The sequence below is a fragment of the Syngnathoides biaculeatus genome, chromosome 22 (genome assembly GCF_019802595.1).
Source record: "Syngnathoides biaculeatus isolate LvHL_M chromosome 22, ASM1980259v1, whole genome shotgun sequence".
Taxonomy (NCBI): Eukaryota; Metazoa; Chordata; class Actinopteri; order Syngnathiformes; family Syngnathidae; genus Syngnathoides; species Syngnathoides biaculeatus.
In genome coordinates, this window is record NC_084661.1 from 10,183,482 (window position 1) to 11,185,596 (window position 1,002,115).

Below are 1,002,115 nucleotides of genomic sequence, written 5' to 3' on the forward strand. Positions count from 1 at the left end.
GCAATCATTATAAACTGTTAACACCCCCCCCCCAAAAAAAAAAAAAAACTGTGTCGTTGGTGAAGATTGAGGTGGGTGAGGGTTGGGGGGGGAGGGATGGGGGAGAGCTGGAGGAACCGAGATCCCGTCTGGAATTGTCGTTACAATTTTTGCATGTGAGGCTGAAAGTGGGAGGTGCCAAAGACAGACAACAGAAATAGAGAAAGAGAGAAAGTGCGTGCATGGTGTCATGGCGGAGTTGAAGAAAAAAAAACCGTCTTCTTTCTGTGAAGGTAAATTCAAACAGAAAGAGGAAGAGAGAGAGAGAGAGAGAGAGAGAGAGAGAGAGAGAGAGAGAGAGAGAGAGAGGCTGGAAATGGAAAAAGCAGATGAGTCATTTTCTCCTCTCAGCTCCACAGAACAGAAATGAGCCCGGTTGAATCTGGACAAAAGTATCGGGACACACCTCTTTAATCAATAACTTCCACTCCGAGGTTGAAGTGGGTCCATTGTTTGCGGCGGGTCGGCTCCCTTTAGGTTGCGGGGCACGCCCCGACGGGTTTTGGTGTGGAAGAACAGTTCCAAAATGTCCACGTTGTTAAATAATCCTCATGGTTTACCGGTCGAAAATGGTCGTCAGTATCATCGCATGGAGACGAGGGCCGAGGTTCGTTTTCGAGGGGAACAATTTTTAGTTTGTTTATCTATCGATCCATTTTATTTTTCCGCTTATCCTCACGAGGGTCCCAGGGAGCGCTGGAGCCTATCCCAGCTGTCAACGGGCCGTAGGCGGCGTACACCCTGAACTGGTCGCCAACCAATCGCAGGAGACAGACAGCCACACTCACAATCACACCTAGGGACAATTTAGGGTGTCCAATTAATGTTGAGTGTTTTTGGGATGTGGGAGGAAACCGGAGTGCCCGGAGAAAACCCACCCAGGCACGGAGATGACATGCAAACTCCACACGGGCGGGTCCGGTATTGAACCTGTGAGGCCAACGGTTTACCAGCTGATCCACCGTGCCATCCTTGTTTTCTTTAATTTGTCCCAAAATTCACTAGCAGTCTGGCACATTCCCAATTTGTACAAACGTGGCTCAATATTTTCATGACTTTTAGAGCCTCTGAGAAAAGTGAACCGTAAATGTGTAATATGGAACTTGGGTGCTTGCCAGTGTTATTATTATTATTGATTTTTTTTTTTTAAGGAAGGTCACATGACAACAAAGTGCAGCCATATTTTTTAGACTTGCGGGACTCCACTCCATCATTGATCACAGGTATGCAAAAAAATTATATATTTTTAAAAACCTTTAATCAAAACGGTTGTATACAATTAAAGAGGAAAAAAATGATTGTTGAATGCTTTAAATATGAAACATTGCTTTACAAATGATTTTTTTTACTTGAGTAAAATGACTTTCAATTTGTACCTTTAGGGTTCGCGACAGATTTATTTAGTTTTTGTATTATTCATCCATCTATAATTATGTTAGCGATAATTAAAGTATTTTAATTGCAGTATTGAAGTTGTTACTGTAATACACGTTATAGTATTATATTCAAATGTCAGTTTTTACAATCAGATTCTGTTGTTACTCTCCACCATTTAAAAAAAATACCAATAGTAAATTACACTTACGTAGCTCTTATCTAATCTTTTTAAATAATTATTAAAACACTTGAAAATTTTGAAATATTTATAATATATAATAATATAATATTTAGAATATACTACCTATATTACCTTGATAAAGCTATTCTAGTAGATAGTTTTATTTTTTTTTTGTCACTTTTACTTCCAGTTTCTTTACAACACACGCTATTGTTATCTAACCCTGTTACTTTTTTACCCAAAGAAATCCAAAACAAATTAATTAACATGTAATAACATACAATATTTATATATAATGTAAGCTACCCGGGTTTTTTTTCCCCCCGGTGCTTAAGTTCTTTTTACACTTGAATAACTGTTAGGAATGATGATTAAAACATTTCCTGGGCAGTTATTTTATTAAAGTTAAAGACAAAAATAAAACTGGACCCTGTTACTGTACTCTGTGAAGTAGCGAGATGACAGTCAGAAGTATTTGGGTGGGTAGTAGTAGAAGAAGAAGAAGAAGAAGAAGAAAACTGAGCTGCAGCTCTGCATTTCTGAGCAGTGGAGGAGGAGGAGAAGAGAAAAAAATGGTGACCTCAATGAAGAAGAATGCAATGTGGTCTCCTCTCCCTCCCCGAAACATCCAACCGGCAAAAACGACTTTTCCCCTTTTTCTTGAAGCGTACGCCATCAAAGTATTTCACTTTTTTTGCGTCGTTGGAGTCCCTGCAGAGAATGTCGTTTCTCTCCAAGTAAACAGTCCGAGATCAACACGTTGATAGCACTTCCTATTGCTCCCATTCTCCCCCCAACCCCCACCTTCTGTTGTTGTTTGTCAATCTTTAATTGTCCTCCATTTTCCCAAATCACTCTACTTTTGTTTTTCCACGCACGACGAGGGATCCCGTGTGCCCGCCACATGTTGCAAAATCGACCTTAGGATGAAGAAGAGCTGAAATTTACAGCCCCCTCGCTAACGCTTTTCACATGTTGCTCGCCTTTGCTAGCAGGCCGCATGACGACATCTCGCCATCGCTTCTCCGCATCTGCGGCCCCGTGTTTACTTCCCCTCGCGGGGCCCGCCCGGCCAGCGGCAAAAGTGTCGTGAATCCTCGTCGAAGGTGGCGCCGGCTCAGTGGTTTTTCGGGACGGGCGCTGACACGTAGGCCGGGTCATCCGTAGGAAAAAAAAAAAAGCTATGCAAAATCAGAAAATAAAAACATTTCAAAGTTATAATGCGTTCACAAAATTGTTCATTTTTCAAAATAAAACAATTCAATGACTTGTGTACTTACATTTGTAAAGTATTTTAACACATACTCACAAATTCCATACAATTCAAGAAATGACTTTAGGTGCCAGGTAGCATTGAGTTATAATTAGCGTCTGCACTTCCTGTGATTAGCCTCCCTTAGCATGTGCGTGCTGTCCTTAAAGGAGAAATCCAGTGGTTTGCGTCAAGAGTGTATCCGATAGGTCATGTAATATGTACCCTATTTTGACAATGTGATGTTAAATCCTCTCTCATTTAATAGCGTTTTGAGAAGATTTTTATCGACAAATACGAATTATCTGGGGCACTGCCATTTTCGCAAGTCACATGATGTACGTGGGCGTATGTGACGTGTCCCGTGCCATTCCAAACTCTCGATTACATGGGAGACCATTTATGCCCAGCGCTGATTTCTTGGATTTATCCTCATCTGATGAAGAAATAGCAGTATCGGTTGATCGGGAAGACAGAGGAATACTTCCATACAGATTTGAACCTATGGCTGTAATTAATGTTGAATATTCAGATGGGTCTTTGGGCGGAATGACGCAGAGTCTGACGAGTGAGCTCCGGCGGCGGGCCGCGAGCCGAGCTTTCAGACGGCGGAGGCCTTCAGCCTAGATTGGGCGTCTGGCAGCTCGGCCCCTGGCCCGTCACTGGACCTTTGGTGGCGGCGGAGGCCTTTAGCCTAGCTTCAGTGTGTGTTTCTTTCAGCTTGTCCCTTGCGGGGTCGCCACAGCGTGTCATCTCAGATGAACGCATATATATGTTTGGCACAATTTTTTACGCCGCATGCCCTTCCTGACGCAACCCTTCTCAGGGAGTGGAGGCCCCAGTGGGATAGGAACCCACAACCCCTGGTTTACCAAACCGGTGCTGTAACCACTGAGCTACGGGGCCTCCTTTAGCCTAGGTTCAGTGTTCGGGGCTAATGGCCTCCGCCGCCTGGAATATCAGATCACGACTGCCTGCCGCTGGAGCTCACTCGTCGGACTCCGGGTCATTCCTGTCCGAAGAACCATCCGAATATTCAACATTAATTACAGCCACAGGTTCAAATCTGTATGGAAGTATTCCTCCGTCTTCCCGATCACCCGATACTGCTCTTTCTTCATCAGATGAGGATGAATCCGAGAAATCAGAGCTGGGCATAAACGGTGTCGCGTATAATCCAGCGTTTGGAACAGCACGGTACATGTCACATACATCCACGTACATCATGTGACTCGCGAAAATGGCAGCAACCCGGATAATTCATAATAGCCGACAAAAGTCATCTCAAAACACTATTAAATGAGAGAGGGTTTAACATCACATTGTCAAAATAGAGTACATATTACATGAACTATTGGATACAATGTTAATGCAAGCACGAGATTTTCCCCTTTAAAACAAGGACGTATCGTTTATTTATCTAGCAGGGTGGTTACAGTGTTGGTCCACCCGGACCCATCTTGAAACCAGGTTTTCCCTGGGAGCAGCAGGAATTTTAACAGAGGGGAGCGCGATCCTGTATGTGTTAAAATATCACACGAATACTGCATAAAGAGTCCTGTCTGTTTCCTCGGAATGGTCAACTTGTGAACTATTTAGCATGAGGACCAAAAAAATAAAAATGCTTTCAATAATGGCACTAAAATGTCCGAATTGCTGTTGGTGAATAATGGTAGCAGGGTGGCAATGAGTTCTGCGCATTTCGTATAGAAAGGGAGCGTTCAATAAACTCAGTCCAAAAATAAAAGTCAAATTAGAGGGTTACAGCGTCCACTGGAGAGGGGGAAAAAAAAGGCCACTGGGTTTGGCTCTTGGCTCGGCGCACGGAACCGCTGCAGCGCTGCGCGGCCCGTCGTCTGTTGTTCCTCCAACGTTTGGATGAGGAGGTAAAGCGTCTTCAGACACGCTTGTCACAGAATTAAAGACAACAAAAACAACAACAAAAAAAGAAATTGTAACCGTTCAATCCGTTGAAAGTTTGGGGAAAAAGTAGGGAAAGTTTGGTTTGCGTCCATCCGACTTTCTCTCCCTATCCGATCCAATCCGGCCCAATTCTGTCCTATCCTGTCCTATCCTAGACAGGACACGCCCCAGCCTAATTAGACCAAAATTGGTCTATTTCCGTCTATTCAGCTTCTGGACCCACAAAGTACAGGTACATTCCCACAAGAGAAAGCCCTTTAGGGTACCACCCCAACGACAAGTCATCCGATCCAACTTTCCATCCACTACCAAGTCCGAAATGGGTACCAAGTCATAAATGGTGCTCCAGTTGGCGCCCATTTCTGTCATGCTAGGTACTTGTCTTTAAGGTAACTGTTCTGGATCTAAAGAATATGCTCCCACTAAAACAAATCCTTTTGGTATACCAAAATGTACATATAAAGATTTTTTTTTAAATTGTAAAAGTCGACACTGTCAATGGTTGAATCTTTCTGGGTACCACCCTATTGGCATGATGTACCCCTAAACACACAACAATATTCCTTATCACATTTGATTAAGTCCCCAACAAGTCCGAGACCCTTTGGTCCAAGTCTACAGGAAGTCCCAAGTCCTGCTATATGTTCCGCATGTCCTAAGTTGTCAGATTTTAGAGGACAGTCAGAGTCTATGTGTGTCCTTCAAGGTCCTCGATTGGTATTCAGTTGAACCTTTTTCAGTTGCAAAATGTTCCAGTTCCAAAGTCAAGACTGTCAGTGGGACCAGGGAGACCCTTTCAGAGGAAGTTTTCCAAGTCTCTCCAGCTCTGAATCACTGAAATATTTCTACTCTACTCTTACAGAAATTGCGACAGTTTTAAGATGAAGTTACTATACATATTGACTCATATTTGGACTCCAAGGTTGTTGTTTGTACTTTGTAATACTGTAAGGGTCCAAAAACTATGGCCTCTGTCTCTGTATCGCCGTTTGGATTCCCAGTTGTCAAAGCGTCTTCCGAACACTGTTCGCAGATCTTCTCCACTGTCCTTTGCCTAACGACTATCCCAGAAACGGAGCCATGAAAGTGTCCGGCGGTGACAAAACCAGATGTTTGTTGGACGCGACGTCCTGAGCAGAACATAGTCCTAGCTGCGGCCAACAGCTTGCGATCGATACCTGCTCGACAAGCTGGACGTGTTCCTCAGTGGTGAATCTAGAATTGCGATTATTTGTCCTGGTTTTCTTACCTCTTGACTCTTGGTCCGCCTGCTTCCATCACCAGACCAGAACTACGTAGCCGGACTGGCATGGAAGCTTTTGCTAGTCGCGATGATAAGAAGTGCTGATTGTCGTTTGTTGTGTAATTGCGTCAGATTCAAGCTGAGGCGAGAGATCCCTTTCCCCCCTGGGGGGAGGGGGGGGGCATACAGTCCAGCGCCATAAAAAGGCCCCCGCTCACTAATGGGTAGCATGCAGTAGCCCGATAGCAAAGATGGTAAGGTTTTACACGGATTTACACAGGAACCCGCTTGAACATGTAAACCTTGACCCCCTGCCGGCCTGTACTGGAGATTTTGGCTGCTGTTCCGTACAGAAACCCAGGGTGCCAGCCATTAACTGTTTATGGGTTGCTGACTTGACGCCATGATTCCGCGCATACAGTATGTACAAGTCTCAAATTAGTATTGCAAAAGATTGTTTCAGCTAAAAAGGTTTACGATGGAGAATCCTTGGAAATCTGGTCTCAACCGAGATTTTTAAACCCAGTCTATAGGTTTGGTCTGCCATCTTGATCAAATAAAAATGCTAAAAGACGACATGCTAACTGTAGCAGTCTTATCATCTTCTCCATGTGCTTCCTGTCGTTCTGCCATTCAGGGTCAAATCCATCTGGTCCAGCCTGATCGGATTCACACATGCCTGAAACTGTGCTAGACTCGTTTTGAACCAATTCAGTTCACTCCCGTTTGATGACTCCATTCGGACTCCACCGTAGGAACCGCACCACGAGAGGAAATGACCTAGTGTTTGATTAAAATGGCCTACATAACATTCTTCTTTGCTTATCTTTGGACATCTGTCCAGTTTTACTGTTTGGTTTTAACCCTTAACTGGCCCAGGAACTGCATTCGGTTTTCAGTTGGCGATAGAAACCTTAGAAGCCAACGTAAACCATAGAACCACATCAAAGAAAGACTGATTATTACATGTGCTTAGTTTATTGCACTTTAAAAGACCAAGATGTGTACATTTTAGCTGAGAGACCAACAAAATAGGCCCCAGAATTTTCTTTTTTGGGGGGGGATTGGAAGTTCTTTGAGGAGAGGCTTGTCATCCATGTGTCAGGTGGTATCTGCAGACATTGAAGGCGTTCCTCAGGGTTTTTTAACCATCAGGGTGGCCACATTCAGAAGTTGAAGCGACACTCGGAGGGAGACGTCTTCTGGCGGCTGCGGAGCGGATTTAAGGAGTCCACGTCACATTTTTTTAGGAGAATGGAGGGAGGGGGGGAGGGCTCAGCGCCTCATTGGCTGCGGCCGCTTGCCCAAACATAGACCAGTGTCATGTGGCGCTGGAAGATGTCTGCTGGCCTCACAAGCATTGAAAAGTCGGCTCGGGCTTGTTCGCTGGCTAAAAAACTCGCACGCAGACAAAAAAATTCAAATTTTTATCTTGTCTTGTTATAAATCAGGTTTTAACACATCCATACTTGGGACTGCATGGAAGTTCTTGCGATTCTCTTAACAGTATTTTAATAAAAGACACATTCAACAGCGAGGCCTTTCGGACCGCCGCAGACCCGATCCTTTTCTTCCCTTCTCCACTCCCCCATTATCTCCTGAAATTATTGTCCTTTTTTTTTTTTTTTTTTTTTTTTTTGGGTCTCCTCCTGCGTCCACGTCTGCAAGTTGAAGAGGAGGCGCTTTGCGTCTCATCAGCGTTGTGTTTCCCAGGCCTGCCACATCCACAAAAGGGTGTGTGCTGGGATCGCGAAAATGGATGCAAGACCCCCCCCCCAAAAAAAGAAAAAAAAACAACAAAAAACGCACGCTTGTGTAATGATGATGATGATGATGTGTAGTTTTTGCACCCTTTGACACTTCACCTTCAACTAATTAAGGCCAACTGGTAGAGTTTTATTTTTAAAATATGATCGTGTTGGATTTTTAATTTATTTTTTATATGAAAAGTGGAGCACATGGTCTTAGTTAACACTCCCTCGCTCTCTTACACACACACACACGCACGCACACATTGGGAAGAATGTGAAGGGTTTAGGGAATTGCTTTTATGTTTGAAGGAGTATCGTTCCAAAAACTGTTTTTGAAATTAAATGTATCGCAGAACGATCAATGAAGTAAAATCGTTAGTTTAAAAAAAAAAGCACTGTTAGTAGTTTAGTTATCACATACCCTCCCCTACAATATTTATTTATTCAACTGTAGGTAATTATCTTTTTATTAAAATAAAATGAACCTTATATTTTAAATGAAAAATAACACAACTTTTAGTTAGTTATCATAATATTTTTTTCTTTTTTTTCCATTTTTTTTTCTGTTTTGTTTAAAAGTTGCGTTTTTCTTTTAAAGAAAACCAGGCTAATAGTCATTATGTTGTTTTTTTTTTTGTTAATAATGAAAACATTAGCATGAGTGACTGAATTATTTTTTCAAAACAAAATAACCCTTTATTTTAAAAAGTAGCTTGTTATGGTTGGTTTTGAAATGACATTTGATAATAGTCGTAATGATTATGTTTTTTAATCCATCCATTTTCTTAGCCACTTATCCTCACAAGGGTGACGGAAGTGCTTTTTTTTAAGTAAAAAGAAGCCATAGCAGTTGCGAGTGTGTATGTCTTTTTAAAAATGGAATAAAATCCATAGATTAATAAAGAAAAAAGAGTCACATTATACCCCCCTACCCCCCACCAGACCTAAAAACAAAATATAAAACAGTCACTCTCGCACACATACGTGTCATGAAGTGTAAAGCAGATAATGACAGACACATGCGAGGCTCGAACTTCCCGTTTGGACTTGAGCGAGCGGCCCAGTAAGGCGTCGCCGCCATTTTGGATTCGCACGGAGACAAAAGGTGCGTTCGCTCAGCCAACGTTCTGCTTTCGCAGCTGTGGAAAGTCTCCACGATATTCCGAAGTGTGCGGTGCGAAGATTGGACTCGAATTTCTGGGCCATTTCCACGAGCCTCCTTCCTTCCTACTGTTTGTTCCTCCTCTCTCTCTCTCTCTCTCTCTCTCTCAGCTTTAATGCCGTTCCTGTCGCTACCTGCCTTGCACATTGCTCAAGGGTTTCATTTCTCTTTGCACAGTAACCATTGCCCTCCTCCCCCAGTCTTAAAAGGTTAACCCCCCCTCCCCCCCCCACCACCACTGTATCTCTTTGGCATTGGTGGCATCGAGGTACCCCTCGCTTCACATTTGCGGTCACGCCTGTCTTTAAGCCATACTCATACGTGATAAAAGTGGGAGAACCGTCCAATGGGGAGCAAGAATGAGGAAAATCTGCTTCCATATGAGTTCAATTCTAGAACGAAAGAAGGAGGGAAAAAAAAACCATCTGGAGTCACTTAAAGCTGCGCTCAGTGACTTCAGATTTGGAAAGAAAAGCTAAGAAGGAAAAATGAACACAGTCCTGCATGGAGAAGAAGAAAGTCTTGGGCTTTACATTCCTTGCGTTCAATGCTTGAGCATTTAAATGTGATTGTGACATATTCTAGACGTGTTTTTCTGCGCAAAAGTTGTGCTGTTATGAAAAAAAATCTTAGTTCTTTTAAAGTTGAAAAGTTTTTTTTTTTTCCTAGAAAAGCAGTGTAATTTACCAAGAAAAAAAATGCAGTGTTGTGAACGTGTATTTGTGCATTCAGTGTGTTCTGGATCACTGTCCTGCCGTAGAACCGACTGGACTTCAACTTGAGGTCACAAACTGATTGCCGAATATTCCCCTTCAGGATATTCGCCTAAAGAGCGTAAAGTTCATGATTGCATCCATTACAGAAAGTCATCCAGGTTCTGAAGTAGAAAAGCAGCCCCAGAGCGTCTCAGTACAGTTACTGCATTTGACTGTTGTCGAGTTGTTTTTCTGAACTGCTGCGATTCATTTATGCCAGATGTAATGGGACACAAGCTTTCTGAAAAGGTCAACAACTTTCACCCCGTCAGTCCATCTATCAACCCATTTTCTTACCTGCTTATCCTCACAAGGGTCGCAAGGAATGCTGGAGCCAATCCCAGCTGTCAACGGGGAGGAGGTGGGGTACACCCTGAACTAGTTGCCAGGGCACATGGAGACAAACAGTCGAACTCACAATCACATCTAGGAGCAATTTAGAGTGTTCAATTAATGTTGCATGTTTTTGGGATGTGGGAGGAAATCGGAGTGCCCGGAGAAAACCCACGCAGGGACGGGGAGAACATGCAAACTCCTCACAGGCGGGTCCGGGTTCACCGGGACCTCAGAACAGTGAGGCCAACGCTTTCCAGCTGATCCACCGTGCCAACCGGTCCATCTACTATTCTCCCAAAAGTCTTGAAAATTAGATTTTTGGGGGGCTTGTTTTTGCAAAACAAAGATAAGCCTGTATGTTATCTTTGGTCAGAAGTGGTTTTTGCCATGCAATTCTGCAATATCTGCCGAGTCTCCCTCCTTCTTGTTGAATCATGAACTCATTTTTGTAGGCCTGCCTTTTTTTCCTGAGAAGGTTCCTCACAGTTCCGTGGTTTCGTCCAAAAGAAGATACTAGTTCTCACCGTGGTTCGCTGGAGTTCAAAAGCTTTATAAATGCTGTTGTCACCCTTTCTAGACTGATGGATTTACATTTCAATGACTTTATATCTCATCTGTTCTTCAATGTCTTTGGGATGTGGCATTTTATCGCGGCTTTGGTAAATCTTTTGGCCAACTTCATTTTGTCAGCAGGTCACTGATGGTGTAGTGGTACACACGCCCGCCTCAGGTACAGGCAGCTTGGGATCGGTTCCTGCTCAGCGATGGTGTCGATATCTTCTCTGCGACTGACTGGCGACCAGTTCAGGGTGTAGTCCATCGTTCGCCCAAAGCTAGCTGGGATAGGCTCCTGCTTTCCCGCATGCCTTGTGAGGATAAGCAACTTGGATAATGACATGACATTTTGTCAGGTCCTGTTGAAGTGATTTCCTTCTTGAACCAATCTGGAGGTAATCACACTTTGGTGTTGCCAGTGAAATGAACTCCGTTTTTAAAAAAAAAATGAAATTAATAATTGAACAAGTGGGGTAATTAATTTAGCACACAGAGTCAGGCAGCTTAGAATTGTCTTTTTTTTGTTGTTTTTTTGTTTTGAACCTGCTGTCCAGCTGCTGATATTTCCCCGTTCCAACAGCTTTGACATTTTTAACACGATGTCGCGAACAAGTCCGGTGCGAGTGTGAGACGTTTGCCGCGAGGGTGCAAAGTGCGAAGGCAAATAGTCGAGGCGAGGTCGTCCGCACACACGCAAGTGCCATCCCGCAAACGGCGCAATTTGCTACTTACAAATATTGCCTTAGGACGGCATGATAAAATCATCATGCACTACGTCATGATTTCAAGACCTATTTTATATAATAGATGTCATCACGTGACTAAATATCGCATCATCGTTCCGTGACGTCATTCCATGTCTAAAATTTTTCTTGCGATACATTGTCTTCTTAGCAAATGTTTTCCCACATATAACGTGACATCAAAAATCAGAATCAGACATAATACGTTACGTCACAATCAAACAGGTCATATTTCAAAACGCCTGAGTTGAAATATGAAAATGTCATACATCCTGTCGACATTTGAAAAGTACTATCATTCACATCACATCATCATATCATATTCACATCATAGGTCATTTAATAGCAGATGATATATAAGGCCAAAATAAAACACTTTGCAGTAGATCGTCATATTATAAAATGTCTGACTAGAAATATGTATTTTTTTAATTACATCATTTCATATTTAAAATGTTTTGATACTGAACACTAGGCCAAATGATGTCTTAGTATACACCCTGTCATGAAAATAAATATCATGACATATTCAACGTCTTCAAATGTTTTACTCTACAATACACAATATTACAACTCATGTCTTATGATACATTGGCTTGTTAACGTGTACAAAAACATCTACCTATACATATGCATAAATTATATTTAAACAATGTCTTACTATATCCTGCCATAAAAATGAAATGTCATTATCTATAAAATCCATCCATTTTCTTGGCCACTTATGCTCACTCATTAAAAATGACATGATTCTATACATCAGTCCTTATTTAAACAATATTACGATCGATGGTCATATTTTCTTCAAGTTCCAGTAAAGCCTCGGTTCTCGAACGTCCCCGTTTACAAACAAATCGTTTTTCGAAGGAAAATTAAGATTTTTTTGCTTCTGTTTTCAAACAAAAATCGGGACTTGAACGCCCCCGACAAAACCCGGCTGATCCACCCATGACGCGTTTTGCTATTGTCTATTCGAATGCCCCACGAAAAAACACGTAAATGACATTGCGGCGCGGCGCGAGCAGTTGACCCACCCACGACGCGTTTTGTTATTGTCAATTCGAACGCCCCCCAGAAAAAAAAAGGAAATGACATAACGCGCACGGCTCAACCAGCGCACTTTTGTTATTCTGTATAAAGCAGCCTCTGTACACAGACGTGTCCCAGTAGTGACTGTTGTTTTTCCTCTTTTCGAGGACTAACATATAAACTTCCAATCAATCCAAAGAAGGAAAGTTGCTTGTTTAAAGTTATTCTCCACTTTTGTTGATAAAAAAAGTTTACAAGGCTGGGGGCCGAGTCGCTACAGATACGGCAGTGCACTCCCAGCCTAGCGTACTCTACTACTAAAGCATACATTTTCAGGAAAAAATAAATATAGTTCTTAAATTATTTTATTATATAGAGTATTTAAACTATACACGTATTTCTACTATGCAGTTTATTATCAGGAAAAGCTAAAAAAAAAAACTGAACTGCAAAAAATAAAGCCTAATTTTTTAGGCTTGGAACGTATTATTTCTTTTTCCATTCATTGCAATGGGAAACATCGATTCGCTTTTCGAACAAATCACTTTTCGAACCGTTTTCTGGAACGGATTGTGGCCGAGAACCGAGGCATCACCGTACTGTCTGTTATGTCATGTTAAAATGATTATTATTAAAATGGCTTGACATACGGCGCACGTGCTGATGGCTGTTCGTCATATTTTGACCCATGAGAATGCGATGCATCCTTTTACTCATCACCCTTTCACTTTCTTCAACGTCCACGAAAACAGCGAGCAGACACAATGGTGACGTACGCAGATGCACTTTTTAGGGTGGGGGCTCGATGGTGAAATGTGAGCCTGTGGATCATGTGTGAAACATCCACCGAGAGGAGGACGAGGCAAAGGAGGAGGAACGTTGCTGCTGCTGCTGCTGCTCAACGCACGTTAACGCTTTCCGCTCTTCTCGGGGATGCAGTCGACTTTTAAAGACAGCAAGTTTGAATCCAAGAAAAAAAAAATTGGGGGGGGGGCTTTTTCCGCTCTCCTTTATTTGGCCTAAAGAAAAGAGTAAACTATTATCTAAATGAGTCTTTACGTGAGAAGAGAAAAACATACTTTGCAACTAAAGAAATTGCTTAAAATCTTAAGAGACAAAATCAATCAATATAATAACAAACGGCATCTTTTGAGAAGATTCCTTATCAAGGCATTAAGTTTTGGTTTTGGTCGAAACGTATATAACACATTTCAGCGATCAAAAAAAATCCCGGAACATGAAGTTTTCCACTCTGGGACTCCACCCCTGCCTCCCTCCCTCTTCTTTCTTTCTCTCTCTCCTTGTGCTAAAAAGTGCAACGCACAATAATTTACAATGAAAAGCCTCCATATTACAAACAGATGAACCAGGCCGACGTCTGCCACGAGGCCAAATCCACTTGGACCGGGAAGCAGCTGACACATACGCATAAATATACCACGAAGAGTAGAAACGCAATATACAGTACATATCTTCGTATACAGTATACGTGTACGGGGAAAAATAGCTACACGTTTTGAGTTAATTTCGGAATCGGCCTGCTGGAGGCGCTCTGTTCACCGCTAAATGTTAGCGCGTTGCCGTTTCGGCTTTTCGGTAATTGCTGACAATTACTTGGCACGCCTCAGAACAAGCGGACAGCGCAATAAAATGCAACACTTTATCACAAATTCGACCTTTACGGTAATGAATTTGTGATTGTACGGACGTCTTTTGCGATTTGTGCCGCGGGGGCGCAATCGGAGATTTGCCGGCGAAAGTGAAGTGATAATTTTTGTAGTGTTTACGTTTTGTAAATGTAAAAAAATATATAAACATTTGTTTGAAATAGTCAACGAAAGGTTGTTTGGTTGGATGAAAAAGTTGAAAAATTTGTTTTTTGTATTTGTTTCAATGGAAAAAAAATGAAAAAAGTAGAAGATAAATGTTAAAAAATAAAAGCTATTTTATTTTGAAAAAAAAGTCCCATTTTTCAATAAATGTATTTTATTTATTTGTAGAAAATAAATGTGTTTTTATTTAAAAAAAAATGGGGATCTTCCAAGAACAAAAATGTTCATCTACGACATAATTTTAACATTATAAGAAAGTAATAGTTTTTATGTATATTATATGCACATTTGGGATATAGATAGATAGATAGATAGATAGATAGATAGATAGATAGATAGATAGATAGATAGATAGATAGATAGATAGATAGATAGATAGATAGATAGATAGATAGATAGATAGATAGATAGATAGATAGATAGATAGATAGATAGATAGATAGATAGATAGATAGATAGATAGATAGATAGATAGATGTCCATCCATTTTCTGAGCCACTTATATATACTCATTACGTATTTTCTTTCAAAAATAATTTATTACCGATATTTTAAAAATCTACTTCAAAAAGTCCGTTTTTGAAGAAAAAAATTGGGAAAATGGCTTCAGAAACAAGTCAGTTTTGCAATAACAAAGTCCCTCTTCCAAATCCTAACCATAAGAGTGTGCTCCCCCCACATCCCACCCCTCATGTGACAATATTGTGGAACATGCTAAATGTTGTTTCTGCGCCATTTACGTTGATATCATTCTTAAAATCCTTCAAATAAATGACAGTCGCTGGTTCTGCTCCACTCCACAGATGGAAAAAAAAAAAAAAAACGTTTTTCAGTGGGAACGTCGCAGTGCAAGTTTATTTTGGGAGTGGCCATCTTGATCCCGCCACCGTAATTGCACGTTTTGTCTGCTTCTCGGCTTCCACACGGCCGACGGCCCTCCGAGTGACTCCTGGCCCATTTCGACCTCCGCAAACCTTCGGCATCCCGTCGGCTGGCCGGACAGAAGGCGCATTCATCCCCCCGGACCGCTCGCTGCTGACGTTTGCCCGGCGGGCCGTTTAGTGAGGAAATGTTCACTTAGCGGAGGAAGTCTGAGGTTTCCCTGAAAATGTTTGATTTCAGAGCAAACAGTGGCAAGTTCACGCGACGATTCAGGTGGGAACCGTGGGAGGGCCGCCCGGGTTAGCGCAGTGGGCATCGGCCACCGTTGCTCACACCCAACATTTGCACTCATTACAAAACACAAGTATCAAAAATCTAGGACCTTGAAGTACTTTTTCAAGGGGAAAAAAGGTTGGTATGTATTTCAAAAAAATGGTTATACATTGTCCCCAAAAATCGTTGTATTCTTGAAATTAAAAAAAAAAGCAAAAATTATACAAAAAATGCTGTTCCAATGTGGGAGTGAAAAAGTCACGAGCTTGGAAGAATTCAAATCCCTTTTATTCACAAAAATAATGCATTTTTTTTTAGAAATAAGTCAGATTTTTTTTCATTTAATTTTTTTATAAATCTAATTTTTTTTAACATTTCTTTTATTTTTTCCCAAAAATGTAAAACACTCAGCTTTGAGGTGAAGGAAGGAATTTTGTTTTGTTTAAAAGAAAAAAAAATTGGAACCTGATGTAAAATAAAGTTATACTTGTAGATTTGAGATACATTCCAAGAAAAAGTTTTATTAAAAGTATTTTTTTCCATGAAAATGCCTTTTTAAAAAAATTCAAGAAGATGAAGAAAAACATTCATAAGCATTACATAACATTTTTCAAGACAAAAGTCGTAATATTTAGAGATTTGCAAAGTTTTTTTAATAGTGGCAATAAATAAGATTATGATGATTTATTTTGTTATAGTAAGACTATTTCTATTCTCATACTGTTTACAAATAAAAATAATATTCATTTGGTTTCGAACAGAATGAAAAACCGCGCTCACAATAAAACATTTAAAAACATTTCCTGTACATGAGGTGATGACCAAGTCGGCCATTTTCATCTCTGCTATCTTACATGGATTCATATCATAAATAAGGCAACGGTCTAAGCAAGCTTTGAAAGGTGTCGCCATCTTGGGCTCAGCTCAGCTTCTTCCGAGGGGGCGGGGCCAGCGCCTCGGCCTTGCGCCTCTTCAGCTTCTTCTTGATTAAGAGCAGGTCGACGTAGACGATGCGGCCCAGCACGGCCGAGGCGCACAGGATGCCGCCGTGCAGCGCTCCCGCGATCCCGCAGCTGAACACGTCTTGGCCTGGAAGACCAAAGCGGTTCTCCGTCGGACTCGGTGGTTTCTCAAACTGCGGTCAACCGGGTGTGACTCGGGGTTTTCGTAAAATGGCTCAATACATGATTAAGTGCACTCGTCAGTTATTGCTCTTTGGTATCTGAATTATGCTTGCACATACCTCAGGTCAAAAATTACCGAGGTGGATAAATCACAGTTTTTGCAACTCAGAAAAGGTAACAACATCATCGGAAATATTCACAGTGATTTCATTCCACTGGCGACGTCGACTGGGCTTTTGGAAACCTTTCAGTTGGCAGCCATGTTGTTAGTGGAAGCATTTAGTGACAATGGATAAATACTGAAATTACTGTAATTCTGTTGATTTTGAAATATTGCTGCAAAGATTTTTTTTTTGAGAGAAGTCCTATTTCCCCCACCCCCAATTTTTTTTTTCTTTTTAAAACAAAAGTCAAAAACATGAGGGTATTAAAACAATGAAGTCATACTTTGGAAAAATACAGAGCATTAGAACAATTGAAAATATAGTCTCATTTTCAAGATAAAAATTATTTTATTTATTATTTTAGATTTTGGGGGGTTTCAATAAAATGGGGCTAATAATACGAAACAAAATAATATTTTGGGGCTTCGCTTCATGTGTACAAAAATAGTAACAATACTGTAATTCCACTGCATTTATGTAGGTCCAAATGGCCGTTATGTTTAATTGGTACTACGTAGGATTATGATGGCGTTCTAAAACGATGGAAGGGTTTCTCCCTTGTAAGGGGTCCCTCGCCCCCAAAGGATTGCCAACCCCTGGTCTAACGTCAGCACTTCGGTGTCTAAAATTGGACGGTCCTTACCAGAGAGGTAGAGGTTCTTGACGGGTGTGTGGCAGCGGTTCCTCGCCACCGCCTCCGCTCGGAAGCGCTCCAGGTTGTGCTCGGCCGAGTACATGGCGCCGCGCTGGGCGCCCAGGTAGTGCGTGTTGGTCAGCGGCGTCGCCACGTCCTGGAAGACGAGCTGCAGGCCAAACATTCATGGTTCAAAACAGAAGTCCACTGACACATCATGGACCTTTCCGGACCTAAGAACTCACCTTGTCTTTGATTTTGGGGAACAACTGGCAGGCCCAGTCAAAGAGCCTGCTGGCGAATCTCATTTTGTACTTGTGGTATTCGTCTCCACGTTTCCGGACGGTGGTGTCCTTCCACTCTTTGAACCACTCATATTTCACCATCGTCAGGATGGTCATGCAAGATTTTCCTGTGGACACCATTCGTAGACGTCACTGGAAGTCCTAGCAACAGCCATTCATCCATTTTTTCATAGACTCCTCATTAAGGTGAGCTGGAGCTATCGCAACGGCCTTTGGGTTAATTCATCTTAGACTGGTCGCCGGCACTCATAGATAAACCACGCACCTTTGAACAATTTAGTGTGACGGGTGAGCTAGAGCCCATCAGATCTGACTTTGGGAGACAGGCAGGGTCCACAATCAAACGCAGGGTCCATATTGGCATATTCAGACCTGGACAATTTAGAGTCTTCAAACTTGTATATTTCTAGAATGTGAGAGGAAGCCCGAGGAGCCTGTCCAGAGCCACGCAACCACGGGGAGAACATTCAAATGCCACCCCAGGAAGGCCAGAACCAAGAACTGTGCGGCAGATGTGCGAACGGCTGTTTCACTATGCTCCCGTCCAAACAAGACGCTAACTTTTCGCATCGTATACCGGGGTGTCTTATCTTGGCCTCCGGGTCTTTGGACGACGGCATGGTGATGAACATCATGGGGATGTTGTCTGGTGCTTCCTCCTTGCTCAGAGCAAAAAACTCCTCCATCCTGCAATAAACACAAAGCAGACACATTGAAAATGGAGATTGTGAGGAATCACAAAAGTTCCCGGATGAGTCTGTGCACCATCTAGATGACCAGAGAAGAACTGCAGCTGGCTAAGAAAGTCAAACCATAACTGTTAACTTTTCCTTTCCCTTGATGTCTTTGTGGAAAACCTTTCCAAGAACAGGTCCACGAGGAACTTATACAACAATACCCCCTGCTGGCTGATAGTTTACATACAGGATCCCAACTAGGAATAAAGAATAGAAAAAGTTTGGCGAATCCTGACGTTGACTCAAATAAAGTGAAGAGGACTCAGCAAGAACCACAAAGGCTAAAGAGGACTGAAGAAGACAGGCTGAAAATTTGAAAAAGATCGAAGAATAATGAAAAACACAGAAGATGGTTTAGTCAAACTGAAGACCGGAGAGAACTGAGGAAGACCGATGGCTGGTCTGCGCTTTTACTTACGATTTGTCCATGTCGTTGTTTTTGAACAGCCAGAAATTTGTGGACTCCAGACCGAGTTCCTCCTCATTGCCGTCAAAACCGGAAAACACCAGAAAGGATCCTCTGCCGTGCTTCATCATGTTCAGCCTCTCCTGGATGTCTACACAGCGACCACATTGTTTAGTTCGGAATCTTCCACTTTTCGCAAACCACAAACAAAGACCCCTTAAAAATCACTTTTGCATTACCTGGTTTGACCTGAATCTCAGATGGTAGAAGTTTTTGGAAGGTGGTGAAGATGCCGCAGTTTGAAACCACCACCGGGGCGTGGATCTCCACCTCTTCTCCGCCTTTCCTCACCTTCACGCCTGCCACATAACGCAAGTGATGAAATCTTCACTTCATGAGTCTTTAGTACCTATCTAGGACTTGGGTCCTTACCGTGCGCTGCCCCCTTGTCGTCAACTAGGATCTGTGAGACGGGCGCTCGCACCAGGCAGTCCCCGCCATATTTCTGAATGGTGCGGACGATGTTGAAGGCGATTTCACTGCCGCCGCCTTTGGGGTAGTAGGCGCCTCGCTTGTAGTGGTGCACCAGGAGGGCATTGATCAAAACGCTGGAGTCCTTTGGGGGAACACCTAACATGTACAAAGACATTCAACATTTTTACTCAAGAAATATGGAATTACAAAGTTAGCAATGCAAAAACGCAGCAAAGTCCAAGTCAAGTATTCGGGAACACACCGTAGAACAGGTAGGAAAAGATGACGTGGAGATCTTTGTTAGAGGTGAGCGTGTTCACCAGGTCGGTCGCACACGTTCCGGAGAGACGGAAAACCGGCGAGACGAGGTCGGCGATGCCAGACTTCAACAGGAACATGGCTAGCCACTGCGGGATGAGCTTCAGCGTTGCTAGGTAGTGAGTTTTCTTGGCTGAGATCTGTCGGAGAACAAGGAGGGGCTAAAATGAAGCCCGTACCTTCCGGAGAGAACCATTGAGATACGCAAGCGTGAAGGACCTTCATGATCTTGAAGAAGGTCTCGATGGCCTCTGTGTCATCTGGAAACTGCTTCAAGAGGTGCGCCTTCATTTCAGTTTTCCCCGAAACGATGGTGTACTCCCGCTTGTCATCCCCCAGGCCGATCTGGATCGTGTCGAAGTGCGGGTTTAGCTTCTGGAACTCCAGCTGGCCTTCAGACAGCTGGTCAAAGATGATCCGCAGCAGGCTGTTCTCGTGCAGCTGACCAACGTAGTGAAGCCCTGAGAGGAATGGATAAAGTTTCCGCCAGGATTGGGAAACCAGGGGCTATTGAGGGTTGGAGAAAAGATCCTCTAATATAGATATTGTTATGGTGCCTGATATCGTGAGGAATTGGTGTTAGGGTTATGGTATGGGTTAGAGGTTAGGGTTAGCATTTGCATCCCAATGTCAAACTCCAAAATTTTCTTGATGTATCTTATTCCTTTAGACATTGTGGTTGAGGATTAGGTTTAGGGTTATGGTTAGGGGCTATTGATAGGATTAGGGGTTATCATTAGTGCTAGGTTTAGGGGGGTGGCTAACTGTTGTGGATTAGGGTTCGGAAAAGGGTTGGAGTGAGCATAGTATTCGCATACCAACGTCAAACTCGAAGCCTTTCTCAATGTAGCTGTGACAGCAGCCTCCGGCCTGGTCGTGCTGCTCCAGAACCAGAACTTTCTTGCCCGCCTTGGCGAGCGTGGCGCCCGCCGCCAGCCCGCCGATGCCGCTGCCGATCACGATGATATCCAAGTCGCGGGGCACCTTGTCCAGGCTGAAACCTGCACTTAGCGGTTACATAAGCGACTTAGGAGTGACGTTCACAAGCTCGGGAACAGTCCACACATTATAAACGTTATCATGTTGCACAATTGGCGGTGCATTACAGTTTGAAGGTTGATTTGATTTCCTCAAGCTTTTCGGTGCTGGGGCTGTTAGCAGATAGCAAAATCAGCAAGTCATAACCCAATTAAGATAAAAAAAAAAAGATGCCGTTGTACCGCTGCTCATTGAAACGCAGGCTCTTGATAGGAAAAACAGGTCATTTAGATAGAACTTTTTTTTATTAGCCTGGCTCTGCGACAACAGAAAATGTGCTAGAGCCGTTAATATAACGCTAGCTCGCATCCAGATTTCAAACATTTTAACTATATATTACGCTATGCAACCATATTAAAACTTAAATTAAGCTGACTAAATAAGAATAACTGATAGCGCATCATTTGTATTCCTTTATTTTCCGTCGTTCTGGTTAGGGTGATGTAAGGATTGGATGTGGTCGAGGGAAATTCGGCTAACGTCTTACCTTGCTTGATGACTTTGTCCCGCTTCCTTTGGTCAAACTCTCGCGGTCCAGGAGGCCTGACTGAGTCCAGGGAGAAGGGGCTGCGCTTGCCAAAGAGGTACCAGTAGGTGCCCGCCACCCACACCGCCAACCACACCAGCAATACGAGGAGCCACATGGCGGATTGCGACAGTTAAATGGGAATGTTTTCCCCTCTTTGGATGCCCCCTTTTATTCGGCACAAGCGAAGGGGGCGGAGAGGGGATCGACATGGAACAGCGTACAGGTCATACAGTAACTAGTCATAAAGATAACAACACATTCAGGTTGCTGTCAATTTTACACAATCGACAGCTGTGATGCATTTGACATATTTTTATACTCCATCATACGCTGAACGACGGTTTCTGTCAAATACATTTATAGAGGCATCGCAAGACATTTTGTTACCCTCTCGTTATTTTACAGGGGAAATCCACTGTTTTGCATTAACAATGTATCGTCTCGGGAAGACGGAGGAATACTTCCGGACACAGCCGTGAGCGGCACAGCTCCGGGGCTCGGGGGAGCCGTGAGCTCGCTCCTCGACGAGCGAGCTCACGGCTCTGTATGGAAGTATTCCTCCGTCTTCCCGATCAACCGAGTGGCCGAGCAGCGGATCCGCTTTCGCCTGTGCCGCTCACAGCTGTGTATGGAACTATTCCTCCGTCTTCCCGATCAACCGCTACTGCCATTTCTTCATCAGATGAGGATAAATCTGACAAATCAGTGCTGGGCATGATGGTGTATCCGAGCGTCTGGAACGGCACCTAACACGTCACATATGCTCACGTAGGTCAATGTGACTCGCGAAAATGGCAGCGCCCCTGAAAATTCGTAATTGTCGATAAAAATCCCAACAAAACACTATTAAATGAGAGAGGATTTAACATATTACATGACCTATTGGATACATTGTTCATGCAAACCACTGGATTTCCCCTTTAACCCAAGCGGGCGTCATGACATTAATTAGGAGCCCTCAATTATCCTTATCTGATAAGACAATTAAGATAACGAGCACCCCGTAGACTTTACACGCCCGTGTGTGAAATATGTCATCATGACACAAGCGCGACTCGGTCCGATTGCTTTCCAGAGTAACGAGCGTTATCAAAATGCTGCGAAAGAATTTTGACCCAATGACACATTTCGATTCGTGTAAAACCACTTGGTGTAATTGATAATAACCTTGCACGCAAACATGAATGCAAGGCATTTGACAGAAATATGCCGGGAGCATTAAAAGCAATTGTTGTTGCGCGTAGGACGTAAACAAGAAGGCAAATATATGTTGCAACCATTTACAACTTCAGAGAGTTAAGGGCGCCATTCAAAGGGTAAACAACAAGCGACGTGATTGTAAAAGCTGCTGATTAGAGCAACGCAGGGTCAAAGAACTCGTGCCAGTGACCGGAAACATCTGCAAGCCGTAGCTGGTGTTTTTGACTTGTCATAAAAATAGATTTATGGATTTATTTTGACTAAACAACACAGGTGTCATTCATTTTCAGGCATCACAACTTGGACATTAGTGGAGAAAAGTGTTCTGATCATTTTGCCTTCACACTTGCTGCTCATCTGAATGCGATGGGGCACAATCATTTCTGCCCCAACGTCCGTAATTAAAAAAAAAACAACACACCCAGGTCTCTGTTGCCGCATATGGAATAAAAATGAGAGCGACTTAAACGAAACAACAAGTACTGTAATTCCCGGCCGACACAGCGCACCTGCTTACAAGCCTCATCGAGTACATTTGTAAAGGAAATACCATTTGGTACATACGTACGCCGCAGCTGTGTAAAATTCGCAAGTGTCCACATAAAAACACGAGATATTTACAAAGAAAAACGGTATACATAGAGTTTAACGCTAGCGCCGCCGCGCTAATGCTAGCCCCGCCGCGCTAATGCCAGCCCCACGCTAACAGGGCCAGTTAAAAAACCATACAGGTAAAAATCACTGAGACACAGCAGTAATACGCTAGCGCAGCGCTAACAGGGCCTTACCGGTAAAAGTCACTTCCTCGGCACATATATTCCACCGGTCTCACTCTTACCTTTTCCGCTCGAGTGCCTCCTTGAGGCTGTTAGAAAAAAAATTCCCAAATTAGCTGCATCATCGCATAAGCCGCAGGGTTGAAAGCGTGTGAAAAAGTTGCGGTTTATAGGCCGGAAATTACGGTAATAAAGAACACAAAGAACATTCATTGTAAAACTTCACAAAATGAAGTACGAATTTTGCTCGTGAGCATTGACGCAAAATGACAAAAGTGTTGGGTTTCTTTCAAGTGTTGTCGTTGGCAAAATCCATGGGACAAAATGATTTCTGTCCACAAAAAAAAGACAAATGGAGCTCTCTGCAGTACTCGCTTAGTGACAGAAAACAAAAAAAACAAGACGTGATTTCAAGTCGTCGTGGCAACATTTAAAGTCGACGGGATGTGATGAGGAGTCATCTTGCTGAGATTAAGTGATGAGGTATAAAGTCGTCACGCTGAAATTCAAAGCCATCATGATGAGATTTAAAGTGAACAAGTGACGTAACTCCTTCGGAAATATTTGTCTAAGTGCACTTGAACCAAATCGCACAAACATTTATTATTTCATAAAATTTCACTTCTTGAAGTAAGAATTTTAGCTCGCGAGCCTTCATGTAATTCAAAATAGTTGTCAGTTGTTTATTTTTCCCGGTGACGTGACGCCTATTGCTAGGCGCACTTCATGGGGCACAATCACTTCTTTTATTCTATTTTTCTTTCTTTCCCAAAATAATGCATTTTGCACGGAAAACGGGAATTCGGAATTAAGGAAAAAAAACTGCATCTTTAAATGTGCACATGATGGAACGTGGCGTCACGGTGGATCAGCTGGTAAGGCGTTGGCCTCACATTTCTGAGATCCCGGGTTCAATCCCAGCCCCGCCTGTGTGGGGTTTGCATGTACTCCCCGTGCCTGCGTGGGTTTTCTTCGGGCGCTCCGGTTTCCTCCCACATGCCAAAAACATGCAACATTAATTGGACACTCTAAATTGCCCCTAGGTGTGGTTGTGGGTGCGGATGTTTGTCTTGATGTGGCCTGCGATTGGCTGGCAACCAGTTCAGGGTGTACCCCGCCTCCTGCCCGTTGACAGGCGGGAGGGCTCCGGCACTCCCGCGACCCTTGTGAGGATAAGCGGCTAAGAAAATGGATGGATGATGGAACGTACTCATAAGAAATGAATGAATGAATGAATCACACGCTGTTGATAGAGATGTGGGCCACAAGCTGCTTCCTGACCTGGAAAGACTCTAATTGGATGAAGCGGCGCTTCAGAGGGAAGCCGGAAGTGACGCCGTGGCAACGCGCCCCACTGACGCGCGGGAGTAAATCCTATTAAGAGTTCGACCCAAGCACTTAGCCTGCTTTGAACGTCATGAGCACGAAAGTGCCATCAAAGAAAAGGTACGAAATCAGAATTAATAATTGCCAGGACGCTTTGTTTAAGCTAGTTGCATTTAATTACAAATGGCCACACTTTACACATCTGATCTCGCTACCGTGCTGTGGAAATTGTGCCGCAGGACGTCCAAAGTTCCAGCCGTGCGCTATGTGACTACGCAGCCGCCCTTGTCGCCCTTGTAGGGGTTCTTGTCGTCGGGGACGCCCTTGATGAGCGGGTCATTGGGTAGCAGCGCCTCCACGTAGGAGATCGTCTCTGTGCAGTTTGCGCTCACCTGGAAAACAAACGACACGTCAGATTGGCAATATTTCAGGCGCGGCGTCAAGGGTGCAAATCACAAAAAAAAAAAAAAAAAAAAAAATGGGCCTACGGGTGTCCTCGCTGTGTTCACTTCTTTCTTCAGCTGCTCCAGCTCCATTTTCAGGATCTCCTTATCGGACATGTCCCGAGCCATCCTGACTGAAGAGACAGAGGGGGAAAAAAAACAAGCATCCTCAACCCAGACGTTCCGACTTCCTCATCACATCCCACACAAAAGGAAATTCCCAGTGGGAATATTTTACCTGTGGAATGGGGGGGATCTCCAGCAAGCGAAGAGAAAAGTGTCAAACTAAATGTTCATGTAGGGTCTCGGCGCAGACTGACTGAGTCGTCCCGTCCCACTGCTCTTCATCCCGGCTCATCTGATCACCTGATGTCTCCAATCCGCCGTGATTGGATTAAACAGTCAGGAGTCGCGACCCCTTCGAGAACGTACCCAAGAGGACGAAAATTTGTAGGGATCGTCGTACCCGTGAAAGTGTCCAGGGATGAGCTGGACAAAATCCAGTTCATTCATCTGCTTTATCTTGCAACTGCACGTTGGACCATTTCAAAACCCAAAGAAGTGCAGTCCTGGTCCTTCTCAACCAAACTTCAAGCAGGTGTCAGTCTGTTGAACCTTTTTTCAGAATCTGGGTTAGTCTCATTCGGCAGACATCTCAAAGGAAGTGACATCACTCCGGATTAGCCGCAATAGATGCCCGAGGCGTACACGTCATTCAAAAAATAAAAAACCTTAAATGGCTTAAATGGGTTGGCCGCGTCACCTGAAGAACTGATAAAAGGTAGACCACAGAAACTTGGACACAAAGTGACCCGGGCAAAGACTTAAATGGCGATATCATAAATACACTGGCAGCAATTTCCAAAATGTCGTAGTAGTTAGAAAAGTGAAGAAAAGGCCTTCACCCTGAAGTGCATTGATAATGGCTGATGATTATGATATGTACACATATCATCAAACAAAAATGTTCGCCAGGCAACCCTAGCTATAGAGCATTTTTGTCATAAAATCACCTGACTTTTGTTTACCTCGCCATATTGCCGGTCAAGCTAAGCTTTGCTCAATGCTAAGTCGGTCGGAGACGACGCGAAAATATGTCTTGTAGCACGACGCTCAGAGCCTTGTCCGATACCGTCAGACATTTAGAAGGTGAAAATAAACGACGGTACGTGGAAAAGTTAGATAAACTCGCCATAGAGAAACCCGTATTTAATGGCAAAGTCGATGTTTTCTCTTGGACAACTTGATATCCACATGTATCTGGTAAATAAGTTGTCGAGATTCACACAAAAGAGTTTGAAAGCATGCAAAAGTCTGGATGCGTACAAATACTTCGTCACTGGATGGGATAGAAACGTGATGTCCTTTATAATTCAACGAAATAAGTCTCACCTTGTGGTGGCAAAGGTAAGATGTAATTTGCAATACTATATTTTGTAATCCATAACTCGCATTGATCAGGTAATTAGCACAACAAATGTAACATGAAATGAAGTGATTGCTACACAGGCGTGTGTATTTTTTTTGGGCACCATCCATCCCGTTTAATTGCCAAAATCCATCGATCTTTTCTCGTCTTTTCAGCTGGTATTCGATAGAATGACCTTTTTGAATTTCTGTCTCGTCTGTTGTGACAACCAACAGCGCAACAAGTCTCGGGCATTGTGTGTATTCTGCTCAGGTTCAATGTCGCCCACGCTGTCGAGCAGCTCTTTTTGACCGGCAATATGGCGCCGTGAAAATGGTGACGTCAGGTGCACGAGCTCTATAACAAGGTTTCATCTTTAAAAAAATGTAACGAACGTTGTCATTTTTTAAAAAAATAAGTAAGACGGCTGTTTAAAAACACGCGTGGAAGTGATTGTCGCGTTTTCTTTATGTGGCAGCAAACAGAAATGTAAAGCTTGAACCTTTCCGGCACCCTTCAGTTGTGTCAGCCAATAGTAAATGGCCTTTTTCTCGCGCTAAATGTTCTTTTCAAAATAAGAGATTAGTGCGATTGTACTGTCATTGTTGACATTGTTGAACCAGACAGGAACTTTTACTTTGACATGCAGCAAATCGACGTGGCTTTGACGTCAGTCGTACACGAAACGGCCATCATGGCGGCGCCGAGTAGAAAGCAGCTGTTGAGGTTTCTCAGTCAGTTGGGCGCCTTTATTTTAACCCGCTTTGGATTTTGGAACTGCTTTTGTATGCTGATGCTGTTTGCTGAACGCGCCGACTCCAAAAGGTAAAAATGATTCATGCAACCCGGTGTGTAGGCCCTTAAAAATATATTTTTTTAAAAAGTTAGCTGTGACGCTAAGGCTAAACCTTTCAGCGGGCATTGTGATGGAATTGTCGAAATAGTTGAAATTGAATTATTGACCATTTTCTGGTGGAGTTCTTTTTGGGGTCTCCGAGGAGAAGCCCGTAGAAAAGTGGTTTTCGGGTGTGTTTTGATCTTTGGGAAACGACACACCCTGAAGGCTTTCGCCGTCATTATCGTACAACATGTGTTCGCCTTCCTCAGTCTACTCGGAAAAACTCAAGCAGCCACGGGGAGGACATGCAAACTCCACACAGATGGGGATGGGATTTGAATCCCGGTCCGAAGAACTGAACCACTTAAAAAAAAAAAGACCACCTAAGCGCTTTCTGGTAGAAAAGTAGTTCTTTAGCGCCATCTTCTGGCATCTTGATCCGAGGACACTATGTTGAAGGTCTGCATGACCCGTTCCAGTCTTCTGGCGTAATTACGAAGTTTTTTTTTCGTGTGTATAGCTCAATTACTCGAGGTTTTTTCGTGATTCATGCAGGCGGGGGCATTTAATTTCAGTTCATTTGACCTTTGAAGAGATTGATATAAAATGGCGGGGGGGCGCTGTTGAGCCAGTCTCAAGATTGTGACCCGAAGAAGAAGAAAAAGCAAAACTGTGCCCATTAATGTAGGACAGGATGTGACAATTTGTGTAAAGTAAATAACCAAACTCATCAATGGTGTGATTGATGATTGTTTTGTTTGCCCGCCCACAGGAAGCCCGACATCCACGTGCCGTACCTGTACGTAGACATGGGGGCGGCGGTCCTGTGCGCCAGCTTCATGTCGTTCGGGGTGAAGAGACGTTGGTTCGCCATGGCCGCCGCCGTCCAGCTGGCGGTCAGCACATACGTGTCGTACGTCGGCGAGCAGGTGCACTACGGTGACTGGCTCAAGGTGAGCGTCCCGACATGCGTGAATCAAGCGTGAAAAAACGGAGTTCACAAGATACCTGTCCCCCCCTCCCCCCTCCCCTTAGGTGCGAATGTATTCTCGAGCGCTCGCCATCGTCGGGGGCTTCCTGGTTCTGGCCAGCGGGGCGGGCGAGGTGTACCGGCAGAAACCACGTAGCAGGTCACTCCAGTCCACCGGACAAATCTTTCTGGGGGTCTACCTCATATGCGTGGTAAGACCAAGAACATGTATTTGGACACCAGTTCAGTGTTTCTGCAATCCTCCCTGGGTCACACGTCATTTAAAAATTTCAAACTTCATTTCTTCCATTCTGCTTATCCTCATAAGGGTCATAAATTATACTTCAATAAAAAGTGTATCAGTAAATTCATTCAAATTCTTGCTGTTGGGATGAATTTTTTTTAATTTCATAACTTATTTAGCATTATTTTGTAAATAAATTCTTTAGAATGAAGTTAATTCAATTTAGAATTATGAAAATATGAGGGAAAAAACATTTGTCTAGTATTTTATAAGCCAAGGAATCGCATTTAACTTGTGGGTCCCTCACTAGAAAAAACAAATTGAAAAATATTGCATCTGAAATTAGTAGATATGCAAAATTGCCTAATTGATATCACTACAGTCAGCAAAAAATGAAAATGTAAAACTAAACTTTTTCTGTGAAAGCCCTTCAAAGCAATCAAACAAGCGGTACCTGTGTGTGTGTGTGTGTGTTTGCAGGTGTACTCGCTGCAGCACAGCAAGGAGGACCGCCTGGCCTACCTGAACCACCTGCCGGGGGGCGAGGTGGCGCTCGTCCTGCTGGCGGCGATGTTGGGCGCTCTGGCCGTGGCCTTCCTGTCGGGCCGCTACGTGCGCACGGCGGCGCAGGTCCTCGCCACGGCCCTGCCGCTGGTGGTTCTGCTCATCGACGGCAACCTGGGCTACTGGCACCAAACGCGCAGGGTGGAGTTCTGGAACCAGATGAAGCTCATCGGACACAACGTGGGGATCTTCGGCGCCGCCCTCATCCTGGCGACGGACGCTTGAAGGCTCACACACGGGACTAAAATCAGTGAACATGGCGATCTTGAAACTTTTTGGTACCGTTAAATATCTTTGGAGCTGAAATTAGCCTGAATGAGAAACTCCAAATCTGTTTTGATGGGAAGAAAACAGAACTCTTATTTAACACTATTTGATGTTTTTTGCAAGCTTTTGATGTAAATATGTCCTTTTATACAGTTGCATTGTTATTTTTGTCATTAAAATGAGATCATGCAAATTCACTGTGTGGGGCTGTTGCAATTGAATCTCATTCCAAAATTAAACACATTGGCATGCAAACATCTATTTTGTCAATTGAAATGAAATCAAATGAACTTGGTTGTACAGACATTTTAACATTCCCAATATTTTTTTTTTTTTTTTAAATGAGGCAATGTTTTTTTGCAGCATTTTATAAATACTGAAAAGCTACAATATTACCCTGTAGATTAACCTTTCTACAGACATAACTTTTCCATTTTTGTTTTTTAAAAACAAGGACAAACTGCTTATGCGGTTTTAAACAGTTTAAGCAGCTGTTCAAAACAGATGCCAAAAACTGCTGACCTCAGCAAACCTGACAGCAAAATGATCCCTTCCAGCCAAGTTTTCCCCCAAAATGGAGTAAACATCACAGAACAATACCTTTCCAAAGCAACTTATTTTGACCTCTAAACTTTTGAGTTATTTAAGCTACACGAACCGCTCGTTTAAAAAAAAAAAAAAAGTCTCAACGGGTCAAACGGGACGAGAGTAAAATTTTTCCACGTCTTGCAAAGACTTAAAAATGGAGCGCAAAAACTGTCAAAAAGCAGCTGAAATGTACAGTCAGAATTTTTGTTACATTTATTTTAGAAAATGTCCTTTAAAGTGTTGCGTTTCAAGTCACATTTTGTTTTTTTAAAATACAGAAAATACAGACAGAACATGGGTGACAGCTGAAAGAAACCAAGAAAACAAAAAAAAACAAAAACAAAAAGATGACAGAAAATAAAGCTAACAGGCCTTTCTGACTGCGTAAGTTTTTGTCTTTTTTTAAATGGAACTGAAGGCAAAGAGGAAAGGAAGGAAGGGAGGGAGGGAAGCAGGTGGCAGGGGTCAAGTTAGTTAAGGAAACTATGGTGGATTTATGGTTCATGATTAAATTATTCTTTATAAAGTCTAATTTAAGATTTCTTCTTTCCTCTCTTTCTCATTAAATGGTATTTTTTTTTTTTCTTTTTAACATCTTCATAACCCAGGAAGGAACCTCAGCGCTCTGCCTCGCAGCGGACGCCCGCGCTTGGAACAAGGAATGCCGACTCTTGTTTGGCGGCGGCAGTGGGAGCGGGAGCGGGAACGGGGGCCCCGGCCACCCGCCCCGGGCCTCCCCGCCCCCACCCCGTCCTCCTCCCCCCCGCCGCCCGGCTTCCCCACAGCGGCGCCTCAAGAAGATAAAGTGGAGTCCTTCTGTGTTTGCTGTGCTTGTGAACGCTGCATGGACTTCTGACTTTCCACATCTCTAAAATGCTTCTCCACCTGTAGGAGTAAAAAAAATAAAAATACAATTTCCAAAAAGTAATGGTTACCATAGCAACAAGACCGCAACACGCCTGACTTCGGGGGGAGAAAAAAAAAAAAAAATTGTTGGTGATTCTTAGGTGCACACCAAGTGATTGCAATGGAGAAACTGGGAACCTGTACAGTGCCAGTGTGACAGTTTGAGCGCTCCCCCGTGCTGAAAAGTCTCCTTGTGATGAATGCGCAGGCATCAATAACAAGGGAGCTTACTGGGAACTCACCCGGTCTCATAGTTCCCCTTCTACTGCATAGAGGGAGCAAACATATGTTATAACCTAACCTTAAAACAAAAGTTGATAAAAAAGATACACACATACATACATATATATATATATATATATGTGTACGTTCGTCTTTCTGAGACGTCCATAGAGAACATGAACACTCGGCGACGAGCTGTCGAATGGCACACGAAGCATGGAAGGGGATGTTTCAGACTGCCCGGAAGTTTACAAAATATACGCGCGTTAATCACAAGAAAACTTTTCAGCACCGGGAGCGCTCAGAACGTCATAGCCAATAGCAAATATCTGCAAATCATAGATAGCCATCGTGATTGCATTGTGGGGGGAGGGAGAAAGACTGTTTTAACCCCCCCCCCCCACACCCCCCCAACCACAACAAAAAAAAATATTGCATAAACAAGGATAAACCATGACAAAGCATTTTTGGATCATTCAACTCCCCACCCACCCCAATAGAAAAATGATTGTTTTTTGAGGATTTACATGCAGCACACTGCGCTGAATATTTTTTTTTTTTTTTTTAACCACAAAAACATGGCTTGATGGTCATGGAAGAAGCAGAGTGCCACCAAGAAAGGAATGTGTGGTTATTTTGAGAGCGATGATAAATCGCCCCACCACAGCGTCCCTCAAGCTTAATATTCAAGGTGCCACTCAAATTTGTTTTGTTCTTACAGACCATAATAAAGCAATCATATCATCAGCGATCAAACGTACTCACTATTTTTCGTACGTGACTTAAAGCGCTTCCCTCTTTGCCTTTGCAGTTGTCCACCTGGTAAGGCGGTGAGATGACGACGTCGTCCATCACGATAATGTTCTTCTCTTGCCATTTACACTCTTTGATGCTGCGCACACGGGAGACGGCAGCGTGAGTGGACAAAAAAAAAAAAACGTGCGGTGACGCACGTAACTCCTCAGCCTTACGTTTTGTGAATGGTCTGGAATAGCTGCTGGCCCTCAACAGACACCCCAGCGCTGATTGCATAGGCTTGGGACAGCTTGTCCTCCTTTTCTGTCTTTGCTCGATTGGCAAGCTGCAAAACGCACAGCAAAAAAAAAAAAAAAAATGATGGATGTTATACTCAGCCACAACAAATCCTGCTGAATGAGGATTCTTTTGGTGTATACTTTTATTTAAAATCAGATGCACACGTTAGCTTTTATCCATGTTTAAAAGTTGTACCTTGACTTAGGTTACAAGTTTAATTGGCTCCCTGACAATGCTCATAACTTAAAAGACCTTTATGTCATTTCCATCCATTTTCTTTGCCACTTATCCTCATGAGGGCTGCGCGGGTGTGCTGGAGCCTATCCCAGCTGTCAACAGGCAGGAGTCGGGGTACACCCTGAACTGGTTGTCAGCCAATCACAGGGCACATGGAGACAAACAACAGTCGCACTCACAATCACAGCCAGGGGCAATTTTTAATGTGTCCAATTAATGTTGTATGATTTTGGGATGTGGAAAGAAACCAGAGTGCCCGGAGGAAACCCAAACAGGCACGACGAGAACATGCTAACTCCGCACAGGCGGGTCCGGGATTGAACCCAGGACCTCAGAACTGTGAGGCCAACATTGCACCAGCTGACCCACCGTGCGGCATTTTATCTCATTTCCTCCCACTTAATTGAAATGCCGTTATTCCATTTTGAAATGTCACTTTTTAGAAAGAAAAAAATGCACTCTAGTGCTGCACTGTATAGAAATGAACCAATTAATACAATGTTAACAATTGCAGCTTCAGGTCGCATTTTTGATTAACTTAATGGACATTGTTCTGATCCTGGTGTGCGCCTGGGAGCAGTATAACAAGATTTAATGTTGGTTGCCTAAGTAACCGTTTACTGACACACCCTATTGATCGGATCTTTAATTGATTCGAACTGGGTGAGGGAATGAAATAATAGTTTCGATCAAGTACGTACTAATAGAGCTCGTGCATGTGACGTCACCATTTTCACGACGCCATATTGCTGGTCAAACAGAGCTGCTCCAAGTTGAACCGGAGGAGAATATTTACAATACCTGAGACCTGTCGTGTTGTTGGTTGTCACAGACGAGACAGAAATTCTAAGAGATCATTCTATGGAATACGAGCTGAAAAGACCAGAAAATATCGATGGATTTCGGCGATTAAACGATGGGCAGCGCCCAACAAAAATACACACACATGTGTAGCGATCGCATCATTTCAGGTAGGAATTATTCTTCAATCTCAAATTACCTTAAAAGTATTTATAATGCCAAGTTGGGTCATCTGGGAACAATGCGTATTAAAAAAAACTGTCCCAGAGGTTTACTGAGGTTAAGTGTGACTGCAATCACTTCCATGTACGTTCAATGTTGTTTTTTTTCCAATCATAGTTAATGAATACGAGTTTGTGTAAAACCAGGGGTCATTTAAATATTGGTATTTGCATTGAATAATTTCTGAAAAGATCGATGGATTCCGGCAAAAGTTAACGTGTGCCCGAGGACACTTCCACGTTCACAAGCCATTAAATCCGTCATTATGTGGAATTTATTCCTGATGAGAACAGATCCAGCAACAAAGTATTCACATGCGTCCAGACTTTTATCCGCTTTCAAAATTTTCCGTGTAAATCTCGACAATGTATTCACCAGATCCACGTGTAGATCCAGTTGTCCAAGGCAAGGGGAAGTGAGTTAACGGTCCAATTTCTTATCAGTGAAAACACCGACTTCGGCATTAAACACGGGTCCTCTAAACCGAGATTACATAATTTTTCCACGTACCGTCAATTATTTTCACCTTCTAAATGTATCGGACAGGACTCTCTGGGCATTGTGCTATAAGACATATCTCCGCGTCGTGTCCAACCGACTTAGCATTGAGCAATACTTAGCTTGACCGGCAATATGACGAGGTAAAGAAAAGTCACATGATCTTATGACGTAGGTGCACGAGCTCTATAAACAGAAACCTATCCTCGTGGGGGAACCAAAACGCTTCATTGGGACTTGAGACTGCGACCAAAACTGTCCGATACGAGTTTGTTTACAGCGTGTACAAGTTGGGTGTCATCTAGTCGGTCACTGCATTCGACACTGCTTTGGACTTGCAGATGGACGGCAGATGCGCACACGGGCAATTCATACCACATTTCAGGGCTAACATCATTACATTCTGCGCATGTGTTCACCCGTGCACCATGCACGCACGTTTCTAATCTAAATAGCGAGCCTGGAAAAGGATAAAGAAACAGAGCTGCTGTTTGTGTCGTGATGCTGGATTGCAATACTGGCAAATACTCATGATAGACGGGGACGTCTCTACAAGAGTGCTCAATTGTCTATGCTCGTACTAGTGAGAACAGAGACCAGTCCCACATCCTGGCAAGCCTGTTAGCCAATCACGTTCAACACCCGTGCAGAAGGTGGCGCATGTTTTCACATATAGACAAGGAAAAATGCTTTTGCGATTATTGATTATAAATCCCTGATAGATAGAATTTGATACATTTCAATGTTGTCATGAGGGTCACAAGTAGGATGGAGCTTTATTTCAGCTCACTTTGAGCAAGAGGAGGGTCACACCCTTGACTGGGCACCAGCTAATTGCACAGCACTAAACAAGCGTGCATTCATTCAGTCACAGCTTTGGACAATTTAGTCTTCAACTAAATTAACATCCATGTTTCTCCCGTTCGGCATATTATGTCAGAAATATGACAACAAAGTATGGACCTGTGTCATTTTTTGATCAAGCTCAAAAGGTCCTTTCCAGTAAATCGATCCCTAGAGCCGCACTCACAATCACACCGAGGGGCAATTTAAAGTGTCCAATTAATGTTGCATGTTTTTGGGATGTGGGAGGAAACCGGAGTGCCCGAAGAAAACCCACGCAGGCACGGGGAGAACATGCAAACTCCACACAGGCGGGGCCAACGATTTATCAGCTGCTCCACCGTGCCGCTAACTAGCAACGTGACAAGATTTATTTTTTAATAAATGGTTGGAAAAGCCATTTCAAACTAGGTTCAACACCAAGGATACTGAAAAGTGGATAACTGCCTCTGCAAGATTTTTTTTGTGTATGTGACAAAAAGGCACTTTTGAAAAAAAACGGTCAAAAAATTCTCGCTTATTGCAGTAAAGCAGTCTAGCTTAATTATTTCTCAAAATATCCCCTTGACCCTCTCATTGTCTGTCTTTCATGTCATGTAAATGCTACATTGATCAAATGCGACGGCTTCATCTGCTGGCTCGTTCCCATCGAAGCACACTGCTGACTGCACGTATTTGCAAACCGAGTGCTGCACTTTTGTCATTTATTTTATTACTAAAAGCTTGGCAAACATCCCGTAGTGTCCAGCTATTATTTCCAACATCTCGCATTATGTCTGTTACGCTGTTAGCGAGCTTTGAATTAATCGAGTGCCTCGTTGTAGTTGAAGCGCCGCTGCCTCACATGACCCATTCAACCAAACACACACGGCACTTTTTTTTTTTGTTCCCAGTTCGACCTAGATGGAGGTTTGTGCGCTACCGAAACTGCGTACACTCGCTGTAGCCGCGCCGGCAGACGTCACAACCAACCTTGCTGACATTCAGCGATGCTAGAGGGGGCGGAGTCTCGGTGCGGTCAGTGATGATGTCTACTTCGGAAACGTAGGCTAAGTTGATCAGGATGACGTCGCAGAGGTTTGGCTTGCCGCTGGAGGAAGCACATTCTGGAAGGCGGGAAGTCAAGGAGCGGAGCGCGTGACAAGCCTGACGAACCATTTGCTTGATTATACGGCATAAAACCCTCACTATTGCAAGAGCTATTGAATGAGGCACAAAATGCAGTATAACCCTTTATAAAAATTGAATGCACGTCAAACTGTTCAATAATCTCTAACATTTATACATCCCAACCAATTTACTGGCAGTGAAGGAATTAAGTAGGACTGCCAATATTGTCTATGCTGCAGCTTTCTTTTTCTACAAATCTGCAGGCTCTTCGTTCTTATTATTCGCCTGTTCCCCTTTTTGAAGAAGCTGTCCAAACATTTTCACTTGCTTGTGGGCATACTTTTTTCTGTGATGTGCACAGGCAGATTGCACCTGTTCACAAAATTAAAACCTCTTTCCCCATCTGACGATCAGAAAACATTTTTTTGGGTCTTTCTGCTCAGTCCGGTTTCACATAACTAGCAACGTCTATCCATTCATTTTCTTTGCCGCTAATCCTCACAAGGGTCGCGGGGAGCCTATCCCAGCTGTCAACGGGCAGGAGGCGGGATACACCCTGAACTGGTTGCCAGCCAATCGCAAAGCACATCGAGATAAAACACCCGCACTCATAATCACACCTAGGGACAATTTAGTGTCCAATTAATGTTGGATCTTTTTGGGATGTGGGAGGAAACCGGAGAGCACGGAGAAAACCCACGCAGGCACAGGGGAGAACATGCTAACTCCACACAGGCGGGGCCGTAATCGAACCCGGTATGACGGTCTGTGCGCTCCCCCGTGCAGAAAAGTCCCCTTGGGATTAATACGCATGCACGTAGAATCTGGGGGATTTTTCTAGTTTTTCCACATCTGTGCCAGTCTGAAACTTCCCCATCCATGCTGCTTCTGCATGGCCATTCCCACTCCCTGGGCATTTCGCTATGACGTCTCACAAAGCCAGCGAATGAAAGAATACAGAAACAAATGCGAATGTATTGTTTGTTATTTATCAACTGGAAAGCACGCCCCAGCATTGAACAAGAATCAACAGAGGATTGTCCGGGCCCAGTCATTAAGGCACATTTGGGATAGTGAAAGCGTCAAATCACTCGAACCCATACCCTTCGCATTCGTTTCTGTATTCTTTCATTCGCCGTGTTCGGCTTGGTGAGACGTCCATGGCGAAATGCACGCGGAGTGAATATGAACATGCTGAAGAAGCAAGTTTCCAGAATGGCACAGATGTAGAAAAAGTAGAAAAACAATCCCAAAAATTACCAAAATTCTACACACGTGCATTAACCTGAAGACCTTTCAGCATTGGGAGCCCTCAGGCTGTCACACTGGGTCCTCAGAACTGCTTTATCAGCTTCTCCACCGTGACAAGATTTATTATTATTATTTTTTTTTAAATGGTTGGAAAGGCCACTTCAAACTGAGCTCAACATTAAGGATTTTGAAAAGGGGATAATGGCCTCAAGATTTTTTGTGCATTTGACAAAAGGTGCCTTTAAAAAAAAAAAAAAAATTACTTATTGCAATAAGGTAGTCGAGCGTAATTATTTGTCAAAATATCCCCTTGACCCTCTAGTTTTGTCTACTACTCAGGGAAGCGTTTTCCAATGACGACACCACAGTCCTTAGACCAAATCGGACAAATTAATGATGGGAAAAAAAAAAATTCACGCTTCACCTATGTTCTCTTGACCTCTATGACACAGAAGATGGCGTAATTGGAAACCTATCCATTGGCTGACAAGTTTTACTGAGAAATACAAACTGGTACAAAGTGAAACTTGGGAAGGGTTCTCAAAGTTAGTCAGACGAGACTTACTGTGACGAGTTAAAACTCAACTTAAGCGCAAATGGGAAGTCAAGTAGTCATTCAACTATTTATAAGCATTTTTTTCCCCATGAATCTCGGTAGAACTTTAAGTGTTCGTCCCACGTTCCATTTTTTTTTTAATTCCACAACGATTCCAGCAACTAGCCACGCTCCTGATAATACAACCATGACCTTGAATGACAAGTCCACGGCATTGTGATTGCGCGACACACCTCTCCATGCTTTCGATGACATAAAAAAATTGCTGGGAAATAGGAGTTTGTCTACATACTCCAGTCAGTCAAAACGGGCATATGCTGCTGAATTACTAATTTTTAGCAGAGTAAAACTACTGCATAAAAGGTAGAGTGTAAGCACACACACACACTTGTAGAATCACACCCCTAAGAGGCTGGAAAATGGCTCAACATGAAACTAGCGGCTAACAAAAGGCCTCACATTAAACTTGGCTTCTTAACTACTATCAACGTTCAGCGTTGTATGGGAAAGACGGCCGAAGTTAAGAGGCACAAACGTGCTGCCGGTGGCCAACTCGGGACGGGTCTCGTCCGGCAGCAGCGCAAGTGCGAGCGTGACCGATCCTTAGCTGCCACGTTAGCCGAGCTAACAGCCCCTCATTGTGACGAAGAGGGGAACGGGCGGAGGAAGGGGGGTGGGGGGGGGTCACACGGGGAGCCCCACGACATCGAACACGCTTCCCTTTCGCGCGTAGCCGCCACGTAAACGCACGACAACACGTTCGAATTCGCAAAGGAGACACACGCAGAAGGCGGCTTGTGTCGTTAGCCCGCCTCGCTAGCCCTTCGTTTGTGCTCCGGGAAGCGCACGCACAGCCATGATGCCAGCCGCTGCCAGATAGTGATCCGCGTCGAGCGCTGGCAACCCGTCGAGCACATCCAAAACACGTCGACCGGCCGCGGCGGACACACCGACGTGTCCGCCGACGCACTCCGGAGCCCACGAAGGCGGACACGTGCGATGGCGTTCGGACTGGTGCCTTTAAAAGGCGCACGGGCGTTGTTTAAGGCAGCGAGCGCCAATTACGCCTGCGCGGAGCACTATTTGACAGATTTTCGGCGAGCCCACAGGCCCTCGGAGCGGGGCCCGGCTCGCCGGCCGTCCGCCGCCAGCCCAACAGAACCAAAAAGGATACTCAGAGTCAACATCTTGCACTGGTAGTCGAACGCGACCACCTCCCCTTGCAGCCGCTGGCCCAGGCAGGTGAGGCAAGAGACATGGCTCCCGACGCTGAAATACTCCCCCGGTCCAGGAGCCGCCATCTTCTCCGCCAGCAGACCGGAGCGCGTGCCTTACGTAGCGCGACGTGATGACGTAGGCGGGGCGTGTATCGCTTGGCACGTCGCCACGCCGCCCAGCGTCCTCCGACGCGACGTTACGGCGAAACAAAAACGTGAAATAACTCATAACGTCACACGGTCGCACGTCGCCCAGGAACGCTTTGTAATGGACGGCGTTATACTGACGCGTGCGCGATTAAAAGTGTGACGTTTTACGGTGTCCGAGGGCGAACTCTAGTGGCCGAGAGGCGGAAGCACGCCCTTCCGAGAAGCCGCTCCTTTCATCGGCATATTAATTGACACACAGCGCGGAAAGTGATGGAGTGCATCCACAAGCACGGCATATGGATGGCTGAAAGTCTCCAGTACAGGACGAAGAGCTTGGAGAAACTCTGGCTGCTCCTCGCCCACGCCGGCGGCCCCAAGGCGGCCTTCCTGTTCGTCTTCCCGTGCACATACTTCTTTTGCCGGCGGACCGGGATCGCGGTGTTGTGGGTGGCCGCCGTCACAGAGTGGCTCAACTTGATGCTCAAAAGGTATATTTATACAATTTTTTAACATCTTATTTTTTTAAATAAACGTCAATTTTACCCTCCAAATTTAGTGACATTACCAGTCGTACATTATTATTAAAGTATTTTGCATTTTTGGGGAGGTGCGGTCCAAGATGGAATACCGCCCGAGGTGAAACATGAAAAGGTGGAACCGTGGCTCGTTAAAAAAAAAATGTTTTTTTTTTTTTGTAATATTGCATTAGTTGTCTCTTTGGTGTTTTTGTTTTCGATCCATTTTTTTAGATCTTATGAACGATACGAAAATATGTAAAAAAAAAAAAAAACATCTGTAAACACTTTGTTTTTCAACCAGAGAGTGCTCTAGCATACATGCTCAAAAGCCACAAATAAAAAATTGTTGACTTAACCACATTTTTAAAGATGAAAAAACGCCTGTGTAAATACTGTAAAATATGGGTGGGGTGCCTTCAGGTCGGTCCTGGTGATTGGCTGTTGTGATATTATAAAAATATTAAAATGAAAAGGAATAGAGTAATATTTCTAAGACGAAACGCACAAACGGCCTTTCAAACTTAGGCGTTGGATCAAGTCAGGGCGTCCGGGCGTGAGAATGTAACTGAGCGGCTCTCGTATGAATATTGTTGACAGAAATGGAAATAAAGTGAAGAATTGCAATATGAAAAAGGGGGGGGGGGAGCATGGTGTATGAGTGGTGAGCACAACTGCCTCTTAGTTTTGAAGTTCTGAGTTTGAATCTCATCTCCAGGTTTCCTTCGCGGAGTTTCATGGTGGTTGCTTGCTACTCAGTTTTACCAGATTGCATTAAAAACATACACATTGATGAAATTGACCCCACGTGGACATGATTTGTAATGATTCAAGTTTTGAAGAGCTGTCAACTCAAACGAAGACATTTTTACCACTTTTAGGGACTTTGAGGATAGGCTGTCACTACAGCGGGGGTGGATGGCGGAGGGCCAAAGGTGGCTTATGTATCAGGCCCAGAATTACATCACAATATGTTAAAATGGTTGCTCGAAAGATTTTTTTATTCTTCCCCAATTTATTTTCTAGTGTGCTTTTTGGCGAAAGGCCATTCTGGTGGATCGGTGAATCGCACGTGTTTGCCAACAAGTGGCCCAAGGTTCAGCAATACTCCTCCACTTGTGAAAATGGCCCGGGTGAGATTACTTTATTTTTATGAGGCTATTTGTGCACCAACTCTTCACTCTATTTTCTTCATCTTTTTTTATTTGACTATGCTTTCCTCTTTCTCATCAGGGAGCCCATCAGGTCACGCCATGGTCACTGCGGCGGTCTGGTGGGTGGTGGCCTCCTCCCTGCGGTCGTACCTGTACCGCCGCAATTACAGGTAAGGCCGTCAATACCGATTGAAAATGGTTGTTAGTTATGTGACCAAGATCGGAACTGGATTAACTGAAGATCTGCAAAAAATGACTAATAATACAAAAGCTTTCTGAGGGGACTTTGTGCTAAATATCTGTCTGTTTGTATTATAAAGCTCCCAGGTGGCCACGCCTCACACCCACCAGCTGAAACATGAATTAAAGCAAAAAAAACAAAAACATAGCAAAAAAAGTTATTTTTCCACTGTAACACAGTTTCTAGTCCGTTAAAAGCGTATTAATCAATAATTTTCTCCCCGGGTGGACTGACACCACACAACCAAAACTGGTGGTCCTCCACATCTTCTAAAGTATTTGACGCAGCCCTCACGTTGAAGTACTCATGCTGGACTGCGGCAACTATCACTTGGTCACATGTGTGGGCTCCAATAGTAGATAAAACTGAAATGTAGCTCGTAACTTAAAAAAAAAAAAATAAGCGAGAAACTTGTATATTGTGTTTCAGCATACCATGTACCTACGCACCCTACCTCCTCTACGGCGCTTTGCTCCTGGTCGTCGGCATCTCCAGAGTGTTTATCTTAGCCCACTTCCCTCACCAGGTGGTTACCGGTTCCATTGCAGGTCTGAGCATCTTTCAGCTGCTGTCTGTCAGGACTTTTTTTTTTTATTATTATCGTGTGTGTGCAAATAGACCCGACAAATACAGTTTTGACGCGTCGTGTATGCAAATTGACACGGCTTTGTTGTAGGTCTTGTGGTAGGAATGTACCTGAACAACAGAGTCCCGGAACGGCGCTCGTTCAGCTTCTACGTCGGCCTCACCGCGTCCATGCTGTTCGGCACGCTGATGCTGAACGTCGGACTTCGGCAGCTGGGCGTCGACCTCACCTGGTGAGTCCTGTTCGCTGTCTCATTATCTGATTGTTCCTGTCCAATCACTGCGCTTGTGACATATTACCGTGTCATGCGAGGTCATGAGCTGATGGTGTGCTAGAAGAAATGATCCACTTGTGAAAATGATTGGCAATACGCCAGCGACCTTTGGTGACAACAATATTCAAATCAAGTTGCCACTACTACATTGTGCCTCCCAACAAAAAAACTAATACACACATTTCGGACTATGAATAATGAAAATGCTGTGAATTGCCCAGAACTCACAGGACCCAATCACCAAAAGAAATGTGATGATAGCCAAGATTGTGAAATCAAATCTTTCTATCACCTCGTAGGTCTTTGGCGCTGGCGAAAAAGTGGTGCAGTCACTCCGACTGGGTTCGTCCCGACGTGGCCCCGTTCACATCGCTGGCTCGGGATTGCGGGGCCCTGCTGGGCCTGGGCCTAGGCCAGCACTGGAAGCCCGGTGGCTGGCCGCTGTCCCGGCGGCCTCAGGCCCTGTCACTGGCGCTGTCGTCCGTGGCCCTCTACTGGGTGTGCTGGGCACCGCTGCCGCTGCGACCACCGGCGCTCTATTACGTGCTGTTTTTTGTCAAGTTCGCCTCGGTGCCGCTGATTGTGATGCTTGTGCCCGGACTGGTCCACTTTGTGATGCGCAAGACCAAGTGGAACTAGACGCTAAGAGAACTTACTCAAGTATTTCAATACCATCTTTTTTTTTTTTTTTTTTTTTTTTTTTGCGGGGAAGGGTTTAATAATGTATTCCAGAAAACATACCAGTTTTATTTGGATCATGTTGAAATGTTTCATTGCACTCTCTACATGGACATAAAATAATATACTGTATACGACTAGCAAAAAGAAAGTTTTTTGTGTGGTCAAGTTCCGCTCTAAAGGTTATGATGCATTTTCGGGTCTCCCCAAACCATGTATAGCATATTTTTTTGGGAGAATAAAGTTTTTATTTCTACACATCCTGCCAATGCACAAGACCAAATCAAAGCGTTCTTGAATTACCTTTTTAGTGTTTACAAAATATTGCCATTTTCCACCTGTTCATCATAAGATGCATGAAAACTGCATCTGCCTGCCATTTTGATTTAATGTGGTACGTTTAATTTGAGCTGACCTTACTTCAAGCTCATAATTTTTTTGTGGTTAATGGTAGATGAAATGTAAATTATGAGGATACCGGGTGCAAAAGTCATTTGCCGCTACACACTTCCTGTTAATTGTTGGTGGAATTCCAGTACCAACTTGTTTTTATGTGGGACAGTCTTTATTTAACTTATTTAACTCATTTTATTATTTACCACTTGTCTGTCCATGTAGCGCTTTAAAAATCACGTCGCAGACAATAAACGACTAAAGATGCTGTGTTTCAGTAGGCAACCATTTATAAATGTTTTTTTCCCCCTCAATACATTGTACTGTACAGGTTACAATCAGTTAGCATGAGATAAAAACACATTCTGCTGATTTTTTTTAATTATGTTTTTATATATCACAGCGATCTGAAAGCTCACATGTACAGACAAGAGAACTCTGCTCGGCAAGCAAATACATTAATTGTAAAATAAAAGAAACGGGTCGGGGGGGGGATGATAGAGGAGGACACACACCAGCCTGCTATACATGTTTCCGCTTGAGAATAGAACATGCATCAGACTATTTACAGCCAGCTAATATACACACAGATTTGAACCATACACCCTTGGATAGCTTCACTTAGAAGATCTGAAAGTATAATACAGGTGACGCCATCTCGGAAATGATCAGCGGGACGTCCACGGTACCAGGTGGCACTCCCGTTGGCGGGATTTGAGGCGGTTCGGGTTGTGATATCGATAAGTGTACATTGCTTATTGTGCAATAACGAGGAGTCCCAACATCTGATGCAGGTGCAACAAATGAGTGTTGAGACCTTTCAACTGGGAAAAGTGCGTTTTGGAACACATTTCCTCAGCGGAGTTGTGGTGAAGTGTGGGGTTTGAACCTTTTCACGAGTTAAACCATCCGAAAGGATTCAATAACCACATTCCTCGTGACTGCAATGAAAAGTGTTGAAAATACCCACAACCCCGTGTACGAATAAAAACTGGGTTTTTAACTCTTTCACTGAGAAGAAGCTTGGGTGTCGTAACAGAAAAATATTGAAACTTGTGTGTCAACTTTATAGATTTTTTTTCTTTTTTTTGTTTTGGGGGGGGGGGGAATATCGCACTTTTCAGACAAAGCCGGATTATTGATTTCGACTGTGCCGGATGCAAACATTTCGGACTGGCCATCGGACCGTACCTGTACAACTTGTGCTAGAGAGACGTTACATCTTTGCAAGTCTTAAAAAGATCATCTTAAATATCGTCTATGATAGTCTTGACACGGCTTGCTGGGATGTGACGAATAGAATGCGAAACGGAAAAATGTAAAGTGCACCTTTTAGGGCGCTTGTGTCGGAAATGCAAAGAAACCGGAAGGAAGGAAGGAGGGAAGGCGGGGCAAGAGTGCATTTGCTTGCTTTTCATCTTTAAGTCTTCGGTGAGCCTCTGCCCGGGTCCAACGTATCTCGGCCGTTTGGATCCGGTTCCCAGGGCCTTAATTTAACTGACGTTTAAAAGCGGTGTTGGCTTAAAAGGCGAACGTCAACCAGTTTGGGCAGTTGTTTTTTTTTTTTTTTTGGCACATTCCCGAACTTCCCAGTCTTGTGTAGAACACGTTAAATCCGTTGGTGAAGAACTGATCAGTAAACCTTGTTCCGGGAAATGATACTCCACATGCGAGCTTCCGTGAGTCCGTCCCTTCTTGGACCAGCAGCTGGGACACCAAGGCAGCATGAACGGTATACGATTCAAACGACGCTTCCTCTGACTTCTATGTACAATACATAATTTAATTATAAATATGGTCATTTGTTCTCTATTAGTACTGAAGTTATTGAGTCATTTTTGTATTCTGCCGAGCAATGTACATCATTAATCATATAGTATTGTATTACATTGAACAGAGCCTACTAGCGACCATGGTGAAGAACACGCAAGATAAGAGTCCACCAGTCCAAGGATTAGTCAACGTCACTGCAGTTTTTGGAAGAAGTGAACTGGTCACTGTCCAGAACTTGGAATCGAGCCCGTTGGGCGTTACAGGATGGTGAAGTCATGGTGTTTTAGTCAGTCGTGTTGAAGTCCAAGACCCTTAAAAGTGTGTGCAGTCCCTCTCGCAGGAATTGTTTCGAGTCCGTCTTCCTGTCGCTAAGAGTTTTTGCTCGTCGCAGTCCGAGCCGTCACACGTTGGATTCCACAAACGGTCTCTTTGGTTTGATGGGTGAAGAGGGCCCTTGCGCGCGGGATTCTCGGGAGAGCTGGCGGTACATGTTGTCCTGGTAGGCCTGTGCCACGGGCAGAGTCCTGGCCACCTTCACATCCGGGTAGGTGGGCACCTGGCTGACCCGCTCCAGGATATCCCCGGTGCCGCGTGAGCCGTTGGCAAGCTTGCCCAGCGATTGCGGCGGTGTCTGGGGGTAGTAGTCCTCCTCCAGTAGGTGTCCGTTCTGTGCGTTGTTGGTCTTGTTGTAGTACGCAATGTTTCCCAGTGAGGTGGGCGGGCTGTAGGTGGACCCCTGCTGGACCAGCTGGCCGGGCGACGTAGGGCTGATGGCCGAGTCCATGGACGTCATGGCGCGGGAGCGAGAGGCCTGGTGCAGGTACTGCTGAGTCCGCGCTGTCTTGTCTATGACGCCCATAAAGGGGGTGTTCCGTGATCGGGTGGGCTCACCCTGATACAGAACCCCGCCGCCCTGCGAGGGAGAGATTGGGGACATGTCATCGCAGGGGTGTTCGTAGGTGGGCTGCAGGGGGATCTCCATCTGCTGAATGGAGGAGGATGGCCTGAAGCCTGGCGCCAGGTTTGAGGTGGAGCCGGTGGAGATGTTGTTACTGGAGGGAGAGAAACGAAGGCCTACGCTCTGCGAGTGGATGAGAGGCCTGGGGGTGGGCACGTGTGGCTTTATCTCAGTGGTGTTGGCACTGACAGGGCGTCTGACCATATGCGGGACCTCAGGGGAGCCCAGCTGGCAGGGCGGCATGGCGTTGGGGCGCTCCAGCACATGCTCAGAGACGGGGTAGTAGGCGGCGGACTGGCTGCGACTGATCTGAGGCGTCTGACTGTAACGGATGCCCGCCGGACCCCCGCTGCTGGCGCGGTAGGCAGAGGAGGGGCGCTGGGGTAGCTCGTCCTTCAAGAGGCCAGACTCCATGACCCCTCCTCGGCCGCCGTGCTGACAGAGGGCGCCAGAGCTGAGGCTGGCTTGCACCTGCGACATAGAGCGCCCATCCAGCGAGGGCTGGTACACCAGTCGACCGTCCACGTCCGCCGAGCTGCCCTGGTAACGGCTACCCATGGAATGGCCCATCTGCCCCCCGTAGCCGCTGTTGCCCATCACGCCACTGGGCTGGTTGGTGCGCACGATTTGGGCGATGGAGGGCTGCAAACGAAGGCCTTGGGCTTGGTGATGCTGGGACGACAGCGAAGGCTGTGAGCTCAGCTGGAAGGAGCGCTGGCTGCTCATTTTGGAAAGGGGGGATTTGGGTCGGCCAGGGTGCTGCTCCGTCTGGTAGCGCACAGGTGAGCCCGACTGCGATCGGTACAGACAAACGCTCTCCACCGGCGGACTGGCTCTATACTGGGCAGCCCGGCGCAGAGGGGAGGGCGGCGGGCTCTGCCGGTCCATCGGCTGCCCGCCACCCCCCATTGGAGGCGGGCTAAAGCGGTAGGACGGCTGGTGCACCGGGGAGGTATGCGGGGGGCTGTGTCGGTAGTGGGAATTATGATGTGTGGGCGAGAGGGAGGGCGGCGTGCTCTGGTAAGGCCCGCGGGTGGGGGAAGACATGGAGGAGGAGGTAGGGTGGTACTCGTAAGGCTGCGCCATTGGAGAACTTCCAGCTAGGTAGATCTGCTCTGCGTGTGTGGGCGACATTGGGGGGCTCTGAATGATGGGGAGAATTGAGGGATTGCCGAGGGACTCCGGTGGGGGCAGACCCATGGACATGGCCTCCAGCTCCTGCTCTAAGTAGTCCTCGTCCTCAAAGAGATCCTGAACAGGCTCCATGTCCTCCAGACGGGGCTCCGGGGGAGGCGGGAGAGGCATGGAGAGGGACAGGCACTCTTCGTCCTCGGGGGGAGGCGTGGGAGGCGGGGAGGGGGGAGGCTCCAGCTCCAGGTCTGGAGGCTGGAGCTCCCCCTGGCTCAGTTGGTGACACTCCTCCTCCACGCGCTGCAGGAGCCGCTGGATCTCTCGGTTGTTGGGGCACTGCTTTAAGGCTTCATTCAGGTCCTCCAGGGCTTCAGGAAATTGCCTGGAAATGCAACGGGAAGCGTTTTATTGTAAAATGTATTTCAGTTGCATTTACTGGATGGATGGATAATTGACGGTGATGTGTCCTGGTCTGGATCCTTTCCATGTATAAAAATCTAGTTGTGAGACTTTTGCTTTGCCAGATGTCACCATGTGACCTCTTTGCAAAGGTGATAAACTTTGATCGTTACTTTGTTTTCAAAGATGTATTTCAGGTAATCTACATATTAAAATGAAGATTTTTTTTTTTTTTTTTTCCCAAAACAAGTCAACCAGATGAGATTGCGTACCTGCTGCTACGCTTGGCCCGGGCCCGGGCATAGTAGGCCTCGTAGGATTTGGGTTTCAGCTCCAGGGCCTTGGTAGCAAACTCTTCAGCCATCCCAAAGTCCTGGACACAAGACAACCCTTCTGAACTCTGAACCAGCAGATAAACTACATCGCCGATCACGTTATTTGGGATCTTTGCTGACCCACTGTGGACTCACGTTCATTTTTCTCCGACATCGGGATAGGTTGAGGAAGAGCGAAACCTTGAGCTCCCTGAAGGTCTTGAGGTCCTCGCTGAAGCCTTCCCGTGGGAACTTTTTGAGGGCGTACTGGTAGCGCTGTGCCGCCTCCTTCACCTTCCCCTTCTGTTGGGAGAGCGCCACAAATCTGTGTTTACAGTCAATCCTTGCTTATTCCCGCTATTAGTCACAAATTCACATTTCCACGCCGCTGAATGTAGCACATACCCGCAGCTATTGACAAAAAAAATATATCCTATTTGGAGGCTTCACACTTAATTTTGAAAGCATGTGAAAAAAGTCCCAGCTTATCGGCCGGAAATTACGGTACTTATTGGTTAAACAGTTACGTTACGAACATTTTGGGTGGGCCTGAATTATTTTTCTTTATTTCCCGCCTAGCATAATTTGGTCCCCACCTCCCCTAAAATAGTTCAAGTTTACTCGTTACTGCTGTAGACAAGGTCATTGTGTTTGAAGGAAGCTCGTTCTCGCACCTTGTAAAAGCCGTCGCCCTCCTCGATGAGCTTGCTGAGCAGGATGATCATGATGTCGGGCTTGGAAGTGGCCATGGCCCACGTGGCCGGACCTGCGTTACAAGGGGAAGACGGGAAAGTCAGGACCGTGGCGTGTTGGGACATACTCGATCGAGGGAGAGAAGGAAGAGAGGAAGGAAGTCAAAACGACACACACGCACATACACAAAAACACCTACACATTCATAATAAACGCACAGTCGTAGGTGACCGCAAGTGTATCCCACCGGATATCTCCTGGATTGTAATTGCAAATACAACTAAAAGTGTTTTCCTTGAATATGTATAGATATATATATATATATATATATATTTTACATTCAGCAGACAACATGCACGTCTCTCAAAATAGAAGAAATGAAAATAAATATGACCAAGCCAGTGTATCCAGGTGGGTATGGTCACAATAATATGAATAAAGTAACAGATGGGGAAGAATGGCGGATGGAAGAGGAAAACAAGGCAGTACACTGTCAAGAAAAGATCGCCGCTGCTTTTCTACTTGAAACTAGTATCTTTTGCAAGGGTGGCTCGCTGAAAATATAACCATCTTCTTTTCTAAAGGTTAAAACCCTCCAAATGTATCATTAATATTTCATATGTACAATGCATGTGGAGTCACAGCACTTTACTTTTCCCACATTACAGTTTTATTACAAAACAGATTCACCCCCCCTCACTAAATTCAACAAACACCCCACAATGACTATGTAAAAAAGATTATTCTTATTACTAATTTTAGAGTTCCTCAAACTTATTTAAAAAAAAAATTACATATCATGTTTACCACAGTTGGAGTACTCGTATTTAGCTGTACTGTAGAAACATGAAGCTTTGTTGCAAAGGCTGTGAACACTCATTTTATTTGTAATTAATTTGCAAAAATGGAAAAAAAAAACTTCATGTGGTGTAGTGGATAGAATCTTGAGGGGAAAAAAATGTTATAAATATTACAAAATTAATTTTCTTTACACATAGTATTTTAGATTAGCGTTAATTGTTTGATTTTTTTTAAATGTACTTGATCTATGAATAACCTGCCCCATCTAACCTGTTTTACATATGAAATGATGGCTGTTGAGCACAAAACTGTGCCCATCACTGTTCTGAAATTGCAAAATATGGACAAAGTACAGCATTGTGTGTCTTTTGTGGATGCATTAAATACGTCAGGCTGAAGTCGTTTTACACACAAACACCACAAAAGCACAAGAAACACACACACACACAAAAAAGCCACAGGAAACACAAGGCGGCGGAGAGGAGTCACGCCGCCGAAGCCGAAGGCGTCTAGTGGCGTCAGGCTGACTGTGAGCCGCCTCGGTGCGGGGGTAGCGCGGGTACAATGTCGTGCATGCACTTCCTGCTAAAAAGACAACAACAACCGCGCGGTGGGTGTCGCTCGGAGGCTGCCGTCATGCATCCATGCTGCCGGGAAGCGGCTCGGCCCATCTACCTCCAAGCTCACACCTACGAGTCTCTTTAGTTAGCTAAGGCTAAAAAAGCTGGCGCGCCGGCGCTCAGGAAGAAACACGGACAACACATAAAGGAGATAGAGCTGTCAAAATGCCTGCTGGGGTGGGAAGTCGACAGCCTTGGCTTTACCTCGGGGCCTACTGGGCAGCGTCTGACATCCTGGGACCGGAGAGAGCGGCGGGGCGAAGGGGGTGGGCGGGGTTAAAGGTGAGAGCAGGAGGAAGTGGAGGAGGAGAAAAAGAGAGAGGACAAGAGGCCGTGGAGGTAGAGGAGTGAGAAAAGAAAAGAAATAAATTGCAGCAGTCAGAAGCGGACGGAGATTTGGCAAAGTAAGTTGAAGAGAAATGAAAACACCACAAGCGCTATGGACAACCTGCGTTCGGGATGGGGGAAGAGAAAGGGTGCGACTGGAAGAAGGATTGACATGCCGGAAAGACAAAGTCCAAATGGCAAACACGCAAAAAAAAAAAAAGAAAAAAAGCAGCAGCTAAGGTGAGAGGTGAAGAATGACGTACGCTACCCTGCAAAAACTACATTTGGGAAAAGAAGTAATCATATTGCTGCAATCGGCTGGCAGCCAGTTCAGGGTGTGCCCCGCCTCCTGCCCGATGACAGCTGGAATAGGCTCTGGCACTCCCCGCGACCCTCATGAGGATAAGCGGTGAAGAAAATGGATGGATGGAAGTAATCATATTGACAAACATATGACTTCATTTCAACAAAATTATCTGGTATTAAAACAGTAACATTTGACCTGGAAAGAGTTTTTAAAACAAGTAATTAACTTTCACCCCCACTGATATCTTAAAACGTGTGCAATCATATCAAATATACCTTTGCGGCATTTATTTTTCACACGACGAGCAATAAAATCTCAATAACTAAATGAAGCACTTGTTAATATTTTCAAAAGAATAAAGGTTTGAAGCAAGTGAAATGGTCTTACAAAACAATATTTTGAGCTGAAATTGCACATAAATGCTCAGCAGATGCTGAAATTCATATATAAAGGACTGTGTTGGATTGCCCTTTTATATTAAAAGATATTTTCACGCCACAACTGAGGAACTTGTCCTGTGCTGAAAATCTGAGAATATCTATCTGACGTCCATATTTGAGGCTGAAGCATAGAACTAATATTTTTAAAGCAGTTCTGACCATTTTTTTTGGGTCGTCATGGCGAACCTCAAATATCGTGCAACTACGCATGTCGCTTTTTGGAGTTTTGAGCAAAAAATTACCCCCTCAAAAAAAATCTATTCTGATGAGGTCATGTGGCACATTTAAAATCAGCGTCACGCAATGAACGCCAGTCGTGGTTCTGGTTGCCATTTTTGTGACTGGTCTGCCATGCGCCTCATGCTGGTCTCACGGCAGCAGGCTCATGAGTGAAGCAGCCACGGGTGCAAGACGATCTGCGCGCCAGGCGTCATGCGGTCTCACCTATCTTGGCGCCTTTCTTGAGCAGAGCCACCACCACCGACGTGTTCCTGCAACCCACGGCCCGGTCCAGAGGTCGCATGCCGCTGAAGTCCACGTGCTCGATCATGGCGCCGTGGTCCACCAGGAACTGGACCTGAAAAACAAGATTAGGTGCATGACTGGGGGAGTGATTGCTTAAATTTGCAGCTCCGTCAATCATCCGTTCACCGACCACGTCAGAGTCGCCGTAGAAGGCGGCGAGGTCGAGCGGCGTGCGACCGTTCTTGTCGGCGTGGTCGGTGGCGGCGCCGCTCTCCACCAGGCACCGGACCACCGGCAGGTGACCCTTCAGGCAGCCCCAGCTGAGCGCCGTCAGACCCTCTTTGTCTGTCAGAGACAGGGAGGCTCCTGGGAAGGAAATGAGCCCTCTCAAGTAAAACAGAACTATGTTGCCATTTCAATGCCATTTTCAGCTAATTCCTGAATATGAAAATGTATATACCGTAATTTCCGGCCTACAGAGCGCACCTGGTTATAAGCCTCACCCAGTACATTTGTAGAGGAAATACCATTTGGTACATACATACGCCGTAGCTGCGTAAAAGCCGCGAGTGCCCACATTGAAAGAAAGACGGTAAGCAGAGAGTTTAACGCTAATGCTAGCACCATGCTAACAGGACCGGTATATTAAAAAAAAAAAAAAAAAACATACCAGTGAAAATCACCGAGACACGGCAGTAACACGCTAGCGCACCGCTAACAAAGCCGGACCGGTAAAAGTCACTTCCTCGGCACATATATTCCAACGGTCTCACTCTTACCTTTTCCGCTCGAGTGCCCCCCTTGCGGCCGTTAGAAAAAAAACGCACAAATTAGCCACATCACCGCATAAACCACAGGGTTGAAAGCGTGTGAAAAAAGTCGCGGTTTATAGGCCGGAAATTACGGTGTAAATTTTTTGTCTTTGTGACATCATATATAGATAAATATAGAACCCCCGGACATTTGTGGTTATGCATTTACAAATGTATTATTTTTCTGGCAGCGGAGGTGGGGGACCTGAGGAGTTTGTTAGACAAACGTAGTGCTTTGCCGCCATCTTTTGATCGAGATAGGCAAGTATAAACTTTTTAGGGACGCGCATTAATTACTGGAGGAATTTAACTATTCTAAATAGAAACTGTGCTGTGACTGGCTGGCAATCAGTTCAGGGTGTACCCGGCCTTCTGCCCCAAGATAACTGGGATAGGCTCCAATTCTCACGACCCTTGTGAGGATGAGCGAATGCAACTTTAGGTGCTGTACATCGATGCTCGTGCAAACGACACCTTGAGAGAGCAGAAACTCCACCGTCCCCAGGTGTCCCTCCGAGGCGGCCATCATGAGCGGAGTCCGACCCTGTTTGTCCGCCAGGTTGACGTCGGCGCCGTGCGTCAGGAGAAGGTCCACTATCTGACAAACGAATACAATCATTATTACTATTTCTTTTCTGATTATTGGGACGATAACTCATAAATCATCAAGTACGCTGACCTGCCAGTGACCTTGTCGGACGGCGCTGAAAAGCGGCACGATGCCCCGCCGGTTGGACTGGGCCACAGCGGCGCCTTGCTCCAGCAGGAGGCGGCACACCTCCAGCTTCCCCCGACCGGAGGCTGCCGTCAGAGCTGGATGAGGAGGCGGAGCAACGTCATATTACAGATACACGTATCGATAAGAGACCCACACTAGTACGAAATAGTTGTACGAAAACACGTGTAATACCCGCACACACCTGTCTCGCCCCACAGCGAGTCAAAGTTGTTGATCTGCGCTCGCTCCACCTCCTCCTCGTCTTTCTCGGGCAGGTCCAGCAAATAGGACACAACCTGAGAAGAAATTCCATAAGGACTGGGGTTTCAAACTTGAGGCCATTTAAATGTAAAGCATAAACCTGAAGTGTTATTTTTTCCGGCTATGAGTGTTGCTGCACCATTTGTGTTCAGGTGCTCATTGATTTGCGACATATGACAACACATTCAATTGTATATATTGTATTATATTATATTTAATTTCTTTCTCGCTCAGGCACCCTCGGCGGTGTTACCTCCGTGTAGCCCATACTGGCGGCGGCGACCAGGGCCTGCTGGACGGCGTGGCTCTTGGTGAAGCCGGCCTGCTGCTGGGTCTGCGGCGACTGCTGCGTCGACCCGCCGCTCCAGTCGCACTGGATGAGGAACTTCACCACCTCCATGTGGCCCCGGAGGGCCGCGTGCACCAGCGCGCACTGACCGTTACGGTCCAGGTGGTCCACCTGGAGGGCACGTTACAGCGTTTGTGTCAGTCGGAAAAAATGGTAACTGGGAACAAGTTGTCATAGGTAAGCCTCATCATAACCTTCACATTTCAAGCGACTCCAAGTTATTGTGGTAGAATCAAACAAGTTGAGTCAAGTCAGTTTTGCGCGAGCCCCCATTCTTTTCTTCTGGAAACTGACCACCTGACACACACACACACACACACACCTGGGCTCGCTTGCGACACAGCGCCGTCACGATAGCCATGTGACCCCCGGCGGCAGCGTAGCCGAGGGGCGTCAGGCCGTTCTCGGAGGGGGCGTCGGCATAGGCGCCGAACTCCAGCAGCAGGGCCACCATGTCCATGTACCCCAGGTGGGCGTGGACGCACAGCACGGGCGCGTTGTTGAGCACCTCCGTGCGGTAGTTGACGTTGGCCCCGCCCAGCATCAACAAACGACTCACCTGTGCATAAGTGCACACGTGCACAAACACTTTATTTGGCATGACTGACAGAAAACAAGCACAAGAAATTTTATTCCTCACAAAATTACATTGTATGTTACCACAATGACTTTTTTTTTTAAATGGCATTAGTCCTAAACACAAATAAAAACAATAAAACATTATTTTAAATCATGTTGTCTTGTGACATTTAAAAAAAAAAAAAAAAAAAAAATCAAATTTAACTAATATAAAATGTTGACCCATGACTTATTCAAATAAAAAGGACATTTCATGTGATTAAGAAAACTTTTATCTGTAATGCTATGTAAAAACAACCTTTAAAAAAAATTAATTGACCCACGCATATTACACAAAAAATATTTACTTATTTAAATTCAGCCCCAGAGCAGCAACTAACATACCTGCAAACACACTACATTTAGCCTTTTTCTTTCAAAAAAATGTTTTGTTAAAATGTAATTTAATAATTTTTAATTCATATTTTAATTATCAAAATAACTAATTGGTTTATTGATAAATAGTTCATTATAAATAGTTCATTATAATAATTTTGATAGCTATGGTGTATTGATAAATAGTTAGTTATAATTAAATGACTTATATAAATCCAAATAATAAATCAAAAAATTAAAAAATAAAAAAAAAAATTGTTTTTGAATTGATATTTATTCATGCTTCAAATACACGCATATTCATATTTATGAATCAAATGTGTCCCTTTTGAGCACAAAAGGTGAAAAGCGGCACATCCAAAAATGAATAATGCCCATTTTGCAGCGCTACTCCGCTGTGCCCGTCGCTGGGTCGCCGGGTACACGAGCAGGACTTAGCAAACCGATTTGTACTGAACTGACCTTAATGTTGGGCGTGTAGAGGTTCCTCAGTGACGAGAGAGCGGCCGACAGACCCTCCGTGCTGTAGGACACCCACAGGCCTTGCAAGATGGATGAGGACACCCCCACTTTTTTGCTGAGACCCTTCAACAGATCATTTTGCATTTTTATTTTGTGTGGGTAAGTGTGTTTATATACAGGATAGACATTAAACATAAATGTGAACCCTTTGGAAAGACTTGAATTTCTACAAAAATTGGTGATAAAATGTGATTTGAACATCATCAAAATGACAATATAGTGGAAAAAAACAGGACAGATTAATGCAGTCCTTGTCAAACGTCTGATACAGAGTACCATGTTAAAAAAAATACTTCGCTCTAAAACATATTGCCCAAAATTAAAACACAGAATAATAGTGCAATGGGCCCAAGTGTTCATCCAAAAGGAGATTTTATTTTATTCCTAAAATGTATCATCAAAATTGTAAGTCACGTCAACATTATTCAATTTGAAGAGTAACACTGTGCTTATAAAATAATAATAAATTACAAAAATGAAGTAGATGAGTCAATGACACTGTACTGCACTTAAAAGTTACATCAAAACACACCTAAATAAATGTCTAAAAACAAACAGTTCTTATAGATAAAGTTCAAATGTATTGAATATAAAAGTTAAATACAACTGAACTGTACTTCGGCGGTGATTACTTCGCATATTCTAGGTCACAGGTGTCAAACTCAAGGCCCGGGGGTCCAGATCTGGCCTGCCGCATGATTTTATGTGGCCCGCGAAGGCAAATTATGAGTATGAACTTCCATGATTTTGGTTAAAATCTGTACCAAAATATCAAATTTTCATAACATAGATGACAATGTTGAGATATTGCAAGCATTAAGGTGTAATCAGCAATACATTAAAAACACATTAACCTTGATTTCTAATTCCAAAGCTAGCTCATACATTTCAAGTGTAAATATGAGGAGGCGAAAGATTTTCATGGTTTCACAGTCATAACGGGCCTCTGACGGAAAATGTAACGTGGCGCGCCACAAAAATGAGTTTGACACCCCTGCTCTTGGTCGCTTGACTTCGATAAGCTTTTGAATGAGTCTTTAGTTGTCACGTGGATGTGACGTTTTATGACCAAATCATGACAGAATCCAGGTAATTCCAAAGGGTTCAGATACTTTTTCTTGCGGACATGGAGACGAGCCACTACCTTGAAGATATGTGCTTTAAGGATGTGGTGGCCCAGCTCAATGGTCTGCTGCCGGTTCAGCTTGTTCTCTTGCCGCGAAAACCAGAAGGCCAGCAGGGTGTGGCCGCTCCTGCGTACGCAACCACAAAAAAAACCTTTCAGGCGCTGGAGTCATGAAAATGCTCATCCGTAGGTGGTATTTACAAACACTTCCTCCGGGGAGAAAAAAATATCCTAACCTTGACGGTGACTAATGAGATGTGTCTATTTATACCCGACTGACTAATGTGGCATTGGAGGTGCATTTGTGCACATCAGACATTATACGGGATGATTCACGTGCTATTTTGGGCTCAAACTGGAACGCAAAAAGTCACAACAAATATTTAGCATCGATTAAAGACTCAAAACTGGACACAAATGGATGCGGAATATGGTTTCATACTGCATTACATCTGAAACTGTATTACTGTAATTCCCGGGCTACAGAGCGCACCTGGTTACAAGCCTCACCAAGTACATTTGTAAAGGAAATACCATTTGGTACATACATACGCCGCAGCTGTGTAAAAGCCGAGAGTCCCTGCATTGAAACACGAGATATTTACATAAAAAAGACAAAAAGTACACAGAAAGAGTTTAACGCAAGCGCTAATGCTAGCGTCGTGTTAACATTAACGCTAGCGGTGGGGTAACGCTACCGCTAATGCTAGCGCTGCACTAACGCTAGTGCCGTGCTAACACTAACAGGGCCGGTTAAAATAAAACTTACCGGTAAATAGCAGAGACACGCCAATAACACAGCAGCCACACGCTAGCACAGCGCTAACAGGGCCGGTAAAAGTCACTTCCTCGGCACATATATTTCACCGGTCTCATTCTTAGATTTTCCGCTTGAGTGTACCCTTGCGCGCATTAGAAAAAATGCACAAATTATGCGTAAACCGCAGGGTTGAACACGTGTGAAAAAAAAATTACGGTAATTTTATCAATGAAATGGCCTTATTTACAACTTCCCCACGCACACAGCTTTTGTTTCTATGCTTTTAACAGGAAAACCGTGAAATGAAAAAGGCGCCTCGCCCCCCCCCCAACCGCATCTCACCTGGGATCGCACAGGAACTTGGTCTTCTCGCCTTCCTCCCTCCATATCAACCACTCCCGGAAGGACGGGTGGACAAACATGCGGGTGCCGTCCCGCCTCTTCACCAGGAAGATGGACAGGTTATCCACACGCTGCTGGAAGTCCTCCCAGTCCAGCGTACCCTGGACCAGCACGAGGGTGAGCGCTTCTCGACGCTTCGCTTTGTACAATCTTGTGTCCGCTGTCTCCATTTTGTCATACCTGCAGGGAGCCGGCGTTGATGGCCTGGTAGATTTGTTCGTCGGTGAGCGGGTGCAGCGAGGCCACGGCCACGTTGAGCAGGGGCAGCGCCCGCTCGAACGACGACTGCGTGGGGAAGCGCATGTTGCACTGCAGCAGGTACACCTCGGCCAGGTTGACTGGGACCACCTGAGGAAGGAAAGGACCAATGGGATATGGGCGCTCGCGTCAGGTGGGGAAAGATTCTGTCGCAGCAATTGTTGACTGTTAGGGAGGCCTCGCCTTGTAGCTTGAGCTCTTCAGGACCAGGTAGCCCTTCTCGATAAGGTCAAAGGTGAGCTTGAGGTACAGGTAGGAGCCCTGGCTCAGGGCCTTCAGGTGTCCGCTGAGCTTGCCGAAAGTGGTGTTGTCCATCTTGCCGTTGAGCGAGATGTTGTTCTGGATCTCCGGGCTGCTGTGGATGCGGTGCAGGATGTAGCCGTGCAGATCCTGGTCGATGGCGTCGTTCTCCTCGAGGCCGTCCAGCGAGATCCGGTGGAACGGCAGCGGGTTGGTGATCTCCTGCAAGGTGGTCCGGACCGTGACCACCAGCTTGAGCCAGGGGGGGAACTTGTGGATGGTCTTGCAGAGGAAGGAGACGATGGTGTCACCGTAATCGGGCTTGTGGAACTCGGCTTCGTTCAGCCCGTCGATGAGGACGATCAGGTCCTCCTCGGAGTTGATCTTCCTCTCTGGTGAATATCAAAAACAAAATCAGATATTTTTTTATGTTAGGGTCGCACTCGACTAACCCGGAAAGCTTATTTTGCAAAGTCTTCCTCCACAAAATGAGCCTAAATACAACAACTGTTGTTGTTTTGTTTCTCCCCCTCAAAATTGAAGTTCCACACCTCTGAGTTTGACAGGTGATAATGACTGAAGATTAATGATAATTAAGCTGCGAGTGGGCGTGTAGCAACTACCACGTGGGAAAGTACTTGAATAATGAGTAACTTTTGACATCACAAACACGGAAATCTGAGCCGGTCATAGATGCCAAACTTCAACCGGGTCTCACATTTTTATTTTGATTGATCTTGTGCATAAAAATGGGATTCTCATGGCTGGGTACCTTTAATATGTTTGTTCATATTTAACAATTTTCTAGGTTGGCACGCTCAGTTTCCTTAGTCCAAATCCATTAAAAAAAAAAAAAAAAAAAAAAAAAAGCCAAGACAAAACCAGTGTGTACTGGGTTCTTTTTGAAATATGTGTTTTTCTATGCAAAAAAAATACTCTTTTTTTTTTTTTTTCAAACAACACCCCCTCCCCTCCCCATTCTTGTCACATTCCTTTGCAATAAAAAAAAAAAAAAATAAATACAAATTTATCGCCACTTGGGCCATCCAAGACATGTGAAATAGCATCCGCATATAAAACACCGGACAACAGCGTTACCCTTGTAGAGAGCATCCAAGGGCTCGAGCACGCCCCTCCTAAAGGACGCCATGGGGTCTTGGACGCAGGAACGCAGGCTCAAGACGCTCTGCAGGTGGGGCTCGTGCAGCATCTGCTCCCTGTAGGCCGCCAGGTGAGGAGAGCGACAGAGCAGCGCCGCCACGTTGTGCACAAACTCGGGCACCAGGCAGGTGTAGGCGTTGTCCGCCTGGCAGTAATGGTAGGCCACCACCTGAAAAGGGCGGCGGATTGGTCACGGCGTGGAAAACGGGTCGTAAACGCTTCGTTTCATTTTGCAGATATTCATAATTAATCGCTTTCAGTCGCTCAGAGACCACGCTGGAGTCGACTTTTAAGCCGCTGGGACATTTTGCAATTGATTTAAAATCCAATCCCCCAAAAAGAGAAAAAACATTAAGATCATAAGAACATTTGAGATGAAAACTTTAAAATTCATATAACTGAACTCAAGATGTTTTTAGGTTATGAATTGATTTAATCCTAATTTTACAAAATGTGCTAAATAAACTATTAAACATCTTAAAATTAGATTGAAATTCAGTTGTGTTTATATTTTATTTTGTTAACTTTTCACAGTTTTATTATCCTTCACATTTGTTGTTTAGCTATGAATAAACAAAATGTAATTTAATCATTTTGGGAAACATTGTCTAAAACATAAGTGTGGGATGAAATACATAGTATGTTCAATTATTAATACACAGACTTAAGATGTAATAGCTGGCTGGGAAGTGACATTCTGCGTTTATTAATATTTCACAAGGCTCCCTGGCAAAGTTGTTTTTTCTTTTATAAACACACGTGCATAATGCATGGGGGTGCGGTGGGGGGTCGGGTGTCCTTACACACATTGGACAGTCCACGTGGGACACAATTGTGATTAAAAAAACAAAATTCTGTTAAATCAAGGAAATGCTCATATTCAACCATTTTATTTGATTTTATCTATGTATTTATACTTGCATTAAAAAGTGAACTCAAAAGTAAAAATGTTTCTGATTAAGCTTTTTTTTGGTTGCTGTTGATTCCAAAAAACCATTTGCATTAATTTTTTTTGTTTTTCTGTGAAAAAATAATTATTTCATTTTACCATTTCATTTGTTGAGGTGACCCCTTACCCACAATTAATTATTATTCCTACACTTATACCCTCAAAAAAGCCAAATGAAACCACTGCATACTATTTATTTTGGATTTCATTTGAAAGTGTAAATTTATCACGGAAAAGGTCATCTAAACATTTCACTTGTTGCGGCACACCCTGAAAAACATCCAAAAAAAAAAATCTCTATATTTTCTTCTTTATGGCTAATATTGCGATTATATTAATGGGACGGTATGACGGTGTACCTGGGAGGCGAGTCTCCTCATGGACTCTTCCTGTCGCCGCCTCATTTCTGGGGTGCCTGGACAGCTGCCACCGCCCAGCGTGCCGTGCGTGGGCTGGGGCTGGCTGAGAGGGAGGCCCTCACCATCTGGACACACAAACAGAGACATTCCCAGTCAAAAGTTGCTTTAAAAAAATATATATCACATTTAAACTATTTTTACGTTTGGGAGAGGCTTGCGGGCTGTCAGAGGCGATCTGACGCATGCGCGTGCCGTGGCAGCTCAGCGCCACCAGGCGGGAAACGATGGCCGTCTTGCCGAAGCCGATGTTGCCGACGACGACCACGCCGCGGCTGCTGCCGGGCCGGTTGAGGTGGCCGTCGATCTCCTGGAAGAGCCACTCGCGGCCCGTGAACACAGAGTCCACCGTAATGGACGGAACCTCGAAGAGCAGCGGTTTCAGGGTGATGTCCTGGGGCCGGTATGGTGCAAAACGTACTGCTGGGTCACAAAAGACCATCGAGAGTCACTCAAAAGAGAAAAAGGATTTAAGTAGCAAACACTGCAACGACAACACCAAGGTATCAGGCTTCATAATACAGTGAAGAAAATAAGTATTTGAACACCCTGCTATATTACAAGTTTTCGCACTTAGAAATCATGGAGGGGTCTGAAATTTTCATCATAGGCGCACGTCCACTGTGAGAGAGATCATCTAAAAACAAAAATCCAAAAATCCAAATGTATGATTTTTTTAACAATTTATTTGTCTGATACAGCTGCAACTAAGTATTTGAACACCTGTCCATCAGCTAGAATTCTGACCCACAAAGACACGTGAATCCGCCTTTAAAAGTCCACCTCCACTCCATGTGTTATCCTGAATCAGATGCACCCGTGTGAGGTCGTTAGCTGCATAAAGACACCTGTGCACCCCATACGATCAGTAAGACTCAAACTTGTAACATGGCCAAGACCAAAGAGCTATCCAAAGACACCAGAGACAAAATTGTTATAACTCCACATGGCTGGGAAGGGCTACGGACAAATTGCCAAGCAGCTTGGTGAAAAAAAGGTCCACTGTTGGAGCAATCATTAGAAAATGGAAGAAGCTAAACATGACGGTCAATCTCAATCGGAGTGGAGCCCCATGCAAGAAATCACTTCGTGGGGTCTCATTGATCCTTAGAAAAGTTAGGAATCGACCCAGGACTACACAACAGGACTTGGTCAATGACCTGAAAAGAGTTGGGACCACCGTTTCCAAGGTGGACTGTTGGTAATACATTAAGACGTCATGGTTTGAAATCATGCATGGCACGGAAGGTTCCCCTTCTTAAACCAGCACGTGTCGAAGCCCGTCTGAAGTCTGCCAATGACCATTTGGATGATACAGAGGAGTCATGGGAGAAGGTTTTGTGGTCAGGTGAGACCAAAATGGAACGTTTTGGTCATAATTCCACTAATATTGTTTGGAGGAAGACTAGTGATGAGTTCCATTGCAAGAACACCATCCCTACTGTGAAGCATTGGGGGTGATAGCATCATGCTTTGGCGGTGTTTTTCTGCAGATGGGACAGGAGGACTGCACTGTATTAAGGAGAGGATGACCGCGGCCATGTATCGTGAGATTTGGGGGAACAACCTCTTTCCCTCAGTCAGAGCATTGAAGATGGGTCATCGCTGAGTCTTTCAACATAATGACCCGAAGCACACAACCAGGAAAACCAAGGAGTGGCTCCGGAAGAAGCATATCGAGGTTCTGGTGTGGCCTCCACCATCTCTTAAAGGCGGTCTGACAGGTCTTTGAGGGTCAGAATTCTAGCTGATAGACAGGTGTTCAAATACTTATTTGCAGCTATATCATATAAATAAATTGTAAAAAAAAAAAAAAAAAATCATACATTGTGATTTCTGGATTTTTCTTTTTAGATTAGCTCTCTCAGAGTGGACATGCACCTACGGTGAAAATTTCAGACCCCTCCGTGATTTCCAAGTGGGAGAACTTGCAATATAGCAGAGCGTTCAAATACTTTTTTTCTTCACTGTAGGCCTTTAAAGCGACAGCTTGTGTTTGAAATTCAAATTTTGGTTTCTATCTGAAGCAAGGGTTTCAAATTACACTGTCAAGCATGGGTTAGTTCTAGCTTCAATTCAGAGTTTTAAACCTGGACGAAGGTGTCAAAGTCAGAACAGAGTTTCAAATTACGGGTTTGGGCTTCAAATGAGGGGTTCAAATTAGGGATTCAAGCCTCGATAAAGGTTTTAAATTCGAAGTTGCAGGAAGAGTTTCAAATTAATTCAAAGTTTTTTAGGTTTTTTTTTTTGCCAAGACCGCATTAGAGTTTCAGGCAAATACACTGTTGTATTCTGTCAGCCCCTTATATCACACATGGCAATATATTCGAGAAAAATGCTACAATAAAATTAACTTGATCACGAGTTTTGGCCTCTGATGCAGACTGCCGTGTGACAAGTACTGTCCAAATTTGGTTCCGTGCGGATCGCTGCAATGAAAAGCTACTTCTCACTTCCTTTTCTCGACACTAGGAGGAGTTGTTGGACTAAAGTTCCGCAGGGGGTTGCAAGACATCAATCCCGGGGGGAACGTGACGGGACAGTATGGGGGACATTGTCGGACAAAATGGGTGGAATAATAGGATGCGAAGGGACAGGATATGGTCGCCTTTATGGGACGTTAAGGGACAAAATAAGACATTATGGGACATTATGGAATACAATGGGGTGTAATAGGGGACATTTTAGGGGGGGAAAAAAAATGTTACTCACGTGATTGTGACTGCCAGCCATGAGAGTTGTTAGAGGAAGCTGAAGGAAAGCAAACAGAGGACAAAAAGCGTGTTAAGGGGTGTTCAGGTAAACGGGGGAAAAGGCAGCGTGATGTTTTGTGTCATTCTGTGTATGTGCCTTTCCCACGGAACACTTACGGGGAAGAAGGCAAAAACAAAACAAAAGCACGGCTCTTGTATTCTGACAATTTCGTATGACTCAACAAGGAAAGAGAGTGTCAGGTGTTAAATTTCACAGTCGTTGTTCTGGCTTTTTTTTTTTTTTTTTTTTTGCTATTGTCTTCCAGAAACTTGCCACCCCGACTCTACTAGTGTCAAATTGGCAAAACATTCCTAACTGTTGTGTTTTGACAATTGCTTTTGATTCAGCAAGGCTGTGGAAATGATTGGTCCGACCCAAGAGGAAGTACTTCAGCCAGTTGTCCCCGTAAGGTTGCGACATAACACGGCAGTGGAAGTGAGTCTTGGGTGTTAAACCTCACCCCCTTGCTCCACGCAGACTTTAATACAAACTCAGAAGCTGTCAAATTTTTCAGTCAGCTGAAATGTTCAAAATTGCTTTCAGAGGAGGAAAAGCGAGACTCGGGTGTTCGTCTTTCCGCTCTGTATTTTTCCCAACTTCACAGTCTGGCGTGAAAGAGGCTCACGATGGCTCCTTCGCGTTCACCCCCAGGGTGTTTTTACAGACGTGTTACTCCACACCAAACTCCTTTCAAACCTGACTTCACTTTGTGATTTCGAGGTCTCGTCAAAAACCGACAAAGACTTGTGTCTCTGTACGTGATGGAGCATTTATGCAGGATGCAGCGTTTAAGCGGATTGTTTGGCAGGGTTGTCGAAGATACATTAGCGTGTCCTCTGCAAATGGCTCGCGGCTAAAGGGCCCCGGCTAGGTGCAATAATAAAACCATATTTCCTCTTGATCGTTTTCCTCAACCACATACAACAGCTTGCGCTCTCGGTCTCCAAAGTGCTGTTAGGGCTCAAAGTTTCCAGGAATCCTCATGAAAAGGAAGAAAGCGCCACAGCTATGCTGATGTAACGCCCCTCTGTTTGGGTGAAAGAAAGGATGTGATGCAACAAAAAATGTAATTCTGCGTGAATGATTTAAGTGTGGCTAATCCAATAGTACACGGGGCCTCGAAGCCGTGCGTCACGGCAGTGTTTTCGGCTTCAAACTCCAGTTGGGGTTTCAAATTGGAGTTTGGAGCATGGATTTTGGTTTCAAATTAGAAATTGGCGTTGCAGTCCTGGGTAAGTCTTTAAATTAGGATTACAGACCGTTTTGCAGTTTGCAATTAGGTTTTCAAATCAAGGTCAGGCTTTGACATTCACGTGGAATGCGCTTGATCGGGTTTCAATTTAGCATTACAGCCTGTTTTAGACTTTCAAAACAGGGTTATGGCCTCAAATTGGAAGCCACAGTTACCTTTTTAATGATGGTTTCAATCCTGGGTTAGGGTTTCTAAACTGTTTTAGTGCTTGAAATTCAGGTAATAGTACTAGTGTTTGAAATTAGGATTATAGCCTGTGTTAGGATTTCAAACTAGGGCTTCTGTTTCAAACCAGGGTTAGAGTTTCAAATTACGATTACAAACCCGTGCTTGGGTTTCAAACCTAAATTAGGATTTCAAGACTGTGCTCCAGTTTTGCATAATCCGCTGCTTCGCGGCCTCACTACTCCAGAAAAAGACGGCGACCGTGTTGTCAATGAGGGACCTGGGGAGTTGTTTGGGAAAGATGGATGCTTCATCATCCAAACACTTCCCAAACGCACCTTTTGCCACCCTAGGGTGACATTGAGCAACGCCGACCACCTCCTCCGCATCCTCCGTCGCCCGTTACCGCGGAAAGCTCGGTGGGCAGACGGGAGCCAGACGGTTGAATTATTCACCAGGTGACGATGACTCACGGAGGCTGAGCGGTTTCGAGCGGGAGGAAGAGGAGGACGCTTGGAAGAAGGGGAGAATGTGAGAGGAGGAAGGAAGAGGGCGCAGGGAAGGAAGGTAGAAAAGGGAGCCCACAAGGAAGAAAGTGAAGGAGGCAAGGAAGAGGAAGAAGCAAGGAATAGGAGGAGGCAAAGAGGACCAGGATTTAAAGCATGAAGAAGAGGATAGAAAAGGACAAAAGAGGAGTGAAGAAAGGAAGAGGTGGGGGCAAGGTAGGAAGAGGAGGAAGGAAGATCCAACGAAGGAAGAGGAAGAAGTAAGGAAAAGGAGAAGGCAAAGAGGACCAAGATGTAAAGCATAAAGAAGAGGATAGAAAAGGACAGAAGAGAAGGAGTTAAGGAAGGAAGGAAGAGGAGGTGGGAAGATAGGAAGAGGAGGAAGGATGTGAAAGGAGGGAAAGAGTAATAGGTAAGGAAGGAAGAAGATGAAGTAAGTAGGATAGAGGAGGAAGCAAGGAAGGGAATGCCAGGGATGAAGAGAAGGCAAGTAAGAGGAGGATACAGGGAAGGAAGAGAAGGAGGCAAGGAAGAGGAAGAAGCAAGGAAAAGGAGGAGATAAAAGGACCAGGATGTAAAGAATGAAGACGAGGATATAAAAGGAGAGAAGAGAAGGAGTTAAGGAAGGAAGAGGAGATGGCAGGATAGGAAGAGGAGGAGGGGAAGATGCAAGGAAGGAAGAGGAGGAAGCAAAGAAAGAAGTGAAAGGAGGGAAAGTGGATGAAGCAAGTAGGATAGAGGAAGAAGCAAGGAAGGGCATGCCAGGAATGAAGAGAAGGCAAGAAAGGGGAGGATGCAGGGAAGGAAGTAAAAGGGGGGAAAGAGTAAGAGGTAAAGAAGGAAGAAGATGAAGCAAGTAGGATAGAGGAGGAAGCAAGGAAGAGGAGGCAAGAAAGAGGACGATGCAAGGAAGGAAACAGAAGGAAGCGAACGACCGAAAGAAGAGAAGGTGCAAGAAAAAAAAAAAAAACACCCTCCTTAAGTCCCGCCTCCCCAGACGGCACCACCCTGACCCCACCGCGATTGGTCGGCTTTCGGTCACAGTTAGTGTGTGCAGCTGTGCCCACCTCTCAGGTCCTGGCCCGAGCGGCCCGGCCCGCAGGTGGTGCTCTGTCTGGGGGTGCGCAGCGAGGTGCGCAAGGGGGTGTGCCTCTGCTCGTCCAGGTAGGCCAGGTCCTCCAGGTGGGCCGAGCTTGTGGCTGCAAAAATCAAAATCAAAATACAATTATTATTATTATTATTACATTACAACATCAAGTGCACAGTCGTTCCTTTTTTTGCAGTTAAAAGTACAACAATTCCACTTTTACTCAAAGTAATAATGCTCACTTTTAGTGTAGAACCAGTAAATGTATGAAGAATCATTTCCAGAGGTGATAACAATAAAATGTGAATTATGTTGGGTCATTTACTTTAATTTCTAAGTGAATAATTGATGAATCTGGAAGTGGAAATTTGCCCTTGGCCTCGGAGGAGCTCTGCGCTCGATCGAGTGCCGAAAAATGTCATAGCTGCTGCAGGATCCTGAGAGCAGTTTCTAAAAAATTTTTTATTCGCTACATGAGATGCTCCTAAGATAAGCAGCAGCGGCCATAAAAGTTTTGGGCTGCCAAAAACTAGGACCCCAAGTCCTAGAATTGTCCCAACGTAGCTGTTTCAAACTAAAATGGCTGACTTCCTGTTTGATTTCAGGTGCGGGTCGTTGAGACTCGTTTGTAGTTCCTGATACGGCGGACACGTCCGCTCCATTTCGTATGGCTTTGGTGAAACGGGTTCGAGGGCTGAGTGAAATGAATGCGAGCAGTTTTGACTGCGCCCTCGCACGCCCTTTAATTGCACGCCCTCCAAATGATCATCAAACTTTGACACCATTCTCCACCCACATAACACATCCGAGGCAACGGAGCTTGGCAATTTACAGCGGTCCATCTGTCTAGGACTCTGCTTCCAATTGTGGATCATTTGTGCAAATTCGCTAGAGTTGGAATTTGCCCATAAAATGGATCCTTGAAACCAAAACGGTTGACTTGCAATTCGAATTTTTTGGGGCATGGGTCCTCGAGACTCTTCCATGCGTCCTGTTGGGACAGACACGCCCACCCACTGTCGAGTCAATTGGCGGAACTTCTGTCAGGAGCGATTTTTTTTCAAACTTTCCAGGGGCGTGACTGAGTGAATTTTAGGGGGTCCCTAACGGTACAGTTTCACCATGCCTGGAAAACCTGATGAATTTTGGGCGATGTCTACCTGGTGTTTAGGCATGGAAAGGTGCATTAGTAAAAGCTGTAAAACGTATACTGTATTATATAAGGTACATGAACTAGTATTCTGTTGGTCCTGACTCGGAAAATAACTCAATGCACTAGCAGAACCCTAACCCTAACCCTGACCCTGACTCATTGAAGGCCTAAGTGCTGCATGATAACCTAGAAAAACAGTGTTTAAAATGTATAATATCACATTGTCTTAACCTAGCCTATACTTATCTTTTTTTCTATCCATTTCCCTAACCCTTACCCTAAATCCACTTACATTTTCCTGCATTTCGCCTCCTATCCCTTCCCCTAATCCTAAATCCACTTACCTTTATCCTGATACTATCCCTATCCCAAACCCTTACCCCAACCTTAAAAATTGACTATTACATTTTCCTTAACTGACAAACATCGAGACATTTGATTTACAACGTCCAAAGGGACACAAGTGATGACTATTTACTGACTTGGAGTGACCACGCGCCTGAAGAAGACCTACATTAGCCGAAACATCGCGCAACAAGACTCACTCTCTTACGATGTTTTAATTGGCAGTATCTAAATCAGGAGGTTGGCCGGAAGTAATTGAAACAAAAATGGATGGACGGAGGCACGCAAATAATAAAAACTCTCAAATTTGAATTTTTTATTAAATTAAGTGGGTGGACAAATTAAAAGGGTTATTACTAAATTTGAAAGGATGGGATGAGGAAGTCACTTTGGGCCCCTTCCACCTCCCTTCTTCATTTATGGAGAAGGGTTCAACCCAACGCACCTAGCCCGAATCCATACTTGTAAAGTTTTTCCCACAACTAATGCAAACTTTGCCCGACTAGTGTGTAGTTAAAACTTATTAGTAAACTTGTACCACTTCTTGGGTACTGTCGTGTAATCGTGGCACTATTGGGCCCTAACTGGTAAGCATGTGTCACACACTAGTGCCCTCCTTATCAAGGATAACAAAAAAAAAATGTTAAAACGGTTTCGCAAAAAGCTATTAAGTATATAGTTGATATGCTTAATGTCCAAGTTAAGGTCCATATACTTATACACTATGTCCTCACTAATAATAAAATCCAGTGTATGTCACGAACCTCAGGTACGAGGGCGGATCCAAATGCAGGACTTCGAGGCACAGGCATAATGTTTATTCCGGAAACTGGGTCATACACGGTGTAGCAGTCGGACAAGGCAGAGGCACAGAAACGCTAGGCTAGGCGGGATCCAAAAGACATACAGCAAGGTCCAATGACTCTGGGCCAAACTAACAAACTCAACAGGACAGGATCAAACTAAAGCGCACAGAATCGCTGTGACTAGGGTTACTCTAACTGACGCGTAGAAGCGCAGAGTCCCACAGGCAGTGAATGCAACTCACTAACAAAAGCAACGAACTGGTAAATGCCAGTGACAAAAACTCCAACTTAAATGCCCGTGTAATTACAGTCCGAACGTGAAACCCAGAGCCCAGAGCAGTGGCCAATCCTTGCTCATGATAGTCTACAAAAACTAAGGCGCAGTATTACAACTAATGTATTAACCTGATGACTGAACTAGTAAGAGAGAACTCTAATAAATGCTTAAATGGCTTTTATTTGATATCAGGCATGGTTAATAGTGTATGACACATACCTACCAGATGGGGCGTAGTAATGATACGATTACAACACAATAACGTATGTATTACTAAGGTTTAACTGGATCGTAAAAGCAAATGTAGTACTAAAACATTCGTTCGACTAGTGCGGCCTAGTCGTTCCACGAGAGCGCAGAATGGTCTTGAGCGTGCTAGTACATTGACCTTAAAATGGATATCAAAAGATATGAAATAAACGCTCAAAACGGCTTTCCGTCCAAGATATAATAATGTTAAGTGGCCAGTGAGCGCGCGCGGGTAAAGCCCAATTAACAAGATGGACTCCGGAGCCGTTCCTTCGCCAAGAAAGCTTCAACGGACGCGCCCGCCCGCCCGCCCGCCCCGAAGAATTCCCTCCTCTCGGCGTCTGTCACTCTGCAGATCTCTCAGGATTAATTAGCCGCACAGATGAATGTCTTATTCATGAAGCCCGGCGCTGGCTGCTGATTGTTTTCGCGGCCGATATGCGATGAGATTAGATCGCCGCCGACGTGACAGACCTTCGCAGCCCAACCTCGTCTGGTGACAAACGAGGGCAAAGACGATTCCCGGCAAGGAACGCCGGCTGGGATGAAGGCAAGCTACCAAATGTAAAAAAATTAAAAAAATGGAGGAGACCACCGCCAAGTTGTTTTTTTTTTTCATGAATAGAGAAATTACTGTTGTACAACTCAACATACTCCTTAAAACAAAATAATTCAAATGAGAGCTCTTGGGCCTTTAAACCCTGCCTATCCACTTCAGATTCCGATTCCGATTAGATCAAATCTAAGATCTCCCATACGACACCTTTACAGTCATTGTACTCACACGACAAAAACTCAGGAGACGTGATAATTAAAGGTCATTTTCACTTCAAATGAGTTCATCAGATGATAATTTCCACCACTGCCTACGGGGATCGGGAGCGTTATCCGCATCATTTTGACGTTTACCGCCCGTGTTTTCGCTTGCATCAACACCGACAAGGAGCCTCGGCTGTGTACACGAACATGGCACACTGAATATACTGTAATTACTCAATATTTTAACGAAGACTATTAACAATTGAAAAGGTCCGAGTACTTTGAAAGGCTGTCGATCAATTGTGTCTTGGACCAGTTGGTGGTAAAATTGAGTGCACTACACATCTGTGACCACCAGAGGCACACTTCCATTTTATGTGTAACCCAAAGAAGAATATCTAACATAAGCAGTTTTCACTATCCATCCATTTTCTTAGCCGCTTATCCTCACGAGGGTCGCGGGGAGTGCTGGAGCCTATCCCAGCTGTCAACGGGCAAGAGGCGGGGTACACCCTGTACTGGTTGCCAGCCAATCGCAGGGCACATGGAGACAGACAACGGTCGCACTTAGAATCACACCTTGGGGCAATTTAGAGTGTCCAATGAATGTTGGATGTTTTTGGGATGTGGGAGGAAACCGGAGAGCCCGGAGAAAACCCACGCAGGCACGGGGAGAACATGCAAACTCCACACAGGTGGGTCCGGGATTGAACGGGTCGAGTCCTCAGAACTGTGAGGCCAGCGCTTTTACCAGTTGATCCACCGTGCCACTCAGTTTTCACAAACTAATTAAATAAAAAAAAGGTTCTTCTTCCTATTCTGTGGTTCTAAGTGCCATTTCCATTCTACTGCCTCATCAAATATACAGCTGAGGGCCAAAATGCGAGCTGCACAGGCTTCCCAAAGTGGAAGTAAAAGGGCAGCAAAGAACACGGAAAGGCTTGGCCCTAAAGGGGTTGGAGTAGGGGGGGGGGGGTGTCTATAACTTGGTTTCTGAGAGAAGCAAGAGACATTAATCTGCTGCTAAGCAAAGGAAGAATGACTCAGGGCCACTGAGCTAAAAAGGCTCCATTTTCTCAATTTCAATGCGAGGACTCCAATCTGTGTGCTCATCTTGTCTATCTGCAATGCAGCAGTCTGCACGCATCATGACCGCCGCTGCTGTTGTGCCAACGGGGGAAGTCTGCACTCAGGCACATTGGCGGAAGGGAAAAGAGGAACAAGGAAGGATGTTGGGATGGGAAGAGTACGTAAACAAGCCAACGAGTAAGGTAAGAAGGAAGGGGGGTGGGGGCACTCTTTTTAAACTGGTGAAATGAAGGAGGGATGGTGGGAAGGAAAAAGGAGAAGAACACTCAATGAGTGAGGTGAAAAAAGAAATAATGATGTTACAAGATTGTGTTACAAAGGACAGGAAGGGGAAACTGGTGGGAGAAAAGGAGGATGTTAGCAAGGAGTAGGGAGGGTAAAACAGTTTCAACTGGTAGGTTGGAAGGGAAAAAAATCTAAATGGGTGAAAAGAAGGACGGAAGGATAGCTGTGAGGAAGGAGAGAAGGAGTACTGTTTGGAAGGAAAAATAAGGAATGATTTCGGAAGGGATCGGAACAGTAGTAGAAGCTAGTGAGAAAGGGTACAGTATGTAGGTTGTTGCATCGATAGGAAGGAAGGAAGGAAGGAAAGACATTGGGCATTTTCTGTTTGAAAAAGTAAAGAGCTAATACAACCATGTCTGAATACCAATGTCAGTAACGGTGGACGTGCGACCGTCCCGAGGACTTGACGTGATGAATAATGGAGGCAAGCCATTTATCGGCGGATATCGAACGGCATTACTCGACGTGCCCGCATGAGGTAACCGAGGAGCCTGCCGCCTCACTTCCTGCCTCCCCTCCCCGCCCCCCCTCGCACATGAAAGCGCAGCTCCCTCACCCGGGGGGATAGAAGCCGTTAACGCCCCAGGCTTTTGATGCGCCGCCGCCCGAGCGAGAGCGGCCAATCGGAAGCCGGCGCCGTGATGGCTCGTTGCGGTACGAAGCGAGAAGAAGGGATTACGGAATTCTGCTGTTTCAGGCCTTCCCGGTTTTTCCCATCATGCCTCTTTTAAACCGCTCTATGAAGGAGACTTGCGCCGTCATGTGTCGAATTCTGATTAAACTGAAACCCCAATTGTTCTCATCAGTCTTGATAATATAATGCGAAATACATATTTGAAAGCCTTTGCAATCATGTAGGCTTAATGTGTGTGAATACTGCGTGTGCATGTTTACACATGCGTGTTTTTCATCATTGTATTTGCTCTGGCTGTAAAGCCTAAAAATGTAAAACTCCCAATTCTTCTTTAACAGCACTGACAAGCCCAGGCTTGAAATCGTAACCTTAGCCTGGAAGGCATAATTTTCAAATCATATTCTGGGCTGTAAACCGTAATTTAAAAGCCCAACTCCAATTTGAAACCCTAATCTAATTTGTAACCCCAACCTCGCTTCCAAACCCTTAGAACTTGAAACCTCACTTCTTCTTTGGAACCTGCCTTAATGGCATAATTCATAACCTCAACATTGGCTCCAAACCCTAAAAACATGAAGCATAAATTATTCTATAAAATCCGTGATTGTTTTTTTTTTTTTTTTTTAAGTTTGCAATAAAATCCAAGGCTTTAAACCCTAAAAGTGGATCGCACAGGAAGAAAGCAAGCAGGGGAAAAAAAGGAGGTTGGGTGTCGAAATATGTCACAACTGCGAGTACTCCCAAATGATGAGTAAGCATATTTCTGGAGAGGGGGTAAGGAGGGAGGGGGGGGGGGTGTTTGTGGGTGGGGGACTCACCAGCCACAGAGTTGGGGCGGGGCATGAGGTACAAGGGGATGGAGTGGGCCGAGTTTGAGGACATGCTTTCCAGGCTGCGCTCGGGGATCTTGTTGAGGCTGTACGTGGACGCCGTCATGTTCTCGTCCACGCGGTACAAGAAGGAGTCCATGCCTGATTTCTGCGACTGCCACAGCTTCAGGTTGCCGCGCGAGCCGTCCGCGCCGCCGCTGCCGCCGTGCTTGGTGCCGCCGCGCTCCATGTTCTCAGAGTAGCTGGTCAGAGTGGCTGCGGAGACAAATCATGCTAATTAGGAAGCGCTTAATAACTGTTAAAAACCTTAAACCCTGTACAACAAATAAAAAACTGCCTTTAAACCCTACCTTGAAAAAGAGGTTCTGAATCTCATTTGGCAGTATTTGTAGTTAAATACAGGTTTAAAAAAAAACATTACAACCTACATTTGAAAACATAACAATAAATTGAAAACATTACCTTAATTTTGGCTAGCAAACCTAAATTTCCTGAAACCATTACCCTTACTTAAAACCCCAAATCTATCTTCAAACCAGGGGCTCGGAACCTGCATTAGAAATCCTAATTTAGATTGGAAAACCTAATATGAAATCCCAGGCTTGACTTGGAACCGTAACTGTAAACCCAAAGATCTTACAGTATCCCTTGAAGTATCTCAAAAATACTAACCCGATCTTAAAATAGCAAGCTAAATTTGAACCACTAACCCAGGCACAAAACCCAAAATTTAAAACCTTCCGAACCTTGGTTCAATCCCTAATTTGAAACCTGAAACCTAACTTTAAACCATAACCCTATCTTGAAGCCCAGAACCCACATTTATAACCTTAACTCGGGCAGGAACCCCCCCCCCCCCCCCCAATTCGAAATCCATATGCTAACTTCCAAGACATTTGGAGGCGCCCTCACCAATGATTCCGCTGTCCCGACTCTCCAGTGTTGAGGTGGGACTTGTGACGGACCCATAGGCGCACTCCCTGGTGCCCGCCTGGCCCGACATGGCGGCGGCCAGGGTAGAGCAGGGGCTGCTCGCAGGGGGCGACGCGGTGCTGCTGGTCAGCGTGGAGCATGGGCTGATGCGCTGGTTTTGTCCCTTGAAAGACAAACACGGACACACGAATATTCCGGTCATAAAGGGGACAAGTTTTGAAAATTTGGGTGGTGACAAGATGGTTGTAAAGACGAAGCTGCGGACAAAACTGGAACAACACTGCCAGGACGGCACGAAGGCTCCGGTGAAATGGGGAAAAAAAACATAGTTTAAATTTGAAATAAATGTTTCGCGACCCCAGTCCTGAAACCTTTCTGACACAGCATTAGAAGCGACTCATTGTTTGTCCCCCTGCGGTGCGTCCCCCCGTGTGTCAGCTCAGGTTAGCAGACGGCGCTCCACGGGGGACCGAAAATATAAAGAAAAAGCGGCTGCTGTTGCTGCACCCGAGCATAAAACATTCATGCGCGTGTATACGAAGTACGTTGGAGGGAGGGGGGGGGGGGTCGCGATTGAGAGGATGGGAAAGGTGAAGTGGTCCTCAAGGCGACATCCGCCTGACTGCGTAACACACTTGATGCGATAGATGTACACAACGTAGATCCGCGCAAGCTAGCACAAAGTAAAAATGCTCAAAATGTTTCAATTTCTCACCAGTCACAATGCTAACATCCGTTATGACCAAAATCAGAACCTCAACATTAGGGATAGATGCTCTACTTGAGCACTGATGGCCTTAAATTAGCATGGTAGACTCTTTTGTAATGTGACATTGCGCTAGATGCTGACCTAAGTAGTCCCAAAGTCATAAAAACACAACCAATTGTCTCAATTCAACGTACCTGTGCTATGCTACATTAGGGTAGCCGCTGCTAAATCTTCATCACACAAAACTAGCAAAAACTAGCAATCAGCTAATAGCATAAGAGTTCTCGTACGTTATTGTTTTTGCGTAGCAGAGCAGCACTCTTGACATGTTTGGATTGTACTTTTGGGGCAGGCCAGAGAAACAAGACGAGCGCGTACACAGCGTGCGGCAGGCGGCCGGCGTGAGTCACGTCTCTTAAAAAAGAGGCGCTTGAATCAAGCTTTCTCGCTTTCGACACCCCCGCCGTTACAGCAACGCTCACTTCAAGCAGCAGTTGGTCCATCGCGCAGAAATTGAGCGACGCGTGTACCTGTACAAGTGGGGCTCATTAAATAAACCTCAAGTATTAGTGTATTCCTTGGACACATAGATGACATATTAATACTTCGTGTGCATCTCTCAGGTTTTGTCGTCATTTCCAGGTGTAATGTGAAAAATGTGATATGGAGACGAAGCCTATTTTAGTCTCACAATAATGGTTTATTGTATTCTTTCGTCAGAAGATATGATGAGAGGCGTTAAGAGAACACATTCCACTCTCAAGTGGAATTATGAAATGAAATGCCATCATTTCGGATGGTACTTGTGCAAAATATGACTCAATATACTGTCTGTGGTATACAGAATAATAATAATAATACAGCAGGAGAGCTCAAATATTTTGGGTTTGAGGGACCAATCACATCTGATACATTTTTCCAAGGGACCCTTTCATAATCCTAAAACCTATTAAACATAATTTAAAAATGCCATCAGGGTTAAAAAAAAATTGCCAATCTTTTATCAAAAAAAAAAAAAAGAGAAAAAAACATTACAACAACAAAATGATACTCTGGACTTAAAATTTTCAATTATATTAAACCTGTTGCAAATTTGTAACCCCTGCCCAGAAAGGGTTAAATTCATAATTTCTGACAAAATAAACATTTTAATGAGAGTTAAAAAAAAATGTTTTTTTTAGGATAAACCTGCAACATGAATTATTATAAAGTAAATATTTCACAAGGCATAAAGTCACATTTTAATGTGTGAAATGAATGTCATGTTAAAAAAATACCTTTGTCAAAAAAAAAATCACATCACATATGTATTGTGTAAAATATAGTTATTGTTTCACATTTTCACTGAAGAATCCCAAGTTACAGTGACTAAGATCAGATTAATTACATGTGTCAAACGATGACCTCAATTCAAAAGGAGATTTGAATGGCGTTTTGCATCCTTTCAAAATAAGAGCAACTTCCTCTCACCTGTCTGGGCTCGGGCTCCTCCATGCTGTAGTGGGGGCCGGCCGGCCCCTCGCTCGCTTTGTCTCCCAGAAGGAAGCCCAGGCGCGTCATCAATGTGTTGGCGGCCTCATCCACCGTGGGAGGGGGGCCCAGTTCCTGGTTCGACTCCCCTGCAAATGCGGCGGGAAGGAGAGAAGAGAGAGGGAGAATGAGTGTGAGGTGGGGGGGGGGGGGGGAATTGCGGCAGCATCCCCCCCCCTCCTATTCACTTCCTCCACCGCTGCTATAATAAGAGGCAACTTGTCCACCTGGATGCACAGCGCCCCCATCCCGCGCTCGCTGTCCAGACATCTTAAACAAAGTCCAAAGCGCCTTCATTCACGAGCCTTTTTTCAGAGAGCCGCAAAAACGTCACTCTCGGCTACTCGCCGACTGACGCTTCTTCCGCGACAACGCGCCAGCCCGACGTAACCAGATACGCCGCTCACCTGTTTGACGACGCCAGACAAAGCGGGTGAGGCGACGCCCCTCTGTCCTGTTTGCACAGGCTCTTTGCCGTAAGTAGGGAAAAGGAAAAGCTCCACCTTAAATTAAAAAAAAAAAGCAAAACGTGGGGGGAGGGGGGGGGGGACTTTGACCTAAACGCTGACAAATATGTGCTGAAAATGGCAACATCAACACAAGCACCATTTGGGAGTTCAATTATTTGTTTCGTGCCTAAGCTTGTAACAAAGTTCCTGCGCTGTATTCCGGTTCACCTCTAGTAGATTTCACTGCATTATGGATTTTCTTAACATAATCATATCATTTCATTTTTCCCATTGAAATGCCATTAATCCGTTCCAGCCACCCAGAAAACATTTTTGGGACGTGATTTTGAAGAAATATAGTACTGTATTTTTGTTAAAAAAAAAAAAAAAAAAATATATATATATATATATATATATATATATATATATATAAAACGATGTGAATGTAAGTAAATTGTTTAAAGGGGAATTCCAGTGGTTTGCATAAACAATGTATCTATGTATGTAAGTCATGTAATATGTACTCTATTATGACAATGTGATGTTAAATCCTCTCTCGTTTAACCCACTCATGGGCAGGGTGGCAATTTTTTGCCTTATTGAGATAAAAGTCTCCTAGCAGGCCACAATCAAGGAAATAACACCTTTTTTTGTTTCTGGTTAAGTTATATGATAACTTTACTCATTTATAATCTCGTCTCAAAAATGGGATGCTGCCCTCGAGAGGGTACTTGGCTTTTCTTAGTAGATCATCCCAAAAACCAGAATCAGAATCAAATTAAAGCACTTAAATATTTTGATATACTGAAGGATATAATGCGTAAAAATCATGGTGTCCCAAAAATGGGCAGCAAATGGGTTGATAGTGTTTTGAGAAGATTTTTATCGACAATTGTGAATTTACAGGGGCGCTGCCATTTTCGCGAGTCACGTGACCTACGAGGGCGGATGTGACGTGTTACGTGCCGTTCCAAACGCTCGATTAGGTGGGACACCATTTATGCCCAGCGCTGATTACTCGGATTAATCCTCATCTGATGAAGAAATAGCAGTATATCACTTGATCGGGAAGATGGAGGAATATTTCCATACAGATTTGAACCTGTGGCTGTAAATAATGTTGAATAATCGGATGTTTCTTCGGGCGGGATCACACGGACTCTGACGAGCGAGCGGGGAGCTCGCTCCGGGGCTTGCCGGAGGAGCTCGCTCCGCCGAGTGGCGGCGCCATGACCACGCTCCCCGCCGAGCCCCGGAGCTCGGCTAACGGTCTCCCCGGCCGCCAAAGTTCGGCTGATGGCCTCCCCGGACGTCGAGGTATTCCTCCGTCTTCACGATTAACCGATACTGCTATTTCTTCATCAGACAAGGATAAATCCGAGAAATCAGCGGTGGGCATAAATGGTGTCCCATGTAATCGAGCGTTTGGAAAAGCACGCAACATGTCACATCCGCCCACGTAGGTCATGTGACTCGTGAAAATGGCAGCGCCCCTGAAAATTCGTAATTGTCGATAAAAATATTCTCAAAACACTATTAAATGAGAGAGAATTTAACATCACATTGTCAAAATAGATTACATATTACATGACCTATTGGATACATGGTTCATGCAAACCACTTTTAGTAATAATTCCTCTGTGTACTATAGTATTTGTGTTTGCTGTGTACCTCTAAGGGGCGCGGCCTAGGGAATGACATTAAAGAGCTAAGAGTCACAGGCTGCATTGGAGTGGCTCACAAAATTTTGGTTGACAACACAAAGCAAAAAATACAAATAAAAATAAAAAGTGAGTGTGAGTCAAGGTACAAGCAATGTAAAATTAAGTGACTCCTCTTGGGAAAAAGTTGTTTTTTTTTCAAAAAATGTATATAGCAAAATTAAAATTTTACAAGAATTACAGAACAACACGAGCAATGGATTAATTAACAAAGAACAAACAATCGCCGTAAAAGTAAAACTATTTGGACGTGAACAGGGTAAGCAAAGTGAAGTTGCGAGCAACATGGGATGTACCATATACGCAGTGTGTTCGGTTGTACTTTATTAACGTACTTAATAATATAGCTATACTATATAGCGATACTATCTTGAAGCATGCGGTAGCATGCATGGACGCTATTTAAAAATCCACCCAGAGGAAAATTTGAGTTCGGTTGTACCTTAATGAAGTATTTAACATTGTAAAAAGTGAACTTGGTTGTACTTTATCAAAGTATTTAAAAAGCATGCATAAACGCTACCATATGGTTTCTGCTAGTATCGCTCGCTATATAGCTATACTGTATAGCTAGATAGTTAAATACTTAAATAAAAGTACAACCGAACTCACAATTTACACTGTTAAACATGTCAGTAAAGCACGTACAGCTGAACTCAGTTTCCCATCCGGTACCTTTTTAAATAGCGTCCATGGATGCTCCCGTATGCTTTAAGCTAATGTTGCTATATAGCTATATACTTTGCGGCGCTAAATGTATACATAAATAACATATGAAGTGCATGTTTTGTGTCAATTATTTCTTCGCTCATCGTTTTTTTGTCTGCTGGTTTGTGCTGTTCTGTTTGCTGGGGTGTAAAGATTTTGTTTTGGTGTGAAAACGTGGGTGAAGATGGTGTGTTGACTCATGACTCGCTACCACCGCTAGTAGTGTGGGGGGGGTGTAAGATTGTTCTTCTGCTTACAAAAATAAAGGTGCAATTGTGCCTCACTGTCTCACGAGCGCCACTCTGGCGCGCCTTGTATGTGTGTTAAATACTGGAATTGCACCCGCATCTGAGGATGCGCCTTTTAATACGGTGCGGCTTATAGCCGTGAAAATACGGTACATCAAAAAGCATAACGTGGTATCCTCTCAAGTTGTATACATGAAGGAAGGCAGACTCAGCCAAGTAATTGCTACTTGGAAGCACATACCTCAGGTCAAAAGTGTCCAATGTGTCGACAAATCATTTATTTTGGAATTCATAAATGGGCACAATGTCTTTGGCAATGTCGAGCAGAAGTGACTGCCTGCCGCCGGACTCCTTTTCGTGTCGTATCAAAAACTATGAAAATGATGTGTTTGCATTTAAGTGGCGACTGTCATTTTGGGGGAAAAAAATAGAAACAAAGATGATAATTTTGCAAAATTGATGCTACGCTAACTCTCCTGTGATACTCAACTCAGGCAGTGTATTAGAAAAGCTGCTGTATCATGCTAGCATCTTCTTTCACGCTGTCAAAGACAACACAATAGAAACATCTGATTAAAAATAAAAACAACTCTTACTCTTGTTGTTTTTCAGCAGCCTTGCTTATTAGCACGCTATCATATTGGGTCAATAAACTGGAGCAGGAACCTCCAGGTTACGTTCGCTCCCGGGAGTGTTCCCGAACCGAGCGGCGCTAAGTGGATGAGCGAGCGGGACACCTCCGAGCTTAGATAAACAGCGGAGACGCTCGCGTCGCCACTTCTGGTGTTGTCGTTTTCCAGCGGGGCAGGTCGGACCAGACCGGCAGGTAATTGTAGCGTCCGTTAGACAGAAGACAGAATTATGTCATGTCATGACACTATAAAAAGGCTACGCTGTATACCCACACATATGGAAGCAGTTTTAATCTTCAGTCATCATATCCATAAATCCGAAACGAAAGGCCTTTTTTAACCAATCAGAGGTTTGGGAAAACTGTTTTCAGAAAAGACACAATCATAACGGTGCATTTTTACACACTGGCATGTATGGAGTCAAATAGCTTGTCTGATAGGATCAGGTGTGCCGGTTGGTTTCAGGGATGTACAAAGATTTTTATCTGTGGGCCACATTCAAAAAAACGGAAGATGCTAACTGCTAAAACCAATGCAATACACTGCGGGTCAACATAAGATCATGAACGTATTCTACTTCCTGTTGTCTCTTCAGTGCCACCGTCTCTAATCTGTACATCATGGCCGGCCTCACCACTGTTTTATAAACTTTGCCCGTCATCCTAGCGAAGACTCTTCTGTCACATAGAACACCAGACACCTTCTGCCAACTGTTCCATCCCGCTTGGACCCGTTTCTTCACTTCCTAACCACACTCTCCATTGCTCTGAATTGTTGACACCAAGTATTTGAAGTCGTCCACCCTCGCTATCTCTTCTCCCTGTAGCCTCACTCTTCCCCCTCCACTTTCTCATTCACGCACCTATAATCTGTTTTACTTTGGCTAATTTTAATTGCTCTCCTTTCCGGTGTGTGGCTCCATCTTTCCAATTGGTCCTCCACCTGCTCCCTTCTTTCACTGCAGATCACAATATCATCTGCGAACATGATTGTCCAAGGGGAATCCAGTCTAAACTCATCTGTCAGCCTATCCATTACTACCGCAAACAGGAAGGGGCTCAGAGCGGATCCCTGATGCAGTCCCACCTCCACCTTAAATTCTTCTGACACACCTACGGCACATCTCACCTCTGTTCTAAAGCGATAACATATGCCATGATTAGTGTCTGCCTGTCTATCTATCTATCTATATATATATATATATATATATATATATATATATATATATATATATATATGAACCAATTTGCTAATTAGCTCACTAATGAGCAGCTATAGCACGCGCTGGCTTTATACGGCATGATTCTGAACGTTACATATAGCACTTTAATAACATTATTTCACACAAAACCATCTCGAAAAGTTCGATGCAAATCAAGTAGATGTCACATCTCATCACCGTGACGCCTCCGGGCTCCCTAATGACCCAACGTGAGCGTACGAAAACATCTCAGAAACACGCGCGCACACACACACACACACACACACACCACACACACACACACACACACGCTGGATTCCTGAGCTGCAAAAGGGGGAGACTGATGGTTGCCATGGCAACTATCTTTCGCCACACAGCTAGGAATGTGTGTCCGAGCATTCCGGGAAAAGCTGATTAATAACGGGAAAAGTGCTTGGCTGTCACCTGGACACCAAAGCTAAAGAACAAACAATTCAGATGTGTGATGAACAGCAGAAGAACAAACCCCCCCCCCCGCTATCCCCGCACACTTTTGCCGCAGGTGGAATGCATCCCAATATTCCGCACACAAAGAAAGCAGCAGTCTGGAAGACAACCGGGAACGTCACATTCCTCTGATGTTATCGTCTCAAAAGTTTCGTTCATACGTGACGGCTCTGCAGGTCCGAAAGCATCTACTCAGGACGAAATAATAAACTATGATACAGTTAACGCTATGTTTAGCGTCTGCAAGTCTAGGGAAAGGTTACTCGCCAGTTTTTAACCAATTGCGTGCCAAGCGCAACAAGACGAACAAGTGAAACATAACTTTACTTTACCACATCATTTATTTTTATCGAGACAAATTGATGGTGATTAGCAAGCATATTATGGTATTGCTCTACCATGTCTTTGCCAGATCATCTAATTTACGCATCGCGTTTTCTGCGCTATAAGGCGCACCGCATTATAAGGCGCACTTCCAATGAATGGCCTATTTGAAAACTTTTCCCATATATAAGGCGCATAGAACAGACGCTGCAGTAGAGGCTGGGGTTACGTTATGCATCTATTAGATGGAGCTGCACTAAAGGCTCAATATTGATCCACATATAAGGCGCACCGGATTATAAGGCGCACCGTCGGCTTTTGAGAAAATTGAAGGCTTTTAGGTGCGCCTTACAGTGCGGAAAATACGGTACTCTGCAGCTACAACATTCCAAGATCGAAAATCCCGCTGTACCTATTCAGAGACATTGTTACAGTTCGTCCCCTCGGACAACCCCCCCCCCCCCCACTAAAAAAAAACACTTCCGGATGTTGACCGATCCTCTCAAAGAGCCGAGGTTTCAACTCAGAAAATTCCGGAGCCTCTGCCTTTTGTTCGCAAATGGTAAACCGCAAAAAGGTGCAGTGACTCAGTGCTTTTGTCTTCCAGCCAAGCCTTGTCAGGGAATCAAGTGGATACCGTGTAGGATGTTTGATTTATTTATTTAGTATTCATCCCAGGGTACCTTTTGTTGGGGTCAAACCAAGTACCAGTATGTATCACAAGGTATTGTAGTCCTTCAACATAACCTCCTGCAGTGGATTTTCCTGCTCCACTCTGTTGGTTTCGTAAGGCCGCATTTTAGCGGTAGGTCCGATTACACACACACGCACGCACACACACACACTTGCGAAAACAATACCAGCCACTTGCCGCAATTGCCAACGTTAGCGGAGCCCCGTGAGGTATTCACGTATCGTCGCAAACGCGTGACATCACACCCTTCGAGATTGATTTCTTTTGTACACGCTCGCGTCGCTCACACTCAGGTCAAGATCGGCTGACAAACCGCCGCATGAGAGCCGGGAACAAAACGTTCATTCATCTGACCCCGCCGTTGCGCAATTGGATAATTAGATGACGTCATGACGAATATTCGGGCTACACACGGGCAACGTGCCGCCGCGTTATGTCAGTGTACAGAACAATAAAAAAATGCTTATGTACAGCTTGTTTTCTGCGCCGATGTTCAGTCTGAAAGGTACCAACACGTTGATCGGGGATGAGAATGCCCAATTTGGAAAAATGTTTCCCATCCCCCTTTGGGCACGAAAATTATTAATAAAACACACTGTTAAATGGTGACCTCTGGTTACTTCTAACAGTGCAAATACAGGGCAATTATAATATTGTGAAAATTTAAAATACGAGTCCAAACAACCAAAAAATTTTTGCCAAACTTCAGACATAAAAATGTAGACTGAAATTTATATCAAATAGGCTACTGCACTTACAAGTTATACTTCAGAAATAAATACACAAGTAATTTGTTTATAAAATAACATATGCGTACGTATGTCTATAAGTTATACCTACGCCGTAGTAAAGAGAATGCTTCTCTATGAAATGTTAAGAGTGAAAATACCGATGAAATACCGCCAAAATGCTGCCGGAAATGGGAATGTTGACGTTATTATACTGTAAACACCAAATTTAATGCCGTAAACAGATAGCAATGCCGTTGTCCGCCATCACAGTTGTGACTAATTTCACGACGAGCGTTGCCGTTAGATGCCGGCGGCTGGTCTTGATCACAGCGTTCCCCCCCACCCCCCACCCCCACTCTCAAAACATTTTCTCAACGGATTTACACGTTTCACAAAAATGACAATTACAGCTGGAAAAAACTCCACGCAAAATTCTCATCCCTGGTTTATGGAAATCGACGCTCAAACGTTTTGAATGTCAATTGTGTTCCTAATAGGTCCAGATTAATATATGACAGATGCATTGGAGGCCCCACGCCGCAGTCATTTGCTTCTGCGCTTACGAGCGGATAAATAAACTACTCGGCACAAAGACGTGAGACGTTTCAGAACGGTACCACCGCTGCCTCAATTTGAGTCAGTAAAAAGGGTAAATTGACTATTTTTACATGAATGATGACATAATATCATCTACCTGCGCTACACTTTGCCACTGCATGGAAGAGCACACAATCGGACTCATATTCGGCCTCGCCGGGTTCCCGTGTGGAAGACACAGGCTGCTGTTTACGCTTCTTGCGGTGGCGGTTTTGCCGAAAACTCTTGTGAAAAGGGGCCTGGAAAACTGCTGACTCATTGACGGGGGGGGAACAGATCTCCAGCGAGTACCTTTGAAGTCAATAAAAAATAAAACAAGCAGCACGAGCTGGCACGACAGCAGGAGTTTAAGTCGACACCCTGCCGTGACTTGCATCAGGAGACGCCGCTTAAGCGCTCCGATGTCCATCTGTCCGGCCAAGAAATAAAAGCCGCCGCACTTCTCATTTGGAATCGGGCGCTCTCCGCGTCTCGGTGGGGCCGCGGATTGACGATCTTTTAAAAGTGTCGCATCTTCAGTCACGCGCAATCGCACTTGACTGACCCCACTCAATTTGGGCCCGGCATAAATGCGCAACGAAGGTACTGGAAGACATCAACTCGTATCAGGGATTAAGGCCGGATCAACGGTCTCATGATGTCGCAATTTGTGAGCAAAATCATCACGTTTGTCAGTATCAGCAAAATATAGTTTGAAAAGAATATGTCGGGGGATTTGTAGTGCAGTGGCAGTGGTTAAAAGATTAGATAGTGTCGGGATGTAATGCTGAAAATATTACAAAAATGGACAAAAACATAAAGCAAAAAAAAAAAAAAAAAACACATTTGATCCAAAGAAAAATAGAAATAATGCAAAAAATGAAAAATAAAAATGGGAAAAATACACATATACTGTGTTAGACAAAATAAAACTAAAACGGACATAAATAAAACAATTAGTGTAAACAAATTCAAGAAACGATTCGACCAAAATATTAAAATTAATTGTTGAAAAAATACTGCCTGAAAAATAAATTTCCTAGATCAAACCTCCCCAAAATACTATGAAAAATATACTGCATAAAAATGTACAAATATTAGATGAAAAATACAGAAAACAAAGAAAAACATGAGGGAAAAATAGAAATGCATTTGAAAAAAGAAAATATACTTCTATAAATCTGAAAAATATACAGCTAGTACAAAAATGCATCACTGGTTGATTAAAAATTAAAATATATTTGGGAAAGATTACAAAATGGAAAAAAACCCACTGTAAATAATACATTTCTGTACAAAAACTTGATCAAAATATAAAAATCTGACAAAAATACCATCTGAAAATATAAAATATATAAATCCTAAATTGGGAAATTATAAGTTGAAAAGTACATAAATATTACCAACAAAGCAAATGAAATACAAGTGTACAAAAATATTGGGAATCCGTCGTCTTGCACTACAACAGCACACCAGATGCGAAGTCGAAAAGGTACTACGGCACCAAATGCTCTCCTAATGAAAATTAAAATTGGAACAGCAATCTGAAATTCGATCACCTACTTGGAGCTCCCATCGGGCACAGACTCCACAGGAGAGGCTGACAGACCGACAAGTCCACCATTTTGTTGCTAAATAGCGTTGGCGAAAACCACAGCGCTTCACAGGTGTCTACATCCACGCAGAAATCTAAGCATATCCTCGAGTGACCCGCTTTAGCGAGGCGGTCAGGACGGAGGGGGGGTTGATCGGGATAGACGGAAAAGTTTGACAGATACTAGACTGGAGTGCGGATTACAGACCGACCGCTGGGTCCAGGCTGACTCCCGGGAAGCAGAGCGGTGTGGGATTAGGATGACGAATCTTTCTTTAACAATGATCGCACTGCGAAGCATCGACGTTCGCCCCCTCCGCGACGCAGAAAAGCCGACACGCGGGGGCGGGTAAACGGGACGGGCGGGGCGGGACGGCCAGAAACTTACCTGGGCACAATCTGTCCAGGTGGGAACTCCCGGCAGCATCGGGGGAGCCGAGCTCCGACTGCGGAACGCGGGGGCTCTCCACAAACTTTGCTTTCCGCAGCGGGGCTGGGAGCACACATAAACACAAAGACAACGTGCGCACACACACACACACACAAACACACACATATATACATATAAATTAGGGAGATGGAGGGTGAAACTAGGGGATGACAGAAAGCTTATGAAGCAGCAATTGCATAATCGGCTCAAGCTAAACCACACAAATAAACATCAGCTCACAATCAGGATGTATTACGAATCAAATCTTTTTTTTTTTGGGGGGGGGGGTTATTTTACGATCCCACAAAGCAAGGTACATAAAGATGGGCGTGCTTCCGATTAAATTTGGTGGGAAAAGAACGCCATCAAAGAGCCAGCCGCAACGCGTTACCTCAAAAATAGACAAAAAGCATTTTCAACATCTTAGTCGAACGTCTGCCCAGAAGAGAAGGATGCTCAGGGAACAACTTCCTGTTGGTGTCCTAATACTAAAATCCCAAAATTGTTCAGCATAATCTCAACTTTGGGATTTTCACACAACTCCGCTCCAACATCAACATCAATCCAAAGTAAAAATCGGTCGTCAGTGGCGTTCCTCAGGGATGTGATCAAAGCCCAGGTTTGTTTTCCTATAGGATGAACACATTGTGTCACCCATCTTCAGCATCAACTTCCACCAAGTCCCATGTAGCAACGTGACGCAGCCGTGAAAGGATGCTTCAAAATAAAGTGCCAGTTCCGCAGCATTGTTGAGTCAGCAGGGCGACTTTTGCAAGCATGCGCCGGCCCGCCGCTGCCATCTGCCTTTAAAATGTGTTCACGAGCTTGTTTACTCCAAATGTCTGGCTTTGACTGAGCGCACAAAGACGAAACAGACATGAGACGAGGCGCTGGAAATGGGCGGCAAACGGGCAGACCGCGATTCGCGACGGGGCTCATTCATCGGGTTCGGCTTTTTATTTTGAAAGCGGGGCAGACGCGAGCGCATCTGGGCACCTTAAAGCTGCGGTAAACTGCTTACTAACATGAATGAATACAGGACTGAAAAGCATTCCAGTGAGCTTCGACTGCAGAGGCACGGCGGCGGGTGGTTAGCACGACTGGCTCGATTCTTTGGGTTCAAATCCCAGCTCCAGCCATCCTGTCCAGAGTTTGGATGTTCTGGCTGTGCTTGTGTGAGTTTTTTTGGGCTTCCTCCCATGTTTCAAATCCACTGGTTTGCATTAACAATGTATCCAATAGGTCATGTAATATGTGATGTTAAATCCTCTCTCATTTAATACTGTTTTGAGAAGATTTTTTATTGACAATTATGAATTTTCAGGGGCGCATGACCTACGTGCGCATTTATCCCCAGTGCCGATTTCTCGTATTTATCCTCATCTGATGAAGAAATAGCAGTATCGTTTGATCGGGAAGACAGAGGAATACTTCCATACAGATTTGAACCTGTGGCTGTAATTAATGTTGAATATTGAGATGGTCCTTCGGACGGGAATGACGCGGAGTCTGACGAGCGAGCTTTGGCGGCGGGCCGCGAGTCGAGCTTCCAGGCGGCGGAGGCTGTTAGCCCCAGACACCGAAACTGGGCTAAAGGCCTCCCCCACCGCCGCCGAAGCTCGGCTAAAGGCCTCCCTGCACGTCGAAGCTCGGCTCGCGGCCCGCCGCCGCAGCTCGCTCGTCAGACTCCGCGTCATTCTCCCCGAAGAACCATCCAAATATTCAACGTTTACAGCCACAGGTTCAAATCTGTATGGAAGTATTCCTCAGTCTTCCCGATCAACCGATACTGCTATTTCTTCGTCGGATGAGGATAAATACAAGAAATCGGCGCTAGGCATAAACGGTGTCCCATGTAATCGAGCCCTTGTTGCGGCACAGACATGTAGACAGTAGGTCATGTGACTTGCGAAAATGGCGGCACCTCTGAAAATTCGTAATTGTCGATAAAAATCTTCTCCAAACACCATTAAATGAGAGAGGATTTAACATCACATTGTCAAAATAGGGTACATATTACAAGACTTATTGGATACACTGTTCATGCAAACCACTGGATTTCCCCTTTAAGTACATCAAAAACTTTCCATACATATGAATGCTTGTCTATATGTGCCCAATGATTGCCCCCACCTCCACGAGGTCACAACTTGCCAAAACTCTGCTAAAATCGGCTCCAGCTCATCTGCAACCCTTGTGAGGATAAGCGCTACTGAAAATATTTGGAATTCACAGCCTTTAAAGTAGCAGTTTGGATTTATAAACTATAAAATGTTGAAATCACAGAAGGTGTGAAAGATTAAAACCTTGATCGTGCCAATAAAAATGCAACGGTAAAATTAATGGAACTGAATGAAGGAATAAATGAATTTTTAAAACACTTAACGAGGCAGCACGGTTATGAGGTGGTTGTCTGGCCTGCCTCACAGTTTTGAGGTTTCCTATTAAACGTCGGCTTTCGTGCCCGTTTTATTTTTAGCCTTTTTTTTTTGTGCTGTCATGATGAACGACTGATGTTGTTTCTTCGCCAGAAAACGATGACTGCTTTGATTTTTTTTGGTACACGGTAGCTGTCGTGGCAGACGACCAGGAAGCGGTCGCAAAAAAAATGAAAAAAAAAAAAATAAAAAGCTTTGCCGCAATCCACTTCGATTCGGACTTATCCCGATAAGCTCCTCTCTCTCTCGCAGGCGCAGCGAAGAGCCAGCGGCGACTCGCATCACGCGTCCACCTTCGCCGTCGCCCGAGCGCGCCATCAGCGTGCGGCATAAACAGGAGATTAGCGGTTTTGTTTGTTCCTCTCCCGGATTTTCACCTGTGTGAAAGGGTTGGAGGTGCGACTATCTATCCCCCCGGAGTTAATCCTCTCCGCGGCGTCGGCTCTCGGCGACTTAAATCTGGCGGCTGTGCGGTGGCGTTGTGTTGCGAGAGCTTGCCAAGCCGAGGATGGCTGACAGTGTTGATGGATGGCGCTGGTGTAAATCCACTCCTCTAATGAGCTTACGAATAACTACACCCACATTGTGGGTAAGCAAATACACGTGCGCCACATGGTGAACGCCACCACATTATTACTAAACTTGGTAACTTATGGCGAACTCGTTTACTACATGGTATACGTTCCAGACGCACAATAGGTCGAAATAAAAGCAACGATAGCGAGTGATCATTGAAATTATCGCTCTCCCAAAAAATGTCCAATATGCAGTAGCTGGGGGGACGGGGACGATTAACTCCGATACGTCATAATTTGGCTTCTGAACTACCGCTGAATTGCCATTGGATCAAACAAATGTCATGTCTACCACAAAAAGGATTTCGTTTTTGTTCAGTGTCAAATTGTTTTCACAATATTTAAAAAAAAAAAAAGACTATTGATTTCAATTGATAAAACCACTAAAAGCAAGCAGTAACATTTGTTTTTCCTGTGGTAGTACAAAAGATCTAAATTAATAGGTTTGTACAGATTATTGTGTTGTTTTGCCATTGTTGTCTAAATAAAGGCCATCAACGTATTTCAGATAAATGTCATCATCGAAAGTGAAAGCACCTAAAAAGTAGCATCACAATTTTCAGACATCATATTGGAAAGCGGGGCAGCATGCTGGAGCAAAGCGTTGGCCTCACAGTTCTGAGGACCCGGGTTCAATCCCGGCCCCGCCTGTGTGGAGTTTGCATGTTCTCCGCGTGCCTGCGTGGGTTTTCTCCGGGCACTCCGGTTTCCTCCCACGTCCCCAAAAACATGCAACATTAATTTGGACACTCTAAATTGCCCCTAGGTGTGATTATCAGTCTCTATGTGCCCTGTGATTGGCTGGCAACCAATTAAGGGTGTACCCCGCCTCCTGCCCGTTGAGCTGCTAGCTGGGATAGCTCCCCGTGACCCTCGTGAGGATAAGCGACCAAAATGGATGGATGGATGGACATTGCAAAGCATTTAAAAAAAAAAAAAAAAAGATTTAACCTTCACATCTTGAGCAAAAATCTATATTCCCAACCCCAGGATTATCACTTTTTCATCTATTCTCAGCATCTGCTTGATTTTAATTTAATCATCATTTCGGAGTTGATGTTAAAAAAATTAAGTTTAAGTGATGCATCTCGATTGAGAGACAATCTTTGTATGTCAGGGAGGAACAAAGTTTAGACTCAGTTTTTTGGGGAACTGACAGTCTTTGGACCATGTGCACATATTTGTACATTAAAAAAAAAATTAGTCAGCCATTTATTTTTTAAATGTTATGTTGTAAAATGAGTTTAACCCACTCTGGGCAGGGGTTGCACATTTTAATATAATTGGTTTAATATAAGTGAAAATTTTGAGTTTAAGTGCATCAGTATCAGATTTTTTCTCTCTGCAAAATTTTATTTGGTCCAGAGAGGGTTAACATTCACGTTTTTGGATCATAGTGTATGGCAAATTTGCATTTTAAAAGTATCAATATGGACAATTATAATTATTTGGGTGGCATCAACCTACAACTATCCCCCATAAATCGACTACTTTAATATGCGTGACATATAAAATTGAACAATGTAGAGCATATTCTTTTCCATTTAGTAGGTGTGGCGTAGAAAATGGGGCACTTTATAGGCTGAATTTGAAGGTACTTACAGTTAAAGCACAGTATCACCCACCATGTAGCAGGTGATGAAAAACTGAAACATTTTTGCCACGCGTCAAATGACAAACGTACAAGCAACGGCGTGGAGAACAATCATTGCGAATGAAGTGAGCCGTGACCACGTGGAGGAGGGAAAAGGTTACCATCGCAACATGATACAGTCTGCACCGCCGCTCAACCCCCGCCAAGACACACACACACGGATATACATTGTGCCAGCTGTCAGGAGAGCTTTATGCCAAGCTAGCAGGCCGCCCCGGTCGGCACGGCAACAGCAAACAACAAGGCGTTCCGCGAGCATCCAGTTTCACTGTCATGATCACGTTGGCCAAAACGTCGTCTCGATAATAGTAAAAGCTCAAACAAATAACCAATTTTAGAAGATGTGACGTTCGTTAATTCAATTTTGGACCAATGAGACCAACATAACGCGTGGTGTGACGGGACATCGTCTCGTTTCGTCAGGCGTCGCGGCTTAGCCGTGATTCCACAAGACAGGAAGTGGCGGCTTGGCCGTGAGGGAGACGCAGATTTCAATCCAAAGAATGTTTTTCACAGGAATCCAGTCACAAAAGTGGACGCGAGCTTTCGCTTAACGATCCGACTATCTTCTAAACGACACAGCCTTTTACGTATGTGCTGCATATTGTAAAAAGTTCATTTCAGAAGTTGAATTCAATCTCATTATATAGATTCATCAAACAGGAAAATAGTTTTTACAATGAAAAAAACAAAACAAGAGAGAAGTCAAACGGACGTAAACTGAGTGAGAAAGTTAGAGTCAAGCGTGTCATTATCAGCATTTGTTAAAGTAATTTAATCAAATTAAGTTAGCACCCATTATTTTTGTCGTCATGACGATACAATACTCAGTCCACAGTACACAAACTATATACAATAAATGAACAAGTCATGCAAGTAGACGTATCATATCACTCCATCTTGTGATTAGATCAGTGATTGGTGATAATTTTTATTTTATTTTATTTTTTTTTGATCGGCCCCAAAAAGCCTGATGGTGTAAAATTTTAACACACATATCGTCATTTCTCAAAAATAATGCGCAATTTTTTTCCAAAAAAATTTTTAAAAAGTCAAGTGAGCGCATTATATTTAGGTATGGATGAAAAATTAATCGCGTTGTATAGTCGTATACAGGTACATGGAATGGGGTAAAAAGTATATATATACATTTCGATATGATATTTGATTTGATTCTTATGTCACACATTTATATAAATTACGGTCATGTGCGTCACCATCCTGAACTCTGACCTCCTTTTACAATCGTTGGCGTAACATATTTGTTACTACTGCACCAAACATCAGAAACGACAGCTCGTGAGTTTGTTTCAACTGAAACAAAGACAAAAAAAGGGACTAGTTGTGCAGCCACTTTTAAAAGAAACGTGACCTCACTTTGGCCAATGACGCGGCCAAACCGGAAGCAGAACAACTGGTAGCAGCTAACTAACAAAACTACGGAGTACGATCGTAATGGGCACATTTAAAAACAAAACGGGATAGCGCACTCAAATGAAATGCTGTCTTTTTTTTTTTTTTTAAAGTGCCCGTTACGCTCATTTCTACGTAGTTTGAGCTCTCGTTTTGATCGCGACCCGACGCTATGAAGAGCTGCGGCAGATTGTAGTCGAAGGGGGCCATGAGGCTGCACCAGTAGCACGGTGGACCTTCCCCTCAAAGTGCCGACAATGGTGAGGAATAAAGGGAACCAAGACTCTTAGGATTAAAAAAAATGTTTCCTCACAAACGGCGTGGATGGAACAGAGGAGGACATGCAGTGGGAGCAAGACGGGATCAAGTCAAGACCAAGACCAAGTCATCAATGAGGAGTTTGAAAAAGATGCACCAAAGATAGCCACGATGGATATTTTCTAGATTGGAGATGAGTCGGATGGTTCTTTTGAAGTCTTGGCCAAAGGATGTGTATCGTCATGGATAAACTGCACTATGCGCAAATATTTAATGCAAAAATGTTTGTGTTAAACACTGTAGTTTATTTATTTAAGACTGTAATATGCGTTATCAACAGTATTAATAAATTGTCATGCCATCGTTGAGCTAACGTATTTTAGTTGGTTTAGGGATTCTGTTCTTACAATTGCAGGGACTAGGACAAGTGTATCCTGTGGCCTGTCCCGAGATATGCATTACCGCTGCATCAGTACATGCACAAAGATAATTATTAACGATGACTTTTTGAACAACAATATAAGCACAAACATTAAAAACACAAACCTAGCAAAATAGAAATACATCATTCCTAATATTTTGAGCATACGGATAGCAGCAAATTAGTGGTGCGCGCTGTACATAGGTAGAAGGTTTTTCAGATTTATTATTTTTTTTTTTTTAATAGGTCAACTTTTGGAGTGCGCATTATACTCGAGAAATTACGGTACGTAAGGTCAAATGGGAATACTGTATGTACAGTATATAAGTATAAACCAGCATGTTCCTCTGACGATGGACCTCAGACGGCACATAACAACAATCCAGAGCAGATGTTGCGGCAGCAAGTGAAAGTCCATTAGCCAGACTGCCGCTCCCTATTTTTGTGTAAGCTTGTGCGTCTGTGTGTGTGTGTATATATGTGTGTATCAATCATCACCGCCTTGGGAGGATTATCCAAGCAAGGTGAAGCTCAGGCAGAATTTTAAGAAGGCGGAGGGGCGGCGCATGTTTGCTAAGAAGGCTCATTATGGAAAAAAAAAAAAGTAGCATTATTACGAGGCCAGCGCGGCGTCTAATGATGCCGACGCCTTCTCAGCAAATGAGCAAAGCGACGGGGAGGACTGCGAATGCGTCGAAGGATTTCATTTGGATGTTCAAAACGATACAGCTATCTTGCCTGACTAGCACTCGACAGAACACTGCAGTCCAACTCTATAGCGGCATAGCATGTCAAAGCTAACAAGAGGTTTGTATAATTCCACGCAAAAACGACATAGCTGCACGGTAAGTAGAAATACCAAGCAGCAAAGTAGGAAAATAATATTTTCGCGGCGACTAAATATATCAGTTTTGTTCCGTTTATATATGTAAAACAATACTACATTTCTTATTTTAAAAAAAAAAAAAGCATGTTGGTCAAACATGGTGACCTTGTCTATTGATTCGGGATTACGTACTCGTATAGCTCAAATTGCGCATCAAAAATTTATGCAATGTCCATTGTGGCGGATTCCTGAGGGTCTGCAGCACGGTGAGACAGGATTAGAACACGTGGACGTGTTTAAGATAGCTAACCCTTGGAGGCCTGCGCTTGATTGAGTGATGACGTAGTTTTACATTTCTGTAAAATACTTCCTTTACTCGCAGCTAGAAATAGAGACTGGATCGTGGCCTATCACGGTTGATTCTTTTAGAGTCGCCACTCTTGTGACTCAGTATGGATATGTGGGCATGTTTAGCCTCGGTGGAGGTCTGCATTCGATGAAGTACAATTCTAAATGCAGTTTCTCGCAGCAGCGTCTGTGAGATATGGTTCAAAATGGGGACTGAACAGCGCTCGGATTCCTTAGGGTCTGCGTTCTTGTGACGCAGTCGTATTAGCAAACTTTTGTCATCTCTTGAGCTGTGAACATCAAACCCACTCACCAGCAAAAGAGTTTCAGGAAGTGACAGCCACGCACTTCCCGAGGACTGCACATGATACGAACACCTAATAATAGCGAGCCTGTCATGACCTCCAGCTGGCATAAAGCTCAGTACTATCCAGGCCACGTTTATCCCCCCCCCCCCCCCAGGGCCCAACGAAACCTGAGGACCGCGCCCTTCTTGTCGCTGGAAACGATCTCAAGTAGACGAGAGAGCATAAAAGCGGGGCTGATTATGAAGGAAACGGCCCGGATCTGCGGCAGGTTAGCGGGGGGGCGCGAAGGTTACGCCGGCAACCAGACGAATATGCAGCCGCTAAAATGCCGGAGCAAATGTGGCAGCAGCAGATAGAGCCGCGCTGCATGCTAATGATGGCGCTGGTGTCATCGTGGGGGCCTGAAAGCCTCGGAAACACTTGGACGAGCGCACGCACGCACGCACGCACACACACACACACCTAGCTCAGCGCTCAGCTCTCGGTGATACTCTTCTGTTTTGTAAGCAAACCTCTCCCTGGGTTATTAATAGCCCACTGCAGGGGCTGCTAAACACCCAGGTAACGAGTAGTAACTTTATTTGGATGGATCGAGTAGATAGAGGACCTATGCAAAGTCACAGGGGTACCACTCAAGCGCGCCACTGAAAAATAGTAAAAGACGAAACTTTTACATAACAGCATGAGACAAAGGTCCGTAGTTTGGTTTCTGAGCAAATGCGCGGATTGCGCTTTCAGTGACTGGAGAAAATTCCACCCAGGTTGACGATTTTCAAACATGAACTTCAAAAAGAAATGCATAATTATTGTTCCTGCGCCTTTTCTGGAAATGACTTCAGTCACACTCTTGATTGGTTTAGTGATCAGTTTCGCATTTACTTGCATTTGACGGCTCGAAAAGTGTTTTCCTACTGTCTTTTTTGGTTCGGGATTATTGTTATTGTGCCTTTTCCTGGTAATGGCTTTCTTAATGTTTGTGATCCGCTAAGACACTCAACAGCTCTTAAACACGTTTTCTTGATGATTTTTACACATGATTGTATCCCATCTGGAATGTCAGTCTACACCTAGCGTAGCTTCTTCTCCACTCCTACTAGTGTAGTCTCCTAGTAGGTTTCTTTCGGCTTGTCCCGTTAGGGGTCTCCACAGCGTGTCATCGCAGATGAAACGCTCATATTTGTTTGGCGCAGTTTTTACGCCGGATGCCCTTCCTGACGCATCCCCATCTGAGGGAGTCGAGACCCCTGTGAGATACGAACTCTCACGACGCCAGGTTTACCAAACCGACGCTATAACCACTGAGCTATGGGGCCTCCATCTGGAATGTCACTCTACACCTAGCGTAGCTTCTTCTACACTCCTACCAGTGTAGTCTCCTACCTGTCGATTCTTTATGGTTATTGTTCCGCCCCCTTTTCCCAGGAATGACTTACTCCACATTTCTGAGTTTGGCATGCACTCAATAGCTCTTAAAGCTGCTTTCCCGGCGACTTTTATCAGCTATCGTTAACACCTCGCTTGAAAGCAAACAGAAGCTAACGGATCGCTAAACCCAACACTGTAAATCCGAGTTCTGACACTCAGTGGGGTTCCGATACACTTTTCCCAAGTAGAATTCAGATATTCCGACTTCTCAGTTGTGAGGAAAGCACAATATTTAAACGTGTTTTCCTGTAGATTTCTCACACACAATTGCAGTGCTTGTGGGGACATTTTGGGACAAAGTTACATATTCTAACAAATTCTTAACCCAGTCCTGAAAACTTGAGGAGACAGTGATCAGATACTGAAAGGTGGCTAATCCCAACCATTATCAACGAGACAGGTAGTATGGAACACCGCTCTCCTCAATTATTCATGAATATGGCTAGCTTCAAGTTTCTTAACGGCTCAGAAGTCTGTTTTGGTTTTCCCTTGCACTCGACCACTGTTGACCGCTTTTCAGAGGACAAACATTACACGACTGGACCCACCATTAGGCGCCTATGCAAATGCAACACTATTTGACAACTTGGGACACAAACTATCCGCACTGGTCGTCATCAGCCGATCAGTGACTCGGTGCCAATTGGCGGTTGCAGATGATGACGTTTGGCTGCTGTTATTGAGACATTTTGTTCCATTCGCTCAATAGCAGCTTGTCGGGGGGGGGCTGGGGAAACAGTAGGGAGGGGGAGCGGCCTGCAACAACAGAACCGGGAAAAAGTGGGCACCCATATCCCCAAACAACCCCAAAAAAAACTCTTCCACCAACCATTCCCATCTGACAACTTTAAGCTATTTATGAATATGGTATATATTCTGATGATATGCTTGGAAAGGTGCATCATTGGCCACCCACAGATTGCACACACTCTCAAAGACAAGTGAATGCTCACCCACGCTGATGCATGAACACACCAAAAAAAAAACCCACGTGATCACACCGCTTGATTCCCAGCTCCTCCAAAGCCTACGTTAGCGTCATTAGCGCCCCACCGGCAAGTACATCAAATCACTTCCCGTCGTCCCAACGTCACATGACTCGCGCCGGGGACCCTGACAACGTGCGAAGCGGCGATGAGGGCGCGGCGGTCGCTCACCATTCTCAACAGGAGCGATCCCGCATTCCTAAAGGCTGGGCGAGCTGGGGGTCCTTCCAGAGTGGGAGAGAAAAGTCAAGCAAGGTGGAGGTGGTGGGGGGGGGGTGTCGTCCTGTCTCAGGGAAAGGTGGGACGGGAGTAGGATCTCCCAGGTTTTGGACAGCGATGCTGCACTCGAGCAAGCGATACAGCGGCGAGGGGAGGAGTGAGCGAAAGAAGGCGGTTGCGTCTCCGTGGGGTGGGGGGTGGGGGGCGTTGATAATGCTGCTGGTGGGAGGGTACCACAGAGGTGACACCCCAGCCTACCAAGTAACCTTCACCCTCCGGGGGAAAATAAGGAGCGATGCGGCACCTTGGAGGAAGAAAGCAACTCCGTCCGCTGACCGCCGCGTCCGCCGCCTTTTAGCGTCGTTATGTGCCGAGCGGCAACACGAGCCCGGGTCCTGCCGATGGATGAATGGCGCAGTGCTGCTGTTGTCATGGCAACCAGCGATCAGAAAAGGAGGGGGAGGGAAAAAAGGGTGGGAATGGAGAGCTGGGAAAAAAAAAGGTGGCATAATCAAAAAAAAAAAAAAAAAAAAAAACTTGCAGGGCGGGAGGAGAGCCTTCTTATTAAAAGGCGCGCGGTTATGACGGACACGGCGATGATTTTGTTGGCTTTTTAACGAAAACGCACAGCCAGTGACTCCCCTTTGGCTCCTGCGTGTCCTTGTTTTACCCTTGAAAGTTCAGCCATCTTTCACGGTCATTTAGTGCCAAAAGGAGTACTCCCCCGATTATAATCATCTCCGTCAGTCACACTTCTTTCCCCAGAGTTTTTAAAATGAACGGCGAGGCTCATAAATGTCATACGAGTTTGCGAATGTCAGTCAGTCTCCTTAAGGTGCAGCACAGCGACGAGCGCACAAATAATCATTTTGGAGTTAAACGCTGCGGTGTGACACGACCGAGCGCGTGTGTTGTCGCTCTCGACGGCATCCAGCGTGAAGCTCGCGAGGTGGCGGCCGACGCTGAAGTCACCAGCGGTCTGCGCGCGTGACAAATTTGAAATAATCCACAGAATCGTTTCTCATAAAAGCGCCGCTGGCAAGGGAAATAATCTTGGAAATACCGGATGATAAGATCTGACCTTTCGGTGCAACGTTGTTTGGATTTAGCGTCGCGTGGCGAATCATCAAAGGCTCAGTACGGCGTGGGCTAAAATCCTTTGCAATTCATCACGGCGTGTTTATCTATCTAGTATCCCTGATTTTGATTTGAGCTTGTCTGGGCTTGGAGGAGTTTTTTTTTTTTTTTTTTTTAAAGCTGCAACTTGTGGCCTTAACAAAATCATCACCTTTGCTTGAAACTAGTTGATATTCCGTTAAACTCGTTTTGACTTGACAAATCCACAAAGGTTCATTTTGATCTATCAAGGTTGTGGCAGGCGGCACGGTGGATCAGATGGTAAAGCGTTGGCCTCACAGTTCTGAGGTCCTGGGTTTCATCCCAGACCCGCCTGTGTGGAGTGTGCATGTTCTCCCCGTGCCTGCGTGGGTTTTTCCTCCCACATCCCAAAAACATGCAACATTAATTGGACACTCTAAATTGCCCCAAGGTATGATTGTGAGTGCGGCTGTTTGTCTCGATGTGCCCTGCGATTGGCTGGCGACCAGTTCAGGGTGTACCCCGCTTCCTGCCTGTTGACAGCTGGGCTAGGCTCCAGCATTCCCCGCAACCCTCGTGAGGATAAGCAGAAAAGAAAATGGATGGAAGCTTGTGGCAATGGCTAATTTATCTATTTTTTTAATGACACTTTAGGGATTGGAGAAAATCATCTGTTTTGAAACATATAGCGGACTTCTTCTTTCAGGGTATGTGCCGGTCCTCAAAAAAAAAAAAAAAAAAAACAACTTTCTTTCTTTCTGTTCATTTTAGGGTACAGTTTTTCTCCTGTCCTCTCAAGCCCAACAAATTTTGAGAAACATTCCCGGAAAGCTCCACTGAGAACGTTCAAACGATTCCCTTGGAATCCTTCCTATTGCCGGTCGATTAACAAAACCAAGCCGCTCCATCAATAAAGTGAGGGGCCTTTGCAAGAACCAATGAACGATCAGTGATTATAGCCCTGCTCTTATAATGAGGCATTGTTGTGGACTAAAAATAGCCAACGTGGGGGATCTGTGAAAGTCGGCGAGAACATATGATGTCACAAAGTGGGAGTCAAAGAAAGCGCAACACTAGAATCAGTGAAAGGGCTTTGGTGGCTGGATTTTCTATGTTCAGTTTCAATCTGGTTAGATCTGGAACCCATCCGGTGATACGTTATAACTCTGGCCTTGTCTCCATATATATGGATTCTATTCTACTGTAATGTGAAAAGTAAAAGAAATTGAAGTATTAAGTTACGAGTGCATAAATATGAGGGTCCCTTTCAAATTTGTGATCATTCTTACAATGTTATAAATTTTGTGGTTTTTCAACATTATGTAATAATAAAAAAGAAAAAACTAGAATCAAAGTTTGTTCTTCTAAAGGTTGTATTTTTTCCAGTGATCATGGAAATAAATGGGGAAAAAAAATATATGGTGGGGTAAAATATCAACTCGTTTAAAAATAAATCCAGGTTAATTCAATAATTAGATTTGTTGTAAATGTGGCAGGTTTGCCCAATTTCACCCAAGGACATACAAACTACTCCACATAGGCGGGGGGGCCGGGATTTGAACGCCGGTCCCAAGAACTGAACCTACGCTCGAACCAGTTGCTCAACCGTGCCGCCCACTTTGGAAACTTTTTACTGTAGACATACAATTTCAACAAGAGTATTAAAAGATCTGGTCAGCACCCTTTATTTTAAAAGGATAGAACCAAATGGTATAAAACGCTGATTTGTTTACTGACCCACCGATGATGTACAAGGTTGTTTCTGATACTGTGAAAGATGTTTTTGTGAATTTTTGTACCAACTCACTCGTTGCGACAGTGACGTTTTTAAGTTTTGTCCTCATGTCCACCCTCACAACATCCATCAACCTTCTCTTTGGTCTTCCTCTCGCTCTTTTGCCTGGGAGCTCCATCCTCAGCATCCTTCTACCAATATACTCACTCTCTCGCCTCTGCACATGTGCAAACCATCGAAGTCCGCTCTCTCGAATCTTGTCTCCAAAACACCCAACTTTGGCTGTCCCTCTAATGAGCTCGTTTCTAATCCTATCCAACCTGCTCACTCCGAGCGAGAATGTCAACTTCTTCATTTCTGCTACCTCCAGTTCTGCTTCCTGTTGTCTCTTCAGTGCCACTGTCTTTAATCCGTACTTCATGGCCGGCCTCACCACTGTTTTGTAAACTTTGCCCTTCATCCTAGCCGAGATTCCTCTGTCACATAGAACACCAGACACCTTCTGCCAGCTGCTCCACCCTGCTTGGACCAGTTTCTTCACTTCCTTACCACACTCTCCATTGCTCTGTATTCTTGACCCCAAGTATTTGTCGTCCACCTTCGCTATCTCTTCTCCGTGGAGCTTCACACTTCCTCCTAAGCCACTGTCATTCACGCGCATATATTCCGTTTTACTTCGGCTAATCTTCATTCCTCTCCTTTCCAGTGCGTGCCTCCATCTTTCCAAATGTTCCTCCGCCTGTTCCCTGCTTTCACTGCAGATCACAATATCATCTGCGAACATCATGATCCAAGGGGAATCCAGTCTAACCTCGTCTGTCAGCCTGTCCATTACTAACCCAAACAGGAAGGGGCTCAGCGCGAAACCCTAATGCAGTCCCACCTCCACCTTGAATTCTTCTGACACACCTACGGCACATCTCACCGCTGTTCTGCTGCCCTCATACATGTCCTGCACTATTCTAACATATTTCTCCGCCACACCAGACTTGCGCATGCAGTACCACAGTTCCTCTCTTAGTACTCCGAGCCCAACCCTACTTATACTAAAGTCATAATAGTCCAAAAAACGCATCTTTAAGCATCCACACCCTTAATGGAATAACAGGGGGGGGTGACGGATGTATTGAGGCCTTTGACGTCAGCGCACACACGCACGCAAGCATTTGGCACCGTCACGCTGTGCGGGACGTGGCACTGAGTTGAATTAATTAAAGGGTGACACAGCCCGGAGTGACGGAATGAAATGTGCTTGCTATGTAGATGTGGAACAAAGGGCAAATGAAGCTCAAGTGAACACCATATTTTCTTCACTTCCTGTTGGTGAGAGATGTCCCAGTATTTTTGTCAATCACATCCACATCGGATCATGCGCAACCTTTAATCAATTCTACAGATCTGTTGGAATTTTGTTAAAACATTGCTTGGGGGGTAAAAATGCACTACCTGGTTGTTGCCAACACAAACTAAGACAGGTGAGACGACACATCAAAAGCGACATAAACTCCGCACAGCCAAAAATACAAAAGTGTTGAAACTCTGCTGTTACCCGTCATGAAAAGAAGGCGACGACGCGCCTCTTTATAATTGCACAACGCAACAACACAAGCGCATCCAAACTCGTCGCTCTGATCAAAGAGCCCCAAAATTAGGCTTTATCTGCCAGGAGACGTGCAAACAAAAACAGGCCACGTATCCTCATCTTCATCCCTAATCCTATGATGAGGAAGAAAATATGTTTCAAAATGAACCTATTTCCCCTGATACAGTAAGTGTGCTTGTGGATCAATGTGACCTGCTGCTTTGATGTTGAATCATCATCATCATCATCATCCCTCAAAAAATGCAAATTCAAAAATCTTGGGAAAACTATAAAGTAATAAAAGCCAAAAGTCACAACATAAAAATAAATTTGGGAAAAAAGAAGCCTAACTCAATGGAAAAAAGGGGAATAAACAATTTCCACGTCAATAAATACACTAAACAAATATATAAATAAATAGGCTAAATAAATGAATAAATAAGCAGATTTACTTAAATAGTCATTTTAACGCAGTTATATAAAAAAAATAAATTATGTTAAAATATATAACTAAAAGATTGCATCATACCAAATTTGGTGCATTACATTTCTCTTTTCATCCAGAGCTTTACAGGTCAACTGGACCCGCAATAGTAAAAAAAAAAAAAAAACATTGTGCATTCTAAAAAGAATTGTGATAATAAGAGGCCTGAACTAACTCAAGGGAAAAGGGTCATGTTGTTCAGTTTTAGCGTCAACATTTTGTACATACTACAAAAGCATTTTCATATGCAAAAATATACAATTTCAAAGCCTAATTTAACCCGCAATATGGGAGGGTCAAAATAAATGCTTTGGAAAAAAGGGCGGAAAGGGGTTAAAAATCTTTACAACGGGTCAATCTGATTGACAAGAGGGGTAAACTAAATGGCAAAAAAAAAAGAATAAAAATTGGCCATTTTTTCCCACTGGAACACAGGTGGGGTATTTATTTATTTTAAAAAGGGTTTTACGTATTTTCTTAGGTGGTATATTCAAAAATATAAGAACTAAAGTGAGACCAGCAGAATGTTACAATTTCTGCACATTTTTTCACGTGAATCCGACTCATATTAGAAAAAACGAGGGTTAAACTAACCAAAATTTTTGGAAAATAGCGACGAAAGTGCGTTGATAAAAAATTCGACCCATATATTCCTAACAGGAAGGTTAAGTAACGGTGTGTGGCGAAAAGTGTAAACTCGCCATCCATCAAAGTTTCCATGATCTGCCGCACCCTAGTGGCAGACTATGAAATCACACATTCAAAACCCAAGTCCAACCTGACAGCAAGCGCCGAGCATTTCCCGCCGCTTTCTCATTTCAAACGACAACAAAAAGCGTCGAGTCACGATCCGCCGTCCCACCTGTGAGCTTCTTGACGGCCTGCAGCCGGGCGCCGAGGGCCTGGTGGCCGAGGAGCGGGGACGAGGGCAGCGAGCGCGACACCCCCTCCATGATGCGAATGTGCTGGACGCCCTCGGCCATGGAGAGCGGCGGCGGCGGCGGGGGCGGCGGCAAGGCGGAGTAGTAGTCCACCTCGAAGACGCAGTCGCCGTCTAAGCTTCCACCTGCGGGACAGGAGAGGCACAGCAGGCATGAATCAACACTTATTGACAGACAGACAAAAAAAAGTTAAAGTAGCCCAAAAAAAAAAAAAAAAAAAAAAAAAAAAAAGGAGACAATTGATTTGAAAAGTCACACTTTGTTCCTCCACTACGTCAAGGATTTTAAACCAGACATTCACCATTGTTTCCCCAAATTGTGTTGCTCAATAGCGACTAAAGATATGGATGCGGTGAGTTCTAGTCGGCACTTGGGCGGCACCGCAGCCTTGGGGCTGCATAGTTCGCGGAACCGCCGCGCATCCATATCGACGACGTAAACACGCCTGACCCATTAGAGGGCAGGCCGCATGTGCATGCACTGCATACGACCTTGCTTCACTTCGCACGGAAAACGCACACGTTTATACAACTGGAAAACTGAAAAATACAACCACTATCACGGGCGAGCATTTCATTTTCAAAAAAGACGCACTGATATAAAAATTTAGAATTTCGCTCGCTCCAGCACGCCCCCAGCCGTAGTGAGAATAAGCGGTGCGGAAAATGGATTTGTATACTTATATACAAACATGTACATAATATATGCACACTATATATACACACACACAGTTGAAGCCAGAAGTATACATACACTGTGGAAAACATTTTCTTTTTTTTTTGTTTGTTTCACGGTCTGGAGTCAAATCGGATCAGCTTTAGTCTGATAAGACAATCTTCCCATCTTCAAATGAAATGTCCACATTTCAAATGATCATTTTCAGAGGCTGCTCTGAAAAATAAATCATTCTGCAATATTACTCAGAGGCAGAAAAGAAACTAAAGAGTGCTTCTGCATTTATGACTTGAATTTTTGGACTGAAGCAACGAAAGCACTGTTTCCAGGCAGTATACTTTTTTTTTAATGTTCTAAATAAAACAAAATAGAGTAAATATTGTTAGATTATTAATCAGACAATTGCTCAATGGACAGTTTTGTTGTCGTGAGTCGACATTATTGCTGGCGTAACCATAATGCTCACGAGCTAGCGTACATAAACATTACAGCATCGAATATAGCCTGATCATTATGATATGACTGCTAATGGGAGTCGAAATCATTTTTTAAAATAAAAAAAAAAAAAAATTGATGTATTTTGGTCTCAAATGTGATGTGATAATGACACGTTTAGGCTGCTGCGTGACTCCAAACAAACACAAACGCCCACACCGGTCGACATGTCCCAAACATGCACAAGGACGGAAAGAAAAAAAAAAAAAACATTGGGAGAAGGGTGGGCCGGGAGGGGAGGGGGGCGGGTGAGGTAATTACGGAAAACATTCCCTCCCGGCTGCTGATAAAAACTCTCTAGTTCACCTACTTCAAAGGCACATTACAACCTTCTCTCATCATCTTCACTAGCATTTTATAACACATACAACACTCTTGACTATTCGTACTGCTGATAAACATCTGCAGTAAGACCACTTCTAAAAAAATAAAAATAAAAAAAGAACACACTTCCCCGTGTAATATCATCATCTTCAGTAGGCATAAAGATTTGGGTACAGGATTTTATTGCCATGGTTTTTACTCCACACGGCGGTAATTATTCTTGCTGCTGATTAACATCTGCAACATCAAATTCATCACGTAACTTTGTCATCTTCAGCTAGCATAAAGACTGACAATAAGTCAACTTTACTATCATATTTTTACTACATTTAACGCTGCTGACTATTTCACTTCAAAGGAACACTACAAGGTTTGATTTTCTCAGATAGTTCTCATCCAGTTGTAAAAGTACTGCAGTGCTGCAGTTGATCATGGATGCCAATCGCTGTAGCTGTCCGCCAAGACGATGAAATTTGCAGGAGGCGGCATTTGAAGCCGCTGCACAGATGTTCGTGGCATACGGCGACCGCGGCAGATTGAAAAGGGAAGAAAGTAGTGCAAGATTTAACACAGCATGGGAGATGATCGATGACAACTAGTCGGCTAGCACCCTAGTTGTCTAGAAAGGAGGCAGATCGTCCCCTGCCGGTGTGGATTTATGCATTTTACGGCACCAAGACGAGTGTAAAACCAATATGGGTTAAATTTTTGGAAATGATACAGCGAGGGATCCTGGTTAAAGTAAGACGAAGTAAGACAAGAATGATTGAGAGAGGAAGAGTCTGAGCCGTTTTATTAGCTTTCACTTCTCGTGTAACATCACCACCAATTATAAAAAGTAAAAGGTGTCATGTCGTGATCTAAGCCGCTTATTCTCACAAGGGTTGCGGGAAAGCTGGAAGCTATCCCAGCTAGCTTCAGGCGAAAGGCGGACTACACCCTGAGCTGGTCGCCAGTCAGTCGCAGGGCAGATATCGACAGCATCACTGAGCGGGAATCGATCCCACGCTGCCCATGTCATGAGCGAGAATGGACCACGGCCAAGAGGGGCGTGGCCTGGCCACCGCTTTGGGCGGTCTCATCTCTGAGACCTGTCAACGGTCACAGCTGTTTCGCATGAGGCAATGTGATTAGACCAAGTATTTAAGTTGGAGTTTTGTGTCATTGGCATTTGCCAGTTCGTTGCATTCACTACCAGCAGGAATCTCCACCTCCGAGAGAAAGTGTAGTGTGAGCTATCCTCGAGTTTAGTCCCGTCTTGGTTCATGTTTGCCTCCTCGTCATCAGACCTTGCTGAATGTCTTTTGGATCCCGACTAGCCTAGCGTTGTTGTGCCTCTGCCTCCTCGGACTGCTTACACCGTGTATGACCTCAGCTTTGAATAAAACTACGCCTAACATCATGCCCTCGTCTCAGACTCCTGCATTTGGGTCCAGCCCCGCACCGGAGGTTCACCACAGCCCACACCAAAAGCAGGCGTGTGTATCGCTACACCATCAGTGACGCACTAAAAGTAAAGTCATTTTTGAATTTTTTTTTTTTATCACATGCACTGCAGCTGCTTGTTGCTGTGGTTAACATTCACCTCTGTATAAATATACTTTCCTCATATTTTATTCAGGACTCTCAATGCTGTGTGCTTACCTTGGCCAAAGCGGCTCAGGTGAGGGTCTAGACCGGGCGAGCGGGAGTCTGCCATCTCCTCGCTCCCGCCATCTGTGAAGGACGAGCACAAAGAATAGGAGAGGGAATGAGCACGGTGGTGCTGCCGTGAGCCGGGAACAACTCGGGGGCCCAGCAGCAGCCGGGTCGCACGCTCATCCCCGACCATCCACAAGTGGGACCTCAGGACCCCCAGCAGGCTGCTCACGCACAGGCCCTCCACGCCCTTCCTGCTGGGGCCCAAGTGGCCCTTGACGGTGGCAAAGTCGGAGCGTGCCGGCAAGCTCCATTTTCTGGTTCTCCTCCTGCTCGCCATCATCTCAAGCCTGATAACACCAGAGAAACTGTGGGCAACTCCCAGCTCGGATCCACAAAGTTGGCTCCACGAGGATCAATGACGCCCGAGGGAGCGCGCGGCCGTAATTAAACCACAGCGGATGGAGCATGAAAGAGGCGGGCGGGCATGTAGCTCGTCCCGTCCCTGGATTGTTTGTTATGATGAAGCACAATCATACCAAATTAAATTGTAGCAAGGAGCTAAAATTGCTTTTGCGGCCACGTGTTGCTCAGCAGAGTTCGTAGGTCTCATGCTGACTTAGCTAATAGAAACAAAATTGACATATGCTGAGAGATACATACACGAAAAGAAATTATGTACTCGCAAATAAAACAACCCTATAAGCATGATTTTGCAAAATGAAGCGCCACCTGCTGGTATTAGTATTCATTCACCAATCCAAATAATTGCAATCTCTTCCATGGCAATAGGTCTACAAACTCAAAGCACCGAGGAACCCAGACTGTTTTTACAAACATCTGTGTTGGAAAGGGGCGCTCTCAGAAGCTCAGTGAACTCAAGCATGGAACCGATGGGATGCCACCTGCGCAACAAGTCCAATTTTCGACTGTCAGCTGTATTATACTGTAAGAATATGGAAGCATTACGGGACGACAGCAACTCAGCTGCAAAGTGCTAGACCACGTAAACTGACAGAATGGGGTCAGCGGATCGTGCCAAGAGGGGACCGACTTTCTGGTGAGTCAATCGCCATAGATCTCCAAAACTTGGTGTGGCCTTCAGATTAGCTCAAGATGAGTCTGCAGAGGACTTCCTCGAATGGGGTTCCATGGCCGAGCAAATGCAATGGAAAACATTAGATGCCATGTTGTAAAGAACATCACCCCTGGACTCTAGAGCCAGGGAGTCTTGTTCTCTGGAGTGACAAGTCACGTTTCTCCATCTGGCAATTTGATAAACAAGTCTGGGTTTGACGAGAGTGAAGTCTGGTGGTGTGGGGACTGTACGTCTGGGGTTAGTTTTCAGGAGCTGGTCTTGGGCCCTTAGTTCCAGTGAAAGGAACTCTGAAGGCTTCAACATACCAGGAGATTTTGGACAGCTTCATGCTTCCAACGTTTGAGAAGCAAGGTCCATAAAGACGATGACAGAATCTGATGTGGATTAACTTGACTGACCTATACGGCGTCCTGACCTCAACCCAACCAAACACCTTTAGGATGAATTAGAGCGGCAATTTGAGAGCTAGACCTTCTCTTCCAGCATCAGTTTGTAACCTCACAAATCCACTTCTGGACGAATGAACAAAAATTCCCATAAACACACGACTAAACTTTGTGGGCATTCGTCCCAGAAGAATTGAAGCTGTGAACGCTGCAAAGCGTAAACCAACGTTGTTCTGAATCCTATAGATTAGGAATGAGATGTAACTTCAATTTATATGTGAGTCACAGCAGCTAAATGAATACTTTTGACAATAAAGTCTCTCAATCAACCTCCCTCTGGATTAAAGACTTCCAAAAAAAACGCCCCCAGAAGTCAGACTAGGCTCTCGTGCCTCCACAGCCATCAGCCTCAGTACAAGCCCCCTCCTGCGTGCTGAGCCCCCTTCTCTACACCCACGACTGCCCCCCCCCCCCCCTCACCCCAGAGAAAACATTATCAAGTTTGCTGATGATACCACTGCGGTGGGTCTCATCACCGGAGAAGAAGATGAGTGTGCATACCGGGGCTGACATGGAGCAGCTGCCAGTGGGGTGCAAGAAACAACAACCTGATCAAAACCACAACAAAAGGGGGGAAAATAATTGACGCATGTGGCTCACAAGCCATACTTTGCTGTAATAGGAAATATAAATAAACAACGGTAGTTTTCGGGATACGTGTAAACACATATCTGTTACTGATATGTGGTTTCTGATTAGTCCATTGCAACTTGTAAACAAAACCGTACATCAGGATTATGAACGGCCTATGACGATCTACACATGACTAGGCTACAAAAATCTGGTGGATCGGGAAGAACATGACCCACTGTTTTGTCCAACCCACTAGACCGTATAGTCACGTGGAAAAAGTCATAAAGCACAAGCTACGTAGATGCATCCTTAAAACAAAGACAGCAACGGAAGTTTGGTTACCAGCTCAGGATTAGGCCTCTCTGGTGGAAAGACCAAGTGGGTCGATGGACAGATTCCAACAGCCCGAGGGGGGCAAGGGCGAACGCGTGGGAACTGGGTCAGCATGAGATTGACACCAACGTGCTGAGCTCCACAAAAACATCGTCACTGAGTCACGAAGTTGAACGCTCAAGTGCACGTTTTTTATTTCACCTGCAGGCATAAATGTAGCAGCGTGAAAGTCTAGTTATGGTGTTAACGACTAGGGGAGGGTTAAAGTTAGGGATTTGGGGATTACAGGGTCGGATTTGAGGGTTAGGATGGAGAAATCTAGTTTCAGGGTGATGGGGCTCCATAAAACACAAAACACTACATCAAAACTCTCTCATATCCCAACTCATTGCAACATGTTTGAGTCACATAAATATAAGTGCCTGAACCCTCAGGTGGCTGGAACGTATCCCGCGGAGTCGTCACGGGGATTTGTACACCCCACCGAGAGATGCTAGCCAACAGATAGCTAACAGGCCACCGGAGGCTCTATGGAGCTGACGCTGTGGAGAGCCGGCAGGGCTAGTCTGCTGCATCACCTCTCCACTTGGTCTTGTAGCGGCGTGTCGAACTTTTATTGAAACAGCCACACACGTAATTCACGTGACACAAAATACATAAACATCTCGGAATTTAAATATCGTCACCGAGCTGTTCTGTAAATAGTGGCACCCGGGGAAGATGCATTTTCAAGGCGCACAGATAGTTAGCCCGCTAAATGCACGTTGGAGCTGTAGAAATTACATAGCTGGGGAAATCGGACCCGTTCTGGTCTCGGAACTACGTGACTGGGCAACTCGAGTTCTTCTATAGTGGGGAAGGAGTGACTCATACTAGATGCCCAAGTGCGTCAATTGGGTGCACTTTTTGTCACACCCCCAAAAAAAAAATCCAAAAGTGAAATGGTGAAAAACAGTTCAACATTATATCTCCACAATTCAGTACTACGAAGTTCAAGTTTTTGCACCTTTTCAGCAGTTACTTTCAAACATGGATTTAGGATATAAATATGACTTCATTTTACAGGATCTTTAACGTCACGGTAAACTGAGCCGTCTGACTTGACCTAACCCTAACCCTACAAGTGACTTAAAGTGAAGGGATTAGGGTTAGCGGCACACAGCCGAACTGGACAATCGCAAACAAATTACAGTTGGTGACTCACACCCCCACACCTGGTGATTGCCCCTTGCACACATGGAACAACAGCTACGGAAATACTGCAACCATCGGTAAATAATGTTATGAGGCATTGTTTACGATTATTTGATTTACCCCCCAAAAACATGGCCAAATAAAAGAAAAAACATGAAACAAGTGAGAAGAAATTAGAGTGTGTGGATATTTTAGAGGCTGTTCGGCAATGATCGCCTCAGTCATTGACTACTTGAGAACCCAATTTTGGTGACAGAGACTCTCCACTCTTAGCTTTAAGCCACAGGTACATCTTTTTCTTTGAGCTTGTCGCATTCAAGGTTCCGAAAGCCAGTCATCCTTTTCAACTGAGCCCATTTTCTGGATCCTCCTCTCCAAACAAAAACCCTAATGCCTTCCCTTCCCTTCGTCGATCAACTTTCTCTTGGGTCTTCGGCGAGCTCTCTCGGCTGGGAGTCCTCACCATCTTTCGAGCAATACACTCACACACTCCCTCCTCTGGCTGGCCAAGTCTTCTCTCTGTAATTTCATCTTCAGAACACCCTAAACTTCACAGTTACTCTCTGATGTTCCATCTCCTGTTTTCACAAGCTACAGGCACCTAAAAAAATATGAATAATTAGGTATTACTGCACTATTATTATTACCATATCATGATTGAACCATTTCAGTTTTGCAATACCGTCTCTGAAAGATTAAGTGCCACAAAGCAGCAACAAGGTTTTACATCGTTACCACATTTCTTCCCTTGTCCAAATCCTTTTAGGCTGGAGAATCCTATCTTTGTTGGGTATTTATTGGCGAGAGAAAGCGGCCATTCTTCGCCACAGATTGCTCTCTTGTTTCGTAATCACAATAGGAGAGGTTGTGACACGCAGACAAGTGGCCTCTTTTGGGGGTGGGGAGGTGGGGGGGAGATAAAAGAGGAGGAGGAGCAGGACCTCTGACTGTGCAAGGACAGAGACGTGTCTTCATGCAACCGCAGGACACGAGACAAAACGTGGCGGCCTCTCGAGAAGAACACAAGTCAAGTCAGAGTGACACAATCTGGCCTCTGTCCGCCTCCTACGCCGCCGCCGACATAGCGCTACACTCGAGTCTGCTAGCTTTTCTTTATAGCGGTGACGGCATCACCATGCATTGCCATTATTTCACACGGGGACAAAGAGCAATTATGGGAGAAGTCCAAATGAAACTAAGTCAAATATTTTAGTATCCATCCATCTTCTTAGCCGCTTATCCTCACGGCGAGCGCTGGAGCTTATCCCAGCTGTCAACGGGCAGGAGGGGGTGTACACCCTGAACGGGTCGAAGGGCACATCGAGACAAACAGCCGCGCTCACAATCACATCTATGGGCAATTTAGAGTGTCCAAATTAATGTTGCATGTTTTTGGGACGTAGGAGGAAACCAGAGTGCCCAGAGAAAACCTACACAGGCACGGGGAGAACATGAAAACTCCACACAGGCGGGTCCAGGATCGAACCCGGGACCTCAGAACTGTGAGGCCAATGCTTTCCAGCTGCTCCACCGTGGCACCTATTTCAGTTTGTGTTCCTAATATATTTTTTTTATTTTTGCTAAAACATTTGTTTTTCTTTTGAGTTTGGGGGCATTTTTGCCAAATATTTTTTATGTTTTTTTTCCTCTATACTTTGGAATTTTTCAAAATGTAATACTTGCATTTTTCCACAATATACTTTTAATATACTTTTTCCCAATATTTTATGCATTTATGTCTAGCAAAAGTATATTTTCCATTTTTATTTACTGTAATGAATACTTATACTTATATATTTTTGAATTAGCATTTTAATTGAATATTTGTGTATTTTCACCTTTTCATTTAATTTCTTTTCCAATTTTGCTCAGAATTTTGGTATTTTTCATCCCACATTATTCAGATCACAGAACTCTAAAGGATTGGGCTTTTTAAATCAGATGCTATGATTTTCAATTTCCCATTTTTGTATTTTTTTCCAACATATAGAGGAATGGATGTATTGATTGACGAATGACCTTCAGCTCCAAGCTCAGAGCCACCATTGGATTGCGGTATTAAAGGACAGCCACCTCTAAAATGTGTTGGATTGGGGGGGGGGGGGGCACTCCCACACTACCACGGGAGGCTGAGGGAAGCGGTGTTGCAAGTGGGTGGTCGTGGTTTTGAAAAGAATCGAAATAATTTTTTGAAAAAAAAAATGAATAGATGCTGGCAGGGCTTCTAGCACATCACGGTGTTGTTACATCACATGGAGCAAAAATAAACACGTGGAAGTGCGAGGAAAAAACAAAAACAAAAACATGATGGATGCTTTTGGTCACTTTTCTTTGGTTGTTGCTGTGACAGCGAGGACTAAATAAATACAGGGGCAGGTCAGCAGTCGAGTGGCGTGTCACAGTTCTGAGGGTTCGGGGTCCAATTTTCAGCACAGGCCTACTTGAGAGTCAGTACAAACAAGGTTTCTTTTTTTAATTAGAATTTCTCCCCACTTACCTGTCATTTTATGCCAAGATATATACCCAGGCAAAGCATATTATTCAGTAATCATTTTTCAATTTCTCTTTTTGAGCTGAGTCATTATTGGCTCATTACTCCTTGCCCCAAGTGCAGCACAGTCCCATTTTGCTATGTCATGGTCTGCGAACCAGGAAGTATATCAGTTTCTCTTTTTGCTGCGCGAGTCACGGCGTCCTTTCCTGTCTTCCATATCAAAAAAACGGTACACTCCCATCATCTTCTGCCGTGCTCTGTGAAATCTCTCGAGACAACGCACAAGAAAATCAGCCTGTGCGATGATGACGGCGATCTTAAGCGGATGACGACGGGGGCGCGCTGGTGAGAGTGGGATTTGACAAATAAGGAAAATGAGAGGGAGTCGGATTGGGATGAAAACGGGAGGGGGGGGGGGGGAGATGCGGAGGAGGAGGAAGATGAATGGAGACGCAAACGTAACGAGAGAAGGCTAAGTTGGACTTTATGAGGGCAAAAGGGAGAGTCGAGGCAAGAGGGCGGATGTGGCTGAGACTCATTAGCCTGATCTCCTGCTCCTTTTGTTCTCCGCAAATGTCGGAGTGGGCGGGAGGGAAAGGCGGTCAGAGCAGTCTGCCAACGCTGTTTATTATTGTGTTTGGAGGTTTTGGGGGGTTTGTTATTGCGCATTGTGAACTTGCACGATTCTCTTTTAGTGTTCGAAACCGTCATTTACATACTTCGCCATTAGGTAGAGCCACTTGTGAGCGCAAAGTGGATGTATGAGCGCCGTATGGTGGCAGTGGATCCAATTCAACGCACTTCACAATAAGCGGCAGCATTACAAGTCAAAGCAAACGTTAAAATAAGAGAATCACATATTGCATATTAAAAAAAAACGTTATAACGCCATTTACGTGCAGACAGCATCAATAGTTAAGTTTTTCAAGCACTTTAAGCAACAGCTATTTGAACATAAATGGTAAGGCAACACATGCAGACTGTATTATAGTGGATCCTGATGACAAAGGTGGGCGCACCAGTTGAATTAGCGCATAAAATCATGAAGCACAGTTCTTTACATTCGATTTACATCATTACCTTATGTTTGCATAAAGTAAAATATTGTAGTCAGCTATTTTTCTTTATTTAATAGAACTACCAAAATCCAACAAATTGAGAAATTAAACTTTTTTAAGGCATCGCTGTAAAATGATATTCAGCTACCTAATGTTAATACAAAAAACTAATTGGTGTAAAATAAAAAAAAATAGCGATTTAGTATTTTAACTGAAATGTAGTTCTTATAAAGATCGCTTTTCTACCGTGATAATGCCCCAAAACATTGTTTCATATTTAAATATCGTAAAAATGAAGTCAAAATACATTTTAAAAACTAAATATATTTTTCATTGTTTTGTTAAAAACATTTATTGAAATTAGAGTTTTCATTTTTATATTAAAAAAAAAAAAAAGATTTTGGGAAGGGGGTACAAAAAAACAGATATGTAATGGACAGCAACATGTTGCTTTCACGGGAAAAATATTAATTTCTTTTAAGCGAATAGCCCTACAGACCATGAGCATGAAGGTGTGGCACTATGGTCAAAGTGACAGAGAGAGAGGGACGGACCCCATAAAGATTTTTCTTAAAAATCAAGTCAAATATGCTTTCAGATGAAAGGAGCTCAGATCTGCTGCCTTTAAATCCTGAGAAATGATCAACAGATGAGAGCTCGCCCCAACCCTCCATCCATCCATCCATTCATTCATTTGCTCTTTCATCTATTCATCATGAGATTAATACCTCACCCCACCCCCCACCCCCCAAGCAGCTCACCTTCGTCTGCCGAGGACCTCGTCCCCGCGAGCCGTAAAAATCCTGCGCCATAGCGAGGCGAGATCCCGACACAAAAGGACGCTGGTAGAGAACCGAGGCGGAATAATGAATGGAGAGAGCAAAAGAGAGAGAGAGAGAGAGAGAGAGAGAGAGAGAGAGAGAGGACAAAAGATAAAGGGAGGAGGCGGAGGATGGACCAGACAACCCCGGCGAGTGTGAGCGAGGCGAGCGAGGGAGCGCCAGGTGTCAGGACGCATCCACTCAACGAGTCGCGCTTCAGCTCACAGGCACAAACAGACGCAGACGGAAACAAGCTCGCGCTCGCTCTTCCTCCTCCTCCACCCTGTCATCCTCCGCTTCTTCCACTAGCAGCAGAATTCCTTCACTTGTTCATCAACAGCGCCGTGTCGCACTTTCATTTCTAATGTTTGGACACAAAAAAAAAAACACGGGCGCCTACGGCGTGGCTGTCCCAAGTTTCATATGTGAAATTGAACATCAAAGTCAATTTTGGACCAGTTTCTGAGACCAGTAGGAAACGCCCCCACCTCAACCCCACCCTGACTGTTTCAGCCAATGGATGGCAGGACAAAGTTCCGGAATCAAACAACCACTCTTGCGACTTTGCCAAAGCACTGTCATGTCAAGGCCCCAAAAGATAAGCAGAGCTGCAATGTAACCACAGTTTTTTTTTTTTTTTTTTTTTTTTTTTTTTTAGCTTCCAGCGGTACGAGCAATATCGCCCGATAATAACGTTATAATAATATTTGACGTAGGGCTCGGGGTAGTTGTGTTTGCCGTGCACCGCCTCACATTAACTGACAAGTGCAATTTGGCGGCTCGACCGTGAAATGCCGCATGCGGGAATCAAAAAGGATCTCGATGGCCGTTCGCTTTTAGATGCTATAGCTGGAGCTAGATTTTTTTGTTTGTTTGTTTTAAAAACCAATATATCGAGTTTTAGTGAGCTTTACCGCATCTCTTAAAGTAAAAAAAAATTGACAAAGAAAATACAAATGACTACGTGGCTCAAAAATGACAATACTGGACTGACTTCTCGTTGCAATTACTTCAAGAAAAAGAAAATTATAATGACATTACCCAAAACTAGTTTTTCTTCGCCCATCGTCAATGATTTGATTTATTTCTCCTCCTCTTGCTTTATTCCTCCTGTCACTGTGGATTTAAGCAAATTCAACCAGGTTTTTGTCATGTAGTAAACAACTTGAAAATGTCTCATTTGTTTCTAAGCGAGGATTCAAATCAAAAAGACAAAACTAGATTGAAAAGTTAGCAGCAAGTTGTCATTGCGAAAATTGGACAACTTTTAACACTTCTGCGTTACAGAAGAATTTAAACAGACTTTTCATTTCATACGGCAACTTTGGCCATGTATTAACTCAGAATCTCGTCGAAGCGAATGAAAGTGTTAGATTTTAATGCCGAAGGCCCAAAGTGAGACAACAGGAAACACCGACACCAGCGAGGCGATGACGCTGCCATGAGAGCGCGGAGGAGGAAGAGGAGGAGACGGACGCCGCATCTTCTTCTTCGTCTTCTTTTGTACCCACGCGCCACGCTGCCCACATGCTCCTGGTTAAAAAAAAAAAAAAAATGGAGCGAGCACGCTTCCCTTTCGCAAAGGACTCGTGTGACGTGGTGACAACGGGACAGAAATATGAGATGTTTCCATTTCCTGTGCAAAAAGAGATGACGCCAGCTTCAAAAAGCACATAATTCTGATTACATTTGTTAAAATATTGGGTAGTTGATTTGTTCTAAAAAAAAATAGTCATAAAATAAATATTTTATTAAATAGTTGGTGAAATAGTTCTAATTACAATATAGTGCAAAATACAGAAATGATTAATTTTCTATTCATTTTTTAAATTTATATTTTATTTATACTTATCAAAATACACCATTTTTTTAATTTAACATTTTTATTTTGTCAGCTACGGATGACCTGGCCCAGCCATCCATTTTAAAAATCAAATGTGGCCCTTGACCTCAAATGTTTGCTCACCCGTGACCCTTATGAACACTTTTTTGACAAAAACATTTTTTTTTATTGACAAGATATTACCGCCATTTGCAATCATTCATTTGCAGAGGAAGAAAATTAGGACAATTTGGAAATCACCCATCATCACGCAAGAGACGCTTTTTTTTTTTAATAGCATCTATTCTTCCATTTTTTTAGCCGCTTATCTTCACGAGGGTCGCGGGGAGTGCTGGAGCCTATCCCAGCTCTCAACGGGAAGGAGGCGGGGTACACCCTGAACTGGTCACCAGCCAATCGCAGGGCACATCGAGACAAACTGTCACACTCACAATCACACCTTGGGGCAATTCAGAGTCTCCAATTAAAGTTGCATGTTTTTGAGATGGGGGAGGAAACCGGAGTACTTGGGGAAAAAAAAAACACAGAGGCACGAGGAGAACATGCAAACTCCACACAGGTGGGTGGATCGAACCCGGGAGCTCAGAACTGTGAAGCAGACGCTTTACCAGCTGAGCCACCGTGCCGCCCTTTTTTTTTTTTTTTTTAAGCATACATCTTTCAAATATTTTTCCTACAGATATCCAAAATCTCTGACCATTCATTTGGAGATACATCATTGTTTCTAAACAACAATGATATTTCACCCATTCAGTGCTGGCCACTGGGCCATGTGCCGCCCCCGCCCCACCACCACCCCCCGCCCCTTCCCATTCATAGTGCTCCTTCCTTGGTTAGGTGGCACGCAGGAAGGAAGCGGAACGTCTGTGGATCAGCAGGAGCCAATCTGTCGCTCGCTGGATTTGATCCATTGGGTCGCATCATGTGACGCTGCCGTGGAGATGATTGCTGTGGTCCAGCATTCTGCAACGGACCTTTCGACTATTCGGACCCTGTTGTGTAAGTCCAAAGTATTAGAAATGGCTGCAACACACAAGCAAGTTGTGCTGGCACCAAAATTTGGGGCAGCCAAAAATTGTATTCAGGTAATAGTACTGTTAGTTTTGAATAACATGACGCAAGGACCGGTAGTCCTACAAATTATTTCCGACGAAAGCACTCACTGAAAAAAACTGGTGAGAAACTCTCAAAATCAAAATTGGGCTATGTGTTCAAATTTTAGGCTATGTTAATATTTGCAAAACATACATAGTCTGATTCTTTTTCAGAGTCTGTACAGTAAACAAAATCTGAGGCCTGGGAGTGCTCAGCCTCTTCCGACTATGAGAAATTTGGCTTCTGTGTGGGTGGTGCCGCCAAAGACATGCCGTCATGTGACTGCTTTGATTGGGGGGAAACGTATTCAAAACATTGCCAAGTGGTCACAGTGGATTGGTGAGAGGGTCATGTGACGCGCACCTGAGGCGGCTGTGCGAGCAAAAATAGATACAAATAAAAGCCGTGAGAAGAATGGTGAACAAAAGTAATGTTGCTGCTTCATACAAAATACAAAAAAAAAAATAAAAGCTGTTGAATTGAAAACTACTTGGAGTGGTAAACTGGTACTTTATATCCAGATGAATTTAGGTAAATATAATAGCGCAAATGTAGCGGGTCACAAGTTACCACCTGTGGGTAGCGCTACCGGTGCATGTTTGCTGATCTCTAATTAGCGTTGTCCTCCTCCGGAGGAGGAAGATGAGCCATCAATTAGTGGGCTGCGATCCGGGGGTGGGGGCGGCGGGGGGGCGGGGTGCAACACCATCTCCTGTCAAGGTCCTCCAACACTTTCCACACAACTGATTTGATTCCGATTTTCACAAAATATTCTATCAAATTCACATCATCGTATTTCACCCCCATGAACCCAAAAGTAGCCCAACAGACAAAAGAGCACAAAAATGACCTTCTCCAGAGATTTTCCCTTTATAGAGGTCTCATTTGAGCCATGGGCCGAGGAAGAAAGAAGATTCTGCTTTATGTTCCAAATGGCACAGTTCATTTGGAAAACAATTACGTCATTACAGACTAATTTCTCCTAAAAGGGGCTTTGATTTGGCAGAGGTCGGGATTCAGCGTTCCACGAAAATTTGTCTGGTCAGCCAAGGAAGAAAGGTAATTATGTGTCAGTTAAGGAGGAATTGTAATCAGAACGTCTTATGTCACCCTCCGTGAATCAGGAATTATCTTGCTCCCAAACGAACTTGCGGGCCAACGAACACAAAGAGGACAGTCTACATGTGGGGGTACCCATTACATTAATCAAGATCACAAAGGTAGTTGTCGCTAGGGAGTAAAGACAAATTAACGTCATTTATCCTTCCTAGGAGAGTTTTCACTTAATTGGACAACAAGCAGTTTCAAAATTCAAACAACCTCCAAAAGTTGCCCAGCTGTCTAAATTTATTGGTACAGAACTCAAGAAAGGGTCTCAAAATGAGTGGGGAAGCTGGACCAAGTGAGAACCCAAAATCCTCCCCCCATGTCACGTCTGTGAGCCTTTGTTGAAATCGCTGACTCATTGTTGCGAGACTTTCATAAAACAGCAGCAGCCACTGGCCAAACTATCCGTCCGTGGTTTATACCATTCAATCTATGTCGTAAAAAAATGAATGTATTGACAAAAATATGTGCAAAATGGGATCATATTGGAAGGTACGCTACCTTTTACTTGCTGTACTTCTAAATAAATAAAAGAAGATTCTGGGTCACTCTACCACAAGTACCTGCAGAAGTAGCCTGCAAACTAACAATCCAGCTGACATCTGGACCCCCACATAACATTCTACATTCTTTTTTCTTAATATTTACAACGAAAAGTGAGGACTAGTTGAACGGGCTGCACGGTTGACGCTCTTTCCGTACATTACCAAGTACTGCAATGGGCATGGTTAAGATAAAGCTTTTTTTCCTACTGTGGATAAGTGATATTCCTGCCACTTGGGAACTGCAAAAAGTACATATTTTCGGCACTATAATGCGCACCTAAAAGCCTTTAATTTTCTCAAAAGTGCGCCTTGTCATGCGGTGCGGATTATACATATATGGATCAATATTGAGCCTTTAAGTGCAGCGCCATCTAACGGATGCATAGCGTAACCCCAGCCTCTACTGTAGCATCTATTCCATGCGCCTTATAATGGGGTGCGCCTTATATATGAAAATCTTTTTGAAATAGGCCATTCATTGAGGGTGCGCCTTAAAATGCGGTGCGAAAAATATATATAGTGCGAAAAATACGGTAACTAAAAATGTACTTTTCCCTAACTTTGTCACCTTTGAAAATAAGTAACCAGCAAAGTAACTAAATTACTTTTAAGCTCAAGTAATCAGTAAAGTTAACTAAGTTACATTTTCTAGATAACTGTGGCAACACTGCTGTCAATCAAGTTGACCCATTGGCCAAATAAGAAGAATATAACGGGAAATTTTCCACCGGGAATTAAAATGGCACAGCTCGTCCAGGCTTATCAACATCATGCCCCTCCAACCAACCTTAACCCCTTTTCTCATTTTCTAATCAAGCGATGCTTTGATTGTCCCATCAGGCGGTGAAGACCCTCAAGTCCACCCCCATCCCCATGGCAACCAGAAAGGAGCTTGACGCGTAAACCTGAGCACACATTCCCGGGATTGTCCGAGCTCTGGCAACAGATGGAGCCAAACGACGTCAGAAGGACGGAAAGCTGCTTGACTCACCGCTGCTGCGACTCTTACGGTTGGCCTTGCCCCCTGACAGCAGCATCTTCAAGCTGTTGCGGAACATGGCGGGATGGCCGGATGTGTCGGACCGGACCGCACCTCAATCTGCCAGAGGGGGATAAAAAGAAATTATTTATTTTAAGGGTTTGAGCACTGCATTGATTCACTGCAATGGAAAAACTGCCACACATTTTTGATCAGCTATAACATTTGCAACATTATGACAGCTTTCACGCGCGATTAAAGGGGAATTCCAGTGGTTTGCATGAACAATGTATCCAATAGGTCATGTAATATGTACTTATTTTGACAATGTGATGCTAAATCCTCTCTCATTTAATAGTGTTTTGAGAAGAGCTTCGGGGAGCGAGCTCGCCCGGCGAGCCCTGGAGCCTAACCCTAACCACCGAGCGGCGGAGCCATGACCCTAACACTAACGCTCCCCGAAGCTAACGGCCTCCGCCGCCGCCGAAGCTCGACTCGCAGCCCGCCGTCGGAGCTCGCTCATTAGACTCCACATAATTCTCGTCCGAAGAACCATCCGCGGCTGCCGGCTCCCGGCCCGGAGCTCCTGGGGCCTTTGTTTACGCACTTATGTCCTGCGCGTAGGCCTCAGAGTAGTCAGACTCCGCCTCATTACCCCCAAAGAACCATCCAAATATTCAACATTATTTACAGCCACAGCTTCAAATCTAGGATGGAAGTATCCCTCTGTCTTCCCGATCAACCGATACTGCTATTTATTCATCAGATGAGGATAAATCCGAAAAATCAGCGCTGGGCATAAATGGTGTCCCGTGTAATTGAGCGTTTGGAACGGCACGTAACACATCACATCCGCCCACGTATGTCATGTGACTCGCGAAAATGGCAGCGCCCCTGAAAATTCGTAATTGTTGATAAAAATCTTATCAAAACGCTATTAAATGAGAGAGGATTTAACATCACATTGTCAAAATAAGAGTACATATTACATGACCTATCGCATACATTGTTCATGCAAACCACTGGATTTCCCCTTTAAAACAAATCTTTTTAAAAATTGGTCACAAATGAAAACTAGATCCGGAACTCTGCGACAGTTTAGTGAGGTTCGGCCAAGTCGCTTAGTATGCAGAGGGCTACGCTTTAAAATGGGCGGCACATGTGTGAATTTGAAGGACTCTTTTGAAAAGAATAAACTGGGGCAGTCGAGGTGTGACCAGTCGAGGGGCCGCAATTCAGACCAACGAGTTCACCCAAAAGAAGATGGTGAAACGTTGTGACTGGAAGTTGGGATCGTGCCAGGGAATGCAGCATGGCACTAATCCGCAGACAGAACAATGGCGGCGTTGCATTGAGTTTACGTGAATGATGCATGACGACCAGAACACGGAGGAGGTGCTGATGCGTGCAAAGTCACTGGAGCGACGTCGCGAGACGTTTGAATTTGCTTCAGCTAATGGTTACAAATGCTCTGGAGCTTTTTTTGTATTCCAGAGAGATGGCAAAGAGAGAGAGAGGGAAAGAGAGAGTGAAAGAGAGGAGGAGGAGGAGGAAGAGGAGGAGGACAGAGTATGAGTGCTCATTCCCACTCTCTCTGACCCGACGTTCCATCCACGTGAAGGCAAGCCAAGAAGCAGCATGCTCGGGAGGCCGAAGTGCGTCAGCGGATGCGGGCCATCTTGGGGGTTAGCATTCAGCCATGGACTATTTTTTTTTTTTTTAACACTGTCGCTCTATCGTTCTCCTTCTTTCCAAAATATACATTTTATAAAATCGCACATTATTGCTATTCGCAGTCCGGCTCGTTCCCTTATGCCTCGCAAATAAACAGCAGGCCTACGCTCATTTTCTATCGTGCAAAGTGGCAGTTATCAAAAATAATTGGCATGGGGAGAAATTATATTAATTATGTGGGAAGTACTTTGTACGTGACCAGGTATGTCATGGATTAATTTTCACTTCAAGGATTCATTTGAGTCAATGTGTTTATTTGTATTGTGCAAAGCGGAAGTTAAGGAACAGCTTGCGAGGAAAAATTACATAACATTAAAATGTCTTTAATTGGTCCCTGCAGGACCAAAAAATGCCGTGCAATGATTTTGTGAATTATTTCGCTTATGATTATTTCCATTGCACAAGGAGGAAGTCAAAAATAACTCGGCAGAAGACAAATCACATCAATTGTGCAACATGTACGTTGCATACATGCAACTGACCATATTACTGACTAATTTTTTTCTGAACCATTGATTAATTTTGGCCAATCGTCTTTAATCTACTGAAAAGAATGCACTTGCGTAGAAATATCACAGTAGTGACGTGCCCCATGTTTTGACCGAGCATGCCATCGATTTATTTTGACTGCCATACTAAAATTCTCATGCAAGGAACCAAGTGTCATACAATAATTGCATGCATGAGATCCAAAGAGTTCCAGACTGGAACAAAAGCCGTCCAAGATTGCCACAGGTGCAAGCAGGCCGCTGCCCTCCCCCAAGGTCCTCCCGTCTGCCCCGTCCATTAATTACACATCTTATTTACAATCAATAAAGCTTCTGTGATGGCAAAGGGCACGTTTGCAGGCCGCCCCCATCGGATTCATCTCCCGTTACCCCCACGCCTTGCAAATTAAAAGTCATCTGAGAGGAACCAACGCTGACGGAATCAGGAGCTCGCCAGGCCGCCATCCCAGACGGAATATGTTCAGTTTTACCGCCTTGTTTTTTGTTTTTGTCATCTAATTTCCATGAATGGGGAATACAAGGCCTGTCTACAAACAATTTTAAAACCCTAACATTGACTTGCAATAATAACCTTAATTTGAACCCGTAATGTAATCAATCCCATATCCTAGCATGAAACCCAAACACTTACCGTAATTACCGGCCTATAAGCCGCAACTTTTTTCACACGATATGTTTTTTTTTTTTTTTAACTGGCCCTGTTAGCGCGGCGGTAGCGTTAAACTCTCTGTGTACCCTCTTTTTTTTTGCTTTCCCAAATGGTATTTCCTTTACAAATGTGCTGGGTGAGTTTTATAACCAGGTCCGCTCTGCAGGCCGGGAATTACGGTAGTTCAAGCCCTACCCTAGTCTTGAAACCCCAACTTAAAACCTGAACCTCGTCTTCAAAGCTCAAAATAAGCAAGATTAGAAAGCTGCTCTTGAAATTAAGTCATTGACTGGCAAAACTGCTCCTCAAAGAAAAGGATACTTCAATTCTTGGTCTTGAAACCCAATTTTTAAACCTTAACATTCACTGGAAACTCTAACCGAATTTGAAACCCTTAACCATAACCCAAACAACTTTGGCTTCTTTGAAACCCTAACCAGGACTTGAACCCCAATGATGATCCCTAACGGTGCTTTAAAACCCTACTTTTAACGCTAACCCTTGCTTCGAACCCTAACACTTTAGTCTGAAACCCTAAAATTAGCTTTAAAAGCCAGACTTTGAAAACCTTGCCACGTTTGATAACCTAAGACTGGTTTGAAATCCAACTTAAAAACCCCAAACCCTTGTTTCAAACTGTAACTCAATCTTAAAAACGCTATCTTGAAACCCTAACACGTGTTGGAACCCTATCCCAAGCTTTGAACGCTGCTATCAATGAGTTCTGCAGTTTTCTAGTTTGTAGCCAAGCTAAGACTTTGGCGCAACGTTATGCTGAAGTGTTTGCCGAAATGAGGAATTACTACATGACATAACGACACAGCCCTAAAATAAAAACACAGTCAATCATTTCAAACAACGTTTCCCAAAGAACATGCTTGACACGCTGTTATAATCACTCAATGCATTAAAAGACACACACACACACACAAACAAAGAAGACCGCTAGGAATAACGTCGTGTGTAATTTAATATCACGATGAATTATTAAAAATGGCTGTCTGCCTCTAAATACTGTGGCACTCTGTGAGCTGCAGTTGTGGCGTTGTATTTTTTTCTCTTTACTAACAGAAGTATGTTTCACACAGATTTTATCATTGTTAAAAGTGCAGCAATAGAACAATGCTTCAAAAAAATATAAAAAAAAAGTATGCTGACGCATGAGAATCAATGTCAGAGGGCCATCTGTGACCAACACACAGAAAACCACATTTGGCAAACGCTTCAGGTTCTTCCGAGATGTGTGTGCTAGCAGATGTGAGCGCACAGCACAAACGCACACACATCCACACCACAGTCCATCCCAAAAAAAGAAAATGCTAACTTGGACGAAATCCTAACCCAGATTTGAAATCCTACTTTAAACACCTAACCTTGAAACCCAAACCCCGTTTTGAACCCTTAAACCCGGCATGACGCCGTACTTCGGAAGACTAATAACCCATATATCAAATCCTTTCCCCATTTTGAAACCCTAACCTTGCTCGAAACATGACTTTGGCATCACATTGCCCAAGAAAATTGGGAATGACCTGCAGTGTGAACACAACGCATACCCTTGAAGCCCCCAACCCTTTGCGTGAAACTGTATACCTCGCTAGAAGAAGAACTTCGCATAAAGACAAGATAATCAAATCGAATAAAAGACATCCCTTTGTCGGCGAGAACTGTTCACCATCCTACCAGCACGATGGAATATCAAATTGAATTATGTTCACGATTAACAGATTGAAGTCTCAACGCCTGCGTGAAGCTTCATATGACGATGTACGAAACAGACAATCAAGCCATAAGCAAAACCAGGAAGCACCGATTCAAGTACTATTGTCGTCGTCATTGGTTAGCAACATCATAATGTTATTTAAAAGAATTTATTGTACTTTAAAAGTGTTGGTTCTACATAAATGCGCAAATACATCTGTATTTAGCTTTTTTTTAAAAATATCGCATGGCTCTTTTGAATCACGTTTTAAAATATTTCGCATTTACGGCTCTCTCGGTCAAAAAGGTTCCTGGCCCCTGGTGCAACCCGAACTGGAACTGAATTTAATTTACACTTGGTGAGATTAAACGTGATTGTGTGATAAATCCACTCTGCGCGACAAACCATGCTGCCCACTCGGGGAGTCCACAAAACGAAGCACGACGACGACGAAAAGGAGCCCAAATTGAAAACGTCGCGTTTAACCGCCGAGGTGTCCGTCGCGTACGTTCATTTGCATGAATTTCGTGTCGCCGGGCTGCCCTCGCGCCGCTCAGAACAAACAGGGCAGTGATTCAGGAGGAGGGGAAGGAAGAGGAGGAGGAGCCCTCGTGAAACGGGGAGGGAAGGTCACCCCCGCTCGTGGCAGGTAATCAACACCCGGTTCACATTAGCATGAAGGCGTTTCAAAAAAGGAGCCATTTGACTAAATGAATGTGAGAATTAAAGAGACGGAGGAGGTGCCGTTTGGAATCTGCAAGCTTCCTCTCGACTCTCCCGCTTTAATCGGGGTTGACGCGGACGCCGCGTGAAGGGAATTTCATCCATCCATCCATTTTCGGAGCCGCATATCCTCACCAGGGTCGCGGCAATGGCGGAACCGACCGATCCCAGTGATCTTTGGGCAGGAAGTGGGGTACACCAAGAACGGGTTCCCAGGAGTCATGAGCAAAATGGAGCTCAAGTCAAAGAAAGCCGACGACACTACACTAATTCGGTACCCTAAACCAAGGTCATAACTAGAGGCTCAACAATTGATTGACACATAATCTAATACAAAATTAATCAACAATTGTTTTTTTTTTATAATCAATAATTTTGAGACTATGTTTATCCGAATTTCAGCATCTTACCAGTAGACATCCATGAAGACAGACTGATCTTTGTCACATCATATTCATTATCCAAGCCGTTTATCCTCACAAGGGTTGTGGGACAGTAGGAGCCTATCCCAGCGAGCTTCGGGCGAAAGGCGGACTCCACCCTGAACTGGTCGCCAGTCAGTCGCAGGGCAGATATCGACACCGTCACTGAGCGGGAATCGATCCCACGCTGGCCGCTCCGACGGCAGGAGTCATGAGGCAGGCTGGACCGCGGCCAAGAGGGGCGTGGCCACTGCTCTGGGCGGTGACACCTGTCCTCGTCGGTGTTTCTGCACCACCTCAGCTTGAATAAAACTACGCCTAACATCATGCCCTCGTCTTGGAGTCCTGCATTTGGGTCTTAAAACGTGACTTTTAAACCTACTCTGAACGCCTAACTCGGGTTTCTTTAATTTGAAGCAAAATGTTTGGTTTCAGACCCCTAAAGATTGTGTGAAATCCATCGTGTGTTATTGTTCACCGCACGTGCTCTCCGCGCAGCACCTACGTAGCGTGGCTACATAACAATGAGCGGAGTGCAACGAGCGTGCCCTGCAAGGGCGGCAATACCACCGGGGTCTCGATGCATGACAGTGACGGGGGATTAAAAAGGTTAGCGTGGGCGTGCTGGAGTGAAAATGCATCATAAACGACTCACTCTTGCGATTCGGACCGCTGCAGATGTTTGATTGACTGAGCAGAAGAGCGCTAAAGGAGCTAATTAGCGTGTTAGCCAAACAGCAACACACGCGCACACTCGCACGCACACATATGCACTGTTTACATTCTGGCCGCCATCCCGTACTGAAACCAAGCATCTCGTGATGAATGTGGACTTAGTGCACAAAAGTCAGGACACCCCCCCCACACACACCTCAATGAATAAATCAGCTTGGAGGAGACCACTAAGGTTTAGGTGTTTGGTGTTTTTTTGTGTTGCAGAACGAAAGTTCGATAAGTGCGTCAGTACCCCAGGACTAGGTGGTTAATCAATTGTGTTATTCTATTTTATTCATTTTGGGGGGATAGAGTGTTCCCCCGCCTATTAACAATTTGTGTATTCTCCCATTGACAGATTTTTGGGGGTACCAATCCGGCAAAATTTGCTGAAAAACTGACCAATTTAGTGTTTTTATGCTCACGTCTAAGCCCTCTCTCATATAAAAGTTTTACTTCGGCATCATCTTTGCGCCACAGAACGGTTGAAGTGAGCTGAGGCGCTTCATTTTTGTGCTTAGCTGCCATCTTGTAGCATCCACAGGCAATCATAAACCATTTTAGACGGGAGGAATAACTCGCGGCTTTTCGGTATTCACAGTGGGACTCGTTCGCGGTGATTTATGAACTTTTTGCAAACCTTGACGCGCGGCGCGTGCTTGCAGACAAAAAAAGGCCAAAAGGTGGTAAACACTGAGTCATGCTGTGTGTCATAACATTCTGGAAAGGTCTGAGGAAATGCTGCAATGGTGAAAAAGGACATTTTGAGCGTTTATGAGATCAAACAGTGCTAAGTCAATGTAATCATGAGAAATAAGTGTATATCTAATTTAAATAATTAAATCTACCTGTATACATAATTTTCCCTTTTTTATTTTCCTGTGGTCGCCAACCACACAAAGAATTTTTTTTTTTTTAAACTTTATAACTCTCATTCATCAATTAATTGGAAAAAAAACCCACCAGATTAATCTATTATTAAAACTATGTCCGGATTATGCCCGACTTTCGACTTTCCTCTGCAGTTGAGCCTCCTCCGGGTAGCCCCTGCTGTACCTTTTTTGCCGTCCTTTCATGTGGCGAATTGTGGCGGAAAGGAATGCGACACTTTGGCGGGCCCATCTGTCCAATGGCGAGGCAGCGGCAGCGGGCCTTTTTGTTAAATAAACGTGCGGCGTGATGTTCCCAAAGGAAGCAACTTGAAAGAATTCGCTCAGATTCTAACAGGATGGCTCTGTTTTCTGTTTACATGACGCCGTAATTAAACTTAACAGAGCGATGGAAAGGGAGGATGATTGGATGAAGAAAAAGACATCTCTTTTAGTGCTTTAGGGAGTGCATGAGAATAGACTCCAACCTACCATTGATTGAGCCAATCCAGCAAAAATTAAATTTGCCAGGAAGACCTTTTGCAGGAAAATAAAATGAGCAGATATGCCCAAATTTAATAAGCCAATTAAACAGATGTGAAACAATTAAATACATTGTGAACTATTTTTGTTTAAAATGACTAATTTAATTATCTCTTGATCTTTTTCATGAATATCTTATTAAATTATTATTTTCAAAAATATTTATTATACAACAGAATCATTTTTGCTGTATTAGGTTATCTTTTGACCTTTTTTTATTTATCTAATGGCATTTTTATGTATTTCATTGCATTTTAACTCACGTTTTAATTTCTAATAATTTCATGGAAAAATGTAGTGAATTAGTTTTGTCGTTAATTATATTTTTAATAATAAAATAACTTTAAAAGTGAATAGTATTATTGAATGACCAATTTACCAATTTCTTAACCTTTTTCAAAACATTTTATTTGTCTTGATTTTTATTGTAATGTTGATTTAGACTTGACTGGCTGATTTAATTTTCTCATGATCTTTTTCATGAATCTCTTTTATTAAATTAGTGTTTTAGTATTTTAATTTATAAAATAACAGAATTTTTGCTGTATTCAGGTATGTTTTGTCATTTTTTATTTATCTAATGGCATTTTTATGTATTTCATTGCATTTTCACTCATTTTAATTTCTAATAATTTCACGGAAAAATCTAGTTAATTAGTTTTGTCGTTAATTATATTTTTAACAATAAAATAACTAAACAAGGTGAATATTATTATTTAATGACCAATTTACCAATTTCATAACCTTTCAAAACATTTTGTCTTGATTTTTATTTTAATGTTTATTTACACCTGACTGACTGATTTAATTATCTCTTGATCTTTTTAATGAATATCTTTTACTGAATTAGTATCGAAAAAATATTTATGAAATAACTGAATTTTTCCTGTATTATGTTTTGTCATTTTTTTTAATTTATCTAATGGCACTTTTATGTATTTAATTGCATTTTCACTCACATTGTAATTTCTAATAATTTCATGGAAAAATGTAGTTCATTAGTTTTGTCAATCATATTTTTAAAAATAACAAAATAACTTTAAATGAGGTGAATATTATTATTTAATGACCAATTCACCAATTTCATAACATTTTATGTCTTGATTATTTTTGTAATGTTTATTTAAATTGGAACATCATTATTTAAATACATTTATACAATGTTATTTGTGTTTATTAGAATTTCTTGTCTTGTGGAACTGATATTTATCAATTTTCTTTTTTTATTGATTTCATTACAGTATTCATTTTTAAAGGACTTAATTAAACGGATTCATTTCATGATGCTGAAGTGCACTGAAAAACAACAACAAATAAAACGAAATTTAAAAATTGCAAAATTAGCTCTCAAGAAGGTGGTGGGCAGGAGCTTTAATCTGATCAGTTGAAACGTAATCTACGCCATTGTAAACTATTATAGTTCTCTTTTTTTTTTGCGCTCACCGCATCACATCCTCCAAATGAAAAACTTCCCTTTACGAAAATGTCAAATGTCACAAATGGGAGTTTTCCCACCCATTAACACGGCGAGCAAGCCCTTTTACCCATCACGCTTAACGCTTTCGACATTCAACGGCGACAGACTGAAAAAAAATAATAAAGTTCCTCATGTGACAAGCGAGGATAAAAAAAAAAAAAAAGTCTCAGACTCCTTTCATGTACGACTTGGATTATAAAACTCGTCGGCGTTGGCGGCAACTGTCCAGTGTCCAGCTTCCAAAACGCCCGCCAGACGTCTTTTAAGGATTAGGTTAGCTAAAATACTCTTAAATACAATAGTCAGTTTGTATTCCGTCTTTTGCAGCTAATGCGCCATTTCATCTCATTTAGTTTCAATACAAGACAAAAACAGTCCGCCTACCACTTTAAGAGGACGACGGAGCTCACAAAAAAACACACACAACTAAAACATAGAACAATAATTTACCAGCATACACTTCCCCTGAGGAGCAAACAACTTCTTCAGATCTCCTTCCCCAACCTGCCAACACTCATCATCCTCACGGAGCTTCACAGCCCGGAGCATCTGATTGGTCAAAGCGTGACAAATATCACCGCAAAGGCTTTAAATGCAATAAGCGAGTCAGATAAATCATTTTTTCCACACGGTTCTCAATGTGAAAAAGGACGTTTAACACCCTCTACCGTTTGGGTACTGCGGCAGGCGTCTCAAACGGGTGAGTCAATCGGTGAGCAGAAGTCATTTTTCCAGCTTACTTCTGGGAAGCTGTTGTGCAAACATGGAGTGAGGGAGACAAAGTGGTCCTGCCAATTTTCCCTACCAGCATCAGAGCCAGAACAGAGGCTAAAACGGAATGCCCGAGAGCAGTGGCAGTTGAGTGAAATTGACCTGACACTCGCTTTTCCCACACTGTCATATTGAAGCCATATTTGACGTCGGACAAAACCCTGTTTTTGTACATGGTTTCAACTCAGTGTACCGCCTTCTGAGCCATAACAAAAGCGGGACGCTCGGTCATCACACCCCGATGCGGCATTTTTGCAGGATGATGACACGACTTGAGGGACCCGAGGCGAGTTATTAAATGCATTTCTTGCCTGGCCAGGTGAGCGCATCAAAAGCGAGCACGCGTACTCTTCAAGGGCGCCGGGAGGCAACGAGCGGGAGATGTCGTGTTTATGCAACCGCACGCACCCGCCGAGCGGCCGTCAATCACGCCGAAAGACGGACGTTGCAGAACCAAAGGTCGGAGTTAGCTTGTCCAGGTCACATGTAAATTACATCGTTGCTATTTAGTAGAAGAAGTCATCCACCAAAAAAAAAAAAAAAAAAAAAACGTGTCCCGCCATAGGTGGGAAATAAATAAAAGCAATTTTGACTATTAAATCATGGACAGGAATGGATTCAAAAAGAAAATACAAAAAACATCCCAGGCAACTAAAAATAAAAAAAAATTAAAAAAAAAATCATTATTTGTTTATATCTTGAGGCCCCATAGCTCAGTGGTTCGAGCACCGGCGTCAAACTCAAGGCCAGGGGGCCAGATCCGGCCCGCCACATGATTTTATGTGGCCCGCAAAGCCAAACCTAGAGTGTCAATTTCCATGATTCTTGTAAAAATCTGGACCAAAATTTCAAATTTTCATATATCATAAATGATAAAGTTGAAGATATTACATGCATTTTTGTGCTACCAAATATGAATAGTTGAAAAACACGTTACCCTTGAGTTCTGATTCCAAAACTAGGTCATAAATGGATGATGTAGATATGATGAGATGATTAAAGAGCCACTGTCATGAAATGCATGATTTTAATATGTTATTAAGAAAAAAATGTCAGCCAATATCGACCAGCTGTTTTTCCCTACAAAATATTATTTTGACGTGTATGGTTTTTGTAACTCACGCCATGAAAATCCTCTCAAGGAATTTGTTTTCGAGAAGAAGAATTAGTTTTACCCGGGGGAAGGTAGCTTGTTGTTCCTTCGTGTTCGACAAAATGCCGGCTCGTTGGATTGCTGGACATTGCTTGAACACTCGGGAGGACAGATTAACCCTTCATACGTTTGCAAGAGACCCGGTTCGTCGTGAAAAATGGATTGCACGGGTGCAAAGGACGAGAGCTTCGTGGGTTCCAAATGACAGGTAGGTGTGTATACACCTACTAAAAAAAAAAATAATAGTTTGGGGCGGACCACGTAATCCGTCTCTCATAATGTAACAAAAGATGCGCGTACGTATGACAGGGGTGCTAAATGTGTCGATGTGCGCATCGGACGGCTTCCGCGTCGGGCTCGCCCGCGAACTCTGCCGTGTCAGCTCGGCGGCGAAGACTGCCGCGTAGGGCTTGTGGACGGCGGCAGCTATGAACAACAGCCGCCGGCAATGGTGCACTCGGCCGTGTGCTCCGACAACGCTACAAAGCGGACCGGCTCGGCGCCGTGATAAGCCATCTCGGAAGCGAAAATGAGCCACCCCGGCCGACAAGAGCTGGTCGCCGGTCTTGTCGGCCGGGGTGGCTCTTTCGCGGCGCCGGGCCACGATGTGCTCATCTCCGCCGCAGAAGTGCGCCAAACAAATATGAGCGTTCATCTGAGATGTCACACTGTGGCATCCCCTAACGGGACAAGCCGAAAAAAAAAACATTATTTGTTCATATCTTACTCTTCATGACACAAAAGGTTGAAAAGGTCACCCTCACATTTGGGCAAGTTGAGCCTGTTTGACCTGATGCACTTTCGAGTCGTTCATTGAACGGGACAAACAGTCCAACCCTGCAAATACAAAATAAAAACACCAGAAAGGAGCCACTGTCAACCACAACTCACGCCCTGATGCTCACACGTAGACTAACCGGCCAGCTCTTAACGTTGCTCACAGGGCCGCACCTCGTAAAGCCAAACCCAAAATTGAGAATACCGCGGTAGGTATTAAGGGGGGTTTTACAAACAGGTGGGACCGTTAAAAGCTTGTCAACCCCACTAAGGAGCTAAAAAAAAAGATGCATTCTGGGTTTGAGGGCACTCCGAGCCGCTCAACCATCTGAGCAATGTCATTATGTTCTCAGAATGTGAGGCGCTGATGGGAGAACAACTGTAATCTCAGCGCAGCTTTTCATTCATTCGATAAGAAGCTTGTGCGATAAGAGGCTGCGACTATCTCTAATCAATAATTTCATTAAGGTCCCCGATTGGGCACCTGGTGATTATTTTGCGCGTCTTCGACACCGTCTTGTTTGATTTGGGGAGGAAGATTTGGCAGTGGTGATATTTACCAAATTGCCTTCAATGTCAGCGCAGTTCGCGTTCACCAATTGACTGCTACATAAGTGGCAGTGAGGAAGTCGATGCGGCACAAAGAAGTCAGCAATACAATTATTGTATTTCCTCAAGTGTATGCGTCCAGTAATTAAGCCACCCGCTGATTGGAGTCTAAATAAACCGCACTTCGTTCCTGAATAGAGAATTCAATGAAGCCATTGTGGGATCGGCAAACAAACGGTAAATATATTCGGCTTCTTTTCCTAAAAAAAAAAAACTGTCCTCCCTGTGCAAATATTAGCTGCATTTTAATCCTTCTTGGCTCAAACACATCATTGTGAAGGTCTGATTATGCAAATGAGCACAAGACGCGCAGCCAGACAGACCGGAGAATTGACGGGTTTAAAGTTCAAAAACATAAAATAAAATACGGGAGAAGCCGCACGAAGACGTTCAACATTTCGCAAGGACGATTCCCGATGTTATGGAACCTTCACGTGTCTACAAGACCTGCCAGCTGCCTTCCCCACCAAAAGGAGCGAAGAGAATGGTACAACATAACCAAATGCTAACGAAATTCCGGAACCTACGCAATGAAAGCCTAGATTCTTTATGAACTTGGGACAGTCCAATCGTGATTCGTCACTTGAAACTGCTCCCTTTACACAATTGACATTGTTAACACGCTTATCTAGATAGATTTTACATCTTGCACATCTTATAAGGAATAATTCCTATGAACATAAATGTCTCTTGTTCTTGTTTCTATGTTGTTCCTAGTTCTGATTGTCGTACCAGGGCGAAAAGGAGAAAAATTCCTTGTGTGTTTTACACACTTGGCCATTAAAGCCGATTCTGATGAACATGGGTGACCGATTTTCATCCTAAGCGGACCCACAGTTGACAAATCATAAAACACGAGAAGAAATTCCAATCAATAAAGTATTGTCGCGACCATCCTAACACAGTAACAGTATTATGTGGATTCTTGCCAAAGTTCTACAAGCTCCGACAGTCAGCAAGGCAAGTGAAGGTGCCCGAGAGTGATTTGCGATGGACGAGGGGGGTGTCAGAATGCAGGCTCGAGCGAAACATTAGCTGGACGTTGTTGTTTTTTTGGCATACTCCCGGCCGACATCAACCGTTAATCCTGACAGTAAAGACTTTGTTGATCGACCACCGCTCCTATTCTCGATCCATCATCTAAACAGATGCGACGGTATATTCTCTTTTTAGCGTGATGGTGTAGATGAAGCGCTATATACGTGCAGTCCGTTTACCATTACAGAACGGTTTTGGTTGAACTCAATTTAGCCTGTTTTTTCCAGAAGGGATATACAGCACTTATGTTTATAGTCGAGGATAGCCTTGGATATTTTGCGACAGACCATGCAACACGTTTCTTTTTTAGTAAAATATTCCTACATGCTTGCGGTACCGCTGCTAGAGTTCTGCACAGAATCAGCTCATCCTCACCTGATGCTTTCTATGAGGCATCCAAAAACGTGACCAGTAGGAGGCCCTATAACTCAGTGGTTAGAGCATTTGTTTGATAAATTAGGGGTCGTCAGTTCGTATCTCACTGGGACCTCCACTCCCCGAGAGGGATTGAGTCAGGAAGGGTATCCGGGGTAAAATCTGTGCCAAACAAATATGAGCGTTCATCTGAGATGTCACGCTGTGGCGACCCCTAACGGGACAAGCCGAAGGAAACTTACCTATCCAAAACGTGACTGGCAATTCATAAACTTCAACCTCTAGCCGTCATTTGTGAGTGGTCAAGTCGACCTATCGACTAATCGATTTAACACCCTCATCTTTATCTACAAAAAAATAAAGTTATGTTGAACAGGCACGCCAGATTTCATAAAGTCCTGGTCGGTCACTGCATCTGAAAAAAAAAAAAAAACCCAAAAAACCAAGGCCTGAGTTCCACAGAGGCTGCTTTTGCATCTATTGGTACTTTTGACCGCCCCGTTTGATCTCATTTGCTGTTGATTAAACGTCGGAAAGGCGTCCCCGACGGGGCCGTCTTGGCGTTCCTGGCGTGGCGAATGAGATACGGCTTGAGTGCGCCGCCTCAGATTAGCCTCGTCCTTTGAGCCCATTTCATTACGAGTCGTAAAGTGCAAGGTGTCATGGGGAATGTCGCTAGGCCGTTGCGACACTCGCACTCTTTCTGTCTCTTGTAGTCTTGGCGATAAGAGCTGGGCAGACAGAAATAAACACAAAAGTGTCATCTTGGGGGGGAAAAAAACAAGTTCCCGAAGCCGCCAGTCTGATTGTTAGTCATTACCTCCAGGGGCTTGCTGTGTTAAAAATGCATGCTCCAGGTCCTCCCAAGTCACGGCGACTCAACTCAGACAGCATAGAATATGCTTCGTTTGCAAGTGGCATTAAGCAGCCATGGCGTTTTCCAGCTGGATATCAATTAAACGCTCATTAGGCCGTTAGACACCGCGGACCTCCCCCTCGGGGTTACCCACTGTGAGACCGGCCGGCCTTGACCTTGAGGCACCATCTTTCTAGCCCCATGGAGACTGTTACATCACTTGCGCTTCCGCTACTGGAGGTTCAGAGGAAAATATGCGGCAGTAATAAAGGGGAAAGACTTTCGAGGATTTAACCATCTGATGTGTCAGGAGGACTTTTTGGGAAATTATTATTGTATTGACGAATAATTAAATCGAGTTTCCTCCGCAGGGTGTATGGGCTCTCCTTTAGAGATAGGGTGAGAAGCTCGGTCATCAGGGAGGGGCTCAGTGTCGAGCCCCTACTCCTCCGCATTGAGAGGAGCCAGATGAGGTTGGTGGGGCATCTGATTCGGATGCCTACCGGAAAGAAACCCCGAGGACGACCAAGGACACGCTGGAGAGACCATGTCTCTCGACTGGCTTGGGAACGCCTCGGGATCCCTCCGGAAGAGCTGGAAGAAGAGGCTGGGGAAAGGGAAGTCTGGGTATCCCTGGTGAAGCTACTTCCTCCGTCAGCCGACCCAGAAAAGCAGTATCTAATGGATAGATTACATGCATGTGGACATCAATGCGACAACAACAATGGCTTTCAACACAATGAAGGGTCGCCATTACGATGCTGGAAGCCGGTACATTCTTAAGTTGACGTCAACCACCCCCATTATGTAGTGGTATTTTTCACACAGGACACCAACATGGGCAAAAAGAGAGGGGGGTCGAGGGGGGAGTACCCTTAGATGAACTACATGAAAGGCACAACTGTTTTGTCATCTCCAGCAGCGAATGCCACGGCTGAAAAAAATGTTTAACAGCCATTTTACTTGCTCAGAACACGGCGGCAACTTTGCATTAAGTGCTGGCCCAAATCTTAATGGGACCCTTAGCAGAATTTTATTGCAGGTCAAGGGGCCAAGCAGCTGCTGAGTTCAATTGTGCCTCGGGCCGGTATGGGTCCTGTAAAAAGGGGGCCACTTCCTTACATATGCCCGGCTTTAAAAAATAATTCAATGAAGGATGTACGTAAAGTTTCCAAACACGCCAACAGACTGTTTCACATTTATTGAAAACGAATTGTTTCACTGGAGGATGTTGCCGACTCTCGGGGAGTGCGCAGAGGAGTGTGGCCCAGTGCAGCTGCGGCGCTGCTGCGGTCAGTCATCTGACATTTGTTTGTGTGTCTTTGATTTGCGTGATTGTTGCTTTTTTATGTAGTGTGCGCAGGCAGCTCGGGGACACCAACGCGGCGGCCCCAGTGCGCAGATGCACGGTGCCACGTAGCTTCAAAAAATAAGGTCCTGCATGCAAGAATCCGAACCCGCGGCAGCTGCATTAAAGTCATCGATATGAACCACTACACTATCAATGGCCCAATGGAGGATGGTAAACCAAACTGGGTTGCCAGCTTTGATGCAACTATGCGAAAACTAATTGCACTCTGTCTTGAAAATATAAACCTTGAAATGTAATCACGCAAGACTCGTCAAATGATACAGTTCAAATCTAACATGTCTTTTGCCAGTTTTAGCGAGCGAGTCCTCAAATCCTTAAATTGGTGACTGCAATCTGAACTGGGTCAGAGTGGCAGACTCGAATCATGCCCAAACTCGGCCTGATGCCAACAGTAAAAACTGTTCAACCCTGCGAACCAAAAAAAAAAAAAAAAAAAAAAAATGCATAAACTTCTCTGCAGTGATAATGAAACACAGATCTCCTCACAACAACCCCCCAATAAAGTTGTGGCAATGTATGTTAACAATCAGCAGCTGAGCGCTAGCTAACAATCTCGTTGTGCGCAGAAGAACAAGGTCAAGCTAAACGCAGGACTTCCTATTAAAAGCCGGGGCATTATCACCGACTACCGTGGTGGCCCACACGTGGAATTACTCCATTTAGTCCCGCGCCGCACTCCACGCCCTCCTCTCAGGGAAGCAGCTGTGGCCGCGACAACAACGTTGCTTGTCCCCGAGCCGAAAACAGGCCCGGTAAATTACAACCGAGTTAACCTGCAGACGGCGTTTCACACGGCTGAGCCGAGGCCCCCCGCCGCGCACGTGTACGGAGGAGGGCCGGGGAACAGAGCGGCCATTTAGACGCCACAGAGCGCCAGTGTGCGCGGGGGCGGGTCGAGTCACTGAGCCTCGACGGCGCACGGGGCCTTGAAGGAGGACCTAACTCGGATTCAAGGGTGTATCGAGTCTGTGGCCCGCTGTCCATTTTTCAGCAGCCCGTTGCCTAGATTAAAAATAATATTGCAACTTCAACTGCAATGTTCATTTAAAAAATAAAAAAAGTAGAGAAGGGAGCAGCGTGAAATCCCGACCCATGCTCGTAACCCCCCCCCCCCCCACGACAACTACTACAAATATTAAATTTGTTTTGTAAACAGTTACCCTTCCTATTCACAGGGGATTAGGAATCGAGTCCGGCCAAGCCAACTCTGGTTAACAGTTTAAAATCTCCAAAGCTCCTCTTTACTGATTCTTAAATTAATATTTCCGAAAAGATTTTCATCTTACTACAGATTTTACAGCTCTTCCAACCAAACACTTAATTGCAATCCGCTTCTGGCGACTGACGTTGACAGGTGCATGATTGTTGCTTGGTACAAAGGTGGAATGTAAGGGCAACAATCCAAAAACTGTTGACATCACCTCCGTCGATCCGCCCAAGAGGTTCTCCTTCGAGACCAACGAGGACAGCTGGGCTCGAGTCCAGCAGCTGCCTAACAGGCTAAGCTTGTCCCCCCCAGGAGGACGCCCCAACCGTGATTGGACGCAAAGTAAAAGAGAGAATGCTCACGCTGCTCGGGAGAAAAAGGGATTAACGTGATTACATGGAGACTAAAATATGGGGGTTGGGTGGGTGTTGTTTGTGGGGGTGCATCCCGGAAAGTAAAACGTAGCGAGAAGGGCAGCAACAACTTCGGTGGAGGTCAAAATTAGTAGGCTGACTTGTGTTACTTCAATGGGCAGCAAATGGCATTCCGTGGTAATTTCGCATTCCTAACTGTAAGCGCGGTTCGTTCAGGTTCATATAAATAAGTCTGCCGTCCGAACGGAAAATGGAAACTGCCGGAATGGTACGAACCTTAAGGCTAACAAACAGTACGAAACTCCATAGACGAGCTAACGAGCGGAATCAATGCGGAAGTTATAACTCCAAGTAATGGATATTGGAACACAAAGTGTGCGTCAACACATGTAGACAACATAAGAATTCTATTTTAATATAATCTTTATAGTCTGTGGAAAAATCAATTAATGCTACTGCAGCTTATTCAATCATTTACAATAGTTAAAAGTGTTCTTTGTTTGACGCGTGATAGTATTATGCTGCCTTCGGTGATGGTAGTGGTGGGAAATCAGACAAAAATCGGAGTAATTAATTAATCATGATGCCAAAACTGTTTCGTTGTTTAACAAATTAAAATCTCATCTATTCTTGATTTCTTTTCAGCAATCCACATATTCAATATTACATTTTTTTTGTGAGGAGAGAAAGAAGAGATGTAATGAAATTACGCAGATTTCTGCATTGATGCTAATTTCTTAACATCCCAAAACAAATGCAGCATTGTTCCTTCACTAACACTGTATTTAATACTTTTACCATCCTCTTTCAGACATATTTTTGGGAGCTGCTCTGGGGCGTATTATATTGTCAAGAATCTTATATTTCCTGAATTTATTTTTTTGCACAACAGTCGGACTACTTTACATTTTTCCCCATCTTTCATTCCAGAAGTATCTTCCTCTGGCTTATCTAGGTCACTATTTCATTTCATCACGCAATTCCTGAATGCATCACGGCTGCTTTCATTTAATAATGTACAGCGTCTTTTTGACATTTTTTTTTTTTTTTAACCAGACAAGTTGGACTTGTTTTTGAATTTGTGTGTATCTGTGGTTAACTCTGTATAGAATATTCATGTTATTAGACTGTCGTAAAGTCATTAAAAAAAAAAAAAAAAAAAAACTTTATGGGCAATGGCACTCCATAGTTCACTCATTAAAACTTTTAGAACAGCTATTGAAGAAACTGTGGCTAAGATAGATTAGACCGTTTTCTAGCTTCAAGTTTTGAGTTTTTCATTATTTTCTTCAATGTATTTGCAGTCTTTACTTACAGGACGATTTAATAGCTGATTAATTTGCTGACAACCGAAGGACAGGAAGTTAGTAGTGGAAGCCAACCTTTTCCGCGACAACCTTGAAGACGAACGCCGTGCCCCCCCCCCCGTGCGGTTTAAAGCTTTTGATTGTAGTTGGGACTTTGCTTTGTTACACCCTAACTACAACATTTTGAACGTGTGGATGATAAGATCAAAGCCACTGATGTGATGTCATGTCGCTTAATTTTTAAAAGTCACACAAGGAGAACGAAGTTCTGCAAGGTAACATTTTTTGACAGTGAGAGGCACGTACTGTTCTGAAAACCTCAAGTAGTCCTCCGCATCTAAGACGTTTCATCTCTTTGTTCGCGCTCGGGATTGAAGGAGGCGGAAACAGCGGCGGGCTGTGATCGAGCAGGCCGCTCTTAAAATAGATCCTCTGATGAGAAACAGACAACAACTTGGATGTGAATTATAGTTTAAATAAATAAATAAATAAATAAATAAATAGAAATACTGAGCGCATTCTTCACATCATGTTTCTTCTTTAAGGCTTCTTTAGGAGGCAGTTGTGTAGAAATGCATTACATACTGTGAGCTCTTTCTAACAACCGGATTACATATTTAGGTCACAATATTAGAAACATCCCTCCATTTTCTTAGCCGCTTATCCTCACAAAGGTCGCGAGAGTGCTGGAGCCTATCCCAGGAGTCGACGGGCAGGAGGCAGGGTACACCCTGAACTGGTCAAATAAGAGACAAACAGCAGCACTCCCAATCACGCCTAGGGGCAATTTAGAGTGTCCAGTTTGCATGTTTTTGGGATAAGGGAGGGAACCGGACTGCCCAGAGAAAATCCACGCAGGCACGGGGACAACATGCAAACTCCACACAGGGAGAGCTGGGATTGAACCCGGGTCCTCGGTACTGTGAGGCCAACGCTTTCCTGCTGCTCCACCGTGTAGCTATATTACAATTTATTTTTTTAATGATGCTTCAAAAAGAGCTCTAGTACCATGAAAAAGTTGGAAATCGTCAAAATTGCTCAAGTGTGCTTCTTATTAATCTGTCCATACATTTCCAAACGTTGTCCACCGATTTCTCTCGAGTCCTCGTCATCCTGACTGCATGTTCAAGAATTTTTGTACAGAAAAAAAAAAAAATAAAAATCTAAAAATCACACCCATTCTAGTCTTCTTTTAACTACCGGTGTATTAATTTTTAGAGAACCCAGAAATGCCATGAGGTTCTAAATGAGGGGACAGAAATATCTCACTTGGTGGTTCTTTTTTTTTTTTTTTCTACTCCAAAAATATTAAACAACTCACGGAAGTCTCTGGAAAATGTTTGTTGTACCGAAGAAACAAACATTACGCTGTCTGGGAAGCCCTTTGAGACTATTTTGAGATTAAGAGCTTTAATATAAATGTAACTAAACTTGGCTTCATTAAAAAATAAAATATGACAAATATTATTATACTGCAATTGTCTTCTTAGTATTTACATATTTACTTTCTCGCATCTTCATATGGCCCATCTGTCAGTTTGACAAACTAATCTCGACCATGAACCCGTAAAATTGTGCAGCCCTTTTTTAGGAGGATGCTCCGGTTCCGAAACAACACGTGTTGATTATAAATGGACAGTACATTTGGGAATACAAAAATGCACTTTAAGTGGAATGGAATTCAATAAACTGCAATTTAAGAGAAAATATGGGCTGGATGGCAGAGTCCTGAACACAGAGTTGACACTTCCTGTTTAATTGGGACTTCTATGTGCTAATTTTGTTTATAACAACATTTCAGGACAATTAAAATGGACAAAACAAAAGTTGGGAAAAGCGGGCACTTTGATTAGAAGACAATGCCAAATGCAAAACTTTATTTTTATACGACAACAACTTTGCCTCCATATACAGACCTGCACACACACAAAAATGACTGAAAACGCTGTAATATGCATGCCATGCCACCAGGTGTCAAGGTCACATATAGTTCTTTAAAATACGCTTCATCCACGTATGTGTGATGTGAGTTGGGAAGACTTTGGTTACTTACGGAACTTACGAAAGAACACAAGTTAGGAAACTCTGCCATATACATTAGCGAACTAGTAAATGCTGAAGAAGCTAACGCTAACATTCCACTTAGGGAGCCATTTTGAAATGTTACAATTGGTCGGGCTGTTGTCATGGCAGCAAAAGCGTCCAATCAAAAGCTTTTTCCCAATAAAAACTATGTTGATTGAGTGATATGTATGAATTTTGTTTATATTGTATCTACATGGTCCGTGATTTGAATTGCATTAGATGTCTATTAGTGCTGCGCAATTAATCGATTTTATCATTAACTGTTATGATGGTGGCGGGTCAACTGGTAAAGCGTTGGCCTCACAGTTCTGAGGACCCGGGGTCGATCCCGGACCCGCCTGTGTGGAGTTTGCATGGTCTCCCCGTGCCTGCGTGGGTTTTCTCCAGGCACTCCGGTTTCCTCCCACATCCCCAAAACATGCAACATTAATTGGACACTCTAAATTGCCCCAAGGTGTGATTCTGAGTGCGACTGTTGTCTGTCTCCATGTGCCCTGCGATTGGCTGGCAACCAGTTCAGGGTTTACCCTGCCTCCTGCCCGTTGACAGCTGGGACAGGCTCCAGCATGCCCCGTGACTCTTGTGAGGATAAGCAGCTAAGAAAATGGATCGATGGATGTTATGATGATATTTCCTTTCAGAATCAGCTGTTCTGTTGACGTGCAATGCAAATAGAGAAAAGTCTGTTTACAAAATACAGTAACTTTGCAATTTGGTTGTTAAATTTTGCAACTTTACCGACCAACTTATCAAATATATTTAAACAAAAAACAGACTAGTGAGTTCAGTTTCCGCTAAGAAATTTACACAACATAAGCGGAATTATGTAAGTATTGTGCTCACATTTATCAAAGACATTTTCCGTGAAGAAAAATAGATACTATTTCAGTTATTTCTGTGAGGGTTCATGCTGAGGAGGAAAAAAAAAAAAGCTTGTTTGGTATCGTGAAAAATAAAGCAAATCTCGGGAGGAAGGAAACAAAGCAAAATATGTTTTGAAAAATGCCATTGTCATTTGGGTCTGCTGCAAATGACGGGGGGGGGGGGGAATTTGTGAGAAAATATTTCACAAAGCCCGACATTATGGGTATTTTTCCAGCTTCAGAAGCAGAGCATAAACAAAATCTAGATTTTTTTTTTTTTTTTTTTTTTTTTTAACCTTGTGAATGGACACTTTGGCTCATCTAGTGGAAAACGAGGCTTTGTCCTCAACCCTGCAACTGACCGAAAGATAAAAAACTTTCAGGCCAGCTGGTACAGGAAGAAAAACGAGAAAAAGCAGCACAATGGAAAAGCACGTACGATTAAAAACGGCGGGGGTTGAGAATGAGAAGATAAGCAAAACCAACACATGATGTGATCAGAGAACGCTTTGAGGCCCGACGACTGTCTTTCATCTTCCCGGCTGACAACAGAAAAAAAAAAAAAAAAAAAAAAAAAAAAATCACCTATGCTGCCGCAGACCTACTTTTTTTCTGACGGCGGTTTTAGCGCAGCCAAAGGGGGGCTCGCAAAACAACATTCTTGTCGTAAAACCGCCACCGCGGCCGACGCAATCTCGTTAAGAGAGTTTGAGAAAACGGGCGTCCGGGATGCAGCGGGCTTTCATTAAACTGATTAGCGGGGCCTTTCTTGCAACATGCTATTAAAGCGCGTCTGCGAGGACGGAGCAGATGTCACGTAATAGTTTGTTGGCCTCCAGCCACTCAACAAGTAACAACAGCTTCCACTTTCTACCTTAACTTGGGGGGGGGGGGTGCAAACGCCACACATGAAGGCCAGAGTTAAGATTCTAACCCAGGACCTCAGAACTGTGAGACAGAGGTGTCAACCGCAAGTGAACCGTGCGACCACTTTCGATTCCATCCATCCATCCATGTTCTCATTCGGGGTGTCGGGTGATCCGGAGACTTTCGTAGCTAACTGGGGGAGCGATGAGGTCAGCAGCCAGCCAAAGGTCACACATAAACGAACAATCATTCACATTTACACCTTTTCATAATTTTTCAATGAATCCAACACGCATGTTCGTTTCATCTTTGGACTATAAGAAAACCCACACGAGATCAAACTGAGTGTGAAGTCAGTCCTGTAGAACACAATTGTTTGTTTGTGCGCGTGTGTGTGTGTGTGTGTGTGTGTGTGTGTGTGTGTGTGTGTGTGTGTGTGTGTGTGTGTGTACAAGTACAACAATGCATTGCGGAAGGACCCCCATATAAAAGAACTCGTTGCCTAGTGCAGACCAAATAAAATGTGCTTGTTATTATCTACTAAGGACATGCTTCCTCGTTAAAAAAAAAAATAAATAAAAAAAACACATCATGCATTATTGGTGGGGGGTAGTGTTTGGTCTTGAACAGGCTTATTTGATTATGAGTACAACATAGACAAAATGTTCTATTCTATTGTAAAAATGTGCACGGGAAAGGCAGGAAGTTAGAGTACTTAATTTAAAAAAAAATGTCTTAGATACCTGGAGGCTTTTCCTAACCTCGGAGCTTTGTCTTGCACGACTCTGGCATCACATCGGCAGCCGCGTCCTCTGGTTCCGCTTCCCGGCCGACACGCGTACGATCTCCCCCGGCGGCCCGAGCCGAGCGACTCTGCGGTAGTTTGCCGCACCGGACGACCAGACGCGGGGCACTCCCGGCGGCGACACCCATGGGAGGTGGGTTGAAGGGGAAGAGGGGAAGGTGAGTGCTTGTCGGTGGTCGAGCACGACCCTCCGGCCGGCTCGTAGCTGCTAGCTCAGCACCGCTGGCGGAACCGGGACTCGGGCCATGTGCGCCGTACGTGCTGCTGCTACTGGTGGTGGTGGTGGTGGTGGTGGGGGGCAGTTAATCACAGGCAGTCCCCCGGCGAGCAGTGCCACGCAGCGCCGCAACAACGCCGTGCGACGACTTGCCACCTCCTCCTTCCGACGTGTCAAAGAAGCAGCAGCTGTCAGACTCCACTTCCGGCGGCGCCTTTCAAAGCAAGACACCACAACGACAATTTCAACATAAAACACACTCAGCAGAAGCCCATTTCCCATCCCGAAATTCATACAATCACTTCGCAGGTGTTTTTGCAGCATACTTTCATCAAAATACCTTTAAAAAAAATCATGCTATTAAACATATTTCTTCCCGCGGTGACAATGGCTCATTTTAGGGGCGGACTTGTCTCTTGCTCAGCCCTCATCCTGCCTCATAAAACCCCCAATGGCTCGACCGGTTTTGTAAGATCAGCAACCAAACGGTTGGCTCTTACTGGTGTGTTCCTGCCACCAGAGCCTAGTAAGTGGAAAAACAAGCATCCATGGAAGAAAAAAAAAAAAAATCATAATATTTATGGCGCATGCCACCAACGAAGTTTACTGACTCTATGCGGAGATACAAGAAAGTTTTATGAGATTTACATCAAAAATACTTTCCACGGCGTGGTGAGGATGATGAAGAAAAAGCAAAGTCAAATTCATTTTCAACAGTTCTGCCCTTTCCTACAGTGAAGAAAATAAGTATTTGAACACCCTGCTATTTTGAGAATTCTCCCACTTAAAAAAATCATGCAGGGGTCTGAAATTTTCATCGTAGGTGCATGTCCAACGTGAGAGAGATAATCGAAAAAGAAAAATCCAGAAATCACAATGTATGATTTTTTAACAATTTATTTGTGTGATACAGCTGCAAATAAGTACTTGAACACCTGAGAAAACCAATGTTAATATTTGGTACAGTAGCCTTTGTTTGCAGGGGTCAAACATTTCATGTAGTTGTTCACCAAGTTTGCACACACTGCAGGAGGGATTTTGGCCCACTCTTCCAGACAGATCATCTGTTGACCAGGTTTCTGGGCTGTTCCTGAAAAACACAGGGTTTCAGCTCCCGCCAAAGATTTTCTATTGGGTTTAGGTCTGGAGACTGTCTAGTCCACACCAGAACCTTGATATGCTTGTTACGGAGGCACTCCTTGGTTTTCCTCCCTGCGTGCTTCGGGTCATTGTCTTGTTGAAAGACCCAACCACGACCCATCTTCAATGCTCTGACTGAGGGAAAGAGGTTGTTCCCCAAAATCTCACGATACATGGCCGCGGTCATCCTCTCCTTAATACTCGCACTCGTCCTGTCCTTTGTGCTGGAAAACACCCCCAAAGCATGATGGTACCACCCACCTTGCTTCACAGTAGGGATGGTGTTCTTGCGATGGAACTCATCATTCGTCTTCCGCCGAACACGGTTAGTGGAATTATGACCAAAAAGTTCCATTTTGGTCTCATTTGACCACAAAACGTTCTCCTATGACTCCTCTGTATCATCCAAATGGTCATTGGCAGACTTCAGACGGGGTTCGACACGTGCTGGTTTAAGAAGGGGAACCTTCCGTGCCATGCGTGAATTCAAACCTTGACGTCTTCGTGTATTACCAACAGTCACCTTGGAAACGGTGGTCCCAGCTCTTTTCAGGTCATTGAACAATTCCTGTCGTGTAGTCCTGGGCCGATTCCTCACCTTTCTAAGGATCGCTGAGACCCCACGAGGTGATATCTTGAGATTGACCGTCATGTTTAGCTTCTTTCATTTTCTAATGATTGCTCCGACGGTGGATCTTTTTTCACCAAGCTGCTTGGCAATGTCTCCGTAGCCCTTTCCACGCCTGTGGAGTTGTACAATGTTGTCTCTGTTGTCTTTGGATAGCTCTTTGGTCTTGGTCTTATGGATTGTATGGGGTGGACAGGTGTCTTTATGCAGCTAACGACCTCACAGAGGTGCATCTGGATAACACATGGAGTGGAGGTGGACTTTTAAAGGCAGATTAACAGGTCTTTGACGGTCAGAATTCTACCTGATAGACAGGTGTTCAAATACTTATTTGGAGCTGTATCACACAAATAAATTGTTAAAATCATACATTGTGATTCCTGGATTTTTCTTTTTAGATGATCTCTCTCACAGTGGACATGCACCTACGATGAAAATTTCAGACCCCTGAATTGATTTCTATGTGGGAGAACTTGAAATATAGCAGGGTGTTCAAATACTTATTTTCTTCACTGTATGTTGGAAAGGAAGTGCTTTGTCTTTGTTTCTCCTCCTCTCGAAACTCTGCTCTGTTCGACTGATCGAATTTGATTCTCAATAAACTTCAATTATGATACTAAGAAACCACAGAGGGAGCCTAAAAACACCAGCGTGACACAGTAAAACTGTTCTGACGTAGAGGGATGCAGATTCTCTCTTCTGCTTGCTCTCACAGGAAAAAAAGGAAGCGGCTTTTCATCTCGCCTTGACGTGATGACGTTTTCCAAAGGTTAAGGAAAAGTCAAATAAAGGTAAAGACTTCCCGAAGATAGCCTGCACCCGTCGAGCCGCCTACAACTTCCCAGAGCAACCAGGTAAGCGTCGTGTTTCAGATCCTAACGCCGTCAAGACGCCACATCAAACGACACTGACTTGCCACCGCTGCCGAAATCCACCGTAATCCCACACACGCACTTCACGTGGCCATCGAAATGACATTGCATCATCATCCGCAATGGCGGCATTTCATCACCGAGCAGCCTAATTGCCGGGGAGGAGAAAGACAGAAAGGGATTGAAATGAGCGGTTAAGCGAGCGAGCTCGATTCCGGTTTGCCAACTGGACTCCGTCGACGAGGTCGAACGGGGATGCTGGCCAAACAGACAATCCATCACGGACCACACTTCCCACCCTCCTGCATTACACTGTAGAATCCATGAGACTTTTACACCCTAAGTGCAGGAAGGAGGATTACCGCAGGCCATTTCTACCCGCAGACAAATGCGCTAAATAACTATGCGATACTTGTGCAAATACACATGCGCGCGTGAAAAACTTTCAAATGTTACTTACTGTATAAAAATCTAATCCAGTTGATTTTGTCAATGGCTGTTTGCATGATATTTCATATCACAGGTGTGAAACTCGTGGCCCGGGGGCCAGATCCGGCCCGCCACGTGATTTTATGTGGCCCGCGAAGGTAAATCATGTATGTCAACTTCCGTGATTCTTGTTCAAATCTGTGCCAAAATTTCACATTCTTATATCATAAATCGGCGGCACGGTGGATCAGCTGGTAAAGCGTTGGCCTCACAGTTCTGAGGACTCGGGTTTGATCCTGGCCCCACCTGTGTGGAGTTTGCATGTTATCCCCGTGCTTGCATGTGTTTTTCTCCGGGCACTCCGGTTTCCTCCCACATCCCAAAAACAGGCAACATTAATTGGACACTCTAAATTGCCCCTAGGTGTGATTGGGAGTGCGGCTGTTTGTCTCCATGTGCCCTGCGATTGGCTGACAACCGGTTCAAGGTGTACCCCGCCTCCTGCCCGTTGACAGCTGGGATTGGCTCCGGCACTCCCCGCGACCCTCGTGAGGATAAGCGGCAAAAGAAAATGAATGGATGGATAGCATGAATCATAATGTTGAGGTATTGTAAAGTGCTTTTACATTACCAAACATCAACAATAGTTGAAAAACCCATTACCCTTGATATCCTTCATAAATTTCACGTGTCAATATGATGAGGCGATAAACAATTTTTATGGTTTTACAGTCATAACGGGCCTCGGAGGGAAACCAGAACTACAATGTGGCCCACGACAAAAGTGAGTTTGACACCCCTGTTCTATATTATCAGTGGCTGTTGTATAATGAATGACATTATGCTTGGCGGTGTGTCCATGCACCCCAAAAGTGCCTTCGGTGTGGCACTGATTGGTTGTTGCGCTAACGGACAAATGTCGAGCACGCCATTTTGTTACGCTCTTTAGTTGTCTCATAGTTATCGGACATTGTTTCTTGTTTTTTGGATCCTGCCTTCTTGGACTGTGTTGCCGTGCACACCTTTAGTTTATAATAAACCCCACTGAACATCATGCCTTTGACTGGGAGTCCTGCATTTGGGTCCACCCCCGCACCGTTGACATATGACAACACGAGACAGATTCACTGCTAAAACGCACCAATTTTGCCATGGGAAGAAATAGGCTTCAAAAATGTCCCGAAGTCTTGATCCTTGCGGTATTTTTGATAAAAGCATGCTGAAGGCCCGTTAAGATACCCAAGCACAGTTCTGAGACGTGAAAAAAATGCGTAATACTATATGTCTCCTTCAAGATTCTCCTTTCCAGGATTAGCAGGGTTTCTTCTGGCCAGCCACTTGATGCTGAGACACACACACACACACACAAAAGACAAGCTGGGACTCCAACACGGTGGGCGTGTAAATTGGGTCTCGTGTGGTGAATTAAGCATAATGCAAGCCGGCACTCATACCTCAATACTTGATCGGTATTAAAGGGAATCACCCGGCGGATGTCAATCACAATTCAATCTCCTCCTCCCTCTGCAGACGGGCCTTTGACACGTGAGATGATGGACGGCCGCCGTCGGTCACGGGCCCTCTTCCTCCTCTTCCTCGGTCAATACGATTAGGGAGCCATCAGGCACGCTTGGAACCTTCTAGATGCAGCAGATGTGCGTGTGATTAACATATCCCGGCACACGCGCGCGCGAGTAAATGGATGGGTCGTATGAACTTGAAAGCGGAGCGGGTCAAAGGTACAAGGCGGAAAATGAAATGTAGATAGTTTGAGAAGGGTAAATTGCTTTTGAGAGCCCCCCCCCCCATCCCCCGCTTGCATTCTGATTAAAAAGCAATAAATTATATTCGGCAGCAAAGGTAAACAATAGATTTATATGGATTATTTTGACGACTGACAGCAACATCCATCGATCCATCCTTCCTTTTTTCAAAGCGCCGCTTATCCTCGGAAGGGTCGCAGAAGTGCTCGAGCCAATCCTGGTCCCTGGACTAAACCCACACAGGTGCGGGGAGAACATGCAAACTGCGCGCAGGCGGGGCCGGGATTTGAACCCCGGTCCTCAGGACTGCGAGGCGAACACTCTAACCCAGGGGTGTCAAACTCATTTTTCTCGCGGGCCACACTTCACAGAGCCGTTAGGACTGTGGAACAAAAATATTTAGTCATCTCATCATATTTACATCATCAATTTGTGAACTAGTTTTGGAAGCAGAAATCAAGGGTAATGTGTTTTTCAAACATTCATGTTTGGTAACACAAAGATGCTTGTAACATCTCAACTTTATCATTTATGATATATGACCATTTTAAATTTTGGTGCAAATTTTTACTAGAATGATGGGAATTGACACTCTAGATTTGGCTTCGTGGGCCACATAAAATTATGTGGCGGGCCAGATCCGGCCCCCGGGCCTTGAGTTTGACACCTGTGCTCTAATTAGTTGTTCCACCCCCCCTCCCCCCCGACCAGCAACATTCTATCAATATTCGCTGCATTGATTTCTGTTTTTTCCTCATATTGAAATGTATCTGTGGATTGTAGCCAATAATGTGTTCACTTATCATAAAAAAAAACTGTTAGTAAAATTCAGGAAAAAATGAAACTTGTACTATATTGAATTTGATAATACACTCTATTTAAATTAACAATCCATTTGTCAATTTTATTCACTCCTGTTTAATTTGCAAAGTGATTTATTGTCCATCCATTTTCTGAACAGCTCTTTGTTCTGGTCAGAACCCGAGCTGCAGCATTCTGAATGAGCTGCAGCCGTTTCATGCTCCTTTTGGGGGAGTCCAGTCAGAAGACTATTACAATAGTCAAGTCCACTTAAGATGAAGGAGGGGATGAGCTTCTCCTGGTCTGCTTGTCAAAGGCAAACCTTCACTCTTATGTTCTTCAGATGGGTTTTAGTGGTTGATTTAACACGACTGTTGAAGGTCAGGCCGGAATCTACCAGAACATCAAGGTTTCGAACTTGGTTTTTGGTTTTTAAAAGCGGTGAATCCAGGTATTTCCTCACTGCACTCCTCTTTTTTTAAAAAAAATTCTCAAAAACCATCATTGCCAAATACTCAATTTAAGATATCCATGGCAAATTTCTCCAAACAAGATCTGTTCTTAGCAAACCATGCACCTGAAGGCCCGCCGCTGCCACCGTCCCTGACGAGCGCACAAGTGCAAGTTATGGAAAGTCTCTCTGGAGGGCTGCACGGCAACTCAGCATCAATATAAGATTAATTTAGCAGATGCTTCGGGGGCGTGATAAAGCTTTACCCATATAGACTTCAGACGGGCGACCCGATTTATACTGAAAAGGAGCCATGTGACGCCTATAAGTGTCTAAAACTGGCACAGACCGGCAGTTGGGGACAGAAAAAACATAACCAGGTGTCATTTAAAAATGCTGCTCCTGTAAGGGAACGATATGCTGACAAAAACCGCAAAGGCTAAACTGTCAAATTCTGATTTCTTCCATTTTTAAAAATGGAAGTTTATGTCAACTTTTGAGACAGCCTGTAATCGCCAGTTCGTAACATCCATCGCGCAGATCAACTCGGATGCGATTTAGCGAAATAAAAACCTTCAGTCAGAAGCCATAACAGTGTGTGTTCGGAAAAACTTCACACAGGACATATTTGTTTTTTTAAAAGCCCTTCTCCCCCCGCAGAGAGTAATGAGAAATACTTGAAGGAGGCCCCCGGAAACCAAATCGCTCATGCGGGAGGCGGTCACGGGTCGCCACGGTGACCAAACAAATCAACTCTTTTCCTGTGGTTAATGTCTAAACTTTTGTCGATTACGTAAATCAACAGGATTGAATGAAATAGCTGCGCCTGTTTTAGCACCTGATTAAAAACATAACTCTGACATAACGTAATTGCGACAACGTACGGCAACGGCACGGATAGCAACGCTTGCCACGGGCGAGGTTGTCCGCTCTCCGTGCAAGTCGGCCCGCGTCAAAAGGTGACTCCGTTTGGACGTTTGTCTGTGTAATATCACGCTAAATGTTCGCGGCGATCAAACATGTCAGATACGGACATACGTCGCCATGGAAACGATGGCATGTCGACAAAAATGTGACAAATGGGTGCTTAGGGGCTGTCTGTGTAATTATCATAGCCTTCACTTAATCACTTGTCAACTTTACACAAAAGGTGCGTATTTTTATTGCATAGTTTGCAGAGATTCTCTTCCATGTAATAACCCCTTAATGCCAAAAAACTAGTATGATTAAGTCCTTTTTACACATATTGTGACATGTGAGCGGTTGATGAACAGGTTCAGTACAATGTGGGTTTCAAAATCATCGGACTGGATTTTGATACGCAAATGGTGGCGGTAGAGCAGGTGCGTTGACACGATTCTCCCTCCTGACGGGGAAAAGTCAAGCCACCTGCGTCTGAGTCAGGCGCCGCGCCGGAACTAACGGCGCTCGAGGTTCGCCGTGTTGTCTTCAAACTAACCTGCAGCGTGAGCGGGAGCGGGCTGCCACTTCAATGATTCGCCACAGCGGAGAGAGACCACCTCGAGCCCTTCGAGTCACTCGGGAGACTGCGGAACGTTTATTTTGACTGAGAATCAGATTTGAAATTCGGTACAGGCTTTATCAAATATGGAACTTGAGCCCTGACTTGTCCCTAAGTCGTAACGAGAATGTGGCATAACCAACCAATCACTGGTGCTGCATGTAACAATTTTTTTCATGAAAGGTCCACTATCATGAAATGCATGATTTTTAGTATGTTATCAAGCCGGTATGGACCCATCTGTTTTTTCACCACAAAACATGATTTTGACGTGTATGGCTTTTTGTAACTCCCGCCATGAAAATCCTCTCGAGGGATTTGGTGTCGACAAGAAGCAGGAAGTGACGTACAGAGCAGTAGCGCGCTCAAGCGGTCTCGTCTGTTTATACTAGTTTTACCAGCTGGAAGGTAGCTCGTTGTTCCTTCGTATTAGCCAAAATGCCGGCTCGTTGTCTTGCTGGATATTGCTCAAACACTGAGGAGGACGAATTGAAAAGACCAAAGACCAAAAGACCCGGTCCGTCGTGAAAAATGGATTGCACAGGTGAAAAGGATGAGCGCTACGCCTAGCTAGCGTCGTCGTCGCTCGCGGGCGGCATTGCTTTTATCAACGCGGCGCAGAGGTGGATCAAGCGGGGAGGTTAGGCCGCATGCGGTTTGGCCGTGATCCGCACGTCATCTAAACATGGCTTGAAACGATAGGGTCATATTGCCTCGGTCACTTCATGTTCTCTTCTTCCGTGCCAGAAGGAGCGTGTTCGTATCCCGTAGTATGTGGCGCATCGTGTTTTCACTGGTGGACGTCCCAGCGTTATGTCACAGACAGAAGATGCAGCCAATATGGCGACCACTTGGATGTCGAATGAGACTTCCGCAACTTTGCGCATGGATGACGCGCTCTCCACTCATATTTATTTTTTCGTATAGACTTTGAAGTGATTAATGTTATATGTATTTCTCATTACAATACCTATTTTAGAATGTTTATAGGGATGACACTTGACCTTTAAGCGCTACAGTCACAATATAGATCAATCACTTTCACTGTAATGGTAGTCATTGGGAGAGTCCTTACTCCTCATTGGTCAGTTTACATCATTAAGTCAATCTTTATAACAACAGCAGCTGATTGGTTTCAGCCCTTAGCTTTTGGTTAGTCTACATGTCAATCATTAAACAAAACGCTGGCATATGATTGATTAGGTCACCAACTCTTCATTCGTCAGTTTACTGGACAGTCATAGGATCCAGCTGTGGTGATTGGTTGGTTACATAATTGACACTTCATTTGTCAGTCCACATGTCAATTATTAAGACATGTCGCAAGAGATTGTTTGATGTTTTGACACTGTTGGGACCAATCAATGCTGCAGTGTCTAATGATTGTCAACTAGAGTGACCAATCATTTCCGTTCCCTCCAATGATTGATACATAAAGGAGACTGACTGATGACGATGAAGCACTGGAACCATTGTTGCTGCTTCGAACTGACATCTGGACTGATGAATGACGAGGCACATAGCTAGCATACAACAAAACACACACACACACACACACACACACTGAAGATGTACATGCACATCGGGAGAGATGTATTTTAATGACTCGAGTGAACACAAGAGACCATTAAAGATCACTGGCCGTTTGCGGGGGTTTCGACGACGAGCACGAGCGTGACGCGGGCGAAATCGCTGATGCTGGTGGTGGAAATTCCTGTGATGTGGCTCAGTTCTTTCACCACCTGCGCCACAAAGTCAACCGATGAGCGACACGGCGGCGCTCAAATAAGACTCCGATTCAAAGAGGCGACCTGCTTTCACCTGCTCCCAGTCTTTGACGTGGAGGATGAAGGCGGCGGCGGCGATGACACCCACACCCAGGAGCATGCAGTCTTCCGTTACCGCCATGAACTTCTCTCTGCCGTTCACAGGGAGTCATGTGGTCTTAATGTTTGTAGCTCAAGTCAATCATGTACAGTAATCAAATCAAATCTGCAAGGGTTTAATTCAAATTTGGAGGCATGTTGGCTCCGCTACTAAGGCGTTGGCCTCACAGTTCTGAGGCCCCGGGTTCAATCCTGGCCCCGCCTGTGTGGAGTTTGCATGTGCTTGTGTGGGTTTCCTCCGGGCACTCCGGTTTCCTCCCACATCTCCAAAACATGCAACGTTAATTGGGCACCCTAAATTGCCCATAGGTGTGATTGTCAGTGCGGCTGTTTGTCTCGATGTGCCCTGCAATTGGCTGGGAACCTGTTCAGGGTGTACCCCGCCTCCTGCCCGTTGACAGCTGGGAAAGACTCCAGCACTCCCTGCGACCCTCGTGAGGATAAGCGGCAGAGAAAACGGATGGATGGACGGAGTCAGACAAAGGTGGCTTTGCGTCTTCCTCACCGTTCTGATGCTCTACACCGCTGGTGTCAAACTCAAGGCCCGGGGGCCGGATCTGGCCCGCCACGTGATTTGATGTGGCCCACGAAGCCAAATTAAGAGTGTCAATCCCCATCATTCTAGTAAAAATCTGCACCAAAATTTAAAATTGTCATATATGATAAATGATAAAGTTGAGATATTACAAGCATTTTTGTGTTCCCAAACGTAGTATAGTTGAAAGTAAGTTCATAAATTGATGATGTAAATATGATGAGATGACTAAATACTTTTGTTTCACAGTCATAATGGCCCTCTGAGGGACACCGGAACAACAATGTGGCCCTAAAAATGAGTTTTACACCCCTGGTCTACACAATCCATCCATCCATCCATTTGCTTTGCCACTTATCCTCAAGAAGAATGATGACATTACAAGGCTCGCAGGAGTGCTGGAGCCTATCCCAGCTATCTTCGACCTTTGTGAGGATAGACGGCTCAGAAAATGGATGGATGGATGGATGCACGGTTACATAACAAGCCTGATCCGGGCAATCCGTAGAACATTCGAAAAAAGACGAGGCGCTACCGTACCTCTGCTCTGCGGTGGGATTGCGGCTCTCCGTGGTGACAGCCAGCAGGGCGTTGTAGAGAGTGCGGCGCTGCAGGCTGACAAACTGGAGCAAGTGGCAGCAAAGGTGGTGCAGGCGCTCCACGGGGGCGCTCGGCTCGTTGTGGCCTGCGGATGTGGGTCAAGTTCAGATCTGGGACAAAAACGAGGTTTCTTACTGAGCACTAAGGCTGGAGCAATTCATCGGAGTGTAAGAGTTTTTCACACGGCAGCCTATACTTGACTTCAAACCCAACAGGAAACGGCACCTGGCAATTTCCTGTTCGGTCACTTATCCACGGGGGCCAAATATGGGGAAGTAAACCCCCGTACCAATGAGAGTGAAATTATTCAAATGGGAAATTGAATAATTTTTGAAAAAGACTCAGATTCTCTTCTCAAGACATATTGTCCAGACCTACCAAGCACCTCCAGAAGGATTTCCACGTAGGTGAGCGGGTTGGGAGGGTCCAGTCGGAACTCGAGGCCCTTTAGGACCATCAGTTCCGATTCCAGCACGGCCTGCTTGGAGAAATCCAGGCCGACCGAGCGCAGGAAGCGCACGCCCATGTTGATGTCAATAATCTGAAAAAAAAAAAAAAAAAAAGAATCAAGTTAGATACCTTTCGGGGGTGTGATCAAGGTGCTAAGTCACTTCCTGTCTGACTTGGCTGTGGAGCGACAACTTGCTCGCCAGCTGCACGCAGGAAAATACGATCAAGACGAACTTCCCTTGCAGCTGCTCGAACGCGGCGTCCTCGCGGGCACTTGTCTCAACCCTGCTCGCGCCTGCAGGTGTCAGCAAGTTCGTGATGTGCTTGACCATGAACCTGAGATACAAAAACAAACCCCATCAACCCCGATCATTGGAACTAACTCGGTATCTTCATTACTACTTCGTTTCAGACCAGTATGAGTTGTCACTATTGACCATCACTGAAACTGAGTAGGAACGCTATACTTTTGATACATTATTGTGAACAAACAACTTTCTTTCTGACAAACATGATGATTCAACAACATGTCAAACTACCAGAGGCTACTGCCAACTACTGGCAAGGAGGACTTGATTGATATCAGATTTGTTTTTGCCATAAGTGTAGACGGCTGGTATCGGGACTCAGTACCATTGTTCCCTCTAAGCTGCGCAACTGCGCATTTGCGCACTTGTCGCACACTCAGCAGAGAGGAAAACAGCTCCAGCGCAGTGAACTCCAGCCTGATGTCTTTTTTTTTTTTTTTTTTAAACACGCCTCTCACAAAAAGCTTCTGCTCGGCCACACCGGGCCACACACTCTACTTCTTAGTTTACCTGACACCGCCACCCTCCATTTTAAAGGGGTACACTCATAATCACAAACAGCGGGGTATGTGAATAATAGAAAAAAATGTGGTGAAACTGGATGAGATTTTAAGTGCGTAAACAAAGGCTCCCAGGAGCGCCGGGCCGGCAGCCGCGAATGATTCTTCGGACGGGTATGACACGGAGTCTGACGAGAGAGCTCCGGCAACGGTACGCGAGCCGAGATTTCAGATTTAGCCGAGCTCCGGTGGTGGCGGAGGTCTTTAGCCTGGCTACGGCATCCAGGGCTAACGGCGTCTGCCGCCTCGAAGCTCGGCTCGTGGAGTGCCGCCGCCTGCTTCCTCCCCGAACATTGAAGCTCGGCTCGCGGCGGGTTCATGCCCCGCCTTGAGTGGCAGCGGAGGCCTTGAGCCTAGCTTCGGCGTCCCGGGCTAACGGACCTCTGCCGCCTGGAACGTCGGCTCGTGGCCGCCGCCGGAGCTCGTTCGTCAGACTACGGGTCATTCCCGTCGGAAGAACCATCCGCGGTAGTATTCTTCCGCCTTTCCGATCAACTGATACTGCTATTTCTTCATCAGATGAGGATAAATCCGAGAAATCAGCCCTGAGCATAATGGCGTCCCATGTAATCCAGCGTTTGGAACGGCACGGTTCACGTCACATACGCCCACGTAGATCATGTGACTCGTGAAAATGGCAGCGCCCCTGAAAATTCGTAATTGTCGATAAAAATCTTCTCAAAACACTATTAAATGAGAGAGGATTTAACATCACGTTGTCAAAATAGAGTACATATTACATGACCTATTGGATACAATTTTAATGCAAACCACTGGATTTCCCCTTTAAAAATGTTCTGGTGGGAATGTAATCTGAACCTTTTAATGAGTTATGGAACTTCAATGAATGACATTGACTGACCACAGTGCGTACGTCTGATGTTGCTCACAGAGGTCAAAAGGAGTGCTCACGGCCTTCGTGTGTTTGCACAGACACGTCAAAAATTAGAGGGAACATTGCTCAGTACCTTCAAATAAAGCCGGTACTGGCCCAATATTGATACCCGCAGTAAAAATGGACACCCTTTCTTACTTTTGAAGCAATTCGACAGCGTGGTACGCAGTGGGCGGGTCCAGTCTGAGCTCTTGACATATCTGCAGAGTGTATTCTGCGGAAACAAGAGTGTCAGCAAAAGCAGCGGATATACAACAAGAAGGAATATTGCATACATACGGAAGCAGCTGATGGACTAAAACGCCAGCCATTAACTGTCAGTGTTATTGATTATTCCGCTGCCATTCACGAGCTACTTATTAGCAGAGCGCTAATTCAACATACAGGAATGGAGAACAGCAAATATGTACTAGTGCAACCATAAGTCATATTTAAAATGGGTGTGTCTATTAGTGTGTCTCTTTTAGGGTTCCCAGATTTCATTCCCTTGACATTGGCCTTTTTTTTTTTTTCAAAGTGGAGATTTGATTGTGATTTGCCGTTCTTATTCTTTCAGAAATGTGAGTTATATATCAATGGATAGCATTTAAATGAAAGTGTTTGATAAATATGTTTAATCGCCTCATCAGTCTGTTACATATAGGACAACAACTTGGTGGATAACTACTGCAGGTTTTGTTATTAGTTAATTCAAGTTACTGTGAAAAGGGGTTTGGAAACAAAAACATGGTAGTGATACTTCAATGTCATGATTAATTACATATGACGATTTGAAATATTTAAGCGAGAATCGTGGAAATAGACTTACATTATTTGCTTTTGCGGACCTCATAAAATGATGTGGCAGGCCGGACCTCGCCCCGTAGGCCTTGATTTTGATACCCGTGTTTGAAAATGTCATAACGTTCAAATGTTGTGAAGGCTTATACGTAAAGTGTGAACCATTTATTAGTGTATAAAAGCTAACATTTTGAGGTGTTGTCCATTTTGGGCATACAAAATACCCAGGTTGTAAAATAGCTTGGCAAAGTAGTTGTCAATTTCTACTTCTCTATTCATGGAAACGCCATTTTGGACGTTAGCGTTCTCATCCTCTGACTTACCAAATATTATTTTCTCCTTGAAGATTCCGCTGGAGGTGGACAAACTACGGAGGTTATCTTTGTTTTTCTCGTTGAGATTCGCTAGACAGTCCGTCAGCATCTCGAAGGAGGCTCGTCGAAACTTGAAACTTTGAGGACTCGCCTGACTTTGCCTCGCCATCGCCATTTGTGACGCAGACTTAAGTTAATTTCGTTGTTTGTTGCCGGGAACTTCTCTTTCAAATGTTGGGAGTCACTCAATTAAATGTCAGGCCAAATTTTCAATTAGTCGGGTTTCTTTTGCTTATAACGCATTTGCACAAGATGGCGCTGTTTTCTTGGAGTTCGTGTCGTCGGAAGTTTAAAGGCGCACTGGGGAACCATTTTGTGGTAACACATTTTGATCTTTGTTTCTTGCCGGACTTGTTTAATGGCTGCATTAGTGTGACGCAAACCTGACAACAACCTGGATGCGCGGTTAATAGTGTCATCCACCGTGTCGATGCTTTGCAACTCTGCAGCGGTAACTTGCGAAACAACCGGGTTAGCCGACTCGCTGGAGTAAAATGGCAGACAAGGCGCCGAAACAGTCTGACGTCCCGTTCGCGACCAGGATAAACCCGAGCAAGGAGGACCTGTCCCCGGAGCAGCTGCACTTCATCAGGCAGGTCGAACTGGAGCAGTGGAAGAAGAAGACGCAGAAGCTGCGGACGCGAAACGTGCTTACCGGGTTCGCCATTGGAGCCCTTGTGCTGGGCATCTGTATCCTTTGGCTAATGCTAAATGCTAACCAAAGCAAGGTGAACTCACGGCTAACAAAGTATGGCAAATATTTTTGTCTGGTTAATCCAATCGTGACATTTATTAAACAGCAAACAACGAGGAAGGAAAAAAATCCGAACGAGTTCTTGAGTTCCCCACTAAAAAGGGTTAAATAAAATGTTTTTTTAATTTTATTTTTCTCCCTAAAAGTTACCAAATATGTTGTAAAAGCAAATTAAGGCAGTTATTATTGAATCAGTAGGTTTTTGGTTGTAATAATGTACTGTATATAGTTTTACATATATAAAATATTACCTAAGTGCACATGCTTGTATAAATACTGTATAAGGTTAGCCTAACCCTATAATAATAGTATGCATATATACGTGTAATAGATTTAATACGTTTCAATTTTCTAAATATTTAATATTTTTTTGTATTTTTGTGAATATTTTTATATTTTATTATTGCAGCCGTTACCACCAATCTATCTATTGAAATCTTAAACCTGTATCGGGGTGTTTCTATTAATTTAACAAAATGTTTATTTTTACACATGGATATTTTTGTTTGTCCACTACTTTGGCTCTCATGATAGGGACAAAAATGTCTCTCTAATGGCGTTTTATTTTATACAGCTTGTGTAATGTATTTACATATGCTATAGTATCCAATTTTTTATCATCTGAATTTTTGCTATTTTATATATACAGTGATGTTACATGGCTTTTTATGTACATAATACTTCCCTTAACAGCTCGCGCCCACGTCTAGATGGCTACACATTTTACTCGGTCTCCCAGGAGCGCATCATGGACGAGATGGACGAGGAGGCCAAGCGTGCTCGGGCACCGAAGACGGGCGCCAACTGAGGCGTCCAGGCCCTCCGTTAGGACGGCTACCAAGCATTCTGTGCTCATCTCAAAGACAGAAGACAGCTCTGGACTCCATCTTTGGCAGGGACTTAAATAATTCTGTGCGCTTCGGCAGCCATTTTGCTCAAGATCTGAAGTGACCTTCCATCGCAGACAATGCAAATTGACAGTCGCTATAACACAAAATGGTTGTAAATCAACTGCATTTATATTGATAAAGTGTTAAGCATAATAAAATTGATTGTTTTTGTTTAAAAAAAAAACTCTGGGTTAATTTTAAAACATATATTTATTGAGCTGGGAAATCCATTGTAGATGACAAATATAAAATAAGACCTTAAGTACAATAGAGGGGAAAAGGCACAGATGGCAGCAGCTTATTGGAAACACTTATTCTACATTGCACATTATACATTTTATTTTATATATCTCTGAATATATTATTTGATACCTTTTTTTTTTCCAATGTCCAGTGTGAATGTTTTTTTTAAGGCACATTGGCAGGTTGGACATTCTCCTTTGTTTAGTTTTATAAATGAATACCGTGTGACCGACAAATGTTAAATGAAAACGCTAAAGTGCATGAGGTGCTTGATTGATCCATCCTAATAAACTAATGTTTATATGTAATTTTTTGGGGGGTTGCACAAGTAATTGTGTAAACAGTCTACAAATGCACTCTACTGTGTACACACATCCAAACAGGAGAAGCCAGAAGTAGTAATACATATTAGAAATGATTTGTATTTGCATCTTATACTGACTCGATTACCTCCACCAAGGAGCATGAACATTAAATGCACACAAAAATTAAGATTTTTCCACATACACTTTTTTTAATTTCTCTTCGCTATGGAGCAGCTATATTGAGTATTATGGTCGGGATGCAGAAGCATGTGATTCCACCCCAGCCAATCAGTGAAGACATTCTTAGTAAAAAGGTGGAAAGGGGAATAGCATATCGATGACATTTTGAGAAAGAATCCTAGGAGGGGGGGGGGGGGGTATTGCTAAATTTAGATTTTAAGAAAGTGAATTATTTACTAAAGTCGTGCTTGTGACCACTAATAGATTGACATTTTAGTAATGACAAGTGTCAAGGTTTTGCTGTTACAGTCCTGTTGCACTTGGGGCAATGACCCGCTTATCCTAACAACGGTTTTGGCAGTGCTGGAGCCTGTCGCAGCTGTCAACGGGCAGGAGGCGGGGGACACCCTGAGCTGGTCGCCAGCCAATCGCAGGGCACAGAGACAAAACACCCGCACTCACAATCACACCAAGGGGCAATTTTGTGTCCGATTAATGTTGCATTTTTGGGATGTGGGAGGAAATCAGAGTGACCAAAGAAAACCCACGCAGGCAAACACCACACACGGGATCGACCCCGGGTCCTCAGCACTGAGAGGTCAACACTTTCCAGCTCACCCATCATGTCGCCTGACCCAATTATTTTTTGAAAAATAATGCAAATATAACAACCCACCGTTCCATGCCTTAAATTTTGATGTGGCTTGAAAATAAAAATAATCGCAAGACGAAAAGTTAACAGACAAGAAGAAAAGTATGTTGCTTTGTGCGATAGGCCAACTTTTATCATGCCTTGGCACCACCTGCAAGAGTAGTCTGATATGGAGTGGTTGCCAGCCAAGCGCACTTTTAGACAGGCATTAACAACCTATGTTTATTTTTGTCTTCAATGAACCTAACACGCATGTTTCTATAACGTGGAAACCAAAAAAAAATGTTTTGTTGTTGCATTTTTTTATCGTCGATCGAGAGCGAACTACCATGCGACAAAGACATGCATCCCAAATTGTGGTCTTTTGCTCCTTGGCGGAGGTCTGCGCATTGCAACTGTTTGTCTTCAGCCATCTTGCAGTTTCTCTTATCTCTGCCTGGCACAAGATGGCTGGCGTCAAAACAATACAGGGAAAGAGAAAAAACAACAACAACATGGTTTTCTGTACAATGCAAATGGACGCCTGTGGAAACGTGGAATCGACTCATGTCGTTCTTCACTCAAGATTGACATTGTTATTCCACAACGTCATAACGGAAACAACCTGTTGGGGTTGACGGGGGTGGAGCATCATTTGAATGTCACTTCCCGCCATCCGCTTCCTTCTTCGTGACGACATCGGATGAGGTAGTCCAGATGCTTAGTGTTAGCTCGCTCGGAGTTTTCTTACTAGGATGAAGATGCGAGTGAGGTCAAAAGGCAACCGAACAGGAAGAGGACGCGCACGAACGCAGCGACTCTCACCATTCTACTCATGTCTGGAGCAAAAGTGACGCCTTTGCTGTGTTTGTCCTGGGAGCTGCTGCTGCTTCCTCCCAGAGAGTTTCTTCTGATAATACCTGCGAAAAGGTTCAAATGTCACCAAAAGGATACTCAGTGCAACATCGAAGCTGAAAATTCAAAAGGTTTAAAGGTGAGTAAGGGTAACCACAAGCGCAAATCATCTTTCCCCACTGAAATTAATGGAAATGGTATTAATCCGTTCTGATAAAACAGATTAGTCAAGAAAGTACCGTAATTCCCGGCCTACAGAGTGCACCTGGTTATAAGCCTCACCCAGTACATTTGGAAAGGAAATACCATTTGGTTCATACATACACCGCAGCTGTGTAAAAGTCGCAAGTGCCCACATTGAAACCCACATTGAAACACGAGATATTTACAGAGAAAGATGGTAAACAGAGAGTTTAACGCTAACACGAGGGCCGCGCTAACAGGGCTGGTTAAAAAAAAAAAAAAAAACATACCGGTAAAAATCACTGAGACATGCTAACAGGGACGGACGGGTAAAAATCACTTCCTCGGCACATATATTACACCGGTCTCACATTTACCTTTTCCGCTCGAGTGTCCCCTTGCGGCCGTTAGAAAAAAATGCACAAACTAGCCGCATCACTGCATAAACCGCAGAGTTGAGTGTGTGAAAAAAGTCGCGGCTTATAGGCCGGACATTACGGTAGGTATTCTGCATAGTGGCTGTTAGGCCTATCGTAGCAATCCGCTTTGACGTTAAGCCACCTTGGATGGGTAAAATGTCCAATCGCTGGAGGCTGTTCCGACGCGATGGCGGAAACCCCCCCGCGCCTTTGGACAGGCGCCGTTGGCGGCTGGAGAACATGGCGGCCGGGGAAACAATGCCAGGAGGCGGGACCTTGCCCATCTTTTCGTACAGATCCTCCATTTCCCGCTTCTGAGCCGCTTGCAGTTCCTGAACCTCCGACAGATGTCTGCAACCACAGGGACAAAACGCTCAACTTTCAGCTCAAATGGTAGTCGCTGCACATTTGGACAAACGTGCAGGCCGGTCCAGGTGCATTGGGGGCAAGAGGGGCAGTGCCCTGAAGCTAAAATAAAAAAGCAGCTCGTAGTTTTGTTTTCAAATCGTGATATTTTAGTGAAGATCTGATAAAGGTGCTCATTGGGGGAAGAAAATCTGCGAGGTATGAGACAAAGTGGGGCAGTGGCCCAAAACAAAAGAAACACCCGAATTTCTCGTGTATAATACACATTCATCAGTCCATAAAGAGTACAATACATAGGTATATGGAAAATCATTTATTTTTTGTGAAACAGGGGTTGTGAAAAAAGGTGCAAGGTGCACTTAACTATCATGATATGTCATGTCTAACACATTACAATTGTTACATGTCGGTAACAAACCAATTTGGCCTTGGCGGGGGTCCTGGCGAGTGTTCCTAACATTGTGAAACAGTCACTCACTTCTCTCGGAGCTCCTGGAGCTCGTCCAACATGTCTTCGTCATCGTCGCTGTCCGAGTCGTCGCTGCTCAGGTAGGAGGAGTTGTGGCTGGAGGTCATGGTCCACAGGTGGTTAACTGCGTTACCGGATTGCGGGCCCCCGACCGCGCCATCCCACAGACGGCCTTCCGTCTCTGGGGCCGTCACCGAAAGCCCGCTGTCCGCGGACGTGCCCATCAGGCTCAGGCTGTGCGCCCGCCTCCGGCCGCGTCTCCTCGCCCTGGGCCGCTCCTCCTCTTCTTCCTTCCTCTTGGCAAAGGAGACACCCAGACCGGCACCCGACTTGCCCTGCCCCTCCTGGGTGGTGATCGCGCCCCCTTGCGGCAGCGAGGAGACACCTGGCACCTCGGCGCTGGGCGACACCTGAAAACGCCCCACCGTCACGGGAGTAGACGGAGTTCCTGTCAGGCAAAAGGAAAACATCTTCATATTTTGGCTCCTTTTCTGGTTTACTGCTCCTCATCATCCACGAGTAAGAACACCTGGGCGGGGTCTTTATGTGATTGGCAACGCGAATGATTATCAGGAACCAATCAATCACTTCCTGACGATTGACTGATAAGCTAATCACGAATCCTCAAATCAAGCAGATGACTTTCACATCATTTGCCATAAGATAACATACAGTTCCTCTATCTATCAGTTTTCTACCGCTTATCCTCACTACAGTCGCGGGATGATAACATACATTCATCCATCCATTTTCTTTGCCGCTTATCTTCACGAGGGTCGCGGGGGACACCCAGTAAGGCGGGGGACACCCTGAACTGGGCGCCAGCCAATCGCAGGGCACATGGAGACAAAGAGCCACACTCACAATCACACCTAGTGGCAATTTAGAGTGTTTTTGGGGTGTGGGAGGAAACCGGAGTGCCCCCGGAGAAAACCCACACAGGCACGGGGAGAACATGCAAACTCCACACAGGCGGGGTCGGGATCGAACCCAGGTCCTAAAAACTGTCAGACCAACACTTTACCAACTGATCTACCGTAACACCATGATAACATCCATCCATCCATTTTCTTTGCTGCTTATCCTCACAAGGGAGTGCTGGGGCCTATCCCAGCTGTCAATGGGCAGGAGGGGGGGTACACCCTGAACTGGTTGCCAGCCAATCGCAGGGCACATGGAGACAAACAGCCGCACTCAGAATCACACCTAGTGGCAATTTAGAGTGTCCAATTAAATGATAACATACAGACACAGAAAAAAATCATTATATTGTTTATTTAAATTTCTGGTAGCACGAAAGCTATAGTACCCAAGGAACAAGATGAACGCAACTAAAATCCATCTGATTCTTTAATGCTTTGTCTTATTAAGCTTAAAAGCATTCCCCGTGTTTATAGTTTTTAAACAAGAAAAGCATGGAAAATGGTTATCATTATTGGTACGCTTCTGTTTATCCATTGTATGAAATGAAGTACACAGTGCCTCAGTTTGCACACGAGATGTCGTCGGAGCAGTAAAGCATGGTGAGGATGTAAATTGGGCACACGCAAACAGAAGGAGTCTGTTTGGAGTATATAAACACAGACAGGTGTGGTGGTGTGTGTGTGTGGGGGGGGGGGTGGGTAGCTGTAAACGAGTGTGTCTGGGCGTCGATTGGTCGCCGCCGGTGAGCAGGGGCTGCCATGGCACCGACATCCACACGGGATGGAACATTAGCTGCCGCGCTAGAGCTTACGCAATGGCTCTTGGGTCAATAGGCGATGGTGTGAGCGAGGAGGAGAAAACACGTCAAAAGGACAAAGCGGCATGTATTTAGAGGGGAAACACGGTAAAAATGGGCACTGTGTGCGCATAAACAAGCACATGTGCTTTTTGTGTTTGCCCTGAAAACAAACGTGTCATTTTATAGTTCAAACAGCAAAGATTTGAACAATTTCTTACCCGAGGAGCTCAATGGTGACGTTTTTTGGCCCGTCAGGCTCGTGGTGTTCAGTTCAGATAGCGTGCTGATGGATGATAACTAGAAAGGAAGAACAAACAAATATTCATGAGCTTGCTTTTGTTGTTGAAAGAATTACAATTTTCAAGAATCTATTTTTGTGCAATTACTGAAGAAAATCCACATTTGACAGTCAGCGAGAGACAACGTGGGGCAGTGGCCCGAAACTAAAGAAACACCTGTGTATAATACACATTCATCAGTCCATAAAGGGTATAATACATAGTTGTATGGAAAATGGTTTATTTTTTGCATACCAGGGTTTGTGGAAAAAGGTGCAATGTGCACTTCACTATCATGATATGTAATGTCTAACATTACAATTGTTATATGTCAATAACAGACAAATTTGGCCTTTCCGGAGAATCTATTTTTGTGCAATTACTGCACTGGTGAAAATAAAAATCTCAAGTAAAGATATAAGTGACTGGTCGCCATCAGCGTGAGATGCTAATGCAGCTAATCGAGACTCACGGTGCTCTCCGGGCTGTCCGTTGTCGAGGGTGACAGATCCAACGACGAAGTCGAACTGGCCACCTGGGATAGGGCAGGGTCTTGCCCCGGGAACTGTCCGATGCCCTCAAGAAGGTGGCCTGGGAGAGTGGGGGGTTCGGCCTGCTCCAGTGGAGTTTGTGGTGGGGTAACGGGACGGCTGTCCTGACAACCTTGAGGGAATCCGTCAGTCGGCGGAGTGGTCTCCGGGCTGGGGTAGACGTTTATGGGGTATGGCACCTCCACTGTGGGGGTCGGGTAATGAGAGGGGTACGGGAATGCCGACTGAGGGTGGAAGCCCCCGTAGGAGGGCATCCCCTGTTGGGCTGGAGGGATGAACGACTGTGCCATGCTCATGGCCATAGAAATGACGTTGGCCAGTGAGAATAGGGGCTGGCTGTGCTGGGGCCACATGCCCGGATGCTGGTGGTTGGGCAAAGGCCCGGGTGGGCTGTCGTTTTCTTTCAGGAGGTTTGGGGAGCCCGGGGGTACCGGGGAAGGAACTGATGGAAAGGTGGGACTGCTGGACACACGGGAGAGAGGTGGATGGAGGCCCCCCACCGCCGCGGGCCCCGGTTTGGGGGAGGTCGGCGAGGCGGCGTACTGGAACGAGAAGTTGCCCATGTAGGGCACGTGATAATGGGGCAGGAGGGAGGCGGTGTGCTGGTAAGCAAGAGGAGACCCTGGAAGACAAACATGTGCAATCAATCCACACGGACAAGGGATGACACACAGTCTTTCCTTGGCTTTCGTGTGGGGCGTAAATCTCTCATTCACTGGACAAAGACGCATTGTTCCGCGTGTAATTACGCCCCTGTCAACATCGTGGCTGTGATCTTAGCGTAAATATGTCCCATCTGCACTTCTGGAACTCATTTGAGACTTGAAAATACAATAAGTCGTCATTTGAACAGCACACCGCATGGAAGCGCTGGGAACGCAAACAACCATACGCACTCGCATTCACGCCTACGAGCAGTTTCGAGTCTTTAATTAACCGAGACCGCACGCTTGGGGGGATGTGGGAGGAAAGCGGAGTGCCCGGAGAAAACCCACAAAGGCACAGGGAGAACATGCAAACGCCGCACGTGTGGGGCCAGGATCCTCAGAACTGTGAGTCTGATGTGTTAAACATTTCAATTATTGAAAAATATAAAAACAATGCATACATATGCTGATATACAATATTTATAAATATCACAGCCTTTCTCCCTTTCCCTTTTTTGTTGTACAATTTTTTTTTCACGGTCATCGGCGCCATCTGCGGGCAGTTTGGCAGTTGCCCTGAGGCGGCAAAGGAGACGAGAGATTTACCTGGCGCGTTGTGGAACGACTGCGAACGGGCAAGCGGTCGCCCGGGTAAAACCACTTCTGGAGTAACGACGTCGCCGTTGGCACATGGGCACGGACCACATCCTTCCGCGCACGAGTTAGCCACAGCAAAGTCTTGAGGTACACACACACACACACAAATTTGATTGAAACACGGTGACATCATCAACATGGATGTAATACAGACATCATGATTAGCTGACTTACCAGGTAGGGAAGAGGAGAAGTGCGATAGTGGGAGGCTGTGACTGTGCAGATCCGGCTGTGAAAAAAAACGTAACAGCGTAACATTATTAACCACTTCTCGGTTGCTGTATGCACTCCCTACATGCACAGTAAATACGGATGTACCTTAACTGATGAGTGTCTTTCATGTTTAATAGATGTGGATCTTTTTTGATTAATCAATGGCTTTGTGCACTCACTACAAGCACCGTAAATATGGCCGTTTCTTTACGGATGAGGATGATGTACTCCATGGTGATTATTGATGTTTCTTGATTAAAGGGTAAATCCAGTGGTTTGAATTAACAATGTATCCAATAGGTCATGCAATATGTACTCTATCTTGACAATGTGATGTTAAATCCTCTCTCATTTAATAGTAGCGCTGATTTTCCGGATTTATCCTCATCTGATGAAGAAATAGCAGTATCGGTTGATCGGCATTATTTACAGCCATAGGTTCAAATCTGTTTGGAAGTATTCCTCCGTCTTCCTGATCAATCACACGTAACACATCACATACGTCCACATAGTTCACGTGACTTGCAAAAATGGCAGCGCCCCTGATAATTTGTAATTCTTAAAATCTTCTCAAAACACTATTAAATGAGAGAAGATTTAATATCACATTGTCAAGATAGAGCACATATTACATGACCTATTGGATACATTGTGGATGCAAACCACTGAATTTACCCTTTCAGTAGTACCAGTAGGTACTCTGACAAGTACAGTACACAGTCCTTGACTAAATAGTATTTGTATGCACTTCCTACATGGACAGTAATTATGGATGTTTCTTCAACAATTAGCCACTAGGAGATGCATGCACTCCCTAAAAGTACAGGAAATACAGTATGGCTGTTTCTTCACTCGATAAACCACTAGTTGCTGTATACACATTTGAGTGGTGGAGTGGATATGGGGGTTTCCTCATTATTTTGCATCTATATATGCTCGGTATAAGTAAAAACAAATATGCATTACAGATTACCCAAGAAACTATGAAATCCCTTAAAGTCAAGTAAAAATTATTCAACAATTAGCATCGAATAGGGCACGCACTACAAGCAATTTTGTCCGACAACAAGTTTTCTAGATACCAAAAACTTTATCCATCCAACCATCAATCCACTGTTTTGTGTTTATCCGAGGTCAGCTCGTGGGGCCGGGAATTCACTCCCGACCTGGAGCGGGCATTCCAACTTTTTCCGACTGGTCTCTGATTTTGGAGGCGCTGATTTTCAGCCTAGCCGCTCCACTCTTGGGTGCAAACCGCTCCAGTGAGAGTTGGGGATCACGCTCGAGAGATACCATCTTGTCCACCGGGGAGAACCCCAATGTACAGGAAGTGTGTCGAGGGCAATAAGTATACCCAGACCTGCTCGGTGCCTCTCATCTTGGGCAACTCCAGAGTGGAAGAGCCCTGGTCGAGAGGACTGCTACCAACTCCAAGGTGTGTGTCGAGGAGAGTCCGACTATCTCGAGTCAGAACATCTTGACCTCATACACCAGCTTGGGATCCTTCACCGCCGGAGAGGTGATGTTCCACATCCCTAGAGTCAGCTTCTGTAGCCGGGGATCGGATCACCAAGGTCCCTGCACCGCACATAACCCATATGGCTACTTCCACAAGTGGTGACCCATGGGAACCTGGACTCATCATACCCGTTTGGACTGTGCCTGGCCGGACCCCACGGGGACATGCCCGGTAACCAGGTGCTTACCTTCAAGTCCAGCCTCCAGAGAGACGGCAAAGGAAATTATTTTTTTTATGCATTATGGGAGATTTCTGAGCCGTATTTTGTCTCATCCCTCACCCAGCACTTGTTTGCAATGGGTGACTCTACCAGGGGCATAAAGCCTCAGACAAGTTAGTTCCTAAAATCATTGGGACGCACGCCTCCACCACATTTAGTTGACAGCTCAAGGACTGGACATTTTATTTTCGGTGGAAATATCTACGTAAATATGTATGTTTCTCAGTTGATTAGCAACTGTACGGAATCTCAGAAAGAAGAAGTTATGTGTTTTTTGTTTTTTTTAATGTTGAACCACACAGGAACTCTTTGTAGTCTGTGTCTATTTGCATCCTGAGGTCTCGTGAGTTTGCCCACCTCTTATTTGGAACTATCTTCCCAAAAGTCTCTGAATAGAAGCTGACCTCAGCCACAGCGCACGCTCATAAATGTAATGCGCCCATGCACGTGCAAGCTTTTGATGCTGTCACAACATTACTTTCTCAATTTCACCTCGTTTGGTTCAGATTTTCTTGCAGGAAATGTACGAAAAAGAACCGTCAAATTTACGTTACGCGTAGCGTTCCTGAGTCCACGCTGCGGCTGACCTGGGAGGAAGACAGTGGGTTGGTTGTGTTGTGGAAGGCGGGCTGTGGGGGGCGTTGCTCGCTGGGGTGCACTGGTTGCTCTTTGGCCATGAGCACCTCTGCCCGCTTGATGATGTCGCCCATGCGGTAGATGAAGCCCTCCTTCTCCGACGGCAGGATAAACTCATTGTGCACCTGGAGAAAAAAAAAAATGAATTTCCACAAGTACAGCAAATATCGGCATTCTGGATGTGGACTCTGTGGAAAAAGACAAAAGATTGTTAACGTTGAAGAATAAAACTTGGAATTTGATTTTCTTCTCATCGAAATGACATGCACATTGGTTTGGCAGTTGGCCATTTTTTTCATCCATTTCCCAACCAAACCTTATTTTGGAACCATTTTAGTTGCACTAATGTGTTTACATGTATCGCCAAAGTCCACCTTCTTCTTTCAAAAGTACATAATTTGTATTTAGAGTACATACAAATGGATCAGTAAGTGCGGCGTGTAAGTAAATGTACTGTGACTGCGAAGTGGACAGGACGTTCTATTTGTGTATGCATCCATCAAATGCGATGACATCCTTGTCCTCCTCATCATCGTTCATTGCTCCTTCCCGGGAAAAACACCTCCCGCGTGAGTAACGGCACTGTGCCGCACAATCATGAGACTGTTGCGGGGAGTTGCGGTTGCACGTCAGATGTGGTGATCGAGTTCCTGTCAGCGCGCCTTCATTCCGCTTCGATATTGCCGAGCCAAGATGCCATCAACAGGCACTCATTTTGTGGAGGACAAATCAATCAGTCCCATAGACATAATAGAGCAAAGATATAAAGGACCTGATAAGAAGGGAGGTTCTTGAAAGATGATCATGGGTGATTATTCCATGGCTTGGACTGTGTTTAAGAGTATTTTCATTACTGATTAGATTGAGCTATTGTCCTGCGGTGTGATGAGTGAGTTTAATTTCAAGACGACTCTGGGCGATTATCCTGTGGTGCGTTAAGAGTGATTTTCTTTAAAGATGAGGCTGTGTGTTAAGATTTATTTTCCTCAAAGAGCGATTATCCTGTGGTGCGGTGTTCTTTAAGAGATATTTTCTTTCAGGATTATCCTGAGCAATTACCCCGCAGTGTGGGATGTGTTTGGGATAATTTTCTTTTAAAATGATCCTGAAATACCATTGTGTGGTCTAGAGTGTATTATTAAAGCCCAAGTGTCATGCCAATAAACATTCTAAAATAGATATTGTAATGAAAAATACATATAACATTACTCACTTCAATGTCTATATGAAAAAATAAATATGAGCGGAGAGCGCGTCATCCATGCGCAAAGTTGCAGAAGTCTCATTCGACATCCAACTGGTCGCCATATTGACTGCATCTTCTGTCCGTCACACTGGGACATTCGCCATTGAAAACACGCCGTGCCACCGACTATTGGAGACGAACACGCCCCTTCTGACACGGAAACTCGTTTCGAAGAAGAGAAAATCTCACAACCAAGTGAAGTGACGGGGGCAATATTACCCTATCGTTTCGAGCCATATTTAGATGATATGCGGATCACGGCCAAACCGCATCCCCTTCTGATCCACCTCCACGGCGGTGATAAACAACGCCGCCCGTAGGCAACGACGACGCCTCGGCCAAACCGCCTCCCCATCCGATCCACCTCCACGAAGGAGATGAGCCACCGGGTCCTGGCGCCGTGTCGGGCCACCCCGGCCACGTCCACCGATCACGACTTCAGCCGGGGTGGACCATCGACACATTTACCACCCCTGATTTACGGATTACGACCCCCCCAGCTATTATGTTTTTTGGTAGTTGTATACATACCTACCTGTCATTTGGAACACACGAAGCTCTTGTCCTTTTTCACCACTAACCAGATATTTTAGAAAATTATGAAGAGCGAATCCATCCTCCCGAATGTTCGAGCAATATCCGGCAATACAACAAGCTGGTATTTTGGCTAACACGAAGGAAAATCGAGCAACCTTGCAGCAGGTAAAACTAGTCTAAACATACGAGACGGCTTGATTTGCGCTTCTGCCCTGTACGTCACTTCCTGCTTCTTCTCGAAAACAAATCCCTCGAGCGGATTTTCATGGCGGGAGTTACGAACAGCCATATACGTCAAAATCATGTTTTGTGGTGAAAAAAACGGATGGGTCCATACCAGCTGCTGTTTTTTCATCAATAACATACTAAAAGTCACGCATTTCATGACAGTGGACCTTTAAGTGTGTAGGATCCTATGTATCCCACCATGAATAAATCTAGATTTAGAATAAAGGGAGGTTTGTAGTGTCGGTGGCTGTCACCCACCATGACGGTGGCGATGTCATCCGGGTTGTCTCCATCCAGGTCGAACTTGAACGTCACCATCTTGTCGTTGTGCGTCTGCAGCTGACACTCCACCACCCGGTCCACCTTGTCGGACAGCTGCAGGCGAGTTGCGAGGCGAAAACACATGACCGGCAGTGAGGCTCAAGCGCTAAGAGTCCAATAATAAGTAAAGTTTAGAATGTCGTCGTACCCCGGTGATGCGCAGCCTGGAGCGTACCCGCCGCCTGAAAAGCTTGGCAGCGGTTCGTCGAGCAAGAGTTTTCTCGCTCTTCTCTGTCGTGCCCTCGTAGCCGTCGCTGAGGCCGGAAGTCACATCGGAGGCGTAGCTGCAATGGAGAACAAAAAAATAAATGAAAAAATAAGGACTTTGTATCATTAGGGGCAAGGGGAGAGAGTGCCCCATGAGATCAAGTAGTGGGCATCGTTTGACTACACATTTTTTGATCAATTGATTATTGGTTCATGGGGCAGTTATGATAGAGCCCTCTGAATTCGACTACCAACAGAAGCCGCAAAAATGATCATACACTGAGCGTTAAAGCCAACAGTAAATCTGACATTCCCTAAATGCAGTATAGAAACTCAGTGGCGATAGTACAGTAGGGACAAGTGAAGCACTGCAGTGCGAAAAAGTAGTTTGCTCTAATGAAGGTTCCAATATGATCCATCCATTTTCTGGACTTATGATCCTCTTTCGGGTCGTGAGTAAGATGGAGCCCATCCAAGCTGTCTTGGTGCGAGATGTAGGGTACACCCTGTACTGGTCTACAAATAAGCATTCACAGGTTTTGTACAAGTAGTCTTCAAAAAAAAATCGAAAACATGTTTTTGCAAGATGAGGAAAAAAAAGAGATTATGTAAGGTGACGTCCGTGTGTCACCGGGAAAACTAACAAAGTAAGGATGACTGCTGACCAGCACCGCACGCACTAAAAACAGTCATAACTTTATGTGCCTCTCAATCATTTCGTAAGATAATGATTATCAACACTATATTTAGAAGAAAAAAAAACAGCAAGCACAGAGGTAGCTGTGCTGATTGTTTCTGTGTTTTGTAGTAAGCTCAGGTGTAAACAAGAAAACAAATGTCTCCTCGTAGGAATCAAGTGTCCGTCCACAGTGTGCTGAGTAAATACAAAGAGCACATTATAGGTTTCGGAGAAGCGAGGAGAACATTCCATGTACATTTTTTAAAAAAAGCTTTCACCTCATCTAATTGCGTCGCAGGCGGCCCAAACATTTATGGGCTTGGCAAAGGGGCCTCCACTTTAGCCCTGACTCCTGGGGCTGCTTTTAAGTTACAATCATTACTTTTTTTTTTTTTTGCCTGTGTGCAGGCCACTTTGTGGGGTCCAGGGGAACTTTTACAGGGGAAGGATTTTGACAAGCACCCCCAAATAATACTTGCACCAATTAAACATAACCATATGCCATAGGAATCTTTTTTTTTTCCTTAAACATTCCAACCGTGACATTCACGACCCGTTTGCCATCAATGGCTATATCATTCAAATATCCATGTTATCTAGGAGAATTGGCAGTGAATTAATAGAAATGAACTTAACCAAATTCAGTTTAATTGAACTTAATATTTGTCCATCGTTGCACAGCGAAGAGGAGCTACTTTAAAAAAGTCACTGTTGCCAACTTAAAGACTTGCCCAACCCAAGTAGTAACTTTTTTTTTTTAATGATTACAGTGTTCTATCCCAAGTTGTGTTTTATTGCTGTACACTTGATCCCAGATATTTACCGTAATTCCCAGCCTAGAGGTAGTAGGTAGGAAGTAGTTTTCCAATAATCCTGCTAAATAGCAGTTGACTATCTATCATACTAAATAAATTTAAGTACCGTAATTCCCGGCCTGCAGAGCGCACCTGGTAATTCGCCTCACCCAGTACATTTGTAAAGGAAATACCATTTGGTACATACTGTACATACGCCGTAGCTGTGTAAAAGCCGCAAGTGCCCACATTGAAACACGAGATATTTACAAAGAAAGGCAGTACACAGAAAGAGTTTAACGATAGCATGGCGCTAATGCGAGTGGCGCACTAATGCTAGTGCTAACGCTAGCGCCGCGCCAGCACTAATGCTAACAGGGCCGGTTAAAATAAAACTTACATTTCAATATCACTGAGACACGAAAGTAACACAGCAGCAACACACTAGTCCAGCGCTAACAGGGCCGGTAAAAGTCACTTCCTCAGCACATATATGGTATTCCACTAGTCTCATTCTAACCTTTCCGCTTGAGTGCCCCTTTGTGCCCGTTAGAAAAACAATGCACAAATTAGCCGCATCACCGCATAAACCGCAGGGTTGAAAGCGTGTGAAAAAAGTCACGGCTTGTAGGCCGGAAATTACGGTACTTGGAAAAGTGATTGGACCTAACCACAAATCAATCCACAAATAATTGACCCTCATTATAACTGCCATTATAAAAATTCAGAACTCCCCCTCCGCCATGCAGATTTAGGATCCCACCCTATCAGACCCCACCGTTAACAACGCGCACGTGTACACTGATTCTAATTACATTTATTTTGCAAAACCCCAAGCTTGTGGATACTGTATCCCAGTTTAAGAACCAAGGTTGCAGGCGATCAAGCAATTTCCCGTAGATCCGCAACATATAGAAACAATCTGCATGTCCCTCAAGATGAGAAAAAAGCCCCACCCAAATCCCTCCCAAGTGGAAAAACAGGCCTCCCACCACATCGAAAGAAACCCACCCGGGGGTCCGTCCTGCTTTCAGCCTGTTGTGGCACATACACGCAGATGTGGGCAAGGAAGAGGAGTTGCATACCTGTCACCGGGAGAGTTGAAGCCACTTGGAGATCCTGGCTTGACGCGTTCCGTGTTGTTAGATACAGCAATGCTCTGTCGAGGCACAAAGTGTTCATCTGAAGAAAGCTTTTTAATCTTTTTAAATTGAATCTTGGGATTATGTATCTAAAGTTGGGTGCTGCCATTTTACTGTATGTAGAAAATCAATCGCACCGGTATGTCACACACAAAAGGCGCACCCACCGAGGGAAAGCGGAGGGCCGGGATGGATAGGCCGTCGGCGGTTTGGGACTGGGTGTAAGAGGCGGGGGGCGTGGCCTCGAGGGGGTCCTGAAGACCTGAGGAGCTGAGGTCGCCGTCCGTTTCGCAGTCAGCTGTTTCAACGGAACACACACGACGTTAGCATGTGACGCACACGCACACACAGATGCACATGACACACTCGCTGATCCAGAACTTGACTTTCTCGGTCAGTCAGACCATTCGCATGCTCTTTTATCATCGATTCCTTCACGCAGCACCATGTGTCAGTCACAAGTTGATGATTGTGTACGCATGTCGTAATTTTTAACAAGCAAGACGTATTACGTAAAGCACACGCACAATTAGCTGAGGAGAGGCTGTTGTGACGGATGTGAAAGTGCTGGTCGGCCTCGGGCTCCTCCGGCTCCGCGGGGCAGCCAGAGCTGACGCCGGAGTCGGCTGAGCTGGTAACGGGTGAGAGGAGAGGGGAGAGCAAGGGGGCCGGCGGCGCCGGGGACTCGGCGCTCACGATCTCGCCAACTCGCGGGGAGGACGACCGTGGCCTCTGTTCCTCGGCCTGCCGCCTCATCTTCTCCCGCTGCCGCTTGATGGCCGTCACCCGGTCCCGGATGGCCTTGGCCACCGGCTTGAAGTCGGCCTCGCACACAAAGCCCAGCACCACCTGCATTTAAAAAAAAACACACAGACGTACAGACACAGTCAGGGCGTAACAGGAAAGAGGCAAAAAAATGTTGACGTAGAAGGATTATGCCAGTGAGCGGCGCTTTGGCACCTGACGGTAGCCGAGCAGGACATTGAGTCCGAGGCCTCCTATCACCACCCCAATCCCTGATTACAAATTTCATCTTGATGAAAAATTTCATTAAAAGTCACCTCTACGGCCATGCTGTTCCTTTCTGCTCACATTTGTTTCCAGCGGAAAAAAAGAGCTCTGCCCTTGAGCGACACTCGGCTGCCACAACAACATAACACCCTGCAACTGTGACAGCCTTGAACCACATGAGAACCGATACCTTACAAAAATCAATTCTAACTTGTAAAAACAAGTTTGAAGTGTGAAAATTCACAAACTACAAGCCGAGTTAAGTCCTAGACCACAACCGAGCAATCCTTATCTGGGTAAGGAGGCACGCGCCTTCGGTATTTGTTTAATGGCTTCTTTTTTTAACCACGAACAAAAAGGGTTTTGCATAAAAATAAAGGAGTAAAATAAATTGCATTTGTCGGCACGTGTCGACGCCGCTCACCATCTCCTGCGCCACCTCCTCTGGGACGTCCTTATACAGCTCGAAGAGGAACTCGATGGCGTTGTTGTCCTTGTACTTCCCGTGGAGCTTCTTGGTGTCGTCCATACGCAGCCAGAGCTTTAGACCCGATTTGAGCGCGTCGTCCTCCTCGGCCACCTCCACGTGCACGCCGTGGTTCTCCTGGAAGAAGGGGTGCTCCAGCAGGTCCTGGATGGTGTACCTGCGGCAGGGTTTGGTTGACTACGACTTGGAAGAGACCATGTGTGATTAACTGGAGTGAAGGGACGAGACGGAGGACAGGGATACCTTTCGTCGTTGTTCATGTGAATGCAGCCTTCAATGATCTCCTTGAGCTCCGGCACTTTCACGTTGTAGAAGCTGTCGGGTTTGATGCCCTGCAGTTATGCAAGGACACACGCATACACACACGGAAGCACACATACACATCAAGGCAAGGACAATACAAAGTCACTGCGACTGTGAAACACAGAAGAGGTTTTTGGAGCACGTCTTTCTCAACGCTGCTCCAAGTTTGTCAGTCATTTTGTTTGGGATATTACCAAATAATTTTATCAGTTAGTTAGTGACAGTGAAGAAGATAAGTATTTGAACACCCTGCTATATTGCAAGTTCTCCCACTTAGAAATCATGGAGGGGTCTGAAATTTTCATCATAGGTGCATGTCCACAGTAAGAGAGAGAATCTAAATAGAAAAATACAGAAAAAGGTGATATCTTGCACGGGGCTCCACTTCAATTGAGATTGACCGTCATGTTTAGCTTCTTCCATTTTCTACTGATGGCTCCAACAGTGGACTTTTTTTCACCAAGCTGCTTGGCGATTTCTCCGTAGCCCTTTCCATCCCTATGGAGTTGTAGAATTTTGTCTCTGGTGTCTTTGGACAGCGCTTTGGTCTTGGCCATGTTACAAGTTTGATTCTTACTGATTGTGTGGAGTGGACAGGTCTCTTTATGCGGCTAACAACCTCACAAAGGTGTATCTGATTCAGGATAATACATGGAGTGGAGATGGACTTTTAAAGGTGGACTAACAGGTCTTTGAGGGTCAGAATTCTAGCTGACAGGCAGGTGTTCAAATACTTATTTGCAGCTGTATCACACAAATCATTAAAAAAAATTATACATTGTGATTTCTGGATTTTTCTTTTGAGATTATCTCTCTCACAGTGGACACACACCTACGATGAAAATTTCAGGCCCCTCCATGATTTCTAAGTGGGAAAACTTCCAATATAGCAGCGTGTTCAAATACTTCAATCACAATCAAATCACTGTATTAGTGGGTAGGTTCATGCAAAACTTATAGTAGTTGGTAAGCTAGATAAACTATGCTTATTAAGCAGAATTACTAAAGACTGCTCAATTATGCTCAGTCGCATTAGGAAAATTGTACCTAATGTACTAAATGGCTAAATCGGTCAGTACGAATTGTAAGTAGCAGGATTACGCAAAAAAAATGGTGGGAACCACTTGCAAGTGAGATGATGCATCTCAAGCAGTTTATCTCACAATGAATTTAATCGAACAACTACAATTAGTGTAAAAAATTACACTTGCTTAGTTAGTTAGTTAACAGTATAATGAAAAATATACGGTTTGTTAATTAATGTAGAGAGGTAGGCAGAAGAATTAGGTAACGTCCAACCATTTTCAAAAACACCATCCAAGCTGATTTCGGCAAAGGGGGCAAGGTAAACCCTGGATTGGCAAACAATGCACACTCACATTGAGACAATGTAGAGTAACAAACATGGGAACGTTTGGGAACGTGGAAGGGAAAAACCTGATGCGAGAACTTGCAAATTCGACACAGAAAACTAGGATTCACACCAGCACCTCAGAACTGTTAAGCAGACCTGTTTACCACCAATACAACATACTGCCCTACTTATGTGTTACACAAAAACGTATTTAGTTTTTTTAAGCTATAATTACTTTCATTCAGGAGTCCCAAAAAAAAAAAAAAGAACCTCCCATGGCAAACCTCAAAGCCACGAGCACAGTAAACAAGGGAGGCTTTTTTTTTTGTTGTCTTTCTTCCCTCTGAGCATTATCACGAGAATGCAGCCAGATTAGCGCAGCCTGCTGAAGCGCAGATAAGCAGCAGAGAAGAAGGAGGAGGAGGAGGAGGTGAGGTCAAAAAGATCTGATGGCCTGCAGAGCAGCAGCAGGCCGAATTGGAGTCAAAACACGGCAACAATTGGCTTTACGCATGTTGTGATTTGACATTGCACAGTAGCGTGACGTGATCCCATCATCTGCTTGTTTGGAGCGACGCTAAGAGGCTAATTCATTAGTTCACAATTACGCAAACTTTTGTAACACAAACAAGGGCCAGATTTAATAAACTATTTAAATAATATTTTCTTCCTTTTTTCCCCTTTTATTTTATTTTTTTTACTATTTTATAAATTAGGTACAAATATTAAATGCATATTTGTTTAAATAAAACATCTCATTTTACTATTTACAATTAATCAACAAATGTTTCAATCAGATAAACAAAAATCTGAATTAAAAAAATATAAATACATTTTATTGACTAATTATTATAGCAATGTTAGACATATAGTAAAATTGTTTATGTTATTAAAATGTTTTATTGTATTATTTACGTCATTGCATCAATATGGGGGCACCGATACTCACGCTGGTGACCTTGCGGTAGATCTGTGCGGCGTTCTGGCACTCCGAGTAGGGATACTCAGACGTGGCCATCTCCAGGATGCACATGCCGAAGGCGTAGACGTCCACTGCCTCATCGTACTTCTCCTCGTACATCTCCGGGGCCATAAACTCCGGCGTTCCTGTCAACGCAATGGTCAACAACGTTAAAACAAAAATAGTGTGATTAGGCATTTAAAAAAAAAAAATTACACAAAAAGTACATATGTAGTTATTAACAATTACTGAGTGGGTCACTAGTTAGCTAGTAGAAGTGTGTGTAAATTACACATACCGTATTTTCCACACTATAAGGCACACTACAGGGCACTTGAGCGGAAAAGGTAAGTGTGAGACCGGTGGAATATATGTGCCGAGGAAGTGACTTTTACCGGTCTGGCCCTATTAGCGCTAGGCCAGCGTGTGACTGCTGTGTCTCAGTGATTTTTACCAGTATGGTTTTTTTTTTTGTGACCAGCCCTGCTAGCACGACTCCGCTAGCTTTAGTGGGGCGTCGCTAGCGTTAAAGTCTCTGTGTATCATCTTTCTTTGTAAATATCTCGTATTTCAATGTCGGTTTCAATGTGGGCACTTGCGGCTTTTACACGGCTGCGGCCTATGTACTGTATGTACCAAAAGGTATTTCCTTTACAAATGTACTGGGTGAGGCTTATAACAAGTTGCGCTCTGTAGGCCGGGAATTACGGTACTTAAATTTATTTAGTATGATAGATAGTCAACTGCTATTTCGCAGGATTATGGGAAAAACTACTTCGGAAGTTACATACAATCACGTCGTCAGTCACTCCACAGGTAATTATTTAGTTAGTTAGCAGGGTTATGCAAACACTAGACTTAGTGGTAATTACAAGTAATTTAGATATTTAGCTATTTAACATATCTAGTAGTCTTACATAAGAAAATATGAGAAAATGAGATTGTGGGTAGTAGGCTATTCTAAAAAAAAAAAACAGTCCCTCACGCATGGTTAGTTAACATGACTCCACAAAAATTACATCTTTGATTACTCACCGATCACACTTTTGGCAAAAGAGGCACTCTTGAGCGTGGCAAGCCCGAGGTCGCCGATCTTGACGGAGCCGGTGGGACCGGTGATGAAGATGTTGTCGCACTTTAGGTCTCGGTGGATGATGGGAGGCGTGCGCGTGTGCAGGAAGTGGAGACCCTTCAGGATCTGACGGCTCCAGCGCTGCAGCAGCTTCAGCTTCATCTCCTTAAACCTTTTTAGATAGCTACAGAAAAAAAAATAAAGACATAATTGAGCTCAAATCAGGAGGTGGCGGGGACTGCACGAGAGTTTAGACTCACGTCTTGAGGGTGCCGGACGTCATGAGCTCCGTCACCAGGATGATGCACTTGTGGCCCTTGACCGTCGATTTCCACGAGTCGTGGAAGCGGACAATGTTAGGATGCTGGAGACCCTTCAGCATCTCCACCTCTTCGCTGAAGCGCTGACGCTCCGCCTTGGTCAGCTTACGAGTCTGTGACGTCACAGGTATTAGCGTAAGATAATTGTTTGCAAGTGATATTGAGTCTTATTAGTCCATTTTTTTAATTTGTGTAAACTTTATCTATGTAAAGCAATTGAGAACATATTCACATTTGCACTGTCCAGCTTGCAGAGGACAGCTGGGTAAAAAAAAAATAGATAAAAGGTAATACAAATACACAGACAACAAACTGTACAGTGGAATATGGTTGCATAAAGAATTACATCATATCTAAATAATAATATCAAAGGCACTAGTGCGGCGCTGTAGTTTGGAGTTAATCACATTCTTCTGTTTTCCATAATATTGTTGTTGGTGGATGCATGATATTTTGTAAGTGTGATGAGCAGAGAATAAATCTTCAACCGAGCATCACAATTGGCTGAGTCGTTTTTAAATTACTGTCACAATATCAATAAACAATACCAGTGTGCATGGTAAAAATTGTGATTTTTTTTTTTTTTAATGCCTGTGTAGTCTCACAGTGATTTCAAGTCATGGTAAACCGCAAAAATTGAGGCAATTGGACTTCTATTGTTTGTCATATTTTTCTCGTCTGTTTAAAAAAAAAATGATTTGGGCAATTACGCAATTAGGTTAACGAAATAATGAAGCAACGTAAGTGCGAAACGCTAACATCAAAGGCGGTACGGCTGCGGTTATTAGCATATGATACCAGTTAAACCGCAGTGCCAACAACGTGTTCAGAATGACCGAGGGGGGGGGGGGGGACATGTACGATTACATAACTCATACAAACAGTGGTTTGATAAATGGCTATGACTGAAGTTAATTAGCAGCAGCAGTGGAAACTACAGGCTTATCCAACCCCCTGGTTCCATAATCGCAGCCATTTTCCAAAAAAGGGGGAGGAAGGGCATTACAGGTTTGTAACCCCCACCCCACTACCAATCCATACATGCACTTCAACACTGCAACGACGTCGCACGGACAAAGACATTTCTTGTGCTTCCTCTCTGCTCCCTGAATGGAGTAATTTAGGAGTTTAGCGGAAACCTCTCGGGAGACTGCGCTGCCATGAATCCCGCATTCAGGATGAATTCTAGGAAGGAAAAAAAAAAAGCATCTCCGCATGTGTGTTTGTGCTTACAATCAAGTCGAGAAAACCGGCTCCCAAACCCCGTCCACGTTTTGCCGCCTCGCTACCTGTCCGGGTGTCTCTAACATGTCAGGAGGGCCTCCCGGAGCCGGCGGCACAAAGGCCAGCTCTGAGAGATAAAAATCAGTTGACAGACGGCAGATTGTACCCGACGTGAACGCGCACACAAACACACAAGCATGTTTGCAGTCGTGAAGGTAAACCGAGTAACTTAATCCAATTACTCCTCCTTAAAGACGGCAGCACGGCAGTGGACGAGCTGGAGCGGCGTGATTAATTTATTTGAGTTTGAATTTATGGGAGTTCAAACAGACTGATTGATGAAAACAGATGAAAATCGGAAATCAGATTTTTGTGGAAACAAATCTGAGATTTTAATTTAAGGCCTTAATACCCAGCTCGCCTCCCGAGAGCTCACCAAAGCCAAAACCCGCTGGATGTTTTAACTCCAACTTGGCTTTACGAGTGCAAACCTCCAGAATACACAAAGTGGACGGATTTGTTGGAAAAGTCCTCCCGGGGAGACTTTCCACTATGGACCACAAGTATATGTTAAGTCATCTTCCCTCGCTGAACGCCACAAAAATTAAGACACTGGAGGGAAAGAAAAAAATAATAATCCTGAGGCGGCTAAATTGAGAGCAGGACTTGGCGGCAAACAAACAGAGGTGCTGTTGTGTCATGTATTTACTAAGTTTTGGTGATAATGGTTTTAAAATCAAATCTGTTTTTTTCTTCAAGACTGATTTCCTATTTTAAATATTTTTTCCCCTATTTGCCAACAGTGAAAGCAATTCTGGGATTTGCTTATTTCTCCTACCTAACAAGCCTTGTGCCCCACCCCCCCCAACTCCCACCCCAATTATTAACTCACACCAACATTCATTTGGTATTTGCTTTTCTAAGGGAATGTCTATGGAACGTGGCAATGCACTCATGTGGGAGCAGTCTAATGTCTGGCAAGACCTTTATTGGCCGACAACAAAGTTGTAGTGCATGAAGCTCTGGCCAAAGAAGGAATGGTCTGGAGACGGCTGTGCGAGGCTTCTGTCCAACTTTTCCATGACACATTTGGCTGCATAACAACATACACACAATGGAACACAACTGTGAGCGGGTTATGGGCAACAAAAGAAATATTTTGAGTTGGAGTATTTTTTTTTTTTTTTAACTGGGGTTAGAGGGGACAAAACTATTTAGAAAAATGCATGAAAATAATATTTTAAAAATAAATAAAATATAAAACTCTATAAATAATAAAATATATAGAGTAGGGGTGTCAAACTCATTTTTGTCGCGGGCTACATTTTAGTTCCGGTTGCCCTCCGAGAGGTGTTATGACTGTGAAACCATAAAAATCATTTATCGCCTCATCATATTGACACGTGAAATTTATGAATTACTTTTGGAATCAGTAATCAAGGGGAAAATGGGTTTTTCAACTATTGTTGATGTTTGGTAACGTAAAAACGCTTGTAATACCTCAACATTATGATTTATGATCTGACAATTTGAAATTTTGGTATGGATTTGAACAAGAATCACGGAGTTAACATGCATGATTTGCCTTCGCCTGCCACATAGAATCATGTGGTGGGTCGGATCTGGCCCCCGGGCCTCGAGTTTGACACCTGTGATATAGAATATCATGCAATCAACCAGATTAGATTTTTTTTTTTAAATTGACAAACAGGATCAAGTTTAGAAAATATAAAATATATCTCTTGACTTTGACACTTGTAAGTAAGTTTCTTTCGGCTTGTCCCTTTCGGGGTCGCCACATGATATAGAGTATTTAGGAACCATGTTTGTTTGGTCTCAAAATACATGGAAGAAATCATTAGGTAATTAGTTAATTTCATGACCATAATTAAATAAATTGGTCTATAAGTTGTAAAAAAATATATAAAAAATAAATGATTGATTTTGGAAGAAATATATAGAAACTATTTTGAGAGAACTTTTTTTTTTTTTGCCTGTACAACAATTTTGCCATGTATTCAAATAAATACATGCACCATTAAATAAATTTATAAAACTAAGATATTTGGTGATATATATTTTTCATTGGACAAATATTTAAGGAAATATTTTCAAGTTTTGGATTGTACAGTTTGAAAAGTGCTCCAATACGATGGCTGAGACAGGTCAGAAGTAATGCAAATGACACAACATGACGACATTAACACACAACGTAAACGCAAAGACAGTAAAAAAAAACAAAAAAACATTAAAATTACAACATAGAAAAATTACACAGAGAAAGTCACTGCATAACTCGCTACGACTGTATAATTTATCTGAATTATCAGGGACTCATAATGCCAATAGACTATGTGACTGAGTCAGGAAGTTTAAAAGTCTTTAATGAATGAAGTTGATACTGATTATTTATGGCAATCCAAAAGTATTCACTTTTTGAAATAGCTCCAAAACAGCTTACTTTCACATAGTTTTAATAATGAAATATTAATAATAATGCATTACAGTCATATAGCGCTTTTTCTGGATTCTCAAAGACGCTTTTGCATACTTTGACACAACTCCACAAACATCTACATAAATAAAGCTCACCACAAGATTAGAAAAATGTGTAAAAATAAAAGCGCGCGCACACACGCACAAGCTGTATCTCTCCGACGTGTGTGCGCAGAAGCAGATTTAGTGCGTATGTTGCATAACGCTACGCGAACCATAAACATCCAGCTCGCTTATTGCTATGAATAAATGTGTCTCAGCTTTTCCATCATCTCTTGCAGCTGCATGCTAGCGGGAGAGAACAGTGTTGATTGAGCAGATAGGGGTCGTTGGGGTGGCGGGGGGGACCACTCGAGGGACCGATCGGTGCCATACGAGTGTTGTTATATAAGCGGAGTGGATGGCGGAGGCATTAAGATGGACTTAAGACACCCAGCCCACCGACCCCCCCACTCCCTGTCAGTGGCCCTATTGTGGCAACCGGTGCAGGAACACAGCAGCAAACACTTGCAGCGGTGTGCCAAAAACGTGGGCCGAGAAAAAAAAAAAAAAAAAATGCTTCTAGTCAGCTAGAATATTGCTTGGGACACAAGTGCCCGCTTAGCGGATTTAGAGGCCCTCTTTGTTGCCTTGGCCAAGGAGATTAAGCTTTCATCGTATCGTTGGTTTGTTTGCCTGCTTATTAAGGGGAAAACTGATTTCCTTGACACTTTTTGGAGGGGAAACAAAACATGTAAACATGCAATATTTTATTTTTAAATATATTTGCAAGGTACTTAACTACCGTAATTCTCGACCTACAGTGCGCACCTGGTTATAAGCCTCACAGAGTACATTTGTAAGGAAATACCATTTGGTACTAACATACGCCGCAGCTGTGGAAACGCTGCAAGTGCCCACATTGAAACACAAGATATTAACAAAGAAAGATGGCACACAGTGTAACACTAGCACCGCCGCGCTAATGCTAAAGCTAGCACCACCACGCTAACACTAACGCTAGCGCCGCATAACAGGGCCAGTTAAAAAAAAAAACATACCAGTAAAAATCACTAAGACACGGCAGTAACACGCTAGTGCAGCGCTAACAGGGCCGACCAGTAAAAAGACACTTCCTTGGCACATATATTCCACCGGTCTCACTCTTAACTTGAGTGCCCCCTAGCGGCCATTAGGAAAAAAATCCACATATTAGCCGCATCACAGCATAAACCGCAGGGTTGAAAGCGTGTGAAAAGTTGCAGCTTACAGGCTGGAAATTACGGTAGTCAGTACATCTGCCTCATAGAGTCAACTGGAATATGCTCCAGCAATCCGATCCTAGTGAGGATAAGCAGTGTGGAAAATTGATGGATAGTCAATAAGCGTTCCGTAGGAGTAAAATAACTGTTGCAGATCTCCGTAAAGATGTAGATCTATTTCATATTTACATTTTGTAAATTTTACAAGATAAAACATTTTACAACACTATGGTAAAAACGATCTCCAAGGAACTATTGTGTAAACGTTTTTTCACTGGTGAAATGGAAAAAAAAATAATAATAATTGAAAGGTAAAATTTGGTGGCCTCTTATTTTAATGCCACATTGCCCGTCCCATCTTTCTTGACAGCAAATGTCTCGGATTAAGGTCAAAGACAAAGAGGCGGGAAGCGGGCAGGTCCCGGGCTGACTGACACACACTTTGTATTGACACGCGCACACAGTGAGGCCATTGAGGTGTGTTGCGGGAGAGAACTAAGGTGGCAGTGTGCTGCTTCCAAGCCCAAGCTGACGTGACACCGGGGAGGTGAACATTTGGTCTCCAGAGGACGGACTGAGGGCACGTACGCGCATCCGCTACCTCGTTACGTTTGTGAAGATTTTCAAGTACGGCCAGCGGCGAAACAAGCCCCGCTCACGTGGACCTGGCTGAAAAGTCTGCAATAAGCACACCAGGCGAGTACGAGCGCTAATAAAGAAACACTATGCACATGTATCTTTTCACAATTGTAAACTATGTGAATTCATCTTTAACAAAGCAATACTTTTGTGTTAAAAAAAAAAAGCCCACCAGTATATAATACAAATAAAATAAAGCCAAAGTACTCAGCCATTGAAGCTCATGAAGAAAAAAAGACTAACTCCGTCCTGTCAGTCGAAAAATCTACGACCGCTCTGTTCATCACTTTCATGGGCGAATTCCGGACGAACCTACCAATCAAAATCAATAACCTGCCCACTCTCAACCGCCCAAAAATCCTGGGCGTCATACTGGACACCATGCTCACCTTCGGTCCTCACGCTGAGTAAACGGCCTAGCATGTCAACCAACGAACCAACATACTCAAAGCCATCTCCGGCTCAAACTGGGGCCCAAGTGCCAAGACGGTCAACCGTGACGTACGAAGCAATCGGAAGGTCCGTCCTCAACTACGGCGCTCCGGTGTGGTCTCCCTCGCTCAAGCCATCGCCCTGGAAGAAGCTCCAGACTCGGCAGAACGCCGCCCTCAGAGTCACTACCGGCTGCCTAGCCAACTAACCAGGACAGCTAACGAGGACTACCTGCATCGTGAGACCAAAATTCTACCGGTGCGGCAACACAAGGAACTTCTCGCCCGGCAGTATATGGTACGCTCCCAGCTACTCGCACACCCGTGCCATCAGGTGTCAAATGATCCGCCTCAACCGCGCTTACTTCGCCATGAGGTCCGTAAATATCGTCAAGACACCGACAAAGACATCCCCACCGACACGGTGTTCGACGAACAAGCTGACCGAGACGGGCTACGTAGGCTCCATCGAACGCCGGTTGAAAACGTGGTGGCTGGCTACAAACCCTCATGCTTGGTGGCTACCCAACCCCCGAGGCGGACAAAACCGAAATCGATCTTCCGCGGGCCACAAGATCCAAACTATCGCAACTCTGCTCCAGACAAAGCCGCATGCTCAATGATTATACGGCTCGTGTCGACAATACCATCGTCAAACTCTGCCCGAAATGTGGACACGCTGACCGTAAGAGGGTGGCTGACTTCCTGGAACTAGAATTCGACTGATTGCCTGGCTACAAGAACAACAAGAAAAAAAGATCAGATCAGAAATCCAAGATTAATTTTCCCAGTGACTTGATAAAGGAAAAGTAGTCTAAGGCCCATACCTGATTAAAACAAGAAGACAGTAACAAGTACCGATTTGTAATGTACTGCATGCGGTGCATCTCAGGAAGTGTTGCATCACTGTGCCCCAGAGGTCCCAGATTAGCCTATTTGCTCAGTTATTCTTAACGGGGCTGAACCCGTCTGATGTTTGCAGTCTGTAACCCACCGAAGGGTGCATCTATAAACTGCACTTAAGCCCTTGCCACTGATCCGCCATCAACCTGCTGACCCGTAAAACTCACAAGCCGCTCGTGTACAAAACGACATGACAAAAGATTTATTTGTCAGTTTTACACCCCCAAAAAATTGCGCAAGGACCATTAAATTAGTATAACTGGGGATGAGGGACTTACCACTTAAGAAACAAAGAGACCATTGTAACGCACGATGTGTGTGTTGAAATTGCACATGTGACCATCAGCCAATGGAATCGCAGCTTTACAGGGGGAGCAAGTGGTGAGACGATGAAAATGTTCAAGAAGGTTCTAGTAGTAAACATACATACACGCACACATCAATAGCGTTGGCCAACTGAATCTTTTCATGAGCTTCAAACAGATAAAAACACCCTTACGTACTACAAAAGAATCAGTCTGAAGATGGTTTTGGGAAGTCTGCCATTTTGGTTTTAAGTGACGGTTTTAGGGCCGGAAGATAAACTACATACTGGTTGCCGGCAAATCTAAGGGCAAATATAAAGAATCAAATTCACACGGTCACTGAACAGGAACTGCACCATGACAACTAATTAGTAATAAATAATGGACTATACACGTCAGCAATAAAGCGCACATTGGCCTTGTTGTTGAGGTTCTGGATATCAACCACGGTCGTTTGGAGTCTGGATGTTGCCCTCGTGCTTGCCCGAGTTTCCTCTGGGTACTCAAGCTTCCTTCCATATTCCCAAAACATGGATGTTAGGTTCAATGAAGACTAAATTGTTCACCATGTGTGAAAGTATGAACACTACTAGTCTGGTTGTTTATACGTGCCCTGAAATTGACTGGCGACCAGTCGACAGTGCACCCCACTTTTTGTCCAAAGTCAAGAGGGGCAGGCTCCAGCTTCACTTGCAGTCTGAACGAGGACAAGCCATTTAGAAAATGGATGCACAGCAATAACACGAGTGCCGCGGCTATAGTGGGTGTCATCGGCGTCCAGTTACACTCCACTACACGGATAAGGTCCCAGAGGGGTACCAGGAGCGGATCTGGTTGACAAAGTGCTGCTATGCGAAGGCCGCCGGTCACGTGACCAGAACACATGAAAGATTGATGCCCACAGCAGCAATGGAGAGCCGGTGTTCGATCCTCCCCCCAAAAAAGTGTCGTGTTGACAGAGAAAACACACAAGCTTCTTCAAAATGGCTAACGGGTGATTCATGGTAGGAGTGACCGGAGGTTACCCTCTCGGACCCGCTCAGGATTTATTTAGGAAGCAGGACCGCAGCAATGTACATGAACACACGTTTTCACCCCGCAGCCACGCACTGTCAACACTGTAAAGAAAACACCTCGGCCGACTTCTTCGGTGGCCTTTCTTCTCCCTTCTATCGACAAAATTACATAACAAAAAGGTGTCGCAGGATCAGCGTTCACATTGCCGATTTTGATCGAAACGCGACTCGAGGCCGCTCTCACGGGCATGTACATGTCTCGGGTTAAAGCAAGAGCAGGGAACAACTGCTGGTTGTGCCAGCGGTCTGGGACATGGGTGAAGTGTAATATCCACGAACAACTTCACAGAGCACTCAAATGTCATTTGTTACATAAAGAGTGCACCAGAGATTTAACTGCGTTGAACTAGTGGATTCAGCATTTCATCATCAGGCCACCAAAATACACTTTTCAATCATGTCGCGGTGTGGCACATGACACTGCCTAATACAAATACATACCCATGTACATCATCACTAAGCTGAACATTAAATGAGAAACAAATGCTAATCTGTGCTAAACTTGCAGCTCTGCTTACACTTTGGCTTTATCTCACTGTGTTTGTGGGAAGACGAATGATGAGTTCCATCCCAAGAACACCATGCCTACTGTGAAGCATGGGGGTGGTAGCATCGTGCTTTGGGGGTGTTTTTCTGCACATGGGACAGGACGACTCCACTGTATTAAGGAGAGGGTGAGCGCGGCCATGTATTGTGAGATTTTGGGGAACAACCTCTTTCCCTCAGTCAGAGCATTGAAGACGGGTCGTGGTTGGGTCTTTCAACATGACAATGACCCGAAGCACACAACCAGGAAAACCAAGGAGTGGCTCAGTAAGAAGAATATGAAGGTTCTGGCGTGGCCTAGCCGCTCTCCAGACCAAAACCCAATAGAAAATCTTTGGAGGGAGCTGAAACTCCGTGTTTCTCAGCGACAGCCCGGAAACCTGTCTGATCTAGAGAAGATCTGCATGGAGGACTGGGCCAAAATCCCTCCTGCAGTGTCTGCAAACCTGGTGAACAACTACAGGAAACGTTTGACCTCTGTAAATGCAAACAAAGGCTAATGTACCAAATATTAACATTGGTTTTCTCAAGTGTTCAAATACCTATTTGCAGCTGCATGCACCTACGATGAAAATTTCTAACCCCTCAATGATTTCTAAGCGAGAGAACTTGCAATATAGCAGGGTGTTCAAATACTTATTTTCTTCACTGTAGCTGCCAAATCTTTGTCTTGGGGTGGGGCTCGATTCTACATTTGATACGTGGGCAGGCATTGCAGGGATCCACCGATTTATAGTCGAGCATTTAAAAAGTCCCTTTCCCATTCAATTGCTCTAAGTGATAAGCAAATTCCCGGATGTTAAAAAGTTCAGCGGATGATGGCAACATAAAAACAAAAAAAAAACAACAACAACCACAGAAATTATAGAAATCTATACAAGCCACAGCAGTGGTCTTGTGGTCAGGTAGGTTTCCTAGCAGGTGGAAAACATTCATCTTGGCGTCACTATGGCGGAAGGGGAGGCTGTGTAAGGCGTGCGGAATATGGTCGGTGCCAGCATGTAAAAGGCCTCAGTGTCACTCAGCAGGCCAACTTTCCACTCAGCATCTTCCGGGACCAAAGACATTTCAAATAACTGCTGCTTGTGTGCAAATGCAGCAGCGCTCATAAATAAAAGCTCCACAGATCAAAAACATTGAAACTACACATATTGATTGACTCTTTTCAACCATATAACATCCCTGCTTCCTTGTAATCAGCATTTAGACGTACAATATTTGAATTTTTCTTATCAAAAAGTCCACTCCACTTAACTTACGTACCCCAAGAAAATAATAAATCATTTTGCATTTACTAACACATAAATTCACAGATGTCCAGAGCTTCTTTCAAAGGAAGAATGCTGTTAATTTTTTATGATAACGTCCAATGAATACTATCTTATGTCGCGGCAAGAACCAGATTGAATTTAAAAATCTGAACATTTTTGCTCCAGGCTGCAAAGAAACCTTTTGATACTTTGTTTTTATTTTATTTTTCGTCACATGCAAATGCAATAATTGCTCAAACTTGAACGCACAATTGCTAAAACACTGTTATCTGGGGATAGGAGCTGTATCTGAGCCTGCGATAGCACATCCCATACTATAACACTTTTCGGCGGTATCCACACAAACACACACACACAAACTCAATCAAAACAAACAAGCAAGTCAAAAGCAGTGCTGTCAAACACAAACAATCACAGACGATCCTCCCGGCGTTGTCGCCGCCAGATAGGAAAGTCTGGGACATGCGCCGTGTCGCCATTTTGATAAAGGTGCCTCGCTCTTGATTTACTGTCCGAAAAGTCATTTTAACGACGAGAAAGCATGGGCCGTGGGAACGATTTTGCGCGTCACAGACTTTATGGTGAATCTTATTTGGACAAACGGACAATAAACTGCTTCAGTGAGATATCCGAATTGAAACAAAGTGCGTGGGACTACAGGTGTGTCCATGTGGGAAGTTAATTTCATCGCTTTAAAGCCTCGGCTACTTTTGGGGTCTAAAGACTTGTTGTAAATGCATTTTTTCAAAATATGTCAACTTTAAAGGTCAAGTGTCATCCCTATAACATCGTAAAATAGATATTGAAATGAAAAATATGTATAACATTATTCATTTCAATGTAAGAGTAAATATGAGTGGAGAGCGCGTCATCCATGTGCAAAGTTGCGGAAGTGTCATTCGACATCCAAGTGGTCGCCATATGGCCTGTGATGTCACCCTGGACATTCGCCATTGAAAACACACGGTGGCCCCCACTATGGGACCCGCCCCTTCAGACACGGAAGCTCTTTTGGAAGAAGAGAACGTCTCACAATCGAGTGGAGTGTCCGGGGCAATATTACCCTATTGTTTCGAGCTATATTTAGATGATATGCGGATCACTTCTAACTTACAACAGACTCCCAGACAGTATGTATGAGCCAGCCCGGCCGAAGCCGTGCTCGTCCGCGAGGCACCACGCGGAAGCCTTCGCCGGCGAGCCCAAAGCGGAAGCCGTCCAACGCGCACGTCGACACATTTAGCACCTCTGTCATACGTACGCGGATCTTTTGAGAGACGGATGACATTGTTCCCACCCAAACTATTATTTTTTTAGTAGGTGTATACACACCTACCTGTCATTTGGACCCCACGTGGCTCTCGTCCTTTGCACCAGTGCAATTCATTTTTCACGACGAACCAAATCTTTTGGAAAAGTATGACAAATTAATCCATCCTCCCTGGTGTTCAAGCAATATCCAGCAATGCAACAAGCCGGCATTTTGGCTAACACGAAGGGACAACGCGCTATCTTCCCGCAGGTAAAACTAATAGAAAGAAACAAGTCCGCTTGAGCGCGCTACTACCCTGTACATCACTTCCTACTTCTTGTCGAAAAAAAAAATCCCTCGAGAGGACTTTCATGGCGGGAGTTTCAAAAAGCCATACACGTCAAAATCATGTTTTGTGGTGAAAAAATGGATGGGTCCATACCGGCTGTTGTTTTTTCATCAATAACATACTAAAAATCATCCATTTCATGACACTTGACCTTTAAAGCACTTGAAAATGTAATTAAATATTACTAGCTACTAGAATGTGTATTTTAGGATCCCCGAGGACACTGATGAGTGAGAGAGAGCATTTTATTTTCACCTTTCAACGTATTTTCTACTGGACTCGCCATTTGAAGTGGTTCTAGATGACTTGCAGGTGACGCACCTCCCCCTGCTGCTGCATCAACAGGGCAGGCCTCTGGCGTGTTTAGCCACCAACACGCCGCCAGTGTGCCATGCAGGGAGGAGGGGGGGGGGGGCGGAGGCAGGGGGGGACATTAGGCAGAGATTTCCGGCGGAGATGCTGAGGTCAACCCACCACGGGCCGTAACCGTATCAAGCACCTCTTAACTCATTAGGAGATTAACCGTGGTTTAACGCACAAAGCCACCAGCTAACAGGAGTAGGAAGAAAGTTGCATTTTTTGCCTCAAACAGACACCTGACGGGTGGGCTCGAGAGCTGACAGGGAAATTAAGAGAAATATGAATATTATTACCTTATAATATTATTAGGGTCGCTGCTGATTTGGAGCTTATCTGAGCAAAGTGCTGGGCGAGAGGCTGAACACCACCTGGACTGGTCACCAGTCAATCGCAGCACAAAATGTACTACATAGACATCCATCCATCTATTTTCTTAGACGCTTATCCTCACAAGGGTCACAGGGAGCTCTGGAGCCTATCCCAGCTGTCAACGGGCAAGAGGCGGGGTGCGCCCTGAACTGGTTGCCAGCCAATCGCAGGGCACAACGGGACAAACAGCCGCACTCACAATCACACTTAGGGGCAATTCAGAGCACAGGTGTCAAATTCAAGCCCCGGGGGCCAGATCCGGCCCGCCACATGAGTTTATGTGGCCCGCAGAGGTAAATCAACTGTAACAACTTTCACGATTTTTGCTAAAATCTGCACCAAAATTTCCCATTGTCATATCCTAAATGGTAATATTGAGATATTGCAAGCATTTTTGTGTTGCCAAACATCAACAATCGTTGAAAAACACTTCCCTTGATTTATGATTTTTTACCATTTCACAGTCATAACGGCCCGCTGAGGGAATGTGGCACGCGACAAAAATGAGTTTACCCCCCTTGATTTAGAGTGTCCAATTAAAGTTGCATGTTTTTGGGATGTGGGAAGAAACCGGAGTGCCCGGAGAAAAACCCACGCAGGCATGGGGAGAACATGCAAACTCCACACAGGGGGGTCCAGGATTGAACCCGGGACCTCAGAACTGTGAGGCCAACGCTTTACCAGCTGAGCCACCACATAGACAAACACGCTCAAATTTATACCTATGGAAAATGTAGTCTTCCGTGAACCTTTTCGGAATGTGGAAAATAATTTGTGCTAAATTATTATGTGATACTATTTTTTTAAGCCTATATGAATAAATTTGGAGCCCTAGAACAAAAGACACACTGGGAATAAATGCCTATTTTCATCCATCCATCCATCCATTTTCTTTCGCCACTTATCCTCACAAGGGTCACAGGGCGCGCTGGAGCCTATCCCAGCTGTCAACGAGCAGGAGGCGGGGTACACCCTGAACTGGTTGCCAGCCAATCACAGGGCACATGGAGACAAACAGTCGCACTCACAATCACACCTTTAGAGTGTTTAATTATTGTTGCATGTTTTTGGGATGTGGGAGGAAACCGGAGCGCCCGAAGGAAACCCACGCAGACACGGGGAGAACATGCGAAACTCCACACAGACGGGTCCAGGATTGAACCTTGGACCTCAGAACTGTGAGGCCAACTCTTTACCAGCTGATCCACCGTGCCGCCTATTTTCATAGAACAAGAATGCTTGTCATTTGATAATAGAGACCTATTTTTTTAGCAAAGGTTTTTTTGGGGAAACAATAACAAAATAGACTTTCTATTCTAATTAAATTATAATACTATGACTTAATCATGTGAAACACACGTTTGTTCTCTAAAAAATATGAATGTGTTCTTTTCATGAAAATGACCACATTTTTAATTCCTACGGCATAAAGGACACATTGGCGATTCTGCTTATTCGGTATAAGGATTACGAGTCGGACCTTGGAAAAACCGAACCGAAAAGCTTTGAGGGGCCCTTATCTCCACTGGGGTGCCTGCCAGTTAGCTAAAACTGGACGACCTCTGCCAAGTTTTCTAATGAATAAGTTGGATTATTTGTTGCCCTGTGTGGTTTAGCAGATTGCTGTTTAATTGGAGGGTAATGTACCAGTAGTTTTCCTGGTATGCGGCCCGGCTAAGTGGCTGGTTGCCGCCCTTTTTTTTTTTTGTTCACGTATTAAACACCGCTGTCTCCAACAAAACGAGTACTGTGTGCGTGTGTGCCAGTGGCGAAGGGGTTTCAATGGCGACTTTGGGCCGCGTTCTGCTGCCAAGTTGAGGTGACACCGTCGATGTTAAACCTTTAAATCTTCCATTGAGCCATCAAAGCGTGGCAGGGGGCAGCTGCTGCTGCTATGACTTGTTTACATCACACACACACAGCGTTGAAGGCATGCAGAGAGCCGACTCGGTTGTTACTGACAACAAAGATTACGGAAGACCCGGCTTGACATGGAGCCGCTCCAAGGTCGACAAGGAACGACACGCACCCGTGTGATTCGTGATCGCCGTCCAATGACAACACGCCCCATTGACTCTTTGAACCGAAGACCATCGACGTCAAGTCGTATTCATGAGCCGAAGGGCGAGTAAGCTCGGATTGTAAATATTTTGAGCGAATGATACATGACAATAAAGGGATTTACGTGTTCTATCGTTGTTGTGTGTGATAAAGCAAATGTTTTGTTAGCGGTTTTGAAAATGCTAAATCAAGCACTTTTCCAGCACTTGCAAAGTCCATCCTCAAGGCTTCTGAGCACACCAAAAACATTGATATTGACTTTTTTTGTGATTGTTTTTTACACTAAAAGAGGTGGTGGCCTGTAAGCAAACAAAACCTTCGTTAGTGATAGCAAGACGGAAGAAAATGGCAAAAATTGCATGATCATACATTTTAAAACAGAACGATTAAGACAAGTACTGTAGCTAAATCGCATGTTATATCCATTAATTTTTTTATCGTGCTTCCATCCATCCATCCATCCATCCATTCATTTTCTTTGACGCTTATCCTCACGAGGGTCGCGGGGAGTGCTGGAACCTATCCCAGTAACATGCAACATTAATTGGACACTCTAAATTGCCCCGAGGTGTGATTGTGAGTGCAGCTGTTTGTCTCGATGTGCCCTGCGATTGGCTAGTGACCAGTTCAGGGCGTACCCTCCTTCCTGCCCGTTGACAGCCGGGATAGGCTCAAGCACTCCCCGCCACCCTTGTGAGGATCAGCAGTGAAGAAAATGGATAGCTATACAGTCAGTCTTATTAAATTATTACAATGTCAAAAGGATAATTTAGTCAGGTAGCTCAATTCAGGCGGCACGGTGGAGCAGCTGGAAAGCATTGGCTTCACAGTTCTAAGGTCCCGGGCTCGATCCCGGTCCCGTCTGTGTGGAGTTTGCGTGTTCTCCCCGTGCCTGCGTAAGTTTCGTCCGGGCACTCCGGTTTCCTCCCACATCCCAAAAACACGCAAACAATAATTGGACACTCTAAATTGCCCCTAGGTGTGATTGTGAGTGCGGCTGTTTGTCTCGATGTGCCCTGCGATTGGCTGGCGACCAGTTCAGGGCATAGCCCGCCTCCTGCCCGTTGACAGCCGGGATAGGCTCCAGTGCGCGCCTTGTGAGGATAAGCGGCTAAGAAAATGAATGGCTGGATGGATAGTTCAATTCAAAAAGTGAAATATTATTGAGATGTAATCCACAAATGTAGAGTGTAATATTTCATTCATTTGTTCTGTATATGTACTCGCATGGCAAATGCAGAGCCTTGAGTGAAGCTGACATGGATGTTTTGTTATATTTTAATTATAGCCATCACTCAAATGTGAATCCAAGAACTAACACATGATGATTTTTATACATATTATGGACTTGAAGCTGACCATAAAAGGACATCCTACCTGAAGCTCGCACCAGGCCACCTCCACCGTGGTCTCCGTGTCGAGGCCTTTGTAGACGGTCTTGAAAGACCCCCTCCCGATCTCGATGTTGAACTTGAGGTAGCGTCCGTCAGGCGACGTCGCCACTGCCTTGGTCTCCACTTCCTCCTTCTCCTCCTCCCACCGCGGGTCAAGGTTCACACGGGGCGACACGCGCCGGCCTTTTCTCTGCGCCGGCTCGCCGTCAGACTCGCTCGGGGAGCTGGCGACATCCGGGAGGGGGCTCCCCGGGAGCGTGTCGTCTTGTGTTTTTCCCTCCTCTTCCTCCTCGTCCTCCTCGGCTCGGGACTCGGGCAGGCTGAGGATGTTCTCGGCCGACCAGGAGAGGGCTTTGGAGAGGGCGCCGCTGAAGATGGGCGAGTCCACGTCCACGCTGACCTTGTGCAGGCCGTACGAGTTGCGGCGCGCGCCCAGGACGTGTGGCTGCAGGCTCGGGAACCCGCATCCGGGGATCTCAACCTGGGCGTGTGACATGGTGCACCTTGGCCAGCTCTTGCTCTGGACTTACTCGATGGTGCCTTTGGGTGCAAACACAAGCGACATCGTCGGCAGAGTTAGGTATCAGTAACAATGTGTGACATTAAGATGGTCACTAACTATTTATGAGGAATAAAATTTCATAGTGACATTGTCAGTACCCCGCAGTAACAAAATTTCTCAGTGACATGGTTAGGGTTAGGCGTCAGATGCAATCAGTCCCTCTAAAAACGGGCCTCATTCATTAACCGTGCGTACACACAGATTAGTGCTTAAATAGTGCCTACGCACGTTTGACGCTCATGAATATGTTCGTACTTGTTTTGGCTCATGCTCTGTTAGCAAATTTAGAACCTCATCTGAACATGAGTACAATGAAGGAGTAGCTTTTGGGAAGAAAAAAAAAACCATCAAACATATCTTTTACTTACGATGCACAACATATTGTAACTATCCATCCATACATTTTCTTAGCCGCTTATCCTCACAAGGATCTCGGGGAGCGCTGGAGCCTAACCCAGCTGTCAACAGGCAGGAGGCGGGGTACACCCTGAACTGGCTGCCAGCCAATCGCAAGGCACATCGAGACAAACAGCCGCACTCACAATCACAATCACAATCACACCTATGCGCAGTTTAGAGTGTGCAATTAATGTTGCATGTTTTTGGGATAGACTCCAGCACTCCCCGTGATTCTCGTGAGGATGAGCGGCACACAGGTGGGTCCGGGACTGAACTCGGGACCTCAGAACTGTGAGGCCAACGCTTTACCAGCTGAACCACCGTGGCGCCATATTGTAACTAGTCATTTATTAAAAACAATAACTTTGAAAAATTAGAAATCAAAGCAGTTCACTGATTTCATAAATGCATCATATGTTAGTTTTTATCCATGCAGGTAAAAAAAAAAACAAAAAAAAAACCCACAAAAACAAACAGCAGTTTATTAGCCTCACTTTAGATGTCAAAAGGGTTTTTGTGCCTTCCGGTGTTTATTTTTCTTTGGAAAAGGATCAAAACAGCTCTTTTGATTATTTCGGGTTGCCAAACACTTTTAACCTTTCATAGTTGTTCATGACTTTTTTTTTTTTTAACAGGGGGGCACTAGGTCAAAGGAAAATAACTAAAAGCATAACCACAATAATTTAGCGCATGTTTAAAATGACCTTTTGGAATCAAATTTGTGATAAGAAAAACTAGCATGAATCGAAAACAGAATTAAGAAAAACTAATGATGTGCTGGTGAAGGGAAGACAACTTTATAATAAAACAAACAAAAAAAAGGGTACTCACTTGCTCCTCAAGCTGCGTCAGAGCACATTTTGCCGCCTGTGAAATAGTCCGAGCTCGTCTTCAGCTGGAGTTTTTGGCCAAGACCTGGAGATGCAAATTAGGAGGTGCATGAAGAGTCGATATGAGCATAACTGTGAGAGCAGTAAGAGGTTACTGGATATTAAGAGAGCGCCCTTCCGCTCGCTCCGCCCCTGGACAATCTCGCCCCTCCTCCGCGCTGATTCTGGCGATTTACCGCAAGGAGGCGCTGAATGTGTTCTGATCTGCAACACACGCACACACAAAAGCGATCCACTGGACCGCCATCACCCCCCACAGGCGAACAGAACATGCACAGCAACGTGTTGACGTCATCGTTTTACCCAACTTTTCCACAGACCTCAACATTAGGTACATTGCATCACCAACACCAACTATACTAACGTTCAGTTCCCATTTGTAAGTGTTGTAGTTGTCACATTTAGATATTGTTTTTATGAGTATATTATCTCATATTTCAACAGTCTATAAATATTTTTTCTTGAATATACAAATATTCAGTTTCCATTCTAATTTCTATACGTATATATTAGGGATCTTTAATTCATTTTGACCTTAAGTGTTTTTAATATTCAAAATTTTTAAAGGATAAGCTTTTATTTTATATTCAGTAAATTCTCACATTTTTTTTTAATTTTAAGTGTTGTTTTTAGTTAACATTTTTTAAAATCTATTTTACAAATACTGAATATTTTTTTACCCTTTTCACTTATATTTATCTTCTTTTGCAGTATGAATATATTTATTAAGAATCCCAAATATTTAAACGTCATTCATTTCTTTAATCTTGTTTACTTCACTGTTTATTCATGTTTTAATTAAACTTCCCTATTGTTTGAACTCATTAAAATATTTGCTCTTCTTCTGTTTTTTTCCCCTCAACCAGGATTTTTATTTAATATGTATTTAAATATATTATTAAATCATTAATCAATCAATACATTATTTATTTGTTTGTTACAAAGCACTTCTTTAACATGTTAAATGCATACTTGTATTTAATTTCGGGGAAATTTAAAAGCTTGTAAATTACAATTTACAAAAAACAACAACCCATTGCAACACACAATGTACATCAATTGTTAGATAATAGGAACAGCTCTCAATATGAATACAGTGCCGATGTATACTATTAAAAAACATTTTTGGGAAAAAGATTAGTATCTTCAAAATAGAATAGATTTTATTTATCGACTAGGTGTACCTAATGATTTGGACTAAGAGTGTTCTTCACACATGCAGGCACCACAAAGTCCAATTTATCAAAGTAGTCATATTTATTTATTTTTACACATAATATCAGTGTGATGGTTGATTGTGTATTACTTCTGGGATAGTGTCACAATAAAACTGTCCACTATTATTGTCATAAACAATAAATTGGGCTGAGTTGAATCAGCAGTCTTGGTCCAGTTGTCACTTACATGCCTCTTTGTAAGACTTCCAGAGGTGATTTCTAAGGATGTCGCGTTACCTCAAAATGACAAAATCTTCCCGTGACTTAAAAAATATGGATGCAGCGTCAGGCGCGTCAATATCAGGAAGAACGTGCGGCCCTCGGCCAATCCAAAAACCTCTTCAAAAGAATTTCACGCCTTTGCCGTCGTCCATGCTGATGATTTCCGCTTTGCCTTCTGTCTGCAGCGCCTGCAGCGAGCGCAGCAGCATCCACTCCTCCAGGCCGTGGAACTCTGGGGCAGGCAAAAAGAACAAAGGTGAAACGTCTACGGCGTGTGGCGGAGTACGAAAACGCCAGCGGCAAATTTGTACCTTCCCCCTCAGTGTCGTCGCCATTGGACAGCTCGTACAGCGTGAACACTGTATTGTTCATTCCATTTTTAGACACCTGAAACGATCAAACAATACTGTACATGCTACAATTGCGTTCCCCCCTGTTTATGCGCATATTCCACTACGTAGGAACGCGCGTGTGTGTGTGTGCGTGCGTGCGTGTGCTACCTCACCCAGTGATACATGAGCTTGCCCCACTCCTCGGGTCGCCTCCACATCACCAAACACCTCGACTTGTTCTTGTCCAGCCACTCCAGGTTCCCTGACCACCACATACGTAAACACACACAGCACACTCCCGATAATAACAAATAATAAAAAAATACATGCAAAGAAAATTTGATAGGAAATATTACCCTTTTTCCTCAGCTCCTCAAACACAACTTGAATGGCTTCCATTGACAGTTTTCCTGTAATGCAGTTAAGGAGGCCTGAAAGGACCTAGTTGCAAACTTGATTAGGCACACAACCACATCGAAAAAATATGTATAGTGGTACCCTGACTTTATGATCCACAAGCTTATGATACAAAGTTACAAATTTACAAGTTAATTTTTTTAAACCATTATGTCTAATCTTCCTTCCCTGTATTTTGGCAAAAAAAGACATCAAGTATGCTTCCTTCAAGCTCTTTACTGACACTCTATGTTGAATTTTACTGAAAAACCAAACGTAAAACAAAGATGATCACATTGTTCATATTTAAGCAAAAACTGTCCCAGAAGAAATTTAAATCTTAACATTGTATTTAATTATGTTAATACTCCTATTTCTGTTAAAAAAAAAAAAAAAAAAGTTTGATTATGTTTGCTCAAGGCACGGTGGATCAGCTGGTAAAGCGTTATGAAGTTTGCATGTTCTCCCCGTGCCTGCGTGGGTTTTCCCCGGGCACTCCGGTTTTCTCCCACATCCCCAAAACATGCAATGTTAATTGGACACTCTAAATTGCCCTTGGGTGTAATTGCGAGTGCAGCTGTTGGTCTCTATGCACCCTGCGATTGGCTGGCAACCAGTTCAGCGTGTACCCCGCCAGATGCCCGTTGACAGCTGGGATAGGCTCCAGTGCTCCCCGTGACCCTCGTGAGGATAAGCGGCAAAGAAAATGGATGGATGGATGTTTGCTCAGTGATAATTCAATTCAATGTAATGGAAAAAGTTAATTTCAGATACGACTGAATTGAGATTTGAAGAGGGTTTTTTTTTTTTTTTTTTTTTTAAACTGAGGTTTGCGAGGATACGTTCAATCTTGCGGTTGTTGAAGACGGGACTCTCCTGGGCCTCCATCACGTCCAATGTGTACAACTTTTGATGGCGACAATAGGCTAACGCTAGTGAACACCACGCCGCCAACTGTTTCTGTCTCGTGTCCACATTGGGTTGAAGCCTGCAACAAAGCCAACAAACAAATAAACAAAACACTCTTTATTACATCGAATGACTGTAAAAAGTAACACTCTAAAACAGTCATGGAGGAGTGTCCCGATCTCAAAGAGGGGTTAACAGGGATCCCACTGTGTCAGACAAATCACATAAAAAAAAACATTTTGAAAAAAACATTTAAACTAAAATTTAAAAAAAAATATCAGAATCAGATTAATACAAAAAAGGCACATCATTTACAATTGAAAATTCTCACAGCACACCAAATAAAATGTCACAAAAAGTAGATACAATAATTGCTCTATGTACTTAATGCCTCCTTACAAAGATACATTATTTATTGTAAATGTTGTATATATATTTTTGAATTATTAAGCACACATGTATAAACAGTAAATGAACAGATTATTACAATAGACTTATTGTTCCATCTTGATGGGTCATCGTTTTTTTTTAGTCACTGATCAGTCCCAAAAATCCTAATCGTGTAAAGCCTAGAATATATACAATTTCAATATTTAATTCAAATAATGTTACTTTTTTTCAAAACTGTTGTAATACACAGATTTGAAAATGTAACCAAAAAAATTAAGAATTAGAACTGATTAAATAATATTAAACAAAAAACATAATTAAACCATTGCTTACATAGAAAAACATCGATGATCAATTATCAAAGTGAATAAGTAATTAAACAAATAATTCTAGCCATCTTAAATGAACGAAAAGTAATGTAAAATGTTTAATAGTGTAGTTTAAAACGACTTAAATGAAAAATAATATTCAGATTAATATAATTAAATTGAAAAAATGTTTGAATAAATAAGTAAATCAGTGTAAAAAACTAAAATGTTTCAATTTGAAAAACAAATTAGATTAAGAACATTGAAAAGATTAAAAAAAACATTTTCATATTAAAAAAATCGTTTGAATAAATAACTCTGAATATAATAACATGAATATTAACTACTTAAAATATCACGCCAATTTCCAAACAGCAAAACATTTTCATAGGGTGGATACTGTGCAGGCTAACAACAGAGCTATTTGACAGATTAGCGAATTTGACATCTCACGGGACACACAAACACCTTCAGGAGTCGTCTCAGTGTCGCTCATTAAATGGTAGACAGAACATACAAATGTCATGTTTGACATCCACGAAAACTGCAATAACATTTAAGATTTGAAGAGACAATTCATTGAACAACTCAACTTCCGTAGCATTTTGGCTTGTTTAGCTAAGGAGCAGGTTACCAACGACGCCAACAGTAAAGATCCACATAAATGGAATGGGCAACAAGACGGAAGGGCCCAGGGGTGTTTATTTTAGCGTTTAATTCCAAATATAAAAGTTTACTCACGTAAAAAAAGGTGGAAAGTTGTACTGCCAGGGCCACTCGAAACTCATCTCGGCGGATGCGGTGAAAAGCACGTCCGACCACAAAAGGGTTCCGTCAAACTACTCCACAGATAACATTTGGATAAGTAAAGTGTCGTCAATTAAATCATATAATACTAACATTTTCAATTAAACTTAGAAATGTCAGTTTTGATACATTCAAACACATAATTTTGTCAATTTAGTCTAAAATATTCACATGGAACGCGGTTAGCAACTTCCGCAAACCCGTCCGACAGCAAAATAGTTCCGATGTGCTCCATTACATGGAACAAAAAAAAAACGGACGTCAATATTGACTAAATTAATGTAGTAGTACCAGCGACCCCAGTGAGGATGAACGGTTCAGAAAATGGATGGATGGATCGACGTACAATATTAAGTTCAATCAATAGTCTAGTTTGAAGTAACAGTAAAGAGCTAACATTTCAACTTCAAACCAATAAAAAAAAAAAACTCTGTGAAGGTTAACCGAGTGGTGTCGGCCATACAGTTCAAAGGTCGAATGTGTAGCGTTTTCATATTTTGTCTGCTTCCTTCCATTTTCCAAAAAATATAAAACTCAAGACTGAAATGTGTGTGACTGAATGTTTGTCCTTGTACCCCGCCTTTGACTCTGGCGACGACCAGTCCAGGGACTGCCCGACCTCTCTCCCAAAGTCAGCTGTGATGGGTTCCGGCTGACCCTTGACCCTAAAGAGATCGTCCTTTTGAAAATCGATGAATGCGTCTATATTCCTCTGCCACCGACAAGTTATTCAATTAACCCTGCACTAGATAATTGGCTAAAAGCATAATCAAAAAATATAACCAGTAGTCTTGTTCCAGTTATTTTATTATGGAATTATTGTATAACATTTTTGACAACTTTCAGCATATGAATGGTGTGTATTTCTATTTACAGCACATGCATTTTCTTTAACCTCCTCATACATCTATACATATAGTAGTTCTTTGTTGTCACGAGACAAAATAAAAATACATCGTAAATATTTTTTTAATTCCAACATTCTATACTGTTTCTTTTTCACAATGGCTTCCTGATATTAATACCTGTATACATCTCTATATTACAATCAATTCACATGATGTGTTTGGTTAAATCTTCAAATGAACTCCTTCAGCCCGACTGAAAAAGTCGCTCGTACTCGTTGAGGATGAACTCCACTAACTGGTTCTGGAAAACCATGTGCATGGCGATGTTGCCCGACTCCGTCTCGGGCCGCAGGAGCGTCGGCCCGAACACGATGGCCACGTTTTGCACCGTCATGCGGTTGTCCTCGCCGCACTGGATGACCCTGAGGAGATATGATAAAATCAATATAGTGAACCAAGTGTGATTGCCAAACTCACCTCAATTCGCTATTTGTAATGGTGGACGTTAAAGGATAGCTGCTCAATAGTTAAAATTAACAAAATATATTACTTTTTTTCTCTAAATATCAGAGAAAGGTGGCAAAAATATGTATAGTACTTCATTTGGAAAATTACGTTTTTTTCATGAAAAATAAAGCCTGTATTATATAAAATTACAACTTTTGTATTGGAAAAAATGACCTGAAAATTAAAAAATATATATATTTTTTTCCTGAAAAATAGTTTTTCATCAGATAATTTTTTTTTCTGTTTTAATATAAAAGGAAAAGTAGAAGAAGAAAAATACGGACACTGACCTCCGTAAATGTCCAAACAGGAGTTTCATGGTGTCGTGGTTCGGGGCCGGAAGAGATTTGACCAAATCATAAATACGACCCACCTTGCTGTTGTAATCAGGAATTTCTGCAACAAAAAAAGGAAAATAAATACACTCACTGAGCACATTACATCTGTGCAATCTGTGAAACACAAATCTGCTATTAAAAAGATACTGCTTAGTTTTGCTTAAGTGGTATTCATTTAAAATTATGTTTGTTATCTCACATTGATCTAGCTCAATAATCAAAATATTAATCTTAGCATTTGTGTCAGAAAAACAAAATCCCTTGAGTCAGTTTAGGAGAAAAAACGAAAAGAATTATGATGAAAAAAACACAACCGTGCAGAAGTTGTTGAAATTTAAAAAAAACCATACATTTGTTATTAATGCAATCAGTAATGTGTACAAAAATACTAAAGTTGGTCTAACCTGAAGTTAATTTAACTGAATTAAAATGAGTAAGATTTGAGTTTTTGATCAAATAAACTAGATAAATATTAATAGTCTCTTGCATCATGACACAAATAATCCAAAATCCAACATGATTTTTTAAAGCAATGGTTATGATTTTTTCAGAAAGAATGTAATCAAACAAATATAAAATATGAATTAGATGACAACTATTATTATTTTATTTTATCTTGACACAGACAATATATAAAATAGTATAAAGTTTGGTCCAATATGAATTTAATTTGACTTAATTACAATTCTTTTGATTTTTAAAATCATTATTTTATCAAATAAAATTTTACCCTGAATATAAATTACATAAATATGAATATTCTGTTGTATTCTACAATTAATCATTTGTAATAAATAGTAAACTAGTAAAGACAATTTTATCTAAAAATTAGATTACAAATATAACACAATAACACAATATCAATAAGACTAATATTACAATAAAATATGAAAGTTACTTCAAGATGAGAACAGGAAGATTTTATGCATATATTATATAAATAATTGTATATTTTATTATTATATATAATATTCCAGTATTAAAAACTGGAAAAATAAATAATAATTATTTTTTGGGAGAAACAAAATTCTATTGCGTAGAACCATTTACAGTATATTCTGTATTTTGTTTGCGTCAAAAAGTCAGTCTCACTCATGGCAGAGATGAAGTTTTCAAAGTGGCTGTAGGGAAAAAGTGGGTCCAGAAGCTCCCGGAAGAACAGCTTCAGCGCTCCAGTGAGGACGTGAGCGTCCTCCCACTGGCCGTCCTCCAGATCCAGTTCCTCTGTTGAAGAGCGCGAGAGGTGGTGAGCATTAGGTGGGAGAGAAAATCACAAATTGGATTCTTATGAATAAATCTGATTAAATTTTAAGGCCATATCGCAAAGCCCTATAACAAGGTCATCCTTACCGTGATCTGCCTTGTAGCGCAGTCTCTGGATGACAGCGAGGTTCCCGCTGACCCTGTAGAGTCCGTCGATGTCCAAACCTGGAAGTCAACACATCGAGGTCAGCTGACGAGTTGTCCTAGTCACAGGCGGGGTTAGGGCGGGGGAGCAGGGGGTGGCTTACCTTTCCTCTCCAGGGCTTTAATGCAGTTCTCCACAAAGCTGGGAACGGTGGTCCTTTCCTGTGCGCAAAGCGTGGCCAGATGGCAGCCGAACACGTTTTCTGCAGGTGGGACAGAATCCCGTAATGAGATCGAGTGCTGGAATAATGACAAGATGTTTAAAGGGGAAATCCAGTGGTTTGCATGAACAATGGATCCAATAGGTCATGTAATGTGCACCCTATTTTGACAATGTGATGTTAAATCCTCTCTCATTTAATAATTTTGAGAAGATTTTTATCGACAATTACAAATTTTCAGGGGCGCTGCCATTTTCGGGAGTCACATGACCGACGTGCGCGGATGTGACGTGTACCGTGCCGCAACAAAGGCTCGATTACATGGGACACCGTTATGCTCATCGCTGATTTCTCGGGTTTATCCTCATCTGATGAAGAAATAGCAGTTTTTTGGTTGATTGGGAAGACGGAGGAATACTTCCATAAAGGCTTTTTGTCACTCTCGCCATGAAAATCCTCTCGAGGGATTTGTTTTCGAGAAGAAGCAGGAAGTGACGTTAGTAGCAGACGCCCACTCAGGCGGTTTCTCCTGGTTTTACCCGCTGGAAGGTAGCTCGTTGTTCCTTCGTGTTAGCCAAAATGCCGGCTCGTTGTATTGCTGAATATTGTTTGAACACTCGGGACGATGGATTCATTCTTCATACTTTTCAAAAAGACCCCGTACGTGGTGAAAAATGGATTGCACAGGGTGCAAACGAGAAGAGCTTCGTGGGTTCCAAGTGACAGTAGGTGTGACACTTGACCTTTAACACACAGGAGTTTGCCAACCAATGCTCTATAACAGGGGTGTCAAACTCATTTTTCACGCGGGCCACATTGTTGTTCCAGTTTACCTCACAGGGCCGCTATGACTGTGGAACAGAAATATTTAGCCATCTCATCTTATTTACATCACCGATTTGTGAACTACTTTTGGAATCAGAAATCAAGGGTAATGTGTTTTTCAAATATTCAAATTTGGTAACACAAAAATGTGTGTCATATCTCAAGTATATCCTTCATGATATATAACAATTTGAAATTTTGGTACAGATTTTCACAAGAATCATGGAAATTGACACTCTGGATTTGGCTTCGCGGGCCACATGGAACCATGTGACGGGCCAGATCTGCCCCCCAACCGGCCTTGAGTTTGACACCCGTGCTCTATAACGTCACTCAGTCGCACCAAGGCCTAATATTCTTGAAAGAAATCTTTCCAACACGCTGCGACAACGTAGCTCTATCTGCTCGCTCACTGCAAACTGTACCTCGTATGTATCCTTTCTCCTTGACTGCCTGAAGCGAGGGCCGCTTCAAAAGGAACTTGATCAGCTTGGTGCGAACCTTCTTTGGGTCGGTCTCTCCCCCGCTAGTGTTGTTGACATTCGGCCTGGAGCCTGACAAAAGAAATATGCACGTTTTATTCAAAATGACAGCCGCGCACACATTCAACCGACCCAGATGGAGCTCACCCCTACGCCAGTCGCTGGCAATCTGTTGCTCCACAGGGCTGATCTTCTCATACAAGTCGTCGCCGTCCTCCTCCTCGGAGTGGTGGTCCTGGTACTCCTGAAGAACAAAGACCCGCGGGAGACGATTCGATGTCTGTTAGGGTTCTGTTCCACGGCAAGCATCACACATTCGCTCTTTTGTACCCAACTTAAATGAGAAGATCAATACTACAAGTGAATTAGCTCATTTTAGCTAAGCTAGCAAGGTAGAGTTAAAAACTAGAAAAAAAGTACCGGGGAACCTAGTAATAATAAATAATAATAATTAGTATTATTATTTAATAATAATTATTATTATTTCAAGAATATCAAAAACTGAATGACAATAAATAAAAATGGAAAAATACCAAAATAGGCAGCAAACACTGATTTAAAAATTAGTAGTCAAATTACAAAATAAAATATTTTAAAATCAAAATAAAAAGTATAAAACTGAAAAAAATAACAACAAATAACCCATTAAATAAATATGAAAAAAAATTAAATACAACATAGCAAATCAATATATCAAATAAGATATAGTAAACTGAGTAAAAAATGAAAAGTCACTAAAACCAAAAAAAAGAGAAAAAAAACATTGCTACTGATCAAATAACGTCATTCTCCAAGCCGCTTATCCTCACAAGGGTTGCGGGAAAGCTAGAGCGTATCCCAGCTAGCTTCGGGCGAAAGGCAGACTACACCCTGAACCAGTCGCCAGTCAGTCACAGGGCAGATATCGACACCATCACTTAGTGGGAATCGATCCCACGCTGCCCGCACCAAAGGCGGGCGTGTGTACCACTACACCATCAGTGACTACTACTGATAAAATAATGTTTAAGTAAATTAATTTCAGTGAGGACTTGCCAGTTGCCGTATGGTGTCTAGTAGTACTTTGTGCCAGTCACTGATGATGCTCTCAGTATCATACTGGATCAGAAACTCAACGCCGTTCTTGGTTTTTAACTACAAGAAAAATGAAGTCGAGGAAATAAACATTTTTCAAAATTTCACACCACCGTGACGGGAAAAGACGTCAAGGCACCTCCAAAACGTTCTTTTTGCTCGATTTGTCCTTGGAGGCCCAACTGATCATGGCTCCTCGCAGGTCCACTGACACCTCCGGGACGATCTGATTGGTCTTGCTCTTGGAACGAAAAAAAACAGTGTGAGGGTGGACACAAAACAGGCGGCGCGACATTCCTGCCACAAATGCGTCTATCAGCTCCGGGCTGAGCCTTTGTGACCTGAGTCACATGCATTTAGATCATTTTGGGGGGGGAACCGTCAAAGTCACACACAAGCTGTTCAGTGAAAGTGAAAGCAGAGAAGGAAAAGACAACTACCGAAACTCCTGCCGCTGTCGATTTTGGGTCTTTGTGGAAGGTCAGCGTGCCTCCATGCAGGACCGTCCAGGTCTGGGCCCAGTTTTTCCTGGGAGTAGAACCAGAGTGAAGGCAATTTGAAACCAAAAACAATGAAAATTGAAGAGAAAGCCTCGTAGATCTCGAATATGACACCCCAAAACCACCTCAAGGGGGAATTTGGACCCACCTAACTTTTTTACCATTTTCAGACACTTTTGTCTTGTTCAGGATTCCGGCTTTCTCCAAGTTCTGCACCTGAAATCCAACCACAGACTATTTCAGGACAAGGACGGCACAAAAACTAGTTAATGCGACGCACAAATATGTTGGACGAACAGCTGACGAAAATGAGAATGAGGAACGTCACCGTACACGTGTGGTCCGGTGTTTAAGGACAAATTTGAATTTGTGTCACAGTGCCATTATGTAAGAACAATATTGCAAAATAATGATGTAATGGAAAGCTCTTACAGCACGTTTTTGGTTGAAGACTGAATCCAGGTATTTTGTCGCAAATTCAGTTTTGAATCGGGTGCCATCAGTCACTGATGGTGTGGCGCACAGGTGTCAAACTCAAGGCCCGGGGGCCAGTTGCGGCCTGACACATGATTTTATGCAGCCCGCAATGGGAAATCTACACCTAAATGTCAAATTGTTTTCATCATAAATGATAATGTTGAAATATTCCAAGCATTTTTTTTTTTTGCCAAACATGAACAATGGTTGAAAAAAAAAAAACATTACGATTGGTTTCTCATTCCAAAATTAGTTCAGAAATTTCTTATGTAAATATGATGAGGCGATTTTTATGGTTTCAAACACAACAGCCCCATGAAGGAAACCGAAACTCCACAGTGGCCCGTGACAAAAATTTGTTTTACACCCCTGGTGTAGTGGTACACTCGCCTGACTGGTGCGGGCAGCATGGGTTCAGTTCCTACTCAGTGACGTTGTAAGTGTGAACGATTGTCTGTGTCTATGTGTGCCCTGCGACTGACTGGTGACCAGTTCAGAGTCTGGTCCACCTTTCACCTGAAGTCAGCTGGCTCCGGCGTCCCGTGACCCTAACCAGGATAAGCGGTGTTGAAAATGGATGAATTGGGTGCCGCCTCCGAAGTTCAATGATGGTGAATTGTTATCAATAAGCTGAGCAGTTATTTATCGACAACATGTCCACCGAGTTTGGAGGTAACTTGATTTTTTAAAAAAAAAGGAAAAATTTGTATAATTAGGAATTCGATCAGAGGTGGGCAATTTGTGGTCAAGGGCTACATTTCCTTTTTTAAAAAGAACAGTTGGGGTAGGTCATTCATGTTAAAAAAATAAATAAAGTTGCTAGACATTCAGTTTGGAGATTATTTAAAATCGTGGGAACAAACAAATTTGCTGGCGTTGGACAAATTTTGACCGATTTGAAAACCTGCCGAGTAAAGAACCAGTGTGGACAACTTCAAGTGATTTCGGGCTGATTTGTGAGCGTGAGGGAGATGAAACAAGAGGAGCAAATAAACATGAACGAGAGTTAAACATGCAAGCAAACAAACAAACCAACAAACAAAAACAAGGCAGGGCTGGGCGACATGGCCGTTAAAAAAAATCTCTGAAGCTGCCCTCAGCAAAATATTTGCAGCATGGATGCAGAAACCTCAATTCAAAAGTTTTAAACATTGATAAATGACTACTTTTGCAACATTTAGCCCGACTGCCTTCCACCAGGACCCTTTCTTGTCATAAATAAAACTGTGACCATTATTCCATTGATGCTGTTTGTTTCATTGCATGAAATAAAATCACAAGTCACTTTTGAGTTGCTAGAGTGGGTTAAAAAAAAAGTCATAAAATCGACAACCAAATCACTTTGTTCACAACACTGACTACGTTTGTAAACTACATAATCTCTGTTAGCTGCCATGGTGTCGGTATAAGTAGTTAAGTGAATGTAATCTATAAATTTGATGAAACGCCCAGCCCTACAAAAAACTCCTCTATGGCATTAGCATTAGCACATCCAACAACCGCCGTTGATCCATGCCGTTTTCAGTGGCTCTTATACTAACAACCCACGTTATACCGAAGCCACCTGGAGGTCAGGTAGTAGGGGTTTCTCCAGAGTGGAAACCCTGGAGCCTTCACAGAGCACAGAACACAAGGTTGAAAACTATTCCCGCTTTCCTTGAAGGAGAGTTGCCTCGCGTCACTCACGTTGGGGTGCCCCTCGGGGGAATTTCCCGTGCTGGAGGTGTCACTGCTGTAGTCTGACGTGGTCCGCCGGTGGGTCGGGACGAAACCCTGCAGATAGGCCATTGAGAGAAAAGTGTTGAAATGAACGTACACACACATTAGGCTCCCTGAAACAGCAACAATTTGAAAAAAGAACATTTTAAATATAATACAGTGAAGACTAAGTATTTGAACACCCTGCCACGACCCATCTTCAATACTCTGAGGGAAAGAGGTTGTTCCACAAAATCTCACAATACCTGGCCACGGTCATCCTCTCCTTATTACAGTGCAGTTGTCCTGTCCCAATGTGCAGAAAAAACACCCCCAAAGCATGATGGTACCACCCACCTTGTTTCACAGTAGGGATGTTGTTCTTGCGATGGAACTCATCATTTGTCTTCCGCCAAACACGGTTAGCGGAATTATGACCAAAACGTTCCATTTTGGTCTCACCTGACCACAAAACCTTCTCCCATGACTCCTCTGTATCATGCAAATGGTCATTGGCAAACTTAAGATGGGCCTTGACATGTGCTGGTTTAAGCGGGGGAACCTTCCGTGCCATGCATGATTTCAAACCATGACGTCTTTGTGTATTACCAATAGACACCTTGGAAACGGTGGTCCCAACTCTTTTAATGTCATTGACCAAGTCCTGTCGTGTAGTCCTGGGCTGATTCCTCACCTTTCTAAGGATCATTGAGACCCCACGAGCTGATATCTTGCGTGGGGCTGCACTCCGATTGCGGTTGACCGTCATGTTTAGCTTCTTCCATTATCTAATGATTGCTCCAACAGTGGACCTTTTTTCACCAAGCTGCTTGGCAATTTCTCCGTAGCCCTTTCCAGCCGTGTGGAGTTGTAGAATTTTGTCTCTGGTGTCTTTCGACAGCTCTTTGGTCTTGGTCTTACTGATTGTATGGGGTGAAAATCATACACCGTGATTTCTGGATTTTTCTTTTTAGATTATCTCTCTCAGTGGACATGCACCTACGATGAAAATCTCAAGAGTCCTCCATGATTTCTAAGTGGGAGAACTTCCAATATAGCAGGATGTTCAAATTCATATTATCTTCACTGTAGGTATGAAACATATGGCACGCACTTTTTATATAAAAATAAAATCAATATATTATAATCAATGATCATGTTCTGGAGGTGTGCGAGTGCTCCTACTGCATCGTCTTGGACTGAGAAGACCTGGGTTGGTCCCACGCTGTGTCTCCAGCTTGGGATGAAAGACATCCCATCTGGTTCCGCTTCGTTCTCTTCCTGGGACAGCAGCGGCAATGCAGGGACCGCCTGCAGCGGGACGAGAAAGCGTGGTGGGCAACTGTGGGAAATCATTAAAGCAGGCGGCGGCCTTGAAGGGTTGCAGTTACCTCAGGCAGGTTCCACTGGGACTTGGAGCCGTCTCTCAGGTAGTAGTAAGTCTGGCCAAGGTCGTCCATGGACTTAACCCACTGTCAGAGAACACAACCAAGTGTTTACACAGTGAAGCACCAATTTTCGGCAGGGGTCAGGGTTTCCTCTACAAATACTGCAGCAGGTGAACATTATACAGTCGAATGATGGAAAAATCTGTCATAAAAGGGGAAAAACTGTATACATTAGCAGTCCAAACTACCTCCTCTAGCGAGTGCTCGTTGGTGAACACCCAGGTGCCATCGGGCTCCACACTGAGACTCCAGCCGGAGGGCGTGCTGCGATCCAGGCTGGCCCGGGGGATTACGGCCCGGCTCACGTGGGAGAGGTCGTATTCCCTGGGGGACGTGGGCGACCCCATGGCAGGGGACTCCTCGTCAGGATCAGGTCCATCGGCCCCTCCAGCATAGTCTTCAGAGTGGTAGTCTTCCTCGGGTAGCTGAGGCTAGGAATGTAACAGGAATGGTGGTAACAATGGAACCTTAACCTTAATACCAACCCCAAATCCTACTCTTCATCCTAGACTAAACCTAATTCTAACCTGCGACAAATTATGTGCTGCCGGTTTAATCTCGTTTTATCGGTTTGTTGGGAAATGAAGCAAAATCCATAACTGATTGTGTGTCACTGCTGAGATTCCTTTTTTCCCTCCAGAAAGTTAGTGAAAACAAGGACAAAAGTCACAAAAATAACTCGAGACATTGTACACTACTGCAATATGCTTTCCTGATGGGAATGAGTGGTATCGCTCAAGGGGTTAAATCCATTAAAAAGGAGGCTGCTTTAGCCGTCTCCCCCCGAGTGAAGCTAAAACAGGAAACAGGAAGTAGAGCAGCCAGCCAGGTCCTCACCGAGTCGTCCTGGTGAAAGCGGTGCACGCTCATGGGCTCCATCAGGGGGGGGTACGGGCTGAGCGGCTCCGGCGGCTCCCAGGACGTCTCCCCAGACATGGCGTTATAGAAGTAGGGGCACCCGCTATGCTCATCCACTAACTGCTCCCAGTCCGACGTCCACGCCGGGCGGGAAGCGGTGGATAAGAAGTTTGTGGGACACCGGGAGGGTACGGGGGAAAGCGGTTTAAGGTCAGCTGACGACCTGGGGAGGGGCTTTTCCCAGGTGGTGTGCCCTGTGGCCGGGTGGTAGTAGTAGTCCTGACCGCTCTCTGGGTCAAGGTGCACCTCCCATCCGTCAGCGTCCTGGTGGGGCGGCGATACGGCGGGATCCTGGTGGAGCTGAGCTACGTTGACGTAGATGGGCGCTCGCACACTCTCATCCTTCACCTGTGAAAAAGATTGTTCCAGAAAAAAACGCTCATTTCACATCGCTTAATCTTGTTCACAGAAAGTCTGCGGGCTCTTGCCTACTCATTGACCCAAGATTGTGACTTCAGAATATAAACTTTAAAAAATTACATTGATCTTAAAATCAAAACTTTGTTAGATAGCACTACGCTGCCACCAAGTGGCTTGGGGGATGAAACATGAGAGTCTACATCACAGGTGTCAAACTCAAGGCCCGGGGGTCAGATTCGGGCCCGTCACATGATTTTATGTGGCCCGCGTAGCCAAATCTACAGTGTCAGTTCGCATTATTCTTGTAAAAATCTGCACCAAAATTTCAAACTGTTATGTATCATAAATGATAAAGTTGAGATATTACAAGAATTTTGGTGTTACCAGTTGAAAACCACATTACCCTTGATTTCTAGTTCATAAATTGATTTTGTAAATATGATGAGACAGTTAAATATTTTTATTGTTTCATAACGGCCCACTGAGGGAAACCGGAACTACAATGTGGCCCGTGGGAAAAAAAATGAGTTTGACACCCCGGTTCTAGATTATTCTGTCTTTCTTTGTAACCAACTACGGACTTACATTCTGTGTGGGTCGAATTTGAGCAGCGTTGACAAATAACTGCAAAAACAAACATTACCATACGGGCCATTCTTCAAACAGCAAATTTGAAAAATTACACAAAAATGTTATTCTTTTATAAAGGTGATGCACCATTTGTGTACACTGTGTCTGCTAAAACTGATTTTAGATTTTCCAGGTTGGGTTAAATCTAAGAAAATGGTGGTAACGAGGAAACTTAAAACTGCAAAACTGGAGAGTGGTACCAGTGTTCAAGGGGGAGCGTGAACCACGTTTGCACAGGTTCCCAACGAAACAAGCACCTGTTGCCCTATGAAAGCTCATGGGGAAATCTCCTACTAAGAAAAGAATATAAAGTACACTTTCCTTTTTTGCCTGAAACATTACAGATTACTCATCTATTTATGAAAGTCAGAGAAGATAACACATTTTGAAAAGCTTGGGAGTCCATAAATGGATAGAGAAGTTGTATGAGGATACTCTTGACCTGGATTGAAAAGGACCTGGAACATACTTGGAAAATGTAAATAACACCGTCAATACAACGAGCTCTTAATTGATTAGAAGAAATTAATTTAAGTTTACATTTTTAGCATCCCCACAAATGTGCGCTGCTTACAGCAACATGGCAACAAACAGAGAGGCGCTCGTTAATCAAAGTTTTTGCCTTTGTATCTGTCCGGTTCCCTTTTTTGTAATTATTTTCATTGTTAACCGGGGGGGTCGAAAAAAAACAAACCAACCAAATAAAAAAGTAAGTGAGATGTCTGGTACGGTCATGCCTTCTGTCTATGTAGTCTCTGAGAGGCTCTTCCTGTTGCACTGTGTCAAGTTCTACAATAATAATCAAAATGAAATCAGAGGCATTAGATAGATCCAGAGAGAGATGACTTTTCAAAAGATAATTTTAATAATATTCTACTGTCAGGTCACACCGTTTTAACATCCATCCATCCATTTTCTTCGCCGCTTATCCTCACGAGGGTCGCGGGGAGTGCTGGAGCCTATCCCTGTTGTCAACGGACAGGACAGGAGCTGGGTACACCCTGAACTGGTCGCCAGCCAATTGCAGGCCACATAGAGACAAACAGCCGCACTCACAATCACACCTAGGGGAAATTTAGTGTCTCCAATTAATGTTGCATGTTTTTGGAATGTGGGAGGAAACCGGAGTTCCCGGAGAAAACGCACGGAGGCACGGGAAGAACATGCAAACTCCACACAGGGGGGGCCTTGGTCAAACCCGGGTCCTCAGAACTGTGAGGCCAACGCTTTACCAGCTTATCCACCGTGCCGCCTTCTATAATAATAATTAAAATTGAATTAGAGGCATTAGATAGATCCAGAGAGAGATGACTTTTCAAAAGATAATTTTAATAATATTCTACTTTCGGGTCACACCGTTTCAACATATGAGACAAAATTTCTTTTTTTAAACGGCACACTCTACCTTTAATTATCCCCCGGGCCCAATAATAAAGTACTATAGTTTGTATACATTGCTAGATATTGAGTGAATGTCATTGTTATTTGTTGAATGTCCTTTTTTTTAGAAATGGAAAAAAACAATCAGCTCTCAAAAGTCGAGTCATCTCACAGGAAGTAGCCTGCAGCAGAATCAAACCGCAAACGATTTCAACGTTGAGGTATTTCAATTCAATTTTGTCAACACAACACACATCCAATATGAAATGAACAAACACAGAATTGCCCCCCCCCCCTCAATTTCAGCAGTGACAACAAGCAACTGCATACAAGGACATGTACCATTTATCAGTATATTTAGAAACTGTGAAACTACATTTCCATTCTCATTGTTCCTCTCACATTGGCAACAATGGGCTAAAAATAAATCCATATGGAAATCTATATCATAATAAAGAAACCTATTGTACTCTAATACTAGCCGTACTACTCTTTCTTCTATGTATTTTCTACGAGTCCAGATGCTTTGTGGCACCAAACTGCGTCTCACAAGTCAAATTTAGTACTACAACAGACCTCTGGTTAAATGGACGAGGCTTACGCTATCCTTGTGTGTGGTCAGTGGTGCATTCAGGCGGCGCAGGAAATTAAAAAAAACAACTGCGGCGGGTGGTTCACTACTGCGTGACAGAATGCTCGAAGTAAGCCAAACTTCCAAAGTCCAGCAGGTAGTTGTCAGGGCGGCCGCAAGTACTCAGAGCATCCTTTGTATCGGACGGAAGTGTCATTTTTATGTTGCGGTGTGGCCTCGGGTCTTGGCGCAATCGGCTGTGTTGTCAAAATGTCAAAATGGCAACCGAGGCGGCTCGAAAGGATATCATCATGCTTTTCCTTTCTCACAAATTAAAACAGTTCCCAGTTGTTTCAATAACATGCTCTTGTCAAAATATTCCAAGAATCAAGAATTCTAGATATACTGTATATTTTACTGTATATTTCTTGCCATTATGAAACTGGCCCGTGGGAGTGGATGTGAAATTCGTAAAGACTCACTCACCCATGCATTTCATGAAATGGGCAAAAAAGTAAACATTGACTTGGTTGAGTCATTTCAAAGCACTCCAGAGTCTCACCTATTTGTACGGAAACATGAAAATGTACATTTTAATGCTAATATGTCCCCATATAAGTATTTTGAGAGCCCATGCCGTGTTCAAGGGTCAGATGTTTTTCCCCAAAAACAAACTTCTGCATTGAACTTTCTCTTTCCTTTTATCTGAGGCGACCGAAAACAAAACAGCATATCGGGCAGCTTCTGCTGATGCTAAATGTGGCTTTTGTACACATGTTGCACGTCAACAACAGTCAACAATTGTCACACACGGCATTTAAGAGCATCTAAGATTTGCACGTTTGAACTAACACGAATTAGTCACCATCTTCTGCTACAATGAGTCAAACTAGGAAATATGTATCAACAAAAAAAAAAAGTCACATCATTTACCGCGCCTGTCAAACGAGCAAAAATAAACCGCTAAACTAAAAAAGCTCACGACTCCTACCTGAAGCGACGCCAGTGACTGGGGCAAATCCCGCCTGGCCCGGTGACCCTGCCACACCGCCGAGTACAGGTCTACCATGTTTCGTCTACAGCGGCTCCCCCATTGGAGATGAAAGCGAAGGGCCCAAAATTATTTTACGAAAAACCGTTGGGGCAGGGGAGCCAAGTGCATCAGTAACAGACAGAAAGGAGAACTGCGCACAATGCAGCAGGAAGGGTTGGAGTGAGTGTGAGTGTGTCTGTGGGTGGGGGTGTGTGTGTGTGTCTGCCTGTCTGAAAAGATGGAGGGTAGAGGGTGACTGTCTGTGAACAAGCAAAGAAACAGAAAGCAGAGCATTTGTAGATTGTTTGGACTGATAAATGGCAGAAAAAAAATAGTCACTTAAACAAAACACACACATCTGCCTCACGTGTAGCTAAAAAGAAAAAAAAAAAAAAAAAAAGATTTGCCAAAATATCAGATAAAGTCAACAACTACTACTACTATAATAACAAACATGATCAATATAGGAGTGAGGAAAATTAATCATTACACCATCGGTGACGTCGAATCAATAAAATTTGGAATAAATTATTTTGTCATATGATTTTTAAAAAATGTGTATCTGCATATATGGTAACTGGTAGGCTCGTAGGGAAATGGAATAAACCAATTACTTCTATCGACCTTCGCTTTGACGTGATTTTGACGTAGTGTCACTTAAAGCCGACATCACAGATTTACGATCCAATTTTAATTATTTGAACAAAAAGCGTATCAGTACAAAAAGAAAGTTTGATTGGTTTTTTTTTTGAGGATATACGGTAGTCTTTTCTGAAATTAACGGCTTTTTTACAAAAATTAAGTGGGGATTGTGGGGCAGCTGGTAAAGCGTTGGCCTCACAGTTCCCGGTCCCGCCTGTGTGGAGTTTGCATGTTCTCCGCTTGCCTCCTTGGGTTTTCCCCAGGCACTCCGGTTTCCTCCCACCCCCCAAAAACATGCAACATTAATTGGACACTCTAAATTGTCCCTAGGTGTGTTATAAGTGCGACTGTTTGTCTCCAAGTGCCCTGCGATTGGCTCGCAACCAGTTCAGGGTGTCCCCCGGCTCCTGCCCGTTGACAGCTGGGATAGGCTCCAGCACTCCCTGCGACCCTGGTGAGGATAAGCGGTGAAGAAAATGGAAGGATGGATAGAATTTATATTTAATGCCTCATTTTTTTTCCCTCTCTCTACAGTATCACACCGTGGTTAATAACTTAATACATTTGGATGACTGGGGCGTTGAAATGTTATTTTAAAGGCTGGGTAATTTTGCTTTATTCTAATTGTAATAAACGGTAATTAACCTCTCTTTGCACTTGCGTGAAAGAGAGCAAAGTAAATTCAAATGAGTATTAGCTTGATTATATATTTTAACTTCTCTTTATACCTTCATAACATGTTATCATGTGACGTGAAACATCTGTTGAGTAGTTAAATTTTTTTTAATATAATTTTATTTTCGCCACACTTTTATATACAAAGAAAGAAATGAAGAAAAAAAAAGAGAAAAAAGGGAGACAAAAAAATACAATTTACATTATTTAACATAAATAATACCTTTATAAATGATAGGTTTCTCTGATCTCCAACACAATTAATTTACATTCATTAGCATAAATAATACCTTTATAAATGACAGAATAGAATCCAATTATCTGATGTAGTAGGTCATCCTCAACCAAGATCATACCCGTAAGTGAGCAAAGAAATTAACCTTAAAGGGAAAAACATTAACAATAATCATAGTAGTCAAAAAAGAGAAGAAAAATTATACCACACATAACACAACATATTATGTGACTTGAACATCTGTTGAGTACTTTAAGGTTTTTCAACAGAGCAAATGAATCCACTGACTGTATTTTTTTTTTTTTTCAGCCGCAAAAAATTGGATTTTGTGTCGACGAGCTTCCTGCATGTTGATTCGATGGGAATTTTATGCAGCGGCAAGGAGCCTGATTGCTTCACCACTTTAGCAGGCATGCAGTTGCACAATGGGACGCCCATTTGGGGCCCAAATCACGCCACAGAGCGTACACAGTCGAGCTATTATTGAGTCCTCCTGGCCTGCGCCCCCCCCCCCACAACCGCCACCACCTTCTCTCCACTTATAACACATTCCTCATGACCCAAAATCCATCAGAACACCAGAGATGATCCGTGTGAATGAAACACTCACACACCCCTCCCTGAGTGTGCATGTCAAACCAGGCCATGAAAAGTTTTGAGAAAGTCAAAAGAGAGTGGCACAAAAGGGAAAAAAAAACGAGCCTCCTGTGATAAATTGGGACTTCCTGCACTGAATTGGTGCTACTTCCTGACCACAAGGCCTCCATGATAACTGCAAATCCCACTGACACAGAAAACAAATGCCTTCTTTTCGCCCTTGAGTTCCATAATATGGAGCTTGCGTTTCATTAAAAACCTGTTCAACAATTACTTTGTTTCCAGGAGTGAAAAAAAAAACCCAATGATTTCACAAATGATCAATCTTTAACGTTAAATCAACCTCATGAGACATCCACGAACTAAACGTATCCTATGTCAGGCATGAAAAAAATAAAAACACTTCAGAAGAGCTGAAACACACATATTGCAATATTTCTTAGGCCTACTGATGACATTATAAACAAAGGTGTGGCCGGAGTGGATCAGTGGCATATACAGTAGATCTTAAAACAATTAGCACTTAATTGGGCTACATACCAGTAAAACTACCCTAGCTTGTTAGCAAAAGTGTTAATACCAACATATTAAATTAGACAGAAGGCTAAAAAAAAAATTAAAGAGACATGATATGTATTTTTGCACAATTTTAAAAACATTTTCAAGTGTCTTAAGATGTTTGTGGCATGCTTTTATCTTAATACTCAATCCATCCATCCTTCCATTTTCTTTGCCCCTTATCCTCACAAGGGTTGCGGGGAGCCTATCCCAGTTGTCAACGGGCAGGAGGCAGGGTACACCCTGAACTGGTTGCCAGCCAATCGCAGGGCACATTAAGACAAACAGCCGCACTCACAATCACACCTACGGGCAATTTAGAGTGTCCAATTAATGTTGCATGTTTTTGGGATGTGTGAGGAAACCGGAGTGCCCGGGGAAAACATGCAAACTCCACAAAGGCGGGGCCGGGATTGAACCCAGGTCCTCAGTACTGTGAAGCCAACACTTTACCAGCTGATCCACTGTGATGTCCTTAAAACTCTAACGCAGGGGTGTCAAACTCGTTTTTGTCGCTGGCCACATTGTACTTGCTGTTTCCCTCAAAGGGCTGTTATGGCTGTGAAACGATAAAAATCTTGAACCGCCTCATCATATTTACAAATGAAATTTATGGACTAGTTTTGGAATCAGAAATCAAGGGTAAGAGTTTTTTTTCCAACTATTGTTGTTTGGTAACACAAAAATGCTTGTAATATCTCAACGTTATCATTCATTCACGATATGACAATTTGAAATTCTGGTACAGATTTGAACAAAAAAAAAAAAAATCAGGGAAGTTGATACACATGATTTGTCGCCGCGTGCCACATAAAATTACGCGGTGGGCCGGATCTGGCCCCCGGGCCTTGAGTTTGAAATCAGTGCTCTAAGGATTAAAAAAAAAAAAAATCATACACATTTTACAGCATATTTCTTGCCATGATAAAAATGTCTCGTCATATGGGTGGATCGATCTCGTGCAGTGTGACTGTTTCCGTCCCGCCCGATGGCGGCCATCTTCTCTTCAGATGTTTACTAATTGTTCGAATTTTCCTACTCCAATTGCTAGGCAGATCGTGATTGGCTCTGCTGCTCTGCAACAGCAGGAAAAGGACAGGGAGAGTCGACAGGAGGACGACGGACGAGACAAACGCACCAACCAAATTACGATCCGGCTGGTAGGTTGACGTCACATCGTCGACAAGATGAAACGAGCTCCAACGCGATGGAGAGAGTGGGTGTGAGTGAGTGAGTGAGTGAGAGGGAGCGAGACAAACAGAACGAGGGAGTGAAAGAGGAGGTGTGACGGGACGGGACGCTGACACGACCAGTTGGAGCAGTTTGTCGGCATGTGATGTTTCAACCATTAGTGCAGCTGTTTCACAAAGGACACTCCATTAGGTACAAGACCAGCACCATTTTGATTGGCAGACATTATGTGATGCGGACTATTTTTAATTTCTTGTCCCACTCGCGTACATCACTGTTCAAGGTAGTCAAAATATTAGGAACAACCCCTTGGTACGATGCAGGGCCGCTTTACAACCACGTTATTAAACGTGAGATTCGTCGGAAAGATTTCTAGGAAAAAATGAAAATGAAGGTTTTCCGGAGAAAGCCTGCATTAGATGTGCAGAAGATGTGCCAATATTGTGTGACGTGTGAGCCGTCAATCATGTTGTGAAAGATAAATATATTTCTCTTAACAGATAACATGAAAGTAAGTTCTTCGTCTTGGAAAAAAAATAACATTTATGCAAATGCGATGCTTCATAAATTAAGATTTCCAATCGTCATAACCCTTCCAACCCTCTCTTGGTCTTTTCCCATGTTGAGTCATTAATATTTCCGGTTCGGAAACTTTTACTGCATTACAGTACCACTTTTGGAACACAAATATCAGATACTGTACATGTTTAAGTGTCTCTGGCATATTGAGCGCAATTTAAAAGCATGTTTTTCTTTAGAGATCATTTGAAAATACAGAACTAAAAAAAAAAAAAGTTTGCTCTCGGGGCTTTTGGGTGAAATTTCAGGGTGAACATGAAATGTAAAATAAACTTTAAAGGTGAAGTTAACTTGGCCTTCTTAAAATTTTTGAATGTACATGTCTAACTTTTCGATGTTTCAGTACTTTGTGTGCAACGTCAGTCACTGCGATTTGACGGGCGCGTATGCGCCCGCGCGCCATCGCACTCACAAATCTGCACAGCCAAGCACGAAAAATCTCCCGCGTAAAATTTGTTACGAGTAGAACTACATAGTCTTGACATTCATTTCCACGTTTATTTCATAAACATTGGTAACAAAACAACCCTGAACAATCCGTATCAGTCAGTCAGCTAAGTGAACTGAGCATGTCCGGAGGTTATGCCAAAAGCGCATGTTCTGAGCGCATTTACGTCGAAAGTCATCAACATCACGAGCCATGTCAGAAGGAAATTCCGTTACACTGAAAACATGTCTGGGATATAACACAGGTAATGCTTCACTATCTAACTATAATAAGTATGAGATTGTGATTTACTTTGACTTGATGCAAATTCTAACGTTAGACTCGTCTGTCCGTATATCTAAATGCAAACGGTCTATATTTGGTTTTGAAATTAAATGTTCATTGACCTCTTTAAGAATGTCTGTCGCAGTTTGTGCAGTGTCAATAAATTATGATTATGCTATTAGGTAACAACTACATACTCGGGCATAACAACTCAGTGAGTTATTTTAAGGTCTTGAGATTCCATTCCTAATCACACCCGCAACTTTATATCTGCGGGCATGACTGACCACACCCGTAAATTGTTCAAATGTGAGTGACTGCGACAAAGAAGAGGTGCAAAATTCACAACGGTGCCTTTCTGTGACTCTTCCAGTATCTCTGACTCTCTGTATCTTTGTTTCAAACTTCTGCCACTTCCCCCTGAGAACATCATTTAAAGCCTTTCAACAGCGAGTTACTCTTAGGTGCCTTCGACATGTCAAAATGTGAACAGCGTGAAGCGTATTGAAATATCAATTGTAGTTGACCCAGGAAATGTATTCGCCATTAATGGATCAAATACCGTCAAAGGCCATCAAACACAAAATTTAACATAAGTTTGTAAAACCTACAAAAAAAAAAACTCGTTGCCAGACAATCGCAGGCCACCCATAAACAACCATTTGCACACAAATTCACATCTAATCTCAATTTTTCTCCAATCAATGCATGTTTTTGGGATGTGGGAGGAAACCGTAGTGCCCACAGAAAACCCACACAGGCACAGTGAGAACATCCAAACTCCACGCAGGTTAGGCCAGGATTTGAACACCGGTCCTCATAAATGTGAGACAGACGCTCTAACAAGTCACCACTCTGAAAACAAATAAATTTTGTCGTAATATCAATACAAATACACAATTAATTGACGGGGGAGGAGGGGATCATTCCAACATCTGTTCTCAATATTATCGAGACATATCAACTGCTTTGGCGAGCCACATAACATTTTTTTTTGGCGGGCTAGATCTGGCCCCCAGGGCCTTGAGGTTGACACCTGTCCCCAAGAAAGTGAGTTTGGACTTTGTGAACTGCCACTCGCTCGCGCAAACACGCCCTCTCCCCTTTCCCTTCGGCTCTCCCCTGCCGTCACCATGGAGACGGCGCTCCATTGTAGGCAAGGGAATACGCTTGGCAAGTTGACAACTCGGGTCTCATTCATACGCAATACGGAGACACGCAAAAGTCAATCTGTGAGTTTGAAAACGCGGGATGTGCAGAGACGGACACAAAGGAACTGACAAATAAATCACCTGCCCGCCTTGACGTCACTTTTTTTTCCCCGGCAACAGGTGCGTATCCTGCTGTTCAAACAGGTGACATCCAGCAACCAGACTGTTCAATATGACAGCAGCATATTCCCGGGAGCAGGAGCGCGAACGAGAGGAGGACCCGCGTTCACTTTCAGGGAAGCTGAAGTTTAGTTTGGGTGTGGTGAGTGCCAAGTTTAACTCCTTCCTGCCATCCAGTCAGACTGGACCTGTTTGTCACCTGTCACCAGGCAGACAGCTGTCACCCGAGAGCTCCCGTGACGGACTACGTTCGAAAAGACGAAAGCGGAGGAAAGTATCCTGGAAGTAGCTTCCCGACGCGAAGTGAACCCAGACGCTGGATGGGGTAGGGGGGGGTCAAATCAGCTGGCGCTTATAACTGAGAGGCTCCTCCTCCTCCCCATTCACATGCTGATGAGCTGGCTGCACAAACATCTCAATCCAACTCTCAACACACAATTCCATTGCGTTCAAATGGGATCATATAAAACTCTGCAACACGTTTCAAAAGGGCACATACTGTCAACTCCAAAAGTATTGGAACGCCAAGGTCAATTTATTTGCTTTTGTTATACTGAAGACATTTGGGTTTCCGATCAAAAAATTAATGTTCAGAATTCTAGCTTTCATTTCATTTTATTCACACCTAGACAACTCAGGATAAAGCACATTTTGAAACCGCCAACGATGCAAGTGAGCAAAAGTATTGGTACACGAAGTGACGTGTATTTAAGTGGCTTGGTGATAAAAAGCTGATCCACGAACGATAATGCATTTAAATCTCTTTCCCCAAGTGTCTGTAGGGTAGGGGTGTCAAACTCATTTCTATCGCAGGCCACATTGTCGTCGTACAGTTTCTATCAAAGGGCCATTATGACTGAAACCATAAAAATCTTCAATTGACCCATCATATCTACACATGAAATTTATCAACTAGTTATGGAATCAAAAATAAAGGATAATAGGGTTTTCAACTATTGTTGATGTTTGGTAACACAAAAATGTCATCATTTACGATACGACAATTTGACATCTTGTCCAGATTTGAACAAAAATTATGGAAGTTGATACACATGATTTGTCTTTGCGTTCCACATAAAATCATGTGGCGGGCCACATCTGGCCCCCGGGCCTTGAGTTTGACACCTGTGCCGTAGGGGGATACGGCGTAAAATCCACTGCAAAGATATTTCCGTAATTAATCTCTAATTTAGTTTGAGTTTAAGTTATAAGATGTGAAAGAAAATGAAAAAGCAGTCAAACATTGTTTACTAACATTCAAATGTATCGGTTCGTTGTTGTGCCACATATCTGCATAGAACTAGAATACAAATACGAGTACACGACATTTGAGGAGAGTTAAACCAGGAAGTATTTGCTGAGCAACGCTGCCACCTACCTTCTCTTAAGTTGTCATACATGTGTAAAAAAAATTTAGAAGTACACCACAAGTACTATTACAACTATTTACAGTTGACCAAGCACTGCCACGACTAGGTAAAAACCATGAGTAACTGAGGCCGCCTCCCTCTTCCTCTTCTTTAACTCTCTACTCAGGGATGAGAATGACCAATTTGGAAAAACACTGAAAATGTCTGCCTTCGACAAATTTTTTTTTATGAAACACACTGTTAAATGGTGACCTATGGTAACTTCTAACAGAATACAGGGCAATCATAACATTTTTGAAAACTTAAGAAATAACTCATTTTTACCTTGTGCGTTGCAATGACATCACAGGAGGGCAACCGATCCGCCTCGTCTGTTCCACCGGTCAATTGCACTTCTCCATACAGTCCGTCTCCTCCACCGCGCAGGCTTCTTTCGGGTTCCACCTGAGCTTTGGCGCCACAGATGCCAAACGTGGAGAACCGGCGAGAATCTCCGAGAGCCTCACGAGCCGCTGTCATTGTGGCTTTTGCGTCGATGTGCCGCTCATGCCGGGCGGGGATGACCAAGGGCCTGGTGTTGTCGTGCTTGGTGGAGACGTGCCACCAGTGTTTATTAGTCCTGGAGACCAGGAAGTAGGTTTCGTCGGGCTTGGTGGACACGAGGTGGCCGTCGCGGGTTTCGTATTCACACTCGTGCTGGACTGCCGACATCAGCTCCATGTTTCAGTGACAAGCGTTGTCATAGAAACGGCATCAACACTATGGAGCTGAGATAAAAAAGGAAAATCAAAAGGTGAAGTTATGTTAAGGGAATAAACTGATGTCGTCATTATGAATAGACCAATTATTGGTGCCAATACTTAGCATTTTGACACAAATCAGCAACAAATGATAAGAGATCAGTGAAATTGGGTAAACTTCAGATAACAATTTATTTATTTACATTCTCAGCTAACTTTCTAAGAGATGCTACTGTTGATGTAAACTCCCTGCACTTATTGTCTTTGAACTAAAACGCAGATAATTGAGAAATTTAATTTTGATGTTGTAAAACTTTTTGTACTGTAGTAAACTCTAAAGAGATATCTATTTGTGTTATTTATTTATAAGATTTCATTGAACTTTCAAAGACATGGGCTGTCTTTTGACGAAAACCATTTTTCTTTTTAACATGTTGCAAATCTGAAAACCTGTTTAATAAAGATAAGCATTCTAACAATGTTTATGTTGAGTTTATAGAAGTTATTTATAGAAGAAGTTAAGGTTACAGAAGAAACAGTAATTACCCGTTCAAAAATCCCACAAAATCGTCTGACACGTTGGCTGGATGAAAGAAAATCCATCAAGTTTTCCAATTTGACGCGGCTTAATAAACCGCAAATGCAGTTAGAAAGTACAATAGTGGCGAGATAACGCCTCGACCAAATTAGCGTCAAAGCTCAAAACTTAAAAGACATTGCTGACGACAAAATACATAACTGATTTCCTGTTACTTTTTTTCCATATTTGGTAGCGGAAATGAAGCAGGTACTCCTCACATGTAACAGTCAAAACTTAAATGAATATTATAAGATATGAGTAAAATTTTGAGTGATTTTTTTTTTTACGAATACTAAACTTCCATTATTGATTACTGTTGTGTATAATATTCTGGTTTAATAAACGTCGTTGTGGATTAAGCACGCTTCTAATTTTTTACTTTTCTGTTTACTTCTTTGACTTTTTCTTTTAACTTTTATTACTTCAATTGTCGCTGGCTCCAAATGCGTCTTTATTAAGTGACAAAAATATGGCCAAATGTAAACCTCCCTCATATGAAGAGTAGCTACGCCAGGAGAAGTAGCAGCTGAACTAAAAAAATAAAAACTCATCGACGTGCCTATGTGACGGCCATGTTGCAAAGGTCGATGTTCCCATCACGGAAGACGCATGGTCATAAAAAGTAAGTAATTCTCAATCGATTGTAACGAGCTTTACTTTTTTGCCATGACGTATTTTATAAAAAAAAAAACGACTTGTCTTATCTACGTATTCAGATTTGACTGTCCATCTCGGTCTCCCATAATGCATTGCACGAACTTAGAATAAAGCCAAATAATCATCAATGTTAATATGGTAGCTACTTTTTTTTTTTTAATCACCAATAATGGCCTTGTTTTTAACTGTCTCGAGTGCTTATCGTGCACAAACACGCATTAAAAAAACATCTATGTTGGCTTGGCGATTTAGCATTTGTACCGGGAGTCTATGCCAAACTGAGCGGTTCTGACGTAATTAAGAAACACCTGTGCGGTGTCGTTTTCGAAAGATTTCTATTTGAAAGATATTTATTGAAATTGGAAAAAAATAGTGCTATTAATTGCAAACACAAAACTTGCATTGGTCACATTGGTACTCTTAAAGTTGTGCGTTCAATGTAGCCTAACTCGGATACTAATTTACTAACAAACGACAAAGACACAAATAACAAAGTTGAAAGTTAGAGACAACCAAAGGTCTACTTGCCCGGTGTATAATTTCTTCATATTTCACGATGAGGAAATCATAAAATGTGAATAATAATGAGTGCACCTGCTCGTAATCGCGTCCCACGATGGTCGCTCATGTTCACATCGTGAAATGTGAAAACTAATAGGATACCTTTTTCACTATGGAGGCTTGAAAAAGTGCTCCATTGAGCAGTATACTCCTTAATATCAAATTAAATTTGGACTATCCGAGAACTCCATTTTGTTTAAGCGTCAACCAATTAGACTCGTGTTGTTCCTCACGAAAATCTTTTAGTGAAAGGCAAACTATTCGATAAAGAGAAACACGACTGTACAAGCAGAGGAAGCGAGGGGGAGTAAATGTACAGCCTTAATTTTCACACTAAAAGGTGTTCGTACAATAGTTTTTCTTACAATGGTTCACGTTTGGGGTTGAATTGTGTCAAGAAATGTAAAAAAAAAATTGTGGCGAAACTGCAAGTAAACCAACATAATTTTTACATCATATGCATGCGCCATACACACCAAAGTGACGCGCTGGTTCAATAATAGTCGCGCTTAATTGTTAAGTATTAAATATCGTTTTACTGCAGTACGCTTTTCGCCAAGCAGTTGTAGTGCTAATGTAACAAAAATATAACCAGCCATCACAGTGGCCATGTTAAACAGACTCTGAAGAGACGTGTGTACCGCGTCTCTTTGGTGCCGAATGACGAATTATTCGTCATGCAATATTAATACACGGGTGACAAGTCGTTTTTGACTAGAGGGTTTATTGTTTTGGGGGCCATGGCGAAGTTTAAAAATCTGTAAAAACGACAACAACAACAAAAAAAAAACTCGTCGCCGATAGACGAGTTCAAATCTCAAATATGAAAAACGTGGCAGTGCTCAATTAAGTTGGTCACAATGATCACCAGACAAAATGGCAGTGGTATCTCGACATATACTTCAATGATTGATGTAAACTGGAACCCCATTGACTTCTTGAACTTTTCACACTAAAGACACAAAAATACATTTAAATACAAAGATTTGTACTCTTCCACTGATTTTCGAACCAAGTGGATGTTCATTATGAACTATGGACAGTTGGCATAAAATGTCTTGGTCCTCTGAATTCTGTAGTCACAATTACAGTATAAATATAAAAGTAATACTCTTGAAAAAATAAGGCAGGTGTCATTTATGTAAAATATATATATCCCAAAGACCAGAGCAGTCATGGTGGCATGTTTTTCTTTTCTCGTCTTTGGACACAAGGCCTAGCTGTGGCATCGCGACTTCCACTAAGCCGAAAAGAGAACAACTTTTTTTTAAAAAGTGTCTGTGTGCTGCTCGGCTCCACCCGCGTTATATGGTCTTGACGTCCACCATGCCGCCGTGTTGGGCACCTTGCCTGGAGCTCTTGATTCCCTGCAACTTGCGCCCGTGCAGCGTGAAGCGCGACCAGGCCGCCAGCTGCAGCAGGGCGCACGTGATGGGCACAAACACCAGCATGTGGAAGCAGCCCAAGCGCAGCGGTGGCGACCCCGCACCTGAGGACACGTCCGCGATGGAGTCCTTCGCCGGTTCCTTTTGGAAAATATCGTAGCCTGTGGAGGACAACACATTCAGCGTAACGCCCGCCTCTCTTTGACCTTTGCTCAATGTCATTTAACTTAACCGGTAAAAATCCCGCACCTGTGTAGACGCACAGCAGCCATGTGCCGATGAGCGGCGCCAGCGTCTGCCCGGGCTTTGTGAGGAGGGCGACCATGCCGAAGAGCAGAGCCGATGCCGCCTGCTGCCGCCGGTTGACCACGAAGTCCTCGTCCACCAGGTCGGAAATGACCAGCTTCAGCAGCTTGCAGGTTCCCTCCGTGAACACTCGGTTGCTGGCATGGGCAAGACAAGAAAGGCCTTTAATTGTCTCACAACGACGACAAATTTCCACTGAGCTGATAAAAAAATTGAACGGGCAAAAAGTGGGGGAATCTCTCGAAAACCCTGTGATGGTATTTTGGAAATTTTGTACCGTAATTTCCAGCCTGCAAGCCGCGACTTTTTTCACACGCTTTCAACCCTGTCGTTTATGCGGTGATCCAGCTAATTTGTGCGTTTTTCTAATGGCCGCACGGTGGGCACTCGAGCAGAAAAAGTAAAAGTGAGACCGGTGGAATATATTTGTCGAGGAAGTGACTTTTACTGGCCCTGTTAGTGCTGCGCTAGCATGTTGCTGCTCTGTTACTGGCGTGTCTCAGTGATATTTACCAGTAAGTTTTATTTTAACCGGCCCTGTTAGCATTAGCGCCGCACCAACTTCAAACTCCGTGTACACTTTCTTAATAAATATCTCACGTTTCAATGTGGGCACTTGGGGCTTTTACACAGCTGCGGCGTATCTATGTACCAAATGGTATTTCCTCTACAAATGTAGTCGTGAGGCTAATAACCAGGTGCGCTCTGTAGGCCGGGAATTACGGTATTTTTTTTGTCTGTCTTCATACATCAACCCTACATCAACCCCCACAATGGATTTAAAATAATAACTTCAACATGGAACTGAAGTTTAGATTCTCTGCTTTATTAGCTATAATGTAAATATAGTGTTTATCACTTTCTCCCACATTTGAGCATTAGGTTTACGCAAGACTGTCAATCAAGGGTCATCAACCTATGTGTTCACCATGTTATTGTGTCATTCTAAAATGTATTAATACCTGTACAACTATTTTTGAGATATGCAGTTACTGTGATTTGACGGGCGCATATGCGCCTGCGCACCACCGCACTCGCAAATCTGCACAGTTGAGCACGAAAAATCACGGGCGTAACATTTGTTACATGTAGAAATACATAGATGTTGAAAGACGTTGCTTATTTTGTGTATTCTTAACCAATGTTTCCTTTAAGCTACGCCACTGCGCAATTCCGCACTTGTTGCACACTCAGCGCACATGAAAACCGATCCAGCACAGTGAACCACAGCCTGACATCTAGTCTTGTTTTTTTTTAACAACGAGCTTCTGCTCAGTCTACTTCTACTTCTACTTCACCTGACACCGCCCCCCTCCGCTCTTAAAGGGGTACACTCATAATTACAAACAAAACACACACCCGCAACTTTATATCTGCGGGCATGACCGGTGGACCACACCCGAAACTTTATATCTGCGGGCATGACTGACCACACCTGTACATTTTTCAAACGTGAGTGGCTGAATTTGGAAAAAAAAATAAAATAAAATCACTGACATTATTTAGTGACGCATTGAGAAGGACTTTCAGATGCACAGTATACATATAGAGCATGAGCGAGTCGACTGTGGATCTGAATAACTCAAGAGTAAGTAAACAGAGCGCACCTGGCGATGAAGATGCAAAGCAAATAGACACGGTCGGCGCCCGCCAGCAGCATCGCCGCGCTCAGTCCAAGCTTGAGGAGGAACAGCCAGCGGATGACCTGGTAGACGCCGTGCCGCTGGCAAAGCGTCAGGAAGTACAAGTTGTTCAGGTGCGGCGCCACGTAGGAGATGCCTGCAGAAGCGGCGAACGTGAACAAAAAAAAATAAGCAAACAACATCCATCTAAGCGTTCACATCACGCTAACGCAGAGCAACTGGTTTCGGTTTTACCGAGGAGGATGGAGCCTGTGGAGGCGGAGATGTTGTCTGACAGCAGGTGCTCCAGAAAGAGAGGGAAGAAGTTGTTGTTGAAGTGGCAGTGAAATACCTGCACTCGACACACACAGAAAAACATTTTTAATAATATTACAGTGGAATACACCTCCAAAAGTCCAAATCTCCCAAGATTCCAGCTTAGTGAGCATCTACACCACTGGTGGGCATGTTCATTTTTTTTTTCTTTTTAGGTAACATCTACTCTATTTACTGATGACTGAATTTTACCAAGTAGGCGTTACTGTGAATACATATCATATAAGACTGAATTCCAATAATACCGACAGTATAAAAAAGACACAAAGTGATGCCATTGCTCTGCAAACGTCTTTCTGTTCCCTCTCCCAGACGTTAAAGGCAGAGTTGCTTAACTTTACTAAACTTTCATTATAAAGTGGTTTGCCTCTTTTTTATTCTCGTAATCAATAAAACGTCACTTGGCAACAGTTTTAGCCTGGAAGTTATTTTGAAACAACAAATTGCAGTCATTTATGAAGATTTAACTCTCCTACTTCCAAAACAAAAAACATTTTAAAACGGCTGAAGGACAATGTTAAGTGACACATATGAGTTAAAATAAATAAATGAGTGGCGCCACAGTGATCAGCTGGTAAAGCATTGGCCTCACAGTTCTGAGGACCTGGGTTCGATCCCGGCCCTGCCTGTGTGGAATTTGCATGTTCTAGCGTGCCTATGTGGGTTTTCTCTAGGCTATCCGGTTTCCTCCCACATCCCATAAACATTAATTGGACACCCTAAATTGCCCCAAGGTGTGATTGTGAGTGCAGCTGTTTGTCTCCATTTGCCCTGCGATTGGCTGGCAGCCAGTTCAGGGTGTACCCCTCTTCCTGCCTGTTGACAGCTGGGATAGGCTCAATCACTCCCCGCGACCCTCGTGAGGATAAGCGGCAAAGAATGGATAGATGGATGGATAAAAAAATGAGGGGGAATTCAAAATTAATGACAACTTTCGGGCCAATGCTGCTTCTGTTCTTGTGTCATAATGACATCCATTTCCAGAAAATTACAAACTTTTTACAGTACACTTTGCATTTCTTTTCATCACAAAGAAGCCAGCAACTGAATAGTTATCAAAAATATGAATGAAATAATATGAAATCAATGATGTGATATGGGAGATCACCTGGAGGAGGTTCATGGAGACAAACCACATGAAGTTTTTGTGTCTGGAGAGCTGTTTGAGGTACTGCCGGATAGTGACGGGCCGCTCCGGCGTGGTAAAGGGGGCGTGGCCGACACTCAGCCTGCGTGATGCGACATTAGGAAGAACGTAAGACGGCAGTGATAAAATTCGGAAAGTGTTTTTGGTAGAGATCGTACTCTTCGAGCGTGTGCGCCTCATCCAGCCTGGGGCGGACTTCCTTTTGAAAGCGTCGCCGCAGCAACCGGGAGACGAGGAAGAAGCCCAAGATGGAGAAGGTGGCGAGAGCCACACAGAAGAGGCGAAAGGCATAGAAATCTTCCTTGTCCCAGAAGGAGTAAGACAGGAAGACGGAGAAGGAGCCCAGGGCGCTGAACACCGAGCAGTGGAAATTGAGGCGCGTGCGGTCGGCGGCCGACACGGCCAGGTCGGCCATGAGGGCGCTGTGGTGGAGGTCCACCATTGTCAGGAAGCCGTCGTACAGGCACAGGCAGAGCAGGAACTGCAGGCCCGGTCTGGCCCACGACACCCAGAAGGCCAGGAAGGAAAGGGCGAAGAGCGGCCCGCTGGACGAGAGTGCGTGGAGCCGCTTCAGGACCACCTCCGGAGATGTCACCTGGGAGCCGCTCCTGCATCACAGAAAACTGATCACTCGACTACAGTAACATTAGAAAGTATCCAATATTGGAGACACTGAAATTTGATCAAATTTTGGAAAACAGGCTATCCAACCTCACCCTCGGGGGGTGCGGCTGTAAGGTAAACTAGGAAAAAGAGAGTGTGGCGGAGCAGCGGTCGTCGTTAAAGTTCTGTGTGCTGCCTAAAAGAAACCAGTGGCTTGTTCTTTTCATTTTTTTACAGTACGTATGTGAATTGTGCCACTGGATGTAACAACCAGTCAACCCTCACTCATTGAATCACATTGCAAAATGCCACAAACTGAATAGCTGTATGTTATACTTTCAATTTGCATTGGATTTTTTTTTTAAATTTAGAGACTGCATGAGCGGTGCAAAATTGCGCACACGCGCAGTTTAGAGGGAACATTGGCTTACGTCTTTTTTGGGTTTTTTTTTTGGCACCCCGTCCCGAGACCGGTCAATCGCGATCGACGCATTGAACGCCCCTCATTTAGAAGATAAACACAAGGCTAGAGAGCCTGTGCTAGCTGCTTAGGCTACAGCCGAGTGTTCCATGTGGTGATAAGGGCGGAATCGTAAGACCAAATAAACACAGGCAGCAGTGGTCAAATTACTTACATAACCTTGAGCGCAAACATCATGAGAGATACACAAGGGAACATGACAGGGATTTAACCTCATTTGTTATGCTCATGCTAATAAGTTATGCTCTTGAGTCCACATCAGTTTGCACTCGCTTTTTTTTTCCGCCTCAACCAGAGGCTCAACTCCGAATTAAAGCCACTCTCACATTCCCACAACTTGAAGTTATAGGTGGCGGGGTGAGCAGCAGCTGATTTGCACGAGTGACCCTCACAATATTTGGATAAAACAGGACTAATGTTCCCGGGAAGTTTTTGTGTAACTCACTGAGGAGAGCTGAGGAAAGAGCGATCGCTTAGCCAGCCGAAGAGAGGATCGTTGAGACTGTTCCACAGCAAGAACACCGTCTGAAACGACAAGCGCGCTCAAAACACGAGATAATACAAACGGGGCGTGTGGCGAACTCCTCACTCACCTCTCCAATCCAAAAAGAAACTTTGTCAATCTTGTAGACAGACACGAAGGTGTCCACGTAGTAGAGTAGGAAGACATTGTGCAGGAGTGAGGTGAAGAGGGCCAAGGAACCGTAGAGCACGGCGGTGGGAACGACGATGACGCCACCATACCAGCAGTCTGCCGCGCTCCGGCCCATTCTTCCTTTCCCACCCCCGCCGTCAGTCAACAGCAAGCTGGTCACCACCTCTTCATAGCCTGCATAGCGAATGAGGTTCACTTTTAGGACAGCGAGGTTGTCATTAGGGTTGGTTTGGCAGAAGATTTTCAGTTCAGTGATACACCCTTAAACATAACTTGCATTGGTACTTAATCGGGTTGAGCGAGTTGGCCTTCAAATAAAATCTTTCTAAACTCAATTTCTAAATATTACTTCTCAAATCCAAATTTTGCTTTTGATTGTTTGATTATTGGATTTGCTATTCCTCCAGAGGGCCCAAGCAAGGTTTGGAAAGATTTTTTTTTTTTTTTAAATAATGTGATAAGTGCATCAAAACTGTTTACTGTACATTACATTCACAAATAAGTCAAGTAATAAACGAGTTGGGACACAAAATAATCTTCATAAAATGTGTTGTACTTTGTTTGCGGTGAACTAGTTTATGCTATTAGCCATGCTGCTAATGTAATTGATTCTATTAACAGAAAAATGCAACTGATACCTCAATTTTGCTGTCACCTTCGTCTGGTCAAATTGACATTTTTTTGTTTGAAATACAACGATGTTAACATTCTGATTTCATTTATATCTAGCCACAGAAAGAAATTACGTGGTCAGAAAAATTTCATTTCTCTATTTGTAAATTTACGAGCACAACTGATTATTACTTATTATTATTTATCCTGCTTACAAACTTTGTACAACCAATTGAGCTTTTAATCAATAAACAACTCAACATCGAAGTGAAAGCGCAACAATTCGTCGCGGAGCGTCACAAACATGACTAAATAGATCCGTCAAGGGTGATAAAAATAAACCCTTAGGCTAGCTAAATAGTTTGCACGTCGTTTTATGAAGCGTCTTTAATGATAAACTATGGTTTTGTTGCGTTTAAACAAGATAAAAAAGGACGACGTGGCAAACGCTTGTAAGTTAGCGGTAGTTAGCTCTGGTTACGTGTTAGCACGCTAGCTGGAAACCGGATGTAGGTGAACACAATTCGCGTCATTGTCAATAATAATAATAACAAGAAGATACATACGGCGGTGGAGACCTTCACCACACCCAGTAGATGGATTCTGCTCACGGGAACGCTATCTTCGAGGGCCCTTGCTCGACTTACGGTAGCGGGGACTCGTCACGACGCTCGGAGTCTGACGAGAAGCAGCAAGGAGGCCGGGTGTCCACGTCATGTCCACACCGGCAAGGCATCTCGTCGCCGGGACGACAGCGGTTGATCTGCGGTGGGGAGATTTTCCGAGCGATGTGGAGGAGGCGCTCGGGTCACGTCGGCGATGGAAGCCGCAGCGCCGCTGCCCGAGCGGCGGTGTCGTTGAATTGGCTGTGGCTTTTCCATTCACCCCTTCAGCGAATTCCTGCGAGGAATATGAAATGATTTTTTTTTTGGTCCCTTTTCGACATTAGCCGCCCAAAATTAAACGCGAATGGTGGCTGTCGTTTCGCCTTTCCTCCAGCAGAGGACAGGCGTGCATACGTCACAAAAGTCAAGGGCAGTGGTTCTAAATCTGTGGCCTGGGGACCCCCAGACATTTGTGAACTGTAACTTTGGGGTCCTGAAAACAGTTTACAATAAATTAGTATGCCATTTCATTCCAGACATTTGTGAGCTGTAACTTTGGGGTCCTGAAAACAGTTTACAATAAATTATTATGCCATTTCATTTTTTTAAGTGCATGCACGGATCTGTGATAAATGGGTGAGGATCACCAGAAAAACACTGAATAAAACATTTGCGTGTGATACACTGTTTTCGTGTTGAAATTATTTATCTTTATAGGTAATCATTTATTTTTATTCAATATTTGGGGGGGATATTCATATTTCCATGCCAATTTATCCTCTGCGAGTTTTATATGATTTTAAAAACGAGATAGCATGGCTACATTACCCGAGCTCAAGTTGCTACTGCACACAAACACATGCGAAGCGCCATACACTGAGATGCATTGTGGGATGTGTAGTTCAGAGTTGTTGCGATCTAAAAAGTGCCAAACACTGTAAACCTATCTTAATATAATTATAAATGCTTGTAGAATTTAAGTTTGGAATATTTACATTAAAATGTAATAAAAAAAATGTTGATTAAAAATGCAAAATAACAAACAGCATTAGTGTCTTATCGTGATATTTCTGGGTTTATATACATTGTTTATCCCTAAAAATTTCAGTGATTATTAAATACTACTGGGACGAAATATGGAACGACAGTAGATGCAAAAAATAAACCTCATGCACGGACATTGTTCATTGTGCTTGTGTGGGCATTGGACAAGTTGAGTGTTCGTGCGTGGGTGGGAGGGGCCATGATGGTTGAAAGATGCCGTAGCGAAGCAGAGCAAAGAGCAGCAGACTTGCAGAGGGAGCTCGCTCGTCGGTCCGCGCGCACAGGTGCACACAGCAGGTGAGTCATTTCTTTTGTATTATGATTTAGTGTGGAAAAAGTGTCCGAATACAAGCACACAACTCATCTGGAGGAAGCTTGTTGTTTGTGTGCGTGTTTTTTTTTTTTCGTCTCTGCAAAAATTAAAAGCAAAGATGTTTTTGCGCACTTAGCAGCCACTTCCTTTTTGGTCCAGTGAGATCTCCCAACAAGCTCCCGCACGTTCTGTGTGAATTGTTTGTTAATTAAGCCGTCATTACAAGGAGGAGCGGTCTCCGAAAGTACATAGGACGTGTGAAGGATAGACTTCGTGAAAAACGTTGGAAGAAGCGAGGAATTATGTCAGCAGAATTTTTATTTACATATGCAAAACACCGTCTCCCTTTTTTTCATACAGTTTACGCTCAGCAAATATGCGAGCATTGACTTTAAATACATGCAATACGTGATGTACAACCTTCACATGTTGTTACTTTATTGGGACACAATTATGGAAAATTGACTGATGAATATTTGTAGAAAAATTCTTGGGTCTTTGCATTATCTCCTCGCCGTGATGTAAATATTTAGTTATCAGCCTATTTCTGAAAATGTGTGTGTGACCGAGTTTATCAGCACATAATTTAGCACCAAACCTGGTTTAAGTTCCTGGGCGTAAGAACTGGTCTTATATGGTGGCTTAAGCATAATCATGCTTAAGACAAAAGGTAAGCTGAGCTGCAACGAAGCCCAGCTCTCCATTGGCCGAGCAGTCAGTGGGGCGTGATTGGGGCTGCCGCACTGCATGAGACACTTTCGTCCGTAAAATGAGGTAATTTCACAGAGGCCAAGAAATGTGCTGAAAAAGATGGATTATTAAATTATATTAATTATATATATTAAAATGTGGGGGGTGAGCTGGGGCTGGGTGGGAAGGGGGGGCATAATGCCTCCAAGAAATCACATGCATGTGTTTTACGATATATCATGTCTCGGCATCCTATAAACTAACCAAAAAAAAAAAAAAATCTGATCAAGCATTCCTAATCCTCATCCCCCCCCCCCCCCAAAAGCCTCTTATGTAATAATAGCATATTAATGGCATTCATACACAGTTCAATTGAAGTACAGCTGGAAAACAACATGCCAATTTCCTGCCTTTGGAGGTAGTATCAGAGGGGGGATTCCACCTTTGTGAATGGCGTTCCGCAGTTCCCAGAAGGAGGGTGTAAAGTTGAAAACCCGCCCCTTCACTTCCCACCTCCAAACGCTCCAATCCATCCATCCATTTTCTTCGACGCTTATCCTCACGAGGGTCGCGGGGAGCGCTGGAGCCTATCCCAGCCGTCAAAAGGCAGGAGGCGGGGGGTACGCCCTGAACTGGTTGCCAGCCAATCGCAGGGCACATTGAGACAAACAGACGCACTCACAAACACACCGAGGGGCAATTTAGTGTGTCCAATTAAGGTTGCATGTTTTTGGATTGTGGGAGGAAACCGGAGCGCCCGGAGGAAACCCACGCAGGCACGGGGAGAACATGCAAACTCCACACACGTGGGTCTGGGATTGAACCCGGGACCCCAGAACTGTGAGGCCAACGCTTTACCAGCTGAGTCCACCGTGCCGCCCTTAATACTCTAAGGCAGGGGTGTCAAACTCGTTTATTTTCATTTAATTCATTTCATTTTACGTCTGGAATTCAAATAGAAGTGTTTAAAAAGTGTGTTTTGATCAGTTTAAATAGACTGCGTGCAAAGGATCAATGTGCATTTTGGATTTCACCTATTGCAGGAATGTTTTGTCACTGTGTCCCCACTTTGCTGGGTTCTGTGTGAAAATCACAGGCGGGTCAATGTTTGTGTGAAATGGACGCCAGAATGTGGGTCTCATGTAACAGTCGGTTGTCTTTCCCTGTTAGTGTTTTTTTTTTTTTTTTTTTAATCAGTGGGAGAGTCCCTCAAGATGCAAATTTGGACATGTTTTTTCAACGTGGGACACCAGAAGGGACTTCTCCTCGTTCTCCTCTTGGCTGGAGTTTCCCGGCTCCGGGCCTTTCCGTTCAGCGCGTCTCCAGACGTGGATGTGACCCCTCGGACGACCGTCTTCCTCAAGGGTGAGGCGCAAAACACGCACACACACCTTGTGGCCTGATTTGATACCGCATGCTTGCTGGCCTCAACACTGAGCAACTGGCACAGTTTTCGGCCCCCGGAGGCGGGCGCACGGTCTCCCAAGTCCTGTCCTACATCACGCGGCTCGGCAAAATATTTAACGATCGGCGTCCGTCCGTGCGTTTTGTCCCCTCCCTACCGGACCCCGTCGTCCGTTTGGTCGCCCCGACTCACCTTTTCCCTCCCTCACCACTGCGGCAGAGCTGCAGCGAGGAAAGGGGAACTCCGACACCCTCCCCCTCCCTGGTGTGATTCTCTGGGGACGAGTATTATTAGCGAAGGGCAGGAACAAGCAGGGCAGCATCCTGAGCCGATGCTCAGCCTCACGTTCGCAGCCACGAGAACACGGCGAGCGGAGGATAGGATGCGGAGAAGTCATTTTCTGCATCGCAGATGTCAGCTCGGATACGGCCCGTCGGGTCATGCCATGTGGGACGCCAAAGCCTGGAATTAATTGCGTGTCTCAGAAAATGCGTATTTAGTAGCAGTGCGAAGCTGAATGTATTGGGAGTTTTAGAGGAAAATGAGCGAATGGGGGGGGGGGGTGCGGAACACAATTAACATGGAAGTGGAACGTGGAAGCTCAAACTGTAACAGATGAAATTATTGTGTTAATCTTTCATATCACAATTATTCAAACTGTTACTGTTGCATTTGTCTCCAAACGGGCCATATTTGACAAATGATTTACATTGCACTTCCCTAAAAAGAAGAGAAACTATTGATGTTCATTCAACCTTCTTAAAAAGAAGACAAGCTATGGAGGTAGCATTTTCACTAAAACGATGACTATTGGGCGGCACGGTGGGTCAGCTGGAAAAGCGTTGGCCTCACAGTTCTGAGGTCCCGGGTTCGATCTCGCCTTAATTAAAGACTCAAAATTGCCCCTAGGTATGATTGTGACTGTACCCGTTTGTCTCGATGTGCCCTGCGATTGGCTGGCAACCAGTTCAGGGTGTACGCCGCCTCCTGCCCGTTGACAGCTGGGATAGGCTCCAGCACTCCCCGCGACCCTTGTGAGGATAAGCGGCTAAGAAAATGGATGGATGGATGGATGGATGGATAAATTGCCCCGAGGTGTGATTGTGAGTGCCACTGTTGTCTACGTCCCCAGTTCAGGGTGTACCCCGCCTCCTGCCCATTGAAAGCTGGGCTGGGCTCTAGCACTCACCGCGATCCTTGTGAGGATAAGCGGCTAAGAAAATGAATGGATGATTACTACTGAAATAAATTGAAAACGTTTGAGGTTACACTTTCCATTAAATACAATAAGCTATTAATGTTACACTGGCCTGAAACAAAAACAAATGAATGGCAAAAATATACATAATAACATCATTATATAAGAAAAAGAGGACAAGTTTATATGTTGCAATTACCCCAAAAGAAGAAAAAAAAAGTTGTTTCAATTTCCTAAAAAGCAGACAACTTATTTATTGATCCAGCAGTTTAATGAAAAGAATAAAAATTATTGATGGCAGTTTCTCCTGACTAAAAAGTAAAAACAAAAATAAAAAAATAGATGCTGATCTAACAAACAAAAAGACAAACTAGTAATCTCAGTTGTCTTAAAAACAAGGTAGACAATCAATGTCACACTTCCAGGAGGAAAAATTAATTATTCACATTCCTCAAAATAAGAAAAAAGAACAATTGATGTTGCACTTTGCTAAAAAGAAGGCAAAGAGGAAAAGATTCAAACCGTTATCTTATCTTCAATATTTATTTTGATTTTAATTTGTTATGTTGGTTACTGTATTTTACATTTAGTGGAGAATTTATTGCTTGAAGTTTGCAATTTTTTTTCCATTTCAATTTAAGCACTTTTTATGTTTTCTCTTCCCTTCCGTTGCCTCAAAAGCAATTTATACACCAAACATTGATTTTTGGTGGATTCCTACTGTTACGCGTCCAATTTTAATTGTTCACAGGCGGTCATTTGACATCACCAGGGTCTGATCTCAAAGTTTCGCTTCGTGGCGCGAGGTTTCGTCAGGCCGCCTATCTTAAAGAGCGACGCCGGCGCCGCTTTTGTCATCCCGACTGCTGCGACGAATGGCTGCCTGACAGCGTCGCACTGACTGCAACTCTAATCGAGACGAAGAGCTTAACGAGCGCCGTCGAGCTGTTCCTGAAAGGTTTCATCAGACTTTTGCGTTCAACCGAGCGTGGGGTTTGAAGAGGTCGTCCTTGACCCACTTTCTGAGGGAGGGCGCTTGTTTTTGTGCTGCAGGGGTGCGCTCGGTTCAGTGCGGCTGACATGTTCCACCCCCCCCCCCCCCTCTCCGCCAGCGGTGACACATGTCACTCGCCGTGTACGCCGGCGACATTTTATAACGAGCGTCCTCATTTGCACGGCCGTCGTCGTGGGTGGACGTGTCACGCCGTATGAATTAAACAGACGGTATGTTTGACAGATGGCCTGCGCGAGTGGGAGTGCAAGGACACGCCACGGCATTCGTCCCAGGAAGCGAAAAACTCCTCCGGCTTGTGTAAGCCGCCTGTGAAAATGTGTAGGCCTACTGTAAAAAAAAAATATAAAAATAAAATGAGGGCCACCTAACGAGCTTTAGTGGATGATGACTTTGGCAAAAATCCAGATCCTCCATCCTTTCAAATGACCGCACTTCTTTTTCTTCTTTTTATGAGCGCTGACTGAGAAAAAACAGGCACTTCGAGGTTATAGCGTGACAAAACATCGATATGACAATGCAGGATGTCATTGGTGGAAATTGAAGATAAAATATCACAGTGAACCCCGGCTGATTCATGATGGGAGTTTGCATAACACATTTCTGTCGAAGCTTATTAGCCATAATTCACTAAAAAGCTCAAGAATTGAACTCACCTTTGAACTTAAGGCTTGTCTTATTAGGCAGCATCTTGAGGTGTCGAAGCTAGTTTTGTACTTAATGGCAATTAATATTTTTAAATTGTATACAAAAATCTGTTTCCTCGGAATGGCCTCCCCATCACCTGACTTACATAGCCGAGCACAAACCTGACCTGCTTCTGCCTCTGCAAGCAGACTTGAAGTAATGCGGGTGTGAAATATTGATGAGTCGCCAGACAAGCTGGAGAAAAAAAAAATGTTAAGTTACTGAACTGCGAGCGCTGGTTGTGAAAAACATGCACCATTTTGTACTTCAATTCTCAGTCGGGAGATGATCTGTGAACCTCGTGGGATTTACGGTTGATTGAAGTACCATAATATCCGGCCTACAGAGCGCGCCTGGTTATAAGCCTCACCCAGTACATTTGTAAAGGAAATACCGTTTGGTACATACATAAGCCGCACTTGTGTAAAAGCCACAAGTGACCACATTGAAACACGAGATATTTACAATGAAAGACAACAGAAAGATGCTAGTGCTAACGCTAGTGCTTAGCTTAGCTTAACATAGCAACAACACAGTAGCACGAAAAGGACAGGTTTAAAAAAAAACAGCTGCGGCAGCTACACAGTAGCAACACGTTAGCACTAACAGGACCGCTTAAAAAAAAAACATACTTAAATCACTGAGATGCGGCAGTAACACAGCAGCAACATGCTAGCGCGATGCTAACGCTAACGCGGTGCTAAAAGGGCTGGGTAAAAAAAAAAAAACCAACATACCGGTAAAAATCATTGAGACACGCCAGTAACACAACAGCAACACGCTAGCACAGCACTAACGCTAGTACAGTGCTAACAGGGCTGGTAAAAAAAAAAACCATACCTAAATCACTGAGACTCAGCAGTAACACAGCAGCAACAAGCTAGCATGATGCTAACGCTAGCGCGGCGCTAACAGGGCTGGTTTTAAAAAGAAAAAATATCGGTAAAAATCACCGAGAGACGGCAGTAACACAGCAGCAACACACTACCACAGCACTGACGCTAGCACAGTGCTAACTGGGCCGGTGAAAAAAAAAATACTCAAATCACTGAGACACGGAAGTAACACAGCAGCAACAAGCTAGCAAGATGCTAATGCTAGCGCGGTGCTAACAGGTCTGGTTAAAAAACAACATACCAGTAAAAATAACTGAGACATGGCAGTAACAGAGCAGCAACCTGCAAGCACAGCGTTACCGCAGCACTAACAGGGCCAGTTAAAAAAAAAAAAACATATGGGTAAAATTCACTTCCTCTGCACATATATTCCACGGGTGTCACTCATACCTTTTCCCCTCGCCTGATCTTTTGCGGCAAATACAAATTAGCGGCATCACTGCGTAACCCGCAGGGTTGAAAGCATGTGAAAAAAAATTGCGGTTTATAGGCCGGAAATTACGGTAATAAAGGCACAAAATAACTGCAGATGGGTTCACTTTGGAAGGACTGCTGGAAATGACCAAATTGAAAATGGTAGACAACTTCAGTCTTTTCAAACATGGGTTTCATGAGATTATTTTGTTGGCTTCCAAATTTCATGCTGCTTCATGGAACTGGCCTCGGGGGCTGAATCTCCAACAAATTCGAAGGAGCCCTGAAATAATCAACATGACCCTAAAATAGCCGCTTAAAAAAAAAAAAAAACATGTAATGCCTGCCAAATATCATGTTGTAAGCAACATGAAATTTGGCAGGCATTTGGAACTGGCTGTAAGGGGGATGAATTTTCAAAAGAAGTCCGGAGGCGCCCACAACCCTTTCCTTAAAAATTGCGTGTAAATACTGTCGCTGAACTAAGACAATGAAGAAATGAGAGCGAGCATGTGAATACATCACAAGACCGTCTCCAGTTACTTAAATGTCTTCTTCGTCTTCTTCCCTTACATGATCATTGGGTGAAAATGAGTGACGGTTGTCCCAAAAGCCATCCCGTCGGCCCTCCCCTTGCGGCATTTGTCCCCAACGTCGCTTATTGTGTTCCGCACGCTCTGTTGCCAGTCAAGTGACTAACTCTGAGTCACGCAGGAAGTCACACACACACACACACACACACACACACACACACACACACACACACACACACACACAGGCTTTATCATCATCCAGACCCCACATGGCGGCTCGCTCTTTGTCTGAACACGCTCTGAAACCGCCACCTGTGACGGATCAACTGTCACTTTGTCACACGCCCAACTTAAACACGCGCATACAGCTCGATGTGATGAAATATGTGCGCGCGTGCACCCGGCTGTGTGCGTGATAGCGATCACCTCAAATCCTCATCTAACATCAAACTTCCGAGTAATTTCACAAACCAGTGCACATTGTCAAGGGCTAAGATTTGCTGCATGTGTCCATAGCGTGTCTTTTCGGACATGGACTCTTGAAAATGTTTGTGGGTCTACTTACAGTGAAGAAAATAAGTATTTGAACACCCTGCTATATTGCAACTTCTCCCACTTAAAAAAATCATGCAGGGGTCTGAAATTTTCATCGTAGGTGCATGTCCACTGTGAGAGAGATCATCTAAAAAGAAAAATCCAGAAATCGCAATGTATGATTTTTTTTAAGGATTCATTTGTGTGATACAGCTGCAAATAAGTATTTGAACACGTGATAATATTTGGTCCAGTAGGCTTTGTTTGCAATTACAGAGGTCAAACATTTCCTGTAGTTGCTCACCAGGTTTGCATGCACTGCAGGAGGGGTTTTGGCACACTCCTCCACACAGATCTTCTCTAGATCAGACAAGTTTCTGGGGTGTCCCTGAGAAACACAGAGTTTCAGCTCCCTCCAAAGATTTTCTATTGGGTTTAGGTCTGGAGACTGTCTAAGCCACACCGGAACCTTGATATGTTTCTTTCGGAGCCACTCCTTGGTTTTCCTGGTTGTGTGCTTCGGGTCATTGTCATGTTGAAAGACCCAGCCTTGACCCATCTTCAATGCTCTGACTGAGGGAAAGAGGTTGTTCCCCCAAATCTCACGATACATGGCCGCGGTCATCCTCTCCTTAATACAGTGCAGTCCTCCTGTCCCATCTGCAGAAAAACACCGCCAAAGCATGATGCTATCACCCCCATGCTTCACAGTAGGGATGGTGTTCTTGCAATGGAACTCATCATTAGTCTTCCTCCAAACAATATTAGTGGAATTATGACCAAAACGTTCCATTTTGGTCTCACCTGACCACAAAACTTTCTCCCATGACTCCTCTGTATCATCCAAATGGTCATTGGCAGATTTCAGACGGGCTTCAACACGTGCTGGTTTAAGAAGGGGAACCTTCCGTGCCATGCATGATTTCAAACTATGACGTCTTAATGTATTACCAACAGTCCACCTTGGAAACGGTGGTCCCAGCTCTTTTCAGGTCATTGACCAAGTCCTGTCGTGTAGTCCTGGGCTGATTCCTCACCTTTCTAAGGATCATTGAGACCCCACAAGGTGATAGCTTGCATGGTGCTCCCATCCAATTGAGATTGACCGTCATGTTTAGCTTCTTCCATTTTCTAATGATTGCTCCAACGGTGGACCTTTTTCCACCAAGATGCTTGGCAATTTCGCCGTAGCCCTTTCCAGCCATGTGGAGTTGTACAATTTTGTCTCTGGTGTCTTTGGACAGCTCTTTGGTCTTGGCCAAGTTACAAGTTCGAGTCTTACCGATCGTACAGGGTGGACAGGTGTCTTTATGTAGCTAATGACCTCACACGGGTGCATCTGATTCAGGATAATACATGGAGTGGAGGTGGACTTTTAAAGGCGGGCTAACAGGTCGTTGAGGGTGAGAATTCTAGCTGATAGACAGGTGTTCAAATACTTATTTGCAGCTGTATCACACAAATAAATCTTTGCAAAAAATCATCCATTGTGATTTCTGGATTTTTCTTTTTATATTGTCTCTCTCACAGTGGACATGCACCTACGATGACAATTTCAGACCCCTCCATGATTTCGAAGTGGGAGATCTTGCAATGTAGCAGGGTGTTCAAATACTTATCTTCTTTACTGTATTAGACATGCCATTCCAATTTTATGTCATGTCATGACACTGGCTTTGGAGGCCGACTTTTGAATGAACGGCTCGTTAGAAATGATCAACATGAACCTTCAAACTAAAATGTCAGACTTGCTGTATCATTTTGCACATGTCATCTTGGCCATGTCTCCGGCTGCCAAATTTCACCATAGGTGTACCTAATGTTGTGGCCAGTGAGTGTCCGTCGCTGTGTCATGTACAAGTTTTAGCATCTTGTAACAAGTTTGTGTTATTCTGACTCCCTCTGACATCCAAAGCCTGCATAAACACAACCAAGGTCGCCATCCATCCTTCCTCGGGGCCTCGGGGACGCTGCCTCCATCATTTTGCCGTCAGCGGAGTTGCATCACGCAGCCGCTATTTTATCATATTTGTTTATTTTTTGTGACCAGATCCACGCCGGAGCGTCGGCATGACTCACGCGCGCTGCCTGGAGCCGCTGCTGCCGTGTTTGCGCAACTGTTTGTGTCAACATAGCCACGGAGAAAGTGACGTTGCTTTGCTCGTGCGCGTTTCGGGGGTTGTGCACGTTATTGCTGCGTGTTTGAAGTGGTGCAGAACTGAGGCCACCTTTGGAGGGGTGCTTCTTCTTCTACCTTGGGCTTTAATTGAAGTGGACATATGGAAAATGCGGCACGGTAGAGCAGCTGTAGAGCGTTGGCCTCGCAGTTCTGAGGATGAGGGTTCAAATCCTAATCCTAATTTCTGAATGATAATGGAAATGGAATTTAATTGGGCTCTCGCTTGAAGAAAATGATCAAATTAGCCACTTTCATGCGGTATACAGATTAGGTTTACAGAACAGTGTTCTTCTTCTTCTTCTTCTTTTCTTTTCGGCTTGTCCCGTTAGGGGTCGCCACAGCGTGTCATCTTTTGCCATATTAGCCTATCTCCTGCATCTTCCTCTCTAACCCCAACTGCCCTCATGTCCTCCCTCACCACATCCATAAACCTTCTCTTTGGTCTTCCTCTCGCTCTTTTGCCTGGGAGCTCCATCCTCAGCATCCTTCTACCAATATACTCACTCTCTCGCCTCTGAACATGTCCAAACCATCGAAGTCTGCTCTCCTCGAATCTTGTCTCCAAAACATCCAGCTTTGGCTGTCCCTCTAATGAGCTCATTTCTAATCCTATCCAACCTGCTCACTCCGAGCGAGAACCTCAACATCTTCATTTCTGCTAGCTCCAGTTCTGCTTCCCGTTGTTTCTTCAGTGCCACCGTCTCTAATCCGTACATCATGGCCGGCCTCACCACTGTTTTGTAAACTTTGCCCTTCATCCCAGCAGAGACTCTTCTGTCACATAACACACCAGACACCTTTCGCCAGCTGTTCCAACCTGCTTGGACCCGTTTCTTCACTTCCTGACCACACTCTCCATTGCTCTGTATTGTTGACCCCAAGTATTTGAAGTCGTCCACCCTCGCTATCTCTTCTCCCTGTAGCCTCACTCTTCCCCCTCCACTTTTCTCATTCACGCACATATATTCTGTTTTACTTCGGCTAATCTTCATTCCTCTCCTTTCCAGTGCATGTCTCCATCTTTCTAATTGTTCCTCTGCATGCTCCCTGCTTTCACTGCATATGACAATATCATCTGCGAACATCATGGTCCAAGGGGATTCCAGTCTAACCTCATCTGTCAGCCTATCCATTACCACTGCAAACAGGAAGGGGCTCAGAGCTGATCCCTGATGCAGTCCCACCTCCACCTTAAATTCCTCTGTCACACCTAAGGCACACCTCACCATTGTTCTGCTGCCATCATACATGTCCTGTACTATTTTAACATACTTCTCTGCCACACCAGACTTACGCATGCAGTACCACAGTTCCTCTCTTGGTACTCTGTCATAGGCTTTCTCTAGATCCACAAAGACACAATGTAGCTCCTTCTGACCTTCTCTGTACTTTTCCACGAGCATCCTCAAGGCAAATAATGCATCTGTGGTACTCTTTCTAGGCATGAAACCATACTGTTGCTCGCAGATACTTACTTCTGTCCTGAGTCTAGCCTCCACTACTCTTTCCCATAACTTCATTGTGGGCTCATCAACTTTATTCCTCTATAGTTCCCACAGCTCTGAACATCCCCTTTGTTCTTAAAAATGGGAAGTAGAACACTTTTCCTCCATTCTTCAGGCATCTTTTCGCCCGCTAGTATTCTGTTGAATAAGTTGGTCAAAAACTCCACAGCCATCTCTCCAAATTGCTTCCATACCTCTACCGGTATGTCATCAGGACCAACTGCCTTTCCATTTTTCATCCTTTGTAGTGCCTTTCTGACTTCCCCCTTAGTAATCATTGCCACTTCCTGGTCCTTCACTCTTGCCTCTTCAACTCTTCCTTCTCTCTCATTTTCTTCATTCATCAACTTCTCAAAGTATTCTTTCCATCTATTTAGTACACTACCGGCACCAGTCAACACATTTCCATCTCTATCCTTAATCACCCTTACCTGCTGCACATCCTTCCCATCTCTATCCCTCTGTCTGGCCAACCTGTAGAGATCCTTTTCTCCTTCTTTCATGCCCAACCTGGTGTACATATCTTCATATGCCTCTTGTTTAGCCTTTGCCACCTCTACCTTTGCCCTACGTCGCATCTCGATGTACTCCTTTCGCCTCTCCTCAGTCCTCTCAGTATCCCACTTCTTCTTCGCTAATCTCTTTCCTTGTATGACTCCCTGTATTTTGGGGTTCCACCACAAAGTCTCCTTCTCCCCTTTCCTACCAGAAGACACACCAAGTACTCTCCTGCCTGTCTCTCTGATCACCTTGGCTGTCGTCGTCCAGTCTTCCAGGAGCTTCGGTTGTCCATCGAGAGCCTGTCTCACCTCTTTCCGGAAGGCCCCACAACATTCTTCCTTTCTCAGCTTCCACCACATGGTTCTCTGCTCTACCTTTGTCTTCTTAATCTTCCTACCCACCACCAGAATCATCCTACATACTACCATCCTATGCTGTCGAGCTACACTCTCCCCTACCACTACTTTACAGTCAGTAACCTCCTTCAGATTACATCGTCTGCACAAAATATAATCTACCTGCGTGGTTCTACCTCCGCTCTTGTAGGTCACTATATGTTCCTCCCTCTTCTGGAAATAAGTGTTCACTACAGCCATCTCCATCCTTTTTGCAAAGTCCACCACCATCTGCCCTTCAAAGTTCCTTTCCTGGATGCCGTACTTACCCATCACTTCTTCATCACCTCTGTTTCCTTTACCAATATGTCCATTACAATCTGCACCAATCACAACTCTCTCGCTGTCTGGGATGCTCAGAACTACTTCATCTAGTTCCTTCCAGAATTTCTCTTTCAACTCTAGGTCACATCCTACCTGTGGTGCATAGCCGCTAACCACATTATACATAACACCCTCAATTTCAAATTTTAGTCTCATCACTCGATCTGATACTCTTTTCACCTCCAAGACATTCTTGGCCAGCTCGTCCTTTAAAATAACCCCTACTCCATTTCTCTTCCCATCTACTCCGTGGTAGAATAATTTAAACCCTGCTCCCAAACTTCTAGCCTTACTACCTTTCCACCTGCTCTCTTGGATGCACAGAATATCAACCTTTCTCCTAATCATCATGTCAACCAACTCCTGAGCTTTTCCTGTCATAGTCCCAACATTCAAAGTCCCTACACTCAGTTGTAGGCTCTGTGCATTCCTCTTTTTCTTCTGACGCTGGATCCGGTTTCCTCCTCTTCTTTATCTTCGACCCACAGTAGCTGAATTTCCACCAACGCCCTGCAGGTTAGCAGTGCCGGGGGCGGGCGTTGTTAACCCGGGCCACGAGCGATCCGGTATGGGATTCTTTAGATGAATGCTCATATTTGTTTGGCACAGTTTTTATGCCGGATGCCCTTCCTGACGCAACCCTCTGCATTTATCCGGGCTTGGGACCGGCCTAGAGATTGCACTGGTTTGTGCCCCCATAGGGCTGCATTTTTACAGAACAGTGTTAGCTTATAAAAAGCTTGTGTTCATGCCGTTGGCGGTACAATATGAAGGATGGTCCACTGCAAAAGACAGCCATTCCTAAAACGAGTTAATTTCAACAGGTGAGATTAGAATCTGACCCAAAATGTCAGTGAAAATACTGTTTCGTCAAGATTTTTTCATCTGGTACCTGCACACATAGACCACAACTGGTGCTCAAGCACCTGGCCCTGTAGCCAAGTTTTTTTAAGTGTTCTTTTTGCTGCTGTCACCCCTTATTTTCTTTATTAATCAATATTAAAAGGAAATTAAAAATATTTGTTCTCTGTCATCAATTCAAAAACAAGTATTTTGATATTTGAGGGGTATTTATTTGAATGCTTGGGATAATTGTGTATATGCTCCCGCTTTCATTTGTTTGGGGTTAATCAAAGGCATTTTAAATGGTAGCAGGTGTGTGCTGATCCCCCTTTAACATGACTTTGAATGCTATTGCTTAATATTGAACAGAGCCACATCGCCATTTATTAAGCAGGTGTGTGCACTTGTGCAACCACATTGTGTCTATTGTTTTGTTTTTTTACTTCCCCTCTAATTTTATACAATTTTGTTGTGTTGGTTACAGGTCAAGTAATAGTTGAATTCATAATTTTTTTTTAGCTTGGTCTCATTTTTGTCACAAAAAAAATGCTATTTGAAATAACATAATTCCCGGCCTACAGAGCGCACCTGGTTACAAGCCTTACCGAGCACATTTGTAAAGGAAATACCATTTGGTACGCCGCAGCTGTGTAAAAAACGCAAGTGGCTACATTGAAACACAAGATATTTACCAAGAAAGACGGTACACAGAAAGAGTTTAACGCTAAAGCATGTGAAAAAGTTGCGGCTTGTAGGCTGGAAATTACTGTCGTCCCCTTCTTTAATCATAGCTGCATAACTGACTGTGTTGCTTATAATCACGAAAATAACTACATCAGCTCAATAGATACTACTACTACTACTGTTTTGTTTCTAAATTGTATGAATAATTTTGGCGATAAGTACCCTTTTTTTTATCTTGAGCACCTCCCTCCTAGAATGCCCATGCACGTGCCTGTTTATAAACTATCTCTCTCAGTGTTTTTGAGGCCTTAGCGGATGTCTTTGCTCCCTTGCGTCTAATATTTTTCAGCACTTTAACAAGTTCAAGTTCGAGGCAATGGGGTGTTTATTTCTTTCATTTCCCTCAAATCTAAGATGAGCGCTCACATGAAAAGCACCAAATGTTTTTTTACTGTTCAAGCAAGCGGGGGGGTGGGGGTGGGGGGGGGGCATCTTTCCACCGGTTTGGTAAGCTTCACAGTTTATGCAATGTGATTGATATCATGAGGTGGAAGCCACGTGACTGAGTGGTTGCGACAGGGAGGACCGTGGTCATGTGACCCACTCCCATTACGTCACAACACTCAGGAAGGCGCGCCGTCCGCCTCTTTGGAAGTTTGTTTCGTCTTGGAGTTTTACCTAGCTTCAAAATGCTCAGCATGTTGTTGTTTTCGACTAGGGCGCTGGGGGGTGGGGGTGGGGGTCGCTCGGGCCGTTGATAATGGGGGCAAGAGGGCTCAGGCGAAATTTTAGGCCATTCAGCGGGACAGTTGTCCCAGTACTGCCAAGTCGCATCAGCGCTGGGGCTTCATCATCTCCGTTGTCAGCGTGTGGGTGTGCGATGATGTTTTATTAGTGGGTCGTGGTTTTTGTGATCTCGGTGCGGCCATAAAAAGGAAGAGACGCAGCATCAGCCGAATTGAAATTGGATGGCCACCTTGTTCATATGTCACCGGGCGTTACAGCGATTCCACGGAAGCATCTGAAAGGATGTTTAAAGGTCTAATCCAGAGGAAATGTATTTTATTTGTCTTTCATACAAATATAGTTAAAATTTCATCCAAAAATATTTCCGAAATGAAATAATTTAGTTCGAAATGTCACTTAAGGCCCCGTCACACCGTGACGGTCTGGTCAGCGTTCTATAGCGTTTGAGGAAACGTTGCTAGTCATCCATGGTCGCCGGGATAGCGCCAGAAGAGCGTTGTTTGAACGCTAGTGAACGTCAATGATCGCTGGGACTCGACGGAGAACGCCGGTCCGGAAAAAAAGTTTTGAACATGCACGAAAGTTCTCACCGAGACCAGCGTTCATCAACGTTTAATTTTAAACGCTGCACAACATTCAAGAACGTTCGTGGAAGGTTTTACTAACGTTCGCCGAGCGTTGCACGCGTTTGGCTATCGTTAGTCAGTCGTTACTCTAGGGTTACTTGGTTGTTACCGTGGGACCGTCATCACTGGGGTTTTCATGGTGTTTAGGGTCTCCAGGGGGTGTCACATGGTGCGTTACTTCTCGGACATGCTCCTCCTCCTGGGGTTCTTTTTCCTCCAAAGACATTGCTAGTGAAAGAGGCTTTGCATTCTTACTTGCAGTGCTAGTTGCTGAAGTCCGCACCCCACCTTTTTTTCGTCTAGGCGGCATGATGCTGACTGTTCAAACTCACGAAAACAACTGAAGTGAGTAAGAAATTTCCAACGTTTTCGTTCCCGTTACACTGTAAAAATTACACGCCAGCAAAACGCTATTCTGTCGTTATTCACCGGTTAGTCACACGCTCAACGTGCACGTCTAACGTTGACAAATCGGTCGTCGTGCGCCAGTGACACGTTAGCACACGCTAATGGTTTTTAGTGGTATCTTATTTGGTCGCTGTTACACGCTTCTCGTGCGTTGGACACACGTTAGTCATGCGTTAGACACACGTTAATCACACCCCAGATGTGTCATCCTCATTTGAAAACACTGAAAAATAGAACGATTGAAATGTTCAGAGAACGTTGACCAGAATGTCATGGTGTGACGGAGCCTTTAGATTCGGCAAGTTCCGGAACGCCCCGGAATGTGACGTCACGTCTAGACAACATTTAGCCAGAGATCGAAAAAGCAAGCACGGATGGTGATGGATGAAGTGTGTTGCATACGGCTGTTTTGCGTCAAACGCCGACGGAGTCAGCTTACGTGTATGGCCGAAAGATATACGGATAGGCAGGTTATGGAACAGGTTTGTGACGACAAAGCGGGCGCATTGGACTTACAAATCAAAGTGGACAGTAATATGTTCCACTTATTTCACAGAGGACTACTTTGAAAAACTGGTACAGCGTTCAATTGGCTTCGGTAGCAAATAAGTACATACGTGTTCAAATTTATTAGTATTGACAAGTAACTAGCTCGTTTTAAATGTAAGCACAATACCGATACAGATGTATGTGTCAGCTTGTATCCGTATCTATGTGATGTTTAGGGGGTGATAAAATTTGGACACAGTATAAAGTAAGTGTACTGTTCACACTGAGGTCTTCCTGAAATGTGACTACGGCTGTGTGTGCTCTCAAATGTTCCGTGCGCCACACTGTTTCAAGCACGGGTTATCATTTCACTGGGTTACGTTAACAAATAAATATTTCGCGACGGCAGTTGGCGTTTCAAATAAGGGCTTCAAGCAAGGGTTCGAGTTTCAAATTAACGTTTCAAACTTGGATTAATATTCCACATTCCGGCTTCAAGTCGCGGTTAGGTCTTCAAACTGGGGCACCAAGACAGTTTTAGGGTTTCAAATTTGGGATCAAAACTGGGTCATCCATCCATCCATTTTCTTTGCCGGTTATCCTCACGAGGGTCGCGGGGTGTCAATGGGCAGGAGGCGGGGTACACCCTGAACTGGTCGCCAGCCAATCGCAGGGCACATAGAGACAAACAGCCGAACTCACAATCACACCTTGGGGCAATTCAGAGTGTCCAATTAATGTCACATGTTTTTGGGATGTGGGAGGAAACCGGAGTGCTTGGAGAAAACCCACGCAGGCACGGGGAGATTATGCAAACTCCGCACAGGCGGGGCCCGGTATCGAACCCGGGTCCTCAGAACTGTGAGGCCAATGCTTTACCAACTGATCCACCGTGCCACCCAAAACTGGGTAAAGGTTTCAAATTAGGTATTCAAGCAACAGTCAAATTAATGCATGAATTAATTCTTTAATTAATTAACCTGAGATAAGGTTACAGATGTGGATGAAATGATGTTTTTTTTTTTAAATCACTATGCCCATGAAACAATGGTTGCGTAATGGATTTCACTAATTGCCTGAACACGCTACGAAGCAATTAGCGCCAGTAAGACACCCCCCCCCCCCCCCCCCTTCTGAGACACCCTCTGGATACTTGCAGGCCTGCTGGGCAGCGCCCGCTTCAGCGGCACCGCACGCAACTGCAGCACCCTGCTGCTGGAGGAGGAGGCGGGCATTCTATACGCGGGAGGAAGAGGAGCGCTCTACGCGCTCAACGCGTCTGACATCGCCACACCCGCAAGCCCCCAAGTGAGTACCAAATAGATCCCCTACCCCTATACACACATACACCCCCCACCCCACCCCACAACCCCACAAGATTCGTCCTAAAAGAGGACAGACTAAATTTAGCCTGAAACAGATCGAGTAAATCCAATTGTGCCCTTTATAATTTTATGGCTGCTGGATTAAACGCAGCTTCGCCTCAGATGACAACTGACGAGTTTTTGTTGACGGAAAAGGTTATTTTCAACTAAATTGTTATTCTTTTTCCGTGTATTTTTTTTTGTTGTTTTTTTAACAATCTTTTCATTTATTTATTTTTTTTACAGGCCTTTATAGTCTGAAGGCAAAATACAATCCGAAAGATAAAATTAATATATTTACGTGGTGGGATGTGACGTGGCGGAACGGTGGGGCGGCTGGTTGGCCTCACAGTTCTGAGGACCCGGGTTCGATCCCGGCCCCGCCTGTGTGGAGCTTGCATGTTCTCCCTGTGCCTGCATGGGTTTTCTCTGGGCACTCCGGTTTTCTCCCACATCCCAAAAACATCGATCCATTTTCTTCACCGCTTATCCTCACGAGGGTCGCAGGAAGTGCTGGAGCCTATCCCAGCTGTCAACGGGCAGGAGGCGGGATACACCCTGAACTGGTTGCCAGCCAATCGCAGGGCACATTGAGACAAACAGCCGCACTCACAATCACACCGGAGTGCCTGGAGGAAACCCACGCAGGCATAGGGAGAACATGCAAACTCCACACAGGTTGGTCTGGGATTGAACCCCGGACATCAGAACTGTGAGGTCAACGCTTTACCTGCTGATCCACCGTGCCGCCCCATCCCAAAAACATGCAACATTAATTGGACACTCTAAATTACCCGCGACCCTCATGAGGATAAGTGACAAAAGAAAATGGATGGATGTGACATCATTTCTGCATTGGACGTGTGCGATATCTCTAATGTTGCCACTGTTTGCAGATCGTGTGGGACGCGTCACCCGAGCAGAAGAAGCAGTGTCTGAACAAAGGAAGAGACAATAAGGTGCATTCCTCCCCCACTCCCACTCGGCTTGGCATTGGAAGACTTCTTGAACACTGACATTTTGTTTGGACGTGCGTACGTGAGCAGACGGAGTGTTTCAACCACATCCGCTTCCTGCAGCGCCACAACGAGACTCACCTGTACGCTTGCGGAACCAATGCCTTCAGACCTCTCTGCGCCTATGTCGTAAGTCCCACCCATATGTTGTTTACACGTAGTCCCTCAAAGCAGTCTGGGACACCTACAGGATGTTTTTTTTTTTTTCTTGTGCGTCATCTCCATAAGGACTCCGAGCGCTTCAGCTTATCGGCAGGTTTCGAGGACGGCAGGGACAGGTGTCCGTATGACCCGGCCAAAGGGTACACGGGCCTCCTCGTAGGTACGTGTTCTGATTTTTACATCCCAAAACCCCTTCTGGTTTTACCTTTAAAGACTTTGCCAAGCTTGTCTTGCTTAGACTAAACCCTAGGCTAGACCATGTGTGCCACAAGTTGAACAATGTCGTCGTGCATTTTGCCACTCAGACGGCGAGATGTTCACGGCTTCGCAATACGAGTTCCGCAGCTCTCCAGACGTGCGCCGCAACTTCCCCTTCCCCACGCTGAGGACGGAGGAGGCGCCCACCCGCTGGCTCCTGGGTAACCGCGGGCGTCCCTCCTCACCAGACTCCCCCGTGCACGCATACCTGACTTCCCATCTGACATTCAGAGGCGGATTTTGTGGGCTCGGCTCTGATGCGGGAGAGCGTCAACAGCTCCGTCGGCGACGACGACAAGATCTACTTCTTCTTCACGGAGAGGAACCAGGAGCAGATGGCGTACCCCAGTCGGACCAAGGTGTCCAGGGTGGCGCGGGTTTGCAAGGTCAGACGCACCACCCACACCGTCTCGCCACATTTCATGCGCAGTCAGCGTCTCTGGTCCAGACCACAAGCTCAACTTCCTTTCTGTTATGTTCATTCATCACATTTAAAGAGTACATTTGGGGCATTTGTTTAGCGCTGTTGACCCACGACTACCGTACTAATAAGGTCGTCTCTTCCTCCGGCTCAGAGGTTTCATTAGGACGCCGCGCTGGTTGGCATTGGCTCTGGACGAGCCCCCAGACAGTCCACTTTTGGTTTACAGAACATCCGACCTCCTTTAAGAGAAGCAGGTCACATCAGTGGAGCTCTTTGAGGCATAACGGTAGAGTCGGCGCAGTTCCATAGCCGCTACAGCGTCACACCTTCAGATACTGTACGCACATTAACCAGGGAGAGCGACAATTGCTTTCAACACAAAGTGGGTGTGAGCAGTGAGTCTGGAATGTTAAATTCGCAAAGTATTCCACTCCAGTGCTGTGAATTCTCCCGATTGACCCCAATCACAGTGCAAAATACAGTAGCCGTTCCCAATTTTCGATCTATTTTTTTCTCATTTGCCTCTTTTTTTGTTTTTGTTTTTTAAATCTTAGCAACGCATGTCTGTCCGCAGACGGACTGGGGCGGTCAAAGGACCCTTCAGAGAAAGTGGACCTCCTTCCTCAAGGCCCGGCTCGTGTGTTTCGTCCCCGACTACGAGCTGTACCTCAACGTCCTGCGCGGGGTTTTTGTCCTGCGTGGTCGAAATCCGCAGAGCAGCATCTTGTATGGCGTCTTTGGCCTGGAATGGTGAGAAACAGACCGATTGAAGGAAGTTCAACTGACTTTAGATTCGCAACTGCAGGTCGTCCACTGCGTATTAGAAAGAATTGTCATCCATAACAGGTGGTTTGGATAGAGGGAGGACAGACACAACTGTTGCTGCACTTTCCATCTCTTTATTGCACAAACAGTAACAAAGTACTGTAAACATAAGCTAATTTTTTTAGCCGGCCTAAACTGATACCTTCACTCAACATATATGTAGCGCCTCTCTAGTATAAAATACTTCGAGGAGGTAGCCACCTGAGTTCTTTTCTTACTCCAAAGTACGAAACTAATAAATTAACTCAATGTTAATTATTCAAAATGCCTACTACAATTTTACTCTTTACTTGTGCATTTAATTCTCGACCAAAAGTCTCTGGAATAATATTTTCCCTTAAGAGTTAATATTATCCTAATTTAAATAATCAAGCTACCAAATAAACTCACCACTATTTTAACTGTCTTGCAGATAGTCATATAATAAACCTGGTTATGTAACAAAAATTGTGAACATTTAATAACAAAAATAAGGATGGAAAAATCAAACATGTATACACAACAGTCAAATAAACAAATTGAATTTAACAGGTACACAATGCACACATGCTCAGGGCCCAAACAAATATGAATATAGCCGGCAAGCAAACAAAATTCAAACTCCAATGTCACTGCAGTGCTTCCCCAGGCAGGAGTGAAGAAAGGTGAAGGTGGTTTTCCCGCTGTCCGGCGTCCTCACAGTCCTCGTCGCTTTTTCTTCCTTGAAGTCCAAACACAGCCTCGCTAGCCGCATTAGCTCGATGCTCGCGCCCTTGTCCTCTCCTTTGTGGTCCAACAAACAGGCCTTGCTAGCTAGCTTTAGCTGGTTGCTAGCGCCCAAGCCAAGTACCATGCATGCACTTAGCCCCTGTGGTAGCGGCTAACTCCACCACGTTACGGCATGATTTGAGTAGTCCACTCAAACGACACACTATCCCAGTTGAACTGTCAACAGTCCTTGTCGAACACGTCGATCAACTATTGATAAATGTCCACCGTTCACTTTCTTTGTCCTTTTGTTGCCCTCCAACAACCACTCCTACCTTTCTCTCTCTCTCTCTCTCTCTCCTCTCTCTCTCTCTCTCTCTCTCTCTTTTTCCCATGTCTCCTCAACACGTCACTTCCTGTCCTTCTTAAACAATGGTTACAACAATAAAATGACAAACAAAAGTATTTATTTTCCACAAATGAATCAAACACATTTAAATACAAACCCCTCCAAAAGAAAATGAAGTCAGCACACGCAGTTATACAGATATTCCACAACTTTGCTTAAAGAAAACCTATAACCTAATTGGTAATCTATTATACTGAAATTTTACCTGGACCAATTTTAGCGGGGTTACATATACAGTAGCTAATTTTTAGCCAGTTAACAGCTAACCAATTTGACTTTCAGGAAGAACATCAAAGCCTCGGCCATCTGCCAGTATGCCTTCTCAGATGTGCAGAAGGCCTTTGACGGGCCCTACATGGAGGTGCAGGACTCCAAGTGGCGGGAGTACACGGGCAAGATCCCAGAGCCGAGACCCGGGTCTGTAAGTTCCACCCGACGCGTCGCAAATCCACCCACGCAAAGCGGAGACTTCAGCAGGCCCCGTCCCGTCTCTTCAGTGCATCACCGACGAGCACCGGTCCCGGGGAATCAACTCGTCGCGGGACCTCCCTGACAGCGTGCTGACGTTCGCCCGGAGGCACCCGCTCATGGCCGTCCAGGTCCGTCCGGTCGGGGCGCGCCCTCTCATGTTCAAGAGGAGCATCAACTACGTCCGCGTCGCCGCGCACCTCCAGCCGGCTCTAGATGCAAACGTCTACACCGTCCTCTTCCTGGGAACTGGTGAGGGGATGTTTGCGGCGGGGAGGATGATCACTGCATCCGGGTGAAGCAGTATTAGTACGAGCTGCGTCTTAACCCATCATCTACTTTTTGACGAGGTTGTGTTTCCCTCCAGATGACGGCTGGTTGCACAGAGCGGTGGACGTCGGGGGTAAAATGCACATCATTGAGGAGCTGCAGCTATTCGGTCAAGCCCAGCCGATAGAGAGCCTGATCCTAGCCTCAACTCTTGTGAGCGTAACCCCGCTTTTTCAAAAGCCAAAACTGACGACGAGAACCGTATTCGACGTGTGCCCGTTTTTTTTCCCTCCTCTCACAGCGATGCGTTTACGTGGGCTCCCACTCGGGGGTGGTGCAGATCCCCATGTCGGCCTGTCGGAGGTACACGTCCTGTTACGATTGCGTCTTCGCTAGGGATCCCTTCTGCGGCTGGGATGGGCAGGAGTGCGTGGAGGTGTGGTCACGTGCGGAGAGGTGAGAGCCGAGGGGACGCAAAGCACAACCGTACCTAAATAATAAAAGCCAAAGAAAAAGATCATTCTAGACTTAATCTGATGGTCTTGCTGAGTTAACCGTCATGTTGTGAACTCCAAGTAGTGTTTGTTTGACGCAGCACAGAACTTTAAAGGGATGATGTCACTGTGGAATCATTTCATTCTAGATCAAACCTCACCCAGGACATCCAGAGAGGTACCAGGGGATGCAAGGAGAAATCTGGAAACGGTTAGTATGGATTCACGTGCGTCTAGTCACTGCGGAAACTCACTCGTCCTGTTTCACCGGCTACGCAGTGGTCCACCGGAGGCGCTCGGTGATGTCGGGCGATGACGTGCTCCTCCAGTGCGAGCTGCACTCCAACTTGGCGACGCCGCGCTGGACGTTGGACGGAAGGGATCTGCGGGGCTACGGGGTCAATTCGGGATACCGCGTGGGCACAGACGGCCTCCTCATCATCGGGGCTCGGGGCAGGCAGAGCGGCTCGTACCGCTGCTTCGCCGTGGAGAACTCCGTCTCCATCCTGGTTTACTTGTACACGGTAAGGGTGCACACGGATTCATACTTTCCGCCGGAAGAGACGACGGCGGCGACTTATCCGTCCACGCTTCTCGGCACGACGGCGGCAATGGACCCGTCCACAGTTGGGCAGCCCTCTCCGTCGCTCACTGCCCCGCTGCCCCCGGTACCGCAGCTCTATACTACCCGACACATGGAGGCCCTGTACATTTGCCTGGTTGCTGTCCTGGGCGGGCTGTGCCTGGTGCTGTCCGTGGTCTTGCTTTACGTGAGTTTCTGCACCAGGCGTGTCTCTCGGGGCCGGAAGTTCTCCCAACAGCAGGGCTTGCACGTCCTGGGGTCCTCGGAGAGGAAAGGGAGCTCCCACATAGAGCTTCAAACCATTTCCAACGGACGTCAGGGACGTCGCTCCGTCTCGGTGCCCACTTTCGGGGACTTCCTGCAGATCATTCCCGGCGAGGCCTCTCCCACGGCCGGCACCCCGCCGGCCGCCCCCCCGCTCCCCATGCCCCCGCCGCTGCCCGACGCGGACTACGCCAACGGGCTGTCGGCCACGCTGCCCAGCGTCCTGCGCAAGATGAACGGCAACAGCTACGTGCTCCTGCGGCAGGTGGACCACGACGGCGCGTCGCCGCTCTACCACTCCTTCACAGAGGAGCTCAACCGCATCCTGGAGCAGAGGAAGCACACGCAGCTGGACCTCCAGCCCCACGAGAGCTCCATCTAAACAGATCGAAAAAGGGCTAAAAAAAAAAAAAAAAACAATAACAAAAACATTCGCAGCATGGAGGGAACATGCAAACTCCACACAGGAGGGCTCGAGCATCGATTCAAACTCGGAACTTCACATTTGGAGCCAGACACCCGAACCGAGGTGCTGCCAGATAGTGATCACGTTAAAATGTGTTTGAATTAGGGTTGGACGATAAATCATTATCTCTCGTTGATGTGCCGCGCTTACACTAACAACATACCTTTGAACAGAGTGGAGCAAGTTTACAAAAGCACAGTCGGCGTTGCCAAATTTGTGACTTTTTCAATCTCAAGAGACTTATTTTTTACACACACACAAAAATGAACACTTCAATTCCCAAGGTATTTGCGTCCAAGTCGCAAATATTTGGCCGAGGTTGCTTGCCTCAACTGGGAAGTGGAAGAGGGACCTGGAGAGGGTGCAGCGTTACTGTTCGAGCTCCGACACACGGACCGACGAGCCGTTTGACTTATGGTGTCGTTCACTTTTAAAATCTTAATTTATTAAGGAGCAAGTTTGAATACATTTTCACAAGAATAAAACCTGTTTTCACGTTATCTGTAAAGAAAAACTAAAACTATTTATTCTATTATTTCTGTGTACGATGATGCAAATTAATGCTGGGGGAAAAAATAGCTTTAAATAAAAACTGTATTTAATCTTGTTGGGTATCACGAGAAATAAAGCAAATCATAGAAGGGAGAAAATTTTTTTTTTTTTATTTTGGTCAATGTGATTGCTGTTGAAAGTGAAATTTTATTTTAAGGCCATAGATCCCAGCACGAGGAAAAAGATGAAGAATTACAATAAACTTGTCATCATTTCTAATCAGCCCTGTTCAGATCAGCTGCTGGTGGGAAGATTTTCTTTCTCCTGCAAATTAACCACTACTCACTCCACCCACCTTTTCCTGCAGTGTGAACATTGCCTTGTATTTTCCGAATGGTTCCAATGAGTTTCACTTTTTCCACGTCCCGAGAGCTAGTTTCTGGAGCCGGGGATCAGATCACTTTGGCCACCGCCCAGCTCACATTTCACCCGACCCCGATGGCCCTTCTCACAGGTGGTGAGCACATGGGAACGGGGACCCATGTTACCCTTTTCAGGCTGTGCCCGGCCGAGCCCCACGGGTGCAGGCCCGGCCACCAGGCGCTCACCTTCTGAAATCCGAGACCACGGTTCTCAGTCAAAAAAAGGGTTTTGTGCCCTCTCCGAGTTGGGGATGAGATACTGCCCCAAGTGAAGGAGTTCAAGTATCTTGGGGTCTTGTTCACGAGTGAGGGAAGAATGGAGCGGGACCTCGACAGGTGGATCGGTGCAGTATCTGCAGTGATCCAGACATTGTATCGGTCCGTTGTGGTAAAGAGGGAGCTCAGTCGAAAGGCAAAGCTCTCGATTTACCAGTCGGTCTACGTTCCTACCCTCACCTATAGGCACGAGCTGCGGACCGTGACCGAAAGAACAAGATCCCGGATACAGCCGACCGAAATGAGTTTCCTCCGCGTGGTGTCCAGGCTCTCCCTTAAAGATAGGGTGAGAAGGTCGGTCATCCGAGAGGGTTCAGTGTCGAGCCGCTGCTCCTCCGCATTGAGAGGAGCCAGATGAGGTGGCCAGGGCATCTGATCCAGATGCCTCCCCCGGTGAGGTGTTCCGGGCACGTCCCACCGGAAAGAGACCCTGGGCACGACCCAGGACTCGCTGGAGAGACTATGTCTCTCGGCTGGCCTTGGAAAGCCTCGGGATCCCTCCGGAAGAGCTGGAAGAAGTGCCCGGGGAAAGGGAAGTATGGCTATACCTGCTGGATGGATGGATGGAGTTTCACTTTAGGACAAAAAGAAAATACCATCCGTCATTGATACTCACTATAACAGATCACAGAACTTCGGGGATGGTAATCTTGAACAGACGCTTATCGACATTGGTAGCTTCCCCAATCTATTTCTATTCAGGGAACTTGGTGAATATTTCCCCTTCTGCGGGTGCTGTGATGCCAAGTGAGACAAATACTTTTTTATATGTACTGTAAGTTTAAAAAAAAAACAAGCAGTAAGGACATGGTCGGATTTGGCCGTTGGGAATGAGCCCCACGAGGCTGCTTCGAGTGTGAGCGGCAACACGGGCAGTGTATCCGAGCAACAGCTTCTTTATTTTGAGCCACGCCAGATGTCTCCTATTCTGGCTCAAGCTGTGCGACATTAGCCCAATTATCCAATTTAAACCCAAAATAAATCATATTTATAGGCGCCATGGGGGAATTAGAAATGCGTGGGAAAGAGCCTGTGATGGTTCAATGACGTGTTAAATCTTGACATCGAATGGGAAACTACAAGCAGATCAAGAAATGATGCTTCAAAGACACAGGAAGTCAGCCATTTTAGCCACATTGGTCATTTCCTGTAGTCTGTTGAATTATTCCATCCGTCCATTGTCTTTGCCGCTTATCCTCACGAGGGTCGCGGGGAGTGCTGGAGCCTATCCCAGGTGTCAACGGGGAGGAGGCGGGGTACACCTTGAACTGGTTGCCAGCCAATCACAGGGCACATCGAGACAAACAGCCACACTTACAATCACACTTCCGGGCAATTTAGAGTCTCCAATTAAAGTTGCATGTTTTGGGGATGTGGGAGGAAACCGGAGTGCCCGGAGAAAACCCACACAGATGACTCCTTATAAAAAGGCAAAACTGTCTGCAAAAAATGTGCCACGAATCAAACAAATTTAAGCTGTTGAAGGCCGGTAGGATATTTTCAGAGACGCGCCAGGATGACCGATAACGGCAAGCTGTTCAAACACTCCGACATTGAACCGCCTGTGTTTGCACAGCAAATATTTTGATCGCAAGCAAATGTGTGACACAGAAGGGCAAGCAATCGCGGAGGGAAAATACTCTACACAAAAACTTCATTTAATAGAAGCGGTTTGAAAAAGTCACACTTTGTCGTCATTCCGGGGGGTGAGAGGGCGATTGGTGAAGGGGTGCCAGAGGCCCTGGATGCTGGGGTTGTCCGTGTGGAAGGGCTTGCGAATGCGGATCACATCCAGGCCTGACTGACTGGTTAGCTTGGTTAAAACCTCAAAGACCTGCGAAGATGTCTTCCCCGCCACGGTCTCTTCCCTCACGTTGCCGTTTACTGCAGAGCGGAATAATGTCAACATGAAACACCCCTCAGACAAAATGAATCAACAAGAATATTCTAACAATGCCATGAAAGAATTCAAAATGTAATGAATTTAAACACAGCAGTCACTCATAACATATTTATTGTAACAGATTCAATACACTTGTCATTTATATATTACAAATTAATTCCTGAATTGATCATTTATATGCTTCGCAATTCAATTCATGCACGCTATTTATTTGGCTTAGTTCCATTTTGGGGCGATTAAAAAAAAGCCACTGCCTGAAAGAGATGAAGGGGCGCCCCCATCAGGTTGCAGCAGTAATTTAAAAAAAAACATTTTCGTTGTCAAGTGCTGAGTTTAACATTACTTTTGAACTAAGGAGTGGTGGGAAGCTGCAAACTGCAAATACTTTTTAAAATATTTTTTCTCAACATTTAAAAACAGACATCTAGAAAAAGTTACTTCTATACTTACTACCCTAACTTTCAGTAAAAGAGTTTAATTAGTCGTTTTGCGGGTCTTTACACAAGTTGTACTTTCGCTAAAATACAAAGTGTGCGTACTTTTTCTATCTATAAAAACAAAATGAAAACGCGTGTTGATGTTAAATACAAGCAAGCAGGACTACTCACAGTATTCGGCCACTATTCTGGGTTTGTTGCACGATTCTGGGGACACGTACACGACGGTTCCAGAGTTCTTTTTAGCATAGTCCACCACGCCGTCTTCGATAAAGTCCCTGTTCATACCCAATAATGGAGTTATCGCTGGTGCTGTGCCCACATTTTGTGTACGATGTTGTTGTTTACCTGACGCCCAGCGAGGTCTGGCCCTTTTTGGAGAACATGATGGAGATCCGCTTAAGCTGGCACACATAACGACCTACACCGTTTTGGAGGACGCTTTTAAGGAAGCGACTCGGCGTCCCCCTGGACGTCATTTTGAATTGTTTTAATCGCTTACAATTTCAATGAAATATAAATAAATAATGATTCAATCGTAGCGTGAAAACGCAAAAGAAAAGCGAAGGCAAATAAACATCAATGGCAAAGGACGCCCCGCGCAGTGCCTCGAACATAAACCACCGGGTGAAACAAATACAAGACGGGTTTGTTCCTATACCGAAAGCAGGTTTTAACGTCTTGGATGATTATATTTCCTCTATAGTGACTTGGAAATTTATTAACATGGCTGTTATTTTTATATGCTCATAATAATCCAGTCTTTGCCAAAAGATTACTTTAAAATAATGTAAATTCCTAGTGGGTGCATGTTTCGTTCCGGCTTATTTTGGTCCCTTATTTTGGTCCGTTCATCATATATTTACGGAAAAAAAACAACCACAACGAAGTCCAGTCTTTTCAAGCGTTATAATTTCAGCATTTTTATCAAGTTTAATGAAATAAACTAGCCATTATTATTTTTCAACTTATGAATGTATTTTTTAAATTCAAAATATTAGTATAAATCCCCGTTGAAAGTGGGTAGCTATGATGTAGGGTTTAAAATTTGGTATTGTTCCTTTTTGGTGCATGTTTCTTGTGAACTTGTTTCGGGTAACACATGTAAGGGCCAGTGCACAAAGGAGGCAAAACAAACCCTGAGTATAAAACACGAAACTTGTGTCTTTCATACCTCTCAACTTATACGTTTTCCGATCATTTCAAATTGTATACGCCGAATAATAACTTTTGTACGGAAAAAAGAAAGTTTTTTTGTTTTTGCGTCACTTTATTTCCGTTTTGGTATATTTCGAAGTCAGGCATTTCTGTTGTAATCGAAGAATCAACCAGTTCTAATCGTGAAAGTAAGCATGGAAGGACCGGCAAGGAGGAAGAGAAGAACTCAAGGATCGGGTCGACACCAAAAACAATGGGAGTCTCTCCAAGGTGAATAAGATGGATGGATTAAATCGTCAACAAAAGGTCCCCACAGTTGTCGTTCTGCGTTCCGTGTAAAAAGGATGTAAAAGTTGCTGCTAGTGGATTTTACGATATGAAGAGCCATTTTAAAACTGCCGTGCACGTGGAAAATGTCGCGAAAAGCAAATCGCACGTCTTGTTGACCAAGCACTTCGTCTCCACTGCCGATCCAGCGGCATCCCACAACGTTGCGTTCACGGGAGAAGGTGCATTGCGAAGTCACAGGACGAGAAGGAGAATTTAACAGTTTCTAACTTCTCTCGTGGGAGAGTTGACTCTGAAGCCATCCCAGGGGGAACCTCGTCAGACTCCGTTCTCCCGGGCCTCTCCGTCCTCTCATATCAACTCCCTTCAGACGTTGCAACCGAGCCCCCTGTAATTGTAAGTTGTCAATACTTCATCGCTTGTCTCTTCTGGTCCTTTTTTTTTTTTTTTTTTTTTTTCAAAGTATACCGACACAATCCTGTTCTGCATCACAGAAAGATGAGGAAGTACTGTTGACTTTCACGGAGAACGAACCAGAGAGGCCTGCGGAATTACAAGTCCAAGTACAGGTAATATTCTGTTACGTTCAGAGGAAGTGGGAATTCTCAAAATTTGTTCTGGTGGTAAGTCGGGGGATGGGTGAAGGGAAAAAAGACTGGACAAACATCTTGCTCATTTTTGTCCTTTCTCACACAAGGTGACCGACCAGCAACCGGAAAAAAACTCCTCCAGCCTCCGCAGTACATCCTGACAAAGTGAGATTTTTTTTTTTCTAATAACTGCGACGACATTTCTGCATGTGGAATTGTCGAAGTGAAACGTCGTCCTGATGCTTTCCAGTCGGCGGTTACAGATTAATACAGCGCCCACCTCCTCAAAAAGATCGACAAAGAAATGAAGTACTTGGATCTGCAAATGAGAAAAGCCAACCTGGAAATTCAACAACTGGAGCGCCAGTTGAGGTTAGTGTATTGTTACACGTTTTTGTGTGTACATCATATACAATCATGTGTTCTGTACAATGTTGTGGTTTATCTTTTGCCCCCCCCCTGCTATCTTTTTTATAAGCAATCGTGTTTTTATGCCTTTTTACCTCATGCTTATGCGTGTGTGAGTAAACAAGAACCACAGCTGAGATAGGCTCCGGCACTCCCCGCGACCCTCGTGAGGATAAGCGTAAAAGAAAATGGATGGATGTGTATATGCTATATACACACACATATATGTACGGCATATTTTTTTATACTCTCTACACATCCGTTTGTACATATGCAAAATGAAATGAATGTATCTTTTCCTTTAAACCACAGGTGTCAAACTCGAGCCCCGGGGGCCAGGTCTCCCCCCCCCCCACATGATTTTATGTGACCCACGAAGGCAAATCATGTACATCAACTTCCATTATTTTTGTGATAATCTGTCACAACATTTCAATTTGTCATATCATAAATGATAAAGTTGAGATATTGCAAGCCTTTTTGTGTTGCCATACATGAACAACAGTTGAAAACGGATTTCTGATTCAAAACTAGTTCATAAATTTCATCTGTAAATATCACGAGGCGAAAGATTTTCACGGATTCACAGTCATAACGGCCGTCTGAGGGAAATCGTAACTACAATGGGGCCCGCGACAAAAATGAGTTTGACACTCCTGCTATAAACCATAACTCCCACAATGACAACATGAGCAAAAATTATTTATGTAGCTGCAAATGTATTAAAAACTCCATTGGACAAGTATGAAATATTCACAGCCTTTGCTCAATAGTTCACCCATTCGTCTTTGCAGGAACTCCAAAGCTCCGTCGTGTGGGATGGAGAGCGTTGGTGCAGAGCCAGTTTCAGGTACCTCTAAAGATGTTCGATCAGATTTAGGTCTGGGCTCTGGCTCGGTCACTCAAGCATATCCACAGACTTGTCCTGCTTCCACACCCCTTTGACCTCTTGGCTGTGTGCTTAGGGTTGTTGTCCCGATGAAGCGTCTGGAGAGGATTTTTTTGGGGGGGGGGATATTGCTGCATCGGTTTTCCCCTTAAATCCGATTCTGGACTCGTCGCCAAGTTCTTGATGCCGCCACCTGAGCACGCTCCAGTCGAGATGAACCTTGAATGGGCTGTTCGGCAGTTGAATATATATATATTTTTTTACTTTCAAAATGTACCTGTATGGATCTTATGCTTTCCTTTCACACTCATTTTAAAGATTGCCATCATCATACAGTATCTGGACGTTGATACTGCGGAATAGTTTTTTGGTTTATATACTTTTTACAGGAGCAGTGACGGCGGGTATGTGTCCCCGTCCACACATCCTATCACTTTTTAAAACCCTGTAAAAATGACAATTAATTAGTCTGAATCCAGTCTGAGCACAAGTGTCAAATATGTTTGTATATAACATCGAATACATATTTTTTTCTTTTTTTTTTTTTTTTTACATGAATCACCTGCGATGCTGTGAAATTCTTCATGGATGAGTTTTACAGGTTGGTGTCAATAGAGTCTTAGGCGCTTGAGGGCGAGGGTGACTTTTCACACTGGCGCTTTTCCAATCTGTTCTGGACGGCTGATATTTTACAGGAAACCCCTGTGGGCGAAAAAGTGTAGTCCGACACACAACATTTGCTCCGATGTGAGCACCCTTCCGCATTTTATGAAGATACATGATGGAGTTTGACAAGAGGCGAGACGGTGGAGCAGTTGGTAAAGCGTTGGCCTCACAGTTCTGAGGACCCGGGTTGGATCCCGGCCTCGCCTGTGTGGATTTTGCATGTTCTCCCCGTGCCTGCGTGTGTCTTCTCCGGGCACTCCGATTTCCTCCCACATCCCGAAAACGTGCAACATTAATTGGACACTCTAAATTGCCCCTAGGTGTGATTGTTGTCTGTCTCTATGTGGCCTGCGATTTGCTGGCAACCAGTTCAGGGTGTACCCTGCCTCCTGCCCGTTGACAGCTGGGATAGGCTCGCCGTGACCCTCATGAGGATAAGCGGCAAAGAAAATAGATGGATGAATGGATAGCATTCAGTGAGAACTTCAGCTGGGAAAGCAATCACCTCCAACTGTGGTTGGACAAGTAAGAATTTAACGAATTTTGAATTATTAGCTATATAATTATTATGCTTTGATTCAGGTGGGAGGGACTACTAGGTAGCACGTCATATTTGTGTTTTTTTTTTTTTTTCCGAAAATACTGACCATCGAGCGGATTCTGTACATCATAGTGTCTGACTCTGGAGTTGAACAGATAAAAGAGAATTGCTCATCTAAGAATCTTTAGAATATGATTCATGCAGCGATTATTATTGTGCTATCTGGTGAACGTGGTCCGTTACTCGTGTATTTCCGGGTGACTCAACGACAAAGATTTGTGAAATCTTTTAACACTTTAAGCATTTATAACTACTGTACTTTAACATTTAAAATCATTTATCAAACTATTAATGGTGTAATTCTATTTTAGGAAACTAATATAATAGCGAAAATGTCAACTCTTTAATGCCACTGGTTCCTATTTCGTGGCTGTTTCGCACGGCTTTATTTTGTTCCAACACAGTCCGTCAATCATATACTTCTGGGTGAAACAACTTATTTGTCTTGTCACATTGAAAGGGGTTTTAACGATTTTATTTAGCATTTAGCAGCACCGTGACTCTTTATAAATGTTTTAAAGTTTTATTTTATTTTTAAACACGACTATAAAGCTATGTAGAAAGTGAAATCTTGAATTTGAAACACAGTTCATTCCTCTTGGGTGTACGTTTCGCACGGACATGTTGTGGGCAAGCACCGAAAAGCCCGGGTTGCAGCCTTCGCGTGGAGGACAAGATGGGGAGACAGGCGAGCAACTGAACTTGTAAGATCAACTTTTAGCACTAATTTCAAGTTAATTGATTGCAGTTTTCAGTGAAATTCGCTGTCATAGTAATTGACAAGATCCTCATGTGTCACATTTCAACTTCAAACTGTTCACCGCATTCATTCAGCACATATGAGGAACAATTTGCCATGTTCCCCAAATTTCCCACATTGTCCAGTGCAGTGTACCTCTGCTATTTGTGGAGAGAGGGAACGAGGCCTGACTAAAGTTGTCGAAATCTGAAAGCTGATTGACACAGCTCCTAAAATGAGATGTGTCGTGTGTGCGCCACAAGGTGGCGGCAAAGCGTTCAAAACAGGATTTGAGCTCAAACTACTGATTCAGTAAACTATTTTACATCAGCAAGAGAAATCGTCTTGAAATGAGGGCCTTCCATAGTACTAGCTAGCACAGTGGCTTAAATGACATGCTATCACGAACTGAAGTGACAGAACATATGGGGAAATATACATACTGGAGCTTTACACAAATGCTGCTATCCATCCATCCATTTTTTTGACCCGCTTATCCTCACAAGGGTCGCGGGAGGGCCGGAGCCTATCCGAGATGTCATTGGGCAGGAGTACACCCTGAACAGGTTGCCAGCCAATTGCAGGATACACGGAGACAGACAAGAGTGGTGCTCACAATCGCACCTTAGGGGCAATTTCGGGTCTCCGATTAATGCATGTTTTTGGGATGTGGGAGGAAATCGGAGTGTCCAGAGAAAACCCACACAGGCACGGGGAGGACATGCAAACGCAACACGAGCGGGGCCAGGCAAATACTACGAATTCATTGGTAAATTCTAGGAAATGAAGATACAGTCGACTACAACAACTGAGTAGAATTATTAGTAGCTGCGTGAAGTGGAAACAAGAACACCTTTGAGACGATGCGTTCAATGACAACATATGCCAACAAAACAAGACATCTTAATAGCTGAAGGTAAAACATTCATCAAAACACAAAGTTTCCACTAGATGGCACCATCATAATAATAAAAAAAATTGAGATTTTAATAAAGGAAGCCAGGTTTAAAAAAAAAAAACTGCACATGCATATTTGTGAATAGTGTGAAAATCCAGGGGTTCATCATATTCCACATTTTACATCTATAAATCAGTGAAGATATTTCACTCTGCATGCTAGTTCAGGGCCGGCACGGTGGGCTCAGCTGCTAAAGCGTTGGCCTCACAGTCCTGAGGTCCCGAGTTCAATCCCGGACCCGTCTGTGTGGAGTTTGCATGTTCTCCCCGTGCTTGCGTGGGTTTTCTCCGGGTTCTCCGGTTTCCTCCCACATCCCCAAAACATGCAACGTTAATTGGACACTCTAAATTGCCCCTAGGTGTGATTGTGATTGGCTGCGATTGGCTGGCGACCAGTTCAGGGTGTAAGCCGCCTCCTTCCTGGGATAGGCTCCATCACTCCCCGCGACCCTCGTGAGGATAAGCGGCAAAGAAAATGGATGGATGTTCGTTCAGCGTAGCTGATTTAACATTCACTCGCAATTTGACGCGTGCTTTGTTTCACAGGTAACGCTTTGTCAAATGTGGAGGAGATTACTTCTGAGCGGTCTCTCTCGTGAGAGGACCCTAAGACACTTTCCGTCGACATTCGTGGGCCTCCTTACTCGTAGCAGAGCTCCTCGGGCTTTGTGGGCTCTCACCTTAATGTCCAGGGGGTACAAAAAAGATGCCAAATCTACATCGGACTTCCCCGTCAGTGCCGTCACGCTCGCCGACATTAAACAGTACCTACGCTCCAAGGACATTCCCTTCCACGACGGCTTCAGCTGCCTGCACGTACCCAGCGTCTTTGTGGACGGCGCCTCCAGGGCGGAGCGTTTCTCCTTGTTCGTGGACAAGACCACGGGGCAGTTCCTGTGCATGGACACGCAGGTGGAGGGGAGCTGGGAGGACCTCCAGGACTGCCTCGAGGTGATGGGGCCAGAGGAGCGGGATTTTCTCAGCCCGCGAGTGCTGCTGGGATATCAGGAGAGTGTTGAGGAGCAGGAGCAGGGCGAGAGGGACGCCAGGGAGGTGAGGAGCATCTGGGCCGCCTCGGTGCCCTTCTCGGACCTGACGGAGGACGAGGCCCAGCTCATCAAAACGATGTTCCAGGTAGGACTGGGTGATCTAGCCTGAGAATAAAATCAACTTAGTAAACGTTCCCAATAGTGTAAATAAAGAGCCCCGTTGACTAATATTTTTATTTTGCAGATGACCAAGATCTCTAATGCGACACTGAAGAGGTTCGGCGTGAGGCTCTTCAAGCCCACCAAGAGTCTGGTTTTCCCCTGGTTGGGGTGTCCTGACTCCTCTTTGAAGGGACTGAAACTCCTCTCGGTGCAAAGCACCGCCGACGGCACCGTGAGTTACACCGAGGCGACAATCCCCAAGTGCACCTCCTACAACAACCTCTTCGGCCTCCCCCTGCTGAGCCGCATGGACGCCGAGGTGGTCCTGACGGGCCGTGAGCTGGACACGTTGGCCGTAAGCCAGGCCACGGGTCTGGCCAGCGTGGCCCTCCCGCGGGGCGTGGGCTGCCTGCCGCCTGGCCTGCTTCCTTACCTGGAGCACTTCAAGCGGGTCACGCTGTGGCTCGGGGGCGACGTGCGCTCCTGGGAGGCGTCCAAGATCTTCTCGCGCAAGCTGGGCCTGCGGCGCTGCCGGCTGGTGCGGCCCGGGGAGTACCAGCCCAGTCCCGGGGAGGCCCTGGCGCAGGGCAAGAACCTGAGCCGCGTCGTGGCTGCCGCCATCCCCGCCGCACACAAGTCCATCGTGTCCTTCAAGCAGCTCCGCGAGGATGTGTACGGGGAGATGGTGAACACGGAGCAGGTGGCCGGTGTCAAGTGGTCCCGCTTTCCCGAGCTCAACAGGATCCTGAAGGGACACCGCAAGGGAGAGCTCACTGTTTTCACAGGTGAGAACTTCATCCATTGTGTGTGTGCGCTTATCTAAATACAGCAGCTAAAGCATCAGGAACTCTATCCTAATGCCTGCGTCGTGTCTCAATGTCGGGCAGGTCCCACCGGAAGCGGGAAGACCACCTTCATCAGCGAGCTGGCCCTGGACCTCTGCGTGCAGGGCGTCAACACGCTGTGGGGCAGCTTCGAAATCAACAACGTGCGCCTGGCCAAGATCATGCTGACGCAGTTCGCCATGCAGCGGCTGGAGGAGAACCTGGAGCAGTACGACTTCTGGGCGGACAAGTTCGAGGAGCTGCCGCTTTACTTCATGACCTTCCACGGCCAGCAGAACATCAAGTCCGTGCTGGACACCATGCAGCACGCCGTCTACCTCTACGACATCAACCACGTGGTCATCGACAACCTGCAGTTCATGATGGGGCAGGAGAACCTCTCGGTCGACAAGTGAGCGAGCGTTTCCACGGGGGGGGTCCCGGGGCGAAGCGGCGTGCGGCTTCACCGCCTGTTCTTAAAAATTCCAGGTTCGCCGTCCAGGACCACATCATCGGCGCATTCCGGAAGTTCGCCACCAACTCCTGCTGCCACGTCACGCTCATCATTCACCCCAGGAAGGAGGAGGATGACAAGGAGCTGCAGACGGCCTCCATATTTGGCTCGGCAAAGGTGCGGGGGGAAAAAATAACGCAAAGTGGGGTCGCAAATGAGAAGAGAGAACATAGACTACAAGGACAAACGATAGCAATAACACCATCTCTTCTTAGTTTAGAGAGAAAAGTGATCATACCAGTTATTTACAGTGAAGAAAATAAGTATTTGAACACCCTGCTATATTGCAGGTTCTCCCACGTAGAATTCATGGAGGGGTCTGAAATTTTCATCGAAGGTGCATGTCCACTGTGAGAGAAAAGAGGTCAAACGTTTCCTGTAGTTGTTCACCGGGTTTGCGCACACACACTCCTCCACACAGATCTTCTCTAGAGCAGGCACGTTTCTAGGTTGTCACTCAGAAACACAGAGTTTCAGCTGTGAGAGAGATGATCTAAAAAGAAAAGTCCAGAAATCACAATGTATGATTTTTTTCAATGATTTATTTGTGTGATACAGCTGCAAATAAGTATTTGAACACCTGTCTATTAGCTAGAATTCTGACCCTCAAAGACCCGTTAGTCTGCCTTTTAAAAGTCCACTTCTACTCCACTGCATGTATTATCCTGAATCAGATGCACCTGTGTGAGGTCGTGAGCTGCATAAAGACACCTGTCCACCCCATACAATCCGTAAGACCAAGACCAAAGAGCTGTCCAAAGACACCAGAGACAAAATTGTACAACTCCACACGGCTGGAAAGGGCTCGGGAGAAATTGCCAAGCAGCTTGGTGAAAAAAGATCCACCGTCGGAGCCATCATTAGAAAATGGAAGAAGCTAAACATGACGGTCAATCTCAAGCTATCACTTTGTGGGGTCTCAATGATCCTTAGAAAGGTGAGGAAACGGCCCAGGACTACATGACAGGACTTGGTCAATGACCTGAAAAGAGCTGGGACCACCGTTTCCAATACATTAAGAAGTGGTTTGAAATCATGCATGGCACGGAAGGTTCCCCTTCTTAAACCAGCACGTGTCGAAGCCCGTCTTGAGTTTGCCAATGACCATTTGGATGATCAGAGGAGCCATGAGAGAACGTTTTGTGGTCAGATGAGACCAAAATGGAACGTTTTGGTCATAATTCCACTAATATTGTTTGGAGGAAGACTAATGATGAGTTCCATTGCAAGAACACCATCCCTCCTGTGAAGCATGGGGGTGGTAGCATCATTCTTTGGGGCTGTTTTTCTGCACATGGGACAGGACGACTGCACTGTATTAAGGAGAGGAAGACCGCAGACATGTATTTTGCGATTTTGGGGAACAACCTCTTTCCCTCGGTCAGAGCATTGAAGATGGGTCGTGGGTGGGTCTTTCAACGTGACAATGACCTGAAACACACAGCCGGGAAAACCAAGGAGTGGCTCAGTAAGAAGAATATGAAGGTTCTGGCGTGGCCTAGCCAGTCTCCAGACCTAAACCCAATAGAAAATTTTTGGAGGGAGCTGAAACTCCATGTTTCTCGGCAACAGCCCAGAAACCTGTCTGATCTAGAGAAGATCTGTGTGGAGGAGTGGGCCAAAATCCCTTCTGCAGTGTGTGCAAACCTGGTGAACAACTACAGGAAACGTTTGACCTCTGTTCTCTAGTTGCATGGACATGCACCTATGATGAAAATTTCAGAGCCTCCATGATTTCTCAGTGGGAGAACTTGCAATATAGCAGGGTGTTAAAATACTTATTTTCTTCACTGTATTTAGGAGAACAAGGAGCGCAAAAAAAAAAAAAACTCAAAACGATCATTGAAAACTGGCTGTTGTTGATTATTTCACGTTTGCGATGGCGACAGGCCAGCCAAGAGGCGGACAACGTGCTCATCCTGCAGGAGAAGAAGTTGGTGACGTGCCCGGGCCGCCGCTCGCTGCAGGTGACCAAGAACCGCTTCGACGGGGACGTGGGCGTCTTCCCGCTCGACTTCATCAAGACCTCGCTCACCTTCTCGACGCCCGTCAAGAGCAAACACAAGCTGAGGAAGGTGGCCGCCAAGCCCGGGGACAACGAGGGCGACGAGGCGCTGCCGAAGAAGGATCCCGCCAAGCGAGAGAAGACGGAGAAACAGCAAGGCAAAACGGCAAAGTCCACACGAGCTGCTAAAAATCCTGCATCAGGAGGTCAATGAATACTCATTGGCATAGTTCCTCTTGTAGCATCTCTGGGACATGCTTTACTTACAAATACTTCTTTACATTATTACAATCACCATGTGACAACTACTACTGTGACATTTTATACACTGACAGACTTGCACGTATTTTTAATAAAATATTTCCTATTAAGACTGCCCTACTGTTATTTTTTTAAGCGTATGGCACTTGATCTTCTCGATTTAGGTGAAATGGTTTAACACCCACACACGTGAGTATTGCATTATTTGTGGATGTTTCAAAACCCTGACTCCACCCCCATCGAGAGTTCAGATTTTTTTATTCAGATTTTTGCAGATCCGTGCTCCGATCGTCAAGCAGACATAGAAACTCCGTGTACCCAAACAGCTCCGCGGCTGGACCGATTTGAAAATGCGATGGCGTCACGCACGACGAGCGCCGACGCCCATTTCAAATTCTCACTTCCTCCACAGGAAAAGATAAGAACACAAAACTTTAATCTACGTGCTTTTGCAGTTTTTAAACGGCTTCAGATGGAAGTACTAAAAGATGTAAAATAGGTAATGTCATCTTGAGCCTCACATTCAGGGAAATGGGCTCTCGGATTACCTAGCAGGGACATTTTTTGGGTGAAATTAACTGAATTGTTGGCCAATTACAGTGCAGCCATTATGTGCATCCGGCATGTTTTGGAATAGCGTGAGCTCACGCACGGGCCGAGCGGCCGGGGGTGGGGGGTTGTGCGGAGGGGGGGGGGGGGCTAAGCGGCTCCATGGGGTGCACAGGCATGTTTGCCTTGCTACATGCTGGAACGCCAGCATCCACGAAGCAAATGGAGGTCAGGTTGGGTGGGGAAAAATATAGGTCACCCCGACATGTGTGAGCGTTCTCGCCAAGTCTTCGATTTGCAAAAAAAAATAAAATATATATATATTGTTTCGGATATGGAATGTAAAAGTTAGGGTTATGGATAACACGTTATCTTTGTTCGAGTGCAGCTTCGCTGAAGGGGGTTTATCAGACGTGACCTCCTTTTGACGTATTTAGAATGTGGACCAAAGAACAGGTTTGTTCTGGGAACAGCCTGGAAGTCCAAAGTTCTTCTGAGCGCAGGGAATGCTTGTCATGGCAAGGCGTTCAAAATAAAAGCTCGAGCTAAGATGGAACTGGAGGTGGATTTGAACACCCAGAATTTTCCCAGTGAATGCTGCAACTTCTCTGGGAAAATTGTGGGTGTCGAACCTTTACGTCAAAAAAATAGTGTGGGTGTTGAAGTATTTTTCTGGGGAGAATGGGGCAGTTGTTACCTTTTTACTGGGAAGAGTGTGGGTGTTGAACCTTTTTCCAGCAGGAAAAATCTCGGTATTGAAACACCCGCGTTCACTACGGCTTTGACGCCTCTGCAGAAAAGTGTTAAACACTGGGTGTTCTATGTTCAACCTTTCGTTGGGAAACATGCGCGTGTAGTCTGTTTTCGACTTCCCGATTTAGAAGGGGGGCGCCATTTTGGTTTGGTGAACTCGGGTGAACAAACCGTAACTAAACAAGAATCATTTCGGAAAGACGTATGAATGGGGGAGGGGGGGGGCGCACTGCTATGTTATCGGTTGCTCAAACGAAAGTGGGCGTTTGTAAAGCGTCTTTCTTTCGACTGACAGCTCCGATCAAGAACCAGTGCGAGAAAACGGAGCCGTTAGCAACCAAACGGCGACAACTGTGGCAGAGCCGATCTAGCAGCAACGCACAATACTCGTGTGTGAATGCAATGCATGTCTCCAAAATCTGTATTATTTTTTTTTTACTATAATAAGTTTGCAAAAACGACTTACCGCACCGCTAGCTGTTTCGTGAGTTGAGTTAAAAATGTAGCCGTGGAAGTGGAGAAAAAAGTGCGGCCTCAACTTGGGACTCGTCCCGGTCGAACCACTCTGTACCTCTCAGTAACAAAAATGAAAATGAGAATTTACACCTCTTTCGTTGGTATAATCTACACAATTTAACACAACGGTGACTGTAATCACGCGGTACATATTTATTTAAGCGCTTGTCGAGAAGAGGAGATAGTTGCCGATGTCTGGATAGGTCACCGACGCCCACAGTTGTGTGCTCCATTTGTTTCTCCGAGGCGTATGGGTCGATATTGTCGATCGAAGCGCACTTCTTGTCGTAAAGGTTTCTTGAAACAACATCTAATGAGCCCCGATAACTTTCCAAGGTCTTTTTAGCCATCATGCGTCACTTTTAACAGTCATACGAACATTTGTGTAACTCCGGTTTGTATGCAAGAGCGTGTCAATAGAGTGACCCCCATCCAACGTGGCCAGGTGCCCCGGATGTAGTCACGTGGTCGAAAACAGTCTCTAAGGAAAAGCCCCTATTTCGGTAGGTCCTAATTTGGGTCACCATAGGTGAGCTGGAGTGTCTGTGGACGAGAGGCAGTGTACACCGTACCACCGTAGACCGTATTTTCCAGAACAAAATACTTAAAAAAAACTACAATTACTGTGATATCATGTTTTGGGGGAAATGTGTTTTATTGTGGTGACATCCGGATATGTGTGTCTTTATTTTCCAAAGACTAAGAGGAAGTGTGTTCCTAAGCTTTTCGCTAGCTTAACGGCAGCTTGCCTCAGCACACATCAACAAACTCTCGATGTGTCCGCTGTGTACGGCGTCGAATAATGAGGAGTCGCCCACGTAAACATTCTCAAAAGTCTCGAGTTCGCCGATTAAGACTTCTTTAAAATCCGAAGAACAGACGAGGCCTGAACCTGGAGTTTCGGGAGACCACCAGCTGCCCCCCGCCAGACACTTTACCATCGTCCATAGTTGGTGAGACACTTTAAAAAATGTATATATTTCATGCTTCAAGAATTTTTTTTTTCGCGTTTCCGAGGTGTTAAAATTATGGAAATGTGTCGTCTAAAGCCGACAGTGAATGAGTCTTAGTCTACTTTGTCACTCGTCGTCAAGGTGTGTGGGGGTCAATGTTTCCCAAGTTAGTGAGTTCACATGACGAAGTAGTGTAGTATATACGCGTAATTTTTTAAAAACATATTAGCCGATATTTATAGTCTGTGAGACCGCACACGACGTATAAATTGGCACGTTTCCATACTGGTCAAACGCGTACAGCCAACAGACCTGAAGATGCCTGTCGTAGTTCCAAAAATGACCTGTTAGAGGCACCGTGGTGCCACAGGGCATTAAGACTGTTCCAAATTCCATCCATTTTTTGAGGCGCTTATCCTCACAAGGGTCGCGGGGGGTGCTGGAGCCTAATCCCAGCTGTCATCGGGCAACTGGTTGCCAGCCAATCGCAGGGCACACGGAGACAGAGAACAGCCGCACTCGCAATCCCACTTAAGTGCAATTTAGGCTCTCCAATTAAGAAAAGTTCAGAACGTGGCACTCGTAAACATGACTTTGCTTTTGTAAACCTGCTCCTCTCTTTTCGCAGCCATGTTGTTGGTCCAGGTGGTGAAAATGGAGAAAAAAAATAATTCCCGAGCAATAAAAATTCAAATTAATCGATAAAATGAATGAATTCCCTAGCACTATTGCACAAATAAGAATCGGCCTTGATTTGTGTGTGCTGCTTGAGTGAAAAATACGACAGCCATGCTGAGAAGAGGGTAATACTGCAGTTTCTATGCTTTTATTCTCTGCGTATGCGAGACTGGTTGAGTGAGTTTAGCAATCTCAAACGTTTCCTGCTCAGACTTGAAACAGACTCAAAAGTCCGTTTCATTCTTATCACACGGAGATACGTACAAGACTTGGTGCTTGACAAACACGAGCTTCAAATGTGTTCATTCCAAACTTGGAAAATCAAAAAAAAAAAAAAAAAAAAAAACTAGAGATGTTATGATGTAAAACAGTGGTGTGCAAAGTTTTGAGCCAGCTCATTTGTAGATAATTAAAATAATAATACAAAAATCAGATATTCATACTATCGTTTTTCATAACATTAATTGAGTCTCAACTTTTTATTGTAGTTTTTATGACTAATTTAAGTAGAATTAACCAACCGAACTGCAGTTGGCTGACGACCAGTTCAGGGTGTACCCTGCCTCTCGCCTGAAGATGGCTGGGATAGGCTCCGGGACTCCTTGTGGGGATAAGCGGTGGAGAAAATGGATGGATGAATGTATTGAAATGAATAGAAAATAATGTTGGATTAAAAAACAAAGCATGCCGTAGCTTTGCTCATAGTTGGCATCAATTAAAGATATGATCACATCCAGTCTTTATTTTACCAATCTGATACCAGCATAAATAGCCCCTGGCCAAGTAAATAAGGAATAATGACAAATGAGCAGTTTTGTTTTATTTTATTTTCATTTTATTGACAGTGGTGAACTTGGGTTTGGTCTGACTTATCAAACATTGCCAAGGTTTTCGGACTGTGAGAGTTTAACCGCGGACAAGTTGACTCTCAGAATTTCCTGTGGGAAAAATTGTTGAAATGAGCCCAACTTCAAGCAGCATGCTTATGAAAAATGCCCCCCCCCCCCAGCCTTTGTGTGTGCATGTGTGTGTGTGTGTGTGTGTGTGTGTGTGTCCCAGATTTTCAGGTGGAGCGTATGGCATGTCATTAATGTGCAAATTTCTTTCACCTCCCCACATTTCCATTTTCTCCTTTTGACTTTTGGTCCACTTCCTTTGCAAGTGGACCAAAACCGCAGCCAGCGTCGACTCGGCCCGATATTTGATCAAGATGAAGCCGAAGAGGCCGTTATGTCTGGAGTCTTCCATTTTGTTTTGGAGTGGACCTCGTAAGGGTCCTTCAAAGACAAACTGGACGGACCTGCAATCTTGTCCGATTGTCCATTTGAGTTTGGATGGCAGCAAATCTCGTTGAGTTGCCATAAATTGTAAACTAGAATAAGTTACTGTTGTTCACCTATTGTCAAAGGGGCTCCCGGTGGCATAAACGGCGGTCTCCAACGTTGTCGTCTGGGTACGAACTTGAACGTGGTGGAAGTGGGGCGACCTCTCCCTGAGGTTGCTTGTGTGTTATTTTTAAATACATTTCTCCTGGTTCCTCATGTGACGGTTCTGGCATGATTATTCTCCAGCCGAGGGGCTACCAACTGGTCACCCCGCGCGCAGTCGGCGGCGAGAGGTGAGCCGAGGATGTTGCGGGTGCAGATGGGACGCTTGGCCGGTGGCGGGTGGCCGCGTCATGGCGTTACATAAGGGCTTACGCTGCCCTGAGGTGGGGGTGTTGGGCCTGCCTACATGCTGGAGGGGGAGATGTGCAGTCCATTCATGTGGATGTGGGAAAATCATTTTCTATTGTTGTGTGATGTTGGTATTGTTCCAAGGATGGTTGCTGGTTATGTTTTTTTTTTTTTTTTTTTTTTTGGGGGGGGGGGGGTAAAATAAATGACTACAGTAAAATGATGTAGAAAAGGCACTAAATTCAAATGTGAATTAATTATAAATATATATAATTATGAATCAATTAAATTATATATATATATATATATATATATATATATATATATATATATAATTGTGAATTATATTATTATATATTGAATTTTTAAAATTACAATAACTAAAAATCTCTCTATATGTGTGTGTATGTATATATGTGTATGTATATATATATATATATATATATTATATATATATATAAAGTTATGAATCAATGAAATTATACATAGGATTATTAATTATATTATATATACTGTTTTACAACTTTTTTTAATTACTACTAAAAATCTTAGAGAGAATTATTCATTATATTTTATATATACTATATGTATTACATTTTTTTATTACAACAACTAAAAATCTCCTATCTCATCTCATATACTTATTGAATTTTTATTTTCTATTCCGTTAACCATTACTATCAATATTAATGGACTTTATTCACAGTAATTCTATTTTTCTCCGAGTCAATTACAAAAAATATATATATTTTTTTAGAAGTAATTTCTCATTGAATTACAACTAAAAATCTCTCTCTCTCTCTCTCTCTCTCTCTCTATATATATATATATATATATATATATATATATAATTAATTCTAATTATAATATATAGAGCGAATTATTAATTATATTTTATATATATTATATCTATTACAATTTATTTATTTTTTTAATTACAACAACTAAAAATGTCATATCTCATCTCATATACTTATTGAATATTTTTTTTTCTATTCCGTTAACCATTACGATCAATATTAATGGGCTTTATTCACAGTATTTCTATTTTTCCCTATTTAAAAAAAAAAAAAAAAAAAAATTTTTGAAGTAATTGAATTTCTCATTGAAAGTCCCTTAATAATAATATTACTCATGCAAAAATAAATGTTGTCACACGAAAAGCGCCAATGGGTCGGTTAAATCGTTGAAGCTTGCCCGAATTGAATTCCGGACAGGACGGCTTTAGAGGAGATTGTTTTGAGATTAAAGCGTTATCTGGCCCCTCCCCGCTGGCATCTGTCATTAATCACCAGCAGATTTGAGCAGATTTTGGCACCCTATGAATGCGCTCTCTCAAGGTACTCGCCATTGATCGGGAAGTACACATTCCGAGTGGGAGTATACACGCGCGATACATTAGGTAAAACTGTTGCATATAACAGCTGTTATGATAAGAGGGTCTGTTTATGTTCATCCTTCCGTCTCTCTGGGTCCCAGTACATTAGGTACACATACACAAGTTCCATTTTCTTACGTTACGTTCTTACGTGTCAATTTTCACCGTGAGAAACGAAAACATAAAAAGCCAAAGAAAAAGCTCCTCCCATTTGCTGACTTTTCACGTGACGTCATCCAATTTTGGTTTTGACTTTTGAAGCAGAATTTGCAATAAGATGTCGCTTGAACACTACATTGCACTGTAATTGTAACACTTAATATGAGCTGCTTGGATGTTTGACGGATATTCTGTAGTGTGCTTGTAACGTAACACCGCAGGGCTCCTTCGTTGCAACGCATAACGTTAGCAAACAGCCCCGAGCCAACTGACGGGCCTACGCGTGTGAAGCCGCGGCCGCTTGCATCCGCCAATGCCTCGCAGGTCTCAAGGATCCGGTCTGCGACGCAGCCCGAGGAGTGGGGATACAAAAACAAGCGCCAATCTAACCTGAGGAACCGGATTGAAGACGTTTGATTGATATTATACGGGATGTATGCACTTGCCTGTTTTTTTTCTTTGTTTGTTTGAAAAGTTATCCTCCGAAACCCGTTTAACTTATCTCCATGAAGTTGGTTAGAAATGTCAGTCGCAAATAGACCCTTGTAGACCTAGAGAAAGCCTACGACAGAGTACCAAGAGAGGAACTGTGGTACACCATGCGCAAGTCCAGTGTGGTGGAGAAATATGTTAGAATAGTGCAGGACATGTATTAGGGCAGCAGAACAGGGGTGAGATGCGCCGTCGGTGTGTCAGAAGAATTTAAGATAGAGGTGGGACTGCATCAGGGATCCGCGCCGGGCCCCTTCCTGTTTGCGGTAGTAATGGACAGGCTGACAGATGAGGTTAGACTGGAAACCCCCTTGGACCATGATGTTCGCAGATGATATTGTGATCTGCAGTGAAAGCAGGGAACAGGTGGAGGAACAATGAGAAAGATGGAGGTATGCACTGGAAAGGAGAGGAATAAAGATTAGCCGAAGTAAAACAGAATATATGTGTGTGGATGAGAGGGGCGGAGGAGGAAGTGTGAAGCCCCCGGGAGAAGAGATGGCGAGGGTGGACGATTTCATATACTTGGGGTCAACCATACAGAGCAATTGAAGCTGTGGTGTGACACGGTGTGGCGACCCCTAACGGGACAAGCCAAAAGGAAAAGAACAAGAAGAAGAAATAGATCCTCAAAAATAGCCGTGCTTCAAAACCCACAGAAGCTGTGGCACCATTTAAAGTGTTTCAAATCCAAAGCACGTACTAGGCACACCACTGTAGCTTTCATAAATGTGCATGGTCGTAGCATGGCAGCAATGTTGTGTAAGACACCATCAAATCTAAAAACTGTAATAACAAGATCTGATCTTGATCAAACGTCGGGCGTAGGAGTGTTTTGTGAAGACTGTTTCCTTTCGGTTTGCAGAAAAACACATGGCAAGGTTGCGGCATGAAGGTGTCTTTAGACATATTGCCGCTGGCTCTTCACTCTTGTTGACTCGGAAAATCCCCTCAGTCGTGTCAGCTCGGCCACCGTGACTCAGATATTCCCTCGTTTTTCCTCCCTCCACGCGCTTAAATGTTTATGAGTGTGACTGCTCGGCTTCTGCTGACACAACAACGTGCGTTCTCTTCTTTCTCCTCTCGCTGGTCGACAGAAGGAGATCCGCTCGCCGCGTCGGAAGGATGCTTTCGTGAGGCCTTCGAAGTCGGCGCGTCGTTGACAGGTGAGCGGTGTGCATGATGGACCTTAAGATGATTATCAAGGATTTCAAATTAAGACTCAATAGTGTTCACAATATTAGAAACGGTGCTTATAGAACAGGGGTCTCAAACTTGAATTCGGTTGATCGGGAAGACGGACTAATACTTCCATACGCAGCCGTGAGCACCGCCGAGAAGTGAGGTCACGGCTCCCCTGATCCCTGGAGTGGCGCCGCTCACGGCTGTGTGTGGAAGTATTCCTCCGTCTTCCCGATCAACCGAGCGGCCGATCCGCTCACGGCTGTGTATGGAAATATTCCTCCGTCTTCCCGCTCAACCAAGCGGCCGAGCCGCTCACGGCTGTGTATGGAAGTATTTCTCCGTCTTCCCGATCAACCGATACTGCTATTTCTTCATCAGATGAGGATAAACCCGAGAAATCAGCACTGGGCATAATTGGTGTCCCATGTAATCGAGCCTTTGTTGCGGCACGGTGCACGTCACATCCGCGCACGTAGGTCATGTGACTTGCGAAAATGGCAGTGCCCCTGAAAATTCGTAATTGTCGATGGGGGGGAAAAAAAAAAATAAAAAAAATCTTCTCAAAACACTATGAAATGAGAGAGGATTTAACATCACATTGTTAAAATAGAGTACATATTACATGACCTTTTGGATACATTGTTAATGCAAACCAGTGGATTTCCCCTTTAAGGTGGGGGCCGCAAAACATCATCCCACGGGCCGCAGATGGCCCGCAGGCCGCACTTTTGAGACCCCTGTTATGCAATTAGTTGATCGCCATGCAACACAGGTGTGCAGCACTCCTCAAAAACTGCTCCTTCAACTAAATATTAGTCGGTGGACTCCATGCAGCTCAGATGTGAAGCAGTCCTGAGAAATGTGTATTTCCGACAAAATGGGAGTTTTTTTTGTCTTCGTTGCATTACAGGTGTTTGCTGAGCAATATCTCAGTCGCTTCATTTTTGAAGGCGCGAGCCGATTGCTCGGTGCCACGGTGGGTTATTTTGAAAATAGCCGCTCCAAAGGACGCTTTTAGCAACAGCGTCCAGCGGGAATGACGGCGCCCGCACCACCTCAGCCTCGCTTCAAGTATGCTGGCCTCGCTTTCAGCTCCCACGTCCGCACTGCTTGTTATGAGAATCTATATGAGGGCATCTCATCAGATTCTCCATTTATTTTATTTTTTTAGTGCAATGCCTCCCCAGGCTAAACCGATGCGCGGAGACAGTGGCCATTGTTGCCGCCAGCGTGCGCCAAGCCGTCCCGTGGCCTGCACAGAAAAGAGACTTTTTTTTTTTTTTTTTCCCCCCCCAAGTCCAAAAGCCTCTCAAGGGCCGTTTTGTGCTGCTTGAATGGGCCTCATCAATGGGCCAGCCTGTTTGCCTGTGTGTGGGCCACTGAGGGAGGGGGCACATAGGTTCCGTTCCAGTCTGCTCTAGGTCATGCCGCTCTGCACTTCATATGGTGTGCACTTGTAGGGCTGCAGTTAGCACACTGGAAGGTAGACCTGCTGCATTTAATGGACTAAAATAAAGGCAAATGTATCAATATACAGTAAAACTGTTTGGCAAGGAATTTTTAGTAGATGTGTAAGAGCCACTTTGGCCTTTGTTGTTCAACCAACCCCATTTCATAAATTAAACCTCACACTTTATAAGGCTAAGAGGCATTTTTGGTAACTTAAAACTAGCATTTTATACATTGTACAGTACTGTACTTTGTTTGGTAATGAACCAGTTTATCTGACAAGGACCTATATTTGAAGACTTGAACGTCGTATTTTACTGGGCAAGGAATTGTACCATAATTCCCGGCCTACAGAGTGCACCTGGTTATAAGCCTTGATACACAGAAAGAGTTTAACCCTAGGCTAGTTTATCAAGGCTTATAACCAGGCACGCTAACGCTAGTGGCGTGCTAACCCTAGCGCCGCGCTGGCGCTGCATCACCTCATAAACCGCAGGGTTGAAAGCGTGTGAAAAAAGTCGCGGCTTGTCAGCCAGAAATTACGCTATTCGTCAAGTCCAATGTGGCAGTTTATTTATTAGACAAGGAAACATCTTAGATACAGTAGATCTTACTGTAGAGCAAGGAACAATATTTGGTAACGTCAATACGGCACTTGACTGTATTTGACAAGAAACCGCGTTTGGTAACATTATCGTAGCACCTTGAACCTTACAAGGGACCATATTTGATAATTCCAACACTGTGCTTTATTTGGCAACGAACCCATCCATCCATTATCTGAGCTGCTTATCCACACGAAGGTCGCAGGAGTGCTGGAGCCTATTCCAGCGATCTTCGGGCAGGAGGCGTGGAACACCCTGAACTGGTTTCCAGCCAATCGAAGGGCAGATAGATAGAAACAACCATATGAACTCCACACAGATGGAGCTGGGATTTGAACCCCAGTCCTCGGAACTGTGAGGCAACTGAGATAAATTTAACATGGTACTTTGTTTTACAAATAATGTTTAATTACAAATATAGTGCCTTTATAAATCTATAACCATAATTCTTGGCCTACAGCGAGCACCTGGTTACAAGCCTCACCGAGTACATTTGTAAAGGAAATACCATTTGGTACATACAGACGCTGCAAAAAAAAAAAAAAAAAAATGCACAAATTAGCCACATCACCCCAAAAAACGCAGGGTTGAAAGCGTGTGAAAAAGGTTCCGGATTGTAGGCCGGTAATTCCGGTAATCATTTTTGGTAATATGGCTCTGGTTATTTATTTTTATGTTGGATGACAGCTGGAACCGGGTCATTTGCTTTCAGAAGCCCCGAGGCCAACTTGCATCCAGGATGGCGCTGGTTCAGACTCCACCGATTCCCGTTGAGCCTCACGACCCGGGTCACAGCACACGCTCCCGCAGAAGACACCGCTCGGGACCCTCGCCTCCCATCACTGCCCCGATGGCCACCGCTACGCATCTCACAGCCCGTCCCGGTATCGACGTACGAGTCCGACGGGGAACCTCCTTACCGGGCTCAGAGTCTCCTCAGGAGTGCTTCTTGCACAACCGCAGCCCTCCGGGACTGAGGACGTCCAACAGGGGACGGGAGAAGTGGAACTATGTGGACGACTGGAATGACCACCATATAGCACCCGCCAGCCCGATGAGATACCAAGACAAGATGACAGAGGGCTTGAATGGAAACGTGGGGGGACCTCCGCCAAAACTCATACCGGTCTCAGGAAAACTGGAGAAGGTGAGTGCTCCAGCGAGTAACAGGCATTTTCCTGACTCAAATTGACACAGAGTTGGGACCATTTTGATCATTTGCAAGTGTTAAGTATTGACATTTTATTGCTCTTGAAATGGTTTTTCTTAAATCAATTACTGCAATTACAAATGGAGTTCCGTTGCCACCTCAAATTTCATATGGAGGAAAAAAACTCAGTAAAGTTGTGGTCTTGTGCGTGTAGAAGATGGAGAAAACGGTGCTGCGGCCCACCGCCTTCAAACCCGTGGTCCCAAAGAGTCGGGGCGCCATGCAGTACCTGTCCCCCCGTCACAGCGCCAACGTACCGGAGAGCCAAAACGGCCCGCTGGGCGGCGCTCATCGGGAGCTGTCGCCCTCCGGCTCGGAGAGGCGCAGCTCTTACAGTGCGGGGCGGAGCGGCGGCGGAAGCAGCGGCCACTCCTGCTCGCTGTCCGACTCGGGACGCAACTCGCTCTCCAGTCTGGTGGCGGGAGAGGGAATGGCGGGGGGTCACCCAGAGGGGACCAAAAGCACCCCCTCCACGGGGGTCAACGGACACTCCAACTCGGACAGTGGTCGCTCGTCCTCCAGCAAGAGCACCGGGTCAGTAGGCGGGCGGGGTCAGCCGCTGTCAGACTGCGGGTCTGGTGGGCGCTCGCCAGGGGCGGCGGACAGCTACGAGAGCATCATCAGGGACCTCGAGGACAAGTTGAGGGAGAGAGAGGCGGAGCTTCAGCTCCTCCGAGACAACCTGGAAGACAATGAGGCTGCCATCTGTCAGGTAAAAGGAAATACACGTTTCGTCGCATCCAATATAAGATCGGGGTCAAAGCCTAGAAGCCGTAGTGTACTGCACCAAAATCATAGCAGACATAGTCCCCCGTTTTCATGTCCTTGTTGGGTTGGGAGGTAACGTTGAATTATTGAAAATAGAGCCCATATGACTAGGAATCAGGACAGAAGTAAGTATCTGCGAGCAACAGTATGGATTCATGCCTGGAAAGAGTACCACAGAAGTACAGAGAAGGTCAGAAGGAGCTACATTGTGTCTTTGTAGACCTAGCAAAAGCCTATGACAGAGTACCAAGAGAGGAACTGTGGTATGGCATGCGCAAGTCCGGTGTGGCGGAGAAATATGTTAGAATAGTTCAGGACATGTATGAGGGCACCAGAACAGCGGTGAGGTGTGCCGTTGGTGTGTCAGAAGAATTTATAGGGTGGAGGTGGGACTGCATCAGGGATCCGCGCCGAGCCCCTTCCTGTTTGCGTTGGTAATGGATAGGCTGGAGGTAGCAGAAATGAAGATGCTGAGGTTCTCGCTTGGAGTGAACTGGTTGGGTAGGATTAGAAATGAGTTCTTTAGAGCGAGAGCCAAAGTTGGATGTTTCGGAGACAAGGTTAGAGAGAGCAGACTTAGTTTGGAAATGTTCAGAGGCGAGAGTAAGCCGAAAGGAAAAAAAGATGATGTACCTAGTGACATGTCCTGGTCTGGCTACGATTTGAGGTCTACGAGGAGAAGCAGAAGCGGTTCGAGTTGGATCTGGAGGAGCTGCGGCAGAGCTGCGCCACCAGGATGCAGGCGGCTTCCCAGAAGGCGCAGCGAGCCCAGCAGGTGCTCCAGATGCAGGTCAGAATCCTCCACATCAACCCCCACCCCAAGAAACAATTGGCGGGACCCGTGTCTCAGCCTGTCCTCCTTGCAGGTTCATCAGCTGCAGCAGGAGAAGAAGAAGCTGCAGGAGGACTTCGCCCAGCTCCTGAAGGAGCGAGAGCAGCTGGAGGAGCGCTGCACCTCCTACGAACAGGATAAAATCCAGCTGGGCCCACGACTGGAGGAGACCAAATGGGAGGTGAGTGTGGAAAATAAACACTGTACAATCAATAGTATATTCCCTGTGGTTGGTTAGAAACTAGCTCGGGTGTGTTCATTCTGGAATAAGACCATCAAAATAACAAAATGTGGAAAAAAGTGAAGCCACGTACGCACCGAAGGAGGTTGGTAACACCAATGTTGGCGGCGTTGTCATCTCTTTCCATCAGGTTTGCCAAAAGTCAGGCGAGATCTCACTACTGAAGCAGCAGCTGAAGGAGGCGCAGGTAGAGCTGACCCAACGGGTGGGCGAGGTCGCGTCCCTGCGCGGGCAACTGCGCGACGCACGCGGCGAGGTGGGCGGCGCCCAGGCCCTCCTGCTGGAAGCAGGCAACGTCGCTCGGTCCCGCGCCGCCGAGCTGGAGGTGTGCGAGAACGAGCTGCAGCGGCGCAAGAGCGAGGCCGACCTGCTGCGGGAGAAGGCGGCGCGATTGGAGGGCGAGCTGGCGCGCCTGCGGGAACCCGACGGAGAGCGCGACGCCCTGCGGGGCCTGGCCGAGCGCCTGCGGGGCGAGCTGGCTCTGGAGCGGCAGCGGGCCGAGCGGCAGGCGAGCGGATTCGAGGACGAGCGGCGGACGTGGCAGGAGGAGAAGGACAAGGTGCTGCGCTATCAGCAGCAGCTGCAGCAGAACTACATGAGCATGTACCGGAACAACCGGCAGCTGGAGCTCCTCCTGAGGGACCTCAGCCAGGAGCTCGAGAGCCGCGACGACGACGACAGCGGCAACGAGATAGTCTTCGACGAGGTCGCGGCCACAGCAATTTGACTTAGTTTTCGTTGACCTCACAGGCAGTAGTCTGGATCTCAGACGACCTTGTCAGCTTTGTCCGTCACGTTACCAGACGTGTGGAAGGCGTCTGAAAAACGAACCAGTGACGATAGCTGCTAGCTTTACAAAAATCTAAAAACTACTGTAGTCGAGTCTCTTCGTGTGCTTCCGTACTTGAATAGAACAACAGCATAATCTTCCACTACAGGGGTAGGCAAACTGCGGCCCGAGGGCCACACACGGCCTGCATCATTTTCCAAACTACAGACCATTTTCCATTATGAAAAGTCATGCAAAATGTTGCCCTTTTTTTCCCTCGATTAATTAGAGCTTGTGTAAACATTTTACAAGCCCCCACCCTCGAGTGCCCGAGAAAAGACAACGACAAGGACGACTTTGGGTTCCTTTCCACTTGTAAATAATTCTGAGTGCACTTGTCACTGTGAATAGACCAAAGAAATGTTGCCACATGGCCTGTTTGTCAGGCTTCCGCAGCACATATATGGAGATAAATGAATATTTTCGCCTTTGCTGTACATTTTGTGCTCATTAAAGGTTGCACTGGATTGTGATTCAATGTTTTTTTTTGTTCCGTTTTCAAAATGGAGAGGTTTGGCCATTATTGACCACTAGGTTGTGCTAATGTCGTCTTTGGATGCTTTGCAGGGCACTTTGACCACCAGCGTCATGGGGTTTTTGGCCTTGTTGCTGAAGGCTTTTCGGATGAGGTCAACGGCATGCTGGTGGGTGACGCCTTGCAGCGACGCGCCGTCCACGCTGACCACCTCGAATCCGGCCTGGAAGAGAGATGCGACGGTATTCGGACGTCACACGCTTTGTTGGCCTTTCTTGGTGTGCGTCCGCGTTACCTTGAGGACCTCGCAGCTTGAGGCGGCTCCCCCCGGGAAGATCTTCTCCACCTTCACCACCGGCTGGACCTTGGACTCCATCCCGCCGGATATGCTGATGCCTGTGACATCAACGTAAGTTCAATTCTCAATAAGAGAGCGCTGACGATTGATAATCAGGTGCAAAAATTACCTACTTGGGTAGTAAAACATGGTTAAACTCAGAGTAAAAGCAATTACAGGATATTAAAGCATCCATCCATTTTCTTCACCGCTTATCCTCACAAGGGAGGATATTAAAGCAAAAAAAAGTCATGCAAAAAAATATTGGCAATTGTCACTTTAGACTGAAAACATTAGGGTTTGCATCTAAGTCAACCTCCAGACTTAAACCCCATAGAGCATACCACTGTGGTTAAGGGGCCACATTTATTTTAAACACAAAGCTGGGCCAGGCCAGGATTGTCTTATTTATAATTTATGAGGATAAGCGACAAAGAAAATGGATGGATTAAACTGAATACTGAATGCCCGTGACACTACTGAGGATAAGCGGTGTGGAAAATGGATGGATTATAATGAGTATAATAAGCAGACGTCAGATTTAAATTGTGAAAAATATTTGTCACTATCGGTCAATTTATTCCATGAGGCAAAGGATTTTAAAAAAGGAACTAATTTTAAATCAGTTTTAGAGAGACAACACTAATGAAACATACAGTATATTACAGTACTGATGGAGAGACTCAATTTTGCTAATTCTGTTCATGTTTTCAGAAGTGATTTATTCAAGAAGCACTTCACAGTACAACACTAATGAGTTGTTCTTCAGAGGATAATAAATAGATCCCTGTGAGCTTTTTACATTGCCTGTTTACATGTGTTACTGCACTATTTTTGTTCAGATCGCTGTTGCTAAAAGGGAAACACCAACACCGCCATTTGCTAACTGTTAGCCCCAGTGCGAAAGGAGTTTTTCTGTGGTATATTAATATTAAGATAGTTGAGCCAAGTGGTTGTTGGAAATACAAAAGTATTATATATGTAGTTCTTTTGTTTTATGTTTAGTTTGACAATAACCTATATATAAAAGTGAGTTGAAGTCTCATTTTGAAAAAAAAAAAAATACTTAGGAGTGATATTGTGCTACCTGTTGCTTTTTGTGAAATGACTTGTGTCAGCGAAGTATGATTAGTATCAGGAAAATAAAAGCAAATCCAGAAATACAAAAGGAAAACTCACCCAGTGACTGCTTGGTCTTGGAGATGCTGACGGTTTTGAGTTCATACTCCTGTGGAGCATGGCGGTCATTCAAACATGCAGAATCTGAGACCAGGTCAGAGGGCACTGCGGCGAGGCTTCCGAAATCGCACTCGCCGGCGAGCAGCCAGTTGGGGTCCGGGCTCCCCGCGGGCCAGTGTTTGTGGTCCTCCGTGAACTGGTACCCATCCACCGGGACGTCTAGCAGCGGCCTGAAGGGGGCAGTGGGGCGCCGCCGTCGCTGCCTGGATGCCCGAGGCCCAGACAGGCTGAGCTTTTCCAGCTTGTCTACCAGGTGGCTTTGCTTCTCCACCATGGCCGCACTGTGCAGCTCGAAGCCTCCTCGCAAATCTGACGCAAGGACATCGCACCACATAAGGTTAGCTCGATAAGGCTTTGACGTTGCCACTAAAGCTGACTTTTTTTTTTTTTTGCACGATATTGTTCTGCGTGAATGGTACCAAACAAAACTAGGGTTTTGGTAGCGGTCCACACTGAAACCTTGAAAATCTTGTACAGGGACCGACTTGGGGCGCCTACCTGGGATGGGCGTGATAAGGCGGCGTTTCGGAGCTCGGCCGGTCGCCGGAGAGCGAAGAGGCGGTGTTCGGACTGGGGAGAAAAAGAGGTAAGAAAAAGGTGTGCCCCTATGTGTGCGTGTGGGGGGGGCTGTCGTCACACATGAGCACACCTGAGCGGTACTTGAGGATATCGTACGCCTCCACCTCGACCGCTTCCACGGTGCTGTTGAATTCACGGAGGTGGGCAGCAGGGAGCAACATTCTATAAGGAAACAACGTCAAAGAATTTTTTTCTATCCATCCATCCATTTTCTGAGCCGGTTATCCTCACGAGGGTCGGGGGAGTGCTGGAGCCTATCCCAGCTGTCAACGGGCAGGAGGCCGGGTGCACCCTGAACTCGCTGTCAGCCAATCGTAGGGCACATAGAGATAGACAACAGTCGCACTCACAATCACACCTAGGGGCAATTTAGAGAGTCTAACATGCAAGCTCCACACAGTGGGGACCAGGATTTGAACCCTGGTCCTCAGAACTGTGAGGCCAACGCTCTACAGCTGCTCCACCATTCTACCCAGTAGAATCACTTTTTTTTTTTTTTTCACCCCAATGGTATTTCATCTCATGCACAGGTGTCAAACTCAAGGCCCGGGGGCCAGATCTGGCCCGCGAAGCCAAATCTACAGGCTCAATTTCCATGATTCTTGTGAAAATCTGAACCAAAATTTCAAATTGTCATATATCATAAATGATAAAGTTGAGATATTACAAGAATTTTTGTGTTACCAAACGTGAATAGTTGAAAAATGCATTACCCTTGATTTCTGATGACAAAACTAGTTCATAAAATGATGTAAGTGGGGCCTCTCCTCCCCAAGAGGGGTTGCGTCAGGAAGGGCAGCCGGCGTAAAAACTGTGCCAAACAAATATGAGCGTTCATCTGGGATTTCACGCTGTGGCGACCCTGAACAGGACAAGCCGAAAGAAACTACTACATAATGAGATGATTAAATATTTTTGTTCCACAGTCATGGCCCTGTCAGGGAAACCGGAACAACAATGTGGCCCGTGAGAAAAATGAGTTTGACACCCCTGATCTAATGACTTACCTGACCTCCCTGAGCAGCAGCAGTTTTTCAGGCCTATCCAGCACGGCCAGTAGGTGGCGTATTAACGTCTCCACGCACTTTTCTTCCAGGTACTGCGCGTTGAGGCATAAGTGGCGGTGATGTCATTTTTCAAGCAAAAGAGACAAAAGGAAGACCGCAGATGGCGTCGTACCGTCCGACACGCCTTCATAACTGCTTCCATCTCCTCCTCCGTCAGCAGACGCTGCGCCAACTCCTCCACCGCTCGCAGCGTCTCTTCCGGAAACGCTGCAGTGCTCGGACCTCCGGCGAGGGTCCAACCTGAGTCGGTAGCAGGAAAGTTTTGTTCAAAATTTTCCCCTCAGTTTTATGACGTCACATCAGCAAAATTTATTTCATAATTTATGATAGTTCTGCTGCATGGACAGGAAGCTAAGTGGGATTGACTACCTTCTTTGTCAGTAGACAGCGACTTTGAGCGCCCCCTGGAGGCGTCCTTCTTGCGTGCACCTCCGAACAGCAAGTTGACCAGCGTCTTTGAGCGTTGAAGGGCGCTCTTCTCCCCCGAGTTTTTTCCTCCTTTCTGATTTTTGGCCATCATCTGGCTGATCTCTGCGTTCCGAGCCAGATTGCGTTTCCGTCAAAACACACAAAAAACATCTCTTGGGGTCTTTTGGACGAGTCACACACCTGCTATGGTGGCCTGGCTCTGCGAGCGGCTGATGGGTCGGCTGGGTCGACTCAGGGCCAGCAGCACCGCCGTCTTGCGCGACTCCCTCCTCGGACCGCCCTCGTCTCTGTTTTCCTCCTGCCGGATGGCCGTGTCCCGCAGCAGAGTGGTGGCCCCCCGGCTGCGGGTGGTGTCCGTCTGGATGGCGGCCTCGCTCCGCTCTGACTCGAACCTGCCACACAGAGGGGGAAAAAAAGGAGCACCGTTGTGAAAGAAATCGGATAGAAGAACTAAAGCAATAAAGATGGCGCCCCTCCCCACCTCTGGTCCTCGGTGGAGATGCCCACGTCCACCATGTCGGAGGCAAACGGCAAGCTGGGCGGGAACATGACCTGGGACAGGCCGCTCAGAGAACTGACCGGTGTTTCCGAGGATAGTGAGGATGCCGACGAGTTGGACTCAGACCCCAGCGAGGAAGATTTCTGACCCCCGTTGGCCACTGAGGGAGAAAAATCAACTTGAATGAGGTCCCACCCAGCTCTGGTTCGGGTCCACTAGTGTAGATCAGATTGCATTTTCCAAAGAGAAAAAAATGATGGGGAAAAAGTTGCAAATCATCCATCCATTTTCTTTGGCGCTTATCCTCACGAGGGTCGCGGGGCGTGCTGGAGTAGGAGGCAGGGTACACCCTGGACTGGTTGCCAGCAAATCGCAGGGCACATCGAGACAAAGAGTCGCACTCGCAATCACACCTAGGGGCAATTTAGAGTGTCCAATTAATGTTGGATGTTTTTGGGATGTGGGTGGAAACTGGTGTACCCGGAGAAAACATGCAAACTTCACACAGGCGGGGCCTGAATCAAACCCGGGACCTCAGAACTGTGAGGCCAACGCTTTTCCAGCTGCTCCACCATGCCGCCAAAAAGTTGTAATCTTGCGAGATTTTTTTTTTTTTTATGAATTTGCATTTTCTATCAGGAAAGGGTCATGTGTTTTTAAGGTAAAAAAAACATCCCATTTGAATATTATATAGTTATTTTTTTTCCAGAGTAAATTGTGTCTACCCACCGGTCACAAACAGGTGCAGTAATAATAAAGTAATAATTGTAATTTCATAATTACACGATGAAGATAATAGAGGAATACGTACACTTGTTGAGCCATCGGTACTCGGCCACCATCTCCTTGTAAGCGGGATAGCGGCCGGCTTCCTGTTGTGGTGGGGGGAGACGGGGGACATGTAAATCACCTCATATTAAACTTTGATAGCGTCTCCACTATATCTGATCAGGAGTAACGCGCGAGGGACGCCGCCGCGCTTTCGTCTGCACCTGATCCGCGACGCCTGATGAATAATGCACGCCGGCCCGGCTATTTTTTCCAACACAGAGAAACTCAAGCTTAGATAAGTGAGGAAGGATTTTATGTCTGCGCGCCAGATGTTACACACACAGTAGCTTTAATATACACTCCCTGGACATTTCATTAGGCACAGCTGCAGCTGTAAGATTTTGAGGGAAACTCTCAGAAAGATTTAACATGATTAATAATATTGTTATTACACGTTTATGTGGTAGTGTACTGGACTCCATCATACTCAGAGCTGCACATCAGAAGCAGCACTCCAATGCCCGCTGAAGTGACGCAGAACTTTTGAATTATTTACATTCAATTGCACTATGTTGTGACCATATGTTTTTATAAAGTACAGTATCATTTTAATAAACGGGATCCAGGGAGGCTGGAACAGATTAATAGAATTTCCATTCATTTCAATGGGGAAGGCTGTTTTGAATTATGAGCGTGGTCATAGAATGAATTAAATTCTTATGTCAAGGCAACATTTACGTTCAATTGTACTATGTTGTGACTATATGTTTTTTAAAAGTGCAATATAATTTTAATAAATGGGATCCGGGGAGTCTGGAAGAGATTAATGGCATTTCCATTCATTTCAATGGGGAAGGCTGTTTTGAATTATGAGCGTGGTCATAGAATGAATTAAATTCTTATGTCAAGGCAACATTTACGTTCTGTTGTACTATGTTGTTACTATATGTTTTTTAACAGTACAATATTATTTTAATAAATGGGATCCAGAGAGGCTGGAACAGATTAATGGCATTTCCATTCATTTCAATGGGGAAGGCTGTTTTGAATTATGAGCGTGGTCACAGAATGAATTAAATTCTTATCTCAAGGCAACATTGACATTCAATTGTACTATGTTTTTACTATATGTTTTTTAAAAGTACAATATAATTTTAATAAATGGGATCCGGGGAGGCTGGAACAGATTAATGGCATTCCATTCATTTCTATGGGTGGGCACAGTTTATTTGAGTTACGAGCGTGGTCATAGAATGAATTAAATTCCTATCTCAAGGCAACGGTGTGTATATTTTTGTAAAAATTGAGAACAATTTTGTCTTCATTTAATAACAGATGTTTTTGGAAACAACGTGAATTTCGTGCCCAGCTGGCACGTAGACATCTTTTGGAACAGAGAAGTCAATTAATGCCATATGTGTTGTTGTGAAATTGTTTTCAATCTAGTCTTACAAACTAAAATAGATATTTTGATGGACAATGAGGATGACGAATTAATAAATGTGATTTTTTTTTTTTTTCCTCATCTTTACTCAAAGAGATTTTTGGATACAGCGCTCGTCTGGAATACCGCTGAATTGCGCAAACGTCCCTTATGAAGCCCCTGAAAGCACCTTGATGGTCAGCATGATGTGCGTGTGACTCTTCAGCACCTCCACCGCGTTGCTGTGGCTGATGTCCTCGAAGCCCACGCCGTTGGCGGCCAGGATCTGGTCGCCCATCTTGATCCCGTTCTGCTCGGCCAGGCCGCCGGGATCCAGCCTGAGACGTCGGGAGAGTCGGCGCTGGGCGCGGGAGGGACGCGTCTCCGGACACTTTCCGCAAGGGTACCTACTTGGAGACGTAAATGCCCAAACCAAACTCCTTCCCACCGCGGATGTTGAAGCCCAGGCAGTAGTCGTCGGAGGTGGTGTACAAGTGGACGATCCTGCGGAGAGCGCTTCCCCCGCTGGCGTCCGAAGGCGTCCGCCCGCTTTCCTCCACCACCATGCGCCTGTGTATCAAGTCCACCCTGGAAAAGCACCGAAACCTTAATTCTCATCGTTATCCTGCCTTCGACTGTTTCCGCTTCCCCGCTGGCGGACTCGGATCTTAGTAGGAGGTACAAAATGTCTACACACCATTGTTCCAATGCCATTTTTTATATGAAAGACATTTTTCCAGCATTAATGTGACCTATAACTTGTCCAAATCAATCGATATATCTTTCAAATATTTCATTGAGGGGAAAGTGGGCGGCATGGTGGATCAGCTGGTAAAGCGTTGGCCTCAGAGTTCTGAGGACCTGGGTTTGATCCCGGCCCCGCCTGTGTGGAGTTTGCATGTTCTCCCCGTGCCTGCGTGGGTTTTCTCCAGGGCACTCCGGTTTCCTCCCACATTCCCAAAACATGCAACATTAATTGGACACTTTAAATTGCCCATAGGTGTGATTGTGAGTGCGACTGTTAGTCTCCATGTGCCCTGCGATTGGCTGGCAACCAGTTCAGGATGTACCCCACTTCCTGCCCGTTGACAGCTGGGTTAGGATCCAGCACTCCCCGTGACCCTTGTGAGGATAAGCGGCAAAGAAAATGGATGGATGGATGGAGGGGGAAGTAAAAATAAAATAGGATAATGTGGTTGCAAAAGTGTGCACACCCTCTAATAACTGGGTTGCCAATCACATTCAAAATTATTTCAGCACACACCTTCCACCATTTTAAATGCCTCCGGTTGAGAACAAAGTTCCAATGTTCTGGTAGGCCTTTCCTGACATTATTAATGTCACATTTTACAGCACAGGCTGCGATCCAGACAGACAGTCTTCGCATCAGAGTTGATCTCATCTTACATGGAAAAACATCCAAGCTTGACTACGTTCTGCAAAAACACACTTGGAATCTCATCTTGTGGTCCGATGAAACAAAGGTTGAACTTTTTGGGCCATGATTCCAAAATGTTTGGCACCAACGCAACACTGCTCATCACCAAAAGAACACCGTGCCTACAGTGACGCATGATGGTAGCAGCATCAGGCTTTTCTTTTTTTCAGCTTGAAAAAAGAACTTTGTCAAAATGAAGCCAATTAAAATTTCCAATTTCCAATCAGGGTCAGGACAAAAGCGACCAGCTTTTTGCTACAGATCCCCAAAAAATTGAACACACATCTACTAGAACACCTGAAGTTGATTTGACGTTAATCAAACTTCCTTTAAATAGCGGCAGTAGTCATCACCACAACCCCACTTATGAGGGTGTGCACACTTATGCCTCTATATCACCCCCACTTTATTTTGACTTCCCCTCTTGAAAATATTTATAATTTAAAAATCAATTGAATTGTACACTTTGTGGGTTATATTCACGATGGCAAAAAGTATTTGAAATGATTATTTGTATCCGCTGTAAATACAGCAAGAAAGTGCTTGCTCCTCACCAGGTGGTCTTCTCTTTCGAGTAGCGGATCCCGGGCACCTTGCCCACCCGCCTCACCACCATCCTCAGCCGGTTGTTGCCCGTCAGGACCTTGACGGCGCTGCTCATGGTGATGCTCTCCAGGCTGACGCCGTTCACCTCCACCAGCTTGTCGCCCACAAGCAGGCCGGCCGCCTCTGCGGATGACGACAGGTCGGCGCTCTCGGATTAAAAAAAAAAAGCCCCCAACCCTCCCCCACCCCAGGCGAAGCTCACACCCGCGCCATCCCACCTGCCGTGCTGCCGTCTTCCACCTTGCTGACGAAGATGCTCAGGCCGTGCTCGCAGCCACCGCGCACGCTGAAGCCCAGCTTGCCGTCCTCGCTTTTGTCCACCGTGATGGTGTGGAGGTCTTCGCTGTCGTCGCCGCCTGGGGGAAAAAAACGTAAGATAAGACACATGCACGCCAACACTGAAATCCACTGATTGGTCTCAATTTCATCTTTAATGAACTCATGCAGGTTCCCCCCCCCCCCGTCCATTTCATCTTTAATGATGGACTTTTATTTCGTAAACATTTATCAAATTTGAGTCTTTCCTGTGTTAACGAAGATAATCAGTCTTCAATTAACTATTTTTATTGTACACAATGAAGGCAAAGTTGTATTTTGTCAACTACAATAAGTTAACTTTATGAACTCAATTAACAAAATAGAGCTCGCAAACACTAATGACAAGTTTTGAATGAACTAAAATGTCTCATCGATGTAAACCGTCTTTTTCTCACCGTCAACCGGCGAGTTGATCAGGATGACGCGGCCCATGGGCGAGGAAGATCGGATTCCTCGCCGCCGCCGCCGCTGCTGCTGCTCCTTCTTCCGCATAATATTGCGGGCCCCCGGGTGCGACTTCCCCAGTGCGCCGGGGGTCTTCTCCCTGCACGAGGGGTCCGACGGATGAGCCATGGGGCCTGCCGGAGCCGTCCCCGTTCAGGCGAACGCGCCTGCAGCCAGCGCACAGTGGGGAGGAAAGACAATATTTGTTCCACGTTGTGCTAATTTGAATATTACAGAAGGTTACTACGTACTTTTGTGACATAACAGCTGACGTTTGGGCTTCCTGCAGTCACGTGTCTGGTCATCCTTTCCCATGATGCATCCCTCTCAGCTTCCTGCTTAAAGTCAAATCAAGTACAAATATTTGTTACTGTACAGTTATGTAAAACGCATTTTAATGGGATTTCTGTAGTTTTATACTCCTTACTTTGTCAAAATTAGCTTGTTACTTTTTTCAAACAACTTTTAAGGATCAAGTTTTTAAACTTTAGTGTAGAAACTAAATAGGTACTTCCACTTTAGTTTTTATTTTTTTTTACCCAAGTATCTGCAGATAGTACATTTGCCACCTCTGCTGCAATCAGTGGGAATTATGTGGCGCAATGTAGCGCAGAATGGACAGGAAGTCACGTGGTGCGCTGCCATGGTTACCCGACACTAAACTTAACCCTCCTCGTGACGTCACCTCAGGGCTTCCCCAGAACCGTGGACAGCGTCTCGTCTTCAAAGTTGCCGCAAAATACTGTACAGTACAATACTAAAAACTAAACAAATGCGATTATGGCGACGTAGTACACGTTCTAACCACGTCGCCGATTTCCACGTAAATTTTTAACCATTTCTATTCCAATGAACTCACCGAGCATTTTTTCCAAAAGGAATCCAACAAGCTCGCTCGTTTCCGTCCTTGTCGACGAGACCCAAAAACAATCCTCGAAATAAAGTGAAAATAAATGGACCACGCGGAAGTGTTATTGTTTAAATACTGTCAATAAATTCCCCGGACTAATTCGACTCGTTCGGCCCAAGCCAAAAAAGCAAGACTGACGTACCTGTCCGGATTGTACGCAAGTCCCGCCCCTTCTGCACGCCGATTGGCTGGGGGCGTGGAACGGCAGCGAATCTGATTCGGTGGTGCTGTGTACGCGTTAATCACACACGCCACAAAACTGCGCGCATAGTAATTTATATTATATATTTTTAAATCTGTCTTTTTTTAAAATAATCCAATGTTTAATACTTGCTATGTAATCACCAGTACATGTTTGTAGAACCATCAAATTCAGAGTAAAATTGACTAGGTAACTGCAAATCCCCCCCCCCCCCACCACCACACTCTATGCAAACATCCATCTTCTTTGCCGCTTATCCTCACAATCGTCGCTGGGAGTGCTGGAGCATAACCCAGTTTTCAATGGGCAGGAGGCGGGGTACGCCCTGAGCTGGTTCCCAGCTAATCGCAGGGCACAACGAGACAAACAGCTGCACGCACAATCACACCTAGGGGCAATTTAGAGCGTCCGATTAAATGTTGCATGTTTTTGGGAGGAAACTGAAGTTCCCGGAGAAAACCCACACAGGCATGGGGAGAAATTGCAAATTCCACAGAGGCGGGGCCGGGATCGAACCCCAAGCAAATGCTTTACCAGCCGATCCACCGTGTCTCCTCTATGCAAGCAGTTGGGGTTAAAATGATTTTCAGTAGTTTTGGAACATGAAAGTCCTTGAAAAATAAAAATACGTTCAAGTGCCAAGACACGTTTTATTGAGTAACAAAAAGGAATCCCAGTCTCGTAAGTATCAGGTTTGTTTGGCTCGTAGAGTTTCAAAACAGACCGTCATGAACAGACTGGGAAGCTTTCGCTACACAAGTCAACGACGCATCGAGGTTACTGGGTGACATTTTGCCCCGTGGGCAGAAGCTCCAGCGGTATTCTCCTGGCAGCTTGGATCACATCTTGAGCGTTGACCTTATCTCCAAATTCCATCTCTCTGTGTTCAAGTAGAATTCCCTGGGACGGGGTTGGAGTTAAGAACCACAAGTAAATTTCACGACTTGGTTACACACAGACTGGATTACCAGTTTTACCTGCTGCTGCCGTCCGATGACGAAGACGCCGCCGAGCACGAAGCCCTCTCCCAAGACGTTCCCGGTGAAGCCCTTTCCAAAGGCTCTGAGGCCGTTTCTCCACACCCCCGCACGGAGGAAAGCCAGGAGGCCCAACCGTCTTTCGCGAGGCCCAAAGAAGCGCCTCTGCAAATCAACGAGCTCTCTTGTGTCAGAAATCTGCCTCTCCGTGACGACGAAACGCATGACAAACCACAGACTGACTTGATTGTACGAATTTAAAAAAAAAAAAAAAAAAAAAAAAAAAAAAAAAAAGACCTTTTCGTCCAAGAAGATTTCTCCGTTGAAGTACTCTCGGAAGTTCTGGACCTCGCTGCCGATGTTTTCCTTGACGACAGCGTACAGCGGGACCCCGAGCTGGTCCAGCCGAGGTTTCAGAGAGGACAGCTCTGCGGCCTCCTGGACAAGAGTGTGACGCCGTCGTTTACGGACGCTCCCATAATGCCACACGGCTGGCGGAAAGTTACCTCTCTGCACAGAAATCATCCCGGCCTGCGCACCGCCATAATGACGGCGCCGGTCTGCTCCCACAGAGTCTTTGCCTTCAATTTAGTCTTCTCTGAAACCAAAAGGAAGAAAAAGGAACAGAAGCAGGTGAATTCACAGATATGCAATGGGGGGGGGGGGGGGGGCAAGGAAGCAAAGTAGAAATGAGTAAAAGAAGTACGGACGAATGTTGGAAAAAATAATCGAGTCAGAAGACCATTACAGTAGTCAAGTCAACTTGAGATAAAAGCATGGAAGAGTTTCCTGGTCTGCTCGACACATACAGGACTTCACTCTAGATATGTTCTTCAGATGGTAGAAGGCAGTTTTTGTGACCGATTTGATATGATTGTTGAAAGTCAGGTCGGAATCCATCAGAACAAGGTTTCGGACTTGGTCTTTGGTTTTTAAAGATAGCGAGTCCAGGTGTTTTTCTTTATTGCCAACAACAATTGTCTCAGTTTTGTCGTGAAAATTTTGGCTCATCCAGGTATTTATCAGATTTAGACATTGGTGCAATACCTCAATTGAACTGTAGTCATCTGGAGACCCGGCTAAATATAACTGCGTGTCATCTGCGTAGCTATGGTAGTCAAAATTTATGTTTTGAAGAATTTAACCCAAGGGTAGCATTATACAGGCTGAAGAGGAGCGGTCCAAGAACAGACCCTTGAGGGACCCCATAGTTCATTGCCATTCACAGAGACTGAGCACCTCGTTTCCTCCAGGTAGGACCTAAACCATTTAGTCCTACCCGCGTTTCCAACCGGTTTAGCAGTATATTGCGATACACCGTATCAAAAGTCACGCTGAGATCCAACAAGACTAAAATCGACACCTTTCCCGAGTCAGTATTCAACCTTTTATCATTTAGCACTTTGATAAGAGCAGATTCTGTACTGTGGTGAGTTCGGAATCCTGATTGGAATTGGCCAAAAAGCAAATTCAAGAAATTGTAGAAGGAAGTAGATGTAGGGTGCAAAAATAGAAAGTGATGGAAGAGGTAAAATAAGGAACAGCAAAAGGGGAAGAAAGTACAAAGGTGGTGGAATCACATGAAGGACTCAACGTGAGCGATGAAGGGTACACAACACAAAAGGAATTTCAGTACAAGCTCGACAACGGCTCGTTTTAAAAGCCATGTTCAAAAAGTTTGCGCGCGCTCACCGGGAGTCAAAGTCTCGAGCTGAGCTTCTTCCAGGACTTGGAGGGTGGCCTCGAGCGGCTGCGTGAGGAACACGTCCGTCAGCATGTTGAGAACTCGGGCCACCAGGCCGCCCGCGGCTTGCAGCAGGACAGCCATTCCGCCGGACCTTCCTGATTGTCCGCCTCGATTGACGTCCGGTTCGTGCGGCATTTAACGCATCTGGCTGACGCGCCCTCGTCTCGTGAGCGCGCACGTCAGACCGCGTGACGTCATAAAGCGCTCCGTGATTGCGCAACGGCCGGCCCGCCTCCCTCTTCTGGTTCAAAAGTCAGCCTTGAAACAACAAGTGGCGCATTCAAGACCCGAAAGACCGTTTTGCCACTTATGTTTCTCGATTTTGTATTGTTTAAACCAGCGGGTCTTTTTCAAATTGACTAGTCTTGGTCTTCATTTCTCGTGAGACCCTTAAATCCCAAAATTGCTAAAAACTACCAAACATCAAGCACGTTTTATAGGATTACTATTTAAATGCTTTATTTGACCAAAGTCTACAAAGGATTAAACAAACAGAACAGTACGCTCAGGACATCTTTGATTTGGGTACACAATGCAACGATAAATACATCATTCCATTTTCTTCTCCGCTTATCCTCACGAGGGTCACCGGGGGGCAATGATAAATGGAATACGTTCAAACAAAACATTCTGTCGGTGGACCGTCAAGCAGCGACGTGTTCATTTTCCAGCCTCTTCTGTTCCCTGCAAAGCCACACAAATATTAGTCATCGTCAAAGTAACATTTTATGATTTAAAAAAAAAAAAAAGAGAAATACAATTTAAATTTCACTATTAAATGACACGCGTAGGGAAAAGACAGTTTTGATTACCTCATTTAAAAAAAAAAATTGCTCGAAAATAATAGCTTAACCTGTGGCGTCACCATATAGCGTTAGCAACAAAGATGGCTGTCCGGGCAAAGCTCACAAACCTCTTCCTTGTCTTGAAGAACAGGAGGTGAACTCGGATCGCGTATCTCCTTTGCAGTTTTTGCCGACAGGTTGTCACTCGGCAGGATTTCGCCGGACTCGGCGTGGGAGGGCCCGGGCTGATGAGATTCCGTTGGCGTGGACTCCTCCTGCTCAGACGAGTCTGAGGATTTGTCAACTGGTGCAGGATCAACCAAGGAGGCCTCAGCCTGTGGAGACTCCTCCATTGTCGACTCCCCCTGCGCAGACCTGGCTCGGGGAGTCTTGTCTTGTGTGGGTTGGACCAGAGAGGCCTCGGCCTGCGTGGACTCCACAAGCGCAGTCTCGATGTGTGGAGACTCCATCACTGAGGATTCCGTCGGCTCCAACTCTGCCTCAACATTTTCAGATTCGATGTGAGAAGGCTCAACTTGGGAGGAATCCACCTGGCTGAGGTCCTGCGCAGACACGGCCGTGTCGGTCTCGGACGGAACTAAATCCGCCAGTGTAGGTTCCACATGCTCAGACTTGAGCTGAGAGTTCTCAACTTTTGTGGATTCAACCTGGGCGACCTCAGCCTGGGAGGTCTCTGCTTTCACAGACTCAGCCTGGGAGGACTCCTCCCGCTCAGACCCGGACATGGAGTTCTTGGGCTGAGCAGAGTCCGATGGTGTGGGTTCCACCTGCGCCGATGGGGGCTCAGAAGTCTCAACTTGTGGAGATTCAGCGTCGGAGGCCTCGGCCTGCGCAGACTCCACCAGAGTGGACACCACCTGGGAAGACTGCACCTGGGAGGGCTTAACCTGTGTGGATTCCACCTGGGCAGGCTCAGCATGAGAGGACTCGGCTTGTGCGGACTGGTCTTGCGTGGACCCGTCCTGGATGTGCTCCGCCTGTGGAAACTCAGCTCGGGGGGTCTCAACTTGTCTGGATTCACCGTCGGTGACCTCAGCATGAGAAGACTTGGCCTGCATTGACCCAGCTTGCATGGACTCGGCCTGTCCAGACTCCTCTGACGTGGACTCCACCTGCGCAGACGCAGCCTGGGCGGTCTCACTTTGTGCGGCTTTGACATGGGAAGACTCAGCTTGAGAGGACTTCTCTTGGTCGATATCATCCTGCGAGGTCTCCACCTGCTCATCTTCTACTTGGGCAGAGTTCATTTTGGAGGATTTCACCTGTGGAGACTCATCTTCCTGAGACTCCATCTGTGAAGATTCTGCACGGGAGATCCCGGACAGTGCGGTTTCAACCTGGGAGGCCTCAGCTTGAGAGGACTCAACCTCTGGAGACTCAGCCTGAGAGGACTGGGCGTGCTCATCCCTCTGGTGGAAAGGGTGTGAGGAGAAATCTGTGAGTCAGTCATCAGCCAAACAATCACTTTGGCCCGAGTGCCCTTATACGGCTTCAGCTGGCTTTACTTTGTCTCTCTAAACCTGAATCATGCCTCAAGTTCTGTCTCTGGTTCCAGCTGGACACTCCACTGAACTGAATAAGAATGTTCTGACGCCAATCTCGTCACCTTATCTGCGTGTTGGCCTCCGGGGAGAAGTGGGATCTGTTGCCCGGGTAGCTCCTGGTGTCTATCCACCTGGCTAGAAGTGGGGGCTTCAGCCTGGTACAGCTCACCGCATTCAGCCAGGCCAAGATCCTGCAGGTCGTTCAGGAGAAAGAACGCGACCACGTGATCACGTTAGCACGGCGCGGAGAAACGATGCCCCGGTTTTGCTGCTCCCCTTTTCTAGAAACATCAACAAAACAATGTCTCACCGCCTTCTCCTCAACGGGTTTCTTCACTTGGGGCTGGTCCCGCTGGACTGTATCAGACCGCGGGGAGACAACTGAGGACTCTGGAGCGGTTATGTTCTCAATCATCTGAACCTGGTAGACATATTAATCCATGTCTAAACTGGTTCCCCAAAGAGTAGCCAACTACAAAGCTCTAGCTTTCTTACCCCATGCACGTAGCTAACCCTTGCCCCGTGATCCTAGGCCAGAAAACTGCACACATTGCATGCACATGCAGCAGCAGCAGCACCACCACCACCACACAAAGCAACTCATCATGAAGGCACCACCACCAGATATATTTTGTTGTTGTTTTTTTCACCTCTTGCTCATTCTCCACAGGCGCACTTAAGTGCTGGATGTTAACATGTTGGGTTTCCGACTCAGGAGGGTCATTCTCGGGCTGCTCAGCGGGTCGGGGCGTGGCTACGACACCGTCGTCTGTTCCCGCAGACTCCATTTCGGAGAGCTGTTAAGATGGCGAGCGTCAAATATCCTTCAGACCCAACGCATCCTGCCTTTCCGATTCTCCGCCGCTACCTTGCCCGCTCTTCACATCCCTGCCGTATGACGGCCGAATTTCTTGTTTTGTTAACTGCTGACTGACCCGGGGAATGCGACTACATAAGACAAAACAAAGTCACAAGTACTTTTTCGGCGGGCTCCTTCCCAGCATCTTTCTCTCTGGCTTTGGCGCGTTCCTTCTCCACAAGTGCCAACCGAGCCTGTTTCTGCAAGAATCAGGATTTCACGTATTAGCATTGTGGAGATTAACAGAAAAGATAACAAAAATAGACTGACCACGAGATTGCAACTACTGGATTCAAAATATACATCCACTACCCATGAAAAGTTAGCTGCAGGTGAAATTTCAAGATGAACCAAAAAATGTACTTTGACCAAATTGACCAACTGAACTGAAAATGTACTTGACAGGCAAATATCACAAACTTTTTTTTTTTATCTAGATCAAAACCTATCACTTCACATGGCAAGGAAGGCTGGATAATAGCTCAACAAACTGGCAGTCTATATATATTTGTTTTACCTTGGCCTCATATTCGACGTTGGCGTTGTATTTGTACAGCCAATGGGCTAAAAACTGGATGGGGTCCATTGGACGCTGCTCGACCACTTCGGCCAAGCCCTCTGCCAGGCACGAACCCAGATGCGTCTTGACGTACTCCGAGTCCATGTTTGGAGTCTGCGGATTGTCTAAGTGCACATCAATGAAAGTGAAACATGGTATGTACTGGTACTTCGATGACTTGGTTGATCTTTATTAGGACGTTATCAAAGATCACGTGTATTCGCTACTGGCACGTCATTTATTCATACATGTGAGGTCATTATTTTTAAAAACGAGCAAAAATACAGTGCGGACATGGAAAGGGGGCGGGAGCAAAAGTGCAGTACTGGGCGTTATCATGGGTGATGTTTCGTCGAACATAAAAACTTTACACGTCAGCTAGTTTCACTTGAACGCTGAATTGTATGCGTCTCTCCGTGTATTCGATTGTTGTAACGACACAACAAACACACACAAAAATGTTTTCACACAAAATTATTAAATGCTCTCGATCACTATTTGCACTGCTATTGTGTCTGAGAGATGTAAATTAATTAAAGTATTCAAATGGAAGGAAAGAAAATGACAGAAAGCAACCTGTTGCAAAGCGGCACGGAACTACCGGATGTTGTTCTTGTGTTTCTAGGGTAACAGTGTCACTTCTTTACTCACCCCCGACATCGCAGTGAAAAAGTTCCGACCCTTTCGTGCCATTACATTGCAGTATAAATAAAAGTGATTGTTACTAGTTTTGTTTTTAATATGATTACTAATATACTACAGAATAAAAGCATTTTAAAAGTCATTTTAATATATAAGATCAATGCTAATGACATTTAACGTAATTTTCATGATTTTTTTTTTTTACATAGGTATTTCATGCTAGTGTTATTTATTTCATGCATTTTTAATGGTTCGTGACTTGATTAAAGGACATTTTTTTAAATTCTTACAATTTTGGGTATTTTTTCATGTGGATAAAATGTAATAGGATCGATGTATTTTATCTCACTACAGGGTGTGGCTAAAAATGACTTTGTCTCTTTTTGACGCAGGTGTTCACCGAAAGAAAACTACATTACTACAATTTAGTGGCACGAAAAAATTAATTGGTTGACTTAAGCAAATAAAAATCACCATCATTATTGTAACTAATTTAACCTGCTATTTCGTATCAAAATATAATATCTTCATTTTTATTTACTTATTTTTATTTCCATACTCCCAACTTCCGGATTCGACATAGAAGTCAACAGTTGTCTGTCCTTAAAGTTCTAATAATCGATTGATTTTGTGACCGGAGAGTGATTGATAAACCAAATACGACGGGGATTTTTTTTTTTTTTTTTTTTAAATAGTCACTGAAAGGACCCCAAAAATCCCCAAATTGGCAAGACTGAGACTCGGGTGAAAGGAAAGGCGTGAAATTGGCCCCTCGAGGAAGATGTGAACGATGCTAGCCCTCCTCCGGTTTCAGGCTGTGCTGCGTCAGCAGCCCGCACAGACAAACTCTGCGACTACTGCCGCCCGCCGGCCGGGGCTGTCGAGAACCACAAACTCGTCCTTCTCAGTGTTACGGGACGACGACGAGAGGATTTACTCTCCTTCTAGCGCTTTTGACCTCATTCTGTGGGGTCATTTCCGCCACCGTGCCAGGTATTTTCACCTTTAACCTTTCCCTGTGTGTCGTGTCTTTCTCTTTCTCTCGCACGTAAACTCTTAAATAGTCTTGTTTATAATATTTTTGGTGAGATTTTTTTTTTTTGTGTGTGGAAGGTGTCCACCTCCACTTTAGGGTTCGACCCTCCCCCTTAAAAAAAAAAAAGTTCAAGAGTTGATTTTGATCCTTTTGTCTGACACTTTACTGTCAAAATGTGAAAGTTTTTGTTTGGGTCCTCGGTTGCGGTTATTAGACTTGAATTAAAGATCTAGTGCACATTTGTTCTAATAATAAACATAGACCTGTAATTGAGCTCGGGGTCATTTTTGGAAAGGTAGACTTGGGGATTCTCTGGAGTGGTTGCGCGCCTGTGTGTGTGTGTGTGTGTGTGTTGGGCACCTCATCTTGATGTCCATTGTGGACTTTGTCCTTGCTCTAAACCATCGCTATTCTATAATCTGTGACCCGTCGGAATTTGTGACCCAGGGGGTGTGGGAAGTCGCCCATTAATGTAATAGATTCGAGATTAAAAAAGGACAAATAGTGAATGGTGAAGGTTTCAATGGATGTTCCCACTAGAAGATGGTGATCATTGTCACCGCAATGCCTCACATTCTGCAAAACCCGACTGCTTTCTTGTTATTCCCAGTTGTTGTCCCCCCCTACCCCAGAAGATGACTCCTCCCAAGTGTGTTTGCTGCGTCCGCCGTCACATGTTCGCAGACTCTTGGATGGCAAGCGTGTGGGTTTTGGGTTTCTTTCACCGAGCGCGACCATGTGACCGTGCGCTTGGCCACGGCCGCAGTGTTTTCCCGGGTACCGAAAAGGTGGCGTGAGGTTAAAGTGAACTGGCAGGTGGCTGCCGTTGCTCAAATTTGCTTTGTTTCGTCGTGGCGATATTGGTGTTTACACGTTTCATATTGTGCCCGGCCTCCCTTTTGCTTGGATGTAGTATTCTTCTTCCCGCATGTAATCTACTCGGATTACTCTGCTATTAGAGCCAAATGGGTCAGAGATGGTGCAGCAAATCTGTTGCAAAATGCTGCATATGAACAAAATGCACAACTTCTTCCTTACTAATGTTTGGAAAATACACAAATTTGTAGGAGGGGGGAGGGGCGTAATACCAGTTTGGTATGTACCTTCAGTAAGGTCAAAGTTCAGTTCACTTTGGGTACAGTAATGCAAAACATAGAGGTGTGTTTCTTTTGAGTAAAGGATTGTGTTCTGGCGGCACAGTGGATCAACTGGTAAAACGTTGGTCTCACAGTTCTGAGGTCATGGGTTCAATCCCGGCCTCGCCTGTGTGGATTTTGCATGTTCTCCCTGTGCCTGTGTGGGTTTCCTCCAGGCACTCCGATTTCCTTCAACATCCCCAAAACACGCAACATAAATTGGACACTGTAAATTGCCCCTAGTTGTGATTGTGAGTGCACCTGTTTGTCTCGATGTGCCCTGCAATTGGCTGGCAACCAGTCCTAGGTGTGCCCCGTTGACAGCTGAGATCGGCTCCAGCACGCCCCACAACCCTTGTGAGGATAAGCGGTGAAGGAAATGGATGGATTGCAATTTTTTCCCCATTTTTTCTTTGGAAAATGCAATCTGATATACACTAGTGGACCTGAACCAGAGCTGGGTGGGACCTCATTCAAGTTAATTTGTCCAATGGGGTCAGAAATCTTCCTCTCTGGGGTTTGAGTCCAACCCGTTTGCATCCTCACCATCCTCGGAAACACCGGTCAGTTTTCTGAGCGGCCTGTCCCAGGTCATGTTCTCGCCCAGTTTGCCATTTGCCTCCGACATGGGGGGTCATCTTTATTGGTTTGTTTCTTCTATTGTCAAATATACACAGTGATTTATCTAATAAAGTACAAATAAATATTTGATAGTATTTAAAAACTAAAAAAAAAAACATTCATTTTTGTTTGGAAGGTCCTGCTGCAACAATTTGACTTCTAGTTACTCAAATATATCATATTTTTGTTTTTATTTTGAGGAAGGTGAAACATCAAGTTGGTTTAAATGCAAAATGAATATATATTTTTTTCAAGGCAAGTTCGACTTTAATACTTTTAATACTTTTCTCTCAAGGAAAACAAATAGTTTGTCATTCAAGCAAGTGCAACTTCGTTGATTTTTTTTTTTTTTTCAGAAAGTTGAACTTCTGTAGTTTGTTTTTGGGAAAGGTGCAACATTAGTTTCTCTTCTGCAACAGGTGGGGCAGCGTTGATTATGGAATAAAAACATCAATGTTTTCCAGTTAGTAGTAGTACAGTGAAGAAAATAAGTATTTTAACAGCCTGCTGCCAGACCCCTCCATGATTTCAAAGTGGGAGAACTTGCAATATAGCAGGGTGTTCAAATACTTATTTTCTTCACTGTATGCTAATATTCTCTTTTAGGAAAGTGCAATGTCATTTGTAGCAAGGGTAAAATAGGTATTGGCATTGCCCTTGTCTTTTTCCCATTGATATTCACCGTTTGGCAAGTTTGATCTACTGCCAAAAGCACGTCGCTAACTCAGTGATTCTGAACTGCAATTAGTATGTTTAGACATCAGACATGTGGCGGGGGGGGGGGGCAAAATCCGTTCCCAGTAGAAAACTGTTACGCACACATGCATTATTATCGGTTTACGAATTAGCATCCTCTTTAGTTTTCCCAACGTGTGGTTTTATCGCAAGAATGCAGACACAGCTGTGAGGCATGCGCTTCTGTCAAAGTCTATAAATCACAAGGCTGACACGGACGTCTGCCCGGACCACAGGAGCACACGGTCCGGCTTAGCCCGGGTCTTTGCAGCTCGCCGGGGTATGCGGTGCCGCGGTCGTCCGAGCAGCTGCCCTCTCAGCAGTAGTAGGGATGATGCATGCTGATATTTCCAGAGATATTACCCCCGGGGGGCCCAAGTGGCCAATAATGATGATGGTCTTGTTGTAAGATGGAGGCAGCAGTTTGCAGGTGCAAAGCTAGGAATTAGTAAGGTGCTAAGGGGTCTAAAAGCTCCCTGGCTCCCTGGCTCCCTATAGGATTAGAAATACAAGGTTAATTGGCGACTGACAGGGCGTTCATGCTGGCGAAGTGCAGAGGCGTGATTTGTCCCCGTGAGAACGCAGCGGGAAAGGGAGCGTTGAGTCCAAGCCTCGGCTCGCGCTGTCCGTCCGTCCGTGAACGCTTAGGCCCATTCCCGGGAACGTACGCGAAGGGGAAAAGGGGAAAATTGAACAATAAAAGTAGAGAAAGCACGAACAGGAAGTCAAATGTGAGGGAAATATGTCCCCCCCAAAAAAGCAGCACTGTACTCGGAAGGGCTTGCTAATCTGTATTAAACATCACACATTGGTCTGGTGCACCAAATTGCAACTCTGTATGAAATATGAAACACGTTGTTGTGACACACACAGTGGCTCTTGCGAGGTGTGTGTCAGCATTCTGGGCTGTAACTCGAAGGAAGGGGGTGGGGTGGGGGTGTTTATATATACTGTTACAGGAAGACTCCAGAAATCTAACGTTACCGCATTCTTCCTCGGTTGAGTGACGGGCCTGATGTGTGCAGGTTTTCGGTTGGTCGCACCTTGGGAGTCATGGGCACGTTTATAGAAGCGAAGGAGCAAAAAATAAACGTTGATATGTTGAAATAACTCGCGTTTTTCATTACAACTACATGTGCAGTGTTCATTTAATACCAAATTACGATGGAACGAAGGCAAAACATGGAAAATGTATGGGTGAATAAAATTAAATGTTGCTGGCAAAATGGCTTTGCTGGAAAGCGTTGGCCACACAGTTCTGAGGTCCCGGGTTCAATCCCGGACCCGCCCGTGTGGAGTTTGCATGTCATCCCCGTGCCTGCGTGGGTTTTCACTCCGGTTTCCTCCCACATCCCCAAAACGCAACATTAATTGGACACTCTAAATCGCAGGTGTCAAACTCAAGGCCCCAGATCCGGCCCGCCGGATGATTTTATGTGGTCTGCGAAGGTAAATCATGTATGCCAACTTATGTGATTCTTGTTCAAATCTGTACCAAAATTTCAATTTGTCATATCCATCCATCCGTTTTCTTCGGAACTTATTTTCACAAGGGGCGCAGGAGTGCCGGAGCCTATCCCAGCTGTCAACGGAGAGGAGGCGGGGTACACCCTGAACTGGTCGTCAGCCAATCGCAGGGCACATGGAGACAGACAACAGTCGCACTTAGAATCACACCTAGGGGCAATTTAGAGTGTCCAATTAATGTTGCATGTTTTTGGAACATAGGAGGAAACCGGAGTGCCCGGAGGAAACCCACGCAGGCACGTGGAGAACACGCAAACTCCACACAAGCGAGTCCGGGATTGAACCCGGGACCTCAGAACTGTGAGGCCAACGCTTTACCAGATGATCCACTGTGCCGCCTTAAATTGTCATATCATAAATCATCATGTATTGCAAGTGTTTTTACTTGACCAAACATCAACAATAGTTGAAAAACCCATTACCCTTGATGACTGATTCATAAAGTAATTCGTAAATTTTACGTGTCACCATGATGAGGCACTAAACGATTTTTATGGTTTCACGGTCATAACGGCCCTCGGAGGGAAACCGGAACTACAATTGTGAGTGCAGCTGTTTGTCTCAATGTGCCCTGCGATTGGCCGGCAACCAGTTCAGGGTGTACCCCGCCTCCTGCCCATTGACAACTGGGATAGTCTCCAGCACCCCCGTGACCCTTGTGAGGATAAGCGTCTCACAAAATGGATGGATGGATGGATAAAATAATGGGAAATAAAATAGGGGAAAAAAATCCCCTAAACAATAATTGATAGAAACTGTAGAAAAAAAATATATCAACATGCTTGATTGTGACCAAAATATGTAATATAAATGTAAATAACAATTTGTACATTCATAATAATGACACCCCTCTTGTCATCTGTGCACAGCATGAAAATTAGAAGGAGGGGAACAGGTTAAAGTCATCTGTTTCGGATTGAGAAAGTCTTTTATGTGCAGGAATTCTGGGGTTGACACTCGGGCTTCGGGTGAGAAAAGTACGTCAAGGCAACGGAGGTCATTGCACCTGGTGAACGATCAGGTGTCTTGTAGCCGCACGGGTTCAGACTCGCAAAGTGCACCCGAGGGTGCAAAGGCGGAAGCTCAGTGGTGTTCCCCCCCCCCCACCCCCCCCTGCGCCGTGTAAAAGTGCACAATAGTCGTCCCGGTAGGACCGGTCGGGGATCCGAGCCGTTCGTCGGGAGGGGATGGCGATGGCGGGCGGCCGCAACTCAGCCCGGGGGAGGAATGAGCGCAGTCATTTGGCTCCTGAAACATGACGCTCGGTCTTGACAGCCGCTAGCAGCTGGGCACCCACCGACCCCTCCTCACATGTGGGAATCTATCATCCGTTATCACTCTCCCTCTTCGTGGGCACTAGCGATCCGCGTGTGTCCTCGGGCTTTTCTCGATGATTTGAGTCAGGTTCTCAGTACAGTATTTTTTTTTTATTTTAGAGGCTTCCTCTCAGCTTGTCCTTGCTGACCTGCACTGCTTCCACTAACAACATGGCTATGCACACGACAGACCTGGTTTACAAGGGCAAACCCAGTCTTGCTAAATTAGTAACTCTCCCTACACACATTATTTACCAACTTGTTATTTCCACCAAAAAACAGACATGAGTGGTGCCATTAATTATTGTCATATGGTACTATGTTCCCTCTACCACATGCGAATTTAGCTCTTCACAGATTTTTTGGGGGGAGGGCTAGCCTTTCCTTTCTATTTACGGAAAACCCTTTTGTGGTTCCATGAGCACAAAATGAGCCAAAGTTTGATCTAAAAGAAAAGTAGTGCATTGGTGCCATATTGTGGCATCTACAGGAGATGATAAAACATTTGTGGAGGTGGGGGGAATCACTTACCGTAATTTCCGGCCTACAAGCACTTTTTTCACACGCTTCCAAACCTGAGGTGTATGCAGTGATGCAATGCTAGCTTTAGTGCGGGGCTAGCGTTAGGACGGCACTAGTGCTAGCGCACCTGGTTATACCCTCAGCACACAGAGAGAGTTTAACGCTAGCCCTGCGCTAACGCTAGTGGTGGCTTATAACCAGGTGCGCTCTGTAAACCGTGTACGGTTACGGTAGTTTTATTCGCATGCCTCTTGTTCAATACGGATTCCTGTTTAATATTTTTGATAGAAAATCTTTTTATGACCACACGTACCATCAGAATCAATAAGGAATACATCAATTTTGCATTCATTCATACACTGTATTGTAAACAAAGGTATCTGCAATAGCAATGGTGTCATGAATTGTGTATGCCTAGCCAATGATAGCCATAATATCAAAATTTGTATCAATCCGGTATCATACCAGATGATAACATGCATTGTGATGTGGACATTTTGCCACAGGCCAATGTGACCTGCCATGTTTGAGTGATTTCCCTCCCCCGCAGCTCCTGCTAGGGTGACCCCGGTGCGGCGGTAGCCCTTCGCGATGCCAAGATGGCGCCCCTGCTCCCTCCCCCGGGCGCCGACGCATTCCGCCTCTTCACCCGGGAATCGCTGGCAGAGATCGAGCGGCTCCAAGCGGAAAGGCGAAAAAACAAGGCGGCCCGAGTAGACGGACATGACGAGGCCGAGGAGGAGGAGGCGGAGGCCCCCAATGCCGACTTGGAAGCGGGCAAGAATCTGCCGTGGATTTACGGAGACCCTCCAGCGGAGTTGATCAACACGCCGCTGGAGGACCTGGACCCCTTCTACAAGGCTCAGAAGGTCAGTTAAACCACAGGTGTCAAACTCGAGGCCTGGGGGCGGGGGGAGGATCTGGCCCGCCGCATGATTTTATGTGGCCCGCGAAGCTAAATCACGTGTATGAACTTCTGAGATTTTTGTTCACATCTGTACCAAAATTTCAAATTATGATGAGGCGGTCAAAGATTATTATGGTTTTTACAGTCATAACAGCCTGATGAGGGAAAGCGGAATTCCAATGTGGCGCGCGACAAAAACTGTTAAACTATTGCAATGTGTCAAACATTATAGAATGGTTTCATGGAGGGAACATCCCTGTATTATATGAAATTTCAAACGGCTGCACACAAGTTTTCAGGCTTCTATAGCGCCTTCCCACCCATGAAGTGGAAATTCCAATCTTATAGTTACTAATTAAGTCTTTAGCCTGTAACGTCGAATAGAAAGTTAATGTCGCGTATGACTGTCCACAAATGCTGTATGCAAGAAAAAACGGAAACATTTTCAAGAAGTGCCTGTGGCATGATATTGATGTCAAATGGGGGTTTATTGATACTGAATCTTAACCATGTTTGTATTTTTCAGACGTTCATCGTGCTTAGCAAAGGCAACACAATTTACAGGTTCAACGCTGAGCCGGCGTGTTACCTCCTGAGCCCCTTCAGTGGCTTAAGAAAAGGAGCCATCAAAATCCTCATCCATTCATATCCTTGACCACGCAGCTCATCTCAGCACGCTCCCCAATGTCTCACTCGTTTCCTTAACAATGCCTTAAATTATTTAGCATGTTCATCATGATCACCATTTTGTCCAACTGCGTGTTCATGACCATGAGCAACCCGCCGGCGTGGAGTAAAAATGTCGAGTGAGTCCGCTCGTTCATTTGAAGGTTACATTTTATGCTAATTGTTTTTTTTTCTTCTTTCTGCACAGGTACGCTTTTACTGGGATTTACACTTTTGAGGCCGGCATCAAAGTGTTGTCCAGAGGGTTCTGTGTTGGCTCCTTTACATTCCTTCGAGACCCGTGGAACTGGCTGGATTTCATGGTGATCAGCATGGCGTAAGCAAAACAAGCATCACTTCTGAATTGGTCCTTCACCTTAAAACAACATTTCAGATTTTATTGTTTTTTTTTTGTTTGTTTGTTTTTTTTTTTACTTCCACCAAAATCTGATTTCCGATTTCAATTGATTATGAATGAAATTAAGGAAACTCAAATTTGAAAGCCTCCAAGTTAATAAGGCCCAAAATTAAATATTTAACTTATTTCTTTACTATTTTTTTTCATGATAATAAAAAGTAAAATTAAATCTACAATTTGACATCATGAATCAATATTAATCGGAAGTTTCTCAATTCCGCTGTGAAAATAATCAGTTAATTAAAATATTATTTGAAATTTGCTGGACTGTGATATTTATTTTATTTCACTAGCTGCCATTATATATATTTCAAATAAAATGAAGTAAAATTTTATTATTTCCCCTGGAATTTGATTTCAATTTTGTCATTTTTTTTCCATCTTTAAAAAAAAAAAACAGAAATTTAACTCAAGTATTTTTAATCCATCTTCACAGTTCACTAATGGTGGACCAACTCCCATTTCAGTGTTTAATTTAGTATTTAGAGCAATTTCTTATTTTTGCATCCAAAGCTCCACTGAACTCTCACAGGCAACCTGCTGATTCCGTCTTTTGACGTCACTCCGCAGATACATCACTGAGTTCATCGACCTCGGTAACGTGTCTGCCCTCAGGACCTTCCGTGTGCTTCGAGCTCTTAAAACCATCACTGTGATTCCTGGTACGCTCTTCTTTTTCTATATCACTGCAATTTACTGTTGAGAAACAGCAAGAGTACCGTAATTACCGGCCTACAGAGCGCACCTGGTTACAAGCCTCACCGAGTACATTTGGAAAGGAAATACCATTTGGGAAATACAGATGCCGCAGCTGTGTAATAGCCTCAAGTGTCCACAATGAAACCCACATTAAAACATGAGATAGTTACAAAGAAAGCCAGTACACAAAAAGAGTATAATGCCAGCACGGCGCTAACGCTAGTGCTAACACTCGTGCTAACGCTCGTGCTAACGCTAGCGCCATGCTAACGCTAAAGGGCCGGTTAAAATAAAACTTAATGGTAGATATCACTGAGACACACCAGTAACACAGCAGCAACAAGCTAGCTCAGCGCAAATGCTAGCGCAGCGCTAACAGGGCCCGTAAAAGTCAATTGACCCCTCCGTGGATATTGCGCAATCCGCGTCACTGACCAATCAGAGGCCAGAGATCTGCATAAACCAAAGCCCGTTTTTGCTCCCGCCATTTTCTCAGACAACATTGCATGGTCCTGTATAGGCTTAGTTAGCGTTTTATCGCGTATTTGGGTTATTTAACAAAAAATATGGTTAAGAGGTGTAGTCACGGACTTTGTAATAGTGACGACAGGTATCCTGAAAGGCTAGTTGGTGGAGTTCGATTCGTACCCTTTCCAAAACCGAAGACCCAGTACGAAAAATGCCTTCGATGGATCAAACTTTGTGGAAGACCGCATCATCAACTAAATCCATCTAATATCAACCGGAACACATATGTTTGCACGAAGGTATGCCCTATATTTGATTTTCGATACATGTCTCGTATAAATGAATTTGAAGTTCTTCGCTAGCATAACACTGCTGCGTGTGAACGATTGACACACTTATTCTTGGTTGAGCGATATTTAGCGATGATCGAACTGCACAAACGTATTGATTTCTTGCTGGCTCGCGGCCGAAGCTTAACCAGACTGTGTTTGCACGAAGATATGCCCTAAATTTGATTTTTAATACACGTCTTGTATAAATGAATGAGACGTTTTCCGCTAGCATAACATTGCTGCGTGTGAACGATTGGCACACTTATTCTTTGTTGAGCGATATTTAGCGATGATCGGACTGCACAAACGTATCGATTTCTTGCTGGCTCGCGGCCGAAAGTTAACCAGACTGTGTTTGCACGAAGATATGCCCTAAATTTGATTTTTAATACACGTCTCGTATAAACGAATGAGACGTTCTCCGCTAGCATAACATTGCTACGTGTGAATGATTGAATGAAATCAGAAGCATGGCGTCTCTCTCAGTTAAGAATGTATTGTATTGTATTTGCCATTTTTACCGTTTGTCTTACGTCAGCGCACGTGGCGTGACGTCACTTCAGGAGGCGTGGTTAAGTGGCCTGTACGGAGGGGTCAATTCCTCGACACATATATTCCACCGGTGTCATTCTTACCTTTTCCGCTCGAGTGCCCCCTTGCAGCTGTTGGAAAGAAAATGCACAAATTAGCCGCATTACTGCATAATCCGCAGGGTTGAAAGCGTGTGAAAAAAGTCGCGGGTTGTAGGCCGAAAATTACGGTACTTTTTCGAGTCTGTTGGGGAAAGGGGAAAAAAACAACCAGAGCATGTCCATGTGCATGGAACTCAATACATGAGGTCGACAGCCAATGTAATAGTAATACTTAGGGGTGGCCGGTATGATTTTTTTAAATTTTCCAGATCCTCCAGTTTAAATTCCTGTGAAAATTTATTGAAAATGTTCCACTCCTTTGAAATGGTAGCATCAGCTGTGTTTTTGCGTTTTCCATCACACCAAAGGCTCTAGAGTTGCTTTTAACTCACGCGTCTCAACCCTGACAGGTCTGAAAACCATTGTGGGTGCGCTGATCCAGTCGGTGAAGAAAATGGTGGACGTGATGGTCCTGACGGTCTTCGCTTTGGCTGTGTTCGCCTTGGTCGGTCTGCAGTTGTTCATGGGCAACTTGCGGCATAAGTGCGTGCGCTGGCCCATCCATGGCAACGGCACCGCCGATTGGTTGAACGTCACCGACCTGCTGACGCCTTTCAACGAAAGCTTGGGTGTCAACAGTAGCGATTGTTGCAACGGCACCTTCAATTTCATAGAGTACATCGAGAACTCGGGTAAGTTACATTACAAGTGCTTCTCGAGCGCTTACGCTATCATAAACGAGCATTCATCAAAACACTGAATCACGCTAGCGACGTCTGCAGAGCAAACATCATAAGTGCATGTTTGAAATCAAGTAAAGTTAAACCTAAAATTCATCTGGTTGTCTGCCTGTCAAAATATACTGTATTTTCAAGTGTTGTGTGTGTACAGAAAACTACTACTTCCTGGACGGCAGCAAAGATCCTCTTGTATGTGGGAACGGTTCCGATGCTGGGTAGGATGTCACTTTCATTTCGTCTCATTTTCTCGCACGAGATGAGTTCTGCACTCATTTCACCTCCACGACTTTGCTCCAGAGTCTGCCCTGAAGGTTTCACTTGCATGAAGGCCGGCGGGAACCCAGATTACGGCTACACCAGCTTCGACTCATTCGGGTGGGCCTTCCTGGCGCTCTTCAGACTCATGACCCAGGACTACTGGGAAAACCTTTTCCAGATGGTTGGAATTCCGCACGCGTTTCTTCTTCTCGTCCCCGGACGCGGGGAACGCCTCTTTATTTCTCGTAGCTTCTCGATTGTTCCAAACGTAGATCCTGCGGGCGGCGGGCAAAACGTACATGCTCTTCTTCGTGGTGGTGATCTTCCTGGGCTCCTTCTACCTCATCAACCTTATCCTGGCGGTGGTGGCCATGGCGTACGATGAGCAGAACCAGGCCACGCTGCGCGAGGCAAAAGAGAAAGAGGAGGAGTTCCAGCGCGTCCTCGAGCAGCTCAGGAGCCAGGAGCAGGTCCACGCTTATCTGAACTTGTTTTGACTCCTCATTTGTAGTCGCTTTTGTAGGATCACTTCAAAAATCTTTGATTTGATTTGATTTGATGGGTATGGCCATTTTTGTGGAGTAGATTACTTTAGTAGTCTCAGATTTTGTAGCATTCACCAGACATTTATGTGAATTATATCGATTGCTACCATTCTCCTGACTCTTCTTACATATTAGCTTCTGTAGCATTAGCCTGAGTAATCACTTTATTGACAGTATTTATGTAAACTAAATAGGTTTTTGCAGCATTAACATGGTTGGTCCTAACTATTAGCTAGTGTAAAATCAGCGTTGCTATCCCTGACGATTAGGTTTTCAACCGTTTGTTGTGCCTGACCATCCCTGAGTATCCGAAGCTTTTGCAGCCTGTTCATCCCTAGGGTGTTAGGCGGTCTTGTAAAACTACTTTAACGGTCCACTGTCACGAAATGCATGATTTTTAGTATGTTATTAATGAAAAAATGTGAGCGGGTATGGACCCAGCCTTTTTTTTACCACTAAACATGATTTTGACGTATATGGCTTTTTGTAACTCCCGCCATGAAAATCCTCTCAAATGATTTGTTTTCGAGAAGAAGCAGGAAGTGACGTACAGGGTAGTAGCGCGCTCAAGTGGTCCCATCTGTTTATACTAGTTTTACCTGCTGGAAGGTAGCTCATTGTTCCTTTGTGTTAGCCAAAATGCCGGGTCGTTGCATTGCTGGATATTGCTCGAACACTCTGGAGGATGGATTCGCTCTTCATACTTTTCCAAAATTTTTCATGACATTATCTATTTTAGAATGTTTATAGGGATGACACTTGGGCTTTAAAGTCACATTTTTTTAAGTGTCTTATGCCCAGCAGGATCAATGTCTTGGAAGTAGAGACTCTCCGAACGGCGGCAAGTCGCCAAGTCTTCACTCGGTTTCTGAGTTGAGCCTGGAGTGCAACGAGGCCGTCAAAGACTGTAACGGCAAGATGGTCCCAAGCCTTGTGGTGCGATCACCCACCTTGGATGAGGTCAATCTCTGCCTTTTTCAAAAATTTCCAAGTCCACACATCCAATTGAACTGTGAGCCTCCATTATTGATCATCTGTTCATAGTCTGTTCCAGAGAAAGAACTTCTGGAAAGGTCTCCAGGCATGCTTCATCCAGATGAGCTTCATTCGGATGAGCACGGCCAGAGGCAGAGGTCTTCTAGTGCCATGGAAGGTACTTCGCTTTTGCTTGGTTATGCTTGCATCCATCAGGTGTTAAGCCCCACGCGGGTGCGAGGAAATAAACGTGGCGTCAAGTTTAGCGGAACTGAGACGGCAGTGCTGTCATATTAATATTGCACTCAGTCAGGCTAATGGCTTGATTAGCACGCTTTAGCCAGGATCTCTGTCAACATTCAGCGTTTGCAAGCATGCGCTCATTCATTTTGGCACGCCTGGAGGCTTTCTCACTGTTGTTGTCACTTTGGTGAAGACAGTCCACAGCAATGATAGAAACTAGATTCGTTTTTGTAGCATTAACCCTATTATTCCCAAGAATTAACCTTTGAAACATTAACCTTCCCCTTCCTGTGTACAGTAGTGAATGGCTTCTATCATTAGCTTGGCCATTACTGTGGATTAGCTTTTATAGGCTTAGTCTGTCTCCAACTGAATATTATTGTCAACGCAATGACAGCATCCCACTGCGATTATAGAAATTAAAACATTTGTTTTTGTAACATTAACCTATCAATCATATATGTGTGAATGTGTAGCATGTCTCCTTATGGCTGTATGATTGAGTCGCAAAAATATATCTGCTTGAAGGGGTATTCCACTGGTTTGCATTAACAACGTATCCAATAGGTCATGTAATATGTACTCTATTTTGACAATGAGATGTTAAATCTCTCTCATTTAATAGTGTTTTAAGAAGATTTTTATCGACAATTACGAATTTTCAGGGGCGCTGCCATTTTCGCGAGTCACATGACCTACGTGCGCGGATGTGACGTGTTACGTGGGGTTTCAAACGCTCGATTACATGGGACAACATTATGCCCAGCGCTGATTTCGTGGATTTATCCTCATCTGATGAAGAAATAGCAGTATCGGTTGATCAGGAAGACAGGAATACTTCCATAAACAGCGTGAGTACATAAATAAAAATAGTAAATAGAGTACATATTACATGACCTATTGGATACATTGTTAATGCAAACCAGTGGAATTCCCCTTTAAAGCATACGGCAAGCAATAGCAACGCTCACAGAGTTGTTGTGAGGCTTTTCCATGCTACAACGAGAGGCAGTCTTCATACATGTAGTACATATGAAGATTGATAAACCGGGGGCTGTGGGAGGACAGCTAACCGATGTTTCTGTGAAGCTATTGTTGTCAGTAGGTCATCCGTGTGACTGTGTCCAGAGCTGGAAGACGCTCACAGGCCGTGTCCGCCGGGCTGGTACAAGTTTGCTGACATTTTCCTCAAGTGGAACTGCTGTCAACCGTGGCTGGCCCTCAAAAAGTGGCTGTACGTCATCGTGATGGACCCCTTCTTCGACCTGGCCATCACCATTTGTATCGTGCTCAACACGCTCTTCATGGCCATGGAACACTACCCCATGACCAAAGAGTTTGACAACATGCTCTCTGTGGGCAACTTGGTGAGTAGGTGATATTTTGGGTTCACACTCTCGCTATGTACTTGGTCACTGCAACTGTGGTGCTGTTTATTTCTATTGTGCAAGGTGGTGGTGATCAGATGGCAAGTGAAGGAATTGCATTTATATAACACGAACATTGCTTACGTGCATACAATCATGCGGATGCTGGGCTTTTATTTTTTTCTTTGACGCTGTGGATTTATTTATTTTTTTGTTAATGTACTGCATACAGATTGAGTAAATCAATTGCAAGTGGAGCGATGGCATTAATTATAGGACACATACTGTACATTGCGCATTGTTACCAAGATGGACGGCTAGGAAGGATCACATTACAGTACAGTAGTGCCTTGAGCCATGAGTTTCATTTGTCCCGTCATCACGTGTCACTCAAAACACTTGTATTGCAAGTCGTCCCATTAAAATTAATAGCAATGCCATTGATCCGTTCAAGCGCCTCTCCAGTTTTGTGGTTGATTTAACTACATAACATATGAATGCTCTTTGTTTTAAATTTAGCTATTAAGAAGATTAAAGACACTTATTTTAAGATGTGTTCAGTACGGTATTCCAAACTACTACTTCTTGTTAAGCTAGCTGAGTTGACTTCACTGCCGGCATAAACAGTCATATCTCAAATTTTTGCTCGCAACTCAAAGTGGCTGAGCAATGACTCTACCCTCGAAATACTCTTAACTTGGGTCACTGGTATTTAAAAGAACCCCTATCATGACATATTGACCAATCATGCCGGATAATCATACAACTCTTCCTCATGTACTGAACTCAAGTACAGTAAAGCCTTGGTTTTCGAACGTCCCCGTTTTCGAACAAATCGGTTTTCGGAAGAAAATGTTGAGATTTTTTTTGCTTCTGTTTTTGAATGAAAATCGGTACTCGAACGCCGTTGAAAAAAAAAAATGGAAATAACATATTGCACGCGGTCTGACCAGCTGACCCACTACACGCTTTGTTGTGAATTCCCACGCCATGGAAAAAAAACGGGAAATGACATAATGCGCCCTGCGCAAGCATTTGGCCCACCCACGACGCGTTTTGTTATTGTTATTGTTTATTCGAATGACATAACGACAGCATGACGGCGCAATGACAGCACTTTTTTTTATTCTGTATAACGCAGCGTGTGTACACAATCCATAATTTCGTCGAACTTCATCAAAGCAATAAATCTGAATGTAGCAGAGCACTCCAAAATTTTAATGTCGTGATGAGCCACTACAGAAAGGTTCTTAAGAGACGGCAGAAACAAATGACATTAAATTCATTTTTTTGTTAAAAGAGGGAGAGTCACCACCCCCGAAGACATTTGATATGTACAGTTGTTGAAGCATTTCTGCATTTTTGTTTTGTTGACTCGAGTTACGAATCTTTTTGTGTGTTACTTTTTGTAAAAATTAAGTATTGCTTCCCCCCTTTCCCCTTTTGTTTATTGTTGGTTTAAAGTTTTTCTGCACTTTTGTTAATAAAAAAAAAAAAGTTTACAAGGCTGGGGGCCGAGTCGCTACAGATATGGCAATAAACTCCCAGCCTAGCATACTCTACTACTAAAGCATACATTTTAAGCAAAAAATAAATATATTTCTTAAATTATTTTATTCTATAAAGTATTTGAAGTATAGATTTATTTCTACGACGCAGTTTGTTATCAGGAAAAGCTAAAAAATATGCTTTAAAAATCCTAAATTTTTTAGGCTTGGAACGCATTATTTCTTTTTCCATTCATTGTCATGGGAAACATCGATACGGTTTTCGAACAATTCACTTTTTGAACCGTTTTCTGGAACGGATTGTGATCGAGAACCGAGGCATCACTGTTCACAATTTATACCACAATTTAAATGACCTGCATTTCGCTTTTTGAATTATGTACCTTGTCTTAGGTTTTCACTGGGATTTTCACGGCGGAGATGTTTTTCAAACTCATCGCCATGGACCCCTACTACTACTTCCAAGTGGGCTGGAACATTTTCGACAGCATCATCGTCACTCTCAGCCTGGCGGAGTTGGGCCTGGCGAACGTACAGGGGCTCTCGGTGCTGCGCTCCTTCCGTCTGGTGAGCGAAAGTCACTCCCCTTTCCATGACGGCGCTTCCCGCGTTTATTCTGCTGTTATTGTTCGTCTTCTCGCTCGCGCTGTGGAGCTAGCTTCGTGTCTTCAAGCTGGCTAAGTCCTGGCCCACGCTCAACATGCTGATCAAGATCATCGGGAACTCGGTGGGCGCCCTGGGGAACCTGACTCTGGTGCTGGCCATCATCGTCTTCATCTTCGCCGTGGTGGGCATGCAGCTCTTCGGCAAGAACTACAAAGATTGCGTGTGCAAGATCTCCGATGAGTGCGAGCTGCCACGCTGGCACATGAACGACTTTTTCCACGCTTTCCTCATCGTCTTCCGCATCCTGTGCGGCGAATGGATCGAGACCATGTGGGACTGCATGGAGGTGTCCGGCGCTGCGATGTGTCTTATCGTCTTCATGATGGTCATGGTCATTGGGAATCTCGTGGTGAGTCAAACTTTTACTTCAGAAACACCTCCTTGTTTTGATTTGGTTGTTTGTTTTTTTTCCCTATTGGGATCAATTTACAGCACAGGTGTCAAACTCAAGGCCCGGGGGCCAGATCCGGCCCGTCGCCTGATTTCGTGTGGCCCTCGATGGCAAATCATCGTACCATGTGTGAAAATTTTATCAAAATTTCAAATTGTCATGTCATATAAATTATAATGTTGCGTTATTGCAGGCATCAAACATAGTTGAAAAACCCATTACATTTGATTTCTGACTACAAAACTAGTTTATGATGAGGCAGTTTTACAGTAATTACGGCCCCTCGAGGGAAACTGTAACTACAATGTGACCCGTGAGAAAAATTTCCCCCCGCCTTTACAGTATTTACAGCACGGGTGTCAAACTCCAATTCACAGAGGTCCAAAATTTTAAATCGAACAAAGCCGCGGGCCAATGTTGAACAAACGAACCTTTTAGTATGGAACCAAACAAGTGTGTAACACTTGTGATACCGGCGGGCCAGCTCTAATATTAATTTTAAATTGCCTCGTGGGCCAAATATAATGACAGGGGCCAGTGTTTACCAAGCATTAATTTACATCAACTTTCCCAGAGAACAGAGATTGTGCTTCCTCTTGGAAAAATGTATTTCATACATCACGTGTTCGTTCCATTTTCTTTTTGGCCAACACTAAAGCATAAAGAAAAATCCTAAAGTCAATTTAAAAAAAAAAGCAAAAGACCATGGAAGTAAAACTCGTGTTGGAAAAAATATTTTGTAAACGGACAAATTCCAACAAATCCTTTCCAGCACAGAGCAACAAGTGTAGCTGCCGTCAGGCCGGGAGATTCTGATGTTGGCGTAAGTGACGTTCTCGTCTGGCTTCCCTTAAAGAAAGACGTGCACTCATGCGGATTATTTCAGTGTGCTCTTTCATGCCCACTTCCTGGTAGGTTATTCATAGAAATGAAAAAAGGAAATGGCTCATCAGCAGGAGAGCTGAAAAGCGCCGACCGCTCGCTGCCAAAATTCTCCAGATGATCACGCCGCCTCAAGTCACCATCTCAGGGGGCCTTGGAGCTACCGTGCGGACAATAAAAAAAAAAAAAAAAGCAAAATGAAAACTCACACACTTCGCATGGAAGGCTTCTATTTAAATCCAACAACTTGAGACAGCAAACACTAGTTTTGACCTTGAGTATGTGTCAAGATCCAGCTCAGGTCGGCTTGCTGCCACCGCGTCAACAAACGCAAACAGCTGCTGAGCGTATGCGAAGGGGAGTCATCCGAGACGGCGTATTGGACTGTAATTGATGAGCCTTTAGGGTCGTGCACCGATCATATTGCTTAGTCCGAGGTTTTATACATGTTACCATGAAGGATAACATAACGGTGAAGCGACCAGCCATATGAGCTAGCAGAGTGGACAGACTTGTGTAGGGGTCCTCCATTAAAAGTTAAATTTGTCCAATTCAGGTCAAAATGTACTGTAGGGCATTTGTGTGCAGCATAATAGCTAAATGCTTCTTCACCATGTTTGCTTTGGACTCTGCGCTCCACTATTTGAACCAAGTCAGTCGATCTCCGAGCTCTACTGGGTTTGTATTCCGTAAGCATTTCTTTCATGTATTCAGGACCTAAATCATTTTGTGATTTATAGACCAGTAGCAGAACTTTAAAATCTATTCTAAAGTTGACTGGAAGCCAGTGCAAGGACTTTATGATTGAAGTTATAGGCTCGGACTGCTTTGTTTTGGTCAGAACGTGAGCTGCAGCATTCTGAATGCGCTCCAGCTGTTTAATACTCTGTCAGAAGACCATTACAGTAGTCAAGTCTCCTTGAGATAAAAGCATAGATGAGCTTTTCCTGGTCTGCTTGACACATAAAAGACTTCACTCTTGATTTGTTTTTCAGATGGTACAAGACAGTTTTTGTGATTGATTTGATATGATTGTTGAAAGTGTGGTTGGAATCAATCAGAACACCAACGTTTCGGACTTGGTCTTTGGGTTTTAAAGATAGAGCGTCCAGGTGTTTACTAACAGCAATTCTCTTTTCTAAAGACAAGCTTGGAGTTGCATCCAATTTCTGGGTAAGCGTCTTAGATAAGTAAGAGGCTTTGCGTTCTATCGAGGGAGACTTCCATTCATATGACATGTTCAAAATTTTCTTCAGCATGTTCAGTTACATTACTGTGATTTTTTTTTCATGCTCTTTTACTCCAATTTAAAAACATTTTAGACAAGGTTTTCTATCGGTGATATCACACAAAAGATTTCCCCATGATGGCAATTTTTTTTTTTCCCTGAAACAAAAAGCCCAATTTCTCCAGACCCCACCATTTCATAATTCATGCTGTGTTCTATCCATCCATTCGTTTTCTGAGCTGCTTATCCTCACTAGGGTCGCGGCATGCTCTGTTCTATTCAGGTTTAAGTGACCATTTCGACCAGACTTTGCCTTTTGATACTTCACGTACTTGTCAACCTTCTGATCAGGTGCTGAACCTCTTCCTGGCGCTGCTGCTCAGCTCATTCAGCGGCGACAACCTATCGACGGCGGAGGACGACGGCGAGCTGAACAACCTCCAAATCGCCGTCGGCAGGATCTCGCGAGGCATTGACTGGCTCAAGGCAGCTGTCGCTGAAATGCCACAGAGGATACTGGACGATAAACCCAAGGCAACTGAGGATGCCAACGTGGAGGTGTTGGAGATGAATGACTTGGACCCTGGCGGGGATGTCAGTAAGGCAGATGGGATAGCAAATTCTTTGTCACCGGGACGGACTTCTGGCGCCATTATGGGTGGAGAGCTGGCTCTTAGTGTGCCCATCGCCGAGGGAGAATCAGACGATGACGACCACGACTACGACTCCAATATCTCCACTTGTGGGAATAGCCTTCATGATGGTGTAAGATCGACGTTGTCACTAACTGAAGCAACGTGCTAACTACTACTTTGCTTCTGACAATGACATTAAAGCAACAACTCAAAGATTTTTTTTTCATCCACCATTTAGAATACAGTAGATATCGCCAGTTTTCCTCTGGGGTCGATAAAACCAATAGAATTTCAAAACAGAATGTAGGAAGTAGTCATCCAATCAGAACGTAATGCAGCAAGTAGTCATCCAATCAGAAATGTTCACTTGTCCAGGCTCCACTTCAGAAGGGAGACAAAAAAGTGTTTTCCGGCTTTCCGTTTTTTTCGACTTGGAAATAATAAACCATAGGAACTCAATTTTGCGTAGACACACAAGGTTCCTCTGAAGGTTTTCTGAGGTCAAAAGCCCATAATCTACACTTTTTATGTTCTGATTTTTTTTTTTTTTTTTTTTCCAGGAAAGCCTAGAAGACGAGATCGGCCATTTAAGAGAAGTCAAGGTAAGTACCTCTCTTGAAAAATAAAAGATGTCACCTCTCGCGCACTTTTAAGCGGCATGTCTCTGCTGGGCCCGAGCAGCTGATGGGCGTGGCAAGCGATGACGGGGACGTGTCGCTGTGCAGCACGGCGGACTATCAGCCGCCAGATCCTGAACCGGTGGAAGAGGAGGAGGAAGAGCCGGATCCAGTGGAGCCAGAAGCTTGCTTCACTGACAGTATGATTATATCGGCTGTAGTTGTGTTTTACTCCATTTAAATGTTTAATGGGATGGTCTCTGCATCACAGATTTTCACCAATGGCGGATGCGTTGGTATCTAGACGCAACATGGCGATTTCCGGTATCTAACTCACGCAATTTGTCTATCAGACTGCGTGCGGCGCTGGCCCTGCCTCACCGTAGATGTGAACACGATCGGAGGCAAGCGATGGTGGACTCTGCGTAGGACCTGCTTTGCCATTGTGGAGCACGACTGGTTTGAAACCTTCATCATTTTCATGATCCTGCTGAGCAGCGGCGCTCTGGTGAGTCGCCGGAACGCGTCCGAGCGGGGCCTTGCGGTACACATCCACGTTGTTTTGTCCTCCGGCAGGCTTTTGAAGACATTTACATCGAGCGGCGGCGAATCATCAAAATTATTCTGGAGTACGCTGATAAAGTTTTCACCTTTGTCTTCGTCATGGAGATGGTTCTGAAATGGACAGCGTACGGTTTCAAGACCTACTTCACCAATGCTTGGTGCTGGCTGGACTTTTTCATTGTTGATGTAAGTTCTGCGAGATTCCAGTGAGTTGGTCGCGGGGTAAAAATGGTCTGGTCTCTCTGCAGATTTCGCTCATTAGTTTGGTGGCCAACTGGTTGGGTTACTCCGAGCTGGGGCCCATCAAATCCCTCCGAACTCTGAGGGCGCTGAGGCCTTTACGTGCCCTCTCCAGATTTGAAGGCATGAGGGTGAGTGGCGCCCACGCAGTCACACTCCCGATTGGCATGTTGGGTTGTTGGAGTTTTATCCAAATTAGTTTGAAAATGTGAAATTCAGACGTGACCATGTTTAACGTCACATCAAGCCCAACAACAGTCACACCTCCGCAATCCTCAGTTTCGCCACGGTCCGAGGACTAACTCTGCATGTGTGTTTTGCTTTTTTTGAACAAGATGTGAGGAGAAGAACATAAGAAGTATGGATGAAAGGGAAGAATTTGAGCAAGTGAGTAAGAATGTGTAGACAAGAACAAATGATGAAAATATGCAGTATACGAATTTGTTGAGTGTCATGAATCAACGGTGCAGGACCCAAATGCAGGACTCCAAGACGCGGGCATGATGTTAGGCGTGGTTTATTCAAGGAACAGGGTCATACACGGTGTAGCAATCCGAGAAGGCAGAGGCACAAAACGCTAAGCAAAGGGAGGATCGAAAAACGTGAAGCTAGGTCTGATTACTTGGAGACAAACTAGGAAACATGAACTAGGACTTGACTGTGAAACATAAACTAAGACAGGACCAAACTGTGGTGGCACAGAAACGCTGTGACGAGGATAGCTCAACACTACACAATTCTCAGTGGTGGAGATTCCTACTGTCAGTGAATGCAACTCACTAACTCAGGGCAACGAACTGGGCAATGCCAGTGACAAAACTCCAACTTAAATACTTGGTCTAATCACAGCACCTCGTGCAAAACAGCTGTGACCGTTGACAGGTGTCAGAGCTGAGCCCCTCTTGGCCGTGGTCCATTCCCGCCCATGACAATGAGTGGAAGAAAAAGGTCAGGAGAATGTGAGAAGGAAAAGTCGGGTGAGGGAAAGAGAATTGGTTATGAGAGAGAGAGAGTGAGAGGTAAAGCGAAAATATGAAGAGAAGAGAGTAAGAAGGTGAGAAAAGGAATGTGGGATGAAAAGAATCATCTCAGGAGACTGATGAGAGAAGGAAAAAAAAGGATGTGAGGAGAAGTAATTAGCTAAGAAGGAACACAAAGTGTACTCGTCACTTGTCATCAATGGGTTTATTAAGTGTTTTATCGTTTTTTTTCCTTAGCTTACAATGATCTGTTTATAACGCTTGTTATTTTCTTAATATTATTTGTCAGTATGAACGAGTACACTTCCACTGTGTGGCTTTACTGAGCTTAATGGCTGTTTTGCTGCGTGTGACGTTTCTCCTCGCTTGCATGTTTTACCTCACGTGGGAGCAAAGCCCGGTAAGTGCTAAGACGTCAATCGTCGTGCGTGGCCGTGACGCCAGATTCTCACGCGCAGACTTTATTCTGGACCTCGCCAGGTGGTGGTGAACGCGCTGGTCGGCGCCATCCCGTCCATTTTCAACGTGCTGCTCGTATGCCTCATCTTCTGGCTCATCTTCAGCATCATGGGAGTCACCATGTTCGCCGGCAAATTCTACCGCTGCATCAACACCACTTCGGGGGAGCGCTTTCCCGCTGCCGAGATCAACAACCGCAGCGAGTGCCTGGCCCTGCAGGAGGCCACGGGGGAGGCCCGCTGGGTTAATGTCAAGGTCAACTACGACAATGTGGCGAAGGGTTACTTGTCGCTGCTCCAAGTGGTACATAGAAGTCATCAATCGAGTTGAGTTGACATCTGGAATGTTCTGTTTAAAAAAAAAAATGTTCTGATGAATTTGCAGGCAACCTTTAAAGGGTGGATGGACATAATGTATGCTGCTGTCGACTCGAGAGAAGTAAGTAAAGTGAACCCTCGCTATGCACGGTTGTTAGGGACCAAGCGAATATTTAAGAAATGTATGGAAGTAAATATGTGCCACCAGGATTTGAATTTGAAATGTAAAGTGATCACATGTTCAATACTGCAGTTGTATTTCAGTGTAACTTTTCAACGTTAACAATTCAACCGGCTACAATTCGGTGTCTGAAATTCACCATCTGTGCCACCAGGCAGTTTTACTTCAGGTCAGAACCAAACAGCCAGCCAATCCACTTACGCTTTCTTAGTATGTGACGTCATGTGACTACAAAAGAGTAACTGCGATTGGCTGGGTATTCGGTTCTGACCTGAAGTAACCCCGCCTAGTGGCACAGATGGCAACTTTTAGACAGCGGATTGTAGCAACTATTGAAAATGTGATCACTTTACATTTCAAATTCAAATCCTGGTGGCACACATTTACTTTCATAGAAATGGTCACCCCTTCCCAAAATATTTATAACGGTTTATGGTAAAAGTTTCAACTCTGAATATGCCATAAAAGACAGTATAACTCCACAGCACTTAAATATTATTTCAAAGTCATCTTACAACATTAGCGCTAAAAATAAACTGTTGACAGACATCTGATTTGAGGAAGTACGCCAGAAGTGTAAGGACGTGTATATCGCCACTTCACAACCCTTAAAAGTACCAATTACTCCTTTCCTATTCACCATTTTACTATGTTTTTGACACAGTGACACATTGTCATATTTTTCTCGTCTCTTTTTTTTTTTTTAAATATATTCCCTGCTGTTTAGCATATTGTTAAAGTTAAAAACACAGGTCGCCCCGACCAGGCCTCACCTTTTAATGAGTTGTTTGTGTTTAAAGCAGAAGTTATTTTTATCTGCTCTCTATATTTTTGATTTTCACTGCTGGCGGGTATGGCTGTAAGGTATTCCTTGCTATAAATTGGGAGTTCACTCTCTGTCCAAATTCATCCCGTTCATGGTCTTTGTTGATGTTCGTCAGGTGGAGGAGCAGCCGTCGTACGAGATCAACCTGTACATGTACATCTACTTTGTCATCTTCATCATCTTCGGCTCCTTCTTCACCCTCAACCTCTTCATCGGCGTCATCATTGACAACTTCAACCAGCAAAAGAAAAAGATGAGTGTTCACGCATGACCGTTAAAGACATTGGCGTCTTTGAAATGACTTGACAGATGGTAGTAGTAGTAACGGGATTTTCTGATGCACTTGGGAGATAAGGACATCTTCATGACGGAAGAGCAGAAGAAGTACTACGAAGCCATGAAAAAACTCGGTTCCAAGAAGCCGCAGAAGCCTATTCCACGTCCCACTGTAGGTTCTCTTTTTATTATTGGTCTCCAATTACTCTTTAATGGTGACATGTTATGGGAAAAGACACACATCTATGCAGTACACTTGTGAAATTAATTAATCATGTCTTCCTGGATGCACAGTTTCGTGTTCCCTTTTGATGACTGACATTAATAGAGTACATCACATTTAATGCTATCAGTCACAACCATAAGCAATAATTTCAACGGGGCTGTATTTAGAGCAGGGGTGCCCAGACTTTTTCACCCCAAAATCTACTTTTCAAGCAGCCAGCCTCTCGCGATCATGATATTTTCAAGTATATTTATAAGTAAATATTGGGATTCATTATGTGTAAATGTATGTTTGTGTGCCTTGCATAACCGTATGAGCCAATATTGCACAACACAACATAATTAACTATAAACGTTTTTTGTAACTGTCTGAGTTCAGATTAACGATCGCGAAACACCGTACGAATGAAAATGCACACCTGGGCTTTGTCACTCACGTCAGTGGATTCGTCCAACTGCAGTGAGAGACAATCTCCGACGTCCTTCCATGCATCAGCCATGGCTTCACAGCGCCGTGTAACAGTACTCCTTTATGGTGGCGGCTTTCGCTGTTGAACTATATTGTGCGAAAAGTGACTGCTGTGCGGCCCCCAGTTGGGATTTTAGTGCGTTCACTTTTCTCGTTATCATCTTGCTTTTTGGCGCAATGTCTGCGTCGTATTTTCCATAAACTGTTCGAATATTCTGCTCCACGTTTCCCTTCTTTGGTATTATAATAGTGCACTAGCAGATGAGGCAAGCTCACTTCGAAAATGACATCGTTAAAAATAAGTCCGCCTCCCATTCTGTATGAAAGTGATGTGTTTTTGTCTTCTTCTCTACTCCAGCATCCATACTCATGTTTGATGAGATTTCTTAAGCGAGAGCTTAAAATATGGGGTGAACTCGGTGACTTGCGTGTTTTCCTGTACTAAGTCTCGTTGTTTGCACATGCGCGGTGAGCTAAAGTTCAGAAAAATACGGCTGTCTTTTATCTTTTTCAGCACGCTGTCACGATCGACCCAAACTGCCTCGCGATCGACCGGTCGATCTCGACCCCTGATTGAGAGGGTGTCTCAAATGTTCTCTAATTCTTGTTCCGTGGGATACATGGAAAATGTTGTGATAAAATGTGGCAGTTGTTTTGATTAAGATGTCTCGATATATATGACTCTCTTAAATGCTGATTCAGTGACGGTGTTCGATGTGGACGAGTTGAAGACATCAGCTCTGACATGGTGACGTCATCTGCCGTCAACACCCTAAACTGACCCTTTTGGATTTGTCTTTCACCCTGCCCATTGCAGAACTTCCTCCAGGGCCTGGTCTTTGACCTCATCAGTCAGCAGTTTTTTGACATATTCATCATGGTGCTCATCTGCCTCAACATGGTGACCATGATGGTGGAGACGGACAACCAGAGCCCGGAAAAGGAGGAGTTTCTCTTCAAAGTCAACCTGGCCTTCATTGCGGTCTTCACCAGCGAGTGCGTGCTGAAGCTGTTTGCCCTGCGCCAGTACTTCTTCACCAACGGTTGGAACATATTCGACTTCATCGTCGTCATCGTCTCCATCGCTGGTGAGTGACCATCATACAAGGGTCCTCAAACATCTGTTGTAAGAATTAATAACTACCAGAGGGCGCGATATTCCTCCTTTGCGACATGCAGTTTGATGGCTCGTTTTGTGTGTCTGGGTGTGTGCAGTGGCTGATAGCAGATCATGGGCGAGCGTGCTCATTGTGTTTTACTGTTCTCTCAGCGTTCACTAAACAGATGAAAAGTGTATCGCTGACTGTGGCTCAATTCCCACTTATGAGTGCATTCCAATAAGTATGCTGTCAAAAAAAAAAAAAAAAAAACAATCACGGTAAAGTGCATATTTCCATGATATGGCATGGATTTCCAAAATAGACAAGTAGATACTTATGGTCGATAAATAAGTCATCTATTTGGCAGGATTGCAGTAGGTAACCAGTGATGTAGTGAGAAATTACTGGAAATCTAATTATTTCTAATTTATGTTATTGATCATGGCTGGGACAAATTATTAAATCGCTATGCTCCATCCAAATATCATTATCAAGATGTATTGGGTCATCTAATATAATACTGTCTCAATTTTTCTGTGGAGAAAATATGGATAGTACTCTTACGTCATTCATGAAAGTAGCAGTGTGACGAGATTTCCCCCCAAAAAATGACAGTCAAAATGTAAATTCTAGTTGGAATGTCCACGTCAAACTGAATATACCACACCAAGTATTTTAAAAATAAGATGATGGGATTCAGAGAAATTGAGTTGTGGGTGTGGGGGATTTTTTTTTTTTTTTTTTCATTTTAGTGTGGTATTACCTATCGGAAACCTGGTCCAAAAATCACTTTAAATTACCGTAATTCCCGGCCTACAGAGCGCACCCGGTAATAAGCCTCACCCAGTGCGTTTGTAAATGAAATACCGTTTGGTACATAGATACGCCACAGCTGTGTAAAATCCGCAAGTGCCCACATTGAAACTCACATTGGAACACGGGATATTTACATAGAAAGACGGTACAGCGCTGACGCTAATCCTAGCACAACGCTAGCGCCACGGCACATATATTCCACCCGTCTTACTCTTACTTTTTCCGCTCAAGTGCCCCCTCGCGGCGTTAGAAAAACATGCACAAATTAGCCGCATCACCACATAAACCGCAGGGTTGGAAGTGTGTGAAAAAAGTCGCGGCTTATACAGTTAAACTGTGACTATATACTAATACATATATATACATATATACTGATCATTTCTCATCATATCTCCTCGTCTGTTTCATCTGCTTCTCAGGGGAATGTGTTTTCTCTCATTGGCTGACAAGGTTTGAGCTAAAAATATCCACCAATAGATCACACAGTCCCAAAAAAAAAAACACTTCAAGGGGTTCTTTGATCGAATATGACAATGTTTCAACCTCTTTCTTGCCCTAAACATTTTTTTGCAACAGCAGAGTTGTGTGGGCAGGAGTATAAGTCATGTACTTTAGAAATCAAGTGTTTTTTTTGTCAGTGTATTTTTATGGACTATTTTAGAAACTTTTCAAGTCCTTTTTTTTTAATCAAATTCCAACCACATTTGTAACGAAAGTCCTTCATTTTCAGGCACGATGCTGTCGGACCTGATCGAGAAGTACTTCGTGTCACCGACCCTCTTCCGCGTGATCCGTCTGGCCAGGATCGGACGCATCCTGCGTCTCATCAAAGGGGCCAAAGGCATCCGGACGCTCCTCTTCGCCCTGATGATGTCGCTCCCCGCCCTCTTCAACATCGGCCTGTTGCTCTTCCTCATCATGTTCATCTTCTCCATCTTCGGCATGTCCAACTTCGCCTACGTCAAGAAAGAGGCGGGCATCGACGACATCTTCAACTTCGAGACGTTTGGCGGGAGCATCATTTGCCTCTTCCAGATCACGACGTCGGCCGGCTGGGACGGGCTCCTGCTCCCGATGCTCAACAGCGTGCCCCCCGACTGCGATCCCGACTTTGAGAACCCCGGCACGGACGTGAGGGGCAACTGCGGCAGCCCGGGCATGGGCATGATGTTCTTCAGCAGTTACATCATCATCTCTTTTCTGGTGGTGGTCAACATGTACATCGCCATCATCCTGGAGAACTTCAACGTGGCGCAGGAGGAGAGCAGCGATGCGCTTTGCGAGGAGGACTTTGAGATGTTCAACGACACATGGGAGAAGTTTGACACGGATGGAACCATGTTCATCGAGTACGCCCGCCTTTCAGACTTTTGCGACACGCTGCAGGAGCCACTGAGGGTCGCTAAGCCCAACCGCCTTCGCCTGATCCAAATGGACCTGCCGCTGGTCATCGGCGACCGCATCCACTGCCTGGATGTCCTGATGGCCGTCACGGAAATGGTCCTGGGAGACACGCTGGAAATGGCGGCCATGCGGGAAAGCATCAAGACCAAGTTCGTCCAGAGCAACCCCACCTCGGACTCCTTCGCGCCCATAACCACCACTGTGCGCCACAAGGAGGAGAACCGCGCCGCCGCCGTCATCCAGCGGACCTACCGGAGCCACCTGCTCCGTCGCGGCCTCCGCCATGCTGCCTTCCTGTACCGCTCCAAGACCGGGTCCTCCGAGGACCCGCCGGAGAGGGAGGGACTGATTGCGCACAAGATGGGAGCTCTTTACGGCAGCCTCGCTGACCTCCCCGAGGAGAAGGTGTCGACAGGACCCCGACCTGGTCCTGTTGATCCAGGGTCGAGTGTCATGGCAGTACCTGTGGAAATTACAAATGAGGTGGTACTACATTCTGCCCCTGGGCCAGATCAAGGTCTTGGCAGCTTTCAAGAACACCTCAGGGAGTCGCTTGTGTAACCAAAACACTTTCTTTGATTCGTGTACTATTTTTGGCCCGCAGGATCTCCACTTGTACTCTTTGTTTCAGCTGTAATTTGTTGACATTTATACCATGAAGACATAAATCATCTTTTAAAACTCAAACAAGTGTTTTGAGGAATGCAAGAAAGCTTTCTAGTAGTCTTGGAGTTCTCCAGAACAGTCTTAAGATGACTTTTGGGAGTCTAAGCATCAATTGTTTTTAACTCGGTCTTGACTTAATCCTTGCTTTCAACACAACATGGCGCCAGAAGTGAGTGTCAGGTGTTAAACATTACACTTCTGTCTACTACGTGATTATTACCATATACAAGATGTCATGAACCTAAAGTTTCACAGAGAGATTCCACAGAATTGCTGTAACAGCGGACCCAGCGTTTATCAGCTTGTGCCTGTTCTGCAGAAGCCAGCAAATTTGAAATTGGAATATTAGTACGTGTGCCCTTTCACACAAAGAATCAGCATCGCATAATGTGATGTATACTTGGTCTGACAGCAACAATTGTTTTCAACCACAGTGAAGTCTTCATCATGTGAATGTAATTTTTTTTTTTTTTTTTTTTGCGACAATGTCTTTAACTTAAAAGTGTGTGGAGATTCTCACTCATCCAGGTCGTGATGATCCGCAAACGTTTAATCAAGGCAACTGGACTCTTGGTTGTTGAACAGGTTTCACCTTGACTCCATGATGAGCTTTACATCTTGAGGTGTGAAGTCTTAAGATTTAGGTCTCTGGTGGGTTTCTCCCCGGCTGGCGGTCAAATTTTCAGGATTTGAGCTTAATCCATGTCATTCGCATACCTGAAATAGCGGCCGGGCTTAGTTCCTCTCTGATCCAGTGCTTTTTTCTTTACACTTTTTTTCCATGTACGTACAGATTCGCCGCGACGGAGGAGGAAAAGTGAGCCAACGGCACTGCCATATTTATGCTTAATATAATTTGCTCGATTGAAAGTAAGTGGTGCTGAGGCCAATTCGAAGAAAAACGATTGGCCTGAGTTGCGTTCCTTCTTTCCGACACTTTACGAGTCCATATTGCAAGGTGGTCGTCGATTTTCCTTCCTAATTTTCTAGCTTCTGGAAAAATTCAATCATATTGTTGCATCCATCTTTTCTATATTGTGAGTTTTTCATTATAATCCGTGCTGTCTTTTGTTGTATTGTCCAACATTGTTTCACTACCTTTTCACTCTATGTCCTTTGTTCTTTTTTTCCTCTGTCACTTCCATTTCACTACTTTGTTGTGTCGGACCGAACGGCTGTAATTCTCAATAAATATCCGTCAGAAGACACAAATAACACTTAAAAAGTCCACTGTGACATTGTAAAACTGTTCCGGCTTTATAGGGATACATAGAAAATACACCTAAATAGAAAAGTAAACGTAAAATGTCTTCAACAAGCAAGAGCTCAGTTGCCTCTTTTAAACTTTTGCAAGTTTCACACCGAGATCCCGCAAAAACGTATGCATCGCAGCCAGAAGAGCAGATCCGCCTTTTATCCATTTGTGCTTTTTATACAGAACTTGCAGTGTGACCTGTAATCTCTTTGCCAGACGGTGATTAAGCCTTTCAACACGACATAGCAGGAGAGGTATCGAGTGTCAAACTTCTTGCCGACTTTCCGCTATTCCCTTTCACGCTGCCGTCACCCCACCTTATGATATGTCCGTGTAGATTCTCAGTCATCCGGGTCATGGTAATCCACAAACCTCTGATAACACTTTGGAAGCCAAGAAATTCTCCGGTCACCACCTAAACCCCCCCTGTGCTCATGAAATCCTTTCACACGGGTTAGCAAAATGCAGAAAAAGCCGTCTTTGGCAGGCAGCGTTAAAGAGGCTAGCAAGTCCAGATGTTAGTGTCTGGTGTGTAGTGGGGAGCGACAACTGCTTTCAACATACCACAGTAGGAAAAGCGAGGGCGCGTATCCTTACACCCAACTGTACAACTTTTCTTTAATTAAAATCGATGGGAATTGAACGCCAAAGCCAGTTAGCGGCTCGTTAGGGGCGGCTACCGTTTAGCGAGGGCCGCTCAAATCTTGCACTACGTTTTATTTTTAGGCCGTCCAGGTCCAGTTGCAGCCGACGAGGACGATGAGCGTCTAAAAGAGAACTTCATCCATCAGCGCCCCTGATAGATAGATGTTTTTTGTCCACTTCCCGTTGTCGTGCCAGGAGACCTTGAAAGGGCAGCGCTCGTGTTTACATGTCCATATGGTATTCGTAATATTATTAATAGTTCGACTCGTCGAGTCGCTTTCGGCCTCACGTCGACGCTGTCGCGACTCTCTGAAGGTTGTTTCACTTTCTGTCTTAATTGAAAAGGTCTTACTCTGAATATTAGGTACAAACAAGCACTTTTGTTTCGTGTTGGGTGAAACGTGTTGTGTGTCCTTTTAAGGGGAAGAAATGTTGCCTTGTGTTACTTTGGGAATATTGACCACACTATTTCAATGCTGATATTTTGTTTACATTTGGGATGCAGGGTGATGAGCGTGGTTGCCACGGCATCTGAATTGTGTATTATTTGTTACTGTAAAACTCCAGAATTAAATGCTTGTGATGGGTAGAAAAGGGGAACGTTTCTTCCCGTTTTTGGGATGTATAAAGGTCGCCGACTGGTGGTCACTTTGTCGAACTGCAACACAAAGCCTCCTCGCGCTTTCTGAAGGTTCAGTTAATAAAATGTAGAGGAAGAAAAAGGTCCTCAAAGTGCTGAAAATTAAATGTGTATTTTTTAATGGTTTTAATGGAGAGAGCTACAAATGCGGTCTGTAACATAACAGCAATCTCCTGTTTTTTTTTTTTTTAACACTTCTGTACACTGGGCTATACTGCCTTAAGACATTTTCTTGCAAAAAAAAAAAAAAAAATTGAAACTTGTGGATATTTCTGGATGTGTCCGGCAATCTCCGAAATCTTTCCATCTGGATACTTTTCGACAGATGTCGTTTGCATGTCCCTATGAAGAAAAGCATCCCGGCCCGAAAATAGAAACAGCAACTTCAGAGCTTTACACCAAGAACTCGCCGTGTGGAAGCTATAAGGTGGCAACAGGTATTTTCTTGCTAAGAAAAACCTCACGCCAGTCCAAAAAAAAAAAAAAAAAGAAAAATGAGCGGAAGGAACCTGTGGCATGTATTGGCTCTTGTCCTACATGTAACAGCAAAAAGTATCTGCAGAGGGGAAAAAAAGAAAAAAAAATATGTATATATATCTTTTCATTTATATATATTTATAGGTCATTTGACAAATAATACCCGCCGTATTAACTTTTATTTTAATTGTAATGCTTCAAGGGATATGTACTCATTTTTTTTTTTTTGTCAGCAGCTCCGCCCTCTGCTTTGCATGGTCCCAAATTGAAAGTGTGACTTCTCCTCTGCTTACTACTGCAAACTGTCCCCATTTTTCATCCCCAGATTTCAGCGTTTGGACTATATTTTTTCTGCTGCTGCACGGCCATCATGCGCTGGTTTCTGTGTGGATTCTGTGTGCTTACGGTGCTCAACGTGTCAGGTAAAATACATCACTGCAGTGTTCATCATTTTGTTTGTTTTTATTTTGGGGGCTCGCTTCACTTCCTGGACATCTGGGGGAAAGAGGAAGTTAACCTGTTGTGTAGTATTCTTATTATGTTCATTTCAAGTATATAGCAAGTATATTTTTAGTGGATGTGTGTCTGTTAAATATCATCACATGAATACATCAACGTAAAACGATGCAGCTTGCTGGTTATGTGCTACGTATGATATTCATATGTCTGGGTGACTGGGTAGCAAGATGGAAGCTTTTCTTGCGGGGGGGGGGGGATTTCCCTAAATAACTTTATATATATATATATACACACACACACGCAGTGTTGCAGATCAGGGCGGCAAGATGTGAGCATGTTCTTACAAAGCGACAAAAGGTTGTACAGCTATAAAATTAATTTTGTACCGATTTCCCTTCGGTCCACTCAGCCGCTGCGAGCCGCGAGCTGTCCATCATCCAGAAGCCTCGCTTCTACGGGGTGAGGCCCGGCCGCTTCGTCACGGTCTACTGCGCGTCCTCCCACCAGCACCTGCCGACCGTGGTGAGCTGGTACAAGGCCGCCCGCTACAACCATGACGCCGCACAGCGACGCCTGCTGGACGGGGTGGTGACCCGCGACAAAGACGTCACGCTCAACGCCTTCCTCATCCTCCACGATTTGCGTCCCGAAGACAGCGGCGTCTACTTCTGCCGCATCAATGAAACGTGGGGGGGCGGCACTCAACTGCAAGTCGCCAGTATGTTAAAGTGGAAAAAATGTAATCTGGAAAAAATGTACAGAGTAGAACTACAGTGGAAAAAAATTAGTATTTGAACACCCTTTATATTGCAAGTTCTCCCGCTTAGAAATCATGAAGGGGTCTGAAATTTTCATCTTAGGTGCATGTCCACTCTGAGAGAGATAATCTGAAAAGAAAAATCCAGAAATCACAATGTATGATTTTTTTTAACGATTTATTTGTGTGATACAGCTGCAAATAAGTATTTGAACATGGATGATCAGAGGAGCCATGAGAGAACGTTTTGTGGTCAGATGAGACCAAAATGGAACTTTTTGGTCATAATTCCACTAACCGTGTTTGGTGGAAGACGAATGATGTGTTCCATTCCAAGAACACCATCCCTACTGTGAAGCATGGGGGTGGTATCATCATGCTTTGTGGTGTTTTTCTACACATGGGACAGGACGACTGCACTTTATTAAGGAGAGGATGACTGCGACCATGTATCGTGAGATTTTGGGGAACAACCTCTTTCCCTCAGTCAGAGCATTGAAGATGGGTCGTGGTTGGGTCTTTCAACGTGACAATGACCTGAAACACAGAGCCGGGAAAACCAAGGAGTGGCTCAGTAAGAAGCATATCAAGGTTCCGGTGTGGCTTAGACAGTCTCCAGACCTAAACCCAATAGAAAATCTTTGGAGGGAGCTGAAACTCGGTGTTTCTCAGCAACAGCCCGGAAACCTGTCTGATCTAGAGTAGATCTGCGTGGAGGACTGGGCCAAAATCCCTCCTGCAGTGTGTCCAAACCTGGTGAACAACTACAGGAAACCTCTGACCTCTATAATTGCAAACAGAGGCTACTGTACCGACAATTAATATTGGTTTTCTCAAGTGTTCAAATACTTATTTGCAGCTGTGTCATGCAAATCGTTAAAAAAAAAATCATACATTGTTATTTTTAAATTTTTCTTTTTAGATTATCTCTCTCACAGTGGACATGCACTTACGATGAAAATTTCAGACCCCTCCATGATTTCGAAGTGGGAGAACTTGCAATACAGGAGGGTGTTCAAATACTTATTTCCTTAATTGTACGTGACAGCAATCTCCCTTCATCTCCATTTGTCCGTGAACAAAATCAAACATGAACGCTGTGGATCTCAGGTTTTCGTAGGTTAAAACAAAAAGTCAGTTGCTAAAATGAAATATTAATCAGGCGATCCCGTTCCCTTCGTAAGGACTTTGTTGCGGGTTGTCCCACACGCCACTAAATGTATTAAGCTCGAATAATTAAGTGGTTCATGTTTGTGATCATAGTACACAAGTTCAATGGAAATGGGAATCTTGGTACCCTCGAGCCCACAAAACCTTGAGGTATAAGGATGGAGACATTAGTTTCCGTGAGTCACTGGTGTCAAACTGGGCGCCCGGGGGCCAGATCCGGCCCGCCACATTACCGTGAGAATTTCTTAATGTAATTGTTCCCGATAAACGGGAGATTTCTGAAATAATTCATCTTGCTCTTGTGTATTTGGGAATTATTTGAATCAAACCTGTCACCTTGTAATTCCCCCCCCCACCCACCCTCTTCCCATCAGGGCCCGTCAACCGAGAACAGGCGGTCCACCGCAGCAACATGAAGGACGGCCTCATGGTCCTTCAAGGCCTGATGCTGGCCTTCATCGTGACGCTTTTACTTCAATGCAATCGCAAAATGGTGAGACGACACGATAACGACAGGACGTCATTAGCGTGTATTAGCGCATTGCCTCAATGTATAATTTCTTTTTTGTTCTCTCCCCACCCCCCACGCCACCCCATTTGGGGTGACTGCAGTTGAAATCGAAAATGAAAGAGAGCATCTACGAGGAGCCCGAACTCGAACACATCTACGAGGTGAGTTCGGCCACGGCACTCGGGAGGCTCCGCGCATCCCCAACGTGACGCGGTACTCTTGAGCAGGGTCTGACCATCGAGGGCTGCGGAGGAGGGGACTTGTACGAGGAGCTGGCCGTCTACGCCGAGGCCGGCGACGGCGCCGAGGCCCCGTGGGAGTGACGCCGCCCTGCCGACTCTCGGCGGCCATGTCGTCGCTTTTAGGCGTACGATACGTGAGTTGAAGTTTTCCACGCTCCCTGTCGCGTCCCATCGACGTCACGTCCGACGGCGTGTTGCTGTTATTTCTTTGTTTGGTTTTCATATTAAAAAAAAGTCACTTAATTTACCTTCCATTCATTTTCTTTGCTGCTTATCCTCACGAGGGTCGCGGGGAAGTGCCGGAGCCTATCCCAGCTGTCGACGGGCAAGAGGCGGGGTACACCCTGAACTGGTTGCCGGCCAATCCCAGGGCACATATTAACATACAGACAAGCTCACAATCACACCGAGGGGCAATTTAGAATCTCCAATTATTGTTGTATGTTTTTGGGATGTGGGAGGAAACCCACGCAGGCACGGGGAGAACATGCAAACTCCGCACAGGAGAGTCCGGGATTGAACCCAGAACCCCAGAACTGTGAGCGCGACTCTTTACCCGCTGCCTACACCGTGCCGCCCAATTATCTATAATTTTAATAGTCATTTGCGCTGCCGCCAAAACCTGACAAACCTCATCGAGCCTTAAAAATAATACTCGCCTTTAGTGTGAACCAACAACAAAAAAAAAAAACAACAAAAATCCATTTCTATTATTTATTTGCTTTGCTTTCTTTGAGGTCATTTGAAAAACATTTTTAAGTTAGAAACATCTTATTATTTTAATCTTTGTAAAAAAAAAATGCAATAAATACATAAATAGATCTTTCTCTTTTTAAGTTAAGTATTTTTTTTTTTTTTGGGGGGGGGGTCACTCAGTTGGCGTCAGCTGGCTCGCGTGGAAAATGTGCATTATGGCTTCACTTCTGATCATCTCCCAGGACCGGGCGCTGAACTTCTGCAGACAACGTACGACAACTTCGTTAGCGCCCGCGCGCACGAGACATTTACGGAGACGGGTCGATGTTCTGTAACTCGCCTCTTGCTCCAGAACCTCCTGTGAAAGTCTCTGGAAATACTTGTGCAGTTTTGTGTTGAAACGTGGCTTCTTGTTGGTGATCTGAATATAAAAATAATAAGTTTTGAATTGATGGGGAATGTAGACCTGAGGATGCAACATTAGGTACATTGATTACGCATTTTTGAGTGATTAGCCCAGTCACATGACAACTTGGTTGAGACAACATCCATCCATGGGTGAAGTGGGGGCGGGGGGTTCACCCCTCACTGCTAGAACCCCAACTGTTTCTAAGGCCAAAGCGCCCCCCGCCCCGCTTGCCTGCGTGCGTAAAACTTACACAGGACCGCAAGCCGTCTATCTGCTGGTGGATCATGTTGAGAAAGTGGTCCAGCTTCACCTCGTCCAGCGCCAAAGACGCGTGGTTATTGTCAAAGAGGTTGGCGACCTCCTCCAGGACCTGCGCCTCGAAACTGAGACGGAAAAACGCCTGTTGATTCGGACACAACACAAAACGGAATATTATTGATTGATTGTCAGTGGGAAAATACATTTTAGTCGACAATTTTAGGATCAAGCTCTTTGGAAAATATATCGATAGACGTGTCGTTACCGATTCGTTGGCGGCTCGCTTGTACAGCTTGTCGGGGAAGGCCACAGGGGTCTCGAGATCCCCCATGTTCTGAACGACCTGCACACAAAACAAAAAGTGTTCAACGACGCATTCACAAAAATCTTCTTAAGTGGGACATCCATTTTCTTTTGCTGCTTATCCTCACGAGGGTCACGGGGAGTGCCGGAGCCTATCCCAGCTGTCAACGGGCAGGAGGCGGGGGTACACCTTAAGCTGGTCGCCAGCCAATCGCAGGACATGGAAACAGACAACAGTCGCGCTCACAATCACACCTTGGGGCAATTGAGAGTGTCCAATTAATGTTGCATGTTTTGGGGACGTGGGAGGAAACGGGGAGAACATGCAAACTCCACACAGTTGGGGCCGGGATCGAACCCGGGTCCTCGGAACTGTGAGGCCAAACGTTTACCAGCTTCCGCCTAAGGGGAACATACTTTGGAATGTTTGATTCCTTCCGGTGCTTGGCCAACCATCAAGTATGAAAGTCAACAAACCTGCTTAACTTTTTTTTATGACGTCATAATTGGTCGCGCGGGGGGTTCCTAGCATGTTGTGTTAATGGCGGACGCATTGCTGGCAACAAAATCAACATTCAAAAATTGCCGTTCGAAATGGTTTGGGGTCAATCAGCTGTTTGTACGGTGGGTGTGGCGCCCCCTTGCGGGTAAGGAAGCCCAGAAGAAACGCTTGGCATAAAAGAAATGCAGCAGACTCAGGGAAATCGGGTCAAAATTACTGCAACGCTGTATGCTTCATTTTTGTGGTTTTTTTTTCCATTCCTGCAATGAAATATATTTTAAACTCTCTTTTATCATTTGTAATTCAGTATATTTCGGAGAATATTCAGTACAACGGCCCGCTCCTTTTTTGATTGTCCACCGCTGTTTCTCGGCTAATGACCCGGGGGCTTGGTTGGGTGAAGATCCAGAGCCACTTTCAGACTACGGTCACATTTTGCACATGCTTTTAAGCTTTTGATTTAAAAGCTAAAAAAAAATAAAAATAAAAATAAAATGGTGCGTTGACTGTTGGCGAAGGCTGGTGAGTTGCACGTGACTTCGGTGCATTGTTGGGCGGTGAGAGATTATACCAATTGTGCAGCTGTTATTTTATTTTTGACCACACGAGGGCATAATAATACTTTATTAATGACTTCTCCCCAACACACACACTTAAAGTTTGACTTATTGGCAAGTGGATGAAATTTAGCTTGGATTGTCGGCATGGTTACCTTCTGTCGGAGCCATTTAGCATGTACAAAAAAGGCAAAATAATCATAATAATAATCAAGATAATGATGATAATAACAAGCAGCGTTCCACGTGATTATTTAACCATACTTCGTTTTTTTTTTTCGCGGGTTAGACAAGTTAGCCCGAATTTCGGAGGTTGGTGAAGGTTATCAAAAACCATCGGAGACGTCTAAAAACTATTTGATATATTTTTAAAAAATGCAGTATGATCGCACATGGGGAAAAAATATCATTCAGGAGGAAGCGAATGTCTCAGGACTGATAGATTGATCTTTAAAAGTGCCAGTATTGAGTATAAAAGTAACACTTTACAAGTTTGTTCCAGAACATTCTCGCTCCATTTTTTTTTTGGGGGGGGGGGTTGGGGAGGGGGCAGTAATTACAGGATAAAATAAAGCCAGTAATCGTGTAAACAACAATTATTTCCATCGCAACAAACATAATAATAAGCCGTGTTTTCTCCCTATTATTTTCTTTGAAGTTATTTTCTTAACTACTTACCATTTTTTGCAGTAACTTGATGGCTTCTTCAGAATATTTGTAGTATTCGTTTCGAACCCACGGGCACCCCGAGGCGTCTGCGGCGTTGCTGCTCCAGAGCACGAAGGCGATGCTCATCCGAGCAATAAATGTATTCATATGCATTTTCACGTCCATGTGTCTCGTCAGATGTTGCGTGTGGTTATGAATATGCCGCGCTCCTCTTTTGCCCCACCCCTTTTGTCAGGTGCACCTACACCGGGATTTCTTCTACCGGTGATCAAATTCGAATTTACTTTTGTTTTTGTTCGTAAAAAGGCAATAAATCACATTTGGGCCATCGTAATTCGTGTCGGGATTTATGATTCGTGTTCATTATTAATCATCTATTTTCTCATGGGGTTTTATGGCTGCGGCTGCGACCAATCACTGCAGTAGAGAATGAAAATTCCCCTTTGATAGAACGGAAGTGATTTCGATTGCCGATGATCCCACAGGAACGAAAATGTTTCACGCGTACTGTACTTTCCGATTCAGATTCGGAATGGCGTTAAGCCGCAGCGGGAGTGGAAAAAGCAAAACCGCGCTCAAATATGACCCCACCCCGCACGGGTGGAAGTGAATCTTCACAGCAGCATTTTGCACACATAAACCCTCGCATTGAAACGGAGTTTTAAAGAAATTGGAATTTAATCCAAACGGGAAAGAAATTTAAATTTAATGTTTGACGTTGCGAGTAAAACAGTCGAATTATGATCCAGTAATATTTGCACAAGGTTTTGTCATTCACCGTGGTGAATAATGACACGGATGCGATATAAATAATCATACCTTTGCAACTCATCACCACAAAATTTCCAAGTAAAGTAATGACATTCGCCAACCACTGATTCCACTGCTCACCTGTTAACTACACTGTAAATATGGATAAGTAGACTGTAATTTTTCAACACAGTCCACTGGGTAAACAGATTCGGAAACAAACAAAACAAAAACTCGTTTCCTTCAAATTTGCCCAAACATTTCTCAAACGCAACGTGTCAAGAGTGCAACGCTATACTATAAATTACACTTAAAAAAATACGCTTTAAAAAAAAACTAAAACTAATATAGATATAATAATATAATATAATAAATAATGTATAATGATATAATAATAACGTATAATAATAATATAGAATAATATAATATAACCATATCATATATAAGATAATATCTATTGTTCACATTTCCTATGTGTATTTAGAATGAACGGATAAAAACAGGTGGTCACAGGATAGGTTCGCCGGGGCTGCCTTTGCGTAGACTTATAATCTCCATTTTCTTTTCAGAAATAAAGTTGTTTATGGCTAGATTTGGCATTCGGTGTTGCTTGGCTTGTTTTATCAAGATAATCCAGTGGGTCGTGATGCAAATCAGATTTTTTTTTAACAGTATAGTATATGTTAGGGTGATCGAATAAAACAAGAAGCGTGCTTGAACGGAAAAAAAATAATAATAATCGTTTGACAGCGCTCAGAAAATAACATTTCATTGCTTGGTGACTCTCTTTACTGTGTTTCTACGAGTTTTTTTTTCTCCTCACAAGTAAATACCGGGGAGAGATTGTTTAACATACTTGGCAAAGTAAACAGTATAGTTGCATACAGTAAACACGATCGTGATTGTCATTGTGAAACTTTATGAATGTCGTTCACGTGTTGATTCGCTGACGCCGCGTTGCTTTTGTAGACACTCGTAATTTTTTGTATTACGTACTAAAAAGGCGCCTTTTAGCACCCGGTGTCAGTTTTCGTGTTTTTGCCGTATAATTAAATCTAATTTAATGTTATTAATATACGGGGTTTGTCATCGCGATGGAAGAAAATGCGAGGGAACATTTTCCAGCTGATTGAAAAGAAAAAAATACAACGGTCTTTGAACAGCCCATTTTCCCATGATGCACCTCTCTGCTCACTCAAGCAGTACGCACAGTGCCCGTCTGAAATAAACGAGCCTCGATTGTCGGTGATAATTTTGTTATTTTTTGAAAAGTTAATGGGCGCGGGGAGATGGCACGAACGTGTACGGACTGACTTAACTTGGCGCCCCCTTGCTTGCATTGCACTTTTTAAAAAATATATATATATTTTCTGACCAACGGAGAAAGTCAAGTCGGAAGCTCGGTAAGCTAGCTCTGAGAAGGAGCTAATTTAAAAGTATGTATTTATTAACGTTACTGTGAGCTCTTCAAATGTGCCGGTGTGTTATTGCGAACTAATATTTCCTCTCCGAGTTTTTATTCAAATTTTTTTTTTAACCTTTCGTTATCGTCAGGAAGAAGGTAGGCTAGACGTTACAGGAAGTAGGCGTATACTTAAGCTAAACGAACTCGTTTGGATGTTGGAACTATTTGTAAAATATGCAATCATTGTGATTCTGGGAGGTCTTATCTAGAGTGGATCATGTCAGCTTGTTGTTTGCATTCTTCTGCTTCACTGGGCTTTTGATCACAGCCTCACGTGAGCTTAAAGTGCTCTTTTCAACCCCTCCCGGTATGTTGCAAGGCAAAAGTGACCCACTGGAAGGTTAAAAGAAATAGTTCGTGGTCTATTCCCATTGTTGCAATTAAATTATTAGTAATGGATGTGCATTATGGTTTCCCCTCCTTCCGCATTTACGATGCTTGTGGCTCAATAAAGGAGCTTTGACAGGGTCAAACATTGCCAGAAGAACATTATTGCTGTTCCAGAGAGAACTGGTCACGAGTCACCTTCCTCCCCTTACGTAAATTGCAGGTGAGATAGATAACCTCCGCAATATTTCTTTTTTTTGCAAATAAAATAAAAACACATTGTCCTATTTTAGCACAATTCACCCTTTAATTGGGTTTCACCGAGTTCTAGATCATCTTGCTCTTTTTTTTCACATGGGATACAATGTGAAAGTGGTTTCAGTCGTTTCTGTGCAGGAATTAAAGTCTTATGTCTCTTTTTTTTATTTTTATTTTTTTGAGTAGTGGTTGCCAGAGGGGTCAGACAAGTCGCTAAATTGGCAACACTGACTGATAGAGTATACAAGCTCCTCTGTTCACAGCCATCGTGTTCATGCAAGCAGTTCACATCAGGAGGACAATCTTTTGATGACTGAAGCTGCAAAAAAAAAAAAAATCCTTAAAAAATAAAAAGTAAAATCTCAACCTATCAAATCTTCTTCTAAGGAAATTAATTACACAGTCCGGCCGAGATGGGAATGACACTTTTTCATGTAATTTAACAATCCTTGCCTGGATCTAAAAAAACAAAACAAAAAGTCAAATCTCAGCCTGTCAAATAACCTAAGGAAATTAATTACACTGCCCTGCTGAGATATTTTTTCATGAAATTTAACAATCCTTGTCTGGGTCAACTTAGTGGGATCTTATGTGTGTGTGTGTGTGTGTGTGTGTATATATATATATATATATATATATATATATATCCCAAAAGTGACTCACAATGGAAAAGGTTCGAGAAGCTCAGTGGCACGATTTACCAGTGAGGAAGGAGAAGCTAACAGTTTGTCAATCACATGGTCGTGCTCGTATTTTTCCGTCCTGAGAGAGCCACGTGGTCTGAGGTGTCATGACTCTTGTGTGTCGTTGGATTCTAGCACGTCATGAGGGAATAGACGCACCGGGGGAGGCGCCATGTTAGCCACGCAAACGCCAGATGCACCGCAGGAGGCTAAACATGTCAAACAGGTTAGTCTCGGTCAATGTCATCCACATTTCCACTGAGGGTTCTCGGCGTGGAAATGGTAAAAAAAAAAAAAAAAGATGTGACAGCATCTGACTCTCTTGCCTTCCATCTGGTTTGATGTTTGTGTTGTTGGGATTAGTTGAACAGGTAATCTGTGGTTAAAGAGGCAGGAATAGACTCACACGAGTCATTCATTTTCGCAACGAGAGGTAGTTATTGTGTATTTTAAAAGGAAAATGAATAAAAAAATTTGGGTCCTTAAATTTTTGGTCCCGGGAGCACTTTGACGTTAAAAAAAAAATAGCTAGTGGTTCCGATTTCCCGAGTGACTCTAAAAATTCCTGCCATGTGTGCTTACGAGCCCTCATGTATTTTGATCTCGTTATGCATGAGAGAGGCTGAATTAACGAGAACTGAAAAGAAACAAGCATGCGGCACCATGCGCTGGAGATGGAGTAAAAATATTATGTTTAAAAAAAAAAAAAACTTACCGACCCTCTGAAATGTAGGAAATTGGAACCACAACTTTTTTTTTTTTTTGTTTGGCTTATAGGATCTAAAATTTTCCAAGGATCCTAATTCAAACACTAACACGTGTACCATAAAATTATGCACTTTATTTAAAAAAAAAATCTCATAAATAGTTCTATTTCCTAAGATAATGTTGCAATGCGATGATAAAGTTAACAATTTAGCATTTGGAATACTGTCATATTTTAGCAAGTGAGGAAAATACTCGATTCTTGAAATATTCTGCCTGTTATTGTCGAAAACAGACCCTTAAAATGTGTTTTTTTCCTCATAAAATGCCTTTATTTATGCAGAACTCTCAGATTAAGGTGACAACTACATTTATATTAAATATATGTGGGGTGGGATTAAAAACCTTGTTTTGGTCGATTCTTGAAATATTCTGCCTGTTGTTGTTGAAAAGAGACCCTTAAAAATGTTTTTTGACAACAAAATGTTTGTGACAACAAAAATCATATTATATATAAATATGTGGGTGGGGTGTTAGTGAGGAAGATACAGGAGATAGGCTTCGATGGAAAAAGATGACACGCTGTGGAGACCCCTAATCGGGACAAGCCGAAAGGAAAAGAAGATGTGTGGGGGATGAAAAACTTTGTTTTAGTCATTTGTGTTTTCTATAAGCATGTTAAATTCAAAAATCATATTTGTTTGATTTTCTTTCGTGGCTCTGTCATCCGGATAACAGCTATTTTTTATTTTTATTGAATGCGCAACACGACTGATAACTGCAGAGTTGTCTTTGAGCGCCCTGCATCGATCATGTGCTCACGTCCTCCTCCTCTGCATCATGTGACCCTCGCCACTCGAGCCACCATGTTGCATAATAAGCACAAGGCCATTGATTCAAGGCCAGCATTTTTCGAGTGATCTTGAGCGCCACTTTTGCTCGCACATGACACCTCTGCAGATCTGGTCTCAAAGTCATTCGTCCGTTTGCAAAGGAATTGCAAAGGTTTTTCCTTTTGGGGGAAAAAAAAAACTAAACGCAAAGAGGAAGTGGCCTTAATGTTTCTTCCTGTCGCTACGTCACACAGATCAAGGAGAAGCTGGCGCAGTCGCTCAAAACCCTGCAGAAGCGCTACGTGACGTCAGACGCGGTGGTCACCAGCGAAGACTGCGACGCCAACCTCCTTTGCTCCGCGCTGGAGGCCATCTTCGTCCACGGCATCAAGGGCAAGTACGTCCGCTGGGAGGCGAGCCGGAGCAGGAAGGGTGACCGCGGACCTCTGCCGCAGCCCTTCTTCTGGAGCCTGCTCAAGACCGTCACCCACCGGTAAGTCCCAGCACCGTTTGCTTTGTGCTCGGTGGGAGGATTACGCAATACTTCAGACGGATATTGGTGACACTTGGAAGTTACACGTCAAGAAGTTTATGACAATCAATTAATTTCTCTTGATCATAAAGCTGTCTTTTTTGGTAGAAAGTCGCATTGAAGTCGTATTTGACATTATATAATGGGTCATAGTCATCCAAGTTAAGTTGTAAATATGTTCTTTTCTTGATGTTTTTTTTTTGTTTTTTTTTTTTTCAAGATAAAAAAGTCATGTGTTTTCCCAAATAAAATGTGTTTTTTTCCTCATAAAATGCCTTTATTTATGCAGAACTCTCAGATTAAGGTGACAACTACATTTATATTAAATATATGTGGGGTGGGATTAAAAACCTTGTTTTGGTCGATTCTTGAAATATTCTGCCTGTTGTTGTTGAAAAGAGACCCTTAAAAATGTTTTTTGACAACAAAATGTTTGTGACAACAAAAATCATATTATATATAAATATGTGGGTGGGGTGTTAGTGAGGAAGATACACGAGATAGGCTTCGATGGAAAAAGATGACACGCTGTGGAGACCCCTAATCGGGACAAGCCGAAAGGAAAAGAAGATGTGTGGGGGATGAAAAACTTTGTTTTAGTCATTTGTGTTTTCTATAAGCATGTTAAATTCAAAAATCATATTTGTTTGATTTTCTTTCGTGGCTCTGTCATCCGGATAACAGCTATTTTTTATTTTTATTGAATGCGCAACACGACTGATAACTGCAGAGTTGTCTTTGAGCGCCCTGCATCGATCATGTGCTCACGTCCTCCTCCTCTGCATCATGTGACCCTCGCCACTCGAGCCACCATGTTGCATAATAAGCACAAGGCCATTGATTCAAGGCCAGCATTTTTCGAGTGATCTTGAGCGCCACTTTTGCTCGCACATGACACCTCTGCAGATCTGGTCTCAAAGTCATTCGTCCGTTTGCAAAGGAATTGCAAAGGTTTTTCCTTTTGGGGGAAAAAAAAAACTAAACGCAAAGAGGAAGTGGCCTTAATGTTTCTTCCTGTCGCTACGTCACACAGATCAAGGAGAAGCTGGCGCAGTCGCTCAAAACCCTGCAGAAGCGCTACGTGACGTCAGACGCGGTGGTCACCAGCGAAGACTGCGACGCCAACCTCCTTTGCTCCGCGCTGGAGGCCATCTTCGTCCACGGCATCAAGGGCAAGTACGTCCGCTGGGAGGCGAGCCGGAGCAGGAAGGGTGACCGCGGACCTCTGCCGCAGCCCTTCTTCTGGAGCCTGCTCAAGACCGTCACCCACCGGTAAGTCCCAGCACCGTTTGCTTTGTGCTCGGTGGGAGGATTACGCAATACTTCAGACGGATATTGGTGACACTTGGAAGCTACACGTCAAGAAGTTTATGACAATCAATTAATTTCTCTTGATCATAAAGCTGTCTTTTTTGGTAGAAAGTCGCATTGAAGTCGTATTTGACATTATATAATGGGTCATAGTCATCCAAGTTAAGTTGTAAATATGTTCTTTTCTTGATGTTTTTTTTTTGTTTTTTTTTTTTTCAAGATAAAAAAGTCATGTGTTTTCCCAAATAAAATGTGTTTTTCTTTTCAAGGTTGAAATCATATTTTTGTATATTTGTCAAGATAAATGCATTATATTTTTCAAGATGCTCATATTTGTCAAGTTGCAATTTATCCAAGTTGAACTGTTCTATTTTGTCCAAATCAAAAGTAATTAATTTTATTTGGAAAAAAAACACAATCATTTTTCAAGATTTAAATCTAAATACTAAACCATTCATATGTTTTACCTAGTCATATTTTTCGATTAAAAAGTTGTATTTTTCAAGATGTAACTTGCAATATTTTCAAGATTGGTCATTTTTTTTAGATTAAATTATTTTCCCCAAATATTTCCCTCTTATATCATGTTTTTATCTGTGAATTAGACATGTACCAATATATTTTTAGATAAAAAAAAACAATAATTTTTCAAGATTAAAATCTAAATACTAAACAACTCATTTGATATACCTAGTCATATTTTTTGATTTAAAAAGTTGCATTTTTCAAGAATTAAGGTGCAATATTTTCAAGATTGGTCATTTTAAGTTAAGTCATTTTTTTTAGATTAAATTATTTTTCCCAGATATTTCCCTCTTAAATCATGTTTATCTGTGAATTATACATGTACCAAAATATTTTAGATTAAGAAAAAACTTCAATTTTTTTTAAATCAAAGAATCATACTATTTATTCTGAGATAAATTTAACATTTTGTAAATAGCTGTAAATATGAATGTGGATTATTTCAATGTAAAATGTCTTTTTTTTTTTTTTTTTTTTTTTAGATAAAAAGTCTTTTATTTTCCTTTTTTTTTTCCCTCCTTGATTCAAAGTTGTATCGTCTTAAGTTCCTTTTTATGTTGTTTTAGTGAAGACGTGTTTGTCCTCGCCATCAATTTTGCAGCGACGTGATCACGGAGCTGGAGAAGATCAACTTCGTGGGCACGGACGTGGGCAGGTGCCGCGCGTGGCTGCGTCTGGCCCTCAATCACGGCCTGCTGGAGTGCTACCTGACGTCGCTGTTCCGGGAGAGCTCGGCGCTGCGGGCCCACTATCAGCCCGGCGCTCTGCTGCTCAACAGCGAGGAGCGGGAGGTGCTGCTCAGCTACCTGCAAGGCCTGGCTTCGCTCACCTTCGACCTCTCGTACAAGTCTGCCGTCCTCAACCAGTGGACCACCACCCCGCTCAGCCTCGCCGGACTCTGTGACCCGTGGCCGGCCGACCCTCCGGACCCGCCCGTCAACGTTCGAGCGGATCAGCCTGTGTGCAAAGACTCGTGGGATACGGTGTCGCAGTTGTCAGGGGCTTCCGATCCAGGTCCGGCACTCGGGAGGGCCTCTGGTGGGTCCCGCGGGGGCGGCGAAGTGCTGAACTCGTCCACTCTGAGCCTCGACACCACAGACTCCTCCCAGCTCTCCTCCAGCTTGAGCTCAGACAGCCTACTCCAGGGCCAAGACCCCCGCAGCCCTGCTTCGGAGCAATGGTCCTCCTGCGACCTCGGAGGCAGTACCAAGGTGCCCCCGAAAGAGTAAGTACAATGTGAGGTTTGCTTTGGAAATGGAAGGTAAAGAATAGAGCACAAAACATTTTTAGTCTCCGCTACTTAAAGGTCAAGTGTCATCCTTACAAACATTCTAAAATTGATATTGAAATGAAAAATACATGTAACATTATTCACTTCAATGTCTATACGAGAAAATAAATATGAGCGAAGAGCGCGTCATCCATGCGCAAAGTTGCGGAAGTCTCATTCGACATCCAAGTGGTCGCCATATTGGCTGCATCTACTGTCCGTGACGTCACCCCGGACATTCGCCGTTGAAAATGCGCCGTGCCCCCTACGAGTTACCATCTCCCAACCGAGTGAAGTTACCGGGGCAATATTACCCTATTGTTTCGAGCCACATTTAGATGATATGCGGATCACGGCCAAACCACCTCCCTCGCCCGATTAACCTCCGCGCGGCGGTGATGAAAACAGCGCCGCGAGCGACAATGACGCCGTGGCCAAACCCGCCTCCCTGTCTGATCCGCTTCAACGGCGGAGATGAGCCATCGCGGCGGGCTCAGCCTTTTCGACAAGTGGGTGGGCGAAAGTGTTTGGGTGTTTACAAAAAATACAGGTTTTCCTAAGTTCAGAAGTAAACACTGAAATCTGGCAAAGTCCATCCTGCCTCCTGCCCCGTTGACAGCCCTCCCGCGACCCTTGTGAGGATAAGCGGCTCAGAAAATGGATGGACGGATGGCAGAACTAACTGCTTTTGTAAACTAGCGCCTTCATATTTGCGTCGGTGTTCTTAGTGGAAGCAGTTGATTTGTGAGTGGGGATGCGCTCCGTGCTCAGGAAGTTGCAAAAAAAAAATCACTAAATTTAATTATCTTGATAAACCTGAATTAATGAATATAATCCTTGCTTGAGTGGCATGAAAAGGAAAGTAGTGGATTTGGGTTTTTCCTCCTCAGATCGGCTCCCAAGCTACAGGACAACGGCAACTCCAGTCAAGACTCCATGCGCGAAGACTCCTTTGTCTCCAGCCCCAGCGCCGATCACTTCTCCGACAGCGACCAGCCACCCAGTCCTGCTTTCTCAGACACGGAGCCGCCGGCGCCGCCCGTCGACCCGCCATTGCCCCGCCAGAAGACCGTTGGCCGTGCGCTACCCGCCGTCGCGGCGGTCCCAGACAAGGCCGAACTGGACCACATAGAGAAAGGAAGCAAGACTGTCCTGTGCAGGGATCAGTCGGCAGATTCGCTCACGGTGAGTGAACAGCTTTCCTGGTTTGAACTTGACTGCATTATTGAAGGGAGAAATTCCAGGTGTACAAAATGTGTTTACTGCAAATTAATGCACGAAAATAATAGATAATAGCCGCAACCTTTTTGCTATTGTACATCAGCGTTCTCGCTGCTGGATCTCCGAGGAAGACATCTACAAGCCCCGTGTGGACGAGGAGTCAGACCATGTGGACCAACACAGGCCCCCATCTCCGGTTCCTCCTCCTCCTCCTCCTCCTCCTGCTGCTGCTGCTCCTGCAGACTCACAGGCGCCACCTAGCGTTGTGCATCGCCGGCAAATCGGTAACTAATCTTGCGATAGGCCACCACCTCGCGTGACACCAGAGTAGCTGTTAGGCAATACATTTTCACTTTCCGTGAGTAAGACGGGTGGTGATGTCATCCCTATTGGCGAAGAATTGCATAAGATGATTTCGAGCGTTGGACAAAATGACAATATCTACAATAACGTCTTTCAAAATAATATCCCCCCCCCCATAGGATTTGCTTTAGTTTATCTGATGCCTACAAAAACAAAGTTTTTAAGTTTTTCTTCAAGCAGCCCCCTCCCTCCCTGAAAACTAACTTGCATCAACTTCTTTTGAAATAATTGCTGTATGTTTTTTCTTGAATGACTGTAATTTCCGGCCTATGAGCCACGACTTTTTTGTTTTGTGGTGTATGGGGCGCTGCGGCTAATTTGTGCGTTTTTTTCTAACGGCCGCAATGGGACACTCGAGCTTAAAAGGTAAGCGTGAGTCGGAATATATGTGCCGAGGAAGTGTCTTTTACCGGTCCGGCCCTGTTAAGCCCCGCGCTAGCGTGTTACTGTTGTGTCTCAGTGATTTTTGCGAGTATGTTTTTTTTTTTTTTTTTTTTTTAACCGGCCCTGTTAGCTCGCGCGGCGATGCTTGCTCATTTTTGTCGCGGGCCAGTTTGTAGTGACGGTTTCCCTCAGAGGTCCTTTATGACTGTGAAACCATGAAAATTATTCGCCTGAGCTAGTTTTGGAAATAGAAATCAAGGTCAATATGTTTTTAAAATATCACTTGTAGATACTTGCGTACACAACGATGCTTGCAATATCTCTACATTATCATTTATAATGTGACACTTTGATAATTTGGTAGAGATTTTAACAAAAATGATGGAAGTTAATACTCATTTGCCTTTGCAGGCCACATAAAAATCATGCGGCGGGCCAGATCTGGCCCCTGGACCTTGAGCTTGACACTTGTGTGCTAGTGTAAGCGCGGTGGGGCTAGCGTTAAACTCTCTGTGTATTGTCTGTCTTTGTAAATATCTCGTGTTTCAATGTGGGCACTTGCAGCTTTTACACAGCTCTTCCGTATGTATGTTCCAAATGGTATTTCCTTGACAAATGTACTCGGTGAGGCTTATAACCAGGTGCGCACTGTAGGCTGGGAATTACGGTAATTTGATGTATAAGTGTATTGAGTTACAAGCTGGGTTTTGAAATGAAAGTAATAAACTCTTAAGTCAATATACCGCTGTATTTCCATAATGGATGTAGAGTCCACTTCTCATTCGTGTCGGCCTCCGATCCGCCTAGGCCTCTCCAACCCGTTCCGGGGCTTGCTGAAGCTCGGTCACCTGGAACGTCGGGGCGCCATGGGGATGTGGCGGGACCACTACTGCGAGCTGTCGCCCTTCGAGTTCCGCCTCTATCTCAATGCCGAGGAGCGGACGTGCTGCGACAACTGCTCCCTGCTTCGGTGCGAGGACGCCCGCCTGGCCTCGCCCGACGGCCGCTTCGAGCTGGCCTTTCCCGGCAAGCGGCTGCACCTGCGCGCCGCGAACCGGGACGAAGCCGAGGACTGGCTGGACCGCGTCGTGGAGGCGGTCAACAAGTGCCGGCCCGTTTCCCGCGTAGACGAGCAGTGGGAGATTCTCGAGGTGCTTGGCGAGAACTGCGTGGAAGACGGAAGCGTTTCTTTCGCGTGCTCCACCTCGTGCAGCCCCGAGCGAGGCTCCTCGCCTGCGCCGCTCCCCGAGTTCAATTGGACTCGTGTTGCGGATTTAGAAAGGGACGCCATCAAAGAAGCGGTGCTGTACTGTTGCCCGGACGCTGATGCTCGCTCGTGGATGCCTCTCGTGTTCTCGCTCTCCTTGGAAGCCTTGAAAGGTTTCCAAGTGCACGAAGGAAGGAAGTCGCTGCGGATGACGTTCCCCATTCAGGAAGTGCGAGACGTAGTCCCCGACGTCGCGTTGGGCGGACCCAACTTTTTTAAACTCCTGACGCTCAGGGAAACGTTCCGACTGCGGGCGGAGACCGCGGAGGAGGCGCACTCCTGGAGGGCTCTGATCCGCGGGGCTCTGGACTCCTACTTGGAAAGCGCCGAGGAGGGCGAAGAGGCGAGCGCGGCTGGCCACAGAGGCGGTGGAAACCTGTACAGACTGGTTCAGCACAGACTCAAAGAAGACGGGGCGCTGCTGGTGCATTTGTGCAACGTCCCCTCGCTGAAAGGACTGGACGTGCAGAGCTTCAAATGCGCAGGTAATGCACCGCAACGTGTTTGAAAGGCAGCAGTGTTCGCCGATTTAAACCTTTCTGCATGTGTGTTGATTATTTGTGGATTTTTGCCGTTCATGACAGAGTTCCGATGACTGCACTGTAAGATTTTTAATTCCCGACATTCATATTTTTAACTTAACATAAGACAAAAACGACGAACCCATAGCACTTTATCATTTCAAATTCATCTTACAACATTAACCTTCTAAACAAATACAAATTTAATTCACTTTAACTCTTTATAATTATCTGTTATCCATCATCCATATTCTGAGATGCTTAATCATTTAAAATCTAAATACGTATACCCCAAACTAAAAAGGAATGCCTTACAGATTATTTGAAAAATTTGCATCAGACGTATGAGGATGCTGTATGTTGCTCCATCGCTAAATTGAAAAAAATACTACTTTACTATTCAAATTATTTTTATTAATTTAATTTCTTTTAATGAATACTGATACGTATATTACAAAATATTGTTAGTCGTACTGTAAAGTCATCTCTCACCTCACCACGTCATTTTTTGCAGCGTCACACTATCGGGATTGTTTTTTTTTTTTAATCATCTATATTAAAGATGATTTTTTTTTTTTTTGGTGTGTATCATGGGATTTTGCTGTAATTATTTCCCCCACGGACTCAAACTGCAGAGTGATAAGTCCAAGTACGGAGGAAAGAGTTTAAATGAGAGAATCTCCAAAAGTGAAATCATTTTACCCTGGGGAAAAAAAAAAATGAAGTCTTAAGTTATACAGCTACATGCCTACACTGATCTTTAAAAAAAAAAAAAAAAAAAAAAAAGGATAGCGGATACACATCGAGCGGTATGTCGATTGGTTGAAGTCAGTTGGCCGGCATCTTGGTACTCCCAAAAGGTGTGGATGACATTGTTTACAGGTTGGATTATGGCTGGGTTTTTCCTCAAAGTTTGGCATGTAGAATTAAGACTGGTCACGTGAGCTTGACATTTTTTCAGTTCTGGTAACATGAAGGATTTTTAATTCGACTTGGTAAGCCAAAAAATGCTAAGTGCAAAGGAAAGACATAGAACACTGTGATTACCAAGAAACCTTGCATATTACGTAGGGCCCGATTTCCGTGACGTTAACTTTTCCAAAATACGCTGTGAGGCACTATCGTCATAACACAGCAAAAAAATAAGCATTTTTTGTCAAAACATTTAATTTTAAGTAAATCAGTTAGATATATTTTTGGAAATAAGGACTCGCAATGGGACAGTAGATGCAAAACGTATTGTTCATTTGTTGTCTCTGCGACGTCCTATTTCAGACAGAAAATTAAAACTCGCAAAATCCAATTCAATTTTCAGGGTTCTCTATTATGAAATCCATCAAAAAATTCACAGCAATTTGTGTTTCTTGCTTATCCACTGAAGTTTGGGAAAGTATTTCGATCGCTTTTTCGCGAAAAAAAACGTCAGCCTATAAAGGTGAGGCAGAGAGTGAACAACAACAACCGTAAACAAAACTTTTTTTCAAGTGAATTGATCTCATCAGAAAATTTAAAAAAAAAAAACCTTTACAAACAAACTTTAACATTGTCAAAGTAAATCTTTCTAATTTACCTGTGGAATGTTTTCTCACAGCAACGAAACTGGCGATTAATGCAGTTAATCGCTGTCGCAGCACAGGTTGGCATGGTTGTTTTGGGAGTATCAAGATGGCGGATGGCGACTTCAGTTTTGGTGGCCAATGAGCCATTTTTTTTTTTTTTTTTTTTTTTTCCTTTTAGATCAGTGCATGCCTACAGTAAAGTAAACATTGGTGGCTAGTTTAGTCTAGGACTAGTTAGGACTAGTTGCAACAAATTGAAATCCCTCCTCTGGTGGTCAAGTACTGATGCACCGTCGCTTTATTGAACAAAACGATTAACACGAGCACACATTCGTTCGCACACGGACTGGGGCTTCCCAGAACTGATGCCGACACGCAGTGGCTAATGGACGGTTAGGGTTACCCACCAGCCACTCTCCTTCGTTGATCTGACCCTGAAAAGCCCAGGCCCCCCACTCCCCCCCGCCCCCCTTGTAAAGTCTGGTTCGTGACCCCAAGTCAACAAAAATAATACCTCTACCTCACGTGCATATTGCATTGCTACTTTGGGGATCTCGTCTATAGCGGGAGTGTTCTGGAATGTAATTGACCTCTCCGTACAGGGCACTTAACCACGCCTCCTGAAGTTACGTCACCCCACGTGTGCTAACCTCAGACAAACACTGAGAAAAAATGGCGGCTCAGAAAGAAAAGACTAGAGCGAAATTGTCCGATTTACCATCTGATTTCTCACTCGCATTCTTAGCGAATAGTGAAATATCGTTGAAAAGCAGACAGCAGGGCTTCAAGTATTTCAGCGAGGGGTATTTCCATGCATATCGACGGAGAAACCATCGATATTAGCGTGAGATCTTTCCGGAGTCAGAGGAAGACCGAGAAGCCACATAATATAATATATTATAACCCAAAGACGAATTCATCATTGACAGTTTCCTATTTTCGTGTTACCTATCACACTTGTGTGCAGAATCCGTATGTGTATCTGTATAGCCGTTTGTGAACCGCCGTATGAAGGAAAAGAAGAACGCGAGGCTTGATTTACGAGTTGTTTCTCTCGTTTTCTTTGTGTAACGTTACGCGCCCACCTCAATAATTATTCTTGAATTAGTGCCGAACCTAAGTAAGTCCCGACCGAGTACGACAATCACTACTTTATAGCGTTCTCAAACATCCTTCCTTCAGTTTTGGTGTCTCGGTGCACGTCGAAGGCTTTTAGGACTCGCTAGTCCAGTTTAGCTTAGCTAATTAGCCGCGAACAAAGGGACACGTTTGTGCAGTCAGATCATCGCAAAATATCGCTCAACACAGATCAAGTGTGTCAATCATTCACACGTAGCTATGTTATGCAAGCGAAGAACTGCTAATTCATTTATATGAGACATGACATCGAAGACATTTTTCGTACTGGGTCTTCGGTTTTGGAAAGGGTACGAATTGAACTGCACCAACTAGCCTTTCATGATACCTGTCGTCTTTATTACAAAGTCCGTGACTACACCTCTTAACCATATCTATTGTTAAATAACCCAAATACGCGATAAAACGCTAACAAAAGCTATACTGGACCATGCAACGTTGTCTGAGGTAACGGGGGATGGCAAAAAGGGGTGTGGTTTATGCAGATCTATGGCCTCTGATTGGTCAGCGACGTGGATGACGCAATTTCTACAGAGGGGTCATCACCCCCCACCCCCCGTGCCTTATATTGAGTTGTATGTTCAGGCTGCCCCCAACAGATCGGCCCGTCGCTGGGACGAGCCCGCCTGTGCGAGTTCTCGGGCCAGTACTACTGCGACTCTTGTCACTGCGGCGACACCACCATCATCCCCTCGCGCATGTTGCACAACTGGGACCTCAATAAACGCGAGGTGGGTGTGCGCCTCTGTCGTGACATGTCTACCTCATTTTTGTATGGCTACATTACCGGCCTACAGAGCGCACCTGCTTATAAGCCTCACCCAGTACATTTGTAAAGGAAATACCAATTGCTTCATACATACGCCGTAACCGTGTAAAAGCCGCAAGTGCCCACATTGAAACACGAGATACTTACAAAGATGGTCCACAGAGTTTAATGCTAGTGCAGCGTTATTGCTAACAGGGCCGGTTAAAACAAAACTTCCCGGTAAATATCACTGAGACATGCCAGTAGCACAGCCGGAACACACTAGTGCCGCGCTAACGTGAATGCCGTGCTAATGCCACGCTAATGCCGTGCTAATGCCACGCTAATGCCGCGCTAGCGTTTTGCGGCTGTGTTACTGGTGTGTCTTAGTGATATATACCAGTAAGTTTTGTTTTAACCGGCCCTGTTAGCGTTAGCACGGCGCTAGCATTAAACTCTGTGTACGGTCTTTCTTTGTAAATATCTCGTTTGCATCAACATCTTTAGGAATAATTGCAATACGTTTTTTCTTGAATTACCGTAATTTCCGGCCTATATACCGCAACTTTTTTCACACGCTTTCAACTCTGTGGTTTATGCGTCGATGCAACTAATTTTGTTTTTTTTTTCTAACAGCCGCAAGGAGGCACTTGCCTGGAAAAGGTAAGAGTGAGACCGAATATATGTGCCGAGGAAGTGACTTTTACCGGTCCGGCTCTGTCAGCGCTGCACTAGCGTGTTACTGCCGTGTTTCAGTGGTTTTTGCCAGTATGGTTTTTTTTTGTTTTTTTTTCAACCGGTCCTATTAGCGCACGTGGCGGTGCTAGCATTAGCGCGTGGTGTGCTAGCAGTAGCGTTAGTACGCGGTGGCACTAGTGTTAAACTCTGTGTACCGTCTTTCTTTGTAAATATGTCACGTTTCAATGTGGGCACTCGCGGCTTTTACACGGCTGAGGCCTATGTGTGTACCAAATGGTATTTCCTTTCCAAATGTACTCGGTGAGGCTTATAACCAGATGCGCTCTGTAGGCCAGGAATTAACAGTAATTTGATGTATGAGTGTATTGTATATACGCCGCACTTACAGTGCTGGTTAAAAAAAAAACATACCGGTAAAAAATCACTGAGACAAGGCAGTAACACACGAGTGCAGCTCTAACAGGGCCGGACCGGTAAAAGTCACTTCCTCGGCACATATATTCCACCGGTCTCACTCTTACCTTTTCCGCTCGAGTGCCCCCTTGCGGCCGTTAGAAAAAAAATGCACAAATTAGCCACATTACCGCATAAACTGCAGTGTTGAAAATGTGTGGAAAAAAGTTGCGGCTAATAGGCCGGAAATTACAGTATAATGTCTGTCTCGTTTCTTTATCCTGTCTCTGTGTGTATTTTATGTATTTCCCTGTCCAGGTGTCAAAGAAGGCGCTGTGGCTGCTGGCCCAGGTGGATCAGGAGCCTCTGCTGAACCTGGACCAGCTCAACCCCGACTTGCCGACACACTCCGACTCCATGGGTCTGGTGCACAAGCTTCGGCTACGACTGCGGCTGCTGGGCGACTACCTGCTCACCTGCCGCAGCAGAGCCTGCAAGATGCTCCAAGCTAGGTGCGTACCGGACTGAGCGTGTCTCGAGATCTCCGAGCGTTCTCCGCCAAGCCAGAAGTGTCATTTAATGTTCGTGCCCGCCAGGATGGAGCAGCGAACCTACCTGCTGGAGTCCAGCAGCCTGTACAGTGTGAGGGACCTGCGGGAGGTACGCACACATGCACGTGTATGAAAGAATCCACTTGACTTCAACATGCTCATAAGACTTTGACCTGAACTCCGTTTGCAAATGGACGTTCCAATCGGGTTTTCTCCTCCAGATCGCCGAGGAGCAGTACACGTCATACCTGGCGTCCTTGTGCCAGTTCGCCAGCAGCCACGTGTTCCGCTGCGACCTGTGCACGCAGCGGGGCTTCATCTGCCAGATGTGCCACAGCGACGACATCATCTTCCCCTTCCAGTTCGACAGCACCGCCAGGTAACGCCCCCTCTTTCCCCGCAGGTGTGACAAAAGTCTTGAGGCATTGCGGAGAGTATGACGTATTCATTTTTATATACTGTAATTTCCGGCTTACAAGCTGCGACTTTTTTCACACGCTTTCAACCCTGCGGTTTATGCGGCGATGCGGCTAATTTGTCCATTTTTTTTTTTTGGTAACGGCCGCAATGGGGCACTCGAACGGAAAAGGTAAGAATGAGACCGGTGGAATATATGTGCCGAAGAAGTGACCCTGTTAGCGGTGCGCTAGCGTGTTGCTGCTGTGTTACTGGCGTGTCTGAGTGATATTTACCAGTAAGTTTTATTTTAACCAGCCCTGTTAGTGTTAGCGCGGCGCTAGCGTTAGTGTTAGCGCTAGCGTTAGCGCAGTGCTGAGCAACCTTTTTGAGGCTGAGGGCTACTTCGTGAGCTAGGATCGTATAAAGGGCTTATGTGACCTGTTTGCAGCAAATTTCAGTTCATTACACGTACATAAAATATTTCTGTTTTTGATTATTGTAGGAAATGACATTACAGGTATTTTTAAATTTTAATTCACCTAAGCAAGTCAGATTCAGTATTTAAAGCACAAATAATAGTAACAATTTGTAGCTGATGGTATTTTTCAAACATACCTCTACCATTCGCCCACAGGCACCGCGTTAATGACCTCTCTGTTAGCTTTAGTGTGCTAGCACTAGCGTTAGCTTTAGCGTGCTAGCACTAGCGTTAGCTTTGGCGCGCTATCATTAAACTCTTTCTGTGTACCGTCTTTGTAAATATGTCGTTTTTCAATGTGGGCACTTGCGGCTTTTACACAGCTGCGACGTACGTATGTACCAAATGGTATTTCCTTCACAAATGTACTCGGTGAGGCTTGTAAGCAGGTGCGCTCTGGAGGCCGGGAATTACGGTACATTATGAAATCATAATCTGTGCAATAACTGGAACACCCGAGTTATCCCCTTCCTTATTTTGGTGGACGCACGCCACGAGACATGTGAGAGACGTTTTTGAATGCGTGTTGCGCAGGTGCAAGGAGTGCAAGGCGGTGTTCCATCGGACCTGCATGGCTCCGGGCCGCCGCTGCCCTCGCTGCCTGCGGATGAGGAAGTACCTGGAGAGGGACCTGCAGGACTGAGGGGTGCCAACAAGGGGGTGCTATGATTCTTTCAATAGAGGAGCAGCCGACAACTACAAAAACCAACCACATTAAACCACAAGTGCAATTATTAGTATTAGTATTATTATTATGGGGGAAAGTGACAGGTGGACTGATCCTAATTTATTGCCCTGAGCAGCCACAGTCATCTCACCATCATCCTCATCATGAGAACTTTTTTTTTTTTCCCCTCTTGCCCAATTCGTCTTACATGAGAAGATGAGAAGTCGCAAGTTTTCCACGCAAAGGAACTGAGATTAACACTTGAAATTAGCGACATGTTCAAATGTGCCTTAGGACTTTTGTTTTTATTTTTATTCCGACGGGACTTTTTTTAAATTTTCCCCCCCAGGCTGGCGCTGCCACACCAGCTGCTTTATTGACTTTTCTCGTTTAGCGAACGAGTCACCCAACCGACCGTTCCCCGATGGGGGGGGGGTGACCCTCGGTCCCTTTTAACAGCGTCTGGGGAGGCCGTATGCCAAAAACTCAGCGTCTGCGCGCAAGAGTCTTCGATCTTCACTCACAAAGTTAGCATGTCCTCATATATGTGATTTATTAACAGCCAAATAAATGTTCTATGCGTCACATTGTCTTGTTTTATCATATCTACGTAATTATGAACCCGTGTGCTGATGCTGAGAGTCCCAAAAACGCGCAACATTAACTGGACACTCTAAATTGCCCGTAGGTGTGATTGTGAGTGCGGCTGTTTGTCTCCATGTGCCGTGCGATTGGCCGGCGACCAGTTCAGGGCATACCCCGCCCCCTGCCTGTTGACAGCTGGGATAGGCTCCAGTGCTCCCTGTGACCCTCGTGAGGATAAGCAGCTAAGGAAATGATGGATGGACATATGCGATTAAAATGAAATAAACACGTGGGTTCCATTTTGGATGAATCCTGCAAGATGAAAGGTGAGTCACTGATGCAACTTTATGAGCTTTAGTATGGTGAGCTATTACGGAGTGCACGGGTTCGAGAGCTTCACGCCCGAGCGCTCCACAGTACACATGCGCCCTGACTTGAGCCCAATTTCAATCTTAAAACGTCTCTGTTCTTTCTTTTTATGATGGCACTACCCTGAATGATTACTTTCTCCTTTATGACGTCACGACCACCAATGACCAATCCCACCCTGAACAGAATTTTGCTATTTTATATACCATAAATCAACTCAGCCAATTAATGAAGTAAAAATTGATATGCGCATTTTTTTTCAAAATCTTTTATGTGTCTCTGGGGGAAAACTGAGGGGGGGGTGTATGTGGCCTGCTGCCCATTTTAATTTGCCCACCCCTGGTACGATTATGAAGAATTTATGAATTTACTAGCCAGCCCCGTTTTCTAATCACGAGATCTGGATCACCTGTGTGACTCCAAGTCATTAAATGGAGACAAAAGCCAGGAGGATTTGCGCATGCGCAGCGAGGCAGGACGCCCGTGCAGGTGAAAAGCTGCACGAACGAGACAAGCAAGCGGGAAGGAGGAGTGTTAAAACATCCACAACACCTCCTTCCGACTCCGCTCTCCGCCATTTTTTCCCCGAATTGCTTCGTCCTTGTTGTGTGGCTTTTTTTTTTTCTTCTTTTTACTCTTTTTATCTACTTTCCGGCCACCGTTTAGCGGGATGGCGATCGTCCCGGCGTCCACGAGACTACTGGAGAGGAGCGCCCACACTGCCTTCATTGACGGGGACAACACGCTGTACGTGTGGGGGGGCTTCCAGGTAGGATTGAACTCCTTTTTAAAAAAAAAAAGTCACTTTCAGAAGCTAACCCCGTTTTGAAAGTTGAGGATCCTTCTCAGTTCCGGGCGATTAATTTTCAGTAGTTTTATAGTATGATTATTTTGTGACACTGGACTGCTTCCAATATTTTGATTGCTAGAGGCACAAGTGAACCCCCCCCCCCACTTCAAAAATACCTTTTTTAATACCTGTAGGGCACGTGCACGTTTTCTATTTGTGAAAACGTGGCGGAGTGTTTACATTTGTCTGCTCACGTTTGCAATTTATTTGTGGATGGGGGACCCCCCCCCCACATAAAAAAAAAAAAAAATGTCTTCTCCAAAGGCCGGCGACGGGGGTGACGTCGTCCTCCCCAGCGACGAGATCTGGCTATGCGACCTGCACAGCGGCACATGGTAAAAACTAAACACCACCAGACACCGTGACCTTCTTACATCCTCTGTTGAGTCAACACTAGAGCAGGGATGTCTAAACTGCCCCCCCCCCTCCATCCGGAGAAATGGAAGGAAGGGGGGTGGTCCTAACTTCACCTTGTTTATGAAACAATCCAACTATTTCCATATGCTGTACAGGTCAACATACCCTAACGTTGAAAGCTTTTTAAGAACTTGAAAGACAATTAAGTCCTGCCCCCCCCCCCTTTTTTTTAATATTTATAACAGGCAGCGGCGGCAGATGGAGGGCGAAACGCCCCCTCTCCTGATGGGCTTCTGCGGCTCCTACGTCGGCGGCTCGCTTTACGTCTTTGCGGGCTACGACGGCCAAACGTACAGCAACCAAGTGAGTAGGTAGGGAACATAAGGCACGTGGGCCGCACGCGGCCGGCGGAGGCGTCGGGGGGGATGGCACATGACAAGTTATTTTTCTGAGAGTCAACCTCCACAGAAATGATGGAAATACATTTTTTGTGTGATGGATGTGTAAATGAGAGCTCCCTTAAACTTATCTCGCATGTGTAGCTGTTCAGCGTGGACCTCACGCAGCATTGCTACTCGTGGAAGAAGGTGACGGCCGCCAAAGGGACGACGCCCTCGCCGAGGAGCAACCACAGCTGCTGGGTGTACGGGGGCAGGTGCGCGACGACGTGAAAGTGGCCAGTGCGGATGTCGGTGTGTTTAAAAGTATAATTTTTTTTTTTGGGGTGTGCTTGGGTGCAGGTTGGTCTACTTTGGAGGCTACGGATGCAAGACGCTGCGAGAGGCCAGAAACATGGAGTCGTCGAACTTCATCGTCAGAGAGATGACTTGGGTGAGTCGTCCTCCGCTGACAACAAAAACGTAGTTTGTGGACGGGTTTTTGTGTCTGTCTAGCTCACCATCGGCGACGTGGTGCTCCGCTGCTGGGGTTGGCACAACGAAGTCAACGTGTTCGACACCCTCGGCGGGGCTTGGAGCGTCCCCGAGATGAAGGTTGGCGCCCGTTTGCGCTGTCAGTCCTCCCGAGTGTGGCGTTTCCTCGGGATTTGAAAATGTTCAAACTTGGGAGGAAGGTCTTAAAAAGTCCAACTCGGTTCTCTTCCTGGACAGGGTACGCCGCTCTTCCCCGGGGACTTCCACGCCAGCGCCGTGGTGGGGAACAAAGGTTACGTCTGTGGCGGCAGGGTCGGCGACCGTACCTTTTTTTTTTTTTTTTTTTTTTTTTTTTTTTTTTAAACTCTCCGCTTCTTCTTTTAAGGCCTTCCCGCCGCAACGCTTTCCCCTTGGATATTTTGCAGGAAAGCGCCGAGTTGGACCTCTACTGTTTGGACCTGGACGTGTGGAACTGGACTCAAATGTAACAACCGCTCGAAATCCGTGTGGAACTTAACGTCATGTGCCGACTGCCCCTCTTGCTTGTCTCCCTTGCGCTCCAGCGAGGCCTCGTCGCCCCTCGCGCCGCCGGGCCGCTTCATGCACACCGTGACGCTCGTCGCGGGTCAGAACCTCTTCGTGTTCGGCGGTCTGTCCTTCGACGGGGAAACGCTCAGTAGGTGTCGCATCCCTACATGTAAAAATCTACCATTAGCACCGACCTAGGCTGTGCAATCCGGCCATGTACCTAAAAGTGCCGTGCACACTCGGTCATGTCGACCGACTGCTTTGCTTTTTAATTTTCCTATTTTGTCATTCCAGATGACGCCTGGCGGTTTGATACGCTGGCGAGGGAGTGGCGCGAGGTAGCGCACCCCCACAGGGACAAGCCCAGGTAGCCGCATCACACCGTTACGAGTAACGAAAGAACTACCGTAATTCCCGGGTTACGGAGCACACCAGGTTTTTAGTCTCATTTGTAAAGGAAATACCATTTGGTACATATATACGCCACAGCTGTGCAAAAGCTGCAAGTGCCCACATTGAAATAGGAGATAATTACAAAAAAAGACAGTATACAGAGTTTAACGCTAGCACAGCACTAATGCTAATGCTAGCACAACGCTAGTGCGGCGCTGACAGGGCAGTTTAAAAAAAAAAAAAAAAAATCACTGACACAGCACCAACACGCTAGCACAGTGCTAACGCTAGTGCAGCACTAACATGGCCGGTAAAAGTCACTTCCTCTGCACACATATTCCAGTCTCACTCTTACCTTTTCCAAAAGAGTGACCTCTCTTGCGGCCGTTACAAAAAACCCCTAACCCTAGGCCGGAAATGACTATTTAACGAAACAAAGTGAATGTCTGCCTTAAGGGTATAACGACAAGCATGGCTGACATCACGTGGCTTCGCGATGCATGTTATGTAAATTCCGAGGCGAGTTTGAAAAGTTTGGCGGCGGCAAAACCTTTTTTTGTGCATTACCCTCCGTATCACCTCCAGGGAACGTCTTCCAATTTTGGCCGAAATGAGCTCTTGGGCGGGGTGTTGGGTCTTCCGCTCTGTTTCCATTTTCCCAACAATGCCAACAATTTCCTGTTTTCATATTTTTGTTTCCAAGCACTTTTTTTTTTTTGCATTGAGAACTCCCAGTGCTGCACTTCCCGTTTGACTAGCGACAACCCACCTGCCGCGTACAGTACGCGCTACTGCGTCATCTCGCCCTCAATGTGCCCTTTCTAACATTCTCCTCCACGCAGGGTGTGCCACACCGCTTGTCTGGGGAGCGACGACGACCTCGTCGTCTTCGGGGGGAGCAGCAACCTGTCCATCGCGATGGATACGGTATGTGACACTTATTGTTTCCCCTTCGTATTAGAAATTAAAATACGGCAATTCCTGGCCTACAGAGCGCACCTGGTTATAAGCCTTACCGAGTACATTTGTCAAGGAAATACCATTTGGTATATACATGCGCCGCAGCTATGTCAAAGCTCCAAGTGCCCACATTCAAACGAGATATTTACAAAAAAAGACGGTACAGAGTTTAATGCTAGTGCTTATTATGATGGCACACGATTGGTGCAAAACACTTTAAACAAAAGAGGATCGTGACTCACTCAATCATGCATGTCGGATGTACACAATAATGACCATTCGCTAGTCAAAATATTCAACACGTGGGCATCGTTAGTATTAGCTGGCAAAAAATGAAGTTGCACGTCTGTCTAAAAAATGTCCTCTTGGGTCATTAAACTTCATCTGTGACATACACCAAAATGAGTAAGTCTATTGGGAGGGGAAGCGAAAATGTAATTTTTCATCTTTGACTATGCATGTGGTGCATTCAAGGATGGTTGACAAAATGGAACATCCGAAACTCGGACCAAATTTATCATTAAACCCATCAGGTGGTGCCAAAATTATGGATTTTTATTGAGCCATGGTCCTTTTCTGGGCCTGTAAAACTAGCCTGGCCCTAAATTTTGACAGTGGTCGGAACATAGTGGACCCTCCCAAAGGTTACAGGATTTTTTTTTTTCTAAATTACAAACCCTGTCAATTTTTTTAAAAAAGTCCTCCTATGTCCAGGCTAGCCCAGTTTTCCCCAGGTACTGTATAGACCGGTCCAATGCGTCCACTCTCCGGTCGTACATGACACCACATTGTCGTTGGCAGATCACCATGCTGAGGTGTGCGTCGCAGACTCACACCGGCGATGTGCTGATCGTCCAGACGGAGCCGTACCCCCTCCTCAGGTACGGGACTGCCGTGTAGCCGCGGCTCGTGTTCAGGAAGGTTACGTTGCCAGCTATTTATACACTCGCTAGCACTAATGAGCTTTACTTGTCGTGTCAAATCCCTCTCAGGGTGCTTACTAGTTAGCTGCTCCTAGGTCACACGTGTCATAAACGCGTTCACTCCCATTGATGGCTATAGACGTCAAATATCCATCTTGGCTGGGCAGCTTTGCAGTGAATGAGATTTATGATCGTTTGGGTTTATTTTTACGCCATCTGAGAACCTGGTAAGTGTGTGTGTGTGGTCCAAGTCGAGGCGGCTCACTGGTTTCGTCTTCTGTCCTGCAGGTTGTGCGAGGACTTCCTCGGAAGCAACGCCCAAATCTTCTCGCCGCACCTCGTCAGGCTGCCGACGAAGCTGCGTGCCAAAATCGACAAGCGAATCTCCTTCTTCTCCAAGTCACTTTTGCTCACTTGAAGACTGGCGATTCACCCCCCCCCGTGCCACAACTTTACTTACTTTACTGTTCATTTGAATGCAGCAGTTCTTTATACTTTTTAACTTTAAAAAAAAAAATTGTCTTAATATAAATGTTCAGAAAAATTTTATCTGCATGTATTTTGGAATTTATTTTTTGAATAAAGTTGACTTTTTGTACATTAGCAGCTTTTTTTGGTGGGGGGGCTGGGATTTATTTATTTTTAATCACTGTTACTAATTCAGATTTCAAGATTTTTTTTTTAATTTTTTTTTTTTTTTTAAATCATAGATCCAATGTCTCAGTGAACCAGGAGAACACCCCGCGAGACACTTCGCGTACCGATCGCAAACTTCCGATTCCAGGTGAGCGACGTCTTTGCGGCGTCACACGGGCCGAACGTAATTGGCGGGCAGCATCCCCCGCTGGCCCGTGCGCTGGTTGCTGCCGAACAGCCAGCCCTCGTCGATGAGCTCCGCGTCGCCGATGAGGTCGCCCTCCTGCAGGGACACCTCGTCTGCCTCCGCCGCCGTGTAGCTGTACATGGCCTGGTACCGCTTCTGTGTCGGGGCAGAGACGCGAGTAGAATTTCTTTTAAAGGGACACTCCCCCAGCTATTAATATTCCACGGGTGGGCAAACGTTTGCGCTTAAAGGGACATTTTTAGAAAGGATAATGAACGATGGCTGTAAAATTTAAAAAAAAAAAAAAAAAAGCACATTTTTAACTTAATTCATGCACATTTTTATATTTAAATGAATTTAATATAAACATTTTTTAATATAGTTTAACCAACTGCAGGTTTATTATGTAAAAAAAATACTTTAAATTGCTTCATGATTGTATTGATGTAGCAATGTGCAAAATACAAATTTTGTTTGATTAATGCAGACTAGATTTCATTTTTAAATGTAAATTTTTTTGGGCTGATTTTTAAGTATTGGTAACTACAACTAATATAAAAAAGCTAAAATGTTAGTCATAATGAACATAATGTAATCTTGTATTTTAATTTTTTAAATATAATTAAATTCAAGACAAAAATGGAAATGTTTTTAAAAATTGTGCTCATTTTTAATTGGCTTATTTATTTAGAAGTTTATTCTGTTGGTTATATTTAAATTATCGAATAAAATGCATCTTTTAATGCATTAAACCTCCAAACATGACATTAATGCATGGTGGGTGATATTAATGACAGGAATGGGTAGGAAGCGGGATTTAAATTATTGGTAACTGATTATTGCAAATATATTACTAAAATAAAAAAATACATTTTCCTCTTTCTTTAAATTGGTCACCCCCCCCCTCCAGCCCATCTGCTGATTGTGGCCCTAGATTAGAACAAAAAGTTGGACTATCCCAACCCTAAAAAGTAGAATACGTGCAACGTTCTCACCCCTCCACCAGACGGCGCCATAGTAACAGGCGGGCGCATCTGTGCCTCTGCTTGGCTCGACGGTTCTTTGCAGAGGAAGGAAAAAAAAAAAAAGTACATTACTATACATATTCTCTTTATGGAGATGCGTATGTGAAGAATTTGAATCACCTTGCCTATTTTCCGGGGGCGGCGCGTCACTCCGTACTTTGCTCCGCTCGAAATCTTCGTGATACTTGATCTGCAAATCCTCAAAACATTCTTGAGACAATTCTTAGTCAAACACAACCTCCCACGAAACATTAAAAATGAGTCCAATGCGTATTTAAGAAAAGGATAATAAACCGTCGGTCACACACAGGTTTACCGAAGTTTGATGTGTGTCAGCAACGCGCTTCCGTGTACGGGGGCTGAAGCCTCTCCCAGCGGTTTTTCTTTTTTTTGAAAAAATACGCATTGGACTCATTGGAGAACAATACATATATATTTTTTTTAAAAGTCGCTTACGGAGAGATTTTCCGAAGTTTAAAGTGCGGCCGCAACGCGCTTCCGTGTGCGGAGGAGCCGACTCGCTGTCTTTTTTTTTTTAAATCAGTTAATGAATGCGAGTTTGTGTTAAACAGGGGTCATTTATTTAAATATTATTTGTATTGAAAAAACCCTAAGTGGTTCCATCGCTATGTGGGATTTATTCTTGATTGAGAACAGATCCAGCAAGGAAGTATTTGTACGTGAACAGACTTTTCTACCTTTTCAAGCTCTCCCGTGTAAATGTCGACGACTTACTCACAAGATCCATGTGTAGATCCAGTTGTCCAAGACAAGCGCAAGCGGGTTAACAGTCCACTTTCTTATTGTCAAAAACATCTACTTCGGCATTAAATATGGGTCCTCTGTGCCAAGTGTCTCCCATTTTTCCCACGTACCTTAGTTTATCACCTTCTAAATGTTTAACAGTATCGGACAAAACGCTGGGCGACGTGCTATAAGATGTATTTTTGCGTCGTCTTAAACCAGTTTCGTCATTGTAGCCACAGGGCCAAAGAATATGAATACTTTTGTCTACGTGTGTTGCTCCAGGTTTTGTGTTCCCTTTACTTAGTACGAAAGCGCCACAACATTGACGCAATTTAATGCACATGTGATTGTAAATACACAAATCGGAAGCGCCAATGAACATCCCGAAGCCTCGATTTGGAAGAATTGCTCACTAATCGAACCTGGCAAATTGCTGCTTGTCGTGAAGTGAGTCGAGCCGCTGCCAACATACAAGCGCTCGCAAATCAAAGCAAAAAATAATAATCTGTGAATGCTGACTTTCTGTCCAACCCCCCTGAGATGATTCAATCATATTTGAGATAGGCACCACTCTTTCTAGTCTGTCCCATGAACGAGAGCTTGTGTGGGGTCTCACACCTTTATAAAGATGTTAAAAATCAGTTAATCCTGCTTTAATGTCAAAGAAGGCCCATCTGATTTTGCGCAGCTCGTCGTCCCTCCCCATGCGTCCGACCGCTTTGGGGGGTTTTTCGTGCGGAATGCGCGTGAGAGCGGATGCTCCCCGGGTGTCCGCAAGCTGAGATGTTTTGCCCATATAGGGCCGGCGCTTCGCGCAGAGAGAAATGACTGAAATGTTCCCCCCGGACTTCCTTGAGAGGGCCGCTGCAGCTTGTTGAAGTGCTCTTGGCGCAGCTTGAACTCCCAACTCACTCCTCGCCGCGTTACGTAACTGGAAATATCGATCATAAGTTTATTTCGGCTTCTTACGTTCGTTAAAAGTAATTTTGCAGGGTGGCGCTACACCCCAGTTACCCTTTAAGCAGGACTGAACGATTAAAATAGATTCCACTCGTGTTTGTCTCGAAATTGGAATAATTGAAGCATTCCGGAGCTCCTCCACTGATCTTAAAAAACAAACAAACAAACAAACAAAAAGACTGCATGGCTCATTGGCCACCAAAACTGAAGCCGCCATCCGCCATCTTGATACTCCCAACAAGCATGCCGACCTGTGCAGCGACAGCGATTAATTGCGTTAATCGCCAGTTTCGTGGCTGTGAGAAAACATTCCACAGGTCAGTTGGAAAGATTTACTTTGACACTGTTAAAGTTTGTTTGTAAAGGGATTTTTTTTATTTTGTGTTTTGTTTACAGTTGTTGTCCACTGATCACTCTCCGCTTCACTTTTATAGGCCGATGGTTTTTGCGAAAAAGCGATAAGCAACAAAACACATTTTCCGTGAAATTTTTGATGAATTTCGTCATACAGAACTCTGCAAATTTAATGTAATTTTCAAATACGAGGATACAAGTTTAAATTTTCTGTCTGAAATAGGATGTTGCAGAGCCAACGAACAAGTATTTTCCCATTGCTAGTCCTTATTTTAAAAAATATCTGATTGACTGAAAATTTTGTTTTTTTGACAAAAATTGCTTAGTTTTTTGCTACGTTATGATGGTAGTGCTTCACGGCGTATTTTGGGAAAAGTCACGGAAATCGGGGCCTAGGTAATACGCAAGGTTTCTTGGTAGTCATGGTGTTCTATGTCTTACCTTTGCACTTTTGCACATTTTTTGGCTTACCAAGTCGAATTAAAAATCCTTCATGTTACCAGAACTGAAAAAATGTCGAGCTCACATGACCAGTTTTAATTCTACATGCCAATCTTTGAGGAAAAACATCACCATGATCCAACCTGTAAGCCATGTCCTCCACACGTTTTGGGAGTACCAAGATGGCGGCCTGTGGCGATAAACCAATCGACATACCGCTCGATGTGTATGCCCAGTCTTTTTTTTTTTTTTTTTTTTTTTTTTAGATCAGCGATCTCCTCATCGAAGGTGGTGTCCCGTTTTTCTTACGTCACTGATCTGCTCTTGTGTCTTCTTCAGCCGCTGCATCTCCGGCGTGTCCACCACCACGCTGAAACCTTTGCCCTTGTTCTTCTCAAACTCCTCCTTGTAGAGGGCCTGGAATGCAAAGTTTGGCTTTTCGAGACACCGCGCCCTCACAAACGCCACCCGATTAGCGTAGCCTAGCCATTAGCGTAGCTTAGCTTTAAATGAAAAGATTGCATTTTTTTTTCTGCGTTTATGCGGGCGTACACACCAGTCAAAGTCCTGGATCCACAATCCAGTGCTATTGAGCCTAAACCACAGGTGTCAAAGTCCAGGCCCACTGGGGCAGATCCGGCCCGCCGCATGATTGTGTGCGGCGCCGTTTACTTCCACGATTTTTGTTCAAATTGTCATACCATAAATAACATTGAGGCATTGCGAGCATTTTTTGTGTTAAACGTCAACAATAGTCGAAAAAAAAAAAAATTTTTCTGATTCCAAAACTAGTTCATAAATTTCATGAGTACAGCGTGGAAGATTTTCATGGTTTCACGGTGACGACAATGAGCCTCGCGACAAAACAGAGTTTGACACCCCTGGACTGGAAACGTCTGACTGGCGCTTGCGTACTGTACGCGTGAGTCATGTTGTGACTATGAGGAATATTTGCAGGCTGTGAGAGCGCCGCGGCGCTGCAGAGACTTTTATGGTTATAAACACAAGCTCCCGCCTGTGCTCGGATCATAACACAAACGGAATATTAGGAGAAAAAAAAATAACATGCCCCCCCCCCCCCCCCGCCCTATTAATGCTGGTAATTGTGATGTCAGTGTTTTTGTTTTTTTCGCCTCACCTGGCTGTTGAGCATGCTCTGCTGCTTGAGGCGCAGGTTCTCGGGGGTGTCGGCCACGATGGTGAAGGAGGTTTTGGGATAGTGCCTTATTATTATTATCACATTTTTTTAAAGGGTAAGTAAGCATCACATGACACAAACATCACATGTTCCAGTTCACGGAGTTTCTGGTTAGTTAGGACTTACATGCTGCAGTAAGGCCGCTTTTCGAAGCCTTTGTAGTTGTTCATGCTCAGCGCCATCTTGCACACGTCACAGCTGAAGCAGCCTTTGTGCCAGTACTACACACACACACATAAACACTAAAGTTAATTTCACCAAAAAAAAAAATAAATTAATCTAATAATCGCCGAGTCCATACCCCCACTATTATTCTCAAATCTGTGGTAAAACAAACTGGCCTGGTTTACTCTGTAGTACATTAACAGACTGACTAAATTAAATGTCTGTTCAATTAAAGTTGAGAGTGGACGAACATTTTATTTTGAAATGTGTGTATGCGGCGGCACACTAGATAAACTGGAAAGCGTTGGCCTCACAGTTCTGATGAATCCCAGACCTGCCCGTGCCTACGTGGGTTTCCTCCGGGTCCTCCGGTTTCCTCCCACAGCCCCAAAACATGCAAAATTAATTGGACAGTCTAAATTGCCCGTAGGTGTGATTGTGAGTGCGACTGTTTGTCTCCATGTTCCCTGCGATTGGCTGGCGACCAGTTCAGGGTGTACCCCGCCTCCTGCCTGTTGACAGCTGGGATAGACTCCAGAACTCCCTGCGACCCTTGTGAGGATAAGGATCTAAGAAAATGGATGGATGTGTGTATGCGCCAGTGACTGGGATGCCCAAATGAATTAAATTTGAATTATTCGCCACAGGCGTCCCCCTCAGCTCTGTCGTGAGTCCAATGCTCTTTACCACAGCTTCCATATCGAAACTTTATTTTATAAATACATGACCTGCTCTCACTGATATCCAGATGACACCAAGCTCAAGTACTTTGTCAACCTAATCCCACCCCGCCCCAAACAAATTTATTCAATTTTATCGCCAGGGAAACTGACTTCCTTTGTCGCGGCCAAATCTTTGTTTCCCAAAACAGCCCCTCGTTACCACCGACGGTTCCGCAGTTCTACCCTTTTCCTGGATTTAGGAATCTGGGTGTCATCCTCCCTTTTCACATCATTAAAGTAACACGGTCCGCATAACTTTTTGTTCCCTTGTCATCCTTGTTCACAACCCGGTTTGATCTCCCTTACAAATCCCCCACATAAACCGCTAACAACTGCAGAATTCAGCTACTCGAGGTATAAAAAGACCCCCCCCACCACCACCACCACCACATTGACCCCACATAAAGTGGACCTCCAAAGTACTCACAACTCACTTTTTATATTTAATAATGTACTACTAGTAGTTCCCTGTATAACATTTTTAATCCAAAATTAAATAAATTAAGCAGGTGGATAGATTTCATCCCGTCAAAATCATACATGCAACAAACATTGATTGATTAATTCTACAATCTTAATAGAAAATGTAAAAAATAATGTAAAGTTCATAGCAAAATTAAGGCAAAACGTGCGATTTTTTTTTTTCGTTTTTCGTTTTTTACCTTATCAAGACAGTTGATTTTTTCCGTGGGGTAAACCGGTTTGGCGCATCTCCCGCACGGCGGATTCATTCTCGCCCTCCTCCTCCCCCGAAAAAGAGAAAAGTGCAAAATTGTGTGGAAGACGAGCGGCGCGAGCCGGTCACGCGCATTTAAGAGACCCCTGCGACGTCAGAGGTGGGCGGGGCCGGCGAGGTTCCACCAGCGTTTTTTTTTAATCGGTGACGTCACACTCGGCCGAGCTCATTTAATCGTGGGGCTGCTGGAAGAAGCGAAAGTTCAAACGTCTCAGGTGAGTTCGCATGGGGTAAAGTTGCTTCATTAGGGTGTGATAAAGCGCTTAAGCAGGCGCAGAAGTGTTCAGCTGTCCTCGTAAACAGTTGGGAGGGAACAGCGAGCTTTTAAAATGTGTATTTTGTAATGTTTCATTTGAAAATGTGACACGTGCCCGTGCGTCTGTTTCCGTTTGGCGGTGTTCTGGCGCCATTTGCTGGACGCCTTGTTGAACTGCACGTCCGCCATCTTATACGATTCTGCTTTAAAACCGAACGGTAGAAGGTTGATGTGAAATTTATGCCGCTTTCCCCTCCGTCACTCTCATAATAACATCATATCATTCCATCGCCATTTCTGTCGGACAAACGATAAATCGAGCTGTCTGTCCCCCACTGACATACGGGGGTATAGCTCAGTGGTAGAGCATTTGACTGCAGATCAAGAGGTCCCCGGTTCAAATCCGGGTGCCCCCTCTTTTTCACCCCCTTGAATGAGAAGACCTTTTTTTTGTTTGTTTTTAACTTAATTTACTGAAACTCTTAATTTTTAAGTAAGTATATGTATTTTTAAGTTTTTTAAGTGTGTGTGTGTAGGGGGGCTGCAACAGTTAACAATTGAAAATATTTTTTATTAAGACATTTAAACAGAAAAAACAAAACAAGCGTGTCAATTTCCTAAAGATCATTAGTCATTATTATCATAATTACATAATGCAACAACCTCACATTTCTCTCTCTCCAACCCAAAAGATGGACTTGATTTAAAAACACGTGAACCGTACTGTACAGTATGAAGACAGTGTTCACTGACATTTAGTTTTGATTTGATGAGGTTTTTTTTTTCCACCCTCTTTTCAGAATCATCTTTATTTTGTCAAAAACACACAAGGAATTTTGTTTCAGACCTCGCGACCTGCGACGTGCGCGCGTCTTCAAAGGCGCGAGGAGAAAGAAAGCCAGTTGCTGAGTGTACTTCCAATGAATCCGCCATTTTTTCTCCACGTGGCCGGCCTTAGCAGCACTGTTCAGCCTCGATGAAACCTTCCTTCTCATGACCGACGGGCTCCGCCTCGCCGTAGCCCGACGGGTAGTCCGGGTTGCGGAATTTCATGGCGGGCCAGTAGTTATTGCTGCGTCGCTGCGGTAGATGCCGACGGTCAACTCGTTACCCCGAAATAGAAATCTTTGAGTACCCGCCACATGTTTTTCTGGCGGCCTCACCTGCATGAGGTAAAAGGGCGGAGCCAATGTGGGGTGCGTGTTGATGTAGTACACGGCCAGCAAGGTCAGCGCCACCACCAGGACCAGGGCCCCCACCACACCGGCAATGATGGCCGCATTCTCTGTCATCCTCGTGTGCTCCGGAGGCTCTGTGTGCCATATTTGGAGACTCTTAAAGGTCAAGTGTCATGAAATGGATGATTTTTAGTATGTCATTAATGAAAAAAAAAACAAAACGCCGCTGGTATGGACCCATCCGTTTTTTCACCACAAAACATGATTTTGACGTATATGGCTTTTTGGAACTCCCGCCATGAAAATCCTCTCCAGGGATTTGTTTTTGAGAAGAAGCAGGAAGTGACGTACGGGGCAGGAGCGCCCTCAAGCGGACTCGTTTGTTTCTATTAGTTTTACCTCCGGGAATGTAGCTCGTTATTCCATCGTGTTAGCCAAAATGCCGGCTTGTTGCATTGCTGGATATTGCTTGAACACTCGGGAGGATGGATTCACTCTTCGTACTTTTCCAAAAGACCCGGTTCGTCGTGAAAAATGGACTGCGCGGGTGCAAACGACGAGAGCTTCGTGGGTCCCAAACAACAGGTAGGTGTGTATTCACCTACTCGAAAAAAAAAAATAGTTTAGGGCGGACCTCGTAATCCGTCTCCCATAACGTAACAAAAGATCCGCGTATGTATGACAGGGGTGCTAAATGTGTTTCCCTGTTGTGCGGCGTCGGACGGCTGCCGCGTCGGCTCGCTGGTGAAGGCTGCCGCATCGTGCCTCACGGACGAGCACGGCTTCGGCCAGGCTGGCTCATACAGACTCTGGGAGTCTGTCGCCGCCACGGCAGCCATCGCCGGTTTCAGCGCCGTGTCCGCCAGTCCGGCTTCGGCTGGGGTGGCTCATCTTCGGCGCCAAGGTCATCACGGTGCCGAGTCGGGCCACTTTACGGTGTTGTCATCGCTCGCGGCTGAGTATGCTACAGCTACACGCTGTCATACTGTCGGGGAGTCTGTTGTTAGTTAGAAGTGATCCGCATATCATCTAAATATGGCTCAAAATGATTGGATAATATTGTCGCGGTCACTTCACTCCGTTGTGAGATGTTTTCTTCTCCCGTGTCAGAAGGGACGTGTTCGTCTCCCACAGTTGCGGCCACCGCGTATTTTCAATGTTGAATGTCCGGGGTGATGTCACGGACAGGAGATGCAGCCAATATGGCGACCACTTGGATGTCGTCGAATGACACTTTCGCAACTTTGCGCATGGATAACGCGCTCTCCGCTCATATCTATTTTTTCGTATAGACATTGAAGTGAAGAATGTTATCTGTATTTTTCATTGCAATATCTATTTTAGAATGTTTATAGGGATGACACGTGACCTTTAATCACCCATGCAAATGTCAATTGTTGCTAATCCCACCCATATGTGTCCTAAATCGAAATCTTTCAACAATTTATTGTTAAAAAGTATATGCATTTACTGTCCTGTTTATGTCAGCTGACTGCGGACGAGCGTCAGGTGACACCCTGAACTTGTCGTCAGCCAATCAGAGGGCACAAAAAGAATCAACCGCACTTGCGTGCACACCTGTGGGCAATTTAGTCTTCACTCAACCTACCGTGCACACTTTTGGAACGTGGGAATCCTCAGAACTGTCATCCACATGTAGGATTGACTTATTTGATATTTGTTGAACAACTTTATTGTTTTACATCATACCGTTTTGGGATAATAGTTTGGTGTAGTTTTTGTAATTATTAGTTTTTTTGGTATTCGCAGCCGGGATTGGTCCCAGTCTACAGTGTAACACGGCTCTGGCTCAAAGTCCACTGCGATAGACTCCACGGGACCGGCGGATCGGTGGTCCACCCCCGTGCCAACTCACCCCCGGTGACCATGTTGTCGTGGAACTTGGCCGAAGATGGCGTCGGAGCAGGTGACGAGTAGAAGGTGAGCGTCGATTCCTCGTGCGACGGCGGGTAGTAGTCTTCGCACGTTCCTTCAGCCTGAGCGGCAAATGTCGTGCGATTTAACGACCGAACATTGACCACAGGGAGCTTTCGCAAGTGTCTAACCTCTTCGGGACAGTTGTAATCCAGCCACTCTTGTCGAAGGCGATCGAGCCCGTCCGAGCATCTGAAACGGAAGCAGGAATCTCATCAGAAGAGCCTTACAATTGGCGGGGGTTCTCTCTTTGGGGGACTTTTGCGGTCGTACCGTTGAAGCGTGTTGCACCACCCGCATCCGCTAGTCAGGTTGGACCCCAGGCAGGGATCGCAGGATGTGTGTTGGAGGCAAGCTGAAAGGTGGAACGTTTTACTGGATGGATGAACACTTGTCACCTTTTCTAGTTTTATACTCACTAGGCAGTGGCGTGAACTCAAATGCCGACCCGCTGACGATCGTGGTGGTGTTGATTTCAACGCGATGATACTCGTAGATGGTCCGCTGCTTTGTATCTTTTGAAGCAAACGTACAACTCGTTTCACATTGTGGGCCACATACGTCCCCAGTAGATGTCAAATGGGCCGGACCATTGAAATTATATTACCATACTCTGCTATAAATAACCAAAATATCATGTCTTTCCTTTTTGTTTTGGTGTAAAGAAGCGCAAGAACATGAGGAAAATGTTGAAATTTTAATGAACATTCCTTTTCCAAAACATTTCACGCAAAACCTCAGATTTCCTTAGACAAATGTGTAATTTACTTTTATATATTTTTTTCAATATATATTTTTATATATGCATTGCAACAGATCCCACCGATGGTACAAAGGCCCAAAACTTTAACAAGTAATTGCTATTGAAAAATATAGGAATACACTTTAAGATTAAATGAGATTTATAAAGAAAGGAATTTTTAAACCATTTACACTTGCATAGAAAATCTAAATTTAATCCCTGCCTACACTTTACAAACTAAGGAGAGTACTGTTAAATGTGTAAAGAAGAAAGTATTCACATGTCCCGTAAATGTGCAAACTTCATACAAGAAAGTATGAATTTCACCATAGTTTTTTGGAGCAAAGGTGCTGATGAACATTAAATTGCTTATTTTTTTTTAATCACCACAGAGCTGTATTTTTTTCAATGCAAATAGTATCTAAGGCAGCATTTTAAAAACGTTACTCTAGTCTGCACTTGTTTTGTTTTTCCCTGAGTCTTGTCGTCTTTTGGCCTGCACAAGTGCGCGCGCTGTTTTCTTCTTCTCTGATCGAAACAATGTTGTCTTCTAGTCTGATCAAAACAGTATGCCCCCTAGCGGATAACCCATAAATTGCATCTCATTACAAATATTTATTCCGTGTCTTTTATGCATTTTTTTCACTTTTCAATTATCCCGCGGGCCTGATCGGACCTCCTTGCGAGACGTTTTCGGCCCACGGGCCGTATGTTTGACACCACTGCTCTAAGATGTGGCGACTAGTACCGATGAGCTGCCGCTACTACTGTGCAGCTATCGTGACGATTCTGCTCACAAGCACGACAGTACGGGAAGTTGACAGCTGACCTGTCATCTGCGCAGACGGGGCGTAGGCCATGAATGCGTCGGACAGTCCCACTTTTACCGGATGCTCCGTGGAGTTTATCCTCTCCACCGGCACCGGGATCTGGACAACAACGGCTGCTGTTGTTCGAAATGGGAGATTCGTTCCGACGCGCAGGCGTGTTCGGCAAACTCACTTCTCTGTAGTTAAACACGACGGTTCCGTTTCTGTGCAGCGCCGCCTGGAACGTAAAAGCTCCTTCGGCCTCTCGGTCCTTTAGCCGGACTTTGTCCCACTGGACCACAAATAGATGACCTGGACGCAGCAGAATCCCCCCCCCGCATTCCCCGACCCCCTTCATCCTTTCCTGAGATTCCCAAACTCTACCGAGGCGTTCCGCTTTCACGCACTTACCATTATCCGAGTACCTCACGGTGGAGTTCATGGAGAAACTCGGGTCGAAGTTGGCCATGAGGGGGGCGATGTACTGGGTGGCGGTCAGCATGCGGTGGGTAATCTCCCCCATGAAGATAAAACCTTGCGGGAAGAGAGCGCTTTAGCCACGTTTCCACCGGAACGGATCGGATTTTTCAGCCCTGAATGAAGTAACATGGCAACCATGACACAGAAGCCCTTCCAAACAGCGTTTTTGGGAAACCACAATTTATTTTAGTGCAGCTGAAAACTGATTTTAAGGGGCCTAAAACAAACTTTGCGATGAAGACAAATTTTTTGCGATGCTTGAGAAGTTTCTTCAACCACCCCGAAATAGGATTAGTGAGACGCCATACTGGTTCCTGAGAATGCAGCGTATGTGTCCCTCACTTCTTGCACACTTTAGTACTTTGTGCAAAGCCGAAACTCACCGCCGGTTGCGACGATAATTTGTCTCAAGTAGTGCCCGTAAAATGGGAAGTCGAAGGAAAGTGCCACCCTCTGGAAGAAACGGAAACAGAGTCAGTGTCGTGCTTCAACGCGTGCGCGTTTTGCGTGTCTTACCGCCGCCTGGCGGTGCGCGTTGGACAGGATGCCGTGGATTCGGACTTGGCTCTTGTGCAGGGAATTCAGGTCCACCCACAAGTCTTGCGTGCGCCTGTCGTCCGGGCCGAAACTCTGCCAGCTGTAGTAGCGCTTTGAGTCCTCCTGCGGAACAAACCGCAGCTCAACAGCAGTGGTGGGGAAAACTTGATTACTCCTCTACGTGACTTCAGAATAAATAAATGCAGATACATTTAGGTGTCTTTACTTTGAGTATTTCTGTTTTTGTTTTTACTCCCTACGCAACCGACGGCATTATTGATGCGTGCAGTCGTTTGAGGTGTCAGAGTGATGAAAAGTGGAGCAGTTAAATGCAGCGTTGCTCCACATATAGCCAGTGACCCATTTTTTTTGCCTGTGCATTGCCATTTCCTGGAAGAGGGGGCAGGGGGGTTCTAGATGAGGGGCATTCTTTGGCATTGCCGCCGCATGATGGTTAAATCCACGCCTCGCCCTAAAACAGGCATTGGCTGTCCGACAGTCATCGGTGTCCAAGTGAGTCATTGCTAATGGTTCGCATGTCAGCTTGCAGAACCTTTGCTCTGTTTTTCCATTTGGAGGAAAGGAAGGAAAAGTACAACAGACTTTACGCTGCACGAGGGAAAAGGCTCAGAAAACCGAATTCCCAGGCATGTCGCGCCAAAGCAGCAGGTGGCAATTTCACGCTTCGCACCATAAATCCATCAATAACTCTGCTCGTTCAGTTGTGTTTTGACAGCCATTTTTATCATGCTGGTCCTATTTTGAGACCAAGAGAACTTCTAATAATTGTGTGTTCTCGGATAGACGGAGGCACTGAGCTTAGTTTGTCATCAGGAGGTTGCAAGAGAGATGCAGAGAGACTGGATGAGTCGCAGAAAGGCATAGAAGTGGACGTCTTTTGAAATGTACCGGTCGATTCATAGATCCAACCAAGTCCTGGAAAAGTACTGAAGTAGTCGACAGTTGTACATGTGCAATAAAACGTTTCAATACTGTCAAATCAAAATCACTCCAATATGCAATTTAGGTTTTTCCTGTAATTTCATCCACAAGCCCAAACATCAGCGACTTTTCGTGACTGAACGAGGAGCTCGGGCTTAGCGACGGCTCCTCACCACTGTATGGCTCATGTTGTCAGGCAGGAAGGTGATGTCCAGTCGGCCCCCCTGGGGCGGCGCACTGCGGGCGCCTCTCGGCCGCTCGAGGCTCGTCCTCTCCAGTGGTGCCCCCCTCTCTGCGTCTGCGACAAGAGGTGGACACTCCTTCGTCAAATGTATCGCCTTTAAACTGCACCCTTTAGATAAAGTCGACTTTAAAAAGATGTGAGAGGACCTTTAAAGCAACGGACATTTTAGTTTTTTGCTCACCATGGTAACGGAGAAGATCGTACAACAATTTGCTAATTAGTGTACGCCGACAGGGAGCCGTTGTTTCCAGAGTTTTCTGCTGCAAAGGTCATTTTTGCCTTCGTGCTTGCGCTTCGTGAGTTGCAGTGTCCCACTCCATCACCAGGTGCCGCCACCAGGTATTCTTTTAGGAGGCCAGTACCGGTCCTTGGGACATTTGGTACCAGAGAGGCTGAACAAGTATCGGTGTTATTTTGAAAATCTGGCGGTGCATCTGCCCATCTCATGTGATTCGGTCGCCAAAAAGTAAGTCCAAACCACAAGCTAGTAAACGTGAGTAAAACTTTTGGCTTGTCCCCTTAGGGGTCGCCACAGCGTGTCATCTCAGATGAACGCTCAGATTTGTTTGGTATATTTTTTACGCCGGATGCCCTTCCTGACGCAACCCCTCTTGGGGAGTGAAGGCCCCAGTGAGAAACAAACTCACTACCCCTGGTTTACCAAACCAATGCTCTAACTCTAAACGTGAGTAAAAGGTAAAAGGCCAAATTGCAAGACGGAAGTAAAAGAGACCATAAAAAGAGGAAGATATATTTTAGATATCAGTCGACCAATTTAAAATATGGGTTTAACACTCTCACAACAAATCATTCTCATGCACCTGCGTAATATTTTGCAGCAACCTTCCAGATCAGGCTACAAAAACTTGAAAACTGCCCTAAAATGCGCTGAATACTTTTGTTGCTGTGGGATTTTCTGTAACAAAGTCAACCAAAAAAAAATTACAGAGTACACTTGATATACAGTGAGTTGCACACTTTGGGTGTTGCCCAATACCAGATCATGAAACCGGCTATTTTAAGAGAAACAGGCAAAGAGGTCTCAGTAATTATAACAAAAAAATTTAGTTTAATAGCGAGTTGTATTTTTAATAATTTAATTTTTATGTTTCCTTATGCAACATTAATTGGACACTAAATTGCCCCTTGGTGTGATTGTGATTGCGACTGTTTGTCTCGATGTGCCTTGCGATTGGCTGGAAACCAGTTCAGGGTTGTAACCCGCCTCCTGTCCGTTGACAGCTGGGATAGGCTGCAGCACTCCCCGTGACCCTCGTGAGGATAAGCAACAAAGAAAATGGATGGATGGATGTTTTTCTGTCAAAATGATGCTTCATGTGGGGAAAAAAAATTGCTGGGCATTGCTGGTTGAGATCTGTTTCTGGGGAGGCGTTGAGCAGTTGATAAGGTAAAACCCGGTCCTGTACTGCGTGTGGTCCGGGTTCGGTGGTTGCAGATGTGCTTATGAAGATGAGTGGCAAAAAATACAAAGCGGGATGCGAGGGAGCAGTTAGAGGGTCCTAATCGGGTCACATTAAAACGGAAGAACGCGACAAGCCCCGTTCGCAACAGTGGGCCGTTATTGTACTGTCCTGTCCAAACTTGCAGAGTTTTCTCAACAAACTTGAAGTGTTGACATTGAGGCTCGTCCAGCTGCTGCCTGCATGCGTGCGGGGGCGCATGTCCAGTGAAGAAAGGGGATCAGCGGAGTTCAAGAGTGGGTCGGGCCTTTGGGAAGAGTCTGGCGGACATGTGGAGTCTGCGCCCACAACTTCAATAGCGATGATAAACAGGCAGAAAAATTCCTGATGACCACCTTGAACATTTGTTTACATGCGCCGCTTGTTGATTTTTATTCTTCGAAAACCTGTGGCGGCGATTAATAATACTCTTTCATCTTGTTCCTGATGTCGTGCCATCAAACCCTCCAGCTAGTAGTTCCTTGGCCACAGCTCACAGGCAGACTCTCAGGCACAGAGTCACTGATTCTACTGTGTGGTAAAACCGTAACATTTTGATCTGATTTCTATATTGCAGATATTCACTCATAGCATTTGGGTCTGGAATATAACACTCCATTCTACTCTTTAATATTCATATATCAAGCCTTGCTGTTGACGTTGGAACAAGGCCGGACAAGCGTTTTAAAACACGGGAAGAAAATAGGGAGCCAAGTTGCCGGGCCGACACAAGAACTGACGTTCTTACCGGCTGTTTGGAAGCCACTGCATCGAAGGATGAAAAATACATTTGGTCCTTCAAAAAAAAAACAAAAAAAAAAAAAAGTAGGTTTTGAAAAAAAGGGAGGATGTGTGAGGGGCACAAAATGTTTGGCAGGATGGAAAAAGATGATCGTCTTCAGGCTTGGATACGGCAGGAGCAAAAGTTGTGCGCATAGTAGCATACAAAGTCATATTGTTGTAAAAAAAAAAACGTGGGTGATCTGTGTAACAAGACGTCCCGAGGTGCTCTTGGCACCGGCAGAATCCACAAAAACATCAAACTATTGCCAGCTGAAGTCATAACAAGGACAAACTCTTGCTTGAAAAGGAACTTGAACTCACTCTTGTATTGAGGTGAAGGATTTATCGGGGTTTAGTTGTCTGTTTTTGATTTTGACTGCAGGGAACTGGGACTTGCACACAACTGTTTTGGTTTACTTTTACACGTTTCACAACAGGATATAATTTTGCCGGGATTAAAAAAGGAGGGAAAAAAAACATGTCCGGCAGTTCAGGCCGATAATAAATAACCACCGCTAAACGGAATCTCACGTTTTTACTGCCTTCACTTGACAAATGAAACGACGCAAGGTTCGTGTTGCTGTTAGGGATGTTGGGAAAGTTTGACAGTTGATAATCGGGGTTGGGTTTAGGTTTTAGGCAGTTAGGGGTTACATTTGGGGTTATGTTTAAGGGGATTAGGAAAGTATGGTTTAGTGGATGATGCGAGGTTTGGGGTTATTGCGACATGTTAGGCTTCTGGTCAATGTTTGGGGTTCCGGTTTACGTGGGAAAGGTTAGATCTGGGATTATGGTTTTGGGTGTGTTTGGGGTTGGTTTTTGTGGTTATGGTTAAGGGGAGAGGGAAGGTTTAGGGTTTGTGTTGACAGTTGAGGTTAGGGCTATGCGGCTAAACTAGGGCCTTATCAAAACAGCTGGCCACGTGTTTCCATTTTCAAAAGTTGGAAAACAAAACAAACTTTACCACTTGTTACAGTGTCACGTCTGAAAAGATCCCCTCCATTGTTAAGCATTTTGTTGAGAGTCACTGCGCCACTAATTATGTAACCCAAGCCATTATCCTGCTTCACTTGAACGACGGAGTTCACGCCCTGCAGTATACGGAAAAGTGGAACAAGTTGGGAAGCACTGCTTCATTAGGGCTCTAGTGGGCTAAACTGAGCAGGACCGGTTGGTGGTAATGGAGGTAATGATCTGTAAAATTTGGGAGTTGTGGAGTCCAACTCACACACACCCGTCCCACCCACACCATCTCGGCCACCTTGGAACTGAATTTCCAGGGACTGTTCAATGTTTGACATTGAAAAATGAACACTGACACCCCAATACTGTACTTCAAGGGGTCTGGCATCAGTTATTTAAGAGCTTGCCAGAAAAGAGGTCCCAGGAGTCTTTGGATGCATGTCCTTCTGCTGTGGTGGACGGGCACAGGAGCTTTGATGAACTGGTTGTGGTGAAGTTAACATTGGTGGGGGAGGGCTCCGTGGAGGCCAGAGTAAGAAAGTGGAGCATCACTGATTTGTCGGAGGAGGAGCTGAAGAAGAACGGGGGCCGGCTAAAAATAAGGTATCTCCAAGGAGAGCAGAAATACATACTGTACATTGACGCATTCACACATGCACACACACAGGGGAAGGTAAGTGGTACACAGGACAGTTCCACCGGAGGAGACTCAAAAACGTGACATCCCCAAATTTCGCTTGAATGAATCAACTACTGGAGGTACTGCAGGATTCCGAATTCCAATGTTTCTGGACTTGCTTTCAAAACCCAATACCCTTGCTATATTTTAGAGGTTAAGGAAGATTAAGGGTTGGAGTTATGGTTCAGTCAGGGTTCGGCTTAGGCAGGAAGGGTTATGGTAGGGAAGATCTAGGTTAATAGGTTAGGGGTTAGGGTTTAGGGTTAGTCAACCCTAACCCTACCCCTTTGGTTACAGTTAAGGTATGAGTTAGGGCTTTAGGGTGTTCGGATCAGTTTAGCATTAGTGTTGGGGTGTAAGGTTTGGAAGGTACTGGAGGGCGAGGGTTGGGGTCATGGTTTTGGGGTTCGGGCTCAGGCTTGAGGGGGTTTAACGTAGGGTTAGGTGGCTCAACACAATCCAAAGCTTTAACTTCACCTACGACTACTGAGGTGGGTAAACAAAAAAAAAAAAAAAAAAATAGTCAGTGCATTTGCTGTTTTCTTACTTGAAATCCAACCTCCCAAAAACATTTAATCTAAGAATGATCTGGGATGGGGTCTCAGCGTCAGCATTGCTGGAGGAGCATGCATGTGCTTACCTTCACGAGTCCACAGGATCCCCATCTGAGCCTGGAGGAGCGCTACGAGGAGAAACCCGCCGAGCTCCATGTCCAGCCGCCTCGTCGTCGTTCCCCCCCGCCTCCACCTCGCTCGTCCAGACTTCCGTTCGTCTTCGCCGCCTGCGGTTCTCCCACGCGCTCACGTTCCGAGGTTTTTCGGCGTTTGGAGCTCCGCTCTTGCGCTTCCTCAAGAGAACATCTGGGACGGTGGCACCATGACAGTGTGAGAGTTGAGAAAAAAAAAAAAAGTGAGGAGACGATCCCTTCCCTTTCTCACTCTACCCACGCAGCCCTCTCTCACTCTGGGTGTTTGCAAGAAGAGGAAATATTTATACTTTTTTTTTTTTCTCTTCTTTTCCTTATTCACAGAGAAGTGGGCCGAAAAAGGGAGAAGTCTGGGAGGGGCTTCCCCTCCTCGTGTGAGACAAAACAAATGATATTTTGGAAGAAAACATGTTTTGCCGGAGCTGAAACGCCACATGGGCTCCTGTAGACAGTAACGCATCAAAGTTGATCGCCGAGGCAGTTTTTTTCCAGTAATGGCTGACGATTGCTGATCAAACACATCGAGCAGGAAGCACGGGCCTCTTATTGTGAAAGGGGAGCTCACATGGATAGACCGCCAAAGTCGACATCTCCAGATCTGTTTAAGTTGAAATTCTCTTGGAGGTGCAACAATCGCTATCGAGTTCATCGGGGTACAAACACGAGCCAGTGGACATTTTGTAGGCCAGGAGTTCTCAAACTGTTTGGGTCCAGGGGGGAAAAAAAATCTTTCCAACAAGCCCCTCATAAATCATCCTCATGCCAATTAAAAATTGACTTCAATGTGCTTCCCTAAATGCCATGAATTATTTGTTTGACTAAATCTCATGACCTATTTAATAGGGAACTTAACTGATTCACGTGACTTGTATTAAAGTCAACATTGATTAATTTTTCCACTGCTGACATTCACTCCTCCTCCGAACATGACTGCCAGCGTTGTCATCTTAGCGATTTGGTCGCTATATGGAGCAACTTTCCCAACAGTTCTTGCGGCTATTTTTCAAGAAATTGATTTGAATTCCTACTTGACAAACACGAGTTTGCCTCCATCCATCTTGGTCATTTGGCTTTTTGGTCTGTGAAGGCTCTTTGGGGGCTTCTGGAGAAGACGTCATGCAAACTTTTTACTCTGACTGAGTGTTGTCTTGTCCCAGAGCATCTCTCAGGGAACCCACCCTGAGCTTTTAGCTGTCTTTGTCTTTAACCTCTCCCTCCCTAGAAAAATCCATGCAGGGTCCTTAAAGGTCATGTGTCATGCCTATAAACATTCTAAAATAGATATTGTAATGAAAAACACATCGAACATTATTTACTTCAATGTCTATACGGAAAAATAAATACGAGCAGAGAGAGCGTCATCCATGCGCAAAGTTGCGGAAGTCTCATTCAACATTCAAGAGGTAGCCATATTGGCTGCATCTTCTGTGCGTGACGTCACATTGGGACATTCGCCATCCGTTCGATCCACCACCACAGTGGTGATAAACAACGCCACGGCCAAACCGCCTCCCCGTCCGATCCACCTCCGTGGCGGAGATGAGCCACCTTAGCCCCGCGCCGCGACGAGCCACCCCGGCGGCATCTGCTGATCACAGCTTCGGCCGGGGTGGCACATCAACACATTTAGCACCCCTGACTTACGCATTACGTCCCCCTCCAACGATAATTTTTTTTTTGTAGCTGTATACACACCTCCCTGTCATTTGGAACCCACGAAGCTCTCGTCCTTTGCACCTGTGCAATGTATTTTTCACGACGAACCGGGTCTTTTGGAAAAGTACGAAGGGCGAATCCATCCTCCCGAGTGTCGAGCAATATCCATCAATGCAACGAGACGGCTTTTTGGCTAACACGAAGGAAAAACGAGCAACCTTGCAGCAGGTAAAACTAGTCTAAACATACGGAACCGCTTGATTTGCGCTACTGCCCTGTACGTCACTTCCTGTTTCTTCTTGAAAACAAACCCCTTGAGAGGATTTTTATGGCGGGAGTTACTAAAAGTCATATACGTCAAAATCATGTTTTGTGGTGGAAAAACGCATGGGTCTATACCGGCTGCTGTTTTTTCATTAATAACTAAAAATCAGTGGACCTTTAAGAAGACTTTATGCTAATATTTTAGTACGAGCCATTGGTCCCATTTCCCAGAGTATCTGGGCGATTGTTGCCTTGCTCAGGATCAAGCAGGTATCTTTTTTGGAAAACCATCTCCGGCATCCATTGTTGTCTGTCCTTCTGTCGGGATTCTTTTGGATCCTCAAGAAAAGATGTCAGTTTAGGAGAAGATAACGGTTTCAGTCCATGTGAGGGGCATCATGTCCCATTGCATTTGATGATTTGTTGCCTTGGTCTTGGAGAAGTGGGCATGGAAATATGCACGAAATAAGCTGGCATTTTTTTTCTGTCCATCCCTGTCAAAACATTTTTTCGGTTCAACAAGGCCTTTCTGATTGCAACTGTAATCGTATTCGGGTCAGATCCCTGGTATATTCTGGTGAAGTCACCAAGACAAGATTCTGCTGGCCATGACATTGCGCTTGCTCGACTGACAAATCTGTCTCCTGTTTCTGGTGGCTGACTGCAAGTCGCACAAATGTCGTCCAAATGTGCGTTCCCGACAAAACAATTCTTCGGGATTCTTGCGGCTCTCCTGCTGTTGACTTGTGCTGTCAGCGTCGTCATGGAAGTCTCGCTGATTTGCAGTGGTTTGCAGCACATCGTCCTCTTTGCCCTCTCGTCGTCTCCCTCGCAAAGCGTTCCAGTTTTGGCGCCGGGGAACGATGCGGGGCTGTTTCCCATTACGGCGGGAGTCACACATGTCTTTCTTCGTCCCAATTGGAAACAGGCTATCGGGAACATTAAGTCGACTGAGACAAAGACGGCACCCGCGTGTGAGGCTAAAATAAAAGACAGGTTTGCTCCATCAAACGGAGTTGACGCTAACATATAGGCGCATCTTTAAATATTTTCTTTAACTGTGTCATGTGTTTTTTCTGCATTCTTTAGCAGTGGCGCAAAGTGATGGATCATCGAGATAAATTCTTACAGGACTGATAACTAACGTTTAATCTTTTGCTCGCCAAACTAAAACAAATTTATTGTTGTCATTCCCTGTGGTCAACTAAAGCTTCATTTTTAATGACACATCTGAAAAGTATCATGTTTGCTCAGTCGCTATTAAAAATGACATTTTAAAAAGTCACTTTCGAGATGGATAATAGCTAATATGTGGAGTCGAAACATCCAATAGGACATGCTAATGCTAATGCAGAAGTTAGTAATGTACCATTGCGCATTAGCAGAACACTAGACGAAAATCATATTCAGTTGCTCATTTTATTTGCAAAAACAATTGCATATTTATTATACTGTCATTAAAAAAAAAATCATCCAGATTGTAACCAGCAACACATTTTTAATCTTAAAGACAATACTGAGTGTGTTTTTATTCTAAAGAGTGCAAGAACGTACAAATGTGCTTTGTTTTGCTTTGTGTGTGGGATGGGGGGCAGACTCATCTTCACCCCCCCACCCACCGGCAAGGCCCACCATATCCAGCATTCATGCCGCCCTGCAGGGGGTCAAGGTCCATTACAATGGGCAAAGATCACCCTGCCCTAAAGTTGTGGGGTTTTTTTTTAAGCCCCGCCCCCTGATTGTGCCGCCTCGCTGGCATGTTGATTGCGACAGGGGCAGCACGTTCATTAGGGAGGTCATTAGCGGAGTCACCAACACTGGGGGGGGAGCATGTTCCCCCCCTGCCTGGAGACACTTATCTGCTGGCTAAACAAATACAAGCGGGGGCCATTTTGGTGTCACGACGAATGGACAACAAGAATGCGGCGAGTAGCGGAGCGTGATAAGAGGAGGGAGTCGATCTCATCGTTTGTTATTGTAGCTTGACTGTCATCCAAAAGCGCCGTCAAAAAAAACATCCACGTGCGGAACTCGAGCTACATTTGGATTTTTTGGTACGATGGACAAACATGGCCACTTTTCAGACCATATTTACATATTGCTAAGGGGTCCAGTTGTCTCCTAATTGAGCGTCATTAGTCTGTTAGCATGTCGTGATAAAGGACTTAAGTAGCCGGGGCGGGATGCTGATCACTTCTGTCTGCCGCTAGTAATATGCAAATAAGTACTGCACTTATCCTGGCATCAGTCTATGGGAAAGTACTCAATGCTAATCAACAGTTAGCAGACAATTAGTTTTTATTAATTAACCGGGGCGTATACGTTCCAGACCCACCCAAAAACTGTATACTAACCAATGTCCCCTATAATCTTTTTTTTTTTTTAATTTTTTTTTTTGGATTACATGTGAAAATTCCCGTCATTTTCTCAAGCACATGGACAATTTATTGCTAGCACTTTCTGCTAGCAATAATTTTTTTATTTTCCTGCTAGCAATATATTGTCTTGGAAAATTGTCAAATAAACAAGACGTATGCAATAAAACAAAAAAAACTAAACATATTTTAAGGCACATGCCACCTTTTCTTTTTTGTCAAAGTTCAACATCAATAGTTTGTCTTCATTTTCATGAAGTGGAAAATTAATATTTTATCTTCTTTTGGAAAAATAAAACATTAGTTGTTAGTGTTCATTCTAGGGAAGTGAAACATCCATATTTTGTGATTTTCAGAGCGCAACATTATTCATTTGTCATTGAGTACATTAATATCCTTTTTATCTTTTTAAGAGATTTAAACAATAGTTTTTCTTTTCGTTAACGCTCAGCGTGTGTGTGTGTACACACAGTAAAGAAAACAAGTATTTGAACACCCTGCTATATTGGTTCTCCCACTTAAAAATCATGGAGGTGTCTGAAATTTTCATCGTAGGTGCATGTCACCTTTGAGAGAGATAATCTAAAAAGAAAAATCCAGAAATCACGATGTATCATTTTTTGGCCCACTCCTCCATGCAGATCTTCTCTAGGTCAGACGGGTTTCTGGGCTGTCGCTGAGAAACACGGAGTTTCGGCTCCCTCCAAAGATTTTCTACAGGGTTTAGGTCTGGAGACTGTCTAGGCCACACCAGAACCTTGATATGCTTCTTATGGAGCCACTCCTTGGGTTTCCTGGCTGTGTGCTTTGGGTCATTGTCACGTTGAAAGACCCACCCACGACCCATCTTCAGTTCTCTGACTGAGGGAAAGATGTTGTTCCCCAAAATCTCGCAATACATGGCCGTGGTCATCCTCTCCTTAATACTCGCACTTGTCCTGTCCTATGTGCTGGAAAACACCCCGAAAGCATTATGCCACAACCCCCATGCTTCACAGTAGGGATGGTGTTCTTGCAATGGAACTCATCATTAGTCTTCCTCCAAACAATATTAGTGGAATTATGACCAAAACGTTCCATTTTGGTCTCATCTGACCACAAAACCTTCTCCCATGACTCCTCAAACTTAAGACGGGCCTTGACATGTGCTGGTTTAAGCACGGGAACCTTCCGTGCCATGCATGAATTCAAACCTTGACGTCTTTGTGCATTACCAACAGTGACTTCAGAAACAGTAGTCCCAGCTCTTTTCAGGTCATTGACCAAATCCTGTCGTGTAGTCCTGGCTGATTCCTCACCTTTCTAAGGATCATTGAGACCCCACAAGGTGATAGCTTGCATGGTGCTCCCATCCAATTGCGAGTGACCGTCATGTTTAGCTTCTTCCATTTTCTAATGATTGCTCCAACGGTGGACCTTTTTTCACCAAGCTGCTTGGCAATTTCTCCGGAGCCCTTTCCAGCCGTGTGGAGTTGTACAATTTTCTCTGGTGTCTTTGGGCAGCTCTTTGGTCTTGGTCTTACTGATTGTATGGGGTGGACAGGTGTCCTCACACAGGTGGATCTGATTCAGGATAAATCATAGAGTGGAGGTGGACTTTTAAAGGCGGACTAAAAGTTCTTTGAGGGTCAGAATTCTAGCTGATAGACAGGTGTTCAAATACTTATTTGCTTTTCTGAGAAAAATGAATTTGCAAACTTTGTTTTCAGTCCCTTTAACCCCCCCGCCCACAGTTTACCCTCCTTTCTCTCTCCCCGCTGAGAACTAATAACTGATGGTAATTACATTTAATGAGATCATGGGGTCGTCTGCAGGGTGCACTCCGGCAAATTGCTCTCGGCATGAGGGCTGCAGTGGGGGGGCGCGTCGGGGTGTCCGGGGCCAAGGATTTTTTTTGGGGGTCCGTCACGCAGCGAAACACGCCATTGTTATCATTATTTTTCCCATCTGTTTTTCCAGAAGGGAAAAGTGCACATGGGTCACGCTGTTGTTGTCTCTTTTGCTCCATTCTGTTCTTCGGGTGGGGAAGGGGGGTCCTCGGGTGGTGACTCAGCGTCTTAGCTAATCCATTAACAACTAATTGTCTCCTCCTCCCTTGTTGCTTGGACAAACAGCTCAGTAGGATATGGGCCAGGGGGGTGGAGGGGATGTTGGGGGGGGGGGGTGTTCAAGCCGGAGCCTTATAAAAGTGCAAGAGGAGCCCCGACACTGTCACTTGCCGACGTTTTGTACTTTTGCAGCTGCTTGCCAAGACGACAGACCACAAGTCATAAAACTTGTCCCGTGTCATCCTGACCTCGTTCGGGATTTTGTCGGCCATGTTGCCCGGCGTGCGGACGGCGAGCCTGTGTCTGTGCTTCGCACTGGCCGAGGCGCACATTTGGGCGTGGATGCTGAACATGCCGCACAGTCCGCCCAAAGACGGGGCCGTGGCGCCGCGGGTTGTTGCGCCCCCTGCCAGAGCCACCACGGTAGGACTTATTTTGTCGTGGTTTTAGACTTTACCGAAAGTTTGGCAAAATGTCTTGAACGCGCGTTGCTATTGTCCACAGGCGGCGTGCGACCACGACAGGGCCTGTGGGCGAGGCTTCTCCTGCGACCGCCACTTCGGCCTGTGCGTGCCCCTGCGTGGGGAGGGGCACTACTGCCGCAGGGACACCCAATGCGTGCGGGGCCTCAACTGCATGTTCGGGAAGTGCCATCGCAGTATTCCCAACGGACAAGAGGGTCAGCGGCCCCTTTCTAAATACCCAACACTCAATAAAAGTACTTCAACGCCACTTTTTGCATCTGCTCAATCGCCCGTGTCGCCTTCTTTTCACCCAGGCGCCCGGTGCAAGGTGGACCGGGACTGCGGGGCGTCCATGTGCTGCGCCCGCCACCACGGCGAGCGCGTGTGCAAGCGGCGGCTGATGCGCGGCGACGGTTGCTACGTGCCCGATGGCGGCCTGGCGTTCAGCATCAACCAGATCTGCCCGTGCGACGAGGGGCTGCTGTGTCGGGAAAACGCCGCCCCGCCCAGGAGGGAGTGAGTAGCGCAAAGAATGAAACGCAACCTTGAGAAAACTGGTCTTTGAGTGGACCATTTTGAAAACACTGAATGATGTACATTAATCTCATTTTTCACACACGGAGGTGGGCTAACTTTGACTTTTCTGTCTTTCAGGAGGGATTTTGCATACCAGGTAGAGCGCACAAGCTGGACCTGCCAAGTGCCCAAACACTAACGCCAAGCTTTACATAAGTTACTATTTATTGCCTCTATTGTACAGAATTGTGTATATAAAATTGGTCGTTTTACACATTTTGTATCGTATTTTTTGTTTTGTTTTTGTTGTTTTTATCCTGAAGCACTGCAGTCCTCTGTTGTCATAATAAATACGAACCAATAAAGAACTGAAAGTATCCCGTAACGAGCTCCACGTTGGTCGTTTTTGGAAGTCAAGCTGCTCGTTCGTGGGACGGTTCGATGAGTGCTGTAACGCGAGCCACTGTTAGATGCTATCAGCGCGTCTCATTCAGATGATAATCAGATGGAGTACGTAGTGAGGTCTCCACTGCGGTTGCAGGAATCTTGAATCTTACTCGATCCTTGCGTAACTGGTCAGCCACAATATGAAGCACACAGATTTTTAAAATGATTTTTATTTGTTGATCATTTTGGCTGTCTTAGTTGCATAGTAATATGTACCGTATTTTGACAATGTGATGTTAAATCCTCTCTCATTTAATAGTGTTTTGAGAAGATTTTTATCGACAATTACGAATTTTCAGGGGCGCTGCCATTTTCGCGAGTCACATGACCCCCGTGGACGGATGTGACGTTAGACGTGAGTTTCGGCGGCGGCGGCGGAGGCCTTTAGCTTAGCTTCGGCGTCAGCCTCCGCCACCACCGAAGCTCGGCTAACCCGTCATTCCGCCCGAAGAACCAACCGAATATTTAACATTTGCAGGCACAGGTTCAAATCTGTATGGAAGTATTCCTCCGTCTTCCCGATCAACCCATACTGCTATTTCTTCATCAGAGGAGGATACGAGAAATCAGCGCTGGGCATAAATGGTATCCCATGTAATTGAGCGTTTGGAACGGCACGTAACACGTCACATCCGCCCACGTGTGACTTGCGAAAATGGCAGCGTCCTTGAAAATTCGTAATTGTCGATTAAAAATCTTCTCAAAACACTATTAAATGAGAGAAGATTTAACATCACATTGTCAAAATAGAATACATATTACATGACCGTTGGATACATTGTTATTGCAAACCACTGGAATTCCCCTTTAAGAATGACAAGTTGGCAAAACCAACGTTGGTGCACGAATCAGCTTTTCATACACTGGTTAAATCAGAATGAGAATAAAATATGAAAGTGAATGTCTCAGAACGCAATTTTTTTCATGCTGTTCATTAAGTCGAAGAAGCCTCTAATCGTTGTCTGTCGTTTTTGCTACCAAGTGGCACATTTCCATCAGGTCTGTCCCAAGAGACGACGGTCATTTGAAAGAGAATGTCCGTGCAGCACAGAAGGCTTTTTGTCGGCGGGCCCACAAAGGAGGCTCTTCGGGTGGGGGATGTGGACCACCTCCGCCTGCCAGCGTACATATAACGCCAGCCCGGGTTGGGGGTGGGGGGCAGACATGAACCTCATCTGACAGCGCACAGGTGAACGGTCGTTCCCAAAGGATTTGAATTTACGTGCTGCGTGGCATCATGAGCGCCGCTTTGCTCCTCGCTATACTTCCTGTGGCGTGGACCTGTGTTCCGCAGAAAGCAGGTAACGAGACTTTTAACTCTCACACAAACTAGTAACCTTCAATAGGTATTTGTGGCACATTGCCATTGTGTGACATTTCAGATTACGTGATCGTGTCGTGCTTCCCAAACGCCATCATCGCCAACGTGCCCGAGTGTCCGTACGGCTGGGAGATGCAGCAGCTCCACCTGGGCGGGGTGTGCTCCACGGGTGTGCACAGCTCCGGTTACTACCGCTTCACGATCCCCGACCTGACGCCCAAGAACCACTCGTACTGCGGCACTCAGTCAGAGGTGAGTCGCGCGGGACCTGTGCTGACGCGCTATCGTGCCTCGGTTTATGGCCTTCGTTGTTCTGAGTCCAGTTTGAGGCTTGTCAGTCAGACACCATCTGGACGACACAGTTTTGCATTTCCACGTTGTGCAAACATTTCATTTTTCTTCTTCCGCGGCTACTGCCAAATATCTCGCCTCCTCCGCGCGGTCAGAGCATCGCTGCGTGACGCCAGCGTGACTTTTGCATCGGTGGCCAAAATCAGCCCAGTGCAGCCGCCATGACACCGTTATGGGGTGGGGGTGGGGGTGGGGCTCGCTGCTGCTTGACCCACTTTGCTCCACCAACAAAAGACAAACAGCAACCCACTATGACATCCCGTAGCGCTCCACCTAGTCTCCACACATACTATAAAACGGAAAGTTTACGGTTTGGTTCAGTTTGCGATTATTAAATGTAAAATTAAGCTCATGAGGAGTATAGGTTAGATTTAGGAGTGTTATGGTTAATTTTACTTTCTTTAGCGTTGTTGATATTGTGAATGTTTTTTTTCCACAATATTGTAATTGTGGCACAACCACTGTTTTGTGACATTGTCATTATCGTTTGTATCATATAAAATATGGCAATGATATCATACCGTGGGTTATTCACTGTTGAGCCTCGGGGGTGCACACACCACAGTTGGGTACGGATCAGCAGCAATATTTTGGTACCTTTAAAATTTGTACCGATGGAAACCTGAAATTTTGTGGTCTCTTCACAATTTGCTGGCAGTACATTGCAGGGAAAGACGCCCGCTATATCTTCTTCAATTCGGTGGTGTCCAACGACACGTCGCTGACGCTCAGGAACCAGCCAGTCAACTACACCTTCAGCTGCGTGTACCGAGCCGTCTATCTGGTCAACAACGCCGTCTTCAGCCAGAGGTCAGTAGGCACCTCGTCCAGGTCTTGGGGAGTAATGGTGGCGTTTGGGCTCAAAAGTCTGCTCTATCCAGAGTGGCCACTGTCTACGTTAGCAACGGCACGTTGGGCTCCTTCATGTCACAGCTATCCATGGGCGTGTTCACCGTGAGTCTCGCCACACCTGGAAAAAATCACGGAGGTCGGTACGGTTCCACAGGCGTGACGTGAATATCTTTCCCTCAGAACGCCAAGTTCCTGTACGCCAAAGAGGCGCCGTACGTGATCGACACCTCCGAGATTGGCTCGGAGGTTTTTGTCGGCGTGGAGGCCAAAGGGCTGAGCGGACGCTTCCGTGTGGTCATAGACAACTGCTGGGCCACGCCCACGCCCTACTCCACGGACAGGAGGAGGTGGAGCCTTATCATCAACAGGTACAGAAATGGTTCATGCCCTGTGAATTCTGCCGAGTAACAAGCGACCACACAAACGTTTCTAATTGTCGTGTTCATGTGAGCTCACCTGGTCCTTTCTTAGCTATTTAGGGTAGTGGAGGTATGTGCGCCAAGTTTATAACGTTAGCAGAATTGTTGGTGTGATTTTATGCAATTTTTTTCATCAGGCATTAAGGGGCAGAAATGATTATGCCCCATGGATTTAGCCTAGCAAGAAGCAACCATGCAAATCTTTCTCTTCGTTGTATCTTGAGCTCTCAACCCCTGGTTGCCAAGGTCACCGCTAGTCTTAGAACAGTACAGTGCAGAGTGTGATGCCTGTATCTGAAAATGTGACTGGGTTGTGGGGCAGAAATGATTGTGCCCCATAAATTTTGCTTAGCAACCAGTGTTTTGTTGCTGTCAAGTCACTCTGTCATTTCTCTACGGCGTTGGGCATCTACCCCAGATCCCAAGGAAACTGCCTAGCGGGCAAGCGGTGGTAATTTTTTATTGTTGGGGCAGAAATGATTGTGCCCCACGAATTCTACCTAGCAACAGCACATGTTTATTTGATGTGTTTTTGGATCCCGTTTTCCCCATGTTGACAAGGTAACAGCACAAGTCCCGTGACTACAGTATATGCAATTTTATATTAAATTGTTGTGCCCTATGAATCGTGATTAGCAACAAGTGGCCGCACAAACATTTATCTTTGTTGTTTTATTGTCTCATACCCTCTATGTGTCTCACGTTGCAAAGGCTTTGGGAGAATAAATGATTGAATTCTGTCTAGCAACAAAAAAATTGATAATTTTGTTTTTTATGCCTTTTCAATATTTTTTTTCTTGCTATGTGTGCATACATAATTCATTCACATCCCTCTAGCTGCCCATCCGACGACACCGTGAACATATTTGACAACGCCAAAGACAGCCGCTCCACCTTCAAGTTCAACTCGTTCCGCTTCCGCGGCCACGAGAAGGCATCCACCGTGTGGCTCCACTGCGAGGTCCACGTGTGCGACGGCGAACGGCTCAGCTGTCAGCCGGTGAGTCGGAACATCTCAGGTCACCGAGATAGGAAGGGGAACCTTAACGCTGTACTTGCTGCCCCCTTGAAGAGTCCTTGCTCAGCCAGGAGACTGGCATTGAAGGCGGAGCCACATGGCGGCGTCCTGACTGCTGAATTTCACGTCAAAGGTACGATACGGAGCATTTCTGACACCGCTCATGGGAAAAATGAACTGACTTTTATGCTTCAGTTTATGGCAAATCATAGAAATTATCTTTCACAGCTAATGGATCCTCCAGTACAGGACACATCATAGGTACTGTAAATGCACGTATCACCACTATGGCGTGAAGTGTGTGTGTGTTGTGATTGTGTACTTGTGTGTGTTTGTCGTCCCAGGAGCCTCACTGCCCCGCCTGCTGCTCATCTTCATCATCACGTGCGGTCGTACTTGCACAACCAATCAGTGAACGCACATCCAAATGTACTATACTTGGAGGGAGTGCACACTTAAAATTAAATATGGCCGATACTTTATTGATGAGCCATGTAGTCATAGATACTTTCCACGTGACATCATGAGTCACATGACTTTTGTTTACGGCAAAACTACAATACAACTCGCGTTTTTTAGTGATCCTTTTGTGAATATTGGCTTGCTTATAAGCGTCTTACGGCCTTTTCATCATTGTGTGACGTATGGTTGTAAGAACAGACAGAAAAAGTGGTCTGACGCTTCAGGCATTGTTTACCTTTTTTTTGGGGAATTCAGCTAATTTACTGTGGTATTCTCCACACTTTTTACATATCTTTACGGAGGACTTTGGGGTGTCAATATGTCTTCTAGCACCCGCAGAGAAACTTTGTTTTCCAGGTTTGCGATGGATAACGCGAACCTCGTGGCTGTCGCTAGCCATAGCTAGCCTTAGCCTTTAGCTGCACTTTTGCTAACTCGTGGCCCCTGGCTGAGTAACTTTTCGCGTACACTCGCTGAGTTGGTAGCGAAAACTATGCGGTCTCTGACCATCTCATTGCTGTTTGGGTAGTTACAGTCTCTCAGCAACAGCTCGAGTTCTGTCGCAAAGTGGTCACATGACTCACGCATGAAACTTATATCAAGCAAATATGGGGTTTGCTTTCGGAGTGGGGTAATCGGAGAATTTTTCGTAGTAAATTTTTAGCAACTTATCTTCATCTCCGGTCCGTGTCCACGTATTGCCGGCATCCCGTCCTTTATCTCCGTTCCAAAGCAGGAGGAAACTCCACTTTTCCTCTTCAGCTCTGTTTTTAAGCGGTCCCGTGAACTTGAGTTCAGCGTGTTGCTTGAATCTCCGCCACGCATCTGGTAAATTGGGTGAGTCGTCGTCTTTGTCCAATTTTTTTCTTCCCCCCGTGACTCCGTAGTTATACTGCCATCACTCTGACACCATGTTATGATCTTGCTGTCATGTTATTGAATAATGTAGACATGAGTCCGACTGTACTTTTTAACGTGGATGATATTTATTTCGCTCCCCCAGCCGCCAACCTCTCTAGCTCACTTCCTTATCGTCCTGTTTCGTCGCGGCTGACGTCGACACAATCACATCACACTTGCTATATACGAGCAGTACTATAGCTCAATCTGATAATTACGAGACGTTGCTTGCGCTCGAGTTTCTTTCTTTATTCCTCACTTCAGCACGAGTGCCTCAATCGCCTCTGGTTATACAGTGTTCGTTTGTCAAAGGACTTTCAAGATAAAAGATCATTATAGCATACACCTATCGCTTCTTAGCCATGATGTGTACACACGATCTTGCCGTACAAAATGGCATTGTAAACAAAAACACGTGGTCGGCGTGACGTCAATGAAAAACTATCTATGGTAGGCGACTCGGCGCTTAGTACAAGTATAATAAATATTGTTTACTTTAGCGTACGTAGCTGTATGCACTCCCTACAAGAGGCTTCATTTATTTTTATTATTTGATGTGATATCATCTAAATTCATCCAGGAATCTGCTCAATTAATAATTATGATTGATTTACTGAATTAGGCTTGGTAGGATCAATTGTGAACTGATAATCTCATGTGTGTTATTTCACTTGCACGTAAAGAATTAAAAATCCCCAAAATGGATTCTTGTGCCTTTTGTTCAGAGCGAGGTCCACTTAGAATGTATCAATAAATACAAAATAAAACGACGCAAATTTTATTTTGTTTTCCCGGGTAACCTAAACGTCAACCAAAGGCACGGCGGCGTCCTCGCCAGCAGGCTTTGCGGCCCATTTATCCGCAGGTCTGCACGTGCCCATTTTCTAAAAAAAAAAAAAAAAAAATTAGAAACATGACATGAAGAAGAAGAAGACGAGTGTGCGGATGGGTCCAGAGTGTACCTCTTTTGGCAGCTGGAGGCACGAATCCGTCCGTGCAGGGCTGTGAGGAGCCGGTAAAGGAGGGTTGAAAGCCTGTTTGCTCAACAGCCAGTAGGTCTTATGGTAACCTTTACCCTGACACACACGTATTGGCGAGAACGTTTGCTCACGCTCGTGACGCACACACACGTGCGCAAGTCACCTTCATTTCGATTTCTCCTCGTTCCTCCAGCTCGAACGATCCCATCTGGACCAGAATGTCGGCGGTGCTCTGAGAAATGTGAATTTTCAAGGCTGACCAAACAGCAGAGAAAATATGACGGTGGGCTGTGAGTTTATCCGCGCACCAGCACTGTCCTTGTTGAAAGTTAAGATAAGTTAAGATAAGTCTTGGGAAGAAATATAGGAAGTCTGCCATTTTGGGTTTAAAGTGGACTTTTGGGAATTTGCAGAGGTCCTTGAAATGTTTTGAAAATTCAGGCTAATATGGCCATTTCCAATGTTCCTGAGAATGCTTTAAAACGTCTTCCCATGAAGCCATTTTCACTTACCAACATAAAATTTGGTTGGAATTTGCAACATGTATCGACCCACAATAATACCTCAAGAATCCAAGGCAAAATTGACGTAATGGATTTTCTGTTTTTCTTTAAAGTAGCCAATTTAATGTCAATTTTATTTGAGAGATTTTGTCTGACATGGGTTTAAACTCCCGAACATTTATTTTTTCGGTCATTGTGAGTGGGGTGCGGCGGCAAAATCTTTTAACCATTTTTTTTAATGCAATATAGAAAAGCAATACAGGTATTCTTATTCCGATATTTAAAAAGGAGATCGTTAGGTTTTTGCGGGGTGTCTCACGTAAGCTGTTGCTCTCCATGCGAGACGCCATGTTGACCGTGTCGCCGAACAAACAGTAGCGAGGCATTGTGCTCCCGACCACGCCGGCCACTACAGGACCTGCCCCGACAAAAACGCCACCGCCGCCATCTTCACACAGACGTTTTGAAACGTTTTTGATTCTGTGTCTTTTTCGTGTTAGCGCTCACCCGAGTGGACGCCGATGCGGATGGCCAGCTCTGGGTGGGCATGTGGCGGATGCGGAAGCGCTTGATGGCGCTCAGAAAGTGGAGAGCCAGGGTGGCGATCTCCACGGCGTGCTGTTGGCCGTTGGTGATGGGCAGACCGCTGGCCACCATATAGGCGTCACCGATGGTCTCCACCTACAGTGAAGAAAATAAGTATTTGAACACCCTGCTATATTGCAATTTCTCACACTTAGAAATCATGGAGGGGTCTGAAATTTTCATCGTAGGTGCATGTTCACTGTGAGAGAGATCCAGAAATCACAATGTATGAATTTTTAACAATGTATTTGTGTGATACAGCTCCAAATAAGTATTTGAACACCTGTCTATCAGGTAAAATTTTGAATTTGGACGATACAGAGGAGTCATAGGAGAAAGTTTTTTTGGTCAGATGAGACCAAAATGGAACTTTTTGGTCATAATTCCACTCGTCGTGTTTGGAGGAAGACGAATGATGTGTTCCATCCCAAGAACACCATCCCTACTGTGAAGCATGGGGGTTGTGGCATCATGCTTTGGGGGTGTTTTTTCTGCACATGGAACAGGATGACTGCACTGTATTAAGGAGAGGATGACCGCTGCCATGTTTTGTGAGATTTTGGGGAACAACCTCTTTCCCTCAGTCAGAGCATTGAAGATGGGTCAAGGCTGGGTCTTTCGACATGACAATGACCCAAAGCACAGAGCCAGGAAAACCAAGGAGTGGGTCCGTAAGAAGCATATCAAGGTTCCGGTGTGGCCTAGACAGTCTCCAGACCTAAACCCAATAGAAAATCTTAATGAGGGAGGTGAAACTCTGTGTTTCTCAGCGACAGCCCAGAAGCCTGTCTGATCTAGAGAAGATCTGTGTGGAGGAGTGGGCCAAAATCCCTCCTGCAGTGTGTGCAAACCTGGTGAACAAGTACAGGAAACGTTTGACCTCTGGAATTGCAAACAAAGGCTACTGTACCAAATATTAGCATTGGTTTTCTTAGGTGTTCAAATACTTATTTTCTTGACTGTAGAAAACGCCATCGTCAACAGTGACCCATTGCCAATGGTGGGAAGTACCATACAAAACACTTAGACTCTATTTCTACTTAAGAACACGGTGTGCACATTTTTGTCATCTGTGCCTGTCTAACCATCCAGTTTTTTGGTCTCCACGTACCTTGTAGACGTCATACATCCTGATGATGTCATCAAAGAGGCTGTAGAGGTCATTGAGGAACATGACCACCTCCATGGCTGAGCTGATGGCGCACATGGAGGTGAAGCCCACGATGTCAGAGAAGAAGATGCTCACCATGTCGTAGCTGCGAGGCTCCACCGACTTCCCCGCCATCAGTTCGTCGGCGATGTACCTGTGGGTCGACGAGTCATTGTCAGGGGGAGACTCGCGAGTGCGTTGTGTCTCCGCGGTTACCTCGGCAACATGCTGGAGAGAAGCTTGTCTGCGCGAGACTTCTCGGCGACCAGTTGATTGGTTCTCTCCTCCACCACCTCCTCCAGGTGATTGGCGTATTTTTCGAGTTTCTCCACCATGTTGTCCAGAATGTTTGCATGGCTACGGCACGGATGGGAAAAATCTGTTGAGGTGATGTTTGCAGGAAAAGATAGCGGACAAAAAAACAATAGTGGGACCTTTCTGGACTGGCTTCCTTCAGTTGTCTAAGAATGGACCTAAACGGCGGTCGGTGGTCCGGGTTTTCGTTCCAACAGACCCTGAGCAGCGAGTTGATGCTTTCGTGGCACAGGTCGGACAGGGCCGGTCTGAGGGGCTCGCCGCGGAAGGGCCCCCGCAGCCTCGTGATGATCTCTGCAGTAAAATTGATGATTGTCGTTGGACGTTTTATTGAAATGATGCTGACATGTTGTCATGGCAACCTTTGGGCTCCATGTCGAACTCGTGGTACGGGCCGCTCTTGGAGTTGTACATGAGCTCCCACAGGATGATGGCAAAGCTGTAGATGTCGCCTTTGGGGGTCCCAGCGATCACGGCGTTGACTTGTCTCAAAAGCTCCGGAGCTGTCCAGAACAACCCTGAAATGTCACAAGCCAAACGTTTGGTGATTTAGCGCCAGCCGTCCGTGTAATGTGGATCCAGTTTGGTTGCAGTCAGAGAAAATCTCAAGGAGTTTTTTTTTCCCAGGACTCCTGGAAATGGCCAAAATGTGCCTAAACTGGCCACTGCGAGGCAAAATGGACGACTTTCTGTGACTTTTTAGACAAACATTCCTGAAATTCTTTTTGTACCTCTACTCAGCAGGAATGTCAACCAAATTTTATGTTGCTCGGCAAAACCGGCTGCGGACGGAATTTTTGAAACATTCTTGTGGTTGAGTTATTGAGTTTTTGCTTTTGCGGCAAGTCATCGACAAAAATGCAGCGACAAAAATTTAAATGAGGGTCGCCCATCTGTTTAGTATATGTGGTTCCAATTTGGTCACAGATGAGTCTCGAGGGGGATTAAAAAAAGGTTAAAATCATCTAAATTAGCTGCCAGCACCAAAAATAGTAGACGACGGTCTTTTGGGAATGGTCACTTCAAAATTTTACCCAAATTCATAGAAACCTTGGAAATAGCAAAAATTGACCTTAGAATGGGTCCTTCAAAACAAAATGGCACATTTTCTATCTTTTCTGGCGTGATTTCTTGAGATTTTTCTTCTGGGTCTACTCATGGTAGACACGCCTGCCTACCAATTTTTTTTTTGGCTTTCGGAAAAATTTAAGGTGTGACTTCCTGCGTTAAGTTTTATTAACTCTTGATTTAAAAAAAAAATAAATCTTCTGACCTTCATATTTGGGAGTTCCTGGCAGGTGACTGTTCCCTTTAGTGCCGTACTTAAACTCCCAGAGTCCGAACCCGGATAGTTTGACCTGCAACCGAGTGTCCACCATGCAGGTGCTGGTCTTCAGGTTGCCGTGGAACTTGAGCTTGCTCTTGTGGATGAAGTCCATTCCCTGTGGGAGGTAACATACGTCACGTCGGTGACGGGGGTGGGGGCGGTTCTTCTCATAACACCTACGTTGACAATGTCGTAAGCGAAGGAAAGCTTGAACATCTCGTCCAGCTCCACGTCGGAAGCCTTCAAAACATCCTGCAAAACCACAACGGCAACACTACAATTGTGTACCGTAATTTCAACCCTGCGGTTTATGAGGTGATGTGTTAGCTAGTGTTAGCATGATGCTAGTGTTAGCGCGGCACTAGCGTTAGCGTCGTGCTAGCATTACCACACCTGGTTATTAGCCTCGGTACAGAGAAATGGTTTAATGCTAGCCTCACACTAATGCTAGCGGCGTGCTAGCGTTATACTCTTTCGGTGTACTGAGGCTTGTAACCAGGTGCGCTCTGTCGGCCCGGAATTGCCATATTTTGCTAGTAGCGCGCCACATTCACCTTCAGGCTGCCCTTCCTGCAGTACTGCGTCACCAGACACACGTTGGGCGGCTCCACACATGCGCCGAAGAACTGCAACAGGTTCTCGTGCTTCATCTCTTTCATCTGTCCCGGTGGAGGCGGACGCCATTTAGCAACGGGCCGCAAGCGACACGCCGAAGGCCGCCGGAGAACGTTACCACGTTGAACTCGGCGAGGACGGAGGCCCTCTGGAGGTTCTCGCGGACGTCCTTCTTGATGTACTTGATGGCCACGTAATTCCCCTGCGGCCGTTTACAAAAGTCAAGAGTGAGCGACAAAAGCATCGGGACACCCGCAGGAAGTGAAAAGTGAAGAAAATGGCGGCGTTAGTTTCAACTTTCACTCTTCTGGGTTGGGTTTCTTCAAGTTTTGTTTTCCGCACCTGAGCCCTCGTTTAATTTGGACCTTGCTTTGATCACGGGGAACAGAAAAGAACTTCCCAAAAATACATTTAAATATGTACAAACGTAATCACATTCAGTTAAAGGAATATGAAAATATTTGTTTTCAATACAGCAAAGGGCCTTACCTAAAAACTAAACTGTACTAGTTTTCATATTAGACCGACCACATTTCTGTAATAAACACAAAAACAAATCTATTTAATCTATTTCAATGTAGAATTCACAAAAATGGCCTACCACAAAAACAGAGAGTATTATGTAGCAAGTAATAACAGTAATAATAGTAAATGTACTCAATACATGCATTAAGTACTTTCAAATGTATACAGTATTGTGATTTTTATTTATGATATATTTTTACAAACAGAAAATGGCCTCTCTTAAAGGCAACTATCAATTTAAATGTATTTATTTACACAATCATTCTTTATTTGACAGCACTGATAAACATTAGCTATTATGAAAATTTCCAGCCGTCGATTACCCAAACTGCTTATCCTCACAAGAGTCACGGGAGAGCCAGAAAGGCAGACTACACCCCGAACTGGTCGCCAGTCAGTCGCGGGGCAAATATCGACTACACTAACGAGCGGAAATCGATCCCACGCTCTCTGCACCAAAGTCAGGCGTGTGTACCACTACACCATTGACTTGAGGAGAGGTGTTGTACACCCTGGATTGTTTTTGAAATGTTTTTCCAATTTTTTTTTTTTTTATATTATTCCATCCCGATGCGCATTGTGTGATTTACCTGGTAGAGGCCAATGGTGGCGTAGATGTGCTCTTTGCCCATTTTGTCCCTGAAGGCGAAGCTGGTGGTGGACAAGGTGGAGTACGAACCTCCGCTGCCGCTCCGACTCCCGGCGGTGCTCAGCGACAGGTTCTGCACGTGCTGCGCGAGGAGCGCACAAAATCGGATCGTACCACGTCGGCGGTCCTACGAAGGGTCGTACCGACGTCTCCCTGATGATTGTGATGTCGCCGTAGTCGATGAGCCACCAGCGCGAGTCCTCCAGGCTGCTCTGGAGGCGCAGCTTCTGCAGCACCAGGACGCCGATGCCCAGCACGGCCAACACGCCGATGACGGGGAAGCTGACCAGGAGAGCCAGCAGGACGACGTCTGACGTGAAGGAAGGAAGGAAAGTATCAAGTCGCCTCATCGCATACACCGGAGCCTCTCAACTTGCGCACTTTCACTAGTAACATGGATTTGTCATGGTGGTCTGCAGAATTGTCACACACAATCCAGAAATATCCTACTAGTTGCATGTACGCCTGCACTAGTCCATGAAAATTGTACGAGTTCACACCTTGTGCTTTAGTAGTACTACTAGAAACATGCTGATATCATTTAGTGTACGGTGTTGAGTCACTAGTAAGATGTTTTCCTACTAGTCTGTCAAAGTTGCCCTACTTGTATGTAAACGTTATACAGTACTGCAGGGGAAAGTGGAAAACGAAAATACTAGTAGTTCTACTAGTGCACTGAATTGTCCAAGAAGTGAGATCAAAGAGTGTACTAGTAGCTAGATATCACAAATGTTGAATAAATTCTACTAGTTGCATGTACGCCTGCACGAGTCCATGAAAATTGTACGAGTTCACACCTTGTGCTTTAGTAGTACTACTAGAAACGTGCTGATATCATTTAGTGTACGGTGTTGAGTCACTAGTAAGATGTTTTCCTACTAGTCTGTCAAAGTTGCCCTACTTGTATGTAAACGTTATACAGTACTGCAGGGGAAAGTGGAAAACGAAAATACTAGTAGTTCTACTAGTGCACTGAATTGTCCAAGAAGTGAGATCAAAGAGTTACTAGTAGCTAGATATCACAAATGTTGAATAAATTCTACTAGTTGCACGTATGCCTGCACGAGTCCATGAAAATTGTACGAGTTCACACCTTGTGCTTTAGTAGTACTACTAGAAACGTGCTGATATCAGTTAGTGTACGGTGTTGAGTCACTAGTAAGATGTTTTCCTACTAGTCTGTCAAAGTTGCCCTACTTGTATGTAAACGTTATACAGTACTGCAGGGGAAATTGGAAAACGAAAATACTAGTAGTTCTACTAGTGCACTGAATTGTCCAAGAAGTGAGATCAAAGAGTGTACTAGTAGCTAGATATCACAAATGTTGAATAAATTCTACTAGTTGCATGTACGCCTGCACGAGTCCATGAAAATTGTACGAGTTCACACCTTGTGCTTTAGTAGTACTACTAGAAACGTGCTGATATCAGTTAGTGCACGGTGTTGACTCACTCGGAAAATATTTTCCTACTAGTCACTCAAAGTTGTACGCCTGCACTAGTACATGAAAATTGTACTAGTTCACACCTTGTGCTTTAGTAGTACTACTGGAAACATGCTGATATCACTTATTGTACGGTGTTGAGTCACGAGTAAGATGTTTTCCTACTAGTCACTCAAAGTTGCACGACAGTACTAGTCTGCTAAAGTTGTCCTACTTGCATGTAGACGTTATACAGTACTGTAGGGGAAAATGGAAAAAGAAACTCGTGCACTGAATTGTCTTCGTAGTGAGATCAAAGAGTGTACTAGTAGCTTGATATCACGAATGTGGAATAAATTCTCAAAGTCCCCCGTTTGAGAGCCCCCGACAGATGCAAGATGGCTGAGCGTACCGTTACTCAGCCATTCGCACAGCTCGTTGTTGAAGCCGCATTCGGGGTTGTCGGACGGGGGCCTCCCTTTGGGCCAGGTCACTGCGGCGAACATGGGGGTCGGCCTGAAATCCAGAATGACAGACTTAAATCCAATTTCCAACAAAATTTTGAAGCACAATTTTCTAATATCTTGCTTGAGTCATTTTTCTTCAAATGTGTGGATTGGCAAGTTTTGTTAAGACTTTTATGGCGTACATTTTCTGATAACATTTTGGTAGGACTGCAAATTATTTTTGATTTTTTTTTTTTCTCAGGATATTCTGGTTGAACTCCAGGTTTTGGGAAATTCTTCTTCTGTGGTGTCTTGCTTGTTACCGGATGCTTTTGCTGTGGCTGTCAAAATGAAGGACCGGGACAAACGCGGCGTCATCCCTGCTGTACTGCAGGTCGTAAATGGAATAGTCCAGGTTTCGCTGCCCGTCCTCGTCAAAGTGGACCAGTCCGGAAGCTCCTGCCGAACGAGCCTCGTTCACTGAGTCGGCGTTTGAAGCTGGAAACGCGACACGTCCCTTCGCTTACCGTAGAAGCGCAGGTCATTTTTGTTCTTCAGTTTCTGCAGAACCCGACGTCCGTCGCGAGGGTCTTGGCCGTCTTTCAGGACCTCCTTCAAGGCCATGGCGTAGAGCAGCACAGCGTCGTGCAAGTAGGCCGAGTAGGTGCTGACCTGAAATGAGAAGCCATCAAAAGTTCCTTTACCTTGTCCTGATTTGTTTTTTTCTTACCTCTCTCTCGGAGGTCAGGTTGCTGTGGAACGGGGGTCCTCGGAGTCTTTCGTACACCTGCTCAAAGAAGTCGTAGTAGTCGTAGCCGTCGTACGACTTCTGGCCGATGATGAAGGTCATGTCAAAGGCTCGGAGGGCCGCTCGGTTAATTTGGCCGTCCATTGAGTATTTCCACACGTTGTCCTGCTCAATGGAAAACGTCAAAACGCTATTCATCTCGCAGAGCGTTATGAAATTTGCCGATAGTTCATGTAAAAAATGGTAATTCGCCTGAATCCGTTTATAGACCTCGGTTAGTTCTCAGCAAAAACCTTGCGGCGCTTTATGAGTGTGATGTTTTTGTGCGCGTTTTACTCACCACGCCGCCACTGACCTCAAAATGTTGCAGCAGGAAGAAAACATAGTCGCCGCCCATCAGGCCCTGCCGCTCGGCCTCCAGCAGCAGCGTCAGAGAGTCCTCCTTGTTGGTCAGGACCACGATCACTGAACCCCACATGGACTTATTTACATCAGGACGTTAACCCGTGCCATTAAATCTTTTTGATTTTATTTTGTTTTAAATCGCATAAAGAAAACAATATTGATGTACAGTATGAAAAAAGCTAAACTCGCCTCTGGCCACGGTGGCGATGTACTTGATGTTGCGGCGAACCAGACGCGGATCGCTGGTGTCGAATTTGACGGCCGCCGTCAACTTGAACCGTGACCTCAGCGACGTCGCCACCGTTTTCCACAGCGCGTCCACTTTGTCCCACGTGTTGGAGTCCAGACCGCCTCCGATCATGGCCACGTGCGTCCACCCGAAGAACTCCAAGGTCTTCGCCAGCACCTCGGAGCTCCGCTTGAGCGGCGGCACCACGTTGACGTACGAGTCGTACACGGCGGCGTCGTCCATCTTGGACGACTGGCCCACGAAGCCGAACATGGGGATGCTCCACGTGGATGCGATCAGACCCGTCACCTACGCGCAAAACAAATACATGTAGATAATGCAAATACTTCTTTTGCCGTGTTTTTCCACGAGATACTGTAAGTTCCTCTGAGCCAAAAGAAAAATTCACACCGCACTTATCGTAACTGCCACCTTGCACAATAGAAATATTAAAACCGCACGCAATGTCCTAAAAGCCGTACCTCAGCTTCTTCGGGACACGCTGGGCCAAAGACGGCGGACACGTTGTCCCTCCACACCTGCTGAATGAAGCCCCCTAAGGAAAGCTTCGGGCTGCAGGCCGTGTCCACGTAGACGAAGCCCAGGGTGTAGTTGCCCAGGAAGGAGGGGTTGCCGTTCACCTTGTCCACGGCGATCTGGATGGCGGAGCCCAGTCGCTGGGCGCCGAAGGGGAACGACATGTTCCGAGGAGCCTGGAAACCGATCAGCAGCTTCTGGCCGGGAGGGGTCGAGCCGGGACCCCGACTGGCGCCCGGACCCTCGCTGGCCTTGGTGACGGTCAGGGCGAGCGTTAGGCGGAACGCCTGGGCGATACCCGAGGAAGATCTACTCATTGTCGTCCTCGCACTACAAGCCACGTCATGTCACATGGCTTAAATGGCGACGCGCCCCCCCCCTCCCCTCCCCACGCCAAATTGCAGCCCACCCCCACCACCATAGGTGATGCTAGATAGGAGGAGCCTGAACTATTTCTCATATTTTATCAATGCTAATTTAAGATTGAGAGCCATTAATTTAACTGCGGGTTTATGATTTTGGTTACCCTCAGGTGTAGCTAATGAGGGGTCAGCAAAATATTAGGAACAGCGCGAGGACAGAGATATCGAAATGAAATCTTTTGTTTTGATAAAATGATCTATCTATCTATCTATCTATCCATCTATCTATCTATCTATCTATCTATCTATCTATCTATCTATCTATCTATCTATCTATCTATCTATCTATCTATCTATCTATCTATCTATCTATCTATCTATCTAATCATACATTGATATATGATTATGCACGAAAGGAAGAACCATTTTATTTTAATGAATTAATTTCACAAACTGTGAATTTAATATTTTCACATTTATCATATATATGATAGTGTAGTGGTACACATGGCTGCCCTTCCAGCTTGGGATCGATTCCCGCTCAGTGATGGTGTCGATATCTGCCCTGTGACTGACTGGCGACCAGTTCAGGGTGTAGTCCGCCTTTCGCCTGAAGCTAGCTGGGATAGGCTCCAGTTTTTCCGCAACCCTTGTGAGGATAAGTGGCTTGGATGATGACAGGTCACTGATGGTGCAGTGGCACACACGCCCGCCTTTGGTGCGGGCAGCGTGGGATCGATTCCTGCTCAGTGATGCTGTCGATATCTGCCCTGTGACTGACTGGCGACCAGTTCAGGGTGTAGTCCGCCTTTCGCCTGAAGCTAGCTCGGATAGGGTCCAGTTTTTCTGCAAACCTTGTGAGGATAAGTGGCTTGGATAATGACATGACAACATTTTTAAGCTGACCCTGAGATCAAAATACCCTTTCTATAGTCACAAGGGCCCATATTTGTCTAATATTTTGGACAAATGTGTGGAATTGTGTGTTAGTGAGCACTTCTTTCAACTTAACAAATAGAGCATAAACAAGGTGTTGAAAGAGGGAGGGAGAAGCTAGAATAAAAGCGATAAGGACATATTTGATGCTCTTAATGAGATTTTATCAACAAACTCCAAAGGTTTATTATCGGCGTTGATAAATGTGGGTGACAAAGTTCATCGCAATCGCTCCCGCCGGCCTTTAACGCCGGAAATACACAGAAAACAACAAAAAAGTAAAACGTTAAAAAAATAATTTGTTTAGTTTCTGCAAAATTAAGTGGATGTGTGGAAGATGACAAAAAATAAATATGCTCTACATAAATAATGAGATGTTGCTGACACACGCGCACAGCTGCATGCACTCAGGTGCTAATGATCACAGGTGTGTGTTTGCATGTGTGTGTTTTGTGACATTAATGGCGGCCACTTTTTCGCCGTTTCCACCAGGGATCGTCACCTCGCTCTTCCTGCACGGTCCCCCCTCCCCGCCCCACCAACATCTCCGCTCACCTCGCCAGGTAACCTCTTCGTCACCGTCGCACTGTTTGACGCGTGCCGGCTTGTGCGAGGCCTGAATTTGACCTGTAATACATAATGCGTTTGCATAATTATTTAACGTACGAGCCCGCTTATGTCAAGGGTATCCAGTGCGCCTCCTTTAAAAAGTTTTGATTTTTATCTTGTTCCAGAAATTTACAGCTTTGTGCTGATGATTAGGCTCACTTGGAACAAATTCTTTGCAATGAGAAATTTGTGGGGTCAAATTTTTTTGCTTCATTTTTGCACCATTTATTAGAAAGTGCCGCATCACTTTTTGCACGTTTCTTTCACTCAGTGTTTGTTCTTCTGTGGTGGGGAACGCAAAAAATATGCAGCGTAATGTAAGTTGAGTTTCCGTTGAGGGATTGTATTTTTATTTTTCTTGTTGTTGTTACCTTTTGTTCTTTCCTTCCTATCTTCTGAATTTATACATGATTGCCACCATTTTTCTATCTATCTATCTATCTATCTATCTATCTATCTATTTTTTTTCACCTTCTTTCCACTTCAACTTTTCTTCTATTTGGTCACCCTCGTGTGTTTATTTTCTGCCTTCTTCCTTTTTTGTAATGTCCAAATGTTTTAAATTTTAGTGAAAACTTTTCAACGTTACCTTTACCCAATCTAGTGTATTTGTGTACATTCAGTTTTAATGGCACTGATAATTTCACAAGACAATAAAGCAGCCAAAAGCTTGATGACCTTGAGTAAATGTTGTATTGCTGGTACCAAATTGGCATCCTGGACTGGATTGAAGTAATCAAAATATAAGTGAAAGATGATAAATATAGGGTGTATTTTATTGGCTGCTGAGTACGATTCATTCGATAAAGACGTTCTGCGCGTGCTGCTTTATCACGCCCAAAGTTTAAAGGTCCTTTTTGTGTGATTTTTATGACCACTATGCCTTTTTCCTTCCGCTTGCGGACTGAAGAGCTGAGAAGAAGTTCTTCTTCACGCTGACAGGCCCGGCCAACAACCGGTGAGAAAGTTTGAACGTGTAGTTGCATTAATAATTGAACTTCTCTGTCCAAATATTTATTTTTCCGTCACATGTTCAGCTTTTTCAATTTGGCTTCCCCTTTCCAAATGTTGTGAATGGGTGCAATTAATGGTGGTGTCCCACAGGGGTCTGTCCTTGGATTACTGATGCTGTTCAGTCTATACTTTCGTATTTGATTTTGAAACTGGACAGATGGGTAAAGTCAACTATAGCTTCAGTAACATAAAAATTAATCATGTTTTTTTTTTTTTTTTTTTTTGTATCTTGTTTTGCTCTATGTGGACTGCAGGCTATACTTTGCCCTCTGCTGATTTCAAGTCTAGTTGGAACTCTTTCCGCTCACGTTTCATCAAAACTTTATACACAATCGTCACGTTCTGAGCTCATTTTAGTTTTGACCAAATTTCTATTACGCTTTTGAGTGTGACAAGTGCGACTATCTTGTGATTAACCGTTTGACCCGTTGTGCAAGGCGTTGACTTTGACCTCAATCTACGGCATCGAGACGCTCCAACCTAACTCGACCTGCTTCTCTTCTCGTTGTCGTCAGTCTCCCAGCAGAGGAGTGTGCGCGCCATGGAGTACCTCTACCAGCTGCTCTTTTCGCCGCTCCCGACGCCGGTCGTCATCTCTCTGTTTGCCCTGGGGGCCGCCATGCTCTTCTACCTCAACACCAGGCCCGCCCCCGTGCGGTCCCCTGCTGACCTCAAATGCCAAACCCTGGGGATCAAGGTTTGATGCAAAGATCCCTTAAATGTTTTTTTTTTTTTTTTTTTACTTAAGTTTTTTTTTTTTTTCTTAATTCTCTTAGGATGGAGCCAGAAAGGTGGCCTTGCTCAAGGATAACAACAACCTGCTGACTCACTACTACGTCGATGCTAAGACCATCTATGAGGTGTTCCAGAGGGGCCTGAAAGTGTCAGGTGAGTAGATGAAATGTGCACGGTTAACTCCAAGATATTAAATTGTGCCCCTCTGCTATATTCCTCAGTTTTTAATTTCTAGCAAGTTTTCCATTTGGATACTGTATACTGATTGTAATGCTCTCAGATGTGGGGAAAAGGGAGGCCGTCACCAGTGTACGGTCAGTTATTTATTGAACAGTAAAATCCAAATTCAATGTGCCCAGGGACCAACACTAACTAACCGTACACATCTAGCACATGCACACACACGCCATGTACAGTATTTTTTGTTTTTTTACATTCTTGCAAGTTGTGAAATTTTTAACGCATGTACGAGGGGTAACATTTTATCCAATGGTTCTATATTTGTACCACCAAATGGTCTTGTTCTAAAATCCATGATGCTATACAAATTTCACGTCTGGTTACAAGCCTCGGTACAGTTTAACGTGAGCGCGGTGCTAGTGTTAAACTCTGTGTACCGAGGCTTATAACCAGGTTCGCTATTACTAGCGTTGTGCTAGCGTTAAACTTTGTGTACCGAGCCTTATAACCAGGTTCGCTATTACTAGCGTGGTGCTAGCGTTAAACTTTGTGTACCGAGGCTTATAACCAGGTACGCTAGCCTTAAACTTTGTGTACCGAGCCTTATAGCCAGGTGCGCTAACGCTAGCGCCTAAGAACAAAAATATCCCATTTGAAAAGCCTATTTTATGAACATAAGCTAGTCAAAGCATGAAGGAAAATGTCTCCTTTGTTTTCTACTGTGGTGCATTGCTATTGCAAGATGATTCTGGATGTAAATAGTCCTAACTCTGTATCCACACACTCTATTTTATAACATTTCAAGCTGAAGGAAATGTAACAATAATAATAATACCATGGTAATGCAAGGCTAGCATTTTCATGTCTGGATTTGATTTAGCATGTTTATCATGGCTGCAGTTTCCAGTGGCGTACAGAAAGCTGTTTCTAATGTTTTACCATCTTTCCAAATAAGGTAATCATATGGTCTACAGTCCTGGAATATGTCTTGCTATAGGACTGCCCCTCCTCCCCCAATTTTTTTTCCATGTTTGTGTGAATTTCTCATTGGATACTTTTTGTAAAATGTTTTTTTAATCAACTGTTGACTGATTAATTCTGAAACTGTTTTAAAAAATGTCAACTTATTACATTAGAATAAATGAGGTGGTCTGTCCATTTAAGTGCTTAAAGCTCATTTCTCGTGCTTGCAGGTAACGGTCAGTGTTTGGGGTCTAGGAAAGCGGGCAGGCCGTACCAGTGGCTCAGGTACAAACAGGTAAAAACACCACACAAGGCTTCGGTCCAGTTCAGCATTGTAACAAAAGAAAAGAGGACGTAGATAAAAACCTCTCCTGGCTTTGAAGGTATCGGACAGAGCGGAGCACTTTGGCTCAGGGCTCCTTCAGAGGGGCTTGAAGCCCACCCCGGACACCTTCATCGGGATATTTGCTCAGAACAGACCCGAGGTGAGCCAAAGTGTTGCCGAGCGACACTTTTGAAGCCCTCCCCCGAGAGTAATTGTGCTGTTCGATTTTTTTTTTTTTTTTTTTTTTTTTTTTTTTTTTTTTTTTTTTAAATTTTATTTATTTTTTGCTCGTTTGCAGTGGATTATTGGTGAGCAGGCCTGTTACACCTACTCCATGGTGGCGGTCCCGCTGTACGACACCTTGGGTCCCGAGGCTCTGGTGTTCATTATCGACCAAGGTAATTGGCAGTGCTGCTTATTACACACCCGAGAGAGAGTCCAGTGGTTCCTTTTTTCCTGAGGGAGCGCAAAGATCCAAACTCTTTAAGATGGTACGAAGGTCTATCTCACCAAGATGACCTAGAAGCATTTGTAGACTGCAACACAGCAATTTTTTTTTTTTTTTTTTGTTACCCATAATTTACACAATGACAATAAAAAGCCAATTTGAGATTAAGTGCCCAGAGAATTTTTGCAAAGTTTAGCTTGCGTCATTCCCACTGTTGGTGACAGCCCGATTGAAACAAATGCAAGCACGCATTTCATCAGAGCAACAGTTTTTGCAGTCAATCTTGGGAAAATGGCTATGCTAAAGATTTTAAATCATGATGTCTGTCTGGAAAAGTGATCGAATTAGTTTGAAACGGTGCTATTTATCCCTACCCTTAGAAGAAAAAAAAAAAAATTGGGGCCCGATTAAATGAAAGTGTATAATATCCCACAGTCACTCCGTAGCAGTTGCAAAACGCTGTCAAATGTTATCTGGCCCCCGGGCCTCGAGTTTGCCACACTTGAGATTTAACAGCTCTCATTTGATTGGAGCTCCTTGTTGTTTTACTACTAGTTTTTCGTTTTAGCCGCCATCTCTACAGTGCTGTGCGACAACCAGAAAAAGGCAGAAGTTCTGCTGCAGAGCCGCGAGAAAGGCCAGACCCTCGCTCTAAAAACCGTCGTCATCATGGACCCGTTTGACACTGACTTGGCGGAGCGAGGGTCCAAATGCGGCGTGGATGTGGTGTCCATGGAGGATGTGGAGGTATCAAAACGTCACTTGTATGTGGTCAAAAGTAATGCGACACGTTCGTTTACAGGCTGGACTAAATTTCTCTTTTTGTGGTACACAGGCTGCAGGGAAAAGCAACCCACAGAAGCCAGTGGTATTTCATTTAACTTTTTCTTTCTATGGAATGCAGTGGGGAAAGTTTATTTGGTACCTGGGGAGGGGGGGGGGGTCCAATGGGGACTTGCACAATGTCATCCAATTCCTAATGCCGCCGCTAACTCATTGCAATTATAGAAACTATCAATACAATACAAAAACATAACTGAGCGGTGTACAACTTTGGGTGGCATGGTGGGCCCAGGTGGTATAGTGTTGGTCTCACATTTCTGAGGTCCCGGGTTCAATCCCTGACCCGCCTGTGTGCAGTTTGCATGTTCTCCCCGTGCCTGCGTGGGTTTTCTCCGGGTACTCTGGTTTCCTCCCATATCCCAAAACCATGGAGCAGAATTGGACACTCTAAATTGCCCCAAGGTGTGATTGTGAATGTGGCTGTTTGTCTCTATGTGCCCTGCGATTGGCTGGCGACCGGTTCAGGGTGTACCCTGCCTCCCGCCCGTTGACAGCTGGGATAGGCTCCACCATTCTTGTGACCCTTGTGAGGATAGGCTGCAAAGAAAAAGGATGGATGGATGGATGAAAAGAAGTGCACCTGCCTGGAAAAATGCCGTTGCCCCTGATGTCATCTTATGTTCAATCTCTAACATAATACGTAAATATAGCAGACACCATGGGATCAGATTGATAGTATCGATTTGTAAAAAAATGACTGATCATATCATATTTGGAATGCAATGTTTATGCCCAAGAGCAACGACATCTAAACTGTTACATATCATCCTTTTTTTTTTTTTTCAACCCTTGTGAGGCTAAGCGGCGAAGAAAAAGAATGGTTGGATGTACAACTTTGCTTAGTACATCTAGAACAATTCTGAACCAAGTGTAAATTGCAAAAATCTAAACATATTGTCAATTTCTAGTGAAAATGTCTGAGTATAAGATAGTTTGGACCCCCCTTCCTAAAAAAAAAAAAAGAAAATAAATCTAGAGACCTTAGTCTAAGAATCTTGGTAAGTGAAAAAGCTACCAATGAAACTATTGTGAATTTACTCCAGCTCTTTTCGGTAGTCTTTTTGTCTTAAAGTAAAGCTTTCACTAGACATAAAATGGAAAACTGCTCATGTCATGGCTATCAATGATTGCTTGCTAATTTCATGATGGCACATGCTAATACTGTTTTGTTTCCCACAGCCTCCAAAACCACAGGACCTCAGCATTGTCTGCTTCACCAGTGGGACTACAGGTGAACATGGCAAGAACTCCACTCACTGTGTTTTTGTGACATTCAAAGTGATTTTTGTGTGTCCTTTTTGAAAGGAAATCCCAAGGGTGCGATGCTGACCCATGAGAATGTCGTCGCCAATGCTGCTGGTGTCCTCAGAACTTTCGAGGTAACCTTTTTGCCAAATACAACTTTCATTTGCACTCCAAACTGTTGATTCTGTTCTCCCCCCACCATAGACGGCCATTGTTCCAAATACCGAAGATGTTAGCATTTCTTTCCTGCCGCTAGCGCACATGTTCGAAAGAGTCGTGCAGGTAAGAACTTAATGGTGTAAAATTTAAATCTTGTGCTATAAGGGTTTCCACGTAAAAGCACTTGATACCTATAGCTCCTTGAACTAAAACATTCAGTTTTGAGATACCACCCGAACAGTTTCTGAACCTTTCCAAAGGATTAACCCCTGCTTTTCGTGTGAGGTGGAAACCATTAAAGAACAAAGTAATTGATTTCCCCCTCTAAATGGTTTGCTGTAACTATATGATCCCAAAACAGTGTACTTTTAATTTCACGGTCAGGACTTTAGCACCATTTTTGTGGCATGACTGGGCACAAAAACAACAATTTTGATTCAGGGGAAAAAAAATGAATTAGGAATTTGACTCGTGACCCACAAGTGTGAGTGTATAGTCTAGCGCTTTGACTTAACTGTACCGTTTGGCCACTGATGAATATCACGAAAACAAATTTTCAGACAATATTTAGTCCAGTCCAAATACAAGTTGGCGCAAAGTTCATAATTGCTGCAGTTGAAATGTGCTAGACGAGGGGGTTCCTTCACTTCTTAAACCCCAACTTTTTGTCATAGGATCACAAACTACGAGCGTTTAAGGCACAATTCATATCATTGGTCAGTTTTGTTCCTCTCATGTCAATCATAGCAGCATCACTCATGATTAAATATGTGGGAAAACTCCTCTGATTTGCAGAGATGGGAGTAAGTAGCATTTGTGTGAGTCGGTAAAGTCTAAACATTTCCAGCGAGTCCCACATTGTGGTCATTATACAGTCAAGTCATGTGACATGAGTCCCCCAGTTCTACAAATTTTTACCCACAGACTGTCATGTTTGGTGCTGGCGCTCGAGTCGGCTTCTTCCAGGGAGACATCAGATTGCTACCAGATGACATGAAGACCCTGCAACCCACCATCTTCCCAGTTGTGCCGCGACTTCTCAACCGGGTCTACGACAAAGTTAGCGGTTCCTTTTTTTGTAGACATTGCTCGCCATGACGCACCTCGTAAAAATCCATTCACTCCCTTATCCAGGTGCAGAGTGGTGCTACAACAACTTTCAAAAAATGGCTGCTCAACTTTGCGGTGCAGAGGAAACTGGCCGAGGTGCGAGAGGGCATCGTCCGGAACAACAGCCTTTGGGACAAGGTCATCTTTCACAAAGTGCAGGTAGGACCACGACTCGTCATGATGGAACAAAAACGACGCCCAGGAAGTGACTGACCAGGCCCATCCGATAAGGAGTCTCTGGGTGGACGAGTGAGAGTCATGGTGACTGGGGCGGCGCCCATCTCTCCTTCAGTGCTGGACTTCCTCAGGGCTTCGCTTGGTTGCCAGGTAAAAGTTTGTCAAACAACAGCAGGTGGATAAATGGTCTTCAAAAAAGCATCAGGATCTGTATTGGGACAAAATGTAGACTACGGCCACAAGCCCATCGTCTTGCCATGAAATCCCCTGCTTCTCCCACGACTGCTTGTAGATCTTCGAGGCGTACGGCCAAACGGAGTGCACAGCTGGCTGCACCTTCACCATGCCTGGAGACGCCACCTCCGGTAGGTTCAATTCTACCGCCGCAATCGCTTTACTTCATTGCCATTATCGATTATGATGTGATCACTGCAGGACACGTCGGTGTGCCTCTTCCTTGTAATGTGGTGAAGCTGGCAGATGTGGAAGAGATGAATTACTTCTCGTCTAACGGTGAAGGCGAGGTGAGTTTAGACTTGTTTTGAAGAAATTATGGTATCTGTTGACTAAATTGACTGGATTTGTTCTTCTGCAGGTGTGCGTGAAGGGTACAAATGTGTTTAAAGGTTACTTGAAAGACCCAGCGAAGACTGCTGAGGCTTTGGATAAGGATGGTTGGCTCCACACTGGAGACATTGGGAAATGGCTGCCGGTAAGGACTACAATTCATGATTACTCCCCCCCCCCCCCCAACTATTTATTGGTACTTGCCACTGGTTTTGTCCCCGTGACCAACCAGAGTGGAGTTCTCAAGATCATCGACCGCAAGAAGAACATTTTCAAGCTGGCTCAGGGTGAATACATTGCACCAGAGAAGATTGAAAACGTCTATGTGCGCAGTGCCCCCGTGGCCCAAGTCTATGTGCATGGAGACAGTCTACAGGTGAGTCTGTGTGAACCTGGTACACAGCCAACAGTCTCTAAAATTGGGGGTGGGGGGAAATGCTCCCACAGGCTTTCCTGGTTGCAGTCGTGGTCCCTGATCCGGAGGTCTTACCGGGTTTAGCCAAGAACCTTGGAATCCAGGGCTCCATTGAAGAACTCTGCAAAAACAAGGCAATGCTGCTGTGATTCTTGGATAAAATATGAGGAAGGCTTTCAATGGAATTTAATGGTTTGTTGCAGGAAATCAAGAAAGCTGTTCTCTTAGACATGATCAGTCTGGGAAGAGAAGCAGGACTGAAGTCATTTGAGCAGGTAACTACTTTAACTAAAAGTCTGTTCTCAACATCTGCTTTAAGTATGATTCTTATGCAATATTATGTCATCCCCGTGCAGGTGAAGGATGTGTACCTACACCCTGAGCAGTTCACCATTGAGAGTGGCCTCTTGACCCCCACACTGAAGGCCAAGAGGGCTGAGCTCAATTCTTTCTTCCGCAGGCAAATTGATCAACTTTATGCACAATAAACAGACTCTACTTCCAACAACTTGTCATCTCTTTTCACAGCCAAAACCTGGTAACAGTTTATTTATTGCTAAGGACTAGTCTTCATGTGCTGTATTAAGCAAAGACTGCTCTCATGTGGTAGAAAACTGTACCGCATGACATGCTCTGGTTTAACAAAAGCGGATAAGGTTATATAGTAGGAATCACGAACAAGTTCAAAAAGTTAAAACTTTGACATTTTATAAGATATTGAAACCTTTTCCATTTTTGGGTGGAGTAGTGAGTACTAAGGATGGATTTTTTTTTTTTTTTTTTTTTTTTTTTTTTTGAGCTCCACAGGAAAATTCGAGACAACACACCAAGTGCAAGATTGCAATGATAATGCCATCTGTTATAACTTTCAGCAGTCTCGTCAGACTTGCTGACCTCATGACATTCCTCCGCCGTTACCGTTCCATTAAAATAGTCCAAAATGTAAACTGATAAAATGGTTACTGGAATGTGATATCTGAGGTATATAAATTGGTACTAATTAGGTACAGATGCATGGTAAATTTTGTATGCCAAAAACACATCTCTAAGACATGCAATGCAAAAAAAAAAAAAGCTTTATTTTGAAAGGACCAAAATACAGCAAATGTAATATTTAACCTTTTTGGTCAGGGGATGAGATAGATCAGTGATTCCCAAACAGGTCTTCAGGTCTTCCTTGGGAAGGTATCCAATTTTGTGTAACCGCTTAAAAAAACCCATTTATTCCAAAAAATAATGTATCTTTATTCATCTATTTATTTCAGTCAGGCACAATGCCAGACAGAACAAAAAAATCCTCTATTAGATGGCAGGAAGTGTATATGCAGTAATCTATTTTTGGTGATATTTACTTTGTTGGTGTGCTGTGGGATTTTTCAATTGTAAAATATGTGCCTTTGCTCGATAAAGGTCGGAAATCACTGAGTTAGATCAGGGATTTAAGCAAAAAATTGTTGCAAACTTCCCTTCAATACAATCCTACACTTCATAATTCTAATTTGAAGTAGGGATTGGGATTGAAAGAATTTTAAAGTGGGGAAAGGTTGGTTTGGAAGCTTTTTTATTTTTCTCATGTCAAGAATTTCCCACCAGTGTTGTTGATGGCCACTGTGTGACGTCATTTGCCGCGAGTAGACTGATCCATGTGACCCGGGTGGGTGGGGGTTGCTCTCGTTACTTTTCCACACGCTCGACTGACTGGAGGGGGAAGAGTCGTCTGTCGTCGCTCGTACGTCCGCCGGCTGACCCGCTCACGCTCGTTCGCTATCCGGCAGCCAGGACGGGCGCTCCTCCCCGCCCCCCCCCCCCCTGGTTCCTGGTGTGGGTCGTTTTCGGACTTAAGTGGGTTTCGTGGTGGAATCATCCGAGGAGTGAAGTCACCTGGAAGCCAAAATGGCTTCTCCCGCCACAGGTGTCCGCCGTCTCCAGGTAAGGAGACGACTGACGTCCCCGTCGCCTCATTTGTCACTCCACTAAAGTCCATCTGATGTTACCTTTAAAAAAAAAATAAAAATAAATTGTTCTTGTTTATTTGTATGACATGTCAAGAAATATCTTCTTCCCGCACATGACATGAATTAGTGGTTGTCAAAGTGCTCTCAGCAGCCGTTTAGCATAATTACTGTATAATGCCGGTGGTAAATTCTCCCCGTTTTACATCAATTCTCAATTGACACGTCTCATTACAGGCAGACCAACTGGAAAAAGTACAAGTGAAAAAATAACATTTAAAATGATCCATCCACCAATGAATTTTCTGCGGTACACTTGTCATGTCCTCATTTGGGGTCACGGGTGATGTGGAGTTTATCCAATCTGACTTTGGGAACAGAGGCAGGAGGCAATCCGTAGTCCACATATAACCACCCACCACCCATGGCCACGTTCACACCTACAGATGGTTTTCGATCATGTGATAAATATTTGTTGATATGCCATGTTGGGGTTGAGATTAGAGGATTAAAATTGGCTTGGCTTCCATCATTTTTTTTCTTTAGTAACTAGGCTACTCTGAGTTATGTTATAAATTGTCCAATCTCTGCTAAAATAATGGCTATAAAGATTCCCAAAACAATTCCCACAAATCTTAATATAATTGTGTGCAAAGACAAGCAAAAATGACATATTTGAATCTTACGCAGTATAGTTGACAGCTCGGCTTACTTTAGCTAAAAGAGCGTTGACTGTGCCTAACTTTAGCCTCAGGGCTAGATAGCGGTTAGCATAATGGGAGTCAGCTGCCATGCCGCAAATCAACCTTTCATTTCTGATGCATTTGTCTATTTAAAACAATAACATGACAGCTATCAACAAAATCAAATGTAAAATACTGAATGTCTTTTATTAATGTTAAGATTATTACTGTAAAAATGATCATCTGTAGTATGCTTTTTCCAACATTGCAATACGGTAAATTTTGAGTTACAAGCGAACTCATTCTTGCCTTGCAAACATTTTTAGGGCTAAGAAATATTTGATATTCGTGTCAGGTCTCTCTCCCTCTGCAATAGCAAGGATTCACTGTTGTCCTGGTTAATCATCACTTCTCTTGAGTAAAACAATGTTCATGTGTGTGTTTGTGTATCCATGTCTCGTTTAATGGAGTCAACGTCCATTGTTTAAAGGTGTCATTAATGCACACACTGCCTGAACCATCAGAGCGGAAAGCACTGTGTGACACTGTTCTTGAAGCGTTCTTTAACATACAATGTACACAGGGGTGGTCTATAGAACTTCGTATTGTACTTCAAAGTCACTCTTTGGTCGAAAAAGGTCCAGGTAGGCTATACAGTATATACTAAAGTACTGGGATACGTGGGATTACACTGGTTGAGAAACCACAGTCAAAAGCCTCCATAGAAGAGTGGAAGTTGTGATAGCTGCAAGCAACTCCATTTTGTTAATTTTTCACGACCTGCAGGTTTTCCAACATTTTAGCTTTTGCCCATTAGCTATAAAAGTGTGATGTGTAGAAAAAGACATTGCGGCTGTTTAAAGTTCTCGGTTTTAGTGGGTCAGAGACAAGGAAGAGTGCTGACTTTAATGTGGCGTTGTACAAGCCAAAGGAGCATGTTTGTCAGTTTGTGTGGATTAATGGTTGACCACAGCTCGTTCGAGGCAGTAGCATTAGTGCTAATGGCTACAAATACCAGAGCCCTCCACTCGTGTCTCTGAGTCAAGACACAAGACTTTTATGTACGACTTGGTGATTAACAAATCTATTTTTTCCACGTTTCTATTGGCTAGAATATATCCCAAGTAAGTAAGTAGCCATGGCAGTCTGAAGTCCCACTCCACACACTGGCTGTCTGGTCGGATGTAAAAAAGAAATCTAAAATAAAGTTCCTCCACTATGCTACTCTGCCTTTCTCTGTATGACACGTGTGCACTCGTGGCAAACAATGAGCCACTCAAAAGCGGCCATGTCATGTGGACTTTCTGAAGGAAAGATGCATTTTGAGGGTGTAAGCTTATGAGATGAGGCAAATGCCGGAAAACCGCCACTGCAAACGAAGCGCCTAAGTTTTTATGTACTACTGCGGGAGTGGGGACTCATACTGGACTCTAAACTGCTTGTGTCCTTCCAAAATAATAAAATTAATTGATAAAATGGATGACTTGCGGAGCTCTACTGGGATAACATGCAGGAAACGACTTCTATGCTCTCATTTCTTGGCCTTCTGAACACTGAGCCTTTACACCGCTTGTTGACGAGCACTACGAAAGCTCGCGAGCGTGCGCACAAAAGCTCTGGCCGTTGTGTTTGGATTTACGTCGCGGGACCTATTCACAGTCGCCCGGCCTCATTGTGAGGAGAAAAATCTCGTTGGGCTGACTCAGCACGTCGCTTCGTTGGTGGCGGCGGAGAGGCGAGTGCCTCTCCGTGCCGGCTATTGTCATGGAACCAGTAAACACCAGCTCAGCACTGGCAAACTAGCGTCACCGGACAACAGCTTTAATTGTCCTCAGTATAGTAACAATGTGGATGACTGACAAGCTGATAAAATTGAGTGTATGGAATGAAAACAAAGTTTCAGGTAAAGGTGGGATTTGTCTGAAGATATACTGTAAATAGCTAATTTCACACAAAACTCCACTGTCTACCAAATTTCACGCAGAACAGTGGTGAGCAGGACATTTTTGTGTCTTGCTGTCAGGGAGGTGGTAAAATACAACCACAGAAAATTTATGAAAGTTATTGTTAAACGACAAGAGCTTTTTTGGGGAGCCTGAAAACATTTGAAACTCAATAGCGAGTCCTTTAGTGTAAGCATTTCTGTCAAAATGTCATCTGTGAAAATATTTATTTTTAAAATCAGTACATAAGTGGAGTTGTGTTGCCGTTGCATAATTTTAAATCTTTAGATGACTTAGGTAAGCTGGTAAAGCATTGGCCTCACAGTTCTGAGGATGCGGATTCGATCCCAGCCCCGCCTGTGTGGAGTTTCCATGTTCTCTCTATGCCTGCGTGGGTTTTCTCCGGGCACTCCGGTTTCCTCCCTTGTACCAAAAACATGCAACGTTAATTGGAGACTCTAAATTGCCCCCAGTTGTGATTGTGAGTGTGGCTGTTTGTCTCTATGTGCCCAGCGATTGGCTGGCAGCCAGTTTAGGGTGTACCCTGCCTCCTCCCTGTTGCTCCAGCATTCCCCGCGACCCTCGTGAGGATAAGCGGTAAAGAAAATGTATGGATTGATGACTTAGTTGCTCTGGATCGTGTTTTTTTTTATATTGCCAACTAGTGGCCTGGCACCCACATTACAGGCCTCTTCAGTTGTTTTTGGGAGACCTGTGTGAACAAGCATTGTTTTGACAGCATTGTTTACTCTTTGGGAAACATTTTCATTTTCCAAGGCGGAAATCCTCACAAGGGTTCCAGAGCACGTCAGAGCTAACATTCAAAAGAAAATGTTGCGCATACAGAGTTATTTCAACACATCTGTTTAAGTTAAGGAGTGGCATAGTTGCTTTTGTCCGTCTTTTGATTTAAGGAAAAAATTAACCTCTGATGCAAGTCTGCTTATCCGTAATGTACAGCAGAGGCTTGAAGAAAACACTTAATTTTCTATCATGGTAGTTTGTCACAGTGCTAGGTTGAGACCCACTTCAAGTATGACGCCGTTTGTGCTGAGACAAAGCCGGATTGTAAAACATGGAAAGTCGCTCTGACTCATGTTTGTGCATCTGCTTTATCTCACTTTTGTGTGTGTGTGTTTGTGTGTAAGTGTGCACACGGGATTCCTCCTCTGCTGCGTAAATGAGCTTCTTTTATTCGTCGATAACCTTTCCTCCCGCCGTGGCATTTTGGAAAAGGAGTCATTTCGGGGACGAGGCATCCTCCACAAGGAGCCGTTTGCTTCTTCCCGACTTCTTTCATGTGGTTTCCATGGAGATGAAGTTGTTGTTTCCACGGCCATCTGCTGGCGTGCAGTCGTGATGCTGTAGCAACGAGATACAACATCCAGTTGTTTCCTCTTGGGAGGACGCGTTCAGTTGGCACCGGCTGACAGTCGATGATGCAACTAGCTTGGATCGCTTAAATCTGCTCTAAAATGGAATACAACTTTGTTTATCCCAAACGTGACATAAACACCATTTAAAAGCCGTTACAACTCATCAAAACACATTTCAATTCATATCAAAGCACTCCCAAGTGTTTGTGTTTGTTGTTGTTTTCCCGATCTGTGCAATTCGGTAATGTAATTCGAAGGACGGAAGGTGTCCCTCGTGATCAAAACGTAGCGTGTAGCATGTTTTTTGTTTTCCAAAAATATCTGTGTTGAAGGCTCGCCATCCTCTCTTTATGTAATCATTATCAGGGATACGTCTGCCGAGGTGTCCATTAAAGGCAACTGCTGGTTGTCTCAGCGGAGTCCATTAATTTCCACTAATGGGTGTCTTAAGGGACAATATCTCGCCTGTGCTGCTCATCAGTGACCGATAACTTCAATTTGTTTTTTTTTACGTTTCGCAAACATCCTCAGCGCCTCATGGCCCGTAATTGCAAACTGACAATAGGGATGATTGATGGATCAAGGGGAAAATTAGGGATGGACAATTGATTTTTATTGATTCATTTAAGATCATTTGTCAGGATGATTTAAAAAAATATATTTATTTGCAGATTTTTTTAAATTGCTGCTTCATTAGGTGTAACAGAAGAATTTAAGGTGGAGGTGGGACTGCATCAGGAATGAGCTCTGATCCCTTTCCTGTTTGCAGTGGTAATGGATAGGCTCACAGATAAGGTTAGACTGGAAGCCCCATGGACCACGATGTTCGCAGATGATATTGTGATATGCAGTGAAAGCAGGGAGCATGCAGAGGAACAATTAGAAAGATGGAGACATGCATTGGAAAGGAGAGGAATGAAGATTAGCCGAAGTAAAAGGGGGAAGAGTGAGGCTACAGGGAGATGAGATAGCGAGGGTGGAGGACTTCAAATATTTAGGGTCAACAATCCAGAGCAATGGTGAGTGTGGTAAGGAAGTGAAGAAATGGGTCCAAGCAGGTTGGAAGAGCTGGCGGAAGGTGTCTGGTGTGTTATGTGACAGAAGAGTCTCTGCTAGGATGGAGGGCAAAGTTTACAAAACAGTGGTGAGGCCGGCCATGATGTACGGATTAGAGACGGTGGCACTGAAGAAACAACAGGAAGCAGAACTGGAGGTGGCAGAAATTAAGATGTTGAGGTTCTCACTCGGAGTGAGCAGGTTGGATAGGATTACAAATGAGGTCATTAGAGGCACAGCCAAAGTTAGATGTTTTGGAGACAAGGTTAGAGAGAGCAGACTTCGATGGTTTGGACATGTTCAGAGGCGAGAGAGTCAGTATATTGGTAGAAGGGTGGTGAGGATGGAGCTGCCAGGCAAAAGAGCGAGAGGAAGACCAAAGAGAAGGTTTATGCATGTGATGAGGGAAGACATGAGGGCAGTTGGGGTTAGACAAGAAGGTGCAGGAGATGGAAAAAGATGACACGCGGTGGCGACCCCTAACTGGACAAGCCGAAAGGAAAACAAGAAGTAGTTGAAAGCTCATCAGACATACTGTGTGGGCCATCTGAGCCATGCACTTCAACACCTCTTTTTATGATCTTAAACTGTTAAATGTTAGTTTACTCACTCAATTTCCATAACATGAATTAAATTTTAGAATAAATGAAGAACAAAACTTGCTGACAGCATATCATGTTGGAAATCTTCATGATCAATCAATCGACTAATCAATAGTTCTCCCTTTCCCGAGTGTTCATTAATTGCTCATAACATTGGGTTAGCATCGCTGAGGCCATGCTCTGCGTCTTTGGTCAGCAAACTAATCAAGTGGATCAACAGCACCTCTGCTGTTCACTCTGAGTACTGCAATCACACGTCCGTCAACGCCACGCAGCCGTCGAAATTCTTCATGTGCAATTAATGCCTAATTGATTGTTCAGCTCTAAGGGGTCACTTGCTCGGATTAGTGTTCATGTCACTGCCGGGTTAGGTACGCCATTTATGCAATTGAAATCGGAAGCGATCACAAAGTGGATGCCTTCATATATATACATGCATGTAATATGTGATGATGCTCGTTTCCTGTTCCTTTCTGTGGCCTGCATGCTGAATGTTTGACAGTTGATGCTTTGAGTAGGCCAATGGCTTCAGGCCCTGCAAGCACACACACACATATACACACTCTGAGAGTTGCTGGCAGAGATTTGTATGTCGTAAAGAATCACTCTTGTTCTTTGGAGCCAGAATGGAAGCTCTTAAAGGCGAACTGTGTTTCTGGCTAACTTTCTATAAAGGATCTTTTCTTGTGCAGTGTGACTCCATCACCATTTGCCCTTTGCTGCAGCAGATTAATGGAGGGATGTCGTGGATTACACCATCCGAAACAAGCCCAGGCTCTTTGGAAATGAAGAAAGTCATCGTTATTCATGTTCTGAGAGTCTATTACTGATTAAATTGATTGATGGGCATTTCTAATACCACAAGACTAGGTCTAGGAAATAAGATTTAAGACATAAGACGTGTACACACTGATGCATCATTTTTCCAGTCTAATTTTTACGAACGAGTTTTACATTGAACTTCAGCTCATCAGGTGGACAATACTGTGCTCAAATGACTGCAATTTTCGCATCATCTCTAGTGTACTTGCTTCTGATTGGGGATCATTTGTGTGACTTCCAAAAAGAATTTGAAATGGGGAGTGGGTATGGAATGCCTCCTCAAAGTGCCACTGTCATGAAATGCATGATTTTTGGTATGTTGTTAATGAAAAAACAGCAGCCGGTACGGACCCATCTCTTTTTTCGCCACAAAACATGATTTTGACGTATCTGGCTTTGTGTAACTCCCGCCATGAAAATCCTCTCGAGGGATTTGTTTTCCAGAAGAAGCAGGAAATGACGTAGAGGGCAGTAGCGGAGTCAAGCAGGCTTATATGTTTCTATTAGTTTTACCTGCAGGAAGGTAGCTCTTTGTTTGTTCGTGTTAGCCAAAATGCTGTCTCGTTGTATTGCTGGATGTTGCTGGAACACTCGGGAGGATGCATTCACTCTTCATACTTTTCCAAAAGACCTGGTTTGTTGTGAAAAATGGATTGCACAGGTGCAAAAGATGAGAGCTTCGTGGGTTTTAAATGGCAGGTAGGTCTGTATACAGCTACTAAAAAAAAGTAAGTAGTAGTTGGGGGAGGGATGTAATCCGTAAGACAGGGGTGCTAAATGTGTCTGTGCCACCCCGGCCGAAGCCATGATCGGCGGAACCGCGGCGCCGTGCCCCGGTGGCTCATCTCTGCCGGCAAGGTGGATTGGACGGAGAGGCGGTTTGGCCGGGGCGTCGTTATCACTCGCGGGCGGCGGCGTTTATCACCGCCGTGGAAGTGGATCGGATGGGGAGACAGCTTGGCTGTGATCCACATATCATCTAAATATGGCTTGAAACGATAGGGTAATATTGCCCTGGTCACTTCACTCGGTTGTGAGATGTTCTCCTCTTCCGTGTCAGAAGGGGCGTGTTCGTCTCCCATAGTAGGGGGCGCAGCGTGTTTTCAACGGCGAATGTTCCAGTGTGACGTCACGGACAGAAGATGCAGCCAATATGGCGACCACTTGGATGTCGAATGAGACTTCTGCAACTTTGGACATCGATTACGCGCTCCCCACTCATATTTATTTTTTTAAATAGACAATGAAGTGAATAATGTTTTTCATGACAATATCTATTTTAAAATGTATATAGGGATGTCAGTGCCACTTTAAAGTCAACACCGCTGAATTGTTTAATTTGATTAAATTATTTTTTTTTTGTGCGTCTTGTTTTGATGGACAAGTGTATTAAATTTCTGTCTCTCAATGAAACAGGTGTCGGGTAATGGGAAATTAGTGTCGATTAAGTTTGTTTAACTGTTCTTAATATTTTGCCTTTAACCGGGTCACGTCACATTTTATAATTCAATGACTCCATCCATCATTTCGTAATGGACAAAGGTTTTGGGACACATACAGGCTGTCGAAAATGTGGACTTGGCCCAAATTGTTCGGAATATGTGTGTGGAAATTTCCAACACAAAACTCAATTAAGCATGAAGTTATGCTGTAGTTTTACGACTGGACTAAGACTGACGCGAAGGCCCAAGACGACAGCCAGTCCTGGGATGATTAGCCACGCACTAGCACTTACAAACCTGTTTGTCGCCTCTACCACAGACCACTTCTGACCACAGTGTTATCTGGAGCACTTAAAGACTCACGTGCGTTTGTGTGTAAAGCCGCTCCCATTTTCCACAAAGCCTTTTATGGCTCTCAGTACTCTCATAAAAGTCTTGTGTTACTTGTGCTCCCATGCATGGCACTCGTTGTTTTTGTCTTCAGATTGTTTTAAATTCAATTCGACAGAGGTGATGATCTTTAAAACGGGTTCAGGTAGTCTTGCATGAATAGTTTCTAAATAAAATTTGAGAGGGGTGCCACGTTGGAGCAGTTGTAGAGAGTTGGCTTCACAGTTCTGAGGACCGGGGTTCAAATCCCTCCCACACTGTGTGGAGTTTGCATGTTTTCTCCGGGCACCCAGGTTTCCTCCCACATCCCCGAAACATGCATTAATTGGAGACTCTAAATTGCCCCTAGGTGTGATTGTGAGTGCGACTGTTGCCTGCAATTGGCTTGCAACCAGTTGAGGGTGTACCCCGGCTCCTGCCCGTTGACAGCTGGGATTGGCTCCAGCACTCCCGCGACCCTCGTGAGGATAAGCGGCTCAGAAAATGGATGGGTGGATGTATGAAATTGAGAAGTGTATTTTTGTTGTTGTTTGTGTCTATGCATGTCTGCGCGTGTGTGTGTGTGTGTGTGTGTGGGGGGGGGGGATTGTTGTCATGTTAAGACATGGCCACAAGATGTCAGACTAGCTTTTCCCTTTGGGACACGTATGAGCTGTTTGTGGAGTAGAGATGAAGCTGTATAAACATGTCACATTGGTACACTTGCAGTCTTACTCGAGCCAAGGAACAAATCTTGAAATATATAAAAAATATATAAAAGATATTTAAAATATTGGACAATTAGATTACAAAAATGTCTAAAATGTTAGACAGCTTGGGTGAAAATTTTATCAGAATTAAAATATTGGACAAATAATACACCAATTTTAGAAAAAAAAAGTACAAAACGTTTTCGAATAAAAATCCTCACAAAATGCAGGAATAGTTGATGAAAAACAAAAGCCAGAAAAAAACCTCTTGGCATGATTTTGCTAAAAATGTCAGTGATTTACAAATGGGAGTGGCACGTGTCATGGTGCATTTGTCTAATGAAAGCCAAGCAATAATGCCCAAAATCATGTTTAAAAAAATACAAAGATTTTACATATTATATGATAAAAAAGATTAGAATGCATAAATCAGAAAATAAATTATTAATAATAAAAATAATATAAATAAATAAATGGAAGAAAAAAATAAATTCAAAAAGGTTGGACATAAATTTAAAAAAAATATTTGCAAAATATTCTCAAACAGCTCAAAACACAAAATATTAAGCAAAAATGTTGGATAAAATATACATGAAAATTAGACAGAAAAAATTAAACAAAATCAAAATATCACATTAAAATATCAATTATTAAAGAAACTGAATGTTCTAAACTCCCATTTCCATGCCAGTTTGGAGCAGAGTAATACTGGGCAATGAACAGAACTAGCTGACATGTCCTTCTCCTGACTGCAAATGGGCTGGGAGCAAATCAACGGCGCCTCTGCTGGTCATGGCCAACGCGTGCACTCCAACTTGCCTCAACCATCACAACTCCCTCATCAATCAAAACCAATTGATTCCCACTGATAAGAGCGTATTTTTTGTGGGGCACTTTTTGTAGACAAAGCAACAAAAATTTAGCCAGAAGGTCCTCCAGCTTGTTGCTAGTCACTCCCACTTGTGGAGTGTGTGCATGTGTGTGTGTGTGTTTGTGTGTGTGCGCACGAGAGAGACGCGCCGAGAGAAAGAGCGAGAAGGCGTCCCTCCTGGTTCCGCCCAGTCAGTCCGCCTCGTTGGCCGGTGTGTGTGCACCACTTTGGATGTGTGTGTGCATCAAGCACACACATGCGCATCTTTCGAATCATCCATGCTGGATTAGAACCCCTCATTTTTTGTTTTTGAGGTGTTTTTTTTTTTTTGGGGGTGGGGGCATGTAAAAAAGGGGCCCTCGGGGACCCTAACGTTGGCCACCATGAGCGAAGAGGTTCGAGAAAAGGCGCTGGGCAAGTCGGCTAATCGCAAGAAGAAAGGAAAGAAGGTAGAAACAGGTTCTGAAATGTGACTCTTTTTGTGTGTCTTTGTATGTCAGCAATTTTGTAAGCATTTTATGTGATTGGCATTTTTGTTGTCTCTCTTAAATACCTAATTTAAGAAAAAAAAAAACAAAAAAAAAACCAAACTTAAAACACTCTCAGAAGCACAAAAGTAAGAGTGCAGGTGTGACTCACCCTTATTGACATCCTCCTATATACGTGTACGTGTGTGTGTCCGCGCTTCTCACTGATGAAAATGTGATTTATAGTTGTGTGTTCGCTGACGGGGTGTGTTCAGCTTGCCCGGCTGCTGCTGCAGCCTGTTGATGCCAAAAAGAAAGAAAGAAAAAAAAAACCCTCTCCATTATGCAGGCCCACTTGGAGTCTATTGACACCGACAAGATAGCGTAAAGCCGTTTGAAGAGTTTATTTAAACCTTTTCTTGCTGTGACCAGACGAGGCCGTCGGGTCGAATCTGTTGGAATGGCGAAAAGGGCAGCTGGCCAAAAATGGTTGTTCTGTAAAATGTAGCATTTCCTTTAGCCAGGGCACACAACGACACACCCACGACCTGCACTTCCAAACGTTTAACACCTCAATTCAAAACGTCAGCTGATTCTTGTAGACAGAAATGTCCATGTGTCTGACCAGCACATAAAAACGCGCTTAACTTGACCAGTTTGGGGAACCCATTTTAGGCAGCGCTGTAGCTACACATGATGTTGCAAATTGGAGCAATAATGCTCAATGAAATGCCAAAGAAGGCAGAAGAAAACATATTGTGCCGGGACCGTTAAAAGATTTAAAAGCGTCATTTGGATACAATTTTACCGATTCTCTGTGTCAATCACATTGACATGCTAATTTACAAATTCCATCCAGTTAGCGTGTTTGAGCTACATATGTAGAATCTTATAATCTTCAAACAATGATGCTAATCGAAATGCAAAGGAAGCACATTGTGAGAAGAGTTGCCGAAGACACAACGCACACACACAAGTGTATAGCGCCACCTGAAGCTGAAGGGAAATGACAGCACGAGTTACTGACACGCTAACCTCACCCACCTCGGGAGCCACACACCATTCACGACGCAGGATGCATGATATGTTTTTCGATTGATCTTTAAAAGCCGGATGCTTTGTCCATACGCGCGAGCTCAGCTTGAATGAAGGAGGCGGTCATCTTGTGTGTGCGCTGTCCGACTGCTTGATTCAGACACACACATAAAGATGAACTCGACGGGCTTATGTAAGACGACTGCCCACGTTTGGCCCTTTTCCATCCCACCATCCTCCCATGTCATGCATCCTCTCGCCACGCTTTATTTAAATCGTCCCTGGGTGTGAGTTTACTTCTCACACGGGCGTGTTCTTCCGCACTAAAGTCATCCACGCGGGCATTTCACACACCAGGGAAGAGGAAAGGAAGTAGTATGCTATGTATATATAAAAAAACAATTAGGATTCAGGTATTGTCCAACAGCTGATTGATTGATTACTGAGGAGGAACTTGGCAGAGAGGTTGATGAATCAATACCTGACCATGAATGGATCCATAATACAATTTGGCAGAGGTATACTTAATGCTATCTAAAAACAAAAAAATCAAGGATGATATGTAACAGTTTAGATATCGTTGCTGTTGGGCATAAACATTGTATTCCAAATATGATATGATCAGTCATATTTTTTTGCAAATCGATACTGTCGATCTGTTCCCATGTTGTCTGCTATATTTAAGTATTATTATGTTAGAGATTGAACAAGATGACGTCAGGAGCAACAGGGGCATTTTTCAGGGCAGGTGCACTTTTTATATCCATCCTTTTTCTTTGCCGCTTATCCTCATAAGGGTTGTGAAAGTGGTGGCGCCTATCCCAGCTGTCAATGGGCGGGAGGCAGGGTACACCCTGAAGCGGTTGCCAGCCAATCGCAGGGCACATAGAGTCAAACAGTCCCACTCCCAATCACACCTACGGGCAATTTAGAGTGTCCAATTAATGTTGCATGTTTTTGGGATGTGGGAGGCAAGCAGGCACGGGGGAGAACATGCAAACTCCACATAGGCGGGGCTGGGATCGAACCTGGGTCCTCAGAACTGTGACGCCGGCGCTTTACCAGTTGCTCCACCGTGCCGCCTACTTCTTTTCATATGATCTGTAATAAATCATTATAATTATTATATCGGTATGGGAGTCAATGCTTTTTTAAGAAACCTTTTTTGAAACAAATCTGTTTCAAAGTTTGATCTGTATCAGGAGAAATAAAACATATCCTCGAAGTAAAAGAAATCAGAGAGCAAAAGTGTCCTTTTGCTTTCAGCAAAACAAATCGACTAACCTGAAATTGATACGTGATCAATTTTGCCTGCTCGACATCACTTGGGGCCTTGCCATCCGAGAAGGGGGATCCCACCATCTGTGGTCTCTTCTCAAGGTCTCTTCTTTTCTCCCCAAATCAGGTTTGGGGTTTTTCCTTGCCTGATTGGGTGACTTAGATCAGGGCATGTTGTCAATCTTTCTCAACTACGGGCCTGTGAAGACCTTTGAGGCGGTTGTGATTAACGGCTAGACAAATAAAGACCCTCCCTTTCATTATCAAAATATCCCGGTCTTGTCTGGACTCAAATTGATTTGTGATGCCGCGATCCTTGTGAGGATCAGCGGTTTGGAAAATGGACGGGTGATGCTGATGATTCAGCATTCCGGTGTCTTCTCCTTCAGCTCGCAGCAGGAGCGAGCGGCTGATATTTCGGCGGGTGAGCGTTCCCGCCCGCGTGCCAAACATATTGTTTGTTGGTGCCGAGCGGGACGCTTGGCTGGGATCCCTCCACACTTCCCGGGAACAGGATGAAGCTGCGGTCGGCTCGTTCGGTGCGCATCTCTTCATCTTTGTTTCTTCTCAGTCCTCCAGTTGGTCTCTTCATTTCGTCGCTGTGCCCCTCGGAACGTTTTTAGTGCGCGTTAATTGACCAAGAAGTTGATCTGATCATATAATCCTCTGCTGCAAGATGGAAAAACATTTTGCACCATGTTGCAATAACGCCGTGCGTCCTTCTACCAGGGTCATTCCTGACTGCGTTTGCTGTCATAAAGCTGGGTTATATGGCCTCAAATAAAATCTCAAAATCTGATTTGTGATTATCATAGATTTTCCCCTCTAGTCATAGAAACTGTAAATGAAATTTAGCTTGATTTTTCGCTTGATGCTAAACAAGCTTCGACACTGAGCGTTAACTTGCATCAACCTGTGCAGACATAATAGAAATAAATATTATTTGCAGATAACGTGACAGTTTTTCCTGTTCATAAATCATCATAAATGTGAATTGAAGAATTTCTTTTCCTTTTTTTCTGGTTACAAGAATGATTTGTACTTTTCCCTAAACTGTATCTTTACTTCTCGAGGATTTTATTATCCGGCTCTGACCCTTGCAGCCGTAGAATCCAAATGGTGCGGTCCTTTTGTCTATTTTTTGCGTCCTAGAAACAAAAACAGAAGACTTCCAAACAGACTCAGTGGAACCGGTTCCATTACCTTACGTCGGGAAGTGGCTCACGAGCAAACGGAAGCAAATTGCCTTTGTCTGTGGTTTATTATTGAACGCACGCAGTTCACAGCCACTGCAGGGCACGTTAGCATATTATCCGAAAGGTTGTCGTACGCCATGATGCATTAACCACGCCACAGTGTATTATTTCGTTGGCATTTCAGACATGTGACGTCGTCTTTCACCCTTCACGCGCCATTTAGAATTCCTTCACTTATACTGATGCTAAATGTTAATCGTTCTTAACGGCGCATCAGAGCACCTCTGCACATAAGAACCCGCTTGATCTTAAACATTTCTTGGATTCTGAGATGTTGAATAACACATCGCGAATGATTGAAGCATTACGGCGGCATCCAATCAAAATGCGCAAAGCAAATTTAATCGGGAATCCATTATTTGTGCTCACGTGTGACTTTCTTTTGTACGTGGCTAATTGGGGAGGTCCCGCCGCAGAGGTCTGGGAGAGAGACGACGAAAAAGTGTCTTGACGGTTACATGAATAGGCTAATGGGCCTTGGTCGCCGTAGCAACGGGAGTGTGCCAAGGGTGATGTCAGCGCTTTCAGGGAATAGGCATCCATCTCCGTTTCCCCTCATATTTGTCTGACGCTCCTCTGCTCCTCTTTCGGCCTTCATCTCGCTCCAGCACACTCTCTTCCCGTCTGCCGCCGCCATTTCCCGAAAAAGCTCATCAGTATAAAGAGATTATTGATAAGACGTGAACAGTTTAAAGGAGACATTATACTTTTCTTGACAATACACAACATTTTCCAGTTGTCTTGATAACATGTGGCCTGCTTCTGTAAAAATACCCCAAAGCTAAAAAAAAAAAAAATTACAGACATATTTTTACAGAAATTAGCATGGTGAAATGGACTTGTTTTTGGGGCGGATCTGTCTCATCCTCTCATACTGTTGGGCCAATGACGAGCCCGGTCTTTGTTACAATAACAAGCAGTGACTGGATATCACAGGCTTGTCTCTTCCAACATTTCATGGCCTCTGTGTTGCTCAACGGCCAGTGTTCGCGGTGGCCAGCTGCGCGCTTCGATCAGCTAGCGGAAGCGGGGCTCAGTGTGGATAACAAGCTAGTGCTCGATAAAATAAGAGCATTTTTTGGTGCACAGATGCGTCAACAAACGCAAACACTCCCTTGCGTTCATAGAGCAATGACGTCGGTGCCAGATTTCTGAAGTTAAGTGTGAAATGACGTGTGAAGCAGTGTGCAAGATATGCGTTAGCAGCGGGGTGCCCAGACTTTTTTACCCTACTTTTCAAGCAGCCAGCCTCTCACGAGCTACTGGGGAGTGGGGGGATTTGGGGGGGTTTGGGGGGGGGGGGGGCTGATGATGCTCCCAATGTTATGTTATTAATATTATGTGATATATTATGCTATATATAAATATACATGTATATTTAAAATACAGAGTTAGCTTTTTGTGCACTGTATTATCTGTGCTTTTATCCTGGATCAGGCCAAGGTGGAATTTTAAAATTACACACCATCTGATCCTGCACTTTCTACTTTGGCTTCAGACCAGACCTTTCAACACTTGAAAAGAGAAAATCTCATCCAGTTTAACCACTTTTTTTGATCATTCACGTACTCCGACAGTCATTGCATCTTAAAACAACAGAATTTCTTGTTTAACTTTCTCCATTAATATCGAAAGTAAACATAAGCATGTCTAGCTTGTCTTTGCTGTACGTTGCCCAGACTGTGTTGCGAACTAAGCAGCGGTGGTGGACCCTGTCATTATTAAACCCATTGATGGGCTGCGTAAGTACTGTAACATTTGTAATTATGAGTGTACATGTTTAAGAAAAGGGGGGGGTGTAAGGAAAAAGAGCAGCGGTCGTTGTTAGACAAAGTTCCGTGTGCTGCCTAAAAGTAACCAGTGGCTTCATCTTTTCATTTTTTACAGTATGTATGTGAACTGTGCCACTGGATGTAACAACCAGTCATCCCTCACTCATTAAGTCACATTGCAAAATGCCACAAACTGAATAGCTGTATGTTATACTTTTAATTAGCAATTGTTTTTTTTTGTGCACAACGCAGAATATCTGCGAAGAGACTGCATCAGCGGTGCACAATTGCGCACTCACGCAGTTTAGAGGGAACATTGGCTGACCAAGACTGGTCGATCGCGATCGACGCATTGAGCACCGCTGCCTTAGCACAAATACTGGCACAACATTATTGTCAGAAGCCATAGATGCTAACACTGTTAGCTAATGCTAATCTGCACTCACGCTACAGCGCTGGCTACCTTTTGCCTTTAACATGTCTTGTCAAAGTGGCTGTTTAGTTCATTTTCACATATAGCCACATCACTGAAGATCTTACTTGTTTAATTTCACATGATGGATGGGCAGGGGCTTCAAACATACAACTGTTGGAATGCAAATGTGAAAATGTCAATTTTCCATCATGGCTGATTGAATTGAAATGAAAATTGACCACTATTTCCGTAAAGTATCAATTGTGTTAATAATGTGTGAGAGGGAGGCCCGGTAGTTTTTGTATTTCCCTCCCATCACCTCCTCATCCTCTCGCCAGCCGCCACAGGCCTTCCTTCCTTCCTTTTTGCGTCGCCATGACAACTTGCCAAGGTGTCATTTTTGCGCATGGCCGGCTGAGTCAGACCAGGCCCCTCATCTACCGGCTGGATTACGGTGAACTATCAGCGTCTATAAAGGAGAAGTTCACGTCTAATTAACATTTGTCATGTCACGCGAGGGGGGTTATAATTCCACGGAGATTAGCGCTCGCAAAGCAGGGCAGGATGAGGATTTGTTGTCAGAAGTCAAAGAGATATAAAAGTGTGCAGTTACAATCTGCTGTAATTGCACATCATCCCAAGCCTCAACGTCGCCCGCGCACACTTGTTAAACCTGAGGAATGTAAACTAACCGGGAAGAAAATGTGGATTTTGTTGGGTGAACATTTCAAACAGAGGCTTTTTTTTTTTTTTTTTTGTAATTTGCTGTGGTCAAAATTCAACGCTAAGTAACGGAATGCATCACCAAGGGGATCTACGTGTCCGCGTGGATGGACACGAGGCGTGAAGGTGCGCGTGATGCGGTCGGCTCGATACGGCGAAGCGATACTGTGCACTCTGAGCGAGTGCTATTTTTACGTCTGTGTAAACAGTTGCCAGGGAGACGGCTGGCAGGGTGCCCGGCAGGAGAAGCCCACCTCCAGACAGGGGGGTGGGGGGGGCACAATGACAGACAGACACAAACTTGCACGTACAATTGTGTGTACCTTTTAGTCGCTCTTTACACGTGTTCCTGGTGCTTCTGAGCTTCTTTTAATGTGATCAGCGACTGCTTGAGTCTGCGGATCCAAACACCGGGGGGAAGGGGGGGGGGGGGTCACAGTGTCTCGGTCCGTTATCTGATTCAAAATGTCCATTTGCAGTTAAGTGCGTCAGGTTGGATGTGAAGCGGCGCTGGGCGGAAGTGCCAGAACAGGCATGGGGCAGCCTTTTGTGCTAACGGGCCACATTTGAGGTTTAAAACTAACAGATGGGCCGGGTCATGCGGTAGAGGATGTGAAAGAAAGGAAAGATCAAATACGTAAAGTGGATTTTAATGAGACAATAATGAGTTATTCTCATTTTTAAATTTATAATAAGCCAATTTCTTCCTAAAATAAAAATGTTAACAATATGTAAAATTGTTTGTTTTACTAATATTTCAGTTTTAGTTTAGTTTAGTTTTTTTCTGACCAAAAATAAACTAACACTGGTGAAACTTATTAGTGCTTCTGCCTCACAGTTTTAAGGTTTTGGGTTTGAATCTTGGCTCTTTGTACTGTCGCTTCCTCACATATTACAAAAACATGCTTGTTAGTTTATCAATCAATCAATACAAATCCACCCATCCATCCACAGCCGAGGTCGGGAACCTTTTTGACTGAGAGAGCCATAAATGCCAAATATTTTAAAACGTAATTTCAAAAGAGCCAAAAAGTAAATACAGGCGTATTTACGCATTTATGTAGAAACAACACTTTTAGAGTATAATAAATTCTTTTAAGCAATATTATGATGTTGCTAACCAATGACGACAAAAGTACTTCTAACCATGAATGCGACTTCAGGTCCTTCCTGGTTTTGCTCACGGCTTGATAGTCTGTTTCATACATCATCAGATTAAGCTTCACGCAGGCGTCGAGACTTCCATCCGTTAATCGAGAATTCAATTTGATTTTCCATCATGCTGGAAGGATGGTGAACAGTTCTTGCCGAAAAGGGCATGTCTTTTATTCGTTTGATTATCTTGCCTTTATGCGAAGTTGGCGTAATGTTGATTGGCAACGTCGAGTACGAATGCTTTGGCGTCCCATCTGTGAATGTAAACACACACCAGAACCCTCCCTGTCCACAAAAGCTGTCCATTCTTGTTGAAAACTTCGGTACGCCTCATATTTTTTTCTTTAAGAGACCTTTGTCAAAAACGTTTCCATAATTAGTTTTTCCGACACGATCAGCGTTAGACCCTTCTGCACCTCTGGACATCGATTACCACGCAAAAACGACAGCAACCCCACGAAGCCAAACTGTCTCGACATTATTTGCGTTGCCTCCAATACCTAACTATGGCAACCCGACTTGGACAAACCTTCACTACACGACAGAAATCACATGTACAGTATGTCGTTACGAGGGTCCACGACCCATATGCAACCACAAAAAGAGCCAGGTATGGCTCGCGAGCCATAGGTTCCCAACCCCTGATCTACAGTGTTTTCTACAGCTCGTGTGCGCTTTGGCCGCTAGGTAAAGGGTCCACTCCGGACTGGTAGCAGAGACAATCACAGGGCACGTAAACACCAACGACCACTCGCAATCACAGCTACGGTTTGGACAAATTAGTCTTCAGTGAGCTGAGATGCATGTTTTTGGGATGTGGGAGAAAGGTGGAGAAATCAGAAAACATCATGTAACCATAGAACAAATGCAACAGAGGAAAGCTGGAGCCAAAATTCAAACCCGGAACCTGAGAACTGTGAGCCAAATGTGCTAACAACTGTAGCAGCGTCTAGCCAAATGATAATATTGTAAAATGAAGATCTCTCGATTGACTTTCTGTCACATTCTCCAGAAATTGCAGGTTAAGTTAAATGTAGACCATTTTGCTTTGGTGCTATATGAATTTGTATGAATCCTTCTTTCTCCTGTGATTGATTGGCGACCCGTCCAGAGTGTACTCCACATCTTTCGCAAAATAAGCCTAATAAGGTCAAACACTTTAGAATATAGATGGTTGAAAAATTGAGCAATTGTAGGATACAAGGGCTATATGAATACAAAATATATAACTGAATTCTCGCTTGTGCAAATGTTCGGTCAGCCAGATTAAAGTATGAGCTGTATTTTTGTCGTACTTTCCGACACTTGTTGTTTTACTGGAAACACTATGTAGTTATGATTACTAGATGCAGGAAGATGCACCTCTTTGCCAATCCTTGGATCAACACTAAATTAAGCAATTTTCATGTAAAAAAACAGAAATTTGTCTCAAACTTCCTAACTATAAATGGGGAAAACAATCGTGATCTGGACCAAAAATTGATAAAATGGTTTGGTTCTGCCCTACACTAAGCAATTTAAGTTTGTATGTTTTATATTGTATTTTATGTGTGTGTGTTTTGCTAAGTCCTAAAAGCTTTCTTAGTGGAAATATAAATTGAGTTTCAAGGCTTCACAGGGACCTCTCGACATGTTAAGGAAAACCAACGTGGAGTCCCTTTTGATCATGAGTGCAATGCCGCCATCAAGTGGCTAAAATGTGCATTACGACCAATTGTTTTGGGGGCAAGGTTTTACAGTTCCTATCTACAAAATCTCGGTTAGATTACATTTATTTATAATTTTATAATTTCTTTTCTCTGTCCCTTTTTTCTTATATTGTGTCAGTGGGCGGAATCTTCTGTTCCATGTCGCCAATAGCTAGCGTCTGGCAATTTCAGAGCACCTATGGAAAGCTTACTCGCGTGCAATATGATCACCGCAATCCTTGACGGGCCTATGTATAAAGGGGGCTGCAATCCCCAGACATGAGCTCATTCCACGCACTCGCACGATCACAGACGCTCACCGGTGCACACGTTTATGTCTACAAGCGATTCTTTGAACATATTTAAAGGAGTTAAAAATATTAACCATGTTTTATTTATGTTGCAATGCCACGGGCCTTCATTGCTGTAAAGCTTTTGCGTTCCTGGAAAGCAGCTAATTGCGTTGAAATAGAGCACAGCCTCAAGGAAACCGCCACTTAATCCCATCATATATCAATTTATCCTGAATAATTCAACACGACGTGCATAATCGATCCATTTATTCAAGGGAGTTGCATATTATTTTGCTTCCCGCGTTCATTTTTTTGACAGCAGATTTACGCCCCACCCTCGTGTTGCTTTTTGTTTTTAATGATGTCAGTAACCCACTACACGGTGCAGCAGTAGTTTTTTGGCTGTATTCCCAAATTATTACATCACAACTATATTGCAGTTTGTAGAACACAGGTGGTGGGGGGGGCTTGCGTTTGGTGATCTCTACTGCTTGCCTGCATGCATGAAGTGCTGCCTCCCTGATTGAAAATACAATCAATGCGGCTCATTCAATAGTGTGTAGGAATGTTCTTTTTCTGCACACATGTCGAGTTTACAGGAAAAATGTTAAAATATTCATGAAAAGTGCGTACCGGACAATTTTTGTTCCTAACGTTGTGTTTGTAATTCAGGATCCTTTCCTGGCCGCCAATGCCGTCCGTCTCTGTCTGTCTTCCAGTTTTCTGACGCTTTTAGGCAACTGCATTTCAAAACTGCAACTAGCATGTTTGAGTCCGGCCAAGAAACAGACAACGTGAACTGAATCATTGTCACGTTGTGCTTCCGATGACAATTTAGGAGCGCGATCGCGGAATGACTCGGACGGAATATTTGCAAAGACGTTCTCGTTTATACGTTGCAAAAAGTGTGACTAATCGATATGTGGTTCAAAAAGACATATTTACCGCCTTTTACTTAGCTGTACAACTAACTACAAGAGGAAAGAGCATGAGAGTGGCAGGGGGGGCAACAGTAATTTATAATATATTATAATATATATATTATATTTAATAAGATTATATATAATATATTATTATTATTATATATATAGTAATTATTATATATAATATAATAATTTATACAATATTTTTATGGCATATATTTAGTCTTAGTTCAGAAAGAATCACAATACATACTATTTTTACATTTTCCAAGAATTTAAAAAATATATACACATATATATTTCTGTGTAAGTTAATGGGTGGGGGAAAGAAAGAAAGAAAGAAAGAAAAAAAACAGTTTTCAACGGAGAAAACTTCAGGAGGAAAACAGAACCAAGCAGAACCAGAACAAGGGGAAAAAACATGAATGAATGAATATATAAATAAATTTGGGTAGTTTACGAGTGGGTGGCACGGTGGATCAGCTGGTAAAGTATTTCCCCCACAGTTCTGAGGTCTCGGGTTCAATCCCGGACCTGGGTTAGGGTTACGATTGGCTGGCAACCAGTTCAGGGTGTCCGTCGACAGCTGGGATAGGCTCCAGCACTCCCCGCGACCCCCGTGAGGATAGGCGGCGAAGAAAATGGATGGCTGGATGGATATAGACATTTATATTTCTGTGTAAGTTAATGGTTGGGTGGAAAGAAAGAAAAAAAAAAAAGACATCCTGGAAGAAAAAACGTTTTAAATCAAATCCCAGAACGGGGGGGGGGAATCCTCCAAGACTAAATAAATAAATTGTGAAGTTTAGAAGGAACTTGGAATTGATGCACTTCTTGATGCTGAAGTGCGCATTTGACCTTGAGGGAAGCGCATGACATTTTTTAACCACCATCATAATGATGAGAATCATGATACTCATGCTGTTATCCAACCTACTTGGCTTGCCAGAAATACATCCTCCATTATTGTGTATTCACAGTCCTAGTGTCAGATGTTACCAAGCAGAGGTTCTTTGTAATCATCCCCTCACCCCTCCCGAAGACGCCTCTCCCCTCCTTTCCTCCCTTCACCCTCTCTCCCTTTATTTCTCTCAAGCTCTTTTCCGTCACCGTTCCCATCCCGCCCATACGTCCCGTCGAGACTCAGGGAAGCGGATGGCTCGCGTCGAGCTCAGGTGCATCTGGGGGGCTCCGGGAACTGGTCTGCAGCCCCCTTCCTCCTCCTCTATAGCAGGGGATGCGGCTTGAGCTTCTCTGTGGATGTGTGGACCTCCAGGAAGGGGATGTTATTAAAAGAGGAGAACCCCACTTGGAGAGGATTTTTGGGGAGGGAAATGAAGGACAGTTTTGAGCAGGATCTCCAGGGGAACATCCTGACCCCCGAGCGCAAAAGCTAATTAACGACCAGGAGGAGGCGCGACCGCCACCTCAGACATTTAAAAAAACAAAAAAAAAAAAGGGAGATCATCACGAGCGGGAGGAGAAGATCCCTCCCCGGCACCGCCGTTCTCGCCCACCTGTGCGGATTAAGCGGCGGACGGCATGGCGCACGCCGCCTCGCAGCTGAAGAAGAAGGCGGACGAGGTCCTCGTTGCGGCCGAGGAGGAGCGGGAGAAGGAGCGCAAGCGGGCCAGAAAGCGGGCACGGGGCGATGTCAAGAAAAAGGTACAAGGGGACGGAGACGGAGGGCCGGGAAACGTGCGCGTTCCGGTAGTCGGCTCTTTGGGAATTCTTCAAAAGGTGGATGAGAGAAAGAGGACAGGATGTTATTTTAGATCGTGTGCTTGCTATTAATGTTTCAGTGTGTGTATTGTCCTCCTTGCTAATTCGACACATCATATAAATGCAATATAATGAGCCGCTATGGTTATGTTTTTTTCTTTCTGATTGGTTGCTGTCGTCCCTTAGCGATGGAGTTTGGATGCTGAAGCTGCGCGCGTGTGTGGGTGCATATGTGTGCCCGTGCGCAAGGCTCGTGCGCTCCAGCTGTAAGCAGTCACGCCCTGCGGTTGCCCGCGTGTGTGACGTTTGCGTGCGTGTTCTTTTTTTATTTTTTTCTTGCCCGCGCACGCGCACAATCGGGACGTCAAAGTTACAAACATCAGCGATGCGGCCAATCAATAGTCAGTTGCTCGAATGTCAACGTTTCCATTGATTTGTTTGATTTGTTGCTTTTAGTGTGGGTGTGTGCGTGTGTGTTCTCAGTTTTCTGTTGTTGCGTGGCACCACCCTTGACGTTGTTTTATCTTTCTTGGGATGTTTTTTTTTTCTTTTCTTGTCTTTCTATCTTTGTGTGGACCATCCTTGACATCCCATGCCATCCATAAAAAATATTTTGGTTTCCATTAGTGTGGGGGAAAAAAATGGCTAGGTAGGGAGGAATTTTTTTAATTGTATTTTTTTTTTTGCAAAGGTACAACATACTGTAGATGCTTTTTGTCAAAAAATTAGAATAAATCCGGTCCTCTGGATTGGAGATATTTATTGTGACTGACATTGCGTCACTAAAAAACTTGTACAATTTTTTTCAGTCTCAATATTACGTGCTCAATAGAACATGTGTCAAACTCAAGGCCCGGGGGCCAGATCTGGGCCGTCACATGATTTTATATGGCCCGCGAAGGCAAATCATCGGTGTCAAAATCCGTGATTCTTGTAAAAACATGTCCCAACATTTCAAACTGTCATATATCCTAAATAATAATGTTGAGATATTATCAGCATTTTTGCGTTACCAGACGTGAACAGCGGTTGAGAAATCCATTACGCTTCGTTTCTGATTCCAAAACTCGTTCATAAATTTCATGTGTATATATGATGAGGCGATTGAGGAGTTCTATGGTTTCACCACGACGGCCCGTGACAAAAATGAGTTTGACACCCCTGCTATAGAAGGAATTTTTTTGGACTCCATTCCATGATATTCTGCAAATATTTTGGCCCATATACTACCAATAAATATATTCATTGTGTTAATGTAGCTTACGTTTTAGCTATCAATTATATAAATATTTATATCTTCACATTTTCAACTTCGCAAAAATGATTTAAAAACACTGATCTGTATACCTGGATAACCTGGATACCTTCTTCTTTGGATACTGAACTTGGGAATGAGGCGCTGGCTCGGTCGACCTCAAAGCAAATGGCACGCCGTCCGCCATGAAAATCACTTCCTGTTTGTTTAATATTTGAGACAGGACCCGGGTTGCTTCCCTTGTCCAGACTTACGACCCCTTGATGTAAAAAAAAGAAATAAAAAAAAAATATATATATATATATATATATTTGCCGACTTTGGCAATTTTATTTGCTTTTGAATATTTAGAGTCAGTCGGGTTACGGGAAATCTACCATAATTCCCGACCTACAGAGCACACCTGGTTATAAGCCTCACCCAGTACATTTTTAAAGGAAATACCATTTGATACATATATACGCCGCAGCTGTGTAAAAATCGCAAATGCCCACATTGAAACCCGAGATATTTACAAAGACGGTACACAGAGATTTTAATGCTAGCGCCGCTGCGCCAACATTAGTGCCACGCTAACAGGGCCGGTTAAAAGAAAAACATACTGGTAAAAATCACTGACACACGGCAGTAACACGCTAGCGCAGCGCTAACAGGGCCGGACCGTCACTTCCTCAGCACATATATTTCACCGGTCTCACTCTTTCTCTCTCACCTTTTCTGCTCGAGTGCCCCTTGCGGCCGTTGGAAAAAAAAATCCACAATTTAGCCACATCACCGCATAAACCGCAGGGTTGAAAGCGTGTGGAAAAAAGTCGCAGTTTATAGGCCGGAAATTACGGTAAATATTTTTACCTCACGTTTTTCTTTTGATGGGACTTGTCTCTGCAGCGACATGTTGGCTTGTCCACGCAAGTAACTGCTAGCCTGAATATGGCTATGATTGTTGGTTCCTTTCTATTTTTTTGTGGTATCATCCATGTCCTGGTGACATCCCACCTTTTATTTAGGGGAGATTTTGTCTTTTTTTGGGACAGAAAATTGCCATTGACATCCCACAATGTCTGAAGGGGCCTTTTGTCTTTTGTAGGGTGACATTTTAGCTGGGCCAGGCAACAAAAACGTTAGCATGATGGACAAAATTGTCTTTGTTTTTATGACACCATCACGAACATCTCACCTTTTATTGAGGGTGCATTTTAAAATCGCTGCTGGGAGGCTGCTTCTTGGTACCACGATGGAAACATGATCCTCAATCTTTTCCCAATGCCTCAATTACCTTTTTTTAAACCTTGGACTCACTTTACACCTCTCTCTTTCTCTCTCTCTCTCTCTCTCTTCTCTCTCTCTCTCTCTCCAGTCTTTTGTTCCATACACCCATGTACAGTACAGTGTTCCTTTGACCTCGCTCCTCACTCAAAACATTTGTCTCTCAAATATCTTTCCCTGTTGACTGATGATTGATTTTCGTCAGACAAAGTTATGATGTTTGGTTGTAATTACCAATGTTTTTTAAATGGTTAATTTTCCAGTAAACTTTAACTTGGTGTGGCAATAAGCAGCTTGAAGCAAGCGCTTGATCTTTTTTCTTTTTGAAGAATTGTTCACTTTCTGCCAAATTGCTGCTGGTTGTGAAGTTTGCTGCTGCTACAGTGCTCACAATTAATATTTTTGCTCACAATTCAAGCCAAATTGGCCAAGCGATGGGTCATATTCCAGTGTTCCCAGTTTGTATGCTACATATCTAATGATGGACATCACTGCAGTTTTAGCACTGTATTATGCATCCATGTTCTGTACTCGGCACGGTGTCGCAGCTGGTAAAGCGTTGGCCTCACAGTTCTGAGGTCCCGGGTTCAATCCCAGACCCACCTGTGTGTAGTTTGCATTTTCTCTCTGCGTGGGTTTTCTCTGGGCACTCTGGTTTCCTCCCACATCCCAAAAACATTAATTGGACACTCTAAATTACCACTCGGTGTGATCCTGAGTGTGGCTGTTTGTCTCCATGTGCCCTGCGATTGGCTGGCAACCACTTCCGGGTGTAACCCGCCTCCTACCCGTTGACAGCTGGGATAGGCTCCAGCACTCCCACGACCCTTGTGAGGATAAGCGGGTAAGAAAATGGATGGATAGATGGCTGTTCTGTACTCCTTATCCTCATAGGGTCGCAAGCGTGCTGGAGGCTATTGCAGCGAGCTTTGGGGGAAAGGCGGGTTCCACATTGAGCTGGTCACCAGCCAATCGCAGGGCAGATATAAACAAACAGTCATGAGCATGGATGGACCAGGGCCAAGAGGGGCGTGGCCTGGCCACCACTCCGAGCGGTTTCATCTCCGACACCTGTCGCCGGTCACAGCTCTGTCACATGAGGGACTGTGATTAGAAAATGTATTTAAGTTGGAGTTTTGTCACTGGTTTTTGCCAGTTCGTTGAGTATGATTTCCCGCATCCAGGGTTACTGCGCCATTATAGCCCAGTCACGCTTTAAACCCACTGAACATCATGTCCTCATCTCAGAGTCCTGCATTTGGGTCCGCCTGTGCCCCGTTGGTTCGTGACACAAACAGCCAGTCTCCCTCAAATTCACAACTCCGGACAATTTAGAGTCTTCAATTGATCTACCATGCATGTTTTTTGGGATGTGGGAGGAAACCAGAGTACCCAGAGAAAATGAACATGAAATCTGGCTGGATTTGAACCCGGGTCCTCAGAACTGCTTAGCAGATGCATTAAGCACTCCTTCACCGTGCTGCCTCATTGTATTATTTTTGTGAAAATTACTTAGAAATATCCATGGCTTACAATTTTATTTTTTTTATTATTATTATTATTTATTTATTTGTTCAAAATAAATTATGTATGATTTTCATTTTTCACTTGGAAAAAAAAAGTTCCCTAATTGCCCTTGAAGAAAAAAAAATATTTTTTATCCTGCTTTTATTCAATGCTAGTAGTTTACAGTATATTTGCACAGGAGGGTAGCTTGGTGGTTAGGATCTTCCAAAGTCCAAAGGGAGAGGTTTGGGGTTTGTACCGCAGGTCTGGCCTTCCTGTGTGGAGTTTTGCATGCTCTCCCCATGGCTGTGTAGGTTTTCCCCAGGTAATTCTGGTTTCCTCCCACATTCCTAAAATACGCGTGTTAGCTTTTTTGAAAACAGTAATTGTTAATTGGAGTGCCAATGATTGTTTGTCTCTGCAGGATGTGCCCTGTGATTGGTTGACAACTAGAGCTATTTTGGAAAAGCTTTTTCCTCTTACATTTGAGTAGACCAATTATATGAAACCCTTCAATCATGCTAAATGACTCGGAGCCTGAACCGTCGTCCTCCAGCGGTCCGTCTTCTTTTGCACATCTGCAAGTTTTTGCGTTTCCGTGAGCAAAGTCGTGTGAGCAAACGCAAGCCGCCGGCCTCGCTGAGGAGCCAGGATATGAATTATAGAAAACCTCCATTATGGAGGGCGGAGGAGAGAGGAAAGACGGGACACGGCGGGAAAGCCGTGGAGGTCAATAGAGGAAGCGATGAAAATCTTTGCGGATGATGGACAGGCTGTCGCCCTCACGACTGGACGCAAAAGTTCATGAATTGTTCCCCTTTGGGGTTTAAAACTCATAACTGTTGGGTCAGTTTAACCAATCAGAATCGGTACAACCCTCGATCAGTTTAACCCCTGCGCCCTACTTGGATTATAAAATCTTATTGTAGGAGCATATTTATACTATTTTATTTTGTACAGATGATGTAAAAATGTGGCCATTGTCGAAACATGTATGAAAACACGATCCTTGATAAATTAACAATAGAACTGTTCAACAATTTAACAAAATACAATCCCATGGACAGAATAAAATCTCAATGGACTGCAGTACCGTCATCTAGTAGTACAGACGACCACAAAATTGCGGTTTGGAAGCACATACCTCAGATTAAAAGTTTCAAACATGCGGATACATCGTTGCTTTTACAAATTATAAATTGCCACGTTGTCTTTGCTATGTTAATCGCCTTCCACTGGGATTCATTCTTGTCACGTGGCAAACAAACGTGAAACCCATTCCGCTCTCGTGCGTTTCTTAGTGGGAATTAAACTCGCAGGGTGCTTTCCGTTCGAAGGGGAGGTCATAAAAGTTACTAGATACAGCGACCAAATTGCAAACTTGGCAACACTGACCGCTTTTGTAAACTAGCTCCTCTCTGTTTGACCCATGTTGTTTGTGTAAAGGCTCCGTCACACCAGGACGTTCTGGTCAACGTTCTCCGAACATTTCAATCGTTCTATTTTTCAGCGTTCTCAAATGAGGATGTCACATCTGGCGTGTGATTAACAAGTGTCTAACGCACGAGAAGCGTGTAAACCCCTAAAAACCATTAACGTGTGGTCACGTGTCACTGGCACGCGACGAGCGATTTGTCGATTTGTTGAGCGCGTGACTGAACGCGTGAATAACGACAGAATTCTTGAACGTTCTGCAGCGTATTAAATTAAACGATGATGAACGCTGGTCTCGGTGAGAACTTTTGTGCACGTTCAAAACTTTTTTTCCGGACCGGCGTTCTCAGCCGATTCCCAGCGATCATTGACGTTCACTAGCGTTCAAACAACGCTCTTCTGGCGCTAACCCGGCGACCATGGGGTGTCGTGCTAACATGTAGACGGGTTGGTGCACCGCATACATTCCTGTCAAGTCAGTGTGCTTTTTGTGTTCATTTATTCATGACGGAGTGTTCTGTCTCAGAGGAGATTAACCCACGCCAGCGCCACAGCAGTGGATCCTAACCCCCTTTTTCATCATCTTTGTTATTATGGTTCTCTACTTCTTCCGACTGTTTACATACGCTATTTACTTACACGAAGTGTCTAACGCTGGGAGGGGTTAATGCTGCTGTCTGGGCTGGTAAACATGGCCGCCTGCTGGGAATGCAGCAAAGCGACACGGGCATGAACCACTCACACACGCTCGCGTTTGCCCTGCCGTTCGATGCTCCAAAAGCGAGGAGGTGTTCGTTTTACTGATGCCACACGTGTGTGTGTGTGTGTGTGTTTGTGTGTGTGTGAGTATTTTTGTCCTCCTCCATCCGAATCTGAAGAGCCGGGGACTGCAGTAGCCAGCTGGCCAATCACATCGCAGTGTTTCACAAGCTGATCAGAGGCAGGACAAAACACATACGCACACACGTCTTTCTGTCCTTTTCCCACCCATGATGATTTCTTAACGTTAAAGCAACACTGCATCCATATTATAAGGTTTTTAAATAACGTCGGAATTGCTTACGATCGACAAAATATAAACGAGTGTGCACGAGATGCTGTTTTTGTTGTCCGTCCAGGTTGAAGTTGACGCCATGGTTGGCCACTAGGGTTTGATGTTGGGTCTAAAGAAGTATTTCATAGATGCTCCTCTGTGCTGCCATGAAACACTTCACATGCACCTGTTTGAATTTGCGTATGCAGTTAAGACTCGTACTAAATCTATTATACGAATACACATAGTACACATGTAATACACGTAACAGAAGAGGATGCATTGTATCACTCATGACGAACTGAAAAACACCCCAAAAGTTCCGCAACCTTTCCGCAGCAAATTTTAGGAGCTTGCGTTTCCATGGCAACGTGTGCCTTTTGCTCTTTCGCAGTGCTATGTCATAAAACACAGGAGGATGGATCGGTTAGGCTTGTGTGTGCAGGCATGTGTGCGCTTATTGTTTGATGCTGTCTGAGAAACAGTTGAACAGGCAGGTTGTTATTTATTGCAGCTTTTCAATTTCAAGGGACAAAAATAGGCTAGGCTATCATGCTACTCTCGTTAAAAGTGTTTTGATTCTGATATGTCAAGGAACCCGTGAAAAGACCTTAAGACCTTAAGACCTAACTGTGTAGCCTCTTTGATACCTGAAGAAACATGCAGAAACCTTTACTGTGGTGGTTGTTGGATTCTAAGCTAACTCATAAGACCCTTAGAAGTCAAGTCCAGTTTACCTGAATCGCCCTTAATCACAAAAAAAAAAATGTCTTCTTGGGTTTCACAAGCCCACAGTTGGCAATCATTACGCTCTGTTAACATGTGACAGAACCCGTGGTAACACCTTCAATAGAGTAGGCTTGTTCCAGATCAAGGACCAGCGGTACGGGGACGGACCCAAATGCAGGACTTCCAGGCAGTGACATAATGTTCAGAGTGGCTTTATTCCAAAACAGGTCGGGACACGGTTTAAGCAGTCCAAGAAGGCAGAGGCACAAAATCGCTAGACTAAAGGCAGGATTCAAAAACATTAAATGAGGTCTGACGACTATGAAACGAAGACACTTGACTTGACTTGATGTGAACAAACAAAAAGAAAACAGGCTCGCTGTGAAATGGATAGCTCTACACTAGACCTGCAACTTTCGCACAGTAGCGGAGAATCCAACATGCAGTAAAGGCAACGCAACAAACTGGCAAATGCCAGTGACAAAACTCCAACTTAAATGCTTGGTCTAATTACAGTGGCTAACCCTAACCCTAACCCTAACCCTTCTTTGAAGGAATTCATGTAAAGACCTTCTCTGTTGTGGCTGGTTGCTTAACTAACTAACCTCCCTACACGTGGGGTTCACTGGAATGGGGCGTTTGAATGCAAACCAGACTCATTCGCATCTCAAAGTTCCGTGGACGAACACCTTTACTGGAGTGGTGTTTAAATGCTAAGCTAACTCATTAAACCTCTTTGAACTCTTTTATTCCTAAATATAAAATGTGAACACCATCACTGGAGTGGTTCTTGAAGGCTAAGCTAACATGCTATCCTGCTAGAATGTGTTTTAATAACTGAAGTAAGATTACAGCACCTTCAGACGAGTGGTGCTGGATGCTAAGCTAACTCGCTTACCTCCTAGAAAGTGTTTTGCTACCTTAATACCTGACGGAACCTCGTAAATCCCGCTAATCTCTTTGCCCTCAAAGCCTTGTCTGCTGCCTTTCTGTGTTTGTGTCTGTCTGCGCTATTTTGGACACCGAGCGTAAGGTGAGCCAAGCGCAGCACTTCTATTTTTCTACGGCGCGCACGAGATGGCAACTTTACGCGGCCCTGCCCGGCTTTTTTCAAACCTTACAGTGAGGTTGGCTTCGGGGGAGGTGATTTTACACGCGGCAGCGTTCATCAAAGCGTATGGTGGCAGCACATGTCTCCTCCAGATATGGTGAGTCAGACCGGATGACATTTTGTAGATGTTGCCACTTTAAGAAGGAAGTAACCCAAAATCGCGATAGATCACACTGTTTGTTTATTCTAACACCTGTGTCAATGATATCAAACGCTAATACATGTACCAGAAAAACAATAATAATTTGGTTGCAGTTGTGAGCCATAGAACTCCCAAAATGGACATGCGCTTTCAACTCAACTGCCAAGGTCATATTGTGTCAGAAAACAGTCAAAATCAACAGAAATACTCATGTAGGACATCATTATAGATTTCTGAATGTTTGAAGATCATTTGTAATTGTCAGTGCTGAAAAGGTACTAGGACTGGCTGAAACGAGCTTTACATTAATCACCAAAATAACCTGGCCGAGACAGAATGTTGTGATGATGCAAGGAAAAAATCGCGGCTGGCACTCGCTTGACTCAAGAGCGGGGCACGGATTGGGGTTAGCTTCAAGTCGATAGCCGAAGCTAATGAGTTGAGGGTCACTTTGTTTGCTCTTAGCTTTACTCGATTATAACAGTTGCAGCGGTACCACGGAATGGCAGCGAGAAACAAGGGCCATAATGCAATGAGAAGTTACATCGCCAGATTATTATGTCCAATAATGTGAGGACAATAACTGTGTGCTAACGAGAACTTTTTTCATCATAGAAGTTGTAAGACAATGCATATCAACAGAAACTTTCCAGAACTGTGTCATCACTGTCCTAATACTTGATATAGAATATGGTATACAGCTGGTGTCTGTAAATCCTAGATAAAATATACAGTGAAAAAAATAAGTATTTGAGCACCCTGCTATATTGCAAGTTCTCCCACTACGAAATCACAGAAGGGTCTGAAATTTTCATCGTAGGTGCATGTCCACTATGAGAGAGATAATCGAAACAGAAAAATCCAGAAATCATAATGCATGATTTTTTTTAACAATTTATTTGTGTGATACAGCTGCAAATAAGAATTTGAACACCTGTCTATCAGCTAGAATTCTGACCCTCAAAGACCTGTTAGTCTGCCTTTAAAAGTCCACCTCCACTCCATGTATTATCCTGAATCAGATGCACCCGTGTGAGGTCGTTAGCTGCATAAAGACACCTGTCCACCCCATACAATCAGTAAGACTCAAACTTGTAACATGGCCAAGACCAAAGAGCTCTCCAAAGGCACCAGAGACAAAATTGTACACCTCCACACAGCTGGAAAGGGACACGGACAAATTGCCAAGCAGCTTGGTGAAAAAAGGTTCACTGTTGGGGCAATCATTAGAAAATTGAAGAAGCTAAACATGACGGTCAATCGCAATCGGAGTGGAGCCCCATGCAAGATATCACCTCGTGGGGTCTCAATGATCCTTAGAAAGGTGAGGAATCATCCCAGGATGACACGACAGGACTTGGTCAATGACCTGAAAAGAGCTGAGTTCCATCCCAAGGACAGGATGACTGCACTGTGTTAAGGAGAGGATGACCGCGGCCACGTATTGTGTGATTTTGGGGAACAACCTCTTTCCCTTAGTCAGAGCATTGAAGATGAGTTGTGGCTGGGTCTTTCAACACGACAATGACCCGAAGCACACGGCCAGGAAAACCAAGTAGTGGCTCCGTAAGAAGCATATCAAGGTTCTGGCGTGGCCTAGCCAGTCTCCAGACCTAAATCCAACAGAAAATCTTTGGAGGGAGCTGAAACTCCTGTGTTTCTCAGCGACAGCCCAGAAGCCTGTCTGATCTAGAGAAGATTTGTGTAGAGGACTGGGCCAAAATCCCTCCTGTGGTGTGTCCAACGCTGGTGAACAACTACAGGACCTCTGCAATTACAAACAAAGGCTACTGCACCAATTATTAACATTCATCTTCTCAGGTGTTCAAATACATGTACTTATTTGCAGCTGTATCACACAAATAAATCGTAAAAAAAAATCAGACATTGTGATTCTGGATTATTCTTTTTAGATCATCTCTTTCAAAGTGGACATGCACCCACGATGAAAATTTCAGACCCCTCCATGATTTCTAACTGGGAGAACTTGCAATATATCAGGGTGTTCAAATACTTATCTCCTCCACTGTATTGTATAACGTAGTTGTTTGTCTATGCTGTAAATAACACAAATTGTCACCACATGAAACAGTCACCTGTGCTAAAATGTTTGGGGACTGTTGCCTTTATTAAAGAAAAAAAAAAATACATATATCCATCCAAATCTAAGTGTAAGCCTGTCTAATCATTCCTAAACTTCCAATCCTAGAATCGCCTCTGTCCGACACCACTCAAAAAGTCGGATTTTGATCAGTCTCGCCATGTCATGAGCATAATCTCTGCCAAGAACAAGTCAACTAAAGTGGTCTGACCAGCCAAACTCCACTGGTTCATTTTTTTTTTTTTTTTTATATCCCCATCTTGTCCTCCCAAACGGCCTCACTGGCTAAAATGCTACTTTGCTACGTGTTCCGTAATTGTCAGACAAGCTAATAAATGATTACGAGCTATCGAATTACTCAGAACCACCTCATGAAACGAATAAAATAAGATCCATTTGTATTTATGTGCCCTAGGATTGACAGTCGACCAAACCAGGGTGTACCCAACCCCTCGCCCAAAGTCAGTTGGGATAGCCCCCAGTGACCCTAAATTAGGATAAGAACACAAGGGCAAGCGCATAAAAACACACATGCACTGTTTTGTGTCATTAGTTGAGATTAGTGCCGGAACTCTTCCGTCTAACCTCCACGAGGACCCCCTCCCAGCTCTCCACCAGGCTCTGGACTTTCTCACTGCATGCCAGGTATTTTTAGCTTTGACATAATGCCCCTATCTCTCTCGACCACTCGCTCTCTTCCTCCTCAGTCAGCGTAGCGCTAGCTAGCAACGAGCGCTCAGGTTTCACAATCCCTGCTGCGGTCTGAGCCTCAACATGGCCGTGGAGGAGGCGGCCGACTATCCCGTGGTAAGTCTTCATCACGGTGGGGAGCATTAGACGGACCCCCTCCCCTGTGTTTTGAGAGGACGAGGCATTTCAGGCCCGGAAGGATTTAGATGCTTCTTTGGGGGTCGCGGTGCTCTGCAGTGGTGCGCCGGTGCTACCTTGCTGCATCCTTGATTGAACCTGCGTACATCCCTCATTATCATGATGGGGGTGGGGGGGGGTGTATTTGCCGTTTTGGGTGCATGCTGACACATATGGAGGTAAACACATGACCTTAGGAGACAGCTCGTTTTGTTTTAGTAAAGGCTACAAAGAAAAATAATCTTTGCCTTCATTCTTCATCCATAGGCAGTGGAAAAAATGCAAATGAGTCATAATTTGGTTTCTCTCATCTGTCTAGTGCATGTGATTCAATTTAGTAATACGTGGCCTAATTCTGTTGGGTAAGTTTGTCTTTGAAGGACCCCTAGAAATGATTTTAAAACTTAAATGAAATAAAATGACAGAAATCCTGTCTTTATGGTCATGACTTATTGAGAGTTTTTTGTGGGTCTACTCATGATATACATGCCCGCAAAATTTTATGTTGCGAAGTGAAATTCACTTTGCGGGCTAAATTTTCAAACATTTAGAGGACTGCTGGAAATGATTAAATCCACCCCAGTATTGCTGTTTTGAACAAATATGACTTTTTTAACAGACATGCCTGCCAAGTCAAACAGGTTCTGTGGGTTGATTTTTCCAAACATCGGAAGGACTCTCAAATGATCAAATTGACCCTAAAATGGTTGTTTCACAAAATCAAATGGCAAAATTCTTTTGGGCACGGCTTCTGTTTTGTGGGTCTACTCACGATAGACACCCCGAGTAAAACTTATGTTGCTACGTGAAATGTTTGGCCGAGCTTGAACCTTGTGGAGAAGAAGTGTTCGAGCGTTAAGCAATCAAATTTCACCACCGTGATTTTTCCACACCAATTGACGAAAAATGTTTTCAGTTTAGGGTCCGTATGTGGTTCAAATTTTTTGGAGGACAGTTTCTCTAAAATGGCCGCTTTGAGGAAACATGGAGGGCTCTGTCTTAAACATTGTGTTCCAATCACGGTTTGAAAATTTAAAGAGTGTAAACAAGTTTGTGGCGCTTGCTTGCTGGCATATGTCAGTAGAATGCATGTCAAAAGAGCTGCGGTTGCATTTTTGGATCTCGAGTTTCATTGGAAGGCATCTGGGAGGCACGAGGAAGGTCAAGCCGGTCGTTTTGCGATCGTGTCGTCCTCTGGAGTCATCTATTGAGCGTTTGTGTCCATCAGCTGAAACTGCATTTTTAATTGTGCAAAAAGTGAAAAGTAAAGGTGATATGGCTTTAAAACAACATCATGAGAATCAAATGTTCTGATTTTAATTGCATTTCAAATTACTTCGCTGCAAAATCCTTTTCAGTTACTGTATATGATCCAATTAAAAATTGGTTTATATTAATTAATGATTAGGGGCATGGGGGCTCAGCTGGAAAGCGTTGGCCTCACAGTTCTGAGGTCTCGGGTTCAATCCCGGACCCGCCTGCGTGGAGTCTGCATGTTCTCCCCGTGCCTGCGTGGGTTTTCTCTGGGCACTCCAGTTTCCTCCCTTCTTCTTCTTCTTCTTCTTCTTCTTCTTCTTCTTCTTTTGCTTTCGGCTAGTCCCGATTAGGGGTCGCCACAGCATGTCATCTTTTTCCACGTTCCAAAAACGTGCAACATTAATTGAACACTTTAAATTGCCCCAAGGTGCGATTGTGAGTGCGGCTGTTCTTCTCTATGTGCCCTGCGGTTGGCTGGCAACCAGTTCAGGTCGTACCCCGCCTCCTGCCCGTTGACAGCTGGGCTAGGTTCCCGCGCTCCTCGTGACCCTCGTGAGGATAAGCGAATAAGAAAATGGATGGTTGGCTGGATGAATGATTAAGCAATCCCACATGACTACATCTTGGATGCTAACAAATCTCTCTCTCTCTCTCTCTCTCTCTCTCTCTCTCCTCTCTCTCTCTCTCCTCTCTCTCTCTCTCTCTCTCTCTCTCTCTTCTCTCTCTCTCTCTCTCTCTCTCTCTCTCTCTCCATATGTTTGGTGATGAGTGGGATTGAGTCCATGATTGCCTTCCACTGGGTTTCTTGTCTGTTTTTTTCTCCCATTCACTTTCACGCGCCAGATCTTGTGCTCCTACCTCGAAAGCTGGTTCGACCTTCACGCCGCTTCCATGTCCCTGCCTTTCATACACATCCCATTAAAGCGGGGACATTGCCATAATTATGTGTCAATGCCAGCATCTGCTGTGATGTATAAAATGCTTTTGACACAACAGGGCGGGGTAGAAGCGAGTGTCAGTCGCTAAACGTCACACCCTTTGTTTTGGTTCTCCATGAATTCCTTTAACATCGCCTACGATATTCCCCCAGTACTACCGATGAAGCTAGAAAATGTGCAATTTTACCCATAAAACAACTCTTCCATTGTCAGGCCTTTCACGCAGAAGCTGCTCCTTCTTTTGTGTCGCAAAATGCCAAACAAAAGCAAAACAACTTAACTTAACCCTTGAAATAATTTTTTTTAAAATTTTTTATTTGTTTTTTTTGCAGACGGATGTGAACGCTTGTTACCTACGAGCAGCTCGCGCCGGAAACTTGGAGAAGGCTTTGGATTACTTGAAGAATGGCGTAGACATCAACATTTGTAATCAGGTAACCTTTGCACATATTAAAAGAGATGTACTTGTTTTTTAATTTTTCAATTTAGAACACTTTTCTATTGACCAGGACTAGCTTTTGTCAAAATACTCCACAGATCAAGACTTGCAACACACTATTTGTCCTCTTTTGGGAAAGTTTCTAAAATCTGCCTGCTTTGAGACTCGTTGTCCTGTCTCCTGCCAACCCTCCTTTAAAGAACCAATGCCAAGTATGGCTATTCTAACCATGACAACCAGGGCAGGAGGTATGGGGTGACAGTTTTGAGTTTTAAATGAGACATGCACTTTTATTTTTTGACCACAATATAGATTAGTACTTATGTGTATGTAAGACGCTTTTGTCCAAATACCCTAAGGATACAGAAATCTAGACTCATGTTTCCAGGATATTTCTTGGCATGGTGAAATCACCTTGATTTATAAGCAGTTCTGTCTCATGCAGTGTGTCAACCCTTATGCCACGACATATTCTGCTGAGGCCAGCTTTTATTCGAATTACAACTAGTGGGCTGGAACCCGCAGGTGCTTTCCTGCCAAATTAATGCCGTCTCCTCTTCCACTTCACTTGCTGGCGAGTGTTCGTGGTGTCCAGCAGCTTAAATTTTTTCCAAAAGCTAATGCAGGTAACCGTGTTAGCTAATTTCAATGTGTGAAAACACTTGCAGCTCGGCTTACCTTTTTGACACGATATTGCTTGAAAGTGGTTCTTTTGTTCTGGAGCTTGAACTAGCCTAGCTCTTCATGTTATTGGCTGATGAACTTGTGGGTTATCACGTTACCACTTTTGGGTCACAACAAGACAAAAGTGTAGGACAACTCGTTCACAGACAAATTTTCTGAACTAGATCATGAAAGAATTACTATGATGTTTTTTTTTTTCCCCCACACAATTCATGGCTGGGCAGGCACTTGAGACACATCTATATGACTAAATTTGTAATAATATGTCTCTGTTAAATTTGAATGCAGTGCTTTTGCCCATTCCAAACAATTTTGTGTTTTTGCATTAAACATTAAAAATATGAACAAATACATTACAATACAAATACATACCAAGCCAACTATTAAAATGAAAAAATGTGAAATGTTGCTTCCTACTTTTCCTTTTTGTTTTTTAAACCCACAATGATATCCCCGTCTTTTTTTTTTTTTTTTTTTTTGGTGTAAAACTGAATTATTGCTTGCAGAATGCAGAATATCTTTTGCAATGCATGCTGAAAGCTGAATGATTCTCCAAAACAGTTTTAAGGTTAATGTTATGTAGCCTCCTATATTTAAAATACAGAATTATCTTTTTGGGCAATGTATCGTCTGTGCTTTCATCCTCTATCAGGCTTTGCCAATGTGGAATTTTAACATAACACACCATCTCATCCTGCACTTTCTTCTTGGGCTTCAGACCAGACCTTTATCACTCAAAAAATTGAAAATCTCATCCAGATTCACTACTTCTTCGTCTATTATTCACATACCCCGGTGTTTGTAATTATGAGTGTACCCCTTTAAAATGGAGGGGGGCGGTGTCAGGTAAACTAGGAAGGAGTGTGTGGCCTGGTGTGGGCAAGCAGCAGCTCTTTGTGAGAGGCAGTGTGCTACCATGTTTAAAAAAAAACAAAACAGGCTGTAGTTCACTGCACTGGATCTGTTTTCCTCTTTGCTGAGAGTGTGCGACAACTGCACAAATGCGGAGTTGCGCAGCTTACAGGGAACATTGCTTGTGGCTGAACACTAATGTTATGTGTTTTTTTATATGTAAATCAGCCAAGTTGTGATGTCACAAATCATCACAATTTATGAGAGTTTCTATATGTCAACAGAATGGCCTCAACGCGCTGCATCTGGCCTCCAAGGAGGGCCACGTCGAGGTGGTGGCTGAGCTCCTCCAGCAGGGCGCCAAGGTGGACGCTGCCACCAAGGTCTGTCACATCGACATTTATGTATATTTAAATGTCTTGGCATATTTTCCAACATTTTTGGGGCTTTTTGTCTGGCACAGAAAGGCAACACGGCGCTGCACATTGCGTCTCTGGCCGGCCAGATGGAAGTGGTGAAAGAGCTGGTCATGCACAGCGCCAACATCAACGCGCAGTCGCAGGTAAGCCAGAGAAAATTATATATTCAACGTCTCATGGTTGCAAAGTTTGTGCTCAAGCAATGACGACGCACACATTTATGTGTGCGTGTGCTTGTATTTCACTCAAATCAGCACGTCCACAGCGTCGCATGACCCACTTTCCTACATCTAAAGCGAGGGTGGGCACACATTTGTGCTCATGGGTCACATTTCATTTTTAAAATGGACAGATGGGCCAGGTCACTCCTCGATCAAATTAAAAAATATATGGAGAATATGGTTTATTTTATTGATGAAAAAAATAATGCATTCTTCATTGTTTTTTACATTATTTTTTATAAATTAATTAGAATAGAATTCATCAAATTTGTTTAAAATGGTTAAATGTACAGTATATGAAAATTGTTTTTATCTATAGATTTATATTTAAATTATTAAAAAAGAAACCAAGTTCACTGGACCATGCTGTGCTCCACTCCCCCGTGTTATAAACACGTACAGATCCAGTCTTGGCGCCCATAGCAAATGTTTGCTTTGTTCATTGTTTTACCAGAGGAAAAATAAAGTAACGCGGCGATGGCCACAGTTAAACTAAGATTGCTTTTAAAGCTTAAAGTGCTGATGTTTTAATGGAATTTGTGTGCAAATATGAAGATATATTACGACGAGCGCGCACTCATGCATGCACACGCACACACTGGCGTTATCAGGTGTAAGCTATGTAAAGAGGTGACAGTATGTGCGAGGGGCGTGTGTGTGACAAGGGTGACATGATACTGCAGCGTTTTACTAGTGACACTTGCAGATTTGAAAAGCTACACGTCTTGCTGGATTTGAAGATGATTTGTTTTTATTTCCAGAATGGCTTCACGCCGCTGTACATGGCGGCGCAGGAAAATCACCTGGACGTGGTGCACTTCCTGCTGGAGAACGGCTCAAGTCAGAGCATTGCCACAGAGGTGACTGCCGGATGAGTACCGATTCAGATTCCATCCCAGTTTTCAAATCCCAAACAAACGGCCATCGCCTCTCTCACTCGACACCATCAACTTCACTTATTTTTACGTTAATATTCTTCTTTTCCTTTTGGCTTGTCCCGTTAGGGGGCGCCACAGCGTGTCATCTTTTGCCATCTTAGCCTATCTCCTGCATCTTCCTCTCTAACCCCAACTGCCCTCATGTTTTCCCTCACCACATCCATAAACGTTTTCTTTGGTCTTCCTCCCGCTCTCTCATCCTTGGCAGCTCCATTCTTGTCACCCTTCTACCAATATACTCACTCTCTCGCCTCTGGACATGTCCAAACTATCGAAGTCTGCTCTCTCGAACCTTGTCTCCAACACATCCAACTTTGGCTGTCTCTCTAATCAGCTAATTTCTAATCCTATCCAACCTGCTCACTCCGAGCGAGAACCCCAACATCTTCATTTCTGCCACCTCCAGTTCTGCTTCCTGTTGTTTCTTCAGTGCCACCATCTCTTATCCGTACATCATGGCCAGCCTCGCCCCTGATTTATAAACTTTGCCCTTCATCCTAGCTGTTATGTTAATATTAAGTTTTGTTGAATTGGAAAAAAATCTTTTAATCTGTTACTTTGCGTCACTTAACATGGCTCTCTGCTATTATATGTAAGCCAACCACATTTACTTTAATTGATAGGGAACATATACACTTGACAATGTTCAGGAAGAAAATACTGTGTTCTGTGAGCTAACTTCGATCCGTAGGCCTTCATAAACATACCAGAAATTCTCATAAAACAGACGCCATAGGGAACAAAGTTTCATTAGATCCAGTCATAAGTAAATGAACAAAAGCTAAAAAGTCCAAGTTAGCATCCCCAAATGAAAAACCCTTCCCATTATCCAGTAACATTTCTCCGCCCGTTTTTGCAGGACGGATTCACGCCACTGGCGGTAGCGCTGCAGCAGGGCCACGACCAGGTGGTGTCGCTCCTCCTGGAGAACGACACCAAGGGCAAGGTGCGCCTCCCTGCGCTCCACATCGCCGCCAGGAAGGACGACACCAAGGCCGCCGCCCTCCTCCTGCAGAGCGACCACAACGCCGACGTGGAGTCCAAGGTAGGCGAACGGAAGACACCGTCTTACCGTGGCGTTTTTTTCGTTAGCGTCTGATCACAAAGAGGCGGAGTCTCGGCGTCATGTTGTGCGTCCGCTCCCCTTTTTAGTCATTTCATGGAGTGCGTACCCATCATGCCGCTTGGTGCCGCCATGGTCTCGCTGTCGTCGTGGTACTCTAACCACAGCCCATTCTTTCTCGCCCCGTCCCCCCCTTTGACCTTCTGTTTCTAGATGATGGTGAATAGAACAACAGAGGTACACACATTCTCTTGCTCTACTCTTCCTCTCTCCTCCTCCTCCTCTTCTTCCTCCTCCCCATGGTCGTCATCGCAAAGCCTTCAGGCTGCTAGCATGAATGCTAAATGCTAGCATGAAAGCTTTTGCTGCCTCACCTGAAGCTTGCATCACATTTGCAGTTTGTGCACACAAACACACGCACACACACACTGCACTGTACTCTGTACATGTACAATAAGTATGTGTGCGTGTGCATATGTAGTGTGTATATGTGTGTACACGCCCACATGTACACTATATTGTGTGTGTGGAACCAAGGAATTAACATGACACAATTATTAATTGTAATAGTGGACCAGCATATAACAAAGATGCAAACTTGCCATAATTTTTTTGTAACTTTTGTGATTTTTTTTTTGATGCCATATTCTATTTGGCAGGTGCGCAGTTCTGATTGGCACCACTTTGAGTGTTTAAGAGAATAATTTCACTGTGACGACAGCAATAAATTGTCAGCTTACACTTTCATTAACATGTATTGTAACCTTTGACCGTCAAGGTATTGTTTATAGTCGTAAAAATCAAGGGTTTGGGGATTTTGATCTATTTTCTTCCCTTTTGCAAATTACATTAACATTATTCAAAACAAATTTTGAGATTTGCTTCAGTTCCGCTGATTCCTCAAACTTTGAAATTGTTTTATTTTCCCTGCAAGTTGTTTTTTTCCCCAAAGCATTAGCATACATCTACTTCCACATGATCATCAATGAATTTACATTTTAAAAATTCAACAAACTCAATAAAAGGTGCCTTCAAATTGCATGGCCCCCGCTGGTCCATGTGCCCCCCCTCTAACTCTCTCAAAGTCTTTTCACATGAACCTTGGCAAAATATGTGCGGCTTGGAAGCACATACCTCAGGTCAAAAGTTTCTATCGTGTTGTTAGTGTGAGCAGTTCCCATCAGCAGGGACTCGGTTTGAAGTCCTGAAGCTACCTAAAAAATAACCCTGCAAATAAACTCAATATAATTGATAAAATGGATTCCTTCTTCAACTTGATGAGGATGTAAATGTTTCATATTATCCTGTCATATTTATGTTTTGATTGTGGTGATATGTGTGTTGTAAAGAATCCTGTTTTGCCTGTTTTTCCATGTTTCAAGATGCTTTCTTTTCATCTTTTCTGTAGATACAGTGGTTGTTGCAGATGCATGCTCTCCCGCATGCCTACATTTACATTTATTACTTCTGCTGCTTCCAACAACTAATAATTGCTCTTGTGTTTTTGTATTTGCACGCCATTCATTTGACAACAGCCCGATGTGCTTTTTTCTCGAGAAAAGTCCTTTTCCTGGGCTTGCTGCAGCTTTGCCTTCTATCATGCTTTGCTTTTGCAAAAAAAAAGTTTATTTTTAGCTCGTTTTAAAGTTGTTTTTTTTTGTCTTTATGCGCCTCAGAGTGGCTTCACACCTCTCCACATCGCCGCTCACTACGGCAACATCAACGTAGCCACACTGCTGCTCAACAGAGGTGCCGCTGTCGACTTCAAGGCTCGGGTGAGTGTGTGCGTGTCTGTGTGTGTGTGTGTGGGGGGGGGGTGTAGGGTAGAAATGTGTGGCTGTGTGACACAAATATGTGCCAGCTGTTCTTGTCACTTTATTAAATTACACACTTTCTGCTCGTAAGTCAATTGTAGAGAACCAGAGAGGAATGTAAACTACAGATCCTCGAAAGGGGCATGGGTTAAAAATACAAATAAAACATGTTGTTCATGAGCACCAAAATGTTTTCAATGGGGGCAAGAATCATATTTACATTGGAGTTTTTGTTTTTGGAGTGTATTTAATGGGATTCCAGCACATGGATAAGGTGAGGGAATTACAGTAGAAGAGGATTTTTGATATTTCCTAAAAACACAGAATATACCAGAGAGTCTATTGACCAACGAAACAAAAGTTGATGTTAACTGCATTGTCATGAATGATGAAGCAAGCCTAACCCTGTCATTTTCACACAAAAAAAACCCAACTAAATTGAAATATAGATGATTGTTGTAGTAGTGGACCAGCATTTGGCATAAACATATAGCATAAGTGGATCAGCTGGTAAAGCGTTGGCCTCACAGTTCCAAGGACCCGGGTTCAATGCCGGCCCCTCCTTTGTAGAGTTTATATGTTCTTCCCGTGCCTGCGTGGTTTTTTTACGGGCACTCCGGTTTCCTTCCACATCCCAAAAACATGCAATGTTAATTGGACACTCTAAATTGTCCCTAGGTCTGATCGTGAGTGCAGCTGTTTCTCTCTATGTGCCCTGCGATTGGCTGGCAACCAGTTCAGGGTTTACCCCGCCTCCTGCCCGTTGACAGCTGGGATAGGCTCCAGGACTCCTCGCGACCCTCGTGAGGATAAGCGGCAAAGAAAATGGATGGATGGATGGATGGATGGGTGATTGTCCCCCAGATAATGTCCGCACGCAACATGCCATATTCTGGTGTGCACAAGAAAACGTATTCTTACATATTTTACTTTTATTTCATCCAAGCTGTAAATTGAAATTGTAGTAAAGAAAAATATATTAAAATCACAAGCTACATTTCTTTTTACTATTAGAATTTTAAAAAAATGAATTAAGCAGGTGACAGCTTCGTTATGTTTTTTTCTTTTTTCATTGCACAATGCAGATTTTTAGAATGTGGAATGAAACCAGGTTACAAAGAGAAAATGTTTTTATCTCTTTGGCGACGCAATTTTAATAGCTCAAAAAACATGACGTCCTGAAAATTGATGTTTTTGGATATATGAGAAATCTACGCAACGCCATTATGTGCTCTGCTATTTTCTGGCGACCATCTATTTTCTACCCCGCCTTCCACTCAAAGTCAGCCAGGATGGCCTTCAACTCACCTGTGAACCTCATGAGGACAAGCCGTAAAGAAAATGAATGAATGGATGGATGTTACATTATGTTTTTCTTTTTGTGTCCAGAATGACATCACGCCACTGCACGTGGCCTCCAAACGCGGGAACGGCAACATGGTGCGCCTCCTGGTGGAGCGAGGAGCCAAGATCGACGCACGGACCAAGGTGTGTACCCACGTCACGCACATACATGAACGCACATGCACACATGCTATCTGATGGACATTTGTCACTATGTAATAAATTTAGACTGTTAATAATTATTCTGAATAGGTGAACTTTAACCCTAACCTCATTCCACTCAGTTTGGCTGTTTTTTAAGCGAAAATTTGTCATCATCATCAGAGTCTGCTGGTTTTGGAAACTAGATCCTCTCTATCATTGCAAAAATCCAATTATAATTGCATTGGGGAAAAAATACCCCAGAAAATTTGGTATGAGCGGGGATAAACCAATAATCATTTTTCGTTGTTATTTTGCTCTCAAAAAACAAAAACAATTGAAAAATGTCCAAGCTGTAAGGTGATTCTGCAGGTGCTAAAACAGTGTGAGGGTCTACTGTGTTGGTTTATGAGGAGGTGAATTTTGCTGTACTTGACTTGTGTGTTCGATGCCTCAGGACGGTTTGACGCCGCTGCACTGCGGAGCCCGCAGCGGCCACGAGCAGGTGGTGGAGATGTTGCTCAGCAGAGGCGCTCCCATTCTCTCCAAAACCAAGGTAACGCCTCCAGGCGCCCTTCTCATCGTCACATTTGTCGTTAGTCTTCACGCTGACTTTTTTGTCCTCCGCGGCCCGCCCAGAACGGTCTGTCTCCGCTCCACATGGCGACGCAAGGCGACCACCTCAACTGCGTGCAGCTGCTGCTGCACCACGACGCGCCGGTGGACGACGTGACCAACGACTACTTGACAGCGCTGCACGTCGCCGCCCACTGTGGTCACTACAAGGTGGCCAAGGTCATCGTGGACAAAAAGGCCAACCCCAACGCCAAGGCCTTGGTTAGGAGGCCGTTTTATTACTTTTATCATGCGTTCTCATTATACAGTAATACCTTGGTTCCCGGTGCCCCAATTTGTGAGTTTTTTCAGTTAATTGATTGATTTTATTTTTTCATCTTGGGAGCCAAAATTTGCATTGAAGTGGGGAAAAAAATGACTTAGTGCGGAAGGTCCACCAGGCTCCTTGACCATGTAAAAAAAAGTGTGAAAATTATTCTGCTCATGTTGTCTGTTTCTTAGCGGAAATTAAATTTGCACATTGCTTGAAAAAAAAAAGTCACTGGAGGGATCAGAAAAGAAAAACCAAGGCTGCAAATCATTTAAACGGCCCAGCCCTTGGTTGTCATGGACTTCACTTAATGCATCTCCAATTCCACATTTCTGACGAACCCTCAGAGAGGTTGCGTCCTCAGCTGCTGTCCCAGAGTGAGACAGCCGTGCGGGTTGTGTAACGGGAGAAGTCAGGGTGTGGTTAAAGAGCCTGGCAGGGTCCAGATGTAGAGAGAGAGGGGAAAAAAAGTGGCATGAAGTCATAGGATTGAACTACTTGAAGCAGGAAGGAGTTCTTGTATTGAGAGTGAATTCTTTCCACACGTGCTCGGAGAATAGAAAGAATAGCGTTTGGACTTTTCCATCCAGCATTCCAGATGTGCCTTGCCGAGAAGCAGCAGCGTTTTTGTTTCCGAATGGTTGTTTGACGCTGCCTTTGTCTCCTATCTCCTCGTAGAATGGTTTCACGCCGCTACACATCGCCTGCAAGAAGAACAGAGTCAAGGTGATGGAGCTCTTGCTGAAGCACGGCGCCTCCATACAGGCCGTCACAGAGGTGCGTCCGACATCCAAACGCCATATGTTTGAAATTAGTGGGACACAATAGTGAATGAACCAATTAGGGCTTGGGCTAGGGCCATTGGGGCCAGTTGTAGGCGTGCAACTTTGTGGGAAAGGTTTGGGGAAAACTCTTCCAATGAACCAAGTGAGAAGCTAAACTAGACTGAGTTTCAACAAAATTAACAGCAAAGGAAACAGGAAATTTTGACTGAGTCAAATTTCTTACAACACTGATAGCCTGAAAATCCCCACCATTGTCCTGAAAATTGTGGATTTACCTGGTATACTACCAAAACCTGTTCAGGGAAACAAATTTATAACCAATAATAAAATCCTAATCACGAGGTATAATGGCTTGGTATTATGTTTAAGGAAAAAAATAATGCTTGAAGTCCTCTTAGACCACAGATGGCTGTTACAAAGACAAAAAAATTGCCTAGATTGGAAATTCCGTCTTCGTCCGCTATTCACTGGCGATCGGAACCAAGCCCTGCCGCAAATACCGAAAGTCCTTGAGCAATTGACACGTCCATCGAAGTTTTATAATTACCTATATTTGCCGCAAAATGGCGGCAAAATACTATTTTTGACGACCGTGTTTCCCGCCCACCTAAGAGCCTTTAATTTTCTCAAAAGCCGACAGCGCGCCTTATAACCCAGTGCGCCTTATATATGGATCAATATTGAGCTGCAACAGGTCTCGCAACTACGGTAAGCAACCACTGACTCCATTTTCCCCTGAAGAAGAAGTAGCGCGCAGTGCATGCTGGGATATATGACTGCGCGAAGTATGCCATTTCATTTCTATTTGTGTGTGTAAAGACCCCAAAATGACTCCTATACTACTACTACAATACTGTCACTGACTGTACCTTTGGGAAAAATAATAAAACAGCTGTTTATTCATTTTGGGAGTGAACGGAGTTGTTAAAACACTGATTTGTAATCTATTAATAAAGTTTGACTGACCTATCTGTTTTGTTGCCATTCCCTTTAGCGCAGCTCCATTTAATGGATGCATAACGTAACCGCAGCCTCGACTGTAGCGTGTATTCTATGCGCCTTATGATGCGGTGTGCCTTATACATGAAAAAAAGTTTAAAAATAGGCCATTCATTCAAAGTGCGCCTTATAATCCGGTGTGCTTTATCGTGCGGAAAATGCAGTAAATGGACACAACTTCAGATTTTCTTCACTCTTCCACTTCCTTTATCGAGGCAACCAGGACCAATACCTTTGCAGCAAAGACACCGTGAAAGTGATGTTCATTTTGATTTCCTGATCACTCGCAGTCCGGCCTGACCCCCATCCACGTCGCGGCTTTTATGGGGCATGAAAACATCGTCCACCAGCTCATCAACCACGGCGCCTCGCCCAACACCAGCAATGTGGTGAGTAAGAACTGCTCAAGGGTTAAAGACGATTTGATTTTGAAAAAAACTGCTCAGAAAGTGCGGTGGTGGTGGTGGTGTGTCTGTTGTCGCTTTGCAACCTGAAAAAAATATGAATACAACTTTCCTATCAGCCAGGTATTCTCATTTTTTTGAGTCCATATCACGCAAACAATCAGCAGCTTCCCGGCACTGCCATTACTGATCCGGAACTTTCTTTGCATCATCTTGACAAGTTCACCAACTTGCTTTTCCCTGGATGGGCGTGAATAATTAAATAGGTTTTTAGTGAATAGCTTTCGTTGTTTTATGGAGAAATTTTTAAGGGTTTGCTCTATGTATTTTATTCAGTTACATATATATTTTTTTGGAGTCAGCTGTAAAGTCCTCGAAATATAACCTTACAACTTTCAGTAATGGTCCATGTGTTGAAGCACACCTCTTTAATAGATTCATTTCATGTTTCGTTCTCACGCCGTAAACTTCTTGTTAGTTGTCCCATGCCGGGAGGGAAGAGATGGAGCGTGGCGTGGGGGGTAAAGTAGAGAAGAAGAAGAGGGGGAAAGAGCGTTGCACATTTTAGTCATCAACCTCAAGTATTTGCTCGCCCACGCTGTGTCTGTGGCCAGGTTACCGGGGTGACGGGCATCGTTATGGTGTGTACAAAAACTGGTAGCGCTTCATCTCCCCACCTCTGTATCTGGGTGGGAAAAACAGGAGGGGAGTCAGCCTCTGGATTAAGAAATATTCCTTTCTTTATTGGATGGATTCCATACCTTTGTATGTGTTTTTGTTTGTTTGTGTTTGTTCTTATTGTTATTAGTGTGTGTGTGTGTGTGTGTGTGTACACGGAGGGTGGATTTGTGTTTGTTCTTGTTGTGTGTGTTGCCCATGTTTGTGTTTCTCTATTGTGTGTATGCGTTTGTATATTTTTGTGTGTTTGTACTCATGTGTTTTCTTTACTCATGTCTCTTTTTTGCTCATGTTAATGTGTGTGTGTTGCAGAGAGGGGAGACTGCCCTTCACATGGCTGCAAGGGCCGGACAATCTAACGTGGTGAGATATTTGGTCCAGAATGGCGCACAAGTCGATGCCAAGGCCAAGGTAATATGTGTTTGTGTGTGTGTGTGTCATGTAAATATAGTATGTGGGTAATTAAGGCCACGTCCATATCTATTTTTATGTGGCAACACGATAGAGAGAATAGTTGGCTCGTCTGCCACCTGCTCAAGAGATTCTGGATTTGAATGTGTGTCAGCCTTTACTTTGTTGAGTTTGCATGCGCTTTCTGTGCTCGTGTGGGTTTTCTCTGGGTAATGCAACTTCCTCCCTCATTCACGATCCATGCTAGTAATGTTAGGCTCATTAAGGATGCCATAGGCGTGAATGGGAATGGTTGCTCACTCCTGAGGAACAAGCTCGAAGCACTACACTTGACTCCATCAGTCTGATGCTGTGTTTGGTTTGGTGTGGGTAGGACGAACAGACGCCACTGCACATCTCCAGTCGTCTGGGCAAGCAGGACATTGTCCAACTGCTGCTCGCCAACGGGGCATCGCCCAACACCACCACCAGCTCCGGGTACACGCCCCTCCACCTGGCCACCCGGGAGGGACACCGGGATGTAGCGACGGCGCTGATGGACCACGGAGCCAGTCTGGGCATAACTACCAAGGTGAACATCGCATGTGTCCAACACTCACTGCCACTGATGCAATCAAATGATATCCAATGCAAGATATGTACCTTAAAGAATCTATAATTATGATTGGACTGGCATCATATTTTATAGTTTATTATTTTTGTTATATTAAGTAAAGTTAGCAAAAACAAGTGAGAAATATTGAAGCGCAAATATGCAGGCTCCACTATATTTATAGGTATATTTTTTCTTTGTTTGTATTTATTTTTATATTTAACTTGTGTGTTTATTATTATTTTCATATGCATACAAGTATTTTATATATTTATATTATTTGCATATTTTGTTTAACAGTTTTGTATTTTTATTATTTTTAAAAAATCTTTTATATGTATATATATATTTTATTATTATTAACAATTTTATTTGTTTCCTTTTTATTTTGTTTTAAACCTTTATATATACGATAGAGTTTTCTGATGTTTGTTTTTATACTTCACTTTTTTTTCAGTTATTTTTCAAAATAATTACATGTAGGTGTGACATGAGGATGAGTGGTTCTTTGTTTTTATGTGCCCTGCGATTTGCTGAGAATGAGTTCAGCATGTGCCCCACCTCCCGGCTTAAGATAGTTGGGAAAGGCTCCAACACGCCCACAACACTAGTGAGGATAAACAGAAGGGAAGATGGATGAATGAATGTTTTATATATCTATAAATATATTTCTTTTTTAGAGCCACCCATGTAGCTGAATACAATAACCAAGAACTGTTTGCCCTTTCTTAAATTTTTACAGAAGGGTTTCACTCCGCTGCATGTGGCGGCAAAGTACGGCAAGCTGGAGGTGGCCAACCTCCTGCTGCAGAAAAACGCCGCACCAGATGCCGCCGGCAAGGTGACGCCCCTTTTTCCCCACTCCAGGTGTCATGATTGAGCTCTAATCGTCACCTAACGTTGTGTATGTGCATCGCTGTGCCCAGAGTGGACTAACTCCATTGCATGTGGCCGCGCACTACGATAACCAGAAGGTGGCGCTTCTTTTGCTCAAGCATGGAGCCTCACCACATGCAGCCGCAAAGGTGAGGATCTCTCATCATTCATTATATCTGTCGAACAAAAAGTTTGAGAATCTTTATCTGCTTTGTGGACGGACAGGTGAGATAGTAAAAAAAAAAAAGAAAAATCAAAATCAATTTTGGTACAGATGTGGATAACTGATGCAAGAATTTTTTTGACAACACTCTGAGGTAGCAGAAATGAAGACGTTGACGTTCTCGCTCGGAGTGAGCAGGTTGGATAGGATTAGAAATGAGCTCATTAGAGGGACAGCCAAAGTTGGATGTTTTGGAGACAAGATTCGAGAGGTTTGGACATGTTCAGAGGCGAGAGAGTGAGTATATTGGTAGAAGGGTGCTGAGGATGGAGCTGCCAAAAGAGCGAGAGGAAGATCAAAGCGAAGGTTTATGGATGTGGTGAGGGAAGTCATGAGGGCAGTTGGGGTTAGAGAAGAAGATGCAGGGGATAGGCTAAGATGGAAAAAGATGACACGCTGTGGCGACCCCTAACGGGACAAGCCGAAAGAAAAAGAAGAAGAAGATTCTGTACCGCTCATTACTGCCATCCACAGGACTGGAGGACAAAATATCAACTGAGTAGTGTTTATTTGTCATATTATTATGGATAAAAATACAAACGATCTCACCATTGAGTTTTTTTTGTAGCGGACACAACGAGTTATTGAGATACTAAAATCAGGCGGTATTATTTGGAGGTGTACTGCAGAGGTGTACGCTCCACTGAAGACCAGTAAAATTAAGAAATATGTGTTTCTGTAAACATAAAGCCACAGTTGCGTGCAACTGGTTAGCGTAGGTAGCCGAGCATGGAAAATATTTTTTTGCAATATCTTACTTTGACAATCTCATCATTGCCATCTACAGGACTGGAGTGGAAAAATATGTTGTTTCATAATTGTATTTAAATTTGAAATAAATTTACATTCAGCTGTTTATGTATTGGATTATATTTTTTTGCCCTTGGCCAATTTTGTGACTAAAAGTAGTTCCTCCCCGTCATCGCCATGTTGTTGGTGCAAACAGTGTACATCGGTGAGGATGGACATAGAAATAGGAAAGCTAAAAAAAAAAAACAGAATAAAAAAACTTTTAAAAAAGACATGTCATGAGCAATACAGTTACAAACAAAGTTAGTATGTGAAAATTGTGCATTTGCGGTCCAGAACGGTTACACGCCACTGCACATCGCATCCAAGAAGAACCAGATGGAGATCGCCACCACGCTGCTGGAGTACGGCGCGTCCACCAACAGCGTGACGAGGCAGGGCATCACCCCGCTACATCTGGCCGCGCAGGAGGGCAACGTGGACGTGGTGACGCTGCTGCTGGCGCGGGAGGCTCGGGTCAACACGGGCAACAAGGTGAAACTTAACGAGAATGCAAAAAACAAACAAAAAAAACACACGTTTATTGGATTTTTTTAAACCCTATATGAATGTGTGTTTTTGGTTTTTAGTATGGCTTAACTCCACTCCACCTGGCTGCCCAGGAGGATAAAGTCAACGTGGCTGAGGTTTTGGTCAACCACGGAGCCACCATAGACCCCGAGACTAAGGTGACACCATTGACTCTCTTTAGCTTGACAAACACAAGCATGCTCATTCAAATTTTTGACCTGTAAGGAAAATATAAATTCACTTGAAATTTATTTTTACATTTTTCTTTGTCTTGGAAATTTACTGATTTAATTCATAGTTTATATTTATTTTTTTGATAACTTGTTTTAAATTGTTTGAGCTGTATTATCATTTTTTGCTTGAACAACAACTTCGTTGGTGTTCTTTCCTTTTGTGTGTGTCAGCTGGGTTACACTCCCCTCCACGTGGCCTGTCACTATGGCAACGTGAAGATGGTCCACTTCCTGCTCAAAAACCAGGCCAAGGTCAACACTAAGACCAAGGTAATTCATTTGGCTGGCCGGCTGCTCGGACGGAGTCCTATTTGATTGCATTTTTCCTCTGCAGTATGTGATTAATTTCCTTTTGGGTGACCCACAGAACGGTTACACTCCTCTCCATCAGGCCGCTCAGCAAGGACATACACACATTATCAATCTGCTGCTGCATCATGGGGCGTCACCCAACGAGCTTACCACGGTGAACGCACGCACACACACAGATTTTTCCCCCTATTAGGATTCCTTTGTAAATCACTGACAAAGTCAGTTACGTTCCATTTTTATATAATTTTTGTACATTTTATTTTTTTTCTTTCTGCCTTGGTTTTATTTTTCTGGTGAATATTTTAAGATATTTTTTGTAAGTAAAACACTAGTCTATGGCAATAGGATTTGCAGTTTTTTAGTTTTTAATCATTATTATTATTTTCTTAAAATGTAATTATGATTACTCTGTTAATGGGACTTTTTGGAGTAAAGGTTGGGGGTATTTTTGTTTTTCAATATCTTATTTTTATTATGTTTAATCATCAAGTTTCTCGGCATACTGAGGAACGGGTTAAATCCCTGTTGTAATACCATTTATCCTGGACAACCGTTTTACATATTTTGATTCCTGTACAGAATGGGAACAGCGCTCTGTCCATCGCCAGGAGGCTGGGCTACATCTCAGTGGTGGACACCCTCAAGGTGGTCACTGAAGAGACCCTGACCATGCAGGTACTGAGACCCGGACATGACTGAGATCATGAATGATGTGTCAGGATAATAATTATAATGGGGCACACCTCAACTTCATTCTTTCTCTTATCAAGACATTTTTGGAAATTGCTCCACTGTGAGTTTATTGGGGAAGAAATGGCACAAATGAAGTTGCTCCAACATCTTCACTTTTCACTTCCTGTGGGCGTCCCAATGCTTTTGTCCACTTAGTATATCCCCGTCATTCCCAACCATACAAGTCCGCTGTTAGATTATCAGGTGTGCTGTGGGGAAGTTATCCAATTATCTTGTAATCAGTCCCCAAAAATATTTATTTAGTACAGATAATGTATCTTTTTATCTTCTATACCAGTCACATATAGTGACGGGCACGGCAATTAAATACTCTTCCACTCGGTGCCACTGTTCAAGTAACCAGGCTTAGATTTCTCACCGAGTAAGTAAATTTGCGATTCAATTGAGATTAGACCATCATTATTTCATTATGTAATATAAACTACACATTTTGGTTTGGTGGTGTTCTGTGAGATTTTTCTATTGTTAAGTATGTGCAAGAAAGTTCGGGAGACATATTTGATAGCATGAATGTACTGGAGTGTATTTTTCTTTCTATTTTTTTTCCCCTTATCAGTCTTTTCATGTTTGCGTTGGCTCAGCGTGTATTGGAGTTGATAATTGACTATTTGTTTTCGATATCAGCAGAAAGAACGTAGGCATATGTCCGTCTTGACGTGGGGAATGTTTTGTGTCGTTTGTGCAGACGGTCACAGAGAAGCACAAGATGAACGTTCCGGAGACCATGAACGAGGTGCTGGACATGTCCGATGATGACGGTAAATCCTTCTGTATTGATTATAAAACATAGTCCCTGCTAGTTTTTCCTTTTGATGTCACGTGACTTCAGCGCACTTTCATTTCGTTGACGCCATCATTTATTCACAAATCATTTTACTTGACTTCATTTCCTTATTTCCTCTTGAACGCTTGCCTCCATCCCCATCTCACAGCCTGTAAGGCCAGTGCTCCCGAAATGATCACAGAGGACTATTTGTCCGATGTTGATGAAGGTACTTGTCATCTTTTCATCCTTTCATTATTTTTTTATGTATCATTCTCATCATCTGTTATTCCTAACATTTGTATTTATGCCTTCATTTATTGCGTTATTTTAAGGGGACGTATTCTAGACAAGTAAGTGTCTCCAGAATTTGCCACCGTACTACCGTAATTTCTGGCCTATGGAGCGCACCTGATTATAAGCCTCACCCAGTACATTTGTAAAGGAAATACCATTTGGTACATACATAAGCCACACCTGTGTAAAATCCGCAAGTACCCACATTGAAACACAACATATTTACAAAGAAAGACGGTACACAGAAAGAGTTTTCAAAGTTTTAATACCTTAGCTTAGCTTAACATAGCAACAACACGGTAGCATGAACAGGGCTGGTTAAAAAAAAAAAAAAAAAAAAAACAGCCACGGCAGCGACACAGTAGCAACATGGTAACACAGCACTAACAGGGCCGGTTAAAAAAAAAACATACCTAAATCACTGAGACATGGCAGTAACACAGCAGCAACACGCTAGCGCGGCCCTAACGCTAACGCGGCGCTAACAGGGATGGTTAAAAACAAAACATACCGGTAAAAATCATTGAGACACGGCAGTAACACAGCAGGAACACCCTAGCGTGGCCCTAACACCAGCGCAGTGCTAAAAGGGCCGGTTAAAAAAAAAACAAAACAAAACATCCCACTTAAAGTCACTTCCTCGCCACATATATTCCACTGGTCTCACTCTTACCTTCTCCGCTCGAGTGCCGCCTTGTGGCCATCAAAAAAAAAAAAAATGCACAAATTGGCCGCATCACTCCATAAGCGTGTAAAAAAAAAAAAAAAAAAGTCGCGGCTTATAGGCTGGAAATTACGGTACATTTGTTGCTTGTTTCTTTTTTAAATAGTTTCGACACTGATTTGAAAATGTACTACGTTATCAAGAAGCCCTTACTTTGTCGCAACGCCCTTGCACTGCCCCCGGTCGTCATGGTAACGACTGATTCTAACCAGTTTGACAAGCGGATGCTAAGCACCCTGTGATTCTTTACACTTTGTGTGTTTTGCCGGAACAATGTCAGTGGGCTTTCATTAGGATGCGTGGGAATGGCGGAAATTGTGTAAAATGTGCATTAAACGTCTCCTTTAAGAGGTTTACTCTTAAGATTTGGCACCTTTTCGATTAGCTTTACTGTTCGACCATCTCATCCAATTTCTCTGGGGGTGGCAAAATGTAACGTGTCAGCCTTTTCTCTCTGTTGCCATGGATACAGTCTGCGCAGGGTGTTTTCATGGAGTGCGTGCCCCCATTTGCACGCACACACACACACTTGATCTATTGTCAGTGTCACTTCACACAATTGGGCGAAAGCAAACACGGACGTTTCTTCTCAGCATGGACCGACCCTCGCTCACCCCGAAAGCGTGATGCGGTGAACAAAACGCGTAGACGAGGGATCGAACAACGGCCCTCCTGCAGCAAATTCACTAGTTTTAAGCGGTGCGGAACCATCCGTCAACTGGCTTTTATCTCTATTTAATTCGGTGACGTCAGGGTTGAAGATGTTCCACTGAATGACAAAAGCGAGCTTAAAATGGCGTGTTTGTGCTTTTTGTTCAAACAGAGATGGATTGTGGAAATATCTGCATCAGCTATTCGTGTAAGTCATAAAACTAAAACGCCAGGTTTTATTGCAAGCACTAACTCCCAAATAATCACAACGTAGTGTGAGCGCTTTTTCCTTTCTAAATTTGGCTCGTGTGTAACTACGCACACACACGCACGAGCTTTCATTGCAGCGATGAATAATAGACACACACAGACTCTAGCGTTGCACTTCTAATTCTGGATGTACCGAGCCCTCCTTATGTAAACTGTGGGGTCGACCTGTTTTTTTTTTTATTTTCAATCAATCAAAGACAAAGAAACCCTAATATTTTCCATAACGGAGGACGTCACATGCTTCTTTTTAACAATGACGTTGCGTAACGAGCCCTAACATTCATTAGAAATTCACATTTCCTTTTATGAGCCGCATTAGCTTGGTGGTCTGGAGCTTTGAAGATATCTTTAGCAATCAAAACATCAGTTGATGGCGTTATGTGCATTAGGGTTGCAAACATGTTCATTATATTGATCACTTGAAGTCAAAAAGTAAAGACACAAAGCTAGCAGCAGCCACAACATTAGGTACACCGACCCAGTCTATTGACAGTGACAGATGAGATAATTGGCAAAGTATGGATTGTGGATCACACGCAGCACGTTCCATTCTTTAAACCATTTGGCCAAGGATTTTTATTATTATTATTATGATTATGGCGGCACAATGGATCAGCTGGTAAAGCGTTGGCCTCACAGTTCTGAGGTCCCGGGTTCAATCCCGGACCCGCCTGTGTCGAGTCTGCACGTTCTCCCCGTGCCTACGTGGGTTTTTTCCAGGCACTTCGATTTCCTCCCACATTCCAAAAACATGCGATGTTAATTGGACACTCTAAATTGTCCCTAGGTGTGATTGCGAGTGTGGCTGTTTGTCTTGATGTGGCCTGCGATTGGCTGGCAACCAATTCAGGGTGTACCCCGCCTCCTGGCTGTTGACAACTGGGATAGCTGTCTATCAGCCTCGTGAGAATAAGCGGTGAAGAAAATGGATAGATGGATTATTATGATTATGATGATGACGATGATTATTATTAATAGTAGTAGTCGTACAATAAAAATAATTATTATCCTATAATAATGTTTTAATTTGTTGCATTAATTTAGCTGTTTTTTTTTACAATTAATTAATTTGCATAAATCTCTTTTTATATTGTAGATCAATTTGACGGGTATTGAAAATGCAATTACCCTATTTCTTATTTTAATTATTTTTTTCAATTTGCATCTTGTGGTAAACATATTGGCCTGAACAATTTACACTATTTGTTTGTTTTATTTTTTTCCAAATATTATACATATTTTTCTCATATTTCAGGTACTTTTCAAATAGTCACAGTAACAATTAGTTAAAAAGGAAAAAAAAAATTATAGCCTCTTTCTGACCTTGTCTTCAAATGGCCTGCCAGTTTAAAGACAAACAGACAAGTGTGACTCCTTAGCCCAACATTTGCTTTCCCCTAATGCTCATTTTTAGTTAATCGTTGTCATAAATGTGGTCGTCGATGGGGGTGTTCCGAATAGAGCTCGTGCACGTGATGTCACCATTTTCACGTGCGGGTCAAAAAGAGCTGCTTGACATTGTGGGAGACATTGAACCGGGGGAGACCTGTTGTGCTGTTGGATGGCACAACAGATGAGACAGATATTGAAAGAGGTCATTTTATGGAATACCAGCTGAAAAGACGAGAAAATATCGATGGATTTCGACAATTAAACATGATGGATGGTGCCCAACCAAATACACACGACTGTAGTGATCACTTCAATTATTCTTCTCAATCTCAAATTCCCAGTAAGTATTTATAATGCCATGTTGGCTCATTTGAGAACAATTTGTTTAAAAAAAAAAAAAAAAAAACACACACGGAGTCATCTCCAACGTAAACGGAAACGTGTTGCGGCCACACGTTAATCTTCGGTAAACCTCTCCCTGACAGAGCTTTTTTTTTTTTCTTAATCTACATTGTTCCCAAATGAGTCCAATGCGTGTTTAAAAAAAGTATTTATAATCCCAAATTGGCTCATTTGTGAACAATGCATATTTGTCTTACTCGGAAAGGTTTACTGAAGTTTAACATGTGGCCGAAACACGCTTCGTGTACGTAGGCACCGACTGGCTGTCTTTTTTTTTTGTTTTTTTTAATAATCATAGTTAATGAATGCGATTTTGTGTAAAACCAGGGGTCATTTATTTAAATATTGCTATTTGTTATCGAATACTACCTAAAAAGATCGATGGATTTCGGCAAAGGTTAACGTGTAGCCGAGCACACTTCTGCGTTCACGAGCCGTGTCCCTGTTGAGAACAGATCCGGCAACGAAGTATTTGTATGCGTCCAGACTTTTCTTCGTTTTCAAACTCTTCCGTGTAAATCTCGACGACTTACTCACCAGATCCATGTGTAGACCCAGTTGTCCAAGACAAGCGCAACCTGGGTAATAGTCCAATTTCTTATCGGCGAAAACATCGTCTTCGGCATTAAATTCAAGAGCAGGGTGGCAATGTTTTGCCTTATTGAGATAAAAGTCTCCTAACAGGCCACAATCAAGGAAATAACACTTCTGTTTCGTTTAAGGCTTAAAACAAAGGGCAAAAAAGATGTACCCTCTCGCGGGCAGCGTCCCAAAACTGGGACGGATATGTTATCAGTTCTGTAAAGTGCTACACACTACAGATATGTTTATTAATTAATTCTTATTCTAGAACAACACTTACGCATTAATAATACTGGTTGGATACTGACCTTTTTCCCTTTCTTCTCTTTGAAAACGCTCCATGTGTACTTCAAGCAGCCATGTTGGGTCAGGAAGGAAAGGGAAATAACTTTGTGCCAACTTTGACCGATGAGTTATCCTCTCGTGATACCAAATTATGGCTTCAGATTAAAACACGTAAATATTGGGATAAAATGCAAGATATAATGCGTGAAAATCACGATGTCCCAAAAATGGGATGCTGCCCACAAATGGGTTTTAAATATGGGTCCTCTATGCCAAGTGTCTCTCATTTTTCCATGTACCTTCGTTTATTACCACCTTCTAAATGATTAACGGTATCGGAGAAAAGATATTTTCGCGCCGTCTCCAACCGACCGACTTAGCTCGACCGTCAATATGGCCAGTCACGTGACTCCGGTGACGTAGGCGCACGAGCTCTATACCTTGGTGTGGCCGTTGTGGTACATACGAGGGTTGAAAGTACGAGATGAAAACAGTCCGAGTGAGCGTTATCGCCGTAAAGGCATCCTTTTGTGATGTAGCGACAAATCTGGCCCCTGCGCGTGTAGAAATATGTACGCGACTTCATTTATTTAGGTACAGGCAGATGCTCGCTTAATCAAGTTAGACAACTTTACTGTGAGTCACACCCTGCTTGCTATTTATGTCCTACACGGGACACACACACTTGCACAGAGTGGATTATCCCGGAGCAGAGGAGAGTAGGCGGGAGAAAGCGGATCTGTTTGCGTGATCGAGACAAGAACGCTCCAAAATAAAGTTGGGGGGGGGGGGGGGGGGCGCTGAATGAACTGTTTCCAAGGCAGAGGTGAGTCACGGTAGATCCCAAATAGAAAAGCTTGGAATGTCACCAGATGGGGTCTGTGAAAGTTTAGGGAGGTGGGGTGACAGCGAATAGCAGGGAGGGGGCCAAAGGGGGGGGTTTGCTGGAATGCCGTCCCGCCATTCAGTCTCTCTCGCGCCGGCCTGAGTGCACTTGCTCCCTTCTCTGCTTTCCAACTTTTCATATCTCATCAGTGCAAGCTTGCAGAGCAACAAGTACATTTCTAACGGGCTCTCTCGCTCTCTTTTGTTTGTTTTTTTTTTAAATATGTTTGCTGTTTGGTTGCCGTGACAATGTGGACTTCTCTAGGTCTTGAGCATGTGCTTCATTTGACATCCCCGCAAAAAATGACCTCGTAGTCTCTTGTGTTTTTTTTTTTTTTTTAATCGGGCCCCAGGCGACGACGCTATGACGGGGGACACGGACAAGTACCTGGCGCCCCAGGACCTGAGAGAGCTGGGCGACGATTCGCTGCCGCAGGAGGGCTACATGGGCTTTAGCGTGGGCGCACGCTCGCAGAGGTGAGACCCCGTCGGCTGATGCACTTGACTCGGTACCCCCGTGAAGCTGTGCATGGAGACCTCTGCCAAAGCATGAAAAAGGATCTAAGTCTCACTATAGCTAAATGCACGCGGTGTCCATCGAGTCTCTTCAAAATGTTAACAATGTAATAGAAACAACATGACAGGCAGCTGCCATCTTTGTGGAATTTTGAAAAAAAAAATGGAATGAGCACTGCTAATGCCCCAGAGCAAATAAATTCACAAACACTGCTTTTCTCACAAATAATGTTCCAGTTGCAGGATTTCTGTCAAGTGTTTAGGGCAAATAATACCGTTTGTAAATTTGACACGTCCACTTATAGAACCCTTATGAATTATGATCCGTACAAGTTCATTGGTGGATAATTTTAACTGAAACCTGTCAGCTAATCAGAGAAGGGGATCCCCAACTGGCCGATGAAACTAAATGGTCGCAAAGATGCAGTTTGTGGAGAAATAACTTCATTTTAATTTTAATTTGAAGGTGGGTTTTTTGGGGGAAAACAGATTTTCAATTTCAAATCATAGATGTTATAGGTAATCATAAACAACTGGTACTTAAAGGAGAATTCCAGTGGTTTGTATTAACAATGTATCCAATAGGTCATGAAATATGTACTCTATATTGACAATGTGATGTTAAATCCTCCCTCATTTAATAGTGTTTTGAGAAAATTTTGATCGACACTTACGATTATTCAGGGGCGCTGCCATTTTCGCGAGTCACTTGACCTACGTGGGTGTATGCGACGTGTTACGTGGTGTTTCAAACGCTCGATTACATGGATTTATCCTCATCTGATGAAGAAATAGAAGTATCGGTTGATCGGGAAGATGGAGGAATACTTCCATGAGGAAAAATCTGAGAAATCAGCGATGGGCATAATGGTGTCCCATGTAATCCAGCGTTTGGAACAGCACGTAACACGATGCACGTGCCAACGAAAGTCATGTGACTCGCGAAAATGGCAGCGCCCCTGAAAATTCCTAATTGTCGATAAAAATCTTCTCAAAACACTATTAAATGAGGGAGGATTTAACGTCACATTGTCAGGATAGAGTACAAAAAAACGCATGGGTACGTGTCGGCTGCAGTTTTTTTCATTAATAACATACTAAAAATCATGCATTTCATGACAGTAACCTTGTAAACACACACAGAGCAAGAACACATTCAAATGGACCATGCAACAAAACACTAGGGATTCCCATTATTTTATTGCATCACATAGGGCTGGGTTATTTATTGATTTTATAAATGAATTAGTGTATTGCGCAGGAATTGTTTTTTTTTTTTTTTTTAGGCTTCCATAGTGCATTCGTATCTGTGGTGGTGTGCACTGCTTGCATTGATTAAATGCCCGCTGAACATGGAAGAGCTCATTCAGCATGTCGCCTCTGTTCACTCACAGATGCACTGAGCAGATTTCAGAGGTCAAATGTATTTCCGTTAAAAAAAAAAAATATTAACACTTATGCAACATGGGAGGGATGGGTGGGAGGGGTAGCTGACAACATGGAGCGTCACCAAATGTCTGAAGAGTGACACAATTGTTCTCCGAGCCACAGTAAATTAGAAACACGTTCGATTGCTTGGGCCTCAGCTCGTGTACGCTCTTGCATTTCACTTGCAGGAAAATATGGAAACAACTCAGGCGACGTGTGAACAAAAAGCAGGCAAAATTGATGGAGGAGTTCTGGCTGGATGATTAATTGATTTTATTGATTCATTTGCAAAAAAAAAAAAAAAAAACATACTTTGCCCACACCCGGTTTCTAAGCATTTATTGACATTTTGGTCAGCAAATGGGACATTTTTTTCCCACTTCCTGAATGCAGTGCGAGCATTTCCGTGTGTGACCTCATCCCTCTCCATCTTGCTTTGTGGCTCATGATGTTGTGTTCTCTCCTTCATGTGCGCTCGGTGCGTGTTAGTCCCAAAGTCAGGTAAGGCTGACTGCATGCTGCTGAGGCCACCCCACCCCCTCCCCCCAAAACCTCCATAGATCCCCGAGCATCCCCCTTCTAATCCCCTCAAGCTAGATGATGTCCTAACCTCCTGGTGAACATTTGATTGGCTAATTTGATGATTTGTAGCTGTGTTGTCGTGTGTGCTAGCTTCATGTGTGTTGTTGTTGGCCACCGCGTTGTTGTTTCTTGTGACTTTTGTGCTTTTATTTCATCGAGCTTCCGGGGACCCAAACCTATTTTCCCGCCTTTTGCCCAAATAAGGAAGTTCTTCTCCTACAGTTTACATCAAGATGTGTTGTAATTTCGTGCAGAGTATCACAAGAAGAATTTTGATGCCAAATTAATGCACATACTGTCTACAAGATAGTTTTTGAATTTGAATTCTCTCAAATTAGTGTACACTACTCACAAGCATGAGGGAATGGTGATAGTATATTTTATTTCATTCTGAAGTTTTATCTGAAAAACCATATCGCTATTTTTTATAGTAGTGTATATGTATACAGTGTAAAGGAAAGGATGACACGTCTAAATTTTTTTTGTATAGTTTTTGTTGTTGGAGTGAGTCATGACTGAACAATTCATTTGTCATTAATCTGTCAAGAACCTCCGATGCGGGGCTGGGCCCAAATGCAGGACTCCAAGACGAGGACATGATGTTAGGCGTAATTTTATTCAAGCTGAGGCGACACAGAAAACACTGTGACGAGGATAGCTCAACACTACACTATTTTCCATGGTGGAGATTCCTACCCTCAGTGAATGCAACTCACAAACTCAGAGCAGTGGCCACGCCCCTCTTGGCCGTGATCCAGCCTGGCTCATGACACGAACGAGATCCTAGTAAAGAGCCTAATTACAAATTTTGTCCTCACGGAGATGAGTGTCAGGTATTAATAGAATTTTTTGTTGTTCTTGTGAATGTCTGCAGTGGTGCTTTGCGACATATGTGGTACCAAATATTCGTAATACCTCAGCAGTACCGAATGAATTGTATGGTACGTGCATACATATTATTAAAAAATGTATTGTGAAAAGTTGTTGGGGGTGTATTAAAAGGAATGTGCACATTCAGTACAGAAGTAAGATTAAATCAGTTGCCTCTCGTACATGTTGTCATGCCGACAACAGCAGCAGCTGTGTTTTTGCTGAGTCACCTTTTGGCTTGTGGAGAGAAAAATGTCGTCGCCACACCGGAATGCATTCTTACAATATATTCACTTGTATGATGTCCATCATCTGCTTCTCTGCATCACTTCATTCATGCGCTGCCATGGCTGATAATTGATCACGCAAGTATGCATTTTTAAGTGAACTTTGAGTTGTCTGAAATTATGGGGGGGGGTGTCTTGCAGAGATCGAAATGTCTTGTTGTCTAGTTTTATAACTAAATATGTAGTTTTTGTCTTTGGAAAAACAGGAAGCCCTTCTCATCACAGTTCGAGTTTATTACGTTGTTGTAAAGCAGTTAAAAGTCAATGTTTTTTTTTGCTTTGTGGTGGTTCCGGTTCCTGGAAGCTGCATGCATTTAATGTAAACCCCTTCCCCTCCTTCTGTTCACTTTCACCTGTCCCTTATACAACATGGTCCCCTCCCCTCCTGTTCACCTGGTCTTTAAACCCCGCCTCCCTCGTCATTGTGGCTGTTGTCTTGGTAACCTGTGAACCTCCGCACCGCTCCAACCCCCCCGCGCCCAAGCCTGCGTTCCTTCAGTTCCGACAGGTCCAACACCCTCAACCGCAGCTCCTTCACCCGGGACAGCATGATGATCGAAGAGATGCTGGCGCCCAGCAAGGATATGGTGAGTACCGTCGTGTCGCTTTCCTCTCGTCGGCAATCAAAGCTCTGAACGCACCTTGAGACGTCCAAAAACAACCAAACCCTTTCCCATCACAATTTACGTGAAAGATTAGTGGGTAACCATATTTTGCTAAATGTTTTAAAGTCTTTCAGGAAATACACGGTGCTAAAATAAGTACTCAAACATTTGACCATTAAAAAAAATGAATTATGTGTTCCCTCCCTTGTTTGGAATATGCTACTTTTGAATTCACTTCTTCACAGCATTCTTTTAGAACCGATTTGCAGGCACTTAAACCTTGTCTAATACAAAAGTGTTGCTTTGGTGCCCTCTTGTGGCATCTTTGTGTCAAGGAAGTACGCTGAAATCAGGGGCGTTGCCTTATTTAGTCATGCAATCACCCTGTCCAGTCAAAAAGTAATACTTAACCACCATTTGTGGCTTCCTTCCATCCATTTTCACTGTCGCTTATCCTCACAAGGGTCGCGGGGAGTGCTGGAGCCTATCCCAGCTGTCAACGGGCAGGAGGCGAGGCACACCCGGAACTGGTTGCCAGCCAATCGCAGGGCACGTGGAGACAGACAATAATCACACCTATGGGCAATTTAGAGTGTCCAATTAATCATTTGTGGCTTCCATAAGCAATTATAAACCTTTATAGGGAATTGTCAATTTTTTTTTGCGAATTTCATTATTTGCATTATTTGCACACTGAGTGAAAAAATATTTTGAAAAAAAAAATCTTGCCTCTATTAGTGGTTTAAAGTGTAAATGTATTACAAACTACGCTCCCAAAATATTTTAACATAATTTCAAGATCATCTTACGACTTAAATATTAATTAATTTGTACTGTGCATGCACATGCAATGAAGGCGTTCTGTAATTTCCTATCACAATCCAGGCGAATTTGATCTCTTCCTTGACGTACACAGCTTGTCCGCAGGTAGACTTGCAGATTCAGCATACTTCCTTGACACCAATACCTATTCGGAGAGGGCTACTGTATGTTGGCGAGCTGTAGCATTGAGAGCAGGAGACACAAAATCCTGGGAATATTGAAACAATTGCAATACTTGGCTCATTTTAGGCACAAATTGTCAGTGGACTTTTTTGCTAGCTAAGTGAAGAAATGTAACAAGGACTAACAGCTTGTCTGCTTCCACACTGCAGCAGATGCTCTGTAAGGAAAAGTCTTTCATTGTAGAACAACACAACAAGGTAGATGTTGACACACTTTTATTCCCGTTTACTTGGCTCATTGCGTTCATTTTGCATTCATTTACATCACAAATTGTCGGGCACCGATGCTTGTTGACAGCCAAGCTATTACTGCAAGACACGATGATGCCATTCTATTTATTTTTATGTTATGCGCATGACTTTTCGAGGCATTACGGCGTCATTTTAGTGTTGCCGGTGATTCGTTTTGGATTTAAGCTTCATGTGTGTGGTCTTGGCAGCACTTGGCGGTTGCCAAAGATTGCGACAACGACTCGCTGAGGAGGTACAGCTGGACGCCAGATGCCATGGACAACGTCAATCTCGTTTCCTCGCCAGTCCACTCCGGGTAAGCCAGCGCTTAAGATGCGTCGATGAGTGGGAGTTTGTCGGACGGATCAAGTAGCGCATGGCCATTTTATTCATTTCTGAAGACGTAGATTTCCATGAGTCTTAATTAAAGGTTGTAAATGAAAATCTATTTGAAAAAAATAATCATTATTAAGGCTGGGAATTTTTTGTGAGTATTAATTATACATTTTTATGAGATACAGTGGTGCCTTGGATCTTGAACACAATCCGTTCCAGAAGGTGGGTTGAAAACTAAAACGTTCAAAAACCTTACAATGAATGGAAAATGAAATAATGCGTTCCAAGCCTAAAAAAAATAGTTTTTTTTAAGCAATTTTTTTTAGCTTTTCCTGATAATAAACTCTATGGTTTAAATACTTTATATAATGAAATCATTTAAGAAGTATATTTATTTTTTACTTAAAATGTATGCTTTAGCCTAATAGAGTATGCTAGGCTGGGAGTGCATTCCTGTATCTGTAGCAACTCGGCCCCCAGCCTTGGAAACCTTTTTGATATTAACAAAAGTGCAGAATAACTTGGAGCAAGCAATAATGAGGGGGAAAAAACAAATAGTTTTTTTATTTGCACAAAAAGTACGTAACATGTAAAAAAAAAATTAACTTGCAACTAGAGGTAGGGTTAATGTTTCAGATGTCTTCGGTGGGGGTGACTCCCCCCTTTTTCACAAAGAACGAATCTAATGTTTGTTTCTGCCGTCTTTTAAGCACTTTTCTGAAGTGGCTCATAACAACATAAAAATTTTTTTGTGCTCTGCAACATTCAGCTTTATTTGAGTGATGAAGTTCTACAAAATTATGGATGTTGTTCCATTTAGCGCATATAGCTTTAATATCGGCACTTAGCCTCATCAGACGACATCTCCTCAACTTCCTCGCCAGCACTATCCCCAGCTAACTGCTGCTCGTTCACGAAAATAAGAAGCAACTTGTCGACTTCCTCCAAGATCTGTGGGCCTCTGCTTGCTCCTGCTTGCTCGCGTACTGATTTTCGTTCGAAAACCAAAGCAAAAAAATCTCAAAGTTTTCGTTCGAAAACCGATTTGTACAAAAACAGAGATGTTCCAAAACCGAGGTACCACTGTCTTCAACTTCAACGGAAAGCTTAGTTTGTATCACACAAGTTTTTTTTTTCCCCACTGGGATTCCTGTTAACGTGACGCTGTCTCAAACCAGTTTACGAGTTTGACTTAAGACCGTGTCGCCAGTCGTGACGTTCACGTGCCAGAGGCTGAGGTGCATTGTTTGTTTCACGAGAGTGTGAGGGAATTTGGTGTACTGTACTGAAAAATCAGAATGCATGTACCGTTGCACCCCTAGTACCTAAAAAAAGGTTACTGCATGAGGGTAGTGACGCTAAATGTCCGTGACGGAGCTCTGTTGTCGTCCATTCCGCAGTTTTTCCTCTCCGCTCCCGCAATACGACAGCAGGTGACATCTGACTGGCTGTGATTGATCGCTTGACTGATGATTTGTCCTCGTTGTGGTCGGGCACCCCCCCCCCCACATGACCCGGATTGTGTTGTTTCCGCTCACGCACCCCCCACCTACCCCACTCACACCTCCTTTCCTTTGTCCACTGCTGTTTGTTCTCTTCCCACGTGGAACGTGTCCAAGACTTGTGGTGGGGTTTTTGTGCTTTTGTGTGCGAAGGACAGGTCTCAGTGGATTGCTCTGCTCTTTATGACGACGTTAATATCACCTTACTGTACATACACTGCGTGAAATGACTGATACACAGTGTGATTTTGTCACTAATTCCTTGGAACACAAGTAAGGTAGTGTGTCTGCGTGTGTGTTAGAGAATCCTTTTTTCTTCTTTCTTTTTTCACTTTCAAAAAAAAAGAAAACAGGAACAAAAATAATTGAAAAAACAACCATTTGGTATTCAGAACAAAATGAAAATATTATGCAAATAAAAAGCCACGATATTAAGAAAAGATGATAAATGCGAAAATAATATGACAAGGGATACGAGCAAAAATGAGTAGAATGGGGGGGGGCTGCAAGGACCAGGTAATATTTTCATTCATTCATTCATTTATCTTCTGTGACGCTTATCCTCACTAGGGTCGCAGGCGTGCTGGAGCCTACCCCAGCCGTCTTCAGGCGAGAGGCGAGGTGTAATCTTTTAAATTAAGTATAAAGCAAATATTTTTACAATAAAAATAATTATTTTACCACAACTAACCCTTTCTGGGCAAGGGTTGCAAATTTGCAACAGGTTTAATGTAATCGAAAATTTTAAGTCCAAAGTATCATTTTCTGAAAGTATCAGATTTTTCCCTCTGCAAAATTTTATTTGGTCCAGAGAGGGTTAAGGGATATGAGAAGAACATAGTAATGATTGAAGAAAAAAGTAACAATTTTAAGAGCATGTATCATAAAACTCAAATATCATAATAAATTGAATAAAGTTGCACTTTCTTCCCAAAAGTAATATTTAGAAGAATAAAGCAACACTTTAGGACCACATTCAGTAAAAAGGTGTAGTGTATATCATCTCAGTTAATTTATAACGATTACAACTGGTAATGGCGGCACGGTGGATGAGCAGGTAAAGCGTTTGCCTCGCAGTTCTGAGGACCCAAGTTCGATCCTGGCCCCGCCTGTGCGGAGTTTGCATGTTCTCCTCGTGGCTGCGTGGGTTTTCTCCAGGTGCTCCGGTTTCCTCCCGCATTCTCTAATTGGACTCTCTAAATTGCCCCTAGGCGTGATTGTGAGTGCGACTGTTGTCTGTCTCCATGTGCCCTCCGATTGACTGGCAACAAGTTCAGGGTGTACCCTGAACTTGTTGCCCGTTGACAGCTGGGATAGGATTCAGGCCTCCCCACTACCCTCACGAGGATAAGCGGCAAAAGAAAATGGATGGCTGGATGGACAACTGGTAATTCTATCTATAGGTTCGATAAAAATAATCAAAATTGTCCATCAGTTTGTTTTCTACAGTGCTTGTCAAATATGAATCCAAATGGTTGTTTTTCTCTTTGTGGCCTCCCATTGGCTGGCAACCAGTCCAAAATTTACACCGGCAATCAAAAACTAGAAAGCTTTTGCTCAATCCTATTGGGAATATACTGCACCTGCATGCATCACCATGGTTGAAACACACCAGCCTGTCCTATCAGTGAAGCACTGCTGACTGCAGCAATTTCATTTCCGTGGCCACCCAGAATCCTCCTCACTTCCTTGTATTTCCTCCTCATGGCCCTCCTCTTCAGGTTCCTGGTGAGCTTCATGGTGGACGCCCGAGGCGGATCCATGCGGGGCAGCCGCCACAACGGCATGCGCATCATCATCCCGCCCAGGAAGTGCACGGCGCCCACGCGCATCACGTGCCGCCTGGTCAAGCGGCACAAGCTGGCGTCGCCGCCCCCCATGGTGGAGGGCGAGGGCCTGGCCAGCCGGCTGGTGGAGGTGGGACCGGCCGGAGCGCACTTCCTGGGGTAAGACCCGGATTTCTTCTTTTCTTTTCTTTTTTTTTTTAAATTCTTTGCTCAGCGCCTTTGTGCATTTTGCTTCGATGACATCTTTTCTCCGCTTCCTGCCCGCTGCCATTTCCAAACCTCTGCGTTTTAGCTCACTTTTGAAGACGCGCACAACCCTCTCACACACCTTCGGAACCACAATCCAAAGAAAGCCCTGTTCATGCCGAAATGCTTTTTATTAATTACTGTTATTGTGCATTTTTTTGTTGTTAAAAGCTCAAATTTGATAGAAAAAAAAATCATGTCCTGGAAAGGCTTGAAACACTTCTTTGAAAATATAACCCAAACTTGAAAGCGTAATTTTGAAACCCTAACTCTTGCATGGAAACGTAATATTGACCCAAAGCCTGACTTGAAACCTTATCCCTGGCTTGAAAACCAGATTTTTAAAGCCCTAGCTCTGTCTTGAAACCAAACCCTACCTTGTAGACCCTACCGTTGTCTTGAAACCATAATACAAAAAACAGCCATTCCTCGAAACCCTCATTCCAAACACTTAACCAGATTTGTAACTGTAATTCGAAACCTCAAGCCACCCATTCTTGAAACCGTTATTTTGAAACCCGAAACCCTGTAATGACAACTAACTTTGAAAACTTAATCCAAACATGGACCACTTACCCCGTCTTGAGACCCAAAACCTGGCACGATACCCTACACTTGCATGGTTTGGAAACGCTTGTCTAAAACACAATCCCGGTCTTGAAAGACGAGTCCAGCTACTCTACTGCGAGACCACCTGGTAATGAAAAAAGAATTGAAGCGGTCCCGCAATGTGTAACCAACCCACAAAGAGTCTGCTTTGGACACCGGAACTTTTTGCGACCCGAGTGCAAAATCTACCATCCACCGATCAAGGTGACATCTCATTGACGTCTCCCCCGTTCATTGACCTCACATGTATGTGTTGCGTGCGTGTGTGTGTTTTTGTGTGTGTGTGTGTGTTTTGTGTATGACGCAGTCAGCTACATCTTCCCAGAATGCCGCCAGCTCTTAATGAAGGCGAGAGCCTGGTTAGCGCAGTGCTCCAGCTGGGACCCCAAGGAACTAGATTTGTTGGGTAGGAACATGGAAAACAAAAACGAAAAAAAAAAATCAAACCATAGCATCCTTAACCTGATAATCCCTCGCTCTTTCCCACACCTGCCACCCTTGTCTTGACACGGCAGGATGGATGCCTCATGCTGATGGATGATGATTGTTTCGCACATCTGCCTCGAATTTCAGTTCAAACATGACATGGCGCTATCAGGTCAGGGTGTAGTTTTGAGAAGAATTCTGTTGAGGAGGACGGGATGGAAAATTTCGGCTTACGGGTGAAATTTCAGAATGCACTATAGCCCTTCTTGTAAACTTCATAAAAGCACATGCCCAATATGTCAGAACTTGCTGTTTTTATAATATATAGATATATTTATGTGGGATAAACCCTTTGAAATGCAACATGTGGTTTGCGTGGGGGTCCCAGTACATTTTGGACAACTTGCTGTTGGCTAACAAAGATCTGAACATCAAAATTCAGAATGTTTTTTTTTTTTTTTATAATTTGTTCAAACATTTTTAAAAAGTATAAATCATGTATATCAATGTTTAAAGCTTTTGCCACACAGTTCAAAACTGAGCTTAGGTGAATCACGTTTCTACTGATCATCCTTGAGAGGTTCCTACACCTTAATTGGGTTAGGTTTGGGGTTTGCTAATTAGACATGGGCATTCAAAAGTTTAGAAAATTTCAAATTAAATTCACCTGGAAAGTTTATAGTGAATTTAAGGTTCACCTTAAAGCCAAATATCCTTCACTTTTTGTGAGCATTGTATGTATCCTGATTGGACAAAAGTATTAGGTCATATAAGAATTCAGAAGCAACTGAGTTATGTACTTTTGTCCAAATAGACTACAAGTCCATGCATTCTTCCTAAAACTACACCATGTAGACTTGGAATCCATACAGTTACTTTGACTTATTTCATTGTTGTTTTATTTTGGCAAAGCCTATGACATCACTGGTCTCTACTGGCTTTTTTTCTTTTTTTTTGTGCGAGACTGCACTTGACGGGCATGTGACTTTCGTTTCAGGGATTGGCTCGACTCTTTGGATGGTTTTCTGACAAATAACATTCACCTTCTGATGAATGTAGAGAGTCCAATTTCTGTATAGAATCTATGGGCATAAAATATGCAAGGAAAACGACCCGTGAAATTATGATGTTAGAGACACTGAAAAACTTTTTGGGATGGTTTTTCAAAAAAAAGAAGAACAAGGTTCTGGTGAATGTAGATAATGTCCACTTGATGTGAAGAAAGCGGGGGCGGGTGATTGATTATGATGCGATTGAAACGTTACATGACAATTAATACAAATTATAAAGCCAATCATTGCAAGAAGTTCAAAGAACAATCTAGTGGCCGCTCTGCTCTTCTCTTCCTCGTCTTGTGGCTTCATGCTTGTCTTGTGTCGTGCGACCATGCTTTGCTTCTTGAAGGTTTTCTTCCTTTTCACTCCTTATTTTGGTGCCGCTTCAGACATCCTGAATGTGCCATTTGAGCGACCGCAGAGTCGTATTTCTACCAAGCAGTACAGTTCAGCTGACGGTTTTTGTAAGTTCCATTTTGAAAAGAAGGGAGGAGTACTAAACCGCTTTTTGCAACTCTTCCATTGGCGTAGCAGTGGGTCGCTGTGCTTTGATATGTCTGCTGAACCGTAGTCCTTGGTAAAACACGCGACAGAACCACTGTCAATTCTTTCCTGCACTCTGTGTGGTTCTCTAGTCCGAGTTTTACCTGTATGTGCTAGAGCTCTAAGTTGATGCTACTGTTTCTACATAGAAGAGAAAAAAATGGTTCAACTTTTCGTCTTTTTTGAATGCCTCTTGAGTCAATGTGTGATTTTTTTTTTTTTTCCCCTACCAGGCCTGTGATAGTAGAGATCCCCCACTTTGGCTCCATGCGAGGGCAAGAGCGAGAACTGATCCTCCTGCGGAGCGAGAACGGTGAAACCTGGAAGGAACATCTGTACGACTGCAAGACCGAGGACCTCTGTCAGCTGCTCAACGGCATGGACGAAGGTTGAGATCTTTTTCTTTGGGTGTAACTGAATAAATGTCAGTTCATATCCGAGGTGTGTGTTTGATGTCCGTTTAGAACTTGACTGTGCCGAGGAGCTGCAGAGGAAGAGGATCTGCCGCATCATCACCAAAGACTTCCCTCAGTACTTTGCCGTGGTGTCTCGCATAAGGCAGGAAACTCATCAGATGGGACCTGAGGGCGGGACTCTGTGCAGCCGGAGTGTCCCATTGGTTCAGGCTTCTTTCCCGGAGGGAGCGCTCACCAAAAAGATTAAGGTTGGCCTTCAGGTGAGTTCGGCAAGAACAGACATAAAGGACACTCGAGTTATTTTATTGCTGATTTATGAAGCTATGGTTAAAAGTTGCAGTACATGATTTTACTGCTTCATATTTTACTGTGAAGTTTGAAAATCCACTAAATCGCCTGACACATCTAGAGTATGAAAGAAAATCTGTCATCGACTTCCAACACTGGTCTGACTGTAACATTTTTAATGATGACAGATGTTTTATAGCTGGAGGGCTCCCGAAATTAGGCAGAGGCAACCGGCCCTACATTTTTTAATCTAGGAAAAACTCTGACCATTGTTTCTGGACCCTCAGGCCCAGCCAGTACCAGATGAGACTGTGAAAAAGATACTCGGCAACCGTGCGACCTTCAGCCCGATTGTGACTGTGGAGCCCAGGCGGAGGAAGTTCCACAAGCCCATCACCATGACGATCCCGGTCCCGGCGCTCTCAGGCGAAGGACTTTCTAACGGCTACAAAGGAGACTGCACCCCCTGCCTCCGGCTTCTCTGCAGCATTACAGGTGAAGTGTTGTTTGTGGTTAGTTAAAGCTGAGTGACCAAAGTGTCAAGTGTTTTATGACAGTTTTTGTAAAAAAAGTTTACACGTAGCCAAAAGATCTTCTTCTTTTCCTTTGGGCTTATCCCTTTAGGGGTCGCCACAGCGTGTCATTTTAGATGAATGCTGATTTGTTTGGCACAGTTTTTCGCTGGATGCCCTTCTGATGCAACCCCTCTGCATTTAGCCGGGGGAGAGAAGCTACTGACTCCCCTACATCCATCCATTTTCTTTGCCGTTTATCCTCACAAGGGTCGCGGGGAGTGCTGGAGCCTATCCCAGCTGTCAACGTACACCCTGAACTGGTTGCCAGCCAATCGCAGGGCACATAGAGACAATCACCCGCACTCACAATAACACCTAGAGGCAATTTGGAGTGTCCAATTAATGTTGCATGCTTTTGGAATGTGGGAGGCAACCGGAGTGCCCGGAGAAAAACCCACGCAGGCACGGGGAGAACATGCAAAACTCCAGACAGGCGGGTGCGGGATTGAACCCGGGACCTCAGAACTGTGAGGCTAACGCTTTATCATCTGAGCCACCGTCCTGCTACTGACTCCAATATTTTAAAATTATTATTTTAGGTTGGGTTCTGACATCAAAGGTCTTTTGGAATGATCGCCAGATTACACACTCAGCCAAAGTGATGTCACCATTTATTATTATTATTTTAATCGGAAGCATCTCGTATTATAGGCTGCTCCATCTTTGTGTAAAGCAACAATTCTTTTCAGAGAGAGACATTCACATCGAAAACCTTGCATCGCTATTGGGTCACATGACGAAAAACTCCTAATTGACTTCCATTTTGACATTTTCAATGCCAGACAGTGTATTTTGAATAGAAGCCCGAGAACACAAGATGCCATCATTTCTTTGTATTTTGGGTGCCAGGTGGTACATCTCCGGCACAGTGGGAAGACATCACGGGCACCACTCCCCTCACCTTCGTCAAAGACTGTGTCTCTTTCACGACCAACGTTTCAGCACGGTGAGGAGCCAGACATCCTCTCAAATGTATCAAGTGTTGTACCTCACGTGCTTATCAGATATTTCTGCGCAGGTTCTGGCTGGCCGACTGCCACCAGATCCCAGAGACGGTGGGCTTGGCCTCGCAACTTTACAGGGAGATGATCTGTGTGCCCTACATGGCCAAATTTGTGGTGTTCGCCAAGATGAATGATCCAGTGGAGTCCCGGCTGAGGTGTTTCTGTATGACTGACGACAAAGTGGATAAGACCTTGGAGCAGCAGGAGAACTTTGAAGAGGTGGCCAGGAGCAAAGACATTGAGGTGCTTATTCATGATCAAACAATTCAACTGCTTTGGAGGATCCTCGTGTGTTGTTGTGGAACAATTTCCAAACTTTAATTCTGGAATAATCTATCAGGGTAAAAAAGAAGAAGTCCATGAATGTTTAAAATTGGGATCAAAAATTTGGGCAGACCCTTGTGACTGGAAGAACTACTGTTTAAGTTTGTTTCAGGGGGTTATTCATTAGGGTCAAAAGAAGACCCTACTTGGGGGTAGTTCTTGGGAGGGATCCGGGGCGCTGAGTATTGTACACGGGCATTTGCACCATATTAAATTTTCCCTGGAAATACCTAAAAACTTTTGGTATACCCGTTTGATTACAGAACTATTGTAGAGATTTAATTCCAGGTGAATTTATCACTGTCAACAGCAGACCCTGCTGGGGTTTTGGTACTTCCAGTAGGCCAAGGAACCTTTGAGCCATTCAACATAAGGGTTTTTGTACCAAATTGTGACTCCGAATTTTGCAAGAACCTTGTAGTTGTCCTATGGAAAATCTTACGTAAATGTTCCAGGGACCTGGAGCTGGGGGCCTCAGGACCATTCTTTTCCAGAGACAAATGCGCTAAAAACTAAAGGGTCCCAGTTATTTAGGTGTCCCACATATTTGATGGATCCTTTTAGTTTCAGGAATGACAAGTACAAATGACTATTAGTTTGTGGTTCTTTCGGTGGAAATGGAGCTATAGAGGGGCAGGGACCTGATTTTCAGGGTCCTAGCCTAGTGATTTTAGTAACTTTCAGTATTTAAACGTTTGCACCTATTTGTGGTTCTGACTGATTTCTTTGTGTTCAGGTCCTGGAGGGCCGACCCATTTATGTGGACTGCTACGGCAACTTGACTCCTCTGACCAAAAGCGGTCAGCAGTTAGTTCTCAACTTTTACGCCTTCAAGGAAAACCGCTTGCCCTTCTGTGTCAAGGTACTGCACACATACTACTATATTTATTTTTTATTTTTATTTTAAAAGGTTGGTCGCCGTCCACAGGCACTAACCTAGTTGCTCTTATCATCGATCGACCTGCTAACCACAGGCAACGATTTGTGCAATCAATCTTGGATGGGTTTGCGCTCAGTTAAATTCCTCTTCCTGCGTGTGAACCAGTTGATCACAACTGCGCTTATTAGAACGGGCATTCTCAGGCAAGTCCAATTAGGACTGAAGGAAAGTCCTTCAACCGGTAATGCTCAACTCACACCATTAGCGATGACCAGAGGTGGGAGGAAGACACGTGATAGTTCCGAGTCTTAACTTTCAAATTTCAAATAAATCCCGAGTTATTGTGCCAAAAAGTCAGTCAACTAAATGTGAACCAAGTTGGATGAAGTCATTACATGGGGTGAGCAAGTCAAAAGTTAAGTCATAAAATCTTGCTCAGTCAGAAATATGAAATAGCACACAGACCACTTTGCACTCAGTATCTGTACTTTTGTTCGCTAGCTGGATTAACATTTGCCATCTGAATTTTGTTCCATATTGTCTATTACTTTGTCTTCTCAATGAAACACATATTTCACATGAAGCTTTGTTCATGGTCCACAGGGTAGTGGTTAGCTTAACTTTGACATTAAAGGTAAAGTGCCTATAAACATTCTAAAATAGATATTGTAATGAAATATACAAATAACATTATTCACTTCAGTGTCCATCCGAATATATAAATATGAGCGGAGAGAGCATCATCCATGCGCAAAATTGCGGAAGTCTCATTCGACATCCAAGTGGTCGCCATATTGCCTGCATCGTCTGTTCATTGTGTCACACCGAGACGTTCGCCATTGAAAACCCGCTGTGCCACCTACGATGGGACACGGAAGCTCTTTTCAAAGAACAGAACATCTCACAATCGAGTGAAGTGACTGGGGCAATATTACCCTATTGTTTCGAGCCATATTTAGATGATATGCGGATCACTTCTAACTAACAACTGACTCCCAGACAGTATGTATGACAGTATGTACTGTACTCAGCCGCGAGCGACGACAACACCGTAAAGCGGCCCGGCCAAAGCCCTGATCGCGGCGGATGAGGCGAGGCTTTGTCCAAAGCCGTGCTCGGTGCCGACGGGTACATCGACACATTTAGCACCCCTGATTCGTGTACGCGGATCATTTGTTACATTCTGAGACGGTGACTTCCCTCCGCCCCAAACTATTATCTTTTTTTAGTCGCTATATACTGTACAAACGTACCTGTCATTTGGAACCCACAAAGCTCTCGTCCTTTGCATCCGTGCAATCCATTTTTCACGATGAACTAGCTCTTTTTGAAAAGTATGAAGAATGAATCCCTCCTCCCGAGTGTTCGAACAATATCCAGCAATACAACGAGCCGGCATTTTGGCTAACACGAAGGAACAAAGAGCTACCTTCCCACAGGTAAAACTAATAGAAACATACGAGTCCACTTGAGGGGGGTCCTGCCATGTACGTCACTTCCTGCTTCTTCTCGAAAACAAATCCCTTGAGAGGATTTTCATGGCGGGAGTTACAAAAAGCCGCATACGTCAAAATCATGTTTTCTGGTGACAAAACGGATGGGTCCATGCCGGCTGCTTTTTTTTCCATTAATAACATACTAAAATTTTTGCGCCCACTGCGCCCTACCCAACTCGAGTCACCCACCCCTTTGTGACAACTATGCATGAAAGCATGAGGGAGCTCAACAAATCATTTTACCCCTTCACTGCAGGTACGAGACCCTAGTCAGGAGCCCTGCGGCCGCCTTACCTTCCTCAAAGAGTGCAAGAGCACAAAAGGCCTGCCGCAAACGGCTGTGTGCAACCTTAACATCACGCTGCCCGCCGCCAGAAAGGTAAGACGCAAGAGGCCATTTTGTGTCGTCACTTTCATACTCATCTTCACTGTCAGGGAAGTAGCAGCGCTAGGCTAAAAGATTGAGGAAGACTGCCCAAAATTGTGTCTTTTATCTGTTTAGGCTTTCTCTCAGTTTCTATGGGTTCTTGACTATATGCCGTGATTGCTTGTCATGGGCTGTTTTCTTTTGTCATTTGGATGCTTTTTGGCTGAGGGCTTTAAAAAAAAAAAAAAAAAAAAACAACATTTTTACTTTGCTGTCAGGCTTGCGTTTTCTTTTTGTTTTGTGTGTGTGTGTGGCTTGACTTCTTTGACGTTTTTGCATTTTATCATGGCGCTTTTTGATTTGCCGTTGGTTTGGTGACTTTTTTTTCTTTTGCTGCGTTTTGCCACAGTGGCTTCTGGAGCTTCTGTCAATCACTCTTATCACACCCTGATGTTTCTCCCCCCCCCCCCCCCCCCCTTTTCCTCTTGCTTTTCATTATGTGACTCCTTCCCACCTACCCCACTCCCTGTCCGCTTCTTCAATGCATCTTGGGAACCAGGAAATGGAGTCAGATGCTGAGGATGAGGTAAACTACACCCCCCCCTCCCCTCATCATGCACCAACCTCCGCTAGAACTGCTAAGCATAGGCTCTCGCCGCTGCCCCAAGGGAAATGTAACACTTTCCCTTGTTAAAAGTGCTGACTTTTGCATGTGATCATTCAGATACTTGCTCTTAATCCAATGTAATACCAATTACGTATGTCTTTTGATTTCAAAATTGTATTCCAATTAAAAAGAAAACAACTTTTAAAAACCAACATTGTAAATACACGAACAAATCTGATGTCAAATTAGCTGTTAAATAAGAATGTGTTTTTCAAAGTCCAGATCCTGTTCCAATTGGCCGCAGAGTAAAATTTTAGTGCTGCGTTCACCTGATAGCCAACTTGTGTTGTTTGCTATTGTTGCAGACTGAAAAGCCCGAGCGACGTCATACCTTTGCATCGCTAGCCTTACGTAAGCGCTACAGCTATCTGGCCGAGCCTGCACTGAGTGAGTTTTGTCATTTTCACTAACAAAATTAAAACAAAACAAAAAAAAATACCTTCATTGAGAACCGCTCGTGATGAGTATCATGATTCATGTGTCCAAGGCGTGGGACTACATAAACGTTTCTCTTCCTGACACAACATGCACTGTCCACATGCTTGTTTACGACATGGTACATCTTTTTTTTTTTTTTTTTTGCATGAATTGTTTCGAAATTGTTGTGCTCTGCTTGCCCACGTTGTTTTGACTCGTTCTTCCTCTGGCTTTGGTTTTGAGAAGCTCAGCAACATCAGCATCTTTCCTTGACTGTCCAATTGAATCAGTGTTTCAGGTATTTCAATGGGTGTCAAAGAAAGATTTGCTTTACTTTTTCATTTGTTCCATCTGACGTTGAAGCTCTTTGTGGTGATTGTGGCTGTTTTTGGTTTTTTTTTTTTTTTTTTTTTGTGGGACAGCCATGCATGTGAGGAGGTCTTCAGTTTGGCTGTTGGTTTCTTTGTGTAGTATCAGCTTGTCGCCATCTTTTTATTGACTGTGCATGACAAAATGGGCCGAAAGTCGGTGTCGGAGGACACATTTTGTCATGTTTAAATACAGGCAAAGGGCTTGTTTGAACTGTCATTAGAAGAACTCTCCCGTGTAACAGTGGGACCAAACAGATAAAAGGCACTTAAAATGTGGTTAGAAATGAGAAGCAGAGCCATACACTGATGTTGGAACAATCTCTGATTGAAGAGAAGAGCTGCTTTTGAAGTAATCCTGGTGCATTTGCCCTACCATGTTTCTTTTGCCCATTCGGTGCCACTGTCTTTCTTTTTTTTACTTTGCTGCTTTGATGGGCTTCATTTTCAATCATCCATTTTGTTGTGGTTGTTATTGGGTTTTGAGACATCATCTGAAGAGAATTTTTTGAAATCCATCGTCAAATACTTGAATATCTGAGCACTTCATAAAACTGCTTTGTTCTTCGTTTAATAGCAGCGCTGCGTCACTGACCAACTCTCCCTCCTCTGATCTCTTCTTCCTCTTCTTTTTCCGCATCTTCTTTTCTTTGTCCATTTTTGTTGACTACTCCACATCCTTTTGATCCCCCCCCCCCCATTACTTCTCTATCACTGTTTCTCCAAATTCCGCTGAAGAAACAGCAGTTGAGCGAAGCACACCAGCCGCAAGAGCACTGCCTAGTGGTCACCCTCACAAACCTGTCGTTTCAACCAGACCTTACCCACCATGGTCGGCTGCTCCTCTTACCGTCCTTGGCCAAGCAAGGCTCGGCAGAGTGGGCGGTTCCGTCGTCGCTACCGATTCACCTGCCAGCTCAGCAGCTGCTTCTCCACTGAAATCTGCCTGGCCCTTCTCCCCGTCACCTGCATGTTCTCCACCAATTAGATCCAGCACAGGAGCTCCGGTGCCAGCACCCAACCTGGCATCCCCAGACACACTGCCCTCCTTCCCTGTGCGATCTTATAGGACTACGCCATCACCCATTAAAGCAGTTATCCAGCAGGGCCAGTATCCTGTGCAGGTGTCTGCCAGCTTGGTGTCCTCTGCCGATTCATGTACACCTGCCACAGATCATATTTCTATTGAAGGTCTTTCCTCAGCGTACACATCAAGGACCTCCCCAATCCGCTCCATACCAGATAAGTCCACAACTGTTCCAATTTCACCAAAGAAAACATACAACATCTACAGTACTAGTATGCCTTTTAAGATAGATACAGCTGCACCAAATTCTTACTCTGGTAAAAGCCTCTCCACCTTGTCTTCTTTGAAGACCTCTTCCGATTCAACCCTGTCAGCACGAGGAGGGAAGACCTCCCATTCGTCACTCTCCTCGACCGGGAAGACAACCATTGACTCATCTGAGTTGTCCATGGTGAATGGGAACATTTCACCTATCAAATATCCATCATGCTTCTCTACACCCTCATCACCTTCTTCCCGGCTCCTATCTGAGAGAAGTCTTCAGGAAAGAATCCAAGCCACCACCCAGGCAGCAACGTCAGGCATCAGCGCTGCCATAAATGAAGCCATCGACTCGTATTCTGCTCGGGACTATAGCACACTTAAATCACTGTCACACCCTCTTATATCTCCCTCAGCAAGTTCTGCTTACGGTTCTCTGAGATCTGCTGCTGCCTCCTCAATTCCCGTAGTTACGTCAAATACGGTGACTGTACCTGTATACTCATTGGTCAGTGTCATGACAGAGACACCTGTCAAACCAGGGCCAGGCTCTCTCAAAATGGCACTTCCTGAATTACCTCACACCTCACCCTCTACTTCTACACCATCTTGCGTTACAACCTCCAAAATAAAGTCCCAGTTGAAATCGCCCCCCTACATCACGCCGCCCATCATCCATCACGGCGCCGCATCAAACCAGGAGATACTAAAAGATGTAGCAGACATGAAAGAAGACCTGATGAGAATGACCGCTATCTTACAGACGGACACGCAGACGGCCGCTAAAACGGTCCAAACGTCATGCACGAGCACTCCTCGTGAGGCCAAGTTAGAGGACGATGAGCCATACACGCTCGTTGAGAAAGTGAAGAACGATTTAGTGAAGGTGAGTGAGATATTACAGAAGGACATTGTGAATCAAAGTAAAGAGAGTGTTGTAGAGGATGGCTGGGAGGAATTTTCCACAGATGAGATTAAGGAAGCCCAAAGAAACACCATCCCTGACCAATACACTTCCTGTGATGAAAGCTCGCATCTGCTTAAGCAACAGTCAAACAATGAGCTCGATTTGGTTAAGGTGGTAGATTATTTAGCTAATGACATTGGGGCTAGTTCCCTTTCCAAAATTGCAGAATTGAAAAGTAGATATGAAAAGGAGGTAAAGGTGGAAGGGGAAGAGAAACAGAAACGTGTTCTGAAGCCTTCCATGACGCTGCAGGAGCACAAATTGAAAATGCCTCCACCGGTGTCCGGCATGCTCAGGTCTCCATCGGAGAAGGACCTAAGCAAACTTGCTGAGTCGTATCAGGGGACTGACACCATTCTTGAGTCCCCAGAGGACCTGTCTCATGAGCAGGATAAGAGTCCGCTGTCTGACAGTGGCTTTGAGACTAGAAGCGAAAAGACACCTTCCGCTCCTCAGAGTGCAGAAAGTACAGAACCCAAGCCTTTGTTCACAGATTCTCCTATCCCTCCCAGTGTCTCTGAGACCAGGTCAGAGGAAGTCCATATTACTGGCCTCTCAGATGAGCCAGTCTTTGTGGAGGAGGCTGCATCTGCTTTACCTTCTGCCCAGTTCAGTGCAGCTTCAGCAAGTTCGGTCGACGTCGCCCCGATGACTGTTCCAGAAGACGACTCGATGAGCATGTGTCTGAAAGAGGAGACTCATATTACCACTTCGACCAGAATGGTCTATCACAAGTCTCAGCTCACTGATGGTGCTGAGGGGATTGATGAGGCCATGTCAGTGCGAGAGCTCATGAACGCTTTCCAGTCTGGTCGGGACCCATCCAGCGACCTTGCAGGCCTCTTTGAACACAAAGCTAACCAGGATTCAGTCAAAGGTGACGAGGTGTCGCCGAGATTTCTGGACCGGGACATTAAATCCAAACAAAAAGTAGAGCGGATAATTGAGGTTCATATTGAGAAAGGCCATAGCACAACAGTTCCGACTGAAGTGTATATCAGGGAAACTAAGAAGCACCCTGAGCTTTACATCTACAAAGGTGAGCGAAGCATTAAGGAACTGCTCGATTATGACGAGAGCCAGCAAGAAGAGGAGGAGTTGATCGCTGAAGAATTCTTGACCCCTTTCTTGGAAACATCACGCGTCAACACGCCAGTTTCCCAGGAGGAGGACAGTCGGCCGAGCTCTGCTCAACTCATAGCTGATGATTCTTACAAAGCCCTAAAACTACTCAGTCAGCATTCTATAGAATACTGTGATGATGAGCTGTCAGAGATCAGAGGAGAGTCTTACCGGTTTGCTGAGAAAATGCTCCTCTCCGATAAACTTGACACATCCTCAACACGTCATTCAGATGCAGAAGATTCTCCAATGTTGACTGACAGGAACCTAACATCTGAGCAGCAAGATAGCACCAAAAGGGATTTTGTGTCCAAGTCATCAAAAGACAGATCCCCGAAAGGGGGAACATTTTTGCAGAGGGAAGAACCACCACAGTTTGATAAAGTTACAGTGCTCCATTATTCAACTGAACAAGGTAGCCCCAAACATGCAGTTTGGATGAGGTTTACAGAAGATAAGCACGATAGGAGCCGGGACAAGCTCCTCTATGAGGACAGGGTGGACCAAACTGTAAAAGAGGCGGAAGAAAAACTCTGTGAAGTTTCCCAATTCTTTCGTGACAAAACAGAAAAGCTGAACGATGAGCTTCAGTCACCTGAGAGAAAGCCGGTCCGACGAGAATTAAGGGAGCCGAGGTCGTGGCCGAGCTCAGCGTGCAGCAGCCCTCAGAAAGCTAAGGCGGGAGAAGAGGCATTCAATAAAACCAAACTCAGCAGCATTTTACCTGCTGAAAAGAAAAGCTCTAGCTTGCCTGGTAGTCCTCAGAAAAGCCACCTACCTAAGACCTGTGAGTCTGAGCCCTCCTCTCCTTCCCACATAAAATCTACATCCAAAGTTACTTCTGTGAGGATGAAGTTTGAATCTGACGCTCAGAAAAATTCTCAGTCTAGTCCCACCAAAACACCCCCTCCAGTTAAACCAAAACCTTCTGTTAAGAAATTACAGGAAAGCAAACTCCCTGTTTACCAATTTTTTACTGATAGAAAGACATTGAAAGTTACAGAAATATCACAGGAGGAAAGTACTAATAATCAAGACACAGAAAGCAACAAAGCAGCCCTAATGTCACCCAGGTGCACAAAACTGTTGCCAAATAGAAATGTCCCAAATGTGTCATTACAACGAACACTTTCAGAGAATGATAGCGACGCTAAAAAACATGAAGTCACGAGCAAAGTCTCAGCAGACATTTTAGGACTAGACAGTGAGTGCCTAATAAATAAAAACTTAAGGAAGAAGTCAGAATCCCAAATTCCAGTAAGAACGAGATCAAGTTATAATGACAATGACCTCCCTTTGAAACATTCGCTAGCAAAACTCTCACACATTCCAACATTGTCAAAAAGTAAAATCGTTGAAGCAGCTAGCGCCAAAACAGATGAAAATGTTACTTTTGAGATCCTTGATAATGCTCCCAAGGATTCCAATTCCAATAACATACTCAGTTCAAGAGACATTCTGGAAAATGTCATAACATCTCCAAGTGTCACAATAGCCAAAGAGAATTTCAAAGGCCTTAAAACGCTACCTGTTTATGCCAGTCTCCAGGTGGGCCGTCAGGCTGAACGGGAGGCCAAAGGAGTGCTGCACGCTGTCAAACAAAAGTCAGTTTCTGCACTTGGTCCTCTCAGTCCTGATGATGACACTCTAGAACAAATCTCCTTCATAGATAGCTCAGGGAAAAGCCCCATTACGCCGGAGACCCCCAGCTCCGAGGAGGTCAGCTATGACCTCACTAAAACTCCTGATGGCTTCGTTGGTTTGGTGCCAGATAAGCCCAGCCCAATTATGGAGGTAGCTGAGGAATTAGAAGATGACGAAGGAAGAGACGTCATCTTTTTTAAAGAGAACCAAACTGAAATGAAAAATAGCATCAATACTGCTCAAGCAGACCTTGCGAATGCTAACATGCAGGACACGGCAATAACTGATAACTATCACAGAATAGAGAATAGCTCCACCCTGCAAGAAAGCACTGCCAACGAGTGTGATGAAAAAATGGTACAGGAGGCTTACAAGGACAAAGGTGTTGCATACATTGAATTTCCTCCTCCTCCTCCTTTGGACCTCTCTGAAACGTCCGAACCAGACAGAAAAGGTTCTTGTGCTTCGTCAGAAAATGAGACCGAAATGATGGAAGTAAATTTACAGGAAGAACAGGAGAAGCAGAAAATAATTGAACCAATCATACGCATTCAGCCCCCTTCGCCAGTGCCACCGGATGTGGACAATAGTGAATCCAATGACGAGGAGGACGATGATGAAGGGTCAGTCTTTCACCCGATTCCCTCGAAGAAATTCAGTTTCAGAGTTCCCAAGGAAGAGGTGGACCAAAAGAGGAGGGAAAAGGAAAATCAGGCCAAATTGAAAAAACATGACAAAAATGGAAATGATAAAGAACCACTGCTTGCAACCAATGGCTCGAACGGTTCTAATGGTTCCAATGGCAAGGGAGAGGACTACGAATGCGAACAAAATGGAAACGACCAGTCCATAACAGATTGTTCACTTGCCACAACAGCTGAATTTTCCCATGACACCGATGCAACAGAGATAGACTCTCTAGATGGGTATGACCTCCAAGATGAGGATGACGGCTTGTACGAACAAGCTGACTTGAAGTCATTAGGTTCTATGGAGAGCCGACGAGATGTCTGGGCAACTGATACGTTCAGGCCCTTAGACCGCTCTTTTACAGCCACTAAACTGGAAGTTATTGAAGAAGAGAAAACCCCTGAGGAATGTCTAAAGGACCAGAAAGACATCCCTTCAGATGGTGGGAAACCGAATGACTCTCACAAAGATGGGGTTGAAATGAACGGAGAGAAACACTCCCCTAAAAAGGGGTTTTCCGATACATACTTTAGCTATAAGTTAGAAGAAGAGTTTAATTCTCCTTTTAAGACTGTAGCGACTAAAGGGCTGGACTTTGACCCATGGCCCAGTAAAGGTGCTGAAGAAGATATTGTCGACATGGGAGGATTGCAGGCGAGCAACGGTGAGCTGAAGCCTTTCGGGCTGGCAGTCGACGAGCAATCTCAGGCCACCACGCCAGACAGCACCACCGCCCGCACGCCGACAGACGATAGCACGCCGACGAGTGAGCCAAACCCCTTCCCGTTCCATGAGGGAAAGATGTTTGAGATGACGCGCAGTGGTGCGATTGACATGAGCAAGAGGGACATGGTGGAGGAGAGGCTCCAGTTTTTTCAGATTGGTGAGCATTCCTACTCATCGGGCAGGTATAGGGTCAGGGATGCAGAGGTAGATGACAGTGATCAGGATCCCATGTGTATCCCTGTAGTTGTCCCTCATGTCCCTGTACAGACAACGACTGTCCAGCTAGAAATACCAAATGTTGCTGGCAGAGACACAGTCGCCAACACCAAATTCACCACATTTAGAGCAAGATTGGACTTTTCATCTGATAAGAATTCGGAATCTCCAAGCAGTTTAAATGATTCTAAGCAATTAACTTCGGTTTCAGATGTAGATATTGTAACCTATGCAAATTTCCCTAATTATCTCACAGAGTATTTTTTAAACTCCAGTGGTCCTTTGGACACACTTTTAGAGACTTTTGAGGATTTGGGTAGCACTTTCTCTCATGGCCCAAATTACCCTTCTGCACCTTCTCAAAAAGAAACGACCGGCCCACAAACGTTGAACACAAGTAGCAATACCAGTGACCCTCACTTTATTTAAGATGGCAGTACGAGGTTGTTGGTACTCATAACCTTTGCTTAGCCAGCTCAAGAACAGCAAAGAGATTTTTCCTCATGTAGCAATAAGAAGCACAAGATGCATAGAGGTTATATAATACATATGCAAGTCCAGGTTAGGACCCCTTTGAGAACTCATTTCCTGAATTTTGACTCCCAGTGATCAAAGCCATTAGAGACAGTTTTGAAAGCACAAGGGATGAAGAATCGGGACAAAATTTCTCAAGAACTATATACGGCAAGGGAAAGACATAGTTTAGCCAAAAGACACCAATAAGCAAAGTATTGACAAAAAGGTACATTAGTAGGCATGCCTCTTACCTTCTGGACCAAACCATTCCCAAGGGAGCTGAAAGTTAGAGGTGAGAGAACCACTGTTGAGAACTGAGAGAGCTGCAGGGACACGTCCTTTTCAGCACCATCTAGACGAGCTTCTAGACATTCCTGCCCTGCACTCACCGCTAGCTCGACCTGCACCGGCATCACCGGCAACACATCAACACCCATCTGCTAGTGCTGAGAGAGCTGAGGTTGAGCAGCCGTGCAGGAGGAAGAGTAGGCCACTCGGAGGGGAGGAGCAGAAGGAGGAAGGGAGTGAGGTTGACCAATCACGAGTCCCGTCATCGCAAACCCGACTAGTTTGTAAACTCTTTTTAAACACCTTGTGTATCTTCTTCTCGTATGCATGTAGCTGTCATGAGTGTTCTGTGGTGTCGAGTGTAGAATCCACTTGTTTGTGTCGTCCTTGTGTCGTATGATGAAGCCCTGTCAGAATGAATTTGTGATGTTTTTTTCAAAATTGATATTTAGTGGAAGGTTTTGTCTGGAGCTAGTGAGTGCTTTATTCTTGAGTTATTGTGTGACATTGCTCGTTAAGTCCAGGTTAAGGATTAGCCTCTGTAGCCGTGACAAAGAACCTCTCGATCTTTAGGAGAATTTGTCTGCGTATGATATGGTGTTGGTTCTGGTCTGCTTGCCCAACCTTTAGTGTGGTGTTTTTGACCCATTGGGTATGCTGAGAAAACAATCCATCAAAGCCAACTTGACAATCAGGCCTCCCGTGTCTTGTTGCGTGAGTGCAGACTGATGCGTTCTGATGTCAAGCGGCGGCCGTGAGTTGCTTTCGTCAGCTAAGGGAATGTTGCTCGATGGTTTGTGACGTGAAACTTTACTACTAACAATACTACCCGAAAGTCGGACTTAGTGCTTTTCTGGCCTCACAGATCAATTTTGCATTGCACCCAGAGACTAGAAATCATAAACATCACACACGGTTCATTCTAGAACTGAAAATGACTGAGGAAAGTTTGGCCAGAAAAGTTGAGACAGTGAGCTCGAGATAGTCTTCCATGTATTTCACCAGCACTTACAACCACTGACTTAAAGTATCTCACATCCTCTATCACATATGTGACAACGTAGGTATGAATAATAATAATAATAATTTCAGTCCATATTCATTCGTCAGGTGCTCTTGTGTGTTATCTCATTCTCAGTCACTGAGCTCTTCATTATATTTGTTTACCCCTGTGTCGCAACCTCTAATTGTTTTTTTTTTTGGGGGGGGTGCTGCGCTGACCGGTTTTAGGTCCTCAGAGTCCCTGCGAGAGGACGGACCTCCGCATGGCCATAGTTGCCGATCACCTGGGACTCAGCTGGACTGGTGGGTCCACACACAATGCAAGAACATTACACGCACTGCATATCAGATGACGTAGGTGCTCACCCTAGTTCTTGAGCTCTGGTTTTGCTGTGCATGCTGCCATCTGGTGGATGCTTTTTGTAGTTTCCCAAAAAATGCGCTGCAGTGATGTGGTCGCAGTCATCAACACATGACATGAGAATCATGCCCATACACTTTGCACAAAGGGGGGGGGGACATTTTGTGCTCTCCAGGGTCACATTTGTTTTATTTGAATAGAAAGAAAAATCGTGCATGACATTCACAGATGAGGAGGAAAAATGTGATCATAAAATGCTAATCGTAGTTGTAATTATTTCCATTATAAATCATTGAAAAAAATCAAAAATCTTTAATAATGATATAATGTTAGAATTTATGTAATTACAATTAATTTACCAATTTAATACAATTAATACAGATGTTAAATATAAACATATATAACATTGATGTACTAATTTTCTTAATTATTAGCCATTTATTCAATAAGTTACATATAAAGACTGTATGCATTACAGTACTTATGATACAATAAATAAACTTAAATATTGAATGAGCTTTAAGAAATAAATTATAAAACATGCAGTTTATTTTCAATAAGTATCGTTAAATTTTCAATAGGTTTTAGCTAATTTAATTATTCATCAATTCATTTTCCATTCTTCGTTTCCCAACTAGGGTTGGGGGGGTGCTGGAGGGTTTCCCAGCTTTCTTCGGGCGGGGGGGCAGGCTACACCCTAAAATGGTCGCCAGCCAATCGCAGGGCACTCATAAACAGACAAACACTCGCACCCACATTCACACCTACGGGGAATTTGGAGTATTTGAACCCCAGTCCTCAGACATGTGAGACAGATGTCCTCACCAGTTGTCCACCGTGCCACCAGAATATAATTACATTTTGTATTATTTCATTAAAGGTATAATAATTGTGTATGTATAAAATAGTTTATATTACTAGTATTATCTATATTTTATTTAGAGTAATTAATTAATTAATCCAGTTGTAAAGTGTACGTGTATTTTATTTCAATTTCTATATACTGTATAATAGTAATATTGTGTTAGTTATAATAAATACGTTAACCATTTGTTTAGTTAAAATATATGTACACAATCATTGGGTAGACTTCTTTTTCTAATTTATTATTAATAATGAATCAGTTAAATCATCATCAATCATGAAATTATAAACAATGAACAAAATAGCTTCATCCTTTTTTGGGACAAGAAAAATTAAAAAATAAATGCAAGTATTCCCAGACTCTTGAAGTGCTCAGTTGGCTGGATGAAAGAATAGAACCCCAGCCCTTCTTTTGCACTGTTCATTTTGAATGTGTAGAAATGTAATCATGCCACTTCCATATTTTTTTATAATAGCGTGCCCATTTCGAAGTTGACAGGCACACGAGGAAATCAGGGCGTGGTCTCCTCAGACCAGCACACGCCAGAAAACCTGCACTGCAGCATCAGCCCACACCCCACCGCACGTGTGTGCATCTGTGCACAGTGTGGCAGGATGTCGGGGCGTGCCTGGACGACCAGCGGAGTCGTTGAACACTTCTGATACATTTTTAATGCGGGGCCAGCCAGAGACAGCACTGCACACAACAAGTGCCCGAATGTTCTCTCCGCCTTGAATTTATTGCCGCTTTTCCTTTTAGTGCCTGTAGAGCTGCTCTGCAGGGGGACGAGCACAGACCATCAAATTACTTAGCTGAGAGAGACGCTCGAGGTTTATGAATAAGTGTTTTTGCTAAGGTGCTAAGAGTTAGGAATTTAATAATGTTCACTATCACAGATATCAATTCAGCAATTAGTTTACGGACGGGGCGAATCATCAGTTTTATTGATTGTTTCTGCATTTATTTATTTATTTTTTTTTGCGGCTTCTGTTGTTCAAAGTGCACCCGACTAAAGGGCTCGGTTTTCATTGATAGAATATTCCATCCATCCAACCATTTTCTTAGCCGCTTATCCTCACGATGGTCACGGAAGTGCTGGAGCCTATCCCAGCTGTCAACGGGCAGGGGGCGGGGTACACCCTGAACTGGTTGCCAGCCAATAGCAGGGAACATGGAGATAGATGGCAATTGCACTCACAATCACACCTATGGGCAATTTAGAGTGTCCAATTAATGTTGCATGTTTTTGGGATGTGGGAGGAAACTGAAGTGGCCGGAGAAAACCCACACAGGCACGGGAAGAACATGAAAACTCTACTCAGTCCTCAGAACTGTGAGACCAACGCTCTAACCAGTTATTCCACCGTGCCGCCATTTCATAAAATCAAATATGCTAATTTTATAAAATTGTCTGAAATTTCAGTTTACAACTTTTCCAAACACTGCACATAGTGATTTCCCCTAGCGTCAGCGCAAGCCATATTTGTACATGAGTTAAAAAAAATGTGCCGTAGTCCCTAATTAACACAGTAGTATTGTCATAATTAAAGAAACATTTATTCAAAGAGCGACAATGTTGTTGAACGATGTTGCCGGGTGTGTTGCAGAGCTGGCCAGGGAGCTGGACTTCTCCGTGGAGGAAATCAACTCAATCCGGTTGGAGAACCCGAACTCCCTGACGGCGCAGAGCTTCATGCTGCTAAAGAAATGGGTGCACAGGGACGGTAAAAACGCCACAAGTAAGACAAGGGTGCTGTCGACAAAGTAATTGCCCCCCCCCCCCCCAAAAAAAAAGATCTCATGATCCTTTGTTTCTTCTCTCCAGCGGACACTTTAACAGCGGTGCTGACTAAGATCAATCGGTTGGATATTGTGACTTTGCTGGAAGGGCCCATATTTGACTACGGTAACATTTCAGGCACTCGCTGCTTTGCCGATGATAACGCAGTAATCCCGGATCAGTCCGATGGTAAATCGTAGTCCACCCTAGCTCCTACACTATACTCTTTCACGGCCTGATTTACTAAGATCCCAAATAGCGGGCGCTAAATTGCGTGTTCACTCGCTTCAACAGATTGCGTGTGCTTTTGGCAGCAGGTGTAAAATTGGTGGAGACCATCATATTTCAACGAGGGTTTTGCGATCTAGGTAACCCTGGTTAGTTTTCAACATTGGACAATTTGTGACAGGAGCAAGAACAAGTTAAGGTCCAAGTGATGGAATTGGAAGTGTTAGTGGAACAAGCAAACAAACACATACTGTTACCTTGAGATACAAGTGAAGTGAGTTTTTCGAAATATGAGCCAGCATTCTGATTATTTTTTTTCCATTTTATTTATTTTGTTGTGACTCTAGTGAGCAAAAATGTGTGATGATAGTACCATTTGGGATGTTAATTGAGCTCAGTTCGCTTCATTACATGGCATTTTTGCAGATAGTGAGCAATTCTTCCAAAAAGAAGCGTCGAGCTAGTCATTCCCACTCCATTGTTCACTATCAAACTAAACATAAAACAAAGAGAATTACACTTTTTTTTGAGAGAACAAGCACACAACCGTCCACTAGCTTGATCCTAACACAATGCAAAACGCTAGTGACGGGCCAACAAATAATATCAATTGTGGGAATATTTTAACCCTTAAAGGAAGGATATTTGACCACATATTGGATAAACATGTTGTAAGACAACATAACATAGAACATAACATCACTGCAGTTTACAGAGTCACTTCCAGTAGTTGTGAAAATCTTTGTTTCCATTTTTACGACTGTTATAATGACCCCCAGCGTCGACATCATAATCAGAAATAACATAATGCGCGAGGCGTAAGCAGTTGACCCACCCGCGACGCATTTTGTTGTCCATTCGAGCGCCACCCGAAAAAACCCGGAAATAATATCGCAGCGCACCGCAAGCGGTTGACTCACCCATGACGCGTTTTGTTATTGTCAATTCGAATGCCCCCCCGATTTAAAAAAAAAAAAAAAACAACCAAAAAATAATGGAAATGACATCATGCGCGCTGCGCAACCAGCGCAATTTTGTTATTCTGTATGACGCAGTCTCTGTACACCGACGTGTCCCGGTAGTGACTGTTGTTTTTCTTCTAATCGGGGACTACCGTACTCCCCCCCCCCCCCAATCATGGCTCCAAAGAATGCAAATTGCTTGTTTAAAGTTATTCTCCACTTTTGTTAATAAAAAAAGTTTACGAGGCTGGGGGGCCGAGTCACTACAGACACGGCAATGCACTCCCAATCTAGCGTACTCTACTAGTAAAGCATACATTTTTAGCAAAAAATAAATATTTCTTAAATTATTTTACTATATAAAATATTTAAACTATTCATGTATTTCTACTATGCAGTTTATTATCAGGAAAAGCTAAAAAAAAAAAGGCTTTAAAAGACTAAATTTTTAGGCTTGGAACACATTATTTGTTTGTCCATTAATTTTAATTGGAAACATCGATTCAGTTTTTGAACAAATCACTTCTCGAACCGTTTTCTGGAACAGATTGTGGTCGAGAACCGAGGCATCACTGATATGTGTCCATCAAATGTAACACTGCATTTAAAAGTTCAAAATAATCTGGCATCAGTCCTTCTTGTGACTGGCCCCAAAGAATCAGAATCAGAATCTTCAAAATAGCATTGCTGAATAAACGATGCGTCGGAATAATTTCAAAAATGTTTAAAGAGTTGAAAAGTTCTCCCCGCCCACTTTCATTTCGCTTATACTTTGCTGGCTCCACTTTGCGTGTTGGTCTGCACCTGCCTTTAAGACGAAGATCTTAAAAGACACAAAAGTCAGTCGGTCAGTGAAATTTGAATTTGAAATTTGTCACAGGTTTGATGAATCACATTGCGTGTGCTGAATGAATCAATTTGCATATACCCCTCCCACAACTGCGAGGCAATTTAGCGCGTTCGGCAGACGCCGTTTCCACATCTGTTAGCGGGCGCAATCAAGTTTGCGCCCGTTTTTGCATGTGTAAACCTTTAGTAAATCAGGCCCTTCGTCTATCACCTTTCCGTCCTTCACCGCTCCTTACCTGCTCTCTCTCTCTCTTTCTCTCTATCTCTCTTTCTCAGCCAGACACGCCCCCAAACCTCGCTAGTGCAACCAATCATGCCGCTAGGCGCTTTATGATGCACCAAAAATGTGATCTTTGAATCGGACTTTAAAATGCCACTGATGCGACGTGTTCTTCTTGGAAAATGTAATACACAGGGTTGGCCAAAAGTAGGTGTACGTGTTACATTTTCTTTTCATTGAATTACTTTTACGGGGTTTTTTTTCCGCGGTATCTTTTTTCCTTCCTTCCATTACACCTGTTTTATAATTAACCCCTCCGTACAGGGCACTTAACCACGCCTCCTGAAGTGACATCACGCCACGTGCGCTCACGTAAGACAAACAGTAAAAATGGCAAATACAATACAATACATTCTTAACTGAGACAGACTCTGCTTCTGATTTCATTCAATCATTCACACGGAGCAATGTTATGCTAGCGGAGAACGTCTCATTCATTTATACGAGACGTGTTTTAAAAATCAAATTTAGGGCATATTTTCGTGCAAACACAGTCTGGTTAACTTTCGGCCGCGAGCCAGCAAGAAATCAATATGTTTGTGCAGTCCGATCATCGCTAAATATCGCTCAACAAAGAATAAGTGTGTCAAACGTTCACACGTAGTGGTGTTATGCTAGCGAAGAACTTCGAATTCATTTATACGAGACATGGATTGAAAATCAAATATAGGGCATACCTTCCTGCAAACATATGTGTTCCGGTTGATATTAGATGGATTTAGTTGATGATGCGGTCTTCCACAAAGTTTGATCCATCGAAGGCATTTTTCGTACTGGGTCTTCGGTTTTGGAAAGGGTACGAATCGAACTCCACCAACTAGCCTTTCAGGATACCTGTCGTCACTATTACAAAGTCCGTGACTACACCTCTTAACCATATTTTTTGTTAAATAACCCAAATACGCGATAAAACGCTAACTAAGCCTATACAGGACCATGCAATGTTGTCTGAGAAAATGGCGGGAGCAAAAACAGGCTTTGGTTCATGCAGATCTCTGGCCTCTGATTGGTCAGTGATGCGGATTGCGCAATATCCACGGAGGGGTCAATTCACGCATTATTCATGCAATTTTGCATCATTCCTTCCTTTACATAAAACGACCCTTCTGCCCTCATTCCTTGTCCAATACTGTTTTATTTATAAGGTTTATGCTTACTTTGGCCCACCTTGTATAATTAATCTGCAACTATCATAAAATGTTTGGTACTTTTATTTTATATAGGATATATTAACAAAAAAACATATTTCCTATTCACTCGTTGAGATGGCTTGAAATTTATTAAAACCTTGAGCTATTTCCATTTTTGCATGAAGTGGCAACCAAAAGAAGAATCTTCACAAATTATTCAATAATTATTCTTTATATAACACCTTTGTATGATTCTGTTTCAAAAACACAAATCTGAATGCTCCTTCCTGCGTATTGAAGATTCATTGACATTACAGTGCAGAATTAAGATGATCACAACGATGATTAATATGTAACTGGCACAAGTGTGTTGATGCATGTTTTTGCTTTATTCACTTTGTTTCTATGATTGGTGAGCATGCCTTGGGCTAATGGAAGCACACCTGTTTCTGTTTCTAATACAGTAAACCTTGGCCAATTTGCAAATCATATTTCATAAGCATGAGGGGCGGAGTAGCAAGTGTCAGCCAGCTTTAGTCAGCCGGCTTGACAGCGCACAGCAGCGTGATAGAAAGTTTAAGTCGCGTTCCAACAGGCAGGTGAATGAATGAATGAATGAATAACATTTATTGTCATCATACAAAACTGTACAATGAAACGGTGACGGTTTAGCATCTTTTGATGTTGACAGTGCCGACAAAGGTTCAGATCGCTACTTTCAGTCGTGGGCGTGAACGACTGGTCAACCGGGAAGGGTCGCTAGAAACGCAAAAGATTTTTTTTTTCCTCTCTGAAAAGTAAGAATTTTGTCTCAAGACTGGAATTTTTACTGTAAAATTACAATATTTTTTTTCTTGGAAAAAGATAAGAAATAAAGATAACTTTTATATAAATATATTTTTAAAACATTTAAAACAATAATCGGTCTGATTACTAAATTTTTTTTTTCAAAACTTCAAAACTTTATTTTAAAAATGCACACATTTGTTTTGAGAAAAGATTCAATTTTTTCTTATGAAAAAATCAACTTTTTTCTAAAAAAAAAACATAATTAATTTTTGTGATTGCTACTTTTTGTTGAAAATAATAAAATGATTGAGCATAACTTTTTTTCTTCGTAACTTGGGATTTTTTATTACAATGTTACGTTTTCTAAAAAAAAAAAACTTTTCTCAGAAAAACAAATTTTTTCAAAAAAACTTTTTATAGATAATACAGCCTTTTTAAAAAATATATAAGATTATTCTAGAAAACACCTTTTCTGGAATATGAACAATTTAAAATATGATTGAACTTAATTCTTATGAGATTACTTTTTACTAACAATTTTAAATATGACCTTTTTCCCTTGAAAAATATTGTAAATGTTTTTTTCTTTTTCAGGTTACTCCACGCCATCCTTTTTACAGTTTTTTTTATGATTATCTTAAAGGCAAGGATAATGTAAGATGAGTTTAAAATGATATTAAAAGCAGTCCACATACAATTATGTGGCCCACTTCTGTTTATTGTTCAATTCTATACCAAAATAGCAAATTTGAGATGGTGCAAGTATTTTATTTTTGTTACAAAACCCCTTTTTAAAGTAAATTGGGCAATAGTTGAACAAATTTCATCTGGACTTCATTCATTTTATAACTAATTCTCCTGTCTATACGTAGTAATATGACGAGACGATCGCTCATTTTTTTCTGTAGGCGTTTTTCGCAATTTGCGGCACGGCTCATTCCCCGCCCCCGGCCAATAGCATGGGTTTACTGTATTATTATTTTTAAAAAGACATCACTCGTTTGCTTGCACTTTGCCTCTATCTTTCTCTCTCCCCTCCGGTCGCACGACGGCGGCCGCTGTGCCGCCGACACGCCCCGCGGGGGAGACGTTTCAGACATTTTCACGACTCAGCAACCGCTGAGCCTTCAAATGGGACATGTCACGTGACTTTTAAGATTGCGATTGTGGTCTGAAACGGGTCCCACGTGGAGGTCGGCGGCCTGGGGTGCGGCCGTGACGACTTAAGAGCACGTCGAGACTAACTCCGACACCTTTTCCGACACGCGTCGAAAAGGCGTCGCCATTTTTTCCTCATCCCCTTAGAGTGTGTGAAGACGTCATCTCCTCGCTTCCTCCCAGCTTCATCCTCTCAGAGGCCGCCTCCTCCTCCTCCTCATCCTCCTCCTCAGACTAACTGCTGCAGAGAAGCTCTGAGTTGGTGCCTCCCCCCACCCCCCGCCTCCACGCGACTGTTTGCCCTAAAATGAATTCCCATTCAATTGCACTGCACTCGCAGTTATGTGATCAGTGTGCCTACTGCAGTATTTCCTCAGGGTGTCTTTCACTTTAATGGTGGTTGTCATTATCATATGTCCCTCTATTCCCTTCCCTTTATTTCAAGTATCATTAATTTAAATATACTAATATTATCTAACTAGTGGAAAATTTAACAAAAGTACCACAAAACTGTCAGACAGCATTTAATGAGATTATACATTTATATATATATATATAGAGAGAGAGAGAGAAGAGAGAGAGAGAGAGAGAGAGAGAGAGAGAGAGAGAGAGAGAGAGAGAGAGAGAGAGAGAGAGAGAGAGAGAGAGAGAGAGAGGAGAGAGAGAGAGAGAGAAGAGAGAGAGAGAGAGAGAGAGAGAGAGACGAGAGAGAGAGAGAGAGAGAGAGAGAGAGCGCAGGTGAGGAGCGGTGAAGGAGGGAAAGGTGATAGACAAGAGAGTAATATATATATGAGATGTAGATTAATAAGACAATTTTTAACATTTGTATATTTTGGGTTTTTTTTCAAGTATATATATATATATATATTAATAAGACAATTTTTAACATTTGTATATTTTGGGCCTTTTTTCCAATATATTATATATATGTGTAAAATATATTGATGAATTGTAATTTTTAAATTTATTCCACAATTCAGGAGGAAAATTTGGATTCAGGTTTACGCATATTGGGAAAAATAAATGTAAAACAATAGAACCATGACAATTGTAAACAGCATACAATGAAGGCCTTTATATTTTTTCATTATTTCAAAAATTATATTTACATTTTATTATATCTGTCGTAGTACATTGCATATAAATTTTGATTTTTGCTGTTCAAATATAAATTACAGTATGAATTTTAAAATATATTTCAAAATAGATACTATATTCAGTAAATGATAGAAATATCCATTTAATTGGTTTTAACATCCATAAAAGAATGCAAACAAAATTAGATCGTACAATATATTTTAAAATATACAATTTAAAAAAACAGCTCTTTTAGAACTTTGCAAAGAAAGGTGCCTTTTATTAATAAAAATGTTTTTCTACATTGAACAGGGAACTCCTGAAGCTTGTTTGGCTGCAGTTTATGAACATAAAGTTTTTTTCTTTCATGTATTTTGGGCGCATAAACGTGAGTGCAGTTGCATTTCAGAGCAACAGGAAAGCCTAAAACCTCCTCTAACCTGCCAGTATGTGAGCTTCCGGATCCCGAGTCTTTTTGACGACTCAGCAGTCACATGATCGAGCATTCATCTGTCACCTCTTTGTGGTCTTTTCATTAACTTTTTCACATTCATGTTTCTTTTGTTTTTTTATGTCGTGTCGTGTTTGTGTTCCGCTTTAACTCAGCTCCGAAAGCTCTCAGATCTCCCGTGCTCGTCCCGTGTCCCCAAACGCCTCACGCTGACGTCCCCGCCGCTTCTCCTTCCTCTCCAAATCTCCCTCCCGCCGCCTCTCTCTTCCCCTCCCCTCCCTCGCCTCCCTCCGTCTTCCGCTTCCCCTCGCCCCCCGCCTCCCTTCCCGTCTACCTCCTCCCCGTCGCTCCTGTTCTGCCTCACCTGGACGAGCTCCCCTACTCCCCCCCGCTGCCCTCCTCCCCCTGCACCCCCCTCGGGTGCTCCTCTTCCTTCTCTCTCCCTCCTCCCATCTTCTCCTTCCCTTCGCCTCCTCCCCCTTTCTCCTCATCCTACCCCTCACCTCCTCCCCCCTTTTCCTCCCTCTCTCCTCCTCCTCCTCCCAGTCCTCCTCTCCCCACTTCTTCCTCCCCACAATCCCCCCTTCCTCCAGGTGTCCCACCTCACTTCAAGCGTGACCCTTCCGTCCCCGAAGTTTACATTTAGACCGTACTTCCTCACGTAATCAATCCACGAAGTCACCAGGGTGCTAATGAAGTCATTTAGTGCAAACCAGGCAGCTCCTTTTTATATCTTTTCATATCAAAATTTGACCATCATACTACAGGATGCTTCGGAAATCACACACGCACAATGTGACTTTTCTACTGATGGATTGTTCCCATCGCGAACCTCAGCTGACTCCAGCGGGGGCTACGTGGTGTCCTTGATTTGCTCACTAGCGCGTCTAAACTCATCGGTAAAATGGACCTTTCCGATGGCGATCTTAAGCTCCGCCCCCTTAGCCACGTCCCACAATCTTCCAAAATGGCGATTGAACGGAACATGTTTGAAGTCGATTCTCTATCGCGTATTCCAGATAATATTAGGCTATGTTTTTTTTCGCCAAATATGTCAGACTTGTACAAGAGAGTTCTACAGAGAGGTCGCAACTATATCACGCAAGGATACGTACCAGGAATTAAGATTTTGGACGGAGCGGGATGCAATGTGAGAGTTAGAGTGAAATGTTAGCGATCGATGCAAAAAAAGTTCTTATTGAAATCCAACAGGATAAAATAGTGGAATCGTACTGCGCATGTAAAGCAAGGTGAGTACTTTTTACTTGGAAAGATCGGGAGTAATATCATTGTAGTCTTTAGAAGTGATTGGGTGTATTCATTTGAGTTGACTCGTAATGGAACCCAGTTCTCTGTCTTAAAAGTCCGATGTGACACAAATACGCAAATTTCTTTTGCATGACATCGCGCATTTATGTATCGCTAACCCAACTCTTCGGCATAAAACATTACACACTTCATTCAGCAGCTCAGTGATACGCTAACAAAGTGAAAGTTGTTCTCCTGCAATGTATAAAGCACTGATAATAATATAATATACAGCCTTGTGTTTGTTGATATTGTCCACATTTAGTTGTACGTGCACTCTTCCACGAGCCTTAATCCATCGTAGACACTTCGTCAACTGTGTTTTAGACTCTGGAAAATGAATCAGGGATATCTTTCATCAGAATTGCACCTGAGGACCATTTTCTTCGTGACATTAACTTTTCCAAGCGCACGCTACTGACAACCAGCATTGCTTGTGGGACAATATGGCGGCAGGGGCGTGTCAACCCAGGGGTTAAGACAATGCAGCTATCTGATTGGCTGTTATTGTACGAGTGATTGACAGGTCGGAAAGGTCCATTGCTTGTATCTAAAAGACCGACGACATAACAACCACTTTAACCAAAAGGAGTCTTTCATCAAGTGTTTCATATTTTGCTGAAATATTCATATTTTATGAAAGGAGCCCAAGATTCAACAATTATCAACATATTTTTGCCGTCTCGCTAATCCAATTCCACCCCCCTTTTGTCAAACAACATGAAACAATAAAAAAAAACACTTTGACAACAAAATGTGACTTTCCGAGGGGACTCGTAAAGCAACTGAATGTATGTCTGTAATTTAGGTGTGAAATCACTGTACTCTCCCTTTATAATTTATGTTTCCATTTTATGTCGCATTTCTTCTGAAGTCACACATTTCTATTAGTGGATGCGAATATTACTCCCAAAAGCATCTCATTGGTACTGCAGTGTACTTGTGGCTTGCATTTCACAGCATTTTCCTTGCCATGGGCAGATTGCCTTGCTTTAGGGGCGGAATCCGTCTCATGCGGCGCACTGGCCCTCATCCCGCCCCGCTTAGTGCTGCGGCAATGGCGAGCCTGGCTTTCGTGAGCATAATCCAGCCCACGGGTCACTAGTGGGGTAAAACCAAAGAATTCAGCGAGGCTGTCAAGACAGGCATGCGCTAGCAACGTGGAGCTCCTTTCACACTTGCCCGTCCATGTCGGCTTCAATCGTCAATATTCTGACTTCCGAGGTCACCTCTTAGGAAGTAAATGTAGCGGGCGCCATTTATTTTCATACCTGTCCTTGATATAACTCGCCGAAGAAGGCAGTTGCCGTATCGCATTTTTGTCACGAGCTTCCGCCAAATGCAGGACTCCAAGACGAGGACATGATGTTAGGCGTAGTTTTAGTCAAGCTAAGGTGGCATAGAAACACGATGATGAGGATAGTGCAACACTACACTATTTTAGTGGTGGAGATTCCGACTGTAAGTGAATGCAACTCACCAACTCAGGGCACAATGAACTGGGAAATGCCAGTGACCAAAACTCCAACTTAAATACACCATCTAATTACAGTCCCAATGTGAAACAGTTGTGAGCGGTGACAGGTGTCACCAGCCAGGGCAGTGCCCACGCCCCTCTTGGCCGTGGTCCAGCCTGGCTCATGACAATTTTGGCTTCTCACATTCAGATCATTCTGATCTGGAATGGTGACGATTGCTTTTAACGCAAAAGAGGCGTGGCCGAACGTGGGTCGTTCCACTTCGCAAACTGTCCGCAGCTTCCTACTATGCCTTTATATGTCCTGCCCCCGGGGGGTGAGCAAAATATGGGCCGTGGGCCACACGTGCTCACTGAAAAACTACATTAGCAAGACTCATGTAACGTTTGCTGCATGAAGTGAGCTGTTTGTCTTGCTCAAATTGTAAAAGTTAAAATCAATTTTTTAAATTCTCATTTAATGATAATCATTGAATTAATGCATATGATAAAATATTTGCTGAATAAATGTTTTACAAAGTGTATACATTTACCATTCTTTAAATCTGTTCTAGTAGATAATTTAATAATGATCTTTATTACAATAGTGACAAAATAATTATTGCCCGTTATATTTGAAATCAACTATTTTACCTCTTATTTTATTATAATAAAATTATTTTCTAAGTAATGCAATTTTTTATGTTTTTTAATTTAAAAACAATTTTGATAACACTATTCACGGTGGCTCAGCTGATAAAGCGTTGGCCTCACAGTTCTGAGGACCCGGGTTCGATCCCAACCTCGCCTGTGTGGAGTTCGCACGTTCTCCCCGTGCCTGCGTGGGTTTGCTCCGGGCACTCCGGTTTCCTCCCGCATCCCAAAAACATGCAACATTAATTGGACACTCTGAATTGCGCCAAGGTGTGATTATGAGTGCAACTGTTTCTTTCGATGTGCCCTGCGAGTGGCTGGCGACCAGTTCAGGGTGTACCCCGCCTCCTGCCCGTTGACGGCTGGGATAAGCTCCAGCACTCCCCAGAACCCTTGTGAGGATAAGCGGCTAAGAAAATGGATGGATATTCTTAAGGTTTGCAGTCACCAGACAATTTTGTGTTTTTCGTGAAATTTGCAGCCAGTGTTTAAGGAGCTCACAGCGTGCTTTGTGTGGCTTTTGAACAAGTGTCGCCTCGTTCAGCGCATCATTTCATCACCTCCATCGCACTTCCCTCCCTCGTTTCTTACTGTCTTCCGATCCTACCTGCCCCCCCCCCCTGACCACTCCCCGTATGCTAACCCTGCTGTCCTCCTGCCGTTCACGTAGGATACCACCAAATAGATGCGGAGCTGCGAACCCCCAGTGAACTACACTGCGCTCCCCCCACCCTCCTGCATTCCGACGACTTTTTGCATGACGGCGAAGGCGGCGGCAGTTTAGTAGACTCCCCTAGCAGGCCTAGTGAGCTCTCCCTCGTTTGCGAACCCCCCCTGGTGCGTGTGGAGGACCCCAGCGAGTCGCCCGACAATGACAGGAGGGCGGCCAAGCGGCGGGCCATGTTCGAGGGCGCTTACGCCCCCTACGAGAGGCGGGGGGGGCACCACGAAGAGGAGGAGGATGACGAAGAAATGACCCAGGAGAGGCTGCAGAGTCTCCTGGAGGACATCAAGCTGGAGGAGGGAGGCCTGGAGGACGAGGAGATGACGGAGGAGAAGGTGCATGCCATCCTGGAGCAAGTGCGGCAGGCCGAAAAAGACTTGTGTTCGCTTCCAGGATGGAGAGGAGGTGAAGCGGAGACGGTGGAGCTCGGACCCGCCTCCGAGGAGGGCAGGTACGGACGCTTCATGCTAATTCGTGCTACCTGAGCGAATAAAACTCCCGTCCGTGTCCATCTACAGTGAAGAAAATAAGTATTTGAACACCCTGCTATATTGCAAGTTCTCCCACTTAGAAATCATGGAGGGGTGTGAAATTTTCATCAGAGGTGCATGTCCACTGAGAGAGAGATCATCTAAAGAAAAATCCAGAAATCACGATGTATGATTAACGATTTATTTGTGTGATCCAGCTGCAAATAAGTATTTGAACACGTGATAATATTTGGTCCAGTAGGCTTTGTTTGCAATTACAAAGGTCAAACGTTTCCTGTAGTCGTTCACCAGGTTTGCACGCACTGCAGGAGGGGTTTTAGCCCAATCCCCCACACAGATTTTCTCTAGATCAGACAGGATTCTGGGCTATCGGTGAGAAACACGGAGTTTCAGCTCCCTCCAATGATTTTTTTATTGAGTTTAGGTCTGGAGACTGGCTAGGCTTCACAGTAGGGATGGTGTTCTTGGGATGGAACTCATTATTTGTCTTACTCCAAACACGGTTAGTGGAATTATGACCAAAACGTTCCATTTTGGTCTCATCTGACCACAAAACTTTCTCCCACGACTCCTCTGTATCATCCAAATTCAGAATTCTAGCTGATAAACAGGTGTTCAAATACTTATTTGCAGGTGTATCACACCAATAAATCGTTGAAAAAAATCATACATTGTGATTTCTGGATCTCTCTCACAGTGGACATGCACCTATGATGAAAATTTCAGACCCCTCCATGATTTCTAAGTGGGAGAACATGCAATATAGGAGGGTGTTCAAATACTTATTTTCTTCACTGGAGGTGGAGACCATCGGTGACGCCTATATGCATCTGATTCAGAATAATACATTGGGTAGAGGTGGACTTTTAAAGGCGGACTAATGGGTCTTTGAGGGTCAGAATTCTAGCTGAGAGACAGGTGTATCACACAAAAAAAAATCATTTAAAAAAATCATACATTGTGATTTCTGGATTTTTCTTTTGAGATTACCTCTCTCACAGTGGACATGCACCTACGCTGAAAATTTCAGACCCCGCCATGATTTCTAGGTGGGGGAACTTGCAATATAGCAGGGTGTTCAAATACTTATTTACTTCACTGTATATGTCTGTCTTCTATCTAACACTCTCTATATTGAAGGTATTCACCTCGAGCAAGTGGTTCTGAAACGTACCACTGTACTTTACATCTCTTTCTCTCTCAGTCCTGATAGTCTGGCCGACTCGCTGGAACAGCCGCCGGCTCAGGGCAGCAATAAAGGAGAAGAGGAGCAAGGCGGCGAGCGGTCAGCTAGGAGAGTCCAGGTGAGAAAGCGTCACGTGAGAAGCTCCAAATTTCTTGCGGAGCATCGCTGAACGGCTTTACAATATCGCTCGTAGTGGGCGCAAAATGTCCAGTGTGAGCGTGTCTTTGATGATGAGGAGGAAGAGGAAGAGGTGGAGGAGGAAGAGTCCAGCTCCGAGGAAGAGACCACCGTGACCACAAGGGTTTTTCGAAGGCGGGTTGTACTGAAGGTGTGTGACCGCTGCTGTGCGGTGTGTGCAGTGCAGTGCAGTGCAGTGCAGTGCGCGGAGAACGACCAGCGGGGGGCGCTCTCAGCAGCTTGTTAGCAACCGGACACTAGCCGTTTTTCTTGTGTTTGATGATACAAAGAATACGGCGGACCATTTGGAGCAGTGCGATGTGTCGTGTGAACAAATTTGGACTTTTCCATCCGATTGTGGACATATTTGCGTTTGGTTTGTTTTGTGGTGACGAAGTCAATGTCCACACATGTGCTCATATTTACGAACATATCGATAGCACGATAGTGAAGTTGGGGAGTTTTTGTTTGTTTAAGTCATCAATACATCTGTGCACATGTAAACACGGCTGTAGTTGGAAATTTTGTAGTATTCCACATTTGACGTCGGTGTAGCAACGGAGATGCTCGACCCACGTGGTGAAGTTGTTTTTGACACGTGCGTCCTTCCCCCTCGCCTGCTTCAGGGAGAGGAGGCCCGCAACGTTCCCGGAGAGTCCGTGACGGAGGAGCAGTTCACTGACGGCGACGGAATTCTGGTCACCCGAAAAGTAACCGAACCGCCTCGTCTTTGTACTCGGCACTTTGTACACGCACGTACGACCCCGTCGTCACCCTGCCGTCTGTTGGCGTAGGTGATCAGAAAGGTGGTCCGCCGCACGGTGGGCTCGGAGCGGAAAGAAGCGGTCGCCGAAGAAGGGGGCGCCGCTGCCGCCGTAGCGCCGAGCGCTGGCGCAGGAGGGGGGAAGGGCAAGAGGCGGGGCAAGCACTTCCGGCAGGGCCACAAGGTTGCCGTGGTTGTTTTAACTTTTTGTGTGCCAGACTGCAGAATACACGACTTACAAGAAATTAGGAATACAGTAAAGCCTCGGTTCTCGAACGTCCCCGTTTTCGTCGCGACAGATATGGCAACTCCCAGCCTAGCGTACTCGACTACTAAAGCATACATTTTAAGCAAAAAAAAAAAAAAAAATTAATTATTTTATTAAATTAAATATTTAAACTATTTGTGTATTTCTACTATGCAGTTTATTATCAGGAAAAGTTAAAATATGCTTTAAAAAGCCTAATTTTTTAGGCTTGGAACGCATTATTTCTTTTTCCATTCATTGTAATGGAGAACATCGATTCAGTTTTCGAACAAATCACTTCTCGAACCGTTTTCTGGAACGGATTGTGGTCGAGAACCGAGGCATCACTGTTATTTGGCTTTTGGGTTACATGTAATTATTTTAGTATGAACCTAAAATGCACCATAACATCTAGAGATTATTTTCATTTGACCTCTGCTAAAGGTTCATCCTGAAAATTCACCCAAAAGTTTTAAATATTTCTCTTTTTTTGGGGGGGGAGTACTAAGTATAAGATGTAGATAGCAGTGCGTTGTTTATCACTGCCAGAAGGTGGCGACAGATTGCAGTAAAACAGTCGTGAAGTTTTTCAGGAGTGTTTTCATAATTTGTTGGTTGTGTGTGTTGGGTTCATTTTGTAACGTGTGTCTGTTATGCTCGCATAGCAAATAGTGTAGTGGCCTCCCTGCTGTGTTATGCTGTTGTGCGTTGTTTCTGTTAACTAACTTTATATTCAGAACATGTCGCCCCAGGTCTTTTAGGGACAGATTGAAGCTTTTGTAGGTTTTTTATTTTCTAAAAAAACGCTTATCGTGTGGCGTAGTGTGTTTCTGGTGTGCTGTTGTTGTTGGCTTGCCGCTGTGAATTCAACCAGCCTACAACTTCCCATGGAAAATGTATGACTAACATTTAGAAAATGGAATTTTATTCCATCTACAGTGCTAATGCATCAAATCGCATTAGCTTCTAGCTCGGTGGCAGGTGACGTCGAGCCCAGCCATGACAAAAACGCTAAAATTGTGTTTTTTGTGTTTTGTTTTGTTTTCGGGTCCTCGCTTTTTCCTGCTGCTCAGCCGGGAAATGGGAACAACAAACCAGGAAGAAAAAGTCACTCGTAACGGCAGCACCTCCCGACGCAAACCTGGTAGGTTGGTCAAAAATAAATTCAACTTTGCATATTTAAGTTATATAGTGAACTTTTAACCCAGTGTAGGCAAAGTATGGTTTGTGGGCCATTTGCAGCATCCTCTGTTTTTTTTTTTTTCCATCTGACCAACTCTAAATTTCCATTGTGTTGCATTTGTTTTCCCCTCGCTTTATTTATTGATTGATTTGCATAATACACCAGTTGATTTATTGTAAATTAAAAAAATACTACTAAATAATGTATTTTACATGTGCCTTAAACATGTTTATTGTACTTGAAATTATTGCTTGATTAAATGTAATTACATTAGTTACAATCCAAATAACATTATTACAAATAAAAATGAGAGTAGATTGTTCTTCATTAATAGAAAAAAACGTGAATTTTTCAAAATTAATTAATTAAAAATAATTTCATTAACATTTACCAATGTTTTATGTATTTTTAGAAAATGAGTTAGTTATAGTCTAATTAGTAGTCATAACAATACATTGAAAAATAAAATCAATTGTATTAGATGACAGATTTAACATTTTTCATTTACATAATGAAATAATCAGGTAATTCTTAATTAAATCCATCGGTCCATTTTCCCATACTGCTTATCCTCACAAGGGTCACGGGCATACTGGAGCCAATCCCAGCTATCATCGGGCAGGTGGCACCCTGAACTGGTCGCCGGCCAATCGCAGGGCACATATGGACCAACAACAGTCGCACTCAGTTATTTTATTAAAATAAACAATTTCACATAAATATTCAACAATAATCTATTTGATTAAGTACATGGTTGATTAGGATTAATTTGCTATAAGAATATCCTGTGACCCTTGTGAGGATAAGCGGCTCAGAAAATGGATGGAGGATAAGTGAGAATAAATAATGGGATTGGAAATATTATTCCAGTTATTTTTATTTTGTGCAGCTTTCAAGGCGGTGTTCTCAAAATGTTGGTGGAAAAAACAGAATTGTGACAGTTCTGCTGTAGCGAATTGATGGAAAAATCCCAGAATCCTTTGCAAATCTCATCATTTGTTTTTTCTTGATTTTCTCCAACAGTTGCAGGTCCGCTGGCCGTGGTGTGACCACACACTCATCCACCACACTCGAGCCGGGAGGGAAAACGGACCAACGGGCAGCGTCCGGTCACACCCAAAAATGGCACCTTTTGTTTCTGTTTTTGTTTTTTCAACCTTGAGCAAGACAAAAAAATAATAATAATATTTTGGCATGAGCAAGCATGTCGACACACAACAGAAGAAACTATTTTTTTTTTTTCCCTGACGGTCGGGAGACGACGAACGGGAAGCTCACGGGACGCTCTCGTCCTCGACGTGACCGGGACCAGAACCCGTAGATTGGCCCGGACGCCTTATTTGGTCTCGTTTCCTCCTGGAACCCGACTGAGCGGTGACGAGTTCTTTTTTTTTTTTTTTTTTTTTTTTTTTTATTATTTTTTTTTGGAAATGAGTGTACATACAAAAATGGCACCGGATGAAACAATCAGTCGCTTCACAACTCGTTTATGCACCGATTGGAAGCTCGGACCCGACAAAAAACAACAAGCGTGAATGGGAAGAAGCCGTGTGTGCGTGTGTGTGTGTGTGTGTGTGTGGACTGCATGTGACGCCATTTTTGTTTATTTTTTTTTTTAATTCCAGCTTCTCTCCCCTCGCCTACTCCAAAGCACTGGAATTCACTTGGAGATGCTGCCGCAACTAGCACATATTTTGTCTTTGCAATAATAATTAATAATGATGATGATGATAATAATAATAATGCAACGCTTTATTTTTGTGTTTCACGTGAATACGCTTCAGGCTTCTCAAACTGGACTGTTTTTTATTTGGATATTTCGACCATCCATCCATTTTCTATTGCGCTTGTTCTCATTCGGGTAACGCGAGCTGGTCCCAGCCGACTTGGGCGCGAGGTGCGCGGCACACCCAGGACCGGTCGCTGGCCAATCGCGGGACGTAAAGACAGCCCATCCCTCCTCACGTTCACACCTGCGGACAGTTTGTCTTCAGTGAAGCTAACGTGCATGTACAGTATTTTGGAATCTGGGAAGAAGCCGGAGTAAATCCACGCGAGCATGGGTAGGACATGCAAACTGCACAGATTCGAACCTCAGAACTGTGAGGCAGATGTAACCACTTGTTCACCATGCTGTCCTATCTGATATATATTTTTTTTTATTTAACACAAGAACAGATAATCACATTTTTACCAACATACTCCAAATGTATGGCTTTATACTGGTACTTTAACACTGTTTTAAAAAGAAAAAAAATCACATTTTTTGTTCCTGCGTGAAGCTTTTGTTTTTTTTTGTTTTTTTTTTTAACGCATATGAAAAAAGCCTCTTGAACCTTCCCTGACGATTGACGAATCAACATGTATGACACAACGAACATAGGCTACACTGGACGATCCGAGACGTTATTTAAGCAGAACAGAAAATAAATTGTGTTCAAATTAAAACCTCTGTCGGATGTTTTTCCTGCCCATTTTATTTCAGCGGACGCATCGTTCTTTAGAAGAATGTCAAAAAAATCAAGTTTTCAATGATAATCTTATTGTGGTCAAATACTGTTACTTTACTGTTTTTTTTTTATTATTTCAGTATATTAGACTATCACATAGTATATAATCATCTATTTCAAATAATGCACCAATAGATAAAACATGATGTGCGGGTGAACTGGAGTGACTATAAATAGTCGGCATAAACAATGAATTAACAAAATGTCAGCCGAGCCAATGTGAAGGGAAGGGCAGTGGGAAACGTGGCTCGTATTGTGAACATCTCGTGTCCAGAAATTTGAACTACAGCATATCGCTCAAAGGATTTTGACTTTCATAGTAATATACGTCTGCGCATGCGTAAGAGGAATTGCGTGTGTAGTACCGCCTCCTCCCTGCGGGTGGCGTGCGAGTGTTTTCTGTCAATTTTTTGCCATCGAAGAAAAGCGATGCTACTCTTAGCCATTTCAAGCTAGGGATGAGTAAACTAAAAGAAGACCACTTTTTGTCACCTAAGTTTTTTTTTTCTTTTTTGGCTGGCTAGTTGAACTTTAAAAACGTTCCTATGTGGACTCTTCGAATGTTGTCGCAACCGGTAAGTTGCTTTTGTGATTGTTTTGTACACATGCACAAAACAACGCGTATTTCGAGCACAATAATAATGGCTTGGCTCGACTTTCAGTAACGTCAACGTGTCTGACGTATTCGTCTAGACATGTGGCGTAAAGCACATAACAAATTTTGGCAAAAAGAATATAATTAAATTTAAACGCGCACAGGTGTTCCATAGGACCTATCAAATTGTTTCAACTTTCCATCTGAGGCATTGGTGCCACCTATCGAGCAGGAGGACAAATTGACCGATACTCAATGGTGCCCAAACCTGGCATTAAAAGTGAGCCTGCAATCATTCATTCATGTATTTTCTAAGCCGCTTATCCTCATAAGGGTGGTGGGAGTGGCGCACCCTATCCCAGCTAACTCAAGGTGAAAGACGGACGACACACTGAACTGGGTCGCCCGTCAGTTGAAGTTCGTCGGTCGAATATTAGTTTGTGAATGTGTATGAAATGATAATGTGGCTATTAAAAAAAAGTTTAGTTTTTTTACCCTTATTTTTTAATGTCTTACGTTGCAAAAGGTATGAAACCATTTCCCCCCTCACCACTAAGTTGCATCAACTGTCACAGCAGTGGAATAAATGTTTGTTGATATGTAATGTGACTATAAATGCTTCCTCTTGGAAAAACAAACAAACAAACCTTGTGAACACTTGTGTAAACACGTTAATTAAAACATATAGTTGAAATTAGAAGTATACATACACTGCATTAACACATTTCATTTTTTGTCTCCAAAAAATAATGTGAAATTCTCACTGTTGTGGCGTTTCAGAAAATTAAACTAATTTTGGTGAACCTGTCTGATCAGAAACAAGGAGAGGTTTAGTCTGATTTGACTTCAGCCAGTGAGACACCAAAAAAATGAAATTTTTGCACTATATTCGTACTATTTAACGTCATAAAAATAGTCATGGCTCGCCTCTCCGTCACGTTTTCTCATACGGAACTTTACAGGTGACCTCTTCCAAAATATTTAAGGCTTAGGATCACGTCGTATTTAATCTCAGAAGTTTCCAAAATGGTGATAAATGACTGATTTTGCTTTTTGTATAATTGCCAGCCTGTTCAGCACGGTTGACTCAATTTTTGCCTTCCAGCAGGCTTTGTTCTTATTTGAAAAACAATATGAAAATGGTTCCTATCACGTTGTCTATTTTATTGTAAGAATTAGTCGCATTTTCGAGGAAAAAAAGAAGTCATTCGAGGGGTCTAGAAAGCGGCCTTTCTGTTTACAGCCACATTGTAAGTGTAAGCAGTGCACATCAGCGAGGATTCAATTTATTTAAAAAAAAATCCAGAGTAAGTAATAAAATCAATTCAACCACTTGACCCATTAAATGATATGTGAATTTTTTTTTTTTTTACCCAGTTCATAATCTTTTCTATATGTCATATTAAATATTAACCTGCGCTTGACTGACTTGGACAAGCAAACGTGCTTTGTGTATCAACATGTTGTACTTGTGTTTGGCAATGCCCAAACTAGCAAAAAAAAAAAAAAAACCCCAAAGCGACTGACTCGCAACACTGACCTTTTGCACACGGGCCCACATAAAGTGTGCGGCGATGTGCGCACTGACTGATATCGTTGCAGGAAATCGGGGCTAAAGGCCAGGGATGTTTTGCTGGCCTTTTGAGGTCATCCACTTTGTGTTCCGTCAAGGTTTATCGATAAAAGAGGACAGGCTACACCGCGAAGACCAAATTGTTCTAGTTTCCCAAAATTGACGATCGTAATCACGCTGTCATTAGGTCGTACCTCGGGTTCTTCTCTTGTTCTTTGTACTCTAGATTCTGAGGAACTGACAGACTATTGGCCCCCAAAAGCTATCGCTGAACGGTCATACTGGTCCAGTTTGACGTCTGTCAGCGCAGTAAACCTGAGATTAGGAGGAGGACCCTTGGGTATTTTTATTTAGGTACTCAAGGTTTATTTGTGACAGGGAAAGACATTGTGCCCTTTGTGGACAAAGCATGCACAGCATGGTGGTTGAGTGTTTACCTTGTCTGCCTCATAACTCTTGGATTCGCAGTTCAAATATCGTGGAGTTTACACATTCCGCTCATGCATGCACGGGTTTCCTCCCACATTCCAAAAATTTAAATGTTAGCTTCATTGAATTATCTAACTGTCCATATGTGTGAATGTGAATAGTTGTCTCTACAGTGAAGAAAATAAGTATTTGAACACTTTGCTTTATTGCAAGTTCTCACTAGCAGGATATCGTTCGTCAGAATTGCATGTTCCCCAAGCGCATCTGAGTACCATTTTCTTTGTGACATTAACTTTTCCAAGCGCACACTACTGACAACCAGGATTGTTTGTGGGACAATGTGGCGAGGGTGGCGTGTCAAGCCAGGGGTTACGACAATGTGGCTATCTGATTGGGTATTATTGTACGAGTGATTGACAGGTCGGAAAGGTCAATTTCTCCGTAGCCCTTTCTAGCCGTGTGGAATTGTACAATTTTTGTCTCTGGTGTCTTTGGAGAGCTCTTTTGTCTTGGCCATGTTACAAGTTTGTGTTTTACGGATTGTATGGGGTGGACAGGTGTCTTTATGCAGGTAACGACCTCACACAGGTGTCTTTATGCAGCTAACGACTGTCACACAGGTGCATCTGATTCAGGATAATACATGGAGTGGAGGTGGACGTTTAAAGGCGAACTAACAGGTCTTTGAGGGTCAGAATTCTAGCTGATTTTTAAGTGGGAGAACATGCAATATAGCAGGGTGTTCAAATACTTATTTTCCTCACTGTAGGTGGAGACCATCGGTGACGCCTATATGCATCTGATTCAGGATAATACATTGAGTAGAGGTAGACTTTTAAAGGCGGACTAACGGGTCTTTGAGGGTCAGAATTCTAGCTGAGAGACAGGTGTTCTAATACTTATTTGCAGCTGTATCACACAAATAAATTGTTAAAAAATCATACACTGTGATTTCTGGATTTTTCTTTTTAGATTATCTCTCTCTCACAGTGGACGTGCACCTACGATGACAATTTCAGACCCTTCCATGATTTCTAAGTGGGAGAACTTGCAATATAGCAGGGTGTTCAAATACTTATTTTCTTCACAGTACGGTTCCTGTGATTGGCTGGTGACCATTTCAGGGTGTACCGTAAACTTCCACGATTCTTGAAGGATGGGAGTAGGGATCGAGTTCTGCTCTTAATAGGAGGGGGAAAAAATGTAACTTTGTCATTGACACCCTCCCAAAGATATTCATAAACCTTGATTAATAATTTGAACTGTATTCCATCGACGGCAGTTTTTGTTTACTGTAATCTCAATCACTTTGAACTCTCGAATCACTGATGGTCTAGAGGTACAAGTTTCAGTTCCCACTCAGTGACAGTCTCAATGTAAGTGCGAATGGTTGACCATGTCGATGTGTGCCCTGGGACTGACTGGCAACCATTTGAGGGTGTGCCCCACCTTTTGCCCGAGGACATCTTGGGATAGACTCCCACACACCAGGAGCCTGACCAAGATCACCAGTGTTGAGAATGGGTGGATGCATAATTTCTAACTCATTTTACTACTTTACCCTTCAAAATAAAAGGCTTGGTGATTATTTGATTTGATTGGCAAGAAATGAGTAGAAAAGAAACAACACGCATCAGGGATGTGGTGATAATGACGTTACTTAAATGAAAGTTCTGTTCGACTGGATTCCCCTTGGACCATGATGTTCGCAGATGATATTGTGATCTGCAGTGAAAGCAGGGAACAGGCAGAGGAACAGTTAGAAAGATGGAGGTACGCACTGGAAAGGAGAGGAATGAAGATTAGCCGAAGTAAAACAGAATATATGTGCGGAGGAGGAAGAGTGAAGCTCCAGGAAGAAGAGATAGCGAGCGTAGACAACTTCAAATACTTGGGGTCAACAATACAGAGCAATGGAGAATGTGGCAAGGAAGTGAAGAAACGGGTCCAAGCGGGGTGGAACAGTTGGCGGAAGGTGTCTGGTGTTCTATGTGACAGAAGAGTCTCCGCCAGGATGAAGGGCAAAGTTTATAAAACAGTGGTGAGGCCGGTCATGGTGTACGGATTAGAGACGGTGGCACTGAAGAAACAACAGGAAGCGGAACTAGAGGTAGCATAAATGAAGATGTTGAGGTTCTCGCTTGGTGTGAACAGGTTGGATAGGATTAGAAATTAGCTCATTAGAGGGACAGCCAAAGTTGGATGTTTTGGAGACAAGGTGTTTCTGGACGATGCGAGGGTAAATCGCACCACTCAGTGACATCACAGGAGCACCCTTCAGGTGTGACGTTTTCACTGTTTTATTAAAAAGTCAAAAATACTCTCTATCATAGTGGAAAAATGCAGTCTAACAGTCAATACAGTATAACAAAGCATCTTTAGCGACTCTAGGCTGTTACAACGGTAATGTGCTGCAGAGCTCCTTTAAGTGGCTCAAGATGGGAAGTGGCACCCGAAGTTCAGTGGCCAGTTCCTGTTGTTGTTCTCGGCTTCCCCGGATCTTTTTTTTTTTTTTTTTTTTTTTTTTCATATAAATGCGATTAGCACCAAGTCTCTACACTGCAGGAGGTCACCCCGTGTTTTTTTGTTTTGTTTCATGTAGTCTTTTTGTACAGCGGTGGTTTTATCTCACGCCACCTTTTTGCTGTGCAAGCCCAGTGCGCTGTTCACCAGGTAGGGGATGATGCTGACGGTTGCCACGGGAACAGTGGCGCTCTTGCAAAAGGAGAGCAGATAAAAGAGGGCAGCGGTGTGCGTGGGCGGTTTGAAGGAGTCAAAGAGGTGCAGCAGCAGGAGGGAGCCGACAATGCAGCCAACCCGGGACGCCGCGTTGGTGTTGCGCTTGGTCTCGGTGTATAATGGCGAGTGCAGGCCCAGGCCCAGGCCGAACAGCGTGCCCATGTTGCGCAGGAGGCTCGCAAACGGTGTGCTGTCTAGGTGGACCCACTCGGGCCTCTCGCACCATCTCTGTGCCTTATCCAGCGTCCACAAAAGGTCTACGCCCACGACTCTGAGAAGCAGGTAGAACCCCACGGCGAAGGAAGTCAGGAACAGTGTTATGTAGAAGTACTTGTTCATGTTGGCGCTGTAGATCCACTGGGTTCTGTTGAAGGCCTCGGCCACGATCATACCTAGGCGTTAATGAGAGTCCAGGTGAGATCACAGCCAGATCATGTTCAACACTGATACTCCCCTACTTAACGGAAATCAAATTTAGATCAGACTTTCTATCGCGCTTTTCTACCTTTCAAGGTACTCAAAGTGCTTAAACACTGTCTTCATTCTCTTACTGATGTCACAGTATCAGGAGTTACTGGGGGTTCAATATCTTCCTCAAGGATACTTCGGCGGGGTTACAGGGGCTCATGATTGAATCCACAACCGTCAGGTTTTAAGACAACCACTCTACCACCCGAGCCATGCCGAACATTCAGACACATGAACACTTTCATGTTTGTTACAGTCTTTCAGATATTTCCACAAGTCCACATTTAGCACTTTGCCCCTTCAGTCCAGTGAAAGGTTATGCAGCTACCCATGCCGGATCACACTGAGATCTACTAGAACCATCTAAGAAAAATCTAAGATATGAGAAGTAGATCAGCCTTCTGGAAGTAAGTTGGGAGGTATCCGACTGCTATAACTAGTCACTATCGGGCATACATACCTGAGATGACTCCAGCAACGACCTGGTGGGGGAAGTGGGCTGCAATGAAGACCCTCGATAGACAGACACACACTTGGACTCCCCAGAACACGGTCCAAAGGACTGTCTTCAGGTAGCTGCCAAAGAGAACGTCAAAATCATGTCAGAAATGGAAGCTTGGCCTACTCCGCTGCCTGGGAACAACTAACACTGTCACCGTTGGCTTATCAGAACTTCAGCTGCCTGGACGTCAAAACAACTCAATACCCAAGAGTCAATGATCAACCATGCGTGAGGACAGAACGTTCAATGTGATGAGCTCAGGCTAGAAAACTGTAAACAGAATGTAGGTTTTTGGCTTCACCTGTTGTTGGAGGACTTTCTGCCACCGTGTTTCTTCTTGGTGGCTGTTATGGTGAGAATGGATGTAACCAAGGTGTAGTAGACGCCGGCTGCTCCCATAGCGTGACCGGAGGGGCTTCCTGCATGGCAAAGATGAGAAAAAAATCTTTTTGTTTTTTTGTCCCTGTTGGCAGGGCCTTCAGTGTCACCTTCAAATTTTTCCTACCTGGACCGGTCTCACAGGTCATGGGGTACTGCTCAATATGAGGACGAACACTGGTGGCATAATAAGGCGTCTCGTGGACCCACCAGTATGGTCTTTCCCCAAACAGAATCCTAAACAGAAATATTCATTTAGTCATGAAAAATCTCTTAGTTCCATTTTTGTCCCACCGTACCATTTGAAAACTAGGTTGAGCCAGTCTCCGATGACAGCCACCCAGATGAGCTTGATGCCAACTGAGGACCGCAGGTGGAACCAGAGTGGAAAGAAGATGAAGAAGGTGTTCCTGAGATCTGCTGCCCATGACACCCAAAGGAACCAACCTTGGGCATCCTGGTAGTTGGTCTGCAGGTAGCGGGTGCTGCTCACCCCAAAGCCCTGCAGGGCATCCATGATAGCATGAAACATTGTCAGCGACAAGCGCACGCGTCAGTGTCGAGTGTCGCCAGTGGTGACACGGCTGCTTGTTTTTATAGCCTGGGAGCCCACCACCCAAACGCATGCTCATGTTGATCTTTGGACCTTGCACATGTGTAATAAAACACTGCAAGTCGGCAGAGTTTGGCAGCCCTGGCACACAAACATGCTTGGGGGGGGGGGGACAGGGTCAATCAGTCACATCTGGCGAATTTACCAGAGGTGGCACAGGATGACCAAAAACATGTTTGTCATTTAAATGATTAGCTTCATGAAGCGTAACATTGCACATCTTTTTTTTTTGGAAAATGTTGGTCTGTGCTCAACTTCACGGACTCCTCTTCATTAGAATCTGTTAGTTATGTAATTCTCTTTTGATTATCTGGAGAAAACATCGTACTAGTCCCAACGCCGTCCACTTGTAGATTGCATAATTCTAGAAATGATTAAATGATGTGGCTCGAGCAGATAAAGTCTGATAAAAAACAATCTCCAATTGCCGACTCGGAAGCAAGGAAGTGATAAGAGCCGGCAGAAAGGAAGTCCTCGCACTTGAGGTTATATTACCATCTGTTCGGAAGGACGTCATCGGAAGCCTCTGCGCAAGACAACAAGGACCAGGAAAGAAGCTTGGAGTCTGTTACTAAGAAGAAAAAAAATCTTTTCTAGGAAATCCTTGATTATTGTGAAGGGCATCCATTGATTTCTCTAGTTATAGATTTCAGGAGAGGAAGGTCTGGAGGAGTGTACAGGGTTAAGGAGCCTGTCTCTTCTGTCCCAAAGGCAAACAAACCTGCAAACCTTGAGTAAAGTCCAATGGGGATCACACAGGCAATATAGAGGGGACGGAGTTTGGGTGCATTCTCACTTAAAAAAAGGCACTTGAGCACGTCCTTGTCAGACACAGGTCTGATATCATGGATCTGGTCCACAGCTGGGGTGTGGATTTGGTGCAGCACCTGCAGACCAAATATAGTAGCTACGAAGGTCTGTTCAGTCTGGCCTCTACTGTTGCTGACCTTCATACCACCTTCTTCTTCTTCTTCCCCATCTGGTTCCACGTGCGGAGGGACACGGCGCTTCAGCTCATCTGGGTGGCTGTCATCGGGGATTGGATCAACCTGGTCCTCAAATGGTAACACCGATCAGAAAATGAGCGGGAACTATTTGGGTGTTTGTCGGTGTTTCTGTGGCAGGGTTCTTTTTGGAGAAAGACCATATTGGTGGGTTCACGAGACCCACTTCTACGGGGCAAGAGCAGCTCCAATGCTGCACCAGTTCCCCATGACATGTGAAACTGGACCAGGTACACTTTGACGAATCCCTGCTCCTTATTTTGATTGAATTAGTTTGGTTGATCTGGTTAATCTCACTTGTGATTATACTGCGTATTTGACTTGCTTCCAAAGTTCAGTCCCGCTGTTGTTTTTTACACATTTATGATCAGTGAAGCGCAAGTAAACATGAAGTACCTTCAGTTTCTACTGACTTAAAACTGGTCGGTTCCAGGAAGTCCCTCTGGTCATGCGATGGGCGCTGCAGGGGTTTGGTATGTGATGTTGCCTGCCGTACTAAGCATTGCAGCAAACCAACGGTTCCCGCCATTTCCTTACAAGTGAGTGACAGCAACATGGCTGTGGACTGGTCAGATTGTTGTTGTCGATACTTCCACTGTCCTTTCTGGCAGAATTTTGCATGTGGTTCTTTGGGTGATCACGGGCCTCATGGTGCTGGGGGTGTGCATGTCCAGGGTCTACATGGCAGCCCACTTCCCGCACCAGGTTATCGCCGGCATCATCGCAGGTTAGTCGGACATGCATATTTGTATCATGTGGGTCAGTCAGCTGACCTTGTTATTTGTCAGGCGTGATGGTGGCCGAAGTCATGTCAAAGCTGAAGTGGATCTACAGTGCCGGCTTGAGGACGTATGCCGTCACCACGCTCCTCTTGACCTCCTTTGCTGTGGGCTTCTACCTGCTACTCAAGGTTCTGGGTGTGGACCTTCTCTGGACCTTGGAGAAAGCCCAGAGGTGGTGTGCCAGACCTAAATGGGTACACCTGGACAGCACGCCGTTTGCCAGTCTCCTCCGGAATATGGGCAGCCTGCTGGGTCTCGGCCTGGGCCTGCACTTTCCACCTCTCTGTGGCACCTCTGTTGCTTTCAAGGCGGTGTGCATTGTCTTCTCTCTAGCGTTCCTCGGGCTCTTGGACACATGGACCTTTTCCTCCGAAAACCTGGTGTCTTTCTACTGCTTGTCTTTTGTAAAGAGTGCAGTTGCCCTTTTGATCCCGACAACGTTGGTCCCGCGGGCTCTCTGCTGGATAAGCGCAAGAAGCAAAGGTGGCAAGAACTTGTGACCAATGGGATGTTTCATCTCGGTGCTGGATTATTTCATGTATGGATTTGGGGAAATGCAAGTATGCTGGCATGGAAACAAACTGTAGTCGTGTTGCTAAGGAATCATTTACACATTTCTCTTGTATAGACATGCTGGAAACTAGTTTTGATTTTAAACAAAGGCACTAAATGGTTACGTGGTATCCTACGCAATTTGCTTTCCGGCTTTGAGTTCCTGCATTGTTTTTTGTCCATGTATTAGAAACCAGACAAGTTTGCGTCATGACAACATGCTGACCATGCTATTGGCATCCTAGCATAAGCTTCATATATGATACATTTATGTTTATGTATTGATTCTTTATATGTATGTGGAATAACTCAAATAGGCTTCTACACTGTCCTTGTTCTATTTTTGCACCAGAGTCATTAGCTTTTTTTTAGCTCACTAGTCATTAGCGATCCAATGGGAGGTTCCCGTAATAGCTCAATGTTTTTCCCCCCCACGGGCCGCTTTGTACTGATACTGATTAATTGTGCAGGTTAAACGTTAACCCGAGCATGCGGCCCCCACTCAGCCGGCCCACATAGTGACACAGCCTCCAACACGCGCCATGGGATCAAGGAGCACAGTGTGTTTTGGAAAACACGCGTGTCGCATTACGAAGTGAGTTAAATGGATCAAAGTGTCTAGCTTTTACAAATTGTACATACTTTTAAAGTGAACTAAATGCGGAATCTTGTTTCACCATTTAACAACTCACCTACTTGCACTTTTTTTTTTAAATATAGAACCTACCTAATGACTATTAGTTGAGGAACTCATCGATTCTTTGGAGGTGTGACAGGGAGGGCTCCTCCTGGTGATGATGCGAGAGAAACCAAAGTGGTAAACAGAGAATAGGGACCACCCTACCTCTGTGTGACCCCCCCCCCCCCCCGCCCCCCTTTGATTCAGAATACAGCGTAGATGTCTTGGTTTTTTATTTTACCCTTGATGAAATAGATCCCACACTGTAGTCTACTAGCAAGCTAGTGCTTATGTTTTGCTAATTTACTTAAGAGGGTTCGGGTTGGTTCCCAGAGCCTTTAGGTGCTAATTCTCTGATCATCTCTTTACACCAGATACTTAATCTTCACCCATATGTTCACATTTAATAATATTCATTTATTTTACTGAAATTTGAGGAAGAAAACAGCTGCACAAGTTTTTTTCAGTGTTTCAGTTCAGGTCAGCGGTAGGGACTCACTATTCTGCCACCAGGAATTATCCTGGCCCCAATTGTTTACATCCATCCATCCTTTTTCTTAGCCGCTTGTCCTCACAAGGGTCGCGGGGAATGCCAGAGCCTATCCCAGCTGTCGACGGCCAGGAGGCAGGGTACACCCTGAACTGGTCGCCAACCAATCGCAGGACACATTGAGACAAATAGCCGCACCCACAATCACACCTAGGGGCAATTTAGTGTCTAATTAATGTTGCATGTTTTTGGAAATTGGGAGGAAACCGGAGTAAACTCCACACAGGCGGGGCTGGGATTGAACTCGGGACCTCAGAACTGTGAGGCCAAACCCTTTCCAGCTGCTCCACCATTCGCCCAATTGTTTTACAAATAATCTGAAATTGTCTACATGTGTGTCATAGATAATTACGTAGTTGTGCTCAGAATTTGTGTAAGATTGGTGAGGACCATCTAATTATTTACTGTTTTGTTTAGAAAATTATTGTTAAATATCTTGGATTGATTTTAACCCCAAAATTAATACAAGTTTTTTTTTCCCCAATTAGGTTAGTTTTCATCAATTCTCAAGGGCATATGAGCACGTATCATTGAGCAATGTTTATCATACTCTCGATTGGATGCAACCATCCTGCATACATACTAAAGTGATGAAAGAGGGGAAAAAAAATATATTTTTTTTTTGGAGGGGGGGGGGGGAACATAGTTCATGAGTACAACATGTAGCAGGACAATGTCCGAAGAGAAGATCACGCAGATGACATAATAACCTTGTGACATTTCCCCGCTGGTGAACCTCAAGCCTTCTTCGCAGTTGTCTTATCTGCCGGCCGTGTCGTAATAGTCTTGACAGTACTGTATATTATGATTCAGTACCGCTACGAGCGGGAGCCCCCGCGGTAGATTAGTTCATAAGCGTCAGCAAGATTGCACAATAGCACATTTTCATCAACATTCACATGGCTTATCTTATCTCAGGTGGGGGGAAAAAAAATGCATGAAATGTGCTTGTGTTCACTATTATTGTCCAATGTTAACCATAAATCCCTAGAAAGGCATTTTACTCCGGGAAGTCCTTCAGTTGAATTATGTCTCGTCTATTCAAAGGAGGCCACACTAATATTCACCACCGTCATATTTGGTGGGGAATTTTTTTATTTTTTTTTACAAAAACCCAATATTTTTAAAAATCTATTTTGTCATTGTATCTATCTTTTTACAATTAAGTTTCTATAAAATATCTAAAAACCAATAATATATGTAATAAAATCTAATTAATAAACGGGTAGGTCAGCTGGTAAAGCGTTAGCCTCACAGTTCTGGGGTTCCGGGTTCAATCCCGGCCCCACCCGTGTGGAGTTTGGATGTTCTCCCCATGCCTGCGTGGGTTTCCTCCCACATCTCAAAAACATGCAACATTAGTTGGACACTCTAAATTGTCCCGAGGTGTGATTGTGGGTGTGGCTGTTTATCTCGATGTGCTCTGCGATTGGCTGGCAACTAATTCAGGTGTCCCCTGCCTCCTGCCCGTTGACAGCTAGGATAGGTTCCAGCACTCTTTGCAACCTTCGTGAGGATAAGCAGCAAAAGAATGGATGGATGTATTGTATATTGTACAGTAGCTTTGTGTCTAAGCCACAGTGACCCCTACAGGCCAAAACCAAACTGCAACACATAGCATATGGAAATAAATGCCCCACATTTCTTAAAAAAAAAAAGTTGTTTATTCAATAGAATTTTAATGAGGTGATCTTTCCGATGTGGACCTAGAAGCTGGACTGTACGACATAAAACATTCCTTTTCAACTATCGTTCAGACAAAGAACATAAAAAGTTGCTCCGGAGCCTTCTTGCGAACGCTACATGTCAAACCACGCCAACATTTAAAAAAAAAAAAAAAAATTAAAAAAAAAAAAAAAAAAAAGACACTCTTGCTTAGAATGTGACATCTCGGGAATTTAATGTCATTAAAACTGAAGAAAAAAAAAAAAGTCTCTTACGATTAAAAAATTAAAAAAAAAAAAAAAAGCAGGCATGGCGTCCAACTTTGTACGCACGGGGTTTGATTGTACTGAAATGACAAAACGTTGCTGGCCGCGGGTTTGGCAGCCATCAGTACAAGGCCTCTGCGTTACTACTCCTTGGCCTCTTGATCTTCTCAATGTTCTTCAGTATCATGTCGTGTAGCGCCACCTGCAGACGCAAACAAAACCAGGTTTGAGCACGCGCTCGGGTTGAACACAGACTGTCGCTAACGGGACGTACGTATTGATTTCGGAGCTCCGATACAATGATCTTCAGACTTATGTATTCCTTCTCGTCGATCTCTGTTACTGTGCGCCGATAGTCTTCCTGCCAGACAAAAACAATTTTTCTTCTTATCCGTCTCGTATGAACGAAAATTGTTTGCACAGATTCACATACGGACTTACCACATGAGGATATTTTGCTATTTTCGAAACCAGCTTTGCTCGGGTGATGTAATATCTGCATTGAGACAAGACAAACATATATCAATTTTAGTGAGAAATGTCTTATCTTTACAGTTGTCAAAATTAGTACTTCTTTTTGTGGGAAAAATAAATCGTCAAAACATACATATAAAGACAGCTCATAGCTAGTTTACATCTTCTGAACAGATTTTTTTTGTAAATAATTATTATTGCAAGACAAGGAGATATTTGGAGCTAATATTCATTTGCAGAAAAAAAAAGAAAAATATTTGCATCAAAATCTTGACTAATACAAACCTCAACACTTCATTTAAATGCTTTTAATCGTGTTTATTTATTAAACGGCTTTTCAACATGTTGAAGTTTTTTTTTAAAACATATTTCAATCTTAACCATCTTGGTTTTACAATTTGGATTGCTTTTTTTTTTTTAAGTACACGTAGCACCAAAGTCCAGCAAAATCTCTCAAATTTAAATGAAAACTTAAATAGGTTCCTTAAACCTTCTACAATGTTTTCCAAAATTTCAATGACTGAAATGTTAATCGGCGGCACGGTGGGGGCTCAGCTGGTAAAGCATTGGCCTCACAGTTCTGAGTTTGTTCTCCCCGTGCCTGCGTGGGTTTCCTCCCACATCCCAAAAATATGCGACATTAACTGGACACTCTAAATTGCCCCTAGGTGTGAGTGCAGCTGTTTGTCTCCATGTGCCCTGCGATTGGCTGGCGACCAGTTCAGGGTGCCCCTTGACAGCTGGGATAGGCTCCAGCACTCCCCGCGACCCTCGAGAGCAACTAAGCCCTAACCCGACTCTGCATCCGTGGCCAGGCAAGATCGGAATAGTACCGGTAAGTAGTAAACAGTTTTTAATCAATATCCGTCTACTAAGTCCTGTTTTGACTTGGTGACCGGACCAACCTGGATATCTGGTCCAGGTAAGAGGCCGCCTCGCCTTCCACCGTCCTGAGCTCAGCCACCGTCTCCTCCTGGATGGACACCCCGAAGTTGTTGCCGTCCTCTATCCTGGGTATAAGCAGCTGCACCCACATTTTTACCTGTGCGGGGACGAGAACGTCAAGCGCCCCTCAAAACTGTCCCCCAGCTGTCCGTCTTCGTCCAAACGAGACTCACCGTGTTGCATTTCTCAATGAGCGTCCGAATCTCCGGTTTGACCTTTTCGATGAGATCTACCAGGTTACCGTTGCTCTTCATCATCCCGCCGGGCATGACGAAGACCTTGGTGCCAGTCACTGAGCAGGGAGAAGAAAGAATGGGAGGGGTCCCCATCTTCTGTTTACAGAAAAAGCCCATCGCAGCGGAGAACTCACCCTTGTCCTCTGCGTCCCCGTCCTCCAGCTTCCTCTTTTTGGCATTTTGCTAAGAGGACGAACGCGCATATGCAAGACAAGTCAACAACAAGCTCGATACCGGCGGTGAAATCGGGTCTCACCGTGTCAAGTCCATCGTGAAGGTTGGAGAGCAGGATGGGGTCGGGCACTGTCAGGTTGATGTCTGAGTGGATCTCCTTCAGCTCGACGATGTTTATGATTGGCTCCTGCACACAAGACGACCAAAAAAAAAAAAAAAAATACAATTACATATCCACTGATGTCACAAGAGGAGAGCCCGAATTAATCACTGGGTGAGTCAACCACTTGGATACATTTTTAAACGTGTTAACAAATGTACTTGTACATTTAATGTTGTTACTATGCATTCATACACAGAGGTCAACCCATAAAGAAATTTTAAAAGCAACTGCATTTGGACATCCAGGTGACACTGACCTTAAGGAAGTGATCAAGTTCCAGTAATTTCTTTGGGAAAAAATTAGCCACTAGGTCCTCGGCCTGGGGGGGCAAAAAGAACAAATTCAGGAATGTTGTGATAAGTAATTACGGGGACAAACACAAAACAGCAAGCTTGTGCTTGTTTGTGTCGTGTTCATCTTCATTATTACTTACTTCCGCAGTGATTCGTTCTCTAAATGCATCAACCTGAACACAAGGAGGGGAGGCGGGGGTCACTTTCACGGTACAGTACAAAAATTGACATTCCTATACCTCCCACATCTGCTCCGTTAGCATAAGGCGCGCGCACCAAGCTAAGAGGACCGCTCGACATCTTTTTCAAACTCTAAATTGCATTTTGCTGGAATCTGGCGGAATCCCCATATCTCCGAAAATATTACACATCAGGAAAACAAAAAAAAATTATTGAGCTAATACATACTATTTGTTTGTGAAAAGAAAATATGAAATTGACCAAATTTTTACATAGGGGTTTTCTGCCCGAGAGTGACATTTTCCATTTACATTAGTCATTAGAAAAAAAGCTTCTCCTTAAAAGAAGTATTTTCTAGAATGAATTTATTTTATTAAGAGAAGAAAATGTAAACTGATAATGACAAACTATTATTTTTAGGGTCACACATTTTTTTGAGAAAATGAAAAGGACCATACTTTTGCTACAAGATTTGTTGTATTTTATTAAAAGAAACTCTTAACTTTACGAAGGAAAGAATGACATTTCATTTTCAAAATAACTGTATACATCTATATTTAAGTTTTAATTTTGTGAGTCATGAATTTAAAATAGAGGGGTATTTTTAACATGCATACAGGTATGGAAAAAAATTAAGATACCACAGAAAAATTATTTGCATCTCAGAATTAGCGATATATAGAAATATGTTTAACTGACAACACAACTCCATTTTGAGCATTTATCTAAAAAAAAATAATAAATCCCACTGTTTGTTTTTGGGTCTTTTAATCTTTCCACAGCTCTTATACATAAAATATATACAGTACTTTAAATGTATTGGTTGAAATTAGGTCATGATTCATATGCCGTGTACTATTTATAGGTTTGTATGCAAAAGTAACCTCTGATGTGATGTGCATGAACCTATATACAAGGGAAAGGGTGGGAGTCAGGTCATTTTCACGGGACAGTCGAAAAGTTGACACCATTCTGTCCCCCACGTCTGCTCCATTAGGCTAACCCGGTAGCACCACGCTAAGAGGGCCTCTCTCTAGATGTGTTCCTAACTACTAATTACATCATCACCCCCTAAAGCGTCTTCAAATTGAAAAAAAATGAACACATTACATAATGTGCTGGTGAAATACAGATCGCTCGGTACCAGCGTTGTGGCATCTGTGTTGGGAGTTAGCAGGAAAGAAGCCGGCGAGGCCCAGTCATTCATATCACGCTACCCAAAATGAAGCTAACGAGCTACAGCGAATTTCAATCTCGGAGCGGACTCGCGGCAGCCGGGATCGCACCTTGGTTTTAATTTCATTGTCCACCTTGAGCAGTGAAGACATCTTATGCTGTCGGCGGGTGAAGCGCGGGGGTCCCAACAGCATTCAATTTGGCTTGGAGGGGGGGGGGGACTAACGTGTGGCTTTACAGCTTGCCAGCCACACTTGGTGAGCGCATCACATTGATGACGACATCAACGCGCGACAAAATGCATGTATGGGGGAGCGGCCGCGTTCGCGCGCAGTGCGCATGCGTAAAAAAACGTCACTGTATTTTTCTCGGACGCAGTTGACGATGTAAACAAGAGAAGACGGCCGAGCGCAACAGGGAAATCGAGCGCTCCGCCGACACCTCGGATTAAAAGGCTTTTTTTGTTGTTGTTGTTCGGTGGGGGTGGGCTCGCCATCGGCCCGAAATGGGGCTCCCGGTTACTATAAAAGTCAATTTTCGAGGGAACGTCAAGAGATTCCTGGCGGGCGACCTGGACAAGCTAGAGTGGAGCTCTGTGGAAGGCTGGGTGAGCTGCTAGCCGAGCGTGTTGGCGCAGTTCGGGGAGAACAAGGCCCGGACGTGGCCTACCCTCGGAAGTGCCCACATTAAGACCCGAAATGTTTTAATCGAACACTTTTCTAAAAAGTAGTAACCGTACGAGAAACGGAAGCGACCTTTTAAGTTGCAACAACGCCACAACTATCGAGTTTTACGTGGTAGCAGGAAGCCAATGGGTCAAATTGTGATTTGATATGTTTCCCTTTAATTCCAGATTAAAGCGTCTTTCGGAATTAACCACTTCCAAGTGAAGTACTTTGATGAAGACAGCGAAGAGGTAATAATAATGCCCCAAAATACACGTTATAACATCACGTTTTTGAGTTTTTAAAATATTTTTCTCGTTTCCTTATTAGATTTGCATCAACAGTCAAGGTGAGAAATACCTGTTTCTTTCTCCGGACTTCATCCATGTTATTTAAAAATAAACACAAGTTATTAGTATTTTTTGCTTTCCAATTCACTTCTGTTTTTTTGTTTTGTTTTTTTTCCAGACGAGTACGAGGAAGCCATCAAGGTACTGCTGATTCCAGGAGCTTTTATTGATATTAATAGTAATGTTTTGTTAGTAAATCAAAAGATGAAGTCATAGACAAAAATGATGCACTGCTCTTGTAGCAGTGATGTCATGCTTTCGCTAAAATATGCAATTGTTTTATGATCCCAGTTGCAAGGGATGGACAGTTATAAAAATGTCTTCTGTATTTTTATGTTAGGATGTTTTTATTTTAATAAAACAAAGAAGTGATAGTATGTCAAAGCCATCCATGCTAAATGCACTATATACAATTGCGTTTCCTCGCTCTGTAGTGAGTTTTTTTTTTTTCAATAAAAGCAACAAATTAGTTAATTCTTAAAGACGTTATTAAACTGCCAATGTGGGCAGGATAATTTTTACATTGTTTTCCATATTAAAAAAAAAGAAGAAGCCTGGAGGAAAGTCGTCGCTCAGTCAGTGTCCGCTGACCCACTCTTGTATTACAATAGGCAGCCATTTTGACAGTAAAACCACACTTGGAGAGACACTTAGCCTCTAGCAATTGAATGCAAAGAGGGAAATAGCTGTTGGAATCTCTGCTCCTATGCATGATGAAAGACATAATTGATCTGATTTCACAACAAACAAATTTTCACATTGCTCAGCGTAATGTGAAGTCAAATCTTTGCGGGCTAGTTACTGTCGACGACCAGCATTGTGCATCATGCGTCTGTTTTTGTGAGCAGAGCGCCGAGAAGCAGGGCAACCACCTCAACATGAACGTGTACAAGATGAAGGGACAAGCGTCCGGGGGCCCGCTCAAGACCGAGGTCAAGGAGCTGAAGGGGGACCTCCGACCGGCGCCCCCCTACCCGTCGCGGGTCAAGACGGTCGACAAGGGCACGCAGGTTACCCCGGAGCGAGAAGCTGTAAGGAACCGACACTGCTTGTCCTGTTTGCATGTATGAGTCATGTCTGTCTCTGTCAATGAATGACGTGTTTGACAATGTAGGACAGGAACATTTAGCATAATTACGCAGTAACTACCTACCACTCATAAGCACCGGGTTCACTCCCATCTCCACATCCACTCTGGAGATATTTATTCACAGTCGACACAACTCTGTTCAAATGTCAGGTTTTTGTGAGATAAAAAAAAAAAGAAACCCAGGGAAAATCATTTCAAAACTTTTTTCACCATCTTTACGATTTATAGAGCTCGTTCACCTACGTCATCAAATCACGTCAGTGGCCGGAAGTGTCGGTCCAGCAAAGCATTCTTCAATGCTAAGTCGATTGGAGACGACGCAAAAATACGTCGCCCAGAGTTTTGTCCGATACTGTTGAACATTTAGAAGGTGATAATAAACGAAGGTACGTGGAAAATTGAGAGACACTCGGCATAGAGGACCCATATTTAATGGCAAAGTCGATGTTTTCGCCGATAAGAAATTGGACCGTTAACCTGCTTCCGCTTGTGTTAACTGGATCTACACATGGATTTGGTGAATAAGTCGTCGAGATTTACACGGAAGAGTTTGAAAGCCTAGAAAAGTCTGGACGCATACAAATACTTTGTTGCTGGATCTGTTCTTAATCAGGAATAAATCCCACATAGTGATTGAGCCACTCAGATTTTTTTCAATGCAAATCTCAATATTTCAAGAAATGACCCCTGGTTTTACACAAACGCGCATTCGATAACTGTGACTGTGAAAATGGTAACGTCACGTACACGAGCTCCATAACCTGTACGACTCCTTTGAAAGGGAAGTAAAAAAATAAACATCCGCGATACGGATGTCGAGCCCGCACACCTTTTATTCATTAGGGTGGCTTTGTTGAGTATTAATGAATCTCATTCAAACTTGTTTTAATGGGTTTCCGCACACACCTACAAGCACTGAAAGCGCCTCTGACTAAATAGATATAAATATTAAATACAATTAATCTTTTTCTAACAGCATTTTTGTGGTTACATCTTATAAAAATAGAGCAAGCGGTGCGGTTTGGTGCAGAGTTCCATTTCCTGCCATCCGACCATGTTTTTGGGCACCCTTATGTGGAAGGATACCGAAAAGGCCGAGCTAGACAAAATGCAGCGTTTTAATTGATAGCCAGAGAACGAGAGCCACAAAATCTCAAAACGTCAATAACAAAAATGTCACCCATCATCTCACCGTCTTCGCCTACACGTGCGCACGACACGTTTGAGATTTACTCTTCCAAACTGTACCAACCGGCCCGGGCACACAGCCGTCTTCAATAGTGCTTGCTTAGGTTCTAAATTTTCCATAGGTAGGATTGTGAATGTGAATGGTCGTAAAAGAAAATGGATGAATGAGACTGTCTGGGTGAAACTTTGGTAAAAGCGTGCTTTTGCGTTGGTTCCCAGGTGACCGCCAAGGACAATAAGGGGACCAAATCAGAAGACGAGCCTCCTCCCATGTGGTTCCGATCCTACATGGAGAAGGTAAAAGTGATCCTCACATTGGATTGAATGTCCCTTTTCATGGCCCCCGCTGACGTCCTTCATTGGCAGTTTAAAGACGAGGTGGTGAAGGAAGTGGTGGAGCGCATGTGCAGTGACTTCTCCGGCCAGTGTTGCACGCACAAGCCTCCCGCGGCGCCGCCTCCCGAACCCAGCGGGCCCAGTTGCGCTCCCGTCATGGGGCCCAGGCCCGGACCGCCGGCCAGCACCGCTGGGCCCAGGCCGGGCCCCTCAACCTCCGGTGTGTCTCTTGGTTACACACCAAACTGCAGCAGCTGCAACAAACTCACCTCTGAAGGAGCCTACAAGTGCAGGTTTGAATTTACTTGAGTAATTGAAATTGCACAGTATTTAGTCATTTTGTATTGATTTTTTTTTTTTTTTAAATAATGTGTATATTCAAATTAAATAAATAAAATATAAACTTATTTAACCCACGTCTATCCAGGTAAAATATCTAATGTGTTCATTGGGCACAAAAGTAACATTAAAAATATAGTTAAAATATATTTGGTAATTTTATGCTGTTTTTTCAGCTATCTAGGTCAATAGGTTAATTATAAATAATAACACCAAAATGGTAAAGTAAGCAATTTCACATGTATGTTTAACCATTTTTTTATTTGTTTGAAGAAATTACTGGTAATTCTAAAGAATCAAATGAAAAAAATGTCTTTTATGAATTATTTAAGTATTTGTACTCTTGGAAAATAGTTATAATAAAAAGCCAAGTTGTCTTTTTGAACTTCTGTTGTAAAATTATGACTTATTCAACACCATATCATGTACTTGGTTATTGGAATATTAGGACTTTTTACTCAATAATAGGCAACAAGCTAAAGTATTTTTAACTCGCATCAGATTTATGACCGAGTCCTTAGACCAAGACTCCACTTTTAAGTTTGAGAACCCCTGCAGCTGCTTTGGTTCTCACGTCGGCTCTCTTCACACGCAGCGTTTGCCCGTCCTGCATCCTTTGCGAGATATGTCGGCACAGCCACGACCCCAGCCACAACCTCGTGAGGACCAAGACTCCCCTTTCCATCCCCGAGCACGGAATGTCAGGAGAATTGAGGTAAAGAGTGACGAAGCTCTCAAGAGAATCCAGATGACTGTAGGTCGTGTATTATTACTGCTCTTTTTTTTGTTTTGTTTTTTAAACAAAAAACTAAAACTCTTGCTAGTCAACAACTGATAACGTCCCAAACCAGGTTCCCACGGCGAGGAGACAGGACGGTGCGCAAGGCCGAACGTCAGCGCCTCAAAGCGGAAAGGAGGCAGCTGCGAGCCGAAGTGAAGGAAATCAAGAAGAAACTGAGACTGGAGAAGCGGGGCATGCAGTGGAGCGGGCCCTCTACCTCGGGCCGAGCCGCAGCCCTGACAAACACGGCCTCCGCCTCCACCCAGGCCCCCGCCCCGCTGCCCCCGCCCACTGCCTCAGACACAGCCTCAGGTCCCGCCCCTGCCCTGGCCCCGGCCCCGGCCCCCGACCCCCAGGCCTCCAGTCCAGAGTAAGCGCCGCCTGGGAGGGGCGTCCGACAAGTGCTGGGTACCTCGAGTCCAGCATGGATGCAAAAAAAGTCTTTTTTTTTTTTTTTTTCTCCACGAAAATGTCATCTTTGTAATCTAGTCTGTATGAGTGTGTCGCTGGCTGCTCTGCGCTGGTGGGGAAAATGTCGGAACTACCTCAGTGTGAAAACTGCTGCTGCCGCCGCCGCCGCTGCTGCTTCATAGATTTTCTAAGAGAAATGCTTTTGACCTGCACACACAAATCTGGGCTCCTGCCGTTTTTTTTTTTTTTTTTTTTTTTTTTGATCGGTAGACAACAAAAAGATGCGAGTGAGAGCAAGCGCAGGCCCGTTTTCAACAATACTCTGTACACTTGAAACTAGGGGTCCCGGGGCCTCGCACTCGTCCTTGCTGCCCACTTTGGCCGCCTTGTTTCTGGATGAAAATCTGCCGGACGGCACCCGTCTGGAGCCTGGCACCAAGTTCATCAAGTACTGGAAGATGAGGAACTCGGGAACTATCGGCTGGACCCCCGAGACCAAGGTAACCCCTCGCACCCGTCCGCTCAGCCGGAGGACAGCCTTCAACCTTTGACCTCTATACTACTTCACTCTGAGCCACTTTTCTCTTCTGGCATTTTCAGATCATAGAATTGACACTTACAAAAATTTGGGATATTTGGCTTTTGGGTGAAATTTCAGTCCTCCGTACCTTCATGAAGGCCTATTTATTGTAGAAGTGGTCATCTTGTGGCAACTATGTTGAAGTCAGTTAAGGAACTTCATTTGGACAGATAATGGGTTTCAAAATATTCATCAAAAAATTTCCCAAATTTTTTTGTGAGTAGTGAATACCGTAATTCCCGGCCTACTGAACGCACCTGGTTATGAGGCTCACCGAGAACATTTGTAAAGGAAATATCATTTGGTACATAATTCGCCGCAGCTTTGTAAAACTCGCAAGTGTCCAGATTGAAACACGAGATATTTACAAAGAAAGATGGTAAACGCTAGCGCCGCCAGGATAGCGCTAGCGCCACACTAACAGGGCCGGTTAAAAAAAAAAAAAAAAAACATGCCGGTAGTAATCACTGAGACACGGCAGAAACGGGCCCGGACCGGTAAAAGTCACTTCCTTGGCACATACATTCCACCGGTCTCACTCTTACCTTTTCCGCTCGAGTGCCCCCTCTTGCGGCCGTTAGGAAAAAATGCACAAATTAGCTGCATCGCTGCATAAACCGCAGGGTTGAAAGCGTGTGAAAAAAGTCACAGCTTATTGGACGGAAATTACGGTACTTTTATCTTCGTTTACATATTTGATTTTGTTGCTTTGCGGCTACGATTGCACTCTTCCTCGTGTGTATTTCTATATAGTGTGTCTTGCGTGTGTGTGTGCCCAGCTGGTGTTCATGTGGGGCAACCTCGGCCTGGCGTCAGAGGAAAGGAGGTCGGTGTCCGTGCCCCTGCTGCTCCCCGGCCAAGTCGGCGTGGTTAGCGTGACGTTCGTGGCGCCCGTGATGGAAGGCACGTACACCTCACATTGGCGGCTGGCGCACCGCGGCCACCAGTTTGGGCCGCGGGTGTGGTGCAGCATCGTGGTCGAGCCCGGCAATGGACTGAACGCGCTTCAGCACCACCGGAAACGACTGGTGGGTCTTTCATCCTCTTTCTAGAATGCATACAGTCACAGCTTTCCCACTTTTTGTTAAATTACAGCTTTATTCCATCATGGATTTTTTTTTCACAATAATTAGTTGAGGCACCTTTCACAGGAACTACAGGGTTAAATATTTTTTAATACAATACCACAAGATTGGCACACCTACCTTTGGGCAACTTTCAAGCTCTTTAAGGCTAGATTGGGAATGTTGGTGCCCAGTTGAGTTGTTCGTACGATTTGGGGGGGCATTTTTTTCATTTTGGAATAAGGCTGTAACTTAAAATGTAAAAGAAAACAAGAAAAGCAAAATATAGATACAAAAGCACCTGAATGAAGTAGCCACCACAAGAAGGCAGTGTTGTATATTATATACAGTACAACCTCGGTTCTCGACCACATTCTGTTCAAGAAGGCGGTTCGAGAAGCGATTTGTTAAAAAACCGAATCGATATTTCCCATTTTAATGAATAGAAAAAGGACTAATGCGTTCCAAGCCTCATAAATTGGGCTTTTTAAAGCGTTTTTCCTGATGGTAAACTGCATAGCAGAAAAACGTGTGTAGTTTAAATACTTCATATATTAAAATGACTGAAGAAATATATATATTTTTTGCTTTAAATGTATGCTTTAGTAGTAGAGTAGGCTAGGCTGGGAGCGCATTGCCGTATCTGTTGTGACTCTGCCCCCAGCCATGTAAACTTTTTTTTTATTAACAAAAGTGTAGAATAACTTTAAACAACAATAATGAGTGGGGGGGAGCAAAAAAAAATATTTTTACAAAAAGTAACATACAAAAACATTAACTCGTAACTCGAGTTAAGGAAATATTTGAAACAATCCAAAAATGCAGAAATGCTAATGGAACAGAGCATTATTAAAGTTCACAAGAAGAAAGCAATGCAAAACTGTATCAAATCTGTTTGGTGGGGGTGAGTTGGTCCCTGGAAGTTCTTTTCTTTTCCCAAAGAACTTATGTAGTGTCACTTCTTTGGAGCCATGATTGGGGGTTAATAGTCCTCAATAGGAAGAAAAAACCGTCAGTAAACGTAGCTAATGAGACATGTCTGCACACAGAGGCTGCGCTATACACAATGACAACGCGCGTCGTGGATCAGCTGGTCAGGCCGCGCGTGTTATTTTATTTCCGGGTTTTTTCACGGTGCGTTCAAATTCACAATAACAACGCGCATCGTGGGTCAGCTGGTTGGGTCGCACGCGTTATGTTATTTCCGGGTTTTTCGGCGGCGTTCGAGTACCGATTTTCGTTCGAAAAAAGAAGCAAAAAAATGTCAAAATCTTGGTTTGAAAAACGATTTGTTCGAGAAACTGAGACGTTCGAGAACCGGGTATTCACTGTACTATGTAATCTTGATCTTTGAGGACTGACAACGAAGATTTTCTAAACTTCTTGGAAGATAATGCTAATGTTTTTGTTGTTATCATCAGAGAGACCAACTGAGGCCCGGCGCGAAGGATGATGAGGTCGGGCCCAAGGAAGGCTTGTCTGTGGACATGAGCCACAATGGCTTCTTCCTGCCTTATGTAGACCTGCTGACCGCTCAGGTGTGAACCTCGGACCGCGCACATGCATGCATAACGACGAAGTCAGAATAACATGATTTGTTTTGTTTTTTTATTTTTAGGATCTTCTGTCCTTTGAGTTGATGGATATCAACATTGTGCAGGAGCTGGAGAAGGTTCCTAACAACTCTCCCGTGGGTAAGCTCAGATAACGTGCCGGCTGCACCATGATACACAGGTTACCGTAATTCCCGGCATACGGCGCGCACCTGGTTATAAGCCTCACCTGGTACATTTGTAAAGGAAATACCATTTGGTACATAGATACGCCGCAGCTGTGTAAAAGCCGCAAGTGCCCACATTGAAACGCGAGATATTTACAAAGAAAGACGGTCCAGAGAAAGAGTTTAATGCTAGCCCGGCGCTAGCATTAGCACGAATGCTAACACTAACAGGGCCGGTTAAAATAAAACTTACCGGTAAATATCACTGACACACATCAGTAACACAGCACCAGCACTCAAGCACAGCGCTAACGCTGGCGCTGCGCTCACAGGGCCCGTAAAAGTAATTTCCTCGGCACATATATTCCACCGGTCTCATTCTTACCTTTTGCGCTCGAGTGCCCCCCTTGCGGCCGTTAGAAAATATGCACAAATAAGCCGCATCACCGCATAAACCGCAGGGTTGAAAGCGTGTGAAAAAAGTTGCGGCTTATAGGCTGGAAATTACGGTAATAATACCTCTTGCCACTAAGCGGAGAGTATTTAATTGTTGTGCTTGTCCGTGATGCATTATTTGGAGTTAATAGTTTTTGAACTAATTAAATAAGATCGGATTAGATGATCTCTCACAACACACAAATGTGATGCAGCACATTCGTTGAAAATCGCTTCTCTCAACTTCCTCTGAGCTCTGTTGATGTTTTTTTTTTTTTTTTCTCAGATCTGACACCTTGCATCTCTCCCTTGCCCCATGATGCACCAGGACCAGAAAAAGCACTCACTGCGGATATAAAAGACGACTCCCAGGTCACAGGTGTCCGAAAAATTTTCGGTAAGGAGGTAATAGTATAAATCGCAGGTGTCATACTCAAGGCACTGGGGCCACTTCCGGCCCAGCACGTGATTTTTATGTGGCCCGCGGAGGCAAAGCATGTGTAACAACTTCCACGATTTTTGCTAAAATCTGCACCAAAATTTCCTATTGCCATATCCTAAATTATAATATTGAGATGTGACAAGCGTTTTTGTGTTGCCAAACATCAGCAATAGTTGAAAAACCCTACCCTTGATTTATGATTCCAAAACTGCTTCGTAAATTCCACGTGTCAATATGATTTGGCGGTCAGAGATTTTTATGATTTCACAGTCATAACAGGCCTCAGAGGGAAACCGTAGCTACAATGTGGCCCGTGACAAAAATGAGTTTGACACTCCTGGTATAAATGGAGCACTTTTAGAATGTATGCTCAGTGAGGATGGTTGTCATCTTTAGGAGGGCAAACGAGGCTCCATAGGGAGCACGCGTGGGAGGCGGCCACGCCAGACGAGGAACGCGAGGAGGAGATCAGCGGTGCTCAGTTCCTGTGCGAGACCCTCATGCGGTCCCTCACCCTGGAGGAGGCCCCCGACCACAGGCCCGTGCGCAGGAGCCAGCAACATGCCGTTCATCAGGCGCAAAGTGAGCAACCGCCACGACCCCAAATGTGCAAACTTTGCTTTGTCGTGTCCACCAAGTGGTCCAGTTTTGCGTTGACACTGACTACTTTAATCCAGCATTCTAATTTCCGAGAAAGGCTGAAGACAAAATCAACATGACCATATTTATTAAGTATAATAAGATAGTTAAGACTACCAACAAATCTTTCCACGACCTTTCCCACTTCACAGTTGTGTTGCGGGGTTCCGGCTTCGGCCTGGAGAGGGAGTCCCCGGCTGACAAGGGCGAGCGAGAAGGAATCGAAATGCCAGGTTGGCACGACAACTTCCCACTCAGAACCGTGTCGCCTGTAATCATATTTGTTTCATGACAAACGTGTATTTTGTCGTTCACGCAAAGCTCTTGGATCCGAAGCGCCCGGCGACGTTCTGCCTTCTGGCCCCGGTCACGACGATGAGGATGATGAAGATGAACAGGATGACGCAAAGGATTGCAAGGAAGAGAAAGCGGACGACTGGGATGATGTGAGGATCACATTTAAGCTCCACTTTTCAGCTTACTGTTGCCTGATGCTTCAACCTACTTAGTTTCTAGTAAACTTCCTGTTCTAAAGTCACTCCAGCAACTAATCAACGTTCCGTCCGGATATCTCAGATGAGCAGCCAGACGTCCTCGTCGTCCTCCTGCGACGACTTCATCATCGTCCTCCCCGACTGCTTCGACACGAGTCGTCCCCTGGGGGAGTCCATGTACAGCTCGGCCATGTCCCAGCCCGACGCCATCGTGACCGCCACGCTGGCCAGCCCCGAGCCGCTGCGAGAGGAGGACTACGCCTCGGACACGGGCGAGGCGTCGTCGCCGCCGCCGGCGGAGGAGCGCGGCAACCTCGCGGACGTCGACGGGGACTTAACGGCCGACGCGCCGCCTGCGCCCGCCCTCGCTATCCACAGCAGCGTCAACCAGATGCTTTGCACCTCACAGACGCTGGATGCCGCCACGCTCACGCCAGAAGTGGTGCCCCCGCCGCCCGCCATCTACTCGCCCAGGTCAGCTGTTACGCAAGTTTGCCCTTCGTCAAGTTCCACTTGCACAGTTGTTGTTGCAACCTTGTCACTATTCCACTTCCTGTTACTGATCATTCAAGCAACCTTGTCAACTTCCTGTTACCTGCATATTAGCTCTTATCAACCGTTTTTTTTTCCTCCTTGTCGTCTCAGGTCCGAGGCTTTGTATCTGGCGGAGGGTGCTTGTCACGCAGTCGATGAGTCACACACACCGAGGGTCCACGCCAACGGTGATTGACGTAGATTTGGGGCACTTTGTCATTTTCACGTTTTAAAAAAAAAAAAAAGAAAAAAAACTTTCTTGTCGAAAAATCCCTTTTTTTCCCCAAAATATGACATTTTTATGGTAATGGTGATTTTTCAGAAAATAAACGAACTTACCGTAATTCCCAGCCTACACCTGTTTACAAGCCTCACAGAGGACATTTGTAAAGGAAATACCATTTGGTACATACAGACGCCACAGCTGCGTAAAAGCAGCAAGTGTTCACATTGAAACACGGGATAGTTACAAAGAAAGACTGTACACAGAAAGACTTTAACGCTAGCACGGCATTAGCGCTAACGCTAGTGCTAACCATAGCGCCGCGCTAAAGCTAGTGCTAACGATAGCGTCGTGCTAATGCTAACACTAGCGCTAAACACTAACAGGTAAACAGGTTACCGGTAAATATCACTGAGACACGCCAGTAACACGCAAACACAGCCCTAACGCTAGCACAGCGCTAACAGGGCTGATAGTCACTTCCTCGGCAAATATATTCCACCGGTCTTTTCCGCTGGAGTGCCCCCCTGTGGTCATTAGAAAAAATGCACAAATGAGCTGCATAAACCGCAGGATTGAAAGGGTGTATAAAAAGTTGCGGCTTGACGGCTTGAAATTACGGTATTAAAAATACTTAAAAAATATATATATATTTTTTTTCATGTAATATTTGGACTTTTTTCGCATGGTATATGACATCATTTGATTGTTGTTTTGTAAACATACAGTACTGGTCCAAATTTAGTACACTTTTTTTTTTTTTTTTTTTAACATGCTACCAAATGCGGTGAAACTTGACTGTTGAGGAACGTCGCCAAAATATGTCCGCTTCCTCTTTGGCCCCACTCGATGCCGTTTTTGGCGTTGTGTGGAGTTGGCTCGTCTCTTTTTGAACTGTAAGAGGAAACCTGTTGTGGCGTGAGAAGGAAATCAGGCAGTCACGATTTGTCGCTTCAGCAGAAGGCGCTCTTCCTCTTGTTTAACACAAACGTGCTCTTTATCTTTTTTTTTTTTTTTTGGTGCAGTTTCATCAGGCCTGTCGAGATCTGCAGGCTCAGCATCCAGCGCCTTTGAGACGTACAACCCCAGACCCGGCAACGCGCTGCAGCCCAGGTCAGTCTTCGTCCCGGTCCTCGGAATCAGGTTTTGGGCGTAACATGGGTGGAGGTTTGAAGACTTTTTGTCATTGCAGGGGTCAAGGAGGCCTCACCGAGGGCCTGGTGAAGGGGGCCCTCTCGGTGGCTGCGTCCGCTTACAAGGCTCTGTTCACCGCCCCCAACTGTCCCATACAGGTATGTCACTTTGCGTATTTGTGTATTTCACAAAACTAATAACGTGCCGTCTATCTCCGCAGCGTGGCGTGGACCCGGCGGCCCGCCAGGACCCGTCCCTCATGGCCATGCTGCTGGAGATGGGCTTCCGCGACCGGCGCCTCAACCAGCACCTCCTCCGCAAGCACGGCTACAACCTGCTGCACACCGTGAACGAGCTGGTGCAGATAGCCGAGGACGCGCCGCCAGGACGCGCCGTCCAGGCTCGCCACTGACGGGACGGGGCCGGATGATGTCTCTCTCTCTCTCTCTCTTTCTTTTTTCTTCCCCCCTTTCTTTAATTTCCTCTCCAATCTCATTCATATTTAAAGGGTTGAGCATTTGTGTTCATTTGGACCAAGCGTGGTAGTGAAGAGCTGCTTGTAGATGATTCCGATTGGTGGTTGGCTTTATACGTGGGGCGATAATCGAAACGTTTTAGTGTTTTTAATATTATCTTTTTTTGGGGGGGGTGGGGGGGGCTCGCGCTAACGTCCCTTTTCCACTGCATGATACGTAAATGGCACTTCGACACTAAGTACTATTTGTAGTGCCAGCTCAGACAAGGTTCTAAACACATGCTGAGCCTGATCCACAGTCTCCGCAGACCCTTCTGTCATACGTTGTTATTGTTTTAATAGCATTTGGCTACAAAGCAGTCCCATTTGCTTTTAATTCTGAAATACCTTTTGAAATGAATTGGCCTCCTTCGCTCTGTCATAAACACAATTTTATGCCAGCTTGATCCAGAGTCTCCGCTTGGCTGCAACGTTTTGGGTTTTCTCCCTGCCCTTAATCTCCTTTTGGATCAAATTTGCCCCCTTCGCTGGGATGTAAATACACGACAAATCAGTGTTCCTTAAATCGTTGTAATTAATAGATGGGTGCATTTAACGCAGGTGGGGTTTTGTACCCGCCGGCCCAATCCGAGCCGGGGGCCGGCGCACCGCAGTGGAAAAAGCGACGCGGAGTGCGAACAAAAGCGGTAGAAAAAGCACGGCTAGCGACGCGACCCTTCCTCCGTTAAACCCGTTAGTCCGTTCTGCCTAATCAATGCAATCTTTTTTTTTTTTTGTATCCGAGTACTGTTCTTTCTCTTTTAGACGTTGACGTGTGGAATGTATACAAAGAATATATAGCTGAATATATATTTATCACGGCGGGAGTTTCGAGCGGCGGTCCGCTCGACGCCTTCTTCCCGCCCTTTCACCAAAACCTAGCGACGCTCGTTATTAGCGAACCTGAGATGTCTCCGCAAAACAACACATTCCTCAAGCTCCAGTAGTACCGACACCTTTTGATCACGACTACTGTCATTGTCGTTGCCTTTTTTGGAATCGCGCACCCCGACGACTAGTTACGAGTCGCTCGTTTTTCTTTTTTTGGCGCCGAGCGTTTCGGAGCAGATTCCTATTTTATCAGCGCGAGTGTGTTTTTGAGGTTCCCGTGTGTCGTGTCGTCCGTGTCGTGCCGAATGTCAAAGATAGTTTCGAAAAGATCCGCTTGTCACATCTTCTTCTTCTGCAAACACTTTCACAACACCTTCTGCTGTAGATCCCAAAATAAACAATTTGCACATGGCTTTTATCTCGCTCCTCACTGAATTCTACACATTTAAAAAAAAAAGTATTTACAGTTTGAGAGGCCTTCATCTTATTTTATTTTTGAAGTTGCCCACTTCAGTATATAAGAACATTAAACTAATGTAAATATTGGATAATTATAATCCAAGTGAACTTAAAATGTTGTCGTTAAATGATGGTTTCATTTATTAAGGAAAGAAACCTATTTCAAGTTTTGTGGCCCTTTGTGAAAAAGGAAATGATGTTTTTGAGCATGAACGAGCTTTTTAAGGTCATGCCGCTGCATTTCAATCGGGTTCAAGTCTGGATTTTGATTTTTTATCTTTTTCATAGAGAGATTGATCATTTTAAGACCACCTGGGTTGTATTTGTGTGAAACTTAAATTTGCTTGATGTTCATAAAATAACAGTGACGAAACATAATTTGATGACGGCACGGTGGAACAGCTGGTAAAGCGTCTGTTCAATCCCGGAACCGCCTGTGTGGAGTTTGCATGTTCTCCACGTGCCTGCGCGCGTTTTCTCCTGGCAGTCTGGTTTCCTCCCACATCCCAAAAACATGGCAACATTATTTGGGCACTCGAAATTGCCCCGAGGTGTGATCGCGAGTTCGGTTGTCTGTCTCTATGTGCCCTGCGATTGGCTGCCAACCAGTTGAGGGTGTACCCCGCCTCCTGCCCATTGACAGCTGGGATAAGCTCCAGCACTCCCTTGTGAGGATAAGTGGCAAAGAAAATAGATGGTTGCAAGACTATTTTTCTATAACACTGTATACGGTAAATTGTAGATTTAAAACAAAATCCAGTGGTCACGTTTAATGAAGGGTTGGTCTAATTTGATGCAAGTGGCTTTTAAAATATTAATAATAATGTACTGTATTGATCTGCTCTAGTGATGGGTCATGTTCAGTGAAAATGGGTTGATGGAAATGGCCTTAACATCTCTTTTAAAATTCCTGAAGTTGGCTTCTTTAAATCTGTCCATACCCACTGCCATACATTTTAAAATTATCAAAAACATTTCTTTAAATACTGTATTAGTGGGCAGCTCTAAGTTGTCATAATTAGAGAAGGAGTGCATTTAAATTTCATGCCTTAAAATGTCTGGGTAATTACATTTGCAGACAACATGGAAATAAAAAAAGATAATAGTAATAATCCCCCCCAAAAATACATTTTGCAAGTGTTGAATGAATCACTCTTAATGTTAAATGAATGCAAAGCCTTAAATTTAAATCTTTTACCCTTATAGTTGTGTACAGATAATATATTAAACATTTTTACAAATATTTTTTCAGAATCAATCGGCTAGAAAGCTTTCAAATATGTGTACAGATAATATAATAAACATTTTAAAAAAAATTTAGAATCAATTGGCTAGAAAGCCTTCAATTATGTTTACAGACAATATATTAAACATTTTTGGAAAACATTTTTTTTTTAGAATCAATTGGATTGAAAGCTTTCAATTTCAGGAATTTCATGAGGCTGCGTTTAGTCACTGGGTATGTAGTACACATTCTTCGCCATTGGGGGGCAGTCAATGTGACCTGTCACCTGAAGAAAGCGGAAGTGTTCCTCCCACATTTTAATTTGTTTTCAGCAGAAATTACTTTTTAAACCACGAAGACGGAAGACGCGAAATGAGAGGTTAAAGCGAGTTGAGCTCGAAAAGTGTTCTTTTTCGAAGGCGGAGTGCACGTCGGGAAGATTTGGATATCGAAGAGGGATGACGTCTGGCGTTTGAAGCAAACGACTCAATTCACTGACTGAAGGTGAGTAGTTTTGACAAAAAAAAGTCATTTTGAGTCAAATAAGCACGAAAAGGCAAAGAGTCCGACTGCACAAATGTCGTTTTGAAACGTTTTAAATGATTGCAGAGCGCAGGTGGCTCTGGTGTATTTGTTTAAAAAAAAAGAGCCAAGTCACCCACAATTTTAAAATTATTATTTTTTTTAAGTTGTAAACCAGTCCAAACCAATCGAGGCTCCAGCTCTCCCGCGACCCTTGTGAGGATAAGTGCCTCAAAACATTCAGGAACGAGTGCAACAACGTCGTGATTTCAATGTACGTGGCTGTGACGACGTCCGCCGACGACACAAACCACGGAATCATTTTATTAACCCTTTTTTTTTTTTTTTTTCAATGCACACGAGTGCGAATATTGTCCAATACATAACAGGAAATGCGTTGAAACAAATTCAGTTACGCAGAAATCCACAACAAGGCGGAGCGTGTCGTAACCAAACGGCGGAGGGATATCGAAATAATCGAGAGTGACCAAAAGTAACGCCATGTTTTGGACGCCATCGAAAAGTAGTTCCGACCGCTTGCAACCAGCTGTTATTGTTTTTTTTTTTTGTTTGTTTTTTTAATTACCGTAAAATAATAGCTGTATTTCCTGCAGCAAATTTGTTTCCATGGGACAATGATGATTATATTAGTTTGTTTAAAAAAAAAAAAAAAATCTGTGTGCATCTCCACTGGTCTGTGGACTCTGATGTGTCACAGCTTTATTGGGCCTTTATGACTGACTGTGTGACTGCACAGTAGCACTCTTATCCTTCCCTCGCTGCGCTTTTCTCTGGGGAAAAATAACTTACATTTTTTATTTCTTATTCATTTCACTTTTTTTAAGAGATGACCCGGCCGAGCGACGTGATCTCCAACGGGAGCGTGGAGTCCAGTCCGGGAGAGCCGAGCGAATCGGACACGACGAAGACGCTGAAACAATTCCCGCGGTACGGCTCCATCGTGGGCGACACCTGCCCCACCTGTCGAGGCACCGGACGGATTCCGAGAGGTTCGTTTTGACGTTTTAACGTTGCTCACAAACGTGACGCGAACGGTAAGCAGAGCTGCAGTGTCGGCGCAGATTAGCTTCAGTTTTACAGTTTTAGCAGCGTGAGCTTCTGATAAAAATGACGCTTAGTCACTTGCTGTGGTGGACGTTTTCAGGACACGAGGACCAGCTGGTTGCCGTCATCCCGTGTAACGATAAAAGACTCAAACCCAGACGCACGTAAGAACATCAAAACGGAGCGCGAGCGGAATATTCCGGTTTCTGTTGTCAACGTCGTCGTTCACCGCAGGAAGCTGTACGTCTGCGTATCCATGGCGCTGTGCCTCTTACTCAGCTGCCTCATCCTCTTCTTCCTGTTCCCCCGGAGCGTCGCGCTGACCCCCGTGTCCGTGCTGTCCGTCATGGTCTACTTCACGCCCGACGCGGTGCAGATGGAGGTCACGGTGAGCCAGGCCCAAAACTTGTAGCCACTCATTCCTCATAATTGCATACACGCCAACGGAAACGCAGAATGTACTATTAATGATTTACTTCTTGGTTTAAAAGTCACCTTTGGGTTTATTTAAACAAAGTCGCAGGTCACAAGCGCAAAAGCAGTGATTCACTGCTATTTCATATCAATATTGTGTCACAAATCTTGAATTCCTGTCTTTAAAGCCCAAGTGTCATGCCTGTAAACATTCAAAAATACATATTGTAATGAAAAATGGGAGACGAACACGCCCCTTCTGACACGGAAGCTCTTTTCGAAGAAGAGAACATCTCCCAACCGAGCGAAGTGACCGGGGCAATATGACCCTATCGTTTCGAGCCATATTTAGATGATATGCGGATCACGGCCAAACCACCTCGCCGTCCGATCCACCTCCGTGCGGCGGTGACTAAAAACGACACCGCCCTCCAGCTTTTATCTTTTTTAGTAGTTGTAGTTGATGAAAAGTATGAAGAGTGAATCCATGCTCCCGAGTGTTTGAGAAATATCCAGCAATACAACGAACCGGCATTTTGGCTAGCATGAAAGAACAACTTGCTACATTCTGGGAGGAAAAACTAGTAGAAACATACGAGACAGCTTGAGTGCGCTACTGCCCCGTACGTCACTTCCTGCTTCTTCCTGAAAACAATTCCTCGAGAGGATTTTACAAAAAGCCAAATATGTCAAAATCATGTTTTGTGGTGGAAAAACAGATGGGTCTATACCAGCTGCCGTGTTTTTCATTAATAACATCCTAAAAGTTATGCATTTCATGACGGTGGGGCTTTAATGTGCAATCTATGTACGTGGAGCCATTCTGCAATATAAAACCCAAATGCAAAAACAGATCATATTTGTAGAAAGTTGACTTTGTGCCAATGGGTTCACTTTTGCTGCGTGCTGTATATTGCGTTCACATGACACTTCTGGCGTAAAAGTGGATGCATTGAAAAGCGGAGGGGTGTGTGGGGGGGGGGTAAAGGACAAAGGACAAAGTTCCTCTCTGAGATTTTTCCATTACAAGGGTGGTGTGTGTTTGATTTGAGTGTGTGCATTACATTATTGTCTGTGTGTTATTGATGTCTATTTGTGTTTTGCGCATGTCTCCTTCAGAATCTCATCAGCGTCATCAACGACAACTTTGTCCCGGTCCAAATCGTGGAGCTGGACGTCCAGGGTTTGATCTCCCGCGCCGTGGTGGGCAAAACCAAGCTGTCCAACATGTCCGCCATCCCCTCCCGCTCGGAGAAATCAGTGAGTCGAAGACTTCCCGTCCAAAAGTTTGCGTGTTTATTTATACATTTGGAATTCTTCTGTTTGACAGTACACGTATGAAATCAACCTCCCCATTACCGACAAAGGCCTCAGGTGAGTTTTGTGGCGGTCTAACGTGGAGGGTGAGATTCTGTAACGCGCTCGGTGTCTTCCAGCACTTTCTGCCAGTCCAACGTCATCAAGATCCACACGTTATTCCTGGAGCTGCAGTAAGTCTCGGAGCCACAGGAGGGCGCTGGTATTGCGGCTTGTTTAATTCCTGCCCCCCCCCCCCACCCCACAGATTGACCATGAACATCTCCTACTTGTCGCACACGGAGCAGCTGTCCTTGGACACCTTCGAGTACATCGACTGCGGCACCAACTCCACCACGCCGCACCCCGTCAGATGAACTCGTACAAGTACCAAAGTGTATCTGCGTGTGCTTGTTTGAAACGCATCTGAACGGCGCTACACGCATACCGATAAGTCGAAGCAGTTTTCAGCATTTTTTTTTGTTTTCCCGTTTTTGCTGATCAAAGAGAGGAAAGAGCCAATTGTCGCATATCTCGGAAAAAATGATTCCGCGGTGCTGGCTGTGTTCACAGTGATTTAATTTTCGCTCAAAAAAACGGTGAAGCGCGATGATTGTTAATGTTAAACTTGTTCAGTATTTATTGTGATTCTCTGGAAAGATCGACATGAGCACCTCGTGGTGTGGGGTGTGTGAAGACCGTTTTTTTTTTTTTTTTCTCCCCCCTTTCCCGATATCCAAAAAGATTCAAGACGACAATCGGCAATGTTAAACCTGTTCAACAGTCACGATGATAAATCCTTGTGTGCGGCCAGTTAGCCAGTCAGGAAGCTCGCTGAAGCGGAATCAGCAACCACAGCAGTAAGAACCTACATGATTTTTTTTTTTTTTTTTGTCCTCACGTTTGGGCTCGTGCCAAATTTTGAATATGTATCCCCGGGTTCGCCGCGACCAAAGAAAGCACCTTTGTGGCACTTTAACGGAAGGTCACGCAAGGCCGCCGACCGACCGTCTGTGATTGTTGCACTTTACGGGAGTCGAATCAATTTCAGCTTTGTCACCCTGAAGCTTTTCTGACTCGATATTAAAGGGAAAAATAAATTCAGGCGAGGATTTCACTGTTCAGTATTTAATGACACGTTAATGACAGTATTCACATTCATCTTGATGCAGCCATAATTCACGCTGTTCAATCTGCTGTCATATTCATTGATTGAATCGTTTTGTCAAGCAATTACTCGGAAATATATTTGTCAAACTCGTGCACTGACTGCATTTTTTTCCCTTACTTGTATCAAAGATAGACTCAATGTATATTGTTAGAAGTTACTGATAATTCATTTTATTGATTGATTTGTCAGGGTGGCGGCACGGTGGAGCAGCTGGTAAAGCTTTGGCCTCACAGTTCTGAGGTCCCGTGTTCAATCCCGGAGCCGCCTGTGTGGAATTTGCATGGTCTCGCCGTGCCCGCGTCGGTTTCCTCCCACATCCCAAAAACATGCAACATTAATTGGAGACTCGAAATTGCCCATCAGTGTGATTGTCAGTGCGACTGTTTTTGTCTCCATGTGCCCTGCGATTGGCTGGCGACCAGTTCAGGGTGTACCCCGCCTCCTGCCCGTTGACAGCTGGGATGGGCTCCAGCACTCGCCGCTACCCTTGTGAGGATAAGCGGCAAAGAAAATGGATGGATTTGTCAGGGCACTTTTCATCAGGTTGTTTGAGGGCTCTTTGTTTTGACGCGCATGCCTGCTGATGTTTGTGAAGCGAACATAGACAACATGGCTGCAAACAGTCAAGCGTATTTGCTACGAGGTGACTCGTTTGTGCATTTTCTGCACGGCAACTGAGAATATTGTCGATTCAATGGCACTGAACATCGGCAAGGACATTGCAACATTGCCAGTTATGTGTTGCAAAGCAACGGTTTATTGACGGAATTTTTTTCACCTGCGTTTTATGTGCCTACAGATTTTTTTTTTTTTTTTTTTTTTTTTTTTTTGCTGAGGTTGTCAAAAGACCGCCAGAGTGTGCAACAGACATATGGACCAGCTGAACCATTCAGAGATCTTATTTTTTTTATTTTGACTTTTTTTTTGTTAAAAAAAAATCATGTAATGAACAAAAACAAACATTAAAATCACCTAATTTTATTTATTTATTCATTTGACAGGGATTAAGTAATTTTGTACCATATGTCCTAGTTGTCCAAGAAGTCTTTATCGTGATAGGGACTCAAAAGTTTAGCAACGTGAAGTTTCACTAAATGACCGTAGCGTGTCGCTGTTTTACCACAATGTCCACAAACACCAAAGTTCGATGCGAGCAAGAAGCGTATAATTGTTAAATATACTAAATGTTAGTGATGTTATCCCCAAAAAAGCCTTTCAAGTGTCATGTGACGCATTCGAACGTGATAAACGCCACAAAAGACTCGACAAAAAACGCGTTCAACGTAGTTGACGCAGTCGCGTCTCCAGATTGGTCGTGACGTCACTCCGGCTCGAGCGAGGTGCGTTCGTGGCAGCGGCTGCGCGGAGAAGCCGAGCTGCTCAGTGCGGCTGAAGCCGGACCCGCGGAAGGCCGCTCTCGACGTGATTTTGATGACAAAAGTGCAACATGGATGCGTTCAAAGACGTTTTTCTCTTCTGTGCGCACGTTCACGTGCCCCGCTGCTGCCTTGTGATGCGTTCAAGGGCTTGAAGAAAACTTCAGAGCTCGTGAAAGGTACGTACTCCACTTCTAATGTTCATCGCGCACAGTAATGTTTAAAGCGTTTGCGTAAGTTTAATTTGAAACAAGTCCGATAACACTTGGGTGGAAATGCTTTTTTTTTTAATTAAATTTTTTTAAAAAACGTGTGTAAACAAGCGGTAAAACTGGTTTAGATTAGTATGAAGATGTCAACAACGGGATTAAAGCATCATCGCCATCTGCATGCGTGGATTGATTCGATCCATCACGGCGCTGACATGAGCGTGAAGTCTTTTAAGAGGATTAGTTTTGCTAAATGACACTTGAACGCCTCAATTAACTTGGCATTGTTTATTGTTTCGGTGTCGCGGTCTTTCCTAGACCTGTACTGAGCCAAGGGACAATTGGTTCTCCAAATTTCAATTTGTAAGACAAGCTACCACTTTACATAAATGATTTCTTTTTTTTTTTTGGAACAATAAAAGTGCTTGTAAAGCCACAAACGTGTTTGACGCTAAAAGAATTTAATACGGAAATTTTTATATTGCTTTAAACTATTTTTTTTTCTTAGTCGTGATATTAGAGAGGCTAAAAACTCCCAGTGACATTCGGCAGGCTTGTTAACGATACTCTTGAGTTGATTCTTTTATGTACTTACATAAATGATGTTTGTTTTGATCAGGTTGGCGATTTCCCCCACCCCCTCCCTGACATGCAGACCTAAAATCCCGAGAGGCTCAAACCGGGCATCCTCGCGGGAGCCGCGGAATCATGGGTAACCACCTGAGCGACATGGCGCCGCCCGGCTCCTTCCTGCCCGGCTTCCGGTGCCTCCACGTGGTGGTGATCGGGCTGGACTCGGCCGGCAAGACCTCTCTGCTGTACCGGCTCAAGCTGAAGGAATTCGTGGAGACCATCCCCACCAAAGGCTTCAACGCGGAGAAGGTGAAGGTGCCGGTGGGCGGCTCGCGGGTCGTCACCTTCCACGTGTGGGACGTGGGCGGCCAGGAGAAGCTGCGGCCGCTGTGGAAGTCGTACACGCGGCGCACCGACGGCCTGGTCTTCGTGGTGGACGCCGCCGAAGCCGACCGCATGGAGGAGGCCAAGGTGGAGCTCCACAAGATCAGCCGCAGCTCGGAGAACCAGGGCGTGCCCGTGCTGATCCTGGCCAACAAGCAGGACCTGGACACGGCGCTGCCCGCGGGCCAGGTGGAGAAGCTGCTGGGCGTGCAGGAACTGAGCGCCGGAACGCTGCACCACGTGCACAGTTGCAGCGCCGTGGACGGCCGCGGCGTGCAGCAGGGCCTGGAGAAACTCTACGACATGATCCTCCGGAGGAAGAAGATGGTCAAGCACAACAGGACCAGGAGGAGATGAAGAGCGCAAAGGAGGGAGGCGGAAGAACACGTCCTCGACCCAAACCTGGTGAAAAATAGGGGGTGGGGGGGTTCTTAAAAATGTAGTCAAAGGGAATTGGAACTGTATTTAGCAAAAGTACTTAGTTGGATTGAAACAAAAAAAGACACTTTATCAAGGGATTCTTCCACGTACCATTCGAGGGAGGCTCTGTACCACCAGAGTACCACACTGACTAATCACTAGTCGAAGCTAACGACTCTCTAGACCTGAAGCTACGATTAAAAAAAACACTACCATTTAACTTCAAACTCGACTGACAACATCCATAATGAGGAGATTCCTGTTGATTTGCTATCAGCAGAGCAAAAACCTGAAGTCTCAATGGAACTCTACGCTACCAACCCAGACTAAACTTGGCTCCTCGCTGACATACAAAGATTAGAATAGTCAAGGTGGGTCACTTACATAGTTCCAAGACACTAAATTCCCACTTTCCCGCTATCCAGGACTTTGGGCCCCATCTTATACCAGAAAGTTGAATAATGTAGGATGCCCCCCCCCTCCCCCTCCGTCCCCACCAACCAATAAAAATGAATTTGTGCTCTTTTTTTTAATAGCATTAGTGTAAGGTAATTACCTTTTCTCCAGTGTTTTTCTTACAAAACTAACAATGCTCAGATTTTATTTGGCTTGACCGATCTCAAGTCAAGCACTTTCTAATATTTTGGTGAACGTCACTAAACTCCACAGGAGCACATTTTGTATTCACCCGGCGGGATGACGGCGACATATCGGGCGAGTTTCCACTCTGTCAAATTCAGAGCCGAAATAATTTTATGAAGATATACTGTAAATCACAATAATGAAATACCGCAAATTTTGATAACCTTGTGAATATTATCAGATTTCTCGGCTAGCAGATTTTGTGACATTTTTATAGACTTCACCAGTCGAAAATTAAGTTGAGTTTTTAACCGCCACGACTGCATCCCTTGCTGAGTTTGTTCTGAAATCTAGAAAGTTCCTTAAATTTTCCGTGCATTTGTGGTCATATCTGGGGGACGCTCCAACCTGTACGTTTTTGTAAGATCGGTGACCCGATTAAATCCAAGCACCACCCCTTGAGACGACGTTTGTGGTCTTTCGTGAAAAGTGAGGGCATTAAACACAAAACGTAACTCGGCTTTTCGAGTTGAATCTGTTTTGCTTGTCGGCCGCATTATGCAACGGCACCGATAACAGTCGCGCATTGTCGAGCTATTTCTGTCAGCGCGTTTGTCACGCGCGGCACGGTGAGGTCACGACTGCGTCCTTGGGAGTCGCGCGTCTGGATTTGCGCGACCTCCGCATCCGAGGTAGCCGCACCGGCAGGCTCATTAAAAACCAAAGTTTCTCCCGGATGTCTTTGGAGGAAACTTCTCCACGCGGCATCTGGCCCGCTGACTTCATTAGCATTGTAATGCGGCGGCGGCGGCACCGGAGAAACTGTGGAGGTGTCAATCAGCTCAGAACGCACGCTGTGCGGGTCTGGAAGTTCTTTGTGGGCAGTCTCAGCTTTAAGCGCACGTTCCTTACTTTAAGTGATCCGTATCCGATACCAGCGTTGGGATTTAACGAGTAACGCGCCACATAGGGAAGTGATCGAAGAACGAAGGCCAACTCTGCTGTTGAAGTGTCCTTGGGCAAGACCCTGAAACCAGAATCGCCTCCAGGTCGGCATTGTAAATGAGAAACTGTTCTCGACTGCCTTAGCTAGTAGTCAGATGAGCTGGGCTAACTATGTTCCAGGCTTATTCTGGATTCAATTCTACAGACATGACCCAGATCCCAGAGATCCGTGTCGGAATCTCCCCATGCTTCCGTACTCCAGATTCTTCCAAGTCGTAGAAACACACATTTCGAGTTATTTAGACTACGCGAATTGCCCAAAAGTTTGAATTGGGCTCTTGGTGATCTATATGTGCCTCGTGATTGACTGGCATCCAGTCCAGGGTTTACCCCGCATCCACCTGGGATGGACTCCAGCGCATTTGTGTGCATAATGAGGACAGGCGCAGGGAAAAAAAAAAAAACACGTTTTTGTACCGACATACTGACACTGCTGCGCACGTGACATCCCGCATTGCAATCATGGTTCCCTCCCCTGCGGAGGGAAACTGGAGGGAGTTGCGTGATCCTTGTTCCCTTTACGCAATCTTTGGCTCCTTTTTGCATATTTTATTTTGTCAGGCTCCCCGCTGTTTCCTACCTTGCTCTCTCGGCAAACTCTGCGACAGGCGCACGGCGGGCTACAAGATTGGTTGAGGTCGCCGGAGTGTCCCTCGAAAGATGGGAAATAAAAGTAGAGACGCGCTCATCCCTGGGCTTTTAAATGAAATTGTATCTTGTTCCTGGTCACAAACCTTTATTGCCACGTCTTTTTTTCCAGTACTCTTAAAGACCTTGCCATGTTCACAGACTCGAAAGGTGAAGGACGTCTTCCGATCTACCCCAGAGGGGGTTTGATATTTCATTCAAGGACACCTCAAGACAGTCTTTGCAAAGACCTTGGAGACAATGTGCTCTGGTTCTCTACCACAAGCCTTTGTTGGGAACTAGTTTCACACTGTAAGAAAACATTACAGGGAACTAGTTTTCTAATATTTCATGACAAGTTTACTTGTAGGTAAACAATGTCCAGACTAGAACATTGAAGTCTTCCTTTTGTCTGAAAGTGCAAAGCACAAAGGAAAGTATTCAACGCGAGTATTTGAAGAGATAACTTCACCAAGATCCCATATTTCGTGAAAGGAAGCCTCGGTTGCAAACCTTCACACTGTCTTGCACCGGTGGTGCAGGGTGTTGTGCAAAGTACTCCACAGTTAATTACACGGAAACGATGTTTGGAAGGAAGTCGGCTCGCTGAATCATGTTGATCTCATGCTATTAAAGTGCGTACCGCTGCCAAATAAAAGATTTGAGAAAAAAATCCAGATCAAACCTTTCATTTGACGGGGTGTCCCTCGAGCCTTGTTTGATAATACCGGGCCCCGTAGCATTTGGCGTAATCTTCCACGTGATGAAAACCAGACCTCAGCACCTCTTGACGCCCCCAGACAGGCTTGCGATGTCATTTTCTATCACCGTGGCAACCTGACTTCATTCACCAGTCCCCAAAGGGCGACGAGGGGGTCAGATTGCCTTTTTGTGGCCGCGTGTCCCATCCGGCGGAGGTCACGGAGAGGGCGGGGAGATTATAAGAGTAGAAGATCAATACCGGAGTCATGAGATCTGTTGACCCTTCGTTTGGATTCCTCGGCCTCGTCGGGAGGATCAGATGCCTGACGATGACTTTTGTCTCAAAATTCTCGAGGGAACCACGGTCGAACCGTGTGCGGGGATGAAATCTTGCCTCTTGCTCAGCTGCAGGGGTTGAAACATGACTTCGCGGGTGATGTCATCCTTTGTCCTTGCGCTGGGCGAACGTTGAGTCACGTTTCTCATGGGCTGATCAAGTGATGTTCCATCATCTAATTTGGAAACATCTGGCTTTGTGTTTTCTTTGGGAGGGCGATCCATCCTGCTAGGATTACGCATGTGCAGGCTTTGTCACCTCCAGTCTGTCCGATCCAGAAATGCTAAACTATAAAGATGAACTGATGTTGAAGGGTTCTAGAAGTGGACACCCATGTCGTTGTGGTTTAGGTACAGAGTCTCCGTGAAGACAGATGACCCAAAGCAACCTTAATCTTTGCACGTGGCGCTTGTTGACACAGTGTCCTGCCCGGAGGGGGGGCCAGATCCCGACTCAGTTAAGAGATAGGATCCCAGCTGAGGGGGTCGCTCGGATCTGGGTCGGATGCCGGGACCGCTGCGTAAATCGGCCTCAGCTCTCTCTTCACCTTGTGAAAGGAGCGAGGGCACGTCAGACGGTGGCAACGCCAAGCGTCCAACGTTGTCTCTCAAGATTCACAAATAAGTTTGGACGTGCCCTCTTTTTCCAGATAATCGTGTCCATTTGGCGACGTGTTCCGGAGAAAACCTGCAAAGTTGCAGTCTCGGCACAACTAGCAAGGCGAGATGTTTTCATCTCAAGTACAAAGGAAGACATCAACTCCAAAATCAGGACAAAATATAGAGAAGAGAAGTGAGAAAGGGCACTCATCTAAAATTCAAGACTTCAACGCTATTTTTCCTTTTGTAGCTAACATTCAAAGATCGGAAGGTGACCAACGGAACGATTCATCCTAAATGGAATTACATCCTCTTTCCAGTCTTTTTTTTTTAATCTTGACTTGTCTTTTTTCCCCTCTTGACTTCGTTCTTTGGTTGGATTAATTACTTTCATCGACTCCCCTCCTCAAATTTCCCATAATCCCAATAAACTCCATCAACGCCTTTCAATTCTGCGCGCCCGCTCGATTCCCCGGGACTGAGCGTCGCTCGGGGCCCTCGCACGAGGTTCTGAAGGGGAACCCATGCGGATCAGATCCGGTATTTAGGGCTCGATCGCACAAATGAGGCAACCATAGTGTCCTTTTTGTTTGTCCGTACCCCCCCCCCCTTCCCCTCCCAAGCTCACCATTCCCTTTGTTTTGTCCGTTTTCATGTTTGTTGTATCAAAGATGGCACCGTTTGTGGCCCCACTCCGGCCCCCAGGTTTTTCTTTTCTTTCCGAAGGAGACTCAGGAAATATGTCGAGTTTTGTCCCACAAAGACATCAGGAGGACACGGTGGACTGATGAGTTCTAAAGAATGATGACCCAGTTTGAGTAGCACCTTCCCGTCGCATGTCACTAATCCTGTTAAAGTACGCCCACATCTGGGCCCTTGGCCAGGTACCACCAAGGTTGTCTTCACACACGACCGGACAGGAGTGCTAACGGATGCCAAGAAGCGAAGCCGCAGACAACTTTTCCTTGACAACGGTTACGAGAATGAAGTTGATGTTCCTCTTCGAACACACAAAATAAAAACATCCTTCCGTTTTGCTGCACTGGTTCTGCGGGGAGTTTGAAAAGGCAGACTAGACTAGTCTGGTCCTCAACCAGTCGCCGAGACCACATGAAGGAAAGCTTGCCGAGGGCCAGAGAGTGGCATCATCACAATAAGACAATTTGTGGGCACTGAGCCAGAACCGCTCGCATCCGTGACTTTAATAAGAGCAGAGAAGAAGTCAGATGCCCGCATTGTGTCTCCGTGGCCTTTATTTGAATCCTCCTTCTGTTGCCTTCAATGATCTGTGGCAAAAACAGCCTCCAGCACTCTTTCGTCAGGAACTTATTAAAGTCAGAGTAGTGTGAAGGTAAAAACTCTCTCATTCTGCCAAGGTCGCTCTGCACTTTTAGGCAAATTACGCTTCATACTTGCTTTTTTTTTTTTTTTCCAGTTCTGCAGGGAACATCACAATTCCGCCTTTGTTATTCCGCAGCAGGGCAAAAACGCAACATCGCTTATCACGATATAATCTCCTTTATCCACCGAGCAAGAGTAATATTTTCTCATCACCGCCAGCCGCCGCGAGGAGACGGCAGCTCGGCGGGAGGCGCCCGGTTGCCTGGCAGTCGGTCGCCGCTGGGGGCAAACGCGTGACGTGAACTCCCCCGACGGCCTCGGATGCTGCAGTGCAGGAGGAACCTGCAGGAGCGCGGATACAATTACAGGTGCAACGCCGAGTCAGTCTTCGACTTCTCGTAGCTTGGGTAGGTTTGATTGTCAAAAACAGAAGAAATCCCCGATGGAAGGAATGCGAGTTTTTAAGTAAGACCCTTTAGATTTCATTTTTTTAGGGTTGGAATCTTCAGCACCTGGTTACGGTGGTTCGCATTGAGTATAATATTGTTTTTAGGAACTGCCATGATGCCCACTCGCCAGAGGTGGCGCTGCACTGCGATCGTTTTACGACGTGACAAATGTGCCAGTCGTGCGACGCTGTTCCAATTCCTGCGCGTGCGGAAATTAGAATACATCTCCCGTAAGCGAAGCGGACTTCGTTAGGCCTGACTGCTCGGCGAACTCCTCGCCCCCCCACCCCCTCACTAAAACCGTTTCATAAACGGGACCGGCAAATCGTGCGCGGATCCGATTATGCTTGAAATGTTGTTTAACCCTCGCCACGGTGGCATTTCACACCATTAACGCCGATTAGCCGGGGCGCTTTGACCCAAGTTATTCTGGGAAGGTTTCAAATCTTTTTCACACGCTGCACCGGTACTGTCCACATATGAAATATTTATATTGTATTTTAATTTCTTGTTTAAAGAGCTTACCGTGTTGCCCCTAGAAAGGAATTAGGGCACCTGAGCGACCCCCCCGCAAAACAAACGTCGGACTCACGTTTTCCTGCCAGAAGTAGGTTGCCGCCGCTAATCTGCCCGGTAACACTCATGCAACGCTCATATATGAGTGTGTGTTGGTTATGTGCGAGCATGCATCAGCGAGTATGTTTGCAGTGAGTGGGCAGAAGAGGAGGAGGAGGAGGAAGAGGAAGAGGAGGAGGAGAAGGCCAGCGCTAAAAGCTCGAACAAAAGCTAAAGATAGCACAGCGCTCGCAGCCACTCAGCTCACTTCTTGTCAAGGTTGCACAAACTCAACACTAGCGCATCTTGACAGTCTCCACCAACCTCGGTCCAATTATTAACTTACCTATTTAAAAAAAAAGAAACATATACCAAGTGCTCAGGTCCAGTTGAAGATTTGGATGTGTAAATTCTAAAGTGTCATAATAGATTGATATCTTGAATACAAACATACCTGGTTTGCCAGGCTAAGCTAATGTTAGCGTATGTCTTCGTAATGCTATAAGAACAAACAAATGCTTTGAAATTGTCGATGTCATTCGTTTCAACCACGAAAATACCCCAAATTACGATCTAAAAACACTGAATATTTCAAACTCATCTGACATTTGAAAGTAAATTTTGCCATGAAATGTGCTAACCACTGATCTAAAAAAAAAAAAAAAAAAAAGACTGGATAGCGTATAGACATCGAGCAATATGTCGATTGGTTTATCGCCACTGGCCGCCATCTTAGTACTCCCAAAATTTGTGGAGGACATGGTCCACATTGGATTATGGCGGGGTTTTCCTCAAAGTTTGGCATGTAGAATTAAAACTGGTCATGTGAGCTCGACATTTTTTCAGTTCTGGTAACATGAAGGATTTTTTAATTCGACTTGGTAAGCCCAAAAAGGCCAAGTGCAAGGAAAGACATAGAACACCATGACGAGCAAGAAACCTGACATATTACCTAGGGCCTGATTTCTGTGACATGTTAACTTTTCCCAAAATACGCTGTGAAGCACTATCATCATAAGATGGCAAAAAATAAGCACTTTTAGTCAAAAAAAACATTACATTTTAAGTCAATCAGTTAGATATATTTTTGGAAATAAGGACTCGCAATGGGAAAATACAATTCAAAATTCAATTTGCAGAGTTCTGTACTACGAAATTCATCAAAAATTTCACAGAAAATGTGTTTTCTTGCTCATCCACTGGTGAAGTTTGGGAAATTATTTACATCGCATTTTTGCGAAAAACCGTCAGCCTATAAGGCTGAAAGAGAGAGACTGAACAACAAGAACTGAAAACAAAACTTTGTGCAAGTGAATTAAGGTCATCAGAAAATTACAAAAAAAAAAACAACTTTACAAACAAACTTTAACAATGTCAAAGTAAATCTTTGTAATTTACCTGTGGAATGTTTTCTCACAGGCACGAATCTGGCGATTAACGCACAGTTTGGCGCGGTTGTTTTTGGAGTATCAAGATGGCGGACGGCGACTTCAGTTTTGGTTGCCAGTGAGCCATCCAGTCTTTTTTTAAAAATTTTTTTTAGATCAGTGTAGAATTTAGGCTTCACGAGGGGTGGGGGAGGTGTGGGGGGGGGTCAACGTCCATTCTGAACTGCGGGGTGAATATGAGCGACCACCCAACGAGAGGCAAAGTTTGACTACAATGTGGAAAAATAATTCCCCTCGTGTCGTTTGGAAAAAAATAAAAAGTAGATAAATGGAGTTAGCGAATCGCTCCCCCTTAATGAAATGCTTAGCGTTGAATCAATCTAGGGGGGGAGGGGGTCACACAGATGGCTGTAAACATCACTTCTTGTAGAAAAGTCCATTGTCGACGCTCAAGACGAATCACCAACTCATACAAAAGCCCGTGGATGAAAACGGCTCACGTTGATGGGAAGCATTCTGTGTGCTATGGAAGAAAAAAAAATGCTTAAAGGCAACACGTGAACGTCGAGACCATCTGGAGAAGTCGTCCACGAGGTACTAAGCGGGGCTAATAAACGCTCCTCGGTACATTAAGGGATGCATTTGCATCAAAACGAGAAAAGACCCTCGTCGGCTTTTGAGTTTGTTCCGTTTTATGCGGTTCGACGACGGCTTTGTCGCATTCCTGCGGCCTGACGTCGAGGCGGAATGCGCGTTAGATAAATGGACGCCGTCCATTCCCGTTTTGTTCAAAGCGTCACTCGAGTCGATCGTTTCCTTTCCGCTTTCTGTGAAATGGCTCCAAATCACCCCCCCACCCCCATTTCTAAAGCGTTTGTGCAACTCGAGCCATTCGTCTTTCCATTTTCTACACCGCGACTTCCCAGTAGGGTCCCGGCTTACTTCAGCCAGGAGCCCAGCGACAGCCTTGGACCTGGAACTCACTTGCAGGGGTTTCAAACCTCATTTCTTCGCGGGTCGCAACGTAGTTATGGTTTCCCCCGGAGGGCCGTTATGGCTGAAACCCAAAAAAGGGGAAGAGGGCCCACATAGAACCATATTGCAAATAGAGAAAATCCGCAAGTGACATTTAAAATTGCCAGCACGTAGCACAAGATGACAGTAAAGTTTTTTTTTTTTTTTTTTGACGAGGCTACGTCCTGACTCAATGAATCTCCTCCCCTTGCTAGACACCAAAGCAATGTTTTTCTATTAGACATGGCTTTGTCCTGAAAACCAAAACAGCAAACGGGTGAGTTTTTCCATCAAATTATGGTAGATTTGTTCACCTCCCTCCCCACCCATGAGACGATTTGAACCCCGAACCTCAGAACCGTGCGGCAGATGAGCCAACCGCTCATCCACTGCGCTGCCCCTATTGAAACTAATTCAAATAGAAATATTGCAACGATGCCGGTCCCAGGCACCTCGTGGGCGTTCTCTCGGGGGGGAGATTAGATCTGAGCATTTGGTGGAACTCTCCCGACGGTCATGGAGAGCTGATTTGCAGATGGACTCAGGTGGTCTCGATCCAATTATGCGGGATGAGGAGGGGAACTGTCAATAAAAAAAAAAAAAAGATGGTGAATCAATGCTCATAATTCTTCTTAGCCACATGGGACACGTGATGTCATTGAACCCCCCGCCCATAATTTATCAGTAATGCATTTTTATCCTACTTTGCTGCAAGATATGTTTTTTTTTTTATTCACGAGGTCATCGCAAGACCTGAGAGACTCCATTGTGAAGTTAAAATGTAAATGCCGGCCTTTCTAATGTGTGCGAAATGAAATTAGAACATCCAGTTGGACACGTTTATCCGTCTTCTGACCGATTGCGCTTTTGTTGTTGTTGCCATGGCGCTGGTCTGCATCGCCTCACATTTCCATGGAAACACACACACACACAAAAAATGATGACCGGTGTGATTATTCGAGTGAAGCGGCCTCATTTTACTCAAAATTTATTGGTGAAAGTAATTTCACCAAAAAGTGTAAAAAAAAAAAAGCAGTTTAATCTGCAAGCACAGACTTTAAATAACTCCCACATGTGATCTTAATGGAAAATGGATGCACGATTTTTTAAGACACACATTTGACGGCCGTTTGATTGACACCACCATCCATTTACCTGGATTTAAACTACCTGCACATTATTTTAGGTCGCCTTGGTTAAAATAAAAAAGGTCACATCACGCCTTATTTATAATGCACAGTCACTACTAGTGGACAACTTTAATGGGATCGTGGCGCCCTCTTCTGGCAGACCTAGGAAAATCCCACACGCGATCATAGCGCTTCAGTTCAAGTGAAACATTAAATTTCAAGTGAAACATTCAATTAATTTCTCGGTATTTCAGCAGAGTGTACGTCCTTTTTTTGTGGAATTTTGGTTTGGTGGTGTGTCTCTAAAGGTAAGTTGTTTGTGATTCATGAATTTGAAAATTGTACACAAACGTAAAATACGCGAGAGCTGTAAAAGAAACAATACAAAGATAGAAAATGCATTGATTAATGGATACTTGTTTGCAATATCTGGAAAGGATTCATAATCATTGTAATATGTAACATATCTATAGAATCCCCCAAAATTATTTGAAAAATCTAACGATCTCAGGAAGATCAAATACTTTCCCAAAACTATTAAGGTCATATTGTTTCTGTTTTCAAGTAAGTCTGGGGATTTAGTGTAATAACAATTCAACCAAGTACTTGTTATTTTTTTCGTTTTGTTACATCTAAGAATATATATTAAAAAAATCAAGCAATTTACTAAAAAACTGGAGATAGTGATCATTTATTTTTTTAAATAGCAAAAACTGTCCGTCAAAAACATAGTGACGTTATCCAAATGATACCAACCACAAGGGTAAATGGCGACATCTAGTGGAGAACAGAGTTACTACAAGCACACCTTGTTAAACGCGAAGCGAAGTGAGTTGGACCCTCTTCTCTCCCGCTCGTTTGAGTTAAATTTAAAAATTTCCCGTGTGTTTATGTTATTATGTCGTTGTGCCGGTCTCGGGTGTGTGTGTGTGTGGGGGGGGGGGGGGGGGGGCACACAGGCTGGCACCAGGGGCAGACGGCAGACGTCTGGTTTACCAGTGGGGCGTGTGTGCTGCTAGAAAGCGACACGTGAAAGGGGAAAGCGATCAGGCTCAACTTCAAAATAAAAATCAAGGGGGAGCTGCTTGATAAAAACACGATATTATGAATCAAATTAATCAAATAAATACTTTAAAAAATATATAGTGTAGATTATATTAAAGGTTTAACAAAACTAGTTTATTATACCTATTATTATTGTTCGTTAAAGTTTTGTGTTGAAGGTTAAAAGAGGAAGTAGTAAAAGTGATTCCTTGGCGCTTGACGAGCGATAGCTACCCGCGGGTCGCACACCTCGCACGCCAGACGTTGTGCTCACGACGCACGTGCGGCGAGCGAATGATGACCTTAAGGGAGAGCAAAAGGTTCCCCACTTCCTCAACCACTTCAGTCTGACTTCCCCCCTCCTCCCCAGCTTTTTGTGGCGTCATGAAGAAGCACCACATTCCCACCAAGCAGCAGCAGCAGCCGCCGGCGGCGGCGGCGGCGGCGGCAGTGACGGCGACGACGACTCAGGGCGGCGAGGTGACCGTCCAGCAACTCAACGAGCTCCTGTCGAACGGCAGCGGCTTCTACAGCCTCCCGACGCAGCACTTCAACGAGGTCTTCCCGAGGATCTACATCGGCAACGCGTGAGTGGATGCCCGCTCCCCGCCCTCGCGTTTGTTTTGCTGCCAGCCGGCGACCGCCTGTTGTTTTATTGTCTTTTTTTCTTTCAATCAACATACCATTGGGGCACCCTTTAAATTGGGTTTTGTGTTACGCCCTGACGACAACATCGACGTTCAAGAAATTAGTTCAGTTGTGGAATGGTCACATCCACAAATGGCCTAATGAAGATCTAGACCTTGAATCAGATATAAGCCGAAAAAGCTACACAAAGAACTAAATCTTAACCTAGACCTGAGCCTACCTCAACCGTATCTATATCTGGTCAAGTCAAGATAAACGAAACTAGCCCTACCCTGATTCCAAAGACGAGATCTGGTTGAACGCCAAGACAAGCTATACCACCTAAACCTAAAACTCAAACTAGTTCCTATTCCAAAATCTGAAAACATCTATATAGTGTGTATTCAAAACCTAGACATCTACCCAAACCAAGCTCTAAACCAGGGGTGTCAAACTTTTTGTATCGCGGGCCACATTCTTGTCAGATTGAAACCATGAAAATTACATTAATCAACTAGTTTTGGAATCAGAAATCAAGGATAATGGGTTTTTCAATTATTGTTTATGTTTGGTAAGACAAAAATTCTTGCAATACCTCTACGTCATCATTTTATTATATGACAATTTTGAAATTTTGGTACAGATTTGAACCAGAAAATCACCTAAAAAATCTTGCCTTCACGGGCCACGTAAAAGCACGTGGTGGGCCGCATCCAGCCACCGGGCCTTGAGTTTGACACCTGTGCTCTAGACCAAGCTGTAAATGTAGACAAGCTCTACATCTAGAGTTAGACCTAAATCTAGATATACAACTAGAATTTGACTTGGATTTAAACTTGATACTAGACCCATTACCTAACCTGAAACTAGACCAGAAAGTTGACCTAGACAAGAGCTGCGTCTTAGTTGTAAATATAAACTAGCTAAATCTAGACCAGGATTTTGACCTAAACCAGCATCTACACCATGTCTTGGTCCTAGACTTGGTCTTGACGTGGACCTAAAATCTCAAACTGTACTCAAAAGTAACCTGAAACAAACCCAATAGTATCTTCCAAAATTGACCTACAGCAACATCAAATTCTCAATCTGTACTTAACCCAGATCTTGGGCCCATATTTAAACCTAGACAAGACCTATAAGACCTAAACCTGGACTACAGGTGTCAAACCCAAGGCCCATCGTGTGCTGCAACTTTTCTTGGATGTCTGTAAAAGAAGAAATGCCATAGAAATGTAAATCTTTTTGCGAATTGCTGTAGTTCTCCTGATACCAAACAAACCTGGTGACCCCCCCCCCCACCCAGGAATGACTTGCATCAACTATTACAGTAATATTTTTCTTGACAAATAACGTTAAAAGAGGTGCCTTATGTTAAAATGTGTTCGTCAACATGTTCCCTACAAAATGAACATATTAAATGTTCAATTTAATCGGGAAAACCGCTCAGCTGGTTGAACCGCAACGCCGCAGTCCCTCCGGCTTGCTCGCATTCTTTTCTCAGGTTGAGTTGCAAGGCAAAATATTTGCGCTTTGGAAACACATACCTCCTTAAAAGTTTTCAACTTAAAAAAAAAAAAATGACATCACTGCTTTTGCAATGTATAAATGGTCTTTAGGCGTAATTGTCTTCCGCTGGATTCCTCGCTAGAAAAATGATTCTAGAAAAAGGCTGCCGAAGTGTATTCTGGACGTGTTGTCTGTTTCCTAGCCGTAATTTAAACTCTCAAGTCCCTCTTTTGAAAACGGGTGCCTCGAGAGGTCAGAAAAGTCGCTAGCGTGACCAAATTGCTGAGTTGGCCATGCTGAATGCAGCCATGTTGTTGTTGCAAGCCAAAGCTCTTATCAGGGAAAGAACATTCTGGAGCGTCGCCTTTGTTGTTTTTATTGACCCAGCGTAGGTGCTGTTGTCAAGGAAAAAGCAGAAGGACATCAGAGAAGGCGGCGAGGAGTTTAGCATCGCACCGCTCCCAGTCTTTTGGTTGGAGGAGGGATTTTGCGGCTCGGCAGGCGCTTTAATGGATCGCCGCTACAACAAGATCAATATAATCAAGTCTGGAAACAAAAAGATGTCGGCACTCCTCCCCCTCTAATCTTCCCTGTGCAATTAGTGAGTGTTCAAATGGGCGGGACAAACACGAGGAATTGAATGTTTTGTTTTTTTAACGTTTGCATGAGATTTACAAAGGGATTTGGTCTTTGAAAATGTTCAATAAAGGTCCACTGTCATGAAATGTATGATTTTAGTATGTTATTAATGAAAAAACGGCAGCCCATAATGGACCAATGCGTTTTTTCACCACAAAACATGATTTCGACATGTATGGCTTTTTGTAACTCGCCCCATGAAAATCCTCTCGAGGGATTTGTTTTCGAGAAGAAGCAGGAAGTGACGTACAGGGCAGTAGCGCACTCAAGCGGACTCGTTTGTTTCTATTAGTTTTACCTGCGAGAAGGTAGCTCGCTGTTCCTTTGTGTTAGCCAAAATGCCGGCTCGTTGCATTACTGGATATTGCTCGAACACTCGGGATGAAGGATTTACCCTTCATAAGTTTCCAAGAGACCCGGTTAGTCGTGAAGAATGGATTGCACGGGTTCAAAGGATGAGAACTTAGTGGGTTCCAAATGATTGGTAGGTGTGTATACAGCTACTAAAAAAAAAAACAATCGTTTGAGGGAGGACGTAATCCTTTCAGAACGTAACAAAAGATCTGTGTCCATAAGTCAGAGGTGCTAAATGTGTCAATGTGCCCGTCGGCGCCGTGTCCGCCGATCACGGCTTCGGCCAGGGTGGGTCCTCTACACCGTGCGCAGGTGGATCGGACGCGGAGGTGGTTTAGCCGCATGCAGTTTGGCAGTGATCCGCATATCATCTAAATATGGCTCGAAACGATAGGGTATTATTGCCTCTGTCACTTCACTCGATTGTGAGATGTTCTCTTCTTTGAAAAAAGAGCTTCCGTTTCCCATAGTAGGTGGGCGGACGAGCCGGCACCAAAGCCGTGCTTTGCGGACGAGCACGGCTTCGGCAACGCTGGCTCATACATTCTGTCTGGGAGTCTGTTGTTGGTTAGGAGTGATCCGCACATCATCTAAATATGGCTCCAAACGTCAGAATAACATTGCTCCGGTCACTTCACTCAGTTGTCAGATGTTTTCCTCTTCGAAAAGAGCTTCCGTGTCTGAAGGGCCACAGCGTGTTTTTGATGGCGAATGTCCGGGGTGACGTCACGGGCAGGAGATGCGACCTGTTATATGTATTTTTCATTTCAATATCTATTTTACAATGTTCATAGGGGTGACACTTGGGCTTTAAGTTCTCTCAAATGGTCTCCGAGGTATTGACCCACTTGAGGCCTGAGTCCGTCTGAAAAAGTGGTTTCATTGCATCCCTACAAAGCACTCATTTTGTCTAAATAAGAATCCTCACCTTAGTCCAACATAGTTCCTTGGCAGCCAGATGCCACCAAATCAATATTTTCCTTGCTTTTGCAGCCCACAAAAGGGTGGCTGCCCCCCAAAAACCCCACAAATGAGCACAGGGGGTTCATTTTGTGTTGTATGAATGGCAACTTGTGGTTTTTCAGACTTTCATGTTCATTTTTTCAGTCAGGAGGATGAACGCTCGTTCCCTCCCTCTCTCCGCAGGTTCGTGGCCCAGAATACAATGCGCCTGCAGAAGCTGGGCGTCACGCACGTGCTCAACATGGCGGAGGGCACCTCTTTCATGCACGTCAACACCAGCGCCGACTTCTACGCGGGCACGGCCATCGCCTACCACGGCATCAAGGCCAACGACACGGAGCAGTTCGACCTCAGTGCCTTCTTCGAGGAGGGCGCCGCTTTCATCGACAAGGCCCTCGCGCACAACAACGGCAAAGGTGACGCCCGCCGCCGTCCCGTTTCCGCGCGGCCGTCTTCGCAGACCTGTCTCGTGATCAGATCACGTCAATGGATAGCAGCAAAACGCTCCATCCTCTTCGTATATTTTACATAAATTGTCAGATATCAAAGATGCAGCCTCAGCCTTCTGTCAAACAAAAAATGCTGCACCGAGTTGAATATTCAGAGCCAAGATCAAGCATGTTGTGCTGCGGTGTCAGATTTTGCTGCGCGCGATATTATCAGGATATTTTTGAGCAGTGTTTGCAAGCCTACTCTCCAAAGGTCGGAGCTCGGGAAATTTTAATGAGCACCTGCTTCGTCGTTGCTGCAGTGCAGACGCTGTCAACCCTATTGAGCTTTTTTATTTTATTCACTGTGAAGATGATGCCTGGAACCATTTAAAAGAAGAAGAAGCAAAGTTGTGATCAGATCTTAACTCCTGTCCCATGTCCCTGCCCCGTCATATCATTATTATTTTTATTTTTGCAAAAGCTCCTCAGCAGAGCAAAAACATGCACAAATACTTAAAGCCCAAGTGTCATCCCTATAGATAATGTCATCAAAAATACATATAACATTCTTCACTTCAATGTCTATACGAAAAAGTAAATATGAGCAGAGAGCTCGTCATTGTCATTCCATGATATCCAAGTGGTCGCCATATTGGCTGCAACTTCTGCCCGTGATGTCACGCCGGACATTCACCATTGAAAACACGTTGTGGCCTTTACTGTGGGAGACGAACACGCCCCTTCTGACACGGAAGAGGAGAACATCTCACAACCAAGTGTAGTGACCGGGGCAATATGACCCTGTTGTTTTGAGCCATATTTAGATGATATGCGGATCTTGGCCAAACCACCTCCACGCCCGATCCGCCTACGCGGGCGATGATTAAAAACAACGCCACCCGTGAGCAACGATGACGCCGCGGCCAAACCGCCTCCCCATCCGATCCACCTCTGCGGCGGAGATGAGATGGGGATTCACAAGGCCTGCGGAGGCCGTCCTTCAGCGGCTGCTCGACAGATTTAGCACCCCCAACTATTGTTTTTTTTTTTTTTTTGTAGCTGTATACACACCTACCTGTCATTTGGAACCCACGAAGCTCTCGTCCTTTGCACCTGTGCAATGTATTTTTCACGACGAACCGGGTCTTTTGGAAAAGTACGAAGGGCGAATCCATCCTCCCGAGTGTCGAGCAATATCCATCAATGCAACGAGACGGCTTTTTGGCTAACACGAAGGAAAAACGAGCTACTTTCCAGCAGGTAAAACTAGTAGAAACATACGGAACCCCTTGAGTTGGCTACGGCCCTGTACGTCACTTCCTACTTCTTCTCGAAAACAAATCCCTCGAAAGGACTTTCATGGTGGGAGTGACAAAAAGCCATATACGTCAAAATCATGTTTTGTGGTGAGGAAAAAACGGATTGGTCCATACCGGCTGCCATTTTTTCATTAATAACATACTAAAAATCATGCATTTCATGACACTGGACCTTTAACTTCCACTTGGACTCAGTACATAATTGGGAAACACTGGTTTAGAGTACTACAACTCCCAGAATGCAACGGGCTCGTGCTCAACCCATCCCGTTTTGTCTGTCAGGGAAGGCGTACGTGCACTGCCGGGAGGGCTACAGCCGCTCGCCCACCATGGTGGTGGCCTACCTCATGCTGCGCCACAAAATGGACGCCCGGCAGGCGGTGGCCACCGTGCGGCAAAAGAGGGAGATCGGCCCCAACGACGGGTTCCTGCGCCTGCTGTGCCAACTCAACGAGAAGCTGGCCCGGGAGGGCCGGCTGAACGGCGAGGTGGGCAAACTAAAGACCAAATGAGTACAACTTCCCATCATGCCTTTCACCGGCGTCCCGCCGCTCCCCAGGACTCGTCCCACAAACCAGCACCCGTCCGAGGGGAATCCTGGAACATGCTTTTTCGGTCATTGCGCTCGCACACACGCGTCCGTGTTTACCTTTTGAATGTCCACGACGAGCTGCCGTAAACTCACCGATCCCGCAGACCTCACAGAACCGAGCTACTTCAAGCATTCCAACGCCTGCGTGCTCCCGAGATTCCTAACGCGAAAGACCACCGCGCTGTCATTCCGAGGTTTCACTGCCGTGAATGTCGAAATCCTAAACAAATGAAAATAATAATAATAAAATGCGGTTAATCACGGTGCGAACAAACGAGGCGTAGAAGCATTCCGTGAATCCGCAGCAAAGTTTTTTTGAATTAAAAGCGACCCATGCTAACGCGTTAGCGTCGTGGATTCTTAAAAAAACGCTCCTCTGTTACGCTATCCAAATGCATCATGGGACAAAAGTGGCCCAAGTCGTCATGTGCAGTGCCAATTTGCACATCCCATACATTGCACTTTTTCCACCTCCCCAGTTTGTGTGCAGTGAAGCATTGCAATATATGTCAATACCCCCCCCCCCGCGCCGACTTATGTACAATATATATAGAATGTAAAGATTATTTAACACGTCATTTGCGCCTCGTGTGTCGCTCATCCCATCACTGAAGTCACTATTTATTCCTCCTATATGTATGAATATATGCATACGAATATCTACATGTTCTGTGCGTATTGTATATACATATTTACTGTCCGTGTTGACATATGAATGTATGAGCAACGTGTCTGTAACGTGACGGTATATTGTCTGTGCGGCTCCTATATCACTTTATCTTCGTCTCGACGAGTAAATAACCGATCCCTTCGCCGCTATTATACGTGTACGGCGATATATGAATATTCAAATATGGTGTGCATGTGAAACCGTTGCCAGTGATCGCAATTGTGCGATCCGGGGTCACGAATTGCGCGTCAAGATTGTGGTCATGACGTCACGGCCTCCATGTTTGTTTTCTCCCACTGAAAGTTGTTTTGTAGCACCAATGACAACGTAAGGATTTTCCAGCAGTGACCCGAGCCTCCGCTAGGGGGAGCCCTTTCATTACACTCAATAAAGCAGCTCCATCCAGTCACCGTGGCTGCAGCGGTTGTCCAGCCAAACGCGAATCCTGCATACTTAAATGCTGCCAGATGCATGTGCAGCGTCGCTCGTTGACGTCCAAACACACGTCGGCAGGTTGAATCTTATCATCGTGGGGGGGAGTCACGAGATGTCCTCCCCCGATTTTGGCTCGACCCAACCTCGTAGCCCCACGTCACCACGTGTGCTCAGTCCATAGTGTTTGGCGACTAACATCAGGTGCACTCGTTCAACAAGCGGAGATCTTTGTCAAAAATGTGTCACAGCATGCCCCCCCCCCCCCCCCCCCCGCCCCCAGTCACCTCATCACGACCCACAGACCACACAAAAAGTAGCGCGGATACAATATCGCCTCCTTTTGAGTCCCACACACACAAATCTACTGCTGCACCAATGCCCAAAGGCCTCTTTAAACTACTAACTTGTTTTGGGTTTGTTGTGGTTCCCAGCGCAAAAAAATCGAGCCATCCATCCATTTTCTTTGAGCGCTCGTCCTCATTCGGGACCCGTGAGAGCCAGAGCCGGTCGCCGGCCAATCACGGGGGGGGGGTATAAACAACCATTAGCTCTCTCATTCACACCTAGAAATTGGACAAGGTCTCGGATGAACCTGGTATGCACACTTTTTGAATGTCAGATGCGATTACACAATTTCAAAACATTAAACCTTAAACGTGAAGTTCAAACTGGGTTAACCCTTTCAGGGTTATGCCGGTGGTCCATTTCAGGATCCGCGGTATCCCGAACTTTTCGAGCTGTCATTCCTCTCAACATTCCAACTTAAAAGCTCTCATCATGCAAAAATGAAACAATCTCCATCGTAAAATTTGGCTTCAAATTTCAGCTCGTCGTATTTCGTGACGCCGACTTTCTGAAACGCTTTCGCATCCAAGCCGACACTGCCACCAGCTATCTACTCACTGCAAATCTTCGAAGTTGACCTTTCGACCGGGTTCTGTTCCAAACGTCAACAATTTCCCCGCTTCATTTACTTCCAAGTGTACAGACGGGCAATGCGCCACCAAGCGTCTCTTTTGGGCGCTTTTGACCAAGCGCTGCTTTGTTTTCAGAACTCCGAATGTAAAATCGTATCTCATTATATCTATCTATCTATATATATATATCTATCTATATATATATATATATAGAGATATCTATATATATATATCTATATATATGTGTGTGTCTATGTATGTATATATACTATGTACTGTGTAACATGCACTAAGTGGTGAATTGCTGCATTTAATGTCCAAGCTGGCCTAATGTATTTCTCGGCAGTATTGTTTGGTTTACCGCTTGGCGAGGAGGGGGACGTAAGCGGATGTTCATTGAGTTCTTTTTTTGGTGGGAAAGGACCGGGAAAAAGTTCTGGACGTATTTCATCATCGTCTTTGGAAAACTGCATCACAAGCCCGATACGGCTAATTATAATAAAGTCACAGTGTGGGGTCAAGAGTATTGCGAAACATTGAGGAGTATGCTCATTTGACTCCCAAACAACTTCCTGCGATTTTTTTTTTTTTTTTTTTTTTTTTTTTTTTTTTTTTTGTGGGGTGGGGGGGAATCCAAATGTGAAGTCTCCCATGGTGTAAATTGGACATCTGCACTTGAACTCTCCTTTTGTTGGAAGCCCCGCGTGGCCGACAACCGATACGCCGCACATCGTGGAAACTCATCTGGCTTGAACTTGTTCACCTTGTCCCCCCCCCCCCCCCCCCCAACCCCTCCCGCAACATTTTCCCACCTGAGAGCTTTTCAAACAAGTGCCGGAAAGGAGCAACAAAAGTGGGGAGTTCAGGCCAGGTGGAGACGCCCCTTTCGTTGTGTTCAATATTTTTTTTTTCCCCTTCTGCCTGAGTCCTGTTTTTCCCGTTTCCCCACATTGAAGATGAAGATGATGATGATTGATGACGACGACCCAAACAACACCGCAGCCCACCTGAAGCCTTACAGTGTGTCGTTCAGTTGATCTATTTCACCTCACGTGGCGAGAAGGCGCGGCTTTGTTGAAGTGCACTTGATTTCAGATTTGTATTTATTCTTATCTTGGACAACTTTGTTAAATAAATTACTGACTTGTCATCTAAGGTCATGGCTTCTCTTTTCAGGGATGACAATTTTCCGCGGATTCGTGGAATTCTGTGGGGTTTTTTTTCAGCTGAAATTGCCATTTTTGTTTTATATATATATATATATATATATATATATATTATATATATATATAATTATGTACTTATTTCTGAAGTATAACTTGTAAGTGCCGTAGCCTATTTGATATAAATTTCACTCAGTCAACGTTTTTATGGCTGAAGTTTGGCAAAATTGTTTTGGTTGTGTGGACTCATATTTTAAGTTTTCAAAATATTATGATTTCCCTGTATTTATACTGTTAAAAGTAACCAGAGGTCACCATTTAGAAGTGTGTTTTATGAAAAAAAAATTGTGCCCAAAGGGGGGGCGCACCCCCCTTTTGAACCCCCCCCCCTCGAAGGCAGGCATTTTCAGTGTTTTTTCCAAATTGGTCATTCTCATCCCTTTTCTTTTTGCTCATGTGTGCAATTATAAAGAGATTTTGAGTCAATTGAAAAGCACTATGTAAGTCAAATGTATTGATTATTATTATTATTATGTATGCGTTATGACTACAATGATCTCTGCATGAAGTAAAAATTAAAATTAAATTTCATAGCCTAGCCCAGCTTGCTGGTTATTGTGAGCCTTTTTAAATAATTCTTTCGGGAGATGTAGAAAATTAATTTGTCATTTGTTGGACATTTATTAAAGACGACAAGGAGTGATGATTTAATTCTGATTCGGAAGTCATTGGTCACGCTCCACGTTCAAGAAATACTGAGAAATTACACATCATTTAGCATCAGTCAAGAGAATTAAAAGTACTGCAGCAAAAAAAATAAATATGTATCCTATTTTCCATACTGTTGTCCTTCTAAACCCATTCATGGACAGGGTGGCAATTCTTTGCCTTATTGGGTTAAAAGTCTGCTAACAGGCCACAATCAAGGAAATAACTTATTTTTCGTTTATGGTTAAGTTATATGATAACTTTACTAATTTATAATCTCGTCCCAAAAATCTAACTGCTAACTTTGACCGATAAATTGTCCTCTCCTGATACCAAATTATGGCTTCAGATTAAAACACTTAAATATTTTGATATACTGAAGGATATAATGCGTGAAAATCATGACGTCCCAAAAATGGGACGCTGCCCACGAATGGGTTAAGATGAGTTGGATATGCTGACGGGCAAAAGTTTGGTTACACCCTGGACTGGTCGCCGGGCACCTGTAGACAAACACGTCATCATCCATCCATCTATTCATTTTCTTAGCCACTTATCCTCACAAGAGTCACGGGGAGTGCTGGAGCCTACCCGAGTTGTCAACGGGCAGGAGGCGGGGTACACCCTGAACTGGTCGCCAGCCAATCGCAGGGCATATCGAGACAGACAACAGTCACAGTCATAATCACACCTAGGGGCAATTTAGACTGTCCAATTAATGTTGCATGGTTTTAGGATGTGGGAGGAAATCGGCGCGCCTGGAGAAAACCCACGCAGGCACGGGGACGGGGCTGAACCTGAGACCTCAGAACTGCGAGGCCAACGCTTTACCAGCTAATCCACCGTGCCGCCCACGTTATAATCATGTAAGATATTATGACATGATAGCTTTGACTTTCGAAGACTTAAAAGTGGTTCACCTGGGTGGGAGGGGCGCTCCAGTCCAAAAGCCAGATCCAGATCCCCCCCCCCCAACCGTCCGCATCCTCTGTCATAGTATCAGAGCAGCTGTGCGGACTCTCAGGCATCACAGCAAACTGTGAAACCTGAACTCAAACTCAAATTTCCATTAATCCTGCCACTCGTAAATTGCTCTTAATGATCCTTTTCGGTTTAAAAACATGAAGACACCCCCGCTGATCCGGGGTCTGTCCGGCGGAGAAACACGGCAGGCGCAGAGCAGGAAGCCCGGCGAGTAACAATGCGCCTGAGTGGGTTATACGAGTCCCCCAATGCAACTTTTTACCCCAAAGCAGCTCTGCAGTCTCATCAGCGTGATGAAGTGACACGTACTCCGACTTTGTGTTTGCTTGTGCATGGAAATGTTTACAGTTGAAGCCGAAATCAGAGCTGACTAACTACATCCTGCAGTTTCCTTGAGAAAAAAAAAAAAAAAAAACGAGGCGGTGTCAATATATATTTAGTTGTTTGGATCGAACACCTCAAATGCCTGGAAACGTGTTTATTTTCGTGAGTCATGCGGACTTTTGCTCATATCCGCTAAGCGAACATCACCTGATGCCGGACGCTTGTTTATGGAGGAAATGATTCATGAGTGAACAACGGCGCGTGTAATCAGTCGCAGGTATTTCTGGCCCTTTTTTGCGGCCGACGTTTTCATCAGTCAGCGGTGAGAGTTTTCTCGGCGGGCCCCGTGTGACGTCCCCTCCTCCAAAAGTCGCCTTTTTCCGTTTGCCGGTCTCGAAAGCGGAACCGATTCTCCGAGGCCCGCGTCGGAGCACATCTGCGGCGCAGCGCTGCTTTATCAGGCAACGTGAAGGCGGAGGAGGTGGCGGATCCGTCTTCTCAGATCCTTTTCCAAGTGGTTTCGCCCGCAGTGTCGAGCGTTTCATCCATGTGCTGTTTTTTTTTATTTTTTTTGTTTTTACTGCACCGCATGTGGATGCGCATGCCAGTGCAACTATTAAAAAACACAACATCACACCCGACACGATCGCTTGTCATCAAGCCATCGTAAATTCAAGACCCACCGCTGTTCTGTCTCCAAAAGACAAACATTATCCGTCAAGTAATTACGTAGTTTACAGTTCCAAGTATACCCATTTTATTCTCGTTCTCTAAAAGGCAAAGTATTGCACAAGATTGCGCCAATGCTCGTGTTTGTAGGGAAATAGTAATTGGTGTCAAGGAAGTATTGACTTGAAAGACTAAGATCCTTAATTTTAAATGAAAGAATAGTAAAGTTTAGCCTGGGTTGTTCATGGGAGTTATGGAGAGTTTTCACCGTATCTCCGGTATGTCTTGGCAGAATCAAATCATCTTGAAGACATTTATTTTTAAGGATAAGACACACACACACACTCACACACACACACGGAGTCAAATACGAAGGATTCACTGTATTGCCGAAAAGTGTTAATGTGGCAACAGCATTTTTGGTGGCATATAGTTGCTGCAGACACTATTTTGGCATTTGTCTAGACGGTAGGTTCCTGAGAGTGGACCAGCTTGTAGAGGGACATTGATCATACGGTTGTTTAAACATCCAAATTCGTTAAATGGAATTAAATTAATCAGAACCGAAGAACAATGAACCGCGGTCAAAGAAGCCCCCCCTTCTAAATCCACCTTTTCGTTCAACCTTCTGGCAAATTCTCGTGAGAGCGCGTTGAGGTTGTACTCGTGGCGGAGGGTAAAAAAAGTCAGGTGGCGTTGTTAAAGAGCAGAGCTGGCGTTCGCAGCTTTCAAACATACCTTTTAGCCGCCTCGCTAATTGCTAAAGGCTGCGCGTGATCACCGCGTTGTGCAACCAGATGTTGCCGCCTCCACCGGCGCGCACCTCTGACACGGAACAATGCGAGTTACACAAAGCGTTTGAAATGTTCACGGGTGCGGCGCCAGACGTGCGCACGTCTGACTTTGACAGCCGGGTCGGATTCAGTCCACGGTCAAAGTCAAAAGAAAAACAACCTGAAATCAATTATGGATGCACAACTTTGTTCTCCAGTCAAGACCTGTGAACAGCAAAATCTAAACCGCGTATTAGGTCCGCAGGGTGTCCAGGCTCTCCCTTAGAGATAGGGTGAGAAGCTCGGTCATCCTGGAGGGGCTCAGTGAGGAGCCAGATGAGGTGGCTGGGGCATTTGATCCGGACTCCTCCCTGGTGCGGTGTTCTGAGCACGTCCCACCAGAAAGAGACCCCCGGGACGACCCAGGAAACACTGGAGAGACTGTCTCTCGGCTGGCTTGGGGTCGCCTCGGGATCCCTCCGGGAGATCTGGAAGAAGTGGCTGGGGAAACTGAAGTCTGGGTTTCCCTCCTGAAGCTACCTCCCCCGCGACCCGACCCGGAGAAGCGGTCGAAGATGGAGGGATGGATTAGATCCATGATTGGACCAATATGTGAACATTTCCAAAGATCTTTCTGTGACTCCTGTGCTGCTCCCGTCGTGACATCGTAAGCTCCTTGCAAGGCTTCAAATGGGAGGTTTTCGGAACGAAGTGGCTATTGAGTGTCGTCAGAAGGTTGCAACACAGACTGGAAGAGTCACAGAGAGGCATCAAACCGGACGTGTTTGGTTATGTATTGGTTGATCAGTGGATCAAACTACTCTAGTGTATTTAGTTAGGCCATAGCCGTGTCTAAAAGTGTCCTTCAGCCATATTTTGGAATCTACTCATGATTCTCGAAAAACTGAAGTCTGTCACTTGCAACACAAGGCACCACTCTGCTTGCAGACTTTTTCAGTTTGTGGCAGGGTTCTGTACCTAGCACCGCAGTTTATAAATTGCCCCTGTTGTACACTTGTGGCACATCGTGACATCACTGTGGCGCCATTGTCTGCCGAGGCGGCAGGGACCACGGTCGTGCCACGCGTTGGCTTCCGTCCAAAGGTGCCGTCACACGCTGCGAAAAAGGTGCAAGCGAGCAAGGTTTTCGCCGTCCGCGGAGTGGAAGCCGCCGCGCGCTGGGTGGCCTCGCAATTGACAGCGCGCCGCCGCCACGGAGACATTCTGCTTGTCATTAGCCTCAGCTGAATTAAACACCGCGGGGGCTAGATTATTCTCACATGCTGCTTTGCTTGACGTATTGATCTTGTTATGGAAAAAAAAAAAATGAGTTGAAAATAACCACGCATACCGTTGGCGATAGTCTGCTTGTACTTACATGCTCAATTAACACCTCTCATACAATCCTGGGAGATCTGCCATTCAATAAGAATGCCAGACCTACCTGCATCCGTCATTGCTCCTAAATCATCCATTTAAAACATGTATACCCACAAAGTGATGTTGATTTGAATCTCAATGCCAGGAAATGCTGTACCTTTTGGTCCCAGCGCAACAACTGGTCTTGAAAGCACCGATCTGTATAGATAGTCAGCATTTTCACGACGCCATATTGCAGGTCAAACAGAGCTGCTCGACATTGAACCGGAACAGAATACTTACAATACCCGAGACCTGTTGTGCAGTCGGTTGTCACAACAGACGAGACGGATATTCAAAGAGATCGTTCTATGGAATACCAGCGGAAAAGACCAGAAAATATCGATGGATTTCGGCAATTAAACATGATGAATGGTGCTTAACCAAAATACACACCAGCGATCGTGTAGAGATCACTTCATTTCAGGTAGGAATTATTCTTCTCAATCTCAAATGACCAAAAATGATTTATAATGATAAATTGGCTCATTTGTCATTTGTCGCAGAGATTTACGGAGGTTAAGTGTGGCCGCAATCGCTTCCGTGTACGTTCCGTGGAGACAACTCCGTCCTCTTCTTTTTTTTTTTTTTTTTTAATTAAAAGTTACTGAAATGGAGTTTGTGTAAAACCAGGGGTCATTTATTTAAATATTGGTATTTGTATTGAACACTAGCTGAAAAGATCGATGGATTCCGGGAAAGGTTAACGTGTGGCCTAACGCGTCCGCGTTCACGAGCCGTCGACCCGTCACTATGTGGGATTTATTCCTGATTGAGAACAGATCCAGCAACAAAGTATTTGTACGCGTCCAGACTTTTATACGCGTTCAAACCTTTGTGTAAATGTCGATGACTTACTCACCAGATCCATGTGTATATCCAGTTGTCCAAGACAAGTAGAAGCAAATTAACAGTCCAATTTCTTATCGGCGAAAACCTCGACTTCAGCATTAAATACGGGTCCTCCATGATGAGTTGATCTAATTTTTCCACGTATATTTGTTTATTTTCACCTTCTAAATGCTGGGCGTCGTGCTATAAGACATATTTTTGTGTCGTCTACAACTGACTTAGCATTGAGCAATGCTTAGCTTGACCGTCAATATGGCTGGTCACGTGACTTCGGTGACGTAGGTCCACGAGCTCTATACGAACAGTGCGAGTCCCAAATTACTGGAAAATACAATCTCGCTCAGTCATGGCATCTGTTCGTCATCATTTCACCGTGCTTGTAGGGAATTTTTGACCATTCTTCCAGAACCGCATTTTGTCGGAGCACATTGAAGGTAGACGAGAAAGTCTGGATCTCCCATCCTAAAGTCAGTTTGAGTTTTGGGGATATAAGTCTGACTCGAGTCAAGTCATATGACTCAAGTCCTTCCTCTCTGGAAAATCGTAGCTGGTCTCATCGGAAGCAGGAATAAGCGTTTTGTGTATGAAACAACCAAGTGGCGTACAACTGCTGAAACGTAAGAACGGGTATGGTCCAAGGTTTAAACAAATTGCCATGGTTCTTGGAAATTGGGACCAAATGTCACAGGATTCCATCGGTAGGTCAAGACTCTTTTACGGGAAACCTTAAGGAAAAAAATAAAATAAAATTCAGGAGCTTAAGAGCAGCCATCATAAAACCAAAGATCAATGTTCTGGGAAAGTTTAGTTGATTCTCCTTCATAAGAAGAGCACATGTCCAACAAGCAAGGGCCTCAGGGTTTGTTTGGGACCAGTGCCATTGAGTGTCTGAGGTCCAGCCAGCCTCGCTCCCACAGGCCAACTTCCTACTTGGCAGCTTCAATGGAAGCACTATCAATTCTGAAGATTATCTGAATAGTCCGCAGACCAACAATGAAGATGTGGTGATTTACCGCCGCCAGGGGTCCGGGTTTTTCTGTGCGGAAGCCTCGTAAAAGATCAGAGTGCTGCGAGCGTGCCGTTTGGGGCTTGTTGTGCCTCGGCTGCCCCGTAGCAGGCACTCAACTTCCGCTGAACTGGTTCCCTGTCAAAGAACCCCCCCCCCCCCCCCCAAAAAAAAAAAAGAACTGAGGCTGCAGCCAGCAGATAAACTGCGGGGATAAGAACATAACAGCTCTGGGTGTTTGAAACAAGGTCAAGGCAAAGATAGGGAGACAAGTAATATTTGTGAAACCCAGACCTTTACTTTTCTAAGTGGAATAAGTAGCAGCATGTGTTAGATTGGGCTCTAAAAATGTGGATCTGAGGACAAAATGCCTGCGAATGGGCTGCCATATGTCTGCACTTTCGCTTGAGATTTTGCCGTCACAACTGATAAGCGCACGTCCGAGTGAAGCGGACTCTGCGAGAGGGACCCGGTCGGGCCGGTATGGGAATACGGCGTCACGTTCGCATCCGGCGTGTTTCTCAGACGAGGGCTCGCGCGTATGTTGGACCGCTCGCCGCATGTGTATATTGTGGTTCCGTGCGCCGATTGCTGCCACATGTCGTTGCAACAACAAGGCTAATACCGCATAGGTTGCAAGCTTGATTGACACCCAGCTCGTGTTTGAGTCGCGTACCAGCACCAACCGCTGGATGTGTGACGTGGTGACACGAGGCGCTCTTGAAGCGGAACCACTAGCGAGGAGACCCTAGAGAACATTTAACCCTTCTTCTAAATCACTACAGTGGAGTACGATTCCCCCATTTTATTCTGTTGGATTTCAAAATGAAGTTTGTGAGGCGTCAAACTTTTTTGCATCGATCGCCAATGTTTCGCAGTAACTCTGACATTGCGTAGTGCTCTGTCCAAAATCTTAATCCTGTGTACAATATCCTTGCGTGAAATAGTTGCGACCTCTCTGTAAAACCCTCTTGGACAAGTCTGGCGCATTTGGCAAAAAAAAACCATACTGCAATGTTATCGGGAATCCACTTTAAACCTGTTCTGTTCAGTCGCCATTTTGGACGAGTGTTGTAGATGGCAACGGTCGCTAAGGGGGGCGGAGCTGAAGAGCGCCAGTCGGAAAGGTCCATTCTTTAACAAGGGGTGGGAGTGGGGGTGGGGTGAATGTAAATAGGTAAATTCCAGGAAACAGTGATTCCCAGCTGGTGGATCCGGACCTGAAAGTGGACCACAGATTCTTAATGGTTGGGTCGTGGACACTGGTGCACCATAGCTCAGTGGTTAGAGCATTGGTTTGATAAACCAGAGTTTGTGAGTTTGTATCCCAGAGGGTTTGGGTCAGGAAGGGCGTCCGGCGTAAAAACCGTGTCAAACAAATACGAGCGTTGATCTGAGATGTCGTGCTATGGCGACCCCTAACGGGACAAGCCGTAAGAATCTTACCGGGTCGTGGACACTTGGAAGTAAAGTATTACTCAGGGTCCTCGGTTCATGTACCAACGCACGACCTGCTGTGCTTTATTTTAGCTCAATGAATAAAACTGAGATGCTGTTGGTAAAGCCCCATAAGTGTTCATCCCTTCGCGATTTGGAAATTGGGATCACAGCCAAGCTACTTGCAGAATGTCGGGAACTGGTGAAAAGTAGTCGCAAGACCCCACGTGCGATGACTGGAGAGTTTAGTCGTTTTTGGTCGCGTCGCTCGTTTTGTAGACACTACGGAAATGATCTTCCCCAGAAGGCATACATACAAATGGGGAAAAACAAGATGATTAAGATTCAAAGACGACTAATGTCTGTGGTTCAGCTTCTGATTAATTCAAAATTGAATCGAGATGATCCCGGTCGTTTTTCTTCTCTCCAGTTTTGTTTTAGACGCACAATCTAATGAGGTCCACAAATCTGCCCTGACAAAAAAAAAAAAAAAAAAACAAACAAAAAAATCATTTGGTTCTGAGTCTTATCAGCGCGATTGCCCATAAATAAATTTGTGCCCACTTTCAGACCAAAAACTGTCAGCGCAGGAAGGAGCTTTCAACGCTGATTTCAAGATCGCCGAGCAGCGCCTCCCTCTCAACTTAAATGAAAGTTGCGCTCCGCCATCAGCTGCAGCGCTGGCGGCGTTCTTCCAATGTGGTGAGCATCTGATTGTTATTTCACTGCAACCATGATTAAAAAAAAAAACAGAAGAAGAAAAGAATAATGCGGGGCAGGGCCCGGGGGCTCCCGCAAAGGAAGCCGTAAAGGTCCAAATGGAGATTGTGACTGACGTCTGTCGCGAGACGGTAATCAGAAAGAAGCGCTCCATCCCCGCTTGGCACCGCTTCACACGACGACGACATGACGCGGCATCTCATCGCGTGGACACATGGGAAGCATCTAGTCATGCAAGTACAATCATGTACTTCAAAACTGCATTATGTAGGATCAGACGAGGGATCAAATCTCATGTAAAATGTAAGATTGCCATCACGCTAATCCACTCCGTGTTATTTATAGATCACATTTTCTGTCGATCAAAGTGCGCGATATAGGATACAAAATTATATTTAAAAGTATAAAAGGTGTAAAACTTGAAACCCGTTCAAAAGAAAACATTCCTTAACGACAAAAACAAATGACTGTTGTTCTCTTAAGTGATGCTTTCATTGATTTGTTTGCGTAACAAGAAACTTTGATTTTTTTTTTTTTTGGTACTCTAGTTTATATATTTTTTTCATTAAAAAAAAATTCTTCATCTTGAGTTACGCAACGAAGTTCACGATGAGCAGCAGCGAAGCAAAACAAAGTGAATTACATGGTGTGTATTTAACAAAACTCCATCAACTTTGTCATGAAAGACTGTTAGCTTCATGCTACCGCATAATGAAAATCACCATAGAAAGGCTGAAGAAACTAGCATTGCTATAACTGTAATTCTCAACCTCGAAACTATTTTCTTGGATACAAGCAGTCGTACTGCAGAACGAGCAAATCATAACAACGATACAGCCATATTTTCTTAATGCTCTGCCTGTGTGGAGTTTGCATGCTCTCCCCGTGCCTGCGTGGGTTTCCTCCGGGCACTCCGGTTTCCTCCCACATCCCAAAAACATGCAACATTAATTGGACACTCTAAATTGCCCCTAGGTGTGATTGCGAATGCGACTGTCTCTGTGCCCTGAGATCGGCTGGCGACCAGTACAGGGTGTCCCCCGCCTCCTGTCCGTTGACAGCTGCGACAGGCTCACGCACTCCCCGCGACCCTCGTGAGGATAAGCGGCTAAAAATATGGACAGATTGATGGATTGTTTCATCATCAAATAAATCCATACAGTTTTTCTGTGTTATACTGCCACTGGCGGCTAAGCTGCACACACCAGAGTGAGCAGCACAATGCCCATTGAATAATCACGATACACAAACTTTCAAACTCTTTACATTATTTTACAATATCTTATTAGTGTACGTTTTATTAAGTATAATGCAGTGGACTGCTATTTTTGAGCTGAACAAAACACGTTGTAAATGTGTTTTTTTTTTTTTTTTTTGGGGGGTGCTGGAACCGATTAGCGCCCTTTTTCACCACGGAAGATGATTTGAAGCGTTTTGCGTCACGAGCGTCATCAAATTCATAACTCACAAACTCATCACTGTATTTGTTCACTTCAAAGAGTTGTCGGTCGTTTTTCTTGATTTCTCCATGAAAGACGAATGAACGGTGGAAGTTCTCATTTCAGTTGAAATTGTTTTTTGTGATATTTTTGTGTGGTGTGCAGTATAAGCGGAGGGATGGATGGATGGATGGATGGATGGATGATGTGCCTTGGACATTGCCCTTTCCCCGTCTCCCTCTAGAAGGCAGTATTAGCACAGTTAACATCCACGTAATATGTCAAACCCCTTAATCCAAAGGTCCCTCACCTTGTTTTGCACTCAGACTGAAGGTGATTAAAAAGCCAAACTATGTATAAAACGAAAAAAAAAAGGGCAGTAGTTATTCTGCTGAGTTCATAGAGAGCAAAATTTGGGCCTGCGAATGCTCACTTTTTGCTGGCTCCGTCATCCTCCTCCCGAATTTTTATGTGACAAATCAAAGAGCGGCTGGAGAACAGAGAGGGGAAAAAAGAAAAGAAAAAAGACTGCGGAGAGAAGGACGGACACGTCTCGGGGGAGGGGGGGTGTGTGACCCGCGAGGAGGTCGAGATGTCGTCCTGATGTTAACCCGGGTCGTGGGGAGAGCGCGGGGATCTTAATTTGGAACGCTTTTCCTTTCCTCCGAGGAGCGCACATCTGTCAGTGCTCGTCAAAGGCGCTGACATGCCGAGAGGCTCTCCGTCAACGGGGTCTAATTTGAAACAGATCCAAGATCAGTGGCGGGGCTGCGTCTTTAGTACCTGGGTTTTCACCGGGGGGAGGGGGCTCCACCCGCCTCTTGCCGCCTCGCCACTATCTTAGAAACCAATATTCCACAAAAACCACGTGTGCCGTGTGGGCCTGTTGAGAATCAAAATAGCACAACGTGACAAAAATGTAAACAGAAGCGATCATACACACCAGAAATTCTTATTATTATTAAAGCCCAAATGTCATCCCGATAAACATTCTAAAATAGGTATTGAAATGAAAAATACATGTAACATTTTTCACTTCAATGTCTATACGAAAAAATAAATATGAGCGGAGAGCACGTGATCCATGCGCAAAGTTGCGGAAGTCTCATTCGACATCCAAGTGGTCGCCATATTGGCTGCATCTACTGCCCGTGACGTCACCCCGGACGTCCGCCATTGAAAACACGCTCTGGCCCCTACCATGGGAGACGCCCCTTCAGACACGGAAGCTCTTTTCAAAGAAGAGAACATCTCACAACCGAGTTAAGTGACTGAGGCAATATGACCCTATCGTTTCGAGACATATTTAGATGATATGCGGATCATGGCCAAACCACCTCCCCGTTCGATCCACCGTTGATGAGCCACCCTGGCCGAAGCCGTGATCGGCGGACACATTTAGCACCTCTGACATATGGACGGAGATCTATTGTTGCGTTCTGAAAGGATTACGTCCTCCACTCCAACTATTGTTTTTTTTTTTTTTTTTTTAGTAGCTCTATACACACCTACCTGTCATTTGGAACCCACGAAGCTCGTGCAATCCATTTTTCACGACGAACCGGGTCTCTTGGAAACTTATGAAGGGTAAATCCGTCCTCCTGAGTGTTCGAACAACATCCAGCAGTGCAACGAGCCGGGATTTTGGCTAACACGAAGGAACAACGAGCTACCTTCCCGCAGATAAAACTTAAAGAAACAAACGAGTCCGCTGGATTGCGCTACTGCCCTGTACGTCACTTCCTGCTTCTTCTTGAAAACGAATCCCTCGAGAGGATTTTCATGGCGGGAATTACAAAAAGCCATAAACGTCAAAATCATGTTTTGTGGTGGGTAAAAAAAAAAAAAAATGGGTCCATGTCGGCTGCCGTTTTTTTTCAATATTAACATACTAAAAAAATCATCTATTTCATGACAGTGGCCCTTTAAATACGACACTGTAATTGTGCGCAGATTTGCGGGTCAAACTTGGCTGTTACAATGTTTTGCTCTGATCAAGCTGTTATCAGATCAAAAATGGCTTCAAGGCCAGCCAAGGATAAATTTAAAATCTAATTGGTTAAAGAAACATTGTCAATATAGATTAAACGGGGAGTTTGGAGTGTTAAAACTATTTGCAGTCCAAATATTAAGAAGGTGCTTTGTCTAGCTTCAACAAAATAGCAGCGTTAGCAATCGTAAGCTAGCATAAACAAGATGTGCGCAAGCCGATGTTAGCCAAGACTTATTTGTAATGGAGTTTTACTATAAAACAAAGTGATATCAGCTTCAGGAGTGTTGATTGTTTTTCACTGATCATTTTTACCTACGTGCCACCCGCTTTTAACAAATATGAGATATTAGTTTTTAAAATTGCAAACTTTCCCTTGGGCCTCAGAGATGGGAGTCAGTGCTTCTGATTGTGTTTAGGCCATCAAAAATGACAAATGTTCCAAGTACATGCGTTGTTTCCGCAAAAAAAAAAAAAAAAAAAGAGCAGAAGAAGAAGAAGAAGAAGAGGGTCTCTGCCCAGACTTTGATGGACTTCGAGGCGATGATGCAACCGCGTGCACCACCAAGAGGAAAAATCTTCCACCTCATGAAGTGTGAGGCTCAGCCTCGGGCCCTCCCTCCTCCCCCGACGTCACCGCCTAATTGGCAGCCTCCCGCCAGAGGCTTTAAAAGGCGCGAGCGCGTCTCTTGGCCCTCCACAAGAAGCCCACCCACCCATCCGACAACCGCCGCCACCCTCCCCTCCCCCGCCCCACTCGCCCCACTTCGCCGTCGTCCTCCCGGCCGCAGCATGCACGCTGCTCCCCCGCTGCTCCTCAGCCTCCTGCTGCTCCGCGGATGCTGCTGCGCCTCCGCGGCCGCCGCCGGGCCTCGGAGGCAGGTGTCCAACGACGGCACGGAGTTCTTACCGGAATACACGCGCGGCGGCGACGGCAACAACAACAACACGACGAATAACAACAACAACAGGGCCAAAACAGGTGGACGGACGAGCAACTCCGTCTCCTACAGTAAGTCTTCTCTTTATCGTGATGTACTAAAAATGTCAAATACGGGAGGGAGGGGGAACGTAACACAGTCAGAATTTCTTAACCTGGGCCCATTCTTTCAGTTTAACTTTGAAATTTTCTGTGCAATAGTTATAGTATAATAATTAGTAGTTATTAACAGTGCAATAAACACGCACAGTCAACTGATTTGTCTTGTTTTACATTAACTGTTCTGCAAGGAAAAAATCCAACCAAGGTGAAATATTATCAAATTATAGATATTTCTTCTTAACCTGGCATTTCCCCCCCATAAGGTTAAGGTGTTATAATGTTGAGATTTTATCGCCGCTTATGAGTTAGGTTTACCTTAAAATAAAATAATGTACATAAAATATGTGTAGATGCTACGATTACAAGTTTTAAGGCATGTGTTTTAAAAATGGCTATTTTACATTTTTGAATTTGCCATTCATTGTAAGATTATTATTGCTTTAATTAAGGGCTATATTCATCATTTCAGGATCATTTTCTTGTTTTTTTTTCAATATTTTATTTGTATTTTGCATGCGACATTTAAGGATTAATTGAGTTAAGATTTTTTTTTTTTTCGTATTGGCAGCCTGGCACAGAAAACTGATTTGGATTGTCATAATTTGCACATTAGACATAAAAGTGGCATTACTTTTTTGATTTATTTAATTGACAGAAAGCTCACAGGCAAAGGCATATAAAAGACCTGAAATTTTCTGTGTTCTAAAGTGAAACATTAATAAAGTCAAATTCAAATAGTCGAGCAGCTCACTTCATCAAATGAAGCCGTCGCTTCGTTATGTCACTTCAATTCCTCTCTTTTGGATTTTAATTGGCTTTTTACATTTTTTTTTTTTTTTTTACCTCACTTCAGAATCAGGCTTCCGCGAATGTTTCTTTTCCCGACACGGGCGCAAGCGGAGCGTGGACGGCGGCGTCGGAACCCCCTCATTTGTTCATCAGTTTATTGCCCGTCTCGCTTGACACGATTAGTCAAGGTCCGCTTAGGGACGCAAGCCTCTGATTGCAGCAACATGTCGGGCCTAATAGAAAACAGCAGCCGCCTTCTCCTGGCTGCGAATATCCACGAGGGGGCTTTGGAAATTGTTTTTTTTTTTTTTTAACGCAACACTGCCTTTGAGAATGATTCCCACCTGTGGCCCGAGAAGGAACACGAACGCTTGTACCAAAAGATCTACGAGCTGCCAGTGTCCGATTTGAGGTCTTACTTCGCTTGTGTGCTTTCCAAAAACTTCATTGCTCTATTCAAAAAGATTGGACTTTTTAAAAATCATGATTATATGTTGTGCTTTTTAACTCCTAATTTTGTCAAAATAGGCTTGTCACTTTTAACAATCTCAAGAAAAAAAATGGACATAATTAGAGCGGGAATATCAGGCGTGATTGAGAACTTTATCAGTTGATTGCGGTCTCATGGACTGGAATAATATTCACAGCCTTATTTTAGAGAACTGGTTGCTCGTCAGCTACAAGAATTACAGCAACAAATTTTCAGGTTGTTTTGTCTTCAATTGCTAATTTAGCATTTAGCATTTGGCAATGTTAGCGGCGCTACGAGAACACGTTTTGCTTCACACGCTAGTCGTAAAGTTCCTTTCGGCTTGTCCCTGTTTGGGGTCCCAGATGAACGCTCGTATTTGTTTGGCACAGTTTTTAACGCCGGATGCCTTTCCTGACCCAAACCCTCTTGGGGAGTAGAGGCCCAGCGAGATCTGAATTCAAATCTGAAATCTGGTTTACCAAAACCAATGCTCTAACCACTGAGCTACGGGGGCCTCATAAAGCAATTTGGCAGCGGTGGGATTCAAACCCACGCCCCCTTGACCTGCCTTAATCCAGCGCCTTAGACTGCTCGGCCACGGTACCGTGCTTCACACTCTAGCTCTCCAGTATCGAAATCGAAAATTGCGATAGTTGCGATACAGAACCGTCACATGGCCTTTCCAAGTCCGATAGTATGTCCCTCCGATCTGGATACAACCGGATGAGATCACTGTGCTCAACAAACAAACAAACATCATATAATTGTTCATCTTAAATTAATTAAAAGTAATGTAGGTCTAAATAAAATATAAATTCATGCAGAAAGCCTAAAATTGTGTGACTTGTGTGATGTCTTCTGAGCAGAGTGAGTAAAACCAAGGCTAATGCTAATGCTAGCTCATCTGCTTGAGAGGACCAGAAAAGATGGCTAACACGACTTCTACCGCTGAAATTGTGGCGCCTCCGAGCTCATTTAGGCCAACAGTATGGTAGCAATTCGGTTAGCCGTTTGAAAACAGAGATGAAAACGCTTTCCGTCCTCTGTGAGGTCTCAGCGGGGGGGCGTTCGGCCACGACTGCGGCCCCACCAGTCGTCCCCGGTTCGCCAGTAAATCTCCGCCGCGAGCCGAGCCAACCCTTGTCGTTAAGCCGTCGTTATGTACTGCGGCCACGGGGAAAAACATCGGGATCGGGTTTTCTCTGGGAGAATAAAACGGAAGTCGCTTCTCATGAATCCTTTTGTCCGGTCCCTTTTTGTGACGCGGGCCCACAGGAAAGCGGATCCCTTGCCGTTGTTTGGTTGCTCCCTTTCAACACGCCGCCAGTAGAAACAAACGGAACAATAACAGCAACAAAAACAAAAACAAAAAAAAAAAAAACACACACACAACGCAGTAACTCTTGCATGTGTTGAAATTTAAGATGATGTTTTCTCAAGTCTGAAGAGTCGCCGGCGTGACTGCGCGTCAGGCCTCTCGTGTCGCTCGGACCTGCGTTCGGTTTGACGGAGGGCTCTTACTGGCTCCCTGCGCATCAGCTGACGGCTGCCAGCTGGACGTCTGCTCACGGAGCCCTGAACCACCGGGGGACCCCGCGTGGAATCAAACGAACAAATGCTCAGCTCTGCGTCATTAAATATGGTTGCTATTTTAATATCAAAAAGCAAAAGCGGGCTAAAATTGGATGACCTAATTGCAATTAAGGACAGGGATTTCTAATATGAAACAGCAGTTATGCATTAATCGATTTCAAATGAAAAAAAAATAAACTCCGGTCCTTCTGTCCAGTTCTAAGCCAATTGACCCCTCCGTGGATATTGCGCAATCCGCGTCACTGACCAATCAGAGGCCAGAGATCTGCATAAACCAAAGCCCGTTTTTGCTCCCGCCATTTTCTCAGACAACATTGCATGGTCCAGTATAGGTTTAGTTAGCGTTTTATCGCGTATTTGGGTTATGTAACAAAAAATATGGTTAAGAGGTGTAGTCACGGACTTTATAATAGTGACGACAGGTATCCTGAAAGGCTAGTTGGTGGAGTTCGATTCGTACCCTTTCCAAAACCGAAGACCCAGTACGAAAAATGCCTTCGATGGATCAAACTTTGTGGAAGACCGCATCATCAACTAAATCCATCTAATATCAACCGGAACACATATGTTTGCACGAAGGTATGCCCTATATTTGATTTTCAATAGATGTCTCGTATAAATGAATTTGAAGTTCTTCGCTAGCATAACACCACTGCGTGTGAACGATTGACACACTTATTCTTTGTTGAGCGATATTTAGCGATGATCGGACTGCACAAACGTATTGATTTCTTGCTGGCTCGCGGCCAGAAGCTTAACCAGACGGTGTTTGCACGAAGATATGCCCTAAATTTGATTTTTAATACACGTCTCGTATAAATGAATGAGACGTTTTCCGCTAACATAACATTGCTACGTGTGAACGATTGACACACTAATTCTTTGTTGAGCGATATTTAGCGATGATCGGACTGCACAAACGTGTCGCTTTCTTGCTGGCTCGCGGCCAAAAGTTAACCAGACTGTGTTTGCACGAAGATATGCCCTAAATTTTATTTTTAATACACGTCTCGTATAAATGAATGAGACGTTCTCCGCTAGCATAACATTGCTACGTGTGAATGATTGAATGAATCAGAAGCATGGCGTCTCTCTCAGTTAAGAATGTATTGTATTGTATTTGCCATTTTTACCGTTTGTCTTACGTCAGCGCACGTGGCGTGACGTCACTTCAGGAGGCGTGGTTAAGTGCCCTGTACGGAGGGGTCAATTGACAGCACTTGAGGTACCCCATGGAGTGGTCACGAGTCCCTTGCAGGGTCAGAAAATACCAAAGGATGCACATTTTTTGCTCAGTTCGGTTAAAAACCTGAAACAGTAATTTAGTACCGTGAATCCCAAGCGCAACAAGAACTCATCAGGTGTTCTGGGGGAAACGATCCCGCTTCACTTCATTGATCCCAAAATTATTTTCGACAAACGATGTATCGTTCTATGTCAGCTAGATTTGTTGTAATATCTGTATCCATCATTATGTCGCCATATGTACAGTAGTTGAGTCCGGGCTACGGATTCTTGTAGACCGCCATGCCCAAAACAACAACTGCTTACAAATGACCAAACTCAAAATTTGATTTGCTGTTTTGGGGTGGGGAACTTCATTCCATCACTGATGCCACAGTCTTCGTTTTAAGCATTAACAATACTTTATCGTTTTTATAGAATTTACTTTTAATGTACTTCAACTTTCTTTTGCTATTTTGGCAGCAAAATCAGAATCAGCTTTATTGGCCAAGTGTGTAAAAACACATGAGGAGTTTTTCTCCGGCAGTCGGTGCTGACCTGGTACGACATTCAGAACAAATGATCCACCCCTAAAATCCCTTTGAGTCTCAAATGCTTTACGTTGCCGCCTCAAAACGCTTCCAGTCCGTCCAATTTCCTCTGATCGAGGTGATCATAAATCAACAGAGCTGGTAAAAGTACTCAAAGTGTATAGTCAAGCAGCTCTAGAGATACCGGTAGTTAGAAAAAAAAATGTAACTTTAAAGTAGAAGTACAGATTCAATGCCTGATGAATTGGTCATGGACGAACACTATTAAATTATCTACGATACTCGTTCCGGAGAAGGAGAAAAAGCTAGCTAGCATTAGCTCAGGCTTGTTTTGCCATAAAATGTATTTCTGTTGCTTTGCTAATGTTATGATCTGAACAACAAAAATGCTAAATTAGAATGAAATTATTGTTTGGTGTTTTTAGGTGTAGAATCGTGCTGTTGGTCTTTTGGCTGGTAGGATACAAAATGCCGGGACAACTTGAGACAATTCTCATGGTTAAGGTCCGAGGATTGCCGTGGCAGAAGGCGCATTGACGTTCTTCACTCGTTTTTCTTCCATCTTGTAATCCCCCCCCAAATCGCAAATTTTCAATCAAGAGCTCAACCGTGGTTGACGTTACCTTCCTCTCGTCCTCCCGTCATCTGAGGAGGTTTAAAAGAAAAACCACGAGCTTAGTTTGACAAAATAAGGAGTGGAAAGTACAGAAACCTGCAAATTGTGCCCATTTATTGTTGATACACAGTCGAAGTTCTGTTGAGTCATTTTGACTCTCAGGTCAGTCTGTGACGAAGCGGTTAAGCGTTGTATTCTTCCAGTGTTTTTCCTGTAACCGAGAGTAACGGCAACATCCCGCCTTTTGCCTGCCAGGCGCCTCAGAGCTGAGCTGCAGGGAGCTGCGTTCCACCCGCTACATCACGGACGGATCCTGTCGTAGCGCCAAGCCGGTGAAAGAGCTGCTGTGCTCGGGCCAGTGCCTGCCCTCGCACCTCATGCCCAACTCCATCGGCCGCGGGAAGTGGTGGAGGAGCGGCGGCGGGTCCTGGGACTACCGCTGCATTCCGGCGCACACGCGGAGCCGCCGGGTGCAGCTGCACTGCCCCACCGGCAGCACTCGGACTTACAAGATCCGCGTGGTCACCTCGTGCAAGTGCAAGCGCTTCCGACCGCACCATAACCAGTCCGAAGCCAAGGAGATCCCGCGGTTGCCCCGGAACAAGAAGCACGGGCGCTCGTCCCAGGACCGGACCAAGAAAAACACGCCGCTGACAGACAACGCGTACTAAAGCTCTCGGTTAGTCCCCCCCCCCCGACAACCCACAAACAACCCGACCGATCTCTCGATTGGAGAGGACACGCAAGAGACATTTCACTCCAGAGCGACTTCATAAGCAGGAATGATTCCAAGTGTTTTTCAGCCGTTCTCGGTTTTCCTTTCTGCATGACAAACCTTAAATGCCCGGCCGGGCTCGCCACGAGAAGACGTCGCAGCGGGCGCTCGTTCTGATTATAAAGACATCTCAAGCGTAGCAAACATCCTCCCCGACGGGCCCTCAAAGCCATCTGTGCAAACACGAAACGCTTGCTTCCCCCCCCCCACCGCATTTAAGGCCTACAAGGTGCGCCGAAGGGGTCGTAATCCATCTGCTTCTGACCTAAAAGGGACACTGGCAGCTCGGGGGGGTTAGGGGGATGAAGGGATGCTGACTTTTTCGGAAAGAGGCCTGCCACCTCTTCCGCGTTCCACGCGTGGAGTTATGAATTCACTGAGCCCACAAACTCAAGTGATCCTCCTCGGTCCGTTCTGTAAATACAACCGCACCATGAAGACGCTTCAGGTTTTTCTTTTGGCCGGGGGGAAGGGGCTTCCCCAGACACCCCCACCAACCGGCAATGCCCCTGTCATTTGAAAGCGGTCCTGACTGTTAAAAAATGCGCAACTGGAAAGCATTTGTCATCGATTGTACATATCATACCTGAGTGGTGCCCCCGCCAAGATGGGGGCTTTCAGGTGTGAGCGAGCGGCGGTGGGCGCCGAATGGAGTCGGTTGCCGCGGACAGAAGAGTGAACTGAATATTTATTTTTTATTTCCACATTTAAATTATTTATGCAACTTTTTTTTTCCTGTAGTAAATAATAATCCCCATTACTGTCATGTAGTATGATAGCGCAATGAAATACTCTGCAGTACATGAATAAAGTTGATGCAGATATATTTGAAAAGCAGCCTGCTTGGTTATTTTTTTTTTCAAATTTCACATAAAGATGTGTGTCAGTGACAGTCCAAGCATGAAGTGGGGGGGGGGGGGGGGAGTGTCAACTAACTAGCTGTGCACAATTTTATTTGTTTGGTCCCAATGGAAAAAAAAATAAAGAAAAAAATGATAAAGTATGTAAAAGTAATGAAATAAAATGAAATTTATTAAATTCTTGAATGAAATCAATTAAATTATTAAATAAAATGAAAGAATAAAAATATTTAAAGAAATAAAATCAGTGAAAAAAAATGCTCCTGTATGCTGCAGGCCTAACCCGGGCTGCAGTGAATTAAACTAGTGGCAGTTCAGTTGAAATTCAATGAGCAAAATACAAACTAAATTGAGTTAGGAGCTTGGTCATGGAACAGATTAAATTTGCGAGTCTGACTGGATGAATGGAAATATGCAAAAAAAAAAAAAATAAAAAAAAAAGGAACGATTTGAGGCGGCTTCGTGCCTCATGAGGCAGCAAAACATTGTTTCTATTTTGTCCGACAGGAGTTTTCATTCCTATATTTAGAATTTGTCTTTATAACATTAGGAACGTGCTACACCGACTTGTATTTGCTCAGTCGAAACTCGTCGCGTAGAAGAAACTGCAATCGTAAAGCAGGCACCCGCCGCAAAAGCCGCCCAGCCCCTGAAAACGAGGTGTCCGCGTCCGAACACAACTTTTAATCGGTGTTTCGGTATCTCCAAGTAAACAAGGAGCCAGCGCAAAACAGAACTCTACTGTCGAAAGGGCGAGTTTGACTCCTGTCCAGAGTCCATATCGGATTTCACGACATCATCCCGAGCGGGTGGTCATTATGTCATTCCTAAGCCCTGTTTTTCCCGGAGAACACTGACATGCCCGTCACCCCCCCCCCCACCCCCAAGAAACTCAAGACTACGGAGCGGTGACGCTGACAAAGCATCTGTCCCGCGTTAACGTACGTGCAACTCCGCGAACTCCCGGTGACCCCTCCCCGACCGCGGCGCAGGAGACGTCAAGCGCAATCTCCTCCCTACCGATGCATCACGTCCACCGCGTTCGCCGCGAGTGTCATCGGAGGCGCTCGGAGCTCCAGGTGCTCGCATCCCGCGGGCTCCGAGGCCCTTCCCAAAACCGGCTCCTCGTCTCGCTGCAAACGCTCTCGGCCTTGACAACATTTTTTTGACACGCTGACCACAATAAATGCTTGCGGGCCTCCTTCGTCCCCGACGTGGGAATGTAAGCGAGAAAAGTGCGAAGAATTCAGTTCCGTCCCAAAGCTGTCGCCGGGCCTTCAATCCCGGTTCCGTTGTCCCAGTTCCTAGCCGCAAGTGCCCAACAAAAGCGCATGTTAGGCCACAAAAAGTCCCCTTCCCAAAGCTGATTGGTCTGCATCTGGGGCCGGAGGGGGGGGGGTGGGGGTGGGGGGACTTTGACCCACCGCAGACATATTTCGTCAGACGCACAAAATGTTTTCCTTCTATGTAATTATTTTGTCCTTTTTGGACAATTTCCCCTTTCTGAAGAAGATGAACAGCTCGTCTGTGACTCTTCCAGTCGCTCAGTATCTCTGTTACAACCCACTGACAACTTCCTGTGTTTGGCGACGGCTTGTTGAACAATCATGAGGTGCCGTCTTGTCAAAAGGTGAACAGCGCGATGAAGAGGACTCTTTAAATAATCGTAACGCAACCAAGAATCCGGTGGGTCCATTCCTGCCTGTCACACTTTAGAGAACACCTGAAAACGGTGCATTTTAAATTCTTCCTGAAATTTCCCTCGGAAGCCAAATATCCCAACGTCTTTATAAGCAGTAGCTATCCTTTAAAATCCGTCCCAAGAGAATTCTGATATACTGTTAACGTTGGAGCTTGTGTCGAGTGGGGTGGAACAGTTGGTAGAAGGTGTCTGGTGTTCTATGTGACAGAAGAGTCTCCGCTAGGATAAAGGGCAAAGTTTATAAAAGAGTGCTGAGGCCAGCCGTGATCTACGGATTAGAGATGGTGGCACTGAAGAAACAACAAGAAGCAGACCTGGAGGTGGCAGAAATGAAGCTCTTGAGGTTCTCGCTTGGAGTGAGCAGGTTGAATAGGATTAGAAATGAGCTCATTTGAGGGACAGTCGCAGACTTTAACGAAGAAAACCTCTTCAGTTGTCCCTACATACATGAGCAGGTGTTCTGTTTCTGTGTTCTGGTGTTCTATGTGACAGAAGACTATCCGCCAGGATGAAGGGCAAAGAGTGGTGAGGCCGGCCATGATGTGCGGATTAGAGACGGTGGCACTGAAGAAAGAACAGGAAGCAGAACTTGACGTAGCAGAAATGAAGATCACGAGGTTCTCGCTTGGTGTGAACAGGTCGGATAGGATTAGAAATAAGATCTTTAAAGGGACAGCCAAAGTTGGATGTTTTGGAGACAAGGTTCGAGAGAGCAGACTTCGATGGTTTGGACATGTCCAGAGGGGAGAGATTGAGTATATTGGTAGAAGGGTGACAAGGATGGAGCTGCCAAGGAAGAGAGAGGGAGAGGAAGACCAAAGAAAAGGTGGATGGATGTTGTGATGGAGGAGGGTGACAGTGGGTGTTAGAGAGGAGGATGCACGAGATAGGCTGAGATGGAAAAATATGACACGCTGTGGGGACCCCTAACGGGACAAGCCGAAAGGAAAAGATGTAGTTGGAGCTTGTGTCAGGAAAAAAATACAAAAACAGTTTTGGTCCAGGGAGACCTTCAAGTTCAAAGATTGAGATTTGAGCTTTTCTGTATGCGCCGCTTCTTAAATGTGTTTTGACTTGCTTCCCGTGACGTTCCCGCCATATTTCTGACTCCCAATTCCAGGTTTTTGCCACACTGGCCCCGAACTGAACCTGGGTGGAGACGTGACGGGTGGCAAACAGGATGTACCGATATATTTCTTGTTATGACAATAACTTCAAAGTGGAAAGAGTCTTTGTAGCGCCGATGAGACCTTTGAGGACTGTCATCTGCATGTCCTGATATTGTCCAAATGCATGCGTTGCCAAGATGTATTTATCTCATGAAAGCGGGTACGTCACAAATACAACGACACCCACGTGAAACGTGATGGATCATAAAAATCTCCGGTCTTGCCAAAAGCTAACCTAATAAAAGCCGGTTACGTGTGGAGTTTCTGCTTCGGCGGCGGCTTGTGCAACCGAGAGCCGTCCAGGAGGCTTTCGCGGCGATGAAAAACATTTTACTGGAACAGCAAACATTCTGGCCCTTCAGCAGCGATTACAGCACGTCAATATGATTCCGCCCCCGCGTGGCCCACCCTCAGTAGTTTTCAATCAAGCCTTTCCCAAGACTGCAAATGACTGCTGTAATGAAAGACGTGTGTTTACAGTCCAGGATGTTTTTTGGACATTCCGGTCATCAAACCAAGCTGTCGACTTTAAAGACGCAAAAAAGTCACATTTCTTCTTGACGCCGTGTAAATTTAACAAGCTTTATCAAGATCTCTTTTTGTTGTTGTTGTTGTTGTCGGCTTTCACCCTGCTGAAGCCATTTGAGGCTCTTTTGTGATTGATTAAGGCTATGTTGTACTGAATTGTGGAATTACGGCGTGAAAACTTTCCAGTTTTCCAGATGATTTTCATTTTTCCTGCTTAAACAGCGCCAAGTGACGCACTTGGGTGTCTGGCATAAGTCGCCCCCCTTCCACGATATAAGAACTCTAGCGCCTTTGCAATTTTCGCCGCCTTTGGGAGCTACTGAGTTAATATTACCTGGCCCATTTTTACCACTAGTGTAGCTAGCTAGCTCGTTATGCCTACAACCTGAATGTCTTTCGTGGGCTGCAGAAATTTTCTGAATAGCAGAGGAATCCGCCAACAGAGAGCTATATTGGATGCCTGTTAGCTTGCAAGCTAGCTAGTGGCTAGCACCACTCACCGTGACATAGAACACCCAGTAAAAAGTAACAGTAACTAAGAAAATATTCAGAGGTGACCATAGCTTGAAAGCTAGCTGGTGGCTAGCACCACTTTCATGGCATACAACACCCAGTAAAAAGTAACACTAAGAAAATATTCAGAGGTGGCCATTAGCTTGGAAGCTAGCTAGTGGCTAGCACCACTTGTCGTGACATAGAACATCGAGTAAAAAGTAACACTAAGAAAATATTCAGAAGTGGCCATTAGCTTGCAAGCTAGCTAGTGGCTAGCACCAGTTGTCGTGGCATAGAACACAGAGTAAAAAGTAACACTTGGGAAATATTGAGGTGGCCATTAGCTTTCAAGCTAGCTAGTGGCTAGCACCACTTGTCGTGGCATAGAACACAGAGTAAAAAGTAACACTTAGGAAATATTGAGGTGGCCATTAGCTTGCAAGCTAGCTAGTGGCTAGCACCAGTTGTCGTGGCATAGAACACCCAGCAAAAAGTAACACTAAGAAAATATTCAGAAGTGGCCATTACCTTGCAAGCTAGCTAGTGGCTAGCACCAGTTGTCGTGGCATAGAACACCCAGCAAAAAGTAACACTAAGAAAATATTCAGAAGTGGCCATTACCTTGCAAGCTAGCTAGTGGCTAGCACCACTTGTCGTGACATAGAACACCGAGTAAAAAGTAACACTAAGAAAATATTCAGAAGTGGCCATTAGCTTGCAAGCTAGCTAGTGGCTAGCACCAGTTGTCGTGGCATAGAACACCCAGCAAAAAGTAACAGTAACTAAGAAAATATTCAGAGGTGGCCATTACTCTTGAACAGACAATCTTCATGGGTCAAACGGCTTCCGTTGAGCCCAAGTGAGCAGTCATTCGCTCAGCCGAGTCCAAGCTAACCAAACGTTGCAAGGACAACAGGAGGTGAGGAAGCAGCTGTCAACAGGAAAGTTCTGAGTCTGACGTTCTGCAGGAGTTTCCTCGGCATTACTCGTCATCGGCTGATGGATCCTGTTGAAAACCCGCCGTTTTCAAGAGAAATATGCCGGGCGCAGGATTAGAGAAGCGCAGTTTGTTTTACTAGTCGACGTGTTTGACCTCGATAGCAGCTTGAAGCGTCGGCGTGACGCGTTTGCTCGCAGGGCGCCTGGGTAAGCTTCACAAAGAGCGACGCAAGTTTACACAACGTCACTTGCCAGGTAGTCTACAGAGCGGATACTGACTCGGAAGAGATCAATCCGACCACGCGCACGCAGTCCCGACTGTCAAACCCACTTCCTGAGATACTAGCGGAGCGCTATTGAAGCCAACGCATCTGGCATCGCAACGGAGTCAGTCTTGCTCACTATCCAATTAATCCTCGCTATGTGAACCAGGAAACAACCCCCAATACAAATACTGAAAATTTACAAGGGATCGGATGCCGCTCGCAGGCATGTTCTAAAAATAGCTCACCAGTGACGAGAGATTTCCATTGCTAGGAATGCTGTAGCGTGCTCATTTAAAAATGTAACACCCATTAGAGATTTGTATAAATAAGGAGGCATATTGACATTGTTTCCTACCATGTCAACTAATTGTTAGTCATTGTGTGAAAACATTGCCGGCAATAAGTCGGACTCGTTTCCGGTGAGAGTGTGACTCCGCCAAGGCTGCCCTTTGTCACAGATTTTGTTCATAATTTTTTGGACAGAATTTCTTGGCGCAGAGGGTGTCCGGTTTGGTGGCCTCGCCATCGCATCTCTGCTCTTTGCACATGATGTGGTTCTGTTGGCTTCATCAAGCCGTGATCTCCAGCTCTCACTGGAGTGATTCGCAGCCGAGTGTGAAGCGGCTGGGGTGAGAATCAGCACCTCCATATCCGAGACTGTGGTCCTCAGTCGGAAAAGGGGGACGTGCCCTCTCCGGGTCAGGGATGAGATCCTTCCCCAAGTTGAGGAGTTCAAGTATCTTGGGGTCTTGTTCACGAGTGAGGGAAGAATGGAGCGCGAGATCGACAGGCGGATCGGTGCAGCGTCTGCAGTGATGCAGCTTTTGTATCGGTCCGTTGTGGTAAAGAGGGAGGTTAGTCCAAAGGCGAAGCTCTAAATTTACCAGTCGATCTACGTTCCTACCCTCACCTATGGGCATAAGCTGTGGGTCGTGCCCGAAAAAACGAGATCCCTGATACGACCGGTCGAAAGGAGTTTCCTCCGCAGGTGTCCGGGCTCTCCCTTAGGGATAGGGTGAGAAGCTCGGTCATCCGGGAGGGCTCAGTGTCGAGCAGCTACTCCTCCACATTGAGAGGAGCCAGATGAGGTGGCTGGGGCATCTGATTCGGATGCCTCCTGGACGCCTCCCTGGTGAGGTGCTCCGGGCCGTCCCACCGGAAAGAGACCCGAGGACGACGCAGGACACGCTGTAGAGACTATGTTTCTCGGCTGGCTTGGGAACGCCTTGGGATTTCTCTGGAAGAGCTGGAAGAAGTGGCTGGGGAAAGGGAAGTCTGGGTATCCCTGCCGAAGCTACTTCCCCCGCAAAAAGCGGGAAATAATGAATGGATGTGTGAAAACGTTCAAGTTTATACTTATACAGCAAAAAAAAAAACATCACTTCCTCGGGACCTGCCCTGGTTCATCCCTGAAGGATCTTCCATTGAAGCGGTCCTACCCAAATCTTGTCCCAGTTGTTTGGAGCAGACTTCACTTTGATCATTGCGACCACGTCCCAACACCCTGCATGGGCGGAGGGAGAAGTGGCAGTAAAACAGGCCTAAGTCCAGATGTCATGCGGTAATCATGAACATGATCACTGTCTTCATTTGACAATGCGTAAAGACATCTGTGGTCATTTTTTGAAATATTAAAAAGTATTTATTTAGTCTTCCTAAATTTCCCTTGCCGCGCACAAATCGACGGGTGCTGCCGTGGCTGTCCTGCTTCCTGGATCCCTAACCCAGTAGACCACAATACAATTTTCTTACATGTTCATTTTATTAAATGAAAAAAACATTTAGTGCGTTGACATGTTCTGAGTCGTTTCCCCGTAAGGGTTATCGTACATCCTCAAATTTGAACCAGAAAGTCCAGCTGCTTCACCGACATCCCATTAGTTGCTTTTGTCGTACTAATAATGTAATTTTTCATTTCTAAAGAGACTTTGTCGACACCCCCCCCCCCCCCTGAAATTTTGGGCCCAGGGCGACTGCCGACCTTGTCCACCCGCCGTAATCACGTTTAATTTGGGGGATTTTGGGCCTTAAGGTGCTGCGCCCATCCCGAGTACCCAGCCTAGGCGAGGCCTCCGCGAGGCACCTCCGAAAAAGCCGCCTCAACTCTCGTTGAAAAAAAAACGTCTTGACGGCTGGGCCTCCCCCGAGGAAAATTCCGTGGCGTCGTCCCGCCCTTCTCGCCTTGCGTCACGAGGCTAATTTGCGATTTGTTTGCATGTAACGCAGATGAAAGGGCTCCATTCAAGTGTTCGGCGTTCAGGAATTGAGCAACGCTTTTGGTTGGAGTCCATCATGGAAGCTTGAAAGGGAAGCGGCGCGCGTGGGCGGCGGCGGCGGCGGCCCGGCTTGTTTTGACAGGCGCTCGTCAGTCGCCCGACCAAAACTTCTCCTCCCGTTTTGAACGGTGAGCAAATGATGAGTCAAGCGGTTCGTCTCCCGTGTCATCAGCGCTCAACCGCAACGACGGCGGAGCCAGACAGGCCGCGACTGGCGGAGCGTCCCCGCCGTCACGCCGCTTCCTCTAATGTTCTGCGACGGACGTTTCTGGGACGTCTGGCCCGCTTTGGAAATTGACGACGACCTCAGCTTGCTCGTGTTTGGATTTGATTATTAATAGAGGTGGCGAACTTATTCACACTTTGTACTTAAGCGGAAGAAACGGCGGGTAAAAGTTCAAGTCCTGATTCGACTCCTCAGTGTTTTAGCTGGGGGGCTGAACCCGGAGGTTCGATTGAATTCATAAATCAGTAAACTGAGTTACGAGCTCGGTCCCGGAAGGATTCGAACACGCAAGTCGCAGACGTCACGTCGGCTCGGCGGCGACGTCGACGGTCCGCAGCGGCGTAGCGCGCCTCCCAAAACAACAAACCCCGGAGGCGTCATGGCCGCCCGCCCAGACAGGCCGGTGCCTCTGTGCTAGTTTGTATGTTTGTCGCTTTCCCGCTTGATAATATTTCTTCCCCCCGTATAAGTGCAACCGCTCTCTGGCCCACATGGAAACGGTTTGAGTTCCGCTTGATCCCAACCCGCCTTTGGACGAGGATTTCGGCGCAATCAGCTGCAGAGATTGCCTGCCGACCTTGCGGCCGAGGCTGCACGACCCCGGGAGATATCTCCTCCATCTCCGCAGCTTAGGAGATCAGGATAACTCCCACAACTCCCCCCCACCCCCCAAAAACCTTAAACGCCCTGTCCTGGTGCTGACCCGGCCCGCGAGGACATGTCGCCATATTTCCAGTTGTCATAAAAGCTGTCCTTCTCCCAATGGGGGAGTTGCGAAAATGGATATTTTTCTGCCTTTTGCCACGGGAATTAAACCCCGCTGCTGTCCCACTATTTAGACGACGGCAGGCATAATGGAGGTCATTTTTTTTTTCCACCTCAAGACCCTAATTATGAAAGTGGTTCGTCTCCGGGGGACCTCGTGACATTGATAAATAGTCATAATTTGATTCACCAGCCACAAAATAGTGAGCCAAAATAAACAGCACCATAAATTTAGGATATAAACTTGGAATAGCTGGTATATTTTCCCCACTCGAAATATAACAATATGGTTCTCCACAATTGAGGCGTTTAAGGTAGAATTTCCCAGGACTGAATTTTTACAAATTTTTCCCAAACATATGAAAATACAACATAACATTGACATGTACTGTCAAGAAATGTGCTGATGAAATTGTTTACAAAGGAAATTTATTCCCAAATTGAAGGTCCCCCAAAATTTCTCAAGGGGGAATATTGTACATTATTACATTGGTACAATATATACATGCGTATATGTGCTTATAAAATAAACATCGAGCTGATTAAACTCCCTGAAAATTTCTAAATATGTTTCCTCCACCAGAGCCAAAAACTCTAAAATACATCACTTTACAGCCATTTGGCCATAAATTTATGTGCTAGTGTTGATTTGCAAATACCTCCCAAACTTTAGTCCCCAAAACCGGGATCCGCTTTTTTCTTGGCTTCATTAATTTGGATAATTTGGACACGAGATGAAAGGTTATAACAGTGTCATTAATGTGATTGAAATGATTTGATTTGCGGTGCTTGGAAAAAAAAAAAAAATCAATCGGCGATGCTCCCCTTCACCCCCGCCTGCTAAAATTAGCGCGTCCTCACCAACAAATTTGACTAAGAGTGCTCGTACGCGGGGTGAAATACGGCCCGCCGCACCCCTCCCCCCGGCAAAAGCGGCGGACGTTTGGCTGTTTTTACGACGCCATCCGTCATCTTTAGCTGCCACTTGGCTAGCGCTCCCGGCACTTTAAGAAATAGGAGCAATTAAACATTTAAAAAAAATAAAGGATTGCGGCGGTGTCACCAGTTTATCAACCGCGCTATTAATGTTATTATTATTTTTCTTTTTTTTTAGTTTTGTCACTGCAAACTGGAAAGCGAGTCGTCTGCTAGGGTCTGGATGGCGATCAAACGCTCGGTGGAGGGGGAGAAAAAAAAAGGATTAGGCCAAAAGAAAAGTCACATGCAGCCCCGGCGCTGAAATGTTTAATTCCAGTCATAGGTTCTGTTGGGCGCTTTTGCCGCTTTTTCAGACCGCAGAAGCAACGCGGTCCCGCTTTGACCGCCCTACGTGAGCCGAATCCCGCGTCCGTCGGGCCGCCAAGAAGAACACCTGCACAAAAAAAAAAAGATCTACACGCCTCTTTTTTTCTTTTTCTTTCTTTTCCTCTCGCGTGTCTGCTTTGGATCATCCGATAAACAAGCATCAATTCCCCGGAATGACCCCACACCCTCCCCCAGTTACACGTGGGTAGCGAGGCAACAGGAATGCTCCTTCTCGCAGGTGCGATCTTATTTATGAAGACATAAAGAAGAAATATTCATGAAATTGTAACAGTTAAAGAAGCTTCTGTTGTTGTTGTTTTTTTTTTTTCTTCCTGGTAATCGTTGGCGAAACTCGTCAAGATCTTGCTCAACAAAATACCATGTAGCAGTTAAAGTAAGACAGATGTTTGGAAATCCCAACTGAAAAACAAAAAAAGATCATAAAACATATCTCAAAGATGCCTCAGGCAAAGCACCTCCAATTTTGTTTACAAATATATAATTAAAAAAATGCTTTTCACATACTATACTACGACTAGTAGTAATAACACAGTATTATCAAGGTAAGACAATTTGATGATCCGTGCTTTTCACTGAGGAGTATATCATTTTGATTTTTTTAATGTTTGACTTCTTTCTGAATTGTCAACAGACAAAATAAAATGACAAACAAAATTTGGAGGCGCGGGAAATGCTTTTCATTAGATTGCGGCGGATTTCTGCCGTTTATTAAGTTGCCGTCAGATCAACTGGAAACAGCCCTTTAAAGACTTCAAATGTCTTTATTACAATAATACTGTAATACAAGCGAGTATGTGCGTTGATTTATCAAACAAACGGTGACATCATCGCTGCACCTGCTTGGCGGCGGTAAATCCCCCCCCCCCACAAACGGGAAGATTTGCATTTGATGAACGGCTTCTTTCCAGGCCAGTTTTCCCGATTCGCACGGACGCCGATGATTAAAAACGAGCGACGCGGCGCTGATGACCAAAGCAGACCGGCTCGAAATCCTTGGGCTCAAGTCCACCTTTGGGATGTCGCCGCACGGACCCTCAGCTTGAACCGTCAAAAGTTCAACAGTTATATTCGGATGCAGCGCATGTGGACGCGTGCGCACCCCCATAAATAATTGCCGTGTAGAGCCGGGGCCTGTTTCACCCATCAGCGGAGGGGGGCCCGGAAGGCTCAGAGTTCCCGGCGGTGCGTGAACCTCCCAGAACGTCCTCGTGTTGGACACGTCAACGGGGTTTTCAGTTCAACCTTTCAGTGCGCATTATCCTGCTGATTTAGGAAAACCACTGCTTCGGTCGACTTCTTCTTTGGATTAAACGGTCAGTGACGGACCTTTGCACCTCGAAAGTCCGACGCGGTCCCCCTCTGGGGTGCTCTGATATGTCCTTTTTCTTTTTGCTGGTTCCCAAGGCCAAACTGCCATTGTCGTAAAAGTTTTATGGACTCGAAGAACATTTGAACATCCTTAACCCTGGAACTTTGTATATCGTCGTTCCTATGGTAACAGTTCTACATTCTTTACGGGGGTGGGGGTCAACTCCGAGATCGGAACTTCATTTGGGGTTAATCAGATGCACTTGGCGGGAAGGCGCCCCGTTATGCAACCACAATACCTCACTCGGTTATTTCGTATGTAGTTGTAGGTCCTGGGGTCACGGTGGAAATTCATCTCGGTCTGGTGCTTGAACAGGGGTGTGTAGACTTGTTCTATACACACAATCCCAGGTTGGCGCTCGCTTGCCTGGACCACCTTACCGTCAAAGACCCCCCCCCCCACATCTCCATGTCACCGCGACGTGAGATTGTCTGTGTTCTTCACACGTGTCAACAACTAGCTACGTTTTTTTCCGAAGCGAGTTATGAAAGAGAGCGAGGTCGCGCCTGTTTCCTCCGCCGAGCCAGAGACATAATTTGATGCTGACCATCGTCGTGATCTTTTTTTTTTTTTTCTTCTTCTTCTTTCATGATCTCGCGTTTGATGTGCTCCGGGATCGTCTCGCCGGCAACCGTCGCAGCTGGCGTCGATTTACGGAGGAGCGGCGGGGCGTCCGTCGGTGGGGAGCAACCGCACACAAACAGCGGGGACACGTGGACTGAAGGAATGTCGGATAACACAGCTCACATTTTTTGGTCACATTTCCAATTCGGATTTCAATTGTCTTCAAAATGTTTGCCCGCCAAGCAGTAACACTTGCATCAAATTCCACAGAAATGATAAAATTGCAGTACAGGGCGTTCTCGGGTTAAGACTGTCTCGACCTAAAATGTTTCGACTTTACAACGACCGCCCCCCCGAACCCCGTCCGCCATTTTGTCTGGCTAAAGCTCGTCCGTGTTTGCGCGCCGGGAGTATCTTCGCATTTTTCGCCCTGCTTTTTAGACGTTATCGCCCGAAAGAAGAAAGCTAAAAGACACCTTTTAGCAATTTTTTTTTAGCAAATCCATGACCATGGAAACAAAGCTCAGGATCCTAAAAAGTTTAGAGAAACCAACACAACCAAGGCTTCAATCGGTCGACCGTGGTGACAATTATTCAAGACAAAGCCTGTATTTTAGCACATCGGTTACGATGATCACAAAACAAGGTTCTTTTGACACTTGTTGAAATGGAGAGGATTGAGGACCAGGTTCCTTCGCGATAGCTAAGCACCGCCTCCCCTTCTTCTTCTTCTCCATCCACCTCTCAGCAGTAATGCTAAGTACATCAGCTGGTTTATTTGTTTTTTTATACAAAGTATTTTGATGTAAATTCTGACTTTAATGGCGGAATCCGACTTAAGTGGAAATTTGAGCTAAGTTGCTACTGTTGGAATGGATCTCAGTCGTAGACCGAGGACTCCCTGTATTACCTTCCTTGACTTACGAGTTTAGGGAAATGATGATTCACCAAACTGCAGCAGTGTAGTGCCATCTACTGGCAAGGAGGACTTCCACAATTTCAGATCCCCCCCTGCTTTAAGTATTGTGACCGGTATCGGCAGCCTTCACGCGTACCCGATACCTTCAAACTAGGTCGCTATTGGTACCTGCCCATCCCTAGTAAGAACATAAAAGAATGTAAAAACTTGTAAGGCATTCATATGTTAATGTATGACTATTTCCAGGAATAGAGTAAATTTCCTCTACATCGTATACATCATATATCATTTACTTCATCTTAAAGACAAAACGAGAAAAAAATGATTTTTTTTTTAGACGCGTATGTGTGATTTTTAAAAAAAGAACTTGATTCTACTCAAGGTGAGTGTTTCGCAACACACTGTGAGCTTCCGAACAAACATTTGAAGAGATTCGATGGCTGCAGGAGAAATGCAAAATAGAAGGAGCGCCAGGAAATCATATCAGGCTAAAAGTGTCAAAATAGCCAAACGGAACATGAAAAGTTGAAGTATTCCTGCTGAAACCGGAGCTGACCAGATGGGGAACCCTTCGCGTCTTCGCGTTGGCCGGGATGAGGAGCCGAGTGCAATCAGATTCCCGTTGTATCCTCCGAAGCTCGCAACGGGACGGGACCGCCGTTCCCGGCCGCCGCCGCCATCGAACGCCGCTGCAGGATCCATTAGGAAAGTCGGACGATGGGAGGGGGGATGGCATACGAGTTAAACATCATCGAGGGGATCGTTCTCCTTGTTGGATGGCTTGTCGAGCTCTTCAGCATCTGTTTTCCCAACAAAACAATCTTTTGTAGCCTTCGTTACAAGTTCTGGCCCACAAAAGACGCGATACAAAGTACAAAACCAAGCGACATCTCGTCTCGGTCCAGTCTCCTGAGCGGATTTCCCCCTGAGGTGCCTCCACGGATCTTCATTGAAGCCATACTGCGTCAAATCATACACAAAGGTCATAAAAGTGTCTGCCTAATGTTTATGTGACAGATAAATCAGGCGTGACACAACACGCAGAGCCCAAAACTCCTTCCTGTCCGCCGGCATCTGTTGCTCAATTTTCCGACAAAACTTATTTTGTAGCCTCCATCGTTACGGCATCTGGCCCGCAGAAAAGATCTGATGCAAAGTACAAAACCGAGAGACATCTCGTCTCTCGTCCGGACTTCTGGAAGCTGCTCCAAAAGTGACCACGTTTCCCTTAGATGCCTCCACAGATCTTCCGTGAGTCGGACTGCGTCGGATCCTGCGCTGTTTTCCGACATTGCGTCTTTTGTAACCTTTGTTCCAGTTTCCGGCACGTAAACAAGTTTTTAAAAAGTCTTTTTGTAGCTTCTGTTGTCACAGGTTCTGACCCAAAGACATTGGACAACTTTTTAAGATACAAAGTACAAACGAGAGTTAGACCTCCCCAGTCTCTCTCTGAGCAAGTTTCCCTAACATGCCTCCATGGATCTTCATTCAAGTCAAACTGGATCAAAGCATGCATGAACGTCATAAATGTGTCAGCCTGATCTTTACGTTGACATCTACAAGCTTTCTAACTCCAAACTTCTTCCCGACCACGCTCTAGAACTCAGAAAGTTTCCCCAAGACGCCTGTATCGACCTTTGTTGAAGCCATAGTGCATAAAAACATGTTCTATTTTCCCCTACAACTTCATTTTTTCACCTCCATTGTTACCCATAATGGCAGAAAGATTTATGAATATTTTTTCAAGTCCGAAGTCCAAAAGTAACTCATCCTGATTCAGTCTCCAAAACTTCCCCGAGGTGCCTCCACGGATCTTAACATCCGGCGAAGTTCTTGAGCTAAGCTAACGTTGCGCAGCCAGCTAACCAGGCGTGAAACGACAGCCCCAGTCCGACTCTTCTCGAATGCGTAACTCATTCCTGACTGTGAACTCGCTGGCTGTGACGCCATTGTGGACCTGCAGGAGCCGAGGACGGGTAGGCAGGTTTGGGGCGGCATCACCATTGAAGTCGGAAAATTCACCGCCACGCCCTCCATGTCCCCCAAAATAATGCATTTATATGGATAGTTTGATACCTAAAACTGTTTCCTCATGAATGTGGTCTGTGGGGTTAAATGCGTTGCTGCCGTTTGGTTCTGTAGAGGTTTCCAGCTTCCCAGGTCGTATTTCACCTGAATGACGCCAGCTTCTCTCTCCGCAATCCCATAAAACCGTCGCCATCCGTCCAACGCGTCGGAAGAAAAACACGTTCCGTTTTCGTTGTTGTGGAAAAACCAAAACATGCGGATACACCTGGAAGACAGACTTTTGTCGTTCCAAACCTGAAACCTAACCCTACTAGCTTGGAACCTCGACACCTGCTTTGAAAACTTCACGCTCAAAGTCCTAACCCTGTCTTGAAATCCCAAATTGAATCCAAACCCAGACAATAAACCCGAATTTGAAACCTTAACTCGGTCTTGAAATCTTACATTGAATTTCTCATCCTTGTCTGGAACACAAACCCTTTCTTGAAATCCTACTTTCAAACCGTAATGCAGTTACAAGGACCTGGTTTTAAGACCCAAAAATGAAACCTTAGCCATGGCTTCAAACCCTAATTTACTTCCCTAACTCAGGTCGGAAACCCAAACTCGCTAAATCCCAACCCTGCCCTCAAATACCAACCACAAAATGAAAAACTCGTCTCAAAACCCGAATACTGTCTCGAAACTCCAATTTGTAATACAAAATCTGTCTTGAAACCCAAATCCTGGCTCGGCTCCGGTAATTTAAAATGCCGCATAAAGTTCAGCCTTTGCGAGGCTTTTCTTTTTTTTGGGGGGGGATTATTGCGACAATCTGACAAGGAATCGTCGTTGCGTCCTGGCCTTCGCGGTATGAGAGGAATGAACAACAAAAGCACATCAAAGAGTTAAATGGACGCGATCGCTCATTTTTATGATAACTTCCATATTTTACTTGAAATAGTCGCTCGGAATTGATGCGTCTGCGTGTCGCTTATTGGATGAATTTGAGGTACTTATTTTGGCGTGGCGTCCTGTGAAGTGCGTCCAGCGTGGGGTTGACGAAACGGCGCCGGCTCATAAAGGATGAGAAGCGAGCAACCCCCCACAGGCAGCCCCCCACCCCGGCGGGGAACAAAGACCACCGCACGTGGAGTATTTCAGCCCGCTTGTCTGCCGATGACTTTTATGCGTCTTTGTTGTGCAGTCGCAGCGCTTTTTTTGCGAGACGCCGGCCGGCCACCATCGCCACCCCGAGACCCCTTGAGGGATGCGCCAACCCCCCCCCCCCCCCCACCGCCCCAAGAAGGGTTTGGAGACCACACCCGCTCCCTCCAGTTCGACATGCTGTCAACTTCATGTCAAATGACCAAGGTCAGTGCAAAATAATGACAGAACTTTATGAAAGTGACTAAATAGCTGCATTGACAACACTTTTGTAAAGTCGTTTGGTTATTTGCAGCCACGTTGTTAGTGCAAGCAGTGCGAGCGAGGACTCGCTAGCGGCTAAGAAGGAAATCGTATCGCGATGGCACGGCGGCCTCGGCGTCTCCTTCACGGGAAGTTCAGTTCCTGGCAGGACGTGTTTACGCTCGTCTGTCAGCTCTGGTGATTTATTTGTTCTCCGACTTTGTCCCCACGGAGTTGTAACGGCAACACGCCGCCCGCACACACTACATGATCGCTGACATCCATCTCAAACAATTAAATGTGTTTATCCTCCCCGTCGAGTGGAGAATTATGACTTTGGAAAAACATTTACGGCACATCCAGCTCACGTTTTATGCTAATGTGTCCCACGTTAGCCGCGCAGATGACTGGTGACAACGCCACCGTTCAATCATTTCTGGTTTACTTTTTAAATATCAATGTAAGTGGTGCGGTGGATCAGCCGGTGGCCGGGATTGAACCCGGGACCTCAGAACTGTGAGGCCAACACTTTCTAGCTGATCCACCTTTCCACCCTACCGAAATACCACCCAACGAAATCGCCCAGTACATAAAAGGGTTAAACGTTGTCGTTTCCTTTCCGCACTCGTCCACCGTCTTGCATCCGACATCCTTCGATCCAAAGTCAGTCCATTTTTCCCGATTTATTTATTTTTTCCGTGTGTATGTTTGTGATATTTCGACGTCGACGCCCTGCTGGCAAATGAAGTGTTTAACGTATTGTTGATACAAAGCGTATAAAAGCGATTGTGTTACATCACGCTGGCCTCAAAGCTCCTCAGTGGCTAAAACAACAGCTGGGATTTGGGATCACATGGACTCCTCTTCCTCCTCCTCCTCCTCCTCCTCCTCCTCCTTATGGTTTGGAATCGTGTCGAAACGCCAACGCCAAAGCGGCGTCTTATGCGATAAGCTCAAAATGGAACACAATATCGTCTCGGAAGTTTTCCGGACGGCAAAGCAGCTCCAAGTTTTTTTTTTTTTAAAGATCACATTTATCATCACAATCATAATTAGGGAGGAAAAATGTCCAGCCCCGTGGGAGGGATTGGAGTGGACTGGTGTTCTTCGTTTTGGCAAAAAGAGCTGGGATTCTTGCGGCCCGCGCACAAACGCACATATGCGGGCTGTCGGGGCCAGGGCGGGTCTCGTCTTCACTTTGTTCCAGCCCGAGCGGCTGATTGGAAACATCGGGATTTGGGTCCTGACTGCGGCGGTGCTAAACGCTCTCATCTGTGCGCGGAGAGCAGGTGAACTGTGAACGCGCTCGGAAAAAAAAAAAAAAACACACACAGGGAGTGAAGGATGCTTCCCCTCTGACTCAGGCGTTCAATTTTATTTATTGCATGCAGGAAATAAGATACTGCTCTTTGTATCATGTGCGCTTGTCGTAATATTCAGAATTAAATGGACGTGCTGTACTTGTACAATGTTATATAACCTATTGTTAAAGGTCACGTGTCATCCCGATAAACATTCTAAAATAGATATTGTCATGAAAAATACATATAACATTATTCAATTCAATGTATATACGAGAAAATGAATATGAACGGAGAGGGCGTCATCCATGCGCAAAGTTGCGGAAGTGTCATTCGACGACATCCAAGTGGTCGCCATATTGGCTGCATCTTCCGTCCGTGACGTCACCCCAGACATTCACCATTGAAAACACACAGTGGACCCTACTATGGGAGACGAACACGCCCCTTCTGACACGGACGTTACCGGGGCAATATTACTCTATTGTTTCGAGCCATATTCAGATGATATGCGATGACGGCCAAACCGCCTCCCCGTCCGATCCACTTCCGTGGCGGAGAGGAGCCATCGCGGCCCGGCGCCGTGATGAGCCACCCCGGCCGACAAGGCCAGCAGCCGGGGTGGCTCGTCGCAGCCGGCCGGGTTGGCTCATTTTCTGCGTCGAGCGCCGTGTTCTTCATCGCGGACGGCGGCGACTATGAACAACGCCGTAAAGCGGCCCGGCTCAGCGCCATGATAAGCCACCTCGGCGCTGAAAATGAGCCACCCCGGCAGAGCGCCGCGTCCGCCGTTCACGGCTTCAGTGTAGGTTGTGCGTCAGGCTCGCGTATGGCCGCGGCTCTAAAGAACACTGCCGACAATGCCGCACTCAGCCGCGATGGCGTTGTTCATTGCCGCCGCCGTCCACGAGTCCGACGCGCAGCCTTCGCCGGCGAGCCCGACGCCATTCGACGTGCACATTGACACATTTAGCACCCCTGCCATACGTACGCGGATCTTTTGTTACGTTATGAGAGACAGATTACGTGGTGTGCCCCAAAATATTATTTTTTTTTAGCAGCTGTACACACACTACCTGTCATTTGGAACCCATGAAACTCTCGTCCTTTGCACCCGTGCAATCACGATGAACCGGGTGTCTTGCAAACTTATGAAGGGTAAATCCATCCTACCGAGTGTTCAAGTAATGTCCAGCAACGCAACATACTAAAAATCATGCATTTCATGACAGTGGCCCTTTAAATGACAATACCTTAGCTCCCTAAAGGCAGAATAGGATAGGTGAGGTTTATAGACAAGGGTCAAAGTTTACAGCTGAGGTTTGAGGCAGGGTTGAGATTCTGGTCCGAGTTTTGCATTTCAAATTGTGGTTTGAAGCCAGGTTACGGGTTTTAGGCCAGGGTTAGCCTTTCAAAACAGTCGTTTGGGTTTCACGTGAAGGTTTCAAGCTAGGGTCTAGCATTTGAAGCCATGTTTTTTTCCAATTAGGCAGGTTCAGGGTTTGAAATGGGAATTTCCTTGGCCTTGGAACCTTTTGGTCAGAGAAGACGACTTTTGAGGAAGTGAAGTGCTGAACAATATTGACAAAAAGCGAGCTGAAGCTCCTATGCGAGCCGATCTGCGCTCAGGGGCGTGTCCTCAATAAGCTTCTAATCAGTGCATCATCTTTAAAAAAAAAAAAAAAAAGAAAAGAAAAGCATCTGTAATCAGCGGAATCCTCTGGAATAAAACAACATGCTTGTAATCAGTATACACGCACACACAAATGCGCACATATGCACACTGTCGCCGCGTGCGTGTGACATGATGGAACCTTCACGTCATTGAACATGTACAACAGATGTTATATTCCGAAAACTCGTGTCCTGACAATGATTAATGCTATCAATTCATCTCCCTGCAACTCCGCATGTGTGCGCGGTGACACCCGCTGAGACATGAATGATCGATGGACGATTGGAAATTGTTCTTCCCCCGAAGTCCCCCGGTTTGCCATGCCGCGCCGCGGTGACTCACGTCCGGTGGCGACTCGCGTTCCGGGGCACGGGCGGGGATCGGGTCTCAATTGAGGCTTTCGAACCAGGGTGTGTTGTCGAATTTGGGTTGCGGACAAGCCCTAAGTTTTCAAATTAGGGAGCGAAGAGAGAAATATGGTTTCAAATTAGTGCCCGGGCCAGTTTTCCCGAGCATGGGAATATTCGGCGTCCTCACAATAAGCTGTGAGTGACATCGGATCCTCATTGTTTGCTAAACCTCGTCTGGAGGAGCTTTAAAATGTCGTCCTTGAAAATCAGGTCGCCATTGTTGTGGAGCATTAAGGGGAGAGAGGGGGTCCGACGTTGGGCCCAGTGCCCACCCAAGTGGTCTCGAGTCTCACTGTCTCGGAACACTTGTGGAAGACTCCCAATCCTCGCGAAGTGTTTGCATTCAGACGCCGACGTCACGTAAAACATTCCTGGCAGGCGCCGCCGCGAGAGGAGGCTCGTTTATTGGAAGAGCGTGTTGCCGTGGAGACGTTCGGACCGGGTCTTTCGACGATTCGGAGCTATGTGAGGGGGGCTTTGAAGTTGCCCCTTTGTCATTTTAGCATAGCACCCGCTAGCGAGCCACACTCGATGTCTGTTAAGAGCGTGTTAAAGTTTCCAACGAGCAGTTGCCGGTTGAGATGGTTTGGCCCGTTTTGTTGTTGTTTTCTGATAAGAATTGCAATGGCCGCGTATACGTGTGGTTTTTTTTTTGGCTTCTATGTGTTGCCATGTGGTTAGTCGGCAGGTGTGCAGGTGCAAGTCTCCGACTGTAATTTGCCCCACGATTGTCCGGTTCGCTTTGGTTCGCCGGGCCTACGTTTCACACGCACAACGTGCACATCTCCCATGTTTTTTAGCTGACTCAAAAAAAAAAAAAAATGACTGAAATACTGGGGATAAAAGAAGAAAAATGTTTATCCACCAAACAAACCACATGGCTCAAGTCAGCGTTGACATTATTAATGATGCTTCACTGCTGTGTCGTGCCCACGCGTTGAATAAATATTTTGTCCCGAGTCTCGCTGGGAGCCTCAAAAGGACAAAGCCAGCACACCATCCGGGCTCCCGGAATGCGATTATTTCATTAAGGGTCCTCAAGTACCCCGCAACCCCCCCACCACCTATTTTTAATTTCGGCTCCCAGCGGCACGCCTGCCCGGGGGCCAGCCCGCCTCGTAGGTGCCACGCTGCCAGAGGTTAGCGAGGCCGGCCGGTTCTCAGACGGCGTGAGCGCCAAGGCCAATAGTTTGACTCTGACGGGACCGCTTCACGACGCCCCCGTGCCAGCACGCTGGTTCTTTCCTAATATGGTCCCGATGCTGTATTTTGAATTTCGAAGGAGAAAGTTCATTGACTTCAATGCTGCTTTGTGTATCCATCTGCATTTTTTACTTGATCTGTAATTGGGAATATTATGACATAACGGGATTAGTTGAAGAGCGCAAACACACAATGGAAAACTGCACATTAAGTCTTTTGGGTCGTCAATCAATCGCGCGTTTCCCCCCGAGCGGCTCGTTCGGCTTGAGTGACACTTGTAGGGCTCAAGCTGCGGTGGGAACAGACGGATCAGAACTGACCATGGGCCTCGACTACAAACCTTTCAATCATCCCGACCAGGGTCGGATGAGCATTATTAAAGCTATTTGATGCTTGAAAAAAAGCTTTATAGATGAACATCCTGGGATCTTAAAAAAGAAACATACCTTGGTTTTACTATTACAAAGAGTTTCCAGGTGTCATAATAACATGTCTGTTGTATGTGCTTGTATGTTGTATGTTCAGTAGTGTCATCAGAACGGCAGAGACGATTAACTTCCCTCGCCGCTACGGAAGCCAATGTCACATTTCGAGTTTGACACATTTTCCAAATCTATTTTTATGGCAATCACATCTCAGGAGAACTCCGCAGTCCCGGAATCGCTGCCACACTCAGACTTCAACGACTAAAACCTCTTCAGTTGTCCTACATGCAAGACCAGGTGTTCTGTTTCTGTGTTCTGGTGTTCCATGTGACAGAAGACTATCCGCCAGGATGAAGGGCAAAGAGTGGTGAGGCCGGCCATGATGTGCGGATTAGAGACGGTGGCTTTGAAGAAAGAACAGGAAGCAGAACTGGAGGTAGGAGAAATGAAGATCCTGAGGTTCTCGCTTGGTGTGACCAGGTTGGATAGGATTAGAAATGAGCTCAGTAGAGGGGCAGACTAAGTTGGATGTTTTGGAGACAAGGTTAGAGAGAGGAAACTTTGATGGTTTGGGCATGTCCAGAGGGGAGAGATTGAGTATATTGGTAGAAGGGTGACGAGGATGCAGCTGCCAAGGAAGAGAGAGCCGAGAAAAAGATGACACGCTGTGGCGACCCCTAACAGGACAAGCCGAAAGAAAAAGAAGAAGAAGATACATGAGCAGATTATGGGACAATCAGCATCCCCTGAAAATATGCAAGCCAGACACGTAAAAAACGGCAACTCAACAAGAAAGAAAGAAGTTCGGCAGACCCACCGAGCGCAGTGGAGTCCGTCCAGTTTTTGTTTGAGCAAAACCCAAAATGTGGATGCTGATGTCTTCTTCCAGACAAGCACAGACCCGCACATATGGACAAACTGCTCCACTTCCTGCGTAAAAAGCCGCCAGTGACAATACGGAGCGTCATTGAGGTGAATGGAAAAACGATCCCCCGGCCAGCAGAATCGGGCCAGCCACGTACGAGGAGGAAGCCCGGCCCGACGCGCCGTCCCGGTCCGGCTTTGTGCGGGGCCAACACAATGACGCAGTGTAAACTGAGCTTGGACTGTCATTGTGCGGCTCTAAAACGTGCCGCTTAAAGGCCGTGGGTCAAATAACGACCCGAGAGGTGCGGACCCGTTTGTCAATCCCAGGCCCGTTCATGTTGTTCCCCTTTTTCTCCTTGCCTATCCCGCAAACCGCCAGACCAAGCACCAACGAGCACTTGAACCAATTATCCGACGAGTCGCCTTTCTGACTCCGCCTCCTGCTGTCAACGAACAAAGACCCTCTGGCCCGAAATCAACACGGTCTCGATACAATAAAAGCACAAGTGATTGTTGTTCAACACGTCGTTACTCGAGGTTCTTCCTTTTTTTTTTTTTTTTAACCCCCTTTCATCTCTCCCAAGAGTCCATAACCAGATCCGAACATCCAATGTTTTTGTTGTAATTATGTTTTTCTTCTTCTTGTCTATTTCCCAACCAGATTCCAACAAGCTTCATCATTCCACAAGGCTCTCCATTCCTCGCCTTTCTCCACGTCCCCCAACTGGGTTCCACTTGATCTTATTGTTGTCTTTTATTGCCCCCCCCCACCCCCCTTCCTTTCTTCTCCTGGTTTATCTCCATGTTCTATAAGCAGTTCCCAACAGGGGTCCTTGTTAGCGGAGTGGCTGTTATTGTACTCTCGAGCCTTGTGAAACATGTCGATGGCCCGACGGCGACGACCATCCGTCATGGCCGTGCTTCGCTGACTCAAAATGAAACATATTTCAAACCGTTGAGGAACCAATCAAACCGCGCTTGTGTTGCTTATTAGCGGGACCTCCCAGAGGAAATGCGAACATGAGAACCAACTGTTTGGCTAAGACTTTTCCCTCTTGTCCTCGCTGCTTTTTCTCACTCAAGACAAACTCGAGTTCAACTTCTGTTGACTTCAAGGCACAACCTGCCAGGTAGACGAGATGGTGAAGGGATAAAACGCCTGCGGGGAAAGTCTTGAAAGAAGGCCAGACTTGCATCATGCTTCTCCAACGCCACGCCGGGAGTGTGCGTACTTCCTGCCGGCTTTTGTTTATGAGTCGTCAACAAACGGACTTGCCCCTCCGCCGCCGCGTTTGATCACGCCGCCCCGGACGCTTCGTTGCCATGTGGAGTCAGCGCAGAAACATTTGTGTTAAATGTGAGAGGACACTGAGAGCCGCTGCTTTATGTTTCATTTGAGAAAGGAATCGTGAATCTGAAAGAACAAAGAGACGCTTTCCAAGGGAATTTTTTTTTTCTCCACTTTGAAACCACAACATTGCTCTTGATTAACTTAATGGGAGATGTCATGTTTGTGTTCATTGCGGCCTTTTGGATTACAATCAAGAGGCTATCTAATGTGATCTCAACTTATAGGGGAGTTTTCAAAGCGAACGAGATGGACAAAAGTAACGGGCGACCTAAATGATGACCCCGAGTGGAGTTTGGACGAGAGCCTAAATCTTTTTTGTTCATTATAACGACATTTTATGTGACCGGTGGACTTCTGCGTTGTGTAGTTTTAAAGACCACGTCGTGACACAGGATTCGTCTCGGAGGCGATCTCCATTTATTCGACACAGCTGCCGTGAACAAGGCGAAACAAACATTTTGTAGTATATGTAGCATCAAGCTAGGACCAAAACATACATCGAAAACATAAATCAAAAACTAAAAGGGGAATACCTGACCATAGAAACAAACGTACCTGCCGTGAACAAGGCGAAACAAACTCTTTGTAGTCCATGTAGCATCAAGTTAGGACCAAAACGTACATCGAAAATGTATTAGCAAACGTACCTACCGTGAACAAGGCGAAACAAACACTTTGTAGTATTTGTACCATCAAGCTAGGAACAAAGCCGACATCAAAAACGAAAAGGGGAATACCCGACATTAACAAACGTACCTGCCGTGAATAAGGCGAAACAAACTCTTTGTAGTCCATGTAGCATCAAGTTAGGACCAAAACGTACATCGAAAATATATTAGCAAACGTACCTACTGTGAACAAGGCGAAACAAACACTTTGTAGTATAGGTAGCATCAAGCTAGGAACAAAACGTACATCGAAAACATACATCAAAAACAAAATTGGGATACCCGACATATTACCTGCCGTGAACAAGGCGAAACAAACTCTTTGTAGTACATGTAGCATCAAGCTAGGACCAAAACGTACATCGAAAATGAAAAGGGGAATACCCGACATATTAACAAACATACCTGTTGTGAACAAGCCAAACAAACTCTTTGTGGTACATGTAAGCATCAAGCTAGGACCAAAACGTACATCAAAAACAAAAAGGGGACTACCCGACATATTACCAAATGTACCTGCCGTGAACAAGGTGAAACAAACACTTTGTAGTATATGTAGCATCAAGCTAGGACCAAAACGTACATTGAAAACATACATCAAAAACAAAAAGGGGAATACCCGACATATTAACAAATATACCTGCCATGAACAGGGCGAAACAAACTGTAGTACCAAGCTAGGACCAAAACGTACAGCGAAAAACGTACATCAGAAACAAAAAAAGGAAAACCTGTCATATTAACAAACGTACCTGCTGCGAACAAGGCAAAACAAAGTCTTTGTAGTATATGTAGCATCAAGCTAGGACCAAAACGTATATCGAAAACGAAAAGGGGAATACCCGACATATTAACAAATGTACGTGCCGTGAACAAGGCGAAACAAACTTTTTGTAGTACATGTAGCATCAAGCTAGGACCTGGACAAGGGAAACAAATATATGATCCTCTCTACATACTACAAAGTGTGAATACCCCTCAAATACGGTGTAGTTAACAAAACGTACGTGGTCAAAAAGGGGAGGGGTGAAGACGGTCGCGGTACTTATTACGTGTCCCCTCTAAGTGGGGGTGCAAGGGCGGTACTTAATTGCAACGTTCCACAGGTCAGGCAACTATTTACAAATTTTGTGTGATTGTACACATAAACTAAACATATATACTTTTAACTCTGCTACATTTAGACAATTTGTATGTCTGGGTTTCTTTTCGGTTCCCCGGTCCAAAGGCGTTTGTTGTGGAAGGACTTCAAGCGCTAAATGCACAAACAAGAGCGACCGTGACACGTGGTGGCACGAGAAAAGGAAGCGCAGCGGCAATGAAATCAGTTGGGACATGATTGGGAGAACATGGAAATAATCAAAGGAAGGAAAAAACAAAAAAAAAAAAGAGGAAGCAGATAGATGGAATGTGTCCCGATATTTTTGACCGTGTGACTTCAGCGCTGGAGTGGTTGATAGAGTGCAGATGCACGATTAATTGATTAAATGGCGTGCTTTGTTCTTTTTTTTTATTTTAATTTTCCCGCGAACTGGTCGAATTTGTAAAAAACGATGAGTCCGATCACGCAACATGTGTTTGCCTTTGCGAGTTCGTCAAAAAAACAACAACAAAAAAAAAAAGCATTCCCTAATAATAAGTGTGTGTCGACCTTATTTGGAAACGTAGACAAAAACAGTATAGTGCAGTGTACTGCGAAACGGAGACAGTGTAGAGTTCTTTTGTGCGTGCGTGAAAGAGAAGACCGTGAGGCTTCGCTCGCAACAAAGGCGTCGTTTTTGGACTAAACATGTCACAAAGCGGAACGCAAGGAAGGAAGTATGGCCCCACCCTTTTTTTTTGCTGTACCTGAGCGCCCGTTGAGGAGGAGAGGGAGGGCGAGCGCGTCACGGTACGGGATTTTGTTACTAAGAAAGGGGAAAGAAAGGCTAAGCGCTGCCAGTCAGCCGCAGTTCAACATGAATACGCTCATTGTGTTAGTGGGCCCAAGCGGGACCTGAGCGGAACGCCTGTGCGCTTGATTCACTGAAAGCGAGGCAACAGAGGTCATCGGTAGGAGGACTGCGGTCCCGATCCGGACCCAGACGAGAGTTGTAAATGAACAGCGACAAAGGGCACAACTTTTGGGAAGTTTACAGTTGTCTCATTTTGCACAACTTTTTGAGTTTGTGTCTGACAGCAGCTAGCACCACTTTTCATGGGGGTTACTGTAGCTTTGTTTGTACCCATGCAAATTTTGGGAGAATTATGTGTCCTTGTGTGTAACGTTTCAGTTTTTCACGGCAAATTTTAAGGGATTTATGGTACTTTTATGGTATTTTTACTTGTGCAACTTTTGGGGACTTACGACAGTCATGTGTAGCTTTGGGGAATTTACGGTAGACTGAATCAATTTACATTTTTTTAAAAACTGGTTTTAATTGGGGGCGGCACGCTGGATCCACTGGTAAAGTGTTTAAGGTCCCGGGTTCCATCCCACACCCGCCTGTGTGGAGTTTGCATGTCCTCCCCGTGCCTGTGTGGGTTTTCTCCGGGCACTCCGGTTTCATCCCACGTCCCAAAAACATGCAACATTAATTGGACACTCTAAATTGTGATAGTGAGTGCATCTCTTTGTCTCTATGTGCCCTGCGATTGGCTGGCGACCAGTTCAGGGTGTACCCCGCCTCCTGTCCGTTGACGGCTGGGATGGGCTCCAGCACTCTACCCTGGTGAGGATAAGCAGCAGAGAAAATGGATGGATGGATGGTTTTAATTGAAACCTGAGCCACTTGATGGGTTTAATTTTAAATGGATCACTTTTCTGTTTTTTTATGGTAGTTCTTTTTTTAACCTACGCAGTGTGTGGCAATTTATTTGTAGGCTTATTAATATTAATTTAAACCTGTAGAGTTTTTGCAAGATTTATAGTAGCACTAATGAGTAATTTGTGCAATTTATGAAAGATTTATGGTCATCTTGTTTTTTTTTTTCAACCTTTAAACTTTTTCAGGTCTTTTTTTAACAGTAGTTTATTCACAAGTGCAACTTTATGGGGATTTGTTTTTAGCATGCAATTTTTGGGGGATTTACTGTATGTCTTTATTTATTTTTAATGGGTCCAACACTTATTCGTTTTAAAGAAGGTTTATTTTAACCTGTGCAACCTTTGTTTTGGGTTTTTATGGTTAGTTCTATGTTCACCGCTTCAACTTTAGAAGGTTTTTATTGTAGTCTTATGATAGTGGCGCAACTTTCGTCTAGTTTACTATTATTCTATTACAAAAACTTTTTTTTTTTTGGGAGGGGGGGGGGGGGGAGGGACGGTGTCAAGAATCCAAAAGGCGTCTCCAAGTTTCTCCCCTCACGACTCATCCCCGTCCCATCTCTCGCCCGGCGGTCCGAGGCCAATCTCGCTTGGTGTAAACAGGAAAGCTTGTGCACGGATCTGGAGCGACTCCATTTAACACGCCAGCGCCCGTCCACGTGTTTGCTCGTCTTTCAGTGCCCGCCTCGGTCTCTCGATCACACCGCATCTGGCCAGGTCGCGCATTCGCACGGTGGACAGGCCGACTTCGATGCTCACGTGCGGTAAACGCATAACCCGCGGCCCCCGCCGCGAGGAGGGCGCGCCGGCCTCCGCAATCGTTAAATGCCATCGTTTGGCAGCGCGTTTTGCTTACTTTCGACGTTCCTGTGATTAGTCAAGGAAATGGATGATTATAATTTGGACCAAATATTTAATGTTCCCATTATTTGTGTGGGAGTGCGTCATGGCCGGCCCACCGCGCATACAATAACACTGGGCTGCTTTCCCACAGTGAGGCTACACACACACACACACACACCTGAAAATAAGAACATAAACGCATATCTTTATATTGTGTAATCTAGTTGCCATTATTCAACTCAGTGGTGTCCTCCCAGATTTTTTTTTTTTTTTTGGGGGGGGCGGCGGTGAAAATTCAGCCCCTGAAGCCAATTTCACTCGGCAATATGAATTTTGGTAACTATTTTTTTCACCGGGAGACCCACAAAAATGTCCTAAATTCTTTCTGGACAGAGTCACGTTGGTTTGAAGCAGTCATGTGGTTCCTTCCAGCGGAGTTTCAGATTTTTTTTTTGGGGGGGGGGGGGGATTCGGCCCACAAATCCAATTTTGTGAAAAAATATGAAATTTGGTAGGCATCACTAGCATGAGGAGACCTGCAAACACGTCTTAGAGGCACAAAAAGATCTTCCATTGTGGTTGGAAGTGACCATTTCAGGGTCCTTTTGGTTGTTTCTTTTGGTTATGGAAATTTTTTGAAAATTCTGACTCCAAATATAGCAAAACCTCACAAAAAGTCTCAAGTAGTCACTGTTCAATTTTTAAATGATCTTTTAAATTCTCCCCATGAAGTCATTTTCACTTGATAACATCAAATTTGCCAAGCATTTGGACCCACAAAAAAAGTCTCAAAGATCTTTGGCTGAGAGTTCGACGTGGCTGCGTTTAAGAGTCATTTTGGGTTTTGGAAAATTAATCAGTTTCATTTCGCAGCGTGAAATGTCCGTCACGAGTAACCAAGCTCAAAAGACAGGAAATTTTCCATTACGTCGCCAGTTGAGGGTCATTTTGGCCATTTTCAGCATTTCTTTGAATTTATTGAAAACGTAGACAAGTTTCACATCGCAACATAAACACTGTTGAGTCACTTTTATCTCCGGCCGCTTGAAATCGCACCGAAGTTGACGGACGTCACATAGTTTACATTCCGCTTCGCATCTCTGCCTTCCAGAATCCCGGAGAGGCTGCCCTCCCGACTCAGCAGAAAGCGGCCATGTTGCTCGCAGGGACTCGAGCGCGACATCTGTTTCTCTGCACTTCGCGGCGCACATGTGGTCTCTTAACCTTAACAAAGACGTCTTCATGTGGTTGACCATTTATTTTCCCAGCCAGCAAAGCGGCGCATTCGTGCCATATTTTCTAATCAAAACCAAAATGCTCGAAAACGGCTTTTTTATGTTTTTTTTTTTGCCTGATGTGAGGCAAACCACATGAAGATCCACGCAAAACTCTTTTAATTCGCTGAGTAAACTCAGGAGGCGCTCGGCGACGTTGGCGAGCGGAGCCGCGTCGTCTCTAACGAGCGTGTCGGCGTGCGTCACAGGGTCGCAAGGTTCGGTTCCCGACGTGCCGCTCGCCATCGTCGCGAATAATAGATGCTTTTAATTCAGCGTAGTCGTGGACCACTTAGCACTTTATCAACATTATGGATGTAAAGTTAACAAATCAAATAAACAAAATCACATTCGGGTTTGTGAGCAACATTAATTTTTTTTTCTTTTTAAGAAACTGCGACAAATAATTTGTGTTCCTGTAAGGAAATTGCGACTGTAATCATTTCTTCTTTTTAAGAAAGCGTCACAAACCTCCGGTACGGGGTCGGACCCAAATGCAGGACTTCGAGGCAGAGGGCATAATGTTCAAGGTGATTTATTCTGGAAACTGGGTCATACACGGTGTAGCAATCAGACAAGGCAGAGGCATAGAAACGCTAGGCTAGGCGGGGTCCAAAAGACATACAAGGGTTCCATGACTCTGATCCCGTCCCGTTGAGTTAGTTTGCTTCAAACAAAAGGCCACAGAATTGCTGTGACGAGGGTTCCTCTACCTTACGCGTAGAAACGCAGAGTCCCACAGGCAGTGAATGCAACTCACTAACCCGAGGCAACGAACTGGCAAATGCCAGTGACAAAAACTCCAACTTAAATGCCTCTCTCACAGTCCGAATGTGAAACAGCTCTGACTTGTGACAGGTGTCACCGCCTAGAGCAGTGGCTAAGACTTGCTCATGACATCTACCAACATCGATTTTTTTCTTTTACTTAGGAAAGTGCACGCTCAATAATTTGGAGTGTGCCTTCATTTTAGGAAAATGCAGCAACAATACCTATTTTCTTTTTAAGAAAGTGCTACACCAGTATTTTATATTCTTTTTTTTTTTTTTGGTAGACTGCAATATTGTGTGTCTTCTTAGGAAAGTGCAAAATTTTTTTTTCTTTTGACATGTTGAAGGCTGCAGACAAGTGTAATTGTAATGTTTTTGAGCGATTTGTACAAACCTATTGAAATTAAATTAAATTAAATTAGTTAAATAAATTAAATAAAAATAAATAAATAATAAAAAAGAGAATAATTATTATACACTAATAAAATAATAAAAAATTAAATAAATAAATATAAATATAATAATAATAGTAATAATAAATAAATAAATAATAAAATGAATACGTAAATTGATCAATTAATTAATTAATTAATTAATTAATTTGATGGAAAGTTCTGGATTGTACTCAACAAATAAATGGCATTTGTAGTTCTGGGAGAGGTATTATAAATAGTGCTGCATGTTGCATTTTGTTTTATTTTTTCATAGTGCACTGAGGCTGTTTCAAACCATAATATTAATAAATAAATAAATAAATAAATAAATAAATACATAAATTTATATATATTTTTTACATTCTGTTCAAACCGTGAGATGCTAAACGTCTGCCAGCCAGAGGCTGAGCCACACTGTGTTTGTTCACAGAGTTATACACGTGTCCCTTACCTAATACGTGTCCTTTTTGTGAACTCCGCACACCCAATGTTGCGTCCATGTTGCTGACAAATCTGAATACATGCATATAGCGCTCCAGCCGTGGGTGGGGGACACACGATTATGACATTAGTCAAAGTTTTCCAAAATGTCTGTTTTTGGGTGAGGATAAACAAGGATTGCACATGGATGGAAAGTACATAACGTGATTTCTCACATGGGCCTCGCCTCAGTGTTTTTTTTTTTTTTTTTGCATTTTGACATAAGCCTCATTAATGTCATGCTGTGAAACAACTTCATCGATAGCAGCAGCTTAAATAACACACCCTGACAAGTGTGTGCGTGTGTGTGTGTGTGTTGTGACTTTATGGGATATATTTCCTCTCCTCCGGCTCGCTATTTACAGAACACTCGTAACGACCGCACGGCTGATAGCGATCTGCACGTTCTGGCTCGGAGCCAGTCTGAGTCCCGAGACCGCCGCTCGGCAGCGGTTGCAAAGTGCGGCGGTCCTCTGTGAAGACAATACAGCAAGCGTGCTCGGGATTCCCTGTGAGGGTCACGGGGAATGACTCTCCGGCAACGCAGCGCGGGGGTGACATCTGCAACCTATAACCGCGACAAAGAAGAGCGCAGGCGGCTTTGCTTTTGCTCTCATCGCGAGGCTGCCGAGCCGCGTCGTTGGGTCAATCGTCCCAACGTTTCCGTACGATTTTTATTGTAGATCCCCCATAGTGATAATGTCTGAAGTTAATGTCAAATTCTACGAAGTAGAATGATCAAAAAGATGGCTATTCATCAGCCAGGCTATAATACCTACGATATTTGTAAGAGAGATTCACCAAAAAGAATCAGAGACGGGAAAAGAAAAAATGTTTTGAAAGTTGACATATCTACTGAACGCCGATGATGAATTCCATATTTTAGGTAAATAAGGAAGGAGCTGATCTGTATGCTAAGGCTAACAATAAGGTATGGATGAATTCACTGACATTAGCGATTGTTCCTATGAAGCCATTCTTCATCTTCGTAAATGGAACGTCTATCTTGACGTACATATGACACCGTTGTGGTCAAAACACAGCATTCAATTATATTATTGTCACCTGTTATAAAAACACGACCATGAGGTAGGATGCTAGCAAGCGAGCTACATTGTCAGCTACAATAATCCCATGTGTTTGTAATGAGGCCCGGGCGGCTAACTAATGAGCATGCACGCTACATTAGCTACGAGCTAAGTCAAATTAATTTGAGCCCCAAATGAGCAAAGTCAAGATAAAAAAATAACACTTTTTGTTGCAGTCGAGTAATATCCTCGTATAGCTCCTATCTCGATAGGTCAGCGTCACCGATAGCGTGTCGTGAACGATTTGATCGAGTCTGTCCTCGGCCGCAGCCTCCATGTTTCCCGCAGTGAGGTGTCCGGCTCGGCGGTGCTCGACCCGGACCAAATTTACTGGAAAGTTACCGGAAATGAAAGTATTTTGCTAATCCAAATCAACATTTGCCGCCGCGCTTAAAACATCATGCCCGCTGCGACAAAAATCTTTGATGCAGGCTACGTTTGGAATTCTTCAGCTTTGGGTTTTCCCCAACAATAGAGTAGACGAGCGCCATTCTGGGCTAAAGCAAAGTGGAAATTTTCAGAATCCGTATGGTTTGTGATATACGGCCGTATACGTAACATTCCCCGCAAAATCCGTATAAACTGCGGCTAAATCGTACGAGTTGACGGTTATGCGTTTCATCTTGGACCAGGACGTCTTCATCAAAGGCTCGACACCGCCACACGCCAAAGCAAGCCCTGATGACCGGACGCGCATTTTTTTTTTGTACACAAAAGAAAAATGAACAACACCAGACTGGGCCTGCCTATTTGTAGAGTTCAGCGCAGTAGTCACATTCCGGATTATTTCCGACGGGCCCGCGTCGCAGTGGCCGCGGACACCGCGCGACCCGGCGTCTCCGACCCAAACCCGACGGCCCCCACTCGCAGCCTTAAACTTCACCTCCGCTTCCTCCCTCGTTTCCTGCTCTGTTGGCAGTTGAGTTGCAGGACACGTAATTGCCCCGTGCGTTTCCCCCACTTGGGCGCGCGGGGACTCATCTGCAGTTAACCCGAACGGGCCTAATGATGGCGCTGCATCTAAATGACCCCCACACCACCTCAATGTGTTTATGTCTGGTGGCCAGTAAGTAAACTCTGGTGTTTGGTGGAGAATGCAGCAGATCTCTATCGGGCTCTCCTGCAGTTCATTTTCATGTTTTTTTTTTTTTTTTTTTAACATTAAGCCTGCAATTTGAATTGCAATGTTGAAATGTGTGCAACTCTGAGCACATGAAAATACATCATGGATGATTACGGGGGGGGTATGACCTAATTCCTCTCTGGGAGGTGGACGACATGGACACGGCGCTCTTGTTCGCTCGCAGCCAGGGGGGATTAAGTGAGACTGAACACTGCAAGCAGACTGGTTCTGATCCAACATGTGCTTACAAAAAAAAAAAAAAAAAAAAAAGTAGTGGAAGGAGGTGAGCCAGGCAGCAGTCTGAGCAAACAAAATGTCAGGAAAGATATTTAAAATAATATTTATTGCAAGTCTGGATTTTATAAATAATTTGCCTTGGAAAAAAATCAAGAAAAACCCCACACACATCTAAAACGAAGGGCTCAGGCTAGTTCCTGGTGAAGAGCCTGCCAATTCCAACCAATCAGCTGTGTCGGGATGTCAGATAAGGGCCAATGATGATGTTCTTATAAGATGGAAAAAAAACCAAAACATAATAATGTTGATTAAAAAAAATCCCAAATGTGAAGTGCATGTGTTCTGGCAAAGCAGGACATCTGCTCACCTCATTAACAACTCTCCAACCATTTATATTTCGATATATTTTCTAATGAGGGGTTTCGAAATCATGTTTTAAGTTTCCACGTGAATTGTTTGAAGGTTAAACTAATGACAGACAGGTGTCGGCGATGATACGCAGACAGGAAGTGGACTCCGGACGAAGAGGAAGTGGACGTAAAAACAGGTGAAGTGGATTTGGGCCCGGGACTCGCAGCGGGAGGGGTAACAAGATGACAAATTGTTGGATATCAGAAATGACCCTGGATGGATTATCTCGTGGAGCAACTTGTTAGCTGCCTGCTTGAAGCGTTGAACAAAATAAATAGGGCAATAATTCCACTTTGACTTTCTTCTCAAATGCACACACCTGGCCATTCTAACGTTGACTGCTTGGCGGCCATCTTGACTCCAACCATAACCTTCACATAATCAAGCTAAACCTTACTCTCCCGCTTTCCTTCATATTTATCATTCCTGTGTATTTTGGATGCTGCTTTTGTTGCTGTATTGTTTTCATTGTTGTTGCTGTCATTGCTGCTTGCATGTGTTGCTGTCGCTTGTCTTGTGTGTCGTTGTGTTTTCTGCCTTTTTTTGCTGCTGCTGTCATTGCCTGGGTCCTAATGAATGTTGCTGCTGTTGTTGTTGTTGTTGTCGTCGTCGCCGCTGCTGAATTCATTTGGCTCTTGTTGATATTGCTGATACTGTTGCTGTCATTGTTGTCGTGTTGCTGCTTCTATTTAAAGGTCAAGTGTCATGCCTATAAACATTCTAAAACAGTCATGAAAAAATACATATAACATTATTCTCTTCAATGTCCATGTGAAAAAGTAAATATGAGAGCGCGTCATCCATGCGCAAAGTTGCGGAAGTCCCATTCGACATCCGAGTGGTCGCCATATTGCCTGCATCCTCTGTTCATTACGTCACAACCGCGACATTCGCCAATGAAAACGTGCTGTGCCACCTACCATGGGACGCGGAAGCTTTTTTCAAAGAAGAGAACCTCTCACAATCGAGTGAAGTGACAGAGGCAATATTACCCTATCGTTTCGAGCCATATTTAGATGATATGTGGATCACTTCTAACCAACAACAGACTTCCAGACAGTATGTATGAGCCGGTCCGGTCGAAACACATAGACACATTTTTAGCACCCCTGACTTACGTCCGCGGATCTTTTGTTACATTCTGAGAAGATTATGAATCCATTTTCCCGAGTGTTCGAACAATATCCAGCAATGCAACAGGCATTTTGGCTAACACGAAGGAACAACACGCTACCTTCCAACAGGTAAAACTAGTAGAATCAGATGACTGAGCGCGCTACTGCCCTTAATGTCACTTCCTGCTTCTTCACCAAAACATATCCCTCGAGAGGATTTTCATGGCGGGAGTGACAAAAAGCCATATATGTCAAAATCATGTTGTGTGGTGGGGGAAAAAATGGATGGGTCCATTCCGGCTGCCTTTTTTTATTTTTTATTTTTTTTATTAATAACATTAAAAATCATGCATTTCATGACAGTGGCACTTTAAGTGTTATTGAAGTTGTTGTTGCTTTGATGCGCTGTATGTTGATACAGAGTGCCCAGAAAAGCACTTCCAACACGGTCCCTTTCTCCAAGTTTTATGTATTTGTTTTCACAAGGACCATAATAATGTGTCATCGCAATTATTGCAGGCTTGTTGATATAACCAATAACTCTTCGTGGCGCTTCTAATCCTGATTGCGGTCTTGCCAGGTGCTTTTCTTAAGCCTCTGCCTTTTGTCTTTCCATTTTAGCGCAGAATTCTCGACACGTACCCCGCATGTAATGAAGGGAAAATATGCTTTTCGAGCGGCGTACGCTATTTTCGACGACTTTAAAAGCAAAATGTTCTCGGTCTCGTGGGAAATTTAAAAGTCCGACGTGCGTGAGTGAACTTCGTTTCATTTTATTTTTGCGGCTCCGCTTCTCCCCCGAGCGATTAGATCACCTCTTTTTAAAACGCCCCAACCTCCTTTCAAAGACATCCTGTTGTGTGCTTTATCAATCATATGCATTTGATTTCACATTTCTTTTTATTGAAACCCCCATAACTTGAGTACATCCAGGGAACGCTTGCCTTGACAAGAGATTTGTAGTATTGAGACTTTTGAACCTTCAAATTGTATATTAAAAAAAAAAAAAAAAAAATGTTGTTCTTGCTATTACCCTTGTCGGGTTCCTTACGTGGTTCCCATCGAACACGGCCACCAAGAGTCCAACTTGAAACCCAAATAACACTTCCGACCCCGGCGAGAATGCAAACAAATCCCGTTTTCGCCGCGGCGAAAGCGGCGCTGACGGACGTGATGTGAAGGCCCCCATCGCCGCCGGTTCGGCTGGTTGAGATGGGAAAGGAAACTTCCTTTTGTCGGATTTGTGTGTCCGACATGCCGAGCGCCTTCTCCCACGCCGCCTCGCGCCTCTTTTTTTCCCACGCACGACACGATGGAGTTTGCGTGCTTGTGTGGATTTGCTACTCTGGCTTCCTCCCGCACTCTGCAAATGCGCAAGCTAGGTTAATTGACAACTTTAAATTGTCCATAGGTGTGATTTATGCTTTGTATTATGGTTGTTAGTCTATATGTGGCCTGCATTAAACTGGAGACCAGGCCGGGGTCTACACCACTTCTTGCTTAATGTCAGCTAAACATCAAGACAGATGATAGATGGATCAATACATGCGTGGATTGAAATTTCAACTTTTTATTTGCGCTCCGGATGACAGTGCTGGGACCATTTGTGGTTCCGCAACCCCCCCCCCCCCCCCCCCGTCAGAACCTGTGACCTCGTAGCGCAAGGTGATTGAAACCATGTGAGAGATGAGGCGAGCTCTGGAATCGGTTTTCCGTATGAGCTGAGTAGAGGAAAGGTCCGTCCTTGAAAAGAGCTTGCAGCAGGTGCCGGAAGGCCAATCTTCTCCTTTACAAGGTCACCTGACTCTGGGGGTCGGTTGGTTACCATGGCGACGCCGGCTCTCGCCTGACTGCAGTAGAGATGTACTTAAAGGTGCTGTGATTTTTGGAAAAGAAATGCATTTTTTCATATTTCTTCATACTTCCATTATGACATGACTGTAGTACACACTATGATCTGTCTCTCTCCAATGTTGTGCCTCGAGTTTGATGTAGAGCAAAAACAACCAATCAGAGGCACAAGGTGTGGCTTTATGGGGTTGTCAACCAATTATGGAGCAGACTCATCACAGGCACACCCCTCAACTCACTTCAACATAGTTCTTTGTCACCAAGATGGCACCAAAGCCACTGAGGAAGGTTTTAGCCTGAGCACAAAAAAATGTTGACTGGGTGAGATTCTGCAGTTTGTGGGGGAAACCTGAAAAATCATTCATACTAATTTATTAATTTACTTCCCACCACTGCTTTTGTAGCATTAACGGTCATGTGTCAGATGCTACGTCAGGAATGAGGTGGGAGATCTGAACCGGGCAAAATGCAGCAAAATCTCTGCCATTGGTCTGGGAAATCCATCCTGGCGTGATCGGTATCCATGGTGATGCGACACAACACTCCCATCAGAACCAGAATCAGAAACATGCCAAAACTCACAACGTTTTTGTCGTGAGCATTGCCATGATGCTTCCACTCACGTCACGCAGGTGCACATTCCCACCCTGCGTACGACCTCTGCCGTTGCGAACCTCCTTCGAGGTCCACGGTGCTGAGTCCAAACCGAGACTTCTTGTCCTTGTGACAGCGAGCGGGAACAGAAGCGCGCAGGGGCGGCGATGAGTCAGCTTTTCTCGTGATGTGCTGTAGTTGTCCGCATAACTGAGTCTGGGATGAGGGTGTGTGGAAAATTGATGAGAGGATGAATGGATGGCTTGATGGATGAAAAGATGAATGTGAAATGCAATATTTGCATTAATGCAACAATGAAAAATGAATGGGAAGACAGAATGGATTGATATAAAATGCACTGGTGAGTACATGACTGAAAGATGAATGAATGATGAAATTAGTGAATAGATGGTTGTTTGAATGAATGAATCACTGTATGATAGGAATACCAAAGGAGTGAATGGATGACTGAACTGATGGCTGTATTAGAGAGAGAGAGAGGTCAATAGATGAATGAATAAATGACTGAATAGGTGAACAAATGAGGGAATAAACGGGATAAATTAGAATGGAAGGATAATGAACGGACATGGATGGACGGCTCAATGAATGAATGAGTTGGTGGAATAATGACTGACTTGAATGGATTAACACAGATGAATGGATGGGACAGTGAATGAATTAATAGAAAGTCATGTATTAATGAAAGGCAATATTCATTGGAAAGATTTATAAATAGATGGAAAAAAGGACGAATTGAGCAATGAAGTTTATTTTAGCCCGGCGTGACATGTCGGCGTCGAAAGGCCGCAAACATGACGTGATGCGGCCGGTGGCTCGCTAGAAAGTGTCATGCGATTAGCTAAACTGACCTAATGATGATGATGTAACCAGCTGCCATCGTCATCATCATCATCATCATCAGTCACGCTGGCGTTCAAACTGTCAAACTTGTCGCTCCTCAAGCGCAACATCCAGTCAGCAGGAATCGCCGCCAGCGAGGAGCACCGGGCGGATGACATCATGGCCAATGTTGGCGGGTGATTGGCCGAGAGAGGGACCGGGGATGTAAACTGAGAGAGGGAGAGGAAGTCCGAGCCAGCCGTCGGGGTGACGAAGAGGAAAGAGTCGCGCTATCAGGGGAACACAAGCGCGATTGGAAGAGGGCCATTACAGCGTGCGCGGGGCCGATAAGAGCGCTACGGGGATCGGGCCAATCGCGCACTGCAAATCTCCCAAGATAATGTCCCAAAACGAGCGCGTTTAAACCGCCCGGCACGCTCCAGTGTGCTCAATTTACACACCTAGACACAAAAAACACCCAAAATTCGACAGCTTGACAGCTCGTAACTTGCTCATAAAGGGAAAAACCCAGAGTAACTGACACCCCCTAAAAATATAAGATGATTCCAAAGCACTTAATCATTTCACTCTTTTTATATTGCTCTTGGAAAAAAATGGGTTCATGTTTCTATTAAAAAAATAAATCAATGTATATGTGGCAAAGTCTCCACTAACAACCCAGGCTAAACTTCGCTCTTCCCTGGCATACAAAACTTCAGTCAAAAAGGATTTAGCATTTCAGCATACTTCCTTGACACCAATGTACTACTTTCCCGTTTAGCTGATGGTTTGACGCCATCTTGTGGCAACTTAAGGCGTTAACAGAAAGACCACAAAAACTGACACGAGATACACTTTTTGCCAATAGGTGTGGGAAGAAAAAGTACAAACGAAAGTACATTTTTGTCTTGTACGTCATCTGAATTGATATTTAATGAAGTGGTCAATGTGCTCTTATTTTCTGGGGGGGGGTCGCTTGGTTCAAGACTACATAACATCCAACATGTCAACAGAATCGGTTAACTGTTACTCACTGATGTTTCTTTTCCCATTTTTGTGGAATTTTTCTTTTTATGTCACTCCTTCCATCTTGGAGCTATTTCAGGAGGAACGAGGTGGGGGCGAGGGGGGTGGCAGTGGGGTGGGGTGGGCGTCAGTCCTTTCCCAAAGCCTCCGCAAAGCAAACAAACGTCTCCTTTTACAGGCCTGAACTTGGCTCGCTCCAACGTCAACAAACATGGCCGCCTCGTCCAAACAACGCTCGTGAATTAACGGGCCGCTCGGCGCTCGGCTTGAATGAGACGCCAGCCTTGGGATGGGAAATACTCTTCACTTAATATTCAAATGTAAATTAGTTCAATAACAGAATGAAACATTCTCCTTCTAAAATATTTATTAATGATAATGTATTAACGTTACATCATCAAATGCGTATCATAATAATTTACATTGAAAAACATGTAAAATTACTTTTTACAAAACAATAATTCACAATTTTTTTTAAAAAACAGTAATTTTACCGTTTGTCTATGAAATAAATACCAAATTGTGAAATGTGTAAAATTGTTCATTTTAATTAGAAAGTAATAATTTCTCAAATTTCTTACTTCAAAACTGGTTAAAATGATTAACACATGCTTCAGGAAAAAACTGAAATTAGTATGCAAAATACTTTATTTGCATGTTTTTATCCAACAACAAATGTAAAAAAAAAGTAAGTTCACATTGTTTATATTATTTCATTACTTGATCATATTCTCGTTTTCATCATATAATGAATGTAATTGTAATCAACCAATGAAACTATGAAAAAATTACCCCCATTGTACGAACATTTATTTTACTGACTTTGAAGTTGTTTACAATATTCAGTGGGGTAATTGAATAAAGAAAAGGTTTGCATTTTCATCAACCAATTTTACCCCCCAAAAATGCCACAGCGCAGTATACTTACACGACTATTGATACTGTAAATGCACGGTGGACCGGGTAAAAGGACCGGGCGGGGCATATGCGGCCCACGGGCCACAGGTTGCCCACCCCTGCACTAGGCAGGCATGCAAGTACACACACTTGCGGTGTGTACACGCTAATGGGCCTTAATGCTTCACTGAGCGTGTGCGGGGCAAGGAGGGCGCTTAAGAAAACAAACAAGAGGCAATAGGAAGGGGAAAAGGACAATTTCCACCTCGAAATATTAATGCAATCAAGAGCCATTAGTGCGTTTGGGATAACTTTGTCACGGCGGAATGACTTGTTGACTTACAGTAACTCCTTCTCCCCACCCCCACCCCCAATAGTCATGACTAAAAACAACGTTTACTCTCAGTAGTTGTCTGAGTCCAAATATCTGTCACCTATTTACATTTTTCACGAGAGATATTACATTCCATTTACTTCCATTAGTACACATACGCACTGTTTACTTTCTTCTTCATCTTCTGGTTATTGTCAATTCGAAAACCCCCTCAAAAAAACCCGGAAATGACATAACGCGCGCGACGCAACCAGCGTACTTTTGTTATTCTGTATAACGCAGCCTCTGTACACAGACGTGTCCCGGTAGTGACTGTTGTTATTCTTCTTATCGAAGACTATCGTATTAATCCCAAATCAACGCAAGTTACTTGTTTGAAGTTATTATGCACTTTTGTTAATAATAATTAAAAAAAAAAAAAGTTTACAAGGCTGGGGGCCAAGTCTCTACAGATACGGCAATGCACTCCCAGCCTAGTGTACTCTACTACTAAAGCATACATTTTAAGCAAACAAAAAAAATATATTTCTGAAATTATTTTATTATATAAAGTATTTAATATATTTCTCTCATGCAGTTTATTATCAGGAAAAGCCTAAAAAATGGCTTTTTAAAGCATTTTTAAGGCTTGGAACGCATTATTTATTTTTCCATTCATTGTAATGGGAAACATCGATTCAGTTTTCGAACAAATCACTTATGGAACCGTTTTCTGGAACGGATTGTGGTCGAGAACTAAGGCATCACTGTATTTATCTGAGAGATGTGCCTTTTCTTTATTTATTATAAGCTCATAAAATGTAGTCTGATCTTCATCTAAACCACAATAAACAGTCTGCAGGTGTGCTCGATGCCAACACCCTGAACCGGTCGCCAGCCAATCGCAGGGCACATAACAAACTATCATTCGTCTTCACAGTTTTAGTCTTCAATGAACTTGTTTGTATAAACTAATTTGATCATAAATGGTTAAAATCCCCCACGTCTAATTTACATTTGATTTTTAGACGAGATGTATCCAATGCGGTCACTTTTATGAATTTGCCCGTTACAGAAGCCAAATACACCATCAAATTCTTTTAACAACACTAAATCTCTCTAATGGCCGACTTTTTGTGCAGTTATCAAGCGCATAAAGACGATTTATTGAAGAGCTCATCATCGGGGTACTGCGTGATTCACATTTACGGGTGGTTTTAGGGTCATCTAACGCTGGCTCGAGACCACTTAGTCAATTAAAACGATCTGGAAGGACCTCCTCATTGGAAAAAGTATTTTAAGGCCTGTTATGCTAATTTGATGTGTGCATAATAGAACTGCAGAATTTTTTTTTCTTTTTAGTCGTACTGTAATGTCATAAAATATATTCCAGATCATTTGAAATGTTTCCACAGTACTGTACTCCAAATATAAAGTACAATATTTGTTTTTAACGTGATTTTCTATCCGACCACTAAGGGTTGCTCTCAGGCCACCGGTGGTCAAAGGTTGGCCCGTGTTCCAAATATGGAGACCGTCCTTTAATCCGACGCACTGAGCATTTCATTTTTCAAGATTCCAGTGATATTTTCATATTTCATATTTTCATTAAGAATTTTTTCCTCCTAAAATTGGTTTATTAAAATGTATTTTCATTTCTCAAATTTTCATTTAAAAAAAAATCTTTGAATTGGTTAACAATGAATGACCCAATTAGTTTATTTTGTAGACAGTATGTTGAATTAATTTAATGAATGAATGAATTCCACACGAATGGTGGTTTATTTTTTAACATGATTTTTTTTAATACAATTTTTTCCCTTCTTTTTTGGGGATGCTTGCAAAAAATTTTGGATGGGGTAGTCGTGTAGAACTTTTTGGAACATAGCAACTTTTAAACCTCCAGTGTATTTACACAGTTCCAATGTTCAAACGCTGCTTAATGTTACAAAGCGGCTTACAGGATAAAAATGTATTAATGTAAAATATTTGATAAGCGCTATTATACAGCGATTAACAATCACCCAGCTACTGGAATTGGTTTTCAGTTTTCGGACACTTTTGTTGAGGAAATGAAAGAGCCTAAATGTGAATGTATGTGTGAATGTCTGAATGTGATTGGATGAACGAGGCAGTGGGTGGGACCAGCACAAATGGAGATTACTGTGAGGTTGAGTGAGAGAGCTTGCGCAATGCATTGAGCAGTGAAAAAATACCAATCAAGTCATCAATTGACCCCTCCGTACAGGGCACTTAACCACGCCTCCTGAAGTGACGTCACGCCACGTGCGCTGACGTAAGACAAACGGTAAAAATGGAAAATACAATACAATACATTCTTAACTGAGAGAGACGCCATGCTTCTGATTTCATTCAATCATTCACACGTAGCAATGTTATGCTAGCGGAGAACATCTCATTCATTTATACGAGACGTGTATTAAAAATCAAATTTAGGGCATATCTTCGTGCAAACACCGTCTGGTTAAGCTTCGGCCGCGAGCCAGCAAGAAAGCGACACGTTTGTGGAGTCCGATCATCGCTAAATATCGCTCAACAAAGAATAAGTGTGTCAATCGTTCACACGCAGCAATGTTATGCTAGCGGAAAACGTCTCATTCATTTATACGAGACGTGTATTAAAAATCAAATTTAGGGCATATCTTCGTGCAAACACCGTCTGGTTAAGCTTCGGCCGCGAGCCAGCAAGAAAGCGACACGTTTGTGCAGTCCGATCATCGCTAAATATCGCTCAACAAAGAATAAGTGTGTCAATCGTTCACACGCAGCAGTGTTATGCTAGCGAAGAACTTCAAATTCATTTATACGAGACATCTATTGAAAATCAAATATAGGGCATACCTTCGTGCAAACATATGTGTTCCGGTTGATATTAGATGGATTTAGTTGATGATGCGGTCTTCCACAAAGTTTGATCCATCGAAGGCATTTTTCGTACTGGGTCTTCGGTTTTGGAAAGGGTACGAATCGAACTCCACCAACTAGCCTCTCAGGATACCTGTCGTCACTATTACAAAGTCCGTGACTACACCTCTTAACCATATTTTTTGTTACATAACCCAAATACGCGATAAAACGCTAACTAACCCTATACTGGACCATGCAATGTTGTCTGAGAAAATGGCGGGAGCAAAAACGGGCTTTGGTTTATGCAGATCTCTGGCCTCTGATTGGTCAGTGATGCGGATTGCGCAATATCCACGGAGGGGTCAATTGATTTGAATTTGACTCAATATTAGAACTTTGGAGTCGACTTAAGAAAAAAAAAAAGTAGTCTTTCAAACACCCCCCCCCCAGTAAGTAGAAACCCTGGCATTTATCAGCCAACTTTAGCAGCTAGCTGTGTGACATATATATTAGTATGCAGGAAGTGACAATTGCTTTTAACACAACAGTTTAGGACAGGTGAGTGTGAGGTGTTCAGTTTCAGACCTCTTTCCTGTCTTTGATTTTTATACTTCTGTATTACTAGCCCTGATTCCCCCCCCCCCCCCCCATCTATTTGCACGGGGAAACCTTTGACCTCCAGCGTGTGAGAGGCCCCGGAGTTACACTGATCCGGTGTGTACTTACTCCTTTGTACGCGGTCCAGTCGGGCTCCCTGGTGTGGCTCACAGCTGTAACTGCAGGTCTTGCAGACCCCGCGAGTCCCATTCTGGCCAGCTGCCACGGTGTTTGCGAATTGATGTGATTTGGGGGGGGGGGGGGGACTGTCATTGTTCAACTGTCAGCACATCCTGTTTGCACCGTGTCTGCATCTCTGTTAGGCTGTGTTAGGTGAGTGCGAGTGTCCGCTGAGCGTTATGACTCCCTTGACGGTCGTAGCTAAACGGCAGGAGAGGCCGCGGCAACGTTGGAATGCTGACGATCAAATGTACGTGATGTGCTTTAAGTGGCCGTGCAGCGCTGAGGTGGGCAAAGTGCTCAAAGGCTACGTTAGATTTTAGAAAAAACAAACAGGTATAGCATTGTAATTAACTAATCTTATCTGATTTTTTGAAATTAAAATATCTATCATTAATTTATAATTGCAATTAACAGTTTTTATTGAAATTAATGTGTGTAAAATTGTTGATTTTGATGAAATACTTTGAGTCTCATTATTTACCAATTTAGCTGAAATTAGCCCCTTTGAATAATACACGTCAAATAATATGAAATGTATGTTTTGATTTAATTGGAAAACTGATTCTCATTTTCAAATCAATAGGTACTTCAATTACACTTGGGAAATTATTCAATGAAATACAAAAAAATGTTAGATGTGTAAATATAGAAACAGAAATAGTAGTGCATTTATAACTTCTTAATCAAATACTTTAATAGAGTATTAATATAAATTTTTATTTAAAGATAATCAACAATTGAAGTCAATACATGTATCAGTTTTTTTGTGAAAAAAAATAATTTATTCGTATGTTCCATTTTGTGTCAAAGGTTAAATTGCAGTAAAACAATTTTTCCATTAAATATTACATTTGGGTTGTATATTTTCCAATTTTATTTTACAATAGTAAAATCAAACATTTTGAGCGATGGAAAAAAAAGGCATTTTAATTCATTTTAGGGGGAAATTATTGATTGGAAAAAAATAAACAAGTCAATACATGTATCAGTTTTTTTGTGAAAAAAAATAATTTATTCATGTATTCCATTTTGTGTCAAAGGTTAAATTGCAGTAAAACAATTTTTCCATTAAATATTACATTTGGGTTGTATATTTTCCAATTTTATTTTGCAATAGTGAAATCAAACATTTTGAGCGATGGAAAAAAAAGGCATTTTAATTCATTTTAGGGGGAAATTATTGATTGGAAAAAAATAAACAATAGTAAAATGCTTTGTTTCCATATACTTAAAAATATTGTATTAAATTTGTTGATTATAAATACACACAATACAAATACGGCTGAATTATAATATTGTACAAATTGATATTTCCATTTCCCTCATATAAGAATGACCTGGACTATTTGTCCATTAAAAAAATAATAAATGCGGGTGTACAGCAAAGTTAGACTCAATGCTCCCACTCGTGCAACTGCGAAAATACAAATATGCGTCAAAATCCGAGTCGAGAAATAAAAGCAAAGCTTGCAAGCCACCAGGAAGTCCACTGCGGAAGAAGTTGCACTGTGCTGTTCAACAATGTGGGCCCTTCCTGGCGCCGGGGAATGGGGGACTGGGGCCCGCGCGTCCAATGACCTAAAACAAACACGATGCACAAGTTTTGTCCGATTTGGTCACAGTCGACTTGCCATCAATTGGTGGCAGATGTTCGCGGCCACCAGACGAAGACGGCGTCAAAGAGGGGCTGAGAGCCGGAGCCTGACCCAGCTGATTTTGGGCGAGAGGCAGGCTCCACCCTGGACTGGTCACAAGCCAATCGCAGGGCACATAAAGACAACCATTCATAATCGTATTCATTCAAGCAGTACATTTAGAATAGAATTTAGCATTGTGGGTGAGCTGGGGCCGAGTCCAGCTGACTTGGGGCAAGAGGCCAGTACACACTTTACCGTTCTCGTCGGCCAATTGCAGACAAACATGTATTCACACCTATGGACAATTTAAAGTGTTAAATAAACCTAATGTGGATGATTTGAAAACGTGGGAGGAACCAAAGGGGAGAACATACAAACTCCATGCAGGGATTCAGACCCACGACCTCAGAATGAAAGGTGTTTTTACATTTTATAAGGTTACACAGAGCAAACAATAAACATGAAACAAAACAACAACATAAAAAAAAACTGCATGCAGTTTTCACGCTAATTAAAGCACGCGCACTGCACAATGCAACACAAACAAATGGGCTCACTGCGCCCCCTGCCGCACAAATTAATATTGTCTTCAGAACTCTGCTGTAGAGACAAAGGTATAGAGACACAGTTTGTCAGCACTGAATTTGAATTGTTTGCAATGGCCATAAATGCGTGTTCGGAAGATTGTTGTTTGGGTGGTCGTGGTGGGCGGGGGAGTCTTGGACGAGCAGTCTTGCAAAGGCCTTCAAGTTCCCAAAATGGCGGACGTGATTGACACATGCTCAGTTGGAGGTGAACTTTTCAGGTTTGCTTGTTTTCTTTTTGTCTGAAGTTTCTTTTTACCAAGAATGGAGGAGTGTTTTATCTGGCACGCAATGTGCACGTCAAAGCGACTTTTGGCTTGGAATCAGACGCGAGGACCCCCGGGGGCGTCCGAGACAGTGAAAGACCCTCGCTGTTTTGACATACTGACTTTTTTTTTCTCCCGTGTTTTTCCATTTTTGTTCAGTCATCCTGGGAGATAACGCTGGATAAATGTTAAGGCATGTGTAAAAGATTGATTATTTTTTTTTCTTTGCCATAAATTCATTTTATCTGTCAAGAAATTGTTAAAGGCACATGTGTGGGGGTGGTTATTATGTCAATTGGCACGGAAATAAACACAACTTATTATTTACAAAGATGTTTTTCACAAATGATGGGTGGTGTATTCCAGACACAAAAGTATTTTCGTGTAAACTTCAAATCAATTAATTTCCCATAAGTCATCTCTTCAGCGTACATTTTCCAAGTTGTTTACCAGTTAAAAACGTGAAATAAGTAAGAATAATAAAATAAATACGCTTTCAAAAATACAACTGTTTTTGTACTATTCATAATAATTTCCCCTTCAAAAGTTTTTTTTCAATACTGTATTTTTTCTGGGAAAAATGTCACTGAAATTCCAACCTGTCTTGAATAAATGCAACTATTTTAAATGAGTCATACTGTAATATGCATCATTTAAGAGTTCCCTGGTGTCTTCATAACATTGTCACCCCACAAGCACAACTAATTACATTTTCCAATATTCATCCCTTTGTTTAACACTTAAATATTCTAATATTCCCTTTTTTTCTCAACTGTGTATTAAGTATATTTATAATACATTTTCCAAAGGAAATAAAATGGAATGTAAATGTCCTTCTTTTGAGCCTAATGAGTGCAAGTGGTAGAAGACAAATACACTTCCCAAAAATTACATTTAAAAGCTCGATAAATGTCACATATTAAAGAATAGCATGCCATAATTTTCTTTTTGATCGAGGGCCACACTTTGTTGTAATATCACTAGTATCCACTAGGTGGCAATGTTGACCTCCAAATTGACTTCAATGCAGGTTTTGCTTTTTTTTTTCGAGAGATTAAGTTTCTTCATGACGTTTCTTCATACTTTTCTAGTCTTGTTTTACACTCCACACAACATATTGTCAAGTAGAAAAAGTCTCAAAATTGACATACTGTCTTTGAAGTACACTTTCCTACTTGTTTTTCATAACCTGCAATTGTTTTTTTCCCTGAGTTAATGACCCCCAAACCGTTGCCTGTAACCATCCAAATGAGGTATTGAAATATCTGTCATATGTGACTAGATGTTTTGGGAAAAAAAAAAAACAAAACGCAATTACCAACAAAAATTCCTGCTTGGAAATTAATTAAAAATTAACTGTCCCCTTTCCAAGGGATGCACTAAAACAGAGCAACTGCTAAACATTTTTTTATGTGGGCTACTTAGGTTGCATTATATTTAATGTCACTACACTTTAGCACCATAGGATGTTGTTGACGATGTTCCAGAATAATGCTGTGGGTCCATGCGAGTTGTTAGCATGCTAGCTTTATCATTGTAAAAGTTTCCATTTATTTTTGAACAAAAGCAAAAAATGAAATTTTCCATACTTGATATCAAGCAATGCACTTTTTTGAAGGTCCCATTGTTATCAATTTCTAATTTCATAAAAATATTTGTCCTGTTATCCGGTCATCAACATAATTTGGGTGGAAAATGCCCAGAATGTCCCCTTTCAAGCTACTGTAGCTGGTCTTTTTCCGCTTTACAAATGAGATGGACAGATTGTTCATCAAAATGTGACATGTAAATAAACACTGCTCCGAATGAATCACTCATCTTCTTAATGAAAAGATGGAAACCAGCTTCGCTCTGATTGGTCGTTGGCAATATCTCAGAGGTCGGACTAATCCTTCATAGTGACACTGTGTTTGTATCAGTTGACGCGGGGTCTTAATTTGATCTCAAATCAGAGTTCAAGTATTGAATTTTTCGCCCACTACTAACGGTACCATTCTGGTTCTGAAATGCTCAAGAATTTATCCCCCAAATAGATTAAGGCCTTATATTCCTCATCAGGTCTGAACTTGGAAGTAAGTTACTGTAAAGTTTTTTTTTTTTGTGTACTCTCACGATGACCCATACGCCGCGTGTCAGGTTACATCCTCCGTGTTCAGCGGTCCTCTCTCGTCTCCGCGCAGGCCTCGCGGCGACTGCACCGCCGCACGAACCCGCGGGCCGAGCCCGGTCTGCTTCTGCTCAGGTCAAAGCGAAAGTGATGCCGGGCCGTGTTGTCCCTCCTGAGGGAGAAGTTGAGTTTAGGCCGGTTGTGGTCGCGCCGCTGATGGAGCAAAAGACGGAGAGGAAGGAAGTGAAAACCTTTTCGAATTCTGTTGAATTGTAACCTTTGAGGTTTTCTACCACGAGGCCAACGCTGCCTCGGATTCCTTCGTTGATTTTTCATCGCTCACGCACTTAAACGTGACTCACAAAATCTTGTAATCGGATAGTCTGAACCCGAAAGTCTGGAGTTTGTCCTCACAGGCTAACTTGGTAAACTTGATTGTCAACAATAGACATATTGTTAGCCTAATAGTTGTTACCTAGGTCATATTGTAACAAATTAGTCAAACAAGGGGGGAAAAACATATTTGTCAAGGTAATTGAAAATTAAGATTTATATTTTTTCAGTCTTCTTAGAGGTCTGTTTCACTTCTCAGTCATCCGGGTTGTGCTAATTTGCAGAGGTTGAACCAAGGTTAAAAGAACTTTTCAATTTGAAATTATGTAAACGATAATGCTAAAGGAGTACAATTCGGGGTTGTAGCTACCGTGCAGCCGATTGTACCTAAAGAAAAGGCAGACGCCGTTTCCAAAAGGAACGTGGAAGGCGTGGATTTGAAAGTCTTCCCAGAATTCCTTGCCGCCCGGCCAGCTAATGCGTTTACCAGCATCAGGTACACGCAAAGCTCCAGTGGCCTCAAACCGGACGGACTTGGACAAACTTTACAGTTGACATCTGGAATATTCTTTGCCGTTCCTCCTCCGCTGCTTCTTCTGCGAAAGCCTCGGGCAGATAAAAGTTTGCGCTCGCAAGCGTCGCTCACGGCATCGACTGATGTCACGTCCGACGCGTCTTTGTCTGATCGAAATCGTTTTGACGTACTCGCCGCTAATTGTAGCTTTAGCATAATTGTAGCTTCAGCATTAAGCTTGCCATAAACTTGGCGTCGTGTTGCAGCTTTTTTTTTTTGTCTTTTGGATAATTTTGCATTTCTTGCTGCTGTAGTTCTCTTCTTCTCAAGTCCATGATTTTGCACTGTAGCCCTGGCCACACTTTTTATTTTATTTTAATGGTTTAGCTGTCTCGTTAAAAGGTAACAATACCAAATGTGGGGGGTATCATCGACCAGCCATCTTGTTTTTGAAGTAGTACACGATGCAGCATGATGTTTGCATTCAATGCTTGCCTCTGTCCATGTATCACTTCAACATACTTCTTGGGACAAATTACTGTGCTGCTTTTTTGGGGGCGTTTCTGAAAGTAAAATTTGGCCTTTTCCACAGAGGAAGAAAACATGAATACATATAGTTCCGAATACTTAACCGCAAATATGCTGTGAATGTCACTGTACACTCCTCATGAAGTGTATTTTGTGCTCGAGATACTACTCGTAACTGTAAATTCCTTACGTCTGACATGGATTTTTATGGAAAATAATGCAATTGGGGGTTTGGATTGATTTATTTTTTTTAAAAAAACAAGTATAAAGAGACACTTCCTGTCTCTTTGCGACACTTCAGGGTGCCTTGTGCATCGCGTGCAAGCAGCGCAGCTGTTAAAACGCAGCCGGCGTGACGGCAAGGCGCCTCGGGAGTCCTTCAGAACTGATGCGCTCCTGTTTGCGGGGGCTCGGGCGGTACGCCGGGCGGCCCCGACAAGGAGGTGGCGCGCTCAGTGCGGGCCTCTTCAAAGAGTGCCGGCTCCCCAAGCAGGAAGTCCAACCCTGTGCCGCTGTTTGGAAGCGGGAAGGAAGGTGATCCGCGATCATGTCACGCTGCCAAAGTCCACGCATGCCGGTGTGCGGACACCTCCCAACAATCGCTTTTCATAATACTCGGATATTATCTAGATTACTGCTAATATTACACCAGAGATACGAAACGCACATAAACAGGGTCGCAATCATGTAACAATCACTTGGATCCAGAGTTGTCCAAACTATGGTTTCAGGGCCATTTGTGGCCAGCGGCCCACGGCATGTTGTCAAAATAACATTTGAACACAGCCCACGCCCCTTTTTTTTTTTAAGTGTGGCAGGAGCCAAAAACCGAACGGGAATTTGTTCATTTTGGGTGAAACCCAGGGCTTTTATTTTGATGAAATTGGACAAGGGAGTTTGCCTAAATGTTCCTCACATCACAAGAATGTATCATAGACGGAAATTAGTTGTTGCTTGATTTTGTTTGATGATAACATCTGGGATTTTGGATTATGCCTCCAATTTGTAGCATAAATTGTTGAGTTTCTCCACACCAACTCAGGCTAGCCTGTCCTAACCTATGCGTGGTTGTATGAATTGATGAAGCCTGCTGGGATGAAAGTTGTAACGTTTTCCAAGACAACCAGAACAGTCCAGTTTCGATTGATTCGATGCCCTGAGACTCAAATTATCCGGATGAATGCAAATATTGACAATTAAGCACACACCACTATTTGTGGGGAATATGGCTGTGCACTGCCGCAAATGCCAAACTTCCACATGTAATTTTTGTACTTCATGTGGCTATATTAAGCATTTGAACCATATATATTCCATTTGGATGAAATCAACATTATGAATGTGAACACACGTGGAGGCCGGGGATGTGCATTATGGGAGATTCCCAAATAATAAAGTCTCGAGGCAATCGGTAGTACGCGCACCCACAATGAATTTCTCGCTGAAATACGGTAAAGCGCTCCAATCAGTCGCTAAAATCAACTCATTTGTCCCAAAGAGCCACAAAGCTGTTCCAAGTGCAAACCACTAGAGAGCAGTCTTCACGGAGACGCTATTAAGTCATTATGTGTTTGGAAGGAGAACCTCAACGCCTGCCAGGAACATTTCGGCGTGCAGCAAGCAGGCAGGGGGGGAAAAAGAGCTCTTGTGGCATGGCGTCAATGAGATTTTTTTCATTGTTGTAACTCAAAACAACATGGACAACACTCAGATACAAGATTGTGGTCAGTCTGCTGAGGGGGTGACGTATTTTATATTTTTTTCAATACAATTTCTTCAAACAAACGACTAACTCGTGTCTGAGTTCATACAGCAGTCGTGTTAGCCCATCGTAGTACATTTAATCTTGCACAACGTTGTCAGCACTTCATCGAAAACATTTTCACATTCCATGCCGTTAGTACTTTTTCGTCTAAGCCGCAGTCACCTACAAACTTATTTTAGCACTTCTAGGAAATGTTTGGAGATTAGTCATTGAAATACAAAGTCACGTTAGCATATTAGCCGTTCTTCATCTGTAAAAGGTGCTAACGTTTCTTCACTAATGCGCGTCGTAAACTTAGTGCTCGTAGGTGATGTTTGCGCGTATCTATCGAAATGTCCTGTTAGCTCTTGTTGGTGGCGTTGGGACGTATTCATCAAGGCACAAGGTCATTTTAATGTTTTTTCTTCAATGTGAACTGTCATGTTAACATTTACTCACCAATGTACGAAGTTATTTTAGCGCTTCTAGCTAATGAGAGCATTTAGTTGTCAACATAAGTCATGTTAGCGCTTCTATTTCATGTTAGCACTTCGTTGATGTAAAGTTTCGTGTTAAAACATAGTTACATGACTGCTTCAAGATGACGTTAGCACTTATTTGTCAATGTACAACAATGTGTTCACATTTGTAGGTTAGAATTTATTTGTATTTGTAAATAGTCGTGGTAGTATTTTTAGGTGGTGTTCGGATTTCACGTACAAGGTCATTTTAGCTCTTTTTAAATGTCAAAGGTCGTTTTAACGTGTTTTCACCAGGTAATAGGACATGTTAGCGCTTTTCTTAGCAAAGAAACTGACATAACGTCATGGTATCACTTCTGTGTGATGATATCACTTATTCATTAATTTAGAAGGTCACGTTAGCGCTTCTTCATCCATGTAAAAGTTCATGGTAAGACTTATTTACAAGTGTACATTGTCATGTTAGCGCTTCTACGTTATGTCAGCATTTATTCAGCAATGTCCAAGATCATGTTAGCATTTGTAGGTCGCTTAGGAGTTCATCGATATAAAAGTTAATGTTAGCACTTTCATGTTAGCACTTCAAGGAATGTTCACATTTGAGTTCATGACGGCAATTCTACACACAGACACAAACATTATTGAGGGGAAGTATTTGTACAGTATGTCATGCTAGCATTTCATACAAGTAAATTCCTTGAACAAGGTCATTTTAGCACTTCATCAAAGGAGCTAACCTAGTGGTAATGTTTGTGTTATATCTTTGGAACATTCCCTTTGCTTTTTCTTTTTGTGTAAAGCGTGAAAAAGTTTTATATTGGCATGTTTATCACATAAACATTCGTTGTTTTTGGAGGGCCGTGCGAGCGGGAATCATGAAATCTTTAAAAAATGTAAAGTTAAACATTCGCCATTTTACTCCCCTCAGTTCAAGGAGAATTAGGAACGGTCGTCGCCGTCTCGCGTGAAGGCGCATGCTAATTCAGTTGCTAACGTTTCTTCGTGTTGGAGGCTTGACATGACGCTAATGTACCTTTACTTTGTGCACTCTGGAGGAACCTTTGCCTGCACATGATTGCAATCATGCGTGATCGTTTACACGTGTGAAAGCTTTGTCTCCCTTGCCACACACACCCCCAAATACACACACATACACCCACAGCACATATGTAGGATAATGTAAACAAAGAATGAGGTGATTATGCACAAGTCTAATTAAATTCCACGTGGCGTCTTGGGGCAAATAAAGCGAAATTATAGTAAGTAGTAGTGTTTCAATTAGTACGAAGCTGCAGTAGACTCAGTAGCCAACACTTGAACCATTATTGCAATTATGCTGTCTCGGTTTGGCTAAACGTTGTTTCATAGCGAGTCGTGAGGACTCGCTGGTGTAATTTTTTTTTTTTTTCTCTCTGGAGACCATCGGAGTCTTTTTCGGGCTTCGCTGATGTCACAAAGTGAAATGTCGGCGCTGGTCACGGTTGAGATGTTCGATCACGTGAAAACCGTGACCTCATCTCGGTCTCGTCTTATCCTCGCTGTGACGTTTTGACCGCTCGCGGATGTGTCAAGCAGCTGGAGGCCTAGCGATGCTCTATTTCCCGTCTCCTAGAAAGACTCAAACTTTTTCCAAAACATTCCTGAAAGGAGAGACGTGTTTTTTTTCCCGCAATATAAAACAGGTGTCCCAATAACATGTTTGTGGCGTGCTTTGATGAATAAGAGATGAGATGAATAATTATATATTTCTTGCCATGGTAAAGTTGGCTCGTTTTGGTCTGTATCGTGCAAGTGAGGTAGTCTAGCGAGCCTGGCTTGCATTAGATTGGCAACCAGTGGGTAGAATCACGCCGACAGAGCCCAGAGTGTGGAAAACAAGCGAGTGTAATTTGGTGGCTCGCTAATCAAATGATGCATCCAACCGTGATGGAATCTCTATAGCTGCTCCCAAAAAGTAAGATATAAGTGTTGACGTCTTCTAAGCAGTGCTTATTTGATTGCTCCTTGAAGTTGTTTGGCGCTGATGGTACTCACCTTTCAATTGTTGTAGCACCAGAAATGATTACTAAATATTCTTTTACTGCATTACCATTGTGCAATTCATAAACTCGACTGGATACATATATGCAGTGACGCCTCGGTTCTCGAGCACAAGCCGTTCCAGAAAAAACGGTTTGAGAAGTGATTTGTTCGAAAACCGAATCAATGTTTCCCATTACAATGAATGGAAAAAGAAATAATGCGTTCCCAGCTTGAAAAATTAGGCTTTTTTTTTTCAAGCATTTTTTTTAGCTTTTCCTGATGATAAACTGCATAGTAGAAACACATGTATAGTTAAAATACTTTATATAATAAAATAATTAAAATATTAATTTTTTGCCTTAGTAGTAGAGTACGCTAGGCTGGGAGTGCATTGCTGTATCTGTAGCGACTCGGCCCCCAGCGTTGTGAAATTTTAATTCTTATTAACAAAAGTGCTTAATAACTTCAAACAAGTAACTTGCGTTGTTATTTTCGGGGGGCGTTCGATTAGACAATACCGAAACGTGTCGTGGGTGGGTCAACTGGTTGCGCCGCACGCATTGTTGTTTACTTTTTTTTTTCGGGGGCGTGGGAATTCACAACAAAGCGTGTCGTGGGTCACCTGGTCCGGCCGTGCGCAATATGGGGGCGTTCGAGTACCGATTCTCGTTCGATAATGGAAGCAAAATATCATGAAATTTTCGTTCAAAAACGCGGACGTTTGAGAACCGAGGCTTTACTGCATTTGATACTTTCAGTTTATAGTGGCTAATTTTAGCTCGCCAGCGAACATCCCCACTGCCAAAAAGGTTCCTAACGGAATCTTTCAGAGAAATTATTGATTTTGGTAATGCAAATGACCACAACGGGAAACGCTGCCGTATTGTCAACAACGCTGACGGCAAAACTGTTTCAGAACGTTGACTCTCCCTGACAGTAGACACATTCAGTTTGATGATAACATACTTTAGCGAGACACGGACTGTCAAGCCGATTCCACCGCCGTGTTATTTTTACTTATTAGAATTTGCTTTCGTGGGGTAAAAGGAAAAAAATCTTCTTCCTGTAGAAATCGGAGCCTCCACTGTGCTTGCATGTTGAGGAAACTGGCAGTAGCACTGCAGTGCATCTTGGCCAGAAAAACACAAAATTCAGCCCATTTGTCAGAGCAATTTACAGCGGCCGCAATGCTAACGATGCTGCTGGCTAACAAACGACAAGCAACACCTCATCCGTTACACCGCTGATGCTGTTTGTGCAGTAGATCAACGTTACTGGCCCGCATCAGGAACTTCTTCCAGCTTTTTTACGCTCGCGGATAAGCCTCGATTATGCTTTAAACTGCGTCTTAATTGCACATTAGCTTTTTATGGCTAGCATGTGGACTAGCGCTCAATGAGAACGTGCAATCCAAACAGTAATAAGCTCTCAATAACAAACACATGATCATGCATGCTGCTTTGTTGTTACACAAACACAATTGGTTTTGAAGAATGCAGGCCAAGAAAGTTGCCCATTTTGGGTGAATTCTCAGGCTCATACTTTGATCAACTCCGACTGGGGAAATTCACTTAAATGAGTGCCAATCACAAGCAGGCATGCAAAACAGATGGGTGATGCTAAATTGCAAACCTTTTTGTTTTTCGTCATACTGTGAGTGGAGCATAATGGTAATTAGGCATCCATCTATGTTCTTTGCCGCTTATCCTCACTAGGGTCGCGGGGAGTGCGGGAGCCTATCCCAGCTGTCATCGGGCAGGAGGCAAGGTACACCTTGAACTAGTTGCCAGCTAACTGCAGGGCAAATGGAGACAGACAACGGCCGCACTCACAATCACACCTTGGGGCAATTTATAGTTTCCAATTAATGTTGCATGTTTTTGGCATGCGGGAGGAAACCGGAGTGCCCGGAGGAAACCCACGCAGGCACAGGGAGAACATGCAAACTCCACACAGGCGGGCTGGGATTTGAACCCCGGTCCTTAGAACTGTGAGGCCAACGCTCTACAGCTGCGCCACTAGTGCTGTAATTAGCCATAAAATAAATTACAAATAAAACATGAAATTCAAAATCGGGGGGTGGGGGGGAGTAGGCCACGGGTGGGACGGTGACTCAGTTGGTAAAAGCGTTGGCCTCACAGTTCTGAGGTCCCGGGTTCAATCCTGGACCCGCCTGTGTGGCGTTTGCATGTTCTCCCCGTGCCTGCGTGGGTTTCCTCCGGGCACTAAATTGCCTCTAGGTGTGATTGTGAGTGCGTCTGTTTGTCTCAATGTGCCCTGCGATTGGCTGGCAACCAGTACTGGGTGTACTTTACTGCCTCCTGCCCGTTGACAGCTGGTATAGTTTCCAGCACTCCCCGCGACACTTATGAGGATAAGTGGCGAAGAAAATGAATAGGTGGATAGGCCAGGGCATCGGTTTTACCCTAACTGAATCGAAAACCAAAAAGTCTCAAGCACCCATGCCAGAAAATGAACTCGACGTCATCCATTTTAGGCAGATTTTCGGGCACTTCATTTGACAAATTCCCGATTTTAGTTTTTCCGAAATGCCAAATTTGAAGCATGTATACTGGACAGATGAGAAAATGCTAGAAATGACCTCCCCTACCCTCCACCGAGTTCATTTTAGTACTGGACATTCCCGGCACAGTAGCAGAGTCGGATGAATCGGTTCCCAGGTGAACACGGGGTCAGCGGGGGTCTAGTTGTCAGAGACAGATGAGGTGGGTGGGGGTGGGGGTGGGGGTGGGGGGGGCGGTTCTTAATCCTGACAATGTGATGGAACACGCAGACACTCTCACCGGCTCGCCGAGAGTGACGGGAACAGGTTGTGGCCCTGGAGAGGGGGGGTTGGAGATCTGACTCCCGTCCAACACATTTATTTGGAATGTGTCGCACGGATGACTGACGCACGTTTCTCTTAAACACACACTCAATGCACGCAGTACACAAAATAATAATAACAAGGACAGTGAAAAATGGTAAACCTGCAAATTTTCATTTTTATTTTATAGCTAACTGTTGATTTTATAAGTAGATTTTAACATTTGCCTTTTTTGGGGTTCTAACATGCACTCAGACCTAGTATATTTGTGAAGAGTATGAATTGCTCGACGACGAATCCATTTTACCGATAATTTCAATTTTGTGACTATATCATTTTATTGTGACTAATGTAATTGAAACTGCTTCCTCGCTCCCGCTCACGTGGACGCGAACAGGTCGGCGCTTGTTTACAAAAGCAGAATCAGTATTTCCACAATTCCGCTTGCCATATTTATTTTTAGTCGTTTATTTTCATGACCCCTCCTGCGACTATATATCATAAAAGCGAGTGGCGAGTGTTGAGAAGCAGACAACGTGAGGGGAATTTTTTCTTTTTTTTCTTTTTTCCCAGCGTTTTCCATCGGACAAAATAAGAGCCTTGGAGAAGGCAATCGCGGGGTCAAATGTCAGTCTTTTTCTGTGAGAGAAGTGGAGTGGGGGGGGGGTACACACACACAACCCAACCAAAGTTTTAGTGCGGCTGTGAACCCTGAATATAGTTTCATCCAGTTTTCTGTCTCTCCAGCCAACGGGGCTTTAGTATTGTGTATTATGGACCAGTTTCACATCTAACCGATGACGTCACAACATTTGTTTTCCCGGTTTTCAGGTCATCCTTGTGTGATAAACGCCAGCGATTATGGTTTATTTTCGTCGCTTCGAATCGTTCTTTGTTGACGACGGATCGTGACGGGAGCAGTGTGGAACTTATCGGCACAAATGGATCCAGACTCCCATCGCGCGCACGCTCGTACACACAGGCTGCGGGTAGTGTGTATTTACTCAGCGCACACAGAGGGAGGCGCTCTAATTGATGGCGACACACAGATGGCCGGCGGCCTGCGTGACCACAAGAGTAGCGTACGCTGGCTCCCCGCCGTGCGGCCAGTAAAAAGCCGGCGATGCTTCACGGCTCAAAAATTCGCCGGGTGAACGCAAAGGGCATCCTCCCATTGGCCTACGGATTTGGATGGATTTCCACTTTTTGTGGGAGTGCAGCGAGACAAGAGTTCACAACAACTAAAAAGCAGTCGTGCAGTTTGACTGGCCGCCGAGCGACGTGGGTAGAAAGACAATTGCGAGGTGAAGAAAATCCCTCGCACAGAAATATTAACCCGCCATTACGGAATAAATGCCACCCACGTTCACGGTGTTCTAATCGGGAAACGACGTCTATATCTTTTTCGCCACAAACAACATAGCACGATTGTCGAGGATCATCCCTTTTGCCCTGGCCACTGTTGCGATAATAATACAAAGAGAGGGAAAATATGTGAAAACTTCAGAGGAGGTTGATCCCATGAATTTACTGAATTCTTTCATTTCTGCAACTCTCTACGCCGTGCTTTCTCAACCACAGATACATATGACATTATGAAAGTAGTCGGGTATAATTGAAGAGTTTGTTTTCAAAACGAGACGTAGGCATTTTTTTCAGATTTACGGAACTCGCGCCAAAATTATCCATTCGGAGGTGGATAATTTTGGCGCGAGTTTCGTAAATCTGAAAAAAATGCCTATGTCTCGTTTTGAAAAAAAAAACTCTTCAATTGTAAAACACATAACAGGGAGTCCTCGGTCTACGACTGAGATCCGTTCCTACAGTAGCGACTTGACTCAAATTTCGACTTAAGTCGGATTCCACCGTTAAAGTCAGAATTGACATCAAATTACATTGAAATAAACAAGATGACGTACTTAGTATTACTGCTGGGAGGTGGATAGAGAAGAAGAAGGGGAGGCGGTGCTTAGCTATTGCGAAGGAATCTGGTCCTCGATCCTCTTCATCTCGATACGTTTCAAAGAACCTTGTTTTGTGATCATTGTATCCAACGTCGGAACGGAACCCTTCATCACATGGGCTAAAATACGGGCTTTGTCTTTAATAATTGTCACCACGACGGAAGCCTTGGTGGTGTTGTCGCCTCTCCTTTCTCCATTCTTTTTATGATTTTGAGCTTCGTTTCCACGGTAATGGATTTGCTAAAAATTGCCAAAAGACACAGCTTACTTCTTTGGGGCGATAATGTCTAAAAAAGAGCGCAAAAAATGTAAAGATACTCCTGACGGACGAGCATTAGCCAGACAAAATGGCGGATGATGGGCGGGCGTCGAAACATCTTAGGTCGAGACAGTCTTAACCTGAGGATTTATTTTATTACTTTCAAATTTTAAAATACTTTATTTACTATTATTTTATTATTATGCTTTAGCAATAGCAGGCGGTTGGATGTTGCTTCGTAGGCTTAAATTATAACTACTGTTTTGAAAGTTTATATGACACAAAATAACAAATTTTCGTGGGCTGGAAGCGCACCGAAAGTCTGCAATTTTGGTTTGAAATGGTCATTTTTAAGGCAAATTTGATCATTTCATGCCGTCTAAGGATTTTTTTTCTGAAAATTTACCCCGGAAATCGTGTTTCACTTATCAATACGAAATTTTGTTATGCAGCTGGAATATACGAAGAACGGAATGATTTCATTTTTTTTTTCAACATTTAACTTCAGGTGCAAACAAACATTCTGAGGGTAAAACATTGAGTTGATCTTTTTCGATTCTCCGTCCTCGTTTGATCGAGTGTACTGTAATCGTGACACTGGTTTGGTGAAGCGAATGTGGTCAAAGCGGCCTCAACTGCTTGCTTTGTTGGGGGGGGGGGGGGTCAGGAAGCATCTACGAGAACTTTCCTTTCTCCTGAAGCAAATATCCGACTTACGTTGTTGAATCACGGGCTTGAAATTCCGTAACGTGCGTGTCAACAACGTGGGAAAAGGAAAAGGGAACGCCGCCAGGTGGATTTGGGCGTGATCGAAACACAGAGGACAGCATCCGGGTGTCAAACAGCAACTTAAAGGGGGTGCCAATGAGCACTAAGGAGCTGGCTCCCATGTGGGTGGCTGCTTTCGAGCCGGCAGACAATGTCCCTTTTAAAATGGCCGCGTCTGGAAAGGCCATTAGATGTGCATATAAAATTTCCCCTGTGATTAATAGTGGATGCGGCAGGCGAGCTACTCCAACATGTGGCTGGGGGCCCGGAGGCTCCGCCTCTACGGTGTCCCGTTTCCCCCCCTACCATAAACTTGCCGCTCTTTTCCCACCTCGAGGAGGAGGGCTCACTGTCAAGCGGGCCTCTGCAGACTTGTGAAAAGAGGCGGCCCGAGCGCCTCGGCCCAGCAGTTTCCCCGTCCAGCTCTACCAGGCCAGCCGGCGCCCGGTCCCTGAGAGAGCGTGTGAGGACCCCGCAGGAGCGCGAGCGACGACGGGGGTCACCGAGGCCTTCTGTCCTCGCGTCGTCAAGAGGATCTCCACAGAGTTTTTTTTTTTTTTTTTTTTCAAGTGCGATCATGGACCAGCCGGGCAGCAGTTGCATGAGGAGCGCCCACCCCAGCACCCCCATCTGGGGGTGCATGAGAAACCCTCACTCGGGCGTCCCGGGCGCCAACCTTCAGTCGCCCTATCAGCAGGCCCCTTTCTCCCTGCACCAGAAGCCCGAGTTCCTGGCCTACACGGATTTCTCCGGCTCCTGCCTGGTGCCCCACGCCGCCGCGTACCCGCGCGACGACAGACTCTACCCGGACAGCCAGGGTGGCTACCAGAGACCCGACTGGCACTTCAACCCTTGCGAGACCCGGGGTCGGGCCCCCGAGGCCTGCCCGCCCGTGGTCGCCCCCGCCGCCGTGGGGGAGGGCGCGGGTGGCAGGCCCGAGCTGGACGCTGCTGGGGCCGAGAGGCTGCCGGGCGCCTTGCCCGGGTGCCCCGAGGGGGAATACTCGCCACAGAGCGTGGCGTCGGCCGACTCAGACAAGAAGAGCGGTGGCAAGCGGAAGAGAGATGTCGCAGGTGAGGGGACGCTTCTGGAACTCTTCTCGCAGGAACTCCGAATGAAGCCCGATAATATTCATATTTAATATTTATCTCAAGGTGCGTTTGGAGGCAGAGATGTGAGTGATAACTCTGTTTTTTGGCTCAAGTTGATCAACTTGTTATTCCTTCAAGTTTATTGCAAACATTCAAGAGTATTAAGTGCAAATGCACAATAAGGCCCAAAGAAAATATTCATATTTAATATTTAGATTCCGGCTGCTGTTTCTGGAATTGTGACCAAAACAATATTTTTGACGAAGGTCTTCCAAATCATCAAACTGATGTTCTCATAACTTTAATGAAAGAATTCTAGAGCGACACAGCAATTATAATCATTTTCATACACAAGTATGTTTCTTATTTTAAAGTATCAAATGTCCTCACATGTATAAATTGTACAATATCTCATGTGCAAATAAACACAAGTACACTCAACAGTAACAAGGCACAGGAGAGTCCCACAACAAAGTAATATCCATATTTAAGATTTAAATTCCAGCTCATGTCTGCAGATCGAGATTTTTTTTCCTCTTCGCTGTAATCGCAACAATTCAAGAGCGTCACAATAAGTTAATTTTCCTGCTCAACACAAGTCATATTAATTTTTCATAACAATATGCTAAAATCACCTTGAATATCCGTGTGTATAATTTCCCAATGATAATAGTAACAAATGTACTGTTCATCTTTTAACATCAAATAAGTATTGATCAGTGTTAACGTTCAAAAAGAAAAATTCACAAGTGAATCAAGAATTGTAATTTTTTTTTCATGTCGTCATAACGATAGGTAATCTTTTTGTTCATGAAAGCGCGTCAGGTGTTGGGGGAAAAATGACGCCTGCATAATTCATAGGTGAGGTTTTGTGCATTTTTCATCTTCGCTACCCTCCGGCTATTACGTGATGTTAATTGGCCTTCTGTCACTTAGTCCGAAGACATTTTGTGGACCCCCCCCCCCCCCCTTTTTACGGCATCTGGCTGTGCGGGATATTTATTGGGGGTGTGATGTCACAAGGTCCTGCCAGGTGTTCAAGCGCGCATTCTCGCCGCCAGCCAACCAAAATCCCATTAGCGCTGACACCTGAACTTAAGTGTGATTTTTTTTTTTTTAAATTATTGCAACATCTGCATCTTACACGTGTGTTCATGCACATCTGGATTCCCAGAAGGTCACCTTCTGGCAAAGCGAAACTTTGTCAAATTAGAGCCGTTCACAAATTGAAAACAATGACGTCAAGCGTTATTGCCCCTCGTGATGTTGAAGCGTTGCTACTTTGGTTGACCAAAAATGTTCGCCGGTTGTTGTTGTCCTACCACTTCCAATTTCTATTTGTATACAGAACCTGTTTGAAATTTAATATTGAGGAATGAGCGATTGCAAATAGTTTCACCACACAAGAGAAAATTATATTTTTGTATCTTTGTAGGGGATGTATTGATTTATTTATTTTTTTCGAATACCTTGATTTTTAAGGTTTAATTTTATTTATTTTTTAAGTGGTTGAGGTTTAAAAAATGTTTTCATATATATCTTTTAGGGGGTGATGCTTTGTTTTTGGAGTAAACTTTTTTTCTTCAATCTCATGACAGTCAGTAACATTGTACTTTTTCAACTATAGGAATTATACAAGACAAAAAAAATCAATCTCAGTAAGAATTTTTTTTTTTTAGTGGTTGAAGTTTAAAAAATGTTAAAAATATATATATTTTTAGGGGGTGATGCTTTGTTTTTGGCGTAAACTTAATATATTTAATATGACAATAACAATTTTCAAAGTAAAGAGATGCTTAACATTGTACTTTTTCAACTATAGGAATTATACAAGACAAAAAAAATCTAATTTTTTGAGAAAAAAGTCCTATTATTAAAAGATTAAAGCCGGTTGTCTGAACTTTATAGTGCTAATACAGTATGAATAATAATCACTGTTCTGAGTATTTAGGTTTTTTTTTTTAGTAAAACTAAACTAGACTATGATGAGATTATTGCTCGGTCCAAATTAAGAAGAACCATTGGTGGACCTTGGTGGGGTCTGCTCTTTTTTTTTTTTTTTTTTTTTTTTCTGTCCCCTCACCCCCCTAAGTGAAATTGTTGAAAAAGGCAAACCCTTACGGAGATATTTGAGGCATCTCCTGATGGATTTGCTGTCACGTAGAGATGAGTTAATGTAGGGGTCTTCTCCTGTGGGACCCCCGCAGACAGACACACACAAGACCGGTTCTGACCAGGACACATCCGCATCTTTGTTCTTTTGCCGGCAGCTTTAACGACGTTCCGCCGCATTCCTCCACTAAGTCGGTCCCTGTGTGACGGCGCGGCCAAACGGACAAATTAGCCAACTACCGACCCGCTGTGTGCGTGATTCACGGTGGTCCTAAAAGTACCACAAGCTGACCGTTAAAGTTTGTTGGTGCCATAAAAATAAATGTGCTCAAATTTTTTATTTTAAAAACATTTCCCCGGGACTAAGTTACTTTTGGAAAAAAAAAAAAAAAAAAAAAAAAAAACAGCCCCACACAATGCGTTTCTCCTTCCGATCCTCGCCCAGACGCGCCGGAGTCGGTCTGCAAGGGCGACGCCAACTGCAAAGCCCGGAAGGAGCGCACGGCCTTCACCAAGGAGCAGTTGAGGGAGCTGGAGGCCGAGTTCACTCACCACAACTACCTGACCAGGCTGCGCCGTTACGAGATCGCCGTCAACCTGGACCTCACGGAGAGACAGGTACGGGAACGCTAGGACGGGAAGGGCAACAATTTTGGGGAAAGGAGAGCCGCCGTTGCGCTTGAACGCCAGGACAACAGTAAAACACAAACTTACATACAACGAGCTGCTGTCGACCTCAGCTCACTTCCAGAAACTCACGTGCAGACTCGCCGATGTCACACAATGCCCGACAAGTCACATACTTACTTAGTCGTTTCAATGCATTTTACGCTTTCAATTTTTGTGTTCAAATATCTTTAGAATTTGTTTTGAGTCGATGGTGGAGCAATGACTGTGACACCATTTTTAACCAATCAGAAGCATGAAAAATGTCAACCGGAGGAAAATAACAGGCAATTCAGTTAACAGCAAAGTGTGTTTCATTGTCACTGTGATCCAGGAATAGTATAAACAAAATGAAAAATATAAAAAAAAAAAGAAAAATCTTTGTTACTTTTTCATACTAGAAAGCAGTTTGCATATAATTATGAGGCCTAAAGTATGTCCTCGATTTGCTTAATTCATTCATTCATCCAAACAAAGGGTATTTGGGCTCCACTTGACCCCTGACATCTCAGAAATTTTTTTCAAAATGATTCCCTCATAATCGTGACACCAATTAAATATGTACCCATAAATAATACCATAGGAATTTAAAAAAAATGCTTATTTTCAAGACAACCCTTTGCAAAGTTGCAATAAGCTCGTATTTCTTACATAAAGCTGCCTAGTTCAGAGAATAGTTGTAATTTTTCAAAAAACTGAAGTAATTCGACAGAAGAAAGTCATAATCTTATGATGAGGTAACTGATGTTTTTCCAAGATGTTATAAAATTAAAGTTTAACAACGAGCAAATCAATTGGAGGGGAACAAAGTTTTGAAATCATTACTTTAATTCTGGGAAACAATGCCATTAATATTTAAAAATAAACCTCAAAGAAAAAATAATTGTTTTAAAAAAACATCAACTTTACTTCTGTGATATTACAAGTTTTTAATTACTCTTTTTTAATTGTAGATAGGAGTTATGTCTTTATCTTGCTAGTTTTATTGCTTCACTAGTCCCGATAAGTTGGCATGTACTTTGTAAGAATGACTAACTAACATAACTAATACATAGTACTACTACTACTAGATACATAACTAAAAGTTTCTTTCAGCTTGTCCCTTTCAGGTGTCATCTCAGATGAACGCACATATGTTTGGCACAATTTTATTATTATTATTTTTTTTTATATATATATATATATATATACACCAGGTGCCCTTCCTGACGCAACCCTTCTCAGCGAGTGGAGGCCCCAGTGGGATACGAACCCACAACCCCTGGTTTTCCAAACCAGTGCGCTAACCACTGAGCTACGGGGCCTCGGTACAACTCAGGGGATCCCTGGGCATCCGGGGACCCCAGTTTGAGAACCCCTGCGCTAATACAAGATCCACGTTTGCGGTACAATCGTAATTAAATTATTTCCGCACGATATATGAAAACTCTTTGACCAGTTTGACCAGTATTCCCAGTGCAGCGCGCTCCGACTGGATTTGCCTTTCTCGAAAGTGGACAATAAAACCTCAACCCCCGCTCCTTCCGTCATGAGACTCCATTGGCGTCGCCCGGTCGTCCAAATTACAATGAGCAGATGTTTTCCTGCACGGACTCTTGCGGTTCTCTCCGCATGACGTGAGGCTTTGCGGTGTAGGGGGTTCGGGGGAGGCGAGGGGGGCGCCATCCAACCGGGCCAGCACGTGCGCCAGCGGCGGGACATATTAAAAAGTCCGGTGTCCTGGCTAATGAGGCGGCGGTGCCACATGCGGCGACCGCACGGAACGGTCGTCTGCTTCCTTAAATGGAATTCCCAGACTGCTGGACGGCGGCGGCGGCCTCCGCGTTCCATCTTCGGCGCTGTCGTGATGTCCTTTCCATCAGTCGTCACGGAGGACGCGGTGGACGGCGAAGAAAGGGGGATCGGGATGTTGGAACGGATCAGATGAGGATGGATGTGGAAGTGTCCGTGTCCAACTTCTACAAACTAAAACCAAAAGACGGGCGGGGGGACCTAAAACGGGTGATCAGATTCATTTTTTTTTCCAAAAGACACTGGAGATGGTCTTTATTTTGACATTGAACTTCATTTTTACGTGTTACACTTAAAAAGCCAAAACAACACAACTCCAGTGAACATTTACGCAAAATAACATTTGCAAAACAAAAAAAATTTGAAATAAATTTGTCAAATTAGCAATTTGATATATTTTACATGTACGCCAACTTTTTTTTCCATTTATTTTTTTTCTCTCAACCTTGTCTGTAGATGACCTGGTCCATCAATTTTTTTTTTATATATAAAATCAAAAATCGCCCTATGAACGTGAAATTTTCCCATTCTTAGTTTACAATCGAAGAAAGTTAGCCACAAAATAATTTTTTGACAAAATGAGAATAAAAAGAAGAAAAATACCTGTTGGTCATAAAAATAAATAATTCTTTGTCAGGGGAAGGTCAAGAATAATGACTCATTAAGCAGTTATGAAAACATAATTCATGTAATGTGAATGTGCCCATGTTTATTCATCCCATCCCACTATTTGTTTTTTTAATCGTCATTTAAAAAAAATGTCCAGATTGATACTGGATGGTTTTCACATTTTCCAGGAACTATTTTTAACTTTAGTTGTACGTTCTTGAACAACTGCGAGTATTGCCTATGATGCAGTATGTAATGATTTTAATAAGGCGAACAGAAGATTATAACAAAGTCGTCGTTTAATTTCTGGCATAATTAAAAGTGATTTAAACGTCAACACTGACCGGCCAACTTCTGTGCGAATCTGAGCAGGAAGCGCTCCAGTGTCATCATCCACTCTTTCCATATTTTATTTTTTATTATTTTTTTTCTGTCCATTATGCAGAACTTCCTGCTGCTATTCTCGGTACCGCAGTCAAAATATTTCCTATCGACAAGTAAAGGAAGACGAGCGAGCCAACATCCTGTGGCGCTCGACGCGATGATGATGATGATGATGATACGTGATATGATATATACGGATTCGATACAAGTGATGGTGTGTACTTTTCAAATCGTGGTTAATAATTTAGCTATTTTGTCACAAGACATTTGGAACCAAAACTTTTTCGTTTTTTTTTACTCTTTTTAAATAAATTAGTTTATTAATAAGTTGTATACCAGGAATACAACACAAAATGAATGAAAATACATTATTTTGATATTTGTAATAGATCACCACTACACAGGAAATATTAAATAATTTTTTGTTTTGGAAAACAGCATTTGGGAAAAGAACAGAAATGCTGCAACCATGAAATTTAAATTGTGGAGGAAAAAATGTAAAGTGAACCAACCTCCGCAATATGTGAAATCTGAGAAGTAGTGACCACATTTAAAATATTTCAATATTTCTATATATTTTAAAACGCCATGACCTTCACCAGACTTGTTAATCTTCCCTATACTTTTATTAATCTTTTTAAACACTTTCTATCTTCATAAACACCTTTTTAACCTCTTAAAAATTCAGTTATGCATAATGGTACTATACACTAGCGCCAACGTGCTAGCTCCAGTGCTAATGCTAGTGCCGCAGCTGTGTAAAAGCTGCAAGTGCCCACATTGAAACCCACGTTAAAACATATTTACAAAGATGGCACACAGTTTAACGCTAGCGCCGTTGCGCTGATGCTAACACTAGCGCCAATATGCTAACTTCAACGCTAACGCTAGCATCGCAGCTGTGTAAAAGCCGCAAGTGCCCACATTGAAACCCACGTTAAAACACCACATATTTACAAAGACGGCACACAGTTTAATGCTAGCGCCGTTGCGCTAATGCTAACACTAGCGCCAACATGCTAGTTCCAACGCTAACGCTAGCCCCGAAGCTATATGCTGTCAATTTTATTCGATTTTTTTTTTTTAAACAAAATAAATTTTACAGCAAACAGTCCGATATGCCAAATGATGCGGCATTTCAATATGTAACAAAAAAATGTGCAACGGACTAATCCGGTGTAGCGAGGGAACACTTGAACACATTCGACGCGTGGGCAGCCAATCACAGAGCACACAAAGATAAACAGCCAATCAAACTTTGGGCAATTTTAATTTTTAGTCCTTGCGTTCTCATTTTGTATTTGTGTATTTTATCCACTCAACAACTGTTGCTCTCCTTGCCCACATTTATAATCGCTTAATTACACATTTTCCATTTCCCACTTCACTGAGGGTCACTCGTAACTTTCTGGGTTCCTTCCTTCAAGGTGAAAGTCTGGTTCCAGAACCGGCGGATGAAGTGGAAGCGCGTGAAAGGCGGACAGTCGTCGTCGCCGAACGACCCGGAGAACGACGACATGGACTCGGCCGCCTCGCCCACCTCCGACTGAGAAAGCGGGAGAAAGGGGAAGGCGGGAACTGGACCCGGGACGCCGGTCGAGTTCTCGCCTCTCTGCAAAGGAATCCGACAATTCCAAAGACTTTTTTTTTTTCAAAAAAACAAAAAAAATTGTGTTCCCAGGGAAAAGAAGACAGCCTAGTGTGTACTTTTCCAATGTACATATTTGATTTATGTCCACTCTGATGTGTGTTTTGTTTGCGATTCATCCATCTTGAGTATTGTGAGAGGCCTCCTGGACGTCCAAACCGTGTCATCGCCGTTTGTGTCACGTGACTGCAACCAGCTGCTGAGACTCACTTTACTTATATATATATATATATAATGTGCATATTCCCCCCCCCTCCCCATCCCTTTTTTTATTACAGTTTGAATGTTAGCGATAAAAACAGATGTTGCCTTTTTTTCTGTGCAAATAGAATAAATCCTCGGCTATAAAACTGGCAAAATATCCCCAGTATTTATTTCAAGCGCTGCATATGCAAAAGAAAAATTGCACCCCTGCTGACATCCATGACTCTACTATAGTGTACTATGGTATGCTTTGTATAGTTTCCAAAAAAAAAAAAAGTTTTTCAGCCAAAGGCAATTTTACATTAAAAAAAAATGTCACACCAAACAAAAATGTCACAAGTCTATCTACTGGATTAATAATATGTATTATGATAGTAGAAGGGCATTTATTTTTTCTGCTTTTCACTGTTTGTAGAAATAACATATTTTCATCCAAATTATTGTCGAGAATGATGTATGACAGACCTCGGGGAAATGGAGGAGGGGGGACATCTTCGCGGAGGTCTGGCCCAAAAGTAATTATTTTAGAATAACTCGTAAATTTTTTGCTGCTAAAGTCTGATGTTGCCAAAATGAACGATCAGTTATGAAAAAAATGCATATAAAGCTTCATTATCTGGGTCAAATAATCAATTTGTACCGCCCGGACACGCTGCGGTCACGTATGATGCGTTGTGTTATCCCAGGTGTGGCGCAACCGTGACGCCCTTCCCGTGTGTGCGTGTGTGTGTGTGTGGGGGGGGGGGGGGGTCACGGCGGTCTTATCCTGCCGAATACGGACCGCGGCCGCCCGTCGAAGGCGCAGCGCTGGCGAAATCCCTTTCCCGTGATGGCGCAATTATCATTAGCGGTGTCACGCGATCTCCGCAGAACGAGTCCTCATCAGGGCGCTCGCGTCCTGAACGTAATGTGTCCTAATGCCAGAAAATATCTTCACACTTGACCCTGAAGGCAGCATCGTGCGTGTGTGTGTTTGTGTGTCGGGTAGCTCGTCATCTCATCTAGTAGGCGTGGGTACCTATGTCGAAAGAAATATTTCTTTTTTTTTTTTTTTGTGGCTTCTCTGTGGTGTCCTCTAATGAGTCCTTGTTTTATTGATCCTAATTTGTGAACAGATTGCATCAGAGACTTCCCTCGGTCTTTAGCTCGACACCCTGCGATTTTTCTTGCGAGCTGTGGTCTGGCAGCCATCTTTACACGCCGGCCGTTCCTCGGGAGAGGAGCAGCGGGGCGGAATGTTCACTTATCATCTGTCTTCGTGCCGACTGAAAAACGTTGGTGACGAAAGATACGTTTGTAACCCTTTCCAGCTCCGTGCAAGTTGAGAATTATTCATTGGAGGTATCCGAGAGCTCAAAATAAAAAAAATTTTCATAAGGCAAGGCAACTTGAACCAACACTTCCACTCCGTGTCCAACTTCTACAAACCAAAAGACGGGAAGGAAAAAAAATAATAATACAACTGGTGATCAGATTCAGTTTTTTTTTCCAAAAGACTCTGGAGGATGGTCTTTGTTTTGATATTGAACATTTTTACGCGTTAAACTTAAAAAGCCAAAACATTCCAGTGATTCCAGTGAACATTCGTATTTTCGCAAAATGACATTTGCGGTCAAACAAATAATGCAATTTAAAAAATTAGAAGGAAATATTGTTTTGTCAAATTAGCTATTTTATATATTTTACATGCACAATTCAACTTTTATCCATTTATTTTTTTCCCAGTCATATTGTATTTTTTTTTTTAAATAAAATCATATATAGGCCAGAACATGAAATTTTCCCATTCTTAGTTTAAAATCAACGAAAGTCTGTTATTTCCGGGTTATTTCGGCGGGGTGAGAATTCACAACAAAGTGCGTCGTGGGTCAGCCGGTCTGGCTGCGCGCATTCTGTTATTTGCGGGTTTTGTTGGGGCCGTTCAAGTACCGATTTTTGTTCGAAAACTGTAACAGTGTTAATGTTCAAATTGCGTGAAGTCCCAGTGGTGTAATAAAACCTCCAAATCGCTTGCGATTAGCATTTAGCCTTTTGAATTCATACTTATCAACAGTGCATGGCTTTTCTCAAGTGTGCTTTAAAAAGTTTTTAAAAAAAGGAATTTATAAAGAACACAAATGATGAAGAAATCCCTTTCACCCTTACAACGTATACCTCTTAGTATACCGGACATATACCGTAATTCCCAGCCAACAGAGCGCACCTGGTTATAAGCCTCACCAAGTACATTTGTAAAGGAAATACCATTTGGTACATACATACGCTGCAGCTGTGTAAAACCCACAAGTGCTCACACTGAAACCCACATTGAAGCACGAGATATTTATGTCTGCTAGGATGAAGGGCAAAGTTTACAAAACAGTGGTGAGGCCGGCCATGATGTACGGATTAGAGACAGTGGCACTGAAGAAACAACAGGAAGCTGAACTGGAGGTGGCAGAAATGAAGATGTTGAGGTTCTCGCTCGGAGTGACCAGGTTGGATAGGATTAGAAATGAGCTCATTAGAGGGACAGCCAAAGCTGGATGTTTTGGAGACAAGATTCGAGAGAGCAGACTTCGATGGTTTGGACATGTTCAGAGGCGAGAGAGTGAGTATATTGGTAGAAGGATGCTGAGGATGGCGCTCCCAGGCAAAAGAGCGAGAGGAAGACCAAAGAGAAGGTTTATGGATGTGGTGAGGGAAGACATGAGGGCAGTTGGGGTTAGAGAGGAAGATGCAGGAGATAGGCTAAGATGGCAAAAGATGACACGCTGTGGCGACCCCTAACGGGACAAGCCGAAAGGAAAAGAAGAAGAAGAAGAAGTACACAGAGAGTTTAACGCTAGCGCCGGTGCCCTAATGCCATGCTAACGCTGTGCTAACGCTAACACTAGGGCCACACTAACGTCATGCTAACGCTAGCACCGCCGCCCTTTCGCTAACTCTAGCGCCGCTGCGCTGACGCTAGTGCCACCATGCTAACGCTAACACTAGGACCATGCTAACGTCGTGCTAACCCTAGTGCTAACAAAAAAAGAAGAAAAAAAAAGAAAACATACCGGTAAAAATCACTGGGACACGGCAGAAACACGCTAGCGCAGCGTTAACTGGGCCGGACTGGTAAAAGTCACTTCCTTGGCGCATATATTCCACCGGTCTCACTCTTATTTTTTCCGCTCAAGTGCCCCCTTGCGGCCGTTGGAAAAAAATGCACAAATTAGCCGCGTCACCGCATAAACGGCAGGGTTGAAAGCGTGTGGAAAAAAGTCGCGACTTGTATAAATACAGTATATGTGTCAAGTATAGGGCTAAGAAGGTGTAGTGGGGACTCTTGACACCCCCGCCCACTGGATGTTGTTGCTACTTCCTGTCCCAAAATGTACTTATGTCATGGATATTTAGAAAGAATACTTGGATGGCAACATCACAAGAAAAACGCGCGTGCGATAGCATCGGTGTCATTCCACGCGGCTCACAAAGGGCCGTTAACCTGCGCGGGCGGCGTCCGGCTCCCAAAGTTGAAGCATTTGGCCGCCGCCGCCGCCGCGCTCTTTTGTACGGAAGCATCTGGATGAGGCCAATTTGATCCCAACCTGAGTGAAACGAGACAAGCCCACGCACAAGGGAGGTGGTGGGGGGGCTGAAAAAGAATCTTTCTGGCCGACCACTTGCGTATGATGGAAAAGGGAAATAATAGGTGGGTATGGGCGAGAAGACGGCTTCTCAAGTACAGGATGTTGTTGTAGCAGGTAGCCAGTCATCCAATTTCCTGCTTCCCAAAGAAAACAAGCGTTGGAGCGGCGCGCTCGTACAATGGCGGGCCTATGCTCGCGCCGCCGACCACCAAACAAAGCCTTCGGAGGTTACTGCCCTTTGGCTCGGTCTGCAGGGACCGGGGGTGGGCGCTGAGGGGGGGTCTGGGATGGAGACAGGCACACACGAGTACACATTGTGGAGGTCAAGTGTTACTGTAGGCCTGACCCATGCGAGCCCCCCCCCCCCGGTGCAGCTGCTGGGGGTGGAATGACTCCAAGTGGATCCTGTGCGCCCCCCCCCCCACATCTGAACCTCTTTCAGCCTCTATTATTGTATTAAGGCTAATAGTAGACCAAATAAACCACGTCCAATTGTAATCACAGTATTAATATCAACAGTGTAAACTAATGAGGTTGGAATGTTTTTCCTTGCGCTGCCGAGGCTCCTCTTAAAGGTGCGGCGCGCTCAAATTAATGGATTAGTTTGAGTTTGGCGGTCTGCGTGATTGCCGCACGGCATAACATCGGTCCCCCCCCCCCCACCTCCGCCCCGTTCCTTGTAGCTGCGGTCGAGACCAAATATCATCTTGTAGCTTCGATTTTTACTGATTTGTAATGACCTCATTTGCAGGAAAATTAGACGCCGTGATCGTCTTGGATCTTTGTTTAACCCGCCTTTTAGGTCGCGGGTCAAATTGACCGAAGGTGAAGTCGGGAGATATTGATTGGAATGGTAATGAGTGAATAATGGAAGTAAAAATGTTTTTTTTTTTTTAAATTGGGAATTTTGAATAGTCAAAACTGGCCTGGGTAAAACCAACTAGATCGCTGACCCAAGAACATGATTGACGGGGGGGGTTTAACCATGAAGTTGATGTATGGTAAAATAATTTGTAAAGTAGCTGAATAAATATTCAAAAAGAAACATTGATTAATAAATCATTCAATAATAAGGAATGAACACTTATCTGGACTTTTATAATGGTGAGCCTATGCTTAAAGGCGAATTCCACTGGTTTGTATGAACAATGTATCCAATAGTTCATGTAATATGTACTCTATTTTGACAATGTGATGTTAAATCCTCTCTCATTTAATAATTTTGAAAAGATTTTTATGGACAATTACGAATTTTCAGGGGCGCCGACATTTTCGCGAGTCACATGACCTCCGTGCGCGGACGTGAAGTGTACCGTGCCGCAACAAAGGCTCGATTACATGGGATACAATTTATGCCCACCGCTGATTTCTCGGATTTATCCTCATCTGATGAAGAAATCGCAGTATCGGTTGATAGGGAAGACGGAGGAATACTTCCATAAACAGCCGTGAGCGGCACAGCTCCGGGACTCGGTGGAGCCGTGAGCTCGCTAACCGAGCCGTGCGAGCGAGCTCACTGCTCGCCCGCTCGGTTGATCGGGAAGACGGAGGAATACTTCCATACACAGCTGTCACGGCCGCGCTAAGGCTAACACTAGCGTCACGGCTGTGTATGAAGTATTCCTCCGTCTTCCCGATCAACCGATACTGCTATTTCTTCATCGGATGAGGATAAATCCGAGAAATCAGCGCTGGGCATAAATGGTGCCCGATGTCATCAAGCGTTTGGAGCCCCACGTAACACGTCACATCCGCGCATGGAGGTCATGTGACTCGCAAAAATGGCGGCGTCATTGTCGATAAAAATCTTAACAAAACACTTAAGTGAGAGAGGATTTAACATCACATTTGTCATGATCCTGCCGCTCCAGCACGAGCTGATTGGAAGGTGCACACCTGCGCCTCATGCAGCCGGATTTATATGACCGCGATGACAACTGGCCAGCGCCAGTTCGTTGATCTTCGTGTCCCGTTCGTGTGCTCCGGTATCCCTGATTGAACCTGTGTGTACCGACCTTCGTCCGTTCTCCGACCAACCTCGTAAGCCTGACTCCTTCGTTACTTCTGCCTGCTTTGATTGTTCTCCCGTGTACCGACTCCTGCCTGTCCGCTCACCTGCTCACTTCGCCCGACGTCCCAACTACCGCTGCTGCACCGGACTGCCTGCTCGATCCCCGACCTCTGCATATAATAAACGTGTCTCTTCTTGAACTACCTTGCGTCTTCCGAGTTCCTGCATTTGGGTCCTACTCTCGTTTCGATGGGACATGACAACATTGTCAAAATAGGGTGTGTATCACATGACCTATTGGACACATTGTTTATGCAAACCAGTGGAATTCCCCTTTAATCCAAGCTAGCGCTATAGTACAGTCACGATAAAGGTAAATATGAATATGAAAACCACAAGGTTTTGACGATAAAACAATCCAGTGAATCATAAACATCAGTGATAATTTCAAATTCAACTCGTGACATGTTTTTGTTCGTAATGTTCCCTTCAGAAAATCAATAAGTAGTACAGTAGACCCCCGCATATTTTCCACTTCGGATTCACCGACATGCATTTTTTTTTGCAATTTTTTTCAGAGGTGAATGAACCAGTTTTATTTTGGTTATTTTTTTTTTTTCCCATTGTGGCTTTCCGGCCGGCCCCTTTTTATCCAGCAAATAGCCAGTATCCGGTGTTACCCTCGTAAAACCCACTACCCCCTGGTGTTTTTTTTTTTTTTTTTTTTTTTAATTTTACTACCTGGCACCCACGATGGCTCCGCAACCCAGTGGAGAAAGTTTCAAACCGCGTACCTCCTCTTCCTCCTCCTCCTCCTCCTCCTCCTCCTCCTCCTCCTCCTTTCTTGCTGAAAATGTTGCGTTTGCAGCGGTCGGCCGAGCAGCTGCCGCCGCCGCCGCACACTTTCCATTTTGAAAAGATTTCCAGCGATGAATGATTCATGCCGAGCGGGGTCGCTTTCGTGACAATCCGTCAAAGTGCCGCTGGAAAGCCGAAAGGATTAAAAATTACTGGAACGAATGATGAATTATTTCGCAACGCGTAATCCCCTCGTCGGTTTTTGCTTTGTTGGCGGCTGCGCGGGGCGAATTTGACTTTTATTTGCGGTCGAGCCTCGAAGACGTTCCCGCTTCAAACCGGTCCCGAAGTTCCCGTGCTGGAGACGCACGCGGATGTACTCATCCAAAAATATCCGAAGAACTCCAGCGGGCCAAAAGTGGGCATAAACTTAAAAACAAATCATTTGAGTACATTTCGAGTTATTGGTTTTTTCCTGGCGTATTTTCCGTGCGTCTGTCAAAGTTGCCTTTACAATTATGTCCATAAAGCCCACCGAAAGCTACTTTTCTGCCTCCCTTGCTTTGTTCCTATCATCCGTCCCTCCTCCTCCCTTCCCTTCATCCCCGCATCTTTTCATCCGTCTTTTCCTTCTTTCTCACACCTGTTTCTGAGCATCCTCAGGTCATACCTACCTTGTCTTCAAGTTGCTTTTCTGCCTTCGTCGCGCCGCAGACCTGCTTTTTCTTTTCCTTCCTCACACCATCCATCCATCCATTCATTTATCCATCCATCATTTTCTCAGACCTCTTTTTGATTGCGTTCTTCTTTTCTTTGCATAAAGAGACTTTTATCTACATGTCCAATAATCCACTTTCTGTTATGTTATAATAGTCATCCATCCATCCTTCCTTTTCTCAGACCTCTTTTCGATTGTGTTCTTCTTTCCTTTGCATAACGAGACTTTTATCTACATGTCCAATAATCCGCTTTTCTGTTATGTAATAATAATAATAATAATCATCCATCCATCCATCCATCCATCGTTCCTTTTCTCAGACCTCTTTTTTCGATTGCATTCTTCTTTCCTTTGCATAAAGAGATTTCATCTACATGTCCAATAATCCACTTTCTGTTATGTAATAATAGTCATCCATCCATCCATCCATTTTCTTTGCCGCTTATCCTCACGAGGAGAGACAAACAGTTGCCCTCACAATCACACCCAGGGGCAATTTAGGGTGTCCAATTAATGTCGCATATTTTTGGGATGTGGGAGGAAACCGGAGTGCCCACTCGGAGAAACCCCACCCAGGCACGGGGAGAACATGCAAACACCACACAGGCGGGGCCGGGATCGAACCCCGGGTCGTCAGAACTGTGAAGCCAACGCTTTGCCAGCTGTACTTTCCATTTACTTTTTTTTAATGAAGAATTTGCCCTTATTTGCACTGGGTTGTGGCTAATTATTAACGCACACAAAAATGTTTTGAAACAGGGGACTCAAACTCAATTTACGGGGTCTGGCTGAGGCCGGGCCGCAGCCTCGGGTGCACATGGATGTATGTGGAATTTAAATTAGGAATTAAAAACAATCCTATCATCTCATTTTTTTTTAAACAAAATAAGATGAACACAACACCGCACACAACACTGTAAAAGTGCCATCCATATAAAACTGGAGGGCCGCACAACCGTGAGACTTTCATATTAAAGTGGGGGCCACAAAATATTGCCTCGCGAGCCTCAAATGGCCCATGGGCTGCATGTTTGAGACCACTGTTTTAAAGGGTCATGACTCAGTGCACGATTACTACTCAGTATCATCAATAACGTTACAAAATACGTATTGTACGTGTATTTCTAGTGTATTTATATGAGGAAAAATATGGCGTGTGTGCTTTCACTATTAAATATTGAGAAATTTGACTTCTATAAAAGTGGTCGGCACGGTTGTCGGCCATTATGCCGAGACCCCCGCAATGAAACGCGTATCGTTTTGACTCGCTAGCTGGCTTTTTTTTTATATGTGCGCTTTTATCCTTTCACACATGTTAGACTGAACCTAGCGAAGTGCAGACATGGTGGAGGGGAGGGGGGGGTGTTCCTGGGGGGCTGTAAGTGTATGGCGTGTCCTCCGCACATCCTCCCAAGATGGCCGTTGAGGCGAAGGGAGCATATCGGGAGCATGTGTTTGCATGTGTCTGCGTGCGAGCGAGCGTCTTTTGTGGTTCGGGTTTCTGAGTACCTACGGGCGAAGGAGTCGGGCCTTGCGAGTGGAACCTCGCACACATGATGCAGAAGGAACCCCCCCCCCCACCATCGCTTCCCCCCCCCCCCCCTCTCGTCTCTGGTGATTGGCGAGTCCCGCAGGAGGAATAAATACTTCGCTTTCCGCAGCGCAATCCGTCAAACCCGAGGAGCCGAAACCTTAAATTATCTGAGACTTCCTGCAAAACGCTGCGTTTCTGGATGTCGCCTCCCGCCCACTCTGGCATTCGCCGACGCCGCCCCCCACCCCCACCGGAAGTGCGTGCTGCCGTTCTACTCTGCGAAGCATCACGTGGCGGGCCGCTCCATCACTGCGCGAAAACACCGACGGCCTTGTTCGGCGGGACCCCGCGCCCGCCGGGAACGTGTTGCTGCTCAGTGTCCGGCTATTCCCAAGCGTCGTCGCAAAATGCTTTTAGTTGTTCCTTGACACTTTGACACAAATTTTGCCCGTTTAGAATAACGCTTCTATAATTTTCAGAGCGGTTGAGTGAAATTGGATCATTTCCCGCCAGGTGATCCTTCATGTGCTGCGGCACAGGGCTTGAAGATCACTGTTCTGGATCCTATGTCCTCCAGCCCTGCAAGTCTGGGAAACAGACTGATCCCTGAGCCCCCACAACGCCGGACAACTGAGGGGGGCCGCCCGTGATCCGACCCTAAAGTCGGTCAAACGAGCTGTGGCCGCCGCCGTTGATTGAAGCAATTCAGTGGCTGAATCCGAATATTCCTGCTCATCACGTTGTTGTTTAGACTCTCAACATTTCTGCCTTGAGGAGCTCCGTAGATCAACAGTTTCTAGCGGCAAACGGCATTTCATCCGTGATCCGACTTTTACGGTAGTTTCCAGCGCATCTTCCACGCCGCAGGAGCCCGAAAGAATGTTTTCTTTCGCGCAGTCGGCCTCCAGTCAAGAAGCCGTCTCCCTCTTTGGTCGCCCGAGCCCCTTGCCGGGCAGCCGTGACACCTTTTATGACGGCAACCCCCCAGTGGTCCCAACGCACTCCGGGAGCTGGCGGGTGATGGATGAGTCCTCCGTTAATCTATGCCATCACCCCCGCCAAGACCCCCGGCCGAGGCAGGAGAGTTGAGGAGGTCGGGCTCGGCGATCCTCGGGAATCTGTGGTGGACTTTCCAGACCTCGTTCTTTGCCGAACTCCATCAGGGTCACCCGCCAGATGATCCTCAATTCGATGCGGCGATTCTAGAAAATGGAGATTATATGGCCCACCCCGTAAAATATGGGTAGAATTTGATGACCTGATGGTCACCGCTCGTAGCTTCAACCGGTTTCGGTTTATTTTCAGTTTTTGAAGTGCTTCGTCGGCATTCACAGGCTGAAAATTGTCCCAAGTTGAGCAAAATTGCAAGTATTATCTGTGAGAGCGCTTTGGTGTTTCCATGCCTTTGTGCTTCACGGTCTCGGCACGCAGCACGAGCCTTTCACGCGTCTGTTCTCAAGTGCCGGTCGACACCGGCGCAGTCGAGAACCGGGCACGTCATTTTCCCTGACGTATTGTTGCCGTATTACGTCACCGGTCAGAGATAATTACCAATTAACCTTTTACGCTAGCGTGAAATGCCGTTTTAACGCGCTCCGGAGCCACTCGCGGTTCCCGAGCATCAGACGCGCGTTTAACGCCCCCAAGCCCCTGTAATAAATTCCAGGGATTTGGGTTTCCACACAAACTTTTGGACTCCGGCATGGCAGCTCCTTGAATACAGGTGTTGTCATTGAAAAAAAATAATAATAAAAAGAGGAAGAGGAGGAGGATCCAAGGCTGCATGAGGTCATGCTGTCAAAAACTCTCCAAGTAGGTTGAGGTGAAAACGTGCTGCCGGGTTGCGGCGCACAGTAAACACACTTTAGTCATGGGAACGGTGAGGCAAAGCTTTTATAATGTACTAAACCATATTTTAACGTCTGCACTCGAGGCACGTGGACTCTCGCCAGCTTCCATTAGGATGCTGACCACGTTTCGAAATAATCGCCGGCGGTGGGAAGTGAAGTCGGTTTCCCAGGTATCTGCCTTGCAATTTGTTTTTCTTATTAATTTTTTGTTCTTGTTAGGGTTAGGGTTTAATTTCCTGAGACTTCTTAAAAGTATCAGTCAAGAAAGCAGAAGTCTGTTCAATCACTACTTCTACTTTAAAGTCTTTAGACAAGTATCTACTTGAGAAGGACGTGTGAGTACTCTGATACCCACCTCAGATTATCGTCAGTACTTGGAACTAGTACCTCGCCAGCCAGCGTTGCAGCTGACTTCAATAAACGGACATGCAGTCACCCACTTGAAAGCGCGCAGATGCTCTTTTTTTTTTTTTTTTTTTTTTTTTTTTTAACAATGACGTTCAAGCCAGGAGGGCGCACCAGCTCTCGGCCTGGCTTCCATCCAAGGCATCCTCGAGAGGACCGGGCCGCCGCGTCCGACCCATCTCCATCCTTGCATCCGTCCGGCGTGCCGGCCCCTCGGGGTCTTCGCAAAGCCCCTCGCGTGACGCGCGGGAGCCTGGCGTTTGTTATTTTTCTCTCCGCAGTCGCACTGTCTTTCATCAGGGCCCCCGTCCTGCAACCTACAGACTCTCTCTCTCTCTGTCTCTCTCTCCCTCTCTCTTTCTCGGTATACGGTTTCACGGTCTCGGGCCCCCGTGGGCTGCAGCACGTGGGCGGATGATTTCTAACACATGGGAGCCCCGCGAGCCCACGCACTCGCTGGAACAATAGCCGAGCTGTCAGTATCGGCCTCGAGCCGGAGGAGGACGGCGAGACGTGCCGGGGATGAGGTCAGCATCCTTCACACCCGCAAAGCGTAAAAACACATTACATCGCTTCTATGCGTTGCCGTGTACACAAACAACCCCCCCAAAGTCTCGTCCTAGCGTAAAACGCCGCCTTATCGAGCCTGCTGTTTGGTTCTTTGGTACACCAAGAAAAGTTCATTAGCCATTGTGACACCATAAAGACTATTTCCAGTTAATGAAGCTATCTCGCGACTATTCCCTAAAAAACTCTTCTGCGCACCAAACCACGTATTTTGGTCCTCTTACTGAAATGGAACAAGAATTTGCCAAAATGCCCGACCCCGTTTTAGTTATCGTCGGTCAACAGCTCGACTGAAATCAGCAACGTGACGGAAGATTCCAGCAGAGATCCTCCGTGGTGAACTTTGCAAAGTCATCCATCCGTCCATTATCTACCGTTTTTCCGGGTCAGATCGCAGAGGAAGTCGCTTCGGCAGGGATACCCAGACTTCCCTTTCCCCAGCCACTTCTTCCAGCTCTTTTGGGAGGGATCCCGAGGCTTCCCCAAACTAGCCGAGAGACATAATCTCTCCAGCGTGTCCTGGGTCGTCCTCGGGGTCTCTTTCCGGTGGGACTCGCCCGGATCACCTCACCGCGGAGGCGTCCGGGAGGCATCCGAATCTTTGTAAAGTGAGTTGAAGTCAAAATAGAGAAAGATCCAGAAGTTCTAATAAAACGGCTAATAGTAAATCATCAAATCACTGTTGTAACGTGAGTTTGAAGTCCCATTTTTCGACATCGCCTCTACGTAGCCGGAAGCGTTTCCTTCTCTTAAGGTCCAAAATCCCAGCTAAAAGCCCGAGGATTAAGCCCTCCGAGAGCAGCCGTCAGCCAGCTGCGGGGCCGCTCGAGTCGTACGTTTGACTTCCTGTGACACCTCCGCCTCCCCGACAAGCGAGAAGCGGCGTTCCAAGCGCATGTGTGCGGATGGTTTGCGTGTTAGCGAGTTGGCGCGTCGGCCAACCCCCCCCCCCTCCCCCCGCACCCTTGGCTCGGATTTGATTTTATCCCCGCTGTGACATTGTTTGTCAGGTCGGATATGGATTTCGCCGGGGCTGAGGAACACCAGATTTTTGTCGGACAAAGGGCAAGACGATAGCCGTGTACGGTATGTACCGTCAACCCTCCGCGTCTGTTACTGGACAAGACGTTTGGCTTACGTAACTCTTAATTGTCTGGAAGCAAATTGGGGGAAATTGCAGCAGGCAGGCGGGATAGGAAGGACGGAGGGTGGGGGGGTGTGGATGAAGGTAGGCCGGGTGACCAACAGGGAGGTGGCCAGGGAGTGTGGAAGGCAATTCCACCGTGGGGGGTTTATAGCGGGTCAAACCGTAACAATACGCGTCTAAGGCCATTGTGTGACCCTGCTAACGTACACGCCCTGTGATTGCACTGGGAAGAAATCTCCTCACGCACTCCCAGAGAAAGCCGGAGCGGAGTAGTGGGTTGGTTTACCGCCACCATATTTCTATTCATACGCAGTCATGCAGCAAAATATAACAATTGATTCAACGCGTGGGATCGCAAGCGTCAAACGGTGCCGTTTTTTTACCTTAACTTTTGTCCAAAAATGACAAAATGCGGCAGAGGCAATTCTGCAATATGATGGCGGGGTTATCAAAAGACATTTCAGAGATTATTTTTTTTTCCTTCTTGGTACTTGGTATAAAGGTGACGGTAAAATCGGAAAATGTGCAGAGGCACAACTTTGTAGCACATAATTTTGGATATATAGAAATAAACATGATGTAATTTGGCAATCGGCCCAAATTCCCCTTCCTGTACTCCACAGGTGTCAAACCCAAGGCCCGGGGGCCAGATCTGGCCTGCCACATGATTTTATCTGGCCCGCGAAGCCACATCTAGAGTGTCAATTTCCATGATTCTTGTAAAATCTGTACCAAAATTTCAAATGGTCATATATCATAAATGATAAAGTTGAGATATTACAAGCATTTATATGAATAGTTGAAAAACACATTACCCTTGATTTCTGATTCGAAAACTCGTTCATAAATTGATGCCGTAGATATGATGAAATGATTAAATATTTTTGTTTCACAGTCATAAGGGCCCTCTGAGGGAAACTGGAACAGCAATGTGGCCAGCAAGAAAAATGATATACTCTATAAGAAGATATTTTATGTACAATATCTATAGATGCAAATTAGCAGATGTGCTATGATCCGGCATGTTAATTTCGACATTTAATCAATGTTCACCAATTTGCGCTTGGAGTATCTCCATCCAGAAGGTAAAATAAAGTTTAATGAAACAAATGCTAGTTTGAGCCGATGCTACATCAATACATGTTTATAATTGATATATTGAAGAAGAAAAAACACAATTTTGCTTCATTGTGACGGGAATGAGGTTGATTATCTGGTAGGTGAGTGTCTTCTGGCGCAGAACCAAACATATTAAATATAGTACCTCAAATATGTGCGATGACATACCAGATATGTGTAACCTGTGTATGCGACCTAACTGCATGCAGTTTTGCTTACCTTCTGGTTTTGGCACGAGTGTCGTATAGTAACCTCATCTTGAAAGTGACTCTCGATCTTCCCCCAGCCTATCCTCTAAGTAATGTGTGGGGTCAGTTCTTATTTAGTGATCATCCACTCATCCCTTTTTTTTTCACGCCGCACGCCCCAACCCTAACCCTAACCCTAAACCCAGACTGTGTGCCAATAAGTGATCGATTTTTCATTTTATTTTTTTTCATTTTTTGTTGCTTTTTTCAATACAAATAGTTGTTTATTTTTCATTTTTTCATCTAAAAACATTCATTTTGGATTAAAATATTGATTAAAAAAATACTTTTGGGTTTTAAATACAATTGACATTTAAAAATTCATTTACAAATTCATAAATAATTACTTTAAGACACAAATATATAAAAAAAATGGGCAGAGATAGGGACGAGGGAGAGTGGACCCTTATCCGGTATGGATGACCGTCAAGACCGGAGAGGTGGAAGGTGGCGATGGGGGAACGTCGGGGGGAAGGACCGTGCAAATTATTCCCGATCCTGGGACCGGTACTTCAGGGATCGGGATTCCAGGAGAGGGAGTACTCGGACTCCTTCGCCTGAACCACGACGGGCGAGGTCACAACTCACAAAATTGATAATGGCTGAAAGTCACTTTTGGATGATCCGGTCCCTCTCTTGGTTATTTTTACCAGGGAAGAAACTAATAGACGCGTTCCAATAGTTTCAGCAACTCGGCGGTTTGTTTTGCCACTCCGCAGGAGTTAGCTCCAAACAAAACAAGTGCTGGCTCACCTCTGTGTTTGTTTGACTGTTTACCCTGGACGGGGTTCGCTTCCCCCCCTCGCGGCGGCAACACGAGCCATTAGCGCCGACCATCTGTGGACGGCGGGTCCGCGGTGGGCCTCCGCTTTGCAAACAACGCCGCGCTCCCTTCCAGAGGGAAGCAAAGACAACATGGCCGCGGAGGAAGTGTGCTGTCGGCGGCTCCCGGAGGCTCGTTTAACGTCGCCTCACGTCAGCCGTGAAAAACAGCGCGAAACTTAACAGTTTTCATCGTAAAGCCGTCCGGCGGCGTATCCTCTACGCTTTCTTCCTCTCGAAGTGCTTTTTTGTATTAAATATTATTGTCATACAGCGTTCCCCCACATGTTTGTGATTTGATATTTGATATTTAACTCTGATTATAAAATCACTTGGCTGTTTTTATTTAGTATTTTTCTCATGCCAAAGCCTTGTCAAGCAAACATATTTCTTTGACATTATCTTGCTGCCTCTTGCTCCCAAGAAACTATGTTAAAGTGATAGGAGGTGTTTCATTTAGACAGGCCATGACTCTGTCTAATAAAAAGTAGGCCTTTGCTGCCCTTTTGTGGCATCAATAAGCAATTGTTAACCATTTTAGCACGAGTGTCGATTTCGCCTAGATTTTAGCTGTTCTCGGCAGGGCTCGGTTGCGTACTTGTACTTACAACAGGTTCTTCCCTTGCAGTAAGGTTTCCTATACTACATGTGCCCCTGGGTTTTTCCTGGCTCCAATTGAAGTAGTACTATTCCCATCATTCGTGGGAGCCTGTATACCGAGTCCCTCACTCAGTCAAACAAACACTTTTCTGTGAAGTATTTAAATGTATTTTTCTTGAATGTTATAAAATACATCAAAGTCAAGAAATTAATTTTGATTATTCTTCAAAGATCTTCAGTTAACAATCACGTACATTAACATCTACCCTCAAATTTTTTTATAGAGGTAAAAATTGTTGCTGTAAATTGTACTAAGGGGTATTATAATGTACTTTCTAGTCTTACATATTCTTATTACATCACATCAAGCATGTGATTTTGTATCTTAAAGTACAGAATCTTGTAGTAGGTGTGCACATGTCCACTCTATGTGGTGTACTGTATGTATTGAAAAAAACATTCAAAGTTTGTTTGTAAGTTTCAGTAATTTCCACTTCAGACTGGATTAGAACCAGCATGGAGGTGGTACAGTCGCCGTGTTTGATACCCAAAGAGTTCTAAGGAAGTTGGCTACCCGAGTTCTCATTCAGTGGGCAAGCTTCCCACTGTCAGGCCGCCTGATTAGCACGCTGACTTAACCCCGCATCAAAAGGAGGCGGGCACCAGCTGGCGGGGTACCAAGAGACCGTATCGGGTTCCGCGGTGTCGTCCCCGCGGAGGGGCAGAACTCTCACCGAGGCTGTCGGCACCTCGGGGCGCCTCACCTGGGACCTCCGTGACCGCAAACACCTCCCAACCCCCCGCCCAGTACCACCACGCTCTCTGCGCTCCGTCATCGTCACCAGCGCTCATAAGCTCGCACTCTGTCTCCGCGGCGTGGCCCCCGCGCCGTCATCCCAGACCGCTCTGGTTCACACAAACACGGAGAGACGGGCGCACCGATCCCATTCCGTCCTGCCTCTCGTCTGAACGGGAAGTCTAATTCCTGCCAGGCTATCAGTTTACGCCCCCCACCCCCACCCAATCTCGGAGTTATTGCAGCGCGCCTGTTCACAGCCCGGCGTGCTCTGCTCGGGTCCAAACCCCACCCTGCTTGCACCGATCAAAGAGAGCTTCCGCCGCAGGTGTCTGGACCTGGCCGGTCCTCCCGCTGTCAGTCCTGCTCTCCTTTGACGAGCGCTGGAACTCCGGCAGCCTCCCGCACTCCCGCTGCCGCGTCCAGACCGGACAGATTGTTCTCATTTGGGCCGGTCCGGGTCGGGGGCTACGCACACACTCCCGGGCACACAAAAAACGCACACACACACACACGACTTTTACAAGTGCGAGCAGCTGGTCCGGGCCGCAAACCTCCGTGAGATGCTTCAAAAGCGCAAAGTTCCAGGAAGGTGACAGAGGGAAAAGTCACGGCTCAACACCAAAAGCTCCATTACGAGGTTGGTTTAGGAAAGTGAGATTCTTAGCACTTCAGCCTCGTGCTATTATGACCCCTTCCATCGCGCCCCCGTTTTTCCACCCCACGTTAACACCTCCCTTTTTCTGTCTGCAATTAAACACCTTCAACGTGAACCATAGTGATTTTTTTTTTTTTTTGTGATTACAGAACCTGTTTTACTTTACTAGGCTGGACAGTTTCCAAGCAGACAACGTAGACCTGAGTTTGACATAATCCTGTACCTGCCGCTACACCCCAACGTACACTTAAAGCAAAACATAAACTTACCTACATATATACCTTGACCTAAAATTGGACATGAACTTTGAGCTACATTAAAAACTAAACCTAATAATTCCTTTATAAAAACTAAGACCTAAGAAAGGACTACACAAGGGGTCATCAATATTGCGCCCGTGGGGATCAGCTTGCTCACCAGTGATGCGGCATGGTGATTTCCCAGGAATGATCTTCAAAGTGTCTTCAGACTGAAACGTAGATCTACCTCCCGATCCTAACTAGACCCAGAGCGAGACACTGAACAAACCCTTAACCTAGACATAAAACCAGTGTTGTACCAAAACTAATTTAATCGTAGATCCGGTCCTAATCCTAAACCCAAAGTGGGGAAGGTGGTGAGGGCTGTGCAGTCACTAAATGGTAGAAACTCAAAAACTAAATCTACGATAAGTATAGTTTCTCTGTGACGCAATAGTCTGGGAGGGAGAATCTCTCCAGCACAGTAGCACCACCGCCACCACCTCCTTCTCCTGGCAACGCGTGGGAGGCCATGTTGTTTGTGTTCTGTAAATGATTGCAGAGCCCCCAGAAATCACAGTCGCTATTTGGACATTTGCCTTGGCCTAATCCCCGCCGTGCTTTATCTTGAACGAGACACGGCCTGGGGGAAAATGGGCGGGTTGGGGGGGGGGGGACAGTGGCGGCGGTGATCGGTACTGTTGGAGGGGGAGGACGTCTCGTCTGGACACACTCTGAAAAACACTTTTTGAAGAAACCCGATCAGCAGCGAAAACAAGAATGAAGTCAGATCTTTATTGAAGGTGGCCAGCAGGATGTGAGATCTCCAGAGAAGAGAAGACGAGGAGGTCGAAGGTGGGAGGGTGGAACCCAAGCCCCCCCCCAACACAGCCCCCCTCACACTCCGCCGCCCGCCTTCCCCATCGCAAACTGTTTTCTGAACGCCTGCCAGGAAAGTTTAATGGCTGTGGAATTTTGACAGGAAAAAGCAGCGCTGGAAGTTTGACAGGAAGTGGGAATTTGTGTCTCACGAAGGCAACAACGTGCGAGAGAGGAAGAGCGTCAGAGCGCTTTTCCAACGGCGTCCCCCCCCTTCGGGGCTTGCGGGGGAGGCGGCAGACTGACAGGACGTGATCATCTGGCCTCCAACGTACATGCGTGCCCGTGGAACAATGCGCGAACGCAGACAGCACACATCATTTACATCGCATGCGGAGCTGAAACAAGATCTTCATTTCGACACAAAATCCCGTGGAAGCTCGCAGCAGCTGCTTCTGACTCACACCTCAAACCCTCTGTTCGACTCTCCCCAAACCCAAACCTAGATTTGGACCTAAACATAGATTTAAAACTAACGCTATAGCCATAACACACCTCTCTCAACTCGTTTATCTACACTTAATCCTAGACCCTAACCTAGACTGTTTATACCTAAACACACTGTAGAGATACACACGTGGATAAAATTGTTGATAATTCTCTATTGATGAAAGAAACCCCCACAGTGGCCACATAAATAACTTGAATCGGGCGAAAGCAATAATAAATAAAACTATGAAAAATAACCAGACATTGCTTTCGAATTGCGGTTGAACAGAATGATTTTAAAAACCAACTCAAGAAACTGTAAATGCCCAAGACTAGACCAAAACCATCACCTAAACGTAAATCCAGACATATACCTAAACCTAGATGAAGATTTGGAACTAGATAGCCAAATCTTCTCCAGCTAAAACCTATCCTATTCCTAACACCGTAGACCTAAAACTTATTCTGTATCTAAACAAATCGCACATCTATGCATAGACCTAAACCTAGACCTATCACTACATCCATATCTAAATAAAACCGAAGCCCAGACGTATACCGGACTTAGATCTAAACCTTAACATATTTGACCTAAACCAAGAATATGATTTATTGTTCTAGACCAAGTCTTTAACCTCAACACAGACTTAAATCTTACCCTGGACAAAGAACTGAACGTAGACTTGGCCTTAAGCCTGGCTCTAAACCTAGCGCTAATCCTTTGCCCAGACCTTGAGCTCACCCAACATCTAGACAACCAGACAAGACCAAATCAACCCATGACCTAAACTTAGACAAAGTCCAGACCTAAATTGAGATAGACGGAGATTCAAAGCCAGACCTAAACCAAAGACCTGCTTTGCGACGTGGTCTTGAAAACTGTTATGCCTCGATTTTGAAACTGGTTTGGTGAAGTATCTTATTCCCGGACACACCCGCACGCAACAATGCGTCAATCATGTCCAGCGACGGTGGCGCGCTGTTCTCGCAGCCTCTCGCCACGTCACCACTTAATATCCGTCCATGTGCTCCACTCCCCATCCTTCAGCCCACACCTCCCCGAGGCCCGACCCAGAGACAGATGCCGAGACACGGGGACAGACGGGCTCGCCCCCCAAAACCCACCCAACCTCACCCCACCCCATCCCACCCCACCGGCCGGCCCCCACGCGTGGATGCGTTTACATCCACAGTCAAATAAAAAGAGTCCCCAGAAGTCCGTGGCGGTGTGGGAAATGCGTCTGACCTCAGCGTCAGAAGGGATATTTTATTCCTAGGGGGCGCTATCACAACAGAGTTTTCCAATTCTTCCCACCAAAACAAAAATCTCACGAAGTATACATACTTTACTTTTAGAAATACGCAATTGTTTGCAGTATGTACACTGAAATGTCTTTAATTTTTCAAGAAAAAGCAGTCTTTATCACACGATCAATAACGTAGACCAGGGTTGGGCAACTTTTGTGTTCAAGCGAGTTTTTAAAATTTCTTTGTCGAATTTTTAAAATGCATCACTTTGATAAATTGGTTAATTAAAAAGAAATAAATGTAAATAATACAATAGTATTAATTTTTATTTTGATCATAAAAAATATTCCAATTATTTCAATTATAAAACACATTTATTCAATTTTTTATGTAATTTGGGTAATTTAATTATATATTATCTTAAAAAGGTAATGTGAAGAATATTAATAATTGTGTTTATAGTTAAAGTATAATAAATTAACCAATTAATAGTTTAAAAAAAATCTGGAATTGACAATTTTGCATAATATTTTTAATTACATCACTGAAGCATTTATCATAAATTGAAAACAGGAATAAGAAAAAAACAAAGTTAATAAAGTAATGTCATAATTAATGCAATGAATCGCTCATGAATTGTGACAGCTCCATGGTACGGATTAAAAGTTGGACTACAGTATAAATTTCCCATCATGTATCTCCAGTAATATGATGATGTAATATGTAATATGATATCTCAAGTAATGATGAATTTAATGTTGGCATTATTGAAAGAAAAAAACAAAAGTATTTACAGCGTGTGAAGATGTGTGCTGACGATGGTGAAAAAATATTCAGTTTTTATGCAGTTCTCGCGATACGTCGGTAGCATAAATGGATGAGCAAAGGTGCATGCAGCATTTCTAATAAGTAAATGATCATTTCGGACCTGAAAATACACGAAAACCTCCAAACCGGACGTGACTGATCCGCGTCGCGGTAAAAACGTCATTGCCGAGTGTGAAGCTGCGCACGCTTTGAAAGGCAAACACACGTGCAAAGTGAAGAAAATGCCCCTCGCCAAATGGTCCCAGAAGTCGGCGCGGCACTAAAACGCGGCCTTTGGAGGCGCGAGGTCCGACCCGCGGACGTAAACATTTGACACGGCGGGCGCTAACTTTTGGCGCCGTTACACAAACGGTGAGCCTCAGTTGAGCGCCGGAGGCAGACTTTTGTTTACATTTAGGTCGAACTCAAAGAGGGCTTAAAGGTCAAGTGTCATCCCTATAAACATTCTAAAAAAGATATTGTAATGAAAAATACATATAACGTTATTCACTTCAATGTCTATACGAAAAAATAAATGTGAGCGGAGAGCGCGTCATCCATGCGCAAAGTTGCAGAAGTGTCATTCCATGATATCCAAGTGGTCGCCATATTGGCTGCATCCTCTGTCCGTGACATCACCCGGACATTCACCAATGAAAACACGCGGTGCACCCTAACTATGGGAGACAAACGCGCCCCTTCTGACACGGAAGCTCTTTTCGAAAAGGACAACACCACACAACCGAGTGAAGTTACCGGGGCAATATTACACTATTGTTTCGAGCCATATTCAGATGATACGCGATCACGGCCAAACCGCATCCCTGTACGATCCACTTCCGCGGCGCAGGTAAGCCATCGCGGATGAGCCGGCCGGTGTGGCTTATGACAGAGCCGAGCCGTTCTGCTTTAGGGAGGTGTTCACAGATGCCGTATTACTGAGCAACACAGTCGAGCCGGGTCGCTTCATGCGCGCACGCGGCTGAGTGACGCATTCTCGGCTGGGTTCTTCAGAGCCGCCCCCATGCTCAAAACCTGACGCGTAGCCCTCGTAGAAGTAGTGACCGCCGAACGTTTATATTTCAGCCGCGCGTGTGCAAAGAGCTCATCGCCCGTCTTTGCCACATGCTAAATCCATCTCTGACCTTCAAAGGGGCGGAGTTTGTACAATAAAAAGGATATCATAAAAACGCCTGACCTCATTCGCGCGTCCGCTGCGTTGATCACTTCCACGGCTTCGCTTTTATTTTACGGCGACGGGATCGGATTTAAAGCCGACAGAAAAGTCCGTTTCGTTCGAAATATCGGAGGTCGTCGTTCCCGGGTCTTCTTTGCGTCCTTCGCTATGAATCGGGAAGCATAAATCAGGAAAAAAAATGCTTGATAGGACCTCGTGCATGCTGCTTCCCGCCAGTTGGCCTGCGGTGTAAACAGGTGTGTGCGATCCGGTTTGGAATGTCAGCGACGTTCGGGCCAAACTTTTGAATTTCTTATTACTTTTCCTTGTGCTCTTTTTTTTTTTTAAATTCATTTTTATTATTACTATCACCGCTGTGGATCGCACAGCGGCCCTCCAGGCGGGAGTCGCTACCTGCAGCCGCGGGTCTCTGGACGTCGCCCCCGCCGGGCCCTCGCCGAAGGGGTCCGGGACGGCGCCCGCGGTAGCGCGGGGTCCTGTTTACTCAGCTGCGTGACTCCAGAGAGAAGAGAGGATGTGTTCGGGGCCTCATTAATCACGGCCGCTGCGGAAGAGATAAACAGGCCCGACTCGGCGGGGATGCTGCGGCTACCGCTGCTGTAACGGGGTGTAGCGGGGAGGTCACACACGGGGGGGGGGAATGCACACCGGGGGACTGACCATAACACTTGCTCTTTGGTTCCACATCTGCATGCCTGTGCAAGCTTGTAAATCTGCATTCCTGCTCTGCAGCGGCTGCAAGTGCATGAACCCAAAAAGGACACCCCCCCCCCCGCCAATTTTATCGATGAAATACGCCGTAAGTGATCAGAAGTACATTTTATTCACATTTGCAAAAAAAATTAATTTATCCACCCACGTACCAGTCATCTCGCTCTCTCTCGATCAATATCTTCCTTTCTACTGTACTGTATCTCTGTCCATCTACTTATCTAAGATCCATCCAGCCATCCATTTTCTCAGCCGCTTATCCTCACGAGGGGTTGCAGGAGGCGCGGTGCACCCATCGAGACAAACAGCCGCACTCGCAATCACACCTAGGGGCAATTTAGAGGGTCGAATTAATGTGGGAGGAAACCGGAGTGCCCTGAGAAAACCCACGCAGAAACATGGAGAACGTGCAAACTCCACGCAGGGAGGGCTGGGATTGAACTCGAGTCTTGAGAACTGTGAGGCCAACGCTTTCCAGCTGATCCACCGTGCCGCCTGGTATTTTCTCCCATTTTTCTGTTTACAATTTGTGGAAGCTCTTGAATATTTCAAAGATTTTAAATTGGATTGTGATCGGGACGCATTGTTAGCCAACTCCCCGTTGAACCATTTTTGGGTCTTTGTCTTCTTGAATAATCCATGATTTTGACCTCAAAGCCAGTTTCTAACCCTGGAAATCCCCGGGTAATGTTCATATTTCATGATGCGTGTGATACACCTCAAGGCCTCCAGTCCCATATGTAGAAAAGCAGCCCCACAGCCTTCCGAATCCTCCACCGTGGTTGCCCGTTTGCATGCTGTTCTTTTCCTCAAAAGACTTCATTGTGCCATCTGTAAATAGTTTGCTTGCATTTACATGACACTCTATTTTGTTTCATCTGGCCATAAAGTACTATCATTTGCTCTTTTTTTGTGTCAAATTCATGTTCTATGTTGAAAAAAAATATCCACTTGATTAATATTCTTCAAGGGGATTCTCCACAATTAGTTCATCCATCCATCCATCCATCCATCCATTGACATTCATTGGTGTCAAACTCGAGGCCCGGGGGACAGATCTGGCCCACCATGCCCCATTTTATGTGTCCCACAAAGGCAAATTGTGTCAACTTCAAGGATTTTTGTTAAAATTTCAAATTGCATTGTCATTAATGACAACTTTTACATATTGCAAGCATTTTTGTGATACCAAAAATGAACAATAGTCGAGAAAAAAAAAACATTTAACTTGATTTCTGATTCCATATCAGTGTAAAGATAAAGAGGCGATTGAACATTTTGATTGTTTCACAAGAGGGAAACCGCAACTACAATTAAAAAATGCCTTTGACACCCCTGATCTACCGTATTGATCCGTCCTACTATTCACCTTGTCCACCTTTCGTGTTCTCTCGTCCCGCTTCCTCCCAGAAACTTCAGCGCTGAAAAGTTGTGCTGACTTTTCGTTGGGCCCGCGAGCGTCAGTCCAATCACTCGGGCAGCGCTGACAAATGCAATAAGCCAAAAGTCTCCCACTAAATGGGTTTTAAGATATTGTATTACTCTGTTTATGTAAGACTGCTTCTTAATTACGGCGCGCGGCCGCGCTTGGCGTCCTCGCGCGGCCGCCTAATTGCTCTTGATAGGCTCGGAAAAGTGACATCATCGCCGCGGTCTGCGGAGGTCACGGCGGGGGTGAGGAGTGAAAAGCGGAGTGAAAAGGAGCCCAAAATAAATCGAAACGAAACGAAGTCCGTCGGCGCTCGACGTAAACGGTTCGGACGTGGAGGAGGTCTGCGGGCTGCTTTTCGACGTCTCACTTGTTTTCGTCGCCGGCTTGAACCGAGAGCACTCGTCGCTTCCCTTTTTTGTTTGCATCATCGCGCCGATATCAAATTTTAGGGAGGCATTTCGACATCGAGGAGCAAAAGTTTGTTTGTTCGCTCGTAGGACGTTGTGGGAACAGTACAATTCGCGGGTCACGCACACGCTCATGTTTGCATAATACTGCGTGTGTGTTTATACTTGACGTATTTTGGATTCATTTCATTCAATTGTAAGTATGCAATATGCAATATGCAAAATGCAATAGAAATTATCAATGCATTTGAGCATGTTCTATTTTATTCAGCAATGTAGTAAATCATCTATTTCAAATAATAATGTATGTACAAACGCATATTCAAAATGGACCGTTATTTATTTTTGATTGTTAATATGAGTAAGGAACAAGGTTGCAAATCAAATTTGCTGAAGAATACGGCGAGCATGTCGCTATTGCCACCTAGTGGTCAGTTTCTTTAGTACACTTTTCAGTACCTTTTAACTAACTTCTGGTCTTTGTTCTGGGCCTGGCTTAATCGAATATCCTCTCATAAATAATATTATTTCTGTTTTTTTTTTTTTTAGCCATGTTGTTTCTCTGAATTTTGTGAGGCATTATTTGCACGTATGTATATATTGTTTAATGCAGGATGTTTCTCCAAATTTCACCAAGCATGAAAGAAAAAGTCAGCAGCATGTTTTAATATTTTCACCAAAAAACCAACGAATAGTTTGCCAAATATGTTTACAATTTTATGATTTGAAAGACAATTTTCCGTGGTAACTTCCCTTTTAACAAAAATATATAACTGAAACACAGCAATAATTGAACCGCATATTCTTATAAAAATCGAAGATCCTTGTTTTTTAATTTTGAAGTTTTTTTTTCATGTAGCAGTTTTCTCCAAATTATGTATATTTTAAATTCATATCGACATTTTTCTCCAAAATTTTTTGAAACTCAAAAGAAGTCACAAGCGTTTTTCGTTAATCCTCTCTTCTTTAAATATTTTCAGAAATTTATTCTGCAAAATTACCCAAAAATTTTTGTCACAAAAATATCCATCCAACATCTCTCCAAATAGTTTATATATATATATATATATATATATATATATGTATGTTTTTTTACACAAATATTTCATAAATTCGTTTCCCCCTTTTACTCTGCTATTTTTTTAAAAATGCATATACTTTATTCTCAAAAAATGTGTAGCATTTCTTTTTTTTTTTATTCAGCATGTGTCTCCATATTTGACTTTTTAAAGTTCTCAGTTCAGCTAGCTTGAAAGAAAAAGTTACCAGCATGTGTCTTCATATTTTGCCCTTTTAAAAAAAGAATATTCTCAAAACACAAATAATTTGCCAATTATTTCTACAATTTCATGTTTTAAAAGACCATTTTCCGTGGCAACTTCACTTTAAAAAAATATGACTGAAACACAGTGATAATTGAACCACATATTCTTATAAAAATTGAAGATCTTTGTTTTTGAGTTTTGAGGGACTTTCATGTACCAGGATTCTCCAAATTATGTATATTTTAAATTCCTATCCAGCATTTTTCTCCAAATTTTGTGAAACTCAAAAGAAGTCACAAGCATTATAATTTTTTCCAACATCTCTCCAAATATATATATATTACCAAAACACAAATATTTCATAAATTCATTTCCCCCCTTTTAGTCTGGTATTTAAAAAAAAATGTATATACTTTATTCTGATAAAATGTGTAGCATCTGTTTTTTTATTCAGCATGCGTCTCCAAATGTTTATCTCCATCCATTCTGTAAAATACCCAACTATATTTTTGCTACATTTTGCGGGCTTTTTTGAAAAGTCCGAGCAGCAAAAAAAAAATTCTGATGAGACAATTAGAATTTGGACAATGCTATATTGTCACTAATCATCAATTAAATAGTATAGCAGCTAGCACATAATGTGAATTTTCTTTGATTCCCGAACACACCAAAATTCAATCGGCTTGGGTTGGGTCGGGTGGTGAGGTCATCCGAGAGAAATACTTTTTAAACACGATAGAATAACACCGTGTTCGTCTCCAATAAAAAATAAGCCGGTACTGCATCTTCAAATTGAAATCTTAAAATCTACAACACAAAGTGCACTTCTGATAAAAACTTTTTTTTCCTTCTTTTTTTCCTCTTTCTTCTGCCACACCAAAAAAAAAAAAGATCGCTACCACATTATAACGTGATATGTTTCTCATTATAATGCGTTAATTACATGTTATAATGTGATTCATTTTCATGTCATAACGTAGATTCGTTTCAACGCACTTGTATGTATTCAGTCAAGCAAAGACAAAGCTACGGAGACCACGTACGGCGATTTATGCCCTTTGCGAGAGTGCATTGGTAATAACTTTATTGCAAAAATACAGGTTCCCTCTTTTCACCTATTTGAAGACACAACTAGCCCCCCCCCCCCGCCCCCTCCCCTTTCGTCTGAAACAAACAAACCGCCTTAAAGCCTCGTCTGGCATTCTCGTCCTTCAGTTTACATTCACTCCTTCTCTCGCCCCCCCCCCCCCCATTTTGTTTTTGTTTTTGCATTCCATTGGTTGAAACTAGAGGGTAAGTCGATGCCGAACAACAAAGTTCACCAGCAGCATTAAACGTGAGATCTCCTCGTGGTGGGCGAGTGATCGTGGGGGTCCTCCGAGGGGGAGGCTCGACTTGCATAGCGGACTCAAGCGCTACAAGTGGGCTACATTCCGACGTGAAACCTCAAAAAAAAAAAAAAAAAAAATCAATAAAAAAAACATCTATGGGACATAATGCCAACCTTTGGTTTTGTTACAACAATCTCTTTTTTTTCTTCACTTTTTTTTCCTTTTCAAATGCACAGCATAAAGCATATCATAAATGTAGCTTTAGTAAAGGGGGGCGGGGGGTGGGGGGCGGCATGACTGTACAACTGACATCTCTCAGCGCGTCGCCGGCTGAAAATAGACCTCTTAAATACAGCGTATAAAGCAACATGTATGTCTCGACCTAATAAATATAATAAAGTCTATCGCAGATTTTTTTTCATTTTTATTTTTTTTATGTGACCTGAGGACCATTTTAAAGTGAAGCAATCATCCCTTTTCCTGTCAAGCATCCCTCCCGGAAAAAAAAAAAAAAGTGCACTTCTACTACCGCAAAGTGCGCTCGAGTCGGAACCTCGTTTCCGCTAATAATAATAATAATAATTCCGCTACATTCGCTCAACTCTGAACTCGTCGCCCCCATCGCTACTCGTGTCAGGGTTTCCCCTAACCTAACTGGTAAAAGTGATCGACATAACTCTAACAGTTAGCAGTCATGTTAAATTTTTAGGGCTAGGCGTGAAACGGTGGATATAAAAAGTCGACACACCCTTGTTCAAATCCCAGGGCTTTGTGATGTTAAATTAGAAAAAAAAAGAGAAACAAGAGCAGGACAAATAATTCCAAAAAACTTTCCCTCCATGAGTGACACCTGTAACATACATAATGCGTCTCCAAATTTGACTTTTTAAAGTTCCCAGTTCAGCAAGCATGAAAGAAAAATGTTAACAACATGTATCTTCATATTTTCCCTTTTTTTAAAAAAAAAATATTCTCGTGACAAATATTTCTACAATTTTATGATTTCAAAGACAATTTTCCGTGGTAAATTCACTTTTTAAAAAAGAAAACTATCTCTGAAACACAGCGATAATTGAACCATATATTCAAATTGAAGATCTTTGTTCTTGAGTTTTGAAGGTTAATAATAATAATTATTATAGAAACTTAAATTATATAATAATAATATAATAATGATATTGTCTTGTTTTTAACTTTTTGAAGATAATACTGATAATAATTATTATTATTTTATCTTCAAAAAGTTAAGAACAAGACAATATTATTATTATTATATAATTATTATATAGTTAAGTTTCTCTGGTGTTTATTATTGACATATTTCCCTTCTTCTTCTTCTACTATATTATATATATATATATATATATAATTATTATTGTTATAAAATTATTATTATATAATTACGTTTCTCAGGTGTTTATTATTTACATATTTCCCTTCTTATTATTATCAGACTATATTATATATGATACTTATTATTGTTATAATATTATTAGTATTATATAATTACGTTTCTCAGGTGTTTATGATTTGCACATTTCCTTTCTTGACTAGATTTTTTTTTTCAAAATAGGTCCTAAGTCCTATTGATTGTATAAAATGTTTTCCCAAATGATTTATGATTTTAATTTCACATCAAACTGGCATATGAGCACAGACCCGCAGAGTTTTCATATCCACCGCATGTAACCTGAAGCGTGCCGGGTTCGACTAATGTATGCAACCTTAGCCCAAAGCCTAACCCGAGACATTATTAACTCTAAAACGACAAACCCTTCATATTTGGAAGGAAATATAGTAACATAAAAATAAATTAAATGAAAAAAAAGTGCCAGGAAGTAAAAGGTTTAACGGAGTCGGTGCTTTTCTTGTTCAACCTCCCGGTAGAAACGGGAGAGCTGTCATTCCATGTAGGAGAGGGTTCTAGTAAAGTCAAAAGGAAGAAGGGGGGCCCAAAGGACGTCCAGCTTCGACACTTGTGAAGTGCACCCCCACTTCTATATTGAATATTCATTAACATTCCTTAAGGTCTATTTGTTTACATACAGAGTTCATACATGTTTCTTGTACGCGGCCACGGGCAAGAAACAAACAAAAAAGTGACAATATGGCTGTCTATTAGAGAAACAGTTCCGCTGCTACTTGTGTGCGTCCGCCAGGAAATGCCCGTGAAGAAAGGAGAAGAGGCGTGGCTACTCTGTGCGCCCCCCGAGAAAGTGTCGCAAGGGGAGGGGGGGGGCAACAACAGGAAGAGTTTGAGGTGTTCGGGGTCAAGAGTGACTGCATAGACAGAATAGTGGAGAGGGGGGGGGGGCAAAGCAGGGGCCTGGGGGGGGGGGTGTTATGTTGCGCTGCAGGTGTGTGCGTGCGTGTGTTTGCGTGTGAGCGGCGTTCTGGGGGAGGGTCGTCATCTGTCCGTTAATCCTCATCCGGGGCGCCATGAGAGCTCAGTGAGGCCGAGCGGGACCCTGGTCCGGGGAAAGCTTGACCCCCGTCAGACACAGCCAGAAACTCCCGGCGCTGCCCGACAACTCCTAAAAAAAAACACAGAGGACATTTCTTTGCCCAAGTGTAATGTCGCATCAGTTAAAGTCATCCATATGACGCGACTTCAAGAGTGCGTTCATCCTTTCTGTTTTAAGATATTTGTCTCCATCTTGTGGCAGCCAAAGGTAATTACATTCCAATTTTGGGGCGTGCAGTTATTCACGGATTTTCCCCATTTGCAACAGGGCTCGGTCCCTACACGCAGCAAATAGCGGAGGGTTCAAGATATATTGACTTTTTAAAAATGTTATTTTTTTTCTTTAAATGCTAAGCAAATGTTAAGAACCCAGATGAATATTTTCAAAAATAAAAGGGGGAAAATCTTTTGGAAATAAAATGTACATTTTATTATTTTCCCAAAAAGAGAGTAAAGTAAAATGATATATCTTTTGGGAATAAAATGTATATAATTTTTTTAAAAGAATGAAGCTGTTTTTTGGTGTATGGTTTTTTTTTTTTTTTTAGAAAATTATTTTCAAGAAGCAAAGTACCGTAATTCCTGACATACAGATCTCATCTGGTTATAAGCCTCACGAGCGCTAACGCTAGCGCTACCATTAAACTCTTTGTACAGAGGCTTATAACCTGGTGTACTTATGCTATCGTGGTGCTAACACTAGCACCACGCTTACGCTAATGCTAACGCTAACACTAGCGCCATGCTAACACTAACACTAGCGCCGCATCACCACGTAAACTGCAGGCTTGAAAGCGTGTGAAAAAAACTGCGGCGGAAATCACAGTTCTATATCTTGAGTTTAAAAAGTCGAAATGCTTTGAGAGTTAAGTATCTTTTAATCATAATCTTCCTCACTCCCTCCATTAGATCAAGAAATGGAATGTACATAGTTCCGGAGTCTGGGGGTGCAACTCAGTGAGACGTTTACCTGTGAATCAGAGGAGCGTGGTGGTGATGACAGAGTGTTGTTGATGAAGAGGATGGAGGAGGTGACGGTGGCGGAAGAGCGACAGGGACTCAGGACAGAGGGAACAAGCAATGGGGGGAGGAGGCACTGACATCAGCCCGCTTCGCCTTGGAGACGAGACGGAATGAGAAGAAGAAGAAGAAGAAGAAGGAGGAGGAGCCAGCGAGAGCAGAGATTGAGACAAAAGATACGAGGAGGGAAGCGGCGTGCGTTGTCACGGTGAGCCACAAGGGGGCGGCGGATCACTCACAAAGCTGCGGGTGGCGGTCAGGCGGGCGTGGTGCGGGGTCACCACCACCGTGCCGCTAAGGCTGCGTCCCATTCGCCTCGGGTTGTCCCCGTCGTCGTTTGGTGCCGCCCCCAAGCGCAGACCCTGCAACATCATCGGCTGCACAGGGAGAGAGCGTTACCGCGTCAGTTATGAGGTGGGGGGGGGGGTGCACAGGGGAGGGGTCACCTTGTTGAGGTAGGTGGGGGTGCTGGCGCCGTCCGGCCCAAACACGCTCCTCTCCATGTCTGCGTTGGGGGTTCTGGAGCGCCCTTGCCCTCCCACCCTGGAGATGAGCCGCTCTGACGGGCTGCATCCTGCACAGGAAGAACCGCCATATTAGGAATGGTAGTTGGGGGGGGGGGGGGACCACAAATGGCTGCGATGTCTCGTCTGCAAGATGGCGTTTATTACTAAACATACATTGTATGTTCACTGGTGCACTGAGTAACCGATGTTTGTAACTCGAAACTGTCCGCACGAGTCACATCGCAGGGTCTGCTGCGATGGTGGTGTTTTGGAGTATACGGTGAATCAACTGTCACGTTCAAATTGACTGGCAAAGGGACCTGTTTGGGCTTGCTGATAGAATTTCCTTTTTCGCTCTTCGGAACGAAACATGGCAGGTATGTGTTTAGTAATTTATTGAGTTTGATTCTTTCCTTTTGAAGTGACCTTTGACTTTTGAAGGGTAATGTGGGCGTATGCGTGTACCTGTCCTTCCAGCCTGCAGACTGGCCTGGTAAAGGCTGTCAAGCTCTGTGAGCTCCGGCTCGTCGTGGTCGCAGCTGCCGGGATCGCCGCGTTGCTCCGATGCACGCTGGGAGTTGTTGTTCCCCCGAGCGGGGTGCCGACCGGGCCTGGCCGCTTGCGCCGGGATGGCGCCGTAGCGGTCCGGGGGGGTGTCATAGGGCGTCACCATGGCGTCGGGGCGATCTAAACTCCAGCAAGACCAGTGGCGGGTGGTGCCGTCGGACGGCGGCCGTGGCTGAGGGGCGGGGGCGGGCTGGGGAGGCTGCAAGAGGGGGGCGATAGGCTTTGTGACGGGGGGCGGAGGAGGAGGTGGAGGAGGGGGGGGCGTGACGGGCGCCTCGCAAAAGCGCAGTGGGAGAGACGGCAGGGAAATGGCCAAGTGCCTCCCCAGGGGTCTGACGCTCACCCCCCCGGCCTGCAGCAACTCGCACAGCCTCACCCCACCACCGCTGCTGTCACTGGTGGGGGCGCACGGGTGGGGGATGCTGAGGGTGAGCGCTGGATGGGGAGGAGCCGGCGGGTGGCGATAGGGTGGGGGGTCCTGGCCCGGGGCTGCGTCCTGATTGGCCGCCTGGTCCTTCTCCTCCTCCTCCTCCTTCTCCTGATTGGGTGTCAGCAGTACTTGGACCGAGCCAGGCTGTTCACTGGAGGGAGGGGGGAACGCAAAAAAAAAACAGGTGTAGTGACGTCAGGTGCTTTGAGGGAAGGTCACAAAACGCGCACAATGCTGTAAACACACACACGTACACACAATTCCTGATGGCAGCATATCGTGCACTTTCATCACACTTTCATCCAAACAAAGCAGCGCGCCGACGTCGTACGTCAAAGTAATCCGCCCTCAGCACGCCACCGTATCACATTATTGATTTACATGCAGGCAAATGATGAATGCGCGACATTCCCGAATCCTATTTGTGAGTCTTCTCAGTGTGCGTGTGTGTGATGGAAAAGCTCGTGCATCAATTTTTGCATTTTTTTTTTTTGTGTGAGCGAGCGCACGTGCCAGCCCCCCTCCTCCCCGCACCAACTCTTTTCAGCTCTAGTAATTACCCAGCAGGCTTTGCAGCCGCCTGCTGTACATCAGTCGTTTGCGTTGATCGATACAAGAAGTTGGAAGAGGTGGAAAGTCAAATAAAACAATAATAAAAAAAAAAAGAGCACCAAGCATTTTCGTCCTGCGAGCATTTTGGCTTGAAAAGTACGTATGATTAAGTGATGAAAGTATTTAGTAAAACACTAAAGCCTCACTAGTATACAGTGGAACTTTATATAATGTTACGTTTATATTTATTTTATGTGCAAGTCCACGTCACAATAAATAACAGCCTCCCAAAGTTTTTATTTTTACCCCTTAAAAATGTATTTTTTTTAAATTAGAAATATTAAATTAAAAAAATTTGCATACTAAATAAAAAAAATTAAAAACCTTTTACATATTTTGGTTAGATTTTATCAGGTTAAACTTAGATTACTTTTTTCAGGGCAAAGAAACGTTTTCGGAAATAAGTATAACATTCTTATTTAGTTTTGTGCAAAAAATGGTTTGCTTTCCTACAAAAATAATGGTATGAGTTTTAATTTTTTTAATTTTGTCATTAATTTTTGTTTTTACATCAAAAAATGTCAAAATGTGAGTTCACATTGCTGTCCAAAAAATAGGAATCTCCCTTTTTTTTAAATGTAGAACCATTATTAGAAAGAAAATATGAAAAGAAAATTTGTTCTTACATTTACTTGCATTTTTTTAACACAAAATGTTACACACTTTGTTTTTATTTTTCAAGGAACCAATATATCAGAAATATATATAAAAAAATGTTAATTTAGTTTTCTACTTTAAAAAATGTGCTAAATATTCAAAACATTCAAAGTGTCTACAAAACACTAAAGCCTCAGTAGTATACAGTAGAACATGTGATTCATTTCTGCCAATTAGCAAAATGAACTGTATATATTATTATGTTGATATTTATTTTATGTGCAAGTTCACATCACACTCAATAAATAGGAATCTCCCAAAATTATTTTCACCCCCTTTTTAAAAATAACATGTATTTTTCAAATTAAAAACTTTAAATTAAAAAAATTAAGAAATGTTGCATCCAAAATTTAAAAAAAAATTATATACTGTCTAGATTTTTTCACGTTAAAATTAGATTTTTTTCAGGGCAAAGAAATGTTTTCAGAAATAAGTATAAAATCTTAGTTTTCTACTAAAAAATGTTTGCTTTCCTACAAAATTATGGTATACATTTTAAATAATTTGTCACTTTTTTTTACATCAACTTGAAAATATGTGGGTTCGTGTTGCTGTCCAAAAAATAGCAGGAGTTTCAATTTTTTTCATTTTTAACCGTTTTAGTTCTAACATTTATTTTCATTATTATTATTATATTTGCATGTTTGTATTATTATTATTTTTTTACATTAAAAGTTTTAGTTTTCAAGGAATATCTCATATATATAAAAATTTTAATTTAGTTTTCTACTTAACAAATGTTAAATATTCAAAACATTCAAAGTGTTTACATTTGATAGTTGTATTTTTACTTAGTAAAAAAAAATGTATTCACAAATGTTTAAAACACAAGTTTAAATTGCTACATATTTTTCCATAACATTATGTTTTATTTACGTTCCAAGCAGTATGAGAGAGAGAGTTTTGGGGTTGGGAAAAAAAAAAGGAGAGAGAGCAGGCTCAAAGTCTAAATTTCATAAGTCAGTTTCTCTCCAAACAAACTGACACACTGCAACCCTCGGGCACAGCAACAAAACACACAACATCACACAAAAAAACAGCACGACTGCCATTGCACGACACGGAACAGAGAGGGAAAGCGGGGAAGCACGGATAGACAAAAAAATATAAATATAGAAATTAGTATAAATAAAATGTAAAAAAATACAACTCTTTCTGAGCCCAGGCAAACAAGGCAAACACAGCAGGATGTGCACACAAACAACACACACACACACACAGGACTCCAGTGGGATTGCGGTGGGAGGCAGGGGGGGTGTTTGTGGGTCACAGTGGCGGTGCGTATACCTGCGAGGCCCCTGTGGGCGGGGGGCGCTTCCTGACTCCCGCCGCTGCACTTCCTGTTCCTGCCTGCCTTTGAGCGGACCGCCAGCGCTCCTCACGCACGCGGCTACGGCCGAGCCGCTCGGAGCGCTGGCCTCGTGCGGGGGTCTGAGCACAGCTGGACCCGCGACAAGGGGAGGGGTAGAGGAGGGAGGGGGGGGGGTTCGAGAGGACAGAGTGATGAGGAAAAAGAGAAGAAGAGGATGACAAAGGAGGAGAGAGAGAAGCAGAGAGAGTGGTTATGTTTTGTTATATGAGGAGGGTTCGGCGGGTGGGGGGGGGGTCGTCTTGCGTACTGCTGCTCTGCAAAGGGGGTGAGGCCACGGGTGGGCAGTGTGGCCCACAGGCCTGCACGGTGGTTTTATCCGGCCCACCGAGCATTAACGAGAGTCCTGTCGGCGTATTTGTTGCAATAATTGAGCAAGCGTTTCCTCCCCATAAAATGGCTTCGTAGAAATCCATCATTTTACATTCATTTATCTTATTAAATAATTCATTGTTAAGGTTAAAAAAATGGATGTCTTGAGAATTTCACATTATTATTCTCTTATCTAATTAAATTAATGGTTAATTAATTTGGGAATGATGAAATGAAAAACATATTACTGAAATACATTTTATAAAACCATGTATTAACAAATTGTGTAAGAAAAATGTATTCGTTTTTATTAATAGTTTTTTTTTCAATAGTTAGTTTTTAATCATTGAAAAAACTACAAATATACATTTATTTAGTCAAATGATTAGTGGTTAATAAAAAGTCACTTTTAAAATTTGTATCATGAACTACTTGTAATTGGTCATGGATTTATTGTTTTTCAAATTTTAGATACTTAAAAAATATTTTAATAAATAATTGGCAGTTTAAAATGTGTTTATCCTTTTTGGTTTCATTCCCCTAACTCATGGATAATTTTTAGGTGAATTCGTATGCAGTTCACTTATTTTTTTTAATAAATTATTGATTAAAAATGTTTATGTATTCATTCATTTTAATCATTTTTTCATTTTAAATTGATTTTCAGTTTTAATAAAAAATAAAAACTGGTAAATAGTGAGAAACAATTTTGCATGAGCTTTAATTTATTTCAGCAAATAGGGAGAATTTATTAATATTTTTATCTCAATAAATAATTGGTGTATTGATTCATTGTAAATGAAATTTATAAGAAAATAAGCAAATTTACATTTCAATATCTATTTGGTAAGTCTATTCTAAATATTACAAGTAAAAAAATTAGAATCGATAAATATTTTTCTGTTTTAAAAAATATATTTAGCTTCCATATTTTGTCATAAAATCATAATTTTTACCTCATCAATCAAAAAACTCAAGGTCAAGCGCCAATTCGACCTTCTTGGTGTTTTGCCCTTGGAGGGGCCTCGAACGCACACCCATACGGATGGCGTACCCCGAAGCAAACACTTTAGCGTGCCGATGGCGAAGCCATCTGTCCGCTCGCTTGCCGTCCTCGCACTTCATCAAGGTTGCTTGTACTCACAGCGGCGTGCGCGCGCCTGCCTGCCTGCGTGCGCCCGTGTTTCACTTTCATCAACACGCTAAAGCACACATACGTACAAGGGAGGACTGACAGGCCACAAATCTAATAATCCCGCGTACAGATTTACTTAGTGCTGAGCCGCTGGCGGTGGGGGTGTGGTGGTGGTGGTGGTGGTGGTGGGGGGTTCACACCTGCAGTTCAGGAAAGGCACACACACACACACACACACACACGCGAAACACACAAATGCATGCTGTTCTGTCTCCGTGAGGACCACTTTTCGTCGTTCCTGAGCTAGAGGCCCCAAACATACATAGATACATACAGTACACATCCTTAAAGCCCCACTGTCATGAAATGCATGATTTTAATGTGTTATTAATGAAAAAACCGGCAGCCAGGATAGACCCATCCGTTTTTTCACCTCAAAACATGATTTTGATGTATATGACTTTTTGTAACTCTCGCCATGAAAATCCTCTCGAGGGATTTGTTTTCGAGAAGAAGCAGGAAGTGATGTACATGGAAGGACCGCCCTCAAGTGGACTCGTTTGTTTCTACTACTTTTACCTGCTGGAAGGTAGCTCGTTGTTCCTTCGTGTTAGCCAAAATGCCGGCTCGTTGCATTGATGGATATTGCTCGAGCACTCGGGAGGATGGATTCGCTCTTCGTACTTTTCCAAAAGACCCGGTTCGTCGTGAAAAATGCATTGCACAGGTGCAAAGGACAAGAGCTTCGTGGGTTCCAAATGACAGGTAGGTGTGTATACAGCTACTAAAAAAAAAAAAACAATAGTTGGGTGGTGGGGTGGGGGTGCGGAATCCATAAATCGGGGGTGCTAAATGTGTCTGTATGCGTCGGAAGGCTTCCGTGCAGCAGTCACTGAAGGACGGCCTCCCCAGGTCTTGTGGCTCACCGCCGGCCTTGTCGACAAGGCTTCGGCTGGGGTGGCTCGTCTCTGCCGCGGAAGTGGATGGGAGGGGGAGGCGGTTTGACCGCGGCGGCGTCGTCGCTCGAGGTAGGAATGTATAGAGCTAGTAAAAAAAAACAATAGTTGGGGGGTGGGGGGGGCGTAATCCTCTCAGAACCTAACAAAAGATCCGCATCCGTAAGTCAGGGGTGCTAAATGTGTCGTCACTAGCAGCTGAGTGCACCATCGTCAGCCGAAGCCGTGATTGGCTCATCCTGGACAGCGGCGTTGTTGTCGCTCACAGCGGACTACGTTCCATATTGTCATACTGTCGGCGAGTCTGTTTTTAGTTAGAAGTGATCCACATATCATCTAAATATGGCTCGAAACGATAGGGTAACATTGCCCCCGGTCACTTCACTCGATTGTAAGATCTTCTCTTCGAAAAGAGCTTCCGTGTCCCATAGCAAGTGCCACTATTTAGTAGCGCATTTTTTTTTCCCGTATAGACATTGGAGTGAATAATGTTATATGTATTTTTCACGACAATGTCTATTTTAGAATGTTTATAGGCATGGCAGTGGGGCTTTAAAACCATGCGAGGACCACATTCACACACTCACATACGTCTTTATGCCCGTGTGGGGACCAGGGGCGTGCAAAAGTGCCTTGTTTGCACGTAAGGGCTTGGCTGATGATCCTTGAAAACGGATTGTCGACGGGGTTGGTGTGAGGAGGTGCAGATGGAAATTTTCAGCCCGGAATGACGTATTTCATCAACATTTGGTTGGTTGGCTGGCCACCCGTCCCCTTGAGGATTTCCCCCCTGAACGCGGTATTTGGTATTGTCCCCCAGCACACACTCAAGGCATTTTGCACCACTTCTCTTCCAGCTGGAAGAGTGCAAAAATGTGTCATTAGAGGGGAGTAGAGCATCAATACTGTCACTTCTCATTTCCAAACACACACACAAATCCATAACGCAGTACCAAATGCGCGTATGAGAAGGGAGGATATTTCCTCACCGCGGCAAATCTCGTCACGACAAGATTATTCTGCTCGTTAATTCACGCGGCTCGCATTCTTTTTAATGAAGTCCCGCAAATGCGATGCCAGCGTGCCGGCTTCCATTTATCATTGAGTCATTTTAGAGGCGCCACTCAAGGAATTATTTTTTATTCACATGCTTCATGTGTCCGTGGCACATGAAATGTAATTATCTGAAAATGTATTACCGTGTGTTTGAAGCTAACTTTTCGCTGTTTAAAACGGCTCTCGGTTTGAGAATCTATTCAGTACTCATAAGATTTATTGTTCATGGACAACAAAACTACCGTAATTTCCGGCCTACAAGCCGTGACTTTTTCCACACGCTTTCAACCCTGCGATTTATGCGGTGGTGTTGCTAATTTGTGCGGGTTTTTTTCTAACGGCCGCAAGGGTGCACTCGAGCGGAAAAGGTAAAAGTGAGACCGCTGGAATATATGTGCCGAGGAAGTGACTTTTACCGGTCAGGGTCTGTTAGCGCTGCGCTAGTGTGTTACTGCCGCGTCTCAATGATTTTTATCTAACCTTTGAGTGTTAGCTTGGCGGCACTACCGTTAGCATTGGTGGCGTTAGCATTAGCATTAGCGCAGCGGCACTACTGTTAGCATTAGCACGGCAGAGCTAGCGTTAAACTCTGTGTACCGTCTTTCTTTGTAAATATGTCGTGTTTCAATGTGGGCACTTGCGGCTTTTACACAGCTGTGGCCTATGTATGTACCAAATGGTATTTCCTTTACAAATGTACTGGTTGAGGCTTATAACCAGGTGCGGTACTTGAGGCCCGTCTACCACTATCCACCCAAAAAAGGAAAGAAAATGCTTGGTGGTGCGCAAATGCGTACTGATACAATCCAATCTGGTGCGCTTTTGATATCTTCAATGCGTGTGCACCCCTGACTATTATATCGATATCAGAAGCTAATGCTAATCTCTGCTAACACAGCAGCTTCGCTTACCTTTTGGCATTCGACACGATAGTGTGACTGGGTTGTTTGTTTTCCCACTGGACCTAACTATTGTATACAATTATTTAAAAAAGTCAATATAATATGTTCCCCTTTAATACCTGCAAAACGGTGGATTTAAGGATTATTTCTTTTTTTATTAAAAAAAAAAAGGGGATTAAAGGGCTTCATTTTCATTTGCCGTCGAAATCCACATTTTGCACTTGCTCCGCTCGCACTCACTCCATCTGAAAATCAGCGCGACGTGGGGGTTGGGCACCATGCGCGTTTTTGCGATCGTGAGTTATAGCAACAAAAATCAGAGCGGCGGGTTACCGGATGGAGAGACGGATGAGCAGATGGGGGTGAGGACGAGAGAGGAGGTCAGACAGACATTTGCATATTCGAGAGACCTCGCAGCTAAGCAGCACGCTCGAAAATTCATCAGGTTTGAGTGACTGCCCCCAGACGGGGTCTTGGTCGTACCCTGGTGCTGGAGCTGATCCAGGTCCATGAATTTGCTGGGTTTGGGGTTGAATCCCATGGCGGCCTCCTGCTCCGCCTCCTTGCGCCTCTTCTGCTCCTGCTGACGGGCTCTCCTGGCCACCTCCTCCTGGAGCTCGTCCAGCTCGCTGCGCCCTGAGGCTGACCGATCAGTGCCGGGTTAGGACTTGGGACTTGCTTAGCGAAAACGAAAAAAAAACACTCAACGCGATTTAGACTTGGTATTCGTGAGAGTTGATTTAGACTTGAGCTGCAGCATACGACTTGACGGTCGAAAATCTCCATTTTCCAGAAAATGTACCTTTTTTTTTTTTTTTTGATTTTATGGGGGAGGACTTGAGCAGTCCACTTTTAGTTTCACTGAATCCGAGACTAGTGCAAGCATTACCGGCGTTGGTGGCACCAGGACAGCGAGGCGAGGGCAGCTCCTGCAAGATAGCGCCGCTGCTCTTTGACTTGGGCACCGAGCGCCACGAGGGTCCCGACAAAAGCGGCCGTTTGTGTTGACCCACCTCCCTGAGGAGCAAAAGAAGGTGTTGATTGTTTTGTAACCGTGCTACTGGGGTGTTTTCCTACCTGTCAGGGCTGCTGCTGTTCCGTTCGCTGCTTTCGTAGCCGCTCTCCATTCTCTGTATCAGGCGAGGCTGGTGCTCCACGCCACTAAGGGGCGGTGGGGGTGGGGGGCCCAACGTGCGTCCCAGGGACCTGGGCTTCCCGACCAGCCCGAATCTCGCCTCCGGCTCGGCGACCTCCCTGCGCTCTGCCGGTTGTGAACTTCGGGGTGTGGGGGTGGTGGCCCGGACACAGGGGAAAGGTGGCTGGGGTGGCGGCGGGTGAGAAGGTCCTGGCAGGGTGTGGTAGCCCTGAGAACAGATCCGCTGATTTTGGCCCGAGAAGATGCTGTCGATGTTCAGGGCTTCTCTCCGGGGCCTCCAGGTGGGCCGGTAGCAGCCACCGGAGGAACTGAACCACAAATAGAAATCTTGTCAGCTACCCCTTCCTCTGTCAGTCTTTCTTCCCACGTCTCATCTCATAATTTACTCATTACAACAAAATGTTTTTTTTTTTCCAAGTATCGCCTTGAAATGTACTTGGTACAAGACTGTCGGCACCTGGACTTGCTCTCGCTGCTGGTGCTCTCATCCTCCCAGTGAGGCCCCCCGACCCCGCTCTCGCAGCCCCCCACCCCCGAAGAGGAGGAGGAGGATAGGGGCCGAGAGGAGGACGAGGAGGAGGTGAGCGGCCGGCGGGACGAGAGCAGGAAGACGGCCGTCTCCTTGTAGTCCTGCAGGGGGGGAGAGGGAGGCCGGGGAGGACCCTCCACTGCTGACTCTGGTCGAAGGTAGAATGATATCATTAGGGGGGGAAGGATCTTAAATATAGTCGTGATTATAATTATCCAAGCTATTAAAGAAATAAAGTGTCTGAACGCTTCATTCTTATCTCTAACAGATTTTAGTATAATTCTGGGGGATTGTCACATGTTACCAGTTCTTAGCCAAAATGCCACAATGGAAACATGCGATGGATTTAGTGAAGTGTGAAAGGTTTTAAGAAGGTTTTTAAAAAAGTAATAAGGTTTCAAGGTAGGTTTCGATTGGGTCTTAAAGCCTTGTGATGGTTTTACAGACGTTTCAAGCCTGGGCAGGATTTCATGCATAGGTTAGACACACACTGTATGTCGTCGTCCACCTAAAACTACCGCAAAGAATTTAGCAGTACCTCTGCTGTCAGCAGCGAGCGACGGTGTTCCGAGATCGTAGTTGCAGACCACCGTGGTCTGGGAGTCGCTGGACAGGTGGCTCCCCGTGGACTGGTGCAGCGGCCGGCTGCGGCAGCCCCGGTGGCTTGAGCTGTCCGTCGACGAGTCCGTGCGGGTGTCGCTGGAAATGGACGGCTCCCGGCCTGAAGAGAAAGATCCATGTCGGATAATCCCCCCAGCTTCCATATGTTTCGGGGAAATGATGCCACGGGGATTAGGAGATTGAAAGTCAAACTCCGGATGATCGACGCAAGATCGTAATCCAAGAGCGGGCTGAAGGGGGGCGCATTTGGGTTTTAAAAACCGACAGAACGGCCTTTCGAACGTGAGGTGTGAGATTGGTGATCTGTCGGAAATGCCTCGAGATGCCTCATGACGGCTCCAAAGTACTGGATAACAGGAACGTAGTACTGTAATTGGTGTCAAGGAAGTATTGTGATGTGATACATAACACAGAGGTCTTTGTTTATCGGACGGAACTAAATTTAGCTTGGACTTTTACTGAAAGTTACACAGAGCCACGTGTACATGCATCTTTGCAGTTTGTATTTTTCAAAATCGAATAATCTCTATGAAATTGATTAATTTCCCGCAGTGCAGATGACGGGCTCTCGCGGCACATGGATGGAAAAAAAATCTGCATATGCACCTGTCACTAGATGGCACCAAAGCCCTGGCGCGTCACAGTTCTCCAAACAGTAGATTGCATTGCTACATATTGACTGTGTAAGAGCTCCATGCTAGAGAGGAGCTAAGTTTAGCCTGGGTTGTTAGAGGAAATTCTTCACCACCTTTCTGTATTTGCTCTGCTGAGTGGCATTCATTTTTTTGGGGGGTTAAAATCAGTTTAATATTATAACAACGTGGCTCGTTATATATTTGCCATTTAAACCTTTTTAAGGGCAGTCGAATTTTTTTTTTTTTTTTTTTTTTTTTTTTGCTATTCACAGCAGGACTCGACCGCTACGCCGCATATACCGTTATCTGACGTGCGGCGGCACGCGTACCCGAGTCTTCGCTGTCGTAGCCGGCCTTGCTGCCGCAGTGCTGGAGCTCCAGCGGCGAGTCGGCGCCGGCGCTCTCCTGCTGTATCACGGGCGTCCCACGGGGGTCGGCGTAGAGCAGTAGCAGCGGCTGATAATGGCCTTTGATACAGCGGGACACCACGTCCTTCCACTTAGGGCCGATCTGGAGACACACAGGGACCCCCCCCACACACCCCCAAACCCATAGACACACACATATAAAGCCGGTAATTGGAACCGGAGTCGGAGAACATTTTGAATTTATCGCCTGAAGCCGAAGGTCAGACACATCTGCAGTACTGCTATCATGCGAGCAAGGACGTATGGCTTCACTTACACTCAGCCGACACATTCCTCCACGCGACTCACATCCAAATGACCTTAACGCAGAATCACACGCGGACGCGCAGGAGCACGGCCCGACTCACCTCTTTGACGTGGGCGTCGTCGAAGTACATCCATTTCCGTATCTTGGTCTGGAAGAAGAAGGTGGAGTAGTGCTTGCCGTAGTAGCACACCATGCCCACCAAGTAGAGCTCTGCCTGGCGAGCTCGCTCCTCTGTCACACGGTAGAACAACTACAGTGAGGGAGGGAAGGAGGGAGGGGGGAGAGATGCGGGGAAGAGAGGGAGAGGTGTGCAGCGTGAGACAGACGAGTTCACGTGAATGCCAGCAGCAGTTCTTTTTTCCTTCTTTTTTTTTTTTTTTTTTTTGCACCGCAATGGCATATGCAGTAATCCGAAGCGCCAATCACTTTTCCTTCCATTGTTATATTCTGGATCAATATTCTGATTATTTAAAGTAGTTCATCTTGAAATCAATTAGAAAAACAATTATAGGTATTGCTACTGATATTGCTGTATTAATGTAATATACATACATACATACATATATATAGCACAGTGCAATTATACATATTTCATATTTATATATATATACATTATATATATGCATTATTGTTAAATTTATTTTATTTATGAAATATATTATCTTAAATGTCCGATTATATATATAGGACAGTACAATTATACATATTTCAGATCATCTATTTTCTTAATATAATTGACAGAATGAGGAATATAGATCTAATATTGTTTGTCACCTTTCCAATATGTTGTGGCTATTTATTTATCATTTATCATAAATAAATTAAATACATATGTCCAGCAGTATTATCTTCCACCCATCCATTTCCTTCCGCTTATTTTTTATAAGTTTTGTATTTTCATTGCTTAAACTATTAAAATATGAATATGCAAGTTGTCTTCATGCAGAAAAATTCTCAAGATACATTCGGGTCAGTAGAGACGTAAGTCAGTGAGTAATTCATTGATCCATCGAATGTTGTGCTCCATTCATCCGATGGATTCTTTACATATTTGGACAATTGTATAAAAAAAAAAAAAGAAAAGCTTTCTTGGTTGAGGTTCCCACGAAGGAACATTGAAACGTCAAAAATTCACTCCCCCAAATCCTAAAATTAGAAGCGGTTACAGCAAGAACCCAGGTGTCCCGATACATTTTCCCTCGAATATATTTTATTAATATTCAGAATGAGCCAGATCCCGCGCCTTCCCTTTGTGTACAAACCCGTAGCCATTCAGTCAAATCGCGTGTTAAGCGGCGCATTGTCTCATTTAAGAGGCACGTAATTATCCAAATTCTTCTCTTTTTATCGCAAATGGGCTTAATCGGCTCAGCGGTGAGGAAAAGACGGGAGAACGGCGACGGGAAGTGGAGGCGGCGGGGGCGTCTGGAGCCACAAAAGGCATCACGCCCGTGACAACGCTCTTCACATCGGGGATGAGGAACGGCAGGCAGCGGGCGGCGAAAAGACGACATGATGGAAGGAGGAGTTGGCGACGGTGGTGGTGTTGGTGTGGGGGGGGGGTGAGGACGGGGGAATTGACACGCTACAACGCTGACTCATGCATTATTCATGGGAATCACTTCGGAATGAGCGTGCCTGAGATGTTACGGCGGCATTGAAATGCACCGACATCGCTCGGTCATGACACTGCTTTGCAACACGTGTGCGCGCGAGGGCCGCCCGAGGAAGCCCCGCGATCACGTGTCAACGTCTGCGCTCTGGAATGCATTCCAGTCCGCACGTCATTTTAAGGGTACAGCTGTTAAGGTCAGTCGAACAAAGGGTCCCTCGGTGATGACCAAGGGTTAGCCAAAACATGATTTTGACGTGTATGGCTTTTTGTCACTCCCGCCATGAAAATCCTCTCGAGGGATTTGTTTTGAGAAGAAGCAGGAAGTGATGTACAGGGCAGTGGCGCACTCAAGCAGACTTGTTTGTTTCTATCAGTTTTACCCGCGGGAAGGTAGCTCGTTGTTCCTTCGTGTTAGCCAAAATGCCGGCTCGTTCACATTGCTGGGTATTGCTCGGGAGGAAGGATTTACCCTTCATAAGTTTCCAAGAGACTCGGTTCGTCGTGAAAAATGGATTGCACGGGTGCAAAGGACGGGAGCTTCGTGGGTTCCAAATGACAGGTAGGTGTGTATACAGCTACTAAAAAAAAACAATAGTTGGGGGGAAGACGTAATCCTTTCAGAACGTAACAAAAGATCTGTCTCCGTAAGACAGAGGTGCTAAATATGTCGATGTGCCCATCGGCGCCATGTCCGCCGATCACGGCTTCGGCCGGGCTGGCTCATATATACTGCCTGGGAGTCTGTTGTTAGTTAGAAGTGATCCGCATATCATCTAAATGTGGCTCGAAACTTCACTTCACTCGGTTGTGAGATGTTCTCCTCTTCCGTGTCTGAACGGGCGTGTTCGTCTCCCACAGTAGGGGCCACAGCGTGTTTTCAATGGCGAATGTCCGGGGTGACGTCACGGGCAGAAGATGCAGCCAATATGGCGACCACGATGTCGAATGAGACTTCCGCAACTTTGCGTGTGGATGACGCGCTCTCCGCTCATATTTATTTTTATAAATATGTTGTGTTTCATTTCAATATCTATTTTAGAATAGGGATGACACTTGGGCAAACAATTAGCCTTACAATAAGGAAAGAGGGAAGAGTTATGTCTTCTGGTGGGCAAAACAAGCACACCCTCAATCTATTATCTCAAGGTGGCAAAAAAAAAAAAAAAAAAAAAAGCACAACCTCATATGTACAATTTAGCTCCTTCAGTGATGTGGTTTTATGCGGTGAGCTCACTTGCTGGCCTCAACTGGGGACATTTTTACAGCACGAGCTCCTGCCAAAAACCCAACTGGACCGCGAGTGGGGAACGGTGCCCCGTTGCCACGACAACCACAGGCCCGTTTCTTCCTCCTCTGGGTCCACACTGTCCTCAGTCCACCAGGGTTTCATCAGCTCAGGCCACTATGCGCCTCCCTGTCCTCACTGTCAAGGTCACCTCCTTTGGGGGAGCGCCCCCTCCATAATCGGTTCCTTCGCAGTTCGGAGGGGACAAGTTTTCATATTCCGACTGCGGCGAATGCACTGTGAAAACCTCGTATGATGACAAAGTGACTCAAAGGAATCAGTGCCAACAACAAAGTCTTAACATAAACAAAACAATCCTGACTTCGGTTAGCCATAAGTGTTTTTTTTTGTTTTTGTTTTTTTTTTCAAAACAAGTTCTCCAAAAGTGTTGTCTTAAAGACTTAAAAACAATTGCTCCTTTAGCAATATTTCCTCCCTCGGTAGTGTGTTCAGGTGAACCCTACAAGCGCTCCTTCAGTGTTAAATGGCTAAAGGTGAACAAATCAAGCACTCCCACATGGATGACCCAGACCCATCACTCTCACTGATCTAAAAAAAAAAAATAAAGACTTGATAGCGCATAGACATTGAGCGGTATGTCGATTGGTTGATCCAGTCGGCCGCCACCTTGCTACTCCCAAAACGTGTGGAGGACACGATTAACAGCACAGGTGTCAAACCCAAGGCCCGGGGGGCAGATCCGGCCCACCACATGATTTTATGTGGCTCCCAAAGGCAAATCATATGTCACCTTCTGTGATTCTTGTTCAAATCTGTACCAACATTTCAAATTGTCACATCATAAATCATAATGTTGAGGTATAGCAAGCGTTTTTATGTTACCATACATCAACAATAGTTGAAAAACCCATTACCCTTGATTTCTGATTATCGAGGGCCCGATTTCCATGACGTTAACTTTTCCCCAAATATGCTGTGAAGCGCTGTCATTGTAACATAGCAAAAAACTAAGCATTTTTTTGTCATAAAAACATTACATTTTTAGTCGATGAGTTACATATATTTTTGTAAATAAGGACTCGCAATGGGAAAATACATGCTAAACGCATTATTTGTTGTCTTTGCGATGTCCTATTTCAGACGGAAAATTTAGACTTTTTTTTACTCGCATTTGAAGACCAAATTCAATTTGCAGAGTTCTGTACTATGAAATTCATCAAAAATTTGTGGTTTCTTGCTGATCCACTGATGGGAAAATGTTGACATCGCTTTTTCGCGGAAAAAACGTCGGTCTATGGATAGGATTCTAATGACGTCGCCACCACCCTTAGACCAATCGGATAAATTAACAATAGAAAAAAAAAAATTCACGCTTCACCTATCACCTGTGTTGTCTGACCTCTATGACACACAAAATGGCGTCATTGGAAACCTATCAATTAAGGTGAAACAGAGGGTGAACAGTGAACAACAACAACAACCGTAAACAAAACTTTGTTCAAGTGAATTAAGCTCATCAGAAAATAAAAACAAACCCTCTATAAACAAACTTTAACAGTGTCAAAATAAATCTAATTTGCCTGTGAAATGTTTTCTCACAGCCACGAAAAGCGATTAACGCAGGTCTGCTTGCTTGTTTTGGGAGTATCAAGATGGCGGATGGCGATTTCAGTTTTGGTGGTCAATGAGCCATTCAGTTTTTTTCAATTTTTGTTTCGATCAGTGATCACTCCCTTGGTAACAAAAGAATTCCGTGGGAGGCACTTGGCCGCTCTGCATCGTATCGCACATTATCGCCCCCTCGTGGACGGGAGTGGAAGAGCCTTACTTACATCTCCAAGGCGCAGGCAGGTGCCCAGGCTGTGTATGACGTCCTCTGCCAGGTCCGAGTGGTCCGAGTCCCACACCAGCCCGATGGACACGATCTCGGGCGAGTTCATCAGCACGCGGCGGATGCGCAACACCTCCCCGCAGTTACTCTGGGGGGGACAAGAAGACAAAAGTATTGAAACACCCTCCTCTTTGGCTTCATTTGTATCCTCTGACGTTGTGTGGGTTAGTGGTGAGGATGAAAGGATGTGGACATCACAAGGACATGTTAGTCCCTGCGGGCTGTCTGCCGAGTCCAGGACTGCGTGTACTGGATGCTTCCTTTTGAGTCATGACCTACCACAGAGCCGGGGTGCACACACACACATCCACAAAGCGTTGGCACGGCCGCGTCGGAAACAGCCTGAGAACACCCCGGCGACCGGCGGGCTTTGCCAACACGAGCCTCCCACGCACACTGGACTCTCTCTTTGAGGAAGTGTGGGGATGGTGGGCGGGGGGATTTGGGGTGGGGGGGCACTTGGATCGATGCTCCTCCATTCTGCCTCTCCATTCTCAAGAGGACCTTTCCGGCCTGTTATATAATTGCACCGGCGGTCGGATGAAAGTGTAGGTTTGCAGAATACTGATCGTGGAAAACTCCCTCGCAACTCGAGGAGATAATCCACGTTTAATCAATCAGCCGACGAAGGAGCAACGACGATGATTTATCATCTTCCGTGCGTCTGATTATTTACATATCAAAATTACACTGGACTGGTACCGCCAATGACGACAAAAGGCGGACAAAACGGGCCTCGAAAAAGTCTCCAGGTTGGCAGAACAAGCGGCGGAAAAAATATTTCCTCCGTGCTTTGTTTGAAGGTAGTCAAAACAAACTCCCGAAGTGGGTAAAACGAGCTTTCCCTCAGCAGCTCCTTATGTGGCGGTCGCGTCAAACGTCCATTTCTTAAATCAAATCTTAAAAGTGTGCGTTATTTTTATTTCTGATTGTTATCTTTTGTTGATGTGTGCGGTAAGTTGCAGTAGCTCGTGATGGAGGCAGAAAGGACGGGGGGTTCTGGAGCCCGTGAAAAAGCCCGCAGAGGAACCTCTTTGTGGGGATGCTTTTTGGCAACGAGGGGGGGGGGGGGGGGGGGCTGAAGCCAAGCTAGATCCATTCGCTTCCCCAATGTGGCAACACAACAGACACTATCCACACGGGGAGACCCTTTTGCTTTCTATCCCAAATTCTCTGCTAAGTCGGACAACAAAACCCAAACACAATATGTAGTTGTTTTTTTTTTTTAATTTTCATATTTATGCAAAGCACTGCACCGCGTCGTCATGCCGCAACAATGCGAATGCGGCCTCACTTTATGGCACGCCGGCGGGTCGATGAGGACGAGTCCGGGGGGGGGGGGGGGAAATGCTTACGGTGACGAACGCGGCGGAGAAAATGTGGAGGGAGATGCAAATGAGCTGCGAATTACGTAAGAAACGCAAACGCCCTAAAACCATCTGCGATTATGTTATATAATGCCGGCGTTATTATTTCACTGTCTTTATTATTCAGCCATTGTGCTGATAAGTTGACCACGCCACGCATATTTGTCATTTTGCAACACGATTTCGTTGCGTGTGCGCGCTCTCACCGGGCAGTTGCGCAGGTCTCCCATGTTGCTGGCGTTGCGAAGAAGTTCCCCAAACATGTCCGGCGTGGCCTTCTCCCGGCACTCCAGCATCCTCACCGCTTGGTTACTGAGGCAACAAACGCACAAAACCGCCTTGCAACGTGCATCGCAAACAGAAAATGGATAAGTAGACCTTTTTTTTTATACTCTTCATGTATAAAATGTTATATTCTGATAGGAAGATCAATTAAAAATCATAAATAATTTAAATAATTTTTTTCAGTGCAGCATGAATATATTTTCCCCAAATAAATATGGATTTCATATTCATTTCCTCCCACAATAACCGTAATTTCCAGCCTATAAACTTTCAACCCTGCGGTTTATGCGGTGATGCAGTTAATTTATGCATTTTTTCCTAACGGTCGCAAGGGGGCACTCGAGCGGAAAAGGCAAGAGTGAGGCCGGTGGAATATATGTGCCGAGGAACTGACTTTTACCGGTCTGGCCCTGTTAGCGCTGCGCTAGTGTGTTACTGCCGTGACTCAGTGATTTTTACCAGTATGTTTTTTTTTTTATCCTTCCCTGTTAGCGCAGCGCTAGTGTTAGCGTTAACGCGGCGGCGCTAGTGCTAGCACAAGCACAACTGCGCTAGCGTTAAACTCTGTGTACCGTCTTTCTTTGTAAATATCTCGTGTTCCAATGTGGCCACTTGTGGGTTTTACACAGCTGCGGCGTGTGTATGTACCAAATGGTATTTCCTTTACAAATGTACTGGGTGAGTCTTCGACCCAGGTGCGGTCTGTAGGCCCGGAATTACGGTAATATCGTTCTGGCTCTGCGATTGGCCGGCGACGAAACCCTCCAAATGAAAATCAAACAAGGACAAGCACTGTAGAAAATGGGCGGATGGATCATTTAAAAAAATAATATTACTATTAATATTCATGGGCTTAAGGTATTTCTATTTATCTAAAAATATATAACAAGACTACCGTTCAAGGGAGTGTACCTAATGAAGTGGCCAGCCCTCATTTATTCGCCAACTTTCCAACCTCTCTTCTTCTCTTCTCTAACTTTTCAACCTTCTCCCCTCTGTGAGGTTTCCAGAATCAAATCGACGACTCGGGAATTTTGCGCGCGTTTGCGTGCGCGCACTAGCATTTGTACGCATGCCGCTTGCGTGATTGTGCGTGTATCCTCACCATAGGGATGTCGTGGAGATGTAATGAACCATCTGAATGAAGGGCAGCGGGTCCGACGTGGCGCCACAGCTGTTGCACACGCACTGCGAGCGCAAACACACATTCAGGCTCGTATACGCGTTCATATTATGACATTTCGGAGCGGACTCGCGCGTGCCTGCTCAAACAGGGTCATGGCAAACTTCTGGTGCGGGATGCAGTGTTTGGCCGTGCAGATGTCTTCTCGGCTCTCGGCGCTGATGTGGAAGTGAATGCGCATCAGGAGGTTTTCCTGACGAGGAAGAAAATGTTTGTGTGCTGTGCATATAGCTTCATTTGAAATTAAATTGGTTATTTTTTACAACATTCATGACCAAAATCGTTACATTTCTGTCGTTTCTTTATATATCTAACTGCGATCTAAGTTAGCTTTAAGCTTTCGGCGGCCGTGGCTCACAAAGCACTCAGCGGCGTCGTCCATGATGCCCAGCTGGAAGCGCTGCTCGTCCTGGAAGGTCTTAGCCAGGGCGCTCCGCAGCGCGTCGGACGGCAGCACGCGCTCGCTGCTGAACTGGAACTGGGCGAAGATGCTCTGCGGACACACACGGGCAGTGCTCTAAGATCGGATAGTGTCACCAAAATATGGATTGTTTTCAATTATGTCACATTTTTTGCTGAATTACGGGCACCGCCATTTAACCTCTCTGCCGAACGCGTACCCGGTGTGGAAGTCTACAGAATACTCTCGGTTACTGTTTGTGTTTTTGTATTTCACGGGAGTCTCGGGACTCAAGTACACGAGAGAGGACTTGCTAAACCATCAGAGAGCCTTCTTCTAACTTCTGACTTTTTTACGACAACTCTCGCCAATTCGCTGAAGCTTTTTCCAGAGTTGCTCGTCGGCGCGCTCTTCAAAGCCTCGCGATCCGGTACGCGAGTCCGGCTGCGTAAACGGGGACATCGTCTAACGCTTCCAACGAAATATTTTGGACGTTCTGCGGGCTCTGTGCTTCACGCAGACTTGGCTTTGCGGACGATTGCCCGATCCTGCTATCCCGCTGCCCGGTCTCAACCGCCATCGTGCTGGCGTGTCGCCGAGCTAAGCTACCGAGCTCAATCGATCCTCTTTTCAGAAGGCCAAGATTACAGTTAGGGTTAGGTTGTAGGTTGTAAGAGTTCAGACAGGGAGGATTTTTGGTTTGAATGATCTTGAAGCCCTTTTTACTTTATCAATCGAGGTCATGACAATATTCCGAGAGAGGAATACAATAAAGTAGCTAAGAGCAAAAGTACAGGATGGGATGCAGTGAAAATAGGTGAAGGATTAAGATGTACTGTTGGATGGACTTTACAAAGCACTCAAATGAGTATAACAAAAAAGGAAAGATACACGCATGTATGCGTGGTCTGTTCTTGGAGAGCCTCCTCGGCTCAGTGTCCCGCCTGACGAAGCCTGAAACCGAAGCGGAGGAACAACCCATCAAACGCGGGGACGGCGGGGCCCCCGGAGCGGACGCCATCAATAATACACGGGCGCTTTTCTCTCGACAAAAGCGGGTTGCGAAATAGGAAAAAGCGACGCAAAAACTGTTTCGGGGTGGGGGCGGAAAGTGTGTTTGGGAAGCCGGACGTACAAAAGCGAGCGAGGCTGCGGAAAAGCCTTTATTTGACCCCAAATGTCGGCGGGAGCTGAGACGGAAAGGTCATGAGATAAAATGGAGACCTTGAACAAAGAATCTTTCAAATTAGACATAATTGTGCTTTTTTTTCCCACAATTTCATGCAGTTACAGGATGTTTTAATAACATGTCTGTGGCTTGCTTTTGGCAAAATAATAATAATTATGCTCCTAATGTATTTTTGCAACATGGTGAAATTGGCTCATTTAAGGGACGAATCCATTTCATCCCCCTAACCCCCACACACACACATTGCTACCCATAATAGGAAGGCCGACTTTCTTTAGCCAGCTGCGTATTTTTGGCCATCAACTATTCCACTTCCTTGAAAGCAAATGTTTGCGGCGGTCGGTTGTTTGCTTCTAAAAGCGAACGCGGAGCGCCCGGAACGGTTAACAGGTTCAAAATGGAGCCCGTGTGTGTGTGTGTGCCGTCGCTTCGGGTTCACGCAGAGGAGAAGAGGTGGTCAGGGACTTTTAGGCCTGCAGGAGTAGACGTCTAAACCGGGAGAGATAAAAGCACGGGTGGCTTTGTTCTGATGGTATAAAAAAACATGACCCATTTTTTTTGTTTTTGTTTTTTTTGGTCATTGTTTTTTAACTCTACTGAACTGGAACAAGGGGGAGGGGAACTATTTTTGACCAGGGCCTCTAAAACTATGGCAGAGTGGATTTTTCCACATATGGCGACCTATTTTTGTGACCGGCGTAAAAAATCTGGTGGAAATCTGCCAGCGCAACATATGTGACAGGTGTTGGTAATTTCCGAAAACAGCGCAGCCCAATGGATTGGTGACCAATCACAACGGCTCCTCTCAATGACAGAGTCGGCGTTGTTCCTCTCCCAACCTGTAGGAGGTGATAATGAGTATCGTAACTCTCGATTGTACGCCCTTCAAGGCAGGTTATTGTTGGTTGTGTGAGTCTGAGCCACTGATATATATATATATATATATATATATATATATATATATAAAGACTGGATAGCTCATACACATCGAGCGGTATGTCGATTGGTTGAATTCAGTTGGCCGCCATCTTGGTACTCCCAAACATGTGGAGGACATGGTTTACAACTTGGATTATGACGGGAGTTTTTTTCTCAAAGTTTGGCATGTAGAATTAAAACTGGTCGTGTGAGTTTGACATTTTTTCAGTTCTGGTTACATGAAGGATTTTTAATCCGACTTGGTAAGCCAAAAAAGGCTAAATGCAAAAGAAAGAACACCGTGACTAGCAAGAAACCTCGCATATTACCTAGGCCCCGATTTCCGTGACATGTTAACTTTTCCCAAAATATGCTGTGAAACACTATCATGAGAACATGGCAAAAAACTAAGCATTTTTTTGTCAGAAAAACATCAAATTTTAAGTCAATCACATATATTTTTGGAAATAAGGACTCTTAATCGGAAAATACATGCTAATTGCATTGTTGATTTGTTGTCTCTGCGACGTCCTATTTCAGACAGAAAATTTCAACTTGTTTCCTGGCATTTGAAAATCAAATTCGATTTGCAGAGTTCTGCATTATGAAATTCATCAGAAATTTAACAGAAAATGTGTTTTCTTGCTTATCCACTGATTAAGTTTGGGAAAATATTTACATCGCTTTTTCGCGAAAAACCGTCGGCCTATGAAGGTGAATCAGAGAGTAAACAACAACTGTAAACAAAACTTTGTGCAACTGAATTAAGCTCACCAGAAAATAAAAAAAACCTTTACAAACAAACTTTAACAGTGTTAAAGTAAATCTTTCTAACTGACCTGTAGAATGTTTTCTCACAGCCACGAAACTGGCGATTAACACATGGTAGTTTTGGGAGTATCAAGATGGCGGATGGCGACTTCAGTTTTGGTGCCCAATGAGCCATCCAGTCTTTTTTTTTTTTCAGATCAGTGGTCTGAACATGGTTTGGCCGTTTGAGTTGTAAGCGACAGCAGTCCTTGTATAAATGTTTTGTTACTGCTCTTTGACTAACAAAATGCTCCTTGATTTACACTACGAATTATAATTGAGTCGTTCTTTTTGAACCATAACACCTTAATGGAAGTTATAGTACAGATTAGTTTAGCTAACAGCGCTAATTCAAGCTAAATCCATTTCAGTCTTGGAATTTCCCCATTTGTCCGTCTTTTAAACTGTTTATACACAATAAAGTAGTATGTTTCTCATCTCGGAAGTCACCTTTGACATTTGGGAGGAAGCAGAGCAAGACGGCGGGGGGGGGGGGCATACCTCAGAAAGGCGACGTTATTAAAAAAAAAGCAGTAGAGAGCTGGCATTGAAAGGTAATGTAGTCGTGCTGGCAGTGTGTGTGTGTGGTACGACTGCAGCAATGCGCCAAGGAGGATGGAAGGGGGAATATACCCTACAGAGAGAAAGAGGGATGGGGGGGAGGTCGGAGGGAGGGGGGATACGGCAGAGTGCGCACGTGCAAGCGGAGGTCTAATTGTGAAGTTTGCTGCCATCTACGCCAACTCCCACGTTCATTCATCTTCTGTCCTCTCCTCTTCCTCCTCATCCCTTTCTTCTCGGGTGGCGCGAGATGAAGTGTTGCAGCAATTTCCAGTGGGCGAAGACGCGGGACGCTATGGTGGGCATTTTTTGGGGGGGATAGCAGTCGTGTGACTTTACTGTCTGTGAACAACTTTGCATCCGCAGGTTCTGAAAGTTTGTTTTTTTTCCCACAGATATGTATCAAGGAATTCAGTGTGTAATACAGTACAGTGGTACCTTAACTTGCGAGTAACCCAACTTATAAATTTTACATATTTAGGATTACATCAAAGTGCATCTTCCCGGCAGAGCAAACTCAAAACAAAGTGACAATATCTGCTAATACTGCTAACCCTCACGGGTGACACGCATGCAGATAAGACACTAGTGCGGGCCTCCTGCAGCAAATCAAAGTGCATGTGCATGGAATTGTGTGTGTGTGTGTGTGTGTGTGTGTCGGGGGTGGTGGGTGGACGGGTGGGGGGGGTTCTGCTTAGCTAGGTGCTTTGAGTCAGGCCAATTAATTACAGTGAAGTGCTCTGGAGACCCAACATTGTGTTTTGCCGCACTACACCGCATTAGTCACGGCGCGTCGACGTTGCTCGGACCACATGTTGGTCACCAAAGTGTGTGACAAATGAGTTGTGTTAAATTATCGGGGTATTTGTGTAGATAAAAAACAATGGTGCTGTGTTCTTTACTTTGGGCTGGCTAAATAAATCACCCAAAATGTATCGATATTGTGCTGGAGATATTGTGTAATGTTATGGCTCGTGAGTGTAGCTTTAAAACTGAAATAATTTTAATTAGTGGAAAAAAATAATCATGCTGGTGCTGATTTTTTTTTCATGTCAATGTTTTTTTTTTTTAATTTTGGAGTAATATAATTTTTTTTACCTACAATCCTAACCTGACTGACTGTAATAAATCACGTAATTCTCGGTGTCCATTCTGACAAAAAGTTGTTCCAGTCGTATTTTATTTTGCACCGGCATGCTGTCCCCTTTCAAAAATAAAAATAGCATTTCTATTCCTTTTCATCCAACCCCTACCCAATCGAGCCATATTTTATCTATGAATCTGTGTTCATATATATATATATCAGTAACAGGAATAAGCAACTGGGTTTTACCAGAAGAAGAAAACCAATTGCCGCAGTCTCTTGGCATCATCATAACTCAAAAAGAAAGCCGCTGCCGCTCTTCTTTTAAGTGCCTTATGGTTAAAGAAAGAAAAGAAAGAAAAAAATATTTTTTTTTAATTTTATTTTATTTTTACCTTAAGTGCACAGAAGATGCATGAGTCCTCCATGCATTTGTGCGTGGTCAGCTGGCGAAAGCTCCTGCGGAAGATGTCCAGATGCCACAAAACCTAAAGAGCAAAATAAAGTAAAAGTACTTCCGGTTGAAGGCAAGAAAAGCATTCAACAGAAATAACATTTTTAATTTAGATTTTCTCTTCAATTTGTTTCTCGTGATCCTGTTTGGGGAGTTTAGCACAAATTTTTTAGGGTCAATGTTACTTGAAGAGAATTTTTTTTTTTTGTATTTTAATCTTATTTATTCATTTGCAGTTTTAAAGTGAATTATTAATTTAGCATGAAAGAAATTAGGTGGGGATGTCTTGATCATAATTTTTGATTTTTTTTTGGAGTGTCCACTGATATCGAGTCCCGATCTGATACCTCAGCAATACATTAAGAAGGAAAAAAATAATAATAACAGTGCAGAGTAAATAATAAAAGTGACCATTGTTGTTAACGTTTCAGAGGCTAATTACTGTTAACAAAAACAAAAATAATGATATAAACCATAGAAAGTTATATAAAAAATTAAATCGCCGGCCATGTTTTCTGATCTCACGTGATTGAATCGGGACAACACTTAAATAAACTCTATCATTTTCTGGGGGGAGGGGGGGGGGCCACATGACAAGATTACATTTATTTTGGTGTTGTTGCTTGAAGTCAATACGGATGATTGAAAATGAGTTGAAAGATTGGACAAAAAATATGCCCGCAACACCATTTTAACCAGTTGACATGAAATTTATAAGCCGTGTCGATAATAGAAGGATGCACACAAAAAAATACTTAAAAGAAACCATGCCTAAAATATATTTTTTTTCATTTTTGCATACTTAATGAACATTTCGAGGAGTGAGATCCTATTTAATTATCTTTGTCTCCTACTGGAACATAAGACATTTTTTTCATTGCACAGTATCCAAATGTAAACATCATAGAAAAACCTTTGCCGCTGTTGCTTGACGCTGGTTACTATGGAAACACGACATGCTTCCTCTCCCCCCCCAACTTTTTTTCACCCAGGTGCGATTTGCTGTTGTCAAAAAATAGCAACCGAGGGTGCCAGTGAGAAGAGAAACTACTCGAGGGGATCGTTTGTTTCGACAAGCGGGGGCCATTATCTGCACAATTTGTAAAATTGCAAAAAAAAAAATCAGAGTAAAACAAACCCAAATCACTAGTGGGCATTTTTCATTAAAAAAAAAAAAAAAATAAAATAAAATGAAAATTTTAAAAAGTGACAGTGAGAGGTCTGTCCAAGATCCGCACTGGACCGACTGTGAACTGAACGTGCAATCAACACTCCTCCGCATCATCCCTCTCTTTCTTCCTCCTCATCCTTCAGCAGCCCATCATCAGCTCCTCCAACCTCCGCTAAGCTTCGGCGCCATCGACCCCCTCGCCGGAGATTAGCGCGCGGGCGTCCGCCGTCTCCTCATCTGGAGCGTGGAGGTGCGCGCGCGTGCCAGCTGGACGTCTTGAGAAGTAAGCGTGCTCAATAAGAACCCCCCCCCCCCCCCCCGCAAAACAAGCACGCAGTCCTTTGAACGGGGCAAAAAAAAAAAGCAAACGCAAACACTCATTTAATGCGCAGCTTATCTCGCTGTCACGTTTAATTATCGGTTAACCGCCATATGTGCGTGTGTGAGTTCAGGCTTGCTATAAAGTAAGCAGAATGTCATTTACAGAATGTCCACTTGGGGGGGCTTGTCAGTGCTAACTTTTAGCTGTCGTAGCTTTAAGTATAAAGGAGAGAGGGGGGGGGGGGGTGAAGTTAGCGAGCTAACGTGGCACCGCGTGTGTCCTGAGTAGCAATGTGATCTGGAACCAGCAGGTTCAGAGTTTAGAGCGGGCCGCATTGTTGCTCCGGTTTCCCTCAGAGGGGCGTTATGACTGAAACAAAAATATTTAGTCACCTCATCGTGTTTACATCATCAATTTATGAACTGGTTTTGGAATAAGAAATCAAGGGTCATGTGGTTTTTCAACTATTCACATTTGCTAACACAAAAATGCCTGTCATATCTCGACTCGATCATTTATGATGTATGACAATTTGAAATTTTGGTACAGATTTTTACAAGAATCATGGAAATTGACACTCTAGATTTGGTGTCACGGGCCACATAAAATCATGTGACGGACCGGATCTGGCCCCCAGGCCTTGAGTGTGACACCTGTGTTCTAGATTAACACATTAATATTTTTTCTTTTTTTGGGGGGGCATCAAAAAGTTAAAAATTCACAAAAATGCTTGTAATATCTACAATTTATCATTTATGGTATATCCATCCATTTTCTTCACCGCTTATCCTCACGAGGGTCACGGGGAGTGCTGAAGCCCATCCCAGCTGTCAACGTTACACACTGAACTGGTTGCCAGCCAATCGCAGGGCACATAGAGACAAACGACGGCACTCACAATCACACCTAGGGGCAATTTAGAGTGTCCAATTAATGTTGCATGTTTTTGGGATGTGTGAGGAAACCGGAGTGACCGGAGGAAACCAACGCAGGCACGGGGAGAGCACGCAAACTCCGCACAGGCGGGGCCGGGATTGAACCCGGGATCTCAGAACTGTGAGGCCATGGCTTTATCAGCTGCGCCACCGTGCCACCCCATTTATGGTATATGACAATTATAAATTTTGGTCCATATTTTTACAAAAATCATGGAAATTGACACTCTAATTTGGCTTCGCGGGCCAGATAAAATCATGTGGAGCGCCACATCTGGCCCCCGGGCCTTGAGTTTGACACCTGTGGTTTAGAGTGCGTGCGAGGGTGGACATAAGTGAAATTATGAAAAGGACACGAGATTCAAGTGTGGTGAAAAGTTTTGTATTTTTCCTGTTTTTTGTGAATGGAGCAGTAGAGGAGGCTCGTGTAGTTTTGTGTCGTTCACGGAAACGAACAAGTCCTTTGAGTAAACACACGGAGTGGGATCGCGTAAGGAACTGATTCGTTGCGTTCTCAGTCCATTCTGGTTATGGTTTACGATTTGGGGTCAGGGTTCATCCATTTTTGTGTGGCCGCGCATCACTGACCTGCAGAGCGCTGTTCAGGAAGCAGCTGTTCTGTCCCGGCTCGTTGCTCAGGCCTTTGCTGGGCGCGATGGAGGTCATGGTTCTCGGGGTCGCCAGCCCCCGCAGCCCGCCGACCACTCCGCCGCCGGACGCAAAGTAGTTCCTCTTCCACGACATCGCGGCCTGGGCGGCCCCGGTCCCTCGCCGGCTTCTATGTCACTCCCATGAGAGTGACGGAAAGCGAATGGGAGGAAAAGAGGAGGGAGCGGAAGGACGGAGGCGATGGACGGAGGCCACGAGGTTTGTCTTGGAAGTGGATTTGGCCCCCATACAAGCCGGCCCCTCTCCAGCCGCGCTTTACTTCTTCAGAATCCGCCCGCTCGCTGCCAGAGCCGCCGCTGGCATCTGCTCGTCGCTCGTCCTTTGGCAGGTCGTCCTCTGGCGGATCCCGTCAGATGGATGTTCTTTGGGCCGGCCAGACGCTCCCATGTCCTTTCATGCCCTGGCGAGACACAAAGACGACCCGGCTGTCAGGTCGCGCGGGTCAAACGCTGTCGACGTTGCGCAGGTTAAACGCCGACAATTCCCGCGGTTGGAAAGAAGGAAGTTGCCACTCTGTGAAGCGAATTCTTTCGCAAATTCGATCGACCTGGTGAAGCATTGTGCACGTGAAGTCAGGCGACAAAAGCACGTCAAACAACTGGAAGCAAAGAAAACAAACTTTTACGTCTGAAGCAGCCATTTGGGAGCGATTCCAGAGCTCATGTTCTGCCAAACTTTGTGGATTTGCCTAAATGAGCTCCAGGTGTGGATGAGCTGCGTTGAGTTTCAAAGCTCAACATCTTACATGTTAGCATCTTATTTAAGCAACCAGTTCCATACGTGTTCAACAATTAGACGCTATTTTGCAAAGTTACAAGCTTAACGGTAACATCAACTAAAACATTCCAGCCACGATACCGCTTTGACAGAACTTTGTCGCCGTGATTCTTGTCGTGGATGTTTTGTTCGTCTTTGCTCTGCCCTGGCGAGGTCTGAACTGGACCGATTTGTTTAATGGACGCTTATGGCAGCCGGCGGAGTTTACGTTAGTCACTTACAGTAGCTACGCGCAGTTGGCAGTACGAGGTTGAGGTCTAACATTGCACCAGTCATGAGACACAGAACCCCAAATCTCGTCATCGTCACGATTTAGCGACAATATTTGGTGCTTATATCTCTGTGTGTGTGTGTGTGTACTGTACGTACACACAATTGCATCACGCCACAGGGCAGCGATCTAACAGAGCCGCAGTGCCTTTCTCTGCTCTTGGCAAAGTTCCCTTCTGCCTTGTTGCCAGGTTGCGTTGCAGACACAGCACCCCTACTTTTCTTTGGGGGTGGGAGGGGGGGGGCAGAGGGCAGGCATTGGGGGCTGTGGTAGGTGGATCGATCTATCTTATTATCTTATCTTATATATTCTAAATAATATGGTATTGATATTATGAAGAGTAATCTATCTATCTATCTATCTATCTATCTAATCTATCTATCTATCTATCTATCTATCTATCTATCTATCTATCTATCTATCTATCTATCTATCTATCTATCTATCTATCACTCCCTCCCAAAGTCCCCCCCTCCCTCCCTCTTCATCCCTCCCTCCCTCCCTCCCTCCCTCCCTCCCTCATCTATCTATCTATCTATCTATCTATCTATCTATCTATCTATCTATCTACTATCTATCTATCTATCTATCTATCTATCTATCTATCTATCTATCTATCATCTATCTAGCTATCTATCACTCACTCCCTCCCTCCCTCCCTCCCTCCCTCACTCCCTCACTCCCTCCCTCCCTCTTTATCTATCTATCTATCTATCTATCTATCTATCTATCGATCTATCTATCTATCTATCTATCACTCCCTCCCAAATCCCTCCCTCCCTCCCTCTTCATCACTCCCTCCCTCCCTCCCTCTTTATCTTCTATCTATCTATCTATCTATCTATCTATCTATCTATCTATCTATCTATCTATCTATCTATCTATCTATCTATCTATCTATCGATCTATCTATCTATCTATCTATCTATCACTCCTCCTCCATCCCCCCTCACTCCCTCACTCCCTCCCTCCCTCCCTCCCTCTTTATCTATCTATCTATCTATCTATCTATCTATCTATCTATTATCTATCTATCTATCTAGCGATCTATCTATCTAGATCTATCTATCTAGCTTCTATCTATCTATCTATCTATCTATCTATCTATCTATCACTCTCCTCCCTCCATCCCTCCCTCACTCCCTCACTCCCTCCCTCCCTCCCTCCCTCCTCCCTCCCTCTTCTCTATCTATCTATCTATCTATCTATCTATCTATCTATCTATCTATCTATCTATCTATCTATCTATCTATCTATCTATCTATCTATCTATCTATCTATCTACTATCTATCTATCTATCTATCTATCTATCTATCTATCCTTCCCTCTTCATCCATCCATCCCTCCTTCCCTCTATCTATCTATCTATCTATCTATCTATCTATCTATCTATCTATCTATCTATCTATCTATCTATCTATCTATCTATCTATCTATCTATCTATCTATCTATCTATCTATCTATCTATCTATCTATCTATCTATCTATCCCTCCCTCCCTCCCTCCCTCCCTCTTTCTCTCTGTGTCCATCTATATATCTGTCTAGCGAAGAAATACAGATTCGGTACATCTGTGCGTAAATACACAAAATCCAACTTGCCAAAGGGATTTATGAAGGGATTTGGCAGCCATGGCTCTGTTTGCCATTTTCCTTCCCCCAAACAGAATTGCGAGCTTCTGTTTCAGCATACAGTGACTGTTTGTGTGCGTGTGTGTGTGTGTGTGTGTGTGTGTGTCCCACTGAGTGGTTGTGGAGAGTGTGATCACACATCCTCTTTCCGACTGCACCCTACAGCCTCGCACAATCAAGATCGCACAAGTGCTGTTATATGCGGCCCGTGTTTGTGTGCGCGGGTGCGGGTATGTGTGTACCCGTGTCTTCGGCTAGTTACCATGGAAATAGGCCAAGCAGCAGGCACGCGTGAGGAAAAGCCAAACCATGTGATATTAAAACACACGCACACACACAGACACATGGGTCCAGCAAGTGATGATGATGTGGATTGATGGTGGAGAGTTCCTGGAAGCCACAGCGAGTCAAGGCACAAGTCAATCAAATTCCCCGCACTGGCGGCCATTAGGAAACTCAAAGAGAGGCGGCAAATTTACCCCTATGAGGCCTTCGGGCTTGCCTTGGTCGCTTTCAAGCCGTACGAGGGCCGCAACGTACAGTGAAGAAAATAAGTATTTGAACACCCTGCTACATTGCAAGTTGCAAGTTACCTGTCGATCAGCTAGAATTCTGACCCTCAAAGGCACGTTAGTCCGCCTTTCAAGGTCCACCGCCACTCCATGTATTATCCTGAATCGGAGGCACCTGTGTGAGGTCGTGAGCTGCATAAAGACACCTGTCCACCCCGTACGATCAGTAAGACTCACACTTGTAACGTGGCCAAGACCAAAGAGCTGTCCAAAGACACCAGAGACAAAATTCTGCACCTCCACACGGCTGGAAATGGCCACGGAGAAACTGCCAAGCAGCTTGGTTGAAAGAAGGTCCACTGTTGGAGCAATCGTTAGAAAATGGAAGAAGCTAAACATGACGGTCAATCTCAAGATATCACCTCGTGGGGTCTCAGCGATCCTTAGAAAGGTGAGGAATCGGCCCAGGACTACACGACAGGAATTGTTCAATGACCTGAAAAGACCTGGGACGACCGTTTCCAAGGTGAATGTTGGTAATACACGAAGACGTCAAGGTTTGAATTCATGCATGGCACGGAGGGTTGCCCTTCTTGAACCAGCACGTGTCGAAGCCCGTCTTAAGTTTGAGGAGTCATGGCAGAACGTTTTGTGGTCAGATGAGATCAAAATTGAACTTTTTAGGCATAATTCCACTCACCGTGTTTGGAGGAAGACGAATGATGAGTTCCATCCGAAGAACACCATCCCTACTGTGAATCATGGGTTTGGTAGCATCATGCTTTGGGGGTGCTTTTCTGCACATGGGAGAGGACGACTGCACTGTATTAAGGAGAGGAAGACCGCAGACATGTATTTTGCGATTTTGGGGAAGAACCTCTTTCCCTCAGCCAGAGCATTGGAGACGGGCCGTGGTTGGGTCTTTCAACATGACAAAGACCCGAAGCACACAGCCAGGAAAACCAAGGACTGGCTCCGTAAGAAGCATATCAAGGTTCTGGCGTGGCATAGACAGTCTCCTGATCTAAACCCAATCGAAAATCTTTGGAGGGAGCTGAAACTCTGTCTTTCTCAGCCACAGCCCAGAAACCTGTCTGATCTAGAGAAGATCTGCGTGGAGGACTGGGCCAAAATCCCTCCTGCAGTGTGTCCAAACCTGGTGAACAACTACAGGAAACATTTGACCTCTGTAATTGCAAACAAAGGCTACAGGTGTTCAAATACTTATGTGCAGCTGTATTACACAAATCATACATTGTGATTTCTGGATTTTTTTTTCCAATTAACTGGTGCCCTGAGACACATGTTTAAATGTTTCGGTGACCATGCTTGTAACTCAAAATACTCGGATCTCAAATCAGCTTTCCGATTTAAATGAATTGAAATGTGATTAAATCGTTCCGGCCGCCTAAAAGTGAAAAGTTTTGAAATTGTAGCTTGTTTTGATCAGGAAAATTGCATTCTATGCTATTATACTTTGTAAAAGGATATTGTAACAGTGTATTTGAATAATATATTCACGTAATGTAATAATAATAAAGAATGAAACAGCGTGTGCGTCATGATTCATTCATTAAGCTCCTTCTGGTGCACGCGACTCAGCCCCCATGCAGACCAAAAAATAACTTTTATTGAACTACTGTAAATGATGCAGTAAAATGAGTCATTTTTTGCAGAGGGTAAAGAATATATGCCTGTGATTGTTGTTATATTGTCCATCTATATGTGTTGCACCACTGTTTGTGTTCATATATTTGTTCCTCAAGGCATTATAATACTGCTGCATAGCTGGTATTCGTTTGCCCGTCTATGGCATGGAGCTTACTTGTATGCCAAGGCACCACTATGATGATTTTCATTTAAAAAAAAAAAAGTTACATTTTAACATGTCAAAATCAAACATACATTAGCGACTTTTGTCAGATTTTTCTTTTCACCACTTACATGTCATTCATTCCTGGAGATATCAATTCAACAAATTTACTCCCACTTAAAATTTGACGAGGATTTAGCACATTTTCTCAATCAAGCAAAAAAGGATGATACCATAGAGCGGATGATTAAACGCCACGCTGGTCTCATGGTGACGTTCACCCCCGCGAAGAGAGAAATCGACACGACCGGCGTGAGTCACACGGCCGTGCCGTGACGTCGCCTTGGGATGTCAGAATAATCCCGGACGCTTTGTCAGGACGACGGCCGATGATGACTCGCGGATCGATGGGAGCCGGCGAGGGCACGGCTGAAAGCGCAAAGGAAAAAGACATCAGTTTGTGCTAAACTGTCACGACTGATGCTAACGCGAACGCCGCAAGTCAATTGTACGTACATGCGCTGGAGATGTGGCGATATCGACAAGGTACACCTACACGAACTAATGGCATCCAAAATATACTCACACTGATCTGGCACGGTGGTATAGCTGTAAAGCCTTGGCCTCACAGTTCTGAGGACCCAGGTTCGATCCCAGCCCCGTCCGTCTCTGTGGAGTTTGCATATTCTCCCCGTGCCCGCGTCGGTTTTCTCCAGGTGGGCACTCCAATTTCCTCCCACAACCCCAAAAACATGCCACACTAATTTGACACTCTAAATTGCCCGTAGGTGTGATTGTGAGTGCGGCTGTTTTTCTCCATGTGCCCTCCGATTGGCTGGCAACCAGTTCAGGGTGTACTCCGCCTCCCGCCCGTTGACAGCTGGGATAGTTTCCAGCACTCCCCGCAACCCTCTTGAGGATAAGCGGCAAAGAAAATGGATGGATGGATGGATGGATGGAATTGTGATTGTGAGTGCGACTGTTGCCTGTCTCGATGTGCCCTATGATTGGTTGGCAACCAGTTCAGGGTGTACGCCGCCTCCATCCCGATGACAGCTGGGATAGGCTCCAGCACTCCCCGCGACCCTCATGAGGATAAGCGGCCAAGAAAATGGATAGATGGATGTGATTATGAGTGCGACTGTTGTCCGTCTCCATGTGCCCTGCAATTGGCTAGCAACCAGTTCAGGATGTACCCAGTCTCCTGTCTGTTGACAGCTTCGATAGGCTCCAGCACTCCCTGCGACCCTCGTGAGGATAAGCGGCAAAGAAAATGGATGGACAGATGAACCTGTGATTATGAGTACGACTGTTGTCCGTCTCCATGTGCCCTGCGATTGGCTGGTAACCAGTTCAGGATGTACCCCGCCTCCTGCCCGTTGACAGCTGGGATAGGCTCCAGCACTCCCCACGACCCTCGTGAGGATAAGCGGCCAAGAAAATGAATGGATGGATGGATGGAATTATTATTGTGAGTGCGACTGTTGTCTGTCTCATTCTACCATGCGATTGGCTGGCAACCAAGGGTGTATGCTGCCTCCTTCCCGAGGACAGCTGGGATAGGCTCCAGCGCTCCCCACGACCATTGTGAGGTTAAGCGGCTCAGAAAATGGATGGATGGAAGTACTGTATCTGATTAGATTGTCTGTGGTTGCAAGTTAAGTGGAGAGCAAATTTTTATTCCTTTGTGGCTTTAAAGAGGACAATACTGTTCGGTGTAATTTTTCTGAAGTACCATCAAAACATTTACAAAAATAAGTGTTTGGGGGGGGGTGCTGAAATGGATTAGTTGCGCTTCTTTTCATTTCAGCGGGGAAAGATAATTTGTGGCACAAGTCTTTTGAGATACAATCGTGGTCACGGAACAGATTAAATTCATTTCTCAAGGGACCGTAGCATTGATATTAGCCCTTACAAACATTTGGTGGTGTTGGGGGGGGGGGGGGTCGTTTACTATTTGTCCATCTTTGTCGTTTGCGGCGGGTCTCGTTTCCCCATTCCCACAAGTAGCTGGGGTGAACCGGCACGGCACACAGTGACCCGCGAACGTTTTTGGTGCACCCGAGCTGCAAACATAATCGGGCCGTTACGGTCCAAATGGGTAAAAATAGTGCCCGACTTCTGCCACTGGTGCGAACGTTTGTGTCAGGGTGTCAGTGTACCGACATCACCGAGTACAAAAGCTCTCTCTCTCTCTCTCTCTCTCTCTCTCTCTCTCACTCTTGAAAGACTTGAACTTCCCCTCTCACCATTCATCTTTCCTTTCCAAAACGAAAACTTCACGCGCATGACCTCGCACTCGGTTTTCCCCGTAAGTGGGTTACGTGTAACTTCAAATAGCCCCACTCGACAACAAATGGAGCCCCGAGTTCACCCCTCCGCTTGACGTTCGGTACGAAGCGGCGTGACGCGTCCCTCAGGTGTGTGCGGACGTCAAGCGGGAGTCTGGGATTTTCTTCAAGGTCGTTTCCCCGCATAGACCACGTGACGGCAAACTCGACGCAGCGTCGCAGCGCGCGTCCAATCGCACGGGCGGAAAATCGAAAAACCGAGTAAGAACGCGTCGCATGTGGAGTCAGTTACGTAACCGCGCTTATTTACGGACTGTATTGGGGAGTCTTGTGAAGATTTTTTGGGGTCGTGAGGAAATCAAAGCGAAGAGGGAGACCAATGAATAAGTGGGACGTTAGATTTAACATGTCAGAGAGGAGTGATGATGGGGTTGGGGGGGGCGGGTTCGGGAAAGAGAAGGCGCTTTGGCGGGATGGTTACGGTCAAAGGAAACGTCGGCATGTGCTTTCCTCATCTTTTCCTCCTGCCTCATCCCCATCCATCCGCTATTGTTTAATCTGCTCTTTCTTAAACCACAAACTCTCGATAATCCCACGCATGCCGACGGGGGGGTCCTGGCCGCTGAGCTGGGAATGCTGCATCTTGTATTGTCAACAAGAGAGAAGGGGGGGGGGGACTTTAGGTAAAGCAAGGCAGGTTTGTATCCATGTGTGAGATTGTACACTGAAAAAGTAAAGACATGACTATCTTTTAAAAATATCGAAGATCCGCTACCAATTGTAATATGCCGTTTTCTTTCTACTTTCCAAAATATGTGAATACTTTCCAACTGTCAAGATACATAGACCAAGATAAATGGTGATACTACTTGAAAGCCCCCCGAAAAATGTGAGATTAGATGTTGAAATTATCCCTCTGCAACTTTCTGTTTAAAAGTTATTTCCAGTTGTTCCATCTAAAGTACAGTATGTACTACTGAAACCACCAGAATTCTGGCCTGGAGAGTTCCTACCCTGCTGAAAATTTTCTATAAAAATCTATAGAATTCTATAGAATTTGTACAGAACAATATGTTCTATAGAGCTTTGGCTGTGATTTTTCTATAGTTTCTACAGAACAATAGAATTTCTATAGAAATTCTGTAGGACTTGGGTCCTAAAGTTCTACAGTTCTTTAGAAATTCTTTAGAAACGTTCCATAGAAAATTTTAGCGAGGTAATGTTGTGCTGTTGGAAAGTTCACTTCTTAATACGTGAGGGTTGGCGTTAAATTCATAACTGTATGACTTTGTGTAAAAGATACTGCATTTTAAAGCGAAACAACCCACGGACCACCGTAAACAACCGAAATCCGGTATTGTTCACCCTTAAAAATGCAAAAGTACCGTAATTCACAGCCGGCGCACTAGTTAGCGTTAGCACCGGCGCGTTAGCACTGCCGTGTTATCTTTAGCGCCGCCGCGTTAGCGTTACCACTGCCCCATCAGCGTTAACAGCGCCGTATTAGCACCACCGTGTTTGCGTTAGCACTGCCGCATTAGCATCAGCACCCCCGCATTAGCGTTAGCACCGCCGCGGTAGCGAGGCCATGCTAGCATTAAACTCTTTCTGTTTACAGAGGCTTATCACCAGGTGCGCTCTGTAGTCGGGGAATTACGGTAGATGTTAAGAAACAACTCAAACAGAGTAATCCATGGACTGCCGAAACAGCAAAAAAAAAAAAAAAATCCCGTACAGTATTTGAGATACTTTGTAATGTACATTTGCTCCCAAGGCAAAAATCATCCATGTATGATTCATTGGAAAGTTCATTCCAACTGTAACAATCATCCCAAATGTCATTTCTGTCACTTGCCAATGTCGGAGAAGGGCACCGGTGGTACCGTTGGCATAAGAATTGGGCACGTTAGTTCAATTCAGCGCTTTATGAGCTCCCATTAAAAGGTACTTCCTACCGTAACTATTCTAAATCACGGTTATGAGATGGTCCCTCGCTTGAGGCAGATTTCCAGCGAGGACTAGACAGATGCTGACTGCTTGTAGGTTGACTTGATGATTTTTTTTTTTTTGGGGGGGGGGGCACTTTGGTTATCTCAAAAGCTATTCACAGAGTTAAGACTGGTGGTTAGCATTGTTTTTCGCATTAGCAGAGAGCTTCAACGTCTTCTTGATTATTTTTAGAAATCGACAACTGTTTGGAACGCTTTTGACCGACACAAAAACAAAACTTTTTGATTCGTAGAGTGCAGGATGTAGTCCATCCCTTTGATAATTGTTTTGACATAAACGCCAATGACGGCTTGTGAAAGATGGCTAACGCGCGTTCGAGGGCGCGCCGTCGTTTGCTAATGGTCTGTGTTTAATATTAGATGAGGTAAGCAGCATAAAACCGCAACGCTTGAGCGTGAATATTTCCTGACCACGGATAACCGCAACCACAAAGTAAAAATAATAAAAGCCTCGTAAAACTCAGTTGAAATGATACTTTCCGAGACCCCCCCCCCCTTCCCCCGCCTCAATCGGCATCTGACAGTAAGGCTGTTCAAATATCCCCACTCGGCCCACACTAGTACGTCAAAACATTGTTCCCGATGACCACAGAGAACTCGTTTATTATATGATTACATCTAGGCAGGATGTAAAAACATACAGTAAATTCACAAAGCCATTATGTTATTGTTAAAAGAAGACGCTCGTAAAACAGTTCAGGTGCCTTTTAAACATTTTTTTCCCTCCGTTTTTTCACCGCCGTCGCACAAGCTGTTGAAACTCCGTGTACAAAGCGCTTCCCCGGCGAGAGACGCCAAACGCGTCCGCCGACTGTCAGCAGTCAGAGTTAGTCGAATCAAGTGAATCGCTCCCAAAGCCGGAATATTTTTAGGATTAAACTTCCTCCTCGCCTCCCCCACTGGACACTTTTCCCCCGGATGAGCTGGAACATTTGTGCAACAACAACAACAAAAAAAAACACTGGAAGACAGCCAGTTTCTATCATTCCAGACTTCGAAAGCTCCACTTTGGCTTCGGAAAAACATATTTAAATACACAGCGACGCTGTGCAAATGCCGCATTTGCTCCAGTACACTACTTTAGCGCATATGGTTATTCTTTTCTGAACATAAATGACTCGTTTACTTCAGTACATCCAAAAATCTAAGCGGAATTAAAACGCTTGGGAAGCGATTACAAATTACGAAATGAATAAATGTAATAACGAGCCAGTTGAAACAGTGGAAGGAAGTTCGAGGATGTCGGCGACCGGTTTTCTGGTGAGTCATCAAACTTTGCTGTGACCCAGCAGCGATGACGGAAGCTAATATTTTTTGCGATTTAATGTCCCCCATCTGTCTAGAATAAGTGGAAGAATTAAGCAGTTTTTGATACAGATTTACACATTATATTGTTCATTCCGGCGTGTGGAACTTGGCCAGCAGGGGGAGGCATCATACAGATGTATGGAACAAGACGTTCCACGAATAAGTGAAATACAAAACATTTTCAGCAGAGGATTACAAAAAATACATGCCTATTGTTAAAATGTCTGTCAGAAATCTGTTGCTTCAAGGCTTATTACTACCACAACATCGATGCTAGTTTCGTTAGCTTATCTATGGCGTTTCACATTCGCCAGGTCGAACCTCCAAGACCGAGAGCGTTCGTTTTTCCCTGGGCTCGCTTCACCTACTTTTGCATTCATGCGCACGTTTGTGTGGTGTACGTGCGCAAAGCGGATAGCGGCGAACGCGACGGCGCCCAAAGCCATCAATCACTGAACCGCAACGTTAAATCAATGAAGCGGCCACCCGGCGGCGACTGACGGCAGAGTGCGAATGGGGACGGCGGTAAAAAGGCTGCAGTTTGTCGCTCGTCCAGTAACGACTCCGACATTTTCACAACCTCACATGCAGACACGGGACTGGACCACGATGATGAGGTACCAGTTTCAAGGTGTACCGTGGTTTTAAAAAGTTATGCTTTCAAGACCACTAAAAGGTCCCATTAGCGGGATGAAGGTTTTAAGTTGACAGTGCAGAAAAACTGACATGACTCCTCCCCTTCCTGTTGTTAGTTTGGCAGTTAGTTCGGGTTACTCCTCCTCCACTCCACGTGAATAATAATATTATTACTATAATGCTGTCTTGAAGTGAAAACTTGCAACCAGCTACAAGAGTTAGCATGTCTACAATTGGCGAAATAAACACCATAGACTAGCTACCAAGATAGCTAACGAGCATGGCGGACATCAACTAGTTTCTCTTCTGACGTTATGCCACAAAATAGCGCAGAGACTAATTTTATGGGGAAATATGTATTTTTTACCACTTTGCAGCGATCTCATGCATATTTATGGTTTGGTATTTGCAGAGTCACCTGTTTATGAATTATTTTGGAGAGGCTATACCCTATGTCCAACCTTTTTTGCAGCCATTTTATTCCAATCCCCTGCTTATTCATGATTATTTCCCCCCCCCAAAATATTTTTAATAGAAATTATATTAAGTGCTAATCATGTATGTATTATTGGTGCATTTTTATTTCTCTTAAATAGCTAAAATAGTTAATTTTCTCATTACATGGATCTACCTCTGGAACAAGCTCATTGGGAGTGGAAAAATGCTACAATACACAAACATTTCAAAATAATTCATTTCAGAGCTGTAACTGCATTATTACATACCGTAATAACATGAAACTGCCGTATTATTGCCCGTTTCAGAATCTGATACCGGCCGTGCAGACCAAGGACTGAACGACGATCTGGACGCGGGGTGAACTTGAAAGGATGTTGGCGCGCGCGCACGCAAACACGCACATTGACGATGACCGACACTGACTGCACCACCCCCCCACCCCACCGCCACCCCCCCGCCATCCACACCTTGCGGTTTGTCACTCATCCATCAACAAGTCCAGCACCCCCAAACGTCCCCACGAGCCACCACGAATCCCCCCCCGCAGTGAGACCCCGCTGGTGCCGGAACAGGACTGGGCCACCTGTGACTTGCGGGATGAACTTGAAAAGGATGCTCACGCACGTTTGAGCGGAAATGAGAGGAAACAGTGACCCCGCGGCGTACGGATCATATAATGATGATGATGACGGGCAACACGCTGAGTGCACCCCCAACATATGCGCGCGCACACCATTGCAGCATCACGCACGCACACACACATTCACGAGGTGGGATTACTCACCCCGGATGCAGTCGCCGCCAGTCTCCGTCCGCTCGCGTGTCCCGCCGTGTGATTTAGCGGCGGAGAGGAGGCTGAGCCGTGGGCGTATCCGCTCGGCTCTGCTCCGCGCAGCCCCCACCGGCGCCATGCATCCGGCGATGCGGTCCCGCGGAACGCCGCCGCTCTCGCGATAGCTTAAACCCCCCCCTCCCCCCCCGCGCGCTCATCGCGATGCCGCCGCCTGCCGGGCGATCCGGCGTGCTCAAATATGCGAGGGGGGGGTGACGTCATCCCCGTGGGTTACCTGCGTATCTTTCACCCCCGGTGGCGGTTTAAGGGGACACGGGGAGGACACAAAAACACACACACGGGCGTGTGTTATGCAGCCATGCACACACATACACGCGTATTCGTTGGCACTGCTGACAGCGACATGCAGGGGACATCTGTCCAACATTTGACACCCGCCTGCCTCGCTTTGCAGCCACGTCCTGAACCGCAGTGTGAGAGGTCACGCATACCATAATACTCCTCTCGATTTGGATCGGGTTCCCACCACCGTTTGCAGGCTTGTCATTGAATAACGCCGCTGATTATCTAAAAAGGTCCCCAACATTTTTCAACCAAGGCACACATTTTTTTATTCAGTGGTCCCTCAAGTTAAACTCATTACACGACCAAGACCAAGCTCGTAACGTAGATACCTTGTACATCAAATCAGTTTTATATAATATTATGAACCACGTTCAAAGGTAATCTAAACATAAACAGGCCTTATTAAAAGAAACTACTGGACATGCTGTAGTATTCATGTGTTAAAGTATTTGAGGGGCATGGCCGAGTGCGCAGGCGTCAAACTCAAGGCCCGGGGGCCAGATCCGGCCCACCGCACGATTTTATGTGCCCCGCAAAGCCAAATCAACAGCGTTAATTTCCATCAATCTTATAAAAATCGGGACCGAAATGTCAAATTGTCGTGTATCATGAATGGTAAAGTTGAGATATTGCAAGCATTTTTGTGTTACCAAACATGAATAGTTGGAAAAAAAAAACATTTACTCCTGATTTCCGATTCCAAAAGAAGTTCAGGAATTAATGATGTAAATATGACGAGACGGTTCAATATTTTTGTTTAACAGTAGTAACGGCCCTCCCAGGGAAACCAGAACTACAATGTGGCCCGCGAGAAAAATGAGTTTGACACCCCTGGCCCGTGTGAGTGATGTCAGGAGCTGAAAATTGTTTTTCTTTGTTTCTGAAATCTTGTGGAGATGAACCCAACCCACCCCCACCCACCACCCCCAAACTCCGGCAGGGCCGTAACGAGAATTTTAAAGGTTCCAGGGCAGTTGTCCACCACTGCAAACACCCAAACATTTTATGACTTCTTGAATCGATATTGACAATAGATGAAAGTTTTTGAGTGCAGGAAGTGAAAAAGCTGATTTTTTAAAATGTAATTAAATTTTATTTTTTTGGGCCATGAGCCCTGCAACCTGAAAATGATGGTCCTCGTAGGGTCGTGACAAGACTTTCCAAGACCCCAGGGAAACTGTCCACCCCTCCAAACCCGTTGTTTTATGCCCCTTTCCAAACAGAGAGACATATAGTGACATAGTTGTCCAAAACGTCTTTATGTTAGGGCCATAAATGAGATTTTAGAGGTTCCATTTTGATTTTTTTCTCTCACCCATTTGGTATATGACCCATCCCGAATCGAAACTGTTAATAGATTTTTGGTTTTGAAGACAAATAGTACAGTGAATACTCGGTTCTCGAAGGTCTCCGTTCTCGAATGAAAATTTAAATTATTTTTTTTTGCTTCTGTTTTCGGACGAAAATCGGTACTCGAACGCCTGCGACAAAACTTAAAATAACATAACGCGCGCGGGCCGACCAGCTGACCCACGACACGCGTTGTTATTGTGTATAACGCAGCCTCTGTACGCAAACGTGGGAAATAGCGATTCGGTTTTTGAACAAATCGCTTCTCGGAATCGCCTTCTGGAACGGATTGTGGTCGAGAACCGAGGTTGTACTGTACTTCAAAATATGTATATGTGGGGATTTAGTGTTTTCGTGCTTTCACAAGAATTTTAAAGTCATCCATTTTCTATGCTTCTTATCTTTATTAGGGTCACAAGTGAGCTGGACTTGGGGTGGCTGGCTTGGTGCACCCCTGACTGGTCGCCGGCCAATAGCAGGCCACATATCGACAAACAACCCTTCACACTCACTTATACACTTAAGGCCGATTTAGAGACTTCAATGAACCCAACACTGACACAAAATATGTACAAGAATAAAAAATATTTGGGCTTTTAATGACACTGCACCATGAGACAGGAGAAGCAATGGCACCATCTTGAAAGGAGAACTTTATTGCATAAGTACATTGTTTTAAGAGTGCAGAGTGCTTCTTTTTTCATACTACTTAGTACTTTGGCACACGCTTGTCACAATCACAGTAAGGTTCTTTTAAATGGGGCGAAGGAGATCCTTTGTCCTTCAGTCGTTTTCATTTCCATGCATTAAAAGCAAATATTCTGCTGAAACAGATAAAAATGAATGCGCGCGCTCAGAGATCGTCGGTCTCCCCGTCAAAGGGGATGGCGTCCAGGTCCATGTGGATGTGCGTGTTGTCCTCGTTGCACACCCAGCCGATGGGCGTGCGGTTGAACGAGGGCCGCGAGCGGACGTCGGCCTGGAAGGAGGGCAGCGGCTCCAGGTCGTCGGGGTCCGCCCCGAGGTCGGGGGGCTCGAGCGCCGTCAGCTTGGGGCCCTTCTCCACGCCGCCGAAGGGCAGCGCTGTCCTGGTGGCGGTCGAGCGGGAGGAAATGATCAGGAAAATGAGTGCTTAGCGATGATACTGTGACACAGATTCATATTTTTGACTGGGAAGATGTGGAGATGGCTGCCGTTGGTTGAGAACCAGTCTAAACTGGTCAGCATTACTTTGCACAACTAGCTTTGGGTTCATTGTAATATCTTGTTTTTCTGAACTCTGAGTTGTACAGTATGAGTTGGTGTGTTCAGGTGTAAATGAGCATCCGTAAAGAAACTAGCGTGAGATGATTAGCTTCTAGCATGTCCATCAGCGCCAACCCCACCCCGTTTTCATTGGTCCGTCCATAGAGCTCGTGCACCTACGTCATAAAATCACGTGACTTTTGTTTGCCTCGCCACATTGCCAGTCAAGCTAAGCATTGCTCAATGCTAAGTCCATCGGAGACGACACGGAAATATGTCTTGTAGCACGACGCCCAGAGTCTTGTCCGATACCGTCAGGCATTTAGAAGGTGCAAATAAACGTGGAAAAATTAGATTTAGGCATAGAGGGACCCGTATTTAATGCTGAAGTCGATGTTTTCGCCTGTTTCGACTGTTAATTCGGACACATCGACACACATGGATCTGGTGAGTAAGTCGACGAGATTTACACGGAAAAGTTTGAAAGCGTATAAATGTCTGGACGCATACAAATACTTTGCTGCTGGATCTGTTCTCATCAGGAATAAAACCCACATAGTGATGGTTTTGACGGCTTGTGAACGCGGAAGCGTGTTCAGCGAAACGTTAACCTTTTCCGGAATCCATCGATCTTTTCCGCTTGTATTCAATACAAATACCAATATTTAAATAAATGACCCCTGGTTTTACACAAACTCTCATTCATTAACTATGATTTTTTTTTTTAAAAACGTACACAGAAGCGATTGCGGCCACACATAACCTCCGTAAACCTCAGTTTGTTTGTTTTTTTTTTCTGTCCCAATACTTTTGATCCCCCTATTGTCCTTTGAATGTCATTGTTCGCCTGCTGCTTTTCCTAATGGCACAGCTTCTGCCCCCACCCCCCACCCCCCATTCCCCAACCCCACCCCACCCCCCCTACACCACCCCCACCCCCGCATCCACCATTAAGAGCATTAAGAGAAGATCAAGGGATCACATTAGATTTTGAGATAATCACATCTGGGCCGTGCATGTTGTCTCAGTGGGAAACCTCATTACAGGTGTGCTTGCGCTGCCCAGAAAAGCCTCACCAAAAAAAATTATTTATATATGTATATATATATATATATATATATATATATATATATATATATATATATATATATATAAAATAGACTTCCTGCTTGTCTCAGCGAGGAATACAAAAATAATTGGCCACATCAAGAACTTGTTCGGCAACCACCTGTTGAAGCTCTTGTACTGAGGAAACTGGACTCGCCCGGGTCTCGGCATGCTGGCTCTCATGGTGGCCGCCAGCTCCTGGTCGCCCTTCATGGCCCGTTCCCATGGCGACACGTAGGTGCGAACGTACTCCCTCCTCCTCCTCTCCTTCTCGGATTCCTTCTCCACCGCGTCTTCTCGCGCCGCCACTGGGGAGAAGCAAGAAGACGACAAAGCGGGTTGGAAAGTTAGAAAGCAGAGAATGTAAATCTTTAAAAACCTTACCGTCTTCCTTTGGCATCTCGGGCTTTGGCGGGACAGGGGGAGGCGACATCAGAAGGTTCTGCAGGTTCTGCTGGAATGAAGACGAGAATGTTCAGTCTGAGCAGCAAACACCTCGACTTTTTTGTGGCCTGATGTTTTTCCCTCCCACCATGTTCTCGTTAGTGGTGATGAACTTGTCCACCCGCTGCTGCCTCTTATGGAACATTTTGGACCCCTTGTTGGTGAGCAGCGAGAGCTCCTCCAGCATCACGTCTTTGGGGGCCTTGATCTTGGTGCCCAGGTCCAGCTCGGAGGCTTCCGGGTCAGACTCGTCATCTGAGGGTCAGGAAAGCAACGTTTTACTCCCTTCCACGTAATTTTTTTTTTCAAATAAATCTAGACTTCAGCTCATATGACCTTCAAAGATGTGAAGTACTCTTTTGACATTTAGCGATGTCAAGACGATCATCTCAAAGCATGAACACCAAAAATCCAGAATGTACACAATCGTCAACCGATGTAGCACAAAAGATTAGTCACTTGTTATATAAGTCAACACAAACAAAGCACCTTCACATAGGGATTATCAATATCAAAAGTGTTAGCTAGCTAGAAGGAGTTACATTAAAAGCCTATGACAGAGTACCAAGAGAGGAACTGTGGTACTGCATGCGCAAGTCCAGGGTGGTGGAGAAATATGTTAGAATAGTACAGGACATGTATGAGGGCAGCAGAACAGCGGTGAGATGTCCCGTAGGTGTGTCAGAAGAATTTAAGGTGGAGGTGGGACTGCATCAGGGTTCCACGCTGAGCCCCTTCCTGTTTTGGGTAGTAATGAATAGGCTGAGAGATGAGGTTAGACTGGAATCTCCTTGGACCGTGATGTTCACAGATATTGTGATCTGCAGTGAAAGCAGGGAACAGGTGGAGGAACAATGAGAAAGATAGAGGTACGCACTGGAAATGAGAGGAAGTAAAACAGAATATATGTGCGGAGGAGGAAGAGTGAACCTCCAGGGAGAAGAGATAGCAACGGCGGACGATTTCAAATACTTGGGGTCAACAATACAGAGCAATGGTGAGTGCGGTAAGGAAGTGAAGAAACGGGTCCAAGCGGGGTGGAACAGTTGGTGGAAGGTGTCTGGTGCTCTATGTGACAGAAGAGTCTCCGCTAGGATGACGGGCAAAGTTTATAAAACAGTGGCGAGGCCGGCCATGATGTATGGATTAGAGACGGTGGCGCTGAAGAAACAACTTAGTCATTAGGTTAAAGTAAGTAGAGAGTCTAGGAAGGGATGGAACAGTTTGGTTTTCATGCTTGGAACGCTGGGAAATCCTCAACCACTTCGTCACCCTCCCTCTCTCCGGGTGGGGGGGGGGGACGTGATGGATTTTTTTCCGCTTCCTATATAACGGCGAGGTTAGCATTGCGATGCGGAGAGCCGTGAGCTGAGGGCCTCGTAAATCTTGCGCAAGGGGGTGTCTGTTGGATGTGTGTGTGTGGGCTTGTGAGGAGAGAGCGCGAGAGAGAGAGAGAGAGAGAGAGAAAGAGAGAGAGCGAGAGAGAGAGAGAGAGAGAGAGAGAAATAATTGAGGCTGCTGCGCAAAGTGAACTCTCCCGTGGGGATATTGATTTGAGCGTTAATTCAGAAGAATGTGAAACCGGAGCTTGACTGCTGACTGTGAGGAAAAAGGACAGACAGACATCACTGGTGTGTGTGTGTGTGTGTGTGTGGTGTGTGTGTGTGTGTGTGTGTGTGTGTGTGTGTGTGTGTGTGTGTGTGTGTGTGTGTGTGTGTGTGTGGAGGGGGGGGTGATAAAAGGCCTGACAGTGACGAGATGATGGATGGATGAGTGGGCATTAACTGGAGCAAAAATACGGGGATAAAACGGGATAAGCTGCCGCCCGAGCGAAAACACACAAATGTCGTGTCGGTGCAGATTTGACAACAATAAGACGCAACCTTTATTAGCTAACACGCGTGTTTTACATGGGACAAATTTCACGCCACGTCACCAAACGAAAATGACGAGATAATTAGGATCTCATCTGAATTTAATGACAAATTTACTTCGAGAGAAGTAGTACTGAGTGCGTGGGCCTGTTTAGTTGAGCAAAAAGCTATTATTATTATTCCGTGAATGGCAGCAGATGGATACACAGACTAATCGTACCTTTTGCCATGTAACGGAAGAGCTTTTATTTGTTCTGCCAGTCACCGTAGGTCACTGGCATAGATAGATCAGCTACAATTTGTAGTTGATAAATAATGCACATTTTCAGACAAAGTAAGTGAAACAAGTTAACAGGAATTTTATAGTATTCAAGCAAAGTGATTACTTGCAACTACACGCAGATAAAGTATGTTGTATACATTGACCTCATGCTGCTACTAAGCAATGTATACTGTATAATAGGTACAACGATATGTCCTTAATTTAAAAAGAAACATTTGTTGATTTGCTTGTTATTTTTGTATCAATAAGAAATAATTACAATTGAAATTCAACATAAATAAATACCTTTTAAATTTGTTTGTTTTATTTGTTTGGATATCATTCAATATATTTGAATTTAAAATATATTATATGATATTATTATTAAATAACTAAAGACTTGTAAATAATACATATACTCCACAAAAATATTAGACATATTTTCATTTAAAAAACAATATTTGAATTTTGCTAAAAAAAAATGACATAAGAACAACATAATGAATCAAACATACATACATCCATTTTCTTCACTACTTATCCTCACGAGGGTTGCGGGGATTGCTGGAGCCTATCCCAGCTATCAACGGGCAGGAAGCGAGGTACACCCTGAACTGGTCGCCAGCCAATCGCAGGGCACATAGAGACAAACAGCCACACCCACAATCACATCGAGGGGCAATTGACCCCTCCATGGATATTGCGCAATCCGCCTCAGTGACCAATCAGAGGCCAGAGATCTGCATAGACCAAAGCCCGTTTTTGCTCCCGCCATTTTCTCTGACAACATTGCATGGTCCAGTATAGGGTTAGTTAGCGTTTTATCGCGTATTTGGGTTATTTTACAAAAAATATGGTTAAGAGGTGTAGTCACTGACTTTATAATAGTGACGACAGGTATCCTGAAAGGCTAGTTGGTGGAGTTCGATTCGTACCCTTTCCAAAACCGAAGACCCAGTACGAAAAATGCCTTCGATGGATCAAACTTTGTGGAAGACCGCATCATCAACTAAATCCATCTAATATCAACCGGAACACATATGTTTGCACGAAGGTATGCCCTATATTTGATTTTCAATAGATGTCTCGTATAAATGAATTTGAAGTTCTTCGCTAGCATAACACTGCTGCGTGTGAACGATTGACACACTTATTCTTGGTTGAGCGATATTTAGCGATGATCGGACTGCACAAACGTATTGATTTCTTGCTGGCTCGCGGCCAGAAGCTTAACCAGACGGTGTTTGCACGAATATATGCCCTAAATTTGATTTTTAATACGCGTCTCGTATAAATGAATGAGACGTTTTCCGCTAACATAACATTGCTACGTGTGAACGATTGACACACTAATTCTTTGTTGAGCGATATTTAGCGATGATCGGACTGCACAAACGTGTCGCTTTCTTGCTGGCTCGCGGCCGAAGCTTAACCAGACGGTGTTTGCACGAAGATATGCCCTAAATTTGATTTTTAATACACGTCTCGTATAAATGAATGAGACGTTTTCCGCTAACATAACATTGCTACGTGTGAACGATTGACACACTAATTCTTTGTTGAGCGATATTTAGCGATGATCGGACTGCACAAACGTGTCGCTTTCTTGCTGGCTCGCGGCCAAAAGTTAACCAGACTGTGTTTGCACAAAGATATGCCCTAAATTTGATTTTTAATACACGTCTCGTATAAATGAATGAGATGTTCTCCGCTAGCATAACATTGCTACGTGTGAATGATTGAATGAAATCAGAAGCATGGCGTCTCTCTCAGTTAAGAATGTATTGTATTTAGAATCTATAATATATCGTTGATTTGAATGAAATCAGAAGCATGGAGTCTGTCTCAGTTCAGAATGTATTGTATTGTATTTGCCATTTTTACTGTTTGTCTTACGTCAGCGCACGTGGCGTGACGTCACTTCAGGAGGCGTGGTTAAGTGCCCTGTACGGAGGGGTCAATTTAGAGTGTCCGATTAATGTTGCATGTTTATGGGATGTGGGAGGAAACCGGAGTGCCCGGAGAAAACCCACGCAGGCACGGGGAGAACATGCAAACGCCACACAGGCGGGGCCAGGATCGAACCCGGATCCTCAGAACTGTGAAGCCATCGCTTTTACCAGCTGAGGCACCGTGTCACCTAAATCAAACATATGAGGACATTTTGCGTGTTTGGGTAAACAAGTTTGTGTCTCACCATTCTGGCTGATGTTGGAGAAGTCGGTGATGATCTTGTTGGCCTTCTTCCTCTTGTTCGTGGGGGCAGCAGTTGTTAGCGACATGGCTGAGCACACAAAAAGACGCGCTGAATTGAAAGTCTTGAAGAGTCAACTCTTGAAATGGCAAATATATTTGATTGTACACCTACTGACCCCTACTAGTAAAATATAATGATACATATTTATAAATTATTATTATTATTATGTTAGAAGCGCTATTTTGTTTCGACTATACTTTGAGACACTGTCGCCAGCATCTTTAGTGTGCGCAAAGAATTTTGGATGATTATATAGAATGGCTAAAAAAAAATTGTTGCTGCGCTATGCAAAGCTAAGCTAGCAAAGAACTTATCGTCAGTGAAAACCTCTAAAAATGCCTTACTTACTTCCAATCATGACGCAATGCTAAAAATTAGGTAAGCATTCATGCATTCATCCATTTTCCCAGCCGCTTATCCTCACAAGGGTTGTGGGGGGTGCTGGAGCCAATCCCAGCTAACTTCGGGCTGGAGGCGGGGAACACCCAGAAGTGGTTTCCAGCCAATCGCAGGGCACGTAGAGACAAACAGCCGCACTTGCAATCACACCAAGGGTCAATTTAGAGTCTCCATCATAGTTTTACCAAAAAGATCAACTTGAAGAAGCGGTGGGAGGATGTGGCAGGAAGAGTTGCGGATCTTGGAAGCCTTTGATCGCCTCCAACTTATGGGCGAGCTCGCCGGTGGGTCTGGATACAAACGCCGTCTTAAATCCAACGCAGTGCCGACTATTTTTCCTCACAAGGACTTCAAACGGCTGCGCGTGACAATTAAAAGCCGAGAAATTAAAAGCCGCGAAAGACGGGAGGCGTTGAATGCGCGCCGTGTTCGGCCCATTTTAGCAGCAGCAGCTGTTGTAAACAAACCGCCAACTGAGTTAGCAGTAAAAAAATGATAAAATAGGTACGCATATAACTCAGTTATTACTGAATATAACGTGGCTCTTGGTAACAGGTGTTCTCCGATCACCACCAAACATCCAACCACATTCATTCACGGGTAAAGTGCCTTGCCCAGGGACACAATGGCGAGATGCGCACGGGCAGCGATACGAACCAGCGACCCTACAGCTGCCAATCATTGGTGTATGTATTTTATGTAAACAAGTTAAGGCCAATATTATCATAAAGACAATACATTGATCTGATTGGTCGCAGCAAATGTGCCATGTGACACCACTCTGACTATATACAGTATACATATATTTTTTTAATTATTATTAACAATCAGCATGTGATACGGTCGCTGCAAAGTATATCAAAAAATATTAGTGGCCTCTGCCGGGGGTTGGGGGTGTAATGGTGCAAGGGGGATCGCGGCGGGGGGGGGGGGGGGTCATGACAGAATTAGCAACATGACACTGAGACTGCCAGTGAAATGTGATCCAATTAAGAGCGGTATGTAGCTACAGCATAATAAATAAACGAGCGCGTTGTTGATGATAAAGTTGCACGACAGCCACCGGCTTGTTGCCAGCTCGGCCGCGATTACGTTAAGACCGCTGAGCGCGGCGGTGGCGTGCGAGACACCCGAGGCGCCGCCTTCAGGACGCTAATTCCCCAGCCGATGGGGCCACCGTCTCCCGATGTCGGCTGGAGACGCGTTGCGGGTCGAAAGCAATTACGTAAGGCTGGAGGTGAGTCGCTGTTAGCCGCGGAAGGGGCTCATCCGCGGGGAGGGCGCTTAATGTAATTGCTTTTCACTCTCTGTAATTGAAGTCGTTTCCAAGGCTGGGATTCAGCCATACTGCGTGTTCTTGCACATGTTATGATGTATACACTATAATGTCTGCTTATGTATTTTAATTTTTTTAAAGGGTGCTTTTCTGGAATATTCTGGTCCGCGCCAGGAGTGAGGAGAGGTCCTGTTACCACATCACCCTCCCGGCCACACTTAACACCCCCCCCACCCGCCATAACCTGCCTGTTTTAGCTCCGAGATAAATCTTGGAGGGGGACAGCTGAGGAGGAAGGAGGTGGCATAAAATCAGCATATTCCCAAATCAAAATCCATCCATCCTCCAGTATGCCGACTAAAAACTGCACCAGGGTGGGTAACGTTCCTTCCAAATCCAGTGCTTTGGATGAACTGTGTACCCAATAGGTCATGTAATATGTACCCTATTTTGACAATGTTTCTCATTTAATACTATTTTGAGAAGAATTTTATCGACAAATGCGAATTTTCAGGGGCGCTGCCATTTTCGCGAGTCACATGATCTACGTGGGCATATGTGATGTGTACCGTGCCGTTCCAAAGGGTGGCTAACGTGGGACACCATTATGCCCAGCGCTGATTTCTCGGATTTATCCTCATCTGATGAAGAAAGAGCACTATCGGTTGATTGGGAAGACGGAGGAATACTTCCGTACAGATTTGAACCTGTGGCTATAATTAACGTTGAATATTCGTCTGACAAGTCGGAGGCCGAAGGCAGGTCACAAGCTCCGGCGGCGGGCCGCGAGCTGACCTTCAACGTCCGGGGAGGGCTTTAGCTGAGCTTTGGTGGCGGCGGAAACCTTTAGCCTAGCTTCGGGATCTGGGGCTAACGAAGCTGGCGGTGGCAGTCCACGAGCCGAGCTTCCAGGCGGTGGAGGCCACTAGCCCCGGACACCAAAGCTAGGCTAAAGGCCTCCGCTACCACCGAAGCTCGGCTAAAGGCCTCCGCCGCCTGAAAGCTCGGCTCGGGGCCCGCCGCCGGAGCTCGCTCGTCAGGGCCTTAGTTTACCCACTTATGTCGAGCATAGGCCTAGTAGACCTACTGGTCCGCTGTGAAAATTGATTTTTTTTTTTTTAAATTGAAAAATGTGGAGACGCTTGCATCACTAAAGAGTCGTTGCTAAAAGATGAGAAGTGCGCTTAGGTCTGTTGTATGTGATCACTTTGCGATCTCGACTTGCTTGATTCACCCCCCCTCCACAGTGACTTAGTGCTTGCTTTGAGACTTGAAGGTTATGACTTGAGACTTTTTCATATTTTACTTACCTTTGTCACCCAATTCACCCAAATTCTGGATGGGTTACATTCTCATAAGTATGAATTTCTTTGAATTTTCACATCAGCTTCAATCGACAAATTTTGACGCCATGCTCTGCTCGCGTTATTTTGCATGGATCTGTCAAAAGTAGCCACGGTATGATCCCTGAAATTAGTCTGAAAATGCAGCTATCAGCATAGATCCATAGATATTTCATATATCCTGAAAACAGTGTTTCCATCAGGGTGGTCAGTCTTGCAAAATTTTGTGATTATTTGTGTGTGTGTTTTGTGGGAGGCCTCAAAAGGGCAATGTGTTTAGTAATAATACACATTTCAGCATTTCTCGATTCCTTAATAATCAAACCACACTCTCATGATATGGGAGCAAAGCAGTGGCGAGGGGGTTCTCTCCGACGAGGCCTTGCCAAAATTTGCTCACAACACAAATCAAATGCATCTGACTGTAAACAAGTCCTTGAACTTAAACTGGCTCTTGAATTATTTAACAGCTCCGATTGCATCAGTCCAGGATCCTCCACCGTGCAAGGCCTCTGTGCACACACACACACAAACATTGACTTACCTAGAAACTCCGGTGTAAACCACAGCAAGTCTGTCAGATCCTGGCAGGTTCCCGCAGGAACGAAACTTTGCCACTTCCAGGTAGACTGGAGTCCCCGAGTCCGGCGTTGTACCGCTGAACCTGGTCTTCGCCGCCGGATAAAGTGAAACCTTATCAGCTGGGTTGCTCGTGCACTGTGGACATGTGTCCTCCTGCGGAGGGTGTGAAAGAGGGGTGGTGTGGCCTGGGGTGGTGGGTGTGGTGTTTCAAGTTCAGAAATGATGTCCGTGGCCCAACGACCAATCGCTGTGTTGAAGGAAACACCGATGGAAGCCCGTCGCTTGATTTGAACTCTGAGTGTTTTTCGCAAGAACTGTGTCATTTCTTCTAACACAGCTACTAATACTTCTAGAAAGTTCTTCTGGTATCAGGTTGCCGAAGGTTTTGAAGCTCAAAAACCCAAATCCCCCTCTACAGGACCCATCCCCAAGTTTTGCTAACGCTATTCTATAAGGTGTGCCCGAGACCTTCTGACACCTCGTTAATGTTTATTTTCGTCTTTGAGAATACGAAGCAATCAGTGGCACGAAACTAAAAACACTTGCGTGAGGACAGAGGCTTTTCGGCGGGCATGTGCAGGGACGGGATGAACCCCCGTCCTGCTCTCAATCACGCCGTGAAAAAGCCATCGGAATTAAGAGTTTAGCACCATGCCAAATAGCCGCAGATTAACTGCTCCAAAAATAGGTGAAATGGGCGATTGTGTGCAAGGCAGCAAGTCGCTAATTCGTAGGGAAAAGCGTGGCGCTGAAAAAAGTGGTTAATGAAGCCAGCGGATGCGTTGATGTATTTACAAAATCTCGGCAGATTTGGGCGTGAACCATGTGACGACGCTAGTTTAAAATTAGCAATGAAAGCTAACGTCAATCACCCGATCCACCCAGGTGTGGTTGGGTTTTACAACTGCAAGGCTGTCCAGAGCCTTCAATTCTACGTCACACATATTATCTCACCATTATGGCGTGATTAAAAGAATGAGTGGTTTGTGTCAGGGAGGGCATCTGGATGAAAACCGTGCCAAACAAGTCGTGAGTGACTCGCTGTGGCGACACCCGATCAAACAAGCCAAAAGTCGCAACACCACCGTGTGAGTGGGAGTACAGTATTGCCAGTGGGAGCGAAGTGAAATTCTGGGATGTGATCTGTGGATCTCCTCAAGAGGGCGATCTTCTTCGTACCCAGCACCTTAGGTCAAAATCTGAGTTTGTGAAGGAGAATCTCAGTTTCTTGTCTCGTGGCATATATTCACAGGGTTAGGGATGAGAATTTTCCGCGAATCAGCGAAATTCTGAGTTTTTTTTTTTCAGATGAAAATCTCATTTTTGTGAAACATGTAAATCCGTTGAGAAAATTGGGGGGGAGGGTACAGCTTGACGCCGGGCGAGGCTGTGACCACGACCGACCGCCAACATCTATCTGCAACGTTCGTCGTGAAGTTGGTCACAGCTCTGATAGTGGAAAACGGCATTGCTATCTGTTTGCATTAAATTTGGTCCTTATAATAACGACAACATTCCGATTTCCGGCAGCATTTTGGCGGTATTTCGTCGGTATTTTCACTCTGATGTTAACATTTCATAGCGGCATTCTGTTTACTACGGCATAGTTATAACTTATAGACATACGTACGCATATGTCATCGAGCGGTCTGCACATTTGCCAGTATGGCGAAAGTCTTGGAGTGAAAAAATGAACATCGTGCCAGGGAAATTGATAAAAACCACGGTGGGTAAAAAACTGTTTCAGATGGGCACAGCTTGAAAAAAAAGTATACCGAACGAAAACTGTATGAACATATCTAACCGAACATGTACAAAAAGTGGACGTTCCCGGCAAAGTGCTGTGCACTCTGTGTTCCGATATGATCAATTATGGAAGCGGAGGAGCAAAACATATCCAGGAGCATATCCAAACCAGGAAACACAAAGGTAAGTTGGGCGTAAATTTCTCAAATATTATATAATTGACAACTGTTAATATGATTAGGCCTATCTGTAGCACTGGCCCTGTAGATCACGCATTTTATCGCTCACTTTTATATTTCATGATCTCTCTCTCTCTTTCATATATATATAGATGAACAAGTTACTTGTGTACTTATTTATGAAGTATAACTTGTAAGTGCCGTAGCCTATTTGCTATAAATTTCACTCAGTCTACATTTTTATGTCTGAAGTTTGGCAAAATTATCTTGGTTGTTTTGACTCATATTTTCAGTTTTCAAAATGTTATGATTGCCGTGTATTTACACTGTTAGAAGTAACCAGAGGTCACCATTTAACTGTGTTTTAATAAAAAATAAAAAAAATGCCAAAGGCAGACATTTTCAGTGCTTTTCCAAATTTGTCATTCTCATCCCTGTGCGTAGCGAATCCACTTTAAATTTGCTGTGGATCGGGGCAATCCCCTAGCAGGATAATTCCGTTTTTCAATGGCGGATCAACAAACTTCCTTAAACACTCTATGATGAAAATTCTGAACATTCAAAGTTAAGCATAAAGTATTTGTTTCACAGCAGAAGTTTTCTAGAGATCTATGCGACTTCCATCATAATGTACCACATGTGTCAATCGGACACACTAGCGTCAAATGCTAATATTTTTCTCTCTCTAGGACTTCTTTGCTAACGGGTACTAGCATTTATTTTCTGTCGAGGCAAGACCAGTTAGCTTTAAGTGTCTGAACTGTCTCACACTGCCCTCACGTGGCGGAGACGGGGGAAAAACATTTCTTAAGATGGGCCGGGATACATTTAAAATTGAGATTTTAAATGAAGTATGCACCATTTAGCTGAAAAAAAAATGAACGGACGAGGAGGATTTGAGACAGTGAGCCGGCGTGAAAGTGGGCGCTGCCGCGGGTGATGCAGAAAGAAAGAGAATGACAGCTGAGGTGAGTCATGTCTATTTTTATTTAGCCGCCATGTCCCGATGGAAAAGAAACAACAAAAAAAAAGAAACATTATCCGCCTCTTTTTCCACAAAAATTTAATTAGCACTTTTTTGTGAGTGATATTATGGAAAAACACTACAAAAAAAAAAAAAACCACAGGTGGGAGAAAGTCATTTTATAAGCGCAAGTCATAAGTCAGTTTCTAGTCTTGACCTTAAAGTTTCAAGCAAGTCTCAAGTTAGTTTGGCAAAATCAAGCAAGTCAGTCATGAATCAAGTGAAACAAACTCACTACATCATCTTATTCACAGTCAACAGGCCTATCGGTATTTGCGTTAGTTAGCGCTACTAACCTTAGCAGACACATTTCTTATGGTCCCAAACTAGTGTATTTATTGTCTATAACTTTATTTTCTTTTCAATCAAATGTATAACTGACTTGAATCTGACCGATAGTTCCATTTTCACTAGCTGGCGGTTAGCTAAACTGTGAGGTGACGATCTTTCTGGGTTATATCATGACAGAAGATATTAGATTTTGTAATTTTTGTGCCTCTTTGAGTTGTAAAATTTCCACGTCAGCATTCTCTTCTTGCCAAAATTTATCAAAAGAACTAATTTTCATTTTGTCCTCTGCTCTCTTCTTAATTTCATACCGGCAGGTTATCACACCACCGAAAATTACTTTTCATTCAAAAATAAAACAAACCACACAATAAATTTAAAATCCATCCATCCACTTTCTGAGCCGCTTATCCTCACAAGGGTCGCAGGAGTTCTGGCGCCTATCCCGGCTAACTTCGGGGTACACCCTGAACTTGTTGCCAGCCAATCACAGGGCAGATAGATGTGAATTTAGAATTAGCATTAATTAGAATTTAGAGTCTCCAATTAATGCGTGTTTTTGAGATGCGGGAGGAAACCGGAGTGCTCGGTGAAAATCCACGCAGGTACGGGGAGAACACGCAAACTCCACTCAAGCATGACCGGGTTTTGAACCCCCCCATCATCAGATCTGTGAGGCAGATATGCTCACCAGTCGACCGCCGTGCCTCCCCTTTGTCAAGTCATGTTCTATTTGAAGTCGAGTCGGTCATAAATAGAAGCCAAGTGAGTTCATATTCCTAAAATTGGGTTTTTAAATCAAGCGAAATCCTGTGACGCAAGTCGCCCACCTCTGGGGGGAAAAAAAAAAAAAAAACCTGCACCACTATACTCTTGTTATATTATAAGAAAGAGAGAAAACACAGCTATATCGCGTATATTTAGATAATTACAAGCAATGTGGAAAAAAAAGTTGGTGCTTCTACATCGATTGCTACTACGACAGGAAGTTCGTTACTCTTCGTTGAATCTTCTCGTATTTCATCCACCTTCCATTGCGCGGCTTTTTCCACCTCCTCCACTCCACACTTTTTTCATCTTTCTCCTGCCTTTCTAATCTGTTAATCTTTTAATCTCGCTCCGGCACATTCGCTAAACCGCCATGTTGCCGATAAAATTTTAACTAAATGCAACAAGCTGGCCATATTAAAGGGTATCTACCCCAAAAAGAAAGAAAAGTGGATCACTTTTTTTTTTTTTTTAGTTCCAAACTAAGCTTGAGATAAAAACACACATCCGCAGATTTCAATAACAATGTTACCAAACTCAAAATAAGTGGATTTCCTTTTAAAATAAAATGCTTTCTATTCAGTCCCGACTAAAATGCGTTAGCTCAGTGTGCGATGGAACCAGGGCGCCACACTGAAGGCTGTAGGCCCAGGTTGGAAGTGCTGAATCTAGGTCTGGGAACCCTGCTGTATTGGCTGCCGGTGGACGTCTGCCGGGTGGCCCCAGGAGGTCTAAGGGGGCTCAGATCTGGGGCGCTTTTAAACTGCCTGTCGGCTTGTTGGGGTTGGAGCTGGGAGAACATGGGGGACTGGACTGCGTTTGGAGTCGAGGTGAAGGTAGGGAGCTGAGGGAGGGGGGCGGTGGGGGCAGGAGGCGGTGGAGGGGATAGGTGCCCCGGGGACAACTGAAACTGGTAAAGGATAGGAGGCGTTTGACGGTGATGGGTGGTTTGAGGTGAGGGGGAGCCAGTCTTAGAGCGCCACAGCGGTTCTCCGAGTGTCGTGGCCGATCGAGGTACGATCACCTTCAAGGCAGGGCTGGTGGCTGTCGGAGGGGGGGTGGAGAAGCGTTTCAACTCGTACACCCTTGCCATCTTCTGAGGACAACTGGCGGCTGTGTCCTGAGGACCCCTGTAGGTAAACAGAGATGAGTTGAGCTGGTACGGCTGGTGGTTCACGACGTCAACCGGCTTTTTGACGGCTTTCTTCCCTTTGGATCCAGCCAGTCCTGACTTTGTCATCTCCACCTTCTTCTGGGCTTTGGGGGGGCATGAGGGTGACAGGAGGGGGTTGTAGCTGATGGGAGGAGGGGCACGGATATTGGAGGAGTACTTCCATGTGGCCGGGAGCGATGGCGTGGGAGAAGGTTCCCTGGTCTGGGAAGGAGAGAATGGCGCAGGACCAACGGAGGGACTCCGCTCGACAATGTAACGATCCATCCGGTTTTGTCGGCGGGCAAACAGCTGACCCCCCTTCCCTGCCAGCTGAGGCGCCTGAGAGGTGTTTGGTTTCGGAGCCACCGGCGGGGGCTTGGGACCCCGCTGAGCCTGCATGAAGTTGCAAGCTTCAGCCCCGAGCCGCAACCAATCCTCCTCGGGCCCAGACTCGTGGCCAGCCTCGGCCCTGGATACAATCCCTGGTTCCGCGCCCGCCGTTCTCGAAAACCGGTCATCCATGTTCTGCACCATGGACATCAAGGCAGGGTTTGGGGACACATCTTTGCTCCGGATGGCGCTGAACATCGGCTTTTTGCTGCTACGGCCACGGGCGTCATGTAGGATGCCGGTGCGAACAGCTGGCACCGAGATGCGCTGCTCACGAGTAGCCAATGAATCCGAGGCTGGAGTTTGAGGGGTTTTTGGAGTCCCCATCGAGTTGGGGGTGCAGGAGTGAGTGGTTGGTGTAATCTGAGTTGGAGGAAGCATGGAGACTTGAACCTGCGAGATGGGGCCAGGGGTGGGAGGGTGATAAAAGGCAGGAGGGGAGTGAAATGGTTGTGGAGGGGAGAAGGGTTGAGCAGGCTGGACTGGGGTACTTTGGGGAGCCAGGGGGGTGGAGGGATACAAAGACGACGGGGGCGAGAGGGCCGGGGTGCTGATCGAGGGGCTGACGCCGTTGTTCCGAGGAGGGATGTAGAGGGAGGTGCTGGAAACGGCTCTCCTCTCTTCTGCCGCCGGATAGTGAGTGGGCCCAAAGGTCACCATGGAGACAGCCGCTACCGGTTTGGGCTGGGGTGGGCGGAACATCACGGAGGTCACTGATGAGCGAGACACCGCAGGACCGGGAGTGAACGGGCGAGCCGTGCGATTGAGTGGAGTCGGACTTAAATGGTGCTCAAGGTTTTGACTTGGACTGAGGTTGACATGAAGACCGTTTTGATTAATCGGGGGTGTCGAAGGGGGTGGGCTTAATGTAACACTAGCCTGGCTTATGGCAACTGGTGCGTCATTGAGAAGAGGCATATCCAGAGCTGAAGACATGGCTACGTCCGGTTGTTTCATGGTCTCCAGTCTGAGCGCCTCAAAATTTGGAATTTGATGGATTGGGGCCACTGAGGTCAAGTTATCAAGCCCTGGGCTGTTATCAGCAGTTGTCAGCGTGGCAGGCGGGCAGGCGGCACTCCTCCTATCCAGCAGGTCTAAGTAACCGCTATCCCACGTGGAATCGAACGAAGCCGAGAAGCCCCCCTCGTCCACTTCCGAGCTCTGGACTGAGCTCCCGCCTTCCTCCTCCGTCTCCCCCTCGGTGCTCTCGCCCCCTCGGTCGTCCTCGGCCTTGCCGAAGCAGGTCAGGGTGTACTTCTTGGCTCTCTGGCGCCGCTTCTTGAACATGAGCACCCCCTTGGAGTTCGGGTTGGGGGCGTCGGTCAGGAGCGAGGCGATGGAGCGGCACTTGGTGCGAGCTTCTTTCACCTGCTTCTCGACCAAGCTCTCTCCGCGATGCAGCTCTGCGCAAAGGAGACAGAAGAAGAGGGGTGATTGAATAAATTGATAAATGTTCGGACTGCTTAGCCACAGGGGGTGGGGTTCGGGGGGAGCACTGGCAAAGATTTTTGCCATTTGCTGTTTATTTTCAAGACAGCTGTGACAAGGGTAGGTGCCATGCGTGGCAGCCGTCAAAGGCAGGCACACATTGGGACGGTCGTCAACAGTGGGGGTAAGCCGCCCCCACCCGCACAGGATGCCACTCTGGGCAGCTGCCCATCTGGCCCATATCCGAAAGCACCACTCAGCACAAGTTACTTATATTCGCCTCCATGGCTGCGGATAAGATAAACTTCTGACAGGAGTTGTTATTATGGAGAGGAGGACAAAACAAAGACGCCGTGCCAATTGGGCGCCCATCATAATCTCAAAATATGTCACTGGGTGATATAGTCAACTTGTCACATACGAGGTGTAGTTGGAACTGTGTTGCAGTGGACAAAAATGTGAATAGGTATCTTTCCTTCTAAATATACACAAAGTGTATAAGTACTTTTAGTGCTAGTGGTCCAGCCCTAAACTGGCCGACGTGTTTCGATGGCAGTGAAGATGATCACTGACAGACAGCCGTACGTGTTGTGGATTCACAAAAAAAGAATTCCTGCTGATCTCCGGCGATGAGCCACACGGTCCGGAATGGTTAGATCACGGTGTCCATTCTGTACAGAGATGCTTTTTGGTCCCCCCCTGTGTACAGTATGTACGCGCTTTGAGTCGGACGCTATTTAAAACTATGATAACTTTTACTAGTCTCTCATGGATGACGTACAAAATACAATAAATACATTGGTAAAATGGAAAAAAATATATATAGATATATATATAATAATTATTATTATTTGCTGACCAATAAGAAACACATCTCAATTTTTTTGTTTTAGTTTTCTTAAAAATCAGTAAAATACGGTTTAAAAAAATCTTCCACATTTTGTGAGATTTTTTTATGGGAAGAGCTTCAGATTAAATTAAAAAATGCCAAACTTAAAAAAAAATTGTGATGAAGTAAAAAAAATGTCAAAAACAAAATCTTTCTTCTCATCAAAAATGATATAGAAAAGCACATTTTAAAAGAAAAAATCATTCATTCTATCCAAAAATAAAAAAGAAAAAGTTCAATTCAAAAATACATAATCCTTGTTTTAAAATATTATAATTTATATTGTATTAAATATATTTTGTTGCAAATAAAATTACAAAACACACCCTGTGCTTTTCAATGAACAGGAAAAAAAAAGAATCACCACAAATTGACAACCCCCTCCAAAAAAAAATTATAAAATTGGAAAAAAAAAATATCCTCAAATTATAAAGTAAATTCCTTGTGGGAAAAAAAGATTTTGTTGAAAATAATCCCCAGAATTAAATTTCTTTCAACAATATTTCTTTTGTTGACAAAAATCAATTTTTTTTCAAGATTAAAAAAATATTTTGTTTTCAAAAACAAATCACAAAATTTGGAGCTACATTCTTTTCATTGATCAGTTCTTTTGATTGCGTGAATCGAGATCACTGATCATTCTTAGCATTTCTTCCAATGAGGCGTTTTTGTCTTACCTGCGTGCCGGCTTGTGCGCCCACCTGCTGAATGGGATGTCGGGTCCCTCATCTTTCAAGACTAATTTTGTGCGCGCGTGTTTATCATTTAGCGTCCCCCAGGCCGTCCGACAGCACGCGTACGCGCGTACGCACACATGCACACCCTCAGCCTTTCCTTCTCCAAGGCACTTAGAAGCTGCTCCCCCGCTCTGAGCGTTAAAGACCTTTTGTTGTTTCCGTCCCGCCGCGCAAAGCGACGTATGATCTCAAGCCGCTATTCCTGTCTTGCTGACTCGCATTAAACACCTGTCGCTAACCCGCACTGTACATAGACAGATCCGTTCACCAGGAAATATTTAGAAAGCGGAGTCACCGTTGGGTATGTGCGTGATGTCATGTGAGTATAATACAGAATACAAGGAGTTGTGTGTCAAAATATGGCGTTTTGCATGACCCAATAAAATGTGTGAGTTCTATTTTGGGGTATGCTTCTTTGTTTAGGGTTAGTAGTACACGTTTTTTTTTTTATGATAAAATACAGTTTAAAGTCCATGGTAACACAATTTGTGCGTTATGTATATGTTATGTTATATGAAAATCTGACTCAATACACACAAAATAGACCAAAACGGTCTATTTTTCTAAATGTTTACCGAAATTTTGCACTCACAAATAATAGAAATTGGATGGAAAGAAAATTTTTTTTTAAAATTGATTTGGGGCTTTTTTTTTCCAAAGTGGATAGAAAATTGGGTCAAATAGAAGTAGCTATCAGGTGGGGCATTTTCTGGACAATTGTATGACAAAACAGGATTAGAAAATTCAATCAAAACTTTTATGAGTCCATGTTAGTCTGGCATTTGAAGGTCCACATATGCAAAATACGCACCTCTAAACTTTAAAGCCCAAGTCTCATCCCTATTAAAATTCTAAAATAGATATTGAAATGAAAAATACATATAACATTAGTCACTTCAATGTCCATACGAAAAAAATAAATATGAGCGGAGAGCACGTCATCCATGCGCAGAGTTGCGGAAATCTCATTTGACATCCAAGTGGTTGCCATATTGGCTGCATCTCCTGCCCGTGATGTCACACTGGGACATTCGGCATTGAAAACACGCTGTGGCCCCGACTAAGGGACACGCCCCGTCAGACACGGAAGCTCTCTTCAAAGAAGAGAACATCTAATAAATCGAGTGAAGTGTCGGGGCAATATTAACCTATTGTTTCGAGCCATATTTAGATGATATGCGGATCATGGCCATATCGCATGCGGCCAAACCACCTCCCCGTCCGATCCACCTCCGCTCGGCGTAGATTAACCACCCTGGCCGAAGCCGTGATCTGCGGACACGGCGCCAAGCGGCACATCAACACATTTAGCACCTCTGACATACGGACGCGGTTCTTTTGTTACGTTCTGAAAGGATTACGCCCTCGCCCCAAACTATTGTTTTTTTTATTTATTTTTTTTAGTAGCTCTATACACACCTACCTGTCATTTGGAAACCACAAAGCTCTCGTCCTTTGCACCCGTGCAATCCATTTTTCACGACGAACTGGGGTCTCTTGGAAATTTATGAAGGGTAAGTCCATCCTCCCGGGTGTCCGGACAATATCCAGCAATGCAACGAGCCGGCATTTTGGCTAACACAAAGGAACAACGAGCTACCTTCCCGCGGGTAAAACTAATAGAAAGAAACGAGTCTGGTTGAGTGCGCTACTGCCCTAAACGTCACTTCCTCCTTCTTGTCGAAAACAAATCCCTCGAGAGGATTTTCATGGCGGGAGTTACAAAAAGCCATGTTGTTCTTCTTCTTCTTTCTGCTTTCGGGGTTACCACAGTGTGTCATCTCAGATGAACGCACATATATGTTTGGCACAATTTTTACACCAGCTACCCTTCCTGACACAACCCTTCTCAGGGAGTGGAGGCCCCAGTGGGATACGAACCCACAACCCCTGGTTTTCCAAACCAGTGCTCTAACTGCTGAGCTACGGGGCCTCACAAAAATCCATATACGTCAAAATTTTGTGGTGAAAAAACGAATATACCGTCCGTAATATACTAAAAATCATCCATTTCATGACAGTGGCACTTTAAAAAAATAGGTTTTGCATGTATACTCACTGGCTTGCCGTGCTTTGTCCATGTAAGTGGCGGCAAGTTCCTCGCTCAGGGGGCCCTGCTGGGGTCCCACCATGGGCACCAGCTGACTCCCAGACCCCAGTGTCAGGGCCTCCTTGGCCCGCTCCGGAGAGACAAGCGGCGGGCAGGCGGCGAGCCCGAACCCGGCCAGCGCTTCCTGGAAGCCGCTGTCTCCTTCACCCTCGGCCTCCGCCAGGCCTCGCTCGTAGGTCGGGGTGAGTGAGTGCGGAGTGAAGCTTTGGGCCGGGTCGGTCCACGCAGGCTGGGGCAGCTGGTAGATGAAATCCTTGTGCGGGACGCCGTGCCACTTCCCCTGAATTGGACCCGCCGCTGCATCGTTAGCACTCTCGTAGCTTCAAGACGGAAAAGGGAAAACCACATACAATGCGGTCAGAATGAAAATCATCTTTATTGGCCAAGTATATTAAATGGAAATGACGATTTATTGCCACATTTTTTCAAACATTTTTAAATGAGAAAAATAGCAATATTGAATTATCTCTTTCAGCCACCTAATCAGTGAAAATGCAGTAAACCCCGCACACACCAGTCTCTCGGCCTCTGGCAAATATTAAAAATCACGACGGGTGTGCACCTTTTTTATATTTTAATTGGGCTTTGGGACATAAATTACCCCTGGAAACATTGAAAAAAAAATGTAATTTAACAGCAAAACTAATAAATGTCTGAGTTTGACTGTACCCGTCTCCCAACTCTCCCTGTCCATTTTCCTCTATGTTGGGCAGCAGAGCCCTCGGGCACAAATCCCTCTTACCCACTGAGCTCAGACATCGCCTCCTCCTCCCCGTGGTTGTCATAGCGAGCGGGCAAGCGGGAGTGAGGGGGCGTGCGGCGCTGGCGCCGGTGCACCTGCGAGCGCGTGTCGGCGTCGCTGTCCGTCTCGCCGTAGTAGGCCTCGCTGTCCGGCGGCGAGGTAACGCTGGCGGGTTCGACGGAGGAGCTCACAGATATAAGCGGAGGTGAGCAGCGAGTGGAGTACGACGCCGTCCGTTTGACCCTCAGGTGCAGCGTCCCGTTCTGGGTATCGATGAGGTTCATGGCCTGGGCGTGGCTTAGCTCGGCGCAAGGGTGGTCGCTGATGGCAACCAGCTCGTCGTGCTCCTTCAGCCCCGCCCTGCACGCTTTGCTGCGACGTCGTACCTGCAACAACGAGATGAGGTTGCAAGGGGTCATTTTATATCCCCCCTGGTGAATTTCCCCTCGAAGAGCGAAAAAATGAAGTAATTGACACCTCGCTTAAAAATGTGTGTAACTGCCTGTATTACTATTTTCAACTGTAAATATACCACCGTCTTCCCAAAAATTAATTGATTTTATTTTGTACAAATCCACCCAAAGTGGACGTATACATACCCATCTGTCACTTCCACTAACAACCCAGGCTAAACTTGCAAAACCGGTTAAACCTAAACTGCTAAACCTCCTTGCCATGCAAAACTTATCTACCAAGATGCCAATTCAATGTACCTCATTGACACCAACCCCTGTTTATACTCGGCTGTGGTGGCATGTTATAATAATAAATAATGATTTAGAATAGAGAAATTGGGAAATTTGCCGGGAATATGCAGAAATATTATGCAGTATTGAGCTCCTATAATTTACAAAAAAATTTAAATTTGACAGTTTTATGTGCTCATGTCACTGCCAATTTAACCTTTGCCCATGTATTTAATATAGCACTTGAATTATTACAAATATAAATACGCAAGAGAAAAAAAATAACAAGGCCAGCAAATGTTTGTTGCAAATTTCTTTGACACACCACAGAGAATTGTTAAAAAAAATAAAGTACATATCGATAAAGGCCTCAAAATTGAAGAAAAAATAATCAAATATGAATAAATGTAGTAAATTAACAGCAGTTGTATTCAAACTTTGATTGAGATCTGTAAATTTATGAATTTATTTTACAGGGTCTTTTAGAGGCAAGTGGTTCCACTGCATATCAGCAAAGGTAATATGCAATCCATCCTGTCATTCACACTGTTAAAATATTTGTGCACCATAATAACTCCACACAAATGATTTTCACGCCGTATCAATCCTCACACACTTGCACGCATCTTATCCAATCAGTGCATTTACGAGAATGTTCCCCCGTGTTTTGCTTTTATCAGCATGGCTGACACGTGCAAGGACAACGCCGTCTCCCGTTTTCAACGGTTCAAGTACACCCGGCGACCGCTCTCGGACACGCACACATGCACGCACGCTCGTCCGACAATAGATCAGCAAACGCGCGCACGGTCTGGCAATCTATCGGCGTATAGCACATGTGAGCATCATGAAAAAGGGTCTATGAACAGTCGCATCACCCGTCTGGGTCGAAGGGGGCATGCCTGTCGTTCCCTATGTCGCCCACATACCCAAAATAAAATATGTGTAAAATATGTGTGTGTGTGTGTGTGTGTGGCGTGTCTTTATCTTTGTGTGTGAACAGGAGGGCTTTTTTTTCCATGACTTGCTTCCAGCGCCGCTTAAAGGAGTTATTCTTGTCCTGCAGCTCTGTTCCCCAACATTCCCCAACCAGGCTTATCAGCGGTATGCGCCCCCCCCCCACCCCCACCCCCCACACACACACACAGACACACACTGATCTGTAGCAGCAGAGGGTGGCAGCAAGGTCACAATCCAAATGTTCTTATTATAAGGAAGACAAAAGGCTTTTTGGATGATTAAATCTCATTTTTAAACCCTACATTAGATCATATGAAGTCCAAGAAGTTATTATCTCAGGTCTAACAGCTACTAAAAGGCCTCAATATGAAATTTGAGTCCCTATCTGACATGTTCTCACTGTTTTGTGGCCCATAAACCCGTAAGCGAATCTCATGGGGGCACAGTGGGCATCGTTTAATAGGACAGAGAGCGTATGAGAGCGCTTAATTATTTATCTCTCACTTTCTTTCTGAGAATAACCGGCGAATACATCGTCTCATGAGTCCTTGTTGCATAAATAGTGTGTCTATGAGGAGTGCCGGGTCGAGGATAGATGCTATTTTGACTCACTGTGTATTGCTGGGATGACAAACACTTTTAGACCTTGAGAACACAACCAGGAAATAGAAAAGAAGCAAAATCAGTCATAAAAACACCTTCTATGGCTTGAAATCTCATATGCTTTTGGTATCTGAATATATGAATCTATAAAATGTCAATACACCGTTTTCCAGCCATATTTTTTTACTTTTATTCAATTCACAATTCGCAAGAAGTGTCACTTTCACAAACGCTTAACTACTCATCAATAAAGAGCCTTCAAGCTGTTTATTGCCACGACCTGTTTTAAGTATACTGTCAAACTAAACATAAAACAAAGATGATCATTTAAAGAAGCTTATAGGTTTGGTTTAAAAATGCATTTAATGTAATGCTAGCAAAGGCCATAGACGGACTAAAGAATAGCACAGTCTGTCGCTGCGTTCTAAACCTTTGAGCAGTGGATATTTGAACACAGACCCATCATATACTCATAGGCAAGTATTCTTTATCTTCTGTGACAAATGACTAATATTCATGCATCTTACCTAAGATTTATGACCGTCTCCGTGTATAGTGCACTGAATGAGTTCAGTGAACTAAAGTTCAAGTAGTTCATATTTTGGGCGAACCAGAACTGATTTTTGTTCATTTCTGCCTGATGAACATTATTGAGAACGTGTTCATTCTGGTTTCTGTGAACTGTTTTTAGAACAAAAGTGATTGTTCACGTTTCGTTAGGGACTGCTGGGGTAAGAGCACAGTATATACGACGCTTCATTTTATATACGACGCTCCATTTGTGACATTTGGGAACCATTTTGGTGCGGATGCCATTCATATTTCCATGTGTGAGGAGCGTTCAGAAACACTCGGTAAATGGGAGAGAATAGGAAAGGAAATGGGAAAATTATTTGTTTTAGAATGTTTTTATTTAAAACAGTATGATCACACTGTCGTAATATGGAATGTATTTTGTTTTGGAATGTAAGATTGTCTGTATGTTCGTATTGTACAACCACCAGGTGGCCAAAACATGCACAATGTCGATTGAATTGAAGCAAAAAATGTGTTAATTTTTTACCAATTATTTCATTTGGTCAAAATTGTAAGTTTTTCTGAAGTACAATACAAAAGAGATATTTTTGGGGCGTGGAGACAAATGGATTAATATCACATTTCCAATTACAGTATTTCAACCAGGAAATAGAGTTTTTAGTTGTGAGTGTGGCACGACGGCAGGCCTGTATTAATTGCATTGAAATTTTGCATTATTTATATCCAATAAGTTAATTTTTGTTTCGACCCATATCTAGGAGATATGTGTACATATTGCCACTGAATCTCATATCGTTGCTTGCAGAAGTTCCGATTGTTTGCATAATATTATAGTTGCTTGAGTCATTTTTGAACATTTTCTGGAAAGATGAAAAAAAAATTCAACATACAAGAACTTGCCACGTTTGAACTTTTGCGCATTACGATGACCTTGATGACTGAGAATCTACATAGGCATGGAGAAAATATTTTTTAGCAAGCACATTGGTACAGTATTTGTTATGAAATTGTGACTAGGGTAAATATTACTTGGTCATGATGCTAACGACGTCACAATCTCTAGAGCAAAACCTCGCAGTGGTATACAAAATGATCGTATTCTTAATCGGAAGATGATCGCCACTGCCGTACCTTTGCCACCTGTAGAGGCTTCTGCTGCTCTCTTCCTCCCTGCAGCCTGAACCCCCACGGGGAGCCCCCGGAGAGGGAGACCACGATCTCCTCCGCCACCATCCCTGCTCCTGAGGCCTTCTGCTCGGAAATATATGACGAAGTGCGTGCGGGTGTGCGTGTCTTCACTTCCTTACACTTTTGCAAGTGCCCGACACCACACGGCCCAAGTGAAGAGGAAGGTTAGGCACGGGGGTGAGGAGGCGGGGGGCTGTCTTGCATCTGCTTCCACGGGAATGTCGCGTTGCAGGACGGGAACATGGGAGGTGTGTGCGTATGTGTGTGTGCCTTCATCATTCCCTTCTATTCAACACATGCCGTGTCACTCTCAGAGGTGATGCTTGCTGATACACCATCCCGAAATAACCGCAGCCACTTAAACAGAACTCAGCAGAGGGGGCTGGGTGAAGAATTTCACTGGGTTTATTGTCTCTCAGGGGCTTCCTCGGGAATTAAATCTGCTGTTTATATAAGATTAAATCGTGGACATGTATACTTACTGGACAGAACATAAGGGAGAACTGCACAAATACTGCAACCTTTACAAAGCAGTTCTGATGGTGACAGATTTTGACAAATGAGAGGCAACGTTGTAAGATTGGTTGATTCGTTGATTGTAGGTTAGATTGTGACGTCGTCGCAATTTACAAATACAATGTTGAAACAAGAAATTTTTGACGTTGGACCTGGACGTTGTTTCAACGTAAAATCCATGTCTTGTGCCTGTTGGGGTTGGTTGTTCTCTGTTCTGTTCTCGCACAAAATCGTTTCCTTCTTTTATAAACTTGCATTTACTTGAAATGAAATAAAATCTCCGGACACAATATTGAAGCATTTTCCCATAGCTGTGATGGTTGACTAAGAAAAGATGCTAAATTAACTTGTGTTAATTACAGTGACTGAAAAAAAAATACACGTTACTTGGACGTGTATTACAGGAAACATTTTTCGCAAATAAGGTTGTGAACGGGGTTTGCTTTCATGTCATCAACGCGGTTGTCATTTCCTCTCTGTAACCAATATTCGATTCTTTTTTTTTGGGGGGGGGTCACTTTGTCACCTGTGGATGTTTAAAAAAAACTAACAAAGCTATTTCGACCAATGAATAGAAAGTAAAATTTGAAATATAAGGAGTAAAAGTCGAAATTAGCATTTTTTAAAAAGTTATCAACACATGTACATTTTTATATTTAGCGCTAAAAACTTTTTACTTTTGAACTGACATTTCACTACATTTCGTATTCTACTTTGGAATTTTACATTGTTTGTTTAGACAAGTACTGCATCTGTGTGAGTACTTTTGACACTTTTGTGAAAATCGACCACAAACAACGAAGAAGAAGAAGCAGACGAAGAAGAAGGTGGTGCCGCTACATGGAGGCGGAAGTGACTGCGCGAAGAGCGGATGTGGACGTGGCATACAGCTGCAGCAGTTCCGCTGAATGTCCGCTTCTCATTCCAAGAAGGGATTAGGGAAACACAACCGGGGACGACATCCATTTTTTTTTAGCCCCCGTCGCTGAGCCAGTTTACGCTTTACCACGAGCAGAGCGACGCCTTACTCTTCACAAACCTTTAGAGGTAGGTTTCGATAAGGAACAAAATGGTGAAACCAAAGCGTGACATCCACGTCCGGCCTTTTTTTTTTTTGGGTTGCCATGTTAGCATGCTACATAGCATTGGCTGAAGACGCTTCGGTGTACGCGAATTGATGTCACTTAGCTTTAGCTAGTATGCTAAAGTGCTAGCTTTGACACTGGTTCTGCTTACAGCTGACTGAAACGCCGCTGTCATGAGCCACTTGGCCGGCTAACGCAAGTTAGCCGCCCGCACCCAAATTCATCACTTTGGACTTTTATTGAGTCATTTTTGTTGCCCCTTGTACACCGGTTGACGCCCGTAGAAATGTTGTGCATTGTCTTGTTTGGTTTGTTGTTGCATGTTAGCCGGGCTGTCTCGATAACTGTAATGCGACAGTGAAGCTAGCTCCATGCTAGCGCCGCTCTACATTGCCATTTAGTTTCACAATGTGTTTACTGATTCACTCACTCCACCTGAGAACGATTTAATTCGTCCCAATATTACATATAGATTTATATTAGTATAGCACACACCACATTGTTGCACATGTGGGTCACTCGTTTATCGGCCGGAAAAGCTAAAAAAGCAACAGCGATTGTGTTTCTCGTCCCAGTTGAATTATTCAGTACCCCGCTTGATTATTCCGTGTTTGTCCTGAGAGGTGATACTCAAAAGGTTAGTCCGTCAGTTGTAGGGTCTAAACGTCGTCACTCGAGGTGATTGACACTGGGTGTACTGCAATGAACATGGCCACAAAGTTCCACATAGTTATGTTCCGTTTAATTGACCATTTAAAGTTAGAATAACTGTTGTAAAGTCGTATTTATGTATGAATGCGTAAAAATTATCCAATTACTTTGGTCACAGCCTCTGCCTCACAATGCCGACTTTCGTGGTGCGATTCTTAGCCCGTTCTTCTGCAGTTTTCTACAGCTTATCTACCATCCAGGTTTCCAATTACTCCATCTTGTGTCAATGAAGTCAGAGAACACAGGTGATAGGTGAAGCGTGAATTTTTTTTTTTTTTTATCGTTAATTCACCCGATTAGTCTAAGGACTGTGGTTGACGTCATTGGAAACCTATCCATAGGTGCTAATGCAATGTAAACAATGTAATTGACTCCCCCCCCCACACACACACAGTTTCTTCTACTACACTTTTGTATGATTAAACACCTCTTATGATATTGCTGGTTGAAAAATAAATGTAATAAAATGTAACAACGTTCAACATATCCTGTATGTGTATATTATTACTACTGATAGCTCTTTATTTGCAGTTAAACTTTGTTAATGTCAGCATGGTTTTGTCTAGCCATCTACTTTGCCTGGAAATGTGAATGGTGTGCAGTTAAGGGTGCATGTTCCAGTCCGAACAAACAAAGGTGTTGCCAGTTAACTTGGAAATATTAGCATCATATGCTAACGCAATTTGGAGATAGTGGTCTCGTCATAACTGATGTTTAATACCAAATGATTGATGATGATGTCCCTTGTCATCCAGATTTAGGGATGAACTGAAGATGAATGTAAACCAGCATACGCCCATGGCCTCTCCCTATGGCCAGCCTCAGCCTGGTTATGGGCAGCCCACCTTTGCACCCTTGGACAGTGGGTACCCACCTCCGTACACACCTTATAATGGCCCTGTGTCAGCCTACCAGCCTGGAGTGCCATCACAAGGTAAAATACGACAGATACATGGCTAGATTTGATATTTACAAATAAGTGTTTAAAAAATGAACTAATAGGATAAGGAAGAAATGAGTTGTAATTTCAGTATGAAAAACTACTTTTTTTTTTTTTTTAAATATGTTCCTACATTTTTGGGAAAAATCATAAATAGAAAATATTTTGAAAAATCAAATTTTAGTGAGGAAGAGATTTGCAATTTTACATGATAAAAATCAAATCATTTATTTTTTCCTTTGTTTGCTTAGAAATTGTCTGTGGGAAAAAAGTAATGATTCATGGTCATTGTTACTTTATTCCTGTGTCTATAATCTTACTAATCAAAATTTGAGCTGCCTTCACTTGGCTTTATACTTTAACCCTGCTGCATTTTCCCGTCATTACCGACCTTTTTCCTGTCTTTCGTCTGTTGTTTTTCAGGTTATTCATCTTTTACCTCCTTCCCCTCTAAATCTGTGCCAGCCAACCCTATCTCAGAGCTCTCCTCTCCTCTTGACCTAGGTAATGCCCTCCTCTCTCTTCTCACTTTGCCATCATCCAATCCTTGCTTTAACTCCAGATGTGCCATTTTTCCCGTCCCTTGCTGCACTATAACAGACTTAATTTAGAAAAAAAAAATTCTTGCTAATGACATTTCTATTTGTCTTTCAGGTCACGGCAGGCCTCCTACTACTTCCGGGCCACCAGCTGTATTGGCTCCTCAAGCGTACAATCAGTATGGTGTTCATCATCAAGGCGACATGCAGAATGGACCACCACCTATGACACAGGCGCCCCCAAGGTAGTGGAGGAGACCCTATTATTTTGTTTGTATAGTCATTACGATAAGAAGTGTTCATGTGTTATTGGCTATGTTTTGTGTTGTTTCCAGGCCTGTTGCTTCACAGTCCTTAAACCAAGGAGCAGCCAATCCGTCAGGGCCGCTCACCTCCTACCCCCAACACTACGGACCCCCGCCCACGATGCAACACGTCACCAGTCAGATGAGCGGCATGCAGATTAACTCCGGACCGCCCAGCGTTGCTGTGCCCGGATATGGTATTGACACTAATCTGGGCATCCAACAACACTGCAAATCAGTCTACCTCGGTAGATCTGTGTGGGTTGGCATGTATGCAAAGAAATCTGAATGGCATTGTCAGACATAGGGCATTCACAGAAAGATTTACTTGATGGAATTTCACACTTGTTGGGTGGGTGTGGAAAAAAGAATATCAAGTAAAATGTAAAACTATTAGGAGATATAAGGAACATAATGAAAAAAATGCAAAAATATAAGGGAAAGCTGTATTTTGTCAATATTGTCATTTCTAAAGGAACAAACATGAGATTTTTCAACAATTATTAACATTATTAATGTAATGAAAAAAGTTCAAAAATCTAAGTATATTTAGATAAAATATAGTTAACATTATTAACATAATGGAAAAGGTGCAAAGATATGAGGGAAATGTGTATTTTGTCAATGTTGAGTTTTGTAAACGTGAGTCATTCCTAAAAGAACAAACAAGATTTTTCAACAATTATTACATAAGCATGAAATTATACGCAATCAAAAATGTAATTTATGAGATAGAATATAATGGGGGGGGAAGTAAATTCAATGAAAGGAAAAATCATCTTTGTGAAAGTTTTTTGAATAAAATGCAAACTCACACAATGTTGTTGTTTCTCTCCTCAGCACCGCCCCACAGCTCTCAGCCCCCCATCAGCACTTCCTTCTCAGCCTCACCTTCCGCCTCCTACACTCAAGCTCTGCCCCCTGTGTCATCTGCTCCCACACAGGCACCACCCACTGCTCCTCAGCAGTACTATGGCGTCCCCCAGCCACCATTCACTTCCTCTCTCCCTGCTACCACTCAACCATCGTTCACCTCTCCTGCTCCTCCTCAGTCATCCAATCAGCCATCATTTCCTCCTCCCTCGTATTCGGGCCCTCCGCCGACTCAGATTCCCTCCCCGTTGATGTCGCAGCCTCAGCAGTCCTTCGTCCCCAGTCAGCCCACCTTTTCCTCAGCCCCTCAGGGTTCCTTCACTCCAAGAGGGGGTCTTCCCACTCCCTCTCAGTATCCTCCTCCGACATCAGCTCCCTCGGGGCAGTACCCGGGTGCCTTGCCACATCAGCAGCAACCCCCTTTCCCCTCAGGTCCTCTTCCCCCCAGGCCCCAGATGCCCCCTGCAGCCATGTCTCAGAGCAACCACTTACCTCCGGGACCACAGGGCCCGCCAGGCCCACCTGGATCCATGCAGCAGCAGCAGCAGCAGCAGATGCCCCCACCCCAGCCTGGCTTGCCAGGAGGGTACCCTCCACATCAGAATGGTGAGTGCTAGACTTCTATTTGAAGAAGGTTTTTTTTTTTGTGTGTGTGTCTGTAACAGAGAGAAAGAATGTGAGACGGGGATAGAAAGTGTGACACGGAGAGTGTGTGACAGAGAGAGAGAAAATGTGACTGTGTGTGTCACAGAGAACATGTGTGAGACAGGTGTGGAAAAATGTGAATGGCAAATGTTTGTGAACAAGCGTGTGTTTGTAGAGTTTGTGTGAATGAGAGCGTGTGTGTGACAGATGGAAAGCGAAAGTCTATGCGCCAGCGGTTGAACACGTGAATATGAGATTGTACGGTGGATATACTGAGTTAAAATTATTAGTAGGAGGGGTGAATTACTATATACATTTTTATAATGCTCTTCTGCTTAGCTGCTTTTTTCCCCCCTCTCTCTTTCTACAGGTGCATTTGGGCAAGTAAGAGGGCCTCAGCCCGGCTACACAGGACCTTATCCTGGGCAACCGAATTACGGCGCTCCGGCACCAGGCCCTGCCCCGCCTGCACAGAAAAGATTGGATCCGGATGCCATTCCTAGTCCAGTAAGAAGCTGCAAAATGCATTTTGACGTCCATGGAAGCTCTCTTGCCACTGTATTCTTTCTCCTTGCGCATGATCGACAGTCGCAGTAATTTGTAAACTATTTTTCTGACTAATTTCTGTCTGAATGATAACATATCTAACATCTCGCTGTCGTTTCACACTGCTGCTCTTTTTTTTTTTTTTTCTGTCTGTGATGTTGATTAATTGTTGTCCTGTCTTGCACTCTTGCCGGACACACTTTTTGAATGTAAAGCAAGCGTCTGACATGCCGGCCGTGCAGAAATCAAGACATAGAATAGACCCAGATGCTATCCCCAGCCCAGTAAGTGTCCTCGTGTGGCTCTTGTCATACTGCTGGCTTTCCAAACCCATCCCAACCACTGCTAGACCTTTCACCGTCAATGAAAAATCAGTGTTTGTTTATGTTTTGAATCTCTTGGTTTCACAAATCCCTTGTTTTTAGGGTCTGATCAGTGTTCTCCCGCCCTCACCCACATACTTTCCATTTGCTGCATGTTAGGCCTGACTTGCATGCCTGGAGGATTCACCCGCTTTCCTGGGGATTTAATTTTGTTTGTCACCATCCTTCAATAGTCTGTGTTTGGAAGCTGAATGAGCAAGAGCGAGAGAGTGTGTGTGTGGTGTGTGTGTGTGTGTGTGTGTGTGTGTGTGTGTGTGTGTGTGTGTGTGTGTGTGTGTGTGTGCGCGCGCGTCAGAGTGATAAGGAGAGAAGCAGAATGTGTTTGCAAGAGTGACATGTAATAGAAAATGTAAGTCTGAAAGAATAAGAAATGCAAATTTCATGTATTAAGGAGATGCTTAGTGAGAGCGAGAGATGGGGAAGAGCGAGGGCTATGTGAGAGTCTATTCGAGAGAGTATTTGTAAGGTAGTGAGTGTGTGTGTGAAGGATTGAATAAGAGTATAGCCTGCTGAACACCGTGCATTGCACTCGCTTGGACCGGCTCACCGTTAAAAATGAGAGGATGGCAATTCACCCCTGCACATTGAGCAATTGGATATAAGGATGCAGTGAACAGCGAGCCTGTATAAGCATTTGTTGCTTCACATGAAGGATATTCTAATTTAACGTATTAAACCCTAAAAAGATTAAAAGGGGGTAGTTAAACGAGTGTTGTGCGAGAATAAAAGTGAGTGTGCATATTTTAAGAGGCTCACTGCCTCCAATTCATTTCGGTGAACCCAACACGGTACGTATCCTGCTTGTATTTTAATCACAAACTTTGCTTCTTACCCACAGGCACATTATAAATGTAGTTTAGTGTTGTTGTAAAACACGATTCTTAATACAGTATATTTATATGGCCTGGGGGCGGTGCGGCAGCTTTTAGGGTGAGTGAGAAGTAATGTGGATTTTTAGTGGGGAGTTGCGGGACTACGGAACATTTCAGTCGGGTTTGGCCGCATCGCATACTGTGTGGCAACTTAAAGATGGCGAGTATGTGTGAAATTCGTGAGTGTGAGAGAGTCATTGTCTGCGAGCGAAAGCGTGTGTTTTGGTGGCATGTTAGTTCAAAGTAGTTTCACCTTTGTGTCCATCTTGTAGATTCAAGTAATTGAGGATGACAAGGCCAGGAGCACAGAGCCTTTCAGCACAGGTGTCAGGGGTCAAGCGCCCCCACTGGTGACCACAGACTTCCACGTCAAAGACCAAGGTGAGACCTCATTCGTCCCTAAAGCTTGTCACTCAACGATGTCACACTTTACGTTCACGTTTGTGTGTGTTTGTAGGGAATGCCAGCCCCAGGTTCATCCGCTGTACAGCCTACAACATGCCCTGCACGGCAGACATGGCCAAGCAGTCTCAGGTGCCGCTGGCTGCTGTCATCAAACCCCTCGCTACGTTGCCACCGGATGAGGTCAGCCATCCCACCCTCTCCTCTAGCTATGCTTACGAATTAGGTAGAGTCAGGAGTAGGAGGTTTTTACAAGAAAGGGGAAAAATGTGGTTGTGAAAATGAGCATGTGTGCACCAACAGGACTGTAGGTTTGTGAGAGGGTGTGTGTGTGTGTGTGTGTGTGTGTGTGTGTGTGTGTATTGTAAGAGGGTCTGTCAGGATTTTCTCACATTCAATCTGAATTATTTTGTGTTAAGAAAAAGATTGTCCTGCATTGAAGCCTCTTTCTGTACAATTGTATGTAGACACCTCCATACCTGGTGGACCACGGGGAAGGAGGTCCCATCCGTTGCAACCGCTGCAAGGCTTACATGTGTCCATACATGCAATTCATCGAGGGAGGACGCCGCTTTCAGTGCGGCTTTTGCTCTTGCGTCACAGAAGGTGGGTTTGCGTATGTTGTTGCTTTTAGCGCAAGCTCTTGATGTTCTTGGTGTGTCTGTGTCCAGTTCCTCCTCATTACTTCCAGCATCTGGACCACACTGGGAAGAGAATAGACTTCCACGACCGACCAGAACTTTCGCTGGGAAGCTACGAGTTCCTGGCCACTGTCGACTACTGTAAAGTGAGTCTTACAGCGTCTTAAAATACTTAACAAGTCACTCACATATGTCTTTTGTTGTTGTTTCAGAACAACAAAATTCCTCAGCCTCCGGCTTTTATCTTCCTTATCGACGTGTCCTACAATGCTATCAAGAGTGGTATGGTCGGCATTGTCTGCCAGGAACTCAAGACGCTCCTGGACAACCTGCCCACGTAGGTGCTCGTGGAACAGAGAAAAGTGTAGAACACAATGACTCCTCACTTTTCGTAGGGGTTTTATGTTTTTAGAAACTTTTCTTAAATATACGTGCACTACACCTACAAAACCATTTTGACTTTTAAGTTCAAGATTAGAGAGAAATTTTATTCCAGCGTGTAATAAAAACCTTTTTAACTCCGTTTGTCCAACTGTCTTATCGGGTGCTCGCCCTATTGAAGTGTCTCATTACATTGTTCTCCTCTCCAGAGAGAACCCAGACTCTGACTCAGTGGTGCGGGTGGGCTTCGTCACCTACAATAAGGTGCTGCACTTCTACAACGTTAAGTCCAGCCTGGCCCAGCCGCAGATGCTGGTGGTGTCGGACGTGTCAGAAATGTTCGTGCCGCTGTTGGATGGTTTCCTCGTCAACATCGGGGAGAGCCGGCAGGTCATCGAGAGGTGGGCAAAACTGCACTCATTAGTGGTTTACATCAGCCGGTACAGTTCAAGTTACAATTTACAAGGATAGATTCGGATTTCATGGAAAAGGAAGGCCTCATAGGAAACAAGAGGACATCTTTGCGTGGAATTATTTTAGCACACTTTTCAATTTCTGACAGTGTAAAGAGTTGTTTTGCATACTGGCCAATCTTTGCTGCTAGGCGCTGTCATCACTTAATAGGTGCGCGATGATTCATTTTAACGATTACTGTATTTTCCGCACTATAAAGCACACCGCGTTATAGGGCGCACCTTCAATGAGTGGCCTATTTTAAAACTTTTTTTCATATATAAGGCGCATAGAATAGACGTTACAGTAGAGGCTAGGGTTACTTTATGCATCCATTAGATGGAGCTGCACAAAAGGCTCAATATTGATCCACTTATAAGGTGCACCAGATTATAAGGCACACCATCGGCTTTTAGGTGTGCCTTAGAGTGCGGAAAATACGGTATTCAATTTGTATCAAGATTCGCGGTTGCCGATTCAATTCAAGAGATGTTGGTTCATTTCCAACAATAGAAGCCTAAATGATTCTCTGACTTGAAATCGATTCAGTTACTTTTCAGCCAAAAATTAAACTAGTTGGACTGTGGAATAAATATATACATGCATACTGGACAATGCAGGTGAAATTGCTGAATTCTGGTTGTTTCTTGTCAAGGCACTAGGTAAAATTACTTATGGTTATCAAATCGATAGATTTTCCTGAGCTTCTTGCATTGCTTTTGCAATAAACCAAAGGGGAAAACTGCACCATGTTATGAGCAGTTCATTTGTGATAGTTCTTGTTCAGCTAATTTTATTTTATTCAAAGGCGCTTGTGCTCTTTGACGCAACAAGGCTTGAAAGCAGCATCCAGTAGTAGGCGTCTGTTGTTCTCTTTTGTCCGACAAAGTTCCTCCTCGTCACTGGTATCATTTAAAAAGCTGCAAATACTTCTTCAAAATTTGAAATAGATTTTCACATGATAATCACACCATTTAATACTCATACTTGATCTCTGCTTAGTGATGTTGATGGCATGCATCTGTTAGAGACTAGGAAGAGAAGCTCCCTTCCCCCTTTTAAAACGGCAGCGATCATCGGTGACACCCCGGCGGATGTTTCAAATTACCCTGACTCCTTGCTATTTGATGCAATTGTAATCATTCATATTACAACTGAAATCTGTGAAACTAATATCTACTATTATCCATCTAAAAAGAGTTAAAAAGCTTCAACATTCACTGAGGCAACTTACATACACATCAAACCTCTGTAAATCCAATATGCCATTTCCAAGTATGGATACAATCAATTGATTACTTTTTAAAGCTGTTTTACCACAATTATATTTAATCCGGGAGGCACACTTGCCAAGCAAAGATTGTAGTTGTAGTGTAGGAACATAAATTGATGTATTGATGGAGTGAATGAATTAATACACACCCCTAGGGCCTAAATATTCCAAGCTGCAAAGGTCCATTTCCTTCAAGCATTCTCAATGTTTCGCAGTTTGCTGGACCACATCCCAGAGATGTTCGCAGACACCCGAGAGACTGAGACAGTGTTTGGACCAGTCATACAGGCCGGACTGGAGGCACTCAAGGTAAATTATGCCAGTCCGCATTCTGTGCTGTGAGGTGGTTAAACTGCATAATGTTCTTCAGGCAGCAGACTGTGCGGGGAAGCTGTTTGTGTTCCACACATCCCTGCCCATCGCTGAGGCTCCGGGCAAACTCAAGAACAGAGAAGACAAGAAGCTGATTGGCACTGATAAGGAAAAGGTAATGCATTCGATATTTCCCTGAGATACAATGCAAATGTATGAGCCCCCCTATTGGCAATGGCTAGTGTTGCATCATAGTCATCTGGTGAACAAACACTTGGACTTTCTATTACCAAATATTCCATACACAAGGGAGGATGACAATCATCCAAACAGCACACTGTTCTGATCTCTCGGGCAATACCGTAATATCACCGCAGTTTTTTCTTTGGCTTTATTGTGGCATAGTTGTTTTTGTCTTGGATGCTAAAATTGGACTTTGTAGGTGACAATTGCTGTCCATTTCAGTCTCTGTTTCAGCCTCAAGTGGGTTTCTATAACACATTGGCCAAAGAGTGTGTGGCGCAGGGGTGCTGCGTGGACCTCTTCCTCTTCCCCAACCAGTTTGTGGATGTGGCCACACTCGCTGTGGTCCCCGTCTCCACCGGGGGCTCTGTGTACAAGTACACCTACTTCCAGGTTTGACATCCTGAAATGTTTCCTCAAACCATGTCGCATAATTAGCTCCCAAGCAACAGGCTATATACAAGTCCCCTAGGGATTACTGCCTTTCTTTTCTTCTTGTGCCCACTAAGCGCCGTTTTCATTTTTAATTCATAATTTTCATAATTCCAGCCTCAGTCGGACCAAGAGAGGTTCCTGAACGACCTGAGACGAGATGTTCAGAAGCCCATCGGCTTTGACGCTGTCATGAGGGTTCGAACTAGCACAGGTGAGTCTCCGTTGTCCAGAATTTAGAGAAAGTCGAAACATGTTCCACCACTATTCACTCGGGAACGGGACTGAAACCTCCCACGTATATCCTAAATCAGTGAGGGGGTGAGTAATGATCCTCCTAAGACTATATAGGGCTATTATTATTATATTGTTATTGTCTAAGTTAAGCTCCTCTACCAACCTTTACAGTGATCCTTGACACCACAATGACAAAACAATACTTTTAATGAAAACAGGGCTTTCACCTAAGCATTAAAACAACAAATCGGTGAATTTTCCAGAGAATGACATAGGATAGTAAACAGGTGAATTTGCAAATATGCAGTGGAACATTGTTTGACTTCTCCTTCTTCAGGAATTCGAGCGACAGACTTCTTTGGCTCCTTCTTCATGAGCAACACCACAGACGTGGAACTGGCTGGACTGGACTGCGACAAGACGGTCACAGTGGAGTTGAAGCACGACGACAAGCTCAGCGAGGAGACCGGGGCGCTCTTGCAGGTCAGTGGGAATTCTTCTGGTCATTGTTTCTTTTAGTCTAAAACTGCTTGATTGCGCCCCCTGCAGTGCGCCGTGTTGTACACCAGTTGCGGCGGCCAAAGGCGGCTCCGTGTCCACAATATGGCGGTCAACTGCTGCTCCCAACTGTCGGACCTTTACCGCAACTGCGAGACGGACACCATCATCAACTTCCTCTCTAAATATGGTGAGGCACACTAGTTGGGATTTTTGTTTTTTTACAGCTGTCACTGATTGCGTTGTTTTTCCACAGCTTTCCGCGGCATCCTGAACAATCCCACAAAGGCGGTGAGGGACACTCTGGTCAACCAGTGTGCTCAGATCCTGGCCTGCTACCGCAAGAACTGCGCCAGTCCCTCGTCAGCTGGCCAGGTAAAAACCTAAATGACCCCCCGTAAACAAATAGTCTTTATCAACACCGCCCCAGCATCGTTGAATTTTGCCTTTCAACTTCAGGTCTTTGTCTTCTTTTCCCCAAATAGCTTACCATGCAATTGTATGCCCTTGTTTGTCGCTGCTTTGCAAGCCCTCCCAAAATACCAATTACTACTTTCCTATTAGACATTTTATAACCTTTTTGACTGATAGAATGATTCCCCCATCTTTGTGTTTACTGACAAGCAGGCCAGCTTTCAGCTGATGGTCAACACTAGCTCCTTCTCTTCCTAATATGGCGCTCCTACAGACTCAACGTTTTAATTAACTTCACGAGTTATTGTTCAGTGTCCTTGGCTCCCTTGAAAGGCCAGGTATAAATCCAAGATGTTATTAAATATCAAGCCTCCTCATGCAATACAGCAACAGTTTATTGCAACTCGCAACAGGGTGTTCAAAAATGGGAACCACATCCTGCTTCACACTGACACCACAGTTCTTGTATTTTTGGTTGGTTGTTTTTTCCAGTTGATCCTCCCCGAGTGCATGAAGCTGCTGCCCATCTACCTGAACTGCGTGCTTAAGAGTGACGTGCTGCTTCCCGCCGCAGACGTGTCGCTGGATGACCGGGCATACTTGCGACAGCTCATCAGCTGCATGGACGTGTCTGAGACGCACGTCTTCTTCTATCCGCGCTTGCTCCCACTGGTATGCCCCTACATCACTCACTATCAATTTAAACAAGGGGTGTGCAAACTATTGTGCTCAAGGACCGCATTTGGTTTTTAAAACCAACCAAGGGAGAGGTCATTAGTAGATGATGGGAAAAATGTAGTCAATTAAATTTTCACCAATTTTTAAATTGCATGATTTTGAATTGATTAACCAGTTACGTAGTGAAATAATTACAAAACGTCAAATCCATACTTTGTAAAATTCCTTTTTTTTTTGCAATTAACTAGGTATTTAATAAAATGAGCAAACATTAAGTTTATATGTAAAATTGTTTTTAATTTTTCTTACTTTATATTCAGTGGTACCTCTACTTATGAACGTTTCTAGTAATGAAAAATTCAGGTTACAAAATGCCTCCTTGGAAAAAATATCTGTAGTTACAAAGGAAATTCGGCATATGAAAGGGGGGAAAAAATGGTACTGTAACGTAAACATCCTGTATCTTGGTTTGTGTGGCGCGATAGAGCTGCTGTCCTTTTGGGTGTCACATAGCATCTTCCTGGCATCCCATTAGCTAGGAGGGATGTCAATCTTTACCCATGATGTACTTGCTGTATCTTGGTTTGTGTGGCACGATAGAGCTGCTCACTTGGACACTTGACTGTCACTGACTCACGCTGGCGCTGTCACAAGCTAACAGCATATTGGAAAAGTAGAATTTTTTTTCTTTTTTTTTTTTCTCATCTTTCTTCACCACGGGCCCCAAGAAACCTTAGTGGAATCAAGTTGTGTGCGTGTGTCCATTTGTACGTATCTTTTCTCTTGGGTGTCAAAGTTTGCTTCCGCCTCCATCCCCCACTATGCCCTTTACTTATTACTCACCCTTTTCTTTGCATAGTCGCCCATCAGCCATTATGTACTTTGCTCATTTTTGGCGGGGGGCTTGGGCTTGGAACGGATTATGCTATTTACATGTAGAATTCGCTGCTTCTTACGAAAAATTCAGATTATGAAACAACATTTGCAATTAATTAATTTCGGAAGTAGAGGTGCCACTGTATTTACAATAAATAAAATCAGCTAAATGGCTACAACAAAAATTCATGCATTTCATTTCAGCCATTTTAGGAAAATGTTGCAATATTAATACAACAAACGATGATGCATTTGATAGTGTTGTATGTGTCGTAGTGAGAGACTGGTGAGCTCTATCAAAATGCGAGCCATACTTTGCTTCTCCTTTGGCTTAAACTATAACAAAGGTCTAAGAAGGCTGCTCTGTTTATTTTTTTTACAGATGAAGCTGGAGAGCGGGTCATTGCCAGTGGCGGTGCGAGCGTCAGAGGAGAGACTATCCAAAGGCGGCGTTTACCTGCTGGAGACGGGCCTTCATCTCTTCCTGTGGGTGGGGGCCAACGCGCAGCAGGAGTTGCTACTCAACATCTTTGGGACATCCAGCTTCAGCCAGATTGACGCCACCATGGTGAGCAGACGTTAGTCTAAGGCGGTGCTTCTCAAATAGTGGGGCAGGTCTTATTTTAAGTTTATTTATTTATTTTTTTTTTTTTTGTACTTCCACCAATGTTTATACATATTAGGTATGTACTTATGGGTGGGGGTTGCAATTTTTTTTTCTTCCTGGGGGTGGGTCGTAACAGAAAACACTTGAGAAGCACTGGTCTAAGGCAATTTTTTCATCTCGACTGTTTCTCCGATTTTCACCTCCTGTTGGTGGTGTCCTGTATTATATCATGTTTGTTTTCACTGTGTTAATGGTAGTTTTTCATCATATCTCTCAGACATGTCTGCCTGCCTTGGACAATCCTTTCTCACAAAGACTCCGAGAGATGGTTGACTCCTTCAGAGTACAGCGGTCACGATATATGAAGGTGAACATACACATCCTTGATTATCATTTTTGTCTGATATTAGTAAAGTTTGGACCCAAGCATGTGGTACCAATTGGAGTTTTATAATTATTCATCCCCAGCTAGGGCTTGCAAAAATTTCTCGTGATGCCATGCCTGATAATATGTTAGATGACCACCATTTTGGTATTGTGGTGGCCATTTTGGGGTCAATATAGCCAATTCTGAAGGTTAGGGTTCAAATCCCAGCCCCCTCTGTCTGGAGTTTGCATGTTCTCCAGGTACTGTGGTTTCCTCTCACATCCCCAAAACATGCTAAATTGTCCGTATGTGTGAATGTGAATGGTTTATTTATATGTGCTCTACAATTTTCTTCTCTCCCGCGGCAGTTGATGGTAGTGAAGCAGGAGGACCGCTCGGAGCTCATCTTCCGACACTTTCTGATGGAGGACAAGAGCGCGAGTGGCGGCGCATCCTACGTGGACTTCCTGTGTCACATGCACAAGGAGATCCGCCAACTCCTCAGCTAGACTGTGCCGCAATCGCCTCCTTCCCCCTCCATCCTTCATTTCTTTTCTTCCTCTTTTTAAAGAAACTAAACTCCCCACTCTCAACGGAGCGCCACAACTGGCGCCTTACATCGTGTGTATGTGTGGATGTGAGGTAATCTGATGTTAATAGAGCTTCACTCAGCCTCAAAGTGACTGTGAAGGAGGAGGAGGGAGGGTGATGTATGTATATATACACACGCACACACTCATACACTGAAGAATAATGTATGCAACAGGACTGGATGTATCGACTAGCACTGACTTAAGGCTGTTTAAAGCACCTTTTCCCATACTTGGCTTTTTATCTAGAATCCAATCCCAATACGATCTAAGAGGTCTCCATACTACCAAGACACCAATGAATCAAATAAATGCTGTAACCTGATCTCTTCCCCTCCTCTTTTAATCTATTGCCTTATCGCAATCCATCTTCTCTGTATTTGTGTGTGTGTGTCTAGATTGTAATGTTTAAAAATATTAATAATCAGGATTGAACCTCAACAGCAGTGCCTGATAGCTCTTCAATGGCCTTCTGCCTTTCAAGACATAATTCTATCCCCCTGCCCAAAAAAAAAAAAAAATCTCATTGATAGTATTGTTTGTTTTTGTTTGACTCATTGGGTTAATCAGCTATGATAACGTTTTCTTCATGCCACCAAAAACGTCGTTTTTCGTGAAGACCGCTGTGTTGGACTATCCAGGTGTACATAATGAAGTGTCCTCACTTTTACAGCTCATAATGGTAACTTTTAGTCCTTAATGAAAAGCCCTCAATTGACACATCAAGGCAACCATTTTTTTAATTTAAGAATGCCCAAAAAAAACCCAAGCGTTATCTTTTGATCATCGTAGATGTTTTTGAAGTGTACCCCATGAATAGTCCTCAGCTGACTCCACCGGGATAATATTTTTTATTTAATAATGCCGCCAAAAAAATAATGCGTATTTTTGGCGAAGGTCCACCGTTAAATACAATTAATGTCTGAGGCCCATCTTGCGCCATACTTTCCACGTGGCATGATTATAGATGACCCCTGCTGTGTGTTTATATATACATATATAAATATATAATCTGTACAGAATTCATAGAAAAGAAACCTTTTAATTCAGGTCTGATGGTATTTTTACTGTCATGAGTATAGAAATCATGGCAGTTAGTAATGAGCAGGAGTTGATGTCTTGACTGACTACATTTGATGAGTGAGTATGTTTGAGTGCATGTGTCGGTTCTGGTGAAATTTCTCCCGAGAAACAGAGGGACCGTCAAAAACCCCCACTAAATTAAAGTTGTCAAAATCACTTTTTGTTCCTTTTTTCAAAAAAAAAAAAAAATGTATAAATTTTTCAAGCCCTCTGTTCTTTCATACCTTAGTTGAGCCACCATCATCACTGTAATTTTCATTCTGTTCTTTTTTTTGGGTTTGTTTTGTTCTCATTGCCTCTTGGGACTGCTAATAAAAATGGTTGTTTCAGAAGTGAAATTCAACACCAGTCTCCCCAAGTTAGGTTTTTTTGCAACCTTTCCAACAGCCACCAACTGGAAATGGCCGCAATTCGGGCTGTGTAGGAATATGGCATTGATTAGGTAGGGGAGTACCCGATCAGCAAAGAAAGAATTGATTTAAGTTACAAAGTATATAATTTTTTTTTTTTTACCTTTTTAAAAATGAAAGATTAATAGGAATATAATAAATGATAGCTCATACATCCACATTGCGGCTTCATGGTGCATCAATCCCGCTGCCTGTGAATGGTCTTGCACTGCAAGGAAACCAATGTGAATTAACGGTGGCTGGATGGTTTGAAGTTTGCTGCTTGATAGTAGATTTGCACTTGTCTCAAATTTTAATCTCAAGACAAAGAATTGGCCAAGGCTTTTATCTGGGGAAAAAGTCCGTTTTATTTATCTAGTGCAACATCACAACAGAAGTCGTCTTCAGTCACTGTACACATGGAGTAGTTTTGAGACCATAATCGTAACTCACTGAATCCCATATGTGAAAACACTCTGCAACAGAGGCAAGGAAAAACTCCCGATGATGTTTTGTAAAATTCTTGCATTAGTGTAACGCAGTGGATAAGATTTCCTGAAATTTAAATGTTGAAATGATGTGGCACAAATGTCTTATCCTGCAATATGGCCAAATATGGAGAGAGCTGATGATACAAAACTGGGTCAAACAGAAGTTGCTTTCAAAAGGGGTTTTCTTGACATTTGTATGACAAAACCAAAGTGTTTTTTTTTTTTAATTGACACTTTTATACCAAGTCCAATTAGTGTCACTATAGGTCTAAATAGCCAAAACAAGACTTTTTCAGATCAGTCATTTCCTAAAGATTTTTTTTTTTATGACAAAAGATTTTCATGTCCAATGCTGTGAATGAGTACAATAAAGGGTGATATTTTCATTCACTTCCAGTGAGAAGCTAGAAAAGCAAAGATACGCACAGCCCCGTTTCAATGTGCGTGATGATACTATCCTCTTAAATAATGCATCTGGGTTAGAATTTATTTCAAATGAGTCGTTCAAACTTGCACTTGGCAGAGGACCCGGACCTGCTAAGCTGCAAAGACTAGAAATAAATAAAGCACCCTTAACCCTTGCCGGCTCGGTTTAACAAAACACAACCGCAACAAAAGTGGATTAATTTTGACCTTCCTGGTTTGCAGCTGAGTGAAGCAGAGTATTTGTGGTGCATCTGTCAGGGCTGACATTTGTCAGGATTTGACTGCACGCCCCAGTTGTGTACAGTCTGTTTGAAATCTTTATAAAGAAGAAGATATGCAATTTTTCACTATTTAAAACTGTTCCCTCCTGTGTTCATATTTCATGGCATCAAAAATATGCCAAGGATCAAGAATTATCGATATATATTGTGCAGAATGTTTTTCACTGTGAAATTGGCTTTGCCAACACACACAAAGCAAGCGCCGAAAGAGATTTTTGCAATTTTATTGTTTTATTGCAAGAAAAAGGGAAAAAAGACATATATTTCATTGCACACTTGATGTGTGTTCACACACTGCACACAACTATCTGTGCATAAAACATTAAAAAGTCGATTTTCCATAATAGATGGGGGGGGGGAATAAAAGCACTTTGTGCTACCTCAGCAGAAAAACCACTGGAGGTCAGCAAAACCACATTTTTCACTGTGGGGGTAAAACCTCTCCCAACATTCCAAATAGTTTTAAATCAATAAACCTTTTTTTTTTTGAGGGGGGGAGGGGCTATGTTAATGTATGTAACGAATGCGCTTTGCTTAATTTGACAATTTGTCGTTATTGTTCTGCTGCATTTCTGAATGCTAAACAGAGAGAGGAAGCAACGTAAGAGAAAAGAAAACCAGAACGGACAACATGGACAAACGTTTTAGGATACATTTGACCAAAAGTAAATGAGCGTGTATCCAAATATTTTCATTTAGAGTATATAAGAGGCATCTAAAGGATGTGGACTTTCTGTATGGGTAAAATGTGTCCTAATATTCTTGTCCCATGTCTTGGAGACGCCACTCATTGCACACAAGCAAAACCGCGGCTTACTTAATCTTTAATTATGTTTGAACCTCACTTTCTAGGATGTTTTTGTGGGAAGCGAAGCCTTGTTTTACGGGCGCTGCCGTCTTGGAAATGGGAGCTGGCCCACCGCGACACTGACAATTCAGGAAAAGCGGTGAGTGCAATAATGAACTGCCCCCTATGTGTCAAAATTGAAACTGAAGTTGGATTTTGATCACTATTATTTTTTTCAAGAGATGCTTTTGTTGTATTCATGTCTGCACTATAACTGCCCCCCCCCCAAAAAAAAAAATTCTCAAATGATCATTTGTTGTATAGATATTCTGGTTTCCATATTCTGTGTAGGTATACACTTTTCAAAAATGATAGATTATAGCAAATTATTTTGCAGACTGCAAAGCTACGGCTTGCAGACCCCCAAAAATATTGTGGCATGTGTTTTATCTTCTCTTCTTGGAATGTGTCCTCATACTTTTTCCCAAATCCTATTGTTTCACGAATAATCAAATAACTCTAATAAATTAATTGCAACTCACCCAAAGCAAGGCAAGATACCCAGTCAACGCTATGCTCTCATTGGCTGATACCCACGTCACTCACCAGACCTGCCTTTTAAAGCCATACACACTTAAAGTCACAATATAACAATACCAGCACCTCGCATGCACATTATTGTATTTGATAATACAAAATCTATTTTTTATCCAATTAATTGATGCAATAATCGGTACACTACTTCATTCTAAAAAATATCCAATTACTTACCAGGTTCATAGCCCCAGTCTTTCTGCCTCATTTCATCATTCCCATACATATATGGATAAAAGTATCGAGATGCATTTGTGCAAGTACTTTTATCCACCGATTTTCAATTACTTCTTCTTTACTCCACGGTCGGTCTTCTTATGCCTTCCAAGTAGTGCATCTCGAGGAAAAAAAAAAGAGGCGGTAGGGAAGGAAGCGTGTCATGACTCACCCCTGTGGCCCTGTCCACCCTCTCATCATCATCATCATCATCATGCGGTGATGTAACATGCGGATGCCGTCGTGGTCACGGCTGTTATTCCCGTTATTTTATTTTTAAAACGTATAAAAGACGGCAATCGTCTTGATAATGAAACACAACGCTGTGTCGATCATGACGTTGTCCTCCACAAAGATCACTTTGCTTTTCATTTCGACGCCTCTTCTTGTGGCTAATAATAACCATGGACCACACGCACGTACACGCACAAACACACCGGAGGACTTAAGCGATTCATCAAATGATCATTTGCAAAAAAAAAAAAAAAAATTACTCTTGCTCATTTTCAAACATCTCGTACACTAATGTGTGTGCATATTCAGTCACAATATATATGAAAATTTGTAGCATTGCTGAGAAACGATCAGTGTAACACACAAATAGTGATGGTATAGAGAAGAGTGTGTGTTAAGAAAATGTCTGCTACTTCAGTACCAAGGACAGCTCCATGGATTTATTGATAGGCCATTCTAGCAAGCACACTACTGAGGATACTCGTGATAGAAAATGGATGGATGGGTAAACAAAACCATCATTCTTATTGCGCTCGTCTGTTGACTTTGACTTACTCGGCAGATTTCCCACTTTGTGTCAGTCTTTGAACGGGACGTGAGAGCATCCTGCTTATGTGCCTGCTCAGCACTCTGAAAAAGAGCAAAATGCAGATTTTTTTTCATGGGGGGGGTCTGTCAGTGTGGGAACAGACAAAAAAAGCTGCAACACCAAAAACTTCAAAAATGACAAAGTGGTATCTGCATGCGCAGCGGCGTTATGAGTGTGCATCTGTTGAGGAAAAGAATGCCGACGCTCTTGCGTGCGTGTGAAGACAAATGAGTCGCACACACACACAAAAAAAAAAAAACGTAGGCTGCTGGCCCTGCTCCTGCCCTCCTTTTCCTACGTGCGAACCCTGCCGCCTCGCCTCCTCTTCCTCCACCTCCTCAGCCTCCACACGCAGTTATATAACGCTCAACTCCTCAGCCCTTTTGTTATCGCACGACGACCACACACTCCGCGCCTCGGCCGCCGCTCGCCGTTGGATGGAGGAACCCGAAAAGTCTTCTCCAAAAAGCTGAGGGGAGCGCGTTTGGTAGCTAGAGCCAAAAAGGACCGCACATGTGGTGCGCAGAAGACCTCATATTCAGCTTTCGTAGCTTTTTTGGAAAGAGAGTGGGAGCCATATTTGGTTATTTGTGGCAAAATGGATGGAAGAAAAGACACTTTTGAGCAGTAAAAAACATTTGATTCCTGTGATCTGTAGGCTCGGAAGACCTTAAATTCAATTTTTGTAGATTTTTAGAAAGGGAACCAGACCTGGTAAATGGAGCCAAATTGGAGGGTGTATGTCCTCATGGAACCATGTGATTTGTAAGATATGGAGCCTGGATAATTGATCCGTCCATCCATTTTCTTTGCCGCTTATTCTCACGAGTTTCGCGGGGAGTGCTGGAGCCGATCCCAGCTGTCAACGGGCAGTAGGTGGGGTACACACTGAACTGACTGCCAGTCAATTACAGGCACTTAGAGACAAACAGCCGCACTCACAATCACACCTTGGGTAAATTTAATGTGTCCAATTAATGTTGCATGTTTTTGGGATGTGGGAGGGAACCAGAGTGCCTGGAGAAAACCTACGCAGGCACATGGGATAACATGCAAACTCCACACAGCGGGTCTGGGATTGAACCGAGGACCTCAGAACTGTGAGGCCAACGCTTTACCAGTTGAGCCATCGTGCCGCCCGCCTGGGAAATCGCCATATGAAATTCCGGTAGCCTTTTTGGGGAGAGGTTAAGTGAACAAAATTTTGTAACTGGAGATTAAATGGAAGCACACATCTCATTATTATGAAGTAATAACCTGACATGTAGCCGAGGAAGAAATTACATCCAGTTTTGGTAACCATTTACATATGGCAAGGGAGACATGTTTGGTAATTTAGGCCAAACATGGACGCCAGTCTACATGCAACTAAGCAGTAAAACTCAGGGAAGAGAACCGTATTTGGTAACTGGAGCCAAAATGGACGCCACGTTCCCCATTTTAAGCAGCGGATCATATGATTTGTTTGATGCGCAGTGTAGAAAGACCTCATGTTAAATTTTGGTAATGCTTTCAGTCGGGCAAGGAACCACATTTGGCAACCAGAACCAAAATGGATGTCACTGTGCGGACTGTGAAACGCCAAACCATCTGGATTTATGTGATGGGGAGCCTAGGAGAACCGCATATTGAATATTGGTAGCATTTTATACAAAGCAAGGGAACCATATTTGGTAACCTCACCCAAAATGGACGTCACATTCCTCACTATAAAACAGTTTGTGAATAATCTAATATGTGGAGCACGGCGCCAAGGAAGAACCCATGGGAAATTCTGGTAACCTTTTTATATAGTGAAAGGAGCCATATCTGGTAACTGGAGCTGAAACGGACAACCACATGACACCATGTATATGATCCGTGGGGCAAGTTTGATCGTCTTTTTAATCCAGGGCGAGGAACCATATTTGGTGCACGAAGCCAAATGGACGTCTGACTAAACTGTATTTCCTCTTTTGGCCAGTGGAGGCTCCTCATATGTCCTAGCTTTCTGGCCTCCATCCCGCTCTCGCCAAATTAAATATTGAGCAAGGTGACTGTGGCAGTGCGCGACAGCGTCTTCTGGACCTGGCGAGCTAGCGGCGCGCTCCCTTTTGCGTGGTGCTGTTGCAAGCTAGCTAGATAGTGCATAAGAATCCCCGACCCTCTCCGTTTCTCCCTTGTCCCCCTCCCTGACTGACACACAACCAAATGCAAAGTCACAGGCCCAGAGAGGCCCAGTATGTGCAGCGCAAGACCTGCATTAATCAATATTGATCCCTGCTGTGTGTATCTCTGCTTTTACTTACTCAAGCTGTGTGTGTGGTGTGTACACTTTCGCATCATTGTCACTTGTCAGCATTCACCGATTTGTGACAACAGTGTGAATGCTTATTTCTAAATATAGTCAACGCACATTAATAGTGGTGTCAATGCTTGTCTGTGAGCTTTTGACCAACTTTGCAAGCATTAATATTAGTGTGCATCTCTAGGCATTCCACCATTTTGACGTGTTAATATTGCTGCAATGTGAATTATTGTCACTCAGCATTCAATTCTGTAACAAATAATCATGTGAAAGCTTGTCTCTCAATTCAAACATTATTCACACTAGTAGTCATGTGACTGATTGTCCCTCAGCATTTTTTAACATGAATTAACATGAATGTGAAAACTTGTTTCTCAGCATTCAACCATTTCAACCAGTTTCTCAACATTGCAGCATTTCAAAACTTTAGTTATAAAAATTCTTATCACTTTGCATGCAGCTGTTTTTACTCACATAGATAACTGCTTGTCACTCAGCATTCAACCATTTTAACACACTAATAACGTGACTAGCTCTCAGCATTTTACCTGCATAATTAATAACAGCAGTGTGAATGTGTAATATACTCCCGCGATTGTTAATATTCGTTTCCTCTGCAGTCCCATTCGTAATATTAGGGATGTTGGCAGCATTGGGCGGTCGATTCTCAGCATTCACCCAAGACCAGCAACTACACGCCCGTGACTTCCATTTGAGCACATCTCGCGAGAACTCCCCCCCACCCACCCCCTCCCGCCCCACTCACACGCGCCACCGGCGTCACTCCTCCTCTACCCGGCCCCTCCCTTTCCGCGTGTGCGTGTGCTCGGCTCGGCTCTTCAGACTTGCCTGCCTGTCACTTCGTTTGTGTCGGTAGGCTAGGCTACGCACCTCTCGGTCGGATCCCCGCACGGAGAGCCAGCCAGCCGCCGCCGCCGCCGCCGCCGTCTTTTCCCCTCCCTTTCCCCCCGAGGCTCGGACTCGCCCCTCACGGCACCAACCATGGCGACCACCGCTACGTCCACCCGGTTCACTGACGAGTACCAGCTGTACGAGGAGCTCGGGAAGTAAGCGGCACACACGCACACACACACACACGCGCGGGCGCAAAACGCACCGTGTTTGTCTTCCAGTCCCCCGCCCCCGCAACAACCTCGCCTCGCTTTATCGCAAGACTGGCGGCCGGGAGGGAGAAGCTTTTCGGGGTAGCTCCGGGAGACCCCTCTCGGGTTTTTGCGACGAGTTCGCAGCAGCTAGGCGGGCTAGCCGCTCGAGAATGCTCGCGTTCGGCCGGCAGCCCCGCCGAACTGTCGCAGGGCTCCACTAGCCGCGTTAGCTCCACTTCAATTGGGCGTCCTTTCAAAAAAAAAACCACACAAAAAAAAAACCTCAAACGTTAGGTTCTGGACGTCGAGCCAACCACCATTTTGTGCCCTTTCCAGCCGCTGACATTCCCCCACCACCTCACTGACCCCCCCTCTCCGGCCCACGGCTTTTTCTTGACAGCTCCGCGCGGGCTCCCTCGTCCGGAGGCTGTACTCGCAAGGCCGACAGTTTCTTCTGTATTTTTTTTTTTTTTCGACACCCCCCACCACCCGCCCACCCCCGTTGAGCAGCTGCAGATGATTTGTGCTCCCGTGTTGAGTAACGTTACATACCCCTGGATCACCTAATGAGGAAGTCATGCGGTCCCGGCCCGCTTTTATTAATCTTTGCGCCGTAACGCCCCACTTACTAACCGCCCCCCCCCCTTTTTCCCCTGGCCTCGATCCGTGCAAACCATCATCACGCCTGTCATTTTTCCATGTATTATATGTTTTAAATTGGAGGTAATAATCACGCGCACGTTGGGAGGCGGTGACGTGCCGTTTTCTCGGCATTTTGATGACGACATCACAACCGCTGCTGTTTCATCATCACCCTCCTCATCCTCATCAACCCACGCCCCCCAAACGCAGCATCAGTCAGGCCTTTTCTAAAGATGTTGAATAATGAACTCTCCGATGCTGACCACTGGGCTCCTATGCCCCCCCCATCCCAATGCATCGTCATTAACGTCAAGTCGTTTCACGTAGGGCCTTGTCACCCGTCACCTCTTGTTTTCTGCTAAATAATTGAATGCGAGATGAGAGCGCTGGCGGTGGGAAGCTGAGTGCGGTGACGGCGGCGGCGGACGCTCTCGCCGAGTGACAGGTCGCCAGTAAGCCCCCGCTCCTACATCAGAGTGCTTGCGCAGGAGATGATGGTGCTCAGGGGAAAATGATGGCGCAGAATTGCGCTGTGGTACATGCCGGCAGGTTCCGTCCTGGTCTGTGTGTAAAATACCCCCCACGGGGTCTGTGTGATTGGGACAAATGTAATTCCATCTGGAGCATTGCAGTTGCGTGTCTGTCCGAGCTTAGTCAAAAGTACTTTGTTGTCGCGCTGTGTAGCCCGTGACCCGAGCGGATATTAGGCCTTGTTTCCCACCGAAAGGTTCTGGTCGGTTCTGTGGATTTAAATTTTGAGGTCAGGTAAACAAGAGCCCTTTATCAGTACAGTGCACTTGGATATGAAGATTGGGGTACAATTATACTGGTAGGGTACGCAGTCTTCCTTTGGTCCTGATAAAATTGCTATAATTCAAACAAAATTTGGTCATTTGGTGTCTTGTGGAGCGTATAGTTCCCGGAAGTAGAAGTTACCCCACTTCTGTGATCAAATTTGAACCGCGATAAACCCTGCACAGGCTCCCAGAGTCTACAAGAAACGTGCTACTTCTCCAAATAGGGTCTTCTTTTGGACCTGGCTCCACACCAAACTCTTGTCCGAATGCAATGCTCCATAGTTTCTCGTTCCTGGGTAAGTATGATGTACTTTTTGGTACCCCTATGCTGGGTTAATACTATGGGTGTAGGGTACCGAAAGGGAAGCGTACGGCCATGCTACCCTGAGAACGCCCGATCTCGGAAGCTAAGCGGGTTTGGCCCCGGTTAGTATTTGGTTGGGAGACCACCTGAGAATAGCAGGTGCTGCAAGCGTCTCTCCCCCAGCTAAATGCAGAGGGGTTGCGTCAGGAAGGGCACCCGGCGTGAAACTTTGCCCAACAAATTTGCGTTCATCTAAGATGACACACTGTTGGCGACCCCTAATGGGACAAGCCGAAAGGAAAAGAAGCATACCGAAAGGGCAGAGCTAGTTGCAGCACATTCAGTGACTGTTTTTAATTTGTATTATTTTTATTTTTTTACTAGACCTTTTGACCCTCCCAAGCAGCCTTAGCAGTTTTCTTTTGACCCCTAAAATTGACCCCAGAATTCATCTTGGACACAAGCTCCTGCTCTTCAGAAGTACTAAGTACTTGTAATTCGTTGGACTACCTGGTATCCTAACTTTCTCAAACATACTCCTACTTCTAGCAGAGTCATTTTTTGGCCCTGATGTTTTACCCCAGAATAAAATGTGATCATGGTCCTCCAAACGTTATGTTAATGTACTGCCTGGGTGGTAGGGTGCTTAAAAGGGCCTGCACCGTTCCAAAGTGTTACCCACCGTAGCTGGGTGTCTTATTGACACTACAAGGAACTAACTGCAATTCCTAGAACTAGAAGTCACCCGAGTCCAAAGGTTACCTGACTTCTTGAAAAAGTTTCACTTCTCGTCGCTGGGTCTTTTTTTGTTGGGATACCTTAATGTTGAGAACTAAAAGGGTGGAACTAGACTTACTGGACCCCCAAAGGCGTTTCATTTTGCCGCGATAAATAGCATCGGGACATTTGGCCATTACTTTGTGGTCCAAATCCCAGTTTGTAGTACTTAAATTTCCTAGAACTAAAAGATACCCCAATCCAGATACAATCCAAAGGTTCTCAGACTTGCTTCTAAATTAAAAAATAATAATAATAATAAAGTACCATTTTTCCTATCTGTCTATTTTTGGCGGCTGATACACAATAGTCTGTTACTCCGGAACAAAATTTAGACAATAGTCCGAACACAATGGTCCTCCAGAAGTTCCAAGTTTCAAGGTAATGTTTTTACACTAATTTTGGCGTCCTTACATTGAGGAATCACCCTCATTTTAGGATACCTAAAGGACGGGTCTTGGATCTTTTCAAAAGTACTACGGACCCAAACAGGGTCTTCTTTTGAACTTGATAAATTACCTCTTTAACTGAATTTGGGAATCATTTCCCGTGGTCCAAAATTTCTTTGTCCTAATTGTAATTCCGTCAACTGATCGGCACCCCACTCCAGATTTTGAATTTTTCCACAAAATTTACGGTTAGGCCTAGTACGTATTTATATCACACTACTTTTGTAATCTCTATGTTTAGACCCAAAACGGCAAAGTTAGAAGCAATGTAGTCCATTGATTGGTTGATTGATTGTTCTCACAGTCCAAAAGTTCCTGGTGGTTTTTGGTACTGATTTGTAATTCTTGGATCTAAAAGGTACTTAAACTCAAAAAGTTCCAAGATTTCATTCTTTTAGCTGGGATTCTTGGTCCAGGTATACGAACCCTGAACTCAGTTTAGACAAAATAGTCCTCCAAAAGTTCCTCGTTAGACCGGCGTAAAGTCCGATTTCAGGTCACTTTTTTTGCGGACCGAAGCTCTGTTTGCACCTTCAATTTCAGAAACCTTCGGTTCTTAGTACTCCAATCATATTTATTCCATCACCAAAACCGTCCCAGACCTGTCGTTCCTGGATCTCGGGTAAAGATTGTGCCTGTGGAAATGGGCTCTGAAGTGCCCATTTTGTAACTCTGTGGTCTGGTCTTCGTAGGGGAGCTTTTTCAGTGGTGCGCCGATGTGTCAAGAAATCCTCCGGGCAGGAATATGCTGCCAAAATCATCAACACCAAGAAGCTGTCTGCACGAGGTATGCTTTCTTTCACGCTGGTGTGCTCGTGCGCACACACACACACACACAGTTTAGAGTTTCAACAGTGCATTCAAGGCTGATAAATCCCCTTGAATACGAATAAAAGCCCTTAGAGGTGCATGCTTTTTTATTTAATTTTTTAAAATAAAATCCCTTGTGTCATGCGCACTGGTTTTCCTAAATCTGAAATGTTGTCAGACATCTGCACCTGTAAAATGATATCCGGTACAATGGTCCGTGTATCGAAAATTTCACGTTTGTTAATGTGCTTTGCTGTGTTGTCTTCTGAGTTTGATTTATTCCATGACCAAGCTCACAAGAACATTGTTTGTTGCGTCTTTTTAATTAAAAAAAACAGAACATAATTAAAATGTGACTAAATAAATCAGTTGTATGAATCTTAGTTCATTTTTCTTGTGGGGCACATTGTAGTTCCGACTTCTCTCAGAGGGCCGTTTTGACTATGAAACAATGAAAATATTTAATCGTCTGATCATATTTACATGATCAATTTATTACCTAGTTTTGGAATCAGAAATCAAGGGCTATGTGTTTTTCAACTCGTAACACAAAAATGCTTGTAATATCTCAACTTCATCATTTATGATAATTCCAATTTTAAATTTTGGTACAGATTTTGCATGAATCGTGTAAATTGACACTAGATTTGGCTCCACAGGCCACATACAATCATGTGGTGGGCCGATTCCAGCCCTCGGGCCTTGGGTTTGACACCTGTGCTCTACACGAACGGGAATTTTTAGTTAAAAAAAAAAAACACGATAACTGATCACCGATCCGATCACAAGATGGGGCAATGAGTATTTAAGACCTGTTCGTTAACTGTATATACTTGTGTATTTATGTGTTCATAAAATATATATTTTCAATAGTCTTTGTTCCTCTACTTATGCAAGTGAGACATGGCGACAGACTGAATAAATTAAGTCTTCTATTAGATGACAGTAAGTACATACAGTAATTAATGTGTCTCCTTTTTGTGACATTTTGTTTATTAGTGTGCCGTAAGATTTTTCAATTATGAAGTTCATACAGTAATGTATCTAATTTTTGTGACATTTTTGTTTATAAGTGTGACGTAAGACGTTTCAATCATGAAATATGTTCTTCGGCTCCATAAATGTTGGAAATTGCTGCTCTGGTCAAATCTGTTAAACACAACAGTAGCATGTTTACATACAACCACGAGCACTAGCACTAGCTTGCTAGCCTACGTCACGTTTTTTTTTTTTTGATGACTTGCGATCTGTATCGCATTAAAAGTATGTGAATATAACTCAAGCGAGCCTTACACAAAGTCATCTCTTGTTCTGAGCACCGTGACCACCAACACACGTTCCACACCGCCCCGTCCCCCATTTTATTCGTGTGTTTCATGTGTACCTCTAAGGGGTGTAACCTAGTGAGTGTCATCAGGAGCTGCAGTTGTTTCTTGTTGTCTTATACTCATTTTGTATTTCTCTGTTTGCTTATAACTCGAAAAACTCAAGGTATTACTGTATTTGACAAAACAGCATTGTGTGGTGCTTTAAATTTTTGGGGGACTTTTACCATTTGAAACAGGCGTGACATTTTGACTGCACTGCATCACACTAATTAAAATGCTTTCATGAGCTTATTCAGGCTTATTAACACATTATTACCTCTCGGACGTTGTCCGTCAAAACAGATGCAGAGCGCTTCCTTTGCATGCCAATCAAGTGGTGCAAGTGTCCAGTTTTTGGCTGTAATTCCGACAGATGAAGCAATATAGAATTAATTCATAAGCTCTTGTGATCAGCATTAATGATCTTGCTTATTATTATTATTATTATTTTTAAAGGCCGTATTAAACAACTGAGCGTCTCCGTACATCCTCTGTGCAGGCAATTGATCCAAATTTCCAACGAGGGGCGGCGGGCGGGAGGCGGTTGGCGACCGTGCTGCCGGGCTTGCGAGGATGAAATAAAAAAAACCGCAGCAGTAGCGGCGGACGGGAAGGATGTGAATCAATGTAATTGTTGCCGTGGCATCTTCGCATAGCACTGCAGCTCTCGGGGGCCTGAATTTTATATGCCGCCGCATCGCCGCGGTGCTCCACGCCCACGTGTGCAAGCGCACACGAGCACACGGTTCCATGTTTGTAAGCATGACGTGGACGTTGCGTGGAACCGCCCCTGACTTCACAGCCCTAATTGCCTCCCCCTCCACCCCCACCCAATTAGGCTCCTTGCTAACGTCGCTAACACACGCGTCCCCACGTCTCCCTTTGTTCTCGTCCAGTCCGTCTTTCACTCGTCTTCCCCGTGGCCTCGCTCTTGTCTTGCTGTAAAAGGGGGATTGAGGCTAATCCACTTATGCTAAATGTATCTTGTCAAGCACTAAGACCCCACAGATTCCATAGGCGCTTCCCCATTTGCCCCGTTGGCGTCTGATGGCATTGGTGTATGTGCGTGAACACTAATACTGTATATCGCATATATCTGCGAGTGTGTGTCCCGACTGCTAATGTTCCATCGCTGTCCAATAGCAGCCATCTTGCCGTAGGTCTGGGTGTCATGGACTCAAAACGTTTACATTTATAAAACAGTACAACATCCATTCATCCATCCAGCCATTCCTTTTCTTTTGCCACTTATCCTCAGGAGGGTCACAGGGGAGCACTGGAGCCTATCCCAGCTGTCAATGGGCAGTAGGCGGGGTACACACTGAACCGGTTCCCAGCCAATCGCAGGGCACATCGAGACAAACGGCCGCACTCACAATCACACCTAGGGGCAATTTAGAGTGTCCAATTAATGTTGCATGCTTTTGGGGATGTGGCAGGAAACCGGAGTGCCCGGAGAAAACCCACGCAGGCACAGGGAGAACATGCAAAATCCACACAGGCGAGGCCAGCATCCAACCCGGGTCCTCAGAACTGTGAGGGCAATGCTTTACCGGCCGCCCAGTATAACATTGTCAAGAAACAAAATTCATATTCCTATAAGAGCATACTTGGAATTATAATTGAATAAAGTCTTCATTTTACGTGACTAGTCATACTTGCAGGGGAAATGTCGTAGTTTTATCAGAAAGAAGTTTTAATTATTACAAGAAATGTCAGTTTAATAGTGGAGTAAAGTTAGGCTCCAGAAATCCCTCGTGAGGATAAGCAGCTAAGAGATGGATGGGTAAAATAACTATACAAGAATGAAGGCATCATAGTATATCTGGGGAAGAAAGTAGTAATACATGAATAGTCATTTCACAAGAATAGTGCTAAATATTTATTCATAATTTATATTTCAAAAATATTGTCTTATTTATATGAGCAAAAAGTGAATAAGAGAAAAAAAAAGTATTAATGTAATTAGTCATATATTCCTTTTAGGTGCCAAAAATAAGACATAATACCTGTAAATTGTTGTGATATGACATGAAAAAGTAGTAATATTAAGAGGGGGGAAAAAATGGCTTTGAGTGTTACTGCCACGACAGTTTATGATGAAGGATTTACAGTATAGCGGCAGCAGTTTGACCCAGAAACAGATGAATTCAATTGCCATTATACTGTACACGGTTTACACCGGTGTCCCAGAACGGATCGCCATTGACTTTCGAGGTGTCGCCGTATTATTAAATCATTAATTCATGAAAAATTCTGGATCAAATTCAGTGGCGCTGGCGTACCCAACAATTTGTCAGGCGAGAGTGGCGTCGAAAAGGGGAGACCATTGGGTCGTCGCTGCGGTACAAATTTAAGGTGACTCAAGGAGACTCGCCATAGAGTGTAGTAGAGAAAGACGCGCAGTCACATAGCGGTGGAGTGTGCACGGCTCCAGTGACATGCACCTACATGCACTTAAACACAACGTGTGCTCGTGTCTCCCAGGCAGGCGCTGCATGTGGATTTGACTGGGAGCGTTTTTTGTTTTTTTTTTTACATTTTTTATTTTTATAGCAGAGTGTGACCTCACGCGTGGCCTGGTGGGTAAGTCTCTCAAAGCTCTGGTAAGCACTGCAGTAATCTGAGGAGAGGAGAAGGGAGGCAGAGAAGGAAGGAGTGGGGGGGGGGGGGGCGGAAGGGATGGAAACAGGAAAGGAAGTGCTGTTAGGGCTTGAAGGTTTTTTTTTTTGCGGGAGCTTCCTGGCTGAAGGGTTTCAGGAGGTAGGTAGCTTTGAATCGAGGAAGGGTATCATTTTTGTGTTTCATGCACTTTCTCACATTAATAAAATCGCACACTTAATTACTTCACAAAGATAGCAATGCACATTTTTGTCGCATGTGTGTTTTATGAGTCAGCTGAACTTGTCCACAGGTCAGGGATTTAGGCTATTTGCTTTTCATGTCTGTGCATTTGAAAGAATACTAATTATTTTTCAAATATTTTAATATGTAATTTTATTAAAATTAAAATACGCGGCACGGTGTAGCAGCTGGTAAAGCGTTGGCCTCACAGTTCTGAGGACCCGGGTTCAATCCCGGCCCCGCCTGTGTGGAGTTTGCATGTTCTCCCTGTGCCTGCGTGGGTTTTCTCCGGGCACTCCGGTTTCCTGCCACATCCCCAAAAGCATGCAACATTAATTGGACACTCTAAATTGCCCCTAGGTGTGATTGTGAGTGAGGCTGTTTGTCTCCATGTGCCCTGCGATTGGCTGGCAACCAGTTTAGGGTGTACCCCGTTGACAGCTGGGATAGGCTCCAGCACTCCCCACGACACTAGTGAGGATAAGCGGCAAAAGAAAATGGATGGAAGGTTAAAATACTTTAAGAAACTCATAATGATACCATGGCAAAGTCCTAATTTTAAGGGAATTAAGTCAATGTGTTTGGTGCAAAAGTCAGGTGATTTAAAAAAATAATTATATATATCTATAGATGTATATAGATATAGTTGGAATTGTAACATAATAAATTATAGGTTCTTGCACGTAAGTTATAAATATTTTGCAAATGTCATTGTAAAATTACAAGAATAAAATTCTAAATTTGACAATGAATGTGCAAGAATTAATATGTAGGCAAAAATTGTAATATTACATGAAAGAGACATAATTGTGACACAATTTGAGTCCTACCTTTATGCTGAAGTCATAAGCACGTGATGGAAAATTAATTTTACCCAAAACGTTTTTCATAAGTTCACTCTTTCTGTTATCTTGTCCAAATACTCCTTTATCTTGTGATTATGAATCAGAATCCAATTTAACAGCCAAGTATGGAACAGCACACAAGGAATTTGTCTCCAGTAGTCGGTGCGGCCCTGTTACGACATTCATGTTGCGTATAGAAGAAAAACAACACCTCGCATTGTCACATCTTGTTAAGATTATGCAGAGTGCCCTTACCCGTTATCGACCAGCGCAATGACAATTGTACACGGGGTAGTTTAAAGTGACGAAGTATATATACTAATACCCAGGATGTGAGGCTGTGTCCAAACAACAGCACAAGGCGGAAAACAGTAGGTTCGCTGATCAAGAATTTATCGACTTATCAAAGAGTGTGTATTAAAGTAAAGCCTCCATATAAAATTACTACAAAAATGCAATCCCCCTACCACCCCAAATTTCGATTTACTCTCAGCTCCCAACTTGTAACATTTTTCACCCAAAAGTAGATCATCGGGCCCCTGGATTGTCCGTGATGTAAGATGGCCGCGGGGCCCGCCCCCCTGGCAACACAGATGGCCAATTAGAGAGCAGCAGGAAGTGCCTGTGTAATTACCCTCCATCCCTCTTTTTTCCCCATCTTCTCCATGCACACACACACGTCAACAAATGGGGGAGATTGAATGAATTAGTGAGAGCTGCAGTGACACTGCACCATGCGGAGAACACACACAGACACACACAGCAGAGGCTTGTGATCCTCTTCAAGCAAATGGATGCTGTGTGCAATCTTCCCTCCTCCTCGCCGTGTGTGTCTGCGTCCTGCGTCAGCGGCGTAATTAGGCGGCGCTTCAGGTCTCTCCCTCCATTTCTGGAAATCTACACCTTGCGGGGAGGAAGGCGGGGGGAGCGGGATTGGGTGGGGGTGGGGGGAGAAAAAGACGGCTCTCCGAAATAGCCAACAGTGGCTTGAAAAGCTCTACGATGCAGCAACAGGTTGGACCATGCGAAACAAAGAAGCCACGGCACAGCCGGGGAGTGGTTGTGCGGTAGACGTGGAGTGACTGTTTATTTTTTATTTTTTTGTGTATTTCATCGTAACGTGCAGTCGGTCCAGGTGATCGGCACCGGTGTGCGAAAATGTCGTCGAGAAGAAGTGAGCACAAATATTTGTGTGTGTGTGTGTGTGTGGAGGCCTCGGGGGTGCATTTAGCCACAGCATACAGCATGCGCGCGCCAGCACTGACTCATACCGGATCCGGTTACCCCCGGTCACCTTTGGCCCATAGCTACATGGTTTAGTGGTAACGTCTCAAGCTGTCACAAGCAGGAGGTTGCTTGAGGGGGGGAGAAAAAAAAAACAACTTATTTCCAGTGAACCCTCGCTAGGCATTCAGCTCTGACGCGAATATCAAATGTTTGTGAATGGACACTTGCCCCCCCTCGTCACCTCCAATTTGATTATATTAATGAATTCAAACCCGAACTGTAACTTCAAATATAATCTCAAAACTCTGACATATAAATCATAACTCATCTTCACTTACCGTTAATAATGTCTGACTGATTTGATTTCAAAGAAATGTATCAGATGTGTGAAAACAGTGGGTTGTATTTCACAGATTTGTAAACAGCAAAAGTGCCAATTACTACATACCTATTTTTATTTTTTTTTTTTTATACATAGCCTCCCCCCCCCCTCAATACACTACCGTTCAAACGTTTTGGGTCATCTGGAAAATTTCATATTTTCCATGAACACATTTCCATTATTCCATTCAAAACGTTAAACTTTAAGATTCTGGGGCCCAAAATGTAACGAATTTCAAGTTTTCTTTATTTTTACCCATTTACTACCCTCTGTTGATCGTAATGCTGTGTGCAAACGTTGTGGTCCATGGGGATTCACCCTAATCTCATTGGACAAGCTACTCATGACTATTCCAAAAGAAGGGGCTCAGAGCTGAACCCTGAGGCACGCCCATCATTGAAGACCCCAAACTGTCTGTAGGTTTGAGCAGGAATTGCTTGTCTATACATCCCCGACTTTTGGCTGGTACCAGTACATGGCAAATAGGTTATATAAGACACACTTTCTTGTTGGATTTTTCCTGCATATACACACACAGAGAACCGCACACACTGCAATAGAGGATTTCAGAAAATCCATAAGTCTGTTTTCGTACCTCCCAGTCCAAAAGTGCAAACGCAGCAGTAATCCACACCGGGATGTCACACTAGAGTGTTTAACACCCTCATTAATTTCCATTTAGCGCTAAATTACTCTGAATGAAAACGCACATGCAAACCTCTGCTTCAATGCACCCTTTCCCCGGTTAATGTGGCTCCTCAGCCGCATTATGGCATTATTAATTACTTGTAATACTTTTGTGCGTGTGAAAAATGTCACTAGTAATACTGCATGTCACCTAAAATCTGGACACTTTGTATGTTTAAGACTGAAATATCAAGAATTTATGAAATAATTGAATGATATTTGTCTGCGATTGGCTGGCAACCAGTTCGGGGTGTCACCCGCCTCCTGCCTGGAGGTAGCTGGGATTGGCTCCCGCACTCCCGTGACCTTTGTGAGGATAAGCGGAATAAATGAATGAATGAATGAATGACATTGGTATGTGATCCGAAAATGGAGTATGGTGAGATTTTGTGATTTTTGTGTGTGTGTGTGTGTGTGTGTGTGTGTGTGTGTGTGTGTGGTGTGTGTGTGTGTGTGTGTGTGTGTGTGTGTGTGTGTGTGTGTGTGTGTGTGTGTGTGTGTGTGTGTGTGTGTGTTGAACTTACATAGATTCATACCTCACATTAGTATCTCAAATTATTGGAACTTTTGTTCTAAACCAATTAAAAACAGTCAGTGCATATCAATGTGTCGATTTGAACACATTAATTGTATTTTCATCTGATTACATTTTTGTGACTTCAATGTGTGGAGTCCCACACATTTGTTTCAATATATGGAGCCCTACATTTACTAGATTTTGTTGTTTTTAGACTAATTTTTCTTATGCAAATGTATAGTCTCACAATTATTTTCATTTTTTCCCCATTTTATTTCATTTTTTAAATTTTATTCTATTTTACTTCGTTGTATTTTAGATTTTTTTTTATTCTTGTTTATTTTTTTTTGCAGTTTTATATCAACCCATGTATGGGTTCCTACACAAATATTGCTTGTACAATTTTTTTCCTTTTTTTAAATAAAGCTCATTTTTAAGTCATGCTATTTTCTTTTTTTCACTTTTTAGATTTTTTTTATGACTTTTTTTTAAAGTCTTCTAATGTTCCTTTATTGCACTATTTCTACCTCAGTGTTTGGATTTCAACACACGCTTAACAAATACATTGACAAACGTTTGCAAGGTCAATGCATAGTTCTTGTTTGATCAAACTCTTGTCTTAACTGTGAGTCAGGTATTGATTTTTTTTTTTTTTTTTTGTGTGACGTAAAGAATTGATTAACCCTCCATCTTATCTCTCTTCAGACCACCAGAAGCTGGAGCGCGAGGCCCGCATCTGCCGGCTGCTCAAACACCCCAACATTGGTGAGTCGGACCTGCTGGAGATTGACGCCTCCCCGGTGATTAGCAAGCAGGGTAGCCCCTTGCCGCTAATGAAGATGTGAAAAGGGCAAGGAAGGAGGCGACGATTCAATCAATGACACTTTCCTCGCCCCGCTTGCTCACTTCCTCGTGTCCCACTTTTTTTTCAGTCCCCAACTTTCCTGTTTACACCCTCGATCTATAGATTTTCACTCTCTCTCTCTCTTGGTTTTGACACATTTTGGCACAGGCTCTGTTAAAAGTTTTGGACAAAAGAGGGCACGAGAAAGAGACAGATGGAGGGACGTGAGCGAGGAGAAAGAGACAGATGGAGGAAGGGAGCGAGAAGATGGAGGAGGAGAAGGAATGAGCAGTCACTTTGGTTTCTTGCCGCAGGGCCAGCTATCCTACTTAGTCGTATTATACAAGTGAAATTCTCCCCCCCACCCCACGCACCAAAACATAACGATAAGCCTCACCATCGTGCTGACACGAGCCCTCTGCCGTGTCTTAAGCTGGCTGTCTGACGACTGCTTGTCACTTTAACCCTGTACGGTTCACACCATTTCAGCACGGAGGGGTGTAAACGCTTACGTGGCGTTAGCCGTGTCAGGAACGTGAACGCCGTGGCGTGACGCAGTGGAAGAAGAGGATGTTGACACGGGAAACAAAAATGGAAGACATCTATGTTCTTGTGGCTCTGAGGATGTTGGTGTGTGTATTCTGATTAGGGCTCTTGCAATATGGATCATTTTCCACCCACCCCAAAAAAAAAGCCATCCCGTTTTTAGCTATTTTTCCCATTTATTCATTTCATTCAACATACATACATGCTATGTGCAATTTAGTCTTCAATGACCCCCTAAGTCAAAAGGCGAAGCTCCCAATTTACCAGTCGATCTACGTTCCTCCCCTCACTTATGGGCATGAGCTGCGGGTTGTGACCGAAAGAACAAGATCCTGGATACAAGCGGCCAAAATGAGTTTCCTCCACAGGGTGTCCGGGCTCTCCACTTAGAGATAGGGCGAGAAGCTCGGTCATCCGGGAGGGGCTCAATGTCAAGCCGCTGCTCCTCCGCATTGAGAAGGAGCCAGATGAGGTGGCTGGGGCATCTGATCCAGATGCCTCCCGGACGCCTCCCCGGTGAGGTGATGCGGGCACGTCCCACCAGAAAGAGACCCTGAGGACGACCCAGGACACGCTGCAGAGACTATGTCTCTCGGCTGGCTTGAGAACGCCTCGGGATCCCTCCGGAAAAGCTGGAAGAAGTGGCTGGGGAAAGGGAAGTCTGGGTATCCTTGCTGAAGCGACTTCCTCCATGACCCGACCCGGAAAAGCGGTAGATAATGGATGGATGGATGACCCCCGAGGGTGCCTGAAGAAACCCCCCCCCCTTCAAGGAGTTGGTTGACGTGTGAACTCCACACAGCAGTCAGTACTCAAACCCTGAACCCAGAACTGTGGAGCAGACATACTAACCACGATTAAATCACCATGTTTTTTTTTTTTTTAATGGCTCATTTGTATTACACTGGACATCCCGCTCAAGACGGACTTTTGTTAAACCAACCATAAAAGTGATGTTATTTTTTTGGATGGTTTGCTATTTTATTTATTATTTTACTACGCATTGTAACTTTTGGCCAAATTGTAATCCGTCTCCTTTTTAAGTGGGCCCGAGTACTGATCCACAAGTGCCGTCTCCCCTTCGTGTCTTTCAGTGCGACTGCACGACAGCATTTCAGAGGAGGGCTTTCATTACCTCGTCTTTGACCTGTGAGTATATTGTGAATACACACATGCGCTCACATTGACATTTTCTCCATGTGTGTGACTGCGGCTTGTTTGTGTATGCTAAGCACGCTTTCTCCTCGCTAACCTTTTACCCCCAACCCCCCGCCCTCCCCAGGGTGACAGGAGGGGAGCTTTTTGAAGACATCGTAGCCAGAGAGTACTACAGCGAGGCCGACGCCAGGTACACGCTTCATCAATGGCGTCATTTATATTTCATGCCTTGCCTTTCTTTTATAGGGCCTTGTAAATTCAACCCCGGCGTTCGCGGCGACAAACGAGGCGTTTCTCAGTACTCCGCTCGCACGTGATGTCCACAATGAATACCTTTTTCCTTGTTTTCCTTAACATTTACCTCACATCTTCCGCCTAGAGTTTCCTCATGTGCCGTTTGGGTGGTGCGCCGCTTAGAGACTTGCTTGGACAACTGGATTAACACTCTGTGTCTTCTTGCACAGCAGGGGGTGGGGGTGTTAAAGAGACACCGAAAGCCCCTCTCACACTCTCTTACATTCGAATCAAGCCTCAGCCGCACTTCTCGAGTGACCTTGGCGACGCTAACCTTTTGCAGAGACGTGACGCGAACATGAGCCCGGAGCGAGGGGACTCCTGAGGGCTGACACCGCACACGGCGTCGGACAGTCATAATAAGGCCTTTGGAGCCGCTGGCCGGAGGGAATTTTAAAAAATAATAATAATTATATAAGAGCCAGCACGCTCACGGGGCGAGTGTAAAAAATGTGGATGGGACGGAGGAATAACGGCAGCTTGCTCGGACGCCCCCGTTATTAAGATGGCTTCCCACACGCGTTCCTGTAGTATCGATTGTTTAAACTGTATTGCCTGTGTTACGTCTCAGAGGGAGAAGGCCTTGTTTGCTCGCGGCTCGTTATGCAACTTAGAGCAGAGAGTGCACTTTTTTCTTTCTGCGTCTGGACATGATTTCATGTGCATTACCGTCGCCATTAATGTAGCGGCCCCATTATGTTGCATCGCGCCCAGTCTGTGAGTGCAAGTTCTAAGGCAATGTAATACATATGTTATAAGCAGGCTTTTAAAAAAAAAAAAAAAAAAAAATGATCGTCTAAAATGTCGATTTTCCCTTTTTTTTCCCCTCCCCCCACAGTCATTGCATTAGTCAGATCTTGGAGAGTGTCAATCATATCCACCAGCATGATATTGTGCACAGAGACCTCAAGGTGAGTGGCTGCCCGTTTCCGTGACAACCACACTCACATGCATGCGCAGGCACACACACACACACACACACACACACACCTCTGCTTGTGGCCATGGCAACACACAGATGGCTCCCGGTTGCTCCATCGTTCGCTTTCTCTGGCTCGCCTTCTTTTTTGTCCTGCTTTTTCTTCTTTTTCCCCTTCTCGCATCCGCCGGTTCATCCTCCATATTAGTTCTCACAGATTATGAGTCATGGCCACGTGACTCTTTGTGTGCGTGTCACCTATGGCAAGGAAAAAACAAGGACTCACACACACGGCACATTATACTGACATTGGTGGGTGGTGGAGAGAGAGAGAGAGAGAGAGAGGAGAGAGAGAGAGAGAGAGAGAGAGAGATGAACCCCTGAAGTTGCCAGCGCCACTCATGTGACATCACGCTACCCGCGGAGCATACATACAAGGGGGGAGGAGCTTGTCTGATTGACTTTAAACGGCTTCTCTTTTGCTGTCAACCTACTTTGAGGCGCTGGTGACAAAGTGGCCTTGGAGGATAGTAAAAAAAAAAAAACAGTAATTATTTGGATTTTTATATAGCTTGGCAAAAAGAAAATCCTCCCTTTTTTCCAGAGCATAACACATAATTTGTTGGTCTTTTGTCCTGAGTGGGCTTTACTGCAGACCCTTTATGTCCTCCTGCCCAAACCCCGCCACACTCGCCGCCTCTCGGTAAGTACACTTTCCATTTAGCATGCAGTCTGCGGCGCTGCCTAAATAACTCCCTGGTGGTTTCTATGGCGATGGGCTCACATCCATATAAGGTGCTGCTGTTGCTGCTGCCGCTGCTGTCGAGATTCTCAACCCACCCGTCCGCTTTCTCTGCTCATGCCCACCCACTTTCCCCTGCCATCACTGCGTGGTCTTGCACCTTTACCGCCACCTCCACACACGCATACACACAATTGAGCCACGTTTAATATATCGTGCATTTTTGAGATGAGTTTGTCTCTCACAGTCTTGATCTTCTGTCTTGCATTCTGCTTCACCGTGCGTGTGCGTGTGCGTGTGTATGTGTGTGTATGTGTGTGTTCCCCAGCCTGAGAACCTGTTGTTGGCCAGTAAGATGAAGGGGGCTGCAGTGAAGCTGGCAGACTTTGGCCTGGCTATTGAGGTGCAGGGAGACCAGCAGGCATGGTTCGGTGAGAAAGCATAAACGTCGGTCATGAAATCATTTTTATGTGGATGATTATATATGTTTAAAATGTTTCGTGTATATACCTATATAAAAGTTATATAGCTAAGAACGTGGACATGAATGTTTGCCCCAATTTTTTTTTTTTTTTATCGGGCAACTCAAATTTTTGGAATATCTTGAACATTTTATCAGAATTATAGTGCATATATGGATGTTTCACAGTAATTATATTTGCATAAAAAATGAATTCACAAGATGTTTGCATGTTGGGCAGGAGATTTAAATGTAGTTAATCCCTTCAGGCAGTGATTCTCCAGTGGCGGGTCAGTAGTCTGGACCCAAAAGCAGATTGCGGCGCCATTTTGGGTGGGTCGTGGGCAGGTTTTCAAAACTGACTCTGTGTTTTCGGTTGACGACTGTAGCGACATACATTTTGTGGTGACAGAGTACCATATTTTCCGCATAATAAGGCGGACCGCATTATAAGGCGGATAGAATAGACGCTACAGTAGAGTTACGTTATGCATCCATTAGATGGAGCTGCACTGAAGGCTCAATATTGATCCGTATATAAGGCGCACCGGATTATAAGGTGCATCATCTGCTTTTGAGCAAATTAAAGGCTTTTAGGTGCGCTTTATAGTGCGGAGAATATGGTACATTTTCCAGCACTACAAGAAGCACAATCACTTTGCGCAGTTAGTATTTTGTACAAATATTTAGTGTAATTATGGCTTTAGCACCACATTAACATTGGTCACTGATACACTATGGCACATTCTGCATACAAATTCAGGTTACGTCACTGCCAGCAGTGAAATATTTAATTTACCAACTTGCAGAAGAAGAAACAGTTGAAGTACTGCCTGAAGGAATGCATTTGTTTATTTAGCCTCTTTATGATTTAGGTCAAATTGACCCCCTTTTAAAGGCAAAAAGAAATACAATTGCAAGGAGTTTTTTTTTTTCCCAATTACAATTTTGTTTGCACAGCATCAATGGTTGAGTTCACACATTTGCTGTGAAACTGTTCGTTCCACACACTTTTGGATGCCCTGGGTGAAAATCACCCAAGAACAGCCCTTCTGTTCCTGAAAAACAAATGTTATTTCCAGCTTGATTCCTGTTAAAATTCTTCTGAATGTGTCCCTGTTTGATCCACTCAACCAATCTGACTTCTGATGATTTTTTTTTAAAAAAAAAATAATAAATTGATTTTTTTTTTTTTTTAATGATTATTTAGATCAAAGCACAAGCAAGGGCGCTGTTGGCCTTGTTGCGCGCTGCACATTTCATCCAGACCAAAGCAAATTGGTGTGAACGTTTGTTTCTTCACACATGCACACACTGAGGTCTGGTTCACGCTTAGTTCATTGTGTCTTGGCAAAGGGCCGAGCGGCGAGCATTTGGCTGACTTTTAAGCACAGGCCAGATGATTAACGGGCATTTGCTTGTGACTCTACGCCGTCATAATCTGGCCTTGCATTAGATTCCGGAAGGGTCAGCGGGGTGCGAAACCCCACCCCCGCCCAACCCCCAATCACATAAAACAGCTTTGATGAGCAATAAAAAAAAAAAAGATAATGTTCAATTGTGTCTTGTGGATTTTTTATTTATTTATTTTTTTCCTTCGGGAAGGTTTTGCAGGCACGCCTGGCTATCTCTCCCCGGAAGTCCTTCGGAAGGACCCCTACGGCAAGCCCGTGGACATATGGGCTTGTGGTGAGTCGACCTCCATGAGTAATAGCTTTTAATTTTTCAGATTGTGATGCAATAGTTTGGATGTTACCCTATCTATCCCTCAATGGCTATAATCCGGGTAGCATGATAGCACCGCTATACAGTATGGTCCAATTCTGGCTATATGCTGTTTTGTATTTGCCAGGATTTTCATACTCAATGAATTAATTTTACTTTTCAATTTCATTGTCTTTTAGCACCCACAATGAGGAAATTGCCATACTTAGTTACTGCAATTGATTTTTGTGTAAATGACTTACTTATTGTTACTCTTTCAGGGGCGTATTGATCAAAATTAATCTATTGGATATAACCTTGTTTTTTTTTTTTCATGTCTTCTGTCAGGTGTTATTCTCTATATATTATTAGTTGGATACCCTCCATTCTGGGATGAAGATCAGCACAAGCTCTATCAGCAGATCAAAGCCGGGGCCTATGACGTAAGCGTCTGCGTATACAATGGGGAGCTGGCCTTTGCTAAGCAGTTTTTGAATGTTTCGTAGTGTCCAATGGAGAATTGGTCCGAAGTTATTGATCCAATCGGCCTCCCTGACGCATTGCAGAGGGGTGTGTGTGTGTGTGTGTGTGTGTGTGTGTGTGTGTGTGTGTGTGTGTTGTGTGTGTGTGTGTGTGTGGTGTGTGTGTGTGTGTGGTTTCAAACAAAACGTACGCCAACAAACAGACATTACAATTTGAATTAGTGTTCCCCTGCTATATCAGTTTGTTGTTCATGCCCTGACTATACTTTTAATTTTCAAGCTATCGGTTTTTTTTTTTCAGCCGTTTATTAAACAATGCAGTTCTACAGGAGCTGTTGTCAGCCACGGCTCTTAACCAGACGCACGTACAGACATTCTGGCGTCACAGGCACACCCCACCAGTCCCTGCGTTTCAAAAACTTCATGCATGTTACCAACATTACAACACATATGTATTTTTCTATACATTTTATGGTTACATTTGTTCTGTTCATATAGTTTTAAGTGTATGAGGTGTAGAGCTATAATAGTTTTGGCTCGCTATAGCGCTGTGTTTAAACTATTACGCGGCTGGAATGTGGCCTCCGCAATGTAACGGGGTTCACCGTGTGCACATCCAAATCAGCCTTTTTGTGAACGTGTCATTTCCTTTAGTTCCCCTCACCTGAGTGGGACACAGTAACCCCCGAGGCCAAGAACCTGATCAACCAGATGTTGACCATCAACCCGGCCAAACGAATCACTGCTGAGCAGGCTCTCAAGCACCCGTGGGTCTGCGTAAGTTACTACAAATCATCCAAGTTATAGAGGGGAAAAAATGTCTCAATGGTATCACACCGCACCCCTTGCTATATTAAGTATGGTGTTTTCAACAGCCTCGTTGAATGTGTGTGTGACATCTGTTTTTTCTTCCCCCCCCACCCTGCAGCACCGCTCCACAGTGGCATCCATGATGCACAGGCAGGAAACTGTTGAGTGTCTTCGCAAGTTCAACGCTCGCCGAAAACTCAAGGTACCAAATGAAGCTTTAATGTCTATATTTTGCATTTTCTATAAAATTATATCAGTGGTTGGCAAAGTTTGATCTGTGGGCAGTTTTGTAATATAATAGTGCACATTTACCTATTCCTGTATCTATACCAGTGGTTCTCAAACAGGGGGCAGCCATCGACTATAATGAAAGCCTTTTATTAAGTTACACCGAGCTATGGTTGTTCATGTTTTTCTTGATTACTAAGGAATAATGTTAGCAAGTGAGGTGTTACTCTTTTTTTGCAACTATCCCTGTTTTTGTGGAAATTTTGAGGCATCAAATTAAAAATGAGAGAATATATGCAGGGAAAACTAACAATCATCAGTTTGAACGTTAAAGCTCTTGTCTTTAAAGTGGATTTAAATTGAAAATAAAGTTAAAAGGTATTTGGAAATCACTGTATTTTACCCGATAGCCCATTTTTAATGGAAATTGGGTTTGTAAATTGCATAAATTTTGCCATTTTGTGCCTGAAATTGGTTAACATATATATGGTATTTGTAATGGATTTTTTTCTTCCATTTAGCTCAGCGAATAATTAGATTGATTTAGTAAAAATATGAAAATAGAGAAATTAACTGCTACATATTTTTGGTTGGTTAGGAAAACTGAAATCAAGTAAAAAATTATAGTTATATTTTGGATGCGCGTTTTAACTTATTTACTTATTTGTGAATGGCCTGGCCCATCTCCCCATCCAAAAAAAAAAAAAAAACAACCTTAGGGACAACTGTTTTCCCATCCTTTGTTAAAACTCAATCATACCTCACATTCATGGCGTATATTATATATTTTTGGTTGTTTACGGCTTTGCATTTTGAGGTGATTTCTCACTTTAACTCACAAAGCTCCCAATTCAACTGAGTAAAAGTTCTTATGAAGCAGGCGTCGCCAGCTTTGCACTACTCAAGTGTGTCGAAAAACATTTCACACAAAGCCGAGTGATTCCCTTATACCACATAATTGTTGGAAAGTAAATGTCCTGAGCCATTTAATTTAGAAAAGACCGCAGACCTCCCATTCTAATTACTTCTCTCCTACTCCTCCTCCCTGTCTTCTTCCTCCTGCAGGGAGCCATCCTCACCACCATGCTGGTGTCCAGAAACTTCTCAGGTGGGTGTGCCCTTCGCCCTCCGCTCTCCACGCAGAACATGCTGAGCAAGGAGATGATCGATTGATGATTGGTGGATAGAGTTGGAGTCTTCTGCACCTCCCCTCCCTCCCCTCCCTTCCTCCTTCCTTACCACACATGCACGCACAGCTTTAAGTAACATTAATGCAGAAACAAGGACAAGGATGCTATTATTGACTGTATGTGGATGTCACTTGTCTTTTTGTCCACGCTAATGTTTCTCCCTTTGTGTGCGCGCGCGTGTGTGTGTGTGTGTGTGTGTGTGTGTGTGTGTGTGTGTGTGTGTGGTGTGTGTGTGTGTGTGTGTGTGTTTGCGTGCGTGTGTGTGTGTGTGTGTGTGTGTGTGTGTTTGCGTGCGTGTGTGTGTACCTTTTTCTGCTCCCTGTTGAGCATTTGCATGTTAGCAAGATTGTGTGTTTGTAGGCGCACACCTTAGTGTGGTGTCGTAAAAATAGGTTTAGGATTTTTATCTGGGTCTGCTATAGAGTGACTTGTTTTTGGGCCTTATTCCAAGGTTTTTATTTGTTTTTCTTCATTTAGTTTATTCCGTGGGTTACAATTACGACCCGAGGCCTAGGAAACCACGGGGGGTGCACCTCTTTATCTTTGCTTCCAGTGCTCTTCTATCGAGCGCTGGTGATGTATAGTTCAGCCTTAATGTGCATGCCCCGTGGCTTCTGAGGCCCCCCCGCGGTCGACAGCGCAATTTCTATAGCACCTCCCAACTGTAGCATTTCTCGTCCAATAGTGGGCCGGCAGCATACCAACTCTGCTGCTGCCGCCTCCTCCACTGCCTCACTGGCTCAGGAAGGTACGTCCCAGAAGACACGCCCATCCACTTCCTCGCTACAGTCACACAAACGCAGACACTGAAGCACCTTCATGAACACGCATCTACATGTGTACACATTTAGTTCATCCAAACAGGGTGTATGGGAATCTCTTTAGATGGTTTATCAAAATAATTAAGTTAAAAAAAAAAATAATATTGGCTATATGTTTACTTTCAGTAGTTCAATTCAAAAAGTGATACCTATATATTCACTACTCATGGCGTAAAATGTATAATATATATGTAATTTGGATGATTGTAGCAAATATTTTCCAGTAGTTCAACACATACTTCAAACATGAGCCCATAACACTCAAATATCATTTCACTCATCTTTCAAAATGACCTTTAAAAAAGAAAAAAAAGGCATATACATGCAAGAAAGACTCACTCCCTTACACGAACAACGTAGGGTGAACTAGTACCTTCCAGGCATAAAAAATGTTACTGTCGGAATGTATCACTTCAACTTACAATACTTTTTACACCAATTACTACGTTTATCGTAGCCCTGGCTTTACCACCATTTTATGGCATCTTCATGTAAAGATCACTCGCATGTAGCAGCTTTTCTGTGACTAATTAAACATAGGTTGCACAGAAAAACAAATAGATGAATAGCAAGTTGCTAGGGGTACCACGTCGTGAGAGGAACTTTGAGTATATGATTGAGCTCAGGCACAGTCCACATACCGTATTTTCCGCACTATAAAGCGCACCGTATTATAAGGTGCACCTTCAATGAATGGCCCATTTTAAGACTTTTTTTCATATATAAGGCACACCGGCAAGGCAATAGAATAGATGTTACAGTAGAGGCTGGGGTTACGTTATGTATCCAGTAGATGGAGTTGGACTAAAGGCTCAATATTGATCCATGTATAACGCGCACCGGATTATAAGGCGCACCGTCGGCTTGTGAGAAAATTAAAGGCTTTTAGGTCTGCCTTATAGTGTGTAAAATACGGTAGACATTTAATGAGGGGGAGGACTTAAAAAGAGCTTCAAATGTGTTTGGGACGTTGTTAAACGTGCAAATAACCTACCCACAAGCAAGAAATTGTGTAATTTGAATTAATGGGAAAAAAAAAATCACATGAATGCATCAGTTCAACTCCTCGCATTTTATTTTTCACATCTCCACCTCATCCTCTTCACCCTTCGTTACCCCACTTGACCATTGCCACAAATTCCATCGCCACCACCACAAATTCCACCACACCCTTTCCATTTCCAAAAACGAGCTATGTCGCCACATCTGACAAACTCCATTCCGACCTCCGGCTGACCCCCGGGTGCTCTCCGAGCAGGCGTGCGCTTGCGAGGAGGAGCTCGGGGGGGGTGGCGGCACGGGATGAGGAGGGGCGATGTATCCTGGGGGCGGGGAACTGACACTGCAGGGGGCCGGCAAGAGCTGGGTTGGCGTGCTGCCATCGTCTGACCTGGGTTCTGCTGGGGAGGGATGAGACGCGGATGTTGGAAAACGGGGGAGGGGGTTTGGGGGATGAGCGCTTCAGAAGTGACACAGAAGGTGGGCTTCTGAATGATTCGTCCCCCTCGTCCCTCCCCGGTGATCTGTTTCAGTACTTACCACACATGCCTCCACGGAGGAATGCTTCGATCTAGGGCTGAACGATGAAAATTGCGATTTGTTCTTCTCCCTTTTATGCGTTTTATGTTTTATTTTATGAATGTGACAGTTTCAGAACTGCGTGTAATTTTTTTGGCTGGTTGTGTTGCCATATGAGGAGTATTTAGTGTAAAAAAAAAAAATATATATATATATATATGCTTTATGGACAATTAAGTAATACAATGTTTTTTTTGTGAGTGTGAAGATTGGGCAGAATGGTGGTGGCGTAGTATGCAGGTCTGCCTCATAGTTTTGGTGTTTGACTCTCTTCTCCTGTCATTCTGTGTGGAGTGGGCATATTCTCCACGTGATTGTGTGGGTTTTCTGTAGCTACTCAGACTTCTTTGCTAATTTCAAAACCATGCATTAGGGTTAACTTTCGATTGCTGTGTATGAGAATATGAATGGTTGTTTGTTTGTGTGCCATCCAATTGGTTTGCGACCAGTGCAGGGTTTACACGGCTTCTTGCCCAAAGTCACCTGAAAAAGGTGTCGCTAATCAGGATAAGCGGTATGAAAGATGGATGGATAATGTTTTAGGATTTGTATAAGAGTCACTGATGGTGTAGTGCAGGGTTGTCAAACTCATTTTTGGCACGGGCCACATTCGCCTTATGGTTTTCCTTCAAAGGGACGTTATGGCTGTGGAACGATAAAAATCTTTAACCGACTCATCATATTTACACATGAAATTTGTGAACTAATTTCGGAATCAGAAATCAAGGCTAATGGGTTTTTCCAACTATTGTTGTTTGGTTACACAAAAATTCTTGTAACATCTCAACGTTATTTATGATATGACAATTTTAAATTTTGGTACAGATTTGGGAAAAAAAAAAATGATGGGACATGACTTGCCTCCGCGGGCCACATAAAATCACCTGCGGTGTAGTGGCACACACGCCTGACTTTGGTGCAGGCAGCGTGGGATCGATTCCCGATCCCACATCTTGTTTAAGTCAACGCGGTGTTAAAAAGACAAAAGGTGTGTTGCTGTTCAGTTTAATTTTTAACTTTTGAGGCGTCTATGAGCAGCGTAGTAGTCATGGTGTTACTAGTCGAAAATGGGATTTTATCATATCACACTGCTGTCTTTGATGCAATGAATGGTTCAGCCCTACTTCAATCCAAAAGGGACTACAAAATGGAATGGTTTCCCTTGAATTGGCAAGTACTAAAATCAGATGATCCTCATCCCACGGGTGGGACTATGCTGCGAAGGTCGGCGATTCCGATGGTGGCTCCATTTAGATTCAAGTGCAGGACAGTGTAGAGAAGAGCGGGTTCGCCGTCACTGTTCTCCGCCACATGGGAGGGTCTGCTTTGCTCTACACTGTGCATGAAATTAGATTTGCGATTGCGGCGGATTGAAACGTGAACAGGGAAGCGGGAGTTGCTTTGGGAACGTCTGAGTGGTGCGGTGAGATTCCGGCAGGTGCTTGTGAAGGTTTGATTGTCAGCTATGAAGTCCTTTTAAAGGTTTGCGGGCTCCCTGGACCAAGTTGCCTGTTTTGTAAGTTATTTTTTGTTTTTGTTTTTTCCCCCCCTCGTCAATATAAAGTGTGACATCAGCTCTTCTCCAGTGTTTAGCTCTTGTATCTCCTTCCCCACGTATGGTTTCCATCACCACTGCAACGTGATACTGTAACCGCTTCCTTGCACCCCCTTTTTTTGCAGACTGCGGCCCGGGGTGTTATGGCTTGAGCATCGTGTCGCCTTGATCATTTCTATAAGCCTCAATGCCAAGCGAGTGTGTGTGGTGGTCCTTGCAGGAGGAGGTTTTGCCTTGCTGCCTCTCGAATGCGTGGTTATAAATACCGTGGAACCTCTAAGCTTGGATGCACTCAATGTAAGACACAGGAAAGTGCTGATTTAGTCCACTGAGTAGTGGAAATTCATGTCGGTATAACACGAAAGGTACAAGCGATGTTTTGTCCGCATATGTTTTTCAATGTTTAAACATATTTGGCCAATGAGAATTGGGAGGGGAGTTTCTTCCAATATAGACTACCGGAAAGTATGTAATTTTCATTAATTGGACCAAAAAAAGTATTGACAAGAACTAATTCATGTTTGTTCATCTTTCAGTACCAGCAACATATATTGCCTTGATTACATATTCTGCCTTCCTTACAACAAAGAGTACATGTATAAGTAAATTGAGATGTGTCATTATTTTGGCGTGTAAGTTTTATAGCCTAATAGTCAAGCAGGATATGCCGCCATTTTGCACGCCATCACGCAAATTTCCTGAAATTGCACGACCTTCAGGACAATAAAAGGTTAGAGGTTCCATGTATTTCGTCGCATGTTCTCAGAAGGCGCCGTCTCTGCGCTCTCTCAATCCGTCTGTTCCGCCCTCCCTTGCCGCCACCATTTTGTGCCTCACCTTCGCAAAGTGCAGCGAGGGTGAAGGGGTGAGTTTAGCGAGCGGATGAACACGGCTTCCGGGTGGATGGAGAGTGTTGCCAAATGGGTTTGCGTGACGCCGGTTATCAGGAATGATTTTCTGTGGATGCTGCATCGCAGAGTTGAGATTTATGTTTTTAATTCTAAAAAAAAAAGGCTTTGTCGCAACAGGAAAGCATGATTTTTCACTTTCTTTTTGCCACCTTTCGACTCTGTGCCCCTTTCCTTTGTTCTCCTGTGTCGACCCCCTTCCTCAATCCCCTCCTCACTTTTCCCACTGGAAGGTAAGAAACACGAGATTTGGTTTTTTTTTTTTGTGTCGTAAGACTGTCAATTTGAAAGGTGACCGGGACCCTTAGAGAGAAATCAATGATTATACATTAAACCAGCTCGCGGCTCTCCTTTTTAGATTTGTGGGGATCCTTTCTTCCAGGCAGGAAATGGATTCAGGAAGTTTACTTTGGGCTCGGGTTTCTTCTCGTATCCCCAAGGGGCAATGAATGGATTATGATGGAAGTGGGTTTAACAGAGGTTAGCCAACTGGACGACTAAGATTTTTTTTTTTTTTCTGGGGTGGGGGGGTAAATTTCACATAGGTGACATCGTCCCGTTTATTGCTGCCTTTGCACTTTCCCCCACCATAAGAGTCAACCGTCCAATTCTTCTCCAAATGTGAAACTCAATTTTCTGCCCATCTCTCTCCCTTTCTATCCTCCTCTTTTCTCTTTTGCCCCCCCCCAACCATCCCCCTCTTTTTCACAGCATGCAAAAGTTTACTCAACAAGAAATCCGACTCTGCTAAGGTAAGGTTGTTTTGTCACCATGATGCACTGTTCTCACATCTCCCCTTTTTTTCTTTCGACATACAGTGGTACCTCGGTTTTCGAATGTCTTGATGTTCGAAGTCGACACTATGCCGTTTATTATCAGGGAAAACTACCAAAAAAATCGCTTACATTTTTTTTAGGCTTGGAACGCATTATTTCATTTTCCATTCATTGTAATGGGGAAAACGTGCTTCGGTTTTTAAATATTTTGGATTTCAACCAGCCTTCTGGAACGTATTGTGTTCGAGAACCAAGGCACCACTGTATTCTCATTCAGTCAGTTGTTCCTGTTTTTACCTCACATGTCCACTCATTTTAAGTGGACTCTTTCAAGAAGTCCACGTCCTGAGATTGGATTTCTCTTCCCCCCCCACCCCCCCCACCCCCCCCCAAACACAATCAGTCCTTGCTCTTTTAAACATTCATATATTTTTCATGGTACTTTTTTTTTTTTTTTTCCTGTTCTCTCTTCCAAGAAATGTCTATTAAGCATCATTCCCTCCCCCCTGCCTACCTCTCTTCCTCCTCCTCCCCCTGCCCCTGGGGTCTCTGCGCAGTTAAGTGGTCGAGGCATAGAGAGTTATTGAGGCAGTAAAAAGGATGATCAAAAGGCCATTCTGTGGCACTCATCCTCTCATTTGCCCTGTTAGCGCTCAACAACTTGGGAGCCTCAACGAACATTAGCCCCCCCATTTCCGAAAAGGCGCGTGCGTGATGCTAATCTGTCTGTGTGCTCACTGAGTGTTTGCGTTGTCGTCCCAGCCTTCCACCAACAACAGTAAGAACAGTATAGTGAGCGCCATCAATGCCCTGAAAGACAGCAACATGGCAACCAACGCCCAGATGGTACAGTAGGCCCGCCGCAGTGTTGGTCCCTGCATTTTAACGCCCCCCCCCACCCCTCCCTCCCCATTAGTTGTTTATAGCATCATCATCGTGTTCGTGATTGCTTGTCGTTCTTGTTCACGTGTTGCACATATCCTGTGTACGCTCGCCCACTGAGGTTTATGTGAAAATGGACAATACAGAATTTTTTTTTTTTTTTTTTTTTATGAACCTTTTCCAAGCAGTCAAACCCGACAATGTATATAGATGGATAAAAGTGTAGTGCAAGGGTCTGTTTTTTTTTTTTAATTTTGGGCGAGTACCAGCCAGAAAAGGGGTAGGGCGAAGAAAACAACGTAAGTTTGGAAGGCACTTGGTGAACACACCTTGAGACTCTCGGTCTGGAAATGTTCCCAATAGGCCGGGGCATTTCTGTGCTTTGGAGCGCCATCACCAAGCACTTAGGGGAGGGAAAAAAAAAAAACAAAAAACTATAAATTGGAAGTAAATCAGTGAGCATATGTATCCGACCTGGGGCTACATTTGGAGTAGGCATGGGCGTTTTCTCTGGAGCTCTCGCATTTGTGTCAGACCTGAGGCCACTCTTGGGCTCTCAACATTCCTAAAGTAGGCCTGGCTGTTCACTCTGAAGCTCCAACAGTGGAAGGGGGGGGTACTTTTTTGATTAATATGGGATATGGATAAAAGTATTGGCACATGTTGCTCGAACTTCTAGGAAGATGTTGTATAAGATTACGAAATAGAATTGACTCTTAACGGACTACTGATGGCATTTAAATGTCAGGATGTGCGTGTTCTTTTTGATGTCAAAGGAGCATGATATCCAAGATGACGTGTCAGCACAGAACCGTAGTCTGGATTCTTTTCACCCTGCCTTTTTTTTTTTTTTTTTTGCTCTACAGCGTGAGCCCACTGACTATATTGTATCCAACTTGATAAATGACCCATTTGCTCCCATCGGCTCGCTTCATCGTCCGCATTTCTGTGCTGCCATCATGTTCTTCCTCTCCATAACCCGCAAAACCTACCTGTCGAATTGCTGCACTCTCGTCGCATGTTGTGATTTTTATTTTGTTTTTGGACAACTCGTACTCATTGCGTCGTGTCCCTTATATAATGCACAATCTGTTCTGCTTAGCAGCTGGAAGGGGGAAGTGGGTGGGACAAGTCAGTTGCTTCAAATCTCAGGTTTAATCGAGTAACAGTTTACCTATGGCTGAAGTACTTAAAAGGCACATTTCCACCAAGTGGTCCAGTTCATTTCACGACGACACAATCCGGAAGGGATCCCCGTCTTCTCTGTTATGTTTTTAATAAGCAGGAGGCAGTTGCTGCATCCACTACTTAAATAATGTGATTCTTGAAAAACAATTCATAGTCATAATTATATTTGCGAGCAGGGAAAACAAAACATAGCAGTAATGAAAACGAGAAAAATTAATGCATGTTTGAACGTTGGTCGAAACCTTAGTGTGTGGTCCTGCAATTTCTTTTCCAATAAGAGAAATAGCATTTTATAATATTTTACTTGTGGAAAAAAACAAGTAATGACATGAGTAGAATGTAAAGAATTAAGCAGTTATTGCTTTTTTTTTTTTTTTATTTCGAGACATATGAAGAGTTACACAACTGATTCACCATGCTTCAGTAATTTCACAATTTTTTTGCAAACGATAAGGAATATATGCGTGAGGGAATTGTCATACTGCATTGAATTGTCAATACTGCAACATCGATGCTAGTTTTGTTAGCAGTCTGCATAGTGTCAGAGCATTAAGCAAGTGGACCTTGGAAGAAGGCAAAGTTGTGTTTTCTGTAAATACACGTCTGTACGCTGCTTATTTTGACAAACTTTAACTGATTGGTAATAAAAGCATCGTCATTTTTAGTGAAGATTTATTGCTATCGGCCAAACTGCTTCTTGTTGTGAAGAGAATTGAGTTGCTTCACTGACGCCATGTAGCGCTTGTGCCTCGAATTTTTGCTCGCAAGTCAGAGCAAAAATTATGAGTGATGGCTTGTATCTCAAAAATACACAAGTCGGGTCACTTGTATTTTAAGGCATATGCATTTGGGCAATTCGACGGCACAGAACCTGCAGTCCAGTGGAGAGTCTGAGAGTTCACACATCTGAACAGTTTAGATAATGGAAAGGATCAGCCTTGTGTTGTAGTTCTACTTCTCCTGGACAAATGTGGTGCAGCGCCACCTCTGGCGAGCAGACTTTTTTTTTTTTTTTTTTTTTTTTTTTTACAAACTATTAATGTCATACTTAACTGAGGCCTCGTAGCTCAGTGGTTAGAGCACTGGTTTGGTAAACCAGGGGTTGTGGGTTCGTATACTTAACTAAAAAGAAAAGATCTGGTTTATTCAAGTCAAATCACAAATGTTATTGTACACTTTGTCACTCATTTGAGTGTAAAACCAAGGTTTATACAGGGTTATGATTTATGCCATACTGTTAAACCCCTTAAATTAGGGATCTTCTGCTTTTGTTACTCCACTCGGAAGGGTGCGAAAAATTAAAACCGTAGTCCATCCTGGCTGGACTGCATAGCTTGGTGGAAATGTGACATATATTGAGAGTACGACCACGAATGACTATTTTTTCCATTTTTTTTGCATGGCAGGAATCTCAAAGCACGGTGGTGCACAACCCTCCCGAAGGCGTCAAGGTGAGATGCGCGCGCGTACGGATAAAAAATACAGCGGCTTCTCTCACCTCTGTGCAAATGTTGTCATGCCCGTGCCTTTTTGTCGGTGTTCGCTGCAGGGATCGACGGAGAGCAACGCCACCAATGACGAGGAAGAAATGAAAGGTAGGCAAGGTACTCCCATCCGCTTTTCACTATTTTTATTTCCCGTCCCTACCGGTGAGGCGCGATTATTTTTGGTGGCAGTTGTGCGGAGACGCCGTCTTGACTGTGTTTGTACATGTTGTACGTCTGGTTGCATTGTGCGTACGTATGCGCACACGTGTGTGCGTGTTTGTGTGCGTGTGTTCTAGCGGACAGTTCAGCGCTGAGTCAAAGTAGCGCGACTGAGGAGATGCCCCCACTTCTGCCCTCACCTCAAAGCTCACCTGCCAGTAAGTTTTCTTGAAACGGGAAGCTTTGCAGTGGAGCTAACAACCAAGCCCCCCCCCCCCACCCCACCACCCTAAAAACCCTGAAACCTCCCACCCAAAACTCCTCACTTCCTCCCCCTCGCGCCCACCTCTGGCTTCCTCCGGTCACCAGCAGTAATGTCTTACACCTTCACTCTGACCTGCCAAGCTGCTGTGCAGAGGGTTCCCAGTGCTTTTTGGCGTTTCATTTTTTATTGTCGGGAAAAAAATGTTGATCACAGGGCTCCACACGGCTGCTTGAAAACTAAAATTTTTTTTTTTTTTTTTTTGGGGTAATATTCTCATGCTTACATAAATGGAACATAACTTACCCAATTACCCAAAATTGCATTTAGATAACACTACAATCCAAAAATAAACAATGCATGATTGACTTGAGCGTGAAGGTGGCCTGGGCTAAATTTATATTACCGCATCTATAATATAGAGCTCGTGCATGTGATCTCGCCATTTTCATGCCGCTAAATTGCCGGTCAAAAAGACCTGATCGACAGTGTGGGAGACATTGAACCGGTGCAAAATATTCACAATGCCTGAGACTTGTTGTGCTGTTGGTTGTTACAACAGAGAAGACAAATATTCAAAAAGGTCATTTTATGGAATATCAGCTGAAAAGACGAGAAAAGATCGATCGATTTCGGCAATTAAACGTGATGGATGGTGCCAAACCAAAATATGCACACACTTGTGTAATAATCACTTCACTTCAGGTAGAAATTATTCTTATCAATTTCAAATTCCCAAGAAGTATTTATAATGCCAAGTTGGCTCATTTGAGAACAATGAGTTAAAAAAAAAAAAAAAATTAAAAACCACAGGGAGTCGTCACCAACGTACACGGAAGCGTGTTGCGACCACACATTAATCTTTGTAATAATCACTTCACTTCAGGTAGAAATTATTCTTATCAATTTCAAATTCCCAAGAAGTATTTATAATGCCAAGTTGGCTCATTTGAGAACAATGCGTTAAATTTTCAAAAAACCACAGGGAGTCGTCTCCAAAGTACACGGAAGCGTGTTGCGGCCACACATTAATCTTTGGTAAACCTCTCGCTGACCGACTTTTTTTTAATATGCATTGTTCTCAAATGAGTCCAATGTGTATTTAAAAAAAATAAAATAAACCGTCGGTCACACAGAGGTTTACCGAAGTTCGTGTGGCCGCAACACATGTCCGTGTACGGAGGAGCCGACTCGCTATCTTTTTTTTTTTTTTTTTTTTTTTATAATAATCATAGTTAATAAATGCGAGTTTGTGTAAAACCAGGGCTCATTTATTTAAATATTGGTATTTGTATTGAAAAAATCCGAGTGGCTCCATCACTGTGTGACTTATTCTTGATCGAGAACAGATCCGGCAACGAAGTATTTGTACGCATCCAGAGTTTTCTACGCTTTCAAACTCTTCCGTGTAAATATCGACAACTTACTCACCAGATCCATGTGTAGATCCAGTTGTCCGAGACAAGCGGAAGCGGGTTAACAGTCCAATTTCTTATCAGCGAAAACATTGACTTCGGCATTAAATATGGGCCCTCTATGCCGAGCGTCTCATTTTTCTACGTACCTTCGTTTATTATCACCTTCTAAATGTCAAACTCTGGGTCATGCTATAAGACGTATTTTCGCGTCGTCTGCAACCGACTTGGCACCAAACAATGCTTTGCTAGACCGGCACTTCCGGCCAGTGACGTGATTTGATGACGTAGGTGCACGAGCTCTATAGTTTTACACCAAATTTATTGCCCTATGCTGGTTAGACTTAAAGTAGGTGTTTTTTTTTTTATTATTATTATTGGTCTTATTTATTTACATTGCCATGATGCATATCTCAGTTGTGCATCATATTAAAAATTGTCAATGTGAACCAAGGAGCGTAAGTGCAGCCTTCATGTGATGCAGTAAAATGTTTACTGTACATTTCATTTTGGTGCCATAACAACCTAGAAAAGTAGCTTAATTTGTATGTGGGGGGGGGGTGAACTTGATGAACCCTGTGATCAATTTAGTTTGCTCAATTCCAGCTTTCATGATTTTTGCAGTCACCGTGGCGAGCGCCGTGAAAACAAAATAAAAGCCATAGTTGAGTAAACCTGACTAGTCTGATCATGTGCAATTTGAACAAGAAGGAGTGAGTTCCAAATCCTCCCCCCGGTTCAATTTGGCTTTGGACTTATTTGGTCTGATCAAGCCACAATGTCGAGGCCGACTTTAATAGCTCAGCCCACTTTCCCTCGCACGTGTGCTGCGTTTCCTCCCGCACGGAATCCAGTAATTGGAACTTCCAGCCGGGGCTCGATTCGGCTCCGGCAGTGTCGGCGTGTTCCCAAATCATGTCGTGAAAAGTCATTTTGACCAACTGCGGCTGCCTCAAAATTATATTTAAAAAAAAAAAAAAAAGGCATTAAAACCCCAAAGTTGCGCAAAGCCCCCCGGACTACTCGAATCTTCTCCGCTGTGGTGTACGCTCCTAACACAAAGCAAGTTAAGCCAGGCAAAAGCCATCAGTGGTACTGTGGGAACCCTGAAGTGTGTGTTTAGAGAGAGTGTGTTGTGTGATCACTGCATTTTCCCCTCTCGTTCCGAATGTGACAGCCCCAGCTGGATTGACGACGTCCCCGCTGCCCTGCACCCGCGTCCCTGGGAACCTTTTCATACCCACTTGATCTCCTTTTCCACCGACCCCTCTGTTACTCTATTTGTGTTTTTAGGTTTTAAAAATATGTAATTTATTTGTCTTTTATTTCCAGGAAAGATATTTTAGGATGGTTGCATACCAGGAATACTACTGTCACTTGTTTCAAGGCCGTGTCTATAGCTCAGTTATAACATCCAGCCATCTTTTACAAGAATGACTGGATCTTATCACGGCTGACTTTGGACGAGAGACAGGATATACAGTGCCGAGGACTGGTCGCACAGCACGAATAGACAAACAACCGTTCACGTTGACAGCTCGGGACAATTTAGAGTGCTTTTCTTTGGGAGCGGAGTGTTTTTGAAGGAAGGCATTCAAACACCGAACTTGCGACATAGGCAGACTTCATAACTGTGCGTACCATTGTGCCAACGTCGAGGATGATGATGAAATCGTTTTTAGATTAGTTAAAAATGGCAAATTAATTGCTACTCTGTATTAAATACAAACTGGTGTGCTGGTGCAAAAAAATAAAAGTGGTACCACTGCTAGAAGTTTTACCGCAATGAAAATAGATTCTCTCATTCTTCAGTCAAAATGTTTTTTCCTGGAAATTACTCTTATCTAGCTGTCTTTGTAATTGTGGTTTTAACTACCGTAATTCCTGGCCTACAAAGTGCACCTGATTAGAACCTTGACAGAGTACATTTGTAAAGGAAATACCATTTGGTACATACATATGCCGCAGCCGTGTAAATGCCACAAGTGCCCACATTGAAACCTGCATTGAAACACGAGATACTTACAAAGATGGTACACATAAAGAGTTTAATGCTAGCGTGGCGCTAGCGCAAGCGCTAAAGGTAGCGCTAACACTGCTGGAAAAAAAAAATCTATAGAAATCTATAGAATTTGTACAGAACAACTTGTTCTATAGAGGTTCTACAGAACAATATAATTTCTACAGAAATTCAGTAGAACTTGGGTCCTAAAGTTCTGTAGTTCTTTAGAAATGTTCTATAGAAATTTTTAGCAGGGTAACCCTAGCGCCGCGGTAGTGCTTACGCTAACAGGGCCAGTTAAAATAAAACTTACCGGTAAATATCACTGAGACGCAGCAACACGCTAGCACAGCGCTAAAGCTGCGCTAATAGGGCCGGTAAAAGTCGCTTCCTCTGCACATATATTCCACCGGTCTAGCTCTTACCTTTTCCCCTCAAGTGCCCCCTTGCGGCCGTTAGAAAAAATGCACAAATTATCCGCATAACCGCGTAAATTATAGGGTTAAAAGCGTGTGGGGGGGGGAAAGTCGCTGCTTGTAGGCCGGAAATGACGGTCCACCTGCTGCTCTTGGCATGGATTGGACAACCTGCCAGCGCGTTGGTATTGTGTAACTCCCTATGTTCTACTCTTAAGAGCTCCTTTGATAATCTTTGCCCCTGCTTGTCAGAAACGCCTGCACCAGACAAACGGCCATCCCCACCCCACCTCTTTTGGGGGGGGGGGGGGTGACGTGTCCCCTTGGCCCCCCCAGGAACGCCACTGCTGCTCTCTGCAGAGGTCACCGTTTTGTCGTCACAAGCATTAAGAGCAAAGTCCGTCGGGCCAGCAGTTACATGACTTGCACATCATCATCAGAGCCAGACTCGTCCATCTTGTTCTCCTAAAACCGTGCATCATCATTGAAAAGGGGACAATACATAAAAAGGGGATAAAAATGCCATTTCATTAATTTTTTTTAAACATGATAATCGGTCCTTTTTCACAATTGATTTTGAACTGACCGTGGAAAGATGGAAGGATTCTCGCATGTGTGCCTGCTCATTTCTAACCAAAATCTTTCTTTTGCCTTTTAACCACATGACCCTGACATTTTTCCGCATCTCCATAACCTCTCGCCGGTGTCCGTCCGTCCTCCCTCGTGTGTCTGCGTTGACCCTCCATTGTGTGTTTCAGTTCCACCGCATGATATCAAGCGCATGGCTTGGAACAGCACGGGCAACAGTACCGCCGAACTTTCCGGCACGCCCGCCATCACCATCAACGCTCCAGTAGGGGGCGCCGACTCTGCCGCTGCTAAATGCAACGTTAAGCAGAGTAAGAACACCCCCGACACTAACTGACCCCCTTGCCTGCCGCTACTAACTCCGCCCCTTCCTGGCCACCATCTTGCACGCCCGTGACTTCATGTTTCGAAATGGCCGCCAAACAAGAGATTGTACAATAGTAGAGTCAAAAACATATCTTGGAACGGTAGTTTGAAACCCAAAACGTGGCTAGAACCACGGTTTGAAACCCTTGCAGTGACTTGAACCCTAACCCATAATTTGAAACCTTAATTTTCTAGATCTACCTTAAACTTGTCACCTAACCTTTACTTGAAACCAGGGGTGTGAAACTCAAATTCACAGTGGGTCAAAATTTTAAATTGAACAAAGAAAATTAACCTTTTAATATGGAACCCAAACAAGTTTTGATTTAACAATGAATATTGAACAAGCAAGGCTTATATAACTTGAAAGTACAGGTGTGCAAAATAAATTTGCTAATACTACTAATAATAACAATAGTGGTAGTATTAAAAACATCAATGGCGTTTTAAAATTTTTTAAAAATGTAATGTCTCCTTTCTGTTTGCAGCCTTCTGAGATAAATGTCAAAATTAGCTTCTTACACAGGCTAATCAATTTGAAAATAAAAAAAACAACTATGAATAAATAATCCATTCAGGCCCTAATTTGAAATTTTGGTATAGATTTTTACAAGAATCATGGTAATTGACACTAGGTTTGGCTTCGCCGGCCAATGATAATTACACTGCCGGCTAAATTTGGCCCACAGGCCAGAGTTTGACACCTACGCTTTAAACCCTCTCGTCCACTGGTGTCAAACTCAAGGCCCGGGGGCCAGATCATGGCCTGCCACATGATTTTGTGGCCCGTGAAACCAAATCTAAAGTGTCAATTTCCACGATTCTTTTTAAAAAAAAAATCTGTACCAAATTTTCATATTGTCATATAAATGATAAAGTCGAGATATTATAAGCATTTTTGTTTTACCAAACGTGAATAGTTGAAAAACATATTACCCTTGATTTCTGATTCCAAAACTAGTCCATAAATTGATGCAAATATGATGATGAGATTAAATATTTTTGTTCCACAGCCCTCTGAGGGAAACCGGAACAACAATGTAGCCCGTGAGAAAAATGAGTTTGACACCCCTGCTCTAGTCCTTACCCCAAAGGTGGTCTCGGCTGGTTTGGAGCAGGCAATTTTCCCAAAAGTGAGTGGAGTCTAGCTCCAGTAGATCGGGAGGCGTGTTCGACTGCTTTGGTACACATTCAGACCAGTTCGATTTGCCGAAGGCCTCCCAACAGTCCGCAGACTGAGATTCCGACCTGTTCGGAGGTGTCTGCGCACGTCGATGCTCGACCCGCTCGCTCGGTTTTTGTGTTTTTTTCACGAGGAGCATAGTGTTGGCGCTCGGTCGCATTTGTCCGTGCTTGTTAGCAGTCGTGACCCAGTCCGTGTCGCCCTGTGTCGCATCCCCAGCCCGCAAGCAGGAGATCATCAAGATCACCGAGCAGCTGATCGAAGCCATCAACAACGGAGACTTTGACGCCTACACGTGAGTGACTGCGCGCGCTTCGAGGCTTTCGTACTTCCAGCCTCTGAATTCTCACGCCTCTCTTTGGATTCGCCGTCGTTCCCCCACGCAGGAGGATTTGCGATCCCGGGCTCACTTCCTTCGAACCCGAGGCGCTGGGCAACCTGGTGGAAGGCATGGACTTTCACAAGTTCTACTTTGAAAACTGTGAGCGCCTCCAGACTCTCTTTCCGTTCATGTTCGAACCCTGTCCCTTTGAAACCCTAACCAGAAACTCTCACCTTGCAACGTTAACCTGTTCGATTCCCGACTGCGCGCAGTGCTGAGCAAGAACAACAAGCCGGTGCACACCACCCTGCTGAACCCGCACGTGCACCTGATCGGCGAGGACGCCGCGTGCATCGCGTACATCCGCCTGACGCAGTTCGTGGACTCGGGCGGCCGCCCTCGCTCCAGCCAGTCGGAGGAGACCCGCGTGTGGCACCGCCGCGACGGCAAGTGGCTCAACGTTCACTTCCACTGCTCGGGAGCGCCCGCCGCGCCTCTACAATGATCAGGTATGGCGTGTGGAACCCCGCCTTGGCGTTTTATGGTTTTGTGAGGCACCCTACAAATAAAAAAACTCTAAAACCTTGAAAGCCCAACTTAACCCCTCACCTTTGAACCCTCATTTTAAACGCCAAATCCAAAACCTTGTTTCAATCCTCACCTAAAAATGTACCTTGCGGTTTTTTTTAAGACGTAACACGTAATTGCGTCCTTGTTTTGTCCCCTCAGTGGTCCTGAGCCTCCACTCTGCCGGTGGAGGCGTTTTGGGGGGCAGTTTTTTTCCGGCGAGTGTGTTTGGGGGGGGCCGTCCCCCCGCGTGGATCGGCTAGCGCCAGGAGCCCGGCCGGGCCAGACGGCGTCCCTTCCCGCCACCACCAACCAACCCCGTCTCTCCTTTGACCCCGCCGGGGGTGGGGGGCACCAGCCGAGCACAAGACAACGCCCGGCCCCCCCTGCCACCCGCCGCCGCCGCCCCCTCCCCACATGTGGGATGTGATGCATGCATCTTGGCGCCTGCCTGAGCGCGGAGGGCGCGTCTTTGTCCTCTCGCCACCTCCCTTTCGGCGGCCACCTTTCTTCAAGCCCTGCGCCCGGATGAGGCGTCGCGGGGGAGGGAGGGCGACTTACACTTGTGACGGTTTATGAGTATGAGTTATGAATATACTATGTAAATTATGACTTAGATGTTCCAGAAAACCACCAAATCCCAGCAAGCATTTATCTTATCTGTGTGATGAGGGGAGGAGCGCTGATGTCGGCTTTTGTCGTGGCATAAAAAAAAAAAAAAACAAAAGAAAAAGAAAAAAAAAAACGCTTGTGACCCGCAAGTTTACGCAGAGAGAAAACGAGAGAATGAGAGGAGCGCACGGACGAGTGGAAGCGGGTGACGACGAAACTTGATATCACGAAGCACCAAAGTGTAGAACTTTTAGGGTTTTTACGTGTTTTCGTTGGGTGTGCCCCGTTTTCGCTCCCCACACTTTGGAAAACTGATTTATGCTTGTATTGTGTTTTTAGTGTCCTGTGACAAACTTATCTTTTTCCCCCCCACCGCCTCCCCCTGTTTTTTTTTTTTTTTTTTTTGTCCAACCGGCTACTTTTTAAAAAGCGCTTTTTAGAAGACAAAAAAAAAAGATTTTATTGTGAATTGAAAAAAAAAAAAAAAAACGCTTCCCACGCACGTCCTGTCCTGTCTTGTCTGTATGCAGACGTTTGTGGGGTACGGTGGGCAGGGGCCGCCACTACGGGGGTGGGCCGCCTCGCGTGAGGCGTTTGCATGTTTGCCCTCGTACGTCAGTCCTTCGCTTTCCCATCCGCTTTTTTTTTTTCCCCTCTCCCCGCTTTGTCTGGTTCTGATTTGTTTCTTATCACTGTGTAATTACAGTGCGTGTATAGATGTATGTAGAAATGTGTATCATATGTACATGCATCCTGTGTACCTCAACTGTTCCTTTGACAGAGTTTGCAGATACATTTTTAAAAATATTTTTATTAGCGGCCTCTATTTTGGCATCCCACGACTTTGTAAACATATCTCTCACACACACACACGCACCTGGTGCTGTGTAACATGTCCTCCCCACGGTGTTGTGTGATCCCCACCTGCCCCACCATGTTGTGTAATCCACACACCCCCCCCCACACACACACAAGCCGTGTGATGTTGTGATCTGCAACTTTGTTGTATTCGAACCCCACCCCACTGTTGTGTGATCAGCACCACCTCACAACGTTGTGTGATCCTCACCCGCCACAAGTGTGACGCACACCAGCCCACTTTGTATACTCTCCACCCACCCCTGTGTTGCTGTCTATGTTATCAGTCACTATTTTGTGTGATCTATGATCTGATCTGCCCACCTGCAATGCTGTGTGAGCCCCACCCGCTCCATAATGTTGTGAACTTGACCTGACCCACAACGGCGTGTGTGTGTGTGATTCACACAGGCCCAAAACGTGATCCGCACTGGCTCACTATGTCGTGTGATCCGCACGACCCACAACGTTGTGATCCACGTCCCACGACTAATTTGTGTGAGCTATGATCTGATCTGGCCACCTGCAGTGCTGTGTGATCCCCACCCGTTCCATAATGTTGTGAACTTGATCTGACCCACAATGGTGTGTGTGTGTGTGTGTGTGTGTGGTGTGTGTGTGTGTGTGTGTGTGTGTGTGTGTGTGTGTGTGTGTGTGTGTGTGTGTGTGTGTGTGTGTGTGTGTGTGTGTGTGTGTGTGTGTGTGTGTGTGTGAGATTCACACTGGCTCACTGTGTTGTGTGATCCGCACTGACCCACAACGTTGTGATCCACGTCTCCCGACTATTTTGTGCGAGCTTCCCCCGCCCCGCCACAGTATTATTTATATCCCACCCTTTTGTACGATTTATCCTAAGGCCACAATGTTGTGGGGTCCACAATGATTATCGGCACCCTGCCCACAGTGTTGTGATACAAACCGTCCTGAAATGTTGTGATCTACAAAAAAATCACATTACGTGCACCCCATAGTGTTATGAGCCACGTCCCAAAACATTGTGATCGGCACCACCTCATTCTGTTATATGTACCCGTCCCACAATGTTGTGTGCTCTTTACCCTTCACGGTTTTGTCGTCAAAACCATTTTTTTTTTGTGCTGCTGTTTGTCGTCAGCTATCATACTTTTTTTTGTTTTTTTTTTTTTTCATAATTTGCAAAGTTGCCAACCTTTAGTTCTGCACGTGACCCGCAGGAAGGGAGGCAAGGAAGTGAACGCAACAGACACACATGCACGGATTTATGATTACGACCTAGATTCCGCCCCCTGGTGGTTTTAAAAAGAATTGTGCCTGCTCAATTCTGGAGGGATTTGGTGGGGGGGGGGTCTCTAAAAAAGAGAGAGAACAAGCAGGAGCACTAGTTATTATTATGCATGTTTCAGTTACGCATTTCTACCATGTACCTACCTGAATGAGGATGGAGCTCTACTAGTGTTAATATTATTATGACGATGACAATACTTGCATCTTTTGAGATTTCCTCCATCTCGAATGTTGACTAGGTGACATGAAAAATAAACTTTTTTTTTTCTCCAAAGGGGGGGTGGGAGGAGGATTCTGGAGCCGTCCCTTGGTATGAGGCCCTCAATGTTAATTTTTTTTTCCCCCTTGCCTTGTTTATGGTATGATATTTGGGCTGTGCTCCCCACCCCGCTCCATCTTCCCTCCCTCCCCCCCGTCCCCCCTCCCCTCCCCTTCCTTACCCAGCCTTCATACGGACGCTGGAGTTTATTTTGCATGATCATGATGTACAATGAAATAACAACCATTTGGAATTGACGACTATAAAGTGTTTGTCTGAGTGTTAGTTGGTCTTCATCCTTAGCTTTGTTATTCTTCAGACTTGGATCTTGAAAGTATTTAATAAAAATACTATTTCAGCACCCCGCTCCAGATCGGCCAGCTTCATTTGCGACCCTTTTGCAAATTTTTTTGTTTGTTTTTATATCGCCTTGAACTCGTGTGTACGTTTGTTCTATTCATGTCAGCCAATCAGGGCAGAACGATGGATTTTTTTCCTCCTCCCCAATTGAAAACATTTCCAAGGTGTTTAAATAAATACACGATAATGCTTTGACAATTGAGATGACAATTACTTTATTATCAGAAGTTAATGGTCGTCTCTGTTTTTACCCTGCAGCTCTGCTTACCATTTGACTTTTACATATTAGTGCCTCGACTGCCACAGCAATTTAATTTTCTGGAGTTAGCAGATAAGTAAAATATGAACTTGATGGCATGACATTTTTAGAAGACAAAAAGTCTGGTTTTCTAAATATGTCTTTCAATGTGTGCCAACACTGTTTTGTAACCATGCAGTCATTGGAAACGTCATTCGCTACGCTACTAAAATCCAGCACAAAAATGACCTTGACAAATATAATCCTTTTCTTTTCTTTTTTTGAATAGATATTTTCATGGTGGCACGGTGGAGCAACTGGAAAGCGTTGACCTCACAGTTCTGAGGTCCCGCGTTCGATCCCGGCCCCACCTGCGTGGAGTTTGCATGTCCTCCCGTGCCTGCGTGGGCTTTCTCCGGGTGGGCACTCCTGTTCCTTCCCATATCCCAAAACCACGCAACATTAATTGGACGTTCTAAATTGCCCCTAGGTGTGATTGCGAGTGCGGCTGTTTGTCTCGATGTGCCCTGCGATTTGCTGACAACCAGTTCAGGTTGTACGCTGCCTCCTGCCCCTGGACAGCTGGGATAGGCTCCAGCACTCCCTGCGACCCTTGTGAGGATAAGCAGCAAAGAAAATGGATGGATGGACAGTGATTGTAATGACAATATCCCAGCTGACGAGGCAAGACTTGGGTCACACCCTGGACTGGTTCACTATCAACATGAGGGTACGTAAAGAATCGGGCATCCCAGAGCCCCTTTGCAAGTCTCCAATATGTAATGTGCATCATTATTCTTTTCTTTTTAATGTGGGAAGAAACTGACATGAAAATCATTCCTGTTTGGAGACAAACTGGCAACTGCGGCGCTCGGTGACACGCCTGGAAAACGTAATACAGCAGTTATAATCGAACGTCTATAGTTGTGTGTCATCGTGTTAATTTGACAGGTCGTCCAAAACAACCCCCGCCAGCTGTCCACCGTTTGTTTATCGCTCGCCGCTTCCCGTCTCACATCTTGAGTAATGCGGCGGTCTTATTTTTTGGCGAAGGTGTTATTTATGACGTCGGTCGACAGGATTTAGGACAGCTCCCCCTGGTTCATCAGCCTTGATTAAGGAGCCCCGGTTCTTTTTTCCTCTCCTCTCAAAGAGACGGAAAGTCAAAGAAGTCCGCGGGGATGCGCCCTGGTTAGCTCGCGGTGAACTCCGTGTCAGGGAAAGGGCCGACACGGCGAGAGGAAAAATCAGAAAACTGTCCCCAAATCCCTAAAATAGTTGGAGCAATGCCACTGATGTACAGATTCTGATCCAGCTTGCAGAGAATGAGACTGTCAAAACTTTACTGTTGATTCTAAACAGGAGCAGAAGTGGTGGAAGCTTTAATGTTGATCATTTCGACAACAAAACCAGAAGAAGACGGCTCGGCCTGTTGTTGGAAGCTTTATTGTTATGTACAGAATCGCCAGCATGGATATCCCCATTAACTCTGTAATGGAAGCTTTAATGTTGATTATGTCCACAATCAGAACCGTGTTGGGTCTCCCGTGACAGGATGTTGGGACGACACAGTACAAAGACGCAACAAGGCCCCCCCCCCCCAAAAAAAAAAAATTACTGCACACTGGATCGACACACAAAACAAAAAGACAAAACGGGGAGATAACGCCGTCTCGTGGTCAGAAGCAATATTGCATTTGAAATATTTACACGCCACTTACTGTTGTACGTACACACTTGTTCTAGCTCTACTTTATCTGCACCATCAGAATCAGAACCTACAATGGCTTTTACTCTGCTTCTGTACATTTAAGGACCGTACCATTGTTTTTATTATTCATTCTTCTTAAAATACTCATGAATGATTCTGTCCTAGTCACTGATGGTGTCGTGGTACACACGCCTGCCTTGGGTGCGGGCAGCGTGCGAGATCGATTCCCGCTCGGTGATGGTGTCGATATCTGTCCTGCGAGTGACTGGCGACCAGTTCAGGGTGTAGTCGGCCTTTCGCCTGAAGCTAGCTGGGATAGGCTCCGGCTATCCCGCAACCCTTGTGATGATGAGCGGCTTGGATTCTGTCCCAGATTCCCTCCTGCTTAGTGGAGGCAAAGGTATCGGACTGAAATCCACCAATCCAATTTCTATAGCGTTCTTTTTTTTCACTAGGGTGACGAGTGAGCTGGAGCCTTCCACAGCAGGAGGTGGGTTACAACCCGGACTGGTCGCCAGCCGGTCACAGGGCACGTAGACAACCAACCCTATTTTCTGTACCACTTATCCTGAGTTTTTTTCCTCTTTTATCAGGTGGGGTTTAAGTCTGAAGATTGACTTGGCAAATCTAAAAAGCAGTCCAGGGTGTACCCGGCTCTCGCCCAACAAATCAATCGGGAGAGGGTGCACCTATAAACAAAATGAGGATAAGCGCCATAGAAAATGAATGGATGACATTTTATGGAGTAGAAACAATGGTACGGTCCAGAGTGAAGTCACTCCGTCATCCAGTGTGAGCCTGCAAAGAAAAGCCCTTTTTTTTTTTTTTGTCGTTGCATTTTTTTATCAGTTGTACATTACTTAGCAGTCAGCGCCAATGCTAATCGATATCTTAATCGCGTACCCTCGCCGATTGAATTTAGGATGTGAACGCACGTGCTGATTGGCCGTCTTAGTTTTGGCGTCTCGTTGGGAAGCAAAGGCGTCCACCGATCGTCAAGAGTTTTTCTCTGGTGGTCCCGTGGCACATTTGGTAAGCCAGTGAGGCCACGATCAAGCCGCCGCCTGCGGGTGATGCGTGTGTTTCGTGTGCGCTCCTCCTCCGATCTCGTTCGTTTCCTCCCCTCGTCGGCCATTTTGTGAGTCGGCCCGGGTGACTTTGTCGATCCATTCGCGGAATCTGCTGACCCGCGTGTACAGCGCCGGCGAGGAGGGTTCCGCGCAGCCGTAGCCCCCGGCGACCACCCCCGCCAGTACCCAGCGGCCCGCCGCGCTCTGGCACAGCAGGCCGCCTCCGGAGTTGCCACGGCAACCGTCGCCACCACCGCCGTGGAGCAGGCTGGTGTCCGGGGGGCTGCCGGCGCACACGGTGCCGTGGCTGGAGAAGCTGTCGCCGTGGCGCTTCTTGCATTGCCATGACGACATGATGGGAACCCACGACGCCAGGAGAGAGTCTAGGGTACATCATCATCTCATCATCATCATCATCATTATCCGATCGTAATGAATTATTATTATTACATGCTCAATCCCATCCCACCCCTCCTCCCATGAAGCCCACCTGGTGTGCCCCACCGCGTCGTCACCATGACGACACAGGCCGCCGGCATGCTGCTGAGGTCGTCGTCGGGCAGGCAGGCGGCGTTGACGTGTGGGTCAAAGGTGAAACAGCCTCCCTTCTGGGCGCCGGGCAGCTTGAGCAGGGCCAGGTCGTGACCGCCGCTCTGACCTTTGAACTTCTTGTGGACCACCACCCGCTCCAGGTTCAAGGTCCGCTCGGAAACCCCCAGCCGCACCACGTACTTGGACGGCTCCGTTCCGAACCTAACGGAGGACGTTTGGCGATGACGCTCGCGCTTTTGGGGCGCGTGGCGTTTGTGTTTACCTGGCGAAACAGGTGGCGGACGTGAGCGCCCAGCAGGAGCCGATGAGAGTCGCGCTGCAGAGGGGGCCCCCGTCTTCGCTTTGGGACTGAAGCCACACGGAGGCCTGCCAAGGCCACGCCGTCCTGCGGCGAGAGGTGAGCACAAAGTTCAGATAAAACAAGTCAAAAGCCGTTATTATTTAGATTGTTTTTTCAATTTTTGGGGGGGAGGATTTTCAAATGTAACTGAAGAAGGTAATTAGACTAATGAGAAAAAACTTATTTTATGTTTTGATCACAGTTGCAGAGCATATTTATTCATGATTAGTATTATTTTTTTTACTTTTTAGTACTTGTGTATTTATGTATGTATTTTAGTTCCACTGCATTATTCCCACTCAAGTGTGAATTTCCTACCTTCCTTGTTCCTTTTTTTTCCTTTTATTTTGCATTTTTATTAATATTTTGAAGATCTTGAGCAAGTACAGTGAATATCAATTTCATCTATTTTATATTTCTTTATTTTGTATTTTATTAGATTTTTTTTATTCTGTGTATTATTGCCACTATTTGATATTTTTCAACTCTTCTTTGATTTATTGCCACTAATCCTTCCGTACAATGTGTGTGTACAATATGTAAATGTATCATATTAATCATGTTTATTTTTATCTTCTCTGTTTTGATTTTATCGATGGATAGTTGTCTTCTTTTTTTTATTATATGAATTGAGCTGGCATATTTCCCATTTGACTTTTTTTAAATTTAATTTCTTTAAAATAAATTTTTCATTGTTTTATGTTTGATTACCTTTTGTATAGATAATTGCATCATCATTTAGGTCGAAATTACAAGGTGAAGGCTAAAAATATTTACAGGCTAGCATACATCGGGAACCCCAACATTGTAGTGATGCAACGTCAATCACACTTTAGCGCCACCTACAGGCCCGGAGTGGAGTAGCACCACCTGACCCAATTTGATGGATTCTGCACGCACCTGAGCGTGTTCTCTCCTCCCTCGCCGCCGTCATCGTGAAACTTCCTCACGCCGCAGCCGGCCTCTTGGTGGCTGACTCCTACCGGCGGCTCGCGCGTCGGGGCGGCAGAGGCGTCACACTTGACCCCTGCGGGCCGGCCCCGCCTGCAGCCCAGGACGTTGAGGCCAAGCGAGGGACACTCGCCCAGGAAATCCTCCTTGCCCGTGCACCGAACTTGGTCCAGGTGGACCGGTCCTTTACCCTGAGTGAAGCCCCCGGCGGCCAGCGCTCTCCCCCTGGGGAAGAAGGAGGCCCAATTTCGGCTTCAATATTAGCTGACAACGCTGACTCCAATGTGAGCTTCCTTCGTAGGATTCTGAATTCTGATTTCTTGGAAGATAACTCCAGTCGCTAATATTGAAAGCTAATCTTAGCTGCCCTTTGTTGCCCGTCACCTGTGTCCCAGCTGGCTGCACACGACGGCGGCGTTGAGGTCGTTCCACCCCGAGTCGCAGATAGTCCCCCAGTCGCCGTGGAGATAGACCTCCACGCGCCCCTCCGTCCTGCTGCCGCCCCCGGCGAGACGCAGCAACGGACCTGGCAAGATTTGTGAAAAAAAATACAAATCAGCTTCTATTCCGTAAAAAGTCTGCAGTGGTGGTACACTGGCTCCCTCTACTGGTCTGCCGAAGAACCACTACCTCAGTACATTTCAGCTGTATTTAACTTTTTTTTTTCATTTTATCCTTTGTCTTCTTCTTTATTTGTGTCTCATTTATTTTTATTTGTATTGAAAGTGTTTGATTGTCTCATTTGGAAATTTATTTTCTACATTTTACGTATTTATTTGATTTTTTTCTTTGTATTTTGTCTCTTTGGATATGTTTCTTTTTATGTGTTTGTATTTTTAAATGTATGTTGTTTATCTTACACATTTTATTTTCCCTTCATTTTTACTTTTACTTTGTATTTTTTTTTTTTATTTCTAGTATTTTAGATGTGATTCCATGCATTGCGTAATCCTGAGAAACGTGGCTAATATCCCGACCACCCCCCCCCCCCCCTTATGGAGCTGGAAATAAAAAGCAGGTGGCCACGAAAATCTGAAGTTCGCCAAGGACAACGTTTTTGACATGGCTCCTCCTACTGAGGCGTCCCGTGCCGTCACCTGTGGCCGGCGCGACGACCGGCACGTCGTTGGTCCGGTCTTCGGCCTTCGCCCGGCAGCGCACGGCCGCGTCCTCTGCGTGGGAGCAGTCGCTGCGGCCCCAGACGCCGCGCCGGCAGTCCAGCAGAGACGCCTCAGAGCCGTCGCAGCGGACGTCGTCCAGCAGGATCAGCCCGGCGCCCTCGCCGAACTTCCCGTCCGACACGACCTCTGCGTGACCCCTGAGAGGTGAGAAAAAGATCCACTGACGGTGAACACCTGCCTGCTCACGGTTTTCGATTCTCAAATTCACCTATTTGAGTTTTTTGTCCCATCTATTTTCAGCTATTCCCTTAAAAAATATTCTTTGTAGTCTTTCATGATACAAGATGGAACTTAATTAAGCCTTAGTGAGTAGGAAAGAAGTAATTGGTGTCAAGGAAATGCACCCAGACCTGTATCCCAGCTGTCCACAGACCACGCGGGCGTGTCGCTCCGTCCAGTGGTCGTCACACACGGTCCCCCAGTCGCCGTTGTGGAGGACCTCCACCCGGCCCTCCCAGGGACTGTCGCCCCCCACCAGGCGGACCACCCCGTCTGAAAGCATCAAGTCACCGCTTGTCAGCACTTCAAACTGCTTATTGACATTCTTCATGCATTTTTTAAAAATGTATAAATTGCACTTCAACCAGTAAATCAGTAAACATGCACTATTTATGTTTATGTTCTGATTTTTTGTTATTTCATTACTTAATTTAGTTTTTTTCTTTTTTTTTAATGTGTTTTTCCTGTACTTGTTTTATCATCATCATTTATGATTTTATCAATACAACTTTTTTATTTTTATACTTTCCTCTTAGTTTGTTGTATTTTTTTGTTTTATGTATTTTTCATTTGTCATTTTTAAAATACTAATGCTATTCATTTCCCCTTATGTCATTTTTTATACTTATTTGTAGTTTTAATTTGTATATAATTTTTCGTTGACTTTTGAGTTTTTTATTTTATTATATATTTTAAATAGTTTTTACACACATTTTTCTGTGTACATTTGAATTATTTTCCTCCTGTCTTTTATCTTTTAATTCAGTGCGTTTTAATGTTAATATTTGAATGATTTTTTTAACTTGTTTTATTTTATTTCCCTTCGTTCACTTCGTTTTTAACCTACTTTAGTAGCATTGAGTGTTAGTCAACCTGCTGTTTTTTTTTTTGTTTGTTTTGTTTTTTTTTTTTTGTCTTCATAATTATTTATTGACGCACCAAAGGCTATAAATAGAATTTTTAGGGTCGGGTGTGCGCATGCGCGACGTGCCTGTGTGAGGGCTGCAGGAGACTCCGGCGTCCTCCATGTGGTCGCAGTTGTGCTGCTCCCAGGGTCCGTGCGCGCACTGATCCAGGAACAATTCGTTCCCCGTGCACTTGACGGCGTCCAGCAGGATTGGACCGGATCCCTGACCAAAGTGAGCCCACGACCACGCCTTGGCCACACCGCTTAAACACACACATGAACGATCGATATATCATGAGGTGAACATGTTCAAAATCACATTTGCAGAATTACGAGCCCCCACCTGAAGCCCAGTTGTCTGCACACCACTTCCGCGTCTCTGTCGTCCCATTGGTCGTCGCACACGGAGCCCCACCTCCCGGCGTGGAACACCTCCAAGCGGCCCTCAAAGTCTTCCTCACCGCCGACCAGTCGGAGGGGCGTCCCGCCGCCTGCCAGTGGACGACACGCAAAATCTACGTCGCATCTACAAGTCTTCGGTACGGCTTGTAGCGAAAGCATCAAAGACAAGTCAAGTCCTGCGATTGGCTGGCAACCAGTTCAGGGTGTAACCCGCCTCCTGCCCGTTGACAGCTGGGATAGGCTCCGGCACTCCCCGCGACCCTCGTGAGGATATGCGGCGAAGAAAATGGATGGATGCACAAGGCAAGTCTTCGACGACTCAACCCTATGTGTTTTTTGTCATTTATTTTTCCAAAACAAAACGAAGTTGACAGACATGTCCATCATTATCAAAGACAACCGACATCAAAGAGAAATTAGTCTTAAATGGAACTAGGCTAAATCCGTAAATATCAAAAACAGGGAAAAAAAAAAAAAAAGGTTTTCAATGAATGGAATGGTCGTTATTGGAAACATCAAAGACGATAGCGATTTTGTTCAATAAATGTGTCTGAAAAGCGCCCGGCTGACCTTCAGGCGGCGCGCACAAGGCAGCGGCCTCGTTTCCATGGTTACAGTCCCCGGTGACAAATGTCTTGCTCCTGCAGGCGCTCACGCTGCTCTCGTCGCCGCGGCAACCCAGACGCTCAAAGTGGAAGAGGCCGGAACCCGAGGCGAGCTGGGAGTGGCGGGACGCCGCGCCGATGTCGCTGTCCGGGACCGAAAAGCCCGAGGCGGGTGAGTCTGACGTCCCCTGGGCGGGCGTCGAGGCTACGGTGGTGCCGGCGGCTTACCTCAAGCCCAACTGCCTGCAGACAACGCTGGCGTCGCGGTCGGTCCAGTGCGAGTCGCACACCGCCCCCCACTGGCCGTTCAGGTACACTTCAACCCGCCCGCCGTGGGGCGACGAGCCGCCGACCAGCCGGGCGGCGCCTGGCGGGCGAGCGCGTTTGAAACTTTCGTTAACATCCGAGACAATTTTCAACCTGCAAACGAACCTAAACAACCATTTTTTGGAAACATCAGAGAAAACTTTGCGTCCTTTCAAAAACATCAAAGATATTTGAACGGTCTTTTAAAAAAAATTGACATGAACATCAAAGACAACTCTAAACCCATCAGACATCAAAGACAACCTAACTTACATCTTTTAGTCAAACTTCAATAAATGTGACGTTTGTCTTTTCGTAGACATCAAAGACACGTTCGTCTTTGATCAAACGTGACATCCTTTTGTAAACATCAAAGATCAAAGTGAAGCCATAAACATCAAAGACAATTATGAGCCTTTCAGGAAACCGGGTCTGGCTCTTAACATTACCCTGATGGCAGTCGCAGTAGGCCCAGCCGACGGCGCCCGAGTTCTGCCGAAAGAAGCACCAGGGGTTGGACTCGCGGTCCGGGTTCCGGCAGTAGCTGTGCTCGCCCAGCCCGCGGCCCGGGTACTGCACCACGTAGTCGGGGAACTCGGTCCACTTGAGGCAGGGGGCGCCCGAGTCCGTCTGGGACACGGTGCCGTTGTAGTAACCCAACTCGGTGAAACCCTCGGAGCAGGACAGAGGCACTGGGGACGGGAAGAGGTGAGCTGAATCGCCATGCTATGGCATTTTTGACTAGTATTGTTTTTTTGTTTGCTCTTTTTGTTCTTTAATCTTGTCATGGTCTAAACGTGCTGAAAAATCTCCTTGTGATTAATGCGCATGCACATACATATCAGTAATAATCTTTTTATAAAGATTGATATAATTTAAATTAAGTTAGCCTCCTCTATGTAGAAGAAGGGGAACTACGAGACCGGGGGATTTCCCTGCACAGGTCGACTACGTACCCAGACTTCCCCTGTTAGCAATGCATGCACATTAATCACAAGGAGATTTTTCAGCACGGGGGATCGTTCAGACCGCCACACGGGAACACCAACTGATTTTAAATGAGCACCCCCGCCAATCTTTTTATAAAGACCAAATCCAGAATCCCGGACCAAGACCACAAACGGTCTGTAGCAGTCCTTTCACGCATTGATGCGTTTGGTGTTTCTTGCGGTCCCATTTTGTAGTTTGTCCTTAAACCGAGCCGCAGCTGAGCCGTGATTAATGGCCGACACGCTTTGCTAACCGGCAAAGTTTTATCGGGGCGTTCGCGCACGCACACACACAACAAACAATCGCGCGCGGAAACGCACGAAAGTAGATAAGAGGAACCGCAGGAGGGGGAAGGAAGAAAATTGGATGGGAAAGAAAAAGAAAAGAACCAAAAGTGAAGATCGATGGACTGTACAGAAATGGGCAGAACCCCCCCCCCCCCCAAAAAAAAAAAAAATCAATTTTGGGTGTAAAGTTAATGAGAAGTCGGCAAAAGGTGAAGGCTTAGCGATTGTTTGTTGTTGTCATGCGCTTGCGATTGGCTGCAGCGGCAATCCCGAAACCGCACTTTGCATATCGCTCGCTTATCTTCTTGTACTTCATCACTTATTCATGGCCGCCGGGCCCACTAGCAAAGCACTTTGCGAGTGCAACTCTGAAAGAGTACAAACGGGCCCGTCTCGCGTGTTTTATATCGGAATACTGCAGTCGTTGGTTCTCTTGGACTTTCCATACAATAATATTTTTGGACTAATTGCACTGGAAAAGATGCGAATAAAATCTTGCTAAATTTGTCAAAAACACAAACACTCTACAGCTGCGCCACCGTGCCGCCCATCTGTTATTTTAAAAATAAAGAAATGAGATTTTACCATTGAAGACATTATAATATTTTGCAATAAATCCCCCTAAATTTTTAAAGTAACTCATTCAACAAAAAATAAATAAATGAGATTTTACAATTGAATACATTTAATATTTTGAATTAAATCCTCCTAAATTTTTAAATTCATTAAACTAATAATCGTGTGGTGTATATGTTATTGCATTTTAATTTTGGTTTATTTATTTACATTAATTACTTAATTGATCAATTATTTAATTAATTACTTCTAACTAATTGTAAATAATTAATTAAATAAATAAATCATAAATAAATAAATTAAATAATTATGAATTAAATAACTTTAATAAATCTTTTTTTTTTTTAAATGCACAACACTTTTTTCCTTTTTTTTTTTACAAAAATCTTCCACCCCCCAATCCTGGCAACACACGGGCTCTCCATCATCGCCGCGACAACAGCCCTCTTCCCATCGCCATGGGAACGCTCAGCCTCCCTGCTCGTCTAATCCTTTTCCCAACCACAAAGCACATTTGACACGCTCTGCAGTATTAAAAAGGGGTGTGGGGGGTTGGGGGGGCTATTTAGGGTGAAGGGAATGGGGGGGCGCTCTTTAGGTCGGGGTGCGTTTGCCCACCACACAAAGAAACACACACAAATAACCCCAATGTGCGTTAACAGCTGCTGTCGAATACCTGCAGGTGTACATCAAACTGCATGTGAACGCGTTTATGAGCTCTTTGCCCCGCCCCCATCGTTTCTGTGCCCCCCCCCCCCACACACACACACACTTCTTGACACCCCCTCTCTCCGAGGGAAGCGAGAAATTAAAAACTGGTGGAAGGCTTCCAGTTCGGCGGGAAGGAAACAGAAGGGCTTAGGGGGGAAAATAATCGAACGTGAGAATGCAAAATGGCGGCGAGGTGAGTGTGCGGGAACAGAGAGCATCATGGGATACCTGAGTTCTGCACCTCGTTTAAGTAGGTGTCGTCAGCCACTACCTGAGTGCACACAAACAACAATTAATGAGACTCATTTGCTTGAATACTTTGGTCTTATCTGTTAATGCCATTTTTTTTTCTTTTTTTTCAAAACAACAATGGGTGGCACGGTAGATATTGGTTCACGCATGTGCCTCACAATTCTGAAGACCGGGGTTCAAATCCCGGCCCCGCCTATGTGGAATTTCCATGTTCTCCCCCTGCCTGGGTGGGTTTTCTCCTCCCACACCCCCAAAAAACATACAACATTCATTGCACACGCTAAATTCGAATGAATGCAAATTCTAAAATCAAATCTATGTGCCCTGTGATTGGCTGGCAACCAGTTCAGGGTGTGGCCTCTTGCCTAATGACAGCCGGGATAGTCTCTGGCCCTTGTGAGGATCAGCGGCTCGGGCTTGGGTCAATGTCATTTGTTCTATTTATCTATTCATTCGGATGTCATTCCAATACAATGCACGCACACACATGCGCGCACACAGCTCTAATCACATTTGAGCAGGAGCATGCGACCCACGCTGGGGAGAACACAGACGGCAATATCGCCAATCATATCAATCACATGCCTCCGTTGGCAACTTAATGTCTTGTGACGCTCCTGCAGCTGCTGCCTCCGCATACGCACACAGGCATGCACACACCCCATAGAAATTCACCTGAAAACTGAAGTGAGCTGCAGACAGAATTTGGTGTGAAATCAAATGAAACAAGAAATACATCAAATCATTCCAATGAAATATTATCAGATAAAATGTACTTCAATGAACTACAATACATATTCTATCCATCCAGTTTCTTCGCCGCTTATCCTCATAAGGGTTGGAGCCTATCCCAAGGTGCAAATGGGCAGGAAGCTGGGTACACCCTGAACTGGTTGCCAGCCAATCGCAGGGCACATTGAGACAAACAGCCGCACTCATAATCACACCTTGGGGCAATTTAGAATGTCCAATAAATGTTGCATGTTTTTGGGGGATGTGGGAGGAAACCGGAGTGCCCGGAGAAAACCCAAGCAGGGGTGGGGAGAACATGCAAACTCCACAAAGGCGGGCCCAGGATCGAACCCGGGTCCTCAGAACTGTCAGGCCAACACTTTACCGGCTGATCCACCGTGCCGCCTACAATACAGTAAATAGTAGTAAATTAAAATTGAACCTAACATATTCCCAAATTAAAAAAAAATAAATAATAAAACCTTCAAGTGAGTTTGAATTGAATTTACCGGTGATTTAAAAAAATTCAAATAATTTATTGAATATTATTAAGCAACCTATTTTTGAAACATACACTGTACATTCAAATTCAATTTCACTCATTACAATCATCTCAACTTAAAATACATCATTCAATTATTTTTTTTTAATTCCATTCAAATTTCAATTGCTTAAAACAATTTTACACATTTTAATGTAAAATAACTACGATAAAAAAGATTTAGTTAAAAAAATCAAAAATCATAATTTAATAAAATGTCCAATATTTATATTATTTGTTGTGTTTCTTTTAATTTAGAATAAGAAATAAAATTAAATAAACAGGACAAAAAGGGAAAAGTCACACCCCCAGGTGCAGTCAAAGAGTCAAATCACGTCAGCTGGTGGCTTCGACCGACCGAGCGCCGACAAAGCGGAACTTCTTCTTGTTTACTTGTAAAAACGGCTCGGCCGAGTCCTGGCAGAGTTTCCTTCATTAGCGTCGACGGCGGATGAGAACCAAACTGCTCGCGTGCTGTCTTTGATTCAGCGAGTCTCATTAAATCCCGTTCCCCGCTAATGATTCGTCACGAGCGCGCAAACGCTTGTGCAACACGAGTAGCAACATGAAAAATGAATGTTACGTCTTGGTGAACTGATTCCTTGGTTGTTTTTTCGGGATGTCTCACGCAAAGTCAAACATTTTGGAGCTTTGGAGGCGACTTGCTCCATTAGCAACTTGCGACATGACCTTTCCTGGTGTCACACCGCTGAGGTCTAATAGAAAGGGGGGGGGGATCTCCAACCCATGGCGTTCTAGAACATAAACACTCATTCATCGCCATCCCTCCCAGTTAACATAGATCGCGTATTTCCATTCCGTCCGTCAATGGCACTGAACGTGTGGGAACTGGGCCAATTGCGGTTTTAACGCATTCGATGGTTATGGTGGACTCAGAGGTGGACCAAAAGTGACGGACGCGGAGGGAAAACCATGTAGCATGCAGAGAAAAATGAAGAAAATAGTCACATAAGGAACATGGAATAAAATCCACAAAAATATGTGTACATTATGTATGCATTCAAAGATATAAATAAGAAGAAACTTGATCGTATGTGTAAAGAGATCATGTGAGAGGAAAATACATATTTTCTGCACAGACAGAAAAAACAAAGACAAAGAAAAGTCAACCTTGTGCATCAAGATTTTGCGTGTAAAAGGGAACAATGTGTCAATGTCAAAGCTTTTTTTTTTTTTTTTTTTTTTTTTTTTGCTCTCATCTTCACTCCTTCCACAAACGGCCTCGTCATTCCCATCACGCTCCTCGCCATCCCGCTACTGACAGACGCATTGTGGATTTCGTGCACGGAGGCGACGGTACCTGCGCGCGCAGCGGCGACGGCGACGGCGGCAGCCCCAGGCAGGCGGCCCCCATCAGGCACAAGAACCGGCCCACGGTCGGGGACATCTTCTCCCGCTCTGCTGCGTGGCCGCGTCCGTCTCACGCCGAGCGATGTGTCGCTCCCGATGATGCTGTTGGTGGTGATGGTGGGGCTGTTCGGAGTGTGTGTGTGTGGGGGGGGGGGGGGGCTTGGGGGTTGCGCGGGGGGGCCTCTAAAACCTGGCAGAGGGTGCGGCACCAGAATGGGATGGAAGAGCGCACACGCATCCAGTCTGGAGGGGAATTGTGTTGAGCGTTGCAGAAAGCGCCCCCCCCCCCCAACCCCACCACCTTTTCTTGTGAGTGTGTGTGTGTGTTGAGGGCAACGAAGACAATAGTATATAAAATGTGATTGAATATATTTGCATGCATACAGCAGAAATGAATGCACATTAGCACATCGGTGGTCACTCATATACATTTCTTTTTTGGTTTTATTCTATTTTACTCTTTTGTAGTATTGTTATATTCAAATTTGTATGCATCCTTCTCAATTTTTATTTTTCGCAAGACTTTCAATTCAATTTTTTTTCATGGAATTTGGGGTTTTGTGTTTATATTTATTTATTATTTATTTTCTAATTTTAAATGGTATTTGTCCTGTTTTTTAAATTGTCTGTATTTGTTACTTTTAATTTTCAAATATGTTTGAGGATATTTATATTTTTGGGATTTTTTTTATTAGACAAGAACTATGCTTATTTTATGTTATTATATTGTATGTATTTTTTGATTTTTTTATCAAATAAGAGCTATGCTTATTTTATATTATTATATTGTACTTTTTTTATTTAATATTAAATTTCTTTGTCATTTACAATTTTTTTGTTTATTTCTAATAATTTATTCAATTTAGTTGCACTTTTTACTATTTGACTATTTTTAAATGTCTTCATGATATTAATAATTAATTAAATATTAAATATTTGTATGTTGTGATTATTTTATGTTCCTTTCACTGTTTTTTTCCACAATATTTCAAGATTTTGTTCGTTTGATGTAAAACAAAGATGTTTGTGTTTTGCTTATTTGCATTGTACTGCACAATTAACTTTTTTTCACATATATATATTTTTTTCCTTTTTTAAATACATTTTGCAATATTTTTATACATTGATGTTTATTATTTTTGTGTTGATGTCTTGATTTCTTAAAGTTTTCATGCATGGTTTAGTGTACAGTATTTCGATTTAGCAAGAGAAGTTGCCTTCCTCATGTTTGTGTCCTTGTTTTGTCTTTGCTTCACTTTCAACCCCCCCCCCCCCCCCCCCGCAGCTGCTTTACTCAACTGGCTGGTAGGTGAAAAACAGTTAAATTAATCCATATTCCAAAGCGACATCTTTGTTCTTCTTTGTTGTTTTTTTATTCCTTATCTCTTTCCCCGCATGCCGCGATGCCTTCGAGCTGTGAGATTAGCACAACTTCTTCCACTTCACACACTTTACTTGTACCAACTTGCTGGTGGCTTGGAGATTAACTTCTTTTTTTTTTCGTTCCCTTTTTTAAGTTTTATGTTTTTTTCTTCCCCCACACAAACAAACACGCTTCGCTATCTTTTCACCCAAAATGTTTGTTTCATCTTCGTCGCTGTGGTCATTTTGCCTCGTCATTGAACTGTACACCCCAAAAATGTAACTTTTGCATCTTCATAAAATATGTCGTAAATGATGAAACTTCATCTCCGACAGTATGGCATAAAAAGATTGAAAAATATTACCTTAGAATGGTTGAAACAATTCTGACCTTCAATTAAGTGATTTTCAAAAGTAAACAACGTGCCAGATCTTGACAGTTATTGATCCAATTAGATGAAAATGGACGGCACGGTGGAGCGTTGGCCTCACAGTTCTGAGGTCCCAGGTTCAATCCCCGACCCGCCTGTGTAGCGTTCATCGCGTACTCCAGTTTCCCCCAAAAACATGCAACATGAATTGGACACTCCATGTCTCCATGTGCCCTGCGATTGGCTCGCAATCAGTTCAGGGTGTACCCCGCCTTCTGCCCAATGACGGCCGGGATAGGCTCTACCACTCCCTGCGACCCTTGTGAGGATAAGTGGCAAAGAAAATGGATAGATAGATGAAAAAGTAAACAGGGTAGCTAATCAATAAGGATTTTTTCACTGAGCCACGTACTTGCGTACTATTCCAATGAGGAGTGATGGAATGCTAACATGCTAACAGTTGATATGACACATTGCAATCGACAACCTGAGTACGCTTGATATGAATTTTGTGACACGGTATGATAACAAATTGAAAAAATTAACAACAATGAAAAAAACCATGGTGGTATACTTATACATTGCAAGATAGCAGCCTGAATAGCATCTTGGTAAGGATAGCAGATGGTGCCTTCACTGTCCTTCTTGCTCATAGGAATGAATGAAATGCTAACATGCTAACAGTATAATCTATAGGACATACTAGCATATCGCAGGATTGTAGGTACGCCTAACACAGTACATACTCGATTTTTGGATCTGCCTGTGTCTTTGTCTCTTTTTCCACGTCAACCCCCCTCCCCAAAAAAAGATGCTGGTTGGCATGGCAACACACTGACATCCTCTCAGAGCGGGCCTGTACAGTATATCTTGCACACACACACACAGACAAAAAAGCAATCTAAACGTACAATAAATTCGATTATTACACACACGCGCGCTGATGTTTTTGTGCCAAAGTTTCCGCCGGGAGCCTTTTTAGCTCCAATCCCGTTACACGCTCCTCGTCGCTGATGCTGCGTCGCCACGGCAACCGGCACGGCGACGCAGTTTATTCTGCTATTACCGCGAATGTCGGGGAGCCGAACACATTATGACACCCTCACACAAGCGCCCCCCCCCCTTCCCCACACACAGACACACTACTGCGCTCTGTGATGTTTCAATTTCCTCCTCGAGCATTTATCTGATTTGCCCTCTCCCTGGGAAGTCTTCAGATTAGACACACGCCAACTAGCGTGCGCTTGCGGATGACTTTGTCAATTTGCCTTTTGAGAAGGAGGCGTCGGAAGATCACAGATGTTCTGTCCTCTCTGGTGAGTCTGAAAGGATGTGATTTTTTTTAAAAATGTATTATTATTTGAATGCATTTGCAAAAATAAAATAAAAACATAAATTAAAAACACGTTATGTTGTTATCATGCACGGGGTGATGTGTAAATAATCCATCCATCCATTGAGAAAAATAATTTTGCAATAAGGCCCTCACAACAAATTGAAACGCAAACTACTCCTGACGTCAGCAATTCCCAATAGAATGCACAAGAGGAAAAAGGGTCATCGTTGTTTCCAGGTGTCTTTGCAATAGCGCCCTCCTGTGGACAAAGTTGCTCAGTGCAGCGTAAAATGCAGCTACTGGGGCGCAGGTGCTTCCAGTGACCAGATCGTCAAGTTCATTTCCAAGGACATCCCGCACCGGAACAGAAAAGATTGGACTTCCGTCGTAAAATCTCAACCTCGAGTAATCTTGGGGGGGGGGGGGGAAGAGATCAAAATGTAAGTGAAATGAAAAATGTGGTAAAATTAAATCTTTTTTAAAATTTGTGTTTTAAAAGTGATTCGTTGTGCCTTTTGAAGCGGTCTGCTATATGAGTAGCTTTTATCTTGACGTCAACTAACAGGAAGTGGCTAGCACTTTGGCGTATCGGACATTATGAATCGTGTTAACGGGATGCTTGTAGGCGGGTGCAGATAATAGCCAGTCTTACCTTGCCGCCAGCTTTTTGTTCAAAATAACTTATCATTTTCAAAGAGAAACAATTTAAAGGCGGCGGTCGTCATGTTTATCCGGAGCATTATTTGACAGCAAACCGGACAGTTCTTGAAATTTGTTGCCGAGATGTTGACGGACACGAGCGTGGACGAGGAGTTCGAACTGAAGGAGGAAGAACCCTGGTACGATAAGCAAGACCTCGAAAACGGTAACCTTTGCATTTTTGCTCTCTCACTCTTCTGCACTTTTATTAGTCGTATTCCAAATTGAGATCCGTGTTATTGCTGTTGGTTGAATTCGTGTGTTGTAATTCGGAAATTGTACCGGAACAGGTGAACCTGTTTTTTTTTTTTTTTTTTTTTTTTCACTTTTACTTTATTGAAGGAAATCTGAGTAGTTGTCCAAATGGACCCGAATTAGGTCCTGCACATGAACACAAGCGGCTCAGTGGATCGCAGCCCACGCAATTTGGAACTGACACTTTTGTGTTTTGCTAGTGTGTGTCCAAACTGTAACCAGTTGCAAATATTTTGGATCTCCAAACAGTGTCAGGGTCCAGGACTAACACTCTCGAATCGATTATTTCGTCGAATAATCAGATGTTTAAAAAAAAAAAAATGCCGATTGACGTTTATTGCATTTCATGGCCAATGTCATTTTGGAAATTGATGATGCAATGATTTATGCAGAATTCAAAATACTCTTCTGTGCCAACTTTATCAATTACAGGTTGTTTGTTGTACAGCTGCAAATAGCCATTATTTTTGTAATAAATTAAACTATTATGATGATTATTATTTAGTTTGATCCGTTTCATGGCGGAATGTTGGGGGGGATCTTAATTGTTTTTCAAAGTAAAAGCAGATGTTTGCAAATGTCTTATTTTAACCAAAGACAGGTTTCCTTTCATTAGGATGACAGAAATCAGAGAATATGTTGAGAGGATTTAGACAATTTCAAGTTTGTCGTCAAATTCAAGGTTGTATTTTTGAAATTAATATTTGCAAGCGGCTATGAGCGTTAGCGTGGCTGCAATTGCTAAAATCGTACTGTTGCCTTGCTTCAACATGGCTGACATCAGCCATCACTTCACAAAACATTGAGATGTTGTTGAAAGCTAAAATTAAAGAACTCACTAAACGCTGCGTGTCGCTATACATCGCTGGGGTGGATAAATGTACAAAAAGACATCCGTTCATCCATTTTCTTAGCCGCTTATCCTCACGAGGGTCGCAGAAGTGCTGGAGCCTATCCCAGCTTTCAATGGGCAGATGACGGGGTACGTGAGCGGGCAATATTTTTCCTCAAGGTTTAGACTTTACAGTCAGAATATGATACTGGACGCGTGCCTGGGCTGCATCCGCGTCCTCGTCAAAACCGCATCTCCCCCTTGCAGACCTCCAGCTGGCCGCCGAGCTGGGCAAGTCGCTGCTGGAGAGGAACCGTGAGCTGGAACAGGGCCTGCAGCAAATGTACACCATCAACCAGGAGCACGTGCAGGAGATCGAGGTAAGACCCCCAAACCCCCCCTGGGACAGCGTTGCTGTAGTTACGCCATACCGGTGAAAACTAACAAGGTTTTTGGCATGGCCCTTTAATGCCTAAATACCCCAAAACTCTTTCAAATCTTACCCCAAAAATAGAAAACATCTACATTAAAGCTTCTTTTACATTTTAAAGACAAAAGTATTGATTCAGATTACAGATAAGGCACTGTACATTTTTTTTAAATTTCATGAAAATTAAATAATACATATGATATCCACCTAAATAACCCTAATGTATCCATCCATCCATCCATCCATCCATTTTCTTAGCCACTTATCCTCACAAGGGTCGCGAGGAGTGCTGGAGCCTATCCCGGCTGTCAACGGGCAGGAGGTGGGGTACACCCTGAACTGGTCGCCATAGGAACAAACAGCGGCACTCACAATCACACCTAGGGGCAATTTAGAGTGTCCAATTAATGTTGCATATTTTTGGGATGTGGGAGGAAACCGGAGTGCCCGTCCTCCGAACTGTGAGGCCAACGCTTTACCAGCTGAGCCCACCATGCCACCCACCCGAATATATATATTTTTTCAAATTAAGTAATTTGATTTCATTTGCTCTATTTAATATTTATGGACTTGTGTGTTTATCATTGTTTTAAAAAATAAAATAAACTTGAAATGGACCTTAAAAAGTGTTCGTTTTAAGCCCTGTTGAACTCTATTGGCACATTGACGATAAGTCAAGAGTGACGTTCAAGAACGTTGCGTCATCCTCATTGAGGTGACTTTCCAGTAGAGAACAACAACAAGGGCAGAGGGAACCCCCCACCACCACCATGCCCCCCCCCCCCCTCACGTGAAGGCGGAAGTGAATATTTAGTGGCGTGCTCGGACTTGTGTGGATTACTTTAATGTCCTTAAGTGGGCTTTGTCTGAGGGCTTCTCGCCCCTGACATGTCAAATTAAGCCAAGCGTCCTAAACGTCGACATCACGGCGCGTGGACGGCGGTCGTGTCTGACTAAGGCAATGTTCATTGATAACGGCTTCAAATTGTTGTCCTGATAAGATAATGGTTTAGCCTGTTTTTATGCTGCTTATTCTTACTGGGGTCGTTCTGTGGATAATGCAAACAGTGCTGTCTATAATAATAATATTGCTACGTTTGAGTGGTTATGCTTTTTTTTTTTTTTTTTTTTTTTTTACTTTTTGATGCCCCCCCCTTTCAAAAAAAAAAAAAATATTAATGTGTTCATGTAGAACACGGGTGTCAAAGTCAAGCCCCGGGGGCTAGATCATGGCCCGCCACATGATTTTATGTGGCCCGTGAAACCAAATCTAAAGTGTCAATTTCTATGATTATTGTAAAAATCTGGACCAAAATTTCCAATTGTCATAAATCATAAATGATCGAGACGAGATATGACAAGCATTTTTGTCTTGCCAAATGTGAATAGTTGAAAAACACATCAGCCTTGATTTCTGATTCCGAAAGTAGTCCATATGTTGATGTAAATATGATGAAATGACGAAATATTTTTGTTTCACAGTCATAATGACCCTCTGAGGGAAAGCGGAACAACAATGTGGCCTGCGACAAAAATGAGTTTGACAGCCCTGATCTAGAATGTTCATATCCGAAGCCCCCCTAAAAGTGATCTTGGGTCGCAAAGATTTTTGCTCTCTGTGTTGCCGTCCAGCACCTGGGCAAGCAGGTGGAGCTCCTGCGGCAGGTGAATGACCAGCACGCCAAAGTGTACGAGCAGCTGGACGTGGCGTCGCGCGAGCTGGAGCAGCGCAACCACGGGCTGACTCAGGACAACCGCGCGGCCCATCGCAAGATCCGCGGGTTCGGACGCACGGCGCCGTCGTCGTCTGCCCGAGTGAGAGCTCGTCTGAAGTGTGTTTCGTCACCGCAGGCTGACGGAAACGGCGGAGGCGCTGCAGACGCGCGTGGACGAGCTGCAGCGGCAGGCGGACGACATGAAGCTGGGACCCTCGCAGCCGGCCAAGGGGGCGCGGCGGAGGTCCCGCGTCGCACAGAGTCTGGAGGAACTGCAAAATCTCAGGTTTGTGTGAAAAGGATGGGAAATGGAAGATATTTGTTTCCAAAATGTGTTGAATGACAATTCTTGGCATTCGGGTTTGGAATAAATGTGGAATTTTGACATTTCAAATGTGTAGGATTCCGCTTTGGAATATAACGCTAATAATGAAATGTGGGTGATGGCGGGAAGCGCTGTGATTACATAACAGACGCGTCTCCTGCTTCTGAGCACAAGCTGTGCTGAGATAAAACTGAAATATTGTGACTAATATGCCGGATAATAAGGTTGAGATAAGTTGAAATTGTGTTACATCAGGAGGGCAAAGTGTGTGTCGTGTCATCTCTTGACGATGGACTTTTACTTTCAGCTTTAAAAACGAAAATAGATATTTCACAAGAGTTGTGCCAAAAATGAGACAGAATATTCACTAATTGGTTTTCAAAAGTTCTTTTATTTCTATTACTTACTTGTCACCAAAATATGAAAAACAGCTTGACCTACTTCTTGAAACTTTTTTTTTTTAGTTTATCATTTACTATTTTTACTTCAACAACCTCAACATTTTTAAAAATCATAAATCGTAAATTTTTTAAAATATACTTATACATTTAGTTTTGTTAATTACCTAAATGCTTGTATTTATATATATATATATATATATATATATATATATTTACGTTTACATTTTTCATGATGCTGAATAATGCAACCCGAAAAAAAAAAAATTGTGTGTGGATATATATATCCACACACACAGTTATAGTACATATTGATGTGTATGTATGTGTATATTTATATATACTGTGTGTGTGTGTGTGTGTGTGTGTGTGTGTATATATATATATATATATATATATATATATATATAATGTATATATATTCAGTAATATACACACATACATATGTACTATTTATATATACTGTGTGTGTAATATATATATGTATATACATATTATGTGTAGCTATAGTTATATATTCTAGATTTTGTACATATTGATGTATATATTAATCTATATATATAAATGTGTGTGTATATATATATATATATATAATATATAGTTATATATTGGCCAGCACGGTGGCTGGATTGGATAGTTATGTATTGTGTACATCTTGATATGCTTTTCCCCGTTGTGACCGCAGGCAGTGCGACGGCGATCCAGTGGAGTCGCTGGACGACGTGCAGCGTTGGCACGAGGAGCAGCAGGCGTCCCTGCGCCGCTCCCTCCACAGCCTCCAGGCGCAGTACGCGCGAGAACGCGCACGGCGAGAGGAGGCCGAGCGGGAGGCGGGGCTACTGAGCAGGGAGAACGCGGCGCTCGAGCAACAGCTGGCCGGCGTGGAGACGTCCAGGGTACGACGTTGTCGCTAAAATACACATACATAAATGCACTCGGACATACAGTACACGGTGTTTTTGTGTGCGCAGGTGCGAGTGTCGGAGTTGGAGCGAGAGGTCGAGGAGCTCCGTCACCTCTGGAAGTCTCAATCCTTCTCCCGGCTGGACGTGGCGTACGCTCTCCCCGAGGAGGAGGAGCACGACGGGGAAAGCGAGCCGAGCTGCTCGTCCCCCCGAAGCCGACGGCCCCTCAAGCGATGGGCCAGCGAGCGCCTCCTGAAGGCCAAGCACGGCGCCGAGCACGAGTGCTGGTGCGCCCGGCGGTCCGATCCGGCGGAATGCGGCGGCATATCGCTGCTGAACGAGGTGGACGCGCAGTACAGCGCCTTGCAGGTCAAATACGAGCAGCTACTCAGGCACCTCGGATTACAGCAGCGTCCACGAGAAGAAGAGGTGGAGGGGGAGGGGCTGAGCCACAAGGCCATCCAGACCGTGGACCACAACGGCGGGTTCCACCAGCCCGAGTACAAGGAACTGTTCCGCAAGATTTTCGCTCGCATCCAAAAAACCAAAGAGGAGCTGATGGAGAACAGGGCCAGGCCCGCTTGCACCTGACGCAATACACTCAAGGCGACACCACCAGGGGTGGAAAAAAAACAAACAAAAAATGCAACATCTTCTTCTTAGTAAGCTTTTTTTGGCACTTTTGTTTTTTAAATTTATTGATCACTGCTACTAGGGTGTATGATGCACTATGAACTCTTAACGGGCTTGGCAATATGGCCTTAAACAAACAAAAATCTTTACAGATATGTAAACAAGTGCTGCCTTTAGGTTCCTTGTACGTAAACATGATCCTGAATGAATTAACATTTAAAATCATTTAAATTGCATGCCAGCAGGTCCACGCGTAGTTGTACATAATGTCTGTGGTCATATTTAAGTGCAAATGACTTTATGATTGCCTTCCAGTGGAATTCATAAACAATGAGAAAATAATTACACTCGTATATTTCTTAAAGGGGGAATTAAGGTAGTTTTTTTTTAATGTTCTCGGGGGTAAAAAAAAAAAAAAAACAGAATTGACACCAAATCACTCAACACTTTCTAACTCTTTTCTGTTCGCACCTCGGTAGTTAGTTGAAGCAAAGCACGTTAGCGGGGATTTACAACCATCACAAGCTGCAAAAAATAAATGTCATGATTGGTGATAACTCGCATTCATTGAAAAAAATAATTTTATTTGCCAGCGTTGAGTTTACAATACGCGTTGTATTATTTCCAGCACTTTTTCCTCCACTTTATTGGAATGTCTACTTTGTGATACTGATTCCAATGTGGACCTTTAATGCTTACCATTTCTAGCTTCTACGTCTTGAACTTAGCAACTCTGAATGTGTCTTAGTGAAAGAAGAGGACAAAGCAATGGTGCTTAATTTCATGCAAAAAATATCCCTGACGCGATACTTGATTTTATGTATATTTGATGCCTGAGGGAATGTTTTTGTCACTGTCTGGTTTCCTAAAGTGTTAATAAATGAATAATACTTTAAATACTTAAAAATAAATAATACTTGGAGCGCCACAAGTTGGTAAATCTTGAATGGAAAAAAAAAAATTATCACTGTTCTGAGACAGCATTCTTTTTGTTTACATTTCTTAGTGTATCAACAAAGTGTATTTATTGAATTAGTGTCACAATTAAAAAGCAAATGTGTTTACGTGAGATTGTACTGCATTATTATTTGCATATTTTCAGCCGGAAGCCACTGAAATATGCATCAATTTTACGATATCCAACCGTAGTTATTAGATGCTAATATTGATCTGCGCTAATACTGTGGCTCTGCTTACCTTTCAGGTTTGACTTGATAGTGCTTTGGTCTCACTCGTCAACATTAGTTTGCTGTGGAACTTTTCCAGACCAGCTAATCAGGTACATGGTTGAAAAACTACACAGACTAAACTGTAAACAAAAATGTAAAAAAGTAAATGTTTTCATTTTTTGTTTTTATTGATCCACAACCGTTATTTTGTACATTTGAGTAAAAAGCAAACAAAACGCAGCAGTGGAAAGTTTTTGTTTCAAGACTTTCTGACCACTACTGTCATCCTGAACACGATTTGGTAGTTGAGTTCAATGAAGTCCGAAATTTGCTCGGGGTTTTAGTCTTCCTTATATTAATGATAAAAGAAAAATTCCCATCACGTGCTTTCAGGATTGAGGCTACTTGTGTCTTTTGGACTATTGCATCCATGACTTTCTTAAAAGATGAACGCAAATTGGCAGCCATCTTGGCTTCAAAAAGGTCCTTTAGAAATCAAACTCCAAAGAAAAAAAAAAGAGGCATTTGTGTTTCGAGCATTTCTCCTTCAATGACCTCTTTTTGCATCGTTCCCAGCGGCAGACGTCGTCGTCGTCGTGACCGGCTCTCACCTCGGCCGCGCTCCCTCGGGACTCTTTGATTGGGTGAGCGTGCCCTTGGGGGCGGGCTGCATGGGTCAGGACTGGATGGTTCCTTTCAGATACCACATGCCGGCATAGCTGCTGCAGCATTCCTGAGGAAAAAAAAAAAAAAAAAAACAACCAAAAAAAAAAGCGCTGTCAATAAATAGAATCCCCATCCCTCCCGTTGCCGGTCAAGGCGCCGGGTGCTCACCTTGAGCAGTCGGTCCAGGTCAGTCTTGGAGACGTCGCCAAACTCCTCGCTGAGCCGGGCTTGCACCGCGCTCCGCCGCACACGGTAAGTTTTGGTGAACATCTCGTACAGCAGGCGGCGGTGCTACCCAACAACACAAAGAGAAACAACTTATGTTTATTATTTACGTTGGAACCATCAACATTTTTAATATGACAAAAAAAAAAAAAAAAGGAGCTGGACAAATTCTGGTGCTCAATGGACAAAGTGGATTTTGAAAGAGGACAGATCTGCCAAGTTGGCCTCTGGATGGGGTTATTAAAAAAAAAAAAAAAGACCGCACTTAACAATACATATACTTTGTCCTATTGTTTAATATTTTATTGTATCTAATCAAGCAAGAATTGCAAAACTCTCTCTCTCTCTCTCTCTCTCTCTCTCTCTCTCTCCATTTTATCAATAGCCAATTATTTAATAAATAAAAAACAATTTTGGGGGGGGGGGGAATTCCTCAATTTTGACAAAGCCCCCGATCATTTGTCGATTAGGTGTAAAAAAACAAAATGAAATGTCAATGTAAAATAGATTGTCATACATGAATTAAAATTTTCATTTCATTATTTATAATTACATTTGAATAAAATATTGAGAATATTAAAAAATGTTACATTATTATTTCGATTTAAAATGTTCATGTTAATGATTAACCAACTGTTCAAAAACTGAATAAATATATTTAACCAATTTGAGGAGTAGTATTAGCAAAGTCGTTCCATTTCAGTACTCTCGGCATAGTCCCACCCACACCAACATAAATTCATGAAAAATGTATTGAGACAAGATCATCATCTCAATACACTACTTGTTATGACTTTTTTTTTTTTTTTAAATGTACAATACATGCGTCAGATCAATAAATGTCGTCAAACAACAATACACATAATATACACAATATAACAACAACAACATGGAGACAACCAGGGGATTTTTTTGTTGTGTGTGTTTTGCAATTCTTTTTTCAAAAATTTTGGTGGTGGTTCGGGGGTGCAATTACCTTGTCGAAGTCCTCTCCTGTCTCCCACAAGCCGAACACCTTTTGCTCGTCGGCAGACGCCGTGGTCAGAGCGGGGAACTACATTTAGAGGAGGAAACGACAGTTCAGTTTTGGGCCAGGCATCCTTGCTTTTCTGTCCACGATCAATCGCTCTCTCTCCAAATTCATTTCAGTTTGCATCTTCTCGAAGGGAAACTATTTAAGAAAAACAAAACTGATAGTTAAAATATCCCACACATATTTGAACTGTTCATAGCGACTCCTGTTTATGTAGTACGTGTGTACACAACCGGATATTTTCACATGCATGTTGTCACTCAGGCCGATGTTCGTAAATATTGTTCCACTTAAGATGCATCAAATACCCAATCAGGCTATTAAATTGAAATAACTTTCATACAATGATTAAATAATTTGGTTTGTACCCCAAAACAAAAAAAGTGAAAACTCGCCACCTCAAAGCAAAAATGCCAATGTCATGTTTCCAGGTTTGGTTTCTTGACTATTTTTGTCACCGGTCAACCAGAAGGCAGGTCGACTGGTTCCAGGTCCGCTACCTGCCAGTTTAACGACTCTTTCAGACGTAATAAGATTAGCGCCGACGGTAATCCGCGTTTGCCTAGTCAATGGGGTGAACGTCTATTGCCCCCGCCGCTCCCCAGCGGCAGTCCACGTCCAATCCTCTCAAGGATGCAGTCGGGATCAGACTTAACCCAGAGATCGTCAGACTGTCACGCCCACCGATGCCAAAATCTACAATAAACTGCAGTGCAGTCAAAGCACAACCTGGATCAAGATGATCATCTGCAAGGTTCAAAGTCAAACATCTAATAGCACGGTGACAATATCAAGAAGAAAATTTGAACTCATCACTAACTACTCTTTACTTTGATAGGTTAACCACTAATCACATTAGGTAACGAAAAAAAAATAAAAAGTTAGTTTACAGGTTACACGCTGGTGAGCAAATATGATTACGCCCGCGTTATCGACGACAGTTTCCGTTTGTTTACCAAATACCGTTCTGCTGAGGTTGCCCAATAAAGTTCCCTTTAAATGGGAAATCCACTGGTTTGCATTAACAATGTATCCAATAGGTCATATGATATGTACTCTATTTTGACAATGTGATGTTAAATCCTCTCTCACTTAATAGTGTTTTGAGAAGATTTTTTATCGACAATTACTCATTTTCAGGGGGCGCTGCCATTTTCGCGAGTCACAAGACCTGCGTGCGCAGATGCGACGTGTACCGTGCTTCAACAATGGCTCGATTACATGGGACACCATTAATGCCCAGCCCGAGAGAGTGAGTTTATTGGTAGAAGGATGCTGAGGATGGAGCGTCCAGGCAAAAGAGCAAGAGGAAGACCAAAGAAAAGGTTGATGGATGTTGTGAGGGAGGACGAGAGGACAGTGGGTGTTAGAGAGGAGGATGCACGAGATAGGCTTAAATGGAAAAAGATGACACATTGTGGCGGCAAGCCGAAAGGAAAACAAGAAGAGGATCCTCGCCTGATTAAGAGAAAGCAGTATCGGTTGATCGGGAAGACCGAGGAATACTTCCATACACAGCCGTGACCGGCACCACTGTTATTAGTATTATTAGTATTCCTCCATCTTCCTGATCAACCGATACTGCGATTTCTTCATCAGACGAGGATAAATCTGAGAAATCAGCACTGGGCATAAATGGTGTCCCATGTAATCGAGCATTTGTTGCGGCACCGTGCACATCAGTCATGTGACTTGCGAAAATGGCAGTGGCCTTAAAAATTTCATAATTGTCGATAAAAATCTTCTCCAAACAGTATTGATATTGACATATTGTCAAAATAGAGTACATATTACATGACCTATTGGATACAAACCAGTGGATTTCCCCTTTAAGTTACCGGTCTCCTTAGAAGAGGCATTATGGTTTTACTCGGGTGAGACAAAACGGTTCTACTCGTTCGGAAATACGCTAAGGTGACCAATTGCAGTTCCACTTAAGTTACCAAATGTGCCTGTGCTTAGGTTAGTGGTTTGGCTTCAGTTCGTGAATACGGTTCCACTTGGGTTAGAGAATCTGGTTCCGCTTATGTTACCAAATATACTTCTGTGCAGTTCCACCTAAATTACTGAATAAGGTTTGGCTAAGGTTACAAAATATGGTTGTCCTCAGGTTAGCCAATACAGTTCCGCACGGCTACAGAAAATGGTTCTTTGCTAAAACTCTTCGCTGAAACTGGGACAATACTGTGCGTGTTCAAATAGCTGCTTTGGCTTTCAAGTATTAAGATAATTAGATGTGGGGGAGGGGGGTGGGCGACAACTGGTGGTTTCCCTTCAGACACTGGCTGTCAATTTTGGCTTGAGGAAAGTAAGATGAAAAGTAAGATGATTTTCAGCCTTCAAAATAAAATCTGTCAGCCAAAGGAGGGCATAAAAACTCACAGGCACCATGATCTGTTTGCAGCGGCTGAGCAGCGCGGCGTCCTGAAGCATGTGGTCCGACACGGGTCCGAAGGGGGTGTGCCCGGCCGGAATGGAGGCCAGGTGAAGGCTGAAGAGCCTCTTGAGCTCATTCAGCGTCAGCACTGGATTGTTCCCGAAGGTTTTTGTCACAAAGTCCAGCAGCTCCGGGGAGGGCACGTTGGAGGGGCTGCCGCCGTTGGCGTGACCCGCGCCGGGGTAGCCGTTGAGGGAACCGTTGGGAATGCCCGACGACGACGGCAGTGGAGGGGAAACGTCCATGGGTTCGGTCTCACCGTCGCTGAGGGGCTCCTGTTTGATGCGGACCTTGGCGCTTCCTGCTCGCTTGGCGTTCAGATCCATTTGGAGAGCAGCCTGCTTCTCCTGAGCGCGATCCTGGGCCAACTTCAGACGCTGCTCGCCGCTGATGTGGACCGGCTCTAACGGACCACATAAGTACTTCAATAATAAATAAAACACTGTGTGGCTTTAATTATTATAATTATTATTATTAGTCCCTGAACATCGCTGGTATTTAAATCACTGCAACAAAATACCCATTTGTCGGGGGCGGGGGTTTAAATGATGACCATTACTGGCATTTTCATTATTAAGGGCTTAGTATGGAAAAGATATTCAAAGCTAAATCTCCTTTTTGGTGCTTTAATTATTATTACAACATATACCTGTGCAATAATGAATGATATTCTCTGAGCATTGCCGTTCCTATGAGAATAACTGAGGTATAGTATTACATTTCTGAGGATTTCATTATTTTTCCAACTTCCAATGATAGAAGACATCACATTTGTTGTAGTAGCGTCATCTCATTACGTACCAGGTAGCAGAGAATTCTTTGGCAAGAAGTCCTCTTTCGAAAAGTTGAAGACTTTTTCCAACCTACAAAGGCAAAGACAAAAAAAATAATTATTATTAACAGCTCAAATTCCATTTCTTCGGCAAAAACCTTGACCCACTTGCTCTGGATGCCCAGCCACAGCATTTGCTGCCGCTGGGCCACGTCGGCGTGTTTCTTGACGAAGTCCACGTCGGCGGGCAGCAGGAACTCCCAGCCGCGGTTGACTCGCGGCACCGCCACCTGCTCCAAGAAGTCCTTCACGTCCTCCGGGGGAAGCTGCACAGAGAGGAAGCACTCGGTTACGTTTCCCTCAATGAGCCTTTTCTGGTTTGTTACGTTCTTTTCACTGTCGCAACTCAATAGCAACTATGTGACAGAAACTCACTTTGATCATGGCTGTCACTTCCTTTCTCATCAGGGAACGTTCCAGAGTGTACCGCCACATCTGGACAATAGAAGATATGGGTGAGGGTTTAGCTTAGTTTATGAAGAGACTCATACAGTTTTTTTCTTGCAACTACAGTACATATGTTTTAAAAAAAAAAACATTCTGACGCTGCAAAAAAATCCAATGATTTCCTTCGCTTGTGCTCACCACAAAGTCTCGCCCCCGACACAGCACATCAGCCGGGACGCCGCTGTGAGGACTGCACGTGTTCTTGGGGTACAGAACATCGCTGCAGTGACAAAACACAAAAGCATTACACCGAGCCCGATGCGAGCGTTTCACCAGGAGGAGCTGAGCCTCGCACCTCTTCACCACCCAGTTGCCCTGGACGAGCAGCGCCACCTGCTGGATGCAGCGCAGCACCGAGACGGAGTCGCTGCCTGAGGCCAGCAGGCCCATCAGGCTGGCGAACTGGATCACCTTGACTGCAGAGACACATACAGACAGAGATGCCGTCTCATCCCACAGTGTGTGAATTGTTATGGTGCAGGTCTACCTAAAGTTCTAGCACGAGGTATTCAGTTTTTCCTCTAAAGGTTTTTTTTTTTTTTTAGGGGGGGGGGGGTTGAAGGGAGTATAACGGAGTACCTTGGCTTTTGTTGTGATTTAATATTATGATATGAAGTGAAATTTAAGCATCTGCTTTACATTCATTTCCAGACTCTTCTCCCAAAGTCACAATTTCAATCTTATTTCTAGTAGCAACATCAATGATTCCCCTCTGACGACACCAAACTAAAATTCCTTCTGTGAGTCCATATTTGGTGTCCTTCAGTACCAAAATGTACTTACTCATTGAGTGCCCATTACTCATATTTTTGACTGTTTTCTTGTATGCTATTGAATTACCTTAAATTTAACATTTTCCAAATTAAAATTTGAATCTGAGTCAACAACACAAATATCAAAATGGGATAACATTATTTCTTAATCAAATATTTGCAGACATGCCAGCGGTTGGCACACTTTTGTCCATTGAAAACATACAGATGGGCCAAATCATTTGTAAATGAACGAAAAAAAAAACAACACATTTAATACATCGTAAATGTATATTGGAAATATATAGTTAGAATTCATATAGAAAATAAGTCCTATTTATACTTAGCACTGTGATCAAATCATAACTTAATTATGTTAAAAAACAAAATTAATGGCATATAAACATTTGATTATTTACATTAGTTACAATAAACCAACCAAGAAATAATAAAATGAGTACAACATTTTTTTAATTGAATAAATCCCAGTTTTAGAAATAAAACAGCTAAAATACTCCTAAATACAAACTATTTTTTTTTCGTAGCGATAATTCCAGTGGGAGGGATAAAAGTGCAACTTCTTGCATATCGTTATTAACGTCGTTAGCTCACCGTTCTTCATCAGCGTCTTGATCTGTTCCCCAAGCGGCAGCGTCCGCAGCTGGGCCATGGAGAGCACGTTGCTCGGGCCGACGGGCTTTACGCTACGACGCAGGGGGCGAGGAAAAAAAAAAAAAAAAAAAAAAAAAGATGACAAATGTAGTGACACTTAGCGACCTGTTAATGAAAATGTGTCAAAACCACGGTGATAAGAGGTGAATACTTACAACTTTTCTTCTGCCAGAGGCGGCATCAGCATAGTGAGGTACTCCCTGCCAAGACAAAGTGTTTCCATTAATAACATAACACAAATAAGACACAAAAATAATCATTGCAATGCCTTTATTAGGCAAAATACAGTAATGAATTTGATCAAACGTGATAGAGTAATCTAAACAAATCTTATCTTCAAACAAATGGGTTGTATTAATTTAGTTAAAAAAAAGAAAAAAAAATACACTAAATAAGCCAATCCAATAAATCCCATGTACTGTACATATTTTACCAACCCTGTAAAAGTATGGCACTAATTGAGTAAATAAAATGCCCGAGGACCACAATTTTTACGATATTCCATCTCTAACAAGGATGTGTACGATGTAAGAGATGCATTCAAGGACTCACTTGGGCGTTTTAACGAGCTCAGAGTTGTCGCTGGTGTCTACACGCTGACAGAACAAATATTGCCTCTCGTGTTCAGAACGCCCATCCTGCGAGGAAACAAAAAGGCGGACTGACATTATTAGCGACGGTCACAGCACTCGCCGCGACGCGTTACCTTGATGCCGTGGTACTGCAGGTGGATCCAGGGCTCCTCAGCCTGCTTCTTCTGGAGGAACTCGTACGACTGGATCCTCCTCTGACGCGCCTGCTCCGACTCGGGCCGGGCAAACCTCACCTGCGGGCGCGGGAAGAACCCCAGAAGATGTGACGTTGCGACTTGTTTAGCTTGAGTGGAGGGGTTTTTCCTGAAAATAAATTTTAGAAGCAGCCTCCTCTGCCTACTTTTTCCAAATCTTTCCAGATCTCCCCAAAATGCAGTAGGGCCACACTTAGTTGAGTTACTTTGATTCTAACTGTAAAACATTCCTTTTTGTTCCACTTCATTAACTATCAAACAGAAATCATGTATTTTTATTTAGCATGATAAAAAACATATGATACAATAAAAATAAATGCTTGTAAATGTTTGCGGCGTGTAAATGTTCAGAACCGTGCCACCTCCGCCTCAATTTGACCCGGGAAAAAAAAACATAGTGCCCACCGAAATGGCCTTGGCTTCCTCCTCTCCTTCGTCCTGGGACGAGTCACCACCTGTGTGGAAGCATAGAACCGTCAGATGGATCAAATATACCAAATGAAAGAAGAAGAAAAAACACGGGGGGCGGGGGAAAAGACTTGAAAAAAAAAGCACCTTCGTTGGCCGCCTCTCGCTCCCTGGTTTTGTTGTCGGCCTTGTCCAGGTAAACAAAGCTGGGCCTCATCTGAAGGATTCCGGTCAGCGGAGTCACATGGAGTTCACCTGTGTACAACATGAGAAAATAAAATGAATAAATAACAATTTGGATGATTTTTTTTTTTAAACTGAAATTCAATAAACTTTTAAGCTTTTCCAATAATAAAATCAAACCCATTATTTGACTTAAGCGGATAAAACTAAATGGTTTGATGCTGTTGAAAAGAAAAAAAAAAAAGGAAATTATTGGTGGTAGATGACCACAATGTATTTTTTTATCACACATTGCAGTTTTTCAAGAAAAACCCCAAAAGTCTCGACCTTTCCTGAAGATGGCAGCAGCATATCGGGAGGTGTTGGTGGTGGCCTGGATGGACGAGAAGGTCTGATTGTCCATCATTTTCCTGCGCAGATGACATCACCCATCAGTGTCACTTTTAACAACCCCTCCAGCCCCCCAGAGTTTTGAAATTATGAATCTCTTCATACCTACGAGCAATTTAGAGTTTTCAAATCAATCTACAGCCACCGGTAGGTTGAATGAAAAATCAAGAGGAAAGCAGAGCACACGGAAGGTTTTGGAAGGGCACTGAAGACAGCTTTTCCAACATAACACAATCAAGTGCCAAATGTGGCTCAATCAGGACGTTCCGTTCAGACACAATGACTCAAAAAGTTCTCTAACGGTCGTGTTTAGCCGCTGAACGTACACGGAGTAGGTGTTGTTCTCCTCGTAGCCGGTGCCGTCCACGTTCAGCGCTATCTGTTCGCCCTTGCTGCGACAGTAGTTGGGGCTCTTGGTGTCCATGGCCATCTGCAGCTCCACCTAGCGACAAAGACGGCGTCGCCATTAACACACCCCGAAATCGTTTTCAAATCAAGTAAGAGAGAGCATTAAAGGTCTCCTGGTTACCCGTTGTTGCTTGGGTTTGATCTTGGCGGCCAAAAGGTTGACGTCGTCGTAGGTCATGGTGGACGGTCGCACGGGGTACTGCAACAGGTGAATTATGAGTGACAGCTAGGGCGTCCCATAATTGTCATTTCCCAGGTAACACACACTTAACAATAAGATAAGACTGAAAGACGAAGGAGGTGTGGTGTAAAATGTTCAATCCATGAACTTTACATTTTAATGTTCAACTGTCAGAACATTTTCAATGTTCATTTTGTTATTGGCATGTTTAATATATGCTTTGACAAATTGGATTTTTCTTTCCAAGAAGGTTAGGTAACATTTTCACTCCATTATCTGTACATTATTTGAAGTAGAGGCCCTGTAGCTCAGTGGTTAGAGCACTGGTTTGATAAACCAGGGGTTGTGGGTTCGTATCCCACTGGGGCCTCCACTCCCTGAGAAGGGTTGCGTCAGGAAGGGCATCCGGCGTAAAAATTGTGCCAAACATATGTGCGTTCATCTGAGATGACACGCTGTGGCGACCCCGAAAGGGACAAGCTGAAAGAAACTTACTTACTATCTGTACATTATTTGAAGTAAAAGACATTTTTTTTATTATTTCAGTGGATGTTCATGCAAGATATTTCTCGGGAGAAAATGATTTGAACTATTGAGATTTCATTTTTAGGTCATATCACCCAACCCCAGTGACAAGTCGTTTGAAAACACCCACCTGGAGTAGATAAAGCTTCTCTGCAAGGCTTTTGGCAAGATAGACGTCAATCTGGGGGTGCAAAAAGTGATCAGTGATGATTGGTTCAGTAGCAAGAATCTTTAATCATCCCGTGAGCGCATACCTCCTCTATGATGGGGTCGTCGTCATCCCCGCTGGCCATATTTTAGAAAGCAGAATAAGCAGGGGAAGGGAGGTGATGGAAGATGAATGCAACCCTATTCAAAAGAGACAAATAATGCACTCACACTTTTGTCAAAATACCCCAAGGATCAAGAATTATAGCCATATGGGCACATTTATTCAGCACATTGCTTGCTATGGTTGAATTGGCTCGTTTTAGGTGCGTGATCTGTCTCATGCAGCATGCTAGCTAGCCCTCATTCCATCGTGTCCCATACACAACTAGGTTCACAGTGAGCCCAGCTTTCGCTAGCTTGGCAACCAGCGGGCTGGCTCTTCACAGCTCGTTTTTGCAGCCTGCTGCTCTTTCCGCCCGTGGAGTGACAGGGGGGAAAAAAGCAAGTGAACAACATAATGAAGAAATGTTTGTTGGGCATGGACACATCGCCCAAAAAAAAAAAAAAAAAGCTTCTCTTTCAGACTTCACAGAACAATCACGAGTCATTCATAGAAGCTAACACTGTTCTTGCAATTGCAGCGCACACCCATGGACTTATTTGCATTATCACTTAGGAAGGCTGAGAAATGAAGTACATCTCGTTGTGATCTTTGGTTCGTCCCATCATTGGTTGCACAGTGATTGTATCGCATGCAGAATTTCATCACAAACAGAAGTACAGAAGACAAAGAAGCCTACAGAAGTACTGTTCAGTAGTGGTATAGAGCAAGAACTTCGTCTGCTCTGCCCTAGTGGTTCTTTTGCTCCCTCATTAAGCTGTCTGCCAAGTTATTGGTTGACAAACTCTGTATGGGAAGGTTATGTTATCTGGGGCACACTGTGTGAATGTGCAGAAGAGCTTGCACACAGATTTATAAATAAATGGATGATTATTCAATTTCATACTTTATGGGTGTCCAGGCACTGTAGAGACCCAACTGCTTGCATACAAACATTTTTTTTAAATCACTTTTCCATGAAATGATCCTTGTAAACAAAGGCAATACAGCTTTGATTGTACTTTTTCCACTTATCTGTGAGCAGTAGCAACACAATGTTTTGACCACAAAAGAATCAATTTCAGTTCGTTTTAAAGGTTCATTTCAATGTTTAATGTCCGATCACAACATTCACGCGATGACTCAGTGCAAGAAAGCAGGTAAACACAGACAATGGTGAGGTAAAAACAGGTGATGCAAGACCGTGAAATCGAATTCCAATGACTTTTCTAGCTGTAAACACATCGAAACAAACTAACTCACAACAGCAAGTAGCAATAACTATTGATTCCAGTGCCATTTTTCATCTATTATTCCTGAACACATTCCTCTTTCGAAGTGTGTTAGCACGTTAGCAAAACACAACAAATTGTGTCAGGCTGGCCTGCGCGAAACTTAGCTCAACGAGCAAATAATTCCTCCATTTAACACAGCGGGGGCATTTTAAAATGAGCTGTACTGCTCCCACGAGAACGACAACACGGTTTAATAGCCCACGTAAACGTGACGAAGTTTGCTAACGCTGGAGTGGCCGGTGGTTAGCAACTTTAGCCTAGCTAGCTTTGATGCACACATGCCGGTTAAAAAAAAAAAAAAAAAAAAAAAAAACACTCGACGAGCGGACGGGGCCTGGTTCCAAGTGAAAAAGATCCATGGAGAAAATCGTGGCAGTATCGCGCACTTTACCTGCACAGGTAGCCGGGTGTGGAGGCTATCTCATCGGCGTGACATCGGGCTGGGAAAGCGAGCGACGCAGTAGAAGATGTTCGAACACACGTGAAGTGAGCACCATGTTGACTCGGATCCACGTGTGTGGGGAGCGAGGCCGAGCCCAGAATGCACAGCGAGTCTTTAATGCTGATTCATTATTTGATTTTTTTTTTGTTATAGTTTATCGTCCTGGTGAAGACGAGTTGTTGCCCCTTAACGTTTGTGGTCTGGAGGGGTAAAATGAATATCTGGAGGATTCAGAATGTAAAAGCGATGGACTCGAACCCTGGTTCCGGAATGAGTGGCAATTTAATGCAGCGTTTTGGACCGCTAGGCCATACTGCAATAAACGTTGTTTTTCCCATGTTGTTTTTAAGAATAAAATAAAGCTCCTCTATCCGTTAAAATAATTTGAAAATTTTACACAATTAATCTAACAAAGAAATTGAGCAATCTTTTAATAAGGTGTTGCAATGGATTTCGCAATCCCTTATTAAAGAATTTGTATATTTCTTATATTTGTTCTATATGTATATGTGTATATTTCTATACTATGTATATTTCCATATTATTATATATTTTTATATTCCTACATTTCTTTGCAATAAAATTGATTGCTTTTTTATAAACTCTGGTGCAATTAGTGCAAATAACATTTATTATTGCCAAATTTTTTGGGGAAAAGAAATGTATTTTTGCTACCTTAATAGCAAATGCATAAAATTGTAAATCATTATTAAAGCATCCACAGGTGGACAAAATATGGCTTTCTCCATTCATTAATTAGTCCCACTGAGCAGTTATATTATCAATAGCCGTGTAGTTATTTATTAAATTTGTTTATCTAACGCATATCGATTGACTAATTTAATCCAAAATGAAGTTGATTGTTTTTCACAAATGTAACACTAATAGACTGGTCAAATGAAAAATGTTATGTACAAAAATTGTAATTATAAATAGTTTTAAAATGGAACAAATTATTTTACTATTCAAACCAATTGGTTTACATATTTTAGTTTTTTTTAAACCACATCAAACAACCTAACCCCTTTCAAACAACCTTGCCCATGTCTTCATTTTAAAATTCAAATACAGCCCCTGAGCTCAAAACTATGCCCAAGCTGACAAACACCACCACTATCATGTTGCATATTAAAGATAAAATTCACATTTTAGCAACGAGCGTTTACTCATATAAAAGCAGACTTTATTAATTTTACAGTCTCATTGTAATTTTTTTTTTTCATGTAACCAAACAATATTCCAACAGAAAGGTTTTAACTAAACAATTGTATTGTCTTCAGAGGCCACATTCACAAAAGACAAACTCAACAATGAAAGTGCAACTTGCCCCCCGCCCACCCCCCCAAAAAGATAACTCGATCAAGCTGAAATGCTAGAAGGCTCAAACATGCAAACACACGCAAAGCACTGTTAGCTAAAAAAGCGTTTTATGTATATAAAAGATGTAAACGGCACACGGTCAGGCTCAGGCGGGACACTTGAAGGATTTTTTTGTTGTTGTTGTTTTTGTGGTAAAAATACGCAGAAGTGCAGTTACTCCTCCATGAGCGCCCACGCCTCCTCAGCTTTCATGTAGTACTGGTTCGCCGATCGCCCCTTCATGGCCTCCATGGCAGCTTCTGCCGCTTGTGTAAACAGGTCGCCTGCGGGGAGAGAGCTCAGTGGTCGGCAAAAACGGTGGAAAGGAAAAAAAATGCTGGCATTATTTGCAGCAGGCGAGGACAATTCGAACTCTGACGTTTGTTGCGGGCTTCACCTGCTTTCTGCGGATCAGCCTTGAGGTTAAACCCCCCCACCATGAACATCTCGGCCTCTCTGGCCAGCAGGAGGTAGCGAGGCTCGTCCTGTATGCCGTCGAACTCGCCGCCCTCGTCGTGCTCGTCCATGTTCAATGCGCTGTCGTACCAGTGGATCGCCTCCTCCCAGTCCTGCTGTCTGTTGCGGTTAAAAGAATTTTAGTGAGCTTTAATACAGTTTCTCTAAAAAAAAAAAAAAAAAAAAAATCCTGGAAATATGTGACAAAACTATTATTCTACTGAATCAATACAAACAAGTAGATTATGCAGACCTTCTAGTACACAGGTGTCAAACTCAAGGCCCGGGGGCCAGATCCGGTCCGCCGCATGATTTCATGTGGCCCGCGAAGGAAAATCATCGGTGTCAAAATCTGTCATTCTTGTGAAAATATGTCCCAAAATTATGATGTTGATATCAGCAGTTTTGCCTTACCAAACATGAACAGTGGCTGAAAAACCCATTACGATTGATTTCTGATTCCAAAACTAGCTCATAAATTTCATGTGTACATATTGATTCAGGTTTTCTATGGTTTCACCATAACGGCCCTCTGAGGGAAGTCGTAACTACAATGTGGCCCGCGACAAAAAATGAGTTTCACAACCCCTGTTCTCGTATTTAACTACGCTGCATGTCTCTATACATTGCTGGGATGGATGAATGTACAAAAAGACATCCATCCATTTTCTTTGCCGCTTATCCTCACGAGGGTTGCGGGGAGTGCTGGAGCCTATCCCAGCTGTCAACGGGCAGGAGGCGGGGTACACCCTGAACTGGTCGCTAGCCAATCACAGGGCTCATAGAGACAAACAACAGCATTCACGATCACACCTTGGGGCAATTTAGAGTGTCCAATTAATGTTGAATGTTTTTGGGATGTGGGAGGAAACCGGAGTGCCCGGAGAAAACCCGCGCAGGCACGGGCAGAACATGCAAACTCCACACATGCGGGGCGGTATCGAACCCAGGTCCTCAGAACTGTGAGGCCAACGCTTTACCAGCTGATCCACCGTGCGGTTCATTTTCATCTAATTGGATCAATAACAGTCAAGCTCTGGAACGTTGTTTACTTTTGAAAATCACTTAATTTAATTGAGAAAAAAGCATTTGAATGAATCACGGCTGATATCCATTAAAAAGTCAGAATTGTTTCAAAGGTAATATTTTTCAATCTTTTAATGCCATACTGTCGGAGATCAATCATTTATAATTTATAACATAACATTTATAATTAATAATTTATAAACTTTGACAACTGGCAGACAATCTACTCCAGGGGGCAGTATAACACATCTTCACACATCTGCCTCCGCCTACCTGTCAGCTGACAGATTAGCTCCTGAGTCGAAAGCTCGGGCCACCGTGATCATGGAGGATCTGTCGCCGGCTTCGGCAGCCTGCAGAAGATACTTGAAGCCTTTCATCCTGTTTCCCGCGTTCGCCTGAAAGCGACACGCCGACTTCACTGGTCAATCGAGTTCGGAAATAGGAGAAGACAAGAAGAGGAAGGCGCACCTCCATCTCCATGTTGGGCAGGATGTGGTGGGGCAGCTGCAGGCAGCACTGGCCCAAGGCCACGATGGCCTCCAGCTCGCCGCACTGGGCGGCTCGCTCCAGGTGGAACATGGCCGAGTCCTCGTCCCACTGCTCGTCCTTCTCGCAGAAGCGGCCCGCCTCGTGGTAGCGCACCATGGCCAGGTGAACCTGGACACCAGCAATGTTGAAACCGCAACATTTCAAGGTCCACTGTTGTGAAATGGATGATTTTTAGTATGCTATTAATGAAAAAACGGCAGCCGGTGTGGACCCATCCGTTTTTTTCACCACAAAACATGATTTTGACGTATATGGCTTTTTGTAACTCCGAGCATAAAAATCCTCTCGAGGGATTTGTTTTCGAGAAGAAGTAGGAAGTGACGTACAGGGCAGTAGCGCACTCAGGCGAACTCGTATGTTTCCATTAGCTCGTTGTTCCTTCGTGTTAGCCAAAATGCCGGCTCGTTGTATTGCACTCGGGAGGATGGATTCGCTCTTCATACTTTTCCAAAAGACCCGGTTCGTTGTGAAAAATGGATTGCACGGGTGCAAAGGACGAGCGCTTCGTGGTTTCCAAATGACAGGTAGCTGTGTATAGAGCAACTAAAAAAAAACAATAGTTGGGGGGAGGGGGGCGTAATCTGTAAATCAAGGATGCTAAATGTGTGGAGCCGAAGCCGTGATCCGCGGACGTGCCGCCCCCAGGGTGGCTTGTCACGGCAGCGGGCCGCGGTGGCTCATCCCCGCCGCGGAGGTGGATCGGGCGCGGAGGTGGTTTGGCCTTAAGCGGTTTGGCCGTGATCTAAATATGGCTCCAAACGATAGGGTACTATAGCCCCGGCCACTTCACTCGGTTGTGAGATGTTCTCTTCTTCGAAAAGAGCTTCCGTGTCAGAAGGGGAGGGGCGGGGGGGGGGGGGGGGTCGGAAAAATCTGAATATCCCTGTTGTTCGTCTCCCATAGCAGGTGGCACAGCGTCTTCTCAACGGTGAATGTCCCAGTGTGATGTCACGGACAGAAGTTGCAGGCAATGTGGTGACCACTTGAATGTCGAATGAGACATCTGCAACTTTGCGCATGGATGGCGCGCTCTCTGCTCACATTTACTTTTTCGTACATATTATATGTATTTTTCATTACAATATCTATTTTCGAATGTTTATAGGCACGACACTTGACCTTTAACCTTTCCTTCCATTTTTTCCCCCAGAAACAGTGGCAGTTATCGTGACTAACTGGTGAGTCTCGGCCACGGACTTATTTTTCGGGACTCTGCGGTGTGCCTTCTCACCTTCCCCAGGATGGACTGGCCGAGGCGCTTCTGGAACAGCGAGCTGAGTCGCTCCACCTCGGTGGCCACGCAGGAGGGCCTGTGCACGTGAGAGCGGGACGAGTGGAAGAAGCTCCACTTCTCCTCCGTGAGCTGCATGGAAAAACAACACGAGGAAGTTGATCAGCAACTTTTCTGCACAGAAACTTCGGCACATACACTGAAATACACACACGAGGAAACACTCAATCACACACATATGGGAACATAAAGAAAATGACAGGCACGGACACACCCAAAAAGGACAAAAGAGGCATTCACACGCATGGGAAAAACAAAAAATTCACACATGCACAGGAGGGAAAAAAATAAGACATGGAAAGAGGTAGATGGTTTGCTTTTGATTTTTCTACCTGTAGAAATTGAACCAAATCTCTCATGCTGGATGTACACCACAAGGACAAACGTTTTGGGACAGGCTCTTATTAATAAGACTTTTTTTGGGACATTTTATCATATATCCACGTATGCATGATTTTCCCTCTGGTGCGGGAGCCCAAAGATCCGGGTGAGTTGTGAGGGAAGCGGAGGGCAAAAGGAATGAAAAGGAAAAGACGACTCCGATGATTAGCTGATTAAAAAGCGGCACGTTTGCTTTACCCGTCTGATACTGTCCTCGTCCGACTCGGAATAATGCCTTTGGTAGCGGTGGCGGGCCTACAACATTTTGGGATAAGACATGCATCATAAGACAACTGTCGGGTGGAGAAATGAGAGTGAAATACATAACAGCAGCAGGAGAAGTAACAGGCTTAAGCAGTAGCTATAAATGACTGTTTCAAAATGCATAAAGAATACATAAATATGGCCATCTGGGTCGCATTGGACTGTTTACCCCATCCGGGTGGTCGTTGGGGTCCCCCTCACTCCTCCTCTCGCTGGGGTAGCCGCTGTCCCCGCCGCTGTCGGACTCCTGCGGACACAAATTCAGAAAATGTCATATTTCAGCTCACTGGACGCTAGCGTATGCGCTCAAAAGTTTCATTTCATACCTTGTGTTCCCTTGCGTTGTCCAGTTTTTCCTGTTCGTACATACCAGTGAAGGATAAGCCTATAAAAACAAAATGTTTGCTTAAAATATATTTTGGGTGTGTTGCATCAATTAAAAAAAAAAAAATTGACACGTGCTTCCAAGCTGCAATATTTATACAACATGTGCAACGCTGCATGATAACTCCACTTAAATGGGTCAAATTTGGTCTGTGTGAAAGCTGTTTGCGCTTTACACCAACTTTCGGGACTCTGATGGCATTCCGTACTTTCCGATCTATAAGCCGCAACTTTTTTCACACGTTTTCAACACTGCAGTTTATGCGGTGATGCGGCTAATATGTGCATTTTTTCTAACGGATGCAAGGGGGCACTCGAGCGGAAAAGGTAAGAGTGAGACCGGAATATATGTGCCGAGGAAGTGACTTTTACCAGTATGTTTTTTTTTTACCGCCCCTGCTAGCGCTGAGCTAGCGTTAGCGTTAGCGTGTTGTTGCTGCGTTACTGCCGTGTCTCAGTGATTTTAACCGGAATGTTTTGTTTTGTAATCGGCCCTGTTAGCGTGGCGCTGGTGTCAGCCCGGCGTTAGGTAAGAGTGAGACGGGTGGAATATATGTGCCGAAGAAGTGACTTTTACCAGTATGTGTTTTTTTTTTTTTTTTTTTTAAACCAGCCTTGTTAGCGCTGTGCTAGCGTGTTGCTGCTGTGTTACTGCCGTGTCTCAGTGACTTTAACGGGAATGTTTTATTTTCTAACTGGCCCTGTTAGCGCGGCGCTAGTGTTAGCATTGCACTACCGTGTTGCTGCTGCGTTACTGCTTGTGTCTCAGTAATTTTAACCGTAATGTTTTATTTTGTAACTGGCCTTGTTAGCGCAGCGCTAGCGTTGGCACGCCGTTAGGTAAGGGTGAGACCGGTGGAATATATGTGCAGAGGAAGGGATTTTTACCAGTATGTTTTTTTTTTTAACCGGCCCTGTTAGTGCTGTGTTAGCATGTTGCTGCTGCGTTACTGCCGTGTCTCAGTGATTTTTATTGGTATGTTTTTTTTTTAACTGGACTTTTTAGCGCGGTGCTAGCATTAGCGTTAGCACAGCGCCGCTAGCGTTAAACTCTCTGTGTACCATATTTCTTTGTAAATATCATGCGTGTCAATGTGGGCACTTGCGTTTTTTGCACAGCTGCGTCGTATATATGTACCAAATGGTATTTCCTTTACAGATGTACTGGGTGAGGCTTATAACCAGGTGCGGTCTGTAGGCCGGGAATTACGCTACTCACCAACTGGAGACCTTCCCATGTACGCAGGCGCCACCAGCGGGGAGCAAGGCACCGAGTCAACGTCGCTCATGCTCTCGTCCGCTGACGACGTCTCGGATAGGCGGGACAGCAGCGGCGGCACCCGGCTCCCGGACATGGTGCGAACGCGGGGGGAACCGCACTGCTCCTCGCAGCCCCTGAGCACCGTCTTCGCCGATTTCTATCTCGAGAGAGTGGGGAAAAGTCAGAGAAGGGGGTGGAGGGGTGGGTCTTTGGGGGGTTAAGATTGGGGTCAGCGAGGGGAGATTGCCAACCAGAAGTTTGTTGGTGCAGTCCAGCTGCTGCCTCTCGGCCGGAGACAGGTCGAAAGGTGTCAGGCCCATACTCTTGCAGATCTTGTTGCACTGGTGCGAATGGAAGAAGAGCGCCATGCCCCGCACGCCTGACGACACACAAACACTCCTGAATGGACTGCGTATGACGTCCTGAACATAAAAAGAGGAGATACGTACCCAGATTCCCGTCGCCGAAGTCGGTTCCCTTTTCCGTGTGAATCTGAGGGTCGGTGTAGAGGTCCCCCACGCCTTGGATGTCCACAACGATCAGCTGGTGGCCCGAACGCTCAAAGCTGAAGTGACTGAATGCCTGACAAGACGACAGATGACTGAATTCAAATTCCTTCAGAAATTGTGTGTTGTTGAAATGTGATTGGTGCAGGCGAAATACACGACATCGTGAACGCATCCGCATTCAAAAGTTACAGTTTTTTATGAAGCGCTAAACTCACCTGCGGCGTGAGTCTGATGTTATCATCCCGCACAAAGCCCGAGTTGGAGTTGTACTTGATGTACTTGCCCTCGATGTAATGCTCCAAGTGGAAGAGCGGCTTGCCCGCCCTCCCGGTCATCTCCACCACGCACATCTGCACGATGTCCACCTGACCCGCGTGGGCGACCATTTCGAAACGGTTACAACGCCCCTCGGTCTCAAAGCGGAAACGCGACCGGGTCTGGTCTACCTGTTTGGGAGGCCGGTGGCGGTTGAACTCCTCACCCCAGAGTTTGGCCTCCATCTGCAGTCGGACGTCCTCGAAGTAGACGCTTTTGTCCACCGTCTCAATGTAGCGCTTGGCGACGTAGTTGGAGGCCGACTTCCAGTTGTGGCTGTGGGTGAAGCTCGACAGCTTCTTCCTGCGAGCAAAGACCAGTTGAAAAGGGGAAGTACTGCCAATTCACAATTCTCAATTTTTTTTTAGCTGAAAAAGAAAAATTCAAGGAGCTACCCACCATCTGTCTAATATACAAGCATTACATTTTGGTATCAGTTGGGACAAAATCTGTAGGCCAGGGCAAGATGCTCACTTCAGACCAAAATGGCTCACTCCCCGTGTACCGTAATTCCCGGCCTACAGAGGGCACCTGGTTTTAAGCCTCACCCAGTACATTTGTAAAGGAAATACCGTTTGGTACATACATACGCCGCAGCTGTGTAAAAGCCGCAAGTGCCCACATTGCAACACGAGATATTTACAAAGACGGTACACAGAGAGTTTAACGCTACCACCGCCGCACTAACGCTAGCGCCGCGCTAACAGGTCCGGTTAAAAAAACATACTGGTAAATTTCACTGAGACACGGCAGTAACACGCTAGCGCAGCGCTAACAGGACCAGACCGGTAAAAGTCACTTCCTCGGCACATACAGTGAAGAAAATAAGTATTGAACACCTTGCTATATTGCAAGTTCTCCCACTTAGAAATCATGGATGCTAACACTAGCGCCCCACTCACACCGTGCTAACAGGCCAGTTAAAAAAAAACCATCCCGGTAAAAATCACTGTAGTAATCACAGCAGTAACACGCTACTGTAGCGCTAACAGGACCGGACCGGTAAAAGTCACTTCCTCGGCACATACAGTGAAGAAAATAAGTATTGAACACCTTGCTATATTGCAAGTTCTCCCACTTAGAAATCATGGATGCTAACGCTAGCACCACACTAACGCTAGCGCCACACTAACGCCGTGTTAACAGGGCCGGTTAAAAAAGAAAAAACATACTGGTAAAAATCACTGAGACACGGCAGTAACACGCTAGCGCAATGCTAATAGGGCCAGACCGGTAAAAGTCAGTTCCACGGGACGTATACTCTACCGGTCTTATTCTTACCTTTTCCGCTCGAGTGCCCCCCTTGCGGTCGTTAGAAAAAAATGCACAAATTAGCCGCATCGCCGCTTAAACCGCAGGGTTGAAAGCGTGTGGAAAAAAGTTGCGGCTCACAGTCCGGAAATTACGGTACTTTTGGGCACTGCTTCTTGAGAATTTACGTTGGTCAGCACACCTGCATGGTTCGAAATGAAACCGGGAAGAATTTTCAAAGATGACCATTTATTAACATAATGGCCATGCGATCCACTTTGGTTTTATGGTGGGTATAGAGAAGATCCCGACCATCAATACTTGTATGGATTTACGGACAAAAGTCTAAACAGGAAACGCTTGAAGTCTTTCACCATTTAAGGAAATGCTTGGAAGACTGGGTCACTAGAGCAAGACACCCCCCCCCCCCCCCATATACACACACACACACACACACACATTGGACCCCTTAAAGGAAATATTTCCACTTACGTTCTGAAACACTCCCTCATGGCTCCTCTCCCAAACGGCTGTGAGAGAGATAAAAATAGTCGGCCTTAAATAGAATTTACATTGCAGTAGTGCCTTCGCCAACATAATACTACCTGCGCAGCCATCTTGATGTGGACCTGGTCTTGGGCCCACTCGCCCGTGATGGCGTTGTACCTGCAATGCAATCAGAATTTTTACTCCTCATATGGAAAAAGTTTAATAAAAAAAAAAAAGTGTTATTGTTATAAATAGCAGAGTATAATGAAAAGAGTGTCAATGTAATATTACATTTTTTTAAATAGTAACTGTAAATGTCTGACTATAATGGAAAAATTATGCGTTTAATATTTTTTATTTATGCATAAAATGTGTGCATTAAATAGTTTAAAATATGTAATAAATATGCTTAAAAGGCACATTTTAATGACAACGGGTATTTTAAAATACTCACTAATGTAACAGTCAAAATATCATTTTAGTCTAGTGTTATACGAAACGTCTACTTTTAGTAGCTTCTATCACTTTCCATCCATCCATTTTCTTTTCCGCTTATCCTCACGAGGGTCGCGGGGGAGTGCAGGAGCCTGTCCCAGCTGTCAACGGGCAGGAGGCGGGGCACATGGAGACAGACAACATTGCACTAACAATCGCACCTAGGGGCAATTTAGAGTGTCCAATTAATGTTGCATGTTTTTGGGATGTGGGAGGAAACCGGAGTGCCCGGAGAGAACCCACGCAAGGCACGGGGAGAACACGTAAAGTCCACAAAGGCTGGGTCGGGATCGAACCCGGGTCCTCAGAACTGTGAGGCCAGCACTTTACCAGCTGCGTCACCGTGCCCTTCTATCATTTTGTTTATTTTTATTTATTGATATTAACTCTTTTTGCATATTTATTGATTTGTACCTTATATCATGTCCTCTTGCGACGATTTTCTTTTCTTTTCTTTTAGCTTTTCTTTTGTCAACTTTTTTTTTTCCCATTTCTAATTCTTGCTTTTATTTGTTTTATTTTATCTTCGTGAGTGCCGTTTCCGCCCTCCAAAGAGCTGACGCTAAGATGGCGCTTCCCTATTTCACTTCCTTTTGTGACTTATTGCTTTTCCTTCGCTCACGTTTTTATTGCTCTGCGGGTGTGCTAATGCATGTCTGTGTGTGTGTGTGTGTGTGTGTGTGTGTGTGTGTGTGAGTGTGTGTGAGTGTGTATGCACGCTTAGAACATGTTGTTTTATAAATGTTTTATTATGTTTAGCACTTTGTGCTACATTTCCCATGCAAGATAAGTGCTACACAAACAAAATTGGGATCTATTGATTTCCTTTTAATGTCACATGCTCGCACTGACGTGACCAAACTCACGACTTGTGCAAAAAAAAAAAAAGTTTTGTATTGTTTTGTCACCAATCAATCGCCTGACATGACTGCAAAAAATGATGTTATGCACTCCATAAACACAACCCAGTCCATTAAGTCATTGAAACACTGCATTATCAATGTTATTCTTTGCCCCCCCCCCCCCCCCCCCCCCCCCGCGCTCCCGCCCGTGGATGCATACCACCTGGTTAACGTGCCTGTTTGTCTTGGCCCGAGATGTGTGCGAGGGAAAAGTTTGCACAATGTAGCAGAGCAACGCGACGTGACACGCATTTCAAGTATTGCTTCTGGCCTGCAAACCGCATAAGGCTGAGAACACAATGTACTGTTTGGCTCGCTGACACGAATGTGGCCATAAAGAAGAAGCGGAGAGCAAAATTGGCGCATGAAAAGCCGCCACTCCCCCTCTCTCTGGCTCCGTAGTTTACATAAGAGGTTCAATGTGAACCGTATACTCAGCGAAATAAAGCCCTCCCCGCATTGTGCGTCTGCCAATGGCGTTACGTGGCGCGACGTGTCTGAGAAGCCAGCGCTTAAGCTTGCAGGGTTTCTGCATCCGAATGCAACAGTCAGCGAGGAAAACGGGCCCCGGTGAACGGCTGTTTTTGACCTAAAACTAGACCGCAAGTTCAACTGGACTCGGCTAATCTGGTCTGGTCTGGAAGTAAACAACGTATTGAGTATATCAAGTTACGTCTTGGGTATTATTATCATGACTGTTATCAGGTATACACACGTTTGATCAGCAACACTACTTTTGCGTTCACATGCCCAATTCCCCACACCGTTGATTTGGATTAGAGGTTGCTAGTGTGAAAACGCCACTGATGTGACTTGGGTTTCGTTCACTTCAAAGGTGTCTGAACCGGTTTGAAGTGCCGAAAATGTGCAACGAACCTGCAATCTGGAACACTTCCGTTAAGATAGTCAAACTTTGTGGTCGATACAAGACATAATAAGTACCGTAAATACCGCAAATTCCCGTCCATAGGCCGTGACTTTTTTCACACGCTTCCAACCCTGCGGTTTATGCTGTGATGTGGCTAATTTGTGCATTTTTTCTAATGGCTGCAGCGAAAAACATAAGAGTGAGACCGGTGGAATATATGTGCCGAGGAACTGACTTTTACCGGTCTGGCCCTATTAGCACTGCGCTAGTGTGTTACTGCCGTGTCTCAGTGATTTTTACCAGTCTGGCCCTGTTAGTGCTGCGCTAGCGTGTTACTGCCGCGTCTCAGTGATTTTTACCGGTATGTTTTTTTTTCAACCAGCCCTGTTAGCGCCGCGGTAGTGTTAACGTTCGCGCGGCGCTAGCATTAGCACAGCAGCGTTAGCATTAGCGCGGTGGCTCTAGCGTTAAACTCTCTGTGTACTGCCTTTGTAAATATTTGGTGTTTCAACGTGGGCACTTGCAGCTTTTACACAACTGCGGCGTATGTATGTACCAAATGGTATTTCCTTGACAAATGTACTGGGTGAGGCTTAAAACCAGGTGCCCTCTGTAGGCCGGGAATTACGGTACTTGTGAACGAGATGATGGAAGCAAACATCTAGAACGAGTCACTGACTGTAAGGGCAAACACGTATAAATGTATTTTGAAATTTATTCCCACCTGTAGCGCAAGCAGGGTTCGGTTTCTTTGTCCTCCAGGTGAAACTCGGCCCAGGGGTCCGGCATGGCTTTGGCTTTTAAGATGGCGTTTTTCCACGTCTCCTGTTGCAAAAACCCGATGACATTATTTTTAAAGAAAATTGAAAAGTGCTTGTTTGTTTGTTCTTCAGATGGAAAAATTAGGTGGACAACAAGTGTGATTTGAGTTCATAAAAAAACAATGAAAATGCCTTTTTGGGTTTTGTTGGAACTAATGTACAGTGGTCATATTTTTGTTGAAGATTTCAATTATTAATTTGTAAAGGGAGGGTCACTAAGTAACAAAAATGTCTCATATAAAACTATTAAAAATAGATGTTTTTTTATTCCACCCTGTTCTGAATTTTGATTTCAGTATGGACTAGTGGATTATTTATTTGATTGATTTATTTCACATTTGTCCAACAGATGGTAATTATTTTTTTCTCAATTAAAAGCATGGAAAAGTACACTTTTTACCATCTTCAGCATAGTTTTAATAGGCAACTTTTTTTTTTTAATTATACAAATTCTACTTATGTTTATTGAGGCTGAAATGGTTTTAAAACACTGACTTGTTGAAATGAAAAAAAAATAATTGCCAAAGTGCTTCGACTGTTCTTGTTTTTTTCTTTTTATTGATCGACTTAACGTGAAACGACTGACTTGTTTACAGTCGAGCAGGAACCGAGTTGGATGACACGGCAAACACCGCATGACTTCCCTCTCGTAGCCATCTGCGGCCGTGTCTGAAAATAACTTTCTTAGCGGGCGGGGTCAACTAACTTAATCCTTTACGGTCCGTGGTGGGGGTGGGGTGGGGTGGGGGGGGGCGCAGGTCTCGCTCATACGCCACCACTGCCGCGTTTTCTTACTAACTAGCCAAACGTCCCGTTCCGAGTTTTGGGCCATTACGAGAATGCGTCGCTTCCCCGAGCTTGCCGAACATTCCCCGCGTGAAACCGCGAAAAGCTAAATGCGCACTTATGGACAAGAACATATGTTACACATGCACATTAAAATTCTTGAGAAACCACCCCCCCCCCCCCCACAAAAAAAGAGTTATGCTACTGTCTTGTCTTGTCTAATCTCGCTGCTTTTGCTTCACACGCCCATCTCAGAACAGTTAGTATGCATAGCATAATAGATTCTATTTTTTTTTTACTTATTATCCACAATATAGTTCATACATAAAATTTGCAACATCCTTTTAACAAGAAAAAAAAACATGACTATTGTGCTTTACAAAACCATTACCATTAAAACATTAGCAATAGCATAATTAAACAGAATGCAAAAAAATTAAACAGCATATGCATCATAATTTCATGTTTCAATGCCCATTGAATATTGTGCCGCTGTGTTGTTGGCTAGCAGGAGGCAGAATATTACTTGCAAAAAAATAAATACACGCGATCATTACAAACACAATGCTTATTGGAATATCAATTACTCCAAGGATTATTTACTGCGACACTGCTTTGTTAGTCCAGCTTTTGCTTTGTTTGCTAGCATTAAGATATGTCGCTTGGTTAAAAACAAATAATAACTAGTACGTAATTGTCTGTGTTTTGTGCTTAGTTTACAAATAAACTTCAACTTGTAGAGGCAATGAACAGCGGAAAGCAAGTACTTGTTTTACACATTAATGCAGACCTATTTGTCAAGCCATTGCTTGAATATATATAAATATAATACTGTTATGTGTAAAGTACTGTATGTCGTTTTTTTAAACATAGAATGCTGCTCCCGATTCTTTCTGCCATTCACACTTTATTTGTTACAGCTTAATATTAAGTCCGGATGTACGCAATGAAGTGTCTACGTTCCAAAAACAAGTCATGCAAATGAATAGATCATAACAATGTAAGAAAAGAGAAAAATTGGAAAAAGGTTACAGATTAAGGAGAAAAAATATATAAATTACGAAACAGGGAAGGAAGGCGGTATAGCAGTGCAGTGTAGTAATTGAAATGGGATAACATACCCGTGCACTCTCAGACAAAACGTGGTACGAACCTTCCGCCAAATGCTCTGTTTGGTTCTATGTGGGGAAAATTGGAAGAAAACGCAGCACTTCTCTTTAGCACAGCACATAAAGCAACAAGACAAACGATGATGCTTTGGCTAAGCTACACAAAACAAAACAAATCTAAACATTTAGCTCCTAAAGTGACAAAAAAAAGTCCAGCTGAAAATCATTGAAAATCTCACTTTTCATCCCGGCTTTATCGTGCAAATCTTTGATGTTAGCATTTTCATTTGGACTAGTGAATTTCAATTTTTAAACCGTCCACCAGGTAGCGCTATTTCCCCTCATTCAAAGCATGCAGCAACAACGTCACCCTTTCTCACCTTGTACAAGAAGTCGGTCTTGGGCAGCGAGTCCGAGAGCGAGCGGTTGTTGACCAGGTTCTGCATGTATTGGCAGATTTCTTGGGTGGGGTCATCCAGGATCGAACAGATTAAGGTGTCGTCCTCGTCGCCGTCGTCCTCGTCGGTGAGCGAGGACACCCGGTGCTTGGGCGCACCCCTCTTGTCGGGGGGCCTGGTGCCGCTGCCCTCCTCCTCCATGCTGAACATCAGTTCGTCCTCCATTGAATCTATGCTAGTGTTCTAAATACCAAAAAAAAAATGACAATAATTCATATCACCAGGTGGTGGAACATTACTATTTAAAAACAGTAGAAGCTTCTTTAGCTGTACGGTTAATTTGATATAATAATGAATTTGCTATTTAATTGGCTTTTTGGTGGCATGGTGGGATCAGCTGGTAAAGCGTTGGCCTCACAGTTCTGAGGTCCCGGGTTCAATCCCGGACCCGCCTATGTGGAGTTTGCATGTTCTCCCCTCCCCTGCGTGGGTTTTCTCCGGCCACTCCGGTTTCCTCCCACATCCCAAAAACATGCAACATGAATTGGACACTCTAAATTGACCCAAGGTGTGATTGTGAGTGCGACTGTTTGTCATTATGTGCCCTGCGATTGTCCGGCAACCAGTTCAGGGTGTACCCCGACTCCTGCCACTTGACAGCTGGGATAGGCTCCAGCACTCCCCGCGACCCTTGTGAGGATAAGTGGCTCGGAAAATGGATGGATGGATGGATGGAAAGATGGAATTGGATTTTTTTTAAACGTTTTGTAAATTGACTCCAAAACACCAATTTGTATTTCTCCATCAGAGCCTGAAAATTGTTCCACCATTCAAAGCATGCAGCAAAAAATGTCACACTTCCCCCCTCCAAACTAATATTATATGCAGTACAACTATGAAATTGTGACATACCGCGATGCATAGACATAAATATTGGTTCAATATTCAAGTGAAAGCTGTCAATTTTTGTATTAAAGCTTCAACAGGGGGTTCAACAATTAACAATCCGCTTGATGAGAATCAGGCAAAAGTAGCATGAAGCAATTACCACAAATAATATTATATTGTTCCATGTCAAGAAATGTTCTTGGCTCACGTTATTAGCTAGTTATGTGGCATTAATTAGCATTACAAACACAAAACCAAGCAAGCCTACAACAGTTGTAGCGACTTTATGCCTCATTTCAAGTATGCAGCAAACGTTTTACAGAGCGTTTTGCTCCTTCATTTCCATTGTCATTATACTTTTAATCATTCTGCTAATAAGGGGTTTTGAAAAATACACTTCATAATTGACATGCTTAGCTCGGGCTGATTAAAGCGACTATATTTAGAACACTGTCGAAGGACTTCTGTTGTCTTCACTGGATAGTCAGGGGCCACAAGTGGCATGATGTGTTGGATCTAATAGGGATTCGAACATGACCCTCAGAGGTGTAAACCACTTTAACCGTGTACCACTCTGAACGTCGACTACAAGGATATTTTCAGATGATTGTGCATGTTTTGAATGGTGTGCTATAAGTGGGACAGTAGACCATGCATGGCGGGGATGCATGATATTCAATCGCAGCATAGTGCAAAGGGAATCCATAGCCTCATAACGAGCAACAAGATGAAGCGATTAAATTATGATATGCATGCGTTAAACGAACCCACCAAACCTGTATCTTGACACTTGGTGACGGGCGTGCAAACGAGCGCTCTCCTCTTCAGTCGAAAAATATGCTTTTCTCTCGTGGGCAAGATTTGAGCGTATCGGATCGCTCGCCGCCTCTCCAGAGAGTCCTGCGGGTCCCGAAGATAGCGGGTTCGATAGGGGAGTTTCTGGTGACCGTTCCACGAGCCACCACACCGATGTGGACCGTCAGCACGTAACCCCAGTGCTCCGTGACAGCTCCGCCCCGCACGGAATGCCGCCCCTTCGGGCTGTAAGAAACGACCAAACAAACGCTCCAACGGCTCCGGGGGCCCTTGATCAAAGACAAAAAAAAAATAGATGCAAAGTAAATTAAAATAAATATTGGGCATAGTTTATGCTAATGATATAATTTTAAATATATATCCTCAGAGAAATTTATAAATAAATGTGGAATTTATAATCCGGAAGAAGGTTGTGAATGTAGCACTTCGTGCTGCGGAAATGCTCGCACTTGGAACACGCGAAGAGCCAAGCAGACAACCATTTGTGGTACTTGTTCAAGTAAACGTCTCTTCAAAGCCATTTTCAAAAACACTGCAAAACTTTCGAAAATAATCGTAAAAAACGTCACGTACTCCGTTGAGCTTTTCCGGTTCAGACATTCGCCCTTCTGCTACATCACATTTAGGATCTACTGATTCGACAAACATACCATAAAAAATAAAAAATGTGTGTCCACCTTTTAGTCTATTAAAGTAACCACCTAGACAAAAACAGGACTGTGTTAGTATATTTATTGTATCAATCCTGAGTAACGCACTCAACGGTAGCGTGGCCGAGTGGTCTAAGGCGCTGGATTTAGGCTCCAGTCATTTCGATGGCGTGGGTTCGAATCCCACCGCTGCCAGGATAATTTTTACTTTTTTAAACGTCCAAGATAATTGTGAGGTAAAGCAGAAGTAGTCAGTGGACCATTGCAGGCAATCCCATACATTTTTGCAATATTGCATGGTAGTCCATTGAATTAATTATTATTTATCAATCAAGTGATACAATGTTATTACAACATAAATGATTCAATGAAATAAAAGGATACACATGAATATTTTGAATTAAGTTTACAAAACAAGTGTTCAAAAGTTTCTCCAGCTGTGTTTGTTTTTTCAAGAGATTTTCAACACACTTTGCGAACATTTCACAATCACCTTTTTATTTTATTCAGCAAGGATTGACGGGCGACAAATTGCAGTTTTCGGATGGCCAGCTGCGTATCTTCGGCCGATATCCCCAAATGCCACACGGCTCTCACTGAATTGCCAAAATGGCAGTACATGAGGACTCGTACACCCTGGCCCAGCGCATCCTCCTCTCCATCCTCCACCCGGGCCATGCGGTCGCAGAACTCCGCAGGACTCAGGGCGGGTTCGCGGATTTGGAACCGCAGGATGTTTGTCTCCACGCCCGCCATGTCCACGGTGAACAGAGGCGGCTCGCACGTTTGCAAGGCTGTCAAGAGGGAAAAACACAAACAAGCTGTTATGGCGGCCACGGGTGGACGACAGTGACGAAAAGTCACCTCGGGCGAAGGTTCTCGCGTTGTCGTGATCTTCGTGGAGTCGCTCGACCATCTGCAGCAAAGACACTTTCCCCGCCGCCGCTAGTATGCCGGCCTGCCGCATCCCACCGCCCAGAGCTTTACGGCACCTCACCGCCCGCGATATGAAATCTCTGGGTCCAGCCAGCATGGTCCCCACCGGGGCGCCAAGGCCCTATTAAACACCCAAAAAAGTTCCAGGAACTTTTCAGCCTTGCTACAAGCACGACAGCTCAACTCATCGTCACAAGTTGTGTTGTACCATTTAAACAATTGCTATTTGAACACAAACGGTGGAGCAACACATATAGACTGACGATATAATATTCTTTAACCTCTGCGAAGAACAACTAATACCACAGCAGCTCTCCGAGGAGCTGAAACCGGCTAAATATAAAGTATATCCATGTCTGTATTCTACCGCCCTGGGTGGCCGAGACGCACACGCCAGAAGGAGCAGCACAATTTCCACTGAATGGAAGCAAAAAAAATTTTGAGTTTCTGCAAATTCTATTGCGGTAGAGTTTGTAAAAGTGTTATAAGCTAATTAATGAGGGATGGGGGGGCTGTCTGTGTGTTGTGTCAACCAACCTTGGAGAGACACACGCTGACGGTGTGCGTGTGCTGCAGTATGTCCGCCGCCGACACCCCCAGCGCCACGGCCGCGTTCATCAGGCGCGCGCCGTCCGTGTGTACCGACAGGCCGTGTTTGTCGGCGAGAGCTCGGACCTTTGGAGGGGACAGCGCAGGAGGTCGTTACTGTACTGCCACGCTCGGACATCCAAAACGTAACCAGACAGTCCGTTGGGACTCGACTGCTAACCAAAACAGCAGCACCTACCGAGCCGAATTTAACACCAATTAATATATTCATACTAATAACACTTGATATTATTTCCAAATTGCCTGTCAGTAAAGGCTTCCCGCCAATCGACGCCTCCCCCATCTGCAGTTGAGTAGGCGAACGTCCGTCCACAGACCTCCTGCAGGAAGCGCATTGGCATGACGCGTCCTCCCTGTATGTTGTGCGTGTTCTCCACGCAGATGAGGCGCGAGCGGGGGTAGTGGGGGTCCGGGTAGCCGTGGCGGATCTTGGACTCCAGCTGGTCCAGGTCCAAGGTGCCATCGGCGAGGGTGTTCGCCGTGGTGGCGTGCACGCCCGCCAGCTGTGTCGACATCCACGTTAAACAATGAAATGAAATCTATTCCACCCATCCATCCAGCCGCTTATCCTCACAAGGGTCACGGGGAGTGCTGGAGCCTATCCCAGCTGTCAACGGGCAGGAGGCGGGGTACACCCTGAGCTGGTTGCCAGCCAATCGCAGGGCACATGAAATATATGATATATATAAATATATATATATATATATATATATATACATATACAGATGTACATATAATATATAATACACATTTTTTTAATATATATACTTTTGTAATTCACCTGCGCGCTGCCTCCCTGCTCGTAGATGTGCAAATGGGACAGGTCGCCCACAATCATCTCGTCGCCACGCTCCCTGCAGTGCACCATCACTATTATGATCATACAAAAACAACATTTACACCTTTCTGGTAAAAATAAATAAAAATATACATGAAATTATTTTTTAAAAAAAGCATCTGAAGTTACGTGCAATGAGGTTACTCATCGTTCCCGAAGGGACAAACAGCGACGCCTCCATGCCAAACATGTCGGCCGCGATCTTCTGCAACTCTGCACCAAAGAGGCGGCAAATATCATTTTCAATAATGCCAATATTAAGGTACACGTTGGATTAGATACATAAATATATTTAGGTGTAAAAAAAAAAATAACCATAAGATCAAATCTTAGGGTGTAAAACATTGCATAAGAAAACACACCAATTTCTTTTCAAAATTCAATAAATGCAAAATATTCAATATTTAATAATATCTCCCCCAGAAAATATTAAATATATTTTTATTATATTTTAAAATTAAATATTTTGAATAATGATTGTATTTTATTTAAACATTAAAACATGCTTGTTTATTTTTTTTAGTTTTTTATTTTTCTTTATCAGTGAAATAAATTTAAAACAATTATATTCAATAAAATGGCTCATAAGTGGTGTAATTATTTTTTTTTAAAGAAAAGTAAAATTAAACCAGGTTCCTACAGTATATCATATCTTTAAATGACATATTTTTATTAATTGTATTTCATGAAAAAAATGACATTAATTTGCCATTATCTATTTGATTTAAAATATTTACCAAAAAATGTAATGCAATTTTTAAAAATGAACTCAGGGTTATCATCTGGTTTAATCAAGACGCCTGAATTAATTGAATACAAATGACATAAAATGTTAATAAAAATGAATCCAGACTCTGATTTAGTTTCGCTAATGACGAATAGCAGAACGCAACAGATGCTAACAAATGCTAATAAGTGGTTCTTGGAGGTTACCGTTGACTGTGGGGTCTTCGCCCATCACATCGTCCCCGACCTCAGCCTCGGCCATGGCCCGGCGCATCGCCGCTCCGGGTTTGGTCACCGTGTCACTGCGGAGGTCCACCACCCGCACACGAGTCGCCCGGCCGGGCTCGCTGGCTCCGGAGCTGCCGCTCTTGTAGTAACTTCGCCTCCCGACATCTCGTCGAACGGCGACGACACCCCCAAAAAGAAACTTGGAGCAAAACGTTTTCAGGGACATCGTTGCGCCGTCGGCATTGATCCAGTTCGGTTTGTTGGGGTTGAACTTTGGATCGATTATATCGATAATCATTGACTTGCCTGCAAGTAGGACGTTTAATGGATGACCAAAGAGGAACAACTGGTCAACATTTGTACAACACAATATTATCCACTAGGTGGCGGCAAAGACATATTAATTCCATCCATCCATTATCCGAGCTTCTTATCCTCACAAGGGTCGTGGGCAGCTATCGTCATGCAGGTGGCGGGGCTACACCCTGAACCGGTTGCCCGCCCATCATATAAAGCAATTATCCAAATTATTATTAACATTTTAATATATTCATATCTTAGTCAGAATGTTTTATATTACACATAAGACTATAAATATTTGTATTTAAAAATAGTGTGTGTATGATAAATATAGTATGGTTAACAGTGTCATATATTATTTGGCTATTAGCATATATACAAAATGTTATTTTTTACATTTTTTTATTATTTATTGTATTTTGTGTTTATAGGAATCCAAGGATTTGTGGATTAGAAATGTGCATCAAAATTGTAACATTAAAAATATAATTTTATTTGTTAAATATCTCATGAACTATATCTATTCTCTATTAATCTTGAATTCTAGAATAGATGCGAAATAGGGTGTTGTAAATAAAAAAGTATGTTTTACATATTAAACCGATTGCACTGAGGATTAATATAATATAATATAATATAATATAATATGTTCTACTTGTATTTTAATGCATTATGTAATTTTCAAGCATAGTATTGATTTATTAAATTAGGTTAGATTAGATTCATCCTCTAAATACCAAACGTTGACATTCATCAAAGAAAATAAAAACAAGGCCCTTATGATGCTTTATTTTGGCCCCCGTGGACCTTGTGTCCATGTTGTCACGTCGCCAAAGTTAAACAGAATAGCACTATAATGTTGTGCGCTACAATATAAAGTATACAATAATGACATCATTCGATTAATAAAATATATATATATTTGTCTTCAAAGAAAGCTATTCAGTATGTTGGTGGTGGGCCAGCGCCCTAACGCCCTCTAGTGACCGACTGTCACCAACACACACAATCACACTCCACATCCATGAATCTGCTGGATCAAATTCCAGTCAAACACACACGTGCACACACACACACACACACTTCCCACTCTTGTGTGATTGTAATCACTTGATAACACTGTGTGTGTGCGCGCAGTGCCGGTAAGCGTGTCTGCTTGTAATGTAATGGGCCATCCAGCTGCGTGACTCTCCTACACACGGGTCTTTGTGGCCGGCGACTTTCACGGGCGCGCGGCGAAAATATTGAATAAAGCAGAAATGAAGCAGGAGAAATATCGACTGCGTTCTGGGAAGAAGCAGCGAGGAGATGGCGACGCCTTTCCAATCACCGTAAAGCCTGCCGGGAGGCGGGCCCCCCCCCTCCCCCCTTTACCCTCACTTGTTCCACAAAAGCAGGTGTTTATGGCGAGTGTTCACACACGCCCGCAAAACAAACCGAAGCAAAGATGCTCTTTACTTAAAAGGTGTTGACATCAGCGCCCGAGACATGCTAACATCTGGTTCACATTAAGCCCCCCACCCCCCACCCCCCCATTCATGTCACTCACACACACATTTACAAACACTCGAGGCCCCCCTCCGCAGGCCCGTGATCGCTCTTCCCAAACGCCGCAAGGCACTTTCTGCAAGGTACTTCCCAAAGTGCAGTAAATCAGCGCGTCCCGCCCTCGGGATGCGGCTCGCCCGTCTCGTAAAGTGTTGACAAAAGTATTGACACACGATGACACCAAGTCTGCGGTTTGCGGGCATGCTGTCGCTCATTACAGGCCGCCGCGGCGACTGGCTAGCTGTGTTGCGCTCTCTTTTTTGGTCGGGCTACAAATCATTGCCGATCATATGATATTTTCATGAGTCATGCTGCATGCCAATCATTATACCAAATAATGATGATATGTTGGGTAAATCACTGATTGGTCAATCCGCAGTACTGCATTATTAATTAATTAATTAGTTAATTTTTTTTTTTAAATATTTGTTTGTTTATTAATTCATTTATTTATTTTTCCCACATTTTTATATACAAACAGAGAAAGAAAGAAAGAAAGAAAGAAAGAAAGAAAGAAAGGAAGAAAATAAGGAGAGAAAAAATACAATTAATTTACATTCATTAACAGTGCGATAATAATACCTTTATAAATGACGGAATAGGAGGGTGTCTCTCATCTCCAATTTGATCTTGTAAGTTTATACCCGTAAGTGAGCAAAAAAAATGAAATGAAATTAAAAAAAATCTTAAAGGTAAAACAAGAATAATCACAGTAGTGAAAAAAAGAAGAAAAATGATCCCACCTCAAAGCATCTTAATACAAATGTTCCCAAAAACAATATATATATATATAATGATTTACATATTCGCTTCAAGTAAAAAAAATATATATATGTTTCAAATTTTCTTGGTATCGGAACCCTTGCCTGGTACCAGTTCTGACAGCAAGACAAGATGCAATACTTGTGAGTTTAAAAGAAAAAAATAAATAAAAAAGACACTGCACAACACATCCATTTTCTTTGTCGCTTATCCTCACAAGGGTTGTTAGCTGTCAACAGGCAGGAGGCGGGGTACACCCTGAATCGGTTGGCAGCCAATCGCAGGGCACATAGAGACAAAACAGCCGCACTCACAATCACACCTAGGGGCAATTTAGAGTGTCCAATTGATGTTGCATTGGGAATGTGGGAGGAAACCGGAGTGCCCGGAGAAAACCCACGCAGGCACGCTGAGAACATGCAAACTCCGCACAGGCGGGTCTGGGGTCGAACCCGGGACCTCAGAACTGTGAGGCCAACGCTTTACCCGCTGACTCACCGTGCCACCATGCACAATACATAATAATAATAATGACAACAACAGAAGGAATAAGTAGTGGGAACCAGTGAACAAAAATTAAGATAAACTTGATTTCACATTATGTCATAACATCTTTCGACGTTATGACATATTTTGTCCAGTTGTCCCTCAAACTTGTCTTGTTCTTGCCTCAAGATGAAAGTTTTCTGGACCCTTGACAGCATAAAGGTTTCAAATTTTAAAGCAATCCTGACTTTCATCCTTTTCTCGTAATGCGTCTAAAAACCTTGAATGAGCAAACGCCCATATTTCATATCACATGCTGATTCCGGGATAGTTTTTATGACATGTTTTCTCGGTGGTGTGAAAGTTCTGCGTCGCAAAGCGGGTTAGGTAACGCCGCATTGTCGTCGACGGCAAGCCGGCGGTGATGAATGGCCTTTTGATTTGCGGCGGGACAAAGGCATGAAAGTGTATCCTCGGAACCCTCGGAGCGTTTTCCCCGCAACCACTTATCTCCCGACTCGAGAAGCCTTTCTTGGCAAATCGGTGAATCATCTTCGCGCGAACGGCGGGGCCATTTTCGAGGAAGCGCGCCCGGGGCCTCCACCAGAACCGAGGCGAACCCGACCTCCCGGATTCCCGCCGGCCGCTCATTCAAAATGTCCTCCCTCGCCCAGACACCCGACACCTTAAAACGGCCATTCAGCCCTTCGTTCATCCAGACCTTGACTTCACCCCTTCTGTCATCTTTTCATTCCTCTTCTTCATCAGTCTTCGCCCTCCGTCGTCTCCCTCCCTCGCTTTTTCTCTGGGAAGTCACGTGACTTCTCTGAAGTTGAACCCTATAAACCAAGCGAGTACTTGGGGGGATCAAGCGTCCGTACCGCGCTGCGATTGGCTCTTCGCGAGCCGTACGTGCGCACAAATGACCCCCTGTTTTCGTCTAACGGGAACACGCAGCGTGGCCCCCTCGCGTTAATGCAGAAGAAAGGTGGGGGTCGGGGGGGTGTTCAATAAAAGTATTCTGACTGTGAAGCGCTGTTTGTTTTCAGTGGAGCGCTCCCGGCGTTCCCAGCACATCCTCCGAAATCCCCCGTCGGGGCCAAAGTTCACACACGCTAAATTGGACCCGACGCTGCGGTGATGTCGGGAAAATGCGGCGTTTCGCAAAGCCGAAACCGCACAAATTGACACAGAACATTCTGGGTCAGTAAAGGGAGCTGCGGCGGCGGAGCGCTTCTTTTTGGTTGATGGTTCGAAGAGATGATTTCCTCAGCCCACCAAAAAAAAAAAAAAAAAAAAACCTTTGAAGAACAATGGTCCCTGGATTTACGAGCGAAGTTTTTACATTTTTTCCCCCGTCTTGAGTTACGAGCAAAAATTTAAATCACGAGCACTGGCAGACAAATTTGGCAGAAAATGAACAATTCTTCCAAAAGGCTTCAAGCTATTTATTGCTACTCTCACATAAATTTTTACATTAAACTCCTCTAAAACCACAGAATGTTGTGTTTAACCGAAGCATATTCGCTGGTTTTGGAATGTCAGCTAGCTTAATGCTAACACACAATCCAAAATGTGCTAGACAGGCTAACAAAACTAGCATTGATATGGCGGTAGTTATAAACCTTTACACATGTTTGCACACTAGCAGTAGCAAAACAGCGATGTATTTAGCTAAAAATGAATACTATTACAGTATCAGACATCATTTTGTGTTTTTAGCAATGTACGTGTATGGCGCGTGTAAGTATGTGCGTGTTATGTTGCCCCCTGGTGGCCAAGACACACAACGGAATGAGCAGCACAATTTCCATTCAATGGGCACTTCCGACTGCCGATCTTAAGCTCCGCCCCCTTAGCGCCAGTTGCCGTGCCCAACAAGCTTACAAAATGGCGACTGAACAAAATAGGTTTGAAGTCGATTCTCTGTCGCGTATTCCAGATAATATTGGGGGATGGGTTTTTTTCCCCAAATACGTCAAACTTGTCTCAACTAATTCACGCAAGGATTTGTACACGGAATCACGATTTTGGACGGAGCAGGACGCAATATCGGGAAAATGTTAGCGATTGATGCAAAAAAGTTAGACGCCTCACAAATTTCATATTAAAATCCAACAGGATAAAATAGTGGATTCATACTGCGCATGTAAAGCAGGGTGAGTACTTTTTACTTGGAAAGATCACAAGTAATATCATTGTCGTCTGAGTGGGTGTATTCATTTGACTTGGCTCAATATTGAACCGAGTTCTCTGTCTTTAAAGTCCGATGAGATACAAATTGGAAAATAGACATTTCTCTAGCATGACATCGCGCATTTATGTATTGCTAACCCGACTCTTCGGCATAAAACATTAGACACTTCGTTCAGCAGGTCAGTGATACGCTAACAAAGTGAAAGTTGTTCTCCTGCAATGTATAAGGCACTGATAATAATATAATAACATACAGCCTTGTGTTTGTCGATATTGTCCACATCTAGTTGTACGTGCCGTCTTCCGCGAGCCTTAATCCATCGTAGACACTTCGTCAACTGTGTTTTAGGCTTTTGGAAAACGAATCAACTGGGCCCCTTGTAACCTAGCCGGATATCTTTCATCAGAACACACATTCCCCAAACGACCATTTTCTTCGTAACATTAACTTTTCCGAGCGCACACTACTGACAACCGGCATTGCTTGTGGGACAACATGGCGCCAGGGGGGTGTCAAGCCAGGGGTTAAGACAATGCGAGTGTACGAGTGATTGACAGGTCGGAAAGGTCCATTATCATGACGCAATAAAATATTTATCCCAGATGACGTTGGATGAGAGGCAAGGCTCACCCTGGACTGGTTGGACATAAAGCGAGCAATCCCACGGTAACAATCATAATTATGGACAGTTTGGAGTCTTCAGTGATGCCAACATGCATATTTTGGGGAACGTAGGAGGAAGTCAGAGTACCCAAAGAAAACCAACGCAAGCGCGGGGAGAACGTGCAAAGGAGGAAGGCAGGAAGGCCGGAGGTGCTGATGCAGATGTACTCACCACTTTGTCCACTGCGCTGCCACGACTGAAGCTTTTTTCCATGAATTTTTGTCCAAAATTCTGCAATACATCATCATGGACATTTTCTTTCAATATTTCAGATGTACTTTTGTCTCGATAATCACACAGTATTATAATACTATGTATTTGATTTAGTAATTAAAAATATAAATTATTATCTTTTTATTACACAAAAATAATAAAATTATTTTGAAAAATATTGTTGAATACAAGAATTTTTTTTTCATTTTTTTTTTACTTTCATCTTTGGAGATTTTATAAAGAAAAAATACTAAATGTTGTGATTTATAGACACATTTTAATACATGTCACCATTTTTAATCCTTCCGATATCAAAATTAGTGTTGGTTATTGCACTACATCATATAATTTTTAGCAGAATGAATTTTTAATATTAATATTGATCATCACACTGTATATCATACATATGGAGGGTGGTTAGCTGTGTGTAGCGAGCTAGTGGGTTCTGTTTTTAATAATGTAAAAACTAATTGAGCAGCACGGTGGATCAGCTGGTAAAGCATTGGCCTCACAGTTCTGAGGACCCGGGTTCAATTTTGGCCCTGCCTGTGTGGAGTTTGCATGTTCTCCCTGTGCCTGCGTGGGTTTTCTCCGGGCACTCCGGTTTCCTCCCGCATCCCAAAAACATGCAACATTAATTGGACACTCTAAATTGCCCCAAGGTGTGATTGTGAGTGCAGCTGTTTGTCTCCATGTGCCCTGCGATTGGCTCTGGGAACCAGTTCAGTGTGTACCCCACCTCCTGCCCGTTGACAGCTGGGATCGGTTCCAGCACTCCCCGCAACCCTAGTGAGGATAAGCGGCAAAGAAAATGGATGGATGGATGGATGGAAATACTATAATACATTGAATCATCAGTGACATGTTTTGAAATATTTCAGATATACATTTGTCTAGATAATCACACTATCATAATACTATGTAGTTTATTTAGTAATTTATCACAACCTAAATTAACTGCTTTTTTATTGCACAAAAATTATTAAATTATTTTGAAAAATATTGTTGAATGCAAGTATTTTTGCATTTTTTTTTACTTTCATCTTTGGAGATTTTATCAAAAAAAAACATTTTTAATCCTGCCGATATCAAAATTAGTGTTGGTTATTGCACTACATCATATTTTTTTAGCAGAATGAATTTTTAATATTAATATTGATCATCACACTGCATATCATACAAATGGTGGGTGACTAGCTGTGCGTAGCTAGCAAGTGGTTTCTGTTTTTAATAATGTAAAAACTAATGGGGCAGCACGGTGGAACAGCTGGTAAAGCGTTGGCCTCACAGTTCTGAGGTCTCGGGTTCAATCCCGAACCCACCTGTGGAATTTGCATGTTCTCCTTGTGCCTGCGTGGGTTTCCTCCGGGCACTCCGGTTTCCTCCCGCATCCCAAAAACATGCAACATTAATTGGACACGCTAAATTGCCCCTAGGTGTGATTGTGAGTGCGACTGTTCGTCTCTATGTGCCCTGCGATTGGCTGGCGACCAGTTCAGGGTGTACCCCGCCTCCGGCCCGTTCACAGCTGGGATAGGCTCCAGCATTACCCGCGACCCTTGTGAGGTTAAGCGGCCAAAAAAATGGATGGATGCATGGATGAATTGAAGTGACAAAGAGAAACAAAATCAACAGGAATACGCTAACGCGGTTCGAGCGAGTGCGGTCGCGCAGTGACCGCAGCGACCTGCAGGTCAACACTTTGCGGCCGCTCACGTTCAAACCATCGGCGCACGCTTCCCATATGGTTTTTATTGATCCACATCCCTATTATACCCCCCACTCGCCTCCCTCACTTTCTGCACGCAGCGATGGCGCTGAAGGAATGATGGAATGCTTTGGAGGGTAAATCTCCGCTTTCCTGGAAGCCGCTCCGGCTTTATCAGAAGCGGCTGTGACAATACTGGCGCTGATGGGCCGGCCCCGAACGTCTTTCCTATAAGCGCTGATCGGCCAACAAAAAAGCCTTCCTGGAAGAAACAATCAGCGAAGCCTCTTCCTGGAAAAGCGCCGCCGGAGCGCTCGTCGAAGGGGGGAGTGCTCGGAGTAAACCCCCTTTTTGCATATTCTTTGAAAACACCTCGGGAGGGAGCTGGTGCAAGAATTGCCTTTTCCCATCGGATGTTACACCTTTACCGCACAGCCATTGACTGGGGTCGACTTTTGCACATTTTAAACGTGACATGTGAGCATATTTCTAAAAATGCATCTGCGATGGCCTTCGACCCTGCTGCAATTAACATAATAACAAGTCACGCACGTGATCTGCGAGACGTGACCAAGTTCCAGAGCAAAATGGCCGCTGCGACGCGGCGGTCGAAGGCGAAGGCAAAAGCTAAGCAGAGCTGCAATGCTAGCTAGCACAAGGTTAGCGCTGGCTTTTGTCGGCGTGGGGAGAAAGGCGCAGGAATTTGCAGCCAACAAAAGCGTGTACCTTTTCGTTTTTATGGCCACGATCCATGCAAAGGCTTGCAAAAATGTACATATATTTTTGGGTTTTTGCAGGGCCGACACCGATGATTAATAGTCAAGGGGGCTGACATCAGAGATTTGGCAACCCTGTTTATTTACAGCCACAGGGAAAGTATTAGAGTCCAAATTTTGACTAATACAAACTGACACTTGGTTTAAATTCCTTTAAGCACATGTTTACTAAACAACTTTTTAGATTTGCGACATGATCAAGTATTTCATTTCTGTTTTCGACAACAGACATCTTTGGTTTTAAAATTGAAAACTTAAAAGCCTCACCACGCCTGGGAAATGTTTAAAATCCCTTAAATGGCATTAAATGCTGTTATGTAAACAAAAGTCATGTGTAAAAAAAAAAAAAAAAAAAAAGGTAAATATGCATTGATTCCTTTCATATTGCACCGAGCGCAGTTGTGTGGTGTTTGTTTACAAGTGTAGAGCTCCTGAAGGGAAAAAAAAAAAAAATAACGCTGGAAAGACTCGTGTTGGGCGTCACAGATTGGACAGGGAAGGATGTAGGACAAAATATTCCACAAGATGTACCGTGTGCGGGGAACCTGAGTCACAGCTGAGCTCCTTCGAGCGTCAGACTGCAAGTACTCAGTTGACCCTCGGAAGGGTTGTGGAGGAAACGACTCCTGTAAGACCTTTCGATGCATTTCGGCCTTTTGTTGGCTCACTCGTTGCATTTACAGGACAGAAACGTCACAGATTTTTGTTGTGTTTTTATTTCAATATTTTATCTGATCAGTATTTGTCGAAAATGTTTTATAATTTTAAATTGTTTTTTCAAATAAATATTCAATCTTATTTTTATTTTACTGTAACATCATGCAATTGAAAATTATTTTTTTGCTTTTATTAGATTTTAAAAAATATTTGACACTATTATTAGTTTTTTTTCTTCAACATTTTTAAAAATGTTATTTAGTATTTTATTGTATTTTGTTTATCCACGTATTAAAAGTTGCCTTAAAATTTTAAATGTTATTAACATTTTTATTTGTAATTAACTCTTTTCAAATTTTTATGATTTTGTTGTTGACTTCCTATGATAAATAGTCATTAATACTTTCATTTTAAAATGTTTTACTTGTTTTTATCTAATTTCTTTTTTGTCTTCAGAACAGACTTTATTTTTGTATTTTAAATTGCATTTTTATTGGTAATTTTAGTCATCAATTTTGCATGTTTCTCACTCCACCCTCTTTAGTTTTATGTATTTTTTTCCCCCATTTTTGTTTGAAAGCCCTTTGTACTTTCTAAATACGGCCACCCCCCTCCCAAAAAAATTAACATATTGCGCTTGCAACGTTTTCCGTAACATTCTTTCCCAACTTTGTTAAAATGTCACAAGTGTGCATGGGAGGGTGTGCGTGTGCGTACCAGGAATGCTCATCATAATGACTTTTACATCATTTCTCCGCAGTCGAGGGCTCTTTTTGCGTCACTGAAAAAAATGTATTCTTTCTCCACTTCAAGTACAAACCCCCCCCACCCCCCACCCAACACACACACACACACACACACACACACACACACACTAAGACCAGGCAAGCCGTAAAAACTCAACTCAATTAAAGTGTCTCTTTCCTGGAAGCCAGTCACACACACACACACACACCACACACACACACACACACAACACTAGGTATGCAGGGAATGGGAACCGCGTGTGTGCGTATGGGGGGGGGTGATATGCAAGTGTGTCACTTTTCAAACTGCTTCACATTTACCTTTGAGACCAACATTTTATGTGTAGCTAGAGTAATAAATCCACCGCACGTGGACTCTTTCACGTTTGACCTCGCTCTCTCACACACGCACGCATACAATACGTCCGCACCATGCTGAGCGGTTTCGCTCAAATTAAATCATAAAACATTTGTCTTTAAAGTAACCCCATACTACACTTCTGGTACCTCAATGCATATAACATATAATTGGCCTCGAGGCACACACGTTGATTATAATTAGCATCTCTGTGGCGATGTTGTTGCTATTACAGATTTAAAAACAAAAAACAAACAAAAAATAAAAAACAACACCACACAATTTTATCACCATTACTTTCAATGGGGAAAAATATTTTGCGGTACGAGCGTGCCCAGCCCAACACACGCTGCAAACACAGTGTGGGTGTGTATTACACTCATATTACATATACATATATATATATATACACACACACACACACACACACACACACATCCTCCTGCAGCCCCTCGGGCAGGATGTATAAAAGCCCGACTGCATTCCTTTCCAGTTAGGTCCAGCCCAAAGTGAGCGTTCTGCACAGTAAGGCCTGTGTCCAAGTGTGTAACGGTGCTTCTGGTAATCCCTTTGTTACCCCCCCCCCCCCCTCCCCATCACCACTACCTCCCCACTCCACCTCACCCCCTACATCCCTCCTCCGTCTTTCCTTTCCTATAGGCCCGCCTTGATGGAATTTACCCAAAATGCCTTGCAGCAGCTAAGAGGGGGGGTAAAAAAAAAAAAAAGAAGAAGCCGTAATTCTAACCCGGCAACGAGGGAACCCCAGGCTAAGATCTCTGTGAAAAGGAACAGGGAAACAAAGGCAGTTGGCTTTTGTAAAAATAGTGCTCTTTAATATAAATTATTGAAATATTTTAGAAATATAAATATGTGCAACGTTCCATTTTTTTCTTCCCCCATTTATTCTTCTTGCTTTTTGTTGCTGTTGTTTTGAGAGATTACAGCTCGTGTTGTGCCACACTAAGTGGCCACCAGTCCGCTGCGATTTATGTCGATAAGAGTCTTTATAAAAGACAAAAATGATTTCACACACATACACATGACGTGACGTTGACGGGTCCGCCGGCACCATCGTGCCACTTTTCTTTTTTTTTGTTTTTTAGTGTTCCCGACAGCGGCAGCAGGCCTCCGCTCCCAAGCGGATCACAGGTTAGCGATGTTCCAAGAGGTTCTTTTTAGCAAATGTGAGTGTTAAAAGAAGTTAAAAGTCTTTTTGGGAAGGGCGGGGGTGGTGGGGGGGGGGGTGCTGTATAGAAGTACGACCAAAAGAAGAAGACAAAAAAAAAAAAAGAATACACCACAATTTGTTCTCTCTTCGCCACAACAGGGGTGGCTACTTTGAACCAAAATGGTCAACTTGCTGTTCGATTCCTGTCCACCTCGTTTCGTGTCGTTCGGTCCAATTGGCATCGAGGGGCTACTTCAAATTAAAGCTGCAATCATTCATGAACCATCTTTTGAATTATGAACCCCCCTACCCCATATGCAACTACGCAAAAATAATCATCGATTTTAGCGTTGTGCACCTGCTTCCGATTTGGGCTCAAGTCGGACGAATTCTGTCGGAGGAGATTTATCAAAGTACGAGCCTTGGAATTTGTCCACAATGGCCGACTTCCTGTTTAGTTTAGGGTGTGGGTCCATCCTGTTCGACTTGTTTGCCGAATTTCACGTTGGTATTTTTCCAGGGGGCGCTACTGAGCACGTGTCAAAGACTCTCAGCTTTTTTATAAACGTCGAAATGTAGCGAGTAATACTGATAAAAGTGACCTGTTCCCACCGCTATAAACGATACTTTGCGCGATCGCAAGCGTCTGAGACTCATTATTAATATTTTATACGGCCTTTTAACAACTGCGCCATATTAAATCAACTAATCAATGCCCGCCTTTGATGAAGTCATTGGGCTCGGGGCGATGAATTAATGATACGAACGCTAAATGAGTGCGCGGACCTCGTGGGGGGAGCAGCGCTCGTGCATCCATGTATGCATATTTATATTTAGATATTGCCAGATGAATGAATGTACAAGGGTCACGACGGCCCGCAAAATACAAGATTTCGAGATTACTCTTTTTCAATGGGTTATGTCATATTTGTGGGCTACAGGTAACTTTTTACTCTAGTTAAGGTTACTTAGCGTAGGTTAGCGATCACGTTCCAAGTATTAGCGTTCAATCTCGCCACCAGATGGCGCAATTTTTCTTTTTTAAACTGGTGTAGCAAAAATTTTGAAAAGGCTATTGGGAGGTCCTCGGTTTACGATGTTCTCGCCATACGTGAGAGTGCGCTCACCTACCACAGTTCTTTAGCAAAAACTACAACGCTAGCATAAGTTACGGCACGTTCGGAGCCGTGCAAAAAATTCGACACGATCGGAAGAGAACTCTGCCTAACTGGGGGCATGCTATCAATTATCACTGCAATTAATATGATAACGAGTCACGCAACGCATATTCGCTGTTTTTGGAACGTCAGCTAGCTTACTGCTAACACACCAAACCTGTCTGTGTTATACTCCCCCCTTGTGGCCAAGATGCACACAGCTAATCATCGCAATAGTTAGCTATGGAATGAAAATTATTTGAATCGCAACACTGCCCCCACCTACATTTTCCGGTGGTTCTGCGACACAATTTTGATATACCATATTTTCTTTCAAGCTTTACTTTCCGAGTTATCCTGACATATGCTTGACATGATTGGTTTCCTAACCAGGTTAGCGATTTGGCGCATTTCCGACTCGGGGTTTCGTCACCGCCATTGAAACGGAACTCGGTCAAAATCCGAGGACCCCCCCTGCATCTCTACATGTACGAGGGGCTGGACGTACGTCCTTTGAGATGAGAACTACAAAGGAATAATAAAAAAAATAATCATAATAATTCTTAAGACTTGACGCCAGTATGCCTCTGGGCTCTCCGCCTGTCATTTCCGCTTCTTTTTGAACGACTCCGCCAACCCCCAACCCGACTTCTTAATCTCCTTTCTTGCTTCTTTCTCCGTCTGCATCGTCATCATCATCATGGTGTATTTTTGCAGCCGGTTTTGAGTTTTTTTTTTTTTTTTTTTTTTATAAAAAGAACAGGTCGAGTTTGGTCATGTATGAACACACGCATACGAGACACTTTCTTTTTGTTAGTCTTCTACGAGGCTCCGCTCGGCGTCTAAGTCAGTCATCAGGAGAAGGTTGACCGTTTTACCTCTTCTTTCAGTCTAGTCCCCCGCCGCCGACCGGTCCGAGCCCTGCGGTCATATGGGGGCGTCGTACTCCTCCAGGAAGTCTTTGAGTGTGTGCGGCAGCTGCTCGGCCCCACCCAGGCCCTGGTTGTTCAGGGTCCTCCGGCACATGTGCTGCAGGGACGACAGGGAGTTGAAGAGGGGCCGCCGGAGCTCCAGGGGGATCCGCTCGCCCCCGGTGTGGATCAGATAGACGGTGCGGCCGGAGCCGGGTTCGGCGCTCCGTGCGGCGGGGCCCTTCCCCATGTAGTGCGCGATGAGCTTGAGCACGCAGTCGAAGCGCGGCGGCTCCTGGGGGCACTGCGCGTCGGGCTGCAGGAAGAAGCCGCTGACCTCGCTGTGGACGCGGAGGTTCTTGGTGCCGCGCGACGTCTGCACCGACAGCGTGAAGAAGTGGTGGTTGTCCGACGAGTCCCGGATCAGGAAGGTCCCGGGGGGCTCCGAGCGGAGGAGGGAGCTGGCCTCGCGGCCCCCCACCGCGCCCCAGTAGAAGCCGCTCTCCTGGAGTTTACCCAACGCGCGCATCACCTGCAACAGGTGAATTGTTAGTCATCTTTTTTAACAGTTATTCAAACTAAAACTTGTATCGTGCAATCCACTACAGAACATAAATTACACATTAATTTGTTACTATGAACATTCCTAAAAATTTAAATTCGACTCTCAAATCATCTTTTCCTATAGAAACAAATACTAATGCCATTAATCGGTCCGAGTTTTAAACAATTTGTGCATCGTGATTTCATGCCTTAATCCAATACAGTACGTTAACATTGCACTTGCGCCATCTGCTGTGTGCATCTTGGCCACAAGGGGGGAGTATAACACAGACGGGTTTGGTAGCAACAACGCTGCAATAAGAATCATTTTTCATACAGGATAACGAATATTTGCCCGTGTATGTTGTATGCGGTGTCCACACCTGTGTTCAAATATCTGGTTGAAGTGATACCACAGTATCAACGCTAGATTTGTTAGCCCACCTATGGCATTTCCCACTATTTGTTCACAGATTTTAGGCAAAGTTAGGCTAAATACATGACGTGTTCTTTGTTTTTCAGTAAAGAGCAGCTGGGAGTGGCAATAAACATTTGCCTCGTTTAAAAAAAATTTGAAATTTGCTGCCACCATCAAGTGCTTCTTATGTCAATTTTAGCACACAAGACAAAAAAAAATATTCTTCAGGTCTCTCATAAGTCATGTTTACGTCATACTTATTTGGAGAACTTCTTCATGGCTGACACTTTTGGATAAGTACAACAGCTTAGAGTCAAACTGATCCACGGACATTTTTGATGTCCCTAAGAAATAAAAAGTAACAGGAAGGTTAAAAAAAATGGAATTGACCTGCAGGTAGTGCGCGTGCGAGCTGAAGGGTTTGAAGTGGTGCGGGGTGCAGTCGGGCTGCGGGACCCTGCCCTCCGAGGGGGTCTCGCCGCTCATGGCGAGGGGCTCGCGTCGACGGGAGGCCACCATGGCGCCGCGCCCCCCCGCCTCGGGGCAGAGGACGGGAGGCGGGAAGGCGCGGGTCGGCGAGGGGGAGAGCGGCGAGGGCGGCGGGGTCACACACCGGGTCCAGGGCCCGGGGGCAGAGGAGCTGGATGCATCCAGAGAGGGGCTGGGAAAGACCACCGAGGCACACCTGCACAGCAGACGCACGCCATTCATGAAGACACCCAATCGGCACAAATGCATGAATGAGGCACAGCTGAACACTTCCGTCGTTCATTTTTATATGCGCAAAATGTGTGCGGGTGCTAATTTTGACCTGGGCAAAGAATATCCACACAATAATTGTCTTTGTCAAAAATAACTGCAGATTTTTTTAGACACTCTCAGCATGCACAGACTTTATAATACCTGGAAAAAAATGGATGACATTTTTTTTTTTTTTTTTGTATTTTGGGTCCGCTTTATTTTATGACGACGGATGACAATCGGGGTCGTTTTATTGCTGTTCAACTGGTAAATTGGACACGGTCGGTATTCAAAGGATACGGCAGCCATTGCAATGCACCTTGCAGCTCATTCATCAATTGGAGCCCGAATGCCATCGATCGTTCAGTGGAGTTTTCAAAAAAATAACGGGGTCACTGCCCTCTTTCTATCAGCGCCCCGTTTCTCCGGTTTCACACACGGGGAGAAGGGGGCCCCGCGTCCATGTTGTCCGCACTGGAGCTTGGGGGACTAGAAAAGGGGGAAAAGGACGGGGGGGGGACCCCATACCAGTTCGGCGCCGCCATTTGAGTGAAACTAGCAACCGTTCTGGCTTGTAAGATACTAAACGGGCAGAGGTGAAATTTAGAACCCGTTCCGCTGGGGGGGGGGGGGGGGTCCTACTTCACGCGCGAGCCGCCAACTTACCTTGCGTATTAATACAGCCCCGTGCCGCAGCTCGTCGTCTAAAGACACACTCGGCAAACTACCCGAGAGTAGTGCTAGATGGAGGACGGTTAGCTCAGGCATTAAAATCCCCCAGCCGGATTATACCGACAGAAAAAAGAAAAAAAAGTATGCCGAAAAACGGTCATCTTCATCGGCGGCGGCGCCTTGGCCGTCTGCGGGAGAAGAGGTAGACCGACCATATGTGTGTGTGTGTGTGTGTGTGTGGCGGAAGGTTACCGGAGGTTGTTTCCAGTGAGTAAAGCCGATCGTAAGGCCCCGCCCCCTTCAGTCCTGAGGTTCTTCCAGTAAACGCACGGGCTCGCGCGCGCGCACGGGCTGCCCGGGCGGGCACACGCGCGCGTGCTCGCGCTCTGGCGGATTGCCAGGAAATCATGGCGGTGACCTTTGCAATGCAGCGACGGGGACGCTTCCTGGTACCCTTCCGCGCAAATTTTACACGCCATGAAATATTCATCGCGATAATTCATTATAGGTTGCGTTTTTTTTTTTTTTTTTTTGCGGGCTGGAAACAAGGCCTACTACTTTTTTCTCTCCCCCCCCCCATTAAATTTTGCGCCGTCATGCACGTTAAGTGGTGGAAAATCCTGCAATTAACTTTGAGCTAATTACACATGCATGTCAGGGGTGGGCAAACAATAGTGCTCTTTTGATTTTTCAAAACGAAAAGGTCATCTGTTGATAACTCATTAATAAATCATGGGGTTAAAAAATGTGAAATCTTTTATATAAATAAAATGACAATAATTCTGTTTTGTTGTTGCTTAACTAATTGAATTTCCAACGTAAAAATTTTTAAATTATGGTTTATTGTCATGATGAAATCATGAATTCTCCTATTTTGTCTATAATGAATTCAGTCTGCAGCCTTTTTAAAACCAATAATGACAATCGCAAACTGTTGACGTTGCACTTTCCCGAAAAGAACAGATCATCCATCCATTTTCTTAGCCGCTTATCCTCACAAGGGTCGCGGGGCGTGCTGGAGCCTATCCCGGTTGTCAACGGGCAGGAGGCGGGGTACGCCCTGAACTGGTCGCCAACCAATCGCGGGGCACATCGAGACAAACAGCCTTACTCACAATCACACCTTGGGGCAATTTAGAGTGTCCGATTAATGTTGCATGTTTTTTGGGAATGTGGGAGGAAACCAGAGTGCCTGGACGAAACCCACGCAGGCACAGGGAGAACATGCAAACTCCACACAGGCGGGTACGGGATTGAACCCGGGACCTCAGAACTGTGAGGCCAACGCTTTACCAGCTGATCTACCGTGCCGCCAAGAACACTGCCAAGATATACTTTTGCACACATGTTCATCCTCGGCTCATAAATTATGTTACTTATCGTTCTTTTTTTTCCCCCCATTTAATTTTCCATTCCGCTTATCCTCACAAGGGTCGCGGGAGTGCTGGAGCATATCCAGCCAACTTTGGGAGAAAAGGAGTCGCCAGTCAGTGTATTAGGTCAAATGCATGAAAGGTACTATAAACATGTAAGCAATAATAGTTCGGTTGAAAGAAAATATATGTGATCAAATGCTATTTTTGAATCATAAATGTTCTTCATAGTTAATAACGGGCATGAGGTTCTCTGTGCGCTGTTCATCAGCTAACGGGAAGGTGAAATGAAATTTGGAGGTCCGCGGCGATTGACTCCGCAAAAGGTCGCCAACCCCTCGCCATCACCTTACGCGGCCTACCGCGTGATGTCATTCCCAAAAACGCTTCCACGTTCTTATAATACACCTGACAGCCGACTGTGGAATATTTCGGAGCCAGGAAATTTCCCGACTGGACCTGCTGCCCAAGAGGCATCCCATCACAGTTCCACGCTGGAATTCGCCGAGATCCTGAGGGCCAGCCATTCTTTTCACAAATGTTTGTAAAAAGTCTGCAAGCTTGCGTTTATACACCTGATGTCAACTATTTGGATGGGTGAGCAAATACTTTTGCGTGTGTATTACAAATATATTACACATAATACATGTATACGCAAACCATGGGTAGATATTTCCGGTGTATATTTACGTAGTATACACATATATCGAAATGGACTCCACCTCATTTGGATATGAACAAAGTGCGCAAGCATTGTCGAATTTCAAAAGAAGAAAAGCAAATAAAAGATAATTACTGTAATCTTGTCGGTTTACAGCCGTGATGTACGGACACGTGCATAGATACACCAGTGGGGAAAAATGTAACACAAACGAGGCTACTCCTAAAACGCGATTATGCAAATGCGGGAGGCGCTTTCGTGTCTTTCAGGTTGAGGCTGACCACATTCTAGTAATATTTACTCAGGTTATAATTAAGCGAGGTGAGCGTTGAAGGCTTGTTCAGTTTTACTCACTCGAAGCCTTCGCTGGAAGCCTTGTCACGTGTCCTCAGTGTTGTGTCAATAAAGTTTTGGCTTGTTTTTTTTTTTTTTTTTTCAAATGGGCGCTGCGGCAGCAATGGCGGCCCCCATGTCGTGGAGGAGGCTGGTGTACTCCGTGTACTCGCCGGCCTTGGCCGGGGCTTTCACGCGAATATCCGACCGGCTCTTCCGCGCGCGGGATCGGCGAGGCGGGTAAGACTCGACGCTCGAATAAGACGCCAAGGTTACGGTGAAATCCGGCGTTTCGTGTCGTATGCTAGGCATCCCTTTGACAGGAGCAGTTAGCAGCCTGCGAACGCTACACTGTGTGTGCCGTTTAAATGCGGCTTTGAGCTTTAAACGTCCTTCCCCCTGGCTCAAAGTCCGATAAAAAGCATTCCTACGAGTAATTTACAAAACTTCACTTTGGCTGTTCCTCATTAAATGAACACTCGTTGTAGTGAGGTACTAGCAAGTTGTGTTACTCAAGAGACCTGGTGAGCTCTTTATAACGTTTCAATGGCGCTCGTTGGTTTTCGGCTGTAATCGATAAACATCGGCTTTACCCTGCGCTGTGCTGCTCTGCTGTCTGATTGGTTCTTATGTTCTGAGAAGGGATTGGCTAGTTTCACCTTTGAAGAGTATGCACATCCGGGTACCTTGTGACGTACCCAACGTAAACGAGTTGCTGAAAATTTTTACGGTCAACTATATAATTTTATTTACTATAAAAGCTATTTTTTTCTTCATAAAATCACATTTTATAACATCACGCCTATTTCTTTCATCGACGTTTTAGTATACCAGTGGTTCTCATACTTTTTCAGTCCAGGGATAACCCCTACTACAGTGTTATCAAACTCAAGGTACCCGAGGCATATCTGGCCCACCACCACAATGTATGTGGTCCGTGAATGTAAAAATCAATTCAGTTAAGCTCCATGATTCTTGATATAAAAAAAGTGTACTGAAATGTACTGCTACATTTAATAAATAATAACCATGAGATTTTGCAAGCATTTTGTTTGTTACCACACCCCTTTTTACAATAACTTGAACAATAGTTGAACAAACTATCTTTGATTTCTGAGTTCAAGACTAGGTATGAAATTTTGAGTGTGTAATAGTACAACAATGAGGCGGTTAAGTATTTATATAATTTAACAGTTTTGACATCCCCGTGAGGGGAAATAGTACCAACAATGTGCCCAGCGACAAAAATGAGTTGACTCCCAAAATGTTTTGTCAAGGAACACCTCAGGCCTAATGCCAATTAATCATACAATAATGTATATTGCCACGGTAAAAAGTTGTGATCTCATGAGAATAAAGTTGTTTTTTTTTCCAAAATAGCTGTAATGTTACAATAAAGTTAAAAAAGAAGAATTTTAACAAGTGAAACACTTATTTTCCTTATAATACAGCTTTTATTGTGAAAAAGATTACTTTATTCTAATATACATGAAATTGAAAAAATGTTTCTTTTTTTGACTACTATTATTTATTATTTAGTTAGTTATTTTTTTTGCTCACTTATGGGTATGAAGTAGATCAGATAATTGGAGATGAGAGAAACCCTCCTGTCATTTATAAAGGTATTATTATCCCACTGTTAATGAATGTAAATTAATTACTTTTTCCCTCCCTTTTTTGGTTTTCTTTCCTTTCTTTCTCTGTATATAATAATGTAGAAAAATAAAGAAAGAAAATGAAAAAATACACTTATTATTGAGAAAAGAAATACAGTATTTGATTCCTGTAATAATACATCCATTTAATACCACTTATGTGACAAGTCCTAATCATATTAGCTTTTAATTGGGCCAGTACTAAGGCAGTGAGGAGTTGTGGGTCAAGTGTGTATGTTTTAATGGTGTGCAGGTCCCCAAACGTAGGTAGTGTGCACTTTTTTTTTTTTTTTTTTTAAATCAAATACGTTTTATTGAATCTTCTTTTTTTTTTTTTTTTTTTTTTTTTGGTGAAACCCCAAATTAAAACTTGCGGAACCCCCGAGGGATATTGAACTCTCATGGAGGTTTTACTGTTGCAATCGTCACATGAAGTCTACGTCCTATGTAAAACAGCAACTTTAACTTTGCCCTAGGGGATATTCATACCAGCGACAGGAAATGCCATTGGCACGTCACACATCAACATTTGCATGATGACAACGACGAGCGTGGAATCTTGCTCATTTCCATGCCGCGGGCACTGAAAGGATGTGATTTGCCAGGTGTCTGTGGCAGAAGTGTCATCTCCTGCCAAATGGGCGCCTGTAGAAGCTTCATACGCCGTGTGGCGTTATTTGAACTGCTTTCGGAACTTGTTGCGCAAAAAATAATAATAATTCATTAAACAAAATGAATCAGATCTGACATTTCCAATTTAGTGTGCGGATACGCATCGTTGAGATCCAGACGGAAGCGTTTAGCACGGTAGCGTCTGCGGGAAACATTATTTACGCAATCCATTTTTACATTTCTGCCGGCCGCAGATCTTCTGTGCTGCTTTTGGCGCCCCTGCTGGCCAAAGCCGCCCCCGCCCCCGAGAACGCCGCCGCAGCGCGATGCGCGCCGCGCAGCCTCCACGCCCACTTCCGATGGATGGCGGAGCACGTGCCGGCGTTCCGGGTCAACGGCGCACGTGTCCGTGTGCTCGCCTCACCTGACCAGTTCTACCAGACTCTGAAGGTCAGTTGGCACCCAAATTGTTCGTACCTGGATTTTTGGCTGTCCACATGTTTAGTTTAAAGTAATTGAGGAAGTGCTTCTTTCCAACTCGGCTTGATTGCTGTTCAATTAATTAAATTTGCAAGTGGCTAGTCAAGGTACAGGTGGACATTGCGGATCTTTTCATTTGAAATCTTCAAGTTGCAATACGATTCGATTTTGATTCCTTGCGATATGATTCGATTCACCATGAATTGAAAGGCTTTTTGATGCCAATTCATTAAAGAGGAGATATACACAAATAAACAGTGGCGGTTGACTTATTTTCATGCTCATATGTGACGTGTCACCTCACATTCTTAAGCAATTAAACATCGGAAAGGGCGGCACTGTGGTTCTGCTGGTAAAGCGTTGGCCTCACAGTTCTGAGGACCCGGGTTCGATCCCGGCCCCGCCTGTGTGGAGTTTGCATGTTCTCCCCGTGCCTGTGTGGGTTTTCTCCGGGTACTCCGGTTTCATCCCATATTAATTGGACACTCTAAATTGCCCCCAGGTGTGATTGTGAGTGCGGCTGTTTGTCTCGATGTGCCCTGCGATTGGCTGGCAACGAGTTCAGGGTGTACCCTGCTTGCTGCCAGTTGACAGCTGGGATAGGCTCCAGCACTCCACGCGACCCTCGTGAGGATAAGCAGCTACCAAAATGGATGGATGGAACATCAGAAAGTAAACTTTCACATGAGCAAAAGTAAAGGAAATGTGACAGTGCTATAAACACTGAAGTGGTTGTAAACTCCCCACTGGTCAGGAAGTGAATCGATTCAGAGGATGAGCTGAATCAATTTTGAATAATTGTGATATTTTATCCACCAATAGTGTAGTCCACCTATTCTGCTAAGTAAACTCGGATTGGATCGAGCACTATGTGACCCATGGATAGGTGGTACCGAAAAACGGATAAATGAACAAGTGTCGGCTGCTTCTTGGATTAATGAATCTGAAATGAACGCGTAGCCCCCCCCCCCCCCTTTTCTTTTAAAGGGAATAAGTCTTTTAGGAACCTTTTGAAGGAATGCGTCTTAAAGGAACATTTTTAGAGGGCTAGTGATGAAGTCACCTTTTAAAGAAATGCGTCTCGATTGCAATTTATAAAAGCCCCAGCTGGCCAAAAGCCGACGATCGAGCTGCCGTCATTTGTGGGAATCGCGCTCACGTCCCGCAACTCCATACTCACTTTCAACGTTTCTTTCCCATCAGGCACGTGTCAGGACTGCAAAGAGACGAGTGGTTTTGGCCTCCTTGTATCTGGGAACGGGTCAGCTGGAACAGGACCTGGTGAGAGAGACGTGATGTTTAACTGCGCGCGTTCTCGAGAGCGGTCATCTTTTAGTTTGGGCAGGTGAGAGCATTACCAAAACACGGGCCTCGGCCCAAAGAATCGCTCAGGGATGCCAGAAAAAGTGAGTCACGGTTCACTCTGGCATCAGACACGCAGAATGAAAACGTTCCCCGCGCCAATCAAAAGCAGCGACTCCAAAGTGTTGAGGTTTTACGGGTAGAAGGACCCCAGCGCTGGCCCGCGCTTGCGTGCTGTTCTCCATGCCTGGAAGCCCAGCATAACAGTTTGAAAACCGCAGTCTGGACTGATGCGCACATTCAGCTCCGTTGTTTTTAATAGAAAAACACACAAAGCGCGCGGCACAGAGAAGCTGAGTCACACGGCGAAAAGCATCTGAGCGAGTTGGCGTCGCCGCCAAAGTTTTCGAGGATGAGTCACCCGCCGCTGTGTAGAAATCCTCGGCGTCGTCGATGTTGTTTGTGTGCGATTGTGATGTGACGCGAAAATGATAATAAACGGGCGGCTCGACCTCCACTCAGATAACGCGTGCGGTGTACTTTTAAGACGGAGGTGCAGCCAGTTCAATTTCACACTGGCACGAATGAGAAAATGTCTCAAAACCACCGTGGTACACAAATGAAAAAAAATAATGATTTTTGTCTCAATTCACTCAGAAATGTACTCACTTGGTGTGAAATATTTTGTTGAACAGCTATTAATCTGTCGTATGAATGGCGTCAGGTGGGTAGCCCAAACCCCCGCTGTGAAAATAACGCAGTTGAATAGTTCTTTAGAATTGCCTGTATATTAATAGTGGAAACCATAAATATTAGATTTCAAAGAACTTATTACAAAATAGAATTTCAAAGTCATCTTTCCCTTAAAAATATTGTAAATTATTAGTCACTCAAACTGCAAAAGAGAGTCCATGAGTTTTAGTAAAAACCCCCAGCTAAGCATAGTTTTTTGTTTTTTTTTTTCCTGATTTTAAAATATGGGTTGGCAGCATGGTGGATCAGCTGATAAAGTGTTGGCCTCACAGTTCTGAGGTCCCGGGTTTGATCCCAGTTTGCATGTTCTCCCCATGCCTGCATGGGTTTTGTCCGGGCACTCCGGCTTCCTCCCACATCCTAAAAACACGCAGCATTAATTGGACGCTCTAAATTGCTCCGAGGTGTGATTGCGAGTGCGACTGTTGTCTGTCTCCAAGTGCCCTGCGATTCATTGGCAACCAGTTCGGGGTGTAGCCAGCCTCCTGCCCGTTGACAGCTCGGATAGGCTCCAGCACTCTCTCGTGAGAATAAGCGGCAAAGAAGATGGATGGATGTCTTAAAATATGGGTTGGTTTACTTAATTGGAGACTCTAAATTGCCCCTAGGTGTGATTGTGTCTGTCTCCATGTGCCCTGCGACTGGCGAGTAACCCGTTCAGGCTGTACCCAGTGTACTTCCCCATGACGCCTGGGATCGGCTCCAGCATTCCCCGCGACCCTTGTGAGGATAAGCGGCTCAGAAAATGGACGCATGGATGGACGGGTGGTGTAAAAATTGTGCGAAACAAATCACACAAGCGACTTGCTGTGGTGATCTCTTGATAGGACAAGCTAACATAAAGTTTCATGATCTGTAATGATGAGCAGCGGTTCGGGTTAGCAAAGACTGCGAGGCCAGACGAAGAAAATGCGTCGTTTCCCTTCGCGGCTACAGCAGCTTCGAGTCCCATTTCTCCCCGGACTTCCCCCAAACCGTTCCCACAAAGTTGGAAGCGTGCAAAAATGCGTTGCTAAGACGTAGCATTAACATTCAGGGGAGTGAACGTACATGTCACTGCGAGAAAGCGGAGCTGACTGACTGCGTGCATTTGGGCACCAGATGCACGAGCTGAGTCATCGTCATTAAACGCTGCCCTCCTGGCTGTTTTGGATAGCACAAAAAACAAAACGTCGCCATTTCTGGTACCGGCAAGGCCCGTTTTGTCGTTGCGCACAGTGTAGCTTGTCGCGCTATTATAAAAGCCACGGCGCTAATAACCTGTCATTTGTGTCAGATGTTAATCATCAGTTAGTAATAACCTTTTTGTCGCATTTGGGTCGAGTCCCAGGGGCGGAGGTCAAACAGGGGAGTGCTTGGGGTGAGGGCAAAAGCGTCCTCTTAAATGGCGGAATGACAAAGTAGGAAGGAGCGGGCCACGTCACTTCGGGCTTCAACTCAAGCTTGTCATATCTGTCGGCGTCAGATCGTAATCGGCCGTGATCTTGTCACGCGTCAGTGCCAAACAGAAATTCAAGCACGAAGAAGAAAGAGAAACGACAAAAATAACAATTAGCTCACAAAAACAAAGTTTCGACCAAAAGTTTCCGTTGATTAGCTGAAGAACAGTGAGATAACCGCTCTTGATCATTTTCCCTTCTTGACAGGGACAGCAGCTCTTTATTCCAAGAGCAATTTTTGGATTCTTAAAAACTGTTTGATTTTTCCAAAAAGAAGAAAGAAGCAATGTGCTGAAACGTTAAATTTTCCAGTTCACAGGAATTATGTCGTCAACCTGACCATTTGATAAAAAATCTAACTAAATAAAAGGAACATTCAAATACATTTTTGTTCTTACACATGTCCATTTCATCTATTTTCTGAGCCGCTTATCCTCACAAGGGTTGCGGGAAGTGCTGGAGACCTATCCCGCCTGTCAACGGGCAGGAGGCGGGGTACACCCTGGACTGGTTGTCAGCCAACTGCAATTTGGAGTGTCCAATTAATGTTCCACGTTTTTAGGATCTGGGAGGAAATCCGAGTGCCTGGAGAAAACCCACGTAGGCATGGGGAGAACATGCAAACTCCACACAGGCGGGGCCAGGATTTGAACAATGCTCCTCAGAACTATGAGACCAACTTTAACCAGTTGAACCATCGTCCTGACTTCTTATGTTTGTATATATCCATCAGTTCATCCATTTTCTTTGCCGCTTATCCTCACAAGGGTCGTGGGGCAGGACACGGGGTACACCCCAACTGTTTGCCAGCCAATCGCAGGGCACATCGAGACACACTCACAATCACCCATATGGGCAATTTAGAGTGTCCAATTAATGTTGCCGCGTTTTTGGGATGTGGGAGGAAACCGGAGTTCCCCGAAGGAAACCCCACGGAGGTACGGGGCGAACTTGCAAACTCTACACAGACGAGTCCTGAATCGAACCTCAGAACTGTGAGGCCAACGCTTTTCCAGCTGATCCACCATGCCGCCCATATTCGTATGTATATATATATATTTTTTTTTTCGATGACTAGTGGTCACCTGTTTGCTTCTAACTCATGGCATACAAATGAGCGCCCCGGACGACGAAGGATTTTTGTAGCACACGAATCCATCACCAAACAATCCCTCAGTGTGAAACGGCCTCGGCCTTCCATAGTAACCACCTGCCGGAAACTACTTATCCAAACAGGTTTTCCAGGTTTGATGCTCAAGTACAGTAAATGCTAATTTTCTAATCACAGTTTGAAAAAATTGTACACCACGTCTAGAGAACACAATTAGAGATGCATGCCAAAATTCAGACCTATTCGCACCTTTCCCTTTATTTTTGTGACATGCTATTTAGCAGAGGAGTCGCTTGCACTGAATTGTGAGCATAAAGAATCGGGATGGAAGATTCTAGTCGAGGTGCTCCAGTCGGAAGAGGTGGAGTGCTACGTGGTAAACTTTTCAAATTAATGGGGGGAGAAGCCTTCGCCAAACATTTAAATGCGTACGTCTACTTTTTCCACAGCTTTGAGCTGAAGAATGTTTTGCTATTAGCAGCAGGTCTTGGTTCTAAAAGCCCATTTCACACAAAACCAGGGATTTCATGGTGTTCCCCCGGCGCAGGCGTGCCCATATTTGGAAGCGGTTGCTTAGCAGCCTACCAGAAAGTAGCCCGGAGGCTTATTGATTTGGATCTCCGTCTTTGCCTTCTTAAACATGTCACGGTATGTAATTACTCCTGAACTGGAACACCGCATTTATCATTACTTGCTCTGTTTCCTCCACGGTGTTTACGGTACGAGTCTGCTAAAATATTTTCTCTGCTAAGTGCGGAGTGAAAAGGCCTTAAAGGCCGCAAATTGCAGGGGCTCACAGAATAAAAAAATTGAAAAAAAAAATACATTTCTTGAATGTTAACTGATTTTGCAGGTGGACTGCGTGCAAGAAGCTTTGGAAAGATCACAAGAAAACAGCCACACGCCCGACCTTAAAGTCTCCGTGTTGCTGGACTACACGCGAGGCTCTCGAGGTCAGCGTCCGTCAGGGGTCACCTCAAGCCTCTAATCGAAGAGGGCCGGAGAGGTTTTTGGGCGCGGGGCTCATCTGCCTGATCGTTCCTCTCCCCAGGGCAGGTGAACTCTAGGACCATGCTGCTGCCTCTGCTGCGGCGCTTCACCTCGCAAATGCGGGTGTCCCTGTACCACACGCCCGACCTGAGGGGGCTGCTGAGGTTGCTCGTGCCGCAGCGCTTCAACGAGACCATCGGCGTGCAACACATCAAGGTCTACCTGTTTGACGACAGCTTCATTATCAGCGGGTAGGTGCCATTGTTGTGCCATTCCTGGGCCTATTTTGGAAACGTTTGAATGTAGTGAACAAGTCTAAAGGGGCGCTTTTACGCAAATGGAATTTCAAAAAGAGGGTAAATAAGTTGCAAGTCCAAATGTAAATCCTTTGAAGCTTGGATTCAAATGAGTACAGTGCAGTAACGTCTTGGTTCTCGACCACAATCCGTTCCAGAAAACGGTTCGAGAAGTGATTTGTTCGAAAACCGAATCAATGTTTCCCATTTCAATGAATGGAAAAGGAAATAATGCGTTCCAACCCAAAACAAATTTGTCTTTTTAAAGCATTTTATTTTAGCTTTTCTTGATAATAAACTGCTTAGTAGAAATATATGTATAGTTTAAATACTTTATTTAATAAAATAATTTAAGAAATATATTGATTTTTTTTGCTTAAAATGTATGCTTTAGTAGTAGAGTACGCTAGGCCGGGAGCGCATTGCCGTATCTGTAGCGACTCGGCCCCTAGCATTGTAAACTTTTTTTTATTAACAAAAGTAAAACATAAATTCAAACAAGCAACTTGCCTTCCTTGGAGCATGATTGGGGTTTAATTCGGTCATCCTCGATAAGAAAAACAACAGTCACTATCGTGACACGTATGTGTACAGAGGCTGCGTTATACAGAATAACAAATGTGCGCTGGTTGAGCTGCGCGTGTTATGTCATTTCTGGTTTTTTTTTTTTTTTTGCTTTTTTTTCCGGGGGGCATTCGAATTGACAATAAAACCCATTGCGGGTGGGTCAACTGGTTGCACCGCGCCCAATGATATTTCTGGGTTTTTTTGAGGGCGTTCGAGTACCGATTTTCGTTGGAAAACAGAAGCAAAAATATCTCTAAATTTTCGTCGGGGGACGTTCGAAAACCCGGGCTTTACTGTATATGGCAGCGCCTCTCAATTGCCGTGCCTATGCGGGAACTTTCATTGAAAACTTTCTTTTTAAGTGTATCCATCCATCTATTTTCTGTAACAAGTACACGTCAGGGTTAGAGTTCGAGACAATCCCAAGATGACTGGGCGGGTTACATCCTGGACTGATTGCTGGTCAATTACAGGGCACAAGTAGACATAGATTGCAGCTCACATTCACACCTAACAACAATTTAATGTCTTCAATGAGCCAAACAAACAATGGCTTTTGGGAATGTGGGAGGACACCGACAAACATTAAAATCCGATGAACACGCAAACACCACATAGTAAATTCCAGGTTGGGATTCAAACCCTGAATCTTAGCACAGCAAGTCAGCTATCCGAACCACTCCTCACATGGTTCCCTTTTTTTAAATATTGTATACATATTATTATATCAAATGTAATTATATTATTTTACACGTCACCTTTTTTTTCCCGAAGAGAAATACTTATTGATAACATGGAATTTTTGTGGCTGCGATTGCCTGCTGGCCCACCAAACTAGTTGCTTCGTCCACGGCAAATCCATCAAAGTACGCCTTTGTGCAGTGAGGCGCGAAAAAACAAAAACAAACGCCCGGCTGTCATTTTTCAGGGCCAATCTGAGTGACTCCTACTTCACCAACCGGCAGGACCGCTACGTCTTGCTGGAGGACTGCGGCGAGCTCGCAGACTTCTTCTCCGAGCTGGTGGAGGCGGTCGGGGACGTCTCGCTGCAGCTCGGGCCCGACGACTCTGTGGCCATGCGGGACGGCATGGTGCACCCGTACAAAGGTAGAGGCCCGGATCTTTGTTGTTCTAGTGGACTGGTGTCAAACTCGAGGCCCGGGGGCCAGATCCGGCCTGCCGCCTAATTTTATGTGGCCCGCAAAAGTTAAATGGTGTATCAACTTCCATGATTTTTCCTGTTGAAATCTGGGCCAAAATTTGATAACGTTGTGATATTGCAAGCATTTTGCGGTGACCAAAAAACAATAGTTGAACAACCCATCAACCTTGATTTCTAATTCCAAAACGAGTTCATCAATTCCATGTGTAAAAATGATGAAGCGGTTAAAGATTTTTGCAGTTTCACAGTCATAACGGTCCTCTGAGGGAAAGCGTTACTACGATGCGGCCTGCGAGTTTAACACCACTGTTTCAGTGGTATGATAACTCGCTGCGCCATACATACAGGGGTTTCTAATATTTTGGATGCCTTTTGAAACTACACTAGAGGGTCAAAATATACAAAAAAAGCTGTCAGTTTGATGGAATACTGAACATGGATTTTTTTTTTCCATAAAATATGTACACCCGACGTTGGCCTTACAGTTCTGAGGACCCGGGTTCGATCCCGGCACCGCCTGTGTGGAGTTTGCATGTTCTCCCCGTGCCTGCGTGGGTTTTCTCCGGGCACTCCAGTTTCCTCCCACATCCCGAAAACATGCAACATTAATTGGACACTCTAAATTGCCCATAGGTGTGATTGCGAGTGTGATTGTTTCTCTCAATGTGCCCTATGATTGGATGGCGACCAGTTCAGGGTGCACCCATTGACAGCTGGGATAGGCTCCAGCAGTCCCCGCGACCCTCGTGAGGATCAGCGGCTAAGAAAATGGATGGATGGATATTTACATCCCCCACCCCACTAAATATTTTCTGAATGCGTAGTATTGTTGTTGTTAAAACATTGCTTCAATTCTTGTTGTGGGTCTCATTAAAATTGCGCAAGTGTACCGAATGAAGCGACCACCAACCATGTGCACGCTCACTCACTCGCTCGCTCGCTCGCTCGCTCGCTCGCTTCCGTCGCGCGGCCGTAACAGGAGCGCAGACTTCCACGATGCCACTTCCGAGGTGGGGGGGGGGGGGCAATGACATCACGTCTGCCGGACTGCGGAAACGAAACGCCGGGAATAGCGTTGCGATGTGAAAGTGATGTTGTAAGACGAGACGCCCTGGGAGAACATACACGTCCGCACAGTCACACACACACACACACACACACGCCCATGCGGTTAATTGATAAAAAAATGCAGTTGATATTTCCTCATACTCGAACAACTTTCGAGGGTAAAATTAGCTGTCCCATTTATCAAATATAAAGGCCTTGACTAACCAGTTAATTATTCTATAATGAGTACTCCTCCAAACAATGAGTTTTCACGAGTATCCGGACGGGTACACAAAAGCACTCGGGTATTTTGACATTTTATAACAAAATGGATTTTCCCTTCTTCAGTATTAAAAATAAACTCAGAAATCACATGTCCTTAAGTGTTGACAGCATGTACCGAATGCTCTGTTGAGGTACCTTTGGCAACAATTCCAGCCTCAAGTCTTGACCTTGTTTGGATCTCCACGGCAACCAGGCGACAGGCAGGACTTCTCGGCGGCGGCGAGCAAGCGCATCATGGAGGTGGTGGACGTGGCCCGCGCACGCCAGCAGCTTCTCCTCGGCCGGCACCACCAGAACTCTGAGGAGGAGGAGGAGGAGGACACCTGGGTGTTCCCTCTGGTCCAGATGAAGCCTCTCGGCATCCAGGTGGACGAACAGGTCACGCAGGTGGGCGAGACCGGCACATGTGGAACCCTGCAAGCGTGACTCACGGAGTCAAAACATGACTAACGCTGGAATATTTGAGCCCGTCGAAGTCACATTTTCTGGGCATAAACTCAAAAAACAATCGCCAGTGCAATGGAATGTAAACGAGTGCATCAACACAGCAAGCTTTGTTTGTCAAACGTTGATGTTATAATAAACTGAAGAACAATAGTAAAAAAAGATACTGGAAAGGTACGATGGGACTTCTGCCAAGGCCAAAAAGTTGGCAGAAATTCATTAAACAAGTTGGAATTTTGTCATTTAACGTCATTCATAATTTACAAATAAAGTAAGTGATAAGAGATCTGCTGTGAAGAGGAATACAGTAATGCCTCGGTTCTTGAATGAAAATTTTGAGATGCTTTTCGCTTCTGTTTTTGCACAAAAATCGGTGCTCGAACACCTCCGAAAATGCCCGGAAACAACGATGCGTGCGGCGCAAGGAGCTGACCCACCCACGACGCGCTTTGTTATTGTCTATTCGAACGCCCCCCGAAAAAACTCGGAAATAACAATGCGCGCGGCACAAGCAGTTGACACACCCACGGTGCGTTTTGTTATTGTCAATTTGAACGCCCCCCCCCCACCCCGGAAATGACATTCCGCGTGCGGCGCAACCAGTGCACTTTTGTTATTGTGTATAACGCAGCCTCTGTACACTGACGTGTCCCGGTAATGACTGTTGTTTTTGTTTTTATCGAGGACGACGCTATTAACCCCCATTTCTTAATTTATTATATTATATAAAGTATTTAAAATATACATGTATTTCTACTGTGGAGTTTATTATCAGGGAAAGCTTAAAAAAAAAAAAAAAAAAGCTTTAAAAAGCCAAATTTTTTAGGCTTAGAACGCATTATTTCTTTTTCCATTCATTGTAATGGGAAACATCGATTCGGTTTTCGAACCGCTTTCTGGACTGTATTGTGGTCAAGAAATGAGGCATTACTGTACATGGTTTTCTCCTTCCGTCAACGATTTGGATCAATATTATCTTCTGATCGAGATGTCATCAAGAATAAAAATGTTACGTCCCCTCCAGCGCCTGCTTCGCGACGCAGACCAGGACTCCACCGTCTACCTGACGTCGGGCTACTTCAACCTGACCCGGGCGTACATGCGTCTGGTGCTCAGGGCGGGGGCCGGCTACCGCATCCTCACAGCCTCGCCGGAGGTCAACGGCTTCTTCGGGGCCAAGGGAGTCGCCGGCGCCATCCCCGACGCCTACACGCACATCGCCGGGCAGTTCTACGAGCATGTGCGTCGGCTGGGCCAGCAGGGGCGCATCAGACTCCACGAGTACCACAGACCAGAGTGGACCTTCCATGCCAAAGGTGACCCGACTTTGAGTCTGTCCTCTCCTGTCTCCTAGTGTGTAGAACCCCCTCCCTGTCCTCATGGATGAAATCCATCTCCTACCATCTTCATATAATTATTCTCTGTCTCTCATCCTCCAGGTCTGTGGTACTACCTCCACGGGCAGGATCGGCCTTGCCTCACGCTGATCGGCTCGCCCAATTTCGGCTACCGCTCAGTTCACCGCGACCTGGAAGCCCAGGTCGCCATAGTTACTGAGAACGAGCGGTTGCAGGACCAACTACGGGAGGTCTGGGTTTTGTCTCTCGTTTCCCCCCCTCCCGACATGATTATGTCTCATTTGTATTCTGTCATATAACAGGAGCAGGAGATGTTGTACCAAAGTTCCTCCGAGGTGTCTGGATCGACGTTCAAGCAGCCGGACCGCCACGTTAAGCTCTGGGTCAAACTGGTCACGCCGTTCATCAAGAACTTCTTCTGAGGTAAAACTACATTGCAGCTGTGCTTACCTTTGGCTTTGATGCGATACCAGGGACGTGAGGACACCTGTGTAGTCTGGCTGCTGCTTGAAAGTCCCTATAGGGACAAACGCTGTTAGGGGACTGGTTCTTTTAGTCGTTCTTTCAGTAATACTGAAAAATTGGACAGTTGGACATGTACATTCAATTTTATAAAGGTCAAATTAAGTTCAGATGGAAGAGACGACACAAAAATACGTCTTATAGCACGACGCCCGGAGTTTTGTCCGATACCGTTAAACATTTAGAAGGTGATAATAAACGAAGGTACGTGGAAAAATGAGAGGACCCATATTTAATGCCGAAGTCGATGTTTTCGCCGATAAGAAAGTGGACTGTTAACCCGCTTGCGCTTGTCTTGGACAATTGGATCTACACATGGATCTGGTGTGTAAGTCGTAGAAATTTACACGGAAGAGTTTGAAAGCGTAGAAAAGTCCGGACGCGTACAAATGCTGTTGCTGGATCTGTTCTCAATCAAGAATAAATCCCACATAGCGATGGAGCCACTCAGATTTTTTTCAATACAAACATTTAAATGAATGACCCCGGGTTTTACACAAACTTGCATTCATTAACTATGATTATTTAAAACAAAAACAAAAAAAAGTTGGCTCCTCCGTACACGGAAGCGTGTTGCAGCCACACGAAATTCGGTAGACCTCTGTGTGACTGACGGTTTATTTTATTTTTTTAAATACACATTGGACTCATTTGAGAACAATGCATGTTAAAAAAAAAAGTCTATCGGGGAGCGGTTGGTCGCAACATGCTTCCGTGTACGTTGGAAACGACTCCGTCTTTTTTTTTTTAACGCATTGTTCTCAAATGAGACAACTTGGCATTATAAATACTTCTTGGGAATTTGAGAATGAGAAGAATAATTTCAACCTGAAGTGAAGTGATGGCGACACAGTCGTGTGTATTTGATTGGGCACCATCCATCCCGTTTAATTGCCGAAATCCATCAATCTTTTCACATCTTTTCAGCTGGTATTCCATAGAATAATCTCTTTGAATATGTCTCGACTGTTGTGACAACCAACAGCACAACAAGTTTCGGGCATTGTGTGTATTCTGCTCTGGTTCAATGACACCCCCCCCCCCCCCCCGCACTGTCGAGCAGCTGTTTTTGACCGGCAATATGGCGCCGTGAAAATGGTGACGTCACGTGCGCAAGCACTATAGGACAGCCCCTTTCATAATACATCAATGCATAAAAAATAATTCACTTTTTTTCCTTTTCTTTGGCTTGTATGAATATTTTGGACTTTTTTTTTTCCCTGACATCATCCTTACGTGGATGTGATCAATAGTCTCGAACTGTTGCATAGTCATCAGAATCCACCTCCTAAGTGACCGCGGGCAATTTTCTAAAGCAACTTCCAGAATTGTTGCGGTCCGTCACAAAACCCCCTGCCTTCGTCTTCCCAGCAGCATCCCCCGAAAAGCGCCGCGACTGACTCACGGCTCCCTGGCTCTGACTCATTCAAATTTGCTTTGATTTAAGAAAACCATTTTTGGAGGTTCACCTACGCTGCGTCGGCATGACATGACCCTAAAAGCCATGAAAAACTATTAACTCAACCCTAAAACGCTGCTTTGTTCTGACTTTCTTCCTTCGTCAGATCACTAAAAATGTCAACAATTATTAAATACATTAAAAAAGTAAAATGTAAAAAAAAGATTTTAGCATCTTATTGTATGAAACAAATTTAAACCGATTAAAAAAAGATCATCTACCTATACGTGACGTCGGAGCAGGAGCCATTTTTAGACACTGTTTTGCATCTGCTTATCTTCTCGTCTCGTTGTTCCTGGCAGGAAAAAACTTAAATCAGTGGCCAAACAATAGGTTTGTACAAAACTATTTAAAAACAAAAACTGTAGATCATTGTGATTAGCAAAGAGGAGGGACGGTGTTATTGTTAGAATGCCGTTAGAACATTGTGACACGAGGTTTTTGGGCCTGTGCCAGGGTCGAGTCTGCAAGGGAGGAACATTTTTGTGACTCCAGGCTTGAACTGCGTGCCTTCTAGTGGTGAAAATGTGAATCGTCTCACCTGGAACTGGCCAAACATGATACTTTCTTTCGGAAGGGGAGGGAGCTCCCTGCCTGGACTTTGTTTTTGTTTTGACGTCATGCTTGTGTTGCCGTTGCACAGGTGGTGAGCATTGGCCCCGACGCCGTTTGCGCCGACACCGCACGTGAAGAGCACTTCAGTAACCCGGCATGCTGAAAACCTCCAAAAGAGACTTTTGTGTCCCAGCAGGTGGACACAAAAAAAAGACAGTTTCACGTACACGTTACATTTCAAAAAGGGTCTTTTTGTTCCGAAGCAAAGAGACTTCAAGAGTGAATGTTGGACACGATAAAGGACAACGTGTGTGTGTGTCATACCGTGTTTACAGATTGACATTCTCGCCAATATCATTGCATATTATAAAAAATGAAAGTGTGAGGGTTCCCACCTGAAAAGCCACACCACAGACTGCAGATTGAGGAAGAACCTTGATTGGTTGTAAACTTTTATTGCGATAAAAGAATAAATAAGGACAAATAAATACAGAGCATCGCCTTCTATCACCTTCATTTCTACAAACTGTGCTTTGAAAGCATGGGGGGGGGATGTGTGGAAACAAAATGTAAAAAGAGATCCAGTTTTTCTTTTTTTTTTTTTTCCATGCCTGACTCAAATATCTGCAGTCTTTCATGAGATGTACATTGTTCAGTCCGCTTCCTGCTGGAGAAGCAACAAACTTCACCAGCGTGTGTGGTTCTCAGACATGTTAAATACTGTATATGTATTTAAAAAAATAAAAAAACAAAAAGGTGCAACAGTGGTTCATTGATGTCGTGTTGAGTTCCATTGTTTTTCCAGCAGCACTTATCAGTCAAACCTGTCTGTCTGTGCGCACTACACGCCCTTTGCGGAGGAAACCTTCTTTTTGCGGGCGGCCAACATTTCGTAGAAGGGGTCCTTGCTAATGGCAGCTCTGCGGCAGACACACAGAGGATACGTCATTACATCATAGGACAACATGTTGAACGAAACATTTCTTGGCTATTAACCCATGTGCTAACGACGACAGTATAGGAAAACACGCTGTCAGTGAGCCCCCTCCCCCATTTCAAGTATAGATGCTGCAGTGAAGAAGACAAAAACGTATCACTTTCATACAGAATGGGAGGCGGACTTTTTTTTCACGATGTCATTTTTGAAGCACGTTTGCCTCATCTGCCAGTGTAGTGAAATTTTTCCCACTGTTTATGGAACTTGTGCCGCCGACATGCTGAGAATGAGAAAGGTGAACGAACTAAAATCGCAACTGGCCGCACACCCGTCACTTTTCACACAATGTAGTTCAACAGCAAAAGCCGCCACCTTCGTTTCCGGGTTTAATCATTCCGATCTTTTAAAGATAAGGCAGAAATATCTTCAATAAAATCTTTGCAGTTGTAAAGGAGTACAGTTACAGCACATCGGAGATTGTATTTCTCACTGGAGTTGGACAAATCCACTCACGTGACACGGCCCAGGTGTGCATTTTCATTCGTGTGGCGTTTAGTCATCATCAACGTGAACTCTGATAGTTACAAAAATTGTTTAAAGTTAATCATGTTGCACAATATTAGCTCATGCAGTTATGCAAGGCGCACAATCCTCAATATGTTTTGCATTTTTGGAGTGGGTAGATCTTTGTGACTTGGTCATTTTATTTAATCATTGGTCATTCTTTAAAAAAAAAAAAAAAAAAGACATTCCCCCCCCCCCCCCACCCCTGAATTACATTGTTTGCCCGGCACTATCAGGGTTTTGTTGGGTTGTTTTGTTGTGTGGCTTCCACTTTGGCTTCAGTGACCAAATATGGTTCCCCTGTTTGTTATAAATGGCTGTCAGAATTTAATATGGGATTTTATTAGGTTCCAAGCCCTGCAGAACATATAAATCACATCCTTCTACTGCCTTATCGTGGAGCAAGGTTTGTAAATTCTGGCTCCAGTTACTAAAAAAGGCACCAAGTTGAACTGGCTGACTTTCTCATATAGTTCGACTGCCATATAGTGAGGCAAGCGGAGTATATTTTGGCTCTAAATCGCAAATATGGTTCTCTGGCCCTATTTTATGGGCTATCAAATTTTAACGCGGTCTTTCAAAAGGCTCCAATCCGCACAGATCACATTTTGGCTCCAGTTTTCAAATATTGTTAATATGGGGATTTCCCAAAGTCACACGGGTCTACATATGGTCCCCTGCCCTATGAAGGACTCCTTTATAACTGTATTACGGCCCAGTTTCATGACCGGACTCACTTAATGCTGTTGATCCACTCGTCCTTCTCCTCGGCAGTGGGAGCAGAGATTCTGTAAAAAGTGTGATTGCCCTCGACAACGCGGCCGTCCGCCTCGGTCTTGCAGGCTTTGATCACCTGATCCCTGTGGTCCGGGATGAAGAGCTCGAAGCAGTTCTTTGGAACGACATGAGACGAGAGCGCTGGTGAGCCGTTTCAAAACCACATCCGTGTGAAAAGTTAAAAGAGTTTACCGGCTTCTTTGAGTCATCCACTTCACGGATGCTCAGATTTTCCAGGGGAATGATCCCTCTGGGTTCTTTGTCCTTTTTGCAGAAAAAGAACGTACATTTAAAAATAAAAATACTTCGTGGCACGAAATGCCCCTTTGGGGACGTTAATGTCCACTTACGGTTGTGAACTCAAAATAATAAAGACAGTTATCTGTAAGGATGAACCAGCGTCTCTTCCAGGTTTTTACCCGTCCACCTGTTGACAAAAATGCCAGGTCAGTCGTAACGATCCTTGAAGGCAACTTGAGCTTTGAAAAAATGCTTTAAAACGTTTAAGAATTGCACGGTAAAATACAGGGTCAGGAGATCGGAAGCCAACATTTTTTTTTTTTGTGGTCACATCAAAAGCACAGCATGGGAAGATGAGGCGTGACATGGTCTGCGTGTAGAAAATGAGCTTGAAGCTAAATGCGCACACTGCGGTGAAAGGAGGCAAAGCGGTGCGAGAAAGCAAGAGTCAGACGGGGCTTACCTCCTGGTTTCATAAAACGAGAAACAGAAGACAAAGAGAACACCAGTCAACTCGGTGACAAATCAGCACGACTGACATCGCGCGGTATCATATCGTCGATGAATGACAGGTCTCCCGATAGAGACCGCCACGAGGAGGAGGCGCTTGCCGAACACGTACCAAGTTTGAGCAGCCAGCCCTCTCTGTCGGGATTGAAGAAGGTGTGCGTCAGGTCGTTGCCGTCGTCCTCCGGAATTTTAAACGGCTCGTTCTTGATGCTTTCGAACAGGTTCTACGCACAAAGGAGTCCGATTGAGTTTACGCATCTTCATTGCCGTTATGCATGATAACATATCTTGCACAATAGAAATAAACTAGTGGAAATCTTTGTTCTCTGTAGTAAGGCGTGAAAAATACAATATAATATACTCATTTTGTTCACTGTACATATCTGTGATATCTCTCCAGGGGTGAGGCCAAAGCTTTACCAGCTGAGCCACTGTGCTGCCTTAGATTAATCAATGAGTGCGCTTTAACCTCGAAACTAGCTCTTGGACTCACTTTCTCCCAAGTCCTCGGTTGCATTAGCACCACCCCAGACTCATTCGTCCAACAGCGGCTCATCCAATCATGTTAAGATACCTGAACTTTGTCTCAAAAGTATTTTCTTGCGTTGAATGCATGGGCACATTCAATTAATTACATTGTAATTAGCGTAATTGTCCAGAGAACAGCTACTTTGCACAATACAAATAAACAGAATAAACTCTCACCCGAAGAAGCTCATCCGGCAGGTCTCCACCGTCGTTGATGCCTCGATTCATCGCTGTGAATCTCTGCACGGAGGGCTTGTCCTTCACATTAGGGTTGTGCAAACTGGTGTTCAGCATGATGACGGCAAAGGACAGCACGTAACACGTGTCTGCGCAAATAAAAGTTACTTCTTATTACGGCAGCGGACCCCTCGGAAATTCTCCACACGAACGTCGCCTGCGTACCTGTGCTCTGAAACACGCCAGGGTTGCAGCGGCAGTATCTCTGGGCGAAGGCCTCCATCATGCGGTCGATCTTCTGGGCCTCACCTGGCAGCCGGAAGCTCCACAGGAACTGCCGCAGCGCCTGGACCAGGTTCAGGTCCGAGAACTCGTGCAGCTGCAGGAAGGCGTGCAGCACCTCGATGTTGAAGTCGTCTCTGCGACACACACACACACACACACACACAGATCAAACAATGTACTGTAGATCAGGGCGAGGCATGCCTGTTGATTTATATTAAATACGATAATACATATTTTTTTTCTGTGTGGAATAACAGACCTCTCTCCCAGGTAGTCGCCGATAGCCGTCTTGTTCAGGCCTTCGCCCTTGTAGAGGAAGCGTGCGATGTCGTCACTGGTGTTTTTCAGCAAGGAGCAGTCAATCAGGAATTGGATCCCCTGGAGAGATGTCACAAATATGTACAGTGAACAAAATGAGTATTTGAACAACCTGAAACAAAAGGAAAGAAAGGAGTGGCTCCGTAAGAAGCATATCAAGGTTCTGGCATGGCCTAGCCAGTCTCCAGACCAAAACCCCAAAGAAAATCTTTGGAGGGAGCTGAAACTCCATGTTTTTCAGTGACAGCCCAGAAACCTGTCTGATCTTGAGAAGATCTGTGTGGTGGAGTGGGCCAAAATCCCTCCTGCAGTGTGTGCAAACCTGGTGAACAACTACAGGAAACGTTTGACCTCTTTAATTGTAAACAAAGGCTACTGTACCAAATATTAACAGTGGTTTTGTAATACTTATTTGCAGTTGTATCACACAAATAAATCGTTAAAAAAATATACATTGTGATTTCTGGATTTTTCTTTTTAGATTATCTCTCTCACAGTGGACATGCACCTACGCTGAAAATTTCAGACCCCTCCATGATTTCTAAGCGGGAGAACTTGCAATATAGCAGGGTGTTCAAATACTTGTTTTCTTCACTGTACATTTATGATTACGCTCACAGCTACTTCTACTAATTTGGGTACCTTCCAAATGTTCTCTCATAAGCTCTCGGTATTACGCAGTGCAGCAGGGGCATCAAACTGGCGGCCCCCAGGCCAGATGATGTTTTTGTGGCCCCCACTTTGATGTTTAATGTTAGTGCGGGCCTCGGGTTTTATATGGATGACACTTTTGTGGTATTGAACAAATAAAGGGAGACTATTTCGTGAATTCTTTTTTGAGTGTATCTCTCTCACCTTCTTGGGATCCATGTTGAACTTCTTCCGGCCCATGCCCATCTGTTTGTTCCTCTGCATGCTTTTCCTAACCAAAGAGAAAATAATACAAGCCAAGAAAGAACTCATATTAAAAAGGTTTCACAGAAGGTTCCCTCTTTAGTTAGTAAACATAGCAAAGTCCATCAGTCATCTCCACTAACATAGTAGTAAAGTAATTTTAGAGTTGTACAGTAAACTGTTGCTATTTAAATATGAATATAAAAAAACATGCATAATTGACAGATTCTTTTGTATCATTAGTTCAAACCATACATTTACCACAAACAATGATCCCGAGGCACTGCATTATTTATAAGTTATTTTACAGCATTACCCAGAAAAAATAAAAGGCTTATAGATTACTTAATTAAAACAAAAAACAAAACCAAAAAAAGCACCGCAAGTGACCCTCTGCAACGTCCACAAACAACCCAGGCTAAACTGGTAAATTGCTCGTCAACAATTGTGAGTCTCTACTCTCCAAATATGCAGCCAAGCCTTTGTCGCCATCTTGTGGTATCTTCGAGCATTACAGAAAGAATTCAAATGTGCACAAATACATGGATGTTTCCACAGCAAAAAAAGCAAATAGGTGAATTTGAATATGGAACTGCGAATAGGCAGGGTTCAACATACTTCTAGGTGATTCAGACTGTCGATTATTTTTGAATGTTTTTTTAAAATAATTTCTATAAATAGGAAGCATCCAGTCTGGATTCACCCCTTGTGGATTACAGTCTTCATCGGCATAAGGAAAAAAAAAAAAACTTTAGCAAGCACACTGGCATTTTTTAAAATTAATGACAGTACGTTAAATGTGACTTGAGCAATTATGCTGTTAGGGCAGGGGTTTCAAATTTATATTTGTCATGGGCCACATTGTAGTTATGGATGCCCTCAGAGGGCCTTTATGTCTGTAAAACCATATGAATATTTAATCACCTCATCATATATACACACAACAAATTGATAAGTAGTTCTGAAATTATTAGTCAAGGATATTAGATGACGATTTAAAATGTTGGTACAGATTTTAGCTAAAACTATGAAAGTTGACAATTTCCTTACATAAAATAACGTGGCAGACCCTTGACTTTGACCCCAGTGTGTTATGGTAAAAAATATATAAAACAAAACAATGTTTGTACTATAGTAACAGTGGATGCCTTCTTATGGGGGGCAAAATAATTTATCAGGTGCCATTCGGAGCTTTGTATTATAAACCGAGGACCCCTGGAAAAGAGAATAAGCCAGTGAGGTAAAGTCTACACCAAATTCAAAATGGCCTCCTCCATGAACCAGGAAGTAGCTGACAAAAACGCATATAAAGTGCTACCCTGAACTTTTTATGGTGACCATTCTAAGCCTTGGTGGAGGCTTTAAAAAAAAAAAAAAAAAAAAAAAACTTCTTACCTTTCTTCAGTCAGGCCCAGGTTGTCAATCTCGCTGGTCACCTCTGCTATCTCATTTTTCAGCCTCTGAGAGCAAAAGATATAGTGGGGAAAAAAAAAATCACGGCATGTACCGCTGTAACAATCCAAAAGTCTCTCTGTCTCGCTCTCTTTCTCCGTCTCCAACTCCTCTGTGGGAGCCGGAGCACCTGTTTTCTGGTCAGCCCTGGCACCCTCGCTCCCCCTCTCCTCTGTCTTCACTCTCTGACCCAAATTCACTTGCCTAATATATGCCACCCCACCCCTTAACATTTGGCTCAGACTGGGGAAAGTAGGGATTAATAAAATGACAGGACAATAAAGATGGGACAGCGAGAGAGCAAAAAAAAAAAAAATGTGTATATATATACACTCTAAATGGTTGAGGAAGGTCTCTCTGATTAGAAAAATCAGATGAATAATTGGATGAGCCAAAATTTTCTTCAACTAAAATCACAACAAAACTGAGACAATTGTTTTTGGCAATAAAGAAAAGAGAATTGGTGTCCGTAAACACCTGGACTCTCTATCTTTAAAAACCCAAGACCAAGTCCGAAACCTTGGAGTTCTGTTTGATTTCAACCTGACTTTCAACAATCACATCAAATCAATCACAAAAACTGCCTTGTACCATCTGAAAAACATATCGAGAGTGAGTGCATGTGTCAAGAAGACCGGGAAAAGCTCATCCATGCTTTTATCTCAAGTAGACTTGACTACTGTCAGGGTCTTCTGACTGAGTATTAAACAGCTGCAGCTCATTCAGAATGCTGCAGCTCACGTTCTGACCAAAACACAGCGATCAGGTCATATAACTCCAATCCTAAAGTCCTTAACTGGCTTCCAGACAGCTTTAGAATATATTTTTAAAAGTTCTGCTACTGGTCTATAAATCACGAAATGATTTTAGGTCCTGAATACATGAAAGAAATGCTTACGGAATACAAAGCCAGTAGAGCTCTGAGATCGACTGACTCGGGTCAAATAGTGGAGCGCAGAGTCCAAAGCAAACATGGTGAAGCAGCACTTAGATATTATGCTGCACACAAATGTAATAAAGTTGCCAACAGAGGTGAGGTCAGCCCCAAGTGTGAATGTTTTTAAATCCAGGTTTTCCTCGTGCTTTTTCTGAATATATCCACTTTTTGATCATATTACTTGCACTGTATGAGGTTCTAACTGCCTTTTTTTTTAAATATATTTTGTCATTTTTATTGTTTTTATCCCATTTTAAAATGTTTTATCGCTTTGTTTTCAAATGCCTTTAATCATGTAAAGCACACTGAGTCACCTCGTGGATGAAATGCGCTATGCAAATAAATTTGCTTTGCTTTAGAAACTGCCCTAACACAATCCTCATCTCAAATAAGTCCAGACTGAACTCCTAGACATGCATCACCATGGTTACAACCACCACCCACGCCCCTCCTCTCTTCAAGGCATTGGCGTCCCACGTCTCCATTATTGGAATATTTGCCGGCCCATTGCCCGTTAGCCCCGTGGGCACATCGAAGCGACACTTCATGCAGACAAGCGAGGTTCAAAAGTTGCCACCAAGCATGAAAATTGAGATTCTCAATTTTTATTTTGACTTTTTCGCTGCATTTTGTTTGTTCTCTGGCTTTTGTTATGGTGCTTTGTGATGCTGATGTCAGGTCAGGGCACAAAATAAACTCTTCTCAAAGCATTACCCTCTAGTATACGGAGATAAATTGCGTTCATTCATTTATTATTTGGCCTGGAGTGATGTGTAACATCACATTTACCATAAATGTGACGCTCAACTGTACAGCTTCACCGCACGGTTGTGTGCGCACGTTTTACCTGTATGTCCTGCAGCAGCTCTTGTTTTCTGCGGCGGATGCTCTCCAGCTCCTGCCTCTCCTCTGGACTAAGGTCATCAGGCACTGAGGGCCAACAAGAATGTGTAAATACGATAAACAGAAGAAAAATCGGTCTTGGTCGCTATAGCAACAACATTTTTGTATCCATTAAATGACCCCACCGCCCACACCCAGCCTAGGCGGACACACGCGCGCAGTGCCTGAAGTTTCACATTTCCCACATAATTCAAATTCAGAGAGGAAAATAAAACACCGTAGTCGCTATCCAAGAATGTCTAAACGCAGACCATGTAGACGCTCAAATCAGCTCCATCTCGATTATGCAAGTGTCACTTTGATCCCATGTTGCCATTGAATTTAATCACTAGAACTAGAAGTCTGATAATAGTTTTGCCTCGTGATCCAGAGGCAAAACTATTTCCCCGACTAGCTAAATGAATGCAACATTGCATCCCTTCTAAAAAAAGGACAAAACACGTGCGCAGAGCTCCCAGACAGACGTACTTAACAAGGCTGCAGTTGCTCTTATTATAACTCGGGACAAAAATAACAATGTGCCATTGTGGGCAAAGAACAGTGCCAACGTTTGACTGACATCATTTCGGAGTGCATTTAAAATATTATCTTTTACCACAAGCTGAAGCAACAACAAGTGTCTCACAGCGGACGACGCGGTTTTTGCGAGTAACGGGACACCTCGTCATGACAGCCGGCTGCTCAGAATGTGCCACATATGCACGCTTCACACGCCGCATAGTTTGTAAAATGCTCAAAATGAATTTGAAGATGTGAGCACTGGAGTTGCTAGGAAAAGTTACAACACGCTACCAGTCACGTGTGTCACACTGTTTCTTACCAGACAAAGAGGATATCGATTAAAAAAAGTAACTCCAATAAAATCGGTTTGAATTGTCTTAATAGAGCTGATCAGTCCATTTTAAGGCCTTCTGTCCTTTTTTAGTTACATCCGTGGCCTCAAGTTAGGAACGCCGGTTCAGCCTCATCATCAAGGCGCGCATTCCAGAACAGGAAAACGGACCGATGTGTGAATGCCAGAGAGGGGCAAGACCCTTTTCACATCACCCGCCCCCGGTACTTCCCCTCCCTTTCGTCAATCTCCTCCCTTTATGACCTTAGAGTTGGGCATCATGTGCTAAAAGCTGAATTGCATTAAACGCTTATAATAATCGCTCCCGTCCTGGAGTCATCACAAATGTCCCTACTCGAAAATAGTTTTACCACCTAAAGCAGCTGCAAAACAGAAAGTAGTCTTTGTTGTTTTGATAAAGTTGTGCTAATGAAGACTGAGGTTTGAAGTACTGAAAGTAAAAGAAGTAAATATAACTCGAGCTGAGATACTCCTGGAAAATGAACAGTGAGGTTCCCCAAGCCAATCAACCAATCTTGGCTTTGGGAACTTTATACTTCCAGCAGCAGTTTTGTTTTGATTTTTACTGACCTTACTTTTTACAACGGTAATAGTAATAGGACAATAGTACAGGACATGCATGAGGATAGCAGAACAGCGGTGAGATGTACCGTAGAGAAGCGATAGCGAGGGTGGACAACTTCAAATACTTGGGGTCAACAATACAGAGCAACGGTGAGTGTGGTAAGGAAGTGAAGAACCGGGTACAAGTGGGGTGGAAATGTTGGGGAAGGTGTCTGGTGTTCTATGTGACAGAAGAGTCTCCGCTAGGAAAAAGGGCAAAACTTTATAAACAGTGGTGAGGCCGGCCACGATGTACGGATTACAGACGGTGGCTCTGAAGTAACAACAGGAAGCGGAACTGGAGGTAGCAGAAATGAAGATGTTGAGGTTCTCGCTCGGAGTGAGCAGGTTAGATAGTATTAGAAATGAGCTCATTAGAGAGACAGCCAAAGTTGGATGTTTTGGAGACAAGGTTAGAGAGAGCAGACTTCGATAGTTTGGACATGTCCAGAGGCGAGAGAGTGAGTATATTGGTAGAAGGGTGCTGAGGATGGAGCTGCCAGGCAAAAGAGTGAGAGGAAGACCAAAGAAAAGGTTGATGGATGTGGTGAGGGAGGACATGAAGAGTGTGGGTGTTAGTGAGGAAGATGCACGAGATAGGCTTGGATGGATAAAGATGACACGCCGTGGCGACCCCTAATCGGGACAAGCTGAAAGGAAAAGAAGAAGAAGACTTTTTTAAAAAAATTTTACAACGGACATCTGAACATTAGACAATTTAGCTCTGAGTCCCAGGAGCCTTTATTTTTTCCTGACTGTTTAAAACCAGTTAACAATTCATTGTTGAAATACAACACAGCTAGGATGGGCTTTTTTTTTACCATGAAAAATATAAAATTAGCGATATATTTTTGGCAAAAATTGGTGAAAACTGAATGGAGTGCAGTTCTCCAGGCTAGCAGAGTTAGCAATTGAATGGATCCATATTCTGGCAACAGTAATACTTCCAGTAGCAGGGGTCATTTTTTTTTTTTCTTGCTGGTGGTGGGCTATATTTTCCCTTACAGTTAAATGTGTTGAGATTTAGGGTCCCATTGCTGCCCCCCCCCCCCCCCCAAACAGAAAATGTCTGAGTAGAATGTGGAGTCTGGACAGACAAAATATTGTTTGGTCATCACACACTAAAAACCGCAAAATGAACTTGCACCGCCCTCTCAGTCTGGTCCGGTCTCACCCCACACGGGGCCCTCATGGGCAGCTGACCCGGGACCTCAGGCCAAGACAGTTTGTTTGAGAAGAAAAGAAAATGATGCGTTTGGTCATCTGGCTCCACTCATAAAGCGAGAATTGTCCCTCGGCATGACAGCTGGCCCGGAGGTTAACCGACTCGGTGCGGCATGATATAATCCAGCGGTTACGGTGAACTCCCCCTAGAGACTGGAAGGCATTCATCACCAGAAAGTCCAACGTGTATTCAACTCAAGCACAGCAGCAGACATGTGGCCGGAATGAAAGAATGAGTTGAAGCTGTTTTGGGACACATGATCTCCACAGACGACATAAACTACAAGAAGACAACATCAGTGACACTGCAACAAAATTAATACTGCGAGTTGCTATGCATTGAACAATTGGGTTATTATCGCAACCAGAGTACATTCATTTCCTGTTTGAAACCAACAAAGATGCACCAATTCTGTCAACCCTGTGTGTGTTCTTTTTTTCCATGAGCGTTATTTCTATGTTGGACCACATAAACAAAGGAATATTCATAATTTAACACATCACACTTGTCTGTACTAACACGGGAAATTTTGGGTGTGGTCTGACAAATACAAATAATATAGATTCAAGGAATACATATCATCAGAGACATTTCATAAAAATATTATTCTCTTTTGCTGAACATTATGTTTATTATTCTGACTGGCGTACCTCTATTGTTGATTCTAGGCTTATTTCTATTTTGCAGCATAAATATGAAACGAACACGATTTAACACAACCTGGACAACATGAATGCAACACATGCAGTAAAAATTATTAATATTACTTACTTCCTCAAGTAAATAGCTGTACCAACACCGATAGAACTTGTTCAATATAATATCAACATTCAAAAAACATCACACGCACTCTTGATTTCTACAGTAATCTGTAACGGTGTCCAAAATAAAGTCTAAAAATCGATGTTGTGGTGTGAAGGGCTAATAAATGAGCATAGAAGCTCATCAAGTGTGGCCTCGGTCCAACTTGACTAATAATGGCTCGCTTGTGTGCCCACAGAAATGCTTTATTGACACTGTCGGAGTCGAGTTACTGACTGACTAACTTAAATAAAACGCAAATGTCCTCACTGGTGTTCTGTATTTTGAACAACGGCGAGTTAGCAGCTCATTAGCCAAACTCGCCGAGCTAACTTAGTTAGCCTCGCTTAAATTAAAAGACCCCCAGAGGAACTTACCGACGCCGTCTTCCGACTTTAAAACCATGCTGGCGTCCCTCTTCAACCGCACGCTGCTGAGGCGAAACCCAAAATGAAGCGATAATATACAACTTTGGCTTTCTTTAAAAGTCAAAAGAGGGATTTATAGCGGCACACGAATGGGATGAAAAAAAAAAATGACAACTGTATCCACCGGGGAGGGCAGCCGGTGTTGGGGCTCGACTGGGGGACTGGGCGTGGCTTCAGCAGAGCCAGCCAATCAGAAGGCGGATTCCATCAAATGGCAACGCCGACAGGATGGATTTTTTTACATTTAAAAAAACAAAACAAAACAACAGTTTCACGTCATTTTGGGTCCCAATGGGCAGATTGTCCTTTGTAATTCAACAAATTTGTTAAAAAAGCAAATGCGTTGCCACATCTTTGGAAATCATGACAAAAATTAGCAACTGGACATGGGTGATTATTATTATTATTATTATTATTACAATTTTTTATTTTTGCTTAATTTAAAATTTATATAGCGCTCGTGCACCTACGTCATAAAATCACGCGACTTGTGTTTACCTGCCATATTGCCGGTCAAGCTAAGCATTGCTCAATGCTAAGTCGGTCGGAGACGACACGGAAATATGCCTCGTAGCACGACGCCCAGAGTCTTGTCCGATACCGTCAGACATTTAGAAGGTGAAAATAAACAACGGTACGTGGAAAAATTTGATGAACTCAGTATATATAATGCCGAAATCGATTTTTTCGCCGATAAGAAATTGGGGTTAATTCGCTTCCGCTTGTCTTGGACAACTGGATATACAAATGGGTGTGGTGAGTAAGTTGTCGAGATTTACAAGGAAAAGTTTGAAAGCGTATAAAAGTCTGGACGCATACGAATACTTTGTTGCTGGATCCGTTCTCATCAAGAATAAATCCCACACAGGGACGGTTTTGACGGCTTTTGATCGCGGAAGTGTGTTCGGTGACACGTTAACCTTTGCCGGAATCCATCGATCTTTTCAGCTAGTATTCAATACAAATGCCAATATTTAAATAAATGACCCCAGGTTTTACACAAACTTGCAATCATTAACTATGAATGAAAAAAAATAGAGGACGGAGTCATGCTGGAGCCTATCCCAGCTGTCAACGGGCAGGAGGCGGAGTACACCCTGAACTGGTTGCCAGCCAATCGCAGAGCACATGGAGACAAACAGCCGCACTCACAATCGCACCTAGGGGCAATTTAGAGTGTCCAATTAATGTTGCGTGTTTTTGGGATGTGGGAGGAAACACGATCCATAAAGTCTACACACCCCTGTTCAAATGCCATGTTTGTGTGGTATAAAAAAAATGAAACCAAGCTAAACCCATCCAGCCAGTTTCTTTCCTGCTTATCCTCACGAGGGTCGCGGGGAATGTTGGAGCCTATCCCAGCTGCCAAGAAGCAGGAGGCAGGGTACACCCTGAATTGGTCGCCAGCCAATAGCAGGGTACACAGAGACAAACACCTGCACTCACAATCGCACTTAGGGGCAATTTAGAGTGTCCAATGAATGTTGCATGTTTTTTTTTGGGGGGGGGGTTGGGGGGGTCCAGAGTGCCCAGAGGAAACGCACGCAGGCACTGGGAGAACATGCAAACTCCACACAGGCGGGTCCGGGATCGAACCCGGGACCTCAAAACTGTGAGGCCGTTGTTGTTTTTGCAAATATTTATACAAATAAATCATTAGGCAGATTCGATACAAACACAATATCAATCACATTTGAATGAGCTTCTTTCTTTCTTTCCATTTCTCACGTAGTTGAAAAAAAAAGCCATTAAATATGAGAAACTGCTTAGAGTTACAATTCATACTTATTAAAATATATATATATATACATTTTCTGGAGGGATGCAGCTGCTGTGTTGGATCTGGTCGGATGATGGCGGAAAGCAAAGAAGCCAAAGAGCATTGCAGCTGTGCACTTTAATCAGATATTTTGGACACGCCAACAACAGGATATGCTGAGGATGGGTAAAAGGAAGAGCTCAGGAACTCCCTAATGGCCTTTTTCCTGAATCAGATAAGCGACATGGCGACCTACCACAATAAAAAAATAATGAAAAAATCGAACCAAGCTTTCCTTGATTTTACCCTGCAAAGGAAAACAACAACAAAAAAAACTATTTGCACGCAATCCAGATCCACTCGAACTCTCCTTGTGATTGCGCGGCCCAAATGGACTTTGAATGAGGTGGAATGACACACGGGGCGAGAGCGGTGGGCCGCCTTGCGGATGATATCACTCCGGTGCCCACTTGAGAGGAGGATCCATTCTGGGCCCGAGAGGGCGACGTGTTGTGCGTCACGCTCTCCGATCGAGCCCACCAGGTTGTTGCCTGAGTCACGCGCGCGCGTACGCCGCGAAATGCCAGATAAATAAATGAAATAAAACGCGGCGTGACACGCCCGCGCGTGCGCACGCTTCGTCAAAAATCACCACGGCAACAGCCTCAACATGGTGCCCTGATATTTACACGAGGAATGGAGATAAAGTCATACTGACGACATTGTTAAGTGTTTCATAAGGGATTTCTAATTATGCACCTGCTGCCATCTGCTTCATGAATGTATTTTCATTTTTTGATTTCCCTCAATTATGTTTTGACATTAGTGACGGTCCAACCCAGAAACTCCCAACGCCACATCCAAGGGCTCAATATTTTATGGATTTGAGAGACTGTTTTGTCAACACCACTGCGTGATTGTTATGCCACGCAGTGGTTTGAATATGAAAAAATATTTTGTTTCTCCAGTGTATGATTGCTTTGGCAGATTTATGATTGTTTTGATTCACCGGTGTGTGATTGTTATGCAACGTAGATTTGAGATTGATTCTTTTGATGACGCCAGAGTGTGATTGTTATGCTGCATGGAGCTTTAACAAAAGATTTATTTTTTTTTTCGTTTGAGAATGAGGGCGGCTGGAAAGCGTTGGCCTTACAGTTCTGAGGTTCCGGGTTCAATCCCGGACCCGCCCGTGTGGAGTTTGCATGTTCTCCACGTCCCTGTGTGGGTTTTCTACGGCCATTCCGGTTTCCTCCCATATCCCCCAAACGTGCAACATTAATTGGACACTCTAAATTGCCCCTCGGTGTCATTGTGAGTGCGGCTGCTTGTCTTGATGTGCCCTGCGATTGGCTGGCGACCAGTTTAGTGCCCCGCCTCCTGCTCCTTGACAGCTGGGATCGGCTCCAGCACTCACTGTGACCCTCATGAGGATAAGCGGCAAAGAAAATTGATGGATGGATGTTTTGATTACGCCAGCGTATGATCGTTATGCCTGCCTTGGGTTTGAGAATGTTTGTTTTGACTACACATGACATAAATATGTTTGGGAAAGATTGTTTTGACTACAACCAGCATTGAATCGTCATACCAAGCTAGATTATGATCATTTTTACATTACTGGCATGTGATTGTTAAACCATGGAGATTTGAAAATGATTTTTTTGGACTTGCGTGATTGTTACTATGCTATACTATACTATGACTATGCGCATTTTAATTTAAGTGTGTGATTGTTATCCCGCATAGATTTTGAGAACATTTTTGACCACAACAGAATGTGATCGTTAGATTTGCAATGAATTATTAATTAACAATCTAGTTAGTGGATCTACAATATTACTGACCTGTAGCAGCAGCAGGAGGAGCAGCAGATTCCAGAGCTCGCACTGTCGGACACAAAAACGCCTGAAAACTGGAAGCGCACAACTCGCTGACGCTCCCCATGACGCAGTCAGTCTTTGGTTGATGACTCCAAAGTGTTTTGGACTGGCAGCACCATCAGGTTTTGTCTCCATCCACTGACATCAACACTTTGCGTTGGACTCTTACAAAAGGAGCATCTTCTTCTTCTTCTTCATCTCGCTCTCTCTCCTCCCTCGCCGCCGCTCACACACTTGATCCGACCCTCGCCATCCGCGCGTGTGCGCACACGCACGCAAACTATCGAGGAGACACCCGATACGACACTTGGAACAGTTGCTCAAGTGTTATTGGAAGTGACGGTGACAAATGGGTGTGCACACGTGCACGTAAACTGTTGCGCCCACGCGCGCGCACACACGCATGAATATATACACGCATAAACACAAATTTAAGCACAAATGCACACGCGGTTATTTTTGTCTTCAGACGCAGAGGAATGTACTCGCAATAATTTGCGCGGTGCGTCTGGGTCAAAGTACGGATTTATTTTGACTTTAGGTTAATAAAATCAATAACTGTAAATAGGTAGATTAAAAATAAAATAAAATAAACAAAAAGTCGTAATAAACCTAATAAAATACAATTTTGTTCAAATTTAAATTAAAAATTAAAAAGTTTGAAGTATTTTTTCGGTCGTCAAAGTCTAAATATAACTCAATTACATCTCAGACACTTCTTATCCTGGGGAAACTAAGACTTCGACCGGATTAAAGATGATGACTTTTTTAATGTAAAAATACATTTACACTATGTAAATAATCAATTCCAGTGTATTTGCTATACTTTGAAAATAAAATACGGCAGTTTAGACCCCAGCATCCAGGAGTGCTGTATAAAATAACTGATAACTGTAAAGGTATCCACTCATCCATCTTCTGAGCATCTTATCCTCATGAGGGTCACGGGGAGTGCTGGAGCCAATCCCAGCTGTCATCGAGCAGGAGGCGGGGTACACCCTGAACTGGTTGCCAGCCAATCACAGTGCACACAAACTCACAATCACACCTAGGGGCAATTTTGAGTGTCCAAATAATGTTGCATGTTTTTGGGATGTGGGAGGGAACCGGAGTGCCCGGAGAAAACCCACGCAGGCACGGGGAGAACATGAAAACTCCAGACGGGCGGGGCCGGGATTTGAACCCCCGTCCTCAGAGCTGTGAGGCAGATGCTATAACTAGTCGGTCGTCGTGCCGACGAAATCACAACATATTCGAACTCAACTCACTTCAAGCAGCAGTTTGGAAGCTATTGACCGATTCTTACATAGATAGATAGATAGATAGATAGATAGATAGATAGATAGATAGATAGATAGATAGATAGATAGATAGATAGATAGATAGATAGATAGATAGATAATAGATAGATAGATAGATAGATAGATAATAGATAGATAGATAGATAGATGATAGATAGATAGATAGATGATAGATAGATAGATAGATAATAGATAGATAGATAATAGATAGATAGATCGATAGATAGATAGATAGATAGATAGATAGATAGATAGATAGATAGATAGATAGATAGATAGATAGATTTAAATTATCTTTAAAGTCTGTTTGCTTAATACAAATACATAATTGAGATTGCCGTGGACAGGCTAAGAAATGACATTTATATGGTTGTGTTATTGCACGCTAAAGGATATGATTTTGAAAACAAATGGCAGAGCAACACATATAGACAGACAATCCAACAATACACAGTGGGTGTAGAAGGATGAATATTACAGAAGTTTACTGAGTTTAGTTGTTGCTGTTTCCATGTCTGTCCGTGTTACACAGCTACCCGGTGGCCAAGTTGCACACACCGGAAGGATCTGTAATTAATTAACTGTGATGCACAAACTGTTAAGTTCTATACGGTCTACAGCAGGGGTATCAATCTCATTTTTCTCCTGGGCCACATTGTCGTTCCGGTTTCCCTCAGGGGGCCAATATTGACTGTGGAACAAAAATATTTAATTATCTAATCATCACATCATCAATTTATGAAGTTTTGGAATCAGAAATCAAGGGTAAGGATGTTTTTTAACTACTCACATTTGGTAACACAAAAATGCTTGTAATGTCTCAACTTTATCATTTATGCCATATGACAATTTGAAATTTTGGTACAGATTTTTACAAGAATCATGGAAATTGACACTCTAGATTTGGCTTTGCGGGCCACATAAAATCATGTGGCAGGTCGGATCTGGCCCCCGGGCCTTGAGTTTGACACCTGTGGTCTACAGAATCATCACCATATTTCATAAGGTAAATGATTATAAAGTGATATTATCTCAAGAGACCACTGTAATGCACCCCCCCCCCAATTAAAAAGATATGAAATAGAACACACATTTGTTTCTGAATCATCCTGACGTTCACTTTCACTCGGACTCCATTTTGGTCCAGTAACAACTTTCCTCCTCCCTGCCGTGTTGAGCTCGTTCTGCTGACCTCTCTCTTTTGCCCACTCTTGAACTTTTCTTCCACCAGGCGTTGCACCTTTTCTCCACACAGCCTTTTCTTTTGTTTAAAAAAAAAAAAAAAGTTTTTTGTGCATCTGTTTATTTGCAGTTTGCACGTTGTCTCTTCCTTCTGCTGTATGGAAATAGCGGGAACGAGCGTAGGCGGTGAAACGCGAGCAGCCTCGGCCATGTCGTTTGCATGCAACTAAAGACAACAAACCAACAACGTGACTCATCGGGGGAAAGTACAGTAAAGGGATGAAAGTGCCCACTAAGTGAGCGTTTTCTTCACTTTTTCTTCAGAGCGAAAACAACGTCAAGGATGGAAGTGTACAAAATGCGAGATGCAATTCGATTCGCGATTCAAAGATGAACTTCTTTAAAGAAATAAATACTGGTATACATGTTGGTACAATGTCCATCCATCCATCTTCTTAGCCGCTTATTCTCACAAGGGTCCGGGGGAGTGCTGGAGGCCAAGCCGTCAATGGACAGGAGGCGGGGAACACCCTGAACTGGTTGCCAGCCAATCGCAGGGCACATAGACACAAACAACTGCACTCACAATTACACCTTGGGGCAATTTAGAGTGTCCAATTAATGTTGCATGTTTTTGGGATGTGGGAGGTAACCGGAGTGCTCGGCGAAAACCCACGCATGCACGTGTACAAACTCCACACAGGCGGGTGCGGGATCAAACCCGGGACCTCAGAACTGTGAGGCCAACGCTTTCCAGCTGAGCCACCGTGCCGGCCAAGATGTAACAATAATTCTTTAAATTTATTAGTATCCCCACCGAGACGTACATATATTTTATGCTTCAGTATTTTATATACATATGCTACATTACAGTATTTTTACGTATATGACATGATGCCAGCTGGGATAGGCTCCAGCACTCCCACGACCTTCGTGAGGATAAGCGGCTAAGAAAATGGATGGATGGATGGATGTAACATCTCATAAAACCATAACTCCAGTATATCACTGCAAGTACTGAACAGTTATTCTAGCTGAAACTAATTTTCCGCTAGCGGCCACTAGAGGACGCCAAAACTACAGGCCACCATCTTTCCCGATGTTTGACCCATTTTACAAGTTCGGGAAGTTAGGAAGTAAACATCTGAGGCCAAAGTCAAAAGCAGATGTTTAAGGTCACAGGGGCCTGACATGAAAGCAAACACGCACATTTGCAACACACACACACACATATAAGTTTGCACTAACTCACACATACACTCCCCGAGAGAAGAAAAGATTTTAAAAATTTAACAACTTTATGCTCATAAAGACAGGAATCAACAGAAACGACAAAACCTGCTCTCTGGCCCGGGTCCGCACATTTTTCAAATATTTTCCAAGTGGCGTCAAGTAACTCGCGCGATTTGTCCGCCGCGTCTTTCCCACTCGCTAGCAACCTCCATACTGAGGCTCGGAAATAAACAAACACTTAGAAATAAATAAACAGCACTTGGACATCAAAAGATGAGTACAGTGTCGGATATTTGTTTATTGCGGCGCCTTAAAATACTTCTGTGAACGATGTCGGGAACTGCAAAAGAAAAGACACATCAATGTAGGGCAGATCCAAACAAATATTAGTTCTCAATATGTTTTTATATACTATACGAGCAGTTTTAGAAGTGCTCCAATGGAATCCAAATTTTAACGTTAAAAAAAAAAAAGAGGCCAAAAGACTTTCATCCTTTTTCAAAGACATCTTTTTATTTGATAATGCGGTATATTTCTGTCTTGCTTTTTTTTTTTTTTTTTTTTTTGCCGGACGTACACAAAGCATCGAACACATGCACGGTGGACTAATATTATTATTATTATTATTCACACAAGAAAAAATAAAAAATAAAAAAATGGAATGAATATTCTTGCGTTACTCTCACGGCGCTCCAGCGCAAGAGGACCCTCTCGTCTCGACGGCTAAACATTTTTTTCCAAGAAAATTAATGGGGGGGGGGCGGGGGGCGTGGCAAACTACACAAAAACAATAACACAGAATGAAAACTTCAGTTTAAATTATGCCTCTAATATTCCTTTTCATACCTAATGTATACAAACAATCGCTCACCAATTTATCAGGTACACTTTCAAAAAAAAAAAAAAAAAAACCCAACAAAATATTACCTTTTTGGAATCATGGATTTTATATATAGCCTGATAATGGATACATGGGGAATTATGAAGCATTCCAAATTCCAGTCAACGATGGCATAAAAAAAGTAAAAAAAAAAACATGTGAACATTTTGTGGTTCATCAGAAAAAATTTAAATGGTGGCAGGTGTGCGAAAACAACCCACCCCCAGGGTGTGTACAATTGTGCAACCACAATATCTTAATTTTTTTAAATTCCCCTCCCGAAAAGATATATATTTTTTTTAAATCAATTGATGAGTACAGGGCATAGGTCACATTTACGTTGTGAACTTTTTAGATTTTTTATTTTGATCTCAATTTTCTAGATTAAAAAAAAAAAAGCCATTCAAATGCTTTACATTATGGCACAGGCTGCCCTGTGAGGTTTAGCTACTGTACTTTCTGCTGAACATTAAAAAAAATAATATCAGGTTTTAAAATATATTTACAATGTCTTTTACATGTGTTTATTTTGTTGGCTTTATCTCAGGATACAGTACTGATTAAAATGGAAAGTGCCTGTATACAATTTTTTTTAAGTGTTTTTATTTGCATACAAATCAGCGCCGTATTACGTGTGCTCTAAAAGGTGGACCGAAAGCTTCGGCGAGTGGGACATGGAAAAGGCCGCACCCCATATATTGGTAATAGTCAAAATGCACACGTGATCCATAACAAAGAATAAAAATATCATTTTTAGGCCATTCCACGTGACAAGATTGTTTGCTTTACTGGACGACTGCGATCATCATTCAAAAGAGGCAAAAACTGCTTGAGGGGGGTTCCATAAACATAACAACAATAATATTAATACTAATAATTGTAACATCGTCAGTGTTCAGGCCTTTCTGTACGGGAACGGTTCCTCAGAGAAAAAAAAAAGTGCAAATCTAGTGAACTAAGGCAGTAAATAATTCATCAAAAATAATACTAATGGTCAAGTCAGGATAAATAGGTGTATGCGTGGGTGCCTCCGGAAAGAATAGAACACTGTGAATTATTGCTCCCATTTAACATAAATTTCAGTACAAGAGACGAAACAAGAGGCTTATGAAACTCAAAAATGTGGACTCACTAAAAACAAAATAGAAAAATGACGATTCGATTCTGTTCATAAACTGACTCAGGTTAGGAGACTCAGTTGACTCATTCTGTCGATTCACTGACTCCATTTAGCGGCCAAAGAAGAAATTACACAGACTCAAAAGATTCAGTTGGATCGGTAAACTGATTCAGATGGGATCTCAGTTGTCTCGTGTCGATTCGTTGACTCGATTCAGTAACTCTGAATCCATAGGACATCGTCATCCAAGATTACCGACTCAAGTTAGCAGACTCCAAAAACTGGTATATTTGGGTTGTTGGGCTCAAATGACTCAGTTGTATTAATTCACTAATTTGAATTAGTTGAATCTGCGGAAAGTACGCAGATTCAAGATGATCAAAGCTGTACTGACTGGATTCAGTTCATTTGGATGACTTGTTGTATTGGTTCACTGACTCAAGTTGATTGACTCAAATGACTCTGGTGTATCGGTCTGTCGGTGCACTTCAGACCATTGACTCAAGTGGGTGGACTCAGAAACTCAAGTCCATCTTATCACGGAGTCCGTTTTGCTGACTTTCTTGTATCAGTGACTAAAGGGGCTCAAATGAATCAAGAAATCGGGCTCAGCTGACTAAACTGCCCGATTCATTAGACTCAAATGAGTTCAATCCTGACGAGCAATGACTAGTTGGATCGGTTCACTGATTCGATTTAAATGATTCAGCTGTATTTTTCCAAACATTTGCACGTACACGAACGGCAAAAATGGACCCGTGACAAAGCAATCGTATGAATTTTAAACTTTGTTTTTTTAAATGCTAGATCTCACCACAGAAACAGCAAAAACGACAATATTTGATGTTTAGGCTTAGTTTGTCTTTCCATATATCATATCATGATAGTATAAATTAATGATATTGAAATATTTAACTTTTGTCCAAAGACACCAGTCATAAAGAAAACTATATTTTATCAAGCTTTGCTTCAAATAATCAAATCAATAATCTATAGTCATGCTCGTTAGAATAGGAGACGCTAACAGAGAAAGTCAGATAACGTGTTTTCCTGTTTGGTCACGTGACCTTTCGCATATAGCAGATAAGCGGCATCATAGGACTATTGTGCGCAACGGGGACACACATTTTTCCATATTTGTGCAAAATAAGCCTCTTGTTTGAAGACGGTTCACTATGCTTCATGGAAAATGGGAGCAAGGAAATGTCGTGTACGTTCACACACACACACCACACACACACACACACACCATAGATTTGTCCAGTGAGCTATTTGTCACCAAATGAAAATGTCGGATCGTTTTGCTTTCAAAACGAGGAAGAGCCTGATGTGGGCGTGCTTCAAAAAAAGATACACACAAAAGATGAATTTAAAAAAAAAAAAAAGGCAACTTGGAATTTTGGCTTTGGATAAAACAGACAATGAGGTCATAGAAGTGAATCATCGTGCGCAGCTCGCGGATCGATTGGTTAGGACTTGGACGTAAAGAGCTTTAGAGGAAGTGCTCTGTCGCTACACACATACACACACACACACTCGCACAAAACCCTAAACCCCCCCCCCCAAAAAAAAAAAACCCTAAGTTCTGTCCTCCTGACGCCAGCCTCAGGAGGAAACTACATCATCACTAACTAGACCAGTCTCATGCCTCAACCGCGACGACAACAAAGAACGCTCATTTGGTTTAAAATAGACACAGAGAGGCTACAGATTCGTTTTCCCCCCTCGAAATCAAAACGGCCCGACGGTTGCGTGAGTCGAAATTTTCAGGCCCGAGCGGAGGGGGCCTACCCTAGGGGTCTTCGGCGTCCAGGAACTCCTTCTTGGGCGGGGCCACGCCGCGGTACCAGGAGCAGGAGCCGTCGGCGCGCTTGACGCAGGCGTAGTGGTTGGCCTGGCGGCCGTACACTTGCTTCTCGATCATCAGATCTGTCCACAAGCACTCCTCAGGGGCCGAGATCTCGCAGGGAAGCAGGGGGCATCGGACAATCTACGGACCACCAGCCCCCCCGCACAAATTGACATTTGTTTATAGGATGCACTCAACAATCTTACATAACAGAAACTTCGTTAAATTTCTATAAGCTGTATTATTGAACATTTCAGTGGCTTACTTGGAAATGTTTTCTCTATTCATTTATACATTTACCGTAATTCACGGCCTACGGAGCTAGTTAGCACCGCGCTAGCATTAAACTCTTTCTGTGTACCGAGGCTTATAACCAGGTGCGCTAAGGCTAGCGCCGCGCTAGCATTAAACTCTTTCTGTCCACCGAGCCTTATAACCAAGTGCGCTACGGCTAGTGCGGCGCTAGCGTTAAACTCTTTCTGTGTACCGAAGCTTATAATCAGGTGCGCTAATGCTAACGCTAGTGTCGCATCACCGCATAAACCGCAGGGTTGAAAGCGTGTGAAAAAAGTCGAACTTGTAGGCCGTAAATTACGGTATTTAGGCGGCGCTGTAGCCGACAGATTGGGACGTCTGCCTCAGGGTTCTGAGAAGCCGGGTTCAAATCCAGACTTGCCGGTGTGGAGTTTGCATTTTCTCTCTGTTCCTTCGTGGGTTTTTTCCGTGAAGTTTTCAAAATAAAACTCAACGCAGGCAAGGTCGGATTTGAACCCGGGTCCCCAGAACGCTGAGGCAGATGTGCTTATAAATCGTTCATCGTGCCCTGTACTTATTAGATATTTATTTATCATAATTTGTACTTCCATAATTTATCTTTCGCTGTTTTAGATTGTAATTTACATAAAATATTTCATTTGAATATTATAACTAAGAATATCTTAAATCATTCTAATCTCATATTTTTTTTATTTATTGTAATTATATTCAGCTATTCATTATTGCAATTCATTTTCACCACACAGTATTCTAATTTTGGAAATCATTTCTTTGAAAAATATTTACTATAAATATTTAAAATGCTTTAATCATTTTATATTTTTGTTGTAGTTATGTAATTGAAATTATATTTAAATGCTAATTATAATTACATGAATCAGTGATATCTTTTTTTTCTACAATATATGGAAATACTACATAATCCATTACATATCACTTGTTTTCTTACATATTTGTGGACACTATTAAAATTGTAGATTGAAATTTTAAGCTAGAAAAGTTTCTCTCTCAATAGTTGACATTTGCTTTGCAATAACCAATATTGACATCTTTTGATCTAAGGAAACATTTGGCAAATTATTGACTAAAACCCAAGTTGTAAATGATCTACTTTGTGTAAAAAAAAAAAAATAATAATAATAATTAAAAAAGAAAAAGCTGATAATATAGTTTTATTGACGCTCGGCTCTTACCTTGCACTCGCAGCCCATCTGGTAGCGTTGGCTGAGACTCTTCTTCTGGGTGTTGCTCAACAAGTCCCACGGCATAATATAATCGCACAGCGTCACGTGCATTTGCCCGCCGGCGTCGGCCTTGCCTTCAAAAAGGACACGTATACATATTTTTTGTTGTTTGCTTATGAAACATCTGCTGAGGTTGCAGTAATCTTGTCTCCGGAGCGTGCTGCAGCGTCACATTCAACAGAACCAAAGTCTTTGCAGCTGCAGGGAGGATGAGTCATGCAGCACCGGATAGCGATAGTAGGCCAGGAACTTGTATGTGTTCTCATTTTGCAGCAGGGAACATTCTAGTACGTAATAAAGGCGGAAAGAGTTCCCACATTTGGGAAAGGACAGGAAACGTAAACAACCACAGTGCAGCTCAGCCTCAGTTGTGAAGACTTCACAGCTAGCAATGCGCATTTGGAACGGCACGGGGAAGAACTACTTGGAGGAAAAAGAAATAAAAAATGACATTGATGTTTTTATAGCGTCATAACTCTTGTCTGCTGTGTCCATCCATCCATTTTCTTTGGCGCTTATCCTCACGGGTAGCGCTGGAGCCTATCCTGGCTGTCAACGGGCAGGAGGCGGGGTACACCCTGAACTGGTTGCCAGCCAATCGCAGGGCACATTGAGACAAACAGCCGCACTCATAATCACACCTTGGGACAATTTAGAGTGCCCAATTAATGTTGCATGTTTTTGAGATGTGGGAGGAAACCGGAGTGCTCGGAGGAAACCCACGCAGACTTTGGGGAGAACATGCTAACTCCACACACACACACACACACACACACACACATACATATATATATATATATATATATATATATATATATATGATTAAATGTATTTTTTTGTTGTATGCATTTTGGAAAATTGAGAATATTTCATTTTTGGGAGGACAAATTAACTACTCAAAATAAATAACTAATTAAAAATAATGTCTAAATATTTTGAATATAGTAAAATAAAAAATTAAATATTTTTACCTCAGAAAAAAAACCCCACAGTAACAACATAATGAAATGGTAATTAAAGATTACATGGCAGCATGGTGGATCAGCTGGTAAATGGTTAGCGTTACAGTTCTGAGGTCCCGGGTTCAATCCAGGACCCGCCTGTGTGGAGTTTGCATGTTCTCCCCATGCCTGCGTGGCTTTTCTCCGGGCACTCCGGTTTCCTCCCACATCCCAAAAACACGCAACATTAGTTGGACACTCTGAATTGCGCCAAGGGATGATTATTAGTGCGACTGTTTGTCTCTATGTGCCCTGCGATTGGCTGGCGACCAGTTCAGGGTGTACCCCGCCTCCTGCCCGTTGACAGCTGGGATAGGCTCCAGCGCCCCCCCGCGACCGTCGTGAGGATAAGCAGCAGAGAAAATGGATGGATGGATAAACAATACATCGTGATTTAATACTGCAATCCCATCATTTGTGCTGCTCTTCCTGGTGTACCCGCCTACGCCACCACGAGGCAGTATAGTATTGTTTTCCCACCACTAAGTGACTCCATTTTTAAAAAACTCACTAAAGTGTAATTATCTTAATGTTTACTGTGATCGTAAATGTCAACTGGGAGTGGTATTAAATCGCTTGAAGCCTCTTTTTGATGTATTGCTGAATATTAACTGCTGTTTATTGCAAATTGAGTTGAAGTAAGTTCACTGCCACCATGCAGCGCTCGTATCGGGTATTATTAAATTCATAATTCAAAAGTGGGCCTCTTGCACAAAAACAACCCAACCCCGACATGCGTAACCATGTATTGATTATCGTTTGTTTCATTGTTCGATTCCCATCGCCGCAGTCGAAAAGCACACACCGGAGATCAAGTACTCCTTCTTGCCACTCGTGTCCAGGGTGACGCCGCACACTGCCGACACAGGCGCGGTGAAGATGGTGTCGATGTCCTGACTGGGTCCCTTGAACATCTGAAGAAAACCACAAAAAAAAAAAAAATATTGAACTTGAAGTATTCGAAAAAGCACAAAACACACACACACAGATCGCTTTGCGCTGACCTTGATCTGCTTGACGTCGTACTGAATCCTCTTGATGGGGTTCCCGTAGATGTCGTTGCCGGAGTCCACCTCTCGCTCGCCCACCACCTTCGCCCGGATCACTGTTGAACGAAACGCAATTTTTCAAAACCTCGTTTTAATGAGTTTTTAAATCAACGAGGGAAAAACGGCTTGCGTGTGGAATTATGATTCCCCCCCCCCCGCAACAGTGCAACGGCAAAACCCTCCTGGGGGCTTTTTAACATTTTGACTGACTCTTCCTGCTTCCAGACGTGACCAGCTGAATCGGAGCCCCTATACGATGACTTAAAAAAAGCCCCCCCACCCCACCAACTCTATTTAAAGAACCTGAAAGCTGATACAAGCGCAGTCTGCGTGTGTGTGTGTTTGGCGACGCCCAAGCTTCAGCTATGCTTACGACATTAAATTCTCAATGGAAAATGTGAGCGAGCGAGTCAAGGAAAAACAATCAAAAGTGGGTAAAACACACACACACAAAGATACACACTGTGGACTCAAGCACACCAAGTTTGGACTCCGACACCCATTTGTACACCTCAAAACTGTAACTTAATAACCACTCTGTACTATAAAAGTTCATTCATTCAATCACTGCCCTTTTTTTTTTTTTTAAATCCAACAGATTTTTCTTTCCGACGGTCATCATCATCATCGTGAAGTGCTCTTACGCGTACTTCTTCAGTTTTAGAGTGCCTGCAGCTTTTAAGCGTTTCATACACGATCGAATAATGCTCATCTTTATGCGCTCGGAACTGTGTGCAAACCTCAGCATTTTTAGTCGCACTCGGCAAATATTCAAGACTCACACACACACACACACGCGCAAGCACACACACACACACATGCGTGCGACTGTGATTGTACCTGGCTAACGTTCTGGCCTGCATTCCTCTGTTTTTTTTTTTTGTTTTTTTTTTCCCCCTCGTCCCGCTCTCGCTTCCTGACCTCATTCTGAGTCGCGATCTAACGAGGATTGGCGACGGGGGTGCAAAGCCGACAGGAAGTTGCCGTTAAAGCCGCTGACTCCGATGTATACGACACGCTGGTGAACAGAATGCAGAAGTCCGGAGGTCGTAGTAAGGTTTAGGACGACGTACCCGAACAGGAGGCCCCAAAACCCAGTCGGTAGTGCCACATGCGAAGTTCCGTAATTTCCGGCCTATGACTTTTTCCCCACACGGTTTCAACCTTGCGATTAATGCGGTGATGCGGCGCTAGCGTTACCGCACCTGGTTATAAGCCTCGGCCCTGTTAGCGTTAGCAATTGATGAGCACGTCTGCCTCAGAGTTCTGAGGACGTGGTTTCAAATCTGATCTTGCCTGTGTGGAGTTTTATTTTGAAAACTTTGTGGAAAAACCCCCCACGAAGGAACAGAGACAAGATGTAAACTTCACACAGGCAAGACCGGATTTGAACCCAGATCCTCAGAACCCCGAGGCAGACGTGCCAATCTGTCAGCTACAGTGCCGCCCTAAATACCGTAATTTACGGTCTACGAGCCACGACTTTTTTCACACGCCTGCGGTTTATGCGGTGATGCGACGCGAGCGTTAGCGCGGCGCTAGCATTAGCACACCTGGTTATAAGCCTCAGTACACGGAAAGAGTTTAACCGGCCCTGTTAGTGTTAGCGCTAGCGTTAGCGCGGCGCTAGGGCTAGCATTAGCATTCAACTTTCTTGTGTTTTAACGTGGGCACTTGCGGCTTTTACACAGTTGTGTCGTATGTATGTACCAAATGGTGTTTCCTTTACAAATGTACTAGGTGAAGCTTATAACCAGGTGCGCTCTTTAGGACGGGAATTACGGTAGTTCAATAGCTACGTATCATTATAAGAGGGTGCATGAAAAAGGAGCTATGCCGACAACTGAGCAGGAAGGTTTGAAGCGCCCTTATTGAGGCAAATTTAAGGACAAAATCTAACTAGTCATTTCGATGAGCCCCAATCGGAACTAGGTAAACCAGACAGATGGGTCGTGCTAAGTTGTGACCCGTGTAAGATGAAGGCACCAATTATAAAAGAATAAGCTCGCCGCAGACTTGAACTGTGGGAGTGGACGACGCTAACTGTAGAAGAAGAAAGGGAACTTTACAGAAGAAGACCCGACTGAAACGTTAAAAATGTGGACCAGAGAAGATGCTAATCATGGACAAAGACGCATGAGGATGGAAACCAGTGTGTAAGAGGATAATGCGATCGCTAAAATATACAAAACGCAGAAGAAGACAACACTGGAAACCGTAGAAGACAGAAGTATATTCAGATGACGCAAAATGAAGAAGATGAGAACTTTAGAAGACAAGAGGACAAACTAAACTGTAGAAGACAACAAGAACGCAAGTGTAGAACACTAAAGTGTGGACCACAAAATAAGGCGCTCACTGTTAGAAGAAAATCGCAGAAAATGTGAAGCGTAGTAGACACGAGGAGGAGGCTCATGCGATCCACATAGATGAAGCGGGAACGATGAAAACCAAAGACAAAAACTGCAAAAGAAGAGGATAATGCAAACTGTAGTAGATGCGAGGTGGAAATCGCAGAACACGCGGTGCGTAGAGGACCAGGACAATGCGAGCCCAAGAAAACGCAACGTGGAACCATAAACCGATGCGACCCAGAAGTGCGCTTTCACAGTGAAGTCAAAGGGACTGCAGATCAAAGACCGCAAGCTCATGTGATCAGCGCCCGACCGCCAATCCAGCAGCAAACCACCGAGTGACCCACATTTCTCTCGCTAGCGCTGTCGGGATGGAGCCGAATGACTCAGACGGGCTGATTCTGGACAACTTTTCCACGCACAAAAACTCCAGCCCACCACGGCGACCCCCCACCCCCTCCTCCATCCATCCAGCCCACCACCACCACCACCACCACCACGGCGACCCTCTTCCTTTTCCATCTGCCGCCACATGTTGAGCCAATTACATCAGGCCGCGCCGAAGCTAAAATGTCAGCTGTAATTTCCGTCACGTCAGCCTTATTAGCCGTCTGCGACGCTTAATGCGCAACAGCAGCATGTGAACGAAGCTTTATTTTGAAATGATCCCCCAGCCTCGCTCACCCCGGTTTAGACTTCCTCCTTTTGTTGGTTCAGCTCACCAAATATTAAAAGCTGAAATCTAAAAGTTCCCCTTTGTGGAACCGAAAGGGGATGTTGCATCATTAGTCTACGGCGCTACAAACAAATGAAGCCGCCGCTCTACTGTGTTGTTGTCTATACACAAGATAACAGACAGACTACTACGGGGGCAGTGGAACATCGGGGCGCGCAGACGATTGCGTCGAATCCTATTTTCGCCGAGGTTTGAGGCGCGAGCATGACGCTGCGCGATCGCCGCGGCTTGCGGGCCCGACGTGCAGCATCAGCGACCGTGAAAACAGCTGCTGGGGCGCGCCACTTATTTACAGTGTGGAAGCCATTTCCGCTTCACAAACACCCGTTGTCAGACCGCATGATTTTGACAGCGTCGTTTGCAGGAAGCGCACGGAGACGTGTGGCGAGAAATAAAAAAAAAATCCTTTCCACGACTGTTTTGCCGTGTCACGCGCAAACCCCAAACCACATTTTAGACTTCCTGTAAAGGTCTGTTGACTCACAAAAGGCCTAAAAAAAACACACCGGCTCACCAAACACACACTGATCGGAGACATCTTGTTTCTAAAATAATAATTAAAAAAAAGGAATCAGATACATATTCCTCTGGAACATTTTACACTAACAAGATGGCTGCAAACAGATGTGTTTGTTTATGAGCGCAGCGTCGCCAATTTAGCAATTTGGTCGGTACATCGACTGATGTTTCCGACCCTCCCTGGCGACCATTTTCTTTTGTCAAAGAACAACCTACAAACTAATTTCTGCTAAGATATGGACAACATACAGTAAGCAAAATTATTCTTGCAGCCCTTTTCTGTACTTTTCCACGAGCATCCTCAAGGCAAATAGTGCATCTGTGGTACTCATTCTAGGCATGAAATCATATTGTTGTTCGCAGATACATAGTTCTGTCCTGAGTCTTGCCTCCACTCATGTGGCACATGATCTTTGTTCCTCTGTAGTTTCCACAGTGATAAACATCGCCTTTGTTCTTAAACATGGGGACGAGCACACTTTTCCTAATACCGCTACGACTACTGCTACATGGAAAAATTGAATCTGGAATTAGCAAGGTGCAGCACACCCGTCCACAAACCCATTCATTTTGTATGTGCTACAGAGGCGCGAAGATAAAATACCGCACCAGATAGCGATGCTCACGGTGGGAGTTTGTCATTGCGGCAATAGGCAGCGCATCTAATAGGAGAAGGGTTAGCACAGTCATTTCAGAGTCAAGAGTTTTTTGTCAACGGTAAAGCATGTGTTATAAATGTGTTATTAACACAGAACACTAAAAAGGAAAACTAAAAAGATGAAAAACAGTTTAACGGCGCACGGTTTCGGGAATCATCTTCAAACACATGATATGTTTAGAGGCAAATCTCTGATTTCACTCAGGAGGGTGCGCAGCTCTTTTGAAGTCCCCGCAAAACTTCCATCTCGCGTTCCCGCCCCATCAAAGCCTCTTGAGTACAACCTCTAAATCATTCTCGCTCGTCATCCGAAATGTCCCACTGAGTCAGAAAACAGGAGACAACAACAACGAGGAGGTGCAACTTCTCACAGAAATTTTCACACACTGGGACTTTCGTCCCCCCCCCCCCCAACCCCCTTGCTTGAAAACACAGCCTGGATGTCAACCAGATGTCATCGGAGCCCCAGCGCTCCGCATCCTGCGTGCACTTGTGAGCATGTCTAATGTTTTTTTTCTTGGGGTGTGTTAAAACTGTTGAGAAGCATTCCTGTAATTCCAAATCTTGCACCACACCTCCTCACAAAAAAAAGGACTGGAAATCAAGTAAAAGAGGGAGGGGGGGGGGGGACGGGGTTGCAGAGATTCGGTTTCTTCTAACCCGACCGCCCGCCCAACCCTTTAGTGAAGCCGACCCTTTCGACACTGTTCCTCTCTTTTCCCCCTCCACCGTGCCACGTTGCCCCAGCCGAGCCCCGTCGGCGTCCCGGGGGCCACGTAAACTTCCAAAGTGTGCGTCTGATTTACTAGAAAGTAAAATACATCAACAATAAAAAATAAAAATTAAAAAAAATGCAAAGTGGCATACGTGTAAATCGGAACTATCATTAGATCACTGAGTGGTAATGAGTGACGTGAGATCGCCCCCCGTTTCCTTGGCAACTCGGGGCCACTTTAAACTTTAAAGAGCCGTAAAGAGCGCAACACTGGCCCCACGCCAGAAATGACACCGCGAGGTGGCAGGACAGGAAATCAAACGCAAGACACGACACCACAGGGACTACGAAACGCAATTATTGGTACATTTTTAATGTTGCGACCAATTCTACAGTAGACTAGCGGCTAAAATGACGCAACGACATCCTCCTTCCGGTGCAAAAACAGGAACTTCCATATTTGACCATATTTAGGTTTTTCAAATGGGACTCTATAAGCATTTCATTACTGTTGTTTTTTTCAATGTGATATTTAGTTCATGTATATTGATTTTTCGCACGTTCAACTGTCACTTTCTTAATTTAACGTGGTACTCTAAAAGGCACTTTGAACATGTCTTATGTTTTAATACGTGACATACATGCTTTTAATCACCGCCGGCCCTCCCAGTTAACATGGATATTTGACATCTATAGCCGTCAATGGCAGTGAATGGATTTTAAAGGAAATTTTACAATTTATTTTTTATTATTCTTCATTTCTACATAAAAGAGGCGGGTGATAAAAAGAAAATAAAGCTAATAAAGCTAATGGGGTAACATCATTGAGAACCACAGCATTATACTGCAAAAACTAAAATCTCAAAAAAACCATCAACTTGAACATGTCTTGTGTATTAATACGTGACATACATGTTTTTAATCACTGCCGGCCCTCCCAGTTAACATGGATATTTCACATCTAAAGCCGTCAATGCCAGTGAATGGATTTCAAAGGAAATTTTAAAAATTATTTTTTATTATTCTTCATTTCTACATAAAAGAGGCGGGTGATAAAAAAGAAAATAAAGCTAATGGGGTAACATCAGTTGAGAACCACGGCATTATATTACAAAAAATAAAATCTAAAAAAGGTTTAACATCTCAATTCAATTTAAAAAAATTATGTGTGCTATATTTCTTATTACCAGGCAGTTTTTACATGAACATTTCACTTGCTTCAGCATTTTTTCCTCCCTGAAAATGTATTGATATTTCAAGATTTTATTGGTTATGAGTGACTCAAGCTAAAATATAAAGAATGCCACACGTCTATTGATGGTGTATTTTGTAAGAATCGAGTACAAATATTTTAATGTATAGGTGGGGGGTCGGTTTTGAGGCTATGTTTACATGAAATCTTGCCAAGTCAAATTTTCCTGTTCTACTGGCAATTAATTTAGCTTAAATTAAGCAGCCCAGCTCATTGAATTGCTTTTCTTCTTTTTTAGATTTTTATTAAGACCCTTTTTTTTCGTCAATATGGAGGGTTCTGTGGTGATCTTAAAAGGGGGGTCTGCAGGAGAAAGGCGCTGCGGTGCAAATCAGAATGCAGCCCGAGTGGTGGCCTTGAGCAGCACTAGCGACCGAAACACGAGGGTGCTAGCTGTGGCGCAAAACAACAATAACAACAGCAACAACAACAACAACAGCAACAACAAGCGTCTTTGGACATGCGTGGGCGGCGTACTCACCCACGTCGGCGTTGCAGAATGCCTGTTGCGGGTGCACCGGGGCGCAGCTGCACGCCTCGGCCAGCTCCTCCGCTCGCCAGACGAGCAGCAGTGCCAGCGTGCACAGGACTCCGTTCACGCTCAGCGGCATTGTTGACGGAGACCCGCTGGGGTGCTTGGAGGGGGGCTTCAATTTGTTTATTATCTTTTTTGGTTTGTTTCCTTGTTTTGGTATGTTGGCGGTGCAATATTCAACGTGAAACGAATCGCCCTCTTTTTCTTTTGTATAGGTATCTATTAATATTTTTATTGTTATTATTTTTTTTGGTTTGTTACCGGAGTAAGTCAAGAAGTCCACGACGCAGCGGACGGTTGGGGTGCGTCACAAAAGTGAAGTCGGTTTCGTCTGGCATTCGAGGTCCGCTCTGCTGCGAAGAGGCGTTCAAGGACTTTTAGTGTCGTCTGGCGCCCGTTGATTTTTATTGCGGATGATCCCTGGCCACGCCTCCTTCTTGGTACGGCAAGCGGGAAAGTCCGAAAAGGTCCTAATCGTGTCAACTGCACCCGTCTGCAAATGAAATCTGTTCATCCATCCAGTTTCCAGTTTCTGGGGCTCCCAAACCTTTTGGTGTCCACCCATTCCCGCCTCAGCACATACAAAAACAATTAATATTAACTCTTAAAAATGGAGCATCTCACACATTCAATAATGTCAAATTAATAACACCGGTAGATCAATGATGTAGTAGTAGCACTGATCCAAAACATTTTTTAAAAAAGACTGGATTGCTCATTGGCCACCAAAACTGAAGTCGCCATCCGCCATCTTGATCCTCCCAAAACAATCATGCTGACCTGTGCAGCGCCAGCGAATAATTGCATTAATCGCCAGTTTTGTGGCTGTGAGAAAACATTCCACAGGTAACTTAGAAAGATTTACTTTGACAATGTTTGTAACGGTTTTTTTTAATTTTCTGATTATCTTAATTAACTTGAATAAAGTTTTGTTTCCGGTTGTTGTTGTTGTTCACTGTTCACTCTCCACCTTTGGAGGCCGACGGTTTTTCTGTGAAAAAGCCATGTAAATATTTTCCCAAACTTCATCAGTTGGATCAGCAGGAAAACACATTTTCTGTGAAATTTTTGATGGATCTCATAATTCAGAACTCTGCAAGTTGAATTTGATTTTCAAATGCGAGGAAACAAGTATAAAATTTCTGTCAGAAATAGGACGTCGCAGAGACAACAAATGAATAATCTGTTTAGCATGTATTTTCCCATTGCGAGTCCTTATTTTCAAAAATATATGTAACTGACTGACTTCAAATTTAATGTTTTTATGACAAAAAATGTTTAGTTTTTTGCTATGTTATGATGATAGTGCTTCACAGCGTAATTTTGGGAAAAGTTAACATGTCACGTAAATCGGGCCCTAGGTAATATGCAAGGTTTCTTGGTAGTCATGGTGTTCTATGTCTTTCCTTTGCACTTAGCCTTTTTTGGCTTACCAAAAATCCTTCATGTTACCAGAACTGCAAATATGTCAAGCTCACACGACCACTTTTAATTCCACATGCCAAACTTTGAGAAAAACCCCACTATAATCCAACCTGTAAACCACACGTTTTGGGAGTACCAAGATGGCGGCATACACCATACCGCTCGATGTGTGTGCTCTATCCAGTCTTTTTTTTTTTTTTTTTTTAAGATCAGTGAGTATAAGTCGTAATGATGCTTTGTTCCATTTACATCTGGCCAACGGTAAAATGTCCTCCTTTTGACAGCTTTTCCTCTTTATAAATAAAAAAATATATATTAAAAACAAATTGCCGAGTCAGGTCGGCACCACATAAAACCTTACAAGGGACTGGCTCATAGTCCTCATGCCGAGATTTTGTTTGAAGTAATTCTTTTGAACATTAGATCCTAAACATTCTTGACCTGTCTGACAGAAATTAATTTACTAAATTAAACTGAACTTCCATGATGAGGTGATATGCACTGCTGCTTACACACACACATACACAGACAGATCTATAAAGTCTACACACCCCTATTGAAATGCCAGGTTTGTGTGGTATTAAAAATAACATTAAACCAAGATAAATCCATCTACTTATTAATGTTGTCTATACAAATTTTTCTGTGCTTGGAGCACTTGCCTACTCATCAAGTGTGGAATAAAAAAAAATATATATATATATACCTTGCATAACCCGCCTATTTGCGAAAATGTCATTTTCCATTTCTGCCCCACTATTAGCTAAATATTGAAGTAACTTGAGCCATTTAGCAAATTATTAAACTACAGTTAACAAATCGTATGCATGGTAATGGATATCAAACATCACAGGTCTTTTACTCCAACATATCTTCAGGATTGTACCATCTTTATTACACAGTTACAGTTGAATCATGCAAACCCGAGTCTGTTACGTCCTCCATTTTGCGGGCCTTTATCGCACCACTCCCATATTTTTTTAAATGAGCAGCGTCATTCGTCCAGCTTTAACCGTGTATACAAGTTTATGTTTTGAGAACATACCAGGGAGCCTTAATGCTGCAGAGAGGTTATCCAAGGCACGTGAATGTTTAAAAAATTTTTTTTTAAATCCCCAAAGTACCAGGACCTATTTTGTTCAGCTCCTTGCTCGGAGGCCTAAAAAGAAAATACCTGAGAAGAGATTTGGTTTGTAATGAGAGAGAAACGGAAATCATCACAGCAGAATTACAAAGCATTCATCAGAACGTCCCGACGTAGACGGAATAGTTCTACATAATAAGCACCTTTTTAGACGTGAGCAATCATACGAGGGGGGGGGGGGAGAGACCTAGTACGGGTATGTGTCGAGTCCTGTTGGGAGGAGTTCTTAGAGGCCTTTGTTGAAGTAGACGCACCGCACAGCGTCGCCGTACTTGGATGTGATGGAGTCGCGGAGTTCGGGCTCGAGCTTTGAGACGGCAATGGAGCTGCGGCACAGACACCGAGACGAGGGGGGAACGTGGTCAGAGCAATACTGTGGATAAGAGCTATTGAAATATTTATACACAGTTTTATACAAATTAAAAATGCCATCAACCCAGTAAACAAATAAATACTTGGGGGGAAAAAAAATGGGGAAATTATAATACAATTGTTTCCCATCATATATTTCACAGCCCACTGAGGCATCGTGTTAGTTTGTCCCGAATTACTTTAGAAATTATTTGATGAAAGTCTAAAAAGGTAAATGTACATTTTGAGCAAGGGGAAAATATTCATTGAAATTGTTTTTTGCAACATGTTGAAACAGCAAACAAGCTGCTGCATTACTTACTTTTTTAGTTGACAGAAATATAATTTAAAATGAAAATGAATTTATATGTTGTCATTATATTTGGAAAAAAATGCAAATATATGCAAATAAAATGTAAATACTCACGAAAAGGAAACTATCATGAAGTGATAGTGTCGATATGTGGCCTGAGACTGACTGCCGACCAGTTCAGGATGCCCAAAGTTAGCTGAGATAGGATCCAGAACTCCTGCGGCCGTTGTGAGGATAAGCGGCTTCGAAAACAAATGGTTTGTATTTTATTCTGCTCCCTGACGAGGCAGGATATGAGTTGAGCCTGTATTATTTCCGCCCTCTGTTGGCTGCTGCCAGGTACTAAGAGTCTTGGTTCACAATATAATACATCTATCCATCCATCCATTTCCTTTGCAGCTTATCCTCACGGGGGTCGCCAGGAGTGCTGCAGCCTATCCCAGCTGTCAACGGGCAGGTGGCGGGGTACACCCTGAACCGGTCGCCAGCCGATCGCAGGGCACATGGACACCAACAGCCACACTCACAATCACACCTCGGGGCAATTTAGAGTGTCCAATTAAGTTTGCATATTTTTGGGGATGCGGGAGGAAACCGGAGTGCCCGGAGAAAACCCACACAGGCACGGGGAGAACATGTTGTTTGAATTACAAAAGTGCGTGCGTTTGTTTCACAGTCAAACAATAACTACTTCTGGAATCATAACAGCGGACAAGTAGGCAAAACGTGACTGACCATCGCTGTGGGAACAGGGAGCAGGCCGCAGGTACCATGAAGGTCAAACTGTGAAAAGACAACCACAACGAAATGAAAGTCGATCGCGTTTATCGACCGGACCGTGTTAAAACTCCTTCCGCATGTCGCACTTACAAGACGCCCACCATCATCACTTGAATGGGGCCGTGGAGGTACGTGATTCTCTGCAAAGAAGAAAAGAAGTACCGTAATTCCAGGCCTACAGAGCGCACCCGGTTACGAGCCTCACCGAGTACATTTGTAAAGGAAATACCATTTGGTACATACATAAGCCGCAGCTGTGTAAAAGCCCCAAGTGCCCACATTAAAACAGGGTCGATAGAAAGAGTTTAGCACTAACGCTAGCCCTAAGGCCGCGCTAACACTTGCGCTAATGCTAACAGGGCCGGTTAAAATAAAACTTACGGGTAAATATCACTGAGACACACCAGGAACACAGGAGCAACACGCTAGCACAGCGCTAACAGGGCTGGTAAAAATCACTTCCTTGGCACATATACTCCACCGGCCTCATTCATACCTTTTCCGCTCGAGCCCCCCCTTGCGGCCGTTAGAAAAAGCGCACAAATTAGCCGCATCGCCGCATAAACCGCAGAGTTGAAAGCGTGTGAAAAAAGTCACGGCTTGTAGGCCTTGCAGGAATATTACGGTATTCGTGTGCTCTCTCGGAGAAGAAAATAAATTAAAAAGGGGAACGAACCTGCATGAACTTGTATTTTTCCAGCCGCTGCATAATGATGGGGAGGATGACTGCGGAAGAGAGTGCGAGCGAGTGAGGGGCGATGGAGGCAGCAAAATAAAGAGGTTGTTCCATTTCCTCTACGTACTCATTCCCGGCGCAGCCATCGTGATCCTGGAGATGACCACCTGCGTGATGCCTTTCACCGCTGCTTTCTGCACGCACAGTATTGAACAAGATTTTGAGAAAAATGAAGAGATCGAAGACATTGTTTTTGGGATTCCATTTTTAGAGAACGCTCTCACCCGTGAGTGGCCCAGCTTGTTGCCATTTTCATCGGTGACAGCGATGCCGTTCAAGATTTCCCTAAAGAAGACATTTCGGGCACATTTTTATTCAAAAGAAAGGTGGAATTCATGGAAAATGTACTTTTCGTATACACATTTGGTCTCTGGATTGCTTGCCTAATCGTCAAGTTTCAAATTGAACAGCCAAATTTCCGGCCTACAAGCTGCGACTTTTTTAACACGCTTTCAACCCTGCGGGCATTTTTTTTCTAACGGCCGCAAGGGGGCACTCGAGCGGAAAAGGTAAGAGTGAGAATGGTGGAATATATCTGCCGAGGAAGGGGCTTTTACCGGTCTGGCCCCGTTAGCGCTGCGCTGGCGTGTTATTGCCGTGTCTCAGTGATTTTTACCGGTATGTTTTTTTTTTTTTAACCGGCCCTGTTAGCGTTAGTGCGGCGCTAGTGTTAGCATTAGCGTGGCAATAGCATTAAACTCTCTGTGTAGGGTCTTTCTTCGTAAATATCTCGGGTTTCAATGTGGGCGCTTGCGGCTTTTACCCGGCTGCGGCGTATGTATGTACCAAATAGTATTTCCTTTACAAATATACTGGGTGAGGCTAATAACCAGGTACGGTCTGTAGGCTGGGAGTTATGGTAAATTTTATGATTTTTGTGGTTTATGTTAACACATACAGTGGACACATAAGTTCAAATGCAAAGCACTTGTGGTTTAAAAGAAAAAAAGAGACCAAACTAAATCATTTCAAAACTTTTTCCACCATTGTAACTTACAATCTTTATAAGTTAATTGATTTAAAAAAATATATGTTTTCAAGAGGGGAAGTCAAAATAAGTGTGATGACACTTAACATTCCCATTCAGACTCATGTTAAATAGGAGGGAATACAAACCTGCTGAAGTGCTCAAAATAAACCCTAAATAAAGATGTTTTTGTAGGTTTTTCTTCACTTCTTTTGTTAAACTGAACAATCACTCCATCCACCTTCCTTAGGCCCCAGTTTCAGCTGGAAAAAAAACCTGACAACCATGATGCTGGCACCATCAGGATTCACTGGAGGGTCGGTGTTCTTTTGGTGCAGAGTACCAACTAGCCTTTTAGAACTAGGGCCACAAAATTCAACCTTGATCGCACTGTTCTATGACACATTTTCCCCCGTACCTGGTAGATCTGGTTTGGGTCTGAATATGTTTGTATGACAAGTGTAAACTGGTGCAATATGTTCAAATCTAAATGATCTCTCAACGTGTGGATGACACGCTCACTGTTGCCGCATCATGGGAATGTTGACACAGTTGGCCGACGCCACAGCCGCGAAAGGGACCCATCGTGCCACCAGTGGGGGTGCTTTCTGTGGGAGGAGGGAGGTAGAGTGAGATCTGGAGCCGTGCGGAAAGCCCCCCCCCCCACTCCCCACCCAAAAAAAAAAAAAAAAAAAAGCACAGTTAACATACAGTAAATCCTCATTTATCGTAGGAGTTATGTTCTAGAAAACCAATGCAATCAATGAAATCTGCGAAGTAGCCATCACTTTTTTATTACATACATTCATGAGCTCTCCATTCTCAACAGCTCTTCAGGGTCAAGGGGTGCTGGAGCCTAACCCGTCTGACTTCAGGCAAAAGGCAGATTACACCCTGAACTGGTCGCCAGTCAGTCCACAGAGCACATAAAGACACCGACACCAACTCCCATTTACATTTCAAATCATCACTAAGTGAGAACTGATCCTACGCTACCTGCACCGAAGTAAGGCGAATGCACCACTACACCGTCAGAGTAATTTATGAATTTCATCATTCAATTCAATGCCAGTGTGATATATAGCGATCTGCGGGTGTTTCAAATCTACACAAGCACGTGCCTGTTCAAGGCAAGTACGCAAGGCTTGAATGAAGCATTAGTGGAACCAAGAATTCAGCGTGGTGATGTTTCAAATTCAGTACTGTCGTTGTAGAAAATGAAGCTGAACGTTGCTCTTTACTATGGCTAAGGTTTGTATTTGTGACCTTTTCATGAAACTGACTTTGGCTTGTGGTGGCTATTCAAAATAAATTTGGCAACCTACCAAATGTATGAGTTGAGATTAGTGAGGAAATACTGTAGTTTGGGCTCAGTGGCAACTATACCTTTGTGTAAAGGTTGAGTCCCACCGCCGTAGCTAAGGCTGTGCTGGTGGCAGTCACGTAGGCGATGCCGATCTGCCTGAGGCGCACAGTGATGATGTCACTCGAAGCTCCCAATGAAGATGGATGTAAGGAAGGCCTGAGGGCTTACTTTGGGGTGATTGGTGAGGCGGCGTTGCGATTGGTGTAGTTGACCAGCGCGTTGAAGGACTGATTAACCCACTGCCAGAACACTACGGCAGGCACTGTCCTGGAAATGCACCACCACGCAGGATACTTTATGACGACTACTATTACTATCCATACACAAAAAACTACGTGCTTTTGCAATAATAAAAGTAGGACTGTAAATTAGAAAAGTATAATAAAAATGTAATGAAGCAGGTTTTACAAATTGGAGCTCTTTTATATTTTATTTTTCTCCAGATACCCCTCCCCCCTCCCCCCCTCTCCTCAAAAATTGCACAGTACAAGTAAACAAAATGACTCCAGATCTGTCTGTCAATACATCTCGGGCGAAACGTTGCGCGACTCTACCTGTAAAACTGCAGCATGCAGCCGGTGATGGCCATGCCGCCGGGCACCTGGAAGGACATGCGCCCGATGATGTTCATGCGGTCGCCCGTGTCGGGATGGAAAGCCGAGTCGTACAGCTTTTTGGCGTAGTGGAGTTGCTCCTCAGTGGTGCCCGGTGGGACCGACCCAGCTCTAGAACACAGAAGCTGCAATTGGTCATCATGTAACCCACAAAGGGAAAAGCTGGACTATCAATCGCACCTGCAGTGCTCCACTAAGGCTTTGGCCTCATCCAGGCGGGAGTCGGGCAGGAGCGCCGTCCTCCAGTCGGTGATGTTGAAGAAGTGCTTGAGCCGCCCCATGAAGGTGGTCTGGTCCCACCGCGGGGCGTCGATATCGAAGGTGGGCCTGAGCGCCATGGCGGAGGTGCGCTGACGTCAGTCCTCGGGAAAGGTTTGGGCGAAAACCTGAGAACGAAAGCACTGTTACATTTCTGCCACTAGGGGGCGCTGAGTTGCTTTATTGCAGGGCTCAGCAACCTTTTTGAGGCTGAGGGCTAGCACCTATGGTATGAAGGGCTACATGACCTGTTTGCGGCAAATTTCAGACTCAGTTCATTACACGTACATAAAATATTTTCGTTTTAATTTATTGTAGTAAATGACATTACAGGCATTTTAAAATTTTTAATTCAAGTAAGCAAGTCAGATTCGGGCGGTGGGTTGAGCACCTATCGGAACACAGAGTGCACAGCACTTTGCCGCGAATGTCCACTTTTTGTATGTGTTCGGTTAGACATACCGTTTTCGGACCTATCTGCGCGGTTACACTTTTTTCAAGCGATGCCCGTCTGAAACTGTTTTTGATTCCAGCATCCTTGTCAATTGCCCTTGCTCGATCTTCATCCTTTTTTTCTAACACTTTCGCCATTGTAAAACTATGAACACACCGTCGCTCAGTTCGCGCTATCGCTTGGCTAACTAACAAGTTACACTGCGATTTCTGAGAACCGAGAACACGTACATGGCAATGGTGAAACTCGATTAACCACTAAAACGATTGGATCGTTATACCGTATAACTCTGTTGTCCAATCGAGTAATCTGGCGCAAACGAGTTTTATTGTTTATGTCGCAAAATGCAAATATTTACACTACCGAGCAAGTTAGAACGGCATATGATAGTAGTGCTGGTGCGAGCACTGAGCTGAACTTGCAGCTCGGAGCCCACCACCGAGAGGCAGGCGCACGGTACCCTATTCCCCCCCTGAAATTTTCTTCAACTGATTTGCACTTATCTCGAGAATATTCATTTTGATCTGAAAAAGTCAGAAATCCGCCGATCAGCGGAAAATTCTCATCCCTGCTTATATGGTCCTCGCGGGCTGCCTTTCGCCTGCGGCCACCGCGTTGGTGACCCCTGCTTTATTGGAATGAGTGTAAATTTGGTTACAATTGAACAAAAACTAGATCTGGAAATGATCTTAAATCGCTGACTCAAAGCAAAACGCCAGGTTTCTAATGTGCAACGTATAAGAGCTGCTTTATTACCTAATTAATTATATTTTGGGATATAGCAGTAAGTATTGTTAATAAACACAGTTTGTCCAGTCCACCCATACACTTTTGCCACATTTCCTTTCTGATAACATTTTGTTTCCCTACTCGTATGCAAAATTTGTCCTACTACTGAAGACAAGGTGCATATTCGTATCCATGGACCTTCAGCTGCATATCAAGTAAATGCTCAAACGTCTTAGTATAAAGCAGTTGCAGCATTTATTCACAGTGTACTAGTAGGATATCAAATCAATATGGCAACGGCATTTCTTGGAGCACCGAATTGAAGTTCTACTGAGGTCAAAAAGTGTAGACTGCTGGCTATTAATTATATGAAACAAATGATAAAAAAGCTCTCCATATGGAACTCTCAAAAGTACTAACACTACTCCTTTTGGCCCTGATAAACAACCTCACAATTACATTTATACAGTATTTCCCTCAAGATGGAAAAATTCCCAAGGTGGAAGTGTGTCGTTTCCCACCGCTTGAGACCAATCCTTCAACAAGTCCCCCCTGCTAGAAATAATTGACAGGCTCCTTGTGAAAGGTTCTTCAGTTTATCTAGCTGCGGCAGCGTTCTGTGACCCGACCAGAACCGGCCCAGCCTATCTTAGGAAAAAAGAAAAGCACAACTTGCAAATTATTCACATAAGGAGTTAGTTAATTACAGATGCTGCTGCAAGTGTTGCTTTTAAGAGACTTAGCGCAAGCCCAGGCTGGCCTCAACCGGACATCTCTGGCTCTGTTTACTTTAAAATGTGGACCTGCAAGAGTCAAAAGTCAATTTTGTGCATAGCACGTACTGAACTTTACCAACAAGCCTGGAACTGATAGGCCTCTGCAGGACATTTACTTGCAGAAAGTAGGTCATCAATGAAAAACTCATTCAGAGTTGCAAGGTTCCAAGTTTGCAGATGTTTATTTAGTCTTCTATAGTAGTAAAAAATAACACTTAGATCGTGAAGTCAAACGACTACAGTTATTTCAGACAGCATTTTACTCTCATTAATGCATTTGAGTATAGTTATCATGACCATTAATGAAGCACCTCTGGTTGTAACAGGAGCTTGACAAACTGGATCTACAAGGCGGAGCGCATCTGGATGTCATCCACGTTGTCCCTTGACGCCAAAACAGTTTAAAATGTTTAAAAACAATTATTTTTAAACGTACAAGTGATTTAACTGATTTTCTGAAGAGGACAGAGTTGGGTGGGGATGGTGTGACAGAAAAGAGAGAAAACATATGTCGGCAGACTGATGCAACTCGTGTCTCGTGTTATCGGCGCTGTGCTTGCGGTGACGGGGCGCACAAAAGCTAAACGAGCACTTTTTTGTGCACGGAAAACCGCAAAACTCACCTCTGTACGGGTTGTCTGCCGCCCGTGCGTCAAAAGCACCCAGGTACAGTCAAGAAACGGAAAGAATTGTTGCACGTGGCAAGCTCTCCGCCAATAGCCTTGCGGGGCAGCTCACCGCAAGTCGGAATTCTACGGGTCCTGAAGCCCGCAACGTCAATATTATCTCAGCGAATCTCCTACTTACCTAATGCCTGCCTGAAAATCTTTTTACACATTTTTTAAAAATGTCTATAGATGCGTCGAAAAAAAAATATATATATAAATAAATGAATGTATTTTAATGGATTAGTTGGGTGACCGAGAGGGTCGTTGAAGCGACATCACGCGAGACTAAATGGTGCGAGACTGACCGGTGGTTGGTGGAGAACGACGACGTAGGTTGGAGACCCTGAAAATGAGCGTTAGCCTCACGTTAGCATGCGCGTCGAGTAATTGTTTTTCAAAGGTTACGACCGACATTGACTTGTCGAACAGTTTAAATGACCCTATATAAAACAGCAGTGTCTCCGTGTCCCTTTCTGAGCACTACAGTATGGTAGGAAGCGAGACGAACAAGACAATGTTAGCCACAACAAAGTGGATGCTCGATCTTACTTGTTGGTTTCTGCATCGAGGGGAAAACACTCGTTGTTGCCACCTATAAGCTTGACGTGGTATTGCACCTCGCGTCGTTGCGAATCGGCTGGGTAGTAGAACCCGAAAATTTGAAATATTATCCCGGTCCTACAGCTTTCTATCTACCATTTAATTCCATAGATCGGTCGCATCTCGTTGACGCAATTAAATGAATTAGTGTATCTATGTACACGTAACTAAACACAAGGCAGATTTTTACTTCGCGGTTAGTTTCGAGCCATTTTAGCCTAGCTAAATGTCGCCTACCTGTGGATGCGACTGAGCACAACTGATTGAATTTTCCCAACCGTAGCTCGTTTAATCTCTATTTTGATGATGGCGCCCTTACGATGTATACATATAAATTCATATAAGGTGGGGATTGTATTATTAAAGTGTTTATCAAGCACGATGAGGCTCAAAAAAGTAACCCACTCGTTGGCGTGCCAGTGTGCGTGACGTCATCCACCTTAGTAACCCTCCGCGACACAAGACAACAAGATGGTGAGTGTCCCTGATTCGCTCCTAATTTCATTTAACCGAACCAAAAACGGCTCGAAATGTGCTCGTTTATCACACAGAAGGGGGATGCCAAGTTGCTGATGTTGTTCGCGGGGCTAGTTAACCTTTCAACGCCGCCTTGTTGCGTATTCTTCAGTTGCCAGCAGGGGGGTGAGATTATTTTAGCAAATTAGCCGCGTTTAGCATCCCCCGTTTGCGTTATCTGGGCCCGCATCCAGCCGGTGAAAACGCAAAAGGACACCAATTGATCCCAATAGGACAATAACGTCATCGATTGTTGTGCAGAATTACTCTTCAGAAGATAGCATAGCATTTGGGGCTGATGAGTTGCACGCCTGCGTCACAGTTCCGAGGTTCTGGGTTCGAATCTCGGGTCTGGCCATCCGACTTGCAGCATGAAAACCCAGCTCCAAAAACACACCTTTTCCTCTCATAATTCCATCATAAAATCCAGGCAGATTAACATTTGAGATGTCCATTGAGTTATGTTTACAGCCACTTTAGTAGTACATCCAACAAGCAACTATGACAAAAATACATGTAGGGGCACTAACATACACATTGAGCAATGTGAGGGTACTCGTACTGTGGGTATGCTGTGACAATGACGATAACACAATGGAAGCAGAGAGTTGTCAATGATTTAAAGTGACCAGTAGTGCGATAATTCTGATACAATGACATTGGCGCAAACTAAAGGGTGCAGAGAGTCCTCAAGTACTTTAACGAGACCAGTGGTCTGGTAATACTGATCAACAACAGATATTCACATCACCGTGATGACACAACGACAACAAATACTGTACAGTACAACCTCTGCTCTCGAACGTCTCCGTTCTCGAACAAATCGGTTTTCGAACGAAAATCAGTCCTCGGACGCCCCCGACAAAACCCAGAAATGACATAAGTGCGCGGCCCGACCAGCTGACCCACGACGCGCGTTGTTATTGTGTATAACGCAGCCTCTGTACGCAGATCTACTGACAGTTTTTTTTCTTCTTCCTATTGAGGATTATTAACCCCCAATCATGCCTCCAAAGAAGTGACGCTAGATAAATTCTTTGGGAAAAGAAAAGAACTTCCAGGGGGCGAGTCACCCCCACCGAAGAGATTTGTAGTAGATAGTTGATAGTTTTGCTTGGCTTTTTTTTCTTGTGAACTTTAAAAATGCTCTGTGCCATTAGCATTTCCCCAATTTTGTTTTGTTTCAAATGTTAACCTGAGTTACAAGTTGTTTTTGTATGTTACTTTTTGTAAAAATATATATTTTTTGCTTTTTTCCCTCTCATTATTGTTCGTTTAAAGTTATTCTGCACTTCTGTTAATACAAAAAATGTTTACAAGGCTGGGAGCCGAGTCGCTACAGATACGGCAATGCACTCCCAGCCAAGCCTACTCTACTACTAAACCATACATTTTCAGCAAAAAGTAAATGTATTTCTTAAATTATTTTATCATATAAAGGATTTAAACTATACATGCATTTCTACTATGCAGTTATTATCAGGAAAAGGTAAAAAAATTGCTTTTAAAAGCCCAATTTTTTTAAGCTTGGAACGCATTATTTCGTTTTCTATTAGTTGTAATGGGAAATATCGATTCAGTTTTCGAACAAATCGTTTAATGAACCGCCTTCTGGAATGGATTGTGTTCAAGAACCGAGGTTGTTCTGAAATATCGTCACAACAGAGATGTGTGAAATTGGCAAAGGGTCTCAATTTATAAATGAAATATTAGTTTCAAGTTCATTATTTAACAAGTTGCAATACTTTTAATTGTTGATAGGTGAGTGCTTGTGTGTGTCAATATGTGCCCTGGCAACCAGTCCTGCCTGTGTGTATTCGCCTCTGACCCAAATCTGCCGGGATAGGCTCCCTAATGAGGACAAGCGCCATAAAAAGATGGCTGGATGTTTGCGATTTGTACAATAATGGCAGCCATCGTTACCACGTTGTTTTCATATTTGCGTGTAGGGATTGCTGTCAATCCTGCGCAAGCTGAAGAGCACACCGGACCAGGAGGTGAGGATACTGCTGCTGGGGCTGGACAACGGCGGGAAGACCACCTTGCTCAAGCAGCTGGCCTCCGAGGACATCAGCCACATCACCCCCACCCAGGTCTCGGACGGCCGCAACCAGCGCGTCGCCAATATTTTCCCCAATGCGAAACTTCACAAAGCCGAACGCTCTCCACCTTCCTCCAGGGCTTCAACATCAAGAGCGTTCAGTCGCAAGGTTTCAAACTCAACGTTTGGGACATCGGCGGACAGCGGAAGATCAGGCCCTACTGGAGGAACTACTTCGAAAACACCGACGTGCTCGTACGCTCGGGATTTCAACGGACACGACGGGGAAGCGCGTCCCGATTCACGTCGTAACGCGTCGGTTTTTTTTTTTTTTTTGCTTGTTTGCAGATTTATGTCATCGACAGCGCTGACAGGAAGAGATTTGAGGAGACGGGGCAAGTACGTAACCAGAAATGATTTTCTTGTGTGTGACTTTTGTGACAACAAAACTTCAACTCGGTTCGATTGTTGGTTCATTTCGGTAGCCATTTTGTCAACTGATTTGCTGCTTATTTTATTTTATTTTTAATTTTTTGGGGGGGGGGTCTCATTTCAGGAGCTGGCTGAGTTGCTGGACGAGGAGAAGCTGAGCGGCGTGCCCGTGCTCATCTTCGCCAACAAGCAGGACCTGCTGACGGCGGCGCCGGCCTCCGAGATCGCCGAGGGCCTCAACTTGCACACCATCCGGGACCGCATCTGGCAAATCCAGTCGTGCTCGGCTCTCACCGGCGAGGGCATCCAGGTACCATGTAGTTATTAAAAAGATAACAATAATAATGAAAACACAGTCCACATCAAAAGCTTGTGCGGAAAAAGTGGAAGTGTCGACGTATAGTTTATTATTTATCTTTTTAATAAAATCTGAAATAAAGGCCAAATGGAGTGAGTACAATTATAAGCAGCGATATTCAGTAATGTGATGCATATTGCCATATTTTTTTTTTTTTTATCTGATAGCAATCAAAGGATGAATTTAAAACTTCAGGGAACTATTTATTTATTTACTTAAATTCTCAGTAAACTTTCTAAGAAATGCTGCTGAGCCTCAGCGTTCTCTTCCCCTTTTCGTAGAATTTCAAAACAATTTTCTGAGATTGAAAAAAACAACAACTTTAATATTGCAAATTTGAAAAGGATTTGAAACATGTACAGGTGTGGTCAGTCACGCCCGCAGATATAAAGTTGCGGAGGGGTGTTCTGTTTGTAATTAAGAGTGTACCCCTTTAAGAGCGGAGGGGGGGCGGTGTCGGGTAAACTAGGAAGTAGAAGTAGGCTGAGCAGCAGCTCCCGTGTGCTTCCGTGTTTAAAAAAAGAGGTTTTCATGTGCGCTGAGTCTGCGATAATCGCGCAGTGGCACAAGACGAAACAAAATAAGCGACGTCTTTTGATATCTATGTATTTACTTGTAATGCGCGATTGTGCAGATTTGCGAGTGCCACGGCGCCTGTCAAATCACACTGACTGTGTTTAATAAACGCACGCTCGAAGTTTAACTTTATCCTGTTATTATTATTTTATTTTTTCCAACATGTTGTCCGACACTCTATTAAAAACTGATGTTTTGTCCTTTAAACCGCAGGAGGGCATGAACTGGGTGTGCAAGAGCGTCAACTCCAAGAAGAAGTAGCCCGCCGTTCTCGGTCGTCTCCCCCCCAGCCCCGAGTCCCGCCACACTACGGGATCCACCTGTGAATGTACGCGCACGACTCATCCGGCGTGGAGTTCGAAACCTGACTGCTGCATTCCTGTCTCGCCGACTTTTCCGTTCTCCTCCCGTCACACTTTAACCATTAACACTCCCGTTGAGCTGCTGTCTTTCCAGAGGAATTTTGGAATTCCACACTCACAATCAGGTCAAAGTGTGTCATTCTGACATTTTTTTTTTCCCTCTTTGAGTTATCATTCCATGCGCTTTTCATGGCTCTTTTTGATTTGATGTGAGATCTTCTGTTTTTTTGTGTGTGTTTTATTTATGGCAGAGGCAAGTAGTGTGCTTTCACCCCCCCCTCCCCACAAACCCACTAAAGAATGATACTGTACATGTTCTGTATAAAACAAAAATGAGATAGAGGACTTTTTAAATCCACTGTAAATAGCGCGAGACGCCCTCACGTGTGCTTTCTTTTGTAGTCCTCGTACCAGCAGATTTTTTTTTTTGTCCCACTTCTGCGATACTTTTTTTTGGGGGGGGGGGCTAGATTTCCTTTTGATATTCTCGAATGTCATCCGCGCAGAAGCGATGGTACTGTATGTGAATAAAATAAGGAAGAAATGAAAGTGCGTCTTCATACTTAGTACTTCATACGACGGAGGCGGCCTCGAGCGGAGCAGGTGCGGCCGGCAGCTGTCGGCGGCACCGGAGAAGCCGCGACGGCGTGGGCAAAAATACAAACAGGTCGGAACGCTCGTGGTGCTGTATTCCATAATTCGGGTCATAACAGTGTACCGTGAAAAAAAAAAAAAGACAATTGCTGGTGTTGAAATAGATTGTCGCTGGATTTCAAGTGCTCATCATGTTTTTTCATCCTTTTGTCTGAACCTAGTCTTACACATTTGAAAAAAAAATTACATATTTAGTATTTTTATTACATAAAAATTGTGTTTTGATTTATCCTTTTCTGACATCGCAAGTAACTTCGTATGTTCACATTTAACAGTTTTTATTTGGTATTTCAATGACAACTACAAGTACTAAAATTTAATTTCTTAACTTACATAAAAATGTACGTTTAATATTTTTATTACATAAAAATTGTGTTTTGGTGTATCCATTTCTGACACCACAAGTAACTTCATATGGTCACATTTAACAGTTTTTATTTGGTAGATCAATGCCAACTACAGATACTAAAATTTAATTTCTTAAAACTATGACATAAAAAATACACATAATTAGTATTATGTAAAAATTATGTTTTGGTGTATCCTTTTCTGACACAAGTAACTTCATATGGTCACATTTCCCAGTTTTTATTTGGTAGCTCAATAACAACTAAAAATACTAAAATGTAATTGAATTTCTTAAAACTATTACAGAAAAATGTACACATTTAATATTTTTATTACATAATTATGTTTAGGTGTATCCTTTTCTGACACTACAAGTAACTTCATATAGTGACATTTAAGAGTTTTTATTTGGTAGATCAATGACAACTACAAATACTATAATTTCTTGAAACTATTACTTAAAAAAATAAATGCACACATTTAATATTTTTATTACATAAAAATTCTGTTTTGATGTATCTTTCTGACACCACAAGTAACTTCATATACTCAAATTCAACAGTTTTTATTTGGTAGATCAATGACAACTACAAAGATTTCCTTTAATTTCTTAAAACTATTACATAAAATACATAAAACTCAACTGAAATTGAAATAAATTAGGAAATTTGGAATAAATTATTACAAATGAACTTTATGCACCATTTTGGCCCTTGAGTCCAAGTTTGCCCACCCCCCGTCATAAAACGGAAACATTCGATCACATTAAACCATTTTCTTAGCTGCTTATCCTCACAAGGGTCGCGGGTAATGCTGGAGCCTATCCCAGCTGTGAACGGGCCGGAGGCGGGGTACACCCAGAACTGGTTGCCAGCCAATCGCAGGGAAGATGGAGACACACAGCCGCACTCACAATCACACCGAGGGGGCAATTTAGGGTGTCCAATTAATGTTCCGTGTTTTTGGGATGTGGGAGGGAACCGGAGTGCCCGGAGAAAAACCCACGCAGGCGGGTCCGGGATCGAACCCGGGACCTCAGAATTGTGAGGCCAACACTTTACCAGCTGATTCACCATGCCGCCTAACATCGCATTCATTTTGAATAATTTATAAAGTTTTCTGTTAACGCAATCCCATGTCCATAATTTGACAAATCTTATACGCAGGGTACTCAAACGTCTTTATTTTTATGTGTGCATTTGATACGTGGGCGAACCATCGCATCGATCTGACAGCTGCACGACAGCTGTGCGCACCCGTGTGGGAGAATGTCAGGAGGCTGAAAACGGGGAGTGTTTCATTTGTGTGCGTTCATTGACTCGAGAAAGGGAAATGGATCATTAAAAAAAAAAAAAAAAAATCATACCGCAAGCATTGTTTCAAGCGTGCTATGCTGAGGACCAGGCGTGCGAAAAGTCTCCGGAAGAGTCACGTTGGTGTGGGTGGGGTCGGAAAAAAGGAATGTTGCGCATGTCGGGCTGCCAAATCTCTTCAACTCTCCCAAATTATTCAGATACTGCACCTTAAAGTAGACAGGAAAAAGGTACAGAAAATATCCATCCATCCATTTTCTTTGCCGCTTATCCTCACGAGGGTCGGGGTGAGTGCTGCAACTCTCTCCCAGCGGCAAGGGGCAAAATGCGGGGTACACCCTGAACTGGTTGCCAGCCAATTGCAGGGCACATCGAGACAAACAACCGCACTCACACTCATACCTAGGGGCAATTTATCCATCAATTTTCTTTACCGCTTATCCTCACGAGGGTTGTGGGGAGTGCTGGAGCCTATCCCAGCTGTCAACGAGCAGGAGGCGGCAGTACAGTCTGAACTGGTTGCCAGCCAATCGCAGGGCACCGAGACAAACAGCCACACCCACAATCACACCTTGGGGCAATTTAGAGTGTCCAATTAATGTTTCATGTTTTTGGGATGTGGGAGGAAACCGGAGTGCCCGGGAGAAAACCCACGCAGGCACGGGGAGAACAAGCAAACACCACACAGGCGGGTCCGGGATCGAAACCGGGACCTCAGAATTGTGAGTCAGACGCTTTTCCGGCTGAGTCACAGTTCCACCGTACAGAAAATATGCTTTTGATTTCCATTTTTTTCGTCAAAAACCAAACCACCCATAGAGGAAAGTTTTTAACTCCTTTTTATTTGGAATCCTCCTCCAAATCACGTCATGTCATTTTTCCATTTCACAAAATATTTACAAAAAAAAGATACTTTCAAGTTGTTTAGTCCTCTCTCCTGTGTCATAAATGGCTTCTACGCAAGAAGGGTGATCAGTCCATTCTCGTTCTTTTAGAAAAAGATGTATATCGTCGTACTTATTTTTTTTTTTTAACTGCATACATTGTCTCTTCGTCTGAGTGCTTAAAAAAAAAAAATCTCTTCCTTTGCGCACTTGACAGCTGCAATCAGGAAGCCAAGAGCTTTCGCGCACGCGTATGAATGTGTGCTCATTGAGAGGAAGTGACATCGTCGCCCTGAAGGAAGTTCGTTAATCTGCGTCGTCGGACCCTCTTCTTACTCCCCCGGAGTAGCTTGTAAAAACGGAGATTTCCCGTTAAGTTTAGGGCGTGTGGCGGGGGAGGAAAAGCGTCCTCGAAGTGCATTGTGGGTGTTTGGTGGAAGAGCCTGGGAAACGGTAACAAGTGCAACGACTGAGGGGAAAAGGCGGGGGTGGGGGGTGGGGGGCGGGGGTTGGGTTCGTGACGACTACGTAAGGCAACGGACCTCTGCAGACGCTGAACCGGGAACGCTTGCGGGTTGACTCCACCCCCTTTTTAAGCCCCGCCCATTAAAAAAGTTCATTTGCATCTCTTGCTGTATAAATAAAAACAAAACTTCCCTTCTGCCTCCTCCCTCTCTCCCTCCTTCCTTCAGTCTCTTAAAACACGTTTTTTTTTCAACGGCTGTTTTCATTTTTGTTACATTTTACAACACTGACCGAAAATAAAAATTAAAAAAAAAAAAAGCTCGACCCTGCCCCCGAATGTGTATACGTTGTATTCTAGAGGTGCGTGTGTGTAATTTTAAACGTGTGTAGGCTATAACGGCTTTGAAGCAGTCTACTGTAATCCCCTGGATATTCACGGCTGACCGTTGACAAATTTTCCAATTTGCAATTTTTGTGCTATTTATGAACAAGACGGCGACAGAGCCTTGGCTAACGGGAAAGGGGGTACATTGGTGCCAAGGAAGTATGACGCTGTGATGCATCTTAAATGCTTTATACATCAGGGAGGAGCTAAGTTTAGCCTAGGTCGTTAGCGCAAGTTATGGAGCGCGTTAAATGAAACAATACAACAATTTTCTATTAGACAAGGCGTTGGAAAGTGAATTTTTGTTGGGGGAGGCGATAGGTTGAAGCTAAATTTAACCTGGGTTGCGATGGAGAGTCGACATGAGCATGTACACACATACTTCTTGGAGATTTAAAAAATAAAAACAAAATCACATCCTCTAGAAGCCATTCATTTTTAAAGGGAATTTTTTCGAAGATGAATTCAAAATGATCATGGTTTAGGATCATAGTTTTGAGTGGGTAGGTTTAGCCTGGGTTGTTAAGAAGAGTCTTTGCAGCATGTCCAATTCCAGTGTTGTTTTTTTTCGCACAATCATATAATCTGTCATCCGTTTATTTCTAAATCTTGTGTAAAATTAGTTTAAAATATTTGTTTTTTAGTTTGTGGTGGATTAGTTTCACTATTAATATCCGCAATTCGGGAGGCGCCAATGACTTGCGAATAGCAGGGGATTACGTACGGCTGTGCACGCGCGTGTTTACGTGTGTTAACTGGTAACGTAGTGCTTTGCGGACGGCTGCCCGTACAGCCCGTAGAAGTCGGCGTGTCTGTGCGACTGCGAGGCGTCGATCCAGTCGCGCACCGCCAGGCCCTGCATGGACGGACCCCCGGAGGTCAGGCCGGGCGGCGGCGGGTAGTCCTGCGCGCTGACCCAAGGGAAGGAGCCGGAGCGCGGGTACGGCGGGTGACCGCGGTGGCCCGACACGGACGGCACCCCGGAACAGTAGCAGTTATCCATGGTGCACACCAGGATCTTGCGCCCGCCGTACTGCGGCAGCACCGCCTGCTGGGAGGAGTGCGAGGAGCCCCCGGTGCCGCCGCCCCCGCCGCCGCCGGGAGGGAAGTGCGAGGAGCCGAAGACGGCGCCGGAATGGTGGTTTGCGGCGTCGACGATGTGAGGCGGCCCGCACGGCTGATTGCTGGACTGGCCCTCGCCGGAGGACGAGGAGGACCCGCCTAGGTATGGTTGCTTGCTCGAAGAAGAAGAGGAGGAGGAGGAGGAGGAAGAAGAAGAAGAGGCGTCTTTAAAACTTGCCGCGCCATTCTTGCCGGAGTTTCCTTCCGGGAAGGCGGCAGAATGTTTCCGTTTCTCCGCTCCCGAGGACGAGCTCTGGCCGCTCGGGAAGGCCGGGACGGACTGCAGGAAGGTGGAGGGAGGGGTGAGCGGAGCTGGGGGGGGGAACAGAGCGCGTGTTAACGAAGAAAACACTTTTCATATTTTGCATTTACATGAAATTCCTACCTACTTTTAAGTATTAATTCTGATATGACCAAATGGCTCAAAAATGTAAAAAAAAAAAAAAAAACATTTATTAATTACATCCTTCATTCACCTACCTTAAATAATTGTAATTTCTGGTAAATAATAACATACGTTACATTTGAAAGATACGAACAGCACGTGTGTCCCAGAAAGTTGAGGCGCCGTCGGGTGGGCCCACTTAAAACGTTGTCCTTTGTCCGTACACAGTGAAGAAAACAAGTATTTGAACACCTTGCTATATTGCAAGTTCTCCCATAATCATGGAGGGGTCGTCCTGTCCCAAGTGCAGAAAAACACCCCCAAAAGCATGATACTACCACCCCCATGCTTCACAGAAGGGATGGAACTCATCATTCGTCTTCCGCCAAACACGGTTAGTGGAATTATGACCAAAAAGTTCCATTTTGGTCTCACCTGACCACAAAACCTTCTCCCATTACTCCTCTGTATCATGCAAATGGTCATTGGCAAACTTAAGATGGGCCTTGACATGTGCTGGTTTAAGCGGGGGAACCTTCCGTGCCATGCATGATTTCAAACCATGACGTCTTTGTGTATTACCAACAGTCACCTTGGAAACGGTGGTCCCAGCTCTTTTCAGGTCATTGACCAAGTCCTGTCATGTAGTCCTAGGCTGACTCCTCACCGTTTTAAGGATCAATGAGACCCCACGAGGTGATATCTTGAAATTGACCGTCATGTTTAGCTTCTTCCATTTTCTCATGATTGCTCCAACAGTGGACCTTTTTTCACCAAAGCTGCTTGGCAATTTCTCCGTAGCCCTTTCCAGCCGTGTGGAGTTATAACAATTTTGTCTCTGGTGTCTTTGGACAGCTCTTTGGTCTTGGCCATGTTACAAGTGTGAGTCTTACTGATTGTATGGGGTGGACAGGTGTCTTTATGCAGCTAACAACCTCACACAGGTCCATCTGATTCAGGATAATACATGGAGTGGTGGTGGACTTTTAAAGGCGGACTAACAGAATTCTAGCTGCTAGACAGGTGTTCAAATACTTATTTGCATCTGTATCACACAAATAGTTTAAAAAAAAAATCGTACATTATGATTTCTGGATTTTTCTTTTTCGAAAGATCTCTCACAGTGGACGTGCACCTACAATGAAAATTTCAGACCCCTCCATGATTTCTAAGTGGCAGAACTGGCAATATAGCAGGGTGTTCAAATACTTATTTTCTTCACTGTATACTATACATGGTGACTGGCAATATCAATACTGCTTACATTTTTGTATTGCGAATTTTAACACCTTTTTGGGATCGCCATATTGTAAATATTTTTTCTTGAGGGCGGAGTGTTGATTCCTCTTTTCATTTCGCTATTCGCGCTAAGTCACCGACTAATGGCGGGGGGTTTACGGTCCAAGATACACCACTGAAAACGTTCCCTGGCGTAGACTTTCAAAATAATCTGACTTTGTACCTTCCAGCATTTTCTTCAAGCTCTTCTCCCGCCTGGAGATCTCAGAGAGGAAAAGCTTCGCGTTCAGATTGCCAACCTTGTAGGGGGGAAGAGTACTTCCCACGCATGCCTGAGACCTAACAAACATTGCAGGATTAGACACCAAGGCCAGGCAATAAGACCGCGTCACGGACGGGAAGGACCTGCCCCGCGTACCTGTCGGTGAGGATTTTGACAGGCTTGGTATTCTTCATGAAGCCCAGCTCCTCCGCCTTGCCGAACGCCGTGTTGATGGCGCTCAGCAGCTTGTGCGCCTCGTGCCGCTGCTCGCCCAGGGCCAGGACCTGGGCGGCGTTCTCCTGGCAGAAGCGCGCCTGCGCCCGCTCTAACGCCTCGAGTGTGCGCCCCAGGTCCTCCTCCAGGAGCTGGTGCATGCGCTGGTACTGCACGCGCACATCCTCCTTCAGCTCCAGCACACGGTCCTTGTGGCGGGGGAGGAGAAAGGGAAAGATCACCGTGTTAAGGACACAAAATGGAGGCTACAGTAATAGTCCACCCAAAAAGTACAGTATTCATATTGCTTCACCTTTCCCACATTTTATGTTACAGGTTTATTGCCAAACAAAAAAAAAGTATTTTCCCTTCAAAATACGACACGCAACACTCCATAATGACAAGATGTAAAAGGTTCTCAGTGAAACTTTACCAAAGCTATTTAAGAAAAAAAAAAAAGATGCTGTCAATTGCATATTTACAAATATCATGTTTGGAGTTTTCCTTTTCATGTAGAGGGTGTTTGGAAAGTCATTTTTCAGTTATTTTGATGACAGACATGTTTCTATATCGAACAAACAAGTGCCTCCTATATTTTATATCGAAAGATGTACATATGTCTCGATAGATTATATATACCGTAATTTCATACCCTTTCAACTCTGCGGTTTATGCGGTGATGCGGTTAATTTGTGCATTTTTTTTTCTAACGGCCGCAAGGGGGCACTCGAGCGGAAAAGGTAAGAGTGAGACCGAATATGTGTGTCGTGGAAGTGACTTTTACCGGCCCTGTTAGCACTGCGCTAGCGTTAGCATGTTGCTAGCGTGTCTCAAGAGATGTTTATCAGTAAGTTTTATTTTAACAGGCCCTGTTAGCGCTAGCGTTAGCACTGCACTAGCGTTAAACTCTTTCCGTCTTTCTGTTGTAAATACCTTGTGTTGTCGGTTTCAATGTGGGCACTTTTACACGGCTGCGGCGTGTGTATGTACCAAATGGTATTTCCTTTACAAATGTACTGGGTGCTCCATAGGCTGGGTATTACAGTATATAACATATATATATAGAACATATCGGTGGTGTCGGGCAGAATCCTTGTCCTCAATAAAAAGAAAGCGACGCAGTGTCCAACAGTATTGAGTGGTCAAAAGACAGGAAATTGATGAAATTTGGAAATAGAGGAGATTTTTTACCCAACAAATTGACATGGTGTGCAGTGCCCATTGCTTCTGCGCATGTATGCATTGTAGCTTCACCGAGATCTCCGTAAAGTACATTTCAGTGGAAAAAAAAAAAGTGCTCTTCACTGAAGAAGGCTTCCCATAGCTTAGCTCCGAGTAGCAGCAGTATTATTCATAGGTGTAAGCACCTAAAAGGAAGCCGGGCACCGGAGCAGATTGAATTTGACAAGTTTTATCCAGCACATCGTGAGAGATGGCAAGACTTGGCTAGCGAGCCAGTAACCATGGAGACACGGTAGCCAAAATCAATAGGCCAAAATATGCCGTCAGGTTTTTTATTTGTTGAACTATTATTTCGTAGTACCCATTCGTGGGCAGCGTCCCATTTTTGGGACATCATGATCTTCACGCATAATATCCTTTGCTATATCAAAATATTTGTGTGTTTTAACCTGAAGCCATAATTTTTTAATTTTTTTTTTCACTGAGTTATTTCCCTTTCCTTCCTGACCCAACATGGCTGCCTCAATTAATCTATTAACTTAACCATAAATGAAAAAGAAGTGTTGATTGTGCCCTGTTAGGAGACTTTTACCTCAATAAGGCAAAAAATTGTCACCCTGCCTATGAATGGGTTAAAATTCACTCGAGAAATTCCAATGACCTGAGCTCAGGTCTTTCAGCAGGAAAACGGCAAGAACTCAAAAATGTGTGGAGGATTTTAATTCAGATTTCAGGATTGCTAAGGCAACCTATGGCCAATTTAATTCCCAAATACTAGAAAATGTTGGGACCTTTAAGTGTTCCTAAATCTTGAACATCCTGTGTCTACAGCAATGTAGCAGCTGTCCCAAGTATTTAACCAAGCTATGAAAACTAAATGCGCCAGAGTGCTATAGCAGTCCGGCTAACCGAGGTTCCTATGAGGCGGCCATGTTGGAGAGGACAGTGGACATGCAAGTAATGTCAGTGTGGAAATCATGGCCAATGGCGCAAACATTGTTACGAGAGAGTTTCGTGACGTGAATTTGTCATTTGGAGTCATATAAAATGTTGAAAAGTGCTGTGAATACTCTCTGTATACAAACTATGCACGTGCAAGCATACCTCGACCACACATTTGTCCGAGTCCAGCTTGCATAGCTGCTCCTCGATCTCTTGTACGCGCTCCTCCACGCGCTCCTGCTGCCTCAGTAGACTTTGCTGCAAGGTGACAGAAAACGGGAAAAAAAAAAGGTCTTTAAAGGCAGCAATATTTGCCCTCCCACCGTGCCGGATTAGTCCCCCATCCAACACCGCACAATCCCTGCAGGAGGGGAGGGCTGCGCTGCCATGGCAACCGGCAGCTATTTTGTGTTTGCATAAGTGGTGCGTGTTGGGGGTTTGAGTTGATAAATGAAGCAACATAAGCAGGCAAGAAAAGCTCTCCCTGCTTCAGTGGCCAGCTACAACATGGCTGTGTTTTCACAACGATAATGCAAAGCTGGGATGATGGAATGCTTTTCATTTCGAGTTGTTGTTTTTATTTCTGTTGTGCAAGGTGGCGGTTATTGTGCAAAACTGGCGAGCGGCGCTGTAGCGTTAATCGTGTATGTGAATAGAGGGTGTTGGGGATCATAAATAACTGGCAAAAACAAAACAAAGGGGAAAAAAATTAGGACATGACTACTCGGTGTTAATTATAATGAACACGCGATGAACTAATTTTGAAAGATTTATGTCTTTAATTCCAATTACAATTACATTTATTTAATAGTATGGGTGTGATGTGCTTTTTCATCAAAATTGAATTATGATTTCTGGAGTGGCACGGTGGATCAGCTGGTCACAGTTCTGAGGTCCCGGGTTCAATCCTGGACACGCCTGTGTGGCGTTGGCATGTTCTCCCCGCGCCTGCGTGGGTTTTATATGGGTACTCGGGTCTCCCCCCCCCCCCACACACACATCCCAAAAACATGCAACATTACTTGGACACTCTAAATTCACCCTAGGTGTGATTGTGAGTGCGACTCTTTGTCTCAATGTCCCCGGCGATTGGCTGGCAACCAGTTCAGGGTGTACCTTGCCTCCTGCACATTAAGAGCTGGGACCCTTGTGAGGATAAGCGGCAAAGAAAATGGATGGATGATTTGTACGCTTGAAAAAAACTTGCTGGGGAAAAATTTTTTCAAAGCTTTTTGGTATCAAAAGAGAGAAGTCAAATACAAAAAGATAAATATTTAAATGTTGTCATTTGCTCTTTCTAGATGGGAAGGGAGGAAAATAAAATTTATTTCTAAATATTGGATATTAAAGACCATATACCCGAGCCATATGAATCGCCATGGCATAAAAATTTGAAAAAATGGTTTGCATAGTAACAAATTTATCGGTGAAATGCCATAAGCAGCCCACTAATTAAATGGTGGTTAATTTGTGAGTTTAATCATTTCCTAAAATGTGGAAGATAAAAAGACACATGCTAGCTGAACAGAAACAGACAAGATATTGCGGCGGCATTAACTTGATCCAGATTCGAGTGAACACCCCCCCTCCGGTCACATTAGCGCTTCCAGCTAAATGCTAATGTCATCATGCAGTCCTGGCTCTGAGCTCACTGGGGCCATCTTTGTCCTTATTTCACTACCTCGGAGCGTAGTACGCTAGCATGCTAACAACAAGCGAATTTCACCGCGTGGAGGTCCAGATTATAAAACTCCACCACGGCCAAAAATGCACCCGAGTAAACATTAGCTGCTCACTCTGAGCAAACAGCTGATTTTATCGTCGGTTCCCTGGCTGAAAACCGCTGGCCCAGATATTACATGGGCGCACACGCACGCGCACGCATGGTTGCCATGTTACATGCAGGACTGTGACCTGGTTGTGCTGATTGATTGAGTCGGGCTGGGAGCAGAAAAAACAGCGGGGTCGAAGGAGAAGCAGCTTAGCAGGGGAAGGTTGCAGCTATGGATACATAGGGGAGTGGATGGTGGGCTCGGGTGGGGCGGGGGGTGGAGAAGGGCCCTCTTTAGCTGTCATTTCAGCACAGTGTCTTTTCCATCAGGAGCAAGGGGCCACGGGCAAGGTCTGGCCACGCCTGGAGGTGCAGGGAGGTGAATTTGACGTGTGGGGCTAATGGAAGCGGAGGGGATGGGGGGATGGTGGACCAAGGGGTTGAAATCATATTAAAGATGGCCGATACGGTTTGAATCAACGCTTATTCATCTTAAAGAACCGGCTGGCAAATACGAGTCCTGGCGGAATTGGGTGAATATGTAAGTACATGTTAAATACACTCTACATACATGACTGCAGAAGGCTAATGCAGTGTAAATATTCAAAGTTTTCAATAATTCAGTGAGTTCTAATTAGCGACCGTCCGATCCATTAATAATGTAGGGAAAAGATGGAAAATGTTTTTTTTTTGGGGTGGGGAGTGGGTGCATAGGTTTAGAGTTCAAATGGGTAACTGCGTCCCCGACCGTAACACCCCCGCCGTCACCCCCGCCCCCCTGCTGAGTCACAGCAGCGGGAAGTACGAGACGGCATGACAGTGTTGACACCAAAAGATGGTGTCATGAGTCAGTCGTGGAGGCCTCACGTTTCCCCCTATGACTAATCTGCCCCCCCTCCAACAACCCTTCGAGAAATGTGTAAAGGGGGGGTGGGTGGTTGTCCAAACGACAGGAAACCAATATGTCATTTACAATGTAAGGGGGGGGGGAATCCACACAATCGAGTGACGAATCACTAATCCCCCGCCGGTGGTCCCCAAGCGAGGATGCACCTGTACCGGGGAGATAAGAACCAGCCCTCTGACTCCACAATGAGGGACCCTCATTGTCCGCGTCGCCCGCAGCCCCCACCCCCACCCCCACCCATCACCGCATTGTGTGGCATTCCGACAGATGAGAAGGACGACTGCAGGGAGCTGAATTTACATTCTGGCCTTTGAGAAAACTGAAATGTGACCGTTTCAATGGGCCTGTTGTTGTTTGCCGACAACACAAAATGTAAAATGATCGCTTTCGTGCGTGCGCGTTTTTGCAATGCAGCGCAAAAAAAACACGTATTGATCACAGACGAACCCGACTGCACTCGGCAGGCTGTTCGACAACTGCTTCCGTGGCAAACGTACGCGAGTACGTACATGACTAATCGGATAAAAGCCATGGCAGACAATAAATTGCTTCATAAATGCTTAGCTACTATAAAATATCTGCTACTTTTATTTAAAATTCAGTGACACCTTGCCAGTTTGCAAATTCGGATGGCTTATATATAGTACTGTAAATCGAGTTTATGAGTTTGAGTGTTATGCGAGTTCACACTTTCATATCACTGTAAATTAATTCCCAAAATGACCCTTAAAAATAAGTGATTTACAGATTAGTTATGAAAAAACAAAGCGCTTGTGTACTTCTTTCGTAACTTCTACTGCTAACAGAGCTTGCATCTGTCGGGATGTACAACTTTGACATAATTCCTTGAGATCAATTTTCAACTAAAACTATGGAATTGTATGAATAAATGCATTCTCAACAGTTTAATCTATTCCTTCCAGGGCATTTCAATTGGCTGCTGTTCGTTTCTTTAACCAATTGGATTTAAAATTCACCTCACAGCAAGCAGGCTCGACTTTGACTACCAAAACACATCTGCAGTGATCTGCACACACTAACAGATTTAATAATTAGCATCACTGGCAATAATGCCGTTTTTTTCATGTTGCTGTAGGTGCTATGTTGGATCCTATATTCCCTTTTTATTATAACTGATGGCTTACATTATTGAAACGTGACAATTAAAAGGATGACGTCAATTCCCCACTGGAAGCCCCAGGTACAAAAACACACACACACAGAAAAAAGACCCCAAAAAAATTTAAAAAGGCAAGTTTGCCCACATATGCCACAAGATAATGGTAAAGCACTACTGTATTTTTATAAATATTTTCACTGCAAATCTGCATGTTTTTATGTTTATGCCAAGTCTGGTAAAAAAATAATGTAGCTCCAATGAGTTGTTTTTTCAAATCTTGCAATATACATATTATATTAGTGTGCATATAAGTGAGGTGACCTATCGGTGACCTCTGCAGCACAAAGCCTCCTTTTATACAGAACAAGGTGAAGGCCTGTCTAAATGAACCTCCTCACCTCACTTCAACTTAGTTCCTCTGTACCAAGATGTGACAATCGCGTGGCAAAGCAAGTATTTTACATTACACGTGAACCGATGACAGGAAGCCAGCCAAAAGCAGTATAGAACGTGCTGTTGTGTGTGTGCGCATCTTACTCTTATGTCATTACGCCGCAGCTCCACGTCGGCGACGGCGTGCCCGTGGCTGGGGTGGCAGCGGGCGAAGCAGCAGTATTGGCACACGGCCGTCTGCTCGGCTTCGCAGTGGTACAGCCGGTACTCGTCGTGTTGCGGGCACGTCCACGCCTTGACCGCCTCGGCCTCCACCAGCAGGTGCCCGAGCGCCGAGCACGGCTGCTGCAGGTGCGTCTGCACGTGCGACTGGCAGCACGGCGCGTTGCAGCGCAGGCACACCTTGACGGCGGGCAGCGGGGGGCCGCGTCGGCAGAGGATGCACTGGGGCGGCGGCAGCGCCACTTTTTCCACGCTGAGCGCGTTGTACTTCTCGACAATGTTGGATAGCTTGTGGTTCTTCTCCAGGCTGGGCTTCTGGCTGTATGCGTGGTTGCACTCGGGGCAGCGGGCCAGCGTGGAGTCCTTGGCCCAAGCCTCGCTGATGCACGCCCGGCAGAAGTTGTGCTTGCAGGGCAGCTGGATGGGCTCGGAGAAGACGTGCAGGCAGATGGGGCAGATGAGCTCCTCCTCGAAGCAGTTCTTCCACGTCTCAGCCATGTCGGAAGCCATGACGACGCAGGAAGGCATACAACGACACCTCCGGGCCTTCAGTCTGTGTGTTCTCAAGAAATCCCACCCTCTCTCACTCCCTCCCACCCTCACTCACCCCTCTTCCCAGAAAAAAAAAAAAAAAAAAAAACCTGACAGTCCTGAAAGTGTGCGTTTATCTCTGCGGTGACACCCTGACTTGTTAGTTATTGCTGCAGCAAGTTCCGCAAAACTGACCAGAGAACAACACACACACACACACACACTCTCTCACACTCACACACAGCGTGAAGCTGACGTTACAAGATTACTGTAAACTGTGACACACACGTACACAGGCGTGTTTGTGTGTGTGTGTGGCCGACAGGAAGCAGCAGCCTGCAGGTAAAACCTTGGAATCCAAACAAGGCACAGATAACCAAACGAGGGGCAGCCCAATATGCAAATGTACACAGAACCTCCTGCACGTGTACTGACAGCTGCCGGAGGGGGGGGGGGGGACTTGATTCATTTACCCGCGCCCACACCCTGATTAACACACCACCGCTTTTTTATTTAAACCTGACTCTAAACTTATAACTGTCACCTTTTTGTCCCCCAAAAAAAGCCCAAACGGAGCTGCGCAGGAGGTTCGGCTCAGGTCGGTTAAGATCACAAGGGCCATGAACGCACCGCGGAGCCACAAAAGGCTCGGATTAATAACGCCTCCGCTTGGTTTTGACGGGAATACGCCATTTCCATGAGATGAATAATAATCCAAACACTCGCACACACACACAAGGCCGCGGCTCTCTCTGGCACTTTCCACTCGATAACAAAAGGGTTTGCTAATCTTATTTGATGGAGAAATCATAAAATCATAGCCGGGCCGTCGCTTTGGATGCGGTTTTACTGCATAGTTGTAGCTTTTGTCCCCCCCAAGGGCTCCAATCAAAGCTGCTGAACAAAAGAGCTTTTATTTAGCATTAAGGATCCGTAGGAATGTTGCTCGGTTTAACACCCATCGATCGAATAAGCTCCGCCCACCCACATAAAAGATTACAATTATTGTTTTAAAATTTTACTTCGGCGTCCTCCTTATTTGGCTTTTCTCGCCCCCGCTGTCGACCAACAACATATTTAATCGACTTATCTCGACGAAAATCGAAGGGGGGGGGGAAGCAAAGCGACTCACCTCACCATTTTTGCAGCACAGGTACACATTTTTAGACCGCACTTTCGTCACAAACGCCGTCGTTGCTTGAATACGACAAATTCATTTTATATATGTTTGTAACTATTCCAAGATGAGACTACAAAAATATGAGGACATTAAAAGGGAACGTCGCTCCGCCGTCCTTGTTATACGGGCTAGCTGCTGTCATCAGCCATCTTGTTATTAAAAAAAAAAACACACGGGCTATCCACGGTGGTAAAGATTGGAGGTTATTTCGCCGAAGCTTCTTGACTTTATACTTCACATTAACAACGAGACAGAACGCCCCCCCCAAAAACGGCCGTTTTTGTTGTTGATGTTTAACGTCGCTCTTCTCTTGGAAGTCCAAAGTCCTCCTGACGTGCTTGGTATTTAGTCACGGGGCCGTATTTGGTCACTCGGTCCGATGTTAAGAGTAGTCTATTCTTGATTAATACATCCACTTCGCTTTGGTGTAGCTGGGTATACAAAAAAACCCGATGATTTGAAGTCTTTCTTTCCTTCTTTAATGGCCTCCTTTTCTCTCTGCGCCTCACTCTGCCCCAGCTAGGCTGTCGACAGAGGAGGAATGCGGACGAGCCGGACGCTTCCTTCGGTTAGCATCAACGCAGACCAGCGGTGGAACCGACCGCTTCCGGCTTTTCAAAATAAAACCAAAGGCGGAATCAAATCACAAAGTAAAACAACTCACCTATTTGTGTATTTTTCTTCCCCTTTTGAAGCTAACTAACAAACATCCGGTGTCACATTCGTGGAAGACCTTCCCAAGTTAGTGTATGACCATTATAAATAATAATAAATACATAAAAAGCTTTTTTTTTTTGCTCACTGCAAGAGACATCCACCCGTTGAACGATCCGCTTTCACCCTGGCAACAAATATGCTGCTATAGAAGATCTGTATTTTTTTTCCCTTATTTTGCACGCCACACTGCACATTATCAGATACTTGGGAACTGTTTCGAAATTGTGGAACAAATGCATAATATGCTCTCTTGTGATGTTCCTATTTGTACTTATGTTATCTGACTCTATAGGAAGTATTTTGAGCGTTTCAGTAATTGGTGGCATGCAAGTGTAAAAATATAAGTTTAATATGATACAACAATGCTAAAATAAAGTAAAAGTACTGGTCCTTTAAAGATGGCTGACATACATGGAAGCAAATGTCCCAAGTTTTTCCGGGGGATTTGCATGCTATCCATTAGCAACAAGGCCATTAGCTACATGCTTTTCAAGTAAGCAGATGCTCTGTAATATTTTCAGTAACATTTTAACATGCTTAGCTGTCACACAAGCCGAAAGAGTCATTAGCCTTGATGCTATCAGCTACATACTATTTACATGGCAGCACCAGTTAAAGGTCCACTGTCATGAAATGCATGGTTTTAGTTGTTATTAATAAAAAAAAAAGGCACCCGGGATGGACCCATCTGTTTTTTCACCAAACATGATTTTGACGTATATGGCTTTTTGTCACTCTCGCCATGAAAATCCTCTCGAGGGATATGTTTTGGTGAAGAAGCAGGAAGTGACGTTAAGGGCAGTAGCGCACTCAGGCGGGCTCATATGTTTCTACTAGTTTTACCTGCTGGAAGGTAGCTCGTCGTTCCTTCGTGTTAGCCAAAATGCCGTCTCGTTGTACGGCTGGATATTGCTCGAACACTCGGGAGGATGGATCCACTCTTCATACTTTTCAAAAAGACCCGGTTCGTCGCGAAAAATGGATTGCTCGGGTGCAAAGGACAAGAGCTTCGTGTGTTCCAAATGACAGATAGGTGTGTATAGAGAGACTAAAATAAACAATAGTTGGGGGGGGGGGACATAATCCTCTCAGAATGTAACAAAAGATCCGCTTGCGTAAGTCAGGGGCGCTAAATGTGTCGACGTACACGTCGGCGCCGCGGACGGCTTTGGAGGTGCCTCGTCCACCGAGCACAGTTTAGGCTCATACATACTGTCTGGGAGTCTGTTGTTAGTGAGAAGTGATCCGCATATCATCTAAATATGGCCCTTGATCACTTCACTTGATTGTGAGATGTTCTCTTCTTTGAAAAGAGCTTCCGTGTCACAGCGTGTTTTCAATGGCGAATGTCCCGGCGTAACATCTGCCGATGACGTTGCAGGCAATATGGCTACCGCTTGAACGTCGAATGAGACTTCCGCAAATTTGCGCACGGATGACGCGCTCTCCGCTCATATTTTTTTCGTATAGACATTGAAGTGAATAATGTTATATGTATTTTTCATGACAATATCTATTTTAGAATGTTTATAGTCATGACATTTGACCTTTAAGGATACGGGGGATGCATAGTTAGCATGAGCAGAGGTTCTATGGTTATCGTCACGCTAACTCAAAACACAGGAAGTCACATTGCTACTCGCTAAACAGAAGCCTCGTGTGATTTTTTTTTTTCTCCACTTCACGCATGATTTGGCTTCATTTCGAAGGCAAGCAGCTGTGCGACTGCGGTTCTCTCCAGACCTGACGCGGTCTACCCCCTCCTTCCTTCCTTCTTCCCCAGCGTCCACCTACGTCCGGATGGACCTTAAGGTCGTCCATCACGTTGACGCATCACAAAA

The 1,002,115-nt window shown here is 44.3% G+C and overlaps 56 protein-coding genes, 1 long non-coding RNA gene, 4 other non-coding genes and 1 pseudogene across 122 annotated transcripts; 28 read left to right on the top strand and 34 right to left on the bottom strand.

Annotated features, from left to right (window-relative positions):
• Positions 1 to 15,973: 15,973 nt before the first annotated feature.
• Positions 15,974 to 21,184, bottom strand: si:ch1073-13h15.3 (inactive all-trans-retinol 13,14-reductase). The gene is made up of 11 exons (XM_061810557.1): positions 21,021 to 21,184; positions 20,314 to 20,496; positions 19,715 to 19,956; positions 19,440 to 19,635; positions 19,136 to 19,333; positions 18,943 to 19,062; positions 18,716 to 18,854; positions 18,138 to 18,247; positions 17,501 to 17,667; positions 17,265 to 17,424; positions 15,974 to 16,422 (listed from the first exon to the last, which is right to left on the bottom strand). Exons 1-11 carry the CDS (start codon positions 21,175 to 21,177, stop codon positions 16,253 to 16,255), a joined length of 1,842 nt encoding a protein of 613 aa, XP_061666541.1. The 5' UTR covers positions 21,178 to 21,184; the 3' UTR covers positions 15,974 to 16,252.
• A 3,386-nt stretch (positions 21,185 to 24,570) lies between these two features.
• Positions 24,571 to 25,131, bottom strand: gngt2b (guanine nucleotide binding protein (G protein), gamma transducing activity polypeptide 2b). The gene is made up of 3 exons (XM_061810886.1): positions 25,046 to 25,131; positions 24,853 to 24,941; positions 24,571 to 24,756 (listed from the first exon to the last, which is right to left on the bottom strand). The coding sequence occupies exons 2-3, from the start codon at positions 24,934 to 24,936 to the stop codon at positions 24,628 to 24,630; spliced, it is 213 nt and encodes a 70-aa protein (XP_061666870.1). The 5' UTR covers positions 24,937 to 24,941; positions 25,046 to 25,131; the 3' UTR covers positions 24,571 to 24,627.
• Positions 25,132 to 26,879: 1,748 nt separating this feature from the next.
• On the top strand, positions 26,880 to 29,295 carry tmem101 (transmembrane protein 101). Its single transcript, XM_061810650.1, has 4 exons — positions 26,880 to 27,040; positions 27,826 to 28,006; positions 28,089 to 28,235; positions 28,748 to 29,295. Exons 1-4 carry the CDS (start codon positions 26,910 to 26,912, stop codon positions 29,054 to 29,056), a joined length of 768 nt encoding a protein of 255 aa, XP_061666634.1. The 5' UTR covers positions 26,880 to 26,909; the 3' UTR covers positions 29,057 to 29,295.
• A 581-nt stretch (positions 29,296 to 29,876) lies between these two features.
• On the bottom strand, positions 29,877 to 38,699 carry lsm12b (LSM12 homolog b). Of its 2 annotated transcripts, none has more exons than XM_061810651.1 (5): positions 38,542 to 38,699; positions 35,423 to 35,556; positions 31,786 to 31,895; positions 31,580 to 31,706; positions 29,877 to 30,571 (listed from the first exon to the last, which is right to left on the bottom strand). In XM_061810651.1, the coding sequence occupies exons 1-5, from the start codon at positions 38,666 to 38,668 to the stop codon at positions 30,479 to 30,481; spliced, it is 591 nt and encodes a 196-aa protein (XP_061666635.1). In that variant the 5' UTR covers positions 38,669 to 38,699; the 3' UTR covers positions 29,877 to 30,478. The 2 variants fall into 2 exon arrangements, with proteins under 2 accessions (XP_061666635.1, XP_061666636.1); XM_061810652.1 differs by lacking the exon at positions 29,877 to 30,571 and adding an exon at positions 30,832 to 30,857.
• Positions 38,700 to 38,991: 292 nt separating this feature from the next.
• Positions 38,992 to 42,708, top strand: g6pc3 (glucose-6-phosphatase catalytic subunit 3). 2 transcript variants are annotated; one of them, XM_061810648.1, is made up of 6 exons: positions 38,992 to 39,222; positions 40,276 to 40,382; positions 40,483 to 40,573; positions 41,074 to 41,192; positions 41,321 to 41,462; positions 41,804 to 42,699. In XM_061810648.1, exons 1-6 carry the CDS (start codon positions 39,005 to 39,007, stop codon positions 42,141 to 42,143), a joined length of 1,017 nt encoding a protein of 338 aa, XP_061666632.1. In that variant the 5' UTR covers positions 38,992 to 39,004; the 3' UTR covers positions 42,144 to 42,699. The 2 variants fall into 2 exon arrangements, with proteins under 2 accessions (XP_061666632.1, XP_061666633.1); XM_061810649.1 differs by lacking the exon at positions 38,992 to 39,222 and adding an exon at positions 39,865 to 40,184 and having other exon boundaries at positions 41,804 to 42,708.
• Positions 42,709 to 42,865: 157 nt separating this feature from the next.
• Positions 42,866 to 142,550, bottom strand: tanc2b (tetratricopeptide repeat, ankyrin repeat and coiled-coil containing 2b). 3 transcript variants are annotated; one of them, XM_061810642.1, is made up of 29 exons: positions 142,058 to 142,550; positions 118,331 to 118,438; positions 104,738 to 104,809; positions 101,521 to 101,724; positions 84,847 to 84,951; positions 75,035 to 75,183; positions 72,835 to 73,018; positions 71,911 to 72,177; positions 65,476 to 65,607; positions 62,444 to 62,482; positions 59,876 to 60,151; positions 59,675 to 59,799; positions 58,304 to 58,535; positions 57,149 to 57,597; positions 56,888 to 57,055; positions 56,648 to 56,808; positions 55,564 to 55,672; positions 54,360 to 54,482; positions 53,266 to 53,502; positions 52,848 to 53,054; positions 52,536 to 52,629; positions 52,295 to 52,428; positions 52,090 to 52,213; positions 50,994 to 51,169; positions 50,783 to 50,915; positions 47,825 to 47,916; positions 47,307 to 47,453; positions 47,109 to 47,209; positions 42,866 to 46,819 (listed from the first exon to the last, which is right to left on the bottom strand). In XM_061810642.1, the coding sequence occupies exons 2-29, from the start codon at positions 118,395 to 118,397 to the stop codon at positions 44,749 to 44,751; spliced, it is 6,378 nt and encodes a 2,125-aa protein (XP_061666626.1). In that variant the 5' UTR covers positions 118,398 to 118,438; positions 142,058 to 142,550; the 3' UTR covers positions 42,866 to 44,748. The 3 variants fall into 3 exon arrangements, with proteins under 3 accessions (XP_061666626.1, XP_061666625.1, XP_061666627.1); XM_061810641.1 differs by having other exon boundaries at positions 59,876 to 60,154; XM_061810643.1 differs by lacking the exon at positions 84,847 to 84,951 and having other exon boundaries at positions 59,876 to 60,154.
• A 6,527-nt stretch (positions 142,551 to 149,077) lies between these two features.
• On the bottom strand, positions 149,078 to 156,619 carry cntd1 (cyclin N-terminal domain containing 1). 2 transcript variants are annotated; one of them, XM_061810646.1, is made up of 7 exons: positions 156,280 to 156,619; positions 155,315 to 155,390; positions 153,587 to 153,749; positions 153,342 to 153,504; positions 152,904 to 153,073; positions 151,764 to 151,860; positions 149,078 to 151,684 (listed from the first exon to the last, which is right to left on the bottom strand). In XM_061810646.1, exons 1-7 carry the CDS (start codon positions 156,443 to 156,445, stop codon positions 151,329 to 151,331), a joined length of 1,191 nt encoding a protein of 396 aa, XP_061666630.1. In that variant the 5' UTR covers positions 156,446 to 156,619; the 3' UTR covers positions 149,078 to 151,328. The 2 variants fall into 2 exon arrangements, with proteins under 2 accessions (XP_061666630.1, XP_061666631.1); XM_061810647.1 differs by having other exon boundaries at positions 151,507 to 151,684; positions 152,904 to 153,048; positions 156,280 to 156,607.
• Positions 156,620 to 156,683: 64 nt separating this feature from the next.
• Positions 156,684 to 158,525, top strand: LOC133495721 (cytochrome c oxidase assembly factor 3 homolog, mitochondrial). Its single transcript, XM_061810654.1, has 2 exons — positions 156,684 to 157,020; positions 157,795 to 158,525. The coding sequence occupies exons 1-2, from the start codon at positions 156,825 to 156,827 to the stop codon at positions 157,890 to 157,892; spliced, it is 294 nt and encodes a 97-aa protein (XP_061666638.1). The 5' UTR covers positions 156,684 to 156,824; the 3' UTR covers positions 157,893 to 158,525.
• Positions 158,526 to 158,662: 137 nt separating this feature from the next.
• wnk4a (WNK lysine deficient protein kinase 4a) lies at positions 158,663 to 197,587 on the bottom strand. Of its 2 annotated transcripts, XM_061810644.1 has the most exons (22): positions 196,595 to 197,587; positions 196,441 to 196,524; positions 194,632 to 195,188; positions 178,672 to 178,844; positions 178,375 to 178,595; positions 177,328 to 177,485; positions 174,965 to 175,053; positions 174,659 to 174,878; positions 173,751 to 174,072; positions 173,391 to 173,521; positions 173,167 to 173,240; positions 170,550 to 170,685; positions 170,339 to 170,455; positions 168,021 to 168,194; positions 165,656 to 165,710; positions 165,431 to 165,562; positions 164,099 to 164,799; positions 163,567 to 163,645; positions 161,635 to 162,073; positions 160,933 to 161,141; positions 160,159 to 160,253; positions 158,663 to 160,079 (listed from the first exon to the last, which is right to left on the bottom strand). In XM_061810644.1, the coding sequence occupies exons 3-22, from the start codon at positions 195,142 to 195,144 to the stop codon at positions 159,996 to 159,998; spliced, it is 4,122 nt and encodes a 1,373-aa protein (XP_061666628.1). In that variant the 5' UTR covers positions 195,145 to 195,188; positions 196,441 to 196,524; positions 196,595 to 197,587; the 3' UTR covers positions 158,663 to 159,995. The 2 variants fall into 2 exon arrangements, with proteins under 2 accessions (XP_061666628.1, XP_061666629.1); XM_061810645.1 differs by having other exon boundaries at positions 158,663 to 160,083; positions 196,441 to 197,587.
• A 145-nt stretch (positions 197,588 to 197,732) lies between these two features.
• On the bottom strand, positions 197,733 to 201,304 carry vps25 (vacuolar protein sorting 25 homolog). The gene is made up of 6 exons (XM_061810653.1): positions 201,015 to 201,304; positions 199,509 to 199,654; positions 198,627 to 198,680; positions 198,444 to 198,532; positions 198,250 to 198,325; positions 197,733 to 198,170 (listed from the first exon to the last, which is right to left on the bottom strand). Exons 1-6 carry the CDS (start codon positions 201,059 to 201,061, stop codon positions 198,058 to 198,060), a joined length of 525 nt encoding a protein of 174 aa, XP_061666637.1. The 5' UTR covers positions 201,062 to 201,304; the 3' UTR covers positions 197,733 to 198,057.
• Positions 201,305 to 201,869: 565 nt separating this feature from the next.
• On the bottom strand, positions 201,870 to 226,467 carry arhgap27 (Rho GTPase activating protein 27). Its single transcript, XM_061810153.1, has 18 exons — positions 226,199 to 226,467; positions 223,952 to 224,394; positions 211,683 to 212,111; positions 211,034 to 211,276; positions 210,789 to 210,869; positions 210,583 to 210,708; positions 209,386 to 209,472; positions 207,371 to 207,438; positions 207,163 to 207,250; positions 206,862 to 206,963; positions 206,684 to 206,782; positions 205,796 to 205,892; positions 205,592 to 205,720; positions 204,285 to 204,383; positions 204,124 to 204,201; positions 203,866 to 203,997; positions 202,726 to 202,831; positions 201,870 to 202,350 (listed from the first exon to the last, which is right to left on the bottom strand). Exons 2-18 carry the CDS (start codon positions 224,345 to 224,347, stop codon positions 202,173 to 202,175), a joined length of 2,538 nt encoding a protein of 845 aa, XP_061666137.1. The 5' UTR covers positions 224,348 to 224,394; positions 226,199 to 226,467; the 3' UTR covers positions 201,870 to 202,172.
• Positions 226,468 to 226,860: 393 nt separating this feature from the next.
• On the bottom strand, positions 226,861 to 234,505 carry mfsd13a (major facilitator superfamily domain containing 13A). 3 transcript variants are annotated; one of them, XM_061810155.1, is made up of 9 exons: positions 233,960 to 234,505; positions 232,639 to 232,874; positions 232,491 to 232,570; positions 231,120 to 231,569; positions 230,923 to 231,043; positions 229,734 to 229,830; positions 229,464 to 229,635; positions 227,800 to 227,993; positions 226,861 to 227,711 (listed from the first exon to the last, which is right to left on the bottom strand). In XM_061810155.1, the coding sequence occupies exons 1-9, from the start codon at positions 234,027 to 234,029 to the stop codon at positions 227,470 to 227,472; spliced, it is 1,662 nt and encodes a 553-aa protein (XP_061666139.1). In that variant the 5' UTR covers positions 234,030 to 234,505; the 3' UTR covers positions 226,861 to 227,469. The 3 variants fall into 3 exon arrangements, with proteins under 3 accessions (XP_061666139.1, XP_061666140.1, XP_061666141.1); XM_061810156.1 differs by having other exon boundaries at positions 226,862 to 227,711; positions 233,879 to 234,496; XM_061810157.1 differs by lacking the exon at positions 233,960 to 234,505 and adding an exon at positions 233,339 to 233,831 and having other exon boundaries at positions 226,862 to 227,711.
• A 677-nt stretch (positions 234,506 to 235,182) lies between these two features.
• Positions 235,183 to 261,707, top strand: sema4gb (sema domain, immunoglobulin domain (Ig), transmembrane domain (TM) and short cytoplasmic domain, (semaphorin) 4Gb). Its single transcript, XM_061810056.1, has 15 exons — positions 235,183 to 235,258; positions 237,162 to 237,329; positions 252,504 to 252,652; positions 253,605 to 253,667; positions 253,755 to 253,853; positions 253,953 to 254,046; positions 254,192 to 254,305; positions 254,376 to 254,530; positions 255,143 to 255,318; positions 256,772 to 256,910; positions 256,987 to 257,209; positions 257,325 to 257,440; positions 257,529 to 257,683; positions 257,871 to 257,932; positions 258,001 to 261,707. Exons 2-15 carry the CDS (start codon positions 237,179 to 237,181, stop codon positions 258,948 to 258,950), a joined length of 2,646 nt encoding a protein of 881 aa, XP_061666040.1. The 5' UTR covers positions 235,183 to 235,258; positions 237,162 to 237,178; the 3' UTR covers positions 258,951 to 261,707.
• On the bottom strand, positions 238,463 to 241,700 carry LOC133495438 (uncharacterized). Its single transcript, XR_009793566.1, has 3 exons — positions 241,404 to 241,700; positions 241,107 to 241,183; positions 238,463 to 240,461 (listed from the first exon to the last, which is right to left on the bottom strand). It is a non-coding gene; the product is annotated as an uncharacterized LOC133495438 (long non-coding RNA).
• Positions 261,708 to 261,861: 154 nt separating the features above from the next.
• On the bottom strand, positions 261,862 to 263,211 carry mrpl43 (mitochondrial ribosomal protein L43). The gene is made up of 3 exons (XM_061810066.1): positions 262,913 to 263,211; positions 262,736 to 262,842; positions 261,862 to 262,108 (listed from the first exon to the last, which is right to left on the bottom strand). The coding sequence occupies exons 1-3, from the start codon at positions 263,041 to 263,043 to the stop codon at positions 261,906 to 261,908; spliced, it is 441 nt and encodes a 146-aa protein (XP_061666050.1). The 5' UTR covers positions 263,044 to 263,211; the 3' UTR covers positions 261,862 to 261,905.
• Positions 263,212 to 263,648: 437 nt separating this feature from the next.
• twnk (twinkle mtDNA helicase) lies at positions 263,649 to 273,719 on the top strand. 2 transcript variants are annotated; one of them, XM_061810057.1, is made up of 11 exons: positions 263,649 to 264,406; positions 264,505 to 264,579; positions 264,708 to 264,765; positions 264,851 to 264,972; positions 265,803 to 265,858; positions 267,753 to 267,868; positions 269,407 to 269,994; positions 270,094 to 270,796; positions 270,899 to 271,247; positions 271,325 to 271,466; positions 273,239 to 273,719. In XM_061810057.1, exons 4-11 carry the CDS (start codon positions 264,905 to 264,907, stop codon positions 273,566 to 273,568), a joined length of 2,352 nt encoding a protein of 783 aa, XP_061666041.1. In that variant the 5' UTR covers positions 263,649 to 264,406; positions 264,505 to 264,579; positions 264,708 to 264,765; positions 264,851 to 264,904; the 3' UTR covers positions 273,569 to 273,719. The 2 variants fall into 2 exon arrangements, with proteins under 2 accessions (XP_061666041.1, XP_061666042.1); XM_061810058.1 differs by lacking the exons at positions 263,649 to 264,406; positions 264,505 to 264,579; positions 264,708 to 264,765; positions 267,753 to 267,868 and having other exon boundaries at positions 264,899 to 264,972.
• A 2,221-nt stretch (positions 273,720 to 275,940) lies between these two features.
• LOC133495432 (leucine zipper putative tumor suppressor 2 homolog) lies at positions 275,941 to 288,361 on the top strand. The gene is made up of 7 exons (XM_061810064.1): positions 275,941 to 276,386; positions 281,867 to 281,935; positions 284,721 to 285,155; positions 285,373 to 285,930; positions 286,654 to 286,776; positions 286,853 to 286,999; positions 287,190 to 288,361. The coding sequence occupies exons 3-7, from the start codon at positions 284,748 to 284,750 to the stop codon at positions 287,784 to 287,786; spliced, it is 1,833 nt and encodes a 610-aa protein (XP_061666048.1). The 5' UTR covers positions 275,941 to 276,386; positions 281,867 to 281,935; positions 284,721 to 284,747; the 3' UTR covers positions 287,787 to 288,361.
• A 57-nt stretch (positions 288,362 to 288,418) lies between these two features.
• On the bottom strand, positions 288,419 to 299,107 carry LOC133495997 (PDZ domain-containing protein 7-like). The gene is made up of 18 exons (XM_061811106.1): positions 297,941 to 299,107; positions 297,765 to 297,848; positions 297,465 to 297,680; positions 296,970 to 297,107; positions 296,700 to 296,874; positions 295,119 to 295,295; positions 294,898 to 295,045; positions 293,325 to 293,385; positions 292,496 to 292,673; positions 292,195 to 292,406; positions 291,955 to 292,116; positions 291,698 to 291,825; positions 291,526 to 291,617; positions 290,589 to 290,680; positions 290,438 to 290,509; positions 289,880 to 290,248; positions 288,659 to 288,759; positions 288,419 to 288,586 (listed from the first exon to the last, which is right to left on the bottom strand). Exons 3-18 carry the CDS (start codon positions 297,640 to 297,642, stop codon positions 288,419 to 288,421), a joined length of 2,451 nt encoding a protein of 816 aa, XP_061667090.1. The 5' UTR covers positions 297,643 to 297,680; positions 297,765 to 297,848; positions 297,941 to 299,107.
• Positions 299,108 to 299,255: 148 nt separating this feature from the next.
• On the bottom strand, positions 299,256 to 301,508 carry LOC133495433 (peroxiredoxin-like 2A; annotated as a pseudogene).
• Positions 301,509 to 301,791: 283 nt separating this feature from the next.
• On the bottom strand, positions 301,792 to 305,812 carry LOC133495431 (fibrous sheath CABYR-binding protein-like). Of its 4 annotated transcripts, XM_061810060.1 has the most exons (8): positions 305,694 to 305,812; positions 305,076 to 305,242; positions 304,678 to 304,758; positions 304,350 to 304,496; positions 304,010 to 304,120; positions 303,762 to 303,890; positions 302,263 to 303,564; positions 301,792 to 302,033 (listed from the first exon to the last, which is right to left on the bottom strand). In XM_061810060.1, exons 2-8 carry the CDS (start codon positions 305,220 to 305,222, stop codon positions 302,010 to 302,012), a joined length of 1,941 nt encoding a protein of 646 aa, XP_061666044.1. In that variant the 5' UTR covers positions 305,223 to 305,242; positions 305,694 to 305,812; the 3' UTR covers positions 301,792 to 302,009. The 4 variants fall into 4 exon arrangements, with proteins under 4 accessions (XP_061666044.1, XP_061666045.1, XP_061666047.1 ...); XM_061810061.1 differs by lacking the exons at positions 304,678 to 304,758; positions 305,076 to 305,242; positions 305,694 to 305,812 and adding an exon at positions 304,568 to 304,587; XM_061810063.1 differs by lacking the exons at positions 304,678 to 304,758; positions 305,076 to 305,242; positions 305,694 to 305,812 and adding an exon at positions 304,195 to 304,240 and having other exon boundaries at positions 304,350 to 304,482.
• Positions 305,813 to 306,045: 233 nt separating this feature from the next.
• On the top strand, positions 306,046 to 337,982 carry scn4aa (sodium channel, voltage-gated, type IV, alpha, a). The gene is made up of 27 exons (XM_061810067.1): positions 306,046 to 306,752; positions 313,203 to 313,521; positions 314,086 to 314,204; positions 314,276 to 314,365; positions 314,434 to 314,562; positions 315,214 to 315,305; positions 317,185 to 317,466; positions 317,666 to 317,729; positions 317,812 to 317,953; positions 318,045 to 318,242; positions 319,122 to 319,277; positions 319,362 to 319,470; positions 320,664 to 320,902; positions 322,804 to 322,977; positions 323,069 to 323,425; positions 325,929 to 326,342; positions 326,773 to 326,814; positions 326,894 to 327,029; positions 327,183 to 327,337; positions 327,406 to 327,579; positions 327,642 to 327,764; positions 329,094 to 329,375; positions 329,457 to 329,510; positions 330,512 to 330,649; positions 330,740 to 330,844; positions 332,184 to 332,454; positions 334,013 to 337,982. The coding sequence occupies exons 2-27, from the start codon at positions 313,252 to 313,254 to the stop codon at positions 335,245 to 335,247; spliced, it is 5,550 nt and encodes a 1,849-aa protein (XP_061666051.1). The 5' UTR covers positions 306,046 to 306,752; positions 313,203 to 313,251; the 3' UTR covers positions 335,248 to 337,982.
• Positions 337,983 to 338,685: 703 nt separating this feature from the next.
• On the top strand, positions 338,686 to 341,737 carry cd79b (CD79b molecule, immunoglobulin-associated beta). The gene is made up of 5 exons (XM_061810065.1): positions 338,686 to 338,791; positions 339,238 to 339,546; positions 341,130 to 341,248; positions 341,368 to 341,427; positions 341,494 to 341,737. The coding sequence occupies exons 1-5, from the start codon at positions 338,740 to 338,742 to the stop codon at positions 341,587 to 341,589; spliced, it is 636 nt and encodes a 211-aa protein (XP_061666049.1). The 5' UTR covers positions 338,686 to 338,739; the 3' UTR covers positions 341,590 to 341,737.
• Positions 341,738 to 342,376: 639 nt separating this feature from the next.
• Positions 342,377 to 345,028, bottom strand: ifnphi4 (interferon phi 4). The gene is made up of 5 exons (XM_061811107.1): positions 344,912 to 345,028; positions 343,137 to 343,214; positions 342,864 to 343,013; positions 342,545 to 342,670; positions 342,377 to 342,463 (listed from the first exon to the last, which is right to left on the bottom strand). Exons 1-5 carry the CDS (start codon positions 345,026 to 345,028, stop codon positions 342,377 to 342,379), a joined length of 558 nt encoding a protein of 185 aa, XP_061667091.1.
• Positions 345,029 to 346,829: 1,801 nt separating this feature from the next.
• Positions 346,830 to 364,273, top strand: plekhm1 (pleckstrin homology domain containing, family M (with RUN domain) member 1). The gene is made up of 12 exons (XM_061810752.1): positions 346,830 to 347,055; positions 348,521 to 348,611; positions 350,178 to 350,416; positions 352,893 to 353,516; positions 354,452 to 354,746; positions 354,886 to 355,066; positions 356,337 to 357,281; positions 360,599 to 360,744; positions 362,172 to 362,365; positions 362,450 to 362,513; positions 362,626 to 362,783; positions 363,816 to 364,273. Exons 2-12 carry the CDS (start codon positions 348,558 to 348,560, stop codon positions 363,922 to 363,924), a joined length of 3,009 nt encoding a protein of 1,002 aa, XP_061666736.1. The 5' UTR covers positions 346,830 to 347,055; positions 348,521 to 348,557; the 3' UTR covers positions 363,925 to 364,273.
• A 1,014-nt stretch (positions 364,274 to 365,287) lies between these two features.
• LOC133495787 (kelch domain-containing protein 1-like) lies at positions 365,288 to 370,383 on the top strand. 2 transcript variants are annotated; one of them, XM_061810747.1, is made up of 14 exons: positions 365,288 to 365,391; positions 365,569 to 365,671; positions 366,017 to 366,087; positions 366,355 to 366,472; positions 366,652 to 366,764; positions 366,850 to 366,940; positions 367,003 to 367,101; positions 367,219 to 367,293; positions 367,407 to 367,465; positions 367,545 to 367,657; positions 367,804 to 367,876; positions 368,745 to 368,829; positions 369,664 to 369,743; positions 370,074 to 370,383. In XM_061810747.1, the coding sequence occupies exons 1-14, from the start codon at positions 365,363 to 365,365 to the stop codon at positions 370,201 to 370,203; spliced, it is 1,239 nt and encodes a 412-aa protein (XP_061666731.1). In that variant the 5' UTR covers positions 365,288 to 365,362; the 3' UTR covers positions 370,204 to 370,383. The 2 variants fall into 2 exon arrangements, with proteins under 2 accessions (XP_061666731.1, XP_061666732.1); XM_061810748.1 differs by lacking the exon at positions 365,288 to 365,391 and having other exon boundaries at positions 367,219 to 367,273; positions 367,367 to 367,465.
• A 20-nt stretch (positions 370,384 to 370,403) lies between these two features.
• LOC133495788 (LIM and SH3 domain protein 1-like) lies at positions 370,404 to 377,035 on the bottom strand. 2 transcript variants are annotated; one of them, XM_061810750.1, is made up of 7 exons: positions 376,883 to 377,035; positions 375,460 to 375,554; positions 375,274 to 375,358; positions 374,445 to 374,552; positions 371,754 to 371,823; positions 371,604 to 371,668; positions 370,404 to 370,764 (listed from the first exon to the last, which is right to left on the bottom strand). In XM_061810750.1, the coding sequence occupies exons 1-7, from the start codon at positions 376,949 to 376,951 to the stop codon at positions 370,591 to 370,593; spliced, it is 666 nt and encodes a 221-aa protein (XP_061666734.1). In that variant the 5' UTR covers positions 376,952 to 377,035; the 3' UTR covers positions 370,404 to 370,590. The 2 variants fall into 2 exon arrangements, with proteins under 2 accessions (XP_061666734.1, XP_061666735.1); XM_061810751.1 differs by lacking the exon at positions 374,445 to 374,552.
• Positions 377,036 to 377,148: 113 nt separating this feature from the next.
• Positions 377,149 to 396,383, top strand: LOC133495318 (dickkopf-related protein 3-like). 5 transcript variants are annotated; one of them, XM_061809810.1, is made up of 7 exons: positions 377,149 to 377,171; positions 379,879 to 380,046; positions 380,161 to 380,331; positions 395,206 to 395,436; positions 395,518 to 395,731; positions 395,792 to 395,993; positions 396,132 to 396,383. In XM_061809810.1, the coding sequence occupies exons 4-7, from the start codon at positions 395,284 to 395,286 to the stop codon at positions 396,190 to 396,192; spliced, it is 630 nt and encodes a 209-aa protein (XP_061665794.1). In that variant the 5' UTR covers positions 377,149 to 377,171; positions 379,879 to 380,046; positions 380,161 to 380,331; positions 395,206 to 395,283; the 3' UTR covers positions 396,193 to 396,383. The 5 variants fall into 5 exon arrangements, with proteins under 5 accessions (XP_061665794.1, XP_061665796.1, XP_061665798.1 ...); XM_061809811.1 differs by lacking the exon at positions 377,149 to 377,171 and having other exon boundaries at positions 379,894 to 380,046; positions 395,518 to 395,692; XM_061809813.1 differs by lacking the exons at positions 377,149 to 377,171; positions 396,132 to 396,383 and having other exon boundaries at positions 379,893 to 380,046; positions 395,518 to 395,692; positions 395,792 to 395,997.
• trnac-gca (transfer RNA cysteine (anticodon GCA)) lies at positions 377,557 to 377,628 on the top strand. The gene has a single exon. It is a non-coding gene; the product is annotated as a tRNA-Cys (tRNA).
• Positions 377,784 to 388,982, bottom strand: plxdc1 (plexin domain containing 1). Of its 2 annotated transcripts, XM_061809804.1 has the most exons (13): positions 388,605 to 388,979; positions 384,009 to 384,133; positions 382,873 to 383,016; positions 382,740 to 382,809; positions 382,288 to 382,410; positions 382,070 to 382,188; positions 381,897 to 381,996; positions 380,745 to 380,840; positions 380,599 to 380,680; positions 380,457 to 380,517; positions 380,267 to 380,387; positions 378,376 to 378,524; positions 377,784 to 378,292 (listed from the first exon to the last, which is right to left on the bottom strand). In XM_061809804.1, the coding sequence occupies exons 1-13, from the start codon at positions 388,672 to 388,674 to the stop codon at positions 378,167 to 378,169; spliced, it is 1,386 nt and encodes a 461-aa protein (XP_061665788.1). In that variant the 5' UTR covers positions 388,675 to 388,979; the 3' UTR covers positions 377,784 to 378,166. The 2 variants fall into 2 exon arrangements, with proteins under 2 accessions (XP_061665788.1, XP_061665789.1); XM_061809805.1 differs by lacking the exons at positions 377,784 to 378,292; positions 378,376 to 378,524 and adding an exon at positions 379,287 to 379,666 and having other exon boundaries at positions 388,605 to 388,982.
• A 792-nt stretch (positions 396,384 to 397,175) lies between the features above and the next one.
• On the top strand, positions 397,176 to 400,850 carry tectb (tectorin beta). 4 transcript variants are annotated; one of them, XM_061809809.1, is made up of 9 exons: positions 397,176 to 397,741; positions 397,823 to 398,013; positions 398,771 to 398,922; positions 398,994 to 399,066; positions 399,145 to 399,332; positions 400,221 to 400,383; positions 400,456 to 400,534; positions 400,630 to 400,662; positions 400,746 to 400,850. In XM_061809809.1, the coding sequence occupies exons 1-9, from the start codon at positions 397,678 to 397,680 to the stop codon at positions 400,814 to 400,816; spliced, it is 1,014 nt and encodes a 337-aa protein (XP_061665793.1). In that variant the 5' UTR covers positions 397,176 to 397,677; the 3' UTR covers positions 400,817 to 400,850. The 4 variants fall into 4 exon arrangements, with proteins under 4 accessions (XP_061665793.1, XP_061665791.1, XP_061665792.1 ...); XM_061809807.1 differs by having other exon boundaries at positions 400,221 to 400,534; XM_061809808.1 differs by lacking the exon at positions 400,746 to 400,850 and having other exon boundaries at positions 400,456 to 400,706.
• An 843-nt stretch (positions 400,851 to 401,693) lies between these two features.
• Positions 401,694 to 413,828, bottom strand: gucy2g (guanylate cyclase 2g). The gene is given in 23 exon segments (XM_061809815.1): positions 401,694 to 402,647; positions 402,726 to 402,839; positions 402,907 to 402,998; positions 403,566 to 403,664; positions 403,754 to 403,783; positions 403,786 to 403,927; positions 404,943 to 405,135; positions 405,198 to 405,338; positions 405,416 to 405,590; positions 405,659 to 405,814; positions 406,570 to 406,738; positions 406,804 to 406,875; positions 407,178 to 407,282; positions 407,357 to 407,440; positions 408,354 to 408,494; positions 408,556 to 408,722; positions 410,249 to 410,352; positions 410,606 to 410,741; positions 410,810 to 410,954; positions 411,013 to 411,195; positions 411,371 to 411,495; positions 411,625 to 411,973; positions 412,147 to 413,828. Coding segments are annotated over 23 exon segments (3,378 nt in total). The 5' UTR covers positions 412,519 to 413,828; the 3' UTR covers positions 401,694 to 402,563.
• A 73-nt stretch (positions 413,829 to 413,901) lies between these two features.
• Positions 413,902 to 422,791, top strand: acsl5 (acyl-CoA synthetase long chain family member 5). Of its 2 annotated transcripts, XM_061809803.1 has the most exons (22): positions 413,922 to 414,062; positions 415,019 to 415,066; positions 415,638 to 415,819; positions 415,899 to 416,010; positions 417,231 to 417,295; positions 417,384 to 417,485; positions 417,624 to 417,723; positions 418,342 to 418,520; positions 418,609 to 418,641; positions 419,796 to 419,847; positions 419,922 to 419,995; positions 420,066 to 420,143; positions 420,945 to 421,079; positions 421,155 to 421,289; positions 421,362 to 421,457; positions 421,600 to 421,672; positions 421,743 to 421,831; positions 421,903 to 422,019; positions 422,107 to 422,250; positions 422,322 to 422,423; positions 422,493 to 422,564; positions 422,646 to 422,791. In XM_061809803.1, exons 3-22 carry the CDS (start codon positions 415,664 to 415,666, stop codon positions 422,775 to 422,777), a joined length of 2,046 nt encoding a protein of 681 aa, XP_061665787.1. In that variant the 5' UTR covers positions 413,922 to 414,062; positions 415,019 to 415,066; positions 415,638 to 415,663; the 3' UTR covers positions 422,778 to 422,791. The 2 variants fall into 2 exon arrangements, with proteins under 2 accessions (XP_061665786.1, XP_061665787.1); XM_061809802.1 differs by lacking the exon at positions 415,019 to 415,066 and having other exon boundaries at positions 413,902 to 414,062.
• A 983-nt stretch (positions 422,792 to 423,774) lies between these two features.
• On the top strand, positions 423,775 to 529,689 carry LOC133495201 (ankyrin-3-like). The gene is made up of 46 exons (XM_061809554.1): positions 423,775 to 424,218; positions 446,217 to 446,785; positions 460,814 to 460,915; positions 462,741 to 462,839; positions 462,920 to 463,018; positions 463,858 to 463,956; positions 464,894 to 465,079; positions 465,311 to 465,334; positions 466,774 to 466,872; positions 468,301 to 468,399; positions 468,854 to 468,952; positions 469,036 to 469,233; positions 469,961 to 470,059; positions 471,357 to 471,455; positions 472,461 to 472,559; positions 472,933 to 473,130; positions 473,894 to 473,992; positions 474,078 to 474,176; positions 475,337 to 475,571; positions 475,631 to 475,728; positions 475,975 to 476,073; positions 476,171 to 476,269; positions 476,695 to 476,790; positions 477,554 to 477,626; positions 477,801 to 477,860; positions 483,473 to 483,596; positions 487,287 to 487,389; positions 488,852 to 488,958; positions 490,379 to 490,411; positions 492,202 to 492,426; positions 495,380 to 495,534; positions 495,611 to 495,822; positions 496,138 to 496,345; positions 497,275 to 497,371; positions 497,444 to 497,672; positions 498,490 to 498,615; positions 500,386 to 500,508; positions 501,056 to 501,082; positions 501,469 to 501,550; positions 510,636 to 510,710; positions 513,241 to 513,372; positions 513,459 to 513,602; positions 524,426 to 524,930; positions 526,175 to 526,274; positions 528,417 to 528,487; positions 529,550 to 529,689. The coding sequence occupies exons 2-45, from the start codon at positions 446,663 to 446,665 to the stop codon at positions 528,459 to 528,461; spliced, it is 5,532 nt and encodes a 1,843-aa protein (XP_061665538.1). The 5' UTR covers positions 423,775 to 424,218; positions 446,217 to 446,662; the 3' UTR covers positions 528,462 to 528,487; positions 529,550 to 529,689.
• A 1,773-nt stretch (positions 529,690 to 531,462) lies between these two features.
• On the top strand, positions 531,463 to 541,130 carry g6pc1a.1 (glucose-6-phosphatase catalytic subunit 1a, tandem duplicate 1). Of its 3 annotated transcripts, none has more exons than XM_061809980.1 (5): positions 531,463 to 531,611; positions 539,331 to 539,567; positions 539,771 to 539,876; positions 539,949 to 540,064; positions 540,126 to 541,130. In XM_061809980.1, the coding sequence occupies exons 2-5, from the start codon at positions 539,414 to 539,416 to the stop codon at positions 540,617 to 540,619; spliced, it is 870 nt and encodes a 289-aa protein (XP_061665964.1). In that variant the 5' UTR covers positions 531,463 to 531,611; positions 539,331 to 539,413; the 3' UTR covers positions 540,620 to 541,130. The 3 variants fall into 3 exon arrangements, with proteins under 3 accessions (XP_061665964.1, XP_061665962.1, XP_061665963.1); XM_061809978.1 differs by lacking the exon at positions 531,463 to 531,611 and having other exon boundaries at positions 538,697 to 539,396; positions 539,458 to 539,567; XM_061809979.1 differs by lacking the exon at positions 531,463 to 531,611 and having other exon boundaries at positions 538,697 to 539,396; positions 539,458 to 539,567; positions 540,012 to 540,064.
• g6pc1a.2 (glucose-6-phosphatase catalytic subunit 1a, tandem duplicate 2) lies at positions 535,937 to 538,403 on the bottom strand. The gene is made up of 5 exons (XM_061810265.1): positions 538,020 to 538,403; positions 537,848 to 537,957; positions 537,644 to 537,761; positions 537,301 to 537,416; positions 535,937 to 536,764 (listed from the first exon to the last, which is right to left on the bottom strand). Exons 1-5 carry the CDS (start codon positions 538,250 to 538,252, stop codon positions 536,262 to 536,264), a joined length of 1,080 nt encoding a protein of 359 aa, XP_061666249.1. The 5' UTR covers positions 538,253 to 538,403; the 3' UTR covers positions 535,937 to 536,261.
• Positions 541,131 to 543,131: 2,001 nt separating the features above from the next.
• Positions 543,132 to 547,797, bottom strand: psme3 (proteasome activator subunit 3). Its single transcript, XM_061809981.1, has 10 exons — positions 547,583 to 547,797; positions 546,257 to 546,289; positions 546,080 to 546,142; positions 545,743 to 545,847; positions 545,621 to 545,669; positions 545,424 to 545,542; positions 545,211 to 545,347; positions 544,273 to 544,327; positions 544,106 to 544,192; positions 543,132 to 544,033 (listed from the first exon to the last, which is right to left on the bottom strand). The coding sequence occupies exons 1-10, from the start codon at positions 547,664 to 547,666 to the stop codon at positions 543,953 to 543,955; spliced, it is 813 nt and encodes a 270-aa protein (XP_061665965.1). The 5' UTR covers positions 547,667 to 547,797; the 3' UTR covers positions 543,132 to 543,952.
• A 41-nt stretch (positions 547,798 to 547,838) lies between these two features.
• Positions 547,839 to 561,654, top strand: nbr1a (NBR1 autophagy cargo receptor a). Its single transcript, XM_061809977.1, has 22 exons — positions 547,839 to 548,079; positions 548,326 to 548,388; positions 548,468 to 548,486; positions 548,606 to 548,628; positions 549,336 to 549,518; positions 550,985 to 551,062; positions 551,132 to 551,394; positions 552,036 to 552,155; positions 552,292 to 552,591; positions 552,973 to 553,132; positions 553,992 to 554,240; positions 555,698 to 555,814; positions 555,895 to 555,970; positions 556,718 to 556,828; positions 557,270 to 557,455; positions 557,665 to 557,745; positions 557,834 to 557,958; positions 558,089 to 558,480; positions 558,652 to 558,728; positions 559,789 to 559,876; positions 559,956 to 560,055; positions 560,118 to 561,654. Exons 1-22 carry the CDS (start codon positions 547,978 to 547,980, stop codon positions 560,307 to 560,309), a joined length of 3,105 nt encoding a protein of 1,034 aa, XP_061665961.1. The 5' UTR covers positions 547,839 to 547,977; the 3' UTR covers positions 560,310 to 561,654.
• Positions 561,655 to 563,184: 1,530 nt separating this feature from the next.
• On the top strand, positions 563,185 to 567,485 carry tmem106a (transmembrane protein 106A). Its single transcript, XM_061810715.1, has 8 exons — positions 563,185 to 563,430; positions 564,294 to 564,458; positions 564,614 to 564,677; positions 564,748 to 564,901; positions 566,047 to 566,187; positions 566,258 to 566,301; positions 566,364 to 566,417; positions 566,492 to 567,485. Exons 2-8 carry the CDS (start codon positions 564,296 to 564,298, stop codon positions 566,598 to 566,600), a joined length of 729 nt encoding a protein of 242 aa, XP_061666699.1. The 5' UTR covers positions 563,185 to 563,430; positions 564,294 to 564,295; the 3' UTR covers positions 566,601 to 567,485.
• A 733-nt stretch (positions 567,486 to 568,218) lies between these two features.
• On the top strand, positions 568,219 to 571,430 carry arl4d (ADP-ribosylation factor-like 4D). Its single transcript, XM_061810716.1, has 2 exons — positions 568,219 to 568,949; positions 569,599 to 571,430. The coding sequence occupies exon 2, from the start codon at positions 569,688 to 569,690 to the stop codon at positions 570,291 to 570,293; it is 606 nt and encodes a 201-aa protein (XP_061666700.1). The 5' UTR covers positions 568,219 to 568,949; positions 569,599 to 569,687; the 3' UTR covers positions 570,294 to 571,430.
• A 9,889-nt stretch (positions 571,431 to 581,319) lies between these two features.
• On the top strand, positions 581,320 to 600,089 carry dusp3a (dual specificity phosphatase 3a). The gene is made up of 5 exons (XM_061810538.1): positions 581,320 to 581,716; positions 585,405 to 585,637; positions 587,254 to 587,459; positions 599,491 to 599,622; positions 599,700 to 600,089. Exons 1-4 carry the CDS (start codon positions 581,514 to 581,516, stop codon positions 599,566 to 599,568), a joined length of 720 nt encoding a protein of 239 aa, XP_061666522.1. The 5' UTR covers positions 581,320 to 581,513; the 3' UTR covers positions 599,569 to 599,622; positions 599,700 to 600,089.
• Positions 600,090 to 603,582: 3,493 nt separating this feature from the next.
• sost (sclerostin) lies at positions 603,583 to 610,969 on the top strand. Its single transcript, XM_061810537.1, has 2 exons — positions 603,583 to 604,081; positions 609,612 to 610,969. The coding sequence occupies exons 1-2, from the start codon at positions 603,598 to 603,600 to the stop codon at positions 610,025 to 610,027; spliced, it is 900 nt and encodes a 299-aa protein (XP_061666521.1). The 5' UTR covers positions 603,583 to 603,597; the 3' UTR covers positions 610,028 to 610,969.
• Positions 610,970 to 670,965: 59,996 nt separating this feature from the next.
• meox1 (mesenchyme homeobox 1) lies at positions 670,966 to 679,184 on the top strand. Its single transcript, XM_061810509.1, has 3 exons — positions 670,966 to 671,713; positions 674,289 to 674,461; positions 678,721 to 679,184. The coding sequence occupies exons 1-3, from the start codon at positions 671,218 to 671,220 to the stop codon at positions 678,841 to 678,843; spliced, it is 792 nt and encodes a 263-aa protein (XP_061666493.1). The 5' UTR covers positions 670,966 to 671,217; the 3' UTR covers positions 678,844 to 679,184.
• trnas-gga (transfer RNA serine (anticodon GGA)) lies at positions 675,741 to 675,813 on the bottom strand. The gene has a single exon. It is a non-coding gene; the product is annotated as a tRNA-Ser (tRNA).
• A 24,757-nt stretch (positions 679,185 to 703,941) lies between the features above and the next one.
• Positions 703,942 to 750,339, bottom strand: usp54b (ubiquitin specific peptidase 54b). Of its 7 annotated transcripts, XM_061810682.1 has the most exons (23): positions 741,576 to 741,671; positions 741,298 to 741,381; positions 741,113 to 741,234; positions 740,957 to 741,035; positions 737,603 to 738,083; positions 734,528 to 734,620; positions 729,529 to 729,663; positions 729,250 to 729,363; positions 729,093 to 729,175; positions 727,909 to 728,014; positions 726,277 to 726,423; positions 721,684 to 721,833; positions 721,238 to 721,418; positions 720,191 to 720,373; positions 719,581 to 719,800; positions 719,045 to 719,431; positions 718,857 to 718,984; positions 718,451 to 718,609; positions 713,525 to 713,678; positions 710,437 to 711,119; positions 709,912 to 710,039; positions 709,705 to 709,842; positions 703,942 to 708,515 (listed from the first exon to the last, which is right to left on the bottom strand). In XM_061810682.1, exons 5-23 carry the CDS (start codon positions 737,756 to 737,758, stop codon positions 708,429 to 708,431), a joined length of 3,432 nt encoding a protein of 1,143 aa, XP_061666666.1. In that variant the 5' UTR covers positions 737,759 to 738,083; positions 740,957 to 741,035; positions 741,113 to 741,234; positions 741,298 to 741,381; positions 741,576 to 741,671; the 3' UTR covers positions 703,942 to 708,428. The 7 variants fall into 7 exon arrangements, 6 of the variants coding, with proteins under 6 accessions (XP_061666666.1, XP_061666667.1, XP_061666669.1 ...); XR_009793648.1 differs by lacking the exons at positions 741,298 to 741,381; positions 741,576 to 741,671 and adding an exon at positions 709,416 to 709,561 and having other exon boundaries at positions 741,113 to 741,241; XM_061810683.1 differs by lacking the exons at positions 741,298 to 741,381; positions 741,576 to 741,671 and adding an exon at positions 740,843 to 740,873 and having other exon boundaries at positions 741,113 to 741,241.
• A 2,354-nt stretch (positions 750,340 to 752,693) lies between these two features.
• Positions 752,694 to 762,764, bottom strand: myoz1b (myozenin 1b). Its single transcript, XM_061810687.1, has 6 exons — positions 762,631 to 762,764; positions 759,009 to 759,095; positions 754,764 to 754,930; positions 754,616 to 754,685; positions 754,353 to 754,539; positions 752,694 to 752,967 (listed from the first exon to the last, which is right to left on the bottom strand). Exons 2-6 carry the CDS (start codon positions 759,091 to 759,093, stop codon positions 752,733 to 752,735), a joined length of 744 nt encoding a protein of 247 aa, XP_061666671.1. The 5' UTR covers positions 759,094 to 759,095; positions 762,631 to 762,764; the 3' UTR covers positions 752,694 to 752,732.
• A 2,798-nt stretch (positions 762,765 to 765,562) lies between these two features.
• On the bottom strand, positions 765,563 to 778,547 carry synpo2lb (synaptopodin 2-like b). Its single transcript, XM_061811074.1, has 4 exons — positions 778,040 to 778,547; positions 774,123 to 774,508; positions 773,330 to 773,700; positions 765,563 to 769,619 (listed from the first exon to the last, which is right to left on the bottom strand). The coding sequence occupies exons 1-4, from the start codon at positions 778,139 to 778,141 to the stop codon at positions 767,278 to 767,280; spliced, it is 3,201 nt and encodes a 1,066-aa protein (XP_061667058.1). The 5' UTR covers positions 778,142 to 778,547; the 3' UTR covers positions 765,563 to 767,277.
• On the bottom strand, positions 773,131 to 773,203 carry trnas-gga (transfer RNA serine (anticodon GGA)). The gene has a single exon. It is a non-coding gene; the product is annotated as a tRNA-Ser (tRNA).
• Positions 778,548 to 779,447: 900 nt separating the features above from the next.
• sec24c (SEC24 homolog C, COPII coat complex component) lies at positions 779,448 to 795,341 on the top strand. 4 transcript variants are annotated; one of them, XM_061810608.1, is made up of 25 exons: positions 779,449 to 779,659; positions 781,164 to 781,342; positions 781,772 to 781,852; positions 782,003 to 782,132; positions 782,223 to 782,389; positions 783,033 to 783,671; positions 784,081 to 784,217; positions 784,472 to 784,540; positions 785,784 to 785,892; positions 785,969 to 786,096; positions 786,381 to 786,519; positions 786,585 to 786,700; positions 786,767 to 786,891; positions 787,145 to 787,336; positions 788,877 to 788,970; positions 789,032 to 789,148; positions 789,439 to 789,609; positions 789,766 to 789,862; positions 790,223 to 790,368; positions 790,435 to 790,573; positions 790,640 to 790,758; positions 791,290 to 791,469; positions 792,734 to 792,919; positions 793,236 to 793,325; positions 793,694 to 795,341. In XM_061810608.1, exons 2-25 carry the CDS (start codon positions 781,183 to 781,185, stop codon positions 793,832 to 793,834), a joined length of 3,672 nt encoding a protein of 1,223 aa, XP_061666592.1. In that variant the 5' UTR covers positions 779,449 to 779,659; positions 781,164 to 781,182; the 3' UTR covers positions 793,835 to 795,341. The 4 variants fall into 4 exon arrangements, with proteins under 4 accessions (XP_061666595.1, XP_061666592.1, XP_061666594.1 ...); XM_061810611.1 differs by lacking the exon at positions 781,772 to 781,852 and having other exon boundaries at positions 779,448 to 779,659; XM_061810610.1 differs by lacking the exon at positions 784,472 to 784,540.
• A 6,727-nt stretch (positions 795,342 to 802,068) lies between these two features.
• LOC133496099 (calcium/calmodulin-dependent protein kinase type II subunit gamma) lies at positions 802,069 to 843,147 on the top strand. Of its 16 annotated transcripts, none has more exons than XM_061811333.1 (23): positions 802,070 to 802,359; positions 806,060 to 806,154; positions 814,752 to 814,811; positions 816,531 to 816,585; positions 816,719 to 816,784; positions 817,727 to 817,799; positions 818,448 to 818,510; positions 818,878 to 818,980; positions 820,615 to 820,698; positions 821,062 to 821,156; positions 821,850 to 821,972; positions 822,124 to 822,207; positions 823,299 to 823,341; positions 824,109 to 824,171; positions 828,997 to 829,037; positions 832,538 to 832,582; positions 832,681 to 832,735; positions 832,915 to 832,995; positions 837,631 to 837,771; positions 839,229 to 839,304; positions 839,396 to 839,490; positions 839,604 to 839,840; positions 840,061 to 843,147. In XM_061811333.1, exons 1-22 carry the CDS (start codon positions 802,295 to 802,297, stop codon positions 839,834 to 839,836), a joined length of 1,839 nt encoding a protein of 612 aa, XP_061667317.1. In that variant the 5' UTR covers positions 802,070 to 802,294; the 3' UTR covers positions 839,837 to 839,840; positions 840,061 to 843,147. The 16 variants fall into 16 exon arrangements, with proteins under 16 accessions (XP_061667321.1, XP_061667317.1, XP_061667319.1 ...); XM_061811335.1 differs by having other exon boundaries at positions 832,681 to 832,726; XM_061811350.1 differs by lacking the exon at positions 818,448 to 818,510 and adding an exon at positions 829,824 to 829,907 and having other exon boundaries at positions 832,681 to 832,726.
• A 1,949-nt stretch (positions 843,148 to 845,096) lies between these two features.
• si:ch73-127m5.1 (neurotrypsin) lies at positions 845,097 to 857,229 on the bottom strand. The gene is made up of 14 exons (XM_061811008.1): positions 857,143 to 857,229; positions 854,525 to 854,567; positions 852,182 to 852,424; positions 851,655 to 851,793; positions 851,392 to 851,570; positions 850,763 to 850,910; positions 850,504 to 850,682; positions 849,644 to 849,785; positions 849,210 to 849,430; positions 848,497 to 848,638; positions 848,062 to 848,337; positions 847,084 to 847,206; positions 846,760 to 847,022; positions 845,097 to 846,652 (listed from the first exon to the last, which is right to left on the bottom strand). Exons 1-14 carry the CDS (start codon positions 857,227 to 857,229, stop codon positions 846,252 to 846,254), a joined length of 2,586 nt encoding a protein of 861 aa, XP_061666992.1. The 3' UTR covers positions 845,097 to 846,251.
• Positions 857,230 to 860,840: 3,611 nt separating this feature from the next.
• On the top strand, positions 860,841 to 866,757 carry LOC133495700 (cerebellar degeneration-related protein 2-like). Its single transcript, XM_061810605.1, has 6 exons — positions 860,841 to 861,126; positions 862,315 to 862,427; positions 864,110 to 864,258; positions 864,329 to 864,478; positions 865,601 to 865,811; positions 865,887 to 866,757. The coding sequence occupies exons 1-6, from the start codon at positions 861,045 to 861,047 to the stop codon at positions 866,409 to 866,411; spliced, it is 1,230 nt and encodes a 409-aa protein (XP_061666589.1). The 5' UTR covers positions 860,841 to 861,044; the 3' UTR covers positions 866,412 to 866,757.
• A 141-nt stretch (positions 866,758 to 866,898) lies between these two features.
• Positions 866,899 to 879,831, bottom strand: polr3e (polymerase (RNA) III (DNA directed) polypeptide E). Its single transcript, XM_061810604.1, has 21 exons — positions 879,505 to 879,831; positions 877,823 to 877,916; positions 877,699 to 877,749; positions 876,984 to 877,061; positions 876,781 to 876,896; positions 876,392 to 876,474; positions 876,029 to 876,136; positions 875,879 to 875,928; positions 875,393 to 875,512; positions 875,239 to 875,324; positions 874,842 to 874,886; positions 874,627 to 874,718; positions 873,558 to 873,678; positions 873,401 to 873,482; positions 873,191 to 873,250; positions 872,924 to 873,081; positions 872,785 to 872,846; positions 871,929 to 872,386; positions 869,490 to 869,567; positions 868,457 to 868,579; positions 866,899 to 868,355 (listed from the first exon to the last, which is right to left on the bottom strand). The coding sequence occupies exons 2-21, from the start codon at positions 877,859 to 877,861 to the stop codon at positions 868,299 to 868,301; spliced, it is 2,067 nt and encodes a 688-aa protein (XP_061666588.1). The 5' UTR covers positions 877,862 to 877,916; positions 879,505 to 879,831; the 3' UTR covers positions 866,899 to 868,298.
• Positions 879,832 to 880,608: 777 nt separating this feature from the next.
• eef2k (eukaryotic elongation factor 2 kinase) lies at positions 880,609 to 896,825 on the bottom strand. Of its 3 annotated transcripts, none has more exons than XM_061810973.1 (20): positions 896,750 to 896,825; positions 896,137 to 896,445; positions 894,455 to 894,715; positions 894,087 to 894,143; positions 892,083 to 892,183; positions 889,210 to 889,270; positions 889,097 to 889,134; positions 887,485 to 887,656; positions 887,254 to 887,403; positions 886,979 to 887,111; positions 886,781 to 886,908; positions 886,488 to 886,686; positions 885,211 to 885,269; positions 885,054 to 885,131; positions 884,819 to 884,875; positions 884,180 to 884,311; positions 882,868 to 883,056; positions 882,670 to 882,794; positions 881,312 to 881,490; positions 880,609 to 881,198 (listed from the first exon to the last, which is right to left on the bottom strand). In XM_061810973.1, the coding sequence occupies exons 3-20, from the start codon at positions 894,695 to 894,697 to the stop codon at positions 881,089 to 881,091; spliced, it is 2,211 nt and encodes a 736-aa protein (XP_061666957.1). In that variant the 5' UTR covers positions 894,698 to 894,715; positions 896,137 to 896,445; positions 896,750 to 896,825; the 3' UTR covers positions 880,609 to 881,088. The 3 variants fall into 3 exon arrangements, with proteins under 3 accessions (XP_061666957.1, XP_061666956.1, XP_061666958.1); XM_061810972.1 differs by having other exon boundaries at positions 880,617 to 881,198; positions 896,132 to 896,445; XM_061810974.1 differs by lacking the exon at positions 884,819 to 884,875 and having other exon boundaries at positions 880,621 to 881,198; positions 896,132 to 896,445.
• Positions 896,826 to 896,939: 114 nt separating this feature from the next.
• On the top strand, positions 896,940 to 897,021 carry trnal-uag (transfer RNA leucine (anticodon UAG)). Its single transcript has one exon. It is a non-coding gene; the product is annotated as a tRNA-Leu (tRNA).
• A 286-nt stretch (positions 897,022 to 897,307) lies between these two features.
• Positions 897,308 to 900,530, bottom strand: tha1 (threonine aldolase 1). The gene is made up of 7 exons (XM_061810491.1): positions 900,143 to 900,530; positions 899,339 to 899,422; positions 899,153 to 899,241; positions 898,689 to 898,874; positions 898,300 to 898,437; positions 897,691 to 897,883; positions 897,308 to 897,620 (listed from the first exon to the last, which is right to left on the bottom strand). The coding sequence occupies exons 1-7, from the start codon at positions 900,459 to 900,461 to the stop codon at positions 897,316 to 897,318; spliced, it is 1,314 nt and encodes a 437-aa protein (XP_061666475.1). The 5' UTR covers positions 900,462 to 900,530; the 3' UTR covers positions 897,308 to 897,315.
• A 13,077-nt stretch (positions 900,531 to 913,607) lies between these two features.
• socs3b (suppressor of cytokine signaling 3b) lies at positions 913,608 to 918,704 on the bottom strand. 2 transcript variants are annotated; one of them, XM_061809662.1, is made up of 3 exons: positions 918,580 to 918,704; positions 915,169 to 915,463; positions 913,608 to 914,349 (listed from the first exon to the last, which is right to left on the bottom strand). In XM_061809662.1, exons 2-3 carry the CDS (start codon positions 915,295 to 915,297, stop codon positions 913,834 to 913,836), a joined length of 645 nt encoding a protein of 214 aa, XP_061665646.1. In that variant the 5' UTR covers positions 915,298 to 915,463; positions 918,580 to 918,704; the 3' UTR covers positions 913,608 to 913,833. The 2 variants fall into 2 exon arrangements, with proteins under 2 accessions (XP_061665646.1, XP_061665645.1); XM_061809661.1 differs by lacking the exon at positions 918,580 to 918,704 and adding an exon at positions 916,186 to 916,478.
• Positions 918,665 to 934,890, top strand: LOC133495247 (CDP-diacylglycerol--glycerol-3-phosphate 3-phosphatidyltransferase, mitochondrial). The gene is made up of 11 exons (XM_061809659.1): positions 918,665 to 918,798; positions 921,080 to 921,275; positions 922,509 to 922,586; positions 926,764 to 926,863; positions 926,962 to 927,151; positions 928,692 to 928,870; positions 930,451 to 930,644; positions 931,726 to 932,017; positions 932,141 to 932,289; positions 932,362 to 932,482; positions 934,684 to 934,890. Exons 1-10 carry the CDS (start codon positions 918,665 to 918,667, stop codon positions 932,479 to 932,481), a joined length of 1,632 nt encoding a protein of 543 aa, XP_061665643.1. The 3' UTR covers position 932,482; positions 934,684 to 934,890.
• A 144-nt stretch (positions 934,891 to 935,034) lies between these two features.
• Positions 935,035 to 947,192, bottom strand: LOC133495248 (cytohesin-1-like). The gene is made up of 12 exons (XM_061809660.1): positions 946,977 to 947,192; positions 943,062 to 943,144; positions 941,221 to 941,285; positions 939,787 to 939,853; positions 938,873 to 938,991; positions 938,554 to 938,747; positions 938,329 to 938,477; positions 937,736 to 937,847; positions 937,224 to 937,300; positions 937,066 to 937,137; positions 936,834 to 936,988; positions 935,035 to 935,515 (listed from the first exon to the last, which is right to left on the bottom strand). Exons 1-12 carry the CDS (start codon positions 947,002 to 947,004, stop codon positions 935,437 to 935,439), a joined length of 1,200 nt encoding a protein of 399 aa, XP_061665644.1. The 5' UTR covers positions 947,005 to 947,192; the 3' UTR covers positions 935,035 to 935,436.
• Positions 947,193 to 954,880: 7,688 nt separating this feature from the next.
• On the bottom strand, positions 954,881 to 968,968 carry timp2a (TIMP metallopeptidase inhibitor 2a). The gene is made up of 5 exons (XM_061810607.1): positions 968,520 to 968,968; positions 961,760 to 961,860; positions 961,561 to 961,669; positions 959,704 to 959,828; positions 954,881 to 958,375 (listed from the first exon to the last, which is right to left on the bottom strand). Exons 1-5 carry the CDS (start codon positions 968,647 to 968,649, stop codon positions 958,178 to 958,180), a joined length of 663 nt encoding a protein of 220 aa, XP_061666591.1. The 5' UTR covers positions 968,650 to 968,968; the 3' UTR covers positions 954,881 to 958,177.
• Positions 968,969 to 970,867: 1,899 nt separating this feature from the next.
• sfxn2 (sideroflexin 2) lies at positions 970,868 to 980,296 on the bottom strand. Of its 10 annotated transcripts, XM_061810409.1 has the most exons (14): positions 979,460 to 979,697; positions 979,110 to 979,247; positions 978,798 to 978,870; positions 976,450 to 976,655; positions 976,210 to 976,380; positions 975,824 to 975,922; positions 975,676 to 975,751; positions 974,812 to 974,897; positions 973,547 to 973,607; positions 973,390 to 973,456; positions 973,263 to 973,312; positions 972,677 to 972,726; positions 972,542 to 972,589; positions 970,868 to 971,468 (listed from the first exon to the last, which is right to left on the bottom strand). In XM_061810409.1, the coding sequence occupies exons 4-14, from the start codon at positions 976,605 to 976,607 to the stop codon at positions 971,369 to 971,371; spliced, it is 966 nt and encodes a 321-aa protein (XP_061666393.1). In that variant the 5' UTR covers positions 976,608 to 976,655; positions 978,798 to 978,870; positions 979,110 to 979,247; positions 979,460 to 979,697; the 3' UTR covers positions 970,868 to 971,368. The 10 variants fall into 10 exon arrangements, with proteins under 10 accessions (XP_061666393.1, XP_061666396.1, XP_061666395.1 ...); XM_061810412.1 differs by lacking the exons at positions 979,110 to 979,247; positions 979,460 to 979,697 and adding an exon at positions 980,160 to 980,206; XM_061810411.1 differs by lacking the exons at positions 979,110 to 979,247; positions 979,460 to 979,697 and adding an exon at positions 979,704 to 979,973.
• On the top strand, positions 980,084 to 984,696 carry arl3b (ADP ribosylation factor like GTPase 3b). Its single transcript, XM_061810418.1, has 7 exons — positions 980,084 to 980,099; positions 980,175 to 980,228; positions 982,220 to 982,363; positions 982,450 to 982,566; positions 982,660 to 982,710; positions 982,868 to 983,053; positions 983,891 to 984,696. The coding sequence occupies exons 2-7, from the start codon at positions 980,226 to 980,228 to the stop codon at positions 983,936 to 983,938; spliced, it is 549 nt and encodes a 182-aa protein (XP_061666402.1). The 5' UTR covers positions 980,084 to 980,099; positions 980,175 to 980,225; the 3' UTR covers positions 983,939 to 984,696.
• A 2,480-nt stretch (positions 984,697 to 987,176) lies between these two features.
• trim8b (tripartite motif containing 8b) lies at positions 987,177 to 1,000,151 on the bottom strand. The gene is made up of 5 exons (XM_061810702.1): positions 997,769 to 1,000,151; positions 993,596 to 993,691; positions 991,253 to 991,518; positions 991,058 to 991,173; positions 987,177 to 989,522 (listed from the first exon to the last, which is right to left on the bottom strand). Exons 1-5 carry the CDS (start codon positions 998,372 to 998,374, stop codon positions 988,840 to 988,842), a joined length of 1,767 nt encoding a protein of 588 aa, XP_061666686.1. The 5' UTR covers positions 998,375 to 1,000,151; the 3' UTR covers positions 987,177 to 988,839.
• Between the last annotated feature and the right edge of the window lie 1,964 nt (positions 1,000,152 to 1,002,115).

Excerpts from the sequence above, each read along its gene's own strand:
- LOC133495247 (XM_061809659.1), top strand. The coding sequence starts at position 918,665 with ATGGGCGCTGCGGCAGCAATGGCGGCCCCCATGTCGTGGAGGAGGCTG. Across the intron at positions 930,645-931,725 it reads TGGACGAACAGGTCACGCAG|CGCCTGCTTCGCGACGCAGA; the intron begins GTGGGCGAGACC and ends CGTCCCCTCCAG. Across the intron at positions 932,290-932,361 it reads TGCAGGACCAACTACGGGAG|GAGCAGGAGATGTTGTACCA; the intron begins GTCTGGGTTTTG and ends GTCATATAACAG.
- usp54b (XM_061810684.1), bottom strand. The coding sequence starts at position 737,758 with ATGTCGTGGAAGAGGAACTACTTTGCGTCCGGCGGCGGAGTGGTCGGC. Across the intron at positions 729,364-729,528 it reads ACGACGCCGCTGAGTGCTTT|GAAAACCTCCTGATGCGCAT; the intron begins GTGAGCCACGGC and ends CTTCCTCGTCAG. Across the intron at positions 711,120-713,524 it reads CGCCCACAGGGGCCTCGCAG|TGAACAGCCTGGCTCGGTCC; the intron begins GTATACGCACCG and ends CCCTCCCTCCAG.
- sema4gb (XM_061810056.1), top strand. The coding sequence starts at position 237,179 with ATGCAAATTTGGACATGTTTTTTCAACGTGGGACACCAGAAGGGACTT. Across the intron at positions 253,668-253,754 it reads ACAAAGGAAGAGACAATAAG|ACGGAGTGTTTCAACCACAT; the intron begins GTGCATTCCTCC and ends GTACGTGAGCAG. Across the intron at positions 257,210-257,324 it reads CGTCCTCTTCCTGGGAACTG|ATGACGGCTGGTTGCACAGA; the intron begins GTGAGGGGATGT and ends GTTTCCCTCCAG.
- sfxn2 (XM_061810414.1), bottom strand. The coding sequence starts at position 976,607 with ATGGCGCTCAGGCCCACCTTCGATATCGACGCCCCGCGGTGGGACCAG. Across the intron at positions 976,381-976,449 it reads GCCTTAGTGGAGCACTGCAG|AGCTGGGTCGGTCCCACCGG; the intron begins GTGCGATTGATA and ends TCTGTGTTCTAG. Across the intron at positions 972,727-973,262 it reads AAAAATACAAGTTCATGCAG|AGAATCACGTACCTCCACGG; the intron begins GTTCGTTCCCCT and ends TCTTCTTTGCAG.
- sec24c (XM_061810608.1), top strand. The coding sequence starts at position 781,183 with ATGAATGTAAACCAGCATACGCCCATGGCCTCTCCCTATGGCCAGCCT. Across the intron at positions 791,470-792,733 it reads ATCCGCGCTTGCTCCCACTG|ATGAAGCTGGAGAGCGGGTC; the intron begins GTATGCCCCTAC and ends TTTTTTTTACAG. Across the intron at positions 793,326-793,693 it reads AGCGGTCACGATATATGAAG|TTGATGGTAGTGAAGCAGGA; the intron begins GTGAACATACAC and ends CTCCCGCGGCAG.
- cntd1 (XM_061810646.1), bottom strand. The coding sequence starts at position 156,445 with ATGGCGATGGCGAGGCAAAGTCAGGCGAGTCCTCAAAGTTTCAAGTTT. Across the intron at positions 153,505-153,586 it reads AGTTGTCGCTCCACAGCCAA|ATTATTGACATCAACATGGG; the intron begins GTCAGACAGGAA and ends TTTTTTTTTCAG. Across the intron at positions 151,861-152,903 it reads AATCCCACCGCAGAGCAGAG|AGAGAAGTTCATGGCGGTAA; the intron begins GTACGGTAGCGC and ends TGTGAACGGCAG.
- lsm12b (XM_061810651.1), bottom strand. The coding sequence starts at position 38,668 with ATGGCGGCTCCTGGACCGGGGGAGTATTTCAGCGTCGGGAGCCATGTC. Across the intron at positions 35,557-38,541 it reads GTGCAAGATGTTGACTCTGA|AATGTGCTTCCTCCAGCGGC; the intron begins GTATCCTTTTTG and ends CCCGCCTTCCAG. Across the intron at positions 31,896-35,422 it reads CATCGCTGAATGTCAGCAAG|CTTGCCAATCGAGCAAAGAC; the intron begins GTTGGTTGTGAC and ends TGCGTTTTGCAG.
- g6pc3 (XM_061810648.1), top strand. The coding sequence starts at position 39,005 with ATGGAGTGCATCCACAAGCACGGCATATGGATGGCTGAAAGTCTCCAG. Across the intron at positions 40,574-41,073 it reads CTGTACCGCCGCAATTACAG|CATACCATGTACCTACGCAC; the intron begins GTAAGGCCGTCA and ends ATTGTGTTTCAG. Across the intron at positions 41,463-41,803 it reads CTGGGCGTCGACCTCACCTG|GTCTTTGGCGCTGGCGAAAA; the intron begins GTGAGTCCTGTT and ends ATCACCTCGTAG.
- LOC133495201 (XM_061809554.1), top strand. The coding sequence starts at position 446,663 with ATGGCGCACGCCGCCTCGCAGCTGAAGAAGAAGGCGGACGAGGTCCTC. Across the intron at positions 462,840-462,919 it reads AGGTGGACGCTGCCACCAAG|AAAGGCAACACGGCGCTGCA; the intron begins GTCTGTCACATC and ends TGTCTGGCACAG. Across the intron at positions 466,873-468,300 it reads CTGTCGACTTCAAGGCTCGG|AATGACATCACGCCACTGCA; the intron begins GTGAGTGTGTGC and ends TTTTGTGTCCAG.
- cd79b (XM_061810065.1), top strand. The coding sequence starts at position 338,740 with ATGCGCTGGTTTCTGTGTGGATTCTGTGTGCTTACGGTGCTCAACGTG. Across the intron at positions 338,792-339,237 it reads TACGGTGCTCAACGTGTCAG|CCGCTGCGAGCCGCGAGCTG; the intron begins GTAAAATACATC and ends CGGTCCACTCAG. Across the intron at positions 341,249-341,367 it reads TTCAATGCAATCGCAAAATG|TTGAAATCGAAAATGAAAGA; the intron begins GTGAGACGACAC and ends GGGTGACTGCAG.
- g6pc1a.2 (XM_061810265.1), bottom strand. The coding sequence starts at position 538,252 with ATGTTTCATGCTATCATGGATGCCCTGCAGGGCTTTGGGGTGAGCAGC. Across the intron at positions 537,762-537,847 it reads GACCTGTGAGACCGGTCCAG|GAAGCCCCTCCGGTCACGCT; the intron begins GTAGGAAAAATT and ends TTTGCCATGCAG. Across the intron at positions 537,417-537,643 it reads AGAAAGTCCTCCAACAACAG|CTACCTGAAGACAGTCCTTT; the intron begins GTGAAGCCAAAA and ends TCTCTTTGGCAG.
- LOC133495248 (XM_061809660.1), bottom strand. The coding sequence starts at position 947,004 with ATGGTTTTAAAGTCGGAAGACGGCGTCG. Across the intron at positions 943,145-946,976 it reads AAAGTCGGAAGACGGCGTCG|TGCCTGATGACCTTAGTCCA; the intron begins GTAAGTTCCTCT and ends GTTGGCCCTCAG. Across the intron at positions 937,301-937,735 it reads GGGCTGGCTGCTCAAACTTG|GTGGACGGGTAAAAACCTGG; the intron begins GTACGTGTTCGG and ends TTTTGTCAACAG.
- tmem106a (XM_061810715.1), top strand. The coding sequence starts at position 564,296 with ATGACCCGGCCGAGCGACGTGATCTCCAACGGGAGCGTGGAGTCCAGT. Across the intron at positions 564,459-564,613 it reads CACCGGACGGATTCCGAGAG|GACACGAGGACCAGCTGGTT; the intron begins GTTCGTTTTGAC and ends GGACGTTTTCAG. Across the intron at positions 566,418-566,491 it reads ACGTTATTCCTGGAGCTGCA|ATTGACCATGAACATCTCCT; the intron begins GTAAGTCTCGGA and ends CCCACCCCACAG.
- myoz1b (XM_061810687.1), bottom strand. The coding sequence starts at position 759,093 with ATGTCGCTAACAACTGCTGCCCCCACGAACAAGAGGAAGAAGGCCAAC. Across the intron at positions 754,931-759,008 it reads CTCCAACATCAGCCAGAATG|ATGACGAGTCTGACCCGGAA; the intron begins GTGAGACACAAA and ends CCTGACCCTCAG. Across the intron at positions 752,968-754,352 it reads CAGTACAAGAGCTTCAACAG|GACAGCGCTGCCCTTCGGCG; the intron begins GTGGTTGCCGAA and ends GACCGCCACCAG.
- nbr1a (XM_061809977.1), top strand. The coding sequence starts at position 547,978 with ATGGGGCTCCCGGTTACTATAAAAGTCAATTTTCGAGGGAACGTCAAG. Across the intron at positions 557,456-557,664 it reads TGCCGTTCATCAGGCGCAAA|TTGTGTTGCGGGGTTCCGGC; the intron begins GTGAGCAACCGC and ends CCCACTTCACAG. Across the intron at positions 558,729-559,788 it reads ACCGAGGGTCCACGCCAACG|TTTCATCAGGCCTGTCGAGA; the intron begins GTGATTGACGTA and ends TTTTTGGTGCAG.
- LOC133495721 (XM_061810654.1), top strand. The coding sequence starts at position 156,825 with ATGGCAGACAAGGCGCCGAAACAGTCTGACGTCCCGTTCGCGACCAGG. Across the intron at positions 157,021-157,794 it reads AGCCCTTGTGCTGGGCATCT|ATGGCTACACATTTTACTCG; the intron begins GTATCCTTTGGC and ends GCCCACGTCTAG.
- LOC133495318 (XM_061809810.1), top strand. The coding sequence starts at position 395,284 with ATGTTGCCCGGCGTGCGGACGGCGAGCCTGTGTCTGTGCTTCGCACTG. Across the intron at positions 395,437-395,517 it reads CCCCTGCCAGAGCCACCACG|GCGGCGTGCGACCACGACAG; the intron begins GTAGGACTTATT and ends TATTGTCCACAG. Across the intron at positions 395,994-396,131 it reads GCCGCCCCGCCCAGGAGGGA|GAGGGATTTTGCATACCAGG; the intron begins GTGAGTAGCGCA and ends TCTGTCTTTCAG.
- arl4d (XM_061810716.1), top strand. The coding sequence starts at position 569,688 with ATGGGTAACCACCTGAGCGACATGGCGCCGCCCGGCTCCTTCCTGCCC.
- twnk (XM_061810057.1), top strand. The coding sequence starts at position 264,905 with ATGAAGTACTTGGATCTGCAAATGAGAAAAGCCAACCTGGAAATTCAA. Across the intron at positions 265,859-267,752 it reads TGGTGCAGAGCCAGTTTCAG|TTCATTCCTCTTGGGTGTAC; the intron begins GTACCTCTAAAG and ends TTTGAAACACAG. Across the intron at positions 271,248-271,324 it reads GAGAACCTCTCGGTCGACAA|GTTCGCCGTCCAGGACCACA; the intron begins GTGAGCGAGCGT and ends TAAAAATTCCAG.
- meox1 (XM_061810509.1), top strand. The coding sequence starts at position 671,218 with ATGGACCAGCCGGGCAGCAGTTGCATGAGGAGCGCCCACCCCAGCACC. Across the intron at positions 671,714-674,288 it reads GCGGAAGAGAGATGTCGCAG|ACGCGCCGGAGTCGGTCTGC; the intron begins GTGAGGGGACGC and ends ATCCTCGCCCAG. Across the intron at positions 674,462-678,720 it reads TGGACCTCACGGAGAGACAG|GTGAAAGTCTGGTTCCAGAA; the intron begins GTACGGGAACGC and ends CCTTCCTTCAAG.
- LOC133495432 (XM_061810064.1), top strand. The coding sequence starts at position 284,748 with ATGGCGCTGGTTCAGACTCCACCGATTCCCGTTGAGCCTCACGACCCG. Across the intron at positions 285,156-285,372 it reads TCTCAGGAAAACTGGAGAAG|AAGATGGAGAAAACGGTGCT; the intron begins GTGAGTGCTCCA and ends TTGTGCGTGTAG. Across the intron at positions 286,777-286,852 it reads AGCAGGTGCTCCAGATGCAG|GTTCATCAGCTGCAGCAGGA; the intron begins GTCAGAATCCTC and ends TCCTCCTTGCAG.
- si:ch73-127m5.1 (XM_061811008.1), bottom strand. The coding sequence starts at position 857,229 with ATGTCCCCGACCGTGGGCCGGTTCTTGTGCCTGATGGGGGCCGCCTGC. Across the intron at positions 850,911-851,391 it reads CTTGTGCGCGCCGCCTGAAG|GCGGCGGGACGCCCCTCCGA; the intron begins GTCAGCCGGGCG and ends GTCCACTGGCAG. Across the intron at positions 848,639-849,209 it reads GGTCGTCGCGCCGGCCACAG|GTCCGTTGCTGCGTCTCGCC; the intron begins GTGACGGCACGG and ends AAATCTTGCCAG.
- eef2k (XM_061810973.1), bottom strand. The coding sequence starts at position 894,697 with ATGGAGGACGAACTGATGTTCAGCATGGAGGAGGAGGGCAGCGGCACC. Across the intron at positions 886,687-886,780 it reads ACTGCACCAACAAACTTCTG|AAATCGGCGAAGACGGTGCT; the intron begins GTTGGCAATCTC and ends CTCTCGAGATAG. Across the intron at positions 885,270-886,487 it reads CATGGGAAGGTCTCCAGTTG|GCTTATCCTTCACTGGTATG; the intron begins GTGAGTAGCGTA and ends TTGTTTTTATAG.
- tha1 (XM_061810491.1), bottom strand. The coding sequence starts at position 900,461 with ATGATTATCGATATAATCGATCCAAAGTTCAACCCCAACAAACCGAAC. Across the intron at positions 899,242-899,338 it reads GATGAGTAACCTCATTGCAC|TGATGGTGCACTGCAGGGAG; the intron begins GTAACTTCAGAT and ends TGATCATAATAG. Across the intron at positions 898,438-898,688 it reads CAATGCGCTTCCTGCAGGAG|GTCCGAGCTCTCGCCGACAA; the intron begins GTCTGTGGACGG and ends TCCCCTCCAAAG.
- LOC133495787 (XM_061810747.1), top strand. The coding sequence starts at position 365,363 with ATGCGCAGCGAGGCAGGACGCCCGTGCAG. Across the intron at positions 366,941-367,002 it reads TCGTCAGAGAGATGACTTGG|CTCACCATCGGCGACGTGGT; the intron begins GTGAGTCGTCCT and ends GTGTCTGTCTAG. Across the intron at positions 368,830-369,663 it reads TGTCCATCGCGATGGATACG|ATCACCATGCTGAGGTGTGC; the intron begins GTATGTGACACT and ends TGTCGTTGGCAG.
- arhgap27 (XM_061810153.1), bottom strand. The coding sequence starts at position 224,347 with ATGGAGCTGATGTCGGCAGTCCAGCACGAGTGTGAATACGAAACCCGC. Across the intron at positions 210,870-211,033 it reads ACGAGCACTCGCTAGAGGAG|TGGGTTAAGTCCATGGACGA; the intron begins GTAGTTTGGACT and ends GTTCTCTGACAG. Across the intron at positions 210,709-210,788 it reads CCCAGTGGAACCTGCCTGAG|GCGGTCCCTGCATTGCCGCT; the intron begins GTAACTGCAACC and ends GTCCCGCTGCAG.
- tanc2b (XM_061810641.1), bottom strand. The coding sequence starts at position 118,397 with ATGTTCCGCAACAGCTTGAAGATGCTGCTGTCAGGGGGCAAGGCCAAC. Across the intron at positions 72,178-72,834 it reads TCGGGACAGCGGAATCATTG|CCACTCTGACCAGCTACTCT; the intron begins GTGAGGGCGCCT and ends TTGTCTCCGCAG. Across the intron at positions 52,630-52,847 it reads CCAGTATGGGCTACACGGAG|GTTGTGTCCTATTTGCTGGA; the intron begins GTAACACCGCCG and ends ATTTCTTCTCAG.
- polr3e (XM_061810604.1), bottom strand. The coding sequence starts at position 877,861 with ATGGCCAGCGGGGATGACGACGACCCCATCATAGAGGAG. Across the intron at positions 877,750-877,822 it reads ACGACCCCATCATAGAGGAG|ATTGACGTCTATCTTGCCAA; the intron begins GTATGCGCTCAC and ends TTGCACCCCCAG. Across the intron at positions 875,513-875,878 it reads AGGAAGCCAAGGCCATTTCG|GTGAGGTTTGCCCGGCCCGA; the intron begins GTGGGCACTATG and ends CCGCGCCCGCAG.
- ifnphi4 (XM_061811107.1), bottom strand. The coding sequence starts at position 345,028 with ATGAGCATCGCCTTCGTGCTCTGGAGCAGCAACGCCGCAGACGCCTCG. Across the intron at positions 343,215-344,911 it reads TCAAGTTACTGCAAAAAATG|GTCGTTCAGAACATGGGGGA; the intron begins GTAAGTAGTTAA and ends TTTTGTGTGCAG. Across the intron at positions 342,671-342,863 it reads TAGACGGCTTGCGGTCCTGT|GTCTACATTCCCCATCAATT; the intron begins GTAAGTTTTACG and ends TTGCATCCTCAG.
- tmem101 (XM_061810650.1), top strand. The coding sequence starts at position 26,910 with ATGGCGGCGCCGAGTAGAAAGCAGCTGTTGAGGTTTCTCAGTCAGTTG. Across the intron at positions 28,007-28,088 it reads ACTACGGTGACTGGCTCAAG|GTGCGAATGTATTCTCGAGC; the intron begins GTGAGCGTCCCG and ends CCCTCCCCTTAG. Across the intron at positions 28,236-28,747 it reads GGGTCTACCTCATATGCGTG|GTGTACTCGCTGCAGCACAG; the intron begins GTAAGACCAAGA and ends GTGTGTTTGCAG.
- LOC133496099 (XM_061811350.1), top strand. The coding sequence starts at position 802,295 with ATGGCGACCACCGCTACGTCCACCCGGTTCACTGACGAGTACCAGCTG. Across the intron at positions 814,812-816,530 it reads GCTCAAACACCCCAACATTG|TGCGACTGCACGACAGCATT; the intron begins GTGAGTCGGACC and ends CGTGTCTTTCAG. Across the intron at positions 824,172-828,996 it reads TGCCTCACTGGCTCAGGAAG|CATGCAAAAGTTTACTCAAC; the intron begins GTACGTCCCAGA and ends TCTTTTTCACAG.
- synpo2lb (XM_061811074.1), bottom strand. The coding sequence starts at position 778,141 with ATGGTGGCGGAGGAGATCGTGGTCTCCCTCTCCGGGGGCTCCCCGTGG. Across the intron at positions 774,509-778,039 it reads AGCCTCTACAGGTGGCAAAG|GTACGACGTCGCAGCAAAGC; the intron begins GTACGGCAGTGG and ends TCGTTGTTGCAG. Across the intron at positions 769,620-773,329 it reads GGACAAAGCACGGCAAGCCA|AGCTGCATCGCGGAGAGAGC; the intron begins GTGAGTATACAT and ends TCCTTTGCGCAG.
- si:ch1073-13h15.3 (XM_061810557.1), bottom strand. The coding sequence starts at position 21,177 with ATGTGGCTCCTCGTATTGCTGGTGTGGTTGGCGGTGTGGGTGGCGGGC. Across the intron at positions 17,668-18,137 it reads GGCCAAGATAAGACACCCCG|GAAAATCTTGCATGACCATC; the intron begins GTATACGATGCG and ends TGGTGTCCACAG. Across the intron at positions 17,425-17,500 it reads TCCCCAAAATCAAAGACAAG|CTCGTCTTCCAGGACGTGGC; the intron begins GTGAGTTCTTAG and ends TTTGGCCTGCAG.
- scn4aa (XM_061810067.1), top strand. The coding sequence starts at position 313,252 with ATGGCGCCCCTGCTCCCTCCCCCGGGCGCCGACGCATTCCGCCTCTTC. Across the intron at positions 327,030-327,182 it reads AGAAGCTTGCTTCACTGACA|ACTGCGTGCGGCGCTGGCCC; the intron begins GTATGATTATAT and ends TTTGTCTATCAG. Across the intron at positions 330,650-330,739 it reads TCAACCAGCAAAAGAAAAAG|TTGGGAGATAAGGACATCTT; the intron begins ATGAGTGTTCAC and ends TTTCTGATGCAC.
- tectb (XM_061809806.1), top strand. The coding sequence starts at position 397,678 with ATGAGCGCCGCTTTGCTCCTCGCTATACTTCCTGTGGCGTGGACCTGT. Across the intron at positions 397,742-397,822 it reads CTGTGTTCCGCAGAAAGCAG|ATTACGTGATCGTGTCGTGC; the intron begins GTAACGAGACTT and ends GTGACATTTCAG. Across the intron at positions 399,333-400,220 it reads TGGAGCCTTATCATCAACAG|CTGCCCATCCGACGACACCG; the intron begins GTACAGAAATGG and ends ACATCCCTCTAG.
- plxdc1 (XM_061809804.1), bottom strand. The coding sequence starts at position 388,674 with ATGGAGCTCGGCGGGTTTCTCCTCGTAGCGCTCCTCCAGGCTCAGATG. Across the intron at positions 384,134-388,604 it reads GATCCTGTGGACTCGTGAAG|ACGCAGAGAGGGGGGCACCA; the intron begins GTAAGCACATGC and ends CTCTTGTCGCAG. Across the intron at positions 382,411-382,739 it reads AATTATCGTCGCAACCGGCG|GTTTTATCTTCATGGGGGAG; the intron begins GTGAGTTTCGGC and ends TCTTCCCGCAAG.
- LOC133495431 (XM_061810060.1), bottom strand. The coding sequence starts at position 305,222 with ATGGACTCGGAGTACGTCAAGACGCATCTGGGTTCGTGCCTGGCAGAG. Across the intron at positions 304,497-304,677 it reads GGAAGGAGCCCGCCGAAAAA|CTCTCCGAAATGGAGTCTGC; the intron begins GTACTTGTGACT and ends CCATCTTAACAG. Across the intron at positions 304,121-304,349 it reads CTGTGGAGAATGAGCAAGAG|GTTCAGATGATTGAGAACAT; the intron begins GTGAAAAAAACA and ends TATGTCTACCAG.
- sost (XM_061810537.1), top strand. The coding sequence starts at position 603,598 with ATGGACTTCGAGGCGATGATGCAACCGCGTGCACCACCAAGAGGAAAA. Across the intron at positions 604,082-609,611 it reads GAGCAACTCCGTCTCCTACA|GCGCCTCAGAGCTGAGCTGC; the intron begins GTAAGTCTTCTC and ends TTTGCCTGCCAG.
- acsl5 (XM_061809802.1), top strand. The coding sequence starts at position 413,939 with ATGTGTGTGTTTTGTGACATTAATGGCGGCCACTTTTTCGCCGTTTCC. Across the intron at positions 414,063-415,637 it reads ATCTCCGCTCACCTCGCCAG|TCTCCCAGCAGAGGAGTGTG; the intron begins GTAACCTCTTCG and ends CGTTGTCGTCAG. Across the intron at positions 422,020-422,106 it reads ACATTGGGAAATGGCTGCCG|AGTGGAGTTCTCAAGATCAT; the intron begins GTAAGGACTACA and ends GTGACCAACCAG.
- arl3b (XM_061810418.1), top strand. Across the intron at positions 982,364-982,449 it reads GCCACATCACCCCCACCCAG|GGCTTCAACATCAAGAGCGT; the intron begins GTCTCGGACGGC and ends ACCTTCCTCCAG. Across the intron at positions 982,711-982,867 it reads GATTTGAGGAGACGGGGCAA|GAGCTGGCTGAGTTGCTGGA; the intron begins GTACGTAACCAG and ends GTCTCATTTCAG.
- psme3 (XM_061809981.1), bottom strand. The coding sequence starts at position 547,666 with ATGCTGTTGGGACCCCCGCGCTTCACCCGCCGACAGCATAAGATGTCT. Across the intron at positions 544,328-545,210 it reads TACCTGGACCAGATATCCAG|ATATTACATCACCCGAGCAA; the intron begins GTTGGTCCGGTC and ends GTCTCAATGCAG. Across the intron at positions 544,034-544,105 it reads CGGAGCTCCGAAATCAATAC|GTGGCGCTACACGACATGAT; the intron begins GTACGTCCCGTT and ends TTGCGTCTGCAG.
- mfsd13a (XM_061810155.1), bottom strand. The coding sequence starts at position 234,029 with ATGACGTGGACACCCGGCCTCCTTGCTGCTTCTCGTCAGACTCCGAGC. Across the intron at positions 232,875-233,959 it reads CGTGACGAGTCCCCGCTACC|GCTATGAAGAGGTGGTGACC; the intron begins GTAAGTCGAGCA and ends TTCGCTATGCAG. Across the intron at positions 227,994-229,463 it reads CTTTGCATCTTCATCGCCAG|CAACCGAGTGTTCACGGAGG; the intron begins GTGCGCTCTGTT and ends TGCCCATGCCAG.
- gngt2b (XM_061810886.1), bottom strand. The coding sequence starts at position 24,936 with ATGGCTCGGGACATGTCCGATAAGGAGATCCTGAAAATGGAGCTGGAG. Across the intron at positions 24,757-24,852 it reads TGAACACAGCGAGGACACCC|GTGAGCGCAAACTGCACAGA; the intron begins GTAGGCCCATTT and ends TTTGTTTTCCAG.
- dusp3a (XM_061810538.1), top strand. The coding sequence starts at position 581,514 with ATGAAGAAGCACCACATTCCCACCAAGCAGCAGCAGCAGCCGCCGGCG. Across the intron at positions 581,717-585,404 it reads AGGATCTACATCGGCAACGC|GTTCGTGGCCCAGAATACAA; the intron begins GTGAGTGGATGC and ends CTCTCTCCGCAG. Across the intron at positions 587,460-599,490 it reads AGGGCCGGCTGAACGGCGAG|ACCAAAAACTGTCAGCGCAG; the intron begins GTGGGCAAACTA and ends GCCCACTTTCAG.
- timp2a (XM_061810607.1), bottom strand. The coding sequence starts at position 968,649 with ATGCCGCTGAGCGTGAACGGAGTCCTGTGCACGCTGGCACTGCTGCTC. Across the intron at positions 961,861-968,519 it reads ATTCTGCAACGCCGACGTGG|TGATCCGGGCGAAGGTGGTG; the intron begins GTGAGTACGCCG and ends TTCGTTCAACAG. Across the intron at positions 958,376-959,703 it reads AGATGGGCTGCGAGTGCAAG|ATTGTCCGATGCCCCCTGCT; the intron begins GTAAGAGCCGAG and ends GGTGGTCCGTAG.
- LOC133495997 (XM_061811106.1), bottom strand. The coding sequence starts at position 297,642 with ATGGCTCATCCGTCGGACCCCTCGTGCAGGGAGAAGACCCCCGGCGCA. Across the intron at positions 296,875-296,969 it reads GGAAGACGGCAGCACGGCAG|AGGCGGCCGGCCTGCTTGTG; the intron begins GTGGGATGGCGC and ends CGTCATCCGCAG. Across the intron at positions 288,760-289,879 it reads CAAGACCAAGCAGTCACTGG|GCATCAGCATATCCGGCGGG; the intron begins GTGAGTTTTCCT and ends TTGATGTCACAG.
- plekhm1 (XM_061810752.1), top strand. The coding sequence starts at position 348,558 with ATGTTAGCCACGCAAACGCCAGATGCACCGCAGGAGGCTAAACATGTC. Across the intron at positions 354,747-354,885 it reads AGTCGGCAGATTCGCTCACG|CGTTCTCGCTGCTGGATCTC; the intron begins GTGAGTGAACAG and ends ATTGTACATCAG. Across the intron at positions 357,282-360,598 it reads GCAGAGCTTCAAATGCGCAG|GCTGCCCCCAACAGATCGGC; the intron begins GTAATGCACCGC and ends TTGTATGTTCAG.
- trim8b (XM_061810702.1), bottom strand. The coding sequence starts at position 998,374 with ATGCCTTCCTGCGTCGTCATGGCTTCCGACATGGCTGAGACGTGGAAG. Across the intron at positions 991,519-993,595 it reads CGGACAAATGTGTGGTCGAG|GACCGTGTGCTGGAGCTGAA; the intron begins GTATGCTTGCAC and ends CCCCGCCACAAG. Across the intron at positions 991,174-991,252 it reads GTCAAAATCCTCACCGACAG|GTCTCAGGCATGCGTGGGAA; the intron begins GTACGCGGGGCA and ends AATGTTTGTTAG.
- g6pc1a.1 (XM_061809978.1), top strand. The coding sequence starts at position 539,179 with ATGGATCTGGTCCACAGCTGGGGTGTGGATTTGGTGCAGCACCTGCAG. Across the intron at positions 539,568-539,770 it reads GACATGTGAAACTGGACCAG|GAAGTCCCTCTGGTCATGCG; the intron begins GTACACTTTGAC and ends GGTCGGTTCCAG. Across the intron at positions 539,877-539,948 it reads TTCCCGCCATTTCCTTACAA|AATTTTGCATGTGGTTCTTT; the intron begins GTGAGTGACAGC and ends CCTTTCTGGCAG.
- socs3b (XM_061809662.1), bottom strand. The coding sequence starts at position 915,297 with ATGGTGGCCTCCCGTCGACGCGAGCCCCTCGCCATGAGCGGCGAGACC. Across the intron at positions 914,350-915,168 it reads CGCACGCGCACTACCTGCAG|GTGATGCGCGCGTTGGGTAA; the intron begins GTCAATTCCATT and ends CACCTGTTGCAG.
- wnk4a (XM_061810644.1), bottom strand. The coding sequence starts at position 195,144 with ATGTCACACGCCCAGGTTGAGATCCCCGGATGCGGGTTCCCGAGCCTG. Across the intron at positions 178,845-194,631 it reads TGGCCTGGTGCGAGCTTCAG|ACTCGTAAGCTGACCAAGGC; the intron begins GTAGGATGTCCT and ends GTGACGTCACAG. Across the intron at positions 163,646-164,098 it reads CGGACAGCCCGGAGAGCACC|TTATCATCCATCAGCACGCT; the intron begins GTGAGTCTCGAT and ends CTTCCTTTCTAG.
- LOC133495788 (XM_061810750.1), bottom strand. The coding sequence starts at position 376,951 with ATGAATCCGCCGTGCGGGAGATGCGCCAAACCGGTTTACCCCACGGAA. Across the intron at positions 375,555-376,882 it reads AAATCAACTGTCTTGATAAG|TACTGGCACAAAGGCTGCTT; the intron begins GTAAAAAACGAA and ends GTGTGTGTGTAG. Across the intron at positions 374,553-375,273 it reads AGAGCATGCTCAACAGCCAG|GCCCTCTACAAGGAGGAGTT; the intron begins GTGAGGCGAAAA and ends TTTGCATTCCAG.
- vps25 (XM_061810653.1), bottom strand. The coding sequence starts at position 201,061 with ATGAGTTTCGAGTGGCCCTGGCAGTACAACTTTCCACCTTTTTTTAC. Across the intron at positions 198,533-198,626 it reads TGAGGAGCTGAGGAAAAAGG|GGAACCTGGAGTGGCTGGAC; the intron begins GTAATATTTCCT and ends TGTGGTGGTCAG. Across the intron at positions 198,326-198,443 it reads GCAAGCTCATGTATCACTGG|GTGTCTAAAAATGGAATGAA; the intron begins GTGAGGTAGCAC and ends TGATCGTTTCAG.
- mrpl43 (XM_061810066.1), bottom strand. The coding sequence starts at position 263,043 with ATGACGTCCAGGGGGACGCCGAGTCGCTTCCTTAAAAGCGTCCTCCAA. Across the intron at positions 262,843-262,912 it reads CAGACCTCGCTGGGCGTCAG|GGACTTTATCGAAGACGGCG; the intron begins GTAAACAACAAC and ends GGGTATGAACAG. Across the intron at positions 262,109-262,735 it reads CAGAATAGTGGCCGAATACT|TAAACGGCAACGTGAGGGAA; the intron begins GTGAGTAGTCCT and ends TCCGCTCTGCAG.
- LOC133495700 (XM_061810605.1), top strand. The coding sequence starts at position 861,045 with ATGTTGACGGACACGAGCGTGGACGAGGAGTTCGAACTGAAGGAGGAA. Across the intron at positions 861,127-862,314 it reads TAAGCAAGACCTCGAAAACG|ACCTCCAGCTGGCCGCCGAG; the intron begins GTAACCTTTGCA and ends TCCCCCTTGCAG. Across the intron at positions 865,812-865,886 it reads CCGGCGTGGAGACGTCCAGG|GTGCGAGTGTCGGAGTTGGA; the intron begins GTACGACGTTGT and ends TTGTGTGCGCAG.